Source organism: Stegodyphus dumicola, chromosome X2 (genome assembly GCF_044657685.1).
Source record: "Stegodyphus dumicola isolate Sdum_Otavi_A_Nest chromosome X2, ASM4465768v1".
NCBI lineage: Eukaryota > Metazoa > Arthropoda > Arachnida > Araneae > Eresidae > Stegodyphus > Stegodyphus dumicola.
In genome coordinates, this window is record NC_140781.1 from 133,407,655 (window position 1) to 134,561,087 (window position 1,153,433).

The following is a 1,153,433-nucleotide window of genomic DNA, read 5'->3' on the forward strand; positions in this document are numbered from 1 at the left end:
ACTCTGGTGTTAGGTTCACTCAACTGCGTTACGTTTCGTTCATATTATAACCCAGCATGCACAAAATTTATATCATTTGAAGAATTTTCTAATCGTTGCCACATGTTCTATTCTAATACGAAAATAAATCTAAAACGATGTATAAAAGGAATTAAGCAAAGAAAACCAAAAAGCAGTTTTTCACAGACGATTCAGCGATTCAGTATTTTTCATTCAATTTATTCAGCTCTCACTTCACTACAAGGCAAAAATATATAAAAATCAAAATATCTGTATTAAAACTTGCGAAGTAAATCTTAAACGTTTATTTCCTCGAATAAATTCCAGAAAGAATGGATTAGGCATGATTTAATTCGCAATAATAAAAGAGGGCGTTACCTTTGTTCTTGCGAAGCTTAGTTTCTCTAGATTGGCAACAATTCCGCTATTCTGCTAAGTTTTAAATGTCAACAAACATGGACGCCATGGCAAAAATAATTAGGCTTAGCGGCACTTAAACAACTTTAAAATTGTTGATACTTCTACAAATATTGCATGCAGATTTACTAAAGGTATAAAAACCTTAATCGGAAGATAAGGACAACATAATTTAATCATTTTTAAAGCCAAAAATGCACAATTTACAAACATATAAGAATAAAGAAACTGATATCATTGAGCCGAATAAGAGAGTAGATATATATATATATATATTTATATACGTTCGGCGCGGCAGATTGCAACCAAAATACGAGTTATAACGGCACTATATGAAAAATTTCAACGTTCTGAGGCTACTCGTTTTCGAGTTATGCGAGAGACGTACTTACACTCAGACGCCACGAAAAATTCTCTTCAAAATTAATTTTAAATCAGTTTTACATTTTTTTTGGGGGGAAAGAGTCCTTTACTCTGTCCTTACATGTCAAGCAAAAACACCGTTAAATTGCATTCGATAGCGGTGAAAATGGATATTTTCGTTGAAATATGATGCCTGAAATGTTTCGCTATTACAATACTTCCTTTTTACTTCGTACAAGGTAGTAAAAAGAATAACTCAGGAAAACATTTAGGCTGATAAATTCGGTAAGGAATGGGATCTTCCATGATTTGTACACTCATATCACAAAATGTTTTTATGATGCGAATAACATTGTTAACTACAGTTTGGAGAATTAGGTTCAACTCCTTAAGCAATCCGGTTTTCAGGGCATTTATAACTCCAGAAGGAGCATGTCTCTTTACAACTGATTTTTGAATTAGTCCTGTAATTTCTGTACCGGAGTTAAGATCAGATTTTCTGGTCACGGTATTCATTTAAAGCTGTCTGTTTCAAAGAATTCGTTAACGAGGTTTATTTGATATGAATGAGCATTATCGTTCATAAATAAAAAGTTAGATACATATTCACTTCTGAAAAGTCTTGCATAAAATTCTTAGACCTTATTCCGATATCTCTGGTCTGTCACAAATCTGCTGTTGCAAATGTGTAGGATCGTAGCATCTATAGCGTTTATATATGCATTTTAGTTTCGTTTTTATACATGCAACTGTTCTAAACATAAACATTTCATTCTTACAATTTTGTGTTGCAAGCTGCAAAAATTATATCAAACTAAGCGTGTAGGAAAATCAGAACTGTCTATCGAGAGGCAGGGACATCCTCCTCATCTAGTAAACTTTAAAACATATCACCAGCTACACCGGTCGAGTCACGTCTTTGCGATCAACACGCAGTACGCATAATTTGCATTTTCATTCGCGGCCTTCGATTATTCTTTCAAGAAGGGCCATTATATGCCTAGGCCTTACCTCCTACTGCAGAAGTACCAAATCTCTTTTTCTAATGAAAATTAAATTGTTGATATTGCGTACTTAATGATAACTGCGTAGTTTCAGACGATTCTTCAGACCATCTCTTCCAAAATATATATCCAACAAATCTTGCTGCATCCTATAATTTCAAGCAAGTTTCGCATTTTCGGATTCAGGTATCGTTGGCAATGTCGTCAGTTTCTGACCAGTTAGAAAATGACCTGGAGTGAAGGCGTCTTCGAAATTGCCATTTACTCGCTCATGCACTAGCGGTCTACTGTTCAAGGTGGCCCTACTAAAGCATTAGAAAATGATTCTTCATTCAGCAACGTCACGACCAAGCGAATTTCTAAAACGTCGTTTAGTTAATCCTGTTAAACGCTCCCACCAACCTCCCCGCCAAACCACACGTGGCACAATAAACTTCCTTTCAGTGCTATTTGTAGCATAAAACCTTTAAACTGAATGAGCCGATATGGTATTTCTCCACAGAAGTAATGGAACAAATAACATCCGATCGCTGTTGCGAACAGCTCTAGTCGGGAAAATACCAATCGAGAAAATATCTAGCTCTAGTCGAGAAAAGAGTTATTTTTTAGAGAAGAAACTGTATAATATACAATAATACAATCCTTCGTAAATTTTGTTTCGATAAGACGTACGTACACAACATTGCTTCATATACTCGTTCAGAAGCGTCGCAAAATATGTGAATTCTGAAAGAAGAATCTGAAACTCCAGTCCATCTTGGAATGTATATGATATTTAATAGTGGTAGTTCAGTCGTACATTTGTATAATCGTGGAAAAATAGCCTAGGAGGGAGGGAAAATTCTCATTTCGCAGCAATCCGATGAACCAGGTACCCAGAAAGTGAATTTTCTAACAACTACTGCTGGGGCAAAAAGGACTAACGGATCTTAAACTTTGACACTGTTCTAAAAAGTAAACATTTCGTTGTGACTTTTCTGTGAAGTCATAAATACTACTTTGAATGTCTTGTTACAGTTCGTCTTCTTCCTTATTCCAGTTAATACCTAAAATTTGTGTCGCAGTTTTGAATTCAATACCGTTTGGTTTCCAAATAGTTTTGAGTGTTAGTGAGTTTGCGGTCCACTTCGCTAATAGCAAATTAATAAGAGACATTAAACCTTCCATTTCGTAATAAAGAGTCGTAGTCCCGTTTTTAGAATAAACTCCCATTATGAAGTCATCGATAAAGGGGCTCTTTTCTAGCTGTTTTCTTGCTGTAGGACAAGTGTCTAAGTGTATAGCAGTCAATTGGAGTAGAGTAGCAGACAGCAAGAAGGTCCTAGAATTTAATCCGGAAGCTGGTCACTAAAACCTTTAAGAGAGAATGTTTTCTCTCAGAAATCTTTTGCCATCAGCGTCCTGTTCTTTTCTGAACCATAAAAATAGAGTGGTGTCTCTATCTTCTTCAGATAATGTTAACTGCAAAAAGGCACAGCTGAGACATTAGGTTATTTTGAAGCTGGAAGCGTGATAAATGAGCAATGCACTCACCGAGAATGGATGCGAGCACGGTACATCGGTATGGCGAACATGGTTGGAACAAGGAAATGTGGGAAGAAGGAGGGGTGCAGGTGCAGCCAGAGTGACGTCAGCAAGCGTGGATTGACGCATCCGCCTACAAGCTATGGCGGTCCAACAAGTCACTTGTACCGCAATTCTGCAGCATGTGCAAGATACCCTGGATGTTGCCGTGTCGACCAGAACCATTTCCCGTTGTCCGCGGTGGTCCTACATCCTACTGAGCGGACGCCGTTACACATTTTACTCCTTCCATGCTTCCTTGCTTCTAAACGGCCGATGAGTCATCACTTCAAGTTCCAAACAATACTTCAGAACCATAACCAACCGTTTTGACTGAAATCCAACTCCAACTCCGTATTGCAGAAATTAAATCACTTCATGCTCGCTTTGCGCAAAGTGCTTGATTCACCGTCAGATGATGTAACACCTTGACTTGCAGATCAGAAACTGATCCCTTTTGATTTAATACCTCTGGTTAGACTTATCTTTCGCCCATTAGCATATAATGGATTGCATCGATTGGACATTTCATCCAATCAATAACATTATTTTTATGTACATAAAGATGCATTTGGACTTGGTTCTGTCATACCAAAGATAAATAAGTTCTTCAATAATTTCATATACCTTGTAAATAAAAATGGCAAATTGTATCTCAAAATTTTTACCTCTTGTAGAACAATTGTCGTGCTTATACAGGGTGACCCAAAATTCCGCGAACATTTGAAAATTAAATAATTCAATGAATATAGCAGGTAGAGCGGTACAAACTGACACACATGCTTGAAATATCATGGGTTTTATTAAAAGCAAAAATTGATTAAAACGGCCAACAGATGGAACATTGTATGATAACAAAAGCAATAATCAGCATAACAATTGATTTTTAGCAAAGACTATATTCTTTATAACAAATATTCATCATGTCGGTCGTTGTTCATCAACAATACATACAGTCGAGGGACGATGTTGTTAACCGAACTGTACAACATAGCTGTAGGTATGGTAAGAAATTTCCATCGGATGTTGTCTTTTAGCATCCCTAATGAGGTCGAATAATCGCGGTAGACTTGTAATTTCAGATAACTCCACAACCAATAATCACACGGCTAGAAATCTGTGGACCTGAGAGGCCAAGTATGGCGGAAGTGGCGGCTCAGCACGCAATCCTTACCAAACGATGTGTGCAAGAGATCTTTCACACGTGTAGCAATATGGGATGGAGCGCGATCCTGCATAGAAGTCATATCTTCCAACAGGTCTTTATCAATCAGACTAGGTATGCTGCGATTCTGTAACATATCAGCGTACCTCGCACCCGTCACCCTGACAGTTTGAATAGCAGAAGAAAAAGGGTCCGATCCCCATTGATGTGATAAATCCACATCAATACTCAGAGATGAGAACAGAAAACTGGCAGTCATGAAAGGACTGATTCCTTCTCTCACCGCAGCTCATTTCATACACGATTCTCATGCGACGTCACTGACATTTTGCTGTCCAGCGTCATATGATAGCCATTCTTTTGCAACTTTTTTTTCTTTCAATACAACCCCATGTCATTTCAAGCATGTGTGTCACTTTTACCTCTCTACCTACACTATTCCATGAAGTATTGAATTTTCAAATGCTAACGGACTTTTGGGTCACCCTTAAGTTATGTTCCCACTTACGAAAAAATTACCTTGAAATTCGTGATATTTTTAACCTGCTCTGAAACTGTACTTAAGGCTCATTACTTATGCATTAATATATTATCTGATTATTTTTCAAACCGTACTCATTGCAAACCGAATGGAAGGAACATTTTACAGTAGAGTAGATTTTTGTGCTCACTACGTGAAGTATCTAAATAATTCATCTCTTCCATTTTTGCTTTAGATTATCCTCAATCGTTTTTTATTAACTAACTTATCTTATTTAACCGTGTAATTTTCCTCTTTTTAACTGCATTTATTGCCTTAAACGCAGAGAGAAAAGTTAATGCTGTGTATATGATATCTGAGGGAAAGCAAGAAAGATGATAAAGATGAAGCAGTTCAAGTGGGGTATTGATGATCCAGCGTATAGCCATGACTTAGCGCCGCATGATTTTCGTCTCTTCCTTGAATTCAAAATTTGGTTAGGAGACCAAAGATTTCAGACCCCTGGGGAGCTTCAAAACAACGTTCAAGCCCATCTCCCTTCACTGGCGGCAACGTTCTTCGAATAGGGCATCGGAAAGCTCTTTCACCGGTATGAAAATTGCCTAAATCTTCAGGACGATTTTGTCTAGAAGTAACGACATTTATGCATAACTTTTGGGAATAATTTTATTTTGTTGTTTGCTCTTGTCTTTTTTTACTATCCATCGGAAGTTGAAAAAAAAAGACATGACCCTCATTTATAACAAGGGTAGAGGTGGACGACGAAAGGAGAGACGTTTTGGCTGACACTGCATTGTTACAGTTAATTTGAGCTTTCCCAAGGAGAAGAAATGTCCAACGCTCCAGTCTCTATGAGCACCACAGAAATTCTAGCAGAAAAAATTCTTTATCAGCAGCTTATTAACTATGGCTTTCTGAATTTTATCTCTGTGAAAAGCAATGATGAATGGTTCTAATTAGGATTGTTAAGGATTGAACAAAGGATCTTGGTGTGCATTTACAAAGAATATCAGTCTGAGAAATTGTTTCAAAGACTTGTTCCTTCTTTTGGAGCAGTTCACTTTCTCAACTCAAGATTCAGTTTGAAAATGATACAAATAATTAATCAAAAATTCCTAAATCATGTAATAAAACGCTAAAAGGGGAGCTATATGATGAGGGAAAATACTCGAGTGAAAACACTAATAACAAAGAAGGACTGTGTTATGAAATCTGTTAACTGTCTATTTTACAATAACAGATAATTAGTACTAAATCTACGCCAAACTCAAGGTTGTTGTTTTGCTAATTTTATGTTTCATTTTGGCGTGTTTTTTTTCTGTTTTGAACAGGTAATTTATCATGACAAAAGAATTCAAGGACTGTACACGTTACCTTATGAAGCAATAATAAAGATGTACCTAATTTATCCATTTATATTACGATTGCTTTTATGTGAAAGCTTCCCCAAATGAAAAATGAACAGAATTCAATTACAGAAATATTACATGTTTTGTCTATACATGTGAAGAACAATGAACTTTACTTCTTAAGAACTTTTATTCCATAAATGAAGAAATTAAATAAACCTGAAACAATAAATAACAGTTTGAAAAATATGTTGGCCTTGAATTCAGACATATTTGTTTCGATTATCACAAATAATATAAATTACCCCTACATGGACAGAAAAGTAATTTGACTACAAATTTGTGACTTCTGAGGCGAGATATTTTACTTAACTCATTACAGTCTGTGACTCAAAGAGTAAATCACGTTCGTTTCATTATTGAATGAGAGTTGACGCATTATCAAAGGAAAATTTTGGGAATAAATTTTGAGGCTCACAGTCTACGACAAACTATGATGTCAGTTTAAAATCGCTACAAAATCTTATTCTCCAATCTCTAATGCATGGAATAGCATATCTTAAAAATTATGTAATTTAAATCTACGTTTATCGATAAGATAATATGCGGACCTTCAACTACTAATGGAAATGCATCCATTAAGAAAACTATTCCTGTGCTAACTGAACTTAATGATCACATTCCTTCTCTACCATGTAACCTGGCAGCGATTAAAATCAAAACACACTTCACTCCGACACTTAAAGTAATATTTCATTTTTGAACAAAAAACAAAGCATGCATCCAAGAAGGAAACATGTTAAGAGCCCAAAGAATGCATATCGATTAACGAAATGACTCTAAGTTGACAATAATATTATATTTCAAATTTAGGTAATGGTTAAGACGAATTGACAAACAAAATAATTAAACATCTTTCGGAAGCTTTAACTAAAAAAGGCATTCCTAGGTAATAATAATTAAGAGAATGAAATTTTGCCTTGAGTTAATTCCCGCTAACTTTTAATACTCATTTTAAAGGTTATAATGAGATATTTAATATTAAACACATTTTTAATATACTATAGGTGTATTGAAGAAATCTCTGAAATCTACATGAAGAAGATATAAAATAGCTATTTAAAGGAAAAGCAGATTTATTAACATTTAACTTACTAGTATTTGAAGATGATATTTTGTTTTAAAAAGCAACAATTTTTTTAAGTAATTAAAGAAAATTTTTCATTGGAATTCGAGTGAAATAATCATCGTTTAATGTTGAAATTGATTCTGAATTAAAAGCACGTAACGAAACGAAATTTTAGATATTTATAAATTATAGAATCGGCCCATTGCAAGAGATTTAGTTCTATTTTAAAACTAAACCGCCGTTTATTACATTACAAATGAGAATTTCGTTGGTGACCGCCAAATGTTAAATTTCAAGTAGATTTTTGTATCTGCCTACAGTTTTGTAAAAAGAAGGGAGTTTTTATAGATGCCTCAGTAATCATCAATAGGCCCACTGCTCACTTGATCCAGTAAAATTTTGTGTCCGAAAACTTTTTCATTTCTAATTGACTAATAGATTTCCACTTAGATGTTCTATATATTTCACTATGAAGTGAAAGTGACTCTCTTAAGCCATAAAAGTAAGCAAATTATACCTAATAAATTAGTTAAAAATGTCATTAATATTACATGAATTTTGCATAACTTTCGAATAAACATGAAGAGTTCCATTTCGGGTACAGCGGCAATACGCGATCAAGAAACTATGCATCTTCATCATTATTATCGCATTCGAAACGGGGGGGGGGGTTGCATAGCTCACAAACAATTTCTTTTTCGAGAAAAATAAAAATCATTCACGCTGTTATCATTATCACTAAAATTTGAATTGCAACTTTCAGTGTCACTCACTGACAGGTACTTTAAGCTGCCTGAGCATTTTTCTTCCATATTTCTTTCACTTTCATCTAAGAGTGATATTTTTAAAAATAAATATAAGACTTATTTTAGATTTTTTATATAAAAGATATTTTATTCTTACACGGCAGAATAACTTTCACAATAATACTGCTTTAAGAATATCTATCCTGTGAAAAGAGATTGATTAGTGTATTCTTTTTTATTTACCGGGAGTTTCAGTGAGAGACTCACTGCTTAAATACAGGATTCTTCCCAGAAAATATCATTTATTACCGTTTTTGAGAGTTACTATTGTTTATGAAATAAAATTTTAGAGAAGCTGACATTAATCAATCAGCAAATGACGTTAGTTTTTTAAACAGTTTTTAATACCTGATCCATAGGATAACTGTTGAAATAACATGTTTTCCAATCACATCAACTTCAATGAAATAACTGATGCATGAATAATTTGTTATTTTTCTTGCGGGAGTTCAATTTCTAGGTGGATATTAAATATGAAGTGGGATTATTAAACAGCTTCAATGTCTTAGTGGAGGAACGTTTACTGCAGTTGGTAAGGTTGAAAGTTTGAGATTTCGTAGAAAGGATTTAAATCTTAATTCTAAATTTAATTTAACGGAATATGATTCGTTTCTGAATCAAATTATGAGCAAAATATTCTCGAGTAAATATGAAATCTACTTACAACATGGTAAAGCAATTATGTGTGGAAAGGAAATACAAAATTTTATTCCTATAATTTATTTCACAAAAGCATTGCAAGCAAACCGACTAGCAGTTTTAAAATACAATTTAGACGTACTTTCATATTTTGCATTACTTCTTGAAATTCTAAAATATTCAAAGCTTGGCTTTTGTAATCTTATTATACATTGTTACTGAGTTAAATAAAGATAAATTTTCTCCCAGAGGAGATATTATGAACATGACATCAACTGTCGTAAGAAGAGACTTTTAAATTAACTCACGAAGGCTTCTAAATTACACGCTTAATGTTCAGAATGCCAAAGGAAATGACATTGTTAATTTTGTGATAACTGGAGGAAGCTGAAACAAAAGTTGCATGTAATTCTGTAGCATAATTTGAAACTAGAGTACGTTTACCAGCATCTAATTTTACACACGACTTCAGCCCGCATCAGTATTTGTGAACGAGTCATCGAAGCGTGTACTCCCGACAGAGCCTTGGTAGTGGAATATTCCAATATTATAGAGGCAGAGAGAGAGAGTATAAACCGAGATAATAACATTGGATATGTTTGTCATCATCCTGAAAATGATATAAAGTAAGCAATGTAAGTGGAAACGGAACATAAATTTAATAAATTTATTGTTGATCGCTGTTTTCCTCGTTGTCAACGACTGTAGAAGATGTTTAATTGTTTTAGGAGCACACAAATGGCAGAACAAAACTTACTAGTTTGTGTAAACAAAGAGTTGATGAATTAAATCTAAATAGGGCTTTAAAATTTATTTTAGAATTATATTTTAATTTCTAAATAAAAGATTGCAGCTCATCTATAACTATGGAAAGAGAGTATTGTATTTGCTATCTGGAAAATTTGTCTAAATATTGTAGATAATTATTGTAATTACACAGAGGTAAATTCTTTAAGGGCCATAACCTGCCATATGTTTACCTCCAACCATATCTAGATCACCAATGTTTCCGTTTAGTGTTCTTCATGAGTTAGCAGGGAAAAGATGCTAGCTTAGGAGTGGGCACGTAGCTGCGGCATGCGCGTATAATGTTCTTAAATGTGAGTATGATTCTCTTAATCGCTTCATTAACTTTTAAAGCATGCTAGACGGATTTGAAATTTATAATTTAGGACGTTAAGATTAACTGAAAGGTATTTATGAATTTGTAAGCTCTTTATGAAGTTATGAAATATGATTTGTAACTTTCTTTCTGAAGTTATGAAATTTTCTAAAAGTCATCTCTGTATTTCCCGGCTGTTTAGGAAAATTAACTAGACGAACGTTTATTTTTAATTATTTGGCAGAAATAACGAAAGGATTAGATTACTTAATTATGGCAGAGTACAGTAGGACTACCTGTTTATGGGAAACAGTTCCTTCGTGAAGAACTTCGTAAGTGAATTTTGTATCTTATGGTTAAGTTACACATGAGGCAAATTAAGAAAGCTTTACGTAGCAGTACGGTTCAACTATTTGCATCAAAAACCGAGGACAAATACCACTTCTTTTGGCTTTAACTGCTAGATTAGTGGTAGGCCACAAAAGTAACGAAAAATTAAATGGTATTCAATTATTATCATTATTAAATGAAACTGTATTTAATTAAGGTTTCTAAGAGACGTTTCTTTTATTATTCTTTCTCTATCTTTTTCTATTCCCGTAAGTTTCAGAAATGGCTTTCTGTTACATCTTAGATAATAAACAGTGGCGTTCTTATTATATTTTATGTAATAATTTTATATAAACTACAATAATACATATTTTGACCGATATATTACGAAAACTAATTAAAGCATATAATGCCCCTTAGCTGAAAGTTTTAAGCATTTTTATGAATATATCAAGTCGTCTGTGGGCTAATTTTATCTTCAAAAAGCTAAACACCTCAAAAAATAGATTGGAATGCTGTCAAGAAAGTCATTCGATACCTTGAATACAACTAAAGACTTGAAGTTGGTCTTTAACGAAATTCAAGAACCTATACAAACTGCATAATCAGATGCAGGTCGGGGAAATGACAGAACAACCAGAAAATGCATTCACTGTTACATATTAAAATTAAGACAATTGCATTTCAAAGAGCAGCAAAAGGCAAAACTGCATTGCATTGTCTTTAGCTGAAGCAAAGTACACTGCAGCAGCAAAATAGTTCAAGAAACAAAATGGCTGTTAAATTTATTTGAAGATTTAGGGGTAGAAAAAAATCAGCAGATTACTCTCCGTAAAGGTAAAAAGTCATGTATGAAACTTTAGGAATCAGAGAAAAATAGTGCCAGGACAAGATATATAAATATCAGGTATCACTACTTGCATGAAATCCAAAGAAATAGTCTCCTTTCCTAGACTACTGCAGAAACTCTGATGTGATCGCAGACCTGCTCACTAACCCCCTAGGAAAGCCTGTGTTCGAAAAACTTCGATAATCGCTGCAGTTGGTGATCCTGTTCACAAAGCAGGGGTGTTGGTATATAGTGATGGACATCATCAACCACTTATAGGGCGATAAACCTTCTATTCTAGGTGTACTCTATTAAAAGAACTCTGTGACTCACACTTCATTCCTTCACGACGATGTGAAAGAACAGTTTAAAATTATGTCATAATAATCTCTGCTGAACACTCTACATATATTGTGAAAAATTTAATTATTCTTACTCTAAACAGATGTTACTGAGTTATATAAATGTAGTATTTCGTTTACCATTTCGTGTACAATCTCCTTTTCGATTACACAAGGCTATGATAATGTTCGGCACTATCGAGAAGACAAGGTAAGAAAAATTGCTTCTTTTCCTTACTTTATTAATTTGTTGTATAAATATTTACAACAATTTCAGCGTTCCACAGTTAATCGTTTTGAGTTATGCAAGATACATACATATATACATATGTCATACGTACATAGAAGTCATGAAAAACTTTCTTTTGAATCCATTTCAAATACAGTTTAAATCCAATTTACAATCCATTTAGGAAAAAAAAGAGTAATTTATTCTGTCCGTGCGTTTTCTCCCTCCTTCCAAAATGCTTTCGTGGTGTAACGGTAGCCACTCACCTCGTATTCGAGAGGTCCAAGTTCGAGGAAACAACCAAATCTCTAACATTAATAACTATAATGAAATAATAACCTAACAAACAATATATGCTTCTCATATGAAATATTTTTAATAATATGTATTAAATAATTTATATAGTTTTTCATGTGCATATTTTGGAGATATAAATGTTGTTAGTTATAGCGCTTTCTTTGAAATGAAAATAAACTAAGTACTTGATCAAAGTCAAAATATTGATTATAATCATTCTTATCTTTAGAAACTGTTATCCTCGGAATTGTCCATGATAGAGCAACGTTCAATCAATGTTTAACATTCTAAAATATCCGTTGCTCACTCATCGGTTTTTTTTTTTTAGTTACTTTTATGCAAAAAACTAGTTAAAGTGCCTTTATAAAGTCTAAAAGGTGAAAATAATATATATACCTGTTTTTATCAGCTTATTTAATAAAATAAGCAATATAGTAAAGTGATACCCTAAGGAAATGTAAAAATATCTAATACCATATAATTTCCCATAACAAAACCCTTCGCGCAGGCCAGAGTCCCCTCTCTCACACACTGCTAACATGGAGGTAAGAAAGCTGCTAACATGGAGGTCTAGCTTCCTACCTCCATGACTGCTAATGATTTCCTTGATTTCCAGTTCGAGATGTTTAATCGGCATGTAATGTTTGACTACTTTCCTGTACGTTGCGAATGTGGCAGTGGCCTCCGCACATCCCGAATAGCTATTTGATTTCTTTTTATAGTATTTTTAGAAATGTAAGGCATTCGCAAAGAGGTCTGCAAATATAGCCCAACTCAAAGCTCATGCAACTGCGGCGTGCAGTTTCGTAAGACGTGTGACGGATGACGGAAGGTTCGGTTGCGAGCGGTTGTTGAACAAAATGGTGAGCACATTGAACATATTCTGCACTAACTTTCCTTGCTCAGATAGTTAACTACGTATTCATTTTATACATTTTGTAACATTTCGATGATAAAAAAATATGTAATAAACAAAGCAAATGGTATAACGTCCCATAAGCCACTTTGTATGCAGGTCTGAAAAGTACAGTTACAAGGTTATATACTAATTACACTTAGTTGGAACAGTGAGTAACCTTATCAGGTTCAATGTTCCGTCTTACTTTCTTTGGGAACATGCAAGGACCTGACTCGGAACAGAGAGCTTACTAAAGCTATGTTCAATAACTGTGGGAAGTAGACAGGATACACAAGAAGGGTATACAAAACCCTTTATTTTTCTCTCTTTACAATAATTTCCGTACTTCGGAATACAAAGACCCACTATTTGTGGTCTAAACGTAAAAATATAAAAATATAACTAAACTCTAACTTTGAAATAATAAACGTGGAAGATTGGCCTTATATTAACAGGAAGCCGTATGTAGTACAGAGAACTGTTAACACTACAATACGTTTAAAATTATCAAGAGGATTAAACCTCTGGCCTGGAAGGCAACCAGCAACTGAGTAAAACTTCTAAGGTAAGCGGCCTGCTTCGACTAACTCCTTCTTCTCTCTCGCTTGGCAAAAAGCCACAACTTAAGTACTTGGCGTTCGCCAGACAAATTTTGCATAAATAAGTTAACGCTTTTAATTCTGGCCGGAAGTAGAAAATAAGAAGTGATAGTAAAGATTTAAAATAAAATAAACGTTAGTAAAACTTAAGATCTTTACATACTTCCCGCCAGAGTTAATTAGTTTGAAACTGAAGTCTAAAACGACCTTATTGAAAACTTTTAACTCTAGAATCTAACGCGAGGCCAATCTTTTACAAACATTTCTCGCTAGAAACTAGAAATTAAAAAAAAAAAAAAGAAATTTGTTTTTACAATAGCAGCTCCAAGGACACGCAATTTTTCATCTGTACTGCATCTAAACAGGAGCTTTTATTCAAATCTAGTTCCTTCCAGAGATCTGGAAGGAAAACTAGTTTAATGAAATGTTACACAATGAAATGGCAAGTAACATGCATATTTATATTTCTCTTAACATTCTTATTTCATTCATGACTATTTTAATTATCTCTCCCCGTGCCCTCTGACATGTGTTGTAAAAGAACACCAAACACGAATGTATTTATGTATACGTGTTCAACACTTCCTCCTACAATCAAAACACTAACGTGTTAAAATTCAACATACCAAGACCTCGTAACACACCCTAACTTCAGCTCTAAACCCTGAGGTACTATTCTGAAAGTGGCTAACTCTGAAGTGTAGCGTCAGAGAGCCTAACTACATTCATTCAACCTTTAACACATATTCACCATGATTTGGTCTTTTTACAGTCACACGAATAAAAAAAATTTTTAACATTACTTTCACTTTTACCATATCACGGTATTTCTTAACATTTAAAATAACAGTTCACATTGTATATAAGAACATATTAACATGCCGTTAATTGTACGCATTTGAAAACATACATTAGTAGTACATTGTTAACTTCTATTCTTTTCAAAGCAAGTGCCAATTCTTCTACATTGAAATACTACATTTCAAAAAGTCTTTCAGACTAAAACTTCTTTCTTGCCAGAATGTTTTAAATAAAATTTATACAATAACTTTTACAATATTTAAGTCTTTACATATTCCTATTATACATCAACTTTAGTTTTACGCGCGAGTAATTGAAAAACATAATACCAAAATCGGTAACAACTCATTTCTCGCCTTTTTGGCGATAAAGGTAGACCTCGCATGAGGTAAAACTTCTTGAAATCTGCCACTTGCAGTAAGACTGAAAGATTAACTTAAGTTTGCAAAGTAACATAAAATTTTACTTATGTTTGTGATATTCGGACATTCTTTTCTGAGCCCAGTCCTGGAAGGTAGCACAGATTCTCGTTTGATTTATCCTCCTTCTTGTGCGGGCTCGCCCTTCAGTGCCTTCCTCTAGAAGCTTTCTTTTTTCTTCAGTTCGGTCACTCTTGAATACCTTCTTTTTCGCCTCTGTCTGTGGTATTCGCCGTTTGATGGCAGCTGGTCTTGGCGGAACCGGGAAACTTCTTTCGCGTTCCTGCTTGGACCTCGTTGCTGGCCGTTCAAATTTTCTTTGTAACTTTTCCTCCGCCGCTGGTGGCCCTTCCGCAGTTCGGCGACATTTGCTGCGGAGAGTCCTGTCGGATGAGTAGATCTTCCGTTTTAGAGCCGGGTTATAGTTGCCGTCATTTCTCCTGGCTCTCTTTGCATACGTCGTCCTTCTCTCTTCTTCATTCTGGGGGTGTTCGTGAACTCTCTTTTCTGGACGGTGGAACGGCTTCTTTTTCTTGTTACCTTCAATTTCCCCGCGGGGAAACTTTCTTTTCACTTGCTCCTGCCTCTTAATGGCTTGCCCTTGTAGTTGTCGTTGTTCCACCTCTGGAGCTTGTGCCTGCCGTGTCTGCCGTGCCGGATCCTGCAAAAGATCTGTAAATATTTGCATTTTATTACGATCATAGTAGGGTTTGATTTGATCAATGTTTGCGGAGCAGGTTTCACCATTCCTGGCTTTTAACACTACTACAGCGTGAGTTATTTTTTCTATGACATATGGTCCTTCAAATCGTGGAAAAAATTTGGCAGGTTTATCTTCTGGTGCTGAAGAAAGTGAATGCTTAATTTTTAATACCTCACCCCCTACTTTATAAGTTACACCCCGTCGTTTCAAGTCATAATACAGCTTTTGTTTTCTCTGTGCTACTTCAGTATTCTTTTTTGCTTCTTTAATTAGTTTTTCTATATCACCCATTTTAAATTCTGGGGCTCTTTGTTGCACATAAAATAATTTATCTAACGGCGTTATAATCTTTCCTCCTAAAAATAACTCAGCAGGAGTTTTGCCCGTTGTATCATGTTTTGCGGTCCTAAGGGCGAAAGCAAATTCATTGACATAGTTATCCCAGCTTTTATGAAAATTTTTAACATAACTACGGATAATTTTCACTATATTTCTATTGACCCGTTCCGCTATATTTGATTGCGGCCGATACGGGACCATTTTTAAATGACGTATGCCCAGTTTTTGGCACATGTCTTCAAATAAATTACTTACAAATTGAGGACCATTATCCGATATAACTTTTAGGGGCGCCCCGTATTTTAAAATATATATATTTAAAATAGAATCAGTAAATAATTTCGCGGAGGCTCGTTTTAAGGGAACAATTTCGGTCCACTTACTAAAATGATCAACCATAACAAGGAGACAGTGACTTTTATTTAACTGACTTTTTGGGAAAGGGCCCAATAAATCGATGCCAATTATTTCATTTGGAAATTCGGATTTAATACTATTTAGAAACCCGGCCGGGCGGAAATTAATATAATTAACTGCTTGACATGTTGGGCAGGACTGGACATACGCCCTTGTTAACGTTTGCAGTTCAGGAAAATAGACTGCCTCGCGTACGCGTTGGATAGATTTCGAATACCAGCATGAGAAGCTAAAGGGCTGTCATGGAGCTCCTGCAGGATATTTAATCTAAGACTAGCTGAGATAACAGGTCGAAATTCGTTGATGGAATTCGTAGTTTTTGTATAAAATAATAGACCATCTATTAGTTCGTAATGGGCCGCCCTATTTCTTATCGCCACAATATCTTGGTGGCTAAAATTTTCAGGATCCTTCGCTGAAATGTTGCCGGCGCCCCTGAAAGGGCAAACGGCATACGCAAAAATGCATAAGTACCAGACTTGGTTATAAAAGCAGTCTTAGGCACGTCCTCAGGCCTAACCCCTATTTGAAAATAACCAGTCGTTAAGTCTAAAGTCACCATATATTTGGTGAATGTTATGTTCCTTAGAATTTCTTCAATAATAGGTAACGGATATACCGGATATTTAGTTATGGAGTTTAATTTACGGTAGTCAATTGCGAATCTCCACCTTTTTGGATGTGTCAAAGGATAGTCATTATTTTTCTTACATAAAAACACCGGGCTAGCATAACTATTTGAGATGGGCGTTATGATCGTTTTACGTAGCATATCGGTGATATGCCATTCTATAATTTTTTCCTTATTCTTATCATACCGGTATGCTTTGTGGCGAACTGGCATTGAATCTCCGGTGTCAATACTATGGTTAGTAACCTGAGTAAATCCTGGAATATCACTAAATAACGAAGCAAATTCACTTACCACTTGTCGGATTCTTCGTTGCTCTTCATTAGGCAGGTGGTCAAGGTTTAACATCGGCGGTTCAGCCTTTTCTTCTCGAACTGGTTTCATTGTCAGCTTAAGGGACGCTTCATTAAAATCTAGCGTTGCTTGTGCCTCTGAAAGAAAATCTATTCCTAAGATTATATGTGCTTGCAGATTCTTTACTATGAAAAACATAACCTTTACTTGTTCGTCCTTGATACGGACATACAGCGGTAATTTACCTATACACTTACATATTTCTCCTTGCGCAGGTAACACTGTCGTATTATCCGAATTATATATACGATATTTACGAAAATACTTCCTAAAAAAATCTTCTGCCACACAGGAACACTGCGCGCCTGTATCCAGGAGTGCGGTGGCTGGGATATTATTCACCAACACTTCAATCTTCGGAAGAGTCAAATTTTTTACCATTACTGTATTTAACTTGAAGGAAGAGGGGTTTTCGTGGCCTTCGGATTTCCGCACCCTCCCGTTAGCAGAAATCCGTTTTAGTTTAAATTATTTTTCATTTCCGTGCTTTCCTTCTTTTTCCACTGGCCTTGAGACTTTTTCCTGGATTGCTATTGAACTGTCGACGTTCGCCGGCTGTTTTTGAATGCTCGGGTTTCCTTGCCCACTGATTCGCTTTGCTTCCATAGCCGTGTGCTTGAGTTTGCTGTAGTCTTGGCGCACCAAATTGGTTTCGCTGTTGATATTGGCGTCTTCTTTCAATGTCCGCCGTTCTTCTACTTTCAAACTGGATTGCTAGCTCAAATAACTTTTCCAGTGTAGTCGGATTTCTTAATTCAATAAAGTCTTGCACTTGGGGCAGTTACCTCGGCGGAATCACTTGAATTATTTCAGGATCCGGACGGTTTCCATACAAGAGTATGAAGACGTGAATTTTTCTTAAAATAATGCTTGAGAGATTTTCGATTCTTTGCTGATATATACTGAAACGTTCCGTTTTTAATTTCGCAGGATCCCTTACAACAGGGAAGGCTTTTAGTAGGGCAGTCTTGAAATTTTCGTAACTATAGGTGGGACTTCCTGCTTGACCCAAGAGACTTCTGCCTATACATTTGAACCAATTAAGCGCTTGGCCCCTCAAAGCGCTGGTAGCTAAGGTAACTTTTTGAAATTCGTGCACGGGGTAGAGCATGAAGTGGTCATCCAATTTTTCCAAAAAACTGGTTACCGGTGAGTTTCCATTAAATGTTGCTTCTGGTTTCATCGAAGCGCGCATGGTCTGGACGATGTAACCAAATCCTTCCAAGGCGGCAGCTGGCCTTTCTGGATTCTGAGCCGCTTCTGCAGGCAGCACAGGTTCTTCATGAAACTCGGCCATGGTTATTCTTCTTCGTTGGGCGCCACTATCAGGTTCAATGTTCCGTCTTACTTTCTTTGGAAACATGCAAGGACCTGACTCGGAACAGAGAGCTTACTAAAGCTATGTTCAATAACTGTGGGAAGTAGACAGGATACACAAGAAGGGTATACAAAACCCTTTATTTTTCTCTCTTTACAATAATTTCCGTACTTCGGAATACAAAGACCCACTACTTGTGGTCTAAACGTAAGAATATAAAAATATAACTAAACTCTATTTTTGAAATAATAAACGTGGAAGATTGGCCTTATATTAACAGGAAGCCGTATGTAGTACAGAGAACTGTTAACACTACAATACGTTTAAAATTATCAAGAGGATTAAACCTCTGGCCTGGAAGGCAACCAGCAACTGAGTAAAACTTCTAAGGTAAGCGGCCTGCTTCGACTAACTCCTTCTTCTCTCTCGCTTGGCAAAAAGCCACAACTTAAGTACTTGGCGTTCGCCAGACAAATTTTGCATAAATAAGTTAACGCTTTTAATTCTGGCCGGAAGTAGAAAATAAGAAGTGATAGTAAAGATTTAAAATAAAATAAACGTTAGTAAAACTTAAGATTCTTACAACCTTATTAAATTGCTGGACGAATTTTCGTCCTGTCTTAACTTAAAGTCCTACAACATTAACTGATGATAACAAACTTATAAAGCAACTAAAATGCTTATTATTTATTCAACTTGAAGTTAGAACTAAGTAGATTAACAAAATATAATTTCTGCTGTTTGAGCCCAGAAGCTTATAATAGTCCCTCGAATATTTATGAGTCAAATATTCATGAGACCCTTAGAACATGGCTGCTACTGCTGACCTGCCTTCTCACGTAAATAAAAGTGATAATAATAACTCATCAATAATCAACCCAGAAATCTATCAGGAAAAGACAGAATCATCCTGTTCCTAACTTAACTTGCCTATATTCTTTCAATAAACATAAAATTCTGCTTGTTTTTTAACATAATTAGTATTTTCTGGTGAGGTAGGCAAAATAGCAGAAGCGCAGGAAAAGTTCAGCATAAGAAATAACGTGTTAATAAAAGTAAACCTTTAAGTTTTATATAAAAATATCAGAGTATAAATAAAACGCAATAGGAAATACGCTAGAGGGCTGAAATATATGTTTACTGATAAAAAAATTATGTTCGTCATAAATAATTCTGATAATTCAGAGGGGAAATTTATATTTTTGTGTATAGATTTATTAGATTATGGAAACGTATAGATGCACTATAGGGGGCTACATTCCACATGAGCATTATAGGATCATTTCTTTATAGGAAAGAAATTCTTAAGGTTAAGTCTTTTCAAGCAAATTTCTCCTCCACAGAATCTGTTATATGGCACAGAGCCGAAGAACAGTTAATTTTAGTAGTTTTACACTTTGAAGTATTCCATGTGTTAGTATAGAAGTTTATAGTAATAACGATCTGCGTAATGTATACTAAAACTTATTAAAACTGAATGGTTTTTTTTTATACTTCTAAGGCTAATTTACATTTCTTGAGTTAAAAGTAAATATTTCTTCTTAATTAAAAACCAAAAATTATTTTTCGTCTAAAAGCACTGAAAAAACATTCATCTGATTCTCAAAAAATCATTTCTTGTTAAAATTAGAGAAACTTACACTACAGTTATCTTCCATAAAAAAGATATTTTAGAAATAAAGAATAAGAAAATCTAAACTACTTTCGAAGATTATTTCCATGTGTACTCAGACAAGATTACAGGGAAGGACTTCCTCCTGTCGTTCTCTCTCTCTCTTATTCAACTTTACTTTCGATCCGATTTCTGTATGAATTGCCGTTAGTAGTTCCATTTTTAGAATTTATTTATGAGGTTTGAGCAGCTGATTTAGATATTGAGAAAAAGTTCTGGCTGATTAAATATTGATGTGTCTCGATTTAATTTTTGGTTTTCTTTCCGTAATAGCAAAAGTCACCTTGAAATCTGCGTCTTAATACCATCGGGATAAAAATGTTTCGTGAACGATTTGCATTTGGAAATTAACTTTCGTATAAAACTGTGGTAATTGTTTTGAATTTTTTTATTCTTACTGAAATGGAAGCATTTTTTAAGAAGGGAATTATTGTAAATTAAAGTATTTAATATGTGTATTTAACTTTATTCCCTTTAAATAAGGAAAACATTTACTAAAATTTATAGCATCTGCAAATCACTGAATTATTAAATTGCGGAAAGCATACTAGGATATCAGTGTATAACAGAGCTTTCGTAGGAAAAATGGTTCGTATTCGCCTTACATATGAGGATAACCGCAAAATGCTTAGGCTTGTTCAATCACCTTGAGCTTAACCGAATCTAAATTACTAGCATTTCAAAGTTTTAGTCACTCCACCTCCAATTAGAAGTCAAAATTCTAATTGGATTTCTTAAAGAAATCTGGATTTGAAATTTAATGAGAACTGGATTACTGCATTTATTATTTACTCAGTAAGACATTTCTGTAAACTTTAATATCGAAGTAATTTTCAGTAAGAAATTTACTGAAATCTCTTACTGAAAATTGAATTTGAAACTTCTAATTGTCTTTGAATGAGCAATTTCAAATAATCCTGCAGCGTTAAATCAAGCGAGTTAAATATTCCATATAGTTAAAAAATACATACAAATTGTATACATAAGTAACAATATGTAATTTTTAAAAGAAGTAATAAGATTATGAATATGCATTTACCATGTGTAAAATATGATTGTGTGTTAATTATAGTGTAATAATCTCTTTATCTGTGTTATATAATCTATTTTCTCACGGGACAGGAAATAAAAATCATAGCTCGCAGAAAAACAGCTGCCTATCACCTGGTTTACTGCACTGTCTAAATTATGTACAATGTTATGGTAATTGTATTTTAATTTTAGACAAAATCATAAATTTTTGTTTTAAATTCAGATATGTTCATTCAAGTCGGAATGAGAAAATGTTTTTGCATTACAATGGGTATAAAATATCTACTCCTCCGTAATCCTAAGCGCGTAAGCGGCGTAAATCATGAAATTTTTAAATGTGGAATTATAATTGTTTTTTAACTATTTTCGGGTATTATTATTTTTTTAATACAGTAACTCGAGTGTAACACAAATCTGATTAATAATTCTCTTAAATGTTTCCTAAAATTTTAGAATAGTTAAACAGCGAAAAAATAACTTTATTTAATTTGGTTGCTAATTTTTAAAACATTCATCAATGACTTGTAAGGATCTTAAGTTTTACTAACGTTTATTTTATTTTAAATCTTTACTATCACTTCTTATTTTCTACTTCCGGCCAGAATTAAAAGCGTTAACCTATTTATGCAAAATTTGTCTGGCGAACGCCAAGTACTTAAGTTGTGGCTTTTTGCCAAGCGAGAGAGAGGAAGGAGTTAGTCGAAGCAGGCCGCTTGCCTTAGAAGTTTTACTCGGTTGCTGTTTGCCTTCCAGGTCAGAGGTTTAATCCTCGTGATAATTTTAAACGTATTGTAGTGTTAACAGTTCTCTGTACTACATACGGTTTCCTGTTAATATCCGGCCAATCTTACACGTAGGCCCTTACTGATTATTCCAAATTTAAGTTAGAGTTTAGTTATATTTTATATTCTTACGTTCAGACCACAAGTAGTTGGTCTCTATATTCCGAAGTACGGAAATTATTGTAAAGAGTGAAAAATAAAGGATTTTGTATACCCTTCCTGTGTATCTTGTCTACTTCCCACAGTTATTGAACATAGCTTTAGTAAGCTCCCTGTTCCGAGTCAGGTCCTTGCATGTTCCCAAAGAAAGTAAGGCGGAACATTGAACCTGATAGACTTACAACATATTATTAATATTCTCAGAATAGTACTGCTTTGTGATGAATGTATCTTTTTTCAAACACAAAAAATAAGCATAAGATGAATAGTTCTAAAAAGTTCTAAAAATTTAAGTTACCCCCCCTCCCGTTCTTCTATTTTTTATACCAAGCTTTTCAATTACAATTACCTAGTGTCTTAAATTAAAATCCAAGAAAAAGCTAAGATAAGACTTCAAAAATAACATCAAACAGTAAAATTTTCATAACATCTAAAAAATTCTGTCTTATTAAAAAAATAAATATTATTCTAAGTGTATTAATTTTGTGAAAGTTCAGTGCACAGATAAATAATTAATAAGTATTCATGATAAATAGTTATGAGAAATCTTAATTAGTTTTTTTCCGCTTCATCATAGCAAAAGGGGAAAATGAGAAAAGCTGCGTATTTCATTAATAAAAAAGACCAGTTTCTTTATAAACCGTATTCTATATCAATTTTAATAAATTATCAATTACCACTTTTGTTACGTTTGATAGTCTGCTGCTGTTGATTCTGTTTACTAGCTTCGATGACTTTTGTAATTTTCGTCTGGGTATTCGAAATAAGTTATCTGTATGCACTTTTAGTTAATTTTCCAAGAAATATATCTCTTAGAAATTAACCAAATTTTAAATAATGTACCAAAAAGTAATCCTGATAACAAAATCACAAGTTTCGTGGTGTTGAGTTATTACAAATAGTTGAAGTAACTATCAAAGTTTTAAATCTAATTTACCAAATCGAAATGGCTTGTAATCGCGAAGAATGGTATATTTTAATAACAAAATTCTGAAAGAAATATTACTGCAGGTGAAGAAATGTGAAGGCGCAACGTGAACTGCATCCAGAATGCAATTTTTACTTTAGAATCAAAATGTAGTAACTCCATTTTTAATTGATAGTCCAGAGGAATCTTTCTAAATTCTTTTCCATGAAGAGGAGACATACTTTATCAATTGGCTTCAAGTTGAGCTCAGTTTCTGGAAGTTTTACAGTACAAAACGAGGGAATATATCTGCTCGTCGAATCTCTCAGTTAGACCCTAAGCATCAGAATGGAAGAAAAATATTGTCACCCTCTCTCAAACTCGCACCAAAGAGTGAGTCTCATTCACAATATCCAAACCAGAATTTAAAAAACTGGAGTAGTGAACAATTTTGAAGTTTTTAATATGGAAGATGGTGAAAAGCAGTAAATCATAAGAGCGAAAATATGCTATCTGAAGAATCGTAATTTTGAGCCTTTTACGGGTTGTTCTCAATTATTTTTTTTTAAATTAAAGGTTTTATTTGAGGAAAAAAATGACAGCAAGCAGATGAACCAACTGAAGAATCCACCAGCGAAAGGCACGAAACGAATTAAAGTGAAGTACAATGTGACGCAATTACTGGGTCAAATTTTGCACGAACCTGATGAGAACACTTGGCGCTGAGAAATATGATGGTATCTGTTTAGCTGTTTGCTTATGAACTGGTGAAACCGATGCACAAATAACAATTCCTCAGTTAAGTGATTCTGTCACAAGAGGCCGGAACGTAATGCTCACAAAATTAAAGCCAGACAATGCCAAAGAAGATATTCACCTTCTTTCGAACTTGCTGATCAAGCATTATGCCAATGAAATTTAAAAATTGAAGATTCAGGATGAAAATTTATTGATTCCAAAATTCCACATTAGGTTTATCATTAATATTTGTGAAAAAATATAACTTGTAGCATAGTGGCAATCAGTAAATTAAATGAATCGATTTTTCACTTCCAACCTATTTCAAAGAGTCTTCGGATTTGAGACCGAATCGAAAGTACCGGTATTCAGCGGTTTTTTTGTTCGGCCTATAGTTGGCCGGTGGTAAATTTGAATTTTTTTTTTTTGAAGAAAGATCTATTTGGACAATATTATTAATGAAAAATCTCAAAATCAATTTTTGGGCAAACTTGCCTACCTGATACTAAATACACCTAAACTGAAACTTGTAGTATGGTGTGGCCCCAACTTGTCAGCAACTATGGTAGTGACTGCTATGAACTGTAAATTACACAAACTCGTAAGAAGGGTTTAAAGCCCTTTTTATTCCACTTTAGAAATAACAGCAGCGTTCACTTGCCGCTCACAAACTACGCCGACCCGGCGGTTTAACAAAAACAGAACTGTGAAACTAAAAATTAATGACAGGATGAATAAACAACTAGATCACTACCTACGAGGCTCTAAAATCGTAACTAACTTAACCGCGTTATAAAATACAGCTGAGATTCAGCGAGCTTACTGATTAAGCAGTTGAAAGATTCAACGAACTGCCGAGATAGGCACACATGCCGAAAGGTGTGGTTCTTAAATTTCCTAGCAACCTTCACGTTAGCGATTCAAGAAGCACACTTACAAACTCCTTTCCCTTCTATTTCAACTCAACTTACTTCTGCTAAAATTTGAATATACTGCGCTTTCTACTACAATTTACATACTCTGGCATTGGCGATTCTAGGGGAAAGTAAAGGCTTGACAGGAAAGATAGCTTAAAATAAATGTTAGTTAAAATAAATATAAATCCTACAAACTATTATTTTAAAACAAATTTTTCATTGTTAAACCTATTTAGAGTGCATAATTTTTAAATGCTTAAGCAAAAAGCTTCACGATGGTAAAGAAATAAAAGTATAGTTCATAACATTTACTCAGAGTGAAAGATGATAAAATCTATGCTGTCCTACATGCTGGTTATTGGAACGCGAAGGTAAATATGTAAATAAAGAAAAACGAATGAAAAACAGACCACTTATTAATACTGCATCTCACATAAATATTCTAAAGCTCGAGTCTGAGTATTTTTTAGTTCTCTTGACTATTGCCGGCAAATTGTGACAGATAACTGGCACAAGGCTTTAATTAAAATATCTCTTTATCATAAATGTCAGAATGCATTTGTTTCCTCTTAAGACTAATGATAGTGTGCTTTTGAATAGAGGAAAAGGTACTTATTTTCTTGTTGAGAGCTGACAGTCTACGTAGTTTATTATGACTGGTAACGGAATCTGAACTCGATATACTCTACACACCTGGGTATCATAAATATAATTTGAAATCTCAATAGATTCCTTGGAAGAACAATTGCAATGTGTACACAGTATTTATATACCATTATATATTAACAGACTATAAGTGTTACAGGTGAGAATAGTTATTCGTTATACACGTGCATATGCATTTATGAATCCAATTAGTGAGTTAACGTACTCGGAAATACTGTATAGTAAATAGCTCATGTCATAATATTGGCGGAGTTTACGAATTTGTGACTTAAACAGAATGTACACGTATAATAATCAAATATGGTTATAACAGCACGGAAGTTAAAGCTAAACTGTAGAAATATTATAACAATCTCTAAATTAAGTTTCTTTATCTACAGATATTCGCTTTTCCTATAACGATGTTAAACGGATGTGCTGCTCTGAATCTAATAACAATAAAAACATAAAAGTACTGGAAAACGACAAAAGAGATAATGTTGTGATGTTAAATGCAAGTAAAGTCTTAAAGTAAATATGACTACTTACACTTTTCTAAGCGTAAGTTTTAATTGGCCATTTACTTAATTTTTAAGAAAAGCAAACAAGACTGAATGATTAGAGGCAAATTCCAGAAGTATTAAAATAAAGCTTCAAAATCACTCATTAGTCGTAAAATATGTAGACAAGGAACTAAATACATAAAACTAATAGAAAAATATAATTTTCTCTCTTTAGTTGCTTATTAACTTAATATCAAATTACAAAATAACAAATTGCGTGTTAGAATTTTATTTTCGTAAAATTAGAAACAATTACATTGCGTTTAGTAGCGATAGGTTTCAACAAGGATAATGATACAAATACCTAATTTACCTATGTATGCAATAATAATGCTTTTTTAACAATCTTTATTCAGTTTTTATAAATGTATCTCTCTATCTATCGTTTTATCTATCTTTCTACTTATATATCTATTTGTCAATTTTTCTCTGTGTCTCTCTCTATATATATACTGGGTGATTCTATGATCATGGGACAAACTTGGAGGGGTTATTGAGTGTATTAAAACATGCATTTTGTGTGTAGGAATGTAGGATCTAAAGTGACATATTAAGGTACGAAAGCAAAAAATAACACAGAAGGGAAAATGAGTTTATTTACAAAATCAACGCAAAGCGCTTCTTTGCAGCAATACAGCATTCACAACAATTGTTCAAAAGTACGACCGCTAACAGTAATGCGAATTACAGCTGTGACTGGCTGGCAATAAGGGCGGTAGTGGGCGGGGGGAGCAATGAGGGAGGTAGAGGGCGGTAGCGAGCCGGACAAACCGCGATCCGATTGCTTCAGCAGAAGAATTACTAGGATGAGAATTTTGCGGAGCAATGGATTGGGCGTGGTGGACCAGTCCGATGGCCACCCCGTTCGCCCGATTTATCCAGCGTGGATTTCTTTTTATGAGGGCATATGAAGGGTATCATTTAAGAGACTCTCGTTGATTCGCTGGAGGATATCGTTTCACGAATATCTATTGCGGCTGCAAACGTATGCAAAATGCCTAACATTTTTCAAAGTGTTCGACGAACTCATCTACGACGTTATCAAGCATGTATTACTGCTGGTGGTCGCAATTTTGAACATTTCTTGTGAATACTGTATTGCTGCAAAGAAGCTCTTGATTTTGTAAATAAACACATTTTTCCTCTCGTGTCATTTTTTGCGTTCGTGCCTTAACATGTCACTTTAGACTCTACATTCCTATACATAAAATACATGTTTTAGTGTATCATAGAATGATCATAGAATTAGCCTGTATATATATATATATATATATATATGTAAGATAAAAATATATGAATCAAAATTATAGATTAAACTATAAACATTAATTCTTCCTCTCTATTCTAAAATCGTAATAACTTCTTTGCATTGCGTCATTTCTAGATCACTCTATGATCGGCGCAGCTCTGATGACGTAATCATTGGGAACTGAAACTGTCCTTGTAAACCAAAACTTTTCTCTTCCCGTGCTTCCATCTTTCATAACGACGCACTTCAGCTTTTGCTCTCTACTGTCCTAAGATGTAATTTCGCTGGCTTGCTTTCTATCCCAACAATATCAAAAATGTAAATCTTCTGTGGAAAGGCACGACTAGAGTGCCAAGTGATTGTCGCCACAAATATCAATTGGAAATAAAAATGCAATTAAAACTGCTTCGACTGCCAAGTTCTTTAGATATTACCAAGTTAGCATTACTAGCATACTACGCAATCAAATTGTTCTTCAGTATGGGTCTAATCACGCATCTACAGTCTTCTGTCTTTTTCCTTTGCTTTTATTATAACAATTAAGCCGGCAGGATAGTTTCCTGCAGCCTGAAACCTCGATGGAAGATTTAATTCAGCTCTTCAAATCATCGTTTACTGATAAATCCAAGATAATGTGAAAGAAGTGAATCATCAAGTTTGTTTTTTCAGTGTTTAACAAATAACAGATCATTCTTCTGCTTTGGTGTTTTGCAAGTGCTTCAAAAAAATAATCACGCGTAGTGTTTATAGATTGAAAGTAATCTCTCGATAAATTGAGAAGTTCGAATGCCTAGTAAAAAGGAATATTGAATTTGCTTCGCCGATGTCTACAATATTTAGAAAAAAAAGTGCTTTAAATCATCAGTGTATTACCGTTTAGGAATTCAGCATTACAGCGAGTTCAAGGTCGATCTGAGTTAGTGTTTGCAAGGATGTGCGACAGAAAATTATTTGCACTTCCGCTTTTTCAACAGCTCAAAATGTATTACATTCGTGTGAATTTAGCTCAGGAACTAAATCATTTAATGTGCTGCGGATTCTATAGTTTTCATTTCAACTTTGGTTAAAATTTCTGCAATTTGTTTTGAGAAAATCTGAAATTCTTTTTCATTAATGTTTCTAATTTTTCATAATTATGTGTGAGCAAATTAAGTAACGAAATTTAAGCTATTTAAATTATTCATAGGGAAGGATATTAAGATAAGTTTTTATGTTTTTGAAATTTTGTTGAGAATTTTGAATACAAATTTTATAATTATTCTAAAAATGAAGTAGGTGTAGAAAATAAGTGAAATTATTACAGATACGTAATATGAAATTATGGTAAATGCATGTAAAATTTATTGGTGATTGTATGTTAAGTATAGTGTATGTCGAGGGAGTACTGGTTCCTTCAACAGAGGCCTGTTATTACCTCTGTACAGTTGTTCCTTTTACCCTCTTCATGCAAGATAATGTTGGAGGCTCTCATTTTATGAATGCATGTAAATTTTTTATATTATTATTATTATTATTATTATTATATTCGGTAAAATCCTAGTATACGGTGTGGCCTTGGCGCGATTTTTAAAATTGTCGCCAATACCAAAATGATGCGTTTACGTTTGTCGCCAAATTTTAGGCAACCTCAAAGTAAAGCGTCGCCACAAGTTTGAGTTGGCAAAAAAAGTAAACAAAATGATAATCATAAGATAATAAACCCTAAGCATACGGTGAGACACGAGAAAAAAAAGCAAGCATTTAGAAATTGAAAATAATTTTTAACAGACCTTTATAACAAATAAAAATATAATTTTCAACATGCATCGCAACAAATACAAAACATTCACATATCAAATATAATAAATTAAATACCATGGCTCAGTGTCACATATGTTTTAGGGTCTATATCATAACTGAAATGCCATAGCCCTCAAACTCGGATTGCGGATATATTGCTTTTATTGCAAATATAAAGTCTTTCATTTTTTCGGATGACGATTTACTATTTTTCAGGCGCCGCCACATATATTCCACCAAATAAAAGTCAAACTCTTCGCTTACCTTTTTCGTCCCCTTCATCCCACGCTTAACAGCACTCCACGTTCCTTCCAAATCCTAGTATACGGTGCGGCCATGGCGCGATTTTTAAAATTCGGTAGCAATCCGGCATTTACTGCACATTGAATTACAGCAAGCTTTACTTCCAGTTCTAACTTCCAAAAAAATTTCGTGTTTAAATATTCGCAATTCATAGCACTGCACATCATAATCGAAAAGTAACGTTATCCAACTGTACAACAAAATACGTTAGCAAAGAGAACTGTAGAACAAAATACGTTAGCAACTCGAACTGTAGAATAAAAGACGATATCAAACTAAAATCATATTCAGTATCTGACCAAAAATCGATTAATTAAAAAATATTAACCAATCACAAACTCGGCGGAACCACTACTGTTATTTTAAAAAATACAAAAAGTAAAAGATAAATAAATTTTACCTGAACATTCTTTATCCTTTCTCATTCAGTTCAGCCGAAGACAGAAGATTAACGGAACTTCAAACAATGGTTTGAAATAATTCTTCTCTTCCAACTGCACCAATCAAAACTTCTCAATTTAATATATTTATTGAGCATGCGCGAAAATGCTCCCAAATGCACTCTCCTCCAGAGCATTCAAAATAGGCTTGGTTACCACAACTGGCGCGCTTATTAGTCTCTTAAACCCAAATTTCGCCAACTCTCATATGCACCGTATACTAGGATTAAGCCGTTCGTTTTACCCTCTTCATGCAAGATAATGTTGGAGGCTCTCATTTTATGAATGCATGTAAATTTTTTATATTATTATTATTATTATTATTATTATATTTTTTTATTATGGAATGTATTAGTGCAGTTCTCAAAGGCCAGTTACCTTAATGCAAGGAACGAAGGCCTTTTCAAGTAACTGTCTAGGCACCCTGGGCCACCAGTGCAGAGAAGACACTGGTTAGCTCAAGAGGAAAGCCCTACTGATGGATATGTTTGTTTAGAAGTATTGCGAGGCTTCCAGTTTGGTAAAATTAGAAATTGTAAATGAAAGATGATAACGGTGAAACCATAAATTCTGGAAATCTTAATCCTATTATTTATGATGTTAAATTATAATTTATCAGTATAGAAATAAGTATCATAAATATTTATGTGCATTACATTTAATTATAAGTAATGATTATGTAAAAGTTTTTGTGATATTCTGTAATAACAAGAACCTTCCCTGATGAATTATGATTATGTGAACTCTCAAACAAAAAGACTTTTGGACTGAAATGTTGAAAAATTCAATAGGACTCTAAAAATTAAGAATCTATTAAAAAAAATTGATATTTATAAATAATACTTTACAGGATCAAAATTTTATTATTTATTTATATTTTTTTTTAATTTGCTTGTGCTTTAACTCTTTTTCTTTAAAAAGGCTTCTCTGTCGCTACGCCTTTTTCTTTTTGAAGGGGGGAATATGTAAGATAAAAATATATGAATCAAAATTATAGATTAAACTATAAACATTAATTCTTCCTCTCTATTCTAAAATCGTAATAACTTCTTTGCATTGCGTCATTTCTAGATCACTCTATGATCGGCGCAGCTCTGATGACGTAATCATTGGGAACTGAAACTGTCCTTGTAAACCAAAACTTTTCTCTTCCCGTGCTTCCATCTTTCATAACGACGCACTTCAGCTTTTGCTCTCTACTGTCCTAAGATGTAATTTCGCTGGCTTGCTTTCTATCCCAACAATATCAAAAATGTAAATCTTCTGTGGAAAGGCACGACTAGAGTGCCAAGTGATTGTGGCCACAAATATCAATTGGAAATAAAAATGCAATTAAAACTGCTTCGACTGCTAAGTTCTTTAGATATTACCAAGTTAGCATTACTAGCATACTACGCAATCAAATTGTTCTTCAGTATGGGTCTAATCACGCATCTACACTGCTCTGTCATTTCATGTGCTTTTATTATGACATATATATATATATACGAGGGTTGGGGCAAAAGTCATGGCAACTATTTTTTCTTGTAGATATGTGAACGGATCACAAAACGTATATGTGTCATGTGGAAATTCTGCAGGCATAGTGTGTATGCAGAACAACAGATGGCTCTGTGACAGCTGCCTTTGTGGTAGAGAGGGCTCTGAGATCAGTTGGTGAGTGCCGTGCGAGATGGAAGTAACCCGTGTTGAGCAGCGCGCTTACATCAAAAAGCCGTTCTCCGAGGGAGAAATGCGATGGAAGTCACAGTGAATTAGTAGAAGCCCTTGGAATAATGCCCTGCCATATTGTACTGTAGCACGATGGGTAGGAACGTTTCAGCAATGACGTGTGTAAACTAGTGATGAGCAACGTTCGGGACGACCGGTGAGTTTGCGGACTGACTTGACACGTGCCGTCATCGAGCATCTCATGGATGAAGACAGACGATGGTCATTACTGGAGTTAGAGATTGCAAATGGCATCGAGAAACGCACCGTCCACAGGCTATGGCGTAATGAGCTAGCGTCAGAATCCTTCCCCAGTCAAATTGATGGTGATCGTCGCGTATGACGTCAGGGGTGTCATTGTTTGCCACTTTGTTCTTCATGGCAGAACAGTGACAGCACAGTACTACAGGGACTTCCTGGTGCCACAGGTACGACGTGGCGTACGGGAAAATCGTCCGGATCTTGTGGCCAGTGCAATAATTCTGCACGACAATATAAGACCACATAAAGCAGAGTGTGTTGGGGATGGGAAGAATTGGAGCATCCACCGTACTCTCCTGGCCTTTCGCCCTGTGACTTTGATCTCATTCCCATGATTAAGGAACCAATACGTGGTAGGCGATTTACAACAGGAGAGGACATTGCTAATGCTGTGCGCCAACAGATGACCCGATTCACACATGGTGCGGAAAATGGTGAGGCTGATGGTATTCAGCGCCTCCCACATCGTTGGCAGCTTGTGGTGACAGTAGCAGGGGACTACATTAAGGGTCTTTAGGTCCAGGTTTGTCATGTCAACTTTATGTGTATTGTGTTATCATTCTTTTGCACGGTGAAGGCTATATTCCCTGTATACTACCGTAATAAATTCGTGTGTTACGATATTTCAGTGCTATTCATTTTCCACACATGTAGTTAAGACCCTGTCCTTTCGTCTGCATATGTCACATTTTTCAACCGAACTGGTATATTCAAGAAAAAAAAAATAGTTGCCATGACTTTTGCCTCAACCTAGTGTATGTGTGTGTGTGTGTAAAACAAAAATATGCAAAGATAAATTACAATTTAAAATAGCAATAGTCCCTTAATCCTTAGTTTTATTTTGATGTTTCCACTCTCTATTCGAAAAATAGTAATCCTTTTCTGCACTGCATCATTTCAAGATTAAATCATGTCATATGACACTTACATAACGCTCGTGATGTAAGTGGAACTAAAATGCTAATAGCCAATAGTAATTTTACAGCAGTATTAATTATCCAATCAAAAACATTGAGACCGAACCTAACTCATTTAAGATGTCATCATAAAAACACATTTTACTTACTTTCCATACTTCGGCCTACCTGGACAGCTTTTTGCAGCTCTCTTCTTACCGCATAGCTATGAAAAATGTAAACGTTTTGAAATAAGCACGAGTATGGTGCTAAGTTGCTTGTAGCCGCAATATGATTTTCAAAATAAAAGTGAATAAAATGGCAAACTGCAGAAAAAGAGACCAGAACCAAAATTGTAAAAACAAATTTACATCTTTCACCGCATCGTTGTGGTCAGGGGGTTGGTGCAAAGAAACAAGCAATCAAAATAAAACTACATTTTCTGAAACAATAAAGGCACAAATTAAAGTTTAAAACTTAAAATGATCCCAGAAAAACAATCAAAGTAATCTGCATTTTTAGCATATCATTATTTAGGCCTTTTTTGTCAAAATCCTTACATTAGTTCTAATTGAGATTAAACTGTCTAACAATTATCTGTCGTTTTTATTAATAGAATGGGCCTACTTCAGCTTCCAGATCTCAGGGAGGCCCATATGACTTATATTTGTTCCTGCAGCATTTGAGAATTTTTTTTTTTTTTGTTTTCTGCCTTCATCCTCCTTTAGGTTACTTATAATTTATTACATTTTGTTACTTTCGCATTCTCTAAGATCTTCACTTGCACACGCTAAGTTTACTAGACACTGCCCTTATTTCTTCACAGTTTTTAGCTACTTCGAATTTATTCCGCACAATGTTCTAACATTCTCAATAACAGGTTTTCGCAATGCACTTCACCTTTCTCGATCGCTGAAGAAATTGAATTATTTTCATATTAAACATTACAACGTTTTCCATTCTTTGAACTGAAGCGAGATGAGGCTTCCCTATAACTTACTTTTAGAGCGTTTTTTGATTTTATAAGCCAGCTATTTCAGTTGTAATGTTATTATTTAAATTAATCAATTATTTATAATTTCAGCCTTTACTATAACTTCGCTTTTCCGTTTCTTCACAGTAACATTTTTCAGTAAAATTCATTGCTTATCTAAATTCATTCCGTAGCATCTTTAAGACTTAGCTTCTAAACAGGTCGAAATTATTCATTAGCTCTAATAATTTTTCGTTTCAAAATTTATTTTCTCAGATTTTACAGATATGAAAAATTAACTCCTCATTTTATAATTTTTATTTTATGTTTTTGATGAAATTGTCACTTATTCTTTTTTGTGTTTCGAGTACTTCTGTTTCACACGTGTTTTGGACTCGGTCCACTTTAATTGAAAATTATTATTATTAGATTTTTAAGCTTTTTTGCTTGTTTAAGATTTCGATGTTATAATTAAAAATGTGTTTTATACGGCCTGTGGGATTACATAATTTACATATGTTTTTGCTTTAGGATGTGTTGAATTACTTGTATATTCAGTTTTGCTTTTTCGGGGTCAATCTACACAAAATTATATTTTTAGCTATTTGAAATTTGTGCATGTTTTATTTGTTGCTATAATTTTGTATTAGTTGTCACTGTTCATTTCGGTTTGTAGGGGATAGTTTGAGGAGATACAGATTACTTATGTATTGTTTTTCCGATATTATTATAAGTTTTAAACTTTAATTAGTGTCTATTGGTTAAGAAACAGGCTGTTTTATTTTATTTACTTCTATCGTTGGACGAACCCCCAATGAAGATAAGGCAAAAAATGTAGATTTCTTTTTGCATTTTTGCTTTTGGCAGATTTTGCTCCTTTTTCTTGCAGTTTGCCTCTTGATTCCTTTTTAAAAAACCTTTACATATTTTATTCCGAACTGAATATGAGATGAATTGCAAGCATGATAAAAATTGAATATCTACACATGCATGCAGATATAGATAGAGAGAGAGATCATTCATAAATAAGGTTTCACGCTTTCTCTTTCTTAAATATTAAACCTAGATATGTACAAAGTTTCTTAACACAATGTAGATTATTTTAATATTTTATTTAGGAAAAAAAGAGATGCATACACAATTTTCATTGAACGATGCGTATGTAAAGGAAAGGCAGAGAGAGGAGAAAAAGGAGAGAGAAATAAAACTACGGTAAAATCCTTGTCGAATTCGGGAGCTACATCATTATCAATTTACGCCTTACGGCTAAATAGCATGTCCCCAAGTTAGTTTACTACGGGGAAAATGCGCTACAAGTTATTGAGATTTAAAAGTATATGTAACATAAGCAAACTTTATATTGTTATAATTAAAGGGAAAAAGGAGGGCATGCTTTAGGTTGAGACAACTCAGTTCTGTACGTTACATTATTTGTATGTACGGAAAGAAGTGAAATAGTTAATACAATATACACAGATATGTTATTACAAAGACACCAAAAGTATTATAAAAACTATTATATACATATATAAAGAGATATGCATATACACAGATACTATAACTATTATATACACTGATACACTAGTATAAAGATGCTAAAAGTATTATATACAGAGATATACTAACTTGAGGATGTTAAAACTTATAAAAACACAAATTGTAACAAAATACACAGTGATGGAATGTGTTAATGATAATACTTACATAAATATTTCCATATGAATACAATTAAAAGAAAGGCATAAAATTACCTGTCAATTGATATATTTGTGTAAGAGAACAAAGTAATAGTATAACGTTAACATGAGAAGTATATTTAAGAAAATAATTCAGACAACAAACCTAAACATTATAGCGTATTGTGTAATAGTTCGTTACACAAAATTTAAAAGAATAGGAAGTACAAGGGAAACTTAAAAGAAATGGTAAATCTTCCTAGACCGATGGTCAGACAGTCGTCGCCATGATTGAACCTTTTCGCAATCCTGAAAAAAAATAATATTGGAAAGTAATTAACTGTAACTAATAAGGAATTAACTGCTGTCTTCGCGCATGCTGTCACGATATAAGTGGTTAACACGTCCGGCTAACGATTGGATTTGAATTTTGGCGATGGCATAATTGATTTTTCTTTCTCAAAACCGTAATGGTTTATATAAATTAGGAGCAGCAGCGAAATTTTGAGGGGTGGGTTAAAATTTGAACCTGCGAAAACGCATACTTGCTTTCCAGAATTCCAGTGCAATAAAAGCTGCCCACCGGCGACTAGTCTCTGAACATTGGTAGTTCGACTCGGTTTCAAATATTAGGCTGGCTTTATGGGAGATTTCGTTGTTATCTCCTGAGTAATATGGATGAGAGCCAGTTTCCTTTAAAATATACTCGACAGAAACATCTATCTCCTCATGCAGATAGCCCTCATGTTCTATGCCATAACGTAATTAATCTAACCTAACCCTACCAATAAACACTGAAATTTCTAGATATTTGCTCCCTTGAAAGTTATTAGACTTTTTATTAGCTGAGTTTAATATCTGCTCTATCCTGATACTCTTTCTTCTAGGATATTTTTCCTATTACTCAATCTTTAGCAAAAGAAATTTTAGGTTTGGGATCCTTTGTGATCTTGTGTATATCGTAAGCGTAACAATTAATAATACACTCAACATCAAATCTCAGGATTTTATTAGATTATGACAAAGCAAAATGGAGCTATCTGCTCATGGAGTGGCTTCGTGAAAAATATTGCAAGGGGACCTAGATGGCTCGTTTTCACATTAGACATGAGAAACCACAAAAGCCTTTATGCAAGAAACCATTGTGCGGAGTTCGAACAATCACAGTTTACAAACAATCAGAGCAACGTTTTCGTCTGCTGCTAGAGCTCAAATTTCAGCTGAAATTGTTTCTACTCTCAAAACAATGTTTGAATTCGGTTATTCAAATTACTCAGATATTTTTTTCTTTTGAAAAAAATATTTGTAACTTTTGCTTAGATTCTAGGCTATGCTTATTCGGCAGAGAAAAAAAAGAGTGTGGTTGTAGATTCTGTCAATCAAGTTCGAATGTAATGACGTTTCGCCATTTGTGAAAGAAAGAAGTTTGATGATAATATAATGGTTTTAAAAATTACAAAAAGACCGAGATTAAGGAAATAATGAAATAACGAAAATGGAACAAGCTTGAATAAAACGTTTTTCAACTCCTATGCATCATTCTACATTTTTTAAAAACGTAAAGAAAAAAGCAAATGCAATGTCTTCGATAATGAACTGGGAGAGTATAATTGACAGTTATATCAGTAGCATGAGAGGATAGAGAGATAAAATGTCAGGACATTTTTCACGAAAACATCTTCACATAACTAATACTCTTGAAATTCGTGTTTTGATAGAACTTCCAAATTTGTTCGTCTTGCGCAAATTTTCCTCTTTTTTATGAATCTTAAGATCAGATTTAAGGACAGGTAATACAAATTTTTCCAGCATGATGTGAGACAAATATTTTTAATTTTTTTTATTTCATACCTTATGAGTAGCTTTATTTAAGTATAAAATAAACTTATAGGCATTTTTATGGTCCAATGCTATAAACGTTTGCTTCACTTCAGTTCCTTCTAGCGAAATGCGTATATTAATAGTAACTATTTTCGCTTTCCAGAAGAAATTAAAAAAATTCAAAAAACAACTTTTGCTTTTATGAAGAGAGTCGAAAATGGATATTACAAATGGCGTTTAATTTCGATAGTCCATCTAAATTTAGGGCATATTTAACACACCTTTTGATTGCGTAGATAGAAATGCGTGACAGTTAATAATAAATGTAGTTTTACAGATTTATAAAGTTTAGTGTGTAACAGACCTATTTAAGTGTAACTGAACTATTTTATTCATCGCCATGAACTCATGAACTGTAACCGAACTATTTTATTTAAATGCCATCTCGTGGCGATATGAAAAAACGTCAGTCGACCTTCAGCCGCCATGATGATAGTTTACTATGTTATGTTATTCAAATATTTGATGTTCCATTTGGTATATATTTCATTTTTATGTATATTTCTTTTGTTTGTAACCGTTCCTGTGTGCTCTGTTAATAAATCCTTTTAAAGCTAGTCGGCATTAGTGTCTATTGAGGAACGGCTACATCACAAGTGTTTTCAGCTATCATAAATTTTAGACAGATTGACAGAGAATTATCGCTAAGTTTAAACAAACCTTTTTATTAGATCAGACGCTGAATATAAAATGCGCTACTTTTGCTTACAATTCAGTCAAGCACTTACGTAGATGTAAGTTAAGGTAACGGCAAGTTCAAATTTAAAATAAGCTAGCAGCAAGACTACACAATTCAATTGAACGCGAAGTCAGCTCATAAACCTAACCGGCGTAGATTTTCAAATGTCGGCAATTATAATGCAAGACCGACTCAAAATTTATCTGAGCTAGCAACAACTTAGTGACGTGGCCTCGCGAGTCCGAACACGCTCTGTCTTACAATTTAAAAACCTCGAACTTAAATATTCGAGAAATAATTTGCATTCTGGAGTGGAAACGGAAAGGAGAAGTCATAATAAAAGTCTTAATCATAATAACTGGTTAATTAAAATAATAAAAACTCTAAAACGCTTCCCGCCAGTAAGCAATCATAACGCAGATCTTATACGACTTTAGTAAGACTGTAGAGACTGTAAGTCAGGTTATTTCGAAGCAGGAGATACGAAAAATGAGCAATGCCCTTGCCGGGTCTCGAACCATGGACCTCTCGAATTCGTGTCGAGCGTACTGACCACTTGGCTCCACTACGAAGGCTAAAAAGGCGGGAGGAAGGTGGGAGAAATACCTTATATACACCCTCTTTTAAAGGGAGAGTGGGGATTAGGGGACCCAGTCGCCAAATCCTGGTGGTGAAGAATCATCATTCACCACCTTCTTAGTTGGGCGTCACTTTAAAGGCATTAGGTTATTTCGAAGCAAGAGATATGAAGGTTAATCTTTGGATTATGGTAACTTCGCGATTTTTTGGCGAAAATTTGGCGACCAACCCTGTTACAGCAACCTGCTAGTTTTTGTTTGGAAGACATTTTGTTTTCACGAAGTAAAAGCAACAATCTGCTAGCCGAATTACGCTTATGCTAGAACTTTTATGGAACAAAAGTGCTTAACCATGACGAAGATTAGGTGCGAAATTGGGAGAAAGTGCAGAATCGCAAACTGCTTGCCGCGTTTTTAAGAATTGCACATACACGGTATCCATGTACACGTCGACCTATTTTCACTTAAAAAAAATCCCAGAATTGCACAAAAATGGCATTGCGCAAACTCTTGACTTTATCCATGTACACTGCTAAAGTCCTAGCTAGTAACCTTTATCGCCTTACCAAAATGTCGCCAAACTACCTGTTACCATATTCCAAAGATTAGCCGATATGAAAAATGAGCAATGCCTTGGTCGGGACTCGAACCACAGACCTCTCGAATTGGCGTCGAGCGTGCTGACCACTACACTGCTAAGGCATGCTAAAAAGGGCAAGAGAAGTACCTTATAAGACTTAAATTCTAAGTCTTAAAAGTTTTAGAATTAAGTCTTAAGTTTTATCAGACTTTAATTCTAATACCCTCAGTAGAGAAAACTCTTACAAGGAAAAGTTTACAACTAAGTAAACGTTTTACAGACGAAATCCATAGGATAATTCTTTAGGCATTCATTTATTCTTTTCTATAAGCATCTGCTCTCCTTCCAGTCATCGTTCTAGAAAAATATTTTAGCACAAATTCATTAAATATTCATTTCGATTGAACTTTATATGGAGAACTTCTACTCATGCATTCTTTCAAGCATTTAATTCTCACACTACTATCCAGAAAAATGAACTGAAAGAAAGAGCGGTTGGCATTTATAAGTATTTCAACGCAACCTGCATAATAACGTAGACACGATAGACCCCCAAAAATTGCTTTTGCGTTTAGAACGCAGTTTAACAGAAACTTTTACATTTCAAAACTAATTTATCAAACGTAATAGTTTTATAAACATTCATTTACAATTCATTTACTTTGAAAAAAAAACTACTCAGCTTGCACTTTATACCACAATGTACAGAGGTCTTAAAATTATCCTACAGCTACGCCTAACTTTCTTAAAACAGTGTTTTGCACTAAAATCAAAACTTATTTTCACACTAAATTTAAAACCATTGCGATAAATGCATAATTAAATTATAAGCTTATTGCTGTATTACATAACTGAAATGTCTTTGCTTGAAGCAAAAATTTAAGATCACTAGCAACTATTGCATTTTAAACGCAAACTAAAAACTGAATTATTAAAGAAATTACGTTTCGCTTACCTTTTGTTTTCTTGGAAGTCTCTTATCCGTTTGGCTCCAATAAGCAGCTTCAAAAGGGATACGCAGCAGCTTGGTGGATGACCACTCACCGAGAGGCCTCAGTTCGCCTTCCAGATATTTTGATATTTTCTACTTATTAGATATACTCTTTTGTTTTGTTATTAGATGTATATTTTTTGAGTATGACTTAGGCTAGTGGTCTTAAACTGGCGGCCCCCTTGTAAAATCTAGTTGCTTGGCTATCATAAAAGGTAACTAAATCTACTTAAGTGTTGTACCTTGAAAATTCTGGCACACCGGAAACCCGAAGTTCATGCGTTTCCCAGAACTTAATGTTCGCTTCTTGGTTCTTCTTGGAAACATGTGAACATCATCTGGCGCTCGGGAAGATCGAGTCATCGGTAACTCCTTGTTTATCCTGGAACGTCCTCGATTGCTTCGCCGGAACTGTCGTTTGGTTCTTGTAAGATTCCTTTATCTGCAGTAGTTCCTCCTTCATTGACTGCTTTTAGCTCAGATGTTGCCTTGAAGATTAGTCGATAGCATCTTTTCCTGGCAACAAAAATCTCGATCGTTGCCTCCTCAGCAGATGCTGATTCTCCATCGGTAATAAGCTGGAACTGGTAGACCGCTGTACTTTTCTTTTATTTCCAAAATACTTTCTACTCTTTAGTCTTGGTTCCCCTTTTTTGGTCAGCCCATTTTCTGCTGATGCACAGAAACTGGGTTTTTCCTTTCCTTCTCCACCATTTCCAGCACCACTTCTTTTCCTGTCCCGGATTTGCATTCTCGTTGTCGGTGGGATTTCTTCAATGTAATTCTGCCCAAAGGGGGTTCCTGCAAAATGTCTTTCAATATGGGCATATCAGCGCACTCGTAATACAGTTTTATCTGATCGACGTTAACAACCCCATCCTCCTCATTTTTTTACTTTAAGTAAATCACAAATTCTTGTATTTTTCAATTTCAAAAAGGTCTTAAAATTTAAGGCGAAAGTTTCCTCAACTACCTTCAGGAGCATAATGAATGAAATGAAACAGAATGTTTAATTTTCAACATTTTACCTCCCACCTTAAAACTGGAATCACGCCGTTTCTTATCATTGCATATTTTTTGTTTTCTTCTTGCCATATCTGAACTAAGGGTAGCTTATTCAGCTAACTTTTAGATATCTGCCATCTTAAATTCTGAAATCCTGTTTTGAACGAAAAATAGTTTATCTAGAGGCGTAATCAACTTTTTGCCAAAACATTCAGTTGGTGTCTTCCCATTAGTATCAAATTTAGCCGTCTGCAAGTCAAATGCAATGTCAATGACATAGTATTCCCAGTAAATGTGACAGATAAATTTTTACATAACTTCTAATAATGTTAACTATGTTTTTATTTATCCACTTGGCAATATTCTTCAGCGGCCGATAAGTAATCAACTTTAAGTATCTTACGCCAAGCCCTATGCATAAATCCTAAAAAAATTCATTAACGAAGTCTTTACTCTTATCTGAAATTAATTGTAATGGAGATGCATATTTTAAAATAAATTTATTTAAGGCTTCTCAAACGGTTTTAGCGGAGGGTCTTTTGAGGGGAATTATTTCTAAGCGCTTTGAAAAATGATTCACGATAAAGAGTAAATGTTTGTTTTTGCTAACCTCACTACGTGGGTATGGGCCTAATAAATTCCACTGCCATTAAGTCTGTAAGGTTTCCCTTAGTTCAATTAACCGATTATTCAAATTTTTGTTATCTTTCCTGAACTCCACAACTTCCCCTCGCATTTCCTCTCCAGGATTCTAATCTAAAGTTAAGTGAGTATTTAAACGGATGAATCTTGGAGTTTATTCAGAAAGTGTTTTCGCTAGCCAGCGCAAGTTACGATTCTGACCTTGCTGTTACGCGGAGTTGCTGACGCACCTTCTGGCTGGCCATTTTAATAATTATCACGCCGGGTAGGTTGTCAAGTCAACCTAGTTAGCCTAAGCTTAAAATTCTAGCTCAGCACTACCCTTTAGATTTGAATTTACTGTATTACGATTCCTAAGTTCCACCGCAAGTTGCCAGTGTTATTGTAAAGCACGAAGTAGACTTACTTTCTGGACTTAGTTGGGATTAATAAAGGGTTATTTTCACACTTCTTCTGTGCTGGTACTATTTCACGCCTGTGAGAGAAGTCACCAGGCTCCTTAATACGATCTAGTAAAGTTTATGTGGCCAAAGAGAGTAAGATCTAAGTCTCAAGAGAAAGTGACACTATAAGAGAAAGTGTCTTTTATGATATTTAGATACCCAGAAGGGCTATAATTAAAGACTTTGTTTTGTTTTATTTTTTTATTAATTTACTTTTATTTCTATTTCATCAACCAAGTTCTTACTTCAGATTGTTTAAAATTAGTGCCTTTCTGTTAACTGCACGTTTGTTTGATATTAATTCTATATATTTTATCTCTTTCTTAAGTAATGAAATTTGCAACATTTTACGCATCATTAACAGCATTTATTAATTAAATATTCTTCAGATTTTTTATTTTTATATACGCATTTGTTTGCGTGCATGAGTGAGGGTGTAACAACTGGTTTAGCTTGCAACGTTTTCTGACTTATAGTTTTCATTCTTTTTCCTTACACATGTACGTTCCTTATGTAAACGATATATACATGCATATCTATATCATTTATACCATATATATATATGATTTACTAAAGAAGTTAGTTATGAATTTAAAGTATACAGCTGCAAAGGAAAAATTGCAGTTTCTCATTGCTAAATTATATGGAAGTATTTACTGTGTATATTGTAATGTTTTACTAAGGGCAATAATCATGTAGCTGCTAAGGAAAGCAATTTTCTTCCGTAATTGAATTCCAGATCACGCAAAATCAAGTAAATCATGCTCATATTCTGCACACGTATAAAATATTTCGATATCAAATGAAATGTAGCAGTGAATAACGTAAACAGAATATTCTTCAAAAGAAGTGAAAAATGTGTCAGAAGTAAACGTCATAAACAGTCCACCATATCTAATCAGATCACTTTGCTGCAGCGTGAGAAAAGAAGTATTTGAGATGTAAATGCTTATCCTGGGAAATCAATTTCGGGACTGAGGAAAGTTTGGAGAACAAAAAATATATATTGACATATAAGACATCTTGAAATGAAAGTGATACATAGTAAAAGGGGAAAGAAAGAAAAATTTGTTATGAAATATACTTTTGCGTCGTCGGAAGGTAAATTTATGCATCCATCTCATGCTAAAGCTTACTCCTTTTTGAAGACCTGACTATACGTTAATATTGCAATATAATTTATGTAAATTAAGAAGATAATTATTTATCTTCATTTGGACATTTTAATTCTCCAAAAATATGCAAATTGTGGAATGTTATAATTTATTTTAATTTTAAACTACCATATTTGACGAAGACGCACAAATAAGGCGAGCTAAATTATGCAGACATTAATTTATCACAAAATTGTAAAACCTAATTTTAACAGAAGACTACTTGCATAGTAAATTAATTTCGTTAAGCCCGCAAATTACTAATGCATTTGTATTTAATTTTTTTAAATAATTTAACTATCATTTAGTAAAAATATCATTGAAAACAATTTTTACCTTTGAATATTATATAACGATCAGAATTGCAAACTAGATGCAACAAAGCACATCTCTTATGAATTACATTTTGAACTAATAAATCCTTAGTTTTAGACAATGTCAGACATAGGGAATGACACGTGTCTATTTTGAATATAAATTTAGGTTATTTATATTTAGAAAAATGCATGATGACCATCTGCCTAAGGAATGATGCCTTATTGAGTGACTTTATAAAGAAAACCTTTTTGTTTCTCCTTACACACGGATGAAACTGCAAAAGTTAACCATGCAGCCAGCCCGTTCGCCTAGAATCCCTCAAAGGTTGAACTCCCTATATTCAGCTGTTTAACCTCTCGGTCACTGGTGGGATGAATATAAATGCAGAAATATAATTTAATTTCATTTAATCAGTAACAGTTTTCGGTCAGAATTCACACAAAAAATAATGAATTTGTAGAGTCATAAGTTTAATTGAAAGCAGAAAAGAAGAAAAATATGCAACCGCCTTCGCCGGGAACCACGGACCTCTGAAATACCGGCTCAGTGTGCAGAACCACTACACCACGAAGGCACGCTAGGGAAGTGGGAAAAATACCTTATAAATTTAATAATGAAAATGTAAGTTATTGAAATTTTGTGTAGATTAGTTTGACCAATGTTTACCCGAAGGGAAGTTTTCTCTCCAGATAAATGCAGTGAAGCATTCAAATTTAATTATATGTTTAATCTATTCGTGTAAGAGATTAAAGTTTATTTCTCATGACGTTTACCTTAAGTTTTACTACAGCTAAAACAGATTCCTGTATATTGCATACAGAAATTAGCATATTTAAACAACTAGCTTTGAACAGTATCCGTAGAAAGTATTTAAAATAATCAATGTCATACTAAAGCTGCAAACGACTATTATATCCATCCTACAATACTTGCACCTTATTAAAATTTGACTATCCTAGTGAGGTGCCAAGAAAACCTGCCCAGAATCTTGCATCTTGCTATTAAAGCCACGTAACTGCCTTCGTGATGTCAATACATGGCTTTAACTGATCTTGCCGGAGCCTAGTAATTCTTACCTTCGGTATTCCTACCAGCCAAGTTTAAGAAAAATGAGATCTTATTCTATTCGAGAGATGACACAAGATTTGGTTTAAAAACATATTCTCGTTCCTTTTTCCAGGATAGGATGCATAAAAATGGACAAGAATTACACAGCACGTGTGAAATTGTCTGGAAAGGCTAGTTTCAGCACTTTTTGCAATACCCACAGCACCTTGCGAAGAAGAATCGCCATCAAAGATGATAAACAAAATCTTAATCATAAGATATCGCCAACTGTCTTAGTGATGAGTATATAGAGTTTAATTTCTAACAAAATAAAAAATTAAATTAAAAAATAATAAATAAAATTGATAATTAAAACTATACAAATTAATAATTAAAATCATAAAAATTAATTAAATTTATGATGAATAGTTAAACAACAAGATAAAATATTGTATTTCTTCTTCCTCAGATTCTTTTTTTTAATATATAGTTTTTAATCTTAACTTAGGTATTTATATATTTGCATATTATACACAATTTTAAATCATAAACATTAATAACAAAAACGTCTGCTCCTTATGATAGTTAAATTAATGTAATAACATGATAATTTTCATAAATTAAACATCCACATGTAGGGTTTATATTTATTTTAACTAACATTTATTTTAAGTTTAAACTATCTTTCCTGTCAAGCCTTACTTTCCCCTGGAACTGCCAATGCCAGAATATGTAAATTTGAGTAGAACGCGCAAGCATTCAAATTATCAGCGGAAGTAGTATGATTTAAATAGAAGGAAATGAGTTCGGTGAGATATTCTTACTTAGTGAGCGCGGAGGCAGTTAGCGAGAATTGAAGAACCCCGCGTTGCGGCCTATGTGCTTGGCGGGAAGTAGTGGTAATCGTTCCAGTGAGCTTCAAGTCTGCTGAATTAACAGCGGTATTGTAAAACACGGTCAGTTAGTTATTTTAGAGAGCCTCGTAGTTAGAATCTTGTCTTTACTTTCTTTTCAGGTTATTATTTTTATTTGACTGCCAAGTTGGCACAGTCTGTAAGCGTCAAGAGGACGCAATTGTAATTTATTACGTTGAATAAAAAGGGACTTAAACCCTTCACAAGGCTCTATCTTTTATACAAGTTTTCACAGTCACCTCTTGGTTGCGTGCAAGTTGGAGGCGCGCAACGTTATATTGGCGCCCGAACACTTATCGAACTGAAATGGCCGAAAATTGGATGGAAGCCGCTGGATAACACCAAGAAATGACAACTCAGTTAGAAGGATTTGGATACCTGGTCCAGACTTTGAGAGCATCAATCAAGCCAAACGTCCATTTCGACGGAAAAAATTCGGTGGCGGTATTTTTAGAAGGTCTAGAAAACCACTTTCAGCTCTACCCTGTGCCTGAGAGACAAAAAGTTGCCATCGCCACATCAGCACTAAGAGGACAGGCCGCGCTATGGTGGAAAAAATATAGGCAATTTTCTTCTAGGTGAATTTGGAAGCCCAACGTATACATTTGAAAATTTCAAAAAATCGTTAGTAAAGGCCTTCCCCATAGTGAAAGATCGCGCACGGCTGGAAGCCGAACTATATAGTTTCTACCAACGGGATACAGCAGAATTGACGGACTTTATTTTACGAAAAATCAAGCTAACGGATATGCTGTATGGAAAAAAACCCGATGCGGAGATAATTGAAATAATATTACCAAGATTGTTACCCGCTGTCCAAGACTACTTTGAAATTAGAAACTCAAGAACATTGCAGGAACTCTTCGAATTGGCGGTGAAGTTTCAAAATCGCAGAATCGCGGAAAGAGCGAGAGGGGAAACATATTCTCAAAGTACCCGAAGGAAGGAGGAAACCAGAAATGGAAATCGCTCGTATGGGGGAAAGAACTATCAAGCTAACGCATCGAAACTCGAAGGTCAAGGCCCAAAAAGAAAATTTGAAAATAAACATCCGCGTACGCAGAAGACACAGATTGAAAGGAAAGCTTTAAACGACTAGAGGGGCCTGTGAAAGGGAGGGTCCAGACCCCGGAAGTTTAAAAAAAACCCTCAAAGAGACATTTAAACACGGTCATCGTAAAAAACTCACAGCTACCAATTATACAAGTCCTGGTTGGCGATGTACCAGTAGAAGCCCTCATAGATACAGGAGCAGAAGGAAATTTTATGAGTGAAAAGTTCTTCAAAAAGAATTTTTATAGGATACGACTATTTAAAACCAGAAATACGGAAATTATAGCAGCGCAAGGAAAAACATGTCACTGCATCGGGAAATTATCATTAAACTTACAGGTAACAGAGGAAAATCTCAAAGTATTAATTTTTGTGGTGAAAGACCTACAACACTCTCTTATTTTAGGTATGGACTTTTTAAGGGCCGCGAGGGCCAAATTAAATTTTCAAGATAGTTCCGTGGTGTTGGAGATGGACCAGAGGGTGGTGGAACCTGTGGAGACAACTGAAGTGGACCTTAGCCATCTGAATGACCAGGAAAGTAAAGCAATACAGCAAGTGGTGAGTAATTTTTCTCATTTGTTTTCAGAAAAACCAGGAAACTGCCAAATCGTGACTCATAAGATTCAATTAAATGCCGAAAAACCTTGTAGGACTAAACCGTATCGTTATGATAAACAAAAAGACCTAATCATCGAAGAACATATTCAGGAGATGTTAAAGAATAAAATAATAACGCCCATAAATAGTGAGTACGCGAGTCCAGTCGTACTATGTAGGAAAAAGAACGAGTTTCCTCCTTCGGATAAAAGGGCTTGGAGGTTTGCTATTGATTACAGAAAACTAAATAGCATTATTAAATTTCCAGTTTACCCTTTGCCGGTTATAGACGAGATCATTAGACAGATCAAATCGACAAGATATATGTCTACTTTGGACTTAACGTCTGGCTACTATCAAATAGCTATGAGACCCGAAGATATACACAAAACCGCGTTTATAACAAAATCGGGCACTTATGCATTTTTACGCATGCCCTTTGGGTTGTGTGGGGCCCCATCAACATTCCAGAGAGCTATGGACATTGTTCTAAAGCCTGTCCTAGGAAAATCAACTTTAATTTATCTAGATGATATAATTATAACGAGTAGTACGTTGGAACAACACATTAATGACCTCGAACAAGTTTTTAAATTATTAAAAGAGGCCGGTCCTACAATTAACGCCTCAAAATGCAAGTTCGCAACTAAAGAACTTAAATATCTCGGTTATAAAATTTCGCAAAAGGGTATAGAAACGCAAGATTCAAAAATAAAAGCTATTAAGAATTTCCCACCGCCCAACACCGCCAAGAAACTTTCGTCTTTCCTTGGATTATGTTCTTACTATCGATCTTTCATAAAAGATTTCGCTAATATTGTTGAACCACTCTTAGTAATCAAAAGAAAAAAGAGTAAATTTACGTGGACAGCGGAAGCTAACACAGCTTTTGAAAGATTAAAAGAAGCGCTTATTAATGCCCCTGTTTTAAAATTCCCTGAGGGGGACGAAAACCTGGAAATTGCAGCAGATGCGTCAGACTATGCGGTGGGTGCGGTTCTTATGCAAAATAACCATCCGCTGGCATTTTTTAGTAAAACATTGAATCAGACACAAAGGAATTATACAGCTACAGAAAGAGAAACATTAGCCGTATTAATGGCTGTACACAAATTTCGAGTTTATTTCGGCAAATCGCCAGTAACAGTCTTTTCGGATCATGCGGCTGTTGGTAGACTTTACTCGGGAAAAAATCTAACGCCCATGTTAATAAGATGGGCTTTAAAACTCCAAGAATATAATATCACAATAAAATATAAACCGGGTAAGGAAAACAATGTAGCTGACGCACTTTCCCGTATAAAACTGGACGATGAAGGAAATGAACTTAAATGCGCTGTGTTGACTTCAAAAATTTTAGATTCTAGAGATACGGTTATTACTGAACTGAAAGCTGATCCTGAATTTGGAAATATCTATGCTTATTTGAAAGACCCCGAAAGCTTTGAGCATACAGATATCGATGCGATAAGAAATAGAGCAAAAAACTATGAAATAATAGATAATTTATTATTCTATACGAAAACAACAAACGAAAATCTTGAGTATAAGCCAGTCATCCCAGCCTCGCTTCGATTAAGCATTTTGAAGGAGTTGCACGAAGAAAAAACAGCGGGCCACCTCGGGGTCAGAAAGACTATAAAAAGGGTACGCGAGGCGGTATATTTCCCGCAATTATACAAAATAGTAACGGCGTATGTCAGGTCCTGCAATCAATGTCAGTTAATAAATGATATTAATTACAGCCCGGCCGGGTATTTAAATAGCATTCGCGCTACATTTCCGAATGAAATTTTAGGCATAGATCTCCTTGGTCCCTTCCCCCAGAGCGAGTTAAATAAAAATCGTTTTCTTTTAGTAATAGTAGATCATTTTTCAAAATGGATAGAAATTGTTCCACTTAAACGCGCGTCAGCCAAAAGAGTCGCAGATGCATTCTTACACAGATACATTTTAAAATACGGTGCACCGATAAAAGTTATTAGCGATAACGGAAAACAATTCATTAGTCAAATATTTGAAAACATCTGCACTGGACTTGGCATACGCCATATCAAAATGGTTCCGTATAGACCACAGGCTAACATAGCAGAAAGAGTTAATAAAAACATTGTAAAAATAATTCGCAATTACGTTAGCACACATCACAAGCGCTGGGATGGCTACATAAATGAATTAGCTTATGCTTTAAGAACGGCACATCATGATACTACGGGAAAAACTCCAGCAGAATTATTTTTAGGCAGAAAGTTAATTACGCCTTTAGATAAATTATTCTTTGTGCAACAAAGAGAGCAGGAGTTTAAACAACAAGATGTGCAAAAGTTGATTGATCAGGCGCTTAAAACCTCGGATACGGCAAGAAATAGGCAGAAACTTTATTATGATAGAAAACGCCGTGAAGCAGATTTTAAAGTTGGGGATAAAGTATTGAAGCGGAAATTTTCTTTATCAAGTGCCCCAGACAATTTTATGGCAAAGCTAGCTCCAAAAATTGAAGGCCCCTATGTAATTCAGGAAATCAAAGGGGTAGTATTATATCTTAAGAACGACAGAGGGGAAATCTGTAAAGCAAGTCCCGACCAGGTGAAAAAATACTATAATCCAAATGATTTTGAAATCCTTAAAAGTTTCTTGCAGGACTCAAGTCTAAACGAAATAGAAGGGCCAGAGACTACAACAACTATTCCACCACCCAAGAAACAGAGAACTGAAGAGAGACCTAGCACTTCTACAACCCGGACGTCGGTATCAAAAAGAAAAAATGATTTTCAAACTCCGGCGTTTAAGAAAAACAAAAATACAGATGAACCGGGTAAAGAAACCGTGGTAAAGAGAAAAACACCACCTACAAAGGATAGCAGGAGATATTACACATCAAGGAGAACGCGTACACGACCACAGAGTCAGGTGCCAGCAAGGCCGCCGTTCCGGAAACTGAAACGCCAGCAGGAGGCACAAAAATACGAGGAACAGAAGAAATTCAAGAAGGACTCCAGACCGGAGGACGTCAAGACCAGCCGTCCCAGGCAGAAACGGAAAGGCCAGCATGTAGAGGACGCAAAAGAAAAAGCAACGTGGACGACACTCGGAGATCAATAAGGAGAAGATTGACATCCATGAAACCTCTAACTTGGGATCAATTTTGCCAAAAACGGATGACGGAGTTTCAAGCATCGAAAACTCAAAGATAAGTTAAAACCTTCTATAAATTTTTTATTTTCTCTTTTGTTCCGAAATGTTATGCATAAGTACGAAGTTCTATGTTTTGACGAAAGTCATTATGTCTCGGTTGAGACTTAGTTTTGTTTTACTTTATTTAGCTAAGGCAAAAGTATTATTCTCTTTAAGTGTAAAAGCTAAAAACAAGCATTTTCTGTTGGTCGAAAGACTAATTCTGTTATGTTAAAGCCAAAATTTGGCCGAAGATAAAAATAACTTCGTATTCTTGTATTAATAAGAATTTTACTTTCAGTGCCGCCAGCTTGGCGAAGAATGAGTAAAGTAAAAATTTATTTTCTCTTATTCATTTTATGGTAAATTGTAAAAAGCATATGTATTAAAAATTTGTAAATGTATGTAAATACTTGAAGGTTATGTAAAAGTAGAATTTAGTCGAGAAGCATAAAATTGTAGATGCTAAAAGTGAATGCTTAAAAGCAATGAAGTCAAAATTTAAGTAGTAAATTGTAGATAAAGTCATGCTTTAGAGCGAAAGCCTGCATGTTTAAAGGTGAATGAGGGGGAAGTTAGAATGAATGTGTTTTGTAGGGTTCTCCACCTACATTTGAATTTTTAAGACTATTAAAGTAGCTCATTGAGTTGTAGAATGTCGAGTAAGGTGTGTCTATTTGGTCGTTGAATTCTAACAAATCATGGTGGTTAGGGGAAGTGTTGTAAGACTAAAACACGAATATTCCCGTTTGACACCACATACGGTGGAGAGCCAGGGTAAAGTTAAATTAATGCTTGAAAAATTGAATGAATGTGAAGTAAGCAATAACTAATAAAAACGAATCGTTTAAAAACAAAAATTTATTGTGTCAAGAAAGTGTAAATTATAATGTATGTAGAAAGATACTGATACTTATTCCTTCCAGATGCTGGAAGGAAAGACCAAGATTGATTGATGAAGTCCAGGAAAAGTTGCTGTAAGAAGAAATCTTTGTAACGAGTAACAGAATTTTAATATATAATTGTTACATAAGATTTTTTTTTTTTTGTGTAAACGAGGCTTTCGCCAGTTAGTTCAGAATTAGATAAACTTACAACAGGTCGTTTGTAGGACCTGCTTCCAAGTTTTCCAAATTCTGGCAGCGGCAAATGTAGGGTTTATATTTATTTTAACTAACATTTATTTTAAGTTTAAACTATCTTTCCTGTCAAGCCTTACTTTCCCCTGGAACTGCCAATGCCAGAATATGTAAATTTTAGTAGAACGCGCAAGGATTCAAATTATCAGCGGAAGTATTCTGATTTAAATAGAGAGGAAACGAGTTCGGAGTGAGATTCTTACTTAGCGAGCGCGGAGGTAGTTAGCGAGAATTGAAGAACCCCGCGCTGCGGCCTATGTGCTTGGCGGGAAGTAGTGGCAATTGTTCCAGTGAGCTTCAAGTCTGCTGAATTAGCAGCGGTATTGTAAAACACGGTGAGTTAGTTATTTTAGAGAGCCTCGTAGTTAGAATCTTGTCTTTATTTTCTTTTCAGGTTATTATTTTTATTTTGACTGCCAAATTGGCACAGTTTGTAAGCGTCAAGAGGACGCAATTGTAATTTAGTATGTTGAATAAAAAGGGACTTAAACCCTTTACAAGACTCTGTGGTTTATACAGCTTTCACAGTCACCTCTTGGTTGCGTGCAAGTTGGAGGCGCCCAACGTTATAAAATAAAAAAAGGTAGTTATTAACATATAATAAAAGTATTACCAAATCATTAACCTCATAACAGAAATATTGAATTTGGGCTCAAGAAAGTCCATACAAAATTTGAAGAAAATCTAAACGACAATTCTCTCTCCTCAAAGCTTCCGAAATATGAAACTCAACTACAGACAGTCAGTATTTACTAATTTATAAATTTAGATATTTTACATGTTATAAAAAGTCTTTCTAGGGAAACACGCATACTATACTATACGATTGCAAAGTTGATGAAATGTTTACATGAATAAAAGTATAAGGATCATTAAGTCCGCATTCCTAAGAATATTTCCTGAATTCATATGTTCAGGAGTTAAAGGAAACTAAGATTAGTTAATTTAACAAATCGATTTTACATCAAAATTCATTGTTTAGGAACGTAACAACCTAACTGATACGCTTGTGTAGTCTACTTCATTTTTATTGATAGAAGAAATTTTGCAGAGCATAGTAACGCATTCAGTGACCTCGACTCATTGACATTTCTCAGATGATGTTTAAATTTTAACACTATTTGAAAATTTACACATTTAAACTTTGCTTCTTTGCGTACCACCTATTTTTCTCTTGCGTACCAACAGACGAGAACACCTGCTCTCGGGCCATCCTAAAAATAATGTCGCTTTTTGAAGTAGCGTTTGAATAAACAAAAATATTAGTTTAATCAACTGTTTATTCCCAACCTGAATCAATAACTTTCTTTCCAACACTAATATGTTTTACACGCCATTCTTAAAGAAATTAGCTGTCCTTTTGCAGGAAAAAGCTTGAAGGTCGGTTTCAGGTGCTTCATGGGAATTATATTCTTACTTATCAACGAAATTCTGTAAGCTTCGAACAATGAGTATCTTTCTGTAATCAGTGCAAAAAGGAGGATTAGTTTCACTTGAATGAAGCGCACTGAAGTTTGAAAAGAAGCGCCCGAAACCTCTTATTTAAGTGCTCTAGTGCTCTCCGGCTAGAATTAAGATTTATCTAAAAAACTGAGAAGTGCGGAGTCTGGCTCCATAGGGCTTCCGCGCAATTTAAGCTCTGATTGTATGTGTGCAAATTTCATGCATCTGTGAAAGGTAATTGTTTCATATTAAGTTTCTTCTTGATAAAAAAATATCAAATACTTTATTTAGGGATTTCAGAATGCATATTTAAACATTTAAAATGTGAACGTATTTTTCTTTCTTAGCTTAAAATTTAATGCTGTTATAATATATATGACATTGTGCGTCTCAATAAACTTATATTCATTTATGTCGGAATATGTGCCTCTAATAATAACTTTTTTAATTAAGGTGTTTTCCAAAAAAGACTTTCGTAATTCGATTTTGGACTCTATTGTACATGCTTTATTTATTGTACTTTTATTTCCTTTAGAAAATTCCTTTAGAAAATCCTCCACAAAGGCATCCTTCCCTCTTAGGCAGATTAAATTTATAGATTTTTGCCATATTCATCTAACCAAATCAAACCAAAACGGTATTTAATTATTTCACCTGTTGAATGAGGGATGCTATAGAAAGTGCCTTTCCCTTTGCCAAGAATAGGATGTTTTTCAAGGAATACTTACATTAAAAGAGCTGTAGTTTTATTTATTTTATTTTAGATTGCTAGAGCTGAATACTTTTGAAAATTTTTCAAGTTTTAAATCGGTTTAGTTATTCGTAAATGTCTGATGAATCATTCTGCAAGAGCTCGAAATGAAAGTACGTAATCGGATTTTTTGAATATAAAGTAACAATCAATCTTTTTTAACTGTGCCATAAAACACTGTTCGACAAAGAATATTTCTTCAAACTTTTCTTCAATCGAAAAATCACGAAGAGTAAAAAAAAAGTACCTTTTTCAGACAATCTATTTTGTTGAAGAATAGCCCTGACATCATGAAATAAACGGTTTCGGATTTCCTTTCAGTGTTTTACTAGCCTTCTTTTCTATTGTTTGGAGGGAAAAAGGAGTCATTGATTGAACTCTCATGGTGACTCAAGAGAAGGCTCTACGTGCCTTTACTAATGGGGCTTTAAAATACTACAGCGTACAGATCAGAAAGACCGCTGTTTGAACTCGAATGGTTTGATGTTAGTAGGTGTATTATTTTGTACAATATTATGGAAAACATGCAGTATTATCGGTATTAGAAAACTATGTTCATTAAAATTAGTACACCGATAAAAGGCACTGCATCATGTTGACTAACAACGATCACAATCAAAGCAGTAAACGATTTATTCGTTACGAAAAATTGAATTACGAGCTATGAAAATAAATCTTCCAATAACCGACACGAAAGCGATTATTTATTGTTTCAGCTCTATTCTGATTCTTTCTGCTGGTATTTCACCTAAACTTCCATCATTTTTATTTAATTGCATGATATTTAAAAGCTAAATTTGACTGATTTTTTTAAAAACTATCCTGCATACTATCTAGAGATTTGAAGAAATTTCAAGATGGGAGACAAATTCCCGATAATGATTTCTCATATCAGCTGGTATTCGAACCGCGAATCTTCTAGATGTCAGTTAGAAATACTAACCACCACAAAAGCATTATCTATGAGACTGAATCGACCAAATACAAGTAGTGATGAGTTGCTGTTAACCACACTTTTCGGTTGAGCATAGAAACTTAAAATACTAAAATAGTATTTAGGACTGTATTTAGGACTCTTATACAATTAAGAATAAATTAACTTCATCAGTGTATAAAGTCTGGTATTCTTTGGAAGCATAAAACACCGACTTTAAAAAGATTGTAGATGAATTATCTTCGAGTTTTGTGATTACATAAACAAAAGTCAGTAGAAGAGTGTATAAGACCCTTTTATTTGAACACAAAGAAGTAACAATGACCCAACTTGGGCTTACACAAACCAACACTTATGGTTTAACTTAAATGCGTAACTTAAATGAATTAAATCAAATGCAATATATTAGCCTAACGGCTCATAGGATAAAGTAATAAGCAGGAAAGACTCTGGTTTGAAGGAAACGGTGAGACAAGCCTAATGGCTAGAAGAACTCAGCGTCACAAAATCAAATCGCTATTAAGTCAACATAACAAGGTGGTCTCAAGTAGGTAGAACACGCTCTAAAATTAACTTGTGAAACCTTTGCTTAAATAGTACTTCTTTCTCCCTCAATTGGAATAAACACTCGCTATCTGATTTACATTCTTGCATGAAAAGTGTGGGTGAAAAGAGAGTGATGGAAATGTAATTTAAAATTAACTAATAAACTTTAAAAATAAATAGATAAATTCTCACAAGTGTATGAAATGATTTTGCATCAAGGCAAGAATGTAAATGTAAGTAATTCTACCTTTGTTGAAGCAAACAAATACAGGAAACTGGTAGTTCTTGAGGAACCCCGTGGGCATTGAATACCCTGCCAGCTATTGCGGATTTGTGCGTAGTTGGGCATTCAGTGCGGATGCTTACAACAGTCATTGGGTGGCTGTACTCAAGATAGCTAAAAGGACAGAGGCGTTAGCTGGTGGCTAACTACGACGGACTGGTGCCTCTTCCACTGATACCTGTTCTTGTAGAGACTTATATGATAAAACTTTCGGAACTGGAAGACAATAAATTACAGAACTCTTACTACGTATCTTTTAGCTACCAGCGAAACGTCTACCTATCTTTATTTGCACAATGAGAGACGAACGAAGGAATGTGATAATTTCTTCCTACGTGTGAGTGGATATTTGAACAAATGACGTCTACTAAAGAATGGTTTAGGTTTAGTTTTCAGTATATGTGAGCTGGAGTTTGTTTTCCTAAACACTGCTTACCAGAAGTTTAGTTTTGTGGGAAGGATACGAAACGTTTGGTTCATTGTTTCAGATTGTATGAGCACCAAGAGAGTAATAAATTATTTCGTTCTTCTTTCATTCAAATTTTATTCTTGATTTGGCTGTGCTCGTTTTGTAATGTTCAAAGAAGCACATTATTTGTTTTATATCATGTTAATACTTTTTAACCTGTATTCAATAAATCCTTCTTAAAATTTAATTTTAAAGATTTTAGAGTCGATATGGTCATTTTCAGTTGTGTTGAAAGTTTACTGTGTATAATAAACTGCTTTGAAAATCAAGAAAGTAACCATCAAGCAAAATAAATGTATTTCTTCTAGTCTCGTAACAAGTTTTTTCCCTTTTCTAGCGAAATAGCTTTTAAAATCTCCGAGATTCTTTGTGCAAAGTATTTCAACCGTTTCGGTTTATTTTTAAGTCAATCTTGTTCCTTCTAACGGACTAGCTTTTCTTTTTTCTTTTCTTTTTAGAATTGTTTTATTAAATTCACTGCGCTGTGTTTTGTTTATTGAAAGTAAATGCTCGCTTGCATTTATCCCCCTTCAACCATTAAATGGTTTCGATGATAAAACTTTGAAACCACATTTCAAATCTTCCGAGTTCAGTAAAACCGGATTGCTTTATAATTTGAGCGAAAACCTCTTGTTTTAGCACCTAATATTTTGAAGTCAAGGCAACAAAGGTCTTTCTCTTGAAAACGTAATACCTTTTTACGCTCATCTGTACTAGTACTGCATTTAATTATAAATGTTTCAGAGTGTTGGAAAATAGCTTAAATTATTTCATCAGAACAAAATATGTTTTGAAAGGATTCGCATTTTAACGTCGCACCAGAAGGTTTGTTAAAGCTTTTAACGCCCTTGCTAAGCTCGCAATTTATTGATGTACTCTTGGACTTACTTTTGCTAACGTAACGTTTTTTTGCCATTTCAACTTCATCATTGAACATCGCTTTCTTCTCTTGCAAAACCTTTAAAAGGAGCATAGTTTACGAGTTTCCGATAGAGGGTTAAATGTTGCCATATGTTTTTTTATATTTCTTTTTCAGTTCTTTCTCAATTCACTGTATCAATGTTCAGTGTTTTTTACAAGATGACTTGCATACTTCTATTTTGCATTTTAAACTTTGTTACTATATATGATTTTCTTCACATTTACGCCACATAAATTTCTAAGGCAAAATCGCAAAATTTTTAAAAGCAGTATATGTTTAGAATTCATCGTACAGTGGTAAATGTTGCCATTAATTTTTTCAGGCTTTTTCAGTTCATCATATGAATGTTCAGTTTTTTTAGTAAGATGAATTACACAACGTTCTTATAATTAATCTTTTTTTTTTTACTTTATTTACTAATCATCACTTTCTTCGCATTTAAGTCACATAAAACGCAACAGCAAAATCACAAAATATTTAACCGGACAGTTTTTGATAATCACTATATTAAAAAATAATAGATGGTGATAGCTTTTGGTGGCGACTTTGGTTTATCTGAAAAGTGATATGGACACAAAAGTGAGGATCAATAATAATAGCATATCTGGTGCTAAAACAATATTGCTCTTTTGGCAGAAGCAGTATGTTTTAAGATACAATTGTCGCGATACTTTAAATGTATTCACTTGATCCCAGAACGCTCTTTTCACATCTAATTTCATAATCTTATTTTTTTTTGTTTATATTTATTAAAAAAGACTTAAGATTTCAATACTATAGCTGTATAAAGAGTCCTCTGGGGAGGAACCCTCCTCTTAACTAGATATGCCTTGCATATTTTACTTTAGTGATCAACAAAACTTTTCTTTTTTTTTATCAAAAGTGAAATTAATATTTCTGTAGAAGCATTCTATTTCTCTTGTTATTATTGTAAACAATTCGATCTGTGAATAAGACTTAGAATTTAGAATAAAGTTGCTAATTGAAATATTATTAACAGAAAAAACTACATGATTTATTAATTTTAAGCAATGTACTTTTCATTGTAATGCAGTATGGCATTATGAAGATTTTGCTTCATGAAGCTAAAATAATTTTCATGGGTTTAAGAAAAAAATAATAAGGTAAACCTTTTAGTAAAATATGTCAGTGCACTTTATGAAAATTTTCTTTTATCAAAAGACATGACATTTGAGAATAAGAAAACAACATATACATGTATCGCAATAATGTCATTTCATGTTGTAACAATAAAGTGTGTAACAAAAAAAAAATATCAAAATGAAGATTTAGAACAAATTTAAAGCAAATCTCAGTTTCAGGAGAGTAATTTTAAGCAATTTCGACTCTGAATTCTTGTTCATGTTTGAGAAAGTGCTTGTCCCTTTTGGGAATTCTCTCCTGCGTTATTAGCTGACCACGGCTCTAAGGGTAAATTGAAAATTAATTAGAGAAACAGAGCACTTCAAAGTATCTTTTCGATATAATAGTTAGTATCGTAAAATGATAGTGGATTTAGGCTAAATAATGCGTTTGCTCAAATTCCAATTTGTATTTCATCCATCCCCCTCCCTGAAACGTCGTCATAGTACAAAAGACTAGTGCTAACTGGATATTTTCTCGTAGAATGTCTATTTATAAATTTAATTTGACGCCTATTTGCTAGCAAATTTCATGAGATAAAAATTATTCATTGTCCACCTTACTCTATTGTTTTTTTAATCAGGACCATAGGCCAAGTCGTTCGAGATATATTTGTTCAAGCAGTGATTTTGATATACGTTGCCTTATTGATATCGTCTACATGTAGACATACTTGTCATTAGAAAGTCAATAGGGATTATGTATCGATTTTAATTGTAGAATGTCAGTTGCTTAAAATCTTCTCTATCTTTCATGGACTATGGTCATTATCTACCAGCATTGCGACCAAAGCAAGCGCTCGTCAAAAAGCGATTACTGTATCGATTAAATTATTCAGATTCAAGTATTTTCTCCAAAACTAGTTTTTAATTCAAATTCCTTAAAATATGGCTTAGAAATTTGTTGAATTTGTCTCTTTTCTATACACTATTGTATTATCTTTGGTTAAATTAAACAACAAAAAACATAGTTTTTTTCTTACGGCGGTCTCTCATCTAACATTTTCTGTCTTTTTTGCGCTAATAACAAATTTTTCCGACAAACCTACTCTTCATGTTTTTAAAAATATGCTATTCTGAGCGACTACAGTTACAATTGATAATATTTATTCTAGAATTATGTTCTAGTCCATTGTCTTCGATGTTTACCTTTTTAAAGTCTAATGACATTCAATTTGCGTTTACAAGTTTCGCATTTCTTTATAACATGTTTCTAAGTTACAGATATTCGGATGGAAACATGCTCCGCGCTAATCACAGAGGACGTAAAAATTCTACGGGAAAAAATCAAGAATGGAGGTTTAATACATGAATCTTACTCAGTACCTCATATCTCTTTCTAGCGATTCTTAAACAAAAGTATTTGGGAGTATCCTTTTCATAAGATGTAGATTTTTCTCAGACCCATAAACATTCGCTCGCAGTATATCACATTTTTTCCGATTAAATTCAGTGATGAATCAAGAATTTGTTTTAAGGATTAATCTCGAATCACGACTATTAACTCACGAACACGCAAATGTCATTGTTGATTGATGGACTACTTTCCTTAAAAATCGATGTACGAAATTCAGTTTCGATTGTACGTTTCTTAGTTTGATGATAATTTAGGCTACCTAATTTAGGATAACCTTGTCTCTAGACACCAAAACTTCTTTCTTTTCCTCACCGTAGCTTTATAAAAATTTTCGTAAAGCTTTAGTTTAAAGTGAAAAAAGACCTTGTAAATATTCTCAAGACTTATTTTCAGGTTCTGGAGTAAATGTCTTCATTTTTGCTGTTCTGAAATTATTAATGCAATGCTTCACTTTTTCCGTATAATTCTCGCTTACTGAGAAAGCAATATTATTTTGAGTACTGAAGTACCAGTTCAAAGAGAATATCTCCACATGTACGTATGTTACGATTGCTATCTCACTGACAGGTAGCCATTTCCATTATCAAAATTGTTGATAAGTTTATTTTGAGAAGTTTAAATATTATATTAATACCCCAAAACTTCAAATCACGAGTATGTGTCTTAATCAAAATTCCTTTTTTGTGTAAAAGCTTGACAAAGTTACATTTTGATGTCTCTGGTGAATGTAACACAGCTTAGTACCATTTTCTAATCGATTTCTGCCACTCGAAGTTTGGGGAAATTAGGTCAAAACAAGACTTTCAAACCAGACTGATGCGACAGACTTTGCATCGGTTTTGTGGAAGACAGCCAAAACTTGTCTTTGAAATAGAACAAAAGCCTCAACAAATTCTTTTATACAAAAAAGGAATCCAATGAAGAAATTCTGAATTCAAATCGAAGTTAGCACAACACAATTTATATGAATCATTAAAAAAATTTTCTTTAAAAAAATCTATCGTTTCTAAGTTTAACTTAAAGTATGTTTTCCGTGATTACACATAACTACAAGTATGTTTTCATGATTACACATATATTTCAGTACGAATAGATGCTCTAAATAAGGTTTCAGATCAGAACCTGAAACTGGTTCAGGTTAACATCAGCATAAAATTTCCCAAAAAAGAAATTATATAGCAAAGACTTTCACCTCTTTTGTACAAAATTTAAAATATGGTTTATGAGCATCTAGGTTTACAAATACGCGAAACATTTTGGCATCTGGTACAATGAATCTCCGCTAGTTCATGTTTTAATCATTGTATGGTGATTTAAATATGAGTAGCAACTTGATCACGAAATGTGCTAATCAGGCATGTTGAACCTGTTTCCTTTTAATGTCGATATATTAGTCTTTATGTTTGCATTGCGCTGTATCGTAAGGCACATTCAGTGAAGATTTTATGGTGTTTCGAAATACTAAGTAACAGGCTAAGAATATACAAAAGGAAAGGGAATTTGCAGTAATATACGCATTGTCTACAAGTCCTTACGGTCAATTTTCGCAACCATTGGTTGAAGACGTGCTCTGTCGATTATAAAAAGTATTTTAACTACCTAAATATTCATGTTTTGAGAATTTTATAATTTAAAAATTCCTTTTTTTAAAATGCACAAGATCTAACATTTTAAGAGGTCATCATTTCCCATAGTCATATTTAGTCAAAGTTTATGTATGATAAAAATTAAAACAAAAAACAATGATTCCTGTAGGAAATCCAAAATTTTTAAATTTGACGGTTTCGTCGTACGGATGTCAAACGTTTTACGTTTTATTTTATGTAATGGTTATAAACGTTTGCTGAATATAACTATATAGATCAGGGAAATCGTTTAAAAAGTTAGATTTTGTAATTTTTACCAAATAATCTTTTAAATGAAGAAATTCCAAAACATAAATATTTGCGGCATTTAAAGTACTTTCTGAACTCGGATTAAAGTTTTCAGTCAACGGTAGCGAAAATAAGACGTTTTCTGAACACAGTGTGTATAATAGAGGAAAAACAAATATTTTGAAAAAAATATTTAATGAAAAATTTCCTTTCTATGTATTGTAAAATTTCATCTTGTTAGTGCAATAAACTGTATGACAGAGAAATAATTTCTCAAATTTAAAAATGGGAGGCTATGGGAGATAAGTGCGCTTTGCTGGGGCTCTTTTCACCTCATTTCTACTATATAAGCATTTTTCAGGTGCCTGTCATGCAATATTTTCAACTGAATGTTACCTCAGTTTTGAAATCGATAATGTTGGTACTATGGCGCATTGTACCAATATAGACGTTAACGATTATTTAACAAAATAAAACAGTTGTAGTTTTCAAAACGTTATTTGCCCATTTTTATTTAACTGATTTTCTTTTTCCGCTTTTTTTCTCCTGGGGAGAGCAGAGCAGGTAATATGATACATAATTTTAATTTTTAAAAATGGCATATCCTTATATTTAAATTAGAAAACACTATCCTTTTCGCGTTAAAAAAGTTAATATATGTTTATGTTCTGCATTTTCGATTTGTTACCGTGTAAGGATCTTAAGTTTTACTAGTTTAGTAGAAGCAGGTTTATTTTATTTTAAATCTTTACTATCACTTCTTATTTTCTACTTCCGGCCAGAATTAAAAGCTTTAACTTATTTATGCAAATTTGCCTTGCGAACGCCAAGTACTTAAGTTGTGGCTTTTTGCCAAGGAAGAGAGAGGAAGGAGTTAGTAGAAGCAGGCCGCTTGCCTTAGCAGTTTTACTCGGTTGCTGGTTGCCTTCAAGACCAGAGGTTTAATCCTCTTGATAATTTAAACGTATCGTAGTGTTAGCAGTTCTCTGTACTATATACGGCCTTTCTGTTAATATACGGCCAATCTTCAAGTAGCCACTTGTTTATTAATCCAAAGTTAGTTTAGTTAGAATTTAGTTAATATTTTTATATTCTTACGTTCAGACCACAAGTGGTTGGTCTCTGTATTCCGAAGTCCGGAAATCATTGTAAAGAGAGAAAAATAAAGGGTTTCGTATACACTTCCTGTGTATCTTGTCTACTTCCCACATTTATTGAACATAGCTTTAGTAAGCTCCCTGTTCCGAGTCAGGTCACTTAATTTTCCCCAAGCAAGTAAGGAGGAACACAGAGCCTGATAGTGGCGCCCGACGAAGAAGAATAACCATAACCGAGTTTCAAGAAGAACCTGTGCTGCCTGCAGAAGCGGCTCAGAATCCAGAAATGCCAGTTGCCGCCCTGGAAGGATTTGGTTACATCGTCCAGACCATGCGCGCATCGATGAAACCAGAAGCAACATTTAATGGAAACTCACCGGTAACCAGTTTTTTGGAAAAATTGGAGGACCACTTCATGGTGTATCCCGTGTATGAGTTCCAGAAAGTCATCTTAGCTACCAGCGCTTTGAGGGGCCAAGCGCTTAATTGGTTCAAATGTATAGGCAGAAGTCTCTTGGGTCAAGCGGGAAGTCCCACCTATACTTACGAAAATTTCAAGACTGCCCTAGTAAAAGCCTTCCCTGTCGTAAGGGATCGTGCAAAATTAGAAACGGACTTTTCAGCATATACCAGAAACGAATTAAAAATCTCTCAAGCTTTATTTTAAGAAAAATTCACGTCTTCAAACTCTTGTATGGAAACCGTCCGGATCCTAAGATAATTCAAGTGATTTTCCCGAGGTTACTTCCCCAAGTACAAGACTTTATTGAATTAAGGAATCCGACTATACTGGAAAAGTTATTTGAGCTAGCAATCCAGTTTGAAAGTATAAGAACGGCGGACATTGAAAGAAGACGCCAATATGAGCAACGAAAACAATTTGGTGCGCCAAGACCACAGCAAAGTCAAGCACACGGCTACGGAAGCAAAGCGAATCAGTGGGTTAGGAAACCCGAGTATCTAAAAACAGCCGGCGAACGTCGACAGTTCAATAGCAATCCAGGAAAAAAGTCTGAAGGCCAGTGGAAAAAGAAGGAAAGCATGGAAAGGAAAAAGCAAGATTTAAACTAAAACGGATTTCTGCTGACGGGAGGGTGGGGAAATCCGAAGGCCAAGAAAACCCCTCTTCCTTCACGTTAAATACAGTGATGGTGAAAAATTTGGCTCTTCCAAAGATTGAAGTGTTGGTGAATAACATCCCAGCCACCGCACTCCTGGATACAGGCACGCAGTGTTCCTGTGTGGCAGAAGATTTTTTTAGGAAGTATTTTCGGAAATACCGCATATATAATTCGTATAATACGACAGTGTTAGCTGCGCAGGGAGAAATATGCAAGTGCATAGGTAAATTACCGCTATACGTTTGTATCAAGGACGAACAAGTAAAGATTATGTTTTTTATAATAAAGAATCTGCAAGCACATATCATCTTAGGGATAGATTTTCTTTCAGAGGCAGACGCAGCACTGGATTTTAACGAAGCGTCCCTTAAGCTGACGATGAAACCAGTTCGAGAAGAGAAAACAGAACCACCAATGTTAAACCTTGACCACCTGCCTAATGAAGAGCAACAAAAAATCCGACAAGTGGTAAGTGAATTTGCTTCGTTATTTAGTGATATTCCAGGATTTACTCAAGTTACTAACCATAGTATCGACACCGGAGATTCACTGCCAGTTCACCACAAACCATACCAGTATGATAAGAATAAAGAAAAAATTTTAGAATGGCATATCACCGATATGCTACGTAAAAAGATCATAACGCCCATCTCATGTAGTTATGCTAACCCGGTTGTTTTATGTAAGAAAAGAAAGCAATGACTGTCCAGTAACACATCCAAAAAGGTGGCGTTTTGCGATTGACTATCGTAAATTAAACTCCATGACTATATATCCGGTATATCCGTTACCTATTATTGAAGAAATTTTAAGGAACATAACTTCTACCAAATACATGACGACTTTAGACTTAACGACTGGTTATTTTCAAATAGGGGTTAGACCGGAGGATGTGCCTAAGACTGCTTTTATAACCAAGTCTGGCACTTATGCATTCCTGCGTATGCCGTTTGGCCTTTCAGGGGCACCGGCAACATTTCAGCGATGTATGGACATTATGCTAAGGCCTGTTCTTGGGAAGTCCACATTTATCTATTTAGACGATATCATTATTACTAGTGATAATCTGGACCAACATGTACAGGATTTAAGAAAGGTGTTTTCATTATTAAATGAGGCCGGTCTAAAAGTTAATGTCGAAAAGGTCAAATTTGCAGCCCCTGAATTAAAATACTTAGGTTACAAAATATCTCAGAAAGGAATCGAGACAGACGAATCAAAAATAATCGCTGTGCAAAAGTATCCGCCGCCAAATACGGCGAAGAAGCTCTCTTCTTTTCTAGGACTTTGTTCATATTATAGGTCCTTTATAATAGATTTTGCAGCTATTGCTGAACCATTGATAAAATTAAAAAGGAAAAAGACAAGATTCTCGTGGACGGCCGAAGCCAATAGCGCTTTCGAAAAATTAAAGCAAGCATTAACGCAAGCCCCGATTTGAAATTTCCTGAAAAAGATGAGAATTTAGAAATTTCAGTGGATGCTTCGGATTATGCGGTAGGAGCGGTACTTTCGCAAAATCAGCAGCCCGTTGCATTTTTTAGTCAAACTTTAAATCAAACACAAAGAAATTAATCTGCGACCGAGAGAGAGGCATTTGCAGTTCTGTTAGCAGTGCAAAAGTTCCGAGTCTATTTTGGAAGGGCGCCAATAACAGTGTACTCTGATCATGCGGCGGTAACTAGATTGTACTCAGGGAAAAACTTATCCCCAAGGTTAATAAGATGGGCACTCAAGTTACAAGAGTATAATCTGGTAATCAAGCACACCCCTGGAAAGGAAAATATCGTAGCAGACGCCCTATCCAGAATAAAAATAGATGAAGAAGGTAATACTGTAAAGGTGGCAATGCTCACAGTATGTACAATAAATTCCCGAGAAACTGTAATAACCGAACTGGGTAAGGATCCTGAATTTAGAAACATTTATGAGTATTTAAAGGATCCTGAAAATTTTAGCCACCAAGATATTGTGGCGATAAAAAATAGGGCGGCCCATTACGAACTAATAGATGGTCTATTATTTTATACAAAAACTACAAATTCCAACAGCGAATTTCGACCTGTTATCCCAGCTAGTCTTAGATTAAATATCCTGCAGGAGTTACACGACTGCCCTTTAGCTTCTCATGCTGGTATTCGAAAAACTATCCAACGCGTACGCGAAGCAGTCTATTTTCTGAACTGCAAATGTTAACAAGGGCGTATGTCCAGTCCTGCCCAACATGTCAAGCAGTTAATTATATTAATTTCCGCCCGGCCGGGTTTCTAAATAGTATTAAATCCGAATTTCCAAAGGAAATAATTGGCATCGATTTGTTGGGCCCTTTCCCAAAAAGTCAGTTAAATAAGAGTCGCTATCTCCTTGTTATGGTTGATCATTTTAGTAAGTGGACCGAAATTGTTCCCTTAAAACGAGCCTCCGCGAAATTAGTTACTGATTCTATTTTAAATAAATATATTTTAAAATACGGGGCGCCCCTAAAAGTTATATCGGATAATGGTCCTCAATTTGTAAGTAATATATTTGAAGACATGTGCCAAAAACTGGTCATACGTCATTTAAAAATGGTCCCGTATCGGCCGCAATCAAATATAGCGGAACGTGTCAATAGAAATATAGTGAACATTATCCGTAGTTATGTTAAAAATTTTCATAAGAGCTGGGATAACTATGTCACTGAATTAGCTTTCGCCCTTTGGACCGCAAAACATGATACAACGGGCAAAACTCCTGCTGAGTTATTTTTAGGCAGAAAGATTATAACGCCGTTAGATAAATTATTTTATGTTCAACAAAGAGCCCCAGAATTTAAAATGGGTGATATAGAAAAATTAATTAAAGAAGCAAAAAAGAACACTGAAGTAGCACAGAGAAAACAAAAACTTTATTACGATTTGAAACGACGGGGAGTAACTTATAAAGTAGGAGATGAAGTATTAAAAATTAAGCATTCACTTTCTTCAGCACCAGAAGATAAAATCGCGAAATTTTTTTCCACGATTTCAAGGACCATATGTCATAGAAAAAATAACTCAGGCTGTAGTGGTGTTAAAAGCCAAGAATGGTGAAACATGCTCCGCAAACATTGACCAGATAAAACCATTCTATGACCGTAATAAAATGCAAATATTTAAAGATCTTTTTCAGGATCCGGCACGGCAGGCACTGCAGGCACAAGCTCTAGAGGTGAAACAACGACAAGCACAAGCCTAAGCCATTAGGAGGCAGGAGCAATTGAAAAAAAGTTTCCCCGTTGGAAAATTGAAGGTAACAAGAAAAAGAAGCCGTTCCACCGTCCAGAAAAGAGAGCGCACGACCACCCCCAGAATGAAGAAGGGAGAAGTACGACGAATGCAAAGAGAGCCAGGAGAAATAACGACAACTATAACCCGGCTCCCAAACGAAAGATCTACCCATCGGACAGGAGTCTACGCAGCAAATGTCGACGAATTGCGGAAGGAACACCAGCTGCGGAGGCAAAGAAACAAGGAAAATTTGAACAGCCAGCAACGAGATCCAAGCAGGAACGAGAGAGAATTGTCCCTGTTCCGCCAAGACCAGCTGCCATCAAACGGCCAAGACCACAGGCAGAGGCGAAAAAGAAGGTCTTCAAGGGTGACCGAACTGGAAGGAAAAGAAAGCTCATAGAGGAAGGAACTGAAGGGCGAGCCCGCACAAGAAGGAAGATAAACCAAACGCTAATCTTCGCCACCTTCCAGGACTGGGCAGAAAAAAGAATGTCCGAATATCACAAAGATAAGTAAAACTTTATGTTACTTTGCAACCTTAAGTTAATCTTTCATTCTTACTGCAAGTGGCAGAATTCAAGACGTTTTACCTCATGTGAGGTCTACCTTTATCGACAAAAAGGCGAGAAATGAGTTGTTACCTATTTTGGTATTATGTTTTTCAATTACTCGCGAGTAAAAACTAAAATTAATATATAATAGGAATGTGTAAATACTTGAATATTGCAAAAGTTATTGTATAAAATTTTATTTAAAAGATTCTGGCAAGAAAGAAGTTTTAGTCTGAAAGACTTTTGAAATGTAGTATTTCAATGTAGAAGAATTGGCACTTGCTTGGAAATGAATAGAAGTTAACAATGTACTACTAATGTATGTTTTAAAATGGGTAAAATTAACAGCATGTTAATATGTTCGTATATACAATGTGAACTGTTATGTTAAACGTTAAGAAATACTGTGATATGTTAAAAGTGAAAGTAATGCCAAAATTTTTTAACTTATTCGTGTGACTGTAAAAAGAGAAAATTATTGTGAATATGTGTTAAAGGTTGAATGAATGTAGTTAGGCTCTCTGACGCTACACTTCAGAGTTAGCCACTTTCAGAATAGTACCTCAGGGTTTATAGGTGAATATAAGGTGTGTTATGAGGTCTTGTTATGTTGAATTTTAACACGTTAGTGTTTTGATTGCAGGCGGTAGTGTTGAGCATTTGTACATAAACACATTCGTGTTTGGTGTTTTCTTTTACAACACATGTCAGAGAGCACGGGGAGAGATAATTAAATAAAGTCATGAATGAAATAAGAATGTTAAGAGAAATATAAATATTCATGTTACTTGCCATTTAATTGTGTAACATTTCATTAAACTAGTTTTCCTTCCAGAGATCTGGAAGGAACCAGATTTCAACTAAAAGCTCCTGTTTAGATGCAGTACAGATGAAAAGTAATTGTCCATGGAGTTGATAATGTAAAAAACGATATTTTTTTAATTTCTAGTTTCTAGTGAGAACTGTTTGTAAAAGTTTGGCCTCGCGTTAGATTCTAGAGCTAAAAGCTTTCAACAAGGTCGTTTTAGACCTCAGTTTCAAACTAATTAACTCTGGCTGGAAGTATGTAAGGATCTTAAGTTTTACTAACGTTTATTTTATTTTAAATCTTTACTATCATTTCTTATTTTCTACTTCCGGCCAGAATTAAAAGCTTTAACTTATTTATGCAAATTTGTCTTGCGAACGCCAAGTACTTCAGTTGTGGCTTTTTGCCAAGCAAGAGAGAGGAAGGAGTTAGTAGAAGCAGGCCGCTTGCCTTAGCAGTTTTACTCGGTTGCTGGTTGCCGTCAAGGCCAGAGGTTTAATCCTCTTGATAATTTTAAACGTATCGTAGTGTTAACAGTTCTCTGTACTACATACGGCCTTTCTGTTAATATACGGCCAATCTTCAAGTAGCCACTTGTTTATTAATCCAAAGTTAGTTTAGTTAGAATTTAGTTAATATTTTTATATTCTTACGTTCAGACCACAAGTGGTTGGTCTCTGTATTCCGAAGTCCGGAAATCATTGTAAAGAGAGAAAAATAAAGGGTTTCGTATACCCTTCCTGTGTATCTTGTCTACTTCCCACATTTATTGAACATAGCTTTAGTAAGCTCCCTGCTCCGAGTCAGGTCACTTAATGTTCCCCAAGCAAGTAAGGAGGAACACAGAACCTGATAACCGTTTCTTTAGTCGGCCAGACTGAGGTATTTTATAAGGGATTATCCAAGATATACCGAATCCAAAGCGAATAAAGCCTTCATGTCCTATTCCTCTCATCAAAGGCCATCCGACATATCCTAAATTCCGACTAAGTAACATGATAATTCAAAAGTAAAAAAATGAACTTTTAAGCTGTCAATAAGACGAAAAGTGAAATAATTCAAAAGAAAACCAGTAAAATTAGATGTATAATACTTTACTGTCTAGCCATGATAATATTCTTACGACATGTCGTTCCACGTTTCGCTATGCAGTGTTCATCAACACCTGACAACAAGTCTTATATCCTTTTTGAGTTAAAATAATGCGCCAAATAAGGACTATATTTTAAAGAGTTAAAGCATTCTTCTTTTAAATCCAGTTTTTGCATTCATGGGAAGAAAAAATTTTTGGAATAAATTTAATTATTAATTTATAGAAACTAAGTAGCCCTGCTGCCTTCCTAATTACATATATTTTTTGTTTTAATTTATGTAATATGATAAACACTGTTTCTCAATTTTTTTTACCCACACGGACACATGTGCAGAATCAAATTATGTACCTCTGTAATGTTTAGCTGCTTGAGCCTAGAATATTCGTTCTCACTTTCCTCTAGGAAAATTTCATTAATTACTTAGAATTTAAAACCTAAAATCTTTCTTACTAGTGTCTAATAATTTAGACTTCTTTGGATAATATGTAATTTCGTTCTAGTATCTAATGATTAAGGCTTTAAAAAAGTTGCTTTATCATTTTTTTATCACTTCTCTACTGAACAGTTGTTGTATTCTAGACCTTAAGATGCAAAATTATCTTTCTTGGCGATGACTTCTAATAACCTGGGAAATTATCCATTTATTAACTCGCTATGTTATTTGTTATTTTTATCTTTACTTTCACTTATATTTTGCTTGGCTCTCAACAGGATACAAGTTAGTATTTAAGGCAGAGGGGTTTTTGAGTTTAAAGAGGCAGAGCTGTTGGAAGGTACCGCTGACCGTTTCGCCACTATTGTTCTGAGTTTTTGAATGATTTAAATCGGCTTTACACTCGCTAGACATAACTGCTCGCATAAGTTTAGGGCTCGAGAAAAGGCTTGTACTTTCGCTTTGTTTTGCAAATTTCGTATTTAAATACATAAATTATGTTTCTGTTATCCCCGCAAGCTGCTGATATTGTTTCTGTTATTACACAAATTGTGGAACTGCTATTACACAGATTTTGCAAATTATGTGAGTTTAAACAATTATTGCACAAATTGTATAACTTTTCTCTAGTCAATGAAACAGATGCCATTGGGTGAACTAATGCCTACTTATTTAATTTATTCAAGTGTAAAAGGTTTTCTGAATTTTTTATCGAATTTCTGGAGTCTAAATCTAAAACTGTGCAATATTTTGTCGAAGGTCAGTTCTTGTGCCATTTCTTTGCGTCTATAACTTCATAAATGGTATGTGCAGTTTTATTTTTTGTATAATTTTAATTTTTTTAACATAAAGGTGAAAGACGAAAGTTTCAGTAATAAGCAGAAACTGTTAGTAATTTTTATATGTTTGGCTGTTGTACGTTTTTATTCCCTTTTAAGGAAATCAAATCTGTTCTTTCACGAGGCACATTTAAAGTTGCAGTGTTACTTCCTAAAATACTAACTTCTATTTTTAGTGTTGACCTATACTGACACTATTAGTATTAGCGTTCAATGAGTTATGTCGATCGATGAATAAAATACAGTTTTCACATAAAATAGTGCGAAAAGGGTACGCTTTATAGTCAAATATTTCATGAAATTGTAAATTCAGCTATTTAATTTCAATTACAAAAGAGTGAAAATTAATCGCTGCTATATGCTAAATCGGTTTTTAATTAAAAATACTTTGTATTTGTAGATTTATAATTTATATTAAATAATGCATTCAAAATTATTTAAATTTTCTGTCACCCTTGCAGAACGTTTAGTTTAACACAGAATTTTGCTTTTTCGATTAAAATTTCTAACATATGAAAACAACAAAAGATTATAGGCTTTAAAGAAAGAATAAAAGCTTATAAGTTTTAAAGTAAGAGTAAAAATTATAAGCATAAGAAATATTCCAAAATTATTGAACAGGATTTAAAAATTGTTTTTTTTTATGCCAGCTTATTACTCATGCTACAACACTAACTGATTTTTATACGCACATAAAATGTTGACCACTCCATATTGTTTAAACATTCATGTTCTTAGCTACTTTTCTCCCTGAGCGAATGTTGAAATCTTCTCTCTGATAACCATTATTCAAGTATCTGCTTGACCATCGGAAAATATTTGAAACATTTTCCCGTGACATAAATTCAATAACCTCTTTTGTCTACCGCTTTTGCTTCGTGTGTGAAATATCGGGGCATCAGCTGGTTTCTCGGCGATGCGTGGCTTGTCTAAGAATGTGTATGAAGCACAGAAAACTGAAAGGAAACAAACATGCTTATTCTAAAATTCAAAATCGGTTCCAAAACACGAAGAAAAAAAGAGCTGAGTCAAGAGGAAAAAAACAAGAATAGAGATAAGAAGTGGTTTTCTGTTCATATTCTGGGAATTTGAAAGGAGATCATGTATTCAATTTTTTTTCCAGTATTATAATTTTGCTGGTAGTTCGATCGTTTATGAAATGGGATTTAAAGTGCGTATTCCTATCGCGCAGCTATAAAAACTTCTGTCTCAAGAGTTCGGTATTTTAAAAGAAAAATGAATGAATCAAAATTAGAAATTTTCAAGCTTTCTTTTATTCCGTATCTAGTTTTCAATAGTATCTACAAATAAATTCTTAAATTCAAAAATATTTTTGAGAGCACTAAACTTAAAATCATTCAAAACCTAATTCTTATGCATGCATATCTTGTACGTAGTTTGTGAAACAAAAGTCTGTCGGAATATGAAGTTTTTGAATATAAAAATTAGTAATTATATTTCTCGTATATACAGAGAGAGTATTTATACATTTTGCAAAAGCTTTTAATGCAGCAAAATAATCAGTTATAATAAAAATATTACATTAAATGCTGAATCTTATAGCTTTACCTCTTAACTACAAAGCTGCACCTTGAGTTCCATTTCTTAATATTAACCTAGGGTCCACTTGCTGGCAAATTGGAAAAGAATACCATAAGTTTGAGCCCAAGCTCAAGTCACGAAAAAGGCTGTAATGTCTTTCACCCTTCGTGCAAGTGTAGCGTCGGTCTTCCCCCTGCGATGCACTCTTGGAAATTACTCTCGGTGTTGAGATAGCTAAATGAATGATCAACGAGTTCGGTCATTCTTAACCAAATCTTAAGTGTCCGGAAATATGAAAAAAAAAATACCATGCGGTGTTTTTCATTCCTTTTGTGTTGTTTTACGTCGTCATCGGTTGACTTTGGGTGAATTGTAAAAAATGAACATCTTAACTTGCTGAAAGTACAGCAGTACAAAAAAGCTACATCAAGAGCCACAAATTCATAAATGCTACGTAATAGACTATGTGCAAAAGGGTTTACATTTTATAAATGTTTTCATTTTAATTTCATTTTATAGAAATTTATTCGTTAATTTTGATGTCTGACTCGTGACATCTTATTTTATACTCTCTGAAAGATGTAGGTAACAAGGCAGAATTCATTTTGTAAGCATTGGAATTATTTTGATAATGCCCAGTATTTCCTTCGATATTACCCAATATTACATTTCCTTCAGTTCATTTTTAGTTTTGCTATGTACGAAAAAGCAGCTATGATCATAAAACTTTTACAAGACTTTGAAAATCATAAAATTAAGTTTTCAAGTCTTCCGCTCTTCTTTAACGAAAATAAAATGACGGTTTTTTTCTGCAGTCCTTCCAACGCAGCCATGTTTTATCTACAGTCACAATCATTTAAAGAATTTTTAAAGTATTCCACTTGAGAAAATTAGGAATTTAGAAAGGATTTTAATAACCATTTCTACAAACGGTCGTACGCTGTGCTTCTTGGCTCAAAACGAAACGACGAACTATTGAAACAAGCCGATAAATTACATACTGCAATTCTTTCTTTGCTTTTTTGTATAGCTTTTTATTATTTTATTCGTAGTTTAGACATATATTCAGAAAACTGATAACAGTGCCTTCTAAGATTTTGAAATGGTCTTTCAGGTATGTACATTTTTTAATAAAGATTTGGCATCCTTTTTCATGTAGAAACAGAGTAACTGACTATTGTTTCCTTTGTTATAATTGATATTGTTTACTCTGCCGTTAAATATGTCCATTCTAATATTTCAATATCTTTTTGTACCACAAAAATGAGAATACCTTTTTTTGTAAACTGTAAAAATAGTTCTCTATTAAAAAAGCATTTAAAAGAGCCATTTATATAAATTTTGATTGCTGCGGGCCATAATTTATTTATTTGTAACAGTGTAAAATCTGCTACAAACTATATATTCTGCTACATAACATCGGATCATTTGCTTAACAACAAAATCGAGTAAAATTATGTGAACAACCTCTGTAGTTGTTATTTTATACTTAAGCATTTTATCATGGGCAATTTTTTCATACTATTGTAATGTTTTTCTCCCTCCTTACCGTATTTCTTCTTAGTGCAATTTAAAAGCACACCTGGAAACGCGCGAAAGGTCCGGAGTATTTGTATGTCCGGAGACGTGGGGAGTTTTGTATGTTTTTAATGCTCTCCGCTTCAATAAACCTAATGATTCTAAAACATAGCATGCGCATTTAGAAAATTTTGGGAATACATTTGAATGTCTGATCCTCAGAATCACCATTCTTTCAGTATTCTGATGAAATTTAAATTTGAGAAGACAAAGCGTTTGATTCTGAAGAATAGCAATATAAACAAATAAAGTATGTAAGAGAATAAAATATGTGTGCAAATAAGCTATTATTTGATAACAGAAACTATCCGGAGTTATACTCATCAATCAAAATATTTAAATCAATAAATGTATTTCAAGAATGTGGAAAATTGTTGTTATTCGAAGTAGTACCTTTCAAATATTTTCCAAACATATTTAAAATTAATTTCATTAATGTCCCTAAAAACAGAATATAGCTATTTTAAAATGTAAATAAAATGACAAAAATGTATCAGTTGTTCTATTTATATAATTTGATATTTTAGTTTGACTTTTGTTTTAGCTGTACTGAATTTAAATTACTGCAAGAAATCGAAAACATTTCTGCCGTTTTGCTTTTAAGTAATCTGTAACAACAGTTTGAAGGAAAAGTATACAGTATAATTTATATTCATAGTAAAATTATACACCATAATTTATATATTTTTTAATCAATTTAAAGCTTTTGCAGAATGTACATATTTTGTTTGAACTGAAATATTAACAATTTTATACTTTATTTATAAATTTTAAATACTGTTTATAGGTGTACTATTATAATACGAATTCATAGGAATGCATTCACAGAAATATTTTTCAAGAAGTACTATTAAATTGTTTTATATATGTTAAGGCTTATAACGGCAATTTAGCATTCTTTAGATTTATGAATTAGAAATATTTTTCATTGCATATTTTTTTAATTCATAAAAGAAACCAAATATTTTTTTTTTTATTTATTTTAGACTCATTCCTCTCGCATAACAATCAGACACCTTATTTTTCTAATGTTGGTTGTAATTATAATAAAATTTTCTGTTTCAAAATACCCTAAAGCAAGAGTTACTTAAAGAGATACAAATCTGTATTTTACACGCATCGATTATTATACCCACGCTCAAATCAAAACTAGTTCTGCCAAAGCTTAAAAAATTTAAAGTTTTATCAAAATGTAATTTGTTTGCAGAAGCGCAATGGGACGTGATTTCTTCGCTCTCAAACCATCTGAATAAAAATGCGCAATGTTTTAAATGTAATTTGCGAAGACTTTTTTTCGTATATGCTTAGCAAAATGCACGAAGTGCTTTAAAACTCGAGAATTTTGTTTAATGTAAGTTACATGTTTTATCAGTGTTCCATCCAATCTTCAATTGTTTCATTAACTAAGATATCTCTTTCTGCGATGCAAAGAAAACGTTTACTGTATCATATGAAAGGAAAACAAAGATAAATTTTATAAGTTAGATCAAGATTTTTACTTGTTTTAAATGCACATTTTTAAGTAGCTATTAATCTTATGTATTTTACACAAACAGCTAAAGAATATACAGCTAAATAATAAATATATATTTAAAAAATAGTTTAAAAATATTCAAAATAATTTAGCTTAAAATTATTCAAAACAGTTTAGCTTAAAACTATTCAAAACAATTACTTTTATGCATTTGAATGAAAATCAAATAATTTAATAGCCAACATTGCAGAATGTAGTCTTAAAGTCAGAGTGCAAAACATACGAGTATTGAACACAAAGTAAAACATTTACGGTACATCACCGAAAGCGAAAGTAACAAAAGTAAAATTTTCATATTTATATACTTTTATACTTGCTTCACTTAGATATAATGCGCAAGTTAGAATAATAGGTATGCTTAAAATTATTGCTAATTCTTCCATGTATGAAACGTTTAAGAGCTAATCTCTGTTAACAGGTTTTAATTTTCTCATAGCAACTGTAAATTTTCTAAAAGTAAATAGAAAGCAAAATTTGAAGTGACTCAACTTTTCCTTTTTTCTCATTTCCAGATATTCTAAATATTTACTCTACATTCATTTATGAGAAACTATACACTTAAGATATACATGAGGCTATTATACGTTCATTTATTCATCCTTTTGTGTGCGCTTTTGTGGTTTGAAGACCAGCTAAGGTCAGTGATTTCAATCCCGATGAGGGTACAAATGTTTTACTTAGAAAACGTGATACATAACCCCGTGATGCCGGAGAAAAATATGTAGTGAACTATCATTTGTCAGCTTGTACATTTGGTTTCCTCTACCTCATGCAATCAATTTTTATGTAAAAAAATACTATATTGAATAATTGCCCTATTTTCTCCGTGCAATGTCTTTGTGGTCTAAAAGCTAATAACATCTAGCTAGTAATGCCATGATTCCAATCCTGGTAACGATAGAGTTGGTTTATCACTTTTCTCGGTCCTAAAAGACTAAAAGTCCCCACACATTATTTAAGATCCGATTTTTATTAAGAATTCTTTTCCAATTTAACACTGTAAGTAAATACTCACTTTCATCTGCTACGAACTAGTTTTAATCTATGGTCAAAAAGCATGTAATCAAACCTGCACTGAATACCTGACGATGCTCATAACTGATACAAGAGTACTGATTTGTAATTTTCTATACTATTCGAAAAACATCTACACATGTCTTCTTTTTCCAATTTTTTTTTCAAAACGCCAGTATAAATATAGTTATGGATTTAAGCATGCACGTATATATGTAATTATACTTTTATGTTTCATGCTTTTTGAATTAATAAGAGAAGAATGTTAGAATAAACTCTGATACTTCCTAAATTTGCCTTGTTTGATGTGAGAAATTTTGAAGTTTAAGTTTGCTTATGTGATTCATTAATACGCAGTGGAAGGAGCAAATGTTTGTATCTGATTTGAATAAACATAAGATTTCTTAGTTTATTAGAGATGGAATTTAAAATATTATATTCAGTTATTTAAATGCATTCAAAAATATAGTATCGTTGCTCTGAGACACTGTTAGTTTTACTAGTCTTTTTGTTTTTGTTAATTACGATTCTGGATCTTTTTTAAAACTGGAGAAAATTAAATTACTAATTATGAAAGAATTCTGGAATGGTAAACAAATGAACTTAATATGAATCACATTTAAATAATTTTTGAAAACTATTATTAATATATTTATAAAACTTTAATAAATCTATAAGAATGTATAATGGTTAAAAATAAGTAAGTTAAAATTTAAGTGCATAAATATGAAAACGTTACTTTTTTTATACGTGACTTCTCTACAGTCAAGGAAATTAAGAATTGTGGATTTACCTTTCTCGACTTAAGAAAGAAAATGAAGAAAGCTATTTAAAATCCAGATAGACTTTAAAAATGAAATATTTCCAAGGCATTACTGACACGCTTAAATTATTCAAACAAAAACAAAACAGTAAGACTTTGAAATAAATATATCCTATAGAAGCAGTTTGTTTCGTAAAATTCTCCATTTTCAGTGCCTGTCATAAATTACTATGTTACATACGCCATTAAAATTGTCAAAATTTAACCCACTTGGGTTCCTTCACTTGTGACACTGAGTACAATACTCTCCAGAAATAGAGTAACAGACAGAAATAAAAATGGAGCCAGGAGACAAAGCACTGACCTCCGCAGTGGACTAAACAATAGGGGAAAAGTCCTTCATAATAAAGTAGAGAATGCATGTTCGTGTTGGCTTTACATATTACCCAAGAGACTAGAGCAGCGGGATTAAGTATTTTGGAATAAACAGAAAAAAAGGGACCGTTATGCAAGTTATTTGGTTAAAACCTTGATGCGTTTCTTCTCCTTCAGAGCATCATACATATAGAGGCTCTGTACAACTTTTCATAACGAATTCCTGCATTATAATTTCATATATTATATTATTAAGAAATTAAGAAGTCATATATTTCTTAATTACGTAATGGAATTTCTCATGACTATCAGTTTGTGGCAATACAGTTCAGCTTCACTAGTAAATTAAATTTAATTTTCATCTTTCTTGTATGCCTCATTTTCGTCACTTACTTTCTCATTCCAGAAAGGCTATGCACATCTGAATTTAGTATAAATTAAGTGACAAAGGAAATTTAGTATAAATTAAGTGACACTAATAATAGGTGTAGGGAGTTCGAATTAACTTTAACTGGCTGCTGTATGTCACTTAGCGAATATCTGCTGCTTCACGTAAGACTAGAATCTCAAGGCTTAACTTGATTTGTAATTGAACTGAGTTAGGTTTAGTTACCGATCAATTATTGTAACCTTGTTTATTGCCTGTGGCAAAGACGCACTCAAACTACATGACGAACAGAAAATTTTCTCGAGAGGTTGGTAATAGGCGAAAAGGGCTGGGAAACCCTCGAACCGCTCCTCCATGTGCTCTTCCTCAAAACTGGGACGAGATTGCATAGTTAGTGGGGTAGGATTATGCTTGTAAGGCCAATGGTGTATTTCTGGGGGTACCGCCCACTTCTGTCTGTGCTTGTAAGTGTATTCACCTTTGTAAACTTCAAAGACTGTTAAGGACTGTTTTATTTCCCTACCAGATCAAGGTGATTAATAATTTTATCTTGTAATATGTTATTACTTTGCCATTACATTGGCAAGATAGAATAAATTTAATTTAAAGTTATATATTTGTGTCTGAGTATTTGCTGAGTTTTGAGTAGTTGAACTAGTAATGATAATTCACTTGAGAGTTTTTACGTATTGTTTGAGGGGTAGGAGTTGGTTTAGAGTAGTTAAGAAAGAGATTTAAACCTTATATTTGTTCTAAATTGGAAGATAAGCGGGATTTTTTACAGTTAGCCCGTGGGTTTTTTCCCCTTCCTGTACTACTATCTTTTATCTATCCAAAGTTTCAGATCTGCATATAGAAACCGTATTTTTGACTGTTTTATTAACCAGTCCATACATACAATATTTTACTGATGAAATATACCTCTTAGAAGTGGTAGAAGAAAGGAAGTATTATTCGCATAATTAGACAGCCTACATCACAAAATAGAAATTAAAAGCTTCCCTAGAATCTTCGGAAAAATAATTTTTTCACTCATAAAGGAACATGATGAGCATTCGTAATATCAAAACGCTTTAATTTATTTTCAGAGAGTTCCTTTCAGAATTTCAACCGGGAAGCTTCCATTTAGGAATCTATTTTTTCCAAATATTTCTAAAATGCTACACAGAAAATACTTGCAAGTCTATCACTTAGGGAAGCCTAATTTACAGACAGCCGTCGAGTGTTTAGAACTAAAAATACCTATCTGTTAGTTTTTTGTTATTTCAAAATAAAATATACGCCCTTGTATCTGCAATCTCTAATTTCTAAAATATTTTTAGTTCAACAAAGACGTATTCTTTTAAAAAAACAGTATTGCTGCAATGCGTTTCAGAGATATATAGGAAAGGGGAAAAGACAAACAAATTCAACATAGTTACAAAGTGAAAAACTGTTTATTTATCATGTGCATTTTTCCTCGCAATAAGTTTGGTATGCGCATAAATTTTCTATTACGTTTTTGTTAAGAATAATGGATAAAAATATGCTGAATTAAAATCTGTTTCTACAAGTTTTGCCTCAGAAAAAAGGAAAATACTCCTTCAGATATATAGATATATTCTAATTATAATAGAACAGCGCTAACGAACATTATTTGGAACTTCAAAATATTATACCGCAAGAATTTATTTACGATAAATAAGACAATAATTCGTATCTTTGTCTTGATCTACATCGAAATTAAGAAATTATTTTTAAATCTTCTCCTCATGAAGGAAACAGGTACAGGAAATTATTTTGAAATCTTGAAAATTAAGAAATTACAGTAATTTATTTCAAAATATGACTTACTGAAATATTTAAAACAATACGAAATTATTTGCAACAAACTGTATTGGTATTCGTAACAATTTTAAATTAATAATTTAGATATCATTTACACAAACTTACATATCCGGCTAGTTAATCATAATAACCATAAATATAGTTTTAGCTCTTTTTATCTCTATGCATATTCATACACGTATTTCTGTACGTTTTATATTGACAAAAGACAAATTATCCATAAACTGAAATTTTGCTACAATTATACATTCATTCTCCGAAAAGGTACAAACTACACTCATGTCCATAAATTAAGGATAATGCAAAATGAGGCAAAGGAAGAGTTAGAAGCAAAACAAATTTGACTTATTTCTAAAGCTTATTTATTAAACAAAAGTTAAAGAGCAAAAAAAGATGCTATATGTTTGATATTATTAAAAAAATTAGCGATTTTTTCTCACTGGAGCAAATTACAAAAAAAAACCTATTTACAAAAAACCAATATTACATGGTTGGTATGATTATTAATACATTGTATGTCTCCCAGACGATGCAATACAGCCCGTACAACGCCTAAGCATGCTGAGTATCAAATTATCGATCTGATCTTGGGGGATATTACACCACTCAAAAAGCAATGCTCTCCGAAGTTCCGGTATACATGTAGGAGGAGGTTGACGGGCTGCAACTCGTCGGCCAAGCATGTTCCACACGTGCTCTACTGGATTCAAGTCCGGTGAGAATGCTGGCCAGTCCATACGGGTGATATCCTCCGATTGAAGGCATTCGCTTACGATGTTTGCACGGTGAGGAAGGGCGTCGTCATCCATAAACACAAATTGTGCACCCATGGCGCCCCGAAACAAACGTACATGTTGTTCCAGAATGACGTCCCGATAGATTTGGCTTGTCATGGTTTCACTTTGAACATGCAGGTCAGTTCTGGAACCCAGAATAATTCCACCCCAAACAAGCACTCCTGCACCACCGTACCGGTGTCATTCAATGATGTTTTCTTGGTGGTAACGGGTACCTGGAGCTCTCCATATCAAGGTCCGGCGAAAATCAGACTGCAAGCTAAACCTGGACCTGTCGGAAAACATCACACAAGCCCACTGTTGCGGTGTCCACAATGCGTGCTCTCTACTCCAGGCTAACCGCAGGCGACAGTGAGTTGCAGTAACTGGAACGCATCTGACAGGTCTACAAGCATATAAACCAATCTGCCCTAAGCGTCTGTACACGGTCTGCCTTGAAATTGTCGTACCAGTGGCTGAAGAGAGCTGACGAGACAGGTCTAAGTCTGTGCTCGGCCTTTTTTTTTGGCAGTAACTGCCAAATACCGGTCCTCATTCGGCGTTGTAACTCTGGGGCGACCTATGCTGTAACGTCTACTCACATTACCATCATCTTGGAATCGTTGCCAAAGCCTGAAGATGACACTCTGGGCAATTCCAAGTTCGTCTGATACTTCCAGTTGGGTACGCCCACATTCCAGACGGCCGATAATTCTACCACGTAAAAAATCATCCAAATGCGTCCTTTGTGTCATAACTATTCGGTTATTGCACTGAAGTGCTTATAAAGCACCTGCGAACAATTTTACTTCTTTGCCTGTATTCCTTATATATCACTCTCTTACACTTTTGTCATTGTGACGTACCATCGGTGTCATCTGGTTACTTCCTGAAATTTGCATATGATTCTTGAAGATGTGTGTAGTGATTTTACAGGTGATATATTTATTTTAGAGTTCGAGTTCCTCGTGATTCCGAATTATCCTTAATTTATGTACATGAGTGTATATAAATCGCACTATTACATAAAATATTTAAATTATTTAGCTTATACTTTAAGCAGGTTTCATCGCTTCAGGCGAAATATGAGGCGTGTCTGTCAAACCACTATGTGCAGAATCATACCTATCTTAATGCTCACTGCTCTAATTAACGAGATCGTTCCTGTTGAAAATAGATGATAAATTTCAAGGAGCTGCACATAGTAAAATAGCAAAGTGAAAATTATGTTACAAATCTATTGGTACCTTTAAGTCTAAAAGTTAAAAGAAGGAAAACTGTATTATAAGTTAAGCTTGCAGATTATAGTAATGAAACTTTACTATTTGCTTAGGAGAACGAATGAAGTAATGTAAATGTAGGAAAAAATTTAAGGAAGTAGAAAAAGCTAATTTTCAAAGAACAAGTTTACTAAGATAGCAACAGAAAACGAAATAAAAATCTTCAGATGAAAAAATGAACGAAAAAGGCAGATGTTACCAATACATTAATAAATATTACGAGTTTTAATGCCGAACGATTTAAATATATATTGCGCGCAAGAGGTACAAATAAATGACCATTTCAAATAAATTGTCCATGTCTATACACGTTAGGTCTGTCGCTAACGAAGTGATCACGTCTAATTGAATAAAAGCTAGTACGTCTAGCGAGAAATCGCATAAATCATCATATCTGACGTTCTAACGAAACGATATGAAGAGAAAAAGTAATTAAAATTGTAGAGTCACCAGACGTTTTGATGCCGGAAACGTAAAAATGAACACTCTCCTCGCCGGTTTTCGAACTCCGGACTTCCCGAATATGCGTTCAGTATGCTTGTAGTTGCACTAAGAAGACATGCAAAAGGAGGGGAGAAAATACTTTTTGAAGCGTTGGGGAATTCTTTTTCTAACTTTCATGAATTGATATCAGAAATGCACTAAAATCTACCAGGCAGCCGCATCGAAACAAAAATCGGTTATAGAAAGCACTGACTTGAATCAAACATCCGTGCGGTTGAATTTCATCATAATTCATAATACATAAGTTACAAATGATGATTTCGTGCTAATTTTTCACATGCGTTAAGCTGTTATGTACGTACTTTCATTTTTACCTCCGTACTCAGCCGTGGAATCTGAAAGATAACATTCTAAGACAACGTCTTCATAGCTACTTGAATGGCCAAAAACTTAAACCTGCTAAAGCGAGGGAGTGGGATATGGTACCAGTTTCTTAAATTTGAAAGGCGTTGGAAATTGTTGACCTGTGTTGGAAGCACTGAACTTTTGAGTCTTTTTGTGTTTGGCCTTATTTAGTTGGACATGTGGTTGAAAATAAGTATTTCTGCTTATGCTTTATATGTGCAGTTTTGGCTTGATAATTACATTCTCTGTAAGACATTACCGGCTGAACAGTACCTCATTAGAAACTTTCATATAATTTTCAAATATCATTCTGCAAAAAAGTTACGTTTTAATGCACAGATAGTTACTAATGCCATTCGTACACCCAGACATTCGGTTATTCTAGAGACTCCGAATGATCTGCTTTACATGTACCTTTGGTGTTCTGCCCCTGAAAATGAATGTAATCAGCGAGGCATGATGATTAACATCAAAATTCAAACAAGCACGGTATCCATTGTCATCACATATAATTAGAAATGTACTAGCAATTCGCATATAAGTAGTTATGTGTCAAAGGAATGTTTTCTGTAATTATTTTTTATTTGTCGACTCCAATTTAGTAAAACGTGTTTGGTAGTGCATTTCATGATGTCAAGTATCAGATAAACTATAAAACTTTACAGTTTATTTGTTCTGTCTCGTTTTGTTGCAAACTTACGTGTGATAAATTATTCCTCTAGAAATGCTCCAGTCAGCTTTAGTTAATTCAGCATATTCACATTATTACATTATTAGAGCTGTATGTAATATGTACAGTTTGACCACAAGAGTGAAGAACATAAGGAAAATGCGGATACTCTGTTCAGACCAATTTATTTATGAAACACGAGACATTCGACCGGGAGGGGTAAGATCCATGGAGTTACCCAATTATTCCTTGCCAGCACGGGGTTATGCTCGCAGCCTTATTGAGGAAGCCCAAGTCTTTTGAAGAAGTAACACGTAAGGTAACTTGTAACACGCAGCATGCAAACCTAACAGTAAAGATTGCATTAGCAGATGTCTAACGATTCACAAACTCAGTAAGGAGGGACTCATTTTGACATAAAAGGAATGGATGTAAATTTTATTTGAAGCTCTGCTTATCAGTAGTACGAAATTTTGTAATAAACTTTCATATCCCTCTGATAAAATTGGGTAAATTTATAAAATGTATTTTGCTGAGGTAATCTAGTATTGAACACTCAGAATGGCATGCTTATAATATTTCGAGTTTTTACAAGTAAAAAATGTTGATCTCCTTTTGGCCAATTCTGAAATTGATATGAAACATTTGCATTATTGTTAAAATGCTTTTAATGATATATATATATATGCAGTTAAATTGTAAAAGGTCGCTTAAATGGAACCGTGAAGAAAGTAATTTAAAAATTAATAGGAGGTACCAAAAAGGCGAGTGAATACTTTTAGAGCATTTCAAGCTTGATTACAACTTTATAATTCACATATTGAATCAATTAACGTTTAGAAAATATATTATTACCATTTTCAGAATTTGTAGCAAGGTAATGTAATTCAATCAAATGTGTAAAAACGAAAACTAATGTAAAATGCAAATTTAGATGCAAATGAGAAAAAAATGCATGTTGCATTTATGGTGTAGTGTATTTAATTATGGCAAAGCACACTAGGGCTATCTGCCTAAAGGGAGGGATGCCTACGTGGAGGACTTTATAAGGGAAACTGACTCGTATACACGTTACACATGGGGAAAACCACGAAAACACCCATGCAGCCAGCCCGTTCGCGGGATTCGAACCTCGGACCGAACTTCAGCGACTTTACCGCTCGGCCGCTGGTGGGCTGTTACATTTATGGAGAAACCAAAATATATTTATTTTCCTACCTTTTTATGACGGAATTGGTTTTGAAGTCTTGAAAGAGAACTTAAAATGATTTGAGACTTGACAAACTGCATTAATCTGATTAAAACGTCTATAACTTCTTAAATGTGTCACGGCTGTAACCAATTAACGAAAACGCTGTGTGAAGTACATTTTAAGTATTTATTACTAAAATTAATAAATGCATATGTAATGAAAGTATACGTATTCGACTGAGCTCCATTATATTGTTAAGGGGACTCATACACCTTATACCCTTAACATCTTCGAATATGTGACTATTACAAGAATTGGGATATTTTATTCATTTTAAAAGCAATTACTTCCAACTTTTTATAGCTGACTAAATAATATAGCTGCTTTGGGAACTAGTAACCAGAAAGTTTGTGTTGCCACAAATATTTTTATAATTTAATCTGCTTTGTGAAAAATGTTTTTATGCGTTCATGTCACGTTTCCACTTTGCTCCTACAGTTTAAAATATTCTGTTGCGTAATTTAATTCCATTCTTAATATATAGCTTTTATAACATTTTTAAACTATTGTGAAGCAAACATTCTAAGAATTTCATGTTAAATTTTTATTTTATTTGGAGTTGAGTTTATAAAATGCATTTAATTAAAAAAATGTGTAATGTTTATGTGCTTAAAATTTTTTCATATTAAAATATTCGTCAGATTTTTGGTTCAGATAGAAGATAGTGCCCATAGAAGGAATTTCATCAAATTTCAAGTATGTAAGCATTAGCCATTTTTAAAATATCATGCGCGCAAAGTGGAGGCATGACGTAAACGCATAAAACATTTCGTCATAAAGCAGATTAAATTATAAAAATATCTCTAGCAACACAAACTTTCTGGTTACTAGTTCCCAAAGCAGCTATATTATCTAGTCAGCTGTAAAATGTTGGAGGTAATTTCTTTTAAAATAAATAAAATATTCCAATTCTTGCAACAGTCACATATTCGAAGATGTTAAGGGTTTAAGGGTGTATGAGTCCCCTTAAGAAACAGGTTACTGTAGTGGCAGAAGAAGAGCAAACGGAAGTAAACAGCACCTCTAATACTAATAAAGCTATTCTGATTAATAGCCCATCTTTGCTTAGTGTGCTAAAGTGTCACATGGAGGTAGGGAAAAGACGCTTTGTGCGGAGTAAGTTGAATATAACAAGAATGATTCAAGGTGATTCCAAATTCATGGTACAAGCTTCGAAGAGGAGTACAGAACAAATATACGAATAATATTCACATAGGAAATCCGGATCACAATTTATTTATTTAGTCTAAATACAACTTAAAAATACATTTACAATTAAAAAAAAATTAAAATGAGATTGAGATCCTATAACATCTCGTATGAACTACTTCCTGCGAAGAACAGCCACCTGTAGAACATTTTATCACTCATTTAAAAAGTTCTCGCTTAAAACTACGTCACGAAACATTTTTGCATATTAGTAATTTGCATAAAAAATCACCGTTGCCGGTAGAGGGCAGTAGATGGGCATTTCTGTCATCAGTGCTGAGAGACTTTATCTATGTTGAAAAACATTACATGTACGGCCGTGCAAATGCAACGGCAGAGCTGTGCTACGAATGCATCGCGCACTTTCCAGATAGACGAATGCTGAATCATAGAATGTTTCAGTGGTTACATCGTCAAACTTTGTGAAACAGGTCCTTTCCACGTAACCAGACAGGATGCTGTCGACGACGAACTGTACGCAATCCAAGATTTGAAGAAATCATCTTGAATATTGTGACTGATAGACACGAGACAAGTACAAGAGCTGTTGCGCAACAAACATAGGTGTGAGTTAAGAAACCATTTGGAGAGTGTTAAAATCTCTTACACAACTTTCACTTTCAGTGAGTATAAGTTTTGAGTCCGCAAGACTGTCCTCTGAGCCTGTATTTCTGCCTGTGGTTTTTGCAGCAGTCTGCATTACAGTCGAACTTCACAGCTCATGGTCTATTTACGCATGAGGCGTTATTTACCCGCGAGGGTATATTTAATGCTCGAAATTCTCATGTGTGGGCAACTGATAATCCAAACACAATGCGACCACATGCGTCTCAATAGCGAATCAGTGTGAATGTTTGGGCTGTTATCGTCCACGACTTTTAATTAAACCATACTTACTGCCACAGAGACTCAACGGCCAACATTATCTTAATTTTTCTGGAATTGATGTTATCAGAACTGTTGCAAGGTGTTTCGATCTCCATTTGTAACAGAAAGTGGTTCCAACCTGAATACTACTTTTGGGGCGGGATAGATTTTCCATCGCAGACCTGTCCCTTGACCACCACGATCTCTCATTTTATCAACTCTCTATTACGTTTTCTGGGAACATCTGAAAAGTCTTGAAGTCTTGTTTATGCAATTCCAGTTGATTCAGCTGAGGATCTCTTTGATCGAATATTAGTAGCTGCTGCATGTGTGCTCGAATATTAGTAGTTGCTGCATGCCTGCATGTGTGCATTTGCCAGTGTATGCCAGTCACTCCACCTACGCTGACAAGCATGTATCCCTCTTGGTGGACGGAATTTTGAAGAGTTCTTGTGAACAACTAGTTTCAGTTGGAGTGAGACACCCTGTGAATAAATGGATTGTGACCTACGTTTCCTATGTGAATATTATTCTTATCTTTGTTCTGTACCTCCCTCCAGGTTTGTCCCTCCATGATTTTGGAATCCCTCTATATTGCACATTTTACTGTAATCTAAATGGTCATAAAAACTCCCCCGAAATTGCCGATTTTATATGCATATACTTTATTTAATAAATACAATTTGAGGCATGTTTAAAAAATATAAAACAATGCTTGGAAAAGTAGTATTATTTAAATTTTTCTGCACACTACGCGAAATGGTTACATGTATTGGAAAGAAAACATGTTTAAAGTACGATATATACATCTAAAACGCCTATAGACTGGTATCTCGTTAAACGTCGTTAACCCGTTCCAGATCTTTTGACGTATATATAAAAAATCGTATGTGGTGTCTTATTATTATAACACTGTTTAATACCCTCACTTCAAAAGTTAAGCACAAAGATGTAAAATGCAAAAAAATGAACAAATACTGCTTTGATTGATGATTGACACAAAATTCGGCAGGAAAGTAGCATATATATATATTAAGCATAAAACAAAATCAATAATTATATACAGAAATGAAAACAATATTAAATTTTTGTAAGTTATCAGGTAATGACATACTGGAGATTTAAACAGAATTATGTATAAAGTGAAAATAAACAGCATAAAATGAAAAAAGGCCATTAATAGGGTATGTGATCCCCCCTGATCTGTATACAAAGTTTACACCTTGTGACCATGTTTTCAATTAGGTGGTCAACCACCGCAGAACTAAGCAATTGCCATTTTTCTTGTAGAGCAGTTTCCAGCTCAATAAAAGTGGCTGGAGGTGGGAAACGTGAAGATACAGGACGGCCGAGAGCATACCAAAGATTTTCAATGGGATTAAGGTCGGGCGAATATGCTGGCCACGCCATACGCGCAATCCCTTCACTCTCCAGGTAGTCATCGATGATGTCAGCTGTATGGGGACGTGCGTTATCGTCTATTAAAACAAAAGTAGGGCCAACTGCTGCAGCGTAAAATCTCACAATTGGTTATAAGACTTCCTCTCGATACCGGACAGCCGTCAAAGGACCCCGTTTAAAGTTGTGAAGGTCGGTGCGGTATCCTAATGAAATCCCTGCCCACACCATAATGCTTCTGGCTCGGAATGCGTGATGTTCGGTGATGTTTTGGGACTGATTGCGTGTTCGTTGTTCACGCCATATCCTTATACGCTTGTCATCTGGTTCCAGAGCAAATCTTGACTCATCAGTAAACATGGCATTGCCTCAGTCAGACACATTCCATTTGACATGTTTCCGGCACCAATGTAATCGAGCACCCTCTTGATTGGACGGATAGAGGAACACGAACTCGAGGTACCCGGGGGTACACTCCACTCATATGTAAACTTCGGCGTACAGTAGCTGCAGATATCGCCTTACCAATGGACGCTGTAGCCATAGATATCACACGTGTGAAAGTCGCTCTGCGATTCCGCTTGGCTACAATAGCAATATATCGATCTTCCGCGGGGGTTGTAACCCTTGGGCGACCGGCTACGGGCCTTCAGACAACTGTCTGTGTGGTTTGGAATTGTTTCCATTAACGTGAAATTACAGAATGATGAACGCCGAAGAAAAGAGCAACATCTGTGACCGACTGTCCTGCTTCAACACGCCCCACAGCACACCAGCGCTCAGAATCTTCTATTCGTCTTCTGGAAGTCATAGAAACACGCATGTCTTGAAAACAAATTGTACGAAAGTTTTAAACACCTTCTATCAGCACTTACAATCAACTTCTGTAACCCTTCATAAAGCTGGCTTCTTATAAGACTGCCTTTTTTGTATATTTCTTGACATGAAAGCGCGATTGGCTGTTACCTAATATATTTGCATACTTCCATCTACCTCTGCAGCGAATTGCATCCTCTTCAATTCTGATTGGGTTCCGGAAATTAGCATTTTCCTCTCCGTGCTGAACTTTTGGAAGTGAGTGTATTAAAATACAAATGCTTAAAGTGTTATTATTATAACACTGTTTAATGCTAAAATACAAATGTAGGAAATGAAATATATACTGTACATGCATGCCCATGGTAATGTACATAAATGCTTTTTTGCTAGCCACATCAAAAGCAAATTTCAACATTTTCTGACACCTCTGATTTTCCTTGGGTAATCGATTTCACAGTCTTTCGTAAAGCTAGCTGATTTAATAACTCCTTTAATTGTCGTAGATACAATAAGTCGTTTAACAATCGTAGATGCCGTCTGTCTGAACATACGACATGCAGTAGAAAACTCCTGGATATACATGCCATCTTCATACATTTCAACAATTTCGTTTTTCATCTCCATGATACTCCTAACAATTTTCTCCGTTCCCTGACTCTTCTCATTAACTTACTGTCAATGAATTTACAGACAATTATGTGAAAAAACACAAAATTACTTGAAAAGTTCAGATTTATAGCGCTGGCTGTTTACGGAATACTAAGAACAGCCGTACTGACGTTCATGGGTAGTCGTAGCATAGTCTCGAAAGAGGTAAACAAGTGTAGTCCGTGCAGTTGTGACTCATCGACCTCGAGTGGAATTTCAAACAAATATCGTAAACCAAACGTAAGTTTCTCGTCCAAACAAGACGTATACCAAATCGGACATATTTAAAGGGAGAGATGTATCGAGGTGTAACTGTATCCACTGTATATGACTTTTTAAAATGCCTTTTTATCTTAAAGGGGCGTTAACCACAAGGGCTATTACGCTCGAAACGGCATTTTGCATCGAATCACTATAAACGGCTGTATCACTTTTCAAATTTCTGCTATAAGTTATTATCGCTATGTATTTAAAGAAATTAAATAATGAAGAATCTGCATGAATGAATGTATTATAAGGTATTTCTCCCGCCTTCCTAGCGTGTCCTCGTGGTGTAGTGGTTCTACACGCAGGGCCGGTATTCCAGAGGTCCGTGGTTCGATTCCCGGCGAAGATGTCACTAATTTTGCATCTCTCCGGCCTCCAAAAATACCTAATGTCTCTACAGTGGCGCCCGAACTAAACGGGTGTTGGATGATGATTCTCCTCACCCAGGATTTGGCGATTGGTTCTCCTAAAAACCACAGTCTCCCTTTAAAAGGGGGAGTATGTAAGGTATTTCTCCAGCCTTCCTAGCGTGCCTTCGTGGTATAGTGGTTCTGCACGCTGGGCCGGTATTCCAGAGGTCCGTGGTTCGATTCCCGGCGAAGGCACTGCTAATTTTTCATCTTTCCGGCCTCCAAAAATACCTAATGTCTCTAAAGTGTGTTTCTCGCATTATGAAAAACAACGATACCTAGAGCGATCAAATTTTGAATAACGTAGTCCTCCACCCAAGTATGAGCACCTTGTATTCCGAATCTTGAATTTCGAATTTTTTTATTATCTATTTCATATTTTTTAAATTTTAACGAATTTTTTATTAAGAGATTCAACGATTTCAAAGCGAGCAGTGGGAACACACTGTACGGAATAAATTATATTTATCACCAGCGCGCATAACTCTCTATCGGAAATTCTAAAGATATGCTGTTTTTAAATATTTTTAGCCCAAATGCTTTCGAAACATGTATATATATGTGTAAACAAAAAACATGTCCTACCGTAGTGTTTTCCTGCTTAGCGGATGGTACAAAATTAAAACCAATAGTTATTTTGAAAGGTATGACGATGCCAAAATGTAATTTCCCTAACAATGTTTTCATTCACCTGTACAAGAAAGAGTGGAGGAAGAAAACGGTGCGAAATTATGGATAAGAAATGTTTGTCAAAAGCATCCTGTTGCCTTAAGAATCCAGAAAGTCTTATAGTTTGATATGGTTATTTAGACACAGTAGTTAATCCAGACGGATTAACGCCATTAATTCAGCTTTTAAATGTGAGTATCAATAAATCAGTCAAAGAAAATTTAAAACGTTTGTAGTATACATGGTTGTTAGAAGGTGGGAAACGGTATACAAAAGAAGGACAGATGCGTCATGCCAGTCAAGAAATAGTTTGTGAGCGGGTATTAAAAGCATGGAACGAAACTGAACCCGACATAATTCAGAAGTCATTAAAAGGAAATATAGTATACCTAACAATCTAGTTGAAACAGAGCATGATTATTTATTTATGGATCATGGTAGCAGTGACGGTGAAGATGAAACAGAATTCCATGATGTGCCTGAAGCTATAACAGAAGATGAATATGGATAAACTTTTCATGTTATTCGAAAATGAAAATTTTGAAAGTTTATAAGTTATGTCATATCTTTTAAATATACAGAGTTTAGTTGCATGTAGAAATCGAAATTTGTATGTTCATATTTTTCTGATTTTAAAATTCATCATTTTTATACCTGGAGTATAACGCACGTCCTTAAATTTCGATCTTATTATTCGCATTAAAACGTGAACGAATACGCGTTATACGTCGGAATATACGGTGTGTTTATACAACATAATTATCTATTTCTTTTCATACTAAGCATCAAATACATGAAAGTACCCATGAAAAATTTAATAGTTTATTAATAAAATATAATTCCTACATTACTCGCAGTGTAGTTTACATAATGAAATATTTCGTTTTTCTTATTAGCAGTTCAGTTGTAGAGTCATTAGGCTAATTGGAAGCAGAAAAGATGAAAAATACGCAACCGCCTTCGCCGGGAATCGAACCACGGACCTCTGGAATACCGGCCCATCGTGCTACCGTTACACCACGAATACACGCTAGGGAAGTGGGAGAAATACCTTATATAGTTAGTGTGAAAATGTAATTCAAATTCGATTCAAAAGAGAGCACAATGAAATTAATGACAAACCTGGTTATTCGAATTTATTTGAAGTAAAAACAGAGCATTTTCTAAAAGTCAAACTGCTACATAATCAAATTTAAAGCAGCTGTATTATATTAACAGTATGGACATTTAGATATTGCATTGTAATCAGATTGAAGTTTTTTCTTGGAAGGTTTCTTCGCATTTAGTGCAAAAAATTCGGAGTAGGGAAAGCTTAGCTGATTGTCTTCTTTACTTCCAACCTCTTCAAGTTATAGGTGACATAGCGAATAACTTTGAGAAAGATAAGATTCCTGTGCTTTGAATTTCATTCACCAGATTTAATATTGGGGTGGTATTTCAATAGCATTTACCTCTTGGTGAGTACAATAACGAAGAATGTTATTTACATCGTGAAACTGCTTAACTCCGCATAAAGTGAACGATTTTTCACGTGCATATAGTATATCACAATATAAATGGTTTTTTTTTTTTTTTTTTTTTTTTTTTTTAAGGATTAGCTTTATATTGTGTTTGATACCCTACACCAAGTATAAAGTACTCATTAAAATGCAAAACTTTAAGTGTGCAGTCAAATAAAGAATCTCGTACGCTTAAAGCTGGTTAAGTTAAAAAAAGTATTTTTCTTTGTTATACAATACATTTGGAGTAACCATGACAATGTATTTTGAGGCGCTTTAAAGTTTTGGTTGGTTGGTTGATTAAATTTAACTAAGCCGAAGTCTGCGACGAATTACCTAATCACTTTTTGCCTCTTCATTTCGAGCATAGAGGACAACAGCTAGTTTTATTCTACCTGCATTATTCCAAGTGACACATCAAGCTTAGAAGAATATACACATATACTGTATTCTTATAATTTCGAGATAATGACAAAGAATGCTGAAGTCAGAAAGGGTTTACTTGCCATGCACTTAATTTGGGTTCATGTTCAATTATGAGCCCTTTTTAAATGGAGCGAGTGAGCCAATATGCTCTGTATGTATGTTGGTTTATTGGAGAAAATGTATTTTACTTACTTATCGTCTTTTTAGTTAACGTCAGGTTTGACAATTCTTTAAATCCTAAAACTTCTTTATATAGTTTACTTAGAGTTGATTCCATTGTAACAGTTGCAACAGATTTAAAAGCCTAAAAAGTATACTTTATGTTGGATAGATTAACATTGTCTAGATAGACGTGTTTTTCTAATTATTTTAAAGTTAATAAAATTCTAGTCAGGAGTCTAGGGAAGCACTTGTGTGCCACATGATTTTTTTTGTTGTTGTTCTTCTGCCAATTAAACCAGACAAGCCAGACTATCAGTAGGATTTGAGTTTCCTCTAACACTACAGGAGTAGGAATGTGCATCTCTTGGCTGCAATATTGCAGCCAGTCAAAATGAAGCAAGAATAAATACGGATTTTCAGATGTCACGTTTTGTAATTAATACAACCAATAATCGCTTTGGAGATATCATATAAAATATACTTTCAAAGTTATGAATTCATTATCATTTCGAAATAATAAAAAGTTATTTTGTAATCCTTATCTGTCACTGAAAATCGTTTTGAAATTATAGTTCACCATGCAATCATTTTGCAAGTATTCACGTATTGAAAAATCGCGAAATTAGTTACCATTTTGAAATAATAAAAAGTCATTTTACAATCGTTATTAGCCACTGAAAATCGTTTGGAAATTATATTTTACCATGCAAGCATTTTCGCAAACAGTCACAGCTGTAGAGTTGCTTCTTGTAACAAAGAGATATTAAAATTTATATGTTAGCACTTTTAATTAAACTAATCTTATATAAGTTGCTAAAGCCGTTTTTAAATAAATAACTAAAATGTGTGCAAAAGAAAAGAATAGATGTTAAACGGAGAGCTTCGAATTAAAGAAAAAATTTAAACATTTCATATTCCTTTCAATAAACAAAATAATAAATTGATTCCTTTTAAGCTTCATCATGTTATACGTAGTTAATATCAGTTTGGATATATTATTCCTTTCATTCATTACTTAAGACTCCATACTTATATTATGTTTACAAGTGTCTCCTTTTGTACATCGATGTCTATTGGAAGCGAATGTTTTAAAATTTGAGATAGTCTAACGATTACCGTGCTTATTTATTTTTATTGCGTTACGGCTTTTTCCTGAAATTTAAGTTTCCCGAAATGTGATGAACAAATGACATTTTCTTGATTTTAAGTTAAAAGCGACACTTTGTACCTTGACTCCTTTTCTTCCAGTACACATCTAACCCGAAATTGGATGCATTAGGATCTGGCAAAAATTGTCATCACCCACGTATTGGAAAACCATCTTTACAAGTCATACCTCGCAAAAAAGCTAATTTATTTGCATTATTTTTAAAGTTACCACAAAGCATTACCACATTTTAAAGTTCGGAAAGGTTTTTAGGATTTCTGCTTTTTCTACACTATCCATCCTATTTTGCGCATTGACACAAATTTAATGTAATTTTTTGTTTTGGTTTCTTACTAGGATGACGAATGCTTTTTGCGCACATTTTTAAGAAATTTATAATGCGAACAGTAGTCATCAAAAACGATTTATTTATTGGTTTTGCTTGATTAGTCAACAGCTGGAGCTGGAGGGGGGGGACGAATCTCACTTTCTTTGCTAGAGCAGACAGTCTGCTGATTTTGTTGCACCTTCTAGTATTTTCTTGTACCCACAAATTTTCAGCACAGCTGAATTTTATTTATTTGCTATTGCGACACAGAAGAGAATTATGCATTCTTGAGTATTAAAGCTGTACTTAGAGAAACAATTGCTTTGTGCGTGAGCTTTTTTCAAGCAGTTCACGAAGAGCTCTGTTTTTCAATAAATTAAAAAAAAATCGGTTCGCAATATACATTTGTTGAAATTTAGAACATCTGTTCAAGGCATGTAGTTGCTTACATAACATATATAGTCTTCGTTTAATCTTTTAATTTTTATCAACTAATAAAGATTTACTTTTATTAACAAATGCAGAATTTTTAATCAGAATTTTGACGAGTTAGTTGCCCGATTGAAGCTTCGTAGAATTTTACTTCTTTTTTCTAAAAACTGTATTAAATCATCAAATTGAGGAATTTCAGTATTTTTAGGAGTATATTCAAATTGTTTTCTAGTTTCTCTCTCCAGTTTAGATAAACTGATATTAACTAATGCAACATCTGTAAATTTATTTCATTCATACTTCAGCACTTTCAAACATCTTTAACTGTTATGCATACAGATATTTTGCTGATTTTATGCAAATATTTTGCTTATTCATGCTGAATCTTTCCATTGCTAAGAATCGAAAAGGAATGTTGTGATCAACAAATAGTCTTTTTTTTTTTTTTTTTTTTTTTTTTTTTTTTTTAAATCTTTCAATTAAGGCGGAAAACGGTGAATTGAAAGAGTCATCTAATGTGTCAATCAGTTTAGCTTAGCCTCTAAGACAGGCACGTAAATAATTCAATTTCTGCGTTTCGTTTAACCGTTTTTTTCCAGAAATTAATCTTGTAAACTGCGTTTTGAAAGTATACCACTCCTCGAATTTTCCTCTAATGGTAAGAAGTGGTACTCTCGGTAATTTAATTTTCTTAGAATGATTAAAATTTTCAGCTTCTGAACCTTTGGATTGATGTGCAGGCTGCAAGTGAATAGATAGCTGTATATAGCTATTTAGAATTTTCGTGGTTTTCTTTAGGTCTGATGTGAATACGAGACAATTTGCTAAAGCAACCCACGAAACCATATCTTCCTAAGGCAGACTCCCCTTTGGCAGATAGCTCTAGTGTGTTTTGCCATAATCTATCAAACCAAAACAAACCAAAGCATAAGACATACGCCCACCAGCGACCGAGCGGTAACATCGTTGAACACTGGTAGTTCAGTCCGAGGTTCGAATCCCGTGAACGCGCTGGCTGCATGGGTGTTTTTGTGGTTTTCCCCATCATGTATAACGTGTATCCGAGCCAGTTTCCCTTAGAATTTCCTCCACGAAGCCATACCTCCCTTAAGGCAGATAGCCCTCGAGTGCTTTGTCGTAATCTAGTAAAACCAAAAAAAAAAGCATAAGGCATACGGTCTTCACATTCTTTAAACATCATCAATTATATGACCAATTTTCTCTTTTCAGAAGCTAATGTTTTCAATTCTTTATTTATAATCTACCCTTAGGAACTTTGTTTTACTCTCGCCTCTTGTTTCAGGTATGAATATTTATTTGAATCGTTATATCGTTTCGCAACTTCTTATATATTTATATAATCAGGTGCAAAAAAGTTCTGTTCCTTTTCCGTTTTAATATTATTCCTTTTATTCTCTTTCCTGGAAGAAGCATTTGAAAATTGAAAGCTCTAAGTTGGTGGTATTTTTTTAATATTTTATTCGTACTGATGTTTCCAATATTATGTCAACTTTATTGAAGTTTTTCATCAATATTTTATCAGTTCTTGTTGAATGCTGATATCTCTTGAATGAGAAGTACGACTTTTCTTCATTCGGAATATCAGAAATGCAACTTCCGTGGACTTTGTTGAGTGATCTGTGGTTCCGTTTTCAGGGAAAAGAAACTGTAGACCGATTAACAACTTTTTTTTCAAAAACACGTTTTGAAATGTTGCCTGTCACTTTTCTCCTTTCTTCTTTTCTTTTTTCTTCTTTTTTGGGGAGAGGGGGAGTTGGAGGGGAGGCGAAGGTTGAAACAGCTTTACTATTGGTCTAACTTTAATTTTTGTCTGTTTTTTCATTCTGGTATTCCCAAAATTGACATACATTGCTACTTTAACGTTTCTTTGCTCTCTTTTAAAATTCTTAAAAGTATTTATCACAGTTTTAGTTAATCATACATTACGCGTGAAACGGGAAGCACAAACCTATGCCTCTGGGTTAGGCATATATGTGTAAGTTTAAAATAATTAAGACTCTTTTCTCCTTTAAAAAATGCTGTCAGAGGGGAATTAATCTGCATACGGAAACTGAGACACGAAAAATCTTACAATGTTAAAATAAGAGGTAAGGGTTTTTTTCAGTGTTCAAAGCTTTACTGGAGTATAAAATCCTTTACAAGTATCATTCTGGATTTGTCAGTTACCATACGTAGATAGTAACAATGCCTGAAAGATAAACATAATTACTATTTTAAGCTGTTTAAATTTTGTTGTGTAGAAGGGTTGTAGGTTCAATTATTAGCTTTGATTTAAGCCATTGATTCTTTTCGAATACGTTTGATTTACTCGATAAATGGAAACAGTGAAATACCAGTATAACTCAGTCTGTTTATATGTATGTTTGTCATATTTTAATTTAACAGTCGCTTGCATATATGTTACGTATTACAATGTTATTTTTGCAAAGCCTTATTTCTTCATGAGAAATGACTCCGGGTAAGGCTAATCCTGCAAAAACGTTTTCACATCAAATGATTTCTGAAGACAGATTAACACAAAGTAAATACTCTCAGTAAAACTGAACATAAAATTAAGACAACACAACAGAGGATAAATCTATCATATCTTCGTTGTGAAAATTGTATGAGGGACTACATGGGAGTGTAAAGTAAGGAAATGGAAAACAGGGTAAATATTTATCCCAGTTAGTTATGATATATGATGTGACATCATGTTTTAAAGTACTTGAAATAACTATTTACAATGAAGTTACAGAAAGCAGGCTGAATTGGTCACCGTATAGCATTTTAGTGATGTGAAGTTTTAATGCCAACTTGTTAGATGGTCTCTCTGAAATTTGACGAAACAGGAGAGCAGCAAGTGTGAAGTATATTTGTTGATACATAACATGGTAACAAATTTATAACGTGAGTAATTAACATAAACATATGTATCATACTGAACAATCAAAGAAAGATAAAATCACAATATACATGACATGAGTATAGTAACAGTGCCACTGTTGAAGAGATGCACTATCTTGTCCAGAAGAATGAAGTAATTAAAAAAAAACATGAACAATGGATAATCAAAGCGAATCAAAAGGCAAATATATACGGCAATAACATTATTGTAAGGTTGTTTGACAGAAGGAAATACAAAAGCGTATACGTAACGAAATAAATTTCATGTGTGTAGGTAATGAAATAAATTTCAATTTCAATGAGTCAGGAATATATTCAAGCTTAACTATGTTGAATAATAGCGCTGAATGTAGGAGAAGGATTCGTCAGTGTACTATTATATCTGCTACAATGTTATAATATGGAAGCATGAGGTTCCGTGTTTAGAGAACACTTAACATGTTTGAGTAAGTAACAGAATAGTATGGCAGTCTTATGTCCTGTAATTCTGTTCTTCTGAGTATTAGCTGTCTAATCTGACCAAATTGTGGAAAGGAGGTCTATAAGCTATTTCTTCAGTCTTTTTGGCATGTCTTCGTGGTGTGGTGGTCTGTACGCTGGGCGCGTATTCCAGAGGTCCGCGGCTCGATTACCTTCGAAGGCGTTGCTCATTTTTCATCTTTCCTTCTTCGAAATATTCTAATAGCTCTACAGGTCTTTTAAGATAGTATTTTAATACACATTGCACACACAGTACAATGAAGCAACATGCTTTTTTATTTTTTTTTATTCGGTAAAAAAATTAAAACTTCATTAAAAGCACTAAACTAAGGTAGGTATTGTATTAGTAATGCGCTATGACAAACTACTGGTGAGTGAAATACGATAAACAATGCTGGAACAACATAGCATGGAAACAAGAAATTAAATTTATTTAGTAAATATTTAATGCACTTAAAATCACAATTTATATCCCACGAACATAAAATTTGAATAAAGTTCTTACAATCTCAGTATGATTTTCAGTTTCATAGCAAAGCTTTCCCTATAATTTCTGCTGCATATGATAAAAATATAAATATAAATATATTGCATTAAATAAACACCAGTGAAGGTTAAAATGATCCTCAAAGATTATTATTTTACTGACAGATCATTCAAACTTCTATTCATCTAACAGAATGAAAATATTTAATCCTAGATAATTTTTTATGCGTAGTAATACAGAAAACGAAACGACAAACATTGCATGAAATATTTTAATTCATTTTTCCTGTCTTTTCATCTTCAAAACCGCAATGATAAAACTTGAATTTAAACTTATGCTGAATTTGAATGATACTTCTGTCAGTTTCTCAAATCAAAATCCAAATTAAGTGTAAATATGCGAGGAAACATTTTTTTCCAACTCCTTAAATTATTTCAGATTTATTTTCCGGTGCATAATCCGAACAGAAATCGTTTCAGCTCAGTTTGTCTGTACGCTGTTTAAAAATGCAGATATACATCAATTCAGATTGAACTTCCAAGGCTCTTGTATCACAGACAATTTTCTATTCCCTCACGAATGCGTGAAATCTTCTAAGAGAAATTCCTTTTAATCAAATTCTTTTGGTTCCAGGGAGTGTTTCTTCACATGCTACACTACATGTAATCGATACGAGACGTAATTGTTTTCGATTTTATACAGTTCTTCGGGGGGGGGAGAAAATCACTTTTCTTTTATGCCTGTCGTCGTTAACTGAAAAGAAGACTGCAAATTCGAATCCTTCTTCTTTCTCCAGTTAAGATAAACTAGTTGTGGACCATTTTTAAGATTTTTGAAGACAACGGCTGTAGCTTTGATAAACTTACATTAATATATATATATAAGACGTCTAATACTTGCGCAATGCGATATAATTAAAGCCAGTTTTGTGAAGTAAAGCAGGCTTAAAGTAATTAATGTGGAACTTTACCCAAGAGCTATAAAAGTAAACATCAAACATTATTGAATAAATTTGAATCCTAATATACAGAATTTAATTTTAATTACAGCTTAATGAAAAACACTGTAAAGGAAGACATTTATGCTCTCAATCCAGCTTGGAAAATGACGCTAAAATTAAATTAAATGAAATGAAAATAAATGATTAATACCTGGGTTATTATTTGTAGAGTATATATTTAGTTTTATTAACCAGTTATTTTATGCTAATTAGCATTGCTGTCTTGTTCGCTTTCCATTAATTTGTAGTTCGTGGGTATTCAAATGAGGTAGAAAAGTATTTAAAGGACGGTTTTAAATGGCAGAATTAGAGCGTGTCCCCCCTACTGAAGACCACGCTACTACTTTGATTCTCTTAACAGCTGGTATTTCTGCGGCCTTGCGCTATTGTTGTGATTGGCTTGACACGCCGATATTAGGTTTTTGAGCCAACTTGCGCGTTTTGTGCCTGTGCAGCTTTTTTACTACCTTACGATTTACTTAGTTTACTTTAAAATTGCTTACGTTTTGAGTTAAGCCATAAATGCCGGCTGGTTCTGTACCCACGAACAGTGCCTTCTGTTAAACATTTTAGTGCACGAACAGTGCCTTCTGTTAAACATTTTAGTGCACGAACAGTGTCTTCTGTTAAACATTTTAGTGTACGAACAGTGCCTTTTTAGTGTACGGACAGAGCCTTTCTATTAAACATTTCTTCTTTTAGACCTTTCCCACGTTTCTGTTAAAAGACAAAGTGATAAGTCACTTATACCTTAGGCAGAGTTCTCATAATGCATGATACAAAAGAGTGTGAGACTTTGTGTGATGATTTAAGTGATTGTAATTTAATTTGTAACATTTCTTAAAGTATTCATAAATTAAGTAATTTATAAAATAAAGTTTGAATAAATAAAACTAAAATGATGATTTCTTTCTTCCTTTTCTTCTTTTTGTGATCATCAGCCTTCAAAACTCACCCATACTTTCTCTGAAATCAAATGCTCGATTCTTACCCTTTTCATGTTAGTCTATAGATCGGAATGTTGTTCAGAGTAAGTGCTAAGCCTTTGATCTGCAAGAGATTTTGCAGTTAAAGATATTGTATTAAGCACAACAAATAGTTGGATCTGCGAATTTGTAAACTAGGTGGATGGGCTGATCTGTATGAAATTTTTGAGATGCCATGCGTAAGTTTATCTTTCACAGAAGAATGCAAAGTCATATTCACTAACTCTTCCAATTCCTGAACGAAGTTTTAAGTCAAAAACGTTTTTGATTTCGAATGCAATATTAGAACAATTTATCTTCGAATAATGTGATGTAAGCAACTTGCGAACTTTAATTCTAAGCTAAATTTAGTTGCAGTATGATTGAGAAGATTATTATAATTATTCTTAAGTTTTGCTATAGTTAGTTCTAGTTTAATTCTGCCTTATTTCTTCTTAGCTCATTATGATACTTAGGCCCGCAGTTATGCGAAGTTAATGACAACAGGTTTAGAGAGCTTTAGGTTGCTGTTGTAAATAATGAAATCTTAACATCAAAGCAGATTGCCTGTTTTGTAAGTTTTCCTGTAAGAGGAGAACTCGTTTTAGTTTATGTTATCATTTAAAATTTTATATTGATTAAACATAACAAATTAAAAAAAAACTCTAGAGTGGCAAAAAAAAAGTTCTGTTTAAATTTTCCGCTTGAGTTGTCATTTTGTATTAGTAGTTAAGCAGTAGAAGGGGTCGATAATTCGCGAAGTGTATATTTAACTTCCGTGAATAGCCATTGGAAGCTATGGACATGTTTTAAGCTATTTCACATTATAGAAGATAAAAGCTGGCTAATATTGACCGGAAATGATGAAATATTTGGATGTGAAATCTTAATTCCTCAAATAACTTTCATAGCAACCAGCAAATAGTAGCCATGGCCTGATTTTAAAAAATAAAATGCATTCCGTATTTAATAGAAAAATAAATAGCATTTGTAATAAAATATACTTATTTGTATTTTGATTGCCAACTGTAGCTTAAAAAAATTTCGAGAAGAGCGTATTTTAAGTTTTAATGTAAAATTTCATAAAAATTACTTTTGAAAATTATATTTCAGATAATCCTACCGGTTGGCATGTCGTAGGGCTGCAGAAAGTATAAAATGCCTCTATGCAGGCTCACTTAAAATACTATCCAGCCAATTGTCCACTCGACAAGTTAATGATAGACGAAGAAGTGTGGAAGACCCTCGGGGCCCTAGGATTCTTTACCCCGACTTGCTTTCCAACAAATTTGGGACGTAGCTCTACCTTTCCTTTAGATGTTAGTCGATCGTCCCTTTTGTGTATATAGGGCAATGTTCTAGTATAAACGACAGATAGGTGTTCCCATTCCCGATGAATTCAATTGCGAGTCTCAGGCCATTTGAGACATCAACTTGCTCCAGATATCACTGAAGTGAAACTGAGTTCATTTTAAACTCAGATTACTAATACAGATAATATACATAGCAGTATGTTGCAGGACTTTAATAGGACTTATAATAACTATGAAATTAATATTAAAATGAATTCCATAATATTTATGGGTCCCTAAATCCCATAATATATTTCTCATGAATTTCTGAATCCCTTATAATATGTAAGGAATATGTTAATTTTATTAACAGTTAAATTTTGAGTTAAACTTCCTTTTCTATCGATTCTTACTTCAACTTACCACTTCCGACCTGAAGATAGTTTCAGAAGCCCGTCCGAATGCTAATGAAGAAGAATGGTATATAACCGCTAATGAAGAAGAATGGTATATAATGGTATATATAAGTTCTACAGTCTTAGATATATATATATACCAGATATTCTGGCTGCACGCGTCCGCCTTTATAGGCTACTCTCTCGTAAGCTATTATTACGCTCGACCGTACTTTAGGCCCTTGATAGCTTCGCAGTCAGTTAGCGTTAAGGGGCCAAATCTGTTCGAATCTTGATAGCTTCGGCTATATCTGTTTAGTTAAGATTAGTTTAGTTTAATTCTCTTAAGTTTCGATGGTTTTACCGAACCACCATCCTCAGCTGCAAAAGCGCAAATGAACGAGATAGGATATAATGATTAGATAAGATAAGAAAGCCTGGACAGAAAATAAGCTAGTGGCGCCATCTGTTGATGAAACCAGAACTAAAACATAATTTCTTTAAAGCTGAAGGCAAAGATGGATTGGAATTGGGATCGTTAACTAGAACAGAAAGATTTTTTTGAATGTGAAATGCCTCTAGAAAATCCAGATCTCTAATTGAAGATGTTTTTTGAATAATCTAATTATTATATCCTATCTCGTTCATGTCCGCTTTTGCAGCTGAGGATGGTGATTCGATAAAACTATCGAAACTAGTCCTGTGAAAATTTGAAAATATAACGCTGATTTTTGTTGTTTGACTTCTGAATTTAATTGGAATAGCAAAGGGTTATTTTACCCTTATATCTTGTTGTTTCTTGTCACACAAACTCAATCGATTATTCGCTTATCATTTCTCAAGATTCTTCACTTCCAAAAGTAACTTAGAATTACACAGTGGGAAATCCTACAGATATTAATGAGACATTATATGATACATAAATTCTTCTTCAGGTAACTGAACAAATCAGTTCTATTGGGATAACGCATATGAAAGTATGCGATTTTGAGACGAAATGCTTAAAGTCAACTATATAAAAGGAAGGGCGTATAACTAACTTGCAACATCATTTTACATTAAAATTGTATTGAGGCATAACATTTACGTTAAGAACTTGGAAAATAAAAATCAATGTAGGTATCGGATTAGCGATTAATTTTGGGATATAATGTGAAATATCATGGCTTTATAGTTTACCCTTTTGCATGCCGTGTAGCTGGAAATACATTTGATTTTTCAACAAAAGAAACATTCACTCTTTTTTAGCTGTAATAAAGAGTTGTCCAAGATAGAGCCAGACGTAAGTGTCTTCACTTGTTTTGAGTTCAATATATCTTGGGCTACCCGATATTTCGTGTCCTTTTAAAATGGGAGAATGATGTAAGAAAATAAGATTGTAAATATCTCTTGAGTTATATTAATATGTTCTATGTTTTGGCATCAGTTTTCTTGTAATAAATGAAAAAAAGCGATGAAAATTAAGTGCAATATAAGTGGGTTCAAGAAGATAGCTCTGTAGGTTTCCCGAGATTATCTAGCATGGCTCTGTCTTTAGAAAAGAAATGACACTGTACAGTAATATTTCATATTAGCCGCCCACATTTAAAATCTTTGAAAAGTTAGTATCAAAACTCTTATTACGCTTATTACAGTATAAATAGTTAATACGTGCAAAATATTCGACATTTCTTTTTCGTATTTCTTTAGATGCAGTGTTTTAAATGAAAGCTTTAAGGATCTGCCTATGAACTAGAATATTTTAACAAGAAGAACTTTCTAGTTTATCTAAGAATGTGTTATCTAATTTTGGTCTTCATCTAAAAGACAGCTAACTAATATACCTTGAATAATCCACATCGATCCATTCTGAGGGTATTTGTTGTTTTCACCTTTTATGCAATTCTTTTGCCTAAATCCACTAAAAATAAAGGTAGCACTTAAAGAGTATTGGATTAAGGGGAGATAGAAAAATCCAAGAGACCATCCACACTTTTAAGATCCACTTTCTGAGAAGCTCTTTGTGTGCCGTCCCCTATTACTCCCGCGGATTGTTCTCCCTCGGTGACGATAGAGTGTCGCATGTGAGAAAAAGGCGAAACGAACCTTCTGTGATTAATCTGGTACCATGCAGCTACCGCGAAATATGGGGACCTTCATACTTATTGAAAATGCTCCTTATTAGATAGCGTTCGCCATTTACGAAATTACCTCGAACAATTTGGTACTTTGAATAGATTAGATAATACTAAAGATAAAGAATGAGTGTATTAGTTATAATCAATAAGATGCCTCAGTTAGCAATAGAATTACATTTTTTCTTTCAGTACCTATGTATATCGGCAAAAATAACTTCTGGGAAATACGAATTTTTACTGAAATACGATGTGCTAGAGTTAAGTAATGAGAATTTTATTATAGTACAGAATTATTAGCGATTAACTATATATATGTCCTACACACTTTCACATTAGTTCCCCAGCAATTCAGTATACTTGCGCCGGCGTTACTCTCAATGCAATCCAAAAGTCTTCTGTAGTTATGGAGCTCAAAATCAGTGTTGTTCGCCCTTTTAATACCTTTTCAATCGGAGCATTTTATTGAAAATTTGAAATTTGTGGAAAGAGAAGAAAGGTCACACGGGAGAGAGCTGGACTGCACGGCGGGTGCAAAAAGTATAAGAAATCATTTTTGTTCGCCAAATTTTCAGTTATTAAGAGTACAGTACATGCTGGTGCATTTTCATGTCATAAGATACAACGTCCTAGGCAAATCGGGCTCTTTTAGATATCAGTAAGGCTCTCAGAAATTTAAGATTTACATTCGTGTTGTGGCAACTCCCTATCAATGCTTCGAATTTTCAGTCTTTGAAACATCCAGTAGGTTCACACACAGATATCAGTTATCAGCAATATTCACGATACACAACACGCAGCTTATTGCATATTTCAAATAGTTGTTTATTTAGTTAAAGGAAAGATTTTATAACAGTTTTCTGCCCGATTTCTGTGTCAAGCGTTTTGGTGACAAGCACTCTAGAGGTACTACTTTTTATGAATACCTAACTTCACATTCCCGAAAACTATCGTCGAGCAACTTGGTAGTCACACCCTATGATACACTTGCTTTCTTCTGCACATATAGGTTCATGCCATTGTTGCCAAGTTACAAATCAGTTCTCGCTATTTAACTGTCGTTCCTCGTATTTTTATTTATTTATTTACTAAAATGTGTGTCAGATGTAATATAATTCATACTATTTTTAAACATTTTAGGAGCTTTATATTTACGAGGGTATTACTTTGGACTGTTTAAACGCTTGGTGAATGCTCATTGGCACTAGTCTTAAAGTATTCTTTAATTAGTAGCGTTACTTTTCATTTCTTTGGAATCATTTTACTATTTTCTTCTTCCTAAAAGCATATTCAGCTATGAAAACTATTCCTAAGTTTTATTAGTAGCTAATGTTTTTTTGTGAAACCCTATCCTATCTTTTATAGGTCATGTTACATAATTCACTCCGTCCAGAAATTTATGCAAATTTGAAAGCATACTGTACATTTATGATTGCGAGCTTAATGTTAAATATAGCCTACACCGGTACGTTCGCCATATTGGCGCTGAAACCACTTGCTTATGAATTGACGAAAGATCCAATTTTAGATATTATATGTGCTAATGGTAAGCAATTAACAGTTTAGATGTAGTATAGACTGACCAGATGTTTAGCTTTGAATCAGAATCTTGTTTTGCAAGTACTTCCGATTTAGCTACAGGTCAAACACCTTTGCCTTTGCAATGCATTTTATGTTATAAATCATCGTTTTAGAGTTTGTATTAAACAGCTTTTGCATATTTTCCTGATAGTTAAACTAAATTGGAAGACATGTTAAGCTCTTCGGGGCGAGAAACGTCAGACATGAGTTGTGACCTCACCGGAATTCGAGCTACGGATCTTCCAGTGCTAGACGAATACGTTACCACTTACACTCCGAGAACACGCACGGTGGATTGCAATAATTCCTTATATACCCCTCTATTTAAAAGGAAGCTGGAGCGAGGCACAATTCCCACTGCTCCAAATCTTGACAGTGACGAATCATTGTCTCTACATTTTAGTCCAGCTGTAGAATTTTTCTTAAATCCAGAAAACTTCGAAAATCAGCATTGACCTCTCCAGACATAAATCTTTCAACTGCAAAACTGTGAAGTGTTCCCACTTACAGCATGAGATAATTCACGGGGGAATGAGATAATTCCTCATAAATCTTAATTAACGAAGACGGTTATTTTAAAAATTATTAATATCACACACAAAGAATTCACTAAACTGTCAAATAATAGAAAGCAATTGAATGTAGTGACTACTGACCTGTCCCATAACTCTGATTTTATTACATCAATGACTACAATTATGTGAAATTTATTTATACTTGATGTAAGCCAAGATGAAAATACCAAAAAAGAGCTGAATCAAGACATACTTACTTCTACATCTCTTGCACTACTTCGAGGTGATGAAAATGGCATTATATGTTTTTTCCCCTTAGACATGCATTTGCTTCTCAAAATAAAGTAGAGAATTTTATTAAAAAGTGTTACAACACTATGCGTGGGAGGGTTCTGCAAGTTTTGATTTATAATTGATTAAGAGGAAGAATACTTGTAAATAAAATATTCAAAATAAAAGGTTCTTCCTTATCTTTACAGGCAGTGTGAGGAATATGATGTATGTTTAGTTAAGGATTTTATAGGGCCAGTTTTAAATTTAGTAACACAAATTATATTTTCAATGCGGAACCACCGAAGTGAGTAAATTTTCTTTTACAGTTGCTTTTTAAGTATCATTTCAATAGCTCAAAATGTTGCCCATTGGTAGGCATTAAAAAATGATCTGTGTCAATAAATTCGTTCTCAAACATATGCCCGAATTCTACATCCAGAAATAAGGAACGTTTAACATTTAACAAGTAGGATTTTATTTAAATTGGTAAAGCTTAACAAACAAAACCCTAACAGATGTAAAACGAATTATCGCTATGTCTGAAGTAACTAGAGAGACTGAGAAGGTTTAAACAAACATTTTTATTTAAACAGAACTTAGACTATAAGTAAACGTTCTTGTGCTAGCAGAATCAATCACAACTAGTGGCGATGCAACTAAAGTAACAATCAATTTTAAATTGACAACGTAGACTAGTATTCAAAGACTACACAATTAGATTTTAAACTAAAATAGCTCAAAAACTGTAATAGGCATAACAAATTCAGATGTCGTCAGTAATAGCGCAATGCCGAATAATTACAAATTCATTAGAGCTAGCAACAGTAACGTGGTCACGAGAGTCTTAAACCCTTATCATATCTAGTGATGCTCGCGTCTAGGCGGGACATTTCCGGGAAACGAGATTCTAATAGCATTGGTTTAAATGGGGGGGGGTGCCACTAGCCACTATTGGTTTAAATGGGCGGGGTTGCCTGAAAAACCACTAGGGCTGGAAGCGATGTTCGGTCTAGCCGAGGAAGCGGTGTCCCGACTACGCGGAACATTTTGAAACTTTTGAAACCGAAAATGTTCTGTTTGCAGCTGTGCCCCGCGTAGAGATCAACCAATCAGACGAAAGTTCTACTTCTGAAGGATCACGGGCAATTTCCAATGTGGCGATGGCTGTAGTTTGACGGTGTGGACAATAGAAATGGAAGCCGCTTTTATTGAAGAAATACGAAAACAACTAATTTGTATGCTCTGCTTTTATAATATAAACATGTGAGTCATTTTAAAAATATCTATATGCTAATTAAATTTATAATCGTGGAAATTTCAGAGTAGACAATATTTTACGATATTTTTATACTTTTGATGATTTCCTTACAAATTTTTTCATTTCCAATAAGTTCTCCAAACTTGTTATATCTCATATTGACGCAAAGCGCACCGTGTAGAAATTTTATCATTGTCCTACATTAATAGAATTTTTTTAACTAAATGTAAGGCGAATATTTTTTAAAAATCTATTTATACATGCGCGAATTTATTTTTTTTTTTTACTAATTACTTACCATTTAAATTTATTGCATTATCAGCGACATACTGTGAACAATATAAAAGGTGCTTAAAAAGAAAAGCATAGCTTATGTAATAGTGAAAATATTCATTAAACTTGTATGTATTTATTTTTATGTTATTTATGAAATAGATTTTAAATACATTAGATTATAAATACATTAGAAACTAGACTTTTATTGTAAATGCTATATACTGAAATATTTGAAATTTATTAATTTATTAACATGCGAGATAAAACATTTGTTTATAAATCCATTAATATAAATCTTATTACCTTGTTCCGAGGAACTACCTTTCCCACCAATAAGCAGGAATCTAATTAAAGTTCAGCGATACAAACAAGCGTTAAATTGAGCTAAAATATTTATTAAACTTAAGTCATTTAATACAACAAAACGTTAACAAATACTTTTGATACTGAAAGAAATGGCCCACCAGCGGCCGAGCGGTAAAGTCGCTGAACACTGGTAGTTCGGTCTGAGGTTCGAATCCCGCGAACGGGCTGGCTGCATGGGCGTTTTCGTGGTTTTCGCCATGTGTAACATGTATACGAGCCAGTTTCCCTTAGAAAGTCCTCTACGAAGGTATCCCTCCCCTTAGGAAGATAGCCCTAGCGTGCTTTGCCATAATTAAATACACCACCTACTGAAAGAAGTACAATTAGTCTAACTTAAAACTTTTAAACCATTAATCTAATTTATAACTGCTTGTTAACATTGCTCGTTAACTTAACAGCTGATCTTAGAAGTTATGTACATATCCTATTACTGCTTAACTACTATCACTCGCGAATTATATCCTATTACTTCTTAACTACTATTACTCAAGATAAGACTCAATCTAACGTAACCTTATTACGCACCACTTGTTGGGTAACACAACTAAAAATAGAAATAAACCAAGTCTTACGAATTCTCCTTAGCTTGCGCAGACCGTCATGTTAAAATAACTAATCGTCTTTAAGTTAAGTAAACATATTGTACACCGCCGAAACTTCGGTTGCTGTAATTCCTACTCTGCGAGAAGCTTCTGTAGTAAGATGGCTACGTTTGCATCTTCCTATGTATTTTTTAGGGTTTTAGTATGAGAATTGCGTTGTGATCTATATTCCTGTATTATGTATTGCGGATACGTTTAATATTTTTGCAGTTACGGAATAATGTACCGCTTTGTTATATGATTTATCTACACTTCTGATGTTAATGTTATATAATTGCATTGTTCTTTTTCACCCGCCTTCTTGGCCTGCCTTCGTGGTGTGGTGGGCTGCACGTTGGGCGCGTATTCCAGAGGTCCGCGGTTCGATTCCTGGCGAAGGCGTTGCTAATTTTTCATCTTGCCTGCTTGCAAAAAATCCTAATGTCTCTACACTGTTACACAAATATATTAATTTATAGCTAATTTTATGCCTTGTTTTTAACTGTATTCATATGAAAATGTTTATGTAAATATTATCCAGTTTGCATTCATTACTATGCTATAATTTGTGTCTTTATAATTTAAGACAGTGTTTATTTTTTATGATAGTGTTTTTTTATTGTAATGTACCTGTGCATATTGCATTAAATATTTCGTTTCGTTCCGTGCATGCAAATAATATAATGCACAGAATTGAGTTGTGAACATATTGCGAGTCGTCCTTCCTTACTACACCTCTAACCATTAATTGGCTGATAAGTTTCTATCTTTAGATGCAGATTTTTGGTTTCTATCTGTGAGAACACAGAATTCTTACAGTGAACACGGTGGCTGTATCGATTCTTGAATCGTTATCGCGCCCTGCCACGTGCATCGCAGTGGATAAAAACTGGAAGGACTGGTTTTGTCTTTCTCTTTCTGCCTGTCGTCGTGTTAACGAGTGTGTAGGCCTTCGGGCCACACACACACACACACACACACACACATAGCTCTCGCCATCGTCCACGGTACTGTCCATTTTCAAGGATGGAGGAGAAAATATGTTCTTGTACGAAGAATATAAGAATTCAGGTAAACTTTACTGATTAGGGTGCGAGGTAAAAATTGTTCCTGTGCTGTGACTCAACGTGTATAATCCTGACAATTGCATGTTTCGAAGCAACGACCATGTGTGCCAATTCTACCAGAAATTTGATCTCTTCTATCACGAGTAATTGCACTGCATATTAATTAAGCTTCTTGCAAGATGCTGATAAGTAATGTGCCTTTGATGCATCAAGATTAGGAATTGCAATATACCGTAAAAAATGAAAGCTGTGACAGTCCCGTAGGACTAACGAGTAGGACATGCCGAAGGGCATTCATGAATGTGTTTTTTTTTTTTTCTAATAACATATCGAATATAGGCTAATCAAGAAAAGTGTGTTTTTGTGATTTATATAGGCTAATCAAGAAAAGTGTGTTTTTGTGATTTAATAAATGTATATTTGAAAGAGAGCGAATGACTCATGCATGCCTTATTGTGTAAGTCATTTTATTCTTAGTATTAAAGATCACGCAATGTACTAACCACTAAAATTTTTAGTTTAACTTTTACGCGGAATTAATTCGTATTTGATACTCTTAGTATAATTACTTTTATACGATCACGGCCAGCAACACCACACTATCCCAAGGACAGAAGCGGTGGATATGGCATGACTGTAAAGTGTATAATAGTTTCTATTCTGGGGATTTGGCCAAAAAGCCTAAGAAGTTCGGTGGAGAGCTATCACATTATCAGTGCATAAGAAAAGAAGAAAGTCCTACAAAATGTGTTCTAATGAGCTCTCAAATAAGATTACATCGTAGAATCAATAATGCCACTTGCTGTAATATTTGTGTAAGACTCTACTCTAAGCGAGTATCACGACAAAACAAAAAGGAAAGGAATAGAAATGAACGTGTAGAGACATTAGGTTAATTTTAAGCAGGAGATGGGAAAAATGTACAATGCCCTCAACCGAACTCGAACCTAGACTTCTCGAATACCCGCCGATTGTGGTACCGTTACACCGCGAAGGCATGATGGAAGATGAACGAAAATACCTTAGAAACGTAAAGCTAGCTCTTAGTAAATCTTGTGTTTTTGTGACTTATCTGACTTGTCTGATAGTGATAGTAATCCTGTCTATGAAGTTTAATATCGTCAACAGCGGATGTCATTGACTTTGTTCTTGGGCGCCTTATAAGTAATTATACGAATTTGCTTAACTCCTTTCTAGCTTTGAAGCAAAACTCTCAGGAGATGGATCCAAGTGTCTCCTATCCGTCTTTCCCTTCTACCAACCTCTCAAAATGACTTTCAGCTCGAAAACATTTTAAGTATACCCATGTTGAAAGAACACTTCGAAATATCCATGCCTTCTATTCGAACCCTTGCCCAAACGTCTGACTCCACCACAACTATGTCATTAGCTTTAGTAAAAAGTAAATGTCACAAACTTTTAACTGCTAAATAACTCATTCCTAGCCGATGAAAGTTGTAAGCCTGCGCTGCAATAAGTACTAAATTTACTCATCTAATTCATAGATCGCCAACAGTCATCGAGATGGATGGCTCACCTTCTCAGGAGTAATTACCTGCAGTATTCCTTCTAAACTACAAATACATCCGGTCTTTAAATAAATTTGCAATCTGGGGAAGGGTACTGAAGAAACAGAATGTACAGAAAGAAATTAACAAAAGTAATGTGTTAACTAAAATAAATCTTATAAAGTCAGCCATGATTTACTGAATTTTGATCTATTGAGTTACAAGATAATTAACCTTTACTTTGCAGTTGAGAAATTGTCGAAAAATGTATGTTAAAATGAAATTTTCAAAAATAATAGTTTTGAAACAATAATACCAGTCGAAAGCTGGTAGCTTCTTCTTGGAATTTAGTTTAATAAAACGTAACTACATCTTAAGCAAAAAATGTTCTCGAACTTAAAAAAATTCATAATATGTAGTTGCGAAATATATTTTTAATTGGATTCATTACATAGTAAGCCATATTAATTATTGCTAATATAAGTATATTTTTTAAATTTTCGAAACGTGTAATAGATATAACTTTGTTTTCGAATTTAGAATAAATTTATTCTGTCAACAGTATGTGGATTGAAATGCATTAATATTCAGCTCGTAATTCATATTCAAAGTTAAGGAAAGTAAAGACATCATACTCCTCTCATCAAACTCGCTCCGCATTTCGAACGGCAGCGTGTAACATTAATATCAAAGAGAGCTCCATTTTGTAAAAGATGTAATTTCTCTGCTAATGAGTAGAAAAAGTATCTTAAGTTTCTAGGAGAAAATCAATAATTGTTAGACTTAGTTAAATTTATGCGGATAAGTAATAATCTTTCTTTAAATTATTCATAACGAATTTATATCATCATTCAAGTCTCTGCATCTTATGAATAAACATTAACCTGCATTGCAAATACAAGTAAGCCCCATTTTTAGGAAGCATCCGAATTCGCAAAGTTTTAACTAGTTATTCTTCTTCTCTACATGCTCTTTAAAACTTTTGTATTACCTCTACACGTTCTTAAGCCTAATATATTCATCTAATAGAGAAAAACATTATTTCATATAAGTAATTAAATCATTTGTTCAGTAGTCTAATGAGTCAAATAAATCCCAGTTATATGGGAATCATTGTTAATTGAAACGTAAACGAAAAATAAACGACAAAATTACTTATTTACGAGCTTTTTGAAGAAGCAACTATATTAAAAGAATGTCAGAATTGAATACATAAGTGAAATTTATGCACTGATTTATAAATTTTACAATCTGCAAAAGGTTTTTCTTTTAAATTTTATTGAAAATTGAATTCATAGTAGACTTTTTCTAACAGCGGATATTTTAAAATTCATTTGTTTATAACACGGTAGGCCGTAAGAATGTTTTGAAGCTAGAAAATGTTAAGAAAACCTGGATATAATCAATTACCTGAACCTGCAACTTGATTATTTAACTTTTATGTCACTGAAGGCGTATTTGTTTTTGTCAATTTCAGAGTGAAGATTTTAATTTTAATAATAATATTAAATTAGAAACTACTTTAATAGCTTCCTTCTGAAAACAAAATGCCTATTTGTAATTTTTCGTAGACTTTTCTTTGTTCCCAAGAACACTTTTGTACGCAAAACCTAATTACGCTGCTTAACCATCCTTTGCTCAGAAAACGTTTCGTCTGCTCACTACGTCTTGTAGGGACGTTAGGTAATTTTGAAGTAGGGGATATGAAAACTTTGTAATGCCCCCACCGGGACTCGAAGCTGGACCTCTCGAATACGCACCGAGTGTGCTACCGTAACACCACGAAGGCATGCTGGAAGGAGGGGAAAATAATTTATATGCTTCCCCTTTTAAAGAGCGACTGGGGATTAGGGGATCCAGTCGCCAAATCCTGGTAGTGGAGAATCCTAATCCACCACATTTTTTGGTTGGAGCGCCACTGTAGAGTCATGTAGAATTTTTGAAGCAGGAGTATTGAAAAATGAGGAGTGCCCTCGCCGGAACTTGAACAATGGACATCTCGAATACGCGCCGAGTGTGCTACCGTTACACCACGAAGGCAACCTGAAAGAAGGGCGTATACCAGCCATCATTATTTGCAATGTTTCAAGAACTCAAGAAATTAGTCACAAAATTCACCTATCTGGTCGGCTTCGAAAAAGTGAATTCCTACATACCCGCTAACAGATAGAAAAATTCATTCCTCAGCACACAAATCGACCAGGTTGAGATCTGAGGATAAACAGATTTAGTCGCTGGTTGGCACATTTGTCACTTAGACTTACAAATCGCCAGCCATTAAACTCAAAAGTGTTTTACATGCTGGTAATAGCTTATGGAAGAAATGTTAATACAGAAAAGTATTAATGCAAAATCAGCATGTTAATTATAATAAAACTTATGCTTTCTTTGGATGACCTTGCTATTTTGAAGGCATTTTACTGAATGTCTGATATACATGTTAAGTGTCAGAAAATCTTAAAATTAAAATAACGAATTTATCAAAGTGTTTTCATTTTTATGTAATGATTTTAGTATGGCTTTTATATTTTATATGTTTCAGATGGACTGACATGAACTACGCGTATATTATATATAAGCAAAAGAATAAATGTGTAGAATGTATAAGCAATGCTTAATACATCGTGTATTTTAACTTTTAAATTAATGCTACTCTTGGAAAATTTCATAAACAATTGCTGAAGTAAAAGTTTTTCAGCTGCGTAACCTCTAATTTTTGCATAATCTTTTATTTTAAAGGTGAAATTCTGTAGATATTAAAGAGAATTAAGTTGTTTCCTTTTAACCATTGTGTTCTGAAATGAAAATATATATTAAAGTTCTATATTTAGATACACGAAAAGAAAAAACATTTTTATTTATTGAAACAACATTAAAAGTTCAAGAATTTTTCTTTTTAAGATAAGAAAATGTCTCCATGTTTCTAACGGAAAAAAATTTTTGCGAAAATGTGTTTGCATTATTTCATGAAGAAGTTTTCAGTAAACGTTTTGTTTTAAGAAGAATATTTCTGATTTTCTTTTAGTGACATTCGATTACTAAATGCAATAATAGATAAGAAAAATTGTATACGAGCCAGTTTCCCTTAGAAAGTCCTCCACGAAGGCATCCCTCCCCTTAGGCAGATAGCCCTCGAGGCTTTGTCATAATCACACACACACACACACACAGATAAGAAAAATAGTTTACCTTACAAGTTCCTGTTTGACTCCTTAATAATATTTAATTTTTAACTCCCTTCATTCTATGCAATATTTAGAAAATATTTTACTCAACTTTTATCTGCAGAGACAGAAAGTTTTTATCATTTTATTATCAAACACAGAGAATATTTAGAGTTCTACATATAAAATCCTCTATCAAAGATTTACTGTGCTACCAAATGCGGCTATGTGAGCAAAACACTTTCTTATTTACTTTGATGATATTCTTTGGGCCAAGTACTCAGCAAAAAAATAACAGTAGCATTTGTAATGCAAATGGAAATTGTCAGTTGACTTTAATAGAAATGCGCTAAAATTCGCCATATACTCGAATAAATTTCTGCATTTGAAATCACTTCCATTCTTAAAATATCACGCCAAATTTGAAACGCGCGGTATCTCCGTAATCCCATTTAATGTTTTACACTAAGCCTTAACTTTAGCAGCCCATTCAACGACACTAGTTCTGAAATTCCTCCAAGCAAATAACGGTCTTTTTTGACAAACTACTCTAAACTGTGTGTTTAGATTTCCATTTAGAAAGCAATGTGAAAATGACATCTTAAAAGGGAGTCTGATAATATTTTAATCTAGATTATAATTAATATATTCAGGAAACTCTGGTATTTCTCAGTTTCTATTGTACTTTGCTGTTGAAGTTTAATTTAAATTATGAACCAAGATTCGTACATATTTCTGACAATAAAAGTTTTATTAAATACATATTTTCATCGACGGTATTTCAAATGCGCTTTCTTATTTTCAGACAGCAATATCGAGACTTGCGCTCTATTTTTATTCAATCTGCTTCAGACACGTACAGTCTATTCACTGCAGCCTTAATTCTTTGACTACTAAAATACCCAAAATTACGCATTTGAAAGAGAATTTGTCAGTAAATCTTAGGCTGAATGAAACAAAAGGAACGCGCATGAAAAAGAGAGAGAAAATACTCCACTATGAAAGTACTCCCACTATTCTCATTTTAATGCTAGGGAAACGATATTACATCAATAGAAGATGCTCTTAAGCTTAATATAGCTATTCAATATACATTATAGTGAAATGGTTTTAACTATTGAAAAATTTGAAGTTTGAGATTAACCAACAACTGGGTAAAATTTCAACAAATATGCATATAAATTTCGTCAAAGCTTTATGATGCAGAAGCTCATATTTACCAGGAAAATTTGAATATTTAAATCAGTTGAAGTTTTTATAGCCATAGAAATAATTGGAAAAGTCTTCAACCGTCTGCGTTTTGGTCATTTCCTAGTTTACAGAGTTTTCTAAAATCCAAGTTCTAGAAATTTTTATCTTTTCGAAAACAAGATATATAAATAAACTGTTCCATTACTAAAATTCCAGTAAAGAATCTTCCAGCTGCTAACTGCATATGCTAATTACACCATAATAGCATGCACAATGAAATGCAATAATTCTTTACCTGGTATCACTTAAAAGACGATTAGGAGAGGCACGAGACCCTGCTGACTAAATCTGAGTGGTGGGGGATTATTATCTCACACATTTTATTTCAAGCAGATGCGTTTAAATCAACACACATGCTGATAGGCAAAATTTCAGTATCAGGGTTTACAGACGTACTAAACCTTGTGAGATGAAACATAATTAACTACTTAAGTGACTTTATTTGACCTTCCTCGATCCGATGAACTACAATTTCCGCAAATAAGCAGGTGTCTAATTAAATTTTAATAAGAGGTAAACTGAGCTTAAAGCTTATTAAAATTATAGCTTTTGGTCAAAAAATGTTTTAGCATTAAAAGCATTCAAAAAATTAATGCTAACAAAATTATGTAACTCTAAAATATTCAGAAGCATTTGGCTCCTCGTTACTTGCTCATACTCTTTTCATATGACGGCTGAAGGACATATTTTGTTCAAAATTTAGATCAAGATTTACAAGAAAAATTCATACAAAAAGTCTTTTTGCCTTAAGCAAACAAATGCAAAAGAAAGCAGTGTGTTGTTGTTATTGTTGTCGTATCCATATTACATGGAATAATGGTTGCCAGAGCCTGCTCCGAAGAGAGGTTGGAGTTCCATTTTCCATCCCCAATTTTGAAGGAGAGCACGCCGGAGGGATTCGGGCGTCCTTCCACTCTGTCCTCTCCCAACATTCCACACGAGAGGACTTTCGGCTAGCCGCTTATTTAGAGTGCCGCCCTGTCGCACCAACACTATACATTAACAAGCATCCATGTCTTCTCCGGGATTCCCACCCGGGCCCTTCGGTACCGTAGTAGGCTCCCCTATCCGCTATACCGTCTGGGCGACAAAATAAAGCAGGTTTCATTTCAAAATGCAAAATAATGAATAAAACTAAAAATAAAGCATTACACTAAAAATATGATAAACTAAAAATATGATTACACTAAAAATAAATTACACTAAAAATATGAGTAAAATTAACAATTCCTTGCAGATTATTACCGTAAGAAATTTACGTTTCAATCTCCTGAAAATGATGCATCTCTTCTTATGGAAAAACAACTGTAACTGTTTATTTAAAACGCAGAATATTGATTTAAATTTGTAAATTCTTAAATCTACTTATTTAATTTTACTATTAACTGGTACATATTTAACTGCTTTAGGCAAGTTGTCGTCGTCCCAGAAGATAAATGATCTGATTACGCACGCAAAAAAGTAATAAATATAACATTTATTAATAATTACAGCACTACTGGTTTACAGAAACTCGTTGTGTTTTCGAAGCCAAAAAACGTAATAAATGAACCATACCGTTATCGGAAATTAAGCCACGGATTCTCCACTTTCTACGCTAGACATCGCAACTATTTATATCACTAGAATACGCACGCGGGAATTCGATAATTTCCTTACATCTCTGATTTAGCAGGAAGTTGTTGTCAATCAGGGCTAAAGAAAAAGGCTGGGCTGCCTGGTTGTCAATAGTATTTTGCAGCTAATTTGGCAATTGCCCAACAATTCTCAAAAGCTGATTACAAGCTGTGGTAACACAGTGATATAGAGTACTTTGTCTCAAAAAACGTTGCTAGGTTTGATATCCTGTTGGACATTTAAAATTTGCACTGCCATAATGATCCCTTATTCATTTTTATATTCTATCTACTTCTCACTGCAAACATTGTAAATATTTTAATCAGTGTAGCGATTTAAGTCAAAGTTAATATGAAACAAAATCCATTCATCAAAGTAGCATAATGCTCCAAGACATGTTTTTGCTTTGATAAACAACATTCATCAAATGTCATTTGAAAAAAATGTAGGTGTCTTTACCTACGTAAGTGAAATCTACTTTTAAAAGCATGATAGCTAGATTCAATTCGCATTTTAAGAGAGAAAGAAATATTTTCAGACATTCCGCGTAAATTCAGATATTGACAGATTCTGTGAAGGCTCAACGTCTTTTAGGAATGGTCCGCGTAAATTCAGATATTGACAGATTCTATGAAGGCTCAACGTCTTTTAGGAATGGTCAGATCATTTTCGCTCATACTCAGGGGTCTCTCACCGAAGTATCAGTGAAGTGTTTCCGCTATCTTATCTTTTGAGAATTGCTTCCGTTAGGCCCAAGCATAATCTCAATTTGCGCTGTCAGCAAATGTAACATCTCGCCTATAAAACCTTGAAATTCATCACGGGCACGCTGGTTTCAGATTACTATGCAACAGCCCAAGTTTGCTCGTGGGTGGAAGTACCCTGTAGTAATTTAACTAATGGACTACCTGGTCACTGAAGATACTTGTAAAGGACAGGACTTTCAACAGGCAAGCCGAGAGAGATAATGATAGCCTTAGTCGATTCTAAGGCATGTATTTTCGGACAGGATGAGAAAATTGACTGAGACCTGTAATTTAACCATCGATGAAGATACATTTGACAATAATTAGCGTTTGATTCTGAAATAAATAAACGTCATAGAATGCCCCTAATGCGGCCACAACTTACTCAGCAACTTAATATGTTTATCCTTGTTTTTGCTAATTTAAATTCAATAAAAAATCATTTTTTCAGTAAACTAAGAAATATTTATTTACATCAGAGCAGTATGAATTGTTTGGGAACGTATTGGCGAAATGATGTTCTTTCAAAATGTTTATCACACAGATTTCTAGAATTTGTTTCATTCATTTTAACAAACTTCATAAAAATCCCCAAATGAAACTCATGTCACCACTAACATAATTTTACTTAAACATTAATACGTTAGCTCAAATAGCGGGCAAATACAAGAACAGAATCTGTAAATTATAGCCTGAACTTCCAACATTTACGGCAACTTGAAAGAGGACATATTAGAGGTCGAGGGTTGAGTAAGTGGAGATGCACCGAATGGACTATAGATTAAGCTATTGGATGCTCGAAGAAGATCTTAGTCTTCACTCTTCCTTCTCGGTTGTGAGAGCATATCTGACAAAAGGGACCAGAAAATTTCCCCTAGAGGAGACGCAGTATGGGAATTAATGGCTGATGCCCGAAGGCTATTAAATTCCCTCTTAACCAAAGAAGACACTGATCAAGTCTCCAGGTGATGAAAGAGATAGCTTCCGGAACTGGAGTGGTCTTTTATTTTCCTGAAGGTTGTCTCCTGTGGCCCTCAATAAATAGTTGAGGAAGCAAGAATGCTTTTTGGATTTTATATATTAAATTTATCCTTTAGAATGGCAAAAACGGTGAACATATTGAAAAGACCATGATCAATTCCATGTCGACGTTTTACTTTCTGGTATTATCTAAAACACTTATTTTATTCTTTGTAAGCTTCTGTTTTTAAAGTAGTTTGATTCTTTTCCATTAAAATTCAACATAAGTTATTCTAAGTTATCTAGAGCTGGTAAAACTAGGTCCTATTTGTTCTCATATTAGACTTTTATTTTTCCTTTCACATATTGACTCTTTTCTGCATAATATTTTAGAGGTACAATTTCGAGATAATTTAGATTTATATATACCAATACTGCATTGCTATGTAAAGTATGCATTTTAATCATATGTATAATATGTATAATAATAATAATAAACACCCAAAAATTGTACAATATCTTATTTTCAGAATAATACATATATATAGTTAAAATCGTTTTTCAATTTTTGTAGCAGTTTAAATAATAATTTTTACTGTGACTTCAAATATCATATGCTGTAAAAGAAGAATATGAAACCATCAAGAATGAAAAATTGCTCTAAAACGTCAAAAATATTAAATATTTAACACTTCTGCTGTAAACTGAAGAAATGACTATTGTAGAGTTAGGAAAGTGACTTTCATTGGTATTCATTGACAAAAACATTTCTTATAAAGTTAAAATATCTTGTTGTATGTATCAAAACTGATGTAATAGGCCCAAGGGAAAGAAGAAACTTTACAATTTATCTTTAAGAAAAAAGATATTTTCTGTATCAAATTTGACAACGTACAGGATACATTGGTCTGCGTCTCCATTGTTTATGATTCGTGCAGAGGTAAACTTAGGAACAACAAATAAAACTGAAAATATAAAAAGATATATCCACAAAAAAGTTGTTACGTTGTAGAGACACTAGGATTTTTTTCGAGACCGGAAAGATGAAAAATTAGCAACCGCCTTCGCCGGGAATCGAACTATGGACCTCTGGAATACCGGCTCAGCGTGCAGAACCACTACACCACGAAGGAAAAGGAAAGCGGGAGAAATACCTTACAATGTATTAAAAACCAAATGAAATTCACTAAATTATAAACTAAAATGTATGCATAAATAAATAAGCAATCGAAAATTTAAACGAAGAAAACTTGTTCAATACTTATCAGTTTTAAGTTTTTAAGTGTTCATGAGTGATCTCAGAACCGAAACTGATTTAGAATAGTTTCTTTTTAACGAACAATGAGCTTTAAACTTTTCTTGTTGGAGCGAAAATAATGCTTCAGAGCTGTGATCTATTTTAGAAGGGCTATCAATTTCTACATTACCATTTTAAATTACCATAACTGCAATAACTCATGATATTGCTTTCATGCTCTGTAATAAATTACTCATGTTCCCGTAGTGGGAAAAGGAGCTTTCATAAAAATCTATTTGCTAACTTAAACTAAATACTCAAATTCCTAAAGTCAAAAGTTCGTTTTATTTTAAATTATTCCGCTCAATGTAAGGAAGAACACGTAAGTACTTGATTTGACATTCTGAAAATTAGTTAAACATCCATCATCGATACGGAAATTGTGACAGTTTTGCTATTTAAATGAATACTTATGACGAAGATGAATGGAAATTAAAGTTGAAAATGCATAAAAAATGAGATAACGAAGTCTTGAGACACTGTCAGAAGATGAAAGAGCATATTTTTAATAAACGAATACACTTTCTTTTTCTTTTAGTTTTTCGAAACGTTACTATTTTTGAGTTAGATATTAATAAATTAATTACGTTTTCCTCTGATGTTCATGCTTTTCATTATGATCTATTTAATGTTAGCGTAGTTACCTTTGTGTCATCGAGGCTTTTGACTTAATAGATAATATAATGCGCTAATAACTTTCCATGAAAAAGGTAAATCACGATTGATATCTTATGAACTGTCTTTCATTTCTTTAAAGTGCTTATCAGTATGTAACTATAATAATCGCATTATTATGCAACTAGATGGATAACTCTTTCCATATTATATCGTCTAGATCGAATCATCCATATCTCCCTCTTAATTGCCATGTACTAAGACTGAGATCTATATTTGATAGACCAATGAATAACTGCCCTCTAAGAAAGTCCTAGAATCAAATCTCAGTCGACAAGAGGTCATCATACGTTGATTATAATTAACTAAAAATTTTTTACATAATTAACTAAGCATTACAAAATTCGCATTTTCAGAAAAGTGAATTATTATCCAAGTATTAAATTATTTATCAAAGTGAAAATATATCGCGAGGGTGGGAGGCAAATTATGTGAGATGATTCAGACGTAAGAAGGAAAGATTCGCAAAATTTTCGGAGCTTGAGATTTGCATTAAAATGTTTGCTGTATAGGATATATTTTTAACATTATGGGGAATATGAACTTAAGTAAAAAGAACTGAACTAACTGGTATGTAACGAAATAAAAATTACATTATAAATTTTTTGTTGAAATCTACATTTACAAACGAATCAAATCATGGAAATTTATTAAGCTCTTTTAATTTAGATCAAGAATACGATTTCATTGGATAATGTTAGATTTTTTTCATTAAGTATTATGCTTTGAGAAAGAATAACAATTTTTGTTGGTAACTGAGAACGACAAGCATGACTCCTGGAAATGAGTTTTTTCGAATTCCAGAAGAATAGCAAAGCGTAGCAGAAGTGCAGTCTTCTACTGTGAATTTTGGAACACGATTACTTCACAATGATTTTTGCTGAAATTCTAAAGCAAATTATCGTAAAAAGTATTTAAATCTAAAAATACTTTCACAATTATAACATAAATTAAAAAATAGGAAAAAATCTGAAACTTTTGTATTAATTTGTATTACTGTATTTTTTATTGGCTGAAAAACTGATATTTGCGAAGTCGGACAAAATTCCTTAAATTTGCGTACTTAATATCAGAATTTCGCTTGAGGGTATTTAAAATAACGTAAATTGAAATTCAAACATTGTAGTTGGAGACTAAACAAAATGGTCTACTTAAGCTGGCTGAAATGTTTGAAGAGGCGCATTTTAATTGTCGGCCAGCAAAATAGATAAAGCAGGCATAAACTGGGTAGAGCTGGCCATAGTACCTAAACTGCAAGAAAGGCTTCCAAAAGCTCTAACACTAAATCATGAAAAATCTTCGAATTAAATGCTCACACAATTAATTTGCATTCTGGCGAAGAATACGGAAAGGAGGCAAAGGTTCAAATCATAAATAAATGGTTGATTGATATGAAACCCTTACGAAGTTACTGCCATACTGATAAGCGCTGAAGTTACGTAGTGTGATTGCTTCAAGCTGATGTCTACGGAATTACATACACAAGCCATCACGTTTTTGATTTCCAAAATACCCGCCCTTTCCGTACTCTGATGTCTTTCAAAATCTCGCAGAAACGTATGTATCTCTCGAAAAACACCTAGATTTCTTCCAGCTGTTCATAAATTAACTCAAACAGCATCCAGATAAAGCGCATCATGCATTCCGCGTTTCGTTTTATAAACATACGTTCATTTAACGTTAAATTCCGCTACATAGACCATATTAAATGAATGATATCTGCATCTGGGTACTAAATCTCTTATGTATTCTCCCCTTGTAGCACACATCGGGAAATTCTGAAGGCGTTCCCGATCGACTGTACCATAAATAAATAATAACTGTACCTTCAAACTCGAACGCATAGTCACACGATCTACCATCATGTTTTCATTACGTTATTCAGAATTCGAACCACGTACAGGCTGTAATAGGAGAAGCTCGATCTCAGAGTTAAAATTCAAATTTACCTCTGCCTGGGTGAGAATTGAGCAAACTCTGATATTTTTCCCTATATACTCCATCTGCAAGAAGCTAAAATTCGATAGCAGCTGTTTATTGAAAATAGAAAAATGGAGTGAAATCAGTTTCTGACGTATGCATAAAATAAAATTCGAAATAAGTGAATACTGCTCTTTGCTTACTACACTGTTAAATAGAAATGTTTCAGTTACTTTTTTAGGTTCTCCTTGCAAATTCCTATAAAATATAAGTCAATCTATTACCTGTGAAGCTAAATTACGATGCCAACAGTAAAAACAAAAACGTTAGTAAGAAAAATGTGATTAATGCATTTAAATTTAGCCAAATCTCCTTCTAAGAAGACTACGTGAGGAAATAAGTCTATTTCTAAAAACATAAGGGGACATATATTCATCTGGATTAAAGAATAACAGTAATTACTCAAATCGCTTTTTTTACAAATAATTTTAAGCGAGCTGCCAATTTTTTTTTTTGGTTTAAATAATGGAGTATATTTAGGTATTACAGCATATGGGTTTTTCGAGAAATATTTATGATAAGAAATTTAAAAGGACCTTGAATTAGCTGAATGTCAAAAGTACAAATCGTTTGTTGTATTTATAAGCGAAGTAAATTTAAGCATGCTTTAATTTCTTTTCTGTTTTTTGATTTAAATAAGAGGCAATAGTTAAACTGTAAAAGTCATAAGTTTTTCGGAGTTATTTTTTTACGTGGATGTGTACGACAGTTATTACGTTATTTTACTGCTTAGCTACAACTCTCTACAAATACACTACTGGCCATGAAAACAGCATGAAACACATATGAAATTTACATGAAAGTTACTATTGGTGTACTGTTTGCCATGGTATTTAGGGGTGACAGGTGTTATGGCGATTCATAGAGAAAGCCTGAGAGCCCTGAATTTACGAGCCAAAAAGAAAAGGAGGGAGAAAGCCCTTCAATTTGTCCTTTTGGATATCCTACATCAAAACTAAGATGGAGCTAGACAAAATCAGACTGTGACCTTAAGATGCCTAGAGATTTCTTCTTTACCATGATGAATTCGTAAACTTGTTTGCGATATTCTCACATCGGAGGCAGAAGTAACAACAACAACGAAATCTTTAAACAGAAGATTACAGTTTGTTTTCAGTTCGAGTTTCAGGTGGTTTCATATACCTCTTTAAAACGGAAATAAAGTATGCGACCGAGTTATAATTAGATGCATTCAAATCATACGTTTGTTTAATACTAGTTTAGTTTTGCTGATTATATCCCCTTATAGCAACAGTCCATTATCAGATGGCTGTTTTCCGTGGCTTAGAGTTTCAATGTTTCTCCTAAAACCTAAGAATAATTTTTCCTGTCCGTAATTTTTTTATTGATTTATTTATCGAGTCTCCATCCTTATTGAACCCATTCGCGATAGGTAAAGTTCCCAGAGGTTATCTTTACTTATTTTTATTTATCTATTTATTTTTAATGCAAGATTTATCCTTTGATCGCTACTATGTTGAAGAAAGCAACTGGACGAATATTTGGTTTATAGGATGAAATTTTCCTGGAGTATTTCGAAATAAAACTACACATTGTATTTCTCAAAATCATTCTACAAACATTTCCAGAAGATTATAATGTAAGACAGTAACAGACTTTTAAATCACTCTTTGTTAGTAAATGCTATAGCTAAATTGCAATGCATATAAGAAGTACGTATTGTTATACTAATTGTTCAATATGCTACAAATGTGCATGAATGGATATTTCATTACATTAAATTATGCATTTATTTTTTTCATCTTCATAAATTTTACAGAATTTGCGAGTGCATTTATTTTATCAATAGTGGGGATTTTATTTTTGATAACAGAAGTAGTTGTTTCTTGCATTGTTAGTTCTTGTTAATAAGGGGAAATATAAAAAGGGAATAATTTGAATGAGATTTCTGATAGAAGAAACTTTTCTGAGAAGAGAGCCAAATGCATGAAAAATCAATTCTACATTTCTCTTCAAATCACTCAAAATTATTATTTGATACTTTCATATTGCACGACTTTCGCTAATTTTAAAAGCATAAAATACCAGTACTTTGCAGATCCTTGATTTACTGAGGCAAATATGATAACTTTGTCTTTTAAAACGTTTCTTTTTTCAACACGTAATTTACTATATTGTAATTTTCTGACCTATTTAACTAGTTGATGGGAATCATGTAATTGTGTCTTTTAAAGCATTGGTCCCTTTAATATTAAATTTATCATATTTTAGTTTTACGCATCTCTTAATGTTTTTACATCTATTTTTTCAACTACTCTAACTTCGTCATTGTGGAGATATGTTATCCCTTCTAAACCTGAATATCAATTAAATTACTTACCTCATTAGTAACTAAAGTTCTATAAAAATACTAAGAATCTTTTTATAACCAAAAAAATGCAATTAATTAAGCAGATGGTACTTTTTATAAATATTATCATCACCATTAAAATACATCTGTATATTGAAGAGCCTGAATAGGAAAATGTGGAGCAAATTTGTTTGTTAATATCTATTATGCTTCGTATTTTGCTATGTAATTGATATATTATGAGTAACCAAACGAGTTTTATTAAGCATTACAACTCTTATACAATTACAATAGCTTGTAGATATAAACTCTTTTTCAACAAAGAAATACAACTAAAATAAAATTATTGTACCTTGTAAACTTAAACTCTGGTTTCAAAAACTTAAATAATCTTTTCTAAAAATAAGTGAAGATTTCGGTGATCTTTCAAATTCAACCCATCCATTATCTGAAAGAAAAGTGCTGACATATGCAGAATTCTGAGACCTTCAGTCGTCAGAGTGTTTGCGTGACATTAAAAATCGCTATTAATCTGGTTATAATCCATTGAGTTATCTTCAGTAAACGGATTATCTTTACTCGTTGAGCGTCGATCATAAAACAATCATTATACATCACAACCGAATGTAATTAGGCTACTGTCATCTGGTGCCACACGTCCATTCGTCTCCTAGTCTTGCTTATCTTATAAAAGTCTGTGCAAATAAGATAAGGAAAGGAAGTTCAAGTAAATTATAATCAGCGGTAAACTAAGACAATGTCTCTGATGCACCTGCTACTTCGTTGAGGGTCTTGGACTGCAGTTAAGAATGCTTAAGCTGCAGTAACTGTGCTTTAAGCTTCGTATATAAATTGAGTACACACTTTTCAATACTTTATGCTGACAATAAAGCTAACTTTAGGCAGGATTTGTTACAAGTAATATGTTAATCCAGAATTAATTTAGGAAATGTTGAGAAATTAAAGCTTTGAATAGCACAAAGCTTTCACGAAGTTTAAGCATTAGCAAACATTCGAATATACTTTCCATTTTATCTTTGCTTCTAGCATTCTTAGACGTTATTTTAGAATGCAAATTAATAATTATTTGCACACTTGTAACAATTATAATGCATTAATTCTTCTCTATATTTAGAATCCTCTCCCTAAGAGAGGTTTCTTTAAGAATTCTATTTCTTCATAAAGAATGCTATATAATAGTAGTTCGATTTAAATAAAATAGTTCTTTTTTATAAGAATAGATTATAAGAAGAATGAATAATCGTTTAGAAACGCTGCAAATTGAATAATGTTCAAATTATATCTACGAAATATCCTGTTAAGAGACAAAATAATTCCACTGCGAGATTAAAATATATGGTCTTAGAAATATCTTTATTAATTGCAATGAAGAGACACATCTTTATAACAATTATCTATCGGATATAATAGATATAGGATAATTAAATGAATTTTAAAGTTATTTTTAGTTAGTTTTAAGTATTAGTGGAGTATTATTGAATATAAAATAAAGATTTAAATTATTAGGTAGCGAGTCTTTTCTTTTCATATCGTTCTTCTTTTTAGGCAATTATACAGCATTTAAATGCAAAAGGCAAATTAAAGGTCTTGTGCTTTTGCACTTTGTTGACTAGTACCACTTAGAAAATTTGCTGAGAAACCGCGTGGGAGATAAATTCATGATTTCATATTTCACGCAAAGGTAATCGTCGCCAAATGGAGGGGATAAGAAATGGTTATTAGCATAACGTAAAGTAATGATTCACATTTTTGGGGAAATTTCTGTGAAAAACCTGTCAAAGATAAAAATAAATAAATAAAAAACTCTCACTAAGCCACAAACTACTGTTAAATTTTCGGTTTCAGAAATCATTTTCTCTAATGCTGAGCCTGTCAATGATAGATCAATGAAGGATTTGTTCATAGGTTTGGAAACATTCATCCGGGATGTGTTGCAAAATTTTCAGGACATGGGCGAAAGAAAAATCGGGTAATTTAATTTTCATTAGTAGCTTTCTAATTGCTGCTATAAAAATTGCAAATAAGTAAGGGAAACAATTTTTATCCAAATAGTTAAATTTTGTATTCACTTCATGGCAAAGACGTGTAGCTGGAAAATATCAAAATGGAACCTAAACTAAAATATTTAAAATCCTTAACAGATATAAAAAGAAATCGATGGTGACAGGTTATTATTCATAAACAGAAGGCAGACAACAGCTATGTCACAATCTACTACTTCTCAGTAAACTTTATACAAGTATATAATTTACTTGATCCATTGCCGTTTTCATTTTTATTTGTTAATTCCCAGTGAGATCCTTTAATACAAATAAATTGAATTGGCATAATACACTACTGAATTCATATGTTTGAAAGTCATTCTACAAATAGAGATTTCGTATTTCACTGTTTTTACATACAGTATAAGATACCAACGTTAGTTTGCATTATAAAATGCATCTTCACTGCTAAGTAATGAGATAGCTGAAGAAAGAAAGTTAGTTTAAATAAATTTTAGAGGACTGCTTTTGGGGTTCAAAGACTCAACGGAAAGAGGTGGTATTCAAAAAACATTTTGTATTTCTTCATAGTGAAAGTTCTTGAAAACTTGTGCAGCTAATACTATTATGAGCACTATCACGAAAAAAAATCAAAGTAATAAAATTGGCTCTATTTGAATTAATTTCCCAGTTATCTATCTTTCTAGAAAGGCTCATGAAACACCTGAAAATGTATTTAATAGACGAAAATAATGGAATTTATTCAGATTTTACAAGTATCTTTACATATGCATCGAAGTTCCTTGAAGTTTTAGGCAATTATCCGATTATATTAAATTATGTCTAATGCAATTTTATTTTGTTTTCTTCCCTAAAAGAGCCAAGAGCATTTTAGGCGAAAGCAGGGAGTCAAAATGAGGATGGGAGAGAGATGCAGGATAAAACAAGAGGAGGGATTAATCTGTACATTTGTTGATGATGGCGAAACGGTTTCAAAGGTGAAGTACGGCTAGCAGAAAGGGACGGACAAGAACCAGTAATGACGGGGAATAAAGAAAAGATTCAAGCAGAAAAGAACCATCTGTATCTTAGGACACGATGAAATTAGCGAGATTCACGTTGAGCAAAATTAATAGGGAGATAATTTAATGCTCTTGAAAGTATCATGAATTGGGATATTTATGCATTACATTGTTGACAAAGTTAAGTGTAGAGATAAAATAACGGTAGTAAAACATCCTCAAATTTTATATCTAAGTATTATATATTTCAGAGTGCTGTATAAAACAGCAATGAAAAGGATTAAAAAATTTTGAATACAATATTCATTTTACGATATTTTTGAACAAATGTATCGAACGGTTTTATAATCGGTATGTTTAAAATTTAACTTAATAATTAATGTAAATTAAGCAGGTTATATAATAAAATGTCATTTCATTTTTAAACGAATGCAACTGTGCCATATTAAATAGGATTCCTCGAAATCTGAAGGCTATGCAATCAGAACTGTGCTTTGAAATAAATAAAATTCAAGATAAATTTTGGTTTTTGAAAACTTTAATGATAATAAAAAGAAATATTAAGAAAGAGTAAAAATTTTATGTATTTTAATACCATGGAAAATATATACTAGAATAAATAAGCACATATATTTTTTCCGCAAGGCATAGATCCAATATTCTATGATTTTAATCATGCGTTCACACAGCCATGATAACAGGCTGAAAAGAGAAGTGACGGAGAGGATATTAGCTATATAAAAGTACGCATGGAAGGTCGGGTGGCGCAGTGGCTAGTGCATCGCGCAGCCACCACAGATCCGGGGTTTGATTCCCGGGCGGGGCAAGATCGACTCAGCCTTTCATCCCTTGATCCCTCCCAGCCTATTAGAGCTGTTACGCTACTGAGTTTTAGTTTTAAAGGCAAGCATGAGAACAGCGAAAATAATGTTATTGTGGTAGATTAAAGAACGGGAAAGTTAGTATATTTCTTAACAGTTGAACCAATATCGCTTTTTTGCGGTTGGTTTATTCAAAGTTTCTATTCAATTATAATTCGATAAAAGAATTTGCTTTCAGTTTTTATATTTTATAAGTACATGCGTCATTAGGGCTATACAGGAATCATATAACTGTTTAAGCAAGTATATGTACAAAAATATATACAGTAATACGTACAAGAATATAGTATACAAGACTACTATACAGGAATATACACAGGAACATATGCAGGCATATATACAGGAATGTACCGTTATAGATGAATCTTCAGATTTTATGGCGTCTTTGAGAAAGATTTATTATAAGCATATTACTGTTTTTCAGAAATGAAGGAAAAGAGACATAAGGAACAACATTAATTTACAATAACTCCTTAATTTGGAGAGCCTTTCATCTCCTAAGAATTTTTCAGATCATTTAAGAAAAATTACATATCATCTACCGCGATAAAATGAACTCTTTTTTGAGGTTCCCAATGTTCAAATACATGAGCATGTACGGATTAAATAACAAGTTTGGTTATGATACTTATGGCAATTTTCTCTCCCTTTAGTTAGGGGCATTGTTTGAAATATGCTGTCCGGATGATACAGCAGTTAGGGGAGCCTACTACAGTGCCAAAGGGTCCGGGTAAGAGCCCTGGAGTAGGCATGGATGTAAACTGTCTATTCCTTCATAGGAGGTAACGGGGGCCGCCTATTATGTGCATCCACAATAAAATGACCATATGTCAGGTCTTAGTAGTGGCGAAAGCCTAAAAATGGCTAGTACCCGCCTTAAAAAAATTGTTTGAAATATTAATTTATAATTGTTTCCGTGCGTATTTTTTAATTTTTATCGTTACATATTTTGTAACTGCCCCGATAAAATCATTGTATAACTACGTGCTACAAAATTACATAGGAGTATTTTCTGCAATACCTATAAGTGATGGAAACGTCTTTTTTGAATTTAACTAGAATAGTTTTGATTCTATTCTTATGAACAAGATTTCATTTATTCAACTGTATTATGTCAATAGTTACAATACAATCTGAAACTATATTCTGCTCGAATCTATCAATAACAAAAGGTATTTCCATTGTCGGTAAATTCAGACAGAATACGTTTTCAGGTTATGTAGCAAAAGGATTTGAAGCTAACTGAATTTCTTTGTATTCCATATTTGAAAACAATAGTGAATTTTCTGTTCATACATTCCAGTCCATTTTATTTCATGCGGATAAAATAAGTTTAAAATAAAATTCTTTTCATGAATTTTAGTAATCTGTTGCTGCACATGTAGGCCATAGTGCAACAGGTTTTCTGCGTGCGTAGAAAAATTGTGCATTACTTTGAAATTCCAATTAAAGCAGTGGTTCATTAGTAGCTCAGAGAATAAAACTTTGAAATATTGGTAGTTTAACGCTTGTTGAAATTTCCGCGAATTTTCTGGCTGCGTGAAAGCTTACAATTAAGTTACCTTCAAAATGTCCTCTAAAAAGGCATTTCTTCTCTTAGATAGATAGCTCTGGTGGGTTTTGTCATAATCAAATACACCAGTTCATTTAATATAATAGGCCCACCAGCGGCCGAGCGGTAAAGTCGCTGAACACTGGTAGTTCGGTCCGAGGTTCGAATCCCGCGAACGGGCTGGCTACATGGGCGTTTTCGTGGTTTTCCCCATGTGTAACGTGTATACGAGCCAGTTTCCCTTAGAAAGTCCTCCACGAAAGGCATCCCTCCCCTTAGGCAGATAGCCCTCGTGTGCTTTGCCATAATTAAATACACCATACACCATTTAATATAATAAAATGACCATAGGCAAAAATCATTAGTAAGGTAATAGCAAGAATTTCTTTTCTCAATTTTTTAACATAAATGCTTCTCAAAAAAAGAGATTAAGTTTGCATATTTGTTAAATGAGTATCATAAAAAGTAATCTAAAAGTCACCATCCATTCGACTGTCAGAGGTATAGATGCAACTAATTTATATAAATACTTAAATCTGTTTATAACTTTAGATAGAAGATGTTTAAATTCTTGAGTAGCATTTTGTTTCCTCATTTCTGAGCAAAGTGAGATTTCTCCCTAATGAATAACCCCTTTTAATGAAAAATATAATTATGATTTTTAACTGATTTTTAGTAAAATATTTGATCTATATAAATTCATTTAAATATATTCATATATATAAAGCATTTTCTTCTTAAGTGTGTGGATAACAATGAGCTCTTGTATTATAAGTAACACCGAAATGAAATAAGATTGCTTATATCTTTGCATATGCATGCTAAGGCTGCATGAAAGCAATTACAAACATTTTTGCCATTCACTTTCAAATATTGGTTAATATTCCATAATCTTAGGATCAAACGGCTACACTAGTTGGCAATCTACAACTGTTTATTTATTTTTGAAAACCAAGTAGTATGGCAGTTACACAGTATTGCGCTGAAGGCCTTTACATTTTCATTAATGATATTAAAGCATTGGCTGTCAGTACGATAAAGGATGCTTGAATTTATTTTGTAAAATTAAAGTCCTTATACAGAAGGCCAACAACGAAACTTAATGTTAGTGTCTATCAGTTTCTTCATATATATCACAGTTAGTTTCTTTTGCTATATCACAATAATCATCAGCTCAGAATCTCATTAACAATTTATCATCCTTTCATTCTGCCTTCTACTATGGATATTTTTAATGGTATCAAAAGAGTTAATTCTTTTAGTAGATATAAGCAGTCGAATTCTTAACACCTGTTCACAAGATGCTAACAATCTCTTCAAGATGCGATGTTAACGTGCAGAACAAAGGTGCTTAGTTCTATATGTTAGCAGACAGAAAGGTAAATACATATTATTTGATCTACATTATCTGGTAATTTTTATGCATTCAGTATAATCCTGTTTGCTAAATCAAACTCAGTATTGGTGATTTCAGCCTCCATTTCGAGTGGGAGGCAGTTTATTATCAATGAAAGCACTGGAAGGTTCCTTTTAATGCATCCTTGCCTATTAACACAAAACTAGTATTTGCAGTGCGTTATTAGTGTTTTTTTTCCTGCATAGTTGCAGGAAGACGATTTGTTAATAGTTCGAAGCACTGGAAGGTTATCATGCATAGCTTATGTTTCCGTTCAGAACGTTCTAAGAAAATTGGCTAATATTCCTTTTACGTGTGGGAGAACCATGTGTACCTTAGGCAGCTCCGTATTCTGTCGCTGGATTCAATTCCGAAAGGAGCTATCTGCGTTCCCTGACAGAGTCTAATTTGCGTAGTAGGAATAATAAATTATCATGCATACGTTAAAGAAAATTAAATAATGGTAATTGAAGTTAAGAATTCTACATCGGGGTATCATTGTATTTTAGAGCTAATAAAATTACAGCGTGATCTAAAGATTAACTAAAACCAGTGGTTGCTCAATGACTGAATAAATCCATTAATGAAGGTGTAAAATATCTGCTGCTAATGTTACCCGTGACTGCAGATTAACCACTTTAGTCGGGAAAAATAAAATTCTACCATGTTTCCTTTAATAAAATTTATTTCACTTCTGTACTTTACTAATCACTGACTTCCATTCCATTTTCGGTAAACTAATATCTTATTTTACTCAATAATACATTGACATGGGAATATATTTTGGTGCTCTAACGCATGCTTTATTGAATTATATCTACTGTTTTTCTACTGCGCCGTTCAATCAATACCAATCGGTTGGGAATATCAGAACATCTCCCCAAATGGGAAAATAGCTTTCAGATCACTTTGATGACTTCGAAAAGGATGATAACCTAAGGATAGTCATTTTTTTGTCATTAGGATCAGGTCTCTGCGCTCTTATTTGGGGGTCTAGTCTCTTAATGGACTCAGACCCCTCATTTTCTAGCCCCTTTGTATAATCCTTGCAGACGGGAGAATGTAGCAAACGAGGGCTGCAAAGCATTGGGTGGAGTTGCAGAATGTTTTTGTGATTGAAATCCTGAACAAAAACATATTTTAAATGTACGAAGAGTTCGTTTCCGTCCCATTAAATGCTGATGAATTTATCAGGTGGTCATCTTGTTTTTATTTATGGTATTACAGCATAATAATTTAAAAGGTTTTATATGCATGTATTTAAAACTACTTTTAAACTATTAAATTATTAAATATTCTACTCAATAAAATTTATTGCTTTAAAGATGCTCATCTTAAGCTATTTTTAATAACATTTACTACATATCTCAGTGCTTATCTATTAACATGTTTGGATTTGAGCATATATCGTTGGACTTGCCTGAAGTTGTAGAGCGACATTTATATTATCATAAGGAAAGATGAAGGCATAATCCCTTATTTTATCGTTTAAATGAAAAAGATAATCTGAAGCTTCTTTTGAAGACATTAATTATTTAGTTACAAGCCCAGTGTCAGAGATGCGTTTCAATTTAGCACGATATATTTACTGATGCATTTATAATCAGGCCTGCCTATTATTATAAATGTATAAGGACGCATGCAATAGCTTTAAATTGCGGCTTTATCAGCCCAGTATGTTAAGAAGAAATTGTCAGCAAATTTGAAACAAGCAAAATATAACGACAGATTCCTTCCAATTAAGAAATTGGAAGTAAAATGCAATGAGACATAAAGAATCAAATGTTATAATATTTTCAGGTTTTAGAATTGAATTGCTTATAGAAATTTCATTACAAAAGTCTCAAAGATGGATAACTGTTTATTTTAACGTGATACATTTATCTTTTTTAATTTTTAATAAGCAGGCAAGACGTTATCTCCCAAAATGCTGAAGTGCAATTAATACATTTAGAAATAAAATTTCCAAAAATGGTTAAATTTGTTATAAAATTACGTTTCCACATTTCGTGAAAATTATGCAAATCAGGCTAATAAATTTATATTTTCTTCATTTACCTTTATTGCTAAATGCAAACTCAGGTTTAGCTCTTGAAAGGACAATTTGAAAGAAGAAAGCTAATCCACTCAAATTACAAATAGGAACAGTTGTGTTTTTCATTTGGTAAAAATTCTCCTTGCATTTAGAATGGGTCATATTTCATCAAGGTAGTTATTTCATATTAAGAAAGTATTTCATAATACAGAAGCAAGATAATCTAGAAGAAAACTATTCATGGCAAAAATATTATCTCATACTGCAGCAAAATAAAAAGCCATTGATAATATTTGATTTAAAATGTAATTGAAAATCATTCTGATTTTTCAGTGAAATTCATTTTTAATTCATCAGGTTATCACTGTCAAGTCGAAAATTTTCTAAATCATTTTAAATGGCCATTTTAGGTTTGTGCTATTAAAATCCATTACCGACTGACATTGCGTTAACGCAGAATCAGTTTGCATAGAGTTTTTTCTTTAACTTTTTTTATATATTGTAGTTAAATCTTCATTGTTTCTGGGCAAAAAAAGTGTTTTACTCACATTAACAATGATTGTATGAAGAAAGTATATTTTTTGATAATTTTTCCCAAAGTTTTTTCCTTTCTAAATTTGAGTAAATCTCATAGATGGAACAAGAAGTCAAATACTTTTATGATGATACGTCAGTCTTCTGGAAACATTAGACTGTATTATGGTGTCAAACGTCTCTGAATGTTGTTATTTTGCCTTTGTTGATATAAATTTGCATTTTTAAAAATATTGCGAAAATGAAATGTCAGTTCAAAGAATTGTCTTTGTGAGCATGCACAAATTTTCGCAGACAGTGGCATTTTCTTTTACAGATTTTACAAAACAACTGTTCCAAAAAAGCTCATATTCAAGACAACGGCTTTTAACGCTGATTGAAGCATTATAGTTTATGAAGCTGTTAGATGAATACAAAGTTTTAGAAATTTCATCAGATGATGATTGTCGCGAGGGGAAAGATATTTAATTGTGATTTCCCCAGAACCAGACATTGTGATGGATAGGAAAGGCACTGATGATGATGCGTTAGGTGATAATTTGCCAATGCCGAAAGATGTAACGGTGAGATCGAGATTTTTTCATTTAAAAATGTAAAAAATACATCCAATTCATCAAAAAATGATAAATAATCTTAAAAACATTTTCTTGGCAGAATTACAACAAGACGACGAAGAATCCATTATTATGCGCAGCAACGACAAGTTCTATCCATACTAATATCAAGAAGAAATTGAATTTAACTGATAGTAATGAATTGGTTAAAACCAAGGTTCGTCTTTTTAAATATTTTAAAGGGCAATTTCATGTAGTATGAGGTTTTTATCAACATATCTTTCTATAGTTGAGAAAATGATAGCTTAATTTGGTAGACATTCATGGAAAATGTCTCTTAAAGAAAAATTTGTTCGTTTCGAATAAAAATTTTGAAATGTTTTGTCCTATGAGGAATACTTGTATAATTTTGATGTACATTCAGACAAATCTTCAAAGACATTGACTGATCTTGGACTAGGTATAGATGTTGTAGCATACGTTTTAAGTGTGATAAAAGATTCTTCAAATCATTACGGACATTTCGTCACACACGTTGTTTTTACACTGTATATTTTTTACGTCACACATTGTGCAGGCAAGCCTCCACTTTATTTACGTATTGTTTTTGCTAATTGTACATCTACTTTACAGCACACATATTGTTGTCAGAATTGAATGACTTTGCGGTGGACCACACATAGATAAGTAAATCGTGTGTATGGTACCCGCAAGTCACTGCTTCCAAGCTTTTACGATGTGTCACACTACATGTTCCTGATATCACAGACGCAAAAATTCTTTCCAATTATCAGTGCAAGAGACATAACTTCACGATTAGTGTCAGGAGATTTTAGCGTTCTGCACCGTATCTGTCGTCAAAGGCCTCTCGACTTCAGGAGATCTAACGAACAAATGACCTAATTTTTCCTCTGTTATCGTTCCAGATATAATGAATTAAAGGATGTAAATTACTGCTGAAAAATTAAGAAGGTGTGGCTAATTCAGACTGAAGATTTTTCCATCAGAGTAGCACACGAGAACTCTCGACTGAACTCTGAACTCTCTGAATTGAACTCTCGACTAGAGAGACCTAGAATGCTCTGATCTCTCGACTAAAGAGACTTCCGTTAGCAGACTCCTCCCTCTACGAGGACTATAATTCATTTCAATAACTATTTATGCTATCTATGAATTATATAATATGTAAGATATAGCAAAATACGATAGCTACTTTAAAAATAATTTGCGACCTCAAAATTAACGATTCTAGATTTGGTGATCTCTCCCTAAATTCATCCGTTCTTCCAAATTCGAGAATCTTCTATGTTATGTAACAATCTCAAATTAACCAATCACAGATTAAGTCTACCTACATCTCAGACTTGGTTCAAACACTCTTGGCACATTTCAATTTTTCTTTAAAATAGTTTTCATTGTCATTGAATTTGAGTAACTAATATTTACAAAATCACTAAAAGTAATAGTTTTCGCATGGACAAAATACGTAAGAAATTAATCCTTTACTTCTTCCCATTCTAACTCAACACATTCTCGGAGAAAAAAATGCCAGAGCTTTGATACTTAGGCACTCTAAAGAAAGTAAAGACTTATCATTGTCGGGAATATTTTTAGTCTGGAATTTTTTCTCAAACAATTAGAAAAACTTGTCGAAGGGTATAGCATTACTGGAGCCATCGAAAATGGCACACTGAAATTTGTCAGTATGGACAAATTTCAGTTTGTATTCAGTATGGCAGTTTAAAATTTTTTTCTGTAGATTTAGTTTGTGATCTTATCTCCATGATTAATTTTTATTTTTTTCCATGATTTTGTACAAATACACTTTAATAAACAAATTTCTGAAGCACCAATAGTCGCTTTGCGCTTAATGCACGGAAAACTCAAATTTGAAGCACCAATCTTGAATATTGAATCACATTAATCACGCGCTGAAATTTCTGGAAACGTACAAAATGATGCATATTTCTTCTGAAAAATTTACTTTAAATAACTGAAACACTTGACACGCGCACACGTCACTAGAAACATCCAGATGTCGTCACACTCAATCACACTTTGCTCAATAAACGCTGTTGAGATGAACATCACAGTTTAATGAAGACACCAAAATAAAACACCAATCCGTTGAAATGCAGCAGAATTAATCGCTTGAAAATTTCATCGCGTATCCGGCAAAAACGAAGAAAGCGTCTACATAGTCCTCATCACTTTGCAGAGATGGATAACCTTGAACACACGACATTAAAATTAAATCACTTTTCTATTTTTTTCTTTCGCAATCACTGGAGAACAACCTGTACATATCCGTTGGGGAAAAGTTTCATCGCATTAAGATTACGTAATGATTTTGAATGCGCAGTCGAACACTGGAACTCTTAACATCTTTCGATAACAGTCATGCCATGTGGTTAAAGCATATAGATGAAGATTTCGACTTGGAATTCGATAAATCCTTATTTTTACGCATACCCATTTAATTTGCAGACACTTATTCAATCATAATTAAATATGATAAATTTATTCTCGTACTTGTAATAAATATGCTGTGAGTTTAAAATGAACTAAGAATTAGCGACCTCATAAATGTACCAATCATTATATGGATTCAGATACGCTACCTGCCACCACTCAACACAGTGGTAACTTGACAGTCACTCCCACAGTCGTGACAACACCTGCCGTTACTCAACCAAGGCCATCTTGAAGAGCCTTGACTCAACACAGTAGAAACCCAGCAGTCACCCACAGCAGTGAAGAATCTCCAAGCTGAAATTTCATGTGGCTGGAACAACTCTTGAGTGCAAATTAGGAAATTGTCCTACTATAAAACAAAATGGAAAAAGAAGAAATGGAGCACATGACACCGCATTTGATAAATGTCGCCGTAATTCAGTGGAACGACAATTCCGTTATATGTGACAATTAACGTTGATACAATATCCGCTTTCAGTGTCCAAGAGGTACTCAAGAAATCAAATTTGCATCGTAGACCTTAATACCTTAACGCATCGGAAATTACAACAAATACATTGATGGCGTCGACCTTCTGAACTGTTTTATTGCAATGTGCATAGAGTTTCAGTAAAAAATGGTGGCCGCCTATTTTTATGAATTTTATTGATGTGGCTAAATCAAATGAATGGAAACTTTATTGCTGTAGACTCCAAACATTTTATGTTAGAATCTCAAACAAGTGTTGCATTTGCTTTGCTAAAACAAGCGAAGAATATTCTGAAAATTTGCAGCCCTCATCTTCATATATAATAATTGTGTTGGCCGACCCGCTTTCCTTAAGAATTTCACTTTAAGCGAAACAAGAAAGGATCCCACAAATCACATTATCGAGAAATATTCAACCAAAGTAAAAGAGAAAAATATTGTGGTAGTCAAACGGCAAATGTTTATAATAAATTATGTGTGCCTTTGTATAACAAATGTTTCAAAGATTTCCGTGTAATTCCAAAATAATCGGTTTTGATTGACGTCGCGTTTTCGCAACATTTTGTATCTTCAGCAAAAGTAAATATTTTTTCTCTTAATTACACTCTAATACGTAAAAAATGTTTTTTCTTCATTTCTTTCAAGTGAAAAATAGTGCGGTCGTTAATAGGTAAAATGCTTCAAAATGAATATTCTACGTAACCATAGACATCAATCATTATACTACAAATTGATTCTAAAATTAATTTGACGATAAAACAAGTAATATTGCTTATACTTAGCAAATTGAAATCAAAGCCTTGGAGAACGAATAATTTCATCCCTTATCATCTCGGCATAAAATGCAATTTTTTTGGCTAAACGTCATCTCGTATGGTCGATTACTGTGAATACTGATAGTTTACTGAATAAAGTTAAGCAAGACAAGTGACGAATAATTGAAATGTTTAAAATATTCTTGAGTGCGCCAAATCTAGTGATTGTTTTAAGACACTTGGGAAAAATCGTAAGCGTAGACAATTTGTGCTCCTCGAAATGACCACCAATTAAACGGTGATCAGAGTGACTGCTTGTAAACAACTTCTGAATGTCAAATGCTGCGCATCGTGATGTATGAAATATTAGCGGTGGGTATAAATTACTCACGCATCCCAAAATGGCTTGGTTTCTGTAATTGGAGAACTCAGATTCCAAGGACGAAGCGTTGTGTTGAAGAACACGTAGATATGATTTTCTAATACGAAGAGCGTTATTTCTTGAGCTGTTACAAAGGGACTTTTAACGACTGCAGAGTGTTACAGAGGAACTCTCTAAAAGATCACAGGAAACCTCAAAGGGAAGCAAATGTAATTTTCAAAGGACAACGTTCATACAAACGTTGCATAGATAGCATGATGATATACGCAGGAGTTTTTATGGAGCCTTCCGCATTCGCTACAATATTTCTCAAACCTAAACACGGTAAACTACTATTTAATCCAAAGTCTGCAACACTGGTTTCCTGTTTTTCCTTCTGAAGGGGAAAATATTCGATGGCGAAGAGAACCTAAAAACATAAATAGTTCAGTTCTTTAAATTGCTTGGCCTCATAAGAAAGGTATCATGAGCCTCCCTCGTAAATGACAAAAGTTGTAAGTAAAGATATGTGCTCGAACACTGAAATTTTTTCGAGTTCCTGCTTTACGTGAATATAGTTTTGACGGCCTGTATTTTGAGAAAATCATTTGAAGTAATTCTTTGTATGAATATGAATTAATAAATATGTCATTAAATGAAATCAGAAAATTATTTGAAATGCCTCTGAAGTTTTACATATAATACGACTCAGTTCAAAGAATATCTCAGAAACTGAATGAGCAAAGGAAAAAAAAATGAATTTTAAAATAAGAGATAAAAAATAGCGAAAACCTTTCTTTAATTCCGGAATACAATCCATACATGAGAATCAGTCTTCCTCTAAATTCTCACTTTCATTTATTTCTGAAAAAATGTATTAGAGAAAAGAAGAGAGCGATTACTCTTTTTATCTCACAAAACAACTGAAGAAAAGCATTTGGCTAAATCAGGTGAGTCAGGCTATCTAACACATTTAATGGAAACTAAAGACTTCTGTGTGTGATTGAGAGAGATACTTAGCTTTCGATCAAGAACAAGGGACAGCATAGTTTCTCTTTCCGAGGAGTGATGGGCAAAAATTTTACGATATCCAACAGAATAAATGAAGTATGTGTCTATTATCTTTCATTTCTTGTCAATTTTATTTTTGCAGCTTTCTGGATGATTGTTATTTATTTTGCAGTGATTTATTGCACAATGAACATCTTTCATTTTCTGAAGTCATATCTTGACGTGCGCTAGATACCGTTACATGCATTCCTGAATTTTCGCAGTAGGAACCAGGTATATGTGTATATATATATATATATATAATTACATTTATTACACCGAGATTCACTTGAAAAATTAAGAGGGTGAAAATAAACAGAAAACAATACCTCGATTTTTTTTTAAATTCTTGATAAAGTGAACTGATTTGCATGCCAATCACTAAAGGTTTAGATTTCTAAAATTAATAATCTACTTAATTTAGGAATTTGATAGAAGTTTAGCTCTATATTACAATGCTGTTGCTCAATATTACCACTGAAGCATAAAATATGTGAAAAAACAATAGATCATTGCCATATGTTATCTTAAACTGTTTTAATTATTTATTAGTACTGCATATGGGATAGTGGTTTTTCTGGTTGTAAAGCGATTTCTCGTATGTCAGGAAAGTTTGAGCAAATATTGTTTTGTTATACTCGTATACTAATCATCAGTAACAGAATTAATAACAACGCGAATCATAAGCTCAACGTCTGACTTTTAACTATCGCATTTTAAGACGTTTAGGGAAATTTATCAACTAGAGGCTTTTGGAGTATTTTTATTAAAACCTGTGAATATCTACTAATTTACAAGAAAATTTAACTTGAATTTAAAATTTAATTGATGGCCCGACTTTACTGGATCTCCGAAGCTACCGCTAGTGTAAATTATTGCCCGAAACAGATTGTTTATTATCCACTAATAGGATAATTACTCGAAAAATTATTGTACTTCATGGATAGTTCTGGTTATGTTTATCATTTATGTCTTCGAAATTTAGTTGTTGCAAAGCAATCATAGCGTCCCCTAATTTTAAAGTCTAGAATGTTACGGGAATAAATATAATAGATACAATAAGAGCCCGTTATTATGCTATTTCATATGCTGAAGATATGGATGTATCGAAAGTATGGTTATGCGCCTCGATATTTTTAAGACACTATTTTGTGGTACAAAATTCTTAAATCACGGCATCTAGTTTTACTTCCAAATAGCCTTACTTGCGATCTGTGAACACCTTCATAAGTTACATCTGATTTCAAATAAGCTATCTGCCCGGAAGAAGGAATTTCTTCATATTCAACCGATAAAACGCACCAATTTGAAAAACAGTGGGGTAGAAAGAAAAAAAAAGACTGGGCACAAAATGAGAGTAAATTCTGTTTAGATGACCGGCTGTATATTGTGGTAGAGCCGCTTACTAAAATCGAATTTATTTAATTAGATAAATTTCATATTTACTACAGAGCTTTTAGTGTCATTAGGATTTTTTTTCGATGTCAGGAGACTGCAGAAATGAACAATGCCCTCACTGGGGCTCGAACCTGGACCTCTCGAATATGCGCCGAATGTGCTACCGTTACACAACGAAGGCATGAAGAAAGGATGGAGAAAATGCCTTACACGGTGTTAATTTGCATAATAAATTTTATGCAGGCTTATGTAAGCATTACTGCATTGTATTTTAAATTAATTAACTATAATACAATTATCTGCACAATATTTCCTGTCATCCGTGTAACGAGATTTTATCATATGTATAAAGAAATACTGAGATGAAACATCAGAGGTCTGAAGAAGAATGGCATCATGAAAAATACTCGGATAGAACTGCTTCATGATGTAGCTTACGCATTACATTTGCGAAAACATCCTTACAGATATCAGATTTATCCAAAAATAAAAATGTTATAAAAAGGGAACTAAATTAATAATTGAAGCAAATACAGTCCACCGAAGAAAAAATGTTGAAGTTTCTAATAATTAGCAACAAGGATCTACATAACGTCAGTAAATTTGCAGGATTATTTTAATTATAGTTTCGATTACAGTTCCAGTTACCTTTCCTTCTTTGATGCTGCTTTCACACTTAATATATCTAACTTTAGAAGTGATATGCATAGTCAACTTTCGTGAGATTATCTTCCACCACACTTCATATTCTGTCAGTACACTAAATATTTCATGGCTTCATTTCATTCATTCGTTTTTCGTGCTCTCAATTTTGCTTCTTTAAATCTCTTGGTCCTCCAGGCTTCTCCAAGTTTGTTTCACCAAGAACGCAACGTTTTAAGGACATCTTGCCATTGATTGATGGATTTTAACCTTATTATTGACAAAACGATCAAAAACTTTCTTTCCAACACAAATAAAACCTGTCTTCGTTTTGAGCGGTAACACGAATTCAGTAGCTTCTTACCCTTCCATCGAATATTTATAAAATCACATGTCTTTCCAGAATGTGGGATTGGTTATATCTGGTATTCTTTCCAATTCAGTGTTCCCTTCAGATCAGTTGATGACATAAATTACTCTCCAATGAGGACCTGGACTCATCTATGAAGAGAAAAAACGCCCAATATTGACTGGTACAGGAAACGTGTTCAACTGGCCAACCTAAACGGGCACATCTGTATCCACGCCTTTCTAGCGCTCCTTCGTGGTGTGATGGTCTGCACGCTGGGCACGTATTCCAGAGGTCCACGGTTCGATTCCTGGCGAAAGAGTTGCTCACTTTTCCTCTTGCCTAATGTCTCTACAAAAAAAAAAAATACCTAATGTCTCTACAGTGGCGCCCGAACTAAAAGGGTCGTGGATGATGATTCTCCACCCCCCAGGATATGGCGTCTACGTCCCCTAAAAACCCCAGTCTCCCTTTAAAAGGGGAAGTATATAAGATATTTCTCCATTCTTCCTAGCGTGCGTTCGTGGTGTGGCGGCTGGGCGTGCATTCCAGAGGTCCGTGGTTCGATTCCCTGCGAAAGCGTTTCATATTTTTTAATCTCTCTTGCTTCCAAAAAAATCCTAATGTTTCTACATTCTTGCATACAGACCTGTATTGTGCAGGCCTCTGCGAACTGTATCAGCTGACATTCATGTTCCTGATGCCATTAAAAGATCTGCCATGAGCCGAAAGAGATAAATAACTGTCTCCGGCAGGTGTTGTAACTCCTGGTATGCGAGGAACATGTCTTCTATACACAGAACCATCGGATTCAAAATGATTCCATAGTCGATGGACCGCACTACAAGAGACATTGTGACGTCTAGCAGCATTAACTTAGCTTACGACATCCCCATTCTCATTCATCCGATTGCTCGCCACCTCAATGAACTGGACAAAAGACTTCTCCTGGACACTTATAGACTCTCGTACATATTGTCAACGAAAGTGCTGATAGCAATTGAAGATCAGCACTCGTGAACAAAATTTAAAATCTTTGCATTTTTTCTGCATCTTTATTATAAATATTAATTTCCATAAAATAAAATTGGTAGTTTTTTTTTTCATATATTTTCTTAAGCTTCGTTACTATCATGCATATAAACTGTGAATTTAAATCTTACTGACATTTTTATAATTATGAGCTTTGAAAAACATGCTGTCCTTAACTTTTGGAGGGCAGTGTATATCGGCCAAGCGAGGAGAGTACTGAAGTTTCGCACTAAAGACATATGTCATGAAAAAAGAAATTATGCATCCTCCAAGCACTGCTGGTCAAAAATTCACATTTTCCGCTTGTCTTCCGAGAAAGGAAAAATTTCTTTTGCAAATTAGAGTTCACTCAGAAGTTTCATATTTAGAAAAACCATTCGGTTCTGGTGGGTGATCCTAATTCTAACCTCTCTTTACCATTAGCCTTACGGATGTTTTCTCTACTATCTGATGAGCAAATGATTCTTCTCATAATTTACACTACTACATGTAAAGATGAAAACTTTCTTTAATCTCCGAAAATATAGTCCTCAAGATAAATTTATTTTACAGTGATTCTTGTTGCAAATTATTAGTATCTTTAACTTAAACTGCCAATGTTTAGTAAATTAAGTTCATTGGTTATATATGGGCAATGATGATAAACATGTAAGTGAAATAAAACTATGATTTAATTTAAGTTTATAACGTTGCGCGCCTCTAACTAGCACGCAACCAAGAGGTGACTGTGAAAGCTTGTATAAACCACGGAGTCTTATAAAGGGTTTAAGTCCCTTTTTATTCAACGTACTAATTTACAATTGCGTTCTCTTGACGCTTACAAACGGTGCCAACTCGGCAGTCAAAATAAAAATAAAAACCTGAAAAGAAATTAAAGACAATATTCTAACTACGAGGCTCTCTAAAATAACTAACTCACCGCGTTTTACAAAAGCCGCAGCTAATTCAGCGGACTTGAAGCTCACTGGAACAATTGCAACTACTTCCCGCCAAGCACATAGGCCGCAACGCGGGGTTCTTTAATTCTCTAACTACCTCCGCGCTCGCTAAGTAAGAATAACTCTCTCTCACCGAACTTGTTTCCTTCTATTTAAATCATACTACTTCCGCTGATAATTTGAATGCTTGCGCGTTCTACTCAAATTTACATATTCTGGCATTGGCAGTTCCAGGGGAAAGTAAGGATTGACAGGAAAGATAGTTTAAACTTAAAATAAATGTTAGTTAAAATAACTATAAACCCTACAAGTTCTTTGAAAACAGGAAAGAGAACTTTAAGAGCTGCCCCTAAATACCCTATGTATCCTAGTGAAACTATGAAATTCGTTCTATAAACCTAATATTATAAGAAACTAAGCCAGAAAAAGTGTAGATCTCAATCATTTAGACTTTCACTTTTAACAGTTTGAGGAATGATTCGTTATAAGATATTTTGTCTTGAATGTGTTCATTTGAAAGCAGCACCCTAAATATTTTGTTCGAAAATGCTACTATACGGGAAGTAAATAAAATATCGTTGCAGCAGGAAAGTAAAACGTACTATTTTTTGTAGCACTATAAAAAGTAAATGTCTAAAAGCTTAAGCTTTAAATGATATTCTTTTATCATTTGGAGATTTCAACCAAGTATTTTAAAGCTTTTTAAATATGCATTAACATAAGAGGAAAAGATTTATGAAGAAAATGCTTTGATTGCTGTAGAATCCTAAACTTTTCACTTATTTTTCTCATCGAGGGATATATTATCTGAATTAGGGATTTTGACTAGTTTATTACTTCTTGTTGCGCAGTGCAAACTGACCTTCCTGTTAGAATGAGGGTTCTGTTTTCTTATTATCTGTTCTGTCATTTGACAGTACACAAAAAAGGAGAAGTGCCCCGTAGAGGATTTTTAAGAGAAAAGGCCCCTTCTTCGGCCGTACCGAACTACCAGTATTCAGTGGTTGTTACAACTCGACCTCCAATGTGCCCGAGGCTTCTAATTTATCACTTTAATTCGCTTTGACTGCCACTGAACTTCTCATTAGAGTTCACATACACATGAGGAACAAATAAATATATAAAACTTTATAACAACGGAACAAAATTTATCTTAAGATTTGATGCTTAAAATTTTCTTAGAATTAATTTATTCATTGACTTTTAGTACTTTATGATACTTGGATGCTTGATGCATGGCACTTATTTCTTTTTAATACATCAACGAAAATATGCCATGGCGATTCATAAAATTTCCTGCGATTTATTATATCATGAGATAGTATAATCTTAAATTAATCTACTTCAGAAAACCTCAGAATGACGAAAAACTTTCAGAAAAATGAAAGCTTAAGCGCTAGAAAGGCGACTGAAATGTAAACGACTCTTTGCAGTTTCATCACTAGGGGCTGAATAGGGAAGAAGAAAAATAAATATAAGTTCGTTATGGCTGTCGGCCATCGAATCTCTTATCCTCTTATCACCTTTCATATTCCTATAGCGCAGAAAGCAGCGACAGGAGCTTAAAATAATCTTTATGAAGACATTGAGTTCTGTACATACAGTGCTTAAGTGCATCAGCAAACAAAAACTTCTTTAACATTCCAAGCAGCATGAAGTGATATTTTAAGAGAAATTATCATTCAACTTGAAAAGAGAATATGCAGAAGGAGATACAGAGAGTAAAGGTGTAAAATGCTATTTTTTATTCCTACTGGATTATCTGAATTTGCCGCTTGGCTTAGCTGCAGAGTGAGTAGGATGATTGGCGAAGATATTTTTACTAAAATTTATTACAGGCGTTTCTTTAAGCATTCAATGAAGCAAATATATTCGTAAAATTCAAAATCTTCCTTTTCGGAACGTTGATGGCTTAATAAGGTAAATCATATTAATTCGTTTACCTTAGTTGAAAAGAAAGTTGTTGAGTTAGCGAATTATTTCATATTTTAACTATTCGTTTCTCATGCTGCACCTTAAAGGTAAGAGAAATATTACAAGGCATTTTGTAACAGCCATATAATGTTGTGAATAAATAAATACTTATTTCGTTGGAAATATAATATACTAAGTTAACAGTTTTAAAAGACACAATTGTGTATCTTATTTATGAAGATAAAATATTCGTCAGCGTACAGTTTTATGTACAGTAAAATTTTAGGAAAACTTGGAGCTAATGATTCAGAATAGATAATGAAATCATACTGTCTTAACGTTTATGAGAATATTGGTTAAATCCTAAAAGCCGGGTCAAAATCTTCTTTAAATTATTTTACAAAATAAATTTGTATATAGTCCTTGTTTTAGTTCTCATAGATGTACTAAAGTCACCGTAAATGACTTTCTGAAGATCTATTGTCTGCAGTCACAATGCATTTTTGAGAGGCTGTGGTGCATGTATCTTTAAAATTTATGTACCATATCTACGTACACATTAGTATGTAAAATGCCATTTGTAAAAGTTTTTTTTGCTATATGACTTAAGGAATGAGATAAAATATTTAACATTATTCAAAATTGTTTGGATAGAAAAATTAAAGTGCTTAAAGTGTTTAACACAGTTAATATATCTCAACAAACAAATTAGCTATATATAAATTTTAAAACAAGTAACTGTTTTATTATAAACACATTTTATTGGCAATTATGCTAAAAGTTTAATAATGATAACAATAATAATAATGATTGTGCGTGTTTGTATATACACCAAAGAGCCATTATTTTATAACCATCCTGTTAATAACATGTAAGACCACTTTTAGCCCCCAAAACTGCCAGCACAGAGCGTGGCATTGGCTCCAAAAGGTGCTGATACGTAGTCTGAGGTATCTGGTACCAAGTGCATCTGGTCCTGAAATTCCCGTACATTGTGAGGGGTAGTGTGACAGCACGAATTTGGTTTTCCAGGTGGGACCATAAATGCTCTATTGGACTAATATCAGGTAAATTTGGAGGCCAAGACATGACTTGAAAAATGGTCTTTGAACCACTCCCTGACAATTCGACTCTTATGACATGGTGCATTATCTTGTTAGTAAACACCATCCCCCGACGGAAATACTGTTGTCACCTGGTCTGCAACGATGTTCAAGTAGCGCACAGGGATTGTTCTGTGGAGATTATGGGTCCATGAAAACATTGCCTACACCCCAAAAAGAAAGCCATCGGTTTTTCTTCGGCCAACTGTGCATCAGGGAACCAGGCTTTCTTTTAGGAGTCGTCGTATTAGCACACGATCATCGATGTGATAGACCAGAAAACGTAATTCGTCGGACCATGACACTTTCTTCTGTTCTTCCAATGTCCAATTCTGATGTGCCTTGGCCACATTGCAGACGCAGCTAGCGATGACGTGCCGTCTCTGTAGGGACATGCTTCGGCCCCCGACTGCGTAGGCCCATATGCAGCAATGCATAGTGTTTTGAGAAACACTGTCTGGGTCGCCACTGTTGTAGCTGGAGGTGATGTCGGCTGTTTTAGCTCTTCGGTCACGGCAAACAATACGTTAGCAATCTCCGCTCTCCAAGGAATCAATGCGCCGTCGATGACACACTGCTGACTGACGACTTGTCGTTTCACCATCTATTCACAATTTTCGATATGTGCTCACAACAACTGCGCGTGAACAGCCCAATAAATGTGTCGTTTCTGGTACTGAAGCTCTCAGTTGACAAGCCATAACGATTTGACCTCCGATTTCGAAGTCTGAAAAATCAGCTGCTTTTCTCATTATGTCGCTAAATGTTGGAAAGAAAATGCATAGCCGCTTTATATACTCCAACAGCAGCCGCACACGCGCAGTGGTTTTGTTCCTGGGTGAGGCCATTGTTATAGATGGAGGGTTGGTCACAATATAATGGCTCTTCGGTGTATCTATAAGTCTTATAATGATCTTCAGGATTCTTCCTTTTATAGGCTTGATTTCTTATTTATAATATGAATTGCATATGCAATATATACACTCGGGCTAAACAAATAAGCAACAAATGCTGAAAGGAAACGTATACATGTAAAAAGGTGAATAAAAACCTAATATTTACATATGAGGTAGAGGTTGCATCGCCGAATTCAAATAGGCAACTAAAATTAGCATTAAACCCCATCCTGCAGATACACCACATCAACTTAAAAAGGGGTATGCCAGATCTATGAGTCAGTTCGCAAGCAGCGAATAGTTTCGCGTAATCCGAGATAGCCAAAGTGGAATTCATGAGCCGAAGACACCATTTGCATGATGAAATGTATTGGAGAATTGTCAGGATGCTACAAGTTAGGGCAGGTGACAGGTGAGAGCAGGTCCGGACACCCGACGGCTTACATAGACTAGTCGGGTATCGTCCGGAACCCGCAACTATCTGAAGCTACACTCCGAAAACAATACAAGGGCAAAGTACATGGCCATACAAGGGCAAAATATAGATTTTTCTGCATGCGAAATTAAACATTTTCCTGGCTACATCGCATGTTAACACATTGCTACACATACTCGCTACAATATACATTTCATAATATGCATTGCGTTGATCATTGCACTGTACTTAAGTCACATTTACAACTCAATGCTACACTTAATACACTATACTTTGCAACATATTACGCTGAACATTATTCTTTACAATTCAACATAGATTCTGAACAATGTAATTGTTTAAATAAGACATAACTGGATTATATAGTACATTACTTCGTTATATAAAACAGACTTAAATAAATAACTTGATACAACAGATAAATAAATTAAAAGCTCTTAAATAAAGAGCAAAATTGCACATTACAAACAGATTACACATTTTGCACACAGAAATCCTCTTTGTTTACTTTGTGCTATACTTATAATATACAAAATACAGATTTAAGGACATAGTACAGCCCATATTACTTTTGATTAAATAACATGTTAAAAGTTAACTGTGGCATATATTTTGCTGTATTCTTAAAACATACCAAAAATAACTTTGTAATTAAACATTCTACTGGTTATATTTGCCCCTTAACATACTGCTGTAAATAAAACACCCAATACACTAAAATTTTTATAATACATATTACATTGAACATTGCACTATATTTAGGACACCTTACAAAACTCATTTCTACACTTAATGCACTGTGTGTATTGGCTACATATTACATTGAACATTACTCTTGATTAAATAATATAGGCAGTGGTAGTAACTCTTTGTTATATACAACATAATTCTTAATACAAAAAGCTTATAAAAACACTGTTAGAAATACACATTGAGGGAAAAAATTACAGATTAAATTAATTGCAGTTAAAAAATTACATGTGCTAGATACATTAAATACCGTATTTACCATGTGCTATACATTTCATAATATGCACCTTAACACACTACTATATATAAATCACTCAATGCACTAAAATTTACAGAATGCAATAATATTTACATACATATAACTACTATAATAATTACCACTATAATATTTACATTCTGTGCTCTTGAATACATTAAGTTGTAGTATTACAGTTATAATTATTATGCTTCCTTCGGCTCAAAGCATAGCTTTGCATGCTACGAGCACTTACACATTTTACCAAGGTACTATACACAGTGTGCTGTACAATACATTATTCGCAATACGCTGCACAATATTCTATTTATAAAATGCACATGCTTACAATATTGCACCCATGCATTAATATGCTCATTACAAATGTACATAATTAAACTATTTACATTTGGATAATATTAAATCATATTTACATTTGTTTTTCGTGTTCCCAGCCTAATGTTACTCTGCGTACTGACTCAAGATGGGCTGCTTGCAGAGGCCACTGGAAACCAGTGTGCTTTGAATCTCTGCGAAATTTAAGTCTGTTATTGTGGGCTGCATAATTCTAGTCCTAGTACTTCAAGTTTGTTCATAATGCTTTTGAACTTCTTGAGATAGGCTGGCTGCTCAATGAAGAAGCGTTTATAAGCAATGTCAGTATCAGGAAGCCTCATGTGCCATTCTTCCGTGAGAGGGCAAGACGTAACGTAATGATCAGGTGTACCTACTTCATTACAGACACAATGATCAGTTGTTGATATTCCCCTTTGATAGAAATATTGGGGAATTGGTCCGTGGCCTGTAATGAAACGGGAAAGAAAAGGGGCTGAGTCGATCTTGGGAAACTCTATGGACAAAGTCATGGGTTCTACGGCCTTGCGATATAGAGTCCCATTCCTCTTGCCATTGTTGCTGCGATTTAATGCGACAGACTCGCTTAAGATAAGATTTGGGAAACGGAATCTGGACATCTTGCGCACCGATATTCTTTGCAGCTTTCTTTGCAACAGTGTCTGCATCCTCATTGCCCCTGTGGCCCACGTGCGCTTTAATCCATAAAATCTGGATGTTGCAGTCATGCGCATTTTCTTTGAGCTGGCATTGTATATCTGCTATGATCGGTGATGGATGGAATGGATCACGAAGAGCAAAGATTGCCGACTGGCTATCTGAGAAAATACAAACTTCTTGGTCAACAAACTTCATAGCTGCTGTTATAGCCTGGCGCAATGCTACTGCTTCAGCTTGGAATACCAATCTATTAAGTCCAAGGTATCCTTTCCATGTTTCTAAGACTTTATCATGATAATGAGAAATAAAAGCGCAGCCTGCCTCTTCGTTGATTTTTGAGCCATCAGTGAATATGCTGATGGTATTTGCACCGCCTGTGTCTCTTACCCGTAAATCCTGAGACATAGAGGTATGGGCACGAATGCCCAACCCATAACTAGCGGGATGAACTTTGAGCTGAGAATTTTTGTTCTCAAAGTCTGATGGTACAAATGTAGTTCCCCTAAATGAGGCTGACATCCTAAGAAGCATGACAGTAGAGACAGTTGCCTCTTGTAGTGCGGCTATTGGCAGAGCAGTAAGTCCAGCTAGAACCGCTGCCGCTGCTGTGGCCGTTGTCCTGTATGTTTTCGTGATAGCAAGGACGAAAGGTCGTTGGATGCTATTAAGTAAATTCAATTTTCTCGCAGTCATGGGTAGGGACCAAATAGCTGCCCCATACAAAACTATTTTTTCCACTACCGTCTTGTAAATAGTCTTTAGGATGTGGGGTCATAATCCCCAATCTTTTCCTTGCATATTTTTAATTCTAGTCGCTATTCTTGTGGCTTTAACCCTTTGGGCTTGCAAGTGAGGAATCCAAGTGAGGTTTTTATCCAAAATGAGGCCAAGGAGTTTTAACTCCTTGACCCTCTTGACCGTCACTCCTCTTAGCTTGATGCACGGGTTCCTTATGATAGTTTGTTTAGGCTTGTGAAATATAATGTATTTTGATTTATCCTGTGATATTTTTAAGTGTTTTTCAGTGCAGAGGTTGTCAAAGAGCGAGATAACCTCGTTGCAGTTTTTCTCCAATTCGTCCCTGCTGTGGCTTGGAACGATGAAATCATCTGCAAAGGCTACTGTCTTTGTATGCGACGGCCAACGCGCATTTAGTATGAAGTTAAATGTGAGATTCCAGAGATCTGGTCCAGCGCATGACCCCTGTGGACAGCCTCGTATTTGCTTTTTATTTACTATGCCACCATTATAGACCACGGTAAAAGTGCGGTCGCTGAGATAGCTTTTAATTACTTGTAGAAGATTGTACTTGTACTTGAAGAAGGCACTCTTGCCGCATGTAAAGCTTCAATGGTGGCAGGCCACCACAGGGAGTGAAACGCACTCTCTAAGTCAAGGCTGAGGACGGCCGCATGCTGGTTATCTTCTTTGATCTTTTGAACTTCATCTTTAACAATGTCAAGAGCGTTAAGAGTGGAACGGTTTCTCCCTGAAGCCAAACTGCGCCTCTGAGATGTGGCCAGACAAAGTTAAATGATGCTTGATCCTGAGTATTGTCAGCTTTTCCTAAATTTTGCCTAAAGCCGAAAGAAGACAGATGGGGCAAAAGGAAGAAGGATCTTCTTTGTCTCTTCCGGATTTCTGAAATAGGACCACTTGCCCGATCTTAAAGGACTTAGGAAAATATTGCAGAGAGAGGAGCTTATTGAAGTAGGTGACAAGAAATTTCGGATTCGCTCTGTGCACCGCTCTAATGATATCGTAATCTAAAGAATCGGGACCTGTAGCTTTCTTCTTCGGCAGATTTCGCATAATTGCATTTACTTCTGAAGGTACATCATTTGGAGTGCCTGATATAAGTGAGAACGCCGGATGCAATTGCAAGTCTGATGTGTCATCCTCATCTGAGGGGAAAACCGCATCTAGGATTCTTCTTATGGTTGCTTCCATAACACCTGACTCCCCATAGGCATGACCATGAAAAGTGTGATGTAGAGTCGGTTTAAAAACTTTTTCGCTGGCTATTTGGTGCAGAATCCCATAGGTATCTCTATGATCAGTGCAGAATTTTTTCCAGCTTTCAAGTTTGGCCCGTAATATGGGCTTTTTATACTTGGCCTGCGCTTTATTATATTCTATGGATAGTAATTGTCTAGCATCCTGATCTCTTTCTGCTTTCATGCGCCTGCGCATAGCTCTGGTACGGCTACGCTGTGTTCTGAGGTCCCTGGTCCACCAGTTTGCAGCGTGTAGCATTTTGGGGGTTTTCAGCGCAAAGGTGCTGTCACAGATAATTTGGAGGTCACTGATCAAATTATTGGTCAATTCTTCTGCGTCTTTGACTGTTATGGTGTTTGGCAGCTCCATTAATAATCTATTTAGGATTGGACGTGCTTTCCTGGAAAATTGAGTAGTTTTACTTCTGGTAAGCTTATAGCGCTTCATTACTAGCCTTTCATGCTGATGGTTTATACTGTAGGTAATGTACCTATGATCTGAGTTGGTAATGGAATCCTCAACTGTCCAATTTTTTATGTTTGGGGTCAGGGCTGCAGATGAGAGCGTTAAATCCGGCCACCCTTTGCCATTAACGGTTTCAAACGTAGGCAGGCATTCAGGCTCATTATGAATGGATAGATCATTACTTGCCACAAAGTCTTCTACTGCACGTCCTCTCAGATCCGTATGTGGATTCCCCAGGTTTCAGAATGCGCATTAAAGTTCCCCGCAAGAAGGTGCTGTTCGTTGGGGTAATCGGCCAGAATTCTTTGTTGTAGATCTAGTGATTCAGAAATGTCTGCCGTGGGAGGGATGTAGATGTTAGTAACTAGTATTCTAAGATTTTTTGCCTCAATCGCCATTGTTACTGCATCTCTGGTAGCTGTTAGTAACTAGTATTCTAAGATTTTTTGCCTCAATCGCCATTGTTACTGCATCTCTGGTAGCTTTGATGATAGTGGGTGCCCATTTTTGATTACAGCAAATAGTAGCTACTCTTGGGCCTTCTTCATCATGTGACTGGATGATGGTCCACATTAGAGGGAGGCCAGCTACATTGTTTGCTTGCAAGTAGGCTCCTGAGCAAGAATAAAGTCTACTTCCGTTTCCATCGCTTGTTGCACCAGCTGGGCCGTTGCGGCTCTGGCTCTTTGTAAATTTATCTGGAGTATCTTAATCTCATCATGCTCGAAGATATTAGTATTTATTGGCATAAAAGGAAAATTGCTTTCGTGAGTTATGGAAGATGTGGGTTCCTGAGATATACGTTCAGGATTCTTATCGGATGCTCTGTTGTCTGAGTACGTGTCAGTCTTCAGGATTGCTAAGGAATTGAGCTCTGTGACAACTGTTCGTTTCCCCTGTTCGTTCTGTGACACTGTTCGTTCTGTGACAACTGTTCGTTACAAGTTAGGGCAAGACAACGCGCTGTTGCGGGAGAGCTGAATGTACTGGTAAAGACAGGGGAGCGTTACAAATGTACCAGGAACGGTTTCCGAATAGGCGTATGCCGTAGCACACAATATGAGAGATATTGCACTGGTCTCTGTTTCAAAACGGGTAATTTGCTCCAATTCTGACAGCAGGAGTAGAACAAGAACTTCACATGGAATAACAACCTCGCATGGAAGAAACCATCTTGAAGATTGTGTATGAAACACCCCACACTAGTACAAAAGATATTGCACGTCGTCTGCATGTGATTCAGCCCACAATTTGGAGAGTACTGCATGAGAATCGCTTGCACCCATACAATCTGAAGTGAGTCCAAGCTTTGCAAACGACATATTACACTCTGCGCGTTAGTTTCTGTCTTTGGTTCTTGCAGCAGTATGCAGCGCAGGCGGATTTCCCATCGGATGTGCTATTCATGGACGAGGCAACTTTCTCACAGGAAGGGTCCTTTAATATGCACAATAGTCACGTATGGCCAACTGATGATCCACATGCATTCTAAATCCGCTTCTCTGGGAATCTGTCGGCGGGTATTGCTAAGGAACACAAACTGTAGCAATTTCATCGAATTCGAGAATGCAAGTCCCGAAAAGGAAAGCAAAATAGGGCTGAAATAGAGGAAGGAAAACGTAAAGGCACAAATGTGGCTTGGAAGAAGAAAGCATATTGACGGAAAGAGATGTGGTCAAGACTAAGGAGTGGCAGAGCTTCAGGAAAGAAAATGAAAATATAATTTACCACCATATCCAGCGAACTATCGATGAAGAATCAGTGCCAATTGAGGAATCAACGAACGAGCTTTCACTTGTTCAGAAAGGATGGCAGCGACGGAATATCAAGACAATATCTACACTGAAAGCGGTCAATGGGAAGGGACCTACCCCACAGGAGGAAATTTTACAAGAACCACAAGACAGTTCCAGTGAACCAACCCAAAGTTTCAGTAAAGCAAGGAATTCGGACGGAGAGTTCAAATACGAGGAAGCAGCCCACGACTCCAGAATTTTCCGAGCGTCAGTTTCCAAGATTTCTTAAAGCAGCCAAAAAAGACGGAAACTGCCGGAGCAGGCGGGAATGTGAACAAAGGCCTCGTCAGCGAATGCGAATCCACCAACCTTTCCGTATATTCCTCCTAGAGCGACTTCGCAATGAGCAAATCTTATCAGAGCAAAAGGTTATATTGCAAGAAACTTTTAATTTAATTATGCAATAATCGCAATTATTTTAAATTTCTTACCAAAATAAAATTTCTGCTTTTAGTCCTTAAGACTGTTTAAAGAAAGTTTGGCATATTAGTAGAATAATTGCAAGTAACTTCTGTGCGTTCTGATGTAAAATGCAAGCTAAATAATTTTTTTTCGATGTAAATGAATTGCAAATATTTCATTTCGTATGTTTGATAAATTAGTTTTATAAACATTAAAGTTTTCTGTTCACTCTGGATAAATTCAAAAGTAATTTCTTGAATACTTATAAAATTTGAATTCTTAGTGTGTATGCGATATTTAGGTACAAACTAGCAAGTTAAAAGGAATTAAAGTAAAAGCTAGATGTGTGAATTCAAGTAATTGAAAGTTAAGCTCTCGATCCAACACTTTAGTTTAGCTAACTTATTTTGCTTAGCTCAAAGGAATAGTTTTGAAATTTAAGGCGTTCTTTAAGGTCTAATCTGCCTAAGTTATTAACATGTATGATTTTGGTCAGGTGGTAATGTTGAAACACTTATACAATGTTACGCGCTGTCACGTACAGTACATTTGCTGGGTGGAATGGGAGAATTAAATGCTAGAAAAAATATATAGTATAAACATTCTAAATATAAGGTTAATATGAAAGAATCCTTTTAAGAACATCTACAGATTCAGTTGCATCAATTACGTAAGCTTTATTGCTAAACTATTTTTCCTTCCCGATACATGGAAGGCCTGGAGTATCATTTTAGAATATGTGAACTGTTCAATAAGACACGTCCTGTGGTAATTTGCTGTTGTTTAATTTTGCTTTAGTTTGCAAGATTGTGATTGAAATGATCTGAAATGATCGTCAGAATTCAGGACTCGAGCAACAGCTGAGTGGTCATTAACGTGAAAAGTCCCAGTCTCTTCTATGTAGTCTGTTAAATGCAAAAAAAGAAAGAAAGGCAAAAATAAACTATCCTGGTTCAGTGTATTTTTCAATTCTATTACAGTAAATCAAAGTTTGAAGAGCTTGCTTTATTCAGAAGATATGGATAGGCATAAGCTATTTTAGTTCTATTACATATTTTTTCGATATGCAGTCATTGTTATTTATTAAAATTCTAACCTTACGCACTTAATAGTGATACTTCCGTTTTGTTTAGGTATTAACAACAAGTAACTAGCAATTATTATATATGGCGAAATACAGTGCAGTGAATCTCTGCGTGGACACTAATTATAACATAAAGTATTGTGCCATTTCATTTAATGCTAAGAATTATTTAAAATATTTTATTATTATTATTCTATTTTGCAATATTAGTGAAATAGTCTGAAATTTTGCATTTTGTTCATATGGAATACTAGACACATTAGAGTCCAGCTGCAAAGAAAATTAGACTTTCCTGATTGAGAAAAATCAATTACGCTCTCGCCAAGAATCGAACCAGAGGTTTTCCTTTTGCATGTGTTATCAAATACACACTGCAGTGACACCTGGGAGAAATAACTTTAAATCCTTACATCCGCCCACTTTTAAAGGGCATCTGGAGAGAGGACAGGGATTGAGTCACCAAATCTAAATGGTGACATGTAATTGTCGTAATATTTTATTTCGGGCATCCCCAAAACAGATAATTAAATAAATTGCTGTCCGTTGTGCTAAACATAAGAGAAAAGATAGCTGAGATTTCTCCGCCAGTTGAAAAATATATTTCAAATTTGATAGTGTAAAATTTTAACGTGTACACATGGGAGGAACGTTTTTAATTTCTTGCTTAGTGAATATGTTAAAACGTATATCACTGCATGCATACAGTTGGCCGTTTTACATAAAAGAGAACTCGATTGATACTTTTCGTAAAATTTCATCTTTACAGGTTGTTTGTTGTTCTTGACTATGTTCTTGAACCACTAACTAGGTAAATGAATTAATCATCGTTTTTGTTATAAGGAGTTTGTTTTGAAGTCTTTATGTTTTTTAACAGTATGAAAACTACTGGTCTACTTGGAAGTTGTAGCTTTCTTTTGTCTTCTGCAGATATTTTCTATAGCAAGAAATGTTTCAAAAGTTGAGCAGTCTTAGATAATTTTTTCGTGTACTATTTCGCCTTTTTACCCTATTTTCTCACGCGATTTTCAGACTTTTAAGAATCGGCAACCACAGAAATGTTTTGAATGACATCATTATTTTTCAAGACACATAACGAATAATACTTTTATAAGAAGACATTTGAAATCCAAATATTGCGAAATTACTGTCTTTTCACCGTAAGGTGAGTGTAACAATGAATGGAAATTGATTGCAGTCTTTCATGAATAAGGCTGAATTTATGTTTACCGTAATATAGCTTTCCATTTTATTGCTTCTAATTTTAAAACAAATTACTATGCACAGAATAATGATACATGTGAAACGATTGTTACAACATTACATTGAAAATATTCTATTATTTGAAGTGAAAGATATGAAATAATACCTGAATTATCAGGAGAAGAATTGAAATGCATTCACTTAATCTGAGTGTAAATTAAGATACAATAATTTCATATAAATGATTTATTCATACATTTGTGAAATTTTTATTGGGAGAACAATTTTAAATAGTATGCGACTACAATTTATTTCCAAAACAACTTATTTCCAAAACATATGCGCTTATGAATAGAAAAGAATAATTATTCCAGAGAAAATTCAAAGAACAGTGGTTATAATAGTGCATTACAAAATTAATCTACGCACTACCCGAAGCCCTTTTTCTTATTTTTTTTTTTTTTTTACTTCTTTTCAAAATTCCGACATCAAATTAGAACGTTGTTTTGTTTACAATTCTCAGAGGTACAAAATGAAAATAAAAAGAAGTGCAAAAATGCTCGTTAATCATGTTAGGTGGAATGTAAGCAATAAAAAGAATATATCGAAAATATGCCGAAGTGCTTTTGTTGAGAATTGGGGGTGGTGGGAGCGAAAGGTGTCTAATATCCATCGGTAGAAGAATTGCTAATGAAATACTAAAGGAAGCTAATGCAGCCAGGACGCCAAGTGGCACAAAAGTAAAAGAATTGCGTTTTGTGCGATTTAAGACAGAGTTTTTTTGTATTATTATTCATCTGGGTCCTGAAGTAACGAGTAATGTTTTTATCGAAGATATGAATTTATAGGTATTGAAAGTAAGTTATTATTTTAATGCAAATATGCGAAGTAACAGGTAATAAAGTTTTGGAGGAGCTGCAGAAAAAGTGAAACTTTTGCAATTTGAAGTACAGTTTTTTTCTAATTTAATGTAATGGGAAAGTAATGATGCAGTGTTTAGTCATTCGTAAATTTCGACTATGTAGCTTACCTTGCAATAAGATAATTTAATATGAAATGGTAGTATACGCGTAAATAACGCATAAATTTAGCTTTGCTGTTGTATAATAATGCTAAATTCTGATCTCATTAGTACTCTTACTTCCTTTCCACGTTACCTAAATCAACGTTACTTATGTCATATAAACCATTTTTTGTTTAGATGAAGTTATATCGTGTTACTGGTTACTTTTAATACAAACAAATATATGATTTGATGATAGCAAAGTATATTTTGGATAATTATTTTTTCTTTTTCTGAAAGTGTAACATCTTTTTTTCGCATGTTTATAGTATGTTAGTTTGGAATTATAATGAAAGAGTGCGTTTACCTTTCGTGCTGAGCTAAAGTTCTTTTATAAAACTGGTTATAAATTTACTCCATTTAGTTTTTCTTTTTTTATCTTTGCCGAAAAAAAAGCTTGTTTTAGTCATCATCATTCACACTGTCAGTATTTGTTTCTTCGGCGTCAAATTTATAATCTATGTTATCGTCTGAATAATTGACTTCTTTTCTCAGATCATCATCATATTCCCCACCGTCGGCCTTTTAAAGTTTTTTATCACAATTCGAGATGTAAAATTGGGAAAATAAAAAAAAATCCTATTTCAATTAAAAATAGAAAAAAAGAAGTAATAAATAAAAACATGAAAAGAAATAGTACTTGCATTTTACCTGTGCGATGTATTCTAGACCCATGTTTTTAGACGCGTAGTATATTCCATTTACAATAATTCCAGGGCAGTGTATTCTGTTCTTCAAGAGAAAATTAAACCACGAAACTCTTTAATCTCCGACGGGTAGATGAGTGAAAGTAACAAACTGCTTACGTTGCTCAGCAAGACTAATGCGTAGCTTAGCAGGGAGAAAATTCAAGGACAAAGAACAGAAAAAATGGCACCCAGGGAAGCTTCAGGTGTAGAACAGCGATCTCCAAACATTTTTTGATAAATTGTACCCAAAATAATATAACACAATATGATATAATGTAATATAATATAATATAATTTAATGCAATGTAGTGTAATATAATATAATATAATGTAACATATTAGAATAGAATATAATGTAATACGCATACGCTTTAAAGCCGACGCAGTTGTGATGTTGATTTCCCTAGACGCTAGTGAAACCAGACACAGTGACGAATGGCAGAACCTCACACTCACGTGATAAACAATAAAAGACTATGTCTTTGGCGAATCCTGAAGTAGAAGTACAACTTCGTGTACGCCACTTTGAAGACCATCGGTCTACAAAATAAACCAGCACGGGTAATTTTACATTAATCCTTAATGTGTGTGTGGTGCCGCTATCGAACGATAGATGTTGCTGGATGCCAACTGTTTAAAAAAATAAGCAGAAGATGCCTCCATTAAAAATGAAAGACATTTGTAAGACGGTGTATCTTTCATATATCTATGAAAGGCATAAACTTCGTTACATCAGTAAATATTTTTTTTCCATTTCCATCTACATATGTAATCGTATCGTTGATTATATTCATTAAATGTATTTAAATAGTCGCTTTGGTGTATAGTATATTTGTAATTGTGAACTCCGCAATGAGTTAGCTAAATTTTCTGAAGTAAATTCTGCAAAGAATTCGTAATCGACATTTTTCTTCAGAAGTGGTGTCATATTATTACTTTTTCTTACGTACGGGTTCATGAATTTAGACAACAATGAATGACAACGACATAACAACGACAGCACTTGTTGAAGTATCAAAACACATTTTATTACCTAGTAATACTCAGGACAACTCCAAAAAACACGTTAACAGTCGTCGAAACGGTAAACGTGCTGAAACATTAGTAGCACAGCTTTCAGGCTATCAGGCTATAACGGTTAAGACAGCTTCACGGTTAAGCACCAGAGTACAGCTCTCGACTCGGTTCAGTCGTTCTTGAAACTCTACGCACTCTCGAAACTCTCCACGCTACACTCGCGAAGCACTAGACGATACACTCGATAGCCTCACTGGTGCACACTCTCGATGCACGACTGACGATCAACACGATGGCATATGCACTGACTCACTGACTGACTGCTACTCCGCCTACCAGCAGGGTTCATATAGCTTTTGTCTTGTGTTCCAGAACATTCTGGGCCAAACTGGTAGAAATTCGTTCCAGAAGGGTCTCCATCCGTCTATGGCATATCGCCAATTTTGTCGCCAAATGAGCAATTTCGCGGAAAATCTGGCAACTTTGCCATCCCTTGCCATTTTATAGCAACCCTAAACTCGCCTTGCCGGGAAGCTATCCTACCACGGCTGGATATTTCGTAACAATATTCAGGATTCACGAGTGCAGATAGTGCATGTTGAATAACTGAGCAATTTGGATTACTAAACGAATACCTTCGGATTATATATTGAAGAAGTTTTCCAGGTAGTAAACTTTGTGTTGACTGTGGCGACCTTCAGAGTTATTCTATTAGGTATGTAGATTTTTCATATTTAAAATGAAAAGGGTGTAAAACTAAAATTTTACATAGATTTATTTTTAGTTCTATATGTTATTTAGAAAAGATAATGTAATAGGTCAAATTGAAAGAGAATAAGAAACTTTTACGGCTTTACTTTAGATAGTGCCGAATTTCAAAAGAAATTAAAACATATAGATGAAAACGTTTCGTTAAATGAGCTTATCACAATTTCTAATATCCTAAGCACTCCATTTGAAGGCAATGAATCGGAAGTAACAAAAAGGATGTTTTCTTTATAATGTTATGTTGAAACACTAGCTCGAATTGCGAATGACGTTGTCTGATGTTGTCTAGCTCCGATGAATCGGAACAAAAGAAGAAATAAAAATGGAAGTGAAAACAATCTTTCAGTGCAGTGTGATATTTTTGAGAAGAAAAATAACCTTGATTCCTCTGTATATTGTGATAATGCTTGAAAAATATAATCAATGGAAATAATTCAAAGTGTTGAAATTAACTATTCTGATATAGAAAGCACAATTACAAAGTTTAATCCAGAATCGCATGAAAATGTTATTCCTTTGGTTAAACATTTTGAGTAAATTATAAATCAGTTTAGGAAAAGATATTTAAGCTAAAAGATCACTTGGCGGGATCGCTGCACTATTTGTTAGAACAGAAACGGAAGTTAATTTAGGGCAAGAATTGAGAAAGGGCCTTGATTGATTAATTCTTCCTTTAAACCAATTCTGCTAATTTACAAGACCTGTTAAGTAAGGAAAATGACGGATACCGAATCGGCTCAGGAACATTACTTAAAGATGAAAGAATTGTGTAGACAGATGACGCTGCTTTAATGCATTGTGTTATAAAAGAAATAAATGATAGGAATGAAAACAGATGTATTTTGTACGGATGTAAATTTGAATTTAAAGAAAAACTGAAAGTTTATGAAGTAATGAAAGGCGATTCTACGAAAAGTAAAGGTGCTTTTGATAGAACGAAAACGGAACCCGATTTTAATGATAGATTTAATTTGAAAATGAAAATGCGAATAAAAACAAGGTGAAGTAGAATGTGCTTTAATTGTGGTTTGAAAAAAACCATACTTTTATAAAAGTGTATCCATGAAGATAAGGGGTTTTAATGTTTTAACTGTGAAGATATTCGTCACAAAGCTTTGAAATGTCCTAAAAACAAGAATATATATATATTTAAGCTATATATATATGTATATTTTACAATGTGAAATATATATATAAACTATATATACATATTTTACATTACACGTCTGAAAATCTCTGAAATCCTTGATTGACAATGCCTCCTAAATATACGGCCGATCTACAGTGTATTAATAAAATTAAGTACGTACTATGACGACTACCTAGGTATCTCGCCACAACTGGCGACCCTTTAAAGTTATATAAATTAACCCTAACATAGGTTATACAGGGATTCGAATCCAGGCCCTTCGGCACGGCAGTCAGCGACGCTAACCACTACGCCGGTTGAACGGCTATAATTAAAACTAAAATGTACTATTAGTGTAAAACCAATAAAAAACTTCAATACATTAAAAGTAGATGGTATTTTAAAAATACAGAGCAACCGTAAAGAAATGTTCACAATATTTACACAAAATTTGTTATGCTTGTATACGATTGACTGTCAAGTGAGATTGTGTATTTTTAAAATATGCCCAAATTTTGAGAGAAAATAGATAATATAAAATTTTAGCATTAATTTTTCTTAATATATTCAGTATTAATTCTTCCGCAAAATGGAGGAACAAGCGATAACGTGGGACAAGCCACCATCATTTGGATACTTAATTTAGCTGAATTTATTTGGCGGAAAAAAAAGGAAACGCCTTTCAATGCTATTTTGAAAGCTATTTCCCGCCACTTTTCCTCACCATTAACTTCAGTGTTTTCTTTTAACCAGTTTTAAGTAAGTTAATTATAATTTTTAATTCGTATTTATTATATAGTTTGCATATATACGTTTATTTATAATATGTATATATATATTAGGGATTTTTGGTTTTTAAGTTTTTATTCCTTTATAATTAGGGCGTTTATTTTTAAAGAATTTATAAACATAGTAAACCAAAAAACGCCAATGAAGATTTTTATTGACAAATGTCGCCAAGGTAGCCGTCATAGTACGGAAGTACCTAAAATTGTATCATAAACGTACAGTGTTTTTTTTTTTTGGGGGGGGGTCATTTTTAACATTGCCAGTGATAACAACGACGAGAGTTCTGACGTCGTTTTCATTCCCAAAATATAGTGACCCAAAATGTTTGAAAAACCTCTTTAAGAAACTATAGAACCACATTCTTGCAGCTACATAAAAATAATTAGAAAAGATAGAGGTTATAGGGTATTTCATCCGCTTTCTTAGCATGGCATCGTAGTGTAGTGGTGAGCACGCTTGGTGCGTATTCCAGAGGCCCGTGGTTCGAGTCCCGGTGAAGGCGTTGCTCATATTTCATCTTTCCTGCTTCGAAATAACCTAATGTCTCTACAAAGTATAGAACTTTAATTCGTGAAATTACAGAAAAGAGGTTTAAGGAAATTTAAAATTTAGTATGAAGAGTATTTGAAGCAAATGCTTAAAAAATATTACAGGAAAAGTAAGACGCTCAACATTCCAGATCTCCAAGCTGAAGCCCCCACCACAAAAAAAAAAAAAAAAAAAAAAAAAAAAAAAAATAATAATAATAATAATAAAAAAAAAGTTCATTAACAAAAATAATTATGTAACATTTGGCGTACATTGACGCTTGAGGAACTGTTGTACATTTGTAAGTAATTAGTATCGCATTTTCACGTACGTTCTGACGTGCTGTCGCAGTGTAAGAAGTTAGCATATAAAGCCAATAACTGGATGATCCATGGTTTGAATTCCACCATCGGCATAGTGGATTTTTCATGTTTCCCACAATCTGGTCACAATCTGGATTTAATTGCTTGCATGTAGTGCTTCTCCCCGGTTGCTTTTAAAGTAGGAGAAGACACTATAAGCATTTATCGCATTCTGCCGCTCGTTTTCTCGTTGCGTAAGAAGCTAGTACATCCAGCGGTACCTTTCCGTTTTGCCGGCGCAAGCGATAAAATCGTCAATAGTGGTACAACTGATGCCAAACGGAATATCTTCTCTGGTAACCTTTACGTCTCATTTTCAAAACACATTGCAGTCATTTCTTATCAGATTGATTGTTTCTTTCAATACTGGCATAAAATTACATAGAAGTTTTACCAGATAGCTCAATTTTATGCCCTAAAGCCATTCGCACCGGCGAAACGGAGAAGTACCGTTTTTATCTAAGGAGGATGAATAATAACATAAAACAAATATCCTAAATGCGTCATTTTTAGATTTTATGTGATAATAAATGAATTCTTTGATAAGGTCATCCATAAAAGTAAAAATCATGTGCACACTGAAATGATCATTTTGATATTTGAAGCAAATTAAGGATTTCTTAATTCTGGCAAAATTTGTATATGAAAAACGGAAATAGAATAATAGGTACTTTTCTAATAGGTTCTATGTACATAAAAGTACATATAATTTTTGCCAGATAGCTCAATTTTATGCCTTAAGCCCATTATCGGTAATTAAGTCAATTAGGATGCAATCACACCGCTCCCCCGAAGTCGAAAATATAGAAAAGGCAAAGTCAAGGGTTAATTCATGAATTCTAACGAGAATGCACTAGTGGAGTAAAGCACTGCGGTTTTACATAATTTCTGAGTAAACTATAATTACGAATTGAAATAATTCTTGCATTTTAAACTTGCATACCAAATTAAGATTTAACTTGATATTAATGTAGGTATATTATTGAGAGAATTAGATTTTTGTAGCGTAGTTTACGTGAGATGAAATCACTTGGGGTCACGTGATACGTAGACAATAAATTTACAAATTTATTGGCTTTTTATAAAATTTTAAACGATATTAAAATTTTTATGCTTTCAAAATTAAAAATTCTTAGAACTAACATTTGTTAACTTTTTTTTATGTGTATACTTTATCGTGTCGCCAAAAAGTCTGCTTGGCGAGATTTGCGCCGGCGAAACGGAAAAGTAATCATCCAGCAAATAACTGGAAGACTGCGGTTCGAAATCCGGTGACAGCTGTGTTTATCTATACCGTTTAATGTGAGAAAGCTAACAGTCTTTACACAGTGTGAATTAAAATACTTTAGGAAATCTGCCACACTCTATTCCGAACAATATGTGCAATAAAAAGGTATGGCCAAACATAAATGTGATTGATTATACTATACAGTTAGACGCCGGCTAAATGGGGTACTGGGTAGGAACTCTGACAACCGCACCGCAGTGCCCATGTTCCAATCCGGGAGAAGGCATGGATGCTTGTAAATGTATAATGTCTCTGCGGCATGGGGGCATTCTAAATATATTATCTAAATAAGAATCTAATGGGGGGCCCAAATTTCTCTCGTGGGGTTTGGTGATAGGAGAAAACCCTCGGACCCATCCCCCCGGGGAGCTGTCCTTCAAATTTGGGAGGAACTAGGAAAGTCATATTGTTACCTATATGGTCCCCAAGACTTTTGCCAACATCTGGCGTTATCTTGTACTCATTGCCACGATGAATTTTGTGTGCTTGTTCTGATGAGCTCAGAAAAGTGAGATTAGTCACAACAACATCCATGTTATTATGCAATACAGTCATAAACAAAATGCACTGACACCTCTCTTTTCCGGAACTACTGATAAAATACTTTGGAACTGAGTAAGCATATGAAATATTTTGAGTACTTATTAAATATTGAGCTGTAGCGGTCTGGAAAATAATATTTAAATGAACTATTTCTACAATGTACTCCATGATATTACTATAAAACTATGCAGAAGCTTTTATAAGGTTATGGAATTCCTATGAAGTATAATATTTAAGTTAACATATTGTTACGGTTTTTGCATTTATTTAGCTATTTTTAGTAGAATTTGTAATTAAAATATTTTTATATCCCCGTGCAATGCAGCACGCGAATAAGCTATGTCGGGGGAAAAAATTAAAATACCGGAGCACGCGCATAGATATCTCGTAACTGTACCCTTGCCATTCAGAAAAATCGGGAAAATACGAGAATTTTCTCGTGTATTTAAAAAGCTGGAGGAAAACATCTTAATTCAGTTGTTTAAAAAAAAACTGTTGTTGTTTACTGTAGCGAATTTGCGGTGAAATCGGATTAGCTTTCTCTGTTTTGAATTGTGTTCTGTAAAACGTTTTAGTAGTATAAAATATAACTAGTGTGAGATATTGCGATATTGTACGATTATCTCTGAGAAAATTTAGGCATTTTGTATTTATTCTTGAGATAAGAATAAATTTTATTCACTTTTCATATGACTTGTGCATTTAATTCATTACAAACGCGTATACACGCAACAATATGTTCCATTTTTTATTGTCCGTTCGACATGCCGGGAATAAGACAACACTTCCAACAGTTAAAATGATTTGCAAAAAATTATGCATTTTTGAAATTTCCCTTTGTACCACTGTTGCGTACTACACCACTACTGCGTACGTGTACATCTGTGTCATTAAAATACATTAGATCCTTTTTTAAGGTATAAGCATAATCATATCTTTAAAACTCTAACTCTAAAAGTTAAATTTTTCGAATTCTACTTTTATTTTTTTAATGCACTATAATTCTGTGAAATCCATGCATATTTTAAAAATATTTAACAATGTGAATAATTTAAATATATATGGTATGTAAGATTTCTATATGCACCGTTTAGATCTGACATATTCGTTATTGACGTCTTACGTAACCGTTATTATTAGCATGTATATATTATTTGATTGTATATGTAAACGAAGTTACGGGTGGGGAAAAGTCTGTTTAGAGTTTTAGCTTTTAGAGAGTTTCACATTTATATATTTTCTCTTCATTTTTAAGCTTTAGTTAGTAGGTAACTTTAGACTTTTAAAAGCCATGAGACATGAAGACATGTCTTAACCCGTATTCGAACCAAGGATCTTCTAGTTAGTAGTTAGACGTATTAACTACTCACTACAGGTACAAGCAGTGTAGAAGATAATTCTTCTCTAGTAGTTCAAAAAATTTTAAGAGATGATAAATCCAGAACATTTGGAGTTCGAGTGTCATATTGAGATCCTTAAAATGTTCAAAACAAAACAAAACAAAAAAAATTGAAAATTTAGTTGTCTCTCCTGCGTGATGTGAACCATGGATCTCCCAATTGATACTTGGAGATGTTAAACACATACACCATGATGGAACGCTCAAAGAAACATCATATTTCCATACAAGTTTATCTTCATGGAATATTTGTACAAATTCTTGCCCTTGCTGTATATTACTTTTTGTAATTTTAAATTCGATTTTCAATTTTGTTTATTTATATTACGGACTGATTAGAGATATTTTTCAGAGACCTTCACATAGTTTTGTATACCAAAACATTTTTATGTTTTTTAAATTATCATAAACTTCTCAAAGATCCTACGTTAAATATAAAAAAAAGAAGTTTTTAGAAACATCAAGATAAGGTCGCCCTCAAAAGATAAGGAAAGTTCATAAATCTCAAGAAACTAAACCTTTTGCGCTGAGGGTAAAAGTATACATCCCACGAGGGTTTTCTGCCTCTTACTTTAACTTGAGTATTGACAGAGATTTTGTCCTAGAGATCCCTTTTTGGTCTACAACGTTTTTGATTGCTTTGTCTTTTTTTTTTTTTTTTTTTTTGGGGGGGGGGTAAAGAAAGTATGACATGTTCTTTCTGATCTATTTCCTTTAGACAAAAATAGAAACTTGAAGAGAAAATTTTCTGAACGTTTCAGGACATTTTTCATTGCGTTTTATAAAATATTTCAAGAATCAAATTGTATCTAATGAAAGCTAAGATAGTGGCCATCGTACTTTGAAATTTACATTAATCAAATCCATACTTCGTAAATTGTAAAAGGGAAGAAAATTGCATTTATTTATCGAGCCCAGAATCTATCAGAGATGAGTTTAATTTATTCTATATATTTCTAAAGAGTTGAGACACCAGCGTTTCTACAAATCCACTTTATATCACATTTCCTATGTTCTTATTTAAAGGTACGTTTATAAGGTATTTCTCCCGCCTTCTTGGCATGCCTTCCTGGTGTGATGCTCAGCGCGTACTTGAGAGGTCCGTGGTTCGATTTCCGGCGAAGGCGTTGCATATTTTTTATCTTGCCTGCTTCCAAAAAATACCTAATGTTTCTACACGTTTTGCAAAAATAGGCAATTTTGCACATTGAAGCCATGTCAGACATGAGAAAATAAAGATCTTGGGCATGTTCCATGTTCTTAGCTGTGAAACTGCTTAAGTTACATGAATTTATATAACTGTTAATTTAATTATTTTTCTTCTGAGTTACCGAAAAATCAGTATATAAATTTATTTGACAGTAGCTCATAGACATTAATAAAAGAAAAGAATAAAATATCTCTATAATGCGTTTTTTCTGTACACCTTTCATAATAATATAATGATGTTGGTTACAAAGAAAAATGTGTTCAGGCAGTCGCGGTAGATTTTTCTTTCACAAAAGAGAACAAGAGGAGAACGTCTGCTGTAGCCAACTGGTATTATTTTTTCCTAACGCCATTCGGCCGCATGATATACGAAACTTACATGATCTTCATCTTCAATTTTTTTATACTTTGAGTATGAAGTACTTTTTACACATAGCATCAAAACGTAAGTAACGAGTCTTTCATAATTTATTTTCAATATGCATGTTTAATAGAGTCCCAAATTTGTGAAACGTGTGTTTCATCATACATGTTTTGTTCCATACCAGACCATGTTACAGACCATGTTTTTATTCTCAAACTACTGAATAGGAAAGCGAAGAGTCTCTTAAAAAATTGTAGATGTCTTGAATTATAAAATACTATCATTCACATGCATATATAAAGTTCTAAAGGTTGCAATTCTTTGCATGAATACAGCTAAAGAAAATCTGAAATAGTGTCAAAATTCCTCACTTGGGGCTAGATAAAACACGTGATTATGAGTCTTCTACCCTACCATGAATCTCCTAAAGTGAAGTAAAATCGTGCAAATGTGGTTTATAACAGTACAAAGTAATAAAATGAGATCGTGTCAGCACGCGCGCAATATTCAAAGTAACTCTGCCTTCAATCTTTTGAGAGTTCGTTCATACATTACATGTATGAAATGACTGTCGTTAAATGTAAATGTTTCCTTCCGGGGGTTATGAAAAGCACTACCTTTCTATCGCAGTCTGGAAATGACATTCACATTTTACGTGTCAGTAAAAATACCACTTCATGTAGTATAAAATGGGCATCAACAACCGCAAATCCGTGTAAAAAAGAGGAATGTGTAATAAAAAAATGTAGTGCGCAGGGAAGCACATTTTTTAAATAAGATTATATGTACCTTATAAGAATATTGTTTTTTAAGCAATAGCTTTACAATTTTATTTATTAGTGAAAGTTGCAGTAATTTTTAGGTAATATTTTATTTTCCATACATACTTTGGATTCAATTTGTGGGAAACTATGTTACTCAGGGGAACTGTTTTCCAAATGATGTTATACCTTCCTTGCAAAAATCTCAAGCATCATCTTCATACTTTATACTTTTATCTTTTACTTACTCTTCTTCTGTACTTCATACTTACTTTATTTATTCGTACTTTTGTGTAATAGAATACTTTTACTGATAATACTTTTGTATACATTTTAATTTGCTTGATTATTAAAAACCTGTTTATTCTTTAATATGTATGCTAGTACGTAACTTCAGGTTTAATTGAGATAAATAAAAGTAGCTATTTGATGTACTGCAAAAGTGGTTATCTGCTATAACCCATATTATATCACCGTTATAGCCTGATAACCTGGAAGCTGTGCTGTTGATTGTTTCAGCGTGCTTGTCGTAGTTTTTCGACAACTGCAAATGTGGTTTTAGAGCTATCCTCAGTAATAATGTCTAATAACTTGTGTTTTTATTCTTCATCGGGTGTTGTCTTGGATCACTCTAAATCAACGAACCCGTACAGAATGCAACAATATTTATCGTGTGTCTTATAGTATGAGACATATGTTATTGAAATATCTTTAAATGTAGCTTACATGTAATAAATCACTCTTAATTCTAGTTATATTTTAAACACGATTTTTTTCAGAATCATCGATAATTTGCACATGTTATTGTATTAGCCCTTCTGTTAATGGCAGGATTGAGGGTAATATCGGTATTCTTTCCTCAGAGCCAGTCCCTCAATAACAGTGCACTACCAATATGAAAATTTGCAACACTAATATAGAGAATTACCCATGTCAGACATAAGCAGTGGTTAAACGTGGTGCTGTTGATTGTGGCAAAGTATCGATGGACCACAATCTCTCAACAAACATGTAGAAAGTTATTCCCTCAGCCAGGGTTTATATATATTTAAAACTTTTTTATATCTTCCTTACTCTCTGGAACTTTTAGCAGCAGATTTGGAGAGTGAAACGTTTCCACATCTACAGTGGCATGCTAGATCACCGGAGCTGAATCCCATACAACATGTGTGAGACATGCTGGGACGACAGAGAGTAGGTCGCATTGTGCCACCAGGCAACCCTTCCCCCATGGGCATTACAACAGAAATGGGCGCTACTGCCACAACAAACCATCAGTGATACTATTGCCAGTTTGCCTCACCGTTATTAAGTATGCATATTTACTAGAGGGTGTCCCACTCGTTATTAGTGGGATGTTTTCCTTCCACATTCTTCTGACCCATTTGGTCTTTTGCGATGTGATGGTCGTAATACATGTGTTTTTGCTTTATTGTTCGCTATGTGGCCTAGCAATGCCACACCAACCTCTTGGATCCATTTCACGTATATCCATCAAATAGGTTTTGTTTTATTCCGTGTTTTACCTTTGTTGCTTAGTTTATGAGCAGGAGTGAATTGAAGAAAATTTGGCAGCCAAGGGTTGTGTGCTTCTGCTGTCTTTTAACACATGTAATCTTATTATCTTACAATTATTTGAAATTTTCATAGCTATATCGCTGTTGTAAGGTTTTTGTTACTTTTCAGGTGACAATCATAGTCTGCTTCGAGTTATTAACAGTTTATGAGAAGAGCTGTATTTTTAAATAAGAATTTATTTCAAGAAAAGTATAGCTTCGTATTTTCAGAAACTGTCGTCTAATGCGATATGGAAACTTAGTGTACTGTCGATAGGTTGTCTGAAATGTCTGTCAGTTTGTCAAATTCACAGTACATATGAAGACATGAAGAATATTGCTGACAAAATAAATTATGTTCATTTAAAGAAATGTTTTCCTCCAGATTGCTGCAAGTAACAACTACTCCTCGTTTTAGAATATTTCCTAACATTAACCAAACATTTTAAAGAAAATAAGGTAGCGATTCTGAAATTCTTAAAAAAATTTTCTTTTCGAAGTCTTCAGTTTAATGAAGTAAACCTGCTTCAATTCAAAGATATGATACCTTAAAACAACTAAAAGTTAGTTTCCTTTTGCGTATTTTGCAAATTAAAATTATATTAAATATTACGATATTGAAAATTACTGCTGATACTGGCGATCATATAAAATTTACTCTATTTACATGTTATATAACACAAAATTATTTGTCTCTAACCATACTTTCTCCTAAACCTTGTTATCATTGTTCTACTAAACTTTAAAGTTTTACATAGCTAAAGTTTTACATTTCTATTTTTGTTAAGTAATTACTGCTGATACTGGCGACCAAATAATATTTACTCTATTTCCAAGTTGCATAAAAGAAAATGATTTGTCTCTAACCATACTTTCTCTAAAACCACGATTCTTTCTTTTACTGAACTCTAAAAGTTTTACCCATAGCTAGCATTTCTGTTTTTGTTTATTGGTTTTCAACGAGATATTTACTTCAAAATTTTGAGCGGTATTTATTAAAGTAATTAAGCAAAGCTAACACATAACTGCTTCAAAAAATGCAGCATCGTACGCATGTAGCATCATCTTTTCATATTTAAAAAAATTAACATAATCGCTCATTAATATTAAAATATTATTTGATAACCAATTTTCCCCTGTTTTAATATTCAACTAGTATACTAGTAGACTGTTAAATATAAAACACAAAAGCAAATCTTTTGACATATTCTTCATTAAAATATTGTCGCAGATAATAATGGTTATCCCTTATTCCTTTCTAATTTATAAAAAAACATAAAGTTATGTGATACATTAAACATTTGAACAGTAATTGCAAATATGTTTCAACTTTGATAGTATTACTTAGCTATAATAGAATAAATATTTTTAATAAATAACTGGTAATGAAAAATATTGTAAAATTTTTTTTAAAAAAAATCTGATGTGGGCACCACATATGACTTTTTTGTACGGCCTGTTAAAATATACACATTTTGGTCCCACTTCATTTAAACTTACTTCCTCGAATTATTTTAACTTAAATGACCTATCTGTCAAGGCAAGTTGAAAATGATATAAAAAATTGTAAATTACGAAATTAAGAACCCGGGTAAATTTTTATCGTATGGGTGTCAAACTTCTTATAATTTTATTTTGTTTCACAACGAATATAAAACTTTCGTAAATATAAGTATAAGAACTGAGAGACCACATTAAAAGCTAAATTTCGTTATTTATAGAAAACAAATTTAAAAAAATTGACACTGCAAAAGATGAATACTTTTGTCATTTAAGATACTTCTTTAATTGGAAATATATGACTAAGATCAACGACTGCAATAATAAAGGTCAGGTAAGAACTTTTAAGCCTGATAAGCGTTTGGGTATATATGTATGTATAAAATATATAACTTCAATTAATGCTTTTTTTTAATATAATTATCTCCTATAAAATGAACAGTAAAAATTATTGTAAATTTAATCTATTGAAATTAAAGTTATTTCTTAAGAAGATTTGGATAAAACTATTAAAAACATATAATGGACTTAGAAGTTTAAAGTTGCAATGTAATGGAGACTTAGAATTTAAAAAATGTAATTAAAATACATTACATTTCTTACTAGTTTAATTTTTAAATAATAATGGACTTAGGAGTTTAAAATTGTAATGTAAATGCAATGTAATGGACTTAGAATTTTAAAACTGTAATGTAAAACCGTTACATATTTTTAATAGTTTTTTCAAAATCAACTTAATAAGTAACTTTAATTTTAAATTAGATTCGGTTTACCATAATTTTAGTTCTTCTTTTCCTTGGGGATAATAATAAATAAAAAATATTAATTGAATTTAAGTCAAATGTCAAGAATTCATTTTAAATCCAGTTAGCAATTACTGTTGAAAGGAAAAAAAGGAGTCCTGAGTTCTGTCGCACCTTCAGACGTCACGCAAAAAATAGTCGAAGGGAATTTGGTAACGTTCAAAACAGACGTTTCTATGGAAATATGTTTTTGTTCTCTAGCCATTTATACGCGTTGGGAACTATTAAGGTCGGAAGTGGTGGCCACTTTATTATGAAGGCGCCTAATTAGGTGGACCAACGTCTAAAATGGGACAGACATTTTACATCCATGCCTTCTCTGGGATTCGAACCCGCGCCCCTTCGGTACGGCAGTCAGAGCCGCTAACCTCTTTCCCTTCTGGACGGCTTATGTTGAAATATGGTACCCGAAATTCTTCGCGATTGCAATACTTCATTTACTTCGTACAAGGAAGTAAAAAACATCCAACATTTTAATTGCTTATAGACTTTATTACGATTAATATATATATATATATTATATGTATTAATATTTGTTCAATGTTTTCTGTATACGAACAAAATAATACACTTCTGTCTGAAGAAGAAAGATAGTGCATACTGAATGTAAAATGTGAATAAGAATGATAGTTTTTAAAGCTAAGATATGAAATAAAGCTGAGCATTGATAGACTAAAGAGTTTTCATTTTTTTTTTTTTTAAAGAAACATTTCTAGGTAAAATCTAAATAAAAGGTAGAACTGCTTCTATAATCGACTTCTAAGTGAAATCGATTCAGATAAAATCTCAAACTTGCCATAAATTGCGTATATGATATATGATAGACCAAAATCTAAAATCCAGCGTTCTGACAGAGGATATTTATTGTACGTGATTTATACAAACTCACGCGTCAGAACAGTAGAAAAGATGCTTAATTTAGTTTGACCTAAAAACTAAAAGGAAAAAAAATGTATGATAAGAATCAAACTCTGCATTAGCATCAATTAATGCAGAATATTTAAATAAGCCAAAATTCTATTGTTCAGTGTTATTTCTATATATTTTTTGTCGAATCAGTGCAATATATATATGTATATATAAACTGTGTTCATAAAAAAAATTTCTGTGAGCTTGATTTTTGCAACTGTTGGACGCAGACATGTACTTAAAATTGTAAACATGTTTTAAATAAGGCAAACATTCCAGTTTTGGCACGTAAATTGAAAAGATCTGTATCGGAGGGAAACGAAAACCATTTTTGTTATGAAACTATTTTGGATTATTCAATATTAACAATTTACTTTTATTTCTTTAATCTATATTTTTTTCATAACACAAATCCCCTTATATTAAAACCTTAGGTATTCATAATTAGTTTCATAAGTTTAGTATGATCCAGTGCTTGTCAGTGAAGACAAAAATATTTTATTTATTTATTTTTTATTTTCAATAATTATTATTAAAATAATTGACACTTATTTACACAATAATAATAATTGCCACAATAATAATACTTTATTGACACTTATTTATTTATTCTTTTTTTTTCATTTCCTACAGTACTGCATAATTTTACAGTACTCATTTCGCACAGTGTTGCATACTTTACAGTAGTTTTACTTTTTTTCTTTAATTTATTCATGATGAGCAGATTTTAATATCTTCAATAGATTATGAAATTAATATTTTGGAATTCTGTATGTTTATTTCTGGCTGGAAAGGAACATTCGATTCGAACATTTTATTTATTTATTTATTTTAGTATAATGACTGCTACTTGACTTTAGCTATGGGAGCTGTATAAATTTTATTTTTGGAAAGATAATGCTGAGATCTTGAAGTACTTGGCACTGGATCGGGACACAGCAAGGCAATACCTGCATCGTCATAACGTAAAATCTCGGTGCCCCAAATTGTTGTCCTTGTCCTGCTATTTGGATTTCACCGTGGTAGTGTTTGTTCCGTCCTGTGAATCTGAACCAGTCTAACTCAGCTAAGGATTTATAAACATAACAAAAGTAGTTCATAAATAAAGCAATATCATTAGTAGTTTTCCATATTGTCTAAGACCATTTACAGTTCGATATTAATGCGGAAACTGTCATTAAGAGGTGTTATAATACTTAGAACGAAGTATGAGGCATATCACAAGCGTCATTACCATCTGCCTTAATTGCTTGTGGTACCTGTCTGAAATGTCCATTATGTTACCAAACAGCTTTTGAGAACTTAACACAGTTTACATACTTTTCAGCAGTGTGGTTTTTCTGACATAAAATTTCTTTTCGGAGCAAGCGTTGTGGAAATACATTTGCTTGAAATGAATAAATATCATTATTTATTTATTTATTGGTATTCTCTGTAATTTTCCAAAATATTTTTATCGGAATTTGATTACGGACATTAAGGTTGTTCTGTTCGTATTATAGGACTTGCAAAAGTACAGTTAACTTATAAAGCTTGGATTTGGAAATAAACCTTGCATTTAAAAGGTAAAATTTAATTCAAAATTTCCTGATTTTTTTAATTTAACGATGAGGATTTAGTGTTTGAAGTTTAAAACTAAGATAAAATAATATTTTTACCACTCAACATTTAAAACTTTCATCGTCTCTTACCAAAAATGAAAATTGAAGTTATCAAACTAAATATGAATATCATGTCTCATTCTCAAATATGAGTTCATTTTATGATTAATATTTGAAATAGATGTTTTGTCTTATTCATCTGCTTATTTACCTACATGTAATTAAATTATTCCTGATTAACTACTCATTGATTTCTAATCATGTCAAATCGGAAAATACTGCCCGCAGTTTATATGCAAAATTAAGATATTAAAATTAATTTGTGGCTAAAGAAGAATGGATAAAATTCCGATATAAGAAGAAAACTCAGGACTTCAATCAGATTCTGTGTTGGTCACCGATTCGCACATTGTTTTTCTTCTCTTTATCCATTTCCTTTCTCCGTACAGCAGTGAGGTAAATGGTGTAGAAAAGATTTAAAGGCACTTGGCGCATCTACGATTCGCGATAAACAGTTAAACATGGCCTTCTAGGAGAAATGGGCTTCTTATGGTTATATTCCAAGACATATGTATCTTACGTAGCCTCCATGGCTCGTTTCGTTAGAAAGTAGGCTAAAATAATAACTGTTTACCACAAAAGTTATGGATTTACATTGTCTTGCTCTGTGATATACCAGCAATTTCCAGGAGTTGTTTATTCACAGAGTCAGCATTAAATGTTTTGTTTAGGTTCTAACGTTTTTCATTATTTATAATAACTTATTTCGCTTCTTTTGCCTTATGCAATGATCCAAGATGTTACAACATTTACCTTACCTATTTTATAGACTGAAACGAGATTAACCTATTACATTACATCTATTTCTGATATTTGTTTATGGAAACTGTCATCTATCTATGTAAAACTATGCAAACTGATCGTTTCGTTTGGTCCTTTGAATTCTACCTATTACACAGTTTCCTGTCTTTAAACGTATGCGTTATGTAGCGATTCAAAATGAAGATGATATTACTCTATCACTTAACAAAATTAATTTAAAGAGATCTAAATGACATGGACGGATAAGAATCTGGTCTTCTGTTTCTATGCTGCTTTTGCTAAATTCGCGTTTTCGGAAATATCATAGTAAACAGCTACATTTATGCAGTATTAAAATATCAAAATCATGAGCCATTTTTTGTGGAATAAATCCCACTTGAAATCAGTGAAAAAGGATAACATTTTTTTATTTAAACAAATTATCATACATGCAAATTACCTATTAAGTACACTGAGAAAAAAAGGGACAGTTCTATAGCTCCCGTTCTACTGGGCCGATTACAAAATTCAAATTGCGTTTTTCATGTCTCGAAAGCGCGACTTAGGATATATATTAGATTTATATATAAAATTGTTCTAACATAGGTATTTTGACACAAAATCGAATTTTTTCTGATTTTGCGACTCAAATTATGCCTACACATTAAATTTCGTAAAATTTGGTGCGAAATTTACGGGGAAATTCAAAAATTTATATTGACGCAATTTTTTCAATTTACGCCAATAATAATTCACGTAGCGCACTTTTTAATATATGGCAACCAATTTTCCTTTCCCTTCCATTATGCCGGAGCGGTAAAAAGGGCACCTCGTTCCTACCTTTTTACGTTGTGCATGAGCGGAAGAAAAGTCACATTGTTCTTAATTTCAAATAATTTTAGCAGTCTAAACCACATTTGATATTTTATCGCTTTCAACAAATATGCCAAATTTCAAAACATTTGAATATATAAATTCACGTATATCTTCGTAAATTTTGAATAAAAAAACTGTAATATTTTTTGCAGGTATGCTTAGAAATACGTCTAGTTATACTATAAAAAAATGGGTGAATTTTATTTGGAATAAACCTGAATTTCGAAATGTGAAAGGAAGTATCAAATACGTTTAATAAAAAAAGAGAGATTAATAAATATATACCAAACTCAATTAACACTGATTAGCTAAAATTTTGAGAGCTAATTTTTTTAAAAACTACTCGTACGATTTTTACAAAACTTGGTAGTTTGGCTTAATTTGAGTCGTAGAATTGAAATATGGAAAAAAATCGGTATGTTATTACAGTCCGATTTTGTGTCAAAATATCTATATTAAAACGATGCTATATATAAATGTAATACATATCCTAAGTCGCACTTTTGAGACATGAAAAACGCAATTTGAATTTTGTCAATCGGTCCAGTAGAACTGGAGATATAGAACTGTCCCCTTCCCCCCGCCGCAGTGTACATAATTTTATTCATAATAAGCAGGTAGCTTTCTTTTTACTCTTCGCAAATGCACATTTCATGCCACGTTTCATATTTCGGATTACTCTGTAGGGGTTATACGAGTATAAAGTGTATTTTACTATACAGGTTACTTTTCAAGCAAATGCATTTTTTCTTGTAATGTTCTTTTATGCTCAAAATAAATTTTCTCGAATTTATGAATTCTTTATTTCCACGATAATACTGAATTTTTATGTAAAAGCTGCTTCTAATGAAGGCACTTATTAAGACACGTTGATTTTTTATAATTTAGATGCGTTAATTATCGAAGTAAAACACAAAATCCAGAGAATACCAGCATCTGCAAATTATTGGTTTATAGGCATACTACTACTTTATTACTCACACGGAGCCAAACTATGTTCCTCAACTATTTAAGTCCCTGCTTCTACTCTTTAAACGTTACATAAAATCTATTTGGTGCATTATCATTACTAGCTTAACTAATTGTTGAATGATACAAACGAAGATATCTACTTTTAAATATATTTTACCTCCCACTTGTAAGGGATAAGGTAAAATATTCCAAAACAAAATTACCAGTTGCTCTGCCTTGACAGTGAAACAAATGGATTTATAACAGTCTGTTAATTTACAAATCTAAATACTTTCTAAGAGAGGCTACAAGCTCTGGATCGGCAACTAAAAATTAGCTCAGAATCTTAATTTAGAGACTAAGGTAATTTGTCTTAACATTCTGGTTTCTTTTTGAGGAAAGGCTTGTTGTTAAGACACAGTCGTGGTGGGCGTTATTCGAACATTGATCTAAATACAGGGTTACTGTAAAAGAGACATTAATTTCCAAAACGCTACATATTCGAAAGTATTCAACGTGCAAATATTCAACGTGCAATAGTATTCAACGTGACAGATATATGAAATAACCACAAACTCATTACGTTTTCTGCACACTCTATACATATTCTATATGCGTCCTCTGGGCTACACGACACATTTTAAGGCGGTAGTTGAACTCGTTCATGCATTTTATAGCGTCATTCTCTCAATACTCATCACTGCAGCATAGATCCGTTCCCTGAGTTCTTCATGGTTTTAGCAGTGGAGGTACATATTAAAAGTCCTTAATGTGTCCCCAAAGGAAGAACAAAACGCAATCATTCTCACCAATATGCCCAGTCCAGCGACGCGGAAGTTCATCGTTTAGATATCGACTAACTTGAATGTTCAAATGAGGCCGTGGCCTGTCCTGTTGGTAGACAAAGTCACTGCAATCAGCAGCCAGTTGCGGAAAGAATCACAACTGTAATATATCCGGGTAACTTGCACCAGCAAAGTCTTGGTATACATACTTAGTGACTTTGCGGTTATTTATTTTCAAATATCACTCACATTTTTTACGTATAATGCTTTTGAGTATGTAGCGTTCTGAAAAATGAATGAATCTTTTATATCAGTCCTGCCGTCAGATGGTTTCGAATTCTTTCCCTATGTTGCGCTTTTTTCTGACACCAATTGTTACGTTATTTTCTTCTTTCACGTTCGTGTGGATTTGGAGTGAATAATGACGACAGCACTCGATGAAGTATCGAAACACACTTTATTGGCTGGTATTAATCATGACAGCTCCAAAGTCACGTTTTAGAGTCGTCGAAGATCTACTATAAACACGCTGGACCAATCAGCGACACAGCTTTCACACTGTCATGCAATAACTTCACTGCAAAGCACCAGAGTACAGCTACCGACTATGCTTGGTCGTTCTCAGAACTCCACGTAATCTCGAGACTCTCCACGCTACAACTCGCGATGCACTCGACGACACACAGAGCACAGCTCTCGATTCTTCTGTTCAGTCGTTCCCGGAGCTCAACACACACTTTTGACGATTTTCTAACCGCGATACACAAATAGACTCTTTCGATGCACTCGACGACCCACTCGGAACTCACTGCCCGGCTGTCAACTCGATCGACTCCGCACGGACTGACTAACTCGAGACACTAACTATCTCGCACTCTATGAGGCACACACACTGACTGAGGACGGGCAAGGTTTATATAGCGTCCGGCTTGTGTTCGAGAACATTCTGGGCTACACCGGTAAGAATTCGTTCCAGAAGGTTCTCCATCCGTCCATGGCATATCGCCGATTTCGTCGCCAAATGTGGCAACCTTGCTTTCCTTGCTATTTTATGGCAACTCTAAAATTGCTTTGTGGGGAAGCCATCTTACCACACCTGTACATTTCGTAACACCTAAATTTACACGAAACTCTTTGCCACTCAGATCTGCTTAATTCTCTAGAATGAGCGAGTCAGTGACGAAAATGAGGTATATCGGAAAGCTGTAAATTAAATTTGTTAGTAAAACTCATCTATAATACCAAAGTACTATAATTTAATTTTAGTACTGGCATATTGTAGTTCACAAAGATAAAATGCGTTTTCCTTAAAGAAATTCGTGGCAATGAACTTTCACTTTTCATTTGGTATAAACATTCTCACCTATCTATTAGTTAAAATCACTGTACTTTTCCTTCGAGAGACTTCACTAAGACCTTCGCGACCCCTATTGAGTTTTGCATGACCATTTACTCAAATGAAACTATAAAATTAATTTTTATTCAAAACTAAGTAAGCCCATATAATTTTCATTAAGTATGCCTATTTAAGTTATATTTGTATAAGTAGATAGACAGGCTATCAATCTAGTAAATAATATCTTTGAGTACAAATTCTATGTGAACAGTATCTCGTAAACAAATAAGAGGAAAACCGTAATAAAATATGTATAGAAATATAATTTAACGTATTTCTTACTAGGATACTTTTGGTATAAGGATTCATCTTAACTGCTGTCATCTTTTGTATATATATTCACTTTTATTTACTTCATTGAATATTACGAATGCATTCAACTACGCACAGCATAAAATAAGGGTATAATAAAAACACTTTAAAAACCAGTTAGGAATATTTTAAAACTATAATCATATGTTATGGTAAGTATAATTCTGTTTATTTAATATTTTGCTTGAATGTGTTTAAAAGTAATTTATACAGATGGACCTCTTCAAGTAAGTACATATTTATCATTATGCATTCAAACGCTTTGATGTAAAGTGTTATTTACAAATTTGTCCTCACTATAATTGTTTTCAGGACTGAAACGTTTCTTCGTATAGATTAAATAACAGCATTTTCATAAGGAAAAAAATAATCTTTTTTGAGCTGTTTTTGTAGTAAATGTTGCTCAAACCGACAAAGAATTAAAAAAATACAATGAAACAAATGTGGACCTTAATACATAGTAACGTTTTACGCCTCTGGTGCAGATCCTGTTTCATTAAACTTGAAGAGCAAAAACTTAACTGGAACAAGAAAACGAAGATACTTAAACCACTCTAACTTATGTTGAAAAAGCGATTTTCAGGAATTCAGATATATGGAAATTGGTAAAATAGAACGCTAGTGCCATAAGAGCAATGAATTCTTTTGGTGCCAGTATAAGGATCGGGCTCTTGAGATACATTTATTTTCATAAACTGATCCATGTAAACGAATTCTATTGTAGTTCAGTACATTTTCAGAAAAGAGACTAAGGAAATTTAAGCAAGTTCTTATGTTGTTGCTTTTTAGGATTTAGGTTCATTGCAAATTTTAGGCAAATACAGTACGCAAGTGCAGTAAATAAGCTAGAAGATATTTATGCAGTTACATTTTTCAGCTTGCTTAACAATAAATTAAAAAAAAACAGAAAATTAGTGTGCAATTACGAAATTAGTGTGCAATGCGAAAAAGATTTTTCGGCGCATTACTTTCAAATATTAGTATTCCATACGAGTTAGAAAAGCAGACGGTAAGTTGAGAACAAAATGACAATGTAGAAATTAATCCCATCAGTTTGTTTTAAATATGATTTTGGCAATACTGATAGCTTAACATAAAGGCGCTTAGCGGATTTTTTTATTTATTTCCTAGATCAAAAATACACATATGCTTGTTGCAGATTTATCCCTGGTTGTTAATAAAACGAAACTTTCAAGGAAAAGCTATTTATTTACAGTTATTACTGTTTATTGTTGTTATACTGAAATTTGAACTGTTTTGAGTCATTATTGATATTTTACTCCTTCTTTAAAGTGCAGGCCTTTTTGCCTCAAAAGAATCAGGTTACGTTTCAACAGATATATTATTTCCATGTCGAAATAAAATTCTTAGACTGTAAATGCTTTATTAGACAATGCTAAATAAAAGCATGGTAATGTTTATGATAAAAATTAATGAACGAGGATTCATTATCTTCAAATAATAATATATCAGGTTACGAGACTAATGTATTTTGGAACAATAGAGCTTGAAATATTATGACGGATATGAAGGAATACAAATCTTTAGCGATGAATATATGACGGTTTAAATTGCATACATACTGACGCTATTATCTATACTGTCTTCTCTAGTACTTATCAGTAGGACGCTTAAGGTATATCATGGATGAACCAAAATTCAAGTTTTGACGAATTACGCTAAAATATTTCGAACGATTACTTAATTTGACACTGCAGGTAAACTGCAAATATTTGCTCATACCATAAAATATATTCAGGAATTAAAGTTGAATGAATTGTAGCATTTCTGAATATTACTGACATAGTATTATCAATGTAGAAATAGTTTTACCATTAAATGTTATATCACATTCTAGGTGATACCTAAAATTCCTGTGCCTGAATCTGAATAAAAATTATTTCATGATATATAAACAGTACGTAATTAAAAGCTATCATTTTTGTATACTGAATGTTATGCCAACAATCATTTCTTGTGCATTTAATGTAAAATAAATCATTTCTTATCCACTAAATGCAAATATTTGCTTCCGTAATTTTCTCCATTTGCAGCTTTAAGACGAGAAAGTTTTCCTTAGAATGTACTTCGGAAAGGCATTCCTTTTCTTTGGCAGATAGCCTGTGCTTGGCCACATTCAAATAATTTAACCTCCATTCAGCACTATATTTCATTACAGCTTGTAGGATTTCTTTATTTAACTAGCATTTAATTCGATTTTTGTTATCGTTCCTGAACTCCTCAACTTCCCCTCGCACCAGAATGTAAATTTAAAGTTAAGAGAAGTGAGTATTTAAACGGGTAAATCTCTGAGTTTATTCAGAGCGTGTTTTCGCTAGCCAGCGCACATTTCGTTCCTGACACTGCTGTTATGCTATTACACACCTTGACCATTTCGGATAGTAGGCATACCTGTTAGGTTTGTGAGTCAACCTAAGCTAGCCCAAACTTAACGTGCTAATCTAGCAGTCTTCTAGTAATACTTGAATTGATTCATATACATTAAGTTCCAACCGCAAGTTGTCGGTGTTACTGTAAAGCACTAAGAACGTGATTTTCTGTTCGATAATTTGAATTAATAAGGGGTTATTTTTAATTATTCTTCTGTGCTGGTATTTTCTTCACGTCTGAGCGAGAATTCGCCAGGTTCATTGTGAGATCTAGATTCGTTTATGTGGAAAAGAAAAGAGAGATCATACAAGCTGAAATCTGAAATTTCTTTATCTGAATTTAAGTCAAACGAAGTTTATAAAACTGAAATTATGTCTAATAAAAACAGTTATTGCCTACTACATATTATACACCTGTAATTGTAAATAATTTCTTGTTCAGTAAATTAATTTCGGTAATGACGTAGTATGCGATCTATCACTTTTAGTTATTTATTATCTTTTTTAGATGGCTATATTATATTGTAAATGAAGAATGGCCTTCTTATAAAAGACTGGGCAGATTAGGATACAATCATTGAACAGTAAAACTCTGAAAGAATTTGTCAATATTGCATACGATACTAATACTTAAATAATCGTGCTGTGGGAATTTGAAGCTAAAGATTCAACATGGAATGCAAAGTACTACACTGGAAATGCTTCCACGTTATCTCGCAGAAGCATGATGGAGTAAAAGAGATGAAAAGTTTTAATCATACTACACAACATAGTGCATTCGGCTGAACGACTCATAAAAACTGTTATTTTAAAGGTCAATCCTGCTTTTATTTTGAACATTAAAAGGAATTTTATGAAATAAAAATGCAATTGGGTATTAAATTAATAAACGGAATCATTTTAATTTTTATATTCTTAATTATTTGTATTCATTTTCATATTTAAAATTTGTGTTGCATTAGAGTTAACTGAGAAATAACTAACTAAAAGGGGTAGATCGGATAAAGCATGAATATACAGATTTCTTATCTAATCCACTATACGCCATATAACATTACCGCGGTTATTTGAAATTTTTGTATCTGAATTTGAATAAACGACGTTACATAAAATAGAAACTATAATTCATTAAATTTAATCTAATCTAACTGATATATGCTTTATTAGGGAATAAAAGTTACATTAGAATTCATCCCGGTAATATTTTGTTTCCATCCATGCAAAATTTAAATTATATCATAGTTTACATCAACAACAGATTCATTATTATATTACTAATATCTGTTTATATGCAGTTATAACCGGAAAATACGGGAATATATGTTGCCTTCTTAAGCTTAGATTTTTCTTATACAAGAAAACGTAAAGTGAATATTTTTCCTTGAGAGTCAGCTTAGTTATGTAATCTCAAAGCTGACCTAAATTTTGGCAGGCCAGAATTCATGATTTCTTTTGCTGTCATTCATAATATTATGTCTAATTTTGTTTATCTTTCTTATCTACCTTCCTCTATATATATACAGAGTAATTCTTAATTTCCTCTCAAGTTTCAAAAAGTTTATAGCTCAATATCTGTAATAAATGTAGCAAAAACAGAAAGTCCACAGCAGTACAGAAATCTCTTCAAGGTTACGCTTACATTAGACGCTATAATGTACTGTAGATATACTCGTAGCTTCAAGGTGCTTGAGTAACGCAAGCATAACATTCACAGCTAAACACAAAGCTTTGCTTCATCTTAGAATTAATTAAATATGAGAAAGTTATGATCTTTTAACGTAAGCAATATCAAATAGAAGCATTCACAGAGAATATAGTTCGTGCTCGGTACAACTTTAAGAAAACCAGTAGCGTATACAGCGCAAAAGGAGCAATCCCGCTTCAGACCGCCGGCTGAACGCAAAGGGTACAGTATCATCAAGAAATGCATACATTTGAGTACTCTTAAAGGGAATACAAAACCTGGAGAGATTCATTACGCATTAGTATCACTTCTTTTGCTGTATATGTTGTAAATTTGTATTATAAAACTTTAACGGCCTTAGTGTGCCCTTTATAAATCATACTAAGTACATATATAGATAAAAAGAGAAATAAATAACAGGCGATGAAAGACAAAAGTAAATGAGAAATAGATAAATATTAGAACTATATACAATACAGTGAAGATACTTTTAAAAATGACAAAAACTGTCAAAGTATGATGTTATAATTCTTACATACATGAAAACTTATAATTGAGAAATTAGTAAACAGTGTCAGATTATCCCATTTCGATTACGTGAAAAAAGTTCAAACTCAGAATGACTATTTTCCATCTAAGTAATAAAGAGAAAAAGTTAACATCAATTTGTAGCCGACGTTTCATTAAACTAATACCTAAACATTATAACTAATGAAATTTACTTGTTAATTCAAGTAATGGAGGAACTACGTTGACTAATTTATATTCCAAAGTGTTTTCTTGCTTTTATTTTTATAAAAACATTGTCTCAAGCATGACTCCTATTCTGTGAAAAGTAAAAACGGAATCATAAAAATCACTTTTATAAACGTACTCCGAAGATATTGCAATTTATTTAAAAGCATGGAATATTTTGATCAATACCAGAAGTATAACCATTACAAGTAATCCCGAATTTGAAGTACTTCGAAATATTAAGTTTCAATCTGATAATATAAACGTAAAACTATTCTGCAAAAGAATGTTATTCTTAAATTATTTCCTTACAAATCTCTCTCTCTCTCTCTATATATATATATACATATATATGCATTAAGTTGTAGTAACTAAATTTTGAATCTTACAAATCTTGATCAAGAAAACCCGCAAGTAGACGTGTTAATCATGTTACGCAAATGGCCTTGAATTTTATATAATATTTCTGAAGCAATTATGAGGATTTAAATCCTATATATTAATGAGGTTTACAAAGACTTAGATCGAGTTACTCTTTTAGCACTTTGGGTTTGCTTTAAGATGTTTGGATTAACTTGACCAATACAGCTAGCGCTATGGAATCTAATCACAAAGAGTCACTAACTTCATTTCCCGAGTTATTGAGATGGGAAGAATATTTGCATGCAGACCAACACTTAATAGCATTAGCAATTAAACTATTAATATCTTCTTAAGCATTGCAAAAACAAAATATAAAGGTAACAGTCTACTTAACGAAACTAAAATTCACATTTCAAAGATAATCTTACGACGAACCACAATTCAATGCTTTTTATCAAGATAGGAATAAAATCTTTATCTTATGATTTGTACAGGACATTTATCGTAGTTACATTCTCCATCATGAATAATCAATGGCTGCTGTTACCATTTGTTTCATATATCTGATATGCTCCTCCTACAACCAGACTCGGCTGCCATTCTTCAAGTAGATCTTCACCTCAGGCAGGAACAGGCATCCGGCATAAGATTACTGCAGACTACCGACCGACTGACAGACTACATGTTCCAGTTAAACTGTTGAAATTGCTACGTTCTTTCAAGATCTGCATAAAGCTCTGGAGGGAACGAGCTCGTGACTGAATTCGAAGTCACAGAACATTGTCTGCTTGGCCATCTGTGGCCAGGTTGAAGGGCTACTCCCCCCCCCGCACAAACATTGTCGGCTTATGGATAGCATTTTCTACACAGAAAAAAGTTTGATTTGATCCAATCAACATCAGCTGTCATGGATTTTAAAGCTGAGCGAAAGACAGCAAAAAAGTTTTTCAGTAAAGCGTAAAAATAGTCTGTGATAGGAGATGAAACTTGATGCTTAGCTTTGACCTTTACATAAAACACCAGGCGTCTGCTTGGGTCAGAGAAATTTCACCATAGCCACAGAAAATTTGGTTTCAAAACTTTTGAATAAAGACCACGTTGATTAACGTTTCTGATAGAAAAGTTTACTTTTTTCCCTGAAGTACAGGTAGTACATTCTGTATTTTATATAGATGTAATGGGCAAACTTAAGAACAGAATTCATCGTGTGATCTGAAAGGCTCAGTAACATAACTTGTTTCTTCTGCATGATAATGATCTGCCCGATCATTTCATTCCTGCTAAGAAGCCCACCAGCGGCCGAGCGGTAAAGACGCTGAACACTGGTAGTTCGGTCTGAGGTTCGAATCCCGCGAACGGGCTGGCTGCATGGGCGTTTTCGTGGTTTTCCCCATGTGTAACGTGTATACGAGCCAGTTTCCCTTAGAAAGTCCTCCACGAAAGGCATCCCTCCCTGTAGGCAGATAGCCCTCGTGTGCTTTGCCATAATTAAATACACCAACACCATTCCTGCTAAGAATTTACTATTAAAGAGAAATGTGGTAATTATCAACCACCCATCTTATTCACCACATATGGAATTTACACACAACTATCTCTTCTCTAAAGTGAAATATCACTTTATATTTCACATATGAAATATCACTTTAGACGTTACTATTTTACAGTAGACGCCACATAATGTGATCGCGTTTGTCAATGGCTATTTTGGAAACATTAAACAATTGGCAACATTAAACGATGAAACAAATATTCTTCAATAAAGCAATGGAATTTAACTGATTTAATATTAATGCAGTAAGAACTATCTGTAACTGCTTTCAAAGAATTTTTAGTAGGAAAATGCAAAAATTTATTTATGAGCTGTTCGCAGTGTCTTCAACACTACAGTTAATAAACTTTCTGGATTTTCTTTTATAAACTTTCTGGAGATATTTTGACCGATGCTTTTATACTCGAAGATCATCTCTCATTTACCAGAAGAGAAGGTGCACATTTTAAATTTAAAAATTGGCAAAAAAGCAACCTAGTTTGACGTAGATATTTTCAAGGAAATTTTTAATTAATTTTAAATGGTTCACTAAAGTCGAAAACAAGCTGTTTGACAGCATAAAACTTTACTTGAAAACATTTTCTGATACTATGTAATTTTTGTAAAATTTGTTTACTTATTTAGTGAAAATAAAACTCAGATAAAAATTATACGATAATACTTTGATAACATTAACCAAGCTGTTGATCCTAATGAGCTATGTATTTCCCATATTTTAGTATAAAAACAGAAGAGAATTCGGTAATTCGATAAAAATATCCGAATGAGAACGTTAATCACGATCACATTCAGCGGCGTCTGCTGTAGTAGCGTTGTAAAGATTCAGAAAACAGTAACCAGATACTGAAACAATATAATAAAATAAAATTATATCCGCCAAGTCTTACAAGGATTATAAATTGAAAGCTGTGAAATACAAATACTGTTTTCTTTAACTTTCGATTTTGTACGAAATTAATCCAGAAACCTTTTAGACCCATTATGTATTTCCTCTGACGTAAACTATGGCTGATAAATTTTGGGAACACATATATTTTAATGAATCTTCAAATGTCATTTTATTGTATTTCTTATCCTTAAGTAATATGAACATTGAAAATAGTAAATCAGTTAATAGGAAGCACCATTTGTCGATGCCGAGTTCTCTCAAAATAATTAACAGCTGCCTGCCACCGACACAGCAAATACGTCCGACGCAGCATCATAAATAACTTTAGATTTGGAGGCTTTGAGGAATTTGAGAAAATAAATTGTCCCGAATGTCACTAAATATATCTTAAGTATTATTTTCAGCTCCACGATAGACGACTTTCTCGGATCACACACAGCTGAGAAGTTGAATCACGAAAAAAAGAAACTGGGAAGAATTTCTCCATCTCCGATACTAACTTTCTCAGAAATCTGTGACCGTCAAAATTTCCAAAACCTGTCACGTCTTGAATGATTACAGGATCGAAATAGAAGTTTAGTTCAATAGTGAACCAAGTCACATAGATTGTTTGAGAGTTTAAAAGCACAGAAATTTACGACAGTAAATTATATTCTGTTCTCATAAATTTCAGCGTATTTCTTATCTAATGTGGTTATTTATATGTATATGCTGTTTTCTATTATATCGTTCAGTTTAAGAATTCTGAAACTTTTATAGAAAAACGACATTATTTTAAGACACTTAAGTTCAAGAATACTTTTTTTTAACTTTTGTAAGAAGTTAATCTTTAAATGAATAAATCAAAGAAACGCATTTAGCAATAAATTTATTTTAATTTTAGAACGCACTGAATAATAATGGAAACACTAGTTGTACCACTGCAATTAATGATATCCCAACGTATCCGTTATAACGCGGAAAATCAAAGTTCAAGTTATTAACTTCTTAAAATAAAAATAAATTATTAAATAAAAACAAATGTATTTCATAACCGTCTTACTTAAAGTGGACGATTATGAAATACGTTGACTGATAGTGAGCTTCTCACAGACTGATATGGATTCTTGTTGCATTAACGAATAGCTGAATATTGGAAGTGCTGGTGAGTATGTCCAGGATTAATTTCATTACAAAAAGGCCAAAATTGCACATGTGAAATTATTTCATCTCCCATATAAGAAATACACAAAACTGTCCCCTTTAAAGCATTTGGGATCTATTAATGACTAAATGGTTAAAATCATGAAATCACTGATATTTCGATTCCGAACTGCTGAAGTGGCTGGCTAAATGAGATTAAATATGACTTTTGTTGAGGTCTTTCTAGAATTTCAACAGAAACTACCTCTAACTTCTGTACCTCATTTCGTTAATTCTGGAACGATTCATGCGTAAGTTTGAAAGTTGCTTTTATTTGATTTATTTGATTACGACAACGCACTCGAGGGCTATCTGCTTATGGGAAGGGACGGTTTCGTGTAGGACTTTTTAAGGGAAACTAGCTTGTATATACGTAGCACATGGAGAAAACCGTGAAAATGCAGCCAGCTCGTCAGCGAGATTCGAATCTTGGACCGAATTACCAGTGATCAGCGACTTTACCGCTCGAATGCTGGTGGGCCTCGTAAATTTTAAAGATTACGTGCAAAATAAGCAAACGCATATATTTCGTAAACGATTCGTCAAACTATTCGTAAACGCATGTAACCTAAATGTAAGAAGCATGATGAAATATTGTGAATGATGAAAATTACACTTTTTTGTTTTAAAATTCTTCCTATCAAAATATGTACTTTGACTGAAATTGTATTTTTGCACTGAACTGTGAAATACGGTGACTGTGTTTATCATTACAAAGATATTTAATCGAAAAATATCGCTTGACGTGTGAGGATTATTTTATAATATTTTGATGCAAACAGTTCTATTTTAGATTAACTTTCCCTTTTTACTTCGTTTCTTATACTGATTACTCAAGCATTTAGAGGCGAATGCGTAAAAGTGAATGGAAATGTAAGCAGCAAAACAAAATACGTACGATTACTGATTTCGTTTCAGAAGTAGCATGGCAATTATTAATTGATGTACTGCATCAAAGAAACGTTGATCTGTTAGAGAATATTAAATTTTGTTACCTCAACATTGTCTTTAAACAGGTCCGTTGCCCGGTGAATACTGGATATCATACAATAATCAAACATTAGAAGTAATCCGTTGGATCTCTGAAATTCAAGCCTCTCAAGTTTTGGGGGCTAAAATATTCGAGCAGTATATAGTTGTTTAATTTGAAACTGTAAGCTTTAGTTTACTGTAAGTTTAGTGCACTATTAAGTATAAGTTTACTTAAGCTTATGTAACTTAATTAAAGTTCTATAAGTTAAGTTCTTACTGTAAGTTTCAGTTTGCTTCATATCCATTGGTAGCCAGATCCTACTATTCTGGCAGTGATACTTAGAAGCTAATTTAAGACAATAAAGAATAGTTAAAGAAACTTAAAAGCAATTTAAGGCAATAAAGATTACTTCCGATGAAGTCAGATTTATGATATATGTAGTCTACACAAACTTCGCCCAGGTAAATTATATTTACACTTACAGTTAAAATTTTAACTTCAGTGAGTTTTTGCAATTAGATTTCTATGTTACCCATTACATATAAAATGATATTTAAATTACATTCGAAATTAATAAGATTTTTATTCTATTTTAAATCATCATTACTCGTTTTTCTCTTTAATAAAAAGATACGAAAACTGCGTATTTAGTTATATTCAGCTCGAGAAACTAAGCGGGTGAAGAATTAAGATACTGATAATTTCATTCAAATTCGGATTCTCAAGTCAGCAGCTATGTGTAATTTCCTATTTATGAACAATATGTTCTACATTGAAAATTTCCGCTGATTGTCTGAAATGTTTCGCCTGTTTTATACTTTGTAAGAAAATACGAAAGATGTTCCTTAAGAAATCTTTTTCGAAAGCATACGCTTTTAATTTTAAAATTAATTCTAATTTTAAAAAATTGCTTTTCCCTAACTAAAACGATTTCGTTTGCCTCATTGATGATTTGTTAGTTACTACAATCATATTTATCTACATCACTGGCAGAAGAATCTTAACTCTTCAAAAGCCAATAAAAATCCTTATGCGACGCGATCTATGTCTGTTCTTTAAATAGTTAATATTTGATAGGAGTGATGCTTGCATTTCAATGTTAGCAAATTTGAAAAGGAATCAATAACATTTTCATATATAATATCCACTAGGCGTTGTGCTTTCCAATATGCCACTCTAGTTCTCACTTCAGTGGTTCACACGACTCTCTGGGGGTGCAAAAGCAAGAACTAACACATCCGCAGACTCCTCTTCTCAGTCGTAGAAATGAATGTACCCTCTCCGGGGATTTTCGTTCGAGAATATTAAAAGACGCTTCGTCTCGTTGGTATTCCTTGCTTTTGTTGAAATAGCTTTTTGGTTGAGAGCTCAGAGACTTTACTTATGGCTGTTGAAGGGAAAAAAAATCATGTTGGTATTGAATGTTTGAGGAAGCAATTACATGTATGCTTCAATTGTATAGTATCTGTTAATGGTTAACCTGCTTTCTGTCTGGTCAAAGCTGTCGATTTCAGCAGTATTGATATTGACTTTGATACATGATACGTGGAGTAATGAAGGCAGACTTCATGAAACTGTGTTACTAGCATTTTCATTGCTTATTGTTAATCTCTAGTAAACAAGAGATGGAAAACTGTCAACCGAAAATACAAAAAAGGAAAAAAAAGATAGAAAAAGTGCCTGAGGCAAAAGCAGAGATAGCAGATAATATCATAATATTTGGAAGCTGCTTCTATCAGCAACAGTACGTTCTTTAATGTACTACTGCGGATAAAAACATTAATCCAATTCGAACTGTTGTGAATAAAAACAATAAACAGTTTTTTTTTTTCATAGAAGTATATATTTTAATATACTGTTGTGGATAAATTAAAAAGTTCTAACCGATTTTTTTCAAGCGAGTTTAAAATCAAGTACATTGCTTAAGTTTTTTTTTTTTTTTTTTTTTTTTTTTTTTGGGCAAACACTGTTTTCTAATGCTATTTATAACTTGAATTTATTATTCTTAATGATGTTTCTTCTTTTACGGTGCTTCGAAAATTGTTTTACTTTATGCAATCATATGAATAAATTCTCCAAATTAAATGGCTTAAGAATACAAGCAACTTATTATTAGTATATTTTTGCTAATTTTAATATTGTGTTATTATTTCAAGTTGTGAGCTGTAGAAATTTTAACAAAGGGCTCGCACTTGTCTTATAAAAGTGAAATATCAGATTTTGAGAAATGTTTTATTTTTTGCAAACAAAATCGGAAATACTAATCATTAAATTTGGAGCAAAAGTGAATGAAATAAAGTACTTAAAAAAGGGGGAACGAAATAAAACAAAAGAACAAAAGAAATATATAAAATTTAAAATAGTTGTAAAATGTCACAGAAAGTACATAAAATAATGAGTAAATTTAATGCGGCACAATTCATGCCAGGAAAAACTGCATATGATATTCTTCTTTGTTTCACGGCAGTTGAGTTTCTGGCAGTTTTTAATACCCAGCTATGAATTTCAAAAAAGGTTTTTGCATAAAATTTAGGATTATATCGTGTTAAAGACCTCCCATTTAAAAAACTGTACAAATACATAGTAATAGAAAACTAAACAGTAAGACTTCATTTCTTTAAGAGTTTGATACCAAACAATAAACCTATTAAGGACAGATGGTATTTTCCAGCACCTGGACAAAATGTGGGCTATTTTGAGTCACTGGATATTTCTGAAGCCGAGAGGGCGCTTTTCCTTCAAATATTTATCTAAAATACAAAATTCCTATTTAGGCCGAAATGAAAAAAAAAAAAAAAAAAAAAAAAAAAAACCTTCAACGTTCGAACAGTTCACCAGAAATAGCAAAAATGTTGCGAGGCAGGTAAAACGCGTAGATTATTTTCGAATCAAAGCATTGTAAATAAAAAAGCCAGACAGCAAAGACGATGATTTTTAACCCTAGTAACCCTATCTGAAGCTAGCATATTTTTCCATTCGTTTGTTGCTTGTAGAAAATCTGTATTATCTTTGCTAGTTTTATTTTCTGTGCCATTTTATTTCTTGTCTTAAAGAGAAGCGGAAAAACAGATTCGTATACGGCAAATTTCTAACTACAGGTGGTCGCGTTTGATGAAAATTCTAACAGTGCGGCTGCTCGGCATTTCTCCGCAAACGAAAAACAAGTTCGAGAATGTTGAAAGCGAGGTGTAAATTTCGCTAATATCATATTGTGTTGGTGATGATGCAGCAAAACAGCATTACAAACAGTTTCGAAAATAACTCATTATCCTTAAATGATTATATATATATTTTTTGATAAACTTAAATATAAAGTAAAAAAACAAAAGTGTGCGGTACCTAACGGTGATCGCTTATTCCTGGCTAAAGAAGAAGTACCATCGTTTTTTACGAGATTAAAGGATCTGTATTTAAACCGACACCGGTAATTTAGATTAAAAATGGTTCCAGAAACTCTCAGCTATATAGTACTGCGGACGTTCACCTTAGTACTATAGCATTGGTTCTTAACGGAGGCCGTACCGACCCTCCGGTGGGTAGTAAGAGGATGCTGAGGGGAGGTGAACTTGTTTTGGGAGGTAGGGGGAGGTGGACAAGTTCTGGGCGGTAGGGGGCGATGAGCATATTTTGGTGTTCGAACTTAATTTTAAAACTGCCAAAAAATTTATTAAATCGATTATCGCGTTCACACCAACTGTACCAGCAAATAAAGCGAACTTAGGCGACTGCTCCCAACAATAGCCAGGCGAGTTTACATTCTAGGCTAAGATAGATGACTCTGAAGAACTCGACACTCCGTTTTTTTTTTTTTTTTTTCTATCCCAAACAGCACAGCGCGTGTGCGCGCATGCGTTGAGCGCCTTTTCATGCTAGACGTGGCGAAAGCTAGCTTTTCTCTCAGTTCCGATTTACTTTCGTTGTTTATTTGGCCAGTCGCCTAGGTAATTGCACTTATTAGTTCTTTGTCGTGATCATGAATTATTAATTTTGACAAATAGTTACCTTTCCCTCATGATAGTTTGCTTCCGCCAACGATGTCGTTTAATAAAAAGAAATGTCGTCAATACAGTTCCACGTACTTGAAGTTTGAATTCGTTCCTTCGCCGTCAAACTTGCAGCTGCCCATGTGTTTACTTTGTAACAAAGTGTTGAGGCAATGAAACCGTGTTGAGGCAATGAGTGATGAGCAATGTAACCGTCTCGTTTGCAGAAGCCTCTGCAAAACATTAATTCTGACAAATAAAATAATAAAGATTTGTCGCTTTTCACGAACATTAGGGACAAGTTCCTAAAAGCACCGTCTGTTTCAGGCTTACTAGTAGCGTCATCAATACAATGCGACGATGGTTTGATAAACGATATATTGTATCAAAATTAATTGCTACACCGGAGAAAGCGTATATCATCGGCGAAGACCAGCTGTCAAGGTAGTTTTAGAAACGGTTTAACACCTCCAAGCCGCACCCGATATTATAAAAAATGTCCCATTATGCAATGATACAGTGCGACAACGAATTGATAAGATGGCTGAAGATTTTGAAGCTTCCTTATGCAAACTTTTGAAATTCACCGAATGTTCTCTTCAGGTTGATGAAGCAACCTTGCCAAGTCTTAATGAGGCTTTACTTTTCGCGTACATCCGGCTTGTGAAGGAAGGAAACATTATTCAAGAGATGCTTTCCGAAAAAAGCTTGATTGCATATACTAAAAGTGAATCTATTTTTAATACTGTCAAAGATTATTTTTTAAGGAGAATAATTTTCCTCTTGCGATCATTATATCTGTTGCTACCGATAGAGCTTCTGCAATGGTGGGCCGTCATCGTGGGTTCATCGCCCTTTTGAAGAAAGAGGTACCAGTTATTTTAGCTTTTCTCTGCGTGATTCAATAGCAGCATTTACTTGCAAAATCCTCAGCGACCATTTGCATCAGTTGTTAGAATATGCCATCTCTGCTGTGAACAAATTTCACAGTATGCTCTCAACGATCGATTATTCGGGCAGCTGTGTGAGGACAACGATTGAAGAATTCAATCGCTTGCTTTTACACACTGAGGTTCGCTGGCTGTCCGAAGGTGCCTGTTTCAGTACGTTCTGGAAATTTTCGATTCCGTACTTGAGTTCCTCGAAGAGAAATATGTAGCTGTGAAAGACAGTTTGCTACAGTTTAAGATTGATGATGCTCACACTACTCATTTATTCGGAAAATTCAATGGAATTAATTTGCAGCTTCAAGGAGAAGAGCTCAGTGTGTCACAATCTGTTATTTCTGCTTTCCTAAAAAAACTCACTTCATGAAAGTAAAATTTTGGTAGCAACGAATTCAGCCAGTTTCCGATCTTGTTGGATCTGCATACGAGCAGTGAAATCCCGTTCTATTAAACACAAATTTACTGTCAACACCTTGAGTCTTTGCACAAGGTTTGAGCTTTTTTAGGATATTTTGTCCCTGAATGTCCCTCAATGTATCATGAACCCTTTTGTGAATATTGAGAAAGCAGAGGCTCAGATTCAGGACGAACTAGTCGAACTTTCAACTAATGAAACTTCGAAAGCCATCTTCCAGAATGATGATTGTCTCACAGAATTTTGGCTTCAAAATATCATCAGTCGCCTCTACCCAGGATTGTAGACTATCGTCAAAAAATTTTTAATTGCCTTCCCATACTCCTTTTTCGACCCAGGATTCAGGGTTGTAACTGATCTAATTACAAAAATGAGAAGTCGACTCCAGATCGTGGAAAGAGGGAACTTGCGCCTTCATCTCTCTAAAATTATTGAACCGAATATTCTGAAATTGGCTCTGAAATATGAAGCACAAAAATCCTACTCATCCTACTTGATTTTTTTCATTGATATTACTCGTGTAGTGTATTTTTCGCTGTTCTTGAATTATTTAATTAAGAATAAAGAATTATTTAAAACATAAAAGAGTGTTTTTTTTTCTTTTTGTATCAGTCATTTCAGTTTTAACCAAAGGAATGTAATTACGTTCTAGGGCAAAATTATCGAGTTAAGCAAACAAATTTGGTGTGTAGGTATACTGAAAAAAATACTTAAAATTTTTGCTATTTATAATTTAAGAATCTCCCTTTCCCATACTCTAAATTACACGATTTTCCCATAGGAGGCGTTGAAAGATTTTACTTTCCTTAGAGGGGCGGCAGCTTTAAAAAGGTTAAGAGCCAAGTAGAACCGAAACGTTTAGAGAGCGTGTCGCTCGTTCTGTGACGGTACTACCGACATTTAGAACGCTCTACAAGACGTGCTAATGCAGTGCGTGTTACAACCGTGTTCTTAGAACGAATAATAAAAAGTACAACACTGGTACTTTTAAAAAAGTTTCCTTTAGGTACTATAAAGTACATTCTACACGGCGTGTTAAAGTGGTGTGTTTTACAACCGTGTTCTAGAACGTATACTAAGCGTACAACACTGATGCTTTTCGAAAAGTGGCCAGAATGTGCTATGAAGTATATGTTACTCACGCTACATTTAGAACAATTACCAATATTTCACGTTTTCTGGTAACCATTATATGATTTATTTTGAACCAATATCTGAATTAATATTTTTTTCTTTTTCCCGTGGAGTTGGTTATAGCAAACATATGTATTTAAACTTTTCTTATACAAGTAATATTTTTCGTATATACAATGTTATAAATGAAAAAGTATTTATTATAAAAATAGCATAATATAATTAAAAAGTAGTAATGTGTATCGTTACAAATTTCAGTGTATAAGTAAATAACTTTAGTGAAATTATATGTGAAATTAAAGTATTTTCTGTATAATGCAACATGAAATGCTTGAAAGAGACGAAGCAGTGTCGAAAACCTGAGGAACCTGAAAGACAAGATCCGTTATAAACATCTTGAGATAGATCTAACCTAAATGTGATTTATTGGATCGGCAGTCTTCAATAGATCTGTTTCCTGTTACTTTGTTTGAGTCTCTTAAAAACGAGTTTCTTTTCAGGATGGAGTATTTTTGAACCTATACTTTAAGAGCTGCTTTTGATGTTAGACTTACGGAACAGTCTGTTCTATGAAATTTAGAGCAGCGAAATTTGGAGTAGCCTCCCTGATCTGTACCCAAATTAATGAAGCCTATTTTCATTATAGGCGAAAGTGATTTACTTTTAAAAACGAAACACCATAACCACATATCCATTAATTGGCGACTCTACATCAACGCTTAGCCATTTGCTTTCAGGCTCAAGACAAAGTAAGCAGGTAAGTAAACATTACAGATATGCCTTTGGAAATTACCGCTTTATTTTCAGTCAATGACTTATCTTTATATGAGACTATTATTTAGAATCATAAACCTGATTTTTTTGCTCTCAAGGGCAATGAGGGGGTAGAAAATAAAATAAAAAACAAGATGCTTAAATATTCATGGAAGGGTGGGTTTTTACATAATCAGCCACGTTACAACTTTATAAGAGAAACACAATGAGATTTTAAATCACTTGCTTCAAAGTTCATCTATAACAACGAATCTTTTCATGTTTAATCGTGGAAAAAACTTTCTGTAGAGAAATTCAGTTGTTGGAAATGAACGCCTATATCCAGTAAACTTGTTTTCATTTAGATATTTATTTAGCGTTTTGCAGTTTTCTCCATACTTTTTTCTTCATACTAGTAAAAGCACTTAAATTTTTCCGTTTCGTATAATGTGCAGGTATATTAAACGGTTACTTTCTTTAAATAAAATCATTGCACCCTGGTATCTACTCTGAACAATACTTCATAGATTTCATATTCAGAAACGTGACAAATTATGAATTCTAGGCCATTATAGTATCTTTATTAGTATCTCTCATTACGATAGATGAATGTTTCTGCATTTACAAATATTCTGTGCGACAGTGTTCCTCTAGCGTTATTCCATGGCAACCAACAGAAACTATTTTGTTGGTCTACGATTATCCACGTACATTTCAGTCGTAAAATGTAAAGTTACTTGGGTATTGTAATTATACACCTTTATCGAGCTGTTAAAATTCATATCTGCAGCAGAGTTAACATTTAATTCCTGTAGTGCCAGAGATAGAACAACATCCCTCGTAGCTATTATGCAAAAGATGAGATTTATAGGAAGTTGACATAAATTTAGCTCCCATTATGTATAACGTTTGAGAACTAACATCCTTTATTTGTATTTAGTGACACAAATATCATTAAATTTTAAAATAATGTTTGTAAAGATTGAACATTTTATCGGCCTTTCGTGTTTTAATTCTCATTAAATTCTACATTGATACTCTGCATTTAAATTCTTTTACGTTACTGCATTTGTGTAAGATATACATTAGCATATATAGTTATTTGTGTCGTGTATATTTTAGCGTCAATTCAGTCCATGCTTTAACAATTTAAGTGATTCTATAGAAAAAAGCTTTTTAAGGATATCCTTTGAACCTATGCCAATATTGAAGAGCAGAGAAGGTATGTTTTGGAGCAAACTGAACACTTGCGTTGTTTCTCATTCAGTTAACATACATTACAATCAAATAACTGATAGCATATGAGGTACCTATTATTTTATCAACTATAATAAGAATATAACTATGCGGAGAAAATACTATCAAAGCTCCTCCACATATTCGAAATATCTGAAAACCTGTGTCATCTTATTTTGTACCTTGTTTTTCAAATATGTATTTTTGTAAATCAAATGACAATAATTCGGTAATTCAAGAGATAATGCGAAATATTACTATTCGTACCATGACCAGAAACGACTGTCTGGCTTTGCGAGAACAATTCGCACATAAATGACAGCACAATGTACACCGAAAGACTAATATAGAGCAACTGACAGCAGTTATGCTGTATATTCTTAGATAAAAAAAAAATTTGCATCGAAAAGGAATAGTTCACATGTGTTTAATCTATTTAAAATTATATTTAATACTGTAAAGCGTGACTCATGGAATAATTTAAAAATTTTACATATATACGTAGTCCAAAGCTGTTCCTCATTTAATGTTAAGAGGCTACATATCGTATTTAGCCATTACCCTTTTCCAAAACGCAGAGTGCAATATTTCTGAAGAGACGGTAAACATAACACATTAAAAAGTATACATAAAGGTACACTAAAATTATTATGCTGTGTATTTCAAAGGACTGAACAATTTCAGTAATATTTATTTTAATTTTAGAGAATACTTTCCTATTTTCGTATATATGTTTACACTGTTACTATAAAACAGGATTTTCTAAATCATATGCTGAAATACCAGGGCAAAATTACGCGAGAGGGAGAAATATGCAAGTAAACGCGGTATTTGTTGATTTTGGAAGCCAGTTTGCATTTCATGTAAAATAACACGTTCTTAAAATGCATTACTGTGTTATAGTCATCTTTTATATTAATTAAACTAACAAAGAATTATGATCCGTTTAATAATTTGAAAAACCAATTAAATTCTTTTTGCATTATCTGAAAGGCTATTAAAACGGAGTTTTATCGTATCTGTTACTTTCTGCGTAAGAGATTTGAATGAAGGTATAAGAATATTTATCACAGTTAGCTTAAATGTAAAATAAAGTGGTAGAATGCGATCCCAGTTCGAAAGAACAACTATAAGCACAGTTGTTCTTTCGGTAAGTATAATATTGGAGTTCTTTCGTTAAGTATAATATGTTAAGTAGAATTCCAATATTCAACTCCATACATAATAGCTTTTTACCTCTGAAGCTGTGTGTCCTGTAGCAGGAAGTTAACAGAGAGAAACTCATGTTTATCTTATTATTCAAAACTGCAAACCAAAAATAGAATCTTATCGAAACTAGAACATAAGCCATTAAAAAGAGTAAATAAAATTTTTGCAGACATATTTTACAAGTATAAAATAAAATAACGTTAGAGACCTTGTAGCATTTGTTTTCGATAAACTCTTGAATGGCAGTACTAAAATATGCGGGGCACAGCATTAAGATAATATGCGTTATTCCAGTGGATGGTTATTATGAATACTTAAACAATATAAGGCATTATTATATCAAATTTCTATATTACATTTATGAAAACAACTTCTTGCAAATTTACTTTTATAGAGAGCTTGTAGCTTTTGTTTTCGATAAACTCTCGAGTGGCAGTACTAAAATATGCGAGGCACAACATTAAGATAATATTCCAGTGGCTGGTTATTATGAATACTTAAATAATATAAGGCATTATTATATCAAATTTCTATAGTACATTTATGAAAACAACTGTAAGGATCTTAAGTTTTACTAACGTTTATTTTATTTTAAATCTTTACTATCACTTCTTATTTTCTACTTCCGGCCAGAATTAAAAGCTTTAACTTATTTATGCAAATTTTTCTTGCGAACGCCAAGTACTTAAGTTGTGGCTTTTTGCCAAGCAAGAGAGAGGAAGGAGATAGTAGAAGCAGGCCACTTGCCTTAGCAGTTTATACTCGGTTGCTGGTTGCTTTCCAGGCCAGAGGTTTAATCCTCTTAATAATTTTAAACGTATTGTAGTGTTAACAGTTCTCTGTACTACATACGGCTTCCTGTTAATATACGGCCAATCTTCCACGTAGGCCCTTGTTTATTATTCCAAAGTTAAGTTAGAGTTTAGTTAATATTTTTATATTCTTACGTTCAGACCACAAGTGGTTGGTCTCTGTATTCCGAAGTCCGGAAATCATTGTAAAGAGAAAAAAATAAAGGGTTTCGTATACCCTTCCTGTGTATCATGTCTACTTCCCACATTTATTGAACATAGCTTTTGTAAGCTCCCTGTTCCGAGTCAGGTTCTTGAATGTTCCCAAAGCAAGTAAGGCGGAACACTGAACCTGATAGTGGCGCCCGATGAAGAAGAATAACCATGGCCGAGTTTCAAGAAGAACCTGTGCTGCCTGCAGAAGCGGCTCAGAATCCAGAAATGCCAGCTGCCGCCCTGGAAGGATTTGGTTACATCGTTCAGACCATGCGCGCAGCGATGAAACCAGAAGCAACATTTAATGGAAACTCACCGGTTACCAGTTTTTTGCAAAAACTAGATGACCACTTCATGCTCTATCCCGTGCATGAGTTCCAGAAACTCACCTTAGCTACAAGCGCTTTGAGGGGCGAAGCGCTTAATTGGTTCAAATGCATAGGCAAAAGTCTCTTGGGTCAAAAAGGAAGTCCCACCTATACTTACGAAAATTTCAAGACTGCCTTAGTAAAAGCCTTCCCTGTCGTAAGGGATCGTGCGAAATTAGAAGCGGAACTTTTCAGTATATACCAGAAACCAATTGAAAATCTCTCAAGCTTTATTTTAAGAAAAATTCACGTCTTCAAACTCTTGTATGGAAACCGTCCGGATCCTGAGATAATTCAAGTGATTTTGCCCAGGTTACTGCCCCAGGTGCAAGACTTTATTGAATTATGAAATCTGACTACACTAGAAAAGTTATTTGAACTAGCAATCCAGTTTGAAAGTAGAAGAACGGCGGACAGTATCGCCAGTATCAACAGCGAAACCAATTTGGTGCGCCAAGACTACAGCAAACTCAAGCACACGGCTTACGGAAGCAAAGCGAATCAGTGGGCAAGGAAACCGAGCATTCAAAAACAGCCGGCGAACATCGACAGTTCAATAGCAATCCAGGAAAGAAGTCTCAAGGCCAGTGGAAAAAGAAGGAAAGCACGGAAATGAAAAATAATTTAAACTAAAACGGATTTCTGCTGAGGGCAGGGTGCGGAAATCCGGACGCCACGAAAACCCCTCTTCCTTTAAGTTAAATACAGTGATGGTGAAAAATTTGACTCTTCCGAAGATTGAAGTGTTGGTGAATAATATACCAGCCACCGCACTCCTGGATACAGGCGCGCAGTGTTCCTGTGTGGCAGAAGAATTTTTTAGGAAGTATTTTCGGAAATACCGCATATATAATTCGGATAATACGACAGTGTTAGCGGCGCAAGGAGAAAAATGTAAGTGTATAGGTAAATTACCGCTGTATGTCCGTATCAAGGACGAACAAGTAAAGGTGATGTTTTCAATAGTAAAGAATCTGCAAGCACATATTATTTTAGGAATAGATTTTCTTTCAGAGGCACAAGCAACGCTGGATTTTAATGAAGCGTCCCTTAAGCTGACAATGAAACCAGTTCGTGGACAAAAGGCTGAACCGCCGATGTTAAATCCTGACCACCTGCCTAATGACGAGCAAGGAAGAATCCGACAAGTGGTAAGTGAATTTGTTTCGTTATTTAGTGATATTCCAGGATTTACTCAGGTTACTAACCATAGTATTGACACCGGAGATTCAATGCCAGTTCGCCACAAAGCATACCGGTATGATAAGAATAAGGAAAAAATTTTAGAATGGCATATCACCGATATGCTACGTAAAAAGATCATAACGCCCATCTCAAGTAGTTATGCTAGCCCGGTGGTTTTATGTAAGAAAAATGACTAACCTTTGACACATCCAAAAAGGTGGAGATTCCCAATTGACTACCGTAAATTAAACTCCATAACTAAATATCCGGTATATCCGTTACCTATTATTGAAGAAATTCTAAGCAACATAACATCCACCAAATATATGACGACTTTAGACTTAACGACTGGTTATTTTCAAATAGGGGTTAGGCCTGAGGACGTGCCTAAGACTGCTTTTATAACCAAGTCTGGCACTTATGCATTTTTGCGTATGCCGTTTGGCCTTTCAGGGGCGCCGGCAACATTTCAGCGATGTATGGACATTGTGCTAAGGCCTGTTCTTGGAAAGTCCACATTTATCTATTTAGACGATATCATTATTACTAGTAATAATCTGGACCAACATGTACAGGATTTAAGACAGGTGTTTTCATTATTAAATGAGGCCGGTCTAAAAGTTAATGTCCAAAAGTGCAAATTTGCAGCCCCTGAATTAAATTATTTAAGTTACAAAATATCTCAGAAAGGAATCGAGACAGACGAATTAAAATAATCGCTGTGCAAAAGTATCCGCCGCCAAATACGGCGAAGCTCTCTTCTTTTCTAGGACTTTGTTCATATTATAGGTCCTTTATAAAAGATTTTGCAGCTATTGCTGAACCATTGTTAAAATTAAAAAGGAAAAAAGCAAGATTCTCGTGGACGGCCGAAGCCAATAGTGCTTTCGAAAAATTAAAGCAAGCATTAACGCAAGCCCCTGTGTTGAAATTTCCTGTAAAGGATGAGAATTTAGAAATTTCAGCGGATGCTTCGGATTATGCGGTAGGAGCGGTACTTTCGCAAAATCAGCAGCCCGTGGCATTTTTTAATCGAACTTTAAATCAAACACAAAGAAATTATTCCGCGACTGAGAGAGAGGCACTTGCAGTTCTGTTAGCAGTGCAAAATTTCCGAGTCTATTTTGGAAGAGCGCCAATAACAGTGTATTCTGATCATGCGGCGGTAACTAGATTGTACTCAGGGAAAAACTTATCCCCAAGGTTAATAAGATGGGCATTCAAGCTACAAGAATATAATCTGCTAATCAAGCATACCCCCGGAAAGGAAAATATCGTAGCAGATGCCCTATCCAAATTAAAAATAGATGAAGAAGGTAATACTGTAAAGGTGGCAATGCTCACAGCATGTACAATAAATTCCCGAGAAACTGTAATAACGGAACTGGGTAAGGATCCTGAGTTTGGAAACATTTATGAGTATTTAAAGGATCCTGAAAATTTTAGCCACCAAGATATTGTGGCGATAAGAAATAGAGCGGCCCATTACGAACTAATAGATGGTCTATTATTTTATACAAAAACTACAAATTCCAACAATGAATTTCGTATGTCCAGTCCTGCCCAACATGTCAAGCAGTTAATTATATTAATTTCCGCCCGGCCGGGTTTCTAAATAGTATTAAATCCGAATTTCCAAATGAAATAATTGGCATCGATTTATTGGGCCCTTTCCCAAAAAGTCAGTTAAATGAAAGTCGGTATCTCCTTGTTATGGTTGATCATTTTAGTAAGTGGACCGAAATTGTTCCCTTAAAACGAGCCTCCGCGAAATTAGTTACTGATTCTATTTTAAATAAATATATTTTAAAATACGGGGCGCCCCTAAAAGTTATATCGGATAATGGTCCTCAATTTGTAAGTAATGTATTTGAAGACATGTGCCAAAAACTGGGCATACGTCATTTAAAAATGGTCCCGTATCGGCCGCAATCAAATATAGTGGAACGGGTCAATAGAAATATAGTGAAAATTATCCGTAATTATGTTAAAAATTTTCATAAAAGCTGGGATAACTATGTCAATGAATTTGCTTTCGCCCTTTGGACCGCAAAACATGCCGTTCCACCGTCCAGAAAAGAGAGCGCACGACCACCCCCAGAATGAAGAAGGGAGAAGTACGACGAATGCAAAGAGAGCCAGGAGAAATAACGGCAACTATAACCCGGCTCCCAAACGGAAGATCTACTCATCGGACAGGACTCTACGCAGCAAATGTCGCCAAACTGCGGAAGGACCACCAGCGGCGGAGGAAAAGATACAAGGAAAATTTGAACGGACAGCAACGAGATCCAAGCAGGAACGAGAGAGAAGTCTCCCGATTCCGCCATGACCAGCGGCCATCAAACGGCCAAGACCACAGACAGAGGCGGAAAAGGTGGTCTTCAAGGGTGACCGAACTGGAGGGAAAAGAAAGCTCCTACAGGAAGGAACTGAAGGGCGAGTCCGCACAAGAGGGAGGATAAATCAAACACGAATCTTCGCTACCTTCCAGGTCTGGGCAGTGACAAGAATGTCCGAATGTCACAAAGATAAGAAAAGTTTTATGTTACTTTGCAAACTTAAGTTAATCTTTCATTCTTACTGCAAGTGGCAGATTTCAAGACGTTTTACCTCATGTGAGGTCTACCTTTATCGACAAAAAGGCGAGAAATGAGTTGTTACCTATTTTGGTATTATGTTTTTCAATTACTCGCGCGTAAAACTAAAGTTGATGTATAATAGGAATGTGTAAATACTTGAATATTGTAAAAGTTATTGTATAAATTTTATTTAAAACATTCTGGCAAGAAAGAAGTTTTAGTCTGAAAGACTTTTGAAATGTAGTATTTCAATATATAAGAATTGGCACTTGCTTGGAAAAGAATAGAAGTTAACAATGTACTACTAATGTATGTTTTAAAATGCGTAAAATTAACGGCATGTTAATATGTTCTTATATACAATGTGAACTGTTATTTTAAATGTTAAGAAATACTGTGATATGGTAAAAGTGAAAGTAATGCCAAAAATTTTAAACTTATTCGTGTGACTGTAAAAAGACCAAATTATTGTGAATATGTGTTAAAGGTTGAATGAATGTAGTTAGGCTCTCTGACGCTACACTTTAGAGTTAGCCACTTTCAGAATAGTACCTCAGGGTTTAGAGATGAAGATAAGGTGTGTTACGAGGTCTTGTTATGTTGAATTTTAACACGTTAGTGTTTTGATTGTAGGCGGCAGTGTTGAACACTATTACATAAACACATTCGTGTTTGGTGTTTTCTTTTACAACACATGTCAGAGAGCACGGGGAGAGATAATTAAATAAAGTCATGAATGTAATAAGAATGTTAAGAGAAATATAAATATTCATGTTACTTGCCATTTAATTGTGTAACATTTCATTAAACTAGTTTTCCTTCCAGAGATCTGGAAGGAACCAGATTTCAACTAAAAGCTCCTGTTTAGATGCAGTACAGATGAAAAGTAATTGTCCATGGAGTTGATAATGTAAAAAACGATATTTTTTTAATTTCTAGTTTCTAGTGAGAACTGTTTGTAAAAGTTTGGCCTCGCGTTAGATTCTAGAGCTAAAAGCTTTCAACAAGGTCGTTTTAGACCTCAGTTTCAAACTAATTAACTCTGGAGGGAAGTATGTTTTACTAACGTTTATTTTATTTTAAATCTTTACTATCACTTCTTATTTTCTACTTCCGGCCAGAATTAAAAGCTTTAACTTATTTATGCAAATTTGTCTTGCGAACGCCAAGTACTTAAGTTGTGGCTTTTTGCCAAGCAAGAGAGAGGAAGGAGTTAGTAGAAGCAGGCCGCTTGCCTTAGCAGTTTATACTCGGTTGCTGGTTGCCTTCCAGGCCAGAGGTTTAATCCTCTTAATAATTTTAAACGTATTGTAGTGTTAACTGTTCTCTGTACTACATACGGCCTTTCTGTTAATATACGGCCAATCTTCAAGTAGCCACTTGTTTATTAATCCAAAGTTAGTTTAGTTAGAATTTAGTTAATATTTTTATATTCTTACGTTCAGACCACAAGTGGTTGGTCTCTGTATTCCGAAGTCCGGAAATTTTTGTAAAGAGAGAAAAATAAAGGGTTTCGTATACCCTTCCTGTGTATCTTGTCTACTTCCCACATTTATTGAACATAGCTTTAGTAAGCTCCCTGTTCCGAGTCAGGTTCTTGAATGTTCCCAAAGCAAGTAAGGCGGAACACTGAACCTGATACAACTTCTTGCAAATTTACTTTTATATGGAGTTTTACGCAACTTAGAGTCATTATTATTGCCTGTGTAAAAGTGTAACACTGAATATAGGTTCATTAGCGTACGGATTCATGCAATTCATTAGGGATTGTATTTGAAAAACAAATGTAACTTTTGATTATTACATAGATTATATTATTAAGAAAAAAATGCATTAAAATGATCTTGTAGCGTTTGACTATTTTTACGCATTCATCTTTTGTAATTTGTTCCATTATTTTATCACCAATCTAATTGCAAGAAAAAAAATTTACCCAAAATGAAATCCTAAATTGGCGTATGTTTTGAATAAATGACGTTTTCCCTGAAGAAGAGAGATCTATGATTGATCGCTCTTGAAATCGGTAGAGTTTAATTCAAAATCTAAGCCCATTCAAAATCCCCCTTTTTTTTTTTGCCTCATTTAAATAATTCTTCTAATAGCGGGCTAAACTGTACTTCATTCACACCTCCACATACTGACCATGACACAGAACTAAAATATATTGAATAATTTGGGAGATTATTTTATTATACTATTTACTATGTAGCGTTTTTCTTAATTTGCATAACAAATTTATCTTAAGTTTTCCTGTTCTCAACTTCTCAAACTTCCCCTCATATTCTCTCGCCAGGATGTAAATTTAAAGTTAAGTGAAATGCTATTTAAACGTGTGATTATCTCAGTTTGTTCAGAGAGTGCTTCGTTAGCTTAGCGCACATTTCGTTATTATTTCACGGTCACACGAGTAGGCCCTTTGGCCTCATCAGTTTAGTATCACGCAGGTTAGATTTCTGTGAGTCCATGTCGTAGGAGTAATTTTGAAGTGCGTTCTTGTACTCATTTATTTTTCAGATTTGATTTTGTATTCTCGTCTACGTTTAAGTTACCGCCGCAAGTGAACGGTGTTCTTGTAACGCACGAAGCCCTGCTGTCTGTTATTTTAGTTTGAGTTAATAAAGGGTTATTTTGCACCCTTCTTCTGTGCTGGTATTTATTTCACGCCTATGTGAGAATTCACCAGGTTCGTTGTAGGATCTAAGTCTTAGGATGTGGAAAAGAAGAGGTAGATCTTACAAGTAATATAAATCTCTCATTCTTAATGATAATGAGAGTTCTAAAACGGGGGAAAAACGAAAGTAACAAATAAAATATTTGAAAAATGAAGAGGATAAAAGTTAAAAAGGAGCTAAAAGACATTAAAAAAGGTGCAATTAAAGCCCAAATATAGTCAGATTATTATACAAAAGATATAATTAAGAAAAATTATACTCATATGATCGGGCGCGTGTTTTACAGAATGCCTCAAAATCTTGTATCTCTTAAAAATATAAACCTATTTTTAAGAAACAACAACAAATTAAAAGTATTCACACTGTAGAATATAATAAAAGCTTTTCATGGCAAACAACCTAATTTAAAGTAGAATAAATTATTCTGCAAGCACATTATTTCTACCTGAGACAAAGAACATCAAGGTATGTTTAAACTGTGTTAGGGCGCCCACTAGATAGATAACTTTGTAAGCTGCCTAAGAGACAAGACTTATCTACTGTGAATGTGATTACCTTAAAGAAAATGACCATCTGTGAAGCCCAGTGTCATTGTTTAATTAAAGATCTTAGAAAGGCGGCCGTCTTGAGACTTTTTACTTTGATGTCAGCAAAATCCAGAATTCTCCGAAACCTGGAGGCATTTCTAAATCTTTCTCTCATACGAGACTATTCCAAACAGCCAGTTTCTTTTTGAACGCCTCCATTTTCTTTCAAAGTGTAAACATATTCATAAAAGATCCTTGAAAAGAAATATTAAGTTCTTTAAGAGCGCCAAATATGTCGGTCATATATACAAGCCATTCCACAGCCAGCCATTCCACAATCAACAAATTATCTACTAGGTCAGATTTGTGTTCTAGTAGCAACTGCATCCCCTCTTCCCTCAGTTTGTAAGAAGGTGCAAGAAAAAAAAAAACCTTCGTCTTAATAATTATAACTCTTCAGCATTCATTGAGCAAGAGACGTTGATGGTTTCAGTCCATTCACTCACACAAAGTCATAAATAGCCTAGAATTCGTAGCTCGATTACGAATTTCTTTAATTATAGTCACCGCATCATTCATCACTATATTTAAATCAGAGGAAAGCTATTTTCTTGCTAGGTGTTCTTGCTGGATCGTGCAATGAGTGACAAAGCGTCTGGATGCGCGATTTCTTTTATATTTGTGACTGACAGTCAATTATGCAAGCGGCCTTGACTGCATGCATTCCAAGGCATTTGCTTCAGTCTAGTCCCTGGCTCGAGAACACTTATTAACGTTATTATATATATATCTGGACCAATGGTCCATCCAGGTAAGCTAAGGCAACATAAGAAGGTCTCCGCGTAAGTCTTTATCATCACTAATTCTCACAAAGTATGGTTACTTACGTCGTCAAATTGAATCGCAAAAACATTTCGATTTTTCATCCCCTCTGTAACTTCCAATTCTATGACGATAGCCATGCTAGGTGTTCTTCGCATTACAGTGTAATTGGCAAGGGGTGTAGTTCTACTGTTTTAGTTGCATGAAGTCTTAAAATTTCTTGTACGCCATATAAGATTCATGTTTTTGCTAATGTTGTGTAGAGAATTTGCCTGATCGCGTTATAAAAACTAGGTGAATGATTTTCTGATTTATGAAAATCTTAATTTTATTTGATTCTGAATTATTTATTTTAATGCTTTAATTTTGGGGAAAAAAAGATGCTTCTGAGAATATTATTTAGTTTAAAAGAATATTATTTATTTTTCTTTTATTTGCAATTTTTGTACAAGCTTTGATTCATTGTGAAAAGAAGCAGGGAAAGGGAGGCAATTTTGCTAAGTCATGATTTCACGCGCTTTGTCCTTTAGAATGTTCTAGAAGAAATTTCATTGTGCAGTTGACCTTAGGACAGGAAGTACGTGACAGAAGGGTCAGAGGTTGCCACTTAACTTTCGACGTAAGTCATTCAGGTTTTGGCGATTGAGGGTCCGGTTGTTGGCTAAGTGAAGAAGGGCGCGCATGCGCGATCACCCTTATTTCCGCATTCAGGGATTGAAAACGCAAATTTTGCCCAAATTAAGGGGGCGATAATTGAAGCCATAGTGGGAGCCCGCGTTTGTGAAGGAGAGGAAGAAAATTCGAGTTTGAATCACTTTTTCGTGCGAGACTTGGCGAAACTTGCTTGCGAAACTTACTTTGGACGTTACTCTTGAAACTTGCTCTGGGGTTTAGCGTTCGAAACGATGTAATTTACGAAAAGAGATGCTCCCCGGCCGCGTTTTGACTAAGAGGCGAGAGACTTTACTCACTTACTCTTCTTACTCTTGGAATCACTTACTGGGTGGACTTGCTTACTTTTGGGCTAAGATTGCAACTTCGAGCTTGCTCTTGGGATGAGCGAGAGAAGGCAAGCTGTAATTGCCTAAAGAGACGTTTCCGGCCGGGAGCTGCAAACATGCTCCCCTGCCGCGTTCTGGTTAAAAGGCGAAATTGAACCCGGGCGAGTGACTTAAGACTTTCAAGACCAGGCGGACAGCCGTGCTGGGCAGCAGTGCTCCTGTTTCTGTTTTTCCAGAGTGAAAATTGCTTCGTCGTTATGAAAACTAGTTACCTGCGTGTGTGTTTCGCCAATAGTGCCAGGACAGGACGATGTCCTCTGAAACATCCATTTGTGACCGTAAAAATCAGCGCCGTCGACGTCAACGTTTATTAGGATACGAGTCCTCCACTTCAAGACGTCCATCCAAGATAAGTTTTATTTTTTTTTGTGTTTGAACTTTAAGTAAGGTTTCAACAACTTCCTTGGAATGTAAAAAACAACGTCGAATCTTAAATTAATTCTTAGGCTTTCAATTGTTTCCCTTTCCCCTTCTTACTTGACCGAGACAAACCTTAAAGTCTTTATTTGAATTAGGATGTAATAATTTAAGTTGTTTGTGTAATCTTCCTTAGAACAGATGTGAATTGCAAATAATATGTTTTCTTAACCTCTTAGAAAATATAGAACGGATACCCGTTAAATTAAAAGAGTCATGTAATAGATTTGCAAATCATGAATTTAAATGTAACAAAATAGTAAATGACAAATTGAAGAATTCCCCTGTGTCTAAAATAAGTAAACTAAAAAAGGTAACACAAATAAGAAATTTGACTCTCTGATTAGGATAAGATTTAATTTTTATTGTGAGGAATTTGAATAAACTGATATTTAATCCGGAAACCTATTACTTATGTTTTCTTTATATCTGTTATGTGTTTTTCTTATATATATATTGATTTTACATGTTGTTTATTCGATCCTCTCACGGCGCGGTCCCGGATGCATTTTCACAACGCTATGCATTAAAAATTCACTTATACGATCACTAAAAGTTTGGTAATTAGCAAACTCTTAAGAGTTTAGTTTCTCAGTTGATATTTAGTTAGTTGCGGTTTCACCTGTCTGTTTCTGCATTAGCTTCCTCCCTAAGAGGAAGTTGTAACACAGCATTGGTGCCCATGATTTTTACGGCAAAGTATAGAAACAAAACATAGGTTTCTCTCTCAGAAACAGAACATTGGTGCAGTAGCTATTTAACACTAACTCTTCCCCCCAATTTGTTACACGAGCATGATAAAATAAGATTTCCTACGATTAACGTGCAGTCGGCGGAACTTAAATAGCACTGACAAAAGAGAAAGAGATGGATCGAACTCGGATTCATTTTTTTCGGGGGATGCGCACTTTGCCCATATAATTGTCACATGCAGCGCCGAAACGCCTTCGAATGTGGTAGCAGCGCAGCATTGCGATTCGTTGAAAAATCCTTTTTTAATGGTTAGGCGCTTTATTTAATAACCATTAGCCTTGCTCCACTACAGGAGATGGAAGTGGTGGCCATTGCATTACGAAAGCACGTAATAGGTGGCCACCGTTGCCTTCTATGAAGGGACAGACAGTTACAACCAATGGCTTTTCTGGGATTTGAACCTGGGTCCATCGCTACGTCAGTCAGGGTCACTAAGCACTACACCTGCTGGGCGGCTCATTGAAACAACTGATGAATCGAAAATATGTAAAATGTTTAATTATTTCAAATTAAAATGTGTACTTAATATGTTCTCTTTTGATCTATACTCTTTGCATACGTATTTAGATTTATATTTGTGGAAAGTGGTTGAGAGGTTTAAATAATCTTAGAAAGGACATTACAAGTTTTTAATTTATTTCAGATCAGCAGCAAAATTCCGCCGACCATTGTTAGGAAACAGTGTTCTAAAAAACATTTCATTTCTCCTCAAAATATCACTTCGCTTTACATTTTTATGAATTTTGCGTTCTCTGTAATGCTCATTTTTTCCATTTAGTTATTTTTATCATAGAGTCTAACAGAAGGTGGAAAGACCTGAGTCAAATGAATAAAGTTGATATGATAAACTACTATTGCCAATTCCCAAAAATCAGTCATCTTAAATTAAATATTTATAAAAATCTCTGCAAGATTTTGATGAATCATGAAGATGCTATTTGCATATCAAAGGAAAATTCAAAATGAAAACATGAAACGGTGAGAAAAATCAGTGTTGAGAAAGCACTGAAAATTTGGTTTAGAAATATTCGGGAAAGAGATGTTGCAGTCAACGGTACATTGCGGTAGAATGCTGAAGAATCAGCCGTAGAACTTGAAAGAAATCAGTTTCCCAACAACAGATGGCTGTTTTGGAAGATGGAGGGAAAGGTAATACATTGTTCAGAAACGCATTAATGGTGAAGAAAAAAGATGCTCATTTACTTTTTTCAGGTTGTCAAACGAATGGCCTAAAATTCTCTCCGAAATACTGTCCGGAAAACGTTTGTTAATGCTAAGGAAACAGTGCATTATTATGAAACAATATTAAAATTCATTGTTTTAACATACTAATTTATTTAAACCTAGATTTTAAAAAAGATATAAAATATTGGAAAATCGAGTGAGAGTTTTATGTTGCGTCAATACGTGGGGTAAAAAGTGGAAAACTACTAGTTATTGAAAGGGAAAAAAGTATTCACGATTTTTTAAAGGAGCGAAGAGTTTACCAATGGACTATAAGTGTAATTGTAAAATATGGGTGATGTTAGTAATTTTTAATGTATGACTTTTGAAATCAGCTAATGAACTGAACATACTAATACAATTTATATTTAATTTCTTTTCATTTCAAACCTTTTTAGTGGCTTAGAACGTTATGAAAAGTACTCTTTGCCTTAAATTTTACTGAAAAACTTTTGAGACACAAATATGCGCTAGTTTCAAATCTAACAGTCTTACCATTCAAAAAATGCAAACTATGTAATAGAGTTGTTGCTCTTAGATGCAAGAAAGCAAGCAATTTTTATGTTACTAATTTAAAGATAAAATCAATTTGAGTTTAATATATTATGTGTCTTTTTCCATTTCTGCAGCGATCTCTCGCTGAAGATTTGTGATCGCTGATATTTTTGATAACAAAATAACTCTATTCTTTCTGAATAATATAATTTCTAAAATCTTCCAGCCATAACATTAGGCATACGTTATCATAGAAGGAACGTTCCTCTAGGATATCGCTTCGCTATAAGTTACATATGCGTCAAGAGTGAAACTACCTTCAGACAATACATAGACACCTCTGTGCTTTGAAAATTGGAAATTTAATTTCTTAAAAGTGTAGGGAAGAGTACTCGAAACTTTGAAGGTATTTTTACGTCTGCCCAGGAGGCAAAACCTTTACATTACAAGATTCTCCAGAGCTACTAACTCGATTTAGGCATGTCATATTTGAAGACTCTGGAAAAAAGCGAAATCCGCCACCTGTATTCCGATGTTACGTATTTTGCACAATATAATCCAAGAATTGTAACTAAATTAACATGTATCCATGCTCTAGTAATAGTAAAATAAAATTCAACTCCTGTAGATGACTCATGGTTATCATTAAAAGATAAGGTTAGTAATCATATTAAATGCTTGCAAGACATGCACTATGCTGCAAAAGAAGGCAAAATCTTACAAAAATTCAAAAACACTATTCACTGGATATCTTATCAGGTTCAATGTTCCGTTTTACTTTCTTCGGGAACATGCAAGGACCTGACTCGGAACAGAGAGCTTACTAAAGCTATGTTCAATAACTGTGGGAAGTAGACAGGATACACAAGAAGGGTATACAAAACCCTTTACTTTTTTTTCTCTATTTACAATAACTTCCGTACTTCGGAATACAAAGACCCACTACTTGTGGTCTAAACGTAAAAATATAAAAATAAAACTAAACTCTAATTTAACTTTAAAATAAGCCCACCAGCGGCCGAGCGGTAAAGTCGCTGAACACTGGTAGTTCGGTCCGAGGTTCGAATCCCGCGAACGGGCTAGCTGCATGGGCGTTTTCGTGGGTTTCCCCATGTGTAACGTGTATACGAGCCAGTTTCCCTTAGAAAGTCCTCCACGAAAGGCATCCCTCCTCTTAGGCAGATAGCCCTCGTGTGCTTTGCCATAATTAAATACACCTACACCTACACCAACTATAACTTTAAAATAATAAACGTGGAAGATTGGCCTTATATTAACAGGAAGCCGTATGTAGTACAGAGAACTGTGAACACTACAATACGTTTAAAGTTATCAAGAGGATTAAACCTCTGGCTTGGAAGACAACCAGCAACTGAGTAAAACTTCTAAGGTAAGCGGCCTGCTTCGACTAACTGCTTCCTCTCTTTCGCTTGGCAAAAAGCCACAACTTAAATACTTGGCGTTCGCCAGGCAAACTTTGCATAAATACGTTAACGCTTATAATTCTGGCCGGAAGTAGAAAATAAGAAGTGATAGTAAAGATTTAAAATAAACTAAACGTTAGTAAAACTTAAGATCCTTACAATCTTAAACTTCTATAATATGGTAAGCTTAGAAATGCTAAAGATATCCATGAAGTACATTTATCTGCAAATGTATTAGCATGGAATTTAGCGCTGAATTTAAACGACACTCTTTTTCTACAAGTAATAATGAGTTTTATACGTAAATGTAAATGCTCAAGCTTCATCTGCATAATGTTACAATTAAAGCCACTAAAAATGATTTAGTAACTGGACCTTTTTTCCTCCGATGCTAAATATAATGCCAAAAGTATTCATATCTATTATCATATAAGTACAAGTATTTCAAATATGCATTAACTTTGTACAAGAAACTGATATTTATACATTAATTTCATTTGCGTGATTGTTATTTTTGACCTGTGTGTAGCAGTCCAGTTCCTTCGATTATAAAGTAATATCAATGGAGAACTTGTGCGTATTTTGATAAACAAAGGGTTATCAATTGCTGCTGAATTACTTAAAATCATTCTAAACAGTATAGGGTATTGCTGTTAATCCTGAGTTGCTAAAAGAGGTTGTAATGTTGCGCGGCCCCAACCTGCACGCAACAATAGTGGTGACTGCTATGAACTGGAAAGTACACAAAGTCTTGAGAAGGGTTTAAATCCCTTTTTATTCAACTTTAGAAATTACAGATGCGTGCTCTTGACGCTCACAAACTACGCCGAACCGGCGGGCGGAAAAATAAAAATAAGAAACTAAAAATGAATAATAACAAGTTACTACCTACGAGGCTCCCTAAACGTAACTAACCTAACCGCGTTCTAAGATACCGCTGATATTTCAGCAAACTTCTGAATATTAAGTTGAAAGATTCAACTATCTGCCGAGGCAAGCACACAGGCCGAAATGTCTGGTTCTTCAATTTCTACCTAGCCACCTCCACGCTCGTGAAGCAAGAAAGCACACTTTCGAACTCGTTTTCCTTCTATTTTAACTCAAAATACTTCCGCTGACAATTTGAATACTTTTCGCGTTCTACTAAAATTTACATACTCTGGCATTGGCAATTCCAGGGGAAAGTAAGGCTTGACAGGAAAGATAGTTTAAACATAAAATAAATGTTAGTTAAAATAAATACACTGACTACCAATAAGTATTTGGACACCTATGCAGATGACGATATCTGTGATCCTAAGGTACGTCACGGACTCCGCCGGTATATATCGTGTAGGAAACAGCATCGCCTTTTGTCGCATGCAAGATGCCTCGCAGTTTGGAGCTCTCTGATTTCGAGAAAGGTATAATTATCGGGTATCACAAATGTGGCAGATCCTTAAGGGACATATCTAGCGATCTGAAGTACCCAAAATAGATAGTGGCCTATGTGATTAAGAAGTGGAAGGTGAGTGGTGGTTGTCGGAATGTGTTCCGAGTCGGCAGACCAACGAAACTGGGAGATAGAGACCGACGAGTGCTGTCCAGAGAAATTCGGAAGAACCGCACCCAATCGATGGCCCTCATCCGCGAGGAATTTCAACAGGAATCCGAGAGTATTTTTTCAATAAATACCATCCATAAGGAAGCACATCTGCTTGGTTTTCATAACCGTGCTGCTGCCCATAAGCCTTTGATTACAAAGTCCAACCGCGCTGCTCGGTTAATGTGGTGCAAAGCACATCGAAATTGGACCGTAGATCAGTGGAAACGGGTTCTTTGGAGTGACGAATCAAGGTTCACCCTTTACCGTTCGGATGGCAGGATCTGGGTCTGGCGTCTACCTGGATAACGTCTCCTGCCAGAATGCATTGTGCCGACAGTCAAGTTTGGCGGAGGTGGAAATATGGTCTGGGGGTGTTTCTTCTGGTATGGGCTGGGACCCTTGGTCTCCATTCATGGTAAGCTCAACTCCGATGCCTACTGCACTATTTTGGATGACAATGTGCTTCCTACGTTGTGGCAGTTTTACGGGCTGGACCCCTGTTACTTTCAGGACGACAATGCCAGTTGTCATGTTTCGACGTTAACCAAGGCTTGGTATGGTGCCAATGGAGTTCATCGAATGGACTGGCATGCCCAGAGTCCACACCTGAACCCTATCGAGAACCTCTGGGACGAGTTGCATCCCTGAATTCTGGGGTGCACTATCCGTGCAAAATCGGTGAAGGAACTTCTATGTCTTCTCCAAGCTGAGTGGAAGAAAATACCACTAGCTGTCATACAAAAACTTGTAGAAAGTATGCCCCGGAGGGTCCACACTGTAATTACCTCTCGTGGAGGCTCTACCAACTATTGATTTTGAATAAAGTTAGTTTTCCTTTTCTATCACAGGTGTCCAAATACTTAATTGTAGTCAGTGTATAAACCCTACATTTGCCGCTGCCAGAAATTGGTAAACTTGGAAGCAGGTCTTAGAAACGACCTGTTGAAACGTTTCCACAATTCTGAACTAAAATTTAAGAGCCTCGTTTACATAAAAAAACTGTTTTCTCACAAAAGTTAGAATAAATTTCTGTAGATAATTATTTTACCCTCTCTTCTTACAGCAACCTTTCCTGGACTTCAGCAATCAATCTGTTCTCTTCCTTCCAGCATCTGGAAGGAATAAGTATCAGTATCTTTCTAAATACATTATAATTTACACTTTCTTGACACTGAATAAGTTGTTGTTTTTGATCGATTTATTTTCCTTAGTTACTGCTTAATTCACATTCATTCAAGTATTCAAACATGAATTTAACTTTACCCTGGCTCCCCACCATGTGTGTTGTCAAACGGGAATATTCGTGTTTTAGTATTGCAACACTTCCCCTAACCACAATGATTTGTTAGAATTCAACGACCAAATAGACACACCTTACTCGACATTCTAAAACTCGATGAGCTATTTTAACATTCTTAAAATGCAAGTGCAGGTGGAGAACCCTACAAAACACATTCATTCTAAATTCTCCCTCATTCATCTTTAGACATGCAGGCTTTCGCTCTAAAGCATGATTTTATCTACAGTTTAATACTTAAATTTGAATTCATTGCTTTTGAGCATTTACTTTTAGCATCGAAAATATGCTTCTAGACTAAATTCTACTTTTACATAACTTTCAAGTATTTACGTATATTTACAAAATTCTAATCCATATGATTTTTACAATTTACCATAAAATGAATAAGAGAAAAATAAATTTTTACTTCACGCATTCTTCGCCAAGCTGGCGGCACTGAAACTAAATATCTTATTACTACAAGAATACGAAGTTATTTTTATCTTCGGCCATATTTTGGCTTTAACATAACAGAATTAGTCTTTCGACCAACAGAAACTGCTTGTTCTTAGATTTTATACTTAAAGAAAATAATACTTTTGCCTTAGCTAAATAAAGTAAAACAAAACTAAGTCTCAACCGAGACAAATTGACTTCCGTCAAAACATAGAACTTCGTATTTACGCATAACATTTCGGATCAAAAGAAAAATTTTTAGCAGATTTTAACTTATCTTTGAATTTTCGATGATTGGAACTCCGACATCCTCTTTTGGCAGAACTGTTCCCACGTTGGATATTTCATCGAAGTCAGTCGTCTCCTTTGTGTCCTTCGAGTGTCGTCCATGTTAATTTTTCTTTTTCGCCCTCTGAATGCCGGCCTTTTGTAGTGCTAGTCGTCGGGTTGCTGTCTTTTCCGTTTTGCCTCTGGACGGCTGGTCTTGGCGTCCTCCGGTCTGGAATAGTGCTTGAATTTCTTCTGTTGGTGGTGGTCTTTTCGTTCCTCCTGCTGTCTTTTCGTTCTCGGGAACGGCGGCCTTGTTTGCTCCTGACTATCTGGCCCTGGAAGTGTTTTCCTCAATGCAGAATTTCTACTGCGATACGTTGTAACTGGTCTTTTACTCTTTACCAAAGATTCTTTACACGGCGTCGTTGCTTTCTTGTATTTCTTAAATGCTGGATTCTGAACGTTTTCCTTTTTTCTTTTCGGTACCGTCGCATGACTTGTAGAAGGGCTACGTTTCTCTTCAGTTCTCTCTTTCTTGGATGGTCTCTGTTTCTTGGGTGACGTTACTTCTGGACCTTCTACTTCTTTTACGCTTGAGTCCTGCAAGAAACTTTTAAGGATTTCAAAATCATTTTGATTATAATATTTTTTCACCTTATCGAGACTTTACAAATTTCTTCCCTCTCGTTCTTACGGTACAATACGACTCCCTTGATTTCCTGAATTTCATAGGGGCCTTCAAATTTTGGAGCTAACTTTGCAGTAAATTGTCTGGGGTACTTGATAAAGAAACTTTCCGCTTCAACACTTTATCCCCAACTTTAAAATCTGCTTCGCGGCGTTTTCTATCATAGTATAATTTTTGTCTATTTCTTGCCGTATCCGAGCTTTTAACCGCCTGGTCAATGAGTTTTTGCACATCTTTTTGTTTAAATTCTTGCTCTCTTTGTTGCACAAAGAATAATTTATCTAATGGCGTAATTAACTTCCGTCCTAAAAATAATTCTGCTGGAGTTTTTCCCGTAGTATAGTGATTTGCTGTACTTAAAGAATAAGCTAACTCATTTATGTAGCCATCCTAGCGCTTGTGATGTATGCTAACATAGCTTCGAATTATTTTTACAATATTTTTATTAACTCTTTCTGCGATTAAGACACTTTCTGCGATGTTTGCCTGTGGTCTATACGGAACCATTTTGATATGGCGTATGCCAAGTCCAGTGCAGATGTTTTCAAATATTTGGCTAACGAATTGTTTACCGTTATCGCTAATGACTTTTATCGGTGCACCGTATTTTAAAATGTATCTGTGTAAGAATGCATCTGCGACTGTTTTGGATGACGTGCGTTTAAGTGGAACAATTTCTGTCCATTTTGAAAAATGATCTACAATTACTAAAAGACAACGATTTTTATTTAACTCACTCTGGGGGAAAAGACCAAGAAGATCTATCCCTAAAATTTCATTCGGAAATGTAGCGCGAATGCTATTTAAGTACCCGGCCGGGCTGTAATTAATATCATTTATTAACTGACATTGATTGCAGGACCTGACATACGCAGTTACTATTTTGTATAATTGCGGGAAATATACCGCTTCGCGTACCCTTTTTAAAGTCAGGGGTCTTTTTAAAGACCCCTGAATGACCCGCTGTTTTCGCTTCGTGTAATTCCTTCAAAATACTTAATCGAAGCGAGGCTGGGGTGACTGGTTTGTACTCGAGATTTTCCTTTGTTGTTTTTGTATAAAATAATAAATTATCTATTATTTCATAGTTTTCTGCTCTATTTCTTATCGCGTCGATATCTGTGTGCTCAAAGCTTTCGGGGTCTTTCAAATATGCATAGATACTTCCAAATTCAGGATCAGCTTTCAATTCAGCAATAATTGTTTCTCTAGAATCTAAAATTTTTGAAGTCAACACAGCGCATTTGAGTTCATTTCCTTCATCGTCCAGTTTTATACGAGAAAGTGCGTCAGCTACATTGTTTTCCTTACCCAGTTTATATTTAATTATGAGATTATATTCTTGAAGTTTTAAAGCCCATCTTATTAACCTGGGCGTTAGGTTTTTTCCCGAGTAAAGTCTACCAACAGCCGCATGATCCGAAAAGACTGTTACTGGCGCTTTGCCGAAATAAACTCGAAATTTGTGTACAGCCATTAATACGGCTAATGTTTCTCTCTCTGTAGCTGTAGAATTCCTTTGCGTAGGGTTCAACGTTTTACTCAAAAATGCCGAAGGATGGCCATTTTGCATGAGAACAGCACCTACAGCATAGTCCGACTCATCTGCTGCTATTTCCAAGTTTCTGTCCCCCTCCGGGAATTTCAAAACAGGTGCATTGATGAGCGCTTCTTTTAACCTTTTAAAAGCAGTATTTGCTTCTGCTGTCCATGTGAATTTACTTTTCTTTCTTTTAATTACTAACAAGGGTTCAACAATATTAGCAAAATCTTTTATGAATGACCGATAATAAGAACATAACCCAAGGAAAGAAGAAAGTTTCTTGGCGGTGTTGGGAGGTGGGAAATTCTTGATGGCTTTTATTTTTGAATCTTGAGTTTCTATACCCTTTTGCGAAATTTTGTAACCCATATATTTAAGTTCTTTAGTTGCGAACCTGCATTTTGAGGCGTTAATTGTAAGACCGGCCTCTTTTAATAATTTAAAAACTTCTTCTAGGCCTTTAATATGTTGTTCCAACGTACTACTCGTTATAATTATATCATCTAGATAGATTAAAGTCGATTTTCCTAGGACAGGCTTTAGAACAATGTCCATAGCTCTCTGGAATGTTGACGGGGCCGCACACAACCCAAAGGGCATGCGCAAAAATGCATAAGTGCCCGATTTTGTTATAAACGCGGTTTTATGTATGTCTTCGGGTCTCATAGCTATTTGATAGTAGTCAGACGTTAAGTCCAAAGTAGTCATGTATCTAGTAGATTTAATCTTTCTAATAATTTCCTCTATAACCGGCAAAGGGTAAACTGGAAATTTAGTAATACTATTCAGTTTTCTGTAATCGATAGCAAACTTCCAAGCTCTTTTATCCGAAGGAGAAAGCTCGTTCTTTTTCCTACATAGTACGACTGGACTCGCGTACTCACTATTTATGGGCGTTATTATCTGGTTCTTTAACATTTCCTGAATGTGTTCTTCGATGATTTTTTCTTTCTGTTTATCATAGCGGTAAGGTTTAGTCCTACAGGGTTTGTAGGCAATTAACTGTATATCATGCGTAACAATTTGACAACTACCAGGCCGTTCTGAAAACAAGTTTGAAAAAGTACTCACCACTTGCTGGATGGCTTGGCTTTCATGGTCATTCAAATGGCTAAGGTCGACTTGCGGTTGTTCCACTGGTTTCACCACCCTCCGATCCATCTCCAGCACAATATTACTTTCCTGAAAATTCAGTTTGGCCTTCACGGTTTTTAAAAGAAAAACTCCATACCTAAAATAAGTGGACTTTGCAAGTTTTTTACTACAAAAATTAATACTTTAAGGCTTTCGTTTTGTACCTGTATTTATAAAGATAATTTTCCAATACATTGACAAGTTTGTCCTTGCGCTGCTATGATTTCTGTGTTTTTTTATTTTTAAATAATCGTAACCTATTAAAATTCTTCTTAAAAAAAATATCACTCATAAAATTACCTTCTGCTTCTGTATCGATGAGGGCTTCTACTGGTACATCGCCAACCAAGACTTGTATAATTGGTAATTGTGAGTTTTTTACGACGACCGTATTTAAGTATCTTCTTGAGGGTTTTTTCGGAACTTCCGGGGTCTGGACCCTCGTTTTTGCAGGCCCCTCTACTCGTTTAAAGCTTTCCTTTCGAGTTCTGCCTTCTGGGTACGCGGACGGTTTTTTTTAAATTTTCTTCTTGGGCCTTGACCTTCGAGCTTCGATGAGTTAGCTTGATAGCTCTTTCCCCATAAGAGCGATTTGCATTTCTGGTCTGCTCATTTGAAGATTGCCTTCGGATACTTTGAGAATACGATGCCCCTCTAGCTTTATCCGCGATTCTGCGATTTTGGAACTTGACCGCCAATTCGAAGAGTTCCTGCAATGTGCTTGGGTTTCTAATTTCGAAGTAATCTTGAACAGCAGGTAGCAATCTTGGTAAGATTATTTCAATAATCTCCGCGTCGGGTTTCTTCCCATACAGCATATCCGTCAGCTTAATTTTTCGCAGAATAAAGTCCGTCAACTCTTCTATATTCCGTTGATAAAAACTATATAGTTCGGCTTCTAGCCTTGCTCGGTCTTTCACTATGGGGAAGGCCTTTAATAACGTTTTTTTTTGAAATTTTCAAATGCATAAGTTTGGCCTCCGAATTCCTCTAATAAAAATTTGCCTATATTCTTCCACCATAGCGCCGCCTGTCCTCTTAGTGCAGTTGTGGCAATGGCAACTTTTTGTCTTTCAGGCACAGGGTATAGCTGGAAATGGTTTTCGAGGCCCTCTAGAAATATCGCCACCGAATTTTTTCCGTCCAAATTGACGTTTGGCTTGATTGACGCTCTCATCGTCTGGACCAGGTATCCAAATCCTTCCAATTGGCTTGCCATTTCTTGTTGTTGTCCAGAAGCTTCCATCCAGTTTTCGGGCATTTCAGTTCGACAAGTGTTCGGGCGCCAATGTAATGTTGCGCGGCCCCAACCTGCACGCAACAATAGTTTTGACTGCTATGAACTGGAAAGTACACAAAGTCTTGAGAAGGGTTTAAATCCCTTTTTATTCAACTTTAGAAATTACAGAGGCGTGCTCTTGACGCTCACAAACTACGCCAACCCGGCGGTAAAATAAAAATAAGAAACTAAAAATGAATAATAACAAGTTATTACCTACGAGGCTCTCTAAACGTAACTAACCTAACCGCGTTCACTGATATTTCAGCAAACTTCTGAATATTAATTTGAAAGATTCAACTATCTGCCGAGGCAAGCACACAGGCCGAAACGCGTGGCTCTTCAATTTCTACCTAGCCACCTCCACGCTCGTGAAGCAAGAAAGCACACTTTCGAACTCGTTTTCCTTCTATTTTAACTCAAATTACTTCCGCTGACAATTTGAATACTTTTTGCGTTCTATTAAAATTTACATACTCTGGCATTGGCAATTCCAGGGGAAAGTAAGGCTTGACAGGAAAGATAGTTTAAACATAAAATAAATGTTAGTTAAAATAAATATAAACCCTACAAGGTGATCACCGTCCATATTGGAGTATTTTGCCAGTTTAGTTTTATCAACTCTTTTTGTGCATTTTTCTGTGTGAGCTAATATTTGCAGAACATATTTCTAGTATGAAATATATTGTTACATATTTCCCACAGTTTTCTTATAAATTTGGCGAAGTGCTTTGTTTATGGTGATTTGTCTCATTATTTCTTAATTTAAGAAACTCAATTCGTATAAGCCAGTAGAGCGAGAGTCTAATATAAAGGAAACGTATTCAAGCGTTTGACTATTGCTATTTCAATTTTAAAAACTTGCAAAACATATGAATCTCTTTAATAACGAATATTTCTGAAGTTTTATTGTTCTGTAACATAATTAAGGTTTGAATATGTCTCTAAATTAAATCTTCAGTTTATTTGTCTATATATTTAGTTAAAATTTCCATCTTCATTTGAAACTGGAAATCTTGAAATACGACTTACTAATAGCAGATACAACAATGAAGGTAGCACAAAAAAGAAATATTCCTTAACCAGTATTCAATTGTACATTGTCTCAGCATACTGTGATTGTAGAAACTTTCATTTGAGCTAAAACTTTACCAGACTGTTTTTTTTTTTTTTTTTTTTTTTTTTTTTCCATTCACAGCCAGCTAAATGCTCTTATAACTCGATCTCTTTATAGGATCCGTTACAGCTTTCCGTTAATACTTAATTTGCTGCAAAACTTAAAACGTTTTCCAGTGGCATATTTATATTTAACTATCATATTCTTAATTTACAGAATGAAACATTCAAGTGAAAAAGGAGCTTAACATTTTATGCTTAATAACGTACTCAATTTTAAATCATGCATAATATTGGTTACTTCCTAAAATTGAATATAACGGCAGTAAGCAATAAATTGCTAAAGTTTGAAAACGTAACTAAATGTTAAATTAGGTAAACAAACTAAAAGTTCAGTAATTAAGTGAAAATATTTCGAAATTTTACTATCACGGTATTTAAAATTACATAGCGTTATTCTTGAAAAATAAATTTGCTTTAAATCACAAATTTGCATTAATTTTATAATGTTAATTTTTGTTGAAGCTTTAGGTACCGTATTGTAAAAATACCTTAGCATTTCGTTTCTTCATAAAAGGCGAGATTCGTGACTACAAACGTTTAAGCAAACGTTTACGGTCATAAGTATTAAGGAAAGAATTCCTATACTCCAGTCTGCAGTGTCACGCAAATTATGATCTGTGCGAGTCCGCAGGAAGGTAAATCCTTTTCTAATTTTTAACTATAAAAAATAACGGCTCGAAATATAATTAATTGCGTGTTAGGAGTAGTGGTTTTTAACTATTCTAAGCAACAGCATGAGAAGTGAACATCAGCACCTTTTATTTCTCACCAAGTTTAAGTGATTATGACAAGGTGAAGTATTACAGGCAATATTTCAAAAGGATTATACCATCTGTTACAGTTACAAAAGAAAGTATCAGTAGCAGAATGAGCGAGAAATGAAGAATAGCTCTTCCTTTAAAGATGATACAACTCTAAATAACAACTCTAGACATATTTTTTCGATTTAATTTTAAATTTAAAACAGTGGGTTTGGGTTGTAATTCATTTGCTTCAGACTTATATTGTATTAGTTATATAGGGTAAATTCTGTTGCTCAATTTTATTTAATACTCTGTACCTAACAAGAAGAGAGAAAGTTTTCTGGCTAAGCCGGAAATGCATATCATTGAATTGACAGGAAGTTTGGTGAAACACATAATTAAGTATTCAATTGACACGAAGTTTAGCGAAACACATAATCTAGTATTATTATTCTTTGATAATTTCACCGCTACTGAATGGCATTTCACCATTTTTATGATGATGAATGTAAGTATATTACTTATATATATTTAAGTCAAAAATACATATTCGGTAATTAAAAAGTTCTCAAATATACATCTGATGTTTTTCTTACATTATCACGTTTATAACTTAAAGTGCTTTATAACATTTGACTAAAGCCCATTAATTGCAAATGATAGATTTCATTTATTTAAGTTAATGAGTTTAATTTGAGGCAAACAGATTGAGTAATTTCTTTATAGCTCAAGATGAGACTAGCGAAACATGAATTTAAACTGATGATTTAAATTTAGATTTTTAAGGGCCATTTCAAATTTAAGATTATTAACTTATATTTGATTAAGGATTATTTCAAATTTAAGGTATTGGTTGATTATTTAAAACCATTTTATAGGCTAGTGACTCGAAATTTTGTCAAAAAGCAATCATTTCAGTATCTGATGTTAATCATAAGAAGAGATCAACGATTCTTAAGAATGCAAAAATATCAATGGCCAAAATGTCTTTAGAAATACCTCATTTAAATATACTTATAAATTGATGCTTTTTTAGGTATTTTTACTCTTCTTTCCGCATGTCTTCGTAGTGTAATTGGAAGCATACTCAATGGGTATTCGAGAAGTCCCGGGTTTGAATCCTGGCGAGGGCACTGCACATTTTTCATGTCCCCTGTTTCAAAATAACCTAATAACTCTACACCGTTATATCAAATTTCTCTCAGTATAACATAAATGAAGCTAAAATGAACGTTTTCATAGTTTCTCCTGTCTAAAGCATATCTTGGTTAATTCTCTGTTCAGCGCGAACACGCCTTCTTTCAAACTAGACAGTCAAACTGACACCTTTCTATAGTCGGTTTTCTTGTCTAAAGCATATCTGTTTTAATTCCCTGTTCAGCACGAAGACGCCTCCTGTCAACTAGACAGTCAAAGTGACACTTTTCTGTGTATGTTGCACGGAATTAAATTAAACTGAATGTTCAACCGATTAGCTAATTGTAAAGTTATTTTAACTTATTGGCGATTTATCGCCCTTAAAATCAATGTAACTCTCAACGCAAATACAATTTAAATTGAAATAAATATTCACGTATCCACTGCTAATAGTTTGCAACTAAAATGATAACAAAATTAAAACAATGGTCATACCATAAAACAAATCTCACATGAGGAGACCACTTATCCTGGTCGCTAAGATTAAAAATATTACAAAACGGTCAAACTCAAAATTAAACTCTATGTCTGCTACACTGTTTGTAATTTTGTAAAAATATTGTACAAAGTTTCTATATAGTTTTAGTTAAAATATATATATGAAATTGTTGTATCTTTTGTATAATGTAACATGAAATGTTTGAAAGAGTCCACTGCTGAAAAAATAAGATTAACGAGCAAGTCTATTTAACACTGATTATATGGCTATCGCCAAGTTGGCGATGGTTTTGGCGATTAACTTTTGTTGCCAAATTTCACAAAATATCACCAAAAGCCGCCAAACTTGACGAACATTTGGAGACATTTTGGTCAGGTCCCTGTATAACTATAATTGGTGCTGCAATTGAATAATTGTAATTGGTCCCTATGTGTAACTGTAACCTTATCCGGGTCTTATATGTAACTTTAACCGCATATGCCTTCAAATAATTTTGAGAAAATGAAGCTACTAGAGATGTCTCGGCGGTCGGGGTGAAACTATACGAGACCGGGGAAAGCATCATCTCTCACTTCTTTAAGTTCAGAGTCGACTACGGCGTATTGAGATATCTCCGTATGAGATTCGCTCTTTAGATGTACTTTCTATTGCCTTGTGTTTCACGTTATTAGTAGTTTGAAGTGTAACTATTCATTGCACTCTTTGATACTGAGAAAAGCTGCACGAATAGTTTTGTGGAAAGTTCCAGAACAGTAAAGTGTTCCTTTTGGTGAAATAAATTTTATCAAGTTCTCTCTGCATTCAATCTATTACAAATCCATACGCACTCAACAATATTTACTCCGAAGCAATAATGGACTAAGCAGTTTGCAACCATAGCCGAAAATAATTCTTAGTCAGACACAGTAACAATGTGGTGCTCTAATAGGTCTCTGACTGACCTTCTTTTAAACTATTATCCTTGCCATTAAATTAGCGTAACTTTCTGGACTGAGTTAATATTGTGACATGAACGAGGAAGAATAGGTTAGAGATCAACTCAAATAGAACACTTTGTAAAAATTAAATTTCACAAAGAGGGATTTTTTTTTATGTATTATGAATACATATAAACTAATTGTCAATAGGCATGCTCCTGGGTTCTTAAATGAAAGGAGCTTTATGTGTTATGAATACATATTTATTTTAGTATTTAGTTATGGAATTTATTTCAGGATTTCTATGATTAATGCTATTAATACACCTCATTTTTGATAATATTTTTTTCGCCATTTAACTTATATTTTATTATGAATTGGGTCTTTTTTATAGATAATTTTTGCATTTTAGTGTTGATATGTTTTTCCTAAACTTCTCTTTTAATCATTTTAAATAATTTGCATTTCCAATCTGGCATTGAATTTTCTAATAACGCATTAAGTTTCTAAATGATATCAGAAGTCGTGTCTCATTTGCAAATGCTGTTTTAAAAATGTCAAGTAACATGAAAAATCAAAGAACACTCTTTCGAAAGAAATATCGGTATGCTTGGATACAGTCCAATATAATAAATATGATTCAAAATACAAAGAATTAATTAGCTTTTTGCAGTCCAACTTTTTCTACGCGAATTTATTTTCAAAATCCATTTAATGTTTTCTCAATACTTGTGTCATATGACAATACTATCACATACTAGTTTAAGTTATTAATATCTTAGTAATATTTCAAACTAATATACTCTACCATTTTAGTAAGTACCGTACTACAGCAGACGGGTTTTGCACTTTCTTCAATACTCTTAATTCACTTTTAAATGCATGAGTGTTTTTTCCTCAACTCTTAGTATCTGGAGACGGTGACTTTTAGCACTTGTAATTGTTAATAATGAGGGTCATTTCTTACATAAACAACGGAAAGAGAAGCGTTGCTTCTGTAATTTCTCTGAAAATACACTAGGGAGGTTCTATTTCTGTTTTTATGATAAAACAACATACTAAAAAAGATTCATGTAAATGCACTAGTAACTGAAATTAACGATTCTAGGATAAATTATTTTGGAACTGCACTATTTTTTTAATGCGTGAGTCATTGTGTGGTACATTAGCAGTACCACTTTTTAAAGATAGTTGCTTTATTTGAAATTTATAGCAGTTTTCTTTTAATATTGGAGCATATATATTTTAATTAAAAATATTTTACCTCGTTGTAAATTAGGTGCTTTCGGAAAAGTAATGAATTAACTAATATTTAATTTTGAGATTGAGTTCTTTTTAGTAGGAAGGAGGAGGATTTTGAACATAATTTTGAAATTTTTGTTTCGAAATAATGAAGATTTGATTCTTATAAGAACTTCAGTTTTGCTTTCAGTCATTGTATAAGAAATTACCACATGTCTCCGGGCGTGCTTCCATAGTGTAATTGGTAGCTCATTATCCAAATCCTGGAGGGAAACAACCGTAATAGTGTTAATACAGTGCTTCTCAACCCTTTCACCATTGTTAGAAGAAAATTCTTCGCTTCCTTTTCAAAACATGAAAAGTGCATGTATACATTTATTTAGATTTAGATTATTTATAACGTGATTTATAAATTACACGCAAAAAGCACAGGAAATGTTGGCAAATACAAAAACTTGAATAAAAGTTTTTTATATTCATAAACTGAAACTAAATACTTAACAAATAAATAAAAGGATGACCGCATTTCCAATGAAACAATGAAATTCCAACCCCGGAGGGGGAAATTGTCCCCTGAACTTTTTTTCTAATAAATTCATAATAAGAATAGTTTTATTACGGCTTTTATTCAAAACTACCTTTTTTCATTTCATAATTACTTATCTTCTTTAGTATTCAGATGAAGCATAGTTTATTCCCTTTCCACAATAATGTTAAAATTCTGCTGACACTGTTATGCCAGTACGGCAAACATTGTATATTTTATTTAAGACATTAAGGAATGCTGTTGGTGATGTTTATTAATTTACTCATAAACGTAGAAACATAAAGAAAAACTCGGTGTCCTCTAAATTAATAATTTTAACATCATATGCATCTTAAATTAATTAATTTGGCCTTGCAATAGGAAATATTTATTTAAAGTAATTAGCTTATTTCATAGAGAATAATATTTAAAAATTAATGAGGAAAAATAAATCAGTTACTTATTTGATGCAGTGTAAAGAGAAAATAATATAATGACTAAGATTTTCTAACTATTGCAATTTACGTTTCAAAGCCGAAAAAATCTTTTGTCATAATGAAAATGAAAAATTTACTATGTCTTCTCTTGTTTTCAATATACGTATCATCCAATTACTAGCTGGATGTTATAACCGTTTACACTACGAGAACACATGCAAGAAAAAGCGATAATTCTTTATATCTCTCACTTAAAGGATGACTGGGTTGAGGCACGTCACTGAAACTAGTCTTTGGAGCTAGTCGCTAGGTCTCTTCTACATAGATATGGTGGACCGGGTCTGCTGCCTTTAGTAACTACTTAATACCTCAAGAAAAAGGCGCAAGCTAATGGGGTAAATTCCTTGCGGTTTATAAATACTTAAAATTTTAATATATAAAAATGAAAAATATATAAAATTTTAATTTCCGGCTCTTAAACCTCGACCCTGCAATATAAAGATTGTCTCTGTGGGTCACCATTGCTTTAAGCTACAAAAATAACTGAATGATTTCAAATAGTTTTATCGTTCAACTTTACAAACACATTAAATTGAAATGTTGCTGTTTAAAAATCATCGGTTATGCAAACAGTTTCAAACAAATACTTTTTACCGCTTTTCTGTAAGAAAAATCGAATACAGTGGGAAAGCAGGAGCTATTAGTAACAATCGAAGAACACTTTCCGATTTGTCATATCCATCTATTAAATAACGATTATTCTTCTAATAACCGGTTGTTATGAGCCAGTGTCTAGATCAAGCAGAACACGATATCACAAATTCGCAGCAGTTCATCATTGAGTAAACTTGCTTCAAATCACTACTCATTAATCGATCGTTCCCAAGTCTGATAGAGGAACGATTAGAATGAGTGTCATCATTCGTTAATTACGATTCCAAGTAACCGAGATTGTCTCTCATCTGAGCTTGCGACACTAAAGTGATAAGTTTCTAATGATGAACGTTCATATGAATAATGGGTCTGTCAGGTGCTTAATTCGTCACGTGACTTCTTCCTATTAAGGAAGACATCGATTGTGATCGAATTTAGATAAGCTAATAAGAATGGAGGTTTCAGTAGAGATTACTAATCAAATCATATTACTTATTTTTGAAATTCATTTATGTCATGCATAAAATGTTCCAGATGGAATGTATATGAATTTACTAGGCATTATGGAATGCAATCCATTCAGATCTTTATACGGAAATGCACATGTACATAATAACTGCAATATAAAGCTAATATTAGCTAAAGCTGATCACTTAGTGAATTTCTTGGAGTAAGAAGTACCTTCAGCTGCTTTGAGGTGCGGGTGTTAATAAAAGTGAGCCTTTCTTTGTTTAAAGTTCTAAACAATTTCATAAATATCTGAAAGCTTTAATGTTAAAATAGGGTTAAAATTCAGAAGGAAAAGTTGGCGAAATGCGGGAAATAATCGTGGCCATTAAATTTATGTAAGTGACAAATGTAACCCCAAAAAGAATTTTTTTGATTACATTTCACGCAAGAAAAATAAGTTACAACTAACTCTAACAGTGTGCAGGACTTAATTTGATTAAATCGTAATTAGGAGCTTCACTATTCAAGTTGAAATTGTTTCACTTATTTAAATTGCCATTTCTTCACTAAATCACGTTTTTAATTTAAAATGCTGATTTTATATACATTATTTTATTTCTTAAGTTTCAGATATTATCAAGTGAAAATCATTAATTGGGGAAACATTATGTGCCATCTAGGAACCAAATACTTGAAGCAATTTGTATAGTACTAAAATTTATGTTTGACGAAGTTTTCAAGCGAAACATTAATGCCTCCCGAGGTATAGAACATCAGCGTAATTTCTCAGCGTTCAGAATTTCATTGAATAAGTCTAATATCTCACTGGTAATTAGAGATTTCTTATGATATACGGGTTGAAAGCTATTAAATGTATACTATCATAATGTACACCATGGTAAAGAATGTAGTCTACCTTTCCAATTTCACTTGCCCCCCAAAGTTGACTTAACCAAGGAGAAATTTCCTAGTTTCAGGTGGGAGGGGGAGGAATGCGGTCAGTATTTTATTTACCTGCTAAGTATTTAGTTTTAGTTTATGAAAATAAAAAGCTACCTTTATTCGAATTTTAGTATTTATCAATAATTTCTTGTTTAATTTATAAAATATAAATTTAAATAAAGGTATATTTATATTTCGACTTTGGAAGAGGAGGTGGAAATGATGGTCTAGCAGTGTAGGAGTACATGGAACAAAAAGTGTTGAGAATCAGTGAGCTAACCCTTTACGTATTAAAGGGGAAGATTTTAGCACATAGCCTCGCACATTCTCACTACACAGCTTACATCCTCTCAAAGTTATTTTCTTCAGAAATGTGATTTCATACATCACAGTTTTACAACTTCGTTTTAAAGTAAGTAGAAATAAAACGTAAAGTAATATAGCAGCTGAATTTCAGTAGCTGTAATTAATAATTTTATACACTTATACATTTCTTCCCCTAATAGAAGCTCACCAGCTCTGAGCAGAAAAACCCCCGGAACACTGGTAATTCTATCTGGTTGAAATCCCGGCGTACGGACAGATTGCATGTGACGTTTCATGGCGTTTTCTATGTGCACTGTGAATACGAGTCAGTTTTTCTTGAAACCTCCTCCATAAAGATGTTCTCCCTTTTATCTAGGCAGATAGCTCTCGAGGGCTTTGCAATAATCTAAGAAATGCAATCCAATAAAATCGAATCTAGTGAGACAATGCACAGAAGCTTCTTTAGTACAATAAAATGTTTTAACTCGAATTCCTTGACCAACTGTTATCCTTTAGGATCTGGATTTATTACATTATGGCACACTAGCGCTGTCTGCTTAGGAGGAGAGATGCTTTCATGCGGGACTTTCCAAGATAGACTGTCTCGCATTCATGTTACACATGGGGCAAATCACGAAAACGCGCACCCAGCCAGCCATTAGCCGGATCTTGAAACCGATGTTTTGCCACTGGTCGGCTGTCTTACTTAGCTGTCATTAGTAAACCTTTTATTTCTAAGTAACTATAATAAAATCTAAACACCATTAACTGTAGAGCATATGGACTTTGAGTAGTTATTTTTTGTGTAATAAATATGCATTTAACCTATTTCAGTTAGAATAGATGCAGACCATAGCAATTCGTTTTTATTCATCACATACCCTATAAAGGATTTCAAGTGAATCAATACAGTGAATCTGCACTGCTTTGAAAAGAATAAAGAAGCAAAGGACTGTAATCAAATTTTATGGATTATTTTGCCTATGTTTAAAGAAAAAAGGAAAGGGGAAAAAAGTACCATCTATCTCATTAGTCATGAAATTATAAATAAAATCTAATGTAATATAAAAACCGCAAACTGATGAGCTAAAACTATTGCAGCTGAAGCAGATGAATAAAAATGAATGAAATAATAAATGAATATGAATAAAATAATAAATAAATGTGACTGAATAAGCAAATAAGAATAGAACATATTATAATAAAATAAAATAAATGTTGATTAAAGGAAATCATCTGAATGATAAAAATATTTAATTTAGCGACTTGAATGAATAATTTATATAAATTTTATTCCGAAATTGATATCGTTTCTTTCGTTTTATGCTTTTATTTAGCTGTTAAATAGATTAAATATGAAGATCTCACTAAATAAAAACGAGTTTTATTGATTGAGTTAATTTTTAGAGATCAAGGTATTTAATAATATCATGGAGATAAGTAATAACAATTTTTCTTAAATCTTTTACTTAAGTGAGCATTTGAGATGAAATAGCCTTCCATTCTCTCTTACGGAATTTATTTTTTTTTTTTATATTTTTATTCAGACACGCTTTTTTCCCTTCTTGAAAAATCTGATATGAACTAATATGAAAATATTATACGTTGTATTAAATGGCATCTAATAATGCAAATGTTAGCTTTAACCATGTTAGCTCAAATTCTAATTAATTTTAATACCATCCCACAGTTTTGCAGAACATGGCAGAGAGAAAATAATTTATATAAACAAGTATTCATGAAAATGCAATGAGAAAACATAAAAAATACTGATATACATGAAAAAAAAATACAGAATAAATATACACAGTTTAAAAATAAGATTACGTTGCAATATAATGCTAACGAAATATTCCAGCATGTTTATTTTATGACATGATATTATGTAGTTAAATATCAGATAAATATACTTTCATTAACTATGTCTGCGACTTTAGCTATAGTTATTTAATAGATGGTATATATTCATTAATTATATCCCTGAGCTTTTAATGAAATATTTCTTCGTAAAATAAATGAATGTATGAGCGATACACGGATTTAGAAAGTCAAAGCTTAAATTTATTTTAGCGTTAACGTTGTAGGGAAATATACATTCTTCTCATATGCTTTTTTAGAGTTGAGGTCAATAAATCCAGCTATCAGATAAACTCTAATCCAGTTCCTGGTAAGGACGCGTCAGATTACACAAAATTTCTTTGAGGAAAAAATGTTTTGCTCACTACATTTTCTATGGAGCTAAGTTCGACTTTACCATATATTTTCTATTACATTTGTTGAACGCTTTAGAAATTGCAATGCTTGACGTAGTAGTTATAGTACTTAATCGAAAGAAGAAAGACATGGGAAAACCGTTCCAAGCCCTACTTTCTCCCTTGCAATCAATCAATGTAACCTTTACATTTTTTTTTTTCATGTGTAAGGTGTTATATGGGCCATTTCTCCTAAAAATACTTCAAATGCATGCTTCCCCATAAGCAGATAACCCCTGTGTGCTTTGCCACATTCAAATAATCTTTCTTTTATTTCCACCAATGAAACCTCACTATTTTGCTAAAATTGGATTCTGATCCAAGCAAACTAGTCAGAACCGACAAAATTCAAACGAAATTGCATTCAAAGAAGGCAAACGAAAAAAAGAGCAGTCGCAAGAAATTGCAGTTATTGCATCAGACATTTGGATGCATTTTACGCTGAAATATTACAGTTGGAAGCTGTTATGCTTAGTCGAAAGAAGAAGAGCCTGGAAAAGCCTATTTCCGAGCCTTCTTTCAAGCAAGAATATTTATTTATTCTGACTATTATGTTGGGATTCTACGTTAGTTTACTACTAAAGTAAGAGCTAGACAGAAATTAAAACCTGAAAGTATGCACTTATTTGTCTTTTAATAAACTTCCACCCAAGCCTCTGGGTATTAGTAGACTTTTTTCTTGGTAATTAAAATTGTGACTAATTAAAAAATCTCATACAGTAGCTGAGATGTAATTCCTCAGCAGCTCAGCGCGTTAGTCAGCAGTTAAGAAAACAGCTCTTAGGATTGCACTTGTGCGTGTTATCTACGAGGTGCGAATTGCTATGGTCACAACTGTGCGCGCTCACTGTTTGGAGAAAATAAAATTATGCTGACCCATCGTTCTGTTTCTCTAAAATATTCATGAGGACTAAGCTTCAAGACGCTGTGAAATTAGATCTATCATCCATTTCTTGCATGAAAAGACAGTTCAACCAGCAGGCCTTCATAAATTTTACTATTTGCATGTGCAAAATCTAATAGGTGATGCAGTGGATAAGACGGGCAGAAGGTCTCGTTAAAATGTTTCATTGATAACAAATTGATCCCCACCATATACCCAGCAGAATAATTATCTTTTTTTCCTTCTGAATTCAAGAATGTTCTTAGTTGGCTGGTGTTTTACTTGAAGGTAAAAATACCCTTTGTATGTCAAAAATGCCCTTTATGGGTATATATGCCAAAAATACCATTTATGCTGAGAATCATATAACTTGATGCTCGATTACCAGAGATGGGCTAATAATACTAAATATGTTTTAGGAATGCATGTAGAGTCATCAGGTTATTTTGAAGCAAGAGTATATAAAAAATGAGCAATGCCCTCGCCGGGACTCGAAACTGGACCTCTTGAATACGCGTCGAGGGTGCTACCGTTACACCACGAAGGCATGCAGAAAGGAGGGAGAAAACTCCCCCCTTTCAAAAGACAACTGGGGATTGGGGGGAGCCAATCGCCAAACCCTGATGGTGAAGAACTATCATCCACCATCTTTTAGTTCCGGTGCCACTGAAGAGACACATTAGGTATTTTTGCAGCAGGAGTACATGAGAAATCACAAATGTTCTTGTCGGGACTCGAATCTGGACCTCTCAAATACGCGGCGAGTGTGGTACCGTTACACCACGAAGGCATGCAGAAAGGAAGGAGAAAATATCTTATAGGTATTTTAAGATATCTAAAATTCAAAGACTCATTTTTGTAATCGCCAATCAAATTTTTACCAGTATGTTCAATCCAGTTAATCATGGTTACGAACATTCTTAACAGAAAAACAAATGAGTTATTGTCTTGCGTATATTTAAAATAATGGTCGAAAACAAGCCTAATTAGCACCTTGCGAATAATGTCTGGTAGATTCGCATGCTTATTTTCCTGCACTATAATGAATAAAATGTAATCGAACTTGATTCAGAAAGCTTAAAATTTTTCACTACAGCTCCTCGTATAAATTAAATTCACGAGGGTTCGAAAATGTTATAAATTGTATTAACAAGCAATGTTTAGTAATTTAAAGGCAACACGACTCCGCATAAAGCGTCACGAAGCATTTGCCTGGAGATCATTTTCTAGAAAGCCGGAAGTATTAAAACAGAAAACTTAGCACCTTTTGGAAATAGGAATTCTATCTGTAAATAAATTAAAAGAGAAAGATTCTTTTACGTTTACTGAAAGCATCAGTTAACAATTGGCACTAAATATTTTTAACACAGTTTTTTACAGAATACTTTAAAGTAATATATCTGTTATTATGCTTTGGTCTTTTACTAAAACACCCTCTCCAAAGTAGACTGTCATTCTCATTCAGCCTTTCAGCTACTTAAACATTCAAATTAATCTGTCTGCATACTATTAAATGTTCCTTTGAAAGGTTTAGAGTTAGCGGATCCTATCTGCTGGTTTCATCTCTAGGTTGTAGGTTGGACTGCTGTATAAGACAGTGGTGTCCGACTGGTGGCTTGCGGGCACCTGGCAGCCCTCAATTCTAGCTTCAGGCAGCCCCCCCCCAGCCACAATCACAATATCGCCATGAGAAGAAAATTTTATTCTAACGTACGAAACAACCATAAAAAATACATGTCATTTAGAGGGACGTTGCATTTGTATTTGCCTACTTGCATGTTACTACCTTAACTCTGTCCCGTTTCTACTGCTTCACGTCGATTAACTTTAGGGCGCTTATTTAACACAAGCCCTGTTCGCTGCTGGCGCCTCTGCACATCTGCTCAAACGATGAATAATCTATCAAGTCATGGGCTCGACGGGCATCAGTCATCATTTGAGCTGTAATAAATTGATAAATGTTCGTGGTAGTGACAACCGGAGAACAAAATAAAGAAACCTACCAATTCAGCAATGAGTGAGAGGAAGAGCTGTTATTTGTTAATGCTGGATCCAGACATTCTGACCAATGAGGAATGCATAGATGTCGACGTGTCAGATGATAATTTGCCCATACCGAGAGATGTATTAAGTGATATCAAGATTGTTTACATCCAAAAAGTGTAAAAATGTATCGAATTTATTAAAAAATTATAAAACAAATTCCGATACATCTAAAAAACGAAAAACGAAATAACTTGGGAAAATTGATCTGATGGTATATGCAGTGATGCCTATCGAAAAAGAATCTGTAGAAAAGGAAACAGTTTCAAAAACATTGCATGATTTAGAGCCCGTAGGTGTATTTTTACAAATGCATAATCAGAATCGTTTGAAAAATAACACCCAAGAAAGGGTAAAATACGCAAATCAGAAACATCGGCCAAATATTTCTTTTTCTGTTCCTATATTGCAGCGCTTTATAGGCTTTCTGCTTTACTTTGTCTATGTACGCTTTCCTCAAGAAATACTTACTGGTCTCTTGGTGAAGATGTTAGTTGTTCATTAGTACGGACAGCAATGACACACTTTCTACATACATTAATATCAAGCTGAACTTGCATTAAGCTGATAATAATGCATTGGATAAAACTGATAAACAGACTAAGGCTCGACAATATTTAAATATTTTAAACGTCAATTTCATGCAGTATGGAGTACTCGTAGTGTTAGCCGACGATCTTACTTTCAGATTTTAGCCTTAAGCGGAACAAAAAAAGGATCCCACAAATCACATTATCGAGAAAAATTCAACAAACAAAAGAAAAAAATGCAAATACTGTGGTAGTCAAACGATAGCTGTTTAATAAATGTAATGGGCATTTGCGTGGCAAATGTTTCAAAGTATCCTTAAAGTAATCGGTTTGACTGACGTTGCATTTTCGCAACATTTTGTATCTTATGTATAAATAAATATTTTTTCTGTAACATTTTTTCTCTTAATTAGAGTCTACCTCCCCAAAAAATAGTTTTTGTTCATTTCCTTCAAGTGAAAGTTAGTGCGATCATTAATGTGTTAATATATAATTAAATATTGCACAGTAGCAAAATAATGAAATGTACACAATAAAAATCCTAAATTCTTCAGATTTAAGGTCTGAAATGCTGAGATGGAAATTTTTTCTGATAAAATTTGCGAACAGCTTACATTCTAGAATCATCATTCAATTTTCCTTCATTGATGCATATCGCACAATAATTTATTTTCAAGTATAATCAGTAATACATAGCGTTAATCAATTATTGATTCATCCTATCGACAGATAAAAACTTAACACTGGTATAGTTAATGTTAATACTGGCAAAATCAGCGACTCAGTCTTTTAAGTTTCACTTATCATGTTACGAATACTGATGGTATTTTCAAGCATGGTATAAATTTAAGTAAAAGTTTATTTTTAATCTCAGGAGGTAAACAGAGAACATTCAATTCAAGTAATTCATAAGACTAGTCTTATATATATATATGTGTGTGTGTATATATATGTGTGTGTGTGTGATGTACCAGCTTTAGTCGTAGCTTAAATTATCAGACGATAAGTTTAAAAAAAAAAAAAAAAACAGGATCCATTTATTATTATTCAGGAGAAATAGGAGTTACAAAATCAGATATCCGGAGTAAATAAAATGCATTACTAATAACTTTTTGTATGAAGTTTACTGTATCGTGACATTTAAGAAAATGCCTCCGATATTCCTTTGCGAATCCTTTTATAGCCTCTGGAAAGGCGGAGCTTCCATGAAATGACGCCAGCCTCGTCAGCAAATCCAGTTCGCTTTAAATATTTCCAGAACATTCTCTAACTGTACGTGTAGAAAAGGCGGGAAAAACGACTTGACTACGGGGCTGTGGATTTAATTCCACGTACTTTCAAATAAGAGAACGTCGCCATTAAAAAATGGTAAAGAACATACAGTTAGAATTTTAAGTGTATTCTTGACGATGGAATTTTATTAATATATGTATATGTGTACACACACACACATATATATATATATATATATATATATGTGTACAACATATATATATATATATATATATGTGTGTGTACACACACACACATATATATATATATATGTGTGTGTGTGTGTGTATATGTAAGATAAAAATGTATGAATCAGAATTATAATATAACTATAAACATAAATTCTTCCTCTCTATTCTAAAATCGTAATAACTTATCTGCATTGCGTCATTCAAATTAATCATGCGATCTTACGTAACCGATAATACCAGATGCCTCTTGACGATTAATCACCGAATTGTAAACCAAAACTTTTCTCTTCGCGTGCTTCCATCTTTCATAACTACGCATTTCAGCTTTTGCTCTCTACTCTGCTAATATGTAATTTCGCTGATGATTTCCTTTTCACTAGGCATTCAAACTTTTCAATTTATCGAGATATTACTTTCAATCAGTAAACACTACGCGTGATTATTTTTTTGAAGCACTTGCAAAACACCACAGCAGAAGAATGATCTGTTATTTTTTAAACACTGAAAAAACAAACTTGATGATTCATTTCTTTCACATTATCTTGGATTTATCAAAAAACGATGATTTGAAGAGCTGAATTAAATTTTCCATTGAGGTTTCAGGCTGCAGGAAACTATCCTACCGGCTTAATTGTCATAATCAGAGCAAAACAAGGAAAAGACGGAGCAGTATCGATGCGTGCTTAGATCCATATTGAAGAAGAATTTTGATTGCGTAGTATTTAAAGAACTTGGCAGTCGAGGCAGTTTTAATTCCACTTTTATTTCCAATCGATATTTGTGGCCACAATCACTTGGCACTCTAGCAGTGCCTTTCCACAGAAGATTTATGTACATTTTTGATATTGTTGGGATAGAAAGCAAGCCAGCGAAATTACATATTAGCAGAGTAGAGAGCAAAAGCTGAAGTGCGTAGTTATGAAAGATGGAAGCACGCGAAGAGAAAAGTTTTGGTTTACAATTCGGAGATTAATCGTCAAGAGGCATCTGGAATTAACGGTTACGTAAGATCGCATGATTAATTTGAATGACGCAATGCAGATAAGTTATTACGATTTTAGAATAGAGAGGAAGAATTTATGTTTATAGTTATATTATAATTCTGATTCATACATTTTTATCTTACATATTTGAATACGAATTTTATAATTATTCTAAAAATGAAGTAGGTGTAAAAATAAGTGAAATTATTACAGATACGTAATATGAAATTATGGTAAGTGCATGTTAAGATTTATGGGTTATTGCGTGTTAAGTATCGTATGATGAGGGTGTACTGGTTCCTTCAACAGAGGCCTGTAATTACCTCTGTACAGTTGTTCCTTTTACCCTCTTCATGCAAGATGATGTTGGAGGCTCTCATTTTATGAATGCATGTAAATTTTTTATATTATTATTATTATTTTTTTTATTATGGAATGTATTAGTGCAGTTCTCAAAGGCCAGTTACCTTAATGCAAGGAACGGAGGCCTTTTCAAGTAACTGCCTAGGCACCCTGGGTCACTAGTGCAGAGAACACACTGGTTAGCTCAAGAGGACAGCCCTATTGATGGATATGTTTGTTTAGTATTGCGAGGCTTCCAGTTTGGTAAAATCAGGAATTGTAAATGAAAGATGATAACGGTGAAACCATAAATTCTGAAAATCTTAATCCTATTATTTATCATGTTAAATTATAATTTATCAGTATAGAAATAAGTATCATAAATATTTATGTGCATTACATTTATTTATAAGTAATGATTATGTAAAAGTTTTTGTGGTATTCTGTAATAACAAGAACCTTCCCTGAAGAATTATGATTATGTGAATTCTCAAACAAAAAGACTTTTGGACTGAAATGCTGAAAAATTCAATAGGACTTTAAAAATTAAAAATTTATTTAAAAAAATTGATATTTATAAATTATACTTTACAGGAGAAAAATTTTATGATTTATTTATTTTTATTTTTTTTTTACATTTGCTAGTGTTTTAACTCTTTCTCTTTAAAAAGGCTTCTGTGTCGCTACGACTTTTTCTTTTTGAAGGGGGGAAATATGTAAGATAAAAATGTATGAATCAGAATTATAATATAACTATAAACATAAATTCTTCCTCTCTATTCTAAAATCGTAATAACTTATCTGCATTGCGTCATTCAAATTAATCATGCGATCTTACGTAACCGTTAATACCAGATGCCTCTTGACGATTAATCACCGAATTGTAAACCAAAACTTTTCTCTTCGCGTGCTCCCATCTTTCATAACTACGCACTTTAGCTTTTGCTCTCTACTCTGCTAATATGTAATTTCGCTGGCTTGCTTTCTATCCCAACAATATCAAAAATGTAAATCTTCTGTGGAAAGGCACGGCTAGAGTGCCAAGTGATTGTGGCCACAAATATCGATTGGAAATAAAAGTGGAATTAAAACTGCCTCGACTGCCAAGTTCTTTAAATACTACGCAATCAAAATTCTTCTTCAATATGGATCTAAGCACGCATCGACACTGCTCCGTCTTTTCCTTGTTTTGCTCTGATTATGACATATATATATAACAAAATTACTATTAGAATCAAACTTTCCGCTTATTTTCTTGAACATATTACAGTTTCACAATATCTATTAACTGATTTCACATTTTTCGATACACATTCTGTTTGGGCAAAAACTGTTTCTTTTGCGTACTGGCTTTCTGTGTTTTTCGATTGAAATAAACTGAGAAACGCTTTTTTCTTTGTTTGGTAGAAATGTGATTTTTTAATTGCAATTACAAAATCCTTCTATTCAAGCAATAAGAAAAATCCATGCTAAACTGTGGCTATATTCTCTATTTAATTTAATAATTTTATGTACTTTTTATCTGTTTGCATAATTAGCAGACCAATAATGGTAGCTCTTGCTTTATGAAGGCACATATGTAATATGTGAAACAATTTCATATTTTATTGCTTCTATTAGAGTATAAGAGCTCTAAACCTGTTTTAATATTACAGCCAAGATTTAATTTCTTAAATTAGAAATGCTGGAATTCTATAGAATGCCGAAAGAAACAGGAACGAAAAACAAAGAAAATAAAATAACAGTTAAAGCAATAAATAATGAAAAATGAAATAAAATATAAAGGAATGAAAATATTAATTAATTAATTAATTAATAATAATTAAACAAATAATATTTTAAAAACCATAAAAATTAAATTAAGAGGAGTAAATTAATAATAAATTAACATAAATTCGAAAATATTAAGCAAAATAAAAGAAATGAAAGAAAAGTAAATTGATAATAATAAGACTTAATACAGAGAATAAAAAAGGTAGGTTTCTTTTTCCTCTTTCTTTTTTTCCCAAAATGTCCGGACACATACTACTTCTCCGCATTTATTGAGATTAGCTGAACCGATCAGTTGTACAGCCATCCCATCACCGAGAACGTTACAGGGTACACCACTAGAGATGGTCTGATATTACGCTTGTGAGAAGGCGTAAGAACACATAAGTAATCCTTACATGAGATTCAAATCCTTACCTTGGCATTCAGACTAGTATATTCAGTCTAAGCTAACCTCTAAAAAGACCAGGGGACGATAGAATAAAAATAAATATTTTTGTTCAGAGGAAAACAAAAATGCATTTATATCTCAGTGGGATAAGAAATATTTTCCTTCACACTGAGATGTATGTATATTTTTAATTTAGCTTCTAATCCATTTAAACACTTTCTGACCAAATGAGTGTAGCCCATAAAAATATTCTTTTTTGCTTCGCATTTTCATAAGGCGAATTTTCTTCCTCAGCTGCTGAAGTTTTCCAATTCATTTTGGTCTTCCCATGAAAATTCAGTTATTTATTTTGTTTCTAGTACCAATACCGATTTTACTAACTGTTAAATAAAATATTACATTAATATTTTATGGCAACAGTATTCTCCATTCATATTGCAATTCAGGTGTACAACGGAGTTTGTCTGATTTGAAGCCAAAGTGCGCTCTGGTTAAAATTGTGATTTAACTTAAAAAATTGAGAAACACCGGAACAGTACACCAGCTGAATTCAAGCCTTGATCTGAGCGAAATTTTTCATGTCTTAAATTAGATACTAATAATACATTGAACGTGTTAGATTCATAACTTAGAAAATTATCATGGCAAAAGAAAACCTTTCTTTTATATCATAAACTCTTTATTAGCTAGTTTTATTTCATTATGTATATGCGTATGTCTCTTATTTTTACCTTTATATAGTTACTGACATGCCCGTTACGTTTTATCATTTTGAAATAATTTGAATCTTATAGAGCATGATCAGAATCGAAATATGGGTTTAATTAAGTCCTTTTAAAGCTCATTTGTGTCATCTTCAGCTATGCTTCAAATTTCTAAAAAATGCTGCTTCACTTAACATTACAGGTTTAATGTGTTACAGGAGGAATTCTCAATGAAGCCCAGAAATAAGGATAAATATTTGTACGATAAGGCAACTTTAATTAAACAAATTTAAACAAAACTAAACAACTTTAAATTTAAGTGTAAATTTTGAAGCAAAACAACTCCCTCTTCTAATCCCTAAAACGTGATATAAAATGCGGTATAGTCAATGTTAAAGATCGAACTGGTCATTTCTACTTACTTGAAATTTATACCAAGGTAGCATCCAAGTAGGGAAAAAATGCTCCTCCATCTAACATTGAGGGAGAAAAGGAGGGATAAAATTATTTATTCTCGTGGATATGTTATTTCATTAACGATGCTGCCGTGTAGACAGCATGCATAGGCAGAATTAGAGAAGACCCAACACGCACAATTCGTTCTGTTTTGAATTTCTAATTCTAAATATATTCGATGGCACAGTGGGAAACTGTATATTTAACGTAATTAATAAGGGTTTTACCATACGAATGAGTTAAAAAATAATAATTCTTTTCACCCAATTTCAAATTGCGGCGCATGCATCTCATTGCCCTCAGACGACGCATCTAGCTCACCCTTAGATTGATCTAGTCACATTTTATGATACCTAAGCTTACTAGATCTTACAAAATTATCAATATTTTCCATCATCTTTTACCCTCATTCTAGACCAGGAAGTATTCTGGAGTATGATCTCTCTAAGCATATTGAAAATTTTCTGTTACTTAGCTCAGAATTTAAAAGAAGATTCCAAAATATGTTTCCTATGGAGCCCATTTTAATGTTCACCAAAAATGCTTTCTTGGAATTCGACATTACAGAAGCGACTTTGTGAATGGAAAAAATTGTTTTATTAATAAATCGGAGGCTGAATTAGAGATTTATTTCTCTTTGTACTGATATGACAATCAAAAGCACAAAGCACAAAAAATAAAGTAACTTTTTAAAATAGTGGACACTATTAAATACAGAAGCATATTTAGGTGCGCAATGCGCACTAACAGTGAAAGCGCATTTTGGATTAGCATACCTCTGTAAGCATGCTTCTTCACAATTTAAATTAATAAAATGCATATGCAGAAATATGTTGAGTCTACAGAATCTGAAAACAATATGATGCTGGCAAGCTGTCTATCATAATATACATCAAACATTAATCAGTTGTCAGAGAATATTAACAATCAAATATCTCATTATCAGCAAAATGACATAATGATATCCTGACTTAGATAATTGACAATTTAAAAGTTATATTTCTTGCATAAGTAATTAGTTTATTAGTATGCGCTTTTCTGATTTTTTAATTTGAAATAAAATAAATTTGAACTTACAGTATATTTGCATTTTATTATTTACTTTTCTTCAGTTTTGTAAGTTCAGATTAATTTTCCTTATTATTTGGAAACCATGTCATTCAACAGAAACTCATATTTTCTTGAAATGGGTATTTTCCAAACATAAAACAGCGGGTGCCGGGAGGCAGGGCATAAATTTAAAAGTAGCACATAAGGCAAAACCAATTGACACCACTTACGTAAGGCTTGGTTATTTCTATGTGATCTGTTCTCGCGGGATCAGTATCTGTCTACCCAAATGTTACCACCATTCCAAAATTCTCGAATGATGAGGGAAAACTCGATGGATTCGGTTATTCTCGATAAGTTGTTCTAATATAAGTATTTAGTCGCTGAATTTTAAAAGAAAAATCTATTAAAGATTTTAAATGTAGAAGTGTATGTTTGGCTATTCAGTTATTTATTTTCTTGTTCAAAAGATGCCCATGAGTTTAAGCTTGCAAGCTGCATATTCTCATGCTACCCCCATACATTTAAGTTTGCAACAAAGTTATTTGACATAATTAAACCAAATATATCTGGCACAATGGTTTCCATAGTTGTTTTGTATAGTTTTCCATTTACCGACAGAAGGATTTCCGAATGTTCAGAGAGAAAATAATTCAAAAAATTCTAACTTTATAGAATAGCAAATATTTCAGTTTGGACACACGACATTTATAATTAAGCTGTAAGGATTATTTTTATTTTCATGTATTAAATTTTTCCTTCACTTCTATTTTCCGTAAATTTCATCAGAACTGCAAATTAAATGACTTTACTAATAGTGAAAAGTTTAAGAATCCGAGTGAAACGAGAGAGCAACTTAGACTAGAAGCGCTGTAACTTAGATTCTACCGACAGTAAATCTCTGCTTATTGCGAAGTTAAGCTTCCACGTGTGTTATGCTAGAAGCTGCATTGGCATAGGAATTATTCTTTGATTTAATATCTGTTTTGTAAAGAAATAAAGTAGTGTTGTGCTTTACAGCTACTAGACGCGGGCACTAAGTTTGTGTTAAACATTTTAGTTTTGTAACTTTAAACTGAATTACAAATAAATGTTTTCGTGTTTCTACGACAACAATGTTTATGATCATATTCAATTTGTACTCCGTTTACAAGATGGTAATGTTTAAATTAAGTGTATAGTAATTAATGCTTACAATCAAAAACGTTGGTATCTAACTAAAAGACAATTTTACTTATTTTGCTAAACTTCTGAATTTAATTCTGTAAATTTCAGCTAACAAATTGCAGGAATAAATATCTTATGATTAATTTCTTTTTCATTAGTTGGAACAGAAAATTTTAAATTCAGTGAATGATCTTATTGTAAAAAATGTGTAAAACATTTTGCAGTTGTAGTGACATTTCGTTTCACCTAGCAGTGTGATGGGTATATGATTACATTTATAGGAAATTATCATAAAATGGACTTTAATCTTCAAAAAATTGCTAAAAGATGTATTTAATCGAAATTTCATCCAGATTGAATTACAAAAGTTTCATCTTTACTAACATATCATAATGTAAGCCAGTAACTTAATTCATTTTAGCTTCGTTATATAAACAAAATTAATACGAATAGGCAAAATACAAATAGTTAATTTTAAATGATATTGTATATAAAATGCACGTAGAAAATTTTAGCAGCAAACACAGGATTACATATCTCTGGATAATTAGGTATAAAAGTTCAGGTAATAAAAGATATTTTCCCTCTCTCTATTATTCTGATAAATGATGATGGTTTTCTAAAATCTCCCTTTGCTCCTGTCGTCGAAAGATGGGCCGAAAGAGGAAGATATTACCTTGAGGTTGAAAAGTCTGTAAAACTCACGTGTCAAAGGAAAGAAGCTTTTCAGGAAATCAGTCACGTTCAGTAAATAACGTACTCCTCATGTTACGTGTCTCATTTCTATAACAAGCTATTGTCTCAAACAGGATCACGATTTCATTCGCAATCATTGAAAAATGAAATTCTCCATGTGTGTGAAGCATTATATTTTAAAATGAAACAAAAGAATAGTGAGCAAAACATATATAAGTTTGAGAAATTATACGTTGTATAATTACGTTATAAGCAACGGAAAAAGATATGGTAAGCATTCGAAAAACTATATTGCACATGGATATATTTATGGTTTTAATAAAATAACTGATAAAATTATCTCCTAATACGAGATAGTGTTATGATTTATTTAATTTAATTTTAAACTGTTTTCTGTGGAAAACTGGACTTCCAAGAAACTCCTCTAGCGGTTCCACAAATCAAAATCAAATTTTGAAAGAAATTTTGATTACCCCGTAGACCGTAAAAATTAACTATCTAAAATAATTAATTTGTAGAGTCATTAGGTTTTATCAATGCAAGGAAACATGAAAATATTTTCAATGTCCTCTCCGGTATTCGAAAACCGGATCTCCCGCTTACGTATCTAACACGTTTCCAGTTACATAACGAAGACACGGCGAAAGGAGGGAGAAAATACCTATTACGTTAAATGATATTTTAGGTCTGATATTATTATGCAAAATACGGAATAAATCTGTTTTCAGGCCTTTTTTACTGATTTTATGAGTAATGATTGTCATAAAATAACGATTTTCTTTTAGTTTCTTGCATGAAAAGCAAGTTGCGTTGGTGTATTTTCAATGCTTTTTTAACATTAATTTTTATGAAGATGATCTGAATTCCACACACACATACACAGATATGGACCCCAAAAAAATTACAGACAACGGATTAAAAACTCTTAAATTCTTAAAAAAAGTCTTCGTAATATGACGTGTCTGCAAGTTATTAGCATCGCGTGCAGTGATATCGGTGATATTAGAAGGATGAGGATTATTCAAAATTCCTATAACTAACAATAATGGTAGAGAACTTAAATACCTTTTTCCAAGACCCCCAAAAAATTCGAAACTGTGTTAAAGTAATATGCAAGCAAAACAAAGCTTGGATAAAGTGGCATGGCGCTTTCTAAATCCCTTTTAATGAGAAACTTTAAAATCCTCTATGATGCAAAAATTATTGCAAATATTAATTCTTACAACAGACTATTGACTAGAGAGTCTATCGAAATCAAATCCCACCTAGAAAAATCATTCACTTCTTCACTCAGTACGCATTTTGAAAATCTGGATAAACTTCATTGGAAAGCATGAAACCAGAGTTTATCACCTACAACTCTGAATTACGAGTTTGCAACACGCTAATGACGAGAACCAATCACAGACTGCCGCGCGGCCCAGTGAAAAGATCCAGGAGAACCAATCACAAGCTGAAATGCGAATCATTGAGAAGAGCAAGAAAACATATTTCAGTCTTGTATGATGATAGGTATAGGGTAGCCGAATAATCTCAGTAATTTATAAAATGCTTAAATATTTTAGCAAGGTTTATAAGGTATTTCTCCCACTTCCCTAGCGTGCCTTCGTGGTGTAACGGTAGAACACGGGGCCTGTATTCCAGAGGTCCGTGGTTCGATTCCCGGCGAAGGCGTTTGCATAATTTTTATCTCTCTGGCTTCAAAAAAAACCTAATGACTCTACAAGTGGCGCCCGAACTAAAAGGGTTGTGGATGATGATTCTCCGCACCCAGGATTTTGCGACTAGGTCCCATAAAACCCTAGTCGCCCTTTAAAAAGGGGAGTATATGAGGTATTTCTCCCACTTCCCTAGCGTGCCTTCGTGGTGTAACGGAAGCACGCTGGGCCTGTATTCCAGAGGTCCGTGGTTCGATTACCGGCGAAGGCGGTTGCATATTTTTCATCTTTTCTGCTTCCAATTAACCTAATGACTCTACAGGTTCTTCAAACACTGTAGCTCTCAAAGTTCCACAAAATAAACTTATAGTTATATAGTTTATTTGTTTCAACAATGTTTGAAGATTATCACCTTAAGCGAATCGTATTTAACACTTTGCAGCACGGTGTGCCCGATATGGGCACATTTAAACATGTCTTTCTGTGCGCACAGAAAATGTGAATGAAAATGATTTATAGGTTACTGTAGGTTACTCTAAACCTTCTTTATTTATACTACATGTCAGCTCAACATAAACCAGTCCATATATTTTAGCCATGTTTAGTTTTTAAAGACCCTCATTTTTCAAAGAAATCTTCCAGATTTTTTTTAGAATATAAAAGGAATTGTTTTAAAAAAAATTATGTTATTTTTTGGCTGTATGCTAATCTCCTTATTATATATTAGTTTTAAATTTTTACGTTGAAATCTTACCTAAATTTGAACGGCGAACACCAGGTGTGCCCAGAGTGTGATCACTAAGAGACTAGGGCCAGACCAACAAATGTATCTTTATTTCTCTGCAGCTCTGCGGTCAGCTCATTGACAATAGAAAGATTGGTCTGCATCTGTGTTTCATTTTCTGTTTCTATCTCTCTCTCTCTCTCTCTTTTTTTTTTTTTTTTGGATTGGTTATCATCTAAAACATTGTTGGAGTGATTTTCTGAAGGTCAAGGTCAATTTTATCAGTTAGCTACTTGGTTTTTCACTAGAGCAGTTCTCTGTTTTTCTTTCGCTTTCGTTCAAAGAAGTTATGTTAGCGATACGTTTTGATAGTTTTGAGATGCAGACGTTTATTTAATTTTATTTTATAGTTTATAATTTCTAGTTGTAGACAGAATATTAGTTTATTTTTTTCTGGATTTTTTATTATTTTCCAAATGGATCGGAGAAGGCTGACCATTTGTGAAGCACTGAAAGTGCTACATGAATTGCCTTCAGATAGTAAATCTGGTACGGATGCCGGTACATGTGCAAACTTCGAAAAGTACCGCCATGAAAAAAATAGACAAAAGTGTAGCTATGAAATGTACATAATGTAACTATCATATACTCAAGTTACTTTTTTTCATTTATAGGCATGTATTCATCATATAACCAAGAAGCGCCTTTTTAGAGGGGGTAGATTTGCAGGCCTCCCCGTGGCACACCCTGGATAATGCTAAATCTTCTACAGTATTCAGAATCTAGTGTTTTTCAATTGTAGGCAAAATCTCTAACTCTTTTACGGGCTCCCAGCAATGTTCGTTTCAGCACTCTTTTTGAAGCTCTATTCATTGAGTGTGCCTGCTTCGGGCACACCCACAGAATTAAAGCGATAATTGCTATCTTCACAAAATTTTACCTGTGTACTCTTCCAGGTCTGATTAGACTGCCTACCTTTTCTTTGTCGAAATTCCGACTTTAAAAGGTAGCTTACCGGAAAGGGTTAAGGGCTTAAAAGAAAAATATACATTGCGTTTAAAATAACAGAGAAAAAGCAATTATTAAAAGCGAGAGATAGACACAAACTAAATTAATTGTCAATACTAAAATATCTTTAGATCATAAATTAATCACGGAAGCAATTTAAAATGCAAAGGGAATGCCTTTTTATAGAAAATCTATTCCTTGATTTCTCATATGCATCGTATTATCCCTATAACACGAAATTCAAACCTCTACTGCAAGAGTAAATCTCACATATCTATATTTATTGTTATTTATTTTCTCACTTAGAGTTAATATATTTAAGTTGTATTGCATTACAATTTATGGGCTTATAATTGTTTGCCTATCAGTTCTTTGTTAACTTCTTTATTATTAACAAATGTAACAAGAACTAAACCAATTTATCACTTAAAATCAGCGTAGTCCACTCGCGGCCAGCCGGCCGCATGCGGCCCTCTTATTCATTATGTTGGCCCTTACCCATTCTTACTGGAAAAAATTGTTAGTTAAACATTTGGAAAAACAAAAGGCCCTTCTTACTGCTTTAAATAATTATATTAAATAACAAAAATAATAATTAAATAACACAAAATATACGGCTCAGTGAGACAATGAAAACTTGTAAATATTGTAAATTTAATAAGGGGAGGCAAAGCCCAGAGACAGAGAGCACTTATTGCATTTGTGGACAATTCGGATGCTGAGTATGGTGACATTTTATTGTACTGTCAAGTGCGCTGGCTAAGCGCTGGAAATTGTCTGCAACAGTTTTTTGGGTTGAGGAATGAAATTCTTGCTTTCCTCAAAAAAGAAAACATCGGGCATGAGTATCAAGAAACGTTGGAAGAAATTCACTTTTTGAATATTCTTGCTTTTCTGACAGATTTAATATCCCATCTAAATGCTTCAAACTTAAAACTACAAGGCAGAAAAATATGTATATCCCAGCTTTATGGATATACTGAAGGCTTTCGCAAAAAAATTAATGTAATGCAAATTGCAGTGAAGGCAAATAGTACGGCACACTTCCCATTTTGCGAGCAGCTGAAAGAAGAAAATGACACAAATTTTAGTGTGCTTCATGAAATAATTACTGATATCAAGAAAACGTTCCAGGATTTTGACTCCCAAAAAACAAAACTTTCATTGTTAAACAATACCATTGTAGGGTTTATATTTATTTTAACTAACATTTATTTTAAGTTTAAACTATCTTTCCTGTCAAGCCTTACTTTCCCCTGTAACTGCCAATGCCAGAGTATGTACATTTTAGTAGAACGCGCAAGGATTCAAATTATCAGCGGAAGTATTCTGAGTTAAATAGAAAGGAAACGAGTTCGAAGGTGTGCTTTCTTGCTTCACGAGTGTGGAGGTGGCTAGTTAGAAATTGAAGAACCACGTGTTTCGAAGTGTGTGTGCTTGCCTCGGCAAATTGTTAATCTTTCAACGTAATATTCAGAGTTTGCTGACATATCAGCGGTATTGTAAAACGCGGTGAGGTTAGTTACGTTTAGAGAGCCTCGTAGTTAGTCACTTGTTATTATCTCTTTTTAGTTTCTTATTTTTATTTTACCGCCGGGTCGGCGTAGTTTGTGAGCGTCAAGAGCACGCATTTGTAACTTCTAAAGTTGAATAAAAAGGGACTTAAACCCTTCTCAAGACTGTCTAATTTCCAGTTTTCAGCAGTCACCACTTTGTTGCGTGCAGGTTTGAAGCGCGCAACTTTACACCATAAATATTGAAGTAAGTGAGATGTCTTGCGACCTTTAAATGGAAATTTGTAATCTTCAGGCTGATCCATTCTACAAGACTAAAAAGTGTGACGTCACTGAACATTTCTGGAAACTGATTTCTGAAGAACGTTTTCTATAACTGCATAAATTCTCTTTGAATATGTTATCGTTGTTTGGCAGTACATATGTGTGTAAGAGTGCTTTCTGCTCTCAAATTAAATCAAAAACGAGAAATCCCATAGAAAGTGCTTCACTGGAATCGAGCCTGAGACTTTGCCTTACTGAAATTATAGTGGGCATTGATAAACGTGTATCAAAAAAGCAGTGTCAATCATCACATTGATTTTTAGACTTTAAAATAAAGTGATATATTAAACTAGTGATTTATATGCAATTCATTTTCTTTCTTTAATATTTCTGGCTCTCACTCTCCTATACTAACGTTTGATTGACCTTAGGGTAACTAAAGGTTGGACCACACTGATTTAAATCATCAACAACTATATATTATATGATACATTTTTACTGCATGTGTAGTGTTAATTTTATAGATAATGGCAAAATTAATTTCCGTAAGTACGTATAATTTATGTTTTCTGTAGAGCTAACATGCAGGCTCTTTTTTTGGTGTACAGAGGCAAAACGTCTGTTAATTCCAACTGCATATGTAAATCAAATTTTATAGATATTGGTAAATCACGATCTGATGCCCCTAGATAAATATTAGTTTATTCTTTACTTTCCCTATATTTCCCACTGCACTTACATCCCTTCTAAAATAATTCTTCCGGGGAATCTTGAGTAAATTGATGGATTGCTTTTCAGATCCCATCTTGGACAACAAATCATTTTTAAACAATTTTGATGCAATCAGCTTGAGTCTATTAGGTTTACCGAACCATGAAACATGTGTAATGGCATCACTGGGTTTCAGTACCCGAACTTCCTAACTAGAGAACTTCCGCTGGAGCCTTGAGGTCGAGCGGGATCAATCCTGAGAGCATCTGTAAGGCTGCTGTGAATGTCATGGAGAATGCTTTCGTCATTTCAAGAGGGGGATCTGTGGACGTTTTTTAATAATTCGAACTGTATTCGTCATCCAAAATTGGACAACGGCTTAAACCATTATGCGTTCAGTCCTCAAAGGTTAAAATTTATTCAGTAGGTGTGCTTTTAGATTCTATTTCTGATCTACATTCCTATTTAAATGTTTTATAATTGAACTAGATTTAATCTTGATTTCTGCCAGATGCGGCACTGATGAGATTTGTTGTAGAGAAAGAAGTCGCGATTTTTAAATGCGTACTGGCATCGAATTGATATCCTTGCCATTTAATTCTTGGCGGGGTATTTACGATTTTTTTGCTTTGGGAAAGACTTTTATTTTAGTTCTCTCTATGGTAAATTATAGTTTAATTTTTTTACTCCAGGCTGTAGTTTTATCTAGGTCTTTATGTGCTTTCCGCTCTTTCAACGTCCTATAGCTTCCACGTATGAGTAGGATAACATCATTCCTATAGGCTTGAATATGCGCGTTGTCTTAAAAACTATAGTCAAAGTTGTACTGACGACGATTTTCCCCCAAATTTATACTTGAGCCCTGTGGTCCTTCTTTACTGTAGTTGTGCCTAATATTCTCTCCGTCTCATTTATAAATTATTTTACGTTGTTGTAATAACCTTTGATAAGGCTGAAAATATTTTTTGGAGAATTTAGATGAATCAACTGTTTGAGTAAGGCCGACCACAAGAGATAGTTAAATGCCGGTGAGACATCAAGCGAGATCACACATGTGTGTTCATTGTCACAGTTATTGGTAACAGTTTTCTGCAGGTGGTCAAGCGGGTCTATTGAACATTTTTTTTTTGAGAATCCATGCTGCTCTTTGTTTAGTAGACTGATGCTATCCAAGTGATAGTTTAGGAGTTGCGATAGCTGTTTTTCTAACATATTGTCCAAAGCCGAAAGTAGGCATTTATCGGGCGATATTCTTTTGGCTTCGTACTAGTTTTCTTTCCTTGTGAAAGAGGGTGAGTTCCACCTCTTTTCATGCGTCCGGAAATTAACTTTGTTTCAGGCATGCGTTGAATAACTTGTTTAAAGCGTTTTCATTCGCCAGGTGTAGTTCCTCTGTGAATTCAGTATTAAGTTGTACGAACCCTGGGGCTTTTCGTCTTCTTGTGAGTGCTATAACATTTCTTATCTACGTTTGTAAGAAAGGTGGATCATCCGAAGTATCCGGGATTAAACTGTAACTCGTTCTCGTGAGGTGATGATGTATATTTTCATTGGTAATCATATCTTGAGGAAAGTGGAAGTTGATATCTTCTTTGGTGATGATATGTCTTCCACCGTTTGCATTTCAGTGCCATTTACTCTTCTTATGGTGCTCAGCTGTAGCGGGCCTAAGCTTTTGCCTTTGGCCAGATCAGAATATGAGCCGAAGAGGGATGACACTGTAATGCTGTCCCAATATTTGTACCAAGTGTCACTTTTGGAGCAAACATTTTCTGATTACAGTCTTGTAGAGTCATTGGGAATTTTTGAAGTCTGGAAACTGAAGAAATCCCCAATGTCCTTGCCGGGAATCGAATCCTGGAACTCTCGAATACGCGCCGAGTGTGCTACGAATACACCACGAAAGCATACTGGAAGGAAGGAGAAAATACGTTATAATCTGCCGGAACTCTTTTGTACCTTTCCCTGTTTTGTTTCCTGTCGTCCTGGCTTGTATATTGGTAACATCCCTTGTACGGCCGTACTTTTTTTGCGCAAGAGGTAAAACTCATTTGTCCACCAGGGATTTAATTTGTGTCTGGCTGTGTTGCATCTGTATATGTGCGTAACGGGTGCTGTGTGCCTTCTGTATGTTTATCAATACCTTCTTTACCCTTATAACCCTGAGGAAAGTGGTATCTATTGTTGAGGTTTTGGAATAATTTAATCCAGTCTAGTTGTTTCAGTCTTAGTTCGTTTTTCTAATTGCTTTATAGTTAAAGTTCTGAATATCAAATTTTATAAAGTTATGAACGTTGTTCTCTATATTGATGGGACCTAAGTAATGCCAAGTCTATCCATGAATTTTCGAGTGAAGTGAGAAAGATAGGAATGCTTTGACGATTATTAATAACTGTTAGGTTGAAAGTTACGAGAAGTTCGCAAACTTGTTGTCAGAATAGTTATGTTTTAATAAGAGGTGTTTTGCGTTAAAATCCTTTCATGGGCCGTGGGAAGATTACTTCCCACCTACATGTTCCTGGGAAATACACATGTGGGAAGCGCAAAACCCACTATAATATATTGGCTTTGCTATTATAACGTTGGGAACTCTAATTCTCACTTCAGTATTGTGCAGCCATCTGTGTTCAATCGATTGAAAACATAATACCACATTTATTTTGAAAGTTCGAACGCGTTGTGTGAGATCTGTTCCACTGAGACACCTGTTTTGATTTGACATTTGCATTGCTATACGATTCTGCTTCAAATGTAAGTAAAACATTGTTTTTATTATAATAATGTTTTCTTATTTTGTATATTTCTGCAGTAACTATCTAATATTGAATAATAAATAATGGGTAAAAAGTAAAAATGCTATTGCATCATGTATAAAAGCCACGTGCAATAGGTATGTTGGAAGAATTAGAATATTTTTGAAAATACATTTGAAAATATCATTCAATTCTACTGAGAAAAAAAAAGGATTATTTTGGCATGATTTTTACTGAGAAAATTTTACAGAATATTGTTGACGAAACAAACTCATATGCAGAGCAGACTAAGAAAAGGAAGAGATTGGGTCATACCACAAAAAGACATCCTGAACTGGAAAGAAATCACATCAGAAAAATTGAAAGCATGGGTAGGTATGCATATACTCATGGGTATGCATCAATTGCCTGAACTGAAAAACTGCTGGAGCACAGACCCTATTCTCAATGTTCAATCATTAGCAAGAATAATAATCGCAAAGAGGTTCAAAAAATAACCGAGACTTTACATGTAAACGATAACAGCACAAATCCATGTGGGCAATTTGCGTATGATAAGCTCCTAAAGTCAGGCATCCTCTCACAGCTCGATGATTCCATACCTAAAGTCTACGAACCTTCGTCAACATTATGAATAGATGAATGTATGATAGCTTTCAAAAGGAGAACGTCATTGAAGCAGTATATGCCAATGAAGCATATAAAAAGAGGTTACAAGGTGTGGTGTTTAGCAGACTCTAAGACTGGATATATTCAAAAATTTGAAATTTATTGTGGAAAAGAAACTTCTGATAATACGGATAAAATATTGAGCTTAGGGGAAACAGTAATAACTAAAGTAAACGGAAGATGTGAAACAGACAGGTCATCTTATAGCCTATGATAACTATTTGACATCTTTTAGGCTTGCAAAAAAGTCTACTTATAAGTGGTCTATTTTCTGTGGGGACAGTGAGGCCGCAAAGGAAGGCTAATAACAAACTACAAAGAGGGGAATCAGTGTTCCTAACTAAGGAAGAAGTTGCTGCAATAAAGTGGATGGACAAAAGGGCTGTTACATTGTTGACTACTGCACATAATTCAGCGATTATTACATCTGTAAATCGTACAAAAAGGATGGTACTAAAACAGAAGTACCTTTCCCTAAAGCTGTAGCCGTATATAACGATATCATGGTAGGGGTTGATTGTTTCGATCAAAGAAAAGAAAGGTACCAAATACGAAGAAGATCTGTAGAATGGTGGCATCGTATTTTTTATTTTCTTATTGATCTTGGCATTGTAAATAGTTTTATACTGTGGCAAGGAAACAAGAGAAACAGAAGTTTAGACCAGCTAACATTCTGTATAGCATTAGCTCGTCAACTAATAGACGGATATACCTCGAAAACAGAAAGGCCGTTCAGCTAGCTTCCAAGCAAAAAGGTGTTCAGTTCCGAATGATGTACGCTTAGTCAGTGTGGGAAATCATATGTCAAAGATGGTTTCCAACTATAGACGATGTAAGAAATGTAGCACAAAGGCACAAGAAAAGAGGACCCGCTATATGTATGCAGTATCTGAAGTACACTTGTGCATTGCAACATGTTTCTCATCTTTTCACAGCAAATAATCGCTTTTAAATTTAATTTTCTCTATGACCATAAAAGGTCCCGTGGGAAGTATACTTCCCACCCCTAGAATTTAAATGTAAACAAAAAATTTGGCAAAATAAAATATATTTCCTTAAATGCTATTGTTTAATTGATAATAAAACATAAAAAAACGGAAGAAATTCAAGAGAAATAAATGGCCCACGAAAGGGTTAAAGTCTCCACTGTCTATGCCTAAGTATATTCATTTCTCTTTATGAGAACTTCTATATTAGCGAGGCTTGAACTCAAATCTTGAGAGGGAGAGCTTTAAATTGAAACTAGGGTGAAAGTTTGAGCTCCACTTATCCTAACTGCCATAACCTCTGTGTCACACAGGAATCCTAATGCTAATATGCTTCATCTATAATAAATATTAGCGTTTTTGCTTTTACTTTGTTGCAATACTTTCTGTAGCCAAGAGGAAGACCCTAGAGATTCCTGCTTTTCAAAGAAACTTCGTGAATTCCTGCTAATTTAATGTTATTGTTGCTTTTGACTTATACAGGTATTGACTTATACAAGTAGTAGTGTAAAAACCTTATTTTATTTTAACCAATTATTTTTAGTTTATGAAACTTTCTTTTCTCTTTTATTTCAGTTTCCTACCAGAATGTAAATTTTAACGACTTAATATGTAAATCTAAGTGAGTTCGGAATCAGCATTTAGGCAGCGGTTTCAAGAGTAGTAATAGGGAAGTTAGGTGCGAATTGATGCAGCGTTTTTTGTTTGAAGTAGCCTTGTACGTGAATAGTTGGTGCTTAGCTACTCTCTTTGTATCATATTGATAGTCTAGTTTAGGCTTCGCTGTGTGCATCCGATTTATCGGATTAGATAATTAAGGAGACAGTCGTGTAGTCCGTCTTACTTTATTATGAATTTACATTCTTATTTTCTGTTCGAGTGCGAGAATCGTGAGCATCGAGTGAGTGCAATTGTTGTTTAATTCAAATAAAAGGTTATTTAAAACTTCTTTTGCAGTACTTGTTCTCCAAAGACATAGCGAAAATTCGCTACTCAATCTTTTCAGTAGTGTCTACTCTCGGATGATCCCGAAATAAACAAGAAAAATCTAGAGTAGCACCTCTTGAGTGTTGTACGTTTATTTTATAAAGTATTTCTCCCGCCTTCTTGGCATGCCTTCGTGGTGTGATGGTCTGCACTCTAGGCGCGTATTCCAGAGGTCCACGGTTTGATTCCTGGCGAAGGCGGTTGCTCATTTTTCATCTTTCCTTCTTCCAAATTACCTGTCTCTACAGTGGCGCCAGAGCTAAAAGGGTTGTGGATGATGATTCTCCGCACCCAGGATTTGGCAATTGGATCCCCTAAAAACCCAGTCGCCCATTAAAAGAGGGAGTATATAAGGTATTTCTCCCACCTCCTTGGCATGTCTTCGTGGTGTGGTGGTCTGCACACTCGCTGTGTATTCCAGAGTTGCGCGGTTCGATTCCCGACTAAGGCGGTTGCTCATTTTTCATCTTTCCTGCTTCCAAATTACCTAATGTCTCTACAACTTGCGTCGTTTACTTTTTATCCATAATTCATTCGCCTTTTTAATATTTTTAATTCTCTAACGTAGCAAGCACTATTTCTGTCACTTACCTTTTAATGATACTCTGACTAATCATGCATTATGCTCATTTAAATTGTCTTTACAGTTTTTTGGCGAATGGTTAGAATAGTTATACTGTAGGGTTGTGAAACGGATAAGAATTCTCTTTCTTTATTTCACTCCCATTGTACATTCATCTTCTTCATTTTTAACATTTTGTTAATGTTGTTGAGTCTGTTGAGATTAAGCAATGTATTCAGTACCTGGCCCTTGTAGGGTCTTCCACATTTGAACTCTTAAATTCTGAGTTTTGTGAAATGAGATGTTTCTGAAAAATCTTCGTTTTCTAATTCGCTATTAACATCATATGCAATTATTTTTTGGGTTAAATAGTATTGTTTCCACTAATTCTCTTAATTTTTGTTCTCCTGTCTCGCTTTCTGTATTATATCTAAGTCATCGTTTTCAGCGACTTCAATGAATACAGCTCGTCTATTTATCTTTTTGACTGCTTTAATTCACACTTTAAGTTTTGTAGAGTTTCTGTGTCTAACTAGCTTATCTCTAACTTTGTTAATCGTTATGTCTTCTCTTTATGTACGAGAGTCACATGTTCTTGTTCCCTGTTGTTTTTTGTAAGTGACTAAATTCTTCACTGATCTATTCCTCTTACTAGCTATACTAGCATATGTTGGTGTTTCTTAAACTATCACACAACTAACATAGTCCATAATATCTTGAGTTCATTCAAGTTGTCCCTCAAGGTTAGCAATTTTGAAATTCATAAGAGTAACTTAATTAATAGAGTCATAAAATGGGATTTTATGCCCTTAATCACTTTCTTTTTGGGATCAATTCCTACCTGCCCAATAGGACGCCCATGTCTATTAAATACGCATATTGCTTCTGCTCAATTAATAAAGTCATAAGATGAGATTTTATGCCCTTAATCACATTCTTTGTTATCACTTCTTCACTGGACAATAGGCCTTCCAAGTCTATTAATATTCATATTCCATCTGCGCACAGCTAGTAAGAAGACTTGTCTACTGAGAAGACTTGCTCCTTTGATGCCATTTTTTCTGTATTGTCCTCTATTTCTGGTATGAAACCTTGCTCCTGTATGGCCCTGTGCAGTCAAAAGCTTCTATTAAACTTCCGACACCGCACTGGTAGGGAGCCAGACAGTTCTTAGTTCTTGCGTTGCACACTTGCGAATATGGAACGATATTCGAATAGCATGTAAGCTGCCTGTGTGTGCGTACCCGCCTGTCACTTGTATTGTTCACTTCTGTTGTTGGAATCGATGCGTTATGTTCGTCGGGACCTTCTTATCTCTTTCTTTCTGTGGCATGCATCTTCGTGCAAGCACTCCGTGCTTGCACTAGGTACAATTAAAATATAGGGAAGTGTTTCTATTACTAGGGGACCACCGTGGGCTTTGTGATGGAAGCAATAAGCGTAGTGGTTGCTTTCCGCAGTGCTTTGCTACAATTCTAATTTTTGGTTTTTTGAAAATACATTAAAATAATGTTATTAATTTTCCTATTTTGATTGTTGAACGTATTATTGTTAACGTTGATGTCAATATATTGATGCTGTTTAATGTTACTATTTTTGTAATTGATGTTTGTTTAAAAGCATTAGGTGTGGTGTATTTAATTATGGGAAAGTACACTAGGGCTATCTGCCTAAGGGTAGGGATGCCTTCGTGGAGGACTTTCTAAGGGAAACTGGCTCGTATACACGTTACTCATGGGAAAAACCACGAAACCACCCATGCAGTCAGCCCGTTGCGGGCTTCGGACCTCGGACCGAACTACCAGCGACATTACCGCTCAGCCGCTGGTGGGCCTATAAGCATTAGGAAGCTTAAAAATAGTAATTAAATATTTTATTAAGTTGAATAGTATGAGAACTACTTATTATATGCTAAATAATTTTATTACTAATATTATTTTTAAGTATTAAATTTCGATTAACTGTTAGTAGTACAAACTAGTATGAATGGGTGCATGCATTGCTATTTAATCTGGTATTAAAACAAGTTGATTTTTCAGCAATGAAAAATGGTCGATTAAATAAATGATTAGATGAATTTAAAACACGAGTGCAATTCTAAAAACTTTGTAAACGACTAACATATCACAAAAGTAATATTTTTTAGGAATTTACACATAAAATAAGGGTTAAAATTATAGTGTTAAGTCATACAAGTTACAGTCATACAGCAGTTATCAGCTGTTTTCAGATTTAAATCACTTGAAAGCTTTAATCTTGCCATTTCCTTATTACTTCATTGTTGAATGAAGTAATAAGGAAATAGTTAATCAAATTTTCAAAACTTCATAAAATAATAAAATAAATATAAAATCCCCTTTTTGTAGAATTCTAGTCTTTGCATCAAAACCTTCCTTTCGGCGAGCTCTTTCCGAAGCTACAAAATTTGCAGTAGTCAACATTTTTTCTACACACATTTAAATTATACAGATCGGAGCTTAAAACACTGCATATTTCACAGATCGTTGCATTCGAAAAACCCAAAATGAAAAACATATAAAACTAATTTCTACTATTAGGCTGGGAGTTTATTTCTGTCACGTGTCTTAAAAAAACATTTTGTCAGCCAATTCTTTCGACAATCCACGTTTCTTCATATAATATATACTAAAGCCGTATAATTAAAAAAATAAAAATAATATATTGTCAAAGATTTTATGAAAATGCTTTTAATACGTGCTTTGAAACAAAGCAGTTTGAGTAGAAATTTATAAATCACAAGTAAAAGTCTTTTTCTCTTCTTATTAAAACTATTTTAAAGAACTAATCTGTAAGTTTAACTTAGCCTGTTATAATTTTTATTATTAGCAGCTAACTTTTAGAGACTATCCACATATAAATTCTGATATTCTTCGTAATCATAATTGTTACAGGCACTAATAACAAATAAAAACGTAGACGATTAAAAATATTGTTCTGCACAATTTTGTTGTAAATTATGAAGATTCGACCGCGATAGTGTTCCTGTGAACATTGCTGTAGAACTAGACTCCACATTAACCTCTACATACTTCCTTGGGAATGTTGGTAATGTTAATGAACAAGGAGAAAGATTCCATTAAGTCGTTAAAGAATGAGAGCGAAGATATGAGGGAAGTTGTTACCTTGGCTTGATGGAGGATTATTATTCTTATTTGAAAACAAATTTTTTAGCAGTTTATCATCACAGGAAACGTTCAGTATTAGTATGCATTAGAAAATATATGAATCTGACTAATTTATCTGAGAAGTTAAAAAAAAGAGTAAAGTGCTACAAAATGCGATTTTAAGAGCTTAAAAAAATTAATATAAATAAAAAGTTATATTGTGTGTCTAACATGCTAAATTATACAGGTTATTGAGTTGAAAATGATATAAAAACTCAGTTATATCATTTAATAGCCCGAGAGTTTTAGGTGATGGGGAAAATATCGAGCGTTGTCTTAAAAGTTAAGATGGAATTATTAATTTCTAAGGAGTAGTTTTTAAAACTAGCACAAAAGATGTATACAAATTAAAAATAGACGTAATTGCAAAAATTTTAAAAAATGTGATCCAGTTTGATAAAATTATGGCGGATTCCATAAAATTGAAGCTTCTTAGAGTTGTAATAATTTATTTCAGTGTTTCCAGATATCGAAGTTAATAGATATTACGGAACTGCACATCAGGTTACAAAATATACATTTAGTTCTTTAAGGAAGAAACACCAAAAAAAAAAAAAAAAAAAAAAAGTTAAATTATCAAAACACGTGCATATTTCCAAGAAACATTTTTAGTATACGATGCATCATATAAATGAATACATAATTAGAGCGAAGACACATTTTATATATAAGTTTTACTTGGCCATGTATAAAAAGTAATTTATTGGCAAGTTACACAATGAAACCATAGATCATAAAATTTAATGACTCGAGAGAGGTAATTGGAAATTTTGAACACTGAATTTCAATCATTTTCTTGAGAAATTTGGCTGTCATCATTATCGTTTTGGTCGTCGTCATTATCATCACTACCATAAAAAATGCATGCATAACGATCTATTCCCAAAAGAGTTCAAGTAATCTCAGTACAAGTTGATCATTTAAAACATGAATGCTTGCAGTGTTATCTGCAATTGTTGTAAAACGGTATCCATAATTTTTTTTAATATCTTCATGTCTCAATAAAAGGATTAACCCTTTTTACATATAGTAGCCAAAATTTGATATTTTGTGAGTCACCTTTGTAATTCACGTAATTTTATGAGTATAATTCTGGAAATTACTACCTATTTTGCTTTCGGTTACAATATACTATTTGACTAGTCACTCACCATATGCACGACTAGTCTGGTATAATAACTAAATTTGCATGATAGAGTCACCTTCAGTAAGAATTCTTCACATGCTCTTGAGAAGTAAAATTTTGGATCTAATTTCAGACGTAGCTAATAATCAGTTAAGTGTCGCTTCTGAATATTGTAATCTGCGATGCAATCTTATGTAGCAACTTATTATATCGTTTTAAAACTTTAATTGCAGTTTATATCAGCAATACCATGCTATTTGCTGCTGTATTATTTTCTTCGCCATGTCCTAATCCTGCTATCTCCACAACACTATCATCTTAAAAAAATGGTAAATAGAAATTAGGAATTTTTGTTCCGAGTTTACCCAAATAGAGTATTTAATGCATCATATAACATCAGCTACAAATTTATTTATTTATTTACAGATTTCGAAACCCGGAAGTCATTATTGCTATTTATTTTCTTTCTCTTATTTATGTTCTATTTGGAAATAAAACATATGAATGCAAACAGCAGGATTTCTAGCTTTCAGAAGAATTAATTAACATAAAGCGTCTCTTTAAAAGTTTATTCAGTATTATTAAAATATGATTTTCTTACTTTCGCATAATAATCGATAAGACCTTGAAGTTCAAGAGTAAAGGAACGATATCATATATTGTTAATTATTAATCCTGGGCAACATTTGTGACAATAGTACTTTTTTGTCCACCTTCCCAATATGTAGTGAGACACAGCATATAATCCTTTTCCCCTTCTCCCACCAACACGCAAAAAGACTTTCAACTTGACAGATTTTACGTAACCATCTCTTCCGTTTACAAGACAATCACAGAGGTTGATGACTTACCTGCGACTGGAATACTGGCCCACTACCGAAGGAGAAGTTTGCATAATCCACTATAATAACACTAAAATAAGCACAATAATAGTGAAATGAATAGTTGTCACAAAAGGCAGGATTGACCTACATCGCATCTAAAACCATACCCTAACAAAAAGACTATACCAAAAGTAAAATACTAAACTACACCATAAGTATGGAAATTAAAGACGTCCGTGTCATTCAAATGATAAAAAAATATTATTTCTATGACAGAGGCAAATAAGTTTCTTCCTTATATATAATATAATATTTAATACTTTGTAATGTTTAAATATGTTTTTTTAATTTAATTCTCTTATTTTAATTCCATATTTTGTATGTTATTTTAATCTCCGTTATACATCGTAAAGTAGAATACCAAAATATTTATATTTATATTCGATATATATCCGAGCTACTAAACTTATTTAAAATAGTTTGTTCCATTTAAATCATTTCAGTTAAAATTTATGTAATCATTTATTCAAAATAAGCAGTCAATCTGAAAATTAATAAACTCGTAAGCATTTTACGGAATTCTCTATGCTGTATTTGCATCTATATTTGTGCAGTATTAGCCTATTAAATCATAAGTGGATTTCAGTAAAATGTGCAGACACTCGTCTCATGCAAGTCGTCAGTCTCATACTCGAAAGCAAATCATTTTCAAATACTCTAAACTCTTTGAAACGTAACTAATAATTATTGCCTGAAAGCAGCGAATATTATATTGCGTGCCCTATTTTCCATCGAGACTTATTTGGAAGAATAATCTTCCCGAGATGACAAATGTTGAACGAAAGCCCTAACGTTATTCCGTTCTTTCTTTAACAGATTGAGAGTTTAACAGCGTCGAATCACAGATTCTCGAGAAACATTAAATTCAAATTTCCAATTTCCGAAAATTACACGTTCCGAGAGGAAATTGCTTATGTGCCTCAATTATGCAAAAGACAGAAAACTGAACGTTTCAAATAGTTAATGCGTAGAGCGCACACATAATCTGTCATGGTTTCCTTCATAATGTATAATGTCATTGTTAATATTCTAGTGATCCTACTTCATTCTGTACTTATCTCTGTACGCAATTAATATGCGAAATTTCTTAACCTGTGATTGAAAAGATTGGAAACGTTTAAGAAAGAAAATAAACAAATATTAAGCATTTAATAGGTAAAGAAAACCAAAATTATTAGTCAAATATTTAATTCTTAAGTTTATTAACATGAACCAGATTTGAAAGTGAGCTCTTTTCTCTGACAATTTACCTACATATCGAGAGCAGTAAATTCATTTAAATTTTATATGAATGATCAAGAGATACCAAAACTATTTAAAATTTTAAGTTATGCTATAGATGGTTTTGCTTGTTTGTTTAACTGATTATGACAAAACACATAGGAAGTTTCTGTTTGCGAAATAAAATGTTGTATTGGAAGACATTTATATATATGTATATATTCAAAATATTATATTGGAAGACAATATATATAGGATTTGAACCAAAGACGAACTACTATTATTCAACGGTGTTGCAGAAGGAAATATCAAACTTTGCAATCAGTATTAACGGTACTTAATTTTACAAACTTGTGACTTCTCGCTTCTCCCTGCATCGTACTTTGCAATAATTTTCGTAAATCCAGTTCAGTTAACGAAAGTTTTGCTTTCTGTTCAGTTAACAGAAGTATCTGTATCTGGAGAATGCGTTATTATAGGGCTATCAAAATTGTTGGCAGTATTTTATCATGTTCTATTTTAACTTTGTAGAGCAAGTTACCTTGCAGTCTACTATATATTCATTAGGTGAACTACAAAAACACCTGTTTGTATTTTATATATTTGCATCGTATTGCAAAATTGCAAACTATTACAAGCGCAGGCGCTGTGGCATAGTGTTAGACAAAGTTTTTGGCCAAAATGTGGACGTAATCTTGCTAGAAATATCACAAGATAATGTGTAACGTGTGTCAAGGTAAAACTGGTATTGCTGGATGAAAGGATGAGTTAATCATCAATAGAAAATCCTTCCTTTCCTTTTAATCATATTGGTATTTACTTTTGTGGCTCCTTTTATAAAATATGCAATTCAAAAATAAGGCGTATTATACAGGATTTATATTGCAATTTTTGTTTGCCTCTTGACTCGTGCTGTCCATCTAGAAATCGCTTCAAATTTGTCTACAGAGCCATTTGTTGTATCGTTAAACGATTCATTTCTAGAAGAGAAAACTGTGCATCCATATTTAGCGATAATACTCGAAAGTTTGTTGGAGCTAGCAATGAACTGAAGCGACTATATAATTTGGTGAAATATCCCGATGAATTCTTAGCTAAATTTCTGACACCAGAAAGGATTCATTGGAATTTTATCCATGCTAGATATCCTCACTTTGGAAGAATCTCGGAAGCAAGTATTAAGTCGTTCAAACTTTACCTTAAACGTGAAGTTGGAAAGTTGATATTTACACTCAAGACGTTTCTTACAATTTAACCAGAAGGATTTTAAATTCACGCCCAATATACCCTTTGTTCAATGACGTAATTTTGCTAAGTATAACGTAAAAACGATCCCTATAGTTGTGGTAAAGTAAGATATTATGTCCATTTTAAACTTGTTTACTGGGAAAAACTGGAGAACGCATTTATAGTAAGGATAAAGGGGTTAGAGTTTATATCGTGAAAGGTGGTCTTTGAAAAGTTTGAAAGGTCCTTGTTTTATCGTAAAAAGTATGGTCTCTTGAAAAGGCCAATAACTAAACTAGCTATACTACTCGTAGATGTTACAAATTAAATTAAAAAATATTACATATTGTTTCTGAATTTATCCTGTTTTGGTACATTTCAAGCTATGAGATTGGTTTTGCTTATTGATTTCATTCATGCGTACCGTTTTAAATTCGTCTGATATAGGATTTGACCTATACGGTGCTTTAAATTTGTTCATTCTCGGCCATTTTAAACTGTGTAACAAAAGCTCAGCACAGGCGGTATGCTAACGATGAAATGAAGTGACACCAAGATCTAATGTTTGAGTATTGTTTAATTTGAGTATTGTTTAATTTGAAGAATTGTTTAAATTTGAAGAATATCGTTACTATTGCTTAATTTGAAAATCTGGCAACTTATAGTAGAAACGAAGAAACGATAAGCTGGCCGCCATTTTTTTTCTGTGCTTGTGTTGTGTTTGTGCTTTTCTAAGGAAATTGTCTGATTACGCAACATGTAGTTTAAGGTGAAAATGGCAGAAGTGCCCATCCGACTAAAATATGTATAGGTTCTTATCTGAGTAAGATATGCATAGGTTTTCATTTGCGTGTGTTTCTTCTGTCTAATTTATGTAATTTCTGTTAACAGAATCAACATTAAAGATGAAACAGTACATTTGCATCTATCTCATGTAGTTTGTTTACGTGTGGTTACGTTGATTCGGTGATGGCACATTAGTTTTGGCATCTGTCATCATTTGCTTTCGATAATGAGTAACCACAGAGATTTAAAATTACTTTCTAAGTATTTTATGTTTCATGATATTATAATTTTACATCCCACAGTAAAACAGAGTAAAATACACTCATTTGCGATGCTTAGTTATTCCATTCAAAAGTTACATTTCATTCCAAGTATGTCTATAATCATGCATCCGAAAAATTTATTGTCTCCTTTCCCAAATTTGTTATGCTTCTAATGATATCACTAGAAATCAGTCAACTGCGTTTTTCAGAATAAAAAATGTCATATTAAATGAAGTTATTAAAATGAGTTAATTAAATTAATTTGCACTGTCAGTTTGCAGTACTTATACAGAAAAGTAACCATGTGTAAATTTATTTGGCTCCGCATGTAGGCTGACTGGTTAAGAACGCTGAATACTGTAAATTTGATCTGTTTCCGGTCCCAGGCAAACGTGCTGATTGCTTGGTTGATTTACGTGCTTTTCCTTATGTATCACGGCCGTAGTTAAAAACCTTTGAATACCGGTAGTTTCACTCGGGCTGGAACTCTGACGCTCTGACGAAAGCGCTGGCTGCATGTCTGGTTTCCGTGGTTTTTCACATGTGTAACTTGAGTACGAGCCAGTTTTCTTTAGAAAGTCCTTCACGAAGGCATCCATGCCGAAGGCAGATAGCAACCTTGTGCTTTGCTATAATCAGCTAACCTAACTTAACCTCAATGTATAACTTCATTACGAAGCAGTCTTTTCGAAGGCACGAAAGTTAGAAAGTCATTCAAAATGGCATCTTTTCTCTTAGGCAAACAGCCCTCGTGTTGTTTTCCGTTATTCGAATAACCTAAATTTCTTAGTAATATGCCAAGCAGATAAATATTGAAAATCGAAAAAGGGCAGAGGATCGTCCTTGAGCAGTTTTGTTCGTCTGTCGTTCTCCACACTGTCGACAAGGCAACATAAAAACTAGTTTTGATCCTATGGCTGGTGTCGATTCTATACAGGTATCTACATCACTATCTTTTTTTTTATTTTTGCTAACGGCTTCACTAAATGCTGTTTCTAACTATAAATCGTGTCTAAGCAATAAAAATGCTTCCTGCATATCGGTTTCCATCCTACGCATTTTCGGCCCTAGATCGTTATCAGACTTGTAGTAGTACGCAAGAAAATTCTGTGGGGTGATGAAACTAATTAATCTTGATACTCATCGTGACATCATTATCAAAATTTCTTTTCTAACTAGTTGATCGTATACCAGTTACTAGAGTCGATCGTACACCAGTGTCGATTCTACGCATGGCGGGCCTGTGAATGTAAGTCTTCATGAGCGCAAATAATGAAAAATCTGAATAAATAATTCTGTATCAAATCTGTTTAATTTTACACTAACACAGCCTGGCTACCGAACAACAATTAGCTTAAAAGAATAAATTATAAGAAATATGCACTAAAATTTTATTGTTGCAGCCGCGAATACGCTGGTCTTAATGAGAATGTTGCGCGTAATCGTAGCGTTTATTGCTAATTGATCACTGTAAAGAAAAATAAAATGCTATTTTATAAATAGTACGATGTTCTGTGATTTAATAAACGAAAAATATTTTAGTAACTGAAAGAGCTTTATAATAACTATGAATTATTTACCCAAAAATGCATCTCATCTAAAGTTTTTATAGCTCTAATGAGATAACCTTTTATCCAGACAAAACGAGGACATACCGATCAAATCTCCATTAGTGAAAGCAAGGGGTGTCTTAATTGCGCAATCATCGATTTTAAGCAAGGCATTTGCAAGCATTTGCAAGCATTTTTGCTACATGAAACCCTAAGTTATTATTTAAAAACGCCGAGTTTAATATTCTCCTTTATTCAAGTGAACATGCACACATTTTGCTTTTGCAGAAGATCTAATTTTCCGTTTGATAAATTAGCGGTCAAGAGCAAAACTGGGAAGAAAATATGAACTATAGTAAGGGAAAAAATTCCCTAATGACGAAAAAATTGCTTTTATCAGCAATGAGCAATCATCCTGAAAATTGGATATTTTTCTATAGTTATCATAATTTGATTGGGAAATATAATCCAGGCCAAACAAATGTAGTTAGTGAGGCTTCTACTTCTTAATGTGCACTATTTATGTATTTAACGGAGAAATCAAGTTTAGAGTGTTATTCTTTCTATTTTTTTAGAAGTTATTTACAATATTACGAATGTGCAGATAATAGTTTAAAAATTTAACTTGTATTTTATGTTAAGTATAAAACGGGGTATAAATTCTGTAAGTCTAATGCAGGACGTAAATGCAGTAAGTTTATTACTATTAATTAAATTTTTAAATTAAATTATAAATGTTACAATGAAATACAAATATATTTGTTATTATTACCATTATGACTTATTAAATAAATATATTTCTTTTCCTGTATAAAGGTTTTAAACTTTCGTAGGTAACTCAAAATTTTAATCATATTTCGCTTCAGTAAAATTATTACAAAATGCAAGTGTATAGTTACACTTTATGCAATCGGTCTAAGAAGCTTAGAGCTTATTATGCAAGTTTAGCTTTTTATCATTTCTTACAAAACAAGATTTTAAATTGCCGTATTGCGTAATAAGTTAGACCTATGTGTTCTTATCTTAATAAACAATATTATATTAACTGGTAATTATATATTGCTAAATATGGAATTATGTGAAAGCGAAATCTTATTTCAGAAATACAGTTTTAGTAAGCAGAGATAGAAAATTCACAAAATGTTTTAATATAAAATTTTATGTTTAGTATAAATATCACTGTACCCTATAACAGAAGAATTACACAGAATGAATGACCTTATCCAAAAATTTATATTAGATAAAGCAGAACTATTAATCATATAAATCTTTTGAAAAATAACTACATTTCGGCACGTTGCAGAATATGCTCATATTTTTATATATCAAACAGACCACACTGGGGAAGGAAAATTATACTGACGACTTTATATTTGATTCTTTCAGTCCTTAGCTCTAAAATGATTCTGCAAAAATATTATTTAGATTTTTTTCTATTCGTAAGTATTCTTAGGTTCGATAATCGGCAGAATTTTATTATGCCGCATTTCTATATCAATCTTTCTTTAATTAATGCCAGTTAAAAATAGTGAGTACGTAACGAAATTCCATTGTAAGAATGAGTTGTTTTTGTAAATTCAGTAACAAGATTAGTTTAAAACATCTCATTCATTATTCATGATGTCACTGAGAGACACATTATCTGACACAACGTCAGAATTTGACTGCAGTTTTTTAAATGAAAGCTTCCAAACTGAAACACACCTTGCAATTAATAACAAAGAAAATATAAATACTCAGTTTGAAAATGGACTCAAATTAATAAAGTACAGAAGAAACGGAAAGAACATATTACCACCTAAAATACAAGACAAATTCAAGGTAATTCTATATAATCTTAGAAATTCAGCACTTAAAAACTTAATCCCCGTACAGAAAGAAGATAAATCTACACAAACTGCGATAGCTACTAAAAATGCACATATCCAATTTGAAAAAGAAAAGACAATAGATAGATCTCTTCAGTTCAACAACTCACAAGAAAGTACATACCAAGTCATTTTGGATTCTTCTAATAGTATTTCGGAACGTAGTCATACTGCAATTTCTTCTGCTCATCATTCATTGAACGTTTCATCAACTCCGAAGCCACAATGCAATCAGACAGCTAAGAAAACTAAAAATTGTTCTCAAGAATTTATACCGACAATAATTAGCACAAGATCAGAATCAACTGCTGAAAATAATAATCAAGGAAGAAGACTCTCAACAGCCCTTTTAATATTCCCGAGAGGGCATAATACTAATGAACAAATTTGTGATGATCTAGATAGACATATTCCATTCAACAAACTGTCCATCAAAATTAAGAAAATAGTGAAGATCAAACGAGGAGGTATTGTTATTGAATGCGACAATAGCAGCGACATTTTTTCCTTGCAAGAATTCATCATTAATAGTCCAATCAAAAATATAGAAACCAAAATCTCTACTCTAAGACTACCAAAATGTAATCTCCATAATGTTCCATCCAGCTATACTGAAGAGGACATCCTAAATATTTTATATTCAATAAACAATTTACCAGAACACTCCTTCAGACCTCTCTTTAAAAATGCAGAAATAAGCGGAACAACAAACAAATGGATAATAGAATGTACACCACCCGCCTTCAACTATCTAATTAATAAAAAACATATATCAGTAGGATCGAGATCGATTCGTGTATCTGAATGTTTTGGAGTTAAAAGATGCAGTAACCGTCAAGATTTTTCGCATGCAAAAAGAAATTGTAATTTCTGGACACACTGCCTTTACTGCGGATAAAAACACCACAACTCAGAATGCCAACCAAGCTTTCCCTCTTGCATCAATTGCATAGCTAATAATAAATTTAATAACACAATCTATGATATTCATCATGCAGCCAATGATATCAACTGCCCAATGTACAAACAAGAAGTCGAGAAAATAATATCAAAAACCTCTTATTAATAAATCAGCAAGACTTACCAAGAAACTTTCCTTTTCAAAATTAGATAACCATCCTCTTAACCATTCACCACCATTACGGATACTACAAATTAATCTTCAGCGAGCAAAAATAACTTTACCACATGCACTCAAAATAGCGCAAGGAGAAAAAATACATTTAATATTAGCTCAAGAACCTTACGTTCCAACTTCAAGAAAACTGGAATTGCCATCAGGGCTTTTTCCTTGCTATCACATTCAACAAAATCTTTAATAATCTATTCAGGAACATTAACACCTATATCAGTTCATACCACACAGCATACAGCTACTATTAAACTGGAAACATTAAATCTATCACTATATTGCACTTCTATATATGCTCCACCATCCTTAAATCTTCAAGATGTCTTGCAAGAATTAAGCTCAATACTTCTTCCATCTAAATGTCATCATCTAATATCAGAAGATTTCAACGCCTATAGTCCAGTGTGGGGATGAAGTATTGAAAATAACAGAGGTTCAATATTATTAGAATGTATTCAACATAATGTACTTGCAATAATAAATACTTCAGACAGTCCACCCACCTTCCTCATTCTTACAGGTCAAAGTTGGATAGATCTTACAATAGCAACTCCTGAACTAGACTCAAAAATTACAAACTGGAAAGTCCTTGATCAAGAATCATTAAGCGATCATCAATATATAACTTTTCAAATAGAATCAGAAATATTATACTATATATATAAATACTATTAAATACTATTAAAATACTATTAAAAGAATATATATTAATATATAAATACTATTAAAAGAAGATTCAAAACTTCATATGGAGGCCATAGCTCATTTAATACAAAATTAAATGCAAAATCTCAAGTTCTAATAAATATTCTAAATTCCTCAAAAACAAAAGAAGAAGTAAATGCAGCAACAGAATACCTTATCAGCACAATAATAGACATCTGCAATACCTCATATAAACAAAGATCCACTTCAAAAAATGTTTAATTAAATTGGTGGCATCAAGCATTATCAATAGAAAGAAGCAGGGTCAGATCCCTAAAAAGAAGATATAAAGCAAACAAACTCCCTGAAGAAAGATAAATATGGAAACAAGAATTTAATAAATCAAGAGTATTATATAAAAGAAATATCAGACAAGCAAAAATAACAAGCTCGAAAAACTTTTGTACAAATACCTCAGAACTTTTTGGTACAGCATTTAAAATAGCCCACAATAAAGTGTTCATACCACCTCAACTATCTATGTCAGGATTCACAGGAGCAGCAAATGCAAGTGATGTTATCACCCAAATAATTAACACAATTATTTCCTCAAGATGAAGAAGTAGCACAACCAAGTTATAACTCAGAAGCTTTCAATAACACAGAAAAATTTTAACAAACATCCTGCAATAACTCCCCAACTCTAATGGAAATAAAAAACATAATTAAACACTTAAATTCCAAAAAAGCTCCTGGACCTGACGGCATAGACAATATAATTTTAAAGCAAATTTTGAAAGCCAATAGAAATATCATAAAATCTTTTGTTAGTTCATGTTGGAAAACTGCCACTTTTCCTACTATACTAAAACAAGCCGAAGTAGTTCTTTTCTTAAAGAAAAACAAGCCTCAGGATAATCCTCAATCATATCGACCAATATGCCTGTTACCTGGTTTGGGAAAGCTTCTAGAAAAATTAATACTATCAAGACTACAATATCACCTGCATATTAACAAAATCATTCACCCATATCAGTTTGGTTTCATTATTAATAAATCAGTAGACCATGCTTTTCAGAAATTACATCAAATATTACAAATAAACAGGAATTAAAATAAACATTCTTTAATAATATCATTAGACATTCAAGCAGCTTTTGACTCTATACGTTGGACAGATGCAATTCAAATCCTTAAATTCATCCATTGTCCAAATAAAATATTCCTATTATTAAACGATTACTTCTATAACAGATCTCTACAATATACATCAAATAGCGGAGTCAAATTATATAAAATTACAAGAGGATGCCCACAAGGATCTTGTTTGAGTCCAGCTATTTGGAGTTTAATAGCAAAGGAAATATTGAAAAATTTTGACAATATCCTTCATACGCACGCACAAGCATATGCAGATGATTTCCTACTAATAGTCCAAGGCAATAGTCGCAAAGATATAGAAAATAACTCCAAACAATCCCTACAAATCTTTAAACAATGGGCAAATAAATTTCAGTTAAAAATATCAATTCTCAAGAGTAAAGCTCTTTATATACCAAAACAGGGCACCAAGATAACAAATCTTCGAAACCCAATTATCAAAATAGCAACAGTAAATTCACTACTATACCTATAGGTATCATGCTTGATAATAGACTTTCATGGCATCAACATATCAAATATATCAAAAATAAACTTCTAATATTATCAAACTCAATAAAAATAACCACAGCAAGAAACTGGGGAATTTCTTCTCAATATCAGAAAATATGGTATACAACAGTAATAGAAAAGATTCTTCTATACGGCGCTTCTGTTTGGAGCACAGATCTAGATCGTGTAGACGTTTCGGCTTGTATCATACAGACAACTGTATATGTGGATCAACAGAAAAAATAGATCATTACCTGCTTGAATGTGCAATCACTAAAGACCTCCACTTTCATCCTTTCACAAGTGAAAATGCCCAAGAATGGTTCAAACAACTACTCAGAAGTAAATCTCTCCGCAAAAAACTTCATAATTTAATGGAATATCTCATAGAAAATTGTGATAATCTAAAGGCAGCATAAATTAAGGCATCAGCATTTTTTTCGGCATAATTAGCATCACTTCAAGACAGCCCAACTTCAATCAACAAATATGAAACTTACTTCACACTAACTATAAAATTTCTCAGAGCTTTATCAGAACTTACTTCAGACTAACTATTAACTTTAACAGACTTATGAACTGTGTACGATAATGAACAGTGACCTATTTATGAATTATTAACTATTTATCAACTGTGAACTATTATTGCAATTCAACATACCATCAAAATCCTATTTTATTTATTATGTATATAACCAAAATTTTTTTATCTAAATCTTTATTTGTACTCTACATTACGCATTCTATATTCTATCTACGTACCATCAAAATTTCTGTTAATATCTTTATGAATTCTGTCAATGTATGTCAAGTATATGTCAAAATTATGTGTACATCAAAATCAAAATTTTTATTGTATTATAAAATTTTAAATAAACGTGGTCCCACTGAGTGAGCAATAAAGCTGAAAGTCTTCATTGGCGGCACAGCTGCTCACCCAGTGGTCTCCTGTCTCCCGTAAGAATGATTTAAAAACACGTGTTTTAAATGCCGCATTAACTCGCTTATTTCTTCTCGTGTAATATTCCTTCTAGTTTATTCACTACATGTTTTAGAAACTAGGATTTAGAGTAACGATATAAAACTCATGTAAAAATATGAAAACATTTTGTGTAAGTAAAAACTATAGTATTGAAATTGATAAGTCCTTTGAAATAAATAATGTAATAATAGATTAGTGTGTCTTTTTGTGTGCTTTTGAATGCACTGTGTTTATCACTAAGCCGTCTTTTCAGGAATAGTATACACCGCGTATTTTTCCCTCCCGGCTTTCAAACGGTAATGAGTTAGAAAAGGGGGGGATACTCAAGTAAAAACTCTATTCAGTGCGCTCTAATTGGCTGTGATGAGGAGAATCCACAAGCGGCAAAATTAATTTTAACTTTGAAAACTGTTTATATCGTTCAAGCTTCAAATTTCCCGAAGAAATATGTTGCTGCCCCGAGGAATTTTTCAGTTTTCTAAAGTGACGTTAACAAGAGATAGTTTCTTTCAAAACGTTTTCCAGAGAAGTACCCTTACTAATATAGACGGCCTTCGCGTGTTTCGCCAAAATCAGTAACTGAAAGCCAGTGTGTTTTTTTCTGAGTCATGCTATACCATTAACATATTATACTATATGTTTATTGAAAATTTATTTCATCGACAAAATTTTCCCATTTTGCAGACATCTTTTTATCATCCATTATGGATAATAAAAAGAATATCAGGTTTTGAAATACGAGATGGAGTTCTCTTTTATGCATGCTTAGTTAACAAACAAAGACAAGTTCTTCTTTAGCTGTTTATGCCAATTTATATTGTAAGTTAATTTTTATGATTTTTTAAACAGTATACAAGTTGCATGACGGTTTTCGTAGCTGACTACCATAATATAATAATCTTAAATGATTATTTGATTGGGAAACAGTCAAAGGTTTATTTTCTTACTAAGATGTAAAAATTAAAGAATGTTATTTTTATAGTCTCTGAAAGGTTAAATTTTGCTACTCAGACAAATATATCCATATTATTGTCAGATATGACGCCTATCTAATAATTTTCACACAAGGCCGATGCAAAGTAAATTTATTTCCCGATAAACTGACTGCAGTATAATGTATTATTATAAGTTAGTGTTACTACTAAAAATTGAAATAATTTACTTGCGGTCATTTATGAAAGGATTTTTTGTAAACTTATATCATACACTGTGAATGAAATTAAAATGAATAATAACGATAAATATGATCTTTAGTTATGTGGCATATTCGAAGATAAGAAATTGATAAATGGAAAATTATCGGTTAGTAGCGTATTCTAAACCAATGATTATTCTGCTGGGTTTATGTAATAAAAATGATGTTAAAGGCATTTTGGGAAACGTTATCGATCGTATGTCTGCTTTCAGTCATTTTAACAGTCTAAGAGTTATTGGTTATTTATTATCAACAAATTTTAATAAATCTGTAAGAAAAATCATATTACCCCACATGTTTTAACGTTTACATGTGAACTCACATTGCAGAAGAAGTCATCGATTTATTTCGAAAGCATACTGCGTGGAGACAAGAGGTTATTTTTGAAGTACAAGACGTGAAGAACGAGCAATGCCCTCGCTGGGACTCGAACCACGGACCTCTCGAATACGCGCCAAGTGAGCTGGCCGTTACACCACGAAGGCACGCTAAGAATGTCGGAGAAATACCTTATAGCTGTTCTTTACAGAAGCTCGTGTTCAAGCTTCTAAAAAGTGATGTGTTTTTTTTTTTTTTTTTTTTTTTTAAGGAGGTCAGGAAACGTAAACAATATGCAGTGCCCTCGTCCGTGTCAAGTATGCTTCCAGTTACACCATGAAGGTATGCGGTAAGGAGGGGAAAATTACCTTATATATTCCCTCTTTTAAAGGATGACTGGGGATTAGAGGACCCAATTGCCAAATCTTGGTGGTGACGAATTGTCGTCCACTACGTTTTAATTCAGGTGCCACTTGTAGAGTCATTAGGATTTTTATTTTGTCAGGAAACGTTAGAAATTTGCAATGCCCTAGCTGGATCTCGAACCCTGGACCTCTCGAATACACATCGAGTGTGCTTCCAACTACACCACAAAGGCATTCGGAAAGGAGAGTGAAATTACCTTATAAGCTTATAAATGAAAAACTTTTAATACATAATATGAGAGATTATTTTAACAATGATTAATATTCAAGTTTGAAGGTACGGAACATATTGTGCTTACGTAAGACCAGAGGAAATTTTAATTGCTTATTTTTTTCAATCTAGATTTATGTCTGAGCAAAGGGATGGTATCTTAAATTTATATAAACGTATGAGTTTCTTTAATTGTAATTTGGTTTTTATCGATTTTTATGGAGTTATACATTGTTCTTATTTATTTCTCTGTATTTTACATAATAATTGTGTAGAATTTGACTTTCTTTGCCATCATACAAGGTGTTTAACTCTCCGTAGACATTAAGCGACTTATCGCAAAGTCTGAGTAACAGCAGATTTTGGGAAGGGTGTATAAGACAATTTTATTACTAAATAGACGAACAGAATACAAATCCGCCAGCATTTATGAAGAGAAATGAAAAGTAGTAACTTAAAATTAAATAACTAATAGCCGAAAGCTAAACAAAGCAAATTAATGCGAAGTTGGATCAGAACTTCACCTGCGTGAATTAAAATATCGGCAATTCTAATGCAAGGCCAAAGACAGGAACTGTTATCTAGAATAGCAAACTAGTAATGTAGTCTACTAGTAAAAAAAACTACTGAAGCGTGTAGAAGTAAAGGAGCGTGAAACTGCCTTATAAGTAAAGAAGCGTGAAATCTCCAAGAGGCAGAACACGCTCTAACTGAACAGTCTCAAAATCTCTCTTTAAATACACGCGAACTAATTTCCATTCTGGTGGTGATTTCCAGCCAAACATAAAGTAACTGGTTATACAAATTAAAGAATCCTCACAATCAAATTGTCTATTTTTGTTTTATCAAACTTTGTCCATATACAGTATTTGCGTCTGTTTTGTATAATGCACTTTAAATCTTATAATTCTTCGTCGATCTAAGTTTTAATTACAGTGCTGCCTCACTTTAAATTTAAGTTATTGACAGAAATTCTCTTGATATTATCAGTCAAAGTGCTCTCAATAAAAATTTTGCCATTTTTTTGTGTCTGTTTTTAAGAATGTTTTTTTTTTTCATGCATTATATTATAACTCTTAACTCTGTATCACTCGACGTTTTAAATAATCAAGTTACAATCGAAGATATGGGCAGAAACTTTCTTGATGGGTCTTGACGACAATGTTTATCATTAAGTTAATTATATTTGGAGAATTTTCGCTTATTTGGAAACATTTTTAAGCCGAGGAAATAAAAATATTTTTGAAGCTGTAGGAATATACTTTTTCGAAGCTTCCAGAAGTTCTTGAACAACCTAACAAATAGCTGCTCTGAAGGCGAGAATCAGCCATTTCAACTACTCCGTACAGTGTAGTGCGACAGAACTGAGTTCCTTTTCGGTGTTTTAGACTTTCCGGTACTTACGTTTTATTTCGTCGATCAGCAAAGTAGGGCGATTTAGCTAAAAATCATGGGTCACTATCTGCTTTAAAATTCCGCAGCAACGATTGGCGAGTGGTGACTTTGCCGAAATTTTCGCCAGCGGTGGACGGGATAATATGCAAGTACCAAATTTTCTTATGAGAGATTTATTAGACAGAATTTGCTTTATGTCGGCTTTTGTCCTCCAGCTATCTATAGCTGTTTATTTTGCTGTATGAACTATTATTATTTCAATGAAATGTTAATTTGTTCCTGTTGATCTGACATAATTATTAAGGAAAACTTTCGAGACTCATTCTGAGACAAATAATCAATTTAAGAGACGGTAGTTAGTAGAATACGCAAATGAAGCATAAATGTTAAATAAAAAGCTAACACAGGTTCTTGGCTTTATCTTAGGTTTTTGTTTTATCTTAGTTTTTTTTTTTTTCCAATTTTGCTATGCGTATCTTTATCTTCGTTTTATTAATTAAGATAAAATTATACTTTTTATATAATTTTCTATCTTTTCTAAAAATAATAGTTTATGCTTCGGTTTATGAAACAATATCTTTAATTAATACCATGAGCTTAATTTTTAAGTCTTCTGAAGTGTCATCTCCAAATTCTTGAAATGTTTTGACAAAAGTCTGATCTAATTCAGCATTATATGTTATCCTGCATCTTAATACGAAGTAACGAAAGCCGACTAGCAGAGTTCATCATCATCATTGAAAAGCTTTCCTAAAATTGGTTTAAGTTAAGGAGAAACAATTTGAATATAATATAAGAAGTGTAGGTCATTATTTTTGCTCTTCCGTTAAATGCCTTTGTTTCGTAAATTTACATGTTTGTAAGAAATTTCTATTTTATATTTCCATCATTTGATATAATCTGTAAAATCATAGAAAATGCACAGTTGATGGGAGTCAGCAGTATTATTTATCACGCAACCTACTCTTCTATAGGAAAAATCGGTTATCGCAAATCAAGCGTTTTCTAGCAAAAAATTCGGAAACGAAACAGGAAATGCGAAAAAAAGAAGGAAAAAAAAAGAAAACGACATTGAAAGGAGAGGGGGGGAGGAAGAAAGTCCACTCTGTTGGAAAAGCTTTCAGGAGATTGATACAATCTTAAAAACTTAGCAGTCTTTGCTGCAAATATTTTTTCCTCCTAGTTGCGAGTGTGAAAGTCAAAATATTTCTTCTTTCTTATTACTTCTTCGAGTTTGCTGCCAAATTCCAGAATATAAAACGACGTATTTGGTGGTAATGAACAGTTTCATTTAGTTATAGATAAATGGAAATGATTATATGATCGAACTCTTTTTTTTTTTTTTTTTTTTTTCATTTTCATTCTTACTCCTATCGAACTTCACCAGATGAAACAAAATTTATTAGCCACTTAAGCTTGCTGGGAAAACTTTCTTGAAATTTAAAGCCAGGTTTGTTTGATGTAATATCAATTTGTTTGAAGTATAAGAGCTTAAAAGAAAATTTAAGTTTCATCCATCTAGATAATAAATACTCTGACTAAGCAACAATTTATAAACAGTAAGAAAAAACAATTCATTTGTTGAGCATCAAAAGGTAATCAATTATATTCGTTTCTACCCTACCTGAATTCTTCCTTATATCATGCATCTCATGCTAATCACTGGTACCAAACGTCTTTCATTTTAAAATTTGCGCGATTAAATTCATTCCAAACAGTCAAAAGTTCTCGATTTGTAATCAACTGCCGAGTTCGTATAATAGCTCCAAATTGTTGGACTTCATAAAATGATGCTCCGTATTTGTAAGGTATTAATATTTAATATCAGATTGCAAACTTGGATAAATGGCGAACATATTCCAGGAATTTGGAAAAGTACATGAAGTTAAGTCAAATCACACTTTGGGAACGTATAATTAATTTGAAGAATATGTAGATTATCTAGAAGCAAGATGACTGAAGAATAGAAATGCAGGAAACGAGAAGATATGTAATTAGTTTCCCTCCGGGAACAGCAGAAGAGACAGCTGAATGAACGGTTTTTGGGAGCGAAAGATACACAATTGAAGACAAATTTATTTCTTTAATCTTTCGTATTATCAAAAGTTAGTAGTGTGAAATAAATAATACAAAGAATAAAGCAAGTTTACCTTAATTTCACAATGTTTTCGAAAATAGCGTACATTAAGTCGCAATAATGATTGCGAATACATATAAGGTATTTCTCCCGCCTTCCTAGCGTGCCTTCGTGGTGTAGTGGTTCTGCACGCTGGGGCGGTATTCCAGAGGTCCGTGTTTTGATTCTCGGCGAAGGCGTTAGCTAATTTTTCATCTTGCCTGCTTCCAAAAAAATCCTAATGTTTCTGCACTGGCGCCCTAACTAAAAGGGTGTTGGATGATGATTCTGCTTACTCAGGATTTGGCGATTGGGTCCTCTAAAAATCCTACTCTTGCCTGCTTTCCCAAAAAATCCTAATGTCTCTACAGACAGACAGAAATTCGGTGATGTTAACTAAAATTATTTCGTTACTGTTTTCGTAGTGTAATATAGTGTAATATAGAATTTGTTCATCAATTTAGAATGTATTATGGTGGAAGTTCCGATTTATGTGAAAAAATTATCTATATTGGATTATTCAAATTAAAGCAAAATATAACTTGATACATAATTTGAGATCGATACACTATTATATAATTAAAAAATTGAAGGCATATCTTTTACCTATAGTTGTATTATTCCAGATTAAAAAGGAATATATTGCATTTGAACTAAGACTTAAATTATTTGAGTGCTACTGAGAAGCACAGGCTTGGATTGGGCCTGGAACTTAGGAATTCCACCGCGATGAACATAAGATCATTAAGTAATATTTGAAGGCTGAATAATTTTTACTATCTTCATATAACGAATTGTTAAAACCAGTAATGAATGTACATTTATAAGCTTCAACTCAGTTTACCTAAACACTAGTTTAACCTTCTTAGACCGCCGGACAAAATATTTCCCTGTCTTTACCTTTCAGTGCTATATTAAATACAACAGCGTAAAGCAAGTAAAAATTTATTTGAACTTCCCCTTGAAGTTACAGAAACTAAAACAATTAACTAAAGTAATTTCATTTCCCTGCGGGCACAACAGGCAATAATGATTCAAATTATTTACGAGTCAATGTTTAAGTTTAAAGCCAACAAGCTGGCTCTTCTATAACAGGGCAATTAATGTAATCTTAAAGACAAAATCAGCAAGCGACACTTCAGGACTACAGAGGAGTTTCACCACGGCAGAGGAGGCTGAGTGTGTCAATCATCTCTCCTAAAGCTTAGGATTTCGGCTCCTATTTAAAACTATTTTCATTTACATATTCTGTTAGAAAAGACTAAACAACAGAAGTGCCTAAGAGAGATTTAAAACAAGAAACAAAACGTTAATTTGAATAAATCTTACAAAGGGACATTTAAAATACTATAGATGGTATGTAACAGCCTTTTGAAAGACATTCCTTTCCCAACTCACTAACTATAAATATTCTTGTTTGTGATGTTGTAGGAACTTTCGTTGCGTTATGCATAATATTTGCTATGCAAATTGAAAATACGTTACTACGAAGTGGATATACAAATTTCAGTTTATTATAAATTGAAACATTTGCACCTAAAGCTTTCCCGAACTAAGACATATACTTTAATTTACAAGCTCCCAATTCCTAACCCTAAAAGGAATGAAGGACGAGAAACGTAATCTAACCAATAAAACATAACAACCATCTCACGCCATGCTAACCCTCGACGGCTTTTCAAATAGCTGCCTTTTAATATTTAAAACGGGAAATATTAAGCTAGGGTTACAGTTAAAAGGGTTACTAAATGTAGCATATTTTATATGAGCCTCATCTATTTTAGAAAACTTCCCGACAATTTTCAAAGCTAATGACCAGCCGATGAGATGGCCGGAGCTTGCTCATCCTCAATAAGCTTTATTATTTCCTCCATCTCTTCTCTTCAGCGGTCGTAACTTCCGCTATAACGATTTCTACGCACCTCTTCACTTCACATCAAAGAGAGAGGAATTGGAAATCCATAGTTCCCATTCGTTACTGAAGCGGGGGCGAGTTACTTAAAAGCTCCAATGCGCCTGCAATTTTTTCACACATTTCTTAAAATCCTTATTTTTCCATCAAAAAAATATGACGGGATAATATTTTAACTCTTCATATTTGAGTGGAAACGGACGAATTAATGTTAAGGCTTCTGCCCGGTGCCTTTAAGTGGTACTTAGAGGAAATTTCCTTTGCTCCTCGGCTGCTTGAGACAAGATGTTGAAAAATGAAGCCACTTGAGATTTTTCCTCAGAAAAGTATTTAAATTGTTTTTGTAATTAAAGTTCACGTCAAGACTTTAGATGATAGTTTGTTAAGAATGCTTGTCTAGATTTCTGTTTGCTTAACACTGATTACAAACGTACTTTAGAGCTATTTCTAGCACTCACTCTTTAATTATAAAATCCATCTATACGCTTTTGCCAAAAAATAATCTACTCGTTGGTGTAGATTTTGTTTTTAAAGAATGATGCATTAGTATTTTAAGATATCGCAGATATTAGAGTAAATTGCTACTGCAGTCAAAGAGAATACTTTAACATTTACTTGCAAATATTTGATTTATTTCGGGCACTTTTTAATTGTTTCCTTATTTATGTTTATTCTTTGAGAAGTGAGGGATTAAATGTACTTTTGCTGTAAAGTTCCAAAAAGAGATTTCTTTTTTCACTTGAAGATTACATTCCGCAGAAGTTAAAAAGATAAAAAATTGTTTGGGACTATGTGCTAGCAATAATATTCTTTTCATTATGTTTTTAGAACTACTCAAAAAGGCTTTTTCTGTATTTTCACAATTATGTATCGTAAATTCATTCTGATTTCTGGATTTCTTTTATTAATAATAAGGTTTCTGGAAAGTATTTAGTTTAGTAGTTTGGTTCCTTTATGAAGACCACTTCAATTCAAGTTTTGTTGTTAAACATTTTACATCCATAGGTTACATTATCAAAATCATAGGTTCGGTTTACAAACTTCAGTAACAAATGTATATAATATTCTAAATAGTTAAAAAAAAAAAAACTTGAAGGCGCCAAGCAGAAACGTCCTAGTCTCGAATTCTAGTCAGGTCCAGATATTACGTATATATTTTAGATCTACTTTTATCGAAAAGGTTTGAGCTGTATGTGTTAGTATTTAGTTACCGGATAAAAAGCACTTTTAATAAAATTTTGAATTGTTTTACCTCTGGTCTTTATCAGCAAATTTAATTATACTTCCATTTAGCTGCAGAAACAGTCATGCGTGTGAGCAAAAGAGGATTAGACAGATGTAGTTAGGCAGCTAATTAGGTTTACCCTTATAAGGATATAAAGTTATATTTTGCTGAAACTACTATACGCAGATTAAGTCACTACATTCAGTGTAAACTTAGACAAAATTTTTGCAATTAATTTAAGAAACATTTCTTTTCTATTTATCAGAAACTCTTCATTGTAAAATTAATTCTTTTTGACTTTTGTATAGTTTTGATTTGATGAAGCATGATAACTGATCGATAGTCGGACAGCCTTATTCAAATTCAATTAATTACCATCTGAAACTCTAATTTTTATTTTTATGTAATATTTTATCATATGAATATCTAGTATTTATGCAATTAAATTTAAAAAAAAAACTGCTGAGATCTCGTCGCTTGGGATGTGTATAATGGAATACTGAAGCATTCGTGTTCCGTGATGTGGAAAAAGCACGACTTTCAATACACTCACTCCTTTCTGGGGATGCCGTTTTAAAAGGATAGTAAGTGGGATTAACTGTACCTGGTGATTAACTGTAACGTTTTGCTGTGCTCCTTATTTTAAGGTGTTCCTGCACCACCATAAGGGAGGCAATTTTAACTATGCGAGAATAGTACAATCTATTGTACTATGCGAGAAATGAACATTAAAGAGGACTTTACGTTAAAAAGTGCATATGGCAGTTCTTCGGTTGAATACCCAATTAAACTGAACAAGAAATTAGATAAAAGTTTTAGATGATGTTCCCAATTTTAAAAGATATTTCTCCGAAATTTTAAAAATGGTTACAATAATTCTAAAGCTGTTTCTTTTTATCATATTAATAATTATTTTTGATGTATTTAAAAATGTTTCCGGCATTAATGATTGCTTTAAATTATGAGCTAAATAATAAGTAAATTTTAATATTTTTATATGATATTCTTAATCGCATTCAATTCGTGCCTACAATATGTTTCTTAAAAACTATGTTTATTCCATACCAATACTATATGATTCTTTAAGTAACATTACTGTTGTAATAACACGGAAATCTACAGAAGAAAAATGATCCTCTTTTCATTTTACTGAATTTATTAAAATATTTAGTGAGGTTGCCAGGATAAAATAAAATAATTAATACACGACGGAAATTTTATTCATTTCCTTCTGGGGAAAAATATGAAGCTTATATGATAACAGTATCATCGTTCAAAATCATCATTACTCATTATTGCTTCCCACACGAGAGTAAAATTTTGCCAAGGAGAGAGACAATGATTCATCACTTTTAGTAGCATGCAATCCTCAGAGTTGATGCTGCAAACGTTGGCTGACAGCCATTCTTCAACTTACTTATTTGTTGAAATTAGCTCCAAAAACTAACAAGATTCAAGAATGGAATACTTATGCAACTCTCTAGCATGGAATATGATGTCAGGCCATAACATTGTTAAGATTCAATGTTCTCTGTTAAGAAATCAATAAAATTCATCTGTACTTAAAATTATCAAATTCTTTTAATTTGGCATTCGCTTGTATTTTCAAATTTACGGATGAACCGGGAAATGAAGGAAATGTAAATCAATATGAAATTCAAGTCGATATATTGATAATTGTTTGAATAATAAATGTAAAGGATATATATAGTTCGTTCTCTATTTATCGAAGAAATACGTCCATAGTTTATTCCAAATCTCAGTTAATTAAATAGCAGTTAAAGAAACATAGGAAGCAATACTTAGCGACTTTAGAGTTAACAGAAAAATATTGGCAATTTAACTGCCATTTTAATTAGTTAAATTGGGAAAATAAGTTTATTTAGTACTTACATTGAAATACGATTAACGTTAATAAATTAAATCAGTATTCATAACAAAAAAAAAAAAAAAAAAAAAAAAAAAAACGCATTTCAGGATAGAAAGGTCAACATTTAAATTTTTAAGGAGTTTAAAATATTATTTAAAAATCACCTCAAATGTCGTTATTTTAATGACGTTAAAGATTTTCAGGAAAGCCCAGCAACACATTTAAACATCCCAAAGGAAATTAAGCAACTGTTTGAACCTACATTTATTTACAAAGACTGTATATTGAAGTCTAACGAGTAAATGTAAGGTTTTCTTTAGCTTTCGAATTTCGCACAAACTTAGCCCTAAAACGTTTTAGACGCGCCTTTGACTAAGGATGTAGCGGACTATAGTTACTGACTTGTGTTTCTATCATTTCTAGATAAAGACTATAGCAATTAGCATAAGAAATAAGAAAAGCGATAATTATTCTATTATAATGGGCAAAGAATTTTGAAGCTCAAGCCATTAAAAATCCGCCGTGCTTAAATTAGATTCGACGTTACCCAACTAACCCAGAATATGCTTAAGTAGCGTCTTCAAAAAACTTCTCCTGCTGTTACTTTGAAAGTTAGATCAATATTTTGGCGACATATGAAGGATGTGATGGCAAACTTCTGCCGATGGATCAACGCTGACTTGAACAAGGCTTGATTAATGTGATAGTCAATAGTTTCAACTCTATCGATTTGTGAAGATTCGCATCTTTGTTATTTTTCACACAAATTACCATTCGAGAGAACTGCGTAATTTTTTAATTTGGTGCCTACTGCTGCCTATACGGTGTTATTTGAATCCAATTATGCGGAAACTTTTATAAAACTTCTGCAAGTGAATTAGAATTTTTACGAAAGCTTTATTTTATAAAAACAATTATTTCTTGTTGCGCTTCAGAAATAAAGTTACACATTTAAAAAAAAAATCGCAAAACAGCTGTGATTTTAAACAGTTTCCTAGAGATTATATTTTATCAAAAATGTATATCAGCAATGAAACTAGGAAAGTAACAAAGATCAAAGCTAATTCACTTTCCATTGAAATTTATTTAAAAATACACTTCACATTATAAGGTGTTTATTTATTTTAACGAAACAATTATTTTATTTTACGTAACTTTTACTCTCACTTCTTCCTTTTCGCTTTCATGCCAGAAGGCTAATTTTAGTTCGCGCTTATTTAAATGAGGTAGAAAGAGATAGTTGAGGGGAAAAAAAGGAGGTTTTAGTTTGTCTAGACAAAGCGTGTTCAATCTACTGAAGCCCACGTTACTAGTTGAAATTCTACGATAGCAGCCCGTCTTCGGCGTTGCTTAATTCTTGCCAATAGCGCTGCTCCCGCCGTTATAGGTTTGAGTCAACTTGCGCACTATCATTTCTCTGCAGCCTTTGAGTAATTTACGATTTAGATTTAATTAATCTGCAGTTCCTTATTTTTTAGTTGCGCCATAAAGGCTGATTGTTTTGTAAGCACAAGGAGTGTCTTCTGTTCAGCTATATTGAGAGTTCTTAATAAAAGTGTATTTTATACCCTTCTTATGCTTCTATTGTTTACCTAGACATAAAGGTAATTCGCTTAAAACAGAGACACAGACCCGCTTCGACATATAGACTCTTGACTTAATGGATGCAACCGAAGGGAGGGAGACTCTACAACATAATTTTCTAGACTCGAATGGTGTTTTATTTTTTTTTCATGTTTTGTAATTAAAATAGTAGTTATCTTTACACAATAAATTATTTTTGTTTGTAATGTCAGATGTTGCAAATATTTTAATGATGACTGCTCTTCAACAATTATAACTGTAAAATCTAGATTTATTTTAATTTGCGTATAGTAAAAGTGACTGCTAAAAATATTAAATAAAATCTCGCAATGTGTGTTTAAGTGAGAAATTATTTCATATTATTTTATTTCTTACTTCGCAGCAATTTAAAAAATAACATTTTTTAAAATTGTCGCAGAGATCTTTAATGTCAGCATGACTAGTACCTAAAATTAAGTAATCAACAAGAGAAGGTTTGAAAAGATCTATCTCCCACTAGAATTAATTAAAAACAGTTGAAAGTCATTCATAATAAGTGCAAGCAATAACCATTTTTTTCTTAATTTTTTTTTTCTGCTTTCCGTTACAAAATATGTTTTCGGAAATGCAACTGAGAAGTTTTCCCAGATGGGATTAGTATTCCGCTTCTTTCCTTCTGAAAAGAGAAAAAAATGTATCTTTACTTTTAGACCTACAAAGCATTCACTGTAAAAAAATTGTCCGCTTTTAGGCCCATGAAACTTTCCCTCTGTTTCTTTAATTATCTGACGAAAACGACGGTGGCTGTAAGATCAATGGGAATTAAATGCAAAATGCTCTAGAGATACCGATATTCACAGAGAGTTTCCATTCTAAAGCATTTTATTCCTAGGGGAGCTTACAATATCGTCAGATGACAGGTTTAAAAGATGAACAGAATTGCAAACAAAGAATAAAGTAATAGGGATTGTTTCTTCTGAGATTATCATCAAGAAACGCCTTCGAGAACCACTGCATTAGCTATAAATTACAGAGACTACTTACATATTTTAAACCGTATTTTCTACATTACAGTTACTATTTTTAACAAAGTTACTTTTTTTAAAAAAAATAATTCTGATTGCGCTTTCTCTGGACTTAAAAACCCACGTCTGGATTTTTCAAAGTAAAATTTTATTTCTTGAAGTCAGCAGTGATCATTTCTTTACTCTGCCTCCATTGATTTCCACGGTTAACCGAATCCTGAACTACGTTTAGGAAACAAGAACTGCGTTTAAGAAAGGTCTCTTTTTATCATTCCAAAGGCATAATTAGATAATTATTACAAACCCATAACTTTTTCTATCAGAAAAACATGAAAGAACATTGAAATAACAGAAGACACAAATGTAATGCTTCCCTCTTTTTTTTTTTTTAGGAATTTCATCATGCAAGCTGTCCTTAAATGAAGTATGCCCAAATTGAACGGAAAAACAGGCTAATTTGATTTATGTTGATACACTACTCTGTATTACACGTATTTATTGTAGTATTACACGTGCATACTCTATTTTTGTAGTAGCATTACAGGTGAACATTCTGCTTTGCGTAATGCCTTTAGTTATGTTTCACGTGAACAGGCATTTTTTCGATAATATTATATGTTGCAAGTACTGCAGTGTTAAATACATCCTAATAAAGACATTGTTGGACTGAAGTTCGATGCATTGCTTGGAAACATTTTGCTTCCTATTTTCTCTGTATATTACTAGATGATTGAATGTTAATGAACTTTTCAGACTTTTTTATACCAACTTAAATGAAATAATGTTACATATTGTGGTTAGAAACATGCATAACCGTATGAAACGACGTCATGTGGAAAGCGTATTTTTGCTGGACTTTGTTTGCCCTTTGAACTCTTAGTGTTTTACTTAAAGCTCAAAATCGAGCAGTATATCAAATGAACATGAATAACCCCCCTTTTTACGAAAAATTCAAATCTGCATGCGTATTAAAATCTTCCTAGGAAGAAAGGTTATTCGTAGGGAAAAAAAAAAGTAATTTACTCAAGATTGGTAACTGAAATGAAAGTATGATAGTTCTCACTTTTCTTTATGATTTTAAAAATGAAATATTGAGAGTTTTTTAAAATACATATAATATTTTTTAAAATATAAGAGAATGCTAATGTTAAATTTTTAATAGAAGTAATAGAGTGCTGTAACATTAAAATTTTACAGCTAAAAAATGAGTATCACATTTTTAAACTGAAAATTCAATTATATTATAAGGTATTTCTCCGCCTTCTTAGCATGCCTTCGTGGTGTAGTGGTCAGCATGCTCGGCGCGTATTCGAGACATCCGTGGTTCGAGTCCCGGCAAGGGCATTGCTCATTTTTCGTCTCTTTTGCTTCGAAATAACACAATGGCTCTACAGTGGCGCCCGAACTGAAAAGGTGGTGGATGATGATTCTCCAACACCATGATTTGCGATCGGGTCCCCTAACCCCCATTCACTCTTTAAAGGGGGAGTATATAAGGTATTTCTCCCGCTCTCTTAGAACGCCTTCGTGGTGTAGTGGTCAGCACGCTCGACGCGTATTTGAGAGATCCGTGATTCGAGTTCCGGAGAGGGCATTACTCATTTTTCACATCTCCTTCTTAAAAATATACCTAATGTCTCTACAATATAAATTCCTCGTATCATGTCTTTTTAGCAGTCTCCTCAAAGACGTAAATATATATCCTTTGCTTGTAGTAGGGAAGGTGCTGTAGTTACTTCGGGTATACTTTTTGACGCTTTTTTTCGTGTAAAAGTTATGCTTTGAAATTATGTTATGTTTTAAAAGCACTGCTTATTTTGCAGTTACTTAGATGATATTGCAAACGTTAATTCTACGATTTTCACAATGAATATATGTCTGTAGTATACAGTATATAAGAACATCCATCTTCGATAGCAAGTGATGTATGTCATATACGTTTTGTTCATTTGATTATAGACATAATTGATATAAAATTTATTGTATGTACCGTTTTTGAAGTAGACATTCTTTAATTATATCAGACGATAAATTGGCTGGAAACTGACGGTTGTTACTAAATAAATTTTAGTGGATCTTTTAGACAGTATTTTTATTTTTGGATCAAATAATTCTTAAGTTCCAAAGTCTTAATGTGCCTTTTGTATTTTAAATAATCTTCCTCAGCATTTCGGTTAATGTGGATTCAGATACGAATAGCTACTTTAGAATATTATTTTAATATCTTCTGTTTTGTAATTCATTTGCTACAACTTACAAATAAATAAAACAATTATTATGCCATAGAAAAAGTGGGAATATGATCTTGGAGTTTATTTAATGCTTCTAGTTTTTAACTAACAATTTTTAAACTTGGAGTTTACAAGAAATAACTCTTGGATGGCCATTTAAATTAACATTTACAAAAAATGTAATGTTGTGTAATTTAAAAACTTACAGAGCAAATAAAATGTGTGCCTTTTTAGCACACTCGAATTTTTTTAAAGTGCAAATAAATGCATAAAGTATAGGACGAGGGTTTGTTAAGGAAACTTAATGAAAACTTTGTACTAAAAATCCGTATAATGGGCAAATACAAAGGAGCTTCTTGAAAAATATTTTATTCTTTTTCATTTCCTCTTAGCTCATTTGCCGTCATTCCTAAAAGAAATACAAGATTTATGGAATAATTTTATTCTTTACTGAGGATCAATGGTACGCTTAACAAATGGAAAACCTGTCTAAGTTTTTTGGTTCCATATTTAATCTGAATATTTTCTCTGTAAATTATGATACTATGAGAACTTTATGGAAATATTACACTTTTTTTATTTTCTTTTAATATTACTAGATGATTGAATATTAACGAAATGTTAAGGTTTTTGCGCAGTATAAATTAAAAAGTTGTGGTTAGAAACATAACTTTACAAAGCGAGAGTTTGAGAAATGCAATGTATACGACGGTCCCAAGTAAAATTTAACAAAATCAATTGTAGAGACATTAGGATTTTTTGGAAGTGGGAGAAATACTTTATTACCTTATATACTCCCCCTTTTAAAGGGCGACTGGGGTTTTAGGGGGCCCAATCGCCAAATCCTGAAGAAGGCGGGAGAAATACCTTGTATACTACTCCTTTTAAAGGGCGGCTGGGGTTTTTAGGATACCCAATCGTCAAATCCTGGGTGAAGATAATCACCATCCAACGCCCTTTTAGTTCGGGAGCCACTGTAGAGTATTAGGTATTTTTGGAAGCAGGCAAGATGAAACCTTAGCTACGCCTTCGCCGGGAATCGAACCGCGGACTTCTTAATTACGCGCTGAGGGTGCAGACCACTACGCCCCGAAGGCTTGCTAAGAAGGTTGGAGAAATACCATATAAAATGAAGGCCGAAATCCCAGTTTTCTCCCGACTACGGTTCTTCTCTGGAAGTGAAGATACTATACATTAATAAAAATCAATAATGTCCATGTGTCACCATAGTAATTTTAATAAGAAGCGTCTCTTATACACACAAACACTGAATAATGGAGTACATGACAAGAGGAAAATTGAAAGCGTAGACTGGAAAAACAATGAACTTATGCAAAAGACATTGTAACTTTACTTCTATACATCATTTTTGGATAAACCAGTGCATATACTATAAAGCAGGCAGATATCACTGGAAGTTTCTAGAGCTATTTTTATACTGTCAATATTATGCTTTTATACTTTAAGAGATTTTCTAAATGTTTCTGGAAAATGAGAGGATTAGTATGCAGATAAAAGTCTATGAATCATATGTACCAGCGGAAGAATATTTTTGCTTTAATAGTCCCATGATGATATACGGCTCGTTAAACGGGCATTCATTGAGGTCCTTGGTACGTCAGCAAACGGAAGTGTCTGGTGAATGCCATGCGTGCGTTTCTTCCGTTGACTTACATTCACTCATGTCCTATCTTCATTTTGATGTGTTTGGACTTTTCTAACAAAGTAACTAACTACACACAACTAGAGACGCTAAATTATAGTTAGAAAAATACTCATCTAAGTTTGATGTCTTGCTTGCTATGACCAGTTAAGTGACCACAGCACAACGGCACCGAACACATTCAGAAAGCCATACAAAGCTCTGTGAAGCACGGAAATCTTACACCTCCGAGAACAACGTACTTATGGGCCGCTTTGTTGGAAGTATAATGTTAGTTGCTTATAGAATGCTCCGCGTATTTTTTAATCTATTTTTAGCATTTAAAGACATATTAACCCTTAAGGTGGTATACCAGCTTTTGGCACTTTAGAACACATACATACATTAAACATCCAGAGACATGGAGAGGAAGAATCAGTGGATGTTACAGAATTTCTTATTACAGAAATCCTAAAACATTAAGTATTTTGTTCTACAAAAGATTTAATATACAGATTTTTTTAAAGCAAAGAACGCAGTTTTCTTTGAATGTTAGAAACAAATAAATTAAATCTGTAGATTCTGTTGCGGTAATGTGCATATTTGAACCATATGGTTTATGGAGAGAGTGTGAAGTAATTTTTTTTCAAGTTCCTTTCTCAAAAGGTATTTTGGTTTAAGAAATCTAAATTCGTAACCTTCATAAAATGCACTATGTAAATAATAATATGCGGGATAACAGCTTTATAGGCATTAGAAAACTCCAATTATTTTAATGAATTTTAGGGAATATTCTGGAATTTTGCTAATATCTAATTTTTCCGCAGTTAACAAATAAGTCTGAGAATTTAATTTTTTCCTATTATTTTCCAATATTTATGATAACTGTCGTAATATTTTCTATACTTTAAAAGTTTCATTACTTTCTTCCTAAATTCGAAGGAAAAGACGCCCAAAGATTTCAACTTTCATCTCTTAAAGTGAGTATAACATATTTTTGTGTCAAGGGAGGTTTACTAGATTTCTGAAACCCACAGCAAAGTCCTTATCCTAAGCTGAAGAAATTCACTGTCTGCCACGGCTTAAAAACAAACTCTCTTTTAAGTGATACTCTCATTCCTTTAAAAAAATGGTGATATAAAAACAATAAATACTGCATTAAAAAATATCTGTGTTTGTTTCGAAATATCTTCCAGGTAAAAGGAAATTTTAATTTCATCTTCTTCCATTAGGGAAAAATAACAGACTTAGTTTGGCGTAAATATTGCAGAAATCTACATCGATTTCAAATGCGATCAGACACAGGTCCCTCTTCTTCAGGGAAGAATATTTTTGCTGCAGAAGGACAGGGCTTTTGGTTTACAAATGAATCGTTTGTAAGGATCCTAAGTTTTACTAACGTTTATTTTATCTTAAATCTTTACTATCACTTCTTATTTTCTACTTCCGGCCAGAATTAAAAGCTTTAACTTATTTATGCAAATTTGTCTTGCGAACGCCAAGTACTTAAGTTGTGGCTTTTTGCCAAGCAAGAGAGAGGAAGGAGCTATTAGAAGCAGGCCGCTTGCCATAGTAGTTTTACTCGGTTGCTGGTTGCCTTCAATGCCAGAGGTTTAATCCTCTTGATAATTTTAAACGTATCGTAGTGTTAGCAGTTCTCTGTACTACATACTGCTTTTTGTTAATATACGGCCAATCTTGGAGTTAGGCACTTGTTTATTAATCCAAAGTTAGTTTAGTTAGATTTTTAGTTAATATTTGTTATGTTCTTACGTTCAGACCATAAGTGGTTGGTCTCTGTATTCCGAAGTTCGGGAAATCATTGTAAAGAGAGAAAAATAAAGGGTTTCGTATACCCTTCCTGTGTGTATTGTCTACTTCCCAAATTTATTGAACATAGCTTTAGTAAGCCCCCTGTTCCGAGTCAGGACAGTTAATGTTCCCAAAGCAAGTAAGGAGGAACACAGAACCTGATACGTTTAAAAACATATAATGCAATGAATATTGAGTTATATATAGGTAACTTGCATCACTGCTTTATGTTTCATATCTTGTTTTTAGAAATGTTAATAGGCTGGTTATGTTATATTCGATAGTCTTATTTTCAGATTGTTAGAATGCATCTATATCAGCAAAATTTACCGATTTAATACAGCACCATCTCTTTGGTTTCGATTTCCAGCGAACGGTTTGGCTGCCTAGGAGCTTTCGTGTTTTCCCTATGTGTAGTGTGAATACGAGTCAGTTTCTGTAGCAGGTTCTTAACGAAGGCATCCTTTCCTTTAGTCTGATATCCCTAGAGTTATTTGCCATATTCTAAACAATGGAATCTAATCCTATCTAGACTATCTCACAAAATTTGGAATTTTTAAGTGATAAAAATGCTAGTTTAATTATATATAAATACTGTGTAATATTTCCAATCACTTGATTATAAATTAAGAATAACCCAGTGACCTGAGATTAGTGTCGAATATGAAATACATATATACATACAATACATACATGTGAGCAAACATACATGCATTTACACATGCATGCATACATACATACATACAAGCATACTTATGTATGCAATCTTTAATATTCTCTGTTTTCTTGATTATGAATTGAGAATGCTTTCTGTCACATAGCCGCTATAATCTTCAGAACTTTCTTTACAGTCCGACGAGGAGCTCTTCGATTTGCTTTCACCGTTGATTCCAAAATCTTGACTTAAACGCATTCAATGCAAATAGCATTCCTAAACTTCACCGAAAGACACAAGCACTCCATCTTCTTTTTATTTCTTTGTTTTCGAAGAAAGTTTGAGAAGAACGCAGAAATGCACTTTACTTGAATTTCAGTATTTCAGCAGCCCCATTTGTAAATGCTACTCGTCTCTCAGACATTCCCACTTTATGTTTGTTTACTTAAAATGACTGTTACTTCCCTCACTTTGTAGTACGTTTGTCTGTCCGCCACCGGTTTGGAATGAATAGAAATTTTTTGCGGTTGAATATTCATGTGAAACATAATTCCCACCACTTTCCTATCAAAGTACTTCCTTCGAAATATTTCAAAGATATATATACAAAAGGAGAAATGTTTCCTTTTCAAATAAATAAATAAATGAATACAAATTTCGGTTCTATATGAATGTTTTTTTATATCGGAATTAATTTCACTATCGTCTATTAAAATTGAAATAAAAGTCACTTGATCTACACAAAATTTTAATGACTTTTATTTGACGTCTCACTATATGACACAAACTTAAAAATTCTCGTAAAAGTAATAACTTCTAGCCACTCAGATATCCATCATATATGTGCTACGTTTCATTTGTTGGTGCATTTGTGATACTTCCTATATAGCTTGCTTTCTTTTCAGATTTTTTTAAATTACTTCTTGCTTTACGTTTTAAATATTGTATTAAATACGTTTCAAATACAATACATTACCCTTATAAAATAAATCTAAATCATGATGGCTGCATATTTTAGCATTGATTCCAATGTTTTAACTAGTAAAGACAAAGATTATATTTTATTGTTAAAACTGTAATGCGGAATTTTAATTTTATGTTTTTCCATCCATGAAAACCTAGCCTGTTCCTTCACATAAAAAGCATATAAAAATAAAAGATGAAATATATGTCTATACAAATATTTGTCTCATAGATTTCTATATCTACATAGCTCTAGTATCAACGTAAATAAATGATCATAAATTTTAAAAAGCTTGCATTACAAATAAATACCATATGTATTTCCTTTCGAATGTAAAACAGTTTTGTAATATAAACGATTGAGCTAAATATTTTATATTTTTAAATTCTGTGTACAGGAAGAAAACGTTTGAATTACCACATAGCACAATGCAACAGTTGAAAGGGTAAACTGCAAAAGATTTCACTTTTAAGTGTAAAAATTTAGTTTCATTTTTGAAAATAAAATTGGTTTTATAAACCCTTTTGTTATAAGAAAACTGTACTTCGATTTATCAGTACTTGGATAATAAATGCATACTCTATAAAAATGTTTTTGCGCTTAAATTATTCTTCAGTTATGCTCATTTCTTCTTTATATCCGTTAATTAAGTCTTGTTTCGTTAAAGTATCATTAACATTTTCATCTGCAGTGTGCAATTAACTGTTCAAATGTTGATTCGTTAGTTGTGACGAAGCATGTCAGGGGGTTGCTACATATTATTTCAGTAGGGAAGCTAGATATATTGAATTATGAGAAGGCTTCCAACGGCTGTCTGCTTAAGGGGAGAGATGCATTTGCGGAGAACTTTCTTAGGAACTGGGGGATAACCATGTTATAGATTAAGAAAATCCCAAAAACCCTCTTACAGCCCGCTCGTTACCGGTATAACTATAATTGCTCAGCAGTTTCACACCTCGGAAATAATATTAATGGACACTAGTTCGTTTTTTCGTCAGACTTTGGTGAAGATTCAGATTTAAAATTATACCCAAAAATTTAAACTCAGATATAATTACAGTGAATGATCTTAGCGACTATCTGCCAATGACGGCAAGTGCTTTTGAGAACATAAGCAAATATAGATATTAAACATTTTACCTTTATAAGATGATAGCATCCGCAAAAGACTAGAAAGGTGTGGAATCGTGATGATCGCTTTAAAGAGGATTCTTTACATTTAATTTATTTTATTTTAATATTTAATTTGGATATCTCTTATAAGTGCTATAACACATTATTTAAATTTTTCTGACATATTTTATTATAAAATATTTTAATTATTGCTTGGCATTTCTTAATAATATAGTGAACGTCTTCCTGGCAGTCACCTACCTGAGACAAATGGCCCTTTAAATTCTCCCTTGTACGTTGAAAACCTTCAACCAGTGGTATTGAAACTGATCTTTCTAAAGCTACCATCTTCACAGAAGAATAATTTATACAGAACCAGGATGTTCACCTAAGAGATAGTTCATTTCACCTCATTTCCCCATTTAGGTATTATTTTATATTTTACATTAGAAAATATTATTTAATTTTTGGAAAATTGTTATTTGTGGAGACATCAATTATTAGCATATCTATGAAAATTATCAGTATATCTATGAACAACGATATTAAAGGTCACCTGTCTAAGATAACCACTCCGATTTAAGTCCCAAATCACATGGAATTCGTGGGTGGCGTCTTAGAGGTTGTTCACTGTAGTTTCTTGCTTTAAGTAGATTTTTTAAAAGGACATCCACCTCTGAGTAGATAATATTCAAGTGTTTAATAATTATTGATAAGTCCATTTCTTATGAAAATGTGATTGTAATGTTTTATCTGTAGTTGACTGGAATTTCAATTTCCGAGTTCGTAATAATAAACAAGTGTGAAACGATATGCTCAGCTGAATCATTGCGAGCTATATTATCATTTAAGTTGGATATAAATTTTATCCAGTTACATCAGTACGTATAATGAATGTACTAATTGTTTGTATGATTCCATTATCCCAGAAAGTATTTACATAGTAAAACATTTTCGAAGCCTTGCACTTCACAGGAAAACAAAAATTGCTATCCTATCAATTTTTCCTGCCATAAAACTTTACAATGCTAGTTATTGCACGAAATAAAAGAAACAAAATAATTCACATATATTTATAACTTTATGAAAGTTATCATTTTTCACATTTTGATATGTGTTCTTATCAATGTTCGTGCAAGACTTAATTATGCGTTCGTGCAAGATTTAATTAATTTTGCGTTAGACTTAATTAAATTTTGTAATACAAATATTGTTGCATACACTCGAATCACGCGTTTTTTTAGAAATACTGAGGGGGGCTCAGATTTCCTCTTTTATTTCATTTCATTGCTGTAACATGCTCCTTTCTTTGCTGTAATTATTGCGTCTGCATCAAATAAGAGGAACAAAATAATTCATATAAATTTATAACTTTATGAAAGATATCATTTTTCACATTTTTATATGTGCTCTTATCAATGTTCGTGCAATACTTAATTAATTTTGCGCCAGACTTAATTTAATTTTGTAATACAATTATAGTTGTGTACACTCGTATCACGCGTTTTCTTATGAATACTGGGGGGAGGCTGATATTTCCTCTTTTATTTCATTTCATTGCTGTAACAAGGGTAATTTTTATTTAAAGAGAAAATTATGAAATTATGAAAATCTGAAAATTATAGTTTATTTTCTTTGAAATGAAAAAAATTAACCGCAGTGTTCTGCAGATGGCTTCTTGTTTCATGAAATGATAAAATTATAAAATATTTCAAAGACGCCGTTTATCAGAAGCAATCTTAAACGCCTCTTAGATTATATAAATAGCTGAGTTCATGAATTTAGTGCAAAAACTAAAACGCGACTACTCGGTCCAATTATGAAAGCTTTGTGTGCCAGTAAGTATATTGTCATTATTGCAGTTTTATTGCATTCTGTTCCTTTCACATTGCAGAAAATATTTCCTCTGCAACTGTTATGTTATTTCCATGTTAAAGCCCATGTCATTTGTAAAATTCTGTTGCCTTAAATGAAAGAAAGCGCATTCGGTATTGTCGCTGAATTTGATGTATGTGTATAAGAAAAGAAACTTCCTTCTCTGATACACACTAATTTTATGCAAAGGTACAAAATATGTTAGACATTAAAAATCGGGCAATATTCATAAAATAATAATTTTAAGTTTTAAATACTTATCTCTATTTCTCTGTTCTAAATCTATATTAGTCTAACTTCAAAAATTAATTTTACTTTTTCAGACTGATTATAAATTTTGTTAATTTACTGTGTACTATGTTAGCTCCCAACGTCGTTTTTGCTACTTCCGAAAACTGACCTGAATCACGTTTTCGGAGATTGCATCTGCAGAAAATGGAGATATAATGAACATGAAGTAATCCTAACAACACCTTTAATATGAAGTATTTTAAATTAACACATTTATTAAAAATCTATGTACTTAATACACATTTACCGAGTTAGCACAAGACGAAATAACACTTTTTCTCTCTACTTTTTCTCTCTTTTTTTATATTAAATTCGCCACGCTAAGGTGTTGTAAGAAGTGTAATCTCGCAGCAACAAAAATACAACGCACGTAATAATCGTTTTGGTACTGCTATCAAAATATAAACAAACGTATGGAGGTATACCCTAGAGTCCAAGCAAAATTAAGGCATTTCTAAGCGTAGAGGAAATGATGTCATCGGGAGCCATATCCAATCATGAGGAGGTATTTTTTCCTATACGTCAGGGGACCTTCTATATTTAGATTTACATTGATTCACTCTATGATTTCTTTTAAGACACACAAAATCTTAATGATAAGAATTTCCTTTTCTTAATGATATCTCTCTTTCATACTTAAACTCACTGAAGATGCATCATTGCAACTTTCAGACATACGTACGTGATTAAAAAAATTACAAGAATCAAATTTTATACTTCTGAAATTTTTTATTGCACTTGTAAGGATCTTAAGTTTTACTAACGTTTATTTTATTTTAAATCTTTACTATCACTTCTTATTTTCTACTTCCGGCCAGAATTATAAGCGTTAAGGTTTTTATGCAAAGTTTGTCTGGCGAACGCCAAGTATTTAAGTTGTGGCTTTTTGCCAAGAGAGAGAGAGGAAGCAGTGAGTCGAAGCAGGCCGCTTACCTTAGAAGTTACGCATTTGCTTGTTGCCTTCCAGGCCAGAGGTTTTAATCCTCTTGATAAATTTTAAAACGTATTCTAGTGTTCACAGTTCTCTGTACTACATACGCTTCCTGTTAATATAAGGCCAATCTTCCACGTTTATTAGTTTAAAGTTAAATTAGAGTTTAGTTTTATTTTTATACTTTTACGTTAGACCCCAAGTAGCGGGTCAGTGTATTCCGAAGTACGGAAGTTATTGTAAATAGAGAAAAATAAAGGGTTTTGTGTACCCTTCATGTGTATCCTGTCTACTTACCACAATTAGTGAACATAGCTTTAGTAAGCTCTCTGTTCCGAGTCAGGTCCGTGTATGTTCCCGAAGAAGGTAAGAAGGAACATTGACCCTGATAGTGGCGCCCAACGAAGAAGAATAACCATGGCCGAGTTTCAAGAAGAACCTGTGCTGCCTGCAGAAGCGGCTCAGAATCCAGAAATGCTAGCTGCCGCCCTGGAAGGATTTGGTTACATCGTCCAGACCATGCGCGCAGCGATGAAACCAGAAGCAACATTTAATGGAAACTCACCGGTTACCAGTTTTTTGCAAAAACTAGATGACCACTTCATGCTCTATCCCGTGCATGAGTTCCAGAAACTCACCTTAGCTACAAGGGCTTTGAGGGGCGAAGCGCTTAATTGGTTCAAATGCATAGGCAAAAGTCTCTTGGGTCAAAAAGGAAGTCCCACCTATACTTACGAAAATTTCAAGACTGCCTTAGTAAAAGCCTTCCCTGTCGTAAGGGATCGTGCGAAATTAGAAGCGGAACTTTTCAGTATATATCAACAAAGAATCGAAAACCTCTCGAGCTTTATTTTAAGAAAAATTCACGTTTTCAAACTCTTGTATGGAAACCGTCCGGATCCTGAAATAATTCAAGTGATTTTGCCGAGGTTACTGCCCCAAGTGCAAGACTTTATTGAATTAAGAAATCCGACTACACTGGAAAATTTATTTGAGCTAGCAATCCAGTTTGAAAGTAGAAGAATGGCGGACGTCGAAAGAAGACGCCAGTATCAACAGCGAAACCAATTTGGTACGCCAAGACTACAGCAAACTCAAGCACACGGCTACGGAGAAAAAGCGAATCAGTGGGCAAGGAAACCCGAGCATTCAAAAACAGCCGGCGAACGTCGACAGTTCAATAGCAACCCAGGAAAAAAGTCTCAAGGCCAGTGGAAAAAGAAGGAAACCACGGAAAGGAAAAATAATTTAAACTAAAACGGATTTCTGCTGACGGGAGGGTGCGGAAATCCGAAGGCCAAGAAAACCCCTCTTCCTACAAGTTAAATACAGTAATGGTGAAAAATCTGACTCTTCCGAAGATTGAAGTCTTGGTGAATAATATCCCAGCCACCGCACTCCTGGATACAGACGCGCAGTGTTCCTGTGTGGCAGAAGATTTTTTAGGAAGTATTTTCGCAAATACCGCATATATAATTCGGATAATACGACAGTGTTAGCGGCGCAAGGAGAAAAATGTAAGTGCGTAGGTAAAGTACCGTTGTATATCCGTATCAAGGACGAACAAGTAAAGGTGATGTTTTTTATAGTAAAGAATCTGCAAGCACATATAATTTTAGGAATAGATTTTCTTTCAGAAGCACAAGCTACGCTGGATTTTAATGAAGCGTCCCTTAAGCTGACAATGAAACCAGTTCGTACAGAAAACGCTGAACCGCCGATGTTAAAACTTGACCACCTCTCTAATGACGAGCAAGGAAGAATACGACAAGTGGTAAGTGAATTTGCTTCGTTATTTAGTGATATTCCAGGATTTACTTAGGTTACTAACCATACTATTGACACCGGAGATGCAATGCCAGTTCGTCAAAAACCATACCGGTATGATAAGAATAAGGAAAAAATTATAGAATGGCATATTACCGATATGCTACGTAAAAAGATCATAACGCCCATTTCAAGTAGTTATGCTAGCCCGGTGGTTTTATGTAAGAAAAATAATGACTATCCTTTGACGCATCCAAAAAGATGGAGATTCGCTATTGATTACCGTAAATTAAACTCCATAACTAAATATCCGGTATATCCGTTACCGATTATAGAAGAAATTCTAAGGAACATAAAATCAACCAAATTTATGACGACTTTAGACTTAAAGACTTTTTATTTTCAAATAGGGGTTAGGCCTGAGGACGTGCCTAAGACTGCTTTTATAACCAAGTCTGGCACTTATGCATTTTTGCGTATGCCGTTTGGCCTTTCAGGGGCCCCGGCAACATTTCAGCGATGCATCGACATTGTGTTAAGACCTGTTCTTGGAAAGTCCACATTTATCTATTTAGACGATATCATTATTACTAGTGATAATCTCGACCAACATGTACAGGATTTAAGACAGGTGTTTTCTTTATTAAATGAGGCCGGTCTAAAAGTTAATGTCGAAAAGTGCAAATTTGCAGCCCCTGAATTAAAATATTTAGGTTACAAAATATCTCAAAAAGGGATCGAGACAGATGAATCAAAAATAATCGCTGTACAAAAGTATCCGACTCCAAACACGGCAAAGAAGCTCTCTTCTTTTCTAGGACTTTGTTCATATTATAGGTCCTTTATAAAAGATTTTGCGGCTATCGCTGAGCCATTATTAAAATTAAAAAGGAAAAATGCAAGATTCTCGTGGACGGCCGAAGCCAATAGCGCTTTCGACAAATTAAAACAAGCATTAACGCAAGCCCCTGTGTTGAAATTTCCTGAAAAGGATGAGAATTTAGAAATTTCAGCGGATGCTTCGGATTATGCGGTAGGAGCGGTACTTTCGCAAAATCCGCAGCCCGTGGCATTTTTTAGCCGAACTTTAAATCAAACACAAAGAAACTATTCCGCGACCGAGAGAGAGGCACTTGCAGTTCTGTTAGCAGTGCAAAAGTTCCGAGTCTATTTTGGAAAGGCGCCGATAACAGTGTACTCTGATCATGCGGCGGTAACTAGATTGTACTCAGGGAAAAAATTATCCCCAAGGTTAATAAGATGGGCACTCAAGCTGCAAGAATATAATCTGGTAATCAAGCATACCCCTGGAAAGGAAAATATCGTAGCAGATGCCCTATCAAGAATTAAAATAGATGAACAAGGTAATATCGTAAAGGTGGCTATGCTTACAGCATGTACAATAAATTCCCGAGAAACTGTAATAACCGAACTGGGTAAGGATTCTGAGTTTGGAAGCATTTATGAGTATTTGAAGGATCCTGAAAATTTTAGCCACCAAGATATTGTGGCGATAAGAAATAGGGCGGCCCATTACGAACTAATAGATGGTCTATTATTTTATAGAAAAACTACGAATTCCAACAACGAATTTCGACCTGTTATCCCAGCTAGTCTTAGATTAAATATCCTGCAGGAGCTCCATGACAGCCCTTTAGCTTCTCATGCTGGTATTCGAAAAACTATCCAACGCGTACGCGAGGCAGTCTACTTTCCTGAACTGCAAAAGTTAACAAGGGCGTATGTCCAGTCCTGTCCAACATGTCAAGTAGTTAATTATATTAATTTCCGCCCGGCCGGGTTTCTAAATAGTATTAAATCCGAATTTCCAAATGAAATAATTGGCATCGATTTATTGGGCCCTTTCCCAAAAAGTCAGTTAAATAAAAGTCGCTATCTCCTTGTTATGGTTGATCATTTTAGTAAATGGACCGAAATTGTTCCCTTAAAACGAGCCTCCGCGAAATTAGTTACTGATTCTATTTTAAATAAATATATTTTAAAATACGGGGCGCCCCTAAAAGTTATATCGGATAATGGTCCTCAATTTGTAAGTAATATATTTGAAGACATGTGCCAAAAACTGGGCATACGTCATTTAAAAATGGTCCCGTATCGGCCGCAATCAAATATAGCGGAACGGGTCAATAGAAATATAGTCAAAATTATCCGTAGTTATGTTAAAAATTTTCATAAAAGCTGGGATAACTATGTCAATGAATTTGCTTTCGCCCTTAGGACGCAAAACATGATACAACGGGCAAAACTCCTGCTGAGTTATTTCTAGGCAGAAAGATTATAACACCGTTAGATAAATTATTTTATGTGCAACAAAGAGCCCCAGAATTTAAAATGGGTGATATAGAAAAACTAATTAAGGAAGAAAAGAAGAATACGGAAGTAGCACAAAGAAAACAGAAGCTCTATTATGATTTGAAACGACGGGGAGTAACTTATAAAGTAGGGGATGAAGTTTTAAAAATTAAGCATTCACTTTCTTCAGCACCAGAAGATAAAACTGCCAAATTTTTTCCACGATTTGAAGGACCATATGTTATAGAAAAAATAACTCACGCTGTAGTAGTGTTAAAAGCCAGAAACGGTGAAACCTGTTCCGCAAACATTGATATATCAAGCCCTACTTCGATCGTAATAAAATGCAAACATTTTCAGATCTTTTGCAGGATCCAGCACGGCAGACACCGCAGGCACAAGCTCCAGAGGTGGAAAAACGACAAGTACAAGGGCAAGCCAATAAGAGGCAGGAGCAAGTGAAAAGAAAATTGCCCCGCGGAAAAATTGAAGGTAGCAAGAAAAAGAAGCCGTTCTACAGTCCAGAAAAGAGAGTTCACGAACACCTCCAGAATGAAGAAGGGAGAAGGACGACGTATGTGAAGAGAACCAGGAGAAATGACGGCAACTATAACCCGGCTCTAAAACGGAAGATCTACTCATCCGACAGGACTCTCCGCAGCAAAAGTCGCCGAACTGCGGAAGGGCCATCAGCGGCGGAGGAAAAAGTACAAGGAAAATTTGAACGGCCAACAACGAGGTCCAAGCAAGAACACGACAGAAGTTTCCCGGTTCCGCCAAGACCAGCTGCCATCAAACGGCCAAGACCACAAGCAGAGGAGAAAAAGAAGGTATTCAAGGGTCACCGAACTGGTGAAAAAAGAAGCCTCTAGAGGAAGGCACTGAAGGGCGAGCCCGTACAAGAAGGAGGATAAATCAAACTACTATCTGCAATACCTTTAAAGACTGGGCCCAGAAAAGGATCTCCGAATATCACAAAGATAAGTAAAATTTTATGTTACTTTGCAAACTTAAGTTAATCTTTCATTCTTACTGCAAGTGGCAGATTTCAAGAAGTTTTACCTCATGCGAGGTCTACCTTTGTCGCCAAAAGGGCGAGAAATGAGTTGTTACCGATTTTCGTATTATGTTTTTAAATTACTCGCGCGTAAAACTAAAGTTGATGTATAATAGCGTTGTGTAAAGACTTAAATATTGAAAAAAAGTTATTGTATAAATTTTATTTAAAACATTCTAGCAAGAGAGAAGTTTTAGTCTGAAAGACTTTTTGAAATGTAGTATTTCAATGTAGAAAGAATTGGCACTTGCTTTGAAAAGAATAGAAGTTAACAATGTACTACTAATGTATGTTTTCAAATGTGTAAAATTAACGGCATGTTGATATGTTCTTATATACAATGTGAACTGTTATTTTAAATTTTAAGAAATACCGTGATATGGTAAAAGTGAATGTTAAATTTTTATTTATTCGTGTGACTGTAAAAAGACTAAAGCATGGCGAATATGTGTTAAAGGTTGAATGATGTAGTTAGGCTCTCTGACGCTACACTTTAGAGTTAGACACTTTCAGAATAGTACCTCAGGGTTTAGAGTTGAAATTAGGGTGTGTTAAGAGGTCTTGTTATGTTGAATTTTAACACGTTAGTGTTTTGATTGTAGGAGGAAGTGTGGAACACGTAGACAGAAACACATTCGTGTTTGGTGTTCTTTTACAACACATGTCAGAGAGCACAGGGAGAGATAATTAAAATAGTCATGAATGAAATAAGAATGTTAAGAGAAGTATAATTATATATGTTACTTGCCATTTCATTGTGTAACATTTCATTAAACTAGTTTTCCTTCCAGATCTCTGGAAGTAACCAGAATTGAATAAAAGCTCCTGTTTAGATGCAGTACAGATGAAAAAAAAATTGTTGTATATCCTGGGAGCTGCTATTGTAAAAAAAAAAAAAAAAAAAAAAAAAAATCTTTCTTTTAAATTTCTAGTTTCTAGCGAAGTATGTTTGTAAAAGATTGGCCTCGCGTTAGATTCTAGAGCTAAAAGTTTTCAACAAGGTCGTTTCAGATCTCAGTTTCAAACTAATTAACTCTGGCGGGAAGTATGTAAGGATCTTAAGTTTTACTAACGTTTATTTTATTTTAAATCTTTACTATCACTTCTTATTTTCTACTTCCGGCCAGAATTATAAGCGTTAAGGTTTTTATGCAAAGTTTGTCTGGCGAACGCCAAGTATTTAAGTTGTGGCTTTTTGCCAAACGAGAGAAAGGAAGCAGTTGAGTCAAAGCAGGCCGCTTACCTTAGAAGTTACGCAGTTGCTGTTTGCCTTCCAGGCCAGAGGTTTTAATCCTCTTGATAAATTTTAAAACGTATTCTAGTGTTCACAGTTCTCTGTACTACATACGCTTCCTGTTAATATAAGGCCAATCTTCCACGTTTATTAGTTTAAAGTTAAATTAGAGTTTAGTTGTATTTTTATACTTTTACGTTAGACCCCAAGTAGCGGGTCAGTGTATTCCGAAGTACGGAAGTTATTGTATATAGAGAAAAATAAAGGGTTTTGTATACCCTTCATGTGTATCCTGTCTACTTACCACAATTAGTGAACATAGCTTTAGTAAGCTCTCTGTTCCGAGTCAGGTCCGTGTATGTTCCCGAAGAAGGTAAGAAGGAACATTGACCCTGATACACTTACTAGTGTTAATTAGTTCATATGCAATTGGAACAAAAGATTTTGTCGCAAAAGACTTATTTTTCTTAATACTTCCTTTTTCAAAACTTAACCATCCGGGGCAAATTTAACTCTAATTTCAGTTTCTGCTTCGTTTTTTAGAAAATCAGTTAATCATCTAAATCACTCTTGCCAGTTGTTCCAGAGACATACCTCGTTGTCTTTCCCAGCATTGTATTAAATCAACAGAAAGTGCTGTTTCCACTAAAACACATGCAAATTGGTCCTTAGTTTAACCGAGGGATTCCAGTGTGCGTACCTGAGTTTGAAGTTTGTCATAAAGAATTAATACGCTGTTTTAAGTTTGTCATTTTTATTAATTTTAATAAAATATGAATCAAAACGTTTCTTTTCCAAATTTTTTCTTTGAATCTTTTTCCGTAGTTTTACTCCGTACCCGGAACAGGCTCCACTATACTTCTTGGTACTGTCTCAAGTTTTGTTGCTTGGAGGAGGTAATGAAATTTGTTTCTTTTGTCGATGCTCGTATCTTTATGTATTTTACTTAATCTCGTTCAAAACAATAGTCAGCTTCAGGATCCTGCTCAAATTTCAACAGTTCGATTTCCGGAGGTTTTTGTTTTTCTGTCATAACTATTACTGATGAATTACCGTTGTTTGCTGCACCCGTAGCCCGTAGAAAGCTGTAAACACTTGTCTTTTTTCTCTTGGCTTTTATTTTCAACGTAAATAATTTGTTTTATTATTCTTGAGATGTACTAAATTCTTAAGCACAGCCCTTTTTCTGTAGACGTTCCGAAAAAAGTTTTCAGTATTTCGAAAAGTTAATATTAACTCCTCGGAAATTTGATCTAAACAAATTTTTAAATCATTCAAGTCCAAAAAAATCTGTTCGAATCAGCTCTGTCAATTTATTAGCTGTTTTTGAAAATACGCTGCTAACAGCTCTTCTTTTTTCTTTCGTTACCTTCAAATCCTCCAAGTTTGTGGGCAGGAAATTTTCACTTATTTTCTTAAATTACTCAAATAATCGAGTTTCGAATTTGATGTCATTTAGAGACATTTTTTCCGGCAGGAATGGAAAAATTACCAGGTCCATACAACTCAGATGACACTTTTAAAACACCAACATTTATTTTTCACACCTTTCATTTTGATGAAAATTTTTAAATACAACAGTTTTTTAAAACAGAAAAGAAAACGTAGACGATATGCATCTGCCTACGCTCTCCTCTTAAAGGCTGAATGCATTCTGTTTAAAACAGTAATGTTTAATACCTGTGTTTATTTAGTTTCTCAGAACACTGATCATCATAGGGAGATAGTCGCCAAGAAAGTTCACTCTAATTACATATTTTTTCTAAAAAAATCTGCTGTTTAATTCCAGGTGACTCCCAATGACTGATGTAAAAATGAACTAGTTTCCGTTTGTACTAGTCTCCAACAGCGGTAAAATCGCTAAAAATTTCTAAATCACATCGCTAATGCATAGCATGGATCATCGGTAATGCCTATCATAGAACATCGCTAATGCCTATCATGGAACATCGCTAATGCATAACATGGATACGAGCAAGTTCCTGAGAATGTGATCTACAAATGCAAAACTCCCCTTAGGCAGCCAGCCTTAGAGGTTTTTTCCATATTTCAACAAATTCAAATTACCTGCTGAAATATTATGGGGTTACCCCTTGGCATGTTTCGCCATAATTAACGATGAAACATCTAAACAGTTAACTGCACGTTTTACATGAAAATATTAACGAAGAAGAATTTTCAGAAGAAGAATAAACTGCAAAAAATCATATTTTATTTACTAAAAGAATATCCTAATAACACACTGAAAAAAATGCACAATTGGATAATTAATTAGTTAGACTAGGTTAGCTTCTTTGAATATGATAAAACCACAAGGGCAGTCTGTTTTGGAGAAGGAATGCTTTCATGGAGAACTTTGTGAGGGAAATTGAGAGATGATAATTAACTCATTAATATAGGTAACCTCATCCAGGTACTCATTTTTCCTTTCTGATCTTTTCTAGGATATATATTTCCTGCAAAACTGCCAGTAAAATTTCATAAAATATATCAATCTCGTATTGCAAATTGCCATGTACATAAATTTAAAATACTGTTAGCTACTAAACGGCAATTCATTTTAAGTTTTTTAATTTTCAAGTTTCCTTCTTTTTTTTGACAAAAATTATTAATTAATTCAAAAATATGATATATAGAGATAAAAATGTTCCCCATTTCTTCTTGAGCTCAATCACTATGCGAATATATATTTATACCTTTTAATTCCTGAAAAACACTTCTGCGATGTAATCGTTATGTACTGATTTGTAGGTGCTTTATTTTTACCCCGATACTTTCGACGACAATGTTTTTGTACTATTTATTTTCTACTAAGATATTTTGTACCACGATGTTTTAAAACAGCAATATTTTCTCCTTGCTTTCTTTTCTCTCACGATATTTTCTAAGACGACGTTTTCGCCTTGCGCTTTTTTCTCATAGAAATTCTCGTCCGCGATGTTTTCGCCTGTAGCCAACAGAGAAAGGCAGATTCGAAGTTCATTCGATGTTATTAAGTTAATCAAAATGTTTACTGCTCTAAAAGTACGATATGTGAAAATTTAACTGAGTACTGTAGAAAAAAAAGCTATGTATATGGGAAAGAAAAGAAAACAAATTAAAATGTACATAACATTTAAGCAAATGCTTATAAAATGTACTTATAAAATCAAAAAGGTACTAAAGAATTGTGTTGTGAAATGTGATAAATATACTAGGGTAAGCTCATTTTTTCAAACGTTTTAAATTTCTACATGTTGTATTGCAACTTTGAATAGAAAACTGTTAATTGAACTGCAGTTTTAAATTTACTGAAAATATGTTATATCCGTCACTTTTGTTTCACTGAAAATATTGCGCACTTTGATTAATTCTACGCAAGTATTACATTGCAGTTTTGTAATATATTTGTACTTTTGTTTTATAAATAAAATGATTAATGATAATAAATTACATAATAATCTGACTTTACCATGGAAAGTACAATTTAAAAAACAATCCTTTTAGGGGAACCACGCATTCCTTCTTGCAGAGAACCTGAAATTCCTTAAACCAAATCTGGTCTCGTACTTCTAAAATTCAACATTCAGGAATTGTTCCGTAATTTGCGAAACCCTTGACAGTGTTATATTACAGCAAAGTCACTGACAACTAAGGCATTTCATTTAACATGACAAATAAATGATAGCAAAATCAAGGCTTAGAGGGAAAATATTTACCTCATCTTCATATATAACTGAGTATCAAGAAACAATTTCTGAAAGCTTTTGACAAAAAGAGACTAACTGCTTTAATTACTGCTGTGAAAGACTGATTTTGATAGAAGCTAGTTAGAGACGTCGTATTTTCAATGTGTCATATTCTAAAACAATAATGTTATCTGAAAAACTTGAATTTTGTAACAAAAGAGACTGAAACGATAGCTTGGACTTTGCTGATGAAAATCATTACTAACGCTTTGAGTAAAAGAAAAAGCATTAATTGTCGATCGTAGTTTAAGATTACCATCAAATGTTTTGATCAAACAAAAAATTAACCTAATAAATATAAACTTAACTTTTTTATATATATTACCGAAATTTCTTTCGATAAAACTTGGAAGCAATGTTGAGGAGCACGAAAAATACTTGCGCGAAGACGTCAAGGGATGGAAAGGGAGCGAGAAGTTCTGACAAAGGTAACGCTAAACTTATTATATCGATGTCCCTTCTCTCTGCCTCTGAGCATTTTTTACAACTAATGATTTAGAAGGTCAGGCATTTTTAAGTAAATAAATAAATACTTTATTTAATGACTTTCGACATTTAACTGCTGTCGACTTAATAGACACATATTTTATCTAAATGTTTTTAATAAATGATGAACTGAAATACAAAAAGTGGGCAGTAGTACAGGAAAATCTACTATATTTTAAAACCTTTCTCAGTTAGTTTACAAAACTTCAGACTTTATAGAAGAAATATGCACAAAATACTATACATAAATTGTAGAAATACACTCGTGCAAAAATGCTTTAGCTGCTATACGAGTAACTATTTTCAGAAACCGCTGCAAGACCTGGAGGCAGGTAGGAATATCTTCTCAGTTTCTACTGTACTGAGTTTGCAAGTATAGAATTGGATCCCCTGGAAAGCTATATGCAGTTTCTTAACTTATTCTTTATCGCGGATTTCTTGGGTTAGAAAATTCAACAAAATCACATAGGCACGCTAAAATCTGAAGTCCTAAATCCTTAATGGATAAAAGAAGGAAGAAATACTTGACAAAAGAAAATACGTTGAAAAGGACTAAAATAAGGAAGAGAATAAGCCCACCACAGAAGTATTTTGCAATCATTTCAAAAGTTTCTACATGCAAAGGAAGAGATGATTCTTTCTCTTTTTACAATACAGTCGTTCTTTTAAAAAAAAATAATAATATAACGTAAAATATACATAGTTATAGATTCATAATAAGCAAAAATTTATATCAAACACCTATTAAAAGACATTATTTTTAGAACCTGATTTTTAAAACAGACAATGCGTATGGTAATTCAAAAGTTAATGATAGACCAGATAATTTTAAAATTCTTATTCGCAAAATAATTGTTCTTGTCCATACTTATTCTCTTGATTTAAATGGGAAACTAGATCAGATCCACGAATTCATTGTGGTTAAAAGGAAGTTGCCACCTATTGTTAGTTATTGGCATGGCCATCTTATGCATGACTTTGCTCAGTTACATTCCACTTTTCATGGAGATTGCCATGACAGACAGAATCCAAAGGTTTCGTAATAACTCTTTCCCCATCATCAATCTCTCGAGAGAACTTTTGGTTTAACGTATTTTAAGTGCTCTCATGTGACAATAATGCAATACATTTACAAACCTTTGCGCCTTCTCTAGCCGTTTAACTCAGGCTCAACACTACAGCATCCGTTTTTGTTAACCCCTATACGGAACAGAGGGTAACAAAATTGGTACGTTTCAGGGCGAAATAAGAAATTAGAAAAAAATTCACCTTCAAAGCTACTTTATTATGATCACTCGACTATGTTTATTTTTCTAAATTTTCCAAAATGTTTAAGCATTTTCCGGATTTTTACTAACGTTTTCTGCAACTGAATGTGCTGCTATTATGTGCACATGAATTACGCACTTGTCATAAATATGTATTCATTGGTCCAGTTTACAGACAGGTTATTTGATTAAGGCAAAGCAACTCAATGGCTATCTGCCTATGGGAAGGGATGCCTACATGGAGAATGTTTCAAGATAAACTGGCTCATATCCACAAATGCTCAGCGAATTTCCGCTCGGCCACTGGTGAGCCTGTGTTCACTGGTTTCTTTTACACTTTCGTGTCCTTATCCTGTGCGCATATATGATAAATGCTCATCTGACTGGTTGAGATCATGCAGATGTAATCCAATCAGTAGCGTAGAGGTGAAAGCTCAAGTGTGTAAGGAAAGACATTGTCAAATTGCAGCTATGGTATGAATTCGGCAGAGGCAAAAGCCTTGGAACTGCTCCGAAGCCCATCTTGGTAACTTACATTGCAGTACGACTACCTAGAGCCCTGAGTGTAGATTATGTACTTTCTAACACGAAGAATTTAATTTGAAATGTTCTGTGTCGACATTAATATGCAAAATTACACTCTAGGCATATTTTTTTTCCTTTGAGAACATACAGACTCCCCGTACACCACATATGTACAACACGGGGCTTACAGAAGTAAGTTAACTAGAACATTAAAGGTTACATGTATAAATAAACATTAAAAATTACATGCATAAATAAAGCGAACAAAAGCAGATAACAGCAGTCTGGACTTCACGAAAACAGATAAGTTAACTGGCCAAGTCACTCCGAACATTTTCAAATCGTTCTGTAAGCATAATCTAGGGCCATCAAATGTAGGGCACGAGAAAATCAAATGTTCCACATCCTGAGGAACTCTTTTTGAACATTTACATAAATTGTTTAATAACAATTTTTGTGAATGTTCAAAAAGAGTTCCTCAGGATGTGGAACATTTGATTTTCTCGTGCAATTTATGTGAATTTTCAAAAAGAGTTCTTCAGGATGTGGAACATTTGATTTTCTCGTGCCCTACATTTGATGGCCCTAGATTATGCTTACAGAACGATTTGAAAATGTTCGGAGTGACTTGGCCAGTGACTAGGCATATTTGAACATTTTTTTTTAATTATCATTATTAAAACTTATCTGCGAAGTACTTCTACGTTTGGCACATCGAATACAGTAATATTTTTAGATTTAGAGTCTTCAAATCTATAAGCATGGTACTTCACTCTATTGATTTACTTGAAATTTGAGATAAAGAATGAAATGTTGGAACTTCAGCCTATGTAAAAGTACACGAATTTCCTTAGAGTGTTTCTACTACTGATCAATATGCTCAGGTACAAAAATAGCATTGAAGGGCATAAAAGATGATCATATTTTAGTATGATATTAACATATGCTAATGTTCTAAAATATAATCATCTTTCATCCTCTGTGACTATCAAAAGTGAAGATAATTTTTGGTTCATGAGAGTATATATTATCCCAAACGTAACAAATCTGTCAAAATGTCTTCGTGTTCCTGAAAATGAATAAAATTTTGCTATAGTAATCAACGTAAAAGAAGAAAAGAGGTCTGTTTCTTTTAGCGACGAACCTAAAAGGATTTCACGACCCCGTCAAGATTAATTCAATCCTGAAGAATGTCAAAAATAATATTACAAATTGAAAAAGTGACATTTTTGTAACCCACGGTGGACTTCTATCCCCATCATTTGATAAATGGGAGTCGTTCTTCCCTGGATATAAAAACTGAAACACTAGTGCAAGTAAGTAGGGAAAACGCATCCATCAAGACTAAGCTGTCCTAATAGCAGGATAAGAGCCAGAGTGTCATCTAACTGCGATTCTGTTCGCAAAGCTGTCTCATTATATTGTGTCTTTGCGTAGAGAAAACAACGCAATTTCTTGAATTTCCGGATTCTCAAAAGCAATTTCATACCCCAACATTTCTCAAATTTATTCTTCTGTTCTAAATACGGGATTCAGAAATCTGTTTCGGAGTGAAATCTCTGAAGACTTGAATTTTATTTGTTTTTGTTCTCATTTTTATTCATTTTAATGAATTTCGCTTTCTCAAATATATGTATATTTTACATCGAAATGCTATTTTTTATAACACATAACAATACTCACATTGAAAAGACTGAATTTCATTCCTAGATGAAATGCTTTGGATTGAATAATGCTCCGAAAATTTAGTTAATGCCAATAGAAATTTTTAATACTTAAGTTGTGAATATTGTGTTGATTCTTTTTAATCTTAAGAGTTCTTTTTTTTTTGAATATTTATGAAACTGTTTGTTTTAGATTTACTATAAAATACAAGGTAATATTTATTTTAACTAAGACGTTACTTCTTATGTTGATTCCATTATTCCGTCTATTCAAATTAAATGATTTAAGTATTGAAAATTAATCTAAATTTAAAAAGAGAGATTTTCCAATTTAAACCTCGAGTATTGTGAATCTGATTCAAATATAGAAGTACTACGTTAATTGTTGCCTTGATGGTTTTTCTCCTGCAGTTACGTGAGAAGACGCATTAACATCGGAAGCAAGCAGTTAGTCCCTATTATCTGATTTTTAAATAACGGAACTACTATTGTATTTTCAGACTGCGATTACTTTGTTCACAAACCGCGAGTTGAATTTTACTAAGCTGGTTAATTGTAAATTCCAAGCTGAAATACTCCCTGAAAATGCTTTCGTTGGTTTTATACGTTTCTTGTTATCAGTTTGTGTTGTGCCACCCCGATCGGCCTAGTGTTTAGTTCTACTGGGTGCCCTACCTTTGAGCCTTGTCTTGAATGCCGTAGGCTTGGATGTTTGTAAACGTATACTGTCTTTGCCGCGCGGGGTCACTTAAAATTCGTCGCGAAGGGAAAAATGCTCTCGAATTGTTTGGTTGTAGCAGCAGAGGGTTGGGACGTCCTTTCATCTGTCCCGTGGTCGATTCTCTTTTAAAAATGGAACGACGCTGGTCAAACTGTACGAATGGCAAGACGTGTAAGAAGGGTGAAAATATATTTTTAATCCACTCGAGAAGAAATTTATAGGCGGCCCTCTGATGCTTGCAAAAGTAACCAATATTTTTTTCTGCAACTCAAAATAGAGATGTAAAATTAAAACAAAGTCAAATCATCAGCCGAAACTGCAAGATAATTAACTCGAGTTGGCTCTTAGCCCTACCACTGATGTACACAAATCGGCAATTAGTATTCCCGGCCGTAAAATAGCAAGCTTAAATTAGCCAAACAACGTGGCTCAACTGTAGAACACGCTCTTAAGAAATACTAACACTAGCTTGAACTGTATCTTTCTTGCCTTATTTTGCATAACAGGCAAAACTGAAAAATCATTCTGCAGGAAATGGAAATGACGAAAGATAGAAAAGATAAGTTTACTGAACAAAACTGGTTACTTTAAAACTAAATGATTCTTTACAAGGTTTTTGTATATTGTTTATCAGGTTTATTAAATAAGTACATGACTCACTTGAATGTAAAGTAGATCAATAAAAATTAAGTTAAATAATTATTTTAGCATAATGTTAAAATGCTTGAAAATGATTTCATTTGCTCTAGAAATATTAACGCGTTTTCTTCAAAAACAGCACAATTTTATTTCAATCCTTTTCACGAACTACACGATTTAACTTACTTGTCCTTATCTATTCTAGTGTTGTTTCATATTGTGTGGCAGTTTTAAATTTGCTATTGAAAGTTTAGTATATTTCTCTATTATTCTTTCTTTCAAAAATTATGTGCTGTGCTGTTAGTTTCGTAGTTTACTCTTGAAAGCCGTTAGCTATTCGTACGCGTTAGATGTTTCACTCATTAGAGGTGTTTGGGTCAAAGATGAAATTGTACTATTTTTACGCTCGTACCGAGGGGGGAGGGCGACTCGGGCCTCTGTTTAGAGGGCATCCGAAGAGCTTTAAGTGTTTAAATATATTTAACTATATATAGGAATATAAGTAAAAGACAAGCTAAACAGCAGTCTACATAGAAAAATTTTTCTTGGATACTTCCAAGAATATGTCCCTAACTTATATTTGGTCTTTCAGACTTCTTTGTTAGTGTATCTTTCATTTGCTTCATGAGAAAGAGGTTCTTCAAAGTTGAAATACAATAAAAGCTGTCTTCTATCAAAAATGAACTAAGTCAGATGTAATGGTTTGGCAATCATTTCCATTGAAAATGTAGCTAAAAGCATTAATTTTAATGCATTGATAAAACAAATTCAGAAATCAACAGTCGGAAAAATAGCACACACCTTTTTATTGACTGAAAAATTTTAAAAATATTTTTGAATCATAAAAATTGGCATTAAATATGCTTTTTGAGCATATGATTGTCTGTTAGATGGTAAGTTGTTTTATTTTTAGTTTTAAGTTTTTCGTTTTGTAAAGTATTTTCGCTGTTTACTTTAAATTTAAAAAAATGTTAATTATATATCTGTGATGATATTATGTCTGGTGATTATTCCAACAAGGCTGGCCCCAAAGAGATTTCTGCCCCGGGCCTCAATTGCTGAAAGTCTGTCACTGTCCAAGTTTACCATAATATATAAGTAAAAAATTGTGTACTGTATTTTTATTGTGCACATTTTATATATAATATAAAGTATATACTCTAATACTAACGTATACTTGTATATGCATTATAAAATGTGTTATATTTTAATAACAACGCAATTTTATAAGGCTTATTTTAGTTAAAACAACATTCCTTATGATGAGCTTTTACTGAATTTCTACTGTTTCGTGTACTCGACCAAAAAATGCCTGTTGAATAATTTTAAATAGTTTCTTTTATATTAAGGGCTGTTTGGTTCAGTTTTTATTTATTAGCATCAGGGGCGCTACTAATCTCAAACCTAATTTTTGTGCCCGTATCACTTATCAAATGTTGCTACCAAATGTTATCTCCATGTATTATTTTTAAACAAATAATATAATGCATATAAAAATATATATCAACACAAATAAAAAGGGTACTGCCACCAAATGTTATCTCTATGTATTACTTTTAAGGAAATAATGTAGCGAGCATTAAAAAAATGTATTTCAACATTTAACGCTTTATCGAAAATTCTAAATATATACGATGTAAATTACTTTAACTTCAATATGTTAGTTTGTTGGCATTTGGCGAAAACTCAAATATTTAATTTTTCAACTATTGAATAACAAGATAATCGGTTTAGCAGCAATAAAGGCAGTTCTTTATCACTTACCAGCTGAATTTCTTAAGAGCATTTTATATATATATATATACACTCTTAGACAATAAAACGACGCATCAAGAAGGAGTTATCCGAATGGGACAAAAATCGGTTGACGTGATGTACATGTACAGAAAAACAAGTGATTGCAGTTTGAGAAAAATTGGATGATTTATTGAAGCGACAGAGCTTCAAAAAGTGAAAAAGTCGGTAACGCGTTTATCCACCTCTGGCGCTTATGTAAGCAGTTATTCGGCTTGGTATCGATTGACAGAGGCTGCGGATGTCCTCCTGAGGGATATCGTGCCAAATTCTGTCCAACTGACGTGTTAGATCGTCAACATCCCGAGCTGGTTGGAGGGCCCTGTCCATCATGCTCCAAACGTGCTCAATAGGAGAGAGATCCGGCGTCGTTGCTGGCCAAGGTAATGTTCGGAAAGCACTAAGACAAGCAGTAGAAACATGTGCAGTGTGGGGGCGGACATTATCTTGATGAAATGTAAGCCCAGGGGGGCGTGACATGAAGGGCAACACAACGAGCCTTAGAACTTCGTGAATGCACCGCTGTGCTGTAAGGTTGCGACGGATGACAACCAAAGGGGTCCTACTATGAAATTAAATGGCACCCCAGACCATCGCTAATGGTTGTCGGCTTGTTTGTCGGAAGGCAGTCAGGTTGGTACCACACCGCTGTCCGGGGCGTCTCCAGACTCGCCTCCGTTGCTCATCGGGGCTCAGTTCAAAGCAGGACTCGTCATTGTAGGCCATTGTACTCCAGTCAGTGACATTCCAGTGCGAATGATCCCGACACCACTGCAAACGGGCTTGACGTTGTACAGATTTCAATGGTAGTCGGCGCAAGGGGCGCCGTGACCTTAGCCCCCTTTCTGTAAGCCGTGTATGAATGGTCCTTGCGGTCACCGAAACGCTAGTTGCACGTACAATCGATGATAATGATGCATCTGGGGCTGTGAGTGCCGCTCTAACGATTGCTCGGTCTTCATATTCTGTCGTTTCTCTAGGCCTACCGCTTCCTTCTTGACGCTGTGTGCGGTCATCGTTCACCCATTTCTGCCAACATCGTCTAGTAGTGGCATCGCTCCTGCTCAAATGTCGAGCTATTCGCCGATAAGACCAATCAACTTCTTTGAGGCCAATACACGACCTCTCTCAAATTCTGACATCTGCGCATATCGTTCACGCACCTGTGTGCGAGGCATAGCTACTTTCTTTCTTTCCACCGACAGCGAGGCAGCCGGTCCACTGGGTAGTTAGCATATCGGCCAGGTAGCCCCGCTGACGGAAATAACTTGAACAAAAGACACACTTATAAATACATATTGTGCTCAAGACGACTGCTGGGGGCAGTGCAAACAAATGCTGGACGAAGACGATAGTGCATGATGGAAGAAGGGTGCATTGCGGGCGTGAAGAACAATTCTAGTTACATATTTACAGAGTAATGGATAGGTGGTTACAAATACTAAAAGTAATAAGAAGTAAAATACTAGAAAGTAAAACAATGCATAAAATAAAAAAAAAGGCAAAACAGTGGAAACAATACATAAAATAAGGCAAAATACATAGTTCAAGGTTCATAATTCAAGGTTTACAGTTCAAGAAGATAAATATATACAGGGAATAAGAAAAGCCGAATAAGCTAATTTAAGATAAAATTAGTTCGCTACAGGTACAGAGCATACAGGGGCTGTGCTGGTGACGAGGATGGTGGCTGAGAATTACTCCAGCCTGTCTGAGATTATGCGTGCAATGTTTATGCAATCTCATATGCGTTTCAATGCATTGCGATTTTTTGAAGTAGCTTCGGCCCATGCATGGATGTGGTTTGCTACTGGTTGCCTAAGATGATATTTAGCGGTCTCTCTGCAAGCGAACAGATAGTGGTCCGGATCTCCTACCATCCCGCATGAGCAATGCTCGTTTTCGCGTCGTCTGAAGCGATGCAGGTAAGTCATGAAGGGACCATGTCCTGTTAGATACTGAGTGAAGTGAGACGAGCCAGATTTTAGAAGCCGGCAGACTTTTGGAAAAAATCTCTAAACTCTTCTGCCGGTGGTTTCTGTCTCCCACAGATGTTGCCAACGTTTGAGTAATTCTCTCTCGAGCTCAGCTTATAAGAACGAACCCGGGAGAGGCACGTCAAGTGTGCGAACGTGGAGGTCAGTTGCTGCTCTTTTAGCTATTGCATCTGCAATTTCATTACCCAGTATTCCAGTGTGGGCAGGTACCCACTGGAGTTCAGGCCTATAGTATTTAGGTGTTCTTAGTAAGAGTATTTCTATGGCCCTGACGAGTGGATTTTTACTACATTTGCCTTGGATTGCCTGGAGGCTAGAGGCTGAGTCTGAATATATACTGGAATAGTTATTTTCCAGTGCGTAGACAAGTGCAGCTTTTAATGCAATTAGTTCAGCCTGAAAAACTGAGTTGTGGTGGTTAAGCTTTCTTTCCCAGGTCTTTAAGATCTGGTTCCCAAGTAGAACACAGTATCCGCTACCGGTGCCACATTCTCCTTTGGAACCATCGGTGTAGATTGCAGTGGCGTTGAACCACGTTGGTGACCTGCAGTTAATCGAGATATTGAATTCGGCCGGGTGGCAAGGTGGCTCGGGAATGCTTTGCTCATAGTCAGTATAAACATAAGTCCTATCCCATAAACTTATTTTCTCTTTGAGTCGGAGCACTCGCACTATTGCACTCTCGCGCTGAGCTAAGAGATGCAGAGGTGGTAGTCCTGAAATCACGTGGGCATAGCTACTGTCTACCAGAGTACACGGAATGAAATTCGTGAAGAATTTAATACCTAGAATCTTAATTTCTCCTCTTAAATATCCTGCCAGTTGCGCAGATCAGATGCGCTGTAGCGACAACCGTTCATTCATCGGCAGCCAAAATGTAAAATTTTGCATTTTCCGTTGAAACCTGTATGCATATCAATGTGTGTCCAATTTGTTTTATATCTTCTCGGTGCATAGTGGTGCGTCGCATTTTTTTTTTTTTTTTTTTTTTTTGTCTAACAGTGTATACCATGCTTTTATTTGGCTAATAATTATTTAAAAAGTGAAATAGGCAACAAAAGTGAGGTTCAAAAGTAAAAGAAATGAGTATGGCATTATCTATTTCATTATTTTATTATCTGTATCGGAAATTCTACAGATATACTATTTTTAACATTTTTGTGATTTTGCTGTTGACTTTTATGTGGCATAAGTGCAAAGAAAGCTATATTTAATAATAAAATTAAAAAGATAAAAAAACATTTTGTCAACAGGAGTGAGTTCAAAATCAGATAGCTAAAAGTATAAAAAATTATAAAAAAATTAAATTATGAAAAAAAAAACTTAACAAACCCTCTGGAGTGACTTTAAAAATTAAAAAAAAAATTTTAATTCTGAATCCTTTCAGAATTTTTTCTCTACTTTATTTTGATATGCTTATTTATTTTATTCGAATTAGGTATTTGAAAACGTAGACTCAAATGTGATAATTTTAATTCTTTCTGTTGGAGCACTCAGTGTTAATCATCAAGGATGTTGATACTTGATGAATTAGATTTTCTCTTACGTTTCGAATAGGTAAACTTGCTAGCAAAAGAGCATGTTCTTACTCTTTAATATTTCGATTTGTACTCAGTTTGAGACTGTATTGTATTCTTTGGCAGCAAGAAGCAAAAGTGAAGTTAAGTCTCCTTAGTCGCAACTTCAAGTTGAGGTACCAAGAAATGCTTCACTTGCTTTCTTATGATTGTTGATATTAGTTACAACTTATATAATTTTTAAGTTTAACATAGGACGAAAATTTCTCCTGTAGTCAGTAAGTTTACTCACTTTTTAGATATGTAATTAGAGCACAACATTACGATGCACTGTATGTAATTTTACAAATTTTCCCAGGTATTTATAAATGTATATTAATATTGTAGAACAAATTATAATTTTTGTTAAAACGTTTTATAAGTAATTATTATTATCTTGCATATTTATTTTCTTACTTGTTTAAAACTTTCAAAGATGTAAAGATTCAAAGGTAGTAAAGTTCTGCTATATCAGAAGCTTGTGTCAATGTCCTGCAGACCCTACTAGAATAGAACCGAGTTATCAGTTTAGTCTCTAACAAATGACTAAGTCTTAAGAAGGATAAATAATCTCATTTCTGTTTCATTTTTAAACGTACAGAAGGGTACTACTTTTGCGACAAGATTCAAAGATCAAAGGTAGTAAAGTTCTGCTATATCAGAAGCTTGTGTCAATGTCCTGCAGACCCTACTAGAATAGAACCGAGTTATCACTTTAGTCTCTAACAAATGACTAAGTCTTAAGAAGGATAAATAATCTCATTTCTGTTACATTTTTAAACGTATTACTTTTGCGACAGAACAGACTCCGCTACTTACTACTTACGTTTTCAAATACCTAATTCGAATAAAATAAATAAATACATCAAAATAAAGTAACGAAAAAAATTCTGAAAGGGTTCAGTTTTTAAAGTCACCCCAGAGGGTTTGTTATGTTTTTTTGATAATTTTTTTAAATAATTTTTCTATAATTTTAGCTGTTTTAGCTATCTGAGTTTGAACTCACTCCTATTGACACAATGTTTTTTATCTTTCTAATTTTATTATTAAATATAGCTTTCTTTGACGCCACATAAAAGTCAATAGCAAAATCACAAAAATTGAAATAAGATAAAGTTAAATTCAAATATAGGTAACACAGTCGGTGATTATGTTATGCTATGTTATGTAGAAGTGAGGGCTCCACCTAATATTTACCCTAAGTAAGCAGGTATTAGCCCCACACACTAATTAGAAAACTAACAACATTCTGGCATCATTCCTCGAGTCGTGATGGAAATTGTGACTCCAGTGAGCACTACAAATACTGCCACCGGCGGCGGCATCAACAGTACTCCTAAACCTTTCAGCGTTAAATTAGCTCAAGTAAGGGATAAAATTACATGATATACATTGCGATATACATAGTTGTGCAGGTGCATATTTCAAGAAGTTATCTATTGTAGTGGGTACAGGCAACATATTTCAGGACATTATATATTGCATTAGAAACAGGCATGTCGGTGATTACGCATAAAATAGTCTACTTAAGAAAATTAGCGGCACTTAATTACTTAAGACGCTAAATATCTTAATTACTTAAGAAAATTAGCGGCGCGTATTTTAAAAGTAGGCAAGCAAGATGTACAGGTCGGAAATAAATTTAGGCGGAGCTGGCAATAGCAAGTAACAACAAGACGAGGCTGCCAGGAAGTCTAAGCATTCATATTCCCAGCTTAAATATACTGCAACTAATTTACATTCTAACTACCAAAAGAAGAAGTTATAGTAAAGGACAAATCATAATAATTGATAAACATAGAATTGTATGAGGGACATAATTCAAAGTTGAAAAGGGAATTTAGGAAAAACATATGCTGCTATTAATTAATTACTAAACAATATATTTGATTTTCCGAACTGCATTATGTTGATATTAATTAATTATACATATACATACATACATACATATATATATATATATATAGCCAACTCTAATTTTAAATCCTCGTGTTCCACAAATTATACTACGAGGCTTACACAAGTAAATAAAATAAACAAATGCACAATAGCACTGCAAATGAGAGAAATTATTAAAAAATTAATTAAAATAATAAAAAGTAAGTAAAAAAAAGATGAAATAAAACAAAAAGTAATAAAATAAAGAGGACTGAATAATCTAAATTGAGAACGAAATTTCGAAAAGCAGAAATTGCCTCTTTAGCCTGAAAAAGTTGAGATAAAATTGGTGACCAAGATATAGACAGGTGTTTCAAAGTTGCCTGAAGTATCCTCGTCTGCTGACTAGATGAATGTGCTCAAAAAGAATATGCTTAACATCCTCAACGCGCTACCGCAGCTGCACAAAGCACTTGAAGCAAGTTCAAATCGCTTTAAATAGCACTTAAATTTACCATGTCCAATCAAAAATTGAGTTACTTTAGAATCTATTTAAACAACTTATAAGGTATTTCTTCCGTCTTCTTGGCATGCCTTCGTGGCGTGATGATCTGCACGCTGGGCGCGTATTCCAGAGGTCCGCGAATCCATTCCCGGCGAAGGCGTTGCATATTTTTCATCGTTCCTGCTTCCAAAATACCTAATGTCTCTACAAACTTTTATTCTGTGAAAAACTGAAGGGAAAAAAAAAAAACTTTTGGTCCATAGTGCTTTTGGTGGGTTTAAACATAGTAACTCAGCCTGAAATACATATCACTTATCATTAATTATATGCTCTTTGAATATATATATATATATATATATATATATATATATATATATTTGATTTGATAGAGATAATATAATCAATATTTCTTTAGTAAATAAATTATTATTATCTTACTTTGCAGCTATTGCGCAAAGAGAATTTAAGATTATATATATATATATATATATATATATATATATATGAAGGATAGATGCGTCTCTTATTGTATGTCAAAAAGTAACTTGATCTGCATCTGCCTTTGAGATACATCTGATAGAGCTTTCATATTCTGATAATATGGCAGCCATTAGTATTATTGTTCTTGAATATTGCTTTGCTACGTCACAGGGGACTACGGCTGCTGCTTTTAGAGTAAAAAGTAGACCCAACGCATCGCTTGCAGGTTTTGATTTAAAACGAAAGAATCGAAAGCGCACCTCTTAGCACTTTCCTATATAAAAGAAAAACAAAAGCGACTTGAGCCGATTGAAACGGTTTTTAGATTTCGAGATCTCCCGTGGCACCCAGATTTTAAAATATTAAGGCGAAGGTTTTGTGTATATATATACTGTACATATATATATATATATATATATATATATATATATATATATATGTACAGTATTAGAGTACATCTTATTTTAAGTTTCACTTTAATTTAGGTTTAAGACGGTGCATTTTACTTTTAGCCCTTTGAAAATAGAGAAAATATATTTACTTTTCTGGCATTAAAAATTTATTGAATTTACGGAAATATAATTCGTACTCAAATGTTCATTGGATAACACTAAGCGTCTACCTGTTTTTACCATTTTGGAATGGAAAACATGAAAATTCAATTGTACTCTTACCGGGATTGCAGCGGCGGATCTTTCAGATGCTAGGTGCTGTGGAGAAATTGTTAGACATTTCGGAGCAAGAAAAAAAAAAAAAAAAAAAGAATTTACGATGCTATCCCCCAGATTTGAACAAGAGGTCGATCAGCTGCAGAAATTTATCTTAACAACTTGCACCACGATAGTGCAATAAAGCGTTGTCTTCTTCTCGCTTAAAAGGCGACCGTCCAGAATCACAGAATAGGTGGTGGTGAGTTTCATCAACCACAACTCTAGTTCTGGCGGCTATGTAACAACTAAAAGGTTTTCGTTTCAAGAAATGGAAAAATTAACTTCGCCTTCACTGGAATTAGAATCACAAATCTTCCAGTTGTCAGCCGTGCTAAATATATATATGAAGAAAGAACATACGGAGCAGTGAGATAACATCTTGCACAGTACCATGTCAAATACTTTTATTAAAATTATCGTAGTTTAGCGAAACATATTTCATCAAAGTCCCTAAGAATATCCTTATTCTTGAGATACTTCTCTTAATTTAATTCACAAGGAAATATAAACGTCAGTTATGTTTCAAGCAAATTATGATTTATTCTCTAGAACAGTTGGCAGGCAGCTAAGTTTTCCAACGAAGTAACCCTTAATATGAATGAAGATATATTCAGCATAAAAAGCGTTGTTATTTTGTTATGAATATTCAGTTCAGTACACCATTCCAGAAATGAGTGGTTCAAATAAGGAGCCTCTTCGTGCAACGAAAATTCCGTTACACTAATTTGAGTTATCAGTTCGATGCAAATTATGGTAGCTCCGTTTCCAGGTATTGATATCTATGTAGAAAATACATTTTCGCATTAAACTCTTAAATGCTTATTGATGTCTCAAATTCTCTGTTAAGTCTCCAGATTTGAAGTAGCATGTTCTTTGTTTCCTTTCGCGACTGGAATTTAGAAATTACCTTAAAAATAGTAACTAGCTGGCTAAAAGATAATAAAAGTTAGGTGAAAAGAACTGCTATCCATGAAGCAATTTCTAAGTAAATATTTCAGATTACTCTTTTATGATAACAAGCTCCTATAAAATTAAATTAATAAAAATGATGACTATCGTAAATTTATATTTTTTATTTTACTGCTTTGAGATTACAAACTTATATAAAATTTAATTAATATTAATAAGCAATAATCAACTTAATTAATTTAATTGTCATAAAATATTTGACTTTAAAAATGCAACCAATCATTTTGCTTTAAGATCCATACCGCATTATACGCTCCATTACGTTCACGTTATGACGAATAACGAAATGAGTTTCGAAAATCTAACGTCATTATTATCGTAATATTGAAATATCTTCTAAGTTTATGATTTGCACTTTTTACGGCGGTGATACATGTGAAACACACAAAGTTGTAAGTGCAATTTGTACTTACATTCCTATAACACTATGTAACACAATAACACTCCTATTACTCCTACAGCACTTACAATTCTATAAAGAAACATTATTTTAAACAAAATTTCCAACAGTAATACTATAAGTGATATTTTCAGTGAGATGCTAAAGATGTGGAGCCAAACTTACAAGACTGATGGGAAATAACGTTCATGGACGGAAATTTTAAGAAGTAGTTTGCTGAAACCTCATATGAGATATATACAATTGCCGAAGAATAACGTTCTTACTTGCTTCTTTCAAAATTAACTTTAATGTTTAATTTATGTAGAAAACAAAATTTAACTAACATGGTATGTTTTTTAACATTACAGAACACACATTTTTATTCAATTACATTTATATACATAGCAAGAAACATTTTCTATCTTAACATGAATTTCTGTATAAATTATTAATGGAGGCCTAACTCAGCTAATCCAAGGTACAAACAAAAAAAAACTCAAATATTTTTATCAATTTCAGAAGATAAAGTTATCGAAAGCAAAAGTTAAGTACATTATTAAACATTAATATGGTTTAGGAATAATGTTTGCATAATCTGTAGCACTTTGTAGAGACCCCACGGTTTCTCAGAGCAGGAAAAGAGAAAAATTGCCGGTATTCTAACCACTCATCTTCGGGTTGCTATCTGGGCGTGCTTACTTACCCCACGTTAGCACATATGAAGGGTCCCCTCTGTTCCAAAGAGTGGCTGAGGAGAAGCATGAGATCAAATAAAGGTGGTGGAGATTTAGCGCCCACCACATTTTACCTTCTGATATTGTATAAAGTACTAAATTTTCAGAGTAGGGAACGTGAAAGTCTATTAGAGGTCACATACATCACAAAAGCATTGACCGAAGAATGGAATGATCGCTTACAAATTCTCAAACAAATAAATTTCTTTGATTTTTTAAAGGCATTAATATATACAAAGTTATATTATTTTATTCTATGTAAATTTTCTTAAAATGTTTATAGTGTCTAATTCCTTCAATAAATATATCACACTGAAAAATTTGATTCCGTTGTTCACTAATGTTGTTTGAGGTATTGATGCATTAAAGGTGGATTATAATTAATTCTACTTAAAACATCTTCTTAGGGATTTATAAAGTACATTAAGAATATGAAAAAAAAAACCTAATTTAATCGTTATTATTTAGAGAAACCGAACCTATTCATCAGACTGCGAAAGAAATTATGTTGGCTTTTATATAACAAACTTTAAACGATACGTGGTATCTAAATTTTTAACTTCATGAATTTGTTATTTCCCTACGTTGCCGAAAGTTTACAATGTTGACACGTTACCACAAATGCAAAGACTAGTAAACTGCTATACGATATTTCTTATATGAAACGCGTATTTATTTTTATTGTGACAAATATATCATCTTCGTGATGTCCAGATTTGTTTAAACACGGAATGAAGCTATTACTGCTTGACTTGTCCGTTATCACGGAACTATCAAATGCTTATTCATACGTTTCTTCCTCGTTCTAAAACAATGATGGCAAACAACTAATACTTTTTCAAGCTGTGTACAAATTATTTATTCATTGAGAGAAAGTTTACCGACTTTTAGAATAAAACAATAAATCCACATTGCGAGTAGGAACTGTAGCGTCGATTCGGATGGTTAAGCCGTTCGTGACAGTTGGTACTTCAGCACAAAATTATATGTTTGTGTATGTTTCTGGGAGCTATATGTTGCCAGGTTGCACCAGGAAATTCTTCTCAGAGTTGTGCTTGGTTGACATGTAAATAAAACTCAGGTTTACTTAGCGAACTTAAGAAACCTCTTGCAAGAAACTAACATTCCTTGCAAATATGTAACAAAAAGTTTTGTGAAAAGATAAATAATAGATTCCGCCGTATTTAAAAAACTTCTTGCAAAGTCTGAAGAATTACTCGAGCTCACCGAGAAATTAAGGCACAGCCTTCAAGTAATTTATCTAACCTCGACGAGATAGGAAATTTGCAATTGCAGTAGTAATTGCGGGTGCCATTTTGAAAATGATCTGCTATCTGATTCTCTGAAAGCATATATAAATATCCGGTGCAACAAGTAAACATTAAATATGAATTAATGTATCCTTAACGTCAATAATAATAACGCTGAGGAAGAGAGGTATTTAACCGCGAAGTTCTACTGTCTTAGCGAGACAGAACCACAGATTCTGACTAACACGCATCCGACGTTTTAGGCTACTCTCTCTTAAGTTATTATTACGCTTGGCCGTACTTAAGGACCTTAATAGCTTCGCAGTCAATTAGCGTTAAGGAGCCAACTTCGTTAGAATCTTGATAGCTTCGGCTATATCTTTCTTAGTTAAGATTAGTTTAGTTTAGTTCTTAGTCTCTTAAGTTCAAGCCCGAGTGTCGGCTTTATTGTACAACTCCAAGATGGAGTTCTGTTACACCTGATTGGAATAATAAAGGGTTATTTCAGCCTTCTAGCTTGTTGCATCCTGTCACATGAACTTATGCGATTATTCGCTTATCAGTTCTTAAGATTCTTCGCATTCAACTGTAACTTAAAGTAAACAGCACAGAATCTTTACAAGTTAAAAATAATTTTAAAAAATAGTAAGTAGTAATATTAAAAATATAGTGTAATTTCTGCATTCAGAATTTTCCTAACTTTCAAGTGCTTCCACTATGTGTACTGTTGTTATTAGAAGGTGTTAAATCAATGCATGTTATTTCGCACCGCATCCAGAATAAAAATACAGTAATCTGTAAATGCCAAATAATCGGTGCATAAGATTATAATTGAGCAAAATGGCCTGTAAGTGGTAAATCCACTACTGGTTATATTAAATTGGAAATTATTTGCTACCGTATTTAATGGAAAAATAAACATTCGATGTAAATAAACATTTAATGGGAAAAAAATAATAATTTTATTTTAAATAGTGCAGAATAAATACTGTTAGATAACATCTGTTTCTATAATAAAGAACAATGAATGTTTCTAATAATCGATATTAATTGTGTTTGACAACAACGTATTAATTGTGTTTGACAACAACGTATTAATTGTTTTCATTGTCAGTAACATATATATTTATTATTAAGAAAGCAACTTTTTTTGTACTAATAAAAGTATAATAAATATTTGCAGCATGCAAAGATACCTTTTCTGGGAGAAATGAATCTCGAAACGTCAACTACTCTTTGCGGACAGTTACTCTACTACTTAGCCATAAAACATCTTGATAATGATTCTTAATTTCTTTTCAAACTTTGTGAACATTAGCAAGAAATATGTTAACATAATTTGTAAAGATAATAACATGAATATTGCTCTAAAAATGACATTAAAAATAACCGCTAAAATATTTTTGGTTTAATATTATAGCGCTTTACAACATTTATTCTTGTTTTATCTGAGTATAATATTCAGGGGGGATATAAAGGAGATTTTATTGCGTTCACGAAATGCCTCTCTCCAAGCAAATTTCAGTGATAGATATCATTGTAGACCTATGAAAATGCTTAGGAAAAGATGAAATATAAAAAAAAGCATCCAAATTTCTTTTTCATAATTTATCCATCTTTTTTATACTTTCTGCTCGGATGAAATTCGCTATATTTTATTGCCCAGTTGTTTCGCTGAACGGTGCCGATATTTATTTCCTAACGTTTCGTGAATGACGGGAAATTTATTTTCACTGTTTACACATATTAGTAGTTGCCCTTGTATATGTAATCTGATATATTGTTTGTTTTATGAAAATATATTGATATAATGCACTTTTATCTAATATGGCATAATTAGATTACGGATTGAGCTTCAAGTTGGCATTTTCACACCTGCGTTAAAATATCGAAATATATTCATTATATAATATTTTTATTAGACGACAGTAGAATTATTTAGTGTTAGAATAGTGCCTTCTGAATGCTAAACGTTTTTGTGATATATGAATATTTTTTAACGTTAAGTATAACACAAGACTGTTTGAAAATATACCTAATAAAACATAATTTGCAATAATGTTTTTGTTATTTTTATTATTTTAAATATAACATAAAACTACAAATATGCGTTATTATAAATAAGTTGGCTTGCTTCAAGTTAATGCTGCAAATTTACAAAATTCTTCCAGAATTAAAATAGACAGTTTGTTGAATTCAGCTTCTACATAGAATAGCAAGTAGGAGCGGGGCAGTTAAAGAGTGTGTTGGTGTATTTAATTATGGCAAAGCACACGAGGGCTATCTGCCTAAGGGAAGGGATGCCTTCGTGGAGGACTTTCTAAGGGAAACTGGCTCGTATACACGGGAAGTTAAAGAGAACTAAGAATTAACTAGTGTAGTCAGCTCCCGATTTATCGGTGGTCGACGAACCAGTTTTCAGATTAATCTGGGCCATAAGTGTAATTTTTTTATTGCAAGATGATGGAAAAATTACTAACGAAAATCATAAGAATATTCTTCAATGCAATTTATCTAGTTGGCAAAAAAGTAATTTCGGTTTTTAGTGTGAAATAAAACTCAATTATTTCTATATAAAAATCAACTTTAATCATTCAAATATCTTCCAAGCTGTTCGATGACCCTTTGCCATCTTTCTGATAACTTCATGATTCCACTCTCGCAGAACTTTTGGCATTTATCAGCAAAAATTCAACCAGGGTCATCGTTATTACTGACATTTTCACCATTTAAGAAGTTTTGCAAACTTCGAAATAAAAGGTAATCCGTTGGTACAAGGTCGGGCTAACTGGGAAATGCGACATCACTTCCTAACCAATCTCCAATAATTTTGTACGTGTTACTAAATATAAATGAGGCATCGCATTGTCGTGGTCGAAGACGATTCCTTTACTATTTGCCAATTATGGCCTTTTCCCTTTGATTGCTTCCTGCAGTTTCATAAGTTGTTTTCAGTAAACATCCGAGTTGATCGTTTGGTTGCTTGGAAGCATCTCAAAATACCAAACGCCTTTGAAATCCCACCAAATTGAAAGCATGATCTTTTCTGGTGCAGTTAGCTTTCGATGTGATTTGTGCTGATTTATCATACTTGATCAATGATCGTTTTCGATTAACGTTATTGTAGACAATCCATTTTTCCTCACCAGTGATAATTCGTTTCAAATAAGGGTCGATTTCAATCTTTTTGAAAGACGTAACGAAAATATTGAATCGTTCTATTAGATAAATTTCTTTCAACTCATACGTAACCCGAATATCTAACTTATTAAAGAATTCAAAGCATCTTATGTGATTTTCAATTGATGAGTGTGCTACATTTAACCTTTTTGCAGTCTCTTTCCCAGTTATATGAGGATTCGATTCATTTGTGGCTTTAAGTTGTTTTATCATCAATTTCAGGTAGTCAGCCAGAATACTATCGATAGTTGCCTTCAAGTGAAAAATCTCCAGAACGAAAGTTTTTAAACCAATTTTGGCACATCCTGCTTCTGTTAAGCAATCAGCACCATAAATTTCACATGTCGCTTTGTGAGCCTCAGTCATTTGCTTGCCTTTCTGAAAATAAAAATGTTAAATATATCGAAAATGTTCATTTGTGCACCCCGTGTTAAAATTGACTATAAACTAATAGTTATAAACCAAAATACGCGGAATTTGTTTCTATAATAACTTAAATGTATCAGCTGCAAAATCTCAAAAGAAAAATTGTATAAGATTGGCAGAAGAATGACAAAACGAACATAACGCTGTCTGTTTATGCAAACCGAAATTACGTTCTCACGAAAAACCCAATACATTAATTTCTAATAATTCCAGTTATTTAAGACGTATTATTTATTTTTAATACTGATTTGCTTTACGTAACTAAAGGAATTTATTCTCCAAATTTAACTGAGAAAAATGCAGGTAAATTGTTAAGAGTACTTTTTTGTTAATTATAATATGGACTGTTACTTAACTGCCCTCGAATTAACCATGATTTTGAGTTAACTAACTGTGTAGATGTCGTCTCTGGTATTGTGTTACTAAAGCGAGGAGTAACTCTCTTTAAATTCGTCCATCTAAAATATTTGCTTGCACAGTTTAAAAATTACGTTAAAATTTTTCTTAGGAAAGTTGGTCACTTTATGCTGAACTTGGTATGTGAATAGAAGTAAATTGAATAAAAGAATTATCTCTATTGAATACTACCTTATTTACTGTGTCATGAAGTTTAGGTAACAATTTACGAATGAATACGAATACGACGACTCTCCGCTTTTAAATGAAGACTCGTGCAATTATTATTTACACCAGTAAATAAGAAATGAACGAGTTTGTTTCTCAAGGGAGACATAACATTTAATTTGGCCTTAATAATAAATTACTTGATTTTGAATAGTACAAGAACTCTTTATGGCACAGCTTTAGGAAGAGTTTCGAAAAGGGATGCCTAGTAGAATTGCTGATGTTCAGGAGTAGTCTAGCGCTTTTATTCTACACGAAATATCTGAACTCGATTCTGAGGATTTGCGAATGTCTAAACTAGTGCTTTATCGACTTAATTGTCCTTAAATGAGATGAAAAACAATTTGTGATGCATGATGTATCATTGTCATAATTTCCTGCGTATCGATGGATACAAGTCCAAAGCTATCGGAATAAAATCCAAAAGCATTTCTAGTACAAATCAATTTTGAAATTTTCCATAAAAGCATTTAAAAATAAAAATCATGATTACAATTTTATTTTGAATTTAACTCAACAATATACACCATATCCTTAAATGTTATTAAGCTATATGTTTATGTTATTTTGGTTGGTATTTACCAAACGTTGGTGGTAGATAGGTACTTTCAGTTACAAAAATGCTTTAAATAAGAAAAATGTTTATGCTAAGTCATTTTTAAATTAAAAAACTAATTTTACAAAATTGCTAAGGCTAGTATTTTTATGGATCCCCTTGGCTCATTTTGTTTTGTTTAGCAAAAGTGTGTACTTTTCTATAAAAGGGTTTGTCTCTCGTACAGCAAAAAATACATACCCCGTAAAGCGAAACATTTAATTTCTAATTTTAATAATATTTTCATGGGCGGTGCGCACAGCGAAATATTTAAACTAAATATGAAATATTAGTTTACAAAATGTTTCTTGATGATGATAGATTAAGTGGCAAACACTGCTGAGTAGACTGCCGTCAAATGTTTTGATCAATATAAAGTTCTTCACTAATGCAGTCTTATGCAGCAAATCTTAAAGAATTCCTATTTTAGAAAATGCTGCACTGATTTCACTGTTGGAGAATAGTCAAATCGTTACATTATTTATATAAAAAATGAGAAGTATTTCAAGTTTAATTTATCGTGTGAGATTATTAGATGATGATTCTAGAGTAATGAAAGTGCATCAGAATATTAATAGCACATTTTTAGCATTTAGAAACTTATAAATTACTTGGGTGAAACTTTTTCTGTGTACCATATGTAACGAAACTGTAAATTAAAGAATGTTACAGAGTACTAAATTATAAAAATATTCCATTGAATACTATGGTTTTGGTTTATGTGATTACAGTAAAGACTTAAGGGCTATCTACCTAAGAAGTCTTGAGTTCTGGAGGAAGTTTTAAGGGAAACTGGCTCATATATGCGTTACACATGGGAAGGGCCACGAGGGCGTCCTTGCAGCAGGCCCGTTGGCAGGATTCAAGCCTCGGACCAAACTAGCAGTGTTCAGCGACTCTACCGCTCAGCCTTTGGCTGGAGCATTAACCTTTTGCAGCACAGTGTGTCCGTTGTGGACACACCTAAAAATTTCCTTCTGTACGCAAGGAAAAATTGAATGAAAAAGGATTTATAGGCTACTGTAGGTTACTCTGATCTTTCTTTATTTATAGTAGATGGCAGTTCAACACAAACCAGTCCATATATTTTAGCAATATTTAGTTTTTTAAGACTCTCATTTTTCAAAGTAATCTTCCAGATTTTTTAGGGTATAAAAGGAATTGTTTGAAAAGAAATTTCTATGTTATTTTTTTGGCTCTATGCTAATCTCCTTATTCTATATTAGTTTCAAATTTTTACCTTGAAATCTTGCCTAAAATCAAACGGCGAACCCTAGGGTGCTCAGACTGGGCTCACCGATAATCTAGAACAACTGAGAGTCTGTATTCTTTGTTTCTCCGCATCTCATCGGTCAGTTCATCGACAACAATGCTCGTTTCAGCACTCTTTTCGAAGCTCTATTCAATCAGTGTGCCACTTTGAGCACACCCACAGAATTAAAATGATAAGTACTATCTTCACAAAATTTTACTTGTGTACACCTCTAGGCCTAATTACACTGCCTACCTTTTTTTTTTTTTTTTTTTTTATCAAAACTCCGACTTTAAAAGGTAGCATGCCTGAAAGGGTTAAGTACTGTTAAAATGAGAAAAACTGCGAATTTTTCTAACATATTTAACCTACATCTCAAGGCAAACTGAAAGGTTGCTAACAGTCTCAAATTTTTAAATTAAATATCACTAAATTAATAAAAATATCATTAAATAAATAAAAATATCACTAAATAAAAGGAGCGAAAATCCTTATATGTTGGAATTTCTAAATTATGCAAAATTCATCTTTTAAATATAAAAGCGCCAAAATATTTTTTATGAATATTTACGGGATTAGAAATACTTTTATAAGTGTATGTTTAAGATCAATGCTTGCAAAAATAAAGGCTATTTAGAGAGTTTTGGGGACATCTTGTGTATTTTAGTTATTCTTTCCATTACTAGTTTTGTGTCAGAATCACTGCACACATTTTAGAACTATGTGAATCTATTTAATTCGAAAGAAAGACGAATGAGATTAAAATATAGCAGGTGAAGTAAATCTGAGTTAAATAAGTGAGGAGCTACCATTTTTGCGATTAGATCGGCATCTTACGTGGTTGTGCTGTAGAAAGCTAAATTTGCTGCACATGAATGGATTCCTTAAATGAATATAGACAGTTTCAGAGTTAATGATTAATTTTATTCCTTACATTTTTAGAATTATTTAGAGTTACCAGATATCGATTAACAACAGGCAGCAGGAAGGCGTATTTTTACATGGACATTGATTTTCATCAGATCTGCACATAGATGTTTGCACTTGAAAGTTGCAGGAGTTGTAATAATTTTGCTTTAAATGTAATTTAAGATTGCTCATTACATTCGTCGGAAGAAAATGAAAGCTAACCAGTGGGTTAAAATTATGTCTTAGGTGTTAAAAGTTCAGTATCTGTATTAAAATATCCAAGTATCAATTTATAAAATTATAGAAATCACAAAATATAAAATTTAACTTCCAGTACATTAATGTAATATGTTTCATAATATGACTGGTAAATTTCGTTCATATGAGACCTTAGCTTGCTAATAAAGTATGTATCAGCAATAAAAGTTGTTTTTCTTTGCAACTTTAGTCAACTAACTATTAGCCGGAAAGACGGCCAAGTTTAACACGAAATCATTAACTTGACAGCAGTTTTAAAACAAAACAAAAAAAAAAAAAATCTCATTTTCAAGCAATTTAATTTAAGAATAAATTCATTATACTACCTAAATGAAATAATATAAAATGAAATTTAAATAAAATATGACAAATAATTGAAGGATAAACATAATTAGGAATGAATAACATAAAGTTACATAAGGTATTAAAATATACAAGAGATCTTGAAAAATGTCATTAAACTATCCTAATATAATCATCATCTACTATCTTACTCACTTTTCTATTCCATTTTGCATCTGCATACACAGTTTTGTCTTATTTTGGTAATTCGCGACAATTTTCCCATTGTTTCCCCAGTAAAACAAGCTTAACGTTTCTTGTTACAAAAAGCTTCTTAATGTGCAACTTGATCAACCCGAACCATGTTAATCGAAAATTCTACTTTGAGAGCTTTTCCCTAAATATTATAGCAACTCCTTATTTCTTACCACTGTTTCGAATGTATTAGACTATATATATCCGAGCACATTTGAGAAGTAACCGAAGTATTTAACATAACATTTAACAAATAAAAAATTCGCTTAGAAAATCTTGAACTGATATCTGATTGAAAATTACGGTTACTTGATGCTTCAGTTAGTTTCTAATTACTAACACAGACAATGTTTAAAAATATTTAAATTTATGTGAGAAGCGAAATTGGCAGCAGAAGCTTTCCAGCGCTTTATAATAAAATCGATACGAAAAAAGAATCATTCTTTTTGAAAGTTCAAGAAATATATTTTTGCGCAAGAGTCTAATCCGAAACAGAAATAACACTGTTATTTCGTATATAGCAAATGAGAGCAGAGATTTATCCTTCACATTGCCTCTGGAAGTGTGAAAAGAAAATTTGAAGTAGTCTCTGAGTCATATGCAGAAGTATCTTCTGACACTTGAGATTTGCTTGCTACTTATTTTTTGAAGTTATTTAAGAAGCTTCAAGAATAATCAAGCATTGTGTGAGAGCATTTATAGTTACCACAATTTTACAGCTTGACTTTAGAAAATTCAGTTAGTGTTCGCTAATCTATAAATGACATACTTTGTGTTAACAAACATTTTAATGCTGTCCTTAAATACCACAATACGGTGCCTGGCATGATATTGTGCAAATGGGTTCTATTAAACCTAATCAGAGTCAATTGTATAAGTTTATGTGAAGATTTAAAAAATCCTGAATACATTTTGATATTAAATTTATCAATTTAGAAGTTAGGGTACCAGTTGAGAAATAAATTTTAAACTTATGTTTTAACTCCAAATACTGCTAATTCTGTCCTAAAAGTTTAGAATCACAGAAATTCAAAATCCATAACTCCTTATTTGTAAACACGCAATAAATTTGCTGCTTAAGTGCTGATTAATTTGCTGCTTAGCGAAGACTTAAGTGATTACTAATTGTAAGCCACTGAATATTAGATAAGAATCAGTAGCAAATTCAACAACATTTCAGTCGGCAAATAAGATCGCCTAACGTTAATATTCTACATCACCTTCAATCCTTATGCTAGTTCTATAACTTTAACACTGCTTAAATCATAATATCAAGTATAATAAAATATTAATGTGCTTATATGAAAATAATATAAGTACTAAATATACCTAAATAAATGAAAAAATTATTACGCAAAAATACAACAGAAATAAATAAAATTACTGCAATAATTTAATGTTTAAAACAGATGAATAGAACTAACAGGCAAAAAAAAAAAAAAAAAAAAAAAAAGGCAAACTAGGCCGGATATAATGTGCCAAAATATTGCAAAGAACTGATAAAAAATAATCACAAATATTTACATAAACTCCCACATTAAATTAAAACCTCAGTTAAGTTGCATTAAACATTAATCTAAATATTTATATAGTCTTTATAGCAGTAGATCTATAGTCAACTCTGAAAATGAAAAAATAAGAGGTCTCTCACTATTTCATTATTTACATTTACATTAATTAAAATTTTTTTCAGAATTATTGATAGTACTCTGTATATTCCCAAATTTGTTAAAACTATATCTACTTTATTTTATTTCTGACAGCAATTTGCAATTTTTCTTCTGTATTAAAAAAAATGCAGTTCGTAGCAACCAAAAACGCAATTACAAACCTCAAACTGAGTTGTTGAATCACTTTGTAATAGATCTCACTTTTGTGAGACCTACCAAAGTTAAACAAATTGGTAGAAGACAATTTTTCGAGTACACGTTTGATTTTTTATAAAGGATAGTAGGATGATTTCAGAAGAGAACTTATTAAACAGAGTAATTCGCAAAACAAGAAAGTTTCATTGTGACTCAAGTAAAATTTGTTTTCTCATTTTGGACTAACAATTAAACGCAATATTATGCATTTAAGGGGGCTCATACACCTTAAACCCTTTATCATCTTCGAATATGTGACTGTTGCAAGAATTGAGATATTTTATTTATTTTAAAAGCAATTGCTTCCAACGTTTTACAGCTGACTACATAATATAGCTGCTTTAGAAACTAGTAACCAGGTAGTTTGTGCTGTCACAAATATTATTGTAATTTAATCCGCTTTGTGACAAAATATTTCGTCATGTTTCCACCTTGCGCGCATGATAATTTAAAAATGGCTAATGGTACGTACTTGAAATTTCATAGAATTTTTATATGGGCAGTATTTTCTGACTGAACCAAAATTTTTATGAATATTTTAGTATTAAAAAAATTTATGCACGAAAACATTACAGATTTTTTTAATAAAATACATTTTATAAACTCAACTCCAAATAAAATAAAAATTTAACATGAAATTTTTAGAATTTTAGGTTCACGGTAGTTTCCAAATGTTATAAAAGCTATATATTAAATATGGAATTAAATTATGCAACAAAATGTTTTAAACTGTGCGCGCAAGGTGGAAACTTGACGAAAGATTTTGTCACAAAGGGGATTAAATTATAAAAATATTTGTGGCAACACAAACTTTCTGATTACTATTTCAGAAAACAGCTATATTATGTAGTCAGCTGTAAAAAGCTGGAAGTAATATCTTTTAAAATAAATATCTTATCCCAATTCTTGCAACAGTCACATATTCGAAGAGCTTATGAATATTAAGGTGTACGAGTCCCTTAATATAAAGACTGGGATTCGAATCCAGCGAACGGGCGGGCTGCATGGGCGGTTTCGTGGTTTCCCCACGAGTAATGTATATACAAGCTAATATCCCGCTCAAGTAGCACAGCAACGTAGTTACGACGTTGCAAACTCGTCGCGGATGCCGTTGCAAAAACATTGCAATGTGTCGTCTTTAAGACGCCCAGATGTCCGCGAAACTTCCTGTTTTGTAACCGTTGCAAATACGTCTTTATTACGTCTTTGCAGATGAGGTTTTTGTCGCATAGACGTCGTTATTGCGTCTTTCGCCAATGACATTTTGGTGTGTATCACAACGTCACAAAGACGCCTAAATGTTCGCAAAATTCCACCTTTTTGCAACAGTTGTAAAAATGTCGTTATGTCTTTGTGTTATATATTGATTTATGCAGAAACATAAGCTTAATAATTCATGTATTATTCTTCTTTTTTTAAAATTTTGTATTCATTGTATTTTTTCTAAAGTTTAAATATTTTATCATTTCCTGAAAACAAGAAGATAATACAATTTTTCTTAAATAACTTAAATTCTATGTTACGATTATTTAAGATTTCATCATTTATTCCCCTTAAGTGAAAGTAATTATGAAAGTGGTTATTATAAAAATATAACAATAATAGTAGGTTTTAAGTAAATAAAACGCAATCAGACATAAATAAACGTAAAGCTGTATATGTGAGTAAAAAAAAAAAAGAGTGTTTCTGATTGTAACAGCATTATCACATTTATTTCTGTTAAATCTCAGAGACATTAAAAATTGCCCCTGTCATGATAAATTAGGAGGCGGTTCTTAAGGTAACTTAATCAGTATTTTACCTGAACTCAAGTATAAATTTATACGCGTTTCATAGCAAAAAATATAACCATTAAGTTCTATAGCTCCAAGATATGCAAATGAAAGACTGTATAAAGCAGTTAATGAATTTGATCAAAAATATTTCATACAAAAATATACCTAATAACAAAAAAAACTTCTCATATTCATATCTAAAATGAAATAATAACCTAACAAACAACAAACATGGCAGCACTATTTAAGAAAAAACATGAACTAGGAGTTTTTGAAAGTATAATTATCAGAAGGAAGACAAAAGAAGTAAAATTTCCAATTAATTAAAAATGTTTTGTGTTTTTTAAATAGTAAGCAATTAAAAGTGCACTAATTATGGATTGCACTATTTACTAGTAATGCTGATGTTTCTTGACACCATTTCTTTCGATCATATGTTAATGTATTTACTTATTTTTAGTTTCTAGATTTAAGAATAGTGGTAGATTACAATAATTATTTCATACACTTTTTATATTCAATAACTTTTCTTTTGTTACTGTACCGAAATAATTTTAATAATATAGTATACGATAGTAAGCTAAGTACGTTAAATAGCACACGATGAAACTTTTTGTTTCTATTTGTTATGAATTTCTTTGTTATCACAAGGACATAAAAAGTAAGCGAAGAAAATAGAATATACTTAAATTTAATAAAAAATACGAACTAATTTCCAACATTCATTTATTGAGATAAATAAAACCTAATTTCCATCAATCAATTATTGAGATAAACTAATAAACATACATAACGGCAATAGAAAATAGTTAAATTTAATAAAAATAAAACCTAATTTCCGACATTCATTTATTGAGATAATCTAATAAACATACAATTAACGGCAATATTTAAAAAAACGCGAATTACACAGTGTTTGGAAGAAGAGATACCAAACGAAAAGTAATAAAACTGCTATTTGCAATCAATAAAAATATTTAGTGTTTCTTAATATTACACAATTAAATATCCCATAAATATAGATTACAATATTTTATAGAAGTGCTAATGTTTCTTTAACACTATTTTTTCGATAATACATTTCATACACTGTTTAAAGTCATTAATCTTTTCTGCGTACTATACAAAAGACAACATAGTATAGAATGTGCATTATTATTAATTTGAATGTATTGCTTCTTGCTGTTACATATATCTAATTCATCTTCATATTAAGTACTGGTACCATTCCAATAATTTCTTTGTATTTTGAAAATAATGAACATACCATAACAGCTGGAATTGTTGTTGCTTCTGTACTGATTGCATTTGCAGCAAAACCAGAAAGTGCCTTACCTATGTAGGTTATTTTTGGTTTTATATGAATTAATTCTGAGAACAAAACTTTCAATATCAACATAATAATCCATTAATATGCATGATATACGATATAGCACTTAAAACGTTATAACCAAGGCACTAACCCATTAACCGCCAAATCTACAAGGAATGTTTCTTTTCTCATGAAAATAATAACAAATATTAAATTAAGCATTTATAACATAAATTTACATTGAAAATTAAAAAAAATGCTCTTACCTGTGGAAAACGCGAGTGTTGCGTTCGCGCAACGTCAGCGGAATAAGACTACGGATGTTTAGTGAGTAGGATTGTACTCGTGTGATATTTCCTTTGAGTGGAGCGCAGGATTACTTTTTAGCTGTATAACGTTTTATAAATCTACAAATCACTTTACTTGTAATTGATTTAATATTAAAATATACATTATATTTCTTTTACAAATACAGATTATTTCAATTGAAAGATTCAAGCATGAAAAGCTTGATTACAATCATGATGTTAAGCTACATTACATACTTTGCATCTATAAACAGTCTGGCTATGGTACTCTTTGCAACAAAGTCTTTTGTTATCAACGGACTTTACGATAAAATGTCTACCATCTCCATGCAATGGTTTTGAATTTACTAGGTCTTCCTGTTGCTGATCTATTTATGGCTAATTTTACACTCTCAATAGGAGTTTGCAAAAGGAATAATGCATTCTCGCGTCTGAAATCTAAAAGAGACTTTATATTTCCAGTAGTAAAAAGTGGTGATATTTAGTAAGTTTAGATACGGTCTCACCTCATATAATTTATCAGTATTGCCAATTTGACTATTGCCAAATGCAAATTCTGCTTCATATTCCTGTACTGCAAACGTGATATCAATTCTCGTACAACAGGAACAGAAATGTCCTTATCAAAAGACAATACATTTTTTTCTTGAGGTAAAGAATAATATCCTATAAGCAATACTATTCCAATAAATCTCCTCATATAGGCTTCAGATGGAATAAATTCTGTTTTTTTCCCTCTGAGCGTATATATTTATCTGCTCAACAAGAAGAGAGTAAATGTCTAAACCAAAACGAAAATCAAAAATCTGTGCATTAGTTTTACCTTGCATTTTGTCTTTTATAATTTCTCTTCTATCTCTTTCTTCTTGTTCTTCCTGAGACATAACTAACAGTTCCTTTTTTATCCACTTCAAGATTTCAATCTTCTGTTTTTTTAAACTTTTTAGTATGACTATAACTGCTTTTAAAAGGCTGAAACTTAACTTCTTACGGGAATTTCAACTTTCCCAGCAGTATTTGGTAAAATATCATTATCATTATTTAAAACATTGCCATTCCTTTCTTCTTCGTCACTAGTTTCTGCAATTTCTGGGGAAACAACAAGAATATCAGTTTCATTCTGGTCATTATTAACATTATCATCATCTGTTTCTTCATCAAAAAATCTTTAAAGGGCTTCTTCTAATGTAAGATACCTCGTTCTAGGCATTTTTGAACAACCAGAACATGAACCAGAACATCGAAAGGAATGAGTGAAAAAGGAGATTGACTACCCGTTTCCTGCTGACGTTGCGTCAGCGCAACACCTGTTTTGCCTTGCTTCCCAACACAAATATAAACATCTGATGGATGTAATGTTCTTATAAACGGTGACCTTGACTAAAAATAGATCACTCATAAAGACGGCGATTCTTTCGTTAAATATTTTCAGCAAAATTAATCGGTCGAAAATTTTGCTTAAAGTATGAGATTAATTATTATAAACAAAATGATTGTTGAAGGCAAATATTTTTTTACAGAAATAATCTTCATAATATTCCCTACACAAAATCATCTGCTGGTATAAAATATCTTAGGTAGTTATATTTATATACGCATTTATTTTGACCGTTGCGTCAACGCAACACCAGCGGCTAATGGGCTAAACACCATATAACTTTGTTATCACCCGCAATACATAAAACACCAAAACAGAACACAATTTCACGAACACTATATTTCCGAACTTTTTGTGTCTTCTTGTAGAGCACATATTCACAAGCAAAATAAGCAAAAATTCCACATTCTCACAATGATTTTTCCTCAATTCAGAAGCTTCTAAACAGGAGCTCACAGCAATGCAAATTCACTCGCTGAAGGCAGTTGAAGTAAGTAGATAGGGACATAACAATGAGAAGATTCACAGTGCGTTCTTTGATTGACAGTGCATTATATTTACTTTTAATATAAGCAATATTATTTATATCAGTCATTGCTTGATTCAATTTTACACATGAAGTCAGATTTTTCAAATGCCTTACAGATGGCACATTTTACCAAATTACTTGAAAGAACTGCTGGAATCTTTCCGTTCTGTTTACCGCTATCCGCCTCTCTTAACTAGAGAGTCTAGCTTTCAAGTAACTGCACAATTCAATTCTTCGAAATTCGAATTTGGCAGCTAGCCAAAGCGCGCAAAACATCGAGACTTTCGTTTATATAAGCATCCAGTAAAGTTAATAATGTACATGGAATGTCACTGTTTGAAGAGCAATGTACAGTTTCTCTAATTTTTATGCCAACATTTATTAGTTTTATCAAATCCATTAATTTTTTGTTTTCCACGAAAAGTGTTAATATTTTTTTCTCTTTTTCCATTAATTGTTCCGTTCTATCACCATATTAATTCAAATAAATTCGTTCTTACTTCAAAAATAATAAATAAAGTCATATTTCAGTAATGAAGTAATTGCTAACATGTGATTTGCATTGATTTTGGAAATATGATTTTTTAAAATATTTAAAATGCATAACTTAACAGCTTACTTTATAGATTAGTTTCATTTTTAAATATTTTGCTATAATATTTATAAAAAATATTTTAAGTATTAATTATTTTAACAAAATTTTAAACAATAATTTAGCACGTATTTTTAGTACTAATTAAATTTAATAATTCAAAGGTATTTAAATTAAATTTATATTTCCTTAGATGTATGTACCTAGATCTGTTCTAGAATCTATTCTAGATTAATATATTTAGATGAAATAAAGCAATGAAACATTGAAAAGTAAATTTTATGCGGACTTCAGATTCTTCAAAGGGCAGATTTAGTCTCTTTTCATTCTAAAAATAACACTGATGAATTATGAGAAAATTGCTAAAACAACCACGTCTAAAAGCGGTCATATGATGACGTTTCAACAACGTCGGCAAATTGCCAAGATTCAACGGCAAATATTTTGCGTCGTCGTAACGTTGTAAAGACGTCGTAGAAGTTACCACAACCACTTTTCAACGTCGTGTGCTATCTGGGCTTAGAAAGTCCTCTATGAAAGCATGCTTTTCTTTAGGTAGATAGTCCTCGAGTGCTTTTAAATAACCAAATATCCCAGCAAACCAAAACGGATATGTGGAATGAGCAATTTTTAATGAATTTCTTTCCTACAATAATATTTTCGATTTAAACGTATTATTTTGAAAGGAAATTCCTGTGCAATATTGAGACAAAGCGCCATATAACATACAAAAAAAGGTTTTTCAGGAAGTCACTCTAGTAAAAAAAAAGATGTGGACAAAGTGACACATTTTCTACATTGAACATTTTCATTACATGCTGTCTGAAGCTAAAACATTCATTCCAGAATACGTCTAAAATCTTGGATGTATGTACTTTCTTATGACTTGCTTAACATCAAGACTATGAATTGCTCTTTTAGTTTGTGAACTGAGCTATGAAAATCATGTCTTTCGAAGAAAAGGCAGTTCTACATAACTTTTATTTTTCTTAGTACAATTAGTCTATTGGAATCAATATAGCTACCTGCCTGAAAGCATGCGACCGAGAAAAGCAATCAGCTGTTCTCCGATTTTCCGCCAGTGAGAGAATGAAAACAAGAGATATTTATCAAAGAGTAGAGAGTTAACTATAAGGATGTTTGCATGTCTCATCAACAGGTTTATGAGTATCACAAGACGTGTCAGTATGAAATGTAACCATAGACTGACTGGAGTTTGCTCCAGTTGGCGACACATTGAGTCTGCACTGTAACCTACATTTGCAATGGTTACAAATTCGGGTGTTGCACTGAAACATGGCTTTGAACCTCAAACCGGAGGCTGTAAAACTAAAACTATTGACGAATCGGCGCAACATGTTATTCTGAATAATTCCACGCAATACTGAATAATCTCAGTTAGTTGGGCACTAGTGTGACTAATTCTTACACTGAAAGAAACTAATGGTGATATGGTAAACTTAATGGTTAAATATTGTAGGGATCCTCCCTTTTTATCTATTAATCCGTTTTTCTTTTTACATAAAACTAGTGGGCTTGCGTAAGGGCTGCTACTCGGAACAATTATTTTATTCTCCAGCATTTTCTTAATATGCTGTTATAATATTTATTCCTTCACTTGCTCATACAGATACGGCTTAGACCGGACTGGGAGGGGCATCTCCTACATTTATTTCATGCTACACCACCTGATAGAAACCAGTTTTCTCATCGAATAATTTACAAAAATTGTCTCACCAATTTTTACATTTTATTTTTTCCTCTTCCTGGAAATGGTTGAGATTCACATCTGGCATGGCCTCCTCTTCTTCAACAGTATCAATTTGTACCTATAAGGTAGAGTTCTTAAAATTTAATTTTGCGCTTGCTGCGCGTATGAAGTCGACACCAAACTAGCCGAAGTTAATAGGTTTTACCACTACCAAAAAATTTACTTTTTGTGTCTCGTTCATTATCTGAACTTGTAGCCCTACTTTTCCAATGCAGACACACTGTTTTCCTTGGGCGACAATTACTCTTTGTCCCGTAGTTCGTCAGTAAAGGCGAAAATTCTTCTTAAAGAAATCTTGTAACAAGAAGCTACATTGCGCTCCAGTGTTGAGTAAGGCGGTGGTAGGGACATTGTTCAATACAATATGAATTTCCGGCAAAGTCAAATTTTGAACAACTACCGTATTTAATTTAATTTCCGAGGGATTTTATCCCAAGGGTTAACCAGGCCTTTATCTCGGCCACCTTGATCAGTTTATATCCTTTGCAGCCGCCCCTTGCTTCTGCTGCTTCTTTCTGAGATCTCCAAATGCTTTGGACTGGCCCGTATTCTTGTTATTTGCATTTTCAACTTTCCCCGCTTGCCAATAAAAATTCTGTTTACATTGACGTTTCTGTTCAGGCGAAAACATCGAATATTGGCGGAAATTTTCTGAACTCGCATTTTCAGCTGTGCATCTGCTCCGAAACTTAACAGCCAGCTGAAATAGTTTTCCAAGATGCGGGAATTTATTACCTCCAAGAAATCTTGAATCGAGGAACGTAGACGCGTCAAATTCACTTCAATTAATTCGCTATCCGGCCTCTTTCTATATAATGAATAAAATATTTGAATTTTTCTATGAATAAAGTTCATCACATCGTCGAAGTTGGTGTGATATTTACTAAACAATTCTGCCTCCAGCTTCGCTCGGTCTTTGACTACCGGAAACGCTTTCAATAGCGCAGTTTTAAAGTTTTCCCATGTGTAGGTTTCCGATCCTGGATCTCCTAACAGGAACTTTCCGCTACTCTTGAACCAACTTAGGGCCTGGCCATTTAAATTAGCCGCAGCAATTGTAAAATTCTGCAGCTGGTTCACGGGATGTAACGTGAAATACAGGACCAGCTGCTCTAGGAAGGTCATCACGGAACCTTTGTCATCAAATGTTGCAACTGGCTTCATGGTTGCTGGCATGGTTTCTACGATGGAACGGAATTCCTCCATAGAGTTTGCTACTGACTGAACGATTTGAAATGTCGGAGGGGTAAACGTAAATTTTTCATTTTCTAAAGGCACGGTTAACCAAAAATGCTTCGAGCGCCAATATAGGGATCCTTCCTTTTCTCTATTTACTAAGTTTGAAGGAACCTAGTGAACTACTAAGCGGATAATCGCTTAAGTCCAGAAACAGAAACGTAAAACTTAAGAAGTGCTAATTACCCTTTTATTGATTACAATAAAATTGTACAGACGGTCCCTTTCTCAGGACGTACAGCAAAGCTTCCACTTGGGCTTAAACTCAAAACTGTAAAAAATAAGAACTTAACTAATGACTAACTAAAGAGATTTAGCCGAAGCTAACACAATTTCTAACTAGTTGGCCGTTGGTCCCTAACATTAAGTTAGCTAGCAAAGCTATCAAGGGCACGTAATACGACCCAGGGTAGTAGCAGCTTAGAGAGACGTAGTCAAAACGCAAACGTGTGCTATTCAGGGTATCTTCTGTCTACCGAAGTCAGTGGAACTTCGACTTGAACACTACTCCTTGTCATTTGCATTTAACGCGATTCTAAAACCTCATTCTAATAAGGAAATGTAAGCTGAAATTAGGAGAGATAGGAAAGGGTGACAAACTTAAAATAACTGTCATAAACTTAGGATATATCTTACAATACCACTACAACATTATATACTGAAACAAGTGAATAGTGCCTTATGATAAAAGTTAGTTTCACAGCTTCCTTTCAGAATCTAAGAAATGTAGTAAGTATCGAGTATATTCAACCTGAATTAAACAAATGTTTCTTAGAAGCTAACCGACCAATCAACTGATATACATTCTTTTTCTGGAAGAATAGTGAACTTGGAAGAATAAGACCTTGGAATACTGCATTTCTCGGAGACAAACGTCTAGTAATATATTGCGTGGTGGCCTGCTTTAGATCAACTGAAATCTTGAGATCTGGTCATAATGTTGCGGTTTGTTGAATTAGGGTGCACTGATACATCATAATAATATGATCTAGTGCACAGCTCATGCAGCAACAGGGAAATCGTGGATCTTCTTTTGGATTCATTCCATATACTTGATGTTACCCGACGTTCCAAACAGAGAGTATGGTGTGTATAGACACTGCAAAGTGTTACAAGCTATTAAGAACTTCACATATGATGAGATGAAAGAGAAGATACATACAGCCTACATATTCATTTAAAACAGAAAGATCTTTTGTTTGGATTTCAAGCTGTAGCGAAGTGCTGTCATATCTTCATTAAAAGAAATTGATACTTTATGATGTTTGAAATGGGTACTTCTTCTATCAGTTGTGTTCGACCTGCTAATAATTCTCCACCAAACAGATTTCATTAAATTATATTGGTGAAACGTTATTTGAACCAAGGTTTTTCAAGAGAAAAATCTCGCGAGACAAGTGGATGAAAAAAAAAAAAACATTTGTTTCATCCACATTCCTCTTCCATTCATCCATTCATCTTCATTGTCTGTAATATGTGCAGTGTGACAATATAAAGATTCAAGGTTCCGTAAATTAAAGTATTTCTGATAAAGGGGAAGAAAATTAAATATTACTCTGTTCATTTCATTGACTCAAACTACTCTCGGCACACAATAAGTTTACTTTCCTAACCAATAAACATATTAAAACATCTTCAATAGCACCTTGAGAAGCTCTCATAGTTCCAGATGTATTGGCTAGTTTGCTCTGCATGTTGCGAATATTGCTTACTGAATTTGATGCTGCGGGCATCTACACCCTACATTTCAAATTTACCGAGATCCTTCTTTTGGCACAGAAATCGCCTAGTGAAGCTGTACATTTTCAGCTGAAAAACAGCACTTGGCTCCATTGAATCTAATTGTCGAGCACAAACATATCAAGATAATTGCCCGATGAAATTTGTTTCTGGCTGATGAACCAATCAGGTAGGCATATCACTGCTAATAAAGCCATTAACACTGTCTGAGCAAAATTATGCTCACGTAGAAATTTATTAATATAATTAATAATAATTATTAATAAGGGTATCTAAGAAATGGTTCTGTACAATGAATCTATGGTCTGAATGTTTTTTCTTGTAGAAATTTGAATATTTTATTTTGAGACACATGCATATGTTTTTGAGCATGCATGTTAAAATGCTTATGTTTTTGAGCTTTATATATGCAGCAAGTATTTCTCGTAAACGTACGTTGAATTCAAACCTGAAAATTTAATAATTATACAAACTAATTCTAATAAAAAATAAGTGCACAAACATACGATTTAACACGTACTTTAATTGGGATTTTTCATACAATTAGGTCTCTTGCAATTTTACCGACGGAGGAGATTTAAAATAACAAGGGCTTGTGAATTTATGCGGGAGATACTCTGAGCTTTGTCAAACTGCTATAAAATTTGCTTGAGGTTAAAAACGCATGCCCTAGAAGTAAAAGTGAGGAATTGAGCGATTTGCTTCTTCATTTGAAATAGGGTATAAGGATCTTGGATGTGAGAAATGATTTTTGCCGAGGTACATTTGGAACAACAGGCAAACAATTCCAATCTGTTCTGTAGCCAAGAGCATAAATAAAAAGCAAGCGGAATCCATCGAATTCTCACTGCGGTCTGGAAAAATGGTCTTACGCAAAAAGGATTTTAAAATAAAAGTTTCAAAAAATCGTAAATCTGAAACATGCGTATTATTCATTGTCATGCAAATTTACAGGGCAAGGTAAAAAGTTAAAATCCTTTCTACTAAGCCTTTCTCTGGCATGTTCTACTCTAGAATAGCATTTTTATGTATTTTTTAGATGAGACTATCTCAGGAAGAAACGAAAAACATTTCCTGACAGTGGGGGGCGTATTTTAGATTTTCAAAAGTAAAATACGCGGCTATTTACATATATTTTTGGGTTGGAGGGCACTTTTTGCACCTCCCTGTATATTTTACTCCATAAAATAAAAATAAAAAAATTGAAAGTTAAGGTATAAACACACATCTTTATGACGCCTGGATGCGCTTTACTTTTCAGGTTCCTCAAAAATATTGCACCCAAAAAACTGCAAAATCTTTCTACTTTTAAATTGAATTTAGACACAGACACAATTGCCGCGAAATCATTTCAAACATTTTCAGTATTTCTGAAGAATATGTTGAAATATTTTCAACATTTCTGAAATTTGAATTTGTGGATATAAAGCGTTAAAAATTCCACTTTTCGACAAGATTTTCTAATACTGATACACTTTCTAATCGAGGCTTATTGCTATCAAGTTTAAGGAACTTGAAGGGATATTATACGCTAGTCAATTTTTTAAAAATATAACCTAATATCCCTGGTAAAAAATTAAAATTAAAATATAATAACTAAGAAGTGTCTTCCAAATTAAATTATTGTCATCCAAACAAAATAATTTGCGACATAAATGATAAATAAATAATCTTTGTCAATTTTTGCGCAATCAAATGAAAATACAATTTTAAGTTTATTAATGAGTTATTTCTCAGAGCTGGTTGGTTTCAACGAATGCAAACATATGACTTTTGTATTATACTGAATTTTATTTTTATCAGTCACTCCAAGTACAAAAGCCAAAAGAAGAATCTCAAAGTAGTAATTACCACAAACAAACAAAAAATATGTAGCTGATTATAGTTTCGTTGGAGTTTAGTCCAACTTTATCAGAACGGATGAAAGCATTACAAGTTACAGTGCTTGATAGGAGGGCTGCACTGCCTGGTCAAAAGAAAAGTGTTAGGATCAGACTACATTTTCCTAAGACTTCGAAAGCAATGCAATATGAGAAGCGTTATTTACAAAATTGCTATTCAAGAAACGTTTGAAAACCTATAAGAAATCTAAATTGAAGGAAGGATTAGAGATAACAATAATTTTGGATTATTAAAACTGAAATACTTTGTTTTCTTAAATAAAGGGAAATACAGAAAACCCTTTACTTCTATATAGAAAACTGTATATATTCGCTTACCTTGAAATTTAAAGGTCTGCATGTTTGTCGTATATACATTAAACAGCATTCACAAGGAAATTTATAAATTAGAAACATAGTATCAGCCCTGAGAATAATCCCACATATAGTTCTAGTTAGACTAACATACGCATTAGAAATAAAAATTAGTAATCTCTTAAGACTAAATGCATAAAATCAAATTTCTTAGAAAATTTTACCTCTTCCTGAAATCAAATACAGAGGCCTTAAAATAAAAACCAACTTATTGAAGAAAAGATTTTACTGTCATTTTATTTAACACAATTATAATATTTCAAACAAAAATATAAAAAATATTTATGTAATTCTAAAAAACCATCGCTGGCATCTTAGTGAATTTTTAATTTCCAGGACTCTTTGTATGTATAATTTTACATTTTGATTTGAAATGTATCCTTGTATCTCATTCCACTCTTTATTAAATGAATATGAAGTGTTCTAAATGTTTTGTGCTTTTTATGCTTATGAATCAGTAAATCATAATAACATATACATAACAGATAGCAAATTAAAAAAAAAAAAAATTCGTGAACCCTTTCCTGTCGAAAATTTCTGAATTAAATTGGTATTTTTGAGAACAAAAATTAAACATCACTTCTATAAAACGGTCACTTTCACAGAAAACAAAAGTCATATAGAACAAGAAGTGATTGTGTTGGAGAGTGTTCAGCGTACTTAAGTCATTACAAATAAACCATAAATATTCAGTGATTTTTTTCAGAAAATAAATGTGCAGAGGAAATGAATAAAAATATTGGGTGTAATAAAACATTGCAAAAAATCATGTAATTTTGTGAAATTTGTAACTTGCATTTCTGAAATTTGTAATTTGTATTAAATGGCACATGTATTATACATTCCACAGAATATAACATTATATTTCATCTTTAGACTGTTGTTTCGTATACAAAAACAAGCATTTTTAAGTATAAACAGATAAACAAGTATCGCAACTGTTATTTAGAATAAAAAAGTAAACATTTCAAAATAATGTATTGCATTTTCCTAGTATTATTGGAACTTGCATAAAATAACAGAAGCAATTTATTACAATTTTCTGAAGCATTTAAATCTTTCTAGAAAACTGAAATGATGATTGAAACTAAAACGCGTAGGACAATTTTTGGTGCGTTTCAGCCATTTAACCAATGAGGCAAATCTATAATTATTTTTTGGTCCAATGGCGGATCTTAACCTTTTACAGGCGTTGACCACTGCTAAGGCCGGAAGCGTCGGTCACTGTAGTATGGATATAGCTAATATGGAGTCCACCGTTACCTCCTATGAAGGGACAAACAACTTAAACTTAGTTATTATCCGGGATTCAAACATGGACCCTTCAGTACGGCAGTCAGACTCTCTAACCACTTTCTATTTTGGGCGGCACACTGGAGAATTTAAACTGCTTGAATTTAATTTAAACAACTACATTGGAAATTAAGGCTCGTTATTAAAATTTGCACCTAGCAATGCATTGATCAAACCTATCAAGAAAATAAGACATGAGTATAAGACAATCGAAGGTAACAAATGTGCATACATAAAATTAATTAAATATTATTAAAGGCTACAAAAATTAATAACAAATAAAATGTTTTTGAACAAAATAAAACGTTTTTGCACAAAGTAAAATATTTTTGCTTAGTAATTAAAAAATTCACTTACTTTTTTTTAAAGAAAAGCAGTAAACTGCGTTCTTCTTTTGAACTTTGAACATCCTCTGTCTCTCTTAATTGGCCGTTGGAAGTGCAAGTACATTGTACTTGGCCCACGCAAACTGCCCGCTACTTGAGAAAACAGTGCTCGTAAATCAACGATTAATGTTAATTTCGGCAGATACATCTCTATCAGCATTTTGTAACCACTACATGTTAAAAGTACGACAATAATTAGTTTAAATCTGAGGGCAAAATCTATTTTGTGAAAGATGCACATTACCGATTTATTTAACATTGGAAAAAATAATATTTTAAAAAAAAAGAAAAAGTAGTGTTAAATTGCATCTAAAGTAAAAACATACCCACTCACAATGATATTTTATACGTATTCATCAGGACAGTGAATTAATTAATGGAAAAATTATATGAAATTTTGAGCTAAATTTTTCATTGCCATGGCTCTTTTCAAGAAACATTTAAATTTAAACTTAATTTAAATTTAAGCTCTTCTTTAAAAAATGACGTTATTAATCATTTTAAAGTAAAATAGGACCCACATTGTTTTTTATATTTGAAATGTGAGTATTAAAACAGTTTGAAAATTACTTCAAGAAAGGCACCGCCCACAGTTCTCGTATTTTCAGCAATATAAATTTGCTGAAGTAAAGAGGATGTGTAACAATATATATATGCTTTAGGCATAATATTCATTAATAAATAATTAAATTTATATATAGTTATTAAACTTCTACACATATATGTGTTATTAACAAATTGAATTTGTATATATAGTAATTAAACTTCTACACATATATGTGTTATTAACAAATTGAATTTTTATTCATAGAAAATCAGATTTGCATTTTAATCATATTCAGGAATTATGATTTATTTTAAATATCTAAAATGCATAAATTAATAACTTCCTTTATAAATTATTTTGATTTTTAAATATTTTGCTGCAATATTTATGAAAACAAAATTTTAAACAATACGCATTTTTTGTATTGAATAAATTTAATATTTTAAAATATTTATATTAAATTTACATTTTATTAGATACATTTACTTTTTACTAATATATTTAGATTAAGAAAAGAGTAATAATTAAAAAATAATCTTGTGCAGGCATCATATTCTTGACAGAACCGATTTAGTCTTTTTTCATCCTAAAAGTAACGTTGATAATCTAATAAGTTATTTTCTTCCTCTTTCCAGTATGCCTTCACGGTGTAACTGTAGCACAATCGGAGCGTATTCGAGAGGTCCAGGTTCGAGTCCCCGCTTGTACAGTGCACATTTTTCTCATTTCCTACTTTGAGGTTCGAATCCCGCGAACGGGCTGGCTGCATGGGCGTTTTCGTGGTTTTCCCCATGTGTAAGGTGTATACGAGCCAGTTTCCCTTAGAAAGTCCTCCACGAAGGCATCCCTCCCTTAAGGCAGATAGCCCTCGAGTGCTTTGCCGTAATCTAATAAAATCAAACCAAAAAGCAAACTCATTTCCTACTTTAAAAAAACCTAATGACTCTATAATCTATGAAGAAAGTTAAGAACGAACATGTCTAAAAGCGGAAATGCGCGAATTTCTTTGACGTTGACAAATTACCAGATTGCAACGGCAAATAGTATTTTGCGTCTTTGCTGAGTTGTAAAGACGTAAAAGTTACCAAGACGTCATTGCAACTTCTTAGGAAGTGCTTACAACGTCTTTGCTAGGTCATGTGTTACTTGGGGAATCCCGATACAGTGAGAGCGCCGTGAGTAATGTTTTTTCGGTTTTTTCTCATATCATCATATCGAAGTGCAGCTTTCTCAGTAAGATGACTTACATAAAATTTTTGTCTTTACATCTTTACCCCGAAAGGGCTATTAATTTCGAACCTGAATTTTTCTTCTAATCACTTTTTCGTCATATCAAGTATTATGCCCGTATAACTTTTTAAATAAAGAGATATCACAATGTTGGCTAATCGAAGAGGATAACTTTTATCACGTTAATAGGAGGAATGCGCGAGAAGAAGAAAGGCTGTTTAAACTCATTAGCATGTTTCTGTTTTAAAAATGCATCCGTGGGAACTGAGAAGCGCACTGTGGAAGAATGGAATTTCATGCCTTAAAATTCTTGAAATATTCTTATAAGAAATATAAGGACTTGTCATGAAAGCTGCCTAACAATTTGAAGAGACTACACTCCATTCAAAAACATATCCTATTGCAATTTAGGCTCTCGGATTCCAAGTCTATGATCATGAACATGAAAGATTAGTTTATTACTAGTAAGCTCACGATTATCTAAAAACCTCCAATCCACTGCTAAAAATGTAAATAATTAAAACAGACAGCTCATGTCTTGAGCTCATTCACCCCATAATGTCTTAAAACTAAAATCAAAACAATTTGTAGAATACAAATCATAAAAATAAATTATAGTAACAAGGCTTGTAACATACTACTGACTGTGTTATTGGAATCTAAAAATTCACAGTTATTTTAAGTACATAAAAAATTAATTTGTACCTGTTTTCCAAACTAAAAGTCTTAAAACTTAGGATTCCATTTTAAATTTCTGTACAAATCATTGCCATCCTCTTCTTCAAAACAAAGAATAATTAAATGAAACACTTTGATATTTTTCATTGTGTCTATACACTGAGTTAAAAGTTTTCTGCTTTAACATCTCGTATAAACACTGTGAATAAACATGCCAGAAGAGCAAAACTGTTAGCCAAAAATGTTTAGCCTTTTTTTGCAACTTCAAACAGTAACAATTTTTAAAGGTGAAGATACCCTGAGCGAATCGCGATATCTTCATCAATTTCCATCCCAAATTAATATAGTACAGCAAATATTAAGAAAAGTGTGCCAAAACTTAAAACTCTATAATGGTAAATACTTATCAACTGAGTGCGCCCATACTATGTACAATTTTTCTCTTCGCCTTTTCTAATATATTTTGTATTTTCAGCTGCAGAATTTCTACTACTGCAAAAAAATTCATTGAAATATATTGCATTTCTCTTTTTTTAATTAATTTTGGACATCGGGAAGAAATATAATTGATGTCCAATGTGTATCATTTTGTTTATACTGTGGTTACCAGGATTGAATAATGAACAATTTTAGATATAGCAAAGATTGTTAAGAGTTACGGAGTAAGAAGTGAAAGTGTTTCTGTATTCCGTTTTTCTGTACTTATATCTTGGCTTAGACAAAAACTTTAATTACTAATGTAAGGATTCAATTAATAAATGCTTTTTAATACCAGATCTCAGTAGAGTAACAGTTAAGAATTTGACCCCAAAAGGTATATAAAGTGTTTTCTCTCTCCTTCCAGCATGCCTTCGTGGAGCAACGCTTATTTGAGAGATCCAGGTTCGAGTCCCGCGAGGGCATTGCTCATTTTTCATGTCTCCATCATCAAACAATCAGTGGCTCTAGAGCTAAAAGATGGTGGACAATAATTCATCCCCATCAGGATCTGCCGATTGAGTCTTCTAATCCCCAGTCACCCTTTAAAAAGATAATATATAAGGTAATTTCTCTCTCCTTCCAGCATGTCTTCCGGGTGTAACAGTATCAGGACTTCTATTTCTTCTAATTGCTTTTGCAAACTGCTGGAGTCCTGACTAAGAACAGGGAGTTTACTTTAAACTATGTTCGTGCAAGTGTAGGAAATACGACACAAATGGGAAGGTTTTAATTACCGTTTTATTTCTCACAATTTACAACCGTTTCTCGCACTTCGGGATACAATGACCAGTACTTGTGGTCTGAAAAGTAAAAAGTAAGAACTAAAACTACTGAATTAAACAAGAACTAAACTCAGATACTTTACAAAGACTAGTAAAGCGAAGATTGGCCATTTAATCTTTACGTATGTAGTAGACAGAATGCAGTAACTACAATACGTCTTCACGTATCCAAGAGAATTAAGTTCTGGCCTCAAAGGCAGATAGCAACTGACTGAAAAGCCCTCGCGAGGTGAGGTAGCGAGAAGTCTCTCTGTCTTCCTTGGCTTGCTAAAAGCTATAACTTAAATACTTAACAGTTTGCACGCTCAATTTGCATAACTAAAACTGTTCGTGTTTATTCTGGCCGGAAATGGAAAATAAGAGAGGATAGCAAAGTTTTAAAATAAAATAAAGCGTTAATAAAACTTAAACTCCTTGCAACAGTAGCACATTAGGCGCGTATTGGAAAGGTCCACGTTCGAGTCCCGGGGAGGGCATAGCTCGTTTTTTCACATTTCCATCACCGAAAAATCCTAATGACTGTACAGATGCTTCAAAGTATGTAATGAAATTGATTAGGGTATTCTTGCCCTCCAAATACGAAAACTCTACGTACGCATTTGGCCGATAGATGCAGCGAGAGTATGCTGAGTAATTTTTTGAAGATAAATGCATGAATAGATGAAACAGAATGCAGAAATAAACCCATTAAATCACTAAAACCTATAAATTAACTTTAAAGTGGTTATTGATCCTTGTTACAGAATAGTTATATGACCGCAAAAGCATAGCCTAATCCTTCTCCAGTTTAAGTTACTCCTCCACAGGAAGACCTCAGATATGAATTCTTCTAACAAACACGGGGCTTCCGTGGTCTTATTTGGTTGACAACTTGGGGCTTTCGTGTTTTTCTACATGTGAGTCTAACTACAGCCTATTTTACATCTACTAATTAATCATAAAGATGTCATCTCCATAAAGGAAAATGTTTCCAGATCCCTTGTCACAGTTATGTAAAAGAATATTTTCAAATTATCAGCCTTCTGTTTATGAGTAAATAAACATAAAAATAACCTTTAAAATTTCAATACGAATGAATTTCTTCTCGTATAGGATTAATTACAAACTAGTTTTAGATTAACAGTAAAGATGTCATATCTGCATCGTCAAATGCTCCTCAAATATTTGCCGCACCTAATTAAACAAATATTTTCTAACAAGTGTTGGTTTTCCAATTTACTGTAAATAAATCTAAAATTAGGTTATTAAAACTTAAATATGAATATGTTTCTCCTAGTGTGAACCTATTTACGATCTAGTAACACATTTTTTGTGATCAAATCTAAATTAAACATATTTGTACAAATAAATTGTGAAAATATATTGTATAATTAATTACAAAATTTTGTGTAAATCAGTATATCAGTATATGCTTTAAGATTTGAAATTTTCTTTTTGGAATATAACATTTAATCTGGTACATTTATTGCTAAGAACATGAATAACTTGGAATATATTATTTTACTATTAATAAACTACTTCATTTTCGTTTTTCAATATAAAAATTAGATGATATTTTTCAGAATTTAATTTCCAGTGATGTAAACAAATCTCTTCCATTAATCGGAATTATTAACCTTAAATGGCGCTGCTTAATTAGAAATTTTCAAACATATATACTCAATATTACTGTTAAGAGACAACCATCAAGGTGTCATTTGCATGTATTCAAATGTCCCTCAAGTACTTTCCACAATTAATTAAACAAATAATTACAAATACGCGTTGCTTTCCCAAATCAGTGCTTCATATGTATAAACATAAACTAGTCTTCAAAACTTAAATGCTGATTGGCTGTAATACATCATGTATTGATTTAGGGGACAAAATGAAATATTTGAATCTAGATAGAAATACTTTTTTTAAGAAATAAATGTATGTTCTTGTATGTTCTTTCTCCTAAAAATCCATCAAATTCTCAAATTTCTCTTTCTGTATTATGTAACTGAGTAATACATTTGAGCTGTGCATGAAACTTCAAACGCTATTGTATTTTCATTAGGTGCTTTTAGTAAATTTGATATTTTTTGTGTGCAGGACTATATATTATTACTTTCAATCTTTCCCTTGGGAACATTACAGAATCTACTTGGCATTAAAACACATTTTCAAGGATGAATCCTAAGTAAATTTTTACGTTAAACTACAGTGTTTCTTAAAAGTGTCTGTATATTTTCTTTCCTTACATTTTATAAAATTATGCTTTCAAATCGTTTCTCATTATCTTTATGGCAACCATAGTTACTCTAACCGAATTTCATTCATATTTTAAAAGTTGAAATAAAATTCCTTTGCATAGCTTAGAGTTAGAATAAAGTTCATTTCACTAAAACCCCCATTGTGTTATCAAACATCGGAATTGAATATTATTTAAAAAATAGTAATTAAACTGTATTTTGGGGCTGAAAATAATCACGAGAATATTTTAGAGCCATTAATTTATAAGGCTCATTTTAATTTCTTAATCCGTTATTTTAAGATGAATTACTTTCCTATCATGCTTCGTTTTATTTCTCTACCAGAATGTAAATTTCCGGCTCACGCGTTATTCAAATTAGGTTGACAGAAAGAAGTATTTAAGAGAAGGTTTCGGAGGGTGAAATCAGAGCGTGTTCTGCCTGCTTGAAGGCCACATTGCTAACTTTCTCTTTTTGATTCTCTGGCAATTAGATTTCTAAGGCGTTGATTTATTCTTGTCATTAGGCTTCTTCAGATCTAGCTTGAGCGCTAGTTAAACTGGGAAACCGTTAGGTTAAACTTCATCATTTTTAAATTTATCCTTTATCTCTCATTTTAAGCCAAAAGTATTGGCTTCTGTAAGCGTGAGTTACTCGTAGTGTCATTTGTTAAACTTTAGTTGGATTAATAAAAGAACCTCTTTTCACTCTTTCCCCTGTCTCTGTCGTATTTATAAAACACAGTGAAAATCACTAGCTGTCTTTTAGAGGTCTGGTCTAATTGAAAGCTCCCGAAGAGAACCAGATCCTAAAAATTCATTAGTAATAGCTTTATAATTTCCACCTGCAAAATACCTCCCGGTACCAATCGCAATATAGTGAATACTTATACAGTATTAGTACTCCTGTTATATACGTTAATAGTACCATTGTATACACTGTATATATTGTAATACGTTCCAACTCTTACTATTGATACTTGAAACCACGGAGGATAGAGAACGCAATACAAAACAAAACGGTTTTGCAGAAAACATAATTATGCTGAAGTGTAGCAGCTAAAGTATGCAAGTAAGAAATTATTAACACTAAATAAAATATTTATTAAGTATTTCTACATTATAATGCATTATATACTGCGCAACTATAAAACTAATATGAATTGTATTGCAATACTAAATAGTTACTCGTACCTAGGAAAGTAGTAAGGGATCCTAGTTTTTAGCTTAATCAATAAACGACGGGTAAGAAAGAAGAAATATTTTTCTGGCACCGTGTAGCATCACATGCAGTTTCAGAGGATAGTAGAAATAAAAATAAATCCTTTTTCTAGCACTAATGCGCTAATAACGCACTAGTAGACTCCAAGTATTTGAAATATCATTATTATGTTTTGCTATAAATAAAAACTTTAAGAGTAGGAAAGCTGGGGTAACACGTTACGAATGCGGATAAGGTAAATGATCAAAATAAGAATAGAATCAAATTTAAAAAGAAGTATGGGTACGGAAGCAAATAAGTCGAATATTCTCTTACCCCTAATAGCCGAGATTTCCTCGTAGCATACTTGTGATCATCAAGACAGAATATAAGCTCAGTGTCTGAGGAATTCTTGTAACCGGATAGTATACTTATGACTCCGAAATTACTATTTGCATTAGTTTTATTTAGTTACGTTGGCCCAAAGCGAACTATAGAAATACAATATTGGACGTGCTTGAGCTGCTATGTTTCGTTCAAGCTTTACGAAACATAAGAGGATTCCTTTGCCGTTCCCAAGCGAAAGGAATGTAAGAAAAACCTCGGTAACTGAATTAGCGGTTACTATAGAAAAACTATATACAAATATTCTCTAATTCAGATAAATATGTTAAGTACATATGCAATTTCTATAAATATCATAATATACCTGACATGTCATAATAAAGCATTTTCTGAAAATATATCACCCATTACTTGGCAGTTTGGATAATGTCTCATATTTTCAGTGAATATTTGATCTCTTTCAATTTAATAAGTGAGCTTTATTCCAGTTTATTGCAAACATTTCTGAGAAACGCAAGTAATGGCCTTCTTGTTACGAATCACTCAATGTTTTGATGAAACTTAGCCAGATTAACTAAGCTTATCGTGTTAAAAAATCACCCTTAAGCTATGGCTTGTTTGAAACTTTTTATGCATGTTTTTGCGGATAATTAGCCGAAATAACGATTTTCAGCAATCATTAAATGCTTTTCACCAATCATTAAAAACTTTTAAATCAGCCTTGTTGTCAATAAAAGTTTTTCAAGTTGGAAAAGAGTAATTAGTATAAATAAAAACAGCGAAAAGGAAAACTGCTCTTTCTTTTTTTTTTTTTTTTTTTTTTTTTTACATTTAATAAATGCACGGTTTTTTTTGGACAGTTCCAGATTACTTTTTCTAAAGCATATTGCTTCTGGGTATTTTACACAAAATTGAAGGTTTGAATAGATTTCACAAAAGAAATGCTTATCAGCAGAGTTCTGTTCTTTTGATAAGGACAATACTGCTCCTGTGCTTTAAAATTGAAAAGTAGTGAGGTAAAATAACATGAAAGTGGGCAAATAAAAACATTGAAACACACATTTTCATATTTCTTTGTCATTGTTTGAGTATCTTAAAAGAAAGGAATTACTCCACGGAAAATATATATATATACTATGTCTTTCTCTCTGTATATATATATATATATATATATACAGAGAAAGATACACATATATATATATATATATATATACACAGAGAGAGAATGATATGCGTTTGATATATATATATATGTGTGAGTACATACATATTGTTATGAATTTTGTATATATGTAAGGAATATTAGTGACATTATATGTAAATTATATGTGAAATTATATCTATCTCTTGTATGTAAAACATGAAAGGCCTTAGAATACGATGCCTCGCCGAAAAAGTAGGTTTACAGGATTTAATCCATTTAACTTAGGAAAATGGCTGTCATTTTGGCGAGAAATCGCCAAGATTGGCGACCATTTAGGGAAATTTTTGTCCCAATCACTCTGTAATAATAACTGGCACAATCCCTATGTGATTGGAACTTTATTCGGTCGTGTGTAACTGTAACTGAATATGCCTTCCAGAAACTTGGTGAAATCGAAGATACTGGAAATGTCTCGATGGATAGGGAAAACTATATAAGCCCGGAGAGTGCATCAGTTTTAAGTGGAGTGTAGAGTTTTGAGAGATCTCCGTACGAGCTTCACTTTTATGTACGCTTTGCATTGCATTGTGTTTAATGTTCTTAATAGTTTGAATTGGTAATTACTAATTGTGCTCTATTATACTGAGAAGAGCTATTCTTTGCGGGAAAAGTGCCAGATCTTTAATTTTTTTTTATTTTATTTTATGTCATTTTGAAAAATAAACTTCATTAAGCTATCAACGGTTCTGTGTGCTTTCAATCCCTTACGAACCCGTACGCTCGTAACTATATATAACTGAAAAGTTGTTGACGTGGAGATACACGGAGAATTAGTTTCATTAAAGATGCTAACAGTCGGGTCAATTTAGCATTTTTTAATTTCTTGAGAAGCATATTCTTTACTGGAATTACATGCTATGGTGACAACTGAGCACTTGATTACATTTGCACTTTCTCATTTGCAGAGCAATTAATTTCGATGGAATAAAAAAGCGTAGTTGCGGGCAGCAATTATATTACCATGACGGAGAGGAAGTTACAAAATGCCACGTGTTCAAGAGCAGATCTTTGTTCAGAATGAATTAATTTTAGTTGAGCTTTATTTTGATTGATTAATAATAAGTTTATAAAATAGTTATTGGACAAAGCTTTATGTAAGTATTTGTGTTATTAGAATCATGAAAGAATAATATAATATAAATTAATTTTAAAAGGACGAAGTTTAAAGAGATTCTATAATTACTATTTTTAGTATGGAAAGGAGAAATCGCCAAATTAAAATGAAGTAAATACATTATAAGGTATTTCTTCCACCTTCTTAGCATGCCTTCGTAGTATAGTGGTGTGGTATTGCTGGCCGTGATCGTATAAAAGTAATTATACTAAGAGTATCAAATGCGAATTAATTCCGCGTAAATCGTTAATCTAAAAATTTAGTGGTTAGTACATTGCATGATTATTAATAATAAGAATCAAATGACTTACCCAATAAGGCATGCATGAATCAGTATCTCTCTTTTAAATATACATTTATTAAATCACAAAAACACACATTTCTTGATTAACGTATATAAATCACAAAAATACACTTTTCTTGATTAGCCTATATTCGATATGTTATAAGAAAAAAACACATTCATGAATGCCCTGCGGCATGTGCTACTCGTTAGTCCGACAGGACTGTCACAGCGTTCATTTTTACGGTATATTGCAATTCCTAATCTTGCTGCATCAAAGGCACATTACTTATCAGCATCTTGCAAGAAGCTTAATTAATATGCAGTTCACTTACTCGTGACAGAAGAGATCAAATTTCTAGCAGATAGGCTTGAAATTGGCGCACATGGTCGTCACTTCGAAACATCCAACTGTCAGGATTATACACGTTGAGTCACAGCACAGGACCAATTTTTTACCTCGCAGCCTAATCAGTAAAGTTTACCTGATTTCTTATATTCTTCGTACAAGAATATATTTTCTCCTCAATCCTTGAAAATGGACTTTAGATCGAGTACCGTGGACGATGGCGAGAGCTGTATGTGTGTGTGTGTGGCCCGAAGGCCCACACACTCGTTAACACGACGACAGGCAGAAAAAGAAGACAAAACCAGTCCTTCCAGTTTTTATCCACTGCGATGCACGTGGCAGGGCGCGATAACAATTTAAGAATCGATACAACCACCGTGTTCACTGTGAGAATTCCTTGTTCTCACATTCCCTCCGGCCGAAGAAAAAAAAAAATTGTCCGATCACTGGACAAATGAAATGCCTCTCTGCTGGATACACTTGAACTTTCGTCAGCATCACATACACATTTCACACCAATCTTTATATCACTTGCAAAGGCACTGCACTTTATCATTTCGTTAGAACTATATAAACATTTCACATTACACGCACACTGTTGAGCTCTCGTATGCACTATACACACATAATTGACATTAATTTTATACATTGCTTGGAAAAAAACAGACCACTTTAAACACTTTGTGATACACATTTTTTTACATTCTTAAATTAGTATTATTCTTTTACGTACTAATGCATGTCTACTTTTACCTAAAATATCACCACAGATGTGATTCCATAAAAGAAATTTTGACATATATAATTTATAACTCACATGTGATAAAATCAATTTATCAATTACTAATGATATTGCATTATCAATTTGATGTTACTCCTCTTAACCATTGTTTACATTATCTCATTCTTTACATTAGAATCACATGCACTATTTCATTACTAGCTACTTTTATCATTTGATCATATTCAGTTCACATATACATTTCATATACCAATGTGTCATGACATTGTTACAAGCTACATTTGTATTAGATCCACTACTAAATTACATACCTTCAATTTGATTCAACAGTAAGACAAGGAGATTTGCACCACACTCTTTGTTTTTTAATCCGCTACCTAATAATCAATGAGACCCTGCATAATACAATTCAATTCTTCTGGTATATGGACCAGCCAACTCTACCAAAAATCGTGCAATTAGCGCTTTATTACACTAAATTGACCCATACCACACATGATCATCATTCATTATCTAGCTTGTACACCTGCTACATTCTTATCATAATCACTTCTTTACACTTTTTTTTTTTTTTTTTGATTTGCTGATCTACAATTTACAATTGTGTTACACTCCTAATCCTCATTTTGTGTTGAATCTATTCTTGAAGGCTTTTGTAAAAACAATTTACTTACGTGAACTTTAGTGGTTTTATTATCTAATTGTATTATATAATTATCATTTCGTAGCTTTTTAATGATCTCATATGGCCCCTTGTATTTTGGATGTAGCACCCTTCGATCAGTAAATTCCTGCATAAAAACTTTATCCCCCAATTTCAATTCTGGAATTTTTCTGCCTTTCAAATATTTTTTTTGCACAATTAAAGTATTCATCCTCATTTAATTTTACTTGCTGCTTATCTCTACTCAATTGTTCCTTTATTCTTTTGGAATATTCCTGAAAATCTTCTGCTAATTTAAGAGGATCATTACTATCTATGGGAGTATTTAATGTTCTACCGAAAAATAGTTCTGCTGGTGAAAATTGAGTTACAGAATGTTTAGCATTATTATAATACAGTTTAAACATCAGTACTTTTTGTGGCCATTCAAATATTTTGTTTGATATTGCTGCAATTGATTCTTTCATTACCCTGTGAACTCTTTCAATCAACCCATTGGACTGTGGATAATAAATTGACCTTTTTCTGTGTTCTATTTTAAGCAATTTTAAAAATTGAGTAAATTCTGTGGAACAAAAATAGGAACCGTTGTCTGATAACAAAATTTTTGGAATGCCAAATCTGGCAAAATAATCATTTAAAGATTTTATGATGGATTGAGAAGTGCAGTTGTTTAACGGAACTGTTTCCAAATATCTGGAATAATGATCAATGATAGTGAGTACATAAAACTTATTATCTATGGATCTTGGCAGTTTACCAACTATGTCTATAGCTATCATCTCTCCAGGAGCAAGATCTTTCTTAGGAATTAGACGTGGCAGAGTGTTGTGAGGTCTAGACTTATTTTGTAAGCAATCTGAACAATTTTCTACAAAACTTTTCGTATCGCTGTACATACCTTTCCAATAATACTTTGTCTTTACAAACTCATATGTCTTTTGAATACCAAAGTGAGGCGCATGAACTGTCTGTAATACATCTTTAATTAATGCCTTAGGAATTAGAATGTTATTCTGGATACTTCTGTCTTTCTTTCTTACATTTACAGGTTTTAATTTTATCATTACTACATCTGTATGACTGTCAATAAAATATTGTTCTACACTTTCTTTGTGGTTATCATGTAATTTTTTTATAATTGATTTTATGTCTGGATCACTTTGCTGTTTACTAATTATGTTTTGAATAGACAAATTATCATTGGTCTTAAATATATTTACATTGTTTACCACTACATCCTCTGAAACTCTTGACAAGTAGTCTGCTGGGTTTTTTAAACCAGGAATATGCTCCATAGTGTATTGAAATTCCTGTAAATATAACAACCAGCGTGCTACAATATCTGGCTGTTTGTCAAGACTAATATGGAAAGTCAGAGGTTTAGCATCCGTTAATATTATAAATTTTTTCCCATACAGATGTTCGTGAAATTGCTTTACTGATCTGAAGATTGCATAAAGTTCTCTCCTAATTGAAGGATATCTAGCCTCAGCAGGTGTTAAAATTTTTGAGTAAAATTGTACTGGGAAAAACTTATCATCATTTTTTTGCATTAATATGCCACAAATGGCTGATCTAGAAGCATCGGTTACTAAATATAAAGGTTTATCATTTTCTATGTTTTTTATTGTGGGTTTTTCTAAAATTAATTCTTATATTTTATCTAATGCATTTTGGCATCTCTCGTTCCACACGAATGGTATATTCTTTCTTGTTAAATTTACTATTGGCTTGACAATTTCTGCATAATTAAAAATTAAGTGTCGAAAATAATTTACCATGCCTATGAATGTTTGAACCTCTTTCACATTTCTTGGAAATTTGGCTACTTTCTGAATATTCTCCTCTGAAGGAGCAAAACCATTCTTATTAACCGAAAAACCTAAATACGTAATCTCTTGTTTACATAACTGCAATTTGGCTGGGTCTAATGTTAAATTAAATTTTTTTAACTTGTCAAACACCTTTTGTAAAATATTTACTAGTTCATTTATACTGTTAGCTGCAACAATTATGTCATCTAGAAAATATTGTAAATTTGGACCCTGCAATTCACCTAAACATTTTGATATTAGAGTATGGAAATAAGCAGATGAATTTTTTGCACCAAAAGGTAAGAGTTGGTTGAAAATTGCCAAGTTCCGTGCAAAAGGCTAATTTTTCTTTATCTTTCTGATCTAACTTTATTTGAAAAAATGCTGACATAAGATCTAGCACACAATAATAACTTTTACCTGCTATATTATGCAAAATATCTGAAATCTTAGGTAGACATATTTGATATGATTCAGTTATGCAATTTAGCAATCTATAATCTACTGCCATTCTAAATTTTAATTTGCTAGGATCAGTATTAGGTGGTGCTTTCTTTTTGACAAAAATTACTGGAAAACTAACTCGATGTCGATAGCTCTATAATACCTGCTTCTAACAATTTGGCTATCTCCTCTTGGTCATATTTTTTAGCAATGCGAGGAATAGTGTATGGTCTAGTTTGAATTGGAAAGTTATGTAATAAATTAAATTGTGGCACGACAGCATCAGTCTCACCCAGAGTGGTAAGATTTTGAAAACACAGCTGAATTTTTCATGAGCATTTCAATCATCTTATTTTTTTGTTCTGCTTCTAAATGACTTAAATCAGAATCATCTGGGCTTAATTCCTCCTTTCTTAATTTTTTAATTTCTTTTAAAGTTATATGGTTAATCTGCAAATTTTGTTGCTCTCTAGGTTTTTCAAATTGTTTTTCTTTGACTTTATATATCTTACCAATCTTTTCACCCTTTCTTAGAATAATTGCGGAATTGGAATTGTTTTCAATTATGGTGAATATATATTGCCTGTCACTTATCTCATGAATTGAATCAGTCATACCTATCTTGCCCACTTTTCGCCTGTCTGGTGAGAACATTATTTGCTTTTCTTTCTGCATATTAATTGGAATGCTTAACTTTACTATCTCTGCTGTATTTGGCGCAATTCTGGTATTCAATACTACTCTTACAATAGCCGACTCCTCTGGTTTACTATTCTTGTCTACCTTTTTTGCATTAATATTAGTACAATTTTTTCTTTTGTCCAAAAGATCAAAATATGTGTTATCAATGATTAACTGACTTTTATCTGCATCTATAAGTATCTTATTTTTTTGAATGAAATCATACCCTAAAATCATTTGATAATTTGTGTTCCAATTATGTTGTGTAACAAAAAATTGGTTGGCAAGCCATTTATTTCCTAAACGAAATTTTAAGTTTACAGCAGATAAATATGGGATAGTGGCATTATTTAGCGTATGTATTCTTACAGATCTGCTTAAGTAATGAATCTTTGTATAATTTTTTATTACTTGCAAGGTGTCTGGCTGTATTAAGCTTAAATTTGCACCTGTATCGAGTAATGCTTCTACCACAAAGTCGCCAAATTTGATTTCTATTACTGGTAATTCTGTGATACTATTAGTCTGGCAAGAAGCTACCAATTTTTGTTCATTACTTTCTTTAATTTTGTGTCGGAATCTTTCATGTGTATTCAGCCTATTTGAGTTCCTTATTTTCTTACTTTTGTCTTGTTTCCCCCAAATTTTTTTATGGGCACTCGAGTAATACTTTGTGTATCTGGGAGATCTGCAAGTACCCTTCATTAGTTTAAATTATTTCTACGAGTATTGTATCTTCTGTATTGTGGCCTATTTCTATTACTGTTCTGTAGTCTATTACCTTGCGTAAAAGCATAACGACTATTATATCTATTCCTTCTATTGATAAAGTTACCCCTATAAAAATTTCTTCTGTGGTTGTTTCTAGCCTGTCTATAATATTGAAAATTATTGTTTGAAGGAAAATAAGGACACTCTGTAGTCCAATGATTCTGTTGGCAAATATGACAAGACTCTCTATTATTACTACTTTGTGTAGCATTATTTTCTAGGCTAGTTACATTGTTTACATTACCATTAGGTAAAATTTCATTGAATTTTTTTTGACAAATCCTCAATGGCTCTATTATTTTGCATTTGTTGCATAATTAATGTATTTAATTCAGGTGAAAAATCATGTGTCTGTGAGCTATTACCAGAATCCTTCAATGCTTTTTCTATGTTCTTTGCCTGTTTAACAGCAGTAGCAAAATCAACAGGTCCTAGTTTTTTTTTTTTTTTAACCTCCAGTCTTAAATCTGGTCTGAGAGCTTCTAAGAACTTTGAAAGCATTGCTTTTTGAGTGAGGTTATGTACCTCTTCACTCGAACTAGGATAGAGCCCACCAGCGGCCGAGCGGTAAAGTCGCTGAACACTGGTAGTTCGGTCCGAGGTTCGAATCCCGCGAACGGGCTGGCTGCATGGGCGTTTTCGTGGTTTTCCCCATGTGTAACGTGTATACGAGCCAGTTTCCCTTAGAAAGTCCTCCACGAAAGGCATCCCTCCCCTTAGGCAGATAGCCCTCGTGTGCTTTGCCATAATTAAATACACATACACACGAACTAGGATAGCACCCAAAATATTTTGTGGCATAAGTATTCACTTTTTCCGCTAAGTCCTCGACTGACTGATCTAGGCTCTGTCTAATTGAGTTAAAGTTATTTTGAATTGTGTCAAATGACTGAGATGTTGCAAATTTTTTACTTAGTAATGCTTTTAAATCATCAAATGACATATCTTTACACGATTCATTATCAGTTACAAATTTTAATGCTTTACCCCTCAATTGAATTTTTAACACCAAACTTTTTCTGTTCTCATTCCAGTTCTCTAAATTTGCCATTTGGCATAACTGATCTAAAAAAAAATGTTATATTTTCGTCATGCTCCCCTGAAAAAGTAGGCAGAGCAGTAGCCAGACTCATATTCATTACATTATTTTTCTTAGCCATTCTGAATCAATTTACTATACTTTAGTATCACTCTAAATTACGATTATTATTACTTCTAATGTATAGTACATTCATAAATACACTATTGTAACTTATCGAAATTTTTCACATGGATACAAGTTATTACATACTCATTACCACACAATATGATATACATACAGGAATAATTTCTTAAATACTGACCAATTTTGAATTGATATTACCATTTTCACATATCTATTTTTTATCATTAAATTATTTCACATTAGCAGGAAACAGTCATATGGAATTCTATATATATATATATATATATATATATTTTTTACATATGCAATTTTCAACTTTTTCTTAATGATTCATATCAGATAAACACAAAATTTAAAATTTTATCCAATCATTACTAATATTCACCTATTTGATATCAGACATCATCACAAAATTCAAAATATTTAAGCAATTATCAAACTGGAATCACATGTGTAGTTATACTTTTAGGCATAAGCATAAAATGGTTTTCTACCTGAAATGAAACAGTTAAAACTTAATTTTTTTTTTTTTTTTTTTTTTGTCACGGCACCATTAATGTGCCTTTATTATTATAATCCTGGTCACGGCATCATAAATGTGGTGTTGCTGGCCGTGATCGTATAAAAGTAATTATACTAAGAGTATCAAATGCGAATTAATTCCGTGTAAATCGTTAATCTAAAAATTTAGTGGTTAGTAAATTGCATGATTATTAATAATAAGAATCAAATGACTTACCCAATAAGGCATGCATGAATCAGTATCTCTTTTAAATATACATTTATTAAATCACAAAAACACACATTTCTTGATTAACCTATATAAATCACAAAAATACACTTTTCTTGATTAGCCTATATTCGATATGTTATAAGAGAAAAACACATTCATGAATGCCCTGCGGCATGTGCTACTCGTTAGTCCGACAGGACTGTCACAGCGTTCATTTTTACGGTATATTGCAATTCCTAATCTTGCTGCATCAAAGGCACATTACTTATCAGCATCTTGCAAGAAGCTTAATTAATATGCAGTTCACTTACTCGTGACAGAAGAGATCAAATTTCTAGCAGATAAGCTTGAAATTGGCGCACATGGTCGTCACTTCGAAACATCCAACTGTCAGGATTATACACGTTGAGTCACAGCACAGGAACAATTTTTTACCTCGCAGCCTAATCAGTAAAGTTTACCTGATTTCTTATATTCTTCGTACAAGAACATATTTTCTCCTCAATCCTTGAAAATGGACTTTAGATCGAGTACCGTGGACGATGGCGAGAGCTGTATGTGTGTGTGTGTGGCCCGAAGGCCCACACACTCGTTAACACGACGACAGGCAGAAAAAGAAGACAAAACCAGTCCTTCCAGTTTTTATCCACTGCGATGCACGTGGCAGGGCGCGATAACAATTTAAGAATCGATACAGCCACCGTGTTCTCTGTGAGAATTCTGTGTTCTCACAAGTGGTCAGCACACAGGGCGCGTATTCCGTGGTTCAAATCCCTGCGAGGTCATTGCTCATTTTTCATCACTACTGCTTTAAATATAACCTAATGACTCTAGAGTGGCGCCCCAACTAAAAGGGTGGTGGATGATGATTCTGCACACCTAGGATTTGACGATTGGGTTCAAAAAATACCCCAGTCGCCCTTTAACCGATGACATTCCAGTCGCCGTTTAACCGATGACATTCCAGTCGCCCTTTAACCGATGACATTATTTACCGTATGTTTGTATAACAAACATCTCGAAGTTTTACGCGCTTTGGCTAATTGCCAAATTCGCAGTTCTTTCAAGTAATTTGGTAAAGATGCCATCTGTAAGGCAGGTGACAGGTGACAGCAGGGCCGGACACCCGGACGGCTTTAAAGGACTAATCGAGTATAGTCCGGGACCCGCTCAATCTCGAGCATAACATGTTTACAACATAAAATACCTAGCGTTGCATTTCCTACACGACAGGAGGGCATTGCATGGCGACATAACATAGCTCAGCATATACATGACATGGCATATCATTCGACGTGACACAGTATAGAATATAGTCATTGCATAGCGACATAACATATTTACAATATTAAATACACAACTTAAAGTAACTTACACGACAGGTGGACATAGTATAGCGATATAACATAGCTAAGCATAGGTAAGACATAGCGACATAACATATTGAGGTTACATATTTACAATATACAATTCGCAGTGTGGCATGGCCTATGCGACAGGTGGACATTGCATGATGACATATCATAGCGTAGCGTAGACATAACATGACGCAGCATTGCAACATGTTATGACATAGCATAGCATAAGGATTACATATTTACAACATCGTAATTTAACTACATGAAAGGCGGATATAGCGTAGTGACATACCATAGCATCTCATAGACATAACATACATAGTATTGCGATATAACATATTGACGTCACAGATTTACAACATAAAATACACAGCGTCATATAGCCTACACTGCATCATCTGTAAGGCACTTGAAAAACTGACTTCATGTTTGAAATTGAATTAAGCAATAACTGATATAAATAATATTGCTTATAAAAAACTAAACTCAGTAGCGTAACAGCCCTAATGGAGCAAGGGCCTGCAGTGCCCGAAATCTGCTTTCTTGACAGTGGGCCCCGGGTTGCGTAAGCATATGCCCTGAATAAGTGGTCAGCTTGTCGCAAGACCCCCAGTGTTTTGTCCCCAAGCGAGCTTGGTACTCATTTTATTGACCCAAGTGATGCAAATCGAAAGATGAAAGGCTGAGTCGACCTTGCCCAGCCCGGGAATCGAACCCCGGACCTGTGATGCTGCTGCGCAATGCGTTAGCCACTGAGCCGACCGGCTTATATTGCTTGTATAAAAGTAAATGCACTGTCAATCAAAGAACGCATTGTGAATCTTCTCATTGTTCTGTCCCTATCTACTTACTTCAATTGCCTTCAGCGAGTGAAGTTCCATTGCTGTGAGCTTCTGTTTGGAAGCTTCTGAATTGGTGTGGTGTGTGGTGTATTTAATTATGGCAAAGCACACTAGGGCTATCTGCCTAAGGGGAGGGATGCGTTTCGTGGAGGACTTTCTAAGGGAAACTGGCTCGTATACACGTTACACATGGGGAAAACCACGAAAACGCCCATGCAGCCAGCCCGTTCGCGGGATTCGAACCTCGGACCGAACTACCAGTGTTCAGCGACTTTGCTTCTGAATTGAGGAGAAATCATCGTGAAAAATGCGAAATTTGTGCTTATTTTGTTTGTGAATATCTTCTCTACAAGAAATGCTACAATGCTAATCGTGAATATAGTGTTCGTGAAATAGTATTTATTGTGTTTTGGTGTCTTATGTGTTTCCGGTGATTAAAAAGTTATATGGTGGTGTTCTCCAATCTCTGTGGTTCCAGCGGTACAATATTTGGATACCCTTATTAGTTTTGTGCTTCGGTTATAACGTCCTAAGTGCTATATCGTATATCATTCATATTAATCGATTATTGTGTTCATATTGAAAGGTTTGTTCTCAGAATTAATTCATATAAAACCAAAAATAACATACAACGGTAAGGCACTTTCTGGTTTTGTGTTTTTGTGTCTTATGTGTTTCCAGTGATTAAAAAGTTATATGGTGGTGTTCTCCAATCTCTTTGGTTCCAGCGCTACAATATTTGGATATCCTTATTAGCTTTGTGCTTCGGTTATAACGTCCTAAATGCTATATCGTATATGATTCATATTAATCGATTATTGTGTTCATATTGAAAGGCTTGTTATGTTATAATTTTATTTTAGTTATGAATATGCATATTTTTTTGGTTATTAGATTTAGGTATATTTTTGTATGAATTATTTTTGATCACATTTATTAACTACTTTATGCAGTCTTTGATTTGCATATCTTGAAGATGGTTATGGAGATGGTTATCTTGAAGAAGTTAATGGTTATATTTTTTGCTATGAAGCGCCAATAAATTTATACTTGAGTTCAGGTAAAATCCTGGTTATGGTACCTTAAGAACCGCTTCCTAATTTATCATGACAGGGACAATTTCTCTGAGATTTAACAGAAATAAATCTGATAATGCTGTTATCAGAAACGCTCTTTTTTACCCATATATATATCTTAACTTTTATTTATGTCTTAGTGAGTTTTATTTACTGAAAAACTACTATTAATGTTATATATTTATAATAACCACTTTCATAATTACTCTCACTTAAGGGAAAAAATCTGATGTGTACACCACATGACTTCCTTGTACGGAATATTAAATTATACGCATTTTTTCTTGCATTTTATTTAAACTTATTATATTGAATTAAACCTGCTTCGCCGACAGCGCATAAACCACAATAGAATAAATGCATTCTTTAAAATTCTCTTTGTTTACCATAGTGACACTCTGGTGCTAGGTTTACTTAACAGTATTTTATTTCATATTGTAATTCAGAATGCACAAAATGTATATCATTTAAAGAATTATCTAATCGTTGATACATGTTCTATTCAAACACTATAATAAAGCTAGAACTATGTATAAAAGAAATTAAGCAAACAAAACAAAAAATAAACAGTTTTTCACAGACGATTGAGTATTTCTCATTTAATTAATTCAGTTCTCACTTCGCGAGAAGGCAAAAATACATAAAAACTCAAAATATCTATATTAAAAATTACGAAGTAAATCTCAAACGCTTATTTCCTCGAAAAAATTCCAGAAAGAATTAAGCATGATTTAATTGACAATAATAAATGAATGCGTTATCTTTGCTGTTGCGAAGCTAAGTTTCTCTAGATTAGCAACAAATCCACTAGTCTCCTGTTTCAAATGTAAACATCAATGGCCGCCATTAAAAACAGGCTTAGCGGCAATTAAACAACTTTAAAATTGCTGATAATTCTAAAAATATTGCACACAGATTTACTAAAGGCATAAAAACCTTAACCGGAAGATAAAAACAACATAATTCAATCATTTTTAAAGCAAAAAATGTACAATTTACAAACGTATAAGAGTAAAGAAACTGAGATCACTGAGCCGGGTAATAGAGTGGATATATTTATAAATATATTTATATACGTTTGGTGCGGCCGATTGCAACCAAAATACGAGGTGCACATCTACATGTTATAGCAGTCCTACATACAAAATTTCAACGTTCTTGAGGCTACTCGTTTTTGAGTTATGCGAGATACGTACGTACGCACGAACGTACGTACGTACATACGTTCGTACAGACACCACGAAAAATTCTCTTCAGAATTAATTTCAAAGCAGTTTTATAATTTTTTTGAAGGAAAATAGTATTTTATTCTGTCCTTACGTACAGATATCACACAAAAACATCGTTAAATTGCATTCGATAGCGGTCAAAATGGATATTTTCGTTGAAATATGCTGCCTGAAACTTTTCGCGATTACAATACTTCCTTTTTACTTCGTACAAGGAAGTAAAAAGTGATGAAATCTTAAATAATCGTAACTTAGAGTTTAAATTATTGAAAAAATAGAGTTTAAATTACTGAAACTAATTAAGGCTATTATTATTTATGTATATTTAGTCTGTAGAGAAAAAACTGTATTATCTTCTGGTTTTCAGGGAATGCTAACTTATTTAAGCTTCAGAAAAATGCAAGGAATACAAAATTTTAAAAAAGAAGAAAAATATATTAATTACTAAGGTTATTTTTCTGCATAAATCAATATGTAACACAAGGACATAATACCGACTTTTTCACAACTGTTGCAAGAAGGTGGAATTTTGCGAACATTTAGGCGTCGTTAAAACGTCATGATACTATGCTTTCACAAGCAAAATATCACCTGCGAAAGACGCAATAACGACGGTTATGTAACAAAAACTTCATCTGCAAAGACTCACTAAAAACGTATTTGCAAGGGTTGCAAAACAGTGGAGTTCCGCGGACATCAGGGCGTCTTGAAGACGACATATTAAATGTTTTTGCAACATGACTCGCGACCAGTTTTCAACGTCTTTACGACGTTACTGCTACTTGGGATAAACCTTTGGAGGTGGAACCACATCACTTGTGCTAGGCACATTGCTTTAAGGCTGAGTCTCTCAAAAAGTCCGGTAAATTGAAGACGCTTATGTATTTAGATGATGTACATGCTATTTTGTAATTGGAAATAAAGTCACAAATATCGCAGACGTTTTGTCTGCGGGATCATGATGGTCACTTGATATTAGGTAATCAATGTTAGTTACATTTTATTCAGTGCTTTTATACTACTTCATTGTTTTTATACTATATTATTCATTGCTTTTATACTACTTCATTGTTTTTATACTATATTATTCATTGTTTTTATACTATATTATTCATTGCTTTTATACTAGTTGATGATATGACAACTCCAAAGAATAATATATGAAGAGATAAGATAAAAAATTTCGCAGCGGAGGGGATCATTGCTAAAATATCTGTATTATTAACATAAAGTTAAGCCCAGCATTGGAAAGAGCATTTTGCTAATTTTTTTCAGATTTTCTGATTAAATTAATTAATAATTTGTATTTTTTATAATGGTAATTAAATTATTATAGTAATTAAATTATTATCGAATTAAATGCAATTTTTTTTACCAACAGTGGGAATTCTCTTAAATACTATGTAAAATTCCTAACCCTTTCAATTTAATATCTTCATTTTCTTCCTTTTAAATTAATTCAGTCATTGTTTGAAATTCCTTGGTAATACTTTTTCATTGTGATCAGAAATATATTTTGATACAAATTATTACAAATGTCAAGGAGTAAATGTTTTCACGATTTTGTTTATTTGTAAAATTTAAAGCTCTAATGTCACCTAATGATCCTTCATTTATTTAAAATTCTTTTTTAGAAATATATTTCCTATTAATCTTATCACCTTCTAATTAATTCTTCAATAACTTTATTTATTAATTATAATCAAACTTATCTTTAACTTTTTCTGACAGTATCTGAAATACAGGAATATATTTGCAATCAACCTTATCTTGAAATTTTTCTACAAATTCTTCCGATAATTTCTGATGTCTAGATTTTAATTTTCAATAAACCATATCTTGAAATGTTTCAATAAATTTTTCTGATAACTTTTCAGTAAATTCTCAATCAAATTCTTATAATAACAGATCCATTTATTAAGAATTATATTTTAAAAATACATTTTCCAATCTTGGCAGCCTTTCGGCTAAAACATTTTCATAATGTCCTAATGCTCTTGTGTGAATTACATCTTCTAATATTAACTTTTTATCATCTTTTTGAGTTAAACCTAACTTATTTCAGTTGAATATAAATCATGTCTGTTAATTCTAATAAGATCCATAGTTCTATTGTCTTCATTTTTAATGAATAAAATTGCTTTTGAAGATTATATGAAAGAATGTGAAGGAATGTGTAGTTGAATTTAGAGTTACTTCTAAAGATTATAAAAACTATTTATTGAATAAACAGATTTTATAATCTTCAAAAGTAATTCTATTTTCAATTATACATTTCTTAAACTTTTAAATTTGTTAATTATTTTGTCTTCAATTTCAGTAGGATACTTTTCTTATCTTCATTCTATAAAATCAGTAAATATTACACCTTTATTTATGTCTTTCATTTTACCTAATACTTTTTATTTTTTTAAGTTATATTATATGTATTTTCTTTAGGAAATCATATATCAAACTATCTGTGTCAATCTAAAATAACGTAAGATGTTTATATTTAGGTTTCATCCCATTGTAATGAAAATTAAACAATGCTAATTTTCCTTTCCTTTCCCCAAGTTATCACACTTGAAAATTTTGCCAAATTATTTGTACTTCTGGACATAAATTTAAATGAATCTATAAATCTTAATTTTAATTGATTTGCAAATTTTTAGTGAAAGATATATATTGTACGAATAATACTTAATCTAGAACAATCAAATCTAAATTTTTTTATAAACACATGTGCATCATATCCAGGTAAATTATGTATCATTACATGTATAAAATTTAGAATTTAACATGTCAGATTATGTCCTTCGTGTGCTTGTCCTCTGTATTTTCCAGTTAAAGGAAAATGATCAATTTCTTTTTTTTTTATCTTCTAGTAAATTTTTTTTTGTCACAAATATTGCAGTTATTAGTTTCATAATGATTTTCATCAAAATCTATCATATATTTAATATCTTTATATTTTTCTTTTTTTCCCTTTATAAATTTCTCAATTTCAGTAGTACATACTATTTTATTAATACATACTTATATTTTATTAATACATACACAAAATTTTTACTCTGTTTCCTTATGATATACTAAGGGTTTAAAGTGTTCATTATTATATTTAATATAATAACTAAATTCACATGCATTATATTTTTTATATGGAAATGTATAAGAATTTTGATTTAATTTTAACTATATTTTAGTAATTTTTCCATTATTAAGATTATATTTATCATTTAGAATTGATTTATACAATTCATTATCTATTTCTTTTGTTAAGTTATAAACTTTTATTAATTCATATTTATAAGCTAATCTAGGATTTGTTTGACAATTGCTTATTTTTAATAAAAATTCAAAATCTGAATAAATAACAAATGGAACTCTCATTAAACAACTTTAAATTTTATTAATTCCTCTTTTTAGGCATTATAATTTTGATAAGAGTTTGAAAATCTTTTCACGTTCTTCAAATCTTTTCTTGAATGTAAAGCTAATAAACATCTATCACACCAACATACATGATTTCCTCCCATTTGACATCTTAATAATCTAGACATGCCTTTGCTTCTGTTGTATTATGACTTATCTCACTTGTCTGATAGTAACATCAGAACAGGCCCACGAAATTCATCGTGGTAAGGAGTACAAGATTGCGCTTGTCGTTGGTAAAAGCCTTGAGCACTGTACAGATGACAGTACGATTTGCTCAGTTCGGCCTCCAATTTTGATACACAGCGCCCTGGAGGGGCGGGTCTGAGGCCCCCTTATCACGAACCTCTCGAGAGGGAGGATTTTCGGCACGCCACATATTTAGAAAGCCCCTGCCGCATAAACTCTATACATTTAAAAAAATTCATACTTTCTCCGGGTTTCAAACCAGGGCCCTTCGGTACGTCAGTCAGCGTGGTTAGCCAGTATCCTGGTTGGGCGGTAGACATGCTTTTAATCCAACAATAATGATCTTCTCTATGCAATTAGTTTACATGTTTTTTCTATTTTATTTTTGCTGTATACTAATACAATAAGTTCATTTCATAACCATATGATAACAGATATATTATGCAGCTTTTCATTTTTTTTAAAATTTTGTCTCAGGAAACAGAAACAGGAAAATAGATCCCTTAAAATTTAATTCATTCTTTATAATCTGAAGCTCTTCGACAATTATTTTGACTAAAGCAATTGCAGATAAAATAGACCACATGAAATATTTATTATCATTATTTTTTACATTTATAACTGCTTTTATATTTTCAATTATTTAGTTAATTCTATACAACTTGATCCCTTTAAAGGATTATATTTATTTATTGCCAATTCTAAACATTTCATTGCGTCTAATTTCCATCTTGATCCTTCTAATTCAAATTCAGTAGCTTCTATTAATAATTTATTAGCTTAACGATACACTTGAAAATATATTTTAATCATAAATTAATTACTCTATCACTAATAATTCGAATTTGTAGTTTAGAGAAATTATTGTTTTAACAATCCAGTGCAGCATCTTAGTCTAAGAAGACAAGCCCCGTCACTCAGCCAGTCTGTGTACTAAGTGAATTTTTCATTTGTTAACATGCAGTGCAGGAATGTCCGTTAACTAGAGCCAAGTTATACAGTAATTGAAAGTTAACTTACGTGTTGTACGTATTTAAATAACTGAGTCACTGATACCCATAAGTGCTGGATATTTAATAATATTTAGTTATATTACCAAACATAGTTTTCTAAAAGTCTTTTAGTCAGGCTGCTTCTTAACTGTATTACTGAAGTTTAGTTATATTCAGTATAGTTTGAGCAGAAAAAAAATTACAACTGGAACGATTAACCAAGTACATTAAACAAACAATTAAAGAAGTTATTACAGGTACTTAGGTTTAGTCTTGCCCATCTACCTCTGAAAGGATCTCAAAGTCACGATCGGTAAGAATTTTTCTACTGAAGCCTACTGCTACTCCTTTCAGCTCAATAAATTTCAGCATAATTTGTAGTTTAGAAACAGCAGTATTCGCGTACTTACTTTTGCTTAAATGATATGTGCATTCTCTTATCAAATGGGCAAATGACGGAAGCCGAGAAGAATAGGACTATGTAAAAAACTAAAAATTTAACATTTAGGAAATAAACATATAAGGTATTTCTCCCGCCTTCCTAGCGAGCCTTCGTGGTGTAGTGGTTCTACACACTGGGCCGATATTCTAGAGGTCCGTGGTTCGATTCCCGGCGAAGGCGTTTGCTTATTTTTCATCACCCCCTCTTTAAAAAATACCTAATGTCCCTACAGCCCGAACTAAAAAGGGTGCTGGATGATGATTCTCCTCAGCCAGGATTTGGCGATTGGGGTCCCCTAAAAAACCCCAGTCGCCCTTTAAATGAGGGAGTATATAAGGTATTTCTCCCGCCTACCTAGCGTGCTTTCGTGGTGTAGTGGTTCTGCACGCTGGGCCGGTATTCCAGAGGTCCGTGGTTCGATTCCCGGCGAAGGCGGTTGCTCATTTTTCATCTTGCCTGCTTCCAAAAAAAAAAAAAAAATACCGAATATATCTACAAACATAACATTTCACGTCCACTGAAATATTAAACAATCTCTGTTTGTTTATTTTAACTTGACATTCATTCAGAATCACCTTTTGCCTAAAGGGAAAACATTTGTAACAGTTTCTTATGTTTCTAAACGTTATAAATGTAAAATTTATTTATGGCACAGGCCACATCTGCTGAATTAACAAATAAATTTAAATCTAAATTTTAACAAAACAATCTATTCTTGAAGAGGGATTTTACCTAAAATATCGTATTCTCAAATAGCAAAGGATTTCTCAGATCATAAATTTTGGGCATAGAAAGTACAATATATAAAAAAAAAAAAAGATAGTGACGCACAAAACGTAGTAACACATATAGAATACAATACGTAAGTTTCGTGTAAAACTGTATTAAAATATGCATATACGAACTTGCCAAAGTAAAACCATAAGTTAATTCACTAATTTATAGTTATTCAGTGATAAATTTTTCGTTAAATATATTGTGAAGCTTAACTATCATGAACATTAATATTGTAATAGTCATTTGCTTTCGCCAATCTTCTGTATTCTTTTAGCCTCATTCAATGTGTAAAAATCTAGCTAAATTAAAGTTAGTTTGTTGGCTAGATTTATTTGAACTGTAAAGCGACTATTCACTAAGTTAAAAGTGTATTATAATATATATGGAGATTAACCATGCATCACACGTTAGTATTACTAATTCTCACTTAAAAGCTTAAAATATGTTGTGCCCAAAAAGTGCCATTTATTTGCTATATGTTACGCTGAGGATGCGACTTTAACCCAAGAGACTGGATCAGGTGACTTTTGCACCTAAGTCTTCAAACTGTATCAATAGCAATACGTTCGGTGAGGTAAAAAGATCCATTTATTCAACTCAAGAAAGAATTTACATTAGGCGCTGCTGGTGCTTACAAAACGCAGCCAGTACTTTGTGCTGTAACTCAAAATTGAAATATAAAATTAAAACTAAGTGTAAGCTAAAATATCAGACGAAGCTACATAGAGATGATTAACGCAATTAATTCAAGCTGGCTCTTAGCTCTACCACCGACGTAGACAAACCGGCAGTTTTTATGCACGACCGAAAAATAGTAAACTTGACTATAAGCGAAGCAACTTGACCGAAAGGCAGAGCACTCTCTATCTGAAGTAACTCAGATACCAGCTTAAATAGTATCTTTTTACCCTTCTTTGCAAAATGCGCGAAACTGAAATATCATTCTGGCAGGAAATGGAAATGAGATAAAGAAGAAAAGGTAAATAATTGTACAAAACTGGTTAGTTTAAAACTAAATAAGTCTTTAAAAGTTTTTCATTTTAGAAATTTGAAACATTTTATATGTTTTGTCTCCCGTTATTACTGTTAGAATTTATATATTAAACTTGGAAATAATTTCATAAGAGATTTCAGATTTAAATTATTATACTTTTTTTGTTTTTGAAACTCGAAAAATTTGCTTCTATTTTGTGTGTTTTTAATTTCGCATCCCTATAGAATTTGTATTTTGGTAATCACTTCTGCTCTTTTTAAATATTTATGAAGTTATTTCCCCTTCTATTAATGACAGGCAGTTTTTTCTTTCTCTTATAATAATTACGCGCTAAACATCATACATATTAAAAATGCGTAATGGGTTCTTTAATCTACTAATAAAGTTTGGCGATGTAAAATGCAATATTTCAATGATATTGTGGCATTAAATGAAAGCATTAAATTGCAGTGATGCATTTCCTTTTTACGTTGAAATTTTAAACATTTCCTTTGTGAGGAAATGCAAATTGTCCCCTAAATTTGAATCTCGTTAGAGAAAATTTAATTTATAATTCTGAAATAAAAACTGGGGTTAAAAATTATTAATTATTTCTTTTGTATACTTATTATGAATTTGAATTCATATTCTTTCTTTTTCAAAATTTTTCCAGTACTCAGGAAAACAAAATTTCATAGAAATAAATTTACAAACCTAGCAGCTTTCAATTTATTAAATATTAGCTGTTCGTAATAAGCCTAAACCCATAACATATATTTCTTGTCTGTATGAGGCTAAGTTGCATCGATATTATTTAAGATTTAGACGTCTAAAATAGGATTTCTGGTTATGCGTTATATGTGTGTTTACTTATTACAACGTGAAACATGCGTTTACTTATAACAATGCTGTCATTAAATGAAAGCACTAATTATAGTTTCTGAGATCATACATAATTTAGTAATTTTACTGTTTAACTATTTGATAAATATGTTATTTTCCCTCATATTTGCAGCTTTCTTATTAAAGATAAAAATCTGATTAAAAATGAAACATGCCAAAAGAAAATTCCACAATGATTTATTCTTTTCTTTCTTTCATTGCATTTTAATATGCCAGTTACAGAGCATTATCTGTTACTAAATTCCACATGAAACATCATTCCTATATGTATAATGTTTGCAAAAATTAACCAGTGAACCCATCTCGACTCAGAAACTCAGATAAATATGAATCTCATTCATTCGTATACATGAAACTTTGTCTCAATAATACTTCTTATGGAATAAAAGGTAAACACATGATTTTGAAACACAGGACTGTAATGTTTGCAGGCGGTAGTAAAAACTTGGCATTTAAGATATGTGCTATATCTTTGTTTTGAATGAGAATATACATTATTTGTAAAGACAACTAACTGTAATTTTTAGACATCTAAAATTATAAGTATTAAGACTGTAGATTCATTTACACTTTTAAAAAGTCAGGACGCTGAGATATGCCCTCACAGGCAGGCACCTAAAATTATAAGTAAAGGCTGTAAGTCATTTATACTTTTACAAAAGCAGGACGCTGAGACATTAGAATGCCCTTGCAGGCATTCAAACTCCAAACCTTCCAATTACGCATCCGATGTGCTTAAGTTGTACAATGTAGGCACACAGAAAGGAGGTAGAAAATGCCTTAGATAATCCTAGTTTTAAAGGGCAACTGAGGAGGAGGAGACTCAATCACCAAATCCTGCTGGTCATGAAGTGACGAATTGTCATCCACCAGCTTTCGTACGGGCGCCACTTGCGTTTCTCTGCAATGCTACCCCGGGGGTTCGGTTTTGTTTATTTGACTACCACAAATCACTCGAAGACTATCTGCCTAAATGTTAGGATGCGTACGTGAAGGACGTTCTAAGAGAAACTGTCTCGTATACACTTTACACATAGGTAAAAACACGAAAACGCTCATGCAGTCAGCCCATTTGCAGGGATTTGAACCCTAGACCGAACTATCAGTGTTCAGTAACTTTACCGTTCGGCCATTGGTGGGTTAGCCCTGATTTGAATTCCGGACTACCCGATTCCGAGTCAAATGTGCTTACAGTTACACTACGAAAGCATGCGGAAAGGAAACAGAAAATACCTTATAAAGCATTTAGATTTCCGTTTTATGTAATGTATTATAGGTTTATTAATTTATGATAATTCATATAATATTTAGTTATTTCTAGAGAAATGGTATTGATATAACATTCACATACCGGTAGATATTCTTTTAACCCTTATGTGAATGACCAAAAATTGCTGTTTGCATCATTGTACTACATATACCTGCATCGATATGCTTTCGAGTTAATATTAAGTTTAATATGTTGTACTGCATTAGTACTATAATAATATTTTCAACTGAAGTAAAAATGAATGAGCATAGAAATCAATTTCATTAATTTTTAAGCAGTGTTTGTTTCTTATGTGATAACTAATTGTAATACTTTTTGAGCGTTAATCACGCTTGCGATTTTCCATCTGCACATATTTACTGACACATTTACATATCCTGCTATAATTAATTACTGTAAAAATATTACAAGGATAAAATACTTAATCCCATCAGAGATTTAAAACTATTGAAGCGTTTGCATGAAAAGTGCAAAGACTTGAAGAATGTCTCTGCTCGACCTCCTTAATTCTACTTTCAGCAAATGATTCGAAGTTTGAAATCATTGATTTTTCTCAAGTCAGCATAAAGTGCGTCATACTCCAAGATCACAAAAGGAGAATACTCACGTAATTAATTACTGTTCATTAAACTCAAAAGTGGCTGCAGCAAAATGCTCATTTTCTCCTTTCGACATTTTGACAGATTGAAGTATTCTTTTCGTGATGGTCTTTGAAACTTTGACGTTAAAGCTTAAGATAATTTAGCACATAAAAAAGGGAATTTTAATTGCTTGAATTTCTGCATTTTGGATTTACAGTTGTTACAAAAGCAGAAAAGCCTTTCACCATTTTAAATGAAAGAATTTTTAAAACTAAAAAAAAAGATGTTATATGTTTGTTCATGCATTTTAATTATTATAATAAAAGAAAAAAGTGATTGTGCAAGAACTATAACAATTAAATGCATTTTAAAAGAAGTCTTAAAATTGCAACTTTGATTTCTTAGAATGTTTTAATCACATGATCTTCTCTATTTAGAATATTTTAAAGAATTAAATACTACATCTATTTGTTTTTTGGTCATTTATTTTTATCTGTTTTTCGTATAAACAGCGAAATAGGTATTTGTCTTAACGAGTACCGTAGGTGGAAACTGTATAATTACCTGTATACACAATAATTAATGATAAACAATTTTTTTATTAAAGTAGTTAAATAATTAGGGTGGGAAAATATGAATGTCTTAGCGACAAGCTACTAAGAAGTTGTTTATAACATAAAAATATGCAGAGCAAATACCTTTTAGTCTTACAACGATGTAATATTTAATCTTAAGTTTTTGAAACAATGAAACTCTGTCTAATGAATTAAAAGAAAACAAAAAACAAATTCTCCAGTCTCTTTATTTAACAATGGCTTTGCAAGCAAATAAAGACGTTTCTAAATGACATAGGCTTGTCAATATATAAATTAACAGTGGCATGTTAATGCACAAAAGCATAAATATTAATATATTATTTCAAATGTATAAAAATTAATCTGATCACAAAAAGCACACTTTAAAATATTGCAGCTAGGTCCTTTTGCCTCTGGATTCTAGTTGCTGCGTTAAGATCATCACATTTTCCGAGCTCTCCAGGGGAAATGCAAACTGATATGCTCTTACCCTCAAGTCTTCAGTTAAATATTATACGTATAATCAAAGTTTTCACAGTTTCTGACTGTATAAGTAACAGCATATTAATATCACAAGTAATGTCTGAAAGGGTTTTAAAGATATTCATTTTATGTCCTCTTATGTTCAGTACATCAGTCCGTCGGTATGAAGACATGGATTCGATTGTGACGTGGATCGTGAGGTCGATTGTGAGGTCTTACTTAAAGTTTCAAGAAAATCCAACCCAAACCTCCATAAGTCTTTTATTTTGTAATGAATTCAAAATTTGTCGAAAGTGTATTGGGAGACAATGAAATAGTGTCTTTTCCTTTCATCATACCTCTCAGAATCATTATATCAGAAGCATTTATAAAAGAGGTCTTGGAAATCTGATTGTTCTCTTTTGTTTTAAATGTTTGCTTTCCTGTGTATCCTGTAGTAAAGTTTTATCCTGTAAAGTGTAATTCAGTAAATTTTAATCCGGTATGCAGTTTGCCCTTAGAGGTAAATCAAATTTAAAATTCGCTCTCCTTGAAATAATGAAGGCAATTTTAAAATGTTCTGAAACTCATTAAATTTTCAACAGAACCGTGAGCAGCGTCCTTGCCTCATAATGATCCTAGATTATCACTTGAGGTAAAACGTTTTTGCTCGTCATATGAATAAGGATGTATGAAATTGACATTAGTTTCGTTGTTGAATTTAAATATGTGATATACATGTTCATTGACGAAAGAAATCATTTGAAAGTTGGACGTACATGACTTTTTTATTACATTTGGCTAGAATATAAGCAAGTCAGCTACTATACTTGAAATGTAATTATCTGAAACATTTCTTGGTACATAAAATTTCCTGTCGGAACCCGATAGTACTTTTATTGCGCAATCTTCTGATATCAACTATCAAGAAGTCTAGATAGGGAGGTTTTAATGACAGCAGGGAGGTGTCAATGAAATATTGTATTTTGCTGCTTCTCTTAAACTCGAGAGAAAAAAAATCACTTCACGTAAAATGAAAATTTCCTCAAACAATGTCAGAGTGTATTCACAGAATTTCTTCAGTCATCCTTGCAGCTTTAACAGGATGCAAAATTTGATCCAGTTTATGATTCAGAAATAGTTTCTTGATTTTTGGTCCGAAAAAGTACTCTGCGGATTAGAGTGCATTTTCAGCCATTTTTTAACAATAATCTCCATACATCCTAGCTTAATGTGTTGAAGAAGGGAAGCATTTCGTTGACAGCATGTAACTTTCCTGAGATTAAGAATTTTGATTTGGCCACTTTTACTACATTCAACGACTCTCCATGGCTCTGGTGACCCATTTGCAAGTATTTTGTGCAAGACAGCTTGAAATCCAAGAGGAAAAAAAATATTTTTTCTATATAAACCATTCCACCTATATTTTCCCTATTGAATATTTCGTAACAGAATTTCCATGACTTATTTCGTAGTGGCAGCTTTTTTGTCTTAAATGTTAACAAATTTCAAAGGTAACGGAAAGAGTTAACAGGATTAGCAAACATTTTATAAACACTATCTCATTTAAACAAATAATGGCATTCTAAATAAAAAATGCTGATTGCAAAGAACGTATGACATATGATATATTTACTGAATGCTGCAGAAAGTACTAAATTACCTTTTTTCACATCCTAGCACGTATTTTTAGCAACTGAAAACAAGAAGGTGGAATAGAAATAAATTATGAAAAGAATTCACAGTTTAAGTGAACACATTTGTGTTTGACTCACGTTCAATACTTATTCTTTAGCTATGAACTATTAGTGTCGATTTAAAATTTTGTTGTGTAGTTCAGCATTTTAATGAGTAAGTTGCAATATATATTGAACTTGCATGTTGCATTCGAGTGAAATTGAACATTAAATAACACAATCAAATTTTTGCAATATTTTAACAGCACAAAAATATCATTCTTGCTTGGATTCACAAGAACTCGATATGGCTGTAAGCATGTCACGCTCGGAAGTAAGTAGAGTGAGATATCTTGCTTTCTTGAATAACCACTGGCTATATGTGGAGAAAGGCTTCAACCGCTGCACGGATAGGGAGTAGGCAGTGTGTACAGTGCCATTTAATTTCAGAAGCATAAATATATGATTGATTCCTAGTCCTTGTCCCTGCAGGGTTCCTTAGTCCTTTTGTCTAATATTAACTTCGACCTAGTAAACTATGTAGCATTTATTGCTGAGTTCAAAACAAACTAAGACATAGATTCGAGAAGGGTTAAAATACCCGTTATTTCACTCAAATAAGAATAGCAGTCGGACCCTTCTCGGGCTTATATGAAGCCTCTATTCGGGATTTAACTCAGAATAAGAAATAAGAAACTAAACTATAATTAACTAAACGAGACTTAGCCTAATCTAACCACAATTATCTAACGTAGTTGGCCCTTAATTTGAACTAGCAAAAGCCACTTAAAATACGGCTGAGCGTAAAGCTTCAAGAGTGAATTAGCCCGAAAGCAAACACGCGCTACTAAGGATTCCTTTCACTCTCTATCGAAGTTGGTTGAACCTCCCTTAAATACTTCTTCTAACTCATTTGTATTCAACGCAATTCTAAAACCTCATTCTGGTAAAGAGTTGTAAGTGAAAACAATAATTGATAGGAAAGGCTTCGATATTAAAATAGCTGTTATAAAATTAATATATACTTTACAGTACATAAGTAGTGAATGATAACCACAAGTACTTTGCTTTTGTTTTCATACCTGAAACATTAAACCTAACTTAGCAACATTTCTCCTTTGTATATTACACACTTTCTCATAGATAATTATCTAAAGACAGAAATTTCTTACTCATAGTAATACTACTATTATTTTTTACTGCTAAATTTTAGTCTATCCATTTGCAAAGAAGAAAGTATTTTAAAACCATCATTATTTAGATAATTCAATGAATCAGGTAAAGAATTTGTGAATAAAGTAAATAGTATTGCTATTTATATATTAATCTTCTAAGAGTAGATCGTTGCCAAATTATGGTTAGCATATAGTTAAAAGTGATGCATCATTGATATCTCGCAGCACCTTATCAAAATAATTAAATTTTAATTAAAAATCAATTACATCCACTAATGAAGAATTAATCTTTGAAAACTAATTATTTGTTTGCTCTATTATCATCCCCCAAAAAGGTGTTAAATATATAACAGCATTTTCATGAATGTATCACGTTTTAAGATCTTTTACATGTTTTAAGACATAGCTCTTGAAAATGAGCTTCCTAAGCTAGATTAGATAAATTTTTCAAACATCTGCTGTAATTATCCCAAAACGTAATACAAGCAATCTGGTTTGAAACTGAAACACTTGAGGAAAGGTAAACACTAACTCATATATATGAATATAATAAGAAAGGAAACTTTTTAATGTTTGAACAATTCTTCAATGACGAGGAATTCTTGACAGCTTCAGGAGGGTTGAGAAGCCGTAAAATTTGCATAAAAGATTTAATTTTGAGATTATGTGACATGAAACGTTTAAATGATGGAATGCATCGAATAACAGGCAGCATTAAGCCCTTGCCTAGATAAAAAAATCTTCAGACAACTTTTATTTAATTCTCTAAAATTGTAATGTCTTAAAGAAATAATCTGTTGAACTTAGTTAATGAAATTAATTCTTTATTTAGCAATTGCATTAAAATTATACCTTTCATTTCAAGATCCGGAGTCAAAATATTCTTATTCAGAATTTTATTTCTCCAATTAATTTTGAAACAAATTTATATTTTCGGTCTCAAAAGAATACTCATCTCCTGAAATGAATTAATGTATTCTACCCCTCCCGTTTCGTGATAATTGAATAAATAGGCATCTGAGCAATATTCTGCTTTTAAATTCTTGATGTTTAACATTTCGCTCATAAAATTCCTTCAAGCATAAAACTACTACGATAGCAACTTTCTTCTTATCAACATAAAGTGTTTATTATTCAACGTTAGAGTTGTGTACTTCGATCCTTTGTTTCTTTTCACCTTATAATAGATTTTCATCTCACATAATGTATCATAAAACTTAATGAAAGGCTTGTATGGTTCCAAAATAAAGCGCTCTGAAACAAATTAGAAAATACCCAAGGAATAAATTCACGACTTCAAACCAAAAGAAATTCTCGAAAATATAATTTCAAGTCTTGCCGTAATCAAACAAATGACTTGCATTATATTAATGTAGATTAAAACATACTCTTTACCTAAACGTCTTAGTCTTTCTTGCGAGTCATCTTTACGAAGTAGGCACTGACTGTTCAAAGAGCGAAGAATGTGACGCTCGTTTTAATTTCCCAGGATAGGAGACATAATCCGCCTCATTATTCAGGAGATAATATTCATTCAAACTATCATATTCAAGTCTGGATTATGATATGTTAATGGGAAAGAAATGAACCTCGTTTATTTACTTAAAATTTTGTTATGCAGATTAAAGGGGATAAGCAGAAGCAGTAATAAGTAATAGCTCACACACGTCGATAGCAAATTAAACATGCCTCCATAGCAGAATGACGTTCGAATAAGATATAAATAAATATATACATATTCCCAAGTTCCTTTTAATCAATGTTCCTTTAAAGATGAAAAGGAGCCTTTGGTATTAGACTAGAGGACTGTCGTTGTTCAACATTGCTTCGCTCAGAATAAATTGCTTTCTTAATCAAGACGATTTTAGGACTGTAATGAGTTACAACGTTATTTCAAAGAAATAATGTCTTCTCGTGCATGAAATTATCAATCTTGAACTTAATTATCAATCTCATCTCTTAAATTCAGATGAACCTGGAGTTTAAATTATTTTGCGATATGTGTCTCCGTATGAGAAAAATGTGAAAAATTAAGTTTCAAGTTCAATTTCAAGGCAAATCTTGAAATAACTTAATTAAATGCTCTTTTGATTTTGCAGAAATGTTTCTAATAAGATAATCTGTCCAATCATTAATTACATTTCTTTTTGTAAAATGTTAAAATAATAATAGTGATAATGCGTGAAGCGTATTCCAAACTACTTTTACGTAATTCATTGCTTTTTTTGTCCATTCTAACTATTCTTATGATTCAAACCGCTCTTTCCAGTCGTTACACAAATTTAGATATTATAAATGAATCCCTAGCACTATTAAGATTATGATTGGAATTAGCTATTAAACCGTGCAAATCGTTTTTTGTGTGATCTCTACGGAGCCTGTTTGCCTAGATACTAGAGTAAAAACTACTAGTTTATCAGTATAAACTAGTTAGAGTGAAAGACATCTGAGGGCTTCAAAAGTAGCATTTTATTTAAGTAGTTATCATGAAATCTGATGACTGTTTAAGTAAAATTTCGATTCCATTCATTGCAGAGAGTTTGGAACATTTTTGACTTCGTTATTTACGTGGTATTAAAACCAACCGAAGAAGTCTTAATTTGTAACTGAATTTTATTTTATACTTAAGAGCTGGAGAATCTAATAAATCTTTTAATGTAGAATTTAACTTTCAATTTGCGCTGTTCAAGCAATTGGTTGATTTACGATTTTTTTAAGGTTATGTTACACCAGGCATGATTCTAGGCTAGTCAGAGCAGTTAAAACTGGTGTAAGCTATGTATGATAATTTAAAGGTATGCATCAATGTCTTCATAATTTATTAAAAATGAAATATAGTTTCTTTATAGTATGTGTTTATAGTATTCTGCTTTAGTCTTTATAGTATTATGTTTGCATAAAGATTAATCATTTTAAAAGTTCTACATAATTTGCCTTTTTTACGCAGAAAAAAGCATTTACCGATCTTATTCTGTACGTGCTAAGGGGAGCAGAGTTCATGGCAAAATTATAATGGATTGAATATCGCGGTTGACTAGAAGACATTTGAATTTTTATGCAAAGGGTTTTTCTTAATACTTTTCATAAATGAATTTCTAAACATTTCTAAACATTTTTGTTCTCCCCCTTTCTATTTCTCTATGTCTCTACATTTTCAACGGGAAAGAAAAAGATAACATGTTAGTATTCAACTAGTTTAAAGAGTTCATGTTACATACATTAAATAATATTTATTGAATGAAAAAGTAGAATTTGGCAGATGTAACTGAATTGGTATTACATTGCTACTTTTTGCATATATTAGCTACATTTCTGCACAAGATTAAATAATTAATTACAAAGAAGTTTGACAAAAAATATTTAAAATACTTTTACAGATAACGATTGTTTCGTTAGCGGCTCTGAAATTTTGAACTATTTTCCGTTTATACAAAACCTGTGAATTTTCGATGCATAGGATACCATTTCTAGATTAATTCTTATAGACTTTAGAATATCCTTTTGCATTTTAAGCCTTCCAGAGTTCAATAGTTTAACTTTGTTACAACTCTGAACATTTGAATTTGATTTTTCAGTTCGTACTAAGCTAAACTAAGAAAAATACAGACACAAGTATAAAATGGAAAAAAAATCATTTATGATATCCGTTTTAGAACAAACCAATAACAGATATTGTTTACGAACGATGAAGGTAAGCAATATGTAAAACGAAAGCGATCTACCAACAATCAGTTCAAATAGAATTCAAAGTTCTTACTTTGTTCTTAATCTGATGAGCTTCAGGGATAGTAATTGAAGCTATTGTAGACAATAATCATTTATTTAGCCCACCAGCGACCTAGCGGTAAGTCGCTGAAAACTGGTATTTCGGTTCAGGGTTCGAATACTGGCAAATGGGCTGGGTTTTTCCGTGATTTTCCCCCTGTATAACGCGTTTATCACGTGTAACGTGGCGAGCCAGTTTCGTTTAGGATGTCTTCCACTAAGGAATCCAGTTGTCCCTCCGCATCCGCAGATACCCTCGAGAGCTTTTAGTTAAATGAGCTTGTAAGGATCTTAAGTTTTACTAACGTTTATTTTTATTTTAAATCTTTACTATCACTTCTTATTTTCTACTTCCGGCCAGAATTATAAGCGTTAAGGTTTTTATGCAAAGTTGTCTGGCGAACGCCAAGTATTTAAGTTGTGGCCTTTTGCCAAGCGAGAGAGAGGAAGCAGTGAGTTCGAAGCAGGCCGCTTACCTTAGAAGTTTTACTCAGTTGCTGGTTGCCTTCCAGGCCAGAGGTTTTAATCCTCTTGATAACTTTTAAACGTATTGTAGTGTTCTCAGTTATCTGTACTACATACGCCTTCCTGTTAATATAAGGCCAATCTTCCACGTTTACTGGTTTAAAGTTAAATGAGAGTTTAGTTTTATTTTTATACTTTTACGTTAGACCCCTAGTAGCGGATCAGTGTATTCCGAAGTACGGAAGCTATTGTATATAGAGAAAAATAAAGGGTTTTGTATACCCTTCATGTGTATCCTGTCTGCTTACCACAATTAGTGAACATAGCTTTAGTATGCTCTCTGTTCCGAGTCAGGTCCTTGTATGTTCCCGAAGAAGGTAAGAAGGAACATTGAACCTGATAGTGGCGCCCGAACAAGGACGAACAAGTAAAGGTGATGTTTTTTATAGTAAAGAATCTGCAAGCACATTTAATTTTAGGAATAGATTTTCTTTCAGAAGCACAAGCTACGCTGGATTTTAATGAAGCGTCCCTTAAGCTGACAATGAAGCCAGTTCGTACAGAAAACGCTGAACCGCCGATGTTAAAACTTGACCACCTCCCTAATGACGAACAAGGAAGAATCCGACAAGTGGTAAGTGAATTTGCTTCGTTATTTAGTGATATTCAAGGATTTACTCAGGTTACTAACCATAGTATTGACACCGGAGATGCAATGCCAGTTCGTCAAAAACCATACCGGTATGATAAGAATAAGGAAAAAATTATAGAATGGCATATTACCGATATGCTACGTAAAAAGATCATAACGCCCATCTCAAGTAGTTATGCTAGCCCGGTGGTTTTATGTAAGAAAAATAATGACTATCCTTTGACGCATCCAAAAAGATGGAGATTCGCTATTGATTAAAGTAAATTAAACTCCATAACTAAATATCCGGTATATCCGTTACCGATTATAGAAGAAATTCTAAGGAACATAAAATCAACCAAATTTATGACGACTTTAGACTTAACGACTGGTTATTTTCAAATAGGGGTTAGGCCTGAGGACGTGCCTAAGACTGCTTTTATAACCAAGTCTGGCACTTATGCATTTTTGCGTATGCCGTTTGGCCTTTCAGGGGCCCTGGCAACATTTCAGCGATGCATGGGCATTGTGTTAAGACCTGTTCTTGGAAAGTCCACATTTATCTATTTAGACGATATCATTATTACTAGTGATAATCTCGACCAACATGTACAGGATTTAAGACAGGTGTTTTCTTTATTAAATGAGGCCGGTCTAAAAGTTAATGTCGAAAAGTGCAAATTTGCAGCCCCTGAATTAAAATATTTAGGTTACAAAATATCTCAAAAAGGGATCGAGACAGATGAATCAAAAATAATCGCTGTACAAAAGTATCCGACTCCAAACACGGCAAAGAAGCTCTCTTCTTTTCTAGGACTTTGTTCATATTATAGGTCCTTTATAAAAGATTTTGCAGCTATTGCTGAACCATTGTTAAAATTAAAAAGGAAAAAGGCAAGATTCTCGTGGACGGCCGAAGCCAATAGTGCTTTCGAAAAATTAAAACAAGCATTAACGCAAGCCCCTGTGTTGAAATTTCCTGAAAAGGATGAGAATTTAGAAATTTCAGCGGATGCTTCGGATTATGCGGTAGGAGCGGTACTTTCGCAAAATCAGCAGCCCGTGGCATTTTTTGCCGAACTTTAAATGAAACACAAAGAAACTATTCCGCGACCGAGAGAGAGGCACTTGCAGTTCTGTTAGCAGTGCAAAAGTTCCGAGTCTATTTTGGAAAGGCGCCGATAACTGTGTACTCTGATCATGCGGCGGTAACTAGATTGTACTCAGGGAAAAATTTATCCCCAAGGTTAATAAGATGGGCACTCAAGCTGCAAGAATATAATCTGGTAATCAAGCATACCCCTGGAAAGGAAAATATCGTAGCGGATGCCCTATCAAGAATTAAAATAGACGAACAAGGAAATACCGTAAAGGTGGCAATGCTTACAGCATGTACAATAAATTCCCGAGAAACTGTAATAACCGAACTGGGTAAGGATCCTGAGTTTGGAAGCATTTATGAGTATTTGAAGGATCCTGAAAATTTTAGCCACCAAGATATTGTGGCGATAAGAAATAGGGCGGCCCATTACGAACTAATAGATGGTCTATTATTCTATACAAAAACTACTAATTCCAACAACGAATTTCGACCTGTTATCCCAGCTAGTCTTAGATTAAATATCCTGCAGGAGCTCCATGACAGCCCTATAGCTTCTCATGCTGGTATTCGAAAAACTATCCAACGCGTACGCGAGGCAGTCTACTTTCCTGAACTGCAAAAGTTAACAAGAGCGTATGTCCAGTCCTGCCCAACATGTCAAGCAGTTAATTATATTAATTTCCGCCCGGCCGGGTTTCTAAATATTATTAAATCCGAATTTCCAAATGAAATAATTCGTATCGATTTATCGGGCCCTTTCCCAAAAAGTCAGTTAAATAAAAGTCGCTATCTCCTTGTTATGGTTGATCATTTTAGTAAATGGACCGAAATTGTTCCCTTAAAACGAGCCTCCGCGAAATTAGTTACTGATTCTATTTTAAATAAATATATTTTAAAATACGGGGCGCCCCTAAAAGTTATATCGGATAATGGTCCTCAATTTGTAAGTAATATATTTGAAGACATGTGCCAAAAACTGGGCATACGTCATTTAAAAATGGTCCCGTATCGGCCGCAATCAAATATAGCGGAACGGGTCAATAGAAATATAGTGAAAATTATCCGTAGTTATGTTAAAAATTTTCATAAAAGCTGGGATAACTATGTCAATGAATTTGCTTTCGCCCTTAGGACCGCAAAACATGATACAACGGGCAAAACTCCTGCTGAGTTATTTCTAGGCAGAAAGATTATAACACCGTTAGATAAATTATTTTATGTGCAACAAAGAGCCCCAGAATTTAAAATGGGTGATATAGAAAAACTAATTAAGGAAGCAAAGAAGAATACGGAAGTAGCACAAAGAAAACAGAAGCTCTATTATGATTTGAAACGACGGGGAGTGACTTATAAAGTAGGGGATGAAGTTTTAAAAATTAAGCATTCACTTTCTTCAGCACCAGAAGATAAAACTGCCAAATTTTTTCCACGATTTGAAGGACCATATGTTATAGAAAAAATAACTCACGCTGTAGTAGTGTTAAAAGCCAGAAACGGTGAAACCTGTTCCGTAAACATTGATCAAATCAAGCCCTACTTCGATCGTAATAAAATGTAAATATTTTCAGATCTTTTGCAGGATCCGGCACGGCAGACATCGCAGGCACAAGCTCCAGAGGTGGAAAAACGACAAGTACAAGGGCAAGCCAATAAGAGGCGGGAGCAAGTAAAAAGAAAATTGCCCCGCCGAAAAATTGAAGGTAGCAAGAAAAAGAAGCCGTTCCACCGTCCAGAAAAGAGAGTTCACGAACACCCCCAGAATGAAGAAGGGAGAAGGACGACGTATGTGAAAAGAACCAGGAGAAATGACGGCAACTATAACCCGGCTCTAAAACGGAAGATCGACTCATCCGACAGGACTCTCCGCAGCAAATGTCGCCGAACTGCGGAAGGGCCATCAACGGCGGAGGAAAAAGTACAAGGAAAATTTGAACGGCCAGCAACGAGGTCCAAGCAGGAACACGACAGAAGTTTCCCGGTTCCGCCAAGACCAGCTGCCATCAAACGGCCAAGACCACAAGCAGAGGAGAAAAAGAAGGTATTCAAGGGTGGCCGAACTGGGGAAAAAAGGAAGCTTCCAGAGGAAAGCACTGAAGGGCGAGCCCGTACAAGAAGGAGGATAAATCACACAACTATCTGCAATACCTTTAAAGACTGGGCCCAGAAAAGGATGTCCGAATATCACAAAGATAAGTAAAATTTTATGTTACTTTGCAAACTTAAGTTAATCTTTCATTCTTACTGCAAGTGGCAGATTTCAAGAAGTTTTACCTCATGCGAGGTCTACCTTTATCGCCAAAAGGGCGAGAAATGAGTTGTTACCGATTTTCGTATTATGTTTTTAAATTACTCGCGCGTAAAACTAAAGTTGATGTATAATAGCGTTGTGTAAAGACTTAAATATTGAAAAAAAGTTATTGTATAAATTTTATTTAAAACATTCTAGCAAGAAAGAAGTTTTAGTCTGAAAGACTTTTTGAAATGTAGTATTTCAAAGTAGAAAGAATTGGCACTTGCTTTGAAAAGAATAGAAGTTAACAAGGTACTACTAATGTATGTTTTCAAATGTGTAAAATTAACAGCATGTTGATATGTTCTTATATGCAATGTGAACTGTTATTTTAAATGTTAAGAAATACCGTGATATGGTAAAAGTGAATGTTAAAATTTTTATTCGTGTGACTGTAAAAAGACTAAAGCATGGCGAATATGTGTTAAAGGTTGAATGATGTAGTTAGGCTCTCTGACGCTACACTTTAGAGTTAGACACTTTCAGAATAGTACCTCAGGGTTTAGAGTTGAAATTAGGGTGTGTTAAGAAGTCTTGTTATGTTGAATTTTAACACGTTAGTGTTTTGATTGTAGGAGGAAGTGTGGAACACGTAGACAGAAACACATTCGTGTTTGGTGTTCTTTTACAACACATGTCAGAGAGCACGGGGAGAGATAATTAAAATAGTCATGAATGAAATAAGAATGTTAAGAGAAATATAATTATACATATTACTTGCCATTTTATTGTGTAACATTTCATTAAACTAGTTTTCCTTCCAGATCTCTGGAAGGAACCAGAATTGAATAACAGCTCCTGTTTAGATGCAGTACAGATGAAAAAAAAATTGTTGTATATCCTGGGAGCTGCTATTGTAAAAAAAAAAAATTTCTTTCTTTTAAATTTCTAGTTTCTAGCGAAGTATGTTTGTGAAAGATTGGCCTCGCGTTAGATTCTAGAGCTAAAAGTTTTCAACAAGGTCGTTTTAGACCTCAGTTTCAAACTAATTAACTCTGGCGGGAAGTATGTAAGGATCTTAAGTTTTACTAACGTTTATTTTTATTTTAAATCTTTACTATCACTTCTTATTTTCTACTTCCGGCCAGAATTATAAGCGTTAAGGTTTTTATGCAAAGTTGTCTGGCGAACGCCAAGTATTTAAGTTGTGGCCTTTTGCCAAGCGAGAGAGAGGAAGCAGTGAGTTCGAAGCAGGCCGCTTACCTTAGAAGTTACGCAGTTGCTTGTTGCCTTCCAGGCCAGAGGTTTTAATCCTCTTGATAACTTTTAAACGTATTGTAGTGTTCTCAGTTATCTGTACTACATACGCCTTCCTGTTAATATAAGGCCAATCTTCCACGTTTATTAGTTTAAAGTTAAATGAGAGTTTAGTTTTATTTTTATACTTTTACGTTAGACCCCGAGTAGCGGGTCAGTGTATTCCGAAGTACGGAAGCTATTGTATATAGAGAAAAATAAAGGGTTTTGTATACCCTTCATGTGTATCCTGTCTACTTACCACAATTAGTGAACATAGCTTTAGTAAGCTCTCTGTTCCGAGTCAGGTCCTTGTATGTTCCCGAAGAAGGTAAGAAGGAACATTGACCCTGATAAGCTTAACCAATCCTTAAACAATCCAACATAATAAGGGCAACTTTACATTCTTGACGATAAACTACGCATCTTAGCTACATACTAAACATTAGCAAATTTTAAAACAGTTGTGGGGTATCAGCGCCATCTATCGGCTAGTGTTCGCAAGATCCTCCGGGACCAAAATTTCGCCAGGAGACGAAAACGTTATTAAGTGTTAATTGAGAATTTTAGAAGACATAAAAATTCCACTGGTCTCCTAATCAGAGTTCCATTTGAAGCCTCATGTTGTAAGCACGGACACGACCATCACTTCCAGAATGCAATTCTGTCACAATGCCCATTTGCCATCAATGACTATGCGCCTTGTCATCTTTTATAAAAACCACAGTGTTCTGTCGAAGTTTTCTGGTCCGGTTGAATGGCCGTGATTGGTGAGCTGACTTAAGCTCAAGAAGGAATAATGCCTTCCATCTTTACCAGATTCGACTAGGTATATTTTCTTGGTAGCTTCTCATTTTCAAAAGTTTCGATTCGGACAAAGGAATCCCTTTGCTTGATTGAGTAAATAAACAAGAAATGTCCATGTGTTAATGGTTCTGGTTCCTCTGGATCACTGGAAATATAAGTGAGAGGCATGAAATTGATTTAACTGCCTCTGTATCTATCAATACAACCTTAAAGTCTGGAAATGAATCTGGTGTTCTTCCTAAGATTCTTCTCAGAGACATCTTAAATGATCTCACTAAACATTCTCCAAAACCACCCCAAAAAGCGGTCTTTTTGATGATAAATTTGCATTTGATAGATAACTTCTCAAAGAAATTTTGCGCTTCTTCTCCTTTTATAATTTTCCACAGCAGATTCAATTCTCAGTTTGCTTTCAACATTGCTCTTGCATTATCACTGTAGATTACTCTCCAAATATGTTTCCATCCAACAAATTTTCGACGAAGCTCGTAGAAATGTCTAAGTGGTCTCGTCAAGAGTCAAATCCAAATTTATCGCTTTGGTTACGGCACAGGTAAAGAGCAGTGCATACGTTTTCTTCATGATCACTTGATCTTTTATGTATAACGGTTAATCAAATAATCCAGTCCAGTCGTTTGAAAATGATATGATAATCTGAGTCACTGGCTTCACTCAAAATTTACCTATAACACTCTTAATTCTTTGTCTCGCTCTTAAAATGCGTGCTTTCTTTTTAAGATCGGTCAAAGTTTCTGCTACAATTCAATGTTTTACTCTTTTGCGTCAGTCTTTGATGATAAGATCATAAAAGTGGCAAGTACTTGGTAACAAAACTGGATGTGCTTCTTGGTACGAAGTATTACCATATTGAAGACGTCCTCCGATTAAAATTATTACTTTTTCTTCATCTAGAATGATGTTAAACAGCCTATTGATTGAAATTGTTATTAGTGGTCTTCATTTTAGTTATTCCAAATATTCTTGAAGGCAAAATAAAAAGCTATCTGCAAGAATGCTCTTTAACTATCAGCAGTCAAGAAGACCCTGTTCAATTTAAATTGCAAACGTAAAACTATCAGATTTGTCTTGGATACTTGCACTAGAAGATACTTGCACTAGAAGAACGGAGATACTTGCACTAGAAGAACGGAGATACTTGCACTAGAAGATGCATCAAAAACAATTCTCATTTTTGTAGTTAATTTATCTTCACAGATTACTGCTTGATGAGGCGTATAATAACTTTAGTTTTATTTTCAGATATATTGAAATCAACTTTCTCGGCTGTTACTTCTTCAACATTTAGTTTTACTCCGGCTGTTTCAAGACTTCGAATTTGAATTGTATTTAAGTTCGAACATAATTTCTCACGAATTAAGCCTAACAGTTTGTTTACATGTGAGCGTGCAATATTCCTTTTTGTTTTACCAAATCATTCTTTTGAAAGTTCAACAGCTTGTATGCATTTTAATCCAGAATCTTTTAAGAAAGATTTTAAGTAGTTACTTTTATCATTTTTTAACAATTGTTTATTCTCGTGAATTGCGTCTTCAAATTGTCACCAAAATCTCTGCTAGTTTTCATATTTCCCGTCGAAAGGTTCTATTTTTAATTTCAGCAATTTGACATTAGGGTAATTAGTATTTATCCCCTTTTCAAAAATTCTAGAGGATTTAATATGTGCATCAATTTTACTTTCGTTTTCAAGTTTACGCTTAAAGTATTTTTCTAGCTTCGATTTGAACTCGTAATTTTTTTGAGCCGAGAATATCTCAAATAGTTTTTTGCCGAGAATATCTCGGCATGTCAAAACATCAGCTTCAAGCATTTCTAAATTACTTACATTGCTCACTAAGATAATACAGCAGATAGATGTGATTAGCTTTTCCTTATACATCACTTAGATAAAATATCAACCAAATTATCATAATCAATATTGTTCCCCTTTAATGTGTCTCTTATTTTATTCACAATTTACAAATTCACAATTTTAGATAAAGAAGTTCGAATCGTTTTTCTTTCACTCTTTAACATCTCTTAAGTCCTTAGGTTGTGCCATTTTCAACTGCTATATCTTCCAGTTTCCGGCACCATAAAACTAAAGAGTTCCATCGAATAATTAGTTCAAATAAAATAGAAAGGCCTTACCTGGTTCTTGATCTGATGCGCTTCAGGGACAGTAATTGAACCTATTGCCGGTACTGATCCTTAACATAATGAGGGACAACTTTACACTCTTGGCTACATTCTAAATATTAAGAAATTTTAAAACATTTATGGTGTATCAGGCTAGAGTTCACAACAATATGATATCAATGCATATTCCCTTCGTGCGCTATAATGAGTTTTGTTGCTGGAGACGTGAAAATTTGCAGTGCTCTCGCCGGGACTCGAGCCCTGGACCTTTCAAATACGTGTCGAGTATGCTTCCAATTACACCACGAAGACATGCGGAAATGCGGAAACGCTGGAGAATATATCTTATATACTCCTCCCTTTAAAAAGCGACTGGGCATGAGGAAATCCAATCGCCAAATCCTGGTGGTGAAGAATTATCGTGCACCACCTTTTAGCTCGGGCACCACTATGGAATCATTAGGTTATTTTGAAGTAGAAAACGTGAAAAATGTGCAATGCCTTAACCGGATCTAGAATCCTGGACATCTCGAATGCACGTCGAGTATGCTTCCTGTAACACCCCAAAGGTATGCAGAAAGGAAGGAGAGAATATCTTATAATGCATTTCCTCAATTTAACGCAAAATATTCTCAAATGCAGTTCCTGACAGCCTACTAATATATATTTCACAAATGAAAAAGCATTACGAGTTCATTTTCCTGTTGATTGTTATATCAGAGTACAAGGGCTTGCTTTTGGGAAACAAAATGGAGCTCTGCTAATCCCATTTCCAGTCTCCTTTTTGTAAGAATGTGTTCGCTTCCTAAATCTTTGCCACAAAGTTTTAAAAGAATGCATTCATTTTACCTATTCATCTGAAGCAAACGTGGCTACTTTTATAAACAGGATGAGCAAACTGTTAGCCAATTAAAAGTATCTGCTTAACTTAAAATGTTATACTCCAAAACAAATATAAAAGTAAGGAAAAGCACTTGAGCGCTGTCTACATTAACGAGAAAAAGGTTTTCGCGAAGGACTTCCTAAGAGAAACTGGCTCGTATTCACACATAGGGATAACCATAAAGACTCCCATAGAGCTAGCTTGCTTGCCACAATTTGAATTCGGTTCGAACTATTAGTGTTTATTGATTCTACCACTTGACCGCGCTGCTGATGTTAAAAGTAAAGCCTCATAGTCTAATCAGTCTTCTTTAAAACCAGAACATTCCTTGAAAATAAAAAAAAAGAGAAAATGAATTTTATATATAAAGTTTAGACTGCTAAATATTAAGATTTCATTACTAACAATTAAATAATTCAAAATGATCAATGTGACTATATCTCTAAATAAAGAAAGCGGAATGGATGTTCAAGTGGATTCTTATTGTTAGTTTTAAGCTCTTTGGAAGTTACTATTTATCAATAAATTTTAATAGTATATTTACTTTAAAATATATTAATAGATTTTCTACTCGGGTTTAAATCTTTGTTCCGCTAATAATGACATCTGATTGAATGCATGTATTTAAAGATCTGTGGAAAGATATATTTATCTGTATATTGTTTTGAAACCTGAGTTCAATATGATAAGCTGTCATTGTTATTTTGCCTCTCACTCGCTCTCATTAGCATTTCTCAATTACATGCTTTCATTTTGCATGTCATAAATTTTCATTACCGCCTTTGTTCTAATCAAACTGGAAAGTACTTTGATAATACGACGAGCTGCTTAACACATTTAAAATCTGATTTCTCGGCAACTTCAACTCTTTCCTACCATGGCTTGTGCATTATCTAAATTGGATTTCGGAACACTTAAATGCAGATACTGAGCTAAGAATTCTTCGCTGAATTATTGATCACAGATCTGAGGATAAAGTTTTACAGCTAGTTGCTTTCATTCTTGGCAAGGCAACTATCTCTCTATATGTATATATCTTACATTAATAATTCTACACTAAAATATTCTTCCTATGAACAATTTTGGTATGTTATACATGTTTGAAGTTTTAAAAGCTTTTTCATATATTACGTTACTGAACGGAGAAAAGTATTACAATTATTTATGACATGTTTATCAGAAAAGCAAAAATTAACTCATTCTGTAAATTTTTTCTGCCTTTCGTTACTCACTGGTAAACAAATTTGTAGACGTTATTTTAACAGCATTAAATAAAGAGTTTTTATGTATATAAGCAATTTTATTAATAAAAATATATAAAAGAAATTCACTGTTCACATTTATTCACTGTATACATTCATTCAGGCAAATATAGCTCCAAAATTATACATATATTATTGAAGAAACATATACTATGTTTCTATTTCCTAAACTGAATGCATACATTCGGAGTCATGTTCCTTTTGATCTTACATTTTTGGATTTAATTTTTTCATTATATGGCAATTGATTTGTGAATATCTACCAAGATTATTGTGATTATCTATTCAACGATATGTTTTGCCCCCCGAACTCAACACCGTTTTCACCGTATCGAAGGTTGATCTTTAATTATTGATTATTTTAGATTGTCTCATACTTCTATTTAGTTGTTTCACATTCGTGACGGAAAGTTTTCACATTTTAGAGCTTAAGATTTAGGTCAACCACCTTGGCGCAGGTTGACGATTTTTTTATGAAAGAAAAGGAATGATGACTTAGATTATAAAATATTATTTACTATGTATATACTTATTACTACATGCATATTTTATGCTTTATTTCTGTTCTTATCTAGAAAATCAATCAGTAAAGCTACTTATAAATGGGTTTTATTTCTTTCATTCTAGTCATAATTTTGTGGCAATCCATTGAAAAGTAAATTCAAAACATTCGCTCTTAGGAATTTGAAGCCAAAATACTATATTTCTGCAAATATTTTACAGAAGTTTCTGCCATTAGAAGCAAATCCTGCAAGCGCGTATTTTAAAATTAAACTTAAGAATGAAATTTTCACGATTTGTCTTTAAAAGGCATTAGAAATTGGAATAAACAAAAAGTACACATGCGAATTTAGCTGCGTTGATCGTTAAAACCGAAACATTGTTACTCTGAGGGTGGCCTAAATAACGGTTATGCGCATGGTTACGCGCATGGATTCCAAATCCATGCGCATGGTTATGTGCATGGATTTTGGCTCTTTGTGACAATTTGGCGACTTCTAATAAGGCGGCTGCGCTAATGCATAAATTCCCAAATTTTAATTTTATCTCATTTTTAGGTCCTGTTTTAAATAATGTAGAACTTATTTTTCTCTTCATTTATGAAGTCAATTTCATAACTTACTAATAATCTCTCTTATACGAAGCAATGAACTATAATCTATATAAAGCAATGAACGTCAGGCATTTTTCATAGTATGTGTTATTATTTAAGTTTAAGCCATCTATTCTTTATCTCATGTCCGTAAGTGGAAATAAGATTAATCCTTTGTATCTCACTCGGGAGTCCCCAGGAAAATCATGCTATGTTAAGCATGCGAGATCGAAGCATTAAGTTGAGATTTAAGTAATCATAAGTAAGCAAAATTTTCAGGTAGGTCAGACTGAATTCCTTGGATTATCACAAAAGTGATAAGAGCTATCAGCCTAGAAGAAAGGATTCCGTTTTGGAAGATGTTTTATAAGAAATATGCTGGTATTTACATTAAACAGGAAATAACCACGAAAATACTCATACAGCCTGACTATTTGCAAGAATTTAAAACTGAATCAAACTGCCAGTCTTAGGTAATCTTATCGATCTGCCTCTGGTGGAATCGTAAACTTGTCAGAGGACATTAAATAAGAAAACGAGAAAGAATTTGATAGTGATGGAGGCCTGGCGAAGTATAAGAATATGAATATTTAAAATATTTTATGTTTATTTGTAGGCGTTTAAGAGGATGAAACTTTCAGCCTAAGAAAATTGCGAAATATTGCTCAAAAATCTAAATAATATTTATGTTCAGAAAACATAAGGCAACTTTAAAGTCCGTTCTGCCCCAATCATGAAATTTAAGTTAAATAAAAGTGAATGATTCAACATGATTATTTATATATGGTTATGAATGCAAACTATGACGTTAATTTAAGAAACGACAAAAAATTAGTTTCCTAAGGAATTTTTGAATTCCAGATAAACGTAAAAGATTGGAAAATAGCAGCAAGACTGAGCACAACTGAGCTGAATGTCAGCCTTGAAAGTTGAATGCAAACTATAATAATTTTTTTAAAAAATATTATACTTTGCTTTCAACTACGAAGTTAAAACTAGCAAATAAACATTTACTTGAACTTTTAGAGGGCATAACAGACATCACGGAGATCAAATTATTTGCAATTAATAATTTAAGTTGTCCCATCATCTGGCTCCGTAAATTTCACGAACTACTACTAAGCAATTAGCAGCAAAGGGAAGCTCACCAACTGGCAGGAAATATTGCTGACTTCAGAAACAACTAGAGGAGTTACGAGCGACTGAAATCGCCACTCTTCATTTTGTACCTTTAGAGTCCCTCCCGGGGGGAGTTGACTCAGGAGAATTTCTGGGAAATACTGGTTAGGATCTGTACCTAGGCAATCTCAACCATGGAGGTAAGAAAGGATTTCCTACCTCCTACCTAACTTCCTACCTCCATGGTCTCAACCACGGGGGTATAAAATCAGACTTCACAGAAGGCCTGAGGGTCCTTGGGACAGAGTAAGGCTCGGCAAATACTGCCTTGTCTGCCCTTGCTCTGTGGGGTCGCAACATTGTAAATTGATCATGTGGCGGGGCGGCATTTAATTCTGATTGGCGCCTACTGGCAGCCTGAGGACAGAAGTTGTCCCTTTTCACCTTGCGTTGTATCTTTAGAGTCTTACACGATTTAAACGCCTGTCATTTACATATTTTAAAGAAGTAAACGAAGCAGTTGGAACGCAGAAGAGATTTTAAAAATGCAAAAACATATCATTGAAATTAAACCTGATATTTAAAAGTGCTGTTAAATGCAAAACGAAAGCTAATTGGATCTACAGAATTTAAAATTTAAAATGAGGGCTTTAAAAGTGTGAGTACATATTTAATTAAAGCACTGGCTGGGAAACATCAAATTTAAATTAATTAAAAAATGTGAAGGCTATATAGTGGTAAGTAAAAGTTAAAGTACTGCTATTTCTAATCGCCATTATCTTGGAGCAGATTATAGCTCATGTGCTTGAATTTTATCGTGAAGCTAAAGTTAGCCAAGAAAAAGGAAGTGTGTGTTGTTGTTGGCCAATGACTAGCACTACCTCTTCCTTGGTTGACTCGTCGGTGTTGGGCACCTGACGTCAGCACGAATCTGCATAGCTCTATCCCAGCTTCGGAGAATACTCCGGGGATCGGAATGAGTCTGCTATAACTCTAAGTAGGACTCCTCTTTCTCTATCATGAACACCTACAGGAGTCACTCGACTTGACAGCATTTCATTGCCTCCATACAAAAGCTATATTATTTTTACAGACATATATGGCATCCCAAGTATTTGAGTCCAGTCCTATTGATTTCATTGCCGGAACCGCTAACCACCATAATGATAGAGATGCTCAACATCCAAAATGCTCCATATTTCAATATCAAGAATTAATTCTGTGTAAGAAAAGGATATTTAAATGCAAGGTAAGTTAAAAATCCTGTGAAGCTCTTCATTTTTCATTGCATTTCCGTAAACTTCTATTGTACATGCAACATCTGACCTAAACATAAAAGTTTTGTCAAGCTATGCTGTAAATAGGAAAGGGGAAATGACAAAGGATGTTTTAAGTCTGAATGCTATAGTGAAAATGTCAGTCTAGTTGTAAAATTGGGTATTTGTACTCAACTTTGTTTACTTTGTTTAAAATACTTTGTTTCTTCAGATGGTACTATATGCATGCAAAACATTACGTCATAGCGGATCAAAACTATTTTTTAAACCGAAACATGAATCGGAGAAAAACGTTTTTGGTATAACATGTAAGAGGCATTACTTTTCTGGATAAGTTGTAACAAATTAAAGCATTTTGCTAAACATTTATACATAAGATACTTTAGATACTTCTCAGCAATTATTGATTCTTGTTTTACCTCAGCCATTACATTCTTTTGTAATAATATTTCTTTAAATTTTTCTTTTTACAATTCTTTCTCAATTATTTTTATTCTGGATTATATTTGTTTCTACATTATGGTGATCATGTCAATTCATACTAAGTTTTCCAAGTCCAGTTTAGCTACAAACTCGGCTGTTGCAGTGAATGCATGTAGGCTAGAATGCCAGACACATGGCATAAAAATTACATATTTATTTGCGTAATTGTGTAAAATTCTCGTTCACATGAAATATTTCATATCGTATCATTATAATAATTCAATATTGTTATTTATTCGAAATTTTATATAAAATTTTCTTGCACTTGTTTCCATAACTTAAATGTACCAATTAATAACTTAAGTACCAGAACGATTTTCCCTTCAACAGTTTCTAATCGTCTTTCTCCAACAACACAGCTTCCCGCCCACACACACACCATAACTACTCCTTGCACATACACACACATATAAAAAAATTATTCTCCCTTTCTACTGGACCGAATTAACGAAACTTAACTTGCATTTTTTACGTCTCGAAAACGCGGCTTATGCTATATATTAGATTTGCATTGCTGGACATTAAAATTGCAACACCAGGAAGGAATGATCTGACGAACGTCAAAATCACATGAAAGGGAAAAGAAGTTAGGATATGCAAATCATTCGCATTTAGACGAAGCAGGAGGGAGAAACGACATCTGAAGCACTGCATAAAAAAAAACGTTGTGCAGTTGATTTCTCATTCGGAAAACGCTTTCTAAGGTTGGAGTTTGCTCAGAATATCGTGTTATGCATCGAAGAGGAAATGCTTACCAGCAAGTGGTCGGAATTCGATAGAGGCAGGATCGTTGTCTATCGAGAGTGGGGATTATCATTCCGTGATATCGCCCGTCGAACTGGTCGACACCCAACCACTGTCATGTGAATGTGGAATCACTGGATTGCCGAGGATCATACTGAACGGCATGCAGGATCTCAACTCCCTCCCATGACTAATTCCGAGAGGAGAGACGTATTCTGACGTCAGCCCTTAAACCGTACGAACACATCGCGACCATTAATCAGGAAATGGGCATGTTTGCAGCACGCCCAGTATCAGCTCGTACGGTGCGTCGACGTTCGCAGCAGCCTGGACTATCAGCACGGGGAGACCATTATTTCGTCTTCCCGTGACAAAGCAGCATAGAGAGAGACGGCGTCTCTGGTGCGCCAAACAACAAAGCTGGATGCAGAAGTGACAAAATGTCGCCTCTTCAGATGAGTCCCGGTTCTGTGTGCAACATTCTGATGGTCGTATACTTTTCTGGAGTGTCCGAGGAGACTGCACTTCACCTGCTTGCATTCGATATACTGTTTGCACCTGGTGTGATGGTTTGGACAGCCATTGGGTACACGACACACATATCTCTACTTCGGATCGACAGTAAATTGAACGCAGATCGGTGCATTTCTGACATGCTACGTGCATAGTTGTGCCCTATCTTCTAGGCTCACAGACGCCATCTTCCAACAAGCTAATGCAAGACCACATTTTGCATGTCGTGTTCTGAACTTCCTCGATACACAGGGTATTCGATTGTTTCCCTGGCTTGCGTGGTCTCTTGATCTGTTACCCATTGAAAACATTTGGTCATGAGTTAAGAGAGACTGATTAGCCACGCATCTCTAGCAAATACGGTTGCTGAAGTTTGGCATAGACTTGAAGCAGCATGGAATTAGTTGCCCGTTTCTCTCATCCAAGTCGAGTTTGACTCCATGCCTGACGGAATAAGGGCTGCTAAGGATGTCAGCTGTTTTTACTAATTTCGCATCTCTGCAAACTTCGGAACTGCTTATAAATTTAATTATTTTGTATTCAAGCCACACTGTTTACGTGCAATAAATATATTTTTTGTATTTGCTTTCCTTCATGGCGTTGGAACTTTATTGGCCAGCAGTGTACGTATAGCATTGTCTAACATAGATATTTTGTCACAAAATCCGACTTTTCTGAAACAGCATGTCGATTTTTTTTTTCATATTCCGATTCAATGCCTCAAACTATGCCCAAATATTAAATTTTTTAAAGTCTGATGAGGAACTTACCGAGAAATTAAAAAAATTATCTTGGTGCCCTTTCAATTTTCATCAAGAAAAATTCATTTGGCAAAATTCTTAATTTATATAACCAATTTTTCTTTCCCGTTTTTCATTGTACACGAGCCGAGAAAAAGGTAAATCGTTTATAAAAAATAATTTAAACCTAAATATACTGAAAATATATGGAAAATTATCTAAAACTTAGACTTAAATATTTTAAGGAAAGCACAATTTAACGCATCAAAAACCTCTTAGTGAATTCGAAATAGGTGATAAGAAGCCAAAGTCCACTACTTCAGAGTATGGGATTATATTCTACTAATGATGCATCTAAAAAGGGATCAAAACGATAGGAAAACGTTTAAGAAAGTCCTCTAAAACTTTAGGAAAACTGCCTGGTTCAGTTAAAGACATTTTGTTGGTTAGTGAGAAATGTTTAGAAAAACTTACAATTATGACGGATAAAACTGCTTAATCCAGAAACCGAATTGTATGCTACTGTCAGTAAGCATTCCAATACTACAGAAGAATTGTATTTTAAAATGTCTTTTTTAGAATAGTAAATTTCCAAATGAAGTGCATCAAGGAATTTTTGGTCTAAGAACTCAGTGCATCCTGGCTAACGAAGTAGATGTTCATCTCGAAATGAAAAGCGATTTAATGCTCGAGGTAAGTACCGCTATTATAAACTTAGGTTTGGTTCTAAATACCTCCACGAGAAGTGAAAATTTCCATGTCCCTGGAAACAATCCGAAATATAGCCGCTGCAACAAGAATAGCAGCGAGCCGTGTTGATGAATTTTAAAATTTTCCTTAATCTTTCATTATTTGCTACTGGGAAAGGGGGAAACATAATTGCGATTTCTAACAGATAGTGGAGCGGATGTTAGTATAATACCTGGTACTAATTCTGGTAAGAAAAATCACCAGCGGTTTTTTAATATTTGCTGCTATATCATTATTCTTTTTATTTAAATTTTATTTATATTTATTAGATGACTGCGAATAATTTATCAGTGTAATGCGTCTTAAGGAGAATCTATTATAGCAACATCTATTTCAGATTTGGTTTTGGGAGCAGTAAAACTTTAGTTGTTTTGTAATTACTTTAATGACTATGTGAGTAGGAAATGTCTCATAAACGAAAGTAAGAAAAGGTTAATTTACGAGAGATATGTTTTAAATGGTAAATTAATGTGGAATAGTGTCTCTTCTTGTTATTGAGAAGCTTAATGTTGTCAGCAACAGGTGCTCATTTAAGGCGATAAAACAACTGTGATAATTATTTTTTATCTTAACTGGCTTTAAAAACCTGTAATGTCAAATTAATATATGTAAATGAATTAAGTAATGAAATGTAGCGAGTCATTTCAGATTTGCTATCTTTAATTAAAATTCAAAATCTGATAGATATCGACTACATTGTATACATTTAAAAATGGATACTTTATTCGAATTCAGCATTGCACATGACGGTTATCTGCAGAAGGATAGGCATACCTTCAAGAACAACTTTGTTAGGGAAACTGGATCTTTTTGCATTAAAAGATGAACATATGAGCTTCTCAATTTGGTAAATATACAGTTTTGATTGAAAATTCCATTTAGTCTTCTTCCATTAATTGAACTATGGTTTTATATACAGGGTGATTATAATTAAAGTTTAAGTTTCAAACCGCTATAAAAAAAGAACCACTCATGAAAATGACGTCAAATTTGAAAGGAATGTTATTGAAGAAGGCGGAAAGCGTATGGCAGAAGAAAAAATTTAGTTTCAAAAGTTAGCAACAGATGGCGCTGCAAGCGAAAGAAGACGTAAATTAAAATGTTAGTTAAATTTCAGTGTTATAAAGCCACCAGGTACCAGGCTGTTCCTCATTTCGCGTCTCAGACGTTCGCCATGGGTATTTCACTGCAGGACCGCGCTCTGCTGGTAAAGCTGTATTACAAGAATGATGATTGTCAAGAGTAGCTCTGCAAAAATTCAGGACACTGAACGGTATAAAAGAAGGCGTTGGTCCAATGAGTGTCGTAGGTCTAAAGAAAATGATGCAAAAATTCGAAACGACAAGTTCGTTTGATGTGCAATCTGGTAGAGGGAGAAAACGAGTGCATTCGGCGGTAGTTGAAGAAGTGGCCACAGCATTACAGGAAGGGTCGGCCGGTGGTGTGCAACCGTGCAGTGCACGAGGAATTGTCCGAACATTGGACAGGCCTATGAGCACAGTGTTGAAAATTGTACGAAACATCCTGCAATGCTATCTGTACAAAATTGGCCATGTGCAGGAGTTGCTTCCGTCTGACCTGACAGCTAGGGAGACGTTTGCGTTAGAATTCCTGGCTCGCATGGAAGTGGATAATGAATGGCCGTGGAAAATTTTGTGGACAGATGAAGCCCATTTCCATCTGACAGGATACGTGAATACCCAGAATTGTCGAATATGGGCAACAGAAAATCCACTGGCAACGCACCCCGTACCACTTCATCCTGAAAAGGTCACGGTATGGTGTGGCTTTACGGCATCATTCATCCTACAACCATATTTTTTCGAGCAAACGGGTGCTTCCGGTCCTGTTCCCGCAACCGTCACTGGTCAGAGGTATGCGTCTCTTTTGTGCAACCACGTGATTCCAGCTCTGCAATAGCATGGATGTGTGGATGAAATCATTTTTATGCAAGATGGCGCTCCTCCGCTCATTGCACATCCCGTGAAACAGCTGCTGAGGCGTCATTTCGGAAATGCTCGAATTATCAGCCGTTATTTCCCTACATCCTGGCCGTCCCGATCGCCTGATCTTACTCCGTGTGATTTCTGGCTGTGGGAGTATCTGAAGGATGTTGTGTTCCGTTCTCCAATTGCAAATTTAGCGGAATTAAAGGCACGCATTTCGCAACACATTCTGAACATCACCCCGGAGACACTGCGATCCGTTGTGGAACATGCTGTTTGTCACTTTCAACTTGTTGCACACAACGGTGGACACCATATTGAACATGTTTTGCGACAGTTCCGAACTTCTTTGATGAATGGTTCTTATGCGGTATGTCGCCGCAAAACTCTTGAAACCGATTTGTCCCTTTCGATGTGATATGTACAGTCATGCAAATAAAATTATTCAACAATTCTAATTTCTCAATGCGTTTTAATGTGTAACTTCCACCTTAGCCATTGTTTTACGAATCATTTCTCGTTTCTCGTCGTGATTCTGCCGCTTACAGCGCCATCTGTTGCTAACTTTTGAAACTAAATTCTTTCTTCTGCCATACGCTTTCCGCCTTTTTCAATAACATTCCTTTCAAATTTCACATCATTTTCATCAGTGGTTCTTTTTTTATAGCGTTTTGAAACTTAAACTTTAATTATAATCACCCTGTATATATATATAATATTTTAGCAGTCGGGCACATGAATGAAACTTGGCTATCTGGTGGTCACATCAGAATTCCGAACATTGTTGTGGCTGAGTGTAATCCAATGACGACACAGAAGAATTTAAATTTATAGCTCCATATCTTTATTCCATTCAAACAGCAGATTATTATTCTTTTAGATTAAATTCTCCAAGATTACATATTCAATAGTGATTTACTAAATACGATTAACTTTAAATACACTGCGTCATAATTCGAAAAAAAGAAAGGCAGAAGAGCAGCAGCACAGGTGTTAGCAGCAGAGGAAGAAAGCTGTCTCTCTCGCAAAATGGCGCTACTTCTCTATTAATAGAAGCGGTTACGTAATAGACTCGAATGTTCTCGAAAGTACTGGTCTAGGGGGAAGATCCTGAAATTGCGGAAAGTTACTTAGATGTTGTTTGTTCGCATAGAGCAAAGCCGTCCTACTTTTTATATTTTACATCTCTCTCTCTCTATATATATATGGATTATGTATAGTTCTTTTTTAGTTTCTTTTTATTGTTATGTATATTCGTGTCGGGGAGGTTTCTGTAGACAAGGGTTTCTAAAATACATTGGTTTCTAAATTATTTTTTATAAAAAATTAATTTTTTTAAAAATTTAATTTTTTTAAAAAAGGTTTAATATAATACTTGACTTTACTTGCTTGTTTCTCAAAAGACTTCATTAGTATTTTCCTTTTAGAACTTTAATTCTTAAATGCTAATTTCTAAGGGTACCACTTTATTGGTATTTCTTTTTGGACATTCTTCACTTTCTACTTTTGGTTTTGACTTTTAACCTTGCCTGCATGAATGACGAAACACGAATTGAATGATTGGAGAGTTAGGTTTGGAGGCAACTTCCCCTTGATAAGTCTGTCTCCTGCCTGCTCAACAGTCATTCACTTATGCATTTTTAAAAAATTGTTTGGATTAATTTTAATTTGCTAAATTAGTGAATTTATTTTCAGTGATTGGTTTTGCAGTTGATTTGTTTATGCTTCTGAATTTAAATGATATTGTAGATTAGTTCGAGAATTAAAAATCTTTTATATGTTTACACATTTTTTAAAATATTTTTTTTTTAAATTTTTGGCTTTAAATTTGCTTTTTTTATTTTTGGCTTTAAATTTGCTTTTTTACTTTTATACGTGTTTGTTAAAATTTAAATTTAAATTTCTTTAAATTTATATATATATATATATATATATATGCATGTATTCAATGGTCTTTAAGTATTAAATTTAAACTAAGTATAAATTTGTTGGGATGTGAGTTATTCACATTGTGGCTTAATCAAGTATATATGTTAATCTCGCTGTATTTTAATGGGCATATAAGTCATCGCAATGTGTCTTATTCAGGATCCTATTTAATTAACAATTTTATTTAAAATTAAAAGTTAATCACGATGGGTATTAATTCTAATTAACATACGAAATTTGAAAATAACATTTATTTATGAGGTCAGTTTTGTAAAATAAACAGTTTTGAAGGAAAAGTGAAATAAAAAAATGCATATGGTTTCCCAAGAAACGAGAAATAGAGCAGAGGAAGAAATCTAATTGTCAGTCTTCTGTGTGTTGCCCATTATTATAGATGCCACTGAAATTGCCATAGAATTTCGCATTGCTGTGAATTTTGCATTGTGAAGTCTCAAGACTAGAAATTTTGACAGAGAATGCAAAAGTTCGAAGACTAAAGCAATTCCTGCAGTTAAACGACAAAAAATAGATTCTATCTATTTAAAATTTTGAAATTCGTAAAGCTAGTATGAAACTAAACTACAGGGGTCTGTTTTTCAGAAACTGTTTGTAGATTTGAAAATACAAATAGCGATTTTGATACTCAGGTATCATCTTTACATTAAATTCCTATTTTAGTCATTTAAATTCATAATTAGTGAGATTATTTTTTAACTTTATGGAGTTCTGTTCGATATGCAGCTATCGGTATGGATACTGTTCGACACGACAGCTGCCATTACGTTGTACCCGGTTCGAATTTCAGAGTAGTTATGAACGTGGTTTTCTATCATCTCTCTTGCCTGCGAAATGTTCGTCTAAAACGAAATGCACCCATCTTATCGTTCTCGAGAATACGACGGCTTTGTGCTGGAGGGCTTTGGTCATTCTCGACACTATCTATTGTTGGTTTTGAAGTTAACGTAATTTCATCCCCTGTTGTCGCGTTACTTTCAAAGCAAAATAACGTATACTGATTATACAAAACTTTTATCTGCATTAATTGTTTTTTTCCCTAAGTAGATGGAATTTAGGTGGAAACTGAAGCTTTTTTTCCTGTATTGAAGGTTGGAAATTATTTTTTCTAATTCTGTTTCAACTATATAAACCATATGCAACTGTTAATGCGTATTCTTGTTCCGAGTCATAATGTGCTCATGTCTAAAATTATCCTCACATATATGAAATTACGGATTTCTCAGAAACTGTGAATTATAATTTTACGAATTTGTATGGAATGATAAACATCATAACACATGAATACAAAGAGAAGAAATTTAGGGCACTGCCTATGGTACGAAACAGTAGCATGAAACAATAAAAATGGTAATAATATGTTATATGGAGTGTTCAGGGAAAAAAAGGAATACCTCAACAAAAAAATTAAGTCTTATGAACTTAATATGAAATGTGATCTTCCCTGACTTGTTCACACACATTACAATATTTCCAGGTAATATGTGTGTTCATGTAATATATTACATTTCATACTTTTTCATGTTAATAATGTTGTTAACTACAGTTTGGGAAATGAAATTCCACTCCTCCAGCAATGAGGCCTTAAAATTATTTTACTTTTCGGAGAAGGATGTCTCCGTGCTTTTTTAAAGGTAGTCCCATAAGTTCTCTACCAGGATAAGATCAGGAGATTTTGATGACCACTGCATTCGCTTAATACCTTCACTTTTGAGGAATTCATTAAAAAGGTTTTCTCCAATGTGGATGAGCATTATCGTCCTTAAACATATAGTGAGATCGGTTCCCAATATCCCCGGCCGGCCACAGATCCGCTGTTGAAAACGTGTAGGGGCGTACATCCATCGCTAATTTTATGCCTCTCAATACCATCAAACCTGCATTACGCGGTAATGCAGGTCTCACCCTCCAGTGAGTCTGGGTTCGGGTTCAATTGTAAGACAACTCCACCACTGTCTTGTGACTAAAAAAAAAGTTGATATTGATATTTTCGGTTCTTTGCCGTGGAATGGACTCTCCGTAAAATAATGTTCGTTTCCCTCATTAGAAAGATAAATAGGATTGTTTGCAGCATTTATTTTTATGATGCATAATGAGAAAGGATTATTTGTTGATATTTTTATCTCTTACATAATATTCTTGCTGATTATATATAGGTAGTTAAAAGGCTTATGTTAAGTAATTGTTAATAATTAGCTAAATATAAAGCTATTAGATATAAAACGGCATAGAAAATGAAATTTGGGCCAATAATAAATTAAAAAGTGAATTAATGAGAAATGCATCATTTAAATTTCCTTTAGCTTTGAATAAATCATTTTCATTATTTTATTGTACGTTTCCGGATATCTTATTTGAAATTTGCATCATGAATGACAATTTGACTTCGCTTTGTTAAGCATTATTTCATTTACATGACCTTTGCTGAGGAAAACTATTAAGAAAATGGTTATATATCACTTTTAATTAACCAAATTTCCTGCCACAGGAGTTAATACTGTCTTACCGATCATTGAAACTTTAAACTATTGCAAATGCACTCTGAAGTTAAGTAAAAGAGACGTGAATAGTTTCCAAGTCGAACTGTTTCATCTTTAAAATAACCCAAGGAAACGTATGAATGGCGTGAGCTGCCGCTATCTTTACGATAATGGCTTACATCAATCTCTGAAGTAACTTAAATTATGGTAACTTAGGGTAAAATTAGGGGGGAACGCCTCTTGTAATGACTGCCGGGAAGGGATTACTAAGCCTAACCACACCTTACTATCGAGATAACTTTTTAATCATCAACTTTCTCTATTGAGTGCTTCAAATAACGGTATTAAGATCCAATTATTTCATTAAGGAATACTTTTTGCTGAGTAATTGTATATAAATTAGTGGTTTGGTTTTGCGGAGGGGTTTGTCATCTTAAATATAGTTATTAGCTTCATTAGTGGATCCTAAATGCCTTGTTTTAATCTTTAATGCATATTTATGTAAAGAAAACGCAGCAAGCTAAGTGTAAAAGTTTGCTGTGGGATTATTGCTATAAATAGTGCTCTATGAAAGAAAGCGAATCTCAAAATTTGTATTATTATTTATCTCTTTCCCATTTTAAATTCTATTCATAACCTTATTTTCGTGTTTCGTAAACAATATTAGTACAGATTTCAGTGCCAGCAGTAATGACCAGCAACCCCAGCAGCAGCGTATGACAAGCTTGTCAGTATCACTTCACGCCAAAGCGTTATTAACAATCATTTCTAGATTTGCGGCGCCCTTTCCGCGAATTAGATCGCAGACAGATAAGATGAAGTTTATGTGGATGGTTTTATTCTCGCAATTACTCTGCTTAATATTATACATATCCATATTATATTCCAGTGTTGTTTCTAATGTTGTAGTAAAGGAAAACGGTTTTCAAACTTTTAGACGCTTTATGCTCTTTGCATTATTGGTAAACTAGGTAAATATGCCATGGCTAAACAATTTTGTATAGTGTTTCATATGCAGCCTACTACTAGCATCAAAATCACAAATAGCACTTGAGATGACGCAGAAATCAATGATACTCTTTTTTAAGTAAGAAAACGACTTTTATTAGATTATCATATATTCGCTTTTCCAAATGACGCTCTAAAGTAACTTTAGGTTTCTCAGTGTTCTGATTGATTTTCTCTTATATTCGGAAAATGATCATTATCATAATACGATCGTATATGGAAACCGACCGTAGCAAATTATATGTATTTTAAGTATATGCAGAGTATTTTAAACCTAATGAAGCACACACCTTTAAAAGGGTGATAGAATACCCCCTTTCCAAAAAAAAAAAAAGCTTTCGAACATAGAATTCGTAGTCGCGCGGGTTAAGCATTATACCCTATACTAGGCTTTCAGTTTCCCTCATGCATCGTCTTTAGCAACGTAAAGACTTAACAACGGTTTCAAATAAGGGTATTAAATAGATAACTTTGGAACGAAGAGTCATTGTTTAATTTGTGTTTATCTTACTTTTGTATTTTGTATTTTTGCACGCATTTGATTTGAATCTGCTGCCCAGTTGCAGCGTAACTTTGCTTTTCATTTTAAGATTTTTATAATCATTGATTTTATTTCTTAGTGGCCTGGAATTCTGTGAGGTGCAACTTTTCGTTCATCTGATGTTTTTATTTCTTCTTCCGTCAAATCTTCAGAAAGACATTCAGCTCTAAATTTAATTACGTCGCATGTTTTCAGAGACCTTATTTTTCACATAATTGGATAAATCACGGTGCTAATTTGTCAATTTCATTGTTCATGTACGATCTTAAGAGGCTACGAATGAATAGGTATACGAATGAGAGGAAGTGGGAATCATAATCTGTTTCTGCAGATCTAAAGACGACATGTGTGGAAAAACGTCAAGTACCCTCTATTGGCTCGAGACTATTTATGTGCTTTTAATGTGCGAACATGATTTCTGTAATGGGAAGTGTTTCTAGATGTGTTTCTCCCCCCCTTAAAATTTATTCCAAGTTTTGAAACATCTTTTCTCCTTTTCTCTCTCTGTCTTATATATGTATATATAATACGTGTGTGTCTGTCAGCTAAGATAAGGCTTTTGCTATTAAGAGATTAAGTGACCAGAAATTCTATTGATAGTGAAAAGTATTGCTCAGGATAATTTCTTTCAATTTGGAGATATTATTCACAGAATCTCAACTAATTTGTGCTCTAGTAAACACTGGCAAGCTTGTGTATTGGCACACAGCTAACTCATAATATTATTTGCAGTAACTAAGAATTAGAAATACTTGTATGTTAAGTATTTTGTTCTACGATTATCAGATTATGATTCTAAATAACAAAATTTCACGAGACTATTTATAACGTAGTTTTAGCCTTTGGAAACTTAGTATAAATTACTTATGCGGAAATTTTGGTATACCAGTTAAATAAAATTATAAATTAAAGAAGCCAATAAATTACAAAATGCATCATTGAATGGCATTTAGTGAGAAAGAAATAAACTTCCAGGTTTTCGAATATACCTGCTACCCGGGCCCCCAATGATAATTGAATACAATACCAAAAATTGAAGATTTTGAAAATTAAATATCTTGGTCAGTTTTTGTAGTACATGACTCAAACTTTTCATGTTTTATTTTTATAATGCTAACAAAAATTTCATAAATAAGTATAGGGACCGAAGGAATGAATAAAATGTTAGATTTCGTAATTTTTCCCAAAACTGATTTTTTTTAAATTTAAGAATACAAAAACATAAATATTTGCGCCATTTAAAATATTTTTGTAACTGGCAGTATGTGTCAATGACCAACGGCTACGAAATTAAAGGCTGATCAAAACTTTTTATAGAAACGGTTTACATATTGCTTCACATACGACAGTTGGTGTTGGTGTATTTAATTATGGAAAAGCACACTAGGGCTATCTGCCTAAGAGGAGGGATGCCTTCCGTGGAGGACTTTCTAAGGGAAACTGGCTCGTATACACGTTACACATGGGGAAAACCACGAAAACACCCATGCAGCCAGCCCGTTCGCGGGATTCGAACCTCGGACCGAACTACCAGTGTTCAGCGACTTTACCGCTCGGTCGCTGGTGGGCTCACATACGACAGAGGCCCAACATATAATATGTTATGACAATGATAGCTCTCCTGTTCCATAAGGATGGTATATTAGAATAATCATTTCTAGATTCAGTACATAATAGATTGCGAGAGAGAAGAGCTTTTGAACTACTTGAAAGTCCTTTCTACTAAAATAAACAATTAAGAATAGGAATTGCAGTATAATTTGTAACAGTAGGACTTCAGTTTTAGGTTATTGATATTTTTTAAGATAAATTTGGTTTTTAGGCAGCGTTTTAAATATTTCATTTCAGTTATTCATTGATACACTTTTTAATCTTTCCATTAATTGTTAAAAGGTGGTTTTTATGGGTAATTGTGTATTTGGGAACAGTTGCGTGTTTAACCAGAAGAAGGACTGTGGTTACAGTCTCTAGAGTCATAACAGCAAAACATAATTAAAAGAATGCCTTTCTTTTAATGATTTTGTTAGTGTATAAATTCTTTTAATTTGGCCATTCTTCTTTGAACAGTTTGTTTCATTACGATTAGGCAGGTTTATCATTTGTGATGCTTTCTTTTTTTTGATTGCTTAGTTAAATAATTTATGGATGTGGTATCTTAGAGGAGATCAGCATCTACATGTGCTCAAAATTCAACTTATGTACGTTTCAAATTGCATAAACAAAGCCTGTATAAAATTTTTCTGCTCTAATATTAGTACAATTAACAAGTAATGAATATAAAAATTTAATATTCTTTCATAAAATAATCTCCAATAGCTATAAAGTTTAATGGCATACTTGGCGTTCTCATCCGGAATCATCGTAAATTGAATTCACTAATTGAGGTGAAGTCTGAGATTTTATTGTATATATATTTTGAATTTTGAATATTTATACAACTCCATAGATACTGATGATTCAATACAGATGATAAGTGAAGAGTGTAAGGTTTATTTGTTAGGAGATGGATAATGTCGTAAAATTCGCCAAAGTATCGAGTTTACCTACTAAAAAGGAGTTGTACGATATAAAGTGATGGTAGTACACTGAAGCAGATTTTAACGGAAGGAAACGTTTTCTACCCTGGAAAATTTAAATTTACTTTCAAGTATATTAAGGGATTTTATAAGATATATATATATATATGAATTAATTGTTTCTCCTTGATAATAAATGCAATTTGTTGGTATTTTTATCTGCGCATTTGATATGTACGTAACTCAAATATGCATAAATATTTACAATTGTCATAAAAAGGATAAAATTTTTTTTGAACATCAAAGTGAACAATAGCCGTTCTCCGGTTTTGATTAAGCTTATATGGCATGTGTTGGAAATGCTTACAAAAGTTAAGATGTATATGCCAAAACATTTATATTTATGATTATTCGTGCATAAATATAATTTTACTTTTATTTGATGTCAAATTAACAAAACCTTTTTCTTTAAATTAGATTTATAAGATTAAGGTTATTAGATTTTAAGAGAAAAGGAATAACGTTTAATATAGCTGGAAAGAGGATCAAAATGAATGAATCTAACAGTGTCTTTGTTTCTGAATTAAAATATATGCTCACAGTTGTCCTATCAGACAAGGAATTGTTGCGATCCGTTGTTAAAGCTTATATTTTTCTATATATATTTATTTTGCTTCAGCAAAGGAAATAATCTATAAGTATACAGTCATATGATATGCAGAGTCTAAGAAATATGCTTCTCGAAACTTAAAAGTTAGCCAGCATGTTAAAATCCAGTGATAGCTGGAAGTTTGTCTCCTTTACCTGAAATTTCCTTCGAGATTGAAAATGAAGAATTATATGTCGGAATGCAAAAGGTGAAATTTTAAAAATGTCTGCATCTCACACTTTTATATATCTTAAAATTCGTCTAATGTATTTTTAGCAATTTTCTCTTTACTCTTCCCCACTCCCCGGGGGTCGACATAGAGATGTCTGAGAAGCTACTGGCTAGAACCTGTACCTAGGCAATCTCGGCCATGGAGGTATAAAATTTATGTACCTAGTGGTTATGGAGGCCCCGGAAAGGTCACTCATTGGCCGGCCCGGTGGTCTGGCGAGTCCTAAAGCAGTGTGGCTCTAGTCGCCCTGGGGGGTAACGCCGTAGTGTTCGTTAGGTAATGTCCTACTGCGACGGGGAACCCGAGCGACTAGCAGGTAGCAAATTGACGACCAATGTCGCTATAAGCACTGCGTCCTTCTTTCCAAGGTGCGAGGGCAGAGGTTGAACCTCTGTGCCTGGTTCTAAGAGGCGAAGGAATCCATTATGCGGTTCAGTCTCGCGGTGTGAGGGAGATCTATATGTCTTACTCTTTCCAAGGAAATTTTTCAGAAAATTCCTGCAAATCTATGTTGTAATTGTTCAGTTATTTTCGATCACTGATTGAATTTCTGAAGCTGAAACAAATTTCTAATTTGAATTTTCACGAAATGAGTTCTTTGGTTATATTAACACTTAATATAAGAAAATCACTCAGGTGTGTAATGCCCAGCTCATTTATATTTACTGCTCTAACAAAATAACTTATTATGGCCTGCTTAAAGTGTAATGACGTAAATTAATAGTAGGTACGTTTAAGTGTATTACCCTTAAAATGTTCATTTGATGACAGCTTACGTCAAACTATAGTGATGCTCATTTTAGAAAATGCACTGGGTGTAATATTACTTTATGACTAGAGTGCCCTGTTGTCAAACAGAACAATAGTATACTATTATACAATTTTTCCCAGTTAATTACGTAAGAATCGTTATTAATTTGAAATCAGCCATAAAACTGTGCTTAATACGTTCCACACTGGATTTTTTCTATGAACATTCTTAAACTTTTAAATGTCCTTTCTCACTAACAGCGGTAACTAATGTGAATGATAGTAACTGATTTCCGTTAGTAAGAATTGGAGCTTGAGGTCAAGCAAGGATGTCAAACTCGCGGCCCACAACAAATATTTTTGCGGCCCGGCCAATATATCGGCAAATAATAATATATAATAATAAAATAACATATCGACGAAGAAAAAAATGAAATGTTTACTGCTAAGTAATTAACGATAATTTTTTCAGTGTTGTTAGATTACTCACAGCGAGCTGACATGCACACTATTTAAATTACAAATGCGTGTGAGTAGCTTGCGTTCAGCTACCTCCGGGTTTTGGGGGACACGTGCACTCAGAACTTGTACGCATCCCCCGATAGCCGAACTCATGGTCTGAGTTTTCCAATCACAGTTTTGTACGGTATATTGGTGCATGCATGTGCATGCACTTTGCTTTATTATTAATTATTATTTAATTCATATTGTTACGGATTTCATAGTTATTTATTTAGTTATTTTTTTATAAAGGTATTAAGTCTCCTATTAGAAACCGTATTAATGATGCTCACCTTGGGTCAGCGTTGAAAGTTATCACTGCAAACAAAATTTCTCGCGAAATAGGAAAGATAATAGCAGAGAAGAGATGTCAAGTATCAGGACGTAAATATTAAATTCTTCTTGTTCTTTTCTATATAAATATGTATAGATTTTTATTATTGTATTATTCGAAATAAATCTACGTTTCTATGAATATTTATTTTTTTTTCTTTGCGGCCCGCCTAAAGTTAAACCTTGTTTGTTTGGCCCAAGTGTACCTATGAGTTTGACATCCCTGATGTAAAGTAAAGTGCTGGAAGTAAAGTAAAGGAAACACTAAATAATGCAAGAAAAATATCATAATTTAAAGTTAAATATATTCAAATCTTCTTAGGATGCCTTAAAGTATTCACAAGTAACTCTGAAATGTTATGTCATTCACGTATTGCAAGTGATGGTAAACATTTTGTGAAATTAACCTTTCTTTATTGCATAACAAGACAAACTAATGATTTTCACTTTTCGCTTTTACATAAAGCGAAGAGTGTTATATAACATAAAGGGTATGCATAGCGACTGTAGGGCGATTCATGCAGTATGGAATGAATGTGCTTCTAAACTAATATAGGAATTCAAGCAGTTTATTGCCCTATCTTAGACTTCCAGTGGAAATAACTACGAGTTCTGAAAAGTTCAAAATGAACCTTTTTATAAGAACTCTACTTTAATAACTTACGCGGCTTGAGTAATTAATCGATAAGCCATCGTTCTTGTGGGAATTAACAGAACATAAATGTTAACCTAAAATGTAAGCATGTATTCACATGGTCCTACAGTCAGCTTTGATTCAGACTTTCTAACCGCGCGTGCAATCACGATTAGCAAAATATTAAAATCGATTTAGGTAAATCCCTATCATTGTCTCAACATTGTGAATGCCAGTTCTCTTCTTAAAATTATCAAACAGTCACGACTGGCTTTAAACATTTCATCTTCGATCATTCCTGCCTTCTTTTCAACCGATTAGTTTGCATTAATTTTCTTTTTTGGGCAAATTATCGCCGCTGATACGCTACCGCTAACACACGGATTTCTATTAATCAGATTAAAAAACAATTTTTCAAATTTTGCAATATCTCTTATCTTTGTTTGGTAGTCGATTTCATCCTCCTAGCAACCATAATTGATTTGTGAGCATCTTCGTTTTTCACATTCGTAGATACCGTTGTATCTACAGTATGCAGTATACAGTAACCAAACTCCGAATAAGTTTGCCATCTTCATACATTACAACAATCTCCTTTTTTCACATCCTTGCTAGGATCACATCCATAACGATCCTTGCAGTTAAATTAATGTTTGTGGTTATAGCGCGGGTTAATTTTCAGAATAATAGTTGTTTACTGAACGACTACACGGAATTGGCTGTTTACCGAATGGTAAACATTCTCGCAGCCAACATTCGCAGAAACCAAAATAAAACATTCACATGACTCTACCCTACTTTAATATACTAATGCATACGTACGGGTTCATAATGAATTGAATGCACACAAAACCGATAATTGCTTGAAAAATTTTTTTTCCTAAATGAAATTCTTTACTGCTCTACAACTTTTCACAAATGTACTCGTACATCTTTAGTCAATATGGCAGAGCACAACCAGTAGTTACGACTTCAGATTAATAAGAAAGTTAAACACAAAGGAATGCAAAGTGCATTTAAAGAGCAAAAATTGCACGGAGATCTATCAGTACTCCAAAGTCAATTCTGAGATAAAAACTGAATCTAATGGTCTCTCCGTTCTTGTATAGCTTGCCCTCAACCCCTGAGAATTTTATAGTACCTTCCATTTCTCGAAATTACGGAAGGTACATACGTTTAAATTTACATATTAAGTCCGGATACTGTTACAGTTACATAGACGGGTAAATTAGTTATTTAAGTACAGTGCGAATTGCGGTTATACAGGGACTGGAATAAAATACCGCCAAATGGTCGCAAATTGGCGATTTCGTACCAAACTCAGCAACAAAATGAGTCGCCACAAGCATCGCAGGCTTTGTGCTATCGCCATTTACCTCCATGTTTAATGGATCTGCCCTTGTAATCTTATTTTTCCGGCGGAGCTTTGTTTTTCAGGCATTTCATGTTACATAACACAAAAGATGATACAATTTTACGAAAACTGTACTCGTATATATACAAAATTCTTAACATTTCCCATAATTCTTTCAAAATCATTCGCAAGAACTGCACGTCCGGGGCAGTACGATCCTTGGATGGCTGGCCTGAGCTTGGGAATACCATCTATTTGCGTCCGCACTATACAAAACTGGGTCTTGAACACTTTACAGACGGTCTTTCTATCACATGTATATAGCTTTAGAAAGGGTTGAGAAAACATAAAAATTTAAAGCTGTCAGAATTGCTTCCTGCTAGTAGTATAGATTTAGTATATGTTCTCAGCTTCCTTGGCGATAGCAAAAAGAAGCTCAGTCACTGGTTTGCTGTTCGACAGCAGAAAATTATTTTAAATTTCCTGTTCGGCATCAGTAACACTTTCATAGGTTTCTCCAACTTCAATTTCAGCCGTGTCAGTTTTTGCCTTCCACAGCCTGGAATTCGTTTTCTATTATGTCTTGTCCTGAAATGACTTGACTATCCCTTCCATATTTCCTTGCCACCTTCATGTTTTCTTGAACCAATTTCGTCTATCCTTTAACAGATTCTTAGCTCGATTTCATTTCGTCTCTAAATGCAGCAAAGGCTGTTAACAATTGTCTTAGTTGCTTCTCCATTGCTCTTGTCAGGGGCACTAAGCCTTACTCCTAACACGAAAAGTTCTTGCATGAGTACGGCTTCATAATGTATTGAATGCACGCAGAACCGATGAGAGTTTGAGAAAATTTATTTTCCGAAAGGAAATTCGTTTTACAGCTCTGAAAATTTCAACAAATGTACTCTTACAACTCTTCTCGGCATGACGGAGCACAGTCAGTCGTTGAAATTTCAAACTACTTAGAATGCTAAACACAACACAGTTGAACATTACTGAGCGAAGCTCGGACGGAGAATATTTCAATACTTCTAAGTCAAATCTGAGCTAAAATTGAGAACTGATGCTCTCGCATGTCTTGTATAATTTTACCTTGGCCGCCAAGAATTTTCCAGTACTTTCAATTTCTCGAAATTACTGGAAGTCACGTACGGTTAAGTTACATATAAACGCTGGTTACGGTTACAGTTATAAAAGTGATGAATTACTGTTATTCTGTTAAAGTCCCAATAACGCTGGACCAAAATATTGCTAAATGGGTGTCAGGTTTGGCGACATTAGGCGATTTCTCAAGAAATTTTTCGACAAAAAGTAGTCGCAGAAGCCATCGCTAGCTTGGTGATATCTCACCAATTTGGTAAGATAGCCATCTACTTCATTTGATTCTCTGTAATCTTACTTTTCCCGCAGAGCTTCGCCTTTTCAGGCATTTGGTATTACTACACATACTTTAGTTTCTCATACAAGTTTACTAAAAATATCTATGAATATACAAAATTCGTAACTAATACCATACTAGCTGCTCTAGCGCCCGCCACTACCTAGATATACCAGCGAGAGCAATTTTCGTGGTAAAAAGACTGTAGTATTACTAGAAAGAGGTAAACGAGGATAGTGTGCGTAGTCGTGACTCATCGAAATCAAGTTATACTTCAGATGAAATACTTTTGAGTCCAATTTTACTTATTCTAAAGCGAAAATATACCATTACACCGATGTATCTGCTTAGGATCTAGAACAGGAATCGAAACTTCGAACGCTCTTTAACCAACCCAATAAGGCTAACCCCGCGGAAGTTAGCCTTATTCCAAACATTGATAGCCTGCTACACATTGCTAGCTTGCTACTTACTAAGCTGTCAGAAAATTTAGCTATTCCGTAGCAGTAGTGATTTTTTTTTTTCTTTTTCCATTCTGTTATCTGTGTTTCATGTTTTGTCGTTTTTCAAACTTTCTGGTTTTACTGTATTTTCGCTGAGGAGCAACGAGTTTTTCTATTAAGATTTCCTCAAAAACCTGTAAAATATCCCACACATATTTTTAATATTTAGTTCTTTAGTCTTCGTAACACATAAGTACATACAATAATAATACCATTATCGAGTTATTTTCGTTGCCTTCATAATACCGGTTTACTCTCCTTATTCGAGCTCAGTTTGGAAAAGTAATTTTATCTTTCTGATTAATTGCTAACGTCTCGAATTATAATCGTCAGAAAAATCCTACTCATCAATACATATCTTATTTCTATCTCCATGATGCATTGGTCTCAAAGCTTCGAAATGATCAAGAAGAAAAAAAAAAACGGTCACCTATCTCCCGTTAAGGTTTCTAATGGCTGTGAAAGAATTTTCTTGGGGTAATTTTTCTATCATTAAGACAATTTTTTTGCCCGGAGTCCTCAAATGATCATTTATCAATGCAATGAAAAGAGAGCTGACAATAATAGCTAAGAAAATTGAAGTTAAGTCTCAAATAATAGCCATAAATTACCCATCGAGTGGAATGAAGCTTTGTTTTCTGCCCTTCTGATAAATTGACACGCGGCTGAATCAAAGTTTAAGATGCAAAAGTTAATTCAATATAGTCTTAATGTTGTGCTCTTAATGTTGTTAATAAAAGTGCTTATGCTGAATGCTTACTTTAAGTAAGACCATTTCAATGATTCCACCAAAAGAGATGTACTTGCATATTGCTAAAATATGTGTAAGTAAACTATCTATTAAACTGATTTATATGCAAGGCATGACTACGTTTCTCCTCCTACATAAGACTGGTTCAAAAAAGTTAAAGAGGCAAAGAAATCAACGATTTGAAAAACAACGGCAGTAAAATATACTACAAAATTATTTTTGGAAACGGCTAAGCAGTTTGCTCTTAACACAGTCTGCATATTTTCTGGTTTCGTTTCTGCTTTGTGTTGCATAATTCTGTATTCTACCTAAACTCTTTGGAATGCACTATTAATTCATTTCTTTGGAAAGTGTAACATCCAGGTAAATCAGATAGTTTAAATTATTTTATCGTATGTCAAACAAATCAAGGGTTTTTATTAAAACGTAAAGTAAGAAATGAAGGATGGTATCTATTGCAACAAAGATTAGTGAAAAAATTCTTTGCATTGCTTGAATAAAATCGTAAAGAGTTTTAGCATCATTATTGGTTTAGCCGTAATGGCCCAATATTGCAGAACTTTCTTCACTTTCTGAGCATGTTCTCGTTGTTTCTCCTAATACGTTTTGAATACATAATATTTCCTTTCAAGCGATCATAAAAGGCTTTAATGGGGATGGTATTTGTTGTTTTATTTAAAGATTTTGTATGATTACGAAAACGAGACGTTTGATTTTCATTTCTATTTATATAGTCGTCGTGAAAAGCAAACTTAATTTACGGTTAAATGAGCTGAATGCATTAAAGAATTTTAAGAAATTAAGAATATTATGCATAAAAAATAAGGCTGTAAATTATCTTAAAATAGTTTTTAATTAATCAAAATGTGCGATTTGCAGTGTTGCACAATATGAATTTTCACAACACGTGCGATTTGCAGTGCAACTACAATATGAATTTTCACAAAACAAATAGCAAAAATAAGCTTCACATTCTAGTTTGGAACTGAGAAAAGCTGCGCCAAGTTCTTTAATTCCTCGATTATTGTTTTTTTCCTGTTTTCCAATCGAATTATTTCGCCCATTGCGTTCTTTCTTTCGATTCATTTAAATTTTAGAAAACCTGTATTATTACTCCTTTTAGCACTATTACACTATTAACACTATTAAATTGCACACTATTAAATTAAGAGTACATGCGAAAAATGCAAGAGTTTAAGGAAAAGAAGCGTTTTGTATATAAATCCAAAACCACTTTGTGGTTTTACCATGAAAAAGAAAATAATGTTAACAGTATAGAGATACAATGAAATTTAAGAACTTCAGTCCGTCGAGATTAAATTCTCTTCTCTTCCTAGTAAAGCATCTCGGGAAAAAAATAGGTGCCCATTATTTACAGTTTCAGAACAAAACAGAAACACGCCAATTCTAGGGTGGAACTAAACTCGTTACGAACAACGTAGTTTTCGTAAAAGGACAACAAGAATGGAGGCTTAAATTTCGTTTTTCAAATGCTTTTTAGAGCTAATGCTCAGTTCTCTCACTTTCCATTCTCTACAAATGAATGCTATCATTTCTTAACAAAATTTTACAGCTAAGCGTATATGGCATAAAATATAAAATTAAGGTTAATGGGAAACACCAATGAGTAACGGATTTGCTTAAAGTCGCTTGCATTTTTCGCATTTTTTATGCATTTAAAACATTTTAGGCTTTCCATAAATGTTCTTCTACATTTTCACGTATTTACTTACTATACTTACGAAAAATACTAGCTTAATAAATGCAGTCTATGATAGACTGCATTTATTAAGCTAGTATTTTTCGTTTCGAATTGTTAAGAGTATATATCTTTAATAATTTTTCATTTTTCATTTATAATTTAGTATTAATTTAATTTATCATTATTATAGTAGTAATTTATCATTTTTCATCCCCCTTTGTTTCTTTAATTAATTTGACATAGGAAGAAAGTTCAAATATAAACATAAGATTAGCACTTAACCTTTATTTATTGTATGCACTAAAATAACTTTTGAATTATTTTTCTATGTAAACACCTGTAATTAACTTCTTTCAGGCACCAGGAAGTTTCTTATTTTCAAAGAATACAAATCTTTTGATTGCAGGTTGACCCATTTCATGCACAATGTGAATAATCTTCTCATTATACATGATTTCCTCTCTTCTAAAAATTGTTTAAGTCCGATGATGCTAATTCACCACCAAATTTAATTTTAAATCTCAAATAAGTGAAATACAATAATACCTTCGTTAGTCAAAACTCTAATGAGGTTTCGCTGCGCAATACGTTTCGGAACTTCCTGCAGTGACATGTTGATTGCATCTAACACATGGACCTTATATGAAATAGACTAACCCAAACGGGTTTTCTCCCTCGTTTGAGGCGTTGCCGGCTGTCACCTTGATCCCATCCGGAGGAGTAGAGATGACTTGCAGAAATTTAACATTGGTTGCCTATTGCAGCGTGTATAATTGTCAAGAAAAAGCTGGTTGTAGCGCCTCATTTGACAAATTAGAATTTCTACATATTTTTATTTTTGAAATTGAGATTGATTTTTAAAAATTTAGTATATTTATCAAGCATAATTAACGTTCCAAATAATTATAAAGCTATTGCATACTTTCAGGGCTGGATATTTTTTTTAGCTTTTCCTATGCTATAAGGAAATTTGTAACTACATCTTTTAGAAAATAATATTTTAAATCTGAACTAATAGAAAATTTCAAACAAGCAATTTTCTCTTGTAATTTTAAGTTTTTTATTGGTGTAAATAAGTAAAAGGTACTAAAATATTTAAAAACGAATTTTTGAAACTTTTATTTAAAATTCTAAATTGTGCTGCTTTTTAAAATTATAGTTGAGTATTATAGCACAATTTCTATAAAGGAACTTTATTTCAATTATATTTCATAATACATCACAGGGATAAACACTTTTGACTCCTTAAAGATTTTTATACATTTAATTCTAATATTAAAATTGTATTTAACTGTAATAATTAATTTTGCTTGTATTTTGTAATGATTAGTTTTTGAAATTTATGTTTTAGATCGGCATAAGATTTTTTTTTATTTACTGTAAATTTAATTTATTAGCCCAAAGCGGCGGTAGCCTAGAAAGGCTGTTAGTTTCGAAGCGGCATTTTGCGCTGTTTTACTATATGTGTCCGTGTCTCCTTGCAAATTGTTGTTACCAAATATTATCTCCCTGTATTATATGTAAAGAAATTAAATAATGAAGAATTTGTATGAATACATATATGTTTCTTGCACTGTGACAAAAACGACAGTATCTAGAGCCATCAAATTTTGAATAATGTAATCCTCCACCCGAACCCGAATTTTATCCCCAGTGCGGAAATTCTAAAGATATGCTGTTTTCAAATGTATGTGGTTTGCCGGCGATTGACATGATATTCAATAAATATAGGTTACACACAAAACTTTTAAAAAAGGTTCCTTTTGGGCGTAATATAAAATCTGAGTGCTTCTAGATTTTATTTTATCTTTTTCCTCCCTTCATTACGCCTGGAAATATTATGCTCCGAATTTTATGAATTATTAAAATAATTAATCCACTTTAATCTTAATAATTTAATGATCATATAATCAAATAAATATGATAGTTTTGTAATGTTATTATAGTTTGGAAAATCACTGAATGAAAATGTTAATTAAATTTAAAAAAAAATTATCAGATCTTGTTTAATTTTACCTTATTTATTTCAAAGCATCACGTACTATCAATCTTATTTAATTTTACTTTATTTTTACGCAAAATTAAGTTCATTAATTTTGTGCTAAGAGTTTTTACCTTTTACCAAAGTAAAGATAATTGTACAAGAATTACGCGTGAAAAAAGTGCGCGAAATCCAGTAAAAACTGCTTTAATGAGATATATTAAATCCTATTTGGAAAAACGGTGGCTTTCATAATCTCATCACTATACAACGTATCACATTTAATAATTAAAAAGAGTTATGTGATACAAACGCCATAAGTTTCAGTGTTAAAGTAAACCAGATCGTGCCTACTCTTTCTGGCAGACATGCCGGTGACGCGCGCCCCGCCCATTGGGTTAGTCTATCTCTTATAAGGTCCATGATCTAACAGAGATGATGCAAAGAATTAGTTAAACGAACTCGACGGTTTCACACATTCAGATACAATATCCTGAAATTTCTATCGGGGTCATAACTATTCTAATTTGCTATTCGTCAACGTATTTGAGAGAAAACTCTTTTTCAACTCATGGAGCAACAAAACTCTTGTTTCTGAAGCTGCATTCTTGCTTAAAGAATTTCACTCTTGCTTGTGAAAATTATATCATCAGGAACATCATGCTCATCAGAACGGAATGAGAACTATACAGAAAAAGGTCATACAAGAATATTAATTGCCTATAATTATTATTTCATGAAACCGTCATACGCTGCTGCATTCAAGCATGATTTGAATGTGTATCTGAGGAATAATATTCAATATTGCTTCTATCCGTGTTCAAAATGTAGGCTGCAGATGAGTGTCACAAGCAAATTTCCTGGGTACGAAATCCTAGAGATGCTTAATGACCGACATATTTTGTGAATGGCCAGGTCAAGGAAGAAACAGTATTTCACATGCTGAAATGATGTAACCATTTCTACCATTGTATGGACCGTCCATACATTAGACGGTTGTTCTATTAAAACACTCCACCAAGAACGTTGAGTGAACTGTACGAGTTCTGGTTCTACATTTTGATGTATCTGTCGCTGGTAAAAGTACCTTCAATTTTTAGTAGGCGAGGTTCCGATCATACCCATTGGCAACCCACACCATCGAACTTGGCGATCCCCTAGTATGAAATGGATAACGCGCCCGGGATGACGGCGATCACTCATGTAATGTCTAACATGCATTTAGTCATCTATGTATTCCAAACTGAAGTAGGATTCCTCGAAAAAGACGATCTGCTGCCAATTGTCACTTAAATGGCTGTGATGATGGGTCAATTGCCAGCGAAAACTGAAATTGGAATACTTTAGCAGTGCTCCAAAATTGTGCAAATTATCGAAATGAATTTACACGTTACTGTCACTGTCATACGAATGAGGTGTCGAATATCCCTCACTGATGTGGTCTGTTGCCATCTTTGAGACCTATCCTGTACTTTTGAGCTCTTTCCTTTTATAGACGCATTTTTATGAGGGATTGTACCCGATACGATTTGCAATTTGACAATCTTTTCAGTTGCCCTGTTCAAAGGGATTAACTTTATTTTGAGCACATTTTCATCGACGAGGTATTGCGACCTTTCATGAACCTTTTACCGCTGGCAGATAACGAAACACTGCTTTTGACATTCTGCTATGGCCCTCTATTTACACTGACAACAGGATATTTCAGAGGGATTTTCTTAGGCCACTTAGAAGCTATTATTCCGAAATTCCAATAATTTGCATGTCATAACTAGCCTTGTATTTCCTGTAAGTTTCAGTTTTTATTCATAATTCCTTCACAATGGTGAAATTTACACAAACATAAAAATGAAATTAACTTAATACCAAAAGTAAAGCGCTATAACAGATAACGTCCGTAGATCCAAGTTTCGATAGTTTATGCAAAACTAGGTCCAAGAAAATTTACATCCATTAAACGTTTTAATGCATAAATAATTAACAAATTAATAGGTCAGCTTAAGAAATTTCTTTTCAAATTTTTGCTTAAAAATTGTCATGAAATAACGATTTTCTGTTCATTTTTTACTTAAAGTGTACGCAACATTGATACATTTTCAAAACATTTTTCTCTATTTCACGGATTTTTATGTTTCCATAAAAATACAGTTTTAGGAGTTTCTTGACTCAACACCGTTTGAAAATCATTGATGAATACAAAACTCATTTTACGATTTACCGATTTTACTATTTTTTCCCTTAAATAACTTAAATTCTAGAAAATGGTCTCTTGGTTGAAAGGCAATACCAGTTTTAAATGCTATTATTCTGCTAATTTCAAGTTGAAATTTAGTCGTGATTATAATAAGTATAAAATCCTGATACTAGAAAGTGAAAAAATAATTGCCCACTAATAAAACTTCTTAATGCATTAATATCGTCTCAGCGTTATAGAGGGAATATTCAGTACAGAATGGTATTTCATATTCATTACACATGAAAATATCTGCCAGGTTTAATGTATCCGATTTCGGGTTGGATATAGATTGGAAAAAAAGGAATCAAGGTACAAAGTGAGAGAGTCGTTTTTTAACTATAATCAAGAAAATAATATTTATTCGCGACATTTTGCGGAACTTTGAAATTTCAAGGCTAAACCCGTAACGCTCGAAGGGTTAGTAAGTACATAGATCTTTTGTTCTGTACATAGTACTCAAATTATATGTTTTGTAGGAAAACATAATTTTGCTGTGTATAAAACGTTGATGATAATAATTATGAATATCGATGAAAAGTAAATTTCATGGAAGGAATAATGAACTGCTAAGCTAATTTTTAACTAAAATTAGTAGTTGATTATTTATTTTAAATTTACTTTTTTTAATTTGCGGAAGAACGGCGGCACAAAAAGCCGCTAAATTTTGAACTCCTCTACCCGACATATGCAACTTGAAGGCCGAATTTTGAGTTTCAAATGCATTTTTTATTTATTTTATGCTTTGTTTGAACTTAATGAAATTCCTATTTAAAAACAATGTGTTGTCACTAGTCAACGCTAAGATATTTAGGTTAGAAATTTAAGCGGAAACCTTCAACATTTAAAATAAATGTGCTGTTACTTGACAAAGGTCTGTCTGATTTAATCAACAGATTCAGGGATTTAAAAGACATGTATTTCTATTGCGCGAAATAAAATACTTGGATCTTTAATGCACAAGTGTGTTTGCTGTTCGGCCAAGCGTAAGATGTTTAATCTTTCTTTCAAATTTAATCTGTATGTAACTGATAAACAAATTAAGCAATTTCGAAGCAATAAACTCAGTTCTGCATCTCTGTTGTTATTAATTACGCGCTGCACCCTGAAATTACCTTAAATGCACTCATTAAAATCACTATAAAATCTTTCATTTTTATAATAATTATTTTAGGCAATTGGCCGCGGAAGCAGCTAGTAATCATTAAAATTAATAATTGTTATTGTAGTTGAATCTCCTGCGTTTGTTCTTTCAGCCAATTTGGGTGGCTTAAGCTAAGCGACGAAAGACTATTTCAGAAAGTTCAAACACATAAATTTGGTTTTAATTTTAATGAACATAATTGAAAACAGAAACTCACACTTGGAATACTGGCTGCAAAATTATTAGATCGATCACAACAATAATTGCTGGCTGACGTTTGTTACCGCCACTCTCATTCGTTAGAGTAGATTAAGAAATTTCATAAAGATTTAGATTTGTTTTCGCACAATTAAACGCAAAATTTTTCAAAAAACTTTCATTTTCCAAATCAAAGTTTGTGTGAAAAGGAAAAAAAATCTATTAGGGTGCTTAAATAGTCACGTATCACTGAAGAATTATGACGGCTGATGACTAGTGGTGAAATTTAGTTTGTGTAGACTATAATGCCTAAGTTGAAATTACTTCCTAGAAGAACGTCCGTGTTTTAACTAAATAGGTTATTTTGATGCTGACATGAAAAATGAGCAATGCCCTCGCCGGGACTCGAATCTGGACCTCTCAAATTCGCGCGGAGTGTGCTACCGTTACACTTTTCACATACAAGAGGGAAAAAATACCTTACAAGGTGACGAAGCTTCTGAAAATTAATCATGTTATGAATATAAAAAAGCTGGAAATCAAGTGCAGGATTAAATTTTCTTGATTTAATAAATGGACAAAGATTTTTCTTAATGTAACCTATTGCTTTTTCTTTGATTATTTTTACGCTATTGAATATTATCAGAAGCCTTTTCTAAAGGTTCTTGTTGCAAACGTTAGAAATAAGTTTGTCAGAAAAAACACTATTGCTACTTCATTTTTCAAAATACAAACTTTTTCTTTTCTTAGCGTATTTTTAAGATTTTGTTAGATTACATGTTCAAAAATTGATCTCGCGTAATATTTTAAGTGGTTAATTAGATTTCTAAGAAAGTTCTTCTTTTGTTTTTCCTTGTATTATACAGTTTAAAAGCCTTGAATTATGACAGGTATCACAAATACCGAATCTTTTATTTAAATGCCGTGAAACAGTTTGTTATACTAAATGTCTTCGAAAGAGTAGTTAATGTAATTTAGTTTAAATATCACTCTGAATAACAATCAAAAACAAAGTCCAACATTAAGAATCAGCGTAAATTTTTAAATATTTTTGCAGTACTAGTTTCTATAGTTTTTGAACTAGATGGCTTTTTACACTTAGCAGCTGAAGAAGGTAGATCAAAAACTATTGAAACTATTACTGCAAAAAAATTTACGCTGATTCTTACTTTGTTTTTAAGAGTAGTTAATGTTTTTTTATGCTATATAAAAATGAGATGATATGAAAATTCAGACAATATAAAGCAGATATTAATTTTCAGAACTACGTACAGTATAGAATATTTGAATGTATAAAGCGTGGGACGCTTTGACATTCAGAAAGAATTATTTTAATGTTCTCCCACCAGTGCGAAATCGTATAAGATATCTGAGCACTATTTGTTCAACTCGGGTTCGATTCCGCGCGATCGAGCTAGCTACATAGATGATTCATGGTTTTTCTCATGCTTAATTTGAATGCAAGCCATTTTCCTTAAGCAAATTCTCCATGAAGACATCCTTTCTTTCAGGTAAATAACTCAATATGATTTTGTCATAATCTGCTCTAATGTTTATAGAATCTGCCTTAATCCTGTTTTAAACTTGGAATAAAATACAGCAGTTTTCTTATGATATCTACTAATTTTATGAAACAGAAGTTTATATTTATTAATTTTAAGTTTAAAACATAATGTAGTTCAATGTTAATTTTTTTTTATTTTTAAGATTTAAATCAAATACATTTAAATATGAGAAATATTTTCCCCCAAAGCACGGTTTTAATTCTTTGTTCCAACTCATTTTAAATAAATTTATTCTTCCTTTGAATTAGATTAAAACCCTATTTTTACACAGCCCGTGTTGAATACTTATATCTTATTTCCATTTCAATATTTTATGCTGTTACGGCTGATCTCAATATCATGCTACATTGATTTCACATGATATCGTATTATGATTGAGATACATGCATGGTCCAATGACAGATGGGTTTCAAGCATGAAGAAATGCATTTACAATAACAAAAAATATTCTAAAAATAAATTTCTGTTATGAATTTATACTTAAAACCGCAGCAAAATTAGTTTATGCTGATCTCATAAATTCGAGGGGAGGGAAGAGGAATCCATTTATCTGAAATACGTTTTCCAAATTTATTGTTATTGAATATAAAATATCTTGTTTTTCTACTAATTTTCTTATCAAAGCTTATCTTCATACTTTTGAGATTTAATTCGCTATTTTCAAATGTTTCGTAAAATTGTATTACGAAAATCACTGTTTCTTACAAAACCTTTTGCTCACAACTTTGAATCAAATTTTAGAATGAACATACTTATGAATAGTTATTGAAATAATATATGAGCGAAAATAAAACAGATTTATATGCCTGAATATCCTAACTACATGCATCGTAAATTTCAAAATAACGAAATTCACATTTTGTACATAAATATCATTTGCAAGCTACCTGCCTATTAGTTTTCTAATATTGTAAAATGCTAGTGTTATTAAATTTTTTCTCATACAAATACCATAACCTGCTGCTTAAATTGGAAAGTTCTATACAATTTGTGCGTTACAATATTGATTTGCGTAGGTGATGTGTTACCATAATTTATGTTCCATGTAACATAATATACGATTTAAAGTTTACCATTATTGCCTTTTAATATCAAACATTCGATATTACAAACTTCCAACTAAAATGACCAATCCTACTTTACCATCGTACATGTCATCTTTGAATAATATTTTTTTCAACTCTAATTATTATATAAGGGGTTATAAAGTTCCTCGTGACTGACGTAAGGGGTTATAAAGTTCCTCGTGACTCGTGACTGACGTTTTCGCGTCAAGATAACATTGAAAGATGCGTGGCTCAAATCCCGATTAGACCATAGTTGATTTTTTATACTTCCTACAACGAAAAACCTGAAATATTTCAGTCATCTATTTAATAACAATCGTCTCTTCTCATTTCATAAAAGCTAACCAACGTGAATAGTTGTCAACAAAGTGAACTGTGCAGCTTACGAATTCCTAAAGCAATCTGTCAAATTAAAATTTTTAGGTTTTTGATCTATTACGCTTTTTTATTTTACCCATCAAGTCACTCTTATCCTAATCATTGCAAAATAAATCTTTGTCTGCCTTTTTTCCTCTTTCTGAATATTTTTAGTACTTGTTTTTAGATTTGTTCATGCTATCTTGACAAAAGAACCTCGATTTATCTATACATATCGTTTTTAACCATAATGGTGCAAATCTTCGTAATTTATTTTCTTTTCCTTTTTCGACTTTTGTGAAGCGACGGTTAAAAGACAAATGATGCAGAAAATTGACTTACGCAGTTCACGTGAAGTATGATTTTCTTTCGACAAATCCCCTTAGCCAATTATTTTCATCTCTGACAAATTTTATTTCATCTGAAGTTTCCTTTTATAAGAGCTGTCTGAATAATATAACGCGATCTAAATAAAATATTTTAAATAAGAAATAAGTTCAATCCTAATACTCTTTAATAGTTGTGCTATTTAAATATCGCATATTCCAAATATAAGCACAGAGAGATAAAAATCAATTGAAGAAATTCAGCCGAAACTAAAGATCCTTGTATAAACCGAACTTAAAAATCACTCTACAAACCCAGCTAATCGGTAAATTAATATATATCCATATCACATCTAAAAGCTATTAATTATTGGCAGTTTTGACGATATAACTATATCGCCAAAACTGCCGATAATTAATCGCTAATACAATTAGACTATCAGATGAGCTGAAATTAGGCGCTAATCCACCCTGAGCTTCTATTTGAAAAATAGCGTAACATATGGTATTTTATATAACATACAAATACACATGATATTTTATCTGTCAAAGAAATAACATCTGATATTTTACCTAACACGAAACAATCAATCTCCAAAGCAATCAAGTTTTGTTTCGTAATTTCTTCCTAAATCCACAGAAAACTTTATCGAAATTACTTCTCGAATTTTGCTCATTAGTGTATGTCGTAAATATAAAAAATGCTTCTTCTATTAGTCATCATTGCAGGAGTAGAGGACACTTTGCAGTTAATAGTTTCTTTCCTTTAGTTCTAAACTTTTGGGCGTACACTCCATTTGGCGCTTTGTGTGGCGTGGAGAATTTTATTTTGAATCTCCACACTGTAAAAAAAAATCTGTAAGGTTACTAAAAACCTAATGGAAACTGGGATGCCATGGGTTATTTGAATAAAAGTAACAGGTGCATTCTTTGTAACTTTACAAGGATTATGCCTGTAATGGTTACAGATCTTTTTCTTGTTATATTACGGCAAATAATGATGGAAGCAGAATATATTTTTCTCATTTAAAATTCCAAAAGATATATCTGTAATGGTTACAGATCATTTTCGTGTTATATTACAGCAAGTAATTATGTAAAAAGAACATCCTTTTTCTCGTGTAAAATCCCAACAGATATGTTTATAACCGTTACAGGTTATTTGCTTGCATTATTACAGCAAGCAATTATGTAAAAAGAACCTATTTTTCTCATGTAAAATCCCAACAGATATATATGTAACCATTACAGGTTATTTGCTTGTATTATTTCAGGAAGCAATTATGTCAGTACAACGTACTTTTCTTATGTAATATCCCAAACTATGTATCTGTATAATTTAGAGATTATTTGCTTCTTATATCACATTACGTAATTACATATGTTGAATATATTTCTTACAACTGAAATATTAAAGGTTATATCTGTAAAGATAATAGGTGTTTTGTCTAAAATGATGGCTTATTATAAAAATGTATGTTGAATTCAGTATTCAATATGTTTGAGTAAAAGAATGATATGTATATATTGCGTCATATGGTTCTGACTAAAGAATTTCTCAAAATCAGGTAGAGAATTTTAAGAAAATACATACCTCAGGAAACGAATATTTTGTAAATATAAAATTGACATTTTATATGATCCCTGTAAAGAAAAAAAATCTAATTAGTAAAATTATCATCGCGCTCTGATAAACTAACCGTAAAACGTTTCCTAAATTTATAGGAAAAATTCGCATATACTCTGATAACACTGGTCCACAGTAAAAAAAGTATCGGAGATAAAAACAACTAATACGTGTTCATTTTTGATCTACTGAAGACGAAAATAATTTTAATATTATTTATTAGCTCGCGTTTCGAAGATCTATAGAATAGCACTTATCTGCACAGTAATGAAAAATCCCCGATATATGAAAGCCTGCTCTTTCATCTAAACCTGCCATCTAAACATGTTTAAGAACTTTAATACCACCACTACATTTTACAATGGTTATTTTTGAATTTCTCAATTACAAAAATATGTTTTGCCATTTGTATAAACTATTGGCTATTTGTGTTACATGTGACCACATAAGAAATATCAAATTAAAAATTGGTTACCATTTTATTAATAAAACTTTCAGTTATAATATTTTAATTCTAAAATCTAGTGTGAAATTTGGGCCTCCTTAAAAGTTATCAATTTCTTTATGTCTGGTCTCATTTCACTTAGTTTAACTGTATATAGGACTCCATTTAAAATTTTGTTCTGTATTTATTTTTCCGATTTAACATGGAAGAAAATCCTTATTCATACAAATAGGTTGTGCGAATGCATTAAAAATTTAATAGCGTTTTTTGATATGCTTTTAAATTCATTTTGTTTTTGTTTCAGGCAAAATTTAACGAACAGCCAAAATTGCGTTATTTTTAAATCTTAATTTAGAGTTTGATTACAGGCAATTTCTACCAATTGGTTGTTTTTCTTCACGACATAAGATTTCAAGTACATTTGAACAAAATGGATTTTTAATCAAATTTTATTTTTCGCAATCCTCGGGAAAATACATGTTGAAATGATTTATCAATGAAAAACAATGATTTTTAATGTCGGATGTAAATTCTTTTATTTTCAAAATATTTTCAGTTAGAAAACTTTCTAAAAGTGGTCAAAAGCGTAAAATATTATTATCTAATTCTTTAATTAATATTTCGAGTTTTTATCATTGCGTTTATTTTACATCTAATGGTAAAAAAATTAAGACTTTGTCCTTGTAATCCTAAATTTAATTCATTTAACTTTCTAAAAATATCAGCTAAACATGCTAAACGCGACAACCATAATTCACTAATTAAACATTTTTGCAATTCAAACTCTGAACCACAGAGGAAAATTTGAATTTCTGATCGAAGTTCAAAAGGACGATTTAAAATTTTGCTTCTGGATAACCACTTTATTTCGGAATACATCAAAAGCGTTTCTTATTCACTCTCCATCTCTTGGCATAAAATCGTAAATATTCTTGAATTTAAAACTCGGCTTTTAATATTTTTAACAATTTTCACAAGCTTAATTCAAAACGATTTTCAGGTTTGAGGGATTATTTTGGTTGCTAAAGCCTCGCGATGAATGGAGCAGTGAGTAAATTTAATTTCAGGGGAGAATTTCTTTATTTGAGAAATAACACCGAGAATCTAAAGCTCGTGCTCCGTGACTGCATACGGCAATGCACTTATTCCAAAGAATATAATTGTCAGACGTAAAATTGGCAGTTGCTTAGAACAATTCATTTGCAGTTGCTCTTTTGTGAAGGAATTCACAAAATAAATAGTCTTCCGAAATTTGTTGATCTTCTTCGAAACGTACGTAAATTAATAATTGAACAATGTTCGCTATATCAGTACTTTCATCCAACTGCATTGCGAAATACTCACTGTATTTTATTTTTTGAATAAATGTCTTTTTTATGGAATTTGCCATTTCATGAATTCGTCGACTTCCTATATCATTTGATAACGGAATATTATTAAATTCATTAGTTGCTTTTTCGTTGAATAATTGTAAAATGATATCTTTAGCTGCTGGTAATACAGGGTGAATCAGTACAGCGTTGACCAACTTTCAGGAGAGATAGAGGAGACTTAGGCAATGGGAAATCACATAGCAATGCATGGTCGGAAACGCTTTCCTAGCGCGGTAGTGAAGACACAAAAATCAATAAAGAAAGAACACGAATAAGGGGAGAAAGCATGTTTATTATTTACAACAAAAACAAAGAAAAAACTACATAAAGAGACAACGATCGTCATCAAAGAAGGTGGTCCAAATTACGACCCGGACCGTGATGCAGGAACCGTGCATCATGCATCTTCCATGCGATCTTCCATTCGTGATAAAGATCTTCCATGCGCCGGAGAAATTAGGCCTGCATCACGATCCGGGGTCGTAATTTCAAACACCTTCTTTAATGACGATCACTGTTTATTTTTGTTTTTATTTGTTGGCTTCTGCTGTACTAAACATAATAAAACACGTTTTGTCTCACTGTTTGTGTCCTTCCCTTTTTGCATTTTGTGTCGTCACTACCGCGCCAGAAAAGCGTTTTCGACCATGCATTGCTGTGTGATTTCCCATCGTCTAAATTTACTCTATCTCTCATGAAAGTTTGTCATCACTGTACTGATACACCCTGTATAAAGTTTTCTCCAATAGTATGAGCCTGCTCAGTCTTGGCAATTCTTAAGCTTACCAGGTAACTCGTTTCCAAAGCTTTTTCATTTAAAGTAAGAAAATGTTTCATTACTTGTTTACTATTTTTGAACTCTGATAATTTCCACTTAAAGTATTCTTTAGATTTATCCTTTAAATTCGCATGCATAGATTTAAGATGTCTTTTAAGAAACGATGGTTTCATACTTTGATCGGATAGTAGTTCATCGCAACCAACACATTAAATTTGAGGCAAAATACCTGCTATAAAAGAAAACAAATCACAATAAAAAATGATTCAACTTATAAATACAGCAATACTCGGAAATAGTGGTGATGTAAAGTGTAGACATGTTAATAAATCGATCAGCTCTACTAGAATTACTGAGATACTATTACCTTTTCATATGCATTTCATTTTATTTCCACTTAAATACAACACCATTTCCATTACCTTTTTTAAAAAAACATCGTTTATGACAAATTTTGCTATGTCTATGATTAAAAGAATATTTGTTAAAAATTAAATATACGTTGTTTCTTTAAATACCACCTATTTTTCTCTTGCGTACCACTAGTGATACCGCTTGAGAATCGCTGCTTTAGATCATGTGAGTGTTTCTTATTTCAGTTTTGTACCTCCTGTAGGACAGGAAATGGGTGTATCGGAGACGTACTTTATAATGTGTCCAAATATACTATCTGCTATACGACCAATACCCCATTGTGATGATTAGCTAATTCTGGAACCACCAGAAACCTATAAATCTGATTCAGAATAGGAAAAAGTACTGAAGTTTTTCATGTTATAAATATGGCGTCAACACCTTTGGATCCTGACTACGCAGCCAGTGTTTCACCCAGACAGCCTTGCATGATAAGTCAAGACGAATTAAACGATTTAGTGAGTGGCCTAGATTTAACAAATAATAAGGTGGAACTGTTAGGGTCAAGATTAAAGTAGTGAGATGTTTTGGAAAAAGGTGTGGTGATAACTCATTTTCACACTCGTCAGAAAGATTCGACGCCATTCTTCAACACTGACAGAGACTTAAATTTTTGCAAAGACGTAAATGGTTTATCGGAGCTCTCTATATGAATTTTAAACCAGAAGAATAGAGATTATTCATAGATGGATCAACATTTAGCTTAAAAGTGTTCTGTTACGTATCGGAAAACATTTACCGTTGATTCCGCTTGGCCACGTTGTTCATATGAAGGAATCGTATGAAAATTTGAAAAATCGCCTAAAGTGCATCAAATACGAACACTAAAAAGGGAAAGTTTGTACAGATATGAAAATAGCAGCTCTTTTAATAGGGATGCAACAAGTGTATATGAAATTCTGCTGTTTTTTGTGTGAATGGAATACTCGAGCAAAAGCAATTCGTTTAAAAAAGAAAGAATGACCTACTAGACAGTACTTGGAACCAAGAAAAAATAAAGTGCTGCATGTGTCATCGATTGACCCAACAAAAATATTACTACCACCACTGCAAATAAAATTCTTCATTAGACCTAATTCTAAGCGATGGATGGAAAAGCTAAACAAAGCAAGAATAGAGGAGGACATTTCTGTAGGGCCATAAATCCGGAATAGCTTCAAGAAAAAACATTTTGAAAATATCCTTAGCGGGTGACGAAAGGAAATCTCTGATAAATTTTCGACAAGTACCTACTAACTTCCTAGAAAAGAAGAGGTCTGAAAGCAACACTAAACTTGTAGAGGAACTGTTGTTATCATATACAGGTTGCAACATTCCTTTAAAAATACATATTCTCGATTCCCATGTAGATTTTTTTTCGAATAACTGCGGTGCGGTTAGTGATGAACAGGGTGAGCGCTTTCACCAGGGCATTGCAGAGATAGAGAAAAGGTATTAGGAAAAATGGAGCCCTTCCATGCTTGCTGATTATTGTTGGACACTTGTTAGAGATGTTCCAGATGTAGTGTTGCATTGAGCAGCAAAATGGAAACCTATTTAGTGTTAGAAAAGCACTTTCATATAAGTTTTTATAAATAATATGTGTTTAGAAATGTATTGAAATTTAATACAGTATCTAACTTTTGAATTTTTTTGTTGTTTTCACATTTATAACCGTAATATCTATCTAAAAACGTATTTTATATCAAGGGTTCTAACAAAAAGTTCAAATTTGTTACCAAGTGTAATTTATATTTTCAAACTGACAACTGAAAATTAAATAACTTTTGGTATGGCTGACACGAGCAATTTTTGTTTTATAATTTCTAATTAAATCTAGTGAAAATATTATCAAATTTAGTTCCCGAATTTTATGATGTATTGAACGTTTTTGTGTTGGATTCACTGAAGCTTAGTGAACCTTTTGTAAACTTGACTTTTCATGAAATGGAATCACGTAGCAAATTAGATCCTTTTTTTTTTTTTTTTTTTTTATTTACATATTTGTCTTTCCATAGCGCTGAAATCATTTTCGTAATCTTTTGAACTTCGCTTTAAGGTATTTTATAAGTAGGTAAAGTATTTTCCTCGTAATTACAGCATGTCTTCAGGGTGTAATTGGGAGCATGTCCGGCTAGCAATCGGGATATCCAGAGTTCTAATAGAGACGCCATTACTGATTTTTCCTGTTTAGTGTTCTAAAAAAATCACATGATTCTACAAGTGGCATCCGATAATTCGTCCCCACCAGGATTTCTCGACTGGGTCTCCTCTTCTCAGGATTACAACTCAATTGCGGTGAAGTGGTAAATTACGAAGAGAGGAACAGCGAAGCTAAACGAAGGGAAGATATTTTCTCCGAATTTGTTGAGGGTCCATTGAGCATCTAACATTTTCCGCAAATTATCAAGACGATAAGACCTATGAATGGGATGATTAAGCAGGAATTTATTCCCAGTTTCAAACTTAGTGAATGGACTGGCTGTGTAAATTGTAGTGAGTTATGAGCATTTTAGCAAAGGGCTAGTACTATGTGTTAGGAAAACAAAGTGTCAGAGGCTAATTAAAAGTTTAATTCTCATAACAAAAGAAAAACAAACAATTATAAATAAACAAGAAAATACCTTAAAATGATAATAATATTAAAAACATTAAACTTTAAAAAACAAAAGTATCCCAAAGCATTAAAACATTGTGGAAATTATATAAAATAACATATATACAGGGTGTGAATTAAAAGTTTCAAGTCTGGTTCATTTCTTAGTAGGGGTGCGCGCGCGGACCGGTTCCGCGGGTGAGGGAAGTAGTGAGGGTCTCAGGGAACGTACTGCCTCCGGAACCCTGGAGGATGCCCATAGCTTGCAGCGTGAGTGCGTATCATTGACCTCGGTTGAAAAGTGGGAGAGGCGAAAATGGGGCAGGACTTGGAGCAACGTTATGCGATTAAGTTTTGCGTGCGACTGAACAAAACCGCCACGGAGACTCTCGGTATGATTCAAGAGGACTTTAAGGAAGAAGGCATGTCCCGTGCAATGGTTTTCCTGTGGCACAAACGTTTCAAAGGTGGCTGCGGAAATGTTGAAGACAACGAATGCTCTGGGAGGCCATCATCAAGCCGAACGGATCAAAATGTGGAGAGAGTGCGGAAACTTTTAAACAATGACCGTCGCCTTAGTGATAGACTAATTGCCGATGAACTGGCACTCAGTCAGAGTACGGTGTGGAGGATTGTGATGGAGAATTTGATGATGCGAAAAGTGTGTGCCAAACTGGTGCCAAAAGTTTTGTCAATGGAACAGAAGAAACGGCGCATGACAGTTTGCCAGGAAATGCTCCAACGGTTGAATGCTGATCCGAAACTTCTGGAGAAAGTGGTTACTGGTGATGAGACCTGGGTCTATGAGTACGATCCTGAGACGAAGCGTCAAAGCTCAGAATGGCGCATTGCTTTCTCGCCGAAGCCCAAGAAAGCTCGCATGAGCAACTCGCGTGTGAAGTGCATGCTGATTGTTTTTTTTTGGTTTTTTTTATGGTAAAGGACTGATTCACAAGGAGTTTGTTGCTCGTGGACAGACTGTCACAGGTGACTTTTACACTGGAGTGCTCCGCAGCTTGAGGGATCGAGTCCACCGCGTCCGCCGAGTAATCAAGGGCGGTTGGATTCTCCACCACGATAACGCGCCCGCTCACACGTCGCGCTCTCGTCATTGGTAAATCATTGAAACCAAGGTGCTTTAAGAACGTGAAAAGTCTTCCTGTGGAGTATAAAGCAAATAAGAAGGCTTGGATGACGTCTAAATTTTTTTCCGAATGGTTACAGAAGTTAGACAATGAAATGAAGAAGAGAAAGAAAAAAATCGTTTTGTTGATAGATAACTGCGGTGCTCACACGTCATTTCCAAAGCTACAAAATATCGAAATCGCTTTTTTCCCTGCCAATTGCACTTCAATTTTACAGCCTCTTGATATGGGCATAATTAAGTGCTTCAAAGGATATTACAGAAAACGGTTGGTGGACTCCATACTTGTAAACTTTGAAAATAAAGTAGAAGACCCTTTCAAAGCTGTAAATGTCAAGGAAGCGTGTGACAATATTGCTGGAAGTTGGTGGGAAGTAACAGAAAAAACCATTCGGAATTGCTGGAAAAAGGCCGGTCTTTGTGTTATGGAAGATAAGAAATCTGATAATGATGAAAATTCCATAGAGAATGATCTCTCAGATGATCAAGAATGTGTTTTGCACATCAAAAAATCCGTATCCCAACTTGAGGAAACAAGCGGTAAAAAGTTTGGAATTAGTATAGAAGACTATTTAACAGCAGATGATGATCTTATGGTTTTTGACAGGAGTTACTGATGAAGATATTCTCTCTGAAATTACTGATGAGATAGGAAACAATGATGAAGATGATGATGATATTGATGATGATGATGATAATACAAATCCATCGCAGTCCTTATTGTCATCCCAGGAAGCTCTTCAATCTGTGAATTCTCTACGGACATTTTTTTCAAGCCTTCCGTCGACAAATGAAGAACATTTTCGTGCACTAGACTCAATGCATACCGTATTGGTGAACTTAACAGTTAAAAAAATCAATAAACAAACATAAATATTAGATTATTTTCAACAAAAAGTGTTTTCAGGTATGTGAATATTTCTGTGCTTATTTTCTGAATTTATCTTATTTATTTACTTTTTTAGCATTTAAACCACTATTATTAGTATTTTACAAATTAATTTCTTTTAAATATAGACTTAAAAGTAGTATGTTATGCACCTTAAACTAATAATAATAAAAAAAAACTCTTATTAAATGCTCAAAATATGTGGGTCCTCGATATAACAATATGCCTCTCTACAACAATATATTTATTTGGTCCCTAAAATATTGTTGTAACGAGGTTTCACTGTATATGCAGCACAGGCTACCGCACGCTATTTTTTTCTTTCACGTCAGTTGATCTTCTAGCAGATGATTTTTCAAAGAGAGATGATTTTTCGAAAACTCTTCTTTACATAAGGTTTATGTTACATAAGATTTCCTTCCAATTTTTTTGAAGATTTTTCCCTTAAAGATATAATCAGTAAATCTAGAATATCTTGTACAGTGAAAAAGTTTTTGTTGTCATAGAAATATTGGTCATCGAGTTTAAATGTCCTTCAGACTAGCGTATGAAGTTCAGAGAGTAACATGTGTTTTTCTTTGAACAAATAAACTAGCAAACTTAAAGATCACGAAGCTAGGGAATCAAACACAAATTCAACAAAAGGGTCGCACGAGCCTCTTTGTAGCTTACAAAAGTGTGTAAGCATTTTCGGATTTTACTCAAGTGCTATGTAATTAAGAGCACGTTTTCATAGAAAATTCTCTACGAAAACATGCCTTCCCGTTGTCAGATTGCCCTGATAAGGATAACCCTTCTATGGTTAGCTCATAATATTATTTCATTAATTAAACACACAAACCTTCTTTATTCTTAATTTGAATATGTATTCAATTTCATGTTAGATAGTGCGACGCCTTTTAAAAACCAGCTTAACTCTTTCATCCCTCAATATGAATAACAGACTTTCAGACAAAAACAAAAGCAATTTCTATTATTATAAGGTTGATGATTGTAGTTTTGTTATTTTTTCATTGTTTTTTCTTAGGGGATTGCATTTGGCTATGCATGATGCATTTGAATGACATGCATGCATTGGATGATTGCGGTTGGCCTTGTACGTACCCAAAGCTGCATAATTCATTGTTTTGTAACAGTAATTTTTCTAAATTATAATACTCATATGTACCGGTAATAATACCGGTTGGTACATATACAGGGTGTTCACTTAAGTCTGGTACCACCCGTTTAACTGCCGAACGGCCACAGCTATAGTCATAAAAGTGGTGTCTAGGTATAATAATATGGCTATGAGCTACTAGATGAAATAGCTTTCAGCGCCACCTGGTTAAAAACCCCTATCTCTAAAACGATACGAGATAGGAAGAAAAAGTGAACTACAAAGTTGTATAGCATCGTCGATTTAGTACAAAAAGGCGCCTCGTAGACATAAATGTTCATAACGGAAAGTTTTAAACGCTCATTTATTTGTTCGAGACGATGTCTTAAATTTCTTTCCAGCAGCTGAAATGCATATCTGGACCCTTCTTAGAAGTTCATGTAGCACGTTGTAGTATAGCAGGTGACGCATTTGCACAAGTATTTGTAATACGTCGTTGAAGGTCCTCCAATGTTTGTGGAGGGGTCACATACATTTGCTGTTTGGGATATCCGCACAGGAAAAAGTCCATTGGAGACATGCCAGGTGGATGTGACCATATTTGATGTCGAAAACTGCATTTGATGTCAAATCTTGGCAGAACATGATGAATTTTCTTGTTCCCAATGAGTGTTCTAACTATTGTACATTTCATTCCGCAAAACGCATACCTCATCCATGCACACTATATCTTCCAAGAATGTTGTCTGTACCTCTATCCGGTTCATGACGAAGTTGCATCCTTAGAAACGTCTCTCGTCATCCCCGTCCAGTAATGGCTGGTTAGATATTTTTCGGAATAAATGAGCACCTAATTTATTTAGGATTTTCCTAAATGACTTTTGGATAGGCCACAGGTTTCATTTATCTCTCTTGCGCTGCTGTTTCGATATGTGAGATCGTATGATAGACATCTTCCGGTTGCGCTTTCCGCCCTATCTTAGCTGATCTGCCGAATCGAAGTCGTCTAGTCACGCAGCCTATCTCCCTTAAACGTTTCAGAACCTGTAGGATGGTTTTGTATGAAGTATGCTGGCCTGCAGGAAAACGTTCCCGATGCAACCACGCTGCTGATCGTAGCTTGCCCTCACATTCACCGTAAATATAAACATCTCACAATAAACATTTTTTGAAAAATCTCTCCATGACCATGAGCTTCAACATAGAACCACGAGGAGAATCTCTTTTACAGCTGTCTTAGCTGTAACGTGTAACACGTGTGAAATTTCATACACAATTTGCATAATGCACAAATTGGCACACCAAACTCAAGTTCTGTTGAGTTGATGCGCTTTGCAACACGATTGTGCGTGATCTGTATGTTGATTACTTTGTTTGTAAAGATAATCAGTAACAAGGATGCACCGCGGTGTTTGAACCCCATTCCTCGCAACTGTGACTTACAAGTGACATCACTGTACCGCGATTACGGCCATGTTTTTCATCCGAAAGATAATCTTTTCTCCTTTTGTTCAAGTTTCGTGACGACACAGTTTCGCAAAGAAACGAATGTGCGTTTTCAGCGTTTTGTTTTTAAGCATTCATATTCATAAGGTGTCTATTCGTATTAAATCGACGATGCTCTACAACTATGTCCTTCACTTTTTCTTCCTGTCTCGTATCATTTTCGAGAAAGGGAGGCTAACTCTGCAGTTTTTCTCCAGGTGGGGCTGCAAGCTATCTCATCAAGTAGTGCATATCCACTTCGGTATAACCAGATACCTATTTTATAAATATAGCTGCAGCCATTCGGCAGTTAAGTGGGAGGTACCGAACTTTAGTGCGCACCCTGTATATACCAGATAAACAAAACATAAATAATTTCGAAACTCTAAGTAATTCATACATACCTGATATTCTTTTCTTTTCTAAACGCATTATAAGTATTGCAGCATAAAATTATGTATAAGATCAAGTTTATTCTTGCACAAATTTATGGTAAAATGTATAATACAGGCGCTCACTGGTTTATTAACAAACATAACCTTACATTTAGTGAAATCCGCATGGTGTTATACAGTGGGGTGATGTCGTGGTAATTAAAATAACGTGTAGTGGTACACTTTTGGTTTATACGTTATTTTCTTCCTTCACGTTCATATGGGGTTCGTGTGGATTTGGAGTGAATAACGACGACAGCACTTGATGGAATATCGAAACACGCTTTATTAGCCAGTATTCATCAGGACAGCTCCAAAACAGTTTTACAGTCGTCGAACTGTTATAAACACGCGGACACGTTCAGCGACACAGCCTTCACACTTTCAGGTAATAACGGTGGAGACGGCTTCACTGCAAAACACCAGAGTACAGCTCCCTACTCTGCTTGGTCGTTCTCGGAACTCCACATACTCTCGAGACTCCACGCTACAATTCGCGATGCACTCGACGACACACAGAGCATAGCTCCTGGCTCTTCGGTTCGGTCGTTCTCGGAGCTCAACACGCCCTCTCGGCGATGCCCTAACCATGATACATTACGAGACTCTTTCGATGCACTCGACGACACACTCGGCACTGGCTGTCAACTCGATCGGCTCCGCACGGATTGACTCGCTAGACGAGACACCAACTCGATACTGACTATCTCGCACTCTATGCGAGGCATACACTGACTCGCCCTCTCAATGAGGCACACTCCCTCGCACTCTATACAAGGCACACACACACACACTGACTGCGGACCAGCAGGGTTTATATAGCTTTCGGCTTGTGTTCAAAAACATTCTGGGCTAAACCGGTAAGAATTCGTTCCAGAAGGTTCTCCATCCGTCCATCCGTCAATTATGTCACCAAATGTCGCCAAATGGGCGATTTCTCACCAAATGTGGTAACCCCGCCTTCCCCTTGTCATTTTATGGCAACCATAAAACTGCTTTGCGTGGAAGCCATCTCACCGCGCCTGTACATTTCATAACATACAGTGGGGTGATGTCGTGGTACCATGTAGTGGTACACTTTTGGTTTAGTTGGCAATGTTTATGTCCTGAAAGTATTTTTAAACATCAGTGGTACACATGTGTGCCGTTAAGGACGAAAGGGTTAAACGGCAGAATCAGGCTTAATTGTGTTCATTTAAACTACTTTTCTTAAACAGTTACAGTGCTAAATAATACTGTTCAACTCTTATCGGAACGGATCATTAATTTGTTAATAGCAGTTTTTCCAAAGCATTCCAGCCTCGTGGTATACATATATATATATATTACCCAGGGAAAAGAACATTTCTAGACGAAAATAATGTCATAATGCAATGGTAATAAACAAATAGATAAAATCAATAAAAATCATCTGATAATTATAGTTTAATTCACATTTATAAGTAGATATATGTTATTAATAATGCCCATTAGCATTATTTAACTTTTTATTAAGATATATAAAAAAATAGAACTTCAAAACTTTTCTCAAAAATAAATATAAAATGCAAATGTACAAATTATCTATATAAGATGTCTCTATTTTGATACCACGTCATCCATGTATAAATTTTGGTAACTACAGGCTTTTACAGAGAACACATGAGGGCTGTCTCTGCAGTTCTGTTATAGTTTTACTGAAAGCAGCTCTAGTACTATGGCCTCGGGGAAATTAAGAAGGAAAACATAAGCCATATTAATACTCAAGGATACATTAAAAGAACTTTCTTTAAAAAATATCTTCCCTTTTTCATCTGTAGCACACCCGTTTGCTTTCCCCTCCGTAATTTACGCCATTTTGCCGTACTCCATCGATTCTAAGATGGCATGCCTCTCAGTTGACCTTTAAACGGAGGAGAATGTAAGGTGTTTCCTTCTTCCTTATCCCGTGGCGTAGTTGAAGCACTCTGCTATAGTGGAAAGCGCTCTGACTAGCTTTCGGAAGTCCAGAGTTTGCATGCCGGCTGAATTTTCATGTTTCTCGTCTTCAATAAAACTCTAAATCGTTCTACAAGTGTATGTCCAAATTCGATATATCCGTTGGAGATACATATATAAGATCAATGTTTATGATGATAAAACTTGTGTGCGCCTTTATTTTTAGCAACTATTTTCCTTTGAATAATGAGTATCCCCTTGTCGATACTATTTCCGAACGCCTAAGAATCCTTAGTGCTGAGGCTTCTTTAATACCACAACCTAAAGGGTCTAGAACCTGTGTTCTGACATTAAATATTCCTCCTTTCTTCAAGCGCCATTTAGGTTAGCTAGCCCATTTTAAAACTCTCTACTATAACACTTTCTTAAATAGTCTATTTCAGGAAAAGAATTTCTTAAAGTGACTCAACTGTAAGGCGCTTTCAACTTAATTAGTTGATCATTTGTCAAATAAATTACCCTAGAAAGCTGCGTGAGCTTGGGAAAAAAAGATAAACGTTTCGCAAAAATGCATTGCGCATTTCAGCTGTACATTATAACTACCATGTTTAAAATTATTAGCTATGTAAAGTACATCTTTGTAAAAGTTATATATGTGATTTTTTTCTTGTGCAAAATGTGCTTCAGCTAGCCATTAAGACTTAACGTAACATCTCTGATTAGTTCGTAATATGACTTCAATAAACACAGTTGGAAGCGTATTTGCACAATATCTATCTTAAATTCCCAATACTGAAAATATATAAATAAAGAATTTAGAAGAAAAATTACATTAGTTTTAGTAATAAATTTATATTCATAAATTTGTTAATTAATTGTATTATTTTAAATAATAATTTGCATGTTTTAGGAAATTAATAAACCAACTTGTATGGAAATAACCAACAAAGGATTTTTTTAAAAAAATTTACAGTTAAATTAAATTAAGACACTTTATATAAATTTATCGTTACTTTGGTATTATATACATATTTAATTATATTACTCTGAATTAAGCAGAGATTTGTAGACCGTTTAAAGCAAGACAGGCCATGGCGGAAGATAGAAGATGGCTGAATGTTACAAGAAAATCTATAAGCTACTGAAGCAATTTAAAAGCGCTTACGTTTTGCCAATAAGCCAAACAAATATATAGAAGAAAGACAACTACTTCACAAAGTAGATATCTGTGATAATTTTCTAAGATATCGTGAAGTAAATGCTAAACAACGGAGTACCCAAAAGCAAGGGTAACTCAAAATCAAGGTTAATCCGACAGCAGTTAAACGAACTCAGGATAGAAGAATAACTTATTTAACAAATCACTTAAAATACTGTTAATAATTTACCTGTTTTTTAAGCAAATTAGTTAGGAGAACAAGTTTATTTAGTTACGTTAATTAATTCATTAATTCAAAACAAGAACACACTTGAAAAAGTAAAAATCGAGCGTTTGCTTACATTAATCTTGGATTTCGATAAAAGTCAAAGGGAATGATTAGCAGCTGCATGTTTAGTTATTTTTACGATTTAGCAATTTACTTGTAATAGATGATTACGGATATTTTATAGTCCATATTATATACATTTGAATTTTGTATTAATTGTGGATAAAACTATTCCTAAATACTGTGACGTCATCTGCTATCACTGCTGTTACCTCTTTTCCAGTGGAAATTTCTCTTTACGTTTTTGGTTTATGATAGTAAATTTTTGCATCGTTCCGTTGTTAAAAATTTAACCTTTTTAAAGAATCCCAAATAATCTACGGTCTGGAAATACCTTAACCAGAAGTTAACTGTATTTCACATGCTATTTTTTATATCTGAAACTTATAAACAAGATTCCAATAATACAAATACTGCATCAACAAGTTCTAATTTATTCGTTCACGAGTGATGAATTGTGTTCATTGGTGCTGAAAACAAACGACATAAGTAATATTAGATAGACCATATTTGTTCAATTTTAAAATTGAGAAGTATTCCATTTGTAAGCTGTGTTTCAATCTTTTCCTTCTGCCACGAAATTAACAGTACCTCATTCATCGAAGAATAGTGTCTGAACAATATGTTGAAAAACAGAAACGTCATCAGACAGAAAATCAGTTAGGAGACAAACTATTATCTTCGTATTTAATTCTCTTTCTTTCCACTTCATAAATCTGAATTCCCAAACACTTAGCGTAGCATCAGACAAAAATGAAATAATTGAATAAACGAAATTAATTGCATGAATGATAATGCACTTGTTAATTATATGCTGTTCTCTGCTCGAGATACACCATACAAAAGTAGGGAATTAACTATTCAAGCGAAGACTATGCTCAAGATACTTCGTTTACATTACGAAGGAAGCTCACTTAAATATGCTTTCTAGTTAGAAATAACAAAAATCATCTTGTTTTTTTTAGTTGTGATAAGTCAACTAGAACGCCTCGACTTAAAGACTAGTCTGAGCTCCAGCTTTCGTAGTATCGTATGTAAATATACACAAAATAATATTAATTAAAGCACGTCTGGGAGAGAAAGTCAGTTTTTTAAGTATTTTCTTTTGATTAATGATTTTCCACAGCTATCACTTTTCAAAGGTTTGCATTAGTAAACGAATAGGTAAGATTAAATGAAAAAGGAAACTAATTAAGAGTATAACATGCTCAAAATCTCATAGGATTAGAAATTTCGTCAATTAAATTAATTATTTTAATGAATGTGAGTCAGACTGGTTATATTAATTGAGAAAGAAAATATTTGTGAATTTTGTTTTAACATTTTACTTTTCAGATATGCTTTTAATCATTCACAGATGTGTTTTAAACTGTCTATCTTAGGTTTGCCAAGCATGCTAGGAAACTTTTCAACAAATAATTCTTTAAATATATAATTTGTGAACTAAAAAAAAATTTCTTTGGGGAGGGGGCCGGTGAAGAGATACATTTTGCTGTAAATTCTCATGATTCTACTAAAACTGTTTCATATACTTTGTTTTGCAGAAAAACACACGAATGTAAAAGCTAAAAAGAGTAATCTTAGATTAGCGAAAATTTTCATCTCAATTTCGAGACGATCTCATGTATGCCCCTCTTTTCAGAGGAAAGGATTGAACTCAAAAACCTATTAAATTTTATTCAAAACCATACAAAAATCTGGGGTCACCTTTTCGATTAATTGAAGCATTCCTCACTTTCACATATTTTGAATAGTATTTAAGTATTGAATCTCTTAAAATTACTACAAGACTTTTACTAATACAGAGACAGAACTGTCTGAATTTTTTCTGACTTTGTACTTAAATTATTTTAAATTAAACACATTATTTGGATATTTTGTGTATTTTAAAGCTGATTTCTTTTGACAAAACTGGCAAAGATATGTGCAGAAATTCAGGCTATGCAGTTTTAAAAGCAATGCATGAATAATATTTTCATCATGATTTATATCCCTTTGAAGGTAACAGCGTGTGAATTTTTGTCTACATTTATCTTTGTTGTTGTAATCTATTTTAGAAACCTGAATTCTTCGAAGATATTTATAACGCTTAAAATTATATTAAACATAGTTTTAGTATTGATTTTAGACAAAACTAAGAGGCATTATCCTTGAATAATGCTGCTAATAAAAATCCACAAAGCATTCCTACGATATCATTTCACATAACCGAAGCAGCGTACATTCTCAAGCAGTCCTAAATATATTATGAACAAGTATGGTTAAATAAAAGCAACATTTTCAGTGGGAGTTTTGGGTTTTGAAATCTTTGATAGGAAGCCAGCAATGTACTTCAATAATTTAGAATGTCATGTAAAGCCTACGATAATTTGAAGACGACAGTACAGCTTCATGTATTCATAACCTCCGACTTTAGTACGAGTTAAAACAGTCCTTTCGTTTTCTCTGATTGTATTATGACTTAATTAACCTATCTTAATGCGACAATTACGCTATGATGTTTATGGTCAGCTTAACTTGCTATGGTTCTGTCACGGGTGTGCAGACAATTACGTTGCTTGAGTGTATTTAATTAGCTACACACAGACACACACATAGATCAGGTTTCCTTTTATGTTAGAACTGTTCATATTTGTTTAATAATGTCTGAAGTGGCCACAAATTCCTTAATGCATCGTTAAGAGGAATAAACTTTGCTGATGGTGTGTAATGATCCGAGCGTTCCACTTCATAGTGCAAGGCATCCTAGGTTTAAATTCGGGGTCGCATTAGTAATTAATTTAATTAATAAGTGGACTTCGTTCGCTTACATATGCAGTACCAGTTATGTGAGGTCTTAAGTTTGTCAGGGAAAGTTGCTTCTATTATAAATTTAAGTGGGATATAAAAGATGTGTTAACACTTTTTAATGCCTGTATACTCAAGAAGTTTTATTCTTTGACGTATGACGAAAGAATTTTCACTTGATTCATTAATTTGCCTATTAACTGTAGCGCAAGCATTTAAATATTGCAGAAGTAGTGTAAAAACGAGTATAAAAAGCATAAATGTAATCAAATTTCAAACATTCAAGCTAAACCAGGGGTTCTCTATCCAAGCGAGAATTTCGTAAAGCTGTCAGACTCTTATTTAGCTGTGAAATATTTTAGTTTATGAATATTTAAAAAAGTCCTTTTATTAAAATTTCGGTGTTTACCAAACGTTTCTATACTTTTGTCGTTTAATTTATAAAACAGGCTAGGAAATAATCTAAATAAATGTATACATGTAATTTTCAATTTTGGGAAAGAAGGGGGAAGGTTCATATAGCAGTGGTGAAAGGAGTGCGTGGAACAAAAAGGGTTCAAAGTACCTGTGTTAGACGCTTTCATAACTGGAAATGCACTGAAATGATGCAATATCACTGGGGAACTATAGAAGGCGTCAGAGTAACAAAACACCTAATATCGATGAGACATCTTGTTGTGGAAGAAAAGAGAAGAAAGTTTTTTGATAATCCGCTGACAAGTCTGTGAATTTTCAAATTGATTTTTGTATTAAAGAAATCAGAGAATTCATGATATTTATTGCAGACAATGTATCTGTGTATACTTGTTATTATCGAATTATTTTTAAGTATAAGTAAATTTACATGTAATACATTTACTGTCCTTTACCTTCACGTAGATCTGTTGTATTTGTTTTGCACCTCTCTTTTGCGATGTGTATTGTTTATAAGTAGTCGTACTATACATTTATGTATATTAGCTGTGTTTTATTTATTTATAATTGTGATGCAGTATTTATGTTCCTGCCTACCACAATTGTGTATCTACGTATCAATATTTTGACATTTAGTACTTTTAGTGTAAATGTTATAGTGTATGCATACAGAACTGACATATGATTTCAAACATCAGTGATCAATAACAAATTTGTATCCTTTTGTTCAAATAATATAAAATTAATTAAACAAATTTTCGCTGCGTGACTTTCTGAATAACCTATTTAGAAGTCCAGTGGAAATATAGGTGGGATAAAACTATTGAAAGGACGAATTTTCTTTTGATTTAAGTAATAGCATTTTTTATTGGAAATCTATTATTTAAAACTACATTACATCCTTTTGTGAAGTTACCAGTGATAGGCGGCCGATCTTGTAAATACAAAACATTTGACGTACCTGCAGATTTTTTATTGGGAGGTAGCCACCCCAGTTACTCTTGTTTATAAGTATATTATTAAACCTCAGCACATAATTTTCAAACAATACTAGATTTAGTATCATACAAGTTATTATTAAAAGTCATATTAATTTATTTCAAAATAAATTTATCAAAACGTAGGAATACCGGTTATTACTGGTTAGACAAATAAAATTTTATTTTACTCATTGCCCCTTTTTTAAAGAAAGTTTCCCTTCTTTTTTTTTTAAACAGCTCTACAAAAATTCTAGAAATGAAACCTTAACCAGCTAATACCAGTTGAAAATAATCTCTTACAATTTCAGATAATTGAAACATATTACTTTGGCAGGCGTGACCCTCTCTTAAGGTTGACTCCAAAAGGTAAACAAGAGATATCCATTGAGGAAACAGAAACCGGAACTGGAAATTACATAATCTGAAAGATAAATGAAAATTTCTTGCGGTTAACACATTAAACGGTGCAGTTAGTGGCCCGTTCTCCCTCGAAGGTGATAACTAAAGGCTTCCCGATTCATTTTTCTCTTCATCATCTCACGCATCTTTACTATGACTTCCACCTCTTTGATGAAGAAACCGCCCCTTCAGTTTCCAGCAAACCCCAAGGTGTCGCCGACATCTTGAGTGAAAAATAATGGGATATCAGCGATAATGTCCAAAAGAGATGTTCCAAACTTGGTGAAAGGTCAACCAGCGTCGAATGCTTTGCACATCACGTAAGCCCTCGCTTAAATGCCTAGGAAAGGAATGGTTTCCCTATTCCCTAGCCTCGCAGTCAGCATCTTCTGTAACAGTCACCACATAGTAACCACAGTCTTTTCTCTAACCCCGCAAGGACACCTAAGAGGGAGGGCCCAAGAACCCCAAGCCAAGCAACACCCAAATAGATGGGAAGGATCTAACACCAATATTTTTGGAATTCACACACAGCTTTCCACTATAGTACTTTTTTCTCACAAAGGCCTAATTCTTTAAGAGTTGCATAACAATTTGTAAGTATATTTTTGGAATTTGTAAAAAAATTTTGTAACCAATATTTGCAGTTGCAGAACAATTTTATCGTTATTATACGCTGTTGAAGTATCAGGCTTAGTGAAAAACGAATTCCCGTTATTTTAAAGGAAAGGAAGGAAGGAAAATTAAATTTTAAAAGTAGCAAAGTAATTGATTGAAAACTAGGAACCATATTAAAATTAACAAACATTGAGAGATATAACCCCTCTTACCAAAACTAATCAAACAGTGATTAAATTAAAAGAGTGAAACTAGAAAAGACTTAAAATATGAATTAAGTTTTCTTTAAATAAATGAAATAAAATAAATTTTCTTCTTGAAAAATTTTTTTAAAAAATAACCATTATAAATTACCAGTTGAAATAAATTACATTTCAAATAGATAAAATAATTAGCCCTTAAAAACAATCTTAATGAATAATGATTAATTTTAAAGTAAAAAATTAATATCAGTTTAAATTAGAAACAAACCCGTTGCACAACATAAGTGGACCAGGCAATAGAAGATTGACTGACAAATGTTCTTGAGATGGCCAGTATTAGTTAACATCTAAACGGTAGTAACAATAGTAAGCCACATTATTGGTTTCTAGAGTATTTATAAAAAGACAATAAGAGTTGCTGCATAAAGTAAATTTACATTGAAATAAACTTTTCTTTTACTTAATTACATAGTAACACCTTTTTTTCTAAAAATTGCTCTGCTTACTTTTGCTACAAACTTTTATTTCCATTGGTTGGAGCTTGAAAGCCAAACTGGAATGCTATACATTTTTATCAATGCATTTTGAATATAAAGAAATGATCTATAAACTAAATTTGGGTAAAACGTGCCTCGCAATGCTATCACAAATCAGTGTGCACTACAAAAATAATTTTAAATTTGCAGGGGATATTTAAAAGTAGTGTTCCAGAATGACAAATCAGTGCTAATTATCAAATTGAAAACTAATTTCGTGCTGTCAAAAATGATGCAGTTTAAGTTATTTAAATAATAGAGAAAAACACTAGGCCTATCTGCCTAAGGCAGCAGATGCTTTCTTCTAAGACTTTTTAAGGAAATTGGAATCGTATTCACATTACACATAGAAAAAACAACGATAACCAACCGTGTTGTTGCCACCTTTCTTACCCATAATTGATTCAACAGGTCTAAGCTGAAAACTATGAATCAATCAAAGAGCAGATAAGAACGTTTAATAACACATGAGCATTACAAGCTCTATTCAAAGTCTTCATTATTCTGAAGTGGTCTGTTGTCGGATTGCAATGCACTGTTTTAAAAACGTCCGGGATCTGGAACCTTGGATGTATCAGCTACCATCGGACTGTCTTTCTATCATCAGATTCGAACTTCCGGTACAAGATACTCGGTACTTCCGAATATTCGAACTCCGGTACTTCCGAATATGGACTGAGTCCCATAGAGCTCAATGTTATTTTACCGTAGGACTATAAAACGAAATATATTGCCAGGTAGGTTTCCTATTTGAAGACTCCGCTATTGGCCCAGATTTTTTGCTAATGAATGTCAATGCTCCGTCTCTTCGAACATATGGGGTGTCAGGATACTTGCAAACAGAAGATATCACTCGAATCAATTTACCCTCTTACTCACCTGACCTTGAGCGTTTTTGATTGCTCATATGTATAATGCTTTAGGGCACCGGATTCTAGCGCGCCAAATTCCTAAATCTATTATGGGTTTAATGTTGCCATCTTCCAACTGGTCTTTCCTAACTTTTTCGTCACTCCATGGATCTCTGTCAGCCAATGTTGAAGTTATAAACTGTCGTGTGATCGGATTACGTAGTTCGTACTTCCCTTCACTTCTGGAACAACTCTGATGTTAGGCTCGGCAAAGACACAGACTGGAAGGCTAATGATTGGTTTAACGCAGGTCATTGGAGTACCTGCTGCAACCACTTCGCCTTTCCAAATGACTTTCGCCTTGTGACTTACGTTGGCAAAGCTCACATGGATTACGTTCTTGTCTGAGACCTATGGAGGTAGTAAATATTTTGTTCATGAAAGCCAGATTACCTTAAAAAGCTGTAATCTGTTAGGTGTTTATCGGAGCGGGAAACCTGGAAAAATATTTTTATAATAGAAGCTTTTATTAAAACTCCTAAAATCATTAATGACTTAGAAGAAGAAAATTAATTCATTATATAACGCAATGGAAAAAAGATATCAAATAATTATCTTTACATATTCATCTACAATTTTATATCACGAATAATAAAAGCTTAGGGCGCCCTTGATAAATTCATAAAAATAATGGTTTATACTTTTGATAATGTCATTCGATTATTAGATTCCGTTATTAAGTTTCCAGGCTTTTATTATTCGCGATACAAAATTGTATATATATTGCATAAAGAGAATTATTTAATTTAGTGTTCTTGTTAAGTACAATTTTTTAAAGTTTATTACAAGTTACAAATTATTTCCTTTAGTTATAAATTAATTTCTTTAGTTTATGAGTTTTAAATAAAAGCTTATTTTAAAAGACTCTTTCTTATTATTTTATTTTAACTTTCGACGGCACGTTATTAATAAAATTATCCGTTTGAAAAATCATTTTTAAACAATGAATAATCACTCTTTTGTTCCCCCTGTTTCGTCAAATGATAGAAACAAGTCAGATACTTTTTTCAAAAGTCAGAAAATGGGTTTAACTTTCACATAAACTCCATTTAAAAGATTTTTACCTCTCGATCCGATGATGCAATTCTAACAGTTTTAGTTTCTTCATGAAACGAAGATAGGCGCAGCAATTAAGAAAAATTATTTCCCTCAAAAATCAGAAATTAAGCTAAATTTACATATAAATTTTGTTTAAAATAATTTTATCGCTTTATTTGATGGTGCAATCAGTAAGATTCTGATAGTTTCTTCAGTATAAAAAATTACTTCAATATTAAATTTAAAAATATCTACATAAAATTTTCAAAAGTATTCCTGCACCACATAATTTGTCAACCATAGTGAGTGTGGGTGCAAACTGTGAGCTCTATAGCTTACCACGGAAAAATTTTAAAATGGATGGTAGTGTTTTGTTGAGAGAAACTAATACCACGAGCGTATTAAATAATAGTTTATAAAACTCGGCCAGTTTAAAAAAAGTATAGAAAGTCACAAAATTTATATTTCTTGTTTTAAAAGAGACTGAAAACTTTGTTTTATAACTTTTGAAAATTTGAAATTTTTATAACAGGTATATTTTTAGATGTTAGAATTTTAAAGTTTCATGCAAGTATATGATATTACTAAGCAAAAGGAAATTAAGAAAATTAGCTTTTGAAATGAAATGCTGAGACAAATATGTATATAAATTTACGAAACGGAAAAAATTAAATATCGTTGGATTTCATTAGAAATAATTTTAATCTCTAATCAACTGTTGTTTTTTAGGTATGGAAATAAGAAAAAAAATGACGTAATGATCTCATAACCTTGGAACTTAAGGACCGATAATTCCACTTTTACTTTATAATGTAGCATATATTTTAATGTAGAAAATCGCCTGCTTAATATCTTTTTATGATGCTTGTTTTAAAAAGAGGGCGAAAAGCTTCTTCTATAATCTGTAAAAATTTCAGAAGTTTGTAACCGAAACAGTTTTAGATATTGAAGTTCTAAAATCATTGGATGTCAAATAAATGAAAAAATAGGGCGATTTTGGAAACTGACAAAAAAAAAGTTCGAATTTTATACAGCTTTCATTTCAAAGATATTTATCCCTCTATCTAGTAGTTTAAACAGCAAATGTCTAAGATGTTTAATTACTTTATTAAGCGAAGATATGTGCGAAAAATAATTTCAGCGTTAATGTAAAACGAATTCTAAAACGAATTACACAACATTACATTGTCATCCACAAACAATTTGTATACAAAATTTGAACTAGGTAGCTTATCAGGAAGTAGATTAAAAACTGATGATGAGCCTTTGACATTAGCAGCAAACACCATGAATTAGCTAAATAAAAGCTTAGAAAAATTAATGATACCTTCGCTGGGATTCGAGATCGGATCCTCTGCTGCTAGGTGGACCTTTTTCTCAGTAGCACCGCGAAAGCAGGCGGCAAGGAAGAAAATTGCTTACATTCTCCCTCATTTAAAGGGCTACTTGGGAGAAGGTTATCCACTCTCCAAACCAGGTGGGAACGAATTGCTGTCCACCACATTTCAATTTGCGAAGGAAAAAAATTCTTACAGGGTTTATGTTAATTAAACAGATACCTTGTTACTTTCGTCGGCTCTCACCAGGATCCAAATTAACCAATGTGATTTAGCGCTTAGTTCTTCAGATAGAAGGAAAGCTCTTTGCAGGCATCGCTAGCTGTAACCCTTTATTTCTTTCTGAAATGGCATTACTAATTCGGCTTAAGTTTTGGTACCGTTAATTGTTCGTGAAAGTTTGAAGGCCTAAGCCAAAGCTTGTAGGCGCTCTTTTGCATTCTAATTTCACATTTTTATTTTATCTGGACATTTGTTTCTGAATTCCTGCAAGCTGAGAAAATTTTATTTTCTACTATTGCACAAGTAAGACCGGATTAATGCTTTTAAACACCCTAACTACTGAAAAGATTTTCGTGTACCTAAATGCATTTTGTGCCTGTTTTTTTTTTAAATTATTTCTCGCTCGGCCTTGGTTTAGCTGCACCATACATGTCATAGTAAAACCGACAATGGTAAATTTTTGTGATGCTCCTTTGCCTTGAATTTCAGAAGACATTTTCGGCTGCCTACTTTAATTGGTTTCGGGTGCCCTAAGCATGTGCTTATTTTACTTAATGGTTAATCCAGCTCTGTGCACCAGCTTGCGTAAAACGTCAGCCTGACGAAAAAATAGAAGATTTATTTTAAACCAATTTACCAGTTGGTATTGTTCTACTTAGAATAACTCATTTGGCTGTCTTTATGGTTCCAAGAATTAACATTTAGAGTAATTTTGATCCGTACAACCTAACGTGAGAACATCTTTAAGAAAGTGTCTAAAAAAGGAAAATTAGAGAGGAATACACAGTGATAAAAAATTTGAGTGATATGATAGAACTATAATATTTACTTAGAGTGGACTAAAATGCAATGATTTTCTTCATATTAATATAACAAAAAATATTTCTATTGAAATGTCGAGTAAATTTCAATGTTTTAATATAAAAAATACAAATTTTTATTTTTAGTGACAATGTATTTGCTTAAATTTTCGGTAATATGTTGTTTAGCTGCACAGGTTGTTAAACTTAGAGTAATATTCTCTTGAATATAATTAAAACGTTCTTAAAGTAAAAGTTTGGAGAAAAGTAAAAGTTTTAAATAAGTAAAAGTTTTGAATCCTTCAGGCAGAGGAAACGGTCATGCCATAGTATGTACTTCAGTCACAAATTCCTACCTTCATTTATTTGAGAATATAATATCAAAACCAATACTAATTCAGAGCTGTAAAATTCTCCACGAGAACCCTGTGCCTATGTTTATCTAGAAATGATGGGGTAAACCATTTTATAACTATTTCTTAAAATTAAAAAAAAATAATTTTACTGTAAATTTGTGTAAAATTTTATTTTTCTCCAGCTGAAACTGATTACTCCAAATTCTTATTGAATTCTTACTTAAAAATTACTACAAATTCTTATTGAATTCTTACCTATGTTTATCTAGAAATGATGGGGTAAACCATTTTATAACTATTTCTTAAAATTAAAAAAAAATAATTTTACTGTAAATTTGTGTAAAATTTTATTTTTCTCCAGCTGAAACTGATTACTCCAAATTCTTATTGAATTCTTACTTAAATTGTAGCTACAGCCTAAGAAGTCAAAATATTTTAGATGCAAAATATTAAAAGTAAACACTAGTGTGTTTTATACACTCTTGCGTTATAATACGTAAAAAATATTGATAAAAGTTTTATTACTTTAACGACAATGAGAAGTAAAAAATAATTCGCATATTTATTGTTATTTTCGAAGGTGGAAAATTCATCATAATTTATAACTAAGGTATAACTTTCAAACTGCACCATAAGTATCAGGCAATTAAAATGCTTCGACTCCGAGGAAGGTTATTTATATTACCCCATACTTCTGAGAACACCTAATAACCTAAATTCTTTCATGTATGCAATTATTTTTCTATTAAATTAAAAATAAATAATAATGATTATTAAAAATGAATAATGATAAGTAATTTGCCAGGTAATTTAAGGACACCAAATCATTGTACACGAGGTAAGATTACTGCAGCTGAGATTAGATATTTTATTTCTTATGAGTAAGAAACTTTAATCTCCATCGAAACAGAGCATCAAATTTAAATACATCTGCATCAAGAGAAGCTAGGGAGGAAAACAATTTTCTCTTGCAGCCGTCTTAACTACTCTCATGTCAGGAATGCAACAGCTCTACTGTTTAATGCTGAAATTCTTCTGAAAGTGTTAAACGCCATTGTTAAGTATTTTAATTGTGGTCTGTTAATTACTACCTAACAGCCTTTTCTCCCTCAAGTCTTTTGGAGCTTAACTGTTGCTTAACAGCCTTCACGCTGATTTAATATGCGACGCTGAAGCAAAGTTCGAACCATTAATTCCATAAAATAAAGCGAATCATATGCTGCATCCGAGGTTCATTAATTGCTTTGATACCTTCCATGAAGCTGTTTTAAATAGCGTAATCGATTTGGAGAACTTGAACAGAAACCTTTCTGCATCCGACTTGTAATGAAATTATTGACTTCACAGGAAATTAAGGGAGTCTACTTCTCTTGCCTTTTGATTCGCGTTACTATTTTAATATTCCGAATTCCAGTTAATTTTAAAATGATTAATTGTTCATTTTAAGTGTTGTTGAAACATTAACAAGGAATAAGAAGAAAGTCAAAGGTCACGGAAAAATTGAATTGAAATTGATAAGGACACTTATTGGATACGTCAGTAACGCATATAAAGTGGCGTGCTTTAATTGAAGCATTTGTGAACTTCCAGTAAAGAGAATATCGGTAAAGGGTAATAAAGCCGCAGTAGAATTCCAATCTCAGTTGTCATGTGAGCTATCGTGAACGATAGAGATTAAACTATAGTGCGAAAAATGTTGTTCATACTGCATTTATCAATAATATAAATTTTGCATTTTATTAATTCTTTGACACAAGTTCACTAATTAGTAACATACCGTTCGAAAAATGTGAAGAAATAATTTATTTTTTCAGTGATTTTAATATATTTTTTTATAAAATTTGATATTACCTATGCATTAGCTTTATAGATCTATTGTATTTTATTGCAACTTTATCACTAAATTAAAGCCGAAAGTTAGTAAATATTATACATGCAAATGCTGATTTTTTCTTGCTGAAGTAATAAATTATAACGCTTAACTCGTGCGCATCGCTTGAAATCTATGAATCTTTTGTCTCGTATTATGTCAAAATGCTTAAGAGCCTTCGGGATGATACGACACATATCTTGTAAAAAAATAAAAGTTCATTCACACGTGCTGTTGTGGCATAACGATTAGCATACCGAATTTTCTTCATCAAACATATTTTCTGATACGTTATTGGCTGTCAGTCCTGAAGAAACTGAATTCTATTTCTCGTTTGTATGTGACTATATTTAGCTCCGTGAAAGTTATATGGGAACAATAATACTAACATTACAGGAGAGCAAAATTAGCAAATTTTCTAAGACATTCATTTTAACAGTCAATGTACTCACGAATATGATATATTATATATGTCAAATGGAATAAACTGAGTTATGTTATTTCAGTGATTTTATCATTTACAAATATCCAGGCTTTTAAAGCTACGGTTAATTTAAAAAGGACGCTGTAATATCACAAACTATGCTCATCATTAAAATTAATAATAACATGTTTAAGTAAGAGAAATAGCAACTATTATTATAGTAACTTTCAAGAGTAAATTATTATTTTTGTGTTAGTCCTTCATACATTTCACATGAAGTTAGATTCTTCGAATGCTCTTAGCACATCTATACATAAAATGTTAGCGCATTTCTGTTTAATAAAATAAAATAAAATGAGGTAAATCAAGATAAGTTTATTTTCGGATAAAGTAAAGTGTAGATTATTTGCATTTTGCTGAAACATGGTCACATACTATTTAAAATATTTCAACATTTTAAAACAGAAAACTTCTAACTAAGGTAAAAATACTATTATTCAGTTGCCCGCATAGGTTTAGGTTAAATCAGCTGCAGATTGCAACCAAAGCCAAAGTTAAACCAAAGCGTAATCGCTAAAATGCTAAAAGTTAAAGCATTTGAACAATTGCACTAAGAGATAATCTATATCACTAGACATTCTTGTTCTTCCTTCCATCTATTAATATATTTGTTTGGGTGAAATTTGAAGACCAAACTTACGTGAAAAAGACCGAACTAAAATACACTATCTGCTGCAAATATATATATATATATATTTTCACCGAGGGAAAAAATTATCCACAACTAAGAAACGAGGTACGCAAATGTAGTTTGGCGAATTGTGGGAATGATTAAGCTTGCAGCACCTATCAGCATTGTGGAGCAATACAACTCGCGTCTGAAGTGCGCAGCTGGTGGAAAGTGAAAGGACAGGTGAGGCGAGTGACGAGCATTTACACCGGGTTGAGAGTTTCGATAGACGACATTATAACAAGAGATGTTTTTGAGATATACTCGACGGCATTACGAACAGTTGTCAGACTTTGAGAGGGTTCGCATCATAGGACTAAAAGAGGCCGGTCGGTCGAACAGGTGGATCGGCAGCAAACTGGTCAAAGGTCGTTGTCCGTTGTTGGAAGCAATGACTCGGGACTTCCCGGGCTACCAGTACGTGAGATGATCACGCAATTAGAAGAGCTGCCACGTCTACACCAACAGTTGTACTATGATCGATTCAACGGTATTTGGCAACTCGCTGGAACCCCAGGATATCCAGGGATACGATAAGCAGAAGCTTAGGTGACGCTGAGCTCAGATCTCGACCCCCATTAAGACGCTTGCCATTGTCACTCCACCATGAGCAGCGTAGTCATGGTATGGTGCCGCTCTCGTTCGAGCCGGACAGTGTCAGATTGGAGACATGTAATCTTCAACTACGAATCACGCTTTTCTGTCAACACTGATAACCGCTGCATACGTGTCTGGAGGAGGAAGAGGTTAGTGTCCCAATGTACCGTTTGTTACCGACCAGCACACAGCCGGAACTCAGGATGTGACAATCTGGGGAGCAAACAGCTCTAACAGCCTTTCACCATTAGTCGTGCTACGAGATACTGACTGCTTGCAAGTACGTTTATGCCATTTTGCATCTGGCCATATATATATATACGGCTATTATGACTTGTTTTAATAATGAAAATTATAACAGAAGAAATGAACGCTTTTGTGCCTGAATAGTTGAATTTTAGTATCTCTGAATGCGTACTTATATACAACTAGCACGAAGAAACGCTTTTATTGCAAGTAACTTTCAGTTCCAGGTAACGTGATATGCATAAATTTTCAAACATTTCCCGAAAAGGAATTTAAGATTAGTCTCGCTTCTAAATCAAATAATACATAATTGTAAAATCAAGAAGTCTGCAAAGAAGAGTCACTCTGTGAATCGTTTTATCAAATCTCAGCTCGGTGATTATACAAATTTTTTATCTTTTTCCCAAAATAAAATTTAAAGGATTGCATTGGAAGCATGTGACGAAAGCAAGTCAAGCAAAACGATTGAGGAAACATTCGTACAAATTTACTACCTCGGTTATTATGCTTAAAAACGTGCAGTTAAACTATATAATTTTGCTTCTAAAACTAAGAGAACTTGAGAAATATATATTGTATAGTAAATCACAGGAAACATGATTTCCGTTTCTCTATTTTTTTTTCTGTAACACTTTAGTACATTACAAAAAAGGATGTAAGAATACTATTACTGCTAAATGCGTAGTGTATGAAATATTTTAAACTTCTCTTTCTTTTCCTGACTACTGATATATTAAATTTTTACCTTGGATTACGTTCCACGATTTTATGTAATGATTTTATGTATGTCCGAAATTTTATTAATATGCAATTTTGATGTCATACTATTGTGAAGATGAAATTATTGCATACGTTTCATAAAAATCTCATATGCTGAAAATAAAAACTCTGTTTACATTTCTACTGCAACATATTAATACTTCATAAGAAATGCTGTATGGTCAATATTTCTGCTAGCTAGAAGTGTAATTTCTGAAAGTATTTTAAATTATGTTTTCATAGTTGCAGAAATATTAGATTTTTTAGATTTTTACTTCCTGATACTTTCCACAATTTTATATATTGCGAAAATATTTTTGATAAGCAACACGGCTGTATTTACAATCTGACTGAGCAGACTGAAATGGAGTTGTTCTCTAACGATTAAAGTTTTTAGATGGAAAAAATAAAGGCTTTAGGGTCATAAATATTATTTTACTCGTAACACCAATTGCATACAAATACTAAATTTCAATATACACAATCAACCAAAGTTACTACTCCAAAACTTTATACTCTTTGATGTTTGTAAAATGTCATTGATTATCTCATTCAGTAGGCAAGTAAATAATCATGCATTTCCAAAATCTTGTGAATGATTGCAGAAGAATATAATGAGCATATTTTCCCATAAAAACGCCTGTTTTATGTTACTAACTTAGGTATTGTTTTCCATATCTTGTCTGTTATAAACAAACAGTGCTGAAAGCCTGAATTTTTGTTTCTGTGCATAGTCACGTGAGTCAAGTGAAAAAGCAGCATTTTATTTATACTAATAATTTAAATACGTAAGCGTTAAAAATGTTTTCAAATCAAAATACATATTAATCTGTAACCAATTAAAATTATTTGCAGAAGTTAAAAGGATTAAAAAAATCTTATGTTATTTAACATGTTTAAGACCAGCTTTTTCTTTTAATTTTTTTAGCCATGAGTTGCACGAAAGAATGTGTTCTTATTTGTTTTTCTTTACTTTTTGCTTATATAGTGTGTTTATTTGTTTCTTATATAGTGTGTTTATTTTCTCAATATACCAAAGCACTTACAAGAATGGTCAGAATAAAACATTGAGAGAAGAAATAATTCTCATAATTTCAAAATAAATAAACAAATAAAGAAAAATAAAAAGTTCCAGTTAACAATGTTTTCGTGTTTATTTAGCAAAATAATGAAGGTTTCATTTGAACAATTTTGGAACGTGAAACAGTTTTAAAAGTTTGCTTAGCGTATTTGGTCTCTTACTATAATTTTCCCGTGGCAGTTCATCAGCATATACTTCTTCTGGGCATTTCGAAAATTATAAAATTTTTCCATAGATTTAATTACTGCACTACTAGGATCCATTTTGCACTACATGTTCATGAGAAAAATATGTGTTCTCATTTTTATCCTTGTCCTGACTGTCTTCAACATCATTGAATTTCTTCCATACATCTGCTAGGAAATCTCTCTAAGAAATCATATAATGCTTTGCTTATAATCTTTATCTGACACGATGCCAAGAAAGTTCTTCTTTTCATTTCTTGTGATTTTTTATCTTTCATTTGGACTGTGGTTGCTTTAATGCGTCTGTTACTTTTAAACTTCAAAATAATGCCTTTTTACTGATTTGTGGAAGGATTTTCCTCATTTAAGCCTGAAGCGACGTTTTACAACCAAAAGTTTTAATTAAAAAAGAGCCTTTCTTATTTATAATATTAATACATCCTTAACAGTTTTTAAGCTAGTGAGTATAATGTAGTATTAGCTTATTTTTTTAATCTAATTTAGGCGACTTGTACCACAAAACACTTACAAAGCACAAATTTCATTCAATAGTTATTCAAAGCAAAGTACAGAAAAGAAGACTGAGCATATACTATTGGATCAAAATCATGTATTTCTTTTGGGACTTACGATATCTGTTACAACATACACTAAAGAATAATTTTGTTTCATTGGAAAGATCATATTTCATCATATGAGAAAAACATAATATGAAAATGCACTATTATTAATATAAGCAAACAAATAATGTACCATATAAAACTGATTTATATTCATTATTCTTTTTGAAATATTAAATCTCAGCAGCCATATTTGACAACATAAAGCGTGTAGTGTTTTTTCAAATAATTGCTAAACCCTTCAAAAGCGGAAGCTGCTAGGAATCTAGTGTAATTTTCATCATTACTTACCGCTCACCATGTACTTATTTATGAATTTATACTTCGCTTTAATCCATAGGATCGTCCTATGTAAAGTAGGTTAATCGTAAATTATAATAAATTAATTATGTGCAACCATTAACGTTAACTCTGCGAAATTGAAAGCTTAAATAATTAACTACACATTAAAATCTTTAACTAAGTTAAAATATTGTTAATACATATAAATATACGGGAGCTTTCTAGAGAAAAAAATAAGTGTTGAAGTTGTTATAAATCTGAGATTTTTATACTTTTAAAGTAAATATCATTAATTCTGAAGTAAGAATCTGAAATTAATGCTGCATATGCTTAAAGAATTTTACTTATGATTCACGTGCCAAATACTATTTCTCTTATTGATTTGTTAATAAAAATTTTGGCGATGCATATGTGCTTCCAGGAAGCTCCCGTTTATTTGAAACCCTTAAAAGTAGCTAGCCTTTAGCCTACTAAAAGCATCATAAATTTTACACTTCCTGATTTATTAAAATACTAAAATACTATGTGCAACTTTCGACACACACACACACACACACACACATACATGTAAGATTAAAAAAAAGCAAAGCAAAATTATAATTTAAAAGGACTATTAATTTCCCATTTTTAATTTGGGTACTTTGTCTCTAGTAATAACTCTCTCTAAAGTGCCTCATATCTGAAAACGTATTCCACACTATGACATCTTGAAACTTCTGCATTGCATATAAGTTTTGGCCAATCAGATTAACGAAATATTTTACTATAAATATCGTGGCAATCCTACTCCCTCCCTCTTTCTCTGCTTGTGCTTGCTGGTTAAAGGACGTCTCTTGCTTTGCTGCTGTTGTTTAAAATGTAATGTGCCATTATCAAAATTGTGCAGTGCAGATTGGCCTCCATTGTGAAGTGCAACAAGTAATAAAGATTTACTTGAAATATCAAGTGATTTTTGTGATTCTTCAAAAGTTCCCAACTGCCAAACTAAATTTTATCATCACATACATACACACAGGCACACACACACACACACACACACACACACACACATATATATATATATATATAAATGAATATATAAATAGATACATAAATAGATATATACAAATGAATAAATAGCTATAATAAGTTCTGTGTTCTGTAATATAGTACAACTTCCTTTTTTCTGCTTTTAAGTTACATATAATTTATAACATTTTTGTTTTTAATTTCTGTTCTACATTCTCTAAGTTTGCTCACTGTTTACTGGACACAGCCCTTACTACATCACAATTTTTTGAATTTTTAAATTTACTTTTTTATCCTTAAAAAATCCTTTAATTTTTTTTACTTATACAAAAATATTTTTACAATACATTTCAATTTTAAAAAAAATCAATTATTTTTGTATTAAACACTACAATGTATTCTATTCGTTGAACTGAACATTATAAATTATGCCATTTATTGAATTGAAAAGAATTAATACTTCATTAAAATTCACACTTAAACTCAAATTGGCAGGCATTTTAGTATTCATAGTCCAGGTAATTCAACGCTGTTTTCGTTTTTCAAATTATTCATTTTTACTACTACATATTTTATGTTGCAACAGAAGATTTTTCTAATTATTTGAGTTTAATCAGTTTAAAGTTGGTTGTTTTTCTAAATTCATAACTTAACACATTTCTATGTCTGCTAATATTCAGGCGGATATATTTTTTTTCATTTTAAAACTTCTGTTGCTCTTACGTTGCAGATTTTAGAAACTAACTCTTATATATTTTTTTATATTAAGAACTCCTCCACTCTATTTATTCAATTTTTTATTTCTTTATCTTTAGATCAAATTTTCATTTATTTTTCCCATAAGGTGGGTTACTTTTGTTTTACAAGTTTTTGGACTCGCTCCATTCAAACAAAAAACTATTATTACATGTTAAAGCTTTTTGGCTACTTCGTGTTACATACTATTACATTTTGCACCCAGCCTCAATGTTTTCAATGTTTTAAAACTCTGTTTTTTTCAAATTTTTGAATAAAAAATTTGCATAGATTTTTATTTTTTCAAGTATTATATTAATTATTTTTGCATGTTTTGTTTTTGAATTCGATCTATTCAAAATATTGTTTTTTAAATTTGTCTATTATTTCGGAATCTTTTTGAATTTGTCTATATTTTAGGTATAATTTTTCAATTTTTTGCACTGCTTACTCTGGCCTGTAGGATTTGTGCTAATAAAGGCGCAAATTACTTAGGTTTGTGCTAATAAAGGCGCAAATTACTTAGGTTTGTGCTAATAAAGGCGCAAAACTTGGAAAAACCATTAAATGGTTTTTCTAATTTTTTTTGAAAATTAAACTTTAATTTGTGTCCTTGTCGGTTCAGGAACAGGCTGTTTTATTTATTTGTTTCTTTGATTGGACCAACCCCTGATTGCTATGCAGGGAAAGATGTACATTTTATTTTTCATTTTTCATTTTGGCGTGCTTAGCCCCCTATTTCTTGCAGTTTACCACTGCACTTATGGTTCTTTTTTCTTGTTGAGGTGAATTTAGTATAGAGTGAATTTTAAACGTATCTTCATTTTATCTTCTTTTCCATTATATATATTTACGATAAGTCTATAGAACATTAAACGGAAGATGTTTTAATTCCAGCTTGTGAATCATTTGCACGACATGCGAAAGATTTTATACAAATCTTTCATTTACTTAGAAGATAAGATATAAACCAAAGCTTTTGTGAGCATCTAGGTTTTCCATTTTCTTACTCTGTTCTTTTCTTAGAATTTCTGTGTTACTTTTGGTATGATTTTGAAGATTCTGTAGAAGTGAAACTTCTCGATTTATCAAATCACTTCACTCATATGGATTGGAACTTCTTGAAAAACAAATTAAATGGCATTATATCTTTTTGAAATTAGATGCATCTTGATACACGACGTCCTCTTGTATAGGGGTGTTTATTTCTTATCCACCTGGCGTAAAGTATCTTAGTACTAAAAGTACTGGCTGTAACAAACTAGCAAACATCCAGACGTAATTTTTGGATAACTATGTACGTATATCACTTTTAATGAATCAGCTGTACTTCATTTAACGAGTACTTGCGTTTACGAAAGATTTCATTATGAACATCTTTGTTTTTTAGATAGAAATTTAAATTTTTATTACAGACAATAATGATGACAGTATATAAAAGTCATTTACAAAATATTTAGTATATTACGAACCCTTTAAAGTGCTTATTTAATTTTTTTTCTGAAACGCTCGGCATTAAATTTGAATCAATGTAAAAATAATTAAAAAATTATTTTTTAAATGTTATATTATAAAAAAGAGGTACCATCTCAAAACTTTCTTCAAATTTTATTATTTTAAATTTTCAAATTTTATTACTAGACTAGGAAACTCATTTTTTTCTGACTGAAGGAAGTCATTATCATCTTAGATTATCAACTTTTTAAAATATGACCCCCACAAGCAACTGCTTTAATATGAGGTTAAAGGTTAAATAAAAATTAAAATTCACTATTAAATTATTCACTTGACTGAATCAGATTTGTTCATTACTTAAAATTTTGTAGTTTAAATAAAACCTGATTCGCGGACATATTGAACCTACCTAAAGCTTAAAAAAGGTAGCAAAATCTGCAGCGTCTCACAAAGGGGTAAACAACAAGATCAGAATATCTTTTGTCTCAGAAAGATCATTTTGATTTTATTTCTAAAAAAGTAATTCAAAGGAAAGACTGCCATATAAGAAGATAGCCAACAAATTCGATGTCGAATGTAAATATTATGGCTACTGTAGCCATGCAGTTATTTGCAGAAATAATTTTATCGTACCTCTGTAATGACTAATAATAATTAGATGTTATTTACATTATCTTATGTAGAGTATTTACTTCAGTTTCTAGCCGTATGAATTTTTGAATGTATAACTTCCCATGATTTCTTTGTAAATCTGCTATTAGTTTTCTTAGGTTAAAATTGCATTATAATTATGTAAATCTTCCAATAATTAGTAAATAGGTAAAAACTGCTGGTTCATACTTTCTGTTTTATTTTATTAGATAAAGAAATTTAAAGAGTACATTTCACAGTTAAAATCATTATGTACGGTTCTTAAGACGAGGGAAAGCTTTCTCAGGTGGGCGACAACAAGCAAACATCTCTTATCTTGATACTACGCGAAAGAGCACTTAAGCATTTTAAAAAAATGCTCTAGAATCCCTTACCCGAAACATATTTATGCAGAAAGCGGAGGAGCTTAACGGGAAATGTCTTTCAAAGCTTCACGAATGAAGCTTTGGCGTAAAAAAGGTCGAAATCTAGACCATAATGATGTCATTTACTTCTATTCTTATTGCGAACACGTAAACCACATTTCGCTAGCATTATGCTCCCTGGAGGTAATCTGAACATTAAAAGTAAGTTTGTGTAAATTACTCAGATTTCTGAATGAAATTCAAATCCATTCGTAAGTGGGGTATGTGACGGCTGTTTCAAGCTTTCAAAAGAAACATGCTCCAATTTAAGCTCAACTTCTCGATTTAGGGCACTTTAAATTAAGGATTATCTGATAAATTGTTGCAGCTTTGTTTAAAGCACGTAACATTAGTTTATATTATTATTTGATAATAACTGGGTAGCCAACTAATTCGGTTATTTTTAAGGGACTTCTGTTATAGTCTGGTGATAGGTCAAATACGTACACAAAAACTGTAATCAAAAGGAATTAGTGTAAGAAAATCTGGCAGGAAAATAACAATTTCGTATTAATTGTATATTGCATCTATAAATAATAAAATTGCAGCTAGAGTCTCACTCTTTTTGGAAGCATAAAATGCAGACCCTGTAGAGACAATAGGTTATTTCGATGTTGTGAGATGTGAAAAATGAGCAATGCCCTCGCTGGGGCTCGAACCTCTCGAACATGCGCCGAGTGTGCTGACCATTACACCACAAAGGTATGCTAAGAAGGTGGGATAAATACCTTATATACTTCCCCTTCTAAAGGGCGACTGGGGATTAGGGAACCCAGTCGCCAAATCCTCTCGGTGCAGAATCATCATGCACCACCCTTTTTTAGTTCAGGCGCCACTGTAGAGTAACTTAAAAATTTTCAATATCAGGATACAGGGTAAATGAGCAATTCTCTCGCCGGAATTCGAACCTCGGCCCTCTCGAATACGGGCCATTTGTGCTGACCACTACACCATGAAGGCATGCTAAGAAGGCAGGAGCAATACCTTATAACCCTAAGTAGAAAACGAAGTAGCGAATACTCACTATGTGTTTGAAGAATAGATACCGCAGAAGAAGGTTTTTAAATAACATTTTTATTTGAACTAAATTTAACAAGATGCAAGCATTCGGTGCTCACAATTCGCCACTACTTGTGGCTGAACTAAATTTAACAGAAAATAAGAATGTAACGAATCACAATAAATTTGAATGGCTCATTAGCTTATCTAAACCGCTAAATCGGCTGCACACAGCAAAGCCGAGCCTAGAATATCAGTATAAAATGAAAGGTGTTTAACACCAACTAGAGAGCTAATTTCAAACTCGCAGCATAAACTCGGAGCTATCTCCGCTACTACGCTACTCACGAACTCTTGAAACGCAGCTTAAATACTGCTTCTGAAACACCCTTAGATTTGTGCATACTACGTCATTTAAAATTTACATTCCGGCAAGAAACGGAAATCAGGAGGGAGAGGAAAGTAAAAGTAAAAGTAATTGGTTAGAATAAAATAAGGCCTTATGTTAGCCCTATATAGAACTGTAATAATGTGCTATGTATCATCATTTAGGTATCATACATCCAAATATTTGGATGCTATATTGTTAAATCCATTATTAAAAGTGATCTTGACTTTAAACAAAGCACGAAGTTGAACATAAGGTTAATATTTCGTTTGCACAGATCCTAGACTGTAAAAAAAAATCTGTAAGGTTACTAAGAAAACTCATGGAAACTGGGATGCCATGGGTTATTTGAGTAACAGAAACAGGTGTTTTCTTTGTAACATTACAAGAGTTTTGCCTGTAATGGTTACAGATCTTTTTCTTGTAATATCACAACATATAGTTATGTAAATAGAACATATTTTTCTCATGTAAATTCCCAAACGATATATCTGTAATAGTTACAGATTATTTGCATGTAATATTACAGCAAATAATTATGTAAAAAGGACATGTTTTTCTCATGTAAAATCTCAACAGATATATCTGTAACCGTTACAGGTTATTTTCTTGTATTATTATAGCAAGTTATTATGTGAGTAGAAGATACTTTTCTTACGTGAAATTCAAATGGTTGTATCTGTAAAGGTTTCAGATTATTTCCTTCTAATATCCCATTAAGTAATTATGTGTGTAGAATATATTTTTCATAGATAATACTAAAGGATATGTCTATAAAAGTAATAGATTTTTTTGTCTAAAATGATGCTTATTATAATAAAATATATTGAAATCAAGATGTTTTGAGTAAAACAATATCTGCATGTGTATATCATTATACAGATATATGCAAGTGAAGCATAATAGTTTGGCTTTTTAAATTAGTCAATTTGATCTCAGAATAGCATTAATTTAAAAGATGTGCTTTCAACAGCTATGTTCTTTTTTTTTTTCAAAAAGTAACATTAGTCTGTTGCAGAGTATTTTTGTTTTATGAAGAGAAACTTACTATGTCTGATATTATTGAAAGGCCTTTCATATTATCATTTTGATTAATTTAAAAGTTCAAATTGATATGCTACTCCTTATATTTGCCCTGTAAAATAGCTGAAAACAATAGTATGTTTTATTTGCATGTTTTAGTGTCAGTTAATAAGATATGTTCTAGAACTTTCTTTTTAGTAATTTTAGCTAAAATAGACACATGTTGCTATAGATTTAACTTATATGAGTAAACGTGTTGCATGTTGATATGATCATATTATTACAGTAAAAGACATTTTGTGAAATATTTCTATGAAGAACTCAGAACAGCTGTTCTTCATATTTCAAAAATATGTTCTCTCCTACTAAAAAATGACATTTTCAGTAAATTAAAGAATTCAACATAGCAATGAACTTCATTTTGTTACTACAAGGAATTCAAAATTTTGTTCATACGCTTGAATTACAACGTCTAACTAATCTTTTTATTCTTATCTGCACTCAGTGTTTGTCAACAGTCTGCTATTGTTTGAAATAATGCATAACGTTTTTACTTACCTTCAAATAATTTCCTTTGAATTAACAGATAGAAGTCTTTCATTAAAAACCTAATGTCATGCTTTTTGAATAAGCATAAAACTTTGCCAACTGACCTTAATTTTTAAAGCCTTGTTTCCCTTAAAATTCTTAATACAATTATGCCTTTAAGAAATTTATTTCTAAAATTAATACTTCAGTTTAGCTTAAAATTTAATGCATTTTAATTTTACCTATAATATTTTACAAACATAATATGTAATAAATCTAAACTTAATATTTACCATTTCGAAAGTGATACTAAAAAAATATTCCTAGTTATTATAAATTTCGAGATTCGCATACAAATATGTGAAATAAACATGTGACAACAGAAAACAAACTTTATGCTCTCTCTATATTACAGCATGTTAATTAAGAAGTTTATTGAATTTATAATTTTATTGTGAAACACTATGAAGCAAATAATATGCTAATTAAAATACAGAAGTAAAAATAATTTATTACTTAATTCATAAACTTTACATAAAACCTGAAAAAAAGAATTAATTAAAAAATAACATAATATAATTTAATAAACATTTCATAAAAATTCGTTTCGACTGCTTGTAAAAAATGAATGGTTTTTCCCCTCTTTGTAAACCATGTATCCTAAATAAAGAAAAAAAACATGTCTTTTAAAATCATAATCATGCTCTTAAAAAGCTTATAAAAATTATTTTAATAGATGTTTTAAACATGTGCTTATATAACACTTTTAATCATATTTCTTTATAATATCTTAATTAAGAACAGCTTAAATTCTTTAAAAAATTGGATTACAGTGAACCGTCTCATTACGACAAGCTACCTCAGTCAATCACTTTTTAAATTTAACCAGCATTCCTCATAAAATAACTAATTAGTAAACATAACTTCTCTAGGATGCCCACTATCATTTAAAGATCAAAATTTTCAGGAATCCCGTATAGCTAGCTTAGAGAAGGTTCATTGTACAAAAACAGCCAATATTCAAATATTTTCATAAATTAAGCCACCATAGTTATTAAATATAATATACAGTATACTTATATTCAGAATTCAGAACTTGAATAAATTTCTCTAACTGTTTTAGCATTCGAAAAATATTATATTTATTACCTTAAATTTCTAAAACAATATTACATATTCGTCCAAAGAAATCACTGGGACTCGGACAACATTTTCCCCCTAGCTTTCTTTTAGCACAGGATTCTGAATATGTTTTAATGATTTATGTAATGTTTGGCTTCCTTAAGGCGCTCACAAAACAAGTTACCCTAAATGTTTTGTCCGCATAGTGGTCATTTTCATCTTACTAACTGATTTGCTAGTGGATTTTGGGTGCATGGTCTATCATTGATGAAACAATAATAGTGAACAGCTTCAAGAAAATGGGGATATCTAATGCTCTTGATGCCATATTCCCACTTATTTTTACTAATTTTATCTTTCGAAAATTAAGAGGGAAAAATTAAACGAATAATTTAATTTCCAAAGGACACAGTCACAGTAGGAATATAACAAATGAAAAGTAATCATGGATAAACTACTACTATCACACTATTATTTATTTAAAAGAAACCTCTATTTCAATAAGAATACACATAATTGCAACATCTAATAAGTTATCTCATTTCTTCTTTATAATTTGAATTTCTGTCATTCTCATTGTTGTTCTTGCAAATCCTTAGGACTCAGATCATACATAAATAATTAGAGAAGGTTGTGGTCCAATGCTTGCTAGGGTGAACATTCAGCTGATATGGCAAAATTGCACAGTGAATGGCAGTTGGTATTTGCTTTCACTATCATAGATCATTGTTTGTATTAGGCTGACATAATATTCAACAGTTAGAAGAGAAAAATTCAACGGGGCCTTAAGTGTGAAAAAGTTTGCCTTTGTTAATATGACAAAAACAATCATTATGTTGATAAATCCATTTTAAAATCTTGGGATATTCATTTTCTGAATGCATTAAAAGGGGAAAAATTATGTAAATATTTTTTTCATTTTCAGAATCTAGTTCTAAAGCTGGGTGGGGTGGAATATGCAACGCAATACGGTAATTCTGAAGATCATTGCTCGTGGCAGTACAAACTAAACGGTGATAACTTGCATGCTGCTGTAGAAGAAGACACAAATTGCAGTTCCAGATGCATTAAATGCTTTGAGGTGTAGGGAGTAGCAGTGGGCAATACTAAGAGTGAAATTCAAGGTATAGGGAAGTAGGAATGAAAATTACTTTTATCAGATAACTTAAGTGGTTATGTTACTAAGCGTTCTTATTGGAATGTAGGTTTCTTTTAAATAATAATACTATGATAGTTACCAGTAGTTCATTCATGAATATTTTTGATTGGTTATGATCTTATTGTAATCACATCCTTCAAAATTAAATTGATTGCTTAATTTCCCCCTTGATTTTCATACTATAATATAAAATGAGGAAAAAAGTCTGCAAGTAAACATAACTCCTCTTTCTCTCTCTATATATAGACATGTATCTTCGTGTGCAACTAAGCAAAACAAATGTGACTTTTTCTTCTTTAAAAAATTGTGTAAATAAATAGGATGAGAATTAAGTTCATTTCAAAGACTTATGACACATGAAATATACATGATCAAAATAAATTAGAAAATTAAGTTCAAATAAATTTTAAGCTAAATTACGTGTTGCAATGTAAGTTGCAATAATTCAATTGTAATAATTAATACTAACAAAACCAAACATCATATTCCCATTCTGCAAAGTATAAAAATTCTTCTGCAAAACTGAAAAAATGACCAACACTTTGGCTTATTTGATAACTTTCAAATTCACTCCTTTGTTTGCATTTAGAATTTATAACTTTAATTTTCCACAGAAATTTGTTTTTGATTTTAAAAAATTTCACTGGCATAATTTCATTCACTTCAGCATATATTAATAGATGCAGAAGGTTTTTGTACCTTACATAATTTTAAATCTTATGTAAACTAACGTAATTAATAACAAAATCAAAACATAGATCAGAAACTGCATAAAATTTAATTAATAAATACTACTAGTGTCACACGAAATGCTATGAAATTAATTAATAAAATAAGAATGAGATAAAATATGTAGAATTAATATTCCACATGTGTGAAGTTTGGAAGTTTTACGTTAAATATTTTTTTTAATTAAGTATTTTTAAAAATGACCCCTTAAAGCATGGGACCTTTCGTAATTAGAACTTGCAAATCCACTTCGCTAGTCTTTCATAAAATTGCTTTTCTTTTATTAACAAGAAATATTGCATTCAGTTACTTAATTTAAGATATCAAAAATAATGCTACTGAAAGGCATGAATACTTACTCGATTTCATATTTGAAATTAATTTGGTTGACTTAAAATAATATTTAAAAAAATAAATCTTCATATATACGTCTAAAAATCAGACCTTATTAATTTTCTTTTATTTGAACGATATCTGAATTCTGCCTTAGTTTGGACTAGTAAATCATTGGGCAATTAAATGCCAAGCTATAAGAGAACTACTGTAGTTTACAAATGCACTGAATTTTATTTCCGGTGTTAACTTTCAAAGAAAGTAAAATTTTCTGCATATTTGCATCATTTGGATTGATAGAATATGGCAAAGCATGCAAAGGCTATCAGCCTAAAGGGAAGTATATATTCATGGGCGGTTTTGTAAGGAAATGTAGCTTGCATTTCCATTTATTCATGTGTGTATATATATATATATATTTACATTGTTAATGCTAAAATCAATGCTTCATTAAAAATTCATTATTATTTTATTTTTAATACAACATACAGATACAGAATTGTTTTAAATTCCAATAAACAATAATAATTTATTTTTAAGAAAACTTATTTTATAATTTATATATTATATTACATGAATAAAAGAAACATTTGTCAAGAAATGTATTAAACGTGTATTAGCAGATTCATGCTATCCTAGTAACAAGACTATCATACTTCAAAACTGTATTAAAACTGGGCAAAATAAAATCAACATAAATTCTACATTAAATGTTTAAAAACTTATAAGTATGCAATGGTAGTTATATATACAATATAATATATGTTGTCATTTATAAAATATTAATGAGATGATATTTTTGGAAATAATGCACAAAATTTTAGTTTTGTTTTATAATTAGTTTAACGAATTGTTAGAAAAATATTTTAGGTCATTTCCATTTTTCCCCTGTTGGATTGGATTGGATTATTCAATTTTGGCAAAGCACACGAGGGCTATCTGCCTAAAGGGAGGGATGCCTTTCGTGGAGGACTTTCCAAGGGAAACTGGCTCGTATACACGTTACACATGGGGATAACCACGAAAACGCCCATGCAGCAAGCCCGTTCGCGGGATTCGAACCTCGGACCGAACTACCAGTGTTCAGCGTCTTTACCGCTTGGCCGCTGGTGGGCTTTTCCCCTGTTGATATTGGTATATTAAAATATATGGAATAATTAAGTTGCATCTAGTTAGTAAAACAAAACATTACGAAAAGTATGATACGGCATATTTTTAATCAATATAATTACTTTATTTTGGAATTATAATATTTTCGTAAATTAATGCCACTGAAAAAAATATTATTACACTAAAGGAATAAACGAGATTCTCGACCGCGTTGTTCCAGTTTTTGTAATTTTACTTCATAACACACTCGTACATAAACATATTAGACTGAATTATAAACCAGGTATAACTAATTAGGTAATCCTAGAAAAAGAATAAACTAAACCTAGTAAGCAAAAAATATATACATTACATTCAGAATTCTAAACGTTTCTCGCAAGGCCTGCCGGGAAAAAGATGTCAAACGTTCTTTGGTCAGACGATTGGAAAAGAACGCTAACATGATTAGTTTTGTTTTCAACAACCACATTACCATTTCAATTAAATACCACAAACAGTGATTAAATTTTGGAATAATTAGGTTGAAATAATAATACGGGCAATTTAAGGCGTAATTTATCGGATGCACAATAACAAAATACTACTATTAGATCTGCATTTGGAATAAATATTTTGCACTCTTTCAACTCATTAGACATTACGAACACTGATATTAATTAATCGCAAAGCTTAAACGTTTAAATACTTACTCACTACATATAACAGTGCAAAGTGCATGAGAATAATCTGCATAAAATGAACAAAAAATATTTCAAGCAGTAATTGTAAACATTTTCTTACTTACCTGCGCTATACAACCAACATGCATTCAGCCATGTTTTTTTCTGCAACTAGCTTTCAAACACTTTTCTCCTGATTGGCTAATTTCCAGTCAGTCACGTGATTCTTCCGCGCGACAACTGAAATATTATTTGTAATGCTACAAGCAAATCAGCTGTTACCGCTACAGTTTGCTTTCAACCTGTTACCATTACAGGAAATTCTTCTGTAACTTTTTGATTTCTGTAACTTTACAAAACTTTTGCCTGTAAAGAGCGAACTTTTTTTTTACCGTGTATATCAAAGTCTTTAGTTTGCAAGTCTAAGCGGATAAGAGGAATTATGCGTAAAAATGTATCTAATCATTAACTCCATGATCATAGAGGGGCTCACATGATCATTGAATAATTTTTTACTTACCGCATTGTTTGGAATTTTATATGATGCCATATTATGCATACATTTATTACAATGTGTGTTGTGAAGTATGCTCCTTCCAAATTGCCCCACATTTTAAATAAATACATTTAATTACATTATATTACATAGTACAGTTACACAGCAAATACGCGTTACACAGCTCTTCACACTACATTATCAAACCCCACGTTTCCAAACACACTACATTCTCAAACCACTCTGGCTCAAATCGAAACTTTTTCTCACAGAGGGGTGCTCCAACGCCCTCTGTGGGAGATCTCAACATGTGTATTAACATTTATCACAGTCTACCTCAATAACATTAAAAAAAAATATTTATAAAATGTGTGGAGGGTGGTTCTAATAATATGTGTTATCAAGAAAAGAAATAAAGGTTATACATTTGCTAATAAAATATACACAATTAGACAAAGAAAAAAATGACGCACCCAGAAGGAGTTGTCCGAATGGGACGAAAATCGTTAGAAGTGATGTACATGTACAGAAACACAAATGATTACAGTTTGAGAAAATTTGGATGATTTATTGAAGTGATAGAGCTTCACACAGTAACGCGTTTGTACACCTCAGGCCCTTATGCAAGCAGTTATTCGGCTTGGCATCGATTGATAGTGGTTGCGGATGTCCTCCTGAGGGATATCGTGCCAAATTCTGTCCAACTGGTGCGTTAAATCGTCAACATCCCGAGCTGGTTGGAGTTCCCTGCCCATAATGCTCCAAACGTGCTCAGTCGGAGAGATCCTGCGACCTTGCTGGCCAAGGTAATGTTCGGCAAACACTAAGGCAAGCAGTAGAAACATGTGCTGTGTGGAGGCGGGCATTATCTTGCTGAAATATAAGCCCAGGGTCGCGTGACATGAAGGGCAACACGACGGGCCTAATAACTTCGTCGACGTACCACTGTGCTGTAAGGTTGCGACGGATGACAACCAAACGGGTCCTATTATGAAATGAAATGTTATCCCAGACCATCACTACTGGTTGTCGGCCAGCCCCCTTTCTGTGAGCCGTCTATGAATGGTACTTGCGGTCACTGAAGCAGTAGTTGCACGTATAATCGATGATAATGATGCATCTGGGGCTGTGAGTGCCGCTCTGACGATTACTCGGTCTTCACGTTCTGTCGTTTCTCTAGGCCTACCGCTTCTTCTTGACGCTGTGGGCGGCCATGGTTTCCTTGCATTTGTAATTCCTATTTTAGCCAGCTAAAGTGAGATAAGTGTATCCAGGGTTGCTTTCATGTGTAACTTTAATGTGAATAAGTACTGTTTAGTAAATCTTTCTCGAAGGCTGTATCTTTACTGATAACATTTGAGTGCCTTGGCACTTTCCAACAACTAAACGTAACGGAACGTAGTCGATTACAGAACTTTATATTACTTATTTTTCATTGCTTTACTGATAACATTTGAGTGCTTTATCCCTTTCCAACAACTAAACGCAACGGAATGTAGTCGATCGCATTACTTCTGTCTTCCCTATATTTCTAAAAATTACTTTTGTTTAATAAGTGATATAGTTTCCTCGTACCTTTCACATGTTACAAATTTTTCTTAGCAGTCATATAGCAGTATTTCTGGTTTTACATCTTTTTCTAAATTCCCTTTAAACACTCTTGATATTGTATTATAAGGATTTTAAGTTTTACTAACATTTATTTTACCTTAAATCTTTGCTATCCTCTCTTATTTTCTGTTTCCGGCCAGAATAAGCCCGAGTACGATTTTTAAATTAACGAGTTTGCAAATTGTGTAGGTATTTCAGAAATGGCTTCTACTCAAGAAAAAGAAGATCCTTCCTGCTGCCCTGCCACGCGCGTGCTTTTCACTCAGTTCATGTCTGCCTTTAAGGCCAGAACTTAGTTCCTGGTGCTTTACTAAGACGTATTACATACGTCTCTACATACGTTGCGTTGCGTCAAGAGGCCAGTCTTCGCGTTAATAGTCTCTGTACAGAATTTAAGTTAAGAATTAAGAATACTGTACAGAATTAAGAATTCTTATTCAGTTAGGTTGGTCATTAAGTGAATATTTCTTATTTTTACGTTTTAGACCAAAAGTATTGGTCTCTGCATCCCGAAGTGCGGGAGTGCCTGTACGCTGTGAAAAATAAAGTAAACCCTTCTTATTTTTATTGTCAATTCCACGCACACAAGAACATAGCTTGAGTAACCTCACTGTTCTCATTCAGGATTACTAGATGTTTTTCAAGGCAGTTGTAAGGAATAGCAGTACTGACAGTATATTTGCAGATTAAAGCCAGACTTAACGATTGAAAATTTTTTTACCATTTTCCAGCTTTTTATGCTCAATATATTTTGTATTCTACTCATTTAATGCAGCGAACTTCAAACACCATTACGCCGAAATTTGGGATTCCATGCATCTCTTTAAGGATCCAAAAATAAAAATCTGAATGCAAAGAATATTTATCAAAAATATAAAATTTAAAATAACTTATTAAATATTTTACCTCTATTATATTATTGTATCAAAAATAGTATGAAGTGCGTCAGATTTCATAATGTAACTAAATAATGAGCTTTCGTTCCCTTTTCAAATAAAAATCCACGTAATACTGATGCACTTCTAGCGCTTTTCTAGCGTTCGTTTTCTACAGAGTTTCCACAATAGAAAAACGTATAGTTTCGTGGGTTCTCTGAGTCGACCAATTCTAGAAACCCTCCATTTAGATGCTGCTTGTTGATATATATATTTTTGAAATTTTTCTACAGCATGTACACTCTTCAACAGGTTAATAAATCAGAACGTTGCCCAGCAGTTAACTAAAATCGAATTCATGGAACATTTCTGCTCCATCACACATCCAAATAAATCTTACTTTGAGCTGTCATGACATTGATGGATTGTGCTTCCAACTTCTAGAATTACCGTTTAAACTACTAATTTAGGTACTCGTATAAGTTGTTTTATTCCTTATTCTAGGTCAGTTTAATTAATCATGAATAAGTATTCGAATGCTATCTGCTAAGGGATGAAATTCCTTAGGGAAGATCTCTATAGGTTAAACTGGCTTGTGTTTTCGTTAAGTGTTGTGTAAAAAGCTATAACATCCGCAGAGCTATCGTATTTTCATGCCATTTATCAAAGCTGGAACGTCTTCGGGAGACTTAGTTAATCAACCAGTGGCAGATGCCTTAATGTTTCAATTTATTTAATTTTAATTCAACTAGTGTTCCTTATTACGACGTTTCCCGACATTTTCCTCTAGAATATCCGGATTGTTATAATACAGTATAATATCGTATTGTGAATAGTTAATTTTTCACTACAGAAGCTTGGTGTAACTTTCAGAAACATTTATATAGAAACTATAGTAGGCAAAAAATTTTTGTATAGCTTCCTTATTTGCTGCTAACTCTCATTTTAAATTTAACAGAAGTAGAGGAAAAAGGGTTATGGTTCAATTCAATTCTGGCTTTCAGATCCATTACTGAAGTTCTTTATTTACATAATATATAGATCCTCGATTTGTCTAATATTCTCCTGTAACTAATCCCTAAATATAACTACGGATTATAATTTTTCCGTTGTCTTTAAATTTATCTAGTCTTCTCATGGCAATTTGTTAATAAAGCAAATTGCAAAGGCTTATAATTTCCTACATGGTTTTAATATAATTAATTTAGAATAGAGCACATTTATTCAGAATGTATGGACAAGTAAATCACAAGAAACAGTTATTAAGCTAACACTGTCCACACATGGAAATTTTAGATGGAAAAAATGAAGAAAATAATGATAGTTGAATATAATTTCGCCGTAAACTTCAATTTCTTTATAGCTATTGTTGTTTCGTATGGGAGGACACTGGCAAATTAATGCATTCTGGTAGCGCTAAACGTTGTCGGTCATTTAGCCGCCTCATCCAGGGCTTGAGAGAGCTTCATCCAGGGTGCACTAGAATGGGCACCAAATTGCATCCGCGCATGGAGGTAAGAAAGTTCCTACCTCCATGCATCCGCGAGAATCGGAAAACTGCAGCCACATTTTGATACAGAAGACTTCTGAAAACAGATCTGAGGGTCTCCTTTCCTTTTCTACCAACCTCTTTTGTTTCGACACTTTGGTTCGACACATGCGAGCATTTTCGGTTCGACAGTGTCTCTACAAATTCCTCAGCAAAATCTGAAACTGTTTGATTTTACTTAGAAATTTCTTGTAAATTGTAGGAATTTTTGTCGCCAAAGCTGATCTTTTTTAAATTGAAGTCCTGATAGTTATGACGGCAATGAATTAGAACTTGTATATAAGTAGACAACTTAATTTGTAATTACAGAAGTTTTGCTCCTTTTCCTTGAGATGAAGTAGTCTGTTTATTTGTACCTGAAGCATGATTAAATATGCTGATGTCTAAACGTGCATACAAGTTAAAAATAGCAAGTAACAAACAACTGCCGATGACGAAATTCAGAATAAATGCTGATTTGGGGCAACCGAAATTAAAAATTGTACTTCAGATGTATCATTGCATAAATATTCCAATTACGAGTTTAGGTTATGTTTTTTAATAAAGTCACGTGATCTATATGCCTGATAGGAGGGATGCCTTCGTGAAGGACGTTCTGAGATAAGCTGTCTCGTGTTTACGTTACGCACGGGTAAAACCAAACATGCAGCAAGCCCGTTCGCCTGGATTTGAACCCAAGGCAGGTCAAATTACCAGTATTTAGCAGTCTTACCCACGTGGCTACTAGTGTGGCATGCTGACTGAGAAACAGCGAGTAAATCAGTTGCGGAAGCGTATCAGGAATTAAGGGAATTAAAGAAAGGGGGTTAGGAAATTTATGGATGCTTTAAGCAAAGGTTTACTAAATCATGCACTGAAGACAAATGTGTACAACGAAAAGCACCTTCCTTATACTTTCAATGTAATTATCGTATTAACAGATACACTCTTATTAATCTATTTTAAAAAGAAATAAGCAAAATTTTTCCTAATTATCTTTAAATAATAAACCTCTTAACAATGCTCAATCATGGTTATTTCTAGATTTTTCTACTCATATGTTCACTGGCATATAGACCTGTCAACTGAGCTCTGCAAAGTAATGATTACAATTACATGCTTTGAACGTAAAATATTTCACGAATTAATTTTATTTATTTTGTCGAATTACAGCATAAATTCTGCTCTATATTTCCACTCACTTTGAACGGTATTCATGCAAACTGCAGAATTATTGGTTGCTTATAAGGATGAGAAAGATATAATATTAAAATATAACAGAGTTTTAAAGTACATTTTTCCACGAAAAATGCTCCTCACGAAAAACATTTTAGAAACTTTTTATAATTAAGATTATATTTTCAAGTGATCATTAAAAAAAGAGCAATGGAATATTTTATATTCTTTAATACTTCTAATTTCTTAAAAATTTCAGAATATTTTGAAATTATCAAGTGTCTCAACATTATATGTTTTAAAAAGATGGTTAGATAAATTTTTGCTTCTTTTTTATACATTAGTTTCTGAATGGCACAGCTTTCTGGATCTGCTCATAAAGATCTGTTAAAGGTATGTATTTTATCTGTATGTGATGATCTGGTAAAGACCTATATTTAAACAGCATTTATTCATTAAATTTGTGTAATTATTTGTTTCAGCCTGTGTTTTCATAAACATTCATTAAGAAGATATTAATATCATTAATGAAATTAAGAAAGCAATCTATTTTAAATTATAAGCTATTATAAACTAAGCACAATTGCCAATATGTATAAAAGGAAGATGTAAAACTTCAAGAAATATTTATGATTGTTTCATTAAATTTCTGTTAACCAAATAAATAAATAAATAAATAAAAAACAGTTTCTTTGAAGTGTCCACCTTTCTGCCTCAAAATATACAAATAAACTCAAATGGTTTACTATTAAGAGGGTTTTAATTATGATGATTATTAATTAAGATGTATTTCAACCCTTTTAAGTCATTTTTATCTTTAAGCGAAAGATTACCGAAAAGTTGGTTCATATCTTCACTTATAATTTTCTGATTTGCTAAAATTGAAACTTTTAGTTACAGCGTGCGCTGCTTCAGAACAGCAAAACGCACGATCTTAACCACTCGGCCACTGGTGGGCTATTCAACATAATTTGAACAAAACTAGAAATTGTCTCGTTTTTATGTCACACTTGCAGGAAGGCACAGGTGACAGGTGAAACTTTTGGGGCACCAGAACTTCACTATGAGATTTTACGTTCCCTCACATTAACCGTCTAGAGGAAAGAAGTTTCCAAGGAGTCTTGCGAGCGCCCTGTCTGGCATAACTTGAATTTTTGAGGTACTAAGTGTTTAAATTAGTGAGTTACCGGATTCACATTCCAAGTGTTCTCTGCCCTTGTGAATCTGAGGGCTATTATATTTGAATATTACTCAGAGTACTCTGCGATTTACAGTAGAGCCTCCGTTGACATTAACATAAGTTTGTGATGTAATATTAAAAGTATTGCTTAGGTTGTAATACATATGCAGTTATGTTAATTTTGCAGGTAATGTTGCAATAATAGACTGAACAATTATTTTGGTACTTGATTATACAACTTGATAAACATTACGTGGGCTACTGAACGTATCTATTATATTTATAGATAATTCATAAGATACATATCACATTAATCAGGAAGTAGTAGTTAAAAGCAAAAGGCCACGGGTACATGTAAAAATATGGGCAACACAAGCGATGTATAATGCGTCAATTGGTAATGCCTTCCAATACTAACTAACCCTTTAAAAATTTTTCAAACTATGTAATAATTTACTAAGGAAGATTGGGGGAATGAGCTTTGCAAAGGATGCAGAGTTTATACCTTTTATGGTACGTCGTGCAATCCCAACGTATACCCCGCATCTAGTATTTATTAAAAATAATGATTTAGGATATAAAGATATTACAATACAATTTGAAATTCACAAATTAAATTAAGAAGATTTATTCTGACCTTAAAAAGTAACAGATAAACATAATGCGATAGATATATTAAATGCTGGAAATAGAATGCTGTAATGATATGTACTGGTAATGCTAAATAATAGTCCAAGAGGTTAACTGCTAGAGAATAACATAAAAAAAGCTCTCTGAGTAAGATATCTAAAAGCTCAGGGATACGGGAATTAAAAACTGAGAATACAGAAAATAATTTTGACAAGAAATCACCCAACTCTAAAGAAAGGTACTTAAAATGGTATGCTGGAGCAGGTTATTACAGTTCATAAATTTCGCAAATGTAATCCTTTTGAACAAATTCACAGGATTTAAATGTTCATTAAATTTATGCAGCATGAGGACTCAGAAAAAGATCTATTTCGTAGAAGGAGATTCGTTGCATAACGTTTTGAAACTTAGTATACTGATGTTTATCTTTAACTAGAAATCTTTGGTATGCCAGACTAACAGTTTGTGGGTATTTTATGTGATTATCCTCAGTTGAGGGGCATGAAAAATGTAATGATTAGAAGTTCCTTGCTCCCACATATACCGGATGTTCTTGCGTGGACATATGTGGGAAGGGCTTTTGTCCTGTTTAAATAGTAATTTAATGCAAGATTCGAAGCTTGCACTGGGAATCAAATTATATGTGTGTCTTCCCCTGTGAAGCATTATTATACTAAGCTTGCCAATATTTTGAAGCATTTGTTTCAGTTGATATTTGAAATCTGAACGACACCATGGGAGGAGGATTTAAATACTGTCCTGATTAAGAGCTGCTTCTTTGGCTAATTAGTCTGCTTGATTATTAACAAACTGGCCACTATGTGCTTTGATCGGTGAAATTTGAATTTCATACTTTGGGATAAAGTATGAAATTTGAATTCCATACTTTGGGATAAAGGAAGAAGATATATGTCCGTATGTAATTTAGAGGAAGGTAAGGGATTCTTAGTGTCGCTAAAACAGCTACTTGTGAGTCATATTTTATGGTAAATTCGTTAAGATCTTTTATGATGCCTATTTCAATCCTTGCTTTTATGGCTGGTAATTCAATCTTGAAAGCACCGTTATTGTTATTGAAATGGCCTTTCCATTTGATGATATTCAAAACGATAATTTGAAAATAGACTTCTGACCAAATTTTCCTTTAATTTGGATCTAGAGATCCACAAAAATACGCACATATACAGCGATTGTAACCTACCAGTAGTTTAGCAAACTAGTATTTAGAGATCTTAACGAGTCGGCCACTGGCGGACCTTCATTTAAGAAAGTATGCCTAAACTAAAGCTCACTATGTGAAAACTGAAAGATATATTGTATTGTTTACAGTAATTTAATCCTGAGGCAGATATTTGCATTTTTTGCGAGGTATAAATATTTAAACCAGAATAATACAAACAAATCTCATAATCGAATTTTGATTTTTTAATCTCTCTTTGTAGCAATATTTACTTTTTATATTTTTCATACGAAAATAACTGCTGCCGATTAAAACTAGAACAAACGAAAAATATTCCATTGATAGATAGTAAAATCATAGTTTTTTGGGTAGTTATTAATCATAATTTAAACTAAAAACTGTTGGCGATTTCTTTTGCAGTAGTGCTCAACTTTGATAATATTATGAATGATAGAGATAATATGCCACCTTTCGTCATGGAATCTTTTCAATAAGAAGTGAACTTTTTCAACTTAGTGAAGATAAAAATAGATACCCTCGATATTAATCATTGAATTCAAGAACGTTCTTGGATACAACGTTAATACAGTCTCATCATAATTGAAATACAATGCACCGTTTATGTAGATATCTCGAAGACAGCATTTGCAGATGGGGATGCAGTTGATCATTATATTCTAAAGCAAATATCTTTCTAGCCGCCGGCTGTATCCACTCTTGAAAAGCAAGGTCCACTTGTCCTGTGTCAAGAGTGGAGGGCCATGAGTGAAACGAGTGGCCACTTGAGGGACGCAGCAATGTTTGTATTCTGCGCGGATGTAAATCAGCCACGGAGGACATCATTCAGCTTATTCAATCCGAGGTACCTGTGGCCTCCTATTGATTGAAAATCACTGAAGCGTTATCATTGGTATTGCTCTATCCACTCTGCGATTCGAATTCGATGGAAGACGAGATTCCAAATGTACGCATTTTTCTCAAATTTGATTTGATTCTCCCGAGTTCTCCGAAAGTCAAAATATCGAATCTCTGGAGTAGCTTCAGCCGCAGAAGATAGTTTCAATACTAGAGGTTTGTAAAATTGGTCAACTTCTAAATATTTTGACGGTTAAAACGAGAATACAGTTATGTGTTGAAAAGTATCGGTTTCTTTATTAATGCTTTCGAAATATTAAGAACATTTGAAAGAATCCTAGGGAAATAATGTTGGCATTTTTGTCAGATATAATTATTGAAATTCCTTCGCGGACTTTGATATGGTTTATATTTTGAATAAAAATTTAATTTTAAGATAAATTATATGTTTGCGATAAATTATAATTTAAGCGGAAATAATCATTCCATTTTTTATAAAGAAGAATATTGTTATTTTGCCTGAAGTATTTTTCATTCTACATTCACCTTCAGAACACACTTACTTTCTTAAATTTTAAACTCTCAGCTATTCAAGTAAATGCTGTCCATGAAATGTAAACAGTGCATCAGCTTTTAAGTAGAATATTATAAAATGTTATTAACTAAAATGTGTTTTCTTTCTTTCTCATTCATCACTTCCTTGATACTGCTTTGCAAATCCGCTTGCAAATTTTCACAGACCTTTTTACGTTTATTGAGTAGAAGTAATTAATTTTCATGGATGCGTCGTCCCTAATACGAAACGCAAGCAACATGGAAAACTAGGTCGATATGTCTACATATAATCAGCTCCCATTCAAATCTTTAATGGATGAAATGAGCTCAATTTGAGTAATTGATTCACGTCATATAAAAGCCATATACCCCATTTATTAGCTTATGCTTGAAATTTCGATAATAAATGATATTTTTCAGGTATCTAACAAAGCGGCAAAATTAAGTAGTGGAATCTAGATAAAGAATTTGTATGGATTACCAAAACTAGTATAATAAAACCTAAGAACGAACGTTTTTAAATAAATCCTTCATTCAGTTATGAACCGTATGAATAAAAAAATAAAAATAAAATCTTTCATTTCAAAAATGAATTTGTGCTAATTGAACCAGTCCAAAGTTATTCGTTAAATAGTCATATACTGAAATTCATTTAAGCTTGTTTGAACTTATTTTCTCTAATCTCTGTCATAAAAATGAGTCTGTTTCCCTTAAAATGCCTTCCAAAGTGTAAATGCTCTCTATTAGGCAAATGTTTTTTAAACTCTTGCATAATTAACCAAAGACTAACATTTGTATCGAAAGTAATTGAAGTTAAATAAGTAATAGTCTATCGCTATGATTAAATTTGACTATCATTTTAAGCTTTCTTTTAGGAATAAACATGAATTTATACTATGAGCAGCCTAAAGTTAAGTTCATTCCTTGTATAACTTAACGTAGAAAGGAAGCCACGTTATTTAGTTTTTCTCTTATGTCTAGCGCAAACACAAGCTAGTTTCCTTTAATACGCGTTCCGCCAGAGAATCTCTCTCTGAAAGACAAATGGCTGTCGGTCATATTGCATAATTAAACAAGGAGTAACTTTTGTAATGCTAGAGGTTGATTGTAAATAAATTATATCTAATTTTTTAACATATGTAGCTATATGTAATAAATATAAATGCATAATTAGGATAAAATGTATTATATATATATATATATAAATCAGGATAAAATGTATTTTATATACATACATATAATACATTATGAATTACATTATGTATGTCAAATAAGTTGGCTTGAGAAAATTGGAACTTATATTACACAATAACGAATATTTCTTCTCAGCCAGTGGTCTTAAACCGCATTCCGCAGAGTGGCAGGCAATCCTTCTGAGGCGTCAATGATGATTAAAGACTCGACAGCCTAATACGCACCAGTAATTGATTGGCGTAAGGTCTTATCGATTACAAAAAATACATAATTAAATTGATAATTAATTATTTATTACTAGAAACCTGGAAGAAATTATATAAAATAAATATAAGGGAAGAACTATAATAAAATTATATAAGATATCTTAAAAATCAATAATATATTTTTTAAATATATAACTTTCTTTTGCAATAAATACAGTGTATAAAACGCAAGAACTCACGAAAATCAATAAAAAAGTAAGAAGAACAAAAAACTAGAGCGGAAAACAAGAAACAGGTTGAATACTATTGAAAGAAGCCATTTAAAAATTAAATTATATAGTTTTATGCTACCAGGACGGAATAGTGTTTAGGGGAGCCTGTTGCAGTACCGAAATGCCCGGGTTCGAGTTCCCGGGGAGACATGGATGTTTGTAAACGTATAGCGGCATGAGACCACTCTAAATATGCTGCTAGCCGAAAGTCCTCTCGTGTGGTTTGCTGGAAGGGGATAGATGTGAGAGACCCCCAAGACCATGCTCGGAGGTGCTGTCCCTCAAAATTGGAGGGAAAAATATAAGTCTTTCTTTACTGTAGGCTCTGGCTGCTATTCTTCCATATAATATGACACGACAGAAACAACAACAGCAAATATATTAATGCTAAATATTAAACAAAACTCCATCAATGCATCAAGTGCAGCCAGCGCATTAATTAATTTGTGCAACTATAATATCTGTTTGTTTTCTGAAATTTTGTTTATATTTCCAAATTAAAAATAATATTAATGCAAAAAGTAATTAAACATAAATTCAATAAATCATTTTTGAAACTTTTGTTCGTACTCTTATTCTAATTGTTATCTTTGAGTTATTTATATGCAAGTGAATGTAGCATGGTGATGTCGTATATAGTACATCAAACAGAGAAATGTAAGCGGGTCGATGAAGAAAGCATTCTTATAAACGGGGCCGGTGCAAGAAAAAGGTTAGGAATCCCTCTTCTAGAAGAATCCGCAAGTCTAAATCAGAATTCAAAATTATGTTTTGAACTCATAGGGAGAGCGGAATTTAACATCTAAAATACTAAATTAAATACTCTTTTTATTTTTATCTAAAATAAAATGAAGTTGATCAGAATAATTTTATTATGAAAAATAATGAATGAATTCATGAATAAAATTATGATGATAAAAAATTTTTCTTCATATTTCTCCATACAAAATATGTGTAACATTGATGCATTTTAAATACTTAGCATTTACTTTTATGAGAATAATTGAGGGTCCGCAGATATAGAAAAATTACTATTTTATGGGTTGCTTGAATCATCAAAATAGTTTTATGAGCTCCCCGGGACAAGAAAGCTTAACGTACCGAATTATAACCAAGATAATAACAACGATTGTGTACTGTTTTCCTAAAATGAGTCTCTTCTGGTAATTTAATGGGTATAGATTATATACAGTCATCTCTGAAATACATAAAATGCAAAAAGGAGATTGGATCTGCTCAGTTTTAGATAAAGAAGTAAAATATAGGAAATAAGTTTGTATTTTGCAATAGATTATATACACTGCTTTTTTTTAGGGGACACCTGTTATCAATTATAATGCTTTAGTCGCAATTTGTTAAATTAGAAGTAATATTTACGTTAGTTTACACAAAAATGTGTTCAAGCTTACAGTTAGAAAACATTTATTTTGCTGCTTTAGATTATAGGATACGATGCTGTTACATTTTTAATTAATTAGGAAACAATAAATTCAAATTGAATATTATCAATTAATAGACAATTAATTTGTCATTATACGCTTTCAAGGAATACTATACAGAAATATCATCCATCAAAATCTGCAGTTCTGCACTTAAAATTAGTTTCCACCCCCTCACTTTTTATAAAATTTGGAATGCCAATGTAACAACATCGCTTCATAATTCTTTAAATTTAAAACATTTAAACTTTTTGATTTGCAATAATTATGCTAATCATATTAATGCATTTAAATTAATCGGTTTACTAATGTGATTGTAATTATACAATTTCACCTGAAATGCAGATTACGGTGTATACACCCGTTAAGACTTTTTGCGTTGATGATTGATACTGATAATAAAGAAACAGTAAATTTTAGTACAAAGAAAACGAATTATGACAACTACGGACGTACCATTTTCTAACAATTGGCAAATATATTAAATAAGGTTTCTGATATTTAAATGAAATAGATCTTATAACAAAAGTCCCAATAATCAAGCAGTATTTTTAAATATACTTAATAATGACTCTTTTAACTTATCAGAACTGTACATTTTCATCTACACAGTTTTTATCGGTTTTCAAATGGTGAAACAATTACGTTTTTCTGGAATGTTTCACTTACTACTCCATTATCATTATTACGCTATTTGTGTTGCAGAATTGTTTTTTCCGCTGCTTTTGTTTCAAAATTGCAAAACTTCTGAACATTCTGAAGGGACATTTTTATTCAGAATAACGTTGAACTTTAATTGTGAGAATACTGAATTTAATCAATACATTTTCATATATTCTAAAATCATGAGCTTTACTTTTTTTTATTTACAAATTCATCGTTGCATGTTTTTTTTAATCTTATTACTCGCATTCACTTTCACGAGTTCAAATAAAGTCTAAAAGCAAACTAAATGGGGGTTGGTTTCGAGCGTCATTCTCATTTTTAAAGAAATCACATGTGATTCGATTTGAATTCTTGAATTATTTCAATTGTCAAGTCGACTGCTGCTTGCAAATAAAATTAGAATCATGACTGAATAATCCGCTGATCAAACTTTGATGTCTAATGTAGCAGGTGGCTGCCTTAGCAAACAGATTACGAAGAATTTGTAGTGAAGGGTAAAATGGACAAATTTCTTTAGTTTACAATTTTTAAAAAATGTAATGTATGTAAAAGTTTCGTAGCTTTGTTTCTCGCAAAACATTGAAGAATAAGAAGATTAATTTATAAGGTCTTTCTCCCACCCTTTTTGCATGCCTTCGTGGGGTAGTGGTCAGTATGCTCGATGCGTATTCGAGAGGTCCTTGGTTCGAGTCCCGGCGAAGGCATTGCTCATTTTTCTCGTCTCCTGCTTTAAAAACATACCTAATGTCTCTATAAATTAATTATTATAAAAAACTCGTTTCTTAAATCATTCATAGAGATATATATTATGACGTGTCTAAAATAAGAAAAATCAGTATTTACAATAGTCAAGTTTGAATTCTTTTCCCTACAGTGAACTGTGACCAAACTTTTGGTAGAAGTAAAGCGATTTATCGTTATGTCTGGAAATATAACAGAGACTTGGCAAGAATGTACAAGACCCTTTACTTTAAACTAAAATACATGAACAGGGGCATTTCTGGTGCTTAAAATCGGCCAACATGTATGGCAAGAACTTAAAGTAAAAACTCCAAAGTAAATCTAAATTTAAATAGTAATTGTCAAAGACTACGTAGAATAATTGATAGCGAAGTTGGCTAAGACTTCACTGTCGTTAATTTAACTATCGGTAAGTATAATGCAAAGCGGAAGGCAGGAAAACTTTTGTTAGAATAGCAAACTTGGTAACGTGATCTTCAAGAGGCAGAACATGTTCTATCTTAAAACTCTCAAACCCTCATTTTAATATATGCGAACTAATTTTCATTCCGGCGGGAAAACGGAAAGACAAAAGTGACATTAAATATTTCAGACTTAAAATATCAGGTTAAGCAAATCAAATAAACTTCACACTTTTCCCCTCCAGAATTTATGTAATTGCAGCTAAGATGTTTATCGACCTAATTAAGATCTTAAATTTTAACTAACCAAGAACCAACTTTTTACAAGCCATAGAACTTACAAACTAAACTTACAACTAGTTTTACAATAGCTGGATCTCCGCCAGACAGATCTTGTTACATATTATTAACAGCTGCTCTCCTCCCATTCATCTCAAAGGAAAAAGATTTTAGCAAAATATTTAACCCTCTTTACATTATTTTTTCCTTTTAAAATCACTTTATAAGAATCTTTTCCCATTCAGTTTTATCAGAATCCTTACTACACGTTTCATTTATTCTAGAATTAATTTTTCATTTCCCATTGCTGTTCGGTAAATTGTTCTGAAAGGTAAGAGTAAGTGTTATTTGTACGAGAGTGTCTACACTACTGTTTAACCGACATCGTACGTGGTAGAAAGTTAGACTCACTACACATCAAAAACACCTTAATTTCAAAACTGCACCTAATATGCTAATCAAAATAGATCATTAAACTTTTGTGTTGGCAAGAAAGCTTAACTTTTAATTTCATACATACCGCTAGCTTTCGCTTTAACTCAATTTTATGTTACTTCGCTAGTTTACATTTAACCATTTCATTCACACACGAAGAGTTCAACTTTTACACATATGCAAGCCTTTATTTTTCCTTTAACCAAAGATTAACACAAATTATACGCTTGCAATACTTAGCTATTATACATGCTTCATGAAACATTTACAAACTGGGAAAATTTCTTAATATATTGGGGAAATTTCAGTTCTCACTTTAGATCAGATGTACTTGTATTGTTCAAAGTTATTATGCAATTTCGCCAGTTTCCTCCAAAATCAGAATTTTCCATTCTTAGACTAAACTTAAAATCACTGCGCGTTAATTAAATTAAATTCAGAAGCTTTTTGTTACATAACATAAACTGAAGTAACCTCGCTTGAGGCAAACTCTAAATAGCAATTGATCGATATAAAACAAAACTGAATTCGTGAAGAAATTAAATTTCACCTATCTTTTGCTCATCCACTTGGCTATAAACTCGTATAAGTTGGATAAATCTTGGCCTGTTGCACTCGAATTCTTCTCCTGGGCCTCCCTTTGGCTGTGCTGGAATCTTTCTCTTCGGAGCCCTCTCCTGGTACCTTTTGATTTTATTTCGTTTCTAGGGAAACACTTTTTTGCAGCTCACTTTCTAGTTTATGGAATCGCCTCGGCACTGCTCTTTCCTCCTAGCCTGTCATCTGTTTATTAGACGGACCTGGAACTTGCACGGTTTTCTCTGCTATGGTGTATCCTCCTCCGCTCGACGTTTCGACCGTAGAGCTTGGGGTGTAGGATCCTCTGTGATATTTGTTCTTGGAAGTTGATTTCTTTTCGTTAATATTTCATCTGGACCTGGTTGTCCGATGTTGCTCGCTTGATCTCATGGATCGCTGCACTCTCCGTTTCGTTTTCGAAAGTCTGATAGTTCCTGAGTCTGGCCTCTTTTGCAGTTGTAGCTCATTTCCTCTTGAAATTTCAAGTCTTTGCTTTTTCGTCTGTTTTTCATTACTTTTTATCCCCTTCCTTTCTTTTGGGATATTTGCACTTTCGATGCGGGTGGAATTTCTAGATATCTGTATTGCACCTCTAGATATCTGTATTGCAATTTTGCAGTTTGTGATAATCACTATTATTCATATCACCGAATGACAGACACATTTTTTTTCTTTTTAAAGTTAGAAATTAATGTAAAGCTCTATAATGAAAGATTTAATGGATGCTAAATTTTTATAATCAGCACCAATGTCTAATGACCGAGCATAATTCACAGTAATATAAATACTTCGGGTATCTGGATTTTAGATTTCGAGAAAATAACAGTAATCTGAACTGTAGATACAAACAGTCTCCTTTATTTCCCTAGCAAAAGTTATGTATAATGCCTGTGGGTGTGATCATGTACAAATTCATTCTGATGAAGCGCATAAGTGGCATTTTCTAACTTTTCTTTCTTATTTATAATAGTCTCTTTGAAACGGAAGAGCTACTCAATTACTAAATTTCAGGCAAAGTAATTTGTACTCTGCATTTTCCTTTTTACCCTTTTATATGTTTTTAATCATCGATCTTATTTTTTACTAAACCAAGCATATTTTGCAGTACTCCCTATTATGCCGTTTTGAATTTTAAAAAATGGATAAAATATACCTACAAACTTCAGTATTTTACGTTAAGCATCATGTTACATAATAATATATACTTTACCAAGCGTCTTCACATTAATAACACAAAAATTCAAGTTATTTTCATGAGATAAATGATTAATCCGTAATTAAGTTAGGAGAAACGTGAAACACGGGAGAAAAAATTGTTTTATTAAATGATTTTGGGACAAATATCAAATGACGATCTAGCGTCGTCATGTAATTTGTTGACTTAATCTTTCTAATTATTTCCTTGATTATGGGTAGTAGATGAACTGGATATTTATTAATACTATTCATTTTTGTGTAAACCACTGCCGAGCGTCATGACTTTATGGTACGTTGGTGAGAGATTATTATTTTTACGGTATACTACTAACGGGATATCTTAAGAGGTACTTATGCTAATTATTACTTTGTTCTTCAGCACTTCCTGTATATTCTTGTGTATATTGTATAATCCTTTCTTCATTCCATCATATCGACAGGGATTTGCCCTACGAGACGCATTTACTGTGTCTATACCGTGTTTTGAAATTTTTGACAGTTAGAACTTCTGAAGCAAGAAACGCAGCAAATAAGCTATGCCTTCGGTGAGATTCCAATCACGAATCTTCTAGTTTTTAGCTGAAAGTGCTAATGCTTACACCATGAAAGCACGGAGGAGGAGAATGCGCTAACATCTTATAATTTTGCTTCTACAAAGTTTTTAAAGAATGGTCAAATAGTACTTCATTTTAGAACGAGTTTTACTTATATTTTTTTATGAAAATAAAATGTAAAATATCCGTTAATTAGAAAAATCAATTACATCTTTTCGCAAAGTAAAACAACAAGTATTTATTTTGCCTAAAGATAGCCTATAATTTATTCCTTAATAGCATGAACGTCCCAAACAGTACGATAATGAATGAAAAAGAAACGTAATTAGCTGTCTAGGATTTAGTTATTAGACCGGAGATAACATTGAGGATCTTGTTGGTAATATCCCTTCCTAATCACGTGATAATTGCAACGTTCCGGACAGAGTCGTAAAGCTCAGTGAGGAATGTGAACTGAGTTTTACCTTGCATAGTTGTTAACTTCGTACTGACAACTTAGTTTTCTATGGATCATCTATCATTGGAAAAATTATGAAAGTTCCTTAAAGCATTAAACATTTATACCAGTTCCTTAATGTGAGAACGTAATCAGTACAGAAATGTACACATTACTGATATTAAAGAAGAAAATTTGTTTCCTCTAATAATGGTCGGAGTGGGGCAACTAATTTAGAACCCTCACATTACCTAATAAAGTAATGCCACTAGAGTATGTGTAACGTGTATACGAGCCAGTTTCCCTTAGAAAGTCCTCCACGAAAGGCATCCCTCCCTTTTGGCAGATAGCCCTCGTGTGCTTTGCCATAACTGAATAATCCAATCCAAATGCCACTAGAGTAGATTTTCTTATACATATGATATAAATAATTTCAGATAGTATAAGTTCAGTAATTCAGTAGATAGATATAAATAATTTCATTCAATTTAGTAGTTTGAACTTTACTGCTCCCTGAACACCCGAGTTTTCGGTATACATTTTAATAATTACTAGATCTTAAATTCAATGGTAACTTGATCTTAAATTATAGTACACAAATACCTTGGCGAGAACGCTATTGGCGATATTTTCTCTATGAGTAATCCCATTCTGTACATACAATAAAATGTGAAACATAATTAGATACATGATTTAAATAATAATGTTTTCTTGTACCATACATTTTTTCTGTTTCTTTGCAATATTGTAGAGTGAATATTTGATATTTTTGTTGAAAATGTTAGCTACCAAGCAAGGGGAGAATGTTGCTCAGTCTTGCTTTGAAAATCACCAGTCTTATTTTTGATGCAACAAGTAAGCCGCAACTTATTTAATGTTCCGAAAGTGCCTAGTGTTCCTACAATTTACGCTTTAATTCAACCCTTTTAAGCCACAAATAAAACTGAGAAAAACTTCTCAGCTGAGGGAAAAATGAATCTGAGGAAAACTTGTGGGAAACATATTATTTCCTAATTCCCTATTTTCGAATTTTAAATGGTCAGTTTTTTCTTTAGAGCTAATTAGAACATAAGGTTTATTCAAAAAAGCCTTGATGAATACAACAATTTAAAGCTAATATTCGACAAGAAATTCAAGAGATAATATTCGAAATTCCTATAAGAGTTATTGAGAATTCCTTGGTAGAGCATGTGGAATGAAAACAAATTTGATCGCCATTTGCTACTTAGCATTTTTAAAATACAGCTTTTAAATACTTCCATAAATTATATTTATAATAATAAATATGATGTTGAAAACAGTATCAAAAGAAGAAGTGTTATTTATTATATAAATTACAATTTTAATTATGTGTCATCCAATATCTATCTGAAGTAAATAAGTTGCAGAAAGATAAAAAATTATTGATAATTAAAAATCCATTCATTTTGAAAGCAATATCCACATTTCAGTATCCAAACATATTTACTTATGTCTTCATTTTTAATATCAGTAGATAATTAAATATACATTATGAAAGTGGTTATTAATTTCCAGTGACAAACTCTTTGCTTTAAAATTTTCTAAAAAACGTGTTGGAACTTAGAGAAAATGAGTAGCTTCATTAATTTCTTCATTTTTCAGTTTCGTACTAAAATGTGCTAAACGGAAGTTAATTAAAAATTTACATAACCAAAATGATTTAATAAGTGTATTCTACGAAAAAATATTGATGATCATAGCACTTAAGTTAGATAGAACTGAGAAGTGAAAGTAAATATTTTTATGAATATCCTTAAATGTTTAAAAAATATTGTCTTAGTATGTTTCACAACAGTAGTTCTATGATCTGAAGACAAGACAAATATGGACAAAATATTTTTCGCGGAATTTTCATGTCTGTGTCTTGTAACGAAGACACTCGGGATACCAGATATGAAAGCCTCTATGATTGATGGTAAAAGTGTTCATCATTTTGGTATCTTATTTTCTTTAGAATGTCGGTACAACATTTGAGGCCTGAATAGAGTTTTTTGGAACTACCTTCAAAAACATCGTAAATAATGAACAGAGATTCAAGAACTGAAGACTTTCCCTATAACAATGATGAAAGGACATTATTCTTTTTAAATGCAATCGTTACCTCAAAAATACTTAAATTTACGTTAATAACGGATTTAATGTATAACTTATGTAATTCATAGTTGATTATTTTGATAAAAACAATTCTTTTCTGGCCTACAGTAAGTAGGGCTCCCAAAAGCGAATTATTGAAGTAATGGTAATTCAATTTTCGACGGATTGTTCGCATGGAGTTTCCATGACAGTCTCCTCGTGACGGGTAACTACAACAAATTTTTACTTAGGAATTTCTCCACGAATATATTCCTCTCTCTGGGCAAACAGCCTGCGAATATTTTTTATAACAGAACATGTTAAATCAGCCTACAAAAATTGGTAATTCTGTAGCGATTATTGTACATTTTGAACCGCTAAACACGAAAAATCAGTGCTCTAGCCAGTATTCAAACCATGGATATTCCACTAGCTAGCTGCATATGATAGGTACTTGCCTCATGAGAGCACTGATAAGTGAATGTCATGATTCTTTACATTGCCTTCGTCATAAAGTGTGACTGGGGAGAGGCACGAGATTTATTCGACCAAGTTCATGTAGTAACAAATTATTGCCCACCACTTTTTAATTCAAATACCACTATTGAGAGTATTAGACATTTCGGAGCAGGAGACACCATGGTTTAAATATCAACGAGTCTTCGTTGATATTTAAACCATGGATCTCTTAACTGTTAGCTGAACTTATTAGCACTTACACTACGGCAGCATGCATATGCGAATGAGGTACATCATTTCAAAATATAGTTGGCTTAACTCTCAAATTTTCTTACTTAATTGTTAGAACAAAGACTTTTCTAAGATTAAATTTTTGGAGCATTGGGCAGTAAATGTTTGACACTACATATCAGAGTATTAAATTTCAGAAATTCAAAAATAACTTATCTGCAATTTATGAAAGCACTACGGTTTGCAATTCGATCGCGCTTGGAAGTATACAAAAAGAGTTATATAAAATTTCGATTTAATTTTTCATTATTTAATTTGTTCAATGGATTATCTTAGTATATTTATTGCCTCAAAATGTAAATGATTTTGTTAATGCAGTAAGAGAGTGACAATTTGGATCTGCAAAAATAAGTTAAAAAGAAACGATTATAAGAAGAATTAAACTGAGGAAGGCGTTAACTGGAAATGAACTGGCAGTAGGTGCAAGACATTAACTTGAAATTATAACTTCAAACCATGTACAGTTCTACTCTTGAATTCCCTTTTACCCAACAAATGTGCACACAACCTGCCACGTAGAAATTAAAGCATGTATTTCTATCTGACGAAAATCTGAGAAAACATCGCTTATGATGAAAATGGTGCGTTGGTATGGAACGAAATAATGATCTCAGTCAGTCTCCCTCTTTTGTTGTTAGGATGGTAAGAGTCAAATGCGTAGGATTATTTAGACACCATGCTTGAATTGCATGTAAATTTCAGTATATTCAAATATTCCAAATAAAGCAGTAAATCCCTTATCCATGCAATATTACTGGTACAAAAATATGATGAATCAGAAGATATCTGTGCTACCACTGTTGTCATTAGAAATTAATCAAACTGAATTCTTATGACGATCTTATTTTAGCTCTACGACTGCAGCCAATTCTTTGATCAGCATTGATGTTTTTAACAAAGAACGTTTATGAAAGTTATGCCGAATCTTTTTAATCAAATAAACAGATGTAACTGAATTTTTACGAGGATTCTGGCTCACATCGATGCCTCACTGTTAACATATTCAATATTTTATTACCTTCAGTAATATGCATATAAAATTTCAATTAATTTTTATTTAATCGCTATATTTTTATATTTAGACAATGTATTTAATTATATTTTAAGCACATTCCTCGCACTACAGAATAATTTTTCCTGCTTTATATAAAAGCAGTGTAAATCATACTACATTTTGGATATTTCATGATAACGTATCTAAATCAAATTTTATTCACAGTCACAACTTTAACTTCTTTACTAAGCTGATTTGTACGGTAGCATTAGTAATTTTAAACTCCAAACTACCAACGTAACGGTAAAGAACTGCCAGATGAATTCGTCTTGCCTCCTTACGCTAATCAAGTTAAAAATCTTGAATAAAAATAATTATTAATATTCCCGCGTGAAGTTTACACAAACTGAAAATGTAACAGGAATAAAACCCGACAAGTTAATTTGCAACAGAAGAAAACCTGAAGCAGAGTAACCGTCATGTATATGTTTCAACGCCTTTATGATAAAAACTCACTCGTGCGGCTGCAGTTGCAACTTTTATAATGTTAAGTGGACGTGATTGACCCCGAGCTCATCTTTTTCGTTTTAACATTAAGGTATCTCCTGCATGTTCTGTTTGTATGACTGGATAAGATATACCTGCTTTACCTTTAGACGAATGCCCTGCACATTCTGCTTTCTCTTGTCGTGTGGCGAGATAATGAAAAGCCCGTTGCTTAATAACCTAGTGTCTAAACTACAAGCATTTGGTAAATAAATGGTAGAAACTGAATTTAACTACATCTAAAAAAAACCTTCTGAATAACGTTTTACTCTTCAAATCAATATCATCCACTTCGTTTTTGTTGACGCCAGAGGCGCCCTCTGTGAAGACGTGTGTAATAACTTTGTGTTCTAAACTCACCACGAAATGAAGCTGTTGCTTGTTTCGTAGCGCCGCCAAGCGCCCATTTCTGTTGACTTTTTTGCGAGTGTTCTAAGACTCCGCCGAAATATATGAATTGTTTGACGCTGTGCTTAAAAATATAAATTAACGATACAATCCATGTTGGTATTCTCGCGTGAAGTGTTCTTACTTTTTTAAATATCACTTTAACTGAACTATTGACGGATCAATTGTTGGTCCTTACGTCGACGGCATTGCGAGTATAATGAGATAATGCATGTCAAATTCGGAAGACATGCGGCATGATAATAAAACGGGTGGATTAATCTTAATGATAAGATATATTATCTTAATTGTAATAACTGTGTTATTGTAAAAATAGTTTCAAAATGTTTAAAAGAACTAAAAACGAAGATTACAAGCGTTTTGCTGTTGAACTGAATTTAGACATTTCGGAAACGAAAACTGTGTCAGATTTAACTGATGTAATTAAAAATAATGAAAGCTATAATGACACTATATTAGTTGAAGGTATAGCAAATAATATTATCGACGAAAGAAAAAGTGATGAGAGCCGATTGCTCGAAACTGAGAAATTAAAAACGGAACGAGCAAAATTTTAACTAGAGCTTGCGAAGTCGCAAGCAGACTCAAAAAGTGAAATTCTCATGGAATATGAGAAAAGGAAATGTATAGAATCTTTAGACATTTTTGTTAAAGGTGCAAAGACATTAACAATTAAAATTCCAACTAGACCGGAGGTTGGGTTATTTCTTTTCCTCTCTATTGTAGTCATTAATTTCTAAATATATTGAAGAAAAGTTTAAATAGAAATTTATTCTAAATATGTTTGGAGAAAAAGCCACAAATGTTAAAGCCACATGCATTAAATATGATGCACTGGGAGATTATTCAGACAAAGCAACAAATAACAAAATAGAATTAGAAAACCATTACAAATAATAACAAAATTAGAACCTTCGCCCTTAAACGAATGAAACTTGTATGAAGTTCGCGGCTAGATTAATTACGAATCGGTTGAAACTGAGAAATGTGACCGACTTTGAAGCATTAAAACATTAACTGGTATCTGCTAAAATATGTCAAATACTTGATAAAGGGGTTATTTGCTTTATAATCGTTAAGCAAACAAATTCCTGGTTCAAACATGTAGAACTGGCTAAGGAGATTGATTTATATTATACATCAATAGGAAAACATGTAATTGATAATTATAAGTTGAGTAATTAAAATAGTTATCCCATAAATTTTTTTAAGTGTTTTTGAACTGATGTAAAATTCGAAATGATTTATGTCATGCGATGAAATTAATCCTCTGTATAAATGCCATATTTATAAAAATGTGGTAGTAAATGATAGAGTTCAGCTATTAAAATCTAAATATCTGTGTTTCAATTATTTAGGAAATCATAAAGTGATTTAATTACGAATCGGTTGAAACTGAGAAATGTGACCGACTTTGAATGAATTTGCAGAAATAAATTCTCCTGCGCTATTTGTAAGAAGCATCACGTGGTTTTTCATTTTTCTCATGTATAAAAAGTAAGTAAAGAGATGTTTTCGCATGAGATGAGTCATGAAAATAAAAATATTCAATAGACTTTGGAGGCTCCAGTTAAAACTTTGCTCGTTCCGTTTTTAATTTCTGCTTCATTTCAAGCCTTTGCAAGCTAAAGCTAATACTGATTAATTTTTTTTTTCAATAACGTGCAATCTCGCGAACGAATTGAAAGCTGTCTTACTCAGCACTTCTGTTTATTTGATTAAAGATGTATTGGGTAATTTTTTCAAAGTTAGAGGTTTGTTAGCTCTCGGTGCCAATTCAAAATTTATGAGCAAAAGGTTAGAAGATTTTCTTCAGTTAAAGGGAAGAAAAGGCTAGCATTTCTGTATCAAGAATAAATAATTTGTCTTTTAATATAAAATCTAGAGTTAGTGCAACTGTTCTAAATAAAGACAAGGGTTTTTATTCAAGTTTATATTTTTGGTGGTTTCTTAAAATTACAGAATATGCGCTCTGTAAGATTAATGTTTCATCTTTAGATAACACCAATTTAGCTGATGACAAATTTTTTGAGCCTCATCTAATCGAATTTCTTGTAGGTGCAGAACATTTCTATGAGCTTTAAAAACCAAGTTAAATTTCTCTTCAGGATTCAAATTTAAGATTACAGAATAACGTTTTGGTTATGTTGTAAGCGGAAGTATTCCTCCTAAATGGGAAAGTAACTTACATTGTGGACTTATTACAGATAATTTGGAGTTAGAAGGAGGAGTAAAGAAGTTTTGAGAAATCGAAAACGTAGAAAGAGAATATGAGCTTTATAAGACTAAAGAAACAGAAATTTGTGATGAGCATTTTCTCAAAACCTTTTCTAAGACGGAAACCAGAACATATGTAGTGAAGATGCCATTATAGGAAGACCCATCGTATTTTGATGAATTTAAGAAAAATGCTGATAAATGTTTAAATTATCTGTGGTGAAGTAGAGAACCTAAATTCTGTGAACTTTATGATACTTCTATGAAAGGGTATTTTAAGTATGTGTCACATGGAAGAAGTAATAGAATTTGAAGAACCAGATGTAAAATATTATTTTCCGTATCATTCTGTGTTGCGTCTAGAATCAAATAGATTCGTATTTAACGCAAGTCCTTTAACTTCAGCCGGGAAATCATTAAATTGCTTACTGTTTAACGGAGGTACAATTCAGGATGATTTACTAGGTATTATGCTGAGATTTAGGAAATATCAATTTGCCTTTGCAGCAGACGTACAAAAAATGTATCGGATGATACTGATGGATCCTAGGCAACAAGATTTATTGAGAATTTTATTCAAAGCGGAAATGCATGATCCAGTAAAAGTGTATAAATTAATCACTGTAACATATGGCACAATTAGTTCACCTTTTTCGGCAACAAGATCAGTGCAGGAGTTAGCCAAAGGCAAGGGAAGTGACTTTCCGTTAGCATCTTGTTGTTCGTACAAGACGCCTACATAGACGACGTCTTAACAAGAGCTCATAGTCTAAATAAAGCACGCCTGATCTACTTAAGAATATTAAGGCCGGATACTTAAATTGACCTGTATTGTATACGCAAAACTAAAACCCAGCACCGAAGGAGCAAACATCGATCATAATGGCCACCCTTCTTTTCATGGAACTGTCGCGGTTTCTACCGAAATTTGCTCGACATCAAAGGTATAATCAATGCTTATAATCCTGTGTGCTTAGAGTACAGGAAACAAATCTAAAACCAGAATAACAAGGAAAACTTCGGAGGTTTTTTTTTTCGTCAGGAAAGATAACCTTGCAGGTGAACATGCCAGTGGCGTGTATGCTTCCTCACTTTACTGGACTATCCATCAAATGCACTTCCTTTGACGACATCCCTCCAAGATGTCGCTACTCAAGCAAATTTTCATACTGTTGTCTCAGTCGTTTCTCTGTATTTGTCTCCAAATAGGCACATTCATCAGCAAGATTTAAATGGTCTCTTAGAGCAGCTGCCTCAGCCCTTTATCATAATAAGGGATTTTAACGGCCATAGTCCACCCTGGGGAAGTAAAGACGCAAATTCCCGAGGAAGACAAATTGAGTGAATGATTAAAGTTCATAGCCTTTGTCTCCAGTTAAAGGGAAGCAGGTTTGGCAAACAGTTAGAAAAGCAGGCGGAATATATAAAGAACCCTCACTTTCCTTTTTGGAAAAAGATGGCCGAATGATTAGCTGTATAGAAGAAATCGCGAATACTATTGGTGAGACATTTGTTGCCGTTTCTTCCAGCAGAAATTACTCACCTGCATTTCTTTCTATCAAGTAGCGCTCTGAGAGAAATCTCATCGCTTTCAACTCTTCCAACTTTGAGCCTTATAACAGAGATTTTACTGTGCTATAGTTAAAGAGAGCTTTGTTACAGACTCATAGGTCTTGTCCGGGTCTGGATGGCGTGTATTATGAAATGCTGAAGCATCAGTCCTATAATTCACTGACTGCCCTTCTCATTCTTTACAATAGGGTGTGGAAGGAGCGGACTTTTCCCAGTGCATGGAGGAGAGCTGTTGTGATTTCTATTACTAAGCCAAGGAAAGACCCGAGTAATCCCTCAAACTATTGGCCAATTACCCTTACAAGTTGTGTATGCGAACTGTTTGAAAAGATGGTAAACAGCCGCCTAGTCTACTTCTTGGAAAATAATAATATTATATCGCCTTATCAAAGCGGTTTTCGAAAGGGGAGAACAACCGTAGATAACATGCTCCTCTTACAGACATCCATTCGAAAAGATTTTGCAAGAAAAAGTCACCTTGTCTCAATATTCTTTGACATTGAGAAAGCTTATGATAAGGCATGTAGATACGATATACCTCGGGATCTTAACGGCAGTGGCTTGCGCGGCAACCTACCACTTTTCATTCAGAATTTCTTGAACCCTAGTACTGTTCAAGTAAGGATTGGCTCTGTTTTGTCGGATGTTTTTGAACAAGAAGAGGGTGTGCCTCAGCCTGTGCGCTTAGTGTAACCCTGTTCAGCTTAAAACTAAACTCTGTATTAAAAGAACTTTCTCCCACCATCTTGGGATCTCTTTATGTTGATGATCTACAGATTAGCTGTCGAGGGATTTAAATTTTCCAGACAAAAAAATTTGTGCGTTCACTTTTCTAGGAAGCGATGTTTGCATCTTGAGCCTGAGTTATATCTGAATGGTACAGTTATTCCCGTTGCAGCTGAAGTAAAATTTTTAGGAGTGGCGTTCCACCGAAAATTGGCTTTTCTTTCTCATATTTTAAACCTGAGAAAAATGTGTTTAAAAACACAAAATATTTTAAAAGTATTGGCGAACACCTCTTGGGGTGCAGAGCGTTGCTCTATACTTCGCATTTACAGAGCGCTTGTCCGTTCTAGACTGGACTATGGCTCAGTTGTTTACCATTAAGCTCTGCGGATTTGTTCTGGAGCTTTCAGGACATCTCATGTCCAAAGCCTGTATGTTAACTCAACCATCACTTTATCTGAACGAACCATTATTTTATCTGAGGCGTGAGCAGTTGTCCCTTTTGGAGTATTTTAATATATTATCGCAACCTGAACATCCTAATAAGCTGTGCTTACTTGATAATGTGTGTAGCACTTTATTTGAAACACATCCATCCTGTGTTCCTACCTTTCCTCTAAGATTTCGCCCTATCATTGAGGAACTCTCGCTCTCTGATATGTGTCCCCAAGCAGTGCAGAATTTAGAAATCCCACCTTGGCAAAATGCACGGATCCAGCTTCTTAATGTTTTCAACCATCACGGGAAGGCAAGCACTAACGACATCTTTTACACACAACTCTTTGCTGAGCACAGGCATAAATATAGCAGTTATCTTCCAGTATATACAGATGGATCCAAGTCAAATGATCATGTCGGAATGGCATTTGTAAATGAAGATCACATTGAGGGCAGACGCTTGCACCATGCTTTCTCTGTCTTAACATCTGAACTAACTAATATAGTCTTTTTTACATCTGGAAGCTCTGCCACAAAAGTTTCATAGTGTATACGGAATCCTATAGTGCGCTGAATTCATTAGAAACTTTTCCCAACACTCAAAATCCAGTAATAGTGGATGTTCTCAAGATTCATATAAACTTAACGCGTCCTGGATATAAAATCCTGTACTGCTGGGTTCCCGGGCATGTGGGAATAAAAGGGAATGAGCTGGCAAATATCACAGCGAAATGTGCTGTTGAATTGTCCAGTCGCCTCATTCCTTTTGGAGACATCTGTTGTGATGTCAAAGAGAAGATCCGAAAAAAATGGCAGCAGCTTTGGGATGTTTAGCTTCAAAACAAGTTGAGAAATGTATAGCCTAGAACTGAGCATTGGGACTTTACTAGAATTCGCAAGGAGGAAGTTCTTTTGACTCGCCTCAGAATTGGTCACAGTAGAGTACCTTACCATAACTACCTTTTGAAAGCTGAGAATGAGCCTGTTCAAGGAGTTTGCTTAGAGACGCCGCGTGTGAAGGTTGTTCCCTTGTCATCCCGATATCTACCCCAGTAATCGGGGAAATACGCAGCGCAACTAGCTAAAACCACATGCAGGGGATAGCCAACATCTTAAGGAGCACATCGATGCAAAATGTTTCAAGATTGTCTCACCCAAGCCATACAACAAGCAATACAGCATAATTTAGACTCCTTTTAATCCATGAACCATACTGCCGTGAAGGCCAAGTGGAAAGTTTTCCCCTGGCATGGAAAATCTTCCAAATAAAATCCACAGCAGAGCAGGCACCCAGAGCAGCCATTGTCTGCTGTAACCCTACCTGGACACCTTTCCTGGTTACAATCGAACGAGATTTCGTCTCCGTACTAGTTATCTTTAACAATCAGCAAATCATACTAAGCTCTGTTTACTCCTCCCCCAGTGATGACCTCACTGACGTAACTACAGCACATTCTCACGTTAAACTGAAATGTCTTACGGTACCACACATCATTGGAGGCAACTTCATTACCCACAACGTCATTTGGGGCTACAGCGACACGACTCCTAATGGCCACGGAATGGAAAACTTCATAGCGAGCAATAACCTGTATTCGCATAACAGCCCCGGTGCACAGCCGAGATTTGACAACTCGTATCATAAAGACTGGCCTGACTTGACCCTTTCAACATCGGACATTGTCAACATTGGACTGTCATGGATGATGAAAGCAATTACGATCATAAGTACATCCATTTCCTCATTCAACTAGACACCAGCATTAGCATATTAAAAAGGTCTAAGCTTCCGGGTGGCAAGATTAGGCATCTGCATCGGATATTCATCGAAACTCTCAGAAGAGAAGAAACGGAGCTTAATGCGCATAATGACCAGAACGACATGAATACCTACACAGATAATCTTCTCACCACTCTCAGGCACACATGCGAGCACATTCTACCGATCAGGACTGCCAAGAAACTGCATGGCATCACGTGGTGGACTGGGCAGCTGAGACAAATGCGCCAAAGATGCCTTGCGTCGCCGTCTCCGAACGGCTGTAGACGGCACAGAAACAGAAAGTTTGCTAACTGCTAACTGCGTATAAAAAAGCGATTCTAGAAGCCAAAATCAACATCTGGAGCAAATTTTGTACCAGCAATAGCAATCCTTACGGAATCCTGTATAAACTGGCCAAGCAGAAAATCTTCCAGCCGGCACAAGTGCCAGTACAGCCAAGGAATCTACCACAAACAACTGATTTAGCAGGGTCCACGGCCACAGCACTGCTTGACGCAATCTTCCCAGCGGATCCAGAACAGGATGACACGTCGGCCCAAAGACTTTTGAGAAACGCCACAGAGGCCCTAAGAACGCCAAAAGATGTCTCCATTACAACGCAGGAAATCAGTCACATCTTCTGCCACCTGCCACTGAAGAAGGCACCGGGTCCGGAAGGACTCGATTATGCAATCTTAAAGGTCTCCTTCCGAGCACGGCCCACCTTCTTTTGCCTCTACTTCAATAAACTCCTGCACAACAGACTATTTCCACAAGCTTTCAAGAAGGGACACGTGATACTTTTTCTCATAAAAGATAAGAACCCAATGGACCCCTGCTCCTTTCGTTAGATCTGTGTCCTTTCAGCGTTGGGTAACATCTATGAAAAGATCATAGTTAACAGGCTGAAGTATCATATTCACAAAAACAATTTCCTCAGTTTCAAGCAATATGGCTTACGTTCACGTTGCTCAACCACACATGCCGTTCAACAAATATATGACGAAGTCCAGCTTAATCGCTCACAGGATCTTCAGACTGCATTCATCTCATTAGACCTCCAGAGCACTTTCGACACCCTCTGGAGGCCCGCCATCAAGCAGGCCATCAGAGAGGCGCAATGCCCGGAGAACATCTACCAAGTCTTTGACAGTTATCTGACAGATAGGCAATTATTTATAGCGAGCAACAATGGCATTGTTACTAAGACCCAAGTCAGAAGCTGCCCACAAGGGTCCTGTGCAGGGCCCTTGTTCTGAAACCTGACTTTCAACAAAATCCTCAAAGCGACGTGGCCTGACATCACCACTATCATTGCATATGCTGATGACGCGGCTATCCTTGTTAAGGGTTGCACACGAGACGAAATTGAAGCCAATGGCAGCGAAGCGTACGCCAAGTTCACAAACCTATGCGAAGACTTTAAGATGAAGATTTTTATCATTAAGTCTTCTGCACTCCTCAACCCAAGATCGGGTACGATGCCAGTACGTCGTCCCTGTATCCGATTACTTGGCCGCAACATTAAATTTACGGATACACAGAAGTATCTAGGAGTGGTCTGGAACTCTCGCCTAACATGGGTGCCACATTTGCAGCAACAGAGAGCAGAACCGCTATATCCAGAATGACGCGGAAATTTCAAGGAAGGAATTGGGGACTAAATCCCCACATTCAAAAAGTGCTTAGTAGTACGATGGCGGAAAAGATTGCGCTATACGCAGCTGCAATCTGGGCATATACAAGAGTCCTTCACCTGAGGAAAGACGCCTGCTTCGCAGGTACTCTCTACAGTCCAGCACTTTATGAGCACCCCAAGATACCGCTGCACACACATCCAGGGCATAAAGGATAGGGGTCCACACCCACATCACGCAGCAGCCCAACCAGGAAATACAGCACATCAGCAACCATACACTTTACACTGATGGTTCTAAACATGCTGAAGGCGTTGGCAGTGCTTTTCTCCACTATTGGCAAGGCCAAGAATTACATCATTGGAAAGGCCGCCTAGGTGACAACAATAGCGTCTTTCAGGCCGAAGTGATAGCAATTACAGCTGCTGTTGAATATCTAATAAGCCGGAAAATCTCCAAAGTTTATCTCTATACGGATAGTATGTCTGCCTTACTGGCTCTAAGCAAACACAACCGTGATTCCCCGTTGATCATCCGCCTTCAACAACTCTTAAAAGATAACCCACAGGTACACGTGTGCATGACGTGGGTCAAAGCTCACGAGGGCAATGCAGGTAATGAAGCAGCGGACGTGCTCGCCATCAAACATCAACGCACGTCCCATCGCTGTTCCGGCGCCACCATCCCATCTTAAAAGACTGCTGAAAGGCGCAGCAGTCCAGTGGTGGCAAAGAGTGTGGGAACATGGAAACACAGGAAGAAGAGTGTATGGCTTTCTACCGATGGTGACAACGGAGAGACTCATAGCAATCGCTCCACTTACTAACTTTGTAACTGGGCATGTTCCCTTTCTGGACTACTTCAACAGACGCACTTTTTCTAACACGGATCGCTTCGTATGCGGGGGGAGAGGGGACACCCGATCATTATATCTTCCAGTGCCCATTCACCTAACAGTACCAGTTCCCGGAACCCACGAATATACCAGCATTCCACAAGTTTATAATTAAAAATAAAACGGCGATTAACACAATGTGCTAAATCATCAAAACTATTAAGGCCTATGGCCAAGTTCTTTGCTTCCCATTATAAAACAGTGCTATTCATAATGGTCTCAGTGACTGCATTATGCCTTAACAAGCTGTGCAACAACACATGCTGCATGCTGTATACTGCTAGTGTTTCATTTGTGCGTATCCCGTACATTCTGCGCAATGTACGGAAGTGCTAAAATGTGCCTAGTACTGCCACTATAAAGAACTTCCCCTGAAACTATACTGAACTGCCACTATAACTGTGCGCCTTTGCATAATGTATGAATGCTATAGTGCACAATATAACATTCTGTACGAATAAGCATATTGTATGAATAATGTAGTGTATCTAGCATTCCGTATGAATAAGTTAATATATAATGTGACGAATAATGTAATATATAATCTAGCAATCTTTCAGAACAATATAATGTAACGTTGCATGCACAACTATATACCCCTGTATACCATATAATTCTGTTACCGTGCATGTAATTAGTATTTCGTATTGCCTACCTTTGCATAATGCAGGAATACTGTACTGTATTAAATAGCACTCAGTATAAATACCGTAACATATTCAGCATCCTGTATGAATAATGTGTTGTATAATTTAGCGGTCTGTAAGCAATATACTATAATGTAAGTCAGCATGCATGGCTGTGTACCTTTGAATATTGTAGAACTGTGTAGCTGCGCATGTATAACTGTATTTTATAACTGTATGAATACTGAAGTGTAACTAGCATCCTATATGAATAAGGTAATGTACAATGTAATGAAAAATGTAATATATAGTTTAGTATTTTGTAAGTACAATATAATGTAACTCAGCATGCACCACTATGCACTCCTGAATTTTATATAACCGTGTAACTGTGCAAGTATTTAGCATTCTGTACGAATGACGCAACGTATTATTTAGTATTCAGTAAGTATTTTAATGCAACTTCGCACGCATGACTGTGCACCCTTGAATTTTGTATATATGCGTAACTGTACACGTAACGGTATTGAACAACCGTGCATGTATATCTGCGTACTTTTGCATAATGCATGATTAAAGTATTGTATAAATAGCGCTCTATACGAATAAGCATTCTGTATGAATAATGTACTGTATTCAGCATACTTTATGAGTAATGCATTGTATAATTAAGCAGACTGTAAGTATTATGTAATGTTACTCCGCACGTTAACTGTGCCTTTGAATATTGTATAACTGCATAACAGCGCATGTATAATTGTATTTACTGATTGTGTATGCTTAACTGTGTACCTTTGTATAAAGTATGATTAGTGCATTGCACAATTTAGCATTCTGTACGAATAAGCATACTGTATGAATATTATGTATAAATATTGTAATGTATTTAGCATTCTGTATAAATAAGGCAATATAGTATAATAATATAATAGAATATAATAATGTAATATTTATTTTTGCACTCTGCAAGTACCAAATAATGTAACTCTGTATGCACACCTATGCACCCCTGAATTTAATATAATCGTATAACTGTGCATGTAGTATTAGCATTCCGTATGAATGACGCAATGTTTTATTTAGCATTCAGTAAGTATTAAATAATGTAACTTCGAACACATAACTGTGGTCTTTTGGATATCGTATAACTTCGTTACTGTACACATATAACTGTATTGAACAACTTAGCATGCATATCTGCGTACCTTTGCAAAATGTTCGAGTAATGTACTGTATAATATAGCACTCAGTACGAATAAGCATTCTGCATGAATAATGTATATTCTGAATAAATATTCTGCATGAATAAGAATAATATTCAGCATACTTTATGAATAATGTTCTGTATAATTAAGCAGACTGTTAAGTACCATGTAACGTTACTCCGCACATATAGCTGTACCTTTCAGTATTATATAACTGTATAACTGCGCATACGTAACGGTGCATGTATAACTGTATTATACCTGCTCATGCATAACCGTGAACACAATGTATGAATACTGTAATACAATTTAGCTTCCTGTACGAATAAGCATCAACATCAATATAAATATTTACTGCCCATTTATGACTAATGCATTGCGATTTGTTCCGCATGGTAAACATAATATGCCTAAGTGTGTTCATGTTTAAACATAGTGCGTTTTGATTCTCCCGTGCTCTCATGTATTTTTCGTTTACTTATATAAGTTTTATGTGTTTAACGTAATGTTCATATATGCTTTATGCTGTTTAATGTCGTATTATGTGTACTTTGTATCGTGTACTGTTATGTTTTGTATATGGTGTGTTGAACTGTGTTAACTCTATGTATATCTATTTGTCATGTGTATGCTTAAGCTGCATGCATGACTTACCATTAAGATGCCAAATCGTATGATTATCAAGTATCCATTGTACACTTAAGACGCCCCTGTTTGGCCATGTGGACAAACTCATTTTAATATCTCAATAAACTCCCGGGGCGGGCCTCTTGCATCTTCAAGGAGTTGTTGCCTCTAGGTAGGGAAGGGCGTGGGACACATGCCTGTTTACCTCTGTTAAACATCAGGCGTCCATGTCCTCCGTCACCCGTCATCTATCAGTCCGTCATATTTTAATTGAGTGTCCATGTTTTAATAGTCTTCGTCAGAAATACTTTAATAGCTGCGACTTACCTCTCGACCTTTTAAACGGAAGAGAGATCAATTGTAATTTATTTTATTATTTAAAAGAGACTGGCTTTTATTACTTAATGTAATCTGTTTTGCAGATTGTGTATTGTATTTTAATGTGCGCTCTTACCTGTTTTTATATAACTTCATCCTCTGGATTTAGTACATTTGTCTGTTTTTTTTATTTATTAATAAATATTTGATTTCATCAAATTAGATAATCCTACCTTGTGTTTGGCGCATTATAATCATCTTTGGTTTTTGCGCCAAAAATCTCACTCACTCACTCACGCACCCTAAATAAAGCTACGGAGATTCAACAACAGCTTATATCTGTGTTAGGTAGAAGAGGCATGGAGCTTTATACATGGTCAGCGAATAATCAATTCCTTATGTGTAATGAAATTACAGAATCTGATTATTCATTCTCTAATGATACTGAAACTTCAGGCATACTTTCGAAACCCTTACGAGATTGTTTTGGGTTTAATTTGATTATAGACCAAAGTTAAGTATATAACAAACGAGCTGTGCTATCTCAGATAGCAAGAATGTTTGATCTATCACATCTGGTTGGTCTAGCCACTACCAAAAGCTAAGTTGCTTTTGCAAAAAATTATGGTTATTAAAATTAAATTGGTGTAACGCTCTTCCACTAAAGGAAAGTGCTGAGCGCAAAGATTTTCTTAATTCCTTTGTAAGAATCTTAAGTTTTACTAACGTTTATTTTATTTTAAATCTTTACTATCACTTCTTATTTTCTACTTCCGGCCAGAATTAAAAGCTTTAACTTATTTATGCAAATTTGTCTTGCGAACGCCAAGTACTTAAGTTGTGGCTTTTTGCCAAGCAAGAGAGAGGAAGGAGTTAGTAGAAGCAGGCCGCTTGCCTTAGCAGTTTTACTCGGTTGCTGGTTGCCTTCAAGGCCAGAGGTTTAATCCTCTTGATAATTTTAAACGTATCGTAGTGTTAACAGTTCTCTGTACTACATACGGCCTTTCTGTTAATATACGGCCAATCTTCAAGTAGACACTTCTTTATTAATCCAAAGTTAGTTTAGTTAGAATTTAGTTGATATTTTTATATTCTTACGTTCAGACCACAAGTGGTTAGTCTCTGTATTCTGAAGTCCGGAAATCATTGTAAAGAGAGAAAAATAAAGGGTTTCGTATACCCTTCCTGTGTATCTTGTCTACTTCCCACATTTATTGAACATAGCTTTAGTAAGCTCCCTGTTCCGAGTCAGGTCATTTAATATTCCCCAAGCAAGTAAGCAGGAACACAGAACCTGATACCTTTAAACCTTATCAATGTCCGGAGACAGGTTCTTAATGAGCAGTCGCTAAGTGTAGAGTTGCATGGATTTCTTGATGCCTCGGAAGTGGCATATAGAGCGGTTATCTAAGTGAAATCCATTAATTCGTATGGTGATTCTTAGGATAAACTTCTCATTAGTAAATCTGGGGTAGAGCTTCTAAAATGTATCTCTAAAATGTATACCGCGTCTCGAACTCTGTGCTGCTATGCTATTGGTTAAATTGATGAAAGATTCTTAAATGCCTTAAAACTAGAGGTTCCTAATACCTTTTTTGGGACGTATAGCACAATTATACTGGCATGGATAAGAAATTAGTGTTAAAGATCTCAAAAAGTTTGCTGCTAATCGAATATCGATCATCCAAAATTTATCTGTGGTTGAATTGTGGCATCATGTACCTTTTAAACAGAACCCTGCGAAGCTCATATCATGAGGCAATGATCCGGACAAACTTCAACAGAGCCAACTGTGGTGGTGTGGTCCCCCATTTGTACTACAAGCTGTGGTGATTAAGTGCGAAGATGATATATCTGGGGAAACCGAGGAACAGTTTCTTCCTGACCAGTAATAAGTAGTAAGTAATAACCACGAGTAGTAAGTTAAATATGTGCACTTATTAACTCTTCTGAGCCTTTAGATGCCATCAATAAATGTTCATCTTACAGCAAATTGCTAAAAGGCTTGGTGTAAGAGATTCTCAAATAAAACCAGGCATCCATTACACCCTACCCGCGGAACGGTTGGCAACCAATGAAATTTCTGGTGCTTTATAGTGTATTGTGATAATTGTTCAAATGACTTCATTTGTGACAGAAATCTAGTGCTTAGCAAAGGGCGCTCTTGTGCCTAACTCTAGTAAACTATTGAATTGGTGTCCATTTTTGGATCATGATGGAATGGATGCCTGACTAAAAAACACTAACTTAATCGAAATGAAAAAATATCCTATGGTTTCGCCAACTAAACATAATTTTATTCTAATTGGGATTAATCATTTCCATTTTCTTTATTTTCATGCCATTGCTGAAAAAACACAATCAGATATAAAAAGTAAATTTTGAATTGTTTCTGCAAGAAGTGTAATTAAGAAAATTATATTTAATTGTAAAATTTGTGAAAGAGTTTATTAAAAGTCTGGGCAGTAACAGAGGGCTGATCTACTAGCTGCGAGAGTGATCATATCCAGAGTTTTTGGTGGAACAGGATTTAACTTATCTGGTCGCTTTATGATAAACAAATTAGTAGGTAGATGTAAACTAGTAAAAACGGTATTTGCATATATTTTTGTGTGTACTACTACGAAGGCATTGCACTTTGAGACTGTAAATGATTTAAAAAGCGCAATGCTTATGATAGATCGTAAACGCTTTATAGCGAGGGCAGGCAAAACCTCAGAAAATTTCAGCGACAACAGCAGAATTTTTTTAGGTGCTCATATAGAATTAAGAGCAATTCTGAAATCTTTACTTAAGGGTGAGAATTAGGAAGAAATCAAAATTTATTTAGCTACTGAAGGCGTAAATTGGAAGTTTAATTCCGCCTGTACCTCTCACTACAGAGTATTTGAAAGTGAAATAGGTTTATGAAAGCCTTTGTAAAATTCCTTAAATATCACTTCAAGTGTATGGTGTAAAAACAATTTTAACTTTAAATTTGTTGACTCAAATTACTCAAATTGAATCTGCTCTTAACTCTCGTCTTCTCTGTTCCATTTTAAATGATCTAAATGATGTCGAAGCATTGATACCCGGATATTTTCTTATTGGCTCATCATTAATTGCACTATCCGAAACTAATTTTACAGAGGCTTTATGACGATCTGGGCAATTCCAGGTAAAGGATTCAAACCTTATCCTTCAAAATACAGCGTTAGGGTTCGTGTTTCCGGTGGCACATCATCGTTAAAAGATAACATAGTACACGATGGGATTGTTAAAGAGGAGAACGATTTAGATCAAACTCTTAATAGCTTCTGGGAAATAGACAACGTTGAAATAGCCATTCCAAAAAAATAAAGAAGCAGCAATATATGAAGAACATTGTATGTAAACTAATAAGCGGAATAAAGAAGGAAGATACATTGTAACAATGCCACTAATGGAAGACCCTATTTGTTTAGGAAATTCAAAATATTTTGCCCTTGAAAGGTTAAATTCCAAATAAGATTCATTGAAGACCCTGAATATTTAAGTCTGTATCAGGATTTTTTTAAAGGAGTACACATAGCTTGAAAATATTAAAGAGAAAAGTGAGCCTAGGTTAGTGTGCTATATGAGTTTAAAGAGAAAAGTGAGCCTAGGGTAGTGTATTATATGCCATATCATGGGATTTAGCGCCCTCGAAAAACAACAACTAAATTGAGAACAGTGTTTAATGCATCATGTGTAACATCAAATAGAATTCCGCTAAGTTATTTACAGTGTAATGGAGGGGTGGTTATTCAAGTTGGTCTCTTTTCAATCATTCTTAGATTTCGAAAACATTCATTCGCATTTACAATCGATATCAGAAGAATGTATAGAATGATTGAGATCAACCCTGAAGATATGCCTGTAGCGAACCCGTGGAGAAAGGAAAGTAATGCACCTGTGAAAATCTACAAGCTTAATACTGTAACCTAGGGTACAGTTAGTGCTCCATACTTAGCTATGAGAGCTCTTAAGCAATTGTAGAATGATGAAGGTCCAAGGTTTCCATTAGTTGCACCAGTTTTTCTCAAAAATGTTTACATGGACGATGTCCTTAGTGGAGCGGAATCTTTGAGTACAGGAAAGCAGCTTCAATCTCAGTTAACAGCAATACTAAAGAGTTCAGGAATGACACTGCATAAGTGGTGCAATAACTTGAGGGAGATAACCACACCTATCATTTTCCTAATAAAGAAGAATCTCAACACTCGGAGTATCCTGGAGACTGTTTCAGTTTTAGAGGGAAACTCGATAATGACATAGTTATTACCCAACGACAAATATTGTGCACAATTGCAAAAGTGCTCGACCCGATTGGTTTACTAGAGCCAATCATAAGAAGAGCCAAAATATTCTTCCAGCGGTTGTTGTTGTTAAAGTGGGATAAACCACTGCCAAAAACGGAAGCTGATGAATTGAAGAAATTCTCTACCAAGCTGGAAGTGATAAATAAAATAGAAATCGAAAGGTTTATTCTTATGCAACCGCTGGACCATGCAACCAGGATTGTAAACGATGACTCTCCGCAGAATACAAATGTGCATTAATCCTTTACTCATTATTTACATAATTATCAGACTTTCATTTTTAGAATGTCAATAATATACCGGTAACAATTGTAGATCGTATGCCAGTGTCAATTCTATGTCCGTGAGTCTGAGGTGCGGACTTTATACCGTATCCATACAACGCAGATTCTGTTCAGTCTGCTCGCGCATCTCAATACTTGCGTCTGCGCACGTATCTTGAGCTCTTGGATTTTAGTTATGAGAGAATGTGTGCTAAGAGTATCTGAGAGAAATCCTGGCTGCGAGTGAACTGTGAAAAATTAATGAGAATGAATGTGTTAAATATTACTACATTCTACGAGTGTATTATATGTGTAACAGATGCTATGAGTAGTACTGATAGAACCGATATGATCCTGTGCAGTGTCGATTCTATACAGAGTCGATAGTATGAATATAAGCTAACAAGGGTTAGCTGTCTGAGCTCCATCCCGTTTTGGTCTTTGAACCCAGCCAACTTTCCGACAGTAACATTTTTAAAATTACCTAAGCTGAAGATCAGAGAATTCTATCATTAATAAAAAGAATAACGAAAGCTTCAACGACATAATTGCTGTATTTATCAGCAAATGTTTTCAACCTAGTAGGATTTTCCAACGGAATAAAAATCTTCAGTTATTTTTCATGAACTTTTTATTTATTTATTTATATTCAGAAGCATTATCTAAGGCAAAACGAAATTTCCAGGTCGTACAAGAACTAAAGTATAATCCTGCATTATAACACAGCCATCCTAGTTTGGACGGAAACATATTACTTCAAGGAAACAATTATTATTTTTACAGAACGTATTTCTAATAGTGTTTCTATCATTTTTATCAAGCGGTGATCAATCGTCTTAGGTAACCATTAAGGTTATACACACATACATCTAGTTTTTGTTCTTGAATTGAAGCAAAATATTCTTTCTAGGTAAAAGGGTTTTACCTAGTTAGGTAAAATTTCTGAACTAGTGTCGAAGTAATCAACGAAAATAACGAAGTGTATCATCTGTTCGGTTCTCAAATAAAGTTGTTATTTTTTTGGTCCTTTTTCTTTAGAAATACAATACACAATGCGAAAAACAAAGAAACTAGCAGTGTCTAAAATTTTAATTAAGAACAAACCTACATCTCCTTCCAGCTAAAGCACAATTTTTTTCGAAGTTCTGTTTCAGACTTATTTAGAGAATTCTTTAGTCTTTTGAGTTAGGAAATGTCTTTTAGCAACATGTGTAAAGATTGAGACAATTGAGGTGAATTAATTAGTTTTGGCCTTAATAGAATTTGTCCATATTCATTCATAAAGTAAAGAAAACGTGCTAAATTACACTCTTATTTTAGAAAAAGATTCTTGTGAATTAATAAAGGCGTTTATATTAAATAACGCAAAACTCAATTCAAGATGATTGATTGCTTCAGAAATTAAAATGCTTCTTCTTAATATCCCCAAAACGCTGCTTGCGAGCATAATAACCACTTTTAACTCTATACGAGTATTAAATACATTCTTTGACAGTTCTAATTTATCTCATAGGAGATGCAAAAAGGGGCCGGAAACTATCTGATAGAAATAACAAAACATTTGTGTCGACTAATAAATTTAAAACTCAACTTTAGTTTCCCCCCCCCCCAAATCCGAAGATGAAATATAAATAATCGGATAAAAAGTTTTTGAATTCCTAACTGTATATTAATTTGAAGACCGTTCTATTTGCTGCTTCTTTTATCTTTTTTATTTATTTATAAATCAGCTTTATTTTACCTTTCCTTCCCAACCTTTCAGCCGTTTATTGAGTCGACGGGAGTGTAAATTATTTATTTTAAAACTGTAGAAAATCATACATTTATAATAATTTTAAAAATATATAAATTATTTATACAGTAAAATTTTATCTTGTCGTCCGGATTGAAGAATATCAATCATTGTGCTAAGCTTTATACAATCTAAACGCGTTAAGCGATTGTATGAGAACGTTATTTACTTCAGATGGTCATTATGGGAGTCTTGAAGGTCACCAAAATGATTTGTTAATTTACTGTTTCTTTTAAACTTTAAATACAGGAAGAAAAGTTATCATTGTAATTTTCAAGGACTGGATTACTTAGATTACAGCAGAGCATTCAACAGCTGTCTACCTAATGAGTATAATACCTTTATGAAGGATATTTTAAAGAAATATGATTGAAATTCCCATTACGTATGGCAGAAAACACAAAAACTCACATAGAGCCAGTCAGTTCTCCGACATTTCCGCAACCATATCAATGGCGTCATAATGTTCAGTCATATATAATTAACCAAGAATGTAGCTAGATACATTCATAAGTAATTAAATAAACTAATTTGGTTAAAGTAAATATGGACCGAAAATGGGTAAGTGAAATATTTTATTTATTCCTTTTCTAGGGTTTACGTACGCAATGTACTTAAATTTTAAGTGTAGGCCAGCAACTATTGCGCACACGCAAAATTCCCTTTGACACATAGAGAGGGTCTCGCTTAGTATTAGCTTGCCTCAACACCACAAGCAGGTAATTTAATAAATGTTTCAGCAATTAAAAGTTTGAAGCTTAAATATTATCGAATCCAGATAAACTAAACGAAAACTAACTTTGTAAACTAAAACCCAAATTACTTTGAAACCAACTTCGATCAGTGAACACAACGCAATTGCTTCTCTGTTTCACTTCTGTCAACTTGATGCTGCCTCCTATCTTCAAAAGCGTAAAATGTTCTAGAACGGGCGCTTGTTACGCCAGTTTATTTTTGTTGTTTAAGAAAATATTTGTCAATAGAATATAATAAAAAAATATATATATATATAATTCTTCTCTGACTGTTAGCTTCTTCTCCGTGCATATACATCACTACAAATTTCCCAGTTTATTCCAGTTATATGTGTAATAAGTCATCTTAAGGAGCATACTACGTTGCAAACTGGTCCGAGAAGTTGCAAAGTGGTCGTGGTAACTCTTACAACGTCTTTACAACGTTGCGAAGCCGCAAAATATTTGCTGTTGCATCTTGGCAATTTGTCGACGTCGCTAAAACGTCATGATATGACCGCTTTTAGACGTGGTCGTTTTAGAATTTTTTTCATAGTTCATCAGCATTACTTTTAGAATGAAAAGAGACTAAATCTGCTCTTTCAAGAATCTGAAGTCCGCATAAGATTTACTTTGCAATGTTTCATTACTTTATTTCATTTAAGGTAGATTCATCTAATGAAATATAAATTTAACATTAATACTTTTGATTTATTAAATTTAATTAGTACTAAAAATAAGTGCTAAATAATTGTTTACATTTTTTTTTAAATAATTAATACTTAAAATATTTTTTTATAAATATTATAGCAAAATATTTAAAAGTGAAACTAATCTGTAAATTTATTAAGTTATACATTTTATATATTTTAAAAAATCGTATTTCCGAAATCAATGCAAATCACATATTAGCAATTATTCACTACTGAAATATGACTTATTATTTTTGAAGCTAAAGACGAATTTATTTGAATTAATATGGTGACATAATATGAAAAATTTTACAGCATACAGTGCAAAAAAAAAATTTTCGCGAAGATATGATTGTGCGTGAAGATGTATCCACGGATAAAAATGGGACGATTTCAAGAATTCCGAGGAAACGTCCACTATTAAAAGACGATGCATATCCAAGCATATTTAACGACTGTCCAATATATATGACGGAAAACTCACCGACAGTCAGGAAGAGCAGAACGGAAAAATTAATGAAAAAAGAGAAAAAAATATTAACACTTTTAATGGAAAACGACAAAATTAATGGCTTTGATAAATTAATAATAAATGTTGACATCAAATTTAGAGAAAATGTGAACAAAAATACGAAATTCATTAACTATAAAAGTTATGATGAACTGTTTGTTACGTTTTTGTCCATCTTCATCCATTTAAAAATGATTGGTTTAATTCTAGTATACGGTACACTCGGGATTTGGCGATATTGACATTACAAATGAATTAGAGAGCCCGATAAATATTTTTTGTAAATATAGCTTTGTGAACATTGTTCGTAATTCTATTCAGTTGAAATAATTCTTCTAAGCCATTTAAAAAAGATTCTTTTAAACAATCAGAAGAACCGTCGAAATGTTTAATGCAATCGTACAACTCACTGAAAGTTGCATTGCATTGCTCTTCAACCGATGCCATTCCGCGTACATTATTTACCGGATGCTTGTATAACAAACATTTCGAGGATTTACGCGCTTTGGCTAATTTCCAAATTCGCAGTTCTTTCAAGTAATTTGGTAAAGATGCCATCTGTAAGGCAGGTGACAGGTGACAGCAGGGCCAGACACCCGGACTTTTGCTTATTTTGTTTGTAGATATGTGTTCTACAAGAAGACAGCAAAATTTTGGATACATCATTTAAAAAATATTGAATGCAACGATCTACAATGCTAATCGGAAATATAGTGTTCGTGAAATTGTGTTCTGTTTTGGTGTTTTATGTGTTGCGTGTGATAACAAAGTTATATGGTGGTTAGTGCCTCGGTTATAACGTTTTAAGTGCTATATCTATATCATGCATGTTAATGGATTATTGTGTTGATATTGAAAGGTTTGTTCTCAGAATTAATTCAGATAAAACCAAAAATAACATACAACGGTAAAGTACTTTCTGGTTTTGCTGAAAATGTAATCAATACAGAAGCAACAACAATTCAAGTTGTTATGCTATGTTCATTATTTTCAAAATACAAAGAAATTATTGGACTGGTACCAGTACTTACTATGACTGCTGAAGATGAATTAGATGCATGTAATAACATACTAGAAAAATACAAGGAATACATTAAAATTAATGATAATGCACATTCTATATTATGTTGTCTTCTGTATAGTATGCAGAAAAGGTTAATAATTTTAAAGTGTTTGAAATGTATGATCGAAAAAATAGTGTTAAGGAAACATTAGCATTACTCGGAAATATTGTAATTTATAATTATATGATATTTAATTGTGTAATATTAAAAACACTAAATACTTTATATTGATTACAAATTGCAGTTTTATTACTTTTCGTTTGGTATCTATTCTTCTAACCACTGTGTATTTCGCGTGTTTTGTTTTAATATTGCCGTTATGTTTGTTTATTAGATTCTCTCAATAAATGAATGTTGGAAATCATATTTTATTTTTTATTAAATTTAAGTATATTCTATTTTCGTCGCTTACTTTTTATGTCCTTGTGATAACAAAGAAATTCATAATAAATAGAAACAAAAAGTTTCATCGTGTGCCATTTAACGAAAAGCTTACTTTAACGTACTTAGCTTACTACCGTATACTATATTATTTAAATTATTTCTGTACAGTAACAAAAGGAAAAGTTATTGATTATATAAAGTGCATGAAATAATCATTGTAATCTACCACTATTCTAAAATGTAGAAACTAAAAGTAAGTAAATACATTAACATATGATCGAAAGAAATGGTGTTAAAAACATCAACATTCTTAGTAAATACTGCAATCCATATTTATTACACTTTTAATTGCTTACTATTTAAAAAAAACACGAATAATTCTTTATTAACTTTAGTTCTGTTGCCTTCCTTCTGCTTATTTATACTTTCAAACACTGCTAGTTCATGTTTTTTCTTAAATAATGCTGTCATGTATGTTTTTTGTTATGTTATTATTTCATTCTAGATATGAGTATGAGATGTTCTTTCTGTTTATTAGATTTAGATATGTTTTTGTGTGAAATACTTTTAATCACATTTATTAACTACTTTATACAGTGTTTTATTTGGATATCTCGGAGATATCTTGGAGAAGTTAATGGTTATATTTTTTACTATAAAACGCGAATAAATTTATTTTTGAATTCAGGTAAAATACTGATTATGCTACCTTAAAACCGCTTCCTAATTTATTATGACGGAGGAAATTTTCAATGTCTCTGAGATTTAACAGAAATAAATGTGATAATGCTGTTATAATCAGAAACGCTCTTTTTCACCCACATATATATATTTACTTTTGTTTATGTCTGATTGAGTTTTATTTACTTAAAACCTCCTATTAAAGTTATATATTTATAATAACCACTTTCGTAATTATTCTCACTTACATACAAAAGGATTAAAGAAAAAATTGATCAAATCTTAAATAATAGTGACTTGGAATTTAAGTTGTTTAAAAAATATAGTTTAAAGTATTGAAAATAATTAATGCTACTATTAATTATGCACATTTATTCTAAAGAGAAAAAAAATGTATTATCTTCTGGTTTTCAGGAAAGGATAAAATATTTAAAATTTAGATAAATACAAGGAATAGAAAATTTCAAAAAAGAAGAAAAATATATTAATTATTAAGCTTATTTTTCTGCATAAATCAATATGTAACACAAGGACACAATAACGGCATTTTCACAACTGTTGCAAAAAGGTGGAAGTTGGCGAACATTTAGGCGTCTTTAAGACGTCGTGAAACGATGCTTTCACATCCAAAATATCACCGACGAAAGACGCAATAATGACGTCTATGCGACAAAGACCTCATATGCAAAGACGTAGTAAAGACTTCTTTGCAACGGTTGCAAAACAGTGGATGTTCGCGGACATCTGGGCGTTCTTAAAGACGAAATATTGTAACGTTTTTGCAACGACATCCGCGACGGGTTTGCAACGTCGTTACGACGTTGTAGTGCTGTGCTGGGCGGGTGCGGAGAATCATCATCCAACACCCTTTTAGTTCGGGCCCCACTGTAGAGACATTAGGATTATTTTTTGAAGAAAGAGATGAAAAATTAGCAATCTCTTTCGCCGGGAATCGAATCACGGATCTCTGAAATACCGGCTCAATGTGCTAACCACTACACCCCGAAAGCTCACTAGGAAAGCGGGGGAATTACCTTATAACCTCCCCTTTTTAAAGGGCGACTGGGGTTTTTAGGGAACCCAATCGCCAAATCGTGGGTGCGGAGGATCATCATCCAACACCCTTTTAGTTCGGTCGCTACTGTAGAGGGACATTGGGATTATTTTTTGAAGGAAGAGATGAAAAATTAGCAATCTCTTTCGCCGGGAATCGAATCACGGATCTCTGAAATACCGGCTCAATGTACTAACCACTACAGCCCGAAAGCTCACTAGGAAAGCACGGTAATTATTTTATAACCTACCCTTTTTAAAGGGCGACTGGGGTTTTTAGGGAACCCAATCGCCAAATCCTGGGTGCGGAGAATCATCATCCAACACCCTTTTAGTTCGGTCGCTACTGTAGAGACATTGGGATTATTTTCTGAAGCAAGCGATGAAAAATTAGCAATCGCCTTCGCCGGGAATCGAACCACGGACCTCTGAAATACCGGCTCAGTGTGCTAACCACTACACCACGAAGGCACACTAGAAAAGTGGGAGAAATAACTTATAATCCAAGGGAAGCAGAACTTTCTTTTCATGTCGGATGTGACAGTTCAGTCTCACCTGACCATCTTTTCTTTTGCTTGGGCTTTGTTGGAGGTGCCATCTATCGCAACTCTTTGCTGGCGATGAACAGTGGCGGATAAGGCCGGCGGGCGACCGGGTAGATGCCCGGTGGGGCAATTCGGACCTATCAAGATAGTCGAACTATCGAATTGACAGAGATGACTAAGCGAGAAAGCCCTGCATGTGAGAGAGATATAGATGCGCGGACCTCATATTGCACTGAACCTCGCATAAGATACGGTAAATATAGGCTGTAGGGTAGGAGTAGAGCAGAGCCTATAGTCAGTGAAGGCAGATCAGGGAGAATAAGCTATAAAAATGCAATTGCACTTCTTAATATGCATTATCTTAAAAATTATTTTGGTTCAGTATTGGTTAATGTTGAATTTAAAAAGAAAATATAGTACTTAACTTCCAAGAGTGTTATAAAATAGAACTCACAATTATACTATGCTTTTTGCAACTGTTGAAAGTAATTGGCAGCACCTAGATATTTAATAACTCTGCTGCTAGTTTTATCTTTTCGTATTTTAAATATGTGCCGCTAAATTATTCAAATGCCGCTTAAAAGAAATGCAGTCATACATATGGGAATAAATACGTTAATTTCGGATTTTAAAATACTGCGAAAAACTTCTTGTAAGCGTTTTAAACCAAACCTTCAATCCGAAATAAGATATAACTAATAAAACAATATTTGTAACTTAAAATTCCGCTAGAGGATTTTTTACTATAAATGCAATAGTATATGCCATAACAATGTTTCATTGCTTGTTCTAGGAAGGTTTCTACACAAAATTTCTGCATGTTTAAAGATATTATAAAATATAAAATGACCCATTTTCTTTTCTTACTTGCAAACTTGTATCGAACAACAAAAAAGTAAGATTCAAACAAAATAAGCAGCGTTAAATTGCGTAAATAAATTTTAGAGTACAAAAGTGCAACATAATATTTATTTTATTCGACAATTTATCCGGGCAGTTTAGTGTTATTTATTTTGAATATTATTTTCGGCTCACGGAATATTTATACCATGCTGTTGAAATAATAGTTCCGTTGTTAAAAATATGTGTTTTTATTCTCTTCATTTTTGACTAGAACACTTATCTGTTATCATTAGCTGGAAAAGAAAATACATTATATTAGTTACTTCGACTACTTTTGTTCATCTAGCGTAAACACGTAAATTTTTATATAAAACACAGCAGCATTTACATTAACATTATGTCTTAAATGTATTTTTCAATTCAGAATAGTTAAGAATATATTTTCAGTGTTATCTTTTAATCATTTATTTTTCTGACATTTTTTGTTCACATTAAATTAAAAAAGAAACATCTAATGTATTTTCATAGATTTGCTAGGTACGGTTTCATTCCTTTTTAATAATCTTCGTAACTAAAGTATGGTAACTGAAATCGTTACAACTTGCTCCCTAGCGGGGGAGTGAGGGAAGCACAGAGGATTATGCAGCCTGTTATAAATACATACATAATAATGCAGTTTAAAATTAATATGCAGGGAAATTTTGCATAAACTATTGGCTTGAAAAATTTGCGGTGAGGAAATTAAAATTTTAAATAATAGTGGTTCTTGCCTTAATTTTCGTTATAACACCTAAGTTAGAGAAAGGTATTTCTTTTACGTCATTGCATGCATGTGATGGTTTCAAGAAGAAACAAAATAAAACTAATAATAATGCGAAGTAAAAAATGATATATGCAATATTACATTCTTGAACACAAAAATTGATATGAAGAGAACGTACACTTCTTCAAACATGCATAGCAAAGCACGGAGATTATACGTAAAATTAGCGCGCTGATTATAAGCCTTCCTGTATATTCTTGTTCCTTTTAACAGCTCAGTTCAGTGTGTTAAAGCGAAAGCCTAACCTAAAAACTTATTTCGATACATGTTATCCAACAAAAAATAATTATGTTGGTATTAAACACTTGAAGATATTGTTTTTATGTTCATTAAGAGATCAAAAATGTATTTAAACATGGATCTAACTGCGTGCATGTTAACTGATAAAGAACCAGTCGCGAAAGAAAAATAGCAGATTTTCTTCTCTAATGAAAAACTGATCTGAATACATTGAATTACTGACGTTCAAAATTTTTAAGAACAGCGAAATCTCAAAGCAATGCATCACCTGAAGAAGATCGAGTGCTTTCCTGAACTCCTCAAGTCATTTTAATAATTGCCGTTTTCCTGCTTTTTTCTCCTCTACCCAAATGCAATTAGCGTGCAAAACTTAAAACCAGCATTCAACTGAGAAAAGGATTTGTGTAAAGTAAAAAAGTACTTTATTAACTCCGCATACGACTACACATTCTCCAACAAAGATAACAAGAAAATTGTTTCACCTTTCTTTTTCCTTAATCTTACACCTTTCGTAATTCATCTTCATTTCACAGACTTGTACCGGAACATTGAATAAAATTTAACGAAAGAAAATATCCGCCTGGCAATGCTTTTCCTTAAAATGCTCGTTTGTTACTCTGACATCTGAAAAGTGCATTAAGCATCAATATTAAATTAATATTTTCCAGCGTTTCATTTGTGATTTAAGTTTTTCACCTTATTTGCATTTCTCTTTCTGTGTTTACTTTCTTAAGGATATTAGTGGAAAATTGTTTCTCAGAGACTTTTGAAATTATAACCATCGTGAATTGTCTAAATCATTGAAATGCATAATTTTTCAAAGCGAATTTAACGCAAATGGCAGGTAGATTAATATCTTCAATGGGTACTGTAGAGAAACTTAATTTCGAAATGCGTAATTTTATACAGAGTTGCTATCTTATTCATCTAGTTTCTTTTTAAGGCATTTAATGTATAAGTATTTGAAATGAGTTTTAACCAGCATTACACATACAGATAAGTAAGTACAGTGTTTGCATGCTTTCCGAGTACTGATTTATGAACGTTATTAACTTTCATTTGCAAGGCATAATAGTTAAATGAACGACGTTTGCTATAAAGTAGGAACATTTTATCAATCAGTTTCATTTAGATTACTGAAGTGCAAACAGACTAATTATTTGGACTTAAATTTTATGATTCATAATGCTCTATCACTTCGCCCTTTCTGCGCATTTAAGGCTGTTCACATGTTAAAAATGTAATAAAAGTTGGCAAAATAAAAGCAAAAGGTAAAGGTCCCTAAATCTCTTCTATTATTTTGTATCCTTTACTTAAGGGCTTTATAAATATTTGCTATTATAAATCTAATAAATATTATAAGGAAAATTTGGAGGCTTGTCAAAAATACTACGGTCTGTTGGCCGACGTAGTTGTGGATTCAGGTGAAAAATTAACCTTTGTCAGAGACCATCAACGAGTATTACGAGGGGGAATAAAGATCTCCACCAATTGTGGGCAAGACAGTTGGGGAATACAGTTTGCTTCCAATACCATATCGTAACAGCAAGTACAAGCATTGTTATGCATTTCAAAATGGTCTGATCTCCAGCTTTGGCCATCTCGTTCCCCAGGTTTGATATCTGCGGATTACCAGAAGTAAAGATTTGCACGTCATTTGCAAACGATTAACAAAATGAGGGCAACGTCCATCATCTGTAAAATATATGCATTTACACAAGGGACATATTGAGACGCGTCTTTGAGCCTTCTTTAAAGGGCATTTAAAGGACATTATTTTCAAAGTTCACTGATGTCTGTACTGTCGGTATTATATACTTTATTAAATACCTATGCAAATATTGTTTTGTAACAACTGAATAAAGTTGGTAAAAGCACTTACAATCTTCCTGCGATTATTTAACGTAGGTAGATACGAGTGCTTTGTCCTGTATTATCATTTTTATCCTGACACAACTATAAATTAACACACAAGTTCCTTGTTCTGTATTTTGTCAGCTTTCCTATCATGAACGCCAACGAAAGTTTATTATTATTAAACATTAATTGTATTTCCTTATTCTCTTCGCATTCATTAGCAGCGAATATCTTTTACAAGTTAAAAAATTGTGGTGATTCTACTAAAACTAATTATAAAAACGTATATATAATAAAATTAGCTCAGATATGCAGATATAATAATAAGTTTAAAACATGTAAGCATTTAAAACATATTTTATTTTCGAGTTTAAAAGAGCGCGAAATGCAAATGTAGCTTATAATTAATAGACCATGCATGCAAATAAATGAAGATTCATTTACTACATACATATAGAATATATGCGAAAGTATAGAGGTTGGCGATCTTTGATAGCATAAACTAGTATCTAAACTCCTAACAGATTTGGAGCGAACTATTGCTTACTTGAATATTACAAAATAAATAAATAAATAAATAAAAGAAAAACTTGAGAAGGTTATAAAATAATTTTTTCATTAAATAAGAACCCTGAACATAAAAAATGTACGTCTCGTGCTTAATAAAGTCAGCCAGTTATATGTGGCGAGCTAATTCAAAGTCAAAAAGTCCTTACGCTTGTTCTGTACATTTTCCTACAAAAAATGGCAACTAAAGAAAATGTGGTGATTTTAGGAAATTGAATTGTGCTACTTTGCCTGATTCCCTTTACCGCACATATATGACTTTTCTCAATGTTTAACAAGGAAAAAAATCAGTAAAATAGATCTTGTCAAGACTTATCACCGAATTAAAATATAGCTATCTGATATAGAAAAGACAGCAGCAATCACTGCTGTTGGATTATGAGAATGCACAAGCATGACAGTTAGGTTGAGAAATGCATTTTTTCCTATCTACAGGCTATATTATTCTGGCGCGAAAAGAAATATGAGACTTTTTAATTTAATTTTAATATTCTTTTTTTTAAATAAATTTCCCTTTTTTAGAGAAAATCTTCTGTTAGTAACAAGTCAAGAATTTAGATTTCTTATAATTCAACTTCATTGAATAAAAAATACTGTTTTATGACTAATCCGCGCGTTTTCCATAAATTTATAAACTCGAATAACGCTTTCGAATATTTTGTGCACACTATTTCTAGGTATCTATCTCTCTTTGTAAACGTTTGTTTTTTATATAAATTTACATTTCAATTAAGATAGTTTTGTCTATTGTTTTTGGTTATTTGCATTTAAATAATAAAATTACTAAGGCACGACGGATTAGTTCACGCCATTCGAAGATAAAAAGAAGTATTATTATATTGCATTTTTGGACTATTAGGGGCGGTATGTATCTCAGCACTACAGAAACAACGAAACGCGAATTCGGTAGTAATTAATTATCCAGGTTAAATGGTTTTAATACTTACCCCTTGAACAGTTCAATTTGAAGATTAAGCAAAGGGTAATTAAGAGTTCTTTTTTACTCTTTAATTATTTCTTCCATTTCCCTTTTAAGAATCAAATTTGATAAATATTTTAAAACTTTAATAATATAATAGTATCAAATAATATTACCAAATGTTTATGCATTCTCACTCCCGATTGAATTTTAATTCTGTAAACAATATTTACTAGCATAATCGTTTTTAAAATATTTTGATAAATGTTAATATTTTTTAAATTCAATCCATTTAAGGCTCAAGCGGTGGGCGGAAGACAACATTTTTATATGTGGAGGGTTAGCATAATTGATTCATTCATTTTGAAAAGGCTTTTTTCTTTAAAAGGTATTACGGGTACGCAAATGAAAAATATATGAAAAGAACCACAAACTCACCAAGTTTTTTTTTCACTATTTCACCAAGTTTCACAGATAAGTGGGACGTTTCTTCATCGCTAAATATTATCTTGGTGGCGAAATTTCGTCCTATAATGTTGACGCAAATATCTAATTGACGGGCGTAATCCTCCGGCTTTAACTGCTGTAGGAGCTACACATGGTAGGGTTTGAAATGCAACCGTTGACATAAAATCTTCCACACAATTTTTTGTGATATTCCGAACATCTGGTCAATTGACAGGAGGAACATTTGGACAGTAATGCTACAAAATGTATGGAATGGGCTCGATTGTCGTTTCACTAAAGAGGCATATACTGAGTATTTGTAGAGGGTATATAAACTTGGTGACTTGTGGTTCTTTTCATATATCTTTCATGAGGGTACGCAAAATACTTTTGAAAATACAGCCTTTTCAAAACGAATGAATAATTTGTGCTAACCCTGTATTTTTTATCGCTGTACCACCGAAACGTTGCCTATCACCTAGCTGTGCAAAATGAAAAAGAATTCGTTTAAAATATATCTTCCCTTCTCGCACCACTATCAAAGTTTTGAAAAATAGAAGTTTGGCTTTTTTCGACAATTTTTATAATTACTAATCTCATTACTATTGAAATGCAACTGTCACTAATGTCTGTTTGGGGGCGTAAGGAACACGAGAAAAGTTTAAAGAAAGTAATTTCAAATTTTACATATGGTTTGCGCAAAAAGCACAATTTTTTGTGATGACAGAAATATTTCGTAATTTGCGAAAATTTAATTTTTAGTGAACAAGCGAAGAATATATTTATGATTTTTAATTATGTTGTTTAAAAGAGTTCATCTTAATGTTAGTTTTTTGGAAAATTCTTGTATCTTATGAGGGTCGTTCTAAAGAAGCCGTCTCTTGTATCAATGCCACACACCTTTTTAGATGCTTCAGTCACAAATTTGACACACCGTTCTGGAGCTGTATGTGTATGAGACAAGGAAAGCACTGGAAATCCCGTTGCAGCGATATAACAGCTTTTGGAGGATTTTTGATGTCCTCATCCGTAATGTTCCTTAAAAGTGAAAGAGGAAAATTACTGCATCTATACCACCAAATCATGTTGCTTCAAGTTCAAGTTTCTTTTTGCTCGGTGAAGTTTCGAATAATCATTCCCTTCGAAAATGATCGAGCTTTCAACGATCGGCGTAGCTCTAGGTTTCTGATATATCTTCTTTCATCCAAAATCATTGCACGGATCAAGTTTTTGGGATGAGCGAAGAAAGCACTCCGCTGAATTACTGGGTTGATGACTACTGTTTTCATTTTGTATTGTTTTACTCATGGTATTCATCATTTACTATTAAAGCTATCCATTCTATGAAATTTTTCTCTATTTCTATTCCTAATCTTTTATTATTTTATTATTCTAAATATGTTTAGGAACAAAATGACTAATTATATTTTCTTAATTGCAGCTCTCTCAGGTGTTAGGTATATCACTTTCTCTCTTGAAAACAATTTTTTAAATTATTAAGTATGTGAATGTAAATATAAATATATGTGGATACGAAAACCTTATATACATATTAATGATTCTCTTTCTTGTAACGTAATGCAGCGTTTGATAATGTCCAAAACTTCCTGAGCTTAAATAAATTTTATAAGACAGGCTGTTAAAATACAGCTCAACTCGATGCATGTATATATTAGGAAAGAACAACTATCAAGGAGGATTTTATAAGATTTATATTTCTATTATTATGGAAGGAAAACACGAGTATGCTAGATTGTCAGCCTGTCCTATATAGTCAAACATTATACGTCTAAATAGTCGAACACTGGATGACACTAACATTGTTCTATACTTTTAACCACACAGCTACCAATTAGCCTTATTAAAGCCTTACAATTATACCATAAACTCATAATCATTGATATTTGCGAGGTTAAAATGTTAAGTCATTAAAAAAATGGATAAAATATACTTTCATGATCTCTTTTGTCGTAGGCTGCACGAGGTTTCGATTATTGGGATCAGCTGTTGTTATTGAAATGTTAGTGGCGATATTTGCAGATAAATGGCGCACTGAAGGTGAGTGATTAAGGATTCTCTGCTAGCAAACGCAGACCCGAGCTGTGGCATCACTCTTCTGACGGTTAAGCCAAAAGTGTACGTCCAGCTCAAGCTTTGAAAAAAGTAATATCTCTTGTAGCGAGGAAATCACTCTTGCTTCTTAGTTTGTCTTTAGAGAAGGTCTGCAGTTATGCGTCTAATTCACAGACCTAAGTATTTCGGTATCAGATTATTATAGAGATGGTGTGAAGAGAGATAAATGCTGTTTCCTGTACTTTTTCCTGTTTATACTGTTACTAATGTTTACAGCCATGTCTTCTGTAATCAGCTAAAATAGTAAAATGCGCTGAATTGTTTCAAATGAATGAAGTTATATTTGTATTATCACCCAAGCAAATGGGGGAATGTATATTTATTCTAATGCATATAACATACCTTTCTCTTAACTCACTGATTAAATTAGACTAGTCAAAGTGGTTTTTAAATCATTCCTTTATGCAAGCTGAGAGAAATAATTAAATTAAATATAAATGTTACAGCTCACAGCTCTTTAAAGTAAATTTAAAAGTATGTTTGGGCTTTAATAGTCTAGAATTAAAAAAAAATATATTTAACATGAAAAGGAAAACTTTCGTTAACTGGGTTACATTAACTATACGATAAACTTATATATAAGCAGTTTAATTGAAGACTTAATTTAAACAGGGGGCATGTTTCTTATTACATTTATCCCTTAGATATTCCATTCAATCAAATATACTCGTGTAAATAAGTAAGGTTTTATTTATTTTCCTATTATGTAAGGTTTTATTTACATTTTCTTATATTTAAAGCAAGCTATTTTAGCTTATTTCTCTCTTACATATCCTTTATCCACAAGACGTTCATTTATTTTAGAAGTATACAGATTTGGTTGAAATAAAAACTATATGAGTTTCCCTTAATTCGAATAATCAGTTATTTTATGTTTCGAATCTGTACTGTCATTTCTTTCTTTCTGTTTCCCGGCCAGAATACAAATTTGTTCGCTTGTATCTAAACGAGGGTTTGAGACTCTTAAGACAGAGCGTGTTCTGCCCCTCTTGTCAACGTTACTAGGTTTCTGCATTATATAAGAATGCCTGTCTTCATCCTTGCTTTATAATTACTGATAGCTGAAATCCACGATGGCGAAGTTCTGAGCCAACATTGTGTTAAATTTCCCTGTGTAGACTCTGGCTATTAATTACTTAAATTTAGCTTTAATATTTGAATTACTACTTTGATTTTTTTCCCATGAATGCCGGAGGAATTGTCAGCACTCGAGAGCCTTCGGTTCATTTTATTTAGTTTTAAAGAAAGGCATTTTCATACCTTTTCAAAGTTTTTATTGTACGTAGGGAGAAGTGGTTTATGTCTACATAGGATTTAACTTGGATGATAGGCAAAAGAGTTAAATTTTACAGAGTATAACGTAGAAAGTGAAAATTATATTTTGATTTAATGCTACTGTTATTAGAGTTCTTGTTCTTTAACATATTATTTGATTAAATAAACTCTTCAAACAATATCTTTATTGGATTTCTATGTGCAGCCTATTAGCTGCTGATTACTGAATAGAGGTAAGTACATTTTCCTTATTTCATTGCTAGGAAGTATTTAATTTGAGAGCTCAGTTCAAAATATGCATTAGCTCTCAAGTAGCATATCCTTTACAACTTTCCTCACAGAAATTCTTAAGCATTTTTACGAAATCGTATTAAGTTGACTGCAACGACAGATACATTTCACGGATTTCACTATTTTACTCTTGACCCACCAGTGGCCGAGCGGGAAAGTCTCTGAACAGTGGTAGTTCCTACCCAAGTTCGATTCCAGTCGAGCGAATTAGCTGCACGGGCGTTTTCGTGATTTTGTAACATGTATACATTTTCCCATAGAAAGTCGCTTCGCGAAAGCATCACTCCCGTTAGAGAGATAGCTCTAGCGTGCTTTGCCGAAATTAAGTAAACCTAAACCAAGACAACCGAAACCCTATTTTACTTTCCATCTGAAAAGGAAATGGAGAAAAAATAATTTCAGTGTTAAATATATTTATTAAAATGCAATTAAATTTCCTATTTCGTTATCTAGAGCAAATATTGTACACATATTTGGCTAAATTATAATAACTCAACTTGGAATTATGTGTAATTCTTATAAAAAATATCATGCTAGTTCATTTGCAAACGGAAACTTATTTTTAAAATTTAGGATACATTCATGATATAACTAGAATTGTCTTTAAAATGCCCAATTTTTATGATTTTTTGAATAATGTATAAAAAATATGTCAGTGCAATAAAATTAAATAGTTAATTAACCAAGCAATTCTTGGTTACGACGATATGCGAGATGTGATAAATATGTATGAATAAAAACTTTTAAATGCTTGCGAATATTGGCAGGTAAAATGATGATATGATGATTGCGAATATTGGCAGATAAATGCGTGCATCTAATGTCTACAATCATCTGCAAATAAACGGTTTGAAGGAGTTTAAAGGAAAATTATTTAAAGAAAAGGGAAAATACCGTTTAAACTTATAAAAACTTTCCTTTATTTTTTCCGCTCATATGCAAAATGTCGAAAATGATTTCCTATATAAAATTCAGATTCAAGCAAAATATGTATATACATATATAAGTAATCAAGAAGTTTTAGCAGAAAAAACACAACACTGAGTTAAATGTAAAATACTGCAATAAGAGAAGTTTCAGAACTTATTATTTATTATAATTATGTGTTAATATTTTTAATCATCTACGTTTTAAAATTAAAAAAGGCAGTCTTGGACAAAAGAAATGGAATAAATATTTAAAATGTGAAACAGAATACAATCGACGCTATTGGAATATTTAATATAATATGAAAAGAGCGCTTAAAAGGGAATAACGTTAATGTGCAGTTTGCTAGAGTAATTATCAAGCAGTAATCCCTTTAGACGTTGATGATAGAAAGAAATGCGGCATCCAAAATAAAAACAAAAAGGGAAAGCTTTAAAATTGCACGAACTTTTAAATTAGATAAATTTAATGTGAGCAATATTTCAATGAATTGTCTGTAAGCAATATTTATGATATATTTATTTTAGCTATTCAAATTTTAGATCAGGAGATTTAAAAGAGGGAAGTTCAGCCACGAAATGCATGATTAAAGAAATTTAATTCTTTCCTTATATTTTAAAAATTTAATTTACCAAACAATAATTTGAAATAAAAATTGGGCACATTTATACAAAGTTTAAAACAAAAAATATTTTAACTCTTGTTTCTAAATGTGTGGGTATAATCTTTAAACTTTATTCCAAAATCATAAAACACGCCCTCTCTCCCGAAAAAAGAGTGCTTGCATTTAAATAGTTATAACATTCGTCTTTTGGTGTGCATTTGAATATTACAACTTGGCTTAAGTTATTGCAATGCAAGTTGAAAGAGAAATAAAACAAATGCGTTAAAATAGAAAATTAAATTTGCGTGTTTTTTTGTATATTACAATAGGCTTCAAGTAAGAGATGACGGAAATATCATATTATAATGAGACTGCAGCACTTTAGTAATCTTGTGGGATATATATGGGAACTTAATCTGTTATCATCTGCGTTATTAATGTGTAGAGTCATTAGGTTATTTGGAAGCTGGAGACGTGTAAAGTGAGTAACGCCCTCGCCAGGACTCAAACTTCGTACCTCTCGAATACGCGCCGAGTGTGCTGACCATTACACCATGAAGGCATGCAGAAAGGGGGAAACGAATATATACTTCCGCTTTTAAAGGGTGACTGGAGATTATGGGACCCAATCGCCAAATCCTAGTGGTGAAGAATCATTATCCAGTCCCTTTTAGTTCGGACGCCACTGTAGAGACATTAGGTCATTTTAAACCAAGAGACATGAAAAATGAGCAATGTTCTCGCCGGGACTCGAACCTGATCCTCTCGAATAGGCGCCGAATGTGCTAACCGTTACACCACAAAGGCATGCTGAAAAGAGGTAGAAAATACCTTATAAATGAAATCTACATGAATAGGGGACTATTCTCATGAAATCTACATGATTAGGGAACTATTCTTTTCACTGCTTAATGAAGCTTTAGTTAAAGCATTGATTCTCAACGTAATGTTATATAAAGAAAAGCTGAAACCCCTAACTTTCAATAGAATGGCCATGGAAAAGGGAAATAAAATCACAGTGGTGTTTTGATCTCTTAGAGATAATTATGGCAACTGGGCGCATTAATGCAATACGTTTAAAACAGATCTTCTGCAACTGGCCAGGTGTTCAACGCATATATAGCCCTGAAGTATCATCTAATGAATGGTCATTCAAAAGCTCATCAGTCTTGTCTGGGGAAGAATAACTTGAAAGTGAAGATATCATTCGAATGGTTAGGACGATTTACATTTCGCAACTCAGTCCTATTCAGTTGGTCTGGGATGTATAAGACGCCGATCTACAGCTCTCTAACCACCCTGTACGAAGGCACAAGATGTTAGACTTAAAACAAGCATTTTGGGCAAGGACTTTGAATTTGGAACCAAGTTAAATCTTAAGTTAGGTCAAAGGCTACACAAAAATGAATAATGCGCAATTGGCTCAAACTTATACCGGCGAGACAAGCACTATTAGCAAGAATAAAACAACGCAACAGACAGACTACTATCTTAAATCTGCAACTAGTAACGTGGCCTTCACAGCAGACGGAAAACCCTCTTATTAAGCAATCTTAAACATTTCTTTAAATGCTATATCTTTCCATCTCATTCGAGAACTCGCGAACTAAAAATCAGCATTCTTGCAGGAAAATGAAAAGGAAGAATGAGAGTAAAGCTGCTTAATTGGTTAGATCATAATAAATAAATCATTGCAACTGTTTTGTTTTCAAATAAACGTTTAGAGGTGAAATGTTGTTTCGATAATTTCCTTTTTCTGACCAGTCTTTTTATTTCAACAATATTCGTTTTCTATTGATTAATTTCTAAATTAAAGCTGATAGAAATGATATAATTATATTTTTTGACGGATGCCTATCCTTTCTAATACTTGCAGTGTTCTCACCAATCACTGTAACAATCACTGTTCTCACTGTAACAATAGATGCGCACTAGTACTGCTGATCCAGGTATTTGCGTGCAATATCTGATAGGAAAGAGATGAAAATATCGTTACACAGAATTTGATAACGGGCTGGATAAACAATTAGAAGGGCCGCATTCCGTGACTGACTTTTGCCTGCTTCTGATCTAATATCACCATAAAAGCTTAAGTAAATATACTGAGCGATATTTCATGCATTTTAAGTAGTTTCGAATCTTGAAATTACCTTATAATTATGCTCACCAGAGCGTGTTAAATCAAAGTAATTAAGTTATTAATGAAATTCAAGCATTTTGTATTTGTCTCTTAAATAAAATGTAAAATACATATCGGCAACGACAACAAAAATGCCTCCAATCAGCCCTGATTTGAATATAATTCTAATAATCTTAAGTAAACCTGTATATAATATAATATGAAATGAAGGGAAAAAAGATATTTATTATTAACAAACTAAACTATTGTGTTTCTCTTATGTTTAGGTAAAAATATGTTTATAATTGAAATTTTTAGTCAAAATGTCGTTTTTCTTTTGTAGCCAGTTAATTGAAATTAAAATTAGAGGACAAGTTACTACTTTCGTTCTACATTTCCATATTACTAATATTTATTTCTAAGTAAAGGAAAACTTCAAAAGCGTATTATCGTTGCCATGGATCTAGAAATAGTATGCTTTCTAATGAATTAGACTTTCTTTAAAATAAAAGCATGTATTGAAATGGATTTTTATTCTTTTAACTAGTGAAACATGAATAGTCCAAGACATGCCTTAATTTATTTAATGTAAATAAAGTAGCTGAATTTGATTCGTAATTCTTTGTCCTCTGCAATATTTTGAGCACTTTAGTGAAAACATGAGCTTTTAATCTTCGATTAATAAGCTTCACGGCATACAGTTCAGATCTTCAGCTTCAGAAAATACATAGTGCTCAATCAATACTACGATACAATAAAAGCAAACGGGACAAAAATCCAGCGAAGTAGATGATAAAGGACGTCTATAAATACTTGTAATGGATAAAAGATGAGAATAATTCCTTCAGAAAGTTTTCTTTCTCCGTCCGATCACAAATAGCGCAGACCCTATCACAGCTTCAGTTATCTACTTTAGTTTCCTTACACTTTTGCGCCAAGCCTAGAAACCAACGATATCTCAGCATTCATGTATGCTAAGAATGTGCAAGAGTGCTTCTAAAGCGGCTATTCGCAATACCATAATACCGAGAGATTTTCAGGAGCAAGCATAGGATATAATGGGATTTACGCTCGCTTTTGGATGTTTTTTTGAAGCTTCTATTCTCCTTTCCAACGTCTAGAAAGACATATTTGCTGATCTGTATTTTTTAAAACAGGAACTGTATATGGTATAAACAAAAATATTAAATTATTTCGAAACTTGAGTCAATATTGAGTTCAATGAAAAATCGTAAATGTGAAAGGTACAAAAAATTAACAAGCTATTATCTGTATACTACGTAATTTTTTCAGATTTGAACCAGTAATTCTACTATTAGCTACTGTAGAAACCAAGATATTTTAAATCGTTTTACTATCTTAATGGATGATTATTAATACTTTGAAATTTCATTTTTTCCTACTCATACATTCAAGTTTAATTACAATATTTATCTCTGACAATATTCTAGATGATTTTTGCTTTCAGCAGTTTACCGGAAAATAGCTCTACCGGGTTAGAGAAGAAAACAAGGTCCCTGCAAGATCTTGCAAAGTCTTCTAATCAACTTGCAAGAAATTAAAGGAAATTTTCCCATGTGTTCCTTTTTCGCAGTAATCAACACGTTATAGCTAGCACTGGGCTTGGTTTCTATTTCTGGCCTAGGCATGACTTTCTTTTTAAGATTCTTGGTGAATAAAATTAAATTACTCTACATTAGTGCCCGAAAAAAATTTTAACTATGATTGTCGTAACTGATGTGCATATAGTACGTAAATCGTAAGACAATAAACGTTTATCGTAAATAAAAACATTAATTATAAATACACTTGTATCATTAAGCATAAGGGCAATGAAATTAAAATTTTATGTTTAATCACTGATTTTTCTCTAACATTATTGGCTATTCAAAAATGTTTTTAATTAAAATGTTAGAAGGTGATGTTTAACCAGAGATGACCATATAAAATGTTTTAATAAAATTATTAATAGTTATATCGTACTTTCATGAGACGGTGATGTCTCAGGCAATTTTGTATCTAAATTGCTAAGAATTGTTCTTAATCTCAGTAATCGCTTTTAATAACATTTATCAAAACGCTAAGAGTTTTGATCATAACAGTATAAACAAAACGCACTTTGTTTATACTGTTATGATCACAAATACGAAAACATTGGACAAATTTCAGTGTGTTTATTAAATCATACTGAAGCTTGCAAATATTATTATATTTGCATTTTACAATAAGGTAAGGATGACGGACTCACGCATACAAATATATCGATATATAAGTACATTTAGGGGCGCATTTAATTGCATATTATTTTATAAAAAGCATTCATTCCATACGTACAGTCATGCGTATGTCGTTATTATGTGAGAAATAGCTATTTTAAATTATATAAGTTACATAGAAAGCCTGTGGAAGCTTGTCATGAAATGCTTCGATTACACATTTTTAAAATGTTACGTTTCTTGACTATGCAAGCTGCAGTAATTAATAAGAGCCCAGATTTTTGATGCAATCAAGGTAGCAGCATCAGATTTCTCCGTTTTAATCCCTAACATGATCGAAACGTAGCAACGCTGCCGAAAAATTAATTAATTCTAATAAGTACAATGATAAATTCTCCTCGTAATATTATAGTCTGGGTAGCATATTGCTTGTTCACAAGGGCACTGTTGGACCACAGCACAATTTTAATTGCCGTAATAATGATGGCTGATCAAACTTTTATGGCGAGGCACATTTATTCAAATACCTGTACATCAATTCAACTCACTAGGATTATACAGCATTGACACTGAAGCTCTATTAATGATGAACTACAATTCAAAAAATGCAGTTTTCTAGAATTATTCGTTTAAAGTGCACGCTTATCACATAACATTGCATGACTGGTATGAAGGAATGTCATTACCGAAAAAAAAAATCACACATAAAAAGCATTACAACATTCTTCAATAGACATCGTGACTAAGCTATGTCAAGATGACAAATGATTTATCAGTGTAAGAACGGGGCGTTCTTAAGTAACTATACAAAATATTGATTCATTTCATTTCGTTTAAGGTTACTGAAACAATGGAAAACTAAGTTCAAGCAATAAAATTCTGAAGTAGGGCTATTTCTTTCATATAAAAGATAATCCAAATTCCGAAACGCATTAAAATAACTCTTTTCTCAAGAATTCGCAAAGTATGTTAACGCAGTGAGCATAGTAAGGTTGCTGTGAAAGGAAAAAATATTTCAAAATTATCAGCTAAATAAGGAAATGAAATGATTAGAGCTAATACAATACTCATATGTTGGCAGATCAAATTGAAAGACGCTTCAATGGGAACAGATTTATCAGATTACAATAAAGCACACTAGAGTTATCTGCCTAATAGAATGTCTTCGTGGAGAACATTTTAAAGGAAACAGGCTCATATTCAAAGCGCAAAAATGTACAGGCAGCCAGTTGGTTCGTCAGGAGTTGAACTACCAGTGTTGGTTGGTCTTATCCATTCGCCGATATTGTTCAAGTTGAAAGGCAAAGACGCCAGTGTATACGCGTTTTTACAATTTAGCGTTATTTATTAATTTTAAATTCTATATGTCGGAGAGTAACACGCCGTATAAAATGTAACGTTAGGTAAAGCGTATTGGTGTGCTAATAGTTATGGACTGTCGCCAATAGCACAATAAACATTATGAATTGGAAATCCTGCAAAGGAGTTAATTGAGTAACTCGTTTTTCCTTTACTCTTACTTTTCTCACTCCTTCGACACTCTCAATTATACAACTCCCTTTTTCAATATGTATTTGGAATACTAACAAATCTTCATCTATTTTCATGTATTAATAAAGTACGTGTTTCAGTTACATTTTCCGCCTACAATCTTTATCTGATTGCAAGCTATCATCTCGTTTGAAACTGCGCTGGATACAAGGTAAGAGGAAACATTTTGCTGTATACTTTTATTAATTTGTTGTGAAATTTCGAGGCTATAAAAATGTTTTACAAGAAAGTGCTAGCTTGGAATAGCTTAAATTTTGAATAAAACTCTATCAGTTTCGAGAATGACATGACATAGTTCCCTCTTCTTCAGAATAAAAACATTTTCGAGCTCTAGAATCAAAGATTTGTTGCTCCTGAAGATGAGAAACCTAAGTTAGATGACCCTTGATATCGACAGAGTTTCACTCAAAATATACTCCAATCTAAAGCTGATTTATATTATTTTAAGTGCTGCTCATTATCTTACTATAATGTAAATCTGGCGAGCTTGGAAATTGTATCTGCTGATCTGTAATTGTTTTGTCAGTCAAAAGATGTGAGAACTGGTAACGTATTAATGATTATTACTAAATTAAAGAAATTTCCAGTAATTTGCTTTTTGAGGTCTTCCTTTGAGATGGTAGTAGCAGCTGTTATGAATATTCTTTCAACATCATCACACAACTAATCTCTGTAGAATGATATATGACTATGATTTTTCAGGGCAAAAAAGCAAAAAATATACTGTGTGCTTGCCTCATAATTGGAATCACGGATCTTCCAAGCGCTAGCTGGTACACTAACCACTTACATCACCAGAGCCACCCGTGCAGAATTTTCCTTCATTCTCCCATACTTAAAGCTTGAATTCAGTGGACCAAATCCAGATGATGACTCCTTGCTATACACTAACTTTTTTTCTAGATGATAATTACCACCTAGAATTGGCATCCATCACTAAGACAAGTTCTTCGTTAAGTATCGCTATAAAAGTCCACATCTTCATGAGTTTATCTTGATTCGAATTTATTGATCTACAGTAGGCACCGTCTGGTGGACATAAATGTAATAAAAACACATATAATAAAACCGTTGAAAAAAACATAGTTTAATATAATTTTTTATGCAGTGCTATGTATTGCAAATTCACTTATTTACATTTTTAAAATTGCATAATAATATTTGAATCATCTCGTACAAGAATTTTGAATGCAAATTAGAGCTAAAACAAATGCTGCCATAACAAAACATTAATGCTAAGAATAAAGTGTTAAAATGTTTTCCACGTTGCGATAAAATTTTCACATCATTAATTTTTATAAGCATGAATTATATTATGACAAATTTATAACGCTTTTCTGAGATTTAATCTACATTCCTTTAAGTTTTACTGTGGTAATGTTACTTACAGGTATCAGGCCAGTGGAAAAAAAAACACTTAAGTTTAGCCCCAAGTTAGTTTTTAGAAACCAAAAAAGGCAAATTGTATAGATGACTGTTTGCATCTTTTTTATTTCTAACGTAAATACAAGCCAATTTTCCCAAGGAAGTCCTGCAGGAAGGCATTCTTCCTAAGGCAGATAACTCTGCCGTGCTTTAATAAATTAGCGCTCCACCTATTTTATATATATATGGGTACACACTACCAGGGAAAATTAATGATAATGACTCGGAAAAACATTTTAACAGCGATTCCTCCAGCATTTCTATTCTTTCTAATGAAGGTTTTCTGATGGGTTTTGTTCCGTACTGTGAGTTAGAAGCATTTTCTTACTTACGAAAAGCCGAAGAATAGTTTTAAGATGAACTGATGTCTTTATTACTGAAATAATATTTTCCTTAACCTTCATGCCAAAGGTCAAAATCGTTCAATAATTTTTCTTTTATGTGCATTGAATTAATCTCGGTAAATTATATTATTTATAATGTATAATTACTATACATCAACGCATATTTAGTTTCTTTCGAAAAAGTGATTGACATGTTGATCATACGTAATCCAAATTTATAAAGTGTTTCAAAAAGGATTGCTTGTTTGGATATCTTTCATACGATTGACCGCTTCTAAATTTAGAAAATTGATTTTAATACTCTAAAAGAGTACTCTACAGACCTAAAAGCGTTGAAATTCAAAACAGTGTTCGCGATTCCAACAATGGCAAATTTGTCTTTACTATTCCAAATTTTGAAAAGTAAATTAAAATAACGTGGCAAGAATTTTATAATTCCTTTCCAGAACTGATAATGTTTCAAAGCATTTGCAATCAAAAGCACATGTCAACTGACAACCGTAACAAAAAAGAAATCTAGTACATACTGGCTGTTACAGAAACATTCAGCGAAGTCCAGCATGTTTTCTATTTTCTTTCTGACTTTAGGCATTTGTTTTCGTTGCCTGTTATGCAGAAACAAATCCACCATTCGAAATTAATTATACAGTCTTAGGGAAAAAAAAGACGCACCAAGAACGAGTTATCCGAATGGGACGAAAATCGGTAGAAGTGATGTACATGTACAGAAAAGCAAATGATTACAGATTGAGAAAAATTGGATGATTTATTGAAGTGAAAGAGCTTCACAAAGTGAAAAAGACAGTAACGCGTTTGTCCACCTCTGGTCCTTATGCAAGCCGTTATTCGGCTTGGCATCGATTGATAGAGGTTGCGGATGTCCTCCTGAAGGATATCGTGCCAAATTCTGTCCAACTGACGCGTTAGATCGTCAAAATCTCGAGCTGGTTGGAGGTCCCTGCCCATAATGCTCCAAACGTACTCAATAGGAGAGAGATTCGGCGACCTGGCTTGCCAAGCGCTAAGCACTAAGGATGTTCAGCAAGCACTAAGGCAAGCAGTAGAAACATGTGCAATGTGGGGGCGGGCATTATCTCCCTGAAATTTAAGCCCAGGGTGGCGTGACATGAAGGGCAACACAACGGCCCTTGGAACTTCGTCGACGTACCGCTGTGCTGTAAGGTTGCATCGGATGACAACCAAAGGGGTCCTACTATGAAATGAAATGGCACCCCAGACCATCACTCCAGGATGTCGGCCGGAAGACAGTCAGTTTGGTATCACACCGCTGTCCGGGGCGTCTCCAGACTCGGCTTCATTGGTCATCGGGGCTCAGATCAAAGCTGGACTCATCACTAAAGACTATTCTACTCCAGTCAGTGGCATTCCAGTGCGAATGACCCCGACACCACTGCAAACGGGCTTAAGGTTGTACAGAGGTCAATGGTAGTCGGCTCAAGGAGCACCGTGACCTCAGCCCCCTTTATGCGAGCCGTCTATGAATGGTCCTTGCGGTCACTGAAGCACTAGTGGTACGTACAATCAATGATAATGATGCATCTGGGGCTGTGAGTACCGCTTTGACGATTGCTCGGTCTTCACTCTGTCGTTTCTCTAGGCCTAACGCTCCCTTCTTGTCGCTGTCTGCGGCCATGGCTCACCCATTCCTGCCAACATCGTCTAATAGTGACATCACTCCTGCTCAAATGTCGAGCTATTCACCGATGAGACCAACCGGGTTCTTTGAGCCCACTACACGACCTCTCTCAAATTCTGACATCTGCGTATATCGTTCGCGCACCTGTATGCGAGGCATAGTTTCTGTCTACCAGAGTACACGGAATGAAATTCGTGAAGAATTTATGACCTGTAATCGTAATTTCTCTTCTTAAGGGGGCTCATACACCTTAAACCCCTTATCATCTTCGAATATGTGACTGTTGCAAGAATTGAGATATTTTATTTATTTTAAAAGCAATTACTTCCAACGTTTTACAGCTGACTACATAATATAGCCGCTTTAGAAACTAGTAACCAGATAGTTTGTGCTGTCACAAATATTTTTGTAATTTAATCCGCTTTGTAACAAAATATTTCGTCATGTTTCCACCTTGCGCGCATGATAATTTAAAAATGGCTAATGGTACGTATTTGAAATTTCATAGAATTTTTATATGGGCAGTATTTTCTGACTGAACCAAAATTTTTATGAATATTTTAGTATTAAAAAAATTTATGCACGAAAACATTACAGATTTTTTTAATAAAATACATTTTATAAACTCAACTCCAAATAAAATAAAAATTTAACATGAAATTTTTAGAATTTTAGGTTCACAGTAGTTTCCAAATGTTATAAAAGCTATATATTAAATATGGAATTAAATTATGCAACAAAATGTTTTAATCTGTGCGAAGTGTGGAACTTCTGTGTTAACTGTGTGGTGGAAACTTGACGAAAGATTTTGTCACAAAGCGGATTAAATTATAAAAATATTTGTGGCAACACAAACTTTCTGATTACTATTTCAGAAAACAGCTATATTATGTAGTCAGCAGTAAAAAGCTGGAAGTAATATCTTTTAAAATAAATATGTTATCTCAATTCTTGCAACAGTCACATATTCGAAGATCTTATGACTATTAAGGTGTATGAGTCCCCTTAAACATCCTCTTAAACACAGATCAGATGCTCTGTAGCGACAACCGTTCATTCACTGGCAGTGAAATTGTAAAATTTTGCATTTTACGTCGAAATCTGTATGCATATCAATTTGTGTCCAATTTGCTTTATATCTTCTCGGTGCGTCGTTTTTTTTTTTTTTTTTTTTTTTTTTTTGGGAGGGGTCTAAGGGTGTATTTCTGCGGTATTCATTAAATAGTTATTTCGAAATTTGATATTATTGAAATTTACCCAGACCTGAAATCATTTTTGAATTTTAAAGAGCAGAGCAAACCTTTTGACAATCTACAGCTTTTCCGAATTCATTTCTGAACGGATTTTATAATTTTGAGCTTGAATTTGGGAAAGTTTTATGCCGGTCATTAACACTTCATAAAAATTCATAAACAGAAATGAATTTTTTCCTTTTTTTCAAAATTAATAATAATTTTCAAAAATTATTTGCAAGAAACGAACCTATTAGGTTTTTGTAAATTCTTATTTAATACCTTATAAAGCTCCCGCAATCAATTTGAATTTTCAAAATTCAATATAGAAATCGCAGAAGATAGCAAGGATAGCGATAAATTTATTTGGTCCAAAAAGGGGATAGATTTATTTGGTTCCTAAAAAAATGCATTTTTGTTTAATATCTTTGCAACTATTTCATCTTGCATCATCATTCATTTGAATGGGTTAGGTTATAGTTCTTTAAAGCACATTTTCTGTACTATTTTCTCTAAGGGAAACATACCTAAGGAAAAGACTTTTAAGAGAAACTGGCTCGTAGTCACGGTACACATGGGATAAACCAAGAAAACAAACCAAACGGTTTGATCTCTTGGATCGAACCGAATCGATCTTCCAGTATTCAGCCTTCTTAAACACTCGACCATTGATCGCAATGGTATTATGAATTTAATTTTTCCTTTGTCTCATAGACACTGCAAACATTCAGTGTAATTAAAAAATTATCTTTTAATTACTTACATTTTCTGTAGCAGCTGTCGATTCACAATTAACGTTTTTTAAAATTTTGAAATTGTTTCGCTGTTTCAGTTTACTATATCATGTTCATTGAAACCGTGAAATTGTTCAGCCGCATTCAGCTAACGAATCATTGACTCAAGGATTTTGTTCAATTCTAAAACATATTCCGTTGCTGTCAACTGCAGCGTAACTGGTATTATAACTTAGTATGATCATACTATAAGCGATGCTGTATTCCTTTTTCACTTTAATGCATGCATATTTATAACGAGATAGTCAAAAGACCTTACTCATTAGTTTGGTGTAAAGTAAGTCGCAAAAGTCTCCTCTTTTAATGAACCAGAAAATATTGAAATATTCCCTTTATATATGAGCAATCTAAATGATCTTAATGTCTTTTGTGTCTTAGTTCATAAATAAGAAATTGTTTATCACATGATTAATTGAACAGAACTTGCAAATACGCGTACTCCCTAAATCCCTTTTCCTACACTCATGAAATTTGAATGGGTAAGTTTAATAGCTTAAGTGTATATTAATTTAATTAATATTTCGCGCTCACTACGTCAGTTATAGAATTTAATTACTGCAACTGTAAGAGATATGAAGCTAATTGATAATAAAAGAAATTTAATTTCAATAAACGGATTAAAACTAACTCTTTTAGGGAATGAGAAAATCCATTTTCATGAAAAATATGAATAGAAATATCTCTTAGTGTGAAAGTCAGTGAAGTGGTAACACCAAATAAAGAAAGACATTAAAGCGAAATAAAATTCGTTGTCTTTCATAATCCGTGCGAAATGCTTTGGAAGAGCAAATTAGCTCTTGAAACGGAAAATGAGATGCCAAAATACTTCTACACTACAGAAATGGATCATACAAAGTGAAACAGATGCGGTAACTTTAAATAATAAAGCCCTTTAAAATACAAATCTTCTATCTTCAGCTTTCGTTAATAATATTACAAAATATTTTTTAATGAAAGTACACGTATGCATTTGCCTATCATTATTTTTTTAAAATAGAAGCTAACACCTGTCACTATCTATTAATCTGTCTAAGTGTATATTTATGTAGGATTTCTTAAATAATAGTATAAGTAGACTGAATTTCAATACATCACTACTTCTAGTTGGGTAAAATGGAGTTTCTTGTAATATAACTGTGCACTGTAGCATATGTAAGTGCAGTCTCACTATAGGAGCTGCTAAGAAATCGTCTCCTGCCTCCTGTAAAGCAGAGGTAAATTCCTTTTAGCATACACTGACGACATCTTTCAAGTAGTTTGTGCACAGTGATCCTGGTTGATGATGCGACGTGTAATTTAGCTTGAAATTCGTTTTGACAAATTTTAAAAGAGATAGGCTTCGCACATAAATTTAATTCAATTTCTTTGCTTCAGTTGTTACACCAGGAAATTCAATGTCTCGAATAACACTGCATGTAAAGGTTTATATACTGACGTCTTATTGATGGCCTACTGCCGGACGGAAAAAAAGTATTAAAGGGGTTACTGTCGAAATCATTGCGGCAAAAACATCGCGGACGAAAACGTGGAGGAAGAAACATTGCAAGAAGAAAACCTCGTGGTACAAAACATCGTGGGAGAAAAAAAAGCAAAGAGATAACATCGCAGTTCTAAATCATCGTGATACAAAATAGCGTCGTCGAAAATAAAGCCGTTCAAACACTTCGCAGTTTAAAAATGTCGTGGTAAAAAATAATGAACCTACAATTCATCGCGTGACGATAACATCGCACACATGCGTTTTTCAGGCTTTAAAAGCTGTTAAATGCATATTCGCATAAAGATTAGGAAGCGTAAGAAATGTTAACGACTTTTTAAGAATAAACGGAAACAAAACGAGATATAATTTTCACCAAAACAATATCAGATTAATAAACGTTGAAGAAGGTAATTTGATAATTAACTAAGCAACTTTTATAAAGGTAACCTTATGCACCTTATCTTCCTTTTTCTAAATATTTTTGGGCTGTATTTTTCATGAAAAATTATGATTAAAACTTTATAAAAAAAAAGATAAATTTATTAATGACCTTTGTAAATTAGCTATGAAAAGTGACTGTAAGTTGCATTAAATTTTTACTCATTTTCAATTTTTAAATGTTTAAGTTTCCTTCTTATTTTTTCAGAAAACATTTCTTAGTTCGTTCAAATATATGAAATATAGAAGTAAAAGGAACCCTCTTTCTTTCTTGCGCTCTATGATCTTTATACGAATATGCATTTACAACTTTCAAAACATGAAAACTCATGTGTGCGATGTTATCGTCATGCGATGATTTGTAGGTACTTAATTTTTACCACGATATTTTTAAACTGCGAAGTGATTGAACGGCTTTATTTTCGACCACTATATTTTGTACCACGTTGTTTCAGAACTGCAATGTTTTAACTTTGCGATGTTTTCTCCCACGATGCTTTGTACCACGACGTTTTCTCCTTGCGTTGTTTTCTTCGTGACGTTTTCATCCGCGATGTTTTTGCCGCGACGTTTTCGGAGGAAATTCGGGAATCACATAAAAGTTAGATTTTTCATGAGACAAATGACTTCCGAACCAATAATATTAAAACAATTTTCATAAACTTCTCTAACCATTGTGTTAAGAAACATTTTGCATTTTTATATGTCAAAGAATGGTGCAGAGAATAAATTTGTAGCCACCTTTATATACTTTTCTCCTTATTACTCTGATATGTGTGAGTGCTACATATAATAAATTTGTAGCCACCTTTATATACTTTTCTCCTTATTACTCTGATATCTGTGAGTGCTACACATAATAAACAAGGTTTAGACTAGAAAGTTAAAATATTAAAGAATATTTTCACCATTACGAAAATAGACAAAGCTAGTAACAAATTTAGTATCATTTGAAAAGCTTTCTATTATAATCTGATTAATAAAGAACTCCATAGCGCAGTTACCTAACACAAAATTAAAACTACGGCGAATATCATGCGAAGACGTTTTACTGCAATTCATCGAAGACTGAAATAACTAAGAATATATTTCACATCAGATTTTAACAAATTTCACAAAATTCCAGTCAAATTTTGATTTAGCTAACGAGACCAGAAATTACATGAAAGAAATAGACTACCGTTTTACTAAAATACTTTAAGAAGTTCTCTACTTTATTAAATATGCACAAATGCAATACAACAATTTCAACTGGATAATAATTAAAACCTAACTGATACTAGAAACGCTTTGCAGTTTAGGATTTTGTTATGACTTTTAGAATGCATACACGGCTTTACCGTTACAAGAAGTCTTTGACAGTCTTCTAACTATACCAGATTTATTCCCACAAATTACTACGGCTATTTCCAAAGAAGAATGGCAGCTATATTTAAAAAGTATTCTTTTTAATAACTGCATTGCATTTAATAATGTTTTTTTAAGCAAATCAATGGTATACCATTGGGAACTAGCACAGGTTCAGCGATTTGTAATTTGTACCTTTTCACCAAGGAATTTCGTTTCCAACAACAGTTATTTTCTCAAGTACAACGTTTATGTATTCTAACATCTACAGATACATGAATATTGCAATCAACAACTTCAATAAAATAGAATACAATCACATTTATCCTTCATGTTTGAAACTCAATAAAACTAACTTTCAACAAGGAGGTATTAATTACCTAGATCATCAAATTATCAATTTTAAAGATATGAAATTTTGCAACAAAAGCAGAGATTTTGATTTCCCTACTATAAACTCATCCATTGGCACTCCAATGTTTCCAAAAGAGTAATACTTAATACCATACATACTCAACTCATTAGAATCAAAAATATTTGCAACAAAGTCGAATACTTACAAGAAGAATCAATTACTTAGTCAAAATTCTCTTAGAGAATAAAAGACCTCTATTCAAAATTTCTGTAACTCTAAACAAAGCTGGTATTAACTTGTAGACACTTTAGGTATTTCTTGGAAGCAGGAGAGATGAAAAATGAACAATGCCCTCGCCAGGACTCGAAACATGGACCTCTGGAATGCGCTCACAGCGTGCTGACCACTACACCACGAAGGCATGCTGCTAAGAAGGCGGGAGAAATACCTTATATACTCCCCCTTTTAAAAGGCCACTGGGGCTTTTAGGAGACTCAGTCACCAAATCCTGGGTGTGAAGAATCATCATCCACCATACTTTTAGTTCGCGCGCCAATGTAGAGACATTAGGTATTTTTGGAAGCAGGAGAGATGAAAAATGAGCAACGCCCTCGTCGGAAATCGAACCACGGACCTCTGGACTACGCGTTCAGCGTGCAGACCACTAGACTACAATGGCATCCTAAGAAGGCGGGAGAAATACCTTATAAATTACCTTTTTAAATTTCTCATCTAAAGTGATACGATAATTATTAGTACTTAAACCTTAATCGGAGGTAATAGTTGGATGACTACCATAAGAAATTTAATGTAAATGTGTACAAATATCTTGTTTCTTTTTCCTTTTCAATTATTATTTGTACTATCTTTCTACATTTTTTGTAAATTTAATAACTTACAAATCTTCAAGCTTTCATTAAATAAATGCGGCTCCTAGTTTTAAAGCCGTATTGTGCCGTATTGTTTGTGTGTGTGTGTGTGTGTTTCAATTTTTGTTTCTGTTAGGGTTTCAGTTTTTAGCTGATTAAGGCTCAGATTTGATTTTATTATTTAAGTAATCTCTATGAAATGTTTTTCGTTTTCTAGGTATTAAAATTTTATTTTAGAATAATCGGAGACCACCTGGTTTTTGAGTGTTGTTTCAATGAAAATTTGGTTTAAAGTATATTTGTATTTGCTTTCCAATTTCTGATTTGTATATAATGGGTTTAGACAAATTTGGTTTTTTTAATGGTCATTTTACATAATACAAAGTTTTACGGTTTTTGAGTGGCCAATTTGGCGCAATGTTGTGTTTTATTCTTTTTTCCAAGTGTTTCGAAGGCGTGTAGGGAAAATTCTGGAACACTTGAGTTTCGATTTTTCCGTTTTATTTGAGTTTTAATGTCATAAATGAAAATTTAATTGATTCGCTTTTCGGTTCTTTCCAGCAGAACGAAACACATTAATCAAATTCACGATTTCGAAGCACATTAATCAAATTTTATGAAGCTTTCATTCATTTTACCCTGATGAGTTCTGAATTGGAGTTTCAATAAAAGGATATTAATTTTTATTATCTTGTATATTTCTTCCCTTTTGCAATTTTATTTCTCAAGTTTATGCTACTATGACTGTTATTTTAATTTTGATTTGTTTAGATATTGTGGTAAACATCTTATACACAGTTGCAATTATTAATATTGTTGAAGAATTGCTTTGCTTTCACTCCAATTTACTTTTAAGTTTCGATGTTAAGTAAGATGCTTTATTTTACTTCAATCTTGCAGCTGTAGCGCAGGATGGGTATAAAAATTTTCGTTTTAAATTTTAGTCTCTTATTATGTTTCTTTATGTATATATATCTACATATATATACACAGTAAGACCCCGCTTAACGCTGTTTCGTTTAGCGCTGTTTCGGTTTAGCGCTCTTTTATTTCAACCCGGGGATTCTCCGAAATTGTGCGCAGCGCTAGGTTTCCAAATAACATATCCGAAACAGTGTAGTTGTGTTTCTTGCTTGGTGGACGCATTTTTATCATTTGAAACATTTGTTGACATTATTGTAAGTTTAAATTTGTATAATACTATAACGATTAATACAGTGACAAATATTATGATCTTTAGTTTTTATCATGGGTGATAATAAAAAACAAGAAAAGGAAGCAACCAGAAAAAGCATTTCACTGGAAACTCAAATGCAAGTGATTAGATTAGATTCTGGTGAACGTCAATCTCAAATTAATGCTGCATTGATTTTGGCAACTTCAACAATAAGGACAATTTTTAAGAATAAAGAAAAAATACTGTCATCGGCAACTGCAACTAGAATTACCAGTTCTAGAAATAACATTATAGAGGAAATGGAAAAACGACTGTCTATATGGATTGACGACGAAATTGAACGCAATATGCCATTAAGCCAATCTATCATAATGCCTTCTTAACAAAAAGGCAGAAAATTGGAAACCCAGAATAGACTGAATGATCTGACTGAGAATTTTATTTGTTTTTAAAAGTATATGCGTTTATATTGTTTTTATTTTTGTAATAAATAAATGTTTGATTTTATTTTTATTAAAAAAACATTATTAAATTTAATGCCTAACCATTTTTTATCCGTCTTTCCCTAACCCCATTATTTACATGTTAAGATAGCCTCGCTTAGCGCTGTTTCGCATTACTCTCTACTTCGATGGAACGTATCCCCCGCGTTAAGCGGGGTCTTACTGTATATATATATATATATGTGTGTGTGTGTGTGTGTTTGTTTTTGTGTTTTGCTTCTGAGAATACCATAACCGAGGATACAGCCAATCCATTCGCTTGGGATCAGATCCTGTCAAACTCCGAGTATTCAGCGATTTTTAACCACTCGGTCACTGTGTAGAGTTTTAAAACATGAACATCAGAAATAGTTAAAAGAAAAAACAAAATACTCAGTTTTAGGGTGAATATTCCACCTTTATTTCAAACAAATACGTTGAACTATGTTTTGTCATAAAAAGTCTCTTTTTTGGTATTCTTTGTCGGCTGTGTGATTAAGACAATCCCTTTGAATTTTTATTCTTCAACTAACATATTGACCAGTTTGAAGAACAGTACAATAACAAACGATTGGTGAAAATAGGATTGCATTTTAATTAAATATTACTGATCTTTTATCCTTTTATTTTCTGGTCTGCAAAATTCAAAGATTTTATATTTTTGCTCAAAAACTAGAAAAAATGATTTACTGAATTTAATGTTCACATTTCAGCTTCAAGACAGCTCTAATTTTGGATACATCTATAAGATATGCGTTGTTATTTTTCTGCTTTTAATAAAGACACGTCGTCGTCTGTCAGAAGAAATTGCCTAATTATACAAGCTGTCCTTTGCAAATTGTTCATTGTCCTTCATATTCGGCTTCTTTTACTTAAAAATTATACAACATTTTACGCCTCAGGGCCCAATTAATACTAAAGAATGAACTTGTCATCTGGTCAGCTGCGTAACATGAGAGCTAGGCACAATATTATCACAATCCAGCGGAGCTGCAGAGCTTCTACTTGGCTCCATCCTAAAAATAAAAACAGAGAGTTGAGTTGCAATGAACTCTTAACGTCATTAACGTGTCACAAATTTTAATTAACAAAAAATAAAGATACTCGTCTAACTAAACGAAAACGTGCTCATTGACAAATATTTCCCTTTAAAACTAATTTAACTTCTTGATTACGAACTTCTAACGAGCCGAAAATATTTTCAGGTTTATTTTAAACTGTTTTAATTACTAAAATGATTTTTCATTAATGAATTAATTCTTGTTCCTCACACAGTTTGATTTTTATGGCACATTCAGTTTTGAAAATATTTCCTACTAATTTTTATGCTTAAAATCTTCATTATTAGGATACACCCTTTTCTTACATAATAATTTATTTCTCCTTCCAGTAAGTCTAAGTCTTAAAACAACATGATTAGATTTTTACATCATTCATTATAGATCTTAAATATTTTCTGTAATGAATTTTTTATGAATAAATTTAAATAACGTCCCTAAGTAACGAATTAAGTTACTTTTATTTTCCTTTTGGCTTTAGTTATAATCTGCGCACATTTTATCTAACTCACATTGCAAAAGATTGAGCTTTAGTGCCAGGTGTATTTGGTTTTGAAGAAAACTCTTGTTGCGAGTTCTCTGAAAACAGTGCCATTTTCTGGTCATGAACTGGTACAGACGTATGAAAGTGCCTCCGATCTACATAACGTAATTACTTGTTAGGAGGAATGATTTAAGTGAAGATAATTCAAAATGATTGACGGCAATACGAAAAGCTCTCGTGCTTGGTTTTCAATCGTAACATTATTTATTTAAGCCCCATATAAATTCGCTGTTCAACTAGAATAAATAGGTGTGAGAGCGAAGCCTCCTGTATAAATTTATTTAGGTGTTAGAAGAGCGTAAGCACTGTTTTAGCGCCTCTGGAGGTTTGCCTGTACAAAATATTAGTATGGGTACTAAGACGGCATTATAGAAACGCTGTTACAGACATTTGTGCGCTTATGGTGTGCTGCGCAGCATGTCCAGCTAGGAATAAGAGGCATTGCTGCCATGGCACAGTTACGTTTTACAAATGCACTGCTTCAAAAGTAACCCTGACGCCCCCCCCCCCACTGATACCCAAACTAAAACAAGACAATCATTTCACTTGTCAAATCACGTTAGTCACATTAGACGAGTCTTTTAGACGAAGAGAATGTCTGGAATTAAAAAGACGTTCGTCTCATACTCTCTTCCGGTGAACATATTAAAAGTTTACTGGCTTCATCATTTGTGTTGCTTCTGGCACCTCATAAAAATATCCATTTCATTATAAGAAAGAGAAATAAGATAATTAGATTTATCAAAATTCACAATATTTAAACTTTTGGGCACAAGAACTATACAAAAAATATTCCTGATGTCTGAATCAGCATCTTACTTGTTTCTGAAAACCACTTGTTAGGTTTCTTAAAGTGTTCTTATATATGAATGCATCTAATATTGTACGAAACCTATTTATTTCAATGATAAAATATAGAAAGTCAGGCGACATATCGACCCGTCTTAATCTTCCGATAAAATAACACCGATCTTATAAGAAGGTTCAAAATAAACCTTTTAATTTAGTTCTTCAGTTTCGAAATGTAATCAACTTGTGTAGTAACTGAAAAATTCAACTGTTCTTGTGGGATTAACTGACTACAAAGTTTACAATAAACTTTAGAAATTAAAGTATAAATTTTCATAGCTAAGTCCGACTGCAAATTTGGGCTCAGGTCCCCTAATCACGCGGGCAAACACGGCTAGCAAAGGTTGAAGCCAACTGAGGTAAGGCTAAAAGCTGGGCGCAAATAGTTCAGAGAACAATTCCAGCTAACAAAAGCCTTCCTCATAACTTCAAAAATGTATTAACTTATTTGCATCTGGTAGGAGCTGACTAAAATGAAAGTGACAACAAAGGTAAAAAAATAATAAAATAATGCTTTAATAAACATAAGTCCTTACAATACGGTTTATTTACATAACTTTTAGAAAACGAAGAGTCTGTATGTTGGAAATTTTGACGACATTTAACAAGAATATTGAAAGAGAAAATTTATTAAAAGTGATGCATTAAAATCAGTCGTTTCTGTTGCTAAACCTAAGTTCTATTTACACTTTTATGCGACATATATTTATTACGAACAAATATTTAGCATAACGTTTAAAAAAATAAAGGGAAGATTTTATATGACTTTTTTTTCTTCACTTAACAAAAACAGGACTTATATCGCATGATAGGAAGAAAATGAAAGTTTCCGAGGTCAAACATTCCATGCGTATACGACATACACGAATGTGCCCTCATTGCTAATCTACATTGAGCTCTTTTAAGGATTCTTACATGTATGTAATTGATCTTTTAACCAGCGGATATTGGTAAATGTTTCCAATTTAATGGTCTACGAATTTCTATAACAAATATATTTCAAGTATTTCAAAGGTAGGTAAAAGTGTTGAAAAAATGTTTATTCTTTCAAATCTAGAAACGTGTCATATATTAGCTGATAGGGACAAGATGAAAGTTTGTAAGCAGGGCATCTATTTGATCTTTCATGTGTATACACATGCACCATTGCAATAATTATTATTTTCGTACTACCCACGTTCCAGCTGCAGAAGTGTTATAGAATGCATTACTGCAACAATGTGGGACTTAAGACTTAAGTTCCTTTAATATCGGAGATATGGCGTGATGTATACAGTATCTTCCGGAGAAGAAAACTTAGAAGCGGATTTATATCTGGAAATTTGAGGAAGCTAAGAGTATAATACGTGGTCACCATCTGCAGTTCAACCAACACAGTAGTAAAAAATGTCTTTAATGCAAAATACGTTCAGAAACCATACTGAGCAAAAAATATGGACCATTTGCTCAACACATTCGTAAAGCATTAATAATACACTGACATGTTTTTAATTACTATAAACTTAATCGAACTCAATAGTTAGGCTACGTAAACCGCACTAGAATCAGTTATTTCTAACTATATGCTAAATAGCAAGTACTTTCACGTGCATCAAACCTACTTTAGTTCCAACTCACAATGAATTTCAAAAAGCGCTGTGATTTTATTACCGTTCGTAAACAATCAGTCACTTACGGTATTTCCAGCCAATTAAAGCATTTATACTTGTACTTTTACAGTTAGACTTGTAGAGACATTAGGTTATTTTGAAGCAGGAGAGATGAAAAATGAGCAATGCTATCGTCGGGACTCCAACCATAGACCTATCGAAAACGCGTCGAGCGTGCTGACCATTGCACCAGGAAGGCATGCTAAGAAGGCGGGAGCAACACCTTATATACTCCTCCTTTTAAAGGACAACTGGGGTTTTGAGGGACGTAATCGCCAAATCCTGGTGGTGAAGAATCATCATTCACCACCTTTTTTAGTTGGGGCGTTACTGTAGATACATTAGGTTAATTTGGAGCATGAAAGATGAAAAATGAGCAATGCCCTCTCCGGGACTCAAACCAAAGACCTCTCGAAAACGCGTCGAGCGTGCCGACCACTACAACACGAAGGCTTTCTATGAAGGCGGGAGAAATACCTCATAACCTAATTTACATCTTGGTTAAGGTTGACTGACGATAAAAGTAAAAGAAAAACATAATTAACATAGAAAAAATGAACGGATTACATTTTACGTTATAAAGCTTTATTTACATCAATCGTGAAAATTCTAATTCAAAATATTAATACACATAGTTGGTTTTAATAATAATTATAGAAGATTCACAAAACTTTTAATTAATTAAATTTTTTTGATATACTTGATGCTATGGAAATGATTTTGTTTGGTTAAATTTATTCAACAGTAGGAAAGCACTTCTACTGATATTTTATTTTTCTTGCAGACCTGTATAGAAATTTAAGTGCCATTTATTCTTGATAAAAAAATATCTCGCTACCAAATCTGCCATAGACTGACTTTTAATATTCTTTTTATGATTAAACTTCAAAGATATTGGAAAATATCCTGTATGAAAACTTGGTACGCAAACATGAAGACATTAATTTCCTACCTCAAAATTAAAGAAGTATAGACATTATTATTATAATTATTGAGTTTAGGTCAAGGAGAGGAAGCAGTTATACTCATCGCGCTTATAGTTTCCCAGATAATGTTGAAAGCAGTTATTGGAAAATAAACTTAAGCTAAATTGTCATTTCGTTTCTAATACTTTTATATGTATTTTTTTGCATTTTTCACTCAATGAGAATTTTGTGTATTACATTCATTAGCTACTAAAAGGTCACTGTCATTCAACAAATCAAGATGCTGATAAATAATCTGTTTCTTACAAAATTCATCAGCTCGATATTAATAGTCTGTCTTTCATTGGCTATGATATCATTTCAAAGTAAATGTTAGTCTTTATAGAGAGGCTATTTAGACTTACTTCAAAAACTTACGTTTGAAGTATAAAACTATTCTTCAATGAACATCTGAACAATGCTTTTAACATGATATTTACGAATGTCTCCTAGATTACCTGATTCTGAACTGTCCGCCGTCTGAAGTCCAGAACTTCTTTGATGGCCTCCACTTATTCTCTCCTCGCATGTCATCGTAATGGTTTTTGACAATGTGGAAGTGCATTTTAGCCTCATTTCTTCGCTTTTGAAGTGTTCCTCTTGTACACGAAACTGCAGTCCGAGTTTTGAGGAGGAGTAACCGTCTGGGTATGTAATTGGATGGTATTCAGATAGAAATTCCGGTTTAACCTATTTTGAATGCATGTTGCGAAAGATCAGATTCGATGAAATAACACTAATTATTGGTCATATAAACAATTTAAAGCACATTCATGCGAAATTGAATTTATTTAATGTAAAAACATTGGTGTATGCAGAGCAGAAAAAAGAGAGGAAATGTACAGATTATAATTCACTGGAACGGGCTACACTAGATGACACAATGCCTTTAACGGAAACTAATGAGTACTATTCTGGTATCAGGACCGGGACCAGAAATGTATGTGGGAATGTATGCATTCCCACATACATTTTAATAATAATATATAATTATTATTAAAATAATTCATGTATGCATGCATATATGTACGTACATATGAATCTCTGTATGTACACACATGTATCATTGTTTTAAACCATAGGCACTCCGTAACTTATAATCATTGGCATTGGCACACATGTATATGCATATACACAGGTGACAGGTGACGGAGGACGGGGACGCCTGATGTTTAACAGAGGTAAACAGGCATATGTCCCGCGCCCTCCCCTATCTAGTGGCAGCAACTCCCAGGAGCCTCATGAGGCCACCTTGGGAGTTTATTGAAGAATTTTACGTAATTGTACATGGCCATACAGAAGCGTCTTAGGAATACATTAGTTTTGATCGATAGGCGGATGATTTGTTACATCTTGGTTTTTAGACACTGTTAGACACTAATTACAGCATATACATACACATACAAGTACATACAATTGCACATATAAAGATACATACAAAACACTTGTAAAACACATATAAAAGCACATATATAACACATATAAAACATGTAAGCACATTATATAAAAATAGAAATTAGATACTAGTTTGCACACACTTATACAAGTAAAACACATACTTATAATGAAACATATTTAAGCTAATATATAGTATACACTTACACTAAAGACACATTTAGATCATTTAGACACATTTAGATCACATATCACATGTAAAATGCGCAAATAAACATACATAAAGCATGCAGGCACACTGTAGAATATTAAATTTTGTTATTAGATGATATAGTAATTACAGATGAAACTTTACTCTGGAGAATACATTATGCAATACGTTATATCAGGTACACAATACTTATTTAATTTGAATAGATATGCAGCGCTTTTTATATATATAATGCTTACAGAATTGATACACAATGTAAAAACAGATACACTATGCTTGTAAAGCATTAGATATTAGAATTTATACTGCGCACAATTGTACAAACGAAATAAGACACTATACTACTATATACAACACAGTTATGGTGTACAATTATGCAAACACAATTATACTAACGTATTAAACGCAGAATAAAACACTATACTATGGTATATAACACAATTGTGCACAATTATATAAACACAATTATACTTACACATTAAAAAAAAAAATCTATACTATTGTATACACACAATTATAGTACGCAGCACCATGCATGCTATGTTGCCAAGCTATATATTTCTATGCGAAGCTATGAGATTATACAGGTAATGCAGATACAATATTGATAGATATAGATGAATTATACATTATGCATATGTCATATACAGTGCAGATACAATACAGATAGTTTGAGTAATACAGATATGATGTGCAGGCAATAACTGTAGTGGAGACACTATGTTATAGAATGCGCTGAGCTTATTTTATATTATATTAGATGCACAGTGTTTATTGGATTAAAGTAGGTACACAGTACTTTTTATATACACATTGCTCACAGAACAAATGCACAGTGCAAAGTCAGATACACAACAGGTTGTAAGGTATTGCAGGTAGTGCACACGCAATGTAGATAGTTGCATAGTAATTATATGCTTTATATACAGCAGATACTGTGCAGAATTTGACAAATTCAGTGCAGAATGAGGTGCATATTTATTGCAGATAGTTTGTATAACGCGTTTGTGTAATACAGTACTGGCAATGACTGTAGGAGAAACACTATGTTGTAGAATACACAGTGCATATTAGTATTGTAATAGATACATGATGCTTGTTATATACACAATGCTTACAGAATGGTTACACAATGCAAAGTCGGATACACATTTGTTTTACACTGTTCAGTTAAGCATGGACTAGCATGGACATGCAAGTAGTAATCTGTGATTAGTCAGTGTTGAGCTCTGTACACTGTTGATAAGTTCTGTACACGATTTGTCAGGGCGTTCCAATTACTCTGCGCACAGTACCTTATACCTTATACACTTGCAGTTGTTGTAATAACTGTGGTTATTCCAGGAAATACTTCTATAGATATTTCAGTCGTTGTAACTACTACAGAGACACAATGCAGGTAGCAGTCTGTTCATAGTCAGTAGTTTGCTCTATACGCCGTAAGTGAGTACTGTACGCAGTAAGCAGCTATGTCTGCAGTTATGTTGCAGTGCAGTTATGTTATAAGCGCAGCACATAATTTAAACATATTGTAAGTTGCATTCAGCTGATTGTCAGTATAAGAGACTGTCAGAATTCTGTTGATGATTTGGTGAAAGCTGACTGTGGTTGCTTTATGAGACGCCTTAATTGACGCTAGTTTGGTTGGCAGATATCTTGCCCTAGGTCGTTGACCTGCCTAATTATTTGGCAGATCTTTTTGACCGCTGGTGGGTGCTTAATGATGAATCGTTTATATGATTCTATATTTGTGGCTGGGAGTGGTAGGTGTAAGTTGGATGTAAGGCTGCATTCAAATATGTAGTGGTCGGGGGAGCCAGTTGCCCCGCAGACGCATATAGCTGTCATCGAAATTGCATGTCTTTGAAAATAGGATGGAAATGGGCCGTGCCCCGTGATATAGTATGTCAAGGGTGCAATGGCCTGGAGACGTTCGTTGTCTACTATTGGGTAGAATCCATGTGTCCTTCTTCCTGTATCACAGTTATCCCACTCCTGTTGCCACTGTTCTTTGCTTAGTTCTCTTAGCTTTCGCTTTAAATACGAAGTCGGGATTGGAGTTGTCACCTCTTGCGCGTCGTTGTTGAGTGCCGCCTCGTTTGCTAACTGGTCTGCCATCTCGTTACCCTCTATGCCATCATGTCCTTTCACCCAGATTAGTTTGATGTGTGTTTGCATATTGTTACGCAGGAGCTGTTGGATTGCTATACTTGTGGGTGAGGTATGGTGGTGATTCATGATTGCCTGTAGCACTGACATGCTGTCTGTGTGAATTTCGGTTGCTGCTAGATTGATATCCTGAGCATACTGAATTGCAGCTGCTATTGCCACAGCTTCTGCCTGGAAAATGCTGTTGTGGGTAGCGAGATGGCCTTTCCATTTGCTTTCCACTCCGTCATTTTTGAAGTGAACGAAGGCGCATCCCACTCCATTGTCATGCTTTGATCCATCGGTGTAGAATCGTGAGTTCACATGTGGAGTTTCTCTGAGAGGCGTTGGGTGTTGTGCTGTCAAGACATGGATGCCTTTACTTTTGTGTGCCGGGTGCACATACTGCACACTCCCTGGTAATTCATACTGTGTTGCATGGAAGGCGGTGCCAGCAAAGTTGGCATCTTGTTTTAGCCTAATTAGGCGCTCATATGCAGCTTCTATGCTGGCCTTTATGTGCAGGGGTGTTAGTCCCGCAAGGACCGTTATTGCACTTGATGCCGTTGTCCTATATGCCCTACTTATGTTTAGAGCAAATGGCCGTTGTATTGTTGTCAAGAGTTTGATCTTGCGACTGCTCATTGGTTGCGCCCATATAGCCGATGCGTAAAGAACAATTCTCTCCGCTACCGTTAGATATAGCAGTTTCTGGATGTGAGGGTTTTGCCCCCAGTTTCTTCCCTGGAATTGTCTGGCTTTCTTAGCTATATTTGCTGTCTTGACTCTGATGTCTTGAAGGTGGGGCAGCCATGTGAGACCCTGATCCCATGTAAGTCCGAGATACTTTATGGTTTTTGAGATCTTTAGATTTCGTCCCATCAATTTTATACACGGCCGTCGCGTTGGATTAGTTCTCGGTCGTGGGATGACTACTGCCGTTGACTTCTGTGCGGAAATGATCAATTTAAGTCTACTGCATTTATCTGAAAATATGGAACAGGTTTCCGTACCATTTCGTTCGAGTTCTTCTCTTGTGCGGCCAGAGACTAGCAATGCCGCATCATCTGCATATGCTATCACTCTGGTATGGGTAGGCCATTTGATTTGTAATAAGGAATTAAACGTGATTATCCACAGTAGAGGCCCGGCACATGACTCCTGTGGGCACCCTCTTTCCTGCTGTTTAGTGACGACACCGTTATTATTGACTATAATTAGACTTCTAGAGTGGAGATAGTCAGTGAAGATATTAAAAAGGTTCCTTGGACACTTTGCCTCCCTGAGGACCTGCTTTATTGCAGGCCACCAGAGAGTATCAAAGGCACTTTGAAGATCTAAAGAGATAAATGCAGTATGTAGATTGTTGATTCTGTTGTCATTTATATGTTTTCGAATGTGTTCTAGAGCATGGATGGTAGATGTGCCTGTCCTGAATCCATATTGATGTGGGCTAAGAAAGTTTTGTCGGTATAGATGGTGCTTCAGCCTGTTGACTAGCAGTTTTTCGTAGATCTTACCCAATGCAGATAACAGACATATGGGTCTAAAGGATCTTGGATCTTCCGGGGATTTGTGCTTTTTTAAAAACAGGACGACCTGTCCTTGTTTGAATGCAGTAGGGAAGATTTGACAATGTAGAAGCTTGTTAAACAGAACTTTAAAGTAAGTGGGTCGAGCGTTGAAGGCGACCTTGATTATTGCATAATCCAGGCCGTCAGGACCTGGTGCCTTTTTGACTGGAAGCTGTCGAAAGATTTGCTTGATCTCTTCCATTTCAAATGGTTCGTCGTCTGAAGTCTCTGGGATAGTGGTGTTCCCCCTTGTGTGCCTTTGCTCTGGCGTGTCATCGTCCGGATCGTCTGCTGGGAAGACTGTGTTTAAGGTTGTGGCTGCCGTGGATTCTGCTATGTTGGTGGTAATGGGTTGGTTGGCAATTTGGGCATAGAGTTGTTCCGGCTTAAAGACCTTGTTGGTGGCAAGCTTGTGTAGAATTCCATATGGGTTGTTATTTTCTGTGCAGAACTTACGCCAGCTGGTTATTTTGGCTTTAAGGATATTATTTTTATAATGCGCTCTTTCCTCCCTAAAGGTTGCTAGTATTGCATTCTTGGTGGTTTCGTTAATGTTGGTGCGAAGGCGACGTCGTAAAGCCCTGCACTTTTGCCGTTGCTGTCGCAGTTCCTTTGTCCACCAGGAAATTCCTTGCAAACATTTTGCTGCTCTGGTGGGCAGGTGCTGATCGCAAATGCTCCGTAGAGTGTCAAGCAGCCGCTCGGTATAAGTGTTCAGATCATTGGGGCTCTTGTATTGACTTAGCTCCTGCTCTTCTTGCTGTAATGTTAGAGAGAAAGCTTTGTTAAGTATTCGCAATTTGTTACCCGGAAGTTTGTATCTTTTAAAGATGCTGATCCTTGTGTCGCTTGCAATATTGAAGTGTATGTAGCGATGGTCCGAGCAGCTCTCTTCATCTGCTACCATCCAGTCTTGTAGGTTATTGGCTATATCATTAGTAGTCACTGTAATATCTGGCCATCCGTGGTGGTACGTGTTGTCAAATGAGGGTGGCGCGTTGGGGGTGTTTATGATTTGCAGATTGCTGGCCAATATGTAGTCTTCCAAGACTTGCCCTTTTGGAGTGGTAGCTGGGTAACCCCATATGATGTTGTGGGCATTAAAATCACCGCCTATAACATGTGATGTTGTGGGGCATTTTGTCTTTACTTCTTCGATGCTCATGATGGTCTGGTGGATATCATCCGGTGGGGGACTGTAGATGGAGGAAATGATGATCTGTGAATTTGAAAAGCTGAGGAGGATTGCTACATGGTCTCGCTTCTGTGTAATTATCAGCGGGGACCAGAGCGGGTTGCAGCAGGCGATTGCTGCTCTTGGTGGTGGCTCATTCTGTTGTGCTTTGCGCTGAAATATTTTCCAACAGAGTGGCAAACAGGCGAATTCCCCTGCTCTGCAGTAAGGTTCTTGAATCAATAGTATATCTGGTTGATGGTTGATTGTATGTTGGATCAAATGTGACGCGGCGGCTTTTGCTCTTTGTAAATTAATCTGGATGCATTTGATAACTTCTCGTTGAATGTCTGGTGTTTGCATTATTTGAGTGGGCGGCTGTGGCAAATCACTCGTATCTGGTACTGCGTCTGATATTAGCGATGTATCTTCCGTACGAAGGGCAGTTGACATCATAGGCTGGATGATCGCAGGGGATGCTTCTGTTTGTCCTATAGTTATAGTCTGCGCAGTTGATACACGCGGGCTGCTGCGCTCGGCATTCACGGATGTCGTGTTCTTCTGTGCAGTATGCACAATAATGTTTGTTGGAGCACTCCTTTTGAGTGTGGCCGAGTTCCTGGCATCTGTAGCATCGCTTGGTGTTGTAGAAGTCTGCAATTCGGTATGCCCGCCAGCCGAGGTAGAGTCTGGGAGCCTGCATGATTCGCTGGTAGACTGTAGGTTGGCAGTCAAGAACCCATTTAACTGTGTTTCTTCTATCTCGGTGGCGGTAGAGGATCTTGACTGTTGATTTGGTAGCATTGTGCTCCGATGCCAAAGCTCGTTCTATTTCGTGTTCCTGGACTTCATGTGGGACGCTGTGGATAGCAACTCTTGGAAGTCTTGTGGCGGGAAGCTTGGTCTCTACCAGTTCTTGTCCCTTTGCACTGTTTAGCGTATTTTTTAGCTTGTCAAGGTCCTCCTTCGTGTGACAGTCAACGGCTAGCCCTCCTTTTTGTATGTTTCTGACTGTGGATGCCTTTACTCCTATCTTGGGGAGTGGGAATTCCTGGCTGAGTTTAGCCTTAAGGTCTTGACTGGTGTAGCAGGTGGCTTCCTTAGGATATAGTAATAGTGTGTGCCGGGGCGTAGTTATGTGACTAGTATCTTTAGCCTTAGCTGCAGCAGCCGCGTAGGATGGACCTCTGATCGGATTAGGCAGTGGTGCTACAGCGAACACGTTATGCCTCTGCTGGTCTGTTTGATACTGGTTATTTGCATGTGCTAATTCGCAGCAGAAGAGAGTGGAGGTATTGGTACTTGTGTCGGCTTTTGTTGGTTTTGCTGTGTATTCGGGTCCTTCTAGGGCTAACTTCTGTAGAGCCTCTAGTGAGGTAAGAATACGTTCTCTGAGTTCTGTTCGGAGCAGAAATTTACCACCTCGGTAGGTAGTTGTTACTCTCTTGATTTTCTGGTAGAAGAGGTTTACCTTTTCAGCATGAGCTATGTCTGAGTTTAAGATAGAGGTCGGGTCTAAGGCGCTAGACGACGTTGTTATATCTTCGTCAGTAGATAGAGTAGATTTTAGTACCATGATATAATGTAGACAATGACAGTTAATATGCAGAATTACAATAAAAAGCGTACAGTTACATAATCTAAGGCAATACAGTTAAATATAAGTGCGTGCAATGAAAGCGCTGCCAACAGTTAGCGTGCACGGGTACAAGGTGACAAGTAAATGAGAAGTGAATGGAATTTACAGAAAACTCATTAATTTCCGTCACAAATGCTAAATGTACGGAACTGAATGCTGTGAAGAAACCAGCCACAGAGCCTATTTCCCATACAATGCATACAATACACAGAATAATGCATACAATACACAGAATAATGCATACAATACACAGAATAATGCATACAATACACAGAATAATTACATATACAGAAATAAAATCTAAACGAACTTAACAAGGTATGGAAACAGAGTACATAGATGGCTATCAGTAAATAAGCACAAACAAAAATTTACAGGAAGATGAAATTAAATAAGTATAAAAATTATAATAATGATGATAAAGTAATAAAAAGAAGTAAATATAATAGAATAAAAGTTAAATGCACAGTGAAAAACTAGAACAGGGTTAAAAATTTGGGTGTACTAGAGGCTGGCTAAGTACCGTGCAGCTAAGTTCAAATTGTAAACAAAAGCACGTGCAAGACTTATAGCAACTGCACTCTACTATGCGCTAGAAAAGCTTGACAAGGAGTTGTCCGACAAGTTCAAAAGGCGACCTGTCCTGCTGGACCGACCCTCCGCGCTGTGTCGTAAAAATGAGCCGGGTGAGGATACCGGGGAAAGAACAAGGTCACACAGGAAAATTGCAATTAAATCTTACGGCATTCAGTCACTAATTAAGCTAGCAGGACGAATGATACACTAAAAGAAAGGTAATCTAAAAGCCTACCTTATCGTCTAGGAATGGTGTCGATATTCCCAATTAGACCGGAGATAAGGGCAGATTAATCCAGAAGTATGGCACTTTTATGTCGCACAATAAAAACACTGTAATAAATCGCACAAACACTTCACAATCACAGCACTGGTATCAATGAAGAGATCATATCTTCCACTTTCCAAAGGTACTAGGATTGAAATTGGATGCCTGTAGGTGCCAGAGAAATCTTAATAGATGTAAACACCACAAAACGGCACTTCACGGGGTCACGGTAACCCTCAGCAGATATCACGAGGTCGCGATACGAACAATGACTTCTGCTTTAAAGACTTAATTAATCCACCACTAATAAACGGAATCGCTCCAGATGCATATCAAATTGCTCAGCTTTTGAAGAACTTTAAATTGATATAACTTTTGTGTAAACTATATCAAAACTAACTTAAAATAATAAGGCGAAAAGCGAGCTCGCGAAAACACGTCGTACAGCATTGATGCCGCGTCCGGTAGCTTTGCATATACACACATACACTTCTGAATCCGGCCCTGAGAACAAAAGAGTACCAAATAATAAAATTAAATATATATATATATATATATATATATATACCTCATAGGGCGCCCTTCGGCGGATAAATTTATATTGCCTTTCAAATTTCCTTCTGAGTAATGAAATTGCAATAAGCTCATTTTTTGGTTTAGATTTTTGATGTACTCTTCATTAAAATCATCATCAGTTATAAAACAAACTGTTTCTCAGGTGTACGTATTTCTTTTCATTTCATTCCAGATAATTTTAATTTAAAATTAATGAATTTGATTGGGCTCTTTGTGCTAAAGCAAAGCACAATAGGGCTGTCTGCCTAAGGGAAGAGACGCCTTCGTGGAGAATTTCTACAAAAAAATTGGTTCGTTTTACGTTACATATTGTACAGACATTAGGTATTTTTGGAAGCAGGGCTCATGAAAAATGAGAAACGCCTTCGCCGGGAATCGAACCACGAACTTCTGGAATACACGTCCAGTGTGCTGACCACTACAGTACGAAGGCATGCTAAGAAGGCATGAGGAATACCTTATAATATGAGGAAATTCATGTCAACAACCCTCAGTCAGTCCGTTCACACGGATTTGAAACAAAGGTGAATTAGATTTCAGATGGATTTGTACACACTTTTACCTTTATCTAAGCTGCATAATTCAGTCGACATGTAGCTTAAAGATTACGGGAAAATTTTTCTAGGATGAGATTTAAAAATGTTTAATATTCGTTATGAGCCCACCAGCAGCCGAGCAGTAAAATCTCTAAAATTATTAGTTCGAACTTGACTCAAATTTCGGTAAAAGGGCTGGGTGCATGGGAATTTTTCCAATGGCAGTAACCGTACAAGATAATTCTATTCCCAATGCTCGAGTTAAATGAAGTGACTTGACTTAGAGAAGTACGAAAACACGAAGACATATTACATTTAGTTCTCCGATGGAGTAGTTGATTTAGAGCAAATTGTGAGTCAGAGACATAACATGCTCAACATTTTCTGGTCGGGAAGAGGAAACTTTATAGTAGATTTACCTGGGACTTTCCCATGTATATTGTGAATATGAGCCCGTTTTCTTAAAGCGTTCACCACGAAGGCATTCCTCATACACACATAGTACTCGTATTATTTATCTTAATCAATTTTATTAACCTATGTATGCTATAAAGTCTTTTAAGAATTTACCGTTAAATTAAATAAGCGCTTAAAATATCTACCTTTATCAAGGTAATATGATTTATAAAACCATGATGATGGAGTATTCACATTCACTATAAACATTTTTAAAGCACGAAACTTATTGTAAGAGGAAGCATTAAAATAGTATTCACCTCATTGTTGTTGACGTACCAATGGAGTTGGGCGGGTTCAGAAGATCTCGCAGATGTGCAATTTACATCTACTATGTCTCCAATGTAATACTTCTGTTGGTTCCCAGTAATATTTGGCCCTTCATGTCCTGGTGGAGCATGTGGCACTAAACAAAAGTAGTAATTAAATTTTTAACGAAAATTTTAAAGCATAAATTTTATACGGAATTCAAACTTCATCACTTCACCTAAACTGAAAAGTATTCGATATATACTTTATGCCATATTCAGTATTAAACTGCGTACCAAAATGAAATACTGGCTCTAAAAAAGACGCATTTATAAATAATCATGCAATTTAGTATAAAAATTTGAGCTAAAATAAAAGAGCAAGTACTACTTTTTTTTTAATGAAAGTAAATTAGCAGCAAGTAAATTCACAATCTAATCAATAAGTTACAAAAGACAGACAGGATTCTTTTCTTCGGCAATTTGTAGAACTGCTTAAAAAGATCTACTTGAAGTGCCAGAAGAAAAACAGGAAAGAATCACGAAGTAAGCAATCTAAAAATCGGAAGAATCAAAATAATAACTTTATTGCGGAGTTTTTTTTGGGGGGAGGGGGAATATAGAAAGCTTCAAGGTGATTTAATGCGCCAACTGAAGAAGCCTTCTAAACAACTTGCGAAACTGGAAACCTAAAATAATGATGGGCAGACTAACAATGCTAAGCAATCATTAATTTTTCTGACAAAACTTTTATGTACCTAAATGAGAAATTTTAGAGTTAATTAATTTTAAGCGGTTTCGGTCTGATCTTTTCTTTTGGTAAGTATTCAGGCATATTAATTCGCGATTTATTTTGGCATTTTTCCGTAATAGATATTTTGTGAATTAATTACTTCCTATCCTACTGTTGAGCCTGCAGTGGTAATAAATATCGTGAGACGTATTGGTGTCCTTTGGAGAGGTATCTTCAAAACAGAAGGTTAGCTACATTAACCAGTGTCACAAAATATGCTTCTGTTAATAATCACCGAAACAAGCATTACAATTCACTGTACCCCAACGGATTCCCTATACATTAAATTATTGTAATAATGGGCCTTATTTCTCACAGTGATATGTGTTACCTATTGTTAAGATTAACGGATCAGCTGACTAATGCTTAAGCCGTCGAGAAGAATTTTTTGCCTTTATTTCATTACATTTCACATTAGGATTTCTCCAATCCCAAAGTAATGCTTAAAACATTACTAGATAGGTAGCATGTGAGAACTATACATGATGACCTACGTTATGCATCCGATGACCTAAGTATTAATACCTGACCCCTTGTCACTTATCAAAGCGATTCAGCTGCTTATCTGTTTAATTGCGTCCTAATGTGGTTCTAATTGACTTTCCTTTAGTCATTTGATATTTTTAAACTGTATTTAAATTCAGACTTCTTAACTGAGAACTTATTGCAGGCGTTCTACTTCATAAAAATGCTACTTTTAGTTTTAACATTATTTCGCTATAAATTATATAAAATTAATATGAACCTGATCAAATCTATTTCTTCAACAATCCTAAGAATGCAATTTATGTCTTAAGTTTAAAATATTGTTGCGTGCGTACGGGTTCGTAATAAATTTAATGTGTACAGAGCCGATGATAGCTTTATAAAATTAATTTTACCAAAAGAAACACTTCACAGTTCTGGAACTTTTCACAGAAATACTCGTACATCTCTTCACAGAGTAAAATCAGTAGTTACATTTCAAACTACCAAGAAAGTTAAACGCAGCGCAATACAGAGAGCATCTAAAGAGCGAAGCTAACACGGAGATGTCCCAATACTGAGAAATTATGCTGAATTAAACAACTCATAACCGGTCTTATATAGTTTTTCCCTGGCAGCCGAGAAATCTCTAGTACTTTCCACTTCTCGAAATTACTGAAAGGCATATGAGGGCTAGATACGTGGTTACAATTACATATACTAATTAATTACATTTATTCAATCACAATACCAATACACGGACAAAACCAAAGTTTCGCCAAACGGTCACCAAGTTTGACAATTAAAAATTAGTCGCCAGCTTAGCGATATCTCACCAATTTTAGAGTGATAGCCATTTATTTATTCAATGGTTAATGTACTTGCCCATGTATTCTTATTTTCCCGGCAAGCTTCGGCTCCTCAAATTATCATATTATATTATACAAATGATACTACATTTTTACATATAATTTCACTACAGTTAACTACATATATACGAAATTTGTAACAACATTATGAGATATATCCCAGGTGAAGATACTATGCCCATTGATCATTATTGAATGTATACTACTTTAGACATCATACTTCATCTTCATGCAGTTAATACCTATAGAAAAGCAAAACCTTGTAGCAGAGTGGAGCAAAATCTCCCATTTTTTGTCTGAAAGTTATTCTTGATACAGTTAAAAAATGTTACGAGAAAGTAAAAGAAAATAATAATAAATACAAACGTAATGCTTACCATGAAGAAACTCGGGTCCAGATACCCCCTCACTAACTATTAATTCTCGGCTACTATTTGAGTAGACTAAAGTGACAGATGCAGTGCACTGAACGCTAAGAACCCCTTGCCGAAGGTGACTAGGATCTATTACAAACATTAGGCGGGACTCAGTGGTTTTGAGCTCACCTGCATTGCTTTCCTCTTTTTCCTCGCATATGTATGATACCGGGACCTGAAAAGTGAAAAAATGTGTCAAGAAACAGAGTAATAAATCTTTACATACCATTAACGTCATTCCGCCGTCAGAGGTTAATTTAACATAGTTTTCCGTGTGATAGGAAGATAAAAATCTGCTTTCGTAACTCAAAAAAAAAAAAAAAAAAAAAAAAAAAAAAAAAAGTTTTGCTCCAACTCTTCATAGATTCTCTTTACTATACACTTTTATTTTAAACGCAGATACATTCGAAGCCACTACGAAATGGCGTTTTAACTTCGAGTAGATTTCTTATGTTATCGTCATAGTTTTGATAGAATAAAAGGTATTTGCCCCTTAAAGAATCTTAACGAACCTTTTTTTTTATTTGCTCTGCTTTATGAAAAGTTAACGTTGCAAATGAATGGTTTCTAACTCTTTCCTTTAAATTGATACAGCAAATGCAATAAATATCCTTTGTTTGTCCACTAAAATGGACATGTAATAAATGTCCTTTGTTTGTTCACTAAAATGTAATAAATATCCTTCGTTTGGCACTTATATGCCTTGTAGATGTCTATAAGCAATGGGCCTTTGATTCATAGTTTCAATGTTTATTTTCCAGTTGAGATGGGTGATTTTTTTTCAAATACTACTTGAGTCAATGACATCACTTTGTCTACAGAAGTGAAAGAAGCTGAGACACAAATGGAGTGGGGAGTAGTTGCTTTTGAGTGAACTATGAGTCAGTGACGACACGGAAGAGCAAATTTTGCAGTACAGTAACCTTAGACGTCACTCATACCAAAGAAAAGTACGACAGTAAAGGTGCAGCTAAAAAAAAATCTCAGCTGAAGTATATTTTGCTAGTAACAAAAGCACTCCTTTAACGCTACTCAGTAGCCAAAATGAAAAAAGAAAAAAAAAATTATTATTTAGAATTAGTAAACAATACTTTTTATCAGCTATTGTAATTCTCTAATTAATGAGAATTTCCTCAGAATTTGTTTCATAGTTTTAAAAGGAGTAGCGAACAGATTTGCAAACTTTAGATCTTCACCAAACCTTACTGTTACAATTTTTTACTTCATGATGCACGAATTCGCACAAGGATCACATTATCTGAAGATTATGCGAACTTTAATGATTAGTATTTAATAGTGAAATAATAAAATAAAATTAATCACATCGCAACACAAGAATTCTTTATGAATCTTTCCAGTTCTTGTTGCAGAGGTTTTATAAGCATCGCTGCTGTTCAAGCTAAGTCGGTAACCAACACCGTATAATATCTACTAATATTATCCGTAAAGTCGGTAACCAGCAACGTATAATATCTACTAATTAATCAAGAGATTAGCAAAATTTAGCCTTGAAAGATTAACATGAAAGTGATGCGACAGAAAATGCTTGTCAGTTAGAGATTTAACCCAGTATCTTAGTGTGGCATCACGCTTAGGCGTGTTCTTTAATTGTATTGTTTAAATTCAATTCTTAAATAAGAAACGTGAAAATGACAATGTTTATTGTGATTGTTCATCTGTCTCTAAATAATTAATTAATTTCTTTTTTAAAGAGCTTTATAAGATAAATTATGCATAAATATTGTAATTTCTATACTTACACTAAACTGGGAAAAGAAATATTCACATAGCTTTAACAGCCAATAGATGAATATTTACTGTATTTAAAACTGGACTTACCAGTTCATTCATTCCCTCACAGTTCAAGCTTACTGACATCAGTTTCGGAGATTTATTGATTCAAAGTACATATTTGCGCGGATGCATAGTACATTGGCATTCATTGTTATTTATCTCATATTTGTTTCTTTTGTAAATAAAATAAACTTTGCTTACTTATTAAAATAACTATTTTAATTTCCTTGCTATTTGAAACAAAGTTTTTCTTAGTATTGCTAAATATGTTTATTAAAAAGTCCATCTTGGTGCATATTACAAAGCTAAGTACCCACTATTCAAGATAAATAGTTAAATCATTAAATAAACATAAAGTATATTAAATTATAACAGAAGGAAAGGGCGATGTTAAAGATTTTTCAGTATTATTGTAGAGCTTTAAACAAAGAAGCATAAAAAAGTTAATCTAAAATTGATAATATTGATTTGTATCCTAAAATTAGAAGTATCTCTTTTTTACTTCCTAATGGTATTAGTGGACGATCTGCTCATTTTAGTCGCTATGTTGAAAAGAAAAAGTTTGTAAAGCTTAAATTTAATGAGTTAAAAACTATTTTGAGGAAAACATATCCTTTTATATATAGAAATTTAAGAACACGCAATCTTCTAGTCAATTTTCTATCAATATCTGTTAGTTCTTTTTAACAGAAAAATACCACATTAAATTTAACATTAGATATTTTATTACTATTTTAACAACATTTAAACTCGGCCTTGAATATGTTCTTTTAAAATCCTTACACTAACAGAATTTCAATCTGAGAAAAAAGTCAGAAAAAGTATTGTAATGACTATTAGAATTTTTTAAAATTTTTTTGTGGTTGCAAACATGAAAAATTATCTACGCTCCACCGGAATTCGAAACACTTATCTTTCAGTTTATCAGCTGGATATGCTAACCACTTATACCACGAGATCACGCATAGAAGAAGGTAAAAATTCCTTACAAAGTAACGAGGCTTCTGGAACAAAGAGTGTTGAGGAACTGACCGCCTTTTTCTGGGAATCTGTACCAATTGTTCAGATAGTATAAACATTTGAAGAATTCCTCCATTAAATGCAACTTGCGTTGTAGTGGCTTGCATTTTTACCTGACAACTGGAAAATACGTGTTTCGCTTCCCAGCAAAAGTCGACTTATTTTGTTACTCTTTCTCCTCCGAGATATATCTAAATGTCTCCACATTCTAAAGGTATTACTAAATTTTATTATCTGGTTCACAGCACAAATAATGAGAGAGTGCAGCTTCATTTTATAAGGTATTTCTCACGCCTTCCTAACGTGCCTTCGTGGTGTAGTGGTTCTGCATGCTGAGCCGGTATTCCAGAAGTTCGTGGTTCGATTCCCCGAGAAGGCGATTACTCATTATTCATCTTGCCTGATTCCAAGATAACTTTATGTCTCTACCTGAATTAACTTGAATAACTATGTTTATACCTATCTTAGTGTTTTCGTCAAGTTTGAACCAATGAATTTAAAAGAAAAGTGTATCAGGGCAGAAAGGAAAAGAGAGCTAGTTTTCTATAGCGATTTGTTCATGCTTTAAGAAATAAACGAAATTCATCATTTTTGTAAAAGCATAGACATCAGAGAAATTCACATTAAATTGTAGTAATTTGCGCAAAAAGTGTATTTAGTTCAAAATTGCAATAAGAACCTTGTATTTAGCGCACATACATTAAAACACTCAATCGATTTCGAGGGCAGCTAAAGGTCCGTCCTCATAAGGAGAAAGAAATTACTAGAACTAGAACATCAGATGAACGAAATTACTAGAACTAGAGCATCAGAAGAACGAAATTACTAGAACTAGAACTAGAACATCAGAAGAACGAAATTACTAGAACTAGAATTACTAGAACGAAATTTACACAGTTGATTTAGACTGAAATATGTTATGATTTCTGTGTGACTTCATAGGCAACTATAATGAATTTTATGCTTTTTATAATATAACTATAGTCCCCGTTTACTAATTGTCCACTGTCTCAATAATGAGAATGTGTAATGTATAATGTACCTTTAAACGGATTCATCTATTATAGCCATTTTAAACATAAAGCCTAGAAACAAAGATAGAGAGCTGAAAAAGCAAGATAACTGTCTATTATCATATTGACTGATAACTGTCTGTTATCATATTGACCTAAGTGTCTAAAAATAAATTTGATAAGTAGCTGCTAATTAACAATTTTTTTTTTTTATTTTTATCTAAATTTACTTACTTAAAAGGCACTGGCTCTTTTAGACATTAGACTAAAATCATGCGACTGAAACTCAGAAACTAGTAAGGTTGGTCTACATTTAGAAGCAAAAATTTAAAGAAAATCAGTTGTTGAAAATGTGCACTAACATTATGTATCGAGGTAAATTAGATAATTAACAGGGTTATTATTCAGGAAAAGATTATTTACATTATTTTAAAAAGTACTTCATCAAATATTAAAATAATATAGATTAATATTTACCTTTTCTCCATTAATGTACCAAGTCAGATCAGCGGCTGGTTTAGATGGTCCATAAACACACGTTAAATTAACTTCAGATCCGATAGCATATCTGTCAACCATACCGTATATAGTTGGGCCTTCTTCTGGTATAACTGGAGAGAAAAAATTGCATTTGATATCATTATCAGATTTCACAGTTTTCTCTAGCGTTCATTTTTTACATTTGGAAACAAGCTCAAAAAGACAATATACACTTAAAGTGTCTTTACATATGTATGTAAAATGCAGGGTGATTATAATTAAAGTTGCGATTTCAAAACGCTCTAACTTGAAAACTACAGGTCAGAATGACTTGATATTTTACCAGAACAATCCTGAGATAATAGAATTTTGTTTGATGAAGGGAAAAATAATTCCAAAATTTTTCGATAGATGGTGCTGTTAGTGTCCATTGCTGTCGTGGATGTATAGCTGAAAGGAAACAATAAACACTAGACAATTTTATTAGCGAAAAGACAAGAATACGTATTTACAGAGAAAACAGCGATAGTGAGAAGAGAAGCTTCATGAAACAAACACCTTACGGATGTTTAACGCATAAGTTGTTCAATATACTCTCTGCCTTGTTCCGTTGCTAACTGGAAGCGCAAAACTGCATGTTCCACAACATATCAGAGGGTACCTGTGCTGATGCTATGAATATGATCCGTGATGCTTGCCTTCAGATCGGCCAGATTCGCAATCCGCCCACTGTAAACAACATTCTTCAGATATCTGCGAAGCCAAAAGTCACACGGGTTCAAGTCCGGAGAGCTAGGCGGCCACGGTGTTGGAAAATGGTGGCTTATGATTCTATCATCGTCGAAATGAGTGATCATCAGCTGCTTCACGCGAGTAGCAATGTGCGGAGGAGTGCCCTTTCGAATGAATATTGTGCGATCCACACATTGACGTTGTTGAAGTGCCGGAAGGACATGGTTACGTAAACGTGCTTCATACTGCTTGCCAGTAACGGCGCAGGTAACGGGACCCGCAGGTGTAATCTCCTCTAAGAAGAACGGACCGACGACAAACGCTAACGATATTCCGCACCATACAGCGACTTTTTCAGAGTGAAGAGGTAATGGCTGCAGCGGGAAAGGATTCTCGGTCGCCCATATCCTGCAATTTTGGGTATTCAGAGAATCTTGAAAATGGAAATGAGCTTCGTCAGGTCACAGAATGTTCCAAGGTTATTCATTATCCACTTCCATCCGGGCAAGAAATTGTAGTGCAAACGATTCACGTGTTTCCAGGTCAGCAGGTAGCAACTGCTCCACGTGAGTTATCTTATACGGATAGCAGCGCAAGAATATTCCATAGGTCTGTACGCATCGTGCTGATAGGCATATCCAACATTTGGTCAGTTCCCCGTGTACTGCTGATTTCTGCATCACTGTTGTCTGTTCTTGTAACTCAGTGACCACATTTTCCACTGCAGCCGCCGAAACTGGTTTTAGTCCTCTACCTCGTTTTACGTCAAATGCACTCTTTGAATTTGTCTATCATTCTCCGCAGGCCATATGTGATCACTGAGACGGATTTAATGCCTTTTAATGTCCGGAACTTTCTGATAGCTGTTAACGCATAGTCACAATTCTGATAGAAAATCTTCACGAGAAGAGCACGATCCTTCTTCATCAGAGTGATGATGAAGCACTCATGCGAAATGTTATGTCTGTCGTTAGTGCTCTGTATTTTTCTCTTAGCCATGTCAGCAGTGCGCACGTTACGTCTTAGTAATTCGCATACCAACAGCAATGTGAAACCTAACAGCGCCAGCTATCGGTATAGTTTGGAAACTATTTTTTTCCTTCTCGAAGCAAAATTCTATTGCCTCACGATTGCTCTAGTAAAATATCAAATCATTCTGACAAGTAGTTTTAAAATTACAGCGTTTTGAAATCGCAACTTTAATTATAGTCACCCTGTATAAAAAATACGATGGCTTTGCTCTACGCGAACAGGCAACCTCTAATTAACTTTCCACAATTTCCGAATCTTCCCCCCTAGTCCAGTACTTTCGAGAACATTCTGGAATGTTACGTAATTGCTGCTATAAATGTAGAGTTTGCGCCATTTTTGATCAGATTGCTTTTCTTCGCCAGCCGCTGTAATACCCTTTGCTGCCGCTCTTCCAGTCTGTCTTTCTTTGTTTGAATACTATGACGCAATAAATTAAAATTTAATGGTATTTAGTCTAAAGTACTATCACATGTGCAATCCTGGAGAATCTAAACGAATAATGATCTGCCATTTTAAGGGAATAAAGATATGGAGTTTTAAAAAAAAGAAATTTTTCGGTGTCATCATTTCTGCTGTAAGCCACTCACCCATGTCCGGATTTTGATGCCAAGCTTCATTATTTCCAATGCCGATCTACTGCAAATATCATGTGTATATTCATATATTCATTTGTGATCTATTATCATAAGAATTGCAGGTGGTAAGTTACACTGTGGAGCCCAGAGTATTCTGAAGTTATTATAAGGAAGTTTTAGTCTTATGTACATGTTGATTAAAATACTTGCTCAAAATCACTAGTTGGCGTTTCTTTAATTGCGCACCAAATTCTATAAAAGTGCATTAAATTAGTTTATTATTATACTCATCATCATCATCTATCAACATAAAGTAGAAATAAAACTTTGAACATGATAGAAAGGGAGGAATGCAAAAACACCCACATCGAAACTGGAGTCTTCTAAACCTCCGCCTCAGCTAAAACCTCTCGAGATTACCTACATCTTGACAGATTTTTAACAGCTCCAATGCATCAAACACACTACAAATTTGCAAATATACGTGCTTCTCCAATGTTCGAACGCGGTCGTAAAATATAGCAGGTCACTCTGTTGATCACCATATTGATCAGGGGAGACAGAGCTATTTTAACTATTTTTTTTCTCTTCCTAAGTCGAATCAAGCTCAACTAAGTATGTGTCGGAATTTTAGTAAAACAAATATTTTAAATAATTGCAATCACTTACATCTAAGAAATTTGTAACATATTAGAACAATAAACTTTTCAAATAATATGCGGAGAAGTGAGATATCTGTACATACAATAATAGTGTACCTTCATATCCTCCTACAAACAAGTAACAGATTTTCTGTCGTAATCCAAAAAACTACTACTTTAAAGCATGCTAACAAGTACAGCTTTAAATAATAGTAAAATAATTGGAACATATAAATGCGACTTTATGATGTGCATTAATCTATAAATCGACCGAAAATGGGGTTTGAACACGGGCATTTCCTAATCAAGAGAAGAGGCCTGCGAATTATCGATTACAAAGTGTACTTCTTGAGATATATTACATGTCATTGGCTGCGATGTATGAGCTAAATGAACTTTCGAGAGGATACTTCTAGATTTATAACGTTCACTGCACAGTTAACTAAAACTTGTTATATATTTCTTCTTTATGGAATGCCAAATAGTGAAGGAACTCTAAATTTTATTCTTCAAAAGTGTAACTGCATGATTCGAGGGTGAACATCTTTTCTTGAGAGAAGTAATAGTATATTTTAATTTAGCGTTGTTAATTAATCGCTGGAATGTCACATTTAGATGGCAGATTTAATATTGTTTCCCAGGAAAATTCAATTCCTTTTGCGTTATAAATTTGCTTATTGTTTAAAATTATTTCATAATCAAAAATCAAAAATGGCTATTATTAACTTCTAAGCATATGCTTGCAAGCACCGAGGAGAGAATTACCTCAACCGAAAAAATTTCAAATTAACATATGAAGACATTATCCGTTGTCTATAGTTATCAGTAGATTATTTACCAAATGATCTAATTGGACCTATTTCAGGGTACGTTTCTTATCTGCCTTTCTTGAATGGGATTTATTTGTGTGGGAGCGTTTTTACCTGGCGCTCAGTGCTTTTCAGTAAAACGCACATAATAAAGTAATAAAGTAAAACGTACATAAAACAACATCAAGCACTTCTTATGATCTTCCTATGAATCAACCGTTTCGTTTTTCGGTTTCCGACAGTTTCCCGTTTCGTCGGTCGGAGCGGCTGTTGATTAATGGCTCGCTGTTGTTCTATTTAAGCTGCGGCTAGCTCGTGGCGACATTTATAGATATGAAATGGAAGCGCGACGATAGAGTTTCATGTTTCATCGAGGTCAGAACCCGTGTCTGTGTCATGGGAGTGAAAACCTTTACCATCGTCACAAAAGAGCTCTTCCATGATAATTTCAAGTAATTCAGTAATTTCAAATTTGCAAAAGCTGACTAGATCACGCGGACGCAGTGCGTCGTTGAAAATTGGGCACCAAATCCCATCGAGCGACCACAAAATTTCTCCAACAGGACTACGGATGCTTTCTATTACTACTATCGAGGAAATCGTTCTTGGACAATTTGCCATGAACCACGGTAAGGGATTCTATTTCGTTATTTTAAACTGTCATCTGCAGATATATGCAAGGGTACGTGAATTTTTGAGGTGTAATATGCAAAGTTTTCCGTCCGTTATTTTATGTACTCTTACGAAGGTCAAAAGGCTAACTCATATTGCATGCCAATCAGAATTTTATGTAATATACGCAAGTTCTGCTTATAACAGCTAGCTTATTACCAAATCATATGGTATTAAACAGACACGTATACTTTGAAGAACTTATGTTGTGATAATATTAACCGCTTCTTCAATATTAAAATCCATTTTTCTTACAATATATTTCAAACACTTTAAATCTGAGTTTTTTTTCAAGTTCACAAAACGCTATTAAAACTTGATATGATAGCAATACTTTAACATATAACAGAAAATGATGCTAATGAAATATGTGATTTTTTTCCTTACATAATCAACAAGCTCTTAGAATATCTTTCAAATAAAGAAAACGTTTCTCGTATCTATTATATCTATTCAAATACAGTGGAAGCTATCCTATTCAAACTGCTTTAAGAGTTATGGACTTTTTGTGTATTTGTGTTATAATAATCAGTAGATCAAGCTCGTGAGTGAGAGGTCTTAGTTTCGGTTCTCAGAGCTTGCTAAAATTGATCTCTACATTGATTTGGCCGACTTGTTCTAGCCGCAACCTCCTAGCCGCTTTTTAAAAAACGCGGCGCGAGGAATTAAAAGCACTCCTCCTATGTGTCCTAGTGAGGTAGTGCTCAGCACATTCGAATGATAAGTAGAATTCCCGGCGACATCACGATTTGTTTTTAAGATTACTGCTTGCAAAGAATTTTAATAATTCTACAGGCTTTTCTATCGTAATTCGTAAGGGTGTCCATTTTGCTTCTAAAATATTGGCGCAATTCTACAGGGTGTTCCATGATTATTCGTACAATCTTTAAGGGGAGGTAGGAAATATCACAAGGATTTAGATACGCATAGCATCCCGTGGTCAGAAACGTCTTCGTTCGGTACTAGGTGGCGTTGTTCATAAGAGCATTGTAGGATACAGACCTGCATTGCCGCATTCATTTAAGCTGTCATCGCCCGCAGAGGAGAACGGAACGTTTTACGAACAACGAGTTGGCAGATATGCCCCTGATATACGCATCTGCAGAAGGAAGTGCAAGAGCAGCAGAAAGATTGTATCGCGAAAGGTACCCACAGAGAGATACACCGGACCTCTGGATGTTTAATTTGCATCACAGTTTGTGTGGATATGGATCACTACGAGGTAATAGGCATAGTGACGGCGGGCTATGAGCGCCTTGAACTCCCAGCATGGAACAAAATGTATTGGATACCGTTCGGAGGAATCCGAGTACCATCGTACGAGCCGTCGCTGCTGCCGTTGGAGGATGTTCATCGTGTTTTGTAACTTGAAGGCTTACATCTGTACCGTCTTCAATGAGTACCGTCCCTGCTCTCCACATATCATTGAGCGTCCCTGCTCTCCACATATCATTGAGCGTCCCTGCTCTCCACATATCATTGAGCGTGTGCGTTTTGCACGGTGGTATTTCGACCAGTATGGTTAAGAAGCGCGTTTCCCATCCTATGTTTTATTTACGGATGAGCCGTACTTCAAGCAAGAAAGTGTGTTCAACCACCACATTTATGCGCATTTATGGGCTGGCAAGAATCCCCACGACATGAGACCACATGCTGCCCAACATCGCTTTTCAGTGCATGCTTGGGTTAGTGTGGTCGGCAACATCTTAGTCGGGCCTTACGTTTTGCAATCACCTCTAACATCTGCGGATTATCTCATCTTTTTGCAAGAGGCGCTACCAAGTTTACTTGACCCTATCCCACAACATGTCATACACCATATGTGGTTTCAACATGATGGGTCTCCCCTTTATTTCAGATGTGTTCGTGAACATTTGAATCAGTTGTTTGGTCGCAGATGGATTGTACGTGGTGAATCGGTTCCCTGACCAAAACGCTCTTCTGATTTAAGCAACATGGATTTCTTTCAATAGGGTGCACTGAAACGTGCTGTGTAAGTAACACTAGTGGATTCCAAAATGGACCTGGTAACCACAATCGTCTGTGTTGCTGCGGATATCCAACAAAATCCAAGCGTATTTGAACGAGACCGCCAACCGTGTCCACGGTATAACGCATGCATCGCTAGCAACGGTGGAAACTTTGAACATCCTTTGTGACATTTTCACATATTATCTACTACAGCACATGTAATATCTTTCACCAATAAATATTTCAAATGATTTCAGTCTTGTGTCTCTTCGTTTGCCGTACCTGTCATTCTACTTTCCCATAACGTTTCCGATTATGGGTTCCTATACAAATCTAAATTCTTGTGATGTCCCGTACCTGCCCTTGAAGTTTGTCCCAATAATCCTGGCACACCCTGTATAACTTTCGGATTTAGATTTATTAGTAAGACTTGACTCAGATATACATCTTACTATACCAACATGCTGAAAAGATTAGCTAGAGGCTTAATTATGGTAATGCAAATGCTAGACATGCACTTCCAGTCAAAATTTCTTAAAATATTTAAATTTTCAGTTTTATGAAATCCATTAAATCACTGCGTGTGGACGATTCTATACTAAAATATAAATTTCGTATGTTCTCTCAAAACACAAAGCATTAAATTTAATTCACTACAAATAAAACTAAAATATTTCATACGTTTCCTAGCACAAACGAGAAATCTTTATATTTTAGGTTGCTCCTTAAATTTGTTCACAAAAGTCTTGAATTACATTCGTAATGGGCATGAAAAACTGGCTTAAAATCAATATATTAATTTTTTAAACTACTCAAAACAGTTTACTAAACATAAGAAGCAACTTATGCTAGCTTATTAAATCATAATAGATTCTCCACTTATTTGACTTTTTGCTAATGCGAAGACCCTGTAGCATAAAAATGCTTGCCCTTTACGATTAAATTTGGAAGTAATATTTTTACAGTAAACTTCAACAGCAGTGTTGAAACTGTTTTCATGCAGTTACCTACCTTACTCTGAGAAACTTTCAGCACATGTCTAGAAGTAATAAATAAGGAAATGATACCTATAACAACTCTATGCATTTGCATTCTCGAGCAGAGTTCTCTCAATTTATATTATCTAATATATAATTTATTTGTATGATTTATTTTAATTAAAAAATGTTACATCTTTCCTACACCTCTGCTGTTTCTTCTACTTTATCAGAAGACGTAAATTAAGTTAGTTGGTATAACGATGCATAGTTTATGTTAACGTGACAGCTTTGGCAGTCTCATTTGGGAACATGATACTCCTGTTTCCACGGCTGATGTGCAAACTGTTGGTGGGTTAACTTTGCTTTTTAGTTGCTCACTAAAGCACATAAAAATAGAAGCCATGTTCTTAGATTTTTAAACAGCTTTAAATATCTTCTTGTCATTTCATGTATAACAGAAATATTCAGATATTAGTGAAATTTCATGAAAGTAATAGCAGCAGGATAAATCTAGTATTTTAAACAATGTCGCTTAAAAACTTTAAAGGTTCTGATTTTCTCTTGAAATTCGCTCCTTAACATATGCACACAAATTTGTACATACTTTATAAATTTTGTTATATTTTCTAATACCACAATGTTTGTTATATTTGTTATATTTTCTAATACCACACATTAAAAATTTAGTGACTGAAGTAGCAGAGAAAAGGTGAGTTTATCTGGCATTCTGTTCGCGGTAGCTTACATACTGGCTGCAAGTATGTTTCGTTGTTTTACCTATCTGTAATCTAAATAGAAAAAGGATCCTTTTAGAAAGTTTACAACAAATGAAAAGTATTCCTGGGAGTTAGCCTTGCATTGTTTTTCCGTTATTAACTAATCAATCAACTAGCTAATGTCGTAATAGTACTAATAATACAAGAAACTATATTTTAACGATTCTGAAAATGTTACTAGTATGTGTCTATAATGTGAGACTAAAGTAAATTTTTAAATTATTAATTAACTAAGCTTCTCAAAATTAATTGCATTTAAATGCATAAGGAGCTAAGCTTGTAAATAAAGAAATATGAAAATAGTAACAATGAAATAGATAATAATAACGAGTTATTTGAACTCTTAATTACGCTTTTTAATATTATGCGGAAGATAATTTTTGGCTATGCTATTAGATTTTTAAACAAATAGATTTGATTTGGTCTTTTTTCTACTTTATATATAATATATGTTTCTAAATGTTGATTATAATGCCGGTAAATATCTTGAAAACTGCGTTATAATTTTGTGGTTTATTAAAAGATTAAATTTCGCTCCTCTAATAAAGAAAAATTGTCGGATGCCGTAACCTAAATGGTCTTTCAAATTATTTCAGTTCCTTCATAAAGAATGCTTACCATAGTATTCGTTGTGTTAAGCGATGTAACCCACAACATATTTCCTTTTTATTTGGTAATGTTTTCGAAATTTGATTATGCTAATGAATAACGCCTCTGAGATGAAAGTGATTTTTTGGATCATTATGGAGGTATCATTTGCAAGACGCGAGAACAAATGTAGCAGGAATGAGATTAACTTAAGCATTTCTTTTCCTTGTATTTAAATCTACACTAACATGGCTCAGAAAATATGCGTAAATGATAGTTATTCGAAGTTAGACTATTTCATTAAATTTCTAGCGCATTTCTGCATTTCTGAAGCAATTAGGATTATGCATATTCTCCTAACATCTCCGGTGAAGTTGAAACTATTGTTTTACATTTTTCCATTGTACCCGTCGCTTGATGAAATTATTGGAAGCAAAGAACATTATCTGAAAATTATAAAACGGAAATTAATTAACATCTCCAGACAGCAGTTTTTTATTTAAATAAAATGAAGTAGCTGAAGTAAAATGAATAGTACGACATAAAATGTTTTCTAGTCGTAAAAGTAAGAATAGCTGTTAGAGAAACTTTCTTTTCAAAAGGAAACTCGATGCAGTAGTTGTCAAAGGAATACGAAACACTGTCTCAGTAGAGCCTTGCGCTTTCCTGACGTTAACGCCAGCATTCCTACTACTGTGCAGTTATACTCTGCTTCAGCTATTACAGCATGCAAGCTGGACTAAAAGGGTTATTTTACCGTTTAGTCTAGCTCTGAAGTTATCTGTAATTATTTTAAACACTTACTTAATAGTTCAGTTTATTATTTCTAAAATTAACGAACTTTATTTTTCATGCTCAAGATGAAGAGGTTTACTTTTTGTTAAAAATTATTGTTCTTACGACTTAGCACATTCTTTGCATTTGATAGAGTACATGTCTCTCAACTCTTTGAATACGGGTTTAAATACGCATATATCAATAATTTATGAAGAAACCAAAGCTGTCTATTTAATTTAATCACCTTGTATATATAACATTTAAAGTAAAATAGGTAAAAATGGAATTTCAAAGCTAAAATCTATCGATAACTCAGCTAAGATTTATTTAATTATTAATAGATATTATCCCCTGAAAAGTCAGTCTTTTTCCACGAAATCAGTAATAATTAATACATTTTATATTTTACACTTTTTATATACTTATTTTTTTAGTTTCTCTACCTTGATTAAAAGGCACTAATCACCAGAGCCCGAGGGGGAGTCTATAACCTCCTCCTCGGAATGGCAACAGTCAAAAGATTTTGAAACATATAACATCTCAACCCTTAGTTAGAGATTTCGACAGTTTTTTTGCATGGACATAACTTTTCCTCTTATCCAAGAGTAAATTGCCTTGTGTTACTTTTTATTGCTTTTGACATGTAATTCTTCTATGAAGTGTTTTATTTTAATTAAATTTACTTTGTTAAATGTAAAGTTTACATGGCCCTCTCGTTATAAAGCAAATTTTAGCTAATACACTAACGTTATGCTGATCTAATAATATTAAGAAGTTTTATTTTCCATATACTTTTGTTTTACGAGAAAAAAAATATATTTATTAACTTAAGAGAAATAAGAAAATAAACAAGTTATTATTACACATATGCACAAATATATGTTTTGAGAAGTATCTGCTTAGCATTCACCTAAGATTACCCCCCTTCCCCTCCTTGAAAGGGCTAAAACGCACTTGCAAAAATTACGTTACCTTTTCGAAAATGCCCCCCTTCCCTAAACATACTTTAATTTTTTAATGTTCTAGTCGTTTTATGAATGAAATTACTTCCGCTCGTACAGAGAATAATTAATGTTCATAAAAACAGTTTTAATTGCGTAAAGCAGAACTGTTTATGCACTTCGTATTAGTAACTCTAAAGACACCGTAGGCGGATATTATTACGGACAATCAAAGCAATCTTTATATTAATAGAACGCAAGATATAATTTATTTGCTTTCGGTATAATATTTATTAAGAAAATATATCAACATTTAAACATAAAGAATTATGCAATAAAAAAGAAGAACTCAGCCTTAATGGAATGAAGCTGAACGCGACACGACGACTGAGTGATTCATAAAATATGATGATTTCCAATTTCTAGTTACAGAAAAGTTCCTGTTGTATCGACATTAACGATAGGGGAGGAGTTAGCTAGCAAAAGAATAATCTCCTCACCCCCCCTCGCTTGTTGCACATAATTGGGGGTTATTGTATTCTAAGTACGTGTGCAACAGTAACATCAGTCTCGTTTTTGACAGTACTTTTTACTAATTGTGCGGAATCGAATTATGTGACGTTTATTGCACTTTTCTTACACTTTCTGCTTTTATAATAAATGTTATTACATAAAACTACTGGACGGATTTTATCTGTAAAACAGACCTTTTACTTTCAAGCAAAAGAAATAGTGTTTCGAAAGTTTGGTTTCATTGGGAAGCAAGCATGATCGCTTATCATAATTTTCGTTGAGAAAACGGAAGACTTCTGCCTTGACATCAGTTTGTAAAATCATATAACTTTACAGCTGCTGTGTGTTTGATGAACATTTATACAAGTTTCATTCTGTTGTCACATATAATATTTAATTTTGTAATGTTTTCTTAATTAGTAATATTTTTAGGAACTTTTGAGTTTAAAAAACTGCATTTTTGTATTTTTTAATGATACTTTTCTTTATTCTTTCAAATAGTAGGCTGTTACAATAATATTGGGTTCCGAAATTTGAATTACTTAGTTATTGCTTGTGATAAGCATAAAAAGTCTTATAAAAACACCATATGAAAGCGCGCAACGTCTTTAAACATTTAGAACACAAAGACTTCATTGTTCTTTAAATGCAAAAAGACAACAGCAGGTGATTAAACGAAAAAATTGTTGAAGAAGATAGAATAACATAATAAATATTAACTGATGGATTTCATTTCAGTGAAATAAAAATGCCCATGTAGATGTCATAAAGGATCTAAAAACTCCTCATACAACGTCATGTTCATAGAAATGTTGAAAATTTTAGTTACTTATACTCTACTTTCAGTTAATCATATAAATACGTAATCGATTTTCAGAGATATCACTTGCAAATAAAATGATCTAATGCTAATGTATTTGCTGATAAAAATCTCATTAGAATTATGCCTCTTTAGTAGCAGTTTTGGTTAGTGACACATCACGTGTCAAACAAAATTCTGTACGACGAGATTGATGAAAATTACTAAAAAATATGTTTGCAAATTCTGATGTCAGTGGTAATAAAGATAGACTAGAATTGTACCGGCAGATAATTAAAGTTTTAAGAAATTTAATCAGTAAAACATAAATGATATTAAGATAATAGACTATTTCATCAACCGAAAAAAGTACATTCTAATAAACATAAAAAAAAGACTCTGTGTGTATGTGTGTAAAGGAAATATTTCACACGGACTTAATTTCTCACAAAACAAAGAAAGGAATTCAAATACAAATACACTATTAGGATTTGGATATACGAGTAAACAACTGTGGAAAATTACTCTGTAAACAAATTTTCCAAAAAATGTTTAAGAATATAACAGAGAGATAGATCTATTAACATGTTATTTTGTATAGCTGGATGAAACCTTGAATCAAAGATATGAATAAAAATAGAAAGGGGATGCAGCAGTAACTCCAGGGAAATAAATTAAAGCACTATTAAATTTATTCCAGACTTTGATATTAAATGCTGTAAAACATTCGCAAATTTATTCTAATTTCATATTTGATTCATTAAATTTCTTGTTTCAATACTAAACTCCTTTTCAGAATGGATATATCATTTCTTGGCACACTAATGTGTATGCATATGTATATATATCTATATACATATATATATACATAGTGAAATTACTTTTATAGTCTCAATTATTATCGCTTGACAAAATGCGCTATAGGTATTAGCTTAATTCGAGTTTTCGAGTTTTGAGCTGCTTTTCCCTTGATAAATCTGGCTCAAACCTCAAGTTGAGCTATTTACCATTTATTTCAATTTTTGTACATATTTACTGTGTATTTGAAATGTATTTATTTTTTACAAGAGTTCTTTTTAAAATTGTTTGTGCGTTAAAATTTCTTAATATTTTCTCACAGTTTTTGATTCTGAAGTCATCTCGATTTGTAATTTTTACATTTAGGTTTTACGATATAGCTTTTACTACTTTAATATTGTTTCTACTTGTTACATGATTTTACATTTTTGCTAAGGAACTATAGCGTCAAATGTACTTTTTAGCATTAGCATTTTAACATTCCTCTTACTTATAAAATTTAAAACATTTTGCAGCCCAATGCGCAAAATTTTTGACCACTAAGGTCTCTCTAATTCATGTTGTCTTGCTACTTTCGTATATATATATATATATATATATATAAAATTTAAATAGAAATTGAAAAGCTAATAAGTATAGTATTGTTAGACCTATTTGGTCTTAAAATATTTGCGCAAAATTCTGCAAAAATATGAAATAATATGAAGAAATATTGTAGTGAGCTCGCTAAAAAGTTACCAGGAGCTGTGGCTCCAAGAAATAGTTCAACGCAGTATTTTTTAAAATATTGACATGGAAGTATTATTTAAAATATTAACATGGAAAGGTATGTGTGTGTGTGTTTGTGAATGAGTTAATAATAAGGATTTGAATCATCAAATTTATTTGACGAAAAGTGCAACAGAGATTCTGATTCTAAATATACCCTTTTTCGTTAATCAGAACTGAGAAAAATTTTATTTACTTAGAAAGTAATTTTATATAATTTTATATTAATACTTTGTCTCGTTTGTCCTCCATAATCGTATAGTCTTCAACAAACTTTGAAAATAATTTTAATTTAATTAACAAACTTTGTCCATAATTATAAAATATTTAGCAGCAGGTGTTCGGGAGCATTAAGCTGAACAACACAGAAATTTCTGCAAGGAACGCTTTAATCATAAACTATTTATCTTTAAACAAGTGTCCCACAGCTATTTTAAAATCGTTACTTAATGCTGCTTTCTTAAAATAGTGTTTGATGTCGTAATATATATTCCACATTAAGGACTTGAAAATACTTACCATAAACATGCATTCTTTTTTCAGCTTTTATGGTCCTAAATGATGGTACTTCTGTGGATACTTCACAGCCATAAATTCCTTCACTTTCTAATTCACTTTTGTGCAAAAGAGCATGAGTGGCATTTGAGTTATGCATCTAAAATAAAAAAGCACATAGCAAGTAACATCTAATTCTCAATTAACGTGCAATTTCGAGGTAATCCATGTGCACACAAACTAGTTCAACACAAAATTTATCTATAAGAAACTTATTCGTCTTAATGTAAAGTACAGCTTGCATTAGATACCACCAGATTTGATACGCAAAACTTCACTGCTTATATAATGAATTCAGTTATTATACAGAAAGTAAAATTTTAACATTTTGTTACCCATTCATTGCCCAAATTATGTTTAGAATGTTCAGTAATTAAATAACGTATCAAAGAAAAAAAAATAATAGTTCTCTCCTCTGACTTATTAATTAAAGCCATTTTTCCTCTAGTTAGAGAGTATTAATTAAAGCCATTTTTCCTCTAGTTATAGAGGAACTTCATTGTATATTTCATTCAGGGGTCATTTATTGTTAAGTTACATAGCACAACTATCATTTCATATTTGGCTGCTTATAAGTATATGGCTATAGAAAATTTGAAATTTTAAGACTATTCATAGTTCATTACAAAAAATAAAGTATCTTTCAAAGGAGGTAGGATATCTAAAACAGTAATTTAAGAGATTTACAAGTGTATATAAGAAGTTGCTTAGATTGGCACCAAGGATTTATTAAAATCCTTGGTGCCAATCTAAGAAATGAACCAAATAAGATAGGCTTTTGGATTGTCAGAGTTTTGGTGACATGAAAACATTTAGAAAATGTTATAAGCAAAATTAATTTTTATGCATGATTTTTGACACAAATTTTTAATTATGCCTTTCCTAACCTTACTAATGATTATTTTGTAATCATTCCTATATTTAAATGCATAGTTTACCCAAACATTATGCAATTTAAACCACTTTTACCTGTAGTGAGACTCGATTTTTAAAGTCATAAATGCTGGTTTATTCCAGATTTTAGTTTTCGTGAAAATGAGCTTTGAAACTGTTACTTATTTATTTTTTCCTTACAATAGTGGTATCTTTTGAAAATGTATATTCAAAAACTAACACGTACGTAAGTTTGTACGAAGGCAAAAATTTTTACTACAAATAGGTACGTTTTTAAGTATCGATTTGTAGCAATATGTTTACCCGGTTTACGGATTTTTTTCAATAATACCTAAGGTTTTTGTGTGACTAAGTTGAATGTGACTAATCATGGCACATCAATTACGTGATTAATCATTAAACAGGTCTCTCTGATAATACTTCTTTCTGTCGTGCGGGCTGTGTAATTAGGCTTTTCATGGTTTTCTCCCTGTACAAATTAAATATGAGCAGTTTTCCCTCAGAAACGTATTGGTATTATCTCTTGTATAGTTTATAGTATTTTTAACATAATATAATGAACCTCTCTTGATTACCAACTACCGCAGAAGAGATTTGATCGTATATACAGTACCCGCAGCGTATAAAAACAACGTCCATTCTAGACTTTTTTTAGTTTATTAAGCGACTAAGTTTAAGAAACGTCGATATGAGCATTGCAAACCATAAATTTTAAAATTTTCAAGTCAAATAATAACCAATAAAAATCCACAAATTGAAACTTAATACTAAAATTAAATCATTTTCACAATTCTGAATTTCATTATAAAATATTTTATAAAATTATTTTCATAATTTTTTTGATGAAATTTTATTTCTTGCAAACAACTGGTCACACGTAACACATCCAACTTCAGTACTGCGGTTGACTGTAAACCTTCATCGGTTTGCCTTCCACCACACTTCAAATCATATCATCCGACTAAACAAAAGTTAGCTTCATTTTATTCCTATGTTTTCCGTCAAGTTTGCTCCTCCAAACTATCCTTTGATGAAGCACTAAATTATTTAAAAGTAATAGCTGTAGACAGGGGGTTTTCACCCAACATTATTAATCAAGCAGTTAAAAAAACCTCATCTCAACACACCAAAAGGCACACTCTTGTTTTAGGAGATTATAAAAATTCTCTTGTCATTCCCTTCTTTCCATCAATTAGCTATAACGTTGCACGTATTTTGCAGAAATTTAACTTTCGGGTTGTTTATTATCCCATCAATAAAATTCCGAGTTCCATTTCGGATATGAATTCCTGGGGTATTACAGGATTCCTTGCCAGTGTGGTTTAATTTACATTTGCCAAACTAAGAGAGCCTTAAAATTTCGCGTTAAGGAACATGAGGCATATGTTAGAAAAAAGGAAACACAGAAATCTTCTGTTGCCCAACATTGTTGGTCCTAAAACCACACTTTCAATTTTTCTGCTGCCAAAATTATTCAAAAAACATCTTTCATTGATGAACTGGATTTTATAGAGGCATTTCACATTAAAAAAAATATTTCTGTTCTAGTTAACGACCCTAATTCCAATCCATCTTTGCCTTCAGTTTTTAAAAAAAATTATGGTTAATTCTGGTTTCATCAACATATGGCGTCAGTAGCTTATCTCCTGTCCAGGATTTCTTGTCTTATCTTATCTAACCATTATATCTTATATCGTTCATTTGCGCTTTTGCAACTGAGGATGATGGTTCGGTAAAACCATCGAAACTAGTCCAGTGAAAATTTGAAAATATAACGCTGATTTTTGTTGTTTGACTTCTAAATTAAACAACTACTCTGTTATTGTATATTTGCATTGTATACTTGCTTCATATCGTTCAACAATAGTTTTGCAATTCTATTCTCAATTTCGTAAAATTGCTGATGACTTTTTTGATCAGCAGCTTTCAGTTCTAGAATTTTTCTTAGAATTTTCTTTTCTAGATCCGATTGTTGATGGTATGTCATCGTTCTTTCTTTCAACCCTTTCGCACTCAATTTCTGCGGTTCTTTTAACACAGTGTTTTATATATAGTCAGTTTTTATACACATTGTTGTGAACTGACACTTATTCTAAAAAGGATGCTGAAATATTAGCTATAGTTTACAATTCTTTTGAGGCTGAGGATTCTTTTACATAAAAGACAGGTTTCTGAAAGTAGTTTTTAACCGACCTTTAAGAGACTGGCTTCTTGCATTGACTATAACTTGCATGGTCTGCAGAAGAAATTATCTACTTATCTTCTCGAAGTCTGCACTTTCACAAAATTCAGTTCTGTTCATTTAATGAACATTCTTTGTGTAAACACATTCGAAACGCTTTTATAATACCCTAAAATTAAAGTCTAAATATTAGAAGTTGTATCTGCAGAAAGAGAGACTAATGCTTTTCAGAAAGGGATAACAGCGTGTGTGCTGCACTATTTAATTAGTAAAGCTTTTTTTTTTTTTTCAGTTCACTGTCTCATTTAAAAAGAAAATCATTAATACAGAGTGCACAAAGTCGCGGAAGAAGTATAACAGCTCGTTGTTTTAGGGTGAAGTAACTTTGGTTCTAATCATTCTTTAAAAAGCAAGGTTCAAAGTCTTTGTGCTGAGTTGCATAAGCTACACAACCTAGACATGGTGCTAAAATGACCTCTGGTTTACGCTTCTCCGACAGTAGGCAAATTTGATTAATCAGTATATGGAGGTAAACTCTGGCTGTTATTGTTTCTTTAAAGAAAAATAGTCCTAAAAATCTTGTCTTACTACATCACACCAAACATTAAATTTTTTGCTGTCCCCCTTCAATGTTCTTGTAACATTACGATTTTTGGATTGTCAAATCCCCATATTATGTATAGTAAACCCAAAGAAATTGTTGGGAAAGAACTTTGATACACATGTAATAACACCAAACAATTTACGGCACTAATACCTGCAGGGTGCTCAAAATAATAAGGTTATAGTTGTTCAGGAACTTTGAGGACATCCTATAGTATTTGTCTTCCATGAGGTCTTGCTGATACAGCAGGTTAGAAGTATATACTTTGCTCCTTTTCAACATCGAGGTTTCTGCTTTTGTCAATAACTAATGTTTTCTTCTTAATTTGTTGGGTCCATATTACACTGTAATTCATTTCTTCAGTATTTAAAACCAATTTCTGAATCACTTTTCAATATTAATATGTGTTCTGGCAATCTTCTGTAACACAGTTGTTGTTTCACTTATATTATATAATTCTGTGTGGCTTTATTCACTTAACAGCCCAAGTAAAACGTCTCTTTTCCAGCTATCAGCTACAAGATGATCCGCTTCTTCCTATTCAAAGAAAAGGCTTGACTTAACATCAAGATCTTTTACCGATTTAGCTTTTTCTTTCAGGTCATCTGAAAGACCGACAGATTTCTTTGTGAGCAGGAAGGTGGTCTTCATTAACACTAAATAATGATTCCACAAGAAGGAATGGACGAATGGAAGATGAGCTGTGCTAATAAGAATTTATGTATACAATAATATCTACCGAAGATGTATATTTTGATTTAAATTAATGTAAACAAATAACTTACAAACGTAATGATCTGAGTGTATATGTATTTAAGGGCAAAGATAATTTTAAAATATTTTTCTTTAAGTTTCCTACAATAGTACTTATTATTCTCTGGAGGAAATGGTGTCTCTCATACAAGTAATTTAGTTACAAATATTTTTATCACCTTATTTGATAAAACAGGGTATACATGTAAATGTATATAAAAATTAATTAAAATATTATTACACATTTTTTTTTTCATTATATTAAATAAATACCAGGAATAATATCGAGAACAATATTCTTTGGCAAAAATACACATGTTACTAGCATCTGTTTATCGTATCATATTGAGGCAGTAACTGCCAAATGAGCAAAACATATATTAAATAATTCTTTAGCATATTTTGCTGCGAAACGTGTTTCAAGAAGTAAATCAGGTATTAGTGAAAAAAATGACTTCGCTTTTAAATTCAAGCACATACATACAGAATTTTCTTCTTTTATTCAGGGCATGTCGTTCCTAAAAATTAGGTAACGTACGCTTCCTTGTATATATAGCAATATTTAAGTTGTTTACAAACAACACGAAGTATTATGCAATTATAATATTAGAATTTCATTCGTTTTTTGTGAGCTGCAGTCAGATAAAATGTTATTATTTTCTGTACTATTCCTCGAGTGAGGCAATTAGAAAATTACATTACGAGGACAAATAAAATTCTGTTTAAAATTATTTAACGGAGAAGTGCTATAATTTTTTTTTTCATTCAGTAGAAAAGAAATTCGCAAGTTTGGAAATTCCTGTTTCTTTTAATGTATGATTTTGATATTAAACCTCTATCTTAAAATTCAGCCGCTGATATCTGGCTGACACGACAGGACACTTAGCCGACATATCCACTAAACATTCATTTAGCAGACATTATATTTAGATGAGAACATTTTAGTTATGCTATTCGGATTATGGCAAAGCAAACGGAGATAATATGCTTAAGGAGAATGATACTTGCGTGCAAAATCTTTTAAGGAAAACTAATTCGCTTTACATGGTGAAAATACTATTTAGGCGATAACTTAATAAAAATTATTCGTACTTATTCAATTACATTTTACGTTTCCAAAGTCTGGTGTGCTTGTGAAATCCTACAATTTCCTCTCATGAGGACACTAAATAACATTGGAACTTGGCATCGGCAACAGAAAATATTAATTAGTCATTTTCACATGATACTTTTATATGAAACTGTGCGCAATATTTCTTTTTAATCTACTTTATTATTTGTATATCATGCGTTGTATTACATATGTTTCATATTTTTCAATAATTAAATAAATCTAAATAGCACAACAGCAAAATGGAGAAGACTATCTTAAAAAAAGAGGAAGGAGGGAAAGAGAATGAAAGCAAAGGAATGAGGATGTGGAATATCAATTTCTGAGAAAAAGAGCGGAACTCTGTTCAAACTTTTTCTACGTTCAACTGCGCGTAATGTTTCTTTTTTAAGTTGTATCCAATGTATACCTTTATTTGCATTTAAGGCTATTTTATTATTCTATAACATGTGATGTACGGCATTTCTTAAGTTATTTTATTATTTGCTGTATTATACCATGTCATGTATTATTTGTAGTTACCTTTCTTTTAGTAATAAAGGCAACGAAGTTTCTTTTAATAAAGTCGTTTTGCACTATGTATCGACAAAGGATATCGGCTAAATGATCCGTGTGCTATCTTGTCAACTAAGTGGTGTCGACGAATGTCTTGACAGGTGTGTTGTGACTGCCGTAGCACTGAAGAGCATAACTAGATTTTGTATACTTTTGTGGCAACCCTGTAGTTGCACTCTGTTCTGAAGAATTGATTCGGTAACAATGATTTGAACTCTCGTTTGAGAGTAATTTAGAATAGTTAAAATTTTGTAAATAAATTTTGTATGTAGTTTTAGTTCGTGTGTGATTTTAACATATTGAGATGACTTTATTGAGCCGTATCTTGAGCGGTAAGAAAGACTTTATTGAACCGTATCTTGTGCGGTTACCGGCATTTTGTAAATAAATTTTGTATGTAGTTTTAATTCGTGAGTGATTTTAACATATTGAAATGACTTTATTGAGCCGTACCTTGCGCGGTAAGAAAGACTTTATTGAACCCTATCTTGTGCGGTAACCTGCACTGAAGCGGATTATCATGGCTCCTACGCGACGGGATTGATAAATGTATCAGATAAGCGCATGCTTATTTATAACTTGATCTATTTTGATATAGTATAAAGTAATGGAAAATTTTGATAAATTGAAGAGGAAACGCGCAGTTTTGCGTACCGCTACTACAAAACTGTTAACAAAAATTGAAGCCATTTTAATGGAAACGTCGGAATTGACTCGTGAACAAAAAAAATTGGTCAGTTAAGTGTTCTCAAAGACCAGTTAATTGAATGACGTTAAATGACGTTATGGTAATTTATTATGCCCAATTTTACTTAAATTGGTTCCGTCGGATATTGCTTTGGAATTTAACAGAAAACGCGCTAAAAGTTCGGACTGGGACATCAATGGATCCTTTATTAAAGAAGACGTAGAATCACGTGAAATTACGATGCATTTGAATAGTTCCGTTTGATAAACCATAAAAATATAGAAACCAAAATTTTAAATGTAATATTCCTACAGCATCTGCTTTTTTAACTAGTGTTAAGAATAACTGTTTCTTTTGCAGCAGTTCAAAACATAATACTAATTTCTGTGAATTGCTTTCGATTCCTGAGAAGCATAAAAAACTAAAGAACGAAGGGAGGTGTTTTGTGTGTTTTAGGAAATTACATATTTCTGCAAAGTGTAAATTTCTAAATGAGCATTAAGTTTCATAATGTTTCTATATACATGAAATCATAAGAAGGGGTCCCTGAAGTTCCTAAAAACGAAAATGATACCATAGTAACTTCCGTTTTTCAATGTGAGATTAAAACTCAGATTTATTTAATGAAGTTATATTGCAAAGATGTTGCTTAAAAATATTGTTACGGATGTGGTATTTAAATAGTTAATGTTAGTAGAATTATAAATTAAATTATTTTATTCCCCGTGCAGTGCAGCGTGTGACGAATATTATGAGAAAGCTAAGCCGGAAAAATTAAAAATGCAAGAGCATTTGACATTTAATAAATAAATATATTGATTTCGAGAAAATACCAGAAAATTTTCACGCATTTAAAAGCTTATATAAGTGACATGAAAACCTCTCAATTCATTATTATTTAGTCAGTTGTTGTTTTAAGAGTTTGTTTAGAAAACTGCTCTTGTTGACTGTAGCGAATTCGCGGATTAAGCTTTCTCTAGCTGTTTTGAATTACGTTCTGTTGAACGTTTGAGTAGTTAAAAGATAACTACTGTGGGATATTGTAATACTGTTCGAATATCGGCGGAAATTTAAGAGTTTTGTTTCATTTGTTGTGATGATAATAACTTTTGTTCATTTTTCATCGGATTTGTGCATTCAATTCATAACGAACCCGTACGCACGTAACAATATCATTCGATTTAAAGTCAAAAATTGCTTTGTGTCTTTTTGACAGTGGTAGTCAACGGACATTTATTACGAAAGAATTAATATCGTATTTAAAACCCCAGTTGAATTTAGATTAGTTAAAATTTTGTAAATAAATTTTGTATGTAGTTTTAGTTCGTGTGTGATTTTCACATATTGAAGTGATTTTATTGAACCATATCTTGTGATATTAATATCGTATTTAAAACCCCAGAAAATCAGTTATAAGAAAGGAAAAATTACTAGTATACTCTTTCGGCGTCCGTAAAGCAAAACAAAATATGTATGATGTCGTCAAGGACGTGAAGAACAGAACGTGAAAATTCCCAAGCGAAATAAATGCACTGAGACGTTGGTTACAGATACAATTTCTACCGCGATGATTTATCCACCTAAACTAAACTCAGATGTTGAAAGCAAATTAAAAAAAAATACGAGCTGTCTAATTGGAATACAGTATGTGGCTCTGAAGTACAGTTATTGATAGGCGCCGATTATATCTGACAAATAAACAATCCAGGCACAGTAGAAAAAATAACAAAATAGTTTTTCGTGCGTGAAAGCTTATTTGGATGGTCGCTTTGTGGTTCCATGTGGAAAAGCGAAAATGCTTCCGTTTTCAAGTTAGCTGTTGCGAATGCAGAACAAGAAGATTTAAAGAAATTATGGGATCTTGAAGTAATTGGGATTAGCGACGATGAATTCTCGATAATGGATAAAGAAATCATTAATAAATTTGAAAACGATTTAAAATTCGTCAATAACAGATATGAAGCGAAATTATTGTAGAAGGACAGTAAGAAAGGGTTAGAGACTAATTTTCAAAATAGCGAAGAATCGTTTTTTTCGAATTAAATTTTAAGCTCGCGAAAAATGACGGTCTTCTTTAACAACATAAAAATATTGTTACTGACCAAAAGGGAAATAAGGTAGTTGAAGAATGTTGAGATAATGACATTGAGAATGGTTATTTCATGCCGCATAGACCCGTTATGAGGGATGACAAATCCACCACTAAAGTGAGGATGGTCTTTGATGCTTTTCCAAAAGAAAACCATTTTAAATCTTTAAAGGATTGTTTATGGCCAGGGCCAAATTTAAACCCATGCATTTTAGATATTATTATGAATTTTCGAAAATATGAAGTCGCATTTTGTGCGTATCTAGAGAAGGCTTTTCTCCAAATTGGCTTAACACCAGAAGACCAAATTATCTGAAATTTTTGTGGTTTGATGATATGGCAGTTGACTCGTTCAAAATTCTTAGATTTACGCGAGTACCATTTGGTGTTACTTGTAGCCCCTTTACTTTAGCTGCTACTATCAAATATCATATTCAGAAATATAAGAAAGAACATTATATAGTTTATGAAATGTTAGACACATTCCTGTATGTTGATGATTTAATTTCCTGTTCAAACTCAGATGAAGAGGCATACTATTTATCTTCTACTGCCGCTAAAATTCTTAAAGATGCCGGAATGCATTTACGGAAATTTAAGTCTAATTCTAAGAAACTAAAAGAAATGTGGAAAGAAAATATGTTATGCAGTGAACAAGAAGATTCTGGTCTCCCTTTGAAAGTTTTAGGAATATTATGGAATACCTATTGTGATACCTTACAGCTGGATGCTCAGCTTCTTACAGATAACCTAGAGAATGTCAAACCTAAAACGCGTTGTGTTTTAAAGACTATGCTAAAGGTTTATGATCCCGTAGGGTTTATATCCCCATTCACCATACGAATTAAAAGCTTATTGCAAGAAATTTGGAAAAGAGGTTTGGCGTGGGATGATGAGATTTCCCTAGATTTGGAAAATAAATGGATGGGTTTTTGCTCTGAAACGGAACATCTTAAGAAATTAGAGGTACCTAGAAAATATTTCCAACAAGAAATGAATTCGATAAATGATCAGGTACATTTTCTGTGATGCGTGTCCTAAGGCATTTGGTACAGTAGCCTATTTTAGGTACTTCACTAAAAATAATGAAATTAAAACAAGTTTCATCTGGGGAGTAGAGTGTCTCCTGTGAAACGAATTACGTTTCCCCGATTAGAATTAATGGCCGGTGTAATTGCCGTAAAGATGTCTAGAACTTTAAAGATGGCACTAGACGTTCAAAATTTGGAGATAAAGTTTTGGACAGACTCAACAATAACACTTCACCGCATAAAAGGATCTACTGTGAATTGGAAGCCCTTTGTTTCCAACAGAGTCAGAGAAATTCAAGCCCTTACTGATCCTGAAAATTGGAACTATTGTAGCGGAAAACAAAATCCACATGATTTACTGACGCAAGGAGAAAAGCTGATAACACTTATAGGAAATAACGTCTGGTGGCAAGGTCTAGTTTGGTTATCCCTTCAAGAACACTCATAGCCGTCAAAATTAGTAACTGGGTTAAGCGAAGATGCGTTAATTGAAAGAAAGATGAAACCTCAAATTACTCAATTATGTTGTACCGTAATACCAGAAACAATTTTAGATGTTGAGAAATTTAGCAGTCTCAGAAGAGTGTATCGTATCATGACATGAATAATGTGGTTTAATTCGAATAAAAGAAACTCTAAGGTATCCAGTCCATTGACAGTATCACAACTGGGTAAGGCAGAACTGTATTGGATTAAATGTATTCAAGAATCGGCATTTAACGCTGAAATAGACAATATAAAATGTGGAAAATCTATCAGTAAGGAATCAAAATTGTATAACCTTAATCCCGAATTAGAGGAAAATGGATTGCTTGTGCTGAAAGGTGTTCAGCACAGTTCTCTGAATTCCAAGAACGAGAAAAACACCCATAGGTACTTCCAGACAAATCAAAGTTTGTTAAGCTGTTGATTATGGATACACATGAGAAATTACATCATTTTGGAGTAGCTACCACATTATCACATCTTCGAGAGAAATATTTTATCATCAAAGGAGGAAGATGCGTGAAATCTGTTCTGAAAACTTGCATAATTTGTTACAAATTTAGTGTTGTTCCAGGTAAGAAAGTAATAGCACCACTACTTAGAGATAGGATTATTGAAACTCCACCATTTGAAACAACAGGCTTGGATTTTGCGGGACCGATTTATATCAAAACATCATCTGGTCAAGAAAAGGCTTATATTTTATTATTTACTTGAGCGGTAATTAGGGCTGTACATCTAGAATTGTTAACAAATTTGAACACTGACACCTTTATTCTAGCTCTTCGAAGTTTCATTGCAGGAAGAGGACTTTGTAAAATAATTTACAGCGATAACGCAAAAACATTTATCAAAGCTGATTCAGCACTGAAAAAAAATTTGAAAGAACATTTCAAAAGAAAAAGTTCTAGATTATTTCTCAAAAAACAAAATAACATGGAAATTTATTGTGCTTGGAGCCTCTTGGCGAGAAGGTTTTTTCGGGAAAAGATGGTTCGCACCGTGAAAACAACATTGAAAAAGGTCTTAATTATTGTGTCTTAATTATTGAAAAAGGTCCTTAGTAGGACATTTTACGTTTGAAGAAATAAAAACGACATTGACAGGCAGTTATCAACTCTCGACCATTGTGTTAGATCTACGAACAGCCTTCCGAACCACAGCCTTTAACTCCAGCCCAGTTTTTAGTAAGGAAACGAATAACATCATTGCCTCATGGAATGCCTGTAATCACTGGATCTGAATCCAACAGAAGAATGCTTACAAACAAATTGAAATACCGACAGCAAGCCATTAACCACTTTTGGAAATGCTGGAGGAAAGAATATTTGTTAGAGCTCCGTTCTGCGTATCGAGTCACTCCATCAGAATCCTCATCATTTAAAGTTGGTGACGTAGTGCTGATCCATGACGAAATGTTGCTGAACCATCTTTGGGAATACGGATGTATTTAGGGTGTTTAGGACGTGATTCAAAAGTTAGATCCTGTGTGCTTTAAACACCAACAGGAATTATAAAGAGACACATTCAATTACTATATAAGTTTGAATTGGACTTAATGAACTAATATTTGAATGGAAAGTCCTAAATATCATTTGCATGTTTTTCATTTATTCATATAATTCATTGGTTATTTTTATTATATTAGATTCCAGCCTTATTATAGTTTGAATTTGAATATTGTTTATCTACCGTATGTAAGCATAATTTAGTGCATTTTATTTTTATCCAAGAATTTGAAATACCTAATTTGAAAGTGTTAAATACTTAACAATTAATTTAGTTTTGTATTTTGAATTAATTATTTCCTTTTAATAATGATGAACAATAGTGATTGTTTATCCGAGGGCAGTGTGTTGTGACTGCCGTTATGCAGCGCTGGAAGCGCATAACTAGACTTTGTTTATTTTTGTAGCAACCCTGTAGTTAAACTCTGTTTTGAAGAATTGTATCAAGAACCGACTGAGTCGGTAACAATGATTTGAACTCCCGTTTGAGCGTAATTTAGAATATTTAAAATTTTGTAAATAAATTTTGTGTGTAGTTTTAGTTCGTATGTGATTTTCACATATTGAAGTGACTTTATTGAACCCTATCTTGTGCGGTAAAAATTACTAACCTGCATTGAAGCGGATTATCAAGGTGCTCTTGCTTCATAATAATTTTTTAAAAATGTCTAGCATTTTTAAAAAATCAGCAAACCTTTCTGTATCTGTATGTATCTCAGTTATGTATTTGATTCTCCTTTAAAATAATGGTCCATCAGTTATTAAGCAACTAAGACTGATGAGTGAGGTAATTCGGCCAGTTACTGGATCCTAACAAATGGGCAGACTGCAAGGCCGTTTCTCAATGTTTTAGTCTTGTGTACTATGAACGCCACCAATCACTTTCCTAAGAAAGGACTCCACGTAGAAAGCATTTCCTCTCTTAAGAAGGTCGCACTTTTCCATATTTGCTTAAGCAAACAGAGAAGGAATAAAATTATTTTACTTAAGTACTTCAATGAACGACGGTGTATCAGCTTAAAAAACTGCTGAGCGCTGTTTTAACTTAATGCATATTGGCAACTTCCCTGTATAAAATTTTTCGGCCTTACGTTACATTGAAGTAAAGTTTGTATTAATATATTATTGGTGGATCGCAACGAATTTTAAAAGAACGAAAAGACATATATAGACGCATCATTTATTTGCTTCAGGTATTTGAGCCACAGAGTTGATTGCACATATATGAAGCACGAAATGATGTTCAAGCTCTAGTGCTCATATTTTACATCAGATTTATGTAAGATTAAGTACAGTAATCTATATTCTATAATTCTGGTAGACGAGAAAGTCTTATTTTACCTACAGTTAATAAACAATTCCACTCTTTAAACTCTGTAATTCATAAAATAAACTTAGTTAGAAAATTATACTGCAACATGAATTGAAAGAAAATATGAGATATAAAAATGATTTTCTTAAACTAGTAAGCAAATCTAGTTTATGTGAAACGAATTTCGTTTTAAAAATTGTAAATCTAAAGCATTTAAGGTAAACAAAAGGACATTTTCTAATGTTCTATTTCAAATAGTCTTCCGAAAGCATTTGATTCATGTTGCGCTTGCATAGTGTGCAGCCAACTTGAGCGTTTAATTCAACTATTAGCGCTAGTCAATGTTTCGTTGACCAAAAATATTGAACGTTTTAACAACATCTAGCTCATCGGCGAACATAAGAGAGTAAGAGAAATGAACTAGAGACTGCGACATTGCATTCAAATTAAGGTTAATTTCTTCTGTGCTGAACCTTTTACCATACCGTACAAACACCAATATCGTGTTTATACATACGTTCTATGTGTGTAATTAGCTCACCAGCGGCCGAGCGAAAAAAGCCGCTGAAACTGGAAGTTCGACCCGGAGTTCCAGTCTGCAGGGGTGTTTTCGTGATTTTTCCTATGTGCGACTTGGATACGAGCTATTTATCCTTAAAAGTCCTTCACGGGGCATCCCTCCCTTGCCGTATAGTGTCTAACGTTGGAGCACGTAATAAATAATAAAATATGTGTGTGATTACGTTTCTTTTGTTTTATTTTCCCATGTTTAAAATAATACTGCTATTGTTACTTTGCCATTTATTAATTAACTTCATCTTGACTTTATGAGCTTTTCTAGCTCTGATAATGGCGCTCCCAGGCCAACTACACAAAGGCCATTTTGAAACTGATAAATTTTGCTAGCAGTGGTTAAGCTAATCCCGAATGGGTCATCTGCCCTGCTTACTAGGCAAAATGCCTTCAAGCACTGGTGTTCTTCAAGAAGTTAAATAGGGCATTTGTCCTCCTGGAATCCATTAAAACGTATTTTTGCATTGATGTATATACAGTATAGTAAATGCGCTTTTCATTGATTCAGTAGTATGTGCTACAATCTACTCGTGAATCTCCAAATTAAATAATTACACAAGCGGGATGAAGCGGGATTCAAGCGGGTTCTTCATCCCGCTTGAAAATTTTCTGTGGGCGCCACTGTTTTTAACATTCCTTAAAATTGCTTCAAATAGTACAGAAAACCATGTCTTTAGACTGCTAACCATCCTTACGATTTGAATTTCATTTATTAATTTACTTAGTCGCCTTTAGTAACATATCACTATGAAGTATAGAGTACTGAGCTTCTTATATATATATTAATTTAATAGAGGAAATTAAAGTTAGTAAACCATATATCATATTTTTACATGAATGTAAGGTTGAAATTAAGTAATGACGAGGATGATGGGTCACGTACTATAGATAGCAGGTCTCTCTCTCTCTCTATATATATATATATATGCAATATTTTGGCAGCCGGGCACATGAGTGAAGCTTGGCAATCTGGTCACATCAGAATTCTGGACATTGTTGTGGCTGAGCGTCAGAAGGCATCCAATCACGACACAGAAGGATTTAAATTTATAGGAACTTATCTTTATTCAATTCAAAAGGCAGCAGGTTATTATTCTTTATTAAATAAGATTAACTTTAAATTCACTGCGTAATAGTATTCAAACAAAGGGAGGCAGATGAGAAGAGCAGCAGCATAGGTCTTAATCCTTTGCGGCACCTAAAAATTTCCTTCTGTACGCACAGAAAAATTTGATGAAAAATAATTTATAGATTACTATAGGTTACTCTGAACCTTCTTTATTTATAGTAGATGGCAGCTCAACACAAACAAGTCTATATATTTTAGCCATGTTTAGTTTTTTAAGACCCTCATTTTTCAAAGAAATCGTCCAGATTTTTTTAGGGTATAAAAGGAATTGTTTGAAAAGAAATGTCTATGTTATTTTTTGGCTGTATACTAATCACCTTATTCTATATTAGCTTTAAATTTTTACCTTGAAATCTTGCCTAAAATCAAACGGCGAACCCTAGGCGTGCCCAGACCGGGCTCACCGATAATCTAGGACAACTGAAAGTCTGTATTCATTGTTTCTCCGCATCTCATCGGTCAGTTCATTGACAACAATGCTCGTTTCAGCACACTTTTCGAAACTCTATTCAATCAGTGTGCCACTTTGGGCACACCCACAGAATTAAAACGATTAAGTGTTATCTTCACAAAATTTTACTTGTGTACTCCTCTGGGCCTAATTAGACTGCCTACCCTTTTTTTTTTTTATCAAAACTCCGACTTTAAAAGGTAGCGAGCCGGAAAGAGTTAATAGAGGGAAAAAGCGGTCTCTCACACAAAATGGCGCGAGTTCTTCATTTATAGAAGCGGTTACGTAATATGCTCGAATGTTCTTGAAAGTACTGGTCTAGGGAAAGATCCTGAAATTGCGGAAAGTTAGAGGTTGCTTGTTCGCATAGAGCAAAGCCATGTTTTTATATTTTACACACAGATATATATTCCTGACTTGCTATTTATAGTGCTTGACCTATCAACTTTATTTTATGGTGACGTCAATTTTATTTTATCTTTCTTTTAATTATTTAAATAATTATGTAGCATTCTGAGCAATATTATATTAGTATTTTAATTAATTTTTACCTCATTTCTGATTTGTATATTAGTTCTAGTTGTTCTATTTCATGTCTCTCTTGACTGTGGATATAATGATATTTTAAGAAACATTTGACGCAGATTTGCTTTCCATTTACTTTCATGGAGTATAAATATTGCTTTTGATTCTGAATTATTAACAAAACTTCTCTTGATTCTCATGGTAAGTGTGGAAGCCAATCGTATAAAAAGTTTACAGAAACTAGTGAACTAATCGATAATTTAGGGAACGAACCTTAATGAAGTATTTATGTTTGGAGTTATGAAGCAGCAATAAAAATATTTGCTTTTACCTGATAGACAAAGTCTTCGGTTCAACTTTCAATCAGTGGATATTTGCAAGTTAAATTGTTAACCTTTGTCTTGCGAAAAAATGATTTTGCAGCCGAAGTAGAATGCCATAAACAGCGACGTTGTTTAAAACCTCACGGAATTTCGGACACCAGAAAAACAGATTCCTTTCTTTGCATTGGATGTAGCTTGTTAGTATTCGTCTTCATTGTTCTACGACTAAGCATCACAGTATAAAAAGTATTTGGAATACCTAACAAACCATCCGACAAACTTTATTTAATGCTACTATGCTACTGAAACTATATTACCTTTTAATCGTTTTTATTAATTTGGAAATGTCTGCAGAACATAATCTTAGACTTAATAAAAGCTTACGTGATATACGATGAACTTAAAAGTTTTTAAATTTTTATATATTCACTCGAAAGTTACGGTCAGTTGTAGTCGGGAAAATCCTACAGTTCAGATAATAATTTGATGTAGAAATCAGTGATGTAGGTCGTTTAATTAATGTTTGCTTCTCTGTATAGTACAAATTGTACGCAACGTAATAGTAAACTCATTCGGGTACCGTGTATCCTGCAAGTGTCTGATCATGTAAAGATTTTCACTCTTGTAAAGATTCATCTTAAGTATCTAATGACAATAATTATTAATTTGTAATAATTAATTTCCTGTAACATTTTACAATCACTGCTAAAAACCATAAAGATGTATTTGAAAATTTTGTACTTAGCTCCTTACGAAGTATAAGATTCCTCCAGCGTATATCGTTGTGGTAGTATATTCAGTTAACAACTGTAATGTATCAGGTATGATTCTCTCTACATATATTTATTTGATTTTTCAGTTTATAGCTTCGATACCTGATGTTTTTTACAGTAGTACTAGAAATAAAACGTGGTGGATGATAACTACTTACCACTCTGATTTGGCACGTTAGCTATGTCTGCTCTCTCCGGTCGCCTTTTAAGTGTATATGTATTGAAGTGGAGAGATTGCAAGGAATAAACTCTTTCCTTCTGAGCATACCTTTGTGGCGTACGGGTTAGAAACCGACTAGCAGCTGTATAATTCATCTTTCGATTCCCGTGATAATAGAGCTCCTACCACATATTTACCGCTCAGAAGAAGGCAATCTTATGAAAATATTTACAGCGATTTTATTTTAGTTTTAAATATCCGCAACAATTTCTATTATATTTTTCTTCGGTTATGCCCCTTCATAATTTTGGTAAATAATAATCGTTGCCCTGGAAGTATATGAGATATTTCCCAAGTTCTAGGAATTGAGTTCTTCTTCAATTTTTAGAACTTTGAAAACATCCCACGAACTTTCAGGTGGATTCTTATCATTTAACGAATTTATGAAGTTTCCAGAGTTCTAGGAATTTAGCTCTAGTTCAGTTCCTAGAATTTATAGGCAATGCTATTGGCCAGAAAGAAGTTTTGACATGTTTATGCAGTTATTCCATATAACAGTTTAGTCCAATTCAGCTTTTGACTGATACAGACGCATGTTTGTAGTAGTCTTTGCAACCATGGATGAAACGAAGAGCATTTACTTTCTTTTTATGGGAAAAGGGTATGAAAAATTAAACAGCTGCGAAGAGTATTCTGTTGCCACACCTATTCCTACATTTCCATGATGTGTTCCATTTCATCATAATCATGCCATAAGGAGAGAGATGAGACGTGAAAATGTTCTTTGGAGACGATTTAAAAGGTTAATTTACTGTCTGGAACAGTGTATCCAACGGAATGGTGATGACGCTGAAAAACTGCATTTTAATATTGATGAAAACTGTCAAAATAAAAAAACTGTACGCAAATTCCTAGAACTTTGGAAACATCATTTGTAAAATATAAAAATAAGTGTTAAGGAAATTTTCAAATCTTTGGCTTGCTAGTTAAACTTTTGTTAAAAGCGTCCTTCGTCCACAAATTGAGCCTAAACACCTTCGCCTAACGAAAGCGTTTTGTCACATGGCTCTATAGTACTTCTCAGAAACGAAGTAGTCTTTAAGATAGGCATTTCAATGTGTGTAGCAAATAAGCACATTTTGCTGCCTTGCAAATTTGATTTAAATTTCAGTTGCTTTTTTTAACTAGATTAATATACCTGAAAGGCTATTCTTTAATTATTTCAGGGATGTTACCCTTGGGAACTGTCCAAATATAAGTTGTTTGCTTAGTTCTATTCGCTTTCCTGATATTTCAAGTAAAATTATTTCTCAGTTAGTACTACACCTTATGCCACTGATGGGAGCAATTTATACTTTTCCAGTCAGCGTTTTGAAAATTCTTTTCGAAACTGAAAACGCATAACATACATAATACAAAAGAATAATGTGAAATATAAAGTGTGAAAATTTCTTAGGCATGCAATGCCTAATTTAACACATTGCCAGTAATATATGTACTGAATGAATAAGAGACAGAGGTTGATTATTATAGTATGGTTTAAATCAGGTATTCATATAACTGGATGATTAGATATAATCTATGTTTTACACCTGAAGTAGCTTTGTCAAACAAAAGTTTCGTAAAATATTTTTACATCAGTTTTAATATGCCTTTATAACGTTATAATATTAATTAATATATTTCAAGTGAGTTTTCTCTAGATTTCTTTCTTTATACAGATGACATTAAAATAATATTCGAATCAATTTTCGAGTAAATTACTTCGTGAAAATTATGTAGCGAATTTATAAATATATGTATGTTGTGATGTAGCCGTTCCTCAATAGACACTAATGCCGGCTAGCTTTGAAAGGATTTATTAACAGAGCACACAGGAACTGTTACAAACAAAAGAAATATACATAAAAATGAAGCATATACCAAATGGAACATCAAACAGTTGAATAACAGAAACATAGTAAACTAACATCATGGCGGCTGGAGTTCGACTGACGTTTTTTAATATCGCCACGAGATGGCGTTTAAATAAAATAGTTCGGTTACAGTTCATGAGTTCATGGCGTGAATAAAATAGTTCAATTACACTTAAATAGGTCTGTTACAATGTATGTTAATCATCATGTGTAAAATGTTCTGCAACATCAATATTTTTAGCAAATAAATAAGATCGTAGTTGCAATAGTAATGTTTAGCTGAAACTAAGTTAATTAATGTTAAATTAATTATGATATTCACTTGAGCGTAGTTTTAGAAAGTAAATAATAAGAGTACGTATACTAAGTTTAAAATTAATTCATTACAGTAAATTCAGGTCATGTCTCCTTCCCTTTAATGTAGATGACTTAAGTCTTTGACAAGATTAATTTATTTTTCGAAATGTAAATTTCGAAAATTTTTCAATATTTCGAAATGTAAATTTTAATCAGTATTACTAATACGTCAGAGAAGTGTAATGTTAGCTTATTTAATGTTTGATATAGGAACTGAATGAACATAATATTGAAGTAGAGCCAGATTTAATAGAAATTCTTAGATGCACTAATAATAAACTAAAATAAATAGTTTTCCAAGGTTAAACGCTACTTACACTATATCTGATATCCATTTGTTTCTCAGAAGGTTTTTTTGCTTTTCTGAGAAATATGTAAGTCCATAAAACAGTTGCTTTGATTAACTGTTCAATATAAGATTGAAAAAGCTAACAGAATTAGAAATGGAATCTGGGCTCTGAAGCCTAATATCAGATTTCATCCTTTTTGTCATATATAGTTCTTCCGCTTCGTTTCTGCTGAGTATAGAGTTCGCTACAAAAAGCGTATTATTTCTAAACTATGATGAAATAAATGATTTATTATTTTATGACCTTTCTGTTTAGCTTTTATATCCCTGAAAATTTAATAAGACACCAATACTGTGTTCAGATTTTTGCATTTTCTAAAAGCATCGCCTGCATTTTCGTCTTTCTTTATTATGTCACCTCCTATGGATAACAGCGTTTGTATCCTCTGCTGTGTTAGAAAAACCAGACCCTTTTGGTTATTATTCAAATTTATTCACAGAAATATTTTCGCGGACTGACTGACTATGTAAGCAATATATTTATTTATGATTCATATTAATATGAAAACCATATTCATAAAAACATTTTTATGCGCTAGCGTTTCTCACTTAATGAGTACTTTAATGCTGGTTAAATGCATAAAGGTTTTCGTCTCGATTTATAAGAAACATTATTTATTAGCTGTTAGAATATAATACTAAAACCTCTATTCTTCCTAAACTTTTATGTGCAATTTGTTTTAAATCTGATATAAAATGCAAAATATTTTCTGTTTATAATCTAAGAAAACTACCTTGATTCTTATGACGATTTAGCACTTTTCGGTGTTAAGAGAGCTGTCGATTTTATGCACTATAAATACATCAAACCTCGACATAAATGTATTGCTTGAACCTTTCTAATTTGATATTAATTTTTTAACAAGAACGCAGTGATTTAAAATTTCTTTATCCTTTAATTTTTTTAACAAGAACGCAGTCCTTTAAAATTTCCTTACATTTTCTTTCCTACACAGTTTTTGATATTTCCCTGTACGTTCCAAACAAAAATGAAAAGTTAATAACAAGGGAATTATGAATTATTCTTTACTTGTTGAACAAAAGTATAAGGTTTACTATCAACATTAAAAAACATAAACCATACTTTTCTATGAAATTTTAATTTCTGTATATTATATAAAATTGAAAGCTGTATTTTATGCGTTAAACTGTCTCCTAATAGTGCTAAATCGTAAGGCAAAGCACAAACACGTGGCCTCTAAGGTAACTAAAAAAAGTCACATTTATTTATGTCAGGTGAGAATGGCAACCCAGGAGAAAACAAGACCAGTCCAACAACCAGGAAATGTAACCTCAAGAAAATGGGGAAGAGAGCCCCTAAATGTTAAAAGTAAAGCTCTTACTGTTTTCCCTGTAAACTGCAATTTCTATACGTACACTGGTCTCAAACACAAGTTGCATGCGTGTCGAATGCAGCATTTGAAAGCAGCTGATGAGCCAAATTTGTTAAGCTAAAAAATTTATTAAACTAAATATTAAACTTTATTTATTAACTATTGATCAATCATTTATAAAAAGTAAAATAATGACTCAAAAGAAAACATTCCACTTTGTACTTTCTGTCTCCAATTTAAAGGTTGCTGGAAAACGTTGCTGTTGATTACACTTTAATTAAAATATATTGATAATTAAATATTAAATTCTCAAAGTTGTAAAATGTTGGATTCATCGTTAAATAATTTGCTTTTAACTGAAACTAAAAATAAACTAATTACGAAAACTTACCAAGTGGAGCAGAATTTGGGAATAAATAATTAAAATCTATTTTCTTTCTTTTATTTATTAAATTTTTTTCGTACAGGAAAAATGAATATATTTTGTAAGTAAATAATTATAAACTTCTTTATATTTTACTACAACTGTTAGCTACACCACCAAAATGCGTTTCGATTTAGTAATTTTTTTAATATCGGAGAAAAATGACAGGAAACTATTTTAATCACAAATTATTGATGCTTATCGATCAGTCTGATTGTTTTTTATACTTATTAAATTTCAGCTGTGAAAACATTTGTTAATATATAAATGTACTTCCATACAAATCAATTAATCTTATTGAAAAAAGGATATTTATGTTCTGATAAGTGCACAAATTATTCAATCAAATCTCTATCTTGAAATCATTGAATAAGATTTATGTCACAGTGCAAATTAACGAGCTCTGTTTGTAGGTTTTCTGGGGGGTTACTCATGTTCGCTTTTACTGGAAATGAAAATAATGTAAAAAAGGACTCACTTCAAATCTTAAGCCTTCCTTCAAATTGTTGTCATGCTATTAAGGTCATAATAATGCTATTGATCTTAGGGAAAATATATTCGTGAGCCACATAAAATTGCATCGGGGGCCCTACTTTTAGATCACTGCGTTACACTATTAACAGGTCACTCCACGAAAGAAAATGCCCCATAATGGTAAAATATACAACTTAACGATGAGAAATAATGTCACACTGAGTGTAAACTTGGAGCAATTCTTTATCCATGCTTTTGCTGTAGTTACGATATAAACATTCGAAACACATTAGGAAAGCATAGATCATCGTGATTTCTATCTTATAAAAAATTTAGTTATTTTGAAAAGTGTTCAAAATTTACTTTTTTCAAATCTGTATGAAATATTCCTTAAAAATCTAGATTAATATAATTAATATTCCATATTTGCAGAAAATACCATTTTTAAACAATGATAAACTTACATCTAGAAATACTCCTTCTAGTTGGTACATCTGGCCAGAAGGACTGTCACCTGGTAAATATCTGTAGAACTCTACATTATCTTTGTACCATTTCACCGAGTAGAGTTCGTCTTTCTCCAGATCATAACCGCAGTGTAGCAATACTGGTTCGCCGTTTAAGACAAATCCAGGAACACCCAAATATGAAAATCGCACGGATACGCAATCTGGAAATAAAATTGGTTTATTGAAGAATTTGAAATCTTTAATGCATTATAATTAATCATTGTGGTTAAAAATGTACGCTCAGAATGACACATAATAACACATTTCATGAACCTTTCAGTAATACATTACGAAAAGCGTTTTCTGCGTAACAAATATTTATATAGTATTAAATGCTGACAGTAATCAATATATATATACCCTCGTCTACAGTGCAAAGACTGGCGGCATCCTAATTGATCAGCTAATTAAGAAACACCTACCAGTCTATTCAAATCATACACAAGACTTCTAAAATAGGCCCACCAGCGGCCGAGCGGTAAAGTCGCTGAACACTGGTAGTTCGGTCTGAGGTTCGAATCCCGCGAACGGGCTGGCTGCATGGGCGTTTTCGTGGTTTTCCCCATGTGTAACATGTATACGAGCCAGTTTACCTTAGAATGTCCTCCACGAAGGCATCCCTCCTCTTAGGCAGATAGCCTTAGTGCGCTTTACCATAATTAAACACACACACACAACCAAGATTTCTAAAGTCATGATGCGGATTCTCTCCTAAATTTAAAATATTTTGGTAGCATGCTTTTCAAAAGTTATAAAAGCATCACATCATTGAGACTTCTTATAGAACTCTTTTATTAAAATAGCTGTTTTTGATCGCCGCGTTGTATTAAATCTTTCTTATTTGATATTATACAAGAATATTACGCTTGCATATTTTTATCACAATTATGGAATATCAGTTATGGCAGCTTAGTTCAGACACTGATTATTTTATTCTTAAACATAATATTTAAACAGTATTGTTTACTTCTTAGATTCGACGACTGATAAAACAACATGTAAGTAACTTTTCTAAAAATTAAATCTACAAAATTTCAATTATGCAGACTGGCCTATTCTTAATTTTGATGTACGATGAGTTTTTCTTCCATTAGTGATTTCGAAATCCTAAAAGTATGTATTTTTTAATTTGTGGTTTTAATGCTATATAAATGTCTACTGATTTCTGAAAAAAATTAAGACACGTTTACTTTTTGAGATTTTATTAATCCAGTTAATTAATATAAAACAGCAAGTAGCTGAATGAATAAATTCCTTTTTTTAAATCGTCTTCACATTTTTTTAAAAAATTCTGTTGTGGTCGAGCTTAAATATTAAATACATATTCGTATTCAGAATTAAAAAAGAGAAAAACATAAATATTTTTTATGTCGAGCTTCTTCAGTCAGCTTTTTAGCTTAAAACTACAAATTTTGCAATTGTCTTGTTTTTATGTAGCTTTATTATTATTGTCAGAAACCTGCTGTTCTATACATTTTTATTAAATTAAATAAATACCTTGAAAAAGTTCCAAAATCCTCAATATTTTTTTAATTTTTTGTTATTTTGAATGAATGCTTTAAAAATTTTTGAGTGCATGTATTTAAACCTTATTTAAAACATTTTTAACTAACATTGATAAACCATTTAATATTTTGGTAGCAGAAAGACATTTAATTAGTTAAGCGGATTACAATCGTTCTTATGATACAAGATGCATTTTAAAGAGTTTCTGGACATCTTACTTTGGGGCGAAACACTTAAAAAATGTACCTTCATTTAGGTAGAATTAGTATCTCAGTAGTTAATAACTATGCAGGGTATTTAACTGATCTTTCTTGGAATCCAAGAAAGTGATATTGGTGCTTTAATTTATTTAAGAAATAGCTGGCTGTAGAACATTACTTTTTGGAATGCTTATGGGTAATTTAATTTTTAAAAAAATCGAACAGCCACTTTTTAACCACTGTGTTAAACAATAATTAAGGAATTCGTAAAAATCCTTTCATCTTACAACGAAAAGTATTTTATTCTTAAATAAGTCAGAATGAGCATTGCTCTTGCATTCAAAAGTATTTTACTTCAGAGACAAGCATAGCTACATGGAGACATTGTAGAATGGATTGATAACAATTATTCAAAATGCATTAATTTCTCATCATTTCTATTCTACTAGAAATTTATACCAAAAGAGCCTTTTCAACTGGAAGAGAAATGCATTCAATTTCAGGAACAAAGTAAAAATTTTCCTTACGTATTACATAACTAAGCAGACATAACTAAATATCTAGAAAGCACCGAATTTTGGCAAACATATGCATGATAATTCTTCAACTTGAATAAACAATATCGCCACTTTGTCTGCATTCTTTCTGTTGTATTCCAAGTTCCAACATTTTTGTAGTTGAATGGATAAATTACGGTGTTTTTTGTCTTAATTTTAAAACACGCGTATATGGTATTTGTCTGCAGTGGTAGAAACAGCGACAAATTTCCGTTGGGATACAGTATTTTGCACAAAATGGCTTAAAGTTCAGAGCGAAAGAAGCAAAAATACACATTCGTAAATAGGTTCTTTGATTGATTTTCTACATAAATACCTAATTCAGGCGCAACTGCGATTTTAAACCATCATTCTCTTCCTTGTACAAATAATCACAAAGCTGCGCCATGACCATGCGTAAATAGCTAAAACAAATGGCGAACAGAAAACGGATTATTTAAGAATTAGAAAAGTGCCTAATGTTTACTGGAAGGTGGGAAGTGTGTTTTTGGAAGCTTATTACAATCACATTCAAAACTAAAGTTTTGTACAATGTATAAATGCCCTTTTCCTAGAATTTCTTAATTCCGATAAAATATTAAGCGATTTTTATACATAATTTTTAATAATCACAATCATCCACTTCACTCCGAAAGCATAAGCAGTCTGGTCAATTTTAAAGTTAACAAAAAGGCTCTACATCAAGCCCTACTTCATTTTTTACATCAACCTGCAAAATGGTGTTTCTGAGTTTCATTCTCAGGGTATATTTCTCTCAGCTAAGTGTTCGTGCGTGAGTAGCCGACTTAACTGAAATTCCCTAGAGGTATAAGAGTGGCCTTGTAAAAAAGCTATCTTTGTTAAATCTTTACCAATGATATCACGAAAGTCTATTATGGGCAAATATTCAGCACGCGATCGACCTTTTAGAGTCTTTATTACAGCACGACACATAAAGCTAATTGCCATATGTTTATCATACGTTCGTCTGTGAAGTTTAGCTTTGAAATGGAGAACAGTTTTTCGAATGTAAATACTAATACTATTAAATTTTATGCAGTTAAATAGTACGAGTACGAATTATGTTATTATGCATGATTCGATTAAAAAATTATAAATAAATAAAATTGATCTCTTTTTAGTGTAAACACCAGAATTTTTTCTTCTGAAAGAAACAAAAGAAATCCTTAAAATATTAATGTGTTCTTTCACTTGTATTAAATGTCTGCAAATATATTTTGGATGCAAATAATAGCATAATTAATTAATTTTGAATTTATCATGAAAAATGCTTAGCCATTTTAAAGCATTTTGTAGGATGTACTGCTGCCATTTTATAATAGCACCGTATAGTAGTCCTTATACAATAAAAAAACTCAGTATTTATGTAGAACAACGGAAATATAAAGTAGAAATGATGGAAAACACATTTAGCAGGTACTTACACTTTTTTTATCGAAATTAAAATAAGGACAATTGGCTCTAGTATTCTGTAAGTCTACATCGATCGAACGGAAAAATACTTAATAATAAAAGTTCAATATGTATAGTAATAACCACAGACAATTATCAAATAAGGACCTTGAAGTTAAAGACATGAAAATCTTTATTTCTGGACTAAAATATGTACAAAATCCGATTGACAATAAGTCATCAAAAACATCATAATCACACTGTCTGTCTGTAGCTTTCACACATAGCTCTCAGGAATTGGTTTCTAGGAGAAGAAAAGTTTTTTCAAGCTATGAAAAGTCTCTTTTGTTCGATATGTCGATACGTTCACTACTTTTAATCTCGCAGCACTATGGCTTGCGCACATACTAGGCTTATGATATTACAGTAGACGACAGTCTCTCAATTCCCAGGGCTTGACAATGGGATCAGTTCTGAACGTCCGCCAATGGGCTTAGCTGGAACTACAATCTAAGCATAACTGTCCAGATGTGTGTCAGCACACTAAAATTCGATACCTTTATAATATTCAAATTTTGTTGAACAGTCTAGCTGCATGAGGGTTTTTTCTTCTTTTTTTTCATTTTTCCCTTGCGAGAGACGTATGAGACAATTTCCATTAACAAGTTCGTGCCAGAGTAAGTGTACGAAACTTCCCCCAAAAGCCACAACTCGAATTTAAAGAAAGAACGTCATAGATATTGACTTTTCTTTCCAAATTACATTGCTTAGCGCAACAGATTCTTGTTGTATTGAAATTTTAGCATTACTTTCTTCATTTATATCACTAGACGAATATTCAGAATCATCTGCAAGCGAAGCAAGTTCTTCTCCTCAGAAGAACTGAATTCACCCATACACTCATCTGATTAGGAATTTCTTAACACTATGTTGTTCTGCAGCGAGAAAAATACAAAAGCAATCATATTTACTGCACCCTGAAGAAAGTATCTATAATATTATAAATATTGTAGATTGTAGAAATGTAGCACAAGAGAAAGAAAGGCAGCAGAACTTTGATTACCCGATCTTCGACAAGCCGATATGAATGTAGAAATACAGAAATCGAAATTGGTGTTTAATGTTTCAATAAGTTAAATTCTTTTGTTACTCAAAATATTGTTTTACTTCTTCTAGATTCTGTGTAATGAGATCGATCGTATACCATGATGAATATTAAAGAGACCATCATTAGTTTTGCTCTGTGAAATTCGATAAATTTCTTCACAAAAGTGTTTATAATAGTAATTTTAGTAGGCTATAGATTTGTGTAGCATGCCTGATGAAATGAACTACAGAGTACATAGGCCAAACAAAGGACTATAGTATATGTTTCCAGTTTCTGCTACTACGTATTAAGTATCTCCATTTATTTCTAAACCATGAGTTTTTTTAATGCTTCCCACCAGTTTTTTATTCTTGTTATAATTTTTATAATTATATGCATAAGTAATTATATTAAAACTAATTAAGTAATTATATTAAAATTATATTAAAATTTTAACATTTCGGGTTCGTTGATAATTTACATTGAGTACACGATATTTTGTTTCGTGTTAAATATTAATGTTTAACAGTTATATTTCATTCTATTAATTTGCAATCATGTCGATATTACGTGCTATTAATTTTAATTTCAATTAATAATGGATAAATTGTGCGTATATTAGAAAGCCCATATATTAATTTATTTGCATGTAATACAGTATTATTAACAGTATAGTGCATATTTTTTGCTAAACTTCTTACAAAATATATCAATTGCAATTTCCTTCCGTAACTAATTTCTAGTAAACGTAATTTCTTAGAAGGTAATCTGAATAGAAAATCTGTCGAAAAGTTAATATGTCAAAACAATAATTCATTAAACTTCTGTATAACCATTAAGGAAATGCTTTTTTTTTTCAAAACACCTATATTTTTGAGCAAATAAAATAATATTTAAGTTGTGTAACTATACTTAAGAATGATGATGTATATTAATATCCGAAATATACGTACAAATAGTTTAATGTCTTGCAAGCTCTTTTAGTATGAATATTCCCTTGACCTACCAGCACCTAATTAGTGTACACTGAGAAATGTTGATTTAATTCGTAATAATTAAGAGACTGCCAGTCTATTGCAATAACACATCTTATTTCACAACCTGCTCATTTGTACTTTCTAGGATTTGCATTTGAAATTCGGGATTTCTAAAACAAGACTTTAAAATTAAATTAAACGGTGTGAAGATATACGCCCAAGGCAACAACTGTAATCAGTGTCGAGGGAAATTAGAACTTGTCTTCTGCTCTAAATTTAAACGGATGCTGCTGAATTAGACCAATTAGAAGCAAGACGTGAATTTAGTCAGCCGTTGACTGTGATAAATATCTGAACTCATCATGTATCAGTTTAAAATACGAGTTTAAACTTTACCGTATTTATCCATACGATTGTTGGAATAGGAAAACGTTATGTTACAAAATGGATACATTCTAGAAAAATGGTTAACTTTTTTATCACTTTCTGGAAGGATTTGACTAATAAAAAATGAAATAATATTCCAAACTCTTTATATATTTCGTTAATTCCACTGAAGAACTATTTCATAGTTATAAGCCAAAAATCTAACTTAAGTTTCGGGTACTTTCCACAAATCATGTCACTCCTCTCTTATTGGACTACATATTTACAAGTAATTGTTTTATTAATAGGAACCTCTCCAGTACTAACACAGAATACTACTGTTAGTTATACTAAGAATAAATCCTTTCATCAGAAACGTCTCGACTATTTGACACCCTGTTTGTCTAAAAATGCATAAGTACTAATTCAATATTGGAAAAGATTTTATTCTTTTCATTGAAAGAGCGTGAGAATATCTTTCGGGAATATTTTATCTAAGTTTTTACTAGTTAGATAAGAATTTTCTCATAAAAAATACCCGCTTTGGAAGTCATGTTAATCAAAATCTTCTGAACTATTCGGCAAAATTCACGTTATCTTGTAACAGGTGAGAGGGAGACGTGAAGATAAAAACGAGAAATTCTAAGCTCTGAAGTGTGGGAACTATAAAAGTAAAGAGACCAGGAAAGTATTGGAAAAAAGAAGCAAGGATAAAACTCCCACATGAACCGAAAGCGTATGAAACAGTATGAATATTCAATCTAAAGAAGCACCAAAATTTTTTAATCTCTGAAGAAAAATTGCAAAAACAAAACAGTGAACTAAATAGGGAGTCGATAAACAGCTCAATTGGCACTCGTAATTCTCTGACGAATGAAAATATTCCTGTTTACTGCCATGTTATGTTTTTTTTTTCATCACAAAGCAAATCGGTATTATTATTTGTTATAGACTTATGCTTTTCTTTGCAAATTCCTCCTAGTATTAAACAAACCATTATAGTAACCCTTGGCCTTTTAATTACCACGGATTCTTGTAACGGTCACTGATGTTTTTCTAAATTTAAACGTTAATCCCTTATATTGAGTAAGTAAGAATCCACCAGCCGCAGAGCGATATAATCGTTGAATACTGGTAGTTCGAATTTCTGGAAACGAATTGGCTGCATAGGAGTTTGCGGAGTTTTTCCCTATGTATAAAGACAATACAAGCCATTGAAAAGTTGTCGATGAAAGCATCTCTTCCCATAAACACATAACTTTCGACTTCCAGTGGTTTAATCAATTCATCTAATTTCGAAAGTAATGTGGTACTAATCACTTACAAATTGAGTATGTAAAGCGATTTTACACTGGTAGTTCCTCGCTGGCTAGTGCATAGGTGGCTCCTAGGTAAAACGTGAATTCAAGTGGATGTCTTTAGAAAATTCTCCATGAAGGTACTCTTCCACCAAGGCACGTGATGTGCATAATCAAATAATCAGCACTACGTGTGACGTGAATATAAGAGAGATTCTCTCAGAATGTTCTTCACGAAAACATCCCTCCTAAGTCAGACAGCCTTTGCTTACTTTGTCATCTTCAATTAATCACCAACTCGCGAATAAAGATAATCCTAAACCAAGAAAGTGGGTTCTGTGGGAAAGCTTGTAGCTGCTCAATAAAGCAATAAAATGAGTTATAGACAGAGAAATACCTCTAAATTACTAACAAATTTTAATTATATTATATGTATCATAAGCACATAAATAGGATATGAAATCAAAAACGATATGCGAACAAAGATAATCTGCCATTAACTATATAATAGACTGCAAACTAGAAATATGTATGAGATTAAATATAATTTTGACTCAGTTGACGATGAACAAACCACAAACGCAGCTTTGCCCTCGACATCATTTACTGATTTGACATATTGTCATCGAGGAGTTTATATAATGTGTGAATTTTAATAATTTCAAAGATTTTTTTAATTGCACTAATAATTTATTTTTTGTTATATACTTTTGAAAGCATAGTTTCTCCTAATTCTAACTAAACTACCTGTAAACATTTTCCACTGGAGTGGCATCACCACTACCAGGAAAACTTTCCTGGTAGTGGTGATGCCATTCAGGTATTCAACATTATTCACTTCAAATCTCATACACATTTCTAGCTTGCAGTCTATTATATAGTTAATGGCAGATTATCTTTGTTCGCATATCGTTTTTGATTTCATATCCGATTTACGTGCTTATGATACATATAATATAATTAAAATTTGTTAGTAATTTCCAGGTATTTTTCTGTCTATAACTCATTTTATTGCTTTATTGAGCAGCTACAAGCTTTCCCACAGAACCCACTTTCTTGGTTTAGGATTATCTTTATTCGCGAGTTGGTGATTAATTGAAGATGACAAAGTAAGCAAAGGCTGTCTGACTTAGGAGGGATGTTTTCGTGAAGAACATTCTGAGAGAATCTCTCTTATATTCACGTCACACGTAGTGCTGATTATTTGATTATGCACATCACGTGCCTTGGTGGAAGAGTACCTTCATGGAGAATTTTTTATTGAATGAGAACCATTCTTCCACGTTTTGTTGAATGAGAACCATTCTTTCTATTCTAACATTATTTTGTTGTACATTCTCTCCCAAAGAGAAACCGAAAGCGTATTTTGTTGTAGATTTTATCCTACAATTTCTTGATACATAACAACTACCATTTTGGTATCAAAAGACACGACGTATATTGTTCTTCTGATGCAAACATGTTCAAAACCTCCTAAACTGACGTTCTTAGAAACACAGCTTTTCATTAGGAGCATCATGCCTGTAATTCATAAAACCCACCAGCGATCGTTCAAATTAAGTTTCGTTTCATCAAAAAAAAATCATATAATGTTTATCCAATTTATCCAAATGAAAGATGCTTTTCTGAAAGTTATAATGCTGCACATTTATGCTTTTCCATTGCGTTGCGGAAGGGGGAAACTTAATTTAATATATTGCACATTTAGATCCGAGTCCAATCCATTACGTTTATTTCAGCTTGTGCAAATCTATATTGTTCACGTACACCAACTGAAAAAACATCGATTTTCGATGTTTTGAAAGAACGCACTGGAGCATTAAGGTTTGGCATGAATTCAAAGGAAACTGTTTACTAAGGTTTCGATCATCCTATAGCTTTAGCTATATATGCGCATCTTATTTTCATTTCAATTTATTACAGGAGTTGAACTTGTTTATTGCTTCACCATTGTAAAAAAGGCTTTACAAATGGGCAAACTGAGACTTATCTGCCTGCGACATGACAAATAGGCAAGCCTCGCTTTTCTCATTTGTGAGAGCTATATTATTTCATCCACATCTATTTCCGCTATTTCTTAGCATGTGCCGTGTTAACAGAGTGCAGCATTCAGCAGAGAACGCTTAGAACGTCAATAGGTTTTCCAACAGATAATATGAAGAAATTTTTCGTTTGATCCTATATTTTTAAATATTTTTAAGAAATCACATTGCATACTATATCGTTCACTTTTTATTTTTAACCAACCTATTTGTTTTAAAGATTTGTGTAATTTCATAAACTGCATTTAGTCCTCTTTTCCTTGTGATCTTTCTTCCAGATCTTATCATTCCGTGCAATTACATTTCATAGTTTTCAGAGTTTAAACGAATTTCAAGTTACATCTCACACGCTCCTTTGTTTCGATCTTGGAAAGCGCCCTTGTGTATAAGCAATTGATGCTTATTCCTACTGCAAGATTAATAACAATTACAGTTCGAGGAACAATTATGCTTTGAAATAATATTTAATTGTCTCCATTTCGTAAATGAAGCTGAAATTACATCGCTTAAATATTTTCCTTCCGAATGTTGATGGTGTACTGATTCGTAAAATGATGGTTTATGAAACGTAAATAGTTTGCGAATGTTTTAAGGATTTATAAGTGTTAATTGGCCTAATACATCATTACATAATTTGCAATTAACTCCTTTGGCCCATAGTTTAATTATAAGAGAATAAGTAGTTGTTTGTAATGCAAAGTATTAGTTTTTGAAGCAGACGATTAGATATAATATAACGCATGCCAGTGACCTTCAATCTTTATCGACTTAGAGAAACTACTGTTTTCTTATCCAGAACACTTAAAACTATATATATATATATATATATGTGTGTGTGTGTGTGTTTGTTTATGAGTGTGTGTGTGTATAAATGTTTCTAATTAAACCCTTATCACTCAGAAAAGTTTAAACCTCAATATCGCTCAGTAGTTCTATCAATGTAGTAGTTCTTCGATGTCGCTAGTAGTTCTTCAATGTTCGAATCTACGAAAACAGGCTAGCTGCATGGACGTTTTTGTGATTTTCCCACATACCATGGGCCCTCGCTGAACACTGGTAGTTCGGTCCGAGGTTCGAATCTTGCGAACGGGTTGGTTGTATGGGCGTATTCGTGGTTTTCCCCATGTGTAACGTGTATACGAGTCAGTTTCCCTTAGAAAGTCCTCCAAGAAGGCATCCCTCTCCTTAGGTAGATAGCCCTCGAGGCTTTGCCATAATCACACACACACACACACACACATACACACACACCCATATACCATGGAAATGAGCCACTCCCTTAGAGAGTCTTCCATGAAAGCATCCATCAGCTCAGCAGGTTTTGGCTGATTCATCGATTGATTAAAGCAAAGCAATTCAAAGGCTATCTTCATGGAAAGCCTATTTTTAAGGGAAACTGGCTCGTATCCAAGGTACATATAGGGAAAAACAAGAAACCTTCCATACAGTCTGCCCGTTCGCCGGGTTTGGAGTCTAAGCTGAAATTACTTGTGTTTAGCTACTTTAGCGTTCAACCGCTGGTAGGCTCCTCTTAGGCAGATAGCCCTTGTATGGTTTGCCTTAATCAATCAACCAAAAAATATAGACGATATTGTTACGAACATTTCATGTGGAAATGAAGACCGAAAATCTTTATTTCATTGCCATTTTATCCATAAAAATGTTACTTCATGTTATAAGTAACAGTAACAGTAGTTATAAAATATTATTAAATTAAATTTTATTTGGATATATTTCTCATTTACATTCAAAAATGTTCTCAAATATTACTTTGGACTTGTACAACCCATAGATGAGTTGTTTGGAATCACAAGGTTATGTGGAAGAGTGTTTAGAGACCACTGGTATAAAACCCGCCACATTTCTATTACAGCTGCAAAATCTTATTTCTGATTATTCAGGTTACCAGCTAAGGTACCTAAACTCACTTCTTCAGACATGTGTTTTGTATCTTTTCTCTGAAAGCATTGTGATACAGTGGAAAAAATCAACAACTGTATATCTGTTTAAAAAGTCGTTCAAATGCAGTTAACTCTATATATAATTCCTTATTCCGGTGATTGCGTACCTTCCCTATTTCTAAAATTCAAACCAAGTAAGTCATTTTCTTTCTATAATAGAAATTGAATGCAATTAAATCTGAAGATCTATATGTGCTGAAAGAATTCCAAATTGAATAAACCTTTGCTTGATTTGCTAATAGAGGCTCATTAAGTTGACTTTGCGAATACGTTTTTTTTTTTTTTTCTAAGTCTGATATAAATAACACTTGGAAACCTTTAGGATCAGAAAAGAAGGCCTATGAGTATCTCGAAGGGAAGGGAAAAAAATCTGTCTTAAGTACTTGGCTTTGAAAAATATTTCTAACTCTAATCAGGGTTCTCAAAGTTAATCGTTCAGGTTGAGAAGTAGGTTTTTCAAGCAGTCTTTCAAGAGATTTCTTCTCGACGGCACTTAGGGGGTTAGTGTTTTTCGCTAAGTGTCTTCGCTTAACTCTAATATAAGGCTAACTTTATAAAATGACTGATCAATCAGACTGAAATTCTAAAAATGAGTCCTTTAAATGGTTGATAGTTCCAGCTTAAATAATGACAGAAATGCATTAAAAGGGTTATCATTACTCGAAATTGAACTTTAATCCATCATACGAAATAGATTTTATTTAATTTGAAAATTTCTAAATTAAAGTAAACAAAAATAATTATTCAGCAAAATTTGCTTCAGTATATAAATCAAATATCGGACTGCATGAAGATTTCAATAATACAGCAACAGCAAATCTAAAACTGTTATGCGGTATATTTGCGAATTGAGAATTATACTATTATGAGGTATAATGTATGAAATCATCAGATAATATATCATTTTAAAGTACACAAAAAGTACAATCTCAACAATGAATGCATTTATGATGAACAACAATCTAATAGAAAAAAGTTTTGGTTTGCTTTATTTAATTATGGCAAAGCACTGCCTAAGGGAAGGGATGCCTTCGTGGAGGACGTTCTAAGGGAAAAAGGCTCGTATACACCTTACACATGAAAGAAACCACGAAAACGCCTATACAGTCAGCCCGTTCGCCAGGATTCGAACACGGAACGAACTTCCAGTGGTCAGCGATTTTCCGATTAGCCGCTCGCGGGCATGAAACAAAACTATGGTCATTGTTAATGATGCATTTCTTATTAATTATTAGGTATTCTGTTATAATACTGATAGTTTTAATAACTACATAAAAACTCTGGCGGGAGACTTTCACAGAAAAACGCAATTAATGTTAAATATTACACAACAAAGCTAAATTTTCTAGCTTTTAATATTTTGACTTTCCAAATTCTTTTCAGTTACGATATCAGGAATCGGAATCTTTAAACCTTTGGTATTTAAAAGTTAAATAGGAAGTAAAAAGCAGAGAAATGCAGTTTTGTTCATATTTTGGTATCCAAAGCGTCATCAAAAGGGAAGAACCGGGAATCAACATTTAAGGAGACGGGTATCTAGATCAAGGCAAAACACATGATCTTAGGTTGCTTAAAACTCGTTTAAGGCAAACTGGACCGTATTGAAGTTACACTTAAAGGAAACTCACGAAGGTTCCCATGCAGCCAGCGCATACACCGGGATTCGAATCCACAATGAACTCCCAGTGTTCAACGATTTTACCACTCGGCCGCTGGCGAGCCTACAAGGTATTAGATAGGGTTCAATTTCTTTTATAAGATTTCTGATTTAGGGCACAACGTTTTCGTTATTCCGTATAACGTTTCATTCTTTTAAGACAGGTTCACCAGCTGCCAAGTAATGTACACTGGTACCTCCATCCGGGTTCAGGGGTCCACTGAGAAAGCAAGACGTATATGTTTCGGGCTCCAAGTTTTGAGTGTTAATTAGCGGACAACTAGTATTTTGATTTTAATATTTATTGTGATGTGTGGGCTAGTGTCAAAGGACTGCATCGATACAAAAATTACGTTCGAGTGCTTAGTGGTTGCTGAAGACTTATTTTTTTGTGCATGAGCTTTGTGCATGTTTTATTCAACGTTGCGTCTACGAAGTGAAATGTGCACAATTTTTTAAAGTCTAGTTATCAATTGGTTATTTTGTTCAAAAATTCGTATCATCGTATTAATTCTTGCCTTGATTTCAAATTAATCAACTTAAGCCATATTTATAACTGTAGAACAATGCATTTTTACCCTTAGACTGAGTCCTTCTTATTGTAGCGTTGTAGTAATATATATTTTACTTAGTTGCTGTATTCTGTTGTAAATACTGACTCGCTATTGCGTTAGCCTTCTTGCTCTTAGTTCATATAACTCGTCCTTGACCAAGGACGGGCTTGTATTTCTTTCAACAGGGCCTTAGCAACAGTATTATTCACTTTAACTGAATTAATTTGTTTGATGCTTGCTCTTGTTATGTTTTCAACTTGAATTATTTTGAAATTTGTGCTTTTAACATTAGTTATTTAGTAATAAAGCTGAATGCTGCGTAGTTTGTTTTCCTAATATTGTGCCCCCATGCTAATTCTATGTAAAAAATAGAAACACGTGTTTTTAATATACTTGCATCTTATTCAAATTTTTTACGTAGATAGAAAAGGATAAATGAAAGGGACTTTGTCACTGCTTTTTTTTTATTTGATCATTCATGAACGCTATATCTTTTAAGTTTATTCTTCTCCTCTTGGTTTCTTTCTTATAACTAGTTTGCTTTCTTTCTTGTAACTAAGTAATCCAGTAGTAATCTAGTAGTGTGTTTGGTTTTGTTTTGGATTTCTGATTTGTGCGTTTTGTCTTTAAATTCAATAGCATTAATCTTCGTTCCTTTTATCATAACTATTTTTGCCCATTTGTTAAATCTACGTAAACAAATTAAACACGTATTTTTAAATTTACTAGCATCAAAACACTTAAAAAGTGCAAACGAGGGGCCTTTGATAAAGAAAAACTGAGACCACAATCACTCAGATGTTAAAAATTAATTCATTTTATTTCAGTTTAGCTGGTTACTTTCTTGTAGCCACACGTCCAGTCGCGTCTGTGTTTACGTTTTGAACTTGCGTTTTTAGGAAGCATAGTCTTTTATTTACAATAGTGATTCCTTACCGGCACGTTGTATTTCTTGTTTAATGTCGTACTGACCTGTTATGATAAAACTTGACACGTTTTTTGAATGGTAACAATATGTTTTTTTTAATATAATAATATAATAATTTAACAATATGTTCGTGCACCATCTGTGTCAACATCAGAACAGATTTGATGCTTCTTATAATTAAAAATGGTTGTATTACGTGTAAACTGCGTAGGTAGACCGTTCAGAGTATTATTCTAAGACGCAAACGCGATAGGATTTTGTAACTTCATTGCCTATTCTCATCATTAATACTTTTAATTACTTTCGAGTAACTTCATTGCCTATTCAGTTTTATTTCTGTAATTTTTGCCTCTATTTAACATTAGAGGTTGAAAAATTCCTCTGTTTACATCCTCTATCTCCTTTTTTTTCGGTCGCCATCCACTTCTTTTTCTAACCCCACCTTCTTAATCCCCCTCTTTTCAACTGAATTTTATTTCTTCCTTTACTACTATCCTATTACTATGGGCTTTGCCTCCTCTGGCCTACTGCAATTAGTAAAACCTATCTTCTGATCTCTTCCGTATTCCCCTTTGAACCCCTTTTATTTCTATGCCCTTTTAATTTTATTTCATTTTTCTTGCAGTCTCCACTATTTAATTTAGCCTATTCAAACTTTTTACAGCATTACACACAAGAGTATATGTTCAGCGTTTGTTCAAGCACAAGTCATAAAGCCTGTGAGACTATTTCACTCTATATCAGTTAGGTGCTGGTGAAAACATCATTACACGCTTTCCTTTTACCCTTATCTGCTTTTCATTCAATATGAGACTAACTGTCTTAGCAAGGACCTTGCTGTAGCATAGCAGTTACTATCAGCCCCCATCTAGCAATCTCAAGTTACCTTTGGAAAAACACAGTAGCAATTAATTTCGCAACAGTCTCTACAACACGTCTCAGCACTAAGAGCTCGGTTCCAAAAAGCTCACAAAAGCTATAACTCTCAAAATTACAGAATCAAGATTGTTGCCTTTCTTATCATTGGCTACATGTTAATTAATAGGGGATGCGACAAACGTAATCAAACGAATATAAATATCATCATATCATATCTTGGAGATATCCGGCTAGTGCTTCAAGAGCAGGAGGCTGCTATAGCACGATAGGAAGGCACTATTACTGAGCTGAAAGTTTTACTCAGTATCAGAGTGCTCCAAGTCCCATTTGTACCGATACTTTCTAACAGGCTCTGCCCAGCGATCGCTGCAGGAACAGATTCCCAAACGACTGTCCAAGTGAGACTCCAAACGCTTCCTTCGCGTTGGTTACTAAACGCAGAAAGCGTCCCACACCGCAGGTGAAGCCACTTAACAACTACATAACTGATAACAAACTGCTGGTCAGTAAAAATGCAACATCGTTTAGGAAGTATCCAAACAGCATGAAACTTCCATTATGTGTACACCGAAGATGGAATGTGCAAATAATTACGATTTCAAGGCACACGCACATCATAGGTTTTGCAGCACTCCTTACATAAGGAGCAAAGACTGCCATTTTGAATAAAGTATTTGTTCTCTTCTGAGATTTTTTGTGTTTGCAGCAAGGATATGCCTCGTAGAAATCTACGAGCATTATTCGGGCGCGTTTCTGAGTTCGACCAAGGCAGCTTTGTTGCACACAGAGGTTACGGATTGTCCTTTTGAGAAATTGGTCATCGTGTCGGACGTAGCCATTCATTCAGTTTGCGTACACATATCTCGTTTGAACGGTTGATTCACCCAGAATAGTTATGCACTGCTATTAATTTATTATGTACCCCAGAGTTAATGTAATGTATTCCAAGTAAACGAACTGGAAAAACTATGTCTCATTTCCTTATTGTAACCAACGAAACGTTTCGTTGCTATAATCATTATTATTCATTCGTATCACACATTGCAGCGTATAGCAATTTAATGTAAAACTTGAATTGTATATATATATATATATATATATATATATAATAATAATAAAATTCCATAGTCATAATACACTTAAAATTCTAACTGTATGTTCTTTTCATTTTTAATGGCGACGACTCTCTTATTTGAAAGTACGTGAAATTAATTCCACAGCCCCGTAGTCAAGTTGTTTTTCCCGCCTTTTCTATACATACAGTTATAGAATGTTCTGGAAATATTTAAAGCGAACTAGAATGGCTGATGAGGCTGACGTCATTTCTTGGAAGCTCCGCCTTTCCAGAGGCTATAAAAAGACTCGCAAAAGAATATCGGGGCTTTTTCTTAAATGTCACGATGCAGTAAACCATACAAAAAGTTATTAGTAATTCTTTTCATTTACTCTGGATATCTGATTTTGTAACTGCTATTTCTCCTGTATAATAATAAATGGATCCTGTTTTTTTAAACTTATCGTCTGATAATTTAAGCTACGACTAAAGCTGGTACATCACATATATATACAACATTTCGAATTTTTTTAATAAATTTGCCTGCTAGAATGCAAGGTATCCCGCTTGGGTCAATATACAAAATAATACTTGGAATACATCCTTAAATCAAGCGCCATCTCGGTGGATTTCAGTATAACGTAAATGTGAGCCAGTTTCCCTTACAAAACCTCCATGAAGGCATCCCTTTCCTTAAGCCAATAGCCCTTGATATCTCTCGCATATTGAAACAAATTAACCCTTTACGGCACAGTGTGTCCTGTCTGGAAACACCTAAAAATTTCATTCTGCACGCACAAAAAAATTAAATGAAAAAGGATTTATAGGTTACTGTAGGTTACTCTGAACCTTCTTTATTTATAGTAGATGGCAGCTCAACACAAACCAGTCCATATATTTTAGCCATGTTCATATTTTAAGACCCTCATTTTTCAAGGAAATTTTCCAGATTTTTTTAGGGTATAAAAGGAATTGATTGAAAAGAAATTTCTATGTTATTCTTTTGGCTGTATGCTAATTTTCTTATTCTATTTTAGTTTCAAATTTTTACCTTGAAATCTTGCCTAAAATCAAACGACGAACCCTAGGTGTGCCCAGACCGGGCTCACCGATAATCTAGGACAACTGAGAGTCTGTATTCTTTGTTTCTCCGCATCTCATCGGTCAGCATTGACAACAATGCTCGTTTCAGCACTCTTTTCGAAGCTCTATTCAATCAATGTGCCCACTTTGGGCACATCCACAGAATTAAAAGATAAGTGCTTTCTTCACAAAATTTTACTTGTGAACTCCTCTAGGCCTAATTAGACTGCCTACTTTTTTTTTTAATTAAAACTCCGATTTTAAAAGGTGGCGTGCCGGAAAGGATTAAACCATCATAAGGCGATGTGGGAGTAAACAATTTTGTCTAGAAAGATATAAGCGATAATTTAATATTTCTAGCAGAAACACATATTTTCTGTTAGATTAGGTTATGTTAAGGTTGAGGCAAAGCTCACGAGACTGTTTGATTATGGTAAGAATTACGTTCTTGTAGGACTTTCTAAGAAAGTATGGTTCGCATTCAAGTTATACATAAGGAAAACCGCGAAATCTTCGATTCAGCCAGCCTGATAGACGGAATATGAAATTCACCAAACTCCACTTTGGAAAATGTTCTTGAAGATAAAAGATATGTATCTCTTAGACTAGTTATTTTAAGATACAAATAAGAAAATAGAATGACATGTTTTAAAAGCCCTTTAATAGAAGTACTTTTTCTGAAAATGAAAATATTATTACAAAAGTCGGTAACAACACTCTTATATTTATACTGGTCAACGGGAAATGTTTACTCATACATCTTTCCTTAGAAAATTATTGACGCGTTGTTTTATAACGAAACATATGTACATTTGTTTCTATATTTCATGTAATTTTAAGGTAATTCGAAACAATTTTCTACTAATTACACCGTAAGGATTTATCTATTTATTTGTGAGCAATGGTTTAATTTTGAATGAAAGTACTTTTCTGATGCTCTCCTTTTCATCCACGCTTTTCATGCCATAATGTAAATCAGAGAGCCAGTGTTTTTCAGATTGAGGGAGAAAGAAGTACTATTTAAGCGAAGATTTCGTAAATTTATTTTAGACTTTATTCTGCCCACTTGAGGCCACGTTAACCGTGACTAAATAGCGGTATGATTCTGTGGCGTTGAGTGCGTCTAGCCATTAAGCTTGTCTCGCCCGTTCCCTACAAACCGGAACCTTCCTGCGCGTTACTTTATTCTGTAAGACGTTAGGCTAATCTAACTACATTTAATTTTAGATCAACATTACTTGTTTGAGTTAAGCAAAAAGAGTTGGCCTATGTAAGCACAAGTATGATCTGTGAAGATCTTTGTGTTTGAATGAAAAGCTCTTATACACCTTTCTTCTCACTTATGTTTATATCATGAGACTTAAGATTTAAGTTTGTATCATGAGATTTAAGATTTAAGTTTGTATCATAAGACTTTTGTTTGTATCATAAAATCAAGATAATTCTTCTACGGTATTTTTAAGCTCGTTAATATATCCTTCCTAAGCATACTAGACGTTATAATATGTGTTGCTTAAACTTTAAGGAAAGTTAAATTACAAAGAAATGATTAATTAACAGTATAATACATTTAAGTCCTAATAACTAGAGATCGTATGTTTGGTCCACTGGTCCTCGTCCCAGGTTTTATTCTTGGCAGTTGAACGAATTAGCACCATATAAATAGTTTTAATGCTCTTTGTGCTCCCTATAGTCCATCATGCCAAATAAGCTAGCTGTAAGAAGTTTTCATGACTTTCTTTATGCGTAAACCGAATACGTGAATACGAGACAGTTTGGCTCCGAAAGGTTTCCAGGAAGGCATGCGTCCCTTACAAAGTAATTCTTATGTTTGCTATCATAGAGAATTAAACAAATAAGTACATAAACGTCTAATAATAAAATTTTAATTCTTCACCTTTATATCTATATATACATACATATATATATATATATATATCAACTTAATCTCGGAACAGTGCCTCTAAGCGTACGCGTAAAAGATGTACTTAAAGACATATCTTCCAAGTTAAGGAAAAAATATTTAAAAAAAATAGTTATTCATTTGCATCTTACAGCAGGTTTGCATTATTTGTTTAATATTTTTGAAACTAGCACTGTAAATTTCTTTCAGTATTTTATTTTTCGATATCAGTGAATGATTATTTAAACTTTTCTAATTATGTGATTTAATTTTCTCATTTCGATGCAGAACAATGTCAGAGTTCCTGTTTCTTCCTTTATTTCTTGAGCTTCTCTTGTCTGGTAGTTATTCTCCGAGCTTTATGAAATCTCACAAAAGATTCACCGAAATCATTCAGGATCTTGTTTCCTCATTTCGTCCGAGTGTTTCATTAGGCAGGTCTGAAAAGCTTTGTTACCCTTCATTTTAAGGTACAAAGCTGTTTTATGTCAAGAAAGAGTTTCAAAATATCCTCTTGATTTAAGTAGGCAAGTAATTAATTATAGGTAACTTCTGAAGGACTATTTATTTTGAAGGATGCATTTGCCGAAGATTTAATGAGATAAACTTACTCATATATATGAATCACGCACAGGAAACGTAACGCAAACAAACATCCATACAATCAATAAGTGCTACCATTAAGCTCTAATTTCGGCTTTCGTTTTATTATTTTTAAAATATACTTAAATGCATATGTAATATGTCAATGATTCATAATAACCTACTAATGCATTCAAAAAGCAATAGATTGAGTTTTTGTAAATATAATAGCAAAATTAATAAATAATTTCAGTAAGAATAAAATAGTCTTGGCTTTTAGTAATTCTGTTTTGCATTTCACAGTAAATTTAAAAAATGTGTATTACCATTTTTCAGAGAAACTTTGCTTTGCTAATTTGTATGAAATGAAAAATAAATATTTTCCCGCAGGCTGGATTTATTCAGTTTTAAATAAATAATTTAAAAGCTTATAAATAATTGTTAAAAATCAAATTGCTATGGACGGTAATATTAAAAATCATGAACTTATTTTGTGCTCAAAATTTTTGTTTTCAGAGGTAGTTATCCTTCAATCGTCTCAAATGAAGGCAAGTTGTCTCATCCAGATAAATAATATTTCGAAAAACCTCACCATCCTGCATATCTGATTACATACTATTGGCTGTCAATGGTTGACGTACCACTGTAAAATTATAAGTTAATAGACTAGGTAATATTTCTAAACGCTTTCAGATATGACGTTAAATATTAAATTTAATCAATGTTAGAAAAAGCATTCGTCTTCAGTCAGTTTTGGATATTGTTAATTTGTTTCCTAGGCATGTGTTTGGTTATTTGACAGTCTATGGCAAAGCAAATTCGGGAGTGGAAGGAATGTCTTTAAAGCATTACATCTTTATACTCGTCCGAGACTTCATACAGGTCAAATGGCTCGTATTCACTTTATCCATAGGTGAAAGAGTAGAAGCCCTATGCAGCCATACCTTCTGCTAGGACTAACAGCCAAATATCAGGTGTCTTAATCACTCGGCTACAGATAGCATATCAAATATGAAAGCAAAATTCGAAAGTCATTAATTCTTAGTCATTTTGTGTGGAATCTCTTTAAATGTCCGTTCAGATTTCAGATTGTTGCCACCAAATATCAAATATGCCACCTAGATTCATCGAATTCTGAATAACATAGTCTTCTACCCGAACATGGGCCCCTGAAAGCCCGAATTTGGAATTTGTGTTATTGTCTGTTTCATGTTTTGCAAAAATGTATCGAATTTTTGATTAAAAACCAACACTTTCAAAGCAAGCAGTGGCAACACTGTAGACATTTTTATCTGCAGCGCGCAAGATCGTCTATCGGAAACTCTAAAATATGCTCCTTTAAAGATTTTAGCACAACGTAGCGTTAGCCTTAATGCCCTCGAACAGTGCATGTGTCTATAAATGAAAAAAAAACTCCTGTTTGTGCGTAATATATAAAATTTGAAAACTTTCAGCTTGTTTTAAATAAACTTTAACACTTTCCCGCTTATCTTTACATTATTAAGTCTATCCTTTTAATCCCTCACATCATCAGAAATAAATCTGTTTCACGTTTCTATTTAATCCGATATTTTGCGATGAAATCAAGTTTAAAAGGTAATATATATTAAAACTTAATGGAATGCGAATCTCATAGGCGCTGCTTTTGTGATTTGCTTAACATTATCTCTGGACCTAAAACAAATACTTTGCTTTTAACTTACAGTAAAAGTACGTATCCTTGAATTAGTTTACAGTATATTAAAAAGCAGACTATTAAAAGGAGGTTTAAAAATTATTTTTAAAGCTAAATGCGAAAATATCTTTCTAATCTAAACATAGAGAGCAAAGACATTCTTGACCTTTTAAAACATGATTCCGTCTAAAATATTTGTAACTTTGTAGAAACATTAGGTACTTTTTGGAGCAAGAGACGGGAAGAATGAGCAATGCGCTCTCGGGGATTTGAATCTGTCGAATACGCGCCGAGCGTGCTGATTACTACACCACGAAGGCATGCTGCTAAGAAGGCGGGAGGAATACCTTATGTACTCCCCTTTTTAAAGGGCGATTGGGGATTAGGGGACCCAACCGCCAAATCCTGGTGGTGGAGAATAATAAACCACCACCTTTTTTAGTTCGGGTGCCACTGTAGAGACATTAGGTTACTTGGAAGCAGGATAGATGGAAAATGAGCAATGCCCTCACCGGGACTCGAACCTCGGACCTCTCGAATATACATCGAGCGTGCTGACTACTAGACCACGAAGGCAAGCTAAGAGGGTGCGAGAAATACCTTATAAGTTTCCTTTATTTTTATTAACAAGTTATTTTATGTTTTGGATCTTTACTCTCACTTCTCTCTTCCGTTTCGCCCGCTAGAATGTAAATTTAGATGAGGCTTTTAGATTGTAAAAAAGAGCGTGTTCTACCTCTCGAAGTCAAGTTGTTACGCTGCTAGATAAGAATTTGAATTTAGATTTTATATTTGAACTTACTGTTACTTTGAATTATCTCGCCACAAATATTTGGCAGAGTGTCATCTGTTCTTAGTTTTAAATAACGGGTCTATTACACACTTCTGAAATTTCAGTTGCTACTTAGCGATAATTCGCCGCCTGAAGTAAGATATCTAAACTTTACAGAATGATTGCTTTAAATGTTTTTACTTAATGCTGATATTATAGGAAATTTTACCAGGTAAGAAAAACGAGCCAGACCTGCTATACTTGCTACTAAACTCGGTATATGTAAACTATACTCAGTAAACTTGCGCTGTTATGTGCCTTAGCCAATCTTGTTAGGCAAGTAATTATTATTTAAGTAGTATAACAATCCCAACCATCTGTAAATAAAGTCGGCAGCTTAACACATTTTCTGCAGCATAGACTCTATGTATCTTAGATTACACTGGTGATAAATGACAGTGTAAAGACAGCTACCAAAATTCTGGCATTTACGGCAGAAATCTCTATCGATTCCCCACCCAGAAAAACACTTCCAAATTATTATTTTTAATGAAGACGTAATTATATATCAAAAGTATTTCTGGCAGCAAAGTATAAAGACGAAAATCCTAATAAATACAAATTCGACATTAAAAAAATATCTTGCCTGCTTCCAAATAAATACCTAATGTCTATACAATATTCGAAGACATCACAAAAGTAAATGTCATCTTCATAATTAACCTTGAATATTTAGCATTAGATATCACTTGGTTTTTCTGATACTTTCATGCAAAAAATTACGTTTCCTTACTATTCCAAATATTTTCGTATTTTTTTTTTGTTTACTATAAGGAAACATTTTCATAATTTAAATTTCTGTTGTGAAATGATATTGAAACAAATCAGAATTTTCCAAGCAAATATTTCGACTGACAGTGCACTCTCGAAGAGGATTTTGGAATTTAGTAAGCATGAATTTAATTTCATTTTGCTTTATTTTTATATTCATGAGTATTTATGGTAGCATAAAAAGCCAGAAAAGACAGTATTTCTCGAAATATTTTGTTGATTATTTTCTATTATGCAAATTTTCTTAATGCAGTTGATGTCTAATGTAAGAAGGCAATAAGACTTTTATCGTATAAATTTACCGATTTCACGTCTTTTACTCTAGTTCACTACATCAAAGAGTATCATTCTCCAATTTAAATTTCCCGTTTTTTGGTCTCCCATGTCTATGCAAATAAAAAGTGAAATTGTTTCTTTTCAATAAAATACAATCATGTGATTAAAAACAAAATTTTAATCAATTTTTGAATTCAAAAGCTTTACTGTTCCATTAAATTCAACTAAAATCCTTTTTCTTGTTTTTCTGCATGTAATATAACATAAAGATATAACATAAAGATGGTGTTTGAAAGCTGAGGGCATCGCTTAAGTATTTTCAAAATCACATGTTTGCAGAAAGCAATATTGGAATACAATAGAAGCAAATACAATGTAACTTCAAATTTAACAATAGAAGCAAATCTAATGTTATTTCAATACTTACCTATTCTAACAGTTTTAGCGAAACAGTGATGTTAATATTTCCGTCTGATGAAGTTATACGTTTCTCTAACCAAATGATACGCAGTTTAACAATCTGTATTAGATTGAACTATTCTAGTTTAACATGGTTCCTTACGTCTGAATAATTCTCAGTTTGTAGTTTGTTCCATTTAAAATTCATGCATTGTTTTTAAAACGCTGTATTGCATGTAAAGTAATTTTTTAAGCTAATGTTTTAAAATATGTTTTGTTCTAAATTATTATTATCATCTCTACCTAATCCAAAACTAACCATTTTTTCATGCGTTATTTTCCACATAAATTTCTTCCATGCGTTTTCTTAGAAGTTTGTTTAATTTTCTTTCAGCTATATTTAAATTACCAGTAAATTTAGACACGAATCTTTGTCCAGTATCTATATAATGAGATCCTTTGTTTAAATAATAATATAGGATGACATTGGATGCTTGTATAGAAAGTGAATCGAAATTATCTAGGAAGTAATCAGTCGCTCCTCTTAATTTAGAAAGCGGCAAGATATATTATTTTTCACTTATATAATTAAGCATTTTAAGCGGAAAATATTCCCTTGCTCTGCGTTCGCCGTGGTGCCAGGACTGATAACGTCAAGGCACACTGTATTTATGAAAAACTGGCTAAGAGAAATGCAGGACTGGTTTGCTAGCGAAAAACGAGAGAAACTTGGGACTTGACTTGGGGGTTGTGGGGGAAAGAGCAAGAAAAGACTGTCGTTGGATAAACGGCACTCAGGATGTTGAATTCGTGGGTGTATTTTTAATCTACACGGATCACGAATGTATTTTCACAAACTAAACTGCAATTTTAATTACTGTATATCTATTGTTAAATGAAACTGCAGGAGTACTAACAACTGAGCAAATGACTAACAACTCTTTTCTAATGTTCATAGGACATCTGCATTAATGCTCTGTTTGTGCTACTAGCAGATATATCCTTTTCTCAGAGGTAATGGATTTTCATGGTTGAAGAGTATTTTGTTGTTGTCATTGTCGAACAGCATTTCTTTGCTATTTTCATTGCGTACAATATTCTAAATTGCAATGAACAGCGCAATGAACCAAGACATCATTATACAGCTAACTGAGTATCTTGAAATCGATGAACATAGGTGCTACTCAGCAGAAAGGTGCCATTTGTCACACATCCACTGAAATCATAAATTCCCTTTCGCGTTTATCGGCAATCGTATCATTTCAAAATGGTAATGATTCCCCTGCTTCACCCGATTTCTTACCCTCAGGTTTTTTCAAGGGGTGTAATTTGACGGAAGGTTGTATACAAATAATCTGCATTCATTTTAGGATCTAAAGAGGAATGTTATAATGACAATTAACAGCATCAGTGCAGGGGTGTTCTGTAAAAAGACGCACTTCTGGTAAAATGCGCATACTATACTCATACATTATTGAAAATCTTTAACGTTTCGAGCATTAAGATTTTAGTACATATTTCGATGCCATCTAAAAAAAATGCAAAAATTAATTTTTATTCTAACTAAAAATTTTTTGCCGTAGACATAAGTAAAACAGTGTCGGCAGTAACCGAAACTGCGGAATCAAAATAATAGTAGGATAAAGTTACTTCAGCAAAATCGAACCTAAATTGCAGAAGTGATTGCATTCTTCGAACTAGATGTGAACGACCCATTTTAGCGTCTACCAAACATGTTATGCCAGTAGAATCTTTTAATGATGTCAGAAAGCAATGTCACAAACTTAACTTTATCAAAACATCGTACTTTATTACCGTAATCTTCCATTTACTAAACATACTTTAATGACGCTTGGAACCGTTTACAGCAAAGAACAACTCGCTGATTTTTAGTAAAATACTTGAAGAAATTAAACTGGAAATTGTTACAGCTACGTTTAAATCTCATAATAAAATTCTCGGTAGAAATACTTAATAATAATTAAAACAGAAAAATCTCGCTACAATGTTTTACGAATGGTTTTTGCTAAAAGGATCGGAAAGTATTGTAATTTTGGATATGTACAGGTAGTGCATATTTTTTTCCCATCGGAATGTGCAAAGTCATAAATAAGATGAAAGTATTTAAAGAAAGTAACAGGAAATCCAAATTATGTAGAAGCGAAGTAGAATCTGTAAATATTCTTTCTGCAAAGTAGTATGGCAGAAATTACAGAAGGTCGGTTTTGCTTTATTTTAATTTTTCGGGTCATATAAATATGAATTTTTGAACTTTGTTTCAAATGAAAGTATTTTGTTAATTACCGAGTCTACTAGCGTGTCTACTACCGTTTTTGTTAATTACGGCTACGGCGACTTTTGTGTGAGTAAACACGGTAGTTAAAAATAGGTATTTAATTTATTTACTATGTCATCTATTCACAAAATGGGAAGCTTCAAAAAGTAAGTACTTCCAAAGGGTTACGAATGTATTGTGCTAAAACAACAGCATATTCGGAAAGATTAGTCCGTGCTAAATATCCTATCACAACAAAATACTGTTACGTTACTTCCTTCCTTCACGTTCGTACGGGGTTCGTGTATTTGGAGTGAATAACGACGACACTTGATGAAGTATCGAAACACACTTTATTTAGCCAATTATAATTAGGACAGCTATAATGACACTTTAATAAATTTGTGTATATAATACACACACACACACACACACACACACACACACATATATATATATATATATATATTACAACTTATTGTGTAAAATACAAATCTTTAGAATCTTTGAGATATTGCAATACTCTATATTTCTGCTAGACGCGCAAAAGCATTTGCTAACAAAATATGATGCTATAAGACTTAGCTTTAATAATTCTACAATTAAAGCTATATTTCGAATAACAGCAAAAGTTCTATTTCAAGCCATAAACTCGCCTGTTACCCTTCAATCGTCATAACATTATTACGAAATACGATATTCCCTGAATATTTTATTGTGAAAACTTGAAGACTTATTATTGATAAGTCAAAACATTTGCCCATATGTCATGATGAAATTCTGAAATATGTGGAATCATATTTGCAATTAAAGTGAAGTATTGTCTGTAAATATGAGGATTGCTAATCATCATTGGGAAAGGTATTCCTACTTACTTTTCAAATGAAATTTCACTTATGTAAATAATTTTATTAGCTATGGCCAGGAATGACAAAAAATAAATTATACAGGAGCCAGAAAGTCTTCGGCTAGCGTATGAATATTTAAAAAGTTTTAGATTTTACGTCTTGAGCCGTCGAAAATGTCATGTGTTTTTCAGATGCAGTTCGATTGCGAACATGTTTTAGAGAGTCCAATTACTTGCTTAACGAAACTGTGGTTCCGGGTGTCTGACTTCTTACTACAACAACTACAAGCTCAGAAGATTTAAACAATCTTTTTATTAAAGTTGTAAAGCTGATAATTTCAGTGCTTACAGAACAATCTTCGCTGCTTGTGGAGTTTCAACTAGCAGAAAATGTAAAATGAACTGTAGAGCAGTTTAACGCCAAAAATTCGCATAATAAATTTCTACTAAGCTTTGTCTCAGGCATTTCTAAATGAGCGAAAAGTCTCACCTAGCAAAAGGCTGATGCCGTCGAAAGTAATTCTCAGAGCTGGACCAGGAAATATTATGAAAGTTAGCATCGTTGTCAAAGCTCTATCCTTAACTTTTAAGAACTTTGCTGTTATATAAATGTAAATAATTTGCATCCTGGTCTAAACCGACTAAATTAAAACTGGCAGTCATGATAAAGTAATGAAATAATGTGTTAATTAGCATACTTAATGAAATCATCAAAGGTTTTTTCCGAAAATGCGAAATGCTTTGATTTTTCTTTAACTACAACACTTAGAATGTAATAAATGAAATTTACTTACAAACAGATTGACAAGAAAATGCTTTATATATTACAGTTATCACCATTGAAAACTGACAGTATTATAGCATTGACCGTAGACCTTCTATATAATTAACACCGATATTTATTGACGATAAATGTTGTTGTAAAATTTAGTTAGTAATAAGCACATAACATCATTCCTTTCTCTTCATTTTGAAATTTAAGACCTTAAGCCCTGTTCTACTAAATGCCGTTAATGTAGCTTTTTAATACTAGCATCTCTGAAGCACACCAATTGGTTGTCAAAATCAAAATGTATATCGTAAAACTTGAAACAATAACTGGTATTATTTATGCAACTCTTGTTTTAATAAAGTTCTAACGACATTTTTTTTTAAATCAAGTGCGATCTTAACCTGGGCTAAACATCATGTTTGGAGAAATTCCCTATTCACTTCAAGATAATCTACCCAAAACCTTTCATCTCCAGGACACAATATTGCTTAGCTTTAAAGTTCAAATTTACGACCTTCGCTTACGTATATCACTATATCAGAGTTCCGATTTTGAAAGAAAAGAACGTTAAAGATAACTCAGTTTAAGTTAAAATTAATTTTATTAGTGATTTGTTAAAAAATCGTGTAGTTTTTAATTACTGTAAAGAAATACCATGTTTCGATCAAGAAAGATTAAGCTGGATAAATTAACCACAAAAGAGAAAACTTTTAAAATAAAATACCTTTTTTGTTCCATTTCTTTAATAACATTTTAACAGGGATTAGTAGTCTTAATGAGAGCGAAAATCCGTTGTGTGTTGTCTACGCTTAGGTACATTCACATCCTTCAGCTTTTAGCTTAGCATTAGACATACGATTAAGCCCAGTTTTCCTGAAGAAAGCTATTATCTCGTCTTTCTCGGAAGAGAATAGATTAATATAATCACACTGGTGCAAAAGATTTACTTAAATTAAGCTGTGTTAAGACAATGGTGGTCTTACGAAATACTAACACATACATTTTTATGCTTATACGATGACTGAAAATACACCAGTTAACTTTGCACAGATAAGAAGATTTAATATACGTAAGAGAGAAGGACAATTACAAAAGAATACCTATGTAGAGGTTCCTAGCTGTCATTTGCCTCTCCTTCTATATTTCCTTGTGCGAGAGGTGCGTTTGTTTGATGCATAACATATATATGTATAAAACATAAAAGGAAACATGCACACATGAAAAGAAACTTAATTTTGCAGGGCTGCGACACTTTTTATTTAACATGACACGTTTACCTTTGTATTACTTTTATGTAGATAGTAAGGGTTGCTATCGAATTGAAATTACTGGCTGTATTTGTAATAAATTAGCGCATTTCCTTATGCGTGCTTTTGTGGTATGGGTTGGTAGCAAGTCCATGTTGGAATTGGAAGATTCCTGGTTCGAATCCCAGTGAAAGATCGGTTGGCGTTTTACTCTAGCCTCTTCGAAAGTCTCAAGAATCTCTGAGTTGACTCTCGAACAAAATTGTGGCAAATAACAATTCGTTACATTTACACATTGCTGACTGAGCCTCTCGTCAGTCGCTTTTTAAGCATGACAAATTATCGCATTCCTTAGAGTGCACCGATGGGGTATAACACGTGGAACTACCAAATAGAAGAACAATCGTTGGAATTCAGACGAAGGTACAGTTGATTTTTCAGAATTTTCTGGCTTCAAAAAACACTAATGAATTTTTTTAATTTTAGCATTAAATTTTCATGTATCTCATACTATGTCATACTATCACTGTATTTATTTGAGCCTTGTTGAAAACAACCAGAACTTTTCCACGGAAGTAGATGTAAAAATTTAAACAGTGTTTTATACTTTTGAAAATTTATTATATTGAAAAGTTGTTTGAATTTTAGTACATGAGTTATTTTTTGTGGGTTTCACCTAGTAATAAAATCATTAATTTCCAACTGCGTTTCACATCATTAGCACATTTTGCGAAAGAAATTTTCAGATTCGCTATTTAGTACCCTCTTTTATACACGGGCAGATAAAAGGGATGGGTAGGGAGTCTTATGGTCTTTATTCCAAGGAACAGAATATTAATCAAACTCTTTAATAAGTCCTTCATCTAACGCACATTTTCCTTTGACAGGTAGCCCTTGTGTATTCAACAAAAACAAGCATAGTTCTCGGAGAGAAATACGTCACCAATACAGCAGTGGGGCGCATTAAAAAAAACATTTTGAGGGACTAAAGCATGGTCTCACTCACTTCCAAGTTCGCTATCATGTACCACGTTTTCAGGAGACTAAATGGCGCCTTAATTTTAAAATGGGAATATTTCTAGTTACGAATGACTGAAGTCACAACTATGATTAACGCAGACTTCGTGTCAGTGATATATAAACCTCTACAACGATAACAATACAATTTATTACTATTTATGCTTATAGAAAAAATGGCATTTATGGAAGCAAAAGAAATTTGCGAGCTAGCCATTCACAAGACATTCAGGGACTATTTTGTGCGAAGCAGAATTGGGGGTAATTAACCTAAAATGGACAAGTGAAACGTGGGCTATCGAGCCTGCGGTATATCGTTCCTCCACATTGCACCTCGTATGAACAACATGAATTTTAAGTCTTTGTTTTCTTCTGATGCCTTCAGTCTCTCAATGGGAGTCTAAGATCGTGCTTTTGTTCACTGTATTAGTTGAGGTTCAGGGTGCCAAGAAAGATAGTGTGCTGAAGGGAAGAATCAGCGAAAAAGTAGCTGTACTTTTGCCTGGAGTCAAACTTGGACTATTTACTGGCTTCACATACTGGCCGTTTTACAAGAAGAGAATATGGGAGAAATTTCTTTAAGTCTTTATAATTATTTGCTTCAAAATTCCTCGGAGCCACAGTGATTCATCGTATTATTTTATTAAAAAGGTTTCTTAATCATGAAACAAAATTTACTCGAATTAATTTGAAAAATAATTTGCAGTTAAAATTTTGCAGCTAATCTGCTCCCATTTATATTTTCGTCATCTCATAATATTTTATTGTGAAATCGTAGAATGGCTTAACGCAATACAAGATAACAGTTTAAGTATCCTTAATAAATACCATTTTAATATTCTTCGCAGCGTTAAGTATGTAGCGCATATTACTTGTTTTTGAGAATAAGAAAGCACTTTCTCTGCTCTCAAAGACTGATTTCATTAACTTTAAATTATAAACAATTTTTTCTGGCAAAAAAAATGTGAGTCTCCTTTTACAATTATTTTCTGCGCTGAATTTCAATTCATCCGTGAACGGCAAGTAAAGCACTTTCCGATGTTATTAGATCTTTCATTCCCTTAATGCAGTTTATCGTTCAATAAATTTTCTGCTATTAAATTTGATATCTGAAATTTTCAATTTAAATACTTCGTCAGATCTTTAAAGTGGTAGAACGGAAACGTTTGTAATAGATTAATTCAGAATTTAATGTTAATTTGCTTAGACATTACAGTGTGACAGATATATTACCTCAATTTTCGTTGCAGATAAAGAGTTGTTCAGGATGTTGGACTTAATTCTAACGAGAAGGAGCTTTTTATTTTAGTTAGCCTCCGTTTTATTACACTGATCCAAAAATATACGCAGTTTCCTGATTAAATTTAATTTTCGTCTCTTCATTCTCCAAAGAACATTACTGCGCATGTTCTGGTACCTTAAAACAGATATAAAATTTAGTAAAAATTTTATTAAATCAAGTAATTTGAAGAAATATAAGGCAGGATTTTGTGTGCTTAATTTGAAACGAAGGCACAATCTTTTGATAAAACAAATACATAATAATTTTCGTAAAGTGTGATACTTTATGAACAAATTTTAGAATTTTATAAGCATTATAAGGTTTCGAGTTTTAGCTTCGAAAGCCTCATCAATAAGTAACATTCCGCACTGTTGGTCAATTACAATTGCTACAACATGAAAGCGGCATACAACAAACGGCAAATTTACATTAAAAGTACAACATATCATGATATGCAAGTGATTAGCATCCCAGGTCATGCGCACAAAGTAGGTGTGAGTAACACCACCTATATTGTGTATAAATGTAAGGAAAGTACATTAGGTTTTCCATTTAAAATCGCATTTGATTGTTTTTGTTTCATGTACAGGGCGTATTTTGCCCCGCGTAAGAAAGAGAAATTCGCACCAACATGTGTCAGAATTCAATGATGCATGATTGTGGCATATCGGGCCTCTGGCTTATTTTTCCTAGAGACTATTGCTCCAGTTGGTCTAGATCCCATGACTGTCAGATGAATATAGAGTCAATGGGTAGAGGGGGGCCATATCGAACGCTATGCAAATCTTAGCGGCTCCGAGGCCACTAACGTCCGAGAGGCTAGACATGTTATTATTATACACCAGAGAACAGGGGCTCTGTTGCCTTGCAGTCTAGCAGACTGCCTTACACGAATTAAAGCATTTGCCTAGACATGTTGTCTTTTCGGCCTTGCGGGTTCGTACAACTACGTCAAGTACTCCAAATTAGGAACTTGACCTTATATGAAAGATAACGAGTGTCCACACGGAAAGTGCGATGATGTTCGCAGCACCTTATACTGTCAGCACAGCGACCGTTGTTTCAGGTTCCCTTGATTCTGCAGCAGAGACAGACGTGAATACAATGGTATGTCAAACGACGACATTTGACACAGGAGTAACACCATCTTTCCAGACAAATCCCGATTTTGTGTGCAACATCACGATGGATGTAGCTTGCATTCGTCATCTTCATACGGGTCCAACACCTGTCCACGTCATATGTGTCTATCCCCCGTCATACGGGTCCATCGTGATGTGTACCCTCGTAGAACCCGATACCAGGATGTTGATATGGGGTGATACTAGGATACGCATCACGATTACATCTTGCTCATATAGCCGATAATGTGAATACGTTACAGCTGTTACATTTCTGAGCGCCATTACATTTCTGACATGTTGAGATACTTGCCTGCTGAAATTTAACGTCGAGCGCAGTAAGACGCCATCTTTCAACGGAATAATGCACAATCGCATGTTGTTCATGCTGTCTTGACCTGCTTCAATACAGGGGCTGTTCGATCCCTGCTCTGCACAGTATGGTTCCCAAGTCTGTCATACACTGACAACATTTTCACTTTGGTTGGCGAAAGACTGGCATGTCACCACTCGCCATCCATTATGATTGAAGAACACTGGCATACACTTGAAGTCGCATGGAATGAAGTATCCGTATCTGTCATCCAAACACTATTTGACGCCATGCCCAACCTGATTATACGCGTTGTTGTTGCCAGAGGTGGTAGATCTGCCTACTGAAATCTGCACACTGTATGCTCGAAACCACTAGCAAATTTAATCATGTATTTATCCCATTATATTGCATGTGCATAATAAATATGGTTCAATTTACTTTTCTCTCCAGGTGTAGCAATTTTAACTGCCACTATATTACACTCAACTTTCTATTAAACGGCGTAATACTAGCGACACTAAGAGGACGCAGGAAACATATTATAATGCAAAGGAAAACACTCTAAAATTTTCCTTTACTTGGAAAGATATTTCGATGAGATAAATACATGATAATTTCGATAAAGTCTGATATCTTTTATTTTGATAAATACTAGGGAAAATTTTGAAAACATTATGTTTCCAAAGCCTTATAAATACGCAGCATTCTATTACAGTCAACTCTCACTCGCTGAACGGCGCGGGATTTATGATCTGTCATGAAAATTTGCATTTAAACAGCCTTTATTAGCTAAATTTGTATAATTATTAATTTTAGTTTCTATTTTCATAACTTACATTCATTAATATGACATTTACATTACTAAACAAAGTAAAAAAGCAAAATACCTTAAATTGCAAGTTAATATGTCCATCTGACAAAAAAATCTCATGACCGGTCATGCCACTCAGAGATTTCAAAATGTGGTTCCTTTATTGTTAGTGTTGTTTATTCTTCCTTATTTATAGTGTGCTCTTAATTTTTTTTTAATGTTGGTTTAACTTACTTAACCAAATGAATTTAAACTTAAGTTTAAAATACTAAAATATGATATGTACAAGAGAACACAGCAGCGCATCGAGTTCAAATTAATCTGTTAGAACAATTAAATTTGTTAGAACATTTCATTTTTTACTACACACTAATTATATTACGTTAGGTTTCCTAACAGTGTTGTCACACTAGGCATATTTCTTTTTTCTTTTTGTATTTTCCGTAGGTTTTCTCACCTCAGATGATTTGTGAAGGTAAAATTTCCATATTCGGCAACAAACAAATTATATTTTTTTTTTTTTTTTTTTTTTTTGAAGATACGGTTTATACGCCTGCGCTTAATTGGGAGTTAACTGTACACTGAGGAAAAAAGGATAGTTTTATATTTCCCGTTATACTGGGCTTCTTGACGAAATTCAACTTGCGTTTTTCATGTTTCGAAAGCGCGACTTAGGATATGTATTAGATTTTTATATAGCATTGTTCTAATACAGGTATTTTGACACAAAATCGGACTTTTTCTGAAATAACATGCCATCTTTTCCCCACATTTCGATTCTACGATTCAATTTATGCCAAACTGCCAAATTTTGTAAAAATCGCACGAGTAGTTTTTAAAAAATTAGCTCTCAAAATTTTAGCTCCTCAATATTAATTGAATTTGGTATATATTTATTCTCTTTTTTTATTAAACTTATTTGATTCTTCCTTTCATATTTCGAAATTTAGGTTCATTCTAAATAAAATTCGCAATTTTTTTTATGATTTATTTTTAAAATTTGTATTTTTAAATAATTCTTATATATTTTTCGAAAAACATGTTGAATTATACCCTATAAAATATTTACCATCATATTAAAATAGATGTATTTCTAAACATACCTGCAAAAAATTATAGATTTTTATTAAAAATTTAGAAGATATATGTGAATTTATATATTGGCGCCTTTTGAAATTTGGCGTACTTGTTGAAAGCGATAATAACACCAAATGTCGTTTAGGCACTTTGTTAAAATTATTTGAAAATAGGAACGATTTGACTTTTTTCCCGCTACTGCACATTGGAAGGGAAAGGAAAATAGGTTGTCCTATATTTAAGAAGCTCGTCAAGTGAATTGGTGCAAACTGGAAAAAACGCGCCAACATAAAGTTTCGAATTTCTCTGTAAAGTTCTCACCAAATTTTACAAAATTTAATATTTAGGCATAATTTGAGTCGTAGAATCGAAATATGTAAAAATTTGTTATGTTATTTCAGTAAACGTCCGATTTTTGTATCTAAATACCTATGTTAGTTTACCTTTTGCTGCATTATTATTATTGCTATATATAAATCTAATATATATCCTAAGTCGCGCTTTCGAGACATGAAAAATGCAATTTGTATTTTGTCAATCGGCTCACTAGAACGGGAGATATAGAAGTGTCTCTTTTTTTTGCGCAGTATACATGAAAACGATTTTTATGCTTAAAACATCTTTCTTATTAGCATGCTGATCATAAACCAAAATCGCTTTTGATAGTATTCATTATCTACATAACTTAAATGCAGTTTGAATGTCAACAATTTTTTAAATAAAATCTAATAATAAATATTAATAATATAATAATAATAAAATCTAAGCGTTACAGAAAGAAATAATTATCGTAATGTTTGATTATTTTAAACTGATTCAGTAATGAGAATGAAAATTCTCAAAAACTGTTCCAATTTGTCAGACAAGAATGTTTAAAAAGATGCTCAAGATATGAATCCCTACGAGTTTAACCAGAATTATATCCGGATAATTGAAATGTAATTTTGACATCAAACGCTTCTTTGAAAGTTTTGTAAAGAAAATGAAGCTTTATGAAAAATTAATCTGCTAAATTTATAATTATTCCAGATCAATTATTTCCTTCTGAAAAACTCATTTTGTGTTGACTGGCAATAATGTTTGAAAGATTGGCTTAAACATGAACCTCTAAAAATTTAATTAGAATTACATCCATGCAAAACGTAATAAACATAATAATTTGATCTCATGCAATGACTATTAAAATTTCGATTTTGATAATACAGTTCATATTCTACGCACTTTACATTTTTAGTCTTTCTAATGTGATATTTCTTAGAGCAGTCTTTTGCTGCATTATTATTATTTCAAATTCCCTAATTTTCTGAGTTTCCTATTCATTAAACTAATATTTTGGCTTAATTTGACAACGTTAATATTACTGCTAACTTTCTATATAACAAGCTGTATAAAGAATTAAAATGTGTTTCTCATAGCCGAAATTTTTAAAAATTATCTTAGAAAGTGATAAAATCTTTGGAGTTAGAATCAGAGAATTAAAAACTGAACGATCTTCCCAATGAAAAGTAATCAATTAATTTAATCCAAAATATAGGAAAGCGTTTTTTATTGAAATTAATATCAAGTTTTCTTTTTTTTTATCCCTTATTATAAGAAAAGTTATTGTTCAAAGTTTGCAACAAAAAGAAAAACTAAAGCTATAATTAATGCAACATTAAAAATAAAAGAAATTACGCGATTTCATTTTTAGAAACTTAAAAATGATCTTGCCATTTACTATTTTTAGCTTGGTATATCTGGTTATAGCAAAGCACGCGAGAGGTATCCGCGTAAGAGTAGGGATGCATTCATGGAAAACATTCTATTGGAAACCGACTCGTATCCACGTTACGTCTAACGAAAGCCATGGAAATGTTCATATAGCCAGCCCTTTGGGCTAGAATCGAACCAGACCCAGAACTACAAGCATTCAGCGATTCGACAGCTGATGGACTCTCCATCTTGGAGCTTAAATGTAGATACAATAATTCAATGTCCCGAGTCTGATTGCGGTTAAAGGCACCGTAAAGTTTTAAGCGATATTTCACTACATGCTATTCTTGTCTCTACTTATAGTCCCCGAGTAAAAAAAACGTCAAACACCAATTGTTCATCAGAGATGGATTCGTCAAAAATAAGCAAAGCACAGCCTTTATGATATATAGAGATAAAACAACCGACGAAATGTGCAAAAGTTCAGAGTCGAATACCGTACACATGCGTGTTTGCGGAGATATTATTTTTGAGGGGATAAGCTTACGGGGGAATTTTCGGCGATTTGTGTGATCGTACTTCTTCACAACATTTACCGTGTTCCTTGCAAGAGTTGGGTAAATTTTATAAGAAATCAGATAAAATGAGTAGCCGCGAGATTATGGATGACATAATGAGATGGAGGATTGTAGGTAGATCAGAGGCAGCTCAAAGACGAGTGCAGGTGGCACAGAGCTCAACGTAATGTCCATTGTCGTTGTGGAGAAAGTTTTAGGACTATGGATCCATATCGAAAAGACCTGGACAAGGTCGAAAAATTTCCGCAGCACGTTCAGCGCGGGACACAGAAGAACTATAGGCTCACAGCTCTCCCGTAAGCTATATGCTACTACTGGAGCCTGAGTTTCACTGTCTACGGCTGCTCGAAATCATTATGAGATAGGGCTGTATGTTCTACTCCAGACAGCACGCAACACTGCGGGTCTAGCATGATGCAGACAACATGCGCCTTTGACCAGACTTCAATGGAGCACCGTGCTTTCTACAGATGAGTCAAGATTCAGTTGGATACTTATTCTCCGTGTGCCTTACCTCGAGAGTTTGGTACACGATATGATCCTTCCCTTAGCAGGGAGCATATATTTGGCAAATGCTTTTGTCTGATATGAAGTATAGAGAGGAGATCTTTGTTGCCTGCGACCGACTTTTCAGGGAAACAGTTTTTCCTGGGCCTCCAGTTAATGAAAGGCAATGCTTGTCCACATACGGCTCAGCCGGTCAACGATTACTTGGAAAGTGAAGATATTTGCTACGTGGACTGGCCAGCCAGATCTCCTGATCTCAAACTTTTACGCATGTCTAGGACGCTCTTGAAATAGCAATTTCATCCCGTCATCCCGCTATAAGAACCATCCCGGAGTTTAAAACTGCCTTGCTGCAGGACTTCTCAACTCTGTCCTGTCCAGTATGACGTTACACTGCTGTCTGGCTGTCAGAGGGGACCAGACGCCATGTTCTCCTTTTGAGTTTGATGTTACAACGTGGATTTGGGACATCTGTGTACTATGAGCTTTACTGATAATCATACATACATAAAATGAGTTTTGAATGGCACATCTCGTTCTGTGATATAAATGTGTATTTATAATTTACATAATTTCGCCATAATGCGAAAATTCTCTTAAAATTTTGCACAGAATGTAGTAACGTTGTAACATATATTTACAACACTACTTAAACATAATAAATGTTGATCACATCACAGACATTTTGTCCAATCAATCCAAATCATAGTGCTAATGAAAGAGATAGTTGGTGAAAGGTGGCTACTATAAATAGCATTTATATCAGTCAGTAAAGCGAGTGCTATGGATCAATCAAATAATTTCCAAAGAGCTTGCCCACTTATCAAATTTCCTTGAATACTGTAAACCCTCAGTCAAATATCAAAGTTGTAGTTAAGAATAACATCAGCCAAATTAAATACTCAATTTTTTTCAGTAATCACTATAATCATCTTGAAGAATGAATAATCTAATATTATTTATTAATACGCTTAGATCATTATATTCATATAAAATAATATAATCGCGTAATAGGCATATAATATGGACATCTAAAAATAATATATGCTTATATTAGCTTACAGATTGAGATATTTGAATGAAATTAAATATCTGCCATTGAGGGTTGCTCATATTTCTGCAAACTAACAAAAAATCCTTCTTCTTTTGCTTTTCCTACTTGAAATAGTAGAAATATAGACCTCCACATTTTGATTTATCTTTAGAACTTAAACCACACCTTGGTAGTTGAATCCACCAAAAAAATGTGTTATTTCCTTCATTGTTGCTTCCGTAGTTTTAGGCAGAATGTAGCACAAGCAAACGTTTCTCATGTGAAATTTCACATAACTTTCCACCACAATGTACGCACTGATCTGGTAGAGGAGACATCCAGTTCTATTCCTATTTTGCATAATGAAATGGAATCAGTTAATTTTTCTATACACTCTTCTGATATTTTGTGAGCAAAGAAAATTATAATTTATTGTTTTTAACTAGACCTTGCAATTTATCAGGTAATGCACCAAAATATAAGCCAGGAGGCAAATTTATTACGTTCAAAATTTAATGTTTCGTATCTTCTTGCAATGGTAAAGCTGCAATTATTTTAATAGTGTTCCAACAATGTTTTATTTTCTGCCCTGTAATTAAAAGTTGTGTTTGAAGTCGCAGCTGTACTTAAAATCTTCCTTAAGTCATACGTCTTAGTTTTTCAAAATAGAATATGCATTTTCCTCAAGCTATTCATATAAAACACTACTAAAAATAATTTTACCTCTGGTTATCGAGAAAACCTTATGTACCCTAATACGGAAATTTATTTATCAAACAAAATAAACGCAAATAAAAACAAAAAGGGCGCTTGCTGTGAATTGCTACTGATTTGCAAAGCCCAGTATGTTCTATTATTCATGAAAATTTCAGATTTGTCATATGCTTCTTTCATCATGCAAAATTCTTATTGGCCAGCAGTGTAGTAATCAGAAATTTTCGGTCTTCAAAGCAAATCACTGGCGAAGAAATAGTTTCATATTATATGATCACTAAGCCAAATCTTTGAAGTCCATATTTGTAGAGTTGTGCAGAAAATGTGAGAACGTGTTTTTTTATAATTATGTGGATTTATTGATGGTAAATTACGATTGTGTTTAAAAGTTTTGCTTGTCTTTTTGATTTCATGCACAGAATTAATCTTGATTATTGTTTATATTTAATAACTTTATAACTAACTTTTGCTTGTAAATATATTTATGTTTACAACTAATGCGTCTAATTTTGTGCTGTTTCAATGATTCCATAATTGACTTGATTTTAATTAGTAACTTTAATTCACAACGGGTACTCAATTATTTCTTCTTTTTTAAATACTATTCTTTATTCTATTTAACATATGTTGCAATATTTTATTTGCATTTCTCTTTAATTAAAAACAGTTTCCTTATAAAATCGACACATTCGCGTACTACTTTCCGCTGAACAATCCAGAATACCGTTATAAAAATTTATTTATTTTTGTATAACGCTTCTAAGTATTTAAGGTGTTTAAATTAACTGAATTTTCATTCCAGTTTAAAAAACTGTGTAAAAAGGTATTATTTCGTTAAAAATTTATGAACATTGTGTCCAGTCGAACAATTAATGTTCATGATACGAAAATTATTAAAACTCCTCTAACTAAAAATATTAAAAATTATGTCATCTAACTGCAGTTTCTTACAAAGTATAAAGAATTAATTAAAGGGAAGCCACATTTGTTTTTCTGAACACACAAAATTTTGTCTTCAAAATAAATAAAACACTAAAATTTATAAACTGCGTGATAGACAAACTTCATCCAAGGGTTTACAAAAGAAATCTAAAAGCATTTTTAATTAACTTTTAATTTTTGTTATTTAATTTAAAAGTTTTATTTTTTGCATTTCTTTAGAAATCAGAACTTAAAGCTGGAAAAAATTCAAATTACTCTTCTGAAAAAAAAAAGAACACCCATAAAAATTTGAGCATAAAATATGAGCAAGCGCATAAACGTTAGAGCTTAAAATAAAGAACTACTTAAAATTAAAATTTTAATTACTTCTCTTTCGGGAGAGCGAATGGTCTTTAAAATGTCTAGTTATTTGGACTGACTGGATTATCGGTAACTCCATGCAAGCATAATATGGAGTTACTCATTGAAACTTCTATTTACTTTTAATGACATTTTTAATACATTTTGCTAGAAACGAACTTTAAAACATTTGACTCCAATTGCGCAAAAATATCTCTCGCACCTCTGTACTTCCTAGCAACTTTTACACGAATAATTTTTCTGATCTCTCATAACATAAGAAATCTTGTAGAGAGCGAAAGAAGTCATACCTATTCAAATTAAAATCAAAACTAACATTTTCATAGTGTTGTTGGTTATTTTCTTCAGGCTAAAATTCTAATGACGAAATGATCTAGTTTTCTTTTGCTGTTTTTCTTGAAGCAATATACACTCATGTCCATAAATTAAGGATAATGCAAAATCAGGCAAAGGAAGAGTTAGAAGCAAAACAAATTTGATTATTTGTAAAGCTTATTTATTAAACAAAAGGTAAAGAGCAATAAAAGATGCTTATTAAAAAAATTAGCGATTTTTTCTCCCTGGACCAAATTACAAAAAACACTATTTACAAAAAAGCAATATTACATTGTTGGTATGATCGTTAATACATTGTATGTCTTCCAGATGATGCAATACAGTCCGTACAACGCCTAGGCATGCTGAGTGTCAAATTATCGATCAGATCTTGGGGGTTATTACACCACTCAAAAAGCAATGCTCTCCGAAGTTCCGGTAGACATGTAGGAGGAGGTTGACGGGCTTCAACTCGTCGCCCAAGCATGTTCCACACGTGCTCTACTGGATTCAAGTCCGGTGATAATGCTGGCCAGTCCATACGGGTGATATCCTCCGATTGAACGCATTCGCTTACGATGTTTGCACGGTGAGGACGGGCGTTGTCATCCATAAACACAAATTCTGCGCTCATGGCGCCCCGAAACAAACGTACATGTTGTTCCAGAATGAAGTCCCGATAGATTTGGTTTGTCATGGTTCCAATTTGAACATGCAGGTCAGTTCTGGAACCCAGAATAATTCCACCCCAAACGAGCACTCTTGCACCACCGTAACGGTGTCGTTCAATGATGTTTTCTTGGTGGTAACGGGTACCTGGAGCTCTCCATATGAAAGTCCGGCGAGAATCAGACTGCAAGCTAAACCTGGACTCTTCGGAAAACATCACGCAGGCCCATTGTTGCGGTGTCCACAATGCATGCTTTCTACTCCAGGCTAACCGCAGGCGACAGTGAGTTGCAGTAAGTGGAACGCATCTGACAGGTCTACGAGCATATAGATCAATCTGCCCTAAGCGTCTGTACACGGTCTGCCTTGAAATTGTCGTACCAGTGGCTGAAGAGAGCTGACGAGACAGGTCTGAGGCTGTGCTCCGCCTGTTTCTTTCGGCAGTAACTGCCAAAAACCGCTCCTCATTCGGCGTTGTAACTCTGGGGCGACCTGTGCTGTAACGTCTACTCACATTACCATCATCTTGGAATCGTTGCCAAAGCCTGGACATGACACTCTGATTAATTCCAAGTTCGTCTGATACTTCCAGTTGGGTACGCCCACATTCCAGACGGCCGATAATTCTACCACGTAAAAAATCATCCAAATGCGTCCTTTGTGTCATAACTATTCAGCTATTGCACTGAAATGCTTATAAAGCGCCTGCGAACAATTTTACTTCTTTGCCTGTATTCCTTATATATCACTCTCTTACACTCTCGTCATTGTGACGTACAATCGGTATCATCTGGTTACTTCCTGAAATTTGCATATGATTCTTGAAGATGTGTGTAGTGATTTTACAAGTGATATATTTATTTTAGAGTTTGATTCGCGTGACTCCGAATAATCCTTAATTTATGGACATGAGGGTAAATACGAGCTATAGTAATTTACTAAGTAAAACTTTCATTCAAATATGCCCTAGGCACATAACTGTCGCCTGCTCTGAAGTAATTAATTTATTTATCATTTTATAGAATTTTAAGTATTTTCTATTTGAACAGAGTGTGATAAAATTTGAAAGGAGGGGCTTAATGTTAAGTCTTCAATTTCTATTTGAAAATATAATGCTTCATTGCAAGTTTGGTTTGGTTTATTAGATTACGGCAAAGCACTCGAGGGCTATCTGCCTTAAGGGAGGGATGTCTTCGTGGAGGACTTTTTAAGGAAGACTGTCTCGTATACACGTTACACATGGGGAAAACCACGAAAACACCCATGCAGCCAGCCCGTTCGTGGGATTCGAACCTCGGACTGAACTGCCAGTGTTCAGCGACGTTACCGCTCGGCCGCTGGTGGGCTTCCTTCATTGCAAGTCAAAGAGCCCGAAGTTAAAGATATAGTCATTTACTATGACAAAAGGAAATGCTGTAAATTCCAAGTGGGTTAAAAATCCAACAGAATAATTGAAGAGGATCACAGTTGCTTCTACTATGTGGTTACTGCAAACTTAAGATTAATTTTTTCCTCTTTAAAAATACACTCATTATTGTAACCGCGTCAGTCGGAAAAATACAATGGAAGCACTAAGTGACCCAAACAAGAGTATGTGTGGAATCGTATAACAATTAACCAGTTATTTATAATTTCGGTCTTTACTTTAACTTCTCCTTTTCATATTGCTCACCAGAATACAAATTAGTAGCGAATATTTAAACTGAAGTTTTTGGATTTGAGACAGAGAGTATTTCTGGCACCGCTTTCGGGCTACCTGGCTAGTTTCCTGTCAGCTGTGACATATTATGTAACTGAATTTCGTCATAAATAACAAATCGACACCCAAAACATTGATTGCATGCTATACATGAAAATGTTAACGACACTTTAAGAATAAACGGAAACAAAACAATATGTAATTTTCATTAAAACTATATCAGATTAACAAATGTGAAAGAAAATAATTTGATTATTAACTAAGCAATTTTTATATACCTTATGCAGTTATTTATCTTTTTCTAAGCATTTTTAGACTGTATATTTCATGAAAAATCGTCCGTTAAACTTTATAAAGAAAGCTTAATTTATTAATGATATTTGTTACGATTATTGTTATTGTAAAGATTTTCGGTTCTGAACTAAGAATTATGATGAATATACGTAAGCTACAACCTTCTTTTGACATCCCGAAATGGCAACGATCACAGCAGTTAGATGGTTCCTCAAGCTGTGTGAAAGAAATATCTTTTTCGCATGTGAAGAATTCAGACGATTCCGCTTCTGAGTCAGAAGATGAGAAGCATGGATGATGGAGCTTGAAGTGCGAAAGCGAAAGAACTCTTAATGTGATCATATTCTATTGTTATGACGCTATGAACTGATTTATTTATTCTTATTTTCTTTTCATTTTTATGTGTTATCTTCATGTTTATTGTATTCGCGAGTTTTCGTCATTAAAAAATAAAAAAATGCCATTACCATTTTCGTCATTATTAGGACTAAATCTAACCATATATATGAAAAATTACAAGTGAATTGGCAATTTCTATCACCTGAAAATGAAACCCGTGTAACAAATGGCGACCATATTTGTGAGATTAAAACATGCCTATAAAACAAAAAAAAGTGTAATTTCCCGCTGGCGTTGTGTAAATAAAGTTTTTAAGTGATAAGTTAAGAAGTTTTCGATCGAGGTTATGAAATTTATGAAGTCAATGAAATATGAGGCCAGCGCTATTTATGATGAAAATGTATTTATGATGAAAACGAGGCATATGTTACTAATGCAAAATTCAACGCAACATACGTGGGCAACTACTAGAAATATTGTGAATCAATATATTTAACACTGAAGATTTTTAAATGGTATTTATAGATCATTTTACAAAAAAGAAAAAGCGTTCTCCCCTTACTTTACTTTTATAAACGTAACGTTTTGCTGCTTAAACAGAGCAATTTGTTAAAAAAAAAAAGTAACACCATTTTACAGCTACCACCCTGCTAACAAATCGAAAATACATTAATTGTCTAAATCTAACAACTTTACTTTATTGACATATATCGCCCGAATTGAAAAAGCGTTGAAATGTCTCTTGAGAGAACATAAATTGTATGTCTGAAACAAGAAATAAAAAGTTTTCGATAGCTAATCACAATTGGACAAGTAATTAGAGTACAGACTTTCGATCTACAAAAGTTATTTGTAGTAAGCAGTTAGTAAATTTGATTTCTTTGAATCCTTTCGCATTAAATTTTTTTCTTTAATTAATGATATTAATTTTTTACCGCTTTCAAAATTCTTTCACGTTTCATTATTACTTTCCGCGACACATCTCATTACATTTGTTTTCGCTTTGCTCCATTCAGTTTCTTTCCATGTAAAATCGTTTCTCTCTTCCGACCGCTGCAGCCGAGCGGTACAATTGCTGAACAATGGTAGTTCAGTCCGGGATCCGAATCTCGGCGAACGGGCTGGCTGCGCTTTCGTGGTTTTCACATGTGTAATGTAAATACGAGCCAGTTTCTTTGGAAAGTCCTCCACGAGTGCATTCCTCTTCTTAGACAGATATCCCTCGAGTGCTTTGTAATGATCAAATAAACCAAACCAAAATAGTATACAGACCTATGTCTGATAACTCTAGAAATTGATTTAAAAATCTACTCTAAATTAAGGTTGCTTTTCTGTTTAATTTTATAAGCCGTAACTTCTTTAGGGTTAAATAAAATTACAAATATGGTACTTATTCACAAACTTGTTCGATGGATACCCTGAAAAAGAGCCCCTTTTTTTCAGATAAATTTGGACAAATTTTACAGAATTACTCTCGCATATTTTGTGTCTATATGTATGCAATGAAATCAAAATTTTGGAAGCACTGGTGCATTTTGGAACACTGAGACGTAGAAGCGTAGCAATGTTGCTTGGTGTATATACTTCACGTAAAACGTCGCTCCATTTTGATGAGGAAGAAGCTTGATTGCGGCGAGGCAGTTTTAATTCCATTTTTATTTACATTAAATTAAATTTTTATTTGCGAAATTAAAAGATTACCGTTAGTTTAAATTGTAAATTTGATTTACATATTTTTTTATCTTATATGAACATGTTGCCAGCTAAACGTGCTGTTGGCTATATATCTTATCGACATGGCTAAGGGTCCGTGTCGGTTAAATACCCTGTCGGCTAAATATCCCGTCGGTTAACTGTCTGTGTTGGCTAAATGATGTACGTGTCGGATAATTGTCCTGCGGGCTAAATGCCCATGTTGCTTAAATGTCTTGTCGACTAAATGTCCCTGTCTGCTAAATGTCCATGTCAGCTAGATATCCTGTCGAGTAACTATATCGAGTGCACTATTAATGTATAATGTATTATGTAATTATATTGATATATCGAATGCACCTTTCATGTTATGTATGTATCAATGTAATGGACGTATGTATGGGTTATTAATGTATAATGTATATAGCTTTAAGTTGCGTAATGCGCATTGGTATTGCTCTCCAAAATGTCTGTAGAGTTTAGGTACTTTTTTATTGTATGTCTTAATATATCGAGTGTACTATTAATGTATAGTGTATTAATATATCGAATGCACCTTTTATGTTATCTATGTATTAATGTATTGTATGCATGTAATATTAATGTATAATATACACTGGTGTGCAAAAATTAAGGACGAGATGGTTTTTTCAATATAACTTTGTACAAAAGCTTTCCAAATCATCACATTTAATACCGTAAGATCCCCAATACGTAAGGACATGAGTAATGTAAGCAACACTTACTAAAAGAAAAATCAGAGGGATAAAAAGAAGCTTTATTGAAAAAGTAGCATGGAGCGCAATGCGACTGAAAGCCGAAACATCCCTGTGATGGGTGTCCAGCAAGAAACATCCGGTCTTTAATAGGGGATATGATCTCCCCTGACTGCTAGGTAGGTTTCACAGCGTCTGCCCATGCTGAGAATGAAGGTGTCAATGAGTTGTTGAGGCATTGCTGACCATTCGTCTTGCAGCACCAATCGAAGCTCCGGAATCGTTACTGGTGGTAAGGTACGAGCTGCCAAGGGTCTTCCTAGAAAATCCCATACATGCTCGATGGGATTGAGATCCGGAGATCGTGCCGGCCAATCCATACGTTCAATATCCTCACTCTCTAAAATCTGTTCGGCAGCTACTGTGCGATGACATGGTGCATTGTCGTCCATGAAAAGGAACTGCGGACCCATAGCGCCTCTAAAAAGACGCACATATGGAAGAAGAATCTCGTTACAATAACGGGTCCCGTTGACTGAACCTGCGTCGAAGATGTGAAGGTCTGTACGACTACCAAGCATGATGCCTCTCCAAACGAGAACACCGCCACCTCCATACCTGTCCCTTTCAATGATGTTTGAGGGATGATTGCGGCTTTCCCGCTCTCTCCAGATGAGTATGCGATGAGAATCGCTACTCAGACTGAATCTGCTCTCATCTGGAAAGAGTACTCGTCCCCATTCATTGTCTCTCCAATTCCGGTGTTCCCGGCACCACAGAGAACGCCTTCTCCGATGGGCAGGCGTTAGACGTACACACCGTATAGGGCGTCTTGCAAACAGACCACCACCGTGCAGTCTTCTGGCCACGGTAAAATGCGATATCGGTCGTCGAGTCGCCTGTGTCGTGTGTCTAGCGATTTCTCCCGCTGTCTGCCGCCTGTTTCTCCTGGCCTGTAAAGCAATATACCGGTCATCTGCGGGTGTGGTTCCTCGTGGACGACCACTACTAAACCCTCGGATAGCTGTTCCTGTAGTTTGAAATTGTCTCCAAAGTCGTGAAACGATGCTGTGAGCAATTCCGAACTCTGCAGCCACACTTGTCACACTGCGGCCTTCCTCCAACTTCCCAATGATTCGACCTCGGGTAAAAGCATCCAGATGTCGTCTAACAGATTGATTATTCGCCATTTCTCGCTCAGGCAGCAACTCGGTATGATTTTAACTGCTATACGGCGTGCAATCTCTTTGCCAGAAATACTGATCTTACACCGACAACATGCTTTATACTACTCAGACATTCCCCCATTACGTCTACCTGCATATCTGCGCATGTGCTACCGTACATCACCTTACTTAATCTCCTGATTGGTCTTTCTGTCCTCTCTGCCTCTTCGTTCAGCTGATATGCTAATTTTTCGACTTCGTCCTTAATTTTTGCACACCAGAGTATATAGTTATAGGTTATACAATGCGCATTGATACCGCTCTGCAATGTCTGTAGAGTTCAGGAAATATTATTATTATACGTATTAATTTATCGTCCCTGCGTAAACTATTATAATAGTACATTATTAATGTATAATGTAATGCGATGTGTTACTATTGGGTAATTCAACATATTAACAGCACCTTTTTATGTAAGTATCTTTATGTTGTATAATAAGCATCGTTATTGCAGGAAACCGCAATACCCGTGTTTTCCACCATCTGCCCATGTTTGCTATATTCTTTTTCTAGACAGTTGCGGAATTCGGACGATACTTGAATAGTCAGTGAAAGCCGCCCGGGTGTCCGGACTCTGCTCTCACCTGTCACCTGTCGAGTAACTATACATGTCGGCTAAATGACCTGTCAGCTAATTGCTGTCGGCTGAGTGCCTCGTCGGTTAAATGGTTCTCGGTTAAGTGTTAAAAACCACCTTTCCTAGGCACTGTAGGGCCAACCAACGGCCGAGCTGTAAAGTCGCTGAACTCGCTGGTAGTTCGGTCTGAGGTTTGAATCCCGCGAACGGGCTGGCTGCATGGGCGTTTTGGTGGTTTTCCCCATGTGTAACATGTAGACAAGTCAGTTTCTAGGTATTCTATAGAATATCTTAGTATTATGTAGAATGACGAATTTTATTTATGCAAATTATCCAAAGAGAGATAAGAACATGTGTTTATTGAAAACACGTGATGAAACTAACGCCCTTTTTAATAGGATAAGTTTGTTTACATTTGTTTCCCACTAACATCATAGCCACAAACAACAGTCCCAAGATTACTTTTCAAAAGCACTTTGGGATCTTTTTCTCACTAATTTCTGTTAAGTAGTTTCGATTAGATAAACACTGTGTCGCAGCGTTGATTGCCACTTTAGACTGCTCGTAATAGAGCCATTCGTTGTATGTCAGCATTTCCTGATTCCTTCTCGGGCACTAGAAATCTTGCTCTTTCTTTTTGATCTAGCATAGTATGTGCCGCATACTTTGTTGAACTAATTCAAAGTAGCATATTTCGTCACTTCCGAACAGACTGAAATGCAAATTGCGCAATCTCCATCCGAGGCGAATGTCGAAAGTCACGTGCCTTGTTATGTGATATCAAACATCATTAGCGGAAGGATTTTGCCAGTCTGTCTTATGACGTTGCATAGAATAAGCAAGAAAAGTAAGACATTTAATACTTTGTTCATTTCATACTTCGCAATTTTCGGCGTTTTAGATATTGCTCAGGCACTTTATATAATAACTGTTTTCATATTGTACATTACCCTAACGGCTACAAAGCACGCTAATCGGAGTTCTAGAGGGTATTTTGGCAAATGTGCTAATCAGTTTATGTTCACGATTTCGTGATTAATAGTGTGAAGTTTGAAAATGAAGCTCAAACTGTCAGTATATTTGATAAGAATACGTAAGGCACTGTATGTTAACCGAATTCCATATAAGAATAATGAAAATGCTTACATCAGACAGTATTAATGGAGTGAAACCCAAAAGCAGTAAATACGTAAACATGTAAGTTAATTTCTGAAATTTCGAAGGGGTATTATGTCTTTAAATTGAAGAATAATGACAAATGATTTGTGTGAATCTTTTAGCTACATAAATTGACGAAAATACACAACAGGCCGTGGATAAAATGCTTTTGACTAATCTTAAGTTCTTGGTTCCTTATGAATCAGGAGTTTAAGCCTATTCAGTAGTATTCTTTCCAATCCCTTACTTTTCAAGGACAGTCAATAACATTTGAAATTTAGTTCTTCACAGTCTTACTAAAAGACATATAAACTGAATTGATATTCTATTTGCTGTCCACTTCTATGTAGATATCAAACGGACTCTGTTTGGAAAATGATATTTATGAAAATGTGTAGTACAAAATTCCCATTTTCAAACAACTGTGCACATCAACTTGTAAAGTACGAAGAAAAAATAAAGCCTGATATTCATGGAAAATCTGTTGTTGTCCATTTGAGGTTCACTTAAGTTCCTCATATTTACGCTAATTTATGAATTCTGCTATTCTTCTCTGGGAAAAACTTACAACAGGGCTGCCTGCAAGAACCAAAGGGAAAGAAATGCTAGTCTTTCACGATAAAGCATGATATTGCCAAGAAATTCAAAACAAAAGAATAGCTACTTTGATTGAAGATTTCTGGATCACGTGATTTTTAACTCATTACAGAGGTGTTGAACATTCCCATTTGATGCAAACACTTCATTATTTTCTTAATAAAAATCGACCAATACTTGGGCTATAAGAAACCCTGAGCTTCTATTTTCACAAACTAATTCCTAGACGGACAACAATAAAAGCAATTGACAGTGATTACATTATAGTCTCATTCTCAATATTTACTCAGCTTGCAGTTACCACTCATTTCAAACATAAAGACAATTGAACTTTTTATATGACCTTCACCATGGTGAACGTGCTGCAAAGTCATACAATTAGTAAAATATTGATTATGTACTAACGAGTTAGTCACAAAAGATTCCGTTACCGTAACGTGCAAAGTTTAGCAAGACAGGAGCAATTAATGTTTTCTTAAGGTCATTCGCGAGGTCAATAAATAGTGCTGTTTTACTCAATACATTTGCATCAGTCAGTAAAGCGAGGTATCTTCGTTTTCTAAGCGTTCCCTTTGGTTTAGTGAAACCAATTTTCAGAATATTTAATTTCTTTTGAAAACCCGATTTGAAAAGTGACAAGATGAAATATGTGTTTTGTAATTCACTTCAGAAGTTTATTCATCAAATTATGGAACCTCTTGTACTTACCAAATTGAACTGTAATAAACACTTAACGAATTGGAAGTTTTTTTACAGGGGGTCACTGGAATGTTAGGCTTTATATTTCAAGACATTTCCTGCACAAGATGTGCAAATTATTCTCAGAAGTTCCTTAATTTATTTTTGAGAAACTTCGCGACTGGAAATACCTGAAATGTGGCAAAGAAATAAAGCCATATTCTAAGCTCCTTCTATAAAGTGTTCATAAATTCAAGAATCTCGATTTTCAGAAATTGTGTTATATCAGAAATTGTGTTTTCTCGCTCCCATATACCTTGCATTTTCTCATGTAGGTTCCAAAGTTTGTTTTTCATTGCAATACTTCCTTAAATCGCGTAATAGGATGATTGTATTATAAAAAGTGTCAGAAAGATTGTTGATGCTGTGTATGCACGAAAAGGGGGGCAGAAGCATGTTATATCTCAGGCCAATATGGTTGTATATTAGAAAAGGCCTTGTTTTGCCCGTATAGGTTTTCTGGAGATTTTGTAACCATATGGCTATTCTAAACTGTCCATTGAGCTTGAAAAGCTATTTGGCTTCTATGCGTTGCGCAAAAAACCTTTTTCTCAGGTTAGGGTTACATGCTTTTCATGAACAACCTTTCATTTTAGATACTACTATGTCTTAAAAGGAACCCAACGATTTTGTAGTTTTTGATAGACTCTTCCAGCGTTGCAAATAAATTGATTTAATTTTCTAATGAACTGTTTTTAGAATATTTCAAATAATATGGATGATAATGCTGCTAAAATTCACTATTATATCTTCTCTATTTATTTACTACAAAATGAAATTTTATGAAAGAGTGTACAGGCATTTATTTTAATGGCTGAAGATATTAATAGATATTAATATTTAAGTTTATTAAATAACACTGACTAGAAAACATGCATGTTTTCTTTTACATGAGAGTTTCAAAAGTTATGAAATTTATTAAGATTTAATACAAACCGAAATTTCATCACAATTTAAATTATTTTAGTATTTAATTGTACGTTGTTAAAAACTGAAAAAAATTCTGAAAGGTTACATGAATGTAAGATTTAGCACAAAAAGAAATTGCACCAAAATTTTAATTTCACAGGGATAAAACTAAGGCAATTCTTAAATATTGCATGAAAATATTGCGGTTTACTCTATAATGTAGGCTATTTACATTTTAATAAGCTTTTATAAAAGGTTTAACCCCAAAAATAATTTGCTTCATTATAAGCAATTTACTTGTAATAATATTTATGGCACTTGTATTAACAATTCTTGATATAGCTGTGAAAAATTCATTGCAAAGATGTGAGGCTCAGTGACTATTTGGAATAATGGCTATTACAAGTGAACCATATGTATGAGTCATTCTTTACCTTATCCTTTATTTCTCAGTATATATTACTTGCTGCTATATTTAGAATAACACAACAGGACGAATTTTATATCTTGAAATAAATCATTACGACCATTAAAATGTAATATTATATAAATTTTAAAATGTAATACGCTTTATCTCTTACTGTATTACTTTCATTCTGACACAGTATATGCAAAACTTTCGTCATGTAATTTGTTTAATATTACTACACATGTTCATATCGTGTTGAAGAGTAGAAATATTCAGTCTAAGGTTATGTTCTACATAATGTCCATGACGAAATGGTCCGCTATTTCTCACATTTTATTCAACCATGAAATGTAGAGGAACAGTAGGTTTTTAATACAAACGTATGGAATTTTAAAGCAAAGTTTTGGGGTTTAACTTTCTATAACACTGAACTTTTGGATTAATTTTTGAATACTTTTATTATTTTATTTTACATATTTTGCACCAAAACAATTCGCTTATTAGCCCAGAGAGCGTTAGCCCCGAAGGGCTATTAATTTCGTTTTGGCATTCTGCGTCGAAAACTTTAAATGTCCATTTCACTTTTCAAATCGTTGTCACAAAATATTATCGCTCTGTGCTATATTTATAGAAATTAAATAATGAATAATCTGCATAAATTGATGTATATTTCTCTCACTGTGTTAAAACAATGGTACCTAGAGTCATCAAATTTTGAATAACGTAATCTCGCACCGAATATGGACATCTGGAAGCCCTTAATTTGGAATTTGTTTTATTACCCATGCCAGAGTTTGTACTACTTTAACGAATATTTGATTAACAAACTCAACGATGTCAAAGCAAGCAATGGCAACACTGTACCGAAAAAAATTATCTCCAGCACTGTGTATCGGAAATTCTAAAGATATCCTCATTTTAAAATAATTTTGCGATATTGCTGTTGAATTGAATTTTATGGTTTAAGTGCTAAGAACATGATATTTATTCAATAAAGACAACTCACAAAACGTTAAAAAATGCTCCTTTGGACGTAATATAAAATCTGAAAGCTTTCAGCTTCTTTTTTTTTTTTTTTTTTTTTTAAAGATTTTTTGTTTATCTCAAATAATGGCATTTATATGAAATATCAAACATAATGCTTTCAGTCGCTTTAGATCCTTACTGCTTTAACGTTTTTGCTATTTTACATAATAATATTATACATAATATTATAATAACCAATTACCAATATCTGCAACTACTAGCGTACTAATGCAACTATTTAATTGCATTTTTGCCACAATGTACCTGCAATTAAGTAGTCATAGAAAGTACTCTTAATTAAATTGTACAAACGATCCGATGAAGAGGGCAAATTCTGCATTAAAAAAACTAATACTAGAACAAAGCCAAATTATAAAAATTTCATTTAAAAAATAGCATGTAGAATTTCTATATTTTAAAAAAAATAAGTATCGAATGATGACAAATACAGTAAGAAAGGCAGTGAGACGCTCGAATGTTTAAAAAATAACCACTGAAGTAAACTTCGCTTGCAGAAAGTATAATAAAGACAAAAAAATTCGGTAGGAAGCAATTTGATATTACTTCCTGTCTCGTTTTTCACAGAATAATTATTTGCCCTTGAAACCATTCCAAAACTTTAGATCAGTTATGGGTAACCTGTTTATAAAAATGTTTATTTCTAAAGAAGTAGATAGATAACAGATAGATAAGCGAAGTAACAAACTGAAAATCATGTAATACGTTTTCTATCCTCGCGTTCATTTATTCAAAGAAACCATTCAAGGAGAGAAAAACGAAGTACTTTTTTTTTAATTTCTGCGGCATTACCTAATTTAGTTCCTTTATTTTTGTACGAGGAAAATTACTTATATAGAGCGCAAAATATTTTTTAAAAAGAAGAAATAAATCTATATTGAAAATGAATTACTATTAGAAAGAAAAAGAAATACATTTATAATCAAAAAATTATTTTAAGAAACTATTTACGAGATTAAAAACACAGCGTTTGATTGAAAATATAGCATAGATAGAAAATACAAATATACAGTCTAATGTGGAAACCACATGATTTCCTTGCATGGGCGGTTAAATTATACGCTTTTTTGCTGCACTACATTTAAACATATTTTCTCGAATTATGCTAAGTTAATTAACTGATTGCTCAATGCAAGTTGAAAATGACATCAAAACATTGCAATTTTTTTTTGAATTAAATATTTTGATTAATTTTAATCGTAGGGGTGTCAAACTTTTTGTATTCTTATTTCTTAATAACGAGCATAAAACTTTGTCAAATATAAGTATAGGAACAGTGAAACTACAATAAATGTCATATTTTGCTTATTTCTGCAAAATTTAATTAATTAATTATTTTTTAATTTGATAGTTCCGAAGTGTTGTGTGTGTAAGTAGTATCAAAACAAAATTGCCGCACTACTTTCAGTTACCAAAGCTCGACAGCACTGCGTCAGCTGTTAGTGGGGAGAAGACGTCTCTTTTTATTCCTACTTCCATGAGTTGTACCTAGGGGCAGGAGGAAAGATATTACCCGATTACTTCGAAGGCTGTTTTATAAATAGAAAACAGATGAAAATTCCAACTGCTGCATTACGGTTCTAAGTGATTTATTCTCCTGTGAAACTGGTCCTCTCAGAAAGATGGTATTTAATACCAAAATGTCACAGTTATTCTGGTCATCTTTCGAAGTGGTCGTTTAAGAAAGACAGCTCACTGTACATTGTAAAGGTTCCAGCAATAACTAAAAAAAAATTCGAATAGAATGCCTCTAAAAGTATTTAACGATATTTTAGAATTATTCAAAAAATGTTTAAATATAAAAAAATCCTCTTTAAAGCGAACATTGACAATTCTCTAGCTTTTTAGTTTTTCGTGGATATTCTTCCTAAAGAGATGTTGTTTAACACCTATCTTTATTTAGGTTCTAAGAAACACTGGTCGTCTTAGAAAGATAGCCGCCAGGAGGATTCACTGTAACTATATATTCTTTCTGAAAAAATAGGCGTTTATATTTTCTAGGTATTATTTAAAGTTTGAGTCTTCTCAACGAATAATGTTGTTATTAAGACTACGACATTAATCGAGGCAAGGAGTCAAATGCGCATGTCGTTTATTATTAATGGATTTCATATCATTTATTATTAATGGATACAATGAATTTTCTAATTTTAATATTTACAGGTATATTATTTAATTTCTTCATTTTTAATATTATCTAGACGCACAGGAAATGAGTTTCCTGTGAAATTTAATTTATTTTCCAGTTTCACATAGTACGACACTCTTTCGGGATGAACGTTTGCAGGATAAAAGTGATAAACGTGTAGGTTGATCACGTAAAACATTTATTACCATTATTTTTAACATTTACGATTGGTTTGGTTTTTTTGCTCGTAATTATATCTGGTAATTCAGTATAAGTCATCCATAAGGAGAATCATATTTATTAATTCTCTGTCCTAAGTATTTAATTTCTTGATATGTCCATCCTGAACATTTGCTATAAATTCATGTGACTCATTTGATCAGTTATCAATGGCTTACACAAAAAGGCATAAAAAATAACTTAACCTCAACATTACTTTCTTGTGTGTTCTAAACAAATGCTCTTTAAATTCATTTCCATTTTTCAAATACTCAAAACGTGTATACGAGCCAGTTTACCTTATAAAGTCCTCCACGAAGGCACCCCTCCCCTTAGGCAGATAGCCCTCGAGGCTTTGCCATAATCTCACACACACACACTTCAAATACTCAAAAGGAGTCCATGATGTTATTTTTATTTCTAATCCTCTGTATTTCTAATCTTGATTTATAAGCGGTTTCAGTTACCTCAATTTCTTCATCGGTAAGAATGTTGCCTCTATGAATCAAACTTCACTGATACTGATTTTCATAGAATTTTTTACAATATTTGCCATACTGACCACATTTAATTTGTGATTCTCTAGGTTTCTTTGGTTTGGAAAATAAGTTTTTGTTAAAAGAAAACATTTCATTTAACTCTCTTCTTTGAATTTAATCAATTATATGATTAATAAAACCGCCTTTTTTAAAGTCTTAAACAATTTTCGATATTATGTTGCTTACAATAATCATGAAGTTGTTTTACCGTTTTTGATTTTAATGTGTTTCCAAAAGATCTTTTTCTTTGATTTATATAATTAATCAAATAATCTTCTATAGATGTTGAATAATTATGGATATCATTTGCTTTACAATAAGCATAGCATTATTTCACTTCTTTCTGAACTCCATTTACATAGTAACACTTTAAGAACATAAATTCCTTAGATGCTAACTGCTTCTAAAATGTCTTATAAATAAAATTTCTCACATTCACACTCTATTCTTGCGTCTTTGTTCATTGAGCTGTACAGTCATTAGAATTTTTTTTGAAGCAGGAGATGTGAAAAATGTGTAGTGCCCTCGCCTGGACTCGAACTCTCGACCTCTCGAATACGCGTCGAGTGTGCTTCCAATTACACCATGAAGGCACTCAGAAAAGGAGGGAGAAAATATTTTATATACTCCCCCTTGCTATTAGGGACGAGGTCGATAAATCTTAGTGGTGACAAATTATCATCGACCATCTCTAGTTTGTGCGTCACGTATGGAGTCATTAGAGTTTTTGATGCTGGAGACTTGAAAAATATGCAGTGCCCTCATCAGGAATCGAAACCTTGAGCTCTCGAATACACGTCGAGTATGCTTCCAATTACTTCACGAAGACGTACGGAAGAGAGGGAAAAAATACCTTATTTTTACAATTGGTAAGATAAAATTTACCTACTGCTTTCTTATTTTTGCATTTCTTATGCTCCATTTATATATATTATTTTTATGGAGACATAATAGGATAAGAAAATAGAAGAAAAAAAAAGAGTCAAGGAAAGATATGCAGCCATTCTAAATATTCAGTTTTTAAATAGGTTGAATAATTATTTCTTTATCTGTTTTCAGTCTCATCATGACTTTATTTTGCATGTTATAATTTCCATGTCCTGTTAATTTAAAGAAGGGGGAACATAAAATTTCTGCTATGTATTGTAAAATGTTTCCATACTTTTCAACATTTACTTCTTTTTTTTTTTTTTTTTTTTTTTTTTTTTTTTGTAAAACAAATACCTCTGATTGACAGCACGTTTTGGATCAGCGGGATCTTTAAACTGAAAGCTGGTGAGCATTTGAACAAATGCTCACCAGCTTTAACCATAGCCTGAAAGAAAAGTTTCTATTGGAAATTCCATATACATACGAAATGCAATACTATTGATCGTTATCATAACAGATACAGGATCTGGTTCAAGAAATTATATAAATATTGAAATTTTAACATGTTCTTCTTTAAGAAATTTTTAATCGTTGCTTAAAATTCTATTATTTGAAAATTTTGCGAATCTATAGAAATGCCATTGTTTCTGTGATTTAAAAGTAATAAAACCAAGAGAGTTAGTGGAATTTCGTTTATGAAATGGAACAATTCTTTCATAAACGAAATGATTCGTTGCGACATCTTGACCATTTTCAGGATCTCTGCAATTGAAAAAAACTTTATTTTGCATGTTATAATTTCCATGTCCTGTTAATTTAAAAAAGGAGGAACATAAAATTTCTGCTATGTATTGTAAAATGTTTCCATACTTTTCAACATTTACTTCTTTTTTTTTTTTTTTTTTTTTTTTTTTTTTTTGTAAAGCAAATACCTTTGATTGACAGCACGTTTTGGTTCAGCGGGATCTTTAATGCTTCCAATTCTTCTAGCTTCCGCATCTATAGTGTTTTTAATTTTTAAACAGTTGCTGTCTATATAGTACAAAATAAGCTCTTCATTTTTGAAGTCTTTTTCATTTTCCGTATTTCCGCAATTCATTAAAATTTCATTTTCTATATCATGATTTCAATCACTCGTAGGTTTGAAACTTCGTTTTTCTCTGTTCGTTTTAGTGAAGGAATGTCATTTACTGAAGAATAAAAATTTTCTTTTTCGGAAAGAGGGTATCATAGAAATTTGTTTAGAAACCTTATTAATTTTTCATTTCCTTTTCCGTTGCAAAATGAAGCAAAACCTAAAAGAAATCAGTTGGAGCATTTCTCAGCTCATAGTAAAAAGTAATGTCTAAGTCATTGGTTCTCAATCAGGGGGAATTTCATAGTTTCGGGAGATTAATGCGGTCAGCATTTTATTCATTTGTAAGTGTTCAGATTGATTTTATGAACATAAAAAAAATACTTTAATTCATGTTTTGTGTTTATTAACATTTTCTGTACATTCCCATCTTTAATTCATAAAACGCATTTAAAATAATCTAAATTTATATAAATATTTATGTATTTTGCGAGTTTTGGAATGGAAGGAGAACGATCGTCTACATTCGATGAAAGAGGTGTATAGAGCAAAAATGTTTGAGTTGGATTGGCTTATTCAATTACCGCAAAGAACACGAGAGCTATCTGCCTAAAGGGAGCGATGCCTTTGTGGAGGACTTTCTAAGGGAAACTGGTTCGTATACACATTACACATGGGGAAACCTCCGAAAACGCCCATGCAACCATGCCCGTTCGCGGAATTCGAACCTCGGACCGAACTACCCGTGTTCAGCGTCTTTACCGCTCGGCCGCTGGTGGGCTCAAAAGTGTTTGAGAAACTCGGTCTAAACTATTTGAATCTAAGTCTTCGTGAGAGACTGAAACAAATTATAGGATAGAGACTTCTAGACATGTGTTTCCGTGCTGATAGTATTCTTTTATGCTTCTAAAAGAGCAGAATACAACTGATTATATTTCTTATTAGTAAAATCCACTTTATACAGTTTGTTTGGAATATTTCTTCTCTTGTTCACTGTAAACCATCAAGAAATCATCTTTATGGTATTTTCTCTTTTAAAATACTGTGGAATTATATGGACACTTAACATTTCATCTCATGATGATTTGATGTTACACATATCATCCGTGTTTTTCAGTGGATTTGAGTTTCAGTGGGTGAATTAAATCTTGTTTATTTCAAAATAATTATTTGATTCTTTAATTCTAATTTTATTTCAGCACCGTTTGTGAAACTCACTACTTCAGTAACAATTTTATAGTCGTTATTATCAGTTATGTAAAACATATTCGCATCTTTATTCCTTTCAAATTCCATTTCAACTTTAAAACCTGTAATAACTCTTCTGTATGAGTTAAATATCATAATTAGTTCCAAATTATAATCCAATAAATTATAATCCAATTATAATCAGTTCCAAAATAACTTAAAAATAAATGTCTGCATGATCAGATATATCCTTTCAGGAAACTCATATTGGTATACTCAGAATTTGCATAATCAGTAATAAAATCTTTCAAACTCTGGGCTTAAAACATGAAAGACTATTTTGATGATATTTCTCAATGCGACTTTTAAACAACTGTTGTTAATCAAACCCACTCCATTAACAAACCTTACATAGTTATTCCTAATGGGAGAATCGTTTGATTTAAAAATTTTAAGTCTTGTAAATGCTTATTTAGATTTAATTTAGCCAGTTTTGTTCAGTTATTAACTTTTAATATTTTCTCTCATTTCCACTTCCTGTCAGACGTATATCTCAGTTTCTCGCATTATGGAAAGTAGGATCAAAAGACACTGTTTAAGCTGGTGTCTGAGTTACATCATACAGAGCGTGTTATGCCTTTGTTCGGTCATATTGTTTCGCTGATATTTTAGTTTTCTGTACTACGGCCGTGCATATTAATTCCCGGTTTGTGTACGTCGGTGGTAGGGTTAAGAGCCAACTCGCGTTAATTACCTCTGTGCAGCATCGCCTGATTATTTAACTTAGTTATAATTTTATATTTCTATTCTGAGTTGCAGCTAAAAGTATTGGCTATATTTTGTAAGAATCAGGAGTGGCAACTGTTAATTCTTTCTTGAGTTAAATAAAAGGGTCTTTTCAACTCTCGTACGTAAGACTATTAATACAGTTTGAACTTGGCGAATAGTCGCTTCACAGTTCAAGCAAAAATCTAGACAACAAAGAATCTTTAATTTAGCGAGAATCTTACAGTCTTGGATAAAGAAAACCGTTCGGAAAAAGAAAACAATCATATTAACTCTTCAGCTGGAATTCTACTTTTGCGTTTTTGTTTTTGATATAAATATTTTATTGTTCTTTAATATTTTCTATATTTATAACTCCTAATATTTCGATTGTAATTATAATTAGTATTACTCAGATCATAAATCTCTTCAATTTATTTAGAAAAAACATGGCTTATATGTATACTTTTCTATTTATTTAGAAAAACATGGCTTACATGTACTTAAACCTTTACCTATCATAAAGAGTATATCTCCGAATTTGTCAGGAACAAGGAATTGAGTGTTTTCTAATGCCTCATTACCAGTCTCGATTAAAATACCTCTAAAATGCTCTCCTCTTTGGATTTTTTTACTCTCTCTCTATAATATTTATTCTATATTTAACTTCGGTAATTTCAGTAATAGTAATATGACGATTCGTTTACATAGAAGAAACTTTAATAATAAAATGTATTTTCCTCCTAAATATCAGTTTTCTTGCTTTTCAGATTCGAATATTAAATTGTATTCAACTTACATTCTCAGGTTTAATAATTCGTTCCTCTGATTTGTTATTTTCTTGGTAATGCTCTTAACGTTTTCATATGTTTGCGTTAGAAACTTTTCAATACCTATTGTGGCTCTAGTGGAATTTACATTTGTTTCATATATATGGGCTTTCTTTATCGTATCAATAACAGGTTTAAGAAAATTCTGAATGGAGTTAAGTATTTCATTTTCCTTTGGCTAAATTAGTTAATTAACTTGGTAAGACCCGCCTAACGCTATAGGGCGCTGAGAGCGCCATTGAGTGTGTTCTGAGATTCGATGAAAGTTACTCGATGGAGGATGTGCGATTTTTGAGATTGAGATATTATTATATTTAATTAAATCAATTTATATTTTATTGATTGGTGATTATTGATTTTGATTTATTGACATGAGACGTGATATGTTCTGCTGAACCACCACACTTTCGACAAACTTGGATTACCACTGAATCTTAAAACCACCGATGCGCATTTGTTGCATCTACGCCAAAAGACCAGGTAAGAGAATTTTTATTGAATTATTGAAACTGAATTATACCTGGATAGAAATTAAATATGGCTGAAAATCTGTCAAAGTTGAAGAAGAAACGCAGTTCCGTGCGTTCGATGTTGACGGAATTAATTAACAAAATATAAGTTGCTATCAACAATGAAAACGAAACAGTTGATCAGTTGGAAGCATTTTTGGAACAATTAATCGGAAAAGAAACTGATTTAAATTCTTTAAATGATGAAATTGAAAATCTTTTGAGCGTCGAAACAATATCTGAAGATATAGAAGCTTCAGAAGAAATAAAAGAAAAAATATTTTTTTGGAAATCGAAATGTCATTCTAAAATAAAGAAACTGAATTCTGATTCTATCCAAGTTGATACAGTTTCACAAAACATACAGTTGATTAATAATGAAACTGAAAATATAAATATAAAATTGCCTAAATTACATATTAGTAAATATTATGGTAATTGTTCTGGTTGGTTAGATTTTTAAAATTTATTTGAGATCTCTGTTCATAATAATCCTAAATTAAGCAAAGTTGATATATTTAATTATTTGAAATCCTATCTCGGTGGTACCGCGGCAGTATGTATTAGTGGATTTGCTTTAAGTGATGAAAATTATGATAAAGCACTTGATTTATTGAAAGGAAGGTTCGGAAATAAAAACATTTTGATTAACACTCTTTTGAGTGTTTTGCTGAATTTAACTCCGGTTAAAAATCCTAACGATGTTATAAGTTTACGAAATTTATATGATAACGCGGAAACGCAGATCAGAAGCTTAGATTCTTTAGGAATTACAGGTGAATCATATGCAAATCTATTGACACCGATTTTAATGAAATTAATTCCTTCAGAATTCGTTTTAGAATTTAATCGCTTTCAAGGCAACAAAGAATTTGACTTAACACTTTTGCAATTCATTAATAAAGAAATTCGAAGCCGCGAGAGATCCTTTCCAATAAATAATTATAAATCATCGAACCAACGAGTGCACTTATGTTCCTCGCAAGAGAAAATAAAAAATAAAAATTCTACTTCCGTTAGACGTAACTCTTCAAGACCTTCGCATAAGACGGCGAATTCTTTCCCCTCCCCACACACGCATGAATTCCTGGCGTCAGTCGAAAATGTAATGTGTTTATTTTGTAGCAAAGGTCATAAATCAGAATCATGCTCTACATTTAATGCAAATGAACGGAGAAATATACTGAAGGAAAGAGGTCAATGTTTTCGTTGTTTGACCCCAAACCATCGAGTGAAAGAATGTTTGAAATAGGATTTGTGTTCCATCTGCAGCAAACCTCACCATGTTTCAATTTGTTTTCAAAATCAAAATAATCCACATATTATTACTCCAAAAGGAGAAATCGATAATGTCGTATCGGCGAATATCGTATCCGCGAAACGGAATACTATGTTACAAACATGTTCAACCTTAATTGATATTGGAAAAGAGCAAGAAATTGTTAGAATTTTCCTGGACAATGGTTCACACCGCTCCTTTGTTTTATCAGCTATTTCCAAAAGATTTAACTTTCCAGTTGTTAGAAAGGAAAGCCTTTCCATTTGCACATTTGGTGCTAAGGAAACAGAAACAAAATCATTTAATGTAGTTAAATTTAAATTAAAGAATAGAGATGATCCAAATTTATGCATAGAAATTGAAGCACTGGAGACAGAACATATTTCGGGTACACGTTTACCGACTCCGGATAAAAATATTGAGAAACAATTTAGAAGTTTAAAAAATGTACAACTAGCAGAGTGTTATGACGTTAACAATAAAGAAATATCAATACTAATAGGTGCAGATTACTATTATGATATTGTCACTGGTCGAATTACACGCCTAAGCAAAACTCTCGTTGCAGTTGAAACAATATTTGGGTGGTGTTTGCAAGGACGAAACACGAACTTCAATGAAACGTTTGCAATGAGTTTTATGGTAAACGAATCCAATATTTCCGATCAATTCAAGGAATTTTGGGATTTAGAGAATTTGGGTATCGAGACAGAAGCAGCTGACATAGAACCCACTGAGAAAGAAATAATGAATGAATTTGAATCCGGAATTACATATCAAAGTAAGCGATACAAAGTGAAATTGCCCTGGAAACCAAATATGAAGACATTATTAGAAAATAACGAGCAGATAGCAATGAAAAGATTTTTTGAGATTGAAATCATCTTTTAAAAATGACCCGTCCTTATTTTGTGAATATAACACTGTTCTAAAGAATTATCTTTCGGAGAATATTATTGAACCTGTCCCAGTTGGAAAAGAGCAAGAAATTAATTAAAAGTAAATTTACGCCAAAATACATTTTATCTACCTCATCGAGCTGTAATACGTACGGATAAGACTACAAGTAAATTACGCATTGTGTTTGATGCTTCGCCGCATGCAAAAGGTCAATTATCTTTTAACGATTGCTTATACCGGAACCTAATTTCATGCCTAACCTATTTCTTCTTTCGATCAGATTTAGAACGAATCCGATAGCATTTGTTGCAGATATTAAGATGGCTTTTCTCCAGATTGAAATAGATGAAAGTGAACGAAACTACACCAGATTCTTCTGGGAAGAAGATCCAGGAACTGATGATGAAAACAAGAAATTGGAAATTTTTCGGATGACAAGGATGTTATTTGGGGTGAGATCTAGCCCGTTCCTCCTTGCAGCCACAATCAAACATCACTTGAAAAGGTACGTAGATACATTTCCTCTGACTTCAAAGCATCTTATTGAATCATTGTACGTCGACGATTTTATTTGTGGGCAAATCACTGTTCAACAGGCTCTAAAGACTTGTAAAGAGAGTGTAGACATTCTAAAAGAGGCAAGCATGGACCTTCGAAAGTGGAGAATCAATTCTCCTGAGCTAAGTAAAGAATTAAAGAATTTAAACTTCAATGTAGATCAGGGTGAAAAGTCTTTAGACACAAAATTGATAGCTTCAAAAGTATTGGGAATTGGTTGGGATGAACAAACTGACACGTTTTATTTCGATACCAGAAATCTGGAAACATTTCTTTTAAAAGGAACTAACACAAAAAGACACTTACTACAAGCAGTAGGTCAACTTTTCGATCCAGTAGGTTTTATAGGACCGTATACTATTAGAGTTAAGTACTTGATACAAGAAATTTGGTGTTTCGGATTAGACTGGGATGGAAAATTGCCCAAACAGTTAGAAATTGCTTGGAATAAATGATCTACGATGAGATCCACGATGTAAAGGAAATAATTATTCCCCTATATTATTTTCAAAATTCTTTGCCCATTCATGCAATCACTATTCAATTACACTGTTTTTCAGATGCATCTAAGAAAGCTTATGGTACTGTTGCGTACTTACGCATAGAATTAAAGAGTGGAAATATCATTTCTAGGTTTGTAGCATCAAAGAGCAGGGTAGCTCCGTTAAAAACCCTTTCGATTCCTAGATTGGAACTCATGGGTGCACTTTTGTCTTCAAGATTGAGCAATAAAATTGTAACTGCATTAAGTTTTCCAGTTACTCGGTATTTTTGGATGGATTCCTCAATAGCTTATTCCTGGATCAAAGGTGATCCAAATAGACATAAGGTGTTCGTGAAGAATAGAATAAAAGAAATACAAAAATACAGCAATCCGGAAGAATGGCATCATTGTATAGGAAAGAATAATCCCGCCGATTTGATTTCTAGGGGTTTATTCTTAAGCGAGCTCAAGAATAATCAGCTGTGGTGGCATGGACCCTGTTGGTTGACAATGAATAATACAGCATAGCCATACTCCTTAGAATCAGTGGAAGAAAGCGAAGTAGATGTCGATAAGTTAGAGTTTAAGCATCCATGAAACTGTTGAAAATAGCCAAAATGAAAACGATTTGATCACATTATACTCCTCATTCAGTAAATTAATTAGGATAACTGCTTTATGTTTGAGATTTATAAATAACTGTAAAGCAAACCCAGAGTTGAGAACAGACTTCATATGTGCTTCTGAGTTAAGACATGCTACTGAAGTTTTAGTAAAACTCGTACAGTCACCTGAATTTCAAAGAGAAATAAAGTGCTTGAAAAGCGAACAATCTATTCCAAAAAATAGTAAAATATCATCTCTGAACGTATTTCTTGACAAAAATGAGGTACTGAGAGTAGGAGGAAGACTGGAGTATTCTGAGTTTTCTGAATTTCAGAAACATCAGATACTCTTGCCAAAGGCTCATCCTTTCACTAATTTAGTTATTGAATATTATCATAGAAAATCCTTATATTCTGGCGTACAGACTACATTATCTTTAATACGACAGTCATATTGGATACTGTTAAATTGCTTAAGTTCACGCCGGGAAATAATGTTATGAATCTTACTTCACGGCACCAATGTTATATCTTAAATTCCTATATTGTTAAATGTTAAATATGAAACTACTTGCCGTTAAAGGGGGTGATCGTATAGTGAAACGTGTACAGCATTTTTGCGTTGTGAAAAAAATGCATTCCGGGACCGCGCCGTGAGAGGATCGAAAACATAAAACATATACAAGATATAAAGGAAAAGTTCATATTAAATATATAAAAAAAACATACTGTAAGAGGTTCCAGATTAAATATCAGTTTATTCAATTACAACACAATAAGAAAAATCTTAACCTCATCTGAGAGTCTGTTCATTTAAATTCATAAAAAAACTTAAGGTTTGTCTGGTGATTTAAAAGAACGGAAAGGGAAACAATTTAAGGCCTGAGAGTTAAATTTTAGATTCGACGTTGTTTTTTTTTTACTGCTAAGGACGTTTTTGAAAAAACTTGCCTAGGGTTCAAACACACCAAAAAAAAAATACAACTTAGCTTGAGGGGACATCTTGAAGCGGAGGACTCTTATCTTATCAAGAGTTGATGTCGGCCGGGCTCATCTTGACACAGGTTCTAAAAATGTAGACTCCACTTCACTACTGTAGAACAGAAACAGGAGCACTGCTGCCCAGGGCGGCTATCCGCTTGGTCCTGAAAGTCCTATGTCCACACGCAGGTAACTCGTTCAAATTTCGCCTCTTTACCAGCACGCCGCAAGGAAGAGGGTTTTCAGGCTCAGGTCAGAAACGTTTTTTTTTCTAGGCCATTTCAGCTCGCCTGTTCTTACTCATCCCAAGAGCAAGCTTCACGAGTAACGACCCAAGTAAATTCCACCCACCAGTCAGTAAGGGAGAGAGTCCAACTCCAATTTTCTTCAAGCCAGTTTTCAAGAGCAACGTCCACAAGACCAGCAACCCGAAAGTCAGCGAATCCAAGCGTGAGTGCCTAAGCGAGTCCAAGAGTAAGTGTGTAAGAGAGTCTCGCCTCTTAACCAAAACGCGGCCGGGGAGCATATTTGCCGCTCCCCGCCGGAAAACACCTCTCGGAGTCACTTACATTTTGTCCAGCAAGCCCAAAAATCAGCGAGTCAGTCCGAGAGTCAGCCAAAAGTAAGTGTCTCCAACTCAAATTTCCTTCTTGTCCTTCACCAAACGGGCTCCCACTATGGCTTCACTTATCGCCCCCTTAATTATGGCAAAATCTTCGTTTTCAACTCCAGAATGCGGAAATAAGGGTGATCGCGCATGCGCGCCCTTCTTCACTTAGCCAACAACCGGACCCTCAATCGCCAAAACCTGAATGACTTACATTGAAAGACAAGTAGCACCTTTGACCTTTCCGTCACGTACTTTCCTCTCTTAAGGTCAACTAACAATGAAAATTCTTTCTCGAACATTCTAAAGCGCGCGAAATCATGACTTGGCGAAAATTGCCTCCCTTTCCCTGCTTCTTTCACAATGAATAAAAGTTTGTACAAGATTTACAAATAGAGGAAAATAAATAATACTCTTTTAAACTAAATAATATTCCCAGAAGCATCTGTCTTTCCCCAAAAATTAAAGCCTTAAATTAAATAATTCAGAATCAAAATAAAATTTAAATTTCCATAAATCATAAAATCATTCACCTAATTTTTTTATAACGCTATCAGATAATTTCTCTACATAACAATACCGTCTGGTCAAGATCGAGTTAGAAGAGTAATAAATAAGTGCATGACTTGCTTTAGAACGAAGAATCAAACGGTAAGCCAGATGATGGGTAATCTACTTAGGGACAGAGTCGTGCCTTCTAGACCTTTCGAGAAGGTCGGATTAGATTTCGCAGGACCTATAATCAAACCTAATTTGAAAAGGTCAAAGGTGACTTTAAAGTCTTATATTGCATTATTTATCTGTTTTTGCACAAAAGCAGTGCATTTAGAAGTCGTCTCTGAGTTAACAACAGAAGCTTTTCTAGCCTGTTTGCGACGATTTATTGCCAGAAGATCCAAACCAGCTGTTATCTGGAGCGATAACGCATCGAATTCCAAAGGTGCAAGAAATATTCTTAACGCATATAATGATATTTGCAAATCTAACCCAATTCAAGGATTTAGTGCAGAAGAAGGAATCCAATGGAAATTTATCCCACCAGCTTCTCCTCACTTTGGCGGACTATGGGAAGCAAACATAAAATCAGTGAAACGGATTTTGTTAAGGGTAGCAAAATCAGCTATCATGAATTTTGAAGAATTAACTACTTTAGTTACTCAGATAGAAGCAGTTCTAAATTCCCGTCCATTATCACCACTTTCTTCCGATCCGAATGACTTACAGCCTTTAACTCTGGGACATTTTTTAACAGGAAATGTTGTCCTTTCCTGAACCACATACTGCTTCGGATTCTCTTTCTCTTCATTCCAGGTGGGAACTAGTTCAGAGACTCCAAGCTACATTTTGGAAGAGGTGGCATTCCGAGTATCTAAATCAACTACAGAATCGTGCCAAATGGAGCAGTTCGCAGCCAAACATGCAGATTGGTCAACTAGTACTGAAGGACTTCAACTCCAATCCTTTGCATTGGCCATTGGGTCGCATCCAACACGTGTATCCTGGTGCTGATGGTCTGGTCACAGTAGTTGAAGTTAAAACCTCTACAGGTGTTCTTCGTCGAGCAATCAACAAAATTATTCCTCTACTATTTAAAGACTAAATGAACTTGAAAAACTTTTATTTTATATTTAATATTTAGTTTAGTGTAATTTTAGTGACTTTAAATTTATTTGAATATCTGGAAATTGAAATGTAAACTCCATAGGAGTTTAAGCGGGGAGAATGGTAAGACCCGCCTAACGCTAGAGGGCGCTGAAAGCGCCATTGAGTGTGTTCTGAGATTCGATGGAAGTTACTCGATGGAGGATGTGCGATTTCTGAGATTGAGATATTATTATATTTAATTAAATCAGTTTATATTTTATTGATTGGTGATTACTGATTTTGATTTATTGATATAAAACGTGATATGTTTTGCTGAACCACCATACTTTCGACAAACTTGGATTACCAAACTAATATTTTACTGAAATTTATGCCCCCCAAAATCTTTTGCGTGCTCTTTCTTCATTTTATTTTTTATTATCATTCATTTAAAAACAAATAAAATTTGCATCACACAAAATGATGCAAAATAGAGTTTGCTTCATGCAAAAAAGAAATTTTCTCTATAAATTATGTAAATAACTGATGTTGATTCTTATTTCTTCAGCAACGCTGCAACTGGCTTGAGCTAGATAAATGATGGACGTGTTTTTATGTCCATAAATTCAAAATTACGACAAAGAAGAAAATATTTTATATCCGAATAAAACCCTCTCATGCCCATCCACCCTTTCAGGCTTGTCATTGTAGGAGAACTTGGATCGAGAAAAACAAATGTTTTAGTGAGTTTTCTTCAGCAACCTTCAAATTACGATGCGTTATACATATGTGCTGAAAATATTCATGAAGACAAACATTCATATTCAAATGAAAAATACGACGAATCGAAGATATTCAAGGAGAAGGTATAATAAAGGTTACGACCGATAAAAAGTTACAAAAAAGGTTTGTTATAAAAATTTAATAAATATAAGAAACCATTCTTTGCAAGGGATGACTTGGAAAAGCTTGTACAGTTAGAATATTTATATCCATTTAAAAAGAAAATAATCTCATATGATTATTGCCGTGCTTAATATTAGACAAGTGTTAAAAAATCATGCTTTCGCGGCGGACATAAAAACACGTCCATCATTTATCTAGCTCAAGCCTGTTGCAGCGTTGCTGAAGAATAAGGATTAACATCAGTTATTTCACATTTTGTAACTTATTACTGAAAGAATGCAACCTTATGGATGCACTCAATGAAATAGACGCCTTGTAAGAATTATGTTAATTTTATTAACAGTTAAATTTTAAGTTAAAGTTCCTTTCCTGTCAAATTCTTAACTTCAACTTACTACTTCCGGCCTGAACGTACTTTTGGAATCTTGCTGAATATTTAATGAGAAGGAGCGGTATTTAAACCACGAAGTTACTTACTGAGACGGACAGAGAATCAGATTTTCTGAATTACGCGCGTCTGCCTTTTTGGCCGCTCTCTCTCTCAAAGCTGGTTTTACGCTCGGCCATACTCAGGCCCTTGCTAAGCTTCGTAGTAAAATAAGTTAAGGGGCCAACTCTAATTGAATCTTGATAGCTTTGGCTATACTTATTTAGTTAATCTTAGTTTTAGTTTAATTCTTAGTCTTTTAAGTTCAAGTCCAAAGTGCGGGCTTTACTTGTACACTCCCAGGCGGAGTTTTGTTAAATCTTATCGAAATAATAAAGGGTTAGTTACCCTTCTCTCTTGTTGCTCCTTGTCATCGAAGTCTAGCAATTATTCGCTTATCAGTTCTTAGATTCCTCACTTCCAACATTAACTTAGAATTCCAAAGTGAGGTACTCTACAGCCTTATGAGAGAAATGCAACCTTATAAATTTCAAGCTTACAGATGATCATAAGAAAAACTGATAAGAAATTAAGAAGGGAAAAATCTAATGAGCTATACAATAGATGTATTAAAGAACTCCATGATTTCCACACGATTGCTTTTAAAAATCTTAAGATGAGATATTTAAGAGATTTTAATCCTATATAAATGGAAAAAAATTAGAAGATTTGTTATATGTTTACTGCAAGAGTTATACAGTTTATAATGATATCAGTTTATCGGTCCCAGTCTTTAAATTTTTGTTTAGTGAATGTTTGTTCGCGTTTTCGTTTTTGCCTCTTACTGCTTTGAATATTATAGCAGAAATTATAGAAATCTTATGCAAATCGTTAAAATTTCAGAAAGAAAAGAAGAATTTAAGCATAATCATAATTTATAAATCTCTGTTAAATTCTCTGAAAGCTAAGCGCAATACAGAGTAAAAACAATGGATAAAGTGCTAGAATTTAGTAAGGATTTACAGTTTTCTCCAGTTGGAAAGTATATGAAAAAGAAGATTTGCATGCTTACTAGACTTTTTTATACTATCAAACTAAAGAAAGGAAAAGTTATCATTAATAAATTCATTAGTCTTTCACCCTTTGAAATGCATTTGCTTGGCACTTGTTTACAGGGCCTGAGACACAACTCTTATGAAGATAAATTAGATTAAATCCTAATTTAACATATCAAATACTGTCTAAGATTATAAAGATGAAACAGCATACAAACATATATATATCATTTAAAAAATAGAAATACTAAGACAAAAGTGTCTGTGGTAAGATTTATCTTACCTATTACTTTATCAGAAATTCGACATAATTGAAAATTCTCTTAAATTTTACATACGAGAGTATTAGTTTATGACTGTGAACTGGATGAAATGGTGCTATTCCCCACAGTCGTCTTATAGAGCTATTATGCATTTGGAGGCAGGAAAGATGAAAAATAAGCAAGCCTTCGCCCGGAATCGAACCACGGACCTCTGAAATACGCGCCCAGCGTGCAGACTACCACACCACGAAGGCATGCCAAGAAGGTGGGAGAAATACTCTAACTTAATTTTATTGAATTATTTCTAATCATTTGAATTCATTTTGAATACCCTCTCGGAATATTAATTTTCATCCTTAAGATGAACTTGTAAACAGAGTGTGATAAGGTATTATGCAATTTTGAATAATCTTGATAACAGTATATCTATACTGAGCCTTTAATGTGTGCAGCTTCCTTAAATGAAACCGGTTGTTACTGTTAAATAGTATAGGCTAAATAGTTCGGCTATAATTTACTGCTTAAATTGCAGATGTATTTATTTTTATTTTTATTTTTATTCTTCATCTAAAATTTCTGGCATCTCATATTTAAGAAAACGTAGATTAAAATTTTATAGTATCACCAAAATGTATATTTTTTTAATGTTTTATAGTATCACCTATTAAATAAAATACTAGATTCCAGTTACAAAATATGTTATGCTTCATTCGGGGTAATGTTCAATTAACTAATAATAAATGTTTTTTCCGATTAAACATGGTTAAATAAAAATGAAGTTTTAATTAAACAACCATGTATCTTTATATAAATCTGATATTATTAATACCAAAATGAAATTATTTTATGACCATTTCTTTCCATATAGCATTGACAGAAGTTTTAATGAATTGTTTATTTTGTAGTGAAATGAGATAAATAAATGCAACTTTCAGATAAATGTAATGTATAAATAAATGTATACATCAAGAATGTTCATATATGTTTATTCGTTATAATGTAGTCTTGAAACATTAATTACAAAACAAAACTGCTTTAGGTTATGCTTTGTTTTCATACAGGCACATTAAAAATCGAGTTTGTCAATAAGATAAATAAATATAATCCTAATATCTTGAACAAATTCAAGTTTGTATTTTTAACAGTGCATTAAAATAACTTTTTGATATACATTTAATTTAATAAAAAATTATTTATGAAAATTATTTAGTTTAGGAATATGATTACTGTCAAAACTTAATATTTTAGAAGTGTATAAAACTTTCTTTTCGGAATATTACGCAAAAATGTATTACCTACACAATCGCGAATGAACATCAACGTTAAAATACTTCTGCAGTCAAGGTACCTGAAATATGGGATAGAAACATCTAGTACTGAATCTCATAAATATATAGGAAGTAGTTTAAATTCAGAATGTAATTTATAGTAAAATTTCTCTACAATAATTTAAGTTCCTTATTTTATTTTTTATTTTAATTACTTGCTTTTTACTAAATTAATCCAAAATAACCAAGCAGGAATAACTTCTCAAATGAATGTATTGCATCATACAAAAAAACAACAGTATTAACTCAGCATCACTTAATACATTTCTGTTTCTAAGGGCTGTCTTCTTTTTTTGTTTTTTTTTTCTTCTTTTGGAAGCACTAAAGCTAGAAGATATTTTTTAACATCGTGAGTCATCTAATTTTGTAATAAGTTTTTTTCGTTGTGAAATTTTTGAGCATTTTGAGTCATCCAGTTTCGTAACAAGACATATTTTTCGTTGTCAAATTTTTAAGCAACGTGAGTCGTCCAATTTTGTAATAAGATTTTTTTTTTTTTTTTTTTTTTTTTTTGTTTTCAAATTAAGATTTTGAAATTTATTTTTACTAAGCAGTGTTAAGGTAAAATATTCACTCAATAATTCTGTTCGCAATTTTCTTTGTTATTCTAGGGTAATTGTTTGTTTTGAGAAAAATATTATGGTTTGAATACAGAATAAATTTAATTACTATAGTTATTAAGGCTACAATATAAATCTAAATTTTTATTTTTCCAACACATACTTGCACTTGCTTTCAATTTTTCATTTGAAAATAAAAAATTACGCATTTATAGATTTCTAATTCTTTTAATTACTAAAGAATACTGTATGTTTTCCCTTTGATAAAAATTAATGAACAAATCAAATGTTCATATATTTATCAGTACTGATAATGATTGTAGTGTAACTGCTATTTAATAAAAATGATAATAATAATTTAGTCTTTTTTTTTTAACGGTAGAGTACTTTAAATCACATCTCTTGTTCACCATAAAACGAACCTATATTATGTATTATTTGAGGTTTATTCTGTTTAATACCTTAGAAATAAGCACTGGTCTACTTGAATAAGTCTACTTGTCTACCAGTGGCCAAAACAGATAGTACCACAAAACACCGGTTCGAAATCTACAAAACAGGCTGACTGCAGGTGAATTTTCTACTTTACGAGCCAGTTTATTTCTAGAAAGTCCTCCACGAAGACATCTCTTCCATTAGACTGACATCCTGCTTTCTTTGCCGTAAATGATTAAACAAACAATAACCAAATAAAATATCACATATTTAAAATTTCTTTTAGAACTAGAAACATTTACATTTAAACAGAATGCGGTTCGATAAAGCTTGCTCACATAATTCATATTTATTTTAATGAAAACCCTAAAAAGAGCTATTAATAATAGGACTGTAATTCAATTAAGGATTTTAAAATTGAAATCGCGTAATTCATTAGTCAGTAGAGAGTTTTCAATCACCTTGACCAATTTTTTTATATAAAATGTTAAAATAACCTCAGACATACTTGGAAGACTGTTTTCTCCCTAATGCGCACTGAAAATTTACGGATTTTTATTTCATATCGATTAAGATTTTCAAACAGTAACATTCTCACGCTAATACTAACTTCGTTTAGAACTTACCTTTGAGGATGGCAACAATGAAGACAATGCTAAAAAATGAAACTCTCATATTCACCATCATCCGAAAGAAATAGTTACGATGTTCTCTAATCCATGGGATAATTTTTTCTAAACACTTTTAGAACTGCGCGCACAACAGGGAAAAAGCGCACATTTTGCGCGAAGACTTTTGAGCCGATAAAAGACGACGTCCAATGTGCTTCTCAGTTCTCTCCTCCAAACACCCAACACTTGATAGTATGATCTCAGCCCCATCTGGTGGCAACACTAAAGTAAAGATTGCGGATGAGGGATTAGTGAGCGTATTTATTTAAGTCTACCGTGGCCGCAAAATTTACTTGAAATGGCTTATTACATCTAATTTTTTTTCGAAACATAAGAGGAATTTATTTACCGCAAACGTCTTTTTCAGTACTGATGTTAGGAATAATTAAATATATAATACTATGACATTTATTTGTTTACATCGCTTTATACATAATTCAAACACTGTTCTTTCTAAAGTAAACGTGGACGTATAAAGTAAAAGAATGAAAAAAAATGCAGCATATGAAAATAAGTTTCAGAAATTACGATTCTTTCATTCTTAGTTCTGGTTCATTTTTTCTTATGTTTTTCCTTAAAACCTATTATTATTGTCAAAATTTTTGTTCCAAGCAGATTACAAGAGTTCTTTGTTAAATAATACAGTAAATCGTATATACTAAAAGTAAATTTGAATCACAGTTTTATCACTTATTCCGATGTTTCACAGTAGCATTACTCTCACCAAAATAAAACGAATCGAACCCCGAGTTATTTGACTTTTCAAAACAAATTAGTTCCGTTTAAGCAAAAAATTTTCTGAAGTCATTAATTTGCTTTTTAGAGATCGTTAAACATCTTGGATTATGAAAGATAAGGAAATGAACTGTGCTCTCGCCATGAATCGAACCACGAATCTTCGATTTGATAACTGCACGTCTAAATATTTAATGAGAGGACTCGCAACAAAATGCTGTGATTTCTTCTCAACTTGTTTCTTTCCAATCTTTTCCTACACTAATTTAATGGCAAATAGAAAAAGGCATGAGACCCAATCGGCCAAAAAAAATTGTTGAAGAGCTACTATTCAACACATTTTATAGTCTGTTACTTCAAAGTAGGGACGTCAAGGTCTTTCTTTCCCGCCTGGCTTGCATCGTAAACTTTATAACAACAGAAGCGAAAAGTGATCGAGTCCCCTAATTCCCCACCCACCCCTTTTATTTCCGTTAAGTGAGTTTCACTTCGCGAAAATAGCACGAATGAAAGCTGACTTAAACTATAATATGGAGTTAGGTGGAAAAATTAAACGCTCTATGGTTATGACGACAAAATTTACGATCGTAACTCAAGAAGGGTTGAAAATACCTTAAAAATGTCTATTTGAAAGTAATAGTTTGGGCACAAGTTTCTCGGAGCAAAAGACACGGAAAATGAACAATGCTCTCATCGGGATTCGAACTATGAATCCTCCACCTCCTAGGTTGGATGTACTAACCACTCACACCAAGTTATACACGGAAAAATGCGACTATTTATCACACAAACATATTTTGTAGAGACATTAGGTATTTTTTGAAGCAGGCAAGATGAAAAATGAGCAATCGCCTTCGCCGGTAATCGAACCACGGACCTCTGGAATACCGCCCAGCATGCAGAAAACTACACCACGAAGGCACGCCAAGAAGGTGCGAGAAACACCTTATAATTTAACCTCCATATTTAATCCTATCTCCAGAATACTTTGCTTTAGCTTGTAGGGTTTATATTTATTTTAACTAACATTTATTTTAAGTTTAAAACTATCTTTCCTGTCAAGCCTTACTTTCCCCTGGAATTGCCAATGCCAGAGTATGTAAATTTTAGTAGAACACGCAAGGATTCAAATTATCAGCGGAAGTATTCTGAGTTAAATAGAAGGGAAACGAGTTAGAAAGTGTGCTTTCTTGCTTCACGAGTGTGGAGGTGGCTAGTTAGAAATTGAAGAACCACGCGTTTCGGCCTGTGTGCTTGCCTCGGCAAATTGTTAATCTTTCAACGTAATATTCAGAGTTTGCTAAATTATCAGCGGTAATTTAGAACGCGGTGAGGTTAGTTATGTTTAGAGAGCCTCGTAGTTAGTCACTTGTTACTATTCTTTTCTTAGTTTCTTATTTTTATTTTACCGCCGGGTCGGCGTAGTTTGTGAGCGTCAAGAGCACGCAATTGTAATTTCTAAAGTTGAATAAAAAGGGATTTAAACCCTTCTCAAGACTTTGGCCTATTTCCAGTTCTCAGCAGTCACCACTTTGTTGCATGCAGGTTGGAAGCGCGCAACTTTACATTGGCGCCCGAACACTTCTCGAACTGAAATGGCCGAAAATTGGATGGAAGCTGCGGGACAACAACAAGAAATGGCAAGCCAATTGGAAGGATTTGGATACCTGGTCCAGACGTTGAGAGCGTCAATCAAGCCAAACGTCAATTTCGACGGAAAAAATTCGGTGGCGATATTTCTAGAAAGCCTCGACAATCACATCCAGCTCTACCCTGTGCCTGAAAACAAAACGTTGCCATCGCCACATCTGCACTAAGAGGACAGCCCGCGCTATGGTGGAAGAATATAGGCAAATTTTTATTAGAGGAATTCGGAGGTCAGACATATACATTTGAAAATTTCAAAAAATCGTTATTAAAGGCCTCCCCCATAGTGAAAGATCGAGCAAGGCTAGAAGCCGAACTATATAGTTTCTATCAACGGAATATAGAAGAGTTGACGGACTTTATTCTGCGAAAAATTAAGCTGACGGATATGCTGTATGGGAAGAAACCCGACGCGGAGATTATTGAAATAATCTTACCAAGATTGTTACCTGCTGTTCAAGACTACTTCGAAATTAGAAACCCAAGCACATTACAGGAGCTCTTCGAACTGGCGGTCAAGTTTCAAAATCGGAGGATAGCGGAAAAAGCTAGAGGGGCATCGTATTCTCAAAGTATCCGAAGGCAACCTTCAAATGAGCAGACCAGAAATGCAAACCGCTCTTATGGGGAAAGAGCTATCAAGCTAACTCATCGAAGCTCGAAGGTCAAGGCCCAAAAAGGAAATTCGAAAACAACCGTCCGCGTACCCAGAAGACAGAAGTTGAAAGGAAAGCTTTAAACGAGTAGAGGGGCCTGTGAAAGCGAGGGTCCAGACCCCGGAAGTTTAAAAAAAACCCTCAAGAAGACACTTAAATACGGTCATCGTAAAGAACTCACAGTTACCTATTATACAAGTATTGGTTGGCGATGTACCAGTAGAAGCCCTCATCGATACAGGAGCAGAAGGTAATTTTATGAGTGATACATTTTTCAAGAAGAATTTTATTAGGTTACGATTATTTAAAAATAAAAACACAGAAATTATAGCGGCGCAAGGAAAAACCTGTCAATGCATCGGGAAATTATCTTTAAACATACAGGTAAAAGATGAAAGCCTCAAAGTGTTAATTTTTGTAGTAAAAAATCTGCAAAATCCACTTATTTTAGGTATGGAGTTTTTAAGGGCCTCGAGGGCCAAACTGAATTTTCAAGACAGTTTTATTGTGCTGGAGATGGACCGCAGGGTGGTGGAACCAGTGGAACAACCGCAAGTTGACCTTAGCCATTTGAATGACCATGAAAGTCAAGCCATCCGGCAAGTGGTGAGTACTTTTTCAAACATGTTTCCAGAACGGCCTGGGAGCTGTCAAATAGTTACGCATGAGATTCAGTTAACTGCCGACAAACCCTGTAGGACTAAACCTCATCGCTATGATAAACAGAAAGACCTAATCATAGAAGAACATATTCAGGAAATGTTAAAGAACAAAATATTAACGCCCATAAGTAGTGAGTACGCGAGTCCAGTCGTACTATGTAGGAAAAAGAACGAGTTTCCTCCTTCAGATAAAAGGGCTTGGAGGTTTGCTATCGATTACAGAAAATTGAATAGTATTACTAAATTCCCAGTTTACCCTTTGCCGGTTATAGAGGAAATTATTAGAAAGATTAAATCTACTAGATACATGACTACTTTGGACTTAACGTCTGACTACTATCAAATAGCTATGAGACCCGAAGACATACATAAAACCGCGTTTATAACAAAATCGGGCACTTATGCATTTTTACGCATGCCCTTTGGGTTGTGTGGGGCCCCATCAACATTCCAGAGAGCTATGGACATTGTTCTAAAGCCTGTCCTAGGAAAATCGACTTTAATCTATCTAGATGATATAATTATAACGAGTAGTACGTTGGAACAACATATTAAAGATCTAGAAGTTTTTAAATTATTAAAAGAGGCCGGTCTGACAATTAACGCCTCAAAATGCAAGTTCGCAACTAAAGAACTTAAATATCTGGGTTGTAAAATTTCGCAAAAGGGTATAGGAACTCAAGATTCAAAAATAAAAGCAATCAAGAATTTTCCACCTCCCAACACCGCCAAGAAACTTTCTTCTTTCCTTATATTCTTACTATCGGTCATTCATAAAAGATTTTGCTAATATTGTTGAACCCTTGTTAGTAATTAAAAGAAAGAAAAGTAAATTCAAGCGGACAGCGGAAGCAAATACCGCATTTGAAAGATTAAAAGAAGCGCTCATCAATGCCCCTGTTTTGAAATTCCCCGAGGGGGGACGAAAAACCTGGAAATTGCAGCAGATGCGTCGGACTATGCTGTGGGTGCGGTTCTTATGCAAAATAGCCATCCTTTGGCATTTTTTAGTAAAACGTTGAATCATACAGAAAGGAATTATACATCTACAGAGAGAGAACCATTAGCCGTATTAATGGCTGTACACAAATTTCGTGTTTATTTCGGCAAAGCGCCAGTAACAGTCTTTTCGGATCATGCGGCTGTTGGTAGACTTTACTCAGAGAAAATCCTAACGCCCAGGTTAATAAGATGGGCTTTAAAACTCCAAGAATATAGTCTAATAATCAAATATAAACCGGGTAAGGAAAACAATGTAGCTGACGCACTTTCGCGTATAAAACTGGACGACGAAGGCAATGAAATTAAATGCGCTGTGTTGACTTCAAAAATTTTAGATTCTAGAGATACAATTATTTCTGAATTGAAAGCTGATCCTGACTTTGGAAGTATCTATGCATATTTGAAAGACCCCGAAAGCTATGAGCACACAGATATCGATGCGATAAGAAATAGAGCAGAAAATTATGAAATACTAGATAATTTATTATTTTATACGAAAACAACAAACGAAAATCTCGAGTACAAACCAGTCATCCCAGCCCCGCTTCGATTAAGCATTTTGAACGAATTACACGACGCGAAAACAGCGGGTCATTTAGGGGTCAGAAAAACTTTAAAAATGTACGCGAAGCGGTATATTTCCCGCAATTATACAAAATAGTAACTGCGTATGTCAGGTCCTGCAATCAATGTCAGTTAACAAATGATATTAATTACAGCCCGGCCGGGTACTTAAATAGGATTTGCGCTACATTTCCGAATGAAATTTTAGGCATAGATCTTCTTGGTCGTTTCCCCCAGAGTGAGTTAAATAAAAGTCGTTTTCTTTTAGTAATTGTAGATCATTTTTCGAAATGGACAGAAATTGTTCCACTTAAACGCGCGTCAGCCAAAACAGTCGCAGATGCATTCTTTCACAGATACATTTTAAAATACGGTGCACCGATAAAAGTCATTAGCGATAAGGGTAAACAATTCATTAGTCAAATATTTGAAAACATATGCACTGGACTTGGCATACGCCATATCAAAATGGTTCCGTATAGACCACAGGCAATCATAGCAGAAAAGGTTAATAAAAACATTGTAAAAATAATTCGAAGTTATGTTAGCACACATCACAAGCGCTGGGATGGCTACATAAAGGAGTTTGCTTATGCTTTAAGAACGGCAAATCACGATACTACGGGAAAAACCCCAGCAGAATTATTTTTAGGACGAAAGTTAATTACGCCATTAGATAAATTATTCTTTGGGCAACAAAGAGAGCAAGAATTTAAACAGAAAGACGTGCAAACGCTTATTGACCAGGCTGTTAAAAGCTCGGATACGGCAAGAAATAGGCAAAAATTATATTATGATAGAAAACGCCGTGAAGCAGATTTTAAAGTTGGGGATAAATTGTTGAAGCGGAAGTTTTCTTTATCGAGTGCCCCAGACAATTTTACTGCAAATTTAGCTCCAAAATTTGAAGGCTCCTATGTAATTCAGGAAATCAAAGGAGTCGTATTGTACCTTAAGAACGAGAGAGGGGAAATCTGTAAAGCAAGTCCCGACCAGGTGAAAAAATATTATAATCAAAATGATTTTGAAATCCTTAAAAGTTTCTTGCAGGACTCAAGCGTAAAAGAAGTAGAAGGTCCAGAAATAACGTCACCCGTTCCACCACCCAAGAAGCAGAGAACTGAAGAGAAACCTAGCCCTTCTACAACCCATGCGACGGTACCGAAAAGAAGAAACGAAAACTTTCAGACTCCAGCATTTAAGGAAAACAAGAAAGCAAAGCCGCCGCGTAAAGAAACCTTGGTAAAGACGAAAACACCACTTACAACGTATCGCAGTAGAAATTCTACATCGAGGAGAACGCTCCCAGGGCCAGAGAGTCAGGTGCAAACAACGCCGCCGTTCCCGAAAATGAAAAGACAGCAGGAGGAACGAAAAGACCACCACCAACAGAAGAAATTCAAGCATGACTCCTGACCGGAGGACGCCAAGACCAGCCGTCCAGGGGAAAAACGGAAAAGACAGCAATCCGACGACTACCACTCCAAGAGGCCAGCATGCAGAGGGCGAAAAAGAAAAAGTAACGTAGACGACACTCGGAGGACATTAAGGAGAAGACTGACGTCCATGAAAACTATAACATGGGAGCAGTTCTGCTAGAAAAGAATGTCGGAGGTCCAATCATCGAAAACTCAAAGATAAGTTAAAATCTTCTATAATTTTTTTTTCTTTTGTTCCGAAATGTTATGCGTAAATACGAAGTTCTATGTTTTGACGGAATTCAATGTGTCTCGGTTGAGACTTAGTTTTGTTTTACTTTATTTAGTTAAGGCAAAAGTATTATTTTCTTTAAGTATAAAATCTAAAAACAGTCTGTTGGTCGAAAGACTAATTCTGTTATGTTAAAGCCAAAATTCGGCCGAAGATAAAAATAACTTCGTATTCTTGTATTAATAAGAACTTTAGTTTCAGTGCCGCCAGCTTGGCGAAGAATGAGTAAAGTAAAAATTTATTTTTCTCTTATTCATTTTATGGTAAATTGTAAAAATCATATGTATTAGAATTTTGTAAATATACGTAAATACTTGAAAGTTATGTAAAAGTAGAATTTAGTCTAGAAGCATAAAATTTTAGATGCTAAAAGTAAATGCTCAAAAGCAATGAATTCAAATTTAAGTATTAAACTGTAGATAAAATCATGCTTTAGAGCGAAAGCCTGCATGTCTAAAGATGAATGAGGGGGAAGTTAGAATGAATGTGTTTTGTAGGGTTCTCCACCTACACTTGAATTTTAAGAATGTTAAAGTAGTTCATTAAGTTGTAGAATGTCGCGTAAGGTGTATCTATTTGGTCGTTGAATTCTAACAAATCATTGTGGTTAGGGGAAGTGTTGCAATACTAAAACACGAATATTCCCGTTTGACACCACACATGGTGGAGAGCCAGGGTAAAGTTAAATTCATGTTTGAATACTTGAATGAATGTGAATTAAGCAGTAACTAAGGAAAATTTATTCAGTGTCAAGAAAGTGTAAATTATAATGTATTTAGAAAGATACTGATACTTATTTCTTCCAGATGCTGGAAGGAAGAGAACAGATTGATTGCTGAAGTCCAGGAAAAGTTGCTGTAAGAAGAGAGAATTAAATAAGTATGCACAGAAATTTATTATACCTTTTGTGAGATAAAAGATTTTTTTATGTAAACGAGGCTCTTAAAATTTAGTTCAGAATTGTAGAAACTTTTCAACAGGTCGTTTGTAGGACCTGCTTCCAAGTTTTCCAAATTCTGGCAGCGGCAAATGTAGGGTTTATATTTATTTTAACTAACATTTATTTTAAGTTTAAAACTATCTTTCCTGTCAAGCCTTACTTTCCCTTGGAATTGCCAGTGCCAGAGTATGTAAATTTTAGTAGAACGCGCAAGGATTCAAATTATCAGTGGAAGTATTCTGAGTTAAATAGAAGGAAAACGAGTTCGAAAGTGTGCTTTCTTGCTTCACGAGTGTGGAGGTGGCTAGTTAGAAATTGAAGAAACCACGCGTTTCGGCCTGTGTGCTTGCCTCGGCAAATTGTTTATCTTTCAACGTAATATTCAGAGTTTGCTGAATTATCAGCGGTATTTTAGAACGCGGTGAGGTTAGCTACGTTTAGAGAGCCTCGTAGTTAGTCACTTGTTACTATTCTTTTCTTAGTTTCTTATTTTTATTTTACCGCCGGGTCGGCGTAGTTTGTGAGCGTCAAGAGCACGCAATTGTAATTTCTAAAGTTGAAAAAAAAGGGATTTAAACCCTTCTCAAGACTTCTCTGGTCTATTTCCAGTTCTCAGCAGTCACCACTTTGTTGCGTGCAGGTTGGAAGCGCGCAACTTTACAAGCTATCCAATAGTCTTGTAATTCACATCTCGTTTGTTTAAATTCCTTCAATGCGCCTTAAAATATTCTTCCTGACAGGATTAAGAATTAAGATCTAAGTTTATAATGTTAAACTCATTTTGACTTAATCTGAACATAAGTCAGTCTTTCTAACGTAAGTCAAACCCCGGGCAAAATTTAACTCGTATTTACCTTTCAGTGTCAAAACTAAATATTTACAGCATTGCAAATAACTAAATATATTTACTTTTTTGTTTGACATACAGAATTAAAACAATTATTAATTTCCATGTTTCTTGCTATATTAACAAACAATAATGATTCAAATACTTACACATGAAACTTTAAATGTAAAACCTAACAACCTGGCTGTAGTATTCTATAATTATCAAATTAATTTTTAATGAAAACAACCTCACCAGCAGTAACAATAGAGCTTAAGGCAGACTACAACAAATAAGTATTGCTTAAGCTGGTTAAATTTACCTAACCTCTTTCTTGAACTTAGAATATCGCTACTATTTAAAACTCATTTTATTTACATATTCTGGTGGGGTAGATGGAACAGCTGAAGTGTAGGGAAGATTTTAACTTTGGAAACAATGTCGTAATCAAAATAAACCTTGAACGTTCAGTTAGAATTCGTTCAAGTCTAAGTCTTTCAAATAAAATTTATAGGACGGTTACCCGTCTTACCTGTCGGAGAAAGGTCCCGTATTTGGATTTCAACAAAGCTTGTTTCTTACTAACAGACAAGATTATTCAATAATATATATTTATTTATTGATTAGAATATGACAAAAAGTATTACAGGACTAAAGGATATGATGCTTTCATTGAGGAACTGACTCGTATTCAATTTAGATTTAGGAAACTTCAACACTGCTAAATATTTTCACCGAAACTTGAACTCTAGTAAGCGGCCTTATCCACTTGGCTACTAGTGGGCCTAATACTACTATATAAGATGAATAAAAACTTTCGAAGCCATCTTAGGTGAACCAAAAATAAATATGAGAATAGACTGTACTTATGAAGAAACAATAGACAATCGTCAAGATTTGACAACTAAAAGAGAAAAAAAAAAGAAAACTGACGAGCATTGTTCATTTTATGCTCTGTTTTTTAATATTGTACATGCATGCAGCCTTTTCTGCTTTTATAAATAATTTATTATTTAATTACTATTTCAAAATACAGATGATGGTCATATGATCTTCATAATTTTGTAGCAATGAATACTTAAATTATTATTAATAATACTTCTGATAAAACGTGCTTACCTAAATTTTTTTCTTTTCAGGTTGGTGTAGTGGTTAGTGCAGTGTTATTGCCGAAAAATGTAAGAACTTTGTTATTTTAATGAGCTTGAAGAAAAGGAGAACTTGAACTTCGACGATCTTAAAATTGTGTCTAGCAGTTTGTTCTAAGAAAACATGTGGCACAAGATACTCATGTCTATCGCCTGAAATCCTCTATGTCAAGTTTTGGCTGAAGTTTACGCATCCTCCAAAGTAATTCCTGTTAGCACTGTAATAAAATAAACTTCAGTGTCATATAAAATGTAAAATTAAATATACGATATCAAGGAAGGTTTAAAAAAAGTTTAAAATATATGATAATTGATAAAACATTTAAAACACAAGTAGGAAAGATAGCTTAGCGCAGTTGTTTCGTTCAGTCTTTCCAGCTGAAAGAATTAATTCAGGAGGTATAAAAATAAAAAATAGTTGTTACCAAACTTTTTTAACATTAAGAAATATTGCTGTAATACTTAAAATTTTGAAATAAATAAGATTTCAAAAGCTATGAATTTTGATGCGACTTGAATGAATTTGCATTGAAACGCATTTTATTTGAGGATGCTTTCCATTCAATAAAATATTTTTCATATTTAAAAGTGTTTTCATCGATTTTTGAAGCCTAGATATATTTCAGAATTCCTAGCACATCATATGCTAGTAAAAATAAACTTCTGTTCGATACTAGCAAAGAAAAGGTTTAGAAAGCTAAAATATACATAGATTTCATATTTTAAGAACATTTCACAGTAATTCTTAGGCTTTTTTATAACCTTTTTAGGAAAGTTTTCTTATAACCTACGTTCGTATTTTCTTATAACAAGGTATTTAATTACTTCGTTGAAGCATAAAGTAACACTTTATTGAGTTGTTTCCATAACGTTCAAAACCTACCAATTTGTTTTCAATAAAACATACATTTCAATATTCACTTCCTTTCCCCTTATTTTATTATCTATATGTGCTTGGATTACTTACTTTTCTTTTCATAAATACACTGAAATTATTTTCCTCGAAGAATCATCTAAGGCCTATTTTTCACAAGGGCAAATAACGTGCCCTCCACTTTCAACGGAACATCTCTTTCCTGCTCTAGTATCTAAAATATTTAAAAATTTAACTACATTAGTTCCATTTTTAAATACAGTGCTCATAACAATTATGGGATATTGTGAATTCGGTATGAAATAATCATATAATCGAAAAAGTTTTTAAAAAGAATTAAATAGAAGTTAATATAATTAATTTTTGCTAAAAAGGAAAATTAAATTTTTTAAAAAGTTGGGAATATGCAAATTTTGTCTGTGACGTCGAAACTTATGCGTTTTAGATCGTGAGTGAAAAGCGACATGCAGCATTCGTTTTGTAGAAGAAGTTTAACACTAGAATTACGGAAACGGTCATTTTAACCGTATCTCCATCTTAATTGGACATAACTTCTTTAATTCTTTATTTATAACTTTGATATTTTTTGAATTTTTCTAAAAATTTGCGAATATAATATCATATTTAATTGATTTTAAGTAATTATTTTCGACAATATTATTGTTTAAAACTAGAGTTACGTCTATCGGTCAGTTTAACCGTATCCAGAAAATTAGATATTTCTCAATATTATTATAATTCTTTAGCTATTTCCCGTTTGCTGATAGATAAACAAGAGTACTTTTACGAAATGTCAAGGCGCGGTAAGATGACTTCCCCACAAAGCAGTTTTAGGGTTGCAAGTAAATGGCAAGAGAAAGCAGGGTTGCCACATTTGGCGACAAAATTGGACATATGCGATGGACGGATGGAGAAATTTCTGGAACGAATTCTTATCGGTTCAGCCCAGAATGTTCTCGAACACAAGCCAAAAGCTATATAAACCCTGCTGGTACACGGAGAGTTAGTTAATGTCTCGTCAAGTCAATCCGTGCGGAGTCGATCGAGTTGACAGCCGGGCGGCGAGTGCTGAGTGGGTCGTCTAGTGCATCGAAAGAGTCTCTTCGTGTATCGCGGTTAGTGCATCGTCAAGAGAGTGTGTCGAGATCCGGGAACGACTGAACTGAAGAGTCGGGAACTGTGCTCTATGTGTCATCGAGTGCATCGCGAATTGTAGCGTCGAGTCTCGAGAGTACTTGGAGCTTCGAGAACGACCGAGCAGAGTCGGGAGTTGTACTTTAGTGATTTTCAGTGAAGCTGTCTTTACCGTTATTGCCTGATTGTGTGAAGTCTGTGTCGCTGAGTCACAGCGTGTGCATAGAAGTTCTTCGACGACTGTAAAAACGTGTCTTGGAGCTGTCCTGAATACTGGCCAATAAAGTGTGTTTCGGTATCCCATCAAGTGCTGTCGTCGTTATTCACTCCAAATCCCCAGGAAACCCATATGAACGTGAAGGAAGAAAACAACGTAACAACTGGTGTCAGAAAATAACGTAACAGTATTTTTGGTAAGGAGGACTGCATATTTCGCTAGAGTGGATGGGGAGGAGAGGAGGGAAAAATAAAAACACCTGCTTGGAATTTTTGCGCGCCACGTGTCTACGCATTTTGCTTGTGTTAGAAAGTTTATTTTTCAGTAGATACAAATGTACTTTACTTCATTTGAATAATTTTGTTGTTTTGATCTGTTTATCATGTCGTGTGCAAGCGTTGGTAGAAAATATCTAACGAAGGCAGGGATGCTGAAAGTTCTTGAAATTCCGTCTGATGAAAGTTCTGCATCAGAAACTGAACCCTGATGAAGAATTTCGTTCCGAAACTACATCTATTTTATTCAACGAGAACTGTTCCTACTGAAACAAGAGAATCCGCATGGTCTGATGGAGAACCTGTTCGTGAAACGGAAAAGGAAAGTAAAAATTTAGATCAAGATCCCAAAGACTGCAAACTGATTCAATTTGCCATTGTTTCGGATACCTGGAATGCTTTTATAGAAAACTGCTTGAAATGTTATAACCCGAAAGAAAATATAGCAGTAGATGAACAATTATTTTCCAGGAAGACTCGATGCCAATTTATTAAATATATGCCTAAAACGCTGGGAAAATTCAGAATTAAATTTTGGCTTGCTACTGATGTGCAGTCAAAACATTTACTGAACGGATTTCTGTATTTGGGAAAAGACGAAACAAGACCAGCTGGAGAAACAGTAGGTGAACATGCAGCTTTTCGCTTGAAGGAACCGCTGAAATAAGTAAAACAAATCAGGAATACAGGGATAAGCTGCGTTGGCACGATAAATCGTTCAAAAAGAGAAGAACCTTATCCTTTCAAAAATACGAAGGATGAGCTCTATTCTACTAAGATTGCTAAGAAAGACAATATAATGCCTACGTCTTATCAATTGGGAAAAAACAAGAACGTGCTGCTACTTAGTACCATGCACCCAACACTGGAAATCGAATCTGATGAAAAGAATACACCGGAAGTTGTGAATTTTTACAATTCGTCCAAATGGGGAGTTAATGTTTTGTACTCGATGGCCACAAAATACTCAGTCAAATCCTCGTTCATCCAGTTCAAGTTTTTTTATTTAATATTCTTGATTTGGCCGTGATGAATGCATTGATAATTTACAAGCAAACGACTGAATATAAGAATATCAGCCGACGTGATTTTATTTTGAATACGGCTGAGGAGCTTCGAAAGATGTACATTTTATTCGAAATTCACAAACTTTCTGTATCTAACGAAAGGAGAACTGGTACTTGTGTCAACTCTTTCTGTAAGCCTAAACAGTGCCAAATAAATGCATGCAGAGGCAGCAAAACTTTGAATATTTGTGAATACAGTAAAAAAAATATGTTTGTGGAACCTGTAGAAGTAAAATTTAAAAAATAATAATAATCGGTATGCACTGCAAGACCGAATGATGTAAGTACTAATTTGTGTAAATTTTAATATATTTATTTCATACTTAAAATTTTTACGAGGCAATTTATTAAATGATAAGAAGTTTAAATATATCTAGAGTGATTTTTTTCTCTTTTAGCTCTTTGTTATATTAAATTATCCATTCTATTAATGCATTTACTCACTTTACTATATTTTGCTCTTTGTTACATTGAATTATCTTTTGGCTGCATGTATTTACTCAGTTTACTTTATTTACTTATCAAATAAGCAAAATGTATCTTTCTAAGCATTAACTTTACATAATACACACTTAGACAAATTTTTAAAAAAATAAAAAAAAAAATATGACGCACCAAGAAGGAGTTATCCGAATGGGACGAAAATCGGTAGAAGTGATGTACATGTACAGAAAAACAAATGATTACAGTTTGAGAAAAATTGGATGATTTATTGAAGTGATAGAACTTCACAAAATGAAAAAGTCAGTAACGCCCTTATGCAACCTCTGGCCATTATGCAAGCAGTTATTCGGCTTGGTATCGACTGATAGAGTTTGCGGATGTCCTCCTGTGGGATATCGTGCCAAATTCTGTCCAACTGGCGCGTTAGATCGTCAACATCCCGAGCTGGTTGGAGGGCCCTGCCCATAATGCGCGAAACGTGCTCAATAGGAGAGAGATCTGGCGACCTTGCTGGCCAAGGTAATGTTCTGCAAGCACTAAGGCAAGCAGTAGAAACACGTGAAGTGTGGGATCGGGCATTATCTTGCTGAAATGTAAGCCCATGGTGGCATGACATGAAGGCGAACACAACGGGCATTAGAACTTCGTCGACGTACCTCTGTGTTGTAAGGTTGCGACGGATGACAACCAAACGATACTACAATGGTCAACAATGCTTTTTATTTTAAATAATTTTGAATTAAAAACTCTAAATTGTAAGGATTTGCTTTAAAAATTAGCTTATAATTTGCATTAGTAACATTTACTGCTTTGAGAAGATTAGCGGAATATGTGGTTAAGTTAAATAAATGATTAGGTCAAAGGAACTCGACGGTATCTGCCTATGAGGAGGGAGGGTTTCGTGAATTATATTTAAGTGGATCGTATTCAGATTCTATATGAGGAAATAAACGGAATTTTCCATACAGCCAGACCATTCCCTGGAATTCGAACCCGAGTCGAACTATCAGTGTTCAGCAAATTAACCACTCTGCCGCTTGTGGGTATTGAAAAATTAAAGAGAGTCTTCATTGACAGATTTCCCCGGGTTTACAGTCTTGTAAATCGAGCGCTGTATGCTTGTGAATTTTCCTAATATTTCGAAATGCAGATATGTTCGACATTGATAACGCTAAGCCACGTGATACTTGTACAGAACTCACTGGTCGAGATAAATGCAGAAATGTTTTCCGTGACACGAGCGAAAGGCAATTTGACTTGGGAATAGACGTTACATTCCCGAGAATCTGGGATCCTGTTGTCATGAGAAAAACGTATTCGCCTTTCCGAATATTTCTTGGAAATAATACATTGGATTAAATTAATTTGTTTTAATTTATGGTATTTTAATACATTCACTTTTCTAAAATTCGATAATAAAGAAACCGTTTGTGAATGCTTACACGGTATACAAACGTGTGAATATAGGTGTAGCAGGGAAGGAATGTGAGTTCAGACTGCTTGTTCCAACTTTTAAGAAATGTTCAAAAGATGTTAATTTCTAATTTGACTCCTAGAATCCTATCTTTATCGGGAGAAAGACATATTGTTCGAATTTTCTGAGAAGGTATTGATTAAACCTTTCAATGAAGACAAAGAATCATTGATCTTCTGCTCACTGAAAGCAAGAAATGGAGATAATAAGCATTTATGCTACCTGTGAGCTCGATGACATTGAAGGACAAGTGGTGATTCAGTCGGAGACAATATCTAGACAATATTTTCCTCAAAAGCAAGAAGCATTTCTTAAGCTTAATTTAAAGGAAATAACTCATAGTTATTGTCACTCGGATGAGAATAAAGCTTACAAACAGTATACTCGCAATAAATCCTCTAAACCCCACTCCAGTTATTTCCGTTAAAGCAGAATGAGAATTTTCTACAAGTGTGGTACTCGTTATAAAATTGAACAATATTACTGATAAAATATTGATACTTTGATTCTTTGAAGAGGTTTTTGCGAAGATGCGCAGCTGTATTTTGAGCAAAGTTGCGAACGTTTTGGACGAAAAGTTTTTCTCTTCGTAAAAATCACATAATTTTGCATTATTGTCTCACAATTTTATTTTAGTTGCAAATGCTAATTGTAAATATACAATTATAAAGAAGCAAGGACTCAAAATGCAAACGTTTCTGAATTTATTTCCGGAATTGCGTAAAATTTCCAGACGTTTCGGGAAGGAAATAATGTGTATTTCAGAATTCCTACTCAAATTCTGAATTCTGAGCTCTGATGTAGCACGAGGAACTGCATTGCATTGACGATAACTCTTCGCAAATGATGCATATCTTGACGCTTTGTTTAAATTGTGTAAATATGTAAATGCTATAAAATGACAGTAATAAATACTTTTAAGGCAGTAACTTTGTGGCATCGCAAACTGAGTGTTTTCAGAAAAGAACTAAGCTTGCGAAGAAGAATCATGGTGTATTTTATTCAATAAAATATTTTTATCTCATTTAAATATGTGTTTATCATTTTATTCTCTTGAAGCTTTGTTGATTAGCAGCAAATTCCTTCAGTAACAACTACATGATAACAACTAACGAGTAACACTCAATTATAGTTACATTTTTGTCGAAATCATATATTCTTATTTAATTCGCATAATAAAATGAACTGTAGATCAACTCCTTTTTCTTTCTGATATAACGGTGTGACAAGGTCATTTTTTAACATTCATTCACAAAAATTCTCGCCCTCGCACTCGCATAATTTATTATAGTTTTTTTGCTTCAAAATAAGCGCCAAGGTCATACCGACCTTCTCCTCATTTTGACTTTTTGACGCGTGTCTTCATCACCTCATAGACAGAATTAGAGGATTTTATCAAATTAGAAGATTTGAATTTTTTTAGAAGCAATCATTGCCATTGTTATGAGTTATGTTTGGGTATGGAGAAGAAATAGCCTTTAAATTCCTATTCTAAAGCAACAAACTATATTCTACGACATGAGTTAAATTTTTACAAGTTTCATTTGCTACCACAGAAATAGCACCAAATTGTAGCATGTATTATAAGCAGACCCCTGGTAAATCCTGCAGTTCTAGATGTTCTCATCTTAGGAAGATATTGCAGACGACGGAGAGCATTTTAAAACATTAAAATGTCCATACCTGTCTGTACAAATTTTTAACGTCATAATTTACTATCATTGACTAGTACTCATAGTTTGCAATCATTGACTAGTACCATTATGTAATATTATCCTATTATTTGAATATAAATATTCCTATAAATAAATACTGCAAATTTGTTTGAGTATTCAAATAACTACATAACCCAGAAGTATCATTTAAGACATTATGATAAATTTAAAGCGACAGAAATGCAGTTAGATTAAAAAGTGTCCCACATCTTATAAATATCATATTATAAATTTAACTGCAGGTCTATCACTAAAGAACATTAATAAGAGTACTAATAATGATCATCCAAACCATTTGTCGTCTAACGGTCGTATGATAAATAAAACTGTATTTGTATTAGTAGGCAGATATGTCATTTACGAAAAAGTAACGAATTTGCTTTGTTGATCAGCATTTCGGTGTTGTTTTCGTTGTCGAACATCAATGGATGGAAGTTGATTACAAATTGTTTTGATCGAAATATTTAGAATTTTATGAAATAAACATTAAATTATTAATAAATAAACACATTTATTAAACCTTCTATCAAATTGAAATATTATTCATAATTCCGTTATTCTAAAATTTCGTATCAAATAAACGAAACAACCGATATCAAATACATAAAATTACTTTATTAGCTTTAAAATATTCAAAATTATTTTAATATTTCACAAATTCTGAATGTCTAAACTTTTGCTGATACAGCAGGCAACGATGCGGAAAATAATTTCTTTGGACATCCTTGCAACCATAATATAGTCGATTGATGTCGCGTTGACTAAAGACAAGGTATCAATGTGAATGCAAAGATTCTGAGAAAGCTGCCAACGAAGGGTTCATGATGGTATCCTTTGACAATTTTCCTGAGGAAAAAAAATCTACTTCGGAATGTAAGTTAGACACAGATATCTAAAACATGATTATTCCGTAATTATGCATCGAAATCATCTTTGCACAATTGAAACAACTGAGGTGTTCACGCGTTCGGAAATATAAAATCATTCTCATATGTACTGAACGGTACTGCTGTTCTACGTCTGTTTTCTATAAATAAACCACTAAAGTTATAAGCAAAAGGATTCGTCCCTGAAAAGGGACTTACACCACGATACATCACACAGTTTATTTAATCTGAAATTTTTAAAATGTTTCACGGTATTATAAATAATAAGTGAAATATATTGCAAGATATTGTTACGAAATGTACAGGTGCGGTGAGATGGCTTCCCCGCAAAGCAGTTTTAGGGTTGTCATAAAATAGCAAGGATGGCATGGCAGGGTTGCCACATTTGGCGATATATCATGGACGGTTGGAGAGCCTTCTGGAACGAATTCTTACCGGTTTAGCCCAGAATGTCCTCGAACACAGGAGAAAAGCTATATAAACCGTGCTGGTCCGCAGTCAGTCAGTGTGTGCCTCGTCTAACGAGCTGATAGTCAGTCATTGAGCGAGTGTCTCGAAGTCTAGCGCCGAGGTGGTCGTCGAGTGCATCGAGAGAGTCTTAGTGCATCGCGAATTAGTGCATCGTCGAGTTTAGACTGTGCTGAGTCGAGAGCTATACTCTTGTGTATCGTCGAGTGCATCGCGTGGAGAGTCTTGAGAGTACGTGGAGTTCTAAGAACGACCAAACAGAGTCGAAAGCTGTACTCTGGTGCTTTGCGGTGAAGCTGTCTCCACCGTTATTGCCTGACAGTTTGAAGGCTGTGCCGCTGAACGTGTCAGCGTGTTTATAACAATTCGACGACAGAAAAAGTGATTTTGGAGCTGTCCTGAGAAAATTGGTAAATAAAGTGTGCTTCGATACTTCATCAAGTGTCGTCATTATTCACTTCAAATCCACACGAACCCCGTACGAACGTGAAGGAAGAAAATAACATAACAATACCTTCTTTTTCCTTACCGCATGATTTCGTGATGAATTCGGCTTGTGGTCCCGAGGTCGGGATTTCGAATTCCCACGCGGGGCATTGCACATTTTTCGTGTTTCCTACTTTGATAAAGCTAATGACTCTATAGTGGTGGCCACACTAAAATGGGATTGGTCATAATTCGTCACCACCAGAATTTGGCAATTGAGTTGACGCTTCCACCAACATCCAGTTAGCAGTAGGGAGATCCGGAGTTCGAATTCCGGCGAGGTGCCTCCCGCTCCGTAATAAAATGCCTACAATCTTACTTATCAATCACCCCTCGTATATAGATCTCTTTATCTTGCTAATATATACAGAGAGAGAGACAAATTTTATATATTTATATTGTTACGTGCGTACGGGTTCGTAATACAACTCCCACTTAAATCTTTTAAGTGGGAGTTGTTTCCTCATCCGCCGTACAGTCCCGACCTGGCACCGAGCGACTTCCACCTATTCCCAGCAATGAAGAAGTGGCTGGCTATGCAGCGTTTTGATGACGACGCACAGCTGCAAGAAGAGGTAACAAAGTGGTTGAAGGCGCAGGCGGCCGAATTTTTCGACGAAGGAATTTCCAAGCTCGTACATCGCTACGATAAATGCCTTAATTTGTATGGTGACTATGTAGAAAAGTAGTATTTGAGTGTGGCTTTCATCTGTATATAATAAAATTTGTTTCCTATACTTTGTTTATTTTTTTATTCCAAAACGTAATCTACTTTCTGGATAGCCCTCGTAAATTGAATGCACAAGACCGATGAAAAGTGAATAAAATTTATTCTTATCCCAAGAATAAATACAAAATGCTTAAATTTCCTTAGAGAAATTCGTACAACATCACAATATTTCACAATAGTTATCTTTTAAACTAATAAAACGTTCAACAGAACTTAATTCAAAACAGAGAAAGCTAATCCGATTTCACCGCGAATTCGCTACAATCATTAACAGCAATAAGTAAACAACTACTGAAATGAGATGTTTTCCTCCAGCTTTTATAAGCTTTTTATTCATGCTCGAGAAACTGGATAGCAAACGAGAACAATTATGAGATATCTATTTATTAAAATGCTAGATACGCGTGCTCCTGCATTTAATTTTTCCGGCGTAGGTTTCTCTTCAAATATGTCTGGTGCTGCATTGCGCGGGGAAATGAAACAATTTAATAACGATTCTATTAAAAATAGCAAACTGAATAAATACAAAATCCGCAACAATATATATATATAATTTGGAATCAGTTAGAAATGAAATAACAAATGTAATTCATTAAAAGCATTTATGTAAAGTAAAAAATAAGCGTCTTTAACTCTGCAGCTACGCAAGTAAAATGAATTATAATAAATTAAATTAAATTCATCACTTCATGGAAGTAAGTAAACGAAATTTTCATTGCAAGGGAATTTTTTTTTTCTTAGAAAGCAAATAAAGAGCTTAGTAAAAAATTGAACTGGACATTTTCGAGGTCATTATTAGGTTCATCAACTCTAAAAGTAAGTATTAAAATGAAAAACAGGGTTCATGATTCCAGCAGTGGCTAAATCTTCTTTAATAATCAAATTTTTAAATGAAAATTAAAATAATACTTCAGAAACGTTTATAATTCCTGTCCATTAATGACATTGTTTTAATTCAGTAGACAAAGGAAAGCAATATATGGCTAGCAATGGAGAGTTCTGGGATTGCGAATACCGGCAATGACATTGCACACTTTTCATGTTTCCTGGTTCTACAGACATAATGATTCTGCAACATGATTTATTATGTGTCTTTAGAATTTGAAGTCTCCCGCCTCAAAAAGATTTAGATTTCCCAACTGATTCATATCATACGTTTCGTGAAAGCGTACATCTTAGAACAAAACAGAAAAATTGTACCATGTCTGCTTCACTATAAACAGCTGAAATATCTCCAACTCTGTTTGAAGCGAATGTTTTCGATTTTAATCAGGTAATAGGTAGCCTATACGAATTTGCAGACATCAATTAAAATCAAAGCTTTTAGAGTTGTAAAACAGTGTTATAATTTCAAAACTTCTGGAATATAAAAATTTATTTTTTTCCTCACAAGCAAAATCTCTCAGATAAAATCTGAGAAAATTTAGTTTCTAATACGAGAGCAGAATATGTGCCTTTTAAATTTTTGTCGATGGTTAACTTCTACAACCAGTCATTGTATACAACTTAACTTTAAATGCAAGTATGTTCTTTTGTTACAATAAATAACTTCAAAACGTAAGCTTTATCGTCATTTATTATAAACTGGTTACAGAAATAGGTTTAACAAAATTCTGGTTCAAACCCAAAGCGGCTTCAAAATTATAACAGTGGTTTATTTCATTCTTCCATCCAGACAATTCACCTTGTTTATAGCTCTGACAAAGTTACGTCACTCCCGCTCTTTTATTGGGCAAATACAACCTACACGTTATGTTTATTCTTTGAAAAAGACTAAGTTAATGGATTATTTTATTTAAGTTATGTAGTAAATTTATATTATTTATGAGTCAAGACATTGTGCAAGACGTTTTCTGTTCGAACAGAAATGCTGAAGCACCAAATTTTGGGTGAAAATGAAAGGGATTGTTACTGCACATTTTAAACTTTTCTACACATGTAATTTATAATTCTGCACCTTCAGCTTTCGGTATTTGGCTCTGCTAATTTCCCTGATATATTTTTGATTTTCGGACCTCAAAAGACTGTTGTTTGTTAATTAATACCAAAGAAATTTTAATGAATGGGCCTTAATAATTCTGAATAGAGAAGGAAAGTTAGCATTTCATTTGAATATTACTATTTATTGAGAATAAAACACCGTTCCTCATATTTTTTGATCAGCAGCCAAGTATCACTTTTCAGTCGGGAGAATTTAGTAGAAATAGAAGGGCTTTTCTTTAAAGTTTATCTTTTTTCATGAAATCTATCTCTTGCATTTTCCCCAAATCCCATGGTTTGACTCGGCTGCTAAATCGGCAAGCATTGCAATCTGTGAAAAAGTTGAGTCTTGAAATATATATATATTCAAACTGTTTCTAGAAGAGGATAAAATAACTTTATCAGTTAAAATGTATTTCTTCATTTCTTCGTTAAGCACATAAATGTCATATATAAATTGATGATGTAAAGTGTCTCCAATGTATATCTTACAACTACATTCGCTATTACTTCTCAGTTACATAATTTGTCTCATGAGATAGATTAATTTTATAATGTTTCCATTTTAATACACAGTAATTTGGCTGATGCAGTTCATTCATGATATAGATTTCTTGAAATCAAAATTTCAAAGCTAGATTTAAGTAATCTTTGCTTTCAAAAATAAATACCAAGTGAAGCATTCTTTAATAAAAGTGCTTTTTCTGAATCACTTAGTTCCAGTTCTGTTAAACCACCCTTTTTTCTTCCTAATTTTGCAATAGTCGTTTTGTGCCTTATTTATTGTAGTTTTTATTGTTTTAAATATACAATTTAAAATTGCGAATTGTTAATGTTCTGTATCAGGCTTTATTTCCTTGTGGCTGTATGAATAGTTTTAAAACATGCAAGAGCTATCTGCTGGAAGAGATGATTTTGTGGAGGACGTTTGATAAAAACCGATTAGTATTTTCTTTAGACATGGGAACCCTCGAAACACCTATGCATGCAAGTCTCCCTGTCACTCTTATTTGTAAAATCGAAGTTTCATCAGCCAGTACAATTTGAAGTACTTTTTTTTTTACCCTTCAGTTAATATAAATGTCAGAACTCCACCTAGAAACAACACTAATGTCCAAACTCAAATTTCGAAAATCATATTTGAGAGAAAATTTAAATGATGATAGAATATATACAAAAACATATATCGTATATAAAGGAATAGAGTTGTAAACGGAAAAAAAAAGTTTAATTACAAAAGAATCTTTAAATGTATATTTCTTTATACAGATTGAAACCTCCAGTCTGATCGTCTCCAATTTCAGGTTTAATACTTCACGCTATAAAAGTCTAATATCTGATTAAACTCCGTAAATTAAGTGTAAGTCATGATCTGCTATCTTGGCAAACAATTTTCAGTAACAAGCCTTACTCAACAATTTGCAGCTTGAAATAATCGTCGATAAATCAGTTTAAGAATTAAATACTTTAAATTTGCAATGTAGACTTGACAAGTTAAAGTAATACAAAGTAAATACAACGTTTTATTAATAATTCCTAAATGAAGTTGTAGAGTCATTAGATTAATTGGAAGCAGAAAAGATGAAAAATATGCAACCGCCTTCGCCGGGAATCTAACCACGGACCTCTGAAATACCGGCCCTGCGTGCTACCGTTACACCACGCAGGCACGCTAGGGAAGTGGGAGAAAAACCTTATATACTTCCCTTTTTTAAAGGGCGACTAGGGTTTTAGGGGACCTAGTCGCCAAATCCTGGGTGCGGAGAATCATCATCCGCAATCCTTTTAGTTCGGGCGCCACTTGTAGAGTCATTAGGTTAATTGGAAGCAGGAAAGATGAAAAATTAACAACCGCCTTCGCCGGGAATCGAACCACGGACCTCTGGAATACCGGCCCAGCGTGCTACCGTTACACCACAAAGGCACGCTAGGAAAGTGGGAGAAATACCTTATAAAGTTAATTAAATATATATTACTTACCCACAAGAAAAAGGCTTCTAGCTTCTTTTGAACAAAAGCTGTAGAGATTATTAATGTCGTTTCCTTGGAGATGGAAACTTTAGACGTATACGGGGCCTGTGCTGAGTGAGATACGAGTCTTGAAGATTTCTATTGATAGCTTGATGTTTTACCCTTTATGGCACAGGAACTCCTGATTCATTCCTTGCATGATTCTATTTCAGTCCTAACAAGGAAGTGCAGTAATGGAAGAACAGAAGCGCTATATTTAAACGTCTGTCTAGAAGATGATTGGGTAGGACATTACAATTAAAATGCAGAAATGTATATGAAATAACGGAAACTTTATTTAAATAAGATAACTCCTAAAGGATGAAAACCACTTCGTTTGAACCTACTCATTACGTGTTATTGATGATACTTTGATTTAAAGACTTCCATTCCTCCGTAATTGCAGTTATTGGCTCAAAATGAACTCCATATACTGGCTGACAAATTACAATCCGTTTTCCATGAAAAGCCCAAGAGTTATCAGTTTTCTTTAAAAGCTCAGTTTCATTACCAGTAATACCGAAGCCAATAAGTTCTGGTTTAGTATTGTACTAAATTTGAGCTAAAGACCTTCAAAACATCAGCCCAAATTTTAGATTCCTTCAACTATAGCCTATAGAAATGATGTACAATATACAGATTCACTCAATATTTATTAGACTCCATTTGACTATCACTTAATCATCTTAAATATCCACTTCACCATTTCTTCCGAGACAGACTCGTCGATTTGAAAAGTTTGATTAGGCGTCAGTCACGGCACTCTTCTGGGTTAAGCGTGATCTGAATTTTTACTTCGACAGACGCTCGTCGCTTTGTGTTTTCCAAACCCCTAGAATGCAGCGAAAATGAAAAGAAGTCATTGATGGCTTAATTGGTCACACTTTGTTCACAACTAACTGTAACAGGCAAAAGAAAGTTCACTTAAAAAGATGGGATATAAGAATTCACTTCAGGTTTCCTTTCAGTTGGAATTGCAATGGAACAACTGGTGATTTGAAAGAGAGCATTCATGGTTAATTTTCAAACAAGAGACTAGGGCACACAAAAGAATTTTTTCTCCTGGGTATGGAGACAATAGTCAACATACTTGAAGGAGACAATCAGGCAGTTTTCTAAATAGGTCTTGGCAACTGATGAAAGGGAAAAAACGTTTCTCTTTGAGAGAAAAAAAGAAGCAAAATTTGAATTTTGTTAGACCGTGAAATGGTTATTTTAAAAACACAATTTTTCGAAGAGTTTACAAGCCTACATTTAGCCCTTAAAATTTCGTAGTTCTCTTTCCTCCGACAACACTCCCTGTAAAGTCTCTCCTACTGCAGCTGTTAATTTATGCCACTAAAACTAATGTTGCCTTCCGTATGAGCACTCCTTTAATTCTAAATGCTATTTTATAGACTTAGGAGATTGACAGTATTTCTTTCGGTCAAAAAACAGTTTGTATGAAACTATTTTGAACGTTTAGATCTTTCCGCGTATTAAAATATCATTCAGCTTCCAAAGAAAATTTCAGTAAATTTTGAAATATTCAATATTTTATTGATAATATATGTCTAACATGGCATGAAAAATTATTTAAAAATACTTTTCTATTTGTACACTTGAAAATAATAAAAATATGTTTAGTCACCTTTTACTCTAATTACATAAAACTGCAGTATCGACTGTAAGGCATAACCTACATCTCGTAAAATTTGTTCATCTCAAATTAGCATATTTTAATAGTAGTTATCCAGCAGCACACCAAGAAATCAATTGCTTAATTATGCAACATACCCGGCTAAACGCACAATAATAGAAAACAACTTTTATTAATTGTAATTTTTTTCAGAAATTAATTAAATCATTTCTGAATTATTAATGTTTGTTTCTATTCTTTGTTTTATTTTTATGAAATAATTATGTCTGTAATTTGTAACTTTCTGTTTGTAATCACTCTTAGATACAATTTTTTTTACTAGATTTTAAGAAGTTATATAGATATATAAGATAAGAAGCATAAAAATTGGTCTTAGTAACCTTGTCGATAACTATTTTATGATAGAAAAGTAAATTAAGTAATCATTTATAGGCAAAAAATACGAGTTTGCTCTGCGATTTCAAAGCTTAGATTTTAAAGATTTTCGTTATTTGTAAAACATAAAAGTAAATACAAATATACTTAAGGAAAATAATTAAATTCTAAAAATACTACAATCCTATATGCAATATTTAATCTTCACTATACTTCAAATCAGTCTTTTGCAGAGAGGATCAAAACAAAAATTTTTCCTTATTTTATTAGCTCTGAAATACATTTAGAAACTTTTAAATGCAGGTAGTTAGTACTCTCTTTAGGAACATGTGAATGAAAATGTCAGGCCTGATTTGTTTCTTTTGCTTTTGTTTTAACTGTCTGTAAACAGGGCAATTAAACGTGTGCAATTTCATTGCTGCTATAACGCGCGGCGTAAAATGCGCGTGGTAGAATTAGGAAAACAATGCAAAATTTATTCCATCTCTCCCTTGTTACTTATTTGCAAATTAGAACGACTTAATCAGGGTTAAATTGGAATTTCAATTATGAAAGGGAGAATTTAGTGGAAGAAAAGAGAAGGCTGTTTTCACTGAAGAGAATTAAAAATAAATTAAAATATTTAAACATTTTCTGAAACAAAATCTAGAGGTAAATTTAGTTTATAAAGAACAATATGAAATTAAAGGATTTTACATAAATTTCAATAAGCATTAGAAACATCACTCAGGGCACATGATAGACAACCTGCATAAACAAATCTTGTTGAAGGAAGAGAAAACATTACCTGAAATAGTAAGTGAAGGTTTTATTTGATTTAGTTGATTATGGCAATGAACCCTACGGCTGTTTGGGTAAGATCAAGAATGCTTGTGTCCTGTGGGACTGTTTAAGGAAATCTGGCTCGTATAGCTCGTGTATAGCTACACGCTATACATGAGGAAAACCACTAAAACGTACATGCATCCATCCCGTTCACCTAGAATCGAAACCAAATAGGAACTACCAGTGTTCACCTATTTTACCTTTAGCTGCTAGTTGGCGCATAGCAAGTGAAGCATTTCCCTATTCATGTGATGGAATATCCGATTTTAAAAAGACTTTTAAATTCTTTCATGAATATAAAATTTAAATTTTCTCACTTTTAGGCAGACATTAGTGCCCGAAAATATTTTTATCGCTGTGCAGAACTGTATAGAAAAAACTCTATATATATCTGCACAAAAATATCCAAAACAGGTGTAAGGTTTTGCTGAGTAAAATATCTCAGTACTGCTCTAGTTATTGCATTTAACATAATATTAATAATTGTTATTTTATGTGGAATAAAATGTAAAGTGATAGAACGTCATTTGTAAGTACGTACTTATTATGGACCCCGAAATCATGCGAAAGGGAATATGATAAATAATTCCCTTTCGCATGATTTCGGGGTCCATTCAGCCACCGTCATATACGGTTAAAATAAAGGGAGAGCAAAATTTATTCCCCGTTTCTTTGATAATTAATAACCTCTACTGTAACGTCCAAACTGAAATGCGACGGAAAATATATCGTCACCGTCCAAATCTGCTCGAATGAGTCTCGTGCCTCTCCCCAGCTGTCCCTAAAGTATATGTAGTATGTAATTACCGAATTCTATCGTGAGTTTCTGTCATTGTGTAAATGGCTAATATATTTGGCGTCAGAAGATCTCTGGTTCGAATCCCAACCACGACAGAGTTGATTTCTCATGTTTCCTGCTCCGAAAACCTAGTGGACATTACATATTAAATTGCATTGAATTAAGACATATTTTTTACTTTATTATCGCTGATACTATAGTTATCGCTGATACTATAGATACTATAGCTGATACTATAGTAATGGTAGAGATTAAAAGTGTAACAATTATTTTAGAGTATTAATACATTTATTAAATTTGTAAATTAATTCGTAAAACTTGGCTTTTGTATTTGCAACTAATTATGAACTTTGCTATTCGCAAAAGAAATGAGACTTTTACTCAGTTGAAATTTAGCTTTGTTTCTCCAAATTGTGTGTAGTTAAAGATATTTATTGAAAAAAATAATAGAAAAACAGTTTAGTAACAAACCAAAAAAGTAAAAGCTAATTTAAAATGATAACATTTTTTTTAAAATCGATTCGTAAATATGTGGAATTGCCAGTCAGGAATTCATCTGAAACAAGCGTACCTCCGCAATCACCGCAGTCCGTGCCAAGTCTGTCTAGATGCACACTTTAAGTGTTAGTGGATCATATGAGTTTTCATGTTTCTCCTTTTTATTTGCGATGGGTAGTCACTTTTCTGTTACTTCATAGAGGGAAGTCACTTTTTTACTGTCGATGCCTGCAATACTCTTTTCCGTCAGTCGACTATGATGATCTTGACTTCTATTGAACTGAACTCAAGACAATATTACATTTAGACGAGTATGCGGTTAATGCTTCACCAGAGCCGACGATAAATCTCCCGTATTACTCAACTTTAAACTCTGCGAAAAAGCATGGCGTTGCAAGTAGCACTGAAAATAAATGCGTAATGTTTATATTAAAACTTTCTGTAGATTAATGAAGGGAAATTTATTTGAAAATGTGCTCACACGTCTGACAAATATTTTATCACGAATTAAATACTTTTACTACATTTATTAAAATATTTTGCATTTAGTACCAGACAATGCTGAAATGCTTTTATACGTTGCTTAAATCTGTCGAAATTCCTTGAAACAGTAACATTTCCCGAAAGCAAATGACATTATTTCCAATAATTTAATCGGAGAACTTAAGATCATCCTTGATAAATTTTAAAACGGCGAAAGTTCTAGAAACTGAAAATCAGAAACACCCATTCCACGAATGTCAACATCATAACGGAACAGAGAACAACGTTATCGCTTCATCCCCTCTTCAATTCTTATGTCATCGATGTCAATATAACTAGATCCTTCAGCTTGCCAGTGAATCACTAATTAGTGAGCTAAATCTGCGTTCATAAACGTAACAATAATTATTACAGACGGCTTCACATCAGCTTTCTGTCAGCATTATTAGTTCACTAACCAAATATTTAATTAAACGAAGGGACTCGCCTCGTAACGGTGGAAGCGGTGGCTTATAAACAGTTTGAATGATGCTCAATTGATGGACACTTTCAACATTACTATATTCTCTGCCCTGCGTTTGATTAGAATTGTCAGCATCTGAATGGTATTAGAAAAGTATAATAATTCTGTTAAATGATTGAAATCTTTAAATATTTATAGATGAGTTAATGGATAATAAAATATTTAGTGAGTCTTTTTAAGGAACAATTATTTAATAAAAAATTTATATTTAAACCTATAAGTAGACAGGTACTATTAAATTTTACTATGTTCTGTAAAGCAGAGAAATATATATAGCTAGACATATCTCCCTATTCTGTAGTGTGGTTAGCGAAGGCTGGCTATTATTTTAATGAGTTTGCTCTTCAGCGCCGTTTAAGGCTTGGGTGATTGTCACTGTCCCTTTACTTCCTGAGGGTGCCATATACTGCTACTGCGAATTTTGGGAAAGGCGTCAATGCCAAGACTATTAAAGGGTACGACTGGCTCATCTGTATCACGGCGAAAAATTGATTGACAAATGAACTGCCGTTTGGAAATGTAAGTTTGCTGAATTCAGCAATACTTGTCTGAGTATAGGAATGCACTTCTTAGGTGACTTTCTAAAATACTCAAAATTAATGCTTTGGATAGATACAGTTTCTAACGAATTAACATTTTATCTTTCTTTCATCAGGTGTGATACTTACAACGGGTAAAGGTAACTTTATTTCCTTGCAGAGGATTTACAATCCTAATCAAGCAGTCATATTTACTGTAAAAAAATGTAAGTCACAGAGATTATTATCACTTTTAGACACTCAGAAGAATTCCGTATTTTATCCACTCAGAAGAAGGTAAATCACTATTTAGTATTTATATGGGTATACACAAGAGATTGTAAACGAAATTTTATAGCAGCTGATTTTTATTCATACAGAAGTATAATGATAAGTAAACTATGCTTACAATCTGATGTAGATTTTTTATTCTTTCAAAAAGTCTGTAGATGCAATTTCATGAGACTTTCTTGTACATATTTTCCCGGCTGCAAACTAGAGCTGAGCTCGCAGTCTATTGTACATCTTCTACGAACAAAAAAATCTTAAATGATCTATCTCCCTCAGGTCAGACAGCATACTGACCATTAATGGCCTTTCCAATCAAGTGGCCAATACTTTTGTATTTAGCCTCTGGGTGTTCCTTCTTCTTTCGATTCTTTGGCTTGCAGTTTTTGAATCTGCGTGATCAGAGATATAATAAGCAACGGACAACAAAAAAAGGTTTACTTTTAATACGTTTGATTTAAGCCAAATGAATAATTTCAAGAGAAATGAATGTTTTAATGTGTAATTTTCTCGCGATATCATTTCTTAATAAATCCTATAACAAAACTATAAAGAAGTAAAGAAAGCGATTTATATTAATAAACGCAACTTTTTCTTCCGAAATGCAATCTTGTCAATTTATTGAAGGAATTACTTAATGGCCATAAAAAAGCAATTAACTACAAACACGCAAGAAATATACTAGGGAGTGGTACTTAGAGTGAAACCTCTTTTGTTACAATATTACCTAGTTTATTCAATGTTATACACACTTAAATTTTGTTAAAAAATCGGATCAGTCAACAGGATGTAGGAACGTTATCTAAGATAGCGAACTCTAACAACTATATCGACCGTCAGTGACTAAGTGGTTACAGTCCCTGAATATCGGTTATTCATCCCCAGATTCGGGTTCATCGTGAACTGGCTGAATGCTTTCGTAGTTTTCCCAATCATGTGAATGCAAACTAGCTTCAATATAATATTTTCTTCAAAGGTACCTATCCCGTTATCCAGAAAGCTCTCGCGTACTTTGGCGTATCCAGCTAAAGAAAGAATATTACGATAATAAATTTGAAATTAATATTTAATTGTACATAAATTTTATATAAATATAACTTTATCTGAACTCTTTCAGACATGATTTGTAGTAATCCTCTATTCCCAAAATCTTCTAAAGATCTAAATTATTTTACAGTATAATGTATTATTTGAGCACTGACAGTATATTTCGAATATTTAAAAATGCAACTCCGTTGAAATTTACGTTCAATTAAAATCCAGTTATCTCAATACTAGTGAATTGGACATATTATTTGCTCTTAATAAAAAATATGAAAGTAAAAATTATCCTTCTTTCCATCTTGCTCTCACAAATCATTATGCGAATATCCATTTACAGTTATTAAAGGCTGAAAATGAATGTCTGCGATGTTATCGACATACGATGATTTGTAGGTACTTTATTTTTTATCACGATATTTTATTTTCGACCCTTTATAACCGTTTTATTTTCGACGACGATATTTTGTACCGTGATGTTTTCTTTTTGCTTATTTTCTGTCACGACGTTTTTTACCACGAAGTTTTCGCCTTGCGTTGTTTTCTCCGCGACGCTTCGTCCGTGATGATTTTGCTGCGATGTTTTCGGCTGTAAGAATTCAATTTTAGTTTATTTTAAAATACCTTTTACCTTCCTTTTTTTTTATTTTGTCTTGGTGTCATAATCTGCTTCTAAAGATTATCCATTTTCCTTTTAAAGAAAATAGTAAGAAAATGATGGCCTCTTGTGGTATAGTGATTAGTTTGATACACAAATTGGAAATTTCATGATCCCAGAAAGGTTGTACTTGGTGGTTCACGTTAGTCTCTCGTAAAGTCCAGTAGCCTCTACAGTGGGGTTCGAAATAATAATATGGCAGACATATTTTCGAAACAATAATATAATCTGAATTTGGTAGACTGAGTTTCGTTCATCTCAAAATTCACCCTTCTAGTAATATCTACAGTGACGTTCGAAATAATAATATGGTAGAGGATCACCTACATTTATTAAACTACGCTTCGTGCATCTCAACATTCGCGCCCTATAAGTGAAGCGTGTAAAAAAATGGTATTTCTTTTACGCACGCTTTTGTTATCTAGTGATTAGCACAACCAGCTAGCAGTTGAAGATTTTTGGCGACAGTGGAGTTGAATTTTCATGCTTGTTTCTCAGGAAAGCTTTATATTTTCTGCTGTTGTCTGTACTTATTTTCTATTTAAATCAATACGATTGTTAATCATATTATGACAGTATTTCTATTTATGGATTAGTGATTATAATTATTTGATTATGGCAAAGCCTCAAGGGCTATCTGCCTATGAGGAGGGATGCATTCGTGGACGACTTTCTAAGGAAAACTGACTCGTATAAACGTTAAACATGGGGAAAACCCCGAAAACCCCCATGCAGCCAGACCGTTCACGGGCTTCAAACCTCGGATCCAACCAATGCTCAGCGACTTTACCGCTCAGCCGCAGGTGGGCCTTCTATTAATGGAAATTTTTAGATGTAAAATTCATGCACCATATTCACGGAAGTCCTTACGTGGTCTTTTTCCTTTTAAACCGAAACTCAACGAAATGAATTTCGTTCTGCAGTGGTAAACAATCACAGCAAATACCGGTATGAAAAGTTTTATCGTCCTCTTGATGTACAGTTAGTTTCCTTGCTTGACACTGTATTCCCCTTCTCTACAAATCGCGGCAAACGGGCTGGCTGCATGGCGTTTTCGTGGTTTTCTCCATGTGTAACGGGTATACTATCCAGTTTCCCTTAGAAAGTCCTCAAAGAAGACAGCCCTCATCTTAGGCAGATAATCCTAATGTGCTTTGGCGTGACCAAGTAAACCAAAGCAAAACCTTCTGTGCGAAGTAGGAAGCACATTGTGTCAAAAGCAAGCCTGCGGTGTCTACACCGAAAAGGCATCGTAAGCATCCGAAGAAGAGATGGACAGTTTTGTTCTTCAATAGAACTCCTTGAATCTGAAAATTCCTGTGATTACTTCTTTTGTAGCGCTCATTGCTAGCGGTTGCCTTGATACGGAAATATACTTTGGAGTAAAAACTGGAAGTATTTACTTCTAGCGCTTGGGTTAATTATATGTCAGACATTTGAGTACACCAAGTATATTGGGGAGAATCTTCTATCCAAGTATATTGGGGAGAATCTTCTATCTGATGACTTTCTCATCACGAGGCAACTGAGGTGAATCAGGGAGAGGGTTATTTTTACAGCCATTGGTCGTAAACTTACAAATAAAAAATTGCTTTAAATCAGAAAAGTATTCCTGTTATGACAACTTTAAATCTAAAAAAAATAATTTTGACGCGGACATCAAGTTCTTGTAATTATATTAAGTAAAATTTATACTCGTTACAAAAATCAAATATAAGACATTTGACAACCATAAGGCAGAACGTGGCTGATATATTTAATTTTACAATTTGATAGTACATAAATCGAAGAGTAAAATGTTTGTATTTTTACGTAAAAAAAAAGAAAATTTCAGTATAGACTAAACTGAAATTGTTTGATCAATATTTTTTCTGCGCTGATCAGTAACATTTTATTCAGACTATTGAGAAATGTGCTAATCAGTATTTTCCGTTTTAAAAAAAAGGTCTCCTTAGCAAACAGTGTACAATTTCTGCTGTAGAAAACAGTGGCAGGATTCAGCATTGGTGCATAACAATGTCATAATATTATTTGCATTAATTCAAAATGAAAACAAACGTCCTAGTTTAATGAATTTTAGTTTGATTATGGATTATGATCCTAAAATAATAATAGAACTGTATGCGAAAATAATGCATTTTAGTATCTGAAAACTTATAAATTATTTGTGCGAACATTTTTCGACCCACAATATGTAACAAGATTTTAAATTAAAGAATATTTGATACCAGTAAATCACAAAAGAATATTGCTGAATGACATAAAAAAGAAACATTTTAATCTCGAATTAAGCAAATTATACTTTTTTAACCGAGCCCTAAAGGCAAGCTGAAAAAGATGGTAGAAATCACAGGCTTTGGTATATTTGGAAGTATTTTGTCAATTTTGAGGTGTCAAATATTTTGTGTTTTAATTTTTATAATGAGTATGGACTTTTTAAATGTAACTACAGGAATTGTATAAAATGTCGTATTTCGCATCTTTTTAAAAGTTTTTTAATTAAAAACTGTTAAAACATAAATAGCTGCGTCATTTAAAAACTTGTCTAAATGGCTGGACGAAAGATTTTACGAACGTCTGTGACAACGGTTGAAATATAGAAGCCACGCATGGACTTTATGGGCCTAAATAACCTTATAGGTGCCAATTTTATGGGCATGGGGTAAATTTTTCTACGATATTCGTGGTGAAGATTTTAAATCAATTAAGTACAGATAAATATACTCAGAGTTTTTATATATTACACATATAAGTTTATGTTGAGTCCAATAAATGTATCTAAAAAGTGGATTAATTTAAAAGGAAAAAATATATTAATATATATGTGTAATATTCTCTTTTAATGCCTTATCCATTATCTTGATTAAATTATTTGAAGACTCAATAACATTTGATAAAGCAAACTTGTTTCCTAAATAACCTTATAGGTGTCAATTTTGAAAGAAAATATCAGTAGTCGTGTATCAAGCTGCTAAGACAAAACTTAAATTTAGGTCCAAAACGTAAATAGCAAAATACGCTATAATACCTTTATCTTGCTGATACAAAACTTCTTTTCAACTCTCCAGCTGTTGCAAAGTGATGTGTCACTTTTTTAGCATTTGAAGCTCATAATTACCTTTCGCCCTGCACCTCATCGCATTTCCTTTTTTCGATGGTAAATATTGTTTTTCTTTTATTTATCATTATCAATGTTATAGAAAATAATTTGCATGTTTTTCAAACTTCGAAAAATTTAAGCCGAAGTAAAAGGATAGTTAGAATAATGTTGGTAAAAAAGCAAAATGCATGTTCACTCTTGTTCGGAAAAAAGAAATTTTAAGAATTTAAAATACGTAATTCGTTGATGTCTTTCCTAATTTAAAGGCAAATAAGGAAAGCATATTCAAATGCATGCACAACGAATATTAAACCTAGCCATGTAACGTTTCAGTGATACAATCTAGAATTGCGAAACCTAAGTTTAGATATCATAAATGACTTCTGATTTCACTTTTCCTAGTTGCCGCTTAACTGGGATAATGCTTAGTGACTTCCGTACAGAAAGGCCCGGTTTCGAATCCTGGAAAAGGCTATGTTTACATTACTATGTTTGTAAATGTATACTGTCTGTGCGGCATGGGAGCATTCAAAATATGCGGCAAGCCAAACGTTCTCTCGAGAGATCGGTGGTAGAGAAAGAGGGATGTGAGATCATCGGACCTGTTCCCCAGGCGATATCCTACAAAATTGGGAATGGCGGAACTGAGCAAAGTCGTACTGTCACCTGTATGGGGCTCAAGGTTCTTGGCAATGACAGGCGCAATCTTGCCTTCTTACCCCGATGAATTTCGTGGGTTTGTTCTGATATTAAACAAGCAAGATTAGTTACAACAACAATACAAACAACAGCAACTTTTTTTATTAAGATATATTTTATTTCTGCTCTAAAGATTACAATATGCAGTTCTACAGGAAAGCTAGATAAACGACAAAATTAAATTAAAAAGCTTTGAAATCGGTTCCTCTTTCTTATCAAGCATGCATTGTTACTAATAAATTTGAGATTTAAATAAATCATTTTCTCATTAAGATTTAAATTATGAAAAATTTAATATGTGTTCTGAAATTGGCTACGAATTATGCAAGGTGTATTTTTATTAACACGTTATTGCTTACGTTGAATCTTTCCTGATTTTCTACTGGTCTACTCCACCAGAAAATGCAAACTATGTTCTAATAGCAAACGATAATTTAGGTCTATAGAGATGTTTCGAAGTTTTAAGCCGGAGCGCTGTAATATTGATTCAGAATGCCGGAAGGTTGTGCCGCTTGTGGATAAGTTATTTATTTGCAGTTCGTGAGAAGGTGCGTTAGCATAGAAGCCACGTCCTTTGGTTTGCAAATATTGTATTCTCAGACTGCAAACAGCAGAAATTCAGTTTCTAGCAATTACTTTTGTTATATACTTTTAATCTGAAATACCAATAAGTATTTCATTACATTTATATTAAAGACGTTATTATTCTGAGTTATTTGGATCCTAAGGTAGGGACGAGAGAAAAACTCGTGTAATTTAGTAAGTTACTCAGGTTTTATTTTAAATAAAATCAAAGTGTACTCTTTAATTATTTTGAAATATTTTATTTGTAGCATGACCATTTATTAATGTGAGAATGTAACCTGTTTCAGGAAGCAGACACCTTTAAAGCGATGTGCAAATAACCTGCAGCTAAGCTGTAAGCTACTTAACCATCAACTTTACCTGTTTTTCTTTCCTGTGTTTCAGATGAGGTCTCATCTTCGCACTTTCTAGGAATCTAAAACTCCAGGAACTCGGACAATACCTAAAATGTAACTTAAAGCGTTATTAAATGCTACAGCTTTTAGTTCAACTAAAATTTAACATAAACTAGCCACTGCTACTTCAGGGTCTTAGAAATTCAAATCCTTAAATATGTACAAAAAAGGTATATTCTGTGACGAACTGGGCAGAATTGAACTACTGTGGTTTCTCGCCCTACTCAATAAAAAATTAGAAATCACTCAGCAAAATGTAAATAAGCACTGGGGCGGACTTTTAGAGAATAGATTTCTGGGGAGTATCCACAGATCGCCACCTAAACTAAAAATTGATTAACCCTTTAAACACTCCCTAATTTGCATTCTGGTAATAGCTGATGGAAAAATAGAAGGCACAGGAATATAATTAATGTGTAATATATTAGCTAAAATACATTTCCCACCTGTATACCATACATCACACTCAGCAATTAAATATCTTGTGATATAACAATTTTAATGCTATGTGCTAAATTGTTATTCTTGACATAGATCTTAGCGAATATAGATCTCTCCATATGCATTTATTATTTAAAACAGAGGGTAATAGTGATTGTTTATGGTTTAGATATTAGATTCGATGATAAAAAGCCCTAAACGGTCTTATAGCCATAACCAGATATCAAAATATGACTAAGAAATGCAGTAAATGGGAAGAAAGGTAAGGCTGTTTGCTTTTATGGAAAATCATAAGCACACAAACCCACAAAATCTAATGCTCTTCAGAGATGTTTATATAATCAAGCAACTACTCGTCAGTATTTACAATGATCTACTGACATCTTCACTTTGAAATATCCAAAGAAAGTTGGTGTTAATATCAGAAGAAGAAACGAAAAGTTGGTGTTTCAGAAGTGTCAAAAGTATAGTAGAAAGTAGTATCAGACGAAGAAAACAAAAGTTGGTATACCAAAGAAATTTGGTGTTGGCACTAGCTCAGCAGCCCTTGTAAATATTTTATCTTGAATCTATAGGCGATTTTTAGGAAACAGTGTATGCAAGGCGCAGCCTAGATAAGAGAAAACGCTGCGTTTCCTTTTAAGGAAGTTTCTAAATCACATTGGTTTCATTTTTACTTGTAAATGTTTCATTCCATGAGAATCCCACCTCATTTGAAAAAAAATGATTGAATAATAGAATGGATTAACAATATATATGCAACATTCATTTCAAGGACTGAGAGTTACAATCCTTATATTGGGAGTTACAGTCATTTTTAAAAGATGTCTTCAAATACAAACGCGTGTTTACAAAAACGTGAAATCATAGCAGAAAGCTAGATGAACTTCACTTAAACCTCAATTATTTTAGTACATGTAATTTTTACAGCATTTTATTCCATATGTTTCTATTTCTAAGACGTCTGCTGTTATTTTTTTATTATTCTGTTACTTTGTTATTGTAAAGATAAAGAAATTTGATATTTCGCAATACTCAAAGAAGATAAATGCAGCGAACTTGATGAAACAATATTTTTTCCCTCAACATTTCTTTTTGAAATCGTAATGCTTAAAAATACTTCTTTGAGTACTAGGAATAACTTTTTGTAAATGAAGAAGCAAAAAAAAAAAAAAAAAAAAAAAAAAAAAAAAAAAGAGAAATAAAACTATTCTACAGAAAACAATTGAATATCCAGAGTCTTTTAATTTACTGAATAGCAGCTTAAATTTAAATTCTTGTAGAAATAAGATTATCATGTCCCATGCAAGAAAAAAGAAACGATACATTTCTTTTAAATTCTAAAACAACATGTTATTTAAGAACAATTACTGAAAGCCTTCCACTTAATCAGACTATTAGGATTTAATTAATACTCTAGAAAGCTAGTGCAAATTAAATTAACTACCACACCGTAATTAAGAAGGTGCTGTTTTCCACCTACGTCTGAATCATATTTTAGGGATTCTTTTCTTTATGCTAGACAAGATTAGTTCTAATATTTAACACAAATAACATAACACTTTAAATCCCCATTGTATTTGGAAATAAATGAGATTAATCAATTTGTTATTCAAATTTGATTCTTTTTGAGTTAATAATAACATTACGAACCAGGAAGCAAAACTTAAAACTGAAGGTAAGGGAAGGAGATTGCTTCCACCCTGCAGGAAACATGACTTTTACACTGTGAATTGAAGGATGGCCCAAGATAAACTGGAACCCAAAATAGCATATGTCACACACTATAGGATACTTGAGATATTCATCAATATGTTGAGATATAACGAAGATATTAATGAATATGTCATGTTGCGTATAGTGTGTGACATTTGCTGCTCACAATAACCATTTCACGCTCTATTATGACAGTCACGAAACTTGAGATTAAATTATAGGTTATTTTAATGTTAAAAAAACTGAAAAAAATAGAAAAAATTATTAAAATAGCTATAAAAATAGAGTGACTTTTAAACATTTTTAATGCTGATAAAACCAAACATATCAAATAACAGTAAAAAAGTTATACATATTTTGTAAATGAATCAGGGGGTTACCTATAAAATTACAGTTTTAAAACCCTTACCAACAGATTTAATTTATACAGTGTATTTCAGTCTATATTAGACGGACCTAAATGATCCATCACAAATGAAAATGTTATAAAAAATTCAGGAAAGTAAACATCAACCCTCTGAAAATATAAAAAATTAAATATTTTTTCACACGTTACAAAATAAATCCGGGATTCAGTGTTCGAAGAAATGAATAGTTTAAGAGTCTTATAATTTATACGTATTTTGTACATGCACCATTTTCTTATATTTGAATATGTAATTTCCTTTATTAATTTTCTTGGTTACTTAATCATAAAGATATGGTGACGTTTTTTAAGAAAATTCTTTACCATCTATTTCTGTTTTTACAATACATAAATCTCCATATTTAGTTTGAGTATTTCTTAATACTATCAGATTATATATTCCAAGACTTATGTTTTTCAGTTTTAAAGTTTGATGAAAATATTCGTGATTATTTAATTCTTCTATTTATAGAGAAATTAGGTATTTTTTTGGAAGCAGGTGTCATGAAAAATATGCAACGCCTTCCCCGGGAATCGACCACATCACGAAGGCATGCCAAGAAGGCGGGAGAAATACTTTATATACTCTCCTTCTTAAAGTGCAACTGGGATTTTTAAGGGACCCAATCGCCAAATTCTGGGTCGGGAGAATCATCATCCAACACCATTTTTAGTTCGGGCGCCACTGTAGAGACACCAGGTATTTTTTTTGGAATCAGGAGACTTGAAAAATAAGGAACACCCTCGCCAGGAATAGAACCAGGGACCTCTGGAATACTCGCCCAGCGTGCAGACCACCACACCACGAAGTCAGCCCAAGAAGGTGGGAGAAATACCTTACACATTTATTGGAAAACATTTTTACAAACGTTTTTTATTCAGTCCTTTAATAATATAAAAAAATAGCTATAAATCGAGAATTCGAAAAATATAAACAAATCTACAATGTTATTATTATTTTTTTCAAAATTGTATACTCGTCCATCATAACCTTCAAATGCATTAATTTTTTCTCTAAATAATAAGAAATTATATTTATTAAAATATTTAATTTTAAGTTTTTCGCTTCATTAATTATTATCAAATCTAGAACATTCTGAATAGTCAATATTATGTTTCCCAAGCAAGCTATTGACGGTGTTTATTGGCTCCATTTATTTAGAAAAATATTTTAAAGGCCTTTTGGATCACCAATTAGACAAATTATCTATGTAATTATTAACTATAAAGCTTCTTCACTTTTTAAAAATCTTTATGCAAATCTTTTATGTATTCAGTTACATCATTTTTAATTTAAGGAGATGATTTGCTGTGTCACATAATTTATCATATATCGGATGTGGTTTTTCAAAATATTGACTCTAAAATATTAAATTTTCACAATCATGAATCTCATAAAAATAATATTTTTTGTTTCTATAAGATCACTAATATTACTATATATTATTTATAGATATTTATAGATATTATTTTCTGACTCACGATCTTTTTAGGAAATATTTTTGAAGGTAAATGATGTCCATCTGAAAATATTTTCAAAAATATATTCAATTTTTGAGGATTTACGGCATTCATCTCTTTTATACTTCTAAATTCATAATTTTTTGAGAAAGGTTTATATTCAAGCGTTTTATAATCTCTTCTATATCATTAAATTGATTATTATGTATACGCATGCATTTATTAAATTGTTCATAATAACTTAATTCCCGCTTTGATACTTCTAAGGGTTTTTGTTGAACTTCTTCACTTTATCCTTAATAAGTAATTCTAAAGTTTTGAATTTTTGAATACTAATTTACCAGTTGGTTTATAGTAACTGTAATCCGAACCACTTTCTAGAAAATCGAAAACAATGCACATATTTTTCACATGTATAAATTAAATCTTCTGTATTCTCATCTTCTTCTTAAAGAGTTGTAAAACATTTTGCTTAGTTCTATATATTCTTCCAAGGGATTTTAGTCTAATCTAATTAATTTATCTATACTTTCTTTCAAATAGTTTTTTTCCATCTTTTAGGAAAATGTTTTATAAATATTTTTTACTTAGGATCTTAATTAATTTTTTCTAATAACCAAGAAATTTGATTAATATATTTAACATAATTTGAAGGAGGATTTCTTGGCAATTGAAAACAAATATTCAATATGATTACGTTTTGCATGTGATACTTCAAATTTACAACGTATGTAATATAATCTCAAGATATTATCAAAACACCACAGAAAACAGATTAGACAAGGAGCGAGTAATATAAAGGTTTTTATGCCTCTTTTTTTAACATATAAGTATGCAGTTAATATTCAAGAATATTTTGCTTCTTTTCTGAATAATTCTTCTTTCCTTCATTCATTCTACGACTACAGATCCTGAAGATAAATTAATATAACGAGATTTATATCACGTTTGTTCGGTTTTATCTTGTCCTATAAAAGTAAAAGAAGGAAAATATGTTTTTCCATCACCATTCCCTTCACTAGGAACATTGGGAAAATGTAATTCTACTCTTAATTCCATGAAGTCAATTATGCATCTTATACATTTAATCGACTCATTATTGTTTATCCCTAATCCTAAAATGTTTACATAATTCAAATTGTTATTTTTCCTTCCATTCACTCCAATGTAATGTTTAATTATTTAGTCACTATAGTGTTTACTTACATCTGTAACAAATTGTATATCTGTTTATATGCTTATTTGAATTTTACTCTGCTTTAATTTATTGTTCATTTATGAAAAAAGGGGGGACTATTATTATTATTATTAGCCCCCTTTTTTCGATAGGCATTGCTTCATTTCGCCTGTTCCCCTGTTTATCAGCCATGAAGACTCTCCCCTTCTTAGACCACCTTCTTTTGCTTCTCCTCTTTTTTAGCCGAAAGGCACCCACTCCTCCTTTAGACGTTTGGCTTTGTTTGAGGACCCTTTCTCAGCTGACCTGCTCTGCCTGGTCATAGCCTATAGGCTTGTAGGGTTCCACCCTTTTATCTAACAACTAAGTGTTGAGGAACCTCGTGAACAGCTAATCGAACAATCGCTTAAATTCGTTAACAGAAACGTAAAACTAAGGGTTAATTACCCTTCATTTCTCAAAATAAGAATGAACAGTTGGCCCGTTTCTCAGAGCGAACAGCAAAGCCTCCGCTTGGGCTTAAACTCAAAAGTTAGAAATAAGAACTTAACTAATGCTTAACGAAAGAGATGTAGCCGAAACTACCATAAATCTAACTAGTTGGCCCCTAAATATTGAATAAGCTATCGAAGCTATCAAGGGCTTGTAATACGGCCGAGATTAGCAACAGCTTAGAGAGGCGTGGTCAAAAGGCAAACGCGCGCTAGTCAGAAACTCTGCGGTTCTCTCTCGAAGTCAGTGGAACTTCGACTTAAATACTACTCTTACGCAATTACATTAAACGCGATTCTAAAAACACATTCTTGTAGGAAATTGTAAGCTGAAATTAGGATGCATAGGAAAGGAGAATTAACTTTAAAATGGCTGTTAGGAACTTAGGAAAAACCTTACAGGCTTTTACCCACCTTAGTAGTTAGAACCTGTCTCCTCCTCCCTAATACGGAGTGAGATAACGGGGTGTCTAGAAGCATAGATTCACACCCACTTACTGGCAGCAAGCGTTACAAAATGCTGCAGTTGCTTTCAGTAGCAGGAGCGGTTATAAGAGTTTGTTGCTGTCAGTTTGGTTTATGACTTAATTCAATTAAAGAATTTCTAACATTTATTTCTTCTTCAATATTTTCATTAGATCCGGTTTTAGGTTCCAGTTATTAGCAAATATTTTTTTAAGTTCGGCATATATGTGAATTAATAATATAATACTAATTCTTTCAAAATTTCATTTAAGGAAATTTTTAGTTACTTACATATATAAATGTTGATTACACCAGTCTACTCTACCTTCATGTTTATTTAAAACGTTTTCACTCAAATCTTGATATTTAATTATTTCATCCCAATCCACTACATCTTTCAATTCTTCAGTATTATTATTGGATAATTTCTGACATCTAGAAACTAATTTCATACTTAATTTTTAAAATTTTTAAATGAATTTATGATTTGAAGTTTGATATTCTGAAATTTTATCTCAATCAATTTTTTTCGTTATAATCTAGAATGAAATTTTTGAATAATTTTTTATGTATAGATACAATGCTCCTGTTAATGAGATTTTCATGCATAATCATAAAAGAATCGGATAAATTTTTTATAAATATCATCCCAATAAACTCTATGTTTATATTCACTGAGATTCAGACAATATTTTGTATTTAGAAATCATATCCCAGTGGACAGCATTTTCAAAATTTGTCATCAAATCTTCTCCGATAAATAATGTTTAAATAAAGAGAACCTAATTGACACGCATTTATTTAAAAATTTAATTTTTGAAGGTGAATGATCTAGAGCCTAAATACTTTCAAATTTATTACTTCAATTTTCAGATAAGGTTCAATAGTAATTGCCTTCTCTGTTTGAACTTCTGATTTAAAATCATCACGTCTGCTATCACATATAAAAATGATTTATTATTATTTGTACCTGTATTAAAATCGTAATTTAAAATACCAATTCTAATTTGAGCTTAAAAAATTTCTGATGAGTTGGATTTTAAAAATAATCTAATTTCTACACGCCCTTCCATTAAAAATTCAGAATTTTCATTTAGTATTCCGTATTTTGTACATTTCGAAATATTTATAGGCCATTCTTTACCAGGTTGAAGTTCAACAACGCCTGGCAAATTAGGGGTAAATTAAGGACAAAAATGTTTCAATAAGTTGCATCGTTAATAATATCATAAATAGATTTTTAGTCGCAATATCTTCCATTTTACAGGATTTGCACCTTTTCTTCCCTTCTGAATCCATAATATCTTTAATATGCCAATATTTACCTTTTGATTTCCTTTTAAATTCTAAAATACTCATTTATTCGATTATGAGGAGTGTCAACTTCTCTGACTAAATCAGAATTTTCTTTTTTAATCTTTCCTTCTATGGTTTTAATATGTCTGGAATTTTCTTCATTATAAATTATCAAACTGTTTTACAATTTTCTAATTTTTTTCGAGTAATTCATTTTTAAATTTAAAATAAATAGTTTCATACATATTTCTACATATTTTAATGCAAATTCTTTTATTGGTAGCATCATGATTTTTTACAGGGTTTAAGCAGGTTTTAATGTTTTATTCTCCGTATCGTTATATCCATAATCAGTTCATTTAATATTAATGCCAGGAGTAACAGAAGTTCCTTGTTTCATTTCATCATCAACGAGTGGATAATAATCTGCCATTTATGATAATTTAACAGTCTCGACCATAGTAATTTCTCCTTTTGCTGTATTGAAAACCCTCTTTTTTTCTTTAATAAAATAAAATAAAACCTGCATCGTTTTTAAGGGTTATTCTTAATGTCCTCTTAAAATGGATTTCGATATTACTGATGGAAGTATAACTTTCATTATTAGAGAGATCATAACAAAAAAACAGTAAGGAAACCATATTTTACCATATTAAAGCCAGAAACCTCACATTGAAAAATGCTTTTAAAGCAATTTTCCAAATTTTTTTTATTAAATTTTAATGATGGTCTATAATAAACAATAAAAAATCTTTAGAGTTCAAAAAAAGTAAAAAATGTTTAAAGTTCATAATAAATAAAGCCATTTATTTGAGACGAAGTCTTACATTTTAAGATCATCTTTAAGGTGTAAGACTTCTTCTTTATCCATCCAGCTATTAAAACTTTGGGGATAACTTAACCAAACATTTTTTTCGAGCTTGTATACTTTACTTTTTTATTATATTTTACCATTTCATAATCATAAAATATTCTTTCATTTTTTTTCTTTTTTAAATCTTTTACTCTATAATTGGTTATGGGGGTATTCTTAGTTCTATAATGTCTGATATAAAAATCTCTTCATTAAATGTTGGATCTTCTACAGTTATGAATTCCTTTTTTACTATAGATATTATAACACTAGCTTCTATTTTACATTTAGGTCTTCTTTTTGGAGACCTTTCAAAATGATCTATGTATAAATTAGATATTATAAGCTTGTTAAACTTTTATTTCGTTTTCGGGTTTAATAGCTATGACAGATGTCATTTTTAGAGCTCTTTTACATCTTTATTTTTACATCAATATATCTTTTAGCTTTGTTTTCGTGCGCATACTTTCTAATTTATTTTCTGCTAGTTATATTCAAGCTTTCTGTTATAGTAGACTTAATTTCTTTACTTTTAGTGGTAAGCCATTTTATGTTATTTTTTAAAATAGCTTTGGTGTACCTTTTCCTATAAATTCAGCACCTTCATTCGTTAATATGAATTTCAGTGCTCGTTCCTTAAAATCTTGTTTGAAATCTACTACTTCTTCAGATGTATTTCTTTTTACAGAGAAAGCCCAAGCCTAATTATTAAATGCATCTATAACTGTTAACAAATAATTAAAATTACTTCATTACATTTGCTATAATTTTAAAAAAGAGCAAATCAGCATCAAATTGTTTATTACCCTTAAGTACATAAATTCTTCACTCTTTAAGTTAATTAATAACGGGTTTATATCGCGTATATTCGTCTTGAGTATGTAAATATCCTTCAACATCTTTCTCTGGTAATCCTGGTTTCGTTTTCAATTCATTAATTCCAAAATAACCTTTTTCCGGATCATAATCTGTTTCCTATACGATTTTTAAATCCTTCGGCTTTAGGGTCCTTTCTTTTTCTTTGATGTCATTTTGGCTAACAAATTACTCTATTTACTTCCACATTTTACACAAATTCCTATTCCCATAGACTTTTCTTTTTACATGAGACACAATAACTCAGTTTTCACCATACCAAACATCTTTTTAGCTTTTATAAGAGTTTTGTTTAATAATAACTAAATTAAACTCAGTGGCGCAACAGCTTTAATAGGCCATGGCCTGCAGTGCCCGGAAATCTGCTTTTTCGACCTTGGGACCCTGAGTGCACCAGCGTGTGCTGTGGGAAAGTGGTCAGCTTGTCGCAGGACCCCCCAGGTTTTTTAGCCCCCATGCGAACCCAACACATCCAACCAAGTACCCAAGCACACCCAACACAGATTAAAACAAAAATACAGTTAAAAACGACAACTCAAAGTTCTCAATATTGTTCTGTTGTCATTTATACAGTTCATCAAATCCTTTGCTAATCTAAATTCTTTCATGTTTCAATAGAATTCCGTTATGTTACCATGTTTTTCCCTAAAATGTCGCGTTAATATGCTGTTTGCGACGAAATATCGTGCATTGCTCTCAGCACAACAAAAATTACAAAGAGTATTATTTTTCAAATTATTTTTTCGGCTAAGCCGGGAAGCGCCCGTATCCAGTAATTATTTGATTGTAATCAAAATCACATCTCATTCTCATATTTTAAGAAACTTCAAAGTTCAACAAATAATCTCTCCTTTTTCCCAAAATGCTCCATTTCTCTTTCCAGCAATCATAATAGAAATCCTTGATTTTATCAACAACAATTATTTTTGATGGCTGAATATCGAACACATCTCCGGCATTACCCATAGCCAAAGTCTGCCCATACCCATAACAACCTCTTTGCCCAGTATGTCGACCCTCTCATTGCCTATAACATGTCGACTCTCTCATTGCCTATAACATCAATATGGGCTTTCACCCAGTTCATTTTCACTTCATTTATTTTCTCAACTTTTACAAGAAGATCATTTATATTTATTTATATTTTTTATATTTTTATATTTCAACTAAAACGTTACGCGATATTTTATAGAGAAGTTATTATATTAGTGGTATTAAGCGCATTTTATAACTTACCGTACTTTATAATTTTAAAAGCTAGAGGTTTTTCATGTGTAATAAATTATTTCTTTTTTATGGGGAAGCAATAGAACAAATCGGAAAATTAATTCCAAGACACGTTCTAAAACACAGTATTTCTCTATCAAAAGTTTTACCTACCGTTTATTTCTATGAAATATATCTGACATAAAATAAAACTTGTATGAAATATAACGACGATATTTAATGTATAAAACAGAGTGAGTGTTAAAGGTAACAGATTTTGTCCCAAGACCCCAGATTTCTTAATCGGGACTTATTTTATTACAAGTTTAAATCTACCACACTTTGAACACGTAAAATGTATTAAAATATAAGGTTATTATTTAAATTATTCAGTTATTTATAATTCCAGCCTTTACTATAACTTCTTATTTCTGTTTAAGCACAAAAATGCAAATTAGTTATGTAATATTTAAACTGAGGTTTGGGGATTTTAAGATAGAACTTGTTTTTGGCCTTTCGCGGGTAGGTTACGTTAGTTCCTGCCAACTCAGATAAGTTTTAATTATTTGGCTGCGCCTTATCAATGCCTACATTTGAATCTCATACATCGGTTAGAACTTCTGAGCCAGCTTAGAGTAAAATTAAATTATGTAATGTTTGACTGCTATACTAGGTTTTAAATTGAAATTTGACTATTACTTTAGTTGCACCACTACGAGCTGTGGTTGATATTATTAGCACAAAAACTTGCACCTATGTTCTTATTTCTATTTATTGAAAAGACTATTAAACCCTTTTCATGACTTGTAGTTACTTCAAACATAGCGATAATTCGCTTTACGTGTTTTATGGGCTTTGTACTATTTACCTTTTACCGGATAAATGATGAAAGCCCTAAAAGTATAACACTATTTAATTAAAAGTGCTGAAAGACGAAGGAATCAGTCTTATCCTACAGAAAATTAAACAAAATCTGAGGATATAACTTTGTATCTCAGGTAGAATAATTTTTAATGAAAGTTATTCCTAAAACTGTCAACAATCAGCGTTTGAATATAATAATCAAGGCTCAGAAAGGAAATTTTTCATAAAAAAGAAATTAAAGAAACTACATCTAATATATGCAATATCCATGATGCACAAGTAGTTTTAATATTGTCATAATGTAATATTGGCATAAGAATAAAAATTTAATATATTTAGATAAGACGAATATGATTTATCATGAGGGGAACGTCCAATTAAAGGAATGTGAAAAACCTGTTACTTACCGTTAAAAACGAAAATTAATAATTATGTCATGTTTTACTGAGTTTGGTATAGAAAATGAAGTTTTTAAATAAAGCGCTATGAACCAGCATAAAGATATAAGGATTCAAAATAAAATAGTATTTCAGCAGTACCATGATAACGTTCCTAAATATAGGGTTCAAAATGTTCAGTTATGATTCTAGCACGATTTCCCTAAAGTCATCAAAATTTCTTAGCATTCTCCAGACATTATCAAACATGTAAAGAATAAAATTGGAAAAAGAAAAGAAAGAAGAATATTTCTTCTAAATCTAAACTAAAAATATTCATAAATTTATAAAATATTGATATATATCAATTATATTAACATTACATATATGTAATATATAAATATATAAAATACCACGTATAAAATATAAATATATTTATAAACTAAAAGTAATTAAATTTACGCCAAAATGTATACAAAATATACTTTAATTAAAGAACAAAAAATTAAATAGTAAATTTTCTGTTATATGAAATTTTTGCTAATAACTGATTCTTTCATGCCCTTCTTATTAGCAATGCATACGTATTAAAATAATTTGAAACACAACAATTTTTATTTCCACTAAGTCAGTCAGACAGCAGGTGTATGTTTACGAATTTTTTAAAGCATCTGCATGCCGAGGATCATATTTGGTGTATTTAATTATGGCAAAGCACACTAGGGCTATCTGCCTAAGAGGAGGGATGCCTTTCGTGGAGGACTTTCTAAGGGAAACTGGCTCGTATACACGTTACACATGGGAAAAACCACGAAAACACCCATGCAGCCAGCCCGTTCGCGGGATTTGAACCTCGGACCGAACTACCAGTGTTCAGCGACTCTACCGCTCGGCCGCTGGTGGGCCGCCGAGGATCATAAAAGTAATGCTCATGATAATGATATGATTTAATGAAGTCAGAAGTGAGGCAAGAGCTACGGATAGCATTTCAAAGATAGAAAATATTGAACCTGAAAATAATAATAATTTGATTTTATTTAAAAATACTGAGAGCAACAAAAAAGAAAGTTCACGAATAATCAGAATTTAGATAAAAATAAACATATTTACAAAAACTATCACTACACAGGGTATACTTCAGAAATTTATTCCATGTCATATACATAAGGAAATGCAACATAACAACAGAAATGCCAGGTTTTTAAAGGAAGAATTTGAAAGTCTGGAGAAAGCGCAGAGTATGGCAGTTATTACATTCCCCATCATTGCTAGAAGAAATACATGATATAGTCAGTATTTTTTAAATCATTAAAATCCAGACTCATCCAAAAACATATCAGCATCCTCGATATTTTCTCGAGTTATACTTTAAAGTTAACTTCTATTATTAATAAACCGAAAGCAAAATTGACACCAATAGGTTACGATTTACTACTTCAAAAATATAAAATATGTCTTTAATGTGACACTATGATAAAAACTATTTTTTTAGGACGACAACATGCCTGTAGAGTCGTTCTAAATTCAAATTCAGCAAATATACACGAAAAACAGGGATTTAGAACAAGGACTAGTTAATATTTTTAAGCACTTTTATACTTTTATGTAAAGGACATGTAATATAATAATTTGATACAGCTTCTTCTGAAATATATTTAAATATTAGCAACTATTTCAAATCCAGTTGTACTGTTTTTTACTTAAAAATATCAGCAGTTTAGTGTATTTACATTCTCCTTTGTTGCAGTATACTTGAAAATTTGCACCTCTTACTGTATCAGTGGAAAAAAAAAAATGTTTGAGTTCATGTTGTAACAAATTTTGCTAATAAATTTCTTTTTAGACTTTTTAAATTGAAAATTACTTATTGATATGTGTTTTGAAAATGACTAACTTTTAATATGTGACGAAATTACTAGCCTGGAATCCAAATAAAAATGCATATTTCCAGATAATATAATATTATCAGAAAGAGGCAATTATAACATCATTTGCATTTCATTCATTATATTCCACATTTGCAATTAAAAAGCTATAATTATATTATAAATTCAATACGTTTAAAACAAAAATATTATTTCAAACATAAACTTTCAATTTTGAGAATCAGTACAGACTTAATGAAGCATAATGTTAATAAATGCTGAACAACTTGACGGTTAATCAGCTGTCTTAATTTTTTAAAACAACTGTAAACTGTAAAGATTTTTAAAGTAAATTTCAGTTAAAGCTGGTCAAAATTTTTTAAAAATTGCAGTTACTTAAAATAATTAGTCGTTGATTGGGTACCCTACTGTATTGAAAATCCCAAATGCAAATTAAAATATCTATTGTTTGAAAGCTTTCTGAAGCTACACGAACCAAATATAGTTGTCTAGTTTTATTCCACTCTCAAAATCGTACATGAAACGTGAAAAATGAATTTTTCATCATTGCTAAAAAAATGTAGCCACTGTATTCTCCTCAAGACAGATTAAGCCTCTGGAGTTTCTTGATAAGAGATTTAATGCTCAAAGTTAAATTACTGTGAAACCTAAAAAAGCCTTCACGATCTATTTTTATTAATTAAAACTGAAATTCATTTCCGAATTATGCTAGGTAAAGTTTCAGTATAGTTCTTTAAATCGTCGGGTTGCTTGTTGAACGAGCAGCACTGAACTCACAATAATTTTGAAATATTTTATTATTGATTATTGTCAAAGAAAGTCTTTTATTGCTTTCACTGCACGAAGTATAAATGCATTATCCTCTAGGAAAAAAAATGCAGATGCATAAAATTTTCTCTGCACGGTAGAAATTTTAGTTTGCATGTAAGGCAACAATCTATATCAACTATTAAAGCATCCTTTAGCTAGATTTTGAGTCTTTCTTGAGAATATAAAATTTATTTTTTTCTGATTTTTGGGAGGGTCAGAGGGATAACAATAATTCTAAGAGGTGTTGTCCAGAACACACTAAATTGCCGTCTCTTCTAGGGGTTTACTAGTAAGCACATGTACACCTCTTTAATTTGCTCTTCGCATTACGATATGAACTCAAGAGGTTACTACATATGTAATAAAGTACATGTATCTGAGTAATACTATTAACATAGTAAAGTACACATAACTTATATTTTTTGTAAAATTTGAAAATAACAGTTTATAATTTTGAGGGTATTACATAAATACTAAAATATCCTTTTGTAAAGCGAGTAACAGGGTAAAATACTTAGACACGGCCTAAAAAGAACACAACTTCAATTTCCGCACTGAAAATAAGAAACACTGGAAGCTTTCGCTTACTGAGTAAGAGTAGCCGGACAGAACACTGCACATAGTCTCTGGTTCGAATTCCAACCGAAGCCCAGGTCTGTATACATATGGATTATTTTAAAATAAAGCTACTTCAAAATTAAGTTTATATAAAAAATGAAGTTTATTTTAAAAATAAAGCTCACTTAAAATAAACGATTTAAATTCTTATTTTAAAAAACGCTGATTGTTTGCAAGGAAACTAAACGTCAGCAGCTAATAACATTAGGTTTCTGTATCTATTCTCAATTCATTTCTATAAGACAACTACTTGGTTTTCAAGCAAATTCGTCAATTCCTTTGAGTAAGCGTGGTAGTTGCAGATAAAAAAAATGACTCACTGAAAAATACTAAATGAGAAGAAATAAATAGTATGCTTATAATCATCATCTTTAATCAAAACTGAATATTCAACGATACGTTTCTTTCTACAACCCAAGGTTAGTTTTCATAATCTATAACAATTAAAATTTGAGTGCTAAACAGTCTTCCAAATAACTCGTGACACATGAAATTGCATTGCTATCTTAGCTCCGTTAATGTTTTTTAAAATTTATTTTGCTAATCATTAAGCTCATTTTGGTACAACAAACGTGAAAACTGAGCTTTGCCGTAGCCAAAATTCGAACATAGAGCAACCCGTATACTACCCGAGCGTTCTTCACCGTTACACCACGAAGGCAGGCGGTAACGAAGAAGAAAATTTCCTTTCTTACCCATGCGATTATTTTAGACATGAAACCTGTCAATCAATCATTGCAATGAAGTGCATCACGTAAATTGCCTTGAACGTATTTTGCGCTATGGGAGACCAGGCAAGTGTCAGTAAACAAAAGAGATTGCAAACTAGCCCATAGTTATCTAACAAATGCTTTATGTTTTTATTATTACAAATGTCTTCGCCATTCTTTGCAAAACGGTTTCAATTCGTTAATTAGGTCAGTATGAATACAATACGAATTAATTTGAATTTGTATCTGTAGAAAATAAAATATTAAAACGTCCCAGGTGTAAAATAAGTGGTTCAGTAAGTTTTAGCTTAAATTAGCGTGAAGTCGGAATGGAAACTGCAAATGCGAAACGGAGTAGGGGCTGTTCCACATTTCTGATTGCATAACTTAGAAACATTCCCCTATAGATGCTGAGAGCAGTTAATAGATTCCAGACAAAAATATCCAAGTTATCTTCTATTTCTAAACAGCGTACTTGAAGGATTGCGTGCAAGAGTTATCAGATGATTTACCGCAGTAGAAACACATGAAGAGTTGATTACATATAAAGAAATGAAAACTTCCGGCCATGTAATCATTTGCTAAGAAGGATCCTAGAGGACGGAAAAGAATGTTCTATCATAAAACACAGCATTACAAACACACACACTTCCTAACGTTGCTTTCTTTATTCAGCAAGCAGTAGCAGAGCTTAATAACATATTTTGGGGCAAAAAAACATGACATTGCGTCTACTAGTGCATCCAAACTGGAGATGATACCAAAAGAATTTACAGTAGCTCTAAACAAAGATAAATTCCCCACAGTCGTTTAATTCCGCCCGAATCGGCGACGAATTTTTCAGATTCGCCACTGTGAAAGGCAAGTCTACAACATCTATAAAACATTTTCATTTCAAACAACATTTGATCTTGTGGTATGCCATGAGTTCTAATATTATAAGAACGGAGGAAACGTATCTTCCCAGAAATTACGACGGGACAGCCGAAAATTCGGCACAAATGCGTAAACCTACAAACTATTCAATATTTTCCAAGGCGAAGTTTCAGTTTTTGCAAACTTTACATATTGCTTGATCTTTAACAAGGTAGAATGGAACAAAGTAACTAACAAAAGAGTATTATGAGAAGAAATTAAGAGTTAAAAAAAGTAGAATGCGGAGTCTGAAGAATTCGCCAAAATTTAAAATACTCTTAATAAATTTAAAGCTTAATAACGTCTGTAATTAAATTCATGGTAAAGTAGTTTAAAATACAGAAATAAAAATCTAGATTAAGTATATAAAGCTATTAAGCATATAAGGTATTTTCTCCATTCTTTCCGCTTGCCTCTGTGGTATAACTGGAAGTACGCTCGACACATTTTAGGAAGAACCAGAGTTAGAAATGCTGCGAGGTCAGGGCGAATTTCTTCAGTGTCCTGACCTCTAAAAAACAGACTCTACAAGCATAGAATTAAGGAAGCAATCTTCAGCTAAATCAAAGAAAAACATATCTTGAACAGAGACACAATTAAGAAATAGTTAAAGTTTTCAGTTAATTAAAGCTGACTATTAGCCATAAAATTTGAAAATCATATTTAAATGATTTAATACAGTAATTAATTTTCTACAGGAGTTCTTTTTTGTTTGTTTGTTTTTGTTTAAAACAGCGTTTTTGTATGAATGTAGTACCCACTATTTATTTACTGTGTATTTGTTCTATAAACAAAAATGAATGTATAAGTTTGCATAAAAGAAAGCGTCGTTTGAAAACAATAAAGACTATTGATTTTAACGAAACAAGTATTTAAATAATTTTCAGATAGCCTGAATTAAAAGCAATCATAATAACGCCGATAGTTATTTATCCACAAGAGGTTGACACTATAATTTCAATTTTAATAAAATATTGATAACAATTAATTATTAGAAAATATCTCGACACATTTACTTGGTTTTTCCTGATATCCTTCTTCAATACATCCAAAAATGTTATCGGAAATTGAATCGCATAAATACGGTCATATACCTTATTGCCCCTTTTCTTCATACTTTTGCTGCTATTCCACCTCCTCCTCCTTCTGCTGTAGTGCTCTTGCTGCTGTATCCTCCTACTATTGTTCCTCTTTCTCCAACTAAAAATGAGCTTCCTCTTACTACTATCAGTTGCTGCTATTTCTCCTTCTCCTTCTGCTGCTGCCCCCACCTCGTCCACCTGCTGCTGCTCCTCTTCCTCCACATCTTACTGCTACTTCCTCTTCCTTCGCCTGTTCCTGCTACTTTGTGCTGCCGTTGCTAATACTACTGCTGCCTCCTCCTTCTATCTGCAAATCTGTTATTGTGGCTGGTGATACTGACTGCCGTACCGATAGGCCCGGGTTCGAATCCCGAAGAAAGCATGGATATTTGTAAGCGTATAGTGTCTGTACAGAAAGGCGACACAGAAAGTAACGACAAGCCGGAAGTCCTCTCGGATGGTTGGTGGTAGAGAATGAAGGGTAGGAGACACTGAGACTGCTCTCGGGGGGTATTCGTCATTAAAAATGGGCTGCCCTTCACTGTTTACAAGGCCCAACGATACATAATATACCTTCAGTAAGGCACAGGTGACTGCCCGGTGCCAACCTGTTGCTGTCTTCTCCCCTTCCTCTTGCTGTCTCTGCTACTACTATTGCCCTATCTAAGTGTATTGTTATGTATTAATCGTTTTATTTTCAAGCTTAAGTTGTTTTGCTTATTATTTCAGTTTTGATCTGTAATTGAAGTTTTAATTTCTTTTTTTGTGTTTCGTTGTTTAAAGTTGCTTGTAAGTTTAAATTGTAACTTTTGTAAACATTAAATTTAGGTTAGGTTGCTTTAAAAGTTTTCTTGAGTTGAAGTTGTTTAATTTTAATTTGAGTTAGGGACTTAAGATTTTTGGTTTTTGTTTCTTGTTGTTTTGACCTTTAAGATTGTTTAACTTTTATTTATTTTAAAGCCTTGTTGCTGCACTTTTGGTGTGCTATTTTTTTTTCTTAACCTTAAGTAACTTAATTTTTTATTCCTCTTTCTTTTAAAGTTAAACGAATACATATTTTCTGACTGGCGGTAGGAAAAATTTATTGTAATTGTAATTCAATTTGGTTAATATGTGTGTATACTTTAATTGCTGCTGAAGAAACAATTTTTATAGTGCTGACATTTTTATTATGAATTATAATGTTGTGTAATGAATAGTTGCATTTTTTTTTATTTCCCAAAGTCATTTTTGTGTTAACTTGGTTCAGAAAATTTTCACCCCTTGCCGTCGGCTTGGAATTCATTCTCGGAAAATCTTATCAGAGGTTTTACTGCACCCCAAAATTCCTTTCACCCAAATGAAAAACCATATGTGAGGGGGGGACGTGTTGGATGGATACACCATATGGTGTTTCCCGAAAGAGGACCCTGTTTTGCTGGATTGGCGAGCATGGAGAGGTTCTACAGCATATTTTATAAAGCGAAAAATATTCGTTGAGAGAGAAGCTTTGCATTGTCGACTGGGACCTCGAGCGAGGCTAGTTTCTTCCCCCCCTTGTTTTCGTCTGTGGATCTGATGACACATTGGTGTGGCCTTGGAAGCTGAATGGAGGAACGGAGATAACTGGCTCTTCTGGTAGTTGGGAAACCCCTTCCCGTGAAGATTTCTCGGATCAGGTTGCTGGTTTTGGCTTCCTGCTGATCAACATCTACGCCAAATTTTCAAAAAACGCGCCAGCTATTAAAGTAGCTGCGCAGTGTTTTACAGGAAAGAGGGAGACAAGGAAACCATTTTGAATAACACGTTAGTTTTTGAAGGAAGGGACCAAGGAGATATTTTTGTTGTTTTCGATGATTTCCAAGATGCAGAGCGGGGACCAGCCGACGGCGTTCCTGAGTAGACTAAGAAATTAACCAACTTACACCGAAGGACGGAGTTGTAGCACCTGACTTGCAGAATGGCCAGCGTTTTGGTGATGACCGGAGTCCTGCTGCCGGTTGGAAGCGGCTGTGGGGCGGAGAGCCTGGCCTCCGAAAGTGTTACACATTATTAATCCTGATTGTTTTTTGTTTTCTTTTACAAGATTGCTTTTCTTTTACAGAAACCTCTACTGACGAAATTGTTATTTCCAGCTCTGTTACCTATACAAGAACCCAAATAATGTTTGATGCCTTCGAAAGGTGAAATTGTTAAATTTGTAAGCAGATATGTTAAATTTGTTTCTTCAGAGTTAAGGCAGACCTGCCGCCACCCTTGTTAAAAATGTAATTTATTCATACAAATTTGCTCATTAATAAACGTTAGATTGATTTTACCTACTTAGCCTTGTAATTATTGCATTTAATTCCTTACTTTGGACCTTAGACATAGAATGGGTTTAGCATTCCACAATGCAATATTTTTGAAATTTAGAATTGTTTGCATAGTTTATTTTTATGTTACACTATGATAACTACTCATATACTAGGGTATGTGATTGATACAATATTAGTTGAAATGTTTTGTTATGTTACCCATATACATACAGTTACCTACCTCATAATCTGGTATGAACATTGATAATAGTTATTACACAGTAATGATGTTCAGTAGTAAATATTACGTATGAATTTCTATTATGCTATAATGATTTAACAGTATTACTATAAACAGCTGATATAGAAGTAATGGTTTAAAAGCCATTTTTACAAATCTTATGTCTCAAAAGTTGTGTTTACCGAAATGCAATGACCCATAAATCTGGGCTTTTTGCTTTTATTTTCTTTAGATTGAAACAGCATAAATCTTATAAACTTTATATTATTTCAGTTCCAGTCCGATAAGGTTAGGAACAAATTAGTAACTGTTAAATTTCTTTACAGAGGAACTCTTTTTAAAAATTCGAAATTCGCATTTTTACAAAAGCGACTCAAGCGGCTGAAAGAGTTTTTTGTTTAATTTGTTTCTTAAATTGGAAATACTCACTAGCAGCCGATTAGTAAGCCTGCCGAACACTGCCAATTCAACCTAGGTTTAGATGCTGGCGAATGGACTGGCTGCAAGATAATTTTCTTGTCCCTTCCCCGATAACGTGAATACAAATCAGTTTTCCTAAGAAAATCCTCCAATAATTATCCTTCATCTTAAGCAATAAACTCCAGTGTGATTTGCAAAATTCAAATTATCCAGTTCAAATACTGAACTGGATCATACGTTACAAGTAACCTCACATCTCTAAATATTGTATACATAAAAAAACAAGCTATTTTCTTAAACCTAAATCTAAAGATAATTCCTTTGTTTATATGCACTTATCGTATTACCATTTGCTGCAAGAAAAGTTCGGGTAAGAATAGTCAGTTTATGAGATACCGTGGTTGGAATTAAACAAGCACTACTTGTATCGATTAAAATGTACACATTGTTTTCAAGATCACTAACAAATAGGTGACGAGAACTAGATGGCGAGATGTGTGTTGCCGCTACTTCTTGCCCTAGACCAGCGGTTCTCAATCTTGTGACTAACGTATACCATCTAAACAAAAATTGAAAACCTTTAGTACCACCACTACAAAGTACTACTACCACCACCACTCTTAAACAAAGCTCAGATCACATAAATTTACAAGTGTTAGAGAAAAAACTCAATTAGGATGTTGGGATCAATTAGGATGTTGGGATTTTAATTTTAATTGTTAAAAATACTGTGTTCCTTTGCGTACCAACTATTTTTCTCTTGCGTACCATAAATGGTACGCGTACCACCGGTTGAGAAGCCCTGTCCAAGAAATTTCCCTGAAAATTGCATGGTTGAGTATACATTTCTTAGCTCTAGAAGCAAATACGTCGCATTACCAACATAAATCACTATTTTCAGCGTATGTCTCACAATTAGTAGTATGACGAAAATTACGATTATGAAAATGACTTCTCGAACGTCGTAAAAGTGCAGCTTCTTTGCGAAGCAATTTTATCTCTTTAAGCAGTTCAGAGCTCGGCGTAAGAAATAAAAACTGCGATTGCCCGGAAAGGTGACACTCCTAATATTATAGACACTTCTCTATAGTTGTAATTAAAGGGGTGATTGATGCTAAAATAGACTGCCCATTCTTAGGTAGTTGTTGTAAAAATAATCCCCAAAAAGGTGTATCCACTTCATTATGATTCTCCGTAAGTCGCTGTATAACGCATAAGAGTTCAGACGGTTTTCAATCCCTCCCCACCAACTATTCTTCACCGCCAAGTATACGTTGTATTTCCAGCAATTTACTTTCACCACAGCGAGCGATGACTTCATTTTAGAGTTTCCCATATGTGTCCATTTTCTCAGGAAAAATGATGATATCCCTTACGGTCTGGGATGTCGAGGGATAGATTCGCCACACAGTGATTATATTTTGTTCTGGATTCTGTTATAGCCTTCGTAATCGAAATTCAAAAGTATATTCCACCATCGTGAACAATAGAGACGGACCAGAAGGAATTTGACAGAAGGTATTTTCCATTGTATATGATACTTATCCATTGTATATGATGTATAGTTCTGTTCTCGTACTTTTTCAAATTACATGAAACGATCAGCAGGATGCACTTTATCCAGCGTCGGTCGCAAATGTAGATGCTTAGGGGTGAAGCAGAAGACAAATTTATAAAGAATAAACTTTATTCACCATATCCAACATAAGAACACTTCGACGACAAGCAAACTGTGCGTCTCTACACAAACTCTGCACCATCTCATTGAACACAAAAAATAAAATTGCAACTCAATTCTACAAAACGAAGACTTCGCAAATTGGTTCCGTAACAAAACCACACATTCATATCAAGCTAAAAGATAAGTAATGATACAAATAGCTTTCTTTCGCTAGGTGATTGAGATTTAGAATAAACGAATGGTTTGGTTCTTGTATAATTTCAACATTATTTTTTAACAGTACCTTCTCTATAAAATATCTTTTGTGAGTGCACAATAGATAAAATCTTGTCAACTGTAATATTTTGCTTAACACAATGAATACCAGATTTACTGGAACTTTCTTTCCTTGATTTTCACATACTCCGTTAGTATGTAACTTTCTATAAATTCCTTCAACGACAATGATATACGTTGTTTGACAACAGAACCCATCATATAAACTCCGATACCTTTCTCTTATTTTCTTTGTTAAATAATGTTAAATAATATCTCGATGAACATTTATAACGAAAAAGAATAATCTGTTTTTCTGTGATGATATTTCTATAATCAAATGACATCTCTGACAAAACAAAATGCTTAAAAGAAATTTCATTAAGGGAAAACCTTCCTCAAACCTTGGTAATTTATTCCATTTAGTACGTTTGTAAAATTTAAAAAATACTCGTTGTGATCTTTGCCCATTTATGTATGTGTTAACGGAACGTGTCGGTGGGATCCATTCGTGTAAAATACCACTTTTTTCTGTTATAACATTAATGAATATGAAGAATAATATAAAACGCAAGGGATAATATTTAAATCAGAATTTTATTTTTCACTGCTTGTGTTATCACAATTAAAAATAGTATGAAATAAATATTTTGACTTCTCGTCTGCTAGTCGATGCAGCAACTCACTACACAGCTACAGCTACTGGTAAACTGAATTAAAATTCCAACAACTCTACTAAAGCTTACAACACGGTTCGGTAACACGGAAAAAACAACCATCTTCTATGCTTGCCTACTCGGCTAACGTCGAAGCTTAAACCTACTATTATAGTTGAGCATCATTATCAAGCTGCTGAACGGTGGCGAGAGTTGTGCTCAGAATGTTAGGATTTTATTTTAGTTTTAAACTAGGCCGCTTGCCGCCCAGTTACTTTCATTTATGCTTTCATTTATGTGAGTAATTGAGGAAACAAGGCATAGAGGAAACAAATTAATATGTAGCAAATTTAGGCCATAAATGTCACACAGTATGTACTAAAAGTAGACTTTCAAGCAACCTATCATGAAATAAAATAAATTTAGGAATAATTAAAACACTTGTCTTTAACATCCAAGCAAAACATCATAAACATTAGTAGAAATGGGTTGTTTCATATTACGAAGGGTAAAAAGATCAAAGTTGTAAAAGTGATGCATCGGAAAGCACTTCAGTCAGGAAATATTTTATTAGTAAATAATTTTATTATTAGGTCTTTGTGTTTAGTTATGATTATTCATTGATTTGAACTAAAATTAGCAAATAAAACTGATTTAGCAGATTTTTAACTAAAGTTAGCAAATGATAAGCTACATATAACTTAAAACTAATCGATAATACATTTTGCAGTCAGAAGTACAACTGCTAAATTTTTATATTATATAGTCATCGCTTCATTAAATCTTTTACATAAGAATCCTTTATACAGGTTTGACTAGAAAATGTAACGTTTCGAGAATTTTCTTAGCTTCTTTAAGAGAATATCTGCATTAAAATTCTGAAATCTATTATCCCAAACTGAATAATTTTCAACGTTTTCATTCTAATATCCCTTTGAGAGAAGATGAACTCCTCTTAGTCTGCCCCAAGGGATCAACACGCCGCTTGATTGCTAAGATGGAGGAAGGAGAGATGAAATCTTAAACTGAATGGAATCTTAATATCAACTGCTATCACATTAGGCTCGAAATGTAGAGCATTTCTCTGTAAGTGCACCCCTATGGAGTTGCTAAGTGTTACCCAAATTATATCGAAATATCCAACGTTTCGTCTTCGTACTTCATGGTTAAGAATACATTAGCCAGCAAATTATGCGGATGTAAATCCAAAAGTGAACGGACCATTGTATTTTTTTTCAATAAAGAGACAGAACCCATGAACCATAACAACTATCTAAAAAGGTGGTTTGGAGGGAATTGATTAGAAACGTGGACTGACATCAGTTTGTAGAGACATTAGATATTTTTTTGGAAGCAGGAGATGAAAAATTAGCAACTGCCTTCGCCGGGAATCGAACCACGGACCTCTGGAATACCGTCCCAGCGTGCAGAACCACTACACCACGAAAGCACGCTAGAAAGGCGGAAGAAATACCTTATATACTCCCCCTTTTAAAGGGCGACTGGGGTTTTTAGGGGACACAATCGCCAAATCTGGGTGCGGAGAATCATCATCCAGTACCCTTTTTAGTTCGGGTGCCACTGTAGAGACATTAGATACTTTTTTGGAAGCAGGAGATGAAAAATTAGCAACCGCCTTTGCCGGGAATCGAACCACGGACCTCTGGAATACCGGCCCAGCCTGCATAACCACTACACCTCGAAGGCAAGCTAGAAAAAAGGGAATAATACCTTATAAGTTTAACTACATAAGTATTATAAAAACTGTATACAGATATTAGCTAAGAAAAGGTAACCTACACCTAAAAAGATGATGAAAAGCTAAGTAATAATTGAATCTCTTAAATAAACGCTTCCATTAAACTATGAACATATTTATAAATGTTATGAGAAATACTATATACAGAGTGTATTTATTATGTCTAAAATCACTCATAAACTACTTTCAAGTAATCTGGAGTTAGTATATGTTAAAATACTTTAACATTGAAATATTAGGTCGGAAGAATATATTACTACATAAACAAGTAATTAAATGCAAACATAGAAAGTGGCAATTAATTATTTTGGCTTCTGTCAATACGAATAGGACAAAGAGATTTAATCATTTTAATACTGAAAACCCATATTTCAGATAATCAACTAGAATAAATTGTAAGGATCTTAAGTTTTACTAACGTTTATTTTATTTTAAATCTTTACTATCACTTCTTATTTTCTACTTCCGGCCAGAATTAAAAGCGTTAACTTATTTATGCAAAATTTGTCTGGCGAACGCCAAGTACTTAAGTTGTGGCTTTTTGCCAAGCGAGAGAGAGGAAGGAGTTAGTCGAAGCAGGCCGCTTACCTTAGAAGTTTTACTCGGTTGCTGGTTGCCTTCCAGGCCAGAGGTTTAATCCTCGTGATAATTTTAAACGTATTGTAGTGTTAACAGTTCTCTGTACTACATACGGCTTCCTGTTAATATACGGCCAATCTTCCTTGTTTATTATTCCAAATTTAAGTTAGAGTTTAGTCATATTTTTTATATTCTTACGTTCAGACCACAAGTAGTTGGTCTCTGTATTCCGAAGTACGGAAATTATTGTAAAGAGTGAAAAATAAAGGGTTTTGTATACCCTTCCTGTGTATCTTGTCTACTTTCCACAGTTATTGAACATAGCTTTAGTAAGCTCCCTGTTCCGAGTCAGGTCTGTGCATGTTCCCAAAGAAAGTAAGACGGAACATTGAACCTGATAAAATCATGAACGCTTAAATAAAGAATTAAATGCAAGGATAAGAGTGACAATTAACTAATTCAGACTCGGTTATAGAGAAATGAGAAACTGAGACTTCAGTTTACCTCGTTGCTCTTTTCTCATCGGAGCACAAATCAATAACTGAGTGAGTCTTATAAGGGATATTACCGAGATATTTACAGAAGTTAAAGCGTGAATAATTGCAGACTCATATCTCAAGATCGAATGACATAACAAAAAAGTCTTTAATTCTGCTTATTACCTCCAGCTAATGGGAGCTCTAAGTTAACGTACCCGTGTTAAGTTTGGACACTGTTACAGATACATGAGTGACAAATCTTCAAAACGAATAGTGAACGAATTTGTTCATAGTATATGAGACTTTCGGTGTTCTGGACTAATATGATACCTTCGCACATTGTAGGAATACTTCACGATACAATCTACATAACATTGGAAAGGAAAGTATTGGTAATGCGTTATGTGTAGATGTAAATGCTAAATATTTTCTTTTCCACTTTTAGAAATATTGGTTTCTGAATCCTGTGAATTCCGAATGAAATGCAGAAGCAACTTTCCCTTTCTTAATGAGTTTCAGTTTTCAAGTATTTTAAGATTGTCAATCCTTTAAGTCAATCCTTTAAGAGTTTATTATTCAGCAGCTATTGTATGTGTAGGTACTTAGTTAGTTGACAAAAACTGTGCACAGTGAAAAGTGTTCACTAATTAGCTAAGTTAACAATAAATATGTAGCACTTGTTCTATGTAGCATATGTAGCGTATGTAGTTCTTGTTGTTACATGGATTTTTTGACAGGTTGCAGAGGTTGATATGGATTAACAGAGTTAATGCACCATGCTAAGTTATCCACTTTTCTATGTTATCATAGCATCACTTACGCAGTAAATAACGGAACTGCCTTCGTTAACCTTTCACAGGCAATTGTAAACTCAGCAAATAATTAACGCTGTAGAGAAGTACAAGTCCTACAAATAATGATCGAGAAATCAATGCATTAAATCCATATAAAAGTTTGCTTTCTTTAATAACAAAAGCCTGCAGAGATTTAAAATTATTGCAGTTTTTTTTACATTAAAATTCTAATAATTCAGTATTCTATATAAAGAACAAAGTTGCCTTCTTTTGTTAATATGAAATAATTTTAAATGATAATTAGTGTGCCAAGATTTCAGTTATAAACTACAACAGTGAACACTTTAAAAGCGTAATGAAAATTTTGTTGAATATGTAGATTATTTAAGATGAGGCATGGCATGTTATGTTATTTATGATTCTAAGATAATCAGGCTATTCGTATTAGCAACATGTAAAGACCATCAGCATACTTCACACTTATTTAACTTGCTATAATTAAAATACAGTAAAGCTTCTAACAGCGATCAGATTTCGTTAACAAGCACATCTGAAACGACAGTATTCCGGATTAACATTAGAGATAGTCATGTTTTCTTAGGCAGCCGCCTCCACAAAAGTCTTAACTCATCCTGAAACATACTGGCTGGTTTAGGAAGATTTCAATATATACATACAGGGTGGTCATAAAAATCCTCTCCTATACATGAAACCCTAACGGCTTATCCTCTCAGACAATAAAAATGAAATTTCAGATACAGTTATTTGAAGGTATGCGCTCAAGACTGTGACTCAAGATTTAAAATAGCAGAGCTCCCATTGTTACGCTGACAGTAAAAAATATCGAAATTTTCGAACGGCAGCACATACGTTTTTCCTGCGCAAACTGACCAGTGCATTGAAAAACCATAAATAGCGCTGAAATGATACACGTATGATGAAACTTGTCGGGGTAAAACATTCGCAAAAAGCATTGCAAAAGACCAGTGACAACACAAGAGAGGGGAGGAAAAAACTTTTGTTGGAATTACAAGTTTTTAGCGTGTCCACATTCTCAGACGGTAATGCATTTCATGCGGGACAATAGTGATGAACGTAACATCGTAGGAAGAATCTGTATAACTTTCTTATGGCTACGGTATCTTTCAGTTCTGACAAATCTTATGGTTTTGATGTTAGTACCTTAGATTTCAAATAATTTCAGAACCAGAAATGCATCAGAATGAGGTCGAGGGATCGCTTTGGCGACGACACTCTATTGTTTACGGGAGATATCGCTAACTTGAAACGTTATACACGTTGAAAAGGTGTAATTCCAATAAGTTTTTATTTTCTCCTCCTTCGTTCTTGCGTTGTCATTTGTCTCTCATAAAGCTCTTCTTTGCAAATATATGCCTGAAATTTCGGTCATACAAGTATCGTTCCAATGCCATTTTTAGTTTTCTAGTGCTATAAATAATGCGCTAATAAAATTATACAGGTAAAATGTGGATGCTGCAGTTCGAAAATTTCGAAATGTTTTTACTGTAACCTTAACGGTCTAAGCTCTACCGATTTCAATTATCACAAGATGAAGAGCATAGCTTAAAATAACAATATCTGAAATTTCATTTCAATTGGTTGAACGGATACGCCCCTAAGATTTCATTTATCGGGGAAGATATTTATGACCACTGTGTATATCGAAGGCTACTATACAACGAGGTTTGCTTTTCTCAACCATGGCCAACCATCATGTTGACATCAATGTCCTGCTTTAGAAAGCAAGGTTTCTTTCACTTCTGCGAATAAAGTGACATCACTAAGCAGATAGATTAGATACGTCACTGTCACGAGCCTCGGAAGAAGAAAGATCTGACCTTGATAAAGCATAACTTGGTCTGTCTACTGCATCGTTTTCAGAGTTATTTACCCAGACATTACACATTATGTCTAGTTCAAGCAAGCTGGATATAATCAATTTTAAAAAATTAAGAAAGTTATTCCTTTGTTGGAAAAGGGCCCACCAGCGGCCGAGCGGTAAAGTCGCTAAACACTGGTAGTTCGGGCCGAGGTTCGAATCCCCCGAACGGGCTGGCTGCATGGACGTTTTCGTGGTTTTTCCCATGTATAACGTGTATACGAGCCAGTTTCCCTTAGAAAATCCTCCACGAAGGTATCCCTCCTCTTAGGCAGCTAGCCCTCGAGGCTTTGCCATAATCACACACATACCTGCTGAAAAGTTATCAGATCAATCTCTACAACAAAGCGCGGTTAAAATAAACAATAATATGTAATATTATATTGCGTCATGTATTTATTCAGTATCAACGTCGGAAAAAAAGACTAAAGCTTAGTAATTACCAGTAGTACATAATCACAAATAAATCGGTCGCAGAACCTATTATTTTTTCACAGACGTAGATTTAAAATAATTTATGAAATTACTTGATGACATATTTATATCATATATGGTGCGTAACATGCGTGTTCAAAATTTCCTCTCTGGTTTAGCTATCGCTTAGCTTTTGCCATCGTGATTAGTCTGTAGTACACATCTCACTTATTTTACTAACTCGATCCTCATTGTGACTGACAGGTGACTTATCATCCCGTATATAACAACTACGTTCTCAAAAGAAAGTTGACACGAACTTTTGTAATTAGTAATTTAAGTCTAGAAATTTACAGAGAAGTATATGGCAAGAGATAGAGAAAAACACGGCATGCGTACAGAATATTTAAAGTATAAATCTTTGAGGAGTCTAAAAGTACTAGAACCTGAAGCTTTTAGAGCAGTTACATGATTAAATAGTATAATATGTACATTTATTTAGAATTCCCTTGTTAATATTAGTGCTTATATCGGAAAACACTCTTATCAGAAAAGTTTTAAATTATTATTCCTTTTCATAATACCGCAAAGAAATCGCATTTTAGAAGGGAAAAACAAAAATTTTAGTCTCGATTACGCTTATATGAAATTATAAATTTTCTTCCAGTCTGTAAGTATCCATAAAATTTTATCTTGAAAAGTCGTTGAACAGTCATCGAAGCCTTTACGAAACGACGCTTCCGATATCGCCTGGGGTAAAATTAAACATATCCTGCTTTTAGAAGATCAGATAGTTGTATGTTCTAGGTCTTTGTTTTTGTAAATAAAAGCCCGAAGATGAGCCGCAAACGCTCGTAAAAAACGTTAAAAGATTGTGAAAGGAGTAATATAAAATACTGCACTTGACTGCTACTGGAACAGTGTTAAAACCGATGCTTTTGAGATACAACCTTTTTTCTTAAAAAAAAAAAAAAACAGTTTAATTTTCCTGAAATTCCTTATATGTGATATAAAGGCGTAAAGTTTTATGCTCGGAGCATTGTAAAATCTCAGAAAGTAATATAATATGCATATTATAATTAATATCTAGACCACTAGAGCAAGTAAATGGTTAATTAATACTAATAAGTTTTATGGCAGAGATTTAGTTTGTGTGGTATATCTTATGTATTTAAGCATAGTATTCAAATTGCTATAACACTGTAAAATTCAGTTTAAAGAATGTGACATAGAAATGAGAGCTAAATTTATGCATAGTATGTATGAACATAGATTAAGTTTTAAATCATTTTTGTTACCTAAATTTATTAGTGAAGTATGTAATGGAATGCTGGGAAATATCAAAGAATCGTGAGAAGTATTCGTTCAAAATGTAAAAATGCATGATTAAAATAGTAAATATCTGTCCTATGTATTTTTTCCCTACATTTTATTCCTGTAGTCTTATTAAACAGCATGAAGATTTTCAAATAAAGACAATATTCAATTTTAGCTTGATATTGGTAACATTAGCCTAATACTGAATTTAGTTTTAATTTAAATTTCAAATTGTCATGCTTTCTTTTCGCATATACAAAAATCAGGTGTACCTTTAAATGCATGGCCTGCTGCCAAATAAATTAGCGAATGGTATTAATTTCTAAAATCAGTAACTATGAGATATGGAAAATAGACTTTTGCTACAAAATGAGCCACGAATCTATCATCTGCGAGTGTTCTGTACTGAAAACCAAAATACCATATCTCTTCCAATAGAAAACAGCGTATTGTATATCATGCTCACAACGTTTGTTCCTCAGAATCTTTGCTTGCTAATGAACTCGATTATTTGAGATCAGTTTCAATCGACCGAGGATTTTCTCTTGTGGTCACTGATAAAGCCTTTAAAAATTTTTCATCTTGCCCTTAAAGAAGACATTTCGCTATTAGGAATAACATTAATAACCATATCGTGCTTCCATTTCGTCCTGCTATCAGTTACAAAATTGCTCGGATTTTCTAGAACTTCAGGTTTCAAGTAATTTTCTCACCTGTCAATATAATCCATGTTTCGATTTTGGGGATCTATAGCATAGGTTGTCAGCGTGGTTTGAGATTATATTGGTCAAACAAAAACAGTATTGAAGTTTCGCATCAAGGAACACGAATCGTATGTCCGAAAAAGAAAAATTAAGAAGCCATTGACAGTTAATCACAGTTGAAATATTAATCACAATTTTGACTGCAAAAGCTATCCAGAAAGCTTCTTACATCGACGAATTGAGCTTTTCACATTCACATAATTTTATCTTGCTGAGTTAATGACTTTAAAAAATTTGTTAACTTAATTTTTCAATTTTATTTACAATTTCTTTTGACAAATGGCGTTACCTTCTCGTTCGCTTTACTTCTTTTGTGTATAAATACAACGGTGGCTTTCCCTTCGTTGCAGATTTCTTTGCTCCAGATGAAGAAGGACTTGTACCTGTTTGCCATTGAAATCGATACAGTCTTGACAAAAATCTACACGAAATATAATGTTGTTGCTTTGTCTAAAGAAATATATTCCAGCCATATGCTTTGAATGGAATGTGTTGTTGGAGGAGCAACTTGCTACTCTAATTCATGACCTCCATCTCTCAAACTCTGTCATAATGTCTTGGTTCATTGCATGGATTTGATCACGTTCTTCCTGAACTACAGTTTCTGCATCCTTCTTGTTTACTTTATGGAAGGTACCCTGAAGAACGAATATTGTTAGAAGGGTGTCCGATCTCCCTAAGGTCTTACCTTTCACATACCTTTTATATTTGGTGCAAAAATATGACCTTGCAATTTTATTGCTTTGAAAGAATCCACTAACTTTAGTAATGTTAACTTGTTTTTAGTTGGTTTTTCTTGCAAGTTAACAGTGGCCTTCCACTGGGAACTTATCTCAGAAACTCCTTATAAATGACTAAACACTCCACTAGATTCAATAACCAGTTACTTTTAACAGATTTTAAATACTTCTCGGCTTGATGACCTAAAATAATTGTTACTCGTTCGCATTACAAATTCGTATATTTTTATTAGAGATTATAAAAACTATCGTATGCACAATATCAATTTTCAAATTCTTTATATGATTTATGTCTTGGTCCCCCCCCTCCAAAAAGAACGAAACGGAAGGAAAAAGTATACTATTAATGAAGTATAATGTAGATCATATTCACAGAGCAGACTGCATTTCACTGGAACTACAAGCTATACTCAGTTTACTAAGGACCAAATACAGCACATCTCTAGCTGTCTCACTGACTTCAACTCAGCCTAAGGCGTCTTTCCACTCTCCCAGTATACTTCTGGCAGACTGGTTCCTAAATGCATCTTACTAATATTGTTTAGATTAAAGGTTTAACCTAGAGCAGTAATGGTAAGGTGTCGCTATTCGTGTCAATTGGATAACACATCATTTCCCTGTGTCAACTGAATTGGACGTATTGAGCCTATATGTTGTATTTTAAAAATCATTTCGGAAACAACTTATTCTAAACTAAGCTAACTAATTAGTAATATAAATAATTACCATACTCACTTACACTGTTAATTAACAACATGAATTTGACAAGTGGAAAACTGTTCTGGGTACATCTCAAATTGAAATAAAAATGCAATATTTGGATAGATCTGTTTCAATTCCTTTATGTTACCGTTATTATCGAGTGTGTAACTGCCAGCACTTTGGAAATCTAGCAAAATTCCGTATTGGGAATAAAATACAAATTTTTCTGGACAAGACTTGTTTTGAAAAACTTCATAACCTGATGGTAACGTAGTAATGTGTCATTATAAAAATTGAAAATTTGTATGAAACACCCGCAATTATTAATTGCTATATTCATTATACACATTTTCCTTTACTATGCGTGATTAATATACATGTTTATATTAATCACGCATAGTAATGAAAAATGTCAGAAATGAATACAAAATCAAACGTAACCAAAAGTGGTTTTTAGGTGAGCTTCTTTCTGAAATCCAGTACTTATGTTTCTTTCATTCTTGGTATATTATTCAAATCCAAATATCTAAATTAATTCATCTATTTATTTGCATTTTCTGTCTATTTATTTGTATTTTCTGTCTATCTATTGCGTGGAGATATTTTAAAGAAACTACTGAAGCAGTATGTTTTAATGAAGCTGCTCTAGACAAGTGCGTATAATTATGTATAGAATAAAACCATATAACTTACTTGAAAAAACATCAGAAATCATTTCGAGTTCAGTTATTTCCCGCAGCATAAATCAAAACCTGCACTCTTTCTTGCAAAATCTTAAGTATTAAATTTCCTGGAGGATTTTTTTGTCTCTTTCTGCATTGATTATTATAATTTTTATGGCTTTTAATGGAATGAATAACTACACAAAACTAGGAAAAAGCAGTCTCGTTAATTCTAGCTAATTTATTTTTATCTTCACCTATAAATTATTTATACTGCTCTCCTTAATAAAAAAGAATTAATTTTTCCGTGTTGAATAATTTTTCATTACATTAGAATTTTCCATAAAAACCAAAATTTTACCTCGCATCATACATGTCTTAAGAGTATTACATATCTTATTTTAATGTGTTTTTTCTCTAGTAAAATCAGGAAATACAAGGTGTTAAATAACATTTATTTAGACTAGTTTCATTTTCTTAAATAATGCTTCTATATATGTGATATCTGTTATAAAATTCCTTAGAAAAATCTAAAGAATTTTATAATAACGTTTTCATTTTCTGTTTATAAAACCTAACATTTATATTATACCCCATAGCAATAGTTCCAACTAATAAAATACTGACCGCCTTTTAGTAACTTATAAGCAACGTGTTCTATGTAGGTTCGTAAAAATTTAGTGAAAGCATGTAAAAATAAATTTATCAAATTAGGTCATATTTATCAGTTATGATTTAGATCAATTTAAAACTTTGCAACCGGATTTAGAGAGTAAATGCAAAACAAAATTTGCTTGCTTTGTCTATTAATGGCACAGTATTAGGTAAAACAGATTCATTATTACATTTGTAGTTCGCTTCAATGCGACTTTTAAGTATGATATCTGTGTCCACTTTGCACGTAAAAGCAATGAATTTTTTACCTTTAGGTTATTAAAGCATATGTATACATAGTACTAATCGTAATTGCTTTATAGGGACCATATAAAATGTCAGATTTTATATTTAGATAAACCTCACCTTACAGCGTTAGAATCCTTTTCCTAAATTTTCTTAATTTATTTGAATAAACTTCGCATTTAGTAAGTCATGCATTTGGTATAATCTTAAAACATTAACTATTTTAGCCATTTTTTCTAGATATCTCGCTTATTTCCTACATTTAAACAATTTAATCAATGAAAAGTTTATTGGAAATGATTACAAAATGCATCGTTCTTTGGAAAACATGTCTATCAAAATACTGAATGCAGTCTTTCCTTTTTTCGATTTTAACAAATACCATCAAATTTGTTTTGCAGGAAACACACTTTCGCACATCTTTATTCTTATTCCGCTCCTTTAAAGCATATAATATATAACTTACTCGGAGATATTTTCTTTCCTATTGAAATAATGGACACTTGAGAGGACTAAGTTCGTTCTCTCCTGATTGATGATAAGCATGTTGAGATGGCTCAGCCTTACTTGCATCTCTACTTATTTTAATTAGTAACTTGCAGTGAAAATTAATGATGTAAAGCCTTGTAATGCAGTAATGAGTTTTCAAGTACCACTACTCTGTTTCTCTCTTCATCTGTGTACATTTTATTAAAATATTGAATATTTTAAGAATTCCTAATGTATTCGACTACCTATACTTTTTTCACCATTTTTCACATTTAGGATTATAATGATAATAAATAAAATTAAGTAAAGCTTTTGAATTACAGACATTTCAATCGTAAACATGCTTTTCTATGATTTTTAAAATATTAACCCATACTCAAAACATCTTACTTTTCTGTTGGCATACCCTTAAGTACATAAGTATAAATTATTTTTAACTAAAATTACCCCTAGAAAAAAATCACAAAATCTCTTAGAAAAGATTTGTTTTATTTCAAAATGATTGAGTTTAAACTACACTAAGATGGGGAAACTGGGGAAATTTTTCACATCATAAAATTTAAATCTTTGTAACGTTTTTATGAAATATAAAATTTCAACACCTATGTCTGTTTCATTGAATCAACTTACATATACAAATATAGATAAAGGTATGGTTGCATGTATCAGATATTATCTAACATGAATATTTCTAATCTAACATGAATAATCAAAAAAAAAACTTTTTCTCTGTTAACTTTAATCTATGAATCTTAACGTTAATACATAAAAGAGAAATTTTGATTAAATAGACTGTACTATGAATAGAACAGCATGTAACAAAATTAACAGTTAACCTTCCAGCACGCGCGCTTGGCAATTTTATATGAGCACGCGCGCGTCGTATTTTTTACGACATCCGTTATTTTACCGTTTTTGGCACGAAAAACGACAGAAATGACTGAATATTGATAATAAATTTGTTAAGAAATAAAATATTAATCTTATTATTGCAAAATACAAAGGCTATCACATTCAAAAATAAGCAAATTATTTTTAAGTTCTTATGTTAATGAGATGGAAATGCAATGATGTATTTCATTACAGAAAATTTTAAATTTATTATTTAATAATTATATTTTAAAATCGAAGCTAATTTTAATATTCATCAAAGACAAGTATAGACAATAAAAAAAATAAAACACCTTGGTAGGGAAAAAAGTAAGTTTAGCATTACTTACTTCTGCAAGTAAATTTACTTCTTACTGGTTACAAAAACGCACTTAACTTTAATGTTTTTATTTATTTCTAAAAAAGAGAAATAAAAGAAAATAGGGAATGGAAATTGCTATTGTTCTCCCATCCAAAGGTTTCCTTTTTTTTCATCAGATAATTCTTGAAAAATCCAAGCAAAATCAGCTGGTTGCACATATATTTTTGCCATGAAAACCGATATAAAATTTACAGAGCCAAATGTATTCAAATTAAAATAATACACGGCAATTAATAACACAAAACTACAAAATATTTGAGAAAAAAATATTTTCCGAATTTTAAAACACGACCACGCGCGTGTCGTAAATTTTACGAAAAAGCTGCCACGTGGCACAAAAGCCCAGCTAAAAAAAGTCAAATGACTTCCTGTTTGCATATTCCATGATGTGGGGAAGGGTAGAAAGGAGGAATAGAAATGACCTATAGACGTCTCAGCTTCGATATGCGAAAAATGAGCATTAAAAACTGAATTTGTCGTAAATTTTGCGCATACGCGCGAGCTGGAAGGTTAAAACTACCAAATATTTTACAATGAAACCTCGCTAAGGTGCGGGAGTTCATTCCTATCGGACACTGAGCAAGACAAATTAGTAAAAAGTCATATTTTCTTTACATTTCCACTTATGCTACGAGCAAAGGACGAGCTGTAACCGAAATGTTTTCATCACTAAATATAAACTGAACTTCAAGTAGAAAAACAAAGAATAAATCTAAACAGATGTATAGAGAAATTATAATTTATAAATAAATTAAATCTTCAACGTGGGTGCTATGGGAAAGAATTAAAACTGGCTATTTCTGCTGCTAACAAAATCAAGAAGTCAGAAAACAAATTGAGAAATTCGAAACATAAGGAAGTTAAAGAAACCTCTCGAAGGCCCACCTGCGGCCAGGTGTTAAAACCGCTAAATACTAATAAATTAGATCCTTGCAAACGGGCTGGCTGAATGGGAGCTTTCATTGTTTTCCGCGTGTATCTTTACGAGACAGATTCCTTGAGCACGTCGTTCTCGAAGGCATACCTTCTTTTAAGCTAATAGCCGTCGAATGCTTTGTCATAAGTAAACAAATTAGCACTTGGACAAACACTAGCTAAAGAATATCCTGTTGTCCTTAAATAACTAGACAAACAGATATGAGAATTTATAAACTATTTCTTCAAGAAAAGTTGTTACAAAATTCTGGAGAGTGAAAATAATATCGAAGTTCTTTGAAGATTCGTCGTAGCGGGTTTCATAGTAGTACTTACTTATTTGGTTTTTAAGTATGAGCTCACAGGGTAGAAAAAGTAGCGTTTTGAAAATTAAAAATACTATTAGGATTTTGGTTTGGTTTAGTTGATTACGGACACTCGAAGGCTATCTGTCTAAGGGGACGGATGCCTTCGTGGAGGACTTTCTAGGGAAAACTGGCTTGTTTACACGTTACACATGGGAGAAGCTATGAAAATGCCTGTTGGCGGCATTCGAAACTCCGTCCGAAATACCAATGCTCAGCCGAAATACTCCAGCTCGGCCGCTGGTGAGTAAATACTATCATAAGTTGCAACAAAATAAGCACATATTCGGAAAGGAAACTCATATTCAGTTATTTCTTCACTTGGTTTGGTTCATGTTAAACTTAGTCTGAACACTTTACTTACGATTTGTAAACTCACCGCCTATTCTACGTTTTATGATAAATACTCTTAGGTATACCACCTGTAAAGCTACCTGCGTATTGAGACATTACATTCATCTCGAGACATTCTTTAGCTAAACAGTCAACAAAAACCGTTAAAATGAAACACAAAACAGGAAATTTAATGTAAAATGTAATAAAGCAGCTACATCTAAAAGAAATGTTTATGGATAGAAAGGCTAAGATCAGCCTATAATACTGAAATATTATTGGTATTGATTTTTGAAAAGCTGAAAGATGGCATTAAATTCTAAATAAACAGAATTATTTTTATTAAACCACCTTGTTGATTGAGAAAATTGCTTAGAAAGTATTGCTTACTAAGTTTATTTCCACTCTTGAACTGACTGTTAGAAGGCAACGATTACAACAAATTTGAAAACATGTAAGCAAGTAGCATTTCCAACAGAAACGCAAAGATAAAGAGTATAATTTAAATACTGTTTTATAGTATAGCGTCTTATTAAGTGTCACCTTAACATCCAGGGTGCTTATTCACTCCATGAAATACCGATTTCAGACACGCTTTTATTAGGGACAAAATTGATTTCTTCATGCCTTTGTTTTTTCCTTATCCAACAAATTAAATCTTTATTTCGGAACAACAAAGCAAGGACTGTATACAAAATTTCCAGTAATTGACTAAGACATTCTTCATAAGCCATTTTGTCCGGCATGGTGGTAGGGGAGCTAGCATTTTGGCACTAGGCACGGGTTCAAATTATGGAGAAGGCATGGATATTGTAGTTGCATACCCTATACTATCATAGGGGAAAGTATAAATCATCACTTGTGGCTCATCCCGAGCAAAGCTATGGGTGATAAGATGACTAAATTATCGAAAGGTTCAACCAGATGCAAGAATTCTTCAGATCTGGTTCAAGAACTAGCAGCTGTCCCTCAAATGGATTAAAACATTTGTTGGACTATGTATTTGGATTTCAATTTTTTTTCATATTTTGCCATAGCTTTTATATCATATCAATATATTGTTACTGTAGGCAACAAAAAACTAGGAAATTTTCTTCTGACAAACAACGTTTTTACTTTATCTCGCACATCGAATTTGTTTTTATGAATGACAATGCATGGCTTCATATGACCCATGCTGTTGAGGAGCCCCTGGAAAATGAGGATATCCACAGAATGCATTGGCTAGCGCACTTACTTGGTTTGAACCCTATTGAACATCTGTGGCAAATTTTAGGGAGACGTCTGGCTGCGCAATCGTACTCTCCGGAGAACACCAAACAACCGAAATAGTAGATGCACCTTGAAGAATGGAAGCTCTTACCCCCAGGAACTGTTACAGAATCTGGTGTTGAGTATCAAGAGACAGTGCAATGCAACTACGGAGATTAAGGGAAGTCATAACCCTTACTAAAGGGCTTTGGTTTTTTTTTTTCCTTCTTGGCTAAAGAGTTTTTTGTAGCAACACCAGTCTGTCAATAAAGCCTTTTTCTATTCGTTACATAATGTATGCGTCCTATTTATTTTTGTAACTATACTGCTCTCATCTTTTATGTGATACATTATGCCTCTGTGGTATGAATTTCACATCTCGTAGTTGATCTTTCACGGAATTAGAGCCAAATTCAAAAACATCGCTTAAGTTTCGCACACTTGTGTATTTTGTGACAATTTTCATTTAAATAATTTAAAAGAAATAAAAATATGCTTGTTTAAAATAACAACAGACATAATTTTTCATGGTCCAGAAAGACCAGCAAGTAATGCGAGTAAATGCAGATTTGGATATCTAGAGTCTGGTTAAATGAAAATTAAAAATAAAAATTCTGTAAAAGAGAATGGGGGAATTAGCATTTATCGCTGACTTATGAATGTTTTCCTAATTCTTGTGCAAAATTAATATAATAATTTGAAAGTAGCTTCCTAAAATAATATATTTCAAAATTTTGTTGAAATTCTGCCTATACATAATTTTAGTTTTAAACTTTTAAGGTAAGAGGTTATTATGTCCCTCAGTCATGCGGCAAGTTAAAGAATACTTACCTTGGTTTTGAATACAATTTGTATTCAAAATTCCTTCAAGGTAATATGTTTTATCTCTAAATAGCAGACATTTTATAATCTTCCTTATTGCACATGCTGTTTATATCATATGTTTGACTAGTTGGTTAGGTTATATACAGTAAACCCTCATTAAGTATAATTCGGTTATTTCGAAACTTCGGTTATGTCGAAGTAATCCAAAAGCCCCCAAAAAACTTGTATGTATTTAATGTCAAAAATATCTCATTAACTCAAAATAAAAATTTAAAGAAAAAGGAACAAAATTATAGAAATATATTTTCATTAGGTATTAACGTAAATATTCTTATCTCACGTTTTTGGTACATAACATTTTTTAAAAGATCACGTGTAAAGAAAATAGAAGAATATTGTATATCATTTTTCCCCAGGTAGTATTAATTAAAAGTATGATTAAAAGTAACACCGTTGGAAATAAAATATGCCGAAAGCAAATCTATCATAATAAAAGGAATTTTTCTTTATATCATACGTAAAAGCCTATGTTGTAGCCATTACATAATTTTTAATAAACTGCGCAACATAATTCGAGGAAATCTGCATTTATGCTGATGATTTACGCTTTTCTATCTACATAATGCATGTGTCTATCTTGTGTACACTATATTCGAACAATTGCATAAAATAGGTAGCTTTAACATTACAGATGAGTTATATGAGTTTATACCCATATTTATGATTTTCGATATGTTTCCCTGTTTTTGTATTCATCATTTATACTTTTTCATCTAATTATTCAATGTGCTGACATAATACGCGATTAGCTTGTGCACTGCATTGAAGTAAATGCACAGACACACGGAAGAGGTAAAGTTAACACAATGAATTGTTAAATATGGCACTGATACACGATAGTGACATAAAATTTACAAAATATTACCAGAGCATAAAAGCAAAAACGATTATTATAAGATATTTGCAACTAAAATAGTTACATTTCATTCATGAAATAATGAAATAGTTGCATTATCAGGTTCAATGTTTCTTCTTACCTTCTTCGGAAACATACAATGACCTGACTAGAACAGAGAGCTTACTAAAGCTATGTTCACTAATTGTAGTAAGTAGACAGGATACAGACGAAGGGTATACAAAACCCTTTATTTTTCTTTATATACAATGACTTCCGTACTTCGGAATACAATGACCCTCCACTCGGGGTCTAACGTAAAAGATATCAAAATAAAACTAAACTCTAATTTAACTTTAGAATAAGATTGGCCTTATAATAACAGGAAGCGTATGTAGCACAGAGACTGTGAACACTACAATACGTTTAATTTATCAAGAGGATTAAAACCTCTGGCCTGGAAGGCAAATAGCAACTGCGTAACTTCTAAGGTAAGCGGCCTGCTTCGAACTCACTGCTTCCTCTCTTCTGCTTGGCAAAAAGGCCACACTTAAATACTTGGCGTTCGCCAGACAACTTTGCATAAACTCCTTCACGCTTATAATTCTGGCCGGAAGTAGAAAATAAGAAGTGATAGTAAAGATTTAAAATAAAATAAACGTTAGTAAAACTTAAGATCCTTACAGCATTTCAACAGAAGACATTAAAATCTTTCTACTGTAATATTTGTATGCGCTCTATATTTTCGAAGCAAAAATAAAAGCTACAAATTATCGTGAAAAACGCATATGACTTTGTTGAATAAATATTCAAAACGGATAAATACACAGAATAATACTCACGGAGAAAAAGTCACTTTAAATAAACTAAAAGTGTTTCAACAAAACTGTTATGCTAACTTCAACAATATAATTAATTTTTTCCTTAAAGCTTTCAAAATATAGTCGTCCCATTACATACTGAGTTAAAAAAAAATAACGTTTTTAGTGGAAAAAGACGTTCTTGTATTCTAAAACGTGAATATTCGTTTCCTTGAGCATCATCTTTGGAACAATATATAACTGGAATGAAAGGTGAAATAAAAACATAAATATTGTCTGTGTCTGGAAAAACAATTTTTTTTTCTTCCAACGGGAATAAGGCTTAACAGCTTGTAAAATTTTCAAACAAAATTAAATAATAATCTGTTATTAATTTGTAATATTTTATTCTTATTTATTTCTAAATTTAACAAGCTTTAGACATTAAAGGTAAGCTTTTTCTTTTCAGAATAATAAAAGGCTGAAGTACCTTTTTTCCCTCCAAAACAAAAATACTTCTAGGAAATTGCTAGAGGTTTTGCAAATGATTTTGTAATCCCTGTTCTCCCAGTTATATTTAGGCCTTTACTTTACAACATACTCACTGTAATTCAATATTAAAAAATTAAGTAAAATATAGTTACAAAATTATAACATTTCATATGCATTTATTATTTTAAACTATAATAAAAGAGGCAAAATTAAGAGAAAGATGGCAAATCTAGTCTGTTAAGCAAGTGAAAATTGCTATTCTCTTTTGGGTGTGATTTTGCACAATTCAATATCTCAGGTTTTTTTTAAACAAGAACTCTGCTCAAAATGTATCGTATCGTTTCGAAAGTAATCAAGATAACAAAAATATGCAAGGTGCAGCAGAATTCACAACATTTAATAAATTCACACTATAAGTGAACAAGTGTTATTTTGTTTAATATTCTTTAAATCAAGTAACAGTTACATGGATGGTATTTATCACTGAGCGTTTTAAAATGACCTTTGTTTAAATGACGGCCCGCCAGAATATACGTGTCTCTTTGTGGAACTAACTGTCACAAGTACACATTATCTGAGGATATTTCAAGAATTTTTTCTTTCTTCGTTACAATTCTGAATGTGGATATGAGACATTTATGATTCCAACAAGATGAACACCCTTGCGTAGATCGAATAGACTATAGGTACGTATGCTTTTCGACAGACATTTCCGCAAAAATTAATTTCTCTTTATTGTGACACCTCTTGCTTTACCCGGCTCCCGAGTCCAATATGTGATGAATTTTTCTCAAAGGATATTTCAAGCTAGAAATTTTCCAACACTTTGGCCACTTTGGGATTGAAAGTCCGTATCAGATCTAGCGTTCCCTGTATCCCTAGCATTTATTACCATAAGAAATAGATAGCTTCCAGTACCGCTGTGATGTGGAATGTGTGATGTAATGGGCATTCCTTTGACAGAGATCATATGCAAACAGTGACTGATAAATGACATCTCTGTAACTACAAACTGACATAGAAAAGGAGACAGAGGAAACAGTTTTTTCATATGATATAATTTTCCTTATATGCTGCGATGTCTGTAGCATACAATGCTTTAAAGGATATTAATTACCTTTGTTTTGAGACATCACGAAGAGAAATATTATGAAGTTTTTTCGTGTTCAAAGTAAAAACATGCGGCAAATTTTACCCGTGAACACAGATGCGTGAGCACATGCGTCACACGTCCGTTGACAGTATCAACAATAATATCCAAACTCTGAAATATCATGTATGTCTGGCTTATTCTGGGTTAATCTGTAATAACAACATTACGTTTTAATGTGGTAATGTTATCAGGCTCAATGTTCCGTCTTACTTTCTTTGGGAACATGCAAGGACCTGACTCGGAACAGAGAGCTTACTAAAGCTATGTTCAATAACTGTGGGAAGTAGACAGGATACACAAGAAGGGTATACAAAACCCTTTATTTTTCTCTCTTTACAATAATTTCCGTACTTCGGAATACAAAGACCCACTACTTGTGGTCTAAACGTAAGAATATAAAAATATAACTAAACTCTAACTTAACTTTGAAATAATAAACGTGGAAGATTGGCCTTATATTAACAGGAAGCCGTATGTAGTACAGAGAACTGTTAACACTACAATACGTTTAAAATTATCAAGAGGATTAAACCTCTGGCCTGGAAGGCAACCAGCAACTGAGTAAAACTTCTAAGGTAAGCGGCCTGCCTCGACTAACTCCTTCCTCTCTCTCGCTTGGCAAAAAGCCACAACTTAAGTACTTGGCGTTCGCCAGACAAATTTTGCATAAATAAGTTAACGCTTTTAATTCTGGCCGGAAGTAGAAAATAAGAAGTGATAGTAAAGATTTAAAATAAAATAAACTTTAGTAAAACTTAAGATCCTTACAATGTAATGTGGTTATTACCATATTAAGTGACTCTTATTAGAATGTAGGACCACTTAATTTTAAAAATAACAACACAATTCTTTGTTAAAATTCCGCGAAAGGCCACAATTTGTTAAAATAATAAGCGGATACTTTCTGGAGAGGTCCGAAAATGTGCAGCACTGTCGTGGCTCACCTGGACTGAGTTCGAACCCCAGCAAATGGACTATGTGCATGGAAGATTTCTCAGATTTCTCCATGTATGAGGTGAATACAGACCAGTTTTCCTTAGAACGCCCTCAATGAGGGTGTTCCTTTCCTTAGGCAGATAGCTTTTTGCCGTAATCCAAATAACTTAACCTCTTACTGGGTTACCAAATTTAGGTTCGTATAACTTTTACCGTGTAAAAGACCGCTTTGATTACATCACACAGAAGATGGTTTCAACAACATGGAATGAGACAGACCATTATTGATATGAGTGAAGATTTATCGGTAGTGTTCGTAATTTAAAAAGACTTTTAAAAAACATTGAGCATTTCACTTACATTAAGACAAGGCAGAAATGTTTACCATAAATATTTTCCGGGTTAAGTAATTTTTATCTTGGAAATCTTTAATTTAGACCTCCTTTGTAAATCAGTTGCACTACACAAATCAAGTAGTTCAAATATTGACTGCTCGAAGTATATGTTATAGTTAATGAAATGTATCACCTTATTTTAATTTCACAAGTTGTAATACATATCAAAGCAACTGGAATGAACCACGTAAATTTGGAGACATTATGTTGAACGTAAACTGTCTGTGTATTCTGTCACCTTCTAAAATACCAATTAAACAACTTAGCTATGATGATCATTATCAGTCAATTAATTTGAAGCTTTCGTAAAAGTCTGAAAATTTCATTTTAATGAAGAAACAATTGATGATTTAAAAACTGGGCAGAAACTATAACTTGCTGAAACTAAATAAATTTTGTGTGGTTAACTCTTTGAAACATGCGAAATAATATTGATTGCTTTGTTTTCTCAGACTGAAATTTCCTAACGATCCTATTCTAGACGGAAATACCTAAAAGTGGAGGAAAATGAAAAAGGCATTATTTCTGAGTGTTTCTGAAGTGTTCTTTTGATTACGTTGCAAACTTCGTGAATATATTGTATAGAATTGCGTTTTTTCTTTAAATTTCCAAATCACTTCAAAGTAGGAATTTTCAGAAGACTTTTCTCCCTATCTACCTCTAACTAAAGTTATCACAAATTAAGCAGAAGTTAAAAATAAAACTAATTGATTAACATGCTGACCTGACACCTACACAAACTTAACTGTTTAACAGAAGCAGAACTCCGCTAACTTGCAGATATAGAAAGAAAACAATTATTCAAATTAAAATTGAAAGCCTACATATCCAACTGCCTCGACTGTTTATAGTATTCGAAAAGCACTAGTTGCTAGCTGAAGCTGAAGCCGATCAGTTCAATTCAATAACAGAGAAGCTAAGCAGAGCGACGGCTAGCCTACGCTAGTAAACGCTCTCTCGAAACGCAAGACTACTGAGCATTTTTATAACTGGTTTGCAAACCGGTGGAAGATAATGCAAGTAAAACTAAAATCAAAACTAATAAGATAACTGGATTTATTAAAGCTTCCATATTTATGCTTAAATTATTCTTTAAAGGTAAAAATATTGCTACATGCACAGAATAAAATTTTCTAAGCAAATATGTGTGGGAGTATATTATGGTAAATATGTATGAGAATATATTGGTAGATAGTACGAAACAACAGAAAATTAGGAAATGTCTTCAGGTCACAAAATATTCCTATAAAATATTCGGAATCTATTTCAAATAATCTTCTACTTGAAACAGTCGATCCTTTCTTTTAATACATCTAACACATTCGAAGTATTGTATTTCATAGTCACAAATACTTCAGAATTTTCATGTGCTATATACTCTTATATTGAGTTGAACACTTTAGTCTTTCTGCCTTTTCTTCTCCTTTGGAAAGCCCTTCAATTTTTTCCAAATAACAGGCTCCTGCTCTCTAGACTTTGTTTTGATAAGACTACCCAGAGGATGATTGTATCGTTATCTCTCCTCTGTCTTCCGCTTTCACCGTCTAAGAGCAACTATGCAGAGCTTTTCTACTTTATCTCATCCCTTTGTCACGGACACAAAAGGTGAAAAAAGCTGTTATTTCACGAAAAGAATCAAGTAAATTTATTCGAGTCAAGAGTGAAATTTTTGGCCACATGGGAATACGGTATAATAAGGTATCGTATCCTACTTTTTTCTACACATCTTGCGTTTTTGTACTGTGGGGGGAACAAACGTCAAACTCGAGATTGTAATGTTGTGGTTTTTATATGCTTAACTGTTCATTTTCTTTAGTCTGTAATTTCTTACTATTTTAATATATATATTCGATGAAATATATCTTAAGCAAAAAACGTGGTAACAATAAAATTATCTTTCCTTAGAAAACTTGATGAATGTAGTGCAGTATAGATCATTCATATCCCACAAATAAATCTTCTTTTCGTTTTAACTATTAGCTGAGAATAAAATGGGATTCTCTTCTAATTTTCGTATCCTTACCGCTAGCTGTACAGGACGAAAAGGAGGTAAGGAAAATCAGTTGTCGAGTTCAGCTCTTGTGTTGCAGATGTAATAGCTGTCTTCCATTATGGTGCACTCAAAGCGATATTTTTGGTGTTGAAAGGCTAAATGATCCATAAGTGTAGCCTAAAAATATTACACATGTTTGCTAGGCAATCGAAAAAGCAAAATGTTAGGGAAAGTTATACATTAATTCTGAATGTTTTAGACCAGACGTTCTCAACTGGTGGTACGCAAGAGAAAAACAGGTGGTACGCAACGAATAAAACTCCAACATCCTGATTGAGTTTTTTTCTCTAACACTCATAATATGCGATCTGAGCTTTGTTGAAGAGTGGTGGTGGTAGTAGTACTTTGTAGTGTTGGTACTAAAGGTTTTCACTTTTCGTTTAGGTGGTACGCGTTGGTCAAAAGGTTGAGAACCGCTGCTTTAGACACATGTGTGTAAAATATTTTTCTTGAGAATTATTTTGCTTCTCGTTGCCTTAAATGAAGTTGATGAGTAGGAGAAAAATGCAAATTGAGCAAAATTAAGCAAATTTGCACACTATGTCGAATTTCTGAAAATTAATGGACAGATTTTATTAAAATTTACTGTGAATAATCGCTGATAACAGAGAGAGTATTCCTTACAGCTACGGCTGTCACCGCGTCTAACTGGCTAAATATGCAAACTGTATACCGGCTATCGTAACATAGTGCTTCAAGGAGCGATACAAGTACATAAATGAGTGGGTGCAGAAAACAAGATGAAAGTTGGAGAGTAGGGAAAAGATTTAGAATGCTCGAGTCTGCACAATATGGAGCCATAATAACAATTTTAAATCCCATGTAGGGAAATTTTGGTTTTCATTTTAACATAAAACCTGTGAAAGGGCTCAAGCGCCGATCTTGCAAAATTTCATAGTTGAAGAGATTAAAATGATTCATAATGTTGCAATCTTGAGCGTCCTGTTAGATTTGCTTATTAATCTTGAGTAAGAACTTCGCTAGGGATTTTACTTTGAGGTCATCATGATAACCCTTATTCCTTACAAAAAAGTGGGCATCTGTGATGGCACGTACAAATCGCGACAAACTCCTTGTGCGCTTATATCCCCTTTACAATCACAGCTCCGAGGACAGGCAGATGTACGCTTACGTATTGGACTCTGAATGTTTACATAATTCTTCGGGAGCACAATAAGTATGTTTGGCTCAATACTTCTCTTAAAAATATACAGAATTTGCACACGAGGAAAATTTAACGCACAAATGTAGATCTTATATGCTTTAGTAACACTATTAAGTTACTAAACTGAATTACGGATTAAAACATTAAGAATTTATCGGTTTCTTTCTTTCTTATTTATTCAATTTCAAGTGAAAAAAAGAGAAATATTGAAAAGATAAGAAATTTTTTCAGATGTTTTGCGCTACTCTTTTGAATATAAGGAAGAATATGTAACATCTGCCATAAATCTTCAAACGAATTAAAACATCCCTGCCATGTAATCCTGCGATGTAATGCTCAAATTGATTATTTGGAATTTCGGAGTTCATTTTCGAGTAAGGCTGCAATTTATTTCCAGAAATTTCTTGACAGGTGACAGGTGACGGAGGACGGGGACGCCTGACGTATAACATAGGTAAACAGGCATATGTCCCACGTCCTCCACTATCTCGAAGAAGCAACTCGCTGGAGCCCCGTGAGGCTGCACCAGGAGTTTACATGGCCATACAGGGGCTAGATGTCGGGTAGTTTTTACATAAGACGTTGTTAATAACACAAAGTAACTTAGAAAGAATATAAAGGATAGCATTAAAACACTAAAACACTCATATAAGCTGAAACACATAGATATACAAAATTAAACGTAAAAGCATAAAAACACACTCGTAATTACGTAACATAAAGACATAGAAACACACACGAAAATACATATCATGACACATAGAATACATATGGAAACACGTAGAACACATAAATGCAAATATTACACTCAGAGGAAACATATAAGACATAGTAAGGTGTGCGTAAAGCAGTAGTGCTGTGCGGAAATATGCTCAGTTCCCATAATACATAATGTACATACTTTCATTAGGGGCTTCTGTTGCATGAATTACATATTTCGTTGCATACACTACATTCGTGCATTGTACGGATATTATATATTTCGATTTACGATAACACATCATTCCATTGGGTGCCCAGTGCTTCACACTGATAAACATGTCAGTAACATTATATCTGCAAGTTGGTGGCTATTGAAAGCAGATGTTAACACGAGGCTCGAAATTGAATGTGGAATGTGTATTACAGAATGTGTACATACTGCAAATATCTAATAGTTGAGTACATTGTCTGCAGTACCATGCTACTGTGGCTCGCAAATGTCTTGCCCTAGGGCGTTGAATTGCTGTACAACTGCGCAGATGCTCCTTATAGCTGGCGGGTGTTTGATTATGAAACGATAGTAAAGTGTTCTATCATTCGTTGGATGTGGTAAGTGGTGGTTTGTTGTTAGACTGCAGTCAAATAGATAGTGCTCGGGAGAACCTAGCATGCCACAGACACAATTGTCAGATGCTGAGATGCCATGACGCATAAAATAAGATGGAAATGGGCCATGACCCGTTATGTACTGTGTCAGTGGGGCTATTGTTATAAGACGTTCCGTGTCTACCTTTGGTAGAAAGTTATACGTCCTTCTCCCTGTGTCGCCACTATTCCATTCTTCTTGCCACTTTTCTTTACAGATGTTACGCAGAGTTTTCTTGAGGTGTGAGACGGGGGTAGGGGCACTTATAGTTTGAGCGTGGATGTTGTTGGCAGCCTCATTAGCCAGTCGGTCTGCGACGTCATTCCCTTCGTTGTCGGAGTGTCCTTTTACCCATACCATGTTAAAGCGGGCTTGATGATTATTGCGTAAAAGTTGCTGTATATCTATGATGATGGGTGAAGTGTGGTGATGATCCCTGAGTGCGTGTAGCACTGACATGCTATCTGTGTAAAAAGTCGCATTCGTAAGGGAAAGGTTGAGGGCATGTCGTAGCGCATTCAATATTGCTAGTGCCTCTGCTTGGAAAATACTATTGCTGTTAGTGAGATGTCCTTTCCATTCCTTTACTAGTGTGCCATGTTCGTAGTGAGCAAACGCGCAGCCCACTCCCTGATCATGTTTTGATCCATCAGTGAACAGTTGTGTAATCGCACAGGAAGTGCGTTGTCTGGAGTGCGATGGCTGATGTTGGATTTTGACATGGATCCCTCTACCTTTGATGGCAGGGTGGATGTGTTGCACACTGCCAGGGAGTTCATAGTCTGTTGTTCTGAACGTAATTCCTGCATATGTGGCTTCTTGTCTGTGATGAGTGATTCGTACATAGGTAGCCTCTGCCTCTGCCTTTATGTGTAATGGCAGCAGGCCTGCAAGTATCGTGGCGGCGCTGGACGCTGTTGTGCGATAACCTCCGCAGATGTTTAATGCAAACGGCCGTTGAATTGTGGTCAGTAGCTTGGTCTTTCGGCTGTTCATTGGTTGTGCCCATATGACTGCTGCGTAGAGAATTATTCTCTCTGCCACTGTCAGATATAATAGTTTCCTGATATGGGGGTTTTGTCCCCAATTTCTCCCTTGAAATTGCCTGGCTTTCCTTGCGATGGTCGATGTTTTTGTACGTATTTCTTGGAGGTGCGGTAACCAGGTGAGTCTTTGATCCCAAGTGACTCCTAGATATTTAATCGTCTTCGTTATTTTTAAGTTCTTGCCCAGTAGCTTTATACATGGACGTCTTGTGGGATTTGTGCCAGGACGTGGAATTACGATGGCTGCGGACTTTTGCCGAGAGATGGTTAACTTAAGTTTATTGCATAGGTCCGTGAATATCGAGCAGGTTTCTGTGGCATTCCGTTCCAGTTCATCTCTTGTGCGGCCAGACACCAGAAGGGCTACATCGTCGGCGTATGCTATAATATCTGTGTGCAAAGGCCATTCATGTTGTAGTATGGAGTTAAAGGTGATTATCCAGAGCAACGGACCGGCGCAAGAGCCTTGTGGACACCCTCTTTCCTGCCGCTTGATAGTGAGGCCATTGTTGTTGGCTATTATGAGGCTACGTGCATGTAGATAGTCCGTGATGATGTTAAAGATGTTTTCGGGACATTGTGCCTCTCTAAGTGCTTGCTTTATAGCAGGCCACCAGAGGGTGTCAAAGGCGCCGCTTTGCAGGTCCAGGGATATGAATGCCGTGTGAAGATTTCTGCCTCTATTTTGTTCTATGCTATCTTTAAGATGACTCAGGGCATGCGTGGTTGACAAGCCAGTTCGGAACCCGTATTGCCGTGGGCTGAGGAAGTTGGTCTGCTCGAGATGGAATTTAAGTCTGTTTACCAGTAATTTTTCATAAATTTTTCCCAGAGACGAAAGTAGGCAAATTGGCCGAAACGAGCTTGGGTCATCTGGGGATCTCTGCTTCTTCAGGAACAGGACCACTTCTCCTTTTTTGAAAGCAGTTGGGAAGATCTGGTATTTTAAGAGCTTGCTGAAATATTTCTCGAAGAAGGTAGGGCGGGATGTGTAAGCCACCTTTATTATAGCATAGTCTAGACCGTCTGGTCCCGGAGCCTTTTTTATGGGAAGAAAACGGAAGATTTGCTGTATTTCAGCTGAGTCGAAGGGAATGTCGTCTGGTGTGTTAGGAATGGAATGGTTTTCCCGTATCTTCTGTTGTTCTGTTGAATCATCATCCGGGTTATCTGCTGGGAAAACTGCATTAAGGATAGCAGATGCTGTGGTTTCTGCAAGATTGGTGGTGTCTGAGTTATTGGCTGCTTGGGCATAAAGCTGGTCAGGCTTGTAAACTTTATTTGTAGCTAGTTTATGCAGGATTCCATAGACGTTGGTATTAGCTGTGCAAAATTTCCCCCAGCTATTGACTTTGGCTCGTAGTATGCATTTTTTATAATGCGCCCTTTCCCTGCGGAATGTGGTCAGCAATGCCATTTTGGTGGCTTCGTCCATTACACCTCGGAGACGCCGTCTTAGGGCTCTGCACTTTTGCCGTAATTGGCGTAGTTCTTTAGTCCACCAGCATATGCCTTGTATGCGTTTAGCAGTGCGAGTCTTCAGGAGCTTGTCGCAAATACATCGCAATGTATTGAGGAGATGATCTGTATAAGTGTCTAATCCCTCTGGGCTATTTATTTGGTCTATTACTTCTTCTTCACTCTGTAGGGTATCCGAGAAAGCCTTTGTTAATGCACGCAGTTTATTGCCTGGGATCTTGTAGCGCTTAAGGATAGTGATGCTTGTGTCGATATTAATTGCAAAGTGGATATATTTATGATCAGAGCAACTCTCGTCGTCTATGACCCTCCAATCTGTTATATTGTTGGCTATGTTACTTGTAGCTATTGTTAAATCAGGCCATCCTTTGTTGTATGAGTTGTCGAACGTCGGTGGGGCGTTCTGAGTATTTATTAACTGTAGATTGGCTGTCATTATAAATTCTTCTAACGCTGTTCCTTTCGGTGAGGTATTTGGGTATCCCCAAATGACGTTGTGCGCATTTAGGTCTCCACTTATTACGTGAGGAATGGTAGTATGTTTTCTGTGTATTTCTGCTATACTATCTACTGCATTGCTGATGTCTTCTGGTGGAGAGCTGTAGACGGATGATAGGATAATCTGGGAGTTATTATAATTCAGAAGAATTGCAACATGATCTCGTGCCTGCTTGATAATGAGTGGGGACCATTGTGGATTACAACAAATGATCGCCGCTCTCGGGGGTAGTTCATTAAGTTGTGCTTTCCGCTGGAAGATCTTCCATGAGAGTGGTAGGCAGGCTATTGCGCCGTTTCTGCAGTAAGGCTCTTGGAGAAGGATGATATCTATCTCATGATCGAGGACATGCTGCACTAGCTGCGTATTAGCTGCTTCTGCCCGTTGGAGATTAATTTGCGTGCATTTTATGGAGCCTGCTGAGGAATGAGTTAGAATCAGGTTGGCTGAGTTGTCGATATTTGTCGGTAGGATCTCTTGTGAGATAGTGTTGCTATCTTCAGACGCATTAGGTAGTAACATAGCATTGGTAGGCTGCTGAGATGTTATAGCTTCAGTATTGTGTGTTGCAGCGTGTGTTGTAGACGGCTCTCTGGTACATCGGGCATTCCGGGTGGTATGCCGGATGTTCAAAGTAGTAGGAGGTGCCGTTGCAGTAGTTACAGTCCCCGCAATTGATACAGGCTGGTGACTCTGCTTGACAGACTTTGGTGTTGTGCGACCCAGCGCAGAAGGCACAGAACTGTTTCTTGCTGCGGCAGAGATCCTGGGAGTGCCCGAATTGCTGGCATCTATAACATCTACGGATTCCCAAGAACTCCGTGATAGTATGAGCCTGCCATGCTGTGAACAGACGTCTGATGTTGATGGCGATTCCAAAGCTCTCCGTGGTACACTCGAGAACCCATTTGACTCTGTTTGATCGGCGCTCTTTAAGTCGGAACAGGGGTTTGTATACTCTTGCTGATAGACCTGCTGTTGCGCTGAGCTCTGCGATGAGCTGTTCTGGTTTAACATGTTCTGGAACATTATGGATGGCTATTCTCGGCTGCCTCTTTTGCCTGAGACGAACCTCTGCCTGGACCTCAGCTTTTTTGATGTGCTCCTGTAACTTGAGTACCTCCTCGTTTGTATTACAAAAAACTTCTAGTCCGCCTTTTGGAGCCGGTTTGATAGCGTTGACGACAACTGGGATCTCACTAAGTGGAACCTTTTGCTGTAACTGTGTTCTTAGATCACGTGGATGGATACTCCCTAAAGGGTTGATGATCAGACTGGGTTTACTGAACTGTTTAAGCACTGCCGCAAAGGTTGGTTTCTGGGGCACAATCGCTGATGGTGTTGTCGCTGACTTCAAGTGGCTATGCCTTTCCCCGGTGTTCCTGGGAGCCTGCGTAGTTGCTGTTACTGGCAGAGAGTCCGTGTTTGTACTTGAAGTAACCACCTCAGGGTAAGGGGTTTTAGTGCTAGTGGTACAGCGCGAGATTACAGAAGTGTTCACGTCTTTGTTGACTACCTCTGTTCCACGTAATGCGATGTCCCGAAAGATCTCTAGAGTGGCTATGAGGCGTGGTAATATATTTTTATTACCTCGAACTGTATTGGCTATTTGTACGCTCTCGTCGAAGACCGCTTTTATTTTTTCTCTATATGACAAAGTTGAAGTTCGAAACATAAACAAAGCCGCGCGGTAAAAAGTTCTAAGGTCACAGGTGTCAACAGGTTCTGTGCCAAGCGCGCATGCGCTTTGTAGGTGGAGGGGAAAGGTCGTTGTTAATATGCTAACCCTGAGGGGCTTCTTGAGAAAACCACAACCTTGCAACCCCTGCGTCGAAAAATTCGACTTGGAAGAAGTTAGTAGGGGGAACACGAGTTACGGATTATAAAAATAACACAAAAGTGTGCATAGCAGATGAACTAATAAACATAAATTCAAAGCAAGGGTACCGAAATAAAGAGTACAAGAAGACCTACTTTGCCGAGGATAAATGATGATGATATTCCAAATAGAAGCCAAGATATCCTAGACGAAATCCGCAAAAATGACACTTTATGGACTCTAATTAAAATAATTATAACTCTGCTTAAACACACACCACAAACACAATTCTTGCACCGTTAGAAAGCGGAATGCGCCAGCTTTCTCCAGATATCTGTATTGAGAACAGAAGGCAATTTGGTCGCGAGTAATCACTTAACAACGACGGAGCATAAAGCAGCACTTCATTTTCTTTTTCCGGTTCTTCATTCAAAAACATAGGCTCATGCGTTGACAATGGATGAAAATTTAAAAATTTCAATATAATAATAATGGAATTATAAGACGTAGGAACACAAATCAAGCATCACAATTTGTAGCTTGTTGAGACCTTTACGATGTTACTAACTTTGTAGACACACGACAAATATTACCGCGGTTATAACTCGTTCAACGAGGAGCTCCTAACACACTGCTGCAGCGTTGTCACGGGGCCTGCCCTTTTGAAATTTCTTGACAAATAAGAATTAGTTCATCCTTCCCTAAGCGCATTACTCTTAATTTCTAACATGTGTATCAAACCAATATGTCCCTAAGAACATGTGCTGAATAGGGTGGAGTGAGCAAGGGCAAAAAATGTTTTCACGAATTTTATTATTTTCTGATCGATGGTTCTGTTGGCTGAAACAAACACAGTAAAAATATGCAGCTCAAATGCAGTAGCTTCATTTTCAAGTTTCACATGCGGTAAATAAAATAATCAGTGTTAATGTCAATGAAAACATCAAACTACTTTTTAACTATATTTTTAATGATTTTTTCACAATACTTTTGTTTCTTGTCACAACATATGGTTGTACTAGGTACCAGTAAAAACGTTTCAGCTTAATCACTAGTGATCTTCAGGTTCCACCAAAGAATCAAAGAAATTCATATTGGTCTTGAATGTCTTGAATTCATTCCGGGATTGATTCAATTGCGTATGAATCTATTCCTGGTTTCTTCACCATATGTTGCCAATGACACTTCTGCCACCAGTCTCATATGTCTCTCTGCTAGTTCAGAATGGCAAGGGAACGTTCCTATTTCAAACTGAGAATAGCTTCTAATCAATTTTGTATCTTTGTCACTGAGGTTCAAGGTAACCGGTGGTTCCAAGGCATTGTCCCAGCGAAGCGTCTCAAAATACTCCTCTGCTTTGAAATTTAATTTGGGGAAGCACCAAATTGTCGTATTTTTTCATTCACGGCAGTTTTTCTTGCATTCAGTATTCTTCTCAGGCCACGTTTGCGAATATGTGCTCATTCATCTTCCTGCATCGCCAAAAGGATGTTTTCAAAGTGAGCAAAATAACAGTTACGCTGAATAACTTTGTAAACGATTGCCTTACAATTTTCTGGCAAGAATGAACTTTTCTTGATCATTCCATGAATATGACGTGCTTTACGTATTTCTCTCGGGATTTTCTTTATTTCAAAGCAGAATGGCATATAAACTTTTTAACATATTCGGCTAGTAGCTTCAAGTCATCTGTTGGTTCGGCGATTGATACACAAAGGCGAAGATTTCGGTTGGCTGTAGTGAGCTATCTTGAGTGAACCATCTTCCCAGGACTCCTATTTGCTAGGTTTGAAGGGCACTCACCCGAGGATACTACCTTATACTGCGTAATCAAGGATGTATGTTCCGTCCTTTTTGTCAGTTTCGAATAGATTAACGGGAATAGGCACATAACCTGTCACGATAAGCGTTTTAAATATTTTCAATGATTTTCCTATTGTTCCAGGAAACTGCTGTGGCCCAGATGATTTTCTATCAGTCTTCTGGGGAAAATGACGAAGAGGCAACTAATTGGTGTGCAACAAGCACACAAACCAATGGAATTTATGACCAACAAAGATCTCGAAAGGATCCACTTTTAGCTGAGGCCATCTTAATCCAACAAAAACAATGACTGATAAAGCAGGATTGACAAAACACGCCGAATAACTAATTAACTAATAATAAAAAGTCCTTGAACGTTCATGGAAGCTACGTGATTGCTTACCCCAAGCTAGAACTAGGGATTCCAATTTCGGACCAAAAGTTCAATACCGGTATTTTTTGTATCTTAATACCGGAATACCGGTTTTAATACCGGTAGTAGAAATTTTAGAAAAAGAAAGAAAACAAAGGTTTTTCTTTGTTTTATTTGCCAGTTTTATTAGCGGGAGTAAATATCACGAAAATGTTTTGTAACTTATAAATTATAACAGTACATAAAGAATCACAATAAAGTAAAGAAACAAGCAACATCTTATGTATTTAAATCACAAAAAAAAGTGTAAATATCACTATTCAGTCTACTATTATAAATTTTTGAAATGTGATCTTAAAAAACACAATGCATCAGTTATACTGTCATTAAGCCTGGAAAGTGATTTTGTGCAAATTACCAGCTGTCGAAAACGCTCTTTTATCATCTACGCTAGTTGGTGGTACTGTTAGCAATGCCCGATGTGCTTTTTTCCAAGTATTTGCCTCTAAATCCCTTATCTTCAAGTAAATCGATTTCTCTTCGCATGGGTTTGGATATAATTGATTTCTGTATTCTATTTTGCGTTGTTGAATTTTTTTTAGTTATCGCTAATTCTAATTTTTGTTCAAGAGACAATTCCTTTTCACTGTCGATATCGACATTAGTGTCATCATCATCTTCGATAACTGTAACGAATTCTTCTGAATGTGGATAGATTTGTGGGTAAAATATTTTAAGAAAATTTACTATAAACTTGATCAAATTTGATTTCCTTACTCCCTTTTCTACTTTTTCATTTTCATTTTTAAAATTATGTAAATACCGTAAAACATTTTCTATTTCGGTATGCCTTTCTTCTGTGCGATTTTTCACTGTAATTATAACTTACAATGCTTCAGATAGTGATGTGTGCTGTTCTTTCAGTGACTGCAACATGAAATTTATTGTTGCAGTAGTTGTTAGTAAATTAGAATAATTTCGACATAATGCCCCACAGCCAGTTTTATTGGAAGTAGAGCTGATACAGCTCTGGATATTAAGTCGAATTCACTATCGGAAAAATTAATTTGCAGGTTTAAGTCGATTATTGCTTTTTGGATTGGATTTTTCAGTTTCAAAAATCGTCCCATTATTAGGAGTAAACTGTTCAAACGTGTTTTAGAATCTAATATTAACATATGTTCTGTTTTATTTTCAGTTAGTACATAACATTTTTGGGGAACGTTTTTAAACTTTATTAATTATAGGAAGCAATCCTTGATGAGTTAATATTTCATCCCTAATTAGCAATATCTTCTTCAACAATTACATTGTTATTCTTCATTGTCACTCTCATTCTCTTCAAAATCGGAATCAGAAGTTTCCATGTCCACAGTACTTGGGTTCTTCTGTTCTTACTTTTTTTTTTTTTTTTGGTATAATACATATATTACTCCTAATTGAATTCCATGAGCCTAGCACAATTCCTGATTTGCACCAATCAACTTTCCAGCTTTTTTCATGACTGTTGCTCCATCAGTCATTGTGGGTTACAATATCTTCTTACAGGGAAAATCCATGTTTCCTTAATTTAGATTTAAACACTTCCACGCATTTTCGGCTGGCATACTTCCCGAGACATGTGTAATTCCTATATTCCAATTTTGTTTTTCTGAATGAATATTTATCTTTAAATAGCGTCTATTTCTTACACTTGTCCATTCATCAAATGTAAGACTAAATTTTTCACCATTTACTTTTAATTGTATTAACTCGTGTTTCAAAGAACTGCGAACACCGTTACTGTAGTTTATAACAGTTCTTATAGTGTTAATCTATGTTGGTAGATTTTTAAAACCTCTGGCGGATAGTGATTTTCTCAATTCAGTAGAAGTGCAAAACACTCGAAATAGAAAACCACCTAATGCTGTCATTTTACTTATAATTTCATCCAAATTTTCTTTTCTTTTTTTTTTTTTTTTTCAAAATAATCTAAAATCCCTGATAGCTTGGGCTTAGAAACTGTGCTTAAATTTGTATCTTCATTGAAATTAGATTCTCTCCTCTTTAATAAATTTGTATCATGTTTCGTTGTTAAATGTGTATGGAGTCCGCTTGCACTTCCTCCATTCACTTTCATAATCATTGAACATTTTTTACATTGTGCCATATTCTTTTCATCATATAAATAATGAAACCAAATATTAAAGTAAACCAAATATAAATAATATAAACCAAAAGTATTATTAAATTCTTCTTATTCATTAGTATGGGTTTATTAATTCTGAGTATGTAATAAATCTGAAAAATATTTTTAACCCTAATGTATGGTATGCAAATACAATGTGAATAACAAACTCGCCAATTAAAAAAAATATTGAACTTTTTCGAAATATTACGCACTTTCTTCACAACTACAACCTTATTTTCACAGATACGAATATCAGACTACGAATACTGCGCGTGTGCAGTATCGCTCTGAGCTGCAATAGGACGGGACAGTTTTGGCCTGCCTCCTTGGACGATTCGCATATTGTACCACTTTTCTAGACTGTACGATGCAACTTTAATTCACAGTCTAATTAATTTCGTATTCACAGTCTAATTAATTTCGCCCGTTAGGGAGATAACACAAACGTATACTATATTGCTACGTTGGCGACCCCTGAACATATGCTGGAGATAGTTAAAATATTTCTAATAAACATCCAAAAAACGGTATTTAAACTTCTAAATCCTGGTATTACAATATCGTACAAATGGTTTAAAATACCAGTATCCGGTATCCCGGTATACGGTATTGCAATCCCTAGCTAGAACCAATAGTCAGATTAGGACCCGTTTTGCATATAGTAGCATATTTTGACATGAAATTTGATATTTTGGTGCGGGAAGCACGGCACCAAAATATCAAATTATTATTTGATATTTTGGTGCTAGAAATTTGATATTTTGGTGCCGTGCTTCCCGCACCAAAATATCAAATTCCCGCAACAAAATATCATTTTTAATTAGTTTCTTGCGCTAATAATTGCGTTTCGACAAAGCAATTCATGAGAAAACGCATAAAACCCTTAAAAAGTCAATACAGATATTCAGTTCAGTTGTGGAACCGAAAGATATCAATATTTTGAGCTGAAATTTAAACAAAATTAGTTCCAGCTCATTTGAAACCATATCATGAATCAGGGAATATGAATTTACACTCATGTCCATAAATTAAGGATAATGCAAAATCAGGCAAAGGAAGAGTTAGAAGCAAAACAAATTTGACTTATTTGTAAAGCTTATTTATGAAACAAAAGGTAAAGAGCAAAAAAGATGCTATATGTTTGATATTATTAAAAAAAATCAGCGATTTTTTCTTCCTGGAGCAAATTACAAAAAAAAACCTATTTACAAAAAACCAATATTACATGGTTGGTATGATTGTTAATACATTCTATGTCTCCCAGACGATGCAATACAGTCCTTACAACGCCTAGGCATGCTGAGTACCAAATTATCGATCTGATTATGGGGAATATTACACCACTCAAAAAGCAATGCTCTCCGAAGTTCCAGTAGACATGTGGGAGGAGGTTTACGGGCTGCAACTCGTCGGCCAAGCATATCCCACACGTGCTCTACTGGATTCAAGTCCGGTAAGAATGCTGGCCAGTCCATACGGGTGATATCCTCCGATTGAAGGCATTCGCTTACGATGTTTGCACGGTGAGGACGGGCGTTGTCATCCATAAACACAAATTGTGCGCCTATGGCGCCCCGAAACAAACGTACATGTTGTTCCATAATGACGTCCCAATAGATTTGGCTTGTCATGGTTCCAATTTGAACATGCAGGTCAGTTCTGAAACCCAGAATAATTCCATCCCAAACGAGCACTCCTGCACCACCGTAACGGTGTCGTTCAATGATGTTTTCTTGGTGGTAACGGGTACCTGGAGCTCTCCATATGAAAGTCCGGCGAGAATCAGACTGCAAGCTAAACCTGGACTCATCGGAAAACATCACACAAGCCCACTGTTGCGGTGTCCACAATACATGCTCTCTACTCCAGGCTAACCGCAGGCGACAGTGAGTTTCACTAAGTGGAACACATCTGACAGGTCTACGAGCATATAGACCAATCTGCCCTAAGCGTCTGTACACGGTCTGCCTTGAAATTGTCGTACCAGTAGCTGAAGAGAGCTGACGAGACAGGTCTGAGGCTGTGCTCCGCCTGTTCCTTTTGGAAGTAACTGCCAAATACCGGTCCTCATTCGGCGTTGTAACTCTGGGACGACCTGTGCTGTAACGTCTACTCACATTACCATCATCTTGGAATCGTTGCCGAAGCCTGGAGATGACACTCATAGCAATTCCAAGTTCGTCTGATACTTCCACTTGGGTAAGCCCACATTCCAGACGGCCGATAATTCTACCACATAAAAAATCATTCAAATGCGTCCTTTGTGTCATAACTATTCGGTTATTGCACTGAAATGCTTATAAAGCGCCTGCGAACAATTTTACTGCTTTGCCTGTATTCCTTATATATCACTCTCTTACACTCTCGTCATTTTGACGTACCATCGGTGTCATCTGGTTACTTCCTGAAATTTGCATATGATTCTTGAAGATGTGTGTAGTGATTTTACAGGTGATATATTTATTTTAGAGTTCTATTTCCGTGTAACTCCGAACTATCCTTAATTTATGGACATGAGTGTAATATTTCTATATTGAAATTCCAGGATTAAATCTGCGGGTTTGTTGTTTCAACTGATCGGACACTTGCAACGTAATGCATTAGTCGGCAGTTGCTAATACCCTTGAGTCATTTAGCCGTCTCATCACTAAGGACGCTGCCTCAGAGGGTGCAAATGATTTTACAGCAGCCACAACGGAAGTTACCTCCCAATTTTGATGCAGAGCACACAGGGACCCAATTCTCCCACACCTATTTCCTTACCACCAAACACCTTAAAACACCTTTGGCCATATTAAACACCTTTGGCCATATTAAACACCTTTGGCCTTCAAACCGCACAGAACCTATATATTTACAAACATCCGAGCTCAAAGATACAGCAGCCAGCAGCGATAACTCATCACAGCTAAAAGTTGTTTTGGCTTTTCTTTTATTAAAATTTCAGCTTTCGACTCATCGGTTTGTAGACGATTTCGTTCATATTAGCCATTGACATAACATACAGACCGAACTTTATTAACCTGCGGTTCAAATTTATGAACCATACTTCCTGATAGATTTGAGTTCTTGCCTTTTCTCTCTTTTTTTTTTTTTTTTTTTTTTTTTTAAAGTTCTAAAACCTGCTTTTAACATGTTACTGAATGAACTACTACTTACTTAAAAATTTGGCTTTTTAATCAAAACAAGGGTTCATTCTCTCAATAATAAAATGAATTCCGGACTAAAGTTGGTGGCTACTGGCTAACTGCAACCAAAGAAAATGTGATAATTTCCCTAAGTTTTTATTTTCAAGACATATTTTGCACAGAATTTTTCATTGTTTTTTATATTACAAATAATAATTTCCTGGTTAAATTATATATTGCTGCCTGAAGATAAAACAAAGCGTTTTAAATAAAATAAGCTCGTTTTTGAAATCATTCGGATTAATCAAAGTTTGTACAAGTAAATTTGAAAGAAATGCAGGAAGTTTTAGTTTGGGAAACTCAAGATTATATGTGTTTCCCAAATATGTGCTTATCACTGCTTGTCACTATTATAATTCCTTGTTGCTGATTTAGTTTGCTTTATTTAATGATTATCAGTCTAAAGAATGTTGCGCTGTATTTACGTTGGGCCAATCATGAAATGTGCATCTAAGCGAATCCATTCACCGAGTTTTGAGCTCAAATAGAACTACCGGTGTTCAGCATTCTTATCCATTCAGTCACGAGACAAAACACATTAGGCAAATTCACAATTTTAGATAATTTTCTTGTCATAATCCTCTTTTCATAATTGTATGAATTAATTCAAACGTTACGAGTTAGTAAAATTTCTATTTTTTTACGGGAATTTAATTATGTTCAATGAAATTTCGAAATAAGTCTACTGATAAGAAAGGTTAGGTTAGGGTAATGTGATTACGGCAAAGCCTAGAAGGCTGTCTGCTTAAGGGTAGGGATGCCTTCGTGGAGGATTTTTTTGAGGGAAACTGGCTCGTACACACGTTACACATGAGGAAAAACCGCCCATGCAACCAGCCCGTTCGCGGGATTTGCACCTCGCACTAAACTACCAGTGTTTAGCTACTTTTACCGCTCGACCGCTGGTGGACCACTACTGATGAAAAGATAATAGTGTTCAATATTGCATTACTCTACATATATTGTGAAACAGCTCACATTGAGTTTAAAGTATCGGTTAACTGATTCACTACATCATTTCATCTGCTGTTAAATACTTTTGAATTATATTTATAAAACATAGTAAAGAAGAAAAGAAGTAAGTTTTAGAACGAATACGTAATCGTTACTATAACATACGAAAATATCAAAAGGAAAGAACTACAGATTTCCTTGTGTGCAGGTGCTTATAATATGCGCATGAAACCGTAATCCATATATGAGTAGAGTTCCACATTCAAAACGTTTAACCACGAAAAAATTGCACTGCATTCTTCGTTTATTCTTTGAACTTTCAATTTTGGAATGGCGTTTGAAAGCAGCTGCGAAAGGAGTAATTCGCCATTCACGACTGAATTTTCTTTTAATTTAAAAAATACTAAGAGAAAAGGCAAAACATTTTTTGAAGAATACTGAAACGGATTCACAAATAAATTTTCCTTTCGTTTGACACATTTTCAATTTACTCGCTCTACATGTACGGAGAGACGTGACTGTTAGTAGTATTTTAGCTGAATCTTGTTTATACATTTCTGAAAATCTTTTTTATACTAGAGAATTTCACTAGACTCTTTCTGGAGTACACCTATCGAATTTGGCGATAAAACAAACAACTATTTCCTTTTTTTCTCTTTTGCGCAAATGAAACTAGATCCTTTAAGATATAGGAAAAGATGGCAAAAAGACGTGACTAGCAAAGACCTTCTCGTTCAAATCAATCACTTTAATTGAATAGCTTTGTCCAAAGTGTTACGTGTTTCCCTGTTTTAATAATCGACTTTTCTCAAGATATAAATGACACGGCTTTGTCTTTATTTTCACCAACGAAGAGTTTGAGACCTACACAGTTCAAAGAGAAATTTACGCTGATAGTGGTTGTTTTTCATTTGCCGCAGACTGGAATGATATATTGTTAATCTTTAGGGCATGACGTACAAGGAGGAAGACGGAACTTTTAAATAAAAGCGGATATTAAAGACAGTTCACCTGCGCATTTATTACCTATAGAAAAACTCTGGATTTGACATTTTTTTAAATTGTTCATGTATATCTCAAATGAAATTGAAATGTAACAAATTTGATTTGATTTACAATAATGTGAAAGGAAACTGAAATCAAATCACGACTTTTACAGTTCGATTAGTAAACCTGGTTCTTTTCTAAAAATATACTTTAAGCTTTTATCTATAGATCCAAATTAATACAAATAAGTTAAAAGAAATTCTGAGAATCTAGTAGCAGAAGAAGTGCGAGAACTTTAGAAGTAAAATATAGTAAAATTGTGTTGCTTTTAGATTCATTTATAAGCAAATAACTTAAGTACGTTTATTGTCATTGTTATTATGGGTAATAATTATGAAAACATGTGTATATTTGTGTAAAATTACACAGAATGGAATCGATATTTATTTTATGAAGCAATTTTTGACTTGAGCAATTAAAATAATTAATTCTTCTTCTTTCAGTAGGTCTTTCCTACAGTTTTAATACACTTCAACCTGAAAATATCACTTTTAATTTCAGTAATTCAATTTATATGCGAACATATTGGAGAAATATTAATTTGATTCAACTCGTAAGAATAGTTTTATTCAGGGCTGATTAAAAAAACTGTACAATGGCAATTTAAAACTTACCTTAATAAATGATGGTTTCTATTCAGTTCAAATCAGTCGATTTCTGCATTTATTGCAATGCTGTCTAAAAGTCTTCCAATTGGACATAGTCTGTTATTCTCAGTTATTTAACCTGGATATTTCCTAAAGCGCCAAAACAGTGACCCTTTACACGGTTTTCAATCAAAGGAAATAAAACGGTTTAGTGTGCTAAATCTGGTGTGAGAAATAACTGAGAGTTTTGTTTTCGCCAAAAAAGTTGCTCTTTTGGGGTACTCTGTCTAGGTAAAATAAAATTTAAAATTACTCTTTCATTTTATAAATCTGCTTTTCCCACTCTTCAGATAGTGGAATTAGCCCTCGATGTAATAGATGCTTTATCCACTGTGAAACACAATTTGTATCTTCTTTTAATTAATATGTATGTATATTTTCCAAGATGGAGATACTAGATTTGATGCTTTTTTGCTACTCATCCTTGCAATCTAACTTAAAATCAGTCACGTTTTGTGACGGTCATGTTCAATTTCTATTCGGAATTTCTAACTGAGTACTCGATATTTTTTCAATATCACCTCTTTCCGAATAGGAAAATTATATTTTGCCATCGTTTCCGACTACAAGTTTTACACTAGCATGTCGCAAGTGTATTGAAATTATATAATCATCTTTTACTATATCTTTTGTATTTGTGTTTTCTTGAACTCAATTAAAACTTTCTTGCCTATTATCACCATATGTAAACGATATAGATCACTAAGAAGTGTACGACGCTACTTCTTAACTTCGAAAACGTATTTTCCAGAGTACTTCGATTTAAACGATGCGCTAAAATTTTTGCTAAATGTATCTATATTTTTCTTTCACATAATATTTTTAAAACTTGTTCTAGAGATTAGAATATCTCCTTGAAAAATTAGCACTGAGTTTTTTCCAGTGTCTCTCATGCTTTTCACGTTTTTGCAACTGCTATATATTGATGGATTCTGAGTTGATATAGGCTTTTCGTAAGTACTTTTAAACTTTGAATATGAAACCAATTATTAATTTCACTTACAAAATTGGCTAAATCTCAACATATCTAACCTAGGCCTCTCTCTAATCTATGATCTAACCTAGGCCTTGTACTTTTATAATGTAGCTGCATCAGTCCCTGAAATTAACTGTTCTGCTAGACGTACATTTTGTCGCTGAGAGTTTTTATATCATATGTGAGTTTCTGTCAGTTCACAGCAAATTTATTCACCAGAATTTATTTTAAGTAATTCCAAAAGAGAGTTTTACTTATAACGGAGTTTTACCTTAACACGAAAGCAGTATCAACTCGCTTAACACGAAGATCTGATTGCGAATATGCTTTAAAAGATGCGGCAATTACCGTAGACACTGTTCACTCTGTGACATCAGACACTCTGACTTGACGCATCCGCTCTCTGTTCTTACACGTTTTTACTTTAAGGAATTTGGTTTTGAGCACTATCCATACAATAATTAGTTACATTATCCTATTTCTTGGGAAAATTTCTCGATGTCCATATGATGTGGGAACTTGAAACACTGTAGGCGGAAAGCATATGATTTTCATGGCTGCAGTAACATTCTGGTAATTGTAAATTTTTCCGCATACCACTAGAATGGAGATCTGAAATGAGAAATCTCAAAATCCAGGGTATAGAGATCTGAAAAATTCTGTAGATGATGCATGCATGTATCGAGATCTTTTTCATAAAATAATCATTCTGATGAAGTTCAAGCTGAGTTTTCAAAGGGTAGCGTGTTCATAAAATAATACTCTTTCCATCGATATCTGGCATGCTTTTCTAGTTACAGATATATGGGAGCAATATCTTTCTCTTAGCCTTTCCTAATATTTGTTTCGTTCAATATTAGACAAAACAAAAAGAAAGGTATTACATCTCACTTGACTAATCCCTATTCAAAAGCCGGAAGGGCACCTACAGAGAATATTTCAATAACATGACTACTTTGGGAATATGCAATACTATATCACACAGTAATGAAGTGAAAATCCAACGCAACATTTCAATCTACAACCACCCAGACGGTATAGTGGTTAGGAGAGCCCACTGGGATACCAATGAGCGCGGGTTCGAATCTCGGAGAAGGCAAGGTTTTAAATGTCCGTCCGTTCATAGGAGGCAAAAGTGGCCCACTTAGTAGGTGCCTCCATAATAAAAGTGACAGCCACTTCTGGCCTTAGCTGTGTCCAAGCCGAAGTCGGCTTATTATTACATCATTTATTGTAACATGTGTGGCTTGCAAACAAAGCAGGTTCTTTCAGGCTTTCATCGTATTAATTGTCTTGGGCTTGTGAGATCCAACCCGTCCAAATATATAAGATTTTTCAAAATTTCATTTAATTTTGCTTTTTTTTTTTAATTTTGGAATCTAGACAACTGTGTGGTACTCAATTTCCGTTTTATGCATTTGCAGGGCTTCACGAAAATTTAAATTTCAATAATCCTGATGATTTGGTCGCAGCACTACCTTTGTTTGAGACGTTTGTTGGGATTCCAAGATGATAAGACTTAAGTTTCATATGTCCCAAAGTGGAGTGATCCTGTTGTCAATCATGCATCATGATGACAAAATTGACGAACGTATGGACAACAAGAAGAAACCTGGAACTTTTTATAATGAGACAAAAGGTGGTGTTGACTGTGTCAATGAGAGAGTGGCATTTTATAATGTTGTTCGAAACATAAAACGTTGGTCAATGGTTGTTTTTTTATACCCTACTAAATGTAGCAACTTATAATTTATATTTAATTTTCAAATCAAATGCATTTGATAAGGCTGAAGCCAAAAACAGAAGAACATTTTTAAAAAAAAATCATGTTCGATTTGACAGAAGACAATATAAAAGAAAGAGCAATGTTAAAAAAACATTCCAAAGAACATTCACATTGCTGCACAAAATTGTCACGAATAGTTGTAGAGTTGAACATTGAAATGAAACTGGAAAAAAGGAGCCTATGTGACAATTGTAAGGACAGGAAAACTCAATACATGTAGTGCAAAAAATATCTTTGTTTAGAGTATTCTGCGTTTTTTGTAATGAATGTACAAATGAAATATGGATCATCATTTTGAGTCAGCTACTCATCAACAATATAAAATAACTTTATCAAATGCTTACTCTATTTTAACTATTTCGTTTTATGTTAAAGTTTATTTTAATGTCTAAAACGATACATTTGTTGTAAAACAAAAAGGTTCTCAAGAATATGGAAATTTATTTTGTGAATCTATTTTAGGATTTTAGCATCATAAATATGTTTAACTAAAAGAAGATAAAGTTGTTTTAACTTAAAAATGCTGCGAGTACGACATATTTTATGTAAAGTATAATGAGTCTCACAGACTCAACCCGTGCAAAGCACTTCTCTAATTGGTATAGTGTTAACGGAGGCAGTTGCCATATGGTTTGGCTCGGTTTTGAATCCTAGAGAAAGCATGAATATTCGTATATGTATAATGTCGCTGAAGCGTAGAGGCACCTAACTAAATACTGCCTAATCAAACGTTTCCTTGAATGATTGTTAAAAGAGAAAATGGCGTAAGAGACTCTTAGGAGGTGTTTGTAATCAAATCTGGAAGGAAGCTAGTTAAATTCATTCTCACTTATAAAGTGCTCAAGTCCTTGGCCAACGACATGCTTTACGCTCTCCTACTTGGCCATAAAAAATCATGGACCTGATTTGCAATCTGGCTTAAGAAGCAAATGAAAAGTGTGTAAGGCTGGTTCATGGAATATTAGTAACAATGGCAATACTTTCATTTAGAAATAGAAATATCTCAACCTAAGTCAAGATCATTGTCTTGTTAATTCAATCGAGAACGTTATATGCCTGAGAATTGTTACCAGTGTCGAACGCTTGATGCAGTCTTTCATGAATATGGCTTAAACGGCAGTAGAGGGAATTAAATTGTGATTCGTAAATAAATAACACTTTGCTTTTTCATTTAAAGTCGGGTGATAAAATACTTTAAGGAGGCAGGCGGCTTCGTATGATATTTAACTTGAACTCTAGAATAATAAAAAGTAAAGACTAAAGCTTGCTTTAAAAATGGCTAAAAAATTCTCGCTCTTCATCATGTGTTTTATAGCTTCTTTAAGAGCAGAAGTAAGAGCTCTCAATAGTAGTTTAGAGCCCATTTTTTACTGCCTGTTATTGCTCTTTTACGAACTCTTTTCTGTAATCAAAAACCAAGCTGAAGTAAAAAAGGCTGAAATTTAATCTTATATTATAAAGTCAAGAATGTTCTAATTTTACAACAGTTAATATTTCTCTAGCGATACATTTTGATAAGTTTTACAAGAATTATAAGTTGATAACTCATCTAAATCGATGGTTGCTGAGGATGCAGACATTAACACTGTCTCAATACCGCTAAATATTTTAATTCTTTCTAGTGGTTATTGGTTTTGCGTTCTTTTGCTATACCTTGTACATAAAACTCAGTTAATTTTATTGTCGCAAAGATGCAAAATAAACGTAAATCCTTTATTGCAATGTACATGGTAGCAGTTAAAATATATTCAAAATGCAACCCTAATATGTCGTCTTTATGTTTTACATATATACTGGAAGAAAGGCATTTGAAACAATAGCAGGAATATACCAAAGACTTATTTTTATTACTTATGTATTGCAAATCTTGAGAAAACTTCGTACATTTTCACGTAGATAAAGGTATAGAAATTTATAAGAAGGTAATCTCGATCTTTGAATTAACAGATTTATGTATGAGAACAGGAAATGCGAATTGAATAACGCCCATTTTTCTATTCTTTTCAGATTTTTACTTAATTTTATTTCTGTTCTTTACTCACTAATTTTCTCACAAATAGTAGATGCGGAAACAGAAAGCTTCAAAACTGCATTAATGAAACGCACACTATCATTTGAGTAAAATTTAGAAAACAAAATGAAATATACAGTCATTTGCTGTCTATACGCTACTCCAGCAGTTTACCGCCCACCGGTAAAGTCGCTGAACCCTGGTAGTTCGACCGGTTCTCCTGAGTTCGATTCTAGGAGAACGGGCTGGCTGCATAGGCTTGTTCATAGTTTTCTCATGTGTAAGGTGATTACGAGCCAGTTCCTCTAAGGAAGTCCTCTACGAAAGCATTCCTTTCCTTAGGTAGCCCTCGTGTACTTGCTATAATCAAATAATATGTACCAGGATTTTTCACTTACTTCTAAGTTTTATTTTTGACTATATATGCAGGAGGCATAGTTAGGAATTCTATAAATGAAGTGCTTTATGTTGTGTAAATTTCTTGCTGTCTATTTAAACTGACATATTAACATTTTAATACGAAATTGTATATTAATATTTTTAATCTGAACTTTTGGTTATTCTCAGAGATTTTTGTTTTAAGCTCTAAAGATTTTACTTATTTGAGATGTAATTTGTTTAACTGGTAATTTATAATCTTTAGTTTAACAACTTTGGAGGAGACAATTTATTGTTATTAAAAAAAAGCAAATTTCTAATTGTAAGCTGATATCTGTGCATTTAACACAGTTAAGTTATTTGTGCATTTAACACAGTTAAGTTATTTGTGCATTTAACACAGTTAAATACATTATCCTCTATTAACACAATTTTATTAAAGAATCATAACTTAGAAAAACTATAACATCATTATTTAACAAGTTAGAGAGTTTGATTAGCTCAAATAGAACACAAATCAAATTTAACAGTCTTCACAAACATGTAAGTTGAAGTGCTGAAAAAAAGGAATTATGAGAGACTCATTTATAAGTTTTAGATATCTTGGCGCTTACCTATCAAGCAATATTATCAAAGGTATATTGCAAAAAAGGAAGGTAAAATACTGAAAAAGGATGCAGTTAGAGTACAACGGAAGTACAAAGTCTCTTTTAAGACTTCTGCATCAAAAAACAGGTAGAATCCTCTCTCGCCAATTATATTGTTGCGTTTTTTCTCTAATTCTTCTGACACCAGTTGTTACGTTATTTTCCTCCTTCACGTTCGTAAAGGGTTTGTAGATTTGGAGTGAATAACGGCGACACTTGATGAAGTATCGAAACACACTTTATTTAGACAATACGCAATTAGACAGCTCCAAAACACGATTTACAGTCGTCGATGAACTACTATAAACACGCTGACTCTATCAGCGACACAGCCTTCAGGTTATCAGGCTATCACGGAGGAGACAGCTTCCTGCAAAGCACCCGACTCTGCTTTCCAGAATACAGCTCCCGACTCTGCTTGGTCGTTCTCGGAACTACACGTACTATCGAGACTCTCCACGCTACAACTCGCGATGCACTCAACGACACACAAGCACCTCATCCGACTCTTCGGTTCAGTCGTTCCCGGAGCTCAACACGCTCTCTCGACGATGCACCAACCACGATACTCTACGAGACTCTTTCGGTGCACTCGATGACCCACTCGGCACTCGCTGGCAGGCTGTCAACGCAATCGCCTCCGCAGGGATTGACTCGCTAGACGAGAGACACTCACTCGATGAGATGCGCACACTAACTGATTGCGGACCAGCAGGGTTTATATAGCTTTCGACTTGTGTTCGGGAGCATTCTGGGCTAAACCGGTAAGAATTCGTTCTAGAGGATTCTCCAACCGTCCATGGTATAGCGCCAATTTTGTTACCAAATTGGCGATTTCTCGCCAAATGTGGCAACCATGCCTTCCCCTGCCATTTTATGGCAACCCTAAAACTGCTTTGTGGGAAAGCTATCTTACCGCGCCTGTACATTTCGTAACAATATCATTTGCCGCTCGTTCGTTTTCGACGTTACCGAGTTGCAATATGTAAGTCGCACTAATTTATCCTAACATAAGCTTTGTTTAGTTTTACTCTTTTGATTTAATTGTTGTCTTGATTAGTCTTGGTAAGAGGGGTTTTTGCTCTCATGATTAATATTTTTAATTAGATTGTGTTTTCACTTAATAGTGTTTTCAATTCATTCTATTGAGGATTTTGATTGACTAAATCTGACATTTCATCAACTTGTAACCATGATAAAAATTTTACGTAATCGTTAAAGAATGTAACGTCGAATCATAAATAAGTAACTTTGTAGGTAAACATAACCCAATATAACTTTGCAGGTAAGTCAGTGGTTTTATATATTTACACGACTGTCCGCTGATCACCTGTGAACCTTCGTCTAGGGATTATACTGAAGTAATAAGTAGCAGATACAAATAAATAAATGTGATCGTAAATCAGAACAAGTATATTTTTTTAGTAATTTTAACACAGCTATGTTTTCATTGGATTTCATTGGACAGCTATGTTTTCATTGGATTATCGCAAATTTAACACAACAAAATTTTATTTATTATTATTTGATTTGAACTCTTAGATCTAGATTTGATTTTGCTCACTTGCTTTATTGATGTTTGAATGTGTAAGTCATTTTTGTATGTTTTGTGCTTACACACAATATTTACATATAGTGTTAGAAATGTCTTATATTCACTATTCTAACTGAGTAGTAATTAAGAATATTTGTTCTAAAAGCTTGAGCAAAAGTTTTTCGCGGAAAATAAACTTGCATGTAATATAAAATTATAACATGGAATATAAACGTAAGATTTTTATGACTCATTCCACTGGCAACAATTTTTCTTTTTGTAGGACACGGATCCTAATTTTTCAGGTAGTGGAAATAATAGCATGTCATGTCAGACATAAAATGCAAACTTTTCTGTTTTTTAAGTTGGAACGTATGTAAATTTATGCTGCTTTTTGAATGTTAATATTTATGAAGTAACACAGAAGCTGCAGAAAACTTTATTGAGTAACATAAGCACGATTTTATTCATGACGTTTCACCATATCTGGCAGATAAAAAGTTTCCCTGTCGAGCAAATTTCAGAGTTTTTTATAAAAACGTTATCAAAATATTGCTTGGCGGCTTATAAAACAATATCCTTTGGGAATTTTTAGGTAGCCTAAACAGATGAAACTATAAAGGAACAAAATCAGTTACATATAGAAGGGAACTAAATTCCTCAACTGTATTCATTAAGTCTGTCTCGTAGAAGACGATTAAGGAGGTAATTGAAATTTTTGGTTATTTATTAAGGCATTTCACTCATGGAAATTTTATTCAAACAATCCAAAATTTTGATCTGTATTCAATGACTGTGTCTCATTTGCATTTTGCTATTAGGGCTACTATAAATATGTAAATATTTATAATCAGAAGTTATTTCTGAATTCGAAATTGCTCGCACAGCCTTTTAAATCTGACGATCTTTTCCACAGAATATGTAACACTCATAAATGACATATTAAACATTTCAGCTTAGAGTTTCATCTGTTCCGACGATCGTAACTCAGAATTTTGTAAAGAATTATAATTGAACATATTCGTTTATTAATGTCTTACAATCCATGTTTTTATTCATACATGTTTACTTACTCCTTAACTTTTCAGAGATTACAAGATTAAGCAATTCTTTCTTCCCAAATATGCGCGATATCTGTGAGTCGTAAATTTGTAATGCGAATTGTGCTCGTTTGCTCCTACTCCGATACGTAACTGGAATGCGAGCTGAGTTCATTGATGACCATCAAAAGGTAAAGCATCAAAAAACCAGAGGTGATGCAAATCTTTAAGATTTAAAAGTCCTAAGGGCTGAAGTGAGTTCATTTAAATCAACTTTCCAAATCATCCATCTGCAGGAAGTGTATAATCCCTAAGCTGAAAGCAGGTTCAGCTTTTTTCCATACAGCTAGGAATTAACCAAAACGAATGGACGAGAGGGTAGGATAGATGAATACTAGTAATTAGACCACAGTTTCCAGTCCAGGCTAACAGGACTGTTGTAACAATGTTTTCCTATTAAGTCCTCCACAAAGGCATCTTCCCGTAGGGTGATAGATCTCATGTGCTTTGTTGTATTCAAATAACCTAACCTAGACGAATGCAACAGTTAAGTATCATTTTAATTTTGAATTAGGCCTACTGTAGCACAGGTGCAGCTACAAGTAGATGGGACTCCGGAAATTCACCATAGATTGTACAGGTGTAAACCCACCGTATTAACTGTGCAGTTATGTGTCAATTTTGAGGGAAAACATTTCGAGGGTGGTCCCACTCCTCTTCCTTTATCACAACTATTCCACGGAGCTTTCGGCTAGCCGTGAATTTTTGGTGTCTATTTGTTCCCGGGTGTATCGGTAGTCAGTGTCAATAACCGTTATGCCGCCTGGGCGAAGAATTAATTAATAAACTAGTATAAGAGTGTATAATAGCTTTCTTTTTTAAAGTGGAAAGGAGCTTATAAGAGAAGAGAAACTGTAACTGATCACTGTTGTGAAAAATTGTGTCCTAGCGCTTGAATTCAGAGTTTAATTAGAGTTAAAAATAGTCTGAAGCTTCATTTTCCATTTACTGCAGATCCTTAAGCTCATTCTTAAACTGAATAGAAATTACGTACCTTTCTAAATCTGGCATCCTTTATAAATTTCTGTTTACGTTTTTATGTGAAATAGCATTCCGCATATATCATGAAGCATTTATTCTTCTGAAAGCTTCCAAAGTACTGATGATTTTTCCTCTGTAGCAGTCTGCAGTAGCAAATTTTTGCTGCATTAAGAAAGGTCTTAAAGGCAGAGGCTTTAGCCTTGGAGCAAGCAGTTTGCTATGCCATTACACAGAATCTCCGGAATATGCAAATAATCTCAGACAGCCAATCTGCGTTACAAACGATCCGCAATCCTTCACATTCTTCACAAGCAGTGCCAGAATTGCAGCAGTAATAAAATAGGTAAATTATTAAGTATTCAAGCATTAATATATATAAGTATTCAAGCTTATATGATTTTATGTATTAAATGTAAATGATGATACATAAGTACTTTATGTACCCAAGAATAATTGTATATATGTATATATATGTGTCAACAACCGTACTTAAGTACTCATATATATATATATATATATATTTGATGTACCAGCTTTTGTCCGGCATAAATAGAATGGTGAAGAATCATAAATGTAGTCGTAGCTTAAATTATCAGACGATAAGTTTACAAAACAGGATCCATTTATTATTATTTAGGAGAAAATAGCAGTTACAAAATCAGATATCCGGAGTAAATAAAAAGAATTACTAATAACTTTTTGTATGAAGTTTATTGCATCGTGACATTTAAGAAAAGCCCCCGATATTCCTTTGCGAGTCCTTTTATAGACTCTGGAAAGGCGGAGCTTCCAAGAAATGACGTCAGCCTCGTCAGCCAATCCAATTCGCTTTACATATTTCCATAACATTCCATAACTGTACGTGTAGAAAAGGCGGGAAAAACAACTTGACTTCGGGGCTGTGGATTTAATTCCACGTACTTTCAAATAAGAGAACGTCGCCATTAAAAATGAAAAGAACATACAGTTAGAATTTTAAGTGTATTCTTACTATGGAATTTTATTATTACAAATATATATGTATGTATGTATATAGGATAATGTAATCAACTAATCAATTGTCTTTATTGAAACCAAGTATTTAAGTATATAACTAGTAGTCAAGTGTATAAACAATACTCATAGAACATAATCATGTATCTATACATGCTTTGATAAACGCAACTCAAATTCTCAAATAATGAATGCAAACAGGTTTAATGTATCCAAGTATTTTACTGTAATCAAGCTCTCAAGTACATAGCCAATGTATCCATGTAACTTAATCATGTATCCAATGTATGAATGTATCTAACTGACGGATCATATTTAATGAAGTATTACAAGTATTTGATGTATTTAAGAATTATTATTATTATTTTTATTAGTAGTAGTATTATTAGCATTTGATGTATGTAAGAATTATGGCAACGTGTGCTCAAGTGCATTGCCAATGCATTCTAACAGCTAATGCTTATACAGTCATGCATCTAAAACCCCTATCACATACGCTATATGTTGCCGGAACACCACGTCAAACGAAGCATTTCTCGAAACTGTGGTTCCACGAAAACAGTTAATCTTCACTTGGTAAACAGGCTTGAAAGTTAAACAGGAATTACTTATTGCTGAGACTGGCGAAAGAGAGGTCTGCTTTTAAATTCTGTGTACATACAAAATATATTTTGTAATTATTTTAATACTGTTGGCTCAATACTTTGGCAAAATTAAATGTGTTTTTTACATAAATACTTACTTTTAAATAGTAAACTTTTTAACTCGTATTCTTGTAATGACCTGTTGTATATATTTTTGTAAATACCTTTACATTGTACATTCAGAGATTTGTCATTATTTCTGATTTTATTATTGTAAACAATATTTTTACATCCATATATTTATTTAATAACTTTTATGTACACAATATAATGTCATTTACTGATATATGTTTTTGTGATGAGTGAAAAATATTTATTTATTCCCAAAATGTTAAATATTTCGTAAAGGCTCACATGCTCACTTTTGAATTCCCAGGTAAATTACAAATGCAAGGTTGTGTGTAAATGGGTGAATTTTAATGACTAGCCAAATGTACAAAAGTCACTTTAATTATTTTTCAACTGTGTATTTGGTATTCATGATAATATGCAAAGAACTAATCACTACAGTTGCTACCAATTACATGATCTTTATGAATTAGAAGTAACTTCAAATAATTTTTTGTCAATGTTCATTTTTGTATTCATAAATGTATATTCACACATCTAATTAGTCATATATTTTCATACACATAGAGAGAGAGAGATGCGATGGTTTAGAAGCTGTTGATGTATGTTTATTGGTATTAATGTAATGAATAAGGTTTATATTAATGGACGTATATAAAAATGTTTTTCATCATTCATAATAACAAATCCATAAATTTCCAATGTTTGGATATGTAGCATTTATATTAAAAATATAGTTCTTAATGAATTTATAATCTAGAAAGCATTTCATTAACAACATGAAAATAATAGCATAAAAGTTTAACGTATAACCTCATTATTACATGATCTATGTTTTAATAAATATACATAATCGCTGATTATGCAATTTTAATTTAAAAGTAGTAAAATTAGTTACCAGAAAAGTAAAGTCGCGCATATACAAACAGATTTTAAAAATTATTCACTTTAAATTTAATAAAAATAATTCTATTATATAACATTTCTTTTCACACGGTCAGCACGAAATACGACAAACTTGGCGAACGTTGGGCGACGAATAATTTGTAAACAAATCATCAAAAATAGCATCTCATCACCAAGCACGTCATAAAATACTGTGTACTTTGAAATTTCTACGATTATAAATTTAATGAATATATAAACATTTTAAAAATGACTTAGTTATACTACAACAAAACAGTAATACATACATATATGTATATATGGTTTTTTTCCGTATTTCTTCAATTAGATCGGCTTTTATTTCCACCGCTCAGGATCTCAAAGTTGCAGCCGTATGCATATTTCACAAATGCACATCAGCGCAGCCACTGAGGGAGGGGTTTCGAAAATGGACGAATGAGCTGCTATTGCTCTTGTGACGCTAAATTTTCGTGCATGTGAGCGTAGTTTGCCTTTTAATTTGCATTTGTTTCGTATGGCATAATAGCAGAAAATCTCGTAGTGCTTTTGTTTTATGAGTTTGATTAATCGCTGATATTTCACTTTCGGGATTTTTATCACTCATTAATATTAGGAGTGATTAAGACACAATAACACGCCGAATAAATACTAAATCAGAAGTCAAACAACAAAAATCAGCGTTATATTCACAAAATTTTCACAGGACTGGTTTCGATGGTTTTACCGAACCATCATCTTCAGCTGCAAAACCGCAAATGAACAAGATAGCAAATAATGTTTAGATAAGATAAGAAAGCCTGGACAAGAATAAGCAAGTGGCGCCATCTGTTGGCGAAACCAGAACTAAAACATAATTTCCCTAAAAGCCGAAGACAAATTTGGATTGGAATTAGGATCGTTAACTAGAACAGAAAGATTTTTATGAATGTGAAATGCCTCTAGAAAATCCAGTTCTCCAATGGAAGATGTTTTTTGAATAATTTTGGCAGCAGAAAAATTGAAAGTGTGATTTTCGGACCAACAATGTTGAGCAACAGAAGACTTCTGTGTTTCCTTTTTTCTAACATATGCCTCATGTTCTTTGACGCGAAATTTTAAGGCTCTCTTAGTTTGGCCAATGTAAATTAAACCACACTGGCAAGGAATCCTATAAATACCCCAGGAATTCATATCCGGAATGGGGTCCTTGAGTATAGAAGTTGGAATTTTATTGATGGGAGAGTAAACAACCCGAAAGTTAAATTTCTGCAAAATATGTGCAACTTTATAGCTAATTGATGGAAAGAAGGGAATGACAACAGAATTTTTATAATCTCCTAAAATAAGAGTGTGGCTTTTAGTGTGTTGAGATGAGAATTTTTTAACTGCTTGATTAATAATGTTGGGTGAAAAGCCCCTGTCAATAGCTATTGCTTTTAAATAATTTAGTTCTTCATCAAGAGCTAGTTTGGAGGAGCAAACTTGAAGAGCACGGAAAACATAGGAATAAAATGAAGCTAACTTTTGTTTAGTCGGATGACATGATTTAAAGTGTGGTGGAAGGCAAACCGATGAAGGTTTACGGTAAACTGTAGTACTGAAGTTGGATGTGTTACGTGTGACCAGAATGTCGAGAAACGGAAGAGAATTGCAAGTCTCAAGTTCAAAAGTGAACTGAATAGCAGGATCAATAGAATTCATTGTTGAAAGAACTTTATTTAAATCATCTTTATTACCTTCAAACAGGGTAAAAGTATCGTCTACGTAGCGGAACCATGCCGGGAAGTTTAAAGTTACAAACAATTTTGATTCATAATAATGCATGTAGATATCAGCCAGGATGGGACTGAGGGGGCTTCCCATGGCTAAACCCTCAGTTTGCTTGTAATATTTATTTTGAAAAACAAAATGTGTTTGTTTCAAACAGAGTTGAGTGAGAGAAATTAGCTCATCAATTTCGATGCAAGAGAAATGAAATTCGCGAAGTCTGGTTTCTAGACATCTTAATGCACCCTCCACTGGGACATTGGTGAATAATGATTTTACATCAAAAGAAACCATGAGTAAATTACTAGGAGAAATGTTTTTAACCTTTTTTACAAACTCTATTGAATTTTTTATGGTGTAAATGTTATTGTCTAATAGAGTGGAAAATCTAGAAACTAAATATTTAGCTAATGGATACGAGGAAGTACCTAAATTTGATACAATAGGGCGGAAAGGAATACCAATTTTATGAATTTTGGGAAGAGCATATAATCTGGCACAATTCGCAACAGATGGGATAAGCGAATGTTTTAAGTTGCTTGAAATGATTTGCGAAGATTTGATCGCAGTTTTTATTTTGGATAAGTCCGAAGGTGAAGGATCTTTAGGGATCGGATTATATGGTCCTTCGTTTAAGAGTTTAGTGACATCATCGATGTAAGTGTTCTTATCCATGACGACTATCTGGCCACCTTCGTCGGCCTTTGAAATGACAATATCCGGGTTAGAATGAATCTCGCGCATTGTAGCTCTTTCTCTCGCGGTTAGATTTGGTTTCAAAAGTTTATTATTGAATTTCACATTATGAGCGATAAGATGCCTAATCATTTCTTTCTGTGAATCTGAAACTTTACTGAACTTGAAAGCTTTTTCGATAGGAGCCAAAATCTTTGGAATCGAGGGTTTACAGGTTTGTGAGAAGTTAAAATTATATTTTAGAATTCTCTCTTGTTCTTCTGAAAGACTAACATTAGAAATATTAACTATTGGCTTGATGTTTACAATGGGAAGATTTTTTGAACTACTTGAACTGGAAGACTGTAAAAGAAGTTTTTCGAATTTAACTGCAAGGGTGTTTTTATGACGGTTAACTGCATTCTCCGTTCTAGACCAAGACTTTTGTTCAAGGGCAGTGAATTTTGGATATGATTTAGCGAGTTCCAGATGAAGCTTATAGAGTTCATGTTCAATTTTGGACAATTGTTGACGTGTATCCCTTATCACGGACCGAAGTAAGGCAAGCTTGCAATTTAACAGAATTCTTGAAACGCGACTCGAAGGTTTTTGATTAGATTTGATTTGAATAAAATTGGGGATCAATTTTTTACATTTACATTTAAGTAAAAAGTCAAGATGATTCAGGAATTTTTGCCGTTTCAGGCGTAATTTAGTGAAACGATTAACGGATGAAGGCATGATAAACAATGCAGAAAATCAAACTAAATTAACTGAGCAATAATAAAGTACACACAAAACAGCAGAAAAATCCGTCACTGAAATGAATAGAAAACAAACCGTTAGTAAGCAAAATGCATGAAATCAGACAAGCAAAGCACAATATCCAAATGTACAAAACATAAACATAACTTGAAAATTTCAAAAATGTACTCACCGAAACTCCTACAATCACAAAATGGCGGCCACACCACGTGCAAAAAAGAAAGCAAAATGTAAGCCTGTTTGGGGCTTCTATAATTAAGACACAATAACACGCCGAATAAATACTAAATCAGAAGTCAAACAACAAAAATCAGCGATATATTCACAAAATTTTCACAGGACTAGTTTCGATGGTTTTACCGAACCATCATCTTCAGCTGCAAAACCGCAAATGAACAAAATAGCAAATAATGTTTAGATAAGATAAAAAAGCCTGGACAAGAATAAGCAAGTGGCGCCATCTGTTGGCGAAACCAGAACTAAAACATAATTTCCCTAAAAGCCGAAGGCAAATTTGGATTGGAATTAGGATCGTTAACTAGAACAGAAAGATTTTTATGAATGTGAAATGACTCTAGAAAATCCAGTTCTCCAATGGAAGATGTTTTTTGAATAATTTTGGCAGCAGAAAAATTGAAAGTGTGATTTTCGGACCAACAATGTTGAGCAACAGAAGACTTCTGTGTTTCCTTTTTTCAAACATATGCCTCATGTTCTTTGACGCGAAATTTTAAGGCTCTCTTAGTTTGGCCAATGTAAATTAAACCACACTGGCAAGGAATCCTATAAATACCCCAGGAATTCATATCCGGAATGGGGTCCTTGAGTATAGAAGTTGGAATTTTATTGATGGGAGAGTAAACAACCCGAAAGTTAAATTTCTGCAAAATATGTGCAACTTTATAGCTAATTGATGGAAAGAAGGGAATGACAACAGAATTTTTATAATCTCCTAAAATAAGAGTGTGGCTTTTAGTGTGTTGAGATGAGAATTTTTTAACTGCTTGATTAATAATGTTGGGTGATTTAGTTTGATTTTCTGCATTGTTTATCATGCCTTCATCCGTTAATCGTTTCACTAAATTACGCCTGAAACGGCAAAAATTCCTGAATCATCTTGACTTTTTACTTAAATGTAAATGCAAAAAATTGATCCCCAATTTTATTCAAATCAAATCTAATCAAAAACCTTCGAGTCGCGTTTCAAGAATTCTGTTAAATTGCAAGCTTGCCTTACTTCGGTCCGTGATAAGGGATACACGTCAACAATTGTCCAAAATTGAACATGAACTCTATAAACTTCATCTGGAACTCGCTAAATCATATCCAAAATTCACTGCCCTTGAACAAAAGTCTTGGTCTAGAACGGAGAATGCAGTTAACCGTCATAAAAACACCCTTGCAGTTAAATTCGAAAAACTTCTTTTACAGTCTTCCAGTTCAAGTAGTTCAAAAAATCTTCCCATTGTAAACATCAAGCCAATAGTTAATATTTCTAATGTTAGTCTTTCAGAAGAACAAGAGAGAATTCTAAAATATAATTTTAACTTCTCACAAACCTGTAAACCCTCGGTTCCAAAGATTTTGGCTCCTATCGAAAAAGCTTTCAAGTTCAGTAAAGTTTCAGATTCACAGAAAGAAATGATTAGGCATCTTATCGCTCATAATGTGAAATTCAATAATAAACTTTTGAAACCAAATCTAACCGCGAGAGAAAGAGCTACAATGCGCGAGATTCATTCTAACCCGGATATTGTCATTTCAAAGGCCGACAAAGGTGGCCAGATAGTCGTCATGGATAAGAACACTTACATCGATGGTGTCACTAAACTCTTAAACGAAGGACCATATAATCCGATCCCTAAAGATCCTTCACCTTCGGACTTATCCAAAATAAAAACTGCGATCAAATCTTCGCAAATCATTTCAAGCAACTTAAAACATTCGCTTATCCCATCTGTTGCGAATTGTGCCAGATTATATGCTCTTCCCAAAATTCATAAAATTGGTATTCCTTTCCGCCCTATTGTATCAAATGTAGGTACTGCCTCGTATCCATTAGCTAAATATTTAGTTTCTAGATTTTCCACTCTATTAGACAATAACATTTACACCATAAAAAATTCAATAGAGTTTGTAAAAAAGGTTAAAAACTTTTCTCCTAGTAATTTACTCATGGTTTCTTTTGATGTAAAATCATTATTCACCAATGTCCCAGTGGAGGGTGCATTAAGATGTCTAGAAACCAGACTTCGCGAATTTCATTTCTCTTGCATCGAAATTGATGAGCTAATTTCTCTCACTCAACTCTGTTTGAAACAAACACATTTTGTTTTTCAAAATAAATATTACAAGCAAACTGAGGGTTTAGCCATGGGAAGCCCCCTCAGTCCCATCCTGGCTGATATCTACATGCATTATTATGAATCAAAATTGTTTGAAACTTTAAACTTCCCGGCATGGTTCCGCTACGTAGACGATACTTTTACCCTGTTTGAAGGTAATAAAGATGATTTAAATAAAGTTCTTTCAACAATGAATTCTATTGATCCTGCTATTCAGTTCACTTTTGAACTTGAGACTTGCAATTCTCTTCCGTTTCTCGACATTCTGGTCACACGTAACACATCCAACTTCAGTACTACAGTTTACCGTAAACCTTCATCGGTTTGCCTTCCACCACACTTTAAATCATGTCATCCGACTAAACAAAAGTTAGCTTCATTTTATTCCTATGTTTTCCGTGCTCTTCAAGTTTGCTCCTCCAAACTAGCCCTTGATGAAGAACTAATTTATTTAAAAGCAATAGCTATTGACAGGGGCTTTTCACCCAACATTATTAATCAAGCAGTTAAAAAATTCTCATCTCAACACACTAAAAGCCACACTCTTATTTTAGGAGATTATAAAAATTCTGTTGTCATTCCCTTCTTTCCATCAATTAGCTATAAAGTTGCACATATTTTGCAGAAATTTAACTTTCGGGTTGTTTACTCTCCCATCAATAAAATTCCAACTTCTATACTCAAGGACCCCATTCCGGATATGAATTCCTGGGGTATTTATAGGATTCCTTGCCAGTGTGGTTTAATTTACATTGGTCAAACTAAGAGAGCCTTAAAATTTCGCGTCAAAGAACATGAGGCATATGTTAGAAAAAAGGAAACACAGAAGTCTTCTGTTGCTCAACATTGTTGGTCCGAAAATCACACTTTCAATTTTTCTGCTGCCAAAATTATTCAAAAAACATCTTCCATTGGAGAACTGGATTTTCTAGAGGCATTTCACATTCATAAAAATCTTTCTGTTCTAGTTAACGATCCTAATTCCAATCCAAATTTGCCTTCGGCTTTTAGGGAAATTATGTTTTAGTTCTGATTTCGCCAACAGATGGCGCCACTTGCTTATTCTTGTCCAGGCTTTCTTATCTTATCTAAACATTATTTGCTATCTTGTTCATTTGCGGTTTTGCAGCTGAAGATGATGGTTCGGTAAAACCATCGAAACTAGTCCTGTGAAAATTTTGTGAATATAACGCTGATTTTTGTTGTTTGACTTCTGATTTAGTATTAGGAGTGATGTTCACGGCATATTATGTGGATTAAGAGAATTTAAGTGTATATTTTTTTAATTGAAATGAGAATGACTGAAAGTATTACAATGAATCTAGTTTTTTCTTATTTCAGTGCATTGTTTTGATTTTTAAAGTGTAAATTAAAAATTATTTGTGAATAAATTGAATACACTCGTTGTGGATAAGATAAATTCACTCTGCTTGATGAGTATTGTGTAGACAGTTCACTTAAGAGTGAGCAGTTATTAAATGTGAAATTTAACACACTAAATGTATACGAATGCAAATTAGTAAATTTCACTTTGACTAAAATTCTGTATTGGTTATTATTATAGAACATCTTTTCCATATAGACTGCAATAAAAAGTTCTGACTTCTATTTACATATATAACTGGTGAAAATACTTTTCTCATACGCATAGTTTTATGTAAAGATTGCATTTTGGCTCATATGTTTATCACATATTTCTTTCTTCATCTTTATTTACCACTTATTAAGTAATATTTTACGTCGATATTTTTGCGAAGTATCCAACATGTGTTTGTATTTATTTCAACCAGGTAGTGAAATCTACATAATTGCCTATATTTGATCTAACTTCGCAATGAAAAGTTTCAGAAGCAATCGACGATCCTTTAATTATTTTTTACAGAAAATTGAGTGGCAGAATATTTTCAACCATCTTGCTTAAATCTCAAAGCACGCGAAAGGTCGTGTGACATGACAGAAATATTACTGGATGCTCATTGGTCCATCCTAGAAGCCACTCCCTCGGTGGCTACACAGATGTGCATTTGTGAAATATGCTCGCTGTATTGAAAATTACCCATGGACTTTCAGAAGTAGAACTTTCGTCTGATTGGTTGATCTCTACGTAGAACACGGCTCCACACGAAACATTTTCGGAAAAGTTTCAAAATGTTGCTCATAGCCGGGACATGTTTCGTCTAGCTCGACGAAACATTTATCGGAAACCTCCCGTTTAAACCAGTGCTACTACAATCTCGTTTCCCCGGAAATGTCGCGGCTAGCCGCGCACGTCGCTAGATATGGTAACCTTTTAACACATTCATGTAACATCATCCGGGTCCCAGTTTGTTCATGAGACTTCACTGAGAAGCAAATGCATTTCCAAGGCAGGCCTCCTGGGTCTCGGGAGCTGCCAGTTTAAGATAGTGGAGGGCGTGGCACATATACTTGCTTACCTTTGTTAAGCACCAGTTGTCCCCGTCTTCCGTCACCTCTCACCTTTTAGTATATTATGATACTTATGGCCAACCAATTTGGTTTTCATAAATGCATGGGCGTACCTTTCCCGTAAAAGTTAACCTGTCAGCGGCGTTGTAGTAAAAACACTCAACACTGATAGTTCGATTTGTGGTCAAATTTCGGCGAACGTCTAGCTGCATGGGAGTTTTCCCCCATGTATAATGTCAATACCAGACAGTTTTCCTCCAATAGCCCTATTAAGACATCATTCCCCTTAGGCAGATAGCCTTTAATTTCTTTGTTATAATGTAAATAGTCTCTAATAAAGCTCTAATACATAAATAAAATAAGTATAAATTGAGTTCTTAAATCATCGGCTTCTAACGATTCAAATAATTGCTCAACGTATGAATAAATATAGTAGTAAAATTCCCTAGAGCTCATTTAAATACAAAATAAATAAATAAATAATTGCGATTACTAAAGTTTCAAATAACAACTTAATTATTTATGAATAAAATAAGTAATAATACTTTGTAACAACTCAGATACATAGAGTAATTCTTAAGCTAAAAAATAGCAGGAAAATATAGAAAACTTTCATCCTTTATGATCTGTGACTTCGGTGTTCATTTTATAGTTTTGAAAGCTAATTATTACATTTTCCTATTACAGGAATTAAACTCAAGAAATCAAACTTCTAAAATTATCATTTCACATTCCTAGGAAAAAGTTTCATTTCTTTCTGGTAATTATTTATTTAAAATATATTTATTTCACTTAGATTTATTCAAGCTGTTGAAATGCAACCGCAGGCGAGATTATCTGCAATAGAATCTTTAGATTTAATCCCTCGTGAAAACACAGCATTTCTTCAAAACTACTATATTTAGGTAAACTGAGTAAAATGAAAATTTGATTATCAGGAACATTTCAATACTGATTTAAAATGTGCTGTGAGGAATTCACAAGTAAGTATATTTTAACTATTACGTCCACAGATTATGTTTAAGATCCAGAAATAAACTCCCTCACGCTTAAGGAGACAACTAAGGATCTCCCTATACTTTTTTCGCACGGAGTAATTTAATTCGCTCTGTTAAACCTCTTATCTCAAAATTGCAGCGAGTTAATCTATTTCGCGTGAAGTTATTGCTTCTTTATCATCTGAAAGAGGGAATGTTTTAAGCGGAGAGATAATCTTCCTCTTCACCTTCTATAGAAGAGTAAATTTAATAAAAGTTAGAAGGAAAAAAATGGCAAGGCGTAGCAGACTGCTTTGGGAAGATAATTGTAAGTTGAGATACTTTTGCTCACGATTCAAAATAATATTGGTTCTAGAGATAATTTTAGACCCGAAATGACTGTTTGAGTGTTTGTGTACTGACTCTATGCTCATAGAAAAGAATGATTCCAGAATTGTTAAATTAAAAAGAATACCCAGAAATGAAAAAACTTCTGATATTTCACAAAAGTTTAAATTCACGGATTTAAATTTTGAGTTTGAAACATTTCATATTAGTTTGGTTATGGGGTGATAATATAATCTACTTATTGTGAACTGTAGTTTAATAAGTCTTATAGTATTCTCTTTAATCAGCTAGTTTCCCGTTTTCCAGACATAATCCCAGCTGTTATTTTGCTTTATTACAAAAGATCGCTTTTAAATTACCAATTCCTAGTATTCGTGCATTTTAGCATTTTAATATATGCTCCTTGTGTATTGCATTGTAATGAGCTCGAGTAATATTTCGTGTCACAGGCTTTTTTGATATTTTCTAAATTTCCATTCCAACTACTATTTTATCTTTCTAATAAAAGATTATTTTTATATCACCAGTTTGAATGATATCATATAAATTCGATATATGTGCATGTGATAGTCTTCTTGCGTACTGTATTACAAGGGGCTCGGTAGTATACCATTTAACCAGTTAGTTTCCCATTCTTTAGTTTATATTCTTTAGTTTAAACTTGTGAATTCCTCACAGCACATTTTAAATCAGTATTGAAATGTTCCTGATAATCAAATTTTCATTTTACTCAGTTTACCTAAATATAGTAGTTTTGAAGAAATGCTGTGTTTTCACGAGGGATTAAATCTAAAGATTCTATTGCAGATAATCTCGCCTGCGGTTGCATTTCAACAGCTTGAATAAATCTAAGTGAAATAAATATATTTTAAATAAATAATTACCAGAAAGAAATGAAACTTTTTCCTAGGAATGTGAAATGATAATTTTAGAAGTTTGATTTCTTGAGTTTAATTCCTGTAATAGGAAAATGTAATAATTAGCTTTCAAAACTATAAAATGAACACCGAAGTCACAGATCATAAAGGATGAAAGTTTTCTATATTTTCCTGCTATTTTTTAGCTTAAGAATTACTCTATGTATCTGAGTTGTTACAAAGTATTATTACTTATTTTATTCATAAATAATTAAGTTGTTATTTGAAACTTTAGTAATCGCAATTATTTATTTATTTATTTTGTATTTAAATGAGCTCTAGGGAATTTTACTACTATATTTATTCATACGTTGAGCAATTATTTGAATCGTTAGAAGCCGATGATTTAAGTACTCAATTTATACTATTTTAGCCAGATGTTTTTTCATTAAAAGATGATTTTTGGATTGTCAGCTTGAATGATTTTATATTAATTTAGCATGTTTGTATATATGACGATTATTGCGGGTTGCACCATAATGATTTTGACAGTACTGCATTTAGCTAATCAGTTTGGTTCTGTCTAATTTTTACTTCAACTACTCTTTTGTCTAGAATTTTGGAATAAACAATGATTTTAAATTACCAAATTAGCCTAGTGATTTAAAATTAGTGCTGTAAAAAACTTTTGTAGATGCAAAATTGTTAAATAAACTGTGAACTTCCTTTCATATTTCTAGCTATAAATAACTCGCCTGTTCATATAGTAATTGGAGCAGGTGGCTACTACCCGTAACGGCAAGAGTTCAAACCGGGTTATAGCCATTCTAACTTAAATTTCATTGTTAATTTTAACGTCTGTGAGTAATATATTATATTTTATATTTTTGCTGAAACCGTTAAGGGTATTCTTAATTTGGAGATTTTCAGAATAAATTTAACTTTCGAGTTAAATGAACGCAAAATTTACATGGTTAATTTTGCTCTAACTTATAGAATTTACCTGCTTTAACATAAATGTACTGAGCATGCGCATAGAGAAGAATTTTTATTTTTCATAAAAAAATTGATTTATTAGTTTATTATTACACATATGTGCTCTGAGCAGAAATTTATGCAGTACAAATGGAGGGGAAAAACAATTTAAATCTTATTCACTAACCAATGACAAAGAAGCAAACACCCGTTCGTACTTCCTACAATCTGACGGAACGTTTGTTGAATCAGCAAATGATTGTGTTGATTGAATAGATGAATATCACTATATCGAATCTGATCATTGTATTATTATTTGAAGAAAGAAAGTGAAAATGTTCAGTTTTTAATACTAATGCTTTCTTTACCTATATGAATTTTTATGGATAGTATCAGTCTAGGAAATTTGAATTTTCTATATCATGTTTAGACTTTTTTGGGGAGGCTGGGTATTTTCTTTGTGAAAGTGCCAAATGATTCGTTTTCAGCATTTAATGACGTAGAATACGAAATTAATAAATCGAAAGCTTTCTGTTTTGCATTTATATTGCATGTTTCTCATTTTTTATAGTGCATTGTCTTTTACTCAAACGTTTTAATGTTTATTTTAAAATATACTGCAATTAAATAGAAAAAGAGTAGCAGGAAATAGCTTAATGTAAAAAGAAAGGCATTAAATTTAAAGGAAGGACTAATTTTAAGGAAATCATTTCTGAAAAATGCATGCGCAGAATGCCCTTGAAAAACCTTGTGCCAAGAAATAAAGCATGTAAAATAAAGCATGTGTTTTCCTTATTTGTCGTTTTTAATATTTTCCCTTAAAATAATTTAATTACTGTCACCACCTGCCATTAAGGGCAAGATCACTAAAACTGAGAACTACTTAAGATCGGCTAAAGCTGATCCAAACAGCATAAATGCCTATGAACTCGAAATAAAATTTCGAAAAGAACTTTGTCTTCAAAAATCTACCTAATGCTCAAGACCTTACTGCAGTTGAAACGTATTTAGAAGACCTTAGGAGGAATCCAGGCAAGCCTTAAACTTTCATTAACTACCTTTCAAACTTTTACATAAAAAGAAATCCAAAGGTTCAGAAACTGAGAATTTTAATCATTCTAAAAGTCAAATCAAGTTACCGAAATTCCCAATTTTAGCGAAATTTCCTCGAGTTGTCTACCTTCAAAACGCAATATTCAAATTTAATTTATGAAAGTTAGTAGCTAAATGAAATGCAGAAATTGCATTATGTACGTGCTTATCTTTCAGAGGATGCTAAGCACAAGATAACACTTTTGATTTACAGGTTTCTGCCATAACTAAAGGATTTGAAAATAAACGATTATTAGTTGATACACGTGTTTTTTCAATTCTTTGAAAAGATTCAGCATGAATCAGCAAATGATTTGCAATCGTTGATGTTTTAACACAGTTTCTAGGAAGACGAAGTACAATTCTGCAAAGCGTTAATTGGGCTACTAGCTCTGCCGAAATTCCAAATATAAATTCCCAACTTGTTAATAGAAGTGAATCTTTAACAACTGATAAAAATGAAAAACGGAGAACAAATCTGTGTATGCTATATAAGCTACCATATGTAAATTGCAGCAAATGGATGTTGCAAAACGATTTGAATTTATTAAATATCATAAGCTCTGTGTGAACTGCTTGAAAGATGGTCACACATAAAGCAATTATTTTTCTAAATACAGCTGTGTTTTATGCTCAAAAAGGCATAATTCTCTTCTTCTGTATCTTGCGAATAAAGAACAAATAATAAACAAAACAAATAAAATGAAGCCGTGCTGAGAATTCGCAGGCATCAGTAAAGGAAATACGCGCGCTCTCTGCCCAAGTAAAAAAGAATCAATTTCATCCCTCTCCAGCTCCAGTCATTGGGTAATAAAGCAAAACAAATAAATAAATCTATTTTGATGACTACTGTTCACATTCTCATGAAGGATAAATTTGGCAAGACGCGTGAAAATAAGATATATTTAAAGATAAAGAAGTAACGTCAGTTTATTGACAAATGATCATGCAAACAATTTGGGCTTGGAGAAAATAAAGGTTAATGCCCCCGTATTAGGTTTAAATGGGGATATTTCTAAGCTGAAATTTAAAGTAGTTGGAAATGTTTCCAATGAAACCAAGAGCTTGAAACAAAATATGACGTCGACACCCATCGACACGTTTGGATGCCTTAGAAATAAAATTACCACAATTTTATGAGAATGTTGTACCAACATATTTTCACTCAATTCATACTTTAGGAACAAAATTCTTTTCAAAATCTTGAAACAAAATGTAATTAAAGTGAATAACAAAGTAATGTTACAGCCTTCTGTATTTGGCTGGGTTCCAACGGGCTGTCCGAAACAAAATAATATGCAAAGAAAGGCACATTGTTATTGCACACTTATTAGTTAAACTGAAGAGTGAGTTAATAAGGATTTATCGCATTCCATATTTTCTGTGAACAAATTCACGCGGAATTTTATAACTTATCATTTAATTACAGTTCTCTGTAAATGAGTTAACTTTCTAAAACTTTAAAGTAACTTACATTAACTGAAGGAATTTTTTTTAAAAAAAACTAGTTAAAAATATTGTACAGATGCAGGCACAGGATTTCTCATTGATACTACCCACTGCGAGGTCAAAGGTGGGCATGACTACAAAAGACAGTTTTTGACTATGTCCCCTTTTCAGTGCTGAATACTTATTTCTTATAGAAGAAGGATGCAGAAAACTTTGTTTTTAGTATATACTTCTCTTAATTGTTTACTACTGTCATGGCATAGCTCTGACAAAACTACTGCTGAAAACTTTCCATGAAATTTTGAGTTAAAACAGTGTTAATTCCCATTTAAATGCTTAGACTTCTCTTCTTAGAAAATTCTCTATAGTTTATCACATTGTTATTATTGGAAAGATAAGGCTTCAGAAGGAATTTGAGTGGATTTTACTAACTAGAGCTAATCATAAAATCAGAGACGATCAACATTTTAAGAGCTGTTGTTTCAAACACGGAGAGAGGTTTCTTTACCTTGCTTTTAAGTTTGGAAAGAGATAAATAGGAGAAAGCGCCCGCCCGGGAGAGGGTCTAAGCGCAAAAGTATCCGCTGGATACTTCCAGTGCCCGATCGCAGAGAAGACGTTGTTTCCTAGGTACAATAGGGTTCTTCACATTTCTTTTACTTCAATAGCTGTGAATGAAATTAACATTTACATAATTTTATTATATAAATGTTTATTAAATGTAAATGTTATTACGTAAATTTTATTATGTATTTATGTACATTTTTTTAGAGAGAACTTTATTTTATTGTGGGTAATCGTATAATTATGTCTTCCATTTGTATGCAGACACATGAGTCTATAGAGGATAAATATGATTAATCCGCAAGATTTTGCAGAAAATAAGAATCAAGGATAATAGCGCTATTTTTCTCCTGTTGCAGATCGGGTATGCAAAAATATTCTTCCAGATAAATTATTGTTATTTGTCTATGAACAACTGTGCGGGAAAATATAAGGAAATAATTTTAGAGTTATTTAAAAAATTCAAAGATTGCCTCCAAAGCATTTTGAAACTTTTTTTAGATTAAATAAAATAGATTTTCGTGTCCGAAAGAACTTCAGCTTAAACGCAAGGACTGAATTACTAATTTTGTTTTGAACATTATAACTTCAAGTAATAAATAACTATTCTCCTTTGGATTATATAAACCCAAGGGCTAATACCCTGTAAAGATTATGTACTGTGTACTTTAAGTTACAGTTGAATGTAAAGAATCTTAAGAACTGATAAGCGAATAATCGCTTGAGTTCGTGTTACAGAAAACAACAAGATAGAAGGGTGAAATAACCCTTTATTATTCCAATCAGGTGTAACAGAACTCCGTCTTGAAGTTGTACAATAAAGCCGACACTAGAGCTTGAACTTAAGAACTAAACTAAAAAGATATAGCCGAAGCTATCAAGATTCTAACGGAGTTAGTCTCTTAACGCTAATTGACTGCGAAGCTATCAAGGGCCTAAAGTACGGCCGAGCGTAATAATAGCTTAAGGGGACTCATACACCTTAAAACCCATAAGATATTCGAATAGGTGACTGTTGCAAGAATTGGGATAACTTATTTATTTTAAAAGCAATTACTACCAACTTTTTACAGCTGACTACATAATAAAGCTGCTTTCTGAAATAGTAATCAGAAAGTTTGTGTTGCCACAAATATTTTTATAATTTAATCCCCTTTGTGACAACATTTTTCGTCATGTTTCCAACTTGCGCAAACAGTTTAAAGCATTCTGTTTCATAATTTAATTCCATATATAATATATAGCTTTTATAACATTTGGAAACTACTGTGAACCTAAAATTCTATAAATTTCTTGATAAATTTTTATTTTATTTTGAGTTAAGTTTATAAAACGTATTTTATTAAAAAAAATTTTTAATGTTTTCGTCCATAAAATTTTTCAATATTAAAATATTCATCAGATTGTTGGTTCAGTTAGAAAGTAGTGCCCATATAAAGAATTCCATCAAATTTCAAGTATGTACCATTAGCCATTTTTAAAATATCATGCGCGCAAAGTGGAAACATGGTGAAATATTTTGTCACAAAGAGGATTAAATTACAAAAATATTTGTGGCAACACAAACTTTCTGGTTACTATTTTCCAAAGCAGCTATATTATGTAGTCAGATGTAAAAGGTTGGAAGTAATTGCTTTTAAAATAAATAAAATATTCCAATTCTTGCAACAGTCACATATTCGAAGCCTATGGCTTCTTTGAATACATTCTTAACTCCTATGGCTTCTGTGGATAGAAACGTGGAACATATACTAGATTAAATTAATTTATTGTGGTCTTCTCTTTTAAATAATGGTATCTATAAGCAAATAAGATTTTTATATGATGCTTATAATTTTCATTTAGATTTAATTGTTGAAACTGGGTTTGTTGTTTTAGAGAACTGCTGAGCAATGTATTTATTTGTTAATAATTTTTCTGTGGTTTCTTGATGTATTTGTATTATCGTATTTCTATGGACTAGATTTAACGCTTTATCTTATGAGGTAGTTGGAAAAACATTATGTATTGATATCTGATTCGTGTGTTTTCAGGTAATTAGATAATACTTGAGTCTTAATATCAACCACCAGTTAAAGATTTTAACTGCCCGCACCAGTCAGGAAAATTTTAGTATCCTCAGTATTAATTTCGTTACATTAAATATTGTTGTCTACAATATTCTGTGGTAGTTTAAATGATTAATGTTTCCAGTTCGCATTGAAAGATCGCCGGGATTCGAACAGCACATTTGAAAACCCTTGGTTCGAATCACAGTGACAACACAGTTTATTTCTTGCATTCCAACAGTTCGAAAGAATAAAATGATTTTCTCCGCAGTAGCGACTCAAACTAAAATGCGGTGAACGTTAACTCATCACCACCTGAATTTCATAGATAGTTGATGGGTTCTTGCTTATGTTGAGATCATGTCATGGTGTGTTCGCTTGGTGATGCTTGGTATCTAGTTGCTTGCCATTCAACTGGCATAGTGGTTTGAGACACCTGACTGCCGTACCAAAGGATCCGGATTCGAATCCCGGAGAAAGCATGGTTGTTTGTAAATGTATAGTGTTTGTGCGGCATGGAGGCACTTTAAATATGCGGCGAGCCAAAAACACTCTTGAGAAGTTGGTGGTAGAGAAAGAGGGATGGAAGACATTCGGACTCGCCTCCTCGGGTGCTTGCTCTGCATCAAAATTGGAGGGCAGATCTGAGCAAAGTTGTACTGTCAACTGTATAGTACACAAAGCTCTCGCCAACGACAGGCGCAATCTTGCACTCATTGCCACAATAAATTTCGTGGGCTGATTCTGATGTTACTGTCAGACAAATGAGATAGTCACAACAACAAAAACTTGTAGTTGCTTACTCACGTCGCCATCTGTTAGCACCAAGGCGAACTGCAGCAGCACACAAGTTTCGCATGCACTTGAAGAGGATAATAGCCTTGAGATTCTGTCCTGGGTCTATTATACGACAGTCGGATATCATACCAGTTTTGCAAAAGAGCTTCCATGGGAGAGATTCTGATATTTTTTGTAATACGAGTATAACGCGCTTCCCACTCAAGCATTTCTGATGTGATACAAGGAGATACGACTAGTCGTTGCGAACTGAGCCTACTCTGTGGGCGGGTTTGTGAGCCCAGTGCGTTGATGAGATTGATCGGAATGTTCATGGGCTTGGCTGCAGGATGTCTTCATTTCAACCGGTTCAGCTCAGTGGAATACCATAACGCTGATGTGTGGTGGAGCATGGTTGAAAGAACTGGTTTATTGGCATGAGTGTCGCCATTAGGTTTGAGGTGAAGCGTGTGCGACAGATTCTAATATTCGAGGTGCTTTGTAATGAGAACATTTAATTAGCTCTTGAGTCGCTACATGTATTTCGCAAATCGCTCTTTAAGTAGAGGAAAATGTAAGGGAATATCTTATTCCCTGGTCGTGGTCTATGTAGTTAGTACATCCAGCTAGCACTGGAAAATCCCAAATCTGAATCCGGGTGAAGGCACGACTAATTTCTCATGCTGTCTGTCTCTAGAACATCTGAGCAATCTGTGCAAGTTAACATTCAATTTTGTACATTATTTTACCTCAGATGATGTGCTAATATGTTAGAAAATACCATAACGCTAATTTATGTAGTATTCCAAAGATTATATAAAATACTGTTTCTCAAGGGCAAATTTCTTAAAATTTCAAGCTAAGTCTATTACTAGTAAAACTAATAATGGAAGCAGACAACGTAATTCGTATTCAATGTAGGTAACGAAACTACATATTAACATTTTTACATAAAGGAATATATTGTAATTTTATAGTGGTTTTCATCCTAATAAGCAAATAGGACGTTAAGCTCTGTGTGGAGGTTTTGAATTACTATTTGCTTTTCGCTTACACAACACCTGAACCTAAACATTGGTGTTGTCATTTCTCATTAGCCAAATAAATTCATTTTCAGGTTTAAAATGTAGCTATTGTCAACATACATGATAGCTAACATTTTATATTCCAGTAATCAGAATACATTGCTTTTCGCTATACCAAAGTGCTTTGTAAACTATAAGAAAGTTAATTACAGTTCTAAATTAAGAAAACATGTTTCACTTAACTTTTTATCCAAAGTCTCTAATCCGGGCTAAGCTTACCTAGACAAAATTTGAACGAACTCTACTTGAAATCTATATTCCAAGAAAACACTTTTATTTCAAATAATTCGTACATGTCGAACACGAAAAACGCAGTTACAAAATATTTCATATGTACACAAAAACAGACGATCGAAAAAAGAATTACAGCTGACGTCTTATATCTCCTTTTAACTCTGAATTTTTGTTGAAACTATTAATGATATAAAAAGCATAATATTTCACGCCGTGCGCCTCATGCTGAAAATAGAATTTTCTAAATTTTAATACTTTTGTTTGGAGGCCATTTTTGATGGAGTAAGTCGTTTAGAAACAGTACATACTTTTCGTAATACTTTCAGTTGTGCAGTTTCAGATTTAAAAAAGTGCAGACCAAAGGATTTTAAAATGGTAGTTATATTTGAGTTGAGTGCATCACCACGTTATTCAACACCATCTGGCTTTCCAGTACCAGTGTTGAAAACAACATATACCAGAAGACCAACAAACTTTTAATTAAAACTCGAACATATATTGATAAAATTTAGATTGTAACATAGTTTAGATGATCCTTTCCGTTAAACGAGAATCAAACACATAGTATCACGAAGATACATATGATACCTGGTCATTCATGAATAAGCTTTTGAAAACCGTTTTGAAACCTTATGTTGTACTATATGATTTAAAGAAGCATTTAATAGTATTTTAAACTTATTTAAACAATTAACCTTTTGAACTATTTCTTTATTTGTTAATATATCATTAATTATCTTTGATTTTATTTATTTTGTTTGTTGAATATTTGTTTATAATTTCAGCTCTGTGATAATAATATGCAACACAATGATGCTTTTTTTTTTTTTTTTTTTTTTTTTTTTACTTCTATTCCCTGACCCAACGTTGGAATGAAATAGGTTCTTCGAAAAGCTGTTTGCTTATTTCCATCGCTATTTTTTTAACTCACAGAGTTATGTTTTTGAATTTCGGACGTAAAGCACAGCCGCATCTATTGAAATCCTGTATGTTCTGAACATAAAACCAGGATTATGATAAATACTGATTGTCACGTTAAAGGTGCCTAAAACTAAGTAACTTTATTAAGTAAAACTCAATTTTTCTTAAACCTAAGCGCTAATCTAACCTTCTAGACTGCCAGATCATTTCTCATTCCTCTTTGCTTGTTGACGCCAGAACAGTGAGTTAATACAACAATATAAAACAGCTAAAGGCTTTCGTTTTGACTTCAATTCAAAGTGCAGAAATAACACGGTTAAGAAAATTAAGTTTCCCATCTTGCTGTTTGACAAACACCAATGAACTTAATTACTTATAAGTCAAAATTTTAAATGTAATTTTTTTCCACTTGGCTGTGCTATTCCAGTACTATTAACGAAATTTACCCCCAAGTAAAGTATGGCCGACTGGTAGCAATAATGTTCAAGCCGTCTAATAGCAAAGGAGATTCTTTATGGCCGGTTGAAGTTGCCAACACCCATTCTTAAACTTATACCCTTGTTTCTACTTGAAACTTTTCTTATTTACGTATTACGGTGGAATAGACGAAACAGTGGAAGTATAGGACTTACTTAATATAAGAAATAAAGTATTGGCTAAATTAAACCTTGAAAGCCAAATGACAATGTTAGAAAGTAAATTACATTTCAAATTATATTTGTGTTTTAAGAAAGTAGCATCGATATTCTATAAATGATTTGGAGGGAAGGTCAGCGTATATGTTTTAAACGTACAGCATTTTATAAATCTGAGATACATCTTATAGAATGCTCAAAACAGCTGGCAACACTTGACTGTAAGCTTAGTATAGACATTTACACATGGTTTAAATATACGTCGTTGAGTCCCTTGAGTAAGGGGTATTGCAACAGAAATTAATAAACACTAAAAAAATATGAGTTTCAAAGCAATTAATTTCTCTTATGTTATTCGAATACTTTATGTAACACCTATACAAATGACCATAAATCGAACCATGGTTTGAAATACAAAGCGTCATGTAATTCTATTATTACGTTATAAGGTACTTCTCCCGCCTTCTTGGCATGCCTTCGTGGTGTGGTGGTCTGCACGCTGAGCGCGTATTCCAGAGGTATGCAGTTCGATTCCCCCCGAAGGCATTGCTAATTTTTCATCTTGCCTGCTTCCAATTAATCCTAATGTCTCTACAGTGGCGCCCGAATTAAAACGGTGTTGGGTGATGATTCTCTTTACACAAGATTTTGCGATTGGGTCCCCTAAAAACCCCAGTCGCCCTTTAAAAGGGGAAGTATATAAGGTATTTCTCCTGCCTTCGTGGTGTGATGGTCTGCACTTTGAATGCGTATTCCAGAGGTCCGCGGTTCGATTCCCGGCGAAGGCGTTGCTAATTTTCCATCTTGTCTGCATCCGATTAATTCTAATGTCTCTACAACGTTAAGTCCATTATGAAAATTTTGAAATGAAGCATGTTTAATTTTACATAGAACGTACAGTATATCCTTGCCGAGCACGGATTTGCGGAAAGCGATTTCGTATATACGAATTATCTTAAATTTTATGATTAATTTGTCCAAAGCTAGAATTTTATTCATACGCAGGTCAACGTTCTTTCATCAACAATGAAGCTTGCTAGCATTGTTTCTGGCCAAAAGTCATCAGTAATGTTAAAGGATTTTAGTTAATTGAAAATAAAGCCAAAGAAATCGTTCAAATTACAAAAGCAACTAGCGCCAAAGGATTTTAGATAAGAAAGCCGGAGAAGTCAAAGAACTACTCGAGAAATGATGAACAAAGAATTAGATGATTTTTGAACTGGAATACCAACCGATAGTGAAAGCTGTGATGATGAAGTAGGTAAAGCACCGTTTAATGTGTAAGACGTTAAATGAAATGCTTTAAAAAGGACAGGAACCGCCTGATTTAGGAGTGGAGATTGACACAAATGAAAAAGCAAGTGGGCTGTTCCTTTCCCCGAAATTTGTATCGAGCTATGTCCCAAGCAAAAAATCACTAGTTTAAAAAAATAATTGTGTCACGTTCTTGTTAAACAGGGATAAAAATACTTTCAATTAACATTTTTTCTTTTCAATTACAACGATATTAAGGTTTGATTAAATTATACATACTTCCTTAATCTGAATTATACGTAACATATTTTTGCCATAGAAAGCTAATTCTGGGGAACGCGATTTTGTCTTACGCAGTATATTAATGATGTACCCCTGCGTTAGGCAGTGTTTGCGTACACAGATTACTTTGAAATGCCGCATGTTAACGTCTGAGTAAAAATGTCATTAAATATCACGCTCCATTTAATAATCCATAAAAATCCTCTCCTAGTAAATTAAATGCGTTTTTGCTAAACTTAAATTCAGTTCGTTTAATTTATGAAGATTCAATAAAAGAACCCCTCGTAATTTTAATTAATAATTGCTATGATTTCTCTCAGAACAAAAAGAAGAAATATGAAAACGTTGGGCCGCCTTCTGGTATTACTTAATTTGAATATTTTTTTTATTTTAACATAGCATATTAAATATAAATTCTCTTGCGAAGTGAGAATTTCCAATTTGTATCACTCTGAAATACTTTTATCCACTATTAAACAAGCATGTGAAGAAACTTAAACACGACCAGAAACGTCAGTAGCTTGCTGAAGGTGTCATACTCTGAGTAATAAATGCAGGAATTAACTCTTAAAGCTAATAAAGAGCCCTCTCTGTTTAAGTTATAAGTATCCTAAAAGAAATAATAAGATAAAAAGCTGCTCCTTCTTGAAAAGGTTAATGTTAAGTGAACAAGAATATGAAAGTTATCATATCAGAATGAGATAATGAGTCATAAAAATACTCCTTATCACGCAATTGGTAATAAAACGGTTGATGGGCGAAAAGGTGCATTATAAAATTTCTGCTCTAACAAGTTTCATGACCAGCGCATTTATATAGTTTGATTGTTGTTGTATTTCTTGAACTCTAGCTAAAGCAAAAGCTAAAGAAATCTGTAGTTTGTGATGCTTTATCTAATATGTACAAGACGCTCAACACGTTGAGTAAATTGCAGTTCCCATCCTTAGGTGCAGGCAGTCTAAATGAAGTAACACTAGAATTAAATCAAAAGATAAATGAAGAACATAATATATACTAACATTTTCATGTTTATCTTTTGTTATTCATTTTGTTTATATTTGAAAGGATGTGCAACATTCACGAATCTTGAATTTCTAATCTTATATTAGAAAAGACGAAGAGAAAAGAATTGTGTGGCGTGGTGAAACAACAGAAACATCGTGTACATTGAAGTTTTAGATTGATTCCTATGAGTAGATTTATTTTGTTAAATTTACTGCTCATTGATATGCAAAGTTCGTTATTTTGTAAAATAAAACAATAAAATAATTGATCCACCTTCTTTCAATCTTTATTTAATATTAGTTATTTATCATTTAATTTCCGTTAATCTTATAGCCAAGCCTCAAAATGTGTATATAACCTTTCAGGTTCAGTGAAAAAGAAAACATTTTTGGGGAAAAAATAACTTTACACATAGATAATTAGCACCTAATACAATGTTATTTCATGAAAAAAAAAAAAAAAACAGGTATTCATGGGAACGTAGTGGGATACCGCTTGTCCCACCGCGCATCCAGAGCAATAAAATAGCATCTTTGCCTCAGCATAAATTCTCCTAACATGCTCATCTAAAGTGCTAGCTTTAGCAACCAAATGAAAATGCAAGATATAAAAAAAGTTTTAGAATAATTATCTAGAAAATATTGATTATATTCGCAAAATAAAAAATATTTTTTACAAAAAAAATTACAGAATTTTAAAAAAATCACTCTCTGTACGACTTTTTAGATATTTTTTAATGATTTCATAATAGATTTGAAACAGAAAAGATTTTCGCTCCAGTACTTTATTAGCTACCAGTTTGTAAAGGAAGATATTTAGAAGGCCGTCATGTTTATTTACATTTCACCTCTCTTTCCTCTGCTTAGGATATTTTTCTATGGTGAATCACACTCACATATCTATTCAGTATTCAATGACATTTCATGTTACAGAGTTATATTTTCATTTCTTTCGGGAAAAATACTAAATATTTTTCAAGTTTTAACATTATTGCAATTTATTAAAAAATATAAATTTTCATTATTAACATATAAAACGAACATGATTCTTAAATTTAAAAATATTTGAGCGCTGCTGCCATCTAGTAGTAGTTATTCCGACATACGCGGTGGGACGTATTTGGTACCACCTTTCAACTTCAACCACTTTTAATTAATATATATGAATTTAAATAATAATTTTTATTAGAAAAGGAAACTTTCACATAAAAATATTCATTCTAACACCAAAAGTTGTTGTTCAGACGATTTAAATTGCTTTAGAAATTAAGAAAAAAAAACTGCTTCAAAATTAGAGATTCAAAGAATTTTTATTTTACATTATTTCCGTGAAAGAATACTAGCGCTGCCATCTGTTATACATTTGGGAACTAAAAGGATTATGTATTTTAAATGTAATTTTGCAGCTTTCATCTGGGAGATAAAAACTGATAAAAAAAAGGTGGGGCGCCTGGCGTCCCACCGCCCGTCAAAGGGTTAAAGTTGGGTTTATCCTTATTTCTATGCATATGCGGAGAAATGTTAGCAAATGTTTTATCCCCGACTGGTCATACACTTTGTTTCGAGTTCGAAATAATTTACAAAAAATTTGATTAGGGAAATGGTATAATCGGTTAAAAAGGGAAAAGAATTATTTTTATTTTATTTTATTTTAATGAATACTAATCAAATTTCTTGATATCAGTATCCAAATCGGAATAATTTTCTAGGAATTCTTCCTACTTCTCCCTGCCTCTGATGTCTCTTTCCATTACGGGAAGTCTGGATATGCTTGTTTTCGTCTTCCATTCGACCATTAACATCCTTAAAATCCATTTTGAAGATAATATCATCTCCATTCATAGCAGTGCTCAGCAAGATCGATAACTTATATTAAAACTAGCATAATACTTGGACACTTTCCTTGGGGCAGGGTTCTTTATGTAATAGAAGGAAGAATTGAAATAGACTTGCAAAAGCAAAACCGCAGGTGGGGGACGGAGAATCTTGTGACTGATTGATATGATTACCTCCAATTGTGAACCAAAATAAAATTTGCCACGCTATTGGTGAAATTTATGCCGTGTCTTGAACTCAGGAAATCTGACAAACTACTATGTCCTATTTCATTCTACAATGCTGCCATCCCTATCATACGACAGGAAGCTGAAGACGAATTAGCACTCATCTTCAGCTCGTTTGTTAGGTCTAGTTGATAAATTAGATTACTAATTTGTCGCACTTTTGGAGATAAATGTAGCTCGATTTATTGGACGATTTAAAATTCGGCTTTTACACCAATTTTCAAATGTGACTCCAATTTGCAGCAAAATGTTACTTCTCGGTTTATATCCAGAAATCTATGGTACTTTTATACTGAAGAGGTGGAGTGAGAAGATCTAAGTACTTAAGACAAAATAACACGCCGAACAAATACGAGTACTAATTCAGAAGTCAAACAACAAAAATCAGTGTTGAAAACATAACGCTGATTTTTGTTGTTTGACTTCTGAATCTAAGTACTTATTAAGAGATTAATATTTAAAATAGCTAGCAATATGCTATTGGAAAGTGAATTGAAATTAGATTATACATTTCAGCTTAAAAGCATTATACAACACACAAACATGCAATAATAATTTGCTTAGCACTTTTGAAGATTTAAGATTAATATAGTATGCTTACAGTAAATTTCCGATTAAACAGGGTAATACCGGATATAGTGTCTATGGTCAACCTAAAATCATAGTTAATTCAAGGGCATTTAAAAAATACGGGAAACAGGGGGAATAGCCCACATTATCAGTAATAGAAAAAAAGTTAACAAATTACGTCTGTTTTCAAGCTGTTTAATGTGCAGAATAAGTTCATTTGATTGCTTAAATTAAATTAGCATCCAAAGCAAAAAGAATGGTGTTTTTTGTTTAAAATGCTTTTTGACACTGAAATGCTTTAGTAGGTTGTCATTCCCGAACGGATTTCTAGCGGTATGTTAAGCTACACGAACCTAGAATTCGCTGATATGCATTTTATTTTGGGGGCTGCAGGTGACAGGTGACGGAGGACGGGGACGCCTGGCGTCTAACAGAGGTAAACAGCCATATGTCCCACACCCTTCCCTATCCAGACGCAACAACTCCCTGTGGCCCCATAAGGACGCACCGGGAGTTTATCGATACTTCAACATAAATTACTACTTACTCATAAATTACTGCCTACTGCTAACATATAAATTCTGCTTTTTCGTAAATTATCGCATACACATAAGTTACTGCTTGTGCTTGTACCTGAATTACTGCTTACACATAAATTACTGCTTACACATGAAATACTGCTTACACATGAAATACTGCTTACACATGAAATACTGCTTACATTAATATGACTACATTAATATGGTGCATTAATATGGTGCATTAATATGATGCTCAGTTACATATACATGCTACATTACATTAATTTGATACATAATTACAGATTATTATGATACAAATACTGAAAAATACTGCTTACACATTAATATGATACACAATTGCATAATACATTGTACATATGGCAACATTCAGATCGCAGTTCACTCATATTGGGTTATTCAGTGCGGAGTATGAAACAAAATGCTGTTTCAGTTAAAGAATATACTACATAGTTGCAATGCACCGTTGCGTTACACACATATACTGTTGCACTATACATAACTGCTACTTTACACATAAGTTACTGCCTGCTGATGACACATAAATTATTACTTATATAAGTTACTGCTTACACTTAAAATTCTGGTTACACATTAATATGATACATTATTACATATAGCATTGTACATATGGCAACATTCGGATCACAGTTTACACGTATTTGGTTATTCAGTGCGGAGTATGAAACAGCATGCTGTTTCAGTCAGGGATTATATTACATAGCTGCATTGTGCATAGTTGCGTTATACCATTGCATTACATACATATTCTGTTGCATTGTACATAAATTACTACGTACTCATGAATTGCGGCCTACTGATGATACATAAGTTCCTGCTTACACATAAGTTACTGTTTACAGACTAGTATGATACATAAATACTCATAAATTACTCCTTACACATAAGTTACTGCTTGCATATGAAATACTGCTTGCACATTATGTTAAATAGATACTCATTAATTACTGCTTACACATAAGCTGCTTGCATATGATTTGCTGCTTGCACAGAAGATACTACTTACATATTAATATGATACATGATTACATATACACATTACCTTACACATTAATATACTTACATATACACATAAATATATGCATTATATTACACATTATTACTCCTAAATTACTGTTTACACATAAATTACTACTTACACTTGAATTAATGCTTGCACATAGAATGCTACTTACACTTCAAATGATACATAATTACATATACTCATTACATTACACATTGATATGATACATGATAACACATTAATATAATACAAATACTGCTTACACATTAATATGATACATTACTGCCTACGCATAAGTTACTGCTTGCACCTTGTTACAGCTTATGCATAAATTACATGTATATGATTACATACATATTCAGTTGCACTGTACGTAAATTACTACGTACACAGGAATTGCTGCCTACTGATGATGCATAAGTTCCTGGGGGGTGGTTCCTGGGGGATGATGCATAAGTTTGGGGGCTGCAGATGGAAATGGAGTATTTGCTCAAAGGATGTACTCGTGAATCGTTCTTTGTGGTTTCTTTGAGTAGCTGCTCCGTTTTTTTGTGGCCCACCAGCGGCCGAGCGGTAAAGTCGCTAAACACTGGTAGTTCGGTCCGAGGTTCGAATCCCGCGAACGAGCTGGCTGCATGGGCGTTTTCGTGGTTTTCCCGATGTGTAACGTGTATACGAGCCAGTTTCCTTTAGAAAGTCCTCCACGAAAGCATCCCTCCCCTTAGGCAGATAGCCCTCGAGGCTTTGCCATAATCTCACACCCACACTCTGTTTTAGTGTCAAACTTATTGGTTTATTATTCTACCGGTTCCGCCAGCTGATTTAGACACTACCGGTTTAGGATAGTATCTTAGTAGTTGCTAGCAATTTTTTCGAGGGTTAGACTGCCTTCCTATGTTTTATCTATTTTTTTTTCCTCTTTTCCGTCCATTCAAACAAAAATTACAAGAATCCTGATTAACACAGAGTTGTTAACAATTATCTTATGCTATTCTGATAAACACCATATACAATATATGCAAGTTTGGTAGAACTCAGCCTATACAGTCTTTCCTAGTCTTGTAGCCTGTTGCATTACTCTTCGTCCACTAATTAGATGGTTGGACGTGACTGATGTGCGCCTTGATGGCGCTGATCTCGTTTAAGTAGTGTAAATCGGTAAAATTTTTATTTAGTGGAATATTCCTGGTATTGGGAATATGCTTGGGCTTAAGGGCTGCCTTGCTTAGGCAGTTGAGAATGGAATGTAGGGTATATGCCTCACTTCCCACTGCTCAGAAGTCTCAGGTAAACTTTCTCCTGTGGAACCTAACGTAGTAGTCAAGATTGATTGATTGGAGTAAGTTTGTAACAAGAAGAGTTCCGACTTGATCTTTTTGAGACTAAATTTGGAAAGACGTTGAACGTTGAAACGTCCTGTTTCGCCTTCGTTCCAGTTCTCCTGCCAGATTGATATGAAAATGTCTTTTATAAGATTTTTGGGTAAGGTTTCCTAGGTTGAAACTTCTATATTGATGGTCTATAATAATTTTGCCCTCTTGGCTAGCTCGTCCGCTCGCTCGTTTCCTGTTACCTTGGTGTGGTCCCTGACCCAAATTAGAGTAATGGGCGGTTGTCCTTGAGATTTGCAAATAGCTCCTTTATGTGTCTATACGGGGGACCCTGAAGCTCTTTTTATTAAGTGCTAATTAATGCACTTTGGCTATTTGTACAGAAGTAAAATTTCCCATCTCTTTCTGTTTCTACCCACGTAGCTGTTTTTCGCAGAGCATAAGACTCCCCTTGTAAGTCACATGTGTGGTTTCTCAGTTTTTAGTATTCGTGACTAACATCCTGAATTGTCTCTACATGCTACGAATACCGCTCTCAATTGGTTTTCGGTTTTTGAGCGTCTGAATATATTGCGCACATGTTTCCCTAAGGCTGATCTTCGGTCCAGTTTATATTGAAGCATTTTGCCGGGTGATGTCTAGGTGTTTCCCTAAGCTGCTCCAATCACTCGCTGTTTAATATAATTTGCTCTGGAAATTTCGTTTTCTACTCGTGCTTAAATGTTTGGTTTGTTCTAAACGCAAAAGTTACATTTAGTAAGGCTATTTTTTGGCTCTGAGAAAGATTTGGCATATCCGGGCCGTGTTTGTCATCCAGCCTGGGGCTCCGTACAAAATCATTCGTTCTATTCCTCGCAGATAAAGCTTCCTAGAAGTCTTACCCTTAGATTCCAGTTATGGCTCACTATCTTCTTCAGTCTGTTTAAAACTTTATTTTTTCCCTTATATATGATAAGTGGGGAATTTAAGTGAGTTTTTTGTACAGTTTATAGTTTAACCCTAGATATTTTAAGGTATCCTGGTGGGTATCCTGGAAACGAAAAGGAATTCTGTGCCATCTGATTGTTGGTGGGTTGGACACTAGTTTTGGCTGCATGGGAACATGATCAGCTGTATTTCAGCAAAGATGAAAATTAAGTTTATACTTACTACTCCATTATGTTAGTAAGATTAATACAGTTTGTTCTTTCTTTCTAACTGTGGTCCTGTTCCGTGCGTTTATTATAAAAAAAGTCGTCTGGGTAGGCCTAGGCATGTATTTTTACGATATTATACGTCGTACAGATGAAATGCATATTGGCGAACTCTGCGTTTATATAGCCATGCATAGCACTTGAACCTGCATGGGAATAATGATTTACGTCAGCAGAATATTTTTAACTAACAATGAGCAGTGCGCTGTACAATTTCAATATGCCATTTCAACAGACACGCTCCGTTGCAAATTTTACAGTTTTCGGTGCCCTCTACCTGCTGTTAGATTTTTGACAGATTATTTTTAATTACTTTATGTACAGACAATGTAAATAGAAACAATGGGTTGTTTTTTATTTCTTTAGATAAAAGTCCACATATAAATTTTAATCAAATTATTTTACTGTACCATTTCAGTGTTAACGCAATTCAAAAATTATTTTTACTAGCAGAACTGCTGCTAAGAATTTCCATATTTGACCAATATTTAAAGTATTCCTAAAGAGTAAAGTAATATTCATGGCAATCCTGTGAATTTTAAGAAAGCCGTCAAGTGTTATTATTGTCAAGTGCTGTTATTGTAATGCAAAAATGTAACCATTTCTTTATAAACAAATGAAAAGTTGAACAAAAGAGATTAAATGCAAAAGAAGAGAGAATTCATTAACAAACTACAAAATTTTAGACCCAAAAACACAGCAGAAAGTGTTTTGTCAGTCGGTGACATATCGTGCTAAATGCAATTATCCTCAGCAAAGGATTTATTGTAAAGCCATTTATTTAAACTAAGAGGTGACTGAATAGTTTCAAAAATCGATAAGAACATAGAATTCAAAATTACAGAAGAAACTGCTTTCGTCAATTAATAAAGTCTTTCAAAGTTTCGGAGGAATTGAGGAGGGATTGAAGGAAAAGGATATTTTTGTGAAAAAATATTTAATCTTTACTTCCCAGTGCCAAATAGAATAAACATTCCAGAAATTTCATAACAAACTTCAAGCAAATAAGGCGTGGAATAATATATTAACCTTGATTATTCTAACTCTCGGTTAAGGCAAAATCATTTACTATCTAAAGATCTATCGCGAGCTGAAAAATATATGAAAATAATCTATTTAAGTTAAATAAAATTAAAAGTGTTCGATCAGAAAGAATTAAAGTCCTACTGATAATATACGCTGAGTCTTGCCTTTATATTTTATGTTTTTTGACGAAGATGAAAATGTGGGAAAGGTATTTCTATGGCACAATTATTGCAGTTCCTTTTTCGAATGAAATGCCAGGATATGTTGAGGCCATATTGTATAACAGCACAACATTAGAACAAATTGGGACATTCCATTCCAATGAATGTAGCGGTGGTAATCACTGAATACTGAACATGAATAGTATTTATGACAGGAATAATAAATGAAGTAAACCCAGAAACTTTAAATTTGTTTACGACTGTACGTAGTAAAGCATCAATGGATTTCTGAAAAATTATGAAGAAATTAAGAAAATAAATCAGGAAATAAAAGAACTTAAAAAAGTGGATATATATCTGGTAAAAGCGCTTAAGAACATTATACTAACGGTACGCAGATATCACTTAAATAAATAAGCCGGATAAACAAATTAGGGATTCAAGATATGACAGTTTTTGCTAAAGAAAGAAATTTAAAAGAATTCAAGGACAAGAGAATAATTCTGTAAAATTAGGCAAAACATCAACCCTGTGTTTGGTGTAGATTTTAATCAAAACTCTACTGATTTCAAGGGCGAAGAAACACAAGCGGTTCCTTTTCGTCAGGAGCAAAAACATGTTATGCCAAGAAGGAAGCAGCAATGACTTGGATCGCCATTTCACGTCAGAATGATTTGCTTCTACAAAGAAGGATTTGCACCTATTCACCGTTGAGAGTTTTGATTAAAATCTACTCCAAACACAAGGTTTTGCTTACTTTAAAGTTTTACTTTGGCGTGTTTCCCTTCTTTCTTAATAGGTCCATCAGCGGCCGAACGGTAAAGTCGCTTAACACTGGTAGTTCGGTTCGAGTCCCGAGGACGGACTAGCTGCATGGACGTTTTTGTGTTTTTCACCAAGTGTATGAGGCAGTTTCCCTTAGAAAGTCGTCCACGAAGGCATCTCTCTCTCTAGCCCTCGAGGTTTTGCCATAATTACAGACTTCCACACCCACTTCTCTTTTAATAATTCTGCAATTCCCCTTAGCAAAGCAATTATTTAGATTTAGATTGGGCCACAATAGTAGAAAATATTTAGATATAATCTGATAATTTTTTTCTTAAGTTTGTCACTAATATAATTTGATTTGGATTAAAACAGAAAACAATTTACTTACCCATTGCTACATGTGATACCAGAATATACGATACTGACACGCCAAATTTTTAATTTTATTGCTATCAGCACTAAAAAGATTTAGCAAATCATTACATAAAGCAATAAAACAAAATTGAATCAAATTTTATTTGCAGAGTTCATCATTGACGTTACCATATATCGAATTAGTGAAAATAACGATGAAAAAACTGCAGAGTTTTGGACTGTGACAGTGTAGTCATAGACCAAAACTCTGCCGACCATGCTTCCCAGCATTACTTGTTCACTTTTACATCAAAATAAATACAACCCATACCTGTAGAAATTTACTGGAACTTACGTTGTTATAAACACATCATTTATCGTCAGTAACATAATATTTTCATCTCACTCATGTTCATTATACTTGCAGAATGGAAAATGTTCTCTGGAGCAGAATTATTCGTAGTAAAAACTTTTATAATTATGAATTTGTAGAGGAAGGGAAGGGCGGTCAGAAGATCAATTGTTTTACTTGGGACATCATAGTTTTAATGCATATACAAATAAACTGTCGCTAAATGCTCGTCTGTTCTTTAATGAATTTTCATATTTTTTTAAGTAGGCAAGGTATCTGAAGAAATAAACTGCAATAGCAAGTTCCAAGGAGAAAGCGAGAAAAGAAATGTGACGCGTTTGAGATGAACACCAATCTTAAAACTATTGAGTTTTCCTTATGCTTTAGCCCTGTCGATGGGTTGAGGTTTCGGCACCAAAATTTAATATTATTAATGGCTAGATAACAACCATCCAAGAAGGATTCATTTTGAAATGACGCAGTTTTCAGAAATTCATTATAAGCAGTTACTTTTTTTAGGATGTAAAGTGAAAATAACCAAATTAAAAAGGGCATTTAAGTGACTTGCAAAGTAATATTAGTGTTTTATCTTTCATACACACACACATATATATATATAACTGCTTTTATTATTAAACTTATTAAACTCGAATTGACTAGTGTGAAATGTCTATTGTAATGCAAGGAAAAAATAGTTAAAGAAAGTTGTACTGTAAGGATCTTAAGTTTTACTAACATTTATTTTATTTTAAATCTTTACTATCACTTCTTATTTTCTACTTCCGGCCAGAATTATAAGCGTTAGTGTATTTATGCAAAGTTTGTCTGGCGAACGCCAAGTACTTAAGTTGTGGCTTTTTGCCAAGCGAGAGAGAGGAAGCAGTTTCTCGAATCAGGCCGCTTACCTTAGAAGTTTTACTCAGTTGCTGGTTGCCTTCCAGGCCAGAGGTTTAATCCTCTTGATAATTTTTAAACGTATTGTAGTGTTCACAGTTCTCTGTACTACATACGGCTTCCTGTTAATATAAGGCCAATCTTCCACGTTTATTATTTTAAAGTTAAATTAGAGTTTAGTTTTATTTTTATATTTTTACGTTTAGACCACAAGTAGTGGGTCTTTGTATTCCGAAGTACGGAAGTTATTGTAAATAGAGAAAAATAAAGGGTTTTGTATACCCTTCTTGTGTATCCTGTCTACTTCCCACAGTTATTGAACATAGCTTTAGTAAGCTCTCTGTTCCGAGTCAGGTCCTTGCATGTTCCCGAAGAAAGTAAGACGGAATATTGAACCTGATAGTGGCGCCCAACGAAGAAGAATAACCATGGCCGAGTTTCAAGAAGAACCTGTGCTGCCTGCAGAAGCGGCTCAGAATCCAGAAATGCCAGCTGCCGCCCTGGAAGGATTTGGTTACATCATCCAGACCATGCGCGCTTCGATGAAACCAGAAGCAACATTTAATGGAAACTCACCGGTAACCAGTTTTTTGGAAAAATTGGATGACAACTTCATGCTCTACCCCGTGCACGAATTTCAAAAAGTTACCTTAGCTACCAGCGCTTTGAGGGGCCAAGCGCTTAACGGGTTCAAATGTATAGGCAGAAGTCTCTTGGGTCAAGCAGGAAGTCCCACCTAAACTTACGAAAATTTCAAGACTGCCCTACTAAAAGCCTTCCCTGTTGTAAGGGATCGTGCGAAATTAGAAACGGAACTTTTTAGTATATATCAGCAAAGAATCGAAAATCTCTCAAGCTTTATTTTAAGAAAAATTCACGTCTTCAAACTCTTGTATGGAAACCGTCCGGATCCTGAGATAATTCAAGTGATTTTGCCGAAGTTGCTGCCCCAAGTGCAAGACTTTATTGAATTAAGAAATCCGACTACACTGGAAAAATTATTTGAGCTAGCAATCCAGTTTGAAAGTAGAAGAACGGCGGACATTGAAAGAAGACGCCAATATCAACAGCGAAACCAATTTGGTGCGCCAAGACTACAGCAAAAAGCAAACGGCTACGGAAGCAAAGCGAATCAGGGGGCAAGGAAACCCGAGCATTCAAAAACAGCCGGCGAACGTCGACAGTTCAATAGCAATCCAGGAAAAAAGTCTCAAGGCCAGTGGAAAAAGAAGGAAAGCACGGAAATGAAAAATAATTTAAACTAAAACGGATTTCTGCTGACGGGAGGGTGCGGAAATCCGAAGGCCACAAAAACCCCTCTTCCTTCAAGTTAAATACAGTAATGGTGAAAAATTTTACTCTTCCGAAGATTGAAGTGTTGGTGAATAATATCCCAGCCACCGCACTCCTGGATACAGGCGCGCAGTGTTCCTGTGTGGCAGAAGGTTTTTTTAGGAAGTATTTTCGTAAATATCGTATATATAATTCGGATAATACGACAGTGTTAGCGGCGCAAGGAGAAAAATGTAAGTGTATAGGTAAATTACCGCTATATGTCCGTATCAAGGACGAACAAGTAAAGGTGATATTTTTCATAGTAAAGAATCTGCAAGCACATATTATTTTAGGAATAGATTTTCTTCCAGAGGCACAAGCAACGCTGGATTTTAATGAAGCGTCCCTTAAGCTGACGATGAAACCAGTTCGTGGAGAAAAGGCTGAACCGCCGATGTTAAATCTTGACCACCTGCCTAATGAAGAACAGCGAAGAATCCGACAAGTGGTAAGTGAATTTGCTTCGTTATTTAGTGATATTCCAGGATTTACTCAGGTTACTAACCATAGCATTGACACCGGAGATTCAATGCCAGTTCGCCACAAAGCATACCGGTATGATAAGAATAAGGAAAAAATTATAGAATGGCATATCACCGATATGCTACGTAAAAAGATCATAACGCCCATCTCAAGTAGTTATGCTAGCCCGGTGGTTTTATGTAAGAAAAATAATGACTATCCTTTGACACATCCAAAAAGGTGGAGATTCGCAATTGACTACCGTAAATTAAACTCCATAACGAAATATCCGGTATATCCGTTACCTATTATTGAGGAAATTCTAAGGAACATAACATCCACTAAATATATGACGACTTTAGACTTAACGAATGGTTATTTTCAAATAGGGGTTAGGCCTGAGGACGTGCCTAAGACTGCTTTTATAACCAAGTCTGGCACTTATGCATTTTTGCGTATGCCGTTTGGCCTTTCAGGGGCGCCGGCAACATTTCAGCGATGTATGGACATTGTGTTAAGGCCTGTTCTTGGAAAGTCCACATTTATCTATTTAGACGATATCATTATTACTAGTGATAATCTCGAACAACATGTACAGGATTTAAGACAGGTGTTTTCTTTATTAAATGAGGCCGGTCTAAAAGTTAATGTCGAAAAGTGCAAATTTGCAGCCCCTGAATTAAAATATTTAGGTTACAAAATATCTCAGAAAGGAATTGAGACAGACGAATCAAAAATAATCGCTGTACAAAAGTATCCGACTCCAAACACGGCGAAGAAGCTCTCTTCTTTTCTAGGACTTTATTCATATTATAGGTCCTTTATAAAAAATTTTGCAGCTATTGCTGAACCATTGTTAAAATTAAAAAGGAAAAAGGCAAGATTCTCGTGGACGGCCGAAGCCAATAGTGCTTTCGAAAAATTAAAACAAGCATTAACGCAAGCCCCTGTGTTGAAATTTCCTGAAAAGGATGAGAATTTAGAAATTTCAGCGGATGCTTCGGATTATGCGGTAGGAGCGGTACTTTCGCAAAATCAGCAGCCCGTGGCATTTTTTAGCCGAACTTTAAATCAAACACAAAGAAACTATTCCGCGACTGAGAGAGAGGCACTTGCAGTTCTGTTAGCAGTGCAAAAGTTCCGAGTCTATTTTGGAAAGGCGCCAATAACAGTATACTCTGATCATGCGGCGGTAACTAGATTGTACTCAAGGAAAAACTTATCCCCAAGGTTAATAAGATGGGCACTCAAGCTACAAGAATATAATCTGGTTATCAAGCATACCCCCGGAAAGGAAAATATCGTAGCAGATGCCCTATCCAGAATTAAAATAGATGAAGAAGGTAATACCGTAAAGGTGGCAATGCTCACAGCATGTACAATAAATTCCCGAGAAACTGTAATAACCGAACTGGGTAAGGATCCTGAGTTTGGAAGCATTTATGAGTATTTAAAGGATCCTGAAAATTTTAGCCACCAAGATATGGTGGCGATAAGAAATAGGGCGGCCCATTACGAACTAATAGATCGTCTATTATTTTATACATAAACTACGAATTCCAACAACGAATTTCGACCTGTTATCCTAGCTAGTCTTAGATTAAATATCCTGCAGGAGCTCCATGACAGCCCTTTAGCTTCTCATGCTGGTATTCGAAAAACTATCCAACGCGTACGCGAGGCAGTCTATTTTCCTGAACTGCAAAAGTTAACAAGGGCGTATGTCCAGTCCTGCCCAACATGTCAAGCAGTTAATTATATTAATTTCCGCCCGGCCGGGTTTCTAAATAGTATTAAATCCGAATTTCCAAATGAAATAATTGGCATCGATTTATTGGGCCCTTTCCCAAAAAGTCAGTTAAATAAAAGTCGCTATCTCCTTGTTATGGTTGATCATTTTAGTAAGTGGACCGAAATTGTTCCCTTAAAACGAGCCTCCGCGAAATTAGTTACTGATTCTATTTTAAATAAATATATTTTAAAATACAGGCCGCCCCTAAAAGTTATATCGGATAATGGTCCTCAATTTGTAAGTAATGTATTTGAAGACATGTGCCAAAAACTGGGCATACGTCATTTAAAAATGGTCCCGTATCGGCCGCAATCAAATATAGCGGAACGGGTCAATAGAAATATAGTGAAAATTATCCGTAGTTATGTTAAAAATTTTCATAAAAGCTGGGATAACTATGTCAATGAATTTGCTTTCGCCCTTAGGACCGCAAAACATGATACAACGGGCAAAACTCCTGCTGAGTTATTTTTAGGCAGAAAGATTATAACGCCGTTAGATAAATTATTTTATGTGCAACAAAGAGCCCCAGAATTTAAAATGGGTGATATAGAAAAACTAATTAAGGAAGCAAAGAAGAATACTGAAGTAGCACAGAGGAAACGACGGGGAGTAACTTATAAAGTAGGGGATGAAGTTTTAAAAATTAAGCATTCACTTTCTTCAGCACCAGAAGATAAAACTGCCAAATTTTTTCCACGATTTGAAGGACCATATGTCATAGAAAAAATAACTCACGCTGTAGTAGTGTTAAAAGCCAGAAATGGTGAAACCTGCTCCGCAAACATTGATCAAATCAAACCCTACTATGATCGTAATAAAATGCAAATATTTTCAGATCTTTTGCAGGATCCGGCACGGCAGACACGGCAGGCACAAGCCCCAGAGGTGGAACAACGACAAGTACAAGGGCAAGCCATTAAGAGGCAGGAGCAAGTGAAAAGAAAGTTTCCCCGGGGGAAAATTGAAGGTAGCAAGAAAAAGAAGCCGTTCCACCGTCCAGAAAAGAGAGCTCACTAACACCCCCAGAATGAAGAAGAGAGAAGGACGACGAATGCAAAGAGAGCCAGGAGAAATGACGGCAACTATAACCCGGCTATAAATCTGAAGATCTACTCATCCGACAGGACTCTCCGCAGCAAATGTCGCCGAACTGCGGAAGGGCCACCAGCGGCGGAGGAAAAGTTACAAGGAAAATTTGAACGGCCAGCAACGAGGTCCAAGCAGGAACACGAAAGAAGTTTCCCGGTTCCGCCAAGACCAGCTGCCAGCAAACGGCCAAGACCACAGGCAGAGGCGAAAAAGAAGGTATTCAAGGGTGACCGAATTGGAAAAAAAAGAAAGCTTCTAGAGGAAGGCACTGAAGGGCGAGCCCGCACACGAAGGAGGATAAATCAGACAACAATCTACGCTACTTTCCAGGACTGGGCTCAGAAAAGAATGTCCGAATATCACAAAGATAAGTAAAATTTTATGTTACTTTGCAAACTTAAGTTAATCTTTCATTCTTACTGCAAGTGGCAGATTTCAAGAAGTTTTACCTCATGCGAGGTCTACCTTTATCGCCAAAAGGGCGAGAAATGAGTTGTTACCGATTTTGGTATTATGTTTCAATTACTCGCGTGTAAAACTAAAGTTGATGTATAATAGCGATGTGTAAAGACTTAAATATTGTAAAAATTATTGTATAAATTTTATTTAAAACTTTCTGGCAAGAAAGAAGTTTTAGTCTGAAAGACTTTTTGAAATGTAGTATTTCAATGTAGAAAAATTGGCACTTGCTTTGAAAAGAATAGAAGTTAACAATGTACTACTAATGTATGTTGTCAAATGCGTAAAATTAACGGCATGTTAATATGTTCTTATATACAATGTGAACTGTTATTTCAAATGTTAAGAAATACTGTGATATGGTAAAAGTGAAAGTAATGTTAAATTTTTTTTTTATTCGTGTGACTGTTAAAAGACTAAATTATGATGAATATGTGTTAAAGGTTGAAAGAATGTAGTTAGGCTCTCTGACGCTACACTTCAGAGTTAGCCAATTTCAGAATAGTACCTCAGGGTTTAGAGTTGAAGTTAGGGTGTGTTACGAGGTCTTGGTATGTTGAATTTTTAACACGTTAGTGCTTTGATTGTAGGAGGAAGTGTTGAACACATAGACATAAACACATTCGTGTTTGGTGTTCTTTTACAACACATGTCAGAGAGCACGGGGAGAGATAATTAAAATAGTCATGAATGAATTAAGAATGTTAAGAGAAATATAATTATACATGTTACTTGCCATTTCATTGTGTAACATTTCATTAAACTAGTTTTCCTTCCAGATCTCTGGAAGGAACCAGATTTGAATAAAAGCTCCTGTTTAGATGCAGTACAGAAAAAAAAATTGCGTGTCCTGGGAGGTGCTATTGTAAAAACAAATTTCTTTCTTTTAAATTTCTAGTTTCTAGCGAAAAATGTTTGTAATAGATTGGCCTCGCGTTAGATTCTAGAGCTAAAAGTTTTCAACAAGGTGGTTTTAGACCTCAGTTTCAAACTAATTAACTCTGGCGAGAAGTATGTAAGGATCTTAAGTTTTACTAACGTTTATTTTATTTTAAATCTTTACTATCACTTCTTATTTTCTACTTCCGGCCAGAATTATAAGCGTTAATGTATTTATGGAAAGTTTGTCTGGCGAACGCCAAGTACTTAAGTTGTGGCTTTTTGCCAAGCGAGAGAGAGGAAGCAGTTTCTCGAATCAGGCCGCTTACCTTAGAAGTTTTACTCAGTTGCTGGTTGCCTTCCAGGCTAGAGGTTTAATCCTCTTGATAATTTTTAAACGTATTGTAGTGTTCACAGTTCTCTGTACTACATACGGCTTCCTGTTAATATAAGGCCAATCTTCCACGTTTATTATTTTAAAGTTAAATTAGAGTTTAGTTTTATTTTTATATTTTTACGTTTAGACCACAAGTAGTGGGTCTTTGTATTCCGAAGTACGGAAGTTATTGTAAATAGAGAAAAATAAAGGGTTTTGTATACCCTTCTTGTGTATCCTGTCTACTTCCCACAGTTATTGAACATAGCTTTAGTAAGCTCTCTGTTCCGAGTCAGGTCCTTGCATGTTCCCGAAGAAAGTAAGACGGAATATTGAATTTGATAGTACTAGCAATTAAAACTTGCAGATAATTAAATTTATAAAATAATAAAATTTCGTAAAATATTATTTAACCTAAATAGCAATCAAATTAAAAGAAATCCATTTAAATAAGTATAGTTAAAAAGAACAATTAAAACAATTAAAAAATCTGTAGAAATAAATCCCGTCTTATAACAAAACATTAGTAAAAATAAAAATAAAAACCACTTCTGTCTAGTCGTAGTGTACCAAATTGATTCCCCGTACTATCTTTAGAATATCCGTGTATCACATCTTTAGAATTGCAGCCTAGCAAATTATTAACTCAAAGCAGAGCGACTAGTATTGGCCATTTATAACTGCAGTGCACTGACTGGAATTGCGTCTAAGCTATCTTGAGTAAATGGGCTCTATTCTTGGAGAACAACGGAACTGGTACGTTACTTGTCTTAAATTATTAATACGTAACCGTACACAGATCTGGTTTAAGTCTTCGGACTCATGAATTTATTTTAGTTTTTACAATTTTTCAGAAAATTCGGAACAACTAAAAGTTTCACTTATTTATTTTTTAATTATTTTTTAGAAAAAATAAAATACTCGAAAGCGTTAAGTAGGCAACAGAAAAGTGTTTGGAACCCATTGAATTATTCAGTATTGTTTAACAATTATTTTTTGTTAGCAAGTGATATAACAGCAATTATTATAAATGATTCTGAACTCGTATACGATTAAAAGCATATCCTTCTTGGGCGAAGAGTAATTTGTATTTGATAATAAGCAAAGTAGTATTTTATGTATATTTAAAATGCTAAATTGCGTTATTATTATTGCATTAATAAATTAATTTCCAGAAAAAGAGTAATTGGAAAGAAAGGCAATACCGAAGTATTAAATATATTCGCAAGAAAAATGAATTCCTGCCCTTCTGCTGCTCCACCCATTTCACCAGAAAATAGCATCTATCAGGGGCCAAGAGGTTAAATAATACTGAATATAGGTAGCTCTTCCAGGGTACGAATCCAGACGAACAGGTTGGCTGGTTGATTGATTTTTGTGATTATCTCCATGTGTAAAGTGAAAAACGATCCAATTTTCTTTACGAAGGCATGCTTCCTTTTAAACATTGCCCTTGTATACTTTGCCATGTTCAAATAATCCAACTGACGACTAGAAAATGCAAAGTAAGTAAATTTAAATAACCAGTCAGGATCCGAGTTAAGAGAAAAAGCTTTGGCAACTTAAGCTCGAAGCTTAATGATTCTGATTCCTTCTGAAGTGATTTCTTGAATAGACTCGTTAGCATAAGAATCTCCTACTGTGAACCAATATATTACAAAAGTATCAAAGTCAGCATATGAGTTAAGTTTTCAGTTTGGTTAATTTCTCTTTCTATCCTGAAAACAGTAACATGCGTTTGGTAAAATATTTGTAATTAATCTCTGTCATGTGACTCTTCATTAACCTCTGTCATGTGACTCTTTATTAACCTCTGTCATATTCTTGTATAACGTTCTTAATGTACATGCTTACATAATTGCAAAATGTCTTTTATCCAATGGTTATGTTATATTTTCTAAACCAAATTAACCAATAGAAATCAAATGGGACAGTGACTTCATTATTCTTTATCTATTATTGAAATCACAACACGCTGTTCTCTCGCTTACCTTTACCAGCATTATGTGCGTCGCTTCTCTTTCTTGTTTCAAAATATATTGTTGTGAGAAACTGTGAATGCAATTAACGAAGAACGAAGCTGTTTTGCGCCAGTTTTATGGTATAACTTTTGTCCAAGCATGTTTGTCAAGAACAAAGGAGTGTTTAACTGGCCATGATTACACATGTACTCCATCTTACAGGAGCGTATCATAACCTTTTAGGTTATGCGTCAAAAAATTCATTACTACCACCACCAACTTACAGGATTATGAATTTATTGTCCTTCAAGTACCCCCCTATGTTTTAGCTAAATCGCTTATTTCCTCCCCACCGTTTAATCCTGAGCTTTGTTGTTCCTGAAAGCAAATGAGAGCTTGATGACAGAACTGGGATTTAACAGGTGACAGATATAAGCTGTCATAGATCTCTGTTGAACATCTATCAAATTAATGTAAAAATATTAGACATTCAATTTATAAAATTGAGCTATTCATTGCCGAAATTTTTTTAATTTGTTTCTCTATGTTTAGGAGGTAATTTTTCTCTATTGTATTACCTGTAGTTTCTTGATCTAAGAAGAAAACTCAATTTCTAAACAGTCCCCATAGAAACGTCGATCTTTTCAAAACAAAACAACAGAGCAAACAAAACCCTTATAAGGGGAGGAGTCCCCGAGAAGCAATACCAATTGCTACTCTTACGGTTATACATCACGATTTCCCACAATCTGCTTCCGTGCCTAATAAAAATCTTTGTCGCGTGCACATTTATTCAACAGGCCTTTGACATGCTAGACGTTTTTTCCCCTATTCGCCATTTGAAAGAGTATTTTGGATCGTGGGTTTCATGGAATCTAAATTGAGTTTACATATTCTCCGTTTGGGGATATTTTTAATCTATTATACTAACGGAAATAAAAAAACGAATTTTCTTCCCATTATAAAGTGCTAAGGAAATTTATTTAAAACGTATTATTTTTGCATTGGACATCGCTCAGTATATTACATTTCGAATATATTGTTACGAATTTGGTATTTAAAAAGCTAATGTTAGTTTAATTATAAATTAAATGGTTTTATTTCTCGCGCAGTGCAGCGCGTGACGAATATTAAAAGAAAGCTAAGCCGGAAAAATTAAAAATACAAGAGCGCGTGCGTTAAATAAATAAATATCTCTTTTTGATTTCGAGAAAGTGCTGGAAAATTCTAGCGCGTGATTTTAAAATCTTATAAAAGGAGGAAAACATCTCAGTTTGTAGTAGTTGCTTAGTTTGCTGTTGTTTAGAAAACTGCTCTTGTTGATTGTAGCGAATTCGCGGATTAGCGTTCTTTAGCTGTTTTGAATTACGTTCTATTGGATATTTGAGTAGTTAAAAGATAACTACTGTGAGATATTGTAATACTGCATGATAATTTGAGAAAATTTAAGCATTTTTGTTGTGATAATAATAAATTTTTGTTCATTTTTCATTGGACTTGTGTATTCATTTCATAACGAACCCGTACGCACGCAACAATTTTTGGTGTCAGAAGTGGGATTTGAATGCCAATAACAAGAGCGAGGGAAGAACAATTCAGGCAAATGATGACTGCATTTGCTGCTTTCCAAGAAAAGATGGAAGGGGCCGTCAACTCCGTTAAGGAAGAAATGAAATTGGGCCAGGAATCCGTTAAGGAAGAAATGAAATTGGGCCAAGATTCCGTTAAAGGAGAGATGAGATCCGTTAAAAAGGAAATGGAAGCCGTTCACGAAAAGTTGGAAGCTGGTCAAGTAACTTTTAAAGAAGACATAAAAGCTGTACAAGAAAAGATTGAAGCAGGTCAAGACGAAATGAAAAGAGAAATAACCTGCGTAATAGAAAGTAAATTTGAGGCTATGGAAGACAGAATAGGAGCTGTCGAAAATAAAGTCGGGCAAATTGAAGAAAAGGTTTCTTCTGTCAAAGATGAAATAGAAGATAGAGTGTCGGCTGTGGAGCAACGAGTCGAAGGAAGAGTTTCGGCCTTCCAACAACAAATTGAAGAAAGAGTTTCTGCCGTCGAACAACAAATTGATGATAGGGTTTCTGCTGCCGTCGCCAAAGAAGTTGACAGCCTAAAGAAGTGCATAGCGACGGTAGGAAACAATTCTGAAGGTTTCAAATTTTTATCGATGCCTGCTCGTTCCGTTCTGAAACTATCTACATATGATGGGAAGACCTCCTGGCAAGTGTATAAAACACAATTTTCTATCGTTTCGGATGCGAATGGATGGGATTCCCAAACTAAGGCCTGTCATCTCGCCGCTTCTCTGAGAGCAGGCGCAGCGGATATCCTTCAGACTCTTCCCGAAAACAAAAGGTTAGATTTCGAAGCTCTGTCCGGCGCCTTGGAGTTGCGCTTTGGGGAGAAGTGTTTAAAAGACTACAGCAGGCTCCAATTAAAATCTCGTCAACAGAAGCCTACCGAAACACTTCAGGAGCTCGCCACGGATGTTGAAAGGCTGTCACATCACGCCTTTTCGGAGTGCCCGACAGAAACAAGGGAAATCCTGTCCCTGCAATATTGCATCGATGGAATCCGGGATCCCGAAATACAGAAGGCTCTACGAATGGTAGATGTAAAGGATGTAAAAAGCGCTCTGTTGTACGCCGTGAAATTGGAGGCAGCCCAGCAAGCAACTCTTAAGGATCGCTACCCAGTCAGAGCTGTACGAGTCCACGACCCAGGGGACCAACTGATGGCTCGTTTAGATGATTTATCCATCGATGCTTTGATACGGAGTAGCAGTGAGAACAAAGTGGCTGTAAGATGTTGGAGATGTGGTTCTGAAGGTCACCTACGACGGCATTGCAGAACACCCCAGGGCACGGATAACGAAACGGATGAGTTGACAAGACCAGTGAATGCTTTAAGACGGAATAGTGGTGAAACAAAACCGACCCTAAAGTGCTGGAATTGCGGTGTTGAAGGCCACCTACGAAGGAACTGCAGAACTGCCCAGAGCACGGAAAATAAGGCATACAATTTAAACAGACAATTAAATGCCACGAGAAGGAAAAGGACTGACAAGAAACCAAAGAGCTGGAACTGTGGAGCTGAAGGCCAGGTACGAAAGAATTGCAGAACACCCCAGGGTACGAAAATTGAGACAATTTCTGAGCAACGACGCAGGAAACAAATTAATGACCATATCAAGGAACGGAGGTTGCCAGATAATGAAAAACCCTGTTTTAAAGCGCTTAAGATCTCTATAGTGAGTGGCAACAATAACGGACTGTCCATCAATGGGAATATCGATGGAGTTCCTTGCAATATGATCATTGACACAGGAGCTAATGTTACCATCATTAGGAAAGATTTAGCTGAACAGTTTAAAGATAAACTTATTTGGACGCCATCCTGTGTTACCCTTCAGACTGCGTCTGGTGACAAGATCGACATAACTGGGAAGTTAAACGTAAACATCACGTTTGGAAGTGCCGCCTACCATCACACGACATATGTGGCGGATATTACAGATCCATGCATACTCGGATTGGACTTTTTAAGGAAATACAATTTTTCCTTAGATTTCAAAAACAATAAGCTGCTTTCAGCATCTGATGGCATGACTATCCATCCTCGAAAGGTATCCTCGCCTGGAAATGTCGACGCCTTGTCCGAAAGATCGAGCTCGGGAAGCTGCCGAAATCATACCAGGGTCGAAAAGAAACGCAAGACTACCAGCTATTCTCCATATCAGATACTCTTCGGTCGAGACCTTCGTCTGCCTTGTGACCGCCTGTTTGATCGCCGTACGGATGCGCCTTCATCGCCTGAGGAACACATCCAAGATGTCCAGGCCGGTTTTGAAGTGATGCCCCGTTTCGCACGAAAGCGAGTGAACTTGGCGACGGAGAAAGTGAAGACCAGATACAACACGAGAGCTACTGGACATAGATCCAACAAAGGAGACAAGGTGAGGTTGTGGAACCCGATTCAACGAAAAGGACTCAGTCGTACACTACAGTCACCTTCGGATGGTCCATGTACAGTGTGGAACAGGCTGAATCATGTCGTGGTTCGGATTCGTAAGTCTTCGAACTCTAAACCTAAAGTCGTTCATTACGACAGGTTATCTCATTACTATGGCCATAGTACGTAATGTAAATAATTGTAAATAGTATCAGACCATGGTCCTTTTTGTTTTTAAATGTGTATTTGATTTGATTTTTATTTAGTATTTGATTTGTATTTAGTATTTGTTTTGTATTTAGTATTTGATAGCATTTGATTTGTTTAAGTTAGTTATTGCATTTATTGTTCATGTTGTTTGATATTGTGATGTAATGTTTATGCCACAGTTGTAAGTTTAGCTTTCTGTCCAGGGATTGTACTGCCCGGGACGTGCAGTCCTTGGGAAGGGGGGAAGTGTTACGATTTCCCACAATCTGCTTCCGTGCCTAATAAAAATCTTTGTCGCGTGCACATTTATTCAACAGGCCTTTGACATGCTAGACCATTTGAAAGAGTATTTTGGATCGTGGGTTTCATGGAATCTAAATTGAGTTTACATATTCTCCGTTTGGGGATATTTTTAATCTATTATACTAACGGAAATAAAAAAACGAATTTTCTTCCCATTATAAAGTGCTAAGGAAATTTATTTAAAACGTATTATTTTTGCATTGGACATCGCTCAGTATATTACATTTCGAATATATTGTTACGAATTTGGTATTTAAAAAGCTAATGTTAGTTTAATTATAAATTAAATGGTTTTATTTCTCGCGCAGTGCAGCGCGTGACGAATATTAAAAGAAAGCTAAGCCGGAAAAATTAAAAATACAAGAGCGCGTGCGTTAAATAAATAAATATCTCTTTTTGATTTCGAGAAAGTGCTGGAAAATTCTAGCGCGTGATTTTAAAATCTTATAAAAGGAGGAAAACATCTCAGTTTGTAGTAGTTGCTTAGTTTGCTGTTGTTTAGAAAACTGCTCTTGTTGATTGTAGCGAATTCGCGGATTAGCGTTCTTTAGCTGTTTTGAATTACGTTCTATTGGATATTTGAGTAGTTAAAAGATAACTACTGTGAGATATTGTAATACTGCATGATAATTTGAGAAAATTTAAGCATTTTTGTTGTGATAATAATAAATTTTTGTTCATTTTTCATTGGACTTGTGCATTCATTTCATAACGAACCCGTACGCACGCAACAATATTTATATTTTTCTTCGTTTTTCTAATGCAGTACATGTTTTCAATTAAAAGACTGTGAATTGGTTAGTTGAATGCTAGAACATGTATTGTACAGCACCGAAATTTTTGCTTGAATATCTTTAGGTCACTGCCCAACCCTTAGTTTTAATTATTCAGTTCATTCCTTTTGAGATTTCTTTCGTTTTTATTTTATTTTTATTTATTGTAGGAACAAAGAAGCAAAATCAACATGAAAAATTTAAATGCGTTACTTTATTTTTTCACACTGTAATACCCAACTGAAAAACGTTACACACATAAAACCAAAATTATAATATTTTTTTTTTAATTTTAGCTAATGGTTATTCTTATGTATTTTTCGGTTCCATATGTATGTTTCGTTTAGCTGCATTAAAAACCAGAAAGCAGTCTTTCGTATATGCTTTCATTCTCTCTTTGTTTCCTTAGCAGTGTAAAGTCAAATGCATTTAATTGTAATCAGGGCAGATCCTAGGAGTTCGGCGGTTCGATAAAATCTCCCCCTGTGCTGAATTTTTCTACTAGATGTTACAGAAATTCGCTGCCGCTAAATTATTCTGCCCAGTGAGGATACACAAGTTGCACTTGCTTTTTCTCTGGTCTTGATTACAATTCACAGTCAGATCACACACCCTAGAAAGAATTCATATTTAGCTAAATAACAAAGCACTGAGTATTGTTTCATTATGAATAAGACCTCATGTGATACGTTACTTAAGTTCATTTAATGATAATATCAGTTGGAGTTAAAACGCAAACTTGAGATTAAACACTGGTTTTCTTTTACTTAATATTTCGAATTTTTAAAAGACTTTGTTTATGTAAAAACCTTGCTTTCATATCCAACAAAACATGTCAAAAATATTTAAGAGAAGACGAAAATGGTTTTGCCCTTTTATCTTGTTAAAAATTCCTAAAAAACAATTTGTCCTTGGAGGACCAACAGGGTCAGAAACACTGCTAAAGGAATTGTATAAACGTCGCATACTGGTGGGACTTATGTATAATTTCATTCATTTGTATATGTACCACATACATCAAAGTTGAAATAACTGTAAATAGAGCGAGGCATTCGCCTGAAAATGAGCAGTTCGAAAGAGCAGCAAACTGCAAAGTCTACGAAGGATTTAAATTCCGTATACAATAATACAGAAGTACGGATTTATCTTCTTGTTTCATAGAATAAAATAGCTGGGTGTGGGACAGTGATGTACCTTATATATAAGTGTATGTATAACTATACACCATGCTTCTCCTTCTGTCTCTCTGTCTGCCAGTCTGTCTGTGTGCATATACGTATACTGAGAGGAATACCTTGATATTATTATATCTTCAGTTTTAAACAAATACTTTACTTATTTTATAAAGTAAAATAAATTAACGAATATTAATAAATGTGTAGGTTTCGAAGATAAATGCATAGATTTCAGTGTAATCACTAAAATTTTATGCTCATTTTGCGTATTTTTCCTATTTTGTAATAGTAAGCTGTTTTCGTACTAATAATGTTTAATTATACTTGGTATACAAACTTGTGAACAAAATGAACGGGATCAGAATTTCGTAGTAAATCTGAAGTTCTCAATTTGAACGTTCCCTTTCTGTAGCTTCTTCAAACTCATTTAAAACTTGACGCATAATTTCGACTTTAATTAGCTTCACTTCTTAAAATCTCCTTGCGTGATTACGTATCTCTGTAATTAATCAGTTCGAGGTTCTAACAACACGGCGGCCTAGTTCTTCGGTTAAGATTTGTTCGTTGATAAAATCTGGAAGAACAGCATGGTTTCCGGTATTACTACTACGTTGGACATTTATGTAAATCAGTGAAATCAGACGTAACACGCTAGAGGTTTAGTTCTTTTAACGAAAAAAGATTTAATAGTGGCTTTACCACAGATCTGTATAACATGATTTGGTGATTATTTTACTAAGGGAGAGTATTTGATATTTATTATTTTCAGTATAATGCGGCAGTGGAGGCAGAATATCTGTCAGATTTTTTATGGGTTTAACTGAAATGATGTAAGTTAGAGTATATGTGTAATAGTTTCCACTGATTCGATTTTTTATTGCCTCTCATCCAAGCGAAAACAATAGAGATTATATACTTCCAGAAGCAGTTTGTCTACACTATTTCGAAACTAATCTGACTACCTTCAGGTTAAATTATCTGAAAAATTATAAATTTGACATTATTTATTGATTTATTTGTGAAAACTAATAAATAACAATTGCTTTAAATTCATATTCTATTGAAATTACAGCATAAGAATAAAAGTCAATAAAATAATGAATGCTGCGGAAACTGAATAAGTGAGAAAGAAACGTAAAACGGTTTTAAAAATTAAAGGATAATAAAACCACAGAAAAGAATTTACATTTCTGATGCAATCGTTTACTGATTAATTTCTCCGTTTTCTTTCTTAAAGTGTTGTTTTAGTGGTATTAGATAAATGATAAATGGGCAGGTAGGTAAAAAGTATATTGACAGGTGCGATATACGATCATAGCTATTTCTCTGATTTCTGCTTTTCATAAAATGAAATCGAACGTAATGCATTCTCTTTTGCAGTAGAAAGGTGTCGCAAGATCTGTCCGAAAGAATATGTGTATTTCAACGTTGATAGGGATGATATTTCAGAAATCATTGTCACAGCATTGCAAGATGTTGTTCTTCAGAACATGACACACATAATTGTCACGCATTGTCACAGGTTGCGCATCTAGACACGAAAAGTAAGAAAATCATTCTTCTGTGAACTGCAGTTGGAAGCATATTGCACATTTTTATAAAAACTATTCTAATAAATAGAACAAATTATTTATAGAAACTCAGTATATTTTGAAACCACTATTCATAGAAACTCAGTAAGTTTTGAAAAAAATATTTATAGAAACTTAGTATCTGTTTTGTCTTTTAATACTTCTGATATTAACGCCTGATTCGAGCACTTAAACCCAAATAGGATTGACTCAAACTAAGGTTTCGTAATCATAAATCAATCGCTAATCAAGCATATTCAAAACGCTACTGAGCAAATTAAATTTATTGGATGAAATTATCAGTTTGTTCAATTTGGTTCTTTCTCCATGCCGCTATTCTTTTAATTAGCTAAATGAGCTAACGTATTTCTTTACAAGGATAGATCCACTAATTAAGAATTTGCCCATCATACCTTTCTTCTTTTAGATATGTTAATTAAAACGTGTTACAAACGATAATATTGAACCCTTTGAACACTTTGAAATCATTTTCAATAAATGTAGCAAAACATAGAACTTTCTCATAAGGAAGAAATGTGTTGATTTTTATGGAAATTCGAAACCACAGTTTTCACATCTAATCGATTGACGTGTCAATTCCATTTGCTTGCCTGGACTTTAAAATCGCATGGAATTTGTATCCATTAAATCTTCACAATACTGTGGTTTCTTCCGACGCTGATTATGAAGAATGTCGAGAATAATCTCAGTAGCAGTTTTAACATTTATGTAAATTTATACGCTTTAGATCTTGTAGGACCCACCCGCGGCCGAGCGGTAAAGTCGCTGAACCCTGGTAGTTCGGTCCGAGGTTAGAATCCCGCGAACGGGCTGGCTGCATGGGCGTTTTCGTGGTTTTCCCCATGTGTAACGTATATACGAGCCATTTTCCCTTAGAAATTCCTCCCCGAAGGCATTCCTTCCCTTAGGCAGATAGCTCTCGAGGCTTTGCCATAATCACACACACTTTAGATCTTGTAAATTCTTCTGAAGGATGTACTTTACATTAAACTTACTAACAAGAAACGGCAGTATTAAGAGTGAATATTTTCATCAAAATGTAAGAAAAGGATATGGTGGTTGATGGAGAACTGATTAATCTACTGAATTTTGTTGCTGCTGCATTAGAAAAATATTACGATTCTAGAAACAGATTGGAAATCAATTCGAATCTCAGAATTGAGCGATCGTGCGCCAGTTATGGCCTGAGAAACTGTATTACAGAATCTTTCCAATAGTGGTTAGAAGGCACGTTCGCTAATTAATAATCTACGTTCCAGCTGTGACTGATGTTCAAGCGCGAGTTGTTGACACGCGGAATGTGGGTAAGTGATGAATGGTGGTGGCTTAGAGAGAGCGAGAGACTTATAAGACAGGCAAGCTCAGTTCCCGCTGCGCGCCAAATGTCAGACAAATATAACGTAAGATACCTTCGTTTTGAGTCTGATATTGGTATTTTAAAAGGTAATATGCATGTGTAGGAGATTCATTCGAGTGATCTATGGTTTCTGGAAGTGGCTTCTCAAATTAGAAGTATTCAAACTCACTGATTGCCATAATGATGGTGGAAATGTCTGAAAATTAGTTTGTAACCGCGGATTCATTTACTAAGAAGACGGTTGGCATTCTGTTCCTCAAAATCATTGATGTGAATTTCACTGATTGTTTGTACTGAAATTATTGGTTTTAACATCTTAGTCACTAATCTATCAGTTACTCGTTTCATGTTTCGATGTACCAACTGACAGCACGATGCAATTCTAAAGTAAATTTGAAGGAGATCTTTATAATTTTACAATATATCTATTTTTTCTGAATTATTAATATCATACTTCTTTAAAGAAGGTTTTATTTTGTCGATATTATATATGAATCCCTAATCTAAATTTTTTCCCCAATGGCAGATTGTGATATGTTACAGTGTAACACAGTCCATTAATCTATACAATGCCAGATGTGGTGGTCTCTTTATCATGGAGGCACCTAATAGGTGGGCCACCATCGCCTCCTATGAAGGGACGGACAATTACAACCATGCCTTCTCCGGGATTCGAACCCAGGCCCTTCGGTATCGCAGTCAGGCTTCCCTAACCACTATACCGCCTGGGAGGCTCCCTAATCTAATTTAACTAGTTAATTTAAAGAAGCGCCAACATCATCCTGATGACCGCCGGTTTTAAAAAATGTGTTTATACAACTGAATTTTCATGCTAATACTTTTCTTTAGAATTTTAGATTTCATTGAAATCTCTAAGACGGTTTCATGCTTTTATAACAGAGGAAACAAAAAAGAAAGTTTCGAAAAGGTTCTTATGCCTCACTGTGACAGTTCAGAAAAAGCTCTGTGTTGTTGACTGATAATATTCGTTATATTTTTAATTTAAATTAAAATACTAAATATAATTTAAAGCAACTCATAACCAATCAGCCCTCTGAAATTCTGATTTAACAGTATTTCGCTGCAAACATTATAGGGCTATCCGACTATAATAACCATCTTAATTATCATCATTCTTCCATGAATATGAATTTCATGAACGAAGTTTTAGGTACCATTTATCAGTTTTATCGAAGAAACAAATATTACTTGAGAGGTAGAAGAAGGCGGACAAACTACAGCATCGCTTCCAAAATTTCGCAGTTTTAAAGCATCCTCAGAATTAAACATCGTGTTTAAAAAACAGAATAGCTCTGCAACTTTAAAGAAATATCCACACTGTAGATATTAGAGGTTCTTTTCGAATTTATGACATTTTCTAAATTAATCTATAAAATTATTCCCTTTTGTTTGATTTATTTTTCACAACAGAGTCGTGTATCACGATTTTTCACACTTCGCCATTTCTTTCGAAATCACGATTCTACCGTAATAATTTTGGCAAACAATATTTTCACCAGTAAGTGCTTTAACGAAACCCAGATTTAAACTTATCGTAATCAGGCAACAAAACTGATTCTATATTAATAACCAGAGGCCCATCAGCGGTCGAGCTCTGACCAGCGGTATAAGAAAGGCAGCTCGCAGTCGCTGAAAAATGGTAAAGAAGCTGTTCGCACATTTTTCAGACGATATTCATTGGATTTAGAGAAATATTTTACCTGAACCTTTTGTGTTTCAAATGTTCTGTTTGGCAGCCCTTATTCTTTGCTATCTTCCCACACCATAATTTTCCAGACAATAAATATTTTTAAGGTAACGGAAGAGGTATTCTATCCAATTCCTCTAGAACCGCTTTCCAAAGTCCAAGGAGGGTTGTAGGTCGACATTTGTATAATCCTCTTTTTAAAATTCTAGATGCACAAAAATCCATAGATGATATATCAAGAGATTTAGTAGGGACATAAGTGAAGGGTATGGCCTTGATACCCTTTCTAGTTCTACTTTTTTCCAGGAACTACTTCTTGTTCTACTTTTTTCCAGGAAATTAACAGCATATTTTTATGTGTGGTTGCTTGTTTTGTCTTGATGCAGTTTTACGGATTGGTACTGTGGCTAAAAACAAGGTGTTTTATATTTAAAAATGAGGAATAAAATATGTTCCTGATAATATATGTAGTTGATCTTAACATTTTTCTCCTCTGTCTTCATTTTTAATTTACCGTTATATGGAAACCCACAACAATCATAAATCCCTTTGAAAAACGTTCTTTAGATCCTTTTAACTATGTTTTAAGATATCTTTTCTCCGCTTTGATGATAATAAACGGATCTCTTTTATTGCACTCATTTAAATACACTCAAGATTCATCAATTGTAACAAAACTATTCCATTTTCGTCCGAATAATTGTTTCTCATGATGAATTCTGCAGCGTGTTCTGCATTCGGCGATGTGTCATAGAGAAAGACGACGCACATTATGTTTTTTTTTCGCTTTTTAAGATTCAAATCAGTATTAATCACTTTGTTGACATTGGACACTGAACATTTTAATAATTTTAAAACTATCAATTAACATGAGGAAGTTGCTTTTAACATCAGAGATCTTACCTTTGCAACTTCAAACATTCCGTTTTTTCCTTGGATATGTATTCGGAACAATTTTCCCACTCGAAACCTAGCTTCAACGATTGTTTCCTTTCTTGCCACAGTATTACCTATCGTAGTTTTAGGTACTGAGAAGCTTTCACTGTGTTTATAATAATTAGATAAAAAAGCATTATATCCGAACAGTCTTCTCCGGAAAGAGCAGAGACACAACCTGCCATTCACTGAATCTTTTAAACCGCCATTTTGCATGAAAACAAAACTGTCAAGTAGCAGACGATAATTCATACTTTAGAAAATAGAGTTGCAGTTAGAAAAAATTTTTAAGCAGATGATTTTTTTTATCAAAGCCAAATCGTCTAAAAATATCCGAATAGCCTCGGTATTTCTGTCCGAGGTTCAAATTCTAGAAACGGGCTAGCTGCATAGGCGATTTTGTGGTTTTCCCCGTGTGTAACGAGTATGCAAGCCAGTTTCCCTTAGAAAGTACTCAATGAAGGCCTCCCACCTCTCAGGCAGATAGCCTTCGAGGGTTTAGCCATAGTCAAATAAGCCAAGCCAAGCCTAATAACCAATTTACTTTGGAAATGCAAAAAAAGACTTTATTGGATAAATATTACCGAGATCAACTTCTCTCAGTCTGGTTTGAATTGGTAATTTATTCATTTCAAATTACATAGTAATTCCTATTGATCAATGACACCTACGATTTCTTGATTAAAAAAAGCAAGCAAACTATTAATTTCAAAATATATTCGTTAAAACTCGAAATATTCCTAACATAATTTTAATTCCTTTAAATTTTTTTTCATATTATGTATTTCATTCAATTAATTTCATTCAATCAAAAGTAATAAATTTCAATTTAATTTTTAATTGATATATTCTAAATTAATTTGTTCGCATTCATCTGCATTAAGAGCGAAAACGTTTAAAAGAAAATACTGTTAACTAAATCATAAATTACTTAATTTTAAGTAACAAAAATTCATTAAATTTTTTATACTATCTTCCTCAAAGAGGAAAAAAACATGTATATGAAAACACATAATAAAGACGTCACCAAATGCCAGAATTAACCATTAATATTCCGATCAGTTGAAAAAATGCTTTTTTATCTGCTTCAAGTAAGCACTCATTTTTTCTCATTTTCAGTCAAAGAATCTTAACAAGAGACGTTAATTTTTCGCTTTTAAAGAAAAACCATCAGTAGAACGACAAGTAAAATAATGATTACTTAAGTAAAAACATCACGTATATTTTGCGCTTAGTTTTTCATAAAAAGAGTAGCTTTCTTAATTCACGCAACGTGCTCTTTGATATGATTTCCGACAATATGATTTAGCATAATTATTTCCGAAGTGAGGACTTACTGCTTTCACCTCCTCTAAGCTGCCTAAAATAACAAGACGCCTTTTTAGAAAATTCTGCACTAAAAAGAGAACTTTAGCATGGTGTACTTGATTTCTTTTTCATACTGTTTATTTAACCACCTTAAACGACTGCATTTTCCTCTGTTTAAAAACTTATGTTTCTTATGTATGTATTATCAAAGAGTGTTTAAGTATAAATGCAAATATAAAACCAAATTGTAAAGTTGATTTTAATTAACACGTCTCCAAGTTAAGTAAAAAAGTAATAGCAATTTAAACCAGGGAAAGCACTATCTCTGATTCTATAAGTGCTATGCTGTTTATTGATGAGTTTAGCTTTTACTTGTAGTAGTTACGTAAGTAGCGCGTCAGCACAAGAGCCAGTTACTTAGCCTCTAATTTAATATTTGCTTTGCAAATAATTTAACATACTGTCGTGATTTCAGATTACAAGAAGCTGATGTTAAGTTTCTTTTAAACATTTTAGTTTTTAAAATCTTCAAACAAAAGTAAAAATAAACATTGAAGTAGCTTTTATGATTGGTGTAATTAATATTTGTCACTGGATTTTAAATTAAAGATTAGACAATAATTCTTCTGTCATTTTAAGAAAGTTATCCTGAATTTACACAAAGCGTAATTCGATTTAAAACTTATTAAATCAAATTAAGATTTCGATTAAGAATTAATACCGGGGATCCATTTTGAAAACTGAAGAGTCAGAGACAATCTAATTTTTTAATCTAGCAGATATTATTTGTGCGAAGTAAATGAATCATTTCTTAAACTAGGGTAATAAATCAACTTGTTTAGACTTAAAAATCCTTTAAACAAAAGCAAATCTCACCTCTTCGTATTTTTCACTTTTGAGGTTTCAATTTATTATGTGTTATGTAAAATAAAAACTTAAACATTTAATACATGCACTTATTTTTTCCAGAGTTAAGTTAGGTTAATTAATTAAAGGCAAAACACTCATAGGTTATTTCAACGATTTTCATTTTCCTTTGAAGAAGATGTTAAAAAAAGGGAAGTCTTCCGAATTCGTAAAATATGTTTTACTTCTGATACTACCTGCATAAGATCTAGGATTAAAAAAGTACATTAAATATATTTTATATTGAAGAAACAACTTATATAATGTCTATCGTTTGAGTCAGTGGTATATCTTGGCAGTGCACCTTGATGTAGCGCATAAATTCTCTATGAGTTAGTTCTTTTATGCGTAAATGATGTATTTCTCAAAGGTTTAAGCGGCAGAAGCTTCATTTGATAAATTTGATAAATCCTAAAAAGGGAAACTTATATTTCATTAATGAATTTTGAATTAAGAGTTCATAGCTAGGTTATATTAAAATTTCAATGGAAAAAATTGGTCGAAATAAGAAATTTAATCAGCGAATGTAATTTCTATACCAGTTTCAAATAGCTATTTAAATCAGATATATAAATACTTTAAGCACACTGTAAAATTGAAAGTACAAAATTCTATTGAAAGCTCTGAAAAAAAGCCATCTTCTATACCACATCTTCTCTTAAAATTCTTCTTGAGGTTTTCTGAGCAAGCGGCAGCAGATGGGAAGCAATGAAGATCATTAATTTTTTGAAAAGCTCAAAAATCTTTTACCTTTGAAAGACACTGGTGCTCGAAAAATAACAACAACAAACGCTAAAAGAATGAAAACATATAATTGACATATGAGGTAGAGGTTGTATCGCCGAATGCAAATAGGGGACAAACGTAGCATAAAACGCAATCCCGCAGTCATATAACAAGGCCTTATAAAGGGGCAAGCAGGACTTATGCGTCATTTCGCAAGCAGCGATAGTTCCGTATAATCCGACATAGCCAAAGAGGAAAGATGAGCCGAAGACACCATTTGCAGGACCATTGCTTTGGAGGGCTGACGGGATAATGCAAGCTGGTGTAAGACAATCCTCTGTTGCTAGAGAGCTGAATGGGCGTCATAATGTCATCAATAGTCCGTGATATCGTTACCAAGGGATCAAAACCCCTATAGAAGATGCGGGTCTGGACGCTGGAGGAATACCAGAACAGCAGACGATCGCTTCCTGTTGCTATGTGCAGGACGCCGCATATCACTGTCAACACGACAGCTGGAGTCGTATTTCTCTGTTGCTGCATGATGACCCATATCCTGCCAAACTGCGTGACCTCGACTGCATGAAGGTGGACCGCACGCCCTATAACCTGCGATTTGTGTTCCTTTGTCCCCCGTCATTTGTCACAGAGCGGTTGAATTGGACGTGAATATCGCAGTTGAACATCAGAGCAGTGGAGTCTCGTACTCTTTACGGATGAGCCTCGATTTAACATCCAGAACGATTCCTGAAGAGCAATTATATGGCGAGAGCCAAGGACACACTATCGGGCGCCAAAAATCATCGAAAGAGAACATTAAAAGAGGAGAGAACTTACTTGTACGGTCTGGGATAGAAACGAACGGTCGCACCGACCTCTGCGTGATCCCCTGTGGTTCCGTCAGAGCCATCCGATATCGCGACGAAATTCTACAACCTCTTTTGCGTCCTTTCACTGCTGCAGTCGGTACCCATGCGATATTTATGAACGATAACGCCCCCTTCATATGAATGAGTGGTCAGGAATTATCTGGAGAGTGAGACCATTCCCCAGCTGCCATTGCCGGCTGGATCATCGGACTTGAATTTTATAGAGCAAGTATGGAACATATTAAGCAGCAGATCTCAGTGTGCCGCCAGGCACCCTTCACGAGTTCCGACACGCATTACTACAGGAATGCGCGGTACTCTCCCAACAAGAGATCAACGACACTGTTACTAGCTTGCTTCGCCGTAGCCAAGCATGCATTTCAGCTAGGGAGTGTCACACCCGTTATTAGCGTAATATTTCCCTTGCACATTCTTCCGACTCATTTGGTCTTTCGCGATGGGATGGTCGTAACAATATGTGTTTTTTACGTCTTTGCTTTATTGTTTATTGTGTGGTCTAGTAATACCAGACCCACCAGCGGCCGAGAGTAAACTCGTTGAACACTGGTAATTCCGACTTGGGCTCAATTCCAGGTGAACGTGCTGGCTGCATGGGCGTTCCGTCGTTATCCCCATGTATAACGTTTATACGAGCCAGTTTTCTTTAGAAAGTCATATACGAAAGCATCTCTCCACTTAGGACTTCCACTTAGTCCTTGTGCGCTTCGCCGTAATCTCAATAAACTAAACCAAACTTAGCAATCCCACACCAACCTCTTGGATCAGTTTCACCACATAGCCATTAAATTGTTTTTGTTTTAATTTTTAAGCAGAAGTGTATTTTTCATTTGAGTTTTCCAGAATCATTTACGTCCGTAATTTGTGTGTAGTAAGGTTTGCAAATTAACTTATTGCGGTTTTTATAACAGATCTCACTTTTCTCTTCTGCGATATATTTTGCAGTTTTGGAAATGTGTGAGCTTTCAGAATTCCTTCGTTTTTATTGTTTTGTAAAAATTTTTCCGATATTGCAAATTTAAATGGAGAAAGCAGAAAAAGGTAGTATTTTAATAGCAGCAATTAGCCTATGTACTAGCACTGCTAAATTTATGTAGAGCATTTCTGTGACAGAAGTGAGTAATATATTACTTTAAACCCTCTCTTGTTAATTAAATAACGCTGTAGAGAGTAGCAATGTTTCAAAATTTATACGCAATATTTTTAAATCGTTCAGTTTCTAACAATGAGAAGTAGTTCTCTGTTATAATTTGGGAAAAACATCACGTGTTCAGTGAGTGTATTAGCATCACTTTGATTGATTTGTGTGATGTTTGGTTGCTTAACGCAATAAAGCGAATATATTAGAAACCTATTCGGTAATGTGACATGAGACAGAGAATGAGAAGATTACCAGAATAAAAAGCAAAATTCTTATGGATAGAATTATAAAGCTCAATTTAATATATCTGTAATATGACACATAGTGGACATACGATAAAACAGCATTACGATTTATATCAGTAACACTACAGAACATCAATCGTCCTAGCTTTAAGTTACCAGAGGACCGCCAGTGGCCGAGCGGTAAAATACCTTAACATTGATAGTTGTGACCTGGGTTCGATACCAGGCGAACAGGCTGGCTGCATGGGCGTTTCCGTGTTTCATCCGTATGTGAGGTTTATACGAGCCAGTTTTCCTTAGAAAGTCTCCATGAAGGCATCCCTCACGTTAGGCAGATAGCCCTACTGTGCTTTGCCGTAATTAACAAAACCTCAGACCTCGAGTTACCTGAACACAGAATTGCATGCTAACTCTCAAGTTTAAACTGAAAATTAGATGCTTGGAATCCTATTAAAAGTTTCTAAATGAAGTCATGAAATTATATTTTAAACATTTAAAAAAATTAATGTACTTGGCTTATGTGATAATGAGCACTAAGAAAGCAAAATGGATGATATGCAGTAGATTAGAAGATATTTAAATTAAAGTGGAAGTGAAATTAATGAGTAATTAATTAAGTATCGATGAAAATGATCCCCGGTACAATAGATTTTTAAGATAATGAATATCATGCCTTTTCTTCATGATAAACAAACAGATAAATCTAGGAAAACGCAAACAATGTTGTTTGAATTATCTAGGACACCAAGCACCGAAAATCATTAAAAGTTTAGAAACAGATAAAATGTATGTCTGTTTGATTATGACAAAGCAGTTGAGAGCTATTTAGGTAAGGGGAAATAAGCTTTTCTAAGGTAAAATGACTCTTCTTTTTAAGGGGTTATCACATCTAGCGATGGCCCCCGCTAGACGGGACTTCTCTGAGAAACGATATTCTTATAAGGTATTCCTCCCACTTTCCTGGCGTGCCCTCGTGGTGTAGTAGTTCTGCACGCTGGGCCGGTATTCCAGATGTCCGTGGTTCGATTCCCGGCGAAGGCGTTGCTAATTTTTCATCTCTCCGACCTCAAAAAAATTCCTAATGTCTCTACAGTGGCGCCCGAACTAAAAGGGTGTTGGATGAAGATTCTCCACACCCAGGATTTGGCGACTAAATCCCCTAAAACCCTAGTCGCCCTTTAAAAAGGGGAGTATATAAGGTATTTCTCCCACTTTCCTAGCCTCCCTTCGTGGTGTAGTGGTTCTGCACGCTGGGCCGGTATTCCAGAGGTCCGTGGTTCGATTCCCGGGTAAGTCGTTGCTAATTTTTCATCTCTCCGGCCTCCGAAAAATTTCCTAATGTCTCTACATAGTATTGGTTTAAACGGTAGGATGCCTAGAAAAAACAGCTCCGCTAAAAGCGAAGCTACGGAAACTATGTCCCGGCTAAGCAGGATATTTTGAAACTTCGCCGAAAATGTTCCGTTCCGTCTGTCCCGGGTAGAGATCAACCTAGTTGACAACCTAGTCTCACCTAGTTGTCAACTGTAGGCTCATTTTAAGAAAAGCTAAATGAGTGGAAAGACAGATTCAGTTCATTGTCTGAAGAAAATTAGTTGTAGGCTGCACCTAACAGAATATTTTCTTTTAGACAAAAATATAAGCAAACGCGGACTTGTTTTGTTTTAAAAATATATTAATTAAATGCCGATCTTCATAAAAATGGTTTATATGCAAAAAGGCAATTGTTGATTGCCCCAAGTGGTCCATAATATTATATGGTGTTGGTCTAGAATAAATTTTGCATCTCTAGTTATCCGTAATTTTGTCATTTGTCCTGGTCCCGACAGTTTCAGATAATTACGGAAACTTTGGATATTGATCGATCTACTGCATACTTTATTGTGTGCTTAAAGCAAAAATGGATTTTACGGGTAACTTTTTCCTTCAAATTGCATAAATTGTTTTCTTATTAACTTTCTATTCCAGTAATGTCAATACGTTTGTTGTAAAAATCGATTAAATACAAGCTTTTTGAATTAAAAGAGATTTGAGAGTTAAACTTTATACGTTAAAAACGCTAGAATTAGATTAAATGTTAGAAGAAAAAATTAATTTAGTCTCAGTAATATTTTGTATATTAAGAAATCGAGGCATTTAGAAATTAAAATGTAAATAATACTTTAGGAATCCCTTTTTAGGGAATTAATTAATTAATTTATCTAGGGACAGAAAATCGTTAGTAATTAAACAAATGCAAATTCTTATTTTATTTAAGGAATTTTTTTTTATTTTCCTTTCCTTCTTTTTTCGATTTTCATAATATTTCGAAATCGAAAATTTGTTTAAATAGGTCTAGTTACTTTAAGTTATTTTACTGGATTTTCATTCATATATGTTGAAGCAAATGTAGTGAATATAATGAGAAAATTTAGGTGCTTAAATATTCTATCATGATCTGTTTCTGTAATAAGAATAATCTAAACTAGTATTCAAACTACAAACCTAGGTTACAAACTAATTTCTTTTGTAATATATATTTGAAACTCTTGTTGCTCAGGATATCTTTTGGTGTAAATTTCTGGAACTCATGTGACAAAATAGGAATGTAATAAAGTATGCTTTGACATTAAAGCAAGTTTCGCAAATTCGCTAAAATAAAATTTATATGTTAAGACAGATATTATAAACTAAATTCCTGAAAAATTTCTAATTAAACTTATTCAATTTTTTAAGATATTTTAATTTTAATGAGTTCGAAAGTCTTGTTTCCAACTTAACCAATTTCTTTATGATTATACAGGACAATTATGCTAACATGGTGTATTATAATTCAGTGTACTGAGATTCATACTATCAGGTAATGTTATAAATCGTGAATACACTTTGGAGTAGTCCTTCATCTGCAATAGATTTATGCATACTTCCAGACTTCTGTCTTCTCTCCTGGCGTACGGCAGTAATTCTAGCTCCAAATTACCTTCCCGCTGAAGAACTTGCACTAATGAAGGCTATCTTCAACGACTAAAGTATAGGGAAGAGGGTCCAATTGGCTTTCAAGATAACCCAAATGAATCCATAATATTCCCTAGGAGCTTCTTAATTGAATAGAATTTACCTCAGTTTAAAGGCGTGGTTGGCAGACAATGATTTCGAATACCCTACAATTGTCGCTGGGCGTGGGCACCATTTTAGGCTGATTTTGTAATACGCTCGCTCAAGATTTTCAAGATTGATGGTTCCGTGCTAAATATTACGTGTCGTTATTCTTCTAGGGGAGATTTCTGGGGGTCTTAAGTAAAAAAATAAAAGATTGAATGAACACCTTTTATTCGTAGAGAGTTTTGTATTATTCATCAATGAGTTGTCATATGTAATATAAAATGCAAATTTACTGTATTTAGGCATATGATTTTACTTTTCAGTTTTAAATGTCCTTTCGTAGGTTTTGCACCATATGTTATCTTTTCTAATAGTAAATACAGGTTTAAACTTCAATTCCGGTGAAATCTAGAATTTCTCAATTTTCAGTTTAAGAGGAAGTATTTTGTGCAATTGTTTATTCAAGATCAGCATTCTATGTTGGTTTTTATTCTTGGCTTCCATGAATTTGCTTTAAAGATACATAATAAAGTTTCAAAAATAAATTATATTTAATAAAAGATTAACCGAATTTAAAAGCTTTACTTTGTTCTTGGAAATTTATCGTTCTGAAATCGTTTGAAACTGTGAGTAAATAAAGAATCACCTAACGATTATAATATCTGGCAAGGTACAACTTTAGCAACAGTCCTCAGAAATACTCTCATCTTTAATTCCTTTAAAATGGAAATCGTCTGAATAAAAATATGTAGCTCTGTTTCTAATATGGCCTGTTGATGCCATGGTATTTCATTTAAAAGGCCATTTTCTAGATAGTGGAGATTGCAGAGAGTTAAGTAAACTACTGCATATGCACATCAGTACTATCATGCAAAAACGTCCTGAAATAAAATGGACTATATGCTTTATAGTATACGCGTAATATGTATTTAAAATGTGACTTCAAGCTTTACTTTTGTACCGGTACATTATAAGCATATTACGGAACTCCTCAAATAAAACGTAGAAAACCATTCACAACGTTATAGGTTTTGATAGCTAAGTAATATAGAAAGATTAATGTTTTACACAGCTTTAATACAGCAAAATTTCAATTTAGCAAAATATTCACTATGTTTTATATTAACTGTAAGATTCTTACCAGAGTTCAAATTTCCTATTTAAGAGAAGAGGCAATTAGTTCCTCAATAAATGATTGATGCCCCAATATCTACCGTGGAAAGAATGTTGTGAGTACTATATATCACTTCAAGATGATCATATATTGCACTATTTCAGGTAACCATAAAGTGGGTCATATAAGTTTTCGCTTTCTGTTGCTATGAGAATTTATTTTTTTGTTTAATTTATTATGTAACTCTACAAAGTGAGTAGCGCACCTTTATCAAATTCCCGTCAAAGTTCATTGCATTTCCATCCCATGTAACAGGGATTTTTCAAGTTATTCTATAATTTCGTGTATAATCGTGATATTTTCACGCTCGTACAATTTCGGTAAGACAATTTAAAGATAATTATTTTGATTAGCAACGTTTGTTTCTGAGGAAAATATCTATTATACAATTTAGTTACAGATATTTCTGTATATCTTTATGTATACATTAAAGATATGGCAGAAGCGTAATGATGTTGATGCCAGTAAACTCTATTCTGGCAACGATGGGAAATTCCGGATACGGACACGATGTGTATAATCTTGATCACTGGCCAGCGTGACTGCCAACTTCCAAAAGTTGTTAGGCATCAGTCGACAAAGATACGTATCAACGCATGTATTGGTGTCGTTTCAGAAATGACGCAGTGAAAGCTTGAACTTTGTGTAGTCCAGGCATATGGAAAGCCTGCTTTTTTAAGAGCACAATTTACTAGAAGGCAGAAAGCCTTTCCTGACGGCCGAGAATGTACAATGCGAATCTTGTTACACACCACCGGCCAAGACATACACAGAAGAAAATGCTAAAGAATGAGAACTGTTAACATTGTTAATGTGAAATTCATGGAAGAACAGAAAAAGAGTGCGTTGTGTCTTCCAAACATTTCAGGTATATGATATTCTAACTTTACGATGCGCTCTGTATCGCAGCTTTGCTATCCTCGAATGATGACAAGAAAAGGCAATTGAATATGTGGGTCAACAGGTCACCTATTCTACTTATTTTATTCCCAATGATTTCTTTCTTTTCAACAAACTTAAATTTCATCTGAAAGCTGATCAATATTGCAATGCAAATAATGTTCAAAACGTAGTTATTAAAAGTGAACCTTTTGAACGATTTTTATCAATAATATATAGAGCTAGAACTGCATTTTTGATGGTCTGCAATAATCCAAGCGAGTTAATCTTGAAAATGATAATGTGGATTTGAGAATCTCTTGAGTCTAATTCTTATCTTGTAGTGTATTTTTATGCCATACGTTGTGGTAATGGAAGTTGGGTACTTTATATCCAGAAATGCTAATAGACATGCGCTTTTAGTTACAAAGTTTCTCATAATAAAGCAGATAATTTAGAAAAATGGTCTTAGTTCTCATGATAGTAAGAATTAAGAACTATTAAATTTAATTTCTAATATAGTACATCTAGAATAAACTAACCAACTTTTAAATGTTTGTTATGCTTTCATAAGTACTTTAAAAAATTCTAAAAATTTATAGGCAAAATTTGCTGAGATATTTGTAGTGAACCTACCGGTTTAAATCACTTTTCAAAAGTTATTGCTAATAGTTTTGTTCCGATTTCAAATGATTTCAAGAGAAATTACGAAGCAAAAAATTGTAATTTTTGGCTGAAATCAGAATTTAAAATTCTAAAATAAAATTATCCGAAATACCTTATAATTAGTGCACAATCCTAAGCATAGAAAAGCCTCCGAAATAGCACACTCCTAAGCATAGAAATAAGCATAGAATTAAAAACATCATGTAATGCTGGCAAAAAGCAACTGTGATGGTCTCTACCTGCCGTAACTGAAAGTTTTCTGAAAAGTTGAGCCCCGACTCTGTGAATCTTCTTGAGGCGATTGTCTCTCTAAGCCGACTATTTCTGAAAGTGACCAGCATTTCAAAGAACATAAACGAATAAACATTCATTAGTTATTAAAACTATCATCGCCACAGAAATCCAAAATTCTGTGGAACCGTGGATGGTCGTCAAAGAGAGGATATCTTATACGTTTTTATATTTGCATCTTAGAACAAATACATATGCTGAAATGCACACAAAATATTTTAATAAAATTTGTTTTTCTTAATACCTATTTATATTAATCTCTTTCAATAATTGAGTTATGTTAACATACATTAGTTTTTAACGAGTGCTTTTTAATAAATAGCGGATTTAGAAGGAGATTCGAGTTGGAAAAACAAAGCTAAGCAAACAAAAAATATTTCTCTAAAAAAAGTATAGCGATAATTCTAAACAAAAGGTATTGTTTCTAAAAACCTGAAATTCAGCTTTTTAGAAACAATATTTTCATTACCGCGGGTATGAAAAATGTGTTTATTCAAACATTATTATGTAAAATTCTCTCAAAGTCCATTGTCTCAAAATGTTTAATTATCTAAAGTCAGCCGGTTTGTCACTCACTTCTCGAATTTCTTACCTTTTTTTGGTCGTCTAACTGTATTTGTGTTCTTATGACTTAATATATTTAGGGCTTTTGGGCACTTGTCTTCAACCACATAAAAAATAATTTCCTTTCCAACTTTGTCCTTTTTAATATGCATCTCATTAACTTGCACGGGAGATGCCACCCACTGAAAAGAACTTTAATTTACGATGTACTCAAGGAGACAGTTTGCTGCACCAAAAAATTTTGAAATGTTTCTCGTCACCTTCATGATTAAATTGAGGCTACAGCGTACTTACTTATGCATCCGTTCACACATTCAAACGCTCATTTATTCCGTTCTTTTACTTAACTAGGAGAATAAGTGTCAAATATTTTGCGATGTCCCATCGCTTCTTCCTTAATAAGTGAGGTTAATAACTGTAATCCCGAAATAATCTGTCATTTAGATAATTGCTGTAGAACTTAATTAAAATTTTTATTTGATAATAATTTCTTATACTCTTTAAAGCATGACTTTTGGACTTAGAATTTGATTACAAAAAATTCAGAAGGACGTAATCTGGTAGCATTTCAGTGAATTAAATGAACAAATTTTGATCATTAAGTATAAAAACTTGCTTTAAATTGAGTAGGTTACTTTATATCATTTAACTTTGTACACTACGAGGTTTTAATAAGTTATGAGCAATCGTGTTCCTTAATTTCTAAAAGCTATGCAAGGAATATATTACAAACAACTGAAAAAAGAATCAAATGCGAAGCAATTGATTACTCAAAAGCTAATTAAGCTTGTTGCAGATAATAGTATAATGTTGTTACTTTTAGTATTTAAAAAGCATTTATTTATTTGATTTAATAATTATTGCCGAGAGTCGGCAGTTTCGAAGAATTTATTCATGTATTGGGTTTAATTTTTTTTGGATGTGTTACCTCTTGAAATTTTTAAGATATTTATTGACAGAACTTTTTCCTTCTTGGCGATTGCTGACAATCTTATTTTGAAAACACCTTTCGAAACAAGCTCCGTAAATCATAGATTCTGTAATAAAACAAAATTTTGTATCGAATGCAAATTTGTTTGGAAAAGAGCTCACTCTAAATTAATTTGCAATCTAATTTTTAATCCTAAAGATAATCCAATTACTTTTACTTTCAGTCAAGCAGAAATTTAGTACACTTTTAGCATATCAAGTGGAATATTTTAAACATATCTGAAACAAAAGGAACATTTTCGAAATCTTTTCCCCTTTTCACGTGGTTTCAATGCGCATAAATGCTAATCATTAAGCAGTTATTGCAAACTACCCAAAAAGCAAACATTTATTACCATATTTTTGAAAGCAGGTGAAATGAAAAGAGTTTTTGTTGCCATGTAAACTTAATTCAAATGCGCACAGAACTTCTTTTTCCACATTTAGAAGGATCTAACATCTTAAAAATTAATTGCGAAACTAATTAATTTAAAGGCTTACCAAAATAAGATCTTAAACCGTAATTGTGATAATTATGTTATTTTCAGTAAAAGGTATGCTACAAAATGTTTTCTGCATTAATTTAATAAAGAATACTTGTAAGAGGAACCAAAGCAACATCTGATATGCCTTGAAAAGCCATCTTCAGGAAACATATTAGATTCATCCCTCCCTAGCTAATCTCCCTCTTGATCTAAACGCAAAAAAACACTAACGATAGGTTTACCACACTCTCTGGTTTCCATCGTGGGATAACATCTCATCAATTGAATAAATAAAGAAAATAGCAAACACGAGTATTTCGATTTAAAGCCCTCTTTTTTTTCTACGCTATCGATCGGGAGATGCAACAGTAAGTGCAGAGGGAATGGTTTTTAGTTTATGCTTTGACTGTTATCGGAATTTTAATGGAAAAGTTTCCGTCCTGGTACGAGAGAATTGAAGTGATCAGCCAAGCGTTCTCTGTAGCTATTGGCTAGAGGTAATGACCACCTGATGTTAGTTTGGAAACAAAGGGCTGAAAGAAAGCATTCATTTTTTTAAACTTATTTATTATTTCGTCGTCTTCCAGCCTTTTGTTTCTATGCAGCATAATAAATGAATAGCAGCTTTCAATGCTACAAGTATAAAGTCCCCGAGCATTAAAGATTGCAGTTTTGTTACATTAGTTTGTGCCTGTGGAAAGCATTGCAGAAATTTTTAAAGCCTGTCTTGAAACTCGGATGAATTTGCGACAGAGCTATTTATAGAAATTTTATCTTAATTTTTAAATGTATAAGTATCTCATGGTATAGTAATCTCCCTCTATTAAGCCACTTTACCCTCACATAAGAAATAAAACAGTCGACTTTTTTCCATTAATAAAAAGCAGGTAGTGAAACAAAATTATTTGTGGCTTTGCATTTTCTTTCAAATACACATTGAGGGAATAACGTCACAATCACATACGTGTAATGTTTATTTTACTCAAAACTTTATTCTTACGTTGAAGTTTTCCTGCACTTCTGTTATTTTGCTTATTTTGAAACTTTTTTTCGCTGCCTGTCTTTAAGCGCTTTGCTACGAGTTTGTGAAGTTTCTTCTTTTGTCATTACGTTTAAAATCACGGGATAAATTAGCAAGGTTGATAAGCTTTAAATTTAAACTTATAAACAGTTCGCTATATTTTGTTACTCATATTTGTTTCTGTAACTTCAAACTGGAACAGCAAATAAATCGTTTAGTTGTTATGCTGTGGATAGTACTTAGAAAGGTGTCCGAAAGTAGTCCTGCTTCTAAGAAGCGTAGACTAATGGGAATAGATTCAGCCAAACTGAATTTAACTTAACATATAACAAGTGATTAAATTTAGCTCATAACAAATAATTTACACATAGCATATGAGTTTTTAAATTAGTTTGATATGTGCTTATTATGTTTGTTTGTTATGTGTTTTACTGTCTATTATGTGTTTAATTTCAGTGTCAATCCGTGGAGAAATAAAAAGCATGTATGGGTTGAATATGTAAACACCCAAAACACGATCATAAATAATACCTAAAAATTTAATGCAGATACAAAGAAATGAAGGAAATTTTCTTGTAGAATTTAATCATCAAGCAATTAAATTTACTTTGCGTAATATGAGCATATTTGATTCATTCTTAAATCACACTTTGCTGTGTGGACACACTCTTCCACGCTTTGTTGCTGTCTTCTAATGACAAATTTCAAGTACTTTCTATTCTAGTCGCAAGTGAAACCAATAAATATGTAATGTTTTAATAATTAACAAGTATATAGTATTTTAATAAGAAATTCTGAGGGCAAAATGATTGATATTTATAATTTTAAATTAAGTATCTTTCATTATGTGATCTGATTTTTTTTAATAATCGGGAGGTTCAAAGTTCGAATACCGGCGAAGCATTAGGGATTTCTTCAGTTTCCTGGATTCGAAAAATTGTAAATGACTCTGCAAGCGGCACCTAAACGTAAGAAAATGATTGAAGATAATTTTTCAACTTCAGGATTTGGCGATCTGATCCTCTAACTTCTATTCGCCTTTTAAGAATTTGAGTAGATAAGGTATTTTCTTCCTTCTTTCCGCGTCCACCAGCGGCCGAGCGGTAAAGACGCTGAACACTGGTAGTTCGGTCCGAGGTTCGAATCACGCGAGCAGGCTGGCTGCATGGGCGTTTTCGTGGTTTTCCCCATGTGTAGCGTGTATACGAGCCAGTTTCCCTTAGAAAGCTCTCCACGAAGGCATTCCTCCCTTTAGGCAGATAGCCCTCGTGTGCCTTGCCATAATTAAATAATCCAACCCCTTCTTTCCGCCTGCCTTGGAGTTTTCGGGAGGTCCGAAGTTCGAATTCCGGTGAGGGCATTGCGAATTTCTTCAGTTTCCTGGCATCGAAAAATTCTCAAAGATTCTACAAGTGGCGCCCGTACTAAAAGGTGGTGGAAAATAATTCGACACTACCAAGACTACTGGTCTACTAATCCCCCTTTAAAAGGCGAGTATTAAAGTATTTTCTCCCTCCTTTCCGCATGCCTTCGTGATATCACTGGAAGCACGGTCGACACATTTTAGGAAGACATCAAAATTTCTAAACAATTCTACTTCTCATCCCCATTTATGTTAAGAATTATCTTAGTTTTATGGCCCAGACTATATATTATATTTTAGGAGCATATTGTGATTTAATGTAAGAGTGTAATTTCCATAAAATTAATGCTATTATAGAGAGCATTATTTAACTCATTAAATATCATATTTATCATATTTTGTCATATGTAATAACATATGATATTTGTATTAGACAAATGTTCCCAGAGATCTTGTACATGTCAAATAAGAATATTAAGACTTAAATTGTGATTGAAAGCATAAATGAATTAAGTGATTGAGTTGTAAATACATGTATGTATATGTATATTACAGAGAACTACCACTCAGTTGTGATGAGCTACGCTCACTAGAGTGGTATATATGACATTCTGTGAAAACAGTTCTTCCACCAAAGCAGAGTTTCTATTATCTTGTGACTTTGTGCATGTTATGTCAGATTTAAAGCTGAAATACTCTTGTTTGAACATCGAACATTTTAGGTTATTCCTGTATTAGCTGAGCTGTCTGTATATGTAGAATCGCTACGACGCATGGCATTTTAATGCCTACCTTTGTAAGAATTTTAAGTTTTACTAACATTTATTTTATTTTAAAACTTTGGTATCCTATCTTAAATTCCATTTCCGGCCAGAATAAGCGCGAGTAGATTTGTTTATGCAAATGAGGTTGTAAACTGTATACAGTTTACAGTATACAGTACAGTCTACAGTATTTAAGATATGGCTTTTAGCCAAAAGAAAGAAAGATACTTCTTGCTGCCTTAGCACGCGCGTGCTTTTCAGCCAGTTTATGTCTGCGTTTAAGGCCATAACTTAATTCCCATTGATATTTGAAGACGCATTGTAGTTTTGCATTCCGCCCACGTCATACGTAGTGTTAAAAGGCCAATCTTCGCGTTACCACTCTCTGTAAAGCAACTTAGTTCTTATTTAGTTAAGTTAGTTTATCTCTTATTTTCTATGTTTTGGAACATAGTGCTGGTCTCTGTATCCCGAAGTGCGGGAACGGCAGTACGCTGTGAGAAATAAAGGGTAAATTTAACCCTTCGTATTTGTACTACATCTTCTACACACGCATGAACAAACAGGGTTATTAAAATTAAAGTTGCGATTTTAAAACGCTCTAACTTAAAAACTACTGGTCAGAATGACTTGATATTTTACCAGAACAATCGTGAGGCAATGAATGTTTTTTTTTTTTTTTTTTTTTTTTTTGGTGAAGGAAAACAAATTGTTCCAAAATGTGCCGATAAACGACGCTATCAGGGTAAGGCCTAATCGTTAAACACAGGAATGTTGTTAGCGAAAAGGAAATAATAGACTCCAAGGTTTTACGACAGACGAAAGGACGTGTTTACAGCGAACAGTTTAAAGAATACGTGTGTACAGCGAGAACAATGATAGTGACAAGAGAAAAAGGAAAAGCTTCATGAAACAAACACCTTAAGTATAATTGACGCATAAGTTGTTTGATATGGCCTTCACCTTATTCCGCTACTAGTTGGAAGCGCAAAACGGAATTTTCCACTAAAGTTCGGAGGGTATCTGTGCTGATGCTATGAATGTGGTGCGTGATGCTTGCCTTCAAGTCGGCCAATTCACTGTAGACAATATTCTTCAGGTATCCCCAAAGCCAAAAATCACACGGGTTTAGTCGGGTGGAACGTGGCGGCTACCCTGTTGTAAAATGGCGGCTTATGATTTTATGAACGATCAGCAGCTGCTTCACACAAGTAGCAATGTCCGAAGGAGCGCCATCTTGCATGAATATTGTGCGATCCACTGATGCTACTGAATTGCCAGAAGGACATAGTTAAGCAAAAATACTTCATACTGCTTGACAAAAGCCGTGCAGTTAACGGGACCCGAAGAAGAACGGACCAATGACAAACGCTGGCATTATTCCACACCACACAGTGATTATTTTAGACTGAAGAGGTAATGGCTGTAGCGGAAACGGATTCTCGATCACCGATATCCTGCAATTTTGAGTATTTTCAGAACCTTGCAAATAGAAATGAACTTTGCCATACCACAGAATGTTCCCTGGCCGTCCATTGTCCACTTCCATCCGGGCAAGAAATCCTTGTACAAACGATTCACGCGTTTGCAGGTCAGCAAGTAGCAGTTTCTGCACATGAGTTATCTCGCACGGATAACAGCACAAGATGTTCCATAGGACATTACGCACCGTGCTGATAGGCATATCCAACATTCATCCAATTCCCGGTGCACTGCTAATTCCTGCATCACTGCACGTTTATTCTTGAAACGTTGTGGCCATATCTTACACTGTCGCCGCCGTAACTGGTTTTCGTCCTCTACCTCGTTTCAGGTCAAATAAACCGATCTTTTCGAATTATTTATTTATAATTTTTCGAAGGCCGTAAGTGGTCTTGGGGCCGGATTTTATGCCTTTTTATGTTCACAATTTCCTGATAGCTGTTAATGCACAGTCACCGTTCTGATAGAAACGCTTCACGAGGAGAACGCGATCCTTCTTTGTCAGTCATGATAAGGCATTCAGGCAAAGCATTGCTTGTTCCGCTAGTGTTCTGCATTTTTTATCACAGCTATGTCTGTCGTGCGTATGTCAAGTCTTAGGAATGTCCATACCACCACAGCAGCTATGTGAGCCCTGACAACACCATCTTTAGGCACATTTTTGAACTATTTTTTCTTCACCAAACAAAATTTCATTGTCTCACGATTATTCTGGTAAAATATGAAGTCATTCTGACCAGTAGTTTTAAAGTTAGAGCGTTTTGAAATCGAAACTTTAATTATAATCATCCTGCAGTTTTGAGTAAACTCTCTGTTCCTACTCAGGACTCCAGTTATGTTTCCCAAGGCAATTAGAAGAAACAGTATTTCTGACACTTTAAGCTTCGAAAGCTGAACCTTATATTACCACTCGAGAAACGCTGTTTACCCCCAAAACCCGCTTGCTTCAACACATTAGATGATCTTCCACAGAATTTCTTCCAAATCAGATTCGCTTTTGAAATCTTTCAAGACCTAAAATAGAACTGTGATTAATTCCAAAGTATAACAACATATTGATTTTACTTTAAAATTCTTCGTCGTTTTCACGAACACTGACGTGTGCTTTCTAAAAAAAGCTGTTTTCTAAAAAATGTAAGTAAAGTAAAAAGAACTTTACTTACATTTTTTAGAAAACAGCTTAGTTGCGTCTCAGCATACAATCCATGTGCCCATGCAGAAGTAAAGTATAATCTTTTCGTTTGCAAACTGCCATTCCATTCCATGGGAGACAATTCTCAGCAATTATGAATACTAAAAATACGTTAATTGCTGTAGATGGAGTTTGATTTATAATAGGTGTTAATGACATTCGCAATTAGTGCAGAGGCCGTGGAATAAATGCATGACTGGCATACATAGATATATTCGGCACAGCATGTTTGTTAACACTGTCAGAATAACGTTAAATAAACTCACAGGCCTTTAGTATAATTGCATGGAATCTTCACGAAAGAGGTCTACTGAACAAATTCTCTCTGGAACTACTTTCATCCATGACCGCTGCAGTTTCGAAGAGGGAGAATTATTTTACAATTTGTCCTCGGTTATCGTAGGAAATGTGTTAGTTGGATAGCTTTTGAGAGAAGTGTTTCCTATATGTAACTTGAATGCCAGCTATCTTCCCTTTTATACATCCTCATGAAATTCCCCTGCCACCTCTCCTAACCTGATTTGCCATATTCGAATAAGCATGAAGACCATTTCGCTTTGGTGCTGAAAGCAGATATTTCCTCCCTCCCCTCATGTAGATCACAACCCGCAGCTTATCATAACAGTTCCTGCTATAATAGAATCTGTATCCAAAATCCACCTTCTAATGTTAAAAAGTTATTATTCTATGAAGTATTTATTTTCCCATTTTATAAACGCAAATAATTTGCATATTATTCAATTATCTCAACTGATAAAACAATTTTCACTGAGCATTTGGATATTTCACGAATATGTTCTTTGCATCCAATTTTATAATAATGTCCCATATTCTTACACAAAACAGAAGTATAATATGTTTAAATGCGTATTTAAAGTGCTTGAAATTCATGCTAATTTTAATCAGATTATTGAAGAATATCAAAAAAATATAAAACCGAATAAAATATGATATTTAAATATACGGTTTTAACATGTTGCTCTATTTCCTGTACTTCACATACATATCCTTTGGTTTTCTATTTTCATGATTAATAACTAAAGTTATCTTATTTACTCGTCCACTCTTCCGTGTCATTTGACGGGCAACTGAAAGCACATCCAGCGACAAACGGAAGATCCGTAATTGGAATCCCGACGACACTATATTTGATTTTTCATATTTCCTGGTTCCGAAAACTTTTAATAGTCTGTAAAAGGTTCTATATAATCTCTCCTATGCTTAGACACCTAACAAAATAGCTCAGAATTCATTTTTCAGATGTATCTAAATCTGATGTTCCACTTTATGAAATATTTGGTTTAATCCAACAGTAGCTATTCATATTATGTAAATATTAACTAATTATATAAATACTAATTTAACATATTTGAATTTCATTATGAAGGAGAGGCCCACCAGCGGCCGAGCGGTAAAGTCGCTGAACACTGGTAGTTCGGTCCGAGGTTCGAATCCCGCGAACGGGCTGGCTGCATGGGCGTTTTCGTGGTTTTCCCCATGTGTAACGTGTATACGAGCCAGTTTCCCTTAGAAAGTCCTCCATGAAGGCATCCTTCCTCTTAGGCAGATAGCCCTCGAGGCTTTGCCACACACACACACCCATAACACCCATTATGAAGGAGAAATATTATGTATTTCTCCTATATGATGAAATGCAAATAAGATTAATTTTTTATGTTGACTATAAAGTTATGAAAGCGTAGCTAAATACGAAATTAATTCATGTATCGCTTTAATATTTAAGCTTGCTTGGATTCTTGTTTTTATGTTACCAGCTATATTATACCTTATTATTTCAGACAGACATAAATGGTTTAGTCATTGAAATTTAGCCTTTTTAGCAACTTAAAAATTTAAAAAAATTATTTACTACTAGTCTCTTTTATAAACATTTATCTTTTACAATGCAATTTCGTGTAACGTATCATTGGTTATTGTGATGAATTTTACAGTTACTAGGCTGCAGAAGTATATGAAAAACAATGGTCATGGATAAATTCTGACTGATGAATTCTGCAATACATTTAAGTTTTCTTAAGCAATCACCTAAGCTTATTCCTGATTTTCTGAAAAGTGCAATTTTGTTCTACAGTGTCCCGGATGTCTTATGAAAGTTAGATTATAAAGTGAAAACTGTACATTCACTCCTATAAATTATTTTTTTCTTGATGCCCGAAATGTAACCCAAAATCTAATACTTTTATGCTAATATAGCGGGGAGACACAACATATATCCTTATCATAACACAAAGCAATGTATTTATATATTGTGGGTGTAATTTATTTATATACTACGTGTTCGAGTTCAGAAAGGATGTCTACCATCCAAGGAATAGTAATACGTGAATAATATCATGCATTGCTTTGAAGAGCCACAGAAGTTTCAAATCCAAGTTCGGCCCGCGTATTAAAGGAGAGGATTGCTGTTACTTTACTGCACAGCCTGATGCTGATATATTTGCTTAAAGAGAAAAAGCTCTTATAACCAGATTTTTAATGTTAAAGGAGTTACGTTACATCTCCTTTCAAAATGACTGCAGCATTCGTGTTTACTAGCAGTATTTCGTTTGTCTTTAAATTAATACTATTAAATATGTTATGAATTCCTTGCATGATACTTCTTCAACGTGATACATTATTATAACGAATTATCACTATCTCCCGTGTGTGATTTCTTAGTAGAAATGGCTAATACGTTCAGCTGACAACTGAACGATTCGTGATTCGGATCTTGGGGAGGAAAAAGCAGATTTTGCATATCTCCCGGCTTCAAAAACCCTAATATTCCCTACAGTAACACCCAAACTTAAAAGTAGCATCGTCGTCTCCACCTGGATTTGCTTGAGTGGATCTCGTGCCTCTTCTCAGTTCCGTTTTATGTATCCTGGTCGTAAAATGTCTAATGCCCTAAAAATGTATATAAATAATTAAAGTTAAGCTAAACATGGGAAGGGCGTATTTTGCTATTTTTTTCAGATTATAATAATAATTTTACGGTTTCTTTCAGGATAATTTCTCCTATTACCGTATTTAAAATGCACTTCTTTTTTTTACTAATAATATAAAGTAAAATCTATTCTACATTATTTTTGAAAATTATTTCTTAATGCCCAATTCACAATTTATAGTAACTGCAATTGCAATATTCAAAATATAGAATAGAGCTTTCCAAATTTTAAAAGATTTATCTCACATCATGTTTCAGAATTAATATCATTAAATCCTGTTTTTGAAAGATATGTGTATAATCTATTATTATTATATTTTTTAGAAAATCAATTTCATAATTTGTATTACGAAATTCCTTTTCATTTACGTTAAATAACAATCAATGATATCTTAATTATCAAATATCATACTATTTTGTGTTGTATTCTTTTCTCTTTCAACATATTGAGGGAGAATATATAAGCTTAAAATAAAAATTTGAAGAAGATATTATCTTAAATGTACCAGATTGCATAGATGTAAAACTCAATCAATTTCCAATTCAAAAAGGCAAAAATGAAAAGGTAAACGAAATTACTAAAACATATACATTGAATTTTGATAAAAGAAGAATTTTAGATAATTATCATCCTGTACATTTTGGATATTGAAAGTCCTCAATTTCCGACTGTATAAATGTCAGATAAGGTTAAGGAACTACAGAAAAATTTCTAGATAAAATTGATTCGGAATGTATTTCTCTAAATCAAAACTTACCAGAAAAATTAATTGAAAATTTTCAAGATAAGGTTGATTAGAAATGTATTTTTGTACATCAGGAATTAACAGAGGAATTTATTGAAAAATTTCAAGATAAAGTTGATGGAAAATATAATTCTCAATATCAGGAATTATCAGAAAAATTTATAGAAAAATTTCAATGCAATTGAATGGAGAGCTATTCCTTCTAGTCAGAAATTATCAGAAGAATTTTTTGAAAAATTTCAAGATAAGGTTTATTCAAAATGTATTTCCGGATGTCAAGATATACCAGTTGAATTTTTTAAACATAATCTTAGAAAAAATTTGAAGGAACTTTGTGATATCTTTTTGGATTCCTAAAATTATCTTTATAATAAATGGCAATTTATTATCCACTTTTTATGATGAAATGAAAGGACCTGTGGGTCCTGCTGGTATTGGTTTTAAATTAACGGATAATGGAAATTAGGATATGGAGAGTAAAATTCTAAAAAATTGTTTAAATCCTGTAGATAATCATGATGTTTTTGATAAAGAATATGTATTAAAATCTATAATACGCAATTATTTTGAATTAAAAAATCAATTAATCAAGAAAATAAAAAAATTAGATACCAGTTTGTTAAATTTTACTGAAGAAAATGCAAAACATATTAAAGCCAGAATAGGAGAGATTAATGAAGGAAATTCCGATGATAATCTAATAAATGAAAGTATATTAGAATTTAAACAGAAGTTAGAAGATAAATATTTACAAATTAAAGACGTTACATATGCAAAAGAGAGAAGAATAGAAGATGTTGGAAATACAAAAAAAAGATCAAGATACTGCCAAAAAAAATTATGTTTTGGATATTATTAACTATTGAAATGATTATAGACCTTTATATGCTACTAATTTAAATGTTACTATTTATACTGAACTTAATAAATAAAGTATTAGTCGTTATTCAAAGTTTACAAAGTATGATATATGGGGTAAAGATTCTAGATTTTTAATAAATGAGTGTATTAAAATAACATTATTTTTTTAATTTTCATTTAAATTTCGTCGAAGTTCGAATTAAAGTTGGTGATAACAAATATGAATGATTTCTTACACTTTCTAGTTTGGGTGATGACTTTAAAGTGGAAATTCGAACAAAGAATGTTTCTACTACTGACCCTTTTTTAAAAATTGAAATGTTAGACTAGAAGCCTGAATTATAGCCTAAATAAAAGGATGTTAATTGGTGGTTTCTACAAATACTGTTTTAACTGAATATTTAAATAGAAATTTTGGAAATGCTGTTCAATGGGATTTGATTTTATCTGAACCTTTCATCAATGAATATAGAGATAGAGGTCTTTGGGATAATATTTCAACTTATCAGAAATTATCCGAACCGTTTATGATTACACACGAAAATCTCATTAATTACGATATTATACCCAAATATCAATAATTATCTGAAAAATTTATTTTAGATAACTAAGATAAAATAAATCAAGATGTAATTTTAGAATATCAAACTTTAAGTTGTAGAGACATTAAGTATTTTCTTGAAGCAGAAGAGATAAAAAATGAGCAATGCCCTCGCCGGCACTCGAACCGCGGATCTCTCGAATACGCTTCGAGCGTGTTGACTACTACACCACGAAGACATGCTAAGAAGGCGCGAGAAATACCTTATATACTCCCCCTTTTAAAGAGTGACTGGGGATTAGGAGACCCAATCGCCAAATTTCGGGCGCCACTTGTAGAGACATTAGGTTTTTTGAAGCTGGAGAGATGAAAAATGAGCAATTCCCTCGCCGGGACTCGAATCAAGGACGTCTCGAATACGCTTCGAGCGAGATGACCACTACACCACGAAAGCATGCTAAGAATGAGAAATATTAAATAAAGTAGTAATTTTATTTTGCAAAATTTTAGAAAATTAAAAATGAAATTAGTTTTTAGATATCAAACATTAATTGAAAATACTGTTGTAGAATTGAAAAATGTAATAGATTGGGATGAAACAATTAAATATCAAGATTTGTGTGCAAACTTTTGAAATAAACATGAAGATAAAATAGGCTGGTGTAATCCAAATTTATATACATAAATAACAGAAAATTTTCTTAAAGGTAATGTTAAAGGAATTAATATTATACTATTATCTCACATATGAGTATATCTTAAAATATATTTTTTTCTAATAAATGGATCTTAAAACTAAATTAACCATTGCTAATGAAAAAATTGAAGAAGTAAATATCATAAATTCTTTACTTGAATTGTGCCATAATCCAAAGAGACATCATATAAATCTCATGATATTAATTTATCTTCATGATTTATATTTTTACATCGAAAAAATTAATAACGGCTTAGAAAAGTAGCAAAATATTCTTTGTATATTACCTGCATACCCATATGTTAAACCCCTTATATTACCTACACTTTGCGAAACCATTTTTCTGTAGCATTTTGATAATATTATAAGATTATATTATACAGATTGCAAACTATGTGCAAAGAACAATCATATTGAATATTTTGTTCAAATGTCAAGAAATCCTCCTTCAAATAATGTTAATAATATTAATGAAATTTCTCAGTTATTAGAAAAAGTGATTTAAGATCTTAAATCAAAAATACTTATAAAGATTTTAACAAATATTGGAAGTTATTTGGCATCCTGGAATGCGCGTGCTTTAAGGAGGCTTTTAGTTATACTGTTAGTAACAATAAATTATCAAATCATTTACAGCACCTTATTGAATTCAGACGTTACATTTTAAACTCGTGTGACAACAACAGTCATAGATTGCAACAGATTCTTTTAACGTTGACATAGATGTGCTGCCAGAAACCCTACAAGAGCAAACTTTGGAAATTACAAATGATTCTGCAGCCAAAAGCTATGACTTCACGATGATGGATAAGCCATTATTTTGGCTAAAATATCTCAAAGTTTATCCCAGACTTCAAAAACTTTAGATTCTAGAGATACGATTATCACTGAACTGAAAGCTGATCCTGAATTTGGAAATATCTATGCATATTTGAAAGACCCCGAAAGCTTTGAGCACACAGATATCGATGCGATAAGAAATAGAGCAGAAAACTATGAAATAATAGATAATTTATTATTTTATACGAAAACAACAAACGAAACTCTTGAGTATAAACCAGTCATCCCAGCCTCGCTTCGATTAAGCATTTTGAAGGAATTACACGACGCGAAAACAGCGGGTCATTTAGGGGTCAGAAAGACTTTAAAAAGGGTACGCGAGGCGGTATATTTCCCGCAATTATACAAAATAGTAACGGCGTATGTCAGGTCCTGCAATCAATGACAGTTAATAAATGATATTAATTACGGCCCGGCCGGGTACTTAAATAGCATGCGCGCTACATTTCCGAATGAAATTTGAGGCATAGATCTTCTTTGTCCTTTCCCCCAGAGTGAGTTAAATAAAAATCGTTTTCTTTTAGTAATTGTAGATCATTTTTTAAAATGGACAGAAATTGTTCCACTTAAACGCGCGTCAGCCAAAACAGTCGCAGATGCATTCTTACACAGATACATTTTAAAATACGGTGTACCGATAAACGTCATTAGCGATAACGGAAAACAATTCATTAGTCAAATATTTGAAAACATATGCAATGGACTTGGCATACGCCATATCAAAATGGTTCCGTATAGACCACAGGCAAACATAGCAGAAAGAGTTAATAAAAACTTTGTAAAAATAATTCGAAGCTACGTTAGCACGCATCACAAGCGCTGGGATGGCTACATAAATGAGTTAGCTTATGCTTTAAGAACGGCAAATCACGATACTACGGGAAAAACCCCAGCAGAATTATTTTTAGGACGAAAGTTAATTACGCCATTAGATAAATTATTCTTTGTGCAACAAAGAGAGCAAGAATTTAAACAGAAAGATGTGCAAAAACTTATTGACCAGGCGGTTAAAAGCTCGGATACAGCAAGAAATAGGCAAAAAGTATATTATGATAGAAAACGCCGTGAAGCAGATTTTAAAGTTGGGGATAAAGTATTGAAGCGGAAATTTTCTTTATCAAGTGCCCCAGACAATTTTACTGCAAAGTTAGCTCCAAAATTTGAAGGCCCCTATGTAATTCAGGAAATCAAAGGAGTCGTATTGTACCTTAAGAACGAGAGAGGGGAAATATGTAAAGCAAGTCCCGACCAGGTGAAAAAATATTATAATCAAAATGATTTTGAAATCCTTAAAAGTTTCTTGCAGGACTCAAGTGTAAAAGAAGTAGAAGGTCCGGAAGTAACGTCACCCGTTCCACCACCCAAGAAGCAGAGAACTGAAGAGAAACCTAGCCCTTCTACAACCCATGCGACGGTACCGAAAAGAAGAAACGAAAACTTTCAGACTCCAGCATTTAAGAAAAACAAGAAAGCAAAGCCGCCGCGTAAAGAAACCTTGGTAAAGAGGAAAACACCACTTACAACGTATCGCAGTAGAAATTATACATCAAAGAGAACGCTCCCAGGGCCAGAGAGTCAGGTGCAAACAAGGCCGCCGTTCCCGAAAATAAAAAGACAGCAGGAGGAACGAAAAGACCACCACCAACAGAAGAAATTCAAGCATGACTCCAGACCGGAGAACGCCAAGACCAGCCGTCCAGGGGAAAAACGGAAAAGACAGCAACCCGACGACTACCACTCCAAGAGGCCAGCATGCAGAGGGCGATAAAGAAAAATTAACGTGGACGACACTCGGAGGACATTAAGGAGAAGACTGACGTCCATGAAACCTATAACGTGGGAGCAGTTCTGCCAGAAAAGAATGTCGGAGTTCCAATCATCGAAAACTGAAAGATAAGTTAAAATCTTCTTTAATTTTTTTTTCTTTTGTTCCGAAATGTTATGCGTAAATACGAAGTTCTATGTTTTGACGGAAGTCAATGTGTCTCGGTTGAGACTTAGTTTTGTTTTACTTTATTTAGCTAGGGCAAAAGTATTATTTTCTTTAAGTATAAAATCTAAGAACAAGCAGTTTCTGTTGGTCGAAAGACTAATTCTGTTATGTTAAAGCCAAAATTCGGCCGAAGATAAAAATAACTTCGTATTCTTGTATTAATAAGAACTTTAGTTTCAGTGCCGCCAGCTTGGCGAAGAATGAGTAAAGTAAAAATTTATTTTTCTCTTATTCATTTTATGGTAAATTGTAAAAATCATATGTATTAGAATTTTGTAAATATACGTAAATACTTGAAAGTTATGTAAAAGTAGAATTTAGTCTAGAAGCATAAAATTTTAGATGCTAAAAGTAAATGCTCAAAAGCAATGAATTCAAATTTAAGTATTAAACTGTAGATAAAATCATGCTTTAGAGCGAAAGCCTGCATGTCTAAAGATGAATGAGAGGGAATTTAGAATGAATGTGTTTTGTAGGGTTCTCCACCTACACTTGAATTTTAAGAATGATAAAGTAGCTTATCGAGTTGTAGAATGTCGAGTAAGGTGTGTCTATTTGGTCGTTGAATTCTAACAAATCATTGTAGTTAGGGAAAGTGTTGCTATACTAAAACACGAATATTCCCGTTTGACACCACACATGGTGGAGAGCCAGGGTAAAGTTAAATTCATGTTTGAATACTTGAATGAATGTGAATTAAGCAGTAACTAAGGGAAATAAATCATTCAAAAGCAAAAATTTATTCAGTGTCAAGAAAGTGTAAATTATAATGTATTTAGAAAGATACTGATACTTATTCCTTCCAGATGCTGGAAGGAAGAGAACAGATTGATTGCTAAGTCCAGGAAAGGTTGCTGTAAGAAGAGAGAATTAAAATAAGTATATACAGAAATTTATTATACCTTTTGTGAGATAACAGATTTTTTTTTTTTTTTTTTGTGAACGAGGCTCTTAAAATTTAGTTCAGAATTGTAGAAACTTTTCATCAGGTCGTTTGTAGGACCTGCTTCCAAGTTTTCCAAATTCTGGCAGCGGCAAATGTAGAGTTTATATTTATTTTAACTAACATTTTTTTTAAGTTTAAACTATCTTTCCTGTCAAGCCTTACTTTCCCCTGGAATTGAAAATGCCAGAGTATGTAAATTTTAGTAGAACGCGCAAGGATTCAAATTATCAGCGGAAGTATTCTGAGTTAAATAGAAGGGAAACGAGTTCGAAAAGGTGCTTTCTTGTTTCACGAGTGTGGAGGTGGCTAGTTAGAAATTGAAGAACCACGCGTTTCGGCCTGTGTGCTTGCCTCGGCAAATTGTTAATCTTTCAACGTAATATTCAGAGTTTGCTGAATTATCAGCGGTATTTTAGAACGCTGTGAGGTTAGTTACGTTTAGAGAGCCTCGTAGTGTGTCACTTGTTATTATCTCTTTTCAGTTTCGTATTTTTATTTTACCGCCGGGTCGGCGTAGTTTGTGAGCGTCAAGAGCACGCATTTGTAATTTCTAAAGTTGAATAAAAAGGTATTTAAACCCTTCTCAAGACTTTGGTCTATTTCCAGTTCTCAGCAGTCACCACTTTGTTGCGTGCAGGTTGGAAGCGCGCAACTTTACAGGGTAGTAAACTATGTATTTTTTCCCTGTGCTATACTTGAATGCTATATCAAGAAATCAGTATTAATATATAGTGTCTTCTACTATTCCCGAATCCATACTAATATTTAACGATTTGCTTTGAAGGAATTTCCACTGGCGATTTGAAAATCTCCAAAGCGCGACTTAAGATATATATTAGATTTATATATAGCATTGTTGCGAATTTGGATACAAAATCGCGATTTTTCTGAAATGAGTGGCCGATGATTTTCCATATTTTGGATCTACAATTTAAAGTAAAAATTATTTAAGAAACAAATTTTTAAAATAAATCAAAAGCAATGTATGAACAATAGCTTGATTAAATTTAAATTTCTGATTATGAAAGAAAAGTCAGGTAAGTTTATTTTAAAATCCTATATTATTAAACATATGCCGAATTCAATTAACTTTGGGAGGGGTTCAAATTTTGACTGTTAATTTTGAAACAATTGCTGCTGTTATTTTTACAAAGCTTGGCTCTTTAGCATAATTTGAGGCACAGATTCGAAATATGGAAACAAATCAGCGCATTATCTCGGAAAAGCTGCATTTGGTGTCAGAATATGATGTTAGAACTATGCTATTCAGAAATCTAATATATATCCTAAGTTATGCTTTCAAGACATAAAAAAAGCAAGTTGAATTTCGTTGATCGGCCGAATAGAATGGGAGATATTCGAGGTCATTTCGAAAAGTAAAGATACACCGTACACCAGAAGAAAATAAAAGTTTTGGTGAGCAAGTTGGCAACACAGGTGTTAACCTTGAACCGTTAGCTTCCTCCTCGCGGTCGTTCGGCATTTCAACGTTCGTTCTGGTTGGAGTAGGTCGTGTTTAAAATGGCTGCGCCGATTCAGAATCCCGCCAAATGCGAAGTGCGCTCCGTCATGCGTTTTCTTCATGCAAAAGGTCAGCGCCAGTGGGTATTCACAAAGAAATTGTTTCTGCTTATGGGAACACTATGAAGTCGGCCATCTGTGATCTCTGATGCCCTTCTTCAGAGAACAGAGGAAGCAATTCATGCGAATAGACGTCTCAAATTGAAAGAATTGCATCAGATCATACCGGAAGTGTCAATGACAACTCTTTATAAAGTTTTGACTGTCAAATTAGGGTACAAGAAATTGTGTGCGCGCTGGGTTCCAACAGTCGGCAACCTTCTATGACTGTGGGATACAAAAGCTTGTGCGCCGACTTAACAAATGTTTGGATAACGGGGATGATTATGTCGAAAAATGAAAAATAATAAATAATCCAGTTAATAAGATGTAACTGACGTTTTCTAAATAAATGTTTTTTTTAAGGAATGCGAGCCATTGTATCTTTACTTTTCGAAATGCCCTCGAAATTTTTTCGAAATGCCTTCTTCCTTTTTTTTTTTTTTTTTTTTTTTTTTTTTTTTTTTTACAGAGGGAGAATACTCTTTACCTAATATTTTGAAAATGTCTGAACACTGCATTTTAAAGATTAGTTATGCTATTGTTAGACTGATTTGTAATTTCATGTATACAACAGAGTAAATCAACAGATTTAGTTCTCTTTATAATATACAGAACATACACAAAAGAGAGGTGAAGTTTCTAAATTCAGTTTAAAAGACTCATTTTATCACCTAAATAAGACACCATAGACACCATCAAACAGTGATAACTATCCGTGTTTCTTAATACGATGAATACAATCCTTCAGTATGTGCAACCCGGGTCACACGATGTAATAGATCAAGGATGTAATCAAATATATCCTATACTTGATGTACATGTTCGCTAGAATTATCTGATGTGTATGCGTTATTCGATCACAAGAAGTCCCTGGATGATTTTGGAAATGGGAGCATGTAAATGCTGTCTTCAACAAACTTCCATAGAAATAATTCTCATGGTATAAGGCATGATAACCGCGGTAGCCAAGGAAAAAGAATTGTTGTCTTTATCTGCAGCATGTGTGATCTAGCTTTGAAGAAGAATATTACTGAGGAGCACTTGAACATTATTATACGGTAGGAAGGTTATAAGATATGATATGCTATGAGGGATGCAGCCCGACCCTCCTGGCAAGGTTATAAAGTATTTCTCCCGCCTTCTCAGCATGCCTTCATGGTGTAATGGCCAGCGCACTAGACGCGTATCGAGAGGCCTGTAGTTCGAGTCCCGGCGAGGGCATTGCTCATTGTTCATCTCTCCTGCTTTGAAATAGCCTAATTACTCTACAGTGGCGTCGGAACTAAAAAAGGCTGTGGATAATGATTCTTTACCACCAGGATTTGGCGACTGGGTCCCCTAATCCCCAGTCGGCCTTTAAAAGGGAGAGTATATAATTTATTTTCTCTCGCCTTAGCATGAATTCGTGGTGTAAAGTCCAGCACACTCAGTGCCTATCGAAAGGTCGGTGGGTCGACTTCCGGTGAGGGCATTGCTCATTTTACATCTCTCCTGCTTCGAAAAAACCTAATGACACTACAAGGTGATGGAAAAATAACCATCCAAATAAAAAACATCATCAATATGATACTGAGATATAGCGGGGTCTGAAATCTCCCATACAAAATATTCTTTTCGCAAAAGTCACCTCCAGCATAGTCAACTGCCGTGCAGCTATTTGGTTTGGGACGGAAAAGAAAAAAAAAAAGAAAGCCTTGTCTTTCAGAAACCCTTCCCGCTGTCTATATATAATGCATATAGAACGACGTCAAACCACAAATTAGGCATACTTACGGGGATACCCCAACACACATCTTTGCACAAAAAAAGACAACAAAAGACAGGATCCTGCAGTTAAAGGAAGATTCAATAATAATTGACACCAACTTCCAGGTAAACAGTTACAAGTATCCAAGTAATTCTCTCTTTACACGTTCTGTTAAATTTCTAAACATAAAGAATCCGAGAGAAGCTTCTTTATGTGCCAAACAAGTATCACCAACAGCATTCACCGATGCCTACAAAAAGAAGGTGGCGTGACAGCAATAGTATATTCTAATTTCTCATCCCCAATCGCATAGCAGGAAAAGCTTTCCCTTGAGAACTCTCTATACCGAGGTAAGTTACCTCCAGTTCTTGCAGCAGTAAACATCTTAAATAATTTCGATGAAGTTTAAATCAACTCAGAGTACAAGACAACATTGTTTGCTTTTAACGAAAAGTGCAATAAAAGCCCATCGGCAAACAAAATAATTTCAAAACATCATCGGCGCATATCCTAACACTGAATTTCCCCATAAATTGATAAAAAATACATTGCAGAACAGATGGTAACGATGTGCCTGATCAGCTGGCAAAGCATGATACCATTTTCAGCAACAATTGTGAGCACATTCAATTCCCATGACCAAAGTTCCACTTGATTTATAGCCTAACTTACTTTATAATGTCCAAGAGGCAAAATTAATGGAAAAGTTCAGCCCAAAGTAGAAGGACATACGATTTTTTTCCAAAAGATGCATTACATTTTGACCATTATTTAAATCAATATATCACGGGACACGGCACTTTTTCCACATACTTCTTTGAGAGAGTGATGAGTACCTCCTGTATTTACATAAGTGGGGTGAATGGTGACTCCGCTCACTGCAACTTTGACCGTCATTTTACTTGAAAGCCAATAATCTAGTGAAACCAAGAGATCAGATGAGTGCGTTTAAAAGGTTTGCAATCAATGATATGCCTCTCAAGGGAAAAATACGAAAAGTCCTTACCTATATTCAGAGCCTTAATATATGCTAAGTTTCGTGATTAGGACATTATCAGTCACGGTACAGAATCTACTTTCCTCGAAAATCCCCAAAATGTCAATAATCGCATAACTAAATAAGCAAAATCCATGCCAAAAGTCCATACGAAATAATCATTGTAAATGTGTAATATTTATTTTTGTATGTCATTATATGTACTCCTTTGCTATGAATAATGTGTTGTACGTATTCTCAGGTACGGTACCCATGTAAGGAAACTTAAGAATCCTCGCAATTTATGATTGCTGAAAAGCCCACAGTTGTATAATAAGAATTCTGAAATAGGTACTTAAGATTACATAATTCTATCTTTGTACGAATTACATGTATTCACGTCCTGGTAAGGTGAGTTTGGCAAGATACGTACTTCTTTTATGTACGATTTCTAGATTGTACATAGTTTTAAGAAATTGCATGTATAAATAACAGTCAAAATAATCAAAATAATACTCATTGCATGTATAAATAACAATCAAAATAATGCCGAAACATATCATTCTTTAAACACTCCGTTGAAAAGACAACAGCATTGAAAATGCAGTTAGCAATTGTTTAAAAAGGGGTACAGGGGTACTATGGTTGTATAGAAATAATTGATACAAGACTAAAAGTCTGCGAGCTGTGAACAACTGATTTCTTCATCTTATGAGCCTGCGACCTCCGTAAAAACTCATATGCTTATAGCAGAAAAGAACAACTGCAATGCAAACATAGACATTTTGTGTTTACTTGGTATGCAAATAGGCATTACGCAACAGTTCAAACAGTAATTTTGTAATATTGTATAATGTAATTATTAAATGTATACATTATTTTTGTACGTGTAACTTCTTACACATGCTTAAAGCCTATAAACTCACGTATGAGACTGCATATACAAAATATGTTACAAGGGGAATAGAAAATTATTTATTAAAAATAGACAGAAAATACGAAAAAAAAATTAATAGGCACACTTGCCTATCATTTTTCCACATAATCACCAAATCTATTCGGCAGTTAAGCCGCCCAGACTGTATAGTGGATAGGGAAACCTACTGAGATACTGAAAGTCCCAAGTTCGAAACCCGGAGACGGTATGGATGTTTGTATGCTGTCTGCGCTACATGGGGCACTCTAAATATACGGCAAGCCAAAAATCCTCTCAAGAGGTTGGTAGTAAGGCAAAGGGGGTAGGAAACCCTCGGTTAGGGGGGCGGAAATGAGCGAAGTCGTACAGTTACCTACATGATGTTCAAGGCTTTTGTCAATGACAGGCGCAGTCTGGTTCTCCTTGCCAAGATGAATTTCTTAGGCTTGTTCTGATCTCACTGCCAGGCAACTGAAATAAGTCACAACACAACATTTGGACATTTACCTGAAAGCAAGACCAACTTGTTTAACCTGGTTTGGGAGAAATCATGTCCCTGTCCAGTTCTCGGTAGCTGTTTTCACATTACTCTTTGAAGAGAACCTCATTCCAGATAAATGTTCCTTCAGTTTTGGGAAAAGGAAATAGTCTTTGGGTGCTAAATCTGAGCTACATGGGAGGAAGGTGACTCGAGACATCCCACTTAAGGCCCGTCCACACGAGAACGCTCCCGACGTAGTTGACGTAACTTTTTTGACGCCGGCGTAAATTAGCAGGACGCAGAAGACGTAAAACTGAGTACGCTCCTGTTCAGCTTTTTCGCCCGCGACGCGCGCGTATAGCCAATAGCCGACCGAGTTCTTATCACGTGTCATAATCAGAAAACCTTCTTGCTTACCCGTTTCAATATGGCGTCAGAGCCACACAGAGATGAGTTTTTGCTTAGAAATATAACTGTATACAGCAATAAAATAATCAGCATTGTTTACGCCATCTTCAGATTTCTCAAACCGTACATATTAGTATACATTTAAAATTCTCATTAAAGGGGAAAACTGTATACTTATAAAGCAATGATCCGACCAGTATATCCATATGCTTCACCTATTTATAACACCGTAAGTAATAGGAACCTAAATAAATTACAGTTTCTACGAAATCAAAGTTTCTGCCTTACAAAATGCTCCTTAATTATTATAAATATTGGCTACATCATGTGTAATAAAAATCTCTATAAATATCCCAATATTAAATACACCAAAAACTAACTTCAGCAATATAATAACTTCTAAAATAAAGCAGACTGTGAAAGAGTATTCAATAAAATACAATTACGAAATTTTGGAGGAAAGTTACAACTTGTGTCATACAGCAATCATTTATTGAAGTTTAATTAAATTACCTTTGCAGCGACTTCTACTTGTTATATTATGTTTCACAAACCCTGCTATCACAGATAGCTCAGTGGTCAGCGCGCTGCTTAGGTGGCGGAGGAATGGGAAGGTGGCAAGTTCGAACCTCATCCGTAGGCGGTGTAATTCAGTTAGATTTTCTCATTTTGAAACGTGTTTCTTATATTTAATCATGAATTATTATATTCTTATTTTACCTATTATTATTGTTTTCATTTCTTATTTTATTCATTATTATTATTGTTTTTAATTTAGTGTAAAAATGTGCAGTGCAAATAGAAATCCTTATGTAAAAATATATCTGCATCTCTTGATCATATATCAACTATAAATTCTCTCTTTATTTTTACTTTATTGTATATTTTATCATGCACATAATTTCTCATGAACTGTCCAAAGTTTGAACCTTATTCTAAATTCAAAAATAAATAAAAAGAGAAACAAAAGACCAAGGGAGAGCGAGTTAAAAAAAATATGAAGTTGGTTTTATTATATGGTGGATGGTGTATATAAAGAGAATTAAGTAATTTAATTCTCTTTATATACTGTATTCCAAACCAATTTTATAAATCCTAATTTTCATACGATATAGAATCTGCAATTCTGTCAAACTGGTCGATACTCATCCTGAAGGAATTAAAAAACAAGTAATATACCCCCTCCCAAAAAAAAATTAAGTCAATTCCTACTTAGGTCCACAAAGAAAAGTTTAAAAATACAAAAATAAATAAATAAATAAATAAAAATACAAACATAATTTTTTTTAAATTAAAAATTAAAAAAATTTTAATATGTGTAAAAGCTGTATTAACATCAAGTGTCATTCACTGCAAGTTTAAAAACTTGTATTTGAACTTGAGTGGATGAATAAAAAGCATTTTATGTACTGAAAATTTGAACAAGATATAGGGAGAGTTTGAGCTAATAGTAAGAATTTAATAATTCCAGATATTACTTTCGCAAACAAGGCAGTAAAAAAAAAAAAAAAATCTCTTTGAACAGGTAGCTCTAAATAAATCTTTCGGACCCATTCTTGCCATTTTTTGCGGTTTTGCCTCTGCTTAATAACTGCACATAATGGTAAAGTTTCAGCTATAAAAAAAATCATCTGATTCGGACAACTTGACGCAAACATACAGAAGAACAGCGAAGTAATAAGATACAGCTCTGTTGACGCTATATTACAGCGTCACGTGATTTTTGCGCAAAATAATTCTATTGGTTAAACGCACTCTTCGCAAGCGTACTCGTTTGGACGCTGGTAACGTAAAAGCGCGTTCGTCAGCTACGTTTCGAGCGCACTCGTGTGGACGGGCCTTTAAACTTTTGCAGCATGTTCAGATTGGAGAGCACTATGGGGTTATTGTCATGCAGGAGGATGACACCATCACTCAACATGACAGGGTGCTTGCGTCGAATGGCTTCTCGTAACTTTGTCAAATTGGTACAATAATGATCGTCAGTAGTAGTATGATGCTCCAGGCACTCGATCAGGATAACGAACCACGGTTCGCCCATCCAAGCGGGATCGCTTTTCTAAACGTCTTGCCAGTTCACTCGCTCTGACGAATCTAGGAACTTACTCTACCTACCCGCACAATTGCTGCTAGACACTTAGTGTCATCCGTCTACACTCTGGGGAATAAGTGTGCCCTCCACAATAAATACTTTTCAAATGCTGATGCTTGTAACCTTTTCTCTGGATCCACCTACATTCTAATTGATATTTCAGTAAATATGACGAGAATGGCACCCGAGTAAGTATGCCTTCCTGGGCCAGTTCTGGTCCGTTGAATCGCCGAGTGAGGATGAACTCGTCGGTAAGAAATCTAACCGCGGGTGCCGTCTTTTCTTCTACCTGTATCCATTTAAATGACTGAGGGAGCTCTGCCTAGCTGTAAAATTCAATTTCCATTATTGATATCCCATTAGGTAAACTACTAGTTTTCAGCATGTCCAGAATTGAATCGTCATCCGCAGTTGCTTCAGAAAAAAAAAAGGTTGCTTTCCTGCAGAAACCGATGACTTTTTCAGAATCACGTGTCTGAGTCTCTTTTAAATCTGTATAATATACACACTGCTTTGTAATCAAAGATATAGACACCTCAAAATGGAGCATACCCAAAATACCCTATCTTGAAAACGGGTCCCGTGGCCTAGTAAGTATGAGAAGTAAGTAGAGTTCTAATTGCGCATATGAAGTTTTGTTAGCTAATGTGAGGTGTAATAGAAAGTGACGCTGATTCCCGTATCGAAGGGCCCGGTTCAAATTCCGGAGAAAGCATGGATGTTTGTAAGCGCATAATGTCTGTGCGGCAAAGGTGTATTCAAAATATACGGCGAGCCGAAAGTCCTATTGAGAGGATAGTGGTAAGGAAAGAGAAAATTTTGGCAGTTGAAATTAAAATGGACCTCAGCAAGAACCGACGATACCTAATGTACACCTTTGGAAATGCACAGGTGCCGCCCCCCTTCCTTTAACCTGTACTTACTTATAATGCGGGATAAGAGGATAGCTTTGAGATAAAAATTAAAAGACCTCAAGACCTATACCCGGAGAGGGTACAAAATTATTTTCACACTTCCTGCTTTGAAAAATTTTTAAAAAAAGCAATTGAAAACTCAAAGCAAGAAACACGAAAAATTGGAAATGCCTACGATGATGCTCGAACTAAAATGCGAAGGACGATAACTCGTCATCATCCTGGCTTTTATTGACTGGGTGTTATGCCCCCTTGCTCTCAGTAACCCTTTAGTCGGGGGATTATCAAATTCTCCCATACGTGCATTAGTGGTGTAAATGCTAATAATTTAAACATTCTTGGTTCAAATTCCAGCGAAGAAATAACTTAATTTTCAGAATTTCTTGTCCGAAACGTCTAACGGTATCCACGAAGTGTACGAAAGACTATTCCGTAAATCTTTCTTACTAGCTTCAAACTAGTGTTGGAATTCTGTTGTTAATTAGACTAAAGTTTTAGCCAATAAAGCCCCATAATCATGTACTTAAAATATGGAAAATATTTCTATAAAAAAGGGTTCTTGATTCACTTTTCTCTTTCCAAATATTTTCTGTTTGAGTCTGTTTAATCAGGTGAAAGGAGTATTATCTAACGACAGTTTTGAATAAATTTTGGAATGAATTCCTGTTTCTTTACACATATCATTGTTACACAAATGTTATGTGAAATTTTTACTTCCAATCTACGCTACCTTCTTTACGAATAATGCTTTCTGACATCAATCACTTTTTATACAATTTTTTCTCTTGTTTCTTTCGTATCAGTGAAAAGATAAGGGGGAAGTTTTTCCCCCTTTACATAAAATAGTTTTTATGTCCCCACTTTTTTTGACTTTCGAATAAAACAAAGATTAAACCGACGCCTTTTTTAAGGTTAACATTCGTTAATTTAACGATAAATGTCCCGTAGAAAATATCTAATTAAAAAAATCGTCGCTTTTTTTAAGATCTTAATGGTTCGGTAGTTCTTTTTATCGCTCTAAATTAATCCGCAAATGTTTTTAAATGAAAGTTATCTCGTTTATTAGTAAGCTTTAAAGTAAGTTTTTATCCTTTCTTCCTAAATAAATTATTTTTAAAGCATTCTTTTCGTCAAAAAATAGCAGAAAAGAGATAAAAATGTATTAGTATTTTAGTTTTAAGATAGTTAAAATATTAATTACGTGAAAAACTTAAAAATAGCAGTTATTTAAAATTATTTTGCGTTTTTGAAACTAAAGAATTAATGTACATATAGCTGTGGGTTATTCGTAAACCACTGTAGTGTTTGGAGCATTCTTATTTTAAAAAGAAAAAAAAACCTTTAAAAGTTAATTCCTTTTTCAACGAATCGTAAAGTAATTTGTTATATAAGAAGAACGCTCTAAAAATGATTAATTCATTTTTACAAGATTAAAGGTTTTGCTGAAATGTCCGTTTGTTTAATTGATTACGGTACAGAGCATGAGGACTAAGAGAAAAGATGAATTTGTGGATGACATTCTGAGGAAAACGATTCATATTACTTATATGACACGCCATGAAAATATACATGCGGCCAAGAATTGTGTGAACTAGAAAATTATTATGAAAATATCTGACATGGCTAAGCAAATTAGCTTCCGGTTTCATCTTTTAGATTACAACGATCTTTAAGTAAAAACTGGTTGCTATTTAAAATATATAATTGGTTGATCTTTTGTAAATAAGATAATATATATAGGATCTTTGTTGGTAAATGTTAATCATAAATATTACAAGCTTTTTATTCTTTTAATATCCGAACTATACATGCTCATGTGCTCATCTGTTCTCTTGCTTTCATTTAAAAATGTCGCTTCGATCGCAGTATATCCTCTGGTCATATAGTGTTTCGAATTCACAAATAAAAATGACATAATTTTTAAAAGCAGAATATCTTTCGAATTTCTGATAGAGTGTTAAGTGTTGCCATATATTTTGCATGTTAATGATATCAAGATATCAATGTTCAGTTTTCTAAATAAGATAACTTTTTTATTTCTCTTTTTAGCTTTTTTTTATTAAACATCATTTCTCTCGCATTTACTCCACGTAAATTTTAATAACAAAATCACAAAATCTTTAATAGCAGGATATCTTTAGAATTCCCAATAGCGTTCTAAATGTTGTCATACATATTTTTATATTTGCTATACTATATCTTTAAAAACAATACGTAGCGATACCATTTTAGGGCAGCATCCATTACTTCTAAAAGCGATTCGAGACTCAAGAGTGAAACAGACTCACAATTGAGGACCGAGGCTAATACCTTTAATTGCTTAGTAGTAAGAGCAGACCTTCATAAGGAGATTATACTCTTTGAATTTGGCATATTTCCAAAAATATATTTAATGCTAATAAATGTATTATGTTATTCTCAATCACATCTATATTTTAAATACCAAATTTGAGAAGTTGGGGATTATTTCACAATATATTTTTCAACAAAATCAGTCACCCATATGGGCATCGGCAAGGCCTACTGTTAATGGAAAGATTGATGCTATTCAATATAGGGCCTTTAAAATCATCACTGGAGCTGTTTCATCAACGAATAACATCAAAATTGGAAAGGAATGCGGCCTCGCCCCCTTGGAGAGCAGAAGAAAATTAATAACAATTAAATTTACCAACAAAATACAAACCCTTGCTGAACATCATATCTCAAGTAGAACCTTCAGGGCATGAATTGACAATTGCAGGCTTAAGAGATCCTCAACCCTCCAACATGATCAAGATATTAGAAATGATATCAACCTCAAATATGAGACTTTCAAAATTTCCAAAGAGCCTTACAATATTCTATGCCCTCTCCTCCAAACAAAAATTTATTTAAATCTCGTACAGCCTTGTACCAAGAAAGATCCCACCCCAATAATCAAAGAAAAGGGTGACCATACCATTGAGGAACTCACGACCTTAACTCAAGATCTGACGATCCCCTACACAGACGGCTCTTCAGACTCCAATCTGAAGAGAGGAGGAGCGGGAGTCTTTTTCATCGGACCAGACGGAGCGCAGAAATGCCACAGTATTCCTGTTGGAAAAATCGCCTCCATCTATACATGCGAGCTCGTCGCCATCAAAAGTGCTCTGGAGATTTATCTCTCTAAAGAAGACCAGAGTTCCAAGGGCATCATCATCTTCTCTGACTGCAGATCAGCATTGCAAGCGATCCAGAAGGGCAAATGTCAACTCAGTCATCAGATCATTGAGATCACAAACAATATCATTGCTGCCCAGAGATCCTGCATCTTACAATGGATACTGGCTCATGTAAATATTTTTTGGTAATGAGAAGGCCGATGAGCTTGCAAAGGCATCCCGTGATTCTCCTCAGCCATCTAACTGCCTAACCCTCGTTGATGCCAATGCAGTTGCTAGTCAAAGACTAATCGGTCAAGGAAACTCCATCCCGGAATTGAACTGTGATAGAGCCATATCGACTATCATAACTAGACTTACGACAAATCACTTAAAAGGAATGAGGATTTCTGCAGACGGACATGCGACGGAGGACGTGGGCACCACCCCTTTACCATATGGTTAATTGGTGTAGCGCCACGTCCACCAGTGTCGATATAAATATCAAGGACTCGGACGCTAGGTGCATTAGATTTCACTTATTGCGCCTGACTGGCGTAAGATAAAATGTTCTATTGTACAAGGTTATATGCATGCAGGGGTAGGATATGGAAACAGTAAGATGATAATGCATAAAACAATTATATGTGGAGATATGCTGAAATATAACATACCAACACAGATATCATAGATACATTAAACATATGTTACATAATCAATAACTAACATACTATTATACCTACATTAATCAAACATTACCTAAATATCAAGGACTGAGGCACTAGTTGCATTAAAATTTCACTTACTACTCCACACAGGGGCGCGTTAAAATATTCTATGGTACATAGTTATTTACATGCAGGGGTAAAACATGGAAAAAGTTACTTAACAATTATTAACACCCAATATCCTAAATACATTAAACTTTTGTTACGTAAACATTAATGACTTGGATACTATGTTTACATTGGACAGACATTGCATGGATATCACAGACTCAGACGCTGTGCATTAAGCTTCACTTATTGCGCTACACAGCCACATATTAAAGTATTCTATGGTACAAGGTTATATATGTGCAGGGGTAAGTAAGGCATAGAAAACATATAATAATGCATAAGACAATAATATGTGGAGACATGCTGAATTATAAGATACAAACACAGATATCATAGATACATTACACACACATTACATGAAAACATCTTAGATACATTACACATACATTACATACACGTTACATGAAAATTAATGTCTAAAATACTATATCTACATTAAAAAGGCGTAGCCTAAATATCAAAAAATGAAGGCACTGGTTGCATTAAATCTTCACTTAACTGCACCACACAGGGGCACGTTAAAATAATCTATGTACATAGTTATTTACATGCAGGGATGAAACTTGTGGAGAGTTACATAACGATTATGGAAACAATAATATATAAACACTAAACATATGTTACATAAAAATTAGCGACTGAGATACAATGTTTACATTAACCTGACATATATCAAAGACTCAGATGCTATTGCGCTACTCTGGAGCATGTTAAAATATTCCATGGTACATAGCCATGTACATGCAGGGGTAAAACATGAAAAACAGTTACATATTAATGCATAATACAGTCATATGTAGAGACATGCTTAAATATAAAATACAAACACAGATATCATATATACATTACACATACATTACATGAAAATCAATGACTGAGTTTGTCTACATTAAACAGACATTATATATATATATATCAAGGACTGAAACTCTGGTTGCGTTAAAACTTCACTTACTGCGCCTCACAGGTGCGTGTTAGATTATGCTATGGAACATAGTTATATACATACAGGGGTAAAGCATCGAAGACAGTTACACAAAATTGCATAGGATAACCATATGTGCGAGCATGCTACAATACAGAATACAGTCCCTGATATCATGGGTACAGTAAGCATATGTTACATAAAATCGGTACAATAAACCATTGGACAGTTATATGAAGAAACCATGCTAAAATATAAAAAACATACACAAATATCATAAATATAAAAAACATATACTGAGTACAATCAATAGTTTAGACACTATATTTACATTGAACACACGTTACATATAAATCAATGACTTGAACACTGGTTACATTACAGCTTCGCTTACTATATTGGAGTTACATCAATACATTTGAACTGTAGCATAGCACATTTTGTCTTAGACACACATACGTACAGTTTGCAATTTGCAGATTACATTTGGAACAAACTTACAGATACTATTGTGTTTTAATATTACATGTGCCTATGTGGTTTGCATATTGGGTGTAAAATCAGACGCAGAGTTTAGTCGTCCATTCATTACAAATTTCACAGTACTTGTAACGTTATGCAGTTCATATTGCATTGAGTATATGCAAGTGTGCTTAGGCTGCGCGAACTGCTATATTTGGCATAAGTCTGTGTTAGGTCTGCCAGCTTATCCATCATACGTCCAATTTTTTGGATTAAGTGGCGCTGCTTAATAAGGAATTTACAAAATGACTGTCTGTTAGTCGTTGGTATAGGAACATGTTATCCCTCTGTGAGTGGACAAGAAGTTAGGTACTGCTCCGGGGAGCCTGCGTGTCCACACGTACATTGATCTGAGGAACAGATACCAAATCGGTAGAAGTATACAGGAAAAGGTCCATGTCCCGAAATGTACCTAACCAGCTGTGAATTGGCAATGTTCCGTTCTGTGTCCACATAGCTGATGTGGTAGTGGACACGTCTTCCAGTGGTACTGACATCCCATTCTTGTTGCCACTTGCCAATGGCTTTAAGTCGTAGTGACTTCTTTAGAAATGTGACCGGCCATGGGATATTGAACTGCAAATCTGTCGGGCCTAACGCCGCTTCTTTGGCAAGTTGGTCCGCCATCTCGTTTTCGAGATGACCCGCATGTGCTTTGATCCATTCAAGCTTGATGTGCAGGTTGCATTGGCGCAGATTTGTTGAATGCTCTGTATTATTTTACTGACATGGTTGGGACTCATGATGGCAAGCAACGACGACATACTGTCGGTTTTGATGGTGGCATTATGGATGTTAGAGGAGAGCAAATAGTTAACTGCTTGGGCAATTGCTATCGCTTCTCCTTGAAAAACACTGTTATGCTGCCGCAGTTGTGCCTTCCATCTTGCTTGAATTGTATCATGTCGCATGACTATGTATGAGCATCCCGCTTTTTCATCGATTTTGGAGCCGTCGGTGAAGATGTTAAATAGTGTGGGGGAATTAGTCGTAGACGGGTTGATGGTGACTTTGACACCAGTGCCTTTGCTCGCTGGGTGGACATGCAGTGGTCGATCAATGACTTCATATTCTTCCGGATGGAAGTATTTCTCGTCAAACACAGTTGGCTTTTTGAGTTGCAGTATAATCTGTCTGGCCGCCTCTTCAACTCGTATGTGTAGTGGGAGTAGACCAGCTAATACATTAAGAGCATCCGATGAGGTTGTACGGTAGGCCCTTGTAATGCCCAATGCGAAGGAATACGTTGTATGGTATAAAGATGTTTAATCTTCCTGCCCTGCATTGGGTGGCACCAAACTGCTGCTGCGTATGTAGCTATCTTTTCCACTACTGTCGTATATAACACTTTTTGTATGTGTGGATTGAGTCCCCACTTATAACCATAAAACTGGCGCATTTGCTTAACTATAGCACTGGTTCTTAGCTTGAGATCTTGAATGTGGGGGATCCACGTCATTTTAGTATCAAAAGTAACACCCAGATATTTCAAGGTATTCACAATTTTAATTCTCTACCCATTTAGTTTGATCGTAGGGCGTCTTGCAAGTGATCCGCCTTTCTTAGAGATCAAGAGGATTTTAGATTTATGATCTGCTACAAACGTCAATACAAAATATCTGCAACCAATGCCTCCCTGTTCGAAAGCCCAAAAAGCTAAAGGGAATAAACTGGTGGTCAAGCTCACTAAGAACTCAGCAGTCTAAATGCAGAGCACTCCGGAGGAGATTAAAAAGCGAGCGAAGACTGGGAACACAGTCTGACACCCTGACTATCTACCAAAAGGAACGGGCGACATATAAACGAATGATAATTCAAGTCAAAATTGCCTCTTGGCGTCAGTTCTGTACGCATACCAAGGAGATTTATGGCATCCACCACAAATTCGCCACAGCTAAAATCTTCAAACCGACACAGCTACGAATACCTTCCTCTCAGACTACTGCGCAAAGCCACACAGAAGAAACCATAAGGTCAATTCTTAACCAGGCATTTAGTCAGGATGATGCTCAACACGACACAGAGCAGCAAGCCAATCTACGCTTAGTTTCAAATTCACTGGACACTGACGCGGACCTGGATATAACAATCACCGAGCTTAAGAACATTCTACGTATCCTTCCAAAGAAAAAAGCCCCCGGACCAGACGGGGTCGATTATGCAATAGACAAGATTATAATCCAAGCACATCCAATGTTTTTTGTTGCCTTTTTCAATAAATTGTTACTCACAGGGACTTTACCCAAAGCTTATAAAATTGGACAAGTCATTCTCTTCCTAAAGAGAAATAGGAACCCCGATGATTTAACAGCCTATAGGCCCATTTGCGTATTGTCGGCCATGGGTAAAATCCTAGAGAGGATAATCATGAGCAGACTGCAACACCATCTGCATAGGACCAATTTTCTGAGCCCCAAACAATACGGCTTCCGTCCAGGAACCTCTACTATCCATGCTCTCACTAATATCCGAGATGCAATTTTAGAAAATCGAAATAGCGGCCACCATACAGCCTTGGTCAGTATCGATCTTAAGAGTGCTTTCGACACTTTATGGTGGCCGGCTATAAAAAGTGCACTCAGAAAGTCTAATTGCCCCAGCAACATATATTCTATACTATGCAACTACCTAAAAGACAGGCGACTCTTAGCCGTCCACAATGGTGGAATCTTGGATATGGTACAAACAAGAGGATGTCCACAAGGGTCGTGCGCGGGGCCACACTTATGGAACATAACGTTTAATGAAGTGCTCTCTGCCGCATGGCCCGCACACACCCAAATCTTCGCCTATGCTGATGACGTTGCAGTGGTCGTCAAGGGACGGACTAGGGACATTCTCCAGACAAACTGTAACGAAGTCTGTCACAACTTTTATGTCAGGTGCACCAATCTGCAGACGGACAGCGTAGTTACACCAACATTTGTCCTCATTGCCCAGATGACATCCACTGTCTCGCCATCACATCTTCAGCTGCCCAGCAATCCAGGCGAGACTGTTTAGCATCGGCATTGAAGACCCAGTGGAGCTACTTTATACTGATAGAGCTGCCGAGGTTGCAAAAGCTGTCTTTGACAGCTTCGAAGCTATATAATTGCATTTTGCCATAGACACGACATCATCATCAACAAAATCAGTTCAAATTTTCAAGTTTTTCCTCCCACTTATTCATTTCCAGCCAAAATCTAATATGATTTTCCCATTGAAGTTTTAAATAACTTTATACGAATACGAAAAACTTAATTAGGAAAATGGAAATCTTTGGACGTTCTGCACAAGAGATATCGAAGATGAAAACATCGCGGCAGACCCATACATCATATATCATTCTAAAACTAGTAATAAAGCATAGCTGTTACTCTAATTCGTACTTATGCCCTGAAAACGTACTATCAAATTTTTGGACCAAAGACTTCCCTTACCTATGCATATAAGTTGGCTGAAAGAAAAACAAAAGAAGTTATAATACGTGAAGTAGTGATGCGCATAGAAATAGAAGCAATGAAATCTTAACGTCCCCTTTAATGACTTCTGTAATAATTTATAAGAATGTACTTAAGTAAAGTTCATTGTGAAGTACAAAAGCACTTAAGCTTGAAAGCAAGGTATTTTCTCCTTCCTTTCCTCATGCCTTCGTGGTGTAACTGGAAGCAGGCTCGACGCATATTCGAGAGATCAGAAGTTCAAATCCTGGCTAAGGCACGTGGATTTCTTGTGTTTTCTGACATCGAAAAATTATAATTACTCTGCAGTTTGAAATACTGTCAAAGGTTGCTAGGTTTTTGATAGTTGCGAACACAAAAAAACCAGTCATGCACTCGCCAGAAATCAAAGTATACTGATCTACTATAATTGCTACTAGTTAGAAATGTTAATCACCTCATCCAGAAATATAAGCTTAGGCTGGATACCTTAATTCCTTATGCTGTTGTTCTTTCCCTCAGGCAAACTAATATTTAACCTTTTACTTGAATTCCTTATATTGTATCTGTCAAATAAATAATTCATCGAAGTAATTCTATACTTAACTCGAAAGCGTCTTAGTTCAATGTCAAGAAGGAGGGGGAAAAGAAAGTCTGTCTCTAAATTCTCCGCTAAGAAAAGAGATGGCGTTGCCATAGTATAATGTTCAGCTCAGAGCAACTTAAAAGTTGTGACGCATATGGTGCGTTCAGAGTTTCAATAAAAAAATTTTCGATGTGCCTGACATACATCACCAATGAATTAATACGACAAAAACAATGTGATCATATCATTTACACAAATTTCAAATGAGAGTAATGCTTCAGAAAAATTACTGTGAAAACAACTAGCTCTGCAATGCTTCTGTACCCTTCAAATTCAGCGTCATTTCTATATATTGCACATATCACTATTTGGACAAATATTGTCTTTTTAAAAGTTATGTTTGATTTATAGTGTAACTATTATGGCATTTCATACGTATATAGTAAAAGAATATATATGGAACTGCTTTTGTGTGAAGCATGAATTAATTTATTGGAAAAAGCTCCTAACGGCCCAAGCTGAAAAATATGTATGACGCTTTTTGTTCTGTTTAATAATCGAATTTGTGAAAATTAGAAGATGCATCGCAATCATGAAACCAGTAACTTAGTGCTTTTGTGTGAAGAATGGGCATCACAGTGCAACTACAAAAAACATTTGTTAACAAGCGCAAGAGGCATATAAACATCGTCTACAATCAGTTTTCAGGAAGTAATACAAAATTTTGCTTGATTAGTTTGTTTTATAACCATTGCTTGTGCCTCACTGGAATTAGAACAAAAATAATATGAAATTTGGTCCCCTCTGATAGGAGAATGCTAAATGGTACTTACTAAATAATGTTTATTCAATAAAAATGTAATATACTTAAAAAAATTAACGTATATTTATAGATTTATAGATAAAAATGTGAGAGAATTTTGATGAATCAATCGTATCTTGAAAGAATAGGGAAAGAATTATGGGTAATTAATCATTCCATAACGACACAAACATTACAAGAATGTGAAAACTAATTTCCGTTTACATTGAGCCTCAGGATCAAACTTTTAATATCCACGAATTCTTTTACACTAGACCACGGACGTGTGACTTTCTGCATCTTACGAAATTACAGGTGACTGTTTCTATATTGTATCCCCTTGCAATTTCTTATTTTTCACTGAGCGTACTTTAATTTTGGGCAGGATAAAAGTTCTAACTAAACGTGGCTACGATAAATAAACAAGATTACCTCTTTATTCAACCAAGATCATTTATTCTGTATGATGGAGCCCCACCAGAAGCCGCGTCGTTAAGACCGCTGGATAGTGGTAGTGCCATCCAGGCTCTATCCTAGGTGAACCGAATGCTGAATGGTTGGTTTTTGTGTTTTTTCCCATGTATAACATGAATACGAGCCAGTTCTCTTCAGAAAGTCCTTCACGAATGCAAGTGACAAGTGACGGAAGACGGAGACGCATGGTATTTAACGGAGGTAAACAGGCATATGTCCCGCGTCCTCCACTATCCAGAGGCAACATCTCCCTGGAACCTCCCGAACCGCATCGGGAGTTTATTTAAGATTTAAGAAAGGTTTACAAAGCCATATAGGGGCAATTGTTTGACATAAGTTGGTGGATTATATATGTGATTGCGGTGACACCTTCACGAAGGCGTCAGTCTCATTAAGAAGGAATACTTAGTTGGTTTTACTTTAAAAAAATAAGGCTTTTATTTTGTTAATCAGAGAATTTTTAAGTCAAGGAATTGGCACTTGAAAGATCAAATTAGATTCTTTACTGGTCAAAGATTTTTATGATGAATTCTTTAAATAATAAACTAATCTGTTCATTATTTACTATGACAGACAGTTACAGAATTTTGGTTTTACTGCCATGCTATTTATCTAATGGCTTTCAAAAATGTAAGCATTAACCTCCTAAGACATTTTTAGCAGTTGGATAAAATAAAATGTTAAAATTTTGGACAAAAACGTACTTATTTCGGCAAACCTAGTCAAGTCATTTCATAGCAATATACCTTTTATTTCTCTAGAAACATGGGAATATTAGAGGGGTTTCTAAAAAGAGTTTTTTACGACTTAAGAACAATCAACCACAAGGCATTTATAGCTATTAAATGGTAGTTATAAAACATAGAATGACTTTCAAACCCATGATAGTTTTTAGAAATACATCTTTGACATTTTTAACATAAATTCGTATTCATTCAAGTACGAAATATTGCGTTAAATACCCAAGTCGCTCATTAAATCCTCAGTAATAAATCCTTTTTTTAGCAATTATTGAAAAATTTCAGTTCATCACTTGAATTCTCGAGAAACTATTCTTTAGACTTCAATTATTCCAGAAGCCTTATTATGGCCTTTGAAAATTATAATTCAGGGATGGTTGTGCATAATTAGGCATCAAATTTGTAGAAGGTTTAATCTCATAAATGTTTCATAATTAATTTAATGAATGGACCAAAGGCATTAAATTGAAAGCTTCATCTTAATGTTGTATTTTATTGCTTAGTCACATTACGAAAGTAATTTATAAGAGTGTGATTACCGAGCATTTTCCCGAATTTACGATTTTCTAAGGCATTCTTAGTTGGTTTGCATCATGAAGACACTGAGTTATTTCCTCCACAGAGTGCTGAAAGCAATGACAAGAAGGCAATTTTGTACAGGTCTAAGTCAATATATGTGTTGAGTTATTTTCAAATGGACTGTATTATAAATTTAAAATACATCATTTAACATTTTTAATATTTTTATTTAACCTTTCAAATTTTGCTTCAGATGAATCAGCGAAACAAACGAACGACTAAGGTTTTTATAAACTACATTATCGAAGCAACATAGGATTGCCATATTAAGCAGTACAAATATAACCACTTTTAATGGCGCAAACAATTAGCTATTTAACAGAGTGGCGTTAACACCGCCCGATTAGTTTAGCAAATTACAATGAAATTTTTAAGAAATTATATAATAAGGCATTTCGAAATTCAAACTAACATACTAATATCAAAATGCGTTTACAATATACAATATTCATTAAAATAATAAAATGTTGTAAGAGTATACAAAGATTAGTTATCATTTCCAGGCAATAAACGTATATTAGAAATGCTACGTTTAAAAATCCCGAGAGGTGTTTTTACTAGACAACATGTATTTTTCCATCTTTCCCAGGTATTACATCATGCATTCGACCAATTAACCAAGACCAAATTGGGAGGTTATCTTCCTTTAACAATACAAGGCTATCCTTTTGGATATAAGTTTTTCAAACTGCCATTTTCCTCGTTGTTGGAGATTATTTAAATAATCTCTTGACCATTTTTGCCAAATGATTTGATTACGTGTTTGAACATGTTGCCATCTATAAAGTCTGTAATGTTGCGCGCTTCCAACCTGCACGCAACAATAGTGGTGACTGCTAAGAACTGAAAAGTAGACAAAGATTTGAGAAGGGTTTAAATCCCTTTCAATTCAACATAGAAATTACAAATGCGTGCTCTTGACGCTCACAAACTACACCGACCCGGCTGTAAAATAAAAATAAGAAACTAAGAAAAGAATAGTAACAAGTGACTAACTACGAGGCTCTCTAAACGCAACTAACCTCACCGCGTTCTAAGATACCGCTGATAATTCAGCAAACTTCTCAATATTACGTTGAAAGTTTAACAATCTGCCGAGGCAAGCACACAGGCCGAAACGCGTGGTTCTCCAATTTCTAACTAGCCACCTCCACGCTCGTGAAGCAGGAAAGCACACCTTCGAACTCGTTTCCCTTCTATTTAACTCAGATTACTTCCGCTGACAATTTGAATCCTTGCGCGTTCTACTAAAATTTACATACTCTGGCATTGGCAATTCCAGGGGAAAGTAAGGCTTGACAGGAAAGATAGTTTAAACTTAAAATAAATCTGTGTGCTCAAAGCTTTCGGGGTCTTTCAAATATGCATAGATACTTCCAAATTCAGGATCAGCTTTCAGCAATAATTGTATCTCTAGAATCTAAAATTTTTGAAGTCAACACAGCGCATTTAAGTTCATTGCCTTCATCGTCCAGTTTTATACGAGAAAGTGCGTCAGCTACATTGTTTTCCTTACCCGGTTTATATTTGATTATGAGATTATATTCTTGGAGTTTTAAAGCCCATCTTATTAACCTGGGCGTTAGATTTTTCCCCGAGTAAAGTCTACTAACAGCCGCATGATCCGAAAAGGCTGTTACTGGCGCTTTGCCGAAATAAACTCGAAATTTGTGTACAGCCATTAATACGGCTAATGTTTCTCTCTCTGTAGCTGTATAATTCCTTTGTGTATAATTCAACGTTTTACTAAAATATGCCAAAAGATGGCCACTTTGCATAAGAACAGCACCCACAGCATAGTCCGACGCATCTGCTGCAATTTCCAGGTTTTCGTCCCCCTCCGGAAATTTCAAAACAGGGGCATTGATGAGCGCTTCTTTTAACCTTTCGAAAGCGGTATTTGATTCCGCTGTCCACGTGAATTTACTTTTCTTTCTTTTAGTTACTAACAAGGGTTCAACAATATTAGCAAAATCTTTTATGAATGAGCGATAGTAAGAACATAACCCAAGGAAAGAAGAAAGTTTCTTGGCGGTGTTGGGAGGTGGGAAATTCTCGATTGCTTTTATTTTTGAATCTTGAGTTTCTATACCCTTTTGCGAAATTTTATAACCCAGATATTTACGTTCTTTAGTTGCGAACTTGCATTTTGAGGCGTTAATTGTAAGACCGGCCTCTTTTAATAATTTAAAAACTTCTTCTAAGTCTTTAATATGTTGTTCCAACGTACTACTCGTTATAATTATATCATCTAGATAGATTAAAGTCGATTTTCTTAGGACAGGCTTTAGAACAATGTCCATAGCTTTCTGGAATGTTGATGGGGCCCCACACAACCCAAAGGGCATGCGTAAAAATGCATAAGTGCCCGAATTTGTTATAAACGCGGTTTTATGTATGTCTTCGGGTCTCATAGCTATTTGATAGTAGCCAGACGTTAAGTCCAAAGTAGTCATGTATCTTGTAGATTTAATCTTTCTAATAATTTCCTCTATAACCGGCAAAGGGTAAACTGGGAATTGAGTAATACTATTCAGTTTTCTGTAATCGATAGCAAACCTCCAAGCCGTTTTATCCGAAGGAGGAAACTCGTTCTTTTTCCTACATAGTACGACTGGACTCGCGTACTCACTATTTATGGACGTTATTATTTTGTTCTTTAACATTTCCTGAATATGTTCTTTTATGATTTGCTCTTTTCGTTTATCATAGCGATATGGTTTAGTCCTACAGGGTTTGTCGGCAGTTAACTGTATCTCATGCGTAACTATTTGACAACTACCAGGCCGTTCTGAAAACAAGTTTGAAAAAGTACTCACCACTTGCTGGATGGCTTGACTTTCATGGTCATTCAAATGGCTAAGATCGACTTCCGGTTGTTCCACTGGTTCCACCACCCTCCGGTCCATCTCCAGCACAATAGAACTCTCCTGAAAATTCAGTTTGGCCTTCGCGGCTTTTAAAAAGTCCATACCTAAAATAAGTGGATTTTGCAAGTTTTTTACTACAAAAATTAATACTTTAAGGCTTTCGTTCTGAACTTGTTATTTTAAAGATAGTTTTCCAATACAATGACAAGTTTGTCCTTGCGCTGCTATGATTTCTGTGTTTTTATTTTTAAATACTCGAAACCTATTAAAATTCTTCTTAAAAAAATATCACTCATAAAATTACCTTCTGCTCCTGTATCGATGAGGGCTTCTACTGGTACATCGCCAACCAGGACTTGTATAGTTGGTAGATGTGAGTTTTTTACGATGACCGTATTTAAGTATCTTTTTGAGGGTTTTTTAAAAACTTCCGGGGACTGGACCTTCACTTTCACAGGTCCCTCTATTCGTTTAAAGCTTTCCTTTCAACTTCTGCCTTCTGGGTACGCGGACGGTTGTTTTCAAATTTCCTTTTTGGGCCTTGACCTTCGAGCTTCGATGGGTTAGCTTGATAGCTCTTTCCCCCATAAGAGCGGTTTGCATTTCTGGTCTGCTCATTGGAAGATTGCCTTCGGATACTTTCAGAATACGATGCCCCTCTAGCTTTTTCCGCTATTCTGCGATTTTGAAACTTGACCGCCAATTCGAAGAGCTCCTGCAATGTGCTTGGGTTTCTAATTTCAAGGTAGTCTTGAACAGCAGGTAACAATCTTGGTAAGATTATTTCAATAATCTCCGCGTCGGATTTCTACCCATACAGCATATCCGTCAGCTTAATTTTTTGCAGAATAAAGTCCGTCAACTCTTCTATATTCCGTTGATAAAAACTATACAGTTCGGCTTCTAGCCTTGCTCGATCTTTCACTATGGGGAAGGCCTTTAATAACGATTTTTTGAAATTTTCAAATGTATATGTCTGGCCTCCGAATTCCCCTAATAAAAATTTGCCTATATTCTTCCACCATAGCGCGGCCTGTCCTCTTAGTGCAGATGTGGCGATGGCAACTTTTTGTCTTTCAGGCACAGGGTAGAGCTGGAAGTGATTTTCTAGGCCTTCTAGAAATATCGCCACCGAATTTTTTTCGTAGAAATTGACGTTTGGCTTGATTGACGCTTTCATCGTCTGGACCAGGTATCGAATCCTTCCAATTGGGTTGCCATTTCTTGTTGTTGTCCAGCAACTTCCATCCAATTTTCGGCCATTTCAGTTCGACAAGTGTTCGAGCGCCAATGTAATGTTGCGCGCTTCCAACCTGCACGCAACAATAGTGGTGACTGCTAAGAACTGAAAAGTAGACAATGTCTTGAGAAGGGTTTAAATCCCTTTTTATTCAACATAGAAATTACAAATGCGTGCTCTTGACGCTCACAAACTACGCCGACCCGGCGGTAAAATAAAAATAAGAAACTAAGAAAAGAATATTAACAAGTGACTAACTACGAGGCTCTCTAAACGTAACTAACCTCACCGCGTTCTAAGATACCGCTGATAATTCAGCAAACTTCTGAATATTACGTTGAAAGATTAACAATCTGCCGAGGCAAGCACACAGGCCGAAACGCGTGGTTCTTCAATTTCTAACTAGCCACCTCCACGGTCGTGAAGCAAGAAAGCTCACCTTCGAACTCTTTTCCCTTCTATTTAACTCAGATTACTTCCGCTGACAATTTGAATCCTTGCGCGTTCTACTAAAATTTACATACTCTGGCATTGGCAATTCCAGGGGAAAGTAAGGCTTGACAGGAAAGATAGTTTAAACTTAAAATAAATGTTAGTTAAAATAAATATAAACCCTACAAGTCTATTAGTTGAGACATTAATTAGTTGAGGTCCAAGAATGGCATTAATAGGTCGACCAATTAAGAAATGTCCGAGTGTTAAAATCTCGAAATCATTTGGATCTGACGGTAATGGAACGAGTGGTCGACTATTAAAGATACCTTCAACTTGATTGACAACTGTTAAGAACTCTTCAAGAGTTAATTTGGAATTTCTTACTACCCTTTTTAGATGATATTTAAACGACTTAACCCCTGCTTCCCAGAGTCCGCCAAAATTAGGATATCTAGGAGGTAAAAATTTTCAAGAAATTGCCTGCAAAACTAAATAGTCAGCTAAATTTTCAGGAGGGCTGCAAGCGAGGTGATACAATTTTTTCAGGTCTGAATTAGCGACTACGAAATTAGTAGCATTGTCTGAAAATATTATAGAAGAAATACCACGACGAGAAAAAAAACCGTTTTAAAGTAGAAATTAAAGCCTCAGCTGTTAGATCAGTGAGAATTTCTAAGTGTGATGCACGAGTGGGAAAACAAACAAATACTGCTACATAAATTTTGTTAAAAGTTCCTTGACGTTGATTTTTATATTTTATGTAAAATGGACCACAAAGGTCTACACCGGTGTTAGAAAAGAAGGTATTTACTGTGACTCTTTCCTTAGGCAAAGATGCCATTAACTGCTCTTCTATTTTACGTTTTACTCTGAAGCATGTGATGCATTGATGTACAATTCTGTTAGCATTATTTCTTCCATTTAGTGGCCAATACTCTTTCCTTACAATATTAAGTAGAATTTGAGCCCCAACTTGCACATTTTTTATGTGAAAATGGTTCATTATAATAATATTAGTTAGATTATGATCTCGAGGAAGTAAAATAGGATTTTTCTGGTCTAATGATAAATCAGAATGGACAAGTCAACCGCCAACACGAAGGCGATCATAATCGTCAATAAATATATTTAAATTACTCATATTACTTCTCTTAATATTTTCTTTTTCTTTAAGGCATTGATTTCTCTATGGAGTACATTTACCTGTACTGCTCTAATTAAAGATCTTTTGGCATGTTCAAATTCTTCAATAGTTATCGAACCAGATTTCTTTTCCTTGTTTCTGCAGTTACATGTGAACCTAAAAATAAAACTAAGAATTCGTATTAGTTTATGAAAGTTATTACTTAGAGAGAGAAATTGGTTGATAAAGTTACTTGTATTAGAGCTAAGATGATGTTAGATGAAATTTAAGTTCATTTAAATATAGTTCCTTTTCAGTGGAGTCCGTTGGTTTTGCACTGGAACCATCCGAGATATTTTCAGTGGCAACAGCTGGACCTGACCAAAGGTCAAGGTATTTGAGATCAAAGGGATCAACACCACGAGATATTAGATCAGCAAGATTTTCACTGGACGAGATATATTTACACTGATAATTTGATGTAAGAGACTGAATTTAAGACACTCGATTTCCTGCAGAAATTTTGAGCTGATGAGGGAGTGAATTATTCTAGGCGAGAGAGATAGTTGAGTCCGGGAATAACAAGACATTGTGAATGTCTGTTTTTAGAGAAAGAATGATTTTGTTGACAAGTTGTGAGAGTATTAAGCAAGAACTTAGCTCCAATCGCGGAACAGAAGTTGTCTTTAAAGGCGAAACTCTTGATTTTCTGGCAAGCAATTTAGTTGTTGGAGAAGAGTTTCCATTATAACTTCGAAGATAAACAACTGCTCCATATGCAACAATGGAAGCATCACAAAAACCTAGTAAAACAACGAATTGAGGATCAATACTCAAGATGTGTCTGTCAGTTCTAATGTTTCCAATTGCCTTTACGGCCGTGAACAAAACGGTTCCATTCTTTTCACAGCTGGTGAGTAAGTTATCGTCCCAGTTAATTTTCTCTAACCAAAGCTCCTGAAGAAATATCTTGACCTTAGTTGTAACAGGTCCAATAAATCCGAATGGGTCATAAAGTTTGGCAACAGTTGATAAAACTTCACGTTTGGTATAAACATTTTGCAGTTTTATTGAAACTTTAAAAACAAATGTATCTTCTTTTGAATTCCAAACCATATCTAGTGTTTTAGTAGAAGATTTTTCAGTTTGAATAAATAAATGCTCTTCGGAGTTTTGGTCTTCTATGTCTACTCACATCACAGTTAGAATTCCATTTATGTAAAGTCATGCCACATAAATGAAACATTTTAATTAACTGATCTTTAAGAACTTTACATGTTTTGATATCTTAGCTGTCGCTTATAATATCATCCATATATATGCGAGAAAGTGCAACTTCGGCAGCTAAGAGGAACTCAGCAGATTCGTCTAAAGCTAATTGTTTTATAACTCTAGAAATAGTGGCTAGAAATGGGGCACATTTGGTGCCATGAGTCACTGTATTCAATTTATACTCTGCAGGAGACTCATGTTCTGTGGTTTTCCACAAAATTCTTAGCACATCTCTCTGGGCTGGTGCTATCAAAATTTGCCTGAGCATTTGTTTAATATCAGCTATTAAAACTATTATATGCTTTCGAAATCTTAGCATAATGGCAAAAACGTCTTCATGTACTTTTCCAGCAAGAAGAATATCATTCAAGTTTCGACCAGAAGAGGTTGGCGCAGACCCGTTAAAAACCACCCGAAGTTTAGTAGAAGTTTTCTCAGCTCTAAACACGCCATGATGCGGCAAATAATAAATTATGGGGGCCGGCTAATCCCCGGTTACTTTCTGCATATGACCTAATAATTCATATTCTTGAAGAAACTCACAATAAAGCTTACGCATATCAGGACTTTCATTCAATCTTCTAACTGTTTGTTGCAGTCTCTTTTCAGCTAAAATTCGTGAATTACCTAGAGTATTTAATTCCTCTTCCTTTATAGGCATCTGAACGACGAATCTATCCGTACAATCCCGTTTCTACGTTTTTTGAAAATGGTTTTTACAGAATTGTTCTTCTGAATTTAAGGGTCTATTAACGGAAATTTCTTCTATTTTCTAAAACTTTCTTAAAGTGTTATCAATGGTTTCCGAATTAGTTGTTAAATAACAGCATTGTTTGCGGGTATCTGAAACAATTGATCCGCTAGCAATCAAGCCAAATACGGAATTTATAAATACTAAATTTTCAGATACATATTTTCTACCATCTTTAATTATTTAAAAGAAAGGTTCAGACCCTAAAATCATATCTATATTTCCAGGGATATCAAACTTTGGGTCGGCTAGCGTAGAACGATTTGGCATACTTAATTTTTCATGTTCAGGATGAGGACCCGATGAACGAACTAAGTCTGTAATTTTAGATGCGACGAGAAAGTCTATTACTGAAGTAAAAGAAGCGTCATTATTACTAATAAGAACATCATTTATTTTCCATTTGATATTCATCGCATTTCCACTTAAACCATTAACAGGAATATTTATTTACCTTATGTTTGTTAAGACTTAGCGAAGAAGCGAATTGCGAGGTCATAAAATGCGATTGAGATGCACTGTCAAGTATCACTCTGCCGTTGATATAATCATTCCGAATCGGGAGCAAACATTAACCATGGCTGTAGAAAGTAAAACTGTTTGTTTGATATTTTATTTAAAGAGGCAAAAGTTTTATCACTTCAGTTAGGCTTGGATTTTTTGATTACATCTGCCGACCTAGGTTCCTTATGCTTTGCGTATTGCGAGCACCTGCAGTCTCTGAAATGGGAAGATTTTCAGACTGCGAACTTGGAGAAATATCTTGGTTTGGCGAGGTTTTTTTCACACAAGAAATTTTTAATTTCAGACTGACATAACAGATAATTGTGCTTTCCTTGGCATAAACGACAAGAATATTTGGATTTGCATGATGCAAGCTTATGTTTGTCAGTTAAACTGTTTATACAAAGTGCATGCTTTTTAACAATATTAAATCTTTGCAATGGAGTCATTTTTAAAAATAAGGAACAACTATATGCAAAATGCGACTTTTTACCCTATATGCAGGAATTACTTTTTGACTTTAACATGAAATTTTTTCCTGGTTCTATTTGTATAAGAAGTTCTAGATTTTAGTGACTATAATTGAACTCCATGTAAATTTTCTAACATTTGGGATCGCTTTTCTAAATATTCCATGAACTTTCCAAATTTGGGTAATTCAGTTGATGCTAAACTCATTTCATATTGTTTTCTTGTTTCTTTATCTAACTTTTGAATGACCGTATTTATTAGGAATTGATGTGTTAGTTCATTACCTTCTAATTTCATTAAGTTTAAACCTCTTAGGTTTTTGTTCAAAATATCAACTAGATTTCTAAGACTCTTGTAAAATTCAACATGTATTTTCTCAAAATTTAAAATATTCATAATATGAAAATTAACAATCAACCGTTTATTTTCATATCTATCAATTAAAACCTCAAATAAAGACTCTGCAGTTTCTACAGCTTTCGCTTCTCCTTTTAATGCAGATGGTAAATAGAACAATTTTTTAATATCATTTAAAGAAGAGAGTTATTTGTAATCAAACTATCAAATTGTTTCTTAAAATGACTCCAGTTCTCAATACAACCATCAAATTCTGGTAAGCTTAAATCAGGTAACTTAATAGAAATAGAATTAGGATCCTTAATATTATTCGTTAAAGATTTATCAACTAAATCTGACTTTAATAATATTGTTTGCACGCTTACCTTTATTTCTTCTAAACTTCAAATTCTATGTAAAATTTTCATCATCAATGACATCGTAATATTCTAGTTGCAACAATTCGATCTAAGATAATATGTCCGAAACCATATCCAATTTGATTTGAAGGAGCATCTTGTCAGCATTCAAATTTGAATTTTTCAAAAAAGTTTCCAATTTCATGATCCTAGTTTTAAAGTTTCCACGATGTCGATTAAGCACTTTTAGTTTTTCATCTGATGACAGTACTGTAGAATTATCTTTTCTATCCAGTTCATCGTCTGAGTTAGCCATTTTCTTTTCTCACACACAATCAAACAAAAGTTTTTAATGCTTTTAACGTTCGAAACAACAATTTATTTAGCCAATTCTGCTCCGTGTATTAAAGGACCATAAATATGTTGCGTTATTTTCAAGTGGACTGTATAATTCAAAATACAAACATCATTTAACATTTTTAATATTTTTATTTAAGCTTTCAAATTTTGCTTCCGATGAATCAGCGAAACTAACGAACGACTAAAGTTTTTATAAACTACATTATCGAAGCAACATAGCGTTGCCATATTAAGCAGCACAAATATAACCACTTTTAATGGCGCAAACGTTTAGCTATTTAACACAGTGGCGTAAACAATATGTTTTTTAAGACTATGATACGCATTAAATATAATATCATTCAATACAGTTTTCAGAGCAGTTTGTTAACTCATAATTAAAGTATCGAGTTAACGTAAAAGTAATCTGCTTAAATGGTATATCGCTATGCCTTTCTAAATCTACCGCTGTGCGTTATTGTTAAATTGCGGGTGCTTTTTATTTTATACCAAGCACTTTGCTATTCTTACTGACTACCTGGTAACTTTGTGCGACACAATATCAGGATTGTTTGCTTCCAGAAGATTAAAAATAGGTTTCAAATTTTATTTTTGAATCTTTCTGGAGGGTTGAACTATAAATCATTCCTTTTACCAGCGCAAATAATAAAGCTTTAGTAAGCACAAAGTCTAACATACACAGTACATTTTGACACTTTCTGACAGCTTGCTGATTTCTTAGAAGAACTAATTTTTAGATTACTGTTTAAATCTCTGGATATTGTGTTATTATTATTTTCAGTGCAATTAAAATAATGATTTTTAAGATGAGACTTCCTGTGAAGGAAAACAGTCTGCAGGTGACAAATGTAGTGAATAAGAAGGCTTGAGAATTGTAATGGCTTTTTTTGCCCGAAACTGCTTGTAAAGAATGGCACATTATTCTACAATACAAATCAGATATCTGACACACAATTTTTGAGCAGTATCTTTATTTGATATTAGGTTCAACAGCTATCATTCGAAGAGATAGGTTTTGCTTGAGTTAGTTGATTGGGGCACAGTACCCTAGGGCTACCTGCCTAAGAGGTGGGATTTCTTCATGGAGGATTTTCTAAGGGAAACTAGCTCGTATACACATTACACATGGAGAAAACCATGAAAACACACATGCAGCCAGCCCGTTTCCATGTAAAAGAACCCAAACTGGAACTACCAGTGTAAAGCGATTTTACAGCTCGTCCAATGGTGGGCTTGAATGAGATCGGTTACGCTGTTTAATAATTCTGTGTACCAAGCCGGGGCTACGGCAATTAGACAGGCGCTATTATGGATTAAAGATACTTTAACAAGAGGACAGTGGATAAATTTATATTCAGATGCATTATCGGTCTTACAAAGACTCCACAGTTCTGAGCCTAAGAATGCTCTCATTGAAGAGATTAAGGGTACATATTTTGAAATTATAAAGAAACATAGTATAAAATTACATTGGGTGAGAGCTCATGCTGATATCGAAGGTGATGAGAGAGCGGATCTGCTGGCAAAAGAAGCTTCCCTGGGGCATAGCCATTGAATAGAGAATGTATTGGACTCAAGGAAAGTCGTATTGAAACGTATGAAAGAAGATATATGGAAAACATGAAAAAGGCAATGGGAGTCTTCCGAAAGAAATTCAAATTATTTAAAAATATTAAAAATTGATAGAAAAATGAATCTTATGAATAATATTGATACTAATCAGATTATCACAAATCACGGAATATTCCCTGTCTTTCTCAAGAGATTTAACCTCGAGGGTAGCGACTTATGCACGGCCTGCAGCAGACGTGGTTACGCACAACATTTTGTAGAAGAATGTGTCCTGACAGAGGGTGTAAGGGCTAAATATGGAAGGATTAATATTCTAAATCTATATAATAAACAGAGAACTATGAACAAAATATCTAACGAAATTATGATGATAGTTAATAAAAATAAAGAATATATTGGAATTATAAACTGAAGAAATATTTTTAAATCAAGAGTTCTTGGAATTTGGAAGATGTACAGGATATGAAATATGAATATACAGCGAATCACAGCTTCTATATTATATGTTTTATAATGTTGTCTTTTCTTTAGTTTATTAGCCAGTTATCTTTTAATTTTTCTTTTGTTCGTTTTTGTGCTTGTCTGGGCAGCTTGCAACCATCATACTTGTTTTTTTTTTTTTTTTTTTTTTTTTTTTTTTTTTTTTTTTTCATTTTTGCTGGTTAAATGGGCCGGTCCCTTTTAAATATTGCCATATGGCCAGCTTTCCTGGCTAGGAGGGCTTCGCCCTCCTAGCCAGCAAAGCTGGCCATATCGCTTAAAAGAATTTCTGTTTCAAAAGGATTGTTTCGATATATCGATTGCAATCCTTTCCGCATATTTCGGTCATTTTTTGGTAGCAATTAGTAATATATTTTTTAATATTTTATTATTTTTGCTTTCGTGTCATTTAACGTTCAAGGATGAACTTTTGAAACAATCCTTTTGAAAGAGAAATTCTTTTTAATCGAATTCTCACGCTGTTCGAGGCACATTTTCCTTTCGCCAAGCAAAAGTTTGATTTCCATCATCACGAATATAAAACATTGGAACATAATAATCTCTAATTCTAGTACGCTGTACATAATATGTCAGATGTCTCCTTGCTGTTTTACACTCTTTTCAGAAATCTTTCCTGCTATTCTTTATCTAGTTTTTGAATCCCTTACAGCAGATGTTGACTGGATTAAAGCAAACGATTAACTGCATCGAAAACTCTGTCCGTAAACGAGCAATATTTTAACTAAATAAAGTTCAGATGACATAATAATAAATGTTATTAATTATTGTTTGATCTCATATACTGGGATTTGTAAAAAACATCAGTCCTGGAACTTTGTAAACAAGTTGTGTATTTGATTTTTGCTGTTTAATTTCGTTATCTTACAGACAACTTCGCATACTGTCAACATGTCATAGTTCCTTAATACTCAAGTCATATCGAATATCCTATGAAGCCAAGAAATGTGTTATTTACTTTTAGCTAATCTGCCGCAGATGTCTTCGTTTTCGTATGTTCTGCTTTTAAAAACAGTCAGAATTAAAATTAATATCAAATTATAAGGCTTTATTAATTTGCCTAAGAGCCGAAACTAATTAAATTTTCCTTTTTATCAGCTTTTAGTTATTTTACACGCTCAGTTCAGGAATATGCAAATGACACATGGAATTAAAAGACATGAGAAAAGCTCCAGTAATGCTGATTTACTAGTGAGCTGTGATATGAGTGTAGAAAATGATCTCTTTGCACTGTTGCTCACACAATAAAAAATACGTTCCTCTCATTCGATGACACGTATGATCTTTTATTTGCTTTCGAATTATAAAAGTACATTACGTATCAGGGTAAAAAAGTGAATCATTTAAATGTTTTGCTTTTATGCACTCCTTAATAACCTCTTTGCATCAAGTCTTATTTATATGACAAGTACAATAGACAAAATGAGTCTGTAATGCTTTATAATATCGAGTGCAGAATTTCTAACTTTACTGTTTCGATGCATCGCCTACATTCGACATAAACATGAATTGTGATGATGAAATTTATTGGAAATATATCTGTTAAGTCATTAAGACTATTTAACTGTAAGATTACGTCATTTTTTCTCTTCTTAGCGCCTTGCATGGCGCAGATGTTCATTATAGCAACCCTGTAAACGCTTACTTAGTTTTTTTTATTGTTGTTGTTGTTAGTAGTAAGTCATCGCTTGAAAGATGGCACGCATTTGATTAAAGTTGTTGAATAAAATATTTAGTACAGTCCACTTCTAGTTAATTTGAAATTGTTGTATAACAACGCACGCATCGCATGAACACTTTATGGTCCGTCGAGCCGGAGGTAAAAGATATCGTTGCTAAAATTAACTTTTTAGAACATTGTAATACTTTCGTTTGGTTGTATTACGCATAACTTCATATAGAGTGTTTGGAATGCTTTCGTTTTCGTGTGGATTACGCAATTAAGATTGGATACTGTGTCATCGTTCATTTCCGGTGTTGCTATCGAGAAATCTGCAATCACGGTAAGTGATAAATTATTTATTTGTTCATGATGAGTGAATTGAAAGCGATTAAAGCTAACAAAAAAAGTTTAAAATGCAGTATCAGAAAGTTTGAAAATAAGGTAAATTCTACTGTGGATGAAGCAGATATTTCCTTATTGGAGTTATACGAATCAAAAATATTAGAATTTAAAAAGGAATTAAGTAACATTTTCGATTCTTTATTTGCACATTGTGAAGAAAAGGACACTGACGAATTCATTAAGGAAAAGGAAAATGTAGTAGATAATCTCGATGAAATTCATTTGAAAATTAAAAGAAAAATTTCTGAGATCCGTTCTCAAAGGAATAGCTGCTCAAATGAAAACGGTTCGAGTAAAGACATAATTGTTTCGGATATAAAATTACCTAAATTGTCTCTTCCAATATTTAGTGGGAAAATCGAAGAATGGATTGAATTTGAGGATTTATTTTCCGCAGCTGTGCATAAAAATAGCAAATTAACTAATGCGCAAAAATTGCAGTATTTAAAGAGTTCGTGTAAGGCAGACGCTTTAAATATTTTTCAGTCCATCCCAATTTCAGATTCGAATTATGACATAGCATGGAATCTGTTGGTTGATCGCTATTGCAACAAAAAAGATTTGATCAATTCTATCATAAAGAAATTAATTTCTATACCTCAAACGAGTGATTCTACTTCGTCGCTTTTAAAATTTATCGATAAGGTGCATGAATGTTTACGATCCTTGGAAGCATTGGAGCAAAAGGTGGAAGAATTTTCAGACACGTTAATTGTTTATTTATTAGTTGAAAAGTTGGATACAAATACTCGGTGTTGGTGGGAAAGGTCACTTAAAAAAGACGAGATAGGAACGGTTAAACAACTGACATGTTTTTTGAAGGAACACGCTAGCCCCCTATCACATTACAATCCTCCGCATGGAGAATCGAAACGTTCATTTAATACCAAAGCTCTTACATCACTTTCGGAAAATTCAAAAAGTTGTCCTTATTGTAAAGCTGATCATTTATTGTTGAAATGTGCGCAATTCTTAAATCTAACAGTCAAGAAACGATTTGAATTTGTAAAGACAAAATAACTATGTTTCAATTGTTTATCTTCGGTCCACACAATCAAGGACTGTAAAAGTTCTAATACATGCAGAAAATGTCAGAAATTTCACAATTCGCTCTTACATTTTGATCGAAATGAAGAAAATTTCGATAGAGCAAACGGCACATCGAATCAAATCACAAACAAGACTAATAAATTAAGCAGTAATCTTTCTCCAAATGCTGATACATTTACTCCAATGGCAAGCAGCCAAAAGGTTAGTGACACTAATGAAACCAACCAAGCAAAGTCCATTAACGGTACTGCCCAGAATATTTGCAGTTCTTTTAATAAACAAGTTCTACTTTCAACTGCAATTATTTTCGTTAAGGGTAATGATGGAAAATTTATCTCGCTGAGAACCTTGCTGGATTCCGGTTCTCAAAATAATTTCATTACTAAAGAAGGTGCTGAGTTATTGAATTTGAAGAAAAGAAAAATAAACCCTTCTATTTCAGGTATTAATGGTACAGTTATGGGTGTTAAGGAAAAAGCTATAGCAACCATCGCTAACGCTACTAGAGATTTTATTCGTACCTTACAATTTTTTGTTGTTCCAAAAATAACTCGCGTAACGCCTGCTGGATATATAAACATTCCTGATGTTAAGCAGTTGCAACTCATTGGTTTAGCTGATCCAGAGTTTTATAAACCTGCTCAAATACATGTTTTATTATCTAACGAAATATTTTTTGATTTACTGGGAACAACTAGAATAAATATGCAAGACCTGATTCTCCATCAGTCAGTTTTTGGATGCATCGTTAGCGGGTCAGTACGCATGCCGCAGCAAGGCAGTGTTGATAATTTTTGTGGGTTTGTGGAAAATGGGGATAATTTATCTGACAACATGAGAAGGTTTTGGGAGATTGAAGGTATTAATGAAGCAAAAAAAGTGAAAAGTCAGGAAGAGGAATTTTGTGAACAGCACTTTCTTCGTACACACACGAGGCAAGATGATGGCAGATATGTAGTGGAAATGCCAATTAAGGAGGAAGGACTTAGCCTTTTAGGGGAATCGAGAGAAAACGCTAGCAAAAGACTGAATTATCTACTTAAACGCTTCACTCGCAATCCCGCAATGAAACACTTATACGAAGATTTCATTAAGGAATATAATGAATTAGGCCATTCCGAAGAAATTGATGAAGGGAATAGCTCTAGTTTCTCATATTATCTTCCTCACCATGGGGTTTTCAGGCCCGAGAAACCTAGCACTAAACTTAGGGTAGTGTTCGATGCTCCTACGACTACTGGAATTTCGTTAAACGATATTCTGCTGAATGGAGGGTTAGTTCAAGACGAACTATTTGATATTATTTGCAGATTTCGAACGCATAAAATTGCCTTCACAGCAGACATTGTAAAAATGTATCGTCAGATTTTGATTAAAGAACATCAAAGAGATTTATTACGCATCTTATGGAAGAGTAGCGAAGAAGAACCAGTTAAGGTCTATAGACTGAAGACTATAACTTACGGTACTTCCAACACACCATATCTAGCAACACGCACACTTAATCAATTAGCAGAAGACGAGAAAAACAATTTTTCGTTAGCAGCGCCAGTAGTACAAAGGGATTTTTATGTCGATGACGTACTCACAGGAGCCCATACTCTAATAGAGGCTAAAGAATTACAGTCGCAATTGATTAACCTATTATCACGTGGAGGAATGCGTCTGCACAGATGGTGTGCTAATCATCCTGATCTTTTGCAGTTTCCGGATGGACAAGAGGAATATTCTTTCAGTAATTTTGATGACGATCAGAGCATCAAAACTTTAGGATTATTATGAAATCCAAAGATAGATTGTTTTTCGTACAAATCAACCATCATGAAACCAAATACTTACACAAAAAGAACAGTGTTGTCTGATATTGCTCGCATTTATGATCCATTACGACTGCTTGGTCCAGGGATAACAAAAGCAAAAATCTTCATCCAAAGACTTTGGTTATTGAAGCTTGATTGGAACGATCCGCTACCCGAAAGGATAATTAAGGATTGGCAACTTTTTATTGATTCAATGCAATCTATCAACAATTTGAAAGTCAGTAGATATGTTTTACAGGATAGTTTTTCTGATATACAAATTCATGGATTCTCAGATGCATCAGAACACGCATACGGAGTAGCCATCTATTTACGCTGTAGAAGTGACAATAATTTATCTTCACATTTGCTTTGCAGCAAGTCCAGAGTAGCTCCACTAAAACCGCTGACAGTACCTCTACTGGAACTCTGCGCAGCTGTACTGCTAGCACAGCTTGTTGCAAAGGTGGTGCCTTTATTGAAATTGGACATCAGCAAAATATGTATGTGGTGTGACTCAACCATAGTGTTAGCGTGGCTTCGGAATCCTCCGCATGTACTAAAAACTTTTTTTGCTAATCGAGTGTTGCAGATCCAAGACCTAACACATACATGCCAGTGGAATTATGTGCGTTCAGAGGAGAACCCAGCAGACCTTATTTCCCGAGGATTGAATTTTGACAAGCTGCATGATGCTGATCTGTGGTGGAAAGGTCCTCCATTCTTGAGTGAGGGTGTCATACCTAACAAGAACATTGACTTTGAACAATTAGAAAAAACAGAGACATTTTCTAATGAACTGAGAAAAAGAACTGACATTGCTTGTTTATGCACTTTGCCTTCAAAATTTATTGATAATGTCCTAGATATCACTAACAATTATTTAAAATTATTACGTATTGTTAGTTATATTTTCAGGTTCATTTGGAACTCTAGGTGTGCAAAACAGAAAGGAGCACAGAGAAGAACAGGAGGAGTAAGTTCAAAGGAGTTAAATGAGGCAGAATCCTTTTTAGTAAGAGAGGTTCAAAAATGTAGTTTTTATTCAGAATACAACTCCCTCGCACAAGGTAAACCCATTAATAATAAAAGTAATTTACTTTCTTTGAACCCTTTTTTGGATGCAAATAATGTAATGAGAGTAGGAGGCCGATTACAAAGGGCCAATGTAATGTTTTCACAAAAACATCAAATAATTTTGCCTGTTAAATGCAAACTAACTAAGCTGATTGCTGAGCATTATCATCGGAAATATTTACACGTAGGTTCGCAAACATTATTGTGTTTTATGAGACAGAAATTTTGGCCATTACAAGGTAGGAATTTAACTAGAAAGATTACCCATGAATGTATAATTTGTAGTAAAAATAAACCAGTCACTATTACACAAATTAGGGGGTCATTACCTGCAGAGCGCGTTAATCCAAGCTCACCCTTTAATCATGTCGGCACCGATTTTTGCGGTCCATTTTTTATTAGGTACAAGGGACAGAGGAAAGGAACTCTTCATAAGGTATATTTAGCTCTTTTCATTTGCCTTATAACAAAGGCAGTGCATCTCGAACTAGTGAGTGATCTCACCACTGACGCATTTATTGCCACCTTAAAGAGATTTATTGCTAGGCGCGGAAAATGCTCAATCATTTTCTCAGACAACGCAAAAAACTTCGTTGGCGCAAATGCCGAATTGCAAAGAATTAACAATTTAATTAGAAATCCTGACAAAAAAATTAGCAGATTATTTAGGTGAAGAAGGAATAGTATGGAAGTTTATTCCCGCACGGACACCTAATTTTGGTGGACTATGGGAATCTGGAATAAAATCCGTGAAATATTACTTAAAGCGGATTGTAGGTAATGCAAGGTTGACTTTCGAGGAGTTATTAACTGTAGTAACTGAGATAGAGTCTGTTTTAAATTCTCGCCCTATTACTCCCTTATCTTCCGATGTAAATGATTTAGAGGCATTAACACCAGGTCATTTTCTCATTGGAAGACCCTTGAATGCTATAGTAGAACCCGAATTAATTGATATACCTGAAAACAGACTCTCAAGATGGAAACGAACTACCAGATTTGTCCAGTTGATATGGAATCGTTGGCATAGGGACTATTTAAACACACTACAACAGCGTTCAAAATGGAAGGTAGAACAAACGAATATTAAAATAGGTATGCTAGTACTAGTTAAGGAGGATGAGCTTCCTGTCTGTAGATGGGTGTTAGGGCGCATTACAAGAATTTTTCCTGGAGTTGACGGTAAGGTTAGAGTAGTAGAAATACAGACAGCAAAGGGCATCATTAAGCGTGGAATTACAAAAATTGCAATTTTACCCTAAGAAGAAGCTTCCTAAGTTAGTTAAGTGTTAGCTTATTATTATAAAACTTGTATTGTACATTGTATTGTGTATAAAATTTTGTATTGAAAATTGAATATTATTATATTGAATTAAGAGATATTATTCGTATTGCTTTATTGTATAAGGTAGTAATTGTACAATTTTGTGGGTTATTATGAGTATTATCGCACGAAATTATTGAAGTAACCCTTCAATGCCGGGAGGTATGTTAAGTCATTAAGAATATTTAACTGTAAGATTACGTCATTTTTTCTCTTCTTGGCGCCTTGCATGGCGCAGATGTTTATTACAGCAACCCTGTAAACGCTTACTCAGTTTTTTTTTATTGTTGTTGTTGTTAGTAGTAAGTCATCGCTTGAAAGATGGCACGCATTTGATTAAAGTTGTTGAATAAAATATTTAGTACAGTCCACTTCTAGTTAATTTGAAATTGTTGTATAACAACGCACGCATCGCATGAACAATATCGATTGTAATCCTTTCCGCATATTTCGGTAATTTTTGGGTAGCAATTAGTAATATACGTTTTCATATTTTATTATTTTTGTTCTCGTGTCATTTAACGTTCAAGGATGAACTTTTGAAACAATCCTTTTGAAACAGAAATTCTTTTTGAGGTGAGGTCTAAATATTTTCAACAGTTAAAGTTTAGTTTTATGAGGTGACAATGGTTCCCATTAAATTTAAGAAAAGAAGCAAGTATGTATTTTTATGTTTTAATTCTATATGTATACCTTTGTATTATATGTGTTAGGCTATAAATGTTTTTAATATTGCAATTTTTTAACTGCTAAAAAATATTTTTATTCGTTTATTGAATGGGAAAATATGCAAATTAAAGTTAATCGTCTCAAGTGTAATTATGAGTTCCAGTTTCTAAGGCAAGCTCATCTATTATTCTTGCAAAAAAACATATTGTTATTGAAGCTATGAGAAGGGCACAAACAGTAAGTTTCGCATGATCACTCTAAGTCAGAGAAAATTTATTTATTGATCACTGTATAATATCACACAGATAAAATAAGCAATTTTTGACATAACCCAGTAATTATAAATTGTGTGACTGATGGATTAAACTTTGGTTCCGCTGAAGACAGAAATCTACTCCTTGTTCATGGAGCAGTCACAAAACCTCTGCTTGCACCTGTTTATCGTTGGCAAATTACTGTCTACTCAGAAGGTAACTCATCTGCAGTTTCTGAGACTGCTGTGAATCATTTAAATGGCGTTCAGTATGATGCCTCCGGTGATCAATGCTAATGGCCTTCCTTGCCAATCAGCATCAATCAGTTCCATGCAGCCGTGTTTGAACTGCTGACTTTATTACGCCTGTATGTGACATTGCTTTTGTCCAATATACCTCCTTAATTTCAAGATGAATTTTAATAGAACTAAACCATTTTTCCTAAAATATCTTGCTCTTCCTTGCACTTCACCTTTGAGGAAAGTTTTTAGTTAATTTGTTATGTACCTCTTCAGCTACATCTGTACTTCATAACGCTATTTTAATGCAATAGCTTTACTAAGATGTTTAACAGGAGATTTATTTTCTACATATACTACTCTTATTGCGCAATTTTAGCAGGTGATAACTAGCGGCAGTCGTAATTTATTTTTTGAAACCCCTACACATTTATTGAGATCTTTAAAATTTCTTAAACATACCCATATATATATATGTAAAATATTAAAAAAATACGAAGGCTTTGCTCTTTGCGAACCAGCAACCTTTAATTAATTTCCTGCAATTCAGGATCATCCCCTAGACAAGTACCTGCTAGAACATTCGCGCTTATTACATAACCTCCTCATATAAATGCTGCGTCATAAGTTTATCTACATTTTTCTAGAAACTACTCTGTTACATAACCTTTCATATAAATGCTGCGTCATAAGACAGATGCCTTCTCGCCTTCGTCCTGCTAACTCTTCCGCTATGGTCCTCTTTCTTTGTTAGGACGTTATGACGTATTAAAGTTTAAAGTCAGTCGTATCTAATAGTTCAATTACTGAATAAGTTATTTGATTAACTTCATCTGGAAAAAGTCATCTGCTCTAAATTAAAATAAAGATATGCTTGCTGTTAAAAGTGAAAAGTCTTGAGTCGTCATTTTTCTCCGTGCTTCAATCATCCCAGCTTCGTCAACCATCTGCCAGAACGTGTAATGGAATAGCCTCACCATTCGCCCACGATGTGTCGGAATAACTGAAAACATTACAGTTATTAATTAGCCAGTAGGATTTATCCTCTACGTGGGGAAAAAGCTCCTGGATTTATTTCTAACGCTCTTCTAAATTCAACAGTGGGTCAAGGACAGTGTGTGATCGTCTGATGCTTTTGCTTCTTTTCCGGCGATTCTTAAGAGCTTTCCCTCGTCTCCAAAGTTATGCGTTTTATCAAGTGCTTCTAAAATGATTGATTTTAGTGTTCAAATTGATGTGCATGCGAATTCTTAAATTCAAGATTTTGTGATTGGAATGCTAACACGCTCAAAAACGGCAAAAATATCAACTGATAAGCAGGAATCCGTAGCTATTGTGGATACAGTGAAATTTCAATTCCCTATTTTTGACGGCACAAGTACAAATTTTCCAATAGACAAATAGCTTCTATTGTTTGAAGATAAATGTGCCGCAAAGAACATTCCAGAAAAGGAAAAGAAGTTTGTTTTCTCAGAGTGTATTAGAGGAGAGGCTTTAGCCCTCTATTTACGTGATTGTTTAGATAAAGACTGGAACAACATAAAGGATATTTTCGAGACATACTTCACAACATCGGAATCGGTTACTTTTAGTGATTTTGTGTCTTTAAAATACGAGAAATTTAATAATATTGATGTTTATTTTCGTAATACGTTGGAATTAGGAGCCAGCTTGAAACTAACAGATTTCACAATGGTGGAAGCACTTGCGGAAGGACTTCCTGAGTCTCAAAGAATGCTGTTAACAGTGCAAAAAATAGACACACCGAAAGACTGGATTGCTCTTGCTAGGAAACTGTTTCCAGTTCAAATGCCGTTGGATGGTTTAGGAAATAGTAATTACCAATTTGTTTTTCCAAGGCAAACAGTTCCGAGGTGCTATTATCCCAGACCAGTGCAAGCCACTCCTTATCAAAGTTTTCGTAGTGTGAGACCTTTTAATTATCAACAAATGCAATACCGACCTCTACAGTATGCTTATCGGCCAATTCGATATCCACAATTACCTACTATTAATTATAACACGGTTCCTAAAAGAGAAGTTAAAAAATGATATTACTTTAAAGTGAATGTCCAAATTGGACAGGAAAAAATTCCCAGTATTATTGATACGGGATCGCAAATTAACCTTTTACCGTTAAAAATTTTTAACAAAATTGGTGATAAATTTAGAGAAATTTCAGTGAAATCCCATGATAAATTATTTTCAATATCTTGTAGGGTTTATATTTATTTTAACTAACATTTATTTTAAGTTTAAACTATCTTTCCTGTCAAGCCTTACTTTCCCCTGGAACTGCCAATGCCAGAATATGTAAATTTGAGTAGAACGCGCAAGGATTCAAACTATCAGCGGAAGTATTATGATTTAAATAGGAAGGAAACAAGTTCGGTGTGTGATATTCTTACTTCACGAGCGCGGAGGTAGTTAGCGAGAAATTGAAGCACCCCGCGTTTCGGCCTATGTGCTTGGCGGAAAGTAGTGTTAATCGTTCAAGTGAGCTTCAAGTCTGCTGAATTAGCAGCAGTATTGTAAAACGCGGTGAGTTACTTATTTTAGAGAGCCTCGTAGTTAGAGTCTTGTCTTTAAGTTCTTTTCAGGTTATTATTTTTATTTGACCGCCGAGTTGGCGCCGTCTGTAAGCGTCAAGAGCACGCAATTGTAATTTATTACGTTGAATAAAAAGGGACTTAAACCCTTTACAAGACTCTGTGTTTTATCCTGTTTTCACAGTCACCCCTTGGCTGCGTGCAAGTTGGAGGCGCGCAACGTTACATTGGCGCCCGAACAATTATCGAACTGAAATGGCCGAAAATTGGATGGAAGCCGCTGGACAACACCAAGAAATGACAAGCCAGTTAGAAGGATTTGGATACCTGTCCAGACTTTGAGAGCATCAATCAAGCCAAACGTCCATTTCGACGGAAAAAATTTGGTGGCGGTATTTCTAGAAGGTCTAGAAAACCACTTTCAGCTCTACCCTGTTCCCGAAAGACAAAAAGTTGCCATCGCCACATCAGCACTAAGAGGACAGGCCGCGCTATGGTGGAAAAACATAGGCAAATTTTTATTAGGGGAATTTGGAAGCCAGACGTATACATTTGAAAATTTCAAAAAATCGTTAGTAAAGGCCTTAAGATCGCGCACGGCTGGAAGCCGAGCTATATAGTTTTTATCAACGGGATACAGCAGAATTGACGGATTTTATTCTACGAAAAATCAAGCTAACGGATATGCTGTATGGAAAGAAACCCGATGCGGAGATTATTGAAATAATATTACCAAGATTGTTACCCGCTGTTCAAGACTACTTTGAAATTAGAAACCCAAGCACATTGCAGGAACTCTTCGAATTGGCGGTGAAGTTTCAAAATCGCAGAATAGCGGAAAAAGCGAGAGGGGAAACATATTCTCAAAGTACCCGAAGGAAATCTTCAAAGGAGGAAACCAGAAATGGAAATAGCTCTTATGGGGGAAAAAGCTATCAAGATAACGCATCGAAACTCGAAGGTCAAGGCCCAAAAAGAAAATTTGAAAATAAACATCCGCGTACCCAGAAGACACAGATTGAAAGGAAAGCTTTAAACGAGTAGAGGGGCCTGTGAAAGGGAGGGTCCAGACCCCGGAAGTTTTAAAAAAACCCTCAAATAGACATTTAAATACGGTCATCGTAAAAAAACTCACAGCTACCAATTATACAAGTCCTGGTTGGCGATGTACCAGTAGAAGCCCTCATCGATACAGGAGCAGAAGGAAATTTTATGAGTGAAAATTTCTTCAAAAAGAATTTTTATAGGGTACGACTATTTAAAACCAAAAATACGGAAATTATAGCGGCGCAAGGAAAAACATGTAACTGCATCGGGAAATTATCATTAAACTTACAGGTAAAAGAGGAAAGTCTCAAAGTATTAATTTTTGTGGTGAAAGATCTGCAACATTCTCTTATTTTAGGTATGGAGATTTTAAGGGCCGCGAGGGCCAAATTAAATTTTCAAGATAGTTCCGTGGTGTTGGAGATGGACCAGAGGGTGGTGGAACCTGTGGAGACACCTCAAGTGGACCTTAGCCATCTGAATGACCATGAAAGGAAAGCAATACAGCAAGTGGTGAGTAATTTTTCTCATTTGTTTTCAGAAAAACCAGGAAACTGCCAAATAGTGACGCACAAGATTCAATTAAATGCCGAAAAACCTTGTAGGACTAAGCCATACCGTTATGACAAACAAAAAGACTTAATCATCGAGGAACATATTCAGGAGATGTTAGAGAATAAAATAATAACGCCCATAAATAGTGAGTACGCGAGTCCAGTCGTACTATGTATGAAAAAGATCGAGTTTCCTCCTTCGGATAAAAGGGCTTGGAGGTTTGCTATTGATTACAGAAAACTAAATAGTATTACCAAATTTCCAGTTTACCCTTTGCCGGTTATAGACGAGATCATTAGACAGATCAAATCGACAAGATATATGTCTACTTTGGACTTAACGTCTGGCTACTATCAAATAGCTATGAGACCCGAAGATATACATAAAACCGCGTTTATAACAAAATCGGGCACTTATGCATTTTTACGCATGCCCTTTGGGTTGTGTGGGGCCCCATTAACATTCCAGAGAGCTATGGACATTGTTCTAAAGCCTGTCCTAGGAAAATCAACTTTAATGTATCTAGATGATATAATTATAACGAGTAGTACGTTGGAACAACACATTAATGACCTCGAACAAGTTTTTAAATTATTAAAAGAGGCCGGTCTTACAATTAACGCCTCAAAATGCAAGTTCGCAACTAAAGAACTTAAATATCTCGGTTATAAAATTTCGCAAAAGGGTATAGAAACGCAAGATTCAAAAATAAAAGCTATTAAGAATTTCCCACCGCCCAACACCGCCAAGAGACTTTCTTCCTTCCTTGGGTTATGTTCTTACTATCGATCTTTCATAAAAGATTTCGCTAATATTGTTGAAACACTCTTAGTAATCAAAAGAAAAAAGAGTAAATTTACGTCGACAGCGGAAGCTAACACAGCTTTTGAAAGATTAAAAGAAGCGCTCATTAATGCCCCTGTTTTAAAATTCCCGGAGGGGGACGAAAACCTGGAAATTGCAGCAGATGCGTCAGACTATGCGGTGGGGGCGGTTCTTATGCAAAATAACCATCCGCTGGCATTTTTTAGTAAAACGTTGAATCAGACAAAAAGGAATTATACAGCTACAGAAAGAGAAACATTAGCCGTATTAATGGCTGTACACAAATTTCGAGTTTATTTCGGCAAATCGCCAGTAACAGTCTTTTCGGATCATGCGGCTGTTGGTAGACTTTACTCGGGGAAAAACCTAACACCCAGGTTAATAAGATGGGCTTTAAAACTCCAAGAATATAATATCATAATAAAATATAAACCGGGTAAGGAAAACAATGTAGCTGACGCACTTTCTCGTATAAAACTGGACGATGAAGGCAATGAACTTAAATGCGCTGTGTTGACTTCAAAAATTTTAGATTCTAGAGATACGGTTATTACTGAACTGAAAGCTGATCCTGAATTTGGAAATATCTATGCTTATTTGAAAGACCCCGAAAGCTTCGAGCACACAGATATCGATGCGATAAGATATAGAGCAAAAAACTATGAAATAATAGATAATTTATTATTCAATACGAAAACAACAAACGAAAATCTTGAGTATAAACCAGTCATCCCAGCCTCGCTTCGATTAAGCATTTTGAAGGAGTTGCACGAAGCAAAAACAGCGGGCCACCTCGGGGTCAGAAACACTATAAAAAGGGTACGCGAGGCGGTATATTTCCCGCAATTATACAAAATAGTAACGGCGTATGTCAGGTCCTGCAATCAATGTCAGTTAATAAATGATATTAATTACAGCCCGGCCGGGTACTTAAATAGCATTCGCGCTACATTTCCGAATGAAATTTTAGGCATAGATCTTCTTGGTCCCTTCCCCCAGAGCGAGTTAAATAAAAATCGTTTTCTTTTAGTAATAGTAGATCATTTTTCAAAATGGATAGAAATTGTTCCTCTTAAACGCGCGTCAGCCAAAACAGTCGCAGATGCATTCTTACACAGATACATTTTAAAATACGGTGCACCGATAAAAGTCATTAGCGATAACGGAAAACAATTCATTAGTCAAATATTTGAAAACATATGCAATGGACTTGGCATACGCCATATCAAAATGGTTCCGTATAGACCACAAGCTAACATAGCAGAAAGAGTTAATAAAAATATAGTAAAAATAATTCGCAGTTACGTGAGCACACATCACAAGCGCTGGGATGGCTACATAAATGAATTAGCTTATGCTTTAAGAACGGCACATCATGATACTACGGGAAAAACTCCAGCAGAATTATTCTTAGGCCGAAAATTAATTACGCCTTTAGATAAATTATTCTTTGTGCAACAAAGAGAGCAGGAGTTTAAACAAAAAGATGTGCAAAAGCTAATTGATCAGGCGCTTAAAACCTCGGATACGGCAAGAAATAGACAGAAAATATATTATGACAGAAAAGGCCGTGAAGCAGATTTTAAAGTTGGGGATAAAGTATTGAAGCGGAAATTTTCTTTATCAAGTGCCCCAGACAATTTTATGGCAAAGCTAGCTCCAAAGTTTGAAGGCCCCTATGTAATTCAGGAAATCAAAGGAGTAGTCTTATATCTTAAGAACGAGAGAGGGGAAATCTGTAAAGCAAGTCCCGACCAGGTGAAAAAATACTATAATCCAAATGATTTTGAAATCCTTAAAAGTTTCTTGCAGGACTCAAGTCTAAACGAAATAGAAGGTCCAGAGACAACAACTATTCCACCACCCAAGAAACAGAGAACTGAAGAAAGACCTAGCACTTCTACAACCCGGACGTCGGTATCAAAAAGAAAAAATAATTTTCAAATTCCAGCGTTTAAGAAAAACAAAAATACAGATGCACCGGTTAAAGAAACCGTGGTAAAGAGAAAAACACCACCTACAAAGGATAGCAGGAGAAATTACACATCAAGGAGAACGCGCACACGGCCACAGAGTCAGGTGCCAGCAAGGCCGCCGTTCCGGAAACTGAAACGACAACAGGAGGCACAAAAATACGACGAACAGAAGAAATTCAAGAAGGACTCCAGACCGGAGGACGTCAAGACCAGCCGTCCCAGGGATAAACGGAAATGCCAACAACCAGACGATTACTCCGCCAAGAGGCCAGCATGTAGAGGACGCAAAAGAAAAAGTCAGGTGGACGACACTCGGAGGGCAGTAAGGAGAAGATTAACATCCATGAAACCTCTAACTTGGGACCAATTCTGCCAAAAACGAATAACGGAGTTTCAAGCATCGAAAACTCAAAGATAAGTTAAAACCTTCTATAAATTTTTTTCTCTTTTGTTCCGAAATGTTATGCATAAGTACGAAGTTCTATGTTTTGACGAAAGTCAATATGTCTCGGTTGAGACTTAGTTTTGTTTTACTTTATTTAGCTAAGGCAAAAGTATTATTTTCTTTAAGTGTAAAAGCTAAAAACAAGCATTTTCTGTTGGTCGAAAGAATAATTCTGTTATGTTAAAGCCAAAATTTGGCCGAAAATAAAAATAACTTCGTATTCTTGTACTAATAAGAATTTTAGTTTCAGTGCCGCCAGCTTGGCGAAGAATGAGTAAAGTAAAAATTTATTTTCTCTTATTCATTTTATGGTAAATTGTAAAAAGCATATGTATTAAAATTTTGTAAATGTACGTAAATACTTGAATGTTATGTAAAAGTAGAATTTAGTCTAGAAGCATAAAATTGTAGATGCTAAAAGTGAATGCTTAAAAGCAATGAAGTCAAAATTTAAGTATTAAACTGTAAAGTCATGCTTTAGAGCGAGAGCCTGCATGTTTAAAGATGAATGAGGGGGAAGTTAGAATGAATGTGTTTTGTAGGGTTCTCCACCTACATTTGAATTTTTAAGAATATTAAAGTAGCTCATTGAGTTGTAAAATGTCGAGTAAGGTGTGTCTATTTGGTCGTTGAATTCTAACAAATCATTGTGGTTAGGGGAAGTGTTGTAAGACTAAAACACGAATATTCCCGTTTGACACCACACACGGTGGAGAGCAGGGTAAAGTTAAATTAATGCTTGAAAAATTGAATGAATGTGAAGTAAGCACTAACTAAGAAAAACGAATCGTTTAAAAACAAAAATTTATTGTGTCAAGAAAGTGTAAATTATAATGTATGTCGAAAGATACTGATACTTATTCCTTCCAGATGCTGGAAGGAAAGACCAAGATTGATTGATGAAGTCCAGGAAAAGTTGCTGTAAGAAGAGAGAGTTAAAACGAGCAACAGAATACAATTTGTTACATAAGATTTTTTTGTGTAAACGAGGTTCTCGCCAGTTAGTTCAGAATTAGAGAAACTTACAACAGGTCGTTTGTAGGACCTGCTTCCAAGTTTTCCAAATTCTGGCAGCGGCAAATGTAGGGTTTATATTTATTTTAACTAACATTTATTTTAAGTTTAAACTATCTTTCCTGTCAAGCCTTACTTTCCCCTGGAACTGCCAATGCCAGAATATGTAAATTTTAGTAGAACGCGCAAGGATTCAAATTATCAGCGGAAGTATTATGATTTAAATAGGAAGGAAACAAGTTCGGTGTGTGATATTCTTACTTCACGAGCGCGGAGGTAGTTAGCGAGAAATTGAAGAACCCCGCGTTTCGGCCTATGTGCTTGGCGGAAAGTAGTGTTAATCGTTCAAGTGAGCTTCAAGTCTGCTGAATTAGCAGCAGTATTGTAAAACGCGGTGAGTTACTTATTTTAGAGAGCCTCGTAGTTAGAGTCTTGTCTTTAAGTTCTTTTCAGGTTATTATTTTTATTTGACCGCCGAGTTGGCGCCGTCTGTAAGCGTCAAGAGCACGCAATTGTAATTTATTACGTTGAATAAAAAGGGACTTAAACCCTTTACAAGACTCTGTGTCTTATCCTGTTTTCACAGTCACCCCTTGGTTGCGTGCAAGTTGGAGGCGCGCAACGTTACAATCTAATCAAGTTCATATAGAGAAAATAATCAAAGTAAAGTGTAAAGTAGGTAAAATAGAAAGTAATGTGATATTTTATATAGTAGATTCAAATTTGAATTATTTATTGCTTTCATCACCATGTGTTTCATTATTTAAATTACAATTGAATTTTTATAATTATGAATTGTATCAGCTTGGAAAACAGGTAAGTAAAAATGTTAAAGTAGACAAGTTTTTCCAAAATAATTATGTATGTAAAAATGATATCAGTGCTAAACAATCTAGTAAATATTTGGATAATAGCGAGAATTTTGTATGTAAAAATGATCTTAGTACTAAAAATTGTGGTAATTATTTTGAAAATAGAAAAAATTCTGATAGTAAATTACAGAAATTGTTGAATGATTATAATCATATATTTGCAAAAAGTAAATATGATGTTGGTTGTATAAGGGTTGAACCTCCCAGAGTTATATTAACTTCTGAATTACCAATAGCCTATAGACCATATAGAACATCTCCTAAAGATAATAATGAAATTAAAAAACAAATAGATGAATTGTTAAAAGCTGGAATTATTAAACCTTCTTATAGTCCTTATGCTGCTCTTGTAACTTTAGCTTATAAGCGAGACGAGCAGTCCTGAAGCAGATTGTGTATTGATTTCAAGAAGCTTAACCAAATTACTAAAACTGATTCTGAACCTATTCCTAGAATTGATGCTATTTTAGATCAATTAACAAATGCAAAAATCTTTTCTACATTGGATTTGGCATCAGGCTATTGGCGTATAAAATTAAATGAAAAGGATACTGAAAAATTGGCATTCACTACAAATTTTGGACTGTATGAGTTTACTAGATTACCTTTTGGTTGGAAAAATTCCCCAGCTGTTTTCCAACGAGTTCTTAGACAAATTTTAAACAAATATCAGATTCAATTTGCTTTAAATTATTTTGATGATATTGTAGTATTCTCTCCAAATTTTGGTGAACATTTAAATCATCTTAAAATAATATTTGATATATGTGAGAAAGAGAATATAAAATTAAAACAATCTAAATGTAATTTCGCTAAAGAAAAAATAAATTTTCTAGGATATGAAATTAAAGCAGGTAAATACCAGCCCAGTAATGCAAATATAGAGGTTATTAAGAAATTGCAACCCCCTAAAAATATCAAAGAATTACAAAGATTTTTAGGAAGTATAATGTTTATCATAAATTTATTCAAAATTATGCTAAAATTAGAGCCCCATTAACAAATTTACTTAAGAAAGATACTCCTTATAATTGGACTGATGAGTGTCAAAAAGCTTTTCAAAAATTAAAAGATGCATTGATTTCTAGACCTATTTTAACTTTGTTTAATCCTAAATATCCCTGTCATGTATTTGTTGATGCTTCTAAAGAAGCTGTTGGTGCTGTTTTAAAACAAGAACATCCTGATGGTAGTTTACATCCAATTGCTTTTCATTCTAGAAAATTAAGATCTTATGAACAAAATTATGCCATTACTGAGCTGGAATGTTTATTTATTATTGATGCAATTGATAAATTTTATTATTATTTACATGGTAACCATTTTACTGTACATACTGATCATGCTGCTTTAGTTTGGCTTAAAAATATAAAACATCCTACGGGTCATCTATTTAGGTTATCTTTAAAATTATCTATGTATGATTTTGATATAAAATATAAAAAAGGATCTAATGTTCAAGCTGACATGCTCTCTAGAAATCCTATGTGTCAACATTTAAGATTGCAAGTTAATTTATTATCATTAGAAGAAATAGAAGAATATCAAAATTTAGATAATGTTTGTAATACTAAGTATATGAAAATGAATGATGTATTAACTATCAAAAAACAGGGATTGGACAAAATTGTGATACCCATGTCTCTACGTACGAAATTACTTGAAAAGGCCCATATACAATTTGGTCATATTGGTGTATCATCTATGCTAAATTTGTTATCTCCACAATATTTTTGGCCAGGATTTGTTCAAGATGTTAGAAATTATTGTAAACAGTGTGAAGTATGTCAGTTTAATAAGAAAAGTAAACAAAAGAAATTTGGTTTAATGCAAAATTTACCATCAGTTAGTGAACCTTTTGAAATATTATCTATTGAGACTGTAGGTGGTTTAAATTATTATAATTCTACTAAAAAGTATATTCACATAATTATTGATCATGCAACTAGATATATCTGGACTTTTGCTTCTAAAAGTGTAACTACAGATACTTATATAAAATGCTTAAAACAAAATTTCCAAATTCAGGTCCCTAAAAAGATTTTAAGTGATAGGAACGCTGCTTTTACATCTTCAAAATTTAAGCACTTTTTAAGGAATCATAATGTAAAACAATTGCTAACTACTGCAAATAGACCCCAAACTAATGGTAAAATTCAACGTGTTAATCAAACTATTATAACTAGATTGTAGGATAATATTTGTTTCTAATTTACAAAATTATAAAAAAGACTTTAACTTGATTATACAAGTTGTCTGTCTTATAATTTTAATTTTATATGATCTTTTATTTTTCTAAAACCACTTTGAGGTAATGTACAATGCCAAAAACCAGTTACCTTGTATTAGCAACGGAGGTTTTTCGATATTTGTACCTAGCACCCCCCAACCATCAGCAAGTAATCACGCTGATCTGTTGGCGAGGACATGCCATAGTTTTAAAGTGAAAGTGTTCGTGTTCTAGTATATAATTGTATTATTTATATTGAATTGTTTTTTGAATAATTATAATATTTTGTATTGAAGTGTATGCACATAATATATTATTCATAAATTGTATAATCTATTTCTTTTCTAAGTTTTATCTGAAGGAAGAAAAATTTAAATATTTTCTAATCAAAAGCTTACTATTATGAAAACATATTCAGCGAAAAAAAAAATGCATCATATTTGTGAACTATCAACATGCATCATATTTGTGGACTATCTGGCATTTAAAGATTTTACCAGATATTTTCATTCTATTCGAACTCTTTTTATGAAAAGGACTTTAAAAAAACAAAATGGACATTTTTAACAAAATTGAGGACTTTTGTAATTATAACTTATTTATTTATCAGTATTCCATATTTATTATGTTATAGTTTTAAAATTAGTCATATATTGTATAGTTATTTATAACTCATAGTTTTAATGTTCAAAATTTCATATGCTATAAAGTCAACATTTTATACGAGAAAGTCATGAACTATGATAGGCCATAGTTAAAGCTTGTACGCTATGTTCTGGATGTTTTCATGTCTTTTCTCATACTTTTGCTTCACTCCTGTACTAATGCTTTTCTCACCCCGGCCTCTCTTTTTGACGGGGGGGGGGAAGATGTAAAATATTAAAAAAAAAAAAAATACGATGGCTTTGCTCTTTGCGAACCAGCAACCTTTAATTAATTTTCTGCAATTTAGGATCATCCCCTAGACCAGTACCTGCTAGAACATTCGCGCCTATTACATAACTTCCTCATATAAATGCTGCGTCATAAGTTCTCCTACACAGATGCCTTCTCGCCTTCGTCCTGCTAACGCTTCCGCTATGCTCCTCTTTCTTTGTTAGAACGTTATAACGTATTAAAGTTTAAAGTCAGTCGTATCTAATAGTTCAATTACTGAATAAGTTATTTGATTAACTTCATCTGAAAAAAGTCATCTGCTCTAAATTAAAATAAAGATATGCTTGCTGTTAAAAGTGAAAAGTCTTGAGTCGTCATTTTTCTCCGTGCTTCAATCAACCCAGCTTCGTCAACCATCTGCCAGAACGTGTAATGGAATAGCCTCACCATTCTCCCACGATGTGTCGGAATAACTGAAAACATTACACACACACATATATATATATATATAATGACAGGAACAAAGATAAAATAGAGTGTAGCCTTCTTATGATTTTTTATAAAAACAGAATGCTATAAGAGTAGCGTTGTGTTGAAGTCCTTTAAAATAAAGCCCATGATACTGAATCTCATAAAATGCATAATTTACATAACTCCTAAACCGAAGACTTTACTTAACACGAGTTCTCGTATATTCAGAGAGTGAATTGTGTGATCATGAATGTAATGCAGGTTATTTTCTGTTGTAAGTTAGGTCAATAAATGAGCGACATTCCTGTTGCGAGTTCCTGCAGGAAATTTGAATAAATTATGTTATGTGCGTTTTCAGAAAAGTCTAAAGTAATTTTACAGTTAATGTTGATGGCTGGATTACAGCTATTTAAGAAATATATGTAGAAGATCAAATCCTAGAGTTATATATTATGATTACGAAACACATTTAACGGTTTGCCTGAAAAATAACTTAGAAATTGCTTCCTTCACTTCCTTTTAAACAGCTATTGATTGAAACTTCCAGTTAATCAAATGCAAAACTTAGAAATTTAGATTTCATTGCCTGACACTTGACTATGTATGCTGACATTATAGAGTTTATTGTACTTTGGTAACAAAAACTAATTCCAAACTTCTAATGAACTTGAGAGAATTTTCGCTGTGTCTGAAAAGAAGTGCAAAGTCTTAAGAAAGATTAAATACAAAATCAGAACTTGAAATTTAAAGCACAACTCATGCTTATAAATCAACCACAACTTGTAGCGATGAAATAACAGGTATAGGTTGAAATGCAAAATGCACCCAGTGTTTCCTATAACTAATCTAGGTATTGTCTGTTGCACTCCTACGCAGAAAAGGCCTAAAGAGTCCGAACGGAGTCACCAAAAGAAAGTTGCATTCGATATTAACCCAGTCGCCAAGTCCGCCCCTCATGTAGGAACCGGAACTCCCAACCGATTATCGGGGCATTTATTAATTCTGAAGTAGAGATAAATTTATAGTAATGAGTTTATATAGGGTGCCTTTGCACTTACAGACTTTGGAAACATTTCCGGTAGATTAACTAGTGATGCATAAAGCAGTTACAGAATAAATACATAAGTAAACATTAATAATAATTAATAATGCATAATAAATAAAACAAAATCCTAATAATAATGATAATAAGGAACATAATAAATAAATAATACTTTAAAGATACATAATAAATACAAAAAGATAAGAATACAACAAAGTTTTTAACTATTTTAGACTGATTCTTGAGTAAATGGAGCTAAGATTTGGTACCGTTAATTGGTATGTTTTGTGTTACAGTTCTAAAATCTCTATTAAACCGCGTCAGTTTATTCTTTTGCTATGAGTTTACTCTTCTGTAATTGTTTCAAATATATAAGCAGTCATTAAATTGGGACCTATACATAAAATTTATATTTGGAAGTACCTTTTACATATTGAACTTTAATTTAGATATTGAGAATATCAGTTCAGGGAGGTACGGTAAAGAGATAATTGATGGAACTTAAGTAAGGAGATGAGATATGGTTCTCTAGTAAGCACTGATTTCTTTTCTTCGGTTTAAGAGGAAGTTCATGATACTGTCTATCTTCTTTTGGAGGTGTTTATTTGTATTGCAAATTTTTAAAATACATTTGTTATTGCAGTCGGTAATTTAATATGAAATAAACTTTTCACAGAGTACAAGCACTGACGCAGCGGTTTGGATCTTCGTTTCCACATGCATATAAACCTGAGACATAAATGTGTCTTTGTTAAATCTCAGCTCTTTCAATTTCCGAAACTGACAAAATTTTGGAGGTTTCATTTGTAATTCTTCGTAATTTAAAGTAAAACCTAAGATGCGTACAATTTTCTTTATAGAAGAAAAGTACATGTAATACCTATTGTCAGGTTTAGCATCTTTATTAAGAGTTGTCAATACTGATTTTGAGTCAATACTGATTAAGAGTTGTCAATACGTTTTTGAATTTATGATCTCTTCATCCAGCAAATCGGTGCCTCTTGACCATGACGATTCTGGTTCTAACAGCCATGATGGGCTCTCCCACCCTTTCGACAGCAAAACTGTTTAACTGAACAGCCTCTAGAAGGGAGATCAACTGCATTCAGCTCCGAAGGGATGTGATGCCAATCTTCTATTTTTGAAAGTGTTCTGATTTCTTGGAGACGATTCCAAACGAAAGTTCCCCATCGTACGTCTCGCTGGATCCAGCACAAAGCAGTTGTTGAGTCAGTGAAGAAGAATGTTCTTAAATTTGCCATGTTCAAATCTGAAAAGACCACACGTCCCAAGCGTGTTCCGATTAAGCAGGATTATAATTCCAAACAAGGAATGGATGTACTCTTTAAAGGCGAAACTCTAGTCCGTGCTTCCACAAAACTTAGATAAACCTTATTTTGGGTCTTGACTCTTAAGAAAATACAGGTAGCATAGGCATGCTTGCTGGCATCGCTGAAAATATGAAGACTCACATCTTCGTTAACCGATCTGTCAATATTAAGTCATTAGGAATTTCGACATCTGACAGCAGTTCCAGTTCTTTTACCCATTTCATGGACTTTTTTTCTAAATGTTCAGGCAATTTTTGATGCCAATTTGTTCGTAATTTCCAGCACTCTTGCAATATCAACTTTGGGAACAGGGTAACGGGAGAAATGAAGCCTACTGAGTCCAATAACTTATGTGCGCAAGAAAGCAGTGATCGTTTACTCGCGATAATCTCCTATTTCTTTAGTGACTCAATTTTAGAGGAAAGAGTATCATCCTTCAAATCCCAGTTTAACCCAAAAACGCAAACGGGTGTATCTAATTTAGAGTTGGAAACTATTTCGGTTTCACAATTCGACTGCCATCCTCTAAGATTAAACTTTGCCAGTGACAATAACATTCTCGATTCTAGTGCAAATCTATTCAATTCTTCAACATTCTTAAAACTAGTCAGGCAATTATCAACATAGAAGTACTCCTTCAAAAACTTGGCTGTAGTTATGAACTGATCTGGGGCACGATTTAAATCATAGTTCAACGTAACGGCTAACAAAAACGGACTGCAGTTAAGCCCAAAAACCACACGACAATGTCTATAAATTTTTGTATTCTCTCCTTCTGCACCTTTCCAAAGGAAACGTAAATAATCTGTATCCTTTTCTCTTATACCAGTCTGCAAGAAGGCTTTCTCAATGTCTGAAATTACTGCAATAGGATATTTCCGAAAAAGATTCAGCAATGTTGGAATTATTTCTATCAGATTGGGACATTTCTCAAGACAGTCATTTAAAGACAGTTCTGCTTTGGCGTGTGCCGAAGCATCAAAAACCGGTCTTACTGGCGTAGTTTCGCTAGATTCTTTAAAAACAGGCCTATGGAGCAAATAGTGCTCTCTATCTACTTCGCCTTCTGTTGCCCGTTCAATAATTCGTTCCTTCAACCAAATATCAAATATTTCCTGATAAGCTTTAATTTGGTTCGAATCTAATAATTTCCTTCGCGTGTTAGTCAGGCGTTTTTCTGCCAACGTTTTATTACTAGACAATCGAGAGGGGTCCAGTACCCAAGGTAATGCAGTTTCATATCTCCCGTCTGAATCCAAATTCAAATTTTCCTTAAAATGCTGCATGGTCTCCTCATGAATTTCAGCTTTCTTTTTAGACTCAACTGGGTCACTTATACCAATAACGTCTAACTTCCACAAGTTTTCTGCTGATCTTTCGTTTAGCAATAAAGAAACACATGCAAGAGAATCATTTATACCCGAAGATTCATTCGCTGGAATTTTACCCATTAAAACCCATCCCAAGCGTGTTTGCATCGCGGCCTTTGTAACACTTTGTAAACATTTAATATTTCCGGTGAATAATTTTCCAGCAATATCAGAGCCTATCAACAATTTAATGTCAATTTCGCTTTCGGGAGTATTACCCTCTATGTCTGACACCTGAATATTTAATTTACGAAGTTTTTTCAACCAAGGACCTTTAGGTATTTTCTTTACCTCAGAATAGATAACAGATTCACTTAAACAATGCACACTACATACATATTTATTATCAAGTCTACTCAAATGAACTAGATATTTAGAATGCAATTTTTCTTTTATTTCTACACCTCCAAATAATTCATGAACTAATTTCACTTCACCAACACTGTTACATTTCAAAGAATCTGTAATATCTTTCGTTAAATAACTCCTCTCGCAACCTGTATCAATAATCCCTCTCACTATCTTTTCCCTAGTGCCATTTTTCACCCTTATGATTAATGTTTGTAATAAAACATCAGAGCTCGCGAATCTGCTAGCCAAAACATTGACCTCATTTTTCGCCACAGCTTCTGTTTGTTCAGTCTCTTTCAATTGAGAAGAAACTTGTTGACACATTACTGCCAAATGCCTTTTCTGGCAGATTAAAAACATAATCTTGGACTTACAGTTACGAGAAATGTGATTTTTCTTTAACATAATAAACATGCACTTTTCTTAAATATTAAATCTTTTTTATCCTGATATGTAAGCATGCTAGCTTTAAAACATTTTTCTGTTAAATATGGTTTATCACAAAATAAACAAGATTCCTCAGCTTTCTTAATAGGAGCATTTTCTTTAAATTTGTCTCCTGTATATAAATCGTTACAAGTAGGAAAATTAGACGCATCATTAATGCAACTTTTAGATTTTCTACTTTTATCAAAAGAAAAACGCGCTAATTTAATTCTCTCTTCAGATATCACTTCATTTTTCAAAAACAGAAGAATAGATAACAATGTTAATGTTATTGCCGATTTAGCAGCCACGTCGGCTTCATTTCCTGTAATTCTTACATGGCCCATGAGACTCTTGGGAAGATTGATAGATGTTAAGAGGTATTCATGATTTCTTGAACGAGTTCAGATTCATGTTTATTATTCTGAAGTGCAAGAATTGTCGTTTGAGAGTCAGTAATAATGCTAACATACTGGCTAACATAATACATAACTGAAGTTGTTTAAAACTGAAAGAACTATTGCTAATTTTGCTGTTAATAGTTCAGCGGGAAAATGCTATTTTTCTTTGTGAAACGTGCTTTGAATATAGTTTTCGTTTGGATTTGGTAGGATGGCGCAAGCACTTCCAACTACTGAGTCCATTTTGGTTAGGTTAGGTTATTTAATTACGGCAAAGCCTCAAGGGCTATCTGCCTAAATGGAGGGATGCCTTCGTGGAAGACTTTCTAAGGGAAACTGACTCATATACACGTTACACATGGGGAAAACCACGAAAAACACCCATGCAGCCAGCCCGTTCGTGGGATTCGAACCTTGGACCGAACTACCAGTGTTCAGCGACTTTACCGCTCGGCCGCTGGTAGGCCCGAGAGTCCATTTTAGAAAACAGCAGTATATATGATAGTGTAGTAGACTTTCGTAGGACGTGATTTTACTGTGATGAAGATTTACGTAATTTTACTGTGTTGAAGATCCCAAACCCATCCAGCAGACAGAGGAAAATACATCAAAGTTATACTGACGCAGCACAGCGACTCAGAGCTGACCTCAGCCATCTTCACGATGGCTCAAAATCTGATGCAGGTGTAGGAAGTGCCCTAGTCCATCTCACTAACTCTGTACAGGCATATCATTGGAAGGGGCACCTCGCGGGACATAATAGCGTCTTCCAGGCAGAGGCTTTAGCCTTGGAGCAAGCAGTCCGCTATGCCATTACACAGAATCTTCGAAATATACAAGTAATCTCAGACAGCCAATCTGTGCTACAAGCGATCTGCATTCCTTCACATTATTCATAACCAGTAAGGTCCATACAACAATTACTTCGCAACAGGACGCATCGGAACATCACGCTCCATTGGACCAAGGCCACATGCAGGATATGCGGGGAATGAGCTCGCTGATTCTCTAGCCAAAGAAGCGACTTCTAATAAAGAGGCAACCCAATTCTACTTCCGGGCACCAAGATCCTATCTTAAGCGCCGTATTCTGAACATTTCCCTACAAAAGTGGCAAACAGAATGGGACAACAGCGACAAAGGGCGTCTTACGTACGATTTTCTCCCAAAAGTCTGCATCAATAGACTGTGCTCTGCCGCACAACTTACTAGATATATCAGTGGACATGGCTCATTCCCTGAGTATTTCTTCACCCGAACCATCGTGAACTCAGGCCTTTGTATTTGCGGAGCACAAGGAAGCCCTGACCACTATGTCACGTAATGTCCACTAACCGAAAGGTTCCATATCAGAATGCCTTCCAACAATATCAACCCATTCAAACGGTTTATATTGAGAACTCCAGCCCTACGACAGAGAATCTACAACATCATTAACCTGCTAATGTCATCAGGACTGGATATTGTGGCTACGAACTAATCTCAACACCGGTCGCATTGCATAGGATACACCGCAGACAATAACCGAATTACACCAGAAGAAACTCCGTACTTATTTTGAAAGAAGATACCTCGGATGACGAATTCTGAGTGTCTCCTCTCCCCTGCAATACCTTACAACCTGCATTGTAACTGAAATTCCTGTTAAATCCAATAGCTTTTTATAGAATTATTTAGCTTGGCACCAACACACAACACAGCATGCATGATATCGTACTCTATAATTGTGCTGTATATAGTTGTATAGTGTTATATTTTGTTTTATTCTGTTCATATTATAAGGTAGTTCTCCCGCTTTTCTAGCGTGCCTTTGTGGTGTAGTGGTTATGCACACTGGGCCGGTATGCCAGAGGTCCGTGATTCGATTCCCGGTGAAGGCGATTACTCATTTTTCATCTTGCCTGTTTCCAAAAAAAAATCCTAATATCTCTACAGTGGCACCCGAACTAAAAGGGTGTTGGATGAAGTTTCTCCAAACCCAGGATTTGGCGACTGGCCCCCCTGAAAACCTGTGTCGCCCCTTAAAAAGGGGAGTATATAAGGTATTTCTCCCACTTTCCTAGCGTGCCTTCGTGCTGTAGTGGTTCTGCACACTGGGCCGGTATTCCAGAGGCCCGTGGTTCGATTCCCGGCGAAGGTGGCTGCATATTTTTCATCTCTCCGGATTCCAAAATTACCTAATGTCTCTACAATAGCACCCGAACTAAAAGGATGTTGGATGAGGTTTCTCCACACCCAGGATTTGGCGATTGGGTCTCCTAAAAACCCCAGTCGCCCTTTAGAAAGGGGAGTATATAAGGTGTTTCTCCCATTTCCCTAGCGTGCCTTCGTGGTGTAGTGGTTCTGCACGCTGGGCCGGTATTCCGGAGGTCCGTGGTTCGATTCCCGGCGAAGGCGTTGCTAATTTTTCACCTCTCTGGCTTCCAAAAATTCTTAATGTCTCTACAATATAACTGTGCGCAAACTAAATCCTAACATCTAATACTCTATAATCATTGTGTATCTGACTTTGCACTATGTATTTGTTTTGTGCCCAATGGGTAAATAAAACGTATTGTGTACCTACTTTAATTCAGTAAGCACTGTGCATCTAATCTAATATCTAATAAGTGCCGCGCATTCTATAACATAGTGTCTCCACTACAGTTATTGCCTGCATATCATATGTGTATTATACAAACCATCTGTAGTGCTGTTGCAAAGTGTATAAATAAGCAACAACAAAGGATCAGATGTACACGTACTAAAAGTTTGTAAATTTACTTAATAAACTTGTGTTTAATTGTAAAAATATTACTTTGAAAATGTAAAACTTCAGAAAATGTTATTAACTGCTGTAGAATTCACTGTGAATAAAATCGCACAAATTGATAAGAGTATGTAAACTTTTGTTCCTCTTTCTTTAATGACCTCATTTATTCTTTTGGAATAGATTTGAATTTGAAATTTCGATATCGTAGTTATAGAACGTATAGTAAAAAAAGTATTACATAATCACTGCCTAAAATCTGATGTGACAATGTATTTTTGGACGAAAATTTCTCATACACAAAAATAATTCTTTTGTAATTCTGTTAAAATTTAAAGTTATATTTTTAAAAAAATTCAAAATATCATCCTTATGGAATTTTTAAGGAATAAAATCATATGTGGCATCAGTAGAAATAGACTGTGTCGGAAACTGTAAGATGATGGTAAATAATAGACCCTTAAAGTGCGGACGAAATATCAGTTTTGCCTGCAAAATTTTGACGCCTTGACTGAAGATGATTTTTCTGCTGTCAGAATAAAACATGCTTTGCTGTGATTTCTTTCCAACGAAATTTAAAGGTAGTCACTTTAGCATGGCTCGCAGAAAATATTGTCATTACCCAAGATACTTTTAGAGCACCTCATCTTTAAAAATTAATGGCAGTAATTTAATCTTTGCTGTCGCTAATGTTAATTACGTGAACTTAAAAACCCCCATCGGATTGGTGTGTAAAGTTCTTAATGCGACTTTAAGAACTGTCATTTTCTTAACATAATATTTGGAGCAGTAAAGACAAAACACGGATTAAAAGAATTGCTCTAACGTTAAAAACGAGCAACGTTCTGATAACACACATAACAGTTTTTAGCTAGATTAATAAGTTTATTTTAATTAAATCAATTCCTCCCTCCGTTACGTTAGGATAGATTATATTTTCAAAAGGTTTGAAACATAGGAATTCAGTCCCTTCTTTTCTTTATTCTAAATTTAGCCCAATATTTTTTGTTCTAAATTTAGCTATTATTTTTTTATCATCAAATGCCATATGCATTGATATAAAGACATTTCAAGTACTATGTGTTATGTTCTTTAATCACTTTTATACTACTAATTAATTTCTAAATGACAAACGCCTAATATTACATTGATGTTAAAATTACGAGAATTTTCGCATTTGGCCAATTAACTTCAGAATTGATGGATAGAGTTTAATCAAATTCCGTATAGGTATAAATTGATATGAGGTAAAAAATATACCATACAACAACCATGATCCGCAGACACACACACACACATATGATCTTGCATAGGGCATATTGGCTCAGGAATATTTGAAACAGAGGTTGAAAGATCAAGTAAAAACGAGGACATAGGGCATATGGACTCATGTAAGTCATACAACTCTCACAACATAACATCATACTGAAGTCGGTTCCACTCTTGCAGTAACACTGTTTGGCCCACCTTTTTATGGAATGCAATGCTCGTCTGCATAGGGTTAGTGAATTATCTTTTAGAAAATGAGGATATAAGCCGGATAGATTGACCGCTACAAAAAATGTTTGAGATGCTCCTGAAAGAGCCGTAGCAGTTTGTTATTCCATGTCCAGAACCCTTTAGGTCCTGAAAACAGTGTTTCTGCAAGAGTGTGATCAAGTGCTGTAGGCGGTCATAAAAAGCTCTTAATTTCCGGTATGATGTCTCTTTGTGAGTATTAAAAAGGGCTTTAATTCCTTGCAAGCCTAGTTTTTTCTTCGATCTTGCTACCTCTGTTTTAGTCTTTCTTATATACGACATGCCTTTCTTATATACTACGTATATATATTTTTATATATGTAAAACATGACTGTTGTAAAAACTCTGCCATCAGTTCTGCAGATAATTTACTGAATGAGAAGATGGTCTTAATTTTGAATTGCAGTGTACTTGCTGACTGCATTAATGAAAACTTCTTACATATTCGTGTTTGGGAAACTTGAGTACTCCAGTTTGCAAATGCATATTTTGAAAATTACAGGGAAATCTCGGTTTACAAATTTAATTCGTTACCTGAAGATCATTCATCAAACGAAATGTTGGTAAAGAGGAACAGTTTTCTCCATAGGAATTAATGTAAATTTGATTAACTAAGTCATCAACCCAAAGAATGTTCTTTTTAATTTAAAATTTATATCAGTACTTTGTGCACTGGCGTAGAACTCAAAGCCAATAGAAATAATTAAAGATAAAATAAAATAGATACCAAGATATTAGACAGATAAAATAGAGGAAAACTTAACTTAGTTTTATTGCAGTTGTACGAAGAAGAGTAGATGGGTTAAGTGCAAAATGATGACGAAGATGCTATTATTTGGATGCGACACTTCTTTCCATAAAAGGCTCAGGTAAGCATCTGAAACTGAATTATTGAAATCTATGCTTCTTTGTACGTAATGTAAAATTTTGTTATTATTTTTTATCATATTAAATATTTACCGCTTAACCATACTGATATACTGCTTCTAATCGCTTCTATCGCAATGAAAATTGTGCTTCTGTGTGTGATAATGAGCGTATAGATAAGAAAACAACATGAATAAAACCAAGCTTAACTTCCCAGCAAACATCATACTGTAAATCTTATTGTTTCGACAACTTTCCTTCTTACCAACGGATGAAAAATGGCACGGCTTGAAAAAGTCCTTGTGTACAATAAATGGCGCAATTTCTCATAAAATGAATCGATAGCAAAGCCCTTTTTTTCCTTTTTTGAAATATTGTTAGAAAGTTATCTCTTATAATGATTAGCAGGCTGCTGTTTCCCAGATAAGGCAAGGTGCTTCAAGAGTAAGGAGAGGTATTTGTCAAATAACTATGAATATCCGTTCAAAAAAGGAAACCTTTTAATAAATAGAACACTCTTAAGATGGGTTCTCAAATGTCATATGAAATATTACACTTTAAAAAGAATGTATTTAGCCTTCGAATACTGAAAAATAAAAATATGATGTTAATGGTACTAGATTTTAGAAAGAAAAGTGGATGAACTTGAATGCTTACTAAAGCAATTACATTTTTGATGTATTACCAGAAAACTGACAGACATAAATGATCTAATCTGAGAGTGTCGAAGACATATAGTAATATGTTTATGTCATAATATGCCCTCATATAATTAGTTATAAAGTACAAATGTACATCATTCCTGTTCTACGTATGAGTAATAACTTGAAAACATACCAATAATGCAAGGATTTCACTTCTACAATTAATTTAAGTAATCAATACATATTGCTGAGGAGCATGTATTCTGAAAGTTGTTTTTCATTCTCATTCCAAAATAAAAAATTCAGAGTACAAAATTCAGAGAATTTGCAAACTACGTCTATTTTTGCTAAAAGTATCGAACCAAAGGAACTAATTATGCAGCCGAAGAATTACACAAATATTCAAAGTCTAATAAATAAATAAAAGTACACGCGCGTGTCTGCTAATCTGTGCTTGTGGATGGGATAAAAAGCGAAGGATTTTTGGCGTGTCTAGTACTCCTTCGCGACATTCGCCGTGTTTCTCGAAAGAGTTGGATAAATTTATAAGGTATCAGGAATAATAAGTAGCCACGAACATATGGATGACGGAATGAGATGGAGAATTGTCGTCAGATTGGAGGCAGGCCAATCACAAATGCGGGTGGCTACAGAGTAACGCATAATGTCGTTTGCAATTTGTGGAAACAGTTTTACGACACTAGGTCCATATCAAGAGAACTTGGACAAGATCGACCAAGATCCACAGCGACAAATGAGGATCGTTAGTTACCTCTTAGCGACACAGAACTTCTACAGCTTTACAGCTCTCACGTGAGCCGTATGCTGACACAGTAACCCCAGTTTCACGATCTTCAGCTTCCCGAAGGCTTAATGAGATAGGACCGCATGCCAGAATACCCGTTGTCTGTTTCCTGCAAGAAAGCACATTTTGCATAGTGGGCTAGACTTTAGAATATTGAACATGCAACTTGAACCAGATTTCTGAGTAACACCACGCTGTTATTCATGAGTCGAGATTCAGCCTGGACAGTGTTTCTTGACATATCTGTAACTGGAAAGAGCATGAAATACCATACCATCCCTCTCTCAACAGGAAGAAGGATATTTACGGTGGTCGGGGTGCATTGGTTTGGGTAGGCATTGCATTGGACGGTCACACACCCCTGTATGTGTTTAACAAGGGCTCCCTGTCTGCTATGAGGTATGGAGAGGAGATCTTAGACCTATGTTCTAATTTTCAAGCAAGCAGTTCATTCTAGGTTCCGGATGATGGAAGACAATTCTCGTCCATATAGGGCTCAGCTGGTCGACGAATACCTAGAAAAGCAGAATATTAGCCACATGAATTGTCCAACCAGATCTCCTGACCTTAAATTTATACAGCATATATGGACGCTCTTGGTAGGGGAAATTTCACCAATCGTTACTCTACTGGGGACAATACCGCATATTAGACTCATTTTCAATTCAGAATCAGAACATGGATTTTGGGCATCACTACTCCATGAGCTTTACGGATAGTCATGCGTACATCAAATGATTTTTGAATGATACAGCTCTTTCTTTGTTATAAATTTTCATATCAAATTTCATTAAAATCTGTCCATTATTTTTTCATAAATTCGAAATGTGTAAATTCTCTTAATTTTGAACACGAGCGTACAAATATTCTGATTAGAACGTAAGCAAAAGAGATATTTCGGGTATTAATGCCGAATGCCTTACATTGGATTCTGTTTTTGAAGCATTCTGTTTTGAATATGTATTATACGTTTGTATGATTTTGAGAAAACGTTGGTCACTTAACATGCAAATATTACGTGAGTTATTTTTCAAAACATAAGAGTTTTTCATACAAATTTCTTTGCTTAATCTTTACAGACCCTTTTTTAATTCAACTATTCATTAACTACTTTGCGACTGAAAGAAATAAATCAATAAACTCCTTCAACATATTGAGAAAGATATTACTTTTCACTGTCAAGTACATATTAAGGCTAGTCTAAGGTTGTAACAAAGTTTAAAGCGCAATTTAAAGCAATTACAAACATGAAACAGTTCAAATAACTGAAAAAATATGAAATATAAGTTGAGTATCATACCACGTGTTTCGAATTCATTATAAAATAATATCTATTCAGTCATCATTAATATTAAAACAAGCTTAAGTACCTGTGATTATAAAAAAATAACTATGCTTTTTATATAGCGAAAATTGCTCATTTATGTATATGGGTATTTTTTTGCTTGAATATATGTATATATTAATTTATATAATCGTTTATCAATTGTATTTATATTACTGTTTTCGGAACAGAAAAATTATATTCTTCCGTTTGCACTAGATGGCAGCACGTATCTCCTTAACGTTACGTTGTAATGTTAGATTCGCGTTTTTATTTTTCAAATCATTATATCCTAAGCAGCGGTACATTGCAATAAATTTATTACAAGAAAGAATTAAAACAATTCTTTTTGTTAAATCTGAAACAAAGCCTCCGCCTTTAATAAACGAGACGGATATTTGCTAAATAAACATATTATAAAAGTAACACTGTTTTTCAGTCTAGTAATATTACAGTATTCTTAAAGCTTTTACAGTACAAATAAGCACAGATAGGCTATTTGAAATGCAGAGTAATAGAGACAAATCAACAGAAAATTTGAACAAAATGTTTAAAAATTTCACAGACTAGAAAATATGAGTTACGACGTGTCGATTGAATAAGACTTTATGTGTCGCGCGCGTGGGCAAGGCCATATCCAAGATGAGTTTTAGGAATAAGACATTTTAAATTTTTTTTAATTGGGAATTTTTTTTCCTAAGATAAGATAGTTGTACAGAAAATAAAAGGGTAATATTTCTTTGAAAGAACTGCTTTTATTTCCTCCTGATTAATAAAAATGCCTAATTATTTAAATGTCACTTTCAACGCATAGTCGCGTTTCATCTATTTTCATAGTCCCTGAATAAAAATTAATAACATTTACCTAAAAACACTGAGTGTCACAGCTGTATATAAACTTTTAAACGAACGTGTTTGAAAAATAATTTCTATGAGGGATATATGTTGCAGTGACTGTATAATTCTCATCAGAGGGCGTTAGTGAGTAGTAGTATTTATATGCAAGGAACGTTTATATAATATCCTAAAAAAAACAAAGCTTTAAAATGCCGGAGCTCATTCTTTAATATAAAGGTTTTACTTGAGCTATTTGGTGATGAAATGAAACGCTATATCCATAAGAATGTTCTCTTAATATAATCTCAAGACGTATTTTTGATTCTTTAAAATCATGTTTTTGAAAACACCATGACTGGAAATCTATCAGGCATTTCGATGAAAAACTGACTAGTGGAAAATAAAGTAGATAATTTTACGACATTCGCAATCATGACTTTTATTCCGCCATATTTTTTTTTTTTTTTTTTTTTTTTTTTTTTTTTTTTTGTGTGTGTGTGTATACACAAACGTAAGAAAGTATGTTTACGAAAAACGACAAATCACAGTTTCCTAAGTTATAGCATTTTTTTCCGCAAAATATTATTACCCTACTCTTCGAGCATAAAAATAAAATATCATATTTATTATTGAAATATTTATTATTGAAATATTTATTATTGAATTGCATTCATGTACTAACTGTGATTACTATACCATTTCACATTAGACTATTGTGTTAGCAACGACACTGCTGGGCACCCAAATTACAACTCCAAGTAAGACAAGAGATATCACAACAAAATTTATTTAATAGATAACATGTTGACCAGGTATCAAACGCTTAAATTTATAGACTTCTGTGAAGTGTGGTTCCTTCCAGAATCAGTAGCCAGAGTAGCCGCCATTGTTGGAGATGACCGCTGCCACACGCCTCGACATTGATTCAGAGAGACTTTGGATGTGTTCTTGGGGCACAGCAGACCAAACAGCTTCGACAGGTGACAGGTGACAGGTGACGGAGGACGGGTACGCCTGGTGTTTAACAGAGGTAAACAGGCACCGCGCCCTCCCCTATCTACCGGGAGTTGATTGAGATCTTAAAAGAATTATTACATTGCCATACAGGGGCAGATGAGAGATACATTGGCTATTTATGTTGTATTACAGATTTTAGGTTTGCAAGGTATACATTACATAACATACTGGTTACACATTAATAAAAAAACCATCAACATAACACATAAACACTATTAATAAAGGAGGTACATGCGCTTAGCAGAAGGAAGATACACATAACTAGCACATTAAGCACACATTTGTGTATAGTTTAGGTACTTATGCTGAGGATCAATTTTGAATATGCATTGCATATACAGAATACATAATGCCAAATACACTTAGTGTAGATATGTTACTCATAATACTGAATACACTGATAATACTGCTTACGACTGATACAGTAAGTTTACGATATGTTGCAGATACAGTAAGTTTACGATATGTTCGAGATTGCTATGTACACGCTTGAGACTACTATATAAACAATACATAGAGAATACCATATACAGAATGGACTTAAGATTTCTATATAAAGGAAACATAATGCTAAGTACACTTATTATAAATATGTTACTTATAATACTGGATACATTAAAGAGACTGCTTACACACACTGCAGATACCTGACTGATATTACATTGCTATGCATTTAATATACATGTTGCACATACAGTTCATTTACGATATGCTCGAGATTGCTATATACATACTTGGGAATACTATTTACAGAACACATACAGAATACCACATACAAAATAAACTTGGGATTACTATATACAGAATACATAATGCTAAGTACACATAATGTAGATAATTGAAAATAATGCTTACTCAAGCAGCAGATGCATGACTCATATTATTTTTAAATATACATGTTGCAGATACAGTTCATTTACTATACGCTTAAGATTACTATATACATGCTTGAGAAACTAAGTGCCCATACTGCTGGTACACTTAATTATTACTAGGTACACACAGTCTGTGGACGGTGCACAGAGTTCATGACTTTACACATACTGTACATAGTCAACATTTGTTGTGTACTGTAGCGCTTTTTGGAATGTTCATCGTCATGATAACACGTACATAGTACAGTTAGACTTTATAATGTGCGCATTAGGAGGATACATTAGGAGTTAGTTCGCATACAGTCTCTGCGTACTTACTCAGAGTTCTTGTACTGAAGGTACCACGTGGAAGTTCAAAGTTTGGTTACGTCTTATTGTTACTGAGGGATGATTAAAATTCTGCCTGAGGATGGCAGGTTAATAGCTGTATTGCCTTAGATGCAGATGATTACTATATTCACTTAAGACCCTGAATTAGTGGGACTAGCATAGTGCCAAACAGCTTCCAAACGTTGCCAAAGTTGATCTCGTGTGGCAGCTTGGGATGTAATCTGGGTCAATCTTCAGCAACCATGGACGACATGTTTTCTATCGGCGAAAGATCCGGAGAGCGAGCCGGCCAGGGAAGCAATTCAATCTGGCGATTGACGAAGAAACCTTGGGCAATGCGTGCCACGTGCAGATGCGCATTATCCTGTTGAAATATGGCTGTGGCCAAGCCCTGAAGGTAAGGAAGGACAACTGGCTCTAACACCCGGGAGATGTAGCGCTGTCTGTTTAAAGTACCGGCAATGCGTATTAGAGGAGTGCGAGAGTGATATCCAATACCGCCCCATATCATATAATACCCGGTGTAGGGTCAGTGTGGCGGTGCATAACGCAGCTGTTCAACATCCTCTCTCCACGGTGTCGCCAGACTCGAATCCGACCATCGTGGTGCTGCAGACAGAAACGTGACTCGTCAATAAAGACAATTTCCTTCCATTCTATCATCCACATCATTCTTTCATCGCACCATTGGCGGCGGAGACGTCTGTGGTTCTGCGTCAAGGGTAGACGAAGCAATGGACGTCTTGCGGACAGACTACTCTGCTGTAAACGGCGTTGAATGCTATGGCAGACACTAGATGATGCGTTACAGACTGAATGTGCTGTGCTATGGTTCGTGATGTGACTGAGCGATCCGTCACTGCCATGCTCACAATGTTCCTGTCATCACGTGAAGAGGTGCACTGAGGTGGACGCGATCGAACACGTCGGTCCGTCGTACCCTCCTGCATCGAACGGTCACATATCCGCATTACAGTTGTTTGGTTTCGTCCAACACCACTGCCGTTTTCCCTGAAAGATAATCCACACTCTCGGTAGGCCACTGTCCTTCCTCTGTCGAACTCTGATACTTGATCAAACGATGATCGCTGTTTACTACGAGGCATAATTGATCGTTTTTTGAAAAAACTACAAGAAAAACACAATTGCCGAACTTGAAATCGTCGAAAACTCCAACTTAAATAGCGCTTTGAAGTGGCGCCACAGCTGCGCGTGATGTGCGTCTGCGCTGAAATTCTGATCATTTGCATATCTCACTTCTGCTAATGCATGCCGTAAATTTCATGTTATTTGCATGCTTCCTTCAGGGTGTTGCATTTACGGTGGCCAGCAGTGTATTTCAGTAAGAACTGGATTGGATTATTGTAATTTGGCACAAAACCTGTCAAGGTTATCTGCGCCAGACAAATGGTAACAATGCAATTAGTCATTTGTAAAAACTTCCAGCTTAGGTAAGAGACAGATTACAGTCTATGATAAAAGCTCATATCTTTAAAAAAAAAAAAAAAAAAAAAAAAAAAAAAAAAAAAGAGGTTAAAATCTATTATAAAAGCCAATATCTTTTAAAAACAGAAACAAATTACGATGATGTGCTTTTCCAATTAAATTTTTTAAGTCCAGTTCTGAACTATTAAAATGTTTTTGGCGAAAATAATTAAAACTCTGGCATTCCACCAAGATATGATGAACTGTCAGATCTGCGTTGCAGTTTGGGAAGCTGGGATTCTCTTCTCCCTTCAGAAGATACTCATGGGTCAGGCGACAATGGCCAATTCTCAGTTGGGTCAACAGGACATCTTCCTTTCTATTAACCATACATGGCCAGTATCCAATGGTGGGTTTTACATTTCTCAGCTTGTTACATACTCTGTCATCCCATTTCTTCTGCCATTTGCTGAGGATTTTGCTTTTGACAAACCCTTTGATGTCTGCTAGTGGAATCTGAAGATTGTACATTGTGGTTGCAGTTTTAGCTGCAATATCTGCCAATTCATTCCCCTTAATGGCAACGTGTCCAGGGATCCACGAATATAGAATCTGGTATCCCCGAATTTTTAAAGAATGATTCAACTTTAGGATTTTGATTGCAACTGGATGAATACATTGAGCGTGATTTTTCAATGACATTAAGGCACTCATGGAATCTGTGTAGATAATAAATTTTGTGTACTTTTGTTTTGAAAGGTAAGTGAAAGCCAGATGGATTGCAGTAAGCTCAGAAGTAAGCACAGAGCAAACTGTATGTAATCGAACCCCTACTATTGTTTTTTCTGTGACGAAAGCAGCGCCAACATGATCAGTAAAAACTGACAAATGGAATTAGGGCATTCAGAAGCTGGCATTAAAGAGACTGTTTCTAACTATTTAGTCTGAAGCAGATTGCGGAAAACCTCTGTTAAAGTGGTAACAACCACACTTAAGAATTTAATAGGGATATCATTATAACTAAATTCTTATACAACACACGTTAATTGCAGAAACCTATTTTCTTTCAGTACCCTTTCGTCTTTATGTAAAATTCTTAAATTTTGGAGTTACAGGGTCACTTTGAAAACATCATATAAAATCAAAAAAATGGGCGTTTTGCGCGCAAAAATTTATTAAAGGGACGGAGCTTTTCCGGCATAAGAATAAATTTTATGCTAAATTTTTACCGTTAGATGACATTATCACCACCCTCAGTAAAAATAACTCTACACAGATTATTCCCATAGCACTTATCTGTTGCATTTCACATTATATTGCAATATTACTAACAATGAAGCAAACCATCTCGAGCTCTTGGCTGCATATCTTCCTTTCAAGGATTCAAATCGAAATCAATAACTGTATAAGAAGCCTACGACCTGTGAAGGCACTTTACTCCTATAAATCTCCTAACCCCTAGAGTGAGTACTATTGGTGCAAATACCTATTGGTGCTTAAAAATCCGGGGGGGGGAACCGAAAACTTCAGTAGGATAAGCCTTTGTCAGATGAAAGGCATATCTTTTATGACATAATTACAGAGCAGTACTGGTGTGATGCTCAGGAAAAACAATCACGTGATCCACACATAAAAATGCACACCAGTCCATACCTTGAAAATACCTAAAATAAAAAATAGTCTTCTAAAAAATGTAATAAGTCATCAAAATACTGAAAACGATTTAAATAAGTGAAAATAAAATATATACAAGTCCTAATGTTTTTTGTTGAACAAGTTCGACTGGGCTCCAACTCGCGATCATGTAAAAAAAAAGCAGCTGCTGGCGTAGTGTAAAGGATTCAAACTTGAGCATTTGCGCTATATTAACGGTACAGAGTCATCTACCTGCAAACCTCTGAACGAAAATTTACCTTATGCCCCCAAAATATCCGCGTCTGTCGAAAGTACTTAGATGCAAAAAGGCACTCTGTTTTGCTAGTTTATTCTTTTTCAATTATTTTTAAAATGCATTTAATTTATGGGACACCCTGTATTTTAATTTTTTTAACGAATTTAACAATGTTAAATACCAACAAAACTGAAACTTACACAGAATCTTCACAAAGACAAAAATAGATTTTTTTTTAATATTTAAATATTTTGCTTTTCTTCTCAATGTTTTTATATGATTTTTAAACCATATAAAGTTTAGTCCTTTTAGTTATCATAAATTGTAACCATATTTAAGACAGACTAACAGTGAATTATCGCTAATTCTAAAATAACCACTGAAACTTGAAAAGGGTGTAAAAAACCTTTTTATTAAAACGAAAGAAGAATAGAAGACACATCTGGTGCTTGCAACTCAGCCAGCATCTATAGAGGTAACTTTAAATAACTGTAAGTTTAAATTTAAAATAAGCTAGTAGTCAAAGACTATAGAATTCAGTTTAACGCGAATTTGGTTCACAAATCTAGATATCCAGATATTTGCAGTTATGATGCAAAGCCAAAGACTTCAAATCTTAACTGAGCTAGCAGCAATTTAGGAACGTGGCCTCCAGAGACAAAACACGCTCTGTCTTAAAATCTAAAAATCTCAGCTTAAATTCAAGCGAGCTAATTTGAATTCTGGATAGAAACCAGAAGGGAGAAGTGACAGTAAAGATCCAAAGCATAAAATAAATGGTTATAATAACATAATAGAACATTATAACCTAACATTATGAAATGATACACTAATTAAAAGGAGGCAGTGTAGTTAAATATTGATATGCTTTACTCTCTTTTTCATAGCATTAATCTAAATTAACTGTTAAACACTAACTACCATTTTTGATTTTGGAGACAGAAGCTTCATTAAAGTGTATTTATTATATGAGTTCTTTAACAAAAAGGTTACAGATCTAGTCGAACTCATTGTTTATATTTTTGTTGTTCCATTGATCAAATGCCTTATCACTTAAAACATACGTAGCTGTAAAACAATCAGGATGATATTCTACTTCGATATGAATTAATCTTTCGATCCTAAAAAATCGATCGCTTTGATCGGTATACGGTTTGCGATGCTCTCTGCTGTATTTTGATGCTCGCATTCGAATCTCGGACAAAGCATGGATATTCGCAAGTGTATAGAGCAGTGGTTCTAATCTTTTTTTGCCCCATGCACCTCTCTCACTATTGCTAGATGATCATTCTACCCTCTCCTTTCCAAATCTCGAAGAATACATACAAATTTATTTAAATTTAGATTCTTTTTTGATATGTTTCATAAATTAAACACGAAAAGTAAAGAAAATAATTATAAATACTAAAACTTGAATAGAAGCAGTGTTTTATATTCATAAACTAAAACTAAATACTAAAAATCTGGCCACATTACACCCAGGTTGAGAACTGCTGCTCTAGGCTCTCTGCGTTTGGGGAGCAATTAAGTACTGGCAAACTGAAAGCACGCCCGAGTGGTTTGGCGATCTTAAAAGAGGGATGGGAGACTCTCGAACGAGCCGACCCCTACCCCCGTGGAGTGCTCCATCAAAATTTGGACGAAACTACAATTATTGTGGTGGCAGTGGGAAATAGATAAAAGCTCTGTGTTAATTTGCGAAATAAACCAACATTTTAAAGTGCTACTTTGCTTGTTTAAATGTTAACAAAATCATCCATGACATTCTAAATTAGAAGTTTGTTTCATTACTCCGGTTGCTGTTTGATGCACATATTATTAAATGCAAGATACTTATTCTTAAATCTTAGGAACTCCTTAACCAGTTTGTCTAAGAAATCTCCTCTCACAACAAGTAAGACTTACAGCAAGTATGAAGAAAATGTTACGTTGAATTACAATATTAGGAATTTGGTTTTGGAGATTGTATTTTAGAATAAATTGTAAAAATTCAAAGTGACTTGCTTTCCACTTCTCGATTTTGTCATCCCATCCCTAGCAGAAAAAGAAATAAAACACAGAATTCCTCTCTCGTTGAAGAATTCTTCCTTATTTATGTTAATAAGATAATAATTACATTATTATTCGCCTTTTCTATTCAAATCTTTCGAATGAGTAAAAGGAAGGCAAACAAAAAAATGAAGATACTGAAGTCTCTTTGTAATTCCTTTGAATCAGTGTAACAAAATTCTCTCCTCAAATTAGTTTCGCATCATAACGAATTATACAAGAAATTCAGTAGAAATGAAATAAACGCTTAAAACAGTTTTTTTGCCGAATTTAATAGCTTTCTACATAATCATAGAACTATATAAAATTTATGAAAAACTAGTCAAAAACTAATGCAAAAACAGGCTTCAGAACTGTTTAAGTTTCCAAAAGCAGATATTATACAACAATTCTTCCCCCCTTGACAAATTCAAAAAACAGCATTTGTGCACTCAGAAAAAAGGTGAAGTGAATACTGTATGCTATACTCGAAACACCGTTTCCAACGAAATATAATGGTGGACTACATTTAAAGACTAATAAGTAAAAGTTACTTAATGTGCAAGCACCAAGTTCAGTTCATCAAATTACTAAGAAAATTCATTGCCAGGAAAAAATATTTAATACAAGCCATTTAATTACCTTTCTTGAGAGACACAATCATAATATCAAGTTGATGCATGGGAGGATAAGAAAGTTTTCCTTGTAAAACCATCTTCATAAATATTGTATGTCTCATAATAAGGAAGTTACGGGCCAGTACAATCTTTTTTTCTTTTTTTTTTTTTTTTTTTTTTTTTTTCTTTTTCAAAACAATGTTTCAGTGTAAATATACGTTTTAATCTGTCTTAACTGACAATGAATCGTAAAATTTTTAACACATAACCATAATTATTTACGCACAAAAGCTGGATCCGAGTGTAGGCAATTATCAAAGACACTAGCTAAAATGTTCTCACAAGGAACAGTTAAATAAAAGTAAATTTCGCTTTGAATCTTAGCATTTTTATGAAATGACCGTAATTATTTTTGCACCACTGCCTGATCCAAGCACCAAGCATAGGCGACATAGGCAACTGCCAAAGGCGATAGCTAAAATAATTTCTCAAGGCATAGTTAATTAAAGGTAAATTTTGTTTTGAATCATCAATATGTTTAATGTTTAGCTTGTGCCAGACGTACTGAACGCCTATGGCACCGAAAACGCTGGAATCAGACTATTTAGGTGCAAATTTAAACGTATTTTATTTCGTGCACTTGTTCCTTTCTTGTTTGTACTACTAAATTTACTTGTACATTTTAGAAACGTAGAATTTATTTCAAATGCATTTTAGAGAAGAAAATCTTTAGGTGAAGCTTTGATTGCTGTTGGTGGCGCCACCTATTGACTAAATTTAGAAGTACAAATTAGCTGACCGTTAACTGTGCAATAACAATCGGAAACTTTAACTTCAAACTATGAATTATACGTCCTCTAACAATGTTTTTTCAAATCTTTTTATCCCTCCTTTGTTATTTGTAATGTGCACAGACTTTCAGCTCAAAAATGCAATGAAATAAAACCGCTTTTACATCACTGAATATTCGAATGCTTCGTACACTTTTTATAGAGAGGTCATTAATTTATTGTAATTGATTTTAATTTCCTTTCATAACAATATTTTTCCCAAATCCTCTAAATTTATTCTTGATAAATATCTACAAATTTTTTACCTAAACTTATACAAACTAATTCTGGTAAAACACTTGAAATAAATCTATTTATCAATGTTTCATAATATAAAGAGCCCACCAGCGGCCGATCGGTAAAGTCGCTGAACACTGGTAGTTCGGTCCGAGGTTCGAATCCCGCGAACGGGCTGGCTGCATGGGCGTTTTCGTGGTTTTCCCCATGTGTAACGTGTATACGAGCCAGTTTTCCTTAGAAAGTCCTCCACGAAAGGCATCCCTCCCCTTAGGCAGATAGCCCTAGTGTGCTTTGCCATAATTAAATACACCACACCACACCACACCACACCATAATATAAAGAAGTTTGAATGCATGGACCGCATTACTTTAATGGCTATTTCATTTCGATATACTTAGGAATGGATATCTGAACTCTTGCAGAAAGTATGTTGCTCAATCTTTCAAAGTAACAGCATCATCTTGATAAATATTTATCAAACAAAAACACATTAATTTAGAGGTGTAATGTACAAATTTAACTGTGGCAAAATATCCTGGTATACATTGTTCTAAATCTAAAACCTGCTAAAATCTACCAGCATGGCTTCCGTCGAAATGATTGTTTACAAACCAACTAATCTCTTTCTTTCCATTTTATCCGAAAACTGACCATGGGTTTAGCGTTGTTAGTCGAACCTGTTCGAAAGTAAATTTTGATATTATCCACTTTTATTTCTTATGAATCAAAACAGTAAACCCTTACCGAATATAGAGGTTATGTCATGATTACACTGTACGTACTATAATTCCTGTTCCTCAAAGTTAATTGTCTATAGAATAAATACACTGACTACCAATAAGTATTTGGACATCTGTGCAAATGACGATATCTGCTGTCCTAAGGTACGTCACGGACTCCGCCGGTATATATCGTATAGGAAACAGCATCGGCTTTAGTCGCTCGCAGTTCGGAGCTCTCTGATTTCGAGAAAGGTATAATTATCGGGTATCACATATGTGGCCGATCCTTAAGGGACATATCTAGCCATCTGAAGTACCCAAAATCGACAGTGGTCTATGTGATTAAGAAGTGGAAGGCGAGTGGTAATTGTTGGAATGTGCCCCGAGTCGGCAGACCACCGAAACTGGGAGATAGAGACCGACGAGTGCTGTCCAGAGAAATTCGGAAGAACCGCATCCAACTGATGGCCCTCATCCGCGAGGAGTTTCAACAGGCATCCGGGAGTATTGTTTCAATGAATACCATCCATAAGGAAGCATATCTGCTTGGTTTTCATGGTCGTGCTGCTGCCCATAAGCCTTTGATTCCAAAGTCCAACCGCGCTATTCAGTTAATGTGGCGCAAAGCACATCGAAATTTGACCGTAGATCAGTGGAAACGGGTTCTTTGGAGTGACGAATCAAAGTTCACCCTTTACCGTTCAGATGGCAGGGTCTGGGTCTGGCGTCTACCTGGAGAACGTCTCCTGCCAGAATGCATTGTGCCAACAGTCAAGTTCGGCGGAGGTGGAATTATGGTCTGGGGGTGTTTCTCCTGGTATGGGCTGGGACCCTTGGTCGCTATTCATGGTAAGCTCAACTCCGATGCCTACTGCACTATTTTGGATGACAATGTGCTTCCTACGTCGTGGCAGTTTTACGGGTTGGACCCCTGTTACTTTCAGGACAACAATGCCAGTTGTCATGTTTCGACGTTAACAAAGGCTTGGTATGGTGCCAATGGAGTTCATCGAATGGACTGGTCTGCCCAGAGTCCAGATCTGAACCCTATCGATAACCTCTGGGACGAATTGCATCGCCGAATTCAGGGCTGAACCGTGCAAAATCGGTGAAAGAACTTCTATGTCTTCTCCAAGCCGAGTGGAAGAAAATACCACTAGCTGTCATACAAAGACTTGAGGAAAGTATGTCCCGGAGGGTCCACGCTGTAATTACCTGTCGTGGAGGTTCTACCAACTATTGATTTTGAATAAAGTTAATTTTTCTTTTCTATCACAGGTGTCCAAATACTTATTGGTAGTCAGTGTATGGTAAGTGTAATTCAAATTAAGAGAGTAATAAATGGTTAAGCCTTCACAGTCAAAATATTCATGCGGTTTCAAAATAAATAAATAACTATAAACATAAAACTATAAAAGCTTTCAGATTTACGCCGAAAGGGGCGTTTTTTAATGTTTTCTATGTTACTTTCATTTATTAAATATCATGTTCTCCGCACTTAAACCATGAAATTCAGTTCAACAGCAAATCGCAAAATAATTTTAAAATGAGCATATCTTTAGAATTTCTGATACACAATCTCGCACGCTTGAGATAAAAATGTTTTTTTTTCCCCCTACAGTATTGCCATTGCTCGCTTTGAAATCGCTGAGTTTGCTAATCAAAAATTCCTCAAAGATTTACAACACAGGAAACAGGAACATAAAAATCAATAAAAAATCTGAAAGCTTTCAGATTTTACATTACGCCCAAAGGGCCTTTTTTTTAACGTTTTGTGTGTTACCTTTATTCATGTCAGAGTATCATATTCTTCGCACTTAAGCCATAAAATTCAGTTTCGACAGCAATATCGAAATATAATTTTAAAATAAGCGTATCTGTATAATTTCCGATATACAGTCTCTCTCGCTGGAGATAAATTTTTTTTTCGTACAGTGTTGTCATTGTTCGCTTTGAAATCGTTGTACAAAATAAGAAATAGATAATAAAACAAATTCCATATTTGGGCTTCCTGGTGCCCATATTCAGGTAAAATGTACTTTATGTAAAATTGATGGCTCTAGATACCGTTCTTTTATCACAAGGCGAAAAGCATACATACATTTATGCAGATTCTTCATTATTTAATTTCTTTAAATATAATACAAGGCGATAATCTTTGGTGGCAACAATTTGAAAAGTGAACCGACATTTATAGTGATCCAACGCAAAATGCCAAAACTAAATAAATAGTGCTTCTGGGCAAATTGCCCCTTTGGACTAATAATTTAAACACATTTAGATATAGTTGTAATAAAAGGTAAAAATGAAAAATAATATTAACTGAAGGACTTTTATTGCTGCTTATAAGAACTTATATGATACAATCTTTTTTTAAAAAAAAAAAAAAAAAATAGCTGGTTATTTTTTGCTTGACACAATGACTTACGCAAAACTTTTACGTTTCGTAGTAAAGGGTTCAGAGTTTTCTAGTGCTTTTCATAAAAGTGGCTTCTTCTTCACCTCAAAATCAGACAGTTTCTGTGCCTTTTTTAACAATTTATTTAAGGCGTTTTATCTTCCTCACAATCGACTGGGATTAAAAGACCATCCAATTCTTCATTCGTTATTCTCGATTAATTCTTAGATTTCATCTATATCTAAAAATCCTTTACCTTCAATAACTTTTCTATTCCAAGCTAATAATATTTTTTCCATTTTTCCAGTTGTAAATTCTTTAAACTTGAGCAACCTTTGCCGAAGTATCGCCTGAAGCTTTTTTGCTAAACGTAATACTTAATTCGCTCTCTTGTATTGTTCGAATCAGCCTTAAAGCTTCATTCATTTACAGCTACTTCTCTTGTAAGTTATGAAACACATTTATCATTTTCCAACTTATTTAAAATTTCAGTTTCCTGAAATAATGTCAAAACTTCGTGTCTTCTTGATGCTCAATAAACTTCTTTCTTCTTCTTAGGTGTCATACCGAATTTTTTAAATTAAAAGAAATACAAATGCAAAAGAGGATAAAAACTTACAAATAAGTTATTATAACTCTGCTAATGTGAGTGAAATAATCACAACTTGGCCTTGCTCACTGCTAGCGGATAGTACTATGCAGCGTTGTCAGGGTAATGTGGCCATTCAGACGCAATACGTCTTATAGCATACTGCGTATAAATGAAATCTAGTGTTAGACATTAAGATAATGTGCATGTGCAAAATATTTTTCTGCAAATCTACTCTTCGCAAAGGCAGCACAGAAAAGTTATTTTTATAACTGTCCCGTTTAAAGCATAGAAGTATCAATACGTTCAGAGAAGCAGATTTTAACCTCAGATTTCCTTATATGAAGTCAAATGCACCCATTTCCTTAAAACTTTATGCTGAAGAATATATAATAAGAAAGAATAATTTAATTAGCACCATAGTTTGCAATACAGGCAGTGTTAGAATTAATTATTAGTACATCTAGGGAATAGAATCTTATATTCGTCTACTGCATTCGCATATATTAGTATCACTTGATAAAATTTCATCCAGTCCTAACTGAGAGACAGAGTTTTTGGACAAGTAAATTAAGAAACGAAATTACAAGAATTACATGGAGAATCAAACAAGCACACTTTTATAAACCATAAGTAAAGGTGACCCAATCGAAGAGGAATTTTTTCACTAACCCAGTTAATCTATACCCAAGTTCATCAGCTAAATAGTACCATTAAGTCCCAAAACATTTTCATTATTTCTAATCGTGAATTTGTGAAAAAACAAAATCGGTAAAAAAAAATGCATCCATACAATGCAACTAATGCAAATAGTTCAAGTATCATAATAAAGTATAAGAACTTAACAGCAAAGAATTAAGAAACATAAACATTAAAGAACAACTATTAAAAGATTTCAGTTCACAGTAAAGTGCTATTCAATTATATTTCAAGTTCATTGCTGTAAAAATCTTTCATTCTTCATAGCTTCACAATACCCTCAGATTTTTCGTTACTCATGATATAAGTCTGTCAGTATTTTAAATAATCAATGCCTAACATAAATTTATCAAGGCTTTGATTCTTACGTTGATTTGTCGCGCTGTGAGGTCCGAATAATGAACAAAAATAATATTAATTTCATTTGAATTATTTTACTTCTTTTCTAAAGATTATATCCAAAAAATATAGTAATAAAATTCACAAACCTATTTATCAGTTATTACAACCATAATATTAAAATTATGTTTCACTTTCCAAAGAACCATGTTTCTAATACAGTGCTTGTTCAATTCCTACGAAGCTAAATTTGCAAAGTAAAATCATTTTTCCTCAAGCAACCAAATGCAGTTCTACTTAAAGAGAAGGATAATTATTACGTTTTTCTAGAAGCGATAAAAAACTTCTATTATATCCACTAAACAGTTATAAACTTATGTTTAAACCTCAGACTCAACCTAACCACTTTTTTTAATGAATTAAGTTTTACAGTCATGAAAAACTGCTTTCTAAATCTCATCTTTTAATATTTAAGTATAACTATTTTTAGAAATCTCCTCTCACTGCAAACGCCTCATGAGACTGCTGTGAAACAGGAGATTTTTATCTTTACTGGTTAAAATCATATATGAATCGATTTTTGTTGAAAGGACAATGTCCATATTTTGTCAATTTTGAGATTTTAACGTTTTCTCATTCTACAAATATAGACGCACTTACAGTTGAAGCGGCACATTTGATTCAATTCTGTATGTACTGGCAAGCGGTCGAAGATGGAGTTTATTGTTGAAAGGGAACATGCCCAGCCTGTGAGCCTTTCCTCCACGTAACACAGCGCGGGGCAGGCGTCGCCGGTGAAACCTCTCGTTGTTGTTGAAACCTATTGCTCTCTCTTATCTGACAGTCTTTGTAACCATTACATCATCCTTTTGCTTAGGTTTCTTCATTTTTATATAAACTATATAAGACAACATATTACAGTGTCAGCAAAATAAATTCATAATTTTTCGGATGGTTGCACGGATCAAAACCGAAATCCTTCCGTTTTAAGTTTCCTCTTAGAGCTTTCTGTGAACAGAAAAATTTGATTGTTAAGCAATATTTTCCTGGAAGGGGACATAGCTTCCTGCACTGTGATACGGCTTTCGGTGTTATTAAAAGTCATATAAGAAAGATGGATCGAATATACACACCAGCCCAGTATAAGAACCTCATCTCTGAAAGCAGTTCTGATGGTAAAATTTCAGCTATATTGCTGGAAAACAACATTGTCCTAGACTTCAAAAGCTGGTTGACAACATGCTTCAAAAAACAAGTTGTAGCTTTGGAGGATACTGCACAAAGAAGATGTAGAGGAGCAAAGCAATCTTTTAAAATATCCGATTATTATGTAGAGCTATTAGGTTATTTCGAAGCAGGAGAAAAGAAAATGAACAACGCCTTCGCCGGGACTCGAACCACGGGCCTCTCGAATACGCGGAGCGTGATAACCTCTCAACTATGAAAGTATGCTAGGAAGGCGGGAGAAATACCTTATAGACACCCCATTTAAAAGGCAACTGGGGATTAAGGGACCCAGTCGCCAAATCCTGGTGGTGAAGAATCATCATTCACCACATTTCAGTTCGGGCGCCACTGTAGAGACATTAGGTTATTTCGAAGCAGGAGAGAGGAAAAATGAGCAACGCCTTCCACGGGACTCGAACCACAGGCCTCTCGAATACGCGCCCAGCGTGCTGACCATTACACTACGAAGTCATGCTAAGAAGGCAGGAGAAATACCTTGTAATTATTATTTCAAAATGAAGGAGGGGTTTTGCCCCTATAACTCGTTAAATGGTTTGAATAAACAAAACTCTAAAATTGAGGAGACCGGAGGTAGAAATAGTTTTTCTCTCTGCACCAGCCTAGTCTGGGATGAATTTCATTAACGTAAAGAAAACAGACGATATCGAAAAAGTTATTCACTACATACCAGAAGAATATAAGGATTTTTACACCATCACGTTATGGCCAGTTTCTACGAGAACTGCACCTTTCGAGAGAGAAGACAACACCTAAGTTTAATGTGGTTGGTTAAAATTGTTTGACTATATTTGGGTTTCAAACATTTTGTCAATATTATGCTCAGTATTAAAGATTTTTGACAAAATAATACATTTCTGGGGCAATCAATGTCATTTCTAATGAGACGAAAAACGCATAAGAAATTTATAACATATAAGAAAACGCATAAGAAAATAAGCGTTCAGAAAACTTCACAGATTTTTAATGATAAATTTCACTTAAATACAGAACATCACAGAAAAAATCAGGAAATCACAGTATCTTTTCGTTATTTTCAATAAAAAACTCTTTGCGTTAAATATTGTTATCAGGTCCACTGAACATATCTGGTAGAAGGAAGTACAAGGATACAAGTTCTGGTAAAAGGATGTGGTACTGACAAGAGCTGAAACGTATAAAAATGCAAATTATGAACTATTAATTATCTGCTATAAATTATTTCTGATAATTTATTTTCTGAAAAGAACGACACTTAAAAAAAATAAACAAAAGCATATTTTTATCTGAGAGAAAATTAACTAAAAACATTTTTATCTGACAGACTGATTTTTAAAATAAAAATGTCCTCAATTACTAATAACTATGCTACCCAACTACTAGTAATTATGCTACCATTAAGTGTACAAAGACAGGAGCTAAAAAATTTACTAACTTGTAACAAAATGAACAGCAATGAAATGAACAAACAATCAGTTTTAGTTAAATATTAATTTTAAGGATCTATTTCATGGGAAAATCATATATTTGGCAACAGCTATCTTGAAAAGTGTATAGCACCGAGATCATACTGAGAATTTCAGTATCTTTCCTATGTTTCTAGTACAATGAATCAGGTGAAAAGAATAAAACATGGAAACTGCTCTAACCAGAAATTGTAGGGGATATACTAGTCAATTCACTTATCAACAAAAAGGTAATGTTGATTCTCAAGTATAAATGCGAATGCCACAGGTACAGTGATAACAGATACAGATATCTCATGAGAATTATCCTCAGCATTTAATATATCATATATCAATTAATTTACTAGATTCTCATAAATGTATCACGTAACTGTACTATTATAAGTGTAAAAGCGTAACTATACTATTATTAGTGTAAAAGCATCTTAAGTCACTGACTTGAACCATATTTCAAAACTTTCTCAAGTAAACCCAACTTTGACAGCATGAAGAAATGGAATTAAAAGCAGGCTGATATTTCTACTTAACTACTTCATGGACACTGACACATATCTGTGCGTTTAGTTTTTTAAATTAAAATTATTCCATGTGTAAATAAAATACTATTGGAGAACTTTTCCTTTCATTCGAAATATTTCTATAATAAAAATAAAAACTTGTTATACCGAAGCACTCATAGTATTTTATTCTACCTGTATTGCCCGTGAATGCAGTACGAATACCGCATTGTTCTTGGTATCAGGCTAGACATGTACGTTACTACCTTGAAAATATAATTCAAAAATTCTCCAAGATGTCATTACAAAAACTGTGCGAGATGAACTCGCTACATTTCGAAAACTATAATAAACTATTGTGGTCAACATGCATGAAAAAATACTTTTATTCATAGTTTGTCATTAATGTTCAAAAGCAACATATTAACATAATTGCTTTGTGTATATTTATTGTTTCTTCGGCTCACTGACTCGTTACCGGCATAAAATAAATAAATCATAATCAAACTAAGAAATTAAAACCGTTTTGGGACATGAAATTTTTTTTATACCTAAAAGCGTTAAGCAGAAAAATGTGTTTATATGAATGCATGTTAGTCGATAGAGATGTCCATTTGGATTAGATCCTAAATATAGTGGGAAAAGCGTTAGAGATAATCAACCATAGCGTAAAAATATTATTAAAATTATTATTATTAAAATGTAAAATTTAAATTTTGCGTTATATACAATCTTAATTCTTGTATTTATATGAAAATATGAAGAGAAATAAAGCATGCATACATCATAGCAATGGCGTTAAAGTTTTGAATGGAAAAGGTTCTTAAAATTTTAGCTAAGGTATTAACTTGTTGTAGTAAAATAAAATAGAATTAATTCTTTTTCAAAAATACCCTTATTAGAAATATTACCTTTATCCATCTTAATCTTCTTAAAATACTTTTCTTGAAATTTTTATGCCCATTTCTGGGCATAAAGGAAAACCCCTTTCTTTGGGCGCATAGTACTTATTGCTGTTGTTATTTCCAAGTCTGTCTGTCAAAGGAATTAATAAAAGTATTTAAATGTGATTTTGAAATACATTGATGCCAGAAAAATATTATTAAATATATTTAAAATATTATACATATGAAAAGCTAAGCTTGGCACATGTGACTCACTTTTTAAAACCGGTTATGCCAAATGTATATCTTATTTTTCTTCTTAAAAACGAATTACTTTCCTGAAATCGATAGCTAAAATGGTTGCTTTTTTTCAGAAAATAAAAGAAGCTGGTTACTTCGTGAGAAAGAATAGCAATTTATTATTCTTGATGACAGCAGAGTGACTGTTTATGTAATGGGCATAAAAAAATGTTAGTATACGTTTCCGAATATTATTATCACTTGAGAGTAGAAATACGCTGCTGACCATTACAATTGCAACATCATGAAGGAAAGCAAATACAAAAAAGATATTCATTGCACGGTAAACAATATGGCATGAATTTATTAAATTGATTAAATTTGCATGCATTTTGGAGGTTTACAGGACTGTCAAATTAATAGAAACTGCTGTCACCCCTGGCAGCTAAAACGACCCTTACCCCATTAGGCATGGAGTCAAACTGTGCTTGGATGACAGAAATGGACTTCATTACATGCTGCGTCAAGTCTATGTCACGCTTTAGCAACCGTATAAGCTGGAGACGGGTGTCGGACCAGTCTCTCAGCAACCCATGTCCAGATGTTTTCAATGTGTGACCGTGCAGGCCAGAGCAGCAATCGAATACCCTGCGTATTGAGGAAGTTCGGAACACGACGTGCAACATGTGGTCTTGCATTATCTTGTTGGAACACGGCGTTTGGCAGGCCTCGAAGACAGGGCATTACCACTAGGCGTAAGATGTTAGAAATGTACCCATCTGCGTTCTAATTGCCGTCGAGCCGAACGTGTTGTGTACCCAATGGCTGCCCAAATCATCACATCAGGTTCAGGGCCACTATGTTGATATCGAATGCAAGCAGGCGAAGTGCGGTCTCCTCGGACACTCTAGAGAAGTATACGGCCTACGGCCATCAGATACTGCACGTAGAGTCGGGAGTCGTCTGAAAAAACGACATTGTGCCACTCTTGCTCCCAGCTTTGTCGTTCGGCACACAAGAGTCGCCGTCTCTCTCTCTATGCTGCACTGCCAAGGGAATCCGAGGTAATGGTCAACCTGCTGATATTCCAAGCTGCTGCAAACTTCGACGCACCGTACGAGCGGATACTAGGGGTGCTGCAAACATGCCCATTTCCTGACTAATGATCCATGATGGGGGTGTTACTTTTTTGCAGGGCTGACCTCACAATATGTCTGTCCTCTCTGGGGTTAGTCACGGGAGGGCAATGAGATCCCCTGCATGCCGTCCAACATGACCCTCATTAATCCATTGATTCCATATTCGCATGACAGTGGTTGGATGTCAACCAGTGCGACCGACAGTATCACGGACCGATAATCTACACTTTCGATAGGCAAAGATCCTGCCTCTATCGAATTTCGAAACTGGCTGGCAAGCATTTCCTCTTCTTATTCAAGGCATAACAAGATATTCTGAGCAAACTCCAAACTTACAAAGCACTTTCCGAATAAGAAATCCACTAGACAACTTTTCTTTTTACGGCCTGTTTCAGATGTCGTTTCTCCCTCTTGCATTGTTTAAATGCACTGAAATACCAATCATTTGCATATCCCAACTTCTTCCTTCCGTGTGATTTTGACAACCGTCAGATCATTCCTTCCTGGTGTTGCAATTTTAATGGCCAGCAGTGTATAAGTTTCTTTGATGCTTTTTTAAAATATGTTCCCAGAAATGCCATGGTTGTTTCTTAGTGCCTAGTGTTTGTGCAGAAAAGAGACACTCAAATTACACGGTGACTTGAAAGTACTCTCGAAAAACTGGTAGTTGAGAAAGAGGGTGAAGAAAGAAGAGATTTAAGCATTACTAGTTCCAGACAATCATGTGACAGAACATCTGGACAAGTTGTGTCAAACCGCTGGCTCGCGAGCACCTACTAGCCCGCTATCCTATTACTCACAGTATTGCCGTGAGACGATAACTTTAGTCTAATCCTAATGTAAGAAACAACCATAAAAACATGCAGTTGCACGTTACGTGCAGGGCGTTGTATTTGCGTTCATCTACTCGTGTGTTATCATATAAACTATACCTTGTTTCTCTGTGTTATTTGAGTTGCGGATTAGGCAGAGTGCCTGCTGCGCATCTTCACAAACAATGAATCATCATCCGGCCATGCAGTCGACGGTCATCAGTCATTAACTCACTTGAAATAAGTTGACAAATGTTTGCGGTAGCGGCTACCAAATTGCACGGTTTCGGGCGAGTTTTAAAATTAACACTTGAATTAATTGGTTTAGTTTACCTTCTGGAATGCACAAGTGTCAGCCTTGCTTCAACTTGTACCTGTTGAAGATTTTCAAAAACAAGGCTTCTAGAAATTGCCTGTTATGGCCGATTTGCCACTGATTTTTTTTCAGTCTACACTGAAGTCAGCAATTATTAAAATTCAGACGAACTGGAATTTTTATGAAATTAAAAAAAAACCAGTTATATTTAGACTGTTATTTTTGATATCCTGGTACGCATTTTCGCCACTAATGAAAAATGTTTTGTGAAAGCCATAATATACTGTTTTAATTTTTTCTTAAATTTAAAGCTGCTCTATTTTCTGGAATTTAAAATAATGTCTTTTGTGCAGAAACAGCAAAGGTCTTTGAAGCGTTGTGGGAAACAGTTTGTCATTTCTTAATTTTTCATTAATCATTAAAATGCAATATATGAAGTTGTACTACTGATTTACAAACAAGCCTGATCATTCTAAAAAAAATATGCAAATGTTTATATCAAACGGATGGCTGATAAAATGCTGAACATACAAGTGTACAATTGCTCTTAGTAAAATATTTATCCAATTCAACTATGAGCGGTACTTACGAAAGAAAAGAGCTCTCCAGAAGATGAGGGGCTGCTTTGTTATGGATTGCTGAATGTTGGTTCTTCGTTCTGAGTTTAAACCCAAATGAACCGGTTGGTTGCGTATTTTATATCCGTTTTTTTCTCCGTGTGTAATATGAACACAAGCCAGTTTTTCTCACAAAATCCTCTACGAAGGCTTCCTTCCTCAGTGGATAGCCCTCAATTTTGCCTTATTCAAACAACATAACATAATCTCCAAAAATCAAATCTGATATTCCTATAACTGCCTACGGATGTTTTCATTTCCGGTTTCTTAGTTTAACCATCATTTTAGACAGTCTCTCTTTCCAAAGTATCACTTTTTGTATCTGCGCAACAAGCCTAATTGGTATTACTCAATAACTGATTTCAAAGAAGCATCAATAGATATCCTTATAAATTTATGAGGTCTGCATAATAAATACCAAGGAAAAATAGGCTATATTTTTAAGGAATAACTTTACCTGTCTTCAAAGAATAAATTATAAAATGTCAAAAGTTATTTACGTATGACATCTTCGTTATACACCATTCTCAACAGAAATTTGGGACCAATTTTGATAAAATCTCTAAAAGAACTTGTATACTCGTTGGGCTTTAACATCAGAGATTTACGCAAAGTCGATTGATAATACAGTCTGCACCTTATTTAATATTTCGTTATTAACTTTCGATCTGATTTGCTTGTACGAATATTAAGTGTACCTCAAGTATCATATTTTTATCAGTAGCAAAATAAAAAGTGTTATTTTGCCTCATTTTTTACTATTTTCATTAATAATCAGAAACCTTTCGCAGACTTGGGCATGATTCAGTTACAGTATAACAGATTAATAATTGAACTACAATATAAGTAATCAGATTGTAATTACAATTAATAATACTTGTAATTACAATGTAATTATAATTTTGTGATTAAAATTAATTTGCAGTTTAATTTAAAATTAATTATAAATGTAGTTACAATTTTGATTGTAATTACAGCGTAATCATAATTTGAAATTCTTCAGTTATAATGTAATTGTAAGTCAGGTAATTACAATATAATTGAAATTACAGTTGATTCAATTAAAACATAATTGTATTCTAAATTGTAGTTTCAACATAATTGTAGTTATTGGAGAAGTCAAGCAACAAGAATCAGCGTAATATTTGTAATTTTTCAGGGCTAATTTCGATGGTTTAACTATAGAACCAGCTTCCTCAGCTGCCTAAGTGCAAATGAACGAGATAAGATATGGTGATAAGATAAGAAGGGCTGGACAGAAGTTAAACTACTGGCGCCATCTATTGATGAAACAAGGAAACTAAAAACATGATTTCCAAGGTAAAGATGGATTGGAATTACGGTCGTCAGTCAACTAGAACAGGAATATTTTTGAATGTAAAACTCCTCTACCACATCCAGGTCACCGATGGAAGATGGTTTGAATAATTTTGGCTGCAGAAAAATGGAAAGTGTGATTTTACGGACCAACAGTGCTGGGCAACAGATGATTTATGTTTCTTTTTTCCTATTTCTTCTAACATTTACCTCATGTTCTTTAACGCGAAATTTTAAAGCTCTCTTTAGTTTGACCAATGCAAATTAAACCACACTGGCAAGGAATCATGTAAATACCCCAGGAATTCTTAACCTGAATGGGTCCTTAAGTATGAACTGGAAATTTTATTAATAGTAGAACAAAGGTACACTCTCGTTTTAGGACATTATAGGAATTCTGTTGCCGCTAATTTCTTTCCATGGATTAACTATACAATTGCACGTATTTGTCAGAAATTTAACTTTCGGAGCATTTTTTTCTCTTTGTTTTCTTCTCTCTCTATTTTTTCTCCTGTTTCTCCTTTTTTAAAAAAATGGCTTAAAAATAAATGTAGATTAGAAAAATGCAAAGAATTCTGTGAAATAAACGGAATACTGAAAAGTCGAACGCGTTTTTGACTAAGTCTGCCGCAAAAATGTTGATAATGCAATTGTTTATTAATGAAATTACTCACTGAGATTTTCAAAAATGTCACATTTTTATCCTAATTAGTTGCTCCTAAGTAAAAATATAACTAAAGGCCTCTGGAATTTCTTTCTTTTTTCATTTACTAATTAATACATTCTTCTTCAGCATTTATAGCCATTAAACATTTTCATTTCATTCGAAAATTAAACATTTTCGAATTTTTTCTGTCCAAGATATGGCTCCGGACATAATTATGAATTCAGGATTCTACAAGTCAATATCGAACGTCTGCTAATCTTAATTACCCAATAACTAAGTTCAAAAAATTATTAATCAAAAAATATTATAACTGCTAAAAAGAACTATTAGGCTTAAATTATGGAGCAAAATACTGTGCATTGCATTATTGATTGCCTTACAGAAAATTACAACATACTTTAGTGCTTCCACCGTAAGGTGCAAACTTGAAATTTTGAAGAAGCTTTACAAGTGCTATTTTCATCTCCATCTGAGCAAACCGCAGGCCAACGCAATTTCTTGGACCAGCTCCAAAAGGCTGATAGATAGCCGTCTTGACATTTCTCTTATTTTCTGATAAAAACCTATCAAAATATTAGATACAAGACATATTTAATATTTCGTTTTATATATGTGCTTCACAGAACTGAACTTACTCGAAAAATGATAAACGAGATTATGTTAAAGGTAGTCTAAAAATTTAAGTGCCCAGAGATTATGCTAGGTTGAGTACATCGAGTACAGTATACTACGTCATTACACATGTTCGTCATATGGAAATGAAATAATTCATTTAGTAAAATAAATCAGTAGTCATCTTCACAACGTAAACAAAATTATATTTAAGGAAAACCAATTACAAGAATGCTTATGTCTGCATGCGAACACGAGCGGAACTAAACTTCTAACTCAGATATAGTTAAGAGTTATATACAGTTCCTTTACAGTTTCAGTTTTAAGTATATGAAGTAATGAAATTGAATAAACAGTTAGGAAGTAAATAATAGTTCGAAAATCTAGTTACGGTTAAACTGCCACTGTATTCCACTCCAAAGTACTGTAAATACTAACACATCACACGTAGTGAAGATTAAATTTCTCTATTCTACCAGAATATGTAGGTCTCTTCGAAGGCAAAGATGGTACTTCGCTTGATGAATCCGCTGAGCTAGTGGCTGTTGAAATATCGGTAGGAATAACTCGTACTGTTAGTGAACTGTCGTGATAGTCGGTAATACGTCTTACAGAGTAGTGAAGGCTGGTTTCAAACGGTCAACTACAATAACTCATTCTTTTCCGTTTATCAGAATGAAGTAATTCCCGGTTCGTTTGATAATGTGATAAGGACCATAATGTGGCTGTATGAATAGTGCTTTTGTTGTGTCATTACGCACGAAAACATGAGAGCAAGGTCTCTAGAAGGGGTGCTTAAACCAGAAATAATTAATATGAGCAGAAGTTGAAGCTAGAGATCATACGGGCATGGTGTTACAGAGATGCTGGAGGAAAACTGCAGGATCCGTCTGCTCCATGTGATGAGAAGGCTGTAAGAATTTCCCTGGTAAAGACAAATATGTTCCGTACAGTATTTCAGAATAAGTACCAAGGACCTCTTTGAAAGGTGAGCGACGCCAAGGACAGTAGAAAAGGTTTCATCCCAAACAAGCATACTTATAGTTCCTCTACTGCATCACCTTAACCCATATATTACTATTATCCTATATACAGGACATTACATATTTGATGCGTGTACCAAAAAAGTACTAATGTTTAAACTATTTCTTTCACATTGTATTATTGCTAGAAAGCTGCTTGTTATATTAGTTATTTTCTTTTAAATTTTTACTTTTACAAATCTGTTTTTTTAAGGTATCCGACTACGTTCTGATTGTCAATTTTAAAGAAATTGTTCAAAAAAATTTTAATTACTTTAATTTAAAGCTTATATTTTTAGCTTCGCAAAATTATTTTTGTTTTGTCTCCCCGGTGATTAGAAGTAGAGTTATGGCTGTTTATGTTCTACGCCATGAACCGGATGTTGCTGTTTAAAAGGCGGGAAGTTGATATTTAAGGGACACAGACTGCTCTAAATAAGAATATTTCATTTGACTACTGTTGGCGATATTCAAAAGATGATTTGAAATATATATATATATTATTATGTGCTTAGAAGCAAGATTACTTTCGAAATTTCAGTATATTTGACAACATTTCCGTTTGTCTTTACATTCTGATTTGATTACACTCTGATTTAGCGTGCTTTCTGTTATTCAGTATTATTTTCTATCTCATTCTGCTTTGCTATTTTAACATTGTGATAAAAATATTTTCACTTTATTATTGTAAACGTCGTAATGGGTCGGCGTGGAACTTTTCGTTCTAAAAAACGGCGATTTGCTGGAAACAGATATACTGTGTGTGTGTGTGATTATGGCAAAGCCTCGAGGGCTATCTGCCTAAGAGGAGGGATCCTTCGTGGAGGACTTTCTAAGGGAAACTGACTCGTATATACGTTAGACATGGGGAAAACCACGAAAACGCCCATACAGCCAGCCCGTTCGCGGGATTCGAACCTCGGACCGAACTACCAGTGTTCAGCGACTTTACCGCTCGGCCGCTGGTACAGATATACTGTGAAAGCTTTTGCCAGTGAATCGAAACTAAAAAACAATAAAACATTTTCTGAAAATTATAATGAATCTAATAATGTTGCTGGTAATGAAGCTGGTTATAGAATATTCGATGTTGAAATTCTAAAATCTGTATTTTCTGCATTATCCTGTCCAGTGTGTTTCGAAACTCAAAACAATGAGAGTTTTAATAACGTATCATGCCAAAAGTATCATACCAAAACAAGTGTTTGTTGAGTTGACAACATTGTGTCTTGGTTCTTATATAGGAATAATAAAGTTTAATAATGGATTTTTGGGCATGTTAAAAATATCGGCAAAAGTTAATATGAAACATGGACAATATACTGTTAAGGGATATAACTGTATTGATAAAACTCAAATTCTCGATTCAAAACGGCATTTTTTACATTCCGCAAAAATCACAAGAAAAACATTAAGAGCTTCTTTAAAGCAAAAATCTTCTAAAATAGAGTTAACAGAAGGCATAATATACAAAACAGGGCAGTTTTAGCAATGTAATATATCAATTCCTAATATATTTTCTAAAGATAAAACTTTAAATTTGTTTCTTGAGAAACTTGTTTTTGTCAACACTTCTAATACGAAAAACACCGTAACTTAAAATATTACTATAGCAATTTTATGATACTTCCCACAAGTATTCTATAGAATATTGGGAATTAAATGGACTAAAAGTTTAGGTTTATATACATATTTAAGATTTTTGCAGACAATTTTGTAAATGAAGAGAGAAAAATTTCTCGAAAAATAGCTAGTGTATGTACTCAAACAGGTACATTTAATAGACATTTTGTTTTATGACTTAGATTCCTTATACTTAGATTCCTCATCCATTTTATTCCTTATGCTTTAATAACTATAAGTGAAAAAAATAAAAGTAAAATATTGATAAATAATTTTGAGGGAACTAATCTCGTGATACTGAAATTTGAATACATTTTTTATCCAAAATGTGAGAAAAAAGTAAAAATTACATTTTAATAATATGTTTATGAACTCTTTCTATCATTTTAGGTAGCATTCTACTTATTAACACCAAAAATGAATTTATTTGTACACTTTTTCAAAATTAGGGTATCGAACGTAGTCGGATACCTTAAAACATACAAAAAGGACTAATTTTGATTTTTGCACTTTCTTTTGAACGCATAAAAAAGGGAACAAAAGGGTAAAGTAAAAAGTGTGGATTTATTTCAAATAAAGTAAGTCTTCATTAATGTGAATGACAAAATATCCGAAAGAATAATATATTAGAGATCCTTATTTTGCTTTCTTTTTTAGAGCGTCCTATATGCAGGACAATGGTAAAATCCACTATTATATGACGTCAAAACGTAACACCGTTTTGGAGTGAAATGTTCACGTCCGTTTCATGCCCTCGCTGTAAAATGTAGCGATCATCTGTTTCTTGTCCTGCGTCCCCTTCTATAAAGAGTTATATTTACCATCTAAAAGCTGTTTCACACGTTTTATTTGTATGAAAGAAATTTACTTTTGTGAATGTTTATTTTGTAAGGTATATTTATTTTACGCATCCAAAATGAGTCGAAAATTTCTAACAGCTGAAGAAGCTGTGGAATATTTTATCACATTAGATAATGAAGATACCGAGCCAAAAATGGTAGAAACACCACTTGATCCAGATGCAGTCAGTGACAATGACGAAATAGACGATGACTGCACTAAGCACAGCCAAGCTATTTGTGACGAAAACGCAGCAGTAACTATAGAAACAGCAGAAACTGTGGAAATTTTAGTAGGAAATGGAGATGATGAGATATGTGTGTCAAACTTTGATTGGAATGATAGCGTTCCTAAATATTCGCCATGCTTCAGAAATATTTTCTCAAAATTCTAATCAGTCTCCAACTGATTTTGTTTCTGGAAAATCTCCTACAGAAGAGTATGTCGCTAAAAAAATGATAGACAAAGCTGTTATAAAGAGTAACAGATACGCTGGGCAGAAAAGTAATCATAATTCTTTATTGAAAAAAACGTATGAACTCAAGCAATTCTTAGGTATACATTTTTTAAGTGGCTACCACATTTTCCAACATGAAAAAGTGTTCTGGGGAAAAGCGCCAGACACAGGAACTATACTATTTAGTCGAGAAATGCCACGAAACAGATATTTTAAAATCAAGCGCTACATTCATTTCATTGACAATAGCACCATTGATTCGAACAGCTATTAACAAAGTACGTCCACTTTATGATTTATTGAATGATGCTTTACAACAATTAGGTGTATTTTACTAATATCTAAGCATTGATAAAAGAATGGTGAGCTGTTTCGGTCGGCATGGTTGTAAAATGTATATGAAAGAAACCAAAGCTCTTAATCTTCTAGAATATCGACGGGCTATAACAGTCAGCTATTTGGGATTATCAATACTCAAGAACATTCAAGGTAGAATGTTATGTGCGCAGCAGAGAAATCCGGACTTCTTTAAAATGTAAACTGATCATGTCATTGTCTTTTGACAATCCCTGATGGGCGTCAGCTTCATTGTCAATCTAAAAATTGTATTAGGAAACCAACAAAAATTTGTAAAAAATCTATTAATGGCTAATGTTCGAGCTGTTTTTCACCATTCCATTCAAACGTATGTGCTTGAAAGAAAATATTGCCCTGTGACTGCACAGCAATGGATTTGACCATCGTCCTATATATAGGACAGCCTGTAAACTCAAAGAAAATAAAAGTTTCGTATATTTTTCAATTTATTGTCTTTTCTTACCTATTTATAAAACAAAATTAGAAATTTCAAACAAAAATTTTAATTTCTTCGATCATTGGTAAAATATGGGTTAACGGTGTCGTTCAGTGATGTGTCTTGGTGGTAGTGAGTTCTCCATATAAAAGTCCGACGTGAATCAGACTGCAAGCTAAGCCTGGACTCTTCGGAACACATCACACGAGTCCACTGTGACAATGTCGAGATTGCATGTTCTCCACTCTAGGCTAACCGCTGTCGACAGTGAGTTGCTGTTAGCAGAACATATCTAACAGGCCTGCGAGCATACAGAATAATTTGTCCCAAACGTCTGTGCACTGTCTCTGCCTTGAAACAGTCGTAGGGGTGGATGAAAATAGCTGACGAGATAAGTCTGATGCTGTGCTCCGTCTGCTTCTTTTGACAGTTACTGCTAAACACCGGTCGTCATTCGGCATTGTAAGTCGGGAGGCGACCTGTATTGTAACGTCTACTGACATTTACATCATTTCGGAATCGTTACCAAAGCCTAGATGTGATACTTTGGGCTGTTACATGTTCCTCAGATACTTCCATCTGAGTACGTGCACCTTCCAGGTGACCGATAATTCTACAAAGTAAAAAATCCTCCACATGCGTGTTCTGTGTCATAACTATTCGGTTATAGCACTGAGAGGTTTCCACAACGCTTGTAAACAATTTTACTTCTTTGCTACAATTCCTTATATACACTTCTCTTACACTCTCTTCATTGTGAAGTACTATTGGAGTCATCTAATGGCTTCCTGTAATTTGCATATTATTCTTGATTTGTGCGATAATTCTACAAGTGAAATTTTTACTTTACAAGTAATTTAAATTTAGTAACAAGTACTTTACAAGTAATTACTTTGCAAGAAAATTTTAATTGCAAGTTCAATTTCCGTGTGATTCTGAATTACCCTTAAGGTATGGACATGAGTGTAATGTCCCTGATGCTGGAAAGAGCATGGGACAGTACAGTTTTAGCATGAGAGCCAAAATTCGTATGATAAGAGCACGGATTGCTTCAAGGTATACTAATATTATTCCTAGGAAACAAATCTAAGAATGACACTGACGTTGAGCCCATGCGTCAAATCAGAATCTGTGATTGTTTTGCTAGGATGCGTATCTCTCGGTGATTACTATTCTGTAAGTAATTTTGACCGGTGTGTTCCCTTCGTCGCATGTTGAGGAGATTTTGCTTTGTTATTTTCCCGTGCTCCACAGGCTAGTTGTAGCTGAATATTTGTTATTCATTTCAATAAATTTAAAATTTCTTCCTATACATTTTGTGCAGTTATTTAGGAAGTTATTAAGTTATCAAGGGAAAAGAATAAGATATCAAAACATTCTGCAAAGCCGTTATTGTCGGCAGTGGCGTAGCAAGCATAACTGGCGCCCGGAGAAAAATACCTTTCTGGCGCCCCCCAAAAGAAAAACACTTCCAGTAATATAATTTATAGAATATGTTTTTAATAAAAATAATAATAAAATGCTGAATCTGCCATAAAATACTCTAAAATATATTAAGAATAGTGACTATCTAACTACACTAGCATTGGATTCGGAAATGTATCTGTGTCGACGGAAAAATCAAACATACGATAATCTAGAATTAGTTAAAAAAATATTACTTATTTTACATATTTTTATAATTGTTTTAAAAAAGTATAATTTTTAAACAATTAAAAGTTTAATATATATTATAGATAAGTAGATATATTTAATCATAATAATATAATACATTAATACAATTAATTACTATGTATACATTTTTCTTGCCTTGGATGAAGCAAATTTATCAAGTACTTCATCAAAATCGATAGTTTCAAATTTTTCTCTTTCCACACTTAAAAATGCTAAATGACTTAGGGGATCTTGTCCCATCGTTGATTATAAGTATGTCAAAATTTATTTTAATTTGCAGAACGAACGTTCATAGCTAGCATTTTATAATGAAATAGTAAGGAGTATTTGAAATGCGACTCCTAGCTTTGTAAAAACATTTTCTCTATAGATCTGTAATGGAGTTTTAGGTTCCGCTTCTTTTCTACTGCGGAGTAACATCTTGCAGTCACATTCACTGCTCAAAACAATTAGGGGATATTGTGGGTTCGGTAGGAAATAACGATATAATCAATAACCTTTTTAACAAAAGGAAATATAAGAGATTATAAAGGAAAATTATAACATTTACAAAGTAGGAATATGCAAATTTAGTCTTGTGACATCGAAAACTGTACGTTTTAGATAAGGAGTAAGAAGCGACCTGCAGCATTTCTTTTGCAGTAGGAGATTAAAAACAATTGGCACGCGTTGAATGCTTTGTAGCAGTGAATATATGATGTCTCAATAAGATGACTTAGTTAAATCGGTAGCCAGGAAGGCCATCAGTCTTTTACAGTAGAGTCAAACGCAATCTATTGTAGCTGAACTGTTAGGAGTCTCCCAAAATGTCATTTCCAAACTATGGGATCTTTTTCTGGAAACTGGATATGTTTGAGAAATTCGGGACAAGGTCGTGTATACGTGCATTTTGTTTTAAAAAAATAAAAATATATATCTATTATAGAGAAATAAAGTTATCAGAAAGAACGTTTTGTATGCAGAGATATTTGGTTGATGTACTGCAAACATTTTATTATACATTATATCAGACAAATCAAAAAACTAAATAATTAATTATATTACAATAATTATTAATTTTAAATATATTTTCCAGAAATCGATCAAAATAATAACTGAAATTTTCCGGAAAATCTTGTTTGGAGGCCATTTGGCGCCCCTTTGCGAGCGGCGTCCAAGGCTTCATACACCCCTTGCCCCCCCTTCGCTACGCCACTGTTTGTCGGCTTGTATGAGATGATGGCTTAATGAAGTCTTTCTGTGTAAGAACTCTAATTTGAAATTCGAGTTTAAACATACTTAACAGCAAAAACTAAAATATAGTACCTAAATGGGTCAGCATTGAGGAAAAATCTGACAACCTTTTACCAAAAACATACTTATTTTACGTTATATAGTAAATTGGAAAGTTATCGATGATGCAAGGGTTCAAGCATGCTATAAACATACTTGAAGTCATGTAGCTACAACAGAAAGCAGTCGTGGCAGATTTAAATATTCATTTTTTTTAACTGTCATCTGCTGCTAGAAATAACTTGGCAACCTAATCGCGCCTGTTAAAGCGAACATTTATATTTCTGATATGCTGCGGCAATTAGAGAGCAACCCAGCAGCATTCTAGATAGACCGAGAAGCTGGAAGCAAGTACAATGTGTTTGTTGTTCATGACAAAGTTTTAACTTGAATCTTTCGATTTGGATATAATTTTAATTGGCTAATAAATAACTTTCTAAAATTATAATTGTCTGGTTGAGTTCAAATTCATCACCATTTATATCATCAGGTTATAGCAAAGTTATATAATAGCGACTAATAATTTTCAAATGAAGCAGTTTAGCGGTGTCGATAATTAACAGTTATTATTTTTGGACCAAAAAGGGGAAATACCCATATTAAAATAAAGAGTTAAGAGCTACTACAAATTTAAGTTCGAATTTTGATTTGCATATATTTTATCTTACATATAGCGCCTTCAAAGAGAAAAAGACGTGGGGACAGGAAACGATTTGATGAAAACCATTACAACCGAAAAAATAAGGGAATATAATATGCAAAATATAAATCATGAAATTTTGTGTTAAAATTTTAATTAATATAGAACATAAATCTTGAATACTGTACTTGAGAGAATAAAGGCAATTTTTGGAGTCCAATTAAGATTTAAGTCCAATCCGGAAAACATTCTTGTCTCTTAAAATTTGTTTTTAGAATCCTCATAAAAATTTCAGAACTCAGTCCAAAGTCTATACGCACTAATTTTCTTATTTCAAAATTACATTTTTAGCATCATAAATATTCTAAATTCTTTCTGAAATTGGTACTCCGTTGTTATTATTTTTTATTTCCAATTTTCTTATTTAAAACAAATCTGTAAGTAGACGTATCCACTTTCGCTGATTGGTGTGTACCTGAACCAGTGGCCAAAGATTTCTCGGCAGTCAATTGTCAAGGCCTCCATTCCTATATAAGGTAACCGACCTTTGAGAACTGCACTAAAATATTCCATTATAATAAAAATAATTCTATATAAAATAAAACAATTATATTCAATCAAAGTGACAGCCATCAACTTTTTTTTTGTATGAGCAGAGTAAAAGGAACAGTTATATAGAGGTAAAAATTAAGCTTCTGTTCCTAAAGCAGTATTCCCTCAACATATTCTATCTTTGCATACAATTTACTTTTTTGTATTAATTAATAATTACATTGTTCATAGTCAAATTTATTATAACTCAATTCCTTAAATTTTCAATATTTTTAACAAATATAACAAAACTGTATCAAAACATTTAATATTTGCTATTTAATTCTTATAAAAACAATTTTTATAAAATTCTGTATAACAATATGCATAACTAATTCATTCACGTTTTACATTTTACTTCATTCTCAAAATAATTAGAAAAGTTTTAAAAAGAATTTTACTCTAAAATTCTACGTTCTGGCCGGAAGTAGTAAGTTGAAGTTAAGAATCGACAGGAAAGGAACTTTAACTCAAAATTTAACTGTTAATAAAATTAACATAATCCTTACAACTTAATTAATCTAACATAATTAATTGAAATTTTGACAACATAAAACTGTAATATAATATTTTCATTAAATTTATACATTTTAAAAATCCAGTATAAAGGAAGAAATACCGTCAATTTGCAAGGCAAATGCGATTAGGCAAAGGAGCAGTGTAAATTTTCTTGTACTCACACTTATTCTGTCAAACAACAAACGACTTTGGAGCATCATATCACTTGGACACTGTTTAAGGCACTTTGTTATAAAAAGACGCTGAGTTAATTCTGAAGCACTGAAACACTGAACTTAAAATAATCAGAAACTTCGATATACTGATTATTCATTCTGTAGGTTACTAGCTTGAGTTTTGAGCCTTTAGAATGAACTAGCTTTTATTACTTAACTAAATTATTTTGATGATTCAAGCAAAGTTTCACTCATTTCTAGTACATTGGTTGAATTCAGCACACAAAAAAGGATTTCGAGAGTTGCTTGAAACGTTATGCAGACATTAGGCAGAAAAAAATTTGAATTTAAGTGAGGATAAGCATATTTATTTTAATTCTGTAGATGAACTTTACTTTAAGGCAATGATTTCCCATGGTGGATGATGATACCGCTTGTCGACTATATGTAGTAAATTAAAAGGTCGCTGATGACGCAGATGTTGAAGCATGCCACAGTAATATTTCAAATCAGGTAAATCCAACAAAAAGGACTCGTGGCAGATTTAAATATTCACTTTTACTTTAATTCGCATTTGCGGCCACAGAGAACTTGGCATACTAATCGCGCCTGATCCAGTGATTTTTTACGTATATCGCTGTGGTAAGAAAAGAGTAGCACAGCAGCAGTCTATATAAGCCGATAAGATAGTAAATGAGACGGGTCTGAGAAAAAAAAATTCAGAATGTATTAGTTTAGACTTTAGTATAATTGACTAATATAACGCTCTAAAATTATTATTGGCAGTTTACAAAACCATTTACAGCACCAGCGTTATGGGAAAAGTCCAGTGATTGAGGCCGTTAATTTTGAAATGAAGCAGTTTAGAGAGCAAATATTATTTTTGAACAGAAAGAGAAAATACCCAAATTAAATTAAAGAATTAAAGGGCAATTACAAAATTAAGTTAGAATTTCGACTTCCATTTTTTTTTTATTTTACACTCACGCACGTGTATATATATATATATATATATAAATGTTTCATCAGCATATTGCGAGTAAATAACATTCGGATATTTTTGTTGTAAAAAATATCGGTATTACTGAATTATATATATATATATATGTATATATTCATACATAGATATGCTTAGTGAACTGCAGTTAGATTCTTGTCTGTATAAAAGGTTTTTATGTATCTATTGGAAAATGAGTAAGTCTGCAGTAAAATTTCCCTTAACAAACGGTTATATGACAGTGTCAAAAGACTGAAATTTAATTTACCTTTCAGGATCAAATTTTTCAGGGGCACTCCAGTATGTAGAATCATAGTGTAGAGCATAGATGGGAATCTGAACGGACATGTTCTTCGGAATTCTAATACTGTCATACTGGGTATCTTCCAGTGGTGTACGAGTTACAAAGCTGTAGAAAGAACAATTCAGTGCATGATTAGTTAAGAAATTACTGTTTTGGTCATTGTATGGAATTATAATTTTCAATAGTCTTTGTTGGCTATAAATGTACATCTCCATTAAGAACAACTATGAAAACTAAATTAAAGACATTACAGGGTTACACTTGATCTGGTAATACTACTTTAGTCCTATAACCCTAACGGACGTGAAACGAGTTATTAGTGCATCTGAGGCAGAAGGACAATGTCTTAGGAATGTTATAAAATCAACCTTTTTCATTTAAGCAGAACTCCGAACTTAAAATGCACGACTTATTTTTGCATTTTTGCTTTATTGTGCTAAAATAACCATAACTTGTGAAAACACAAATTAAAATAATAATAGTCATAATTTACACGTTTAGCAGTAGTCCAAGGCTACATAATTTATTACTAAGTTATAAGCTGGCTCAATAAATTTACTGCCGCGTCAGATTAAAGTGTCATAGGTGAGAGAAACGCAAAACCGAATAATTACAACTGATAGAGCTGGCAGAAACTAGCAACTAATTTGCATGCTGATGAGGAATACGAAAAGGAGAAGTTATAGTAAAGACAGAAATTATAATAACTGGTTATTAACATAAGGAACTCTATATAACATAATTTATACTATATAATATAAAGTATAAATAAGTACAAAAGCAGCTATGTTAGACTTGTGTATTGCAAAATAATCAGTATCATTGCTTTTGTTGTCGAGACCATAATTCATGTTAGAATGGTTGCCAGAGCCTCAAAGAGGTCGGACTTCTACTTCTCCGGTGTTTAGGGAGAGCACCATGGGAGGCGATCTGAGGGTCTCCCAACCCTCTTTTCTACTACCAAACCAGATGAGAGGACTTTCAGCTCGCTATATATTTACAGTGCCCCCATGTTCCAAAAATGTTGTACATTTAGAAACATCCATGCTTTTGCCGGGATTTTACACAAGCCTTTCGGTACTGCAGTCGGAGTTAAATATTTATAGGCAGTAATAATGAAGCCTACACGCAGAGGATTTGACTCTGGAAGTGTATGAAGGTTCGTTACACTACTAAGACTGTAGATTGTTAATAAGCAATATTCATGCATAACAGCTGTTATCATAATACCAGATTCAAAAACTGTGTGGCAGTGTATCGTGCACTTCGATCTGAGCGTTTAACAAAAGTTGAAAGTTTTCATCGTGGTGTTGCACAGAGACATAGAAGTCGTCTAAAAGGCCTTGCGATGCATTCCACTCTTCCATGCGGGATATTGTTGGCATCAATGTAATCTCATTTACTTATGTAATATAGTAATTGAAGAAAACATCCCTATAGAAAATATATTCTGGCAACGATATGTAAAGAACCAGTTACACCAGTTACTTTCTGTGGATAAGACCTGCAACTAAAACAGTTCCAGTGCAGTAGACTCACTTCCGATGACTTACAGCAAATTTATGTAATCTCTTCTTGCATCACTCTGAGTGGACTTCATTAGATCGCATTACTTGGAAATGTGCTGCACTATTAATCATTTACGTGCTTCTGCATGGTTTTCCTTTTTACGAAAATTTATGCCAATCGGATGCTTAGTGATGCTTGGTGGTGGTGCACTTTTAATGATGGCTAAAACTTTTGAATAATTAGTTTAGTGATACCGTATTGTGTCATTTACTGGGTTGAGTTTAATTTCTCTACTTCATCTTATATTATGGTATATTGTAAATACTTATATAGCTATCTGTCAATCTAAGATGCAGTTTGTATTCAAGTACTAATTACAAAAATTACTTGCGACTTAAAGTAATTATGGACCGCTAGAGAATATAGCTGTTTTATGGCTCGCAAATTTTTAGTATAAAATGTTCAGAAAAGGCTACAGGCTTCATTTTCTTAAATATTGTAATGATATCAACTAGGAACATGTTCTATTTATTATCATTTTGATAATGATTTAACAACTAAGATTTAAAGTTTCCCATAATTTTAAATGGGAAAGCGAAGCGAAGATTTTTTTCTTCTCAATTGCTACTTAAGCACGATCAAAATGTGTGTGTGTGTGTGATTATGGCAAAGCCTCAAGGGCTATCTGCCTAAAGGGAGGGATGCCTTTCGTGGAGGACTTTCTAAGGGAAACTGGCTCGTATACACGTTACACAAGGGGAAAACCACGAAAACGCCCATGCAGCCAGCCCGTTCGCGGGATTCGAACCTCGGACCGAACTACCAGTGTTCAGCGACTTTACCGCTCGGCCGCACGCTCAAAATGTTCATTGTTGCTTCCATTCAATTTGTTCAAGTAACCTAAATCAGTAAACTTATTCTTAAATGCCTTCGTAAAAAAGCATGAAACGTTTTGTATAAATTTTTTAAGCATAATAAGCATTTGCTTCAAGGTGCGCAGAAATGGATATAAATTTATATGTTTCATGTGATGCGCTGCCAGGTACAGCAGTGTAAATAATGGTGCAGTGAAATGGAACTCAATTATACTATTATTAAATCCTTATAAATTCTATTATTAAATCCTCGAATACTCTTTCAGAAATATGTCTTTCATAGATCATTAAGCGAAACGTGTACATATTTACTTCTTTGTCCGTGGAACATAAATAATAACTCAGGATGGAGTTGTTTGCATCTCTACCCGACAAATGCCAAGCAGTCAACCATTAGCTTCCACTATCAAAGCCAGGTTGAAATCCCCGCAAATGAGCTTGATGTACGTGTGAGTAACACGTGCATACGAAAATATCCCTAACATTAACTAGGAAAGCCGAAATCTTAGTTAAGATAGACATGTTACAATTAATAATCAAATTTAATAAGGAAAAGTAACAGTTGCCGGGTACATTATAACGGCTTAAGAAATTCAGAGCACAGTACAGATGCGAGTACCCAAGTTCACATATCTCGGCGAAAACAGAGATGCACACATTTGTTGAAGTAGTTCCACTTGACTGCCGGGGAAAATTCTTCTCTCCCCGTCAGCCTGTAGGTTTGCCAAACGGGTTTACTGTTTCGCCAATTGGCGCTTTTCTGTACAGTTTTTAAGTCCGTATCGCCTGTTTGGAGCTGCCGCTGCAAGCTGGCTGTATGGCAGATTTTGTGATTTTTTGTTTGTTACTGTAATGTCAGTTTATGTAACGTCACTGACTCTTACTTTACTTAGCTGCAACTGCTCCCTTTGCGGCTTCTTTCTGCCACACTTGTGAGTATGTGACAACAGTATTGGGAAGAGCCTAACCTTGTTTGTCTAATGATCTTGACTTTCCACATGAGTTAACGTGAATATAAGGCACTTATCCATAGAAACTCCACCACCAAGGTATTCCTTCACTTAGGCTGAGAGCCTTCGCAAGCTTTGTCATAACCAAGATCGAAATATCTTTGAAGGAAATGTTATTAAAGTAACAGAATTTATATTTTTTATGTTTGAAAGCAGTCCCTAAGTTGTATTAAGGTATGAAACTCAGAAAAGCTTGCAAGATAATGCATAAACGTTCTATGTCCACTATCACTGTGTTAGTTGTGCCTTAAACTTATTTAGAAACAAAAAATGAAATACTTACTTGAAAACAGGTGGATAAAGTCTTAATCCTTCGCATATCACAGCATCAAGATACTGTAATTTTTGAACTATTTCATAGCTCAAAGCTTCCTAAAAATTAAAATTCAATCCACAATATTAGCGAAATACAACACAAATACGACAGATAATATAAAATGCATGAATGTTTATGTTCTTATTAGCAAGGTTCATACCTCTCTAGATGTGAATTTATGAACTGCTTCATATTTGAATTTTTTTAAAGAGTCTGCCAATAAAAATCCCTTTTGAAATGCTGCTGAAAGTTTTGTTTATATGAAAACGAAACTTTCATAAAACAGAAAGAAAATGTAAGTAAATATTCCAAAAAAGCAGTTTTTCGCAGATGTTTTAAAATGATTTATTATGCTTTACTGCGTCTAATAGCTTGATTTCTTTTGTGTGCTAATATAACTTTAGTAGAGGGTCAAATACACTCATGTCCATAAATTAAGGATAACGCAAAATCAGCCAAAGGAAGAGTTAGAAGCAAAACAAATTTGACTTATTTGTAAAGCTTATTTATTAAACAAAAGGTAAAGAGCAAAAAAAAGATGCTTTATGTTTGATATTATTAAAAAAATTAGCGAGTTTTTCTCCCTGGAGCAAATTCCAAAAAAATTACCTATTTACAAAAAACCAATATTACATGGTTGGTGCGATTGTTAATACATTCTATGTCTCTCAGACAATGCAATACAGTCCGTACAACTCCTAGGCATGCTGAATATCAAATTATCGATCTTATCTTGGGGGATATTACACCACTCAAAAAGCAATGCTCTCCGAAGTCCCGGTAGACATGTAGGAGGAGGTTGAAGGGCTGCAACTCGTCAGCCAAACATGTCCCACACGTGCTCTACTGGATTCAAGTCCGGTGAGAATGCTGGCCAGTCCATACTGGTGATATTCTCCGATTGAAGGCATTCGCTTACGATGTTTGCATGGTGAGGACGGGCGTTGTCATCCATAAACACAAATTGTGCGCCCATGGCGCCCAGAAACAAACGTACATGTTGTTCCAGAATGACGTCCCGATAGATTTGGCTTGTCATGATTCCAATTTGAACATGCAGGTCAGTTCTGGAACCCATAATAATTCCACCCCAAACGAGCACTCCTGAACCACGGTAACGGTGTCGTTCAATAATGTTTTCTTGGTGGTAACGGGTACCTGGAGCTCTCCATATGAAAGTCCGGCGAGAATCAGACTGCAAGCTAAACCTGGACTCGTCGGAAAATATCACACAAGCCCACTGCACAGCAATCGTGTTGGAAGTCTGCATTTGCGAATCAGATCCCTAGACATTAGGATGGACGAGAATTCAAACGCTGAACTGACCGGCATGAATCTCGCGTATGGAGCTGCGGGAGCGCCACTCTGCGCTTGTACCAGGAACGTTTCCTGCATAGGTATACTCCTCATCATACGATCTTTGCACACCTGCATAGAAAGTTAGATGAGACTGATTGTTTCGTGATACCTATCATGAATCGAGAGCAAACGACGACGTCTTCAGACAATGAGGAGAATTTCTTACACCTGGCAGAAGGCAATTGGACTGCGAGTAGTCGGGTGATAGCCAAACGATTAGGTTTGCCGCAAGCCGTTGTATGGAGGGTCACTGTCAGGAAACCAAATGCGTTCGTACCCTCTGCAACACGTCTAGGCATTCGAGTCTGCGGATTATCAACTCCAGTAGAATTTGGCTACTTGGTATCTTCAACACATTGTTGCAGATAATGCATTTGCTGTGTCCGTTACTGTTCACAGATGAGGCATTTTTTACATGTGCAGCTCAAAGCCGTTTCCCTATCAATGTTTGAGCTGGTATTTTTGCAGACCATCTTCTTGTAGCTAACCTCCTCCTTCTGCTCCCCGTACTGGACAATAGGGCTTAATTGATCTTCCTACGTGAAGTTCTGCCTGAACGTATTAAAGAAGCACATGTTTCTCAGTCGGTGCGTCACTTAGTGTGTTTCCAGCATGATGCGGCTCCCCCCCCACAGTACAACGACTTCCCCCAGTACCTAAATATTTGGAAAGCATTGAACAGATTGTGGTAGTTCCGTTCATTATCCTGCTAGATCGCTAGACATATCATGCCTGGACTTCTATGATGGTCAAATAAAGACAGTGGTATACGAGACACCTGTTGATTCAGTTGAACACCTCTTCGCTTCCATCTGTGTAGCTGCTGGGGAGATACGAGATGCAACATGACTCTTCCAGAACATGAGGAATTCCATGCGGCGCAGGTGTGAAACCTGTGTGACTACTCCTGGACATCATGTCATTTCGCACACCTTCTGTAATATGTAGCTTTCAGCCAATGTAGAATTTATAATATAATGAATTCCGTTACACTAATATGTTACTGTTTCTGTTCTTTTTCTTTCCTTCTTTTAACCGTAACTCGGGTAGAAGGCATTTCGGAACTTGCAATGCTATGTGATACTGAATTGTCTTTGTGCCCCTTACATCTTAAGTTTGACGCACCTGTAGCAATCACACTGTATAGTTAGAATACTTGAATGTTGCAACAATTTAGGTGTGACTACGACGTTTTCAGTAAGCTACTTGAAAGCTAAATTTATGTGGCATTACTATACAATATATTACTGTTCATTATATTCAATATATTATTCTAATAACGCTCTGGATGGTTAGTTAATTACTTAGAACATGTGGGTGCAGCGTGGCTCGCCTAGTGTATGTGAATTCACTTCATAGCCATAAATTAGCTTCACCCAAGAAAGCATTAAGAGCGAGGGGTGAAAAGAAGTAACAAATAATGAGGAAAAAAGTAAAACGTATAGGCGCAAGCAAGGTCATATGACACCCACTCTCACACAGTTTAAAAGAAGTAAGATAGCCCTAATTTTTTATTCTTATCCTATTCTTATTATTGTTTATAATTTTCATAGTATCCTGAGCGATTTTTATATTTCTGTTAGAATAATAATCACCTTCGTTGATAATTACAAAATCTTTTCAGAGATCAGCAAGCAATTCACATGATTCCAGAAAATGCAAACTATCACCCACTACATTACAAGTTTTACAGAATGGATTGTTCTGGACACCGAAACTTGATAAATATTGTGGGAAGAGGCCATTTCCCCTAACAAGCTGACTGAAGTCCATATCGTTCATCATTTTCATTTTATTAGCTTTTAAAATCGTAAGTGGTCTTTACTTCTGCTAGTCTTCATCCAACATGTATTCCAAGATTCCAGTATATTTTTAAACATAATAAAAATGCCCTCTTGTCTCGAACCTGAAACATTGATCTCACAATCATCTCCTTAGCTCCACCGCCTCCTTCGTTAAAGAATCCGCCCTCTCGTTGCCCTGTAAACCTCTGTGCACCTTGAAGCATGAAAAACTATGATTATGGCTTTAAAATTTTTATATATAAATCCTTTACGTCAAAGAAAGCTTTATTACAATTATTCGGGCAGGAGAGAGCTTGAAGCACAGAAAGGTAATCAGAGTATAAAAACTGTATGTCCACTTTTCAATTGTTTTTGTATTTGGTTAAAATCATGCGTGTTCTGTTATTGGTGAAATTAAAATGTTCAGAGGAGTTCAGTTTGTTGTCCAAGATAACACCCAAATAAGTCAAATTCGAAGAAAATTTTATTTTATGATCTGTATATTTTAATTTTTTTTCTTATGTGGTTTCCTCGTCTGGGAAAAAACAGAGCATTCATCTTCCCTGAATTAAAAAGTGTCCCTTCTACCTCTAGTCAGCTTTCCAAAGTAACAATGATTTTCTGTAGCTTCCCTAGTTTCTCCAGAGATGAATCAAACATGCAAATCATAAGATCATCCAGAAAACAGAATCAATCATAGCCTATAGGAGGAGACTGCGTTATCAGTTTATTCATAATAATATTCCAAAAATAGTCGCGAGCTGCAGGACCCTTGAGGGCATCCTTTCATATGTCCAAGTATGTCATACACGATTCAGATGAGATAGTAAAAGCTATCCTTCTGTTGTGGATTGGATTGGATTATTGTAATTTGGAACAAAACCTGTCAAGGTTATCTGCGCCAGACAAATGGTAACAATGCAATTAGTCATTTGTAAAAACTTCCAGCTTAGGTAAGAGACAGATTACAGTCTATGATAAAAGCTGATATCTTTTAAAAAACAGGTTAAAGTCTATTATAAAAGCCAATATCTTTTAAAAACAGAAACAAATTACGATGATGTGCTTTTCCAATTAAATTTTTTAAGTCCAGTTCTGAACTATTAAAATGTTTTTGGCGAAAATAATCAAAACTCTGGCATTCCACCAAGATATGATGGACTGTCAGATCTGCGTTGCAGTTTGGGCAGCTGGGATTCTCTTCTCCCTTCAGAAGATACTCATGGGTCAGGCGACAATGGCCAATTCTCAGTTGGGTCAACAGGACATCTTCCTTTCTATTAACCATACATGGCCAGTATCCAATGGTGGGTTTTACATTTCTCAGCTTGTTACATACTCTGTCATCCCATTTCTTCTGCCATTTGCTGAGGATTTTGCTTTTGACAAACCCTTTGATGTCTGCTAGTGGAATCTGAAGATTGTACATTGTGGTTGCAGTTTTAGCTGCAATATCTGCCAATTCATTCCCCTTAATGGCAACGTGTCCAGGGATCCACGAATATAGAATCTGGTATCCCCGAATTTTTAAAGAATGATTCAACTTTAGGATTTTGATTGCAACTGGATGAATACATTGAGCGTGATTTTTCAATGACATTAAGGCACTCATGGAATCTGTGTAGATAATAAATTTTGTGTACTTTTGTTTTGAAAGGTAAGTCAAAGCCAGATGGATTGCAGTAAGCTCAGAAGTAAGCACAGAGCAAACTGTATGTAATCGAACCCCTACTATTGTTTTTTCTGTGACGAAAGCAGCGCCAACATGATCCTGGGATTTTGATCCGTCTGTATATAGAGGGATATATTTCCTATATTTGTTTCTATGTTGAAAATAAATCTGCTTGTAGATGATTTCATTAGTTTGTGATTTATTCCAGTGTCGAAAAGTATCCAGAGAATGGATTCTCCAATCCTTCCAAGGAGGAATTCCAAAAAAATCCTCCATCTGTATATCTATATTAGACAAATTATACTCCTCCACCAAAGCACTCATCCGCAAGCCGAAAGATGGGACACATGATGGTCGTGCCTGATATAAACGGGAGTATTGGTCATTAAGCAATATTGACCGCGTAGAATTTTCGGTTTGTGATAAGACTTTGAAATAATGCTTAAAACAAAGATTTTCACGTCTTAACCGCAGGGAGATCTCGTTACTTTCCACATATAAGCTTTCCACTGGAGAAGTTCTAAAGGCACCAGTGCATATCCGAAGTGCATGGTGATGTATCGGATCAAGTTTGGCTAATACTGAAGGCCTTGCCGACCCATAAATGATTGATCCATAATCTAGTTTCGAACGAATAAGAGCTCTATATATAAGAAGCATTGAGCTTCGATCAGCACCCCAAGAAGTATTTGACAGTACGTTCAGAATATTCATAATTTTTAAACATTTCTTTTTTAGATATGTAATATGGGGGAGGAACGTAAGCTTATGGTCAAATATCATTCCTAGGAATTTTATTTCCTTTTCTACAGGAATCGGCACATCTTGCAGATAAAGTTCGGGGTCAGGGTGAAGAATTTTCTTTCGACAGAAATATAAACACACAGTCTTTTGAGTAGAGAATCTAAAACCATTTTCCTGTGACCATTTAACAATTCTATTGAGAGAAGTCTGCAATTTACATTCGATGTCTGTCAGGTCTTCTCCCTGGCAACTGACTTGCAGGTCATCGACATAGAGCATACCCTGGACTGCTGGAGGCAGTTGTTTTAAAATAGAGTTAATTTTTATACTAAATAATGTAACACTTAATACACTTCCTTGCGGAACGCCCTCTTCTTGATGGAACATGTCAGAAAGTGTATCGCCTATCTTCACATGAAACTTCCGATCCTGTAGGAAATGTTTGATGAATATCGGCATGTTTCCTCGTAAACCATTGTTATATAGGTCACGAAGGATACCGTATCTCCTCATAGGCTTTCTCTATATCAAAGAAAATGGAAACATAATGATTTCTTCTAACGAACGCTCTACGGATACCTGTTTCTAAGAGTAGGATATTATCGATAGTTGCTCTTCCTTTTCTAAAACCGTTCTGATAAGGGGAGATACAATTATTTGTCTCTAAATAATAAACCAGACGAGTGTTGACCATCTTTTCAAAGAGTTTGCAGAGGCAGCTAGTAAGGGCGATGGGACGGTAATTCGACGGATTAGTAGGGTCTTTTCCCGGTTTAACAATGGGGATGACAAAAGCTATTTTCCAGTCATTTGGAAAGACTTGTTCCTTCCATACTTTATTAAAGAGAAAGAGGATGGTTGCCAATGACTTGGAAGGAAGATGTTTCAGCATAGGATAGGCAATATCATCTGGACCAGGACATGAATTTTTTGTCTGCAGCAGAGCTCTTTTCAGTTCAAACACAGTAAAATCCTGATTATATGGTTCAGTACTGGGAGAGTTGAAATTAATTAGTTGTTTTTCAATGCATTTTTTTGCGGAAAGAAATTCAAGAGGGTAGTTACTACTGTGTGAGACGGCTGAGAAACTCTGTCCAATAGCGTTGGCAATTTCTTCCCTACTAGTAACTGTTTCACCACTTGTCTTTAAAATGGAAAGTGTGTGCTCTTTGTAGATATCGGACGCTTTCCGGACTCTCTCCCACACCTTCTTACTCGAAGTTGAAGAGCTAATCGAAGACACATACGAGATCCAAGAATTCTTCTGACTTTTACCTCGCACCTGCCGAGCTTTTGCTTTAGCCCTTTTGAATATTAAGAGATTTGATTCTGAAGGATATCGCCGAAAAATGGTTTTCCTTTGTTTTCTGATGGCGTCCTGGCATTCAGGACTCCACCAGGGCTTTGGGTATTTTGGCTGTTTTACCGACGTTTTTGGTATACATATATCAGCTGCTTGAATAATTTTATCTGTAATGATCTTCACAGCCTGATCAATGTGCACATTCTTTATTATTTCTTCAGTAAAAAGAGCATAATGTAAGAAAGAGTCCCAGTCGGCTTTGTTCAACAAAAAGCGTGGTGTTCTAGGTATAAACACACTCCTATTTCCTGTAATACTTATGATAATAGGAAAATTATCACTATTATATAGATAATTCTCGACATTAAAAAAACAAAAAGGCAAAAGCTGTGGAGAAACAATAGCAAGGTCAATGGAGTGGAAGGTCCTTGTTGGCTGATGAAAATAAGTGCTTTCTGCGTTGTTAAGGATACAGAGACAGTGGTCGTGGAGTAGCTATTCAATTTGCTTTCCTCGTGGGTTGGTGTCTTTACTACCCCACAAGGGATTGTGTCCATTGAAATCACCAACTAGAATAAACAGAGCTGGTAGTTGGGCAATTAGATCCTCTAAATCTCTTAAATTAATATTCTCATTAGGCGGGATGTAAATACTGCAGACAGTAGTCAGTGTTCGAATGCTCAACTGTACTGCAACTGCTTGGAGAAGAGTATCCAAAGGGATAGCACTCGAAGGGCAATTAATTAAGGTGAGTAGACAGACACCACCACTTGCGCGTTCACTGAATGTCTTATCCTTTCTTGTCATCGAGTACCTACGTAGCTTTGCAAAATTACCAGGTTTGAGGAATGTCTCTTGTATCGCTATACAAATAGGTCGATATTTATTAATAAGTTGCTTAATGCCATCAATACCCTGATAGAAGCCCCGGCAGTTCCACGAAATGAGAGTAGCCATTAGGAATGTTTATTGCTTCGATGCTGTTTCTTTGTTTTATGAGGTAGAACATTTTTCGAGAGATCTCCGCCTCCATCTGTTTCCATCTCAGATTCGATAAAGTCTGAAAAGATCCCTTCAATAGAGCTTCGGCTTGAGCTTCTCTTTTCTGAGCTTTTGATTTTCTTTTTTGAACTCTGTTTCTTGTGTTTTTATTTCTCGACTTTCTATTGTCTGTTTGGGAGGAGATAGAAGAAAGACTTTTTCTTTGTCATTTGTTTTTGGTTCAGGTATCTTCTTCTGTGTGCTATGCGATGTTTGTGTACTTATTGACCGATATGATTTAGTGGCTTGTGCATAGGACACATTTGCTGTTGACTGACCCGTGCTAAAAAGTTTCTTAGCTTCAGGATAGGAGATTTTTCTTGTAGTCTTAATATGCTGTATTTCTTTCTCTTCTTTCCACTTAGGGCAGTTTCGTGAGTATCCTGGATGATTGCCATGACAGTTTGCACATTTTGGATCAGCTACACAATCCTGACTTTCGTGACCTCCTGCAGAACAGCGAGCACATGCCATGTTTCCCCGGCATGCGGCCTTCGCATGGCCAAACCGTTGACACTTGAAGCAGCGCAGTGGGTTCGGCACGTAAGGTCTGATGGGGCAATTCAGGTAACCTGCCTTAATGGCTTTCGGTAGCTCTGGAGAGGAGAAAGAATAAGAAGTTTTGTGTTGACGAGTTGCCCGTCTCTACGGACTTTTATTTGGCGGACGCCACATACATTTTGCTCGGCGAGTTCTTTTGAAAGTTCATCCTCAGAGACTGATATCAAGTCTATTTCCGAAATGACACCTCTTGACGTGTTCAAAGACTTATGTGGGGATGCAGTAATAGAATGCTCCCCTATTTTGGTCATTTTTAGGAGAGAGGAAGATTGTGCATCAGATGTAGTTTCGATGAGCAGAGATCCTGAACGGAGCTTTTTTATGTGCTTTGGCTCGCCTGCTGAGGCCACAATATGCTTATGGATGAAGAATGGTGATAGATTTTTCTAGCTCACCAGTGATAACTAAGAACTTTGGACATTTGTTTGTGCTAATTAAGGTCGAAGTACAAATTCTTTTAGCAGCTCCAGAATTTTTCGCATCCATATGGTTAGGAGAAGTTAAAGTATTCATATTGAAAAGAGAGAAGGTTTCGGGCCCGACCGCCCCACCCACCATGGAGCCCAACAAGGGAACACAGATCCCTGTGTTAGGGCTAGCCGGGCCTATACGCAAACTGAAGCCCCACAGTCGGCTTTCCCAAAAGCGGAGACTTCCGAGAGCTTATCCCCTAGCCACTGACCAATAGGACTAGTGGCCAGCCGATTGACACTAGCGGGGACAGCTAAGTGCCTCCCGTTTTAAGTAGAAGCAGAGGCCAAAGCAGTGTGTTGGGGACAGTACCTCGCCCCTCAACTGCCAGGATCCTCCTTTCCCACCCTACGGGTCACCATGCACGGCAAACGCATAGGCGGTATTCTCACCATGGTGATACAGAAACTAAGAGTAGTAGCTGCATCTCACAGTGAGCCCCAACCTCCAGTAGAGGAAACCACAAGGGAGAAAAATAGGAGAGAGAGCTAGACAAGAGGAGAGGAAAGGTCACTGGGGCCCCGGGAGTGTGATACCCGATCACCAAGACGGCAATCCCCTGAGGGTTCTTCACCTGCTATGCTTTAGCTGGGCATGTTGGAACGGCCTTCCCTTCACGCCTAGGGTGGCCCTACCAGGAGCTATGCTCCCGACGTACTTCGCCCGTTCCGCCCAGTGACACCCCCCCCGCCACGTTGAGGCAGCATAGCAGGACTTTGGGGGGGGGCCTTCTGTTGTGAAAAATAGTCCTTCAATAACTGAAAAATTTCCAGCAGAATCCTTAGATCAAGCAATCTTGTCATGAGAGAATACCAGCAAAAACTGTCAAAAGCTTTACCAATATCAAATGAAATCAGGTGACTTATTTCATAAAGTTTATCACATCAAAGAAAGCGTGGTCAATCGAGCGCCGTTTAATAAAGCCATATTATCTACTGGAGAGGTTTTCATTAACAACTATAAAAATGAGCCAATCTGTTGGACAGAAGCTTATTAAGAATTTTTCGAAAACAATTATACATATAGGTCTGAATTCAGATTTCTCTTTTATAATAAGGGTAACTCGACGGACTTTTCAAATGTCTGGAAAAACATGCATAGAAACAACAGCGAACTCTTTTCTCTGACAATTTTGAGGTTTAAAATAAAGTTCTCTTTCTAAATTTATTCGAAGCCCTCAAAATAATGCCTATTCCCGAGGTAAGTTTCATGCATGTATTATTTAAAGTTGGTAAAAAATTAGGGTATAAATTAAATAAAAATTTTACGACAGCCAGCGAAACGCCGTCCAATCCTGGTGTACAATTAAGTTTTAAATTATCAATAACAGATTAAATTTCATTAAGCAGAAAATTTCTCCCCCGCAGCACTACAGTTTTCTTCGTTCATCCTCAAGAGAAAGATTCATGGGCTTCCATAACTATTTCTGTAGAAACAACAGCGAACTCTTTTCTCTGACAATTGAGGTTTAAAATAAAGTTCTCTTTCTAAATTTATTCGAAGCCCACAAAATAATGCCTATTCCCGAGGTAAAACTGCATTTTAACCTTCTATTTTGTTTTAATAAGAGTTTTCCTGTAAAGCCAGTTGTCTTTTATACTTGAGTCTTCTTACGAATTTTATATCTTCATTTAAGCCCTTAAAACTTGGGCACTTTTACTTAAGACTCGAATTCTTCCTTTGTAACTTTCAACAGATGGTTTCCATCGATTAATTTGTTTCATGTTAACTTTTTTCATTTTCAACTATTTATTCATAACATTTATAAAGAAAATTTTAAATTCTTGAATCAAATTATTTACATCATGTTTGGATCCGGAAGAGCTTAACCTCTTTCCAAAGCTTCTTATATTAATCCCAATTCTCCAGTATAGTACTGTATTAATCATAATTCTCCAGTATAGTCTATTTATACTGAAAAAACCCTTATCACTTCCAAAATCTTTCAAATCCTTGCATTTTAAGAGCAAATAATTATGGCCAATTAAAGAGACTCCTCCAAGATAGCTGTTTTAAGGGGGTTCAAGCCAAAACCAGCAGAGCATGTAACTAAATCGGTGTAACACCCCCACGCACAGCAGATGAGAAAATAGGCGATAAATCAGGCCTGTTTGATAAAATCAAATTATTCTCATGAAATCTTGGATTAAAAGTACCCTATAATCGTTAAAAGAAGACCCCTGTTTACATGCTTTAAATTAGAATCTCTAACAATAAAATTTGTATGTAACAGTTAAAAATATTCTGCAGTAGGAGGTGAGCTTAAAGATCTTCCTCTGGAGAAAATTAAACTGTAATAATGCCCAGAGAGCCACCCTGCATATTTAGCGAAATGTCGACAATCGTATCAGAACAGTAATCCACTACACAGTCTACAGATTCCAGAGTAATAGAAATAGCTGTCCGTTCCCCTTCCTCATGTATCACCCTCCAAGAATTGTTTACATAAGCAATTTTGTTTTCTATACAATATACCTCCTGAATTGTAATAACAGCAAGGGTTTGCAGCAAAACTTTCTCAATGGCAGAGAGCTGGAGTGGTGTTGGATATTATACCTTGGCTAAACACTATATACAATCCGTTCTCGATCGTATAACGTGATTATCCGAAGCTGACCGCCAGTCCGAATCTAAATGAGTGGCTACGACTTGCGTAAGCTTTCTTCTGCGATAACTTATTTTCCCTTTTTTGGGGAAGGGATTGCGAATACTAAATGGCCGATAAGTTCGGCCTTTATTTTTATCGCCTTGGTATGTATAGAGGTTAACGGACACTGAACGGCAGTCTGATTCTAAATATGTGGGTTCCAATCCGCGTAAAGCTTGGCTGTATGTTGAATGTCTTACTCCAGGTGCAGCCTCACGGGGCTCCAGCGAGTTGTTTCTTCGAGATAGTGGAGGACGTAGCACATATGCCTGTTTACCTATGTTATACGCTAGGCGTCCCCGTCCTCCGTCACCTGTCACCTGTCACCTGTCGGGTGTTTTCCCCTTTTTTATGGCCATAATATCGGTCGTCCCCTGTGGTGTATCTTCTTGACTATTGTAACGAATTTTCTACATATATCATTTTAGTGCAAATATATGTGAAACTTGTATTTTTCAGCTTCATGTAATATGAAAAATCTAGAGAGAAAAGCTATGCCGGAAGACTAAGACTACAGGGGCAAGTTCATTTAACATTGAGTAAATGGGTATCTCGGTAATTTATTGAGATATCACTAAGCTGGTACAAATCGCCAAATATGGCGAAAAATCACTAAAAGTCGCTAAACTTGGCGACATTTTGGTCCGGTCCCTGTACCATCGTAATAAGCATTGTAAACGAATAAATGTAAGTGATCACTATTTTAGCTGCAACCGTAATTTGACACTCATATTGAATTCCAGTAATTTCGAGAAGCAGAAAGTACCAGAAATATGTTAGTGGCCGGGTGGACAGTATATAACGCGAGAGACTGCATCTGCTCTCTGTTGTTATTGTTGCGAGTTGCTAGTTCAGTGTGAGATCAGAGTACTGAGATACCTTTAGGTCCGTTTTCTCTTCAGATGGGCTTTGCATTGCCTTGTGTTTAACGTTCTTAGTAGTTGGATGTGTAACTACCGATTGTAGTCTGTGATACTGTACGAGTATATCTGTGGAAATTTCCAGAACTTTGAAGTGTTTCTTTTGATGAAATAAATTTTATTAACCTATCATCGGACCTGTGTGCATTCAATCTATTACGAACCCGTACGCACGCAACAATATTTTAGGCGATGAAATGGCTAAATGAATGATTTGTTCGTTCATTTTCACTGAATTTGACAAGTGTTCGCCTCCCTCAGAAAATAAATTAATAACTTATGAAACATTATGCATTTAAAGAATAATGCTGATTATTCTGATATTTCTTTTTTTTTTTTTTTTTTTTCTTCTTCTTAAAGATGATATTTCCTTGAAACTAAATTTCTGCATGTATTTAGGACCGCAACTGTGATTTAGACTTACAGACTAATATAAAAACAAAGCAAGAATAAATCCTAATGCATCCTAATATGTTTAACTGATTACGACACTTACTTCAAAGACCGAAAAGTCTGAAAACTTGAATGTGTTCAAAATTGCATAACAAGATCAAATTAGGAAATTGCCGTTATCAACAGTCAATGAAATAGTTGTTTACTTACTTTATCTGAATTCAAATACTGGTTGATTTCTTCTCTAACTCTATCTTGGACTTCTGGATGACGCACCAACAAATGTGTAATAAACGCTAGAGCTGCACTTGTAGTTTCATAACTAAAACATAAAGCGTAATTTGTATGAGTAATACTAAGAATTTCATTGACCTTTGAAATGAGAAGATATCAAGAAATTAGTAACTCAAAAATAAAACGAAGATCTATGTTTAAAAATGTCACAATCTAGAATAAATGCATATATTTATCTTATTTTCGTTGTAAGGTTTATCCTAAGTTTTAAACAGTTATCTTTAGTTAACAGTTACTTGACCATCCTTCCCAATTTAAGCTTACACTTTACTACCAGAATGAGTTTTTAGTGCAAATTAGTAAGAGCGATATTTAAGTTCCATTGACTTCGTTAGAGAGCCAGCCAGAGTTCGTCTAGCAGTGCGCCTTTTGGCTACATCTCTCGCTAAGCTATTACTGCGCTCGGCCGTATTTCAGACCCTTGATGCTTCGCCAGATTATTTTATATTTAGGGGCCAACTACTTAGAAATTCTGATAGCTTCTGCTGTATTTTTTTAGCTAAGCATTAGTTAAGTTTTATTTCTTATTACTTTGATTTCAAGCCCAACTGAGGCTTTGCTGTATGCTCTGAGAAAGGAGCAGACTGTACATTCTTATTTTGAATAATAAAGGGTAATTAACCCTTCTTGAGTTTTACGTCTCTGCTCCCGCACTCAAGCGATTATTCGATTATGTGTCAATTTAGGATATCAGTAGATAGTAGAAATTTCATACTTCAAACTTATTATCAAATACATAAAGTTCATAAGATTTCGTGTAAATGTAACCACTGAAAATGGTATTTGGTTAGGCTCAAATTCCCACCAACGGGAAGGACTTAAATAAGCATTTTCGTGGTTTTCAGCATATGTAACTTGAACATAAGCAAGTTTCTATTAGAAAATCTCCGAAGGACGCACTCGTTCCCTTGGGCAGATAACTCTGGCGTTTCTTTTCCCCAGTCAAATTAAATACTCAATGACTCATGACTGCTATATATTATTCAATACGCCTGCCAATCAGACACAGGGTCGAATCTCGGATAATTAGCTGATTGCATAAGGCTTTCTGAAAATTTTCTCTTCATGTGATGTATGTATAAGTCAGTTTCCTTTAAAAATTTCTCCACGAAGATATCCGTCATCTTAGGCAGATTCCCGTGATCTTTGCAATAATCAGGCAAATAAAGAGTTGATTTCTGGAAAAGGGCAATGGCAGTTATTTTTGTAAGGGTAGAGATGCCTGTGCCAAGTTACGCAGGACAAATCACAACTTCCTGAAAAATACTACTGATTATTATAATTACTGATAAAATATATTAAATTTCTAACCTGTTTGACGTATGTTAACAGGTCTAACAAAAGTTTCAAGACGTCAGCTATGAAATTTCAATTCAATCTTCTATAATTTTGCTCTAAATTTTATAACTTATCTACTAATTGCTCTTCTTCTTAGCTGGTTGTATTCTCAAGGTAACTGAACAAATATTGAAAATTTTATGTTTTTCGTTGGAGATTATGCTCCTATACGAGGACATCAGAAATATTCTCGGCTAACAAGAGGGATCCATTGCCTCATGACCTTCTCCGACGTACATTTGGGGACACTAACCACCTTTGCGGTCCCATTGGTGATACTGACATTTGAATTAATCATTACAAATGAGTTTTTTTCTGTCTTCGAGTGTTCAGTGGCGGTGTTCATTCCTATGTTAATCGTGTACTACCTTGTGTTGTAGATGAACAAAAGTATACTAACTAAGCAATGGCTTCTCTTTCCTACAAGTAAGGGAGAACGGCGGCACCTGGTGGCTAACAGAGGAAAACATTATTTGGCTCTAGCACTCCACTTATCTAGAGGCATCAACCACAACGAACTTCAGAACCCGAAGATCATGCATCAGCACCCTGGAGCCGCAAAAGACTGCCTCGAGAGTTAATTGCAAACTAGGAGGAAATTAGATGGCCTTACAACGGCTTATTTCATCTGAGTCATTTAAAAGATTTAGGTTATAATAACCCCCCCCCAAAAAAAAACACAAAATTGTTACTATGAGTATACTACATTATCGAAATCTGGATTTAATGATGAGTTAACTGTATGTTCCTTTTTTTCTTTGAAAATGGAAAATTCGAAATGGTTAATGGCTATAATTAAAGTTCGAGAAGATGTGCTTGATCAGCTCTGAGCAAATTGCGCTGTGGTTAGAGGAATTTTGATTTGTCTTGTAGTCATATTTTGTTTTATTTAACAGTTCTGCAGTCCATTGTATGGTAAATATTAAATGCAAAACTATTACAGATTTACATAAAAGAGGCAAAATCTGGTCACTTCTAAACATATGAAACATCGATTTTAACTTTTTTACCTGGTAAACTTGGTGCTGAATTAAAAAAAATTAGTTATTGAAAAGAAATGGATAAACCTAAGTAAAACGCGAACCAATGCTGAAATCATAATGCATTTATTGCATTTGAACTAAAAATATCAAAATGCAAACTGTACGTAACATACGTAAAAGTTAGACATGTCCATTGCTTATTAATTTAATGCCTGATGAGTAATTAATTTCAATATTTTGTATTCAAATACTTTTTAAATGTAGTTTCAGTATCTATGTATGTGTCAATATACTGTAAGTTTTAAAAATAATTATTGATTTTCTTTTTCCCTCTGTGAAAGAAGGTCCTTTTTTTTTTTTTACCATGTGTGCTTAAGCACGTGGTTACGTGTGCTGTTTTACGCCTACGGATAAGAGTTACCTCTGGAAAAAGGTTTTATCAGAATCCTCGTATTCATTATAAACTTTTTTTCACTGTGTCTGTGCGAATTAAAGAAAGAATAGACCTCATATCTGGTCGCAGCAGTTCGGCTGCGGTCAAAACGCTGCTCTAACGCTTCAGTACATATTTCTAGCCACAATCATAACTCTCTCTTCCGTTCTTCAATGCATATGATATACTTTGTATGAAACTGGATACAATGCAGAGAGCTTGGTTACTAATGCTTACGAGATGTTTCAGAACGACCTCTACTGCGGTTGTTTGTATCCTGGCCGGTGTGCCCCCTCTCTCCAAACTATTTGTTTTTTATTATGATAAATTTCGTTTAAGAACAGGAAATATAGATTTTAAATTATATGGAGATTCTATTCTAACACAGTGTGCTTTTGAAAAATTTTATTTAAATTTGATTCACCCTGCTGAAAGAATTTTTATTCCGTATTATTTAGATGCTCCAAAAAATAGGAGAAATTGACAGACGGTTCAGGTCTGGGAGACGCCATTGCTTTCGCATATGTTATACATTATTATGGAACAGAGATTGAGAATAATAAATTTAAACTCAATATTTATAACTCAGTTTATCAAGAGAAAGCTATGGCTACTTTTTATTCACTGAAATGGATTAAGAAGACTCTTAAAGGGTAATATGATATACATATTTATTCTGACAGTCTGACAGTTCTTCAAGCTCTCTCACCACCTGATCAAGCCATCCCTTTAATAGCAGATATTAGAGAATTATATAAATACTTGAGAGAAGATCAAAATATTGTGTTTAATTTGGGTGAAGGCACACTTTGGACATTTCGGAAATGAGAGGGAGGACGCACTGGACAAAGAGGCAATTACCGATGTTAATGCTCGTGATATTGATGTACAGGGATCAACAAGGAAAGCTGTGACTATTATTAAAAATTATATTTTTGATAAATGGAGGGAGGAGTGGGAAAGGTCTGATTGAAAAAAAGTTTATAGGAGTGTGTGTGTTTATGGCAAAGCCTCGAGGCTGGGGCTTTAGGGGACCCAATCGCCTAAGAGAGGGATGCCTTCGTGAAGGATTTTCTAAGGGAAACTGGCTCGTATACACGTTACACATGGGAAAACCCACAAAAACGCCCATGCAGCCAGCCCGTTCGCGGGATTCGAACCTCGGACCGAACTACCAGTGTTCAGCGTCTTTATCGCTCGGCCGCTGGTGGGCAAAGGCTTTATGAAATTTGTTAAACTTAAAAAAGGTTTATGTTATTCAGACATTGACGTTAACCAAACATTACAGGTCATAGCCGTTTCCCTTTCTATTTTAAAATGTTTAAATTACAAGAGTCTGACCTCTGCGATACCTGTAAAGAACCGGGAACTGCAGAGCATTATGTGGAAACAAGTAAATATTTTACTGATATCAGGAACGAGTTTAAGAAAAATGATGTTTTAATATATATGTTATTTTAAATAATTTTAAAAGACTGGAAAAATTTGCCAGGAAAATGATGGAGAGGATTAATCATAATAAACTTGCAATAGGGATTTTAATCTGAATTTTGTTTTTAGTTATGTTCTTTATGTCTGTTGAAGGTGCTGTTTCTGGCTTGCTCTGGCGCAGCCCGCAGCAAAAAGGCCATAGGGCGACGTAAAGTCTGCCAGGAGGGTCGGGCTGCGTCCCTCATACCATATCATAATAACATTACACTCCAGCTACCCCTAATTCAGATGCTATCAGTGCACAATATAAAATCAATTAACGGTGAATATTTTGAATGACTTATTCTCGAATACAAAATCTGAGTGCCATTTTTTTGTAATCATTTCAATAAAAATTTATTTTTAGTTTATGAGTTATAGCTTAATATTTTCTATTTTTCAATCCATATTTCACTTCATAATATGTAAAAAGCATTTAATGCAGTAATGGTCTGATGAAAATAGAAAGCATTAAATGACTTTTGAATTTGATGCATATAATTTAGCAAATGTCAGGAATACAACGTTTTCTCCATTTTAATAGCTACTGTTAACAACGAGTTGTCCTCTGTTGGGTAAAATGCTTTCAGGTTTGGAAACAATTGTCAGCTACTAAAAATTGTCAACGTTTCTTTATTTACTACTGTGGGAGCTCCTTGTGTTTTCAACAAACACCTGAAAATTAACTTTCTTTCTTGAAATTTTGTTTGCTTTGTAGAGACATGAGGTATATTTTTTTTTTTTTTTTTTTTTTTTTGGAAGCAGGAGAATTGAAAAATTAGCCATCGCCTTCGCCGGGATTCGAACCACGGACCTCTAGAAGACCGGCCCAGTGTGCAAAACCACTACATCACTATATACTCCCACTTTTAAAGGGCGACTGGGGCTTTTAGGGGACCCAATCGCCAAAACCTGGGTGTGGAGATGCACCATCCACGACCCTTTTAGTTTAGGCGCTATCAGAGACATTAGGTATTTTTAGGAGCAGGCAAGATGAAAAATGAGCAAACGCCTTTGTCAGGAATCGAACCACGGACCTCTGGAATACCGGCCCAGCGTGCAGAACCACTACACCCCGAAGGCAGGAGAAGTACTTTATAGCTTAATTATTTTTAATTGTCGTTATACCTTCTCATGTTTCCGACGGTGAAGCTTTTACCATAGAATGAATTTCATCCAGTGTGTCTGCAATTCACATTCTACAAATTGTTGTATACAAGAGCCCTTTTGATCTGATACCAAAAGCTTAATAAAAAAAAGAAATACAATAACATAAAATTTACACGTTATGCTATGATAATGGATTCTGGCCGCTACGAGCTCCCATTAATAATGTGATTTTATTTTTTATATTTCATAGATATATTACCAAGTATTAAACAAACAATACTAAATAACTCTTAAGAACTGTATATAATTTTAAGGCAAACATACCCAGCTAAAAGAAATATGACAGCATTATGAGCGATTTCTTCGTCAGTCATTTTACGCATATTTTTCTGATCTTTTTGCAATAGGTTATCTATAATTATAGTGTAGAAAGATCATGATTATAATAAGTATAAAACTAGTTATCCGTTTAAAATTAAATTTTTATATGTCACAAATAAAGAAACAAATACATGTCAAAAATAAATAAAAGTATCCAAATTTAAATAGGCAATCACATGATAATCAAACATTTTTAAAGACATTTTGTTTGGAAAAGAACTAGTATTGTTTCAAAAATTATTATACTCATCAAAATTGGCATCATCGCATTCCACAATATTTTCCCAGCTAGATACAAAATGATATATTTCATTTGTATAAAATATATCATCCTTGGAATTAAAACACAAAATAACTTTCGCTCACCTCTGACTTGTGCTTCATTTCTGAACTGTCTCTTTTGCATGTAATTGTCCAGAATAAGGAAACATTATCTTGAGAAAATGTTACGTAAATAAGGTGATTAATACTCTAGTATTACTATAATGGAGAATTCATACAGACAGCAACTATCTATAAATAGTTTAGCATTACTCTACAAGAAGTTTATCTTTAATTCAGTTCGGAATCAGAACGGAATCTAGCTACGCAATATCGAAGGCCACGATATATGAAACATGAGCTTCTTAGTATGGAATGGAACCTTTGTAGCATAGAAAGAATCGGTCTTTCGATGGTAAACAATGACGTATCTGATGCTGCTGAAGTACCTCTTCTATTTTCATCATTTGTCAACCGTAAAACTTGAAGCAGTTCATTTTTTTGATGCTCGTTAACCCATATCATACCAAGCATTGAAAAAAATTAATACTCCTTTATGAATTCTTAATTATGTGTTTCTTTAAGTCCATATATACGTATAAAATTAAAACACTTAAGTTTTTATTAGTTTGATCGATACAGCCTGTTCTAAATGTAGGACAATGGTATAATCCACTGCTATTAAATCTTACTTAGGCGGAACAGCAGAAAGCATCTTAAGCATAGTCCGTTACATTTTTTACAGATAGTCGTTGATTTTACTGTGCATGTTTTTAGATAGCATCTTCTTGTCTGTTTCAGCCGTTTTCCACAATAACATGTTCATTTTGAAGCTTTATAAAATCTTTATTAACGTGTTTAACACCTAGTTTTCTGCAAGGTGGTTTCCTTGGAATAGAAAGTCCCAAATAGGCAACTGTTTTGTACCTTCGAAAAATCAAGCAGGCTCAGGCTATCAGGACTACGTAACTCATTAAGCATCCATGAAGTAAAAATGCTGTTTCAAACGCATTAACAAATAAAGACCAGTACCCTTCCGTTCATTGAGTTGAAATGACATAAGCTGCTGCATGATTATCAAATACGTTTTTATACTTATTGTAGGATGCAATGCACATTGATATCTTTACCTGTTTTCTGTCACCATTTTACTCTTCTTTCTACAGTCGATACACTTTTTGTTTCTTCGAAATTGGACATTACCGAAACAACAAGACTGTCATTCCATCGAATTGCTGCAACTTTGTTCTTTGAATCAAAATTGCTATCTGAAGAGCAGAGTTCCATTTTTGACATTGTTTTAGAGGGTAGAAGTGGGCATTTAGACATTCTATGTTTGCTAACAGTACTTGTAGCGAAGAAGTTTTTATTTGCAAGAACGGATAATAATTCATGGAAAGTAAATAAATTATCCATATAAATCTTATGTAGCTCAAGGTTTGTAACTATTGACAGCAAATTCTGGACAACTGTATGAGATAATGGTCATTCGCGATTTTCTTAAGATTTTTATTCTTCTCCAAAATTGAACCATGTAAAAACGAGAGAAATTTAGTCCACATCGATGAATTTTAGAATATAAACTGACTTGACTTGTGTCGAATGGAAAGAGAGTGACAGCGCGCTTTTACTCCGCATCAGATAAATGAATGTCTGGAACAACAAATGATAAGAAGAATCGAGATGGTAGAATGGGATATTTCACTTAGCCACCATCAGTCGGCGAATACAGATATAATGAATGAAAATGGACAAGCAATGGGGAAAAAAGTTGAATCAGTAAGGTATTAAGTATTTCAAATAATTAACAAAATGTTAGGTAAGAATATCCGACGGATAGTTCATTAGTCAATGGATGGCAGTAGTCAAATAGATGGCAATAGCCTTTTAGTCTCCAAACACTCGCAGATGTACTTTTTACTTCTGTTCAAAATGGAAGCTATGTGACAACAGCCTATCGCTGATACAGCTTTTAACGGGTCATGGGACATTTTTAAGCTATATCAAGCACTTCAGGAAGAAACCATCAGATGAATGCCAGCGTAGAGAGGACGACACTCCTGATTACTATGCGTTTGCTTTATCAATAAAAGGGAACAGCGTTTTGCGCAACCCAATACTTTGAGCTGCGCAGCATGGGCGTAAAACATGTAGTCCTTATGCTCTCACAAAATTGTATTTTATATTAAACGTGGTTTGTACTGATCGGGAAATGCGTCAAAAATGTGAATAACTATACATCATATCTCTTATAATATTCATCACATAATATTATTCAAAACTGTAAAATCATTTTTATAAGCACCTAGACAATATCTTAAGTATTTATTCATGTCTAAATAACCTAATTTTGCATATTATATTTATATGTTCTAATGTGCGTACCTTAAATTCTAATGTTCATGTAATGTTCTTTTAATATTCCGATCTAACTTCTGCAAGATATAGAATACATCCGCCTGGCTGACAACCATCCTCATACTGCTAAAGCCAGGACAAGGACCTACTCCGATGGCTTTCTGTTCTGCTATGTTGTACTAAAAGACAAGCTACCTCAATTTTGCTAACGCATCATCGATAGATTTAATGACTGCTTCGTTTTGTATATTTTAATTCTAGTTGTAACCAGTCAGAAGTAGTTAAATAAATATTATTTTACCTTCACCCTTCTTTCTTTGCAAGCAGGTTAGCAGTAAGGACATTAATTCGCCAATATCAAAGGATGTGAAGTATCTTTAAGGAGGAAAACTAACAAGTAGATATTAAAACCAAATACAGTTCTTGCAATGATATCTACCAAAAAGCGATAGAAAGCTTTTATTTGTCTAACAGTTTTAATATTACACCTAATAATAATTTTATATTACGGGTTTATTTTTGCTTCAAAGATGTTTAGAATTAATAATTTCGAATAAAATTTTTGTACATCAAATAAGTTATGATAAGCCCATGAAAATTTGAGAAAAACTTACCATTTTGGACTTGTTCATCATTTTCTCCAGCAGTTAAAAGACTGTCACTTATATTTTCTTTTGATGCTTGAGCATTAATCATTAATTGAAGCAAATCCTTTCTTTCTTTCTGAAAAGCAAAACATTCAACAAAAGGTTAACATACATTCCTGCTTAAAAAGTAAACAAAAAAGGCTGAAAGAAGCAAAAATTATTTACTAGATATGCGCAATATTGTTCCAAGATGTTAGTGGGGTATCACTTGAACCAACAACAAACAAGAAAGCAAAAGACATGCAAAAACACATGTATTAAGATCATCACATTGCGGAAGGTCAAATGGGACGGAAGAATGTACAATGGGAACATCATGCTAACAACGAGTATGATACCCCCTTGCTGAAATGCATGACAACGGTACGCCAAGCTGGCAATAGTGTCATTGGTTGATTGTTGCGGCAGTAGTGCCCATTCCTGTAGTTATGCATGTCGGAGCTCTTGGAAGGTGCTTGGGGGTATACTGTGATCTGCTATCCATCTTCCCAATATGTCTCACATATGATCTATGGGATTTATGTCCGGTGATCAAGCAGGCTAAGGCAAGCGTGCGATGGTTTCACTTTCCAAATAACTCTGCACCCCTCGAGTTCTATGCGGGTGAGCGTTATCGTCCACAAATATCACTTCAAAAAAAGGCGTGAAGAGGGTGTAGAATTTCGTCGCGATATTGGACGGCTGTGATAGAACCGCCAGAAATCACGTAGAAGTTGGTGCGGCCGTTCGTAGCTATCTCAGTCCATACAATATCCTCCTTTTCGGTAATGGTCTCTTTCGACTATGCTTGACGCCCGATAGCGTGTCCCTGGCTCTCGCCATAACTTTGCCCATCAGGATTCGTTCTAGACTTTAAATCGAAACTTATCCGTAAATAGTACGTGGCCCCACTACTCTGGCGTCCAATTGCGATGTTCAAGAGCCCATTTCAAACCCGTTTGACATACGATGGGGACAAAGGAACAGAAATCACAGGTCGTTGGGCGTACAATCTACCTTCATGCAGTCGGCGTGGCACAGTCTGGCCGGATATGGGCAGTCCTGCTGCGTCAGAGATGTGATCTACAGCGTCTTGCACATAGCAGAAGGAAGCAATCATCTGCCATTGTGGTAATCCTCCGGCTTCCAGATTCAGGTCTTTTGGGGGGGCTTGATACCTTTAGTAACGATTCTCCAGTCTACTGATGACACTACGATGCACATTCAGCTCTTTTGCAGCTGCGGACTGTCTTACACCACCTTACAATATACCGACATCCCTCTAACGCATTTCATCGTGCAGATGCTATCTTCGGCTGATGGTTTCCACTTTGCCTATCTCACATTATATGGAACTATACGTTGCATGGGAATTGACGCGTAGATCCGGCATGCCACCTTTTAAGGCGCTGTAGTATGACTGCGGGATTGCGCTTTATGCTAATTTTTGTTGCCTATTTGCATTCGGAGATGCAATCTTTACCTCGTACATAAATTGTATATTTTAGTTTCTCTTTTTATATTCGTACTTTTTCTTTCAGCGTTGTTTTTTTTTAGCGAGAGTGTAGTATAACTACACATACTGTATAAGATAAAAGTAAAGCAGCAATATGAAACAGGCAGGAAGATTAATATAAATTTCAATTATATTTCAGAAGGTTAAGTTTGGGGGTCATATATATTACCCCATCTTCAGAAATTTTGAGAAATTCATTATAATAAATATTTTAAGAAATTAAACTATTAGTGCATATTTTATGATATCATGGTTCTGAATAGATTTCATTTGTTTCTAATTAGAAGAAAGAACAAGCCACCTAATTGCATTTCACCTGTATTATTTTAATGAAATGCTTTAACCGAACAAATTTTCAATGAAATTATTTATCTGCTCAAATTTTCAATAAAATTCTTCAACTGCAAAATTTTTAATAGAATTTTTAACTACTCAAATTTTCAATAAGGTATTTAATAGCAAAAATTTCCAACAACATACTTTAACTGAACAAATTTTCAATAAAATTATTTAAATAACTACAAATTTCCAATAAAATCACTTGACGGAAAAATGTTTCAATCACACAATCTTAATTCTTTTGATCAACTTTCTATTTCATTCACTTGTTAGGAGGATTATTTAATAATTTATTTGATTATTCACATTTTATAGTTTATTTGAATTCTTCTCCAAGAAGCAAATTTTTCTTTCACGCACACGTACGTTATAATAAAATGCAACAGCAGTATTCTTTACCTTTGGATCAGTCTTTCTTGAAAGAATAACTTCTTTTGTATTTTGTAGCAACTGTCTGCGCGGGTCTTGTCCTTTATTGCGTAAGCGTAATAACATGCGTCTCAAAAAAGAGAAAAACCCACTTATTTCTGGAAAAGAAACTGAAAAGCATTTTCTATTAAAGATATGTTAATACATTTTTTTTAATATGTGAACACAGGAAAAAACTCTGTAATAGGGTTTTAAAGAAGAGAGTTTCAATATTTAACCTTGCTTCACGGTTTAGTTTTCGTAAATTATCCAGATTTAAGTTACCAAAACTATCCTTTAGATTATTAATGGGGGAAACTTTTAAGCACGTACCAAAACTAAAATATTTTTTGTGCAGTATGTAGGCAGGGTTCTTGCTAAGTGCGATGGTGCTTCTGTAACGCTCTTTTGCTGTATCCCTATGTTTGCTAAGAAGCGATGGCCTCCAGTGACGTTAACAGCCCTCCATGGAAGAAATTTAGAAAGAAATTGCAATCTAAAATAACAACTCATGCACATAATTTCATATTTTTATTTTAAATAAGCCCCAAATGGTGAACACGGGTTTACGACGGCATGAATGCAGGTTAACCAATGAAATATAAAATATGCACGTAAATTTCAGAGCGTATGAAATAAAAAAGGACATCATTAATTAAATCAAACATTTTCACAAACATACATTTTTTAAATTTTTATTACAAAACCTGGGTTAATCTTTGGATTATGGTAACTTGGCGATTTTTTGGCGAAAATTTCGCGACCAACCCTGCTACAGCAATCTGCTAGTTTTTGGTTTGGACGCCATTTTGTTTTCACGAAGTAAAAGCATTTTTTTTTTTTTTTTTTTTTTTACACTCAACATTTTTTTTCCAACAATGTGCTAGCCGAATTACGCTTATGCTAGAACTTTTATGGAACAAAAGTGCTTAATTATGACGAAGATTAGGTGCGAAATTGGGAGAAAATGCAGAATCGCCCACTGCTTGCCGCGTTTTTAGAAATTGCACATACATGGTATCATCCATGTACACGTCGACCTATTTTCACTTAAAAAAAATCCCAGAATTGCAGAAAAATGACATTGCGCACACTCTTGACTTTATCCATGTACACTGCTAAAGTCCTAGCTAGTAATCTTGATCGCCTTTCCAAAATGTCGCCAAACTACCTGCTACCATATTACAAAGATTAGCCCAAAACCTGTTGTAAAAACAGTTATTACATACTGTATACTTAATACGAGACGTGAAATCTCAAATGTTCGTTTGCTATTATTTGATCCAAATTAGGTTCCAACTCACTTTTAACGATCCTGAATATCAAATGCACATTTTTTTAGTAAACTTGTAACAAAAAAATTGTTTCATATAAATTTGTTGATTCAGATCAAACTAAATATATTTTACTATAATCTAGAAACGTTTTGAATATATTTGCATTCAAGGAATCAGAAAAAGCAGTTAATTCGCTTGAATTAAACATTTCCTTTAACATAGGATTCAAGTGCATATAAATCGGATCTAAGTGAATCTGAACTAGAACATACTTTAGAATTAAACGGCGTAATTATTTACCACAAAACCTTTTTCAATTTTTCAAAAACTTCCATCTTTTGGTCTTCAGATAATTATAGAGTAGATTAGGAGAGATAAGAGTACTCATAGACGATGGAAAATCACATAGCAATGCACACTCGGAAACACTTTCCTGATGCGGTAGTAATAACACAAAACACAAGAAACAAAGGGCACGAACAGGATGACAAAATATGTTTATTATGTTCAGTACAATAGAAACCAAGACATGAAAAACAAAAATCGACAACAATTGTCATCACAATTAATGAAGAAAGAATTATATTTAATACATCAAAATTACGACCTCGGTTCGTGATGCAGGCCTCATATCTCTGGCGCATGGAAGATCAGATGTTCTAAAACATATCTAGCGTGTCCCAGGCTTCTCCTGCAACTGCCAGAATGCGTACAATATGTTCCTGAGCATGTTAACGGGGGTTTTGTACACCCAGTATCTTGACGTACCTCCAGGGAAATTAGTTAATGCAAGAGAGGTGTAACGATTTTGTTGGCCAATACACCGAACCACCCTGCCGATCCAATGTTAAGCATAAGTTGTATTCAGGTGGAGACGCACATCAAGGATGTTAATGTACACAAAAATTTAACATTCCCAACATTTTAGCTATTCCGGGCATAATAAAGTTTCTTACCCTGTTCGTGACCATTCTTTCTTGTGTATTGTGTCGTCACTACCGCGCCAGGAAAGTGTTTCCGACCACGCATTGCTATGTGATTCTCCATTGTCTGCGTGAACGCTATCTTTCTTAAAAGTTTGCAACAGAATTTCTGAGACACCCTGTATGTGCATTTACACTGTAACAATAAAAGCGCGCTCGTGTTTCTGATTTCTGTAGTTTGTTTGCAAAATCGGGTAGGAAAGAGATTAACATGTCGCTACAGAGGCATAAGAGTTTGCATAAGAGGTTGATAAGCCAATTAAAATAGTTGCATTCGGCTCACAGGCCCGCTTTTGCATATGCTTACTTTATATAAATCCTACCAAATCACATTTTTCACAGCACACCCATTGCCTGAATTTTAATGCGTGTACTACTTTCTTATTTCGGTAATATACTTGGGCTTGTTTCTCTGCATAAGCTTTTTTATTTCTGCATCTATGACAGAAGAAGCTACGCGCAGTTCAAGACCAAAACATTTTAATGTTAATTTCTCTAAATTCTTTATAGTGAGTATGGAAGCGAAACTTTCTTCGTGTATACTGTGGGAAGTTAAATAACTCCTTTTCTTTCACACACACATCAAATGCCATTGATTTATTGAAGATGGAAATGGATTTGGAATCCAGTCGAATTTGGTTGTATTGCTTTTTTCAAAGAAGTGATGAAGCTTTCTCTCAAGAATACATAGGTATTAATCTACGGGTTCTAATAGATAATTTTTAGAAATCGACTAAACATTTCAGAGGATTCATTTTTTTGAACCCAGTAATTTTTTCTGTTCAAGTCAATAAATTCTCAAGTAAAACTTGCATTTTTTGATCAAGTTCATATAGATATTCAAATATGTAATCTAAGTCGAGCATTTTTTTTGCAGTTGCCTTTCAGCTTAGCTGAATATTGACAGTTATTCTCAAAAAGTATTTTTAATGTTTTCAAAGCATTATCTCTGGCCAGAATTCTTCCTCTCGGCAGCTAAAGAATTTCAGTACGAAACAACAAAGAATAATGTTTCGATCCCATTTCATAACATAAAATTAAAAGAAAATGCGATAGAAATGCTCTTCTTTTGGACGCATTCACCGCTTTTATAATGTTATTAAACACGGGTTTTAAATTTGAAAGTAATTTATTTACTACGGCAGCTTCTCTGTTAATATGTTAATTAGAGAAGTATGAGTCTAATTGTCAGTGATTCATATTTACCATGAAGTCGTATTCACTTCATGGTAAATATGAGTCTAATTGTCAGTGATGAGTCACTTATTTAAGCATCATGAGTTTCTGAAGGAATTTTGGTTGCCAGCATTCAGATCTTTCCCGATATTGCAGTAACACCATCAGCAACTTAGAAAAGATTTCCATGAAATTATTTTTGTATCAAAGTGTTCATTGATGACTTTCTGCCTAACCCTCCTGTACTGTGGTCCTATAATCATGATTACGATAAAATGTTTTGTGGCACAAGACTGTGTTGCAGCACATCGGTTGGGAAGCACTGCATTAAATAAAGAGTCACTAGCGAAGAAAGGGCATCCTATTCACCTGAAATCCAAAATTACTTTATGTAGAGTCTTGTCTACCAAATTTTAAAAATAATTTTTTAACTCACTTCTCACACCAGATCGTGATACAGTGATGTCGGATGCTCTAACAAATGAGATAACATAGATTCAAGAGATGTAAATTCTTCTCAAGAGATTCTCTAATAAATTCGTGATTGTAATTTCTATGCAAACAAAACAGTAAATCACTCTGTTCATATTTCTATCAAAAATCCCTTTAAAGTTTAAATATAATTCATTGTAATCCTTATTCTAATCTCCATTGTCTCCAGCAAATAATGCATGCTTCAATTCCAATGTACGTGCAGCTTTGAGAATTTCAGATCTGCCCAAGTATAACATATCAGATACTCACAAATGATAAAGATACCGCCTTATTAAAGCGGCCAGGCCCACCAGCGGCCGAGCGGTAAAGCCGCTGGACATTGGTAGCTCGGTCCGAGGTTCGAATCCCACGAACGGGCTGGCTGCATGGGCGTTCCCTTAGAAAGTCTTGCCCGAAGGCATCCCTCCCCTTACGCAGATAGCCATCGAGGCTTTGTCCGTAATCATATAAATCAAATGTTAATGCGACCATCGTGCTCAATCGCCAAAACTGGCAAATGTGATCACCCAAACCACAACGTGTAAATTTAAAATCTCGAAAAAAGCTTATGCGGTGGCCTCTTTAAAATGTAAATGTTATGAAAAATCTCCTGGCTTTAAAATCTGTACTTAATTTAATTTAAAGTCTGGATTTAAAAATGGAAGTATTATGAAAATGACAATTTATTTAATGGCCCGAAATTCTTGTAGGATGCAGAAGCAACAAATTCAGTGGATTTTTGTTGCTGGTAAAATTTGAATAAGTTGATTCACTCTAACACCTAAAGCAGTGCTTATACTTTCAATATTTGGGACCCAATTTTCATCGCCCCCCCCATACAATAACAATTTATTGAATGAAATAATGTACTTTGACGCTAAAGCTACAGTAAGACCTTGATTGTAAACCGTGCAAATTATCAAGATAAGTATTAAATTTTGTATTTGTTTCTTTTAAGTAATGCATATTTTAAGTAAGTTACTTTTAAGTAATATGATAAGAATTATGTTATATTTCCTTTCTAATTTTTAAATTGGAACAGACTGCAAAATAAATTTTGGAACTACTTTTATATGCGCCTTCAAGTCGTCAAATTTCTCGCCAAAAAAACTCCACGGTGCCATATTACTATCTAAATTTTTCCTCTACATTTCGAACTTTAAGCCTAAAATGTCTCCAAAAACGCGATTTTCTCACATGCAAAAACCACGTTTTGAACACACAGTTTGAGAGCTAAAAATCCGAAAAGAAAAAAAACAGTAGATAGTAAAAACGTAAAGTTTCTAACCAAAAATATTTGACAAGAATTCATGTACACAGCGATATGTTTTAACTTTAAAAAAAAATCTACGAATTGCACAATCTAGGCAGCGAAAGACTCTACGAGCTACGCACACCTCGCTTTAATAAATGAACATAACAACAATAAATTTCAAAAAATACCATGTACACAGCGTTCTGTTTCAACTGTAAAAAACATCTACCAATTGCAAAATCTAGGCACTACTCACTAATCAACAAAATAAACTAAAATAACTAAACTAAATTTCAAACAATTCAAAAAACCAACAATAATGACAGAAATTCTTACTAAAAAACAATGAACATAACATTCTACAAAAAAAAGACAATAAAATAAATGCATTTACCATAATGGATGCTTCTTCGGACAGCGGAATGTAGTTTTAACATTCCGAAACGTACTCTCTATGGTTTTTCTATGACAGCCAGACTCGCTATCCATAAAATTCATACTATGGTTCACAAATAAATGTTCGAAACCTTCTTTTCCTAAATCCTTGTAAGATTTCCAGCCATCCGAAAAAATAGTTGTACAAGGCTCAATCCACTCTTTAATACACTGCATCAGCGTTTCCTTACTTCTATCATGCACAGCCACTAAAAATAATCTCCCAAACCCTCTTGCAACCACGTCTTTCATTGCAACATAGGCCATTTCAAAACACGCACGACACGAACTAATGAGTAATTAAAACTAGCAAAAGAGTATTCAACGTCAAAAGTGTTGCCATACAACACAAAATGGCGCCAAAAATCAGCGCAGAACACATATCGCCACATTTGGTGATCTTAGGGCGCATATAAGAACCTAAATTTTAATTAAATTAAACATTTGTTTCCTCAATCATCCATTTCTAAAAGTGCAAATGTCATTAGAAAAATAGTCTAGTCTCTGTTGCTCTCTATCCATCACATTCGGCATTCTCGCGGCCATCTAGGCAGCCTATCGACCGTCTGGGCAAAAAGTGTATAAATGTTAAATCTCATGCAATTCCGGTGAGTCACGGTAGAGTCGATCCTGCAATCACTACCGAATCTACCTTGAATCTGCATTTGGTAATTTTGCGCTTTAATTGCAATTCACGGTACTAAATAACGGCAGTAGATTTAAATATAACCATGGCTAGATTTTTAAGTCGTAAGCGAACATTAGACGATAATAAAGCATAAACAAGCGCACAGACGAGCGTGGATTCGAAATTTAAATCAAGAAGATATTATCAGTAATACCTAAATTGTGGTTTACCACTACTGAAGTAAATGAAGAAGAAAGGCCCCCTACGTGTTATTTGCTCAAAACCAGCAGACAGTGTGAAACCTAATAAGCTGAAACGACATTTGGAAACGCTGCATAGTGAGTACGTTAACAAGCCTCGAGAATTTATTTATTTAGTTAATTTAATTTTTGAAGTAAAATTTAAATAATAAGAAAAGTAAAAAGAGTTTTATACGAAAGCATTTTGTTTTCAGTGCAGAAACTGAACACTAATACCATTTCCAATATCCTACCTTTGTGAAAACAGATTTTCTGTGGTGGTTGCTCTGAAGACAAAATATAGATCTCGGTTAAACATAGAAAAAGAACTTAGAATGTCAGTTTCTAATATTAAACCTTTCTTTGAATAACTTTGCTTTGCAAGACAAGCCAATGGGAGTCACTAGAAATTATAAAACTTATTCTTAATTTAGTATTGATAAATTAATTATCAAATATATTGTGAAGTACTGATACATTTATAAATACACTGTATCAGTGTAAATGTGTATTTTATTGTTTATTATGTCAGAATTTAATTTGTTTTGCTTCCTTTCAGTAAATTAATAATTTTTTTTTTAAATAATCTTTTATTTTCGACTTTTCGATATGCTCCCGCCCCCACGTAGAGTTATCACGCCCCCGAGGGGGCAGGCGCGTCCCACAGTTTGAGAATCGCTGACCTAAAGTAATTTAAATTATACCATACGAAAACATTTAGCAACAACTATATGCATTTATTCAACTCTGAACTTGCGATTTATGAAGTTAACATGTGTACCGATGAGAGGGAGGCCAGTCAACTGTGGTTTATGCATGTCAGCTGATGAGCTCGACGGTGACCAACTCCGCCTCCAGTATCTTCCACCCATCTTCTTCTACCTTCAACGTCTCCGGGAAACTTTCAGCTTGACCGTGTTTCAAGTTCCCACATGCCTCAAATAGTACACTATGCCCCCCAAATATTCTACAGGATAAGAATTCAGGCTAAAACTGTAGTATCCGGTGTCCTTACAATCATACCACCATGGAACCAAACTGATGTTTCCCTGAACTAGACAAGATCATGTTATTCGTTGCAATTCCTTAACTTATTGCTTACATCTGGTAGCACATTTAAATACAGCCTCCGTGTCTCTCTTGCCATACAGGAAATAGTCAAACAATAAATGATCAGACCAACTGATTCTGTTAAGTTTGGCAAAGTGTTTTCTGAATGTTTTCACAGAGCTGAATGAATTGCAAATTTTTCATTGAGATCATTTCAGAATTAATTAAAAGAACAAAACTTTCCGTTTTCCGGTGGTTATACAAAAGAGAATATAGCATAGTGCATTTTCTTGCATACAGAATGATAATAATTGAATTCATCTCAGAAATGGGCAAGCTATGAAGCTATCCTGTTTACACAGCCATACTTTAGTACAGTCCTTTGAATTCCAGGACACATACAACATTAGTTCAAAATTTTTAAGAACGATTCAGTAATTACGGTTATAAAATAAGAACCAGATTCTTAAATGTTATTTTATGCACAATATTATAGGATATTTAGACATATAATTTAACTAAACGCAATCTCTTAAAACTTTAATTAATATTTCTAGTTAATACATAAATATTAGAAAATTTCATGCTTACAAGCAAACAGGAGAAAGTAGCCCATTTCTAAAGAAAATGCAGCTCTAGAGTGTCTCAGGTAAGGTTCATTTTCGTCTTTTTGAGCATTTGTATGCACGCCAAGAGACGTCCTTGCAATTACATCCATTGTGAGATTTTGGTATAATTTATAAATATTAAAAGGCTTCCCTTCTTCACACTTTTTTTCTACTGTTTCTACGAATTCATCAACAGCTTGGCTGATTATGGGATACATCTTCAATGAAATCATAAATATCGTAAAATAATTTTTATATTTTATAAATAAATAAAATATTACTATGTATAGAAATGTAAGAAAGGTTTAAATTAAATTAATACATCCAGTGAACATATGTAGAATTTGAAGTGTAATATACAGTATTTGAAATCAGACAGGTTAATATGATTCATAGCTAAGAAATTTGCGTTTTGTTTTCTTTGATATAATTTTTTTTGCCACAGCTAATTAAATATTCAAGCTAAAACACACACATTATTTACCTCATAAGCTGAAACAAAATGATGCATAAATAATTTAATGCAATAATTACAAAAAACAATATAAATCACAATGCGCGGGGACATTTGCATACATTTTGAGTTTGAACCGCGCTACCGGTAGTCACCTACTATAAACACTGATTTTGAAATTTGGCTGCCATCGAACCATGAAGACTGGCGGAGACTCCGAGAAGGTTATTGCAATCGTTCTTGTGAAATCCCGAGCCCTCATATTTATCTACAATTTCGTGAAAAAGCTTTCGTCGAACTTTTGCTATTTTGTTCTGCCCTCGATTTTACTGAAAGCTCTGTTTAGAACGCTATCAGTACAAATTCCCCCCTGTCACAGGTGATTGTTCCAATCTGTTACTGTTTTGTCGACCATATACAGCTGTTGTGTTTCTCATTCAACAGATGTTAATTCTCTCAAACTGTAAATGTATCACAAATGCGATTTTACAGCCCTCGGACTCATTTTCTTCAAAGTGCAAGGGAAAAAATGCAGGAATTAGTGTTTATTTATATACTTATTCATAAAAAAAAATCGGTGTTACATCAACCGAAAGTGCAGATGTTATACCTTATGAAGTCATCCTTAGACATAACTGGCGCTAAATCGAGCTGCTTGGCTAAAGTTTCACGGTCGAGGGGATAACACAAAAATATCGCGTAATAATCTAATCCCTTTCTCGTAATAATGTAATGAAAGAGTACAATATTATACGAGGATTGAGCTGCCCATTTAATACATCCTGTTATTTCTAGCAACATAGTAGAAACAGTACGCTAGCAGAGAAACATGTATATGAACTGCAAATTTTATAATGTATTATTTCATTTGAGGGGCAATTATTTATCAAATTGTTCCCAAAAACCTGAGCAGAAAATCAATTCAAAATTCTATAAAAATTACACAGAGCTTCTGTGAAAGTAAACCTCATTTTTCGCAGTAGATCTATTGGAATAAATGAAGTTTACTGGTGAAACTTTCTTTAATCTGTTCGGCCAAACTTTCCTTTTGAAGACAAAATATTTTAAGATGCAATTTAAAATAAGCACAAAGAATGAGAGATTTTCACTCATGAAGAGATTACTAACAAAGCAAATTATTTAATTGTTTACAGAATCCGAACGCAATTTAGGAAATGAAGGTGAAAACCTTTTAATCAAGAGAGCAGATATACGAAATAATTTAGGTGACATTATCTACAAAACCTATTTAAACATTTTTGTTTTGTTTTGTTTTCACCATTTTACCTTAGAAACACAAAAATTCAAATACTTCGAAAAGACAATATCTTTTAACGTAAAATAATGAACACAGAATACCATTTTTAATTTCGAAGTTGTAAATGTTGGAGTTATAATGCTACGAATATCTTTCCATCTTTTGCCTTTGAGACCAGTCAAAGATTTTGTATTATAGTCTGTGCTCGAACGCCCAATATCAAAAACTGGCTGAAATAATAAGAAATAGTGTTAATTTAATTTCCATCATAAACATGTGGTAAAAATTAATTTTGGCTGAATAAATAAAGTCACATCTTAATCACTTACACAACATTACCAATTTAATGTAAAACTAATTCTCATGTAATACAATAATATAAAACAATTTTGGGTTTTCTTTCTTAGTATTTTACCTAAATATGAAAGGCGATGAATAAAAAGTTCACCAGGAAAAATAAATGGATTCTTTTCTCATCGGCAGACAGATCTAGAGAGCTTTAACATAAGGAAGAATCATCTCCACTCTTCATTACATTAAAAAATATCGAATTTTGAAAACGTTCAGTACACGCGAAACGTTTGTTCAGTTATAGAAAGTTCTTACGAAAGTTGCTGTTTATAATAAGTATTAAGAAGCTAAGTGTTTTTATTACGAACAACAAGAAGAAATAAAAATTTATCGCGATCGCTTAACTTTATCGCTATAATGTTTGTCTTATTCAATGTGTCATGAGTTAGTTGTAGTGATAACAAGAAATGAAAGACATCTGTTGATTTTATGGGTTTTCATGTGAAGTCGTTCGAAACGTGTTTGAGGCTAAATTTGGAAACAAAATTTGCTCTAAAAGTACGACGGATGATACGGATGTTATTCAAGCCCTTTGCTTACAGTGGCATGTGGCAAAATTAGCTCGTTATTGAGATGGCATTATTAAGAAATCTATTCCCAACAATTGTGCAATAAGATAACTATTTAAAATTTTACGCCATGAATAATAATTCACAATTTATTCAAAAATAAAAACACCACTTTTTTTAATTTCAAATGCTGACACAACATAATTAACGACAAGGTATAAAGCATTTTAATTTCTAAATTAAATCTATAACTTAAAAATAAAATTAAATTTTTTCAATTATTTAAAAATTGAGCTAATTTATTTAATTTAGGCGGTTTATTTGATAAATTAGAATCTTTGTTTGGAATTAATTTCACTAAAGGTGATTTTTTTTATTTGAAAACATACAGACTCCCCGTGCACCACAGATGTACAACAGATCAGAAGTACATTAATTAAAACATTAAAAGCTGCATGCGTAACTAAAACGAACAAAAGCAGAGAACAGCACTCTGGACTTCACTAAAACAGATAAGTTCACTGGCCATGTCACTCTGAACATTTTCAAATCGTTCTTCAAGCATAATCTAGGGCTATCAAAAGAAGGGCATGAGAAAATCGGATGTTCCACATCCTGAACATTCACATAAATTGTTTGATCTTAGATTGAAACGAAACAAGTTTCCGTAACCAGATAAAAACTGAGATACTCTAAAATTAATAGAGAGGAAAGACTCGGAAACGCAGTCTGTGGTAAACAGAAGGAAAGAACTTTTTGGTGACCTCAGCATTTCAAGATGAAATGCATTCCTCATTCCACTTAGCTAAAAGCTTCTTTTAATTAAAGGACTTCCAAAATCTCTTTGGAATGCTAATGTTGATATCAATGGTTAAATTTAGGTATCTCTAGCTAAGAAATCAGCTCTTCCATTTCCATAGAAACCGTGATGAGCACGCTCATAAGCAAAGCGGATATCAATTCCTCTATTTCTAAGCGAACTGACAGTTAATCGGGTTTCGATAACTAATTTATCGCAGCCAGTAATGTTGTTCAAAAGGTGAAGAGAAGAAAGAGAATCAGAACAAATAGGTACCTTGAGGATGCTATCCTATTATCCTTGATCCACTTACATGCGACGGAAGACGTGGGCACCATCCCTCTACCAATACGGTTAATGGGTATAGCGCAACGTCCACCTTTATCTATTGCCTAGGTACATGATACATAAGAACACACGGTGGCTACAGATAGACTGTGCAGAAGATACATATATATTCAGATGCCTAAATACATCTTACGTAGGAACATGGGGTGCATGAGATGTATAAGGGGACATTCGTAAGAACATATCTAAGGTGACACACATTAGGTGACGTACACATACTTATGAATATAAGATATATAGGAGAAGAATCAGTTACATTTTACAGGATGTTGCGAGATATATGATACAAGATGCTGTGGATACAGATATATGCAGATGCCAAGACACATAATACGAGGTGCAAAGTGATATAAGTGGCAGGATACATGGTAGATGTGATGTGATGTGATGTATTTAATTATGGCAAAGCACACTAGGGCTATCTGCCTAAAGGGAGGGATGCCTTCGTGGAGGACTTTCTAAGGGAAACTGGCTCGTATACACGTTACACATGGGGAAAACACCCACGCAGCCAGCCCGTTAGCGGGACTCGAACCTCGGACCGAACTACCAGTGTTCAGCGACTTTACCGCTCGGCCGCTGGGGGGCCTGATACATGGTAAAAGGTGCGAAATTAAGATGCATGATACAGGGTTATGCGAGATATATGTTACAATATGCAGAAGATACAAATGTAGGCAGATGCCAGGATGCATGATACGTAGAACATAAGGTACGGTAGATACATAAGGTGACAAATATAAGGACATGCATAAGGTGATATACGCATACTTAAGAAAAGAAAGTTCAAAATAGGTTACATATTAAAGGATGATACGAGATATATGATAATTATTACAGGAAGATACGAGAAATATGATATATATTACACAATGATACAAGATATTTGCTAAAACGTACAGGGTTACATTTTACAACATAGGTTAAGTATTGCAGGATGTTGCAAGATATATGATGCAAGGTGCAAAAGATACTAATATAAGCAGATACCAAGATGCATGATACATAATACATATTAAAGGATGATACGAGATATATGAAACATATTACAGGATGATACGAGATATTTGTTAAACATACAGGGTTACATTTTACAACATAGTTACGTATTGCGCAGGATGTTACATGATATATGATACAAGGTTCAGAAGATACTAAATATAGGCAGATACCAAGATACATGATATATGGTGCAGAATATGTTACATGCTACAAGATGATACGAGATTATATATGCAGATTCCAGGATACATGATACTGGATCCAGAATAAGTTACATAACTAAGATTTTGCGAGATATATGATACTAGGTGCTGGAAATACAAATTTATGCTAATGCCAGGATACTTGATACAAGGCGCATTATAAGTTGAATGAATAAGTTACACGATAGAGGATAATACGAGATAATATATGCGGATGTCAGAATACATGATACAGGGTGTTGAATAGTTTGCATGATACAGGATGATACGAAATAAATTATATAAGGTACAGAAGATATAAATATATGCAGATACAGACTATGCTAATTCCATTGCACAGTTCAGTTAGTTAACATAATACAGATAATTGGCATAAAACAGTTTCGTTAAATAATACTTGTATATACATGCAATAAGACTATCAGTGTTGTACACACATTCAATATTATTCAAGATTATTCAAAGGTATTAGATACTGGTGCCAGTCACTAAATCGCTATTTGTCTACTGTGGCAGTCCGTGATTTGGCTAAGTTTGGCACAGGTCCATATTTAGTTCTGCCAGTTTGCCCATTAGGAGCCCGATTTTTCTGACCAGGTGCCTTTGCTTTATTAAAAACGTACAGAAGCTTGTCGATTTGTGGACGGGAAGTTGACGTAAAGCTCTTCTGTAAGGGGACAAGATGTTATGTAGTGCTCCGGAGAGCCAGTCTGTCCACATGTGCACTGACTGGTATGGCTTATGCCGAATCTGTTGAAATATTCAATCCACTTACAGCAAGATAAATACATAGAAGTTCTGTCTTCAAAAACTGTGCATTCATTCCATATACGGTGTCTAAAATAACAAATCTCGGAATGGCCTTCAAAAAGAACAAATGAAAGCCAACTTCATTGTTCATCTTTCTGCAATCTGTAAAGAAAACCATATGAAAACTCATTTCAGTAGTCTCTTTATAATCGCAGAAATTTATGGGCTCTAGAGTAGCTGGATGAGGAACATCAGGGAAAGGGATAATTCCATTTATGCAGTCTTCCAAAGTATCAGTTACCAATGGCTCCAAAATATTATTCGTATATTCAATTTCGAAATCAATAGGCGGAACTGCTTGAAGAACAAAAATAGCCTCATAGCTTAAGGTTCTATAACCACTAGTAATACGAAGACGAATTCTCCGTTGAATCTTTCTGAAATCTCTTTTTTTAACGTTCTTTGCAAGAACATGTCCCCATGCACGACAGCCGTACGAAATGAAAGGTTCAATACACTGCTGATACATCCGTATCTTAACATTGAACTATTCTTAACATTGGTAGCTTACTCCAAAAGTATTTTTGGCGATTCGGTTAAAGCCATTAATAATTTTTTTCACATTTAGCAGAAACGAATTCAATGTGCTTTTTTCATGTTAATTTTTGGTCGAGAATGACACTAAGATACTTAACATTTTCCACAAATTCTAACGGAGAAACATCGAGTATCAAAGGAGCAATATTTTGTTCATTAAACTTCCTGGGAACAATCATAGCTTTACTTTCTAAGGGATTAAAAGCGTTTATGAGAAATCGCCCAATTGGAGACAAAATCTAACACAAATAAAGGTGATTCAATGAATTTTGCCTACAAGAGCACTTGTAGGCAAAATTCATTGATCATTCATTGAAAATTCATTAATTTCAAGTAAATCATTTTGTACCTTCAATTATACTGTAACCATATCCATAAGACGAGAGCAGACGATGTGAGTCTCGGGATGCCAGCCTGGCTGGAAATTATTGAATCTAAATTGCCTCCACTGAAGTACAGCTCTGTTTCTACATGCGTAACTATTTATTGTATTTCACATGAAATATAGAAATGTTATATTTATATCTCAGATTATAAGTGTTGGTTGAAGCTATTTAAACATCTTCGGCAGATCTCTTTTTTTTATGTAACAATACGGGAAATCTGTGCACTTGTAAATATTATATTCAAATTAATTTTTTCTTATGTCCATAGAGGATTTACTAAATATTGCGCTCATGGCACCCGATTCTATGCCATATCGGCAAAAATGTATATATTATTCAGTGAAATCATATAGGAAATTATGTGTAACTAATTCCAGACTACATATATTTAAAAAGTATAAACGTTCAAAAGAACTTTTCTTACTTTTAACAATTTTTTTATTAACTTACACATTATCAAATATTTGAATTAAAATCTACATAGCACATTTCTTAAGCTGCGTTGAGAGGCGCATACATACATCCTTCTATTCACATAACAAATGACATTACATGCTAATAAATTGCTCTTTGATTTACTTCTGCATTTCTAAGATAAAACTGTGTCAATTTTTGATAAAGGTGAAGGGAGAAGAAAAGCATACTTACAGCTCTGTTGGGAAATTTATGAAATTCTTTTTGTTGTATGATTTTCAGTAATTCAGGATCCGCCACTAAAAGAACTGGTCGAAGACCATAGAAATATCTATGTAGGAAAAAGATGATATAAGATAGAAATTAATTCATCAAAAATATGTTCCTAAAATATTACAAAACCAGCACTAGTTACTGATCGCTGTTCCTGACATATGATTGTAAATCACCAATGAAACATAATAGGAATCACAAAATGGCTATAAATCCGAGTAAGAAACAGGTAAAAATTATCATAACTTTATTTTACTAAATTTTATCACATTATTAAATACTAAAATATTTAATTTAGATATCCATTTAGAAGTATTATCAAATGTTTCTATTTTTATGAAAGAAAAAAAAAGAAAAAGGTGAAAAGGAAAGCATTATTTTCATTACTATAATACATTAAAATTTATATACAAATAAAGCCACATGCATTAAGAGATTAAAATGTCAGCCGTATTTTGGTCTTTAAATGTGCCTCGTATTGCAATAAACATTTGTTTTGTTTTTAATACATAATTTTAAAGCGTCAAGGCACTTTTTAGCAATCAATAATTTCATTTTCATACTACGAAATACCTGTAATAACTTCGAAAGAATATCAAAGTATACAGTGCGCTGAAAATGATAAAAAACTGATAAAAAGAAACAATCTTAACTGCCAGAGCGATGATATTTTTAGAATGGCTCACATTAGAGAAGATATGTATTTCTGTAATACGTTGTATTAAAACCATACATCGAAACAGTAAATGAAATTTAAAATTTCTATAAATTGAAACCTGTCCTGGAATAAACCAAAACGTATCAGGATGCAGTTCGTGTCTAATGAACTTATTGAATGCTTTAAGGAGTGATCTTCATATTCTGACCTTTACGTTATTTGCATGTGAGAAATTCAACTCACATTTTTTCTCCATGTATTGCTGCAAACAATGCCAAGCTGGTATTTTTTAAAGATAGTCTTTGAATCTCGATTTTAGTTTATGCGCAGTTGTTCTGATACATATTTTTTATTCTTTTATGGTTTAGGAGTAAAGAAGAATCGCTTTCATATTTCAAATTATTGGCCTAATTTTCACTCTAATGGGAGGTCTTTTGCATTAGTATAAATATCATTACGGATTATTCAGATTTAAACGTATTCCTATTAAAATATAATTACATATAACTATAATTTGTGATACATATATATATGCGTGTGTGTCTGTGTGTATACATATTTAATAACAATTTGATGAAAATTACTTTCCTTCAGAATGGATAAGCATACAAGAATAAGCATATAAGCAGAAAAGTAAATTTATTCTCAAGAGGGAAAATATATTTACGAATGTTTATAAATAATAAAACTAAATGAAAATATTAAATCATTATTAATTTAATCGAAATTTTTCTTTCTTTTCAAATAGTATACTACTTTTAAAACGATTTACAGTGGCTCCAACAATTGAAAATACACCTTACTTTTACTTGATATATCTAACTTTCAATATAAATAACACATTACCAAGAAAAGGAAACGTGTTTTTATTTTTATGCATTACAAATGTTTTATTTTAAAGTAAAAATAATGAACACTTAACCAAAATATTCTAAAACGAAAACAAATCAGAAGCATTTTAAATAAACATATGCAGATTTTTGCCTCACTTAAGAATACACCAATGACATTTTTGTGATATCTCACATATAAAGAATGAATATTTTGTTGGATATCTTTTGGCTTTTATCATCTCTTCCAAACATTGTGGTACTATATCGACCAACATTTTGCTCGTATCAGAAGATATTTTATCTCATTCGTCTTGCAACATTGTTTTAAATGTGCTGTGTTTTAATTCCGTGTTTTTGGACCGCTCTTTCGAGTGTAGTCCATAGATTTTCTATGACACTGATGTCTGGGGCCTGTGGTGGTGTGTATAACTACTTTTACAATGAAAACGACACAACATTTTGATGTTATGAGCTGTGTGTTTGGAGTCGTAGTTGTGCTGGAATATGAAATTTTCATCGAAACCTAACTTTTTAACACTTTCTTTTAGATTAAAACGAAGTACATCCAAATAAACCATATAATTCAGAATTCCATCTATAAAACTAAATTTCTTACTCCAGTTGAAGCCATTACAACCACAAACCATAACGGAGCCACCACCATGTTTAACTACAGGATGTAAATTTTTTGAATCCAAAACAATGTTGGCCTTTCTGCATACGGTGCGACGACTGTCACTGCAGAAAAGGTTGAATTTACTTTCATCAGTGAATATAATGTCTTCCAAAAGGTATTCGTCTTCAATTGATGAGCTTTTGGAAACTCCAAAACCTTTTTCTGATTTCTCAAGCTTATTAATGGTCTCTTTCTAGTAACCCTACTTTTATATCCAGCTTGTCTAATTTCGCAAAATTTCAACACTTCTGCCAATGATTTGAGAATTTTCTGCAGCAAGTTGGGCTGGACTTACTTCAGGATCACTGCTGATATCTTCCAAAATTTTCTTTTGGTGACATCACTGAGAATACCTTTCCTTCCTCTTTCACTCTTATTTTCAATCAATCCATCTCTTTTAAATTTTCCAGGGATTTACTGGACGCACATGTGACTTCTACTAACAATTTTAACTATTTCACGGTAAGATTTTCCTTTTTTATAATAATTTTAGTGCGAATTTCCTTACGTCAATACTGGTTTCTCTTCGAGGGGACATTTTCTATTTAAAAGTGTGGCTTAAAGTTCATATAACAAACTTCATCACAAAAGTGAAAAGGCTTAAGATAAGATTACATAACATTAGATCAAAATAAAAAGCCCCTAGAAAAAATATAGCGGTAGTTAAACATATTTTTATTAGTGTATTATCAATTTTTTAGACAAAAATCTGTATATGTTTATTTAAAATGATTCTGAAATTTTTCATCTTAGGATTTTTTGTTGGTTGTCTTTCTTTTACTTTAAATAAAATTAATTGTTACGTGTAAAAATAAAAGCCTGTTTCCGCTTCTTGTTAATATGTTATTCATATTGAAAAATAGATTTATCAAATAAAAGTAAGGGTGTATTCTCAATTGTTTGAGCCACTGTATGCTTTGTAACGACTCTTCGGAATTCCTTCTAGATTTCTTAAGAGCCTTTATAACGCGTATCTTGATAATTTTTATTTTACAGAAAAGAATCCTTAATTTCTATAAAACTTAAGGTTTGATTGATAGCAAGTTTTGTCACTTTTAAAATTGAGAATAATAATTACATTTTATTTATACTTAAACATTCGCATATAAAAGCTAACTCACCCTACTACTTTTCCATAATTTTCAATCCACTTTTTAGGACAGCCATAAGGATTCTAAAATATTTTGCAGCATAATATGTTACAAAAATAATAAAAATTCACTAGGTATATAGCATTTCAATAAAGAGTTACATGCAGCAGTAATGTAACTAGAAAAACGCAAAATTACTAAAGAGCATCTCATCTTGTGAGAGACAGCCTAAAATCTTTCATTGTTGAAAATGAAAAGCTTAAATGATATATTCTCGGATTTAAACATTAGCGTATGAATGGAAATTTTTATTATACAAATGAATACACAAGATTAATTGAAGAATATGCTCATGCAGTACATTTTTAAGAGAAAAGAGAATTTGCAGTGTAAGGTGTTTGGTTTAAGTGAATACGGCAAAACTTCGAGGGCTATCTGCTAAAGCGATGGGATGCCTTAATACGGACTTTCTAAGGGAAACTGCTCGTATACACATTACACATAGGGGAAAACACGAAAACGCCCATGCAGCCAACTTCGTACTTGGAATTCGAGCCTCGGACCGAACTACCAGTGTTCAGCAGCTTTAACCGCTCGGCCGCTGGTGAACTTTTGCAATATAAGGAGAATAACGCTAACACACATGCAGTAGGTTTCACAAAGTAATTTGCATGTTACGAAATATTCTGACTAGGATCTCAATCTGGAGTAGAGTTATTAATGTGTTTTATTCCATTGCCAGGACTTCAACCGGAACATAATTAGCAGTGTATCTTGCTTTTCATATTTGGCCACAGTGCCAAAAATAGTGTAGCGGAAGACAAAAACTTGCACTTTTAATTTCATAATTTTCATCATAAACAGATGGATGCAGAACATGAAAATAGTGCGACACTGAATAATTGAGTTTAATTCAAATACAGTTATACAATGTAAACATGAAACATTTGGTGAATAATAACTTTATGTGCTATATTTATTTCCCTTTTTGGGTTGAGATAGTAAAAATACACATAAATACTGAAACTGTCATCTAATCTAAGTTTACATCCTGTAAAAGCGAGAGTTGGAATTCTGAAACAAGTCACCATGCACAGAATTATCCTCTTTAAAATCACAGTTCTATTCTTCCGAAGAATCAATTTTCAAAATTTTGTGTAAACCATTCTGTAAGGGCATTTTTTTCGACATATTTTAAGCAAAACTTAAAAGGAATCTATTATTAATATTCCAGTAATAAAATGTTAGATAACTTCTATAAACTAAGAAATTTCAGTTTGTTTCCTATTCGAAATAAACCTTTACGTTTTGTGTGCTCAATATTACAAACATCATTACAAAATTATAGTGCATATAAAAATGCTAAAACTATGTGAGTCACAGTATACTTCCTATAATACAGCAAGGTATTATATATAAACTGAATTGCTAATTTACTTCTTAAAATTCTACATATTCAATGAAAAGTTTTGAAAAAGTTCCATTAATGGCTGAGATAATTAAAATTTGATTTATTTAGCATGTCTTCAAAACCAAATGGTTAATTTTTTGAACACATACTGTGAATACCTACCTTTTACCCCAAATTTGATGGCAGAAAGCCAACACGAATGAAAAAGTTTATTGTTTTTTATTGATGAATTAAGTCACTTAGAAACGACTTGTTTAAAGTAATTTGCGTGCTGTAAATTTCAGTTTCTTGTCTTAATCAGGGCAAATGGCAGTTGGAGGTACTGCGGTACACATTTTACACTAAAAAGCTTAGAATCAGAATAGCAAATAAAAGAAAAGGTTCAACTCACGAGGAGGAAAAAGATATTCCGAGTTTAAGATCGTTGTTCATTAAGAAAATAATTAAAGCCAAAAAGAGAAAAAGACATTCACATTTCTGTGGATCAGATAAATCATTCTGAATTTCCAAGGTTATGTCTTTGACAAGCTGTCTTCATAGGGTTCAATCGTTAGACTTAGCGTTCCCTTTTAGAGTTCAGCTACAATAGAATGGGAAATGATGCAATGTGAATTAGTGCCTAGTGCTTGTTGTCTGGAGGGGATCGAAACGGCTACATTTCTGAAGTTTTATTTGTTATTGGCCTATCCATAGCTGCTCTAAGCACATGCTCTCTCCTGGGTTGAAAATTAGTGATCTCCATCCATAAGAAAACAGTAGTCGGGGATATCGATCCACTGCACATATATAACGAGAACTGTCAGGAAGCCAAAATGATGATAACAGCTCATGCAAGGGTCATAGGATATGAAGAACTGGGTTAGCTCAGATTAAGTTTCTATTTTCCCAATTTTTCGCCAGCAGTGACGCAGGCAATTCATTGGACAGTGAACATATTAACTGAACTGTTCTACAGTTTCAACTGTCTATCACGATGTTTAAGATGCACGTATCTGTAACAAGGTCTTGGCCAAGTAAAAATGTCGAAAATCAAAATGTCGAAATGTCGAAAATCAAAATGTCGAAAATCAAGCGAGATGACTAAGCGAGATTGTGATACATTACTGTCATTTATAATTTGAAAAGGACTAATTCATATGCACAAATAAAAATATATAATATGAATTAATATGCGAGTACAGAAATATAAATGTATAAACACTGTAGGTATTGAGAATACTTCTCGGCAGCTTTCATCCATTACGAAATAACCTGAACTGGAGACTGAAATAAATCCAGAGACAGTACAGTGACTGCCAAAAGGAAACAGAAATTAGCACTGCTTACAGTATTTATAACTAATTTCCTTCTACAATTTAAATTCTTTTGTAGTTAGCAATAAAATATGTTTCTCTTTTTTCGAACGCCTCTTGTAACCTGAATGAAAGCGTTCTGTTGTTCGAGCATCTACGAAGAGTCCTTCATCATCGGCCAACCGTGAAGCAGAATAAATTTATTACTGGTTTTCCAAAAATACATATTGGTGTAACAGTGACAAATTGCTAACAATTAAAAGCAGAAACATATGTAGAACACAACACAGTTATGTAACGGGGGAAAAATTAATAAACCAGAGAAGTAACTATAAACCTGGCAGATAATACACAGTGAAGATACTATAGTTATATAAAAACACAGATATGCATCAAATTTGGACCTTACTATTGTTCTGATGAACACAGAATAGAGCATATTTATGAATGTGCATAGACAATCGATCACAAAGTATTAAAATATTACTTAAAAAGAAAATAAAAAGTTACATCGGTAAAAATCTCAAACAATGCACAGTGAATGAGATGATGCAAATACAATGGCACAACTACATGTACAGGAATGAAATAAGAAAAGATGCACAAAGAATCATATTAAATCGTACAAAATAAGGTTATAGTAATGGAACCTAACACAATAAATGAAATAATGCTAACGAAATGGTCGTGTGTGTGTGATTATGGCAAAGCCTCGAGGCTATCTGCCTAAGAGGCATAGGGCTATCTGCCTAAGAGGAGGGATGCCTTCGTGGAGGACTTTCGAAGGGAAACTGGCTCGTATATACGTTACACATGTGGAAAACCACGAAAACGCCCATGCAGCCAGCCCGTTCGCGGGATTCGAACCTCGGACCAAACTACCAGTGTTCAGCGACTTTACCGCTCGACCGCTGGTGGGCTACGAAATGGTCATAATAAATATTTACAGCAACAAATTTGAGAGAATGGGAGAAAGCACGAAGCTAATGTTGATAGTGATACTGTTTTCTGGACTGTTATTTAGTCTAAAATAAATGAATTGACTATGCGTATAGATTGTCGCAGGCATTTATAACATCAGCATCTATGAATGTATTGTCCGCTCTTGTTGTTAAATCCGAATCCACAGTTTTGCAAAAATGGTGGTCGGGGATGCTTGGAGAATTAAAGGGAGAGTGGCTGGGTTCTTCGAATACTTCAGAAGAACGGTAATGATTATCACGTAAACCGAAATATTGCAGACAACTCGTAAATGGGCTATAACCAGTTAAATGCAATGTGAAGTGCGATGAGGCACTGATCATCTGCCTTCCAGTTTTTGGGAAGAATCTGTAACTTTATTCCTGTTGCTCTGATCAAAATGAAACAAAACGATAATTTTGCTATGCAGATGTTTTTTCCATAGCTACAATTGTCATATTCATTCCGCCACACGAGTGCTAAATTCATGGGTAATCACGGAACAATTATAGTGGCAGCGGTGTATTTACAAGTACAAATCCTGTAAATTATGAGAAATAACTTTCCTCTGAGTATACAAATTTGATTTTATTACTACAGTCGTGGCGCTGATAAATTTTTGCTTCTCAGTATTCGCGCTTTACGCAGCGCATGCCGAAGAATGAAAAAAAGACGTTCTTGAAGATTACGTGCAAAAAACGGCACTGTATGCAAGCAAAAAAGGGCTGGATCCGGATCTGAAAAGTCAGCAGAAATAATTTTGAAAAAAATCAATATAAACACAAGAAAAAATACAAAACTTTATGTGTTTCTCAAAAGATATCTTTTTATTGTTTAATTTGGTTTATTAGTAGTTTATTATTAATAGAAGTGGTCTAGTTGGAAGAGCAACATTTTATAGGATACCATATGAATATGCATTTAGACTAACATGCTAGCGTTACATATCTTCTGCATGTTTGAATAAAGAACAAATATAAAATGTAATTCTATAAAAGTATACTATGATTTTAATCAGGTAGATCATGAATTAAATGCACTTTTTTAAATCAATCAGATGCAAAATCAAAAAAATATATACACAGTGGCACAAAAAATTGAGGATACACCTTACTTTTACTTGATAAATCCAACTTTCAATCGGAATAAAACATTAACTAGAAGTGCAAACGTACTTTTATTCTTAGACATAACAAAAGGTTTAATTAACAGTAAAAATAAAGAAAAATCAATGACAAAATTCTAAAATAAAAATTTTCAGAGGCATTTCAAATAAACATAAGCAGATTTTTACCTAAAAAAATTGAGGATACACCAATGAAACTTTTGTTTAACTACCACTAGATTTTTTTTCTGCTTGCTACTATCATAATATAAGTCTGGGCAATTTTATCTTAAACGTTTTCGACTGTTATTTTTGTCTTTTGAAGTTGGTTATGTGAATTTAAAGTCGCAATTTTAAATGGAAAATGGCACCTCAGAAAGAGACCAGTATTGATGTAAGAAAATTTATATTAAGGTTATTTAAGAAAGGAAACTCTTATCGTGAAATAGCTGAAATTGTCGGTAGAAGCCACTCGTGTGTACAGAAAATCATTGGAAGATTTAAAAGCGATGGATTAATTGAAAATAAAAGTGAAAGAGGAAGGAAAAGTATTCTGAGTGATGTAGCCAAAAGGAAAATTTTGAAAGATATCAAGATTGATCCTAAACTAAGTTCAGTCAAACCAGCTGCAGAAACTTCTCGAATAATGTGCAGAAGTGTTAAATGCTGAAACTGTGAGATATGTGATTAGACATGCTGGATATAGCAGTCGAGTAGCTAGAAAGAAACCATTTATAAGCTTACAAAATCAGAAAAAGCGTTTGGAGTTTGCAAAAACTCATCAATTGAAGACAGATAACTTTTAGAAGAAAGTTATACTTAGTGATGAAAGTAAATTCAACATTTTTGGAAGTGATGGTCGTCGCACCGTTTGGAGAAAGCCAAACACCGCTTTGGATCAAAACAATTTACGTCCTACAGTTAAACAAAGTGGTGGCTCCGTCATGGTTTGGGGTTGTATGGCTTCAAACGGAGTAGGAAATTTAGTTTTTATAGATGGCATAATGGATCATAAGCTTTATATAGATATACTCCACAACAATCTTAAGGAAAGTGCAAAAAAAAATGGGTTTAGATGGAAATTTTATATTCCAGCACGACAACGACCCCAAACACACGGCACATAATGTCAAAATGTGGTGTCTTTTTCACTGTAAACAGCAATTGAAAACACCATCACAGTCTCCTGACATCAATGTCATAGAAAATTTGTAGGCCACCTTCGAAACAGCGGTCCAAAAACACCAAATTAGGAACAAAGCCCATTTAAAGCAAGTGTTACAAAAAGAATGGGATAAAATATCTCCAGATACCACCAAAAAATTGGTCGAATTTGTACCAAGATGTTTGGTGGACATTATAAAAGCCAAAGGACATGCAACCAAATATTGACACTGTCTTTGTATGTGATGTATCACAAAAATTTCATTGGTGTATCCTTAATTTTTTGAGGTAAAGATCTGCCTATGTTTATTTCAAATACTGGTGAAATTTTTAATTTTACACTTTTTTTTTTTTTGGTTGATTTTCGTTATTTTTATTGTAAATTAACCCTTTTGTTACGTGTGAAAATAAAAACACGTTTTCTCTTCTAGTTAATGTGTTATTTCCATTGAAAGTTGGATTTATCAAATGAAAGTAAGGTGTATCCTCAATTGTTTGAGCGACTGTATATATATACATATAGCATGTTCCTCGTTAGGGTCATAATTGACAAAAAGATTACCCAGATCCTTGGGCAATTCAGACCCTGTTTTATTAAATCTGCACTTACAACTGGAACATTTTCTTCATTGTCACTAAGTTTTGCGGGATTAGGTATCGCAAGAACAAACTCAAATGTTTCGTCTTCGCTTAAGGCTTTGGATAACTTCAAATGATAAATCTCTTCTCCACTAGGTTTTTGTCACTGTAATAACACAGGGAAATTTGGTTCTATTAAGTAGGATGGAATTTTTGTTTCTTACACACTGGTGTCAAACCTCTTTCCAATACGCAATCAAAGTTGGGCTAATCTTTGGAATATGGTAACAGGTAGTTTGGCGACATTTTGGTAAGGCGATAAAGGTTACTAGCTAGGACTTTAGCAGTGTACATGGATAAAGTCAAGACTGCGCGCAATGCTATTTTTGTGCAATTCTGGAATGTTTTTTTTAAGTGAAAATAGATCGACGTGTACATGGATACCGTGTATGTACAATTCTTAAAAACGCGGCAAGCAGTTTGCGATTCTGCACTTTCTCCCAATTTCGCACCTAATCTTTGTCATGATTAAGCACTTTTGTTCCATAAAAGTTCTAGCATAAGCGTAATTCGGCTAGCACATTGTTGGAAAAAAAAATGTTGAGTAAAAAAAAAAAAAAAAAAAAAAAAGCCTTTACTTCGTGAAAACAAAATGGCGTCCAAACAAAAACTAGCAGGTTGCTGTAGCAGGGTTGGTCGACAAATTTTCGCCAAAAAATCGCCAAGTTACCATAATCCAATGATTAAACCAAAGTTGCTGCTTTTCATTCAGACGCTAGTTCAACTTGATTTATGCAATCCATAACTGAGAATTTCTTCCACGAATAAATGACTGCTTGTGTTTCATCATTAAGTTCGTCCAAAACGTGTAGAATTATCGTTTTACGTAGTATGTAACTTGAGTACGTTTACAACCATTACATAAATAAATATTTCTTCATTTCAGTTTTAGAAAAGAAAAAAAGGGGAAAAAAATCAAAAATTTAACAAATCATTAAAAAACGAGATTAAAATATTATTTTGAATCCGTGTTCAATCAAATTAGTTTAAAAACAAGTTTAGGCTTGTGTGTTCCATTAAATTTCAGGATAGTATAAAATTTGTCTCGATATGCACATTTGCACTCTCCTCAGATTTGATAAAATAGAATATTACGTACCTTTCTGAACTCCCATAGATTGCCAAATAAGATATTTGGTTCAGGACCTGGTATATTTAGAGATTTGAAAATGGACAATTGTTTCTTCCTCCACCTACAAACAAATTAATGTTAGATAATTTCTTAAAATAGTACTCTTTAAATATCCTTATATCATTAATTATTAAGAATGATACGACAAAATATAATATATATTTGGCATTTGTATATGTTAATGCTAACATTTGCCACAGTTATAAGGAAATTTAGAAGCAAGGCTGTCTACTTTTTAACACCATAAAGTATTCTTTTAGGAGTTATCGCTACCATTATTCAAAGAAGAAAATCCTGTCGGAGTACCCCCCCCCCTCTATAAAAAGGCTTTCCCTCGTCCGTTGATTTTAAGGTATTTCAGTTACCATTCAGACTACGTTGTTGTTATTTCTAAGTCTTTAGACCTGAGAGGATATTTTTATAAAGTCGATGAATTCACCACAGGAAGCCTATTCACAATTTTTAGGGTGTCCAAAACGATACGTCTTTGCACCGAGTTCAGTGCTTGTTGCATATAATTCGTGATACTGACGTCCCACATGGAGACGCCATGAAGTGCTGCGCTCTCAGGCATATCATTCCTTGAGCATAGCGAGGAGACGTCCGAACCAGGAGCTGCTGTTCTCCGCACAGTGTGAAGACAGTTTGTACAACTTTTCCTTCAGGTCCTTGATGTGAGAGAGCCAGGAGAATCTATAGTCAATCACATCCAAGTACCACAAATGTCTCACGAATTGCATTTCTGCTATGGAGGTTTATGCACGGAGTATGCTCGTGAGTTTTTCCTTGGGCTAGTCAGTATTCCTTTTGTTTTTGCTCTTGAAATTTTGAGCTTATGTTCACTGGCCCAACGGACTGTTTTGTCTAACACTTTTTGGGCATTTAACTCGTAGCTGTTACGACTGTGTCCATTTGAAACAAGCAAGAAGTTCTTCAGCATACGAAGTTATTTCTGATATTTCATCATTAACAAACAGGTTGATAGACGTATCTGTACCAGGTTCTACAGAAATCGACCTAGGCAGGAGCCCTGCTGGCAGCCTTTTATCGCATTTTGCATGTGAACTAATGGCAGGCATGTGAACAGTAATAAAGAAGTACGCCTAGCAGCACACTATAACGTTACAAATTTCAAATGACAAATAGCAAGATATAATTAGCAAATTATACTTAGAGACACGCAATAAAATTATAATAAAAAATGGTTAAGCAAATTAATAAGTTAATGAAGATAAATTCAGTACCAATAGATATTATGCACTCATTTTAATATATAATTTATATTAACAATAATGAGAATGATAATAATTATACTAGTAATAATAATAAAATTAAATTAAATAAACTCGATAAATTAATGCACACTTAATAAATTCAATATTAGATTCATAAGAGTCAGCAGAGTTTTTACAGTAGCTACTATTACAGAAATATTTATCACACAGCACTTAAGATTAAATAATTGATAGTTAGTATATTGTCTGTTGGTCTCAATTAGAATAAATTAATTCAAGTAGTGAACTCAATTACTGAATACTTCGGGGTAATTGAATACAGAAATCTCTACATTTTTCAATCTCCTTTTGATTGTATGTAATTCAAACAATATGAACACTAGCAAAATCTGGAGCAGTTATAACATACCTAGGAAATGCATGTATCCTTTCAACTGAAACTTAGAATGCTCTCAAGATCAAAAGCACAGGCGGCGATTCTTAAACATACACCCTACTTCTGCAAGCACAAAAAGAGGCGAGGGGCGAATGTTACAGGGACGGTATACTTTTTGCAGGGGCCTGCTTAAATTAAGTTTAAATAATTAAAGTCCTAAGAGCCGTACAGCAAAAAAATCTTTATTTAGCAAGACATTTATTAATCACTGCACATTTGAGCATGATTTTCGAAAAGAATTTCACTGAGAAAGCACTTGAAATAAATGTGAAACTGCAGACCGGCTTCGTATAGGTGTCAAATATTCATTTAAATGTACTAAATTCAATCAGTTATTAATTGTTTCTGAACGATGTACATTATCGTCATAAACATTTTCGTATTCTAGATAATATTCCGCAACTGTTGATACGCGATTAGATGTTCAAATGACGATTATTCGCCTTTATTTAAATGTGAGACCTCAAAAACGCGTAATACCATTGATGAAATCTGCTGCTGCTAAATTAATGGGCTATTAATACTGCACCTTACAGGGCGGCAGAGTTGCTTCGAAAATAAAATATATCGTCTACAAAGCCTGTGGAGGAATTATTATATTCGCCAATGTTTACTAAAAGTACTTTAAATGCTTAAAACATTTAGAACTGACGATAATAGCATTACAAAACTATTACAGTAAGCTGCGTCCATGAAGTAAAAATGGTTCTTTGAACATGGTGCACTGTTGTATTTGTTAATGTGTATATTTATCAAAAAATGCAAGTTTTCATGAAGTTGTGTCCGTTAATACTTATGCTAATGATTTAGTTAATTTATATTTGGCAAGCCAATTATGTTAATAAATCAAGATACAAAAATCATGAAAATACACAGTAAGAATTACATTACAAGAGCTTTAAGGAAGATCTGGAGCATGTTTATTATTAATCCGAGTAAAATGCGGATTTTTATTGTTTAGTAATTTGCACAAAGAAGCATTCAAAACAAGAACAATATTATATATTAAATCTGAGAATGTTAACATAGGATAGATAATGAAGATGGAAACAATAAAATTCTTATAAATATGCGTAAAATTAAAAGAGAATTCAGCTTTAGCATTTCTAAGCCCATTAGAGCTAACTGCCTTAGAAGAGATATGCTTTCGTGGACCACTGTTTAAGGAGAACTAATTGGAGTTCACGTTACACACATGGAAAAGTCTCGAAAATGAATCCCGCAGCCAGTCCGTTTTCCAGGTTTGAAGCCTGGTAGCAATCTTTGACCGCTCGACCGCTGCTGTGGTTCAGGTCAACAAGAATATAAGAACGACGAAATAAAAGTATAGTTTAATTGCTAAATACATTAAAATAATACGCATACTTTTTATTCAAATTATATATATTCCTTCCATAAAAATCTTGATATATGCTAAATGATTATAAAATACCTTAATGGAAAATACAGTGAATACACAGAAAACAAATATATGCACGTGTCAAAAATGAAAAGTTTTAAATATATATGAATATTTATACATACCATTTTCAGAAAAATGTATCATCTTCTAATTAAAAGTTAAAATATTAATTAAATTATTTATAACACCCAAATAATACACAATTATACAAGCACAAAATTTATTCATTCATAACTCCTCTTGAATATTACCAATAAGAAGGATAGTTATTAATTATATCATGTAATAATCTTAGATTTAATCGTGATCAGGAATTTAAAATACAGAAGGCAGATATTGGCTTTTTAAGCGGGAATTACTCGTACTGTATAACGATCTATTAAAGCTTGACAAAATGCACAATGTATGATATGCGTACGACAGTTTTAGAATTTTTCAGAATGTGTACTGTTAAATACGACTGACAGAACAAAATTTGATAAGAATTAAAATAATTGTTTTTATAAAAATACATTGACAAAGATTAAAAACGTTTTTTTCTGTTTCCCTCTCTTAGCTCTAATAGAAAATAAACTGCATAAAGATCAAAAATCAGTAGCAATATTTTACACGTTTATCTACTGAAATAAAAAGTGCTCTAATTTGAATTATAAACCAAAGTAAACGCTAATCTGAAATAAACCATTTTGAATGAGCATAAAAAATTGCTATAATTACAGTGTTAATACGATTTTTGATTTAAACGGTACCCTAGAAAAGCTAAAAATCACCTCATATTTGAAAAAAAAAATGTTTCAGAAAGAGGTTGAAAACGGAAACGAAGTAACGTGTGATCTTTTATAGTAATAATATAAAAAACTTCGGTTTTTAACATTATAAGCGTTAGCTAAATAAAATCTAATTACCTTAAAATTTCTTTCTATTACGTTTAACAAAAACATGTGAAAACATTTAATTCGAGTGAAAAACTATTCCGAATAAAGGAAATTTAATGGCACTGAATTTCGTTTATAATGAAATGTTTAAAAATGTTAGCTTTCACTTAGTAGGATTTCTGATATATTGTAGAAAAGTAAAATATGCATATTTTTGCTTATACATGCGAACGTAACTGCAAAATGTTTAGTAGCGAACGTGTCGAAAACCTATAAATCTTATCAATGATTGTTTTGAAAAATAACGGGGTGTGTTTTATCGCGTCAAGCCGGTGACAAGGAGAAACCGGTTACGACATTTCCTCCTTAATTTAATCATAAATTGGCTGACTGATGTATTCATAAACTATGTAAGCAGATATTATTCGTACTGGAAAACAATCTGTTTACCATTTGATAAAAACAAAGTATTTGAGATGAGTATTTAAGACTATTCAGAAGTACAGTGCTTTACAATACATATTGTTGAATAAAAGGCTCAGAAAAAAATTTTGATAATTATTAAAAAAATTAGTAAAAAATGTATTTTTATGGATATATATGCAACGCAGGATTCCATTTCTAAATCGGTAAAAATTTACTGTACGTACCGTACAGTAAATTTTTGGCGAATCCTTTCTTTTTGACACCAAGATCGGCGCCAGGAAAGATCGGGGGGGGGGGCAATTTCAAGATGGCGGCTACCCAAAAAAAATAAGAAGTCACACAAACTAGATGTCCATGTGCACATCGACCTATTTTCACTTAAAAAAATCATTGCACAAACTAGGCATTGCGCACTGCCTTAACTTTGTTTATGTACACATCGATCATTTTCACTTAAACAAAATCAAGAAGCTAAAACAAACTATCATGGTAACCAGAAAAAAATTCGCCGCTGTCTTAACATACAAAGACGAACAAATAACCAAAAATACACAAACAGAGAGAAATAAATAACCAAAAATACATATTTCCTAACATAAAAACATTAAACAACAAATCCTTTTAACATATCACTTTTTTCACGTGCATACGTTTAGGCTTCCCAACAACATCTTCTCCATCTTCCAGGTAAGCAATTCAATTAAATTTTCGTCATTTCAGCTCATCCGCTGTTAATAAACATTCATCCTCTTAATCACCTCAGACATATTCAAAGGATGGCACCCACAGGAAAATAATCGCAAGCTCAAAATCCAAGTCCATTGCAAGAAAACACAGCAATTGAAAAGAACAGCAAGACCCGGATCCATACGAAAGGGTTACTATTACAACAAAGCGCAGCAGGCTTTCAGATTTCACCAACAACCAATACCGCTTGGCGATTTTTTCAGAAAAAAACCAAGGGGGTACTGTACTGTAAAGATTAGTCTCTAAATCTTTTACTTGTGCGTATTCTTGTGTAAATAATAAAAAATAAAGAAATAAGCAAATACATCAAATCAATAAAATTTAATGCCAATACGAAGATTGCTGTGTCATCTATAATTTCTTTTTTTAAATTTTAGTTTAAAAATTTTGTTTACATAAGCAATCTCAATTTTTTGGTAAGCATTATAGCATATACTCATATGATTAAAAAATATTTCTTTTAAATGAAAATTCTAAAAACACAAAATTTTATGTTATTGATTTATTTTACGCACTGATTTATTGGTAATTCAAATCAATTACCTGCAAAATTATACTGATATAACCAGGAATATTTTATGTCTTCTCATAATAAAGCGAAAGAAGACTACACGTTTTTCTTGATACGAGTCTAACTATACTCTTAAAGCAGACATAAGATTTGGTGTTGCTATTTACGCATCTAAGCTGGTTTCTAAATTTATTTTATTTTCGATTACTTCACAGTATATTAATATTAACAAAGCTTTTTAAACATTAATACAAAAGTCGCGTAGATGAAAGTTTCTAAATCTGTGAAAATTCTAAAATGAATACGGATAGAAATTTGTTTCAATAGATGACACCACTATAATGGTACAAGTAATACGTCACTTGAAATGCTTTGAAACTTTAGCTGCAGTTTAGGCTGTTAGCTGTATCATAGAAATTCGTTCTATCTGGGAACAAACTCGTTTGCATTTTGCACCGGTTTGTGCGCGACTTTTGGGATCAACCTGTTGTGATATTTCAAAACTTTTAAGGAAATTAATTCATGAAAATATAAAGTAAAGAACAGTCCTATTTGATACAATATTTTGAGCACAAAGCGTACTTAGTTGCATTAGCCATAAGTAGAGTAAAACTAAGATTAAAGCCAAGGTTAATTGCCACATCCTGGAGTATGAATTCTTCCAAGCAGTTGACAATGAATTCTGAATCGAACTTTTAAATGGCATTTAATATTCTCTTCTTGGCTTTTTAACAAATTATTTCTATTTCTACCGGCTTGACGGTATTAGTGAAATAATTCATTCGTGACGACATTAAAGAATAATGCATAATTTAGTTACAAATGTTTTATAGCACAGATAAATTCTAAAGTAACCTGAACAAATAATGCAACGAACCCACCTATTGATTTAATATTTTGAACATAAAAAGTACTCACATTAGCCATAAGCAGAGTAAAACTAAGATTAAAGCCAAGGTTAATTGCCACATCCTGGGGTATGAATTCTTCTAAGGAGTTGTAGAGAATGAATTCTGAATACAATTCGAAACGCTTTATAGCACTGATAATTTTTAAACTAATCTGAACAAACAAAAGAACTATTTCTGAGATAAGACAATGTCCATGATATCAAAATATGCTGTAAGCAGAATTTTATGTTTTGAGTTAATACGACACAGAATAAGACTTTTGCTTAGAAATTTAATGAAAAGAGGCAGGGTCCCTGAAAATGTTTAACATCGTGAAGACAATTATCCAACTTAATGCAAGTGATTGTATAATTTCTTGTATTAAATATACCTCACTTCTATTTTAACCCATTTTTTTGTAGATATTGTCAGTGTTTCAGTTTCTTATTGAATTTTAGTTCAAACCCAGTATATTGTGGCAAAGATTAAACTTTATTGAAAGTTTCCATAGTGACGGTAAACTAGAACAACAAAATTTGTATTTCTTTTTTTTTTTTTTTTTTTTTTTTTTTTTTTAAATTTTTATTTTTTAAATGCATCATCATAATATGTTTCCTTTCTGTTATTTAAATTTGTAAATCAATTAATATATTTCTAAATAATAATCGAGTCATAAATTGGAGAACTTATCACACGTTCCAAAATGTTTTATTCTAATGCGATATTTGAAGACAACATTATGTTGTAATGCTGAATAACGGTAAGATGGAAACCAGTTAGTAACGTCGCTGGTCGCCAGTTTTTAAAAGAAGTAAGATTTTTGGCAGTTGTTAGACGATAAGACCATCGTAATTCTTATAAAAAATACGCACATTATCAGCTGGGAATGTAAGCCAGGAAGTATTAAAATTCATTTGGCTTCAAACTCCCAGTTTCAATTCAAAAGATATTTTCGGTATGCAGTGAAACATTAGATGGTTTAGAGAAAATAGTCGACAAAGTTAATGAGATATCTGGTTATTCACTTGAAACAGCTGCTGTAAATGATAATGCACTAACACTTCAAACCTAAAAGATGAAATCGTGGCATTGAAAGCAATAGTACAGTTCACACCTCTTACAAAATTTCAGTAACGTAGTGAAAGCAGAAAGCGAAATTCTGGAAAAAGGTGAAAATCATTATGTTAAATCGCAAACTCACGTCTTGTGCTGATATCATAACCGTTTGGCTAAAAAATTTTAAAAAATGTATTTCCCCATGTCAGTGGCATTAAAACTTTCAGAGTAAAATTTAAAACAAATTTCACGAATTATTTAATCCCATAATAAGAACAAGTCAGTCACTCGTATCATACAACGCTGCATTGAAACTAAACGCTCTCCTCTCTATTCGAAGGTTAGACGATTATCACCTGAAAAATTAGCAGCTTTAAAAAAAGAAATTCAAGGCTTTGATGGAACAAAGAATCATTTGCTTTGAAAAAATCCTTACGCTGGTCCTATACATTTTGTTAAAAAGCAAAGCGGTGATTGGAGAATTCGTGGTGATTTCAGGGAACCGAATTCCATTACTGATCGTTACCCTTTGCTATACATACTTTTCTTAATGTTTAATAAGAAAAAAGGTTTTCAGGAAAATAAATTTTGTCAAAGCTTATCAAATTCAAATACAACGCTCTGATATAGAAAAGACAACAGTAATCACTCCCGTTGGATTATATGAGTACATAAGCATGACATTTGAGTTAAGAAATGTAACTCACACATTTTAAAGATTTATTGATCAAGTTTTACGAGGTTCAGATTGTTGTTATGCTTACCTCAATGACTCATTAATAGCATCAGAAAATAAAAACGTACACAAAGCCAGATTAGAGAAGGTGTTTGAACGGTTAAAGAGTTATGGACTTAATTTAGCTAAATGAGTTTTGGGGCAAAAAGAAATCCGATTACTAGGTTTTCTAGTTTCATCAGATGTTTATATCCAAATTATCAAAAAAAGATTGCAGCTCTAACCGAATACCTTCTACTTCAGATATAAAAAGGATCTGAGGCTATTTATTGATAAGCTTGATTTCTACTAATGTTTTATATGCAATTCACCTGAGACTCATGCTTGTCTCTATAATTTGGTGGGTTAAAAGAAATCCATTTTTTAGGTTTTCTAGTTTCATCGGATGTTATATCCAAATTACCAGAAATAATTAAAGCTTTAACCAAATACCTACTACTCAAGACTGTAAAAAGAATCTAAAGTGATTTCTCGATAAACTTCATTTCTACCAATGTTTTTTATATGAAATTCAGCTGAGACGAATGCTTGTCTCCATAATTTGGTAAAAGGGAAAGTTGTGAACGACAAGTCAAAAATTACATGGGATGATAAAATGAAAAATACATTCAAAACCTACAAGCAACTATTAGCCAATACTACTATGTTGGCGCATCTTGTTCAAATTGCGAAACTTTCGTTACTCACTGATGCTTCAGAAACAGCTATTGCAGCCGTATTACAACATGTTTGTCATAAGATTCAACCCTTAGTATTTTATTCCAGGAAATTAACATCTTTTGAATGTAAGTACAGGACTTATAATAGACAGAATTAGGCGATTTATTCAGCAATTAAATTTTTTTGGCACATGATCAAAGGTCAAGATTTCCTGGCATTCACCGATCACAAATCATTGTTTTATGCCCTACAACAAAAACATTATAAAGCAACACCTCGTCAAATTCCTTATTTGGAATTTATATCCCAATTACGTTTTTGGAAGTAATAATACAGTATCAGAGGCTTTTCGAGAATTTCAGCCAGCTAAATCTATTGATTATGATGAAATGGCTCGTACTCAGGGAAATTGATAACCAGTTGCAAACTCTTCCCAAATCCTATACTAGTCTTATTTTAAAGCAATTAAATTTTCTTTTAGCAAATCTTCCAATTTATTACTGTGTAGCTTCAAAAACGTTTCGACCATATGTACCTAACAAGTTCAGATTTCAGCTTTCTAAAAGGTTATACAACCATGCTCATCCAAGAGTAAGATCAATTAAAAAATTAATACGAACTCGATTTTTATAGAAATTGCGCATTAGTAATATAAAGAATTGGTGCAAAAATTATTTAATGTGCCAAACATCTAAAATCGAACGGCACACTGAAAATGCTGTTGGTATATTTACGTCACCTTAATACCCTATTCATCTATATACATATAGACATCGTCTACCTATTTCCGCAATCAAAGGATTTGGATTACATTATTTAATTATGGCAAAGCACACGAGGGCTGTTTGCCTGAAGGGAGGGATGCCTTAGTGGAGGTCTTTCTAAGGGAAACGACTCGTATACACGTTACACATGGGGTAAACCACGGAAACGCCCATGCAGCCAGCCCGCTCGCGGGATTCGAACCTCGGACCGAACTACCACTGTTCAGCGTCTTTACCGCTCGGCCGCTGGTGGGCCCGCAATCAAAGGACTAGAGAAACGTTTTTGCTTGTGTAAACAGATTTACTAGGTGGCCAGAAGATTTTCCTAATGACTAACCAAATTGCTGGGGTTGAGACATTTTACTCTGGATGGATAGCTAGATTTGGACTACCTGGTATCATAATGACTGATCGTGATATAAACTTTGAAAGTGAATTGTTCAGATCACTCCACAAAATTCCTAGGAATTCACAAAATAAAAACTGCTGCCTTCCATCCAGTTTGTAACGGCATGGTAGAGCGTATGCATTGACACCTAAAAGCATCTATTAAATGTCATTCAACAGTTAGATGGAGTGAAGTGTTACCATCAGTTTTGTTTGGAATGAGGTCACGCATTAAAGAAGGTACTGAATCATCACTAGCTGTAAAATTCTACGGAACTTGCTTAAAACTTCCAGAATTTCTCCGCAGTTCCTCCTCGAATGTGGTTCCTGCAAAATATTTTGTTGACGATCTTTGTCAACAGATGCGACTTCTTCGACCAGCTCCAACTTCTCGGTACTCTTCGAGCAACGTGTTCATTCATAATGGTTTATTTACTAATCTGCATGTTTTCCTTAGACAAGATACTGCACACCGCGAAGATGCCCGTCCTAGGTCGTGTCGTAAGGAATTGAACTTCATTTCTGCGGAAATCTGTTTCATTGGCATACAAGACCTGTCGTTCAATACATACTTTTTGTTTCAAGATATTATGAATAGCCCAGTATTGCATATGAACATTCATATTATATAACTGAATACTTATATCTAAGGAGAATTATATATAGTTATAAGTAGAAATATATGTATACGATAGTGCTCTAAATGTATACTATATTTGGTGTATAAATAAGCCAAATGTGCTTCACTTTAATGATTAAAATCAATGCGAGAAAAAGATTTTTACATTACAGATGACATTATGCAACACTGTGTTTGCTATTTCATGCGTTAAGTTGACATATTTACAATAATAGAATAAACACTTATATTACAATAATTAGATAACTATATGTAACAATGTATTACACCAGATGTGTGTGATTATGGCAAAGCCTCGAGGGCTATCTGTCTAAGGTGTGTGTGTGTGTGTGTGTGATTATGGCAAAGCCTCGAGGGCTATCTGCCTAAGGGGAGGGATGCCTTCGTGGAGGACTTTCTAATGGAAACTGGCTCGTATACACGTTACACATGGGGAAAACCACGAAAACACCCATGCAGCCAGCCCATTCGCGGGATTCGAACCTCTGTTACACCGGATGAATAGAAATATATGCATATGTCAGGAAGTTGATTTGATGGATCAAAGATTTTAATATCATAAGAGTTAGATAACTATATAAAAAAATAAATACTTATATTACAGGAGCTGAAACCGAAATTTAGCTACTTAGAAACTGACTGTAATAAAAGCTGTTCCACATTACTACGTTTTTGCAGCGCAATTGGTAGTGATAGCAGTAGTTTCGATAAGGACCTTTGTTGATTTGAGTATTTATCCACCATGGGTGCTGGCTTTTTTAGATGGAACTTCTCTATCAAGCAACGTTTTGAGTAATAGTGGTCTGAGCTTCCCAATTTCCCACAGTCGCAGGTGACTGTGTTGGAAAGCTCAAACCTATGCAGACATGCTTTTTACGGTCTAAGTCATGTTAAGAAAGTCACATACTGGCAGTTTTGCTCTGCAAATCCATGTTTACACTTGGGAGCATTGCGTGTGTACTTCGACTCGTTGTGGCATCATTCCACCGGGCTAGCCGCTATGCAGATGGAATGCTTTAGCAGCGAGTTTTGAAGTGTTGCGCGGAATCCAGTTGTGCTGAATCCAGGAGATGTGTATAGATGCACTATTAGCAGTTCTTCAGCCACTGCGTCTGCACTTTCATTTGCTAATATTCCTAGGTGCGCTGGCACCCAACTGAATACGGGACGAAAAGAGATAGGGATGCTGAGGAGAATTCTCTGTATTTTGTGAACCAGAGGGCTCCTGCTGTGCATGTGTGAATGTGCTTGATAATGCATGGTCATTTTGGGTCGGAAAATCTGAGTTTATATGAATGGTGTCTGTTAGGTCAAATTGTGCTGGGTGACAAAAGTGAACGAACTTTGTATTTTCCATAATCTGTGTGGATTATGCTTCGTCCCCACAGTGGTGTATTTTTATTCAGCCTTGTAACTTTTGTCACTGCGGCTTCCCTCTCGACAACAAGATCAAGAGGGGGGAAGACTCGCAATCACTTGTAGCGCAGATGTTGGAAAAGCCCGATAAGTCGAGTAGAATTTGACGTCTTTGCATGGAAAGCAAAGTTTTTTCATGGAAGAAGTGAGGTTGTGGCTACAGATGGAGGCTCCGTACAAAATAATGCGTTCTGAAGTGGTTTTGTGCCAAGATTTTAGAAGATTTGCCGATATGCCTCATTTCATACCCTGCAGTACGTGTCACACTGTTAGTGAGATTGCCAATGCGCTGCCTGAGAATTTAAAAGTGAGGAGTCTATGAAAGTGTATTATCAAAGGAGAAACCTAGGTATGTCATATCTGAGATTCCTTTTTACTGAAAGTCCCTGTAGATTTAGATAAGCTCTTCTTCTAAGAGGGTGACGGCGTCCTATTATCATGGCTTCCTTTTTTCGGTACTTATTTCAAGTTTATGCTTAGACCCGATACTATGCGAAGACCTTAGAGCAACCATACCAGGGATACTTCGAAGTATTAGCTAGGACTGGGAAGTTTTTCACAGTTTATAAAAATGACCGTAAGTATATCGTATCTGTAGATCACTTGCCTGCATACATATTAACAGACCCTTGCGAGGAAAATCATGTATATAACAACAAAGAGCCTGAAACTGAATCTAGGATAAAAACAAATTGCCAGTTTTCACTAAAAACTGTAAAAACTGTGTGACTTTGTAAGACTGTGCAACCATGCCAAGCTTCTTAGCTCGTCCCCTGGACTGGGAGGGGACCACGATTAGACTTTATCGAAAATTGCCGTAGTAACGATAATATTTAAAAAAAAATTGTTTTATTTTTTACTTTTGAGAATGCAAAGTCATAATATGTTTCCTTTAAATGATTTTCAACTTGTATATAAATGAATGTATTTAAAAATATTAATCAAGTAATAAATATGAAAATGTGTCACCGGTCCAAAATATTAAGATATTGGATAAGAGATACCCCTTCATTACTAAATACACTGTATCGGCTGTAATACAGAATTTACAGAATTCTTCGGAAAATAATTTACAACTCAGAGAAAACACTGTACGTAGTATAAAACAGTATGCATAAGTCTGTATTAAAGTTGATGTCTGATATTTAATTGTTTTTACTGCTTCTATGTATAGCTTATTTCTAATAAAGGCATTAAAGGCGATAAAAGTCGAGTGCACCATCCGTGTTACACAGAAATTGAATGTTGTTGTGTGTTGTGTATTTAATTATGGCAAAGCACACGAGGGCTATCTGCCTAAGGGGAGGGATGCCTTCGTGGAGGACTTCCTAAGGGAAACTGGCTCGTATACAAGTTACACATGGGGAAAACCACGAAAACACCCATGCAGCCAGCCCGTTCGCGGGATTCGAACCTCGGACCGAACTACCAGTGACTTTACCGCTCGGCCGCTGGTGGGCCCAGAAATTGAATGAAAGCACATGAAATGAAAACCACAAATTAGCGATTAGAAAATGTGAGATTGAAAATCGTTCGCAAATAGTATGCGCATTCCGTAAATCGTTTTCTTACAGATCGCTAATTCGTGATTTTTGAAGTCTGAATTCGGCTTTACGACATGGAAATATCGATTTAAAACCTTTTTAATCGTTTCTAAGGCGAAATTGTTTGTGGGGTGAGGCAAAACCGCAATGGCTTGTAACTGTCTTACGGCAGGAAGAAATAAATACTTATTCAAATAATCTAAACAATTTGGCGTAACTGAAAGATGCGATACACCGACATATCCGTAACATTCCTCCTCAAATGCTAAGAGCTGCTGTTGAGAATGCAGTTAATAGTACGATTTAACTTCCTTTCGGAAAATGGCGGACGACACATTGAACATGCTTTGTAACACGTTTCAGAAACGATTAAACACATTTTAAGCCGATGTCTTGATGCCTGTGACGAACCTGCATTTATCCATGGCGGCCCGTAGAGCTAGCACAAAACATCCGATGGTTCAGTTTTCTAATGATATTTATTATTCGTTATATTTACATATTTACAACTGTCCTATTGTTAGGTGGACTACCTTCACAAAAATCATGTTGCCTAATCAAACGACATTTCGTTTCTACTTACATGCGTTGCGCTACTGCCAAGCAGCGCCCTCTACTTCTTTCTTTACAACACTCCCCACCTGTGAACTCAAAGTTCACACAAATCGAATACAAAATAAACCAGTATTTCTAAATCAAACACAACATTTGAATACTCTATAAACTACATCAAATTACAAATAACAATTAAGTAATGTTTAAACACGTTAAATCAACTTATAAAGTAATTACTAAATAAGAAACATTATACTAAATCAAAATTCGCAATAATTATATAAACTAAACTATTTTTAGCAACAATCAATAAAGATATTCAGAAGATGACATATGTGCAAACAACAAATTAGATTATTACACTGTAACTCTTTACTACTAATTATGCACTTCAAGGTTGTACAGCAATTGTACTGGTCTCTTTAGATTACCTGTTTGAGTTTTAATGAGACACGAGCGAACCTGACCATCTCTGCCAGGATAAGTTTCTATTATCTTACCTAGTGTCCACAAATTCCTAGGTAAACGGTCGTCATGTACAAGGACTACATCATTAACATTAAACTGACCAGACACTTTAGTAGGTGGACATAAATTCACAGATCTTAAAGAAAGCAAGTAATCCTTCCTCCACCTATTCCAAAAGTGGTTTAACAAGGTTTGTTGATGTTTATACCTTTTGATCAAGGAATGTCTAGACCCAATCAAGTCTTCTCTGCACACTCTTGTAACTGGAAGAGAAAGTAAACGTTTACCAATTAAGAAATGAGCAGGAGTTAGCGGTGAGGGTTCTGAAGGGTCATTGTAGACATACGTTATGGGTCTTGAATTAATTATGGCTTCGATTTCTACGAAGACTGTTTCTAGCTCATTCAAAGAGAGACTAGAACGTCCAACTATTTTCCTTAAACAAGTTTTGATCGTTCTAAAATGCCTTTCCCAGAACCCTCCCCACCATGCTCCTTTTTCCACAATAAACTTCCATGTTATACCGTGGGAAGAAAACAAATTTTGTACAGATGGATGTTGAATACACTTCCAAATTTTTCGCAACTCGAGATCAGCACATTTGAATGTCTTGGCATTGTCTGAATATATCGTTGAGCACAATCCACGACGAGAAATAAACCTGCGAAATGCAAGCATGAAATTCTCCACGCTCATAGAAGGGACAAGTTCTAGATGTAAAGCTCGAGTTGTAGCACATGTAAACAAAAGCAGATAATGTTTATTCTTGCTGTCCTTTGTAAAAAAGGAACCAGCATAATCCAGCCCCGTTACAGAAAATGGAGATGATTGAAGAACACGATCAGGTGGTAAAGGAGCGGTTTCCTGTGTACCGGCACGCACCTTGTATCGTTTACACAAAAAGCACTTACTTAACGTGGACTTGAATTGGCGTCCTTTTATGATCCAAAACTTTTCTCTAATATCAACTAAGGTAGCTTCGACTCCAGCATGAAACAATTTGTTATGAGACTCAAAAATTACTAGTTCACTGTATCTATCTTTATAAGGTAACAGCCATGGGTGTTTTTCTTCGAAAGAAAAGTCTGAGAATTGAAGTCTGCCCTTTAAACGCAGAAGACCATGGGTATCCAATTCTGGGTTAAGTGAATAAATCGACGATGTCTTTTCTAAGCATTTTCCACTTGATAGATGTAGAATCTCTTTCGCAAAGTATTTTCGCTGTGTAACTTTTACCCAATAGAGCTCAGCTCGCGAAATTTCAACAGAGCTTAATGGACCTTTGACTTTCACTGAATTTCGTTTTATATTGTTGGCAAACCGCATAACATAAGCCGTAATTCGATACACCTTCAGCAGCCTGCTGAATAGCGTTAACTCTAGTAATGCCGAAGATTCTACGTCTTGAACAGAAACATGAAGAGATGTTTGCACCCTTGCTTCGTTCTGAACGCTCTCCTCGTCGATGTTGGTCTGTTTATTTACTGGCCAAACACTTTCAGGTTGAGAAAGCCAGCTAGGTCCCTGTAACCAAAGGGAACTTCTCACAAGATTAAAGGTATTTTCTCCTCGAGATAAAAGGTCAGCAGGGTTTTCACTCCCACTGCAGTGAAACCAGCATTCAGGATCCGTGAGTGACTGAATATCAGAAACTCGGTTTGATACAAAGGGTTTCCAGTTTCTTGCACATCCCTTTATCCAGTAGATAGTTATTTGGCTATCACTCCAAAGAAACTTTTGATGACACAGTTCAGGAAACAGCTTTGTCAAATACATAGACAATTTGGCGGCTACTAAAGCAGCCATCAACTCCAAACGAGGTAAAGTCATAGTCTTGAGTGGAGCTACGCGACCCTTTGCGGTAATGAAACTGGTGCAAATAATGTTTTCTGAATCAAGGTATCTAAAGTATGCTACTGCGCCGTACGCTTTAGGGCTAGCGTCAGCAAATACATGAAGACTAACATTAGATTTTTCACTACTACCAAAATATTTTCACGGAAGAGAAAAATCCTCCAACACCTGTAATTCAGCTTGCCAGCGACTCCAGTCCTTAACTATTTCTAATGGAAGGGTATCATCCCAGTCCACAACTAATGTCCAAATTTTTTGTAACAGAATCTTCATTTTCATCACAAAGGGTTGAAACACACCAATTGGATCGTAAACTTTGGCCACCCTTTGGAGAATAGTCCTTTTTGTGACCTCAGCACTGTCATGGGATAAATTTCCTAAAAATTCGCAATTCAACTTGATCTTATCTGCTTCAGAGTTCCAGATCATGCCCAAAAATTTTGACTCTTTAGCTGGTTTTATGTTATAACCTTTTCCAATCCACGAGGAATTAAGTTCCTCGGAATTTGACCTTAATTTTCTCAAATTCATCTCAGCGTCTTTAAAAATCTTAACCGCGTCTGAGGATAATCGACATGCATCTTCAATAGTGTCTGCACCGTAGTATAAATCGTCTACATATAACGAGGAATCTAACATATCATAACTTTCTGGATTTGTGCTTTTATATTTTTTAATGTGGAATTTTATCGTCATCGCTAAAATTGCTGGACTACAGCAAAGTCCGAATGGAAGACGTTTAAACCTTAAAACTTTATATTTTTCCTCACTATTCCCGAACCAAAGAAATTTTAAATATTCCCTATCCTTTTCTAAGATTCCTATCATTAAAAAGGCCTTAGCTAAATCTCCGCTGAAAGCAATTTCATATTTCCGAAATTTTAAAATTATGTCCAAAACCACAGGGATCAAACTAGGTCCAATGTCTAAAAAATCATTTAAGGACTTTACACCTTTAGTTCTAGAAGAGCTCGCGTCGTAAACAATCCTACAACTTGTGGTTTCCTTAGGTTTTATTATTTCCCTGTGCGGCATAAAATACGATGCCTCCGTTATTTCCTGTGAACACTTCTCAACTATACCCTCCTTCATTTGCTCTTCAGTTACGGATTTATACTGCTGATAAATCTCAGAATTTCTAATAAGTCTATTTTTAAGACTTTCAAATCGTCTTAATGCTACTCCGAAATTATTTTCTAATTGCCCTGCTTCCGATTTCCATAATAAACTGACATAGTACCTATTACCTTCTACCCGTATTTCCTTTTCAAAGCTCTGAATTATTTCTCTCACCTCGTTAGAAATCGCTGAGTCATCGGTAAGGCCCATCAAATCTAAAGTGCACAACGATCGCAATGAATCAGTTACGCAAGAAGAAAGGTTTACTATTGCCGTGTTTTGAGATACTATTTCGCTCTCTTTATCTTGAAGGCCAACTGGGACCCATCCAAACATAGTAGAAATCGCATAAATTTCCTTTCCTAATTGAATCTTTTCCCTCCTTACCATCTTCCAGTAATAATCCACACCTATTAGAATTCCAACGCTTCTTTTACATAAACAAGCGATTCGCAATCCGCACTCATACATCATTTTTAGTGTTTGTTTTGACGGCGTGGTCATATGCGCAGCCGTTATGGCGTCAGTGACGAGACAGCTGATTTTTATTTTGTTCTTTTGCTTCGCATCCGAAACACAGAATTCGACAACCTTATATGTTTTAGGTACTGCGTATTTCATTCCGAAAGAATAAATAGACAATGTTTCTTCTCCAACAAATTTTAAGTTTAATTTCTTAACTACACTAATATGAACAAAACTTCGTGTAGCACCACAATCGAAAATTAAATTAGTTAACTCTGACTTTCCGTCATAATGAGCTAACACTGAACAGGTTTGCAATAAAGCATTTTTATTCAATGATTCATCACAAGGAACAACAGAAAGCGTATGTTCTTTTGGGGAGTTTTGTGTTTCATCTACTGAATTGTCTCGCGAGCTTTCGCACAATTCTTTTATGTTTTGATTTGAAGCCATTCGCGCTTTGTTACGATTTGAATTACTCGTACATAGTGACTCATGATGCGACTTAAACCCGCATTTAAGCAGTTAGTTTTATTCCTACACAATTTCCAAATGTGATATTTTCGAAAACAAATAAAGCATCTATTTTCAGTACGTAACTTACACAATTTTTCTTTAATGCTTTTATCACAAGAAAATGAATTATGGGACTTTTCGCAGAAGATGCATGCACGATTATCAACAGCATTGAAACTGGCAGCCGTAGGTACATTTCTGTGAATTTTATTATAATCAGACTTAGCATGTTCGAAACGTGGAGGCAAGGTATTTCTTTTATCTCGCGTCAATAAACTCGACGCTTCACGACATTCAATTTCCCGCTTTATGAAGTCCAACAAGTCTGAAACATTAATTTCTTCATTTGGGTTTTTCCTTCGATTAAATTCCAGAACGAACTCTTCTGGAATAGCTTTTAACAACACAGGTATTAATAACTGACCAAATGAACCTTTCGTAACTCCTTGCGCTTCCAAATTCCGAACTGCAATTTCGATTTCATCATATAACCTACGTAAAGCTTTAATATTATTTGAATTCCTTACTGGTTCTAAATTTAACAGTTTGTTCATGAATTGACTAATTATTATTTCTTTTTTCCCGAATCTATCCTTTAAAGATTTTATACTCTCATCGTAATTTTTTGCATTTAATTCTAATGAAGATACTACATTACTCGCGGCACCTGTAAGTAATGTTTTCAAGTATGCGAATTTTTCGATCTTACTAAGACTTTCGTTTTTGTCTATAGTGCTTTCGTAAATGTTCCAAAACTCCGTAAATTTTTCAGGATCACCTGAATATTTCTATAAAACTGGTTTTGGAAGTTTTACCGTAGTTTGTACATTTTGCAATCTAACCAAGTTTTGTTCAGGATCTTTAATACTTATTTTATCCTCTTCCAACATTCGATTAATTCGTTTAATAGCTCGAGAACATTTTTCCTGATATTCCTCAGAACTAACTACATCCGCTTCTAGATAATCTATCTCAATTACGGAATGAATTGCCTCGTCTAATTCTTTCAAATTACTTTTCCTTTCTATTAATAATTCATGCACTTCGCATAATTCATTTGTATCTTTCTTTGCTAAGCTATCCTCGACTTTCTTTAATAGTTTAGATACTACCGTTCTCAATGCGGTTCTCTTTCGTTTTAATCTATCTAGTTCTGCCATTATTTCGCGTTAATACACAAATGTACCCAAGACTGCAAATTATCAAAATTCAAATCAAACACGTTCAAAATTTAATAATAATCATGCTCTTACCTAGGGCATGGTCTGGACACATACTTCCTCGTGAAGTTCACTTTAACATATCCAAACTTCCCGGCCGATGCACCATTGTGACGAACCTGCATTTATCCATGGCGGCCCTTAGAGCTAGCACAAAACATCCGATGGTTCAGTTTTCTAATGCTATTTATTATTCGTTATATTTACATATTTACAACTGTCCTATTGTTAGGTGGACTACCTTCACAAAAATCATGTTGCCTAATCAAACGACATTTCGTTTCTACTTACATGCGTTGCGCTACTGCCAAGCAGCGCCCTCTACTTCTTTCTTTACAACAATGCCTTATTTCGTTTAACAGTATTGCATCCAGCGCCATTTTCCCCTGGTGGTGAGTTTTGAACTTTTGTCATTTTTCGCGGAAAATAAATTCCCATGACCTCCTTTACAAGATTAGCAAGTTTGATGACATTTGGTCTAGTAGTTTTCCTTTTATGACCATTTCAAAGTGGAACTTTAATTATAACCACCCTCTATATTAAACTGGGACCTCACTGTTGCTATGAAAAACAGAGAGGGAGTAAATTCGGGAATGTGTATAGACTTTATTCGATCACGTAGTAGGAGACGTTTTCCTAAAAAGAAAATAAAAAATTACAACAGTATAAATGTCATAAAGAATGCACAATAAAAGAGATGATGCAAATAAAGTGGCAAAAATACCGCAAAGAAATTTTAAAAAAATATGCACATAGAAATCACACAAAGGCATGCAAAATAAGATTACTTTAGTACAAACTAATACAATAAATGAGACAATACTAACGAAAAGAGGATTTTGATCAAGACAACAGGAAGAAGATTACACAAATTCTTCCTAAAACTTAGAAATCAGAGCTATTTAGAGATATTTACTGCAACAGATTTGAGAGAGTGGGAGAAAGCACGAAAGTGATTTTGTAACTGTCTTCTTTCTGAACTGTCGCTTTGTCTAGAAGAATGAATTAGCTATGCATATGGATTGCCGTATACATTCATAACATCAGCATATAGACACATTAGTTTTTCCTTTTTAATCCAGGAGATGTGAAAAATGTGCAATGACCTCGCCACGACTCGAACCTAGACCTCTCGAATACGCGCCGAGTGTGCCACCGTTAGACCATGAATTCACGCAGAAAGGCAGGAGAAAATACATTATATAAGTCCGCTTTTAAAGAGCGATTGGGAATGAGTAGACCCAATCGTAAAATCCTGCAGGTGGGACGATTTATCATCCGCCACCTTTTAGTTTGGGCTCCACTGTAGAGATATTAGTTTTGTTTTGTTTTTCTTTTAATCCAGGAGATGTGAAAAATGTGCAGTGCCCTCGCCAAGACTCGAACCTGGACCTCTCGAATGCACACTGAGTGTGCTACCACGTAAGCATGCGGAAAGGGAGCAGAAAATATCTTATATGCTCCCCTTTGGAAAGGGGGACTAGGGGTGAGGGGATCCCAATCGCCAGAATTATCCTCCACTTCCCTTTAGTTGAGGGACCATTTTTAGATTTATTAGGTTAATTTAAACGAGGAGTTGTGAAAAATGAGCAATGCCCTTGCCGAGACTCGAACCTGGACCTCTCGAATACGCGCCGAGTATGCTACCCTTAAACTACGAAGGCATGCGGAAAGGGAGGAGAAAATACCTTATAAGGATTTTTGAATGTGTTGCCCGCCCTTGCTGCTAAATCCGCATTTTCAGATTTGCAGAAATGGTTTTGGAGAGTGTGGATAATTAAGGAGTATAGTGACTGAAATCTTCGGCAACTTCAGAAGCACAGCGATCATTATCACGAAAATCGATCTATTGAGACAGCTCGTAAATGACCTGTTATGACCACTTAAATCATGGAGGTAGGAAGTAAGATGGAGTAGCCCTAAACAAGTTACTCCCGTACCCTGCTCTGAAGCACCGGCGATCCCTACGTAGTGACCAAAACATTGGGTCATTTACCATTGAGTTCAATGGGATTTGACGCGTTCTGATGTAAATATTTTGTAATTACGTCGTAAATATACATATAAATGTATATATTTTCTTTTTTTACAACACTTCAGAGTCCTAAGTATGTGAAAACAACATATTTTTAAGCAACATTTCATTCTGAACGGAATTAAATGCTATACTTTTCACAGGACAGTTTTCTCAGAATGGTTGAATTTGAATGAAATATTTTCAGAAGTTTTCGATAATTACATTAGAAAAAAAATTAAGGTAATTCGATTTTATTCGGTTAAGGTACAAAAATTAAGATCAAAGTTTATTGTATTATTAATATTAAAATTATGCATTATTTCTTTTCTATTTATAGAGCTTCTTTCTAAAATACTTTCTTAAATATGACATGATTTTTTGGCTTCTGAGGCATCTTTTAAATCGAAAAATGTAAGTCAATTTATAATTAATGCTCTTTCGGTTCATTTTAAATTAGAGAATTATTAGGAATTAGCGAAATACTTTAAATAGTACTTGACTTTCTCTGAACATTTCTGAAAGGGAATAAAATAAGTTTTTTTTTTTTTTTTTTTTTTTTAAGTATTATTTAAAACTTGTAACTGAGTTATTATAAAATGTAAGGGGAATAATTTTTTAATTATATTATCAGATTTTTTTTGCCCTTCCTTTCAACAATACATATTCCCAAACTCTTTATTACGTTCTTAAGTGCGCATCTCATAGCATTTGCTTTACAATAGCTTTTAACAGATTGCTTTCCAATACGAACAATTCTTGCTTAAATAGTTTTATAACGTATTTGTCAACAGGATTTCAATTTATGTTTACAATTCAATATTAAGGTTATTATATATTTAGATAACATTTATAATCATTATAAATTAGATACATTTAATAATTAGATTTCTTCACAGTACTTTCACAGTTGTTTATAAGTGAATAAATTCTTCATTTCAAATACATTTATAAATAATTTAATGAATGTTTATGTATTTTGTCAAAGGCAGATACATGCTTTTTGCAAGCACATGCATAAATACCCATACATATTTCCTACTTTTCATTTCCGGCATGTGCAAATATTTAATTTCTGTGCATTCACTATATTTTTCGTGTAAAGTAATTTACACTAATTTAGCATACACACGAAAGTTTTACATAATATATATGAATATAATTTGAATGAAAATTATATGCATTATTTTTAATACCTACTCAAAGGTCAGTTTTTCTTCAAAATTCCTCCACGATGGCATCTCTCTCTTTAGGCAGATAGCCCTTGCATGCGTTACTCTATTTAATAAAAACTTAATCTGACCTATGTGCCTAATTACAAATATTTTAACACACATAATTTTATATTTACATTTAGCCATCAAGTTTCAAACTTTTCAAATCTTCTAGAAAATAAATTTTGGCAGAGCACTCAGTATGTCTTTTAGCAATTTTACACAGTTTAACAATTATTTGATAATATAATAAATAATAACTATCCAATTCACATAATTAACCGTATTGTCACCAGATCGCAATCTTGATTGCTTTACTCTGCATAATAGCTTCATTTTTTTAAAACAGTTAAAACAACTAATTGATCTAAATTCACTTACCTGAAATTTTCATACTGTGAGGTAATCCAGAAGGTAACAATATACAAAGTGTGTTGATATACCAATTTATAACACTTTTTCATGTCTTGAAACTTTCAAAAATAGAGGACCACTACTCAAGTATATGTATTGAATAACAAAGATTTTTCATTCATAACTTTTTATTACATTTAGTAATCAGCTAAACATGTTGCTAAATAAAATTTTAAAAAAGAGAGAGAAAACTTTATTTTTTCCCTTAAAACTAACTCTATTAATCACTGACCATGAAATAAGATAAGTTTTGTATACAACTGACGCATAGATACCGAGTTATTTACAACATTTTTGCAAAAATAGGCGTATCTTATTTGCAAATATTGTTTAATGATTGCTCTTATTAAACGTAAAATGTGGTTATGCACTGGATCAGTTTCAAGCAAATGTTCATTTTAAAAAAGACCGAGAAAAAAAGACTTGCGTGAGAAACATTTAACAATCTGGAATCAATAAGAAGACCATTCATGATCGGACCTCATTTGGCAGGATATACAAATGTTTTCACCTCCGTCGATTACCCTATTTTCGAATTCTTAATAAGCTGTCTTGATGATGTAGCACGTTCACATGGTCACATCATCTTGACCGCACATGGTACTTTCGCCAAATTTGCAAATGTATCCCTCTTCTGTTCCACACATTTGTGTAAAACTGTACATAATTTTACACAAATGTGTGGTTCCAAATCAAGGGAAAGCTAACTTATTGGCATATCTGTGTGTATATTTATTAATTTTGACGAGGATTGCAGCATTTGATGGTAATTTTATTTTTAATTAACCCAAATAAGTAAAACGTGTAAGCCCAAAGTAATTATTTTTCAGATATATAAAATTAAAACGATGAGTTTAAAATGAGCAGCAGTAAAGCCTCTCCTCTAAAAAATTTTAAAAGGTACATGTTACAATAATATATGGATGTGAAAAAAAAAATTATTTTATTTAAAACATTTTAGCGTTTGGAAAATAAAATAAAAGTAGCGAATACTCTATCAAGGGTATCGAAAGACGTATACAATTTTAAATGTACCGTAAGGTATTTTTCATTCTTTAAGCATTACATTTTTCTCAAAATCTATATTTTTGTAATTCAACAGCTTAGAATTTTATAAAACAAATTCATAATCAAAATCGCTGTTGTTAGTTATCGAAAAATAGCCAAGATGTGATTTTTGCGTAAATGTCACTAAACTATACAAATTGCTATTATCCATCACCCTATGAATGTTTCTTTCATGCGAAAGTGTCCCTTTTTCGATTTGCATGGAACTGTCGTGTGTCGAAATACTATCAGAACCCCGTCAAGGGAGCTTCTGAATGTAAACAAAGAACGCCCCATCTGGTGACCCAAGCTTCAAAGCAGTGCTTCACTTCTAGAGCCGGTTGGCCCCTCCTTCCTTTCCTGCCTCCATGACTTAAATGCAGTGTTCGATAAGGCATTTATCAGCTGACATCTAAATTTTTGGAAGAACTGTCGAAACCTTCTTCATGTTGTTCTGATCAAAATGAAAAACAACAAGATCATTGTCTAATATTTGCTACGCAAATATTGTGTCATAGATATGATTGTCATAGTCATTCCATCATACGAGTGTCAAAATCATAGGTCATCACAGTGAAATTTTAAGACCAATATTGTATTTACAAGCACTAACTTTGTTAACTTGGTGAGATAATTTTCCGCCGAGAACACATATTTGATTTTAGTACGGCTGTTTTCTTGCTGATAAAATTTCCTCTGCATCAGCCTTCCCGTTTTGCGCGGTGCATGTTGAAGAGTGGAAATAAATAACAATAACCTTACACGTGTATGTTATCAGTTCCGATAAAGTATTATCGGCACCATAAGAATATTCATTGAACTGCATCTATAGATTTTAAATAGCGTAGTTTGTTAATCAATAACAGACAGATTCAGTTTGAAGCTAAATATAAATAATTTTGCCTAATAAGAGATTCGATTGAAAAGTGAAATAATACGTTTAAAGTGACTGAACGCAAAAACGTTTTTACAAAATCATAGCCTTTTTGGGTTAAAAAATGTATTTCACACATAAGAACCTTTTTATAATTTTCACTTTCGGATAGTAAACGGCGTATTGGTTTGCATAAGCCTAGATATCACTGCTATCACTAGAAATTTCGTGGAAATCTTTTTCTTCTTCTATTAATGAAAGCCTGTTATCCGAAGAAAAATAACACAAGTCTCATCTGGAGCTGATATTTACGAATGAATTCAGTTATTTTGGTTAGACAGTTATATATTTCTCTGTACAAGGCTGTTAACAACTCCGCTTGCAACTTCCCAACACCTTCGTCATTATGGCCATGTTTGAAAAATTATTACTCCATTTTCTGGTCAGTTCCAAGACTTTATTATTAAATTTATTATTTTATTAATTATTAATTATTATATTATTATATTAAATTTGTTTTTACAAGTGAGTCACTTTCTTCACTATCGCTACGTTATGGGGGAATTGGAGTCTCAAATATTTCGTCTGTTCTTGTCGACTATTCATAAATATCGTCAAATGATAGATCATCAAATCTTCCTCTACCAATTGCCTGAGTCAATGTAATAATTTTGGGAAATTCGGTCGTAGTTGGTATGATGAGAATTTTGCCTTTTACAAATTGGAATCAATCTTCTTCCAACATGCAATCAAATTTGCTGGTTTTAATTCAGTTAACGCTAATTCATCTTAATAGATGCAATCTGTAATTGATAATTTCTTTCACGGATAAAAGACAGCTTCTGTTTAAATTAAAAATTTCTTCGATCTGGTTCGAAATTGTAAGAAACTCCTCAAATGTAAAAATTAACCTCCTAGCCGCACGTTTAAGATAAAACTTAAATGACTTAACTCCTGCCTCCCAGATACCTCCAAAGTGAGGAGCTATAGGAGGGATAAACTTCCAATGAATCCTTTCAGATGTCAGATAGTTGGTTAAGAATTCATCAGGATATTTCAGCAAATTATCTAGTTGCTTCAGTTCATTGCTAGCCCCAACAAAATTTCGAGCATTGTAGCTAAATATGGATGTACATTTCCCTCTTCTAGAGATAAATCGTTTTAAGACTACAATAAATGATTCTGTAGACTAATTTGAAACCATCTGTAGGTGAATCGCACGAGTCAAGACGCAAACAAAAATTGCAACATAAATCTTACGCACTATGTCCTTCCTCTGATTTGTATATTTGATACCAAAGGGGCCACAAAAGTCAACACCAGTGTGGTTAAAGGGAAAGGATGGATTTAGTATCTCTAATGGTAAATTACCCATCTTTTGATCCAGCAATACTGGTTTTATCTTGGCACACGTTACACATTCTTTTACGATCTCTCTTGCAAGATTACGTCCACTTATCGGCCAAATATTTTGTCTAACACTGTGCAAGAGCGCTTGTGCTCCAGTATGGAAGTTTCGAATATAGTGGTCTAACATAATTAAATGAGTCAATTTATGATTTTTGGCAAGACAGCAAGGTGCCTTGTGTTAAAAGGCAAGTTAGCTTCCTGTAATCTACTAGCTACTCTAATAACTTGAGTTTCATCTAAAAAGGGACAAACATTTTAACTGATTATTTTTATCTACTTCCTTTTTCTTACTTAACTCCTTGAATTCTTCATGAAAGCTCTGCCGTTCTACTAAGAAAAGTAATTTCCTTTCGTTTGACGAAACCTCCTCTACTGTCAGAGGACATAGTTGATTTTCCTTGGATCTACAATTTCTTAAAATCTTAAAATATAAGCAGAAATATTAATTAATTTAGCATAACAATAAGTAATACTCAAAACATAATCCAAAAGAGAATTGTTAACAGTTGTTGTCAAATTTACATTAGAGATAAGTTTCCTTTCATGCACATAATTGTCATTTGATTTTTACAAGTTTATATTAACACTGTTGATGCAGGAAATTTAGTCCTTGATACCATAAAGAGTTATCAGCAATATTTTCCAGGCTGGGACCACGAGAAATTAGCTCATTAGGATTGCCTGCGGTTCTGATATATTGCCAGGAGAAATCCTTAGATCTTGGATTCGAGCTACTCTATTTAACACGAATACTATTAGAAGATGAGAAGATATAACAATCCAGGCTAACACTGCTGTTGAATCTGTGTACAGAATAACGTTGTCAAACTCAAATATGTTTTTACCTTACACACAAGTTTGGAAAGGAGCTGCTACTGCACACAACTCCAGACGAGGAATCGTTATTACCCTGATAGGCTATACTCGAGATTTTCTGCAAAGCAAAGTCACTTTAACTTCGCCACTTCCAGAGACTCAACACAAGTAAGTAACCCCACCATTTCCAACCTTTGAAGATCAGCAAACAGTGAAGCTCAATTTCTTTAATTGATTCTATTAGGAGTGTAACGAAGGACTTTGATTTGTCTCAACTCTGGTAAGGCCTTTTGAAAGGTCTCCCACTCTTGCACGATAAACGCTGTGAACGATGGAATTCATTCTGCTGCGTACATGTGCTATATGATCGATCCAGGTTAGAGGCTGATTAAGCAGAATTCCCAAATATTTCACCGACCACACCTTCGGAACAGTTTCGCGGAAGAGTTTAATTTCACACTTCATGTTTCTCCGGTTTTTGTGTTTCTGTATGAGCAGAAGTTGCGATTTTGAGACGTTAACGGAGATGCGCCCTTTCTGACACCAAAATTCTATATCAGTAATTTTTGCTTGCAGTCTGCGAAGTGCGCATGGTTTGGGTTTCCCAGTTTGGCCGGTACTGCAGTATTGTCCGCATAGCATGCCAGAAAGTATTAGGATTCTCTCCTGATATCGAGAAATCGTGCACATAGAACAGATAAAGTACAGGACCTAGAATTGAGCCTTGTAGCACGTCCACTTTGTTTGGTCGCTGAAAGGAGACGTCTTTACCTTGACGAACCACGAAGTTTTTATTTCTAAAGAAGAAGATTAGTTTAATAATTTCTCCGTCGATTTTTAGCAGAACGATCTTGTAAATTAAGCGATAATGCCTGTTCCGGTTTGACTAGAAACTTTCAGTATGCCGATGTTCCGGTTTGATTAGAAACAAACTTTTCTCTGCCTCGGAATGGGAACAGTGAGAACTTGACTTTCGATTTGTTATGACTCAGCTAGAACGCTGCTCATGAGATGTAACATTAGATTTGATTCTAGATTATATTAATTTTAGTATTTTAATAAATCCTTTAAAACTAGATTGAGTATTTGATCATAGAATTATAACTGAACCACCGCTTGCAGAAAGTTAGCTGTGGCATTTAGATACGTCGTTAGATTCATAGTTAGATGTGTAGGCAGCGCCATTCGTTGATTCGATTAGAGTACATTAGTGCGTACATAAACATTTTTTGGTTCTACGTGCCGGGAAGCCGGCTAATATTCGAAAATATGGCTTCGTAAGTATGGATTAGCACGGTGTGAAGTGTGCGAAGCCTGAAAACAGGTAGAATAAGTTTTCTATTTTTAAGTGTAATTATGGAAGATCCTGTCGCTAAGCTTAAATCGAAACGCAAAGTATTAAGGACCGCAGTGTCCAAGGTACTAAAGAAAATTGAGACAGAATTAAGCAAAGGTGACGTTAGTATAAATGTAATAGAAGAAACTTTAGACATATTAAACAAAAAAGCAAAAACTCTGAGTGATTTAAACACTCAAATAGAATGGGATTTGAAGGTCGCAGAGGATGAATTTGAACTCGGAAGTTTCATTCGCTCTAGAATATGAAGAAAAAATACACGTGTTGCAATTTAGAGCAAGGAAAATTTGAGGGAATTACACAAACTCGAAAATTCGGATAAGGAAAGTATTAACATTCCTAATGAAACCGCTATAGATTCCAAACTTGAAAGTAATAAATTTATTCGCCTTCCAAAATTGACTATCTCTAAATTTTTTGGTGATTCTAGCAATTGGCAGGAATTTTGGAGTCAATTAGAGGCAGCTATCCATAACAATGACTCATTATCGAAAGTAAATAAGTTCAGTTACTTAAAGTCGTTACTAGGTGGGGTAGCTTATAATGCCGTTTCCGGACTTTCGCTTACAAATGAGAACTACGATTCAACTATAGAACTGTTGATTAACAGGTTTGGGAGAAAAGATTTGGTAATAAATGCTCATATGAATAAACATTTAAATCTTTCCCCTGTTAGAAATATAAGGGATATAGAAAATCTTAGGAATTTATATGATCAGTGTGAAACTCAAATTAGATGCTTAAAGTCAATGAATGTGGTATCAGAAACTTACGGTAGTTTACTTTCCCAATATTCTTAAAATTAATTCCATCAGAGATTACATTAGAATACAGTCGCAGTAAAAACAGTGACCAAACATGGAACGTTAACGAATTAATGGAATTTATTCGTAAAGAAATCGAAAGCCGCGAAAGAGCTACGTTGGCTAATCTTTGGAATATGGTAACAGGCAGTTTGGCGACATTTTGGTAGGCGATAAAGGTTACTACCTAGGACTTTGGCAATAATGTGAGAAGTACCCAGTTCCAATTACGCATTATTTTGTGTGAGAGAAATGAGAGATCCTGAGATATGTCATGTGACATTTATGGACGAATCACAGTTCTTTAATCGGAAAAGGGGGGAAATTTGGAAAAATATCTGCAGTACTTTATAGCATTTTGTATTTAGGTTCATTGTGTGTTGTGTGAAACAGTGTTGCTTTATTTTTGTGTTCCATGGTCCTATCTAAAGTGAATTCGAAATTTTTATTGCGTTTAGCATTTTGTATTTAGCTTCATTGTGTGTTGTGTGAAACAGTGTTGCTTAATTTTTGGATCCCATGGCCCTATCTAAAGTGAATTCGAAATTTTTATTGCGTTTATCGTTTATCTGATAATCCAAAAGAATTGCTTGATTGGTGTATGAGTGTAGGATTAATTGCAGATAAGTATGAATTTCTAATCATGTGGGAATGAAATGAGATTGTGTGAACGGAAGGATATTACAGATAAGTTTGAATGGCGGTGCAAGAAATCTGGTGAAAATGGACATACGAATACGATTGAGGGACGTGGGGTGCTATAAAAAGTGCTATTCCGAGGCATTATGATAAGGAGAATTTTGCTTTTTATTTAGCAGAGGAAGTATGGCGAAAAAATTCCCAGAAAAAATCATTCAATGATTTTATTGAATCCATACAAAAAGTTTATCAGCCATGCACTCAAGATTCTGAAGAAGATTAGGTAAGTTAGTATTTTTAATCATTTGAGGATATTATTTTTATGCATTGTTCTAAATGTAAGGAATAAATAAATTAATATGGTATTATTTGAAAATTGTTGTTAGCAATGAATTAGTTTAAAGTAATTAAGATTTTAAGCAAATTTTTATTAATTTAATGTATGTGTTTATTTATATTTTAAGTAGAGTTTTTTAATTTAATTATATTTTAATTAAATGATAGTGATTTTGTGAATTATATGTTTGTAGCATTTTTGAATACATTTCAGTAGAAGTAAACGTGCATGGAAATAATTTAAATATTTAACACTAAGTACTTGCAACAATTTTTAATGTTTGCGTTATAAATTCGCAGGTGACGTTTATAATAGATAATTTAGCGGGAAAAGTTTTTGGATATTTTATTTATTTTATAGGTGCAAATGTTCATGCTTGGAAAGGGTATATACTTTTTCGCGATCAGGTAATTTCATATATGTCCTTCTTACCGACTTTAAAGATTCACAAAATTTTCCTGCAAAACGATTTCTGATTAATGAGAAAAAAGCAGTGTGCATGGATAAAGTCAAGATTGTGCGCAATGCCATTTTTGTGCAATTCTGGAATGTTTTTTAAAGTGAAAATAGGTCGACGTGTACATGGTTACCGTGTATGTGCCATTCTTAAAAACGCGGCAAGGAGTTTGCGATTCTGCACTTTCTTCCAATTTTGCAGTTAATATTCGTCATGATTAAGCTCTTTTGTTCCATAAAATTTCTAACATAAGCGTAAATCGGCTAGCAGATTGTTGGAAAAAATGTTGAGTAAATAAAAAAAAATAAACCTGTCTTTACTTCGTGAAGACAAAATGGCTCCGAAAAAAAAAGTAGGAGGTTGCTGTAGCAGGGTTGGTTGCCAAATTTTCGCCGAAAATCGCCAAGTTACCATAATCCAAATATTAACCGCTACGCAGTTAAATGACGGTAGAGAAACAAAAACAAAACACCGAGCGGAAATGATTCATAACTGGAGGCATAAATCAAACGATCGTCTCCACTCCGCTCACAATAATGTAAACAACAAACGCAATAAATAGTTTGAAAAAAATTCGCCGAAAACGTATGAATATATTACTCCAGTCGCTAGGTGTAAATGACGAACTGCACGATTAGGAGCGCTGTGAAATTAAAACCGTGGAGGAGGAAAGAAATATTTTGAAAAATAAAGCTCGATGTTTTTTGTGTCCTAAATCTCAGCATAAAATAAAGCCGTGCAAGGAAAGAAAAATGTGCGAAATATGTAATAAAAAACACAGTAGGTCTATTTGTTTCCAACTCGAAACCAAATCGGAGAAAAACAAGGTCGCGTCGACAATTCCATCCAGTAAAGAATATATTCAGATTAGTCAATTAAAACCCGAAACTTTCCACAGTGTATTGCTACAATCGTGCACTGTGATGATACGTCCATTTTCTGATAAGGATAATTTAGAACCAGTTCGTATTCTATTAGACAATGGGTCGATGAGAAGTTTTATAATTCGGGACATTTCAGAGAAATGTAAATTACCTGTTATTCGAAAGGAGACTTTGTCCGTATTTGCCTTTGGGGTTAACCAGGCAACAGAACAAATTTGTGAAAGAACAACAAGAAACAGGCAACAGAACAATGTTGTGAAAGTCAAACTAGAAAACAGAAATAAACCATCCCTAAATATAGAAATTGAAGCTTTAGAAACTAACCAAATATGTGCAACTAATTTACCTTTCCCTGATATCACAGTTTCCAAAATTAACAAAGAGTTAATAGGATTACAGTTAGCTGATTCTCGTGAATTCAGTGACAAAAATTTTGCTGTTTTGATCGGAGCAGATTACCATCATGAAGTAATAACTGGTAGATTTAAACGTTTTAAAAATAAACTTATAGCTTCTGAAACAAATATTTGGATGGTGCCTTCAAGGCCGGACTGATTCTAACGGTGAATTGTTAAACATAGACATTATTGTGGACGATAAATTGGTCTCAACACAGTTAAAGCAGTTTTGGGAATTAGAAACATTGGGAATTGAACAAGGGAAGGAAATTAGTAAAATAGATAATGACATTTTAGAGAATTTTAACAGAACTATCAAATTTAAAGAAAGGCGATATGAGGTTAAACTCCCTTGGAATGAAAATTCGTCTGAATTAAAAACGAATTACGTAAATGCAGAAGTTCGCTTTAATAAACTAGCTAAAAGGTTGAGAAATGATCCACTGCTTCATCAGCAGTATCACTCAGTTATAGAACAGCACTCATAAATGGGTATAGCTGAGGAAATCGATCCAAGTTCTGAAGAAAGAGGAATAATTTATTACATGCCTCACCAGCCAGTTATTCGACCTGACAAACCCGTGAGAGTTGTATTTGATGTATCCAGCCATTCGAAAAACTAATATGACGATTGTCTCTATTCCGGTCCTAATTTAAATCCACCATTGTTAGAGATATTAATACAATTTCGTACACATAGCATAGCATTTACTGCCGACATTGAACAAGCCTTTATCCAGATTTCTCTGTCACCTGAAGATAGGAATGCTGTAAGATTTTTGTGGGCAAATAACCTGACAGATAAGGATGGGAAACCTAACACGAAAATACTTAGGATGACTCACGTTTTGTTTGGAGCCTCATCCAGCCCATTTTTGCTTGCCGCTACTATCAAACATCACATAAATACCTTTAAAGAAACAAATCAGAAAGCAGTTAGACTATTGAACGAATGTTTATACGTAGGCGATTTAATAGGTGGGAATGAAGACGAAATCGAAGCTAAACTCATATATGAAGATATTAGATATATATTGAAGGCTGCTGGTTTCAACATACGAAAGTGGAAAACAAATTGTGGAAATCTGCAGGAAGTTTTTGACGAATACGAAAATGGTGAAATCCAGAAAGTTCTGGAACAGAAGGTATTGGGATATAAATGGAATTACAAGGAAGACCTTCTGAAGATAGAATCACAAAATCTAACTAATCAAGTTAAAGGGAAAACAAAGCTAATGACAGAAAAGAGAAGTTATTAAAACCATTGGAAAGCTTTACGATCCCATTGGATTTATAAGTCCATTCACTATTAGGGCAAAAATACTAATGCAGGAAATTCGGCAACTTGGAGTAGATTGGGATGATCCGTTACCATTGGACTTTGAAAACAGAATGAAAAAATGGATTAATTAACTATCAGCAATTCAGGATGTAAACATTCCGCGACATTACTTCCGAAAGACTAACAAGTCTGAATTGAGAGATATTCAAATGCATTGCTTTACCGACGCAAGTCATAAGGCATATGGAGCTGTTATATACCTGCGATACGTCACGACGGACAGTGAAATAGGAAGTAGTTTTGTCATTTCCAAAACCAGAGTAGCTCCACTGAAGAAGCTGTCCTTTCCAAGATTAGAGCTGATAGGGGCGCTCATCGGAGCAAGATTAGCCTCGAATGTAAAAGAACAGTTAGAGAAAAGACTCCAAATGAGTGTATATTTTTGGTCAGACTCTTCTGTTACGTTACATTGGATAAAGGGTGATTTAAATAAATGGAAGCCATTCATCCAACATCGAGTAATGGAAATACGAGAGAAAACATCCCCTGAGTCCTGGAATTATTGCCTTGGAGATGAAAATCCGGCTGATATGTTGACCAGAGGAACGAAGGCAAATTCCACGAAAGGAATAATGTTGTCTGAACTACGAAATAATGACATGTGGTGGCATGGACCTAAGTGGCTATTACAGAGCATCGATTCGTGGCCTAAACTTGCAGAATCAGTAAGAGATTTCAAAGATAATGAAGAGCTTGAACTTCGAAGGAGAGCTGTAGTGAACTCAACAGTCACAGGTGAAAATTCCATTCAGAACGAATTCATTAAAAGGTATTCGTCATTTAGCAAATTTATTAGAGCTACTGCATGTTGTTTAAGGTTTGTGAACAACTGTAGAACCAATCCACCATTAAGAAAAGAAAGTTTTTTGAGTGCTTCTTAACTACAGAATGCAACAAAGGTGCTATTCAAATGTGTACAGCATTCTGAATTTCAATCTGCAATTAAGTGCCTGCAGTCGAAACGATCAGCTCCAAGTAATAGTAAGGTTTTATCCTTAAATGTATTTCTTGATAAAGATGAACTTTTACAAGTTGGTGGGAGACTACGTTTCTCCAATATTTCAGAAGACCAGAAACATCAACTTCTTTTACCATGTAGCGTTGCGCGCCTCCAACTTGCACGCAACCAAGAGGTGACTGAAAACTGGATAAAAGACAGAGTCTTGTTAAGGATTTAAGTCCCTTTTTATTCAACGTAATAAATTACAAGTGCGTGCTCTTGACGCTCACAAACTGCCCCAACTCGGCGGTCAAATAAAAATAATAACCTGAAAAGAAACTAAAGGCAAGACTCTAACTACGAGGCTCTCTAAAAGTAACTAACCTCACCGCGTTTTACAATACCGCTGCTAATTCAGCAAACTTTAAGATCACTTGAACGATTAACAATACTTCCAGGCAAGCACACAGGCCGAAACGCGGGGTTCTTCAATTTCTGGTTAACTACCTCCGCGCTCGTGAAGTAAGAACAGCACACCTTGAACTCGTTTCCTTTCTATTTCACTCAGAATACTTCCGCTGATGATTTGAATCCTTGCGCGTTCTACTAAAATTTACATACTCTGGCATTGGCAGTTCCAGGGGAAAGTAAGGCTTGACAGGAAAGGTAGGTTAAACTTAAAATAAATGTTAGTTAAAATAAATATAAACCCTACATTTGCCGCTGCCAGAATTTGGAAAACTTGGAAGCAGGTCCTACAAACGACCTGTTGTAAGTTTCTCTAATTCTGAACTAACTCTCGAGAACCTCGTTTACACAAAAAAAATCTTATGTAACAAATTGTATACTAAAATTCTGTGTATACTTATAACTCTCTCTTCTTACAGCAACTTTTCCTGGACTTCATCAATCAATCTTGGTCTTTTCCTTCCAGCATTTGGAAGGAATAAGTATCAGTATCTTTCTAAATACATTATAATTTACACTTTCTTGACACAATAAATTTTTGTTTTTAAACGATTCGTTTTCCTTAGTTATTGCTTAATTCACATTCATTCAAATTTTCAAGCATTAATTTAACTTTACCCTGGCTCTCCACCATGTGTGGTGTCAAACGGGAATATTCGTGTTTTAGTCTTACAACACTTCCCCTAACCACCATGATTTGTTAGAATTCAACGACCAAATGGACACACCTTACTCGACATTCTACAACTCAATGAGCTACTTTAACATTCTTAAAAATTCAAGTGTAGGTGGAGAACCCAACAAAACACATTCATTCTAACTTCCCCCTCATTCATCTTTAAACATGCAGGCTTTCGCTCTAAAGCATGACTTTATCTACAGTTTAATACTTAAATTTTGAATTCATTCCTTTTGAGCATTTTACTTTTAGCATCTAAAATTTTATGCTTCTAGACTAAATTCTACTTTTACATAACATTCAAGTATTTACGTACATTTACAAAATTTTAATACATATGATTTTTACAATTTACCATAAAATGAATAAGAGAAAATAAATTTTTACTTTACTCATTCTTCGCCAAGCTAGCGGCACTGAAACTAAAATTCTTATTAATACAAGAATACGAAGTTATTTTTATCTTCGGCCAAATTTTGGCTTTAACATAACAGAATTAGTCTTTCGACCAACAGAAAATGCTTGTTCTTAGCTTTTATACTTAAAGAAAATAATACTTTCGCCTTAGCTAAAATAAAGTAAAACAAAACTAAGTCTCAACCGAGACATAATGACTTTCGTCAAAACATAGAACTTCGTACTTATGCATAACATTTCGGAACAAAAGAGAAAAAAATTTTATAGAAGATTTTAACTTATCTTTGAGTTTTCGATGCTTGAAACTCCGTTATTCTTTTGTGGCAATATTGTTCCCAAGTTATAGGTTTCATGGACGTCAATCTTCTCCTTACTGACCTCCGAGTGTCGTCCACATTAGTTTTTCTTTTGCGTCCTCTGCATGCTGGCCTCTTGGCGGAGTTATCGTCGGGCTGTTGTCGTTTCCGTTTTTCCATGGGACGGCTGGTCTTGACGTCCTCCGGCCTGGAGTCCTTCTTGAATTTCTTCTGTTCCTGGTCTTTTTGTTCCTCCTGTTGCCGTTTCAGTTTCTGGAAGGGCGGCCTTGCTGGCACCTGACTCTCTGGCCCTGGGCGCGTTCTCCTTGATGTATAATTTCTCCTGCGATCCGTTGTAGGTGGTGTTTTGCTCTTTACCACGGTTTTTTTACGCGGTGCATCTGTATTCTTGTTTTTCTTAAATGCTGGAGTTTGGAAGTTTTTCTTTTTTCTTTTTGGTACCGTCGTCCGGGTTGTAGAAGGGCTAGGTCTCTCTTCAGTTCTCTGCTTCTTGGGTGGTGGAACAGTTGATGTTATCTCTGGACCTTCTACTTCGTTTAGACTTGAGTCCTGCAAGAAACTTTTAAGGATTTCAAAATCATTTGGATTATAGTATTTTTTCACCTGGTCGAGACTTGCTTTACAGACCTCCCCTCTCTCGTTCTTAAGATATAATACGACACCTTTGATTTCCTGAATTACATAGGTGCCTTCAAATTTTGCAGCTAGCTTTGCCGTAAAATTGTCTGGGGCACTTGATAAAGAAAATTTCCGCGTCAATACTTTATCCCCAACTTTAAAATCTGCTTCACGGCGTTTTCTATCATAATATGTTTTTTGCTTATTTCTTGCCGTATCCGAGCTTTTAAGCGCCTGATCAATCAGTTTATGCGCATCTTTCTGTTTAAACTCTTGCTCTCTTTGTTGCACAAAGAATAATTTATCTAAAGGCGTAATTAACTTTCTGCCTAAAAATAATTCTGCTGGGGTTTTTCCCGTAGTATCGTGATTTGCCGTTCTTAAAGCATAAGCTAATTCATTTATGTAGCCATCCCAGCGCTTGTGATGTGTGCTCACGTAACTGCGAATTATTTTAACTATGTTTTTATTCACTCTTTCTGCTATGTTTGCCTGTGGTCTATACGGAACCATTTTGATATGGCGTATGCCAAGTCCATTGCATATGTTTTCAAATATTTGACTAATGAATTGTTTTCCGTTATCGCTAATGACTTTTATCGGTGCACCGTATTTTAAAATGTATCTGTGTAAGAATGCATCTGCGACTGTTTTGGCTGACGCGCGTTTAAGTGGAACAATTTCTGTCCATTTTGAAAAATGATCTACTATTACTAAAAGAAAACGATGTTTATTTAACTCGCTCTGGGGGAAGGAACCAAGAAGATCTATGCCTAAAATTTCATTCGGAAATGTAGCGCGAATGCTATTTAAATACCCGGTCGGGCTGTAATTAATATCATTTATTAACTGACATTGATTGCAGGACCTGACATACGCAGTTACTATTTTCTATAATTGCGGGAAATATACCGCCTCGCGTACCCTTTTTAAAGTCTTTCTGACCCCTAAATGACCCGCTGTTTTCGCGTCGTGTAATTCCTTCAAAATGCTTAATCGAAGCGAGGCTGGGATGACTGGTTTGTACTCGAGATTTTCGTTTGTTGTTTTCGTATAAAATAATAAATTATCTATTATTTCATAGTTTATCTGCTCTATTTCTTATCGCATCAATATCTGTGTGCTCAAAGCTTTCGGGGTCTTTCAAATATGCATAGATACTTCCAAATTCACGATCAGCTTTCAATTCAGCAATAATTGTATCTCTAGAATCTAAAATTTTTGAAGTCAACACAGCGCATTTAAGTTCATTACCTTCATCGTCCAGTTTTATACGAGAAAGTGCGTCAGCTACATTATTTTCCTTACCCGGTTTATATTTTATTATTAGATTATATTCTTGGAGTTTTAAAGCCCATCTTATTAACCTGGGCGTTAGGTTTTTCCCCGAGTAAAGTCTACCAACAGCCGCATGATCCGAAAAGACTGTTACTGGCGCTTTGCCGAAATAAACTCGAAATTTGTGTACAGCCATTAATACGGCTAATGTTTCTCTCTCTGTAGCTGTATAATTCCTTTGTGTATGATTCAATGTTTTACTAAAAATGCCAAAGGATGGCTATTTTGCATAAGAACTGCACCCACAGCATAGTCCGACGCATCTGCTGCAATTTCCAGGTTTTCGTCCCCCTCCGGGAATTTTAAAACAGGGGCATTGATGAGCGCTTCTTTTAATCTTTCAAAAGCTGTGTTTGCTTCCGCTGTCCACGTAAATTTACCTTTCTTTCTTTTGATTACTAAGAGTGGTTCAACAATATTAGCGAAATCTTTTATGAAAGACCGATAGTAAGAACATAACCCAAGGAAAGAAGAAAGTTTCTTGGCGGTGTTGGGCGGTGGAAAATTCTTGATGGCTTTTATTTTTGAATCTTGCGTTTCTATACCCTTTTGCGAAATTTTATAACCGAGATATTTAAGTTCTTTAGTTGCGAACTTGCATTTTGAGGCGTTAATTGTAAGACCGGCCTCTTTTAATAATTTAAAAACTTGTTCTAGATCATTAATGTGTTGTTCCAACGTACTACTCGTTATAATTATATTATCTCGATAAATTAAAGTTGATTTTCCTAGGACAGGCTTTAGAACAATGTCCATAGCTCTTTGGAATGTTGATGGGGCCCCACACAACCCAAAGGGCATGCGTAAAAATGCATAAGTGCCCGATTTTGTTATAAACGCGGTTTTATGTACGTCTTCGGGTCTCATAGCTATTTGATAGTAGCCAGACGTTAAGTCCAAAGTAGACATGTATCTTGTCGATTTGATCTGTCTAATGATTTTCTCTATAACCGGCAAAGGGTAAACTGGAAATTTAGTAATACTATTTAGTTTTCTGTAATCGATAGCAAACCTCCAAGCCCTTTTATCCGAAGGAGGAAACTCGTTCTTTTTCCTACATAGTACGACTGGACTCGCGTACTCACTATTTATGGGCGTTATTATTTTATTCTTCAACATCTCCTGAATATGTTCTTCGATGATTACGTCTTTTTGTTTGTCGTACCGATAAGGTTTAGTCCTACAAGGTTTTTCGGCAGTTACTTGTATCTTATGCGTAACTATCTGACAATTTCCCGGTTTTTCTGAAAACAAGTTAACAAAATTACTCACCACTTGCTGGATGGCTTGCCTTTCATGGTCATTCAGATGGCTAAGGTCCACTTGCCGTGTCTCCACAGGTTCCACCACCCTCTGGTCCATCTCCAGTACCACGGAACTGTCTTGAAAATTTAATTTAGCCCTCGCGGCCCTTAAAAACTCCATACCTAAAATAAGAGGGTTTTGCAGATTTTTCACTACAAAAATTAATACTTTGAGGCTTTCCTCTTTTACCTGTATGTTTAATGATAATTTCCCGATGCAGTGACATGCTTTTCCTTGCGCCGCTATAATTTCCGTATTTTTGGTTTTAAATAATCGTACCCTATAAAAATTCTTTTTGAAGAAATTTTCGCTCATAAAATTTCCCTCTGCTCCTGTATCGATGAGGGCTTCTACTGGTACATCGCCAACCAGGACTTGTATAATTGGTAGATGTGAGTTTTTTACGATGACCGTATTTAAATGTCTTTTTGAGGGTTTTTTTAAAACTTCCGGGGTCTGGACCCTCCCTTTCACAGGCCCCTCTACTCGTTTAAAGCTTTCCTTTCAAGTTGTGCCTTCTGGGTACGCGGATGTTTATCTTCGAATTTTCTTTTTGGGCCTTGACCTTCGAGTTTCGATGAGTTAGCTTGATAGCTCTTTCCCCCATAAGAGCGATTTCCATTTCTGGCTTCCTCATTTGAAGATTTCCTTCGGGTACTTTGAGAATACGTTGTCCCTCTAGCTTTTTCCGCTATTCTGCGATTTTGAAACTTCACCGCCAATTCGAAGAGCTCCTGCAATGTGCTTGGGTTTCTAATTTCGAAGTAGTCTTGAACAGCGGGTAACAATCTTGGTAAGATTATTTCAATAATCTCCGCATCGGGTTTCTTCCCATACAGCATATCCGTCAGCTTAATTTTTCGTAGAATAAAGTCCGTCAGTTCTTCTATATCCCGTTGATAGAAACTACATAGTTCGGCTTCCAGCCTTGCTCGATCTTTCACTATGGGGAAGGCCTTTACTAACGATTTTTTGAAATTTTCAAATGTATATGTCTGGCTTCCAAATTCCCCTAATAAAAATTTGCCTATATTTTCCACCATAGCGTGGCCTGTCCTCTTAGTGCGGATGTGGCGATGGCAACTTTTTGTCTTTCAGGAACAGGGTAGAGCTGAAAGTGGTGTTCTAGACCTTCTAGAAATACCGCCACCGAATTTTTTCCTTCGAAATGGACGTTTGGCTTGATTGACGCTCTCAAAGTCTGGACCAGGTATCCAAATCCTTCCAATTGGCTTGTCATTTCTTGGTGTTGTCCAGCGGCTTCCATCCAATTTTCGGCCATTTCAGTTCGATAAGTGTTCGGGCGCCAATGTAGCGTTGCGCGCCTCCAACTTGCACGCAACCAAGAGGTGACTGTGAAAACTGGATAAAAGACAGAGTCTTGTTAAGGGTTTAAGTCCCTTTTTATTCAACGTAATAAATTACAAGTGCGTGCTCTTGACGCTCACAAACTGCCCCAACTCGGCGGTCAAATAAAAATAATAACCTGAAAAGAAACTAAAGGCAAGACTCTAACTACGAGGCTCTCTAAAAGTAACTAACCTCACCGCGTTTTACAATACCGCTGCTAATTCAGCAAACTTTAAGATCACTTGAACGATTAACAATACTTCCAGGCAAGCACACAGGCCGAAACGCGGGGTTCTTCAATTTCTGGTTAACTACCTCCGCGCTCGTGAAGTAAGAACAGCACACCTTGAACTCGTTTCCTTTCTATTTAACTCAGAATACTTCCGCTGATGATTTGAATCCTTGCGCGTTCTACTAAAATTTACATACTCTGGCATTGGCAGTTCCAGGGGAAAGTAAGGCTTGACAGGAAATGTAGTTTAAATTTAAAATAAATGTTAGTTAAAATAAATATAAACCCTACAACCCAAAAGACATCATTTCACTGAATTACTCATAGATTACTATCACAAAAAATCTCTTCATTCGGGCGTTCAAACAACACTTTCTTTTATTATACAATTATACTGGATACCATCCGGACAAGACAGAGTTAAACGCGTTATAAATAAATGCATGACGTGCTTTCGGACTAGGAACCAAACCATAAATCAAATGATGGGAGACTTACCTAGAGATAGAGTTGTAATAACTAGACCATTCGAAAAAATAGGACTGGACTTAGCAGGTCCAGTTATCACCAAACCTAATTTGAAAAGATCTAGGGTTACATTAAAATCATACATCGCGATATTTATTTGCTTTAGTACAAAGGCTATTCATCTAGTAGTATCGGATTTGTATACTGAAGCCTTTTTAGCATGTCTTAGAAGGTTTATTGCCAGACGATCTAAACCATCCATTGCTTGGAGTGATAACGCTTACGAACTTCAAGGGAACGGAGAATGTTCTTGATAAACTCCTGAGAATTTGTAGATCGGATCCCATTCAACGCTTTAGTTCCAAAGAAGGTATGACATGGAGATTTATTCCTCCTTCTTCCCCGCATTTTGGCGGATTATGGGAGGCTAATATAAAATCAATGAAGAAAATTTTCACAAAGGTCGCGAAAACGACAATCTTAAACTTTGAAGAGCTGTATAGATATTTCAGCGATCAGAATGGATGTTTCCTCGGCCATTCGGAAGATAGAAAAAGTAAGATAATTTTTTTTCCCTTTATAGAGAATTTAGAAATATTAATTTTGAGTGAGAATCTACAATTTCGTTTCCACTAGAAGGTTTCATAAATACATTATATTCACTTTTACATTTACCCTTTTAAGTTAAATAAATGTCACAATCTCGACCTAACTTTTGCGGTTTAAAATATGATTCTCCTTGTTTAATTGCAATATATGTCATCAATTCGCAATCAAGTAAACCGAATATTTGATCTCATACAATTAATTCACATAATAATTTAAAATCACTCACTTAGCGCATCTGACAATAATACTCAAATGTAGCATTTCATCTTGACGCAAATTAAACATAGCTTTCTGGATGTAATTTTTGCGCTTTTTGAAAACTGTATAACACTCTTGTGGCATTCTCTGAAATTCTTTCAACACTATTGTTCTAAGCTTATCATAATTGCGCATGTCTTCTTCAGTCAAATAAACTATTAAATTATTCGCTCTCACCCAGAATATTCAAAATAATTTCCGATTTTAGCTCATCTGGTGTAAACGCTTTCTCAAGGCACTGGAAAAATAAAAGATTAAATGACTTTATCTCGAAGGTATTGGCAAAGAATATGTATTGTTAAGAACAAGGTGGTTAGAATAGAACAAGGAGGAGGCTATTCTAAACTCCTTGGTTAAGAAGGAAAACTCCGCAGCAAAAGTGGCTCGGCTGCCCATGAGCGAAATATCTGTCTTCAAAGCGCCAAAGTTCGAACCCGGCGTCGAAGTTCGAAGGTCACGTTTATCAAGAGTCCATAAAACGAATATCGTTATAATTTTCTTTAAACTTTGAAGGAAAAGAAAATATTTTTTCGCGCAAGTAAATTAAATTAATGGGTTAGTTATTTTGAGCCCCCCCTCCCCCCAAAAAAGTGCAACAATCTGAGTCTAAATTATTACTAAAAGTAAAAGAAGAAACGTTTTGTCAACGAACGTTTCTTCTTAACACATGTTCCTCAATTTCCTGTACACATGGCGGAGGTGGAAATTCTCGTCACGAGTAGAGTTCCGTTTATCGCTGTTCGCCGCGCTTAGCTAGAAAGTCTAGCTTTTGCCGGGTGTCATGAAATGTAGTTGCTGGCAAGTGCTCGAATGCTTCAGTAGGTCCGCAGACAACATGGAGGTAAGAAAGGAAGGGAGTGGCCAAACCGGCACTAGATGCTAAGCACTGCTCCAAAGCTTCGGTCACCAGGTCGGGTGTTTTTCGTTTACATTCAGAAGCTCGCTTGACTGCGCTCTGATAGTATTTCGACACACGACAGTTCCATACAAATCGAAAAACGGGATACTTCCGCATAAAAGAAACATTCATCGTGTGATGGATAATAGCAATTTGTATAGTTTAGTGACATTTACGCAAAAATCACGTCTTGGTTATTTTTCGATAACCAACAACAGCGGTTTTGATTATGAATTTGTTTTATAAAATTCTAAGCTGTTGAACTACAAAAATATAGATTTTAGAAAAAATGTTATGCTTAAGGAATGAAAAAAAATATCTTACGATACCTTTAAAATTTGTATACGTTTTTCGATACCATTGGTATACTGGATGCTTCACTTTAAATGACAATCTTCGACGACGACATTTATGTTCCAAACGCCAAAATGTTTTAAATAAAATAAACTTATTTCACATCCACATATTATTGTAACATGTACTTTTTGAAATTTTTTAGATAAGAGGCTCATTTTATTTTTATATATCTGAAAAATAATCACTTTGGGCTCACACGTTTACTTATTTGGGTTAATAAAAATAAAATTACCAAAATTTATTATGCTGCAATCCTCACCAAAATTTATAAATATACACACAGATATGCCAATAAGTTAACTTTTCCTTGATTTGTAACCACACATTTGTGTAAAATTATATACAGTTTTACACAAATGTGTGGAACAGAAGACGGACGCATTTGCGAATTCGACGGAAGTACCATGTGTGGTCAATTTATAATGATTATAAATATTATCTAAATATATAATAACCTTAAGATTGAATTGTAAACATAAACTGAAATCCTGTTGATAAATACGAGATGTTCGGAGAACATCCTTGGTCGCAAAATAATTTTTAAATGAGCATATCTTCAGTATTTCCGATACACAGTTCCGCGCGCTGGAGATAAAAAGGTTTTTTTAAGGAGGGTTTCAATTCTAAACGAAATCCTCTCGGGTTGTCGTAGAATTGGCGAAAACTTCTTGGCGAATTCGTGTAGCAAGATTTTACCACCGCCATTTTAGTTTTTTGACAGGATTGTATGCCAGCCTTTGCTCTTGCATAATATTCTAGCATTGCATACAAAGTTATTTCATTCTGGATAGATTATTCTTAAAAATGAAATTTGTACTTTTTGCGAGAAGATATTTTTAATTTCGTCGTAATTTATTTCGCCATTTACGTAATGTGCATGATGTACGTCCTGAATCAGTAGGAAGTTGTTTAATTGGTTCATCTTACAGCAGAAGTTCATTAACAATTAAGAGAGCATATTGGGGATATGCACGATATTGTACTTGAATGTGATGAACTTACATTTTCCAACTTCGAAGGTAAGAAAATCTGTAGTTTATATTTTCTTAAATCCATTTGCAACACTGGATTAAGGAAATAAGATTTAGTCAAACATGAAAAATAATTATAATAATGAAATAGCGTACTGATTGCAATGTACAGTAATTGTGCTTATCGTTTATAAAACAAACTTTGTGCAAAATCGTGTTTTCCCACGTGGATTCCGTATGGAAAACATCCATTGATTTCATCCAAAATTTTTAATTTATTTCTACCATCATCTATGCGTAACGCTATCAACTGGAAAAGAAATATGCTCTTTTTTTTCTGATAAATTGTTTTTATCTCGCTGTAATTTCTTTCATCAGTGAAATGTACATGCCGTGTATCTTGGAAGAGACAAAATTTACTTGTCTTAATAGAAATTTGGCCGATATTTGCATAATTTGTAAACTTATTTCATCACTAGATTTGAAGAATGAATAGGATGCATTTAAACGTATAATAATAATAATAAAATTTCGCATATGTGTTGATAGCACTCATGGAACAGGTACGAACCCATATGATTTTCATTTAATCACATTATTAATCATAGATGAATTAGATTCTGGATGCTCTGTTGCATTTTGTGTAACAAATACAATTGATTACAGTGCAATCCGATTATTATTTAATTCTATTACAAATGTGTTTATGTCTGTATCAAAACTTGTAAAACAAGAAAAACCACCAAACAAAAAAGTTAAATTATAGAAACCTGTATCAAATAGTACAAAACCAGTGGTTTTGTACTATTTGATACTATTGTACAGAAAAGCAATTGATAATTGAATAGCCTCCAGTCTTCTGACTGTGAAGCTGTCAATATTCATTCGGATTTTGATCGTTCATATGGAGGTGATTTATAAGTAGTGATATTGTATGTTTAAAAATTATTCACATAAGAGCAAATATATTGATTTGATTTTAAAATTGGACTTGTTATTAAGTCTCAATGGCCCTTGTTTCCGAGATTGTCTGTTTTTAAATAGCTTTTTGGAAATAAGTGCTTTTAGGACATTTAGAGAACAATTTTTTTAATGAAAATTATAAAACTTTGATAAGTTTGCTGTCCAAGTTAATGTATTGAAATTAAAAATTTTCTTGTATTTATGGAATTACTTTATAATTTTAATCTTACCCATATTTCAACTAGCTTAACTTTGTGCATGTATTTTTAGCAATTGTTATTTAGGACAATTTTCCGTTAAGGTTTACTTTCAACTCTATTGCCATGTGTAAAGATCTTTTCCACTTTACGAGTCATCGATTTTTAATCTCAAGCAAAGTACTGTTAACAATTTCTTATGTCTTTATTACCTGGAGACAATAGGTGATCTGCGCAGGTTGTCTGCCATGTTGTTTGGTGTTTTGAAGTGTGATTCTTAAATTGCTTATTTTCCAGTGTGTTTTGATTTTTACGTGGTGAAAGTGCTCTTACATGATTTCTTAGGAGTTCCGGTTTATGGAAAAGTGCTACTTTGTGCATGATGTTGGATTTCTACAAGGTTTGAAGAAGTTTAAAATTTCAAGTCCACGTAGCAGCTCATTTGCATACGGGAGTGCTGTTTTCGTTCAATTTGGTATTAAAAGTCCGTGCAAATGGTATTTTTTTACCGTGTTTTTGATCTAAATGCTTGTACAAGTTAATGTTAAATTCTGGCTGGCTATTTTAAAACTTTTGGATACTCTTAGTTACGTGTTTCGAAGATAGGCTTAGCGTGGCTGCCAAGTGTTTATATTTTTAGATCTTTTGTTTTGTACTTGTAATTTTAGACCTTTTGCCAGGTGATTAAAAATTTTTGAATTATCTTATTACTAGAAGTAACTGGCCAACATTTGATGTTTCGAAGTATTGAGGAATTGTTTTAAGAAGTCTCATTGCAAGTTATTTGAATTGTATTAAAAAAGAAAAAAAAAAAGAAAGAAAGAAAAAAAAAACATTTTTGGTGCTCCATCAACAGAAAACTTTCCTCCCGTTGAGGAAGAGTTAAACCAATTTTGGTGCACCAAAAAAACTTTGGGAAACTTTTTGAATTCTTGCGCTAGAACTCTAGTTTTTGCTTTAAAAATTTTATTATCATTTATGCTGTAGGATTTTACTGTCTGTTTGAGTGTTTTGTATTATAGAAAGTTTTTATTCAGTTTTAAGATATTGAATTCATGAAATTTTGATTTTATAATATAGTCCCCTTATCGTAGTGCTTTACCAAGATTTAAGAAGTGTAAAATATGTCTCTATTAACGACAAAAGATATTCTTAGTCAAAGTTATAGAGAATCTGAACAAGATGTTGGAAAGTCCGATATTTTAGGAGTAATTCAGGGTCTTTTCGACACTATTGAAACTATGAGAGATAAACGAATTGCCAAGAATATCATACATGATTTGTCTCCTGGCCTGACATTTATTGCTAAATGGACAGAGAGATGTTCTACAAATGAAATTGACTTTGAGAATTCCAGAAGGAGAAATGAAGGAATGAGCCAGGTTTTAGAAGAGATTAGGGAGATTAAGGACCTGATTTCAATAAGAAATGCTGATGGAGCAGCTGGTGAGTGTAAGATGGAGGAGGAGGAAGTAAGAGTAATTGCAGAAAAAGAGAATAAAGATATAAAAAAAAGATTAAAAGGGATAGAAGAAAAGATAACGAAATTTTACTTAGACCCATTGATAAACAAATTGATATTTACGATGAAATAACCCATCAGATGGATCCTGGCAGATTGGGTATTGGAATGGTCAATTCGTTTACTCGAAAGAACGGAGATGTGATCGTAAAATTAAAGGATAAGTACGAGGTTGCTATTCTGGAGAAGGCTATTGTAAAAGAAGAGAAATTGAAAAATATTGTAAGGCCCAGAAAATACAAATTTATTAAACCTAAGATCATTTTATATAATGTGGGAGATCATGTTGAGGATGGAGATATTATGAAGAAATTGAAAGAAGAATGTCATTGTTCTGGAGAATGTGCCAGAGCGCTGTTTCGAATTCCTGCAGAGGAGAAAGGTGTTACTCACCGCATTTATGTTATTTCCTCAGGCTGCCAAAGCACAGTTCTCGAAGAAGAAAGACTGGCACTCGATTGGAAATCTTACGCCGCGCGTCTCTACCTGAACCCTAAGAGATGCTCTAAATGCCTACGTTTTGGGCATACTAGAAAAAATTTCAAATTTGAATTACGTTGTTCAACTTGCTCTCTTAATCATGAGAAAAAGACTGTAAAAATGACAATCTTGGTTGCGGTAATTGTTTAGAGTATAACGAGAGATACGGTACTAACTATGATTGTGCTCACGATTCTTTTTCACGCTCTTGTCCGATTAAGATTCCGTATAAAGAAGTTAGATTTTTAAAAGATCACCTTGACATTTGATCTCTGTTTTATTGAACAGTTGCACTGCGATGGGGACTTAAATATTATAATTTTTTATTTTTGTTTATTTTGTCTGAATACTGTTCCTGCTCAAGATTTTTCTAGAAAGATTGAATGCTCTGATTCCCTCCCGGTTGCGAGTAACTACATTTTGTATATAGCTGTTTTTACTTGTATATAGAAATTTTAATTTTGAATTGGAGTTTTAACTGTATATAGAGATTTGGATATTAGCTAATGAATTTTATTGTAAACTGTTTTATTTTGATCTATATCATCTTAAATTATATTGATTTTACTATGAAGATCTTAAACATTAACCTCAAACATTGTGCTGTTGCATCTGCCCAGCTTACATGTTTAGAAAAGATTATACAATACATGCCTGATATCCTGACTTTGCAGGAGCCTTATTATATTGGGGACAACCTGGCATATCAGAAAGAGGAATGGAGATCAGTGAACGTCAAAAACGGCAGGTCTGTTATTATTATTACCAATACAAATATAAATTTCTATGTCAACTATGTTTCTGACATTGTTACCTGTATTACCTATGTCAAACAAGGGAAAATTTTCTCTATTATCTCGGTCTACTTTTCTCCTGCGGAAAATATCAGTGAACACTTAATTCAATTGGAGAACTTGTTGAGAGATTTTAACAATAGATTTTTTAATTCTTGGTGATTTTAACTCAAAACATTTTAATTGGGGGACTTCTATTGTTGATCAACGGGGTGTTTTAACTACGGAATTTATTTTACAGTTGGAGTTGATTCTTTTTAATGAAAGTGATTCACCGCCTACTTTCGTTTCTCCTGTTGGAACAGGCTGGACAGACCTGGTTCTGAGCTCAGCTGACTTAAGCATGGAAAATATTAATATGGAGATTCTAGACTGTGAATCTTTGAGCGACCATCGCTATTTTTCAGTCAATTTGGAGAGTAATTATGAATCGACAGAAAATCGTGTTATCTACTCTAGACATAAAGGAAGAGTTGGGAGGTTCATAAAGGGTCTACTTCCATTTTTCCAGGATTTGGAGGATAATATTAACAACTGTCAAGATGCTGAGCAGTTGAATAAAATCATTTTTGATATGGAATTGCGTATTCAGAGGGAGATGGCAAGAAGACTAGTTGTGAAAACCAGGAGAAAAGACAATGATGTTACATGGTGGACTCCGACTCTTCAGAAATTGAAACGTCAGGTTAGAGAGTCAGGAAAAGCAGTCAGGATCCGGGTCTGTCAGAGTCCTTGAGATTAACACGGAAAGTCAACTATAAAAAATACTTGGCATTATACAAAAAGACCATAAAAAGGACAAAGTACGAATTTAGAAAGAGATTATTTTTGCGAAGCCAAGAATATTATGATCAATTCTACAAAATTGCCGCAGGAAAAAGGAGAAAAAAGACCATCCTCTATAAAAGACAGGAAGATATCACATTGGAAGACCACTGTAGAGGACTTGTAAAAGACATATTGAATTTGGATGAAAACTTTAGTGACTCTGAGTTTGAAAGTATTCTACATGAATCCCATGTTAATAAAGAACAGGACTTTACATACACTGAAACTGATACTGCTATTGCCTCTTTTCGTGAAAAAATTGCCCCTGGGCCGGACGGGATCGGAGTTACTATTGTTAAGACATTATATTCATCCTGCCCTTCCTTATTGCTATTTCTTTACAATAAATGGCTAAATCTAAATACATTTCCTAAAGCATGGAAAACTGGAGAGCTGATTCTTATACCAAAAACAAATGATAAATTTAGACCGATATGTTTACTGAATATTATGGGTAAGTTACTTGAAAACCTGATAACTAATAGACTTCAATTTGTTATTTATAGCAAAAATTATATCTCAGACTCTCAATATGGCTTTCGTAAGGGCAGAAGTGCAGATCTTTCGCTTTATAAAGTAGTTGAAGAAATAAGATATAAACGAACACTTTATCATGTGGCCCTGATCTCGTTTGATGTCCAGGGTGCATTCGACACAGTAAAATGGTCTTCTGTTTTGTACACATTAAAGAAACTTGATGTTTCAATCAAGGATTACTGAAGAGACAGGTATTTGGTCTACAAGGGAGAACTTGGAGAATTCAACATTAAATATGCCATGAATAAAGGTTGTCCCCAGGGCTCCTGTAGCGCTCCCCTGTTCTGGGGTCTTATTGTAAATAATTTGCTCAAGGATGTAAATATACCTAATATTTCCACTTATTGTTACGCAGACGACTTATTTTTTTTAATCTATGATGTTTCGTTGGATAAAATTGAGTCCCATTTCAGGAAATTGGGTTGCGTTCTAAATAGTTGGACTAAAGAAGAAAATATTTTATTTAACATGGATAAAACTTGTGGCATTTTAAAAGTAAGGAATCCAAGACTTAAATTTCTTGACAAAAACATCAAATTTTATAGTACAATTAAATATCTGGGTGTCACACTGGATGAAAAACTGACTTTTATAGAACATTTTAAGAATATCCATAGAGCAACCGACAAGATCTTAAATTTCTACAGGACTCAGTATAACGTTAATACTTTACAGGTCAAGAGTGATATTCTGAAAAATCTGTATGACAATGTTATTATACCTAAGATTATGTACGGTATCGGAGCTTGGGGTCGCCGGGCAGGGGAGCTTGTCGGGTTGAGAACTAAGCTTGATTCAATACAAAGAGGATGGCTTCTGATTATTACTAGATGCTTTAGAACAGTTTCATCTGAAGTCGCATGTATTTTGGCCAAGGTTCCCCTTCTCTCCATTCATTATAAATTTTTCTACAATAAATTCCTATTACAATATTCAATAGAAAGCTCTCTTATTCTGGATGGAATCCAGGTTGAAAGCAACGCATTTGCCCAAACTGACAATAATTCGATTCATCCAAGACAGAGACATGGTATTTTATTTGATTGCAATGTATTGCCTACCAGCGAATATGAAATCTACACAGATGGGTCCGGTTTCGAGGGAGGTGTGGGATGTGCGTTTGTCGTATATTTTTATGGTTTGGAGATCCATTATCAAAAATACATACTGGATAAACGTAATTCAGTTTATCAATCAGAGCTATACGCCATTTATAAAGCCTTGGAATGGATTAAATCCAATTTGATCTATAAATGTACAGTTCATATATACTCGGATGCTTATTCAGCACTCGTTGCCCTCTCTCGGCCGGACCATAAAAATGATATCATGAATAAAATTAAAAATGATTATATGAATTTAAAATATAAAATGTCAATCAATATTCATTGGGTAAAGGCCCATATTGGTATCATTGGGAATGAGAGGGTGGATTCCCTGGCAAAGGAGGCTGGGGGATGGGATCTCTGATCGTGATCTACAACATTCTAAAAAAGTTACAATTAGCAAAATGAAAGATCACATGTAAAAACCTGGTCTGATCAATGGAATGTGTCTCCTAGAAGATCAGAGGCCTTGTCAAATATAATAATTAAGAAGAATATGCCTATATTTTGCGATAAAGACTATAATCAATTAGTAACAGGGCATGGACGCTTTCCTATGTACTTACAGAGATTCCACCTCCAGGGGGTAAATTTATGCTTTAAATGTGATACTGCTGGTGACTGCATTCATTTTATTTAAAGTTGTACACTCACCGGGGGGGTAAGAGCCTTACATGGAATCGGAAATGTAAGAGAAATGATTCAAAATTATAAAAAAGGAGTAAAATTTGCACAAGACATTATGAAAGTCATCAATTCTCATAAACATGTCATCGGTATCTCTGATTGATCGAGCTAACATATTGCAAGCGCTCAATTTATGGAAACTACCCTTAAAGGGAGAGAAAGACTTTATATGCAAAGGTGCAGGGACAGCTTGAAGGTTTTTATGTGCCGTGTTATTCTTTTTAGTACACTAACTTAATTTTCTTTTCTTTTTGTTAAGCTGCTAAATTGATTTTGTTTTTATTTGGATACGGCCGGCTCGTGTCATTTGTTGTTGGAAGGGTTATCAGGACTTGTGTTCCTCTTTACTTGCCTTGGAAACATGAACTGTCCTGACTCGGAACAGGGAGCTTACTCAAGCTAGTTCAATAATTTGTGAAGTAGACAATACACACAGGAAGGGTATACGAAACCCTTTATTTTTCTATCTTTACAGAGATTTCCGGAACTTCGCAATACAGAGACCAACCACTTGTGGTCTGAACGTAAGAATATAAAACTACTAACTGAAACTCTAACTAAAACTAACTTTGGATTAATATACAAGTACCTAACTTTAAGATTGGCCGTTATTTAACAAAATCCGCATGTAGTACAGAAAGCTGCTAAAACTACGATACGTTTGAAAGTATCAAGAGGACTAAACCTCTGGCCTGAAGGCAACCAGCAACTGAGTAAAACTATTCTGGCAAGCGGCCTGCTTCTAATAACTCCTTCCTCTCTCTCGCTTGGCAAAAAGCCACAACTTAAGTACTTGGCGTTAGCAAGACAAATTTGCATAAATAAGTTAAAGCTTTTAATTCTGGCCGGAAGTAGAAAATAAGAAGTGATAGTAAAGATTTAAAATAAAATAAACGTTAGTAAAACTTAGGATCCTTACATACTTCCCGCCAGAGTTAATTAGTTTGAAACTGAGGTCTAAAACGACCTTGTTGAAAACTTTTAGTTCTAGAATCTAACGCGAGGCTAATCTTTTACAAACATTTCTCACTAGAAACTAGAAATTAAAAAGTTGTTTTTACATTATCAACTCCATGGACAAGTAATTTTCATCTGTACTGCATCTATAAACAGGAGTTTCTTAGTTGAAATCTGGTTCCTTCCAGTGATCTGGAAAGAAAACTAGTTTAATGAAATGTTAAACAATCAAATGGCAAGTAACATGAATATTTATATTTCTCTTTTAAAATTCTTATTTCATTCATGACGTTATTTAATTATCTCCTCGTGCTCTCTGACATGTGTTGTAAAGAAAAACACCAAACACGAGCGTGTCTATGTACAAGTGTTCAATACTACCGCCTGCATCAGAACACTAACGTGTTAAAATTCAACATAACAAGACCTCAGAACACACCTTATATTCATCTCTAAACCCTGAGGTACTATTCTGAAAAGTGGCTAACTCTGAAGTGTAGCGTCAGAGAGCCTAACTACATTCATTCAACCTTTAACACATATTTACAATAATTTGCTCTTTTTACAGTCACACCAATAAGTTAAAAAAAAAATTTGGCATTACTCTAATATTTTCACTTTTAACATATCACAGTATTTCTTAACTTTTAAGATAACAGTTCACATTGTATATAAGGACATATTAACATTCCGTTAATTTTACGCATTTTAAAACATACATTAGTAGTACATTGTTAACTTCTATTCTTTTCCAAGCAAGTGCCAATTCTTCTACATTGAAATACTACATTTCAAAAGTTTTTCAGATTAAAACTTCTTTCTTGCCAGAATCTTTTAAATAAAATTTTATACAATAATTTTTACAATTTTCTTAAGGTACCTTTCTCAAAGATTATCAATGCTTTTACAATATTCAAGTATTTACACATTCCTGTTATACATTAATTTTAGTTTTACTCGCGAGTAATTGAAAAACGATACCAAAATAGGTAACAACTCATTTCTCGCCTTTTTGGCGATAAAGGTAGGCCTCACATGAGGTAAAACTTCTTGAGTTCTGCCACTTGCAGTAAGAATGAAAAATTAACTTAAGGTTTCGAAGTAACATAAAGTTTTACTTATCTTTGTGATATTCAGACATCCTTTTTTCTGCCCAGTCCTGGAAAGTGGCGAAGACTACGGTCTGGTTTATCTTCCTTCTTGTGCGGGTTCGCCCTTCGGTTCCTTCCTCCATGAGCTTTCTTTTTCTTCCAGTGCGGTCACCCTTGAAGACCTTCTTTTTAGCATCTGCTTGTGGTCTCGGCCGTTTGATGGCAGCTGGTCTTGGCGGAACCGGGACAACTCTCTCTCGTTGTTGCCTGGATCTCGTTGCTGGCTGTTCAAATTTTTCTTGCTTCTTTGCATCTGCAGCTGGTCTTCCTTCATCAATTCGTCGACATTTGCTGCGTAGACTCTTATCCGATGGGTAGATCTTCCGTTTTGGTTAGGTTAGGTTAGGTTAGGTTAGGTTATTTAATTACGGCAAAGCCTCGAGGGCTATCTGCCTAAGAGGAGGGGTGCCTTCGTGAAGGACTTTCTAAGGGAAACTGGCTCGTATACACGTTACACATGTGGAAACCACGAAAACACTCATGCAGCTAGCCCGTTCGCGGGATTCGAACCTCGGACCGAACTACCAGTGTTCAGCGACTTTACCGCTCAGCCGCTGGTGGGCTCTTCCGTTTTGGAGCCGTGTTATAGTTGCTGCCATTTCTCCTGGCTCTCTTTGCATTAGTCGTTCTTCTCCCTTCTTCATTCTGGGGGTGGTCGTGCCCTCTCTTTTCTGGTCGGTGGAACGGCTTCTTTTTCTTGTTACCTTCAGTTTTCCAACGGGGGAACTTTCTTTTCAATTGCTCCTGTCTACTAATGGCTTGCCCATGTGATTGTCGTTGTTCCACCTCTGGAGCTTGTGCCTGCCGTGCCGGATCCTGCAAAAGATCTTGAAATATTGGCATTTTATTACGATTATAAAATGGTTTTATCTGGTCAACGTTTGCGGTGCAGGTTTCACCATTCCTGGCTTTTAACACCACTACAGCCTGAGTTACTTTTTCTATGACATATGGTCCTTCAAATCGGGGATAAAATTTGGCAGTTTTATCTTCTGGTGCTGAAGAAAGTGACTGCTTAATTTTTAACACTTCATCCCCTACTTTATAAGTTACTTCCCGTCGTTTCATATCATAATAGAGATTCTGTTTTCTTTGTGCTACTTCAGTGTTCTTTTTTGCTTCTTTAATCAATTTTTCTATATCGCCCATTTTAAATTCTGGGGCTCTTTGTTGAACGTAAAATAATTTATTTAACGGCGTTATAATTATAATTAATATAGTTCTGCCTAAAAATAACTCAGCAGGAGTTTTGCCCGTCGTATCATGTTTTGCGGTCCTAAGGGCGAAAGCTAATTCATTGACATAGTTATCCCAGCTTTTACGAAAATTTTTAACATAACTACGGATAATTTTCACTATATTTCTATTGACCCGTTCCGCTATATTTGATTGCGGCCGATACGGGACCATTTTTAAATGACGTATGCCCAGTTTTTGGCACATGTCTTCAAATATATTACTTACAAATTGAGGACCATTATCCGATATAACTTTTAGGGGCGCCCCGTATTTTAAAATATATTTATCTAAAATAGAATCAGTAACTAATTTCGCGGAGGCTCGTTTTAAGGGAACAATTTCGGTCCATTTACTAAAATGATCAACCATAACAAGGAGATAGCGACTTTTATTTAACTGACTTTTTGGGAAAGGGCCCAATAAATCGATGCCAATTATTTCATTTGGAAATTCCGATTTAATGCTATTTAGAAACCCGTCCGGCGGAAATTAATATAATTAACTGCTTGACATGTTGGGCAGGACTGGACATACGCCCTTGTTAATTTTTGCAGCTCAGGAAAATAAACTGCCTCGCGTACGCATTGGATGGTTTTTCGAATACCAGCATGAAAAGCTAAAGGGGAGTCGTGTAACTCCTGCAGTATATTTAATCTAAGACTAGCTGGGATAACAGGTCGAAATTCGTTGTTGGAATTCGTAGTTTTTGTATAAAATAATAGACCATCTATTAGTTCGTAATGGGCCGCCCTATTTCTTATCGCCACAATATCTTGGTGGCTAAAATTTTCAGGATCCTTTAAATAATCATAAATATTTTTAAATTCAGGATCCTTACCCAGTTCGGTTATTACAGTTTCTCGGAAATGTATCGTACATGCTGTGAGCATTGCCACCTTTACAGTATTACCTTCTTCATCTATTTTTATTCTGGATAGGGCATCTGCTACGATATTTTCCTTTCCGGGGGTGTGCTTAATTACCAGATTATACTCTTGTAACTTGAGTGCCCATCTTATTAACCTTGGGGATAAGTTTTTTCCTGAGTACAATCTAGTTACCGCCGCATGATCAGAATACACTGTTATTGGCGCCCTTCCAAAATAGACTCGGAACTTTTGCACTGCTAACAGAACTGCAAGTGCCTCTCTCTCAGTCGCGGAATAATTTCTTTGTGTTTGATTTAAAATTCTACTAAAAAATGCCCCGGGCTGCTGATTTTGCGAAAGTACAGCTCCTAACGCATAATCCGAAACATCCGCTGAAATTTCTAAATTCTCATCGTTTTCAGGAAATTTCAAAACAGGGGCTTGCGTTAATGCTTGCTTTAATTTTTCGAAAGCACTATTGGCTTCGGCCGTCCACGAGAATCTTGCCTTTTTCCTTTTTAATTTTAACAATGGTTCAGCAACAGCTGCAAAATCTTTTATAAAGGACCTATAATATGAACAAAGTCCTAGAAAAGAAGAGAGCTTCTTCGCCGTATTTGGCGGCGGATACTTTTGCACAGCGATTATTTTTGATTCGTCCGTCTCGATTCCTTTCTGAGATATTTTGTAACCTAAGTATTTTAATTCAGGGGCTGTAAATTTGCACTTTTCGACATTAACTTTTACACCAGCCTCATTTAATAATGAAAACACCTGTCTTAAATCCTGTACATGTTGGTCCAGATTATCACTAGTAATAATGATATCGTCTAAATAGATAAATGTGGTCTTTCCTAGAACAGGCCTTAGCACAATGTCCATACATCGCTGAAATGTTGCCGGTGCCCCTGAAAAGCCAAACGGCATACGCAAGAATGCATAAGTGCCAGACTTGGTTATAAAAGCAGTCTTAGGCACATCTTCTGGTTTAACACCTATTTGAAAATAAGCAGTCGTTAAGTCTAACATAGTCATATATTTCGTAGAAATTATGTTCCTTAAAATTTCTTCAATAATAGGTAACGGATATACCGGATATTTAGTCATGGAGTTTAATTTACGATAGTCAATTGCAAAACGCCACCTTTTCGGATGTGTTACTGGATAGTCATTATTTTTCTTACATAACACAACCGGGCTAGCATAACTACTTGAGATGGGCGTTATGATCTTTTTGCGTAACATATCTCGAATGTGCCACTCTATAATTTTTTCTTTATTCTTATACCGATACGGTTTGTGGCGAACTGGTAGTGAATCTCCTGTGTCGATACTATGGTTAGTAACTTGAGTAAATCCGGGAATATCACTAAATAACGAAGCAAATTCACTTACCACTTGTCGAATTTTTTGTTGCTCTCCCTTAGGCAGGTGGTTGAGGTTTAATGTGGGTGGTTCTCTTTTTTCTTCCCGAACTGGCTGCATGGTCAGCTTAAGGGACGCTTAGTTGAAATCCACCGTTGCTTCTGCCTCTGAAAGAAAATCTATCCCTAAAATGACATGTGCTTGTAAATTTTTTACGATAAAAAACATGATCTTAACTTGCTCGTCTTTAATGCGAATATATAATGGTATTTTACCTATGCATTTGCATCTTTCTCCCTGCGCAGCTAACGCTGTCGTATTATCCGAATTATATATTCGGTATCTACGGAAATACTTCTTAAAAAATCTTCAGCCACACAGGAACACTGCGTGCCTGTATCCAGGAGTGCGATGGCTGGGATGTTATTCACCAAAACTTCAATCTTTGGAAGAGTCAAATTTTTCACAATAACTGTATTTAACTTGAAGGAAGTGGGGTTTTCTTGGCCTTCGGATTTCCGCACCCTCCCGTCAGCAGAAATCCGTTTTAGTTTAAATTTTCTTTCTTCCTTTCCATGCCTTTCTTCTTTTTCCGCTGGCCTTCAGACTTTTTTTCTGGCTTACTATTGAACTGTCGACGTTCGCCGGTTGTTTTTGGATACTCAGGTTTCCTTGCCCACTGATTCGATTTGCTTCCGTAGCCGTGTTCTTGCCTTTGTTGTGGTCTTGGCGCACCAAATTGGCTTCGTTGCTCATACTGGCGTCTTTTTTCAATGTCCGCCGTTCTTCTACTTTCAAACTGGATTGCTAGCTCAAATAACTTTTCCAGTGTAGTCAGATTCCTTAATTCAATAAAGTCTTGTACTTGGGGAAGTAACCTCGGTAAAATCACTTGGATTACCTCAGGTTCCGGACGGCTTCCATACAAGAGTTTAAAGACGTGAATTTTTCTTAAAATAAAGCTTGAGAGATTTTCAATTCGTTGCTGGTATATGCTGAAGAGTTCCGCTTCTAATTTTGAACGATTTCTTACGACAGGGAAGGCTTTTACTAAGGCAGTCTTGAAATTTTCGTAAGTGTAGGTGGGGATTCCCGCTTGACCCAAGAGTTTTCTGTCTATACATTTGAACCAATTAAGCGCTTGGCCCCTCAAAGCGCTGGTAGCTAAGGTGACTTTCTGGAACTCATGGACTGGATACAGCATGAAGTGATCATCCAATTTTTCCAAAAAACTGGTTACCGGTGAGTTTCCATTAAATGTTGCTTCTGGTTTCATCGATGCGCGCATGGTCTGTACGATGTACCCAAATCCTTCCAGGGCGGCAGCTGACATTTCTGGATTCTGAGCCGCTTCTGCAGGCACAACAGGTTCTTCTTGAAACTCGGCCATGGTTATTCTTCTTCGTCGGGCGCCACTCTCAGGACTTGTGTTCCTCTTTACTTGCCTGGGAAACATGAACTGTCCTGACTCGGAACAGGGAGCTTACTCAAGCTAGTTCAATAAATTGTGAAGTAGACAATACACACAGGAAGGGTATACGAAACCCTTTATTTTTCTATCTTTACAGAGATTTCCGGAACATCGGAATACAGAGACCAACCACTTGTGGTCTGAACGTAAGAATATAAAACTACTAACTAAAACTCTATCTAAAACTAACTTTGGATTAATATACAAGTGCCTAACTTTAAGATTGGCCGTTTTTTAACAAAATCCGTATGTAGTACAGAAAGCTGCTAAAACTACGATAGGTTTGAAATTATCAAGAGGACTAAACCTCTGGCCTTGAAGGCAACCAGCAACCGAGTAAAACTACTATGGCAAGCGGCCTGCTTCTAATAACTCCTTCCTCTCTCTTGCTTGGCAAAAAGCCACAACTTAAGTACTTGGCGTTAGCAAGACAAATTTGCATAAATAAGTTAAAGCTTTTAATTCTGGCCGGAAGTAGAAAATAAGAAGTGATAGTAAAGATTTAAAATAAAATAAACGTTAGTAAAACTTAGGATCCTTACAGGGTTGCGCCCGCTTTTCTTCATTAGGTTCGACAAACCAGGCGGAAGGGCTGCGCCCGCATAAAACAAAACAAAACAACCGGGAGACAATAGAATCGGAGGTGTTATTTCTGTCCTGAATGTTTGTAGATCAAATTGCTTTGAACTAGAAATGCAGTTAAGGGACTTGCTCTTTGATCACCGTTCATTTATGAAAAAAACTTCACTAAAGAACTTGAAAGTTTACATCCATATGTAAATCGACAATCTTAAGGAAAAAAAATCAAACTTTGAAGAATGGGTTCGACTTCAATGTAGAACCTAAAAATAAAAATGATTTGTCGATCAACGACACGTTGGAGAAATTGATTGTTAAATATATCATTCATGTGGAAAAAACACAAAATTTTTATTTATTCTTTCCATTTTATCCCTTAGTTTTTTTTTAATTAAATTTGTTTCGATTTTATTTTCTGTTAACGAAGTGATGATAATGACACTAGCTGTAATGAATCGAGTAGTGAAATTTATGATGACTCGCTAATGACTGAAAAAGAATTTCAAGATTTATTTGCAGATTCTGACTTTGAAGGATTGGAATGAAAATTCTGTACATATTTAAAAATTTTATCATGTGCTAAAATGGAAATAAACAAAAATTCGCTAAAGTGTGAGTAATTTTATCAAGTACATCGGCATGCTGTTTTATCGGTGCCGCCGCTCATGCGACAAATTTGTTTTTCCGAAAATTCTTTTCAAAAGCCGGGGGATCGACTTACACGTGGGTTTATACAGTATTTTAAGCTTTAATCTGAAGCCTATTTTTGAAGAAAAACTATGTTGATTGTTTGGATCAAAGTTTCTTAATCTATGGTCATGACCACAAACGAAGTTGCAAATCGAAATTTTGGGGTTGCGAAAATTCAATTCGCTAGTTGAATTTAAAGAAACTGCATTCAGAAGACTTCTAAAGAATTACATTAATGAGATTAGACTTTTAAAGACATTAATGACATCAATTACCTGTTCTATAAAGTGCAAAAAGACTTTGTAAAACTATTTATTATCTTTGTAAAACTTGAGTTTTCACAAAAATCCTTGATGAATTATGGATCAGAGTCAGAACTAAATTTCTCACTACTTCTGAAGTGGCATTAAATGTTCTTGTCTCATTCAGCTCCACATGTTCTTATAAAACTAGTAGAATGAGAATGAGATATTAATTTTATTTTATGTTATCGACCTTTATCCCTGAAACTTGCCACTAGTATTAAAAATCACAACATGCTGCTTTCCCCAAATTATTCTACTTCAGCGTTAACGCTAATTAAAACCAAATGTCGTTCAATGTTGAAATATGGGGAAGGTGCTTTATGTCCGGCAGTGTCAGATATTAGAGCAACATTTGTTATGCAGCAGGAAACGAGCCCATCTGTTTCATTAGAATTTTTTAATACTTGCATGTGTGGGATGCTTTAAGGTACAATTTCAGTTATCTGAAAAGTGCACTCTCAGAAAAGTGGCATTCAGTTCCTCATGTCTTGATGAACACTTACGTAAAGTCTATGAAATCAAGATGTGAGGTATGCATATCTGTGCGAGGTGACCTTACATCATATTGAAGAAAAATTTTTTCCACAAGACGTGACTTAATTTTTCCATCCTTTTTCAATTTCCATAAATGCAATTATCTATATATATACATATATATAACTGTGCAATTGCATTTATCATTCCTGCAACATTGCAAACATTAACATTGCATGAAAATATTTTTTGTCATTCATGCAGCTGCCAAAAATCTTGTTCTAAGAGTCTTACCATTTGACGTGATATGAGATATTTATATACTATATGACTGTAACTGATCATCTAAAAAGTAACAATTCAACAAATGTCAAGTAATAGATGTAATAGTTAATAGTTATGATATTATCTTATTTTTAATAAAATTTCTTAATTACAAATGTATAATGCATTAAACGTATTTAACTGATAACTTTATGAGCATTTATAGCATTGATGTAATTAAATAAAATGTGTTGATAATATTATGTACACAATGTTGGCAATCGACCATCGACCAATTTGCTGTAGCAGAGTAATGTTAAAAAAATGGCTCAAAATTGAATTGTAATAATTCATCGGGCAATTTTAATTAATTTGTGGCTAATTTTATCATTTATTTAAGAAGCAAATTATTTCTTAAAATATTCTTATCTTGTAACTTCATATGTGTTATGTATGTTTATAAATTTTTTGTATCCCATCGCTGAATATACATTATATACATTACCCATCACTGTTAGTTACACGTAGTGGTACAGCATCATTTTTAAATAAAAAAAATTGCTTCTATGCACATTTGTGTATCTATTGAAGCACCTATGCTAATATAAAGGTACTGTTTCCACTGGAAATATTAATAGCATTACACCCTGCTTTGTACATCTAAATACATTTACTGGGAATTCATATAGAAATTAAGAGATGACCACTTTTCCTCTGTAAACACATTTTAAGGTTACTGCAGAAAAAATTGTTGGGGTGATAATAAAATTTATCAAATAAAATATATGATATAAATATGCTCTCATGTACTTAACCTTTAAATTCTCTGAGGTTAAATATAGGTAATTTTTGGAAGGGCACCTTACTATTTATTTTAAATGCTGCGAATGGAATTCAACAGACAGTTAAAAATAAAAGGAAGACGTTTAAAGATGTCTGCTGAAAAGCATATTTCTGAGAAGTACTACCAAAAGATATTAATGTAAAATTTTAGCAATGTAAATTAATTTTCCAGTCTCCTAGCTGCTACTGAATTTCTAAAAGCACTTGAAACAGAGATTCGTAAGAGATTAAAAATCCAGTTTCTTGCATTAAAATTATTATTCCAAAAATGTTCAAATTTTATAAAGAAGAATATAAGATTATATTTGTCCTGCTAAAACGTTTTTTGGGAGGGGAGGTAATACCGTGTACATGTTAATATGTGTAATAATTCCTTTCTCATATTTACTGCTGAAACATAATTAGGATTAAATTATATATAATTTCTGAAAAATGACTTGAATTATGACAGATTTCTGAAGTGACATTTAATTAAGTGGAATAATATGGCAGCTTAAAAATTATTCAAATTCCTGAGTATTTTTAACAAGGCTCTTAAATTATTGTGTATTCAGGATTAATAAGTTTAGAAGCATACAGTTTTTCAAGAGCTATTAAATGTACTATAGACGATGTTGAACTACATATGATTTGCATTCTAAAAATTTTGAAATGTAAATTGAATAAAGTGTATCAGCAAATTAGAAAATATTTCTGTAGAAAATACATTTTGAGTCATAAAACAGACATTACTTTTACTGTTACAGATGATTATTTAAGCAAAACAACAACAAACAAAAAAAAACCCCATTGTCTCAATAATTGTGGTAATTTGCAAGTTGATACAGTTATCCTGTCTCCCTTTAACTGTTAAAATTCATAAGTGAAACCAGTTGTTTATTATTTGGAGGTTTTTTTTTTTTTTTTTTTTTTTTTTTTTTTTTTCTGTATAAATCTGGAAATCAACTATGCATACTTCTCAGGTATCTGTTAACAATATGTTAAGAAGAGGATTTCAGAACTTGGTCATTGAAAATTTGTAATGACTTTTATTAAGCACACCTTTATAAAATGCACTCTTTTCTAAGTATTAATGCATTTTAATTGAGCACTCTTAACTTAATTTTGCTCATCATATATGTGACATTTTTTTCATAAATTAAAAAATAATTGAAATTAGAATAATTAAAATTTCCTATAGTGCTATCAAAGATAATGTATTGCGCTTAGAAATTAAAAATTTGAAATTAATTTGCGAAAAATGTACTCGAAATGTCAGTAAATTCTAAAATAGCATGTTCAATAATTTATTTGCATATTTCTTTTTATGAAAATTATATTAATAACAGTTGATTTGGAAAAATGTTTTATCTGAATTGGTTTTGTCCCAATAATTTGGATAAATGAGATTCTACTTAAGTATTTTACTAGATGTACTTCTTTAAAAAAAAAACTAATTTTACGTTAAATGTGAAATAAGTTTTTTTTTAACAATAAGATTTTTGAAAATTAATTACGCTTCAATGCAATTTTTCGTCATTTGCTTGCTTAAAACTTAATTTTCCTTTACTTTATTTTATTTATTACCTCTTTTATGCTTTGTAAGTAACGTTTATATCAGTTTAGTTCAAAATTATCTTACACTCAGCTATTAGACTGATATTGAGCAACACGATTAATTTGGTTTGGATTTTTTTTTATTCCCCAAGTAAATGATAAAAAGCTAAATATGGTAACCAAAACAAAATTTTATCAATTTTGAAATTTCTAAGCAGCCAATAGCGTTGCAGAATTAGAAGATTTCGGTTAAAACGGAGACGTAGGTTTTTTTTTTTTTTCCTCTGTAGAGTGTTGCTATTGCTCGCTTTTAAATCGTTGAGGTTGTTGCTCAAAAATTCCTTAAAGTTTTACAAATATGGAATCGATAATAAAACAAATTCCAAATTTCAAATTAGGTCTTCCACATGCCCATATTCGTAGGAGGATTACGTCATTCAAAATTCGATGGTTCTAGGTACCGTTGTTTTATCACAAAGTCCTTCAGGGACGGCTCCGGTGCTTCTCAGTTTTTAAGATAAATTACAATTTCAGCCGGAGCGCACCGGAGCCCTAAATAAGATGAGCTCCAGTACTTCTTTTTATAAAACTGAACCACAATTTAAAGGGAAAAAATTTAGAATTCCTAACGTTTTAGTTTAACAATAAGCAGACTTTGCAACACTCTATTTCCCTAGAAACACGAATTCATGAGAACATGAGACGTTCAAGTCCCCTCACTCACACGCGGAAACCTTTAAGCAATAAATTTGGGGGCAGTTTGTTTAGGAACGCCTAAATTTCTCGCCATGCCATCGTATCTAGTGTATTGTTATCGATGCTTACAGTTAGTTATCCTCGCAGGAAGGAAAATTTGTGTTCTTAAATGTGCTTTAAGTGACAGCGAGTACAATAAGAGGTAAATACGGAGATAAACTGCTCAAGCACGTCCTATACATCGCCTTTCCCACAGTATCCACCATGGAGGTAGGAAGTAAGATGGAGTTGAGCTAAACAAGTTTCTCCCGTACCCTGCTCTGAAGCACCGGCAATCCCTACGTAGTGACCAAAACATTGGGTCATTTACCATTGAGTTCAAAGGGATTTGATGCGTTCGGATGTAAATATTTTGTAATTACGTCGTAAATATACATATAAATGTATATATTTTCTTTTTCTACAACACTTCAGAGTCCTAAGTATATGAAAACAACATATTTTTAAACAACATTTCATTCTGAACGGAATTAAATGCTATACTTTTCACAGGACAGTTTTCTCAGAATGGTTTAATTTGAATGAAATATTTTCACAAGTTTTCGTTAATTACATTAGAAAAAAAAATTAACGTAATTCGATTTTATTCGGTTAAGGTACAAAAAAATTAAGATCAAAGTTTATTGTATTATTAATATTAAAATTATGCATTATTTCTTTTTTATTTATAGAGCTTCTTCCTAAAATACTTTCTTAAATATGACATGATTTTTTGGCTTCTGAGGTATCTTTTAAATCGAAAAATGTAAGTCAATTTATAATTAATGCTCTATTCAGTTCATTTTAAATTAGAGAATTATTAGGAATTAGCGAAATACTTTAAATAGTACTTGACTTTCTCTGAACATTTCTGAAAGGGAATAAAATAAGTTTTTTTTTTTTTTTTTTTTTTTTTTTTTTTTAAGTATTATTTAAAACTTGTAACTGAGTTATTATAAAATGTAAGGGGAATAATTCTTTTAATTATACTTATCAGATTTTTTTTACCCTTCATTTCAACAATATATATTCCAAAACTCTTTATTACTTTCTTAAGTGCGCATCTCATAGCATTTGCTTTACAATACCTTTTAACAGATTGCTTTCCAATACGAACAATTCTTGCTTAAATAGTTTTATAACTTATTTGTCAATAGGATTTCAATTTATGTTTACAATTCAATATTAAGGTTATTATATATTTAGATAACATTTATAATCATTATAAATTAGATACATTTAATAATTAGATTTTTTCACAGTACTTTCACAGTTGTTTATAAGTGAATAAATTCTTCATTTCAAATACATATATAAATAATTTAATGAATATTTATGTATTCTGTCAAAGGCAGATACATGCTTTTTGCAATAATATGCAACAATAATATATGGATGTGAAAAAAATTTGTTTTATTTAAAACATTTTGGTGTTTGGAAAATAAAATAAAAGTAGCGAATACTCTATCAAGGGTATCGAAAGACGTATACAATTTTAAATGTACCGTAAGGTATTTTTCATTCTTTTAAGCATAACATTTTTCTTAAAATCTATATTTTTGTAGTTCAACAGCTTAGAATTTTATAAAACAAATTCATAATCAAAATCGCGCTGTTGTTAGTTATCGAAAAATAACCAAGATGTGATTTTTGCGTAAATGTCACTAAACTGTTAACCAGAGAACAGGGGCTCCATTACCTAGCTGACATGATGTCTGCCTTACACGGATTAAAGCCCCTGCCTCCAAAAGCTATTTATTATGACTAAGCAGAATAAGCTTACAGTGGCATACAAGGCCTTCAAGAACACAAGAACATAAGTAACATAGTCATAAAAGACCCTAAAGAAAGCATGTTACAAGTAGTACCTATAGCATTCAAACAATAAACCGAGTATACTTTCATAATTTGTACTGAAAATACGAAATACTTTCAAAACTGAGTCCAACTAATTTAAATAAAAACTATAGTACAAACAAAATATAATACATCCATTACTGCATTATACACAATTAATATCAATTAGATTCACAAATTCAAGAAGAACCATTCAATTTAGAAAAAAAATGCATAAAGATAAACTAAGACAATAATAAACTGCCAAATAAAATTTTTTCATATGAATTCAGAATTTCTTTCATGCGAAAGTGTCCCTTTTTCGATTTGTATGGAACTGTCGTGTGTCGAAATACTATCAGAACCGTGTCAAGCGAGCTTCTGAATGTAAACAAAGAACACCCCATCTGGTGACCCAAGCTTCAAAGTAGTGCTTCACTTCTAGTGCGGACTAAGAGAACGTTCTTTCTCACCAAGATTCCCCTCATTTTTTGTTTCCACCCACTCATACCCTCATTCTGTTTCGCCCTGTAATTTTCATCAGCTATACTTTAAGTATATTTAATTTTTTGTGATGATAAAAGAACTTCCTCCCCCGCCCTACTATCAGAACTTAAATTGAGCCGGAACGCACCGGAGCCCTGAATAAGAGGGCTGCGGCACTTCTTTTATGTAATTGAATAACAATTTCAGTAGAAATTTTCTCTCGAAAATTTTATTTTAACAATAAAATTATATTAAAAATCGCGTATTAAATTTCAATTTATCTCTTCACATTTTATTTAATTTTAATTAGTTAATTACTTCAATCTTTAGTTATTTCAATAAATAATAATAATATAATAATTATCAATTAAATTATTAATTAATTAATTAATTATATAATAATTATTGATTAAATAACTATTTATAAACATTAATTAAATATCTATTAATTAATTCGATAATAATTAACTATTTAATTTTAAAATCATTAATGAGTTTAATAGTCATTTTATTTATTTATTTACTCTTGTTCCTCTCTGCTGACGGTCTTAGAAATTAAGCCCTGTCATCAAGGAGGTTAGAACTCATTGAGATGCCCTGCACGCAGTCCAAGTGAAGTAAATATCAGTAAAGCTCACGTTACTCCTAAATTGAATCAAAACATCAGTTACATTGCATAAAATTTCGACCAGTTTTATTTGCTGAAATTCTTATACTCCTCAAGGGATAAAGGGAATTCAGACAAGTTAATAAAAAATATCTTTAAAAAAGGTTGTTATTTTGTCTGTAAAAAGGTGTATGTCAACTTACTATAAAATGTATGAAAATTAGGATTGGATTACGGAAAAGCACGAGAACGCTATCTGCTTAAGGGGATGGATGCTTTCGTGTAAACCTTTTTAAGAGAAAATTGCTCGCATTTACGTTCGTGGTGAAAAACTCCACATGTCATCAACCCGTTCTTCGGTTTTGATTGGATTAAGAAATGAAATTCCTATACTGCTTTTGTATTACTTGTATACTGAAAGATTTGAAAAAAATAGCTTCATATGAAAAGTTTTTCTCCGATGAACGAATACAGCTGAAACATGTTTCTGTCTTCAAGTATATCCACAAAACATGAAATAGTATTGTACTCTTTTGTATTCTATTGCATTTTTATATTACTTCGAGGTAAATTTTTTGATTCTTAAATTTCTCTCTCTCTTTTCCTATAATACAAAAGTACTCTTTCAAATATGGCTGACCTATGAACCTAAATTTTTATACTATAAAATTTTATATAAAAATTAGCCGTAATCATTAGACCCAGCTTTGTGTATATTATATTCTTGAATACATGCCTGCAATTAATACTAAGAATACTATTGATAAAATTCGTGATATAATTAATAATGAAAATACTTTTTAAGCTAAAAACCGATATGAATCTTTTTTTCATTATAGGGTAACATGAGCCAAACAATTTTCGTTAGAAATATACAATTATGCTAACTTGACACATCAGATAGAAAATATTTTATCGTCATCATCGGCTATGATAAAAGATTTATACGCTTAAGATTTTGGATTATGATAAAGCACACAGGACCTATTTGTCTAAGGGAAAGGAAATTTTCAGGGTAGATTTTTTTTGTGGGAAACAAACTGTTAATTCACAATCAATTGTATTTATGAAAAACCCCTAAGCCTCCCATGCAGCCGCTAGAATTTACCGGTGCTCAGCTATCTTACCGCTTGGAGACTAGTTGGCTTTCTGAACTTACGCAATATGTATCTGAATTTGAATATTTGCATAAAAAACGAGCAAAATAAAATGACACATTGTAAATAGTACATTTTACTGAAATCAAACTTTCTTTGAAAAAGGAAAATTAATTGTAAGTAATAAGATGGATGCATTTAATTAAACGGCGGGCAATAACAGCGCTGATCATATGTTTCGTATAGGAAATCATTTTCTTCGTGTTATCGTATAACGAAAAATATCCACAGATTATATTTTACAGTTTTTAAGAAGTCATGGGTTATCTGCTTTAAGAGAACACCTTCGTGGGCAATTTTCTAAATAAAATTAGCTTGAATTCACGTTACGCATCGGGAAAATCATAAAGACCACAAGCAGCTAAACTGTTCGGTTGCCAACAACAAACTACCAACATCCAGCAATCTTATTCACTCAACTATAATGAACTTAAACTAATGTTTGCATATTATTAGTAGTATTAAAATAACGAAAATATTTATTCTAATAAAAATTTTTGTTTGAATATCCTCCCTAGTAAGGTATTTCCTTTGGTTGGAGATTTGTCAACAATAAATGCTATGTTCAAACAAGACATTTATTTAGAGCATAATGCTTCAAAAATGTATGCTGGGATCCCTAGCAAAAAAATATCGCCGGAAAATATATCTCCGAAAAAATATTTAATTATTCATATTCTTATGATTAATTATTAAATAATTAATAACTTTTATATTTATTAAATGAAATGCTTATTTTTATTTTACCAAATGTACAGCAACACTCTTTCTTTACAAAAATACCATATTGAATAAATTATATTGTAAGCTAATAAGTAACAACATTGCTTTGTTTAATTAAGATACAATAACAAGCCGAACAAACATTAAATTGGAAGTCAAACAACAAAAATCAGCGTTATATTTTCAAATTTTCCCAATCTAATTTTCATTATATCTTATCTCGTTCATTTGCGCTTTTGCAGCTGAAGATGATGGTTCGGTAAAACCATCGAAACTAGTCCTGTGAAAATTTGAAAATATAACGCTGATTTTTGTTCTTTGACTTCCAAATTAATTGCTTTGTTTGTTATTAATATGTCTCATCTTTCCTATTTCGGATAAAATTTTCTAGTGTTTCTTGGACAAGAAAGCAAGAATTTTTAATTTGAATCAATAAATTTATGATACACTGAAAACGGTTTCAAGTTATAATTCCCTTTCTGAATATCTTGAATGTATATGAAAAAGTAAAATGCAAATTTAATATTAATATTATTACCCTTAAAAAACACCCAAATGTTTCGCTTATTACTCTCTTAAAACTACGTAATAATTAAGGAAAAAAGAAATTATTTAAAATAATTATAAGTTGCATGCAGTTGAAGAATATAGGAAAATGCTGAAGGTTTTAAAGATTTTTAATTAATGACAAAAATACAGAAAATCGGAAATAATACGAAATCTTTCAGCAATATCTCAGAAGGAATGAAAGTTGCACCAGATATTTGTCAGAATATAATTTTAGTGACAGCAGTTTAATCAGTCTGCATTGAAATTCCGGTGATAATCAGTGACATACAGATTTAGGTTACTTAGGTTAAAAATGCGTAATAATTTAAAATATAACCGGGCAAATTTTAAAACCAATTTATTTGAAAACTAGCAGCTTCGCTGCGAGCCTTCGTCTGGCTTTTAAATGTACCGGAAAAATGGCTGAAGGGAACTCCAAAAGTTAAATTTAAAAACTGCGTAGGATTTTACTCTGCAGAAAAACTTCATAAAAAGAGTTATTACGTATAACAAAATTACAATGAAATAAGCAATATCCCTTAATACAAATATTAATTATCCTAATAAATAAATTAACCAAATTCCCTTTGCAAAATCTTAAGAACACAAATGGTATAAAGGAGGTTAAGAACTTTGTTTCCTAAAAAAATCTGTCAAAACTTTTCAATATCTTAAAAACAGTGAAATGAGCAATAAATAAAATAAAGGAATACAAAAAACAAAAAATTCTGAAAAGCAAAGTATAATTAATGATATTTTATCTTATGTTTTCAAGGGAAAAAATTACAATGAAATAAGCTATATCTCTTAATACAAATATTAATTATCCTAATTAAAAAATTAACCAACTTTCCGTAAAACAAAAATCATGCAAAACTTTTCAATATCTTATAAACAGGGAAATAAACAAAAAATAACATGAAAGCAACTCAAAAAACATAAAATTCCGCGCAGAATTTTACTCTGCAGAACAACTTTATCATAAAAAAAATCAATAAAAATATATTATATTTATATAAAAATGAAAATGAAATATACCAATCTCTTAAAAACAGTGACATAAGAAATACGATGAAATATTGTTGCGAAACCCATGTTTCTAAAAGAATGAAATCATTCAAAATGATGCGATTTCATCAAAAATCTATCAACAACAATAAGACAGGAAAATTGTTGCCAAAATCACATTTTTAAAGATGTGAGATGTGAGAAGTGTACTCGAAAGCTTCATTTAAAAAATCTTTTAAAAATACAAAATATTAACATTTTTCCAAAATTCTTTTTGTAAAAGCATTCGCAAGGATGAAAGTTTAACGTGTCCAAAAAGTAAACTGTTCATTTTTAAAAATAAACTTTTTTAGAAAAAATCCCATTGAAAAAGTGTTAAGCTCCCTTTGTTAAATAAATTCGTATTTAATCGATTTATTGAAACACGAAATTTATTTTAAGTTCGTAAAATAGCTAACTGCCTACGTTTCATGACGATGTAAAAATGGAGTGTGTAGAGTAAAATCTCGCTTTCCCATAGCCCATTATGTTTCAAAATGACACGATTTCGTCACAAAACATGAAATAAAAAAAATTCTAATTCGAATTTCGAAAAAATCTCTTCGAAGTGCACTGGCTCTTGTCTAGATGTACCTATGTACCAAATTTCGTAGCCGTGGGTCTATTAGCTTACGCGCAGCGCGAACGAAAGGCACACACACACAGACAGACTCTTTCTTTTATTATATGTAGAGAAGATATGTAGAAATAAGATTGTTTAAGGGAAGGAAACTTTTAAGTTTCGCAGCTGTACCCTGACCCTTAAGACGGCCATCACGGAGAGTCTAGCCTTTTGCAATTCTCTTGAGAGCTCACATCTACCGAACAATATCTAGTGTAATCAATCTCACTTAGCGGAATCATTGAAGTAAAATTCTGGGAGGGATGGGAAATAAGAAAAGAACTGCTTGACAATTTTCAGAGGTTTAGGGTTATTTTCGCGACATTTTACGGGAAGTTCGGTCCAAAACTAGCGACAGTTTTAAAGGGATTCACAGAAAATCACTCGACAGGCTAAGGGTTAATTTTGTTCGCTTACTGAATTACATCAAAGCACACAACAATTACCTGTATAAGAGGAGTTACCTTCGCGGAGGACTTTCTAAGAGAAGCTGGCTTGCATTTACGTTACACAAAAACCGTGAATCCAACTATTTAGCCGGGATTCAAACCCAAGCGAGCTACAAGTGTTCAGCCACCTTTACCGCTCTACTGAAGAGCTTGTAAAAATATTGCTAAAGGAAACGTATTGAAATATCTGGTTTAAATTACTAACATATATTTCTCAATCGACAGTACATAAATTACGCATATGAGGGGGATTATTTGTGAATAAATAAACTGTATTGCATTTTTCTCCACTATTTCATATTACGATGGAATTATTGCATTTCAAAGTTATTTCTCATGAATTAATTTTGCTCCGTTCATGATTTTTGATATTTTCAAAGAGAAAATTCCACACTTTAAATAAAAAAATACACGAGAAGATACTTTATGCAAAATTTGGCGTAAACAGTTTTCTTAATTTTGCTTTGAAAATATTCCAGGACATCCGTTTTCATTACTGGAAGAAATATGAAAAACAGATTTACTACATTGTGTCAACACCCAGTATGTCCTTATTCTTTTGAAAACGCGAAAGATTACTCTTTCTAAAATAAATTAAAAAATATATTATGTGCAAATAGAATATTCGTTGAAAATGAAATAGACTTCAACGTTTGGATATAACGATGGTTTTAGACGAAATTTCTACCTATGAAAAGAAATTGACGTATAATTAATTCTTCATGAACATTTAAAACTGTTCTCAAAATTCTTTTGATGATTGCATGTATAGGTCACGGATTTTTTTCTCTGCTAACATAAACAAAAGCCAATTTTACAAAGAAAAATTCTCGTTAACGATATACCTTCTTTGCCTGATAGTCCAATGTAATATTTGTTAAAGTTAAATGATTAAACGCAACCAATGTATCTCGGATTTTGATTTTTATATTATAATAACAAAATTATCGAAAAAAAGCAGATTTAAATCTCTGTTATTGTTATGTAAAGCTTTATTATTGCTGTAAGTTCATCTCAAAATCTAATTGTATTGAATCTCATTCTAATCATCTAATGGTAATAAATATTATTATTTCATTAAATTAGTCATTACCATTATTTTATTAATGAAAATATGTTATTAAAAATCGCATTCCATCCTGCAGACTTACAAATCTAGTCCGTATTTACTATATTTTGTTAAATTTTGTTCTCGCTTTCTAATTTCTAATACGAAAATACGCGAATATAAATGAAGAGTGAAACCAAAGTTAAAAAATTCACAAATTATTTACGAGATTGATTAGAAATAGTGAGTGAAATATAAACATTGCATACATTTTGTTCTAAATAAATTGTGCACTGGATATGCATCCAGTACTGCATATTTATTTAGAACTTCATTTAAATGAAAGCAAAATAATCATCGAAAAAAATTGCAAATCTAGCAACCTCTCTACTATGGGACGTAAGCGTCCGACAAACATGTAAATTTCACTTCATCCATGGAGGAGGAATAACGACTTTTCTCATTAGCGAAATCTCAAAGAGGGGGCAAAACTATTTCGGATCGCGCCGGTCTGAAGGCTTTATTATGAGAATTTCGGCCCGGTTTTATTAGAAGGTTAAACAGATAAAAGGTAAAACCTGTAATGTAATTATGATCAGACATTAAAGTAAACTGTTTTCTTTTCCATGGAGAGTTAGCCACTCCCCCTCCCCTTGTTTACTTATCGTTTCGCCATCACATATAAGTTAATTACGAATATCAGTTTTATTATTATTATGAAAAGGTAAATCTGAGAACTATATATGTTTCTTCGTGTACTTTAGACAAAGAAAATACTCAAACTCTTTCTTGAAGGCCATTGAAACACACATTTCGATTATTCTACTTGTTTATCCACGTTCTAAAACATTCTTTTACATGGATATGAAGTCGGAAATGTAGACATTATTTCGCAGCAACAATTCTGTGTCTTTTAGGCCTTTCACATCTACGCGTACAAAATCAGAAAACACACTGAGAACTTGAAACCAGCTCGCGTTTTACCTCACTTCCCTTAGTGATGTAATTGTTTTCTTGCCCTCAGGTGGCGTGGCTTAATTCCTTCCCCCTGGCTTCACTTTCTTCATAATGCAATAGCAGGAACGCCATCTCCATGTATCCTAACCTCCTTGCCTGTCAGGGACAAAGCCCCTTTACAAGCTGCTAGGTACAGCAGGGCCACAGTGCGGCGCGCATGCGCAATATGATCTGCGACCAATATGAGGGTTGTACCAGTTTGGCGATGATTTTGTTCATCTTAACAGAAGTTACAAAGCGGTGTGTTGACGGTGAATTTCGCAATAATAGCGAAATAATGAACTTAAAACATCTAAAGTTAAAAGTAAACTGGAGACACAGTAAGATTATTCCTCAACAATATTAATAATTGCACCTTTGTAAAGGGGTTAAACATAAAATCTAAACAATTCAAAAGAAAAAAAAGATCATAGTAGTACAAACTCGAAAACTAAAAATGCAAAAAGGGAAAATGTACACAAGATAATAAAAATATAAAACTTAATCTTCCTTTATTGAAACTCCAATTCAGAACTCATCAGGACAGATTTTGTATTGTCATCAACTATCTGTCAGTTTTTTCTGATATTGATATAAATTATTCTTTCTCGTAATTTGATTTCTTTGGATTTTATTCTTGGAAAAAAAATATTTTGTTATTTTATAAGAAAAGTAGCAAAAGACTTGCCTTTCTCTTTTCTTAATTAAAAAGATTTATTTTCAGCTGCTGTTTCATGCATAATTTCTTCTCTAATCCATTTTATTGTATATTTTCCTACTTTTAATTAATAGCATTCTTTACATTGCTTAATATTTATATAATGATCTAACTTTAGGAGTTTTATTCTGCAAGCATCATAAACATCTTTACATATGTGATTTGGAGAATGTGGGAAAATTTGAAAGTTTTCTCTTTTGATGTGTATAAAAGCAATTTAAAAGGAAACAAATCCTGTTGAAAATAGTAAATATTATTAACAGGTAGACAATTGGGAATGGTTTTGTATTTGAGATAAAGCATGGATAATTGTAACTGTATTAATACTTTTGTAAAATTGAAGCACATAAAATCTTCCGATACAAAAGTTTTCTCAAGAGCTTTGTGATAATACAAGGCAAGCTGTATCAGATTTGATCGTTATGAATTGCGCCCATATGAGTGAAAAATAATGTGTATTACAGTTACATATTTCTTAAAATCAATTTTAATTAATTACTGTTTCCCATATTTAAACATGTAAATCATAATTATAAATAGAATATGTAATTGTATGTGCATCATTTATAAAAATGTAAAACCACACGAGGGAAAAAATCCTTAAGTGTGCTAAAGCTACATTGGTAGAGGTTGAATATAAAAGCTCTTATGTACCTCATGTTATACATTTTAAATATAGTCCTCACTTATTAATTATCTACACATCAATGATGTTTAAATATTAATAATTATATTTTGTTGATCACATAGTTTTAGCTTTAAAAAAATAATTATTATTGTAATAGAAATTTATATAATGAAAGGTTTTCTTAAAAGAAAAGTGTTAAAGTTTCCTTCCTTCACTCTAATTTAAAAAGATTTGTATTACTTCAATAAGCTGATTTGTTTCATTCCTATTTTTTAATTACAACTTGATTATGTGCAGATTATGTGATAATTTTAAAAGTTGTATTCCTTTAAGAAATAGGACTGGATTATTTGAATTAAGAAAGCACAAAAATGCTGTTCACTTAAATCAAGCCAATCAGATATCCTGAAGTGACAGAAAAACAATGCAATGTAGAGAGATAAGTGTTTCTAAATTAATACTAATTAAATTAAATATTAAATAGGTAAATAATAAATTAAAATATAAAAATTAAATGAAACAACAAAAAATTGAAAGTAAATCACTAAGAAATCATGTTTTAGACAATATAAAATTTAAATGATAAAAGGAATGAAGAATAAATTAATAAAATATTATAAAACTCAAATGAATGGTGAAGAAATTAGTAGTAACAAAATAGATTACTGAACATAAAAAAGAGGTAACTATTTTCAACAACATTGTGTGCAGCTAAAACTGCAGCTTAGGCTCCAATTTTAAATCTTATGTACTCCTATACGCAGCACAGTTCTATTAATGCAAAGGAATGCCATATATGAAAAAACGATACTGCAATCTTCAGTAAATTACGAGACTTTCTTGGATCACCCATAAGATGACAAACTGCAAATTACAGTTCATATGCTAACACCACTTTAAACAGAATTTTTTGTTCTTATCCAGAAAATACAGTTAAATAAACTATATGTGAACATAAAATTATTGTGAGATTTATTGCAGAATGATTTTAAACAAATAAAGAAATTCAGCCCAATTTTACTGCAGTTTTCTGTTGTTGCTGAAAGTTCCATTGCTACTAATTAGCAATAACAACAGTTACTTCATATAGGTGGAATACGTTGTGACATTTTTTTTTTTTTTTTTTTACATGGCAGTACATTAAACAGTTTTACAGCAGCTCTGAACATGAATATGTCTTAATTTCTAAATCGGTAAATGTAAAAGTTTGAAGTGTAATATGAGGTTTTCCTCAATTTATATTTTTACATTAACTGTATAATCAGTTCCTACGTTTTCTCTTTGTAATGAATATCCATAAAAATCAATAATGTTACCTAATGAAATTGCATTAAGTGTATTTTATTGTTATCATTCTAAAGGGTTCTATGAGTAGCACTACAATTGGAAGTTAAATCGGCATCCTGTGTGGTCATTTTTAACATTAAATTGTTAACTGAAATAAACAGGCTATGCATTTTGATACCATGATGGTATTTTTGTGGCAAAGTTTGTTTATTTATACTAATTCAATATCTTTCACTTATGATGCATGAATGTACCAGATACAAAGGTGCATTTTGTCTTTCGAATGTTTATCTTTTCTCAATAGCAATATTCGAAATATGATTTGGTTTAGAATCGGCAGATTTTTGGACGACAAAGAGTCGCTCATAACCATTAAAAATTAAACATGCTAATTAAAAGTTCCACTTTCAGTCGAATGACCTCCTAACTAAAATCGACCAGCACAATGCCAAATTGGCGAAAAACGTCGCCAGTCTGGAGTAATTTGAGTAGCAGTGGCAGACCAAGGAGGTTAGAATAGAAGGAGGGAAGGTTCAACTCAAACGGTGAGGCTTGGCGGCCATGTTCCTGTTATCGCTGTGACTTGTGCAAGGAAGTCTGTAATTGCAATACTTTTTTTTCTTTTCTTTTTGAAGCATGTCAGCTTGTGTTGTATATGGATACACAAACAGATTTTTGAAAAAGATTCCTGGGATTACTTTTCACGCGTAAGTACTGATTTTCTTTTTTTTTTATGTAATTTGATAACTATAAAAAATATCACAATTCCGTGTTGTTTTCTTTCCAGATGTAAAAAAAGGGACTTAATAATAATCAAAATATGTTAAATACATTTTAATGTTTCTGTTTATAGCTGGTATCTTTGTTCCTTAACATACAATGATGTATGCTAGGATTTAAACTGTATAATTTGGACGTTTTAGGTAATTCGTTTGATAATTTTCATGAAAAGTAAGACACCAATTGTTACTATTTTTATGGTTTTTAAAGGTGTTAAATAAAGTAATGCTTTTCTTTATGTATTAATTATTATTCAATTTAAAGTTTTTGAACTGTTAAGAATATAATTTGTGCATTTGATCAAGATAAACTAACTTTTCTGTTATTAAAATGTTTTTGCACAAATTTACAAATTTGTGGGCAGAATAGCGATAAAAGTAAGTAAAATATTTACACAACTGAACATGTGGAAAGATGTATCTAAAAATATAGGTATATTTCTCTAATTTAGCTTAATTCAAGGCAATTTCTTTGAGATTCGTAAATATGAAACGCGCATAAACTCAAATCACTGAATTCACATAAATCTGTTTTATTTTATTAATATTTATTTTCTTGTTGTTATAAGGTTGTTAATTGTGAAAAGAGTCTAAAACTTTCATTTTAAAAAAATGCAACCTGTGAATATTTTTTTAGATAATTATCTGCTATTAATTTCAAGTTAAATATACGCATTTTAAATGATTCTTTAATAAATTACAATATTGTGAATAAATCAGAAATATCACTTAAAGTGATATTTCGGATTGGAAAGTACAGGAAAAACTGGAAAGTACACCCAACAGGTTGCTAATAAAACCTAAACAAATTCTATTTTTAAATGCTTTAATGTTATGCACATGCATTTAGATTTCGAACTATTTCTTAATGATTTTCTGTACGTAGTAAATTACGGGTATCATCTTTATAACTTTGAAACAAAAAACTAACAATATCGAAGTTTTTCATTATAAATTTTACATATTTTTAGTGGAAAATACATGCACGGAACAGCTTAAAAACACGTACGTTTCACTGCCGTAATGCAATGTTTTGAAGTTACAAACATGGACGCCGCTTGTTCGGTGGCGTTTCATTCCCCGATAGTGGAGGAAACTGCGAACCCCTCCTCCTTATGGCAGACGGCGGTCATAGAAGCGGCGGATCATACTGCGCATGCTTGCCGCATCATGACATGTTGGCCGTAGACGCTTGTAGCCCCTTTGGACTAAAAAAAAAGTTCCTTGCGCATGCGTAAGGCGCCTAAGGGAAGCCAAGCCAAAGAATCTGTAAGGAATAGATTACAGATTCTCCTTATAGATTCTTTGGCCAAGCTTCACAAAGAAGAACCGGAACTAGCAACCTATCGTTTCAAAATCGTAAAAACGACTTTGTATTTAGCGTAAGTATAGTTTATTTCGTTTGATAACTATTTTTGGGCTAAAGCTCGCATTTTCGTTTTATTTATATTTATTCTAAGTAGCGCAAAAGCGTTTATTTTTTTACTTACAGCCAGCTGCCTCATAAGACATGCCAAACTACAAGTAAAAACTCTAGCAGCCTTAGAACCAACCAAGGAATCAGAAAATGTAGGTAGATGTTCTTTGGTTTAGTTGGTTGTTTATTTTACTCATGGTAACTGTGGAAAATATTATAAATATCTGTTAACCCTTTCCTCTATGATTCCATTTTGCCTATAGTTACTTTGCATTTGTTAATTTCAGGAAGTGAAAGATATAAATTTATTTCATATGTAGATACCATTTAGGGACCGATCAGACTTGCCTATGTCTCCAGAACTATGGGTTGGGTATCCTTACATTAATGTATAATTTTGAATCATTGGGAAAAAAAATTAAAAGGATTATCTTCTTTGTTATCCAGCTTATTATGCTGTATCTGAACTTTGATTTTAACAAGTTCATTGTTGAAAAACCAGTTTCAGAATGTTGAATTTATACACAGGAGAAGTTTTATCTATTCAAAAGTTTCTTTTAACAGTGGATATTTTTTCTGATCTACAAGTAGCAGAAACACAATTTGTGATATGTTTCTTTCTAATTGTATATCAGACTGAAAATTAATTATTTCTATTTCTAGATCAGAAGAACTTTTAACACCCCTTTGCAATCTGTTGCCATATTTTGAAAATATTAGTATTATCAAATGGATTTGAAATAAATGAAGCAGTTGCCTTAATTTCAGGACACTCAAAAATCTAATTTAGGAATTATTTTTAAGCTCGACAAGATTTTAAGAATGTTTCAGTTTTCTTATATTTCTTGATATACTAATTCTTCAGATTTCTGAAATGGAAAAAATTGCATTCCTTCATAGTTAAAACCCTCTCGGTTTAATCCTAGTATCTGGTGCACACAGGATTTGGCTACTTTTATGATGAGCAGTAAAAACTGGACATATACGATGAGTAGTAAACAGGTATTCAAAGAATATATATAGTGATAATATATAGTGTATCGTATATACATAGACGCTCTTTGGGTCATTTTTGGTGTTGGCGATAATTTTCAAAATCGCGCCAAGGCTGCACCGTATACTAGTATTTTACCTTCCTCTCATTTGTGGAAATTATGACATATTTTCTATGAAATTAATTTTTATTAAAATTGCATTTACCTTTTTTTTTTTTTTTTTTTTTTTTTAATTGAGTAATAGATTACCCACCCTACTGAAGTTTAAGATTGTTTATTTGTTTTGGTTATTATGTATGTAACAATGGCTGAACCATACAACTAGGTATGGCCAATAATTTCGTCATTAGTTTCGTTTCTAAAAATTTTATGAAACGTCTGTAGCAGAAGATTTAAACATCATTGATACATTACTAAACCAGCTAATTTCAGAATGTAACATTACAGTTCCATAGTCAGCATAAAGTTCATATGTCAGTACATTGAACAGTCTATTATGAAATGGTATGGTGCGAGAGTTTTCGAATTTTATAAACGAACTCGAACACGTTTTGATAATGTTAAATCTTGTGCATGATAACTTCTGGATAAGATGCATTGTTCATTAAAATTGTTTGCGAAGTCAGCATTTTTCTTGCGTGATGTGGTAATTATGATAGTTGGCTGGCCTATTGTTATGAATATAAACTAGAGCTACATTGGATATATCTGGTGGTTCAAACTATTGTAAGCTTAAGGAAACACTTTTTGCAAATCATGTTTTACCTGTTGTCTACATTTAGACACAGCGACTATTCTACCATTTGCGGAATTTCTCAATATTGGACATCTTAGATAGCTGACATAATTTCATTCTTATGTTTAACTTCTATACTACAATAGGTTGAGCATTCGTACATTGGTATGTAACTTTGATTCATTTGAAAGGAAAAATAGTAACTTATTTATCTTCAATTTTTGATCAATCTTTAAGTATTTCGTTAATTCCAATAGCTCTTGCATGAAACTGCATTTAGAATTTTTGCAACGTTTTAAAATACTGCATCTTTCAATGGCATGTGATATGTTTTGGCTTCCTGTATTTACGTCGGGGTGGAATTAGGTCAGCTAGGCATGTTCTTTTCCTCGGTGAAATATTGCTATCATTTCATTAAAAGTGTCCTGGTAATATTTCAGGATAAACCCTCGTACATTGGACTAAGCTGTCACCTCTCATGGATGAGAGTACCTAAGTAAGTTAAAATTAGAAATGTTTCTTACGTTCAAATTCTCAATGAAATACTTCTTTTAAGGTATATGACTTTACTTTAAAAGATATCACTAATTGTGTGTGTGAATTAAGATAGTTTAATACATAACACCTGCAACAAAGCTAACAGTAAAGCTTATTTTGTATTTCTCATTTAAAATTACTTGCTTATTATCTTTTGGTGCCATCTTTCTACCATTGCTGAAATTATTTACTATTCTCGACAATCATTATCCTTTTTATTCTGTGTATCCGTAATAACTGTTTTTTTTCTTTCATTGTTCATGTTGTACCGATACATTGAAAACCCCCTTCGCTTACTGTACTTCTGTTGTATTAGGAAAATCATTTGCTTTTCTATCTACTGCAGTCATGATTTCAGTAACAATGTAGCACATTGCTGGAGTTTAAAACAAATAAGGCTACTTTTTAAGTTTTATACATTAAGAAACAATATTAGATATTTCTCTGGTTGATCTTTGGATTGTGGTAACTTGGCGAAAATTTGGCGACCAACTCTGCTACAGCAACCCTCTTTTCTTTTTTTCGCCGCCATTTTGTCTTCACGAAGTAAAGACATGTTTCTTTTATTTTTATTTACTGAACACTTTTTCCAACAATCTACTAGCCGAATTACACTTATGCTAGAAATTTTATGTAACAAAACTGCTTAATCATTACAAATATTAACTGCAAAATTGGGAAAAAGTGCACAATCGCAAACTCCTTGCGCGTTTTTCAGAATAGCACGTACACATAAACCATTTACACGTCGACTTATTTTTACTTGAAAAAAATCTCAGAATTGCACAAAAATAGCATTGCTCACACTCTTAACTTTATCCATCTACGCTGCTGTTTTCTCATAAATTACAAAAATTTGCATGAAAATGCAAAAAAATTCTGTGAATCTTTAAACTCAGTAAAAAGCACATATATGAAATTACCTGATTGTGAAAAAGTATATACCCTTTCCAAGGATGAACATTTCCACGTGTAAAATAAATAAAATATCCAAAAACTTTTGCCTCTAAATTATCTATTGCATTATAAACGTCACCAACGAATTCATACCGCAAACATTACAAATACTTAGTGTCAAATATTTAAATTATTTCCATACACGTTTACTTCAACTGAAACGTATACCAAATTCCTACAAACATAAAATTCACAAAATAACTATCATTTAATTAAAATATCACTAAACCATGTACACGTCGACTTATTTTTACTTTAAAAAAACATCCCAGAATTGCACAAAAATGGCATTGCACACACTCTTCGCTATATCCATGTACACTGCTTTTTTCTCATAAATTAGAAAAATTTCACGAAAATGCATGAAAATTTTGTGAATCTTTAAATCTGGTAAAAAGAACATATATGAAATTACCTGATCGCAAAAAGTATATACCCTTTCCAAAGATGAACATTTCCACGTATAAAATGAATAAAATATCCAAAAACTTTTACGTCTAACTTATCTATTATATTATAAATGTCACCAACGAATTCATATCGCAAACATTACAAATGGTTACAAATACTTAGTGTCAAATATTTAAATTACTTCCATGCACGTTTACTTCAACTGAAACATATACCAAATTCCTACAAACATAAAATTCACAAAATAACTATCATTTAATTAAATATCACTAAACCATGTACACGTCGACTTATTTTTACTTTAAAAAAAATCCCAGAATTGCACAAAAATGGCATTGCGCACGCTCTTCACTATATCCATGTACACTGCTTTTTTCTCATAAATTAGAAAAATTTCACGAAAATGCATAAAAATACTCAACGTATTCTACTCAAACGTATTCCAAAATACTACAAACATATAACTCACAAAATCACAATAATTAAATTAAAATATAATTAAATTAAAAAACACTACTTAAAATATAAATAAGCACATACATTAAATTAATAAAAATTAGATTACAGTCCTAATTACTTTAAACTACATCATTGCTAATAACAATTTTCCAATAATATCATATTAATTTCTTTACTCCTTACATTTAGAACAATGCATAAAAATAATATCCTCAAATGATTAAAAATACTAACTTACCTAATCTTCAGAATCTTCATTACGTGGCACGCACACTTCCACTATTTCACACAACACACAATGAAGCTTATTACAAAATAATATAGTACTACAGTTTTCCAAATTCCCCCCTTTTCCGATTAAAGAACTGTAATTCGTCCATTAATGTCACATGACATATCTCATGATCTCTCATTTCCCTCACACAAAATACTGCGTAATCGGAACTGAGACCTCCAAAATGTCGCCAAACATCAGTTACCATATTCCAAAGATCAGCCATTTCTTTTTGTGAATAATTATTCTTTAATTTCAGAGTAGTTAAAATCTAATGATTCCTTTTTTCCCCCCTTGGCCCCTTCTAGTGTAATTTGTCATCATTTTTGTGCACTCTTGGATTGGAAAAACATGATATCGTGAAAGAAAAAGAATGGATAAATAGTGCAGAGCAAAAAGACATCTGTGGCTGGTAATTCTTGTTTTATATTAACTTTATTTCCACTAGAAATGCTTGAATGTTATAATTTGTACGTCCCTTTTCACATGTTGCTTTATATTGGAGTTTTACTAGTTATTTATTTTACATGAACGCTTCATATTACGTTTTAATGTTTAGGGTAGCATTTATGCATTAATTTCTTAGGTTTTGAATTTTGTATTGAAAGAGTCTGAATTGTTGCTTTCTTTATATTGTATTGTAATATTTGAAGTGAGGTTGAACTGTTAATCACACTATAATTATCAGAAGTCTGAGATTTTTTAGAGTTCTGTTGCTTCGTAGTGGTTTCAAAATTACTGCTGTAGTGTAATTTTTTCCCAAGTGGCCTCCTTTCGCATTATGAGGAGCAGGCTAAACATTTTCTCTCTGTGTGGCCTAATAATTTTCCTGTCCAATGGGGTCTTCTCTTCCCAACAGATCAGTGTAATTGCACTGCCTGTGTATAAACCAGTTTTGTTTAAGTTTTTCCCGAATTTAAGAGTCTCTCTGTCAAGTGCTGTTTCTCTTAAAAACCATTTCATTGAAAGTTAAATGTTGAACAAAAAAGAAATGTAAATAAAAATTTAATGAGTACTCGTAAAGAAAGTTAGTGGACCAAAATTGTCTTCTGTTAAGGCTGCTCAAAATGTGCTTTTTCATAGTTGTTTTAAGCATACTTTATTATATTTTCCCCTTAATCTGAACTATTTTGGCATATAGTGAAGTTTTATGAACCAATTTGCGAAGATCTATTTAAAATTGATTCCATAAGTAAAAATTCATTTTGAAATCAAATCAGAGATATTTTATTATTATCGAAGTAAAATTCTGCAGATTAACTTTCAACTTTGTTTTGAAAAGCACTCTGAAAGTTTCTTTTGGACTTCTTTCCGTTTTCTTGGCAAATGCATCTAGGTAACTATACAGATGACCTGAAAAAATAAAAATTTAGATGGGTGTACCATAAAGTATTTTACTCCTGGACAATGGATTAGTCATAAACGGTGCTTGTGTAAAAACAGATTAAAGTACATGGATTCCCTGTTTAAGAAAGGAATTTCTCTCTGACAGTATGCAGTCTGTATCGTAGCTGGAATAGCGAGGTGATGCGTCTTCAGGGAAACAAAATTTGTTATTCTGTAACTTTTACTGAAAATGTGTTTTTAAATTTTGTTACCTAGATAACCTATTTTTAACTCTTTCTATATGAAAATGAAACCAAATAAAAACAAAGAAATAAAATTGCATTCCTTCCCTTGGTGCTGTTATGCGCAACTTTAACTTAATGGGAGCCAATTTTAAGTTTATGAAATTTTGGCTAGCTGCAATTCTATATTGCACTTTGAATATTTCAGTTATAAGTGCATTACACAAAGTATAAAAATGTGTGCTATGATATGTTAAAGAAAAGGTATACCCTTTGTATTATTTACAAAAAATTCAGCAATTTGAAAATTAAATACAGGTTAGTCATATTTTAATGTGAAATTTAACACTGCATTTCTTCTGAGAGTTTTCCCCCGCCCCCTCTTGTACATCCGATATTATGGCTAAATCCATGCACTCGTTCTGATATTTGTTTGTTATCGTGTATCTGAACATTGATTTTAACAAGTTCGTTGTTGAAAATCCTCCTTCACGTTTTTAGGTAGATCAAAAGCACGAATTTATCTTTTTGAAAGTTTATCAGTTCATGATTTTTCTGATCTAGGATTATTCAAATGGCTTTTTGTGATATTCTTGATCTTAATTACGATGAAATTTAGTTATTTCCATTTCTAGATCAGTAGAATTGTTATTTAACATATTTGCAATCTTTTTCCATTTTCTTAAATACTAGTATTATGTAATGGGTTTGAAGTGAATGAAGTAGTTGGCCTAATTTTTAATACACTCAAAACATCTAATTTAGAAACTAATTTAAGCTCGATGAGTTTTTCCAAATGTCTGTTTCAGTTTTCTTATACTTCATGCTTTAGTTTTCCAGATTTTCAAAGTGGCAAAATGTACATTACTTTATGGTAAAAGTGTATATTCCTTATATTTTCATAAAATTAATTTTGATTTAAAATGAATTCATAATACCCTTGAATTCAAAGACTTTAGTTTAGTTCTGTCCTTTTTCTCAAGTTTAAGATTTTAGTTATTATGTCTCTAAGAATGACTAAATCATAGAACCAGGTATGTTCAATAATTTCTTCATAAGTTTCGTTTCTGGATTTTTAAAATTCTTCTATGAAACTTTTGTAACAGAAGCTAGGATGGAACCCAGGCAGCCAGACAGAACGTCCCTTACCTGAGTGAAAATTTCTGTCTTCTCATTGAATGTGACATTATAATATTTCAGAATAAACCCTCGTAACACTAATAAATGTATATAGATTTTTTTTACTGTTTATATAATGCGTGTTTAGTTCTTACAATATTTTGAGCTATTCCATTACTAATTCTGTATGAGAATTAAGACAGTTTAATATAGAACATCTGCTTCAAGGCTAAAAGTAAAGTATTTGAATTATGTTTTACCTTTCGTGTGTTTTCAGACGTAGGTTCTATTCTACAATTTATGGAATTTCTCAGTATTGGACATCTCACGTAGCTGACAAAATTTCATTCCTATGTTTAGGTTTTATAGTACAATAAGTTGAGCATCCCTACATTAGTATATGACTTGGATTCCTTCGAAAGAAAAAAAAGAGTATCTTAGTTTTCTTGAATTTTTGGTTTAGTATGTAGGTAATTGCTATAGTTGTTCCACAAAATTGCATTAAAATTTTTTGCGACATTTCAAAATGATGTATCATTCAATGGCATTTGATGTGTTTTGGCTTGCTGTATTAAAGTTGGGCTCGAACCCGGGCAGCTAGATAATATGTTCTTTCCCTGAGTGAAATATTGCTATAATTTCATTAAAGTGATGTGGTAATATTTCAGGATAATTTCTTGTACATTGGACTAAGCTGTCCTCTCTTATGGATGAGAGTACCTAGGTAAAACCCTTAAAATTAGAAACATTTCTTACGTTAAAATTCTGAATGAAATATTTCTTTTATGGTTTATGACTTTTGTTTCCAAGATTCGCTTCGAAATCTGTTTTTAGAATGGTGTTTTTGAGCCTAAAAAAAAATAAATAAATAAAATCTTTAAAAGTATATATGTATAGCTCTTTTAATATTAATATATTGCGAGTTTGATTCTTACTCTTTTTTGATCTGTTATTTCACTAATTCTGTGTGTTAATTAAGATAGTTTAATATATAACACCTGCTTCAAAGCTAACGGTAAAGTTTATTTTGTTTATTTGTCATTTAAAATTACCTGCTTATTGTCTTTTGGTGCCATCTTTCTACCAGCGCTGAAATTATTTACTCTTATCGAAGATCATTATCCCTTTTATTCCGTGCATCCGTAATAACTGTATAATTTTTTTTCTTTCATTATTCTTGTTGTACCCATACATTAAAAACCCCTTTCGCTTACTGTACTTCTGTCATGTTAGGAAAATCATTTGCTTTTCTATCGACTGCAGTCATGATTTTAGTAACAATATAGCACATTTCTGGAATTTAAAACAAAGAAGCTCCTTTTGAAGTTTTATATATTAAGAAACAATATTAGATATTTCTCTTTGTGTATAATTATTCTTTAATTTCAGAGCAGTTAAAATCTAATGATTCCTTTTTTCCCCCCTTGGCCCCTTCTAGTGTAATTTGTCATCATTTTTGTGCACTCTTGGATTGGAGAAACATGATATCGTGAAAGAAAAAGAATGAATAAATAGTGCAGAGCAAAAAGACATCTGTGGCTGGTAATTCTTGTTTTATATTAACTTTATTTCCACTAGAAATGCTTGAATGTTATAATTTGTACGTCCCTTTTCACATGTTGCTTTATATTGGAGTTTTACTAGTTATTTATTTTACATGAACGCTTCGTATTACGTTTTAATGTTTAGGGTAGCATTTATGCATTAATTTCTTAGGTTTTGAATTTTGTATTGAAAGTGTCTGAATTGTTGCTTTCTTTATATTGTATTGTAATATTCGAAGTGAGGTTGAACTGTTAATCACACTATAATTATCAGAAGTCTGAGATTTTTTAGAGTTCTGTTGCTTCGTCGTGGTTTCAAAATTACTGCTGTAGTGTAATTTTTTCCCAAGTGGCCTCCTATCGCATTATGAGGAGCAGGCTAAACATTTTCTCTCTGTGTGGCCTAATAATTTTCCTGTCCAATGGGGTCTTCTCTTCCCAACAGGTCAGTGTAATTGCACTGCCTGTATATAAACCAATTTTGTTTAAGTTTTTCCCGAATTTAAGAGTCTCTCTGTCAAGTGCTGTTTCTCTTAAAAACCATTTCATTGAAAGTTAAATGTTGAACAAAAAAGAAATGTAAATAAAAATTTAATGAGTACTCGTAAAGAAAGTTAGTGGACCAAAATTGTCTTCTGTTAAGGCTGCTCAAAATGTGCTTTTTCATAGTTGTTTTAAGCATACTTTATTATATTTTCCCCTTAATCTGAACTATTTTGGCATATAGTGAAGTTTTATGAACCAATTTGCGAAGATCTATTTAAAATTGATTCCATAAGTAAAAATTCATTTTGAAATCAAATCAGAGATATTTTATTATTATCGAAGTAAAATTCTGCAGATTAACTTTCAACTTTGTTTTGAAAAGCACTCTGAAAGTTTCTTTTGGACTTCTTTCCGTTTTCTTGGCAAATGCATCTAGGTAACTATACAGATGACCTGAAAAAATAAAAATTTAGATGGGTGTACCATAAAGTATTTTACTCCTGGACAATGGATTAGTCATAAACGGTGCTTGTGTAAAAACAGATTAAAGTACATGGATTCCCTGTTTAAGAAAGGAATTTCTCTCTGACAGTATGCAGTCTGTATCGTAGCTGGAATAGCGAGGTGATGCGTCTTCAGGGAAACAAAATTTGTTATTCTGTAACTTTTACTGAAAATGTGTTTTTAAATTTTGTTACCTAGATAACCTATTTTTAACTCTTTCTATATGAAAATGAAACCAAATAAAAACAAAGAAATAAAATTGCATTCCTTCCCTTGGTGCTGTTATGCGCAACTTTAACTTAATGGGAGCCAATTTTAAGTTTATGAAATTTTGGCTAGCTGCAATTCTATATTGCACTTTGAATATTTCAGTTATAAGTGCATTACACAAAGTATAAAAATGTGTGCTATGATATGTTAAAGAAAAGGTATACCCTTTGTATTATTTACAAAAAATTCAGCAATTTGAAAATTAAATACAGGTTAGTCATATTTTAATGTGAAATTTAACACTGCATTTCTTCTGAGAGTTTTCCCCCGCCCCCTCTTGTACATCCGATATTATGGCTAAATCCATGCACTCGTTCTGATATTTGTTTGTTATCGTGTATCTGAACATTGATTTTAACAAGTTCGTTGTTGAAAATCCTCCTTCACATTTTTAGGTAGATCAAAAGCACGAATTTATCTTTTTGAAAGTTTATCAGTTCATGATTTTTCTGATCTAGGATTATTCAAATGGCTTTTTGTGATATTCTTGATCTTAATTACGATGAAATTTAGTTATTTCCATTTCTAGATCAGTAGAATTGTTATTTAACATATTTGCAATCTTTTTCCATTTTCTTAAATACTAGTATTATGTAATGGGTTTGAAGTGAATGAAGTAGTTGGCCTAATTTTTAATACACTCAAAACATCTAATTTAGAAACTAATTTAAGCTCGATGAGTTTTTCCAAATGTCTGTTTCAGTTTTCTTATACTTCATGCTTTAGTTTTCCAGATTTTCAAAGTGGCAAAATGTACATTACTTTATGGTAAAAGTGTATATTCCTTATATTTTCATAAAATTAATTTTGATTTAAAATGAATTCATAATACCCTTGAATTCAAAGACTTTAGTTTAGTTCTGTCCTTTTTCTCAAGTTTAAGATTTTAGTTATTATGTCTCTAAGAATGACTAAATCATAGAACCAGGTATGTTCAATAATTTCTTCATAAGTTTCGTTTCTGGATTTTTAAAATTCTTCTATGAAACTTTTGTAACAGAAGCTAGGATGGAACCCAGGCAGCCAGACAGAACGTCCCTTACCTGAGTGAAAATTTCTGTCTTCTCATTGAATGTGACATTATAATATTTCAGAATAAACCCTCGTAACACTAATAAATGTATATAGATTTTTTTTACTGTTTATATAATGCGTGTTTAGTTCTTACAATATTTTGAGCTATTCCATTACTAATTCTGTATGAGAATTAAGACAGTTTAATATAGAACATCTGCTTCAAGGCTAAAAGTAAAGTATTTGAATTATGTTTTACCTTTCGTGTGTTTTCAGACGTAGGTTCTATTCTACAATTTATGGAATTTCTCAGTATTGGACATCTCACGTAGCTGACAAAATTTCATTCCTATGTTTAGGTTTTATAGTACAATAAGTTGAGCATCCCTACATTAGTATATGACTTGGATTCCTTCGAAAGAAAAAAAAGAGTATCTTAGTTTTCTTGAATTTTTGGTTTAGTATGTAGGTAATTGCTATAGTTGTTCCACAAAATTGCATTTAAATTTTTTGCGACATTTCAAAATGATGTATCATTCAATGGCATTTGATGTGTTTTGGCTTGCTGTATTAAAGTTGGGCTCGAACCCGGGCAGCTAGATAATATGTTCTTTCCCTGAGTGAAATATTGCTATAATTTCATTAAAGTGATGTGGTAATATTTCAGGATAATTTCTTGTACATTGGACTAAGCTGTCCTCTCTTATGGATGAGAGTACCTAGGTAAAACCCTTAAAATTAGAAACATTTCTTACGTTAAAATTCTGAATGAAATATTTCTTTTATGGTTTATGACTTTTGTTTCCAAGATTCGCTTCGAAATCTGTTTTTAGAATGGTGTTTTTGAGCCTAAAAAAAAATAAATAAATAAAATCTTTAAAAGTATATATGTATAGCTCTTTTAATATTAATATATTGCGAGTTTGATTCTTACTCTTTTTTGATCTGTTATTTCACTAATTCTGTGTGTTAATTAAGATAGTTTAATATATAACACCTGCTTCAAAGCTAACGGTAAAGTTTATTTTGTTTATTTGTCATTTAAAATTACCTGCTTATTGTCTTTTGGTGCCATCTTTCTACCAGCGCTGAAATTATTTACTCTTATCGAAGATCATTATCCCTTTTATTCCGTGCATCCGTAATAACTGTATAATTTTTTTTCTTTCATTATTCTTGTTGTACCCATACATTAAAAACCCCTTTCGCTTACTGTACTTCTGTCATGTTAGGAAAATCATTTGCTTTTCTATCGACTGCAGTCATGATTTTAGTAACAATATAGCACATTTCTGGAATTTAAAACAAAGAAGCTCCTTTTGAAGTTTTATATATTAAGAAACAATATTAGATATTTCTCTTTGTGTATAATTATTCTTTAATTTCAGAGCAGTTAAAATCTAATGATTCCTTTTTTCCCCCCTTGGCCCCTTCTAGTGTAATTTGTCATCATTTTTGTGCACTCTTGGATTGGAGAAACATGATATCGTGAAAGAAAAAGAATGAATAAATAGTGCAGAGCAAAAAGACATCTGTGGCTGGTAATTCTTGTTTTATATTAACTTTATTTCCACTAGAAATGCTTGAATGTTATAATTTGTACGTCCCTTTTCACATGTTGCTTTATATTGGAGTTTTACTAGTTATTTATTTTACATGAACGCTTCGTATTACGTTTTAATGTTTAGGGTAGCATTTATGCATTAATTTCTTAGGTTTTGAATTTTGTATTGAAAGTGTCTGAATTGTTGCTTTCTTTATATTGTATTGTAATATTCGAAGTGAGGTTGAACTGTTAATCACACTATAATTATCAGAAGTCTGAGATTTTTTAGAGTTCTGTTGCTTCGTCGTGGTTTCAAAATTACTGCTGTAGTGTAATTTTTTCCCAAGTGGCCTCCTTTCGCATTATGAGGAGCAGGCTAAACATTTTCTCTCTGTGTGGCCTAATAATTTTCCTGTCCAATGGGGTCTTCTCTTCCCAACAGGTCAGTGTAATTGCACTGCCTGTATATAAACCAATTTTGTTTAAGTTTTTCCCGAATTTAAGAGTCTCTCTGTCAAGTGCTGTTTCTCTTAAAAACCATTTCATTGAAAGTTAAATGTTGAACAAAAAAGAAATGTAAATAAAAATTTAATGAGTACTCGTAAAGAAAGTTAGTGGACCAAAATTGTCTTCTGTTAAGGCTGCTCAAAATGTGCTTTTTCATAGTTGTTTTAAGCATACTTTATTATATTTTCCCCTTAATCTGAACTATTTTGGCATATAGTGAAGTTTTATGAACCAATTTGCGAAGATCTATTTAAAATTGATTCCATAAGTAAAAATTCATTTTGAAATCAATTCAGAGATGTTTTATTATTATCGAAGTAAAATTCTGCAGATTAACTTTCAACTTTGTTTTGAAAAGCACTCTGAAAGTTTCTTTTGGACTTCTTTCCGTTCTCTTGGCAAATGCATCTAGGTAACTATACAGATGACCTGAAAAAATAAAAATTTAGATGGGTGTACTATAAAGTATTTTACTCCTGGACAATGGATTAGTCATAAACGGTGCTTGTGTAAAAACAGATTAAAGTACATGGATTCCCTGGTTAAGAAAGGAATTTGTCTCTGACAGTATGCAGTCTGTATCGTAGCTGGAATAGCGAGGTGATGCGTCTTCAGGGAAACAAAATTTGTTATTCTGTAACTTTTACTGAAAATGTGTTTTTAAATTTTGTTACCTAGATAACCTATTTTTAACTCTTTCTATATGAAAATGAAACCAAATAAAAACAAAGAAATAAAATTGCATTCCTTGCCTTGGTGCTGTTATGCGCAACTTTAACTTAATGGGAGCCAATTTTAAGTTTATGAAATTTTGGCTAGCTGCAATTCTATATTGCACTTTGAATATTTCAGTTATAAGTGCATTACACAAAGTATAAAAATGTGTGCTATGATATGTTAAAGAAAAGGTATACCCTTTGTATTATTTACAAAAAATTCAGCAATTTAAAAATTAAATACAGGGAAATCATATTTTAATGTGAAATTTAACACTGCATTTCATCTGAGAGTTTTCCCCCGCCCCCTCTTGTACATCCGATATTATGGCTAAATCCATGCACTCGTTCTGATATTTGTTTGTTATCGTGTATCTGAACATTGATTTTAACAAGTTCGTTGTTGAAAATCCTCCTTCACATTTTTAGGTAGATCAAAAGCACGAATTTATCTTTTTGAAAGTTTATCAGTTCATAATTTTTCTGATCTAGGACTATTCAAATGGCTTTTTGTGATATTCTTGATCTTAATTACGATGAAATTTAGTTATTTCCATTTCTAGATCAGTAGAATTGTTATTTAACATATTTGCAATCTTTTTCCATTTTCTTAAATACTAGTATTATGTAATGGGTTTGAAGTGAATGAAGTAGTTGGCCTAATTTTTAATATACTCAAAACATCTAATTTAGAAACTAATTTAAGCTCGATGAGTTTTTCCAAATGTCTGTTTCAGTTTTCTTATACTTCATGCTTTAGTTTTCCAGATTTTCAAAGTGGCAAAATGTACATTACTTTATGGTAAAAGTGTATATTCCTTATATTTTCATAAAATTAATTTTGATTTAAAATGAATTCATAATACCCTTGAATTCAAAGACTTTAGTTTAGTTCTGTCCTTTTTCTCAAGTTTAAGATTTTAGTTATTATGTCTCTAAGAATGACTAAATCATAGAACCAGGTATGTTCAATAATTTCTTCATAAGTTTCGTTTCTGGATTTTTAAAATTCTTCTATGAAACTTTTGTAACAGAAGCTAGGATGGAACCCAGGCAGCCAGACAGAACGTCCCTTACCTGAGTGAAAATTTCTGTCTTCTCATTGAATGTGACATTATAATATTTCAGAATAAACCCTCGTAACACTAATAAATGTATATAGATTTTTTTTACTGTTTATATAATGCGTGTTTAGTTCTTACAATATTTTGAGCTATTCCATTACTAATTCTGTATGAGAATTAAGACAGTTTAATATAGAACATCTGCTTCAAGGCTAAAAGTAAAGTATTTGAATTATGTTTTACCTTTCGTGTGTTTTCAGACGTAGGTTCTATTCTACAATTTATGGAATTTCTCAGTATTGGACATCTCACGTAGCTGACAAAATTTCATTCCTATGTTTAGGTTTTATAGTACAATAAGTTGAGCATCCCTACATTAGTATATGACTTGGATTCCTTCGAAAGAAAAAAAAGAGTATCTTAGTTTTCTTGAATTTTTGGTTTAGTATGTAGGTAATTGCTATAGTTGTTCCACAAAATTGCATTAAAATTTTTTGCGACATTTCAAAATGATGTATCATTCAATGGCATTTGATGTGTTTTGGCTTGCTGTATTAAAGTTGGGCTCGAACCCGGGCAGCTAGATAATATGTTCTTTCCCTGAGTGAAATATTGCTATAATTTCATTAAAGTGATGTGGTAATATTTCAGGATAATTTCTTGTACATTGGACTAAGCTGTCCTCTCTCATGGATGAGAGTACCTAGGTAAAACCCTTAAAATTAGAAACATTTCTTACGTTAAAATTCTGAATGAAATATTTCTTTTATGGTTTATGACTTTTGTTTCCAAGATTCGCTTCGAAATCTGTTTTTAGAATGGTGTTTTTGAGCCTAAAAAAAAAAAAAATCTTTAAAAGTATATATGTATAGCTCTTTTAATATTAATATATTGCGAGTTTGATTCTTACTCTTTTTTGATCTATTATTTCACTAATTCTGTGTGTTAATTAAGATAGTTTAATATATAACACCTGCTTCAAAGCTAACGGTAAAGTTTATTTTGTTTATTTGTCATTTAAAATTACCTGCTTATTGTCTTTTGGTGCCATTTTTCTACCAGCGCTGAAATTATTTACTCTTATCGAAGATCATTATCACTTTTATTCCGTGCATCCGTAATAACTGTATAAATTTTTTTCTTTCATTATTCTTGTTGTACCCATACATTAAAAACCCCTTTCGCTTACTGTACTTCTGTCATGTTAGGAAAATCATTTGCTTTTCTATCGACTGCAGTCATGATTTTAGTGACAATGTAGCACATTTCTGAAATTTAAAACAAAGAAGCTCCTTTTGAAGTTTTATATATTAAGAAACAATATTAGATATTTCTCTTTGTGTATAATTATTCATTAATTTCAGAGCAGTTAAAATCTAATGATTCCTTTTTTCCCCCCTTGGCCCCTTCTAGTGTAATTTGTCATCATTTTTGTGCACTCTTGGATTGGAAAAACATGATATCGTGAAAGAAAAAGAATGGATAAATAGTGCAGAGCAAAAAGACATCTGTGGCTGGTAATTCTTGTTTTATATTAACTTTATTTCCACTAGAAATGCTTGAATGTTATAATTTGTACGTCCCTTTTCACATGTTGCTTTATATTGGAGTTTTACTAGTTATTTATTTTACATGAACGCTTCATATTACGTTTTAATGTTTAGGGTAGCATTTATGCATTAATTTCTTAGGTTTTGAATTTTGTATTGAAAGAGTCTGAATTGTTGCATTCTCTATATTGTATTGTAATATTCGAAGTGAGGTTGAACTGTTAATCACACTATAATTATCAGAAGTCTGAGATTTTTTAGAGTTCTGTTGCTTTGTAGTGGTTTCAAAATTACTGCTGTAGTGTAATTTTTTCCCAAGTGACCTCTTTCGCATTATGAGGAGCAGGCTAAACATTTTCTCTCTGTGTGGCCTAATAATTTTCCTGTCCAACGGGGTCTTCTCTTCCCAACAGGTCAGTGTAATTGCACTGCCTGTGTATAAACCAGTTTTGTTTAAGTTTTTCCCGAATTTAAGAGTCTCTCTGTCAAGTGCTGTTTCTCTTAAAAACCATTTCATTGAAAGTTAAATGTTGAACAAAAAAGAAATGTAAATAAAAATTTAATGAGTACTCGTAAAGAAAGTTAGTGGACCAAAATTGTCTTCTGTTAAGGCTGCTCAAAATGTGCTTTTTCATAGTTGTTTTAAGCATACTTTATTATATTTTCCCCTTAATCTGAACTATTTTGGCATATAGTGAAGTTTTATGAACCAATTTGCGAAGATCTATTTAAAATTGATTCCATAAGTAAAAATTCATTTTGAAATCAAATCAGAGATGTTTTATTATTATTGAAGTAAAATTTTGCAGATTAACTTTCAACTTTGTTTTGAAAAGCACTCTGAAAGTTTCTCTTGGCAAATGCATCTAGGTAACTATACAGATGACCTGAAAAAATAAAAATTTAGATGGGTGTACTATAAAGTATTTTACTCCTGGACAATGGATTAGTCATAAACGGTGCTTGTGTAAAAACAGATTAAAGTACATGGATTCCCTGTTTAAGAAAGGAATTTCTCTCTGACAGTATGCAGTCTGTATCGTAGCTGGAATAGCGAGGTGATGCGTCTTCAGGAAAACAAAATTTGTTATTCTGTAACTTTTACTGAAAATGTGTTTTTAAATTTTGTTACCTAGATAACCTATTTTTAACTCTTTCTATATGAAAATGAAACCAAATAAAAACAAAGAAATAAAATTGCATTTCTTCCCTTGGTGCTGTTATGCGCAACTTTAACTTAATGGGAGCCAATTTTAAGTTTATGAAATTTTGGCTAGCTGCAATTCTATATTGCACTTTGAATATTTCAGTTATAAGTGCATTACACAAAGTATAAAAATGTGTGCTATGATATGTTAAAGAAAAGGTATACCCTTTGTATTATTTACAAAAAATTCAGCAATTTGAAAATTAAATACAGGGAAATCATTGTTTAATGTGAAATTTAACACTGCATTTCTTCTGAGAGTTTTCCCCTGCCCCCTCTTGTACATCCGATATTATGGCTAAATCCATGCACTCGTTCTGATATTTGTTTGTTATCGTGTATCTGAACATTGATTTTAACAAGTTCGTTGTTGAAAATCCTCCTTCACATTTTTAGGTAGATCAAAAGCACGAATTTATCTTTTTGAAAGTTTATCAGTTCATGATTTTTCTGATCTAGGACTATTCAAATGGCTTTTTGTGATTTTCTTGATCTTAATTACGATGAAATTTAGTTATTTCCATTTCTAGATCAGTAGAATTGTTATTTAACATATTTGCAATCTTTTTCCATTTTCTTAAATACTACTATTATGTAATGGGTTTGAAGTGAATGAAGTAGTTGGCCTAATTTTTAATACACTCAAAACATCTAATTTAGAAACTAATTTAAGCTCGATGAGTTTTTCCAAATGTCTGTTTCAGTTTTCTTATACTTCATGCTTTAGTTTTCCAGATTTTCAAAGTGGCAAAATGTACATTACTTTATGGTAAAAATGTATATTCCTTATATTTTCATAAAATTAATTTTGATTTAAAATGAATTCATAATACCCTTGAATTCAAAGACTTTAGTTTAGTTCTGTCCTTTTTCTCAAGTTTAAGATTTTAGTTATTATGTCTCTAAGAATGACTAAATCATAGAACCAGGTATGTTCAATAATTTCTTCATAAGTTTCGTTTCTGGATTTTTAAAATTCTTCTATGAAACTTTTGTAACAGAAGCTAGGATGGAACCCAGGCAGCCAAACAGAACGTCCCTTACCTGAGTGAAAATTTCTGTCTTCTCATTGAATGTGACATTATAATATTTCAGAATAAACCCTCGTAACACTAATAAATGTATATAGATTTTTTTTACTGTTTATATAATGCGTGTTTAGTTCTTACAATATTTTGAGCTATTCCATTACTAATTCTGTATGAGAATTAAGACAGTTTAATATAGAACATCTGCTTCAAGGCTAAAAGTAAAGTATTTGAATTATGTTTTACCTTTCGTGTGTTTTCAGACGTAGGTTCTATTCTACAATTTATGGAATTTCTCAGTATTGGACATCTCACGTAGCTGACAAAATTTCATTCCTATGTTTAGGTTTTATAGTACAATAAGTTGAGCATCCCTACATTAGTATATGACTTGGATTCCTTCGAAAGAAAAAAAAGAGTATCTTAGTTTTCTTGAATTTTTGGTTTAGTATGTAGGTAATTGCTATAGTTGTTCCACAAAATTGCATTTAAATTTTTTGCGACATTTCAAAATGATGTATCATTCAATGGCATTTGATGTGTTTTGGCTTGCTGTATTAAAGTTGGGCTCGAACCCGGGCAGCTAGATAATATGTTCTTTCCCTGAGTGAAATATTGCTATAATTTCATTAAAGTGATGTGGTAATATTTCAGGATAATTTCTTGTACATTGGACTAAGCTGTCCTCTCTTATGGATGAGAGTACCTGGGTAAAACCCTTAAAATTAGAAACATTTCTTACGTTAAAATTCTGAATGAAATATTTCTTTTATGGTTTATGACTTTTGTTTCCAAGATTCGCTTCGAAATCTGTTTTTAGAATGGTGTTTTTGAGCCTAAAACAAAATAAATAAATAAAATCTTTAAAAGTATATATGTATAGCTCTTTTAATATTAATATATTGCGAGTTTGATTCTTACTCTTTTTTGATCTGTTATTTCACTAATTCTGTGTGTTAATTAAGATAGTTTAATATATAACACCTGCTTCAAAGCTAACGGTAAAGTTTATTTTGTTTATTTGTCATTTAAAATTACCTGCTTATTGTCTTTTGGTGCCATCTTTCTACCAGCGCTGAAATTATTTACTCTTATCGAAGATCATTATCCCTTTTATTCCGTGCATCCGTAATAACTGTATAATTTTTTTTCTTTCATTATTCTTGTTGTACCCATACATTAAAAACCCCTTTCGCTTACTGTACTTCTGTCATGTTAGGAAAATCATTTGCTTTTCTATCGACTGCAGTCATGATTTTAGTAACAATATAGCACATTTCTGGAATTTAAAACAAAGAAGCTCCTTTTGAAGTTTTATATATTAAGAAACAATATTAGATATTTCTCTTTGTGTATAATTATTCTTTAATTTCAGAGCAGTTAAAATCTAATGATTCCTTTTTTCCCCCCTTGGCCCCTTCTAGTGTAATTTGTCATCATTTTTGTGCACTCTTGGATTGGAGAAACATGATATCGTGAAAGAAAAAGAATGAATAAATAGTGCAGAGCAAAAAGACATCTGTGGCTGGTAATTCTTGTTTTATATTAACTTTATTTCCACTAGAAATGCTTGAATGTTATAATTTGTACGTCCCTTTTCACATGTTGCTTTATATTGGAGTTTTACTAGTTATTTATTTTACATGAACGCTTCGTATTACGTTTTAATGTTTAGGGTAGCATTTATGCATTAATTTCTTAGGTTTTGAATTTTGTATTGAAAGTGTCTGAATTGTTGCTTTCTTTATATTGTATTGTAATATTCGAAGTGAGGTTGAACTGTTAATCACACTATAATTATCAGAAGTCTGAGATTTTTTAGAGTTCTGTTGCTTCGTCGTGGTTTCAAAATTACTGCTGTAGTGTAATTTTTTCCCAAGTGGCCTCCTTTCGCATTATGAGGAGCAGGCTAAACATTTTCTCTCTGTGTGGCCTAATAATTTTCCTGTCCAATGGGGTCTTCTCTTCCCAACAGGTCAGTGTAATTGCACTGCCTGTATATAAACCAATTTTGTTTAAGTTTTTCCCGAATTTAAGAGTCTCTCTGTCAAGTGCTGTTTCTCTTAAAAACCATTTCATTGAAAGTTAAATGTTGAACAAAAAAGAAATGTAAATAAAAATTTAATGAGTACTCGTAAAGAAAGTTAGTGGACCAAAATTGTCTTCTGTTAAGGCTGCTCAAAATGTGCTTTTTCATAGTTGTTTTAAGCATACTTTATTATATTTTCCCCTTAATCTGAACTATTTTGGCATATAGTGAAGTTTTATGAACCAATTTGCGAAGATCTATTTAAAATTGATTCCATAAGTAAAAATTCATTTTGAAATCAAATCAGAGATGTTTTATTATTATTGAAGTAAAATTTTGCAGATTAACTTTCAACTTTGTTTTGAAAAGCACTCTGAAAGTTTCTTTTGGACTTCTTTCCGTTCTCTTGGCAAATGCATCTAGGTAACTATACAGATGACCTGAAAAAATAAAAATTTAGATGGGTGTACTATAAAGTATTTTACTCCTGGACAATGGATTAGTCATAAACGGTGCTTGTGTAAAAACAGATTAAAGTACATGGATTCCCTGTTTAAGAAAGGAATTTCTCTCTGACAGTATGCAGTCTGTATCGTAGCTGGAATAGCGAGGTGATGCGTCTTCAGGAAAACAAAATTTGTTATTCTGTAACTTTTACTGAAAATGTGTTTTTAAATTTTGTTACCTAGATAACCTATTTTTAACTCTTTCTATATGAAAATGAAACCAAATAAAAACAATGAAATAAAATTGCATTCCTTCCCTTGGTGCTGTTATGCGCAACTTTAACTTAATGGGAGCCAATTTTAAGTTTATGAAATTTTGGCTAGCTGCAATTCTATATTGCACTTTGAATATTTCAGTTATAAGTGCATTACACAAAGTATAAAAATGTGTGCTATGATATGTTAAAGAAAAGGTATACCCTTTGTATTATTTACAAAAAATACAGCAATTTGAAAATTAAATACAGGGAAATCATATTTTAATGTGAAATTTAACACTGCATTTCTTCTGAGAGTTTTCCCCCGCCCCCTCTTGTACATCCGATATTATGGCTAAATCCATGCACTCGTTCTGATATTTGTTTGTTATCCTGTATCTGAACATTGATTTTAACAAGTTCGTTGTTGAAAATCCTCCTTCACATTTTTAGGTAGATCAAAAGCATGAATTTATCTTTTTGAAAGTTTATCAGTTCATGATTTTTCTGATCTAGGACTATTCAAATGGCTTTTTGTGATTTTCTTGATCTTAATTACGATGAAATTTAGTTATTTCCATTTCTAGATCAGTAGAATTGTTATTTAACATATTTGCAATCTTTTTCCATTTTCTTAAATACTAGTATTATGTAATGGGTTTGAAGTGAATGAAGTAGTTGGCCTAATTTTTAATACACTCAAAACATCTAATTTAGAAACTAATTTAAGCTCGATGAGTTTTTCCAAATGTCTGTTTCAGTTTTCTTATACTTCATGCTTTAGTTTTCCAGATTTTCAAAGTGGCAAAATGTACATTACTTTATGGTAAAACTGTATATTCCTTATATTTTCATAAAATTAATTTTGATTTAAAATGAATTCATAATACCCTTGAATTCAAAGACTTTAGTTCTGTCCTTTTTCTCAAGTTTAAGATTTTAGTTATTATGTCTCTAAGAATGACTAAATCATAGAACCAGGTATGTTCAATAATTTCTTCATAAGTTTCGTTTCTGGATTTTTAAAATTCTTCTATGAAACTTTTGTAACAGAAGCTAGGATGGAACCCAGGCAGCCAAACAGAACGTCCCTTACCTGAGTGAAAATTTCTGTCTTCTCATTGAATGTGACATTATAATATTTCAGAATAAACCCTCGTAACACTAATAAATGTATATAGATTTTTTTTACTGTTTATATAATGCGTGTTTAGTTCTTACAATATTTTGAGCTATTCCATTACTAATTCTGTATGAGAATTAAGACAGTTTAATATAGAACATCTGCTTCAAGGCTAAAAGTAAAGTATTTGAATTATGTTTTAACTTTCGTGTGTTTTCAGACGTAGGTTCTATTCTACAATTTATGGAATTTCTCGGTATTGGACATCTCACGTAGCTGACAAAATTTCATTCCTATGTTTAGGTTTTATAGTACAATAAGTTGAGCATCCCTACATTAGTATATGACTTGGATTCCTTCGAAAGAAAAAAAAGAGTATCTTAGTTTTCTTGAATTTTTGGTTTAGTATGTAGGTAAATGCTATAGTTGTTCCACAAAATTGCATTTAAATTTTTTGCGACATTTCAAAATGATGTATCATTCAGTGGCATTTGATGTGTTTTGGCTTGCTGTATTAAAGTTGGGCTCGAACCCGGGCAGCTAGATAATATGTTCTTTCCCTGAGTGAAATATTGCTATAATTTCATTAAAGTGATGTGGTAATATTTCAGGATAATTTCTTGTACATTGGACTAAGCTGTCCTCTCTCATGGATGAGAGTACCTAGGTAAAACCCTTAAAATTAGAAACATTTCTTACGTTAAAATTCTGAATGAAATATTTCTTTTATGGTTTATGACTTTTGTTTCCAAGATTCGCTTCGAAATCTGTTTTTAGAATGGTGTTTTTGAGCCTAAAAAAAAATAAATAAATAAAATCTTTAAAAGTATATATGTATAGCTCTTTTAATATTAATATATTGCGAGTTTGAATCTTACTCTTTTTTGATCTGTTATTTCACTATTTCTGTGTGTTAATTAAGATAGTTTAATATATAACACCTGCTTCAAAGCTAACGGTAAAGTTTATTTTGTTTATTTGTCATTTAAAATTACCTGCTTATTGTCTTTTGGTGCCATCTTTCTACCAGCGCTGAAATTATTTACTCTTATCGAAGATCATTATCCCTTTTATTCCGTGCATCCGTAATAACTGTATAATTTTTTTTCTTTCATTATTCTTGTTGTACCCATACATTAAAAACCCCTTTCGCTTACTGTACTTCTGTCATGTTAGGAAAATCATTTGCTTTTCTATCGACTGCAGTCATGATTTTAGTAACAATATAGCACATTTCTGGAATTTAAAACAAAGAAGCTCCTTTTGAAGTTTTATATATTAAGAAACAATATTAGATATTTCTCTTTGTGTATAATTATTCTTTAATTTCAGAGCAGTTAAAATCTAATGATTCCTTTTTTCCCCCCTTGGCCCCTTCTAGTGTAATTTGTCATCATTTTTGTGCACTCTTGGATTGGAGAAACATGATATCGTGAAAGAAAAAGAATGGATAAATAGTGCAGAGCAAAAAGACATCTGTGGCTGGTAATTCTTGTTTTTTATTAACTTTATTTCCACTAGAAATGCTTGAATGTTATAATTTGTACGTCCCTTTTCACATGTTGCTTTATATTGGAGTTTTACTAGTTATTTATTTTACATGAACGCTTCGTATTACGTTTTAATGTTTAGGGTAGCATTTATGCATTAATTTCTTAGGTTTTGAATTTTGTATTGAAAGTGTCTGAATTGTTGCTTTCTTTATATTGTATTGTAATATTCGAAGTGAGGTTGAAGTGTTAATCACACTATAATTATCAGAAGTCTGAGATTTTTTAGAGTTCTGTTGCTTCGTAGTGGTTTCAAAATTACTGCTGTAGTGTAATTTTTTCCCAAGTGGCCTCCTTTCGCATTATGAGGAGCAGGCTAAACATTTTCTCTCTGTGTGGCCTAATAATTTTCCTGTCCAATGGGGTCTTCTCTTCCCAACAGGTCAGTGTAATTGCACTGCCTGTGTATAAACCAATTTTGTTTAAGTTTTTCACGAACTTAAGAGTCTCTCTGTCAAGTGCTGTTTCTCTTAAAAACCATTTCATTGAAAGTTAAATGTTGAACAAAAAAGAAATGTAAATAAAAATTTAATGAGTACTCGTAAAGAAAGTTAGTGGACCAAAATTGTCTTCTGTTAAGGCTGCTCAAAATGTGCTTTTTCATAGTTGTTTTAAGCATACTTTATTATATTTTCCCCTTAATCTGAACTATTTTGGCATATAGTGAAGTTTTATGAACCAATTTGCGAAGATCTATTTAAAATTGATTCCATAAGTAAAAATTCATTTTGAAATCAAATCAGAGATGTTTTATTATTATCGAAGTAAAATTCTGCAGATTAACTTTCAACTTTGTTTTGAAAAGCACTCTGAAAGTTTCTTTTGGACTTCTTTCCGTTCTCTTGGCAAATGCATCTAGGTAACTATACAGATGACCTGAAAAAATAAAAATTTAGATGGATGTACTATAAAGTATTTTACTCCTGGACAATGGATTAGTCATAAACGGTGCTTGTGTAAAAACAGATTAAAGTACATGGATTCCCTGTTTAAGAAAGGAATTTCTCTCTGACAGTATGCAGTCTGTATCGTAGCTGGAATAGCGAGGTGATGCGTCTTCAGGGAAACAAAATTTGTTATTCTGTAACTTTTACTGAAAATGTGTTTTTAAATTTTGTTACCTAGATAACCTATTTTTAACTCTTTCTATATGAAAATGAAACCAAATAAAAACAAAGAAATAAAATTGCATTCCTTCCCTTGGTGCTGTTATGCGCAACTTTAACTTAATGGGAGCCAATTTTAAGTTTATGAAATTTTGGCTAGCTGCAATTCTATATTGCACTTTGAACATTTCAGTTATAAGTGCATTACACAAAGTATAAAAATGTGTGGTATGATATGTTAAAGAAAAGGTATACCCTTTGTATTATTTACAAAAAATTCAGCAATTTGAAAATTAAATACAGGGAAATCATATTTTAATGTGAAATTTAACACTGCATTTCTTCTGAGAGTTTTCCCCCGCCCCCTCTTGTACATCCGATATTATGGCTAAATCCATGCACTCGTTCTGATATTTGTTTGTTATCCTGTATCTGAACATTGATTTTAACAAGTTCGTTGTTGAAAATCCTCCTTCACATTTTTAGGTAGATCGAAAGCACGAATTTATCTTTTTGAAAGTTTATCAGTTCATGATTTTTCTGATCTAGGACTATTCAAATGGCTTTTTGTGATATTCTTGATCTTAATTACGATGAAAATTAGTTATTTCCATTTCTAGATCAGTAGAATTTTTATTTAACATATTTGCAATCTTTTCCCATTTTCTTAAATACTAGTATTATGTAATGGGTTTGAAGTGAATGAAGTAGTTGGCCTAATTTTTAATACACTCAAAACATCTAATTTAGAAACTAATTTAAGCTCGATGAGTTTTTCCAAATGTCTGTTTCAGTTTTCTTATACTTCATGCTTTAGTTTTCCAGATTTTCAAAGTGGCAAAATGTACATTACTTTATGGTAAAAATGTATATTCCTTATATTTTCATAAAATTAATTTTGATTTAAAATGAATTCATAATACCCTTGAATTCAAAGACTTTAGTTTAGTTCTGTCCTTTTTCTCAAGTTTAAGATTTTAGTTATTATGTCTCTAAGAATGACTAAATCATAGAACCAGGTATGTTCAATAATTTCTTCATAAGTTTCGTTTCTGGATTTTTAAAATTCTTCTATGAAACTTTTGTAACAGAAGCTAGGATGGAACCCAGGCAGCCAAACAGAACGTCCCTTACCTGAGTGAAAATTTCTGTCTTCTCATTGAATGTGACATTATAATATTTCAGAATAAACCCTCGTAACACTAATAAATGTATATAGATTTTTTTTACTGTTTATATAATGCGTGTTTAGTTCTTACAATATTTTGAGCTATTCCATTACTAATTCTGTATGAGAATTAAGACAGTTTAATATAGAACATCTGCTTCAAGGCTAAAAGTAAAGTATTTGAATTATGTTTTACCTTTCGTGTGTTTTCAGACGTAGGTTCTATTCTACAATTTATGGAATTTCTCGGTATTGGACATCTCACGTAGCTGACAAAATTTCATTCCTATGTTTAGGTTTTATAGTACAATAAGTTGAGCATCCCTACATTAGTATATGACTTGGATTGCTTCGAAAGAAAAAAAAGAGTATCTTAGTTTTCTTGAATTTTTGGTTTAGTATGTAGGTAATTGCTATAGTTGTTCCACAAAATTGCATTAAAATTTTTTGCGACATTTCAAAATGATGTATCATTCAATGGCATTTAATGTGTTTTGGCTTGCTGTATTAAAGTTGGGCTGAAAGTTTCTTTTGGACTTCTTTCCGTTCTCTTGGCAAATGCATCTAGGTAACTATACAGATGACCTGAAAAAATAAAAATTTAGATGGGTGTACTATAAAGTATTTTACTCCTGGACAGTGGATTAGTCATAAACGGTGCTTGTGTAAAAACAGATTAAAGTACATGGATTCCCTGTTTAAGAAAGGAATTTCTCTCTGACAGTATGCAGTCTGTATCGTAGCTGGAATAGCGAGGTGATGCGTCTTCAGGGAAACAAAATTTGTTATTCTGTAACTTTTACTGAAAATGTGTTTTTAAATTTTGTTACCTAGATAACCTATTTTTAACTCTTTCTATATGAAAATGAAACCAAATAAAAACAAAGAAATAAAATTGCATTCCTTCCCTTGGTGCTGTTATGCGCAACTTTAACTTAATGGGAGCCAATTTTAAGTTTATGAAATTTTGGCTAGCTGCAATTCTATATTGCACTTTGAACATTTCAGTTATAAGTGCATTACACAAAGTATAAAAATGTGTGGTATGATATGTTAAAGAAAAGGTATACCCTTTGTATTATTTACAAAAAATTCAGCAATTTGAAAATTAAATACAGGGAAATCATATTTTAATGTGAAATTTAACACTGCATTTCTTCTGAGAGTTTTCCCCCGCCCCCTCTTGTACATCCGATATTATGGCTAAATCCATGCACTCGTTCTGATATTTGTTTGTTATCCTGTATCTGAACATTGATTTTAACAAGTTCGTTGTTGAAAATCCTCCTTCACATTTTTAGGTAGATCGAAAGCACGAATTTATCTTTTTGAAAGTTTATCAGTTCATGATTTTTCTGATCTAGGACTATTCAAATGGCTTTTTGTGATATTCTTGATCTTAATTACGATGAAAATTAGTTATTTCCATTTCTAGATCAGTAGAATTTTTATTTAACATATTTGCAATCTTTTTCCATTTTCTTAAATACTAGTATTATGTAATGGGTTTGAAGTGAATGAAGTAGTTGGCCTAATTTTTAATACACTCAAAACATCTAATTTAGAAACTAATTTAAGCTCGATGAGTTTTTCCAAATGTCTGTTTCAGTTTTCTTATACTTCATGCTTTAGTTTTCCAGATTTTCAAAGTGGCAAAATGTACATTACTTTATGGTAAAAGTGTATATTCCTTATATTTTCATAAAATTAATTTTGATTTAAAATGAATTCATAATACCCTTGAATTCAAAGACTTTAGTTTAGTTCTGTCCTTTTTCTCAAGTTTAAGATTTTAGTTATTATGTCTCTAAGAATGACTAAATCATAGAACCAGGTATGTTCAATAATTTCTTCATAAGTTTCGTTTCTGGATTTTTAAAATTCTTCTATGAAACTTTTGTAACAGAAGCTAGGATGGAACCCAGGCAGCCAAACAGAACGTCCCTTACCTGAGTGAAAATTTCTGTCTTCTCATTGAATGTGACATTATAATATTTCAGAATAAACCCTCGTAACACTAATAAATGTATATAGATTTTTTTTACTGTTTATATAATGCGTGTTTAGTTCTTACAATATTTTGAGCTATTCCATTACTAATTCTGTATGAGAATTAAGACAGTTTAATATAGAACATCTGCTTCAAGGCTAAAAGTAAAGTATTTGAATTATGTTTTACCTTTCGTGTGTTTTCAGACGTAGGTTCTATTCTACAATTTATGGAATTTCTCAGTATTGGACATCTCACGTAGCTGACAAAATTTCATTCCTATGTTTAGGTTTTATAGTACAATAAGTTGAGCATCCCTACATTAGTATATGACTTGGATTCCTTCGAAAGAAAAAAAAGAGTATCTTAGTTTTCTTGAATTTTTGGTTTAGTATGTAGGTAATTGCTATAGTTGTTCCACAAAATTGCATTTAAATTTTTTGCGACATTTCAAAATGATGTATCATTCAATGGCATTTGATGTGTTTTGGCTTGCTGTATTAAAGTTGGGCTCGAACCCGGGCAGCTAGATAATATGTTCTTTCCCTGAGTGAAATATTGCTATAATTTCATTAAAGTGATGTGGTAATATTTCAGGATAATTTCTTGTACATTGGACTAAGCTGTCCTCTCTTATGGATGAGAGTACCTGGGTAAAACCCTTAAAATTAGAAACATTTCTTACGTTAAAATTCTGAATGAAATATTTCTTTTATGGTTTATGACTTTTGTTTCCAAGATTCGCTTCGAAATCTGTTTTTAGAATGGTGTTTTTGAGCCTAAAAAAAAATAAATAAATAAAATCTTTAAAAGTATATATGTATAGCTCTTTTAATATTAATATATTGCGAGTTTGATTCTTACTCTTTTTTGATCTGTTATTTCACTAATTCTGTGTGTTAATTAAGATAGTTTAATATATAACACCTGCTTCAAAGCTAACGGTAAAGTTTATTTTGTTTATTTGTCATTTAAAATTACCTGCTTATTGTCTTTTGGTGCCATCTTTCTACCAGCGCTGAAATTATTTACTCTTATCGAAGATCATTATCCCTTTTATTCCGTGCATCCGTAATAACTGTATAATTTTTTTTCTTTCATTATTCTTGTTGTACCCATACATTAAAAACCCCTTTCGCTTACTGTACTTCTGTCATGTTAGGAAAATCATTTGCTTTTCTATCGACTGCAGTCATGATTTTAGTAACAATATAGCACATTTCTGGAATTTAAAACAAAGAAGCTCCTTTTGAAGTTTTATATATTAAGAAACAATATTAGATATTTCTCTTTGTGTATAATTATTCTTTAATTTCAGAGCAGTTAAAATCTAATGATTCCTTTTTTCCCCCCTTGGCCCCTTCTAGTGTAATTTGTCATCATTTTTGTGCACTCTTGGATTGGAGAAACATGATATCGTGAAAGAAAAAGAATGAATAAATAGTGCAGAGCAAAAAGACATCTGTGGCTGGTAATTCTTGTTTTATATTAACTTTATTTCCACTAGAAATGCTTGAATGTTATAATTTGTACGTCCCTTTTCACATGTTGCTTTATATTGGAGTTTTACTAGTTATTTATTTTACATGAACGCTTCGTATTACGTTTTAATGTTTAGGGTAGCATTTATGCATTAATTTCTTAGGTTTTGAATTTTGTATTGAAAGTGTCTGAATTGTTGCTTTCTTTATATTGTATTGTAATATTCGAAGTGAGGTTGAACTGTTAATCACACTATAATTATCAGAAGTCTGAGATTTTTTAGAGTTCTGTTGCTTCGTCGTAATTTCAAAATTACTGCTGTAGTGTAATTTTTTCCCAAGTGGCCTCCTTTCGCATTATGAGGAGCAGGCTAAACATTTTCTCTCTGTGTGGCCTAATAATTTTCCTGTCCAATGGGGTCTTCTCTTCCCAACAGGTCAGTGTAATTGCACTGCCTGTATATAAACCAATTTTGTTTAAGTTTTTCCCGAATTTAAGAGTCTCTCTGTCAAGTGCTGTTTCTCTTAAAAACCATTTCATTGAAAGTTAAATGTTGAACAAAAAAGAAATGTAAATAAAAATTTAATGAGTACTCGTAAAGAAAGTTAGTGGACCAAAATTGTCTTCTGTTAAGGCTGCTCAAAATGTGCTTTTTCATAGTTGTTTTAAGCATACTTTATTATATTTCCCCCTTAATCTGAACTATTTTGGCATATAGTGAAGTTTTATGAACCAATTTGCGAAGATCTATTTAAAATTGATTCCATAAGTAAAAATTCATTTTGAAATCAAATCAGAGATGTTTTATTATTATTGAAGTAAAATTTTGCAGATTAACTTTCAACTTTGTTTTGAAAAGCACTCTGAAAGTTTCTTTTGGACTTCTTTCCGTTCTCTTGGCAAATGCATCTAGGTAACTATACAGATGACCTGAAAAAATAAAAATTTAGATGGGTGTACTATAAAGTATTTTACTCCTGGACAATGGATTAGTCATAAACGGTGCTTGTGTAAAAACAGATTAAAGTACATGGATTCCCTGTTTAAGAAAGGAATTTCTCTCTGACAGTATGCAGTCTGTATCGTAGCTGGAATAGCGAGGTGATGCGTCTTCAGGAAAACAAAATTTGTTATTCTGTAACTTTTACTGAAAATGTGTTTTTAAATTTTGTTACCTAGATAACCTATTTTTAACTCTTTCTATATGAAAATGAAACCAAATAAAAACAATGAAATAAAATTGCATTCCTTCCCTTGGTGCTGTTATGCGCAACTTTAACTTAATGGGAGCCAATTTTAAGTTTATGAAATTTTGGCTAGCTGCAATTCTATATTGCACTTTGAATATTTCAGTTATAAGTGCATTACACAAAGTATAAAAATGTGTGCTATGATATGTTAAAGAAAAGGTATACCCTTTGTATTATTTACAAAAAATACAGCAATTTGAAAATTAAATACAGGGAAATCATATTTTAATGTGAAATTTAACACTGCATTTCTTCTGAGAGTTTTCCCCCGCCCCCTCTTGTACATCCGATATTATGGCTAAATCCATGCACTCGTTCTGATATTTGTTTGTTATCCTGTATCTGAACATTGATTTTAACAAGTTCGTTGTTGAAAATCCTCCTTCACATTTTTAGGTAGATCAAAAGCATGAATTTATCTTTTTGAAAGTTTATCAGTTCATGATTTTTCTGATCTAGGACTATTCAAATGGCTTTTTGTGATTTTCTTGATCTTAATTACGATGAAATTTAGTTATTTCCATTTCTAGATCAGTAGAATTGTTATTTAACATATTTGCAATCTTTTTCCATTTTCTTAAATACTAGTATTATGTAATGGGTTTGAAGTGAATGAAGTAGTTGGCCTAATTTTTAATACACTCAAAACATCTAATTTAGAAACTAATTTAAGCTCGATGAGTTTTTCCAAATGTCTGTTTCAGTTTTCTTATACTTCATGCTTTAGTTTTCCAGATTTTCAAAGTGGCAAAATGTACATTACTTTATGGTAAAACTGTATATTCCTTATATTTTCATAAAATTAATTTTGATTTAAAATGAATTCATAATACCCTTGAATTCAAAGACTTTAGTTCTGTCCTTTTTCTCAAGTTTAAGATTTTAGTTATTATGTCTCTAAGAATGACTAAATCATAGAACCAGGTATGTTCAATAATTTCTTCATAAGTTTCGTTTCTGGATTTTTAAAATTCTTCTATGAAACTTTTGTAACAGAAGCTAGGATGGAACCCAGGCAGCCAAACAGAACGTCCCTTACCTGAGTGAAAATTTCTGTCTTCTCATTGAATGTGACATTATAATATTTCAGAATAAACCCTCGTAA

At 33.7% G+C, this 1,153,433-nt stretch overlaps 2 protein-coding genes and 2 long non-coding RNA genes across 5 annotated transcripts; 2 read left to right on the forward strand and 2 right to left on the reverse strand.

Annotated features, from left to right (window-relative positions):
* Nucleotides 1-52,802: 52,802 nt before the first annotated feature.
* On the forward strand, nt 52,803-702,086 carry LOC146992916 (uncharacterized). The gene is made up of 3 exons (XR_015039072.1): nt 52,803-53,100; nt 488,817-488,865; nt 701,229-702,086. It is a non-coding gene; the product is annotated as an uncharacterized LOC146992916 (long non-coding RNA).
* On the reverse strand, nt 558,934-691,494 carry LOC118190620 (pregnancy-specific beta-1-glycoprotein 11-like). The gene is made up of 8 exons (XM_085809132.1): nt 691,303-691,494; nt 617,645-617,850; nt 595,144-595,279; nt 581,250-581,383; nt 576,907-577,120; nt 574,415-574,560; nt 564,060-564,291; nt 558,934-559,552 (listed from the first exon to the last, which is right to left on the reverse strand). Exons 1-8 carry the CDS (start codon nt 691,361-691,363, stop codon nt 559,476-559,478), a joined length of 1,206 nt encoding a protein of 401 aa, XP_085665258.1. The 5' UTR covers nt 691,364-691,494; the 3' UTR covers nt 558,934-559,475.
* Nucleotides 702,087-969,302: 267,216 nt separating the features above from the next.
* On the reverse strand, nt 969,303-1,049,025 carry LOC118198670 (cytochrome P450 3A21-like). 2 transcript variants are annotated; one of them, XM_085810008.1, is made up of 15 exons: nt 1,048,892-1,049,025; nt 1,042,309-1,042,402; nt 1,034,669-1,034,721; nt 1,031,342-1,031,438; nt 1,025,850-1,025,978; nt 1,024,020-1,024,254; nt 1,015,903-1,016,042; nt 1,013,637-1,013,745; nt 1,010,347-1,010,434; nt 1,004,605-1,004,716; nt 991,467-991,555; nt 987,754-987,894; nt 976,688-976,853; nt 971,210-971,333; nt 969,303-969,503 (listed from the first exon to the last, which is right to left on the reverse strand). In XM_085810008.1, the coding sequence occupies exons 1-14, from the start codon at nt 1,048,942-1,048,944 to the stop codon at nt 971,253-971,255; spliced, it is 1,587 nt and encodes a 528-aa protein (XP_085666134.1). In that variant the 5' UTR covers nt 1,048,945-1,049,025; the 3' UTR covers nt 969,303-969,503; nt 971,210-971,252. The 2 variants fall into 2 exon arrangements, with proteins under 2 accessions (XP_085666134.1, XP_085666135.1); XM_085810009.1 differs by lacking the exons at nt 969,303-969,503; nt 971,210-971,333; nt 976,688-976,853 and adding an exon at nt 984,258-985,750.
* A 72,267-nt stretch (nt 1,049,026-1,121,292) lies between these two features.
* On the forward strand, nt 1,121,293-1,126,216 carry LOC146992917 (uncharacterized). The gene is made up of 3 exons (XR_015039068.1): nt 1,121,293-1,121,400; nt 1,121,511-1,121,587; nt 1,126,113-1,126,216. It is a non-coding gene; the product is annotated as an uncharacterized LOC146992917 (long non-coding RNA).
* The last annotated feature ends 27,217 nt before the right edge of the window (nt 1,126,217-1,153,433 follow it).

Coding starts and splice junctions, on each gene's coding strand:
- LOC118190620 (XM_085809132.1), bottom strand. CDS start 691,363: ATGATGGTGAATATGAGAGTTTCATTTTTTAGCATTGTCTTCATTGTT. Junction 581,384..595,143: donor AAAAAGAATGCATGTTTATG/GTAAGTATTTTC, acceptor TTTTCTCTCCAG/TTATACCAGAAGAAGGCCCA. Junction 574,561..576,906: donor TGGACCCGAGTTTCTTCATG/GTAAGCATTACG, acceptor ACTTTTGTTTAG/TGCCACATGCTCCACCAGGA.
- LOC118198670 (XM_085810008.1), bottom strand. CDS start 1,048,944: ATGTGGCAATTAACCTTGGCTTTAATCTTAGTTTTACTCTGCTTATGG. Junction 1,025,979..1,031,341: donor ATAAATTTCCCAACAGAGCT/GTAAGTATGCTT, acceptor TTATTATTTCAG/CCAGTTTTTGATATTGGGCG. Junction 987,895..991,466: donor CTTTATCCACCTGTTTTCAA/GTAAGTATTTCA, acceptor TTCTTTCTACAG/CTTTGTAACTCGTACACCAC.